This window comes from Chiloscyllium plagiosum, unplaced genomic scaffold, assembly GCF_037043375.1.
Source record: "Chiloscyllium plagiosum isolate Xiang-an unplaced genomic scaffold, Cpla_swu_hap1 HiC_scaffold_3, whole genome shotgun sequence".
NCBI lineage: Eukaryota > Metazoa > Chordata > Chondrichthyes > Orectolobiformes > Hemiscylliidae > Chiloscyllium > Chiloscyllium plagiosum.
In genome coordinates, this window is record NW_028270141.1 from 56,980,082 (window position 1) to 58,133,514 (window position 1,153,433).

At 39.8% G+C, this 1,153,433-nt stretch overlaps 2 protein-coding genes across 27 annotated transcripts; one reads left to right on the forward strand and one right to left on the reverse strand.

The window, feature by feature from the left end:
* Positions 1 to 1,334: 1,334 nt before the first annotated feature.
* Positions 1,335 to 858,717, forward strand: rims1a (regulating synaptic membrane exocytosis 1a). Of its 26 annotated transcripts, none has more exons than XM_087979559.1 (33): positions 1,345 to 1,894; positions 272,973 to 273,050; positions 304,254 to 304,337; positions 363,878 to 364,091; positions 439,915 to 440,243; positions 472,644 to 473,485; positions 525,554 to 525,621; positions 527,292 to 527,402; positions 529,169 to 529,268; positions 532,097 to 532,220; positions 556,346 to 556,392; positions 558,842 to 558,954; positions 564,145 to 564,275; positions 585,169 to 585,340; positions 591,009 to 591,192; positions 605,795 to 605,866; positions 609,436 to 609,589; positions 609,858 to 609,983; positions 624,155 to 624,217; positions 643,338 to 643,427; positions 669,586 to 669,648; positions 676,736 to 676,795; positions 677,672 to 677,775; positions 684,292 to 684,404; positions 708,564 to 708,736; positions 709,188 to 709,352; positions 730,947 to 731,188; positions 762,819 to 762,917; positions 800,714 to 800,852; positions 831,158 to 831,267; positions 838,785 to 838,886; positions 850,716 to 850,855; positions 856,451 to 858,717. In XM_087979559.1, exons 1-33 carry the CDS (start codon positions 1,740 to 1,742, stop codon positions 856,667 to 856,669), a joined length of 4,986 nt encoding a protein of 1,661 aa, XP_087835685.1. In that variant the 5' UTR covers positions 1,345 to 1,739; the 3' UTR covers positions 856,670 to 858,717. The 26 variants fall into 26 exon arrangements, 24 of the variants coding, with proteins under 24 accessions (XP_087835701.1, XP_087835739.1, XP_087835710.1 ...); XM_043681872.2 differs by having other exon boundaries at positions 1,349 to 1,894; positions 591,039 to 591,192; XM_087979575.1 differs by lacking the exon at positions 669,586 to 669,648 and having other exon boundaries at positions 1,343 to 1,894.
* Positions 822,130 to 823,702, reverse strand: LOC122544849 (SOSS complex subunit B2-like). Its single transcript, XM_043684152.2, has one exon. It carries the CDS (start codon positions 823,089 to 823,091, stop codon positions 822,432 to 822,434), a length of 660 nt encoding a protein of 219 aa, XP_043540087.2. The 5' UTR covers positions 823,092 to 823,702; the 3' UTR covers positions 822,130 to 822,431.
* Positions 858,718 to 1,153,433: the final 294,716 nt, after the last annotated feature.

Consider the following 1,153,433-nt stretch of genomic DNA (forward strand, 5'->3'; position numbering starts at 1 on the left):
TAGTGTGGATGAGCAGAGGGATCTTGGTGTCCATGTACACAGATCTCTGAAAGTTGCCACCCAGGTAAATAGTGCAGTGAGGAAGGCATATGGCGTACTGGCTTTTATTGGTAGAGGAATTGAGTTCCGGAGTCTTGAGGTCATGTTGCAGTTGTATAAGACTCTGGTGCGGCCGCATCTGGAATATTGTGTGCAGTTTTGGTCGCCATACTATAGGAAGGATGTGGAGGCACTGGAACGGGTGCAGAGGAGGTTTACCAGGATGTTGCCTGGTATGGAAGGAAGATCGTATGAGGAAAGACTGAGACACTTGGGGCTGTTTTCATTAGAGAAAAGAAGGTTTAGGGGTGACTTGATTGAGGTGTACAAGATGATTAGGGGGTTAGATAGGGTTGACAGTGTGAACCTTTTCCCGCGTATGGAGTCGGGTATTACAAGGGGGCATAGCTTTAAATTAAGGGGGGGTAGATATAGGACTGAAGTTAGGGGTAGGTTCTTCACTCAGCGAGTCGTAAGTTCATGGAATGCCCTGCCAGTAGCAGTGGTGGACTCTCCCTCTTTATGGGCATTTAAGCGGGCATTGGATAGGCATATGGAGGATAGTGGGTTAGTATAGGTTAGGTGGGCTTGGATCGGCGCAACATCGAGGGCCAAAGGGCCTGTACTGCGCTGTATTCTTCTATGTTCTAAGTAGAACCGGGCAGTGCGGGGTTCCCAATCTATGAGGTTGAAAGCTGTTGGTGGAAGATCCCCTGAGGTGATGAGGTTGTGTACAGACTGGGAGATGATGGTTTGGTGAAGTCATGGTTGAGGGGGTGGGAGGAGGTGTCTTCAAGTTAGCACCTGGCTTCACCGATTTAGAGGTCAGAGCACCAAACTACCACTGCACAACCCCCCCCCCCCCCCCCCCCACCTTGCTGGTTTGATGGTGAGGTTGGGGTTGCGGCAGGGGCAGAGGAAGTAGAGGGCTGCGCGTTATGAGGGTGAGAGGTTGGAGTGGAGGATGGGGGTGGACAGGTTGAGGCGGTCAATGTCCCTGCAGCAGTTGGAAATAAAGAGGTTGAGGGCAGGTAACAGACTGGCATGGGGTGTCCAGGTGGATAGGGTATATTGGAGGCGGACAAGGGGGTCCTCGGAAGATGGGCAGGAGTCTTGGTGGGTCCAGTAACTGACGACTTTTTCTCCCGTCGAGGCTAAGTCGATGGAACAATGCACAATCTCGGAATAACGTTGAAATACTGCTTTATTGACAATGTCCAACCGGATCCACCAGAAGACAATTCCCATGTTGCCGAGTTGCAAATTTCCCAACGTGATAGGGTGGGAGGAAGTGGATGTGCTGATCATTCCGAGACCCCTTCATGTGACCTCATTCTAGGTCTGAAGGGTGCTTCCAGCACTGATCTCGGGCACAAACAGAGAGACTCCACCTCCACTCCCTCCATCCTCTTTCCAGCGTCAGTGGCAGGGCGGAGCAGCTGAAGGCAGCCGAGGCTGGGCTCAGCAGCAGTTAGAGAGGATGGTGGAAAAGTCAGGCTTAGGGAGGTGGTGCTGAGACGGAGGGCGCGGCTGCTCAGCAGACGATGCTGAGCGCCCAGCAACGAGCGGCGAGCTAAGTGGCGCTGCCTGGGCTGACAGCCGCTGCTCATTGACCACAAGCAGCCAGGGGTCTGGCTGTACGTGTCCCTCTCCTTGCCTCTGTCCCCAGGGGACGGAGCTGGACTGGCACTCCGGTGAAGATGTCGGCGCCGTTGGGCCCCCGCGGTCCTCAGCCGCCAGGCGCACCGGCCGAGATGCCGGACCTGAGCCATCTGACGGAGGAAGAGCGGGGCATCATCATGGCCGTGCTGCAGAGGCAGCGGGAGGAGGAGCAGAAGGAAGAGGCGATGTTAAAGTAAGGAGAATGTTTACACATTTATCGCCTCCTCTCCCTCAGTGAGAACGCAGAAGATGCTTCACCGAGGCTGAGTCGCCTTCGTATATTTGCTACTTTTATTTTGTTTTATACTTTATTTTGAAGCAGACCTTTTCTTATTCGAAATGAATTTGATGGATCGAAAAGCATCTTCTTATTTATTCTGTTTTGTTGTGATTACTTGTCAGTCAGACACCCCCCTCCCCCCGGTGTGTGCATTGCTTTTCAAATGTTCTCACCGGTCTATAGGTCTATGAAAAAATGGACGATGAAAAATATGCCATTATGAGCTCTTTATTCCAGTGATGTAGCTCAGGCCTTGTCTCGCAGGAAGTCGTCTCTATGAGATAATTCTTATGTCTTTATAAAGCAGGAAGCTTATGCATGATCCTAATTAAAGTCTTCGAGCTATCAAGGCTGAACGTATGAAGCTTGTTATCCATCTTCCTTTTTTCCCCCTATTCGGCTGTTCCCCACCCGCGCGCGCTTACATTTCTTCCCACAATATTGTATCTGATACAAGTACTTCATTCCCCTGAATAATCACTTGCTAGTGGTAAGCTGGGGTTGTATCGAAGAAATGATGAAACCCAGCAGGCCAAATACATGGTTAGGTAATTTTCTTTTGTTTAAACCGTGCTTCATCGGGATTTTAATATAAGCATTCAGGTTTTCAATATTAGCATTTCAAATAAGCGATTTAGATACTCCATCTATATACCAACAGAGATGTAGCACCATCAAGTTTGGTTATTCGCAAAACATAATGAGCATAAATATGAGCAATTTCCTGAACAAAAATGCTGGAAAAGCAGATGCATAAATTGGCTTCTGTAATGTGACTGAAATGTAGCTATCAAAGTAAAAGATATGTTTAGCATTAAGGGCACAAACCAAATCTTGTCACAGATGTACAGTACTTCATGATTAGTGGTATGTCTAGCATCCTAGTGCAAAATTGTTTGCTGTGCGTTCATTGTGTGCACACATGTTACATGTGTAGCATATGTATGTTACTAGGGTTCTAAGTATTATGTTAATATTTTGGAAGAATGAAAATGTTCAGTTTGTGGTAAAGTTAAGGATACTATAGTCCAAACCAATAGAAACTTGTTGAATTTCATTTTGACCTAAATTGAGCAAAACAAGCAAAAATTGGAATGTTTTTGTTCTTATGCTTGCCCTATGAATCTTTAATTTCTGAATTGCAGTTGCTATATGAACAGCAAATAATAATTGCACATTTTGTGCATTTTATCCACACGCTTCTATTTTACAGACTGTATATGGAAGGATTCTTATTAATTTAAAATGAAGTATTGGTATTTGAAACTTGCTCTTTAACTCATTAACTTGACATTAAAGTATGGTACTATGAAGGAACTTATTACTTTGCTTTCATATAGAATCTTTTGTTTAACATGTTTTTTTTCATATTTTATAAATTTCTCCTGCTTGGCTTAACAATGCTTCACAAGTGAAAACAACAAATGCTGGAGATCACAACTGGCCAGACAGCATCCATGGAGAGAGAGTTGATCAAGTCATCTAGACTTGAAACTTAATGTTGGGGGGGGGGGGGGGGCGTGAGTCGGGGGTACTGGTGGATATAAAATGTTGATAGTTTAGTTTAAGTGATCAGAATGTGAGCATGGCAGAACAATGACACGTCCACCTGCCAGATTTGAAAGAGCAATCCCAGCAGCTTCAGGAGGTGTATAAGTCGACATTTCAGGTGTAACCCGAAAGTCCTGAAGAAGGGTTGCACCCGAAATGTTGACTTCACCTCCTGAAGCTGCCTGGCTTGCTGTGTTCTTCCAGTCTCCTGCCTTTTTACTTTGGATTTCAGCATCTGCAGTTTTTTCATCTCTATCCAGATTTGAAAGAGCAAACAGTTCCACTGGGGTGGGTGGGGGATGGGGAGGAAGAGGAGAAGGAGAGAGTGGATATAAGAGGATGTAGCAAGTAAAGCTAAATGAAAGGGAAGAAACGGGGAATGTAACAAACCTGACACTTCATAAGTGTTGCGTGAAGAGAGAAAAACATGCAATTAACGAGATGCAGTCTAAATAAGTTTGAAATCTGTTTATATTTATGTTCTAAGGTATTTACAGATCTAATTTACAGAATTAGATATTGTAATGCTCTAAACATTTGTAAGTTGCTATTTTATGCTTGAATTTAATCATGAAATTTGAGTTCAAGTCTTTAGTTTTTTAGCAGCATGGTCTGGAAGTTTTAGTGCAATAATTTTTAAATTGGACATTTTAGCTATGTGTGTACAGTAGAAATGCATATTTCAGCCTCATAACTTGATCTATGTATAAAGCCTCATTGGTAATTTGACTTCCTCTTTCTCAGTTCTTTTGTTTGCTAGTCTTAACATATATATGTGGGGTTTGTCTGGTGATGAAGTGATCAAAGTAACCAGATGGGCATTGGCTGTACCAGAACTGTATATGCTTTTTTCGTTTTTACTTTTGAAAAACTTTGGAAAAAAAACTGACAGCTGGTAAATTAAGAACATCAAACTTTTAGTTTGAACTTACAATAGGAAAGTACTTTTCTGTGATGGTGAAATTTAGCAAATTAGTTAGATTAGATTACTTAGTGTGGAAACAGGCCCTTCGGCCCAACAAGTCCACACCGACCCGCCGAAGCGCAACCCACCCATACCCCTACATTTACCCCTTTAACCTAACACTACGGGCAATTTAGCATGGCCAATTCACCTGACCCGCACATCTTTGGACTGTGGGAGGAAACCGGAGCACCCGGAGGAAACCCACGCAGACACGGGGAGAATGTGCAAACTCCACACAGTCAGTCGCCTGAGTCGGGAATTGAACCCGGGTCTACAGGCGCTGTGAGGCAGCAGTGCTAACCACTGGGCCACCGTGCCGCCCAGTGTTATTCGTATAACACAGGAATGGCCTACCATGTCTTTGCCTACCATGATGCCATACTAAACTAATCATATCTGCCTTCACGTGGTCTGTTACCCTCCATTCCCAGTCTGTTCATGTGTCTGTCTTGAGTGCCTCTTAAATATTGCTAATGCCTCTGCCTGTACCACCTCCCTGGCCATGCCCCATTTATTAAAAAAAACTATCCTTGCACATCTTCTTTTAACCTTCTCTCTTCTCACTTTTAACCTAATATTTGACATTTCCAGCCTGGAGAAAAGACTCTGACTGTCCAACCTATCCCCCTATCCATGCCTCACATAATTTTATAGACTCCAGTCAGATCGCCTTCAGCCTGCAATGCTGTGGTGAAAACAATTCAAGTTTGTCCAAGCTGGGGCCAATGTCCAATGGTGTACTACAGGATCAGCGTTGGGTCTCTTTATTGTTTAGTGGTATATACAAATCATGTAGATGAAAAGTGGAAGCGATGATAATTAAGTTTTAGTTGATGCGGAGATTGACCGAGTTGTTGACAGAAAGGAGTGAGGTCTTAGATTACAGAAGGATTAGATTAGATTACATTACATTACAGCGTGGAAACAGGCCCTTCGGCCCAACAAGTCCACACTGACCCGCCGAAGCGCAACCCACCCATACCCCTACATTTACCCCTTACCTAACACAACAGGCAATTTAGCATGGCCAATTCACCTGACCTGCACATCTTTGGACTGTGGGAGGAAACCGGAGCACCTGGAGGAAACCCATGCAGACACGGGGAGAACGTGCAAACTCCACACAGTCAGTCGCCTGAGGCGGGAATTAAACCCGGGTACCTGGCGCTGTGAGGCAGCAATGCTAACCACTGAGTCACCGTGCTGCCCCTGTGGTAGATGGAATTTAACCCTGATAAGTGTGAGGTGATGCACTTTGGAAGAAGTAGCAAGACAAGGCATTACTCAATATATGGCAGGACACCAGGAATCTCAGAGGAACAGAGGGATTCCTTAGTCAATAGCAAGGGGGCATAATTTTAAAATAAAAAGCAGGAGGTTTACAGAGAACTTGAGGAAAACATTTTTCACCCATAGAGTGGTGGGTGTCTGGAATACACTGTCTGGGAGGGTAGTTGAGGTGGATAATCTCACAAATTTTAAAATGTATTGGGATGAGCACTTGAAATGTCACAATATGAGCCTAATGTAAATTTAGCGTGGTTTTAGTGCTACAGACTTGAAAGGCCAAAGGGCCACCTCGACACTGTGATTCTGAGATCCCAAAACTAGGTTTAACAGATTAATTTAGGTACTTACAAAATGTTAATTGCTTTAAATACATTTAAAGACACTTGCTTGTTGCAACATTTGAACAATGTTTGGTTGATAACCCTCAGAGGTGTTTCTCTAATACATAATGATGCATAATGGTTTTCTGATACATAATTGCAAAGAATGGTAAGGTAAAAGCCTGTCTCACCAACCACATTATATAGTTTAAATGAGGCAAATGATGACTACTCTTAAATTTCATGGAGTTACAGAGCCATACAGCATGGAAGTAGACCCTTTGGTCTCACTCGTCCATGATGACCAGATATCCTAAATTAATCTAATCCTGTTTGACAGCATTTGGCCCATATCCCTCTAAACCCTTCTTATTCATGTACCCATCCAGTTTAAATGTTGTAATTGTACCAGTCTCTACCACTTCCTCTGGCAGCTCATTCCATACACACACCACCCTCTGCATGGAAAAAGTTGCCCCTGAAGTCTCTTTAAATATTTTCCCCTCTGACCTTCAACTATGCCGCCTTGTTTTGGACTCCTGCACTCTAGGAAAAAGACCTTGGATATTTACCTTATCTATGGCATTCATGATTTTACAAACTTCTGTGAGGTCACCCCTCATCCTCTGCTCCAGGGAAAGTAGCCCCAGTCTGTTCAGCCTCTCCCTATAGGTCAAACCCTCCAATCTTGGCAACATGCTTAAAAATCCTTTCTGAACCCTTACAGGTTTCAAAACATCCTTCGTAATGCAGGGTGGCAATAATTGAATGTAGTACTCCAAAAGTGTCCTAACTAATTTATTTTCACAAAGAATGTAGGATGGGTCTTGGTGAGTGACAGTGTACTTGTGAGAATACATACAGCTTGGTTTGCCCAACTAATATACGTAACACTATGGGCAATTTAGCATGGCCAATTCATCTAACCTGCACATCACCTGGAGGAAACCCACACAGACACGGGGAGAATGTGCAAACTCAACACAGACAGTTGCCCAAGGTGGGAACTGAACCCAAGTCCCTGGCGCTGTGAGGCAGCAGTGCTAACCACTGAGTAAACTATGTGAACCAGTGTACTTTGGAGCCTGGATTGAAGGTCACCAGATTTGCTTTGTTATCAACTCAAGGATGGGCCTAGACTTGGTATTGTGTGATGAGGAAGGAATAATTGGCAGACTACCTGTATTCTGTCATATTATGGTCACTCTATCCTTGGGGAAGAGTGACCATAATATGACAGAATTCTGCTTTAAGGTGAAGAGTGACGTTGATTTTGAAACAAGAAACTAAATAAAGGAAAATATGATGGCATGTGGTGTGAGCTGGCTATGATAAATTTTGGATCGTTACTTAGACCAATGATGGTGGATAGGCAATGGCAAATGTTTAAAACATGCAAACTGCAACAATTGTTCATTCCAATTTGGCACATTAATAAAAGGTGGCCTGTCCATGCTAACAAGAAAAATTAAATCCAAGGAAGGGGCACAAATAGTAGCATACCTGGGAGAAGTTTAAATTTCAGCAAAGGAGGGCAAAGGGATTGAATAAGAGGAGAGGAAAATACAGTATGAGCACAACCTTGCGGGGGACATAAAAACTGCATTTTACTATCAAGAATCACAATTCACCCTCAATCCATCAACTTAAATGCTCCACCCACCTGGTTTCCTGTTCCTGGGTAGAGACAAAAATACTCCAGATACTGGAATCCAGTGTAGACAAACAGAAAGCTTGAAGAACAAAGCAAGCTAGACAGCATCAAGAGTTGGAGAAGTTGAAGTTTCAGGTATTTACTGTTTCTCAGGAGCATGGTTGAGGGAGGCAGAGAACGTCTTCAAAGTGCACATCCTTCGAGGAGACTTTGTAGTGGTACAAACTTGGTTAGAGTCAAAAGAAAAACTGCAGATGCTGGAATCCAAGGTTGACAAACAGGAGTCTGGAAGAACACAGCAAGCCAGGCAGCATCAGGAGGTGGAGAAGTCAATATTTTGGGAATTAATCCTTCTTCAGGGCCCAAACTACACCTGCCTCTTTGTCAGTTATGTTGAACAGTCACTCTTCAGTATGTATACTGCTGTTCCCCAACTCTTCCACCATAACGTTGATGACTGCATTTATGCGGCATCCTGTACCCAGGCTGAACTGGAGCAGTTATAGAGTCATAGAGACCTGTCCACGCCGACCAGATATCCCAACCCAATTTCGTCCCAGCACCCAGCCCATATCTCTCCAAACCCTTACTATTCATATACCCATCCAAATGCCTCTTAAATTGTACCAGCCTTTTCCACTTCCTTTGGCAGCTCATTCCATACACGTACCACCCTCTGCGTGAAAAAGGTGCCCGTTAGGTCTCTTTTATATCTTTCCCTTCTCACCCCAAATCTATGCCCTCTAGTCCTGGACTCCCTGACCCCAGGTAAAAGGCTTTGCCTATTTATCCTATCCATGCCCCTCATAATTTTGTAAACCTCTATAAGGTTACCCCTCGGCCTCCGACGCTCCAGGGAAAATAGTCCCAGCCTGTTCAGCCTCTCCCTATAGCTCAAATCCTCCAACCCTGGCAACATCCTTGTAAATCTTTTCTGAACCCTTTCAAGTTTCACAACATCTTTCCGATAGGAAGAAGACCAGAATTGCACGCAATATTCTAACAGTGGCCTAACCAATGTCCTGTACAGCCGCAACATGACCTCCCAACTCCTGTACTCAATACTCTGACCAATAAAGGAAAGCATACCAAATGCCTTCTTCACTATCCTATCTATCTGCAACTCCACTTTCAAGGAACTATGAACCTGCACTCCAAGGTCTCTTTGTTCAGCAACACTCCCTAGGACCTTCCATTTAGTGTGTAAGTCCTGCTAAGATTTGCTTTCCCAAAATGCAGCACCTTGCATTTATCTGAATTAAACTCCATCTGCCACTTCTCAGCCCATTGGCCCATCTGGTCCAGATCCTGTTGTAATCTGAGGTAACCCTCTTCGCTGTCCACTACACTTCTAATTTTGGTGTCATCTGCAAACTTACTAACTGTACCTCTTATGCTCGCATCCAAATCATTTATGTAAATGACAAAAGTAGAGGACCCAGCACTGATCCTTGTTGCACTCCACTGGTCACAGGCCTCCAGTCTAAAAAACAACCCTCCACCACCACCCTCTGTCTTCTACCTTTGAGCCAGTTCTGTATCCAAATGGCTAATTCTTCCTTTATTCCATGAGATCTAACCTTGCTAATCAGTCTCCCATGGGGAACCTTGACGAACGCCTTACTGAAGTCCATATAGATCACATCTACTGCTCTGCCCTCATCAATCTTCTTTGTTACTTCTTCGAAAAACTCAATCAAGTTTGTGAGACATGATTTCCCACAAAGCCATGTTGACTATCCCTAATTAGTCCTTGCCTTTCCAAACACATGTACATCCTGTCCCTCAGGAATCCATCCAACAACTTGCCCACCACCGAGGTCAGGCTCACTGGTCTATAGTTCCCTGGCTTGTCTTTACTGCCCTTCTTAAACAGTGGCACCACGTTTGCCAGCCTCCAGTCTTCTGGCACCTCACCTGTGAATATCGATGATACAAGTATCTCAGCAAGAGGCCCAGCAATCACTTCTCTAGCTTCCCACAGAGTTCTCGGGTACACCTGATCAAGTCCTGGGGATTTATCCATCTTTAATCGTTTCAAGACATCCAGCACTTCCTCCTCTGTAATCTGGACATTTTGCAAGATGTCACCATTTATTTCCCTACATTCTATATCTTCCATATCCTTTTCCACAATAAATACTGATGCAAAATATTAATTTAGTCTCTTCCCCCATTTTCTGTGGCTCAACACAAAGCCCGCCTTGCTGATCTTTGAGGGGCCCTATTCTCTCCCTGTTTACCCTTTTGTCCTTAATATATTTGTAAAAACCCTTTGGATTCTCCTTAATTCTATTTGCCAAAGCTATCTCATGTCCCCTTTTTGCCCTCCTGATTTCCCTCTTAAGTATACTCCTACTTCCTTTACACTCTTCTAAGGATTCACTCGATCTATCATGTCTATACCTGACAGATGTTTCCTTCTTTTTCTTAACCAATCCCTCAATTTCTTTAGTCATCCAGCAATCCCTGTACCTACCAGCTTCCCTTTTACCCTGACAGGAATATACTTTCTCTGGATTCTTGTTATCTCATTTCTGAAGGCTTCCAATTTTCCAGCCGTTCCTTTACCTGCGAACATCTGCCCCCAATCAGCTTTTGAAAGTTCTTGCCTATTACCATCAAAATTGGCCTTTCTCCAATTTAGAACTTCAACTTTTAGATCTGGTCTATCCTTTTCTATCACTATTTAAAAACGAATAGAATTATGGTCGCTGGCCCCAAAGTGCTCCCCCATTGACACCTCAGTCACTTGCTCTGCCTTATTTCCCAAGAGTAGCTCAAGTTTTGCACCTTCTCTAGTAGGTACATTCACATACTGAATCAGAAAATTGCCTTGTACGCACTTAAGAAATTCCTCTCCATCTAAACCTTTAACACTATGGCAGTCCCAAACGATGTTTGGAAAGTTAAAATCCCCTACCATAACTACCCTAGTATTCTTACAGATGGCTGAGATCGCCTTACAAGTTTGTTTCTCAATTTCCCTCTGACGATTAGGGGGTCTGTAATACAATGCCAATAAGGTGATCATCCCTTTCTTATTTCTCAGTTCCACCTAAATAACTTCCCTGGATGTGTCTCTGGGAATATCCTCCCTCAGTACAGCTGTAATGCTATCCCTTATCAAAAATGCCACTTCCCTTCCTCTCTTGCCTCCCTTTCTATCCTTCCTGTGTCCTGGAACATTAAACTGCCAGTCCTGCCCATCCCTGAGCCATGTTTCTGTAATTGCTATGATATCCCAGTCCCATGTTGCTAACCATGCCCTCAGTTCAACTGCCTTCCCTGTTAGGTTCCTTGCAAAGAAATAAATGCAGTTTAATTTATTAGTCCTAACCATGTCCTTGCCTGCCCTGACTGTTTGATTCACTTCTGTTCTCAACTGTACCAGTCCCAGATTGATCTCTTTCCTCACTATCTACCTGGGTCCCACTGCCCCCCCATCTTACTAGTTTAAATCCTCCCAAGCAGGTCTAGCAAATTTCCCTGCCAGTATGTTAGTCCCCTTCCAATTTAGGTGCAATCTGTTCTTCCTGTACAGGTCACTTCTACTCCAAAAGAGATTCCAATGATCCAAAAATGTGAATCCTTTTCCCATACACCAGCTCCTCAGCCATGCATTCATCTGCTCTCTCCTCCTACCCCTGCCCTCACTAGCTCGTAGCACTGGGAGTAATCCAGATATTACTACCCTTGAGGACCTCCTTTTTAAATTTCTGCCTAACTCTCTGTAATCTCCCTTCAGAATCTCAACCTTTTCCCTTGCTGTATTGTTGGTTCCAATGTGGATGATGACCTCTTGCTGGCCCCTCTCCCCCGTGAGATCATTCTGCAGCCTCTCTGAGACATCCTTGATCCTGGCACCAGGGAAACAACACACCATTCTGCTTTTTCTCTGCTGGCCACAGAAACGTCTGTCTGTACTTTGGACTACAGAATCTCCTAACACAATTGATCTTTTAGAAGCCGACCTACCCCTCGTTGCATTAGAGCCAGTTTCAATATCAGAAACTTGGCTGCTCGTGCTACGTTCCCCTGAGAATCCATCACCCCCTACATTTTCCAAAACAGCATACCTGTTTGAAATAGGTATATCCACAAAAGACTCCTGCCCTAGGTGCCGACCTCTCTTACCCTTCCTGGAGTTAATCCATCTATATGACTTTATCTGAGACATCATCTCCCCCCCGCCTATAACTGTCATCCATCACAATCTGTTGCTGTTGCAAATTCCTCATCGCTTCTATCTGTCTCTCCAACCGATCCACTCGATCTGATAAGATTCGCATCCAACAGCATTTATGGCAGATATAATCTGCAGTAACCCTTAAACTCTCTTTAAACTCCCACCTCTAACAAGAAGTACATATCACTGCAAAGGCCATTTTTGCTCCTTCACAATCTACAGTCCCAGAAAATAACACTGTCTTATTTCTCTACAAAACACTGCACCAGGTTAAATTAAGAGCTATGGCTTATATTTTAAATTTAATCAAGAGACTTATCTCCAAAAACATACAATCCAGAAAGAATCTACTGTACTCACTAATACAGCCTTTCTCTTGGACAGACTTAAAACAACAATTAACTTATCTGATTCTGTGAACTTCGCCCAAACCGGTTCCTCCAAGATTAGTTGTGAAATTCACTGCTTGTTAATTTTCCCAGATGCACTCCAATGTCCAGCGACACATGAATTCAAAAACAGCAAAGGCAGTAACTCTGCATGTTTATTCTCTTTTGTTTTTTTTTCTCTCTCTTTCTGTCCCTCTCTCTCTCTCCTGCACTGACCTCACCATGTGCTTCCTTTGCCTGCTCTTCTCCCTTTTAAAACTGCTGTTGTTTTGACTTTTTTTTTTCCAAAGTTCCAAAACAATGCAATAGCATTTAAAACATTAATTGCTGCTCCTAGAATTCAAGGAAATCACCTCCAGGCACCTAAAATACCTCAAAAAAAGGAGCAGCTCTTACAGACAGAAATTTTTCCTGTCCTCCATCTTGGATTACTCAGAATCCTACATTACTCCATAGACTTTGCTGACAACTTCCACCCTGCCCTCAAATTCACTTGGTCTATGTTAGACCTCTCTCTCTCTCTCTCTCTCTCTCTCTCTCTCTCTCTCTCTGTCCACTCCCTCTATCTCTCTCTCTCACTCCAACCCTCCACTCACACCGCAACCCACCATTCTCACACTGCAACCCTCCACTCTCTCTCCGCACCACTCATTCTCCACACACTACTGTCTCTCCCTCCCTGCCCCCTTCTCTATATCCGTGTCTCTTGCTACACCTCTCACTCTCGTTCTCCTTCTCGCCCCGTTGTGTCTCGCTCACCCGCTTTCATGCTCTCGCCCCCTCTCTATCTTTAGCTCTACTATACACACGGTATCCCCCGCACCCCTCTTGCTATATCTCTTTCTATACCTCCCCTCTCCACCTCCCACCCTCCACCTTCCGCCCCATCTCCACTTCATCCCCTCCACCCCCCCTCCTCCCCCTCTCTCTCTGCTGCCCCCTCTCTGCCCCCTCTCTCTGTCCCCCTCTCTCCCCATAACCCCCCAATCTCTCCCCACACCCACCCCACTCTCTCTCTTCACACCCCTCCTCTCTCCCCACACCTCTCCACTCTCTCTCCATCCCCCCTCCACTCTCTCTCCATCCCCCCTCCACTCTCTCTCCATCCCCCTCCACTCTCTCTCCATCCCCCCTCCACTCTCTCTCCATCCCCCCTCCACTCTCTCTCCATCCCCCTCTCCACCCCTCCCTCTCTCTCCATCCCCCTCCACTCTCTCTCCATCCCCCTCCACTCTCTCTCCATCCCCCCTCCACTCTCTCATCCCCTCACTCTCCCTCCATCCCCCTCCACTCTCTCCATCCCCCCTCCACTCTCTCTCCATCCCCCCTCCACTCTCTCTCCATCCCCCCTCCACTCTCTCTCCATCCCCCCTCCACTCTCTCTCCATCCCCCCTCCACTCTCTCTCCATCCCCCCTCCACTCTCTCTCCATCCCCCCTCCACTCTCTCTCCATCCCCCCTCCACTCTCTCTCCTCCCCCCACTCCTCTCCTCCACTCTCCCTCTCACCCCCTCCACTCTCTCTCCACCCCCCCTCCACTCTCTCTCCACCCCCCCTCCACTCTCTCTCCACCCCCCCTCCACTCTCTCTCCACCCCCCCTCCACTCTCTCTCCACCCCCCCTCCACTCTCTCTCCACCCCCCCTCCACTCTCTCTCCACCCCCCCTCCACTCTCTCTCCACCCCCCCTCCACTCTCTCTCCACCCCCCCTCCACTCTCTCTCCACCCCCCCTCCACTCTCTCTCCACCCCCCCTCCACTCTCTCTCCACCCCCCCTCCACTCTCTCTCCACCCCCCCTCCACTCTCTCTCCACCCCCCCTCCACTCTCTCTCCACCCCCCCTCCACTCTCTCTCCACCCCCCCTCCACTCTCTCTCCACCCCCCCTCCACTCTCTCTCCACCCCCCCTCCACTCTCTCTCCACCCCCCCTCCACACTCTCTCCACCCCCCCTCCACACTCTCTCCACCCCCCCTCCACACTCTCTCCACCCCCCCTCCACTCTCTCTCCACCCCCCCTCCACTCTCTCTCCACCCCCCCTCCACTCTCTCTCCACCCCCCCTCCACTCTCTCTCCACCCCCCCTCCACTCTCTCTCCACCCCCCCTCCACTCTCTCTCCACCCCCCCTCCACTCTCTCTCCACCCCCCCTCCACTCTCTCTCCACCCCCCCTCCACTCTCTCTCCACCCCCCCTCCACTCTCTCTCCACCCCCCCTCCACTCTCTCTCCACCCCCCCTCCACTCTCTCTCCACCCCCCCTCCACTCTCTCTCCACCCCCCCTCCACTCTCTCTCCACCCCCCCTCCACTCTCTCTCCACCCCCCCTCCACTCTCTCTCCACCCCCCCTCCACTCTCTCTCCACCCCCCCTCCACTCTCTCTCCACCCCCCCTCCACTCTCTCTCCACCCCCCCTCCACTCTCTCTCCACCCCCCCTCCACTCTCTCTCCACCCCCCCTCCACTCTCTCTCCACCCCCCCTCCACTCTCTCTCCACCCCCCCTCCACTCTCTCTCCACCCCCCCTCCACTCTCTCTCCACCCCCCCTCCACTCTCTCTCCACCCCCCCTCCACTCTCTCTCCACCCCCCCTCCACTCTCTCTCCACCCCCCCTCCACTCTCTCTCCACCCCCCCTCCACTCTCTCTCCACCCCCCCTCCACTCTCTCTCCACCCCCCCTCCACTCTCTCTCCACCCCCCCTCCACTCTCTCTCCACCCCCCCTCCACTCTCTCTCCACCCCCCCTCCACTCTCTCTCCATCCCCCCCTCCACTCTCTCTCCATCCCCCCCTCCCCTCTCTCTCCATCCCCCCCTCCCCTCTCTCTCCATCCCCCCCTCCCCTCTCTCTCCATCCCCCCCTCCCCTCTCTCTCCATCCCCCCCTCCCCTCTCTCTCCATCCCCCCCTCCCCTCTCTCTCCATCCCCCCTCCCCTCTCTCTCTCCATCCCCCCCTCCCCTCTCTCCCCGCATCCCCCCCTCCCCTCTCTCCCCGCATCCCCCCCCTCCCCTCTCTCCCCGCATCCCCCCCCCTCCCCTCTCTCCCCGCATCCCCCCCCCTCCCCTCTCTCCCCGCATCCCCCCCCCTCCCCTCTCTCCCCGCATCCCCCCCCCCTCCCCTCTCTCCCCGCATCCCCCCCCCCTCCCCTCTCTCCCCGCATCCCCCCCCCTCCCCTCTCTCCCCGCATCCCCCCCCCTCCCCTCTCTCCCCGCATCCCCCCCCCTCCCCTCTCTCCCCGCATCCCCCCCCCTCCCCTCTCTCCCCGCATCCCCCCCCCTCCCCTCTCTCCCCGCATCCCCCCCCTCCCCTCTCTCCCCGCATCCCCCCCCTCCCCTCTCTCCCCGCATCCCCCCCCTCCCCTCTCTCCCCGCATCCCCCCCCTCCCCTCTCTCCCCGCATCCCCCCCCTCCCCTCTCTCCCCGCATCCCCCCCCCTCCCCTCTCTCCCCGCATCCCCCCCCTCCCCTCTCTCCCCGCATCCCCCCCCCTCCCCTCTCTCCCCGCATCCCCCCCCCTCCCCTCTCTCCCCGCATCCCCCCCCCTCCCCTCTCTCCCCGCATCCCCCCCCCCTCCCCTCTCTCCCCGCATCCCCCCCCCTCCCCTCTCTCCCCGCATCCCCCCCCCTCCCCTCTCTCCCCGCATCCCCCCCCCTCCCCTCTCTCCCCGCATCCCCCCCCCCCCCTCTCTCCCCGCATCCCCCCCCCCCCTCTCTCCCCGCATCCCCCCCCCCCCCTCTCTCCCCGCATCCCCCCCCTCCCCTCTCTCCCCGCATCCCCTCTCTCCCCGCATCCCCCCCCTCCCCTCTCTCCCCGCATCCCCCCCCCTCCCCTCTCTCCCCGCATCCCCCCCCTCCCCTCGCTCCCCGCAACCCCCCTCCCCTCGCTCGCTCCCTAACTCTCTCTCCCCCTCTCTATCTCTTGCTCTACCATGCTTACTGTCTCTCCTGCAGCCCTCTCCCTCATACCCCCGTCTCTCTCTCTGTCTCTCTCTCTCTGTCTCTCTCTCTCTGTCTCTCTCTCTCTGTCTCTCTCTCTCTGTCTCTCTCTCTCTGTCTCTCTCTCTCTGTCTCTCTGTCTCTATGCACCCTCTGCGCTCTGTCCGTCTTTCCCCCCCCCCCCCCCCCACCATCACCATGCTCTCTCTGTCAGTCCCCAACCCTGCTGTCTGTCCCACCCATGGTCTCCCCTCCTGCTCTCTTTTGACTCACTCTCTCTCCTCCCCCAGCTCCCTGTCACTGTCCCCATGCCCAGCCAATCTTCCCATCCCTCCCACTCTCCACAACCCCTCTCCGCCACTCTCACTTCTCTCTGTCTCTATACCTCTCTCTACCTTGCTGTCTCTCCTATGCCATGTCTCTTTCCCGCCCCCACCTCGCTCTCTCTCTCCTGCCTCTTAATTATTTTAAGCATCTAAAATAGATTGCCTTCTTATCTGAATATAAATCAAATTAACAAAGTTCATCAACATGGCTTTGATTTGATGGATTTGTCTCCTTATGGCTTTATATTGTTAATGAATTCTCTCTGGAATCAAAATCCAACGTATATATCCTTCCTAAGTTAAGGTGAGCAAAACTGTGCCCAGAATGAACTTTCTAATGTGTGTTTCATTTCTCATTAGCATTTCTGAGCTAATGTTTCATTGTATATTCATGTAAGACAGCTACACTTCCCAGATAGCTAAAGCCCTTTGCTGGTAGGTTTGTTTCATGCTTCCTCATGCAGCTTGTATTTGAGAACAGAGTAGAATTATTTAAGGGCTACAAGGCAGAAAGATGCCTAAAAGACTTCATGTCACTACCGTTTCTGTGCAAGAGCTTTTTGAGTGGTCTTGCCACTCAAAAGGCTAGGGCTGCCTTTTCCTTTAAGCTCTGTAGTTTTATGTATGATCCAATTCCCTTTTGAAAGCCTTAACTACATCTGCCTCCACTATACTGTCAGGCAGTACAATCCAAATTCTAAAAGACTGCTGTGCTGAAGAAAAACTGCATTTCCTCACTCACTTTTGCTTTTTTTGCCACTTCACCTTAAATCTGTGCCTTTGTGTTTTCCCACCAATGTTTCTGCCTTTCTAATTTGTCTAGATTACTCATGATTTTGAACATATGAGCCCTTGAGCCTGCTCTGTCATTCAGCAAGATTTCCATAATAGGATTATAGCTGATCTGATTTTAACCTCAACTCCATGTTCCTGCTTACCCCAGATTATCTTTCACCCTCTTGCTAACTAAGAATCTATCTGCCTAAGCTTTAAAAATATTCAAGGATTTCCATCACATTTTCAGGACAAGTGTTTAAAAAGACGATATAACAAGATTATATAACTGGTTCAGCTAAGTTAAGAGGTCCCAGCACTGATCCTTGTGGCGCACCTCTTATTACTATTTGCCTACTCTCTGTTCCTGTTAGCCAACCAATTTGCTACCCACATATCATGAGCTTTTATTTTTCTCATTGATGTTTGATACACTTATACAATTTTGTTTTTTAAAATCTAAGGCCAATACACCTGGAAAGGATTCCCTTTTCACCTCTATTAAATCTCTCTGAACCTTTCCTAAGGAGAGCAGCCTCAGCTTCTCCAATCTAGTGACAAAATTGAAGTCTTCCCCCGAAACAATTCTCATAAAGAGTCTCGCATTTTTGCAATGAATTGTATGTGTATTTGTTACATTCATTCAGGCAGCAAGGGTCATCTGTTTGTGGACCTCACAAGGTCTAAGTGTCTTGTCTCAGAAGCTCTAGCCTAGGGCTTACAGGAAAGGGTAGGGCTGTTAGAATGGAGTGTAATTGATATATTTATGTTGTACGTTTCCATAATTAATGATAGGTATTGGATTGGTATTGACACAAGAATTATGTATATATGCAATCTTTAAATAATTCTGTTGATGTCAAGTTTATTGCATATAATTTCGTGATGCTGTTGCTTTTTTGTCACAGAACTCATTGAAGCTCACTGATCAACAGACATTTTGGTTGAAGGATCCCTTTTCAAATGCAATAGTAATCAGAGACCCCATTTAAATTATGATTATGTAAAATAGTCTTTATTATGAAAGTGCCATAAATTAAAATTGTTTCAATAATACTGTGAGCAAAGCAAGTAGTTACTCATTAACCAGGTGACTATGCTTGCCTGTTACTATAGATGCTCATAAATCATTTGTATAAAAGATTTGTTAAATGGAAGTAGATGGAATTGCAGATCATAGCCACAAAAATACTGTTTCTTAAAAAATTGTTGTGCTGAAAAGCACAAATTAGATAAAATGAGATACTCGGCAGATCTGCCTGTACCTTACTGTTAACTCTGTTTCCCTCTGCACAAATGCTTCTAGATCAGCTGACTATGAGTATCACTTTTGTTTTTATTTCAGATTTCGAGCATTATTGGTGGTTTGCTTCCAATTTACATGATTTAATAAAACATTAGCTGTGCAGAACACTGACTGAGACGTCTGACAATCTAGCCTGTTTCATTGAATGACGTATACCGATACAAGAATGAAAGAATCCCTTTGGCCCAACATGTCCACACCAACCCTCTGAAGAGAAACCCACCCAGACCCATTCCCCTCCCTTATTGTCCTATATTTGCCCTGACTAATGCACCTAACCTGCACACTATGGGGCAATTTAGCATGGCCAATTCACCTAACCTGCATATCTTTGGATTGTGGGAGGAAACTAGAGCACCTGGAGGAAACCCATACAGATGTAGGGAGAATGCGTAAACTCTGCACAGACAGTCGCCTGAGGCTGGAATCGAACCTGGGTCCCGGGTGCTGTGAGGCAGCTGTGCTAACCACTGAGCCACCATAATTCTGAAGAGGCTGCAGCATCTGTTAACAGAACCCTCCTGTGCAAAAAACCTCAGTGATTTGACCAGCTGTCTTCAGTGGCTATGTGATGATGTAAAATGCAAGCCATTCATGCACCCTTGGTAATGGTCCACATGGCCTTACCCAGAAAGCATTTTCTCACATTATTTCATAGCCTCTGAAAGTCTGTAGTATCCTGCGTTGAAAATCCTGTTTCTCAGTGGCATTCTTTTCATTTTATCACTCCAACATGAAGATAATATTATAGGAAAGGTAAATCAAAACTTGCAGATTATATTTGAGATGGGCTTTGCCCAGTTTTGTTTCCTGTTATCCTTTGCTTTCAGACTGCTTCCTTGACCATCTTGTCTCCTTCTTCCCCTCCTGAGCCCCACCTCTGACTCAGCACCCTTACTTACAGCACTTCAAATTTTTGTTCACTTATTTGGTACTTGTTACCAGTCAGTTCCCAAAATAACTACCCCACTAGTCCCATTCTCCAGCGTGGCCCTCTAAATTCAACACTTTCAAATATTTATCCAGCTGTCTTTTGAAACCTTCTAAAGAATCAACCTCCAATACTGTCTCCAGTAACGCATTCCAAATCCTGACTACTCTGAGTAAAGAAGTTTTTCCTCATTTCACTCTTGAAATTGTAGCACTTAGTTACTGACCTGCCAATAAGTGCAAATATCCTTCTGCATTTTATCAAAAATATTCATGACAGATGGTTCTCCTATAACAAGTGTTTCGTAAATATGATTTGGTTGTAACATGATTTGTGAATTGCGAACCTTTTATATAAAGCACACGATTCAATCTCCTGTATTACGTGCTGGCACGTGTGTGTGTGTGTGTGTAAGCAAACATTGGAATATTTTGCTGGAATGCCGACTGGCATCATGCATGGAGTTGGGGTGGTGGGGGCCGAGGAGTGGGCAGAGAGAGAGAGGGGTAGAGAGCGAAAGAAGGTGGAAATGCAGCGATGTCCAGCAAGTGTTTGAGTGTAAGTAGGGCCTTTTGTCAAGCAGAAGCTCATTTGCGGGCTATCTGAAGCTTCAACACACTGTGACTTTACAAGAGAGGGGATATATGTATAGAAAGGGAAAGGTGTGAAACTAAGGACGGGCCACTGATGACCTTCATCTCTCCCCATCCCACCCATGCCCACGTTATGGCTGATCCAAGTTCATCCAGTCTCTGTTTGAAAGGTGGAGGGAAGGATCTGAGAGTTACGCCCCTCATCCTTTCTGAAACTCGAGACCCATCAAAACCCTAGCTGTTCAGAGCACCCCAGCCTTTCAGCCACCCCTTCAAAATATAAGAGATTTTACTTGCGCCAAAAAAAAACTTTCTGAAGTTTCACAAAGTTTAATGTCAAAGAGCTGGGTTTTAGATAAATTCCACTCCACAAGGACATTGGGAAATTTTGCTTGTAGCAACTTGGCATTTCTGTAACTGACCACAAATGGACAGGTTCGCTAAAATGGAGTGCCTAACCCCATTTTTCCCATAGGCCCATTACTTCTATTGTGCGATTTTCTATGCGACACACAATGTCGTGTGGGAACACAACTACTGCGCTGCAGGAGAACTACCTGTATTTTGGTCACCTCTTAATCTTTTTTGCAATGTTCTCCCTATGTCTGTGTGGGTTTCCTCCGGTTTCCTCTCACAGTCTAAAGATGTGCAGGTCAGGTGAATTGACCATGCTAAATTGCCCATAGTGTTCGGTGCATTAGTCAGAGGGAAATGTGTCTGGGTAGGTTACTCTTCGGAGGGTTGGTGTGGACTGGTTGGGCCAAAGGGCCTGTTTCCACACTGTAGGGAATCTAATCTAATCTAATCTAAATCTCTTTTGCGCTCTCTCCAGGACTTTAACATTCTTCCTTAAATAGGGTGCCTAGTCTTGAAGAAAGTAGTTAAAATGTGGTCTGACCAATAATTTGTAGAGGTGTAGCATCACTTCCTTGCTTTTATACTCTATGCATCTATTAATAAACCCAATGATCTTCAATATTAAGGATCAATAATCCTTCTTAACAACTGTTTCCACTTGCCTCTCCACCTTCATCAAATATGCACTTGAACCCAGAGATCCCTCTGCTCTTGTACTCCCCTCAACAGTATACCAGAGCCTGTATTGTCTTTTCATGTTTTTTCTATCAAAATGCATTCCCTCCTATTTCTGTATATTGAAATTCATCTGCCAAATGGGCAATGTCCTGAAGAAGGGCTCATGCCCGAAACGTCGATTCTCCTGCTCCTTGGATGCTGCCTGACCTGCTGCGCTTTTCCAGCAACACATTTTCAACAATGTCTGTCTGAAGTCATTCAGCATCATTCTCACAACTTATTATTGACCCTAGCTCAGGATTATCTGCAATTTGAGAAAATTATTTATCTCCAAATCATTTATGTTAATCATAAAAAGCAAGGGTCCCACACTGATCCCTGAGAAACACCACTTTCAACTTGTTCTCCAGTTTGAGAAATGCATAGGGAGAAGTTGAGGACTGCTCAAGATCAGAGTCGAGAGTGTGGAGCTGTACCTACACTCAGTTTCCTATTTTTTAGCAACTTCTAATCCAGGCTGCCAAGCATCGCAGTGGTTGTCGCTGCTGCCTCATAGCATTATGGACTCCGGTTCGATTCTATCCTTGGGTGACTGTCTGTGTGAGTTTGCACATTCCCGCAGTATCTGTATGGATTTCCTCTGGTCCCCTGCTATTGATATCAAGCTGACAGGGCTCTAGTTGCCTGCATTATCCTTTCTTAAATAATGGGCATCACATTTTCAATCCTCCAGTCCCCCAGGACTAATCCTGTGTTCAAGGAGGCCTGGGAAAACTGCTGTCAATGGCTCCATGATTTACTGCCTTACCCCTCTCAGAAATCTAAGATTCATCCCAGCTGGGCCTGGCAACTCCTGTGCCTGATATACTGCCAGACTTTTAAGAACTTCATCTTTATCTATTGTATGCTGCTCAGTTGCTAAATAGACACATTTTCAATTGGGATTACGTCACCATTTTCTTCTAATTTCGTGAAGACAAAAGCATATTATCCATTTAGAACTTCTGCCATACTCTTTGCTTCAATGAACAGTTTAGAACAAAGAACATAGAACAATACAGTGCAGAACAGGCCCTCGATGTTGCACCGACCTGTGAACTATTCTCAGCTCGTCCCCCTACACTATCCCATCATCATCCATGTGCTTATCCAAGGATTGTTTAAATCTCCCTAATGTGGCTGAGTTGACTACATTGGCAGTTAGGGCATTCCACGTCCTGACCACCCTCTGAAAAAAGAATCTGCCTCTGATGTCTGTCTGTCTTAAATCTATCACCCGTCAATTTGTAGTTATGCCCCCTCATACAAGCTGACGTAGTCATCCTCGGAAAAAGACTTAACTGTCTACCCTATCTAATCCTCTGATCATCTTGTATGTCTCTATCAAATCCCCTCTCAGCCGCTTTCTTTCCAATGAGAACAGACCCAAGTCTCTTAGCTTTTCCTCATAAGACCTTCCCTAAAGACCAGGCAACATCTTGGTAAATCTCCTCTGCACCTTTTCCAATGCTTCCACATCTTTCCCGAAATATGGCAACCAGAACTGTATACAGTATTCCAAGTGTGGCTATACTAGCGTTTCGTATAGTTGCAGCATGATATTGCAGCTGCGGAACTCAATCCCTCTATGAATGAAACCGAACACACCGTATGGCTTCTTAACAGCACTATCCACCTGGGTGGCAACTTTCAGGGAATATATGTACATGGACTGCAAGATCCCTCTGCACATCCACACTACCAAGAATCTTTCCATTGTCCCAGTACTCTGCCTTCCTGTTATTCTTCCCAAAGTACATTACCTCACATTTAGCTGCATTGAACTCCATTTGCCACATCTCCGCCCAATTCTACAGTTTATCTCAATCCCCCTGCAACCTGTAACATTCTTCCACACTGTCCACTACTCCACCGACTTTAGTGTCGTCTGCAAATTTACAAATCCATCCACCTATGCCTACGTTTAAGTCATTTAAGAAAATGACATATAGTAGCAGTCCCAAAATAGATCCTTATGGCACACCGCTAGTAACCGGACTCCAGGCTGAATATTTTCCATCAACCACCACATGCTGCCTTCTTTCAGAGAGCCAGTTTCTAATCCAAACTACTAAATCACCCTCAATTCCATGCCTCTGGAATTTACCCTGCTTGTTCCTTATGGCCCCACTCTATCCTTTGCTAGTCTTTTACTATTAATATGTTTAAAGCTCATTTTTGACATTCATTTTAACTCAGTCTGCAATCCTTGCGTGCTTCCTGTTGCCTTCCTTCTTTCAGCTTTAGCCTCTCTCCTGTATTTGAGATACGCTTTCTGATTTCAAGTACTATTATTCTTCCTGTAAGCGTCATATGCCTCCTTTCTCTTCCTCATTTTCTCAGCAATATCCTTAGTTATTCAGAAAACTGCAGCTTTGGAAAACCTGTATTTATTTTTCATGGGTGTGCACTTAGCTTGCACTTTATTCATCTCTCCTTTGAAAGTCTCCATTTTTCATTCATTGTTTTATCCACTATTGTGCATTTTCAAACAACAGTTAAACTTATAGACTCCTAAAAGTCTTCCCTTCTCCAGTCTGGGATCTCAGTACTTGACTTATTTAATCCTTTTCCAACTCAGTATTGAAGCTTATTAAATCAAGATTGCTATTTCCCAAAGGTCCCCCCACCAAGTCTCTGACATCCTCTTATTGGCCTCCCTCACTTCCTAGGACCAAATCCAACACAGTTCCTTTTCTGGTAGGATTGGAGGTACATTGTTCGAGAAAATTCTCCTGCACACATTGTAGGAACTTCTCTGCCATGCCACGAACTCTACATTTTTCTCAGTGTATCCTCGCGTAATTGAAATCACCAACAATGACAGCCCTACTTTTCCTGCAGGTTTCCATGCTGTATGTGGTTGATCAGCAGGTTATTGTGAATGATTGGGAATCATACTGTAAGAATGGATACAAATGATGAGAAACTGGGAAGAGTTAGGTGGCAATGAATTAAACACATTTCAAGTGAGGCAGTCAGGACTGATTGTGTTAGGATGGCTCAGCATCAGAGGCACTGGTTTGATTTCACTCTCAGGCAACTGTTTGTGTGGAGTTTGCACATTCTCCATGTGTCTGTGTGGGTTTCCTCCAGGTATTCCGGTTTCCTCATACTGTCGAAAGATGTGCAGGTCAAATAGATTGTCAATGCTAAATTGCCCATAGTACCGAGGGAATTGCATACTAGGTGGATTCGCCATGGCAAATTCAGGGTTAGGGATATGGCAGGGGGGTGGGTCTTAATGGGATGCTCTTTGGTGGTCGGTGTGGACTTAATGGGTCAAACGACTTGCTTCCATAGTGTAGGGATTCAAGATTTGGAGATGCCAGTGTTGGACTGGGGTGTACAAAGTTAAAAATCACACAACACCAGGTTATAGTCCAACAGGTTTAATTGGAAGCACACTAGCTTTCGGAGCAACGCTCCTTCATCAGGTGATCACCTGATGAAGGAGCGTCGCTCCGAAAGCTAGTGTGCTTCCAATTAAATCTGTTGGACTATAACCTGGTGTTGTGTGATTTTTAACTTTGCAGGGATTCAATGAATTCAGGAGTGATCTCATTAACTGTGGGATGTGTTATTACCTGAATTCTGGGGAGTTGTTTTATTCTTTGGGTAAAAACATGCACTCAAACGGTATAATAAAACTAAGATGAAATCACTTAACACCAGGGTATAGTCCAACAGGTTTATTTGGAAGCACGAGCTTTTGGAGCACTGCTCCTTCATAAGGTGGTTGTGGAGTATAAGATCGTAAGGCACAGAATTTATAGCAAAATGCACATTCTCCCCGTGTCTGCGTGGGTTTCCTCCGGGTGCTCCGGTTTCCTCCCACAGTCCAAAAATGTGGAGGTTAGGTGAATTGGGCATGCTAAATTGCCCGTGGTGTTAGGTGAAGGGGTAAATGTAGGGGAATGGGTCGGGGTGTTTGCGCTTTGTCGGGTTGGTGTGGACTTGTTTGGCCGAAGGGCCTGTTTCCACACTGTAACTAATCTAATCTAATCTAAAAAAACTTTACAGTGTGAGGCAACTGAAATGATACATTGAAAAATACCTGGATTGTTTGTTAAGTCATCTTTTAGAATGACCATTTTGGTTTCAGTTTTTTCATATGTAAATCCCAGAGCTTTTTAAAAGTTACATTCTCAAGTGAATTTTAACAATAGGTGCCATGTCAGCTCAGATAATGCATTGAAGATGTGAAGTTAAAGTCTGTCTGTGCTTCAATGTTCAGACTGATTCTATTTCTAAAAATGGGATTTACAGAATCTTACATGGATTCATGCAGTTTTTCAGCAAAATAACATGATATTATGCAAGTACAAATTCACCCCACAAACTTATATGTGTGTGTGTGGGTGTAAGTTGGGGGGTACATGTGAATGTCTGTGAGACAGTATGTGTGTGAGTGACAAGGGGTATAAGACTGAGAGGGTGTGAATGTGGGGTGTGTGTATGTGAGTGTATGAGAGAGAGCTTATATGAGAGAAGTTCTGTGTGAGTGTACAATAGAAATGTTTTGATAGAAATGCAAGTTGTGAGAAGAAAACAAAGACTCCATAAATCCATGTACAGACAGGTTACCTCAGTGGAATAGAAAGTTTGCAGATAGAATACAATGTGAGAAAAGATATGGTTTGTCCACGTTGTCAGGAAGAACAGGAAATTATTTAAATGGGTAGAGCTTGTAAAACATAACGGATAGAGAGATATGGGAGTCTTTGTGTTAGTCTGGAGGTACAATAAGTGTTGAGGAACAAAGAGTATTTGCATTTTGCAAGAGGAAATTAGTATAAACGTCTGCAACTGTACATGGCATTGGGGAAATTGTACTGTGTACATAATTCTGATCTCCTTAATTAAGGGATATACTGTACATTAAATGGAAGCAGTTCAGAGAAGCTTGGCCAGACTTATTCCTTTGATGAAAGCTGTGTCTTATGACGAAAGGTAAGAACATATTTAAGCTGATACTTTGAGGTTTAGAAGAATGTGCATGGTCTTATTGAAACTTAAATTTCTGAGATGGCATGACTTCTGAATGGACGTTTCTACTCTTGGGAATCTAGAATGAAGAGCACAGTTTCAAAACATGGGCTCTCCCATTTAAGATTGAAACCACCAAGGTTTGTTAGACTGTGGAATTCTCTCCCCTGGAGACCAGTGCAGACTGCGTATTGAATAACTTGAAGGCTGATTTTTGATCTGCCAGAGCGGTGGGGTTTATGGGGGAACAGACGGGAAAATGTAATTGAGGTCACAAACTGATCAGTCATGATTTTAATGAATAACAGACTGGACTTGACGGTCTGCATGGCCTATACTAATTTCTTATCTTATGGATGTTGTTACTGTTAATCTGTGTCGCAAACAAGAGAGTTTACTATGATGGAAAGAAAGGTTCTTCTTGTGTACAAATGTGTACTTTTCCTTCTCATTGGTTCAAAGTATGGGGCGGCATGGTGGTTCAGTGGCTAGCACTGCTGCCTCTCAGTGCCAGGGACCGGGTTCGATTCCAGCCTCGGGCGACTGTGTGGAGTCTGCATATTCTCCCAGTGTCTGCATGGGTTTCCTCTGGGTGCTCCGGTTTCCTCCCACAGAGCAAAGATTTAATATGGTCAAGTGAATTGGCCATATTAAATTGCTCATAGTGTTCAGGGATGTGTAGGTCAGGTGCATTAGGCGGGGGTAAATGTAGGGAATTGGGTCTGGGTGGGTTACTTTTTGGAGGGTCATTGTAGACTTGTTGGGCTGAAGGGCCTGTTCCCACATAGTAGGGATTCTAATGCTAATTGGAAAGTAAGGAATATAAAAACGGGAAAGATCATTTCGCATCTCAGTCTGTTCTGGCATTCATAGAACATAGAAGAATACAGCGCAGGCCCTTTGGCCCTCGATGTTGCACCAATCCACGCCCACCTAACCTACACTAGCCCACTATCCTCCATATGCCTATCCAATGCCCGCTTAAATGCCCATAAAGAGGGAGAGTCCACCACTGCTACTGGCAGGGCATTGCATGAACTCACGACTCGCAGAGTAAAGAACCTACCCTAACATCTGTCCTATACCTACCACCCCTTAATTTAAAGCTATGCCCCCTCATAATAGCTGACTCCATACGTGGAAAAAGGTTCTCACGGTCAACCCTATCTAAACCCCTATCTAAACCCCTAATCATCTTGTACACCTCTATCAAGTCACCCCTAAACCTTCTTTTCTCCAATGAAAACAACCCCAAGTGCCTCAGCCTTTCCTCATAGGATCTTCCTACCATACCAGGCAACATCCTGGTAAACCTCCTCTGCACCCGTTCCAGTGCCTCCACATCCTTCCTATAGTATGGCGACCAAAACTGCACACAATACTCCAGATGCGGCCGCACCAGAGCCTTATACAACTGCAACATGATCTCAGGACTCCGGAACTCAATTCCTCTACCAATAAAAGCCAGTACGCCATATGCCTTCTTCACCGCACTATTTACCTGGGTGGCAACTTCCAAAGATCTGTGTACATGGACACCAAGATCCCTCTGCTCATCCACACTACCAAGTATCCGACCATTAGCCCAGTACCCCATCTTTTTGTTACTCTTACCAAAGTGAATCACCTCACACTTAGCTACATTGAACTCCATTTGCCACCTTTCTGCCCAGTTCTGCAGCTTATTTATATCCCGCTGTAACCTGCCACATCCTTCCTCACTGTCAACAACTCCTCCGACTTTCGTATCATCCGCAAACTTGCTCACCCAACCCTCTAGCCCCTCCTCCAGGTCATTTATAAAAATGACAAACAGCAATGGTCCCAAAACAGATCCTTGCGGAACACCGCTAGTAACGGCACTCCAAGATGAACCTTTACCATCAACTACTACCCTTTGTCTTCTTCCAGCCAGCCAATTCCTAATCCAAACCTCCAACTCACCCTCAATGCCATACCTCCGTATTTTTTTGCAGTAGTCTACCATGGGGAACCTTATCAAATGCCTTACTAAAATCCATATACACCACATCTACCGCTTTACCCTCGTCCACCTCCTTAGTCACCTTCTCAAAGAATTCAATAAGGTTTGTGAGGCACGACCTGCCCTTCACAAAACCATGCTGACTATCCTTGATCACATTATTCCTATCCAGATGTGCATAAATCCTATCCCTTACAATTCTCTCCAAGACTTTGCCCACAACAGAAGTGAGACTCACCGGCCTATAGTTACTAGGGTTATCCCTATTCCCCTTCTTGAACAAGGGAACCACATCTGCTAGCCTCCAGTCTTCTGGCACTACTCCTGTAGACAACGAGGACATAAAAATCAAGGCTAATGGCTCTGCAATCTCCTCCCTTGCTTCCCAGAGAATCCTAGGATAAATGCCATCAGGCCCAGGGGACTTATCTATTTTCACCCTTTCCAGAATTTCCAACACCTCTTCCCTACATACCTCAAAACCATTCATTCTACTTAATTGTGACTCAGTATTCACATCGGAACAATGTCCTGTTCCTGATTGAATACTGATGAAAAGTATTCATTCAGTGTCTCCCCAATCTCTTCAGCCTCCACACGCAACTTCCCACTACTATCCTTGACTGGACCTATTCCTACCCTAGTCATTCTTTTATTCCTAACATACCTATAGAAAGCCTTAGGGTTTTCCCTAATGCTACCAACTAAAGACTTTTCATGTCCCCTCCTTGCTGCTCTTAGCTCTCTCTTCAGGTCCTTCCTGGCTACCTTATAACTCTCAATCGCCCCAATTGAACCTTCACGCCTCATCTTTAAATAGGCCGCCCTCTTCCATTTAACAAGGGATTCCAATTCCTTATGCAACCATGGCTCCCTCACATGACCCTTTCCTCCCTGCCTGACAGGTACATACTTATCAAGGACACTCAATAGTTGCCCCTTGAACAAGCTCCACATATCAATTACGCCCTTGCCTTGAAGTCTCCTTTTCCAAGCCACGCATCCTAAGTCATGCCTCACCACATCATAATTTCCCTGCCCCCAGCTATAACTCTTGCCCTGCAGTGCACACTTATCTCTGTCCATCACTAGAGTAAAAGTCACCGAATTGTGGTCACTGTCCCCAAAGTGCTCACCTACTTCAAATTCTAACACCTGGCCTGGTTCGTTACCCAGAACCAAATCCAGTATGGCTTCTCCTCTTGTTGGCCTATCTACATATTGTGTCAGGAAACCCTCCTGCACACATTGGGACAAATACTGACCCATCTAACGAACTTGAGCTATAGCTTTCCCAGTCAATATCTGGAAAGTTAAAGTCCCCCATAACAACCACCCTATTACTTTCACTCTTCTCCTGAATCATCCTCGCAATCCTTTCCTCTAGGACTATTAGGATGCCTGTAAAAAAAAAACTCCTAACAGGGTGACCTCACCTTTCCTATTCCTAACCTCAGCCCAAACTACCTCAGATGGCGAGTCTTCATCCATCGTCCTTTCCCCTGGTGTAATACAATCTTTGACAAGCAATGCCACACCTCCCCCTCTTTTACCCCCACCTCTGACCCTACTAAAACATTTCAACCCTGGAACCTGATACAGCCAATCCTGTCCCTGTTCTACCCATGTCTCCGTAATAGCCACAACATCGAAATCCCAGGTACCAACCCACGCTGCAAGTTCACCTACCTTATTTCGTATACTTCTTGCATTGAAGTATACACACTTCAAGCCACTTTCCTGTTTACAGGCACCCTCCTTTGAGATTGATGCCATGTTCCTAACCTCCCTACACTCCAGGTCCTGCACCCTAAAGCTACAGTCTAGGTTCCCATGCCCCTGCAGAGTTAGTTTAAACCCCCCCCCCCCCCCAAAGAGCACTAGCAAACCTCCCACCAAGGATACTGGTGCCCCTCAGTTTCAGGTGTAGACCATCCTGTTTATAGAGGTCCCACCTTCCCCAGAAAGAACCCCAGTTATCCAAATACCGGAATCCCTCCCTCCTGCACCATCCCTGTAGCCACGCATTTAACTGTTCTCTCTCCCTATTTCTCGACTCTCTATCATGTGGCACAGGTAACAAACTAGAGACAACAACTCTGTTCGTTCTAACTCTGAGCTTCCAACCTAGCTCCCTGAAAGCCTGCCTAACATCCTCAGCCCTCGTCCTACCTATGTCATTGGTGCCAATGTGGACCACGACTTCGGGCTGCTCCCCCTCCCCCTTAAGGACCCGGAAAACACGATCAGAGACATCACGTACCCTTGCACCTGGGAGGCAACATACCAAACATGAGTCTCTCTCACCCCCACAAAACCGCCTATCTGTGCCCCGAACTATCGAGTCCCCAATTACTATTGCTCTGCTCTTCTCCACCCTTCCCTTTTGAGCAACGGGGACAGGCTCCGTGCCAGAGGCCTGAGCCCCATTACTTACCTCTGGTAAGTCGTCCCCCCCACAAGTATCCAAAACGGTATACTTGTTCTTGAGGGTAACGGCCGCAGGGGGTCCCTGCACTGGCTGCTTCCTCCCAGTCCCCCTCACTGTCACCCATCTGTCTGCAATCTTTGGAGTTGCTACTTCCCTAAAGCTCCGATCTATGACCCCCTCTGCCTCCCGAATGATCCTAAGTTCATCCAACTTCAGCTCCAGTTCCCTAACACGGTCTTGGAGGAGTTGGAGATGGGTGCACTTCCTGCAAGTGTAATCAGCAGGGGTGTCCATGGCATGCCTCACCTCAAACATGTTGCAAGAGGAACATTGCACTGCCTTCACTGCCATCATTCTAAAAGTAACTCTTTTATTAAAAAAAACTGGGTCTAAAGAATAGAACAAGCAAAATGCAGCACTTACCTACTTCCCACAACGGGTCTTATTATTAGGTTAGAGGAGGAGGGAGGGTGGGAGGCACTACCTCTGTCGTGCCTCGGGTTCTTCTCCTGCGCGCTTTTATAGGGGAAGAAACCTACCCGGCTGCCCCTCTAGTCTTCATCACTTCCCCCTGCTGCTCCCGCTCTTTCTGTGAAGAGAGAAAAAAAAACACCGCTGCCCGCTACCGGTAAGTAATTTTAAAACAAACTGTCTTACCTTAGCTGTCGCCTTCCGGGTTCCTTTACACTCTGCTGCTGCTCGCACTCAAAATGACCGTTGGCGTCGAAGGATGAGTATTTATACTCACTGCTTTCCTTCCTGGCTGCCCCTCTGGTCTTCGTCACTTCCCCCTGCTGCTCCTGCTCTTTCTGTGAAGAGAGGGAAAAAAAACACCACTGCCCGCTTTCGGTAAGTAATTTTAAAACAAACTGTCTCACGTTAGCTGTAGCCTTCCGGGTTCCTTTACACTCTGCTGCTGCTCGCACTCGGTGTGATCGCGGCTGATCTGTGATCTAGTTTCATATGTTCAACTTTACCTAGCATCTCAATGAGTTTGGAGGGAACATTTGAAATATTCAGTTATGAGTCTAATGATTGTGAGGGCCATCAGTGTCTTAGGTCCAACAAATGCAATCAGCTGCTTTTTTTTGTCTAGCTAAGAATATGATAAAGTAGAAAAAGTGAAAAAAATGATTGTGAGCTGTCATTTCTGATTGGATGCAGTGATATGAATGATAAATGTGGGATGAACAAAATATGAGTAAGAAGGCTTAAGATTCTATAAGATTAAAAAGAAAATGACTGTACAGTTGCCAGAAATAGCAATAAATCCGAGGATTGGGAGTTTTCAGAGTAAAACTAAAGCAGTCCAAATACTGGTAAGAAAAAGGATAACAGAATGTGAAAGCAATCTAGAGAGAAAAAAAGCATAAAAATAGATTATAAAAGCATCAACGGGAAAAGAAAATATTTGGCTAAAATGTAGATCCATTGCAAGCAAACTCAGGAGTATAACAGAGAAATGGCAGTGAAAATAAATGATTGCATGTCTATTTTCACTGAAGAAGATATAAGAAATCTCACATACGTAAAGACCAAGAGAAGAATTTAATATTGGTAAATATTCAGCTGATATTATACTTCCCAGAATGTTGGAGGCAGCACCTTTAGAAATAGTCAGCAATACATTGACTGTCTTCCAAAAGTCTGTAGATTCTGGAAGTAATATTGCAGATTGGAAGGTAGAAGTCATCCCACAATTTAAGAAGGGAGAGAGAGAGAGAAAACAGGCTTGTTAGCCTTATGTCAGTAATAGGGAAAATATTGGAATCTATCAGAAAGGATGGGATAAATAGTAACAAGAAATACTGCAGATCATTTGGAGTTAATCAAAGTATTAAACACCTGTTTTAGAAGTATGCATTTTGTCTTGGACCACATTCCAATATTTCCTAAGGAGAGTGGAAAAAATGTAGAAGTCATTGTATGCTGTGTTCACATTACTTCAGTTGGATTGGAGGTCTGGCTTCTAAATACAAATACATCCCAGAGTGGAGGAGCTAAGCTGTCTTGTGTTGTGCGTTGTGTGTAGTTCATCAAAGGCTAGATCCCACAGTCAGATGTAGCCCCACATTAGCTGTTTGACTTCTCAAATTCCTAATGCTAGTATGTTCAGAACAGCAAGTTTCTTTTACTGGGTACAGCCCACAATGTTCATTCCCCTTTAAAGCTCTTCACCAGGCATCCCCTCAAACTAGAGGTGACACATTAGGCCTGGCTAACTCCAGGGCTGTCTTTTCAAAAAGCTTCTGTGTACTCAGCTACTCAGAATCTTCCCTTTTCTGAACTTTTTGAGGGATTGCCTGACATTACCTTCCTTTCATGGTTCACTGGTGTACCATGATGTGGCTGGCGTGGTGGCTGAAACCAACGCAAGGCCTAACCAGCACGTCACTTCCGCCCTGCATTTTCAGCTGCTGCAACTACTTCCGCCACCACCGACATCATTCACCTAAAGACCGCCGACAACATCGCCTATATTACGCATTACGTTACTTCTGCACAGGCGGATCCCACAGTTACCACTCCGTGCCCGACCCCCCCGACGCCCAGGGTGAGCGTCACTTCCGTTGATGACATCACCCTCTATCACACTACCATGCCCACTCCACTGACCATCTCTTACCCCTACTCCTAGCTCCAGCCCTACACCAGGTCCTAGCTTCCAGCCCTGCCATGTTTTCGCCATCTCCCCTGACCTCCCCCTCACTGAGGATGAATGATCAGTTCTCAGTAAATCCCCCTACACTCCCAGATCAATGAATTTGACACATTTCGCTGCCTCCGCCTCCGGGCTCACTTTTTCAATCAGGACTCCCACCCACCCTCTGAGGACCCCTTCTCACGCCTTACACATGTCCCATCCATCTGTACCCATTCCTGAAGAAGGGCCTGTGCCCGAAACGTCGAATCTCCTGTTCCCTGGATGCTGCCTGACCTGCTGTGCTGTTCCAGCAATAAAGTTTCAACTTTGATCTCCAGCATCTGCAGACCTCACTTTCTCCATCCATCTGTACACCCTGTGCTGGTCTGTTACGTGCCCTCGATCTCTTCATTTCTAACTGCAGGCAAAAGCCTCATTCCTGATAAAGGGCTTATGCATGAAATGTTGATTCTCCTGCTCCGTGGATGTTGCCTGAATGGCTTTGTTTTTCCAGCATCACACTTTTTGACTTCCCTTAGTGACCACCATATGTAGCATCTTAACTATGAAGAGAGGCTGGATATGCTACGCTGGGGATTTTGGAGCAGAAGCTATTGAGGGAGACCTATTTGAGATGATTTGAAGAGGTATGAATGAGTTGAATTAGAAAACAGCTGTTCTTCTTAACAAGGGAAATTTTAAGGTAAAAGGCAGGAGGCTTCTAGAAGACTTGAGTAAAATATATTTCACCCAGAGGTGGTAGGGATCTGGAATGCACGGCCGGGGACTGTAGTTGAGGTCAGTAACCTCTTAGCCTTCCACAAGTACTTGGATGCATTCTGGTTGAAGTGCTGGAAAGTGCGACTACTGCAGGTAGTTTGGTGATATAGACGTATTAGACTGAAGGACCTTGTGTGCTCTGTATGATCCTATTACTGGCAGCTTTTTAAAACCTCTTCATAGATTCTGATGAGGTATTGCCTACCCCTAATATCCTTTGAGAAGCTGCTAATGACAGCGTAATCTCACACACCATCTTGAACTGCTACAATTCATAGCTCTATGTATACCCAGACTGTTAGAGAAGTAGTTCCAACACTTTGACCCAATGACACTGATTGAATTGTCATGAGTGCAGTTCCAACAACACTCCAGAAGCTCTACAACTTATCATAGCAAAGAAATCTACTTTATTGGCACCCCATTCACCACATACGGTGTGCCTAGTTGTCCTACTAGGTGATAGGTGTTGGAAGATGCTCTTGAGTGAGACTTGAACAGAGTTGCTGCTATGCATCTGGTACATATTGCTGTCTCTGTGTCAGTGGTGGATAGAATGAATGTTTAAGGAGGTGGATAGGATGTTGATTGGGTTTTTTTTTGTTCTCCATTAATGTTGCAGAAAAAGCTGACATGAGCTACTGGGAAGCAAGTTCTTGATTACAGAATGAAAAAAGAATCATAACAATGTGCATACATTTGAAGAGATGGCCTTCTCTGATATCTTTGACACTTCAACTGTGTAACGATGTTCCCAGCTCCTGCAGGCTGCAGCATGTGTGCTTCACTTTTTTTAATGGCATTTACTAATAACAGTGACCTTGCCAGATCTCTTCATCCAGGAGAGTATTAAGGAACGAAAGGAAAATAAGGGCTGGTATACTGTCCTCGAAATCCGAAATAAAAACACAAAATCCTCAAAACCTTGAATGTGCCTGGCAGACTCTGTAGAGAGGGAAGTGGCATTAATGACTGGGCTTTTACACTCAGGTTGAGTGCCCATGGTGGATCCAAATGGGGTTCCCATGTCCACAAGAAGGATGGTAGATGGCACCACCAGTTTGAACTGGTGATAGGTACTTGAGGGGTCAGGTCCATGCTCGTCATGTTACCAGCATGACTGAAAATTGTGGAGGATGTCGAAGGTATGGTGACTGCCAGTAGGAAAATTACTCATGGACTATGGCTAGTCCGGCCTAAGCTGCTGCAGGTATGAATCCTCCAATGACTGACCTCATTTGAGTGGGGTTTAGATATGGCTGATGATGAGGGACATGCTTACTGGCTACGTGGTAAAATGACTGTCTCCAGACAAATGAATGTGTTTCACAATTCCCTGTGAATGGTGGGCAATTCAGCTGTTGCTATTGTCGCTGCTGAGAATATTCATTTTCCAATACCTTCCGGTCCATTTCAATTGTAATTGGCGGTGTGGGTTTGGGGGGATGGAAAATCCTGTTTAAACTTCAGATCATCAGAATAGAGGTTAGGGAAGCTGCTTTTTGAAGCGTGCCTTTTTGAAGCGTGGATCAGGGATTTGGCACTTAACTCAGCAAATGAGAAGTTGTCATACTACTTTTGAGCTGTGAACAGGGAACCAGGAAGACAGAGGAACATAAACAATTAAAAATGACGTTCCAAAAGTGATTGGTTCCATAATTAGTTTTGCGTGGGTTTCACAGCTGTAGATTTGTTTGGAAGCTAAGAGCTAAATAAATATAACAAATATAAAATAACTAAGCTGTTCTACCACTTGACCCAAGTATATTGTAACAGCTTAAATAGAACTCACTGACTTGGCATGATTTCATGCTACAGTTCCTGGTACCTGAAAGATGCCAGACAGTCTGCTTCTAAATAGAGAGCAGATGTAGATTGAGGAAAATAACTGTTTCAGAGTTAGTGAGTTAATCATCAATTTCCTATTTATATCTTTAGCTACTGTTTGAATAAGAAGATTGCTGCAAGTTAGGCCTTTATGTGAAAGAAGTTCATTCAGCATAAATTAGGATATCTTTAGCTGTTTGAGCTAGGTTTCAGTGAGGCAAGACTGGGACCTCAAACAGATGTTCCAACATTTCAGGTGGGTGTACTGACCTGGTGCAATGTGGTACAGAAATAATGCTAGAGTTGCTTTGTGAATGAAGTTTTTGCAAACAAAGTGAATAATTTCAGAGATGCTGAGTAGCAGGCACATAATTCCCCAAACTAAACCTCAGAAATTAACTCCTTTGTGATCCCATCAGCCAATATAGAGCTGATTCCAGCCAGTACGGAGCTGAAAACACTGTCTATGCTGAAGGACAAGGGAATCTGATTCATTAAAGTGACACCAGATCACAGAGGGAGAGAAGAGGGGAGAGGTTATTGAGGTGAAGGCATTGATGAGGGTGGGAGAAGGTGGATTGAAGTGGGAGTTAATGAGGAGCAGAGATCCTAAGGTTAAAATATTCTGACCCATTTCAAAATAAATTGAAAGCTTCAATTTATTCTTCTCACGGGTATCAGCATTTGTCCTCTGCTTGTTAATTCAGAAACCTCGGAGCAACAGGCACATTTCAAGAGTGATTACAACATAAGCTGGAGATCTGATCCTTTAGTCAGAGGAAGGTAATTATTTAAGCTGTGTACTATCAAATATCACAGCCCAGATAGATGTGTAGTAGATGGGAGGGTGGGGGCAGTTACATTTGGCTGAAGTTGTGAAATACCAGAGGAGCATTGTGGGAGGAGGTAGGTGGACAGAAAGATTGAAAAGGGTTTGGGAGCAGACGACAGAACTTGCAGTGCATGGGGGAAGATTGCCTTGGAGTGGGAAGGGCTTATGCCCGAAACGTCGATTCTCCTGTTCCCTGGATGCTGCCTGACCTGCTGCGCTTTTCCAGCAACGCATTTTCAGCTCTGATCTCCAGCATCTGCAGACCTCACTTTCTCCTCAAAGATTTCAACCTACTGCGAATCCTCTTACAAGGATGCCTTCCTTGAAGAAGCTCTCTTCCTCCCTCTACAAAGATTTCAGTGAGTCCCTCTCTCACTGCACCCCCCAGGTCATCGAAGGGCTTATGCTCGAAACGTCGATTCTCCTGTTCCCTGGATGCTGCCTGACCTGCTGCGCTTTTCCAGCAACACATTTTCAGCTTGGAGTGGGAATACTAGATGATCAGAATCCTAGGGCAATGTAGCCCCCATCCCTTTCCCATTTGATGGGTTAATACCCACCATTCCGTTATGTAAAAAACATAGTTTTTCAAGCCTCGTTTTGTACTTTTGTTTCTTCAGAACATGAATGCTTATGAATCTATTATATCTCTCCAACAGTGTAGAATTCAATTCTGTTTATAATAATTCATGAGATGAGAGCATTGTTGCCTCAGCCAATCCTTTGTTGCCCATCCCTAATTATCCAAAGGGCAGTTAAGGATCAAGTACGTTTTTGTGGTAAATCAAGTGGGGTGTTCATTCTTAATTGCCCAACCTGCATTTAGGAATCTAGTGCATTTTTGCGGTTTGGACTCAACCTGTAGGCCGAATCTGAGTTGGAAGATTTCCTTCCATAAAGGATATTAGTGAACCAGATAAATTATGACAACAGTGATCACAATTAGACTCTATTTATTCCGAATTTTTAATGGATTTGTTTTTACTTTGTCATGCTTTTACATAACGGAGTGGTGGGTATTAACCTGTCCAGTGGGAGAGGGATAGGGGGCTACAATACCCTATGATTCTGACCACCTAGTACTCCCACTCCAAGGCAATCTTCTGCCATGCATTGCAAGTTCTGTCCTCCGCTTCCATATCTTTTCCAATCTTTCTGTCCAGCTACCTCCTCCCACAGTGCTCCTCTGGTATTTCTCAACTTCACCCAAATTAACTGCCCCCCACCCCTGCATCCACCACACATTTTTCTGTCATGTTATACACCACACAGCCACATCCTTGTAAATAAAAAATAACAGACTGTACAAGGGCTGGTTATCCTAATAGCGGCAAGGTATTGTTACCTTAACTGTCAGTCTGAGAAGAGCAAAAGGTTATTATACACATGCAATTTTTATGCATATCTGGATAGATGCAAGTCATTCTGTTTGGCAGTTGGATCAAGCGATGGGCACATGACACATTAGACCATAAGATATCAGAGCAGAAATTAAGACATTCAGCCCATAGAGTCTGCTCTGCCATTCAATCATGGCTGATAAGTTTCTCAATCCCATTCTCCTGCGTACTGTCCTTAATCTTTGATACTCAAGAACCCATGTCAGTTTTGAATATGGCCCCCACAGCCTTAGATTCCATAGATTCACCACTCTGGCTGAAGAAGATTCTCCTTATCTCCATTCTTAAAAGGTCTTCCCTTTACTCTAAGGCTGTGACCTTGGGTCCTAGTCTTCTACCAATGGAAACATCTTCCCAACATCTACTCTATCCAGGCCATTCAGTGTTCTGCAAGTTTCAGTCAGATCCCTGCCTTCCCTCCCCCCCCATCTTCTAAACTCTACCAGAGTCCTCAAACGTTCCTCATATGTTAAGCTTTCCATTCCTAGGACCATTCTCATGAACCTCCGCTGAGCGCGCTGCAGGGCTAATGCATCCTTCCTGAGATACAGGGCCTAAAATTGCACACATTCTCCGAATGTGGTCTGACTGGAGCCTTATAGAGCCTCAGAATGTAAACCTGTTTTTATATTCAAGTCCTCTCAAAATAAATTGCATTTGCTTTCCTAGCTACTGACTCAACCTGCAAATTTACCTTGAGAGTTCTAGTGCAGAATTCTCTCAACTCTCTTTGCACTTCAGACTTTATGAACGGCACAGTGGCTCAGTGGTTAGCACTGCTGCCTCACATCACCCAGGGTCCCAGGTTTGATTCCTGCCTCGGATGACTGTCTTTGTGGAGTTTGCATATTCTGTGTGGAGCCTGCTCGGGTTTCCTCCGTGTGCTATGATTTCCTCCCACAGTCCAAAGATGTGCAAGTTAGGTGAATTGTACATGCTAAATTGCCCATGGTGTGAGGGGCATTAGTAAGAGGGAAATGGATCTGGGTGGGTTACTCTTCAGAGGGTTGGTTGGGCCGAAGGGCCTGTTTCCACACTGTAGGGAACCTAAACTTCTGAATTTTCTCCCCATTTAGAAAATAGTCCAAGCCTCTATTCTTCCTGCCAAAGTGAATGACCTCACACTTTCCCATGTTGTACTCCATCTATCCACTTTTGTACTTCTCTACCCACTTTCCTAACCTGTCCAAATCTTTCTGTAGCCTCCGCCCCCCCAACTTCAGTGCTACCTGTCTCTTAGCCCACCTTTGAATCATGTGCAAACATAGCCAGAATGCCCTCCATTCCTTCATCCAGATCTTTAATGCATAAAGTGAAAACTTGTGGTCCAAACATTGAGCCTTGCAGAACACTACTTGCCATCTTGCTAAGGACCCATTTAACAGCACTCTCTGCTTTCCACCAGATAGCCAAGCTAGCACCTTGCCTCTAACACCATGGACCCTTATCTCACTCAGTAGCCTTCTGTGCGGCACCTTGTCAAAGGCCTTCTTGAAGTCCAGGGGGCGGCACAGTGGCTCAGTGGTCAGCACTGCTGCCTCACAGCACTAGGGTCCCAGGTTCGATTCCAGTCTCGGGTGACTGTGTGGAGTTCGCATTCTCCCAGTGTCTGCGTGAGTTTCCTCCGAGTGCTCCTGTTTCCTCCCACAGTCCAAAGATGTGCCGGTCAGGTGAATTGGCCATGCTAAATTGCCCATAGTGTTAGGTGCATCAGTCAGAGGGAAATGGGTCTGGGTGGGTTACTTTTCGGAGGGTTGGCGTGGACTGGTTGGGCCGAAGGGCCTGTTTCCGCACTGGAAGGAATCTAATCTAATCATAATTTCAATTGGCACTCCTTGGTCTAACCTGCTCATTACTTCCTCAAAAGAATTCTAGTAGATTTGTTGGACATGACATCCCCTTGATGAAACCATGCTGACTTTGACCTAATTTACCATATACCTCCAAGAATTCAGAAGTGTCATCCTTCACAATGGATTCCAGGATCTTACCCACAACCTAGGTTAGGCTAATCAGTCTGTAATTTTATGTCTTTTGCCTTACTCCCTTTTTAAACAGAGGTGTCACATTAGTGATTTTTCCAGTCCTCCCTGATTTTAACGATTCCATCTCTTCAGCTATCTTCTTTAGAACTCTGAGGTGTAGTCCATCTGGTCCAGATTGATTTATCCACTTTCAGGCCATTTAGTTTTTCTCGTACCTGTTCCTTGGTGATGACAACCATACTCAGCTCTGCTCCTATTCTCTTGAATTTTTGTGATATTACTCGTGTCTTCTCCTGTGAAGATTGACGCGAAGTAATTATTCAGTTTCTCAGTCATTTTGTTGTTCCCCACTACTATCTCTCCAGCATCATTTTCCAGTGGCCCAATGTCCACTCTTGTGTCTATTTTACCCTTTATATATCTAAAGAAACTCTTACAGTCTTCCTTTCTATTACTGGCTAGCTTACCCTCATACTTAATCTTCTCCCTCCTTATTATTTTTTGTTGCCCTCTGTTGGTCTTTGTAAGCTTCCCATTCTTTGGTTTCCCACTGCCCTTCACCACTTTACATGCATTCCCTTTTGCTTTTATGCTACCTCTGAATTCCCTAGTCAGCCATGGTTACCTCGACGTCCCTGTATCATGCTTTTTCCTCTGGATGAATCTCTGCTTTGTCTCCTGAATTACTGCCAGAAGCTCCTGCCGTTGCTGTTCTACTTTCATTCCTGCTGGGCCCCTCTTCCAGTCAGTTCTACCCAGCTCCTCCCTCTTGCCTTTATTCAGTTGTAATACCATTACCTCGGAATTTCTCCTTCTCCTTCGCAAATTGCAGAGTAAATCCAATCATATTATGATAAATGCCTCTGAAGGGTTCAAAGAGCCTAGAACATAGAAACGTACAGCACAGAACAGGCCATTTGGCCCACGATGTTGTGCCAAGATTTAATCCTAATGTAAAATATAGTAACTTAACCTACTCACCCTTCAACTCACTGCTATCCATGTGCATGTCCAGCAGTCACTTAAATGTCCCCAATTAGTTTGCTTCCACCACCACAGCTGGCAGTGCATTCCATGCATTCACAACTCTCTGCGTAAAGAACCTACCTCTGACGTTTCCTTTATACCTTCCCCTTAATATCATCCAACTATGACTTCTCGTACCTGTCAATCCTGCCCTGGGGAAAAGTCTCTGGCTATTGACTCTATCTAATCCTCTCATTATTTTGTACACCTCGATCATGTCTCCTCTCTTCCTCCTTCTCTCCAGAGAGAAAAGTCCATGCTTATTCAACCTTTCTTCATAAGGCAAGCCCTCCAGTCCAGGCAGCATCCTGGTAAACCTTCTTTGCACCCTCTCCAAAGCTTCTGTATCTTTCCTATGGAAGGGTAACCAGAACTGGGCACAATATTCCAAGTGTGGTCTCACCAGGGACTTGTAGAGCTGTAGCACAACCTCACGGCTCTTAAACTCAATCCCCCTGTTAATGAAAGCCAAAACACCATATGCTTTCTTAACAACCCTATCCACTTGGGTGGCAACTTTGAGGGATCTATGTACTTGCACACTCAGATCCCTCTATTCCTCCATACTGCCAAGAATCCTGTCTTTAATCCTATATTCAGCATTTGAGTTCGACCTTCCAAAATGCATCACTTCGCATTTATCCAGGTTGAACTCCATTTGCCATTTCTCAGCCCAGCTCTGCATCCTGTCTATGTCACGTTGCAGCCTGCAGTAGCCCTCTATACTATCGGCGACACCTCCAACCTTTTTGTCATCTGCAAATTTACTAACCCACCCCTCAACATCCTCATTCAAGTCATTTATAAAATCTACAAAGAGCAGAGGCCCAAGAACAGAGCCCTGCGGGACCCCACTCAACACTGTCCTCCAGGCAGAATACTTTCCATCTACAGCCACTCTCTGCCTTCTGTCTGCCAGCCAATTCTGAATCCAGATAGCCAAATCTCTCTGTATCCCATACTTCCTGACTTTATGAATGGGCCTACCATGGGGAACCCTATCAAATGCCTTGCTGAAATCCATATACACCACATCCACTGCTTGACACCTCCTCAAAGAACTCAATAAGATTTGTGAGGCATGACCTGCCCTTCACAAAGCAATGCTAACTGCCTTTAATCACACTATGCTTTGCCACATAGTCATAAATCCTATCCCTCAGAATTCTTTCCAAATCTTTGCTGACCACAGATGTAAGGCTGATTGGTCTGTAATTGCCAGGGATTTCCCTATTACCCTTCTTGAAAAGAGGAACAACATTCGCCTCCTTCCAATCCTCCACTACGACTTCTGTGGAGAGTGAGGAGGCAAATATCCTCACCAGTGGCTTAGCAACCTCCTTTCTGGCTTCCTGGAGCAGCCTAGAATAAATCTGGACTGGCCCTGGAGACTTATCAATCTTAACGTTTTCCAAAATTTCTAGCACATCAACTTCTTCAGTCTTGATCTGGCCAAGATTGTATCCCAGCTCCTCTAAGTTTTCATTCACAACAAGTTCCCTTTCATTGGTGAAAACCGAAGCAAAAAACTCATTTAGGGCTTCCCCTATCTGCTCAATCTCCACGCACAAGTTCCCTCCGCTATCCCAGATCAGCCCTACCTTCTCCCTGAACATTCTCTTATTCCTTACGTATGAGTAAAATGTCTTTGGGTTCTCCCTAATCGTTCTTGCCAAGCCTTTTTCGTGCCCCCTCCTAGCTCTCCTTAGTCCATTTCTGAGCTCCTTTCTAGCAAGCCTATAATCCTTTAAAGCTGTGCTCGATCCTTGCTTCCTCCACCTTACGTAAGGTGCCTTCTTCCTTTTGATGAGAAGTTCCTCTGTTCTCGTCATGCAAGGTTTCTTAATCTTACCCCTTCTTACCTGCCTCATAGAAACAAATTTGCACTTCACTCGCAACAACTACTCATTAACTAGTCTCCACATGTCTGCTGTGCCCTTTCTGAGGAACAATTGCTCCCCAACTCCAACTTCCCAACTCCTGTCTGATAGCGTCATAATTTCCTTTTCCCCAATTAAATATCTTCCCTCGGTAACTGCTACTTTCACTCTCCAAGACTATCCTAAATGTGAGGCAGTTGTGATCACTTTCACCAAAGTGCTTTCCTACCGCGAGATCCGACACCTCTCCTGGCTCATTGCGGAGCATCAAATCCAACATGGCCTCTCCCCTCGTCAGTCTGTCTACATACGGAGTAAGGAAATCCTCCTGAACACACCTGACAAAAATGGCTCCATCCAAACCATCTGCACTTAGGAGGTTCCAGTCGATATTGGGAAAGTTGAAATCACCCATAACAACAACCCTGCTACTTTTGCATTTTTCCAGAATCTGCCCGCCTATGAGATCTTCAATATCTCTGCTGCTATTAGGTGGTCTGTAGAAAAACCCCAATGTTGTGGCTGTTCCCTTGCTGAAACTAACTTCCACCCATACTGACTCAGTAGACAAACCTTTCTCAACAACCTTCATTTTTGTAGCTGTGATGCACTGTCTGCTTAACAATGCTACACTCCCTCCTCTTTTTCTACCTTCCCTCTTCTTTTTAAGTGTTCTAAACCCTGGAACATCAAGCAACCATTCCTGCCCTGCGAAAACAATGTCTCTGTTATGGCCACAACATCATAGCCCCAAGTACTGATCCATGCTCTAAGTTCGTCACTCTTATTTCAGACACTCCTTGCATTAAAGCAGACACACTTTAACCGATCCCTTTGTTTCATCGTGTAAGCAACCTTTCTGATAGATTCAAAAAATCCTGTCACTGTCCCGTCTGCAACCGACCCACTCTCAGACATGTGGCTCTGATTCCCATCCCCCTGCCAAACTAGTTTAAACCCTCCTGAATCACACGAGCAAATCTCCCACCCAGGACATTTGTGCCCCTCCAGTTCAGGTGCAACCCGTCCTTCATGTACAGGTCCCACCTTCCCCAGAAGGTATCCCAATGGTCTAGGTATCTGAAGCCCTCCCTCCTGCATCAGCCTCGCAGCCATGTGTTAAGCTGCAATTGCTGACTGTTCCTCATGTCTCATCTCATGGCACCGACGCCTGAAGTAAGTCTTTTAAACAGCTAGACTCACTTTCCCAGAAGTCCTTCGCTCTTCCCTCGCAACTCTCGGCAAATGGAGGCCCCGACGCCTGACGTAAGTCTTTTAAATAGTGACTCATCTTCACCTTAAGTTCCCTTATGAAGTCTGCCTCAATGCACAACACTAAATCCAGTATTGCCTGTCCCCTCAAGGGCTCTACCATAATCTGCTCCAAAAAGCTATCTCATAGACATTCCACAAATTCCTTTTCTTGCAATCCATTACCACCCTGACTTTCCCAATTTACCTGCGTATTGAAATCCCCCATGATCACTGTAACGTTCCTTTACTACCTCCTGGTGTATCTTGCAGCCAAGCTCCTGACTACTGTTTGGAGGCCTGTACGTAACTCCAACTATGGTTTTTTTTTTCTTTCTGGTTCCTCAATTTACCCACACAGATTCTACATCCTCTGACCCTACTTTGTTACTTACTACTGATTTAATTTCATTTCTTATTAATAAGGCAATCCCACCCCCCCGCCCATCTTTCGATAGGATGTATGTTCTTGAATATTCAGCCCCCAATTCTGACCCCTTGCAGCCATGTTTCCGTGATGCCCACCACATCATACCTGTCAATTTCAGTGAGCGCCACAAGCTTATCTACATTATTCCTTATACTGTGTGCATTTAGAAACAACACCTTTAGTCCTGTCTTAGCCGTCCCTCTTATTATCATTCGTTTGTCCAATGTGCTTGAAGTTTGATTGCTAAACCTTTCCATTCATTCTGCCCTATTTGCCTATGCTGGAGATTTTAATAACCTCTCCTGAGTTCTACACTCTTACTTTCTCCTTTAATTCAGGTTTTCCAATCTCCGCTATCTCACGCGCGCGCGCACACGCACACATGTCCACAGCGATTCACTAGGACTCTGGTCCCAGCATGATTGAGGCGAAGACTCTCCCATCAGAACTGGTCCCTTGTTTCCCAGTACTGATGCCAGTGTCCCATGAATTCAAACGCATTTCTTCCACACCAATCTTTGAGCCACTTGTTTACCTGCTTAAATATCATTGACCCTGTGCAATTAGCACATGGCTCAGATAGTAATCCAGAGATTTCCACCTCATTGGTTCTGCTTTTTAATTTAGCTCCGAGCTGTTCATATTCCCTTAACAGAACCTCTGCTCCAGTTTTATCTATATCATTGGTACCTATGTAGACTGCGACCACAGGATCTTTACCCTTCCACTGCAAGTTCTTCTGCAGCCCAGATGAGATATCCTGAACCCGAGCACCAGGCAGGCAATACAACCTTTGGGACTCTTGATCCTGGTCACAGAGAACAGTGTCTATGCTTCGAACTATCCTATCCCCAATTATGAGAACATTTCTCTTCTCTTCCCCCCCACTTGAATGGCTCCCTGCACTATGGTGCTGTGGTCAGTCAGCTCACCCTCTCTCAGACCCCATTCCTCAGACACAAAGAGCAAAACTCTTGAAACTGTTAGAAAAGGACAGGGTCTGAGGCTCCTGCAACTCTACCTCCTGGATCCCTCTACCTGCCTCGTACAGCCACACCCTCCTGTCCCTGACCACTGGCTAAATTAGAGTTAGCCAGTCTAAGGACTGTGACTGTCTCCTGAAACACAGCATCCAACTCTCCCCTTCCCTGATGCATCACAATGTTTGAGGAGAAAGTGAGGTCTGCAGATGCTGGAGATCAGAGCTGGAAATGTGTTGCTGGAAAAGCGCAGCAAGTCAGGCAGCATCCAGGGAACAGGAGAATCGATGTTTCGGGCATGCGCTTTTCTAGCAACACATTTCCAGCATCACAATGTTTGAAGCTTAGACTCCAGCCCACCTACTCTGAGCCAGAATTCTTTCAGCAACCAACATTTACTGCAGATATAGTCACTGGAAACAACAGTAGTGTCCACCAGCTTCCCCCATCATGCAGAAACACCACATCACCTGATCCTACATCCTTATTTTATTTAATTAAGTTTGATCCTACATCCTTATTTTATTTAATTAGGTTTGAATTGTTTTTTAAATTTTTTTTAACTTTTTGTATCTCTGTTTATGGAAATTGTAATCAATAATAAGTTGTAACCAATAAGTTAACAAGATTCAATTTAACAGATTCAAATTTAGCAGACCCCTATTAGCCAATCAAATCACAGTTCTCCTGTGACATCACCTTTCAATTTCCCCTTCAACATCAGAATCTCTTGCTTTTCCAGACTGCTCTCCGCTTGCTCCCACTCAGCTCCAGTTCTGAACATAGTCACGAAATAGTAACAAGATGTACAGAGAACTGAACACAACCTGGACCGTCGGAGGCTGATTTGTGTTTTTAGAGGTTTATAAAAATCATGAGGAGCATGGATAGGATAAATAGACAAGGTCTTTTCCCTGGGTTGCGGGAGTCAAGAACTAGAGGGCTTAGGTTTAGGTTGAGAGGGGAAAGATTTAAAAGGGACCTAAGGGATTTTTTTTTTCATGCAGAGGGTTTAGATTAGATTAGATTACTTTACAGTGTGGAAACAGGCCCTTCGGCCCAACAAGTCCACACCGACCCGCCGAAGCGCAAACCACCCATACCCCTACATTTACCCCTTACCTAACACTACGGACAATTTAACATGGCCAATTCACCTAACCTGCACATCTTTGGACTGTGGGAGGAAACCGGAGCACCTGGAGGAAACCCACGCAGACACGGGGAGAATGTGCAAACTCCACACAGTCAGTCGCCTGAGGCGGGAATTGAACCCGGGTCTCTGGCGCTGCGAGGCAGCAGTGCTAACCACTGTGCCACCGTGCCGCTCACAAAGACATACCAGAGAATTCCTAGAGAATTGGGTGGTGCATGTATGCAGTGTGCTGCCAGAGGAAGTGGTGGAGGCTGGTACAATTACACCATTTAAGCAAGGTTTGTAGCTCAGTTTGAGGTTTAGGGTGTAGGTTTGCTCGCTGAGCTGTAGGTTTGATATCCAGACGTTTCATTACCTGGCTAGGTAACATCATATTGGCGACCTCCAAGTGAAGCGAAGCTGTTGTTTCCTGCTTTCTATTTATACGTTTGTCCTGGATGGGGTTCCTGGGGTTTGTGGTGATGTCATTTCCTGTTCGTTTTCTGAGGGGTTGATAGATGGTATCTAGATCTATGTGTTTGTTTATGGTTGGAGTGCCAGGCCTCTAGGAATTCTCTGGTATGTCTTTGCTTAGCCTGTCACAGGATAGATGTGTTGTCCCAGTCGAAATGGTGATTTTTTTCATCCATGTGTAGGGCTACGAGGGAGAGAGGGTCGTGTCAGAGAATTTCTAGAGACCTGGCACTCCAACCACAACGCCATAAACAAACAAACAGATCTAGATACCATCTATCAACCCCTCAGAAAACGAACAGGAAATGACATCACCACAAACCCCAGGAACCTCATCCAGGACAAATATATAAATAGAAAGCAGGAGACAACAGCTTCGCTTCACTTGGAGGTCGCCAATATGATGTTGGAGGAGAAAGTGAGGTCTGCAGATGCTGAAGAAGGGCTTATGTCCGAAACGTCGATTCTCCTGTTCCCTAGATGCTGCCTGACCTGCTGCGCTTTTCCAGCAACACATTTTCAGCCAATATGATGTTACCTAGCCAGGTAATGAAATGTCTGGATATCAAACCTACAGCTCAGCGAGCACACCTACACCATTTAAAATTGAATAGCAAGGATTCAGTGGGATATGGGCAAAATGTTCACACATGGAACTAAATTAGGTTAGTGTATCTGGTTGGCATGGACAAGTTGGACCAAAGGGTCAGTTTCCATGCTGCACATCTATGACTTTATGTGGTTACTACATCACGTTGCAAAAAAGAATAAAAACAAGAGATCAGGTAAGCTAGAACAATAGTCACCACTGCTTTGCCTAATGAGATTTCAATTTCAACCCATTAACCCGTTAAGCGCAGCATGGTGGCACAGTGGTTAGCACTGCTGCCTTACAGCGCCAGAGACCCTGAGTTCAATTCCAGCCTCGGGCAACTGTCTGTGTGGAGTTTGCAAATGTACATTCTCCCTGTGTCTGTGTGGGTTTCCTCCGGGTGCTCTGGTTTAATTGAAGACACTTTCTTTCCCAATTTAGAGGCACATCCGTCGTAACAGGCCACTCCAAATCTAATGGTTACACATTTTCTGAATATGATTCCTATCCATTTTAACATCGTTAGACATGTACCTTGAAGCCAAATACTGAACCAACAAAATGGATCCCAGTCACATCCATTACTGTCAGACACTCCTTTTGCCACATGCTTTCCATCTTGCTCAATCTGCTGAATGATGTTGTCAATTTATTTTTGAAAATCGTTAATCCATGAACAACACTCCGGTCCAATAATGGCACAGGCATGAGCATGTAGCACGTAGTCTAAGACTATCCAATTTTGTAAGGCCATTGTCCTTATCTCTGATTTTTCCTGGTTCACTAATCCCATTGCAAACACAGTCTTGTTTGCTATCTTGGCGATGTATTTGCAAACTCATTTATTTCATGAAGAGCTGATACCACACTAATTTGGTAGCATAGCAGCAAAGTACTGGCATCTGGCGTATTCAAAATTCAGGTTATGCTTGCTCTGCTTCATATAGTGGTACGATGTCCATTCAGATGATGGAGTAGGAGCATTCCTGTAAGTCGGAAGGTAGGGGCGTAATAACCAAGGTTCAGCGTCCATTAATGTCAATGGGCAACCAGGAGTAAGCTGTATGGCTATGCACCCACGGAGTCGTTTCCGTAGAGTTCAGACTGTATTTCTTATTATATTGGAACATGTGTAGCAAGGTGTTCTGCCCATGCTGCTAACCTTCGTGGGGTCTCCATCAAAAGCAGTTTCATTTCTAAACCAATCTCTGGCTGGTTCTTTATGCACGTCTTGGTCTATAATTTTGACAAAGAGTGTGGATAGGGTAAGACCACCCTACCTCGGGTCACCTTCCATTTGTCCACTCACTACACCAGTCAACAATTGGATGTATTGTGATGGATATCCCTTTCGGTGCCTCCTGGTAGCTCATACATTCACAAAGCTTCTGAGTTCTCCCTGCACATCTAGGAAAGATACAGAGGCTTTGGAGAGGGTGCAAAGAAGGTTGACCAGGATGCTGCCTGGACTGGAGGGCTTGCCTTATGAAGGAAGATTGAATAAGTTCAGACTTTTCTCTCTGGAGAGGAGGAGGAAGAGAGGAGGTGTGATCGAGGGAAACAAAACAATGAGTGGAATAGATAGAGTCAATAGCCAAAGACTTTTCCCCAGGACAGGATTGACTGGTATGAGGAGTCATCGTTTGAAGATATTAGGAGGAATGTATAAAGGGGAGTCAGATAGGTTCTTTACGCAGAGAGTTGTGAATGCATGGAATGCGTTGTCAGCTGTGGTGATGGAAGCAAAGTCATTAGGGACATTTAAGTGACTGCTGGACATGCACATGGATAGCAGTGAGTTGAGGGGTGCGTAGGTTAAGCTTTAATATTTTATATTAGGATTAAACCTCGGCACAACATCATGGGCCAAATGGCCTGATTCTGTGCTGCACTTTTCTATGTTCTACATGGATCATCTCTGTGTAGGTTTAATAGTGCACACAGTGCAGTCTCGGGTTGGAGTCCCCAGAGTAGGAAAGCCAGCTCCCAATGACCTGTGGAGTGCACAGAATCTAATATTTCTCAGGTACAGATCCATTATTCTTACAGAGCAACACCAGCCCTTACTGGAAACATTCCCTGTCCCGACCACATCAGTTTGGAGTTTTGCTCTCTTTGTGTTGCACATCAATGACTCCCTGTGGAGACTGAATTAACCACTTCAGAGTATAACAATGAATACCAGAAAAGGAAGTTTGGAGAATGATGGATTTTTACATCCTGTTTTTTTTTAATATTTAAGTTAGCCTTGGCTGAATTATTGAAGGGTTTTGGAAACAGCTACTTATTTGTGTCTCAGAGGACATATTGTAGAATGATGCGAAACACAAAATTTAATTGGATTAGCACTGCTTGATGAGCCTGCTGTAACCATTCACTCTTTAGGTTAGGACTTCAATATTGTGAATTGCATACTTTGTACCTTCCTCCTTTGGTATGAAGGGATAGTGCAATTAAACTGAAATTCTTTGTACATGACCTGGCCTTTGAGGATAGTCGAGGAAATAACCTTAACGGTTTGCTGGGCTGTAAATGTTCCATTTTTGCTTGGTGGGCCATTAATTCTATTCGAGTGTTGTACCAAAATATCACATGCACTATTGTTAGTTGAAGTGGTGCCAGTCAAATTACAAAGACATAATGCTTGTGCCACATTTGTATTTGTCAGGGTATTATTGGTATTCACGGAGAAGGTTGTGGCATCTCCAAGGTCACTTTGATTTAGCACATGTATGCAATAATGCAATTGCTCCTGCAGAATTAGGGGCTAGCAAATTAGTGGAGGACAGGCGGGTCGTAGGTATTGGGACACTCAGCTGTGTCTGACCTGTATACTGTGCTACTCCCAGTCTGAGGATTAATATCCCAATAATATAGAACAGTCTTATGTTCATGATGGCACCTTTTTTACAACAACATCAAATATATCCAAGTAAGTTTTCCTTTTATTTTAACTGCATTTGGTATCATTTTGGTCCTTCCCATCTAGGCGTCAACACCTTTCGATTAAATCTTTTAACCAATACTTGATCACTTGGTTGGATGTCAGGATTTAATGATTCTGCAGTTAGTGGTACTTCCTGCACCTCTGCTATCTGTAAATGATACTTAGTAATAACATGAGTTAAATTCACCAAGTAGATCTGCAATCATTCCCTCAGTTGCATGCCAATGGCCAGGCTGCCCTTATCCCTTGGTTGTCCACTATGGCCCAAGTGGTATTGTGGCTTAGCTTCAAAGTACTTCCTTGCACCACCTTATGACATCCTTTCCTTCTAGAGGTCTCTCTCTCAGGCTGCCTGTTTCTCAGACCTACATATGGCTGTACAAACTATGTCATCCTCTTCATCTGCAGCTGATTCAGAGAGTAATTGGTGATATATCCCTTGTATCACTTGGTTTCCTTGTTTCTGATTGCTTTCCCTTTTTTTGTTTCTGTTTGTCATGACTTTTTATGTCTATTTTTAATTCTTCTAATGTCTTAGGTAATCCATTTGGGTGACATATCGCTAACGTTTTCTTAATTGCATCATCCCTGTATGAAGCAAGCAAAGACTCAGTTTTCCTATCTGTAGCTACTTCCTTCTAGTTGCACCATGGCCATCGTCTTCTGGCTTAACTTCCTTTTTCCCATATTTTTCCTTCCACACCAATACATCCTGAACCACATAAATTTGACTAACTTCTTTTGGAAAAGATGTGAACTGTCCTTTGTTTCCTTGGCCCACTTAGAACAAAATTTTACTGCTGGCTTTCCATGATTTTCCTCAATTGTGTCCTTTACAGTTCTTACTGCGGTTATGACTTATCTTTTTGTGTTGAGTGTCTATCCGATATTTATTTTATCGGAAATTAACCTTTCCAAACTGGGTCAAATTACCTGGGACCTAATTGTGTGTCCATATACCTGGGATGCTATCAACTTATACCACTCCGGAGTGAAGGAGGATAGATAATAGTCAGCAAAGGAACTAATAACTTATCTTCGTGGCCACTTTAGTTCATTTGCAACTTTGTCAATCTGCTTCGTTTGCTCGCAGATGTTGTCAGCCTATTGGCATCCCACTCTTGTCACCAAGTTTATGGCAAAGTCTGTACGCCTGGATTCTTTCAGGACCACATAGTCACAGTTTTGTAAATCAACAATAACTTTTACTTATACAAGGGCTGGTTTTCCTACTGGCAGCTAGGTATTGATACCCAGTCAGTCTAAGAGCAAAAGGTTATAGTACACGCACAGTTTTTATACATATATGCATATACCTAACAAGATTTACAGAGAATTGAACAAACGAGATGGTTTGCAAATATAGTAACATCACATTGCCAAAAAGAAAAACAAGTGATCAGGTAAGTTAGAACAATGGTCACTGCTGCCTGGCCTGATAACATTACAATTTCAATCCATTAGCCCTCAGTAAATAGAGATGCTCCCACTCATGGTAGGAATCACACCCATGTCCCAGAACATTCGCCTGGGCCTATGGGTAACTAATCTAATGATATTACAACTATCATCAACTATAAATAGTGCTCAGTGGAGGTTTGATGAAGAATCTATGCAAGTGCACATCATTTGGGTTTTATTATAATTTAAATATTGAATCTGTAATCTTTTTGCAGTCTGAGGTGGTACATATTTTATGAATTGAATTCAAGTTACTCTCTGGACTTAACACAAATATCAAAGTTGACATTCCTGTACAAAATTGAGGGTGTGTTGTGAAAGGAATTCCACGAGGGCTGGTATCCTGTCACCAAGTCACTCTTTATTTACACATGCACAGCTTATAACAGTGACCCAGCTAGCTCAGAGTTGGCTCCTAAAGTGAACAGAACCCCTGACACTCCTGTTTTTTTTTTTGCAGAAAATAAAGCAGACTTGTTTTATTTGAACAATTTTGTACCATGATTGTCAGTGAACTTAGTAGGCTGTCATGATTTAAGTCTCGAAAGGAAACGAAAACTGAAATGCCTGCTCTGAAATGGAATTCACATCCTGCAGCTGGATGGCACGACTGATGCTGCCAGGGATTGGCTTCTACAGCTAAATTCTATTGCAAAGTGGAAAGTATGACAGGAAAGAATTTCAGAAGGTTAAAGAATGACAAAATCTTTGACAGATGAAACCTCTTACGCAATAAAATTGGATCACAATTTTCAGATATCACACACTTTGAAGTTGCCATGAATCATGATATAATATAGTTTAGGTGACAAATTAAATATGTACAGTATTTCAAAGGAAGGGAATAGTGTTTCTTCCATACAAGAAATTTCTTAAATGCATTCAAATGGCACTGATCTCAACGAAGGAGTACACCCCTGTTCATTTTTTCTTCTTTCTCTTTTTTTCTTTTTTTTTCATGGTCTGGCTTCCTCAGAGCCCGCTCTCAGATTGAACAGAATCCTATTTATTTATTTTTTTTAAAACCCCCACACTACTACCTAACTGCAGTAGTGCTTATTTTTTCCCCAGCACCCATGTTGTGAGACACAGTGAAAGACACAAGGTGCACAAATCTTTATTCAAATTTCCACCACCACGAAGAAAGGAAACACTAGAGTGGCCAGTGACAAGCAGTGCCCTTCACAAAAGGCAATGCTGTGTGATCAAACAATGAAGGGGCGGGCAGGGATTAAATCAAAATAGAGTTGGAGGGGGAAATAATGCACTCCACTCCCTGCAGTGCCCACCTCTCCCTGAACACACCCTTGTTTTTTTTTTGGATGTGCAGCTGGTCCAGGGACAGTCCCCTTCCTCTCAGACCCCTTCAAGGAGGAGAGTCCTTGCACGTGCACACACACACACACACACACACACACACACAGATCCAGCTCTCGAAAGGAAAACACCCAAGTGGCCAGTGACAAGCAGTGCCCTTCACATCAAAGAGACAGTCCTGTTTTTTTTTCTAACCCCCACACTACTACCTAACTGCAGTAGTGCTTATTATTTTTTTCCCCAGCACCCAGTGTGTGTGTGTGTGTGTGTGTGTGTGTGTGAGTGAGAGAGACAGTGAGAGACACAAAGTGCATGAATCTTTATTCAAGTTCCACCACCAGGAAGATAGGAAAACACCCAAGTGGCCAGTGACAAGCAGTGCCCTTCACATCAAAGAGACAGTCCTGTTTTTTTTTCTAACCCCCACACTACTACCTAACTGCAGTAGTGCTTATTATTTTTTTCCCCAGCACCGTGTGTGTGTGTGTGTGTGTGTGTGTGTGTGTGTGTGTGTGAGAGTGTGTGAGTGAGACAGTGAGACACAAAGTGCATGAATCTTTATTCAAGTTCCACCACCAGGAAGATAGGAAAACACCCAAGTGGCCAGTGACAAACAGTGCCCTTCATAAAAAAGGCAATGCTGTGTGATCAGACAGTGAAAGGGAGGGCAGGGACTAAAACAAAATAGAGTTGGAGGGGGAAACAATGCACTCCACTCCCTGCGGCACCCACCTCTCCCTGAACACCTCCAGGGTGTTGGTGGACATCACGTGCTACTTCTCCAAGGACACCCGGGCTCTAACGTAACCGCGGAAGAGGGGCAGGCAGTCGGCCTTAACGACCCCCTCCACGGCCCGCTGCCTGGACCTGTTGATGGCCAGTTTGGCCAGGCCCAGGAGCAGACCCACAAGGAGGTCTTCAGACCTGCCCTCCCTCCTCCGTACCGGGTGCCCGATGATCAGGAGCGTGGGACTGAAGTGCAACCAAAAGCAGAGGTGGAGGTTTTTAAGAAAATCAAAGAGGGAGTGCAAACGCCCCCACCCAATATATACATGGTCCATGGACTCCACAGCGCCACAGAACAAGCAGTTGGGCTGGGAGTCCGTGAACCACCGCAATCTGCGGTTGCAGGAGACTGCTGCGTGCAGCACCCTCCACCCCAGATCCCCGAGAGAAAAGGGGAGGACTCCCGCAGAGAGCCCTCCACTGGGGATCCCCACCGCCCGGTGGCAAATGGGTAGGGCAAAGTGTGTCTGGACAGTGGATGAGGGAGAAGAGGTGGACGGTGTGCAGCAGCAGTCTATATAGGGCCCGCCTTTTTACGCCCCGAAAGGGAACAAAATTAAAATTCCGGAGGCGGCTCAGGTTGTGGGGCACAGGCTCCCGCGGGAAGTACGGGACCTTGGGGCTAATGTGAAATTCCATCCGGGCTGGGGTGAGCACGGACGGGATCCCACCGCACACCTGAGCGTCCTCCAACTGGTGCACTACGTCAAGTCCGAGCACCGCCGTTTTAAGGAATCAGATGGCGTTGGCCACGTACCGGACGTCTACCACTGCCCTGCTCGCTATGTCCTGCGGCAGCATCCAGCCCAGGCACCCAGCACGTCCCTGACCCTGGTCAACCTCGCCGCCACGGCCCTCCCCTCTGACAGCCACTCGAACCCACGAGTATGGAGGTGCGGATTCCTGAGCAACGGCTCCCTGACGACAGCCGCTACTCCTGCTGGAGGGTAGGCGCGATGCGATTCGACCATGTTCCAGACAGTGATCGGGTCCTGGTAAAAGACCTGGTAAAAGCGTCTTGAGGGCGACCTCCAAACCGTCACGGTCGACAAACAGGAGCTGCATGTCGTAGTTGAGGTTACGCACCTGGCGGAAAAAATACGTCACCAGGGCGCACCACCTAGGAGGAGGCTCGACAAAGGTATCGCCGCAAGGTCTGAAGGCGGAACGTCGCGACCTGGGTGCGGACACACACCAGCGACTGACCGCCCTCCTCAATAGGGAAACTCAGAACCTGCGCAGCGACCCAGTGCCTCTTTGTCCCAGAAGAAGTCGACCAACATTCTCTGGATGTCAGCGACAAAGCCAGGAGGAGGGACCAAAATGACCAGCCGGTACCACAGCATGGCGGCCACCAGTTGGTTTATGACCAGCACTCGACTCCTGTAAGATAGCACTCGGAGCAGTCCTGTCCAGCGGCCTAAGCGAGCCGCGACCTTGGCCCCCAGCTCCTGCCAGTTGGCCGGCCAGGATTCCTCAGCCGTGCTGAGGTAGACCCCCACGTAGAGGAGATGGGTAGTACTCCAGCTGAACCCTCATAACTCCTCCGGCAGAGAGTCCACCCGCCACGGACCGACCAGTAGTCCGGAACATTTGGCCCAGTTGATCCTGGCGGAAGACGCTGCCGAGTACACGGCCTGGCACTCACGCATCCTCCCCAGGTCAGCCGGGTCGGTGAAAGGTGAGGAGTACGTCGTCGGCGCAGAATCAGCCCCAACAACCTCCTCTGCAAGAAGTGCAGGAGAGGCTCCACTCACAGGGAATACAGCTGGCCGGACAGGGGGCAGCCTTGACTCACTCCTCTTCCAAAGTGAAGGGGGGCCATCACGGACCCGTTAACTTTAACCAAATACTCTGCGGCGGCGTACAAAAGTCGGATCCGGGCGACGAACTGCGTCCCGAACCCGAATGCCTGCAGAGTCCCGAGCAGGTACTCGTGATCGACCCTGTCGAACGCCTTCTCCTGGTCGAGAGACGGGAAGGCGCTCGGCAGACCAGCCTGTCGACAGAAATGGATCAGGTCCCGGACCAGGTGGACGTTGTCATGTATCCTCCGGCCTGGGACCATGTAGGACTGGTCCGGGTGAATCATGTGGGCCAGCACGGAAGTCAGGCGAGAAGACAACACCCTGGTGAAGATTTTGTAATCCGTGCTGAGGAGGGAGACCGGATGCCAGTTCTTCAAAGAACGAAGGTCCCCCTTCTTTGGCAGCAGAACGATGACCGCCCTGCGCCAAGAAAGGGGCAGCTCTCCGGCATTTAGACACTCCCCCAGGACCTGTGCGTAGTCGCTCCTCAGGACGTCCCAGAACACCCTGAAGAACTCCACAATCAGCCCGTCCAGCCCCGGGGACTTGCCCCTCGAGAGCGCCGGTCAGCTCCTCTAAAGTGACGGGAGCATCAAACCTTCAGGCGTCCTCCGGGCCGAGCTGCGGCAGGTCCTCCCACAGAACTCTGCGAGCATCCTTGCTGGACAAATCCGGAGAGAACAGAGCCGTGTAATAGTTTTGGACGTGGGCCCTGATACCCTCCGGATCCGAGACGAGGGACCTGTTGTGGGCCAGCAGCACAAGGAGCTGCTGACGGGTGCCATGCCTTTTCTCTAGCGAGTAGAAAAAGGGGGAGCCGCGGTCCAGGTCCTGGAGGAGCTGGATCCACGACCTCACGTACGCACCCCGAGCCTCGACGAGCTGCAGGTCCTGGAGCGTGGCTGCCTTCTCTTCGTACACCCCGCACAGGGCCGGTTCTGCGTCAGGCTGACTGAGGCGTGACTCCAGGTTGAGCATCTCCCTCCAACTCCCCGATCCTGGATTTCCGCCTCTTCGTCGACCACCTCACGTACTCCTGACAGAAGACGCGGACGTGGGCCTTGCCCACGTCCCACCATAGCCTCACGGAGGGGAAGCTTCCCCGCTTCCTTCTCTAGCCTGCCCAGAAACGACGAAATGAGTCCCGGAACCACTCGTCCTCCAGCAGCAGGTTGTTAAAGTGCCAGTACGCGGAGCCGAGCCTGGCACCGAACGGAAGGAGTTCCACCCACACCAGGTGATGGTCCGTGCACGACACCTGCCGCGTGGAGGCCCTCGGAAAACAGGAAGCGTACGCCTGCGAAACGTACAGGCGGTCGATCCTGGACGCTCCGACCCCAGGCCTCATGAAGGTGAAGGCGATGGAGATTCTGCCAGACGTCCACCAGGTCGAAGGACTTGACCAAGTCACCCAACCTCCTACCCGACGCCCAACCGGTGCGGGCACCGCCGTGGTCCCTGCCCTCGAAGACAGAGTTAAAATCTCCCCCGAGGACGACGCACTGGTTCTTGTCGATGGAGGCGGTACCTTCCCCGGCGCACCCCCTCCCGGAACGCCCCGAGTTCGGGTCATCGGGCGGCAGAGGCTCGGGGCCCCGCTCCTCTCCCGACACCGGGACGCCTGGCTCCTCGGGGAAAAGGTCCTCCCCCGCGGCCAAGGCCCCCGGAAAAACAGTCTGGGAGCGAGGAGTGAGGATAATATCTTCTTCCCCTCCACAGCTCGACGACCCAGCAGAGGATCCTCCATTGTCGCCCGCACCACGGCCCGTGTGGTTATTAAAGTCCTCCCCAGGAGGCACTGTAGGCTCTTCTTCTGGAGAGGGGCAGCTCCGCAGCGCGCTGCTGGAGTGTCTCTCCTCTCCAAGGGCCAGCACCTCTTCCCCAGCGAGATGGGGGGAATTTATGGGCTTTCCCCTCCCCGCCCGCATTGGTGGTCATGGGGCCCGAGTTCCCTTCCCCCAGCCTTTCCCGGAATACGATTGGCTGAGGGAAGACAGGGGGTGTGGCCAGCGTGAAAGAGTCAGCTGTGTCACTTCCTGCCCCGCCCCTGGTTTATCAGGTGATCGGGATCGGGAGCGGGGCCGGGGCCGGGGCCCAGTTCCCCCTCTGGGGGCCAGAGACACAGTTGCTGCAGGAGGCGGGGCAGCGGCGATTCCCTCCAGGGTAGTGCCTGCCTGCCGGCCGGGGTGGGGTGGGGCTCGGGGGCCCCCGGGTCAGGTGTTGCAGCGCCAGGGGCAGACGTTGAAGCCCCAGGAGTTTCGGTATCGGGGTGGGGGGTGGAGGATGTGGGGTCAGTGGGGCCAGGATCAGGTGGGGGTTTGGGGGTCAGGATTCCCATGCTGGGGCGACGCTGGCACTGCCGCAGGGGCATTGTCATGCCGGGGCGGGGCAGATCGTGGGCGAGGTGTCGGGGAAGGGGATAGGGTGGTCTCCCCATGGGCGGGCCTGACGCATTGCGTCTTCCTGAGCGCCTTCTGGCCGGTCGGACGCTCCCCTCCCCGCACCCCCCCACCCCCCCGCCTCCCACCAGAGGCTGAGGCATTGGAAGCCTCCGGTGCCGGGGCTTGTGGTGTTGTCTTCGGGGGAGGGGGAGTTGGTGCGGCAGCGCCACCCTCAGCTGTTGGTGTGGGCTGGCCAGCCTTCTGGGTGGGGCAGTTTTTTCTTATGGGCCCCACCTTGCGGCACAGGTGGCACCGCATGCCATCCGCCGTCCAGAAGGTGCAGTAGGCTGCGCCCTCTTGGAGGAGGGTGAAAGAGCCCTCGTTGACCTCCTCCCGGGTCAGGAAAATGAACACCTGGCGTCGGAAGGAGGATATGTGTTGGAGGACGGGTTCCTTAAGACCGAGGAGGAGCGGTTGGACACCCGACTGGATCTCCCCCAAGGTGGTGAGGTGGGGGAGAAGGAGTTCGCTGGCAATGAAGGGCGGGACATTGGAGATCACGACCCTCTGGGCCGTAACCTCCAGAGGGTCGACGGGCAAATGTGTCCACCCACAGTGAGCCCCCTCTCCACGGCCAGGTGGACCGCCTGCTCGGTCTTCAGGAAAAAGACAGCCTTTCCATACATCCTGGCTGCAGCGACGATGGCCAGTGGGCCGACCACACTAGCCATGGCCTTACTGCAGGCCTCGATGGACAATTTGGGATGGGGATAGGCCTTGACCCCCAGGCGTTTAGTTAAGTGCCTGAAGGGGGTTGCGGTTGCGGCTGGGGTTGGGACAGCCGAGCCTAAGGCAGCGGCTACCCCGGCATAGGTGCGGCTGGGCCCTGCGACCTTCGGGCTCGCCATACTCTGCTGCTGGATATTGGTAGGACCCAGTCGGCAGCGGTGGAGGTGGGCCTCTGGCAGCAGCAGTGGCGGAAGTCCTGGGGAGGTGCCCAAGGCGAGTCACCCAAGGTGAGTCCCAGGCAGCGACGGTGGAGACCGGCCTCAGGCAACAGCAGCGGTGGAGGCAGGCCTTGGGCGAGTTCCAGGTAGGCCCTTGGTCGCTGCGGTGGGGGCAGACCTGTTGGGGAGGGTCCCCAAGGCAAGTCCCAGGCGTCCCCAAAATTGAGTCCCAGGCAGCAGCAGGGGCAGTGGTGGAGGTCCTGGGGAGGGGTCCAAGGCGAGTCCCAGGCAGCGGTGGTAGAGGCAGGCCTCAGGCAACAGCAGCAGTGAAGGCAGGTCTCTGGCAAGTCCCAGGCGAGCCCTTAGTCGCAGCGATGGGAGCCGACCTATTGGGGAGGGTGCCCCAGGCAATTCCCAGGCAGCCCCAAAATTTAGTCCCAGGCAGCAGCAGTGGAGGTGGGCATCTAACAGCAGCGGCAGTGGTGGAGGTCCTGGGAGGGGCCCCAAGGCAAGTCCCAGGCAGCAGCAGTGAGGCAGGCCCCAAGCAGTAACAACTGAGGCAAGTCCGGGCGGGGTCCCAGAGATCAGCAGTGGGGCCCCAGGTCAGCAGCAACACTCCCTTGACCAGGGTGAGGCCCAGGCTGCAGCTCCAAAAGTAGGCCCAGGCCCACCTCCTTCTGCCTCCTCCTCCTCCTTTCTTCCTTCAGCTCTCTGAATGTGGGACAGCTGGTCCAGGGACAGTCCCCTTCCTCTCAGTCCCCTTCAAGGAGGAGAGTCCTTGCACGTGCACACACACTCACATTGATCCAACTCTCGAAAGGAAAACACCCGAGTGGCCAGTGACAAGCAGTGCCCTTCACATCAAAGGGACACTCCTGTTTATTTTTTCTTTTATTTTTAAACCCCCATACTACCACCTAACTGCGGTAGTGCTTATTATTGTTTTCCCAGCACCCATGGGTGTGTGTGTGCAGGTGTGAGACACAAGGTGCACGAATCTTTATTCAATTTCCACCACCAGGAAGATAGGAAAACACCTGGATGGCCAGTGACTAGCAGTGCCCTTCAAATAAAAGGGCAATACTGTGTGATCAAACAGTGAGGGGGAGGGTAGGAACTAAATCAAAATAGAGTTGGAGGGGGAAATAATGCACTCTACTCCCTGCAGCGCCCGCCTCTCTCTGAACATACCCCTGTGTATTTATTTATTTTTTCTGCCATCTCCTGTTATATTTTTTCTTTTTTTTCTATTTTTTTTCTTTTCTCTTGTTTTTTAAAATTAACCCCCACACTACCGCCTAACTGCGCTAGTGCTTATTTTTCCCCAGCACCCATGGTGTGTGTGTGCAGGTGTGAGACACAGTGAGAGACACAGTCAGGGGGACTCATTTTAAGAGGTCCACCTAGCTGACTTTGATTACTACATCCCTCCCCCTCTAGGTCCTGGAATGTCAGCCAATTCTTATTCATGTAGCTACTCTTGGGGCATTTTTGCACCAGGTATGGTTCCTCTGATTCTGCCTTGGATACTTGGTGGTGTGTACCAGACCATAGCCTGGTTCTTGCCCTTGGAGCATCTTGGCGGAAATAGATTTTCTTCAGGCAGTAACAGCATTGAGGCTACGATATTTGCCATATCCATCTTGTTTTCAGAAGTTTCTTCGGCAATAGGTGGAGAGGGAGAACCCAGGATTGAGGGGCTGGCTCAGTTTTGCTCTTTACTTGTTTGGGAGATTGCAACTTTCATGTGGTCCATGTACTTTTTCAGGACTGCTTCTCCTAACTGAACTTTGTACATCATGGGACCTGCACTCGTGTGAACCATGGCCCTTGGAGCCTATTGTCTGGGGCCTGTCTTACTCAGTCTGCTTTGTTTGCTTTTATCCCCCCTCTTTCTTTGAATCCTTTCAAGGTAGCTGCAGCAGGGGGGTGTGGGACCCGGCAGGTGGTGCAGAGAGGAAGAGAGGACCCAGTGGCAGCAGGAGAGTGTGGTACCCGGCAGCATGGAGGAGAGAGAGGTGATGCAAAGGCAACAGGAAAGAGCAGGACCTGGCAGCGTAGTGTGGAGACTGAGGGCACAGTGGCAGCAGGAGATAGAATGGGTCCCAGCAGCATCGAGGGGAGAATGAGCTAACTATTCACACCAGCTTGGTAGGTCCGATCACTCCTGGCCAGCAAGTTCTCTTTTTCCTTCTCATACTTTCTTTTAACTTACCTAATGGACTTCTGGAGAGAGGGGCAGCAGTGGCAGTGGCATCCCAGCAAGTGTGGCAGTGGCAGTGGGTCCCACTTGGTGTTGCCTGGAGGCCCGGCATGTGGAGCTGCTGTGGGCCTGAGTCCAACATGGTTAAAGCGAGCTCGAAGTGTTGGTGAGGGAGATTCCGCGCAGCATTGGCAGTGTGTAGAGCAGGCCAAAGCAGAGGAGACATGGCTCCTGCAGGGATTGCACTTAAGACTGCTGAACTTTTATCTTTATTCCTCCACTTAATACTCGGAAGGACTGTAATGCTAACTTATAACTTTATTTTACTACTTGAACAAAACAGTAACGCTTTACTTCTAACTTTATTTTTTTATGTTACTACTTGTATCTAAGTACCTTTGTACCTAAAATGGCACAGTGTGTTGTACATGAGTACGCATGACAATAAAACTTTAATCAAATCAAAAGTTACCCATTCTGGGCCATTGCCATGGTTGATACCAAACATTGTTCCTGAATTAAACTGCCTGTTTTGCGAAGAGAAGTCTTTTGTCTGGTGTTGGCTTTCCTGATGCTGTTTTGCTTACCTCAGCACCCACCAGATCCAGTGAGATCAGGTGTAACCTGGTGCGGAGTTTTCTCCCTATTAACAACTCTGCTGGAGCTGTTCCTGTAGTTGCATGAGAGGTGGTCCTATAATCAAACAGGAACTGGGACAGTTTAGTATTGGAGCTGTAAGCTATTTCTGTAAAGCTGCCTTCAGTTTGGACCCTTTTTGTCAGACCATTGGATAATGGATGGTATGAAATATCCTTCTGTGCCAAATATTATGAAACTTTAGGAAATACTCAAATTGCCCATTGGCAAATGATGGCATTGTCTGTGATCAACACTTCTGAGAGTCCATGTATTGCAAAAGATGTTTGCAACTTTTCAACCATTGTCCCAGTGTTTGATGAATGAATTCTATATATGTCCACCCACTTTGAATAGACTTCCACAATGACTAAAAACATACAGCCCTTGAAATTACTGGCATAGTTGACCATGTAACCGAGTCCAGGGTTTACCCAGCCATTCCCACAAATGGAGGGGAGCAGCTGCAGTCCTTCTTGTCTTTGTTGGCACACTGCCCACCAATGCAATTATGTCAGCATCCAGCCCTTGCCACCAGACATAAGTTCTTGCCAACATCTTCATTTTCAAAACCCCTGTATGATACTGGTGGAGTTCAGCCAGTATCTGACAGTGACCTTTGCTTAGGGCAATCACTCTTGCTTCCTATAATAACATGCCATCTTCTCTGGTGATCTGGCCTTGAAGGATCCATAAAGGTTTCAATTTTTTTTTAAAAGATTAGATTCTCTACGATGTGGAAACTGGCCCTTTGGTCCAACTAGTCCACACTGACCCTCCGAAGAGTAACCCACCCAGACCCATTCCCCCTAACTAATGCACCTAGAATGGGGAAAGAAACTGCAGGGATGGGCACAATTGAAATGTGGAGTTTATTCAAGAAACAGCTACTGTGTGTCTTTGATAAGTATGTACCTATCAGGCAGGGAGGAAATGGTCGAGCAAGGGAACTGTAGTTTACTAAAGAAGTTGAATCTCTTGACAAGAGGAAGAGGAAGGCTTATGTAGGATGAGACGTGGAGACGTGAAGACGTATATTGTGCCCTGCAGTTTCCTTCCCCATCCTATGCATCCTAAATCTTGCCTAATCTCATCATAATTGGCTTGCCCCCAGCAATAACTCTTGCCCTGCGGTATATACCTATCCCTTCCCATCACTGAAGTAAACTTAATTGAATTGTGGTCACCATCACCAAAGTGCTCACCTACCTCCAAATCTAACAGCTGGCCAAGTTCATTACCCAATACCAAATCCAATGTTGGCTTGTCTACATAAAGTGTCAGGAAACCATCCTGCACGCATTGGACAAAAACTAACCCATCTAAAGTACTTGAACTATAGTATTTGCAGCCAATATTTGGAAAGTTAAAGTCCACCTGTTACTCTCACTCCTATCCAGAATTATCTTTGCTACCTTTTCCTCTACATCACTGGAACTATTTGGAGACCTTTGGAAAACTGCCAACGAGGTGACCTCTTCTTGCCAGTTTCTAACCTCAGCCCATACTACCTCAGTAGAAGAGTCGTCAAACTCCTTTCTGCCACTATAAGACTGTCTTTGATGAACAATGCCACACCTCCCCCTTTTTTAGATCTTCTCTGTTCTTTCTTAAATATCTACGCCTCAGAACCTGCCAACAACCATTCCTGTCCCTGCTCTATCCATGTCTCCAAAATGGCCACAACATCAAAGTCCCAGGTACCAACCATGTTGTAGGGCAGTTGAGAGTTATAAGTTAGCCAGGAAAGACCTAAGAGAGTTAAGAAGAGCCAGGAGGGGATATGAGGAAATTGTTGCAGATAGGATCAAGGAAGACTCTAAATGTTTCAATAGGTATGTCAGGAATAAAAGAATGACTCGAGAAAGATTAGGGCCAATTAAGGATAGTGGTGGGAAGTTGTGCGTGGAGTCCAAGGAGATAGGGGAAGTGTTAAATGAATACTTTTAATCAATATTCACATAGTATTCCCCTCGACAACGCTGTCTTTTTCCTGAGATAAGGCTACTAGACTAGACTGGATTGAGGTTCACAAGGAGGTGTTAATAATTCTGGAAGGTTTGAAAATAGATAAATCCTGGAAGGGATTTATCCTAGCATTCTCTGGGAAGCCAGGGTGGAGATTGCAGATCCTTTGGCTTTGATCTTTATGTCATCACTGTCTATAGGAATAGTACCAGAAGACTGGAAGATAATAAATGTTATCCCCCTGTTCAAAAAGGGGAGTAGAGACAACCCTGGTAATTATAGACTAGTGAGCCTTACTTCGGTTATGGGTAAAGTGTTGGAAAGGGTTGTAAGAGAGAGGATTTATAATCATCTAGAAAGAGTAAGTTGATTAAGGATAGTCAACATGGTTTTGTGAAGGATAGGTTGTGCCTCACAAACCTTATTGAGTTCTTTGAGACTGTGACCAAACAGGTGGATGAGGGTAAAGCACTTGATGTAATGTATATGGATTTCAGTAAGGCGTTTGATAAGGTTTCACACGGTAGGCTACTGCACAAAAAACGGAAGCATGAGATTGAGGGTGACTTCACATTTTGGATCAGAAATTGACTATCTGAAAGAAGACAGAGGGTGGCGGTTGATGGGAAAGGTTTATCCTGGAGTTCAGTTCATGGTCTTGTATCACAAAGATTTGTTTTGGAAACACTGCTGTTTGTCATTTTTACAAATGACCTGGATGAGGGGGTAGAAGGATGAATTAGTAAATTTGTGGATGACACTAAGATTGGTGGAATTATGGATAGTCCTGTAGAATGATGCAGGTTACAGAGGGACATAGATAAGCTTCAGAGCTGGGCTGAGAGGTGGCAAATGGAGTTAAATGTGGGAAAGTGTGAGGTGATTCACTTTGGAAGGTGCAACAGGAACAAAGAGTACAGGGCTAATGGTAAGATTCTTGGTAGTGTAGATGAGCAGAGAGATCTTGGTGTCCATGTATGTAGATCCCTGAAAGTTGCCACCTAGGTTGATAGGGTTGGTAAGAAGGCATATGGTGTGTTAGCATTTATTAGTAGAGGGCTTGAGTTTTGCAGCCACAAGGTCACACTGCAGCTGTACAAAACTCTGGTGAAGCTGTACTTGGAGTACAGTTCTGGTCACTGAATTATTTGAAGGATGTGGAAGCTTTGGAAAGGGTTCAGAGGAGATTTACTCAGAAGTTGCCTGGTATGGAGGGAAAGTCTTCTGAGGAAAGGCTGAGGGACCTGACACTGTTTTCATTAAAGAGAAGAAGTGATTTAATTGAGACAAGTAAGATAATCAAAGCGTTACATAGGGTGTACAGTGAGAGCCTTTTTCCTCGGATGGAGATGGCGAGCTCGAAGGGACATAGCTTTATATTGAGGGGTGATAGATATAGGACAGATGTCAGAGGTAGTTTCTTTACTGCCTGCAAAAGTAGTAGACTTGCCAACTTTAAGGGCATTTAAATGGTCATTGGATAAACATATAGATGAAAATGGAATAGTGTCAGATAGATAGGCTTCAGATTAGTTCCACAGGTCAGCACAACATTGAGGGCCACAGGGCCTGTGCTGTTCTGTAATGTTCTATGTTGTATGTAGATCTAAGCTCTGGTGAGTTCAACCAACATAACATCTCTGCTCGTAAGCTCTATGCCTTGGCTAATTAAAGGTAAATATGCCTGCTTAACCACTTTATCCTGACACCTTAAGGTACATGCACACAAAGCTCCATCCTATGCTTGATGTTTCCCAGGGCATTAATGTTCATCATGCATTCCCTTAACTTGTTTGCTCTGCCTAAGGGCATCACCTCTCATTTACTTGGATTGAATTTCATTTGTCACTGATCAGCCCATCTGACCATCCTGTCTATTTCCTCTCGTAGTCCAAGGCCTATTTGCTACTCAATTATGGAAACCACAAACATCAATAACCCCAACATTGACTCATTGAACCTCACTGTACAAAGGCTTGCAGTTGGAAAAACACTCCTCACCCCCTGCTTCCTGCCACCTAGCTAACTTTGGATCGAATTTGCCGTATTTCCTTGGATCCCACTTTTGCTACCAGTGTCCCATGGGGGAGCCTTATCGAAAACCTTGCTGATTTCCAAATAGACAACATCAAAAGCATTTTCCTTGTTTACATTTCTGGCCATCTCTTCAGAATATTCAATCAAATTGATCAGATATGACCTTCCCTTAAATTCAGATTGGCTGTTCTTGATTAATCCCTACAATCCCAAATGCTGATTAATTCTATCACTTAGAATCCCTTTCAGTAGTTTCACCACCACTGAGGTTACATTAGCCAGCCTATAATTTCCTGGTTTATCCCATGCTCCCTTCTTGGACAATGGTACCACATTGCCTGTTCTCCACCTTTCCTGTGGTCAGACAGGAAGTGACACTTTTGCAAATGCACCTGTTATTTTCTTTGCCAACAACCTGGTTAAACCTTCAGGGGTTAAAGCCATGTATGTAATTTTAAGACTGCTAGACCACTGAGTGTCTTCTCTTTCTGCTAATTCCTCTAATTGTATTGCAGACCTTCTCCTTGATTTCTAACCCACATTGCCCCTCTTGAGTGAATACCAAATATTCATTTAAAACCTGAACACTTCCTGTGGTTCCATACACCAATTACACTGTGGTCCTTAATGCTAATCTCGTCATCTAGAAAGACTTGTAAGATGTTCTCCATTGTCTGCTGAAAAATGGCATATGTTGATGGTGCCCCTGAAGGCAGTCTCATCTATTGGTACAAACCCTTACTGGGTATTAATTGTAGTATACTTGTAGGAATCATTATCTAATTGCAATTGCAGTCTTGCATGGCTAATGCCCAGCTTTGTGAAGGATAGCCTTCCTGCCAGTTTTGTGTACAAATCCTTTATGCAAGGGATTGATTATTTATCCAGCTGTGAGAAATGGTTTACCATTTGTTTGAAATCCTCACAAAGATGAACTGAGCCATTAAGCTTCACAATCAACACGACTGGTGCTGCCCATTCTGCAAATTGGACTTGTTTAATGATTTCTTTGCTTTGCAGCCTCCTGTTTCTGCCTCCACCCTTGCCCATAAGGCAAATGGCACTTGGCAGGCCTTGCAGAATCATGGAGTTGCTTCCTGGTCAACATGCAAGGTGGCCTTGAGCCCCCTTTGATGGTCCCTAGACTTTTCTGAAGATTCCAGATATAATTAGGGCTTCATGTAACCATTTTCTGATTGAAAAATGTTGAGCCAATCAAGTTGAATCTTTTTCAGCCAATCTCGCCCCATCAAGATTGGGCCCGAGTCTTTTACTATAGTTGATGGTAACTGAACCAGCTGCTTCTCATAAGAGCTTTGGACCGAAGTTGTACCCTTAATAGGTAAGAGTTCCTAGGTATAGGTTGTCAGCTTGTACTTACGCAAGCCTGAGGTTCAAAGTATAGAGACTTTTTGGTAAAGACTGGTTCTGCAGTCACTGATCCAGCACACCAATATCAATTTTCATTTTAACTCCGTAACCATTTAACCAGATGTTTATTTTGATTGGTTCTGACTTGGATGTTGCTAAGCAAATTACTTGTTCCAAACTAGCTGTAGATGGACTTTCCAGGGTGTGCTTTTTTCCTGAATACCAGTTTGCGTTCTCTTACTCAATTCAGGCCTAATTGGACTTTCTTGCTGTCTCGAGTCTGCATACTGGCAGTAACTACAATAGTCTGCTGGCATGGATCCTCAAGAAAATTTTAACCATTTGGCCGAAGCTTAGCTTTGTTTTGGGGTTTTGCAGTAGCTAGAGTCCCTCTTTTCAAGATTTGACCACTCAGCTGGTGTCCCACAAACTCAGTTGGCCTGGTGATGGTGTCCTCTTCCATCAGCATACTGTAACTCCTATGCTCCACATGCTGCATTTTCTAACGTCAAAGCCAGTTGGATACAAAGGAAGACTGTAAGATTTTCTTTAGACATACAAGGGCAGAAGAGATGCAACGGTAGACATTGGGCCACTGGAAAATGATGCTGAAGAGAAAGTAATAAGAAACAAAGAAAGGCCAAGGAACTGAACAATGATCTCATGTCCATCTTCATGGTGGAAAACATAAGTAATAGCCCAAACATTCAAGAGAGTGGGCGGTCAGAGCTGAGAATGGTGGTCATCTCCAAGGAGAAGGTGCTAGAAAAACTGAATGGCCTGAAGGTGGATAAATAATCTGGACCAGATGGACTACAGCCCAATGTCCTGAAGGATATAGCTGAAGAGATAGTGGAGTCATTGGTAGTGATCTTTCAAGAATCGCTAGGATCAGGGAGCGTCTCAGAGGACTGGAAAATCGCTAACATGACACCCCTGTTTAAAAAGGGAGTACAGCAAAAGATGGAAAATTACAGATAAATTAGCCTAACTCAGTCATGGGTAAGATCCAGGAATTCATTGTCAGTGATTCTGAATACTTGGAAAGTAAAATCGGGAAATGCCAGTATAGTTTCATCAAGGGGAGGTCATGCCTGAAAAATCTGCTAGAATTCTTTGATGAGATTCAGACCAAGGAGTGCCAATGGATGTTATCTACCCGTCTTCAAGAAAGTCTTTGACAAGGTGCCACTCAGGAGGCTACTAAGTAAGATAAGGGCCCATGGTGTTAGAGGCAAGGTGCTAGCATGGACAGAAGCTTGGCTGTCTGGTGGAAAACAGAGAGTGAGGATAAAGGGGTCCTTCTCAGATAGCAGCTGGTGACAAGTGGTGTTCCACAGGGTTCAGTAGAGCTACAACTTTTCACTTTATGCATTAATGATCTGGGTGACGGAACTGAAGGCATTCTGGCTATGTTTGCAGACAATACAAAGATAGGTAGAAGGACAGGTAGCACTGAGGAGGCAGGGAGGCTGCAGAAACATTTGGACAGTTTAGAAGAGTGGGCAAAAAAGTCGCACATGGAGTCCAAAGTGGCAAAGTGTGAAGTCATGCACTTTTGTAGGAAGAATAAAGGCATGGACTATTTTCTAAATGGGGAGAAAATTCAGAAGTCTGAAGTGCAAAGAGACTTAGTCCAGGATTCTCTCAAGGTAAACTGCAGGTTGAGTCAGTAATTAGGAAGCCAATTGCAATGATGGTGTTTGTTTTGAGAGGACTTCAATATAAAAGAAGTGATGTACTTCTAAGGCTCTAGTCAGACCACATTAGGAGTATTGTGTGCAGTATCTCAGGAAGACAATACGAAGATAGGTAGAAGGACAGGTAGCATGTTCAAAGAAGTTCACGAGAATGGTCGTAGGAATGAAAAGCTTAATATATGAGGAACATTTGAGGATTCTGGGTCTATACTCGATGGAGCTTAGAAGGATGAAGGGAATCTAATTGAAATGTACAAAATACTGAATTGCCTGGACAGAGTAGATGTTGGGAAGGTCTTTCCCTTCGTAGGAGAGACAAAGACCTGAGGGCACAGCATCTATGGAATTCATTGCCACAGGAACATTGTGGAAGCCAGGTCATTGAGTATATTTACAACTGAGATAGATAGGTTCTTGAGTATTAAGGGGATCAAGGGTTACAGGAAGAAAGCAGGAGAATGGGATTGAGAACCTTATCTGCCTTGAGTGAATGGCAGAACAGACTCCATGGGCTAAATGCCCTAATTTTTGCTCTAGTAGTGCATGATATCATTAATCCCACATACCAAATGGTCCATCAGCATCTCACTTAAGGTTAAAATTACGTGCCACTGGCAGTTGTCTCCATTTTATGAAAAATTATAATATGGATTCCCCTGGTTCTCAAATTACTGAGTAAAACCAAGTTAGAGCAAGCTTCAGGTCATAATATTCCTTAGCTAAATCCATCAACTCTTGAAAGGTTTTAGTGTCTGGTGCCTCATGGAAAGTTAGGCTTCTAGTTACTGAAAAATGTGGGTACGCAAGGTATTAGGAGAATAACTCATTGCTTTTCATCTGTCCCAATGTCATTTGCTGGAAAAAATAATGCATTCTTTCCACATACTGAACTAAGTCTTCAACAGCAGGATCAAAAGAGGTCAAGCCTCCCAAATAGTGGTACGATGCCAGAAATTGCTTACCCAACTTAAAGATGATTATTGTGAGTGAATCTGTTCAGGGGTATGTTTTTCTCTCATTGACATGAAGGCCAGTATCCCATCACTAAGTCACCCTTTATTTACATGAACACAGTTGTGATCCAGCCAACACAGAGCTGGCTCCTAGAGTGAACAGAGCCCCTGACACTTTTTTTTTAAATTTTAAACAATACAGTTTACAAAACAATTAACATTAACAGCTGTATACAGAGAACCAGCAATTTACAAAGGAGAGGAGCAGCAAAGCCAAGCCCCAAATGACACTCCTGTTTACTTTTTCTTTTTTAATACTCCTATTTATATTTGATACTCCTATTTATTTTATTCTTCTTTCTTTTTCTTTTTTTAAACCCCCACACTACCATCTAATTGCGGTGGTGCTTATATTTTCCCCAGCACCCATGACATGTATGTGCAGGTGTGAGTCAGTGAAAGACACAATGTGTACAAATCTTTATTCAGTTTCCCATCACCAGGAAGAAAGGAAACACCCAAGTGGCCAGTGACAAGCAGTGCCCTTCACATCAAAGGGCAATGCTGCGTGATCAAACAGTGGGCAGGTATTAAATCAAAGTAGAGTTGGAGGGGGAAATAATACACTCCACCCCCTGCGGTGCCCACCTCTCCCTGAACAGCTCAAGGGTGTTGGCGGACACTGTGTGCTCCTTCTCCAGAGAAACCCAGGCTTTAACATAACCGCAGAAGAGGGGCAGGCAATCGGCCCTAAAGACCTTCTGCATGGCCTGCTGCCTGGATCTCTTTATGGCCAGTTTGGCCAGGTCCAGGAGCAAACACTCCTGTTAAATTTTTTTTCGGTATCCCATCACCAAGTCACCCTTTATTTATATGTGGAGAGTCATTGACAATGATCCAGCTCCCTCAGAACCAGCTCTCAGAGAGAACAGGATGTCTGTCTCTCTGTTCTTTTTCTTTTTTTTCTTCTTCACTCCATACTGAGCCGGCTCCCTCAGAGGCAGCTCTCAGTGAGAACAGAACCCCCGACACTCCTTTTTTTCAGAACTTCTGACCTTCCTTTTTTTTCCTTTAAATCCCCCGCACTACCGCCTCACTGAGGTAGTGCTTATAGTTTCCCAGCACCCATGTTGTGTGCGTGCAGGTATAAGACACAGTGAAAGATACAAGGTGTACAAATCTTTATTTAATTTCCACCACCTGGAAGAAAGGAAACACCCAAGTGGCCAGTGACAAGCAATGCCCTTCACATCAAAGGGCAATGCTGCGTGATCAAACAGTGGGCAGGTATTAAATCAAAGTAGAGTTGGAGGGAGAAATAATACACTCCACTCCCTGCAGTGCCCACCTCTCCCTGAACAGCTCAAGGGTGTTGGTGGACACTGCATGCTCTATCTCCAGAGACACCTGGGCTCTAACATAACCGCGGAAGAGGGGCAGACAATCGGCCCTAACGACCCCCTCCACAGCCTGTTGCCTGGACCTGTTTATGGCCAGTTTGGCCAGGCCCAGGGGCAAACACTCCTATTTACAGAGGAACCTCGATTATCCAAATTCCAATTTTCGGATAATTGGATGATCCAAAGGAGATTAGATTAGATTCCCTACAGTGTGGAAACAGGCCCTTCGGCCCAACAAGTCCACACTGACCCTCCGAAGAGTAACCCACCCAGATCCATTTCCCTCTGACTAATGCACCTAACACTACGGGACAATTTAGCATGGCTAATTCACCTGATACACTTCTTTGGACTATGGGAGGAAACCGGAGCACCTGGAGGAAATTCACGCAGACACTGGGAGAATGCGCAAACTCCACACAGACAGTCACCCAAGGCTGGAATCAAACCTGGAACCCTGGTGCTATGAGGCAGCAGTGCTAACCACTGAGCCACCATGCCGCCCCTCGAGAGATCTCGAGGTCCCGATCAAAGACATGTTTCCAACAGTGATCGCGTCCTTTGTTTACAGTGATTAAACAGGCACTGTCTCCAACTGACATCCCGCCCTTCTCTCCCCACACTTTCCCTGGAGTTCTACACAGCGGTGTACCCTAAACCCCCTTTCCCCAGATGATCTGACCAACATTGTCCTGTCCTGGGCAGAAGTGGAACCTGTCGAAAAATTGCAGTAAAAAGTTGTTTGTATGTGTGGGCGTGTGCGCATGCTATTTGGAGACTTGCCCCACAAAGGCAGCTGCAGCACAGTCTTGTTGATGTACAGTCCGGCTGCCCTGGAGAAGGGGCGGGTGTGTACAGGGGTTGGGGGCATGGGCGGGGGGACGATGTTGGATGGAGTTGGGGGCAGAGGGCGGTGTTGGACAGGGTTGGGGCCATGTGGAGTGGTGGTGCACGGGATTCAGGGTGGGGGGGGGGCGGTGTCAGATGGTTTTGGGGGCGGGGGGTGTTGGACAGGTTAGTGGGGTGGGGGAGATGTTGCATGGGGTTGGAGGGCGGGGGGAGCTGTTGCACGGAATTGGGGGGGGGGGTGTTGTCAGACGGTGTTGGGGGTGGTGTCGGACGGGTTAGTGGGGTGGGGGAGGTGTTGCACAAGGTTGAGGGGGTGGTGTCGGATGGGGTTGGGGGTGGGTGGGAGGTGTTGCATGGGGTTGAGGTCGGTGGTGTGATTTCGGACAGGGTTGGTGGGGACAGTGGCCGGTGTTGGGGGCGGGGCCTCGTGTGCAGTGTGCTGCTGCAGTCTCCTGAATGAGGAGTGGACTTTAAAAACTCTGAGCCCCAGAGGAAAGGCATTTAATCGATTAACCGAATAATCGATTATAGGGCGGCACGGTGGCACAGTGGTTAGCACTGCTGCCTCACAGCGCCAGAGACCCGGGTTCAATTCCCACCTCAGGCGACTGACTGTGTGGAGTTTGCACGTTCTCCCCGTGTCTGCGTGGGTTTCCTCCGGGTGCTCCGGTTTCCTCCCACAGTCCAAAGATGTGCAGGGTCAGGTGAATTGGCCATGCTAAATTGCCCGTAGTGTTAGGTAAGGGGTAAATGTAGGGGTATGGGTGGGTTGCGCTTTGGTGGGTCGGTGTGGACTTGCTGGGCCGAAAGGGCCTGTAACATAATCTAATTGTTCATTAGATTACATTACAGTGTGGAAACAGGCCCTTCGGCCCAACAAGTCCACATCGACCCGCCAAAGCACAACCCACCCATACCCCTACATTTACCCCTTACCTAACAGTACGGGCAATTTAGCATGGCCAATACACCTGACCTGCACATCTTTGGACTGTGGGAGGAAACCGGAGCACCTGGAGGAAACTCACGCAGACACGGGGAGAACATGCAAACTCCACACAGTCAGTCGCATGAGGCGGGAATTGAACCCGGGTCTCAGGCGCTGTGAGGCAGCAGTGCTAACCACTGTGCCACTGTGCTGCCCGCTGAACGGAATAGTGCCCGCCCACCACGTTCGGATAATCGAGGTTCCCCTGTATGTGTGTCAGCTAGGGCACACTGATTGGAGAAAGTGAGGTCTGCAGATGCTGGAGATCAAAGTTGAAACTTTATTGCTGGAACAGCACAGCAGGTCAGGCAGCATCCAGGGAACAGGAGATTCGACGTTTCGGGCACAGGCCCTTCTTCAGGAATGAGCAGAGAGTGTTCAGCAGGAGAAGATAAAAGGTAGGGAGGAGGGACTTGGAGGAGGGGCGTGGGAAATGTAATAGGTGGAAAGAGGTCAAGGTGAGGGTGATAGGTCGGAGTAGGATGGAGGCGGAGAGGTCAAGAAGAAGACTGCAGGTCAGGAAGGCGGTGCCGGGCTGGAGGGATCCGGCTGAGACAAGGTGGGGGGAGGGGGGATGAAGAAACTGGTGAAGTCCAAGTTCATCCCCTGCGGTTGGAGGGTTCCCAGTCGGAAGATAAGACGCTCCTCCTCCGACCGTCGGGTTATTGTGGTTTGGCGGTGGATGAGTCCAATGACCTGCATATCCTTGGTGGAGTGGGAGTGGGAGGGGGAGTTGAAATGCTGTGCTACAGGTTGGTTGGGTTGGTTCGTCCGGGTGGCCCAGAGGTGCTCTCTGAATCGCTCCGCAAGTAGGCGGCCTGTCTCCCCAATATAGAGGAAGCCACACCGGCTGCAGTGGATGCAGTAGATGATGTGGGTGGAGGTGCAGGTGAATCTGTGGCGGATATGGAAGTTTCCTTTGGGGCCTTGGAGAGAAGTGAGGGGGGAGGTGTGGGCGCAAGTGTTGCACCTCCTGCGGTTGCAAGGGAAGGTGCCGGGAGTGGAGGTTGGGTCGGTGGGGGGTGTGGATCTGACAAGGGAGTCGCGGAGGGAGTGGTCTCTACGGAAAGCTGATAGGGGAGGGGAGGGAAATATATCCTTGGTGCTGGGGTCTGTTTGGAGGTGGCGGAAGTGACGGCGGATGATGCGCTGTACATGGAGATTGGTGGGGTGGTAGGTGAGGACCAGTGGGGTTCTGTCCTGGTGGCGGTTGGAGGGGCGGGGCTCAAGGGCGGAGGAGCGGGAAGTGGAGGAGATGCGGTGGAGGGCACCGTCGACCATGTCGGGGGGGAAATTGTGGTCCTTGAAGAAGGAGGCCATCTGTGTTGTACGTATTTTGAACTGGTCCTCCTGGGAGCAGATGCGGCGGAGACGAAGGAATTGGGAGAATGGGATGGCGTTTTTACAGGGGGCAGGATGGGAGGAGGTGTAGTCCAGGTAGCTGTGGGAGTCGGTTGGTTTGTAGTAGATGTCCGTGTTGATTCGGTCGCCTGAGATAGAAACAGAAAGGTCTAGGAAGGGGAGGGAGGAGTCCGAGACTGTCCAGGTGAATTTGAGGTTGGGGTGGAAGGTGTTAGTGTAGTGGATGAACTGTTCAACCTCCTCGTGGGAGCACGAGGTAGCGCCGATACAGTCATCAATGTAGCGAAGGAAAAGATGGGGGGTGGGGCCAGTGTAGTTGCGGAAGATGGATTGTTCCACATACCCTACGAAGAGGCAGGCATAGCTGGGGCCCATGCGGGTGCCCAGGGCCACTCCTTTTGTTTGGAGAAAGTGGGAGGATTGGAAAGAAAAGTTGTTCAGGGTGAGGACCAGTTCGGTCAGTCGAAGGAGGGTGTCGGTGGAAGGGTACTGGGTGGTATGGCGGGAAAGGAAGAAGCGGAGTGCTTTGAGTCCTTCGTGATGGGGGATGGAGGTGTACAGGGACTGGATGTCCATGGTGAAGATGAGGCGTTGGGGACCGGGGAAGCGGAAATCCTGGAGGAGGTGGAGGGCGTGGGTGGTGTCACGAACGTAGGTGGGGAGTTCTTGGACTAATGGGGACAGGACCGTGTCGAGGTATGCCGAGATGAGTTCGGTTGGACAGGAGCAGGCTGAGACGATGGGTCGTCCGGGGCAGTCAGGTTTGTGGATTTTGGGCAGGAGGTAGAAACGGGCGGTGCGGGGTTGTGGGACTATGAGGTTGGAGGCGGTGGATGGGAGGTCCCCTGAGGTGATGAGGTTATGGATGGTCTGGGAGATGATGGTTTGGTGGTGGGGGGTGGGGTCATGGTCAAGCGGGCGGTAGGAGGAGGTATCTGCAAGCTGGACCAACTTAATAGCCCCAATCAGGGAATTCCTATGAGATCCACTTGGCTGTCCTCATTACAATCACAGAAAGCCAGGCAGCATCAAGAAGTCGAATTGCCAAACTAACCACATCGCAAATTGGAGGAAACAACACCTCATCTTCCGCCTGGGCAGCGTACAGCCCAGAGGACTCAACATTGAGTTCTCCAATTTCAAATTACCTCCCTTCTCAGCCCCTCCCCATCTCTTCCATTCCTTCCTGCCACCAACCAGATTCATTCCTCCAATTGACCAACCAGGTCATACCCTCTACCTATCTTCACCTATCCCTTCCTCACCACCCTGCCCTTGCTACCCTCTTTATCTGCAGCTCCCCCACACCCACCCCCGCTCCTGAAGAAGGGCTACACCCGAAACATCGACTTCTCCACCCCCGATGTTGCCTGGCTTGCTGTGTATTTCCAGCCTTCTGTGTGTCTATTTTGGATTCCAACATCTACAGTTATTTTTATCTCATTCCAATCATGACATGTTGCACTGTCAGAAGAGCCTTTTTCTGGATAAGAGGTTAAAAAAAGATCCCACCTCTCTCATAGATATAAAAGATCCCATGGCACTATTTCGATCCAGAACAGGTGAGACTTTTGTAGACAATTCCCTAAGATCTAATTACCTATATCTAAGGGTCTTAAATGAAGTGGCAGCAGAGATCATTGGTTGCAATATTCTAAAATTCGTTTCATGTTCGAAAGGTTCTCGTGGTTGGGAAATGTGCGAATATAACAATGTTCCTTTCAAAAAGGAAGAGAGGCAGAAAGTAGGAAACTTACAGACCAGTTAATGAAATTTGTCATTGGGGAATTGTTAGAATTCACTATTGAGGGAACAGACATAGAGTCATAGAGATGTACAGCATGGAAACAAATCCTTCGGTCCAACCTGTCCATGCTGACCAGATATCCCAACCTAATTTAGTCCCACCTGCCAGCACCCGGCCCATTTCCCTCCAAACCCTTCCTATTCATATACCCATCCAAATGCCTCTTAAATGTTGCAATTGTACCAGCCTCCACCACATCCTCTGGCAGCTTATTCCATACACGTACCACCCTCTGCATGAATAAGTTGCCCCTTAGGTCTCTTTTATATCTTTCCCCTCTCACCCTAAACCTATGCCCTCTAGTTCTAGACTCCCTGACCCCAGGGAAAAGACTTTGTCTATTTATCCTATCCATGCCCCTCATAATTTTGTAAACATCTGGAAAGTTAAAATGCAATTCATCAGAATCAGCATGGTTTTATGAAGGGTAGATCATAATTGACTAATTTGAGTTTTTTGAAGTTTTGACATGTATAGCATAGCATAATGTATCTGGCTTTTGATAAAGTGCCACACAAAAGATTAATACACATAAGGTAAAGTCATAGAGGGCGTCAGGTAACTTATCAGTTTAGACAGAGGATTGGCTAACCGATGGGAAGCAGTGAGTCCATGTGTATGGATTGGCAAGATGTAATTAGTTGGGTGCTGTAGAGTCCTGTCTTTGGTCCCCAACTATTCACAATCTATATTAAAGTATTAGATGCAGGAATAGAAGGTACAATAGCCAAGTTTGAAGATGACACTAAAATAGGTGGGAAAGTAGGTTGCAATGAAAAAATAAGTTTACAAATGGATATAAACAGAGAGTTTACTGTGGATGTGGATGAGGTTATCCATTTTGGCCCTAGGAATAAGAAGAGTATTTATTCCCTAGAAGGAGAGAAACAGGGTGTCACAGAAAAGTGGAATGCAGTTACAACAGGTAATATGGAAGATAAATGGAATTTGGCAGTTATTGCTCCAGGGGTAGAGTATGAAAATAGGGAAGTGTTGCTGTTACTGTACAAGGCTTTAAATGAACACAGAGTATTGTGTTTGGTTTTGGTCTCCTTACTTGAGGAATGTAGTTGCATTAGATTTAGTTCAGAAGAGGCTCAGTAGATTGATTCCAGAATTTGAGGGGCCTGTCTTATAAAGAGAGATTGTGCGGTTTAGGCCCATGATTCTGGTGTTCAGAAGAGATCTAACTGAGGTACATAATATGCTAAAGGGGATTAACAAAGTAGATGAAGGGAGCATATTTTCTTGTATAGAATTGTAGTTTTAGGAAATTGGATAGCATATTTTAAAGAGTGAAGAAGAGAAATTCACTCAAAGGGTCATGAGTCTGTGGAATTCACTATCCTAGAGTGAGGTGGATGCCAGGGCAATGAGTAAATTTGAAGAGAAAATAGATTTTCATTTAGTAATGGATTGAAAGATTACGGAGAGTGGACAGGAAAGTGAAGTTGAGGCCACGATGAGATCAGTTATAGAATCATAGAGTCATAGAAATGTACTGCATGGAAACTGACCGTTCAGTCCAACCCGTCTATGCTGACTAAACTAATCTAGTCCCATTTGCGAACACTTGGCCCGCATTCCTCTGAACCCTTCCGATTCATGTACCATTCTAATGCTTTTTAAGTGGAGGCTGGTACAATTACAACAACACTTCCTCTGGCAGCTCATTCCATATATACACCACCTTCTGTGTGAAACATTTGTACCTTTCAAATGTTTTCCCTGTCACACTAAACCTATGCCATCTAGTTCTGGACTCCCCCACCCCAGGAAAACTACTTGTCTATTTACCCTATCCATGCCTCTTGTGATCTTATAAACCTCTATAAGGTCACCCCTCAGTCTCCGATGCTCCAGGGACAACAGCCCCAACCTTTTCAGCCTCTCCCTATAGCTCAAACCCTCCAATCCTGGCAACATTCTTGTAAATCTTTTCTGAACTCTTTCAAGTTTCACAACATCCTTCCAATAGGAGTGAGACCAGAATTGCGCGCACAGTTCCAAAAGTGCCTAACCAATGTCCCGTGCTGCCGCAATATGGTCTCCCAATTCTTATACTTGATGCTCTGACCAATAAAGGAAAACATGCTAAACGCCTTCTTTACTAACCTCTCTACCTGCGACTCCACTTTCAATGAGTTATGAACCTGCACCCCAAAGTCTGTTTGTTCAGCAACACCTGACCATTAAGTGGTATAAGTCCTGCCCTGATTTGCCTTTCCAAAATGCTACACCTCACATTTGTCTAAATTAAACTTCACCTCCCAGTCCTCTTATGATGATTTTGAATGGTGGAGCAGGCTCGAGGTGCTGAATTGCCTACTGTTCCTAGATCTTATGTGCTTAAACACCCCAGGTATATGTCTCGTTAATAATACTGCCTATTAGGACTTTTCTTTACACATGTTGACTCTCCTATTTCATATATTAGAGTAGTGATTAAAGTTTAAATGTACTTCATTGGCTGTGAATTACTTGGGGATTACTAGTAGACATGTGAAGTACAATACAAATGCAAAAATCCAATGTCTTGACATACAAATACTTTTTGAAGCACCCAGTGTTGTCTATGGGCAAAGCTAAAATGGATAAAATTCCTTTTGTTTATTGGATGGTGTCACTAGATGATGCCTCGGAGATCAGTGTTGGGACCACAATTATTTACAATTTATACAGATTATTTGGAGTTGTGGACCACATATATAGGGTCAAAGTTTGCAGATGACACTAAGATGAGTGGCAGAGTAAAGTATGCGGTGGACTGTGAAACTTTGCAGAGAAATATAGGTACATTGAGTGAATGGGCAAAGGTCCGGCAGATGGATAACAATGTTAATAAATGTGAAGTCATACATTTTGTTAGGAGTAACAGTAAAAAAAAGCTTATTACTTGAATGGTAAAAAGTTGCAGCATGCTGTTATGCACAGGGACCTGGGTATCCTTGTGCGTGAATCACAGAAGGTTGATCTGCAGGTACAACAACTACAGTAATTAGGAAGGCAAATGGAATTTTGTCCTTCATTGCTAAAGGGGTTGAGTTTAAAAGCAGAGTGGTAATTATTACAGCTGTACAAGATGCTGGTGACGTGACACCTGGAGTATTGTGTGCAGTTTTTGTCTCCTCACTTGAGAAAGGATGTACTGGCACTGGAGGGGTTGCAGAGAACGTCCATTAGGTTAATTCTGGAGTTGAGGGGGTTGCCTTATGAGGAGAGACTGAGTAGATTGGGATTATATTCATTGGAATTCAGAAGAACGAGGGGGGATCTTATAGAAACATATAAAGTTATGAAGGGAATCGATAAAATAGAAATAGATAGGATGTTTCCACTGGCAGGTGAAGCTAGGACAAGAGAGAATAGCCTTAAGATTAGTGGGAGCAGATTTAGGACTGAATTGAGAAGGAACTTCTTCACGCAGAGGGTTATTAATTTATGGAATTCCTTGCACAGGGAAGTAGCTGATGCTACTTCAAGCTAAGGTTTTTTTTTGGAAAATTAAAGAAATTAAGAATATGGTGAGAACGTGAGTAAGTGGAGCTGAGTCCAAGAAAAGATTTGCCATGATCTTATTGAGTGGCAGAGCAGGATTGAAGTGAAGGATGGCCTATTCCTGCTCCTAGTTCTTATGCCATCCATCAACATTGGAAAGAATGTTTCCAAAAGCTCCTCAACCATGAATCCAAAGAGACAATGGATATTCTCCAGGCTATACCCTTGTAATCTATGTTAGAATAATTGATATTATTCTCCCAGACAAACAGATGTGGTCCTGACGATATTCCTGCTGTTATGTTGCACTTATCCTGTGTATTTGGAAGGAGAAACTCTGAAATATGTTCAGTACTTTATACAACTTGAAAGTCACCATCGATGAGATCAACTGCTCTAGTCCAACCTTCTGCAAATTACAGCGAAGACCTCCAAGTCAATAGAGATCCTAGCATACAGCGCAGTTATCATCACCATTTTCCTGCACCATAGTGACATTTGAAATATGCCTCATCATATAAGAATGCAGAAGAAATTCCACCAACAATACCTGCATCACTACACTGAGATCAGTTGGGAGGACAACAAAATAAGCACTAGTGTCTTTGTTGAAGCCAGTTCCACAACCCAGCAGGCAAAACCCCTTCAATACCAACTACTGTTGGATGCCCTGAATGCATCTTCCCCAAAACTCAAATGGCTGATGTTCCAGAGGAGAACAAGGACAATGCTGCAAGTACATTCTAAAAATCTCCTTGAAACATGACAGCGTTGATGTTAATCAACTGGGAGGATTTCTCGAATACACGTTCAAAATGGGAATAGCTTATCCAACAAGCTTTTCACACCGAGTCTAAACATCTTATGTTGGGCAAAGCAGCCCCAGAGAATGAAAGAAATGGAAGAATATTCTATATTTGGTTCCCACTATATTGTGGGTGTCCTCTGGAGAAGGTACAAGGATGTTGCCAATTATATAAAGAGATTGGATAAACTGGTAAAATTTTACATAGAATATAGAAGATTGAGATCTATAAAATTGAGGGACATACAATAGTGGTAGTCAGGAAAAAAATATTTCCCCTGGTGAAGGGTCAATAACAAGAGGTCATAGATTTAAGCTAAGGGGCAGAACGTTTAGAGGGGATGTGTGGAAAAACTTTGTCAACCATAGATTGTTGGGAATCTGGAACTCACTGACTGGAAGGATGGTGGAGCCAGAGACCTTTAGAATGTTTAGGTAGTATTTAATTGTGCATGTACAATGTCAAGGTGTACAAGGCTATGGAAAAATTGCTAAAAAATTGATTAACAAAATGAGATGGTTATTCTTGACAAATACGGCACAATAGACTAAAGCACCTTTCTCTGTGCTGTGGATCTCTGTGAATAATGAATTAGTTTGAGTTCATAAAGTACAATTATATTTTTATTATACTTTAGTATTTTAGGAATCAAGGTGATCAACTGAAGCCAGATGCGTTCTTCAATACTGGATATAATTGTCTTGGAGTCAACAGAGTTGTGCTGAAAAAGCACAGCAGGTCAGACCGCATCAGAGAAGCAGGAAAATCGACGTTCCGGGTCAGAGGCTTTTGCTCGAAACATCGATGTTCCTGCTTCTCTGATGCTACCTGACCTGCTGTGCTTTTCCAGCACCACACTGTTGTCTCTGATAGCTCCAGCATCTGCAGTTCTCTCTTTTGCATAATTGTCTTGGATTCAACATGTTATTAAGCTGCATCTCTTTTTGAGTCTGTGAGTTCTGCCTCTCACTCCATGAGCTCTTGAGCTAACCTTTCATTCAAGTAGATATGATTGAAATATTTCAAGGGTTTTGAGTGTGCTGTGCTGTAAAGTACATAAAATGCCTTCATACTGGGGCCTTAGCTATCTGAACGTTGACTTGGACAGTGATAGCATTAAGGATGGAGAGGGACAAGCATTCATAGATTGTGTTCAAGAGAATTTAGTACTGTGGTACATGATTGGTCCAGCAAGAAAAGATACTTTGTTAAACCTGGCTCTTGAAATGGGCCAATCGGATCAAACATCAGTGGATGATCATTTTGGAGATGGTGATTATTATATCGTAAGGTTTAGAATGATATTATAAAAGGACAGTTGGTAATCTATTGTGAGAATAATTAACTGAAAGAAAGCCATCTTCAGTGGGGGAAAGAACTGGCTGGGCCAGATAAACTGAAATAGAATGATAATGGAAAACCTGTAGCTGAACCTCTGGACAAAATCATGGTATGTTCTCTCAGGGAAAAGGAGAGTAAACAAATGCAGGGATTCCTGGGTGACAAACGAGCTAGAAATTATGTTCAAGAAAAGGTATGGTCATGACAGGTGCCTGGTAGGAAACACAATTGAGAGCCAAGAGGAATACAGAAAGCATGAAGTTGAAGACGTGGACTGTACCTTTGAGAGTGAATGCAGGAACCTGTCATGTGACTGACAGCAGTCTCAGTCTGTACTGGAAAATTGAAAATATGTAACATTTGGCTGCTATGTTCACAACATTTTGAATTTGACCAATCAATTTAAATTATGCCCCAAGATACTAAAACCCAATCGAATTTGAATTTTGATAACATCGGACCAATGAGACTATCCAATGTTGGGGGTTTAAATGTTGACAGTTAGCCAGATAGAGCAGCATCTGCCATTTGAATGACTACTATTCACCACATTCTCCTGCTTCTCGGATGCTGCCTGACATGCTATGCTTTTCCAGCTCCACTCTAATCTAGATTCACCACACTTTGTCAACGGTACCTTTTTCATATGAAACATCTTTGCAGCACAAGACTGAAGATGATCCAAGGAGATCTACAAACAGAGGATGATGACAGCCACTGTCTGATTTTGAAAATTGATTTGTTGTAAATTTAGTAAGGATTTTATCAGATCAGTTTATTGTTAGAGTGGGAGGTAGATAACAAATCTTGAACTGAATTGAATTTATTGTCATGTGTACCAAGGCCCAGTGAAAAGCTTTGTCTTGCGAGCAATACAGGCAGCTCGCAGAGTTAAGTAGCATAGATAAGTAAATAATAGGTGACCAGCAGCAAAAACAAAAACACAAGTACAGGCCGAGATTTGACCGAGTATGGTGGTGTCATCAGCGAACTTGTAAATGGCATTAATCTGGTATTTGCCGACGCAGTCATGGGTATACAGTGATTTGGAGATGCCGGTGTTGGACTGGGGTGTACAAAGTTAAAAATCACAGTGTACAGTAGGGGGCTGAGTACACCTCCCCCCACCCCGGGGAGCTCTAGTGTTGAGTGTTGGTGAGGGTGAAATATTGTCCCCAATCTTCACTGATTGTGGCCTGTGGGACAGGAAACTGAGGATCCAGTTGCAGAGAGTGGGGCTTAGTCCAAGATCGCTAAGTTTAGTAATCAGTCTCGAGGGGATAATACTGTTGAAGGCTGAACTGTAGTCAATGAGTAGGATTCTTACGTAGGTGTTCTTGGTGCCAAGATGTTCTCGGGAGGAGTGAAGGGCAAGTGATATGGTATCTGACGTGGATCTGTTGGTCTAATAGGCAAATTGAAATAGGTCAAGAATAAATTAGATTAGATTCCCTACAGTGTGGAAACAGGCCCTTCGGCCCAACACATCCACACCTACCCTCAAGAATAACCCACCCACACCCATTTCCCATTCACTAATGCACGTAATACTATGGGCAATTTTCCATGACCAATTCACCTAACCTGCACATCTTTGGACTATGGGAGGAAACCGGAGCACCCGGAGGAAATCCACGCAGACACGGGGAGAATGTGCAAACTCCACACAGACAGTCGCCGAAGGCTGGAATCGAACCTGGGTCCCTGGTGCTGTGAGGCAGCAGTGCTAGCCACTGAGCCATCATGCCACCCATAGTGGGGAGGCTGGAGTTGAGAAATGCCATGACGAGCCTTTCAAAGCACTTCATGACCACTATAGTTAGGGCCACTGGGCGGTAGTCATTGACACGTGCTGCATCAGCTGCCTTAGGCACAGGGATGGTGTTGGCCTTCTTGAAACAGGCAGGGACAGTGGTCAGCTGCAGGGAGAAGTTGAAGATGCCCGAGAAGACCTCTGCCAGTTGACCTGCACATGATCTGAGTGCACAGCTTGATACTCCGCCTGGTCCCATTGCTTTCCTTGGATTCACATGAAGGAAAACTGATCTGACCTCTGATGCAGTTGGGATAGGTTTGTCAGGACTTGGCAGAATAGGTGCTACCTCTTCGTTGAAAGTCTGCTCAAGGCATGCACCGAAGGCATTCAGATGATCTGGAAGGGATGTGTCATCGTCTGCTATCTCGCACTGTCTCTTTTTAAAACCTGTGATTCTTTCAATCCTTGCCATAGCTGCCGGATGTCTGTCTGGGCCTCTAGTTTGGATCGGTATTGGTCCTAGGCTGTCTTAATGGCTCTGCAAAGATCATACTTGGATTCGTTATATTTGAGTGGGTCTCCTGATCTGAAGGCCTTACGCCTGGTGTTTAGCAAGTTCTGCACACCCTGATACAGCCAGGATTTCCTGTTGGGGAGCACCTGGATTGACTTCCTTGTTATGCAGTCCTCCACACACTTGCTGATAAAGTCTGTGACGGTCATGGTGTACTTGTTCAAGGTACCTGTGGATGTTTGAACATGGTCCAATCAGTCGATTCCAGACAGCACCAGAGTTGATCCTCTGCCTCCTCTGACCAGCACTGGACCTGTATCCACGAGGGGGTCTCCTGCTTGAGCTTTTGCCTGTAAGCCAGGAGAAGAAACGCAGCATTGTGGTTGGAGTTCCTGAAATGAGGATGGGGAATAGAATGGTAGGCATTTTCACAGTGGTGTAGCAGTGATCTAAAATGTTCGGGCCCCTGATGGGGCAGGTAATATTCTGGTGGTATTTGGGCAACACTTTCCTTAGATTGTCTTGATTGAAGTCACCAGTTACAATAAACAGGACCTCAGGGTGTCCCGTCTCCAGGGTGTTAGTGGTGGAGTACAGCATTTCCAGAGCTTCCTCAATCTTGGCTAGTGACGGTATATACACAGCAGTTTTTAAGACAAAGGAGGCTTAGAGTTCTAAATAGTTGTTGTTTAATATGCATTTCAGTGATATAGAATGAAATTGTATTTTCTTTCTTTAAATAGTGGAATTTGGGTAGTTCTCTATCAGTCAAACTTTAACAGATTATGAGACGAGGCAAGCTTTTCTGTGTTTGGTTTAATTAGATTTAGATTAGATTAGATTCCCTACAGTGTGGAAACAGGCCTTTCGGCCCAACAAGTCCACACCAATTCTCCAAAGAGTAACCCACCCAGACGCATTTCCCTCTGACTAATGCACCTAACACTATGGGCAATTTAGCATGATCAATTCATCTAATCAGCACATCTTTGGACTGTGGGAGGAAACCAGAGCACCCAGAGGAAACCCATGCAGACACGGGGAGAATGTGCAAACTCCACACAGTCACCCGAGGCTGGAATTGAACCCGGGTCCCTGGCACTGTGAGGCAGCAGTACTAACCACTGAAGCACCGTGCCACCCCAGAAGTATTAACTGCCGTGTCATAACATTTTAGTGAAAGAAAGTGCTTTTGATTAATGACTGGACATATAGCAGAATCTCAAAGTCTTTGGCAAGTAGGTATTGAAAGGGAGGGTTTCAGTTAATCATAGGCCAAGTGGGAATTGACACCTGGAGGTTGGGGCATAATTGAGGTGCTAAATAAATATTTGGCACCCTGGCCATGGTGATACAGGAGAGAACTCTGCCATGAGAAGAGTTCAAAATTGAGAAGGAACAATTGTTGGATTTAATCTGAAGACTGAAAGTTACTACTTTTAGTATTCTTAGATGCAAGAGTGGACGTTGCTATAATCTTTCAGTCTTGCCAGGATTCAGAGAAGCTTAATTCGGGGAATTGGCGAATTGCAAATATTATTTCATTGTTTAGAAAATATTCTGAGGATAAGCCCAGCAATTACGGAGGAGTCAGTTTAATTTCAGTGGTGGGGAATCTTCTAGAGACAAGAATTCAGCAAAGTTTGCTGAATTTGCTGGTTTGCATAGGAGGACACCATTCAGAATTCTGAGGGAGAAACATGTTTAACTAACTTGTTGGATTTTTTTTGAAGCAGTAACAGCTATTTACAACTCCTTTCTCTTTAACCTGGCTTTTATCTTTTCTTCCATCTTTGGCTGCACAACTTTTCTTTGGCAAAAGTGAGTACTGCAGATGCTGGAGATTAGCGTGTAGTGCTGAAAAAACACAGCCAGTCAGGCAGCATCAAAGGAGCAGGAAAATCGATGTTTCTGGCATAAGCCCTTTATCAGGAGAGTGGGGGATAACTTTTCTTATGGATTGATCCCTTTAAGAGAGCTATTCGGCTAGTAGTCTGTACTTGGTGCTCTTTGCATTTCTGTGCCTAACATTTCAAAATGTCCAATTTTATACCGCAAAACGTTAGATCACTTCATTTGGTTTGATGTCATCTCAAACAGTAAAATTCAAATTTGATTGGATTTTGGTATCTGGGGCATAATTTAATCTGGCTGAATTTGAATTTGTTTTTGTTCCATGACAATGCAACTCCAGCTATTTGTTGCAACCAATTTTTATATTTTAAAATTGTTCAGCACAGTTTATGCTTTCAGTCAGTCTTTTCCACATATTGATACATATTCTAGGGAGAGAAATTCTAGTTATGAAGATTATGTGGAAAGTTGGCCCTGTATTCCTGAAGAGTAGATGGAGGAAACCCACGCAGACACGGGGAGAATGTGCAAACTCCACACAGTCAGTCGCCTGAGGCGGGAATTGAACCTGGGTCTCTGGTGCTGTGAGGCAGCAGTGCTAACCACCGTGCCACTCCTAATCAAATCCTGTCTTTCTCCAATGCATTTATGGCAAGCCATTCACTATGAAATTCCTACCTTGACCTGACTTTCTAAAATGTAAAACTTCACACATATCTATATTGTACTCCCATTTGCCATTTCTGATAACCGTCCATAATAACACCTATTTTAGTGTCATCTGCAACCTTAGTAATCATGCCTTGTACATTCTCCTCCAAATCATTCATATTACAAACAACAATGGGCCCAGCAGTAATCCCTGAGGTACTCCACTAGTCACAGGCCTCTAGTCTGATTACCATTCTTCCACTATTATCCTCTGCTTCCTACCATCAGGTCAATTGTGTATCCAATTTGCCAGCTTCCCCTGGATTGCATGTGATCTAACCTTTCAGAATAGCTTGCTATGTGGAACCTTATCACAGGCCTTGCTGGAATCCATATAAACAACAATTACCGCCCTGCTCTTGTCAACCTTCACTTCATCAAAGAGCTGTAACAAATTTGTGAGACATGATTTCCCACACACAAAGCTGTGCTGACTACTGATTAGATTAGATTAGATTACTTACAGTGTGGAAACAGGCCCTTCGGCCCAACAAGTCCACACCGCCCCGCCGAAGCGTAACCCATCCATACCCCTACATCTACATCTGCCTAACACTCCGGACAATTTAGCATGGCCAATTCACCTGACCTGCACATCTTTGGACTGTGGGAGGAAACCGGAGCCCCCGGAGCAAACCCACGCAGACACGGGGAGAATGTGCAAACTCCACACAGTCAGTTGCCTGAGGCGGGAATTGAACCCGGGTCTCTGGTGCTATCAGGCAGCAGTGCTAACCACCGTGCCACTCCTAATCAAATCCTGTCTTTCTCGAATGCATTTATGTCTTATATCTCAGAATATTCTCAAGTAATTTACCAATCACAGAAGTTAGGCTTACTGGTCTATAGTCTCCAGGTTTTCTTTTGCAACCCTCCAGGACTCACCCTTGGCTAACGATAATGCAAAAATATCAGCCAGGGTCCCCACAATTTCTTCTGTAGCCTGTTGAGGTATTCTTGGATATATCTGGTCATCCAGGAGATTTACCCATCTCCATACATTCTAAGACGTTCAACATCGCCTCTACTGTGATTTGGACTGTCCTCAAGATATGACCACAAACTTCCCCAAGTTCCCATGTCTTCATGTCTTTATCCATGGCAAACACAGAGGAAAAAAATAATCATTGAGGACCTCCCTCATCTCCTGCAGTTCTACACGTCCATGTCCACTTTGGTCCTTGAGGGGTCCTGTTCTCTCTAGTTTCCTTTAATATGCTTAAAGAATCTCTTTTGATTCACCCTAATCTTCTCATGCAAGCTATCTTGTGCTCTCCTTTAGTCCTCCTGATTTCCTCCTTCAGTAAATTCCTGTATCCCTTACATACCTCCAGGGATTTACTTGATCCCAGCTGCCTGTATCTGAGCCATGCCTCCTTTTTTTTCTGTACAAAGCCTCAATATCTCTTGTCATCCAGGGTTTCCTATTCCTACCAACTATGGCCTTCACCCTCACAGGAACATATAGACCTTGAACTCTAGCTGTCTCACTTTTAAAGGCTCCCTGCTTGCTGGAGGTCCCTTTTTCCTGTAACCAAACTACTCCAATCAACCCCTGCAAGCTCCTCACTAATTTCATCAACATTTGCCTTGCCCCAATTTAGAACCTGAACCTGTGGACTAGTTTTGTCCCCCTCCATAACTGTCTTAAAATTAATAGAACTATGATCACTGGTCCCAAAGTACTCCCCCAATGTCACCTCCATCACCTGCCCTGCCCTATTTCCCAAGAGTAGGTCGAATATTGCCCATTCCCAAATAGGACCCTCTCCATACTGCTTGAGGAAACCTTCCTGAATACCCTTAACAAATTCCACCCCATCAAAGTGCTTAATGCTATGGCAATCCCAGTCTATGTTAGGAGACTTAAAATCCCCTACAATGACAACCATAAGTCTCCCTGCACATTTGTTCATGTAATTCCTGTTGACTATTTGGGGGCCAATAGTACAACCCTAATAATGTCACCCATCCTTCTTATTTCCTAGCTTCACCCACTGGATATCCTTCAGTTACTTCATCATTGATTACTGCTGTGATACTCATCTGATTCAAAAATGCAACTCCCCTCCCCTCTTTCAACCACCTCTGTCCCACTTAAAGTACCTGTAACCTGACACATTAAGCTGCCAGTCCTGTCCTCCTTTAGTCATGTTTCTGTAATGGCTATAAAATTCCAGTCCCACATACCTATCCACGCCCTGAGTTCGTTGGCCTTACCTGTCAGCCCTTTTGCATTGAAATAGATGCAATTTAATACAAAAGGCATTCCTTGTTCCCTGTCTTCAGTGCAATGTAGTCCCATAACAAGACTGTGTTTCTGTATTCACAGTACAATAACAGTTCAATGTTCAGTGTCTGTGCATTACATAAGCCTTCTTCATCTGATCCTCATAGTCTGTTCTCCCACATGCTCAGCCAGCTTACCATTAGTTAAATCTCTGCTGTTCATCTTAGCAGTTGCTTGTGGTTGTAAGTTCCATATTGGACCGACTTTGAGTAAAATGCTACTTTCCCAATGCATTTTATTTTGTTATGCATTCATGAGATATGGGTGTACTGTCGTTGAATAACACTAGTATTCATTGGCCATTCCTAATCAGTATTGAGAAGGTAATCACTTAGAGTCAGAGTTGTACAGCATGGAAACATACCAACTTGTCCATGCCAAACTTCTTGAATCACTGCAGTTTGAGGTTTAAGGATACTCTGTGCTGTTAGGGAGGGAGTTCCAGAATTTTATCTCTCATGACAATGAAGGGCAGCAGATATGAAATAAGCCGTTATAGTCCTTGGGGAGGCAGTGCCAAAGTAGTAACCCTGGTGAAGGGCTTTTGCCCGAAACATTGATTTTCCTGCTCCTCAGATGCTACCTGAACTGCTGTGCTTTTCCAGCACCACTCTAATCTAGAATCTGGTTTCCAGCATCTGTAGTTCCTTGTTTTTACCTAGTAAATGTGGGCCAACATTCTGGGGGCAAGGTTCAAGTCTCAAAATGACAGATGGTGAAATCTGAATTCATTAAAATCTGAAATAGGCAAGCTGGTCAGTTTTTTGTAAAAAAAAAAATATCTAATTTCCTAATGTCCGATAGGGATATTGGGAATTAAATCTGGCCTGGCCTGTATGTATCTCTCAATCTACATCAATGTGATTGACTTTTCACTGCCTTCTGAGTAATTAGGGATGGATTATAAATGTTGACTTAGCCAGTGACATCCTTATTCTATGGGCAAATAATAAAAAAAAACAAGAATGTCAAATTTCAAATGATCGCAGTGGAATTGCAGGAGAGCAGGAGTAGGCTATTTAACTCCTTGAGACACTTCTCCGTTCACAATTATTATTGATCATCAAACTCGATATTCTAATCCTGACCTCCCTCCATATCCCTTGATCCCTTTAGCCACAAGATACAAATCTGCGTCTTTCTTGAAAACATGCAATGTTCTGGCCTCACTCACTTTGTCTGTGGTAGTGAATTCCACAGGCTTACCACATTCTGGATGAAGAAATTTCTCTTCATTTAAGAACCTAAAAGGTTAATCCCTTATCTTTAAACTATAACCCCTGTTTCTGAACTCCCCACCATCGGGTACATCCTTCCTGCATCTAACCTCTCTAGTCCTGTTAGAATTTTATAATTTTCTGAGATCACTTCTCATTCTTCTGCTTTTCATAGCAAACAATCCTAACCTATTCAACCTCTGCTTGTATGCCCGTCCTGCTATCCCAGGAGTCAATTTCATAAACATTCACTGCACTCCCACTTACAGCAAGAACATCCCTCTACATATAAAGAGGCCAAAACTGTGTACAATATTTCCAAGTGTGGCCTCACTAGTGCTTTCTGCTGCAGCAAGACATCCTTATCCCTGTACTCAAATCCTCTTGCAATAAAGGCTAACATACATTTATTGCATGCTGCACCTGCATGCTTACTGTCAGCAACTGGTACATGAAGACACCTATATCTTGTTAAAGATTCCTCTGTCTTTCTCAATTTACAGCCATTAAAATGCCTTTGTATTTTTGGGAGCAAAGTGGATGAGCTCACATATTATATTGCATCCGTGCATTTGCAACTCACTCAGTCTGCCTGAATCACATTGCGTATAACTCTGCATCCTCCTCACAGCTCACCCTTCCTCCCAGCTTTCTGTCATCTTTCAGTTGAGATATTACATTTAGTTCCCTCATCTAAATCATGAACATATATTGTGAGTAATGGGGATCCTACACTGTGGTACCCCACTAGTCAATGCCTGCCATTCAGAAGGCAAATAATTTATTCCTCCTCCTTATTTACTGTTTGCTAACCAGTTTTCTATCCATGTAAATATACTGCCGTCAATCCTATACGCTCTAATTTTACGCATTAATCTCTTATGTGGGACTTTGTTTAAAGTCTCTGATGTGTCCAAATAAACCACACCCATTGGGTCCTCCTGATTAATTCTAATTGTTAATTACTCAAAGAATTCCAGTAGATTTGTCAACCACGACACTGCCTGATTCTACCAATGTTTTCCAAAGTGCTCTGCTATAAAATCCTTGATAATGGGCTCTCCCAACATCAGACTCACTGACGTATAATTCTGTTTTCTCTCTACCTCATTTTACCTGTCATGCTTTAGGGATTCATCAGCTTTCGATCCCATCAATTTCTCAGCACAGTTTCTCTACAAATGCAGATTTGCTTCCATTCCTCTCTCTCACTAAAACCTGTGTACTCCATTATTTCTGGTATGTTATTTGTGTCCTCATTTGTGAAGACAGAAGCAAAATATGTGAAGCTTGAACGTTAAACTATAAGATATAGGAGCAGAATTAGACCATTCAGCCTATCGAGTCTGCTCTTCCATTTGAACATGGCTGCTATGTTTCTCATCTCTGCTCTCCAGCCTTCTCACTGTAACCCTTGATCCCTTATCAAAGAAGTACCTATCTATCTCTGTCTTACATATACTCAACAAAGGAGGCAAGGTGCTGAGAAATTTCCTGACTGCTCCCAGTCCTCCTCTAACCCAAGGTATGTATTCCTTTTGAGAAGCTCTAACCTCTTGTAACATTGCCACAGTGTCATTGCCTGCTGCCTTAGTCTTGGTACAGCAAAGGTGGGGCCACTGTGCCTATACATAACAAACCCTATCATTGGTATGTCACATGGTGAAACACCATATTGCGCTGTAGTGCCAAGCCAGTGATGTGTCACACAAATGGGCGACGCATCTGTTGACTGTGTACTCCATGTAACTGAAACAAGAAGCAGCAGAGGTGAATTGGGATGTGCCAGCTCCACGCTTTACTAACCATGGCCCAGACACCCTGATCTAGATAGTTAGAGGGATATACACTTCCAGTAGGTCATAAGACATCTCCACCTTCACAAAAAGGGGTTGGATCTACGTCACTCAGGTTGTCAGTGCTTCAGGGTGACGATGAAAGTTGAGACAGTACCACTAATCCTTCGTTGATCTGCTGCCTTTGGAAAGGTGAAGGTGAAATTTATTGTCCAGTGCTTCACATTGAATCCTGTAATATGTCTGCTGGACACAAGTCACATGAAAATCCTTAACTTAGGAGGACTAGGCCAAATCCCTCACTGATGCAGTGACAACTGACAAGGCTGCTAACAATGTGATGCTATTTCAAATCAGATGGAAGAGATTTCGATTTCCATGAAGGAAGGAACCCCTTCAGTCTGAGTCGAATGGTTAAGAGCAAGGGGCACACTTTTAAAGTGTAAGGCAGGAGGGTTTGATGAAAATATTTTCACCCAGAGGGTGGTGGGTGTCTGAAATGCTGTGCCGCGAAGGGTAGTCAAAGTGGGAATCACGTCAATCTATAAACAATACTTGGATGAGCACATGAAGTGTCATAATGTTCAAGCTATGGGCCTAGTGTGGGAAAGTGGGACTAATGTAGGTAGTAGTACCTACTTGATGAGCCGAAAGATAGTAAGGTCACTATGCACTGTAGAGATAAGGGGCTTTGGTTGCCACCAGAGCCCTATCCAAGTGATTTGGGAGGAACAGTAAATACCCCATTCTAGATACATATGCCCGTGCAGGTATAATTCTTGGGAAGTCTGTGGTGATGATTTTCATGGGTCTTGGGGAATAGTAAGCAGTGGTTTTTGATGGTGGTGACATTCTGTCTGTAAGGAAAATGGAGTCTGATTGTGTGCAGGGATAGCAGTGAGGACCTCCAGGTCTTCCTCTGCTAAGCATCTCTTCTTTCTTTTACAACTCCGACATTAAATGTTAAACTGCAAACCTATTTCTGATCTTCGCTACCTGATGAACTACCCTCCCAGGTTCTACTCTTAACAAGATCGCCATTTTAATAAGATCACCTATTATTCTTCTAAAATGTGATGCATACAAGCTGCATTTGTTCAATCTTTCTTTGTAAGATATGTCCTGCATCCCAAGAATGAGTTCAAGTGAATCTTCTCTATACTGTGTTTTTAGTACAGTTGTATCTTTTTCAGATAAGGAGATTGATCTCACCAAGGCCCAGTATAGCTACAGTAAAACTTACAATTTTTATACTCCATTTCCCATGTAAGAAACACCAGATCATTGATTCTTCAATAGTGTTGTTCTTTTACCAGTGGAGATGTTTTCCTGTATTGGTCAGAGCATTGAGTATGGGAGTTGGGAGGTCATGTTGCAGCTAAACAGGATGTTGGTTAGGCCACTTTTGGAATATTGTGTGCAATTCTGGTCTCCTCCTTATTGGAAGGATGTTGTAAAACTTGAAAGGGTTCAGAAAAGATTTACAATGATGTTGTCAGGGTTGGAGGATTTGAGATACTGGGAGAGGCTGAATAGGCTGGGGCTGTTTTCCCTGGAGCGTCGGAGGCTGGGAGGTGACCTTATAGGTTTACAAATTTATGAGGGGCATGGATAGACAAAGTCTTTACTCTGGGGTGGGGGTATCCAGAACTAGAGGGCATAGGTTTAGGGTGAGGGGGAAAGATATAAAACAGACCTAAGAGGCAACTTTTTCACACAGAGGGTGGTGCGTATATGGAATGAGCTGCCAAAGGAAATGGTGGAGGCTGGTACAATTGCAGCATTTAAAAAGCAGCTGGATGGGTAAATGTAAGGCAATGGGTAGGTTGCTCTTCGAAGGGTTGGTGTGGACTTGTTGGGCTGAAGGGCCTGTTTCCACACTAGGGAATCTAATCAAATCTGTATGAATAAGAAGGATTTAGAGGGATATGGGCCAAGTGCTGGCAAATGGGACTGGATTAGGTTGGAATATCTGGTCGGCATGGACGAGTTGGATTGAAGGGTCTGTTTCTGTGCTGTATATCTGTATGACTCTATCTAAAGTTAAAATGCATGGGATTAGGAGCAGTGTGCTGATTTAGGTACAAAAATGTGAAGTGATTCATTTTGGAAGGTTGAATTTGAACGCAGGTTACAGGGTTAAAGACAGGATTCTTGGCAATGTGGAGGAACAGAGAGATCTTGGGGACCACTCCATAGATCCCTCAAAGTTGCCACCCAAGCTGATAGGGTTGTTAAGAAGGTGGATGATGTGTTGGCTTTCATTGGCAGGGGGATTGAGAGCTGTGAAGTTATGCTGCAGATCTATAAAGCCCTGGTTAGACCATATTTGGAACATTGTGTTCACTTCTGGTTGCCTCATTATAGGAAGATGTGGAAGCTTTAGAGAAGGTGCAGAGGAGGTTTACAGGATGCTGCCTGGACTGGAGAGCATGTCTTATGAAGAAAGGTTGGGGGTGCTAGGGCTTTTCTCACAGGAATGAAGAAGGATGAGAGGTGACTTGGTAGAGATGTGCAGGATGATGAGAGTCATAGATAGTGTGGATAGCCAGAGACTTATTCCTAGGGTGGACATGGCTATCATGAGGAAGCATAATTTTAAGGTGATTGGAGGAAGGTTTAGGGGAGACATCAGAGATAGGTTCTTTACACAGAGTGGTGGGTGCATGGAATGCATTGCCAGCAGTGGTAGTAGAGTCAGATGTATTAGGACATTTAAGCGACACTTGACTAGGCACATGGATGATATTAAAATGTGAGGTATGTGGATCTTGGAATAGGATAAAAGATTGGCACAACATCGAGGGCCGAAGGGCCTGTACTGTGCTGCACTGTTTTTTGTTCTATGTAGTAATCGGTGACTAGTGGAGTACCACAGGGATCAGTGCACGAACCCTCGCTTTTCACAATCTGTGTTTATCATTTAGATGAGCGAACTAGGTATAATATATCCAAGTTTGCAGACAACACAAAGCTGGGTTTGAGGATGAACTGTGAGGAGAACACAGATGTTTCAGTGAGATTTGAAGAAGTTGAAAAAGTGGGCAAATGCATGGTGGATTAAGTACAATGTGGATAAATATGAGACTGTCCATTTTGGTTGCAAAGACAGGAACATATGTTATTATCTGAAGCACGACAGATTGGGAAAGGAGGAGGTACAATAATACTTGCATGTCCTTTTATACCAGTTGCTGAAATCAAGCAGGTGGTGAAGATGGCAAATGCTATTTTGGCTTTATAGTGAAGGAATTGAATACATGAGTAGGGATATCTTGTTGCGGTTGTGCAGGCCATTGGTGAAACACCCTGGAGTATTGGGTATAGTTTTCATCTCTTTACCTGAGGAAGGATATTCTGGATATGGAGAAAATGCACTGAAGATTTACCAGACTGAATTTTGGGATGGCAAGATTGGTGTGAAGAGAGAGACAAGATGAGTTAGGATGGTATTCCCTGAAGTTTAGAAGAATGAGTTCATAGAAGCCTATAAAATTCTAACTGGACTAGACAGCGTAAATGCAGAAAGGGTATTTCTGATAATCTGGGGAGTCTGAACCACAGGTCACAGTCTTGAGAATTTAGGTCATTTAGGTCTGAGATGAAAATAAATTTCTACATCCAGAGAATGGTGAGCTTGTGTTATTCTATGCCAAAGAAAGTCGTTGAGGCCAAAACATTGACCGTTTAAAGGAGGAGTTAGACATACTTGTCTAATTCGAGGGTATAGGGAGAGAACCCAAGAATGTGGTGCTGAGTTTGATGATCAGCTCATTTATGAGAAATGTGAGGTGAGCTCATGTAGGACTTCTAAGTGGCTTGAAAGGTAAATGCTGAGAGGATTCTTTGCCTCATGGGAGAATCTAGGACAAGCGAGCATAGTTTGAGAATTAAGGGGTGCTGATTTAAGACTGAGATGAAGAGAAATTTCTTCTCTCAGGTGGTTGTGAGTCTTTTGAACTCCTTGCCACAGAGAGCTTTGGAGGCAGAGTCCTTTTATATATTTAAGGCCCAGATTCTTGATCATTCAGGGAATCCAGAGTGATGAGGAAAATGGATGTGAGAAGAGTCAGATCAGCCATGATCCTATTAATTGGTGGAGCAGGCTTAAGAGGCCAAACAGCCTACTCCTGTTCCTATTTCTTATGGTTTTATGATATTATCTGAAAAGGGAAAAAAGTGTAGTGCTGTGGCAGTGTTGTGGCATTTGATGAATTAATCATTCAGAAAGTCAGTACAGGTATGACAAATTGAATGGCCACCTTCTGCACTTGTAACCATTCTGTGATTCACAATGAAGAGTTCTATATGCTAAGGCCAACAACCATGGCTGTCATTGTCACAGAGCCAAAACCATGAGCAAACTGCATCTACCTCCTACCAGGTAACAGGAGGTGTTGTGTGAGAAAGTAAACATTCAGAGGGCATTGTATCCTGTGGAATGCTGAGTGTGTCACTATGCTTCAGTGTTTCAATATGTACGTGACAAACCATTTGTAATGCTGGAGTGAAGCAGCTGGTTTTGTCAATAGTTTGCATGTTGTTTACATAATGAATAAACACTTAGAAGCAGGAGTAGGTCTTTTGTTTGATTTGAGCCTGCTCTGCTATTTGATAATTTTATCTGATTGTGACCTTCACTTAATGTTTACTTGCATCACTAGTTACTTAGTGTATACACAGGAATTATGTCAGTGGAGACTGTGGCTAGTAGACAGAGTAGACAATCTTTACAGGTTGAATATATTAGGAAGGCAGTTGACTTGGTTGCCATCCATATGAGAGCCTTGGCCTCAAAGAGTGCCAGGCGAGCGTTCTCTGTGCCATTGGCTGATTCACTGTTGGTTCAGGAGGGTCTGAATAATATTAACGTCCTGCATGACCTCTGCACCACATGCTGGTGCTCCTTCATGCCATTTTTCTATAGTGCACCCTGTAACTCTTTGTCCTCTGAGTCCCCAGGCCTTCCGCTCTTCCTTTGAGAATAATGGACGTTCCTTGCTCTTTGCCTCCTCAAATGCCACATCCCTGTTATGCAATATGCAGCATATGATGACCCTTTAGCAGTTTGTGGGTTTTCACTCACTTGTGAAACTTGGGCATTTGATGGCTGGCCAACATTAATTGCTCATCTGTCGTTGCCCTTGAGAAGGTGGCGGTGAGCTGCCTTCTTGAACTACTATAGTCCATATGCTCTAGTTGAACTAAAATGCCCTTAGAGAGAGAATTCCAAGGTTTTGACCCAGTGACGGATATAAGACAGGATAGTGAGTAGCTTGGAGGGAACACAGCCAGAATCCCTAACTTCCTTACCATACATCAAAGAAGTTTCAGAAATGACAGCCAGACTACTAAGACCCCTCGGAATCCTAGTAGCACACAAACCCATCAACACTCTCAAACAAAAATTAACAAACTTAAATGACCCAGTACAACCCATGGACAAAACCAATGTCATCTTCAAAATTCCATGCAAGGACTGCCACAAACAGTATGTAGGACAAACAGGAAGAAAATTAGCCACCAGGATACACGAACACCAGCTAGCCACAAAAAGGCACGGCACTCTCTCCCTCGTAGCCCTACACACGGATGAAAAAAAACACCATTTCGACTGGGACAACACATCTATCCTGGGACAGGCTAAACAAAGACATGCCAGAGAATTCCTAGAGGCCTGGCACTCCAACCACAACGCCATAAACAAACACATAGATCTAGATACCATCTATCAACCCCTCAGAAATCGAACAGGAAATGACATCACCACAAACCCCAGGAACCCCATCCAGGACAAACATATAAAAAGAAAGCAGGAAACAACAGCTTCGCTTCACATGGAGGTCGCCACTGATGATGTTACCTAGCCAGGTAATGAAACGTCTGGATATCAAACCTACAGCTCAGCGAGCAAACCTACATCCTAAACCCATAAACAATGGAGCTGAATTTTGGAGACAATGGATTTTGACTTAAATCTTTAAAAAAGAATGAAATTGATCCAAAGCTTTGATTGTTTGACTCTTGCAAGAAACCCTGAGAGACAAGAGGGTAAATTATGCATTGTGTTGAGCAGCACTCTGAGGAACTACTGGGGAATTGTATGTATATAGGCAGTGGGTGGAAAATCATCAGCAACCTTGGTGACAATGAGAATCCTGAATGAAACCCAACTTCCCCAATGAATAATTGATATGTACCATTGACTTACAGCAAACAACAAATAATGGTATCTCAACTAATTTCTCTTAGGGCAGAAGGTTATAAGGATAATAACACTCCGTGAGGATAATATCGCTGTGAATTAGTGCAGTGTTGCAATTCATCAGGTAAAACGTAGGTTGCAAGTATGCATGAATATTTTGAGGTTAAGTTGATTGAACTATTGTCACATGTACCGAAGTGCAGAGAAGGCATTATTTACGAGCAATACAGCAGATCGTAGTAAGCAAGGAAGTACGGATCAAAAATACTTAGACAGAGGCATGCAGGTTACATTGCATAAGGTGAGATCAACGTTAGCAAGATCGGCATTATTTGAGGATAGAGAGTCCATTTGTCAGTGTAATAATGGCTGGGAAGAAGCTGTTCCTGAACCTGCTGGTGCATGTGTTTAGGCTTTTGTATCTTCTGCCTGACTGAAGAGGTTGTAGGAGATCATGATACTGGGGTATGATGGGTCTTTGATGATGTTGGCAGCCCTTCTGCAGCAGCGAACTGTGTAAGTGGTGTCTATATATAGAAGGTTGGCTTCCGTAATAATATGGGCTTTGCACACCATCTTCTGTAGTTTCTTATGCACCTGGACAGTACACTTTCGGTGATGCAGCTGTAGAAATTGGTGAGGGTCCTATGGGCGTGCCAAATTTCTGGAGCCGCCTGAGGAAGAAGAGGCATTGTTGTGCCTTCATGACTATCACATCTATGTGGAAAGTCCAGGACAGGTTGTCGGTTATTGTCACTCTGAGGAACTTGACGCTCTGCACCATCTCAACTTCGGTTCTGTTGATGTAGATGGGGGCATGTTCTCCTCCTTTCTTCCTGGAGTCAATGATCAGTTCTTTAGTTTTGCTGCTGTTGAGAGAGAGAGGTTGTTCTCATTGCACCAGGTCAGCAAGCCCTCTATCTCCCTTCTGTATTTTGACTTGTTGTTAGGTGTCCGTCCTACTACCATGGTGTCGTCAACGAACTTATAGATGGTGTTCGTTTGGAATTTGACAGGGAGTACAGTAGGGGGCTGAGGACTACAGTGTTGAGTGTTATGGAGGAGGTACAGTTACCTGTGTTCACTGATTGTGGTTTATGGGTCAGAAAGTTGAGGATCCAATGGCAGAGGGTGGAGCTGAGACCAAGGTCACCGAGAGGGGATGATAGTGTTGAAGGTAGAGCTGTAATCGATGAGCAAGAGTCTGACATATGTGTCTTTTTTTGTTCAGATTTTCCAGGGGTGACTGTAGAGCAGAGAGTGGTGGTGTGGGAGACATGTTACTCCATCTTGATCTTGTTACTTTCCAAATTGCTTTTCTTTAACTTATTCTCAATTAAATCTCTCCGAGATCTAACCCATCAAATTACCACCCTATCACCATACCCTAGATTATCAGTAATGATATGTATTGATTGGCCTCCTTCTGTATTGTAAATTCTAAGATCCTGTGATGGAGTAGGTCATTGACAACCCTATCAATTGACACCTGTTCAGCAATAATCTGCTCACTGACACTTAGCTTAGACTCTGCCAGGGCCACTCAGCTCTTAAAATCTTTATAGCTGATGTCCAATGCCAGACAGTAATGTTGAACAGTAGACAATAGGTGTAGGAGAAGATCATACGGCCCTTTGAACGAGCACCACCATTCATTATGATCATGGCTAATCATCTGCAATCAATATCTTGTTCCTGCCTGATCCCCATAACCCTTGATTCCACTATCTTTAAGTGCTCTATCCATCTCTTTCTTGAAAGTATCCAGAGACTTGGCCTCCCCTGCCTTCTGGGGCAGAGCATTCCACATTCTGGGCCTCTTGCTGAGATATTTGTATCATCGATAGTCACAGGTGAGGTGCCGGTAGACTGGAGGTTGGCTAACGTGGTGCCACTGTTTAAGAAGGGTGGTAAGGACAAGTCAGGGAGCTATAGACCAGTGAGCCTGACGTTGGTGGTGGGCAAGTTGTTGGAGGGAATCCTGAGGGACAGGATGTATATGTATTTGGAAAGGCAAGGACTGATTCGGGATAGTCAACATGGCTTTGTGTGTGGGAAATCATGTCTCACAAACTTGATTGAGTTTTTTGAAGAAGTAACAAAGAGGATTGATGAGGGCAGAGTGGTAAATGTGATCTATATGGACTTCAGTAAGGCATTTGACAAGGTTCCCCATGGAAGAATGATTAGCAAGGTTAGATCTCACGGAATACAGCGAGAGCTAGCCATTTGGATACAGAACGGAGGGTGGTGGTGGAGGGTTGTTTTTCAGGCTGGAGGCCTGTCACTAGTGGAGAGCCATAAGGATCAGTGCTGGGCCCTCTACTTTTTGTCATTCACATAAATGATTTGGATGCAAGCATAAAAGGTACAGTTAGTAAGTTTGCAGATAACACCAAAATTGGATGTGTAGTGGACAGCAAAGAGAATTACCTCAGATTACAACAGGATCTTGACCAGATGGGCCAATGGGCTGAGAAGTGGCAGATGGAGTTTAATTCAGATAAATGTGAGGTGCTGCATTTTGGGAAAGCAAATCTAGCAGGACTTATACACTTAATGGTAAGGTCCTAGGGAGTGTTGCTGAACAATGAGACCTTGGAGTGCAGGTTCATAGCTCCTTGAAAGTGGAGTCACAGGTAGGTAGGATAGTGAAGAAGGCGTTTGGTATGCTTTTCTTTATTGGTTAGAGCATTGAGTACAGGAGTTGGGAGGTCATGTTGCGGCTCTACAGGACATTGGTTAGGCCACAGTTGGAATATTGTGTGCAATTCTGGTCTCCTTCCTATCGGAAAGATGTTGTGAAACTTGAAAGGGTTCAGAAAAGATTTACAAGGATGTTGCCAGGGTTGGAGGATTTGGGCTATAGAGAGAGGCTGAACAGGCTGGGGCTGTTTTCTCTGGAGCATCGGAGGCTGAGAGGTGATCTTAGAGGTTTACAAAATTATGAGCGGTATGGATAGAATAAATAGGAAAGTCTTTTCCCTGGGGTCAGGGAGTCCAGAACTAGAGGGCATAGGTTTAGGATGAGAGGGGAAAGATATAAAAGAGACCTACAGGGCAACTTTTTCACACAGAGGGTGGTACGTGTATGGAATGAGCTGTCAGAGGAAGTGATGGAGGCTGGTACAATTGCAATATTTAAGAGGCATTTGGATGGGTAATGTGAACAGGAAAGGTTTGGAGGGATATCGGTTGGGTGCTGGCAGGTGGGACTAGATTGGGTTGGAATATCTGGTCGGCATGGACGGGTTAAACCGAAGGGTCTGTTTCCGTGGTCTACATCTCTATGACTCTGACTCTATGTGATAGGCCTGCCATTCTGGGGATTGACCTCGTGAACCAACACTGCACTCCCTCAATAGCCACAATGTCCTTCCTCAAATTTGGATACCAAAACTGCACACAATACTCCAGGTGCAATCTCACCAGGGCCCTGTACAGCCGCAGAAGGACCTCTTTGCTCCTATACTCAATTCCTCTTGTTATGAAAGCTAGCATGCCATTAGATGTCTTCACTATCTGCTTGCTTTAGTATTCCTGATGAAGGGCTTTTGTCCAAAACGTCGACTCCCCTGCTCCTTGGATGCTGCCTGAACTGCTGTGCTTTTCCAGCACCACTCTAATCTAGAATCTGGTTTCCAGCATCTGCAGTCCTTGTTTTTTCCTGATGTACAAGAACACCCAGATCTTGTTCTACTTCCCCTTTACCTAACTTGTCTCCATTTAGATTGGAATCTGCCTTTATGTTCTTGCCACCAAAGTGGATATCCACACATTTATCCACATTAAACTGCATCTGCCATGCATCTGTTCACTGACCTAGCCTGTCCAAGTCACCCTGTATTCTCCTAACATCGTTCTCACATTTCACCCTGCCACCCAGCTTTGTGTCATCAGCAAATTTACTAATATTACTTTTAATGCCTTCATCTATATCGTTAATGTATATTGTAAACATCTGTGGTCCCAGCACCAAATTTTATGGTACCCTACTAGTTACCGCCTGCCATTCTGAAAGTGACCCGTTTATCACTATTCTTTGCTTCCTGTTAATCAGCCAATTTTCAATCCAAGTCAGTATTTTGCCCCAAATACCTTGTGCCCTAATTTTGCTCACTAATCTCCTATGTGGGACTTTATCCAAGGCTTTATGAAAGTACAGGTACACTACATCCACTGGCTCTCCCTTGTTCATCTTCACAGTTACATCCTCAAAAAATTCCAGAAAATTAGTCAAGCACAATTTTCCCTTCGTAAATCCATACTGACTCTGACCTATCCTGTTACTGCTATCCAAATGAGTTGTGATTTCATCTTTTATAACTCCAGCGTTGTTCCCACCATTGATGTCAGGCTAACCGGTCAAAAATTCCCAGTTTTTTCTCTCCCTCCCTTCTTGAAAAGTGGGACAACATTAGCCACCCTCCAATTCGCAGGAACTGATCCTGAATGGATAGAACATGGTAAAATGATTACTAATGTGTCCACCTCCTTAAGTACCGTGGGATGGAGACTGTCAGGTCCCGGGGAGTTATCAGCCTTCAGATCTAACAGTATATCCAACACCATTTCCTCCCTGATATAAATTCCCTTCAGTTCATTCATTACCCTTAGTCCTTCAGCCACTATTACATCTGGGAGTTTGCTGGTGTCTTCCCCAGTGAAGACCAAAGTACCTATTCAACTCTTCTGCCATTTCCTGTTCTCCATAATAAATTCACCCGTTTCTGTCTTCAAGGGCCCAATTTTAGTCTTAACATTTTTTTTCTTTTCACATACCTAAAAAATCTCTTACTATCCTCCTTTATGTTTTTTGGCTAAGTAGTAATGGCTTCAAGGCTCATTTGACCAAGTATAGTATCAAAGAATAAGGAGGAATAAGAGTGAAGTCATACCTACCACAAAGGAAGATAGTTGTGGTAGTTGGAATTTAATCATCTCTGCTCCAGATCATCTTTCAGGGGTTCCTTGTGGTTATGACTGAGGCCAAACCATCTTTAGCCTTTCAAATGTACAACCTTGGCCATCTGGTAGGGTGGGGACACCACAAAGTGTAAGTTCACCTTCAAGTCGTACACAATCCTGACTTTGAACGTATTACCATTCCTTCTCGTTGCTGGGTAAAAATGCTGATTTCCTTCTCTGACAGCACTATGTATATAAATACACGGCATGGCTTGCATGATTTACCATCACATTGTCAGTTAAGGAATGAGCAATAAATGCTGCATATGCAGGAATACTCAGATATGATGAACAAATTTAAAAATAACAAATCATTCCTCCAGTAGTAAGTCCAAATTTCTATCTTCACTAATTCAGAGTTTTGACTACAGTACGTCTCTCCACATTTGCTTGGAACTGCAGTTTCTAAATGCCCACTGTCTGCATTGTGCAACATTCACACAACCACAAATTCACCATTGCTGTTTTGTCCTAGCAAAATGTTTGTGTTCTCCTATCCCAGATTGTATGTCTGTCTGGTACAGCACTCCTCTTCAGTCTTTTAAGCCTAAAGGGCGCACACTTCAGTGAATGTGGCGCACAACTACCTTAGATATACGTGGTTTGATTTGACTGGATCTTGCCAAGCAAATTGAGCCACATTGTCCTCTGACAAACCAGGCACATCCGAATGAGAACATCTTGGATAACTGGGATAGCCCCTGGCATTTTCTCTCCTTACTAATCTTTATGTCTGCCATCTTCAGCCTCATCCTTAACAAGCATGAGAATCTCATGAACTAGTTTACTACTAAGAATGAAACTGTTGGATGTTCCTGTTGTGCTAACCTTTGCTAAAACCCATTTTATCCTCTCCTGCCTAAGTACCTAATACCACATATTTTGCTTTTGTGTTTGTTCATGTCTATCATAAATGCAACAGTTTTTTTTTCTTTTTTCCTTCTGAGTTCACCTTGTCCATGAAAGCCCGGTGTTCTCTCATGACCCCCAGCCCCACCCAATTGCTTGTCATCATGTCCCCTGCCCTGTTCTTGGTTGGTTGGCTTTGTAAATAATGTTCAAGGAGAAAGTGAGGGCTGGAGATCAGAGTTGTTGCTGGAAAAGCGCAGCAGTTCAGGCAGCATCCAAGGATCAGGAGAATCGACGTTTCGGGCATGAAATCTTCTTCGGGAATAAGGAAAGTGTGTCCAGCAGGCTAACGTAAAAGGTAGGGAGGAGGGACTTGGGGGAGGGGCATTGTAAATGCGATAGGTGGAAGGAGGTCAAGGTGAGGGTGATAGGTCGGAGTGGGGGTGGGGGCGGAGAGGTCTGGAAGAAGATTGCAGGTTAGGAAGGCGGTGCTGAGTTCGAGGGTTAGGACTGAGACAAGATGGGGGGAGGGGAAATGAGGAAACTGGAGAAATCTGAGTTCATCCCTTGTGGTTGGAGAGTTCCTAGGCGGAAGACGAGGTGCTCTTCCTCCAGCCGTCGTGTTGCTATGGTCTGGCGATGGAGGAGTCCAAGGACCTGCATGTCCTTGGTATAGTGGGAGGGGGATTTGAAGTGTTGAGCCACAGGGTGGTTGGGTTGGTTGGTCCGGGTGTCCCAGAGGTGTTCTCTGAAACGTTCCGCAAGTAGGCGGCCTGTCTCCCCAATATAGAGGAGGCCACATCGGGTGTAGCGGATGCAGTAAATGATGCGTGTGGAGGTGCAGGTGAATTTGTGGCAGATATGGAAGGATCCCTTGGGGCCTTGGAGGGAAGTAAGGAGGGAGGTGTGGGTGCAAGTTTTGCATTCCTTGCGGTTGCAGGGGAAGTGGAGGTTGGGTTGGTGGGGGGTGTGGACCTGACGAGGGAGTCACGGAGGGAGTGGTCTTTTCGGAACGCTGATAGGGGAAGGGAGGGAAATATATCCCTGGTGGTGGGGTCCGTTTGGAGGTGGCGGAAATGACAGCGGATGATACGATGTACATGGAGGTTGGTGGGGTGGTAGGTGAAGACCAGTGGGGTTCAACTGGTGGCGATTGGAGGGGCGGGGCTCAAGGGTGGAAGAGTGGGAAGTGGAGGAGATGCGGTGGAGGGCATCGTCGATCACGCCTGGGGGGAAATTGCGGTCTTTGAAGAAGGAGGCCATCTGGGTTGTATGGTATTGGAACTGGTCCTCCTGGGAGCAGATGCGGTGGAGACGACGAATTGAGAACATGGGATGGCGTTTTTACAGGGGGCAGGGTGGGAGGAGGTGTAGTGTTGGTAGCTTTGGGAGTCGGTCGGTTTATTATAAATGTCCGTGTTGATTTGGTCGCATGAGGTAAAAATGGAAAGGTCTAGGAAGGGGAGGAAGGAGTCTGAGACGGTCCAGGTAAACTTGAGGTCGGGGTGGAAGGTGTTGGTAAAGTGGATGAACTGTTCAACATCCTCGTGGGAGCACGAGGCAGCGCCGATACAGTCATCGATGCAGCGGAGGAAAAGGTGGGAGGTGGTGCCAGTGTAACTGCGGAAGATGGACTGTTCCACATATCCTACGAAGAGGCAGGCATAGCTGGGGCCCATGTGGGTGCCCATGGCTACTCCTTTGGTTTGGAGGAAGGACCCCGCACCGTCCATTTCTACCTCCTGCCCAAAATCCACAAACCTGACTGCCCCGGCCGACCCATTGTCTCAGCCTGCTCCTGCCCCACCGAACTCATCTCTGCATACCTCAACACGGTCCTGTCCCCCTTAGTCCAAGAACTCCCCACCTACGTTCAGGACGCACCCGCGCCCTCACCTCCTCCATGATTTTTGCTTCCCCGGTCTCCAACGCCTTATCTTCACTATGGACATCCAGTCCCTATACACCTCCATCCCCCATCACGAAGGACTCAAAGCCCTTCGCATCTTCCTTTCCCGCTGTACCAACCAGTACCCTTCTACTGACACCCTCCTTCGACTGACTGAACTGGTCCTCACCCTGAACAACTTCTCTTTCCAATCCTCCCACTCCCTCCAAACCAAAGGAGTAGCCAGCTACACTGGCACCACCCCCCATCTTTTCCTCCGCTACATCGATATCTGTATCGGCGTTGCCTCGTGCTCCCATGAGGAGGTTGAACAGTTCATCCACTTTACCAACACCTTCCACCCCAACCTCAAATTCACCTGCACCACCACACACATCATATACTGCATCTGCTGCACCCGATGTGTCCTCCTCTATATTGGGGAGACAGGCCGCCTACTTGCGGAACGTTTCAGAGAACACCTCTGGGACACCCGGACCAACCAACCCAACCACCCCGTGGCTCAACACTTCAACTCCCCCTCCCACTCTACCAAGGACATGCAGGTCCTTGGACTCCTTCATCACCAAACCATAGCAACACGACGGCTGGAGGAAGAGCACCTCATCTTCCGCCTAGGAACTCTCCAACCACAAGGGATGAACTCAGATTTCTCCAGTTTCCTCATTTCCCCTTCCCCCAACTTGTCTCTGTCCTAACCCTCGAACTCAGCACCACCTTCCTAACCTGCAATCTTCTTCCTGACCTCTCCGCCCCCACTCCGGCCTATCACCCTCACCTTGACCTCCTTCCACCTATCACGTTTCCAATGCCCCTCCCCCAAGTCCCTCCTCCCTACCTTTTACCTTAGCCTGCTGGACACACTTTCCTCATTCCTGAAGAAGGGCTCATGCCCGAAACGTCGATTCTCCTGCTCCTTGGATGCCGCCTGACCTGCTGCGCTTTTCCAGCAACACATTTTCAGCTTTGTAAATATTGTCCATTGTTCAGGTACTTCCCTTTCAATTTTTTAACTGCTGTCAGCAATCCCTCCCCAGTCCTCCACAAATTAAAAAGCCTTGGACACAGTTGACTGCAACCATCCACCTATTGCTCTGTTCTGCTCAGTGAACTGGTCTTCCTTGAATGCACATTTAACTAATCATCTAAATCTGAAGAACCACCTGCAATGTCTTTTCCTAGCTCTTCATTGTTAGCTCTGTGAACTCTCCAACCATCTCTCATTGAACATTACAGTGCAGTACAGGCTCTTCGGCCCTCAAGGTTGCGCCAACCTGTGGAACCAATCTGAAGCCTATCTAACCTACACTATTCCATTTTCACACATATGTTAATCCAATGACCATTTAAATGCCCTTATAGGCTGCGAGTCAGCTATTGTTGTAGGCAGTCCGTTCCACGATCCTACTACTACTCTCTGAGTAAAGAAACTACCTCTGATAACTGTCCTATATCTATCACCCCTCAATTTAAATTTATGTCCCCTCGTGCTAGCCATCACCATCTGAGGAAAAAGGTTCTCACTGTCCACCCTATCCAACCCTCTAATTATCTTATTTGTTTCAATTAAGTCACTTCTCAACCTTCTTCTTTCTAATGAGAACAGTGTCAAGTCCATCAGCCTTTCCTCAGAAGACTTTCCCTCCATACCAGACAACATCCTAGTAAACCTCCACTGAACCCTTTCCAAAGCTTCCACATCCTTCCTATAATGCGGTGACCAGAACTGTACGCAATACACTAAGTGCAGCTTTACCAGAGTTTTGTACAGCTGCAGCATGACAATGTGGCTCTGAAACTCAATCCCTTTCCAATAAAAGCTAATACACCATATGCCTTCTTACCAACCTGGGTGGCAACTTTCAGGGATCTATGTACATGGACACTGAGATCTCTCTGCTCATCTGCATTACCAAGAGTCTTACCATTAGCCCAATACTCTTTGTTCCTGTTGCTCCTTCCAAAGTGAATCACCTCACATTTTTCCGCATTAAACTCCATTTGCTACCTCTTGGCCCAACTCTGAAGGTTATCTATGTCCCTCTGTAACCTGTAACATCCTTCGGCACTGTTCACAACTCCACCAACCTTAATGTCATCTGCAAATTTACTAACCCATCCTTCTACATCTTTATCCAGGTCATTTATAAAAAATGACAAATGGCAGTGGTCCCAAAACAGATCCTTATGGTACACCACTAGTAACTGAACTCCAGGATGAACGTTTCCCATCAACTACCACACTCTGTCTTCTTTCAACTAGCCAATTTCTGATCCAAACCACTAAATCACCCCTAGTCCTATGCCTCTGTATTTTGTGCAATAGTCTACCATGGGGAACCTTATCAAATGTTTTACTGAAATCCATATGTACTACATCGACTGCTTTACCCTCATCCATCTGTTTGGTCACTTTCTCAAAGACCTCAATAAGGTTTGTTAGGCATGACTTACCCTTCACAAAACATTGTTGCCTATCCCTAATCAACTTATTCCTCTCTGATGATTACAACTCCTGTCTCCTATAACCTTTTCCAACACTTTACCCACAATGGAAGTAAGGCTTTCTGGTCTATAATTACCAGGGTTTTCTCTACTCCCCTTCTTGAACAAGGAATCCTTTGATCTTCTGGCACTTTTCCTATAGGCAATGACAATGTAAAGATCAAAGCCAAAGGCTCTGCAATCTCCTCTCTGGCTTCCCAGAGAATCCGAGGATAAATCCTATCCGGCCCAGGGGACTTGTTTATTTTCACACATTCCAGAATTGCTGACACCACCTCCCTGTGAACCTCAATGATGTTTAGTCTCGTACCCTGTATCTCAGTATTCTCCTTGGCAACATTGTCTTTTTCCTGTGTGAATATTGATGAAAAATATTTATTTAGCGCTTCCCCTATCTCCTCAGACTCCACACACAACTTTGGATTACTATCCTTGATTGGCCCTAATCTTTCTCTATGTCATTCTTTTGTTCCTGATATACCTATAGAAAGCTTAAGGGTTTTCCTTGATCCTATCTGCCAACGACTTTTCATGTCCCCTCCTGGCTCTTCTCAGCTGTCTGTTTAGGTCTTTCCTGGCAAACTCTCAAGCACATTAACTGAGCCTTGATGACTCATCCTCACATAAGCCACCTTCTTTCTTTTAATAAGAGATTCAACTCCTTAGTAAACCATGGCTCCCTCGCTCGACCACTTCCTCCCTGCCTAAGAGGTATATACTTACTAAGGACACGCAGTAGCTGTTCATTGAATAAGGTCCACATTTCAATTGTGCCCGTCCCCTGCAGTTTCCTTCCCCATCCTGTGTATCCTAAATCTAGCTTAAGCACATCATAACTTTTGACCTATCACTTTCCATCACTGAAGTAAACATAACCAAATTGTGGTCACTATCGTGAAAGTGCTCACCTACTGCCGAATCTAACACCTGGCCAAATTCATTACCCAGTACCAAATCCAGTGTGGCCTTGGCCCTCTTTGGCTTGTCTATATACTGTGTTAGGAAACCCCCTGCACACGCTGAACAAAAACTAACCCATCTGAAGTACGCGAACTAAGTATTTTCAGTCAATATTTGGACAGTTAAAGCCCCTATAACAACTACCCTGTACTCTCGTTCCTATCCAGAATTATTATTGCTGTCCTTTCCTATACATCTCTGGAACTATTCTGAGGCCTATAGAAAACTCCTGCAGAGTGACCTCTCCTTCCCTGTTTCTAACCTCAGCTCATACTACCTCAGTAGACGAGTCCTCAAACATCCTTTCTGCCACCGTAATACTGTGCTTGACTGACAATACCGCGTCTCCCCCTCTCCTCAGTTCTTATCTGTGTACTATCCTTTCATCATATTAACATGAATTAAGCTTCCACATTATGAACTGATGATATTTGGGCTTATCTATGGAGTCTCTCTCTTGAGCAATCCACTGCATCTCTATTGCCAGGTATATATTCCTTGAAAGAAGCAACTTACTCAAATGCAACACTTGAGTTTATCTAAATTAAACTCCATCTCTTATTCCTTGGCCCACTGGCACAGTTGAGCAAGATCCCATTGTACTTTTAGATAACCTTCTTCACTGTCCACAACGCTAAAGTTGGTGGCATTCACAAACTTTACTGTGCCTTCTATATTTTCATCCAAATGGCTTATATAAATGATGAACAGTTGTGGACCCAGCACCAATGCTTGTGGCAGATAGTTTGTCACCGGCTTTCAGCTCTTCTGCAATATGGACTCTCTTCAGGACATCACTATTTATTTCCCCATGTTCCCTCGCATCCATGCCGTTCTTGAAGGTAAATACTGATGAGAAATATTCATTTAGGATCTCACCCAACTCTTGTGGCTCTGCACATAGCTGACCTTGGTTATCATTAAGAGACTCTATTCTCTGCCCAGTTACTCTTTACCCCTCAAATACATGTAGAATTTCTTCGGATTTTCCTTAACCTTACCTTCCAAAGCTATGTCATGTTCTCTTTATGTCCTCGTCGTTTCCCTCTTGAGTGTACTCCTAAATCTGCTATACTCCTAAAGGGATTCACTTGATCCCAACTTGACATATGCCTTCTTTCTCTTGACCAGAACCTCGATATTTCTAGTAATCCAGTATTCTGTACTCCTGTCGGCCTTGCCTTTCATACTATATACTGTTCCTGAACTCTCATCTTGTATTTGAAAGCCTCCCATTTGGCAGACATCTCCTTATCTGTGAACAGCGTCCCCCAATCAACATTTGAAACTTCCTGTCTAAAACCATCAAAATTGGCCCTTCCCTAATTTAGAACTTTAACTTGTGGACCAGCCCTAGAATATTTTAATAACTATTCTTAAAATAATAGAAATATGGTCCCTGGTCAAAATGCTCCCGCACTAACACCTCAGTAACTTACCCTGTCTTATTTCCCAAGAAGAGATTGGGTTTTGCCCCAAGAGACCAGTGTTGGGACCTTTGCCTTTTCCTGATTTATATTAATGATTTCGAGATAAGTGTTGAGGACAAAATCTCTAAATATTGTAACTGATATTAAGCTCGGAAAAATAGTGATTTGTGAGGATGATGTTGACAAGTTGGCCAAATGGACAGACTTCTTGCAGATGAAATTCAAATGGCCCAAGTAGGGCCATCCACATATTGATTGCGAAAGTTTTATTGAACATACTTAACAAATTTCTCCCCACTCAAGTTGTGGCAGTGCCAGTCCACGTTTGGAGAGTTAAAATCCCCCACTATAAGAACTCTCATTATTCTTACAGCTATCTGCAATCTCCCAACATATTTGCTCCTAATGCTCCCTCTGACCCAGGGGGGGAACAGAGAGCCTATAATGCACTACAATCAAAGTGATCACTCCCTTCTTGTTTCTTAGTTTTACCCATATAGCTTCACTAGATAATCCCCCAGGAATGTCCTCTCTAAGTACAACTGTAATGTTTCCCCTAATTAAAAACACCACTCCCCCCATCTCTCTTGCCTCCTTCCTATAGTCCTGTGCCACCCTTAGCCTTGTTTCTATGATACCCCAGTGGACTGAAGGCCCGAGTAGTCTGGACGGTTGTTGGACTGGGGAGAGGTGTAGGTGGTCAGCGGTTGCGAGCCCAGGCAGATCATGCTGTGGAAGCCCTCTCTGCTGATCTATGGAAAGACTGTAATGCTCATCATTTTAAATTTATTCTCACTTTTCTAACTTGTACTATGAGCAATTGTAAGCAATGTACTTCCGTATTTGAATGCACATGGCACCAAAGGATTTAGTGCCATGAAACTTTAATTCTATCCCAATCCGATGTTCCCATCCATGACCTGAGTTCATCTGTCTTACCTATCAAGTCTCTTGCATTGAAATAAAATCATTTTAATTGATCAGGGGTAACATTGAGTCTGTCTTGTCTCACCTTGTTTCTTCTACTAATGGGCATTACCTTAATATTTTTCTGATTTGAATTTCATCTGCAAGAAGTCTGTCCATTTGGTCAACTTGTCAACATCATCCCCACAAATCACTATTCTTCCGAGCTTAATATCAGTTACAATATTTAGAGATTTTGTCCTCAACACTTATCTCTAAATCATTAATATAAATCAGGAAAAGGCAAAGGTCCCAACACTGGTCTCTGGGGAACACCACCTTCAGCTTGTCAACCTTTAATTTCTGTTTCCCATCTTTTAGCCACCTTCTAAACCATGCTGCCAAGGATCTTTCAATTTGTTAAGTAACCTACCAGGTCACACTGTATCAAATCCTTTCTGAAGGTCTAAATATACAACCTCCACAGCACCAATCCCATCCATCCACTGCCTCTGTCACCTTGTGAAGAGCTCAGTTAAATTTATCAGACTTGACTTAATCTTAATAATGCTATGTTGACTGTCTAGAATCATAGAATCCCTACAGTGTGAAAGAGGCCATTCAGCCCACCAAAGAACATCCCATCCAGATCCAGCCTTCAACCTTATCCCTATAACCCCAGATTTTTATCACGGCAAACCATGCATACCTATGGACATTTTGAGTAATTTTGCAGGGCCAAACCACCTAACCTGTGCATCTTTGGTCTGTGGGAGGAAACTGGAGTAAACTCACTCAGACACAATCACCTGATGAAGGAGCGTCGCTCCGAAAGCTAGTGTGCTTCCAATTAAACCTGTTGGACTATAACCTGGTGTTGTATGATTTTTAACTCCATGCAGATAGTCAGCTAAGGTGGAATCGAACTTGGGTTGCTGGTGCTGAGAGGCAACAGCGCTAACAACTGTACTACCATGCTTGCTGTATCTAGTATGACTCTTCTCTAATTGTATATTTATCTTTTGCTACATTGTGGCCTCCATATTTTCTCAATATTGATGTCAAGCTGACAGGTCTGTAAGTTTCCTGGGTTATCTTTGCTCCTTTCTGAAACAATGGTGTTACATTTGCAATCCTCCAGTGTTCTGTATTCAGACAGACCTGGAAATCTTTTGTCACTAGCACTGCAATTTTTGATCCTTTGCTCCTCTCAGTAATCTAGGATGCAACCCAACCTAGCCTAGCAACTTCTGTACCTGGCTTGCTGCCACCCATTTTAATGCCTCTACTTTATCTATCACTATACTGGTCAGTTGCTCAGTAACCACATTTTCAATTGGGGTATTGTTACCAACTTCTGATTTTGTAAAGTCAGAAACCATTTTGTACCTGTGCTATCCCCTTTTCTTCAGTGAGCAGTTTACCTTGCTTGATCCCAGTAGACCTCACTCCATCGTTTCCTTAATATGTTTGAAGACCAATTTATTATTTGCTTTAGTGCAGCTAACCATCCTTTCCTCATGCTTCCTTTTAGCTTTTCCCACTCAAGCCTTATCTTTGCTCCTGCATTTGAGATATTCTTCCGGATTTCTGTTGTTGTTGTTATTCCAATAGGCCTCATATACCTTCTTTTTCTTCCTTATTTTCTCAATATCCTTAATCATTCAGGATACTCTGGCTTTGGATGCTCCATATTTATTTATCTTTGGTATGTACCTAGCTTCCCCTGTTATACCCTTTTTTGAAAGAACTCTTTTTGTCATCCACTGTTTTGTCCACCAAAATGCATTTCCAATCAATGTGTTTCAGTTCAATGTTTAGACTCCTCTTCACTATTCAAGACTGGACCTTCATGCTTGACTAAGTTTTCTCCTCCTCTAAGTTAATATTGAAGCTATGATCAATTGAAGCTATGAAGCTATATTAAGCTAAAATACTTATTTCTCAGGTGCCTCCTCACTCAGATGTTCACATCCTTTCTTAAAATCAGATCTAATACAGCTCCCTTTCTGGTAGGAATGGAAATGTAATGTTCTGAAAGTTTTCCGACACATACTTCTGGAAATACACCCCTTCAAAGCCTCTCACTCTCCATTTTCCCCAGTCTACCCTAGGGTAATTGGAATCGCCAACTATCACCAACTATTGTGCAGATGCTGGTATCTCTTTTTCCTTACCATTTAGAGGTGCAGGTAGTTCTCAGATAAAATGCATTCCAGCAGTGCAATTTGCTTATAACATCATTGAGGAATTAAGCAACGGGAGGTTCAAGAACACTTACCTTATTTGGCAATAGCGAGATTTCAGTGGTGATCTTGTCATGTGCTTCATTTTGCGCATGGACCAATGTCTGTGCCAAAATCTCTCAGTTGGCCATTTCAGACTGGGAAAAAAAAGTTTTCTCATCTCAGTGTTGAGAGTTTTTGGAATTCTTTTCTTCAAAAACCAGTAGTTGCAGAATTTTAAAATATTTTAAATGTAAAGGTGGATTACTGAGGGGATAAAAGATTATTGGGGAAATTCAGAAATGTAGAATTGTGGTTAAAATCCAATCAGTTTTGAAGGAGCTAGTGGCCTACTGTTGTACTTTGTTCATATGTTGATAAATATATTAATTCCTTAAGGATGTAACAGGCAGGGTGGGTAAAGGGAAACGAGTTCCTGCAGTGCATTGGGATTTCTGATTGCAGTCAATAATATGTTATTGAAACTTTATTGCATAAGTTAAAAGCTAAAGATATGCAATGCAATATATTAAAATGGATAGAGGGCAGGTTACTTAACAATAAACAAAGTTTGGATAACTACCATTATTTGCTTGGCAAGTAGATTGACCACAGAGATCAGTAGAGCCCATGCTTAGTCTGTATTTGTTTAATGATCGAGATGAGCAAGTAATCTAATTTTGAGTGTTTAAGAGGATTAAATTAGTTGATAAGGTAAGTGGATAAATGATTTCTTGTACTGTAAGAATATATGATCTGTGTATTACTCAGCAATGTTGTGGTTCTGTTTGCCGAGCTGGGAATTTGTGTTGCAGACGTTTTGTCCCCTGTCGAGGTCTCCTGTGAAGCGCTTCTGTGATGTTTCCTCCGGCATTTATAGTGGTTTGTCTCTGCCACATCCGGTTGTCAGTTCCAGCTGTCTGCTGCAGCGGCCGGTATATTGGGTCCAGGTTGGTGTGTTTGTTGATAAAATCTGTGGATGAGTGCCATGCCTCTAGGAATTCCCTGGCTGTTCTCTGTTTGGCTTGTTCTATAATAGTAGTGTTGTCCCAGTCGAACTCATGTTGCTTGTCATCCGCTTGTGTGGCTACTAAGGATAGCTGATCGTGTCGTTTCGTGGCTAGTTGGTGTTCATGGAAATGGATCATTAGCTGTCTTCCTGTTTGTCCTATGTGGTGTTTTGTGCAGTCCTTGCATGGGATTTGGTACACTATGTTGGTTTTGCTCATGCTGGGTATCGGGTCCTTTGTCCTGGTGAGATGTTGTCTGAGAGTGGCTGTTGGTTTGTGTGCTGTTATGAGTCCACCCCAACATACACAAAAGAAGTTGCATCAAGACACTGTTCAAAAGGGCCACAACACACTTCAGCACACCAGAACTGCAAAAAGAGGAAGAAGAACACCTCTACAATGTATTCGCCAAAAACGGATCCCCCCCTCAATTTCATCAACAGATGCCTAAGGGAAAGACAATGGAATGAGGACATGCCACAACCCAAAGGACTAGCCACATTACCATACACCAAGAACATTTCTGAACTGACAGCCAGACTACTACGACCACTAGGACTCATAACAGCACACAAACCAACAGCCACTCTCAGACAACATCTCACCAGGACAAAGGACCTGATACCCAGCATGAGCAAAACCAACGTAGTGTACAAATCCCATGCAAGGACTGCACAAAACACTACATAGGACAAACAGGATACGATCCGTATCCATGAACACCAACTAGCCATAAAACGACATGACCAGTTATCCTTAGTAGCCACATACACGGATGACAAGCAACATGAGTTCGACTGGGACAACACTACTATTATAGGACAAGTCAAACAGAGAACAGCCAGGGAATTCCTAGAGGCATGGCACTCATCCACAGATTCTATCAACAAACACATCGACCAGGACCCAATATACCGGCCACTGCAGCGGACAGCTGGAACTGACAACCGGAAGCGGCAGAGACAAATTACTATAAATGCCAGAGGAAACATCACAGAAGCGCTTCACGGGAGGCCCCCAAGCACTGAGGATGTCACCTAGACAGAGGACGAAACGTCTGCAACACAAATTCCCAGCTCGGTGAAGAGAACCACAACAACGAACACCCAAGCTACAAATCTTCTCACAAACATTACTCAGCAATTCAGTGGTTATGTTAGGAATTACTTAAATACAGCGTTGAGAGGGTGTGGAGATGGTTACGGTTAGTGCTGGCTAAATTGAAAATGTCAGTACTGAAAGTGATAGACTTTCATTACTCAGGAATAATGAGATGTATGGAGGAAAGGCAAATGAACAGAGTTAGGAACAGGAATAGGCCATTCAGCTCTTCGAGCCTGTTCTGCCATTCAGTAAGATCAACACTGGTCTGTGGGCTAACTCCATGTGCCTGCCTTGGGCCCATACCCCTTGAGATCCTGTCTTAATAAAAAATTGTCTATCTCAGGTCTAAACTTAACAATTGAATTAGTTTGGCCATTAGAGCAAAAGAGTTCCAAATCTCTACTATCCTTTGCATGTAGAATTGCTTTCCAACATCTCTCTTGGTCCTAATTTTTAGACTATATCCTCTGGTTCTAGTATCTTCAACCAATGGAAATAGTTTATCTACTCTGTTAATATCCTGAAAACTTCGATTAAATCACTCCTTAACCTTCCAGAGAATAAAGGCATAATTTGTCTAATCTCTTCTTCTAACCGAAAATCTGAAGTTCAGGTATCCTCCTTGCAAACTTGCATGAACTCTCTTGAGGCCATAATATCCTTTCTAAGGTGTGTGATGCCCAGATTTGCTCACAGTACTCTAACAGGAGTCGAACTAGGGTTTTGTGTAACTGCAGCATAATGTCTGTGTCCCATACTCCAGTCCTTTGGGATATGAAGGAGAGCATTCCATTAGTCGTCTTGACTATTTTCTGTGCCTATTTGTAGCATTTTAAGGAACTATGCGCCTGAACCTTGTTGGAAATCCATAGTATTTAACGTTGTGCCTTTGAAAAAAAATCCTGATTGATCCTTTTTTTGGTCTGAAATGGATAACCTTATACTCGCTTTATATTAAAATCCATCTACCACAGCTTTGCATATTCATCTAATCTATCAATATCCAGTTATAATTTTATACTGTCTCCAACGCTGTCCAATTTTGTGTTGTCAGCAAATTTGGTCTTTCACTTCTTACGCCATTATCCAAGTTGTGAATGAATAGTGTGAATAATCGAGGCCCCAATACAGATCCATACAAAACACCTGCTAGTCATGTCCTGCCAATTTGAGTACTAACCCATTATTCTAACTCTCTATTTCCTGCCACTTAAGCATTTTCCTATCCATTTCCATAATTTGACTTCAATTCCGTGGACTTCCACCTTAGTTATTGGTCTCTTGTGTTGAACTTAATCAATAGCCTTCTCTAAGTCATATAAACAATATTGATCAACTTACCTCTGTCCACCAACTTTCTCTCCTCTTCCAAAAACCCTGAGATTTGTCAGGAATGACCTACTTGTTGTAAATTCATGCTGACTCTTCCCGACTAACTAAAATTTCAAGGTGATCAGTTGCTCTATGCTTGATTATAGATTCCAACTATTTCCTCACCACAGATGGTGTAAGGATGAACCATGTTTTATTTGCAGGTAACAAAGGCCTATGTACTTCCTTTTTCCACATCTCTCTGTGCTTCCTGTTTACGCTGTTCGAATGCTGACCTAAGAAAGCTGTTGGCAGTTTCTACTTTGAACTGTGGATCATTCTTTTGCATAAGCATGGCAGGGAGTGGGCTGTGTTGGGATTGGGGAGAAGCAAACAAGAAAAAATATTTTCTTATAAGGATAGTGGCTAGAGGACTTCATGGAGACAGTAATGATCAGCATCAAAAAGTCAAAGGCATGAAAATCTGTTTTTTGTAACATCTATTCTGATTGTCTATGCATAAAATTTTGTATTTTAGAGTTATAACTCAGAAAATGGAAAGAAAGTTGCAAAGGAGATTGCCAATTTGCATTCCAGGGAAGAAGAGAGATAAGATGAATCAATGAATACAGTTTATTTGTTTTGTAGACTTTGAAAATGTGCATGATTGGGTTAACTGGACTAACTTGAGAAGATGGGACCTGTATATGAAGGACGGGTTGCACTTAAACTGGAGGGGTGCCAATATCCTGGGTAGGAGATTTGCGATTGCACTTCAGGGGGTTTAAACTAGTTTGGCATTGTGATAGGAACCAGAGCTACAGATCAGAGGAGAGGGTAGTTGTTGAATGGGCAGAAATAGAATTCAGAGAGTCTGTCAGGAAGGAAACACAGTTAACAGGGCAAAGGGATGGGTTAAAGTGTGTCTGTTTCAATGCAAGGAGTGTCAGGACTACAAGTGATGAACTTCGAGCATGGATCAGTACTTGGAACTATGATGTAGTGGGCCAACAGGGAGAGGAATACAAGAGGAGGGGGAGTAGCATTGTTAATCAGAGAGTGCATCACAGCTGCAGAATAGGATGTTGTTGAGGGTTTGTCTATACAGTCAGTATGGATGGAAGTCAGTATCAGGAAATGAGCAGTCACTTTATTCAGTGGTTTCTATATATCTCCCATAGCAGCAGAGAGATGGAAGAACAGATTAGACAGCAGATCTTAGAAAGGTGCAGATATAACAGAATTATTGTATGAGTGATTTAAGCTTCCCCAATATTGATTGGATCCTCTTTAATGCAGATGGTCTGGATGGAGCCCATTTTGTCAGGTGTCCAGGAAGTATTCCTGACACAATATGTAGATAGGCTGACCTGAGGGGAGGGGGGAGGGCCATATTGGATTTGGTGCTAGGCAATGAGCCAGGCCAGATGTCAGATCTCTCAGTGGGAGAGCATTTCGGTGACAGTGATCACAACTGTTTCACCTTTACCATAGCAATAGAGAGGGATAGGAACAGACAGTATGGGAGGGTATTTAATCAGGGGAGGGGAAATTATACTGCAGTGGGCAGCACAGTGGTTAGCACTGAGACCCGGGTTCAATTCCCGCCTCAGGCGCCTCTCTGTGTGGAGTTTGCACATTCTCCCCGTGTCTGCATGGGTTTCCTCCGGGTGCTCCGGTTTCCTCCCACAGTCCAAAAAAATGTGGAGGTTAGGTGAATTGGCCATGCTAAATGTAGGGGAATGGGTTTGGGTGGGTTGCGCTTCGGCGGGTCAGTGTGGACTTGTTGGGCCGAAGGGCCTGTTTCCACACTGTAAATTATGTAAGTAAGTAATCTAATAGAACATAGAACATAGAACATAGAACAATACAGCACAGAACAGGCCCTTCGGCCCACGATGTTGTGCCGAACTTCTAACCTAGATTAAGTACCCATCCATGTACCTATCCAAATGCCGCTTAAAGGTCGCCAATGATTCCGACTCTACCACTCCCACGGGCAGCGCATTCCATGCCCCCACCACTCTCTGGGTAAAGAACCCACCCCTGACATCTCCCCTATACCTTCCACCCTTCACCTTAAATTTATGTCCCCTTGTAACACTCTGTTGTACCCGGGGAAAAAGTTTCTGACTGTCTACTCTATCTATTCCTCTGATCATCTTATAAACCTCTATCAAGTCACCCCTCATCCTTCGCCGTTCCAATGAGAAAAGGCCGAGAACTCTCAACCTATCCTCGTACGACTTCCTCTCCATTCCAGGCAACATCCTGGTAAATCTTCTCTGCACCCTCTCCAAAGCTTCCACATCTTTCCTAAAGTGAGGCGACCAGAACTGCACACAGCTTCTGTCTAATCTATTAGACAGAAGCTGTGGAGTATAAATTGAGAACAATCGTTCCATGTGAAATGCGCAACAGAAATGTGGAGACTGTTTAAAGAGTACTTGTGAGTGTTGGATAACTTTGTCCTACTCAGGTAGGCAAGGAATGGTAAGGAGAAAGAGCTTTGGATGACCAGAGAAGAGCTTCTTGTTAAGAGGAAGAAGGAAGCTTACTTAAGGGTGAGGAAGCAAGGATCTGGCACAGCTTTAGAGGATTACTGGCTAGGTAGGAAAAAACTCAAAAATGGACTGAGGAGAGGTAGGAAGGGGCATGAAAAAGCCTTGGCGAGAAGGATTAGGGAAAACCCAAAGCCATTCTACACTTATGTGAGGAATAAGAGAATGATCAGTGAGAGGGTTGGACCAATCAGGGATAGTGAAGGGAACTTGTGCCTGAAGTCTGAAGAGGTAGGGGAGGCCCGAAATGAGTTTTTTTGCTTCAGTATTTACCTTGTTGATAGTGAGAACACCGTGGACCAGGTTAGTAGGCTTGAACAGATTGATATTAAGAAAGTGGATGTGCTGGAAATTGTGGGAAGTATCAAGATTAAAAAAAAGTCCCCAGGGTCGGACCAGATATGTGCAAGGTTACTACAGGAAGCTGCACATCTGGTGGTGGTCTTTGCATCCTCACTCTCCATGTGAGTATTACCAGTAGATTGGAGAGAGGTGAATGTTGTTCCTCTGTTCAAGAAGGGGAATAGGGAAATCCCTGGGAATTGCAGACCACTCAGTCTTACGTCTGTGGTAAGCAAGGTTCTGGAAAGGATTCTGAGAGATAGGATGTATAGCTATTTGGAAAAACCTAGTTTGATCAAAGATAGCCAACATGGCTTTGTGAGGGGCAGGTCATGCCTCACAAGCCTTATTGAGTTCTTTAAGGATGTGATGAGACAAGTTGATGAAGGTCGAGCAGTGGATGTGCTGATTTTGGATTTTAGTAAGACAATTGTTACGGTTTGCCATGGTAGGCGCATTTGGAAAGTTAGGAGGTATGGGATACAGGGAAATTTGGCTGTCTGAATACAGAATTGGCTGGCTGAAAGAAGACAGCAAGTATGGAAAGTATTCCACTTGGGGTATTGAATATAAGAGCTGGCAAGTTATGTTAAAATTGTACAAGACATTGGTTCGGCCGCATTTAGAATACTGTGTACAGTTCTGGGCATCACATTACCAAAACGATGTGGATGCTTTGGAGAGGGTGCAGAGAAGGTTTACGAGGATGTTGCCTGGTATGGAAGGTGTGAGCTATGGAGAGAGGTTAAGTAGGTTAGGTTTATTTACACTAGAAAAAAGAAGATTGAGGGGGGACCTGATTGAGGTTTACAAAATCATGAAGGGTATAGACAGGGTGGATAGAGACAAGCTTTTTCCCAGGGTGAAGGATTCAATAACAAGAGGTCATGCTTTCAAGGTGAGAGGTGGAAAGTTTAAGGGGGATACACGTGGCATCCACAGAGGGTGGAACACGTTGCCAGCAGAGGTGGTAGAGGCAGGCACAGTAGATTAATTTAAGATGTGTCTGGACAGATGCATGAGTAGTTGGGGTGCAGAGGGATACAACTGCTTAGAAATTGACCGACAGGTTTAGACAGTACATTTGGATCGGCTCAGGCTTGGAGGGCCGAAGGACCTGTTCCTGGGCTGTAAATTTTCTTTGTTCTTTGGAGGTCGGTGACCAGTGGTGTCCCACAGGGACCGGCTCTTGGGCCTCTGCTCTTTGTAGTTTTTATAAATGACTGGGATGAAGAAGTGGAAGGGTGAGTTAGTAGGTTTGCTGATGACACAAAGGCCGGTGGTGTTATAGATAGTGTTGAGGGCTGTTGCAGGCTACAACAAGACATTGACAGGATGCAGAGCTGAGCTGAGAAGTGGAATATTGAATTCAATGTGGATAAATGTAAAGTGATTAATTTTGGAAAGTTGACTTTGAATGTTGAATACAGAGTTAAAGTCAGAGTTCTTGGCAGTGTGGAGGAACAGCGGGATCTTGGGGTCCATGTGCATAGATCCCTCAAAGTTTGCCACCCAAGTTGATAGGGTTGTTAAGAAGGTGTATGGAATTTTGGCTTTCATTAATAGTTGAGTTTAAAAGCAGCAAAGTTTTGCTGCAGTTCTATCGAACCCTAGTTAGACCATTCTTGGAATATTGTGTCCAGTTCTGGTTGCTTCATTATAAGAAGCTTTAGAGAGGGTGCAGAGGAGATTTGACAGGATGCTGCCTGGATTGGAGGGCTTATCCTATGAAGAAAGGTTAATTGAGCTAGGACTTTTCACACTGGAGAGAAGGAAGGGAGGTGACTTGATAGAGGTGTACAAGGTAATGAGAGCCATAAGTAGAATAGATAGCCAGAGACTTTTCCTCAATGGAGAAATGGCTGTCATGAAGGGTCATAATGTTAAAGTGATTGGAGGAAGGTATAGGAGAGATGTCAGAGGTAGGTTCTTTACACAGAGAGTGGTTGGTGTGTGGAATGCACTGCCAGTGGTGGTGGAGACATTGGGGACATTTAAGTGACTGCTGGACAAGCACATAGATGGCAGTAAATTGATGCATGTGTTGGTTACATTGATCTAAGATTAAGATAAATGCTGGGCACAACATTGTGGTCTGAAGGGCCTGTGCTGTGCTGTTCTATTCTATGTAAGTTGTTGACAGGACCAAAAGACATTGGAATAGTCTGGAAATATCAGTAACCTATAAAGAATCTGTATTTGGGTTATACGGCAAGAGTTGAGTTGGAACCAGCTGGAAGAAGAATTCAACAAGGGTGTTATCTTGCATCAGAGCTGAAAATGTGTTGCTGGAAAAGCGCAGCAGGTCAGGCAGCATCCAAGGAACAGGAGAATCGATGTTTCAGGCATAAGCCCTTCTTCAGGAAGGCTTATGCCCAAAACGTCGATTCTCCTGTTCTGATCTCCAGCATCTGCAGCCCTCACTTTCTCCTGTTATTTTGCATCAGTTCTCTTTAACATTTATGCAGAAATAATAATCAAAGAGGTGTTTGAAGACACAGAATTTGGTGATAAGATTGGGGTTGAATGATAGTCACCTGCAAATTTAACTGATATTAAATACTCATAGCAAACACCCAGATGGATTGTAAAAAGTGTAGCAGATAATCTTGTAGCAGATGACATGAGCTCTAAAATGAAAAGGAATATTAACAAAAACAAAGCGATGCATAACAGGTGATAATTGAAGAGTTGGGTCGAGGTTATCCAGAGGTTTGAGTGCTCCTTGCAATGTCTCAACTTTGCATATTCCCATCAAAATCTCTTCTCCATTTTGATTAGTCACAAGCTAGAGTTTTCCATGAGTTGGTGAGTATGTTTGACCTCTTCAGGGAGAACATCCCTCAACAATTTTCACTGTCCTAGGAGTCATGACTGCATTCTAAGTGGAGTTGCACAATTGTAAATAATCTACTCTAATAATAAAAACACTGCTGAGATCTTGTGGTCCATCATTCTAGAGTGTCATAGTTTTATTCCTCCAGAGAGACAGTACTAATTAACATCAATACATGTGCAGTCATAAAGTGATCCCATTAGGCATGCAGTTATCAACCATCATCAGTATGTACAAACGTAGAATGGCTACAGCACTGAGAGAGACCTGATTGTGTTGGTTCTCTGCAAGAGCAATTCAATTAGTTGCACTTCAGCAAATTTTCCCCATAGCATTGCAAATGTTTCTGCCTCAGTTATGATCCATTCTCTTTGAAAGGCCTGATTGAACTTGCCCCCTTCACTCTTAAGCAGTGGATTCCAGATCCACTGCATTAAAAATATTTTCCTCATCACTGTTTACTCCTTTTGCCAATTACTTCAACTTTGTGTCATTTCATTTTTGATCATTCCATCAATGGGAACAGTTTCTCCCTGCAAACTCTCTTCAGACCCGCTATGATTTTAAGCACCTCTTTCAAATCTCCTCTTAACCTTCTCAAGGTGAACAGTCACAATTTCTGCAATTTTGCCTAATCACATCATAATTGCCTTTTCCCCAGCTATAACTTTTATACCTGTCCCTTTTCATCGCTAATGTAAATGTACCTGAATTGTGGTCACTATCACCAAAGTGCTCACCTACCATCAAATCTAACACCTGGCCAGGTCCATTACCCAGTACCAAATCCAATGTGGCGTCGTCTCTTGTTGGCCTCCTGCACACATTGGATAAAAACTGACCTGTCTAAAGTACTCAAACTATAGCATTTCTGGGCAATATTTGGAAAGTTAAAGTCCCATAACACCTATCCTGTTATTTTGATCATTTTTGCAATCCTTTCCCCTACATCTCTGGAACTTTTTGGAGGCCTCTAGGAAACGCCCCAAAAGGGTGACCTCTCCTTTCATGTTTCTAACTCAGCCTACACTCCCTCAGTCGACGAGTCCTCATCAAATGTCCTTTCTGCCACCGTAATACTGTCCTTGACTAACGATGCCGCACCTCCCCCTCTTTTACCACCTTCCCTGTTCTTACTGAAACATCTAAACCCCTGAACCTGCAATAACCATTCCTGTCCCTGCTCTATCCATGTCTCCGAAATGGCTACAACATAGAAACCCAAGCCGGTTCATGCTTTTCCTCCATTTCCTTTGATCCTGTTAGCCCCAAGTGGTATGTCCGTCCTCTTGAAATCATACCATGTTTAGGTCTCGACTGATTTTTGTGCTGGCAAATTCCACAGTCTTGTCATTCTCTGGTTGAAGAATTTCCTCTTCATGTTTGTTCTAAATGGTTTACGTTGGACTGTAACAGTTATTTAACATGTACATATAGTCATTAACTAACATCACTATATATACTATCAGCTAATGTTAGTATACTTGTTATTATTAACTAACATCAGTACTTTCACTACTATTAAATTGTATCAATATTAGTGGAGTTTTCCTTTCATCATCATTACACTTGCTAATGCCCAAATGTCAATTAATTTCAGTCTATATGTACTCGTGAGTAAATTTTAATTTTAATGAGTCATCAACTAGCATGAGTACAGGTGCAGGTATTAACTAACAGTACATGACCAGTCATCAACTAATACCAGGAAGGATATTATTGATGGTGCGGCTGTTAACTAATAGTGCATGACCGGTCACCAACTACTATCACTAGGGATAGTCATAAATGTATTGGCTACAGCTATATCTGGGGAAGATGATGTGCCTTCTGTGGACTGAGATAAATTCTGCTTTGGGAGCTTGGATAAGAACTTAAGTGAGTTAAGACTCGCAGATGAGCATGTAAACTAATGTGGTTGGCGTATACTGTTGTTATCCAGGAGAGTGCAGGAGTCAGGCAACAAGCGAGGTTTTCAGTCCTTCCTGTTGTGTGGTAGTGGAAGCAGCTGGGTAATAGCCCAAATAAACCCACCAAAGTGTGGTGGCAAATAGTCCAACTGATCTGTAGTGAACTCATCTATAGTCATAATTTCCAAGTTCATTGTAGTTTAAATTATACTGAAGAAATGTGCATTTCATCCACTCAACTGTAAAAGGTGCCTGATGGTAATGAATTTTCCTACACTTCATTGTAAAAGTTTGAGACGTAGGAAGTGTGACCTGACATACGTATAATTGTCCTAATGAAAAGATGTAAAAAAAAAAGTGATGTATCCAAATTGTTTAATAAGACAGTCTTTCAGGGAACTGAAATGTTATTAGCAATGAACAAAAGTTACACGACATTACATCAAAATTATTGGACAGAAAATTGTATGCTCTGCAAGAATAATTTCCCATTTTATAAATGCGTGAGTAAAGAGGAATATGATGATCCATATGTCATAGACATGGGCAGAGAAAATAACTGATATTGTTGCACTGCACCAGCAGCAGGCTGTTCATTAGTTCAAACAAGAAAAAATATTTTGTTTATTTAGCGTCATTGTGAAGTTGAGAGACATCACGAGACTCTCACACATTACATATAGAATGAAGAATGACCTTTATTATGGGATGAGACGGAATTGCTTCAGCCAAAGGGTGGTGAATCTGTGGAACTCTGCCGAAGACTGTGCATTTGATTGTATTTAAGACAGAGATAGACTAATAAGTTCTTGATTAGTAAGGGAATCAAAATTAACAGGGAGACAGCAGTAGTTGAGAAACCTGTCAGCCATGGTGGAGCAGACTTGTGAAATGGAATGGCCTGTGCATATTACATACAGCATTAAAGCGTTGTCTAAATGCTGGAAATCTGAAATCCAAACAGTTGGCCACATTCAACAGTCCAAACAGCATTAATTGAAGGAAACTGGGTTAACATTTATGACTGATGACTATTCCTGAAATAATTTGGATTGCATCTAAATAATTGTTTTTTTTTTGAATGATAGGAGTTAGGATAACAATATCTCTAAAAATAAAACTGCTCATTGCATTAGGCAAGGCTGTAAATGTATAATCCATTCTATTTACATGTACTTCAGGAAGGCAATTATGAATGCACTGGGTCTTGGACTGGTTCAGAATTACTGTCAATCCCTTTGATCCCAATATTATAACAGAGAGCACATACTCTGTTTTCCAGCTATTTGAATGTATCATATTCTACCATGTGATTCAGTACTCTGAGCAGAATTGGACACAGCATATTTTTTGTCAGACTGTTAATTAGCTTTGAACTAATGAGCAGCTTTATTTGGTCTCTTTATTTATTCATCTCTTTCATATAAGTAGCATCACACAATGGAACATACGGGTCCTTACTTAAAACAATGCATTTATTATTTACATTCTCCAAATATTTGGGATGATGAATGAATTAGCTGAAGTACTGGTAGAAGAGGGAACTGGACACTAGGGATCCAGGGACAGAGGCACTGTATCTCAGAGATGGTGTCAGTGAGTTTACATGGGGCTTGACTTAGGTGAAATCTCTGTCTGTGCCCTTAGTGTCAGGATGGTTAGGTTAATGGAGGTCAATTCTCAGGAATTTCCTTCACTTTGGCCTGCCTTTTTTTGCATCTGAGGGACCTGGATGAAGCTGGAATACAGCTTGCTTGAGTGGCAGAAGTGGAACACTGATGAAAATAAAAGTCCTTCACAAAGTCTGTGGTACTTAAACAAAAATAACAGAAATTTCTGTGGTGGTTGAATGGACTGACAGAGACATGTCCTACCCTTCCTTCTCTCTTCAGCAACATTGAAGTAAAATGGTTCCATCCTATGCCTCAGTTGGGTCTGCTTCCTTGGTTGATGTTCAGATCAAGTCCAAACACATGACTCTCCAATTCTTAGCTGCAAACTCGAAGTGAAAATCAAGCTGAATTTTCAGGCCTTACCCAGAAGCAGGGAGGACAAAGAGACACTGATGCCAGCCAGTGTGACAGTTTTAGGTGTTGTTTCTCATGGAACGCATTTAGGGAAGGTGGGTTTTGGGCCTAGAAAGGTCATTCACTTCCACTGGGGACAAGCAATTATACTCAATTAGAGACTTGTTAAAAGGGATGTCTGATACCCAGAGCAATATTGACTCGCTGGGCAGGCCTATGGCTCTTGCATCCTGCTTAGATGAAAATACTGCCAAAGGCTGCCTGTAGAGCTCTCTTCCCCACAGTGATGTCTGGATTTTTATGTTTTCTCATGAATGTTTTAATAAATGTTGAAGAAAGCATCTTATTATTGAGATGTCTACCCAGTTACTTGTACCAGAGTTAACTGATCCTCAGAAGATACAAAGCCTCACTTGGTCCTCCTGCTTTCAGAACCCACCCTGAATAGAATAGAACACCCGACTCCATGCTCCAAATTAAATTCTTAATTTTAATTAGTTTCCCTCTGAAGCTTGCTTTGAGCCAAAAACCATTCTGGCTCCTATTTTCTGCCTCTGGCAGAAAGTCAACCTATAACGCCTGTTGCTTGACTGTCGATATACATATGAGAGAGAGTGCCTTACTAGAGAAATGTGACTCAATAAGAAAGACTGCAGCTAGTTTGTGACCAGCTGTCTATGAGCATACAAGTGATCGTATGTTTTATCTGAAGATCAGAAAAGGACCATGTTAACAGGGACATGATGTACAAAATCACTCAAAGGGACAAAACTTACCCAACATTGCTTTCATTCTGTTGACCACCATTGTCAAATTGGTGAATCAAATTATGTACACATCCTCCGTCGATTCAAGTACTGAGTGTCACCACATAGAAGGGTTCCCACTGACCCTAGTCAGAAGACTAGGTCTGACCACATCACCTTAAAATACTCCATTCATTTAGACTGTACTGTACCACTTATCCCTTGTGGAGAGGTTTGTGCAGAAAACACTGTCCATCAGGCAGCGCTCAGCATGCAACAGACTCAAGGCTCTGCACACAGGAGATAGTTGATCCTATCTGCTTCCTCAGCAGACTGAAAAAAGTCACTTGGCAGAATGCCTCATTGCTAGAACTTTTAAACAAGCACCTAGACATTGCTTGGCTGGTATTGAGAAGGGCCCTCCCTTGTCAGCTCCTTCCTACACTTGCAAAGTCTCCCACCTTTGACACACTGCCCTCAAGGTGGCTATTGGAGCAAAGTGCTCATGTTTGCCATTCTTTTGGAATGTGCCTTTGTAAACTGTGTGCAAAATGTGACGATTTTGTTGAGGTTCATACAGAGCAACTCTGTTACACAGCTTGCTGTTCTCTGCAGGCAGTTCCCAGGGATAACCACTGAGAAGAACAATAAAACTGCTGGAGGACCATCAACTGTGTCAAAGACGCTCTTTGGTCTGACCAAGATATCTAGTTGTCCTTGACCATGTGTTGCAGACAGCCATTTGCAAGATCCAGAAATACGTGCTGAGGGATGTACTAAAAAGCTCAGGGCGGCCGTTGCAAAGGCACAATGGTAACAGTGTAATGGCACTATGGCTTTAAGAGGTGTGTTTTGTCTTTTATTTTGAAGAGCGGTTTAAAGACAGAGGTACAAAATGTTTTGTTTGAATCCAATAGGATAGACAGCTTGAGACCTTGCTTTTTTTTAAAGTTGAAACAATAGAAGCAGCCTGAATGGGCGGACTATCTCCCCCAGATTTTTAGTAGATTTTTAGTTTTTCAATAACAGTTGCTGGGATCTTGAATCTGGGTTTGGAAGCTGCTGTAAATGTCTCCCTGCTTTTTTCTCTCTCTGTCCATCCCTGTCTTCCTTTCTATCCCTTTCTCTCCCTTGATCCCTTTCTCCCTCTTTGTCTTTCTCTCCCTCTCTCTTTCCCTCTCCAATCCTTGCTCTCCCTCCATCCTTCTTGCTCTCTCCACCTCTCTCTCGCTGTCACTCTCTCATTCTTTGACTCTCAGTGCAAGATAGAAAGAGACAGTGAGCTGGAAAGAGAGTGAGATTTCTCAATCATTCTCTCTTGCTCTCTCCATCTCGCTCTGTCTTGCTCTCTCTATCTCGCTCTCTCTTGCTCTCTCTATCTCGCTCTCTCTCTACCTCTCATGCTTGGTTTCTCCATCTCTCTCTATATATATATATGTCACGCTCTCTCTCTTTCTATCCTGCCAACTCTTTCCCCCCCCTCCTTTTCTTTCTCTCTCCTCTCAATCTCACAGTCTCTCTTTTTTTCTCCATCTCTAGCTCTCTCTCCGCATCTCTGTCTCTCTCCATCTCGTGTGCTCGCTCTCTTTCTACCTTGCGCGCTCCCTCTCCATCTCGCATACACTCTCTCCCCCTCTTGAGCTCTTACACTCTCTTTCTCTTTCTTTCTGTCCCCCCAGGTCACATGCTATCTCTCCATCTCATGCTCTTTGTCTTCCTCACTCTCTCCATCTTGCACGCTCTCTCTCCTTCTGTCTCTCTAGCTTGCTCACTCTCTCCATCTCGCATGCTGTCTCTTCATCTCATGTGTTCTCTCACTCCCCCTTGTTCTCCCTCCCTCCATCTTGCACTCACATTCTTTCTCTCCATCCCATCCTCTCTCTCGTTCTCTCTCTCTATCTTGTGCGCGCTCTCTCTCTCTCTATAGTGTAAAGGACTGTCAAAGAATACAACAGAATATATATAGATTGTGGAGGTGGGCAGAGAAATGGCAGATGGAGTTCAATCTGGACAAATGGAAGGTAATGCATTTTGGAAGATCCAATTCAAGAGTAAACTATACAGTAAATGGAAAAGTCTTGGGGAAAATTGATGCACAGAGAGATCTGGGTATTCAGGTCCATTGTTCCCTGAAGGTAGATTAATAGAGTGATCAAGAAGGCATATGGCATGCTTTCCTTTATCGGACAGGGTATTGAGTACAAGATTAGGCAGGTCATGTTACAGTTGTAGAAGACTTTGGTTCAGTCATATTTGGAATACTGCATACAGTTCTGGTTGCCACATTACCAAAAGGATGTGGATACTTTGGAGAGGGTGCAGAGGACATTCACCAGGATGTTGCCTGGTATGGAGGGTGCTAGTTATGAGGTGAGGTTGAGTAGATTAGGATTATTTTTATTTGAAAGACAGAGGTTGTATGTCGACCTCATTGAAGTTGACAAAATCATGAGAGCTGTCAACATGGTGGATAGCAAAAAGTTTTTTCACTGAGTGGGGGAGTCAATTACTAGGGGTCACGAGTTCAAGGTGGGAGGGTGAAAGTTTAAGGGATTTATGCATGAAAAGTACTTTGCACAGAGGGTGGTGGGTGCCTGGAATGCATTCCCAGCTGAGGTTAAGAGGTTGGCATGATAGTGTTATTTAAGAAGTATCTAGACAGATACATGGATGGACAGGGAGCAGAGGGATACAGACCCTTAAAAATATAGGTGAGAGGTTGAACTAGAGGATCTGGATCAGCGCAGGCTTGGAGGGCTGAAGGGTCTGTTCCTGTGCTGAAATTTTCTTGGTTCATTGTATATATGTAAGCATAATAAGGTTGTAATAATGGGGCATTTTAATTTCCAAACATTGACTGGGGCTACCATAGTGTTAAACGCTTGGATGATGAAGAATTTGTCAAAAGCGTTCAAGAAAATTTTCTTTATCAAAATGTAGATGCTCCTATTATGGAAGGAGCTATTCTAGACCTTATTTTGGGCAATAAGGCAGAGCAGGTGACTAAAGTAAGAAGTGGGGGAAACACTTTGCATCCAGTGATCATAATTCTATTAGTTTCAAAATAGTTAATGGAAAAGGATAAGCCTTCCATAAAAGTTAAAGTTTTTAATCTGAGTAGGGCAAATATAAATGGGATAGAGTCATTTTGTCACATGAGAGAAGAACTTTGAAAAGTTGATTGGACTAGACTGTTCACAGGTGAAAGGACGTCTGACGAGTGTAATGAAGAGAGGTCAGAGGCATTATGTTCCTGTTAGGGTGAAGCTGAAGGCTCGGACTGGTAAGATTAAGGAACAATGGATGAATAAAGATATTGAGATTCTAGTCAAGAATAAAACAGAATCTTGTTTTAGATACAGACAACTTGGTTCAGTTGAATCTCTTGATCAATGTAAAGAATGTAGGAGCATTCTTAAGAAAGAAATCAGGGAGGCAAAGAGGTGATATGAGATAGCATTGGCAGATAAGGTTAAGAATAATCCAAGAGACTCAACAAGTGCATTCCGAGCAAGAGAGTAACTAGAGAGTGTGTAGGGCCTCTTGAAGATCAAGGAGATAATCTTTGTGTTGAACCCCATGAATGGACAGGGAGTGATAGTAAATGAATATTTTGCATCAGTTTTTATTGTGGAGAAAGAAATGGAGTCTAATACAATGACTTGATTTTTAAATGCACACCAAAAGATTTGATCTCATTGCAATAAATGTTGTGCAAGGTTTTGGGAAAACATATCACTTAATACTTTTTTAAAACAAATGTGCAGGATTTAAGATTCATAATGATTCTTCTGATTGCATCTTTCTATCCTGTACATTTTCCAATTGCTTTTATAGAGTTGCAAATAGCCATGGCTTTGCCTGGAGAAAAGCCACCCCAACTGTGTCTGAAAAACTAATTAATTAAAACACTGTTGGAGATAAAACATCACATTAAAATAAAACTGCAACTCATTATTCTTTTATAAGTAATTACCATCAAATCTGTTGAATTAACAGTTGATATTTTTTGCATTTTTAAACCAATTCACTAGGAAACAAATCCTTAAATATTCCCTTTTTTTGTAATGAAACACATAGCGAAATTAACATGTTTATAAACGTCTGCAAATTTATAAAGTATTCTGATCAGAAAGCCATCTATCAGCTGGTACCTATATCTTGCAATATACTGTAGTGGCCAAAATAGCAAGGAATTTGAAAAGCTGTAAGGAGGAATTGCTGGCTACTTTAGAGTCCATGACCCAAAGGGGCATTGATAACACAGGTATGAAAACACTAGTAAAAGACATAAAACCAAGTGTGGTTACAGATTGTTTACAGATTGGAGGGAGTATAAAATGTGTTCCACAGAGATAGGCATTAGAAGCACTACTATTGTGATGTTTGATGACTTGGACTTGCAGATTCTGGACAGAATTGACTCATAAAATACAATGACTAATGAAGAAGATTATATAATTTTATGTGGGAATAAACAGACTTGTGGAAAGTGTGCACACTTAGCAGATGGAATTTTATACAAAGAAGCGTGAAGTGATGGTTTTTTTGTGAAGGACAAATAGTAGCAACACAAGTTAGCATCAAAGAAAGAGACCAGTTAACCCATTATACCTATGCCAGGTTTTTCCAATCTCCTGTTAATTATATATTAGTGTTTAATTGTGTGGATTATCTGGTGATTCCTGTGATCTATATAAAGAGAGAATTCCAAGCTAGTGGTCTGGAGTGGTTTTGATTCCTACCAAGACAGATAATGAAATTTGAATTCAGTAAAAATCTGAAATAAAAGATAATCTAATAGTGATCATGTAACCATTATTGCTTATTGTAAAAGCCCATTTGGCTCACTAATAACCTGTGTGGTAGCTTTTGTGGCACAGTGGTAGTGTCCCTGCCTCTGGGAGGGAAGACCCATCCTCAAGTCCCACCTGTTCCAATGATGTATAATACCTGCCTCAGGCGACTGACTGTGTGGAGTTTGCACGTTCTCCCCATGTCTGCGTGGGTTTCTTCCGGGTGGTCCGGTTTCCTCCCACAGTCCACAGATGTGCAGGTCAGGTGAATTGGCCATGCTAAATTGCCCGTAGTGTTAGGTAAGGGGTAAATGTAGGGGTATGGGTGGGTTGTGCTTCGGCGGGTCAGTGTGGACTTGTTGGGCTGAAGGGCCTGTTTCCACACTGTAATGTAATCTAAATCTAAAAATCATCACTGAACAGGTTAAGTAGAAAATATCCAAGATTGAAGTTGTTGAATGGTGAGACATATGTTTGCAATGTGTAGTTCTACAAAGAAATACAGTGTGTAAAGACTGCCTACAGTTCTATTCTTTGCCAGACTTTTTTAAGGCTTTCAATTCCTTTCTTAGCTGTGCACCTTATTCTTTCACTTATTTTTCCAATTCCCTTTCGAGAGTCACTAGTGAATCTGCTGCCATTGATCATTAGGACATTGCATTCTGAGTTACAACTCATTATGTCAAATAGGAATTTTTATGCCACCTGTATTTTCCTAGCCTATCACCTTAAATCGAGGTTCTCTGGTTCTCTGGTATTTGTCATTAAAAACTGTCATAACAAGTCAGCATTGTTTTTAGAAGAGCAGTCCTGATTGATGAATCTTATTACAGTTTTATGAGAATTTAACTAATAGAATAAAGGGAACCGGTTGCTCTGAATTTCCAAAATGCTTTTGATAAGATCCCTGGCTTTGATTTTAAAAAGATTACTGCACAAGATAAGGCTCATGGAATTAGTGTTGATGCAATAATATCCAATTGCTTGATAGATTGGAAGCAATAGTAAAAATAAATGGGGCCTTTTAAAATTGTCAGGCTGTGATGAGTGGAAAGCCCTAAAGATCTGTGGTGGGCCTCTGTTACTTAGATTCTACATTTATTGACATGGATGAAGACACTGAGTTGGGTGGGATTGCAAGTTGTGGGAAAGGCATAAAGCGATGTGGTTAGATGGAGTGAGTGTGTGACAAGATGGAAGATGCAGTATAATGTGGATAAGTGTAAGATTATAGCCAAATTGGCAGCGGTGTAGGATGCTTCAGAGACAGCTCATCGGCTGTGTCTATTTCCTTTTCTCTTTTTATCTTTTGTGTTTCTTCTTCCGTTTGTCTTCTTTCTTTACGCAGCCATAGATTGCTGGTCTCAGACTCGGCATGGTGATCTCCTGGCCCTGTGTGGTGGACTCCCAGCCTGGTGGTTTTTTTGTGATACTTTGAAGTCTATTGGCCCTGTGTGGGCTTCTGGTTTAGAGGTGATTCCTCAAAGTGCGAACTCACTATGGCTAAGCACTTAAGAAGGACTGTAATGTTTGAACTTTCAGCTTCTGCAATGTGTAACGTTTAATTTTATTTCATATGTTTTACGCTATACTATAATTATTAGTGTTTAACTTTGACATTGTTCTTTCTTTCTACCTTGTTCTTAACATTCTGTGCCTAGGTACTTGTACCTAAGATGACATCTTTTCACTGTACTCTTCTACTTTTGTACTTGAGTACATGTGACATTAAAGATCAAATCAAAGATTAGAAAAGGAGAATATTTTTGAAATATGTGTGCATTTTAAAAGCAGGTAACACAATTAAAGACCCCTCTTGCCCTGGTTATACTCCTTTCCATCAGGTAGAAAATACAAAAGTTTGAAAACTCTTACCAACAGATTTAAGAACAGCTTCATCCCTGCTGGTCATAGAATCCCCACAGTGTGGAAACAGACCATTTGGCCTAACATGTCCACACCGACCCTCTAAAGAGTAACCCACCCAGACCCATTCCCCTACCCTATAACTCTACATTTACCCCTGACTAATACATCTAACCTACATATCCCTGAACATCATTGGCAATTTAGCATGGCCAGTTCAACTAACCTGTGGATTATGGGCGGAAACTGGAGCACCCGGAGGAAACCCACACAGATATGGGGAGAATGTGCAAAGATAGACAGTTAACCAAGGCTGGAATCGAACCTGAGACCATAGTGCTGTGAGGCAGCAGTGCTAACCACTGAACCACCATGCCACCCCTGTTACCAGACTTATAAACAGACCTCTCATGTGTTAGAATTGATTTTTTTCTGCATCTTCTTTCCATTCTCTTTTCTTACCCTGCTGTACTTGTGTCAGGTATGAGTTTTCTGCTTAACATGCAAAATTATGTTTTTCACTGTATCTTAGTACATGTGACAGTAATAATCAAATTTTAAAAATGTTGATTTTTGAGTCAGACTTGGGCATACTCATGAAAGTAATGCTCCAAGTGATCTTGGAAAGTATTCATGACATGCTGGCCTTGATTGCAAGAGAATTGGGGTATGAGGATACCTTGATACAAATGTACAGTGGCTTTGGTGAGACTACATTTGGAATTCTGTGTGCAATTTTGTGCTTTATATTGAACAACAGATATACTTACATTGGAAACACTATAACAAAGGTTTACTATAATTCCTTGGTTTAAGATTTATTCTATCATAAAATGCTGAATACTTTAATCTATAATTTAAAAAATTAACTCAGAGATGTGGTTATTGAAGCCTGAGAACAAAGAATGAAAAAAACCCAAAGAACCTTAGAACACAGGAGCAGGCCCTTCGGCCCTCCAAGCCTGTGCAGATCCAAATCCTCTATCTAAACCTGCCACCTGTTTTCTAAGGATCTGTACCCCTTCTCCCTGTCCATTCATGTATTTGTCTAGATACACAATGTTCCGCCCCTACCACCTCCGCTGGCAATGCATTCCAGGCACCCACCACCTTCTGTATGAAGAACTTCCCCATATATTTCCCCTGAACTTTTCCCCTCTCACTTTGACCCCTAGCAATTGAGTCCTCTGCTCTCGGAAACAGTTTCTTGCTATCTACCCTGTCTACACCTCTCATGATTTGTAGGCCTCAATCAGGTCCCCCTCAACCTCCTCCTTTCCACTGAAAATAATCCTAATATACTCAACCTTTCCTCATAGCTCGCACATTGCATACCAGGCGACTTTCTGGATGGCACAGTGACTCAGTAGTTAGTACTGCTGCCACACAGCATCAGGCACCCGGGTTCGATTCCCTCCTCGGATGACTGTCTGTGTGGAGTTGGCACATTCTCCCTGTGTCTGTGTGGTTTCGTCTAGGTGCTCTGGTTTCCTCTCACAATCCAAAGCTGTGCAGGTAAGGTGAATTGGTCATGCTAAATTGCCCATAGTGTTAGGTGCATTAGTCAGGGGTAAATATACGGTAGGAGAATGGGCCTGGGTGGGTTACTCTTCGGAGGGTCGGTATAGACTTGTTGGGCCAAAGGGCCTGTTTCCATACTGTAGGGAATCTAATCTAACCTCCTCTGCACCCTCCTCAAAGCATCCACATCCTTTTGGTAATGTGGCGACTAGAACTGTATGCAGTGTTCCAAATGTGGCCAAACCAAAGCCTTCTACAACATGACCCGCTAGCTCTTGTTCTCAATACCCCGTCATATGCCTCCTTAACCACTCTTCTGACCTGTGTTGCCACCTTCAGGGAACAATGGACCTGAACACCCAGATGTCTCTGTACATTAACTTTTCCCAGGACTTTTCCACTTACTGTATAGTTCACTCTTGAATTGGATCTTCCCATTTGTCCAGATTGAGCTCCATCTGCTATTTCTCTGCCCAACTCTCCAATCTATCTATATTCTGCTGTATTCTCAGACAGTCCCCTTCATTATCTACTGCTCCACCAATCTTCGTGTCATCTGCAAACTTGCTAATGAAACCTGCATCTTCCTCCAACTCATTTATGTATATCACAAACAACAGTGGTCCCAACACGGATCCCTGTGGAACACCACTGGTCACAGGTCTCCATTTTGAGAAGCTCCCTTCCACTATACCCTCTGTCACCTGTTGCTCAACCAGTTCTCTCTCCATCTAGCTAGAATACCTTGGACCCCGTGCGACTTGACCTTCCTCATCAGCTACAATGGAGAACTTTATCAAATGCCTTACTAAAGTCCATGTATATGACATCTACATCCCTTGCCTCATCAATCAACTGTGTCACCTCTTCAAAGAATTCTATTAGGTTTGTAAGACATTACCTTCCCTGCACAAAACCATGCTGCCAATCAGTGATAAGCCCATTTTCTTCCAAATGGGTATATATCCAATCCCTTTGTATCTTCTCCAGGGGACAACATTAGCAATTCTCCAGTCTTCTGGGACCTCCCCTGTGTTCAAGGATACTGCAACGATATCTGTTAAAGCCCCAGCTATTTCCTCTCTCGCTTCCCTCAGTAGCTTGGGATAGATCCCATCCAGACCTGGTGACTGTTCCACCTTAATGCCTTTTAGAATACACAACACTTCTTCCCTCCTTACGTTGACTTGATCTAGAGTTTTAGAATACACAACACTTCTTCCCTCCTTATGTTGACTTGATCTAGAGTAATTAAAGAACAATCCCTAACTTCAACATCCACCATGTCCCACCCCTTGGTGAATATCAATGCAATATACTCATTGAGAATCTCACCCATTTTTTTCTGATTCCACACATATCTTTTCTCCTTTGTCCAACCCTTTCCCTTGTTATCCTCCTACTCTTTAATTTTGGATAAAGGGCTTTGGGATTTTCCTTAACCCTGCTCGTTAAGGGTATCTCATGACCCCATTTAGCCCTCTTAATTCCTCATTTCGGATTGGTTCTACATTCTTGATATTCTTCCAAGGCTTTGTTTGTCTTCAGTCACCTAGACCTTATGTACACATCCATTTTTCCTCTTAGCTAGTCTCACAATTTTATCTGTCATCCAGGACATTGGTTAGGCCACTGTTGGAATATTGCATGCAATTCTGGTCTCCTTCCTATCGGAAAGATGTTAATAAACTTGAAAGGGTTTAGAAAAAATTTACAAGGGTTGGAGGATTTGAGCTACAGGGAGAGGCTGAACAGGCTGGGGCCTTTTTCCCTGGAGAGTCGGAGGCTGAGGGGTGGCCTTATAGAGGTTTACAAAATTATGAGGGGCATGGATAGGATAAATAGACAAAGTCTTTTCGCTGTGGTCGGGGAGTCCAGAACTAGAGAGCATAGGTTTAGGGTGAGAGGGGAAAGATATAAAAGAAACCTAAGGGGCAACTTTTTCATGCAGAGGGTGGTACATGTATGGAATGAGCTGCCAGAGGAAATGGTGGAGGCTGGTACAATTGCAACATTTAACAGGCATTTGGTATATGAATAGGAAGGGTTTGGTGGGATATGGGCCGGGTGCTGGCAGGTGGGACTAGATTGGGTTGGGATATCTGGTCGGCATGGATGGGTTGGACCGAAGGGTCTGTTTCCATGCTGTACATCTCTATGACTCTATGGCTGCATAAGCGTCTGTGTGTGCCTCTGACTCGAGTCCCTAATCACAATCGATTACTTGGAACCAGAGGTACCTCTCATTTCAGTAGAGTCATTCTCAATACCAGAAACTTGGCTGTTTGTGCTACATTCCCCTGAGAGTCCATCACCTCCTATATTTTCCAAAACAGCATACTTGTTTGGAATGAGGATAGCCACAGAACACTCCTGCACTATCTGCTTACTTCTCCTACCTTTCCTGGAGTTAACCCATCTATGTGACTATCTGCGGCTTTTCTCCCATCCAATAACTATCATCCATTGCACCCCCAAGCTCCTGTAAATTCCTTATTGCCTTTTACTGTTGCTGCAACCGATACATGTGATTTACAACCAATGTATTCACATGTATTCACAACCAATGATACTTCCTGCAGTCATAATCATCAGTAACATGGAAACTTTCCCTAAACTCCCATATCTGACAAGAACAAATCACTCTATTGAAGGCTACTGCACTCTACTATATTTTACAAATTTAATCAAGAAACTCATTTAAATAAAACATACGATCTAGAAAGAACCACTCCACTCACTACTGTAGACTTACAGCAAGGTGAGACATTTTAAACTATGCACTTATCTGTTCCATGGCTCCCTGAAGGTGACCACGCAAGTAGATAGCGTGGTAAAGAAGGTGTATAACTTGCCATTGTCGGTCAGGGAATTGAATACAAGAGCCAGCATGTCATGTTGCTGTTTGACAAGACTTTGGTAAAGCCACACTTGAGAGTATTGCATTTCATTTTGATCACTACAGAATAGGAAGGATGTGGGGGCTTTGGAGAGGGTATAGATGAGATTTACCAAGATGCTGCCTAGATTAGAGTATATGAGGCCAGAAAAACTTAGATTGTTTCCCCTGGAACAGTAAAGCTGAGGGGAGACTTGATGGAAGTCTATCGACAGCTAGAATTTTTTCCCAGAGTTTAAATGTCTAAAACTCAGGGGCATGCATGTAAGGTGAGAGGGGGAAAATTTCAAAAGGGACGTGATGGACAAGTTTTTATACAGAGTGGTAGGAGTCTTGAGCATGCTGCCAGGGTGGCGGTGGAGGCAGATATGATCAATGCATCTAAGAGGCATTTAGATAAGCACATGAATATGGAAGAGAAATATGGACCAAGGCCAGGCAGAAGGGATTAGTTTAATTTGGCGTCATATTTGGCACAGCATCGTGGACCAAAGTGCCCATTCTTGTGCTGTCCAGTTCTATGTACTGTAAGTGTTGTGTCAAGCTTCTCTATTTTTGGAGCTGTAGTCATCCAGTCAAGTGAGGAATATTTCAACAAACTCCTGATTTGTGCCTTGTAGATGGTGGACTGGCACTAGGGAGATAGGAGTCAAAATTAGAGTGGTGCTGGAAAATCACAGTAGGTCAGGCAGCATCTGAGGAGCAGGAAAATTGACATTTCAGGCAGGAGCCCTTCATCAGGAATCGTGATGAAGGGCTCCTGCCTGAAATGTCGATTTTCCTGCTCCTTGGATACTGCCTGACCTGCTGTGCTTTTCCAGCACCATTCTAATCTTGACTCTAATCTCCAGCGTCTTCAGTCCTCACTTTCGACTGGGGAGATAGGAACTGAGTTACGCACCACGGAATTCCTAGCCTTTGACAGGACATTGCAGGGCAATTTTCCACATGACTGAGTTGGTACTAGTGCTGTAGCTGTACATGAATAGCTTGACTCGGTGTAATTCTGCAGCGTTAGCCTTCGGTATTACTGTTGGAATGTTGTCAGTGTCCGAAGCTTTTACAATATCTAGTGCCTCTAGTCATGTCGTGATAATCACTGATATCACGTGGAGTGCCACACAACTTCAGGAAGGTATTCGCAATGTGAAAGCAGTCATTCATCTCCACAAGGACTCTGTGCTGGTCATTCTTAACAAAACTGTCATGGACAGGTGCATCTGCAACAGAGAGATTGATTAAGACCAAGTCAAGCATTTCTTTCCTTCTGTTAGATTTGCTCACCGCTTGCTGAAGACCCATCCAGCTGCTATGCCCTTTCTCAACTGACAGCTGGTCAGTAGAGTTGATAAGATCATTGGATGTGGTTTACTTGAACCTTAAGTAGGCTTCCCATAAGTTCACACATCGGCGATCAGCATGTAAAATTAAAACATGATTTGGGGTAGTGTCATGGCACGTGTGGAGAGCTATCCAGCAGACAGAAAACAAAACAGGAGTAATAGGTCTTTTTCTGAGTGGCAGCCAGTAGCGAGTGCAGTGCAGCAGGGATGGCTTGCTTGGATGTATGTTTTTCGCATTATGTAATAAGGATTTAGGTGGGGGAACTAAATGTTTGGCAGGTGCCGCAAAGAACTGTGGGAGAGTGAACTGTGAGGATGATGCAGAGATGCTTTGGAAAAGTTGAGTGAGTGGTCAAATGCATGGTGTACAATGTATTAAACAAGGTAACAGACCTTATTAAAACAGATGGGTATTTGAAATGCAGTTTGTGACTTTTAGCAAAATACTTCTTACTCTAAATAATTAAGTTTCTGAAGAGTATTGTTAAAACTTTTATAACTGAACTAAACCTAACTTTATCAAATTTTATAGTGCCTGTACCTCCAGACTTATTTTGTAATACAAAATGATTAGGACATGATCCAACTTCTATATTGTGAGGTCACGTTAGATAACCTTTTACTCAGGATTGAGGGTAAAAAGCAGATTTGAACCTGTGCTGTCTGAAGGGGGTCTTCACTGAAAGTTTCATAATATTCGGGGTATTGAATCAGTTCCAACTGTATTGGTTTCCTGGGTGCAACAGATAGAGGGAAATTCGATAGATGTTTGTACCCGTTTTTGTCAATGTAATACAGGGAAGGAGATGTAGTCAGGCTATGTAGCAAGCTTCCCTGTTTTTGATATTTTGTTGATGTAGCTGCAGTCATTGTTGATTTGAATTTTCTAATTCCTATTCTAAATTTAAAGGGTATTTTCCCCTCCCTTGGGGTGGTAAGATATAAAATTCATTTGGTGGATTGGTCCCAGAAAGGTACTCGCCATCTTCTTGCCACCTCACTAGTTAAATGTAGTGTAACTTGCAACCTACCTAACTTGCCAACAATTAAGGTCCTTGCGTGGTTGTTAGAGATGGATTTTAAAGAGAAGTCTTGAGTTCCATGTTCAGCAGCACAAAGCAATCTTTATTTGGAGCTCCTTACCAACACAGCATGGGAGAGGTCTCTAGGACACTCTACCTTTCCCAATTAGGTACAAGGTATTTATACATACTGTGTTACAATGGTTACATCCAACATTGACATCAGTGCTTGTCAATCCTCTCTGACCTGTAATCTTGTGAATATATAATCAATGATGGCTGATTTCATGGCCAAACCTAGATCCCCCTATCATCTCGCAATATTTGCCAGACCCCTTACCACTTATCCTCCGACTCTTACAATGCATCTTATTTATGACATTCCAATACTGTAATGTCCCTTCCCAGACATTTACAAGCCACATCATATATTTGTTTATTACTAATGGATTTTCAAATTCTGCTATGCAATTTATAATCCTTGCTAATGTCAGTTTAAAAAAAAAATTAGAAAGGATGTCATTGTCTACCAATTTGTTATAAAGTTTTTGTAATATATGCTCTGATATAAAGTTACTTATAAAGTTGTACATAGTTAAACCTAACACTACAGTTCTGTGACAAAGCTGATAGTTTCCTGAGAAACTTCCCTTTCGCTCGACTTTGAAAGGTAAACCATGCACAGTCACTCTGTCTAGCAGCTAACATTCACAGCTTTTTACAAGCAGTAGGATGATTTAAAACAGAAGTTTGATACCATGATGGACCTTCTTGTCATTACTTTAAATACCTTGCGTGCTAATTCTTGAGTATACAGGTACATCTATTCAAGAGGTCCATACTAGGTAGCACCTATTCAAATTCAAATGATAAGAATGATATTCAATGACTTTTATACCTTTATCAAGTCATTAAAAGAAGCTTATTTGGATTCTTGAAGGTTCTATGGGGCCCTTGTCTTATAAGTTTTCTCTGTCATTATTCCCTTGTTCTTTAGGGAGTTTGTCAGGTTGTGAAGCAATGATTGTTTATTCTCTCAGGATCAAAATGACCCCTGTTTCACAATTGTTTTCGCACCCCCCCCCACCCTTGCTATGTTATTTGTCTCTTGATTCTATTATGAGGTTATCTTGTTCATGGGCGGCACGGTGGCACAGTGGTTAGCACTGCTGCCTCACAGCGCCTGAGACCCGGGTTCAATTCCCGCCTCAGGTGACTGACTGTGTGGAGTTTGCACGTTCTCCCCGTGTCTGCGTGGGTTTCCTCCGGGTGCTCCGGTTTCCTCCCACAGTCCAAAAAAGATGTGCAGGGTCAGGTGAATTGGCCATGCTAAATTGCCCGTAGTGTTAGGTAAGGGGTAAATGTAGGGGTATGGGTGGGTTTCGCTTCGGCGGGTCGGTGTGGACTTGTTGGGCCGAAGGGCCTGTTTCCACACTGTAATGTAATGTAATGTAATGTAATGTAATGTAATCTAATCTAATAATTATTTTTATTGTTCTAATTTCTCTGCTGACAGAATGAAAGCTTCTCTCTACTACCTATAGCTATTTATTTAAAGGAAATCCAGTTGAATCTCTTAATGTGTGTTGGGTGCATTTATAATTTTAACAAATCCATATAAGTTTATTTAATATGGAGTGAGATTTACATAAAAGTCTTGATTACTGTGGAATCAGACTTTTCTTGTAATCTGTACTAAATAACAAACTTCAAACTAGCAGTTCAAAATTAGAGGGCACAAGTTTAATCTGAGGGGAGGGAAGATTTAAAGAGGGGCAACTTTTTCATGCAGAGGCTGGTGCATGTATGGAACGAACGAAGTGGTGGAGGCTGGTACAATATAACATTTAAAGGGCATTGGGATGCATATGAATAGGAGGGTTTAAAGGGATATGGGCCAAATGCTACAAATTGGACTAGATTAAATTAGGATATCTGGTTGGCATGGATGAGTTGGACTGAAGGATCTGTTTATATTAGAGTGGTGTTGGAAAAGCACAGCTGGTCAGGCGGCATCCGAGGAGCAGGAAAATCTACTTTTTGGGCAAAAGCCCTTCATCAGGAATGAAGGCAGGGAGTCTCCATGGTGAAGAGATAAATGGGGAGGGGTGGGGGGTGCTGGGGACAGGGTAGTAAAGAGTACAAAGGGTGGATGGAGGTGGGGATGAAGGTGATAGGTCAGAGAGGAGAGTGGAACGGATATATGGGAAGGAAGATTGGCAGGTAAGACAGGTCACAAGGATGGTGCTAAGCTGGAAGGTTGGAACTGGGGTATGGTGGGGGGGAGGGGAAATGAGGAGACTGGTGAAGTTCACATTGATGCCCTGGGGTTGAAGTGTTCCGAGGCAGAAGATGAAGCGTTCTTCCTCCAGGTGTCGGGTGGTGAGGGAGTGGCGGTAGAGGAGGCCTAAGGACCTGCATGTCCTTGGCAGAGTGGGAGGCGGAGTTGAAATGTTGGGCCACGGGGTGGTGGGGTTGATTGGTAAGGGTGTCCTGGAGAAGTTCCCTGAAGCGCTCTGCAGAAGGCATCCAGTCTCCCCAATGTAGAGGAGATCGCATCGGGAGCAACGGATACAAGAAATGACATTGGTGGATGTGGAAGGCTCCTTTGGGGCCTTGGATGGAGGTGACAGGGGTGGTGTGGGCGCAGGTTTTGCAATTCATGCAGTGGCAGTGGAAGGTGGCAGGAGGGAAGGGTGGGTTGTTGGGAGGGCATGGACCTGACCAGGTAGTCATGGAGGGAACAGTCTTTGCGGAAAGCTGATAGGGGTGGGGAGGGAAATATATTCCTGGTGGCGGGGTCCGTTTGGAGGTGGCGGAAACATTGGCAGATGATGCGGTTTATGCGAAGGTTGGTAGGGTGGAAAGTCCATGTTATGGTTGGAGGGGTGGAGTTTGAGGGTGGAGGTGCGGGATGTGGATGAGATGCGTTGGAGGGCATCTTCAACCATGTGGGAAGGGAAATTGCGCTCTTTAAAGAAGGAGGTTATCTGGTGTGTTCTGTGGTGTAACTGGTCCACCTGGGAGCAGATACGGCAGAGGAATTGGGAATACAGGATAGCATTTTTGCACAAGGTAAAGTGGGAAGAGGTGTAATCCAGGTAGCTATGGGACTCGGTGGGTTTGTCAAAAATGTCAGTGTCAAGTTGGTCGTCATTGGAGATGGGGAGGGAGGTGTCCAGCATCATTCTAATGTAGACTCTGATTTCCAGCATCTACAGTCCTCACTTTTGCCTAGTTGAAGGATCTGTTTCCATGCTGTATATCCGTATGACTCTATGGCTCCAATTGATACCAGGCTCTTATCAAGATTCTCCAAGGCTGTTTTTAGAAACCAGTCTCTGCATCCACGGCTGATTACTTACAAAAATTGAATTAAATTTCCAAATGTCTCATTAATTAAAGCTACAATTATTGTATGAATATGTGTCTACTCTAATATGTAATTAAAGTTATTTAAAAGGCCTCATCTAAGCTTTCCCTTTCCATTTCATACTAAAATCAGAGACTTTAGATCAGGCATTTTCCATATGAGTTACCTTTATCAGAAAGGAGGACTGTTACTGTCTACATTCTCACCCCATCTTACGAAGATTCTGTTGTGACTCCCAGAATCATTTTGTTATCTGTCTGTGAAAGCCATGATTTGATCTATATGAAATATTGCATCAGCTACAATTTTCTTCAACCATCTTACGTCAGTCAGAGAAAACCACAAGCAACTATTTTGTCACATTTAGCCACGGGCAGTGACAACAATGGTCAATTAGTAGCGACTAAGGACTTTGTCTTGCTACTGCCATGATTATTTGCCTTCTTGACAGGCAAGAACAGTGTAAGGTAAAAACAAGGACTGCAGATGCTGGAAACCAGATTCTAGATTAGAGTGGTGCTGGAAAAGCACAGCAGTTCAGGCAGTATCCAAGGAGCAGGAAATTTGACGTTTCAGGCAAAAGCCCTGATGAAGGGCTTTTGCCCGAAATGTCGATTTTCCTGCTCCTGGGATGCTGCCTGAACTGCTGTGCTGTGCTTTTCCAGCACCACTCTAATCCAGGCAAGAACACTGTTTGGTTTCCCTTCTGGGTAGCCAGACTGATCTGCAATTGGGTTCAGGCTTTTGGGGGAGGTGGCTTCCATACTGAGGAGGCAATGGAGGACAAAGGGCATGGAGTTTCTTATGGTGGGGGCAGCAAGTCAGGCAAAACTTTACACATTCGCCCCAACTCTTAGGCTGAGGTTTTTTCCTTTTTGAAACTGGAGATGCTTCCTCCTTCCACCTTTCATTCTAACTCTGGTGCAGTCCAAAACTGTGATGTGTTGATTCGCCACTTTTGTTTGTGACTGCATCACTTGTATTATCTGGAATTTACAGGAACTGCAAAAGTGGAATCCAAAATTGAAATAATAGGGAATGAAATGGAACTATAGTGAATACTTGTTTTGTCTTATTTTCTTGGATTCTTATGCATGGGCTGAAAATGTGTTGCTGGAAAAGCGCAGCAGGTCAGGCAGCATCCAGGGAAGAGGAGAATCGACGTTTCGGGCATAAGCCTTTTTTCGGGCATAAGCCATTCTTATGCATGGGCCCAAGCATAAGGACTCTCTACTGCCCTTGCTCGAATTGTGCAGCTCTTGTAATCTGAGGTGAGTCAGGGTACAAAATTGTGTCTCAGTTATAAGGCAAGTTTAATCTTCTTCCACGACCACCATGATGTACTGTGAAGAAGAGGCTGAGTACTGTGGTTGAAGCCATCAGCCATTCCCATTACTGCAGATCATTGCATTTGCAGTGTCTCTTGGTTTTCGTCCTCGACTTTCACACAAGGCCTTTGCTATTGGACCATGATATTTTGGATGCATTTGTCTTGACTTATGCTCAAAGAGGAGATAGGTGGTGTAACTGTGCAGCTTCTCTCGCTCGCTCTCTCGCTCTCGCTCTCCTGCACAGTCCTCACCATGTGCTTCCTTTGTCTGTTCTTCTCCCTTTTAAAACTGCTGTTTTGACTTTTTTTTTCTCCAAAGTTCCAAAACAATGCAACAACATATAAAACAGTAAATGGTGCTTCTAGAATTCGAGGAAATCACGTCCAGCACCTAAACTCCTGCAATTTTGTTCTCTTTCCTTTCGGAAAGATGTTGTGAAACTTGAAAGGGTTCAGAAAAGATTTACAAGGATGTTGCCAGGGCTGGAGGATTTGAGCTATAGGGAGAGGCTGAACAGGATGGGGCTATTTTCCCTGGAGCATCGGAGGCTGAGGGGTAACCTTATAGAGGTTTACAAAATTATGAGGGGCATGGATAGGGTAAATAGGCAAAATCTTTTCCTTGGGATCGGTGAGTCCAGAACTAGAGGGCATAGGTTTAGGGTGAGAGGGGAAAGAGATAAAAGAGACCTTTAGATTAGATTACAGTGTGGAAACAGGCCCGTCGGCCCAACAAGTCCACACCGACCCGCCGAAGCGAAACCCACCCATACCCCTACATTTACCCCTTACCTAACACTACGGGCAATTTAGTATGGCCAATTCACCTAACCTGCACATCTTTGGACTGTGGGAGGAAACCGGAGCACCCGGAGGAAACCCACGCAGACACGGGGAGAACGTGCAAACTCCACACAGTCAGTCGCCTGAGTCGGGAATTGAACCCGGGTCTCTGGCGCTGCGAGGCAGCAGTGCTAACCACTGTGCCACCGTGCCGCCCACAACTACGGGCAACTTTTTCACACAGAGTACATGTATGGATTGAGCTGCCAGAGGAAGTGGTGGAGGTTGGTACAATTGCAACATTTAACAGGCATTTGTATGAGTATATGAATAGGAAGGGTTTGGAGGGATATGGGCCAGGTGCTGGTAGGTTGGACTAGATTGGTTTGGGATATCTGGTTGGCATGGACGGGTTGAACCAAAGGGTCTGTTTCCATGCTGTACATCTCTATGAATCCATGAGCCACTGAAAGATGTATAGCACAGAAGGAGGCCTTATAACCCATTTCATCCATGCTAGTTGAAAGAATTAATGAAACTAATTGTGTTTTGCAGAGTTTTGTTCATAGTCTTAAAGGTTATTGAACTTCAAATGCATTTCCAAGTTCTTACTTAAAAAAACTAGATTGAATGTTTCTGCCTCTACCACTCTTTCAGGTTTGATTTTTAAACCAGAATATCCTTTGGGTGAATGAATTACTTCTCAGTTCTTCTGCAGTCCATCTACCAATTCGTTCCCATTTTTGCCCCGTTATTTAATCCATCTGACAGAAGTAGATCATCTTCTCCACTCATAATTCACTAGGCACTTCATAATTTTGCACATCTCAATTAACTTCGTATTTGTTTTCTCTGTTTAAAGAAAGACCCAACTAATCCAATTTTTGTTCATGACTAAAATTCTCCATTTCTTAAGTCATCCTTGTAAAGTTCCTAAACCCTTTTGAGTGTAATCATTTCCGTAAAGTAATTTGGTGACCAGAATTGCAAACTGTACACTAGCTAGTGTCTTAGTGTAGCATAATCCCTCATTTTTTCCGAAAATATATTTAACTCATAAAATTGATACAATTGATGTTGACAAGAACTACAAAATAAAGTATTATCATCCAACATGGCCCGTTTCTCACTACGTTTTCTATGAGGGATATGCTCCAACTAAAAAGACATTTTCGTTGCAGTGTAGCCAGTCCTTTGTAATTGATAAAGTGTGGCACTTAACTCATCATTAGAATTTCATCATGAAGGGTTAAGACCAAAACACCGACTTTCTTGCTCTTCAGATGCTTCTAAACCTGCTGTGCTTTGTCCAGTTTATCGACTCTGCCTTCTCCAACGTCTGCAGTCCTTACCATCTTCCAGTCTTTTGCAGTACCAGGGACTTGCATACTGAGGGCCTATGAATAATTTCATGCAATGTAACTCCACACTCTTAAGTTCAGACCTCAGCTAATAAAGGACAGTATTGAAGATGCATTTTGAACCATTATATTGACCTGTCTTGTTGCTATTCGTGATTTGTGAAGATCTACAAAATTCTTAATTGTGATCCCTATATTTCAGTTTAATGTATTGATGTGTACCACAAAAGTGAGCTATAGACTATTCAGTTAGCTCAATTAGCTGGACAGTTGGTTTGCAATACAGGGTAACACCAACAGCATAAGTTCAATTCCTGCACCATTTGAGGTTAACATGAAGGTCCCTTTCTCTCAATCTCTCCTGCCATATGAGGTGTGTTGACCCTCCAGGTTGAACCATGACTAGTTTTTCTCTCCCTAATAGGGAAGCAGGCCTGTGACCTGGTAGCATGACAGCAACTTTACCATTTTACTACAAAAAACGAGGACATAGTCATTGAGCCTTGTGGAACTGCCCTGGAATCAGCCTTCCCATCACAAAAACATCATTAACAACAGAAGCAAAAACAGTAATTGCTGGAAAAGCTCAGCAGGTTTGGCAAGAGAAAGCAAAGTTAACATTTCAGGTCTGGTGACCCTTCCTCAGAAAAGATAGTGGCTATGAAAGTGTTGATTTGTATGCACAAGGTAGGGAGAGGGTAAGGAGTAAACAATAAGTGGGGATAGAGTTCAAAGAGAGAGAAGAACAATTGGACAGGCAAAGAAGTGGATAATGATCTGGCTAGAAGAGTGAATAGCTGTTAATGGTGTCTGGTAGTGGCTAACAATGGGCTCTGTGTAATGATAGACTTAGTGATCACAAGGACAGGTATGTGGGTGTGGGGGCAAGGATGCAGGAGAGGTCAAGCCCTAAAGCTATTGAAACTGATACTGAGTCCAGTGGAAAATGAGGTGTTGTTCTTTCAGTTATACTGAGCTTCACTGGACCACTGCAGCAAGCCTGAGACTGAGGTATTCGCCAGGGAACAGGGTAGAGTGTTTAAGTGGCAGGCAACTGGAAGCTCGAGGTCATTTTTGTGGGCCATTTTGTGGGACTTTCTGGCCATTGAGCCAATTTTGAATCTAACATTCTCGTTAGATTCCATGAAATGCCATTTTTTTTTAAATTAGTATGTTTTGCTAAAATCTAAGTAAAACATCTAAACAGCACTACCCTCATCAATCGTCTTTCCTATCTCTTTTTTAAAAAAATCAATCTCGTTAGCCAGACAGCATTTTCCCTATCCATATTTATTCACATGTATTTCTAAACACCCTGTATCTCAAAATTGGGTCTATAGTTTGCCGCTATCATGGTTAGAGCTGAAAATGAGTTGCTGGAAAAGCGCAGCAGTTCAGGCAGCATCCAAGGAACAGGAGAATCGACGTTTAGGGCATAAGCCCTTCTTCAGGAATGAGAAAGGTGTGTCCAGCAGGCTAAGATAAAAGGTAGGGAGGAGGGACTTGGGGGAGGGGCGTTGGAGATGCGATAGGTGGAAGGAGGTCAAGGTGAGGGTGATAGACCGGAGTGGGGTGGGGACGGAGAGGTCAGGAAGAAGATTGCAGGTTAGGAAGGCGGTGCTGAGTTTGAGGGATTTGACTGAGACAAGGTGGGGGGAGGGGAAATGAGGAAACTGGTGAAATCCGAGTTCATCCCTTATGGTTGGAGGGTTCCTAGGCGGAAGATGAGGCGCTCTTCCTCCAACCGTCGTGTTGCTTGGGTCTGGCGATGGAGGAGTACAAGCACCTGCATGTCCTTGGTGGAGTGGGAGGGGGAGTTGAAGTGTTGAGCCACGGGGTGGTTGGGTTGGTTGGTCCGGGTGTCCCAGAGGTGTTCTCTGAAATGTTCCGCAAGTAGGCGGCCTGTCTCCCCAATATAGAGGAGGCCACATTGGGTGCAGCGGATGCAATAAATGATATGTGTGGAGGTGCAGGTGAATTACTGTATCATCATGTTTATGACATATAATAATTCACACGGCTGCTCCTTAACTACAATGCCTCTTTTGTGAAGACAAATGTAAAAATATTCATGAATAACCATACCCACATCATTTGCCACTAACATAGTTTGCCTTTTCAATCTTTTCTGGGCACTATCCTTTCCTTGGGTATCCACTTACTTATAACGTATTGATAAAACATTATAGTTCACCTTGATTTTAGCTGCCATAAATCTTTCATGGCCTCTCCTTGCTTTCTGAATTTGTTTTGTGATTTCACAGTCCAATTTATAGACTCTTCTTAGCTTTCTGTAGTGTTTAGTTTTCTGTGTCTGAAACAAATTTCGCTCTTATTGGCGGTTGTTACGTTCTGTTTGAAGAGCTGAGTTTCTTTAAGAGCTTGATATACTGATAAGCCAAGGATCAGAATTAAGACCAAATGACCAGTTGCAATGTGCAATCACAGCAAAAGCATGGTAGAAGCTAGTCGCATATATTTTAACTGTAATTTAAAGTTGTAGTTAAAGATGTTAATAAACCTGTTTGCATTTTCAAGTGAACTGTGCCCATACACTCAGTGTTAATTATAAATAACAACAAGAGAGCATGAAACCTTTCTTGTGTTCTACATTCTGCATTTGATGTCAAATCCTTTTTCTTTGTGGGAACATGTTTACTCTGAAACCCATGAATCACCCATTTGAATGCCTCCCACTACTCTAATCCTGATTTTATGTTCATGTAAATTTCAAGTTTACCTTCAAGATTCAGTACTGTTTGCAACTGCTCAGATAGTAAAGCAGTCCATGCCCAAATCCAGAAAGACCTGGACAATATTTAGACTTGGGCTGCTAAGTTGCATGTAAGGTTCATGTCACACAAGTACCAGACACCACCATTGCTGATAAGAGAGAATCGAACTACCATTCCTTAATATTCAATGGCATTACTATCAAAATCCTTGGGGTTTACCACTGACGAGAAACTGAGCTGGACTAGTCATACAACTACTTTGGCAACAGGAGCAGGTCAGAGGCTAGAAATACTGCAGAGATTTACTTTATTCCAGAGTTTACTTGGCTTGTCCACCATCTGCAAGGCACAGATCAGGAATGTGATGAAATATTCCTCACTTGCTCAATTAAGTGCAGTTTCATAAAACACTGAAGGAGCTCAATACCACCCAGGACAAAACAGCCCATTTGATTGGCACGACATCCTCAAAGATCCATTTCATCCACCATTGAACTTGGCATCCCTGCTGTTTAGCATCTCATTTTCTTTCACTTTACCATTAGTCCCTCAGCTATTTTGTCCTGTTGCTCTGGCATTATTTTTTTGAATTTCTCTACCTCTCTCAGCTCCTCTTCTGAAAGAAGCTTTTATAATGAATTCTCTGATCAAGCTATTGGCCACCTGCCCTCCTAGCCTCTTAAATGCAAACATTGTCTGAGAATACTCCAATGAAAGGCCTTTATACATTTTACAATGTTAAATGTGCTATAAAATGCAAATTATTAATTTTATTACTTTTTGTGTTTTAGTAATTAAATTCCTGTCACTATTTGCTCCTGTCATTACATTCAGATATTGCAGTTCAGGCAAACTATTACACCTTTAATGCATTGTCTGAGCTGAGATGTCACCTTTGTTTAATAAAACCTTAAGTTATCTCAGAAATGTGACTTGAAAGAAATTCTGGCATTTACATAGTAATGAATCGAAACCTGCAATCCATTCTAAGCGATTGAAGGCTTAACAGCAATCTAGGTTTGTTCAGTGCGTCGCATCAGTTGTATGACACTTTGATCTTTTACTATAAATTCTGTGCCCCACTAACTACCTGACAAAGGAGCAGTGCTCTGAAAGTTTGTTCTTCCAAATCAACCTGGTGTACTCTAATCTGATGTTGTGTGATTTTTAACTTTGTCCCTCTTCTGTTTGGACTAAATGGCCCCCAAAGTCCTGAGGAAGAAAGAATCGCATGCCAAACTATCACAGCACCCTGTGTCCACTCTTCATTAGGAGATAAATCATTCCTACCACTTTGCTGTGAGTAAGTAACTAATTATGCCTGTTTGCCAGAAATTCAATTTGTCTAAGTGTGATTATACGAATGGGTTTAGACTGGATAGCTTTTTCATGTCTGGCATAAACAGTGGTCCTTCTGTGCCATGAATGTTCGATTGGATTCAGAGAAGTAGAAAGCAATTGATAGTCTATAAATTAAAATGCTCATAATGTATATTTGACTGTAATTAATTAAAATGTATAAAACTTGGTCTTTCATTTTCATTTCACAGAAGAACATAAAATCAAGAGGGAATATGTACTCAAAACTAGTGTGGGTCCTGTGCTTTCCTGCTGTATTGATAAATGTAGAACATGAATAAGTTGATGATGACCTGTTTGATATTGGCAATTAGTGTGTTATCATTTCATGTTTGTATCATTTCATTGTCATGGTGGTACAATTAAATTGGTGGTACTATTAAATTTATTTCAAAACAAATCTTTTTAATGCCATTTTTTCACAAGTGGATAACATGGACACAATACCAAAAAAAGTGATTTCAGTTTCGAAATCTTCAGTTGCTAAGAAGATATATTTTTCTTTTCCTAGTGGTGGATTTTCTCCTTGAATTTTTATCATTTGGTTCTGAAATATTTCTCACTGTTGACTTAAATGGACAGCAGGTTTGTAGCCCTGGGTACATGGCTACACTGATCTTCTCATAGTACTACACCATTATGAATGAAAAGGACAGGTGAATCATTTATTTGGAGGATTGTATCGGAAAGTATATACTCCATGGTTGTTAATATCAAATAAGGGTTATGATTATGTAATGGAGGGTCAGTCAGTACATTTGAAGATATAGAGATGCTGGTGTTGGACTGGTGTGGACAATGTCAGAAATCACGTGATACCTGTGATATTTGAAATCACAAGCTTTAGAAGTGTAGCCCCTTCATCAGGTGACGTGAGAGGGAAACACACAGAATTTATGGGCAGAGAGATCAAAAGATCATACAAATGGTGTGAGTGGAATGTCGAATAACAACTCCCTACAGGTGACCACTCTAGAGGTGTGAGTAAATTGTCAATAGCTGAATAGTAACCAAAATCGGACCCATAATCTGATTGAATGAGGCAGAAAGATTATTACAAAAAATTAAAAGTAAACTGTGCTGGAGGCAAATCAAATTATTGGAATAACATGAAATGCAAATAAGAGATTGGAAAAGTCGAGCAGCTCAGCAGCATCTGTGAAGAAAAACCAGGGGAAGGGTCACTGGACCTGAAATGTTAATTCTGATTATTCTTCACAGATGCCGCCACACCCGCTGAAACTCCTACCCAGCAACCCCTGCCCTTGCTCCTGATTTTCAGCATCCATTATTTCGGATTTTATTTGTCTGGAATAACATGATAGGTATAAGAGTCACATACTAAGTGATAAAAACAATTTATCAAGGTGATGGTGCCAAAACAGGACACTTCGGAAGATTTTGCAGATGCAGAACAGTGTGGTGGGGTCACATGTAGCGTGACAAGAACCCAAGATAACGGTTGAGGGTGCCTTCATGGGTACATCCATTTCTGCTCATTGATTATGTGTTGATGTGTATTTTGAAGGCCACCTTGCTTACCTGAAGATTGGAAGCTAAATGTCCTTGACCGCTAAAGTGTTCCCTGACTGGGAGGGAACATTCCTGTCTGGTGGTTGTTACCTAATGTCCATTCATCCATTGACATAATATCTGCATGTTCTCGCCAATATGCCAAGTTAAAAGTGAATTTGCCAAAGCCCAAGTCACATTCCTTCCTCAGGAAGTAATCTAGATTAGATTAGATTACTTTACAGTGTGGAAACAGGCCCTTCGGCCCAACAAGTCCACACCGACCCGCCGAAGCGCAACCCACCCATACCCCTACATTTGCCCCTTACCTAACACTACGGACAATTTAGCATGGCCAATTCACCTGACCTGCACATCTTTGGACTGTGGGAGGAAACCGGAGCACCCGGAGGAAACCCACGCAGACACGGGGGAGAACGTGCAAACTCCACACAGTCAGTCGCCTGAGGCGGGAACTGAACCCGGGTCTCTGGCGCTGTGAGGCAGCAGTGCTAACCACTGTGCCACCGTGCCGCCCACTGTGCCACCGTTCCTGGTCCAATTTATTGGACATGAACAAATGGCCTCATGGGATGCAAAAATAAAAGTAATGTTCCTGATTGTTCAGTTGTTGCTATGCTATTTTGCAGTAGTCTGTTCTGTATGACAATGGTTCTCTCTCCATTGCTAGTTTGATGACAATGTTGTGATTGTTCTTGAGAGCATGGATGGTGTTGGGCTTTTCCAGTGGCTTCTGTTTGTGTTCCATATTATTCCAGTCATTTGCTTTACCTCTAGCAGCACCTTATTTCTAATTTTTTGTAATTCTCTCTCTGCCTCATTTAATCAGATTAAAGGTCATACCTTCAGTTGTTGTTCAGCTATTGACACTTTACTGACACTGTTCAACACCCTGGTTCAACTGCAGAGACTTTTTATTTGACACTTCACTCACACCATTTATATGATCTTATGATCTATCTGCCCTTGATCTGTCTACTCATAAGTTCTGTGTGCTTCCCTCTCACTTCACCTGACGAAGGGGCAATGCTCAAAAAGCTTGTGATTTCAAATTAACCTGTTGGACTATAACTTGGTGTAGTATTTTGGACCAAGCCAGACCCCTCAAAACATTTTTCAGCAAGTAGCCCAGACTGTAACTTTACTATTTGGTTTAGCTAAGTGTATAATGGATATTCCTGGAGTGAATTACCTGGTTCAACTGCCAAGTTTTAAATAAACAAAATTTATTTACAAAATTACAGAATGAAACACAAAGAACAGAAAACCGAACACTGGATAATTTATCCTATCCAAACCTGACTCAATGACGCTGTTTCGAAACTACTTGCAACATTCCCAGTAGACACATCCCTTAGCACAACAGTAAAAATGAAACAAACTAGAGCTTACCGGCTTAAGGTTAGAGAGACAGGTCAGCAGCCTATTTCACACATCCCCTGTTGCAGCTGAACTGAACTGATTAAAGGTCTGAACTGAATCAAAATAGATTCTAATATAAACGAAGGCTAGCTTAGCAGCACTCCCCTGTGATTAAACCGTTTTTGTTGAATTGAATTGAATTTATTGTCTGTTTTGTGAGCAATACAAGCAGATCGCAGCGTTAAGTAGCATAGATAAGTAAATAATAGGTAAACAGCGGCAAAAACAAAAACACAGGTACAGGCAAATATTAAGAGCTTGTGAGTCCATTCAGTATTCTAACAAAAGAAATTGTTTCGAAACTGGCTGGTGCATGTGTTCAGGTTTCTGTACCTTCTCCCCGATGGTAGAGGTTATAGAGAAACATTGCCAGGGTGGGATGGATCTTTGAGAATGCTGATGGCCTTTCCTTTCAATGGGCCTGATAAGATGATTCTATAGATGGGAGGTTGGCCTGTGATTGTCTGGGCCAAATTCACCACTCTCCAATCTTGAATGGTACAGTTGCCATACCAGGTAGTGACACATCCAGATGACGCACCGATGAAAGTTGACAAGGGTGTTTGGCCATGCCAAATTTCCGCAGTTGCCTGAGGAAGAAGAGTCCACATGTAACCAATGAGTCCACATGAGGAGTATAAGAAAACTTGTTGTGAATGACCACTCCCAGGAGCTTGACACTCTCCACTCATTCTACCTCTGTGCTGCTAATGCGTAGGGGGGCATGAGTAACATCCTACCAAAAAGTCAATAATGAGTTTCTTGGTTTTGCTGGCATTGAGAGTTTGGTTGTTCTCAGTGCACCATTTTTCCAGATCTTCCATCTCCCGTCTGTAGTCTGTTTCATCGCCATCTGAGGTTTGACTGACTATGGTGGTGTCATCAGCGAACTTGTAAATGGCGTTAATCTGGTGTTTGGCGACGCAGTCATGAGTACAGTAGGGGGCTGAGTACACATACCTGGGGGGCTCCAGTGTTGAGTGTTAGTGAGGATGAAAGACAAGAAAGCTTTTGGCCTTAAGCAATATCTGGTAGTGGTAAACAAAGGGACCCAATAAACCTTTCAAACCTAGCCTAGTTGGAGCCTGGCCATCACCCCCAGTACTTAGTACTTTAAGCACATATATACATGCACTGACTACAAACACGCAAACATACGCAACTGTATTTGGATTCAGTCTGTGGTTCTCCCTCCACCGAATGCCTCTGTTTCTCATTCGAGTTTCAGCAATGCATCAACGATCATGTTTTCTCAGCCTACTGCAGGCACAGTGTTCAAATTGAATGGCTGTAATAACAAGCTCCATCTAAATATTCAAACATTTTTGTCCTTAAATTTCTCCACAAACTTCAATAGGTTATGATCAGTACTTCAATAGGTTATGATCAGTGTAATCGATTGTCTCAGATATGTTGGTGGTAATATAAACATTGAAATGTTGTCGTGCCAACACCAACCTTAAAATCTGTTTCTCAACCATCAAATATTTCTGCTGATGAACGTTCAATTTCCTGGAGAAATACCCAATATGTCTTTCTGTTTTCATGGAGTGCTCCTGCAGGAGCACAGCACTGAACCTCCACATCACTGGTATTGATAGCCACCTTGAATGGCTTTGTGTAATCAGGTGTGGCTAATACCGGGGCAGTGGTTAAGACAATTTTCAGGCCGTCCACTGAAACTTTGTGCCTTTCTTTAACAATTCCTTGAGTGGAGCTGTCACACTGCTAAAATTCAGCACAAACCTTTGATAAAAACTACCCAATTCCAGGAGCCATAGTACTGCTCTTTTTTTATTTCAATGGTGTGGGAAATTCTCCAATTACTTTTGTTTTCGCATCCCGTGGGGCCATTTGTCATTGTCCAATAACATGACCCAGGAAGGTGACTTGGACTTTGGCAAATTCACTTTTAGCTTGGTCTACCACCAAGCCTGCCTTCCAAAGTCGATCAAACAAGTCCGATAGACTTTGCAAATGTTCCCTCCATTAGTGACTAAAAATCACGAGGTCATCAATGTACACAACACAGTTGAGTAATTCAACAATAACCTTATTAGTTAGTCTTTGGAATGTGACTGGAGCGTTTTTCATACTAAATGACATGACTTTAAACTGGTACAGTCCATTTGGCATTACAAAAGCCAAAATTGCCTTTGTTCTTTCTGACAAGGGTGCCTCCCAGTAGCCTCTGAGCAAGTCCAACTTAGAAATGTAAGTTGCTTGTTGCACCTTTTCTACTTAGTCTTCCAACTGGGGAATTGGAAATGCATCAGTCTTTGTAATTGCATTGACTTTTCATTAGTCCACACATAACTGTTGAGTACCATCTGGCTTTGATGTCATTATGATGGGTGAGCTCCAGTCAATGTAACTCACTTCAATTAGGCCATCTTGGAGAATGTATTCTATCTCCTTTTGAACCTGTGACAACTGTAGTGGGTTATGCCTATAAAGATTTTGATTAATCGGAACAACATCTCCTATCTCTACATCATGCATAATTAGGTTAGAACTTCTTAGTTTATTTCTGCATTTCTCCTCATGTGATGGTAATAACTCTTTCAGGCCATTCTGATTTTTCTCATGATTTATCCCAATTTTGACAACTTCCTTATTGTCCAATTTAATTTGAGGAATGTCCAATTCAGAATCTTCTGAACTTGGTTCTTCCTTCTATGCTATAATCATTAACACTTTCTCCTCTTGCTTTCCTTCCCTGTCAAAATACCTTTTGAGCATATTCACATGACACATTCTGTGAGATTTCTTCCCATCTGGAGTCCGAATCAAATAGTTCAGCTCACTCAATTCCCTTTCGATTTGATACGGTCCACTAAACCTTGCTTTTGAAGGTTCACCTATTATTGGAAGTAACCTTATCCCCTTAGCGAATTTTTGATTTCTTATCCGCTTCATGTTTCATTGTATGCTGCAATACTTTTAAATGCTGTCTAGCTAATTCCCCAGCTCTCTTTAAACGTTCTCTAAAATTTGACATATAATCCAACTGTGTGGTCTCTGAATTCTGACTTATTGTCCTTAATCAATTTTAATAGTTCTCTCACTTCATGCCCAAAAACTAATTCAAATGGACTGAATTTGGCCGAATCATTTGGCATATCGCAAAAAGCATAAGCAGAATTCCCTTATCCTAGTCATCTGGATAATCCTGACTAAAAGCCCTCAACATGGTCTTTAGTTTTTAGTGCCACCTTTCTAGCACTCCCTGCAATCCTGGATGGTATGCAGTAGATTTGAATTGTTTAATGCTGAAGCTGAATAGTTTGGATGTGAAACAAAGGCTAGCTACACAGCATTCCCCTGTGATTATACCAGTCTTTTTTAAAGACATGAAAGTTTTTGGCCTGAAGCAGTATCTGGTTGGGGTAAACAAAGGACCCCAGTGAAACTTTCAAACCCAGCCTAGTTAAAAATCGCACAGGTTTAATTGGAAGCACACTAGCTTTCGGAGCAACGCTCCTTCATCAGGTGGTAGTGGAGGGCTCAATCATAACACACAGAATTTATAGCAAACATTTACAGTGTGATGTAACTGAAATTATACATTGAAAAATTGATTGTCTGTTAAGCCTTTCATCTGTTAGAATACAGTGGTAGTTTCACTTCTTTCATGTGTAAATCACAAAACCTTTTTTTTAAAAAGTTGCATTCTGGGGTTAGCTGTTAACAATGGTGATAGCTAGACAATATGTTGAAGGTGTTGGCCCCCTGTGTTCTCTGTCTATGCCATGATGTTTAGATTGATTCTAATCTAAAAAGTGAGATAACGCAGTTTTACATAAATTCATGCAGTTTTTGAGCTCAGAATTCTACATGAATGTATGAAGTTTTTGTATAATGTAACCCTGCAAGTACAAATTCACCCCACAAAATATATGTGTGCATGTGGGTCTTTGTCTGTCTGTCTGTGTGTCTGTCTGTCTGGGTTGGGGGTTGTGAGTGTGAGAAAGTGTATGTGTGTAGTGAGTGCAGAGTGTCTTAAGTCTGTGAGTGGGTGCATGTGAGTGTGGGAGTGTGTGTGTATGTGTGTCCGTGTGTATATGTGTATAGGAGTGCCTGTGTGTGTGTGAGAGTGTGTTTGTGAGAGTATCTGTGTGTGTGTGTGTATAGTGCAATGGTGGTCACCTATAACGTGACATGAACCCAAGGTCCCGGTTGAGGCCTTCCCTATGGGTACCGAACTTAGCTATCAGCCTCTGCTCAGCCACTTTTCTCTGCTGCCTGTCCCGAAGTCCACCTTGGAGGATGGTCACCCGAAGGTCCGAAGCTGAATGTCCTGGACCACTGAAGTGTTCCCTCCTGTCTGTTGATTGTTGTGAGGAGCCCATTCATCCGTTGTCATAGTCTTTGCTAGGTTTCCCCAATGCACCACAATCAACAGACAGGAGGGTTCCCTCCCAGTTAGGGAACACTTCAGTGGTCCAGGACATTCAGCCTCGGATCTTCGGGTGACCATCCTCCAAGGTGGACTTCGGGACAGGCAGCAGAGAAAAGTGGCCGAGCAGAGGCTGATAGCTAAGTTCGGTACCCATAGGGAAGGCCTCAACCGGGACCTTGGGTTCATGTCACATTACAAGTGACCACCATTGCACTGTACGCGCACACATACTCCTACGCACACACTCTCTCTCACACACACACACACAGGCACTCCTATACACACATACACACGCACACCCACACACCCTTACAGACACACACACTCACACATGCATCTCCTCACAGGCTTAAGACACTCTGCACTCACCACACACACACATACACTTGCTCACACTCACAACCCCCAACCCAGACAGACAAATACCCACATGCACAAATATATTTTGTGGGGTGAATTTGTACTTGCAGGGTTACATTGTACTTTGGTCAAAAACTGCATGCATTCATGTAGAACTCTGAGCTCAAAAACTGCATGAATTTATGTAAAACTCCAATATCTCACTTTTTAGATTTGAATCAATCTAAACATCACGGCATAGACAGAGAACACAGGGGGCCAACACCTTCAACATATTGTCTAGCTATCACCATTGTTAACAGCTAACCCGAGAATGCAACTTTTTTAAAAAAGTTTTTGTGATTTACACATGAAAGAATACAATGATAGTTTCACTTCTAACAGATGAAAGGATTAACAATCAATTTTTCAATGTATAATTTCAGTTACATCAGACTGTAAAGTTTTGCTATAAATTCTGTGTGTTAGGATTGAGCCCTTCACTACCACCTGATGAAGGAGCGTTGCTCCGAAAGCTAGTGTGCTTCCAATTAAACCTGTTGGACTATAATCTGGTGTTGTGTGACTTTTAACTTTGTACACCCCAGTCCAACACCGGCATCTCCAAATCTAGCCTGGTTGGAGCCTGGCTACTTACCCCTCTCTGGAAAAAAAAACTCAAGGGCATAATAACCTTGTAAAAAGAACCAGTATTATGACAGTAATACGTTCTAAGACAATGTGAATGATGTGAGTAATTACCATGTGGTGAATCATAGATGTCAAGATAAATCCAAATTTATTCCCTCCCTGAAATATTCTCTGCACCAATGCATTAAGTACATGGCTCTTACAACTGGAAGCATAACTACTGTATTCAGCAAATGTTATATTCCATTCATTCTGTTTGTTAATTTGTTATTGTCTGTTTTTTGAGCAATTTAATGATATTGACCAAAAGCAACATTTTTTTTGTGGAGCGGGGAGATTTATTTGCATACATAACACTGCGATGCACTTGTGTTGTCCCATTCCCAACTCAGTTGAAGCAAAACGCTCAGAGACACAGTATAGTTTTTTCTCCTCCATCTTTATTCTGCGCCCTGGAGGGAGAGACAATGATCGCCCATGTGCACAGAGGCATGAGTCCTCGGTCTTCTCTCGGATAACAGATTGTAGCTGTTCAGTTGGATCCTGCTGACTACTGAAAATGTGTTGCTGGAAAAGCGCAGCAGGTCAGGCAGCATCCAAGGAGCAGGAGAATCGACGTTTCAGGCATGAGCCCTTCTTCAGGAATGAGGAAAGTGTGTCCAGCAGGCTAAGATAAAAGGTAGGGAGGAGGGACTTGGGGGAGGGGCATTCGAAATGCGATAGGTGGAAGGAGATCAAGGTGAGGGTGATAGGCCGGAGTGGGGGTGGGGGCGGAGAGGTCAGGAAGAAGATTGCAGGTTAGGAAGGCGGTGCTGAGTTCAAGGGATTTGACTGAGACAAGGTGGGGGAAGGGGAAATGAGGAAACTGGAGAAATCTGAGTTCATCCCTTGTGGTTGGAGGGTTCCTAGGCAGAAGATGAGGCGCTCTTCTTCCAACCGTCGTGTTACTATGGTCTGGCGATGGAGGAGTTCAAGGACCTGCATGTCCTTGGTAGAGTGGGAGGGGGAGTTGAAGTGTTGAGCCACGGGTTGGTTGGATTGCTGCGCTTTTCCAGCAACACATTTTCAGCTCTGATCTCCAGCATCTGCAGTCCTCACTTTCTCCTATTCAATATCGAAGCAGGTTATTCAGTATCGAAGTAGGGTATTCAGTATCGAACCCGATTATTCAGTATCGAAGCAGAGTATTCAGTATCGAAGCAGGTTCTTCATTATCGAAGCAAGTTATTCAGTATCGAAGCAGGTTATTCAATATCGAAGCAGGTTATTCAATATCATAGCAGAGTATTCAGTATCGAAACAGGGTATTCAGTATTGAAGCAAACTGTTCAGTATCGAAACAGGGTATTCAGTATTGAAGCAAACTGTTCAGTATCGAAGCAGGTTATTCAGTATTGATGCAGACTATTCAGAATTGAAGCAGGTTATTCAGTATTGTAGCAGATTATTCAGTATCAAGGCAGAGTATTCAGTATCAATGCAGGGTATTCAGTATCGAAGCAGGGTGCTCAGTATCAAAGCAAACTATTCAGTATCGATTAGGAGAAAGAGAAGGTTAGAAGAAGGGCTCATGCCCAAAAAGTCGATTCCTCTGCTCCTTGGATACTGCCTGACTTGCTGCGCTTTTCCAGCAACACACTTTCAGCTCTGATCTCCAGCATCTGCAGTCCTCACTTTCTCCTGCTGACTGCACCAACTTTGTCGTCCCGTTCCCACCTCAGTTGAAGCAAAATGCTCAGAGACACACTATCGTTTTACCTCCTTCATCTTTATTCCGGGCCCTGGCGGGAAAGAGACATGTATACAGAGACATGAATTCTCAGTCTTCTCTTGAACAACAGGTTCTTGACGAATTATATAGTCACTTAGGGGCAGTAGCATCCAAATAAAGCAACATCTATATTGATTGGGTGACCATTACAATCAACGAGCCATCTGGCATTATACAATGGATGTTCTTAACTTTTTCATCTTTTTAACTGGCTTTTTATAATGAATGCTTTTTCACCTCGTTAACCCACTACCCTTGCTTCCAGCACCTCATTGTTTACTGCAAATTCTTATCTGATCCAAATCATGTTAGCTGAGCCTTTTGTCAAGTAACCCTAAACTGATCTCTTTCCCTACCTGTTTATACCATATACACTTTCTCACTTCCAATTGATAATCCAATTACAAATACCATTAATACAGAATAAGATTCCTGTTTGTAGTCATGCCAAATATTTTACACATGGTATTGACTTTAGCTCTCATTACTTTGTGTCCAAGGTTCATTCACACTCTATTCATTTTATAGTCTAAATTCATTAAATATCTTTGAGGACAGAATCTGCAATTACTTCAAATCATAGCTTCTATAGAATCCAGTAGTGTTGCTCCTGCTGAGAAAGGTCTCCCAAGATGTAATAACATGTATTCCTTCAGGCTACAAAACACTACTGCTGTCTCAGTCATTTATTTTAACTTTCAGGTTTGAGCTTTTTTTGTTGTATAGGTAACTGATAGTTTTCGCAGTGCTGGAGGAAGCCATTGTGGTATATCTGGGCTTTGGAGTGCTCCCCTTGTGCGACATCTGACCTCCTGGTGCCTCATGTGATCTGTACCAGGGGTGTTTTGTATATTGGCCTTCGCACTCCTGTTATAATTCCTCTTGGCAGAGCTGCTATAAGCCATAGCTTTGGGACCATGGGCGTTTTTAAATTTGACAAAACTTAATGATAAAGGTGTAGTAAGCAGACACTGAAGGTGCAAATAAACTTCTTAAATTATGTCACCTGGTTGCTTGTGTCCACATCTAAGTTTATTTTTAGGACACCAATACAGTAAATTATTGCAGTGCTGCATCAAACTCCTACAATTTAGTTTCTTATAGTCCAAAAGTGATCAGGCTTTGGCTTCCATAGTCTTGACAGCTTAGCCTGGAAAGCTTGTTTTATGTGAGTCTTTTTAATGTGAGTCTTTTTACATGATCTACAGAATGTGTTTTGAAGTGTGGTCCCTTCTGAAACTTGTAGGCCCTGAGATCATGACCACCTTGCTGATTGCATCATGATGTACCACCATATTGAAGAAGATTATCCAGAAAAACACTTGACCATTGGTCAATCCTCATGGACCTGTGTGAAAAGAAACCAGGTGGTCCTGTCGGATGGTAACGTGAGAATACTGTCTGAGCGTGACGGCTGTGGCTTTTTTGTCCTGGTTTCTTTTAGTGAGAGAGATTCGGGGACAGGTGCCGAGCAGTCCATGAGAAGATAAACAACTTTTGAAGCCTTGAGTATATTTTTTAAAAAGCTGAAACTATAGATATACCCTGAATGCATGTGATCAAGCTCCCAGGGACAGAACAAGGGATTTGTAATTTTTAGTTTTCAGCAGGAGCTGCTGTTGGGGTCTTGAAGGAGAGAAAGCTATTTTTGTTTCTCCTCCAAAAGCTGGGGGGGTTCTCTTCCTGGGCTGCTGGATTGCATGTGAGACAAATCTGTTTTCTGAATTTGCCTTTTGCTAAGAGTGTTCTTATGGGGTGCTTCGATATTGAAATAGTTACTGTTTAGTAGTAAAATAATATATTGTTCTGTTAAGTTTTCCAATGGAGTTAAGATGTTTGAAGTTGTTCTTCTTGTATTTTAACTATAGAACAACCTCGACTGTCTGAACAAGACGAGCAAGGAGTATTTTGTTTGGATAACTGAGAGTTTGGATAACAGATTGTTTGGATAATGGATTGTTTGGATAATGGATAGCGTTTTGACAGGACCTTGAGATCTTGTTTGGAGAATACAAAATTCGGATAATTGATGTTTGGATAATCGAGTTTGTTCTGTATAGTGTTTGAGTAAATTGTGTTTTGCTTAACCCAGAGTAGTTTGACCATTCAAATTGCATCTGGAACACCACCTGACATTTACGTTTTAAAGGAAGGTAAGGTTATGGTTTGTAATATATTTTGAGGTGGTCTGGTCTGGTCCATAGCACAAGACATAAGATCACAAGGTAGAGTACGTCTGTTATCATTTATTAGATATGGCAGAGATATTGGATCACAAATGGAACAAGGAAACAGGCGATCGTTATGATAATTAAGGGATAATTGGATAAGAAGTGAATGGATGTTTTATGGTGGACTAAGTGTTAATAAAATTCCAAACACAGATATTTACCTGGACTCTGTCTGACCAACCTTTTAACCTAGAGTTATCGAGATGGACAACATGGAAATAGACTCTTTGATCTGACTCATCCATGCTGACCAGATATCCTAAACAAACCTACTTCCATTTGCCAGCTCTGAACCTTTTCCATTTATGTAACCATCCTTTTAAATGTTATAATTGTACCAGGCTCCACCACTTCCTCTGGCAACTCATTCTGTACATACACCACCCTCTGCATGAAAGCATTGCTCCTTAGGTCCATTTTAACTCTTTTTCCCTCTCATCTTAAACAACATCTTCTAGTTTTGGACTCCCCTATTCCAGGGAAAAGACCCTGTCTATTTACCCTGTCCATGCCCCCCTCTTGATTTTATAAGCTTCTGTAACGGCATCCCTCAGCGTCTGACCCTCCAGAGAAAACAGCCCTAGCTTATTCAGCCTCTCTCCTTAGCTCAAACGCTCCAATCCCGGCATCATCCTTGTAAATATTTTCTGAACCCTTTCAAGTTTCACAATACCCTTCCTATAGGAAGGAGACCAGAATTGTATGTGGGGTGGGGGTCGACTGTCTGTGTGGAATTTGCACCTTCTCCCCGTGTCTGCGTGGGTTTCCTCCGGGTGCTCCGGTTTCCTCCCACAATCCAAGGTTGTGCAGGTCAGGTGAATTGGCCATTCTAAATTGCCCACAATAATAGGTGCATTAGTCAGGGTAAATATAGGCTAGGGGAATAGGTCTGGGTGGGTTACTCTTCGGAGGGTTGGTGTGGACTTGTTGGGCCGAAGAGCCTGTTTCCATACTGCAGAGAATCTAATCTAATCACTGCTGGAATGTCCCTTTGCATGGAAAATTTACAGAAAGTGGTACAAGTGATCTTAGTTGAGCATTATCCTGAAAAGCTCCACAAACAGAATTCTGTGTCTTTTAGAGGCTGCTCCCAGTGATGCAATACTCGAATGATTATTCAAGGAAGTTTCTCTTGCATCCGGTTTGAGGCATCATAATTTTTCCTGACTCTGCGCTCATTTCTCAGAGCAAACATTTGCATCATTTAGAGTTGCTTGATTGTTAGTCTCTGCAAAGAAGGGCATCACCAATGATTCTTCTTCTTCTTGAAGACACTTGGGATTGTGGATAATGCTGCTCCACTGGCTATGTGATGGCTGAACATTCCAAAAAGCAATGTACAGACTCTGCCACTAGCAGGTGGCGCCCGATTATATGGCATTGGTTTCCCATCTTCGGGCTACTTTGAGTGTGTGTGCCCGTATGTGTTTGAGGTATTGAAGAAGAATTATAGCTCACATTGTGGATCAGGTTGTTGTTTTTCTTGCTGAGCTAGTGGCTAATTAAAACAGAAATAGGTAAGTTTGTGACTGCAAGGGGATCAAAGGTTATGGAGAGAAACTGGAGTTCTATCGGATTTTACTTGATCAGTTCCCATGTGGGGCTTTGTCAAAGGCCTTGCTGAACGCCTTCTTCACTATCATATTTACCTGTGACTCCATATTCAAAGAACTATTAACATGCTAACTATTAGTCTATTAACTACTAACCTGAACTCTAAGATCTCTTTGTTCAGCATCACTCTCCAGGATTTTACCATTAAGTCTTGCCCTGATTTGTCTTTTCAAAATGCAACATCGCACATTTATCTAAATTAAACTCCATCTGCTACTCCTCAGCCTATTGGATCAAGATTAGATTACTTACAGTGTGGAAACAGGCCTTCGGCCCAACAAGTCCACACCGACCTGCCGAAGTGCAACCCATTCCCCTACGCCTAACACTACGGGCAATTTTAGCATGGCCAATTCACCTAACCCACACATTTTTGGACTGTGGGAGGAAACCGGAGCACCCAGAGGAAATCCACGCAGACATGGGGAGAATGTGCAAATTCCACACAGTCAGTCGCCTGAGGCGGGAATTGAACCCGGGTCTCTAGCCCTGTGAGGCAGCAGTGCTAACCATTGTGACACCATGCCGCCCATAAATCATAGGATCAATAAATACTGAAATGTCGATTCTGCTCTTTATTTAAATAATGCTTGTTTTTACAAAAGATGATTAAGTTGATGTTGCTTTGCACTGTCCCTCAGGATGACTTTTTCTGAGGACCCAAAATCCTGTTGTACTTTGTGTTAATATTTTTCATTGTCCACTACATTTCCAATTTTGAATTCATCTGCAAACTTACTAATCAGACCTCCTACGTTCACATCCAAATCGTTTTTGTAAATGACAAAAAGTAGTGGCCCCAGCACCAATCTTTGTGGCGTACCACTAGTCACAGGCCACGAGTCTGAAAAGCAAGCCTCCAAACACCACCCTCTGTCTCTACCTTCAAACCAGTTCTGTATCCAAATGGCTAGTTCTCCCTGTATTTTGTGTAATCTAACCTTGCTAACCTATCTTGGAGACAGTAAGGATTGCAGATGCTGGAAGTCAGAGTCAATAAAAAGTGGAGCTGGAAAGGGGTAGCAAACCAGGCAGAATTCTGTAACGTTGGATGACAGGGGAAATTATTAGCTTAGCCAAAAAAAAGTTTTTGAAAGTTACAAGCATCATGAATGAGGCAAGGGAAGGTGTTGTCTACATGGACTGTAGTAAAGTACTTGATAAGGTACCCCAAGGTAGGCTGGTACAGAAGGTAGAATCTCATGGGATAGAGTCTCACAGTCAGCTGACTAGATGGATACAAAACTGGCTTGGTCGTAAAAGACAGACAGTAACGGTGAAAGGATGTTTTTACCAAATGGACCTTTGTTTGCAATATATATAAATCATCTGGAGAAAAATGTAGGCGGTCTGATTAGTAAGTTTGCAAATGACACCAAAAGGAGGATTGTCAAAGGATACAGGGGATCTAGATAAATTGCAGATTTGAGCAGGGAATTGACCAATGAAATGTAATCTGAACAAATTCAAGGTCATGCATTTTGGACGATCAAATTTAGGTCCGAATTACACAACAATTCACAGAATCCTTAGGAACATTGACATACAGAGGGATTTAGGCATATGGGTCCACAGATCCCTGAAAGTGGCAACATGGGTGGATAAGGTGGTCAAGAAGGCTGATGACATTAGGTTGGGTCACATTTGGAATATTCTGAGTTCTGGTCACCTCACTACCCAAAGGATATGGGTGCTTTGGAGAGGGTGCAGAGAAGGTTTACAAGATAATGTACAATCTGGAGGGTTTTAGATATGAAGAGAGATTGATTAAATTTGTTTCACTAGAAAAATGGAGGCTGAGGGGCGACCTGATACAGGTCTATAAAATTATGAGAGGTATAGATAGGGTATGTAGTCAGAGGCTTTTTCCCAGGGTGGAAAGATGAACTACCAGATGAACTACAGGTTCAAGTTAGAGGGAGAAAGGGAAATGTTTTGGGGAGAAGTGCAGGGAAACTTTTTCACCCAAGGAGTAATGGATGCTCGGAGCATAGTGGCAGTGGAGATGTGGAAGCAAGCATGTTAGCAATGTTTAAGATCTATCTTGATTGACAAATGAGTGTGAAGTGAACATTATCCTTATCAATAAGCCATCTGCATATGCATCTGTCCATAACAGTTTCAGTAAGAGCAACCACCACACAATCTTTGTGGAGATGAAGTCCCACCTTCACATCGAAAATAAACTGGAATCAATAGATATCAGGAAAAACTCTCTGATGGTTAGAGTCAAACCTAACACATAGGAAAATGGGCATGGTTATTGGAAGTCAGTCATCTCAGCTCATCATGTTGTTTAAGACTGGGCATCCTTGAGGTGCTGTGGGCCATCAAAAGCAGCAGAATTGCACTCCAGCACAATCTGTAACCTCATGGCCAAGGATATCCTCGACTCAACTATTATCATCAAGCCAGCCTGGTTCAATGGAAAGTGCTGGAGGGCATGGGAGGAGCAGCACCAGGCATACTTGAAGATGAGGTGTCAACCTGGTGAAGCAAATAACAGGACTACTTGCATGCCAAACAACTTAGGTAGCAAGTGATGGTCAGAGCTAAACAATCCCACAACTGACATATCAAATCTAAGCTGTCATATCCAGTTGTGAATGGTCATGGATGATTAAATAACTCATTGGAGGAGGTAGCTCCACAAATATCTGCATCCTCAATGATGGAAGAGCCCGACACATCAGTGCAAAAGGTAAGACTGAAGCTTTTGCACCAATCTTCAGCCAAAAGTCCCAAGTGGATGATCCATCTCGGCCTCTTCCAGTGGCAGCATTACAGATACAAGTCTTCAGCCAACTCGATTCACTCCACATGATATCCAGAAATGGTTGGAGGCACTGGATACTGCAAAGGCTATGAGCACTGACAATACTTCAGCAATCGAACCAAAGACTTGTACTCTAGAACTTGCTGCTTCCCTCACCATGCTGTTCCAGTAGAGTTACAACACTGACATCTACCTGACAATGTGGAAAATTGCCCAAGTGTGTCCTATAGTTTAAAAAGTAGGAAAACTCCAACCCGACCAATTACTGTTGATCTTCAGTGGATGTAATGTATCAACAGTGCTATTAATCAGCAGCTGTTCAGCAATAACCTGCTCAGTGATGCCCAGTTTGGGTTCCGCTAGGGCCTCTCAGCTCCTGACCTCAGTATAGCCTTGGTTCAAACATAGACAAAACAGTTGAATTCCAGAGGTGAGGTTGAGAGTAACAACCCTTGACATCAAAACTGCATTTAACCGAGTGTGGCATCACGGAGCCCCAGCAAAACTGGAAACAATGGGTATTGGGGGAAAACACTCTGATGGTTACAGTCAAACCTAACACATAGGAAGATGATCATGGTTGTTGGAGGTCAGTCATCTCAGCTCCAGGCCACCTCTGCAGGAGTTTCTCAGTGTAGTATCCTTGGCGCAACCATCTTCAGCTGCTTGATTAATAACCTTTCCTCCATTATAAGGTCAGAAATAGGGATGTTTGCAGATGATTGCACAATGTTCAGTACCATTCGTGGCTCCTCAGGCACTGAATCAGTCCTTGTCCAAATGCAACAAGATATGGACAATGTTCAGGCTTGGGGCTGACAAGTGCCAAGTGACATTCGAGGCACACAAATGCCAGATTATGACCATCAGTAGCAAGGGACAATCTAACCTCCGTCCTTTGACATTCAATGGGTTACTATCACCAAATCCCCCACTATCAACATCCTGGAAGTTTTTATTGATCAAAAACTCAACTGCACTCACCACAAATGCAGTGGCTACAAGAGCAGGTCAGAGGCTAGGAATACTGCAGTGAGTAACTCACTTCTGGACTCCCCAGAGCCTGTCCACGATCTACAAGGCATAAGTCAATAGTGTGATGTACACTTGCCTGGATTAGTGCAGCCCCAGCAGCACTCAAGAAGGTTGAGACCATCCAGGACAAAGCAGCCTGTTTGATTGGCACTGCATCCACAAATATCCACACCCTCCACCAGTGATGCTCAGTAGCAGCAGTGTGTGCTATCTACAAGATGCACTTTAGAAATTCACTAAAGATAATCAGACAGCACCTTCCAAACCTACAACTATTTCCATCTGGAAGGACAAGGGCAGCAGATATGTGGGAATACCACCTTCATTTTCCCCCACAAGCCACTCATTATCCTCATTTAGAAATATATTACTATTCGTTTCACAGTCGTTGGGTCAATATCCTGGATTTCCCTCCCTAAATGGCATTATGGGTCAACCCACATACTGCACTGGCTCAAAAAGGCAGCTGACCACCATCTTCTCAAGGGCAACTAGGGATGGGCAGTAACTGTTGGCTCAGTCAGCAATGCCCACATCCCAGAAAATGAAGAGTTGGTGCAGGCTTGGTGGGCTGAAGGACCAGTCCTTCTGCAGTATTGTATTGCATATCTTAATGGAGGGATAAACTGAAATTTGCCCTGGGGTGAGTTGGTAAAGGACTTGATCTTTTTGAGGTTGAGACTAAGACCAAATCTGCAATATGCCTCTGTGAAAGCATTCAGTGAGATTTAAAGGCTCTCTTCCAAGAGAGCAGAGATGACCCTGTCAATCATGTGTTGAAGTTCCACAATTGTTGTCAATGTTTTCTTCTTAGATTCCAACTGGTTGAGTGAAAAATGTCTACAAGATGGACAGAAAATGCCGACAACACTGGAAAGCTTATTCTTGACATGATGAAGAATGGAAGTGATGAAAATGGAAAAGAGTCAAAAACTCTTCTCCATTTGGAGTAATAAAACCTTTAAGAATGATTGGTGCTGTTCCTGGTTTTCTCTTGGAGTTATTGAGAAGGGAAAACCAAGTCTAGAATTCCATGGTCTGATCGGAAATCACTCTGGCTATCAAGAAGGATTTCTTTAGAGATTGGGAGAATGTATCTAGTGAGATTTCGATGAAAAAAGAGTAAGAAGATTTCTTGGTAGTAGTAGTATAATAAATGAAGGGAAACCAATTGATGTAGTTTACAAACTGTAATTTCTAGTATAGAATTTCAGTATCGCTGAAAAAAACATACTTGCCAAAGTTTTGCATCTGGTGCTGATCAGAAAATCCTTTATAAGGACAATCAAATAAAGCAAAAGCAACATTCGTACTTTGAGAACAAAATGTTGATTGATTAACAAATGGTCCCTGGTTGAGGCATTGTTTTGGACAATGCACCAATCAATAATTTTATAAGCAATGTTCATGATGTATTTACCTAAATTTCCAATGTGGTCGCACAAAAAGTTAATAGACAAGCTGATGGCTCATGTACTGGGGCTATTGTACAATGCAAGATGTGTTAATGGGTAGGAAGAGTGGGCGTACATACATGCTTTCAAATTTAGATTATGATAAGTGGCGTGCCACTAGCGTCACAGCGTTTTTGTTTCATATTGATGGTTTAGACAAAAAGACAGAGAGTAATGTATCTAAGTTTACTGACATCACAAAGCTAGGTGGGAATTTAAGTTGTGAAGAGGTCATAAGTGCTGCAAAGATATATAGATAGGTCAGGTGAATGGCTAAAAGATAGCACAAAGTATGATTTAAAAATGTGACCTTATTCTGTTTGTTCATACAAATAGAAAAGCAAGGTGTTTTTTGAAAGGCAAGAAAAGCAAGAAGTGTTGATTTTCAGAGAAATTCATACAAGAAATAAGGAAAATTATCAAACAATTAGGAAGGAAAATAGCAAGTTAACCTTTATTACCAAGGGAAATGAAATGCAGGAATAAAGAAATTTTGCTGAAGTTTGGTGAGACTACACCTACTGTCCATATATAGTTTTGCTGTCCATATCTAAGGAGATATACTTACATTGGAGGCATTACAGTGAAGATTCATTACATTAGTCCCTGGAATAAGAGCATTGTCCTGTGATGAAAGGATGACTAAATTGATTTGATTTGATTTATTGTAATCACATGTACCTAAGTTCAGTGAAGAGCTTTGTTTGCGAGCAGTACAGGCAGATAGCAGTGAGCAAGGACATGCAGAGCATAGGGTCCTTAGACAGAGCGAGGCATACAGGAGGAGTGCAAAGCAAGATCAACGTTAACAAGATCAACATTATTTGAAGTTGAAGAGTCCATTCAGTCTAATAATGTCAGGGAAAAAAAACTGTTTGTGCATGTGTTCAAGTTTTTGTACCTTCTGCCTGACAGAATAATTTGTAAGAGAGGTCTTTGATGATGTTGGCAGCCTTTTTTGCAGCAGCAAGAAGTATAAATGGATTCCATGGATGGAAGGTTAGCTTCTGTGAAGGTCTGGGCTATTCACATAACCTTCTGTAGTTTCTTACGGCCCTGGGCAGAGCAGTTGCCATACCAAGCTGGGTAGTATGCTTTCTATGTAGTATCTGTAAAAATTTGTATGGACATGCCAAATTCCCTAATCTTGAGGAAGAAGAAGCATTGTTGTGCCTTCTTGACTGTTGCATCGACATGGGAAGTCTAGGACAGGTGGTCTGTTATCGTCACTTCTGGGAATGTGACATTCTCAGCCCTCTCAACCTCTATTCTGTTGATATAGATGGAAGCGAGTTCTCCTCCTTTATTTCTGAAGTCAATTATCAGTTCTTTAGTTTTGCTGACATTGAGAGAGAGGTTGTTTTCACTGCATCACGACACCAAGCCCTCTCTCTCCTCTCTATATTCTGACTCGTCATTGTTTGATATTTGGCCTACCACGGTGGTGTTGTCAGCAAACCTGTAGATGGCATTCATTTGAAATTTGGCCACACAGGGAGTACAGTAGGAGACTGAGAACACATCCTTGTTGGGCGCCAGTGTTGTGTTATCGTGGATGAGGTGCAGTTTTGTAACTTCACTGATTGTGGTCTATGGGTCAGAAAACTGAGGATCCAGTTGAAGAGGGCAGAGTCATGACCTAGGTTTTGGAATTCTAAGATCAGTCTGGAGGGGATTATGGTGTTAAACGTGGAGCAGTAGTTGATGAGTAGGAGTCTGATGTAGGTGTCCTTTTTGTCCAGCTGTTCCAGGGGTGAGTGCAGGGTTAGGGAAATTACATCCGCTGTAGACTTGTTATTTTGGTAGGCAAACTGCAGGGGTTCAAGGCAGGCTGGGAGCCTCAAGTTTATGTGGGTTATGACTAGCCTTTCAAAGCACTTCATGATTATGGAGGTCAGATCCACAGGCTGGTAGTCATTAAGGCTCGTTGCGTGTGTTTTCTTTAGTACTGGGATGATAGTGGTCTTCTGGAAGCAGATAAGGACTTCGGCTTGTAGGAGGAAAAGATTGAAGATGTCAGTGAATACTTTTGCCAACTGGACTGCACAGGATATAAGTACATGGCAGACACTATCTGCACTCTATCGCTTTCCTTGGGTTCACTGTCAGAATCGAAAAGTGTGGCACTGGAAAAGCATAGCAGGTCAGGCAGCATCCAAGGAGCAGGAGAGTTAATATTTCAGGCATTAGCCCTTCATCAGGAATGTGGCAGGGGGAAGAGGACTGAGAGATAGGAGGGAGGGTGGGGCTGGGAGAAGGTAGTTGGGAAAGCGATAGGTAGATGCAGGTGGGCGGTGATGGTGATATTTCAAAACAGAGGGTGGAGTGGATAGATGGAGTGGTAAGGGCGGTTGGATTGCACTACCTGCTAATGTAGTCAACTCAGCCGCATTAGGGAGATTTAAACATTCCTTAGATAAGCACATGGATGATTTTGGGATAGTGTAGGGGGACGAGCTGAAAATAGTTAGCAGGTCGGCGCGACACGAGGGCCGAAGGGCCTGTTCTGCGCTATACTGTTCTATGTTCTATAGTGGGAAGGAGGATTGACAGGTGGCACAGTTGAAGACAGTTGGTGGGTTGGATCTGGGATGACGTGGGGGGAGGAGAGATGAGGAAACTGGTGAAATCGACGCTGATGCTGTGTGGTTGGAGGGTCCCAAGGCGGAAGATGAAGTGTACTTTCTCCAGTCAGCGGGTGGTTAGGATTTGGTGGTGGTGGCGGCCCAGGTCTTGCATGTACTTGGCGGATTGGGAAAGGGAGTTGAAGTGATCGGCCACAGGGTAGTGGGGTCGTAACCAGTTACAATGTCAAAGGCCAACAACTATATTATTGACTTCTGCTTCGCTGAACAGTTGGTTGATGTGCACATTACTGGCAGAACCCTTCGGAATACACCGAGGGCAGATGCTGTGTCTTACTGTCCAGTGAAATACTAAAAGTCTGAAGAAAGGTATTTTATTTTCCCTCGCCTATCGCGGAAAGTTTTGGCTTTTAATAAGTCACTAAGATACTTTGTAATTCATGTATCAATCATCTTGCCTCCTGCAAAGTATTGAAAAGAACCTGAACAAGAAAGATTGAAAAACACACAATCCTAATAAGTAGCAAACTGTGTAGGCTGGAGCCGTTGAACTGCTTCCATAGTTCTTTTTGCCTTAACTCATAATAACATTTTCTTTTGTCTGTATGTTTCTGTTCGTATGTGTGCGGGTCCAGAGTTTTAAGTAGTAGAGTTGTATGTTGATTTCATAGTTGTTTACTTAAACAATTGTTATAAGATTAGATTAGATTCCCTACAGTGTGGAAACAGGCCCTTCAGCCCAACAAGTCCACACCAACCCTCCGAAAGCAACCCACCCAGACCCATTCTCCTACATTTACCCTTGACTAATGCACATAACATTACGGGCAATTTAGCATGGCCAATTCACCTTACCTGCACATCTTTGGACTGTGGAAGGAAACCGGAGCATCTGGAGGAAACCTGCACAGAACATGCAGAAATCTGGTCCATGTTTTCTGTTAGCTCTGGTCTACCTGGTAGGTAAATTGGGGTCTTTTGCGTACATTGAGAACATTTTTAACTTTTGTGATGTCTCTGGCATAGTAACTTCATTTGCAGTGTGCTACTCCAGTGAGGTGTGACAAACCAAAAACAAAGTACATGTATTTCAATGGAAATGTTGAATGCAATATCTCTGTTAACTTTTCATAAAAGTAACAAACAGTGTCAGCTATTATAGTATCCTTGTCAGAAGCTGTTTTCCATTTCAAACTTGACTTTACTTTGTGTAAATAAAGATATGGGAATTGAAAATAAATAAATAATGTTATTCCCTTTTATAACATAATATCAATTGTTTTTAAAATTGTGAGGAGCATGAGCAGATGGTATAACCAAGGTCCTTTTGCTATGGTAGGAAAATCCAAAACTAGAGCGGCACGGTAGCACAGTGGTTAGCACTGCTGCCTCACAGCGCCAGAGACCCGGGTTCAATTCCCGCAACAGGCGCCTGACTGTGTGGAGTTTGCACGTTCTCCCAGTGTCTGCGTGGGTTTCCTCCGGGTGGTCCGGTTTCCTCCCACAGTCCAAAGATGTGCAGGGCCAGGTGAATTGGCCATACTAAATTGCCCGTAGTGTTAGGTAAGGAGTAAATGTAGGGGTATGGGTGGGTTTCACTTCGGCGGGTCGGTGTGGACTTGTTGGGCCGAAGGGCCTGTTTCCACACTGTAATGTAATCTAAAAAAATCTAGAGGGCATAGGTTAAGGTGTGAAGGGAAAGATAATAAAAGGGACCTAAGGGGCAACTTTTTCATGGAGATGTTGATGCATACATAGTTTGAGCTACCAGAGGAAGTGTTGAAGGTTGGTACAATTACAACATTTAAAAGCACCTGGATGGATACATGAATAGGAAGGGTTGAGAGGAATATGGGCCAAATGCGGAAAATGGGACATGGACGAGCTGGACCAAAGGGTGTGTTTCCGTGCTATGCTTACCTATGACTCTATGGCTGTATATGCTTTTGAAATCTAAATGTATTAGTCACTTTTTGGAGTTTGGCCAAACATTTGTAATGAGGTGATCTACTTACCTTGTTTCTATTTTATATTTTTGAATAAGCTTGTTCAGAGATGTTATTCTTCACCTCTGGAATAGGTAGTATTTGACTGTGCCTCAATAGTCCTCAAACAATAGGTGGAGGACCTGTCTTGCTTCTATTGATACAATTGCCAATTGGCCTTGATATGACTTCATGGCTGAGCTCTATGAAAGCACAATTTTATATATTTGCAAAGAGAATGGACTGAATTAGGTAGTTGAGGTATTACGTAGTTAAACCTAGAAGCTTAATAGATCCAAGCACAAGACCCCAATGGAAATCAAAGTCAAAGTCAGGGCTGCACAACAAGGTAGCAGGCTGACCTACCTGAACCATTTTATGTGCATCCTTCGGCTGAAAACGTACTCACTGGGGATAGAGGGGTGAACGGGAAAATTCTCCGCATGAGTGGCTGAGGTTGATTAACAGTTGTAAGCTGAGCTTTTTTCTTATCCAAAAACTCTTTCAACTTTTGCTCATTGTATCAGTTCAGGATTATTTCAAAGACATGTCAGACTTGCCACTGTTCACTGGCTTTGTTGATAGGGGGAATATGATGGACATCGGTGATGTAAGAGCATAAAGGAGCCACATTTGTGTGGGGAAAGGATGTTTTAGAGCCTGATTCAGATCACTAACTGGGCAATGATATTGCTGTAAATAGATGACATGGTGACTCAGTGGATAGTACTGCTGCCTGTTAATGCCAGGGACATAGGTTCCACTCCAGCCTTGGGTGACTATCTCTGGAGAGTTTGCATGTTCTCCCCGTGGCTGTGCATTTCAGCTGCATGTTCCAGTTTCCTCTACAGTCCTATATGCTGGTTAGGTGGATTGGTCTTGATAAATTGCCTCAATGCCCAGGCATATGCAGGTTAAGTGATTTAGCCATGGGATAAAACCCAATGCGGGGTTACATAAATGGGGAGGGAGGGTTGTGTTCAGGTAGGATGCTCTTCAGGGAGGCAATGTGGACATGATGGCTTCAATTTGCTATACAGGAACACTGTGATTCTAAATGTGGGTGGATCATAGAATTACAAAATCACTGCAGTGTGGAAACTGGCCTTTCAGCCCAACAAGTCCACACCTGTTCTTTGAAGAACCCCCCCCCGCCCCCACCCCTGCCCCAGTACTCTATCCATGTAACCCTGCATTTTCTCATATCTAATCTACCTAACCTACACATCTTTGGACTGTTGGAGGGAACTGGAGCACCAGAAGAAATCCATGCAGACAGGAGGAGAATGTGCAAACTCCATATCATCATAGCAGTGCTAACCACTGAGCCACTATTCAAGCCTGCTGTCCTTCCCACTCACCCTTTCTCTGTTGCTGCCTCAGATCCCTTCTAAAGGTGGCAGGCTGGCTCCATTCCTCCCCTATTCTCCCAAAAACAAATATATGGGTGGTCGGCCTTTGTAAAGGAGAAGGACTTATTGAATCAAAAGGTTTCCTGATTGACCTTTTCACATTTCCAAGGAAAACAGACCCATTGTCTTGGCAGGCATTGCATCCAGGGAACAGGAGATTCGACGTTTCGGGCACAGGCCCTTCTTCAGGAATGAGGGGAGGATCGAGGGATTGATCGAGGGAGTGCTATCCAATTAGCAATGCCTGCCAAGACAATGGGTCTGTTTTCCTTGGAAATGTGAAAAGGTCAATCAGGAAACCTTTTGATTCAATAAGTCCTTCTCCTTTACAAAGGCCGACCACCCATATATTTGTTTTTGGGAGAATAGGGGAGGAATGGAGCCAGCCTGCCACCTTTAGAAGGGATCTGAGGCAGCAACAGAGAAAGGGTGAGTGGGAAGGACAGCAGGCTTGAATAGTGGCTCAGTGGTTAGCACTGCTATGATGATATGGAGTTTGCACATTCTCCTCCTGTCTGCATGGATTTCTTCTGGTGCTCCAGTTCCCTCCAACAGTCCAAAGATGTGTAGGTTAGGTAGATTAGATATGAGAAAATGCAGGGTTACATGGATAGAGTACTGGGGCAGGGGTGGGGGCGGGGGGGGGGGGGGGGGGGTGGAAGGTGGGGGGGGGGGGTTCTTCAAAGAACAGGTGTGGACTTGTTGGGCTGAAAGGCCAGTTTCCACACTGCAGTGATTTTGTAATTCTATGATCCACCCACATTTAGAATCACAGTATTCCTGTATAGCAAATTGAAGCCATCATGTCCACATTGCCTCCCTGAAGAGCATCCTACCTGAACACAACCCTCCCTCCCCATTTATGTAACCCCGCATTGGGTTTTATCCCATGGCTAAATCACTTAACCTGCATATGCCTGGGCATTGAGGCAATTTATCAAGACCAATCCACCTAACCAGCATATAGGACTGTAGAGGAAACTGGAACATGCAGCTGAAATGCACAGCCACGGGGAGAACATGCAAACTCTCCAGAGATAGGTTCCACTCCAGCCTTGGGTGACTATGTCCCTGGCATTAACAGGCAGCAGTACTATCCACTGAGTCACCATGTCATCTATTTACAGCAATATCATTGCCCAGTTAGTGATCTGAATCAGGCTCTAAAACATCCTTTCCCCCCACAAATGTGGCTCCTTTATGCTCTTACATCACCGATGTCCATCATATTCCCCCTATCAACAAAGCCAGTGAACAGTGGCAAGTCTGACATGTCTTTGAAATAATCCTGAACTGATACAATGAGCAAAAGTTGAAAGAGTTTTTGGATAAGAAAAAAGCTCAGCTTACAACTGTTAATCAACCTCAGCCACTCATGCGGAGAATTTTCCCGTTCACCCCTCTATCCCCAGTGAGTACGTTTTCAGCCGAAGGATGCACATAAAATGGTTCAGGTAGGTCAGCCTGCTACCTTGTTGTGCAGCCCTGAAGAAGGGCCTGTGCCCGAAACGTCGAATCTCCTGTTCCCTGGATGCTGCCTGACCTGCTGTGCTGTTCCAGCAATAAAGTTTCAACATTCTTAATGCAGCCAAATATGCTGTATGTCACTCTGTAAATCCTTATGACATGTCAAACCTAGGAAAGAAATTAGAGCCTGCATCATCGCCTATTCTGATCTAAATTGCAATATGTATGTCAAAGTGAAGGTTACCGTAGCAACCCAGATGTCTTAGAAGGGGCAGTTAGCTTTGTTGCTGGTCTGGGTTAAATTGGTTCCAATAGCATAGTGTTTAATTCTCTTTCCAACTGGTGTGGACTGCACTGTGGGTCAGTCCAATCTTTGGGCAGACAACTTGAGAACAGAAGAACACCAGAATTAGAGGATCGCAAGTATTTTAGGAGATTGTGGAACTGGAGTGGATTACCAAACTAGGGAGGGGTGAGGCTGTGGAAGGATTTGAAAAGAAGGATGTGGATTTGAAAATCAAGAGTCTTTAAACGGTAGGTATTTGAGTGCAGGATTGATGGGTGGGTTAGGACACATGCAACAGAATTTCAGATGAGCTTGTGTTTATGGAGCCTCAGAGGAAGCTGTTTAGGAATACTTGAGGATTGTCAAGTCCATAGATAAAGACTGCAGCAGCACTGAGGGAGAAAAAGTGAGTGATATTACTCAGCTGGAAATAGGAAGTCTTGGAGATGACATACGTATGTGGTCCAAAATTAATAACTTCCTTGAGCAGCACAGTTAAAAGCATGGCATGCTGTGATTAAAGTGCTTCTGAAAAATCATGTGTTGATTAGCTTTTTATTTACATTATTTTAGTGACACCATCAGGGATGTCTGAGCACAGCTTCCTTTGAAATAGAAACTTTAAGCAGCAGTGTGATAGAATTTAATGCATTTTTTACGACTCAATAGTTAAAAGTGTGCTGATGATTGATCCTCAGTATTCCACAATCTGTCATAAATGTGTAACTACCTAATTAAACCATCAAAATGATCAGTTTGCCTGACTATTGTAAGCAAGCCTCTTCAAAATGACAAGACATTACAAATTTACTACGCTGTGACTTAGCCCCTTTAAACCCATCCCCAACACACACATACACACGTTCATTTATAAGTAAAACAAAATACACTGACACAAATATTGTGCCTGAAAAGAAATAGACAGGAGTGGACCTTTTGATTTTAGAAATTATGGCATAAAAGTTGTCAACAGAGCTATAGTCAAGCTTTGATTTGATATCCCATTAGGTGGACCGAGGTCTTCTGTGTATAAAAAAAACTTTCTTTTGAGTGTCCTTATCTTTTTGCCTTTTTACTCACACAGAGAGAATGGGTGAGAGGTATTCCCTGTTTGTAAGCTTCTGGATGTCTCTAGCTATATTAAACCCAAAGGTCTATGAAACCAATTTAAAAACTATTGCAGGGCAGTTGTTCCATAACTTAAAGATTCATGATGTATCCACTTCACTGTTCCAAAAAGTACATTATAGCCAAAATGTACACCATACAATCCCATTTGATACTCAAGCTGCCAAAAATAAAACTCCCTGATTATTATTTATTTATACACCAGTGTTTAATTTCCAGTTTATAGTCTAAAAGGAAAAACATGAACACTTACAATTCTCACTCAAAAATGTGGGTCTTGCCACCAATGTCAAATGTTAACATATTGGTGGTAAAATTTGGTACTGTATCATTAAACTGTTACTGTTTAGGCCATTCTGTCCCAGTTAATTTTACATAGAATTTGGGAAAACCCAAGATTTCAGTCCATTGTCTACAGAAGGTTAATTCATGAAATCATACAATACAAAAGAGGTCTTTTAGAACATTGACTCAGGACTGTCAAAATGTGGTATCGCCTACACTACCACCTCTTGATGATAGTTTAGAGGAGTAAAGTCTGCAAAGAGATTTGGACAGGTTAAATGAGTGAGCCATAATTTGGCAAAAGGAGTTTAACATGGGTAAATGTGCATTGATGTAAATCTTGCTGTTCTGGTATATCCATTGTGAAATATTAATCTGGAGGTTCATAAGAAATAGGAGCAAGAGTAGGCCATCCTGTTTCTGCCATTCAATATGATCATGGCTGATCATCAACCTCAGTTACATGTTCCTGTTTTCTTCCCATACCCTTATATCATTTTAGCCCTAATATTTAGATCTAACGCCTTCTTGAAATGGTCAATGTTTTGGCTTCAACCTTTCTCTGTGACAGAGAATAACACAAGCTCACTACTGTCTGGGCGAAGGCAATTCCTGGCAAAACATTGTGCCTTCCTGCATCCAAAGGTATTTATATTGCACCTCGAATGAAGTTAGGGAACAGGTAGGCAATGCTCAGTTTCCTGACTGGTTTGTTCGCTCCCCATAACCCTATGGGCTCGATGAGCAAGGCTAATTGCAAGCTGTGGATTGTCATGCTCCTGCTAAAATATGAAATTCTTTGTAATGTCCAGACTTTTATTAAGAAAACTGAGTCAACATGAAAGAGACGACTCTTCCAGGATGAGTAAATAAATAGGAGAAATGCACCTCAAGACCCTCGACAGAACCTCACCTTGTCAGCAATCTTCATCATAAATTGGAGTGTTCACCTGTTCAGAGTTAAATAATTATCAGGCAGATGTAGGTCGATTCTTGATTACTAAGGCAATGAAAGATTATCTGGGATTTGCAGGAATGTAGAAATCAGCCAAGATGCCTCCTGTTGTTCCATATTTGTATGTTTAGAGTTTTAATTGCACTGTTTTGGGTCATGGTCTAGTATAGTCGTAGTACAGTGATCAGATAATCTTTCTGTTTTAGGTGTCGAACGGTGCTGAAGCCAATTATTCAGTAAGACAGAATGGACATCGAAGTTGCAAGTTCTGTGATCTGTACAGGTCAGAGTTGGACACTTCATCAGAAATGTCCTTCTCTGTATTTTTCTTTCCATCCAGTAAATGGAAATGTAGAAATCACAAGCCCTGTCTTTTACCTGTAAACTATTAGGTAATGTTTTTCCTCATTTCATCAGGACAATCAACTTGGCTCTTCTGCCTGTCCTAAATGGACCAGCTTTTACTAATACTGCTGCTTAATAGCAATATTAAAATGCCACATTTTCCAGTTGTGATGGATCGTTCCGTTCCCTCTTCTTAGTTGAAGCAAAACGCTCAGAGATACAGTACAGTTTTACCTCCTTCATCTTTACTCTGGGCCCTGGAGGGAGAGAAAATTATTGCCTCTGTGCACAGAGACATGAGTTCACTGTCTTCTCTGGAACAGCAGTTTCTCAATTTACTATATAATCATTTTACAGGAAGGAGCATCAAGACAAGGCAACATACATATTAATTGGGCGGACATTACAATCAACGAGTGTCAATAGCAGAAACCAAGCCTTTTACTGTTATACAATGAATGTTCTTAACCTTGTTAACTGGATTGATATAATGGATATTTTCCCCTTGTTAGCTGACCTTGCATACTGAATGCTTCCAATTTTGTTAAATGGCTCTACAAAATGACTGCTCTTCCACCTTGTTAACTCATTACCTGTGCCTCCAGCACAGTTACAGTTAATTGTAAGTTCTTACCTAATATGAGTCATGCTCAGCTGAACCTCTTATTTCACAAAACTCAGAACTTAACTCTTTCCCTGCCTGCTTATACCCTATACACATTCTGAGATGGATGCACTAAATTTTTCTTCAGTCTTGCAATCTTATGAAGTTTGGTTTACTATTTACAATTTACCTTGGTTACCATGACTTTATTATCTTGGGAAATATTTATACTGTCACGAAGTTGGCGTGTAAACGTGGTTAAAAAAATTATAAAATGGGGGAAAGCATTGCATCGTTCCTTTAAGATAAAGCGCTTGTTATGCTTAGTGATATAAAAATGAATATCTGAGGGCAGCTGCAGGTGCTCGAGTTGACACAAGGTATCAAAACATCATTCAGTTAACACGCCCAAGCAGCATTTTTATCCAGACAATAGTTTTAATTCAGCCAATTAATTTAAAAAGGCACTTGGAGATAAAGGACCAATTAAATTGAAATCAGATGATGTTGACAACCTGAAACCAATCATAAGAATTTAATATGTCAAGGGGAGGTTATATAACAAAGGGACAATTGGACAGAGAAGGGAGAACCAACTGCCATCTGAAGAAGAGAATACAAACCATTTTAAAAAGAAATACTGGGCTCTCCCAAGAAATCTCCACCCTCTCTAAAAAGCACTATCTATCTATAAAGGTACATGGCATGTTAAGATAATGTTCTTGATATGAGAAAATGACTGAGAAGGCATTCGGAACAGAAGAATTACAGAGAAAACATCCCCAACAGCAGAATCAGTGGAGAGTAAGAGGAGCACCCCGGAGGATCAATTCTGTGTGAACTTTGAGAGACAACGTTTTAATTTATTGTTCTTATTAATTAGATTTAGTAGCAGCTGTATAATTCAAACAGTATCTTATTTTATATGGGGGTAGGTAGGAGAGGGACTGTTCTGTGTTAGGAATTTTATTAATTTGTTCACTTGGAGTGAGGTGAATAAATTGTTTCTTGTTAATTGTAGAGTGAATGAAAGGATTTCATTTAACTACCCCCTTTATAACAGATTGTGGGGGTGAGAAGCAGGTTATACCACTTGTCACATTTCTTTATCAGATTATGAGGTGAAGTGCTCCCCTCTGGGTGTTTTGATTTTAATTCACATAAGGATGTCGACCTCCATTTCGTAACAGTACTATAAATATAAAAATAAAATATGCTGTTGGCTTTCAGGACAATTACTTGGGGTTCACACCAAGTGCAAATCTTCAGCATTTCGTCAGTGGAGGATTTAAACTTTATTGGCAGGGTGTTGAGATCCTCAACAGCAGAGAGGCAAGTACAGGGCTGGAAGGAGATGCAGTAATCAGAAATAGTAAGTTGAAGAGACACGTCACACTAGAACATGACAAGCGGCAAGGAATCCTGTTGGATTAAATTGTATCTATTTCAATGCAAGAGGACTGACAGGTAAGGCCAATGAACTCAGGGCGTGGACAGGTATTATGGATAGATTTGGATATTATAGCTATTACAGAAACATGGTTAACAGAGGGACAGGACTGGCATGGATGCAGGTGCTTTAGGCGGGACAGAGGTGGTGGAAGAAGGTGAGAGGGGGAGTTACATTTTTGATTAAGGTGAGTATCACCGCAGTAATCAGAGATGAAGTAACTGAAGGATCATCCAGTCAGGCTCTGTGGGAAGAGCTAAGAAATAAAGGGATGGGGATGTTACTGGGGTTGTACTATGGGACCCCGAATGGCTAACAGGAATTAGAGGAACAAATATGCAGCAAGATTGGGAAGACTTGTAGGAGCAATAGCATTGTCATTATAGAGGATTTTAATTTTCCTAACATAAACTTGGACTGCCAAAGCAATAAGGGCATGGATGGGTGGAATTTGTTAAGTGCATTCAGGAAAGTTCCTCAAGTGGTATATAGAGGGTCCTACTCGAGAAGGGGCTCTTGTTCAGAGTTGGAGTCTGAGCTTTGCCCACTGCAACGCATCTAGGAGGGGAAGAGTTAGCTGGATGCTGTGTTTCAGAAGACAGTCACACTCTTTAGATAAACTACCTCAAATTCAAACAATGGTCAGGGACAGGAGTGTATAATTACAGCAAGACAAGGAGAGGTATCCAGGAGGTAGTGCTGAAGGAGCCTCAGTCCTTGGGCTTGTCTAACAGTTTTGAGATTCTTGCTCCCTATGTGGATGAGTGTAAGGTCTATAGAGATGATGAACAAACTGTCCACAGAACCATGGGGGGCATTCAAGAGGGGGAGAGAAAAGAGAAATGTAGTTGTTATAAGGGATAGTACAGTCAGGACAATTCTGTGTAGCCAGATTGAGACTCCCAAAGGCTGTGTTTCCTGCCTCGTGCTTAGATTCAGGAAGTCTCATCTGGGGTGCAGATAGAAAGAGGAAAGAGATTCTGCTGAGAGAGTATGAGCAGTTAGGGGCTAAATTAGAAAACAGAACTAAAATGAAAATCAACTCTGGATTGCTGCCTGTGAGTCATGAGCAAATTGGTGCGGAGTCAACAATACTCAAAGCTCAAAGATTGGTGTGGGAGAAAGTGGTTCGAATTCATGGGAGATTGACACCAGTACTGGGCAAAGAGGGAGCTGTTCCAATTGGGTGGGTTCTAACTGAATCAGTCCTGGCGAATCACATAACTAGATCTGTGGATAGAGACTTAAACTAAATAGTGGGGGTGTAGGTTCAGCTGTATGAAAAATTATGGAAAAAGTTAGAGAGGGAGGTTAAAGTTTCCAGAACAAGTAACAGGGTGCAGATAATGGAAGGAATCAGGAATTTAACTTCAGGCACTATGGGCAACTATGAGAAGATAGGCAGTCAGTGCAGGACTGTGGATATTTTACTTAAATGCAAGCAGTAGGGATCAAGGTTCAATTCCACCCTTGGGCACTGTCTGTGTGGAATTTGTACATTCTCCCCGTATCTGTGTGGGTTTCCTCCAGATGCTCCAGTTTTCTCCTGCAGTCCAAAAACGTTCAGCTTAAGTGGAATAACCATGCTAAGTTGCCCATGGTGTTGAAGGATGTGCAGGTTAGGTGGTTTAGCCATGGCAAATGTGGAGTTATAGGGATAGCGTATCGGAGTAGGCCTGAGTGGTATGCTCTTTGGAGGGTGAGTGTAGACTCAATGGGCCAAATGGCTGCATCCATAGAACATAGAACAATACAGCACAGAACAGGCCCTTCGGCCCACGATGTTGTGCCGAACATTTGTCCTAGCTTAAGCACCCATCCATGTACCTATCCAATTGAAAATTGGTTGGCTAATTTCGCAGCGCCAGAGACCCGGGTTCAATTCCCGACTCAGGCGACTGACTGTGTGGAGTTTGCACGTTCTCCCCGTGTCTGCGTGGGTTTCCTCCGGGGGCTCCGGTTTCCTCCCACAGTCCAAAGATGTGCAAGTCAGGTGAATTGGCCATGCTAAATTGCCCGTAGTGTTAGGTAAAGGGGTAAATGCAGGGGTATGGGTGGGTTACGCTTCGGCGGGTCGGTGTGGACTTGTTGGGCCGAAGGGCCTGTTTCCACACTAAGTAATCTAATCTAATCTAATCTAATCTAATAGGAAACAAAGGATAGTGATAAACGGCTCCATTTCAGAATGGCAGGCAGTGACCAATGGGGTACCGCAGGGATCCGTGCTGGGACCGCAGCTTTTTACAATATATGTTAATGATATAGAAGATGGTATCAGCAATAACATTAGCAAATTTGCTGATGATACAAAGCTGGGTGGCAGGGTGAAATGTGATGAGGATGTTAGGAGATTACAGGGTGACCTGGACAAGTTAAGTGAGTGGGCAGATGCATGGCAGATGCAGTTTAATGTGGATAAATGTATGGTTATCCACTTTGGTGGCAAGAACAGGAAGGCAGACTACTACCTCAATGGAATCAATTTATGTAAAGGGGCAGTACAGAGAGATCTGGGTGTTCTTGTACACCAGTCAATGAAGGCAAGCAGATAGTGAAGAAGGCTAATAGCATGCTGGTCTTCACACCAAGAGGAATTGAGTATAGAAGCAAAGAGGTGCTTCTGCAGCTGTACAGGGCCCTGGTGAGACCACACCTGGAGTACTGTGTGCAGTTCTGGTCTCCAAATTTGAGAAAAGACATTCTGGCTATTGAGGGAGTGCAGCGTAGATTCACGAGGTCAATTCCTGGAATGGCAGGATTACCTTAGACTGAGAGACTGAAGTGACTGGGCTTGTATACCCTTGAGTTTCGAAGACTGAGAGGGGATCTGATTGAGACATATAAGATTATGAAAGGATTGGACACTCTGGCAGTAGGAAACATATTTCCACTGATGGGTGAGTGCCGAACCAAAGGACACAGCTTAAAAATACGGGGTAGACCATTTAGGACAGAGCTCAGGAGAAACTTCTTCACCCAGAGAGTGGTGGCTGTGTGGAATGCTCTGCCCCAGAGGGCAGTGGAGGCCCACTCTCTGGATTCATTTAAGAAAGAGTTGGATAGAGCTCTCAAAGATAGTGGAATCAAGGGTTATGGAGATAGGGCAGGAACAGGATACTGATTAGGAATGATCAGCCATGATTATATTGAATGGCGGTGCAGGATCGAGGGGCTGAATGGCCTACTCCTGCACCTATTGTCTATTGTCTATCCAATTGCCGCTTAAAGGTCGCCAATGATTCTGACTCTGCCACTCCCACAGGCAGCGCATTCCATGCCCCCACCACTCTCTGGGTAAAGAACCCACCCCTGACATCCCCCCTATACCTTCCACCCTTCACCTTAAATTTATGTCCCCTTGTAACACTCTGTTGTACTTGGGGAAAAAGTTTCTGACTGTCTACTCTATCTATTCCTCTGATCATCTTATAAACCTCTATCAAGTCACCCCTCATCCTTCGCCATTCCAATGAGAAAAGGCCTAGCACTCTCAACCTATCCTCGTACGACCTATTCTCCATTCCAGGCAACACCTGGTAAATCTTCTCTGCACCCTCTCCAAAGCTTCCACATCTTTCCTAAAGTGAGGCGACCAGAACTGCACACAGTACTCCAAATCCACAATGTAAGGATTCTATGATTCGATATAAGAAACAAGATAAATGAGCTTGGAGTGCAGATTGAAATCAGCGGTTATGATGTTTTAGGTATCAGAGGGATGTGACATACGAGGGAATAAGAGCTGGGAACTAAATAACCAAGGGTAAGCATCATATCAAGAGGACAAGCAGAGGTTGGCAGAGGGGTGGGTTACCTTGTTAGTAATAAATGAAATTATATCACTAGAAAGAATGATATTGAGTCAGAAGGCATAGAATCTATGAAAAATTGCAAAGGAAAAACAACCCTGATGGGAGTTTTGTCCAGACCTCCTAGCTGTAGTCAGAATGTAGGGAAGAAAATAAATTAGGAAAGGCATTATTACAACAAATATTTGGAACCTCTGTGTGTAGGTGGACTAGGAAAGTCAGGTGGTTTGTAAATCCCAACAAAGGAATTAATGGAATACCATTATCATAGAAAATTAGAATCCATTCAGTTGTTAAGGTCCAAAAGCACAAAAGACACATGAGAAAAGGGTGAGAGAGACAGAGATCACTGTGCTGCATTGGGGACTGGTGGGCGGGAGTTAGGGCTCACTGTGTTGCACTGGGGATTGGGGGCTGGACAGAGATAGTGTTCATTGTGCTGTGTTGGCAACTGGGACTAGGCAGATAGGGTTCACTGTGTCTCATTGGGGACTGGGGAGGAGAGACAGAGATGGTTCACAGTGCTGCATCGGGGACTGGGACTAGGTAGATAGGTTCACAGTGCTGCTTCGGGGACTGGGACTAGGTAGATAGGTTCACAGTGCTGCATTGGGGACTGGGACTAGGTAGATAGGTTCACAGTGCTGCGTTGGGGACTGGGACTAGGTAGATAGGTTCACAGTGCTGCATTGGGGACTGGGGACGAGAGAGAGAGAGGATTCACAGTGCTGCATTGGGGACTGGGGAGGAGAGAGAGAGAAACAGGGTTCACAGTGCTGCATTGGGGACTGGGGAGGAGAGACAAAGACAGGATTCACTGCTGTCTTGGGGATTGGGGCGGAGAGAGAGAGAGTGTTCACTGTGCTGCATTGGGAACTGGTGGTGGGGGTAGGTTGTAAGATAGGGTTCATTGCTCTGCATTAGTGACTCAGGTTGGAGAGTGGAGAGAGACTGGTTTCACTGTTCTGCAAGAGGACAGAGTCAGTGTTCTGGATGTAGGTTTGCTCACTGAGCTGGAAGGTTTGTTTTCAGATGTTTTGTCACCATAACATCATCGGTGAGCCTCCAAATGAAGTGCTGTGGGCATGGCCCACTTTCTGTTTATGTGTTTAGGTTTCCATGGGTTGGTGATGCCATTTCCTGTGGTGATGTCATTTCCTATTATTTTCCTCAGTGGTGATAAGTAGGAACTAATGTGTTTGTTGCCATGCTTCTAGGAATTCTCATGCGTGTCTCTGTTTGGCTTGTCCTAGGATGGATGTGTTGTCCCAGTTGAAATGGTGTCCTTCCTCATCTGTATGTAAGGATACTAGTGAGAGTGTGGCTGGTTGATCTTCTTGTATCCTGATGGCTAATGTTCTGCCTGTTTGTCCAATGTAATGTTTGTTACAGTACTTGCAAGGTATTTTGTAAATGACATTAGTTTTGTTTGTTATCTGTATACACTTTTTCAAGTTCATTAGCTGCTGTTTTAGTTTGTTGTTGGGCTTGTGGACATGATGTCAAGAGGTCTGAGTGGTCTGGCAGTCGTTTTCGAGATGTCTTTGATGTAGGGGGAGTGGCTAGGGTTTCTGCACATGTTTTGATTGCTTGTTGGGGTTTGTTGCTGAGAAATCGGTGACTGTATTCATTAGGTACCTGTTCTTTTTGAATACACTGTAAAAGGTGATTTTCCTCTGTTCTGCGTAGTTCCTCTGTGCTGCAGTGTGTGTTGGCTCGTTGAAATGATATTCTAATGCAGCTTTGTTTGTGGATGTTGGGATGATTGCTTCTGTAGTTCTGTATCTGAGGGGGGCCCATGGATGATAGTAAAATGAAGGGTATGTAGTTAAATTGATCTTAAGAGTAGAATAAAAGGTTGGCACAACATCAAGGGCCAAAGGGCCTGTACTGTGCTGTGTTCTATATTCTGAGCAATATCTTGTTGAATCCAATGAAGTCACATCCTTCTGATAGTGTGGCATACGGTTCTGCATACAGTATTCCACTATAACTGAACCAATGTTTTGTAAAGAACAGAGGTTTTCCTTGCTTCTGTATTCTATGCCTTGGCTAATGAAAGCAAGCATCCTGTGTTCCTTCTTCACTATCCTACCTACCTGTACCTACACCTTCAGGGATCCATGGACTTGTACACTGAGGTCCCTTTGTTCCTAATTATTATCATGGATCTACCATTCATTTTGTATATCCTTTTCCTCAATAAACATTTCGAAATGCATCATGTCACACTTATGGACTAAGATTGATCTGCCATTGCTCTGCCTGATTTACCAGCTGTTTAATATCAGACTGTAGTCTGTGACCATGCTTCATAATTGTAAACAACACCACTAATTTTTGTTTTATGTGTAAACTTACTCATTTTACCTTCGCTATATACATCCAATTTTTAACGTACAGAACACACAGCAAGAGGCACCAGCACTGATCCTATTGATACACCACTGGTCACAGGCTTCCAGTCTCAAAAACAAGCCTCCACCACTACTCTTTGCCTCCTGTTTGCGAGCCAGTTTTAGATCCACTTTGCCAACTTGCTTGGATCCCCCGGGTTCTTCCTTTTTGATCAGTCTTCAATGTGGGACCTTGTTGAAGGCCATGCTGAAGTCTATTCAAACCATATCAATACACTACCCTCATCTATATACTTAGTCACCTTTCTTAAAAAAAAAGTTGTATTGGTCAGACAAGATTTCCTTCCAACAAAAACTGTGCTGATGATTCCTGATCAATCCCTGCCTTTCCTATTGTTGATTAATCCTGTCCCTTAGAATTGTAGATGATTTGCTGGTGTATGATTAAAACTTATCGTTCCAGCTTTATTTCTGGAAGATACCCTCAAATGATACACAGGGACACTTGGGGATCATCAAGAGCAGAGCAAGAACCTGGTCAACAATGTGCTATTCTGGGATCCCCAAAATCATTGGAAATCTTGTAGTCTATTGTGAAACCTGTGACTGTACTGGATTTCCAGGAAGGTATTCTGCTGCTATTAAGACTGGAGACAGTTCAGGCAATAAGAGTCAGCAAGTTTTGTTGCTATGAGCAACCTGATAGCCAATGAGTAGTATCCCCCACTTTGAACTCATTGATGTATCCTCAACTAGCTAAGTCAGAGTACAATACAGCATGGTGAAAAGTAGCCTTGATAAATTCAAGTCTAATATTAGATCATAAGGTGTTTTGTAAAGGACCAGTTCAAACAGAAAATTTCATTCATTCATTCATTTCTTTCCAGGAAGAATCTTTAGAAACAATGACAGAGATTATGCCAATCAATCCTCCCAAAGCAGAATTGAGGAAAGGTGCATATGGTTCCTTAAATACTGCAGTCAGAGGGTGTCTAAGTTAATGATTATGTTGAAGAAAAGAGTGTGCATTGTTCAACACAGATTTAACAATAGATTGAAAATGCACATCTGCTGACACAGATCAAAGACGTGGTGCATACACTGAGAAGGGAAGTTCAATGCCCCGAGAACCAGAATACTACAAAGAAAGCGTTGCATTGTTCAGAGGTCCAGGATACTGTTTTGAAAAAATATTGTTTCAACTGAATGGTTGCCTATGTGAAAGAAATGCATTAGATTCAATGTTCTGCAGTGTTGCAATATTGCCTGTTTTAGTTGGAAAGCCATCCTCCACAAAGGAAATCTAAGAGACTTAGGCAGGAGTTTAAAGAGACTTCCAGTCCTTTCACTGTCAAGAATAGATTCAAATTCTTCACTCCAGAGGTATACACATCTTTCAAATCTGAACACAGTATGTTCTGGGAGAATTGTGAAACCCTTAGATTTCCTAAATTTGTGAAGTCAGAGTTTTGTGGTAGGGACTGGGCAAGATGGATAGTGATAAATGTAACTGCGTTCTCGTATGTATACATAGAAAAATGAAGAAAATAATCTTAGAGGCAATGGATCAGAAAGGGTAAACACTAAGGAGTGCCTGAAGCATCACCTTCTCTGATCCAATTTGTTTTCATTTATCAGCAGATAGATTATACACATCTGCTGTATCTAACATAACAGTGTAACTTTTATTTCATTGCAAACGTGCAATAAATTACATTGTTGCAACTAAAAGCCGCTTGTTAGACTAAGAAATTTTCCGAAAATAATCCCAGGAATTGCCAATGGATATTTCTGAGATATCGTATTATTTTCTTCATGTAACATTTAAATGCTATAATGACATTAAACTTGACAGTTTCCTCTGAGACAGTTCCAAACTGATTTTTAATTCTGTTCTAGTCAATGGTTATGTGTGACTTAAAATCTTGCTGTTATTTTGAAAACTAAAAGTGTGAATCCAAGAACAAGATGAAACAAGGGCCCATAATGTATTTTAATATGTGGAACAGATATTCAATACTTCTGAAACTGCAAATAATTTTTCGTGGGCTGTAAAGTGGGTTTAATAGAGTTCATGAAGGATGGGTTAAAAATAATCTGATAGAACATAGACCAGTACAGGCACTTCAGGCAACGATGTTGTGCCGAGCATTTAACTTAATCTAAGATTAACCTAACCTACACTTGCCTCAATTTACTGCTGTTCATATGCTTATCCAGCAGTTGCTTAAATGTCCCTAATGTCTCTGACTCTACTACCACTGCTGGCAGTGCATTTCGTGCATTCGCCATTCTCTGTGTAAAGAACCTACCTCTGACATCTCCCTTATACCTTCCTCCAATCACCTTAAAATTATGATCCCTCATGACAAACATTTCTGCCCTGGGGAAAAGTCTCTGGCTATCTACTCTATCTATGCCCCTCATTACCTTGTACACCTCTATCAAGTCACATCTGTTCCTTCTTCTGTCCAGTGTGAAAACCCAAGTTCACTCAACCTCTCTTCATAAGCCAAGCCCTCCAATTCCGGGCAGCAACCTTGTAAATCTCCTCTGCACCATCTCTAAAGCATCTACATCCTTCCTATAAAGAGGCTAACAGAACTGGACACAATATTCCAAGTGTGATCTAACCAGGGTTTTATAGAGCTGTAGCAAAACCTCATGACTCTTAAACTGAATCCATGTAAATGAAAGCCAAAAAACCCTATCAACCTGGGTGGCAACTTTGAGGGATGTGGGCCCCAAGATCCTGCTGCTCCTCCACAAGAATCCTGTCTTTAACCCTGTATTCAGCGTTCAAATTCAACCTTCCAAAATGAATCACTTCACATTTATCCAGGTTGAACTTCATCTGCCATTTCTGAGCCTAGCTCTGCATCTTGTCAATGTCTTGTTGTAGCCTGCAGCAGCCATCAACACTATCTACAACACCACCGACCTTTGTGTCATCAGCAAACTTACTAACCCACCCTTCTACTTATTCATCCAAGTCATTTATAAAAACTACAAAGAGCAAAAGCCCAAAAACAGATCCCTGCAGGAAACCACTGGTCACCGACCTCCAGGCTGAATATTTTCCATCCACTACTCTTGCTGTCTTCTTTTGGTCAGACAACTCTGTATCCAGACAACCAAATTTCCCTGTGTCCCATACCTCCTAACTTGCTAAATGAGTATACCATGGGGAACCTTATCAAATACCTTACAGACATCCATACACATTACATCCACTGCTCGACCTTCGTCAACTTGTCTCGTCACATCCTCAAAGAACTCAATAAGGCTTGTGAGGCATGACCTGCCCTTCTCAAAGCTATGCAGACAATATTTAATCAAACTATGTTTTTCCAAATAATCATAAATCCTATCTCTCAGAATCCATTCCAGTATTTTGATTACCATAGACATAAAACTGGCTGGTCTGTCATTCCCAGGGATTTCCCTGTTCCCTTTCTTGAACAGAGGAACAACAACAGAGGAACAACAATTCCGTCCTGTCATCCGGTACTACTCCACAGGATGCAAAGATCATCACCAGGGGTGTAGCAATCTCATTCCTCTCCTCCTGTAGTAACCTAGGATATATCTGGTCTGGCCTTGAGGATTATCTATCTTGATACTTCCCAGAATTTGTAGGGCATCCATTCATGAAACAGCATTTTCTTGTTCAGTATGCTCATTTTCCATTATGTTATCATTTGTATTACAAATGAAATAGTTTTTAATCTAGTGTTTTCTATTTCAGTGAAACAATATAATGATCAAACCAGAATTACAGAATTATTTGTTAATAAGGGCTGGGCAGTAGATAATGTTTGCATGGACTTCAGCAAGTCCTTTGACAAAGTCTCCCATGGTAAGCAGATGCAAAAGATGATATCACATGGAGTATGTGTAGTGTGCTGGTAAGATGCTTGCTGCTTTTCAATATGACATTAAGTCTTTGCCCTCTCATTCTTGATTCTTTAAGAGTGGAAACGTTTAAATCCTATCTGCTTGTACAGCTGCTCATGATTTTTACAAACATCTGTCAGGTTTCCTCTGGACCTTCTCTCCAGGGTGAGCAGTAATGTCTTCAGTCTATCCTCATCACAGAATCATAAACGTCATAGAGGTGTGCAGCATAGAAACAGAGTTTTCAGTCCAAGTTTTCTATGCCGACCAGATGTTCGAAACTGATCTAGTTCTATTTGCCTGCATTTGGCTCATATCCCCCTGAAGAAGGGCTTATGCCCGAAACGTCGATTCTCCTGTTCCCTGGATGCTGCCTGACCTACTGCGCTTTTCCAGCAACACATTTTCAGCTCTGATCTCCAGCATCTGCAGACCTCACTTTCTCCTCATATCCCCCAAACCCTTCCTAATCATCTCACCATCTAGATGCCTTTTAAAATGTTGCAATTATACCCACCTCCATCACTTTCTCTGGCATTTCATTCCATACATGCACCACCCATTGCGTGAAAAAGTTACCCCTTCAGTCCTTTTTAAATCATTCTCCTCTCACCTTAAACCTGTGCCCTCCAGTTTTGAACTCCACTACCCTGGGCAAAAGACCGTGGCTATTCACCCTATCCATGCCCCTCATGATTTTATAAATTTCTCGGCCTCTGATGGTCCAGGGAAAATGGCCCCAGTCTATCTATCCTCTGGCTATAGCGCAAACCCTCCAACACTGGCAGCATCCTTGTAAATCTTTCCTGAACCCTTTCAAGTTTCACAACATCTTTCCTATAGCAGGGAGACCAGAATTGTATACAGTATTCCCAATGACCTAATCGATATCGTGTACAGCTGTAACATGACCTCCCAATTCCGACACTGAATGCACTAATCAATGCCACCGTCACCATCTTGTTTAACTGCCACTCCACTTTCAAGGATTAACGAACCTGCACCCAAAGTTCTATTAATTTGGCAACATTCTCAAGGACCTTACCATTTAAGTGTCTCTCTGTGCTGCCCTACCAAAATGCAGCACCTCACATTTAACTAAATGAAACTCCATCTGCCATCCCTCAGCCCATTTACCTATCTGATCAAGATCCCATTGTACTCTGAAGTACCGTCCTTCGCTGTACATCTCACCACCGATTTTGGTGTCAAATGTAAACTTACTAGCCATACCTCCTAAGTTTCAATCCAAATCATTTACATATGACAAAAAGTAGTGGTCTTGGCACTGATCCTTGAAGCGCTCTGCTATTCATAAGTTTCCAGTATGAAAAGCAATCCTCCACCACCATCCTCTGTCTCCTATTTTCAAGCCAGTTTTTTTTATCCAAATGTCTAGCATTCCGTGTTCCATGTGAAGTTTGTCATCCATGGAACCGACTAAATTGATTCTGTATCCTCTAATACATTTGCATTTTTCATATAATGTTATAAAATAATGTTTCAGCATATCTTTGCTGGAACCAAAGTTACAGTCTTTCTGAGAGCATTTGGTGATGTTAATGTAATCTCTGGAAATTGTGAGTGTTGATCCTAAACATTTGGCTCCGATAACCCAGAAAGGAGGTTGGTTTTCCAATTAATTTTGTTGCAATCAGGTGAGGGATGGATCTACACCCCTCTTTTTAATCCTTTCAGTCAACTGTAACAAAGTGTTTTAGTTATTGTTGGTACATAGTTATGGTAAACAACTCTGTCACACAGCAATTAAAATGTGATTTGCTAGATCAAAAGAAAGGGAGCAATTGCAAAGTTTTACTAAGTGAAAGAAAGGAATTTTATTTTTTACTAGCTTGAGAAAGGTGATAAAATACAATATCAATCACACACAAACACAGATATAAAATTTACACCAGTACAAACAGGAAGATCAGAAATGTGCAGTTTTGAAAAAGTCCTTCGAGTTCACTTACCTTGGAGTCAAAGCTTGTGAGGGAGGTGCAGACAATGGTGAGTATAAAAACATTATTTAAATTCAGAGATTCTGAACTAGGGAAAAAGATTGGAGTGATCATTAACATTAGCTAGGAAGACTGATGAAGATTAGGAAAGTCTAAAGAAGTTTAAGGAAGTCTAAGGAAGTTTAAACGATGCCAGGCAAGGGCAGCCAAGTAGAATGTGCGTCCTGTCATATATAGGGAGTCATGGACCGTACCAGCATCCGAGATGATCATGTGTGCCGGAGGTGCAGAATTGTATAAATTGAGCTCTGGGTTTTGGACCTCAAGTGGCAGCTGGAGAAACTGTGGCACATCTGTGAGGCTGAGAGGTACTTGAATAGCACATTTAGGAGATGGTCATATCGTAGTTGAAGGGACTGAAGGCAAGAATGGATTGTGTGAACAATAGGCAGTTAGTGCAGGAGTCCCTTGGAGTTCTGTTCTCAAATTGATTTCTGTTCTGGAAACTGGGGAGGGCATTAGTTACTCAAGAAAGTGCAGTCAGATTCAAGCTTCTGGCACCACAAGCAGCCTGGTTTTATGGGAAGGAAGGAAGAAGCAAGCAGGAACAATTTTGGTGGAGGATTCATTAGTTCAGAAATATGACTCCAGGATGGTATGTTGCCCCAGGTGTTAAGGTCACCGATGTCACTGGCTGCAGGGCATCGTGAAAGGAAAGGGTGGTAAGACAGAGGTCAGGGTGCATATTGGTAGGTGTACAATTTAGGTCAAATAGGGAATGAGGTCAAGAGTTCAGGGAACCTCCCAGTAGATTAAGCAGAACCTTAAAGGCTGTAATCTCTGCATTACTATGAGTGCAATGGATTAGCGAGCACAGAAATAAGAGATTGGAGCAGATAAATGTGTGGCTCAGGAGGGTGGATTTTAGAATCCTGGATTACTAGGACTGTTCTGGAGAAGGTGGTTCCTGTGCAAGGTGGTTCAGCCTGCTCCTGAACCAGAATAGGACCAAATCCTTGCGGGGGGGGGGGGGGTTGCAATGCTGTTGGGAGGATTTGAAACAACTTCAGCAAGGGGGAAGGGTCACAGTGCAGCAGTTGAGTAGCTACACAGCATAATTTGGAAAAAGAACCAAGGCAGAGCAAGTTCAGGCATGTGTCTCAAGGGAGCAAGGTGAGGTTGCCAGGGGCATCAGAGACAAAATAGATGAGTAAAGAGTATGAATTGACACATGGAACTGCAATGTTATTGCTTTCACAGAGGTGTGGTTGAGGGAGGGTCAAGACTGACTACTTAACATTCCTGGGTATAGTATCTTTGGGGAGTACAGGGAGGGTACAAAAATCGAGGTGATGTCACCTTATTATCTAGGGAACCAGTTAGTGTAGGAAGGAGGGATTTTATCTTCAAAGGGTAATCAGATGAGCCTTTGTGTCCATACTTTAGGAATAAAAAGGAGGTAGTTCACTCTTTTTGGATCATATTGGAGACAACAAACAGTCAGTGAGCAATTGAGGAGCAGATAGGTAGTTAATGCACTAAGTCGTGTAAAGTAATAATAGGGTAATTACATTAAGGGATTTCAACTACTCCAATATTAATTGGGGAAAAAAATCATAATATTTAGAGGGGGAAGATTTCTTGAAATGGGGAGCTTTTCATGCCAAAGTGTAGATGGTCATGGGCCTAATTCGGGGGATTGAAGTTAGATAGATGTTCGAGGTGAAAATGGTGTGGGGGGCATTTGAGTGATAGTGACCTCAACACAGTATGTTTTAACTTTATTTTGATAAGGCAGAAAGATGGTCTGCAAACAAAAAGGGTTTTGGATTGGGGCAAGGTAGAGTTGATTAAAATAAGGCCAAAATAGACTGGGAGGCATCCATAAAGATACTGCAGTAGTACAGCCCCAAGATGTTGCTGTTAGAGTGAAAAATAGGAGAAAAAGCCCAGAGAATGAGGGATGTCTAGAGATATTCAGCTGTCATCCTGTTATGAAAATTTGACATCTGAATTAATCTGTTATGTAACCTTTAGAACCAAATGGGTATTCAGAAATATTCTGAATATATTACAGATCAATACGTTAGTTTACAAAATCAAAGGAAGAAAATTAATTCAAAGTGAAAGAACTACATGTCACAGAAAAGTGTGATCAGAAGTGTACCTGTAGACATCGAAGAAGGGAAACAGATAATTGTGTTCTCTGTCATCAAACATGGCACCTTCTTACTTGCAGTTATTTTTTTAACAGCTTGTGTGTTGGTTTGCTTTCCAGTGAGTTGACTTGAGACAGTTTACACATTGCCTGTTTGATCTCGAGACAGATTTCATGTTTCAATAATCAAGGTGAAAATGTGACTTTGAGAGAACGTACAAGTGTAACTAGCTGATATGTTACAGTAAGAAAAGTGTTTTCTGTCAGATTGTGTTTCTTATTCATCCCCTGGTTTGTGGAAACTCTTACCAAACACTAAAAGCTGATTTGTAATCAAAAGTTACTACTTGAGGCTGTGCTGTGTATTTGCTGAAATAATAGGATGAGATGAGTGAGCAGCTGGCAGTCGTTGATCACTAGTCATTCATAAAACAAGCTGCACAGTGAAGAGCAGGAACCAGAATGAGCAACCTTTGAGGCAATTTAGAAGAGATCTCAATTTGCATAATATTAACAGATTGCAGCAGCTGCACAGCCTCCATAAAATGTGTAATGAGGAGGTATATGATAAATCAGCACATTGTTAAAAACCATGACCCTGGAGTCTGAAGCAAATTTTTTTATGGTTATGAACTAAATGTAGTAATGATATAATGACTATCCTTTCTGTTCCTTCTAATGATGTAGCACATTCAGTTTAACATAAGAAATATTTATAATTAGCAATCAGGCAAAAAAAGGAGCCATTGGTGGGGAAGTTTCTGACTTTCCTAACAGCAGGCTGTTCACAATTTCCCATCCATAGATAATTATAAGCATTTGGGCAGCCCGTTCAGTGAACTACTTTAAGATATTCTAAACTGTATTTTGGCACAGTGCAAAAGAGACTGTTCAACCTATTTAATGACCTTTGAATATCTATCCAGTCAATCCCATTCCCCTTTTCGTTTCCATTGCCTTCTACTTCTTCTCCTGCAATTATTTGTTAAAATTCTTTTAACATTTTCCTTTAACATCTGCTTCTACTAACTGGTCAGACAAATGTGCTAGATCAAATAGCTCACTGCATTAAAAATTCTCATGGAACGTCTGATTCTTCTGCCTATGAGATTAAATCTATGCTCTCCTCTTATTGAACCTAAAGCCATTAAAAAGAACTTAACTTTATTTACGCTATTTTAACAATTATTCCATCATGGGATGTGAGCATCACTGAACAGCTTTTGTTGCCCATCCCTAGTTGCCTTAAGAAAAAGATAATAAGTTGTATTGTGGAATCACTGCAATCTTTTGAGTATAGGTAGGCCCAGAGTGCTATTTAGGCGGGAGGAATTTGACCTAGTTACCGGAAGAAACAGTGATACATTTCAAAGTCAGGATGGTGAGTGGCTCGGAGAGGGACCTGCAGAGAATGGTGTACCTATGTGTCTGCTGCCCTTGTCCTTCTTGATGGTATTGGTCATTCGTTTGGAAGATGCTGTCTAAGAAGCCTTGATAAATTTCTGCAGTATATCTTGTTGATGGTACACAATTCTGCCATGAGCATTGGTGGTAGAAGCAGTAAATGTGGATGGCATGCTTGTGAAACAGGCTGCTTTGTCCTGGATAGTTTCTTGAGCATTACTGCACCTGTACCCATCAGGCAAATGCAGAGTATTCCATAACACCCCTGTTATGTTGATGTTGGACAGGCTTTGGGGAGTAACATCAGAATTTCTAGCATCTGACCTTACAATCACTTTTTTATGGCGATCCAGCTCAGTTTCTGACCAATGCTAACTCATAGGCTCCTGATGTGAATGATTCAGCAATGCTCTTGACATTGAATGTGAAGGGATGATAGTTAAATTATCTCTTGTTAAGACAGTAATTGTTTGCAATTTATGTGGTGCAGATGTTATTTACCAGTTATAATGTGGTTGAGGTTTTGCCACATATTAATGCGAGCATCCTCAGAATCTGAGGAGTCGTGAATATCTGTGTTGTTTCTGAACATCTTTGTTAAACTTCCAGCCTGTGTCTCTAGTCTTTTTCATGTACTGAAGTCCTGTATCACTGGCACCATTCCAATAAATCTCTTCAGGTTTTCACAGCTGTTCCGAAGTGCCAAGAATCAAACTTAATACTCCAGCTGAGCCCAAACTAGTGATTTATAATGATTTGGTATTATTTACTTAGTTTTGCACTCTACTACTTGAGAAAGAAAAGTGAAGATTTATCTTTGGACAACCTTCTCAACTTGTTCAAACATCTTCAAAGATAGCACACAGGAACTGCACACAGAATTCCATCTGTGGACTAACCAGTGTTTTATAAAGTTGTAACACGTGTCCTTGCTCCTACACCCCAGCTAATGAAGACAAAAATCTGGAAGTTTTCTTCACCATCTTATCTACCTGTGCTGACACCTTCAGAGATCTATGAATTCGTACACCAACTCCCTTTGTACCTCAGGATTCCCTCAGGATTTCCCATTCATCGTATATGTCGTGCCCTTATTAGACTTCTGAAAGTGCATCACTTCACTCTTATCAGCGTTAAATTATATCTGCCATTGCTCTGCCAATTTTACCAGCTGATCAAGATAGCCTGAGTCCATCTTCATCACTATTAAGAACCTCAATTTACTAATTAAACTACTAATTAATCTACTAATCTACTATGTTCTATGTTCTAATCTCCCACATCTGACAGGAAGAGCACATCTCACCACTAAAGCCATCTTTACAAAACAAAAACAATAAGGTTACACTTAGAAACCATGCACTTATCTGCTCCCATCTACTAATTAAACTTCTACATTCACATCCAGATCATTAATATACTTAACAAATAGCAAGTGTCCCAGCACCAATCATGGTGGTACACCGCTGGTCACAGGCTTCCCATTACAAAATCAACTCTTTACCATCATGATTTGCCTCCTATTTTTAAACCAAGTTTGGATCTCGTTTGCCAACTTGCCTTGGATCCCATTGGCTCTTACTTTTAGGACCAGTGTTCTGTATGGGACCTTATAAAAAGGCCTTTCTGTAAGTTCATGTAAACCATAGCAACTGCACTACCCTCATTAATATATTGTCACCTTTTCAAAAATCTCAATTCCACCATGGGGAGGCAGTGGTTTGTGGTACTATTGCTAGATTGTTAATCCAGAGACCCAGAAAATGTTCTGGGGTCCCGAGTTCAAATCCCACCATGGCAGATGATGATATTTGAGCTCAGTAAAATCTGGAAGTAAGAGTCTAATGATGACTGTGAATCCATTGTTGATTTTTGGAAATGCCCAACCGGTTCACTAATATTCTGTAGAGAAGGAATCTGCCATCCTTACCTGGTATGGCCTACATGTGACTCCAGACCCACAGTAATATAGTTGACGCTTAACTGCCCTCTGGGCAATTAGGGATGGGCAATAAATGCTGGCTTGGCCAGTGACACCCTCATCCCGTGAATGAATAAGAAAAATTAGCCAGACAGAATCTTCCTCTACAAATCCATGCTGACTATCTCTGATCAGTCCTTTCCTGTCCAAATGTTGGTAAATCCTATTCTTCAGAATTTTTCATGTTAAGTTCCATACCACTGACATCAGACTAACTGGTCTGTAATTACCTGGCCTATTACTGCTGGCTTTCCTGAATAAAGGAACCACATTAGCTATTGTCCAGTGATTTGGCATTTTGCCTGTGCCTAGAGAACTATTAAATGTATTTGCCAGGGCTCCAGAAATCTTCTCCTTTGTCTCTCGTAGCAGTCTGTGATATGCCTGCTAAAATATCTAATAAATTCTCCTTTTTAAGCTTAACATGTCTAGAAACCCACCATCCCAACTTATATCCCTAGCTACAATGTCTTTCTCCTCTGTCAATATGGATGAGAAGTATTCATTTATTATTGCAAATTTTATAAAAAATACATTTTTAATCAATATAGTCTAACATGTGTTGACTCATATCAAGAGCAGATAGGACTTGAATCCTGGCCATCTGGCCTAAAGGTAGGTACACTACCACTGCGCAACAAGGCTCCCATTAAATTATTTTTAATTGGCTTGATCTGACTCATCGCCAGACAACTGGGACTTTAACTTGGATCTTTCTTAAAATTGTGGCTGTAAGAACTGCTCTCTTTTTTTGAGGCATTTTTCATGTTGGAGCTGATATCCTCAAATTCCAAGAGTAATAATTACTGTTCTATAAGATGTTGCATTCTTTTGGAACTTTGGAGAAAAAAAGGTCAAAACAACGACATTTTAAAAAAGAGGAAGAGAGACAAAGGCAGAGATCACATGGTCAGTGTGAGAGAGACAGAGATAGAGATTCGCTGTCTGAACAGGGACTGCTTTTGCTGTTTGAGTACTGGTATTTCTGGTCATTGGAGTGCATCTAAGAAAAATGAACAAACAGTGAAAATCACAGCTGACCTTGGAAGAATATGTGTGGGAGAGCTCATAGCATGGGAGCAGATAAGTGCATGGTTTCTAAGTGTAACCTTATTGTTTTTGTTTTGTAAATCTATGATAGTGAGTAGAGTGGGTTCATTTTGATTATATATTTTATTGAGATCAGTCTCTTGATTAAAATTTAAAAATATAAAAAATAGGTGCTAAGTTGGGTTGGAGCTGTGTTTGGTAGAGCAGTAAGACTGTGATATTTTCTGGGTCTGTAGATTAAGATGGCAAAGATGGCTTTAGTGGTGAGATGTGCTCTTCCTGTCAGATGTGGGAGATTAGAACATAGAACATAGAAAAGGACAGCACAGAACAGACCCTTCAGCCCACAATATTGTGCCGAGGATTATTCATAATCTAAAATAAAATAACCTAACCTACGCACCCCTCAATTCACTGCTGTCCATGTGCATGTCCAGCAGTCGCTTAAATGTCCCCAATGATTCTACTTCCACCATCACCGTTGGCAACGCATTCCATGCATTCACATCTCTCTGCATAAAGAACCTACCTCTGATGTCTCTTCTATACCTTCCTCCTAATATCTTAAAACTATGACCCCTTGTGCCATTCAATCCTGCCCTGGGGAAAAGTCTCTAGCTATTGACTCTATCCATGCTTCCTGAAGAAGGGCTTATGCCCGAAACATCGATTCTCCTGTTCCCTGGATGCTGCCTGACCTGCTGCGCTTTTCCAGCAACACATTTTCAGCTCTGATCTCCAGCATCTGCAGATCTCACTTTCCCCCCATGCCTCTCATTACCTTGTATACTTTAATCAGGTCACCTCTCTTCCTCCTTCTCTCCAGAGAGAAAAGTCCGAGCTTAGTCAACCTCTCTTCGTAAAACAAGCCCTCCAGTTCAGGCACCATCCTGGTAAACCTTCTTTGCACCCTCTCCAAAGCCTCTGTATCTTACCTATAATAGAGCGACCAGAAGTGGACACATCATTCCAAGTGCAGTCTCACCAGGATCTTGTACAGCTGCAGCAAAACCTCTCAGCTCTTAAAATTGATCTCCCTCTTAATGAAAGCTTTCTTAACAACTCTATCCACTTGCATGGCAACTTTGAGGGATCTATGCACTTAAATGCCAAGATCCCACTGTTCCTCCACACTGCCAAGAATCCTGACTTTAATCCTATATTCAGCATTCAAGTTCGACCTTCCAAAATGCATTACTTTGCATTATCCAGGTTGAACTCGATCTGCCATTTCTCAGCCCGGCTCTGCATCCTGTTTATGTCACACTGCAGCCTGCAATAGCCCTTGACACTATCAATGGCACCTCCAACCTTTGTGTCATCGGCAAATTTACTAACCCACCTCTCAATCTCCTCATCCAAGTCATTTATAAAAACTACAAAGAGCAGAGGCCCAAGAACAGAGCCCTGCGGGACCCTACTCAACACTGACCTCCAGGCAGAATACTTTCCATTTATAACCACTCTCTGCCTTCTGTCAGCCAACCAATTCTGAATCCAGACAGCTAAATCTCCCTGTATACCATACCTCCTGACATTCTGAATGAGTCTACCATGGGGAACCTTGTCAAATGCCTTGTTGAAGTCCATATATACTACATCCACTGCTCGACCTTCATTCACCTGTCTCATCACCTCCTCAAAGTACTCAATAAGATTTGTCAGGCATGACCTGCCCCTCACAAAGCCATGCTGACTGCCTTTAATCACTATGCTTTTCCAAATAGTCATAAATCCTATCCCTCAGAATTATTTCCAAAACCTTGTTGACCACAGACATAAGACTGACTGGTCTGTAATTGCCTGGGATTCCCTATTCCACTTCTTGAAAAGAGGAACAGCATTCGACTTCCTCCAATTCTCCATTACCATCTGTGGCTATTCCCATCTCAAACAGGTATACTGTTTTGGAAAATGTAGGGGGTGATGGAGTCTCAGGGGAATGTAGCATGAATAGCCAAGTTTCTGGTATGGAGGCTGGCTCTAATGTAACAAGGGGTATGTCAGATTCTAGGTGATCGATTGTAATAGGGGACTGTCTAATGAGAGACACAGACAGACATTTCTGCAGATGCCGCCAAGACATCCGAATGGTGAGTTGCATCCCTAGTGCCAGGGTCAAGGATATCTCTGAGAAAGTGCAGAATATTCTTAAAGGGGAGTGGGACCATGAGGGGCGTGGATAGGGTAAGACAACATCTCTTCCCTGGGTTGGAGGAACCCAGAACTAGAGGGCTCAGGTTTAGGTTTAGCAATCTTAAGTACCTCGACCTAAATGCAAAGTTGGAACATTTACTAAATATCCCCAGAAACTACATATATTAACATAAGTTTTGGGGTTCTCAAAGTGAATATACCCTGGGGATATTATAGCAGAAAGACTTTAGACTGTGGCCTTCAACCATTGTGCCACGGCGATGCAAGCCCCAAGCTTCAATGTATCCCCAAGCACATAGCCATGGACCATGGAATGTACCTGTCTACAACACTCAGTTGAGGACAACTCTCTGCCATGGAAGAAAAAATGTTTCTCAGCAGACCTAAAGAACATCTTTCACACAGTTGATGGTCCTCCATGTGCAGTCAATGTTTGTCTTGGTGTATGTCCCTAGAAAAGTCCGTAGAGCATTACAGAGATGCTCAGGATGAACCTTAAAAAAAACACTGCATTTCTCTCATAACATTTGCAAAGGCACATTCCAGTAGAGATACGTGACAGTCTCTACTCCACCACAGCAGTCCCGAGGGCAACATAGAATAGCACACATAGTACAGGTCCTTTGGCTCTTGATGTTGTGCTGATGTTTTATCTTACTCTAAGATCAAACTCAGCTACATATTCTTCATTTTACTATCATTCAGGTGCCTTTTGAAGATTTGCTTAGATGTCCCTAATGCATTTGACTCTACTAACACCACTGGCAGTCCATTCCATGCATCCACTACTCTCTGTGTAAAGAATCAACTAATGACATCTCCTATAAACCTTTTTCCAATCACCTTAAAATTATGCCCCCTTTTGATAGCCATTTCTGCCCTGGGAAAAAGTCTCTTATCTATGCCTGTCATCGTTTTGTCGACCTCTATCAAGTCATCTCTCATCCATCTTCGCTCCAATGAGAAAAGCCCTAGCTCCCTCAGCCTTTCTTCATTAGACATGCCCGCCAGGCTAGACAGCAAGCTGGTAAATCTCCTCTGCATCCTCTCTAAAGCTTCCACATCCTTCCTATAATGAGGTGACCAGACCTGAACACAATATTCCAAGTGTGGTCTAACCAGGGCTTTATGGAGCTGCTACTACCTATGGCAGTGGTGGCACAGAGTGTCTGGGCATGAGTGAAATACCTGATGGGCAATTTCCAACACTGCAGTGTTTTACATTCAGGTGACTTTCTGAATGGCGTTATTTACTAATGTCAATCATCCATTCGATCATTGCATTTAACAGTTGGTGTGTTGAATGCAATATCTGTTTATTTTCAGCATAATTAATGTATTTGTGGAAAGATTTGTTTGTGAGCTACACTTGGATAGATTGTGAACTCAATGCACTAGTTGTTAATGAACAAAACTGATATGAAAGTTAAGAGAAAACAAAGAACTTTGCTGAAGATTTGAAACAAAAGCAGAAATTGCTGGAGAAACTCAGTTGTTTTGGCAGCATCTGCAGAGGAAAAGCAGAATGAATGATTTGAATCTAATGTCACTGGATTCAAAACATTAACTTTACTCTATTTCCAAATATGCTGCCAGACTTCCTGAATTTCTCCAGCAAATTCTATATTTTGATATCAAAGTTATTAAGGAGTTCTTTAAGGGACTTCAAGTTTTCTTTAGAGCATAGGAAAATGAGGGGAGATCTTATGGAAGTGCATAAGATTACAAGAGGTATGGATAGGGTGCACTTTGTCGTTTTCCCAGGGTTGGGAATTGAGGACCAGATGGCTTCAGTTTAAGGTCAGAGGGGAAAGAATAAAAGGAAACCGAAGGGGCAACCTTTTTAACAGAGGGTGGTATGCACATGGAATGAGCTACCAATGGAAGTGGTTGAGGTGGGTACATCAACACCATTTGAAAGGCTCTTGGACAAATACATGGAGTGGAAAGGTTTAGAAGGATACGGGCCAAGTGCAGGGAAATGGTGTTGGCATAGATGAACATTTTTGTGGGCATGGACCAGTTTGGGCTGAAGGGTCTCTGTGCTGTAGGACTCTGTGACTTTATGACTAAATGTGGGTTGAAGTGATCTTGCAGCCTGAGGAAATAGATATATTCATGGAGAGGCAACAGAGGAAGGAGCAGATCGAGGGAAGGAAAGCGGTAATGTTATTAAGTCAGTTTGAGAGGGACTGGACTCATGAGCAGGTAACCAAGATTAGGTTAGATTAGATTAGATTACTTTACAGTGTGGAAACAGGCGCTTCGGCCCAACAAGTCCACACCGACTCTCCGAAGCGCAAACCACCCATACGCCTACATTTACCCCTTACCTAACACTACAGACAATTTAGCATGGCCAATTCACCTGACCTGCACATCTTTGGATTGTGGGAGGAAACCGGAGCACCTGGAGGAAACCCACGCAGACACGGGGAGAATGTGCAAACTCAACACAGTCAGTTGCCTGATGCGGGAATTGAACTCGGGTCTCTGGCGCTGCGAGGCAGCAGTGCTAACCACTGTGCCACCGTGCCGCCCACGATGTCGAGCATTTGACTCTGTGGAAGTGCTGGTGTTGTACTGGGGTGGACAAAGTTAAAAATAACACCAGCTACCTTACAAAGGACTGCTGGACTATGACCTAGTGTTGTGTAGATTTTGAGTATGTGACTGGCAGCCTAGCTTGCAGCATATAGTAAGAGGGAGTTGAACTAGGCAAAAGTGAGGACTGCAGATGCTGGAAACCAGAGTTTTAGATTAGATTATTTTAGATTAGATTACTTTCATGTGGAAACAGGCCCTTCGGCCCAACAAGTCTACACTGCCCCGCTGAAGTGTAACCCACCCAGACCCATTCCCCTACATTTACCTCTTCACCTAACACTACGGGCAATTTAGCAGGGCCAATTCACCTAACCTACACATTTTTGGATTGTGGGAGGAAACCGGAGCACCCGGAGGAAACCCACGCAGACACGGGGAGAATGTGCAAACTCAACACAGACAGTTGCCTGAGGCGGGAATTAAACCCGGGTCTCTGGCACTGTGAGGCAGCAGTGCTAACCACTGTGCCACCGTGCCACCATCCTGCTCCTCGGATGAAAAGTATTCAACCTGGAACTCGGTAACCAATGCTGTTCTGCAGGGATCTGTTCTGGAATCTCTGCTCTTTGTGACTTTTATAAATTACTTGGAAAAGTAAGTGGAAGGATGGGTTAGTAATTTTGCCGGTGATACAGAGGTTGATGGAGTGGTGGATAGTGTGGAGGGCTGTTGTCGGTTGCAGTGAGATGTTGATAGGATGTAGAACTGGACTGAGAAGTGGCAGATGGAGTTCAACATGGAAAAGTGTGGTGTGATTAATTTTGGGAGGTCGAATTTGAACACAGAATACAGATTAGCACCACTCTAATCTAAACAAGAGGGAGTTGAAGCTGAGTCTTTCTAAAACCTTTTTATAGTGAATCCATATGCTGAGTAAACCTGTGACATTTTCAAATATATTAGATGAGTTGCTTACCAGTTCTGGTGCAAGATTGATAAGTATGTGTTAAGCAAATATAAAGCCACAACATCATCCAAAGTAGAAAGGGAACTGTTGAAGGAGGTACCTTTTATATCTTGCTCCAAGCTTGAGTTTGTGCCCTGCCTGGCTTCCTGTCTGCTGCTGAATGTTTCCCACCATCCACACAGAAAGTTGCCCTCAAGTAGTAAATTAAATGCAACTTAAGGAGTTCAGTGAAGCAAAGATAGACAGATTGACTATAACTTGCATCACCAAAAAACGCAGACAGGTGCAAGATAGGCTATGGAGAAATTCTTCTTCACCTGAAAGTCTATAAACCATAACATTATGTCATACAAGTCTGTACAATTATGGGAAAGTTGCATCCAATTGTAATGAAAATCAAATCAATAAGCCATAGGAAAATTGATTTAGAAGGACAGGCAAACTTGAATTTGAAATGGGCAATGATACTGACAAAAGCGCAGCAGGTCAGGCAGCATCCAAGGAACAGAAGAATCGACGTTTCGGGCATAAGCCCTTCTTCGGGCATAAGCCCCAGCATCTGCAGCCCTCACTTTCTCCTCAATGATACTGACAAGCAAAGATGTAAAGCTACAAGAGGAAACCTTCAAAATAATATGCCAGAGTGCAGCGACAAAGCATTTTGCTAACAGGACAAAGCTAAACTAAACTAAACTAATGTATCTCAGCATTATTACAGTGCAGAAAGAAACCATTCGGCTCAGCATGACTGCACTGGTTCTATTTCCTAGTGCTCATCTCCTCCTCTTTTGCTACATTCCTGCACATCATTTCTACTCAAGTAATCATCCAATACTCTCTTGATTATTTCAATTGAAACTGCCTCCAGCACGTTTCCATTCCCTAAGTACTCACTGTATGAAAAAGTTTTTTCTCCCCATCATCCATGCATCATTTATAGAAGATTGGATTCCATAGATTCCATTATCCATTTCATAAATTTACATATCACTTTAAATCCGTACCCTCTCATTCTTGATTCTTTTAAAAGTGGGAAATGCTTCTCTTTATGTATTTTGTCAAACCCTCTCAATTTTTATCTTGATGAATAAGGGAGCAATTCTGGTCTAGGAAGGAAATTCTTAGACGGCAGAGGAATTCAGGATAGGAGACATTGTGAAGAGATGAACAGTGAAGTCAAAAAGTTTGGAAAGCAAAGACGAATCATGAAAGTTAACTATCAAGGAATTTAAAGGCAAAAATCAAAATAGTTTACAAGCACATAAACAGTAAAGTAAGGCTTTGATAGGAATATTAAGGACAATACTGTATAGGTAGCAATCAAGAGGTGACAGAAACCTGGAATAAATATTTTGCTTTTGTATTTATGAATGAAATAAAACAGGCACATTGACATTGAATAATGAGATCATCAATGGGATGCATGCATTCAAATAAATTTGGAGATATTGAATAAAGTAAATAAACCCAAAGAAGATAAAACCTCTGATCTGGGTTGATCACACCCACATAATTTTCGAAAATCCAGGAAAAAGAAAGCAGGCATTATAGCTCATATTTAATAATTAATTATAAAAGTGTACATTGCCTGAGACTAGCAGATAGCCTGAGTAATTCTTATATTTAAGAAGTGGGTGGAGAATGTCCAGAAAATTAAGATTAAAACTTTTACCTTGGTATTTTTTTCTGAATTTGGCTTTGGTGTTTTTTCTGTGTTTGACCCTCGACTTTTCCCTCAGCTTTGGGTTCTGAATTTCAGAAAATTTGAAATTTCAAGGTAAATCTGATTAAACTTGCTTTTTGCAATTCTCAATGATTGATATTGTATTTAGAAGTATCTATAATTATGGATGCTTTTCAAATTCTTTCCTCAAACAATTCCATTGTTTTATTTTCTATATATAAAACCAATGCTTCACACCTGGGGTGTACCACCTGTTCCACACACTGTTCATCTGTTGCATGCAATCTGTGTTCTTTCAACACAGAAATGCTGGGAGTTGCGACATGGTGATTTGGCCTTTGTAAGTTGCTTCCTGCTCTGCGTTCACTTTTCTTTCATGGCAGACATCATACTCTCTATCTTTATTCACAGGTTTGCTGTTTGCTGTTTTTCTATATCAACTTGGTGTGTTTTTTATACAGAGTTGAAAAGTGTGGTGCTGGAAAAGCGCAGCAGGCCAGGCAGCATCCGATGCTGCCTACTCCTCGGATGCTGCCTGGCCTGCTGCGCTTTTCCAGCACCACACTTTGCAACTCTGGTCTCCAGCATCTGCAGTCCTCACTTTCTCCGTGTTTTTTATACATCCCTGGCAGCTATGTACTTCTTGCAGTTTCAGTGTTCCATCTTCACATTCCTATCGGGACCCCATGTTTGGGTGGCAGAGTATGTTGGAGTGGTTATGGTCTGGGGGTGGGTGCAGAGAGCAGAGTATGTTGGAGTGATGTATAGTCTGGGAGTGGGTGCAGAGAGCAGAGTATGTTGGGGCTGGGATGTTGAGGAGGAGGAGGGGGGGGTGAGTTGGGTAGGGACATGGGCGGGCATACTGAGAAGCAGAATGTGCCAGGAGAGGTATGAACTTGAAAATTAGATGTAGGGAGAACCTAGTGTCAATGGGGAGGAAAGAGGAGCTGTTTTTTTAAAACTTCCCTTCAGCCTTCAGACTGGTGAGTGTTGATAGCTTTGTTGATGAGCAGGTAGGTAATTTTTTTTGGTGAGGTTAGAACTGTTGGAGATTGGAAGAACCACTGTCTTATGTTTCAACCTATCAGGAGAGAATGGCACATTTTTCTCTGAAGTTTGTCCATGATATTCTTGACAACCGTACCTTCCCAGGTAACCAGTAACTTTAAGATGTTGAAAATGTTGTAGCAAGTATAACTTCCTTATTTAGAAAAATAGAGAGGAGGAAAAATGCGAACTAAAAGCAGTTAGAAATAAATTGTCGGGAAACTACTGAAATCTACTAATGGGAATGTGTCTGAGAACAGTTAGATTAAGAGATCTTGTGATGCAATGGTTGTGTCCTTACATCTGAGCCAAGAGAGTTGGGTTCATATCTCAACTGCTCTACAAGTATACAATAGCATCTCTGAACATGTTAGCCTACAAAATGTCTCTTAGAGCAATTGGATTAAAGGCTCTTGTCGTGCAGTGGTTGTGCTCCTATCCTTGTACCAGAAGCTTGGGTTCAAGCCCCACCAGTTCCAGAATTACATAATAACATATTTCAATATGATGATTTGAAAATGCAGGTTAAAGCATATGATGATTTGAAAATACATGGGGTTCTTGTGGAAGAGGTAGTGGCCTTCCTCTAAGCCAGGATGCCCAGGTTCAAGTTCCACCAGCTCTCAAGGAATGGAATAACATCTCTGAACAGGCTGAATAGAAAATATCTGTTATGGCAATTGGTCAATTGTAATATGATTAGACAGCACCGATATTAATTGACAAAATGCAAATTGTGTTCAGAGCTTTGTTTTAGGCTCCAACTAGTAAGTTGGAGAAGTAGTCACAGATGGATGTAATTATCTTGATTTTCTTTGGAATAGGTATCATTAGATTCATTGGATTGCCATTAATTGTGACATAGGTAGACAGAGTGGTAAGGAAGGCTTTTAGCATGCTTGCCTTCATTGCTGAGACTGTTGAGTTGGAATGTCATGTTGCAGTTGGACAGGACATTAATGAGACCACTTTTGGAGTACTGTGTACAGTTCTGCTTACTCTACTGTAGCAAAGATATTATTAAATCGGAAAAGGTGCAGAAAAGATTTACCAGGATGTTACTGGGACTGCAGCGTTTGAGTTATAAGGAGAGGCTGGATAGGCTGGAGAGTAGGATGTTGAGGAATGACCTTATAGAAGCTTATAAAATCATGAAGGGCATAGATATGGTGAATAGCAAAGACCTTTTCTCTCGGGTAAGAGAGTTCAAAACTGGAGGTCACAATTAAGGTGAGAGGAGAAAGATTCAAAAGGGATCTTTTCATACAGAGAATGATTTGTATGTGGAATGAACTATCAGAGGAAGTGGTAGATGCAGGTACTGTTACAACATTTAAAAGACATTTGGACAAGTACATGCATGAATAGGAAATGTTTAGAGGGATATGGGCCAAATGCAGGGAAATGGCATTAGTTTAGTTTGGGAAACCTGGCTGGCATGCACGGGTTGGATTGAAGGATTTGTTTCAGTGCTGTATGACTCAATTTCAACCTTCTATAAGGGCAGTCATTTACACTGGCTACTGCAGAGAGAACAGCAATGCATTAAATTTATTACTTAATTAGTACAATTACAGACAGAAATTGAGTGCTATTTCTAAATTTGAAATCTAATTAGTAAAATGAAATGCAATAAAGATGGCAGGGCAAGTATGTGTTGCAGCTGTAGGTTGTGGGATCTGGTGATATCCCAGCTTCAAGTTGATGAGCTGCAATCTGAGCATTTGCTTGTGCACTTTATCAGAGAGGTGTTAGAACACAGAACTGTACAGCACAAGAACAGGCCCATCAGCCCACCATGTTGGTACCTACCATGATGCTATTCCAAATTAATCCCATCTGCTTGCACATAGTGTGCATCCCTCAATACTGTACCTGTCCACATTCTACTAATTTGTTTGTTCTTTTGAAGTTAGGTATTTCCCACCTCAAAATTCACAGTACTTTTATGTTTCATAAGATGGGCTGCTGTGAAATTGTGGTCTGTACACAGTAGTAAGACATCATGAACTCCATGAAAAACCTTCCTCCACATTAACAAAGAGCCATGGTGGATAATTGTTCCTGTCCGCTAATTCAATATCCATGTTGCTCCTGTTTCTTTTATTCGATCATCTCTAGCTTACCTCTCACATCTGTTGTGTGGTAGTCAAAAGTTTCAAGTTCCTAGGAGTAAATTTCACTTATGATCTATCCTGATCCATCCATGTCGATGCTACAGTCAAGAAGGTAAACCAATGCCTCTACTTCTTCAGAAGGCTAAGGAAATTCAGCATGTCCACAATGACAATTTTTTATGGATGCACCATAGAAACAACACCAAGCAGATGCATCACAGCTTGGTACAGCAACTGCTCTGTCCAAGACTGCAAGAAATTACACAGAGTTGTGAACTCAGCTAAGCTCATCATGAAAGCAAGCTTTCCTTCCAACTACTCTGTCTACACTTCCTTCTGTCTCAGGAAAGCATCCAACACAATCAAAGACCCTTCCCATATTTTCGAGTTATATTCTCTTCCATCCTCTTCTATCGGGTAGAAGATACAAAAATTTGAAAATGTACCATCAGATTTTGAAAAAACTTCTTCCCCACTGTTATCAGACTTATGAATCAACCTCTCATATATTAATGTTGATCTTTCTCTGCACCTTCTCTGTAGCTGTGACACATTCTGTTCAGTTACCCTGATGTACTTACGATTTGTCTGGTTAGTACGCAAAACAATACTTTCTTTTACTGTATCTCTGTGCATGTAACAATAACAAATCAAATCAAAAGATGCTGTTACTGTTTATTCGTGGTGGTGGGGGGGGGAGTGCACTGCTTTGTACTGGTTGGTGTCAAGTTTTGTGGGTATTGTTGGAGCTGCACTAGTCTGCAAAAGTAGGGAAGTATTACATTGCCCCTCCAATTTGCATCTTGTAGACAGTGGATAGGCTTTGAGGTGTCAGGAGATGAATTACTTTTTCCAAGTTCCTAGCCTCTGGCCTGCTCTTGATGCTGCAGTGCTTACATGGTCAGTCCAGTTCAGTTTCTGGTTGGTGGGTAATCAGGATGTTGTTTGTGGGGGAGTCAATGACTGTAATGCCATCGAATATCAATGGATGATGTTAGACTCTTTGGTGAAGATGACCATTGCCTGACACATTGCCTTCACTTCCTATTTCTCCACCCTTGAACACCACCCCTCCAATTGCAACTAGGATAGAATGCCCCTGGTCCTCACCTTCTACCCCAATAACCTCTGGATACAGTACATTGTCCTCTGCCATTTCCACCACATACAGTCAGACCCCACCACCAAGGAAATATTTCCCTCCCCACCCCTTTCTGCTTTCTGCAGAGACCATTCTCTCTGCGACTCCCTTGTTAGGACTATGTCCCCCACCAACCCATCCCCCCCAAAATCGACACCTTCCCTTGCTGCTACAGGATGTATAAAGCCTGCACCCACACTTACCCTCTCACCTCCATCAAAGGCCCAAAAGGATCTTTTCACATCCAGCAGAGATCTTCCTGCACATCCACCCATCTCATCCACTGCGTCCACTGCTCTTGATGTAGTCTCCTCTACATTGGGGAGGCAGGATGCCAACTCATGGAGTGTTTCAGGAAACATGTCTTGGAGACATGCACAAAATAACTCAACCCCCTGTGGTCAACCACTTCAACTCTCCCTCCCACTCCCCCAAGGACGTGCAAGTACTGGGCCTCCTCCACCACCAAATCAAAGCCGTAGGCATACTGGAGGAGGACCACCTGATCTTCCTCCTTGGGACCCTTCAGCCACACGGCATCAACATTGGCTTCACTAGCTTCCAAATCTCCCCTCTCCCCAACCTCATCCCAGATCCTGAGTCAGCACGCCCTTTTGACCTGTCCTACCTGCCCATTTTCCTTCCCATCTATCCACTTCACTGTCCCCAACGATCTATGACAAATACCCCCCACCTGCATCCACCTATCGCCTTGCCACCTACCTTCTCTCCAGGCCCATCACCACTCCTCTATTTATCTCTCGTCCCCTTCCCCCTCCACATTCTTGATGAAGCGCTTATGACCCAAAATGTTGACTCTTCTGCTCCTCAGATGCTGCCTGACCTGCTGTAGTTTTCCAGCGCCACCTTTTTTGACTCTGCCTCTCCAGCATCTGCAGTCCTCATTTTCTTCTTTGCCTGTAACTTGTGTGGCCTGAATGTTACTTGCCACATGGCAGCTGTAGCCTAGTTACTGTCCACATCTTGTTCCATTTGGACTGATTCAGTATCAATGGTGAATGATAATGTATATTATGAGCTTCTTGATGAATATCACCATTTCTGAGCTTATGTGGAGGGAAGGGATGAAGCAGCTGAAGACACTGTCCTGAAGAACCTCTGCAGTGATGACTTGGAGCTCAGCTGACTGACCTCAAACAATCATAACCAGCTTTCTATGAGCCAGGTATGACTCTAACCAGTAGAGAGTTTCCACCTGGAATCATAGAAACATGGATCCATGACAGAATAGATGAGGCCCTTTGGCCCATCGAGTTTACAGAACTTAGGCCATGTTTGTGAATGTTATAACACTTCAAGTGCTCATCTAAATATGAGGTTTCCCACCTCAGCTGCCCTCCCAGATAATGCATTCCAGACATGCAGCACATTCTGGGTGCAAATTGTTTTCCTAATACCTTTCACTTTACAGCCTTCCCCTTGTTGGTGACCTTTTGAAGGAAACAGCTGCTTTGTATCCATGTCGCTCCTAATCTTGTATATGTCCGTCACGTCTCCCTCATCCTCTCTGTTCCAAAGAAAAACAACCTGAGCCTATCCAGCCTATCTTTATACTTAAAATGCTCCGTCCTAGGCAACATCTTAGTGAATCTCTTTTGCATTCCCACCAGTGCAATGGTGCAATCACATCCTTCCTAGTAGGGTGACCAGAACTGCAGACATTACTTCAATTGTTGCCTGACCAATGTTTTGTACAGCTCTCAATTACCTCCGTGCCCTTATAATTTGTGCTACCATTGATAAAGGCAAGTGTCCCATGTGCTGCCTTAACTTTCCTATTAACCTGTCCTGCTGTCATCCGGAATGTGTGTGTAACCACCCCAAGATGTCTCTGAGTTTCTTACTGCCCTGCATTTCATTGAGTACTCTCTTGTCTTGTTACCTCTTTCAAAATGTAACATCTCACCAGGGTTAAATTCTATTTGTCATGGATTTGCCCATCTGATGAATCTGTTTATATCCTTCTGTAGTCTAAGATGTTCTTCCTTAGTCAATCTTCACATCATTCACAAACTTGCTTTTCACTCCTCACACCTCCCCTCCATCCCATATTCTCATTTGTATTGTTTGTGATAAAAATAACAACAAATACTAGACCCAGCATTGATCAATGTGGTGTGCCTGTGGACCTCAGCCTCCAATCAAAAGAGCAGCCTTTTACCACTATCCTCCATCTGCTGCCATTATGTCAATTTTGAATCCAACTTGTCAGTTATTATTCAATCCCGTGTGCTTTTACCTTCATTTTCAGTCTTCCATGTTGGACTTTGTTAAATGCTGTGCTGAAATCTCTACAAATCAGATTAACTGCATTGTCTTCATCTACACACTGGGTCACCTCATCAAAATATACAATGAGATTTGTGAGGCATGATGTCCATCTGACAAAGGCATGCTGACTACTCCCAATTAACTCTTGCCTGTCTAAATGGAGATAAATTTCCTGCCTCAGAATTTTCTCCAATGTTTTCCCTAACACTGACGTAAGACCCACTGTTACATGGTTCCCTCAACAATTTCTATCACGCTTCTTCAGAAGTGGAATCACATTAGCTGTCCTCCAGGATGTAACAGACCGTACTATTTGCCTGGTTATTCTCTTCCTCTTGATTTGAGATACAATGAAAAGTATTATTTTGAATGTTTTCCAGACAAATCATATCTTACATGAATACATCAGGGTACATCTTACATGAGAGCATAGTGCAGAATATAGTGTTACATTTACAGAGAAGATACAGAGAAAGGTCAACTCTGAGAGATATATGAGAGGTCTGTTCATAAGCCTGATAATAGTGAGGAAGAAGCTGTTCTTGAATCTGTTCGTACAAAATTTTGTATCTTCTACTTGGTGGAGTAGTGCTTAACCAGGATGGGAAGAACCTTTGATTATGTTAGCTATGGGCAGCAGGAAGTATAGATGGAGTCCATAGAAGGAGGGCTGGTTTTTGTAATGGATTGGCTGTGTTCACAACTAACTGTAATTTTTTCTAGTCTTGAGAATTTTTTCTAGTCTGTGATGCATGGGGATGGGATACTTTCTATGGTGCATCTAGAAAAATTGATTGAGTCGTTGTGGTCATGCCAAATTTCCTTCTGAGGAAGTAGAAGCATGCGTGTTTTTTGACATAAGTGTAAAATATCTTGGCATTGTCCCTAATCTAGCCACCTTGAGTCCACCCCTGCACTTTCTATACTCCTCTCGGAACTCTGTTAATTTGCAGTGATTCCCATTGACTCTAATTTGCTTGGGCCCTTTGATGCCACACTTGACCAAATGCTGCCTTGATGTCAGAGGCTGTCACTGTCATCTGAACTCTTGAATTCAGCTCTTCATGTTTGAACCAAGGCTCTAACTAGGTGAGAAACTGAGTGAATCTTGTGGTATCTAAACTGAGCATTAGTCAGCAAGTTATTGCTTGAATAGTGATGACAATTTTACTCATGATTTAAAGTCGGTCAGTTATTGGTCGGAGTTGGAATTTTCCTGATTTATGTGTACCTGACATACATGAGCAGTTTTCCACCTTGTTGGGTCCATATTGTATTATAGCTCTACTAGAATGGCTTAGTTAGATTGTGGCATGTTCTGGAACCTAATTCTTCAGTACATTTAATGGAATATTGTCAGGATCCACTGGCTTTGCAGTATCCAGTGCCCTTAGCCATTATTTTATTCACATGTGAAAAGTGAATGTCAAGGGCTGCCACTCTCACTTCACCTCTGGAATCCTGCACTTTGTACTTTATTATTTCGTAATATCACAAGAGTATATAGAATTGGCTGAAGATTGGGATCTGTGAAACTAAGTGTCGTTAGTGCGAGCAGCTTATCTAATGCATCCTTTTCAATTTTAGATTTTTCAAGTCCCTTAAAATCCTTCTTTTTGGAGTATTCATTGAGCATCCCAGCTATGCCCCTGCTTGCATGATAAGGCATAACAGGCTTCCTGAGAGCTTTCAATATCAGACACACAACCCCTCTTCAACAAGCTCTAAATGAAGGTTGTAATGGCTTAGCTGGAGGACAATTTCAGTCATACCTCCTGACTTGACAAGACATAAAGTAGACTTCTGTTAAAATGTAACCACAGCTTTACATTTCAGTACATTCCTGCAGTTACTATTTATATTGAACCCAGGTCCCTGTGAGGCAGCAATGTTAACCACTGAGCCACCATACCACCTACATTGTGATTTTGATAAAATGAAACATCCCATAACACTTCATAGAAGTGCTATATACCAAAGTACGATACTAAACCGCAAAAGGATGTGGTCAAATAACTAAAAGCTTGGTCAAAATGATAGGTTTTAAGAAGTGCCTTGAAGAAGGAAAGTGAGGTGCATGGAGGGAATCCCAGAGTTTCCCAGACAGCTGATAATCACTCTACCATTGATGGCTATTCTCATAATTGAGAATGAACAAGAGGGCACAATTAAAGGAGTATATCTGAATCGTCAAGTCGAGAGGTAAAAGACATGTGAGGCTCAAAGGTAGAAAACCTTTCGCAGATGACATCAAAATTGGAGGTGGAATGGACAGCGAAGAAGTATACCTCAGGTTACAATCAGATAGGCCAATGGGCTGAGAAGTGACAGATAGAGTTTAACTTAGATAAATGCAAGGTGCTGCACTTTGGAAAAGCAAATCAGGGCAGGACTCAGAAACTTAATGGTCCTCGGGAGTTCTGCTGAAGAAATATATTGGAGTGCAGTTTTATAGTTCCTTGAAAGTGGAGTTGTAGGTTGATAGGATAGTGAAGAAGGTGTTTGATATGCTTTCCTTTATTGGTCAGAGCATTGAGCATAGGAGTTTGGAGGTCATGTTGCGGCTGTACAGGGCATTAATTAGGCCACTTTCGAATATTGCATGCAATTCTGGTCTTCTTCCTATCGGAAGGATGTTGTGAAACTTGAAAGAGTTTAGAAAAGATTGACGAGTATGTTGCCAGGGTTGGAGGATTTGAGCTATAGGGATAGGTTGAATAGGCTGGGGCTGTTTTCTCTGGAGTGTTGGAGGCTGAGGGGTGACCTTATAGAGGTTTATAAAATTGTGAGGGGTGTGGATAGGATAAATAGTCAAAGATTTTTCCCTAGGATGGGGGAGGTTAGAACTAGAGGGCATAAGTTTAGGTGTGAGGTGAAAGATATCAAAGACTTTTTCACTCAGAGGGTGGTGCATGTATGAAATGAGCTGCCAGAGGAAGTGGTGGGGACTGGTACAATTACAGTATTTAAAAGGAATTTGGATGGGTATATGAATAGGTTTAGAGGGATATGGGCCAAGTGCTGGCAAATGGGGCTAGGTTAGGTTAGGATATCTGGTTGTCATGGACGAGTTTGACCGAAGAGTCTGTTTCCGTGCTGTACATCTCTATGACTCTATGAGTGACTAGGACCTGTGGGCACAACCTTACAGTAAAGGAAAGACCTTTTTAGAATGGAGATAATGAGAAACTTCTTCAGCCAGAGGGTTGTGAATCTATGGAATTCATTACCACAGAAGGATGTGGAGGCGAGATCATTGAGTATGTTTAATATTAAGATCAATATTTCTTGAGTAACAAGGGGATCAAAAGTTTTGGGGAGAACGGGGTTTAGAAATTTATTAACCATGATTGAATGGCAGAGTAGACTTCACGGGCTGAATAGCCTAATTTGTGCTGTTCTATCTTATGGTCTTACTACCATACATGTACATTCAGTCACTACTACAATCTATTTCACTCCATTTACTCCTGCCATAGAACATCTCCATTTTTCTTAGGAAAGTCGCAACAACATGTCTGCAATTACATTATCTTGTCCTGCCATGTGAAAATTTTCAAATCGATTGGTTGCATTAATGAGTTCCATCTAAACAGTCTGGAATTTATGTGCTTAAATTTCTCCAAAAACTTTAAACGATTATGATCAGTATTTATAATTGTCTCAGACACATTACTGGCAATATAAATGTTGAAATGTTGTAATGCCAGCACCGAGCTGAGGATTTCCTTCTCAATCATGGAGTAGTTCTGTTGATGAGTATTCAGTTTACTGGTAAAATACCCAATCGGTCTTTCCATTTTTTTCATCATCCTCTTATAAGAGTGCAGCACTGACACCCACATCACTGACATCAATATCCACCTTGAATGGCTTTGCGTAATTAGGTATGGTTAGCACTGGGACAGTGGCTAACATATCTTTCAGGCTGTCACATACCTTCTGAAAGTCCACTGTGATTTTCTGTCATTCTTCAATAAATCAGTGAGTGGAGTAACCACAGTGCTATTATTCAGTATGAACCTCTGATAAAACCCACTGAATCTCAGGAATCGTAGTACTGTTGTCTTCATCAATGGTATGGGAAACTCCCAATAAAATTTCTTTATAAAATAACCCAATAAAATAACCCACTCCTATCCCAGTGGGTTATCGGTTCATGTCCAATAACTTGGCTTAGGAATGTGACATGGGCATTTGCAAATTCACTTTTGGCCAGGTTGACGTTAAGCTTGCCTTTTCAAGTCAATTGAACAATTCCAATAGATGCAAATGTTTATTCCATGTGTGACTAAAAATCATACACCACATTTTTGGGTAATCCAGAAATGACATTATTGATTAATCTTTGAAATGTGACTGGCACATTTCACATACCAAATTGCATGACTTTAAACAGGCATGATCTATTCATGTTATGAAAGCCATAATTATCATTGCTGTTCAGATAAATGTACTTGCCAGTATTCTTTGAGTCAGTCCAACTTTGAAATATAAGTCCCATCTTCTAAATACAGTCTTCCAAATGTGGAATTGGATATGAATCAGACTTTGTTAATGCATTGACTTTGTGATATTTGGGTACCATCTCAGTTTTGTACCTCACTTCAATTAAGTTGTCTTTGAACATGTGTTCAATTTGTTTTTTAGCATGTGCCAACTTTAAGAGTGTTAAGTTTATAAGGATGTTGCTTAATTGGAATACATTTCCTATATCTACATCATGCATAACTAGATTAATATTTCCCAGCTTATTCCCACATATCTCCCCATGTAATTATAATAACTCTTTCAGGTCATTTTGATTTTCCTCTCTAAGGTAATTGTAATGATTAAGATCAAGTTGACCTCGTCAAACATGATGTGCTTTATTGGGACCGTTAACCTGGGTCGAAAAGGGTGGTGCTGGAAAACCACAGCAGGTTGGGCAGCGTCCGAGGAGCAGGAGAGCCAACATTTTGGGCATAAGCATCAGGATCGTGGAGGAGGAAGGGGGATGAGAGATAAATAGGAGGATGGGGTTGGGCCTGGGGGGGTGTACGTTAGGTGGAAAGGCGATGCAGTTGTCATAGGTCGGTGGGGAGGGTGGAGTGGATAGGTGGTAAGGAAGGTGAACAGGTAGGACAGATCACGAGGGTAGTGCCAAGTCGAAGGATTGGATCTGGGATGAAGTGGGGGAGGGGAGATTTGGAAACTAGTGAAGTCAGGGTTAATGCCGTGTGGTTGAAGATAAGGCATTGTTCTGCCAGTAGGCAGGTGGCTTTGATTTGGCAGTGAAGGAGACCCAGGACTTGCATGTCCTTGGAGAAGTGGGAGAGGGAGTTGAAGTGGTCACCCATAGGGTGGTGGCATTGTTTGGTGCATGTGTCCCAGAGATGTTCCCTGAAACGCTCCATGAGTTGGCGTCCTGTCTTCCCAATGCAGAGGACATCACATCAAGAATAACAGGCACAGTAGATGAGGTGGGTGGATGTGCAGGAAAATCTCTGCTGGATGTGAAAAAATCCTTTGTCAGAGGTGAAGGGGGAGGAAAGCCTTCGCTAACCAATGTAATCAAGAGATTCCAAACTCCTTAGTTGAGAATTGACTCTGATTTGGCTGGCCACAGCCAGTGCACTTGGCATTAGTGAATAAAGTGTGACTTGGTGACAGGACCCAGCTTCTATTCTGTTGATTCAGGGTTAAGGCTCCACCTGGGCCTCTGTGTATGGGCCAGCAGTGCTATGTGCAGGTTGAAAGTGCCATGTGTAAGCTAAAGATGCTCTGTGTGTGAGCCAAAGAAGCTCCATGTATGCAAGTTAAAAATGCTCCACATGTGTAAGCCAACAGTGTCCTTTCTTATTTTAAAGTCAGATGTGTAGTGGTTGTTCCAAGTGTGATGTAACTGGTCAAACCACTCAGCTTTAAGCAAAACAAAATTTATTTAGACACTACAGTTGAAACACTAACAAAAGAAAATGTAGTTTAGAATAAGTTAACTATTGGAAAACTTACCTGACCCAATACAGCAACCATTACTAATTAACTGATCCAATACATTAACATCCCTAAACACAACTGTGTTTCTTGCAAAGTCATAGAGTCAAAGAGATGTACAGCACGGAAACAGATCCTTCAGTCCAACTTGTCCATGCTGACCTAAATTAATCTCATCCCATTTGCCAGATTCTTGCAGGCAGAAGGGAACAACTTTGAGAGAGAGATGTCAGAGGAATTCCCGACTGAAGTTTGCATCTCCACTGAACTGTCACATCTTGTGAATGCTACAGCAAAAACAAACTGGAAAAAAAACTGAACTGGGAGAACTGGCCAGTCCCCTTCCATTGGTAAACAAGACTCTTTGATACCTGTGCCTTAGAAGCCTCTCTTTAAAAAAAGCTATGGACAAAATAATCTTCTTAAAGTGACAGCATTGTCACATCTCCCTCCTAAAAAAATATACAAAGATGATTCAATTTAAACCCCATACTCCTACTTTGTTATTACAATACAATGCATAGATATTACATTGACTCTAAGCAGGCAAACGTTCATTATTACATTCTATTTCAGTCCATTTACTTCTGCCAATGAATGCCTCCAAGTTTTCATCCAAGTCTCTATGATGCCTTGGCAATTATGTTTTCTCATCCTGCCACATGTATAATTTTCAAATTAAGTGGCTGCAGTAATAAGCTCCTTCTAAACAATTTGGAATTTTTCGAGTCATAGAGATGTACAGCACGGAAACAGATCCTTCAGTCCAACTTATCCATGCTGGCCTAAATTAATCTCATCCCATTTGCCAGCACTTGGCCCATATCCCTCTAAACCCTTTCTATTCATGTACTCATTCCTTAAATTTCTCCAAAAACCTTAATGGATTATGATTAGTATCTACGATTGTCTCAGATACATTACTGGCAATATAAATGTTGAAATGTTGCAACGCCAACACGGAACTCAAGGTCTCTTTCTCAATTGCGGAATATATACATTGATGAATCAGGTCATGCCAGATCTTTCAGTGGGAGAGCACTTCGGTGACAGTGATCACAACTCTGACCTTTACTAGAGTCATGGAGAGGGATAGGAACAGATGGAATGGAAAAGTATTTAATTGGGGGAGGGGGAATTACAATGCTCTTAGTCAAGAACTGTGGAGGATAAATTGAGAGCAGATATTCTTAGAGAAATGCACGATAGAAATGTGGAGGTTATTTAGGGAGCACTTGCTGAATAGGTTTGTCCCACTGAGGCAAGGAAGGGAAGGTAGGGTGACAAGAGTTGTGGAACATTTAGTCATGAGGAAGAAGGAAGCTTACTTAGGGTTGAGGAAGCAAGGATCAGACAGGGCTTGAGAGGGTTACAAGGTAGCCAGGAAGAAACTGAAGAATGGACTTATGACAGCTAGAAGGGAGCATGAAAAAGCTTTGGCAGGAAACCCCAAGACATTCTACAGTTACATGAGGAACAAGAGGATGGCCAGAGTGAGAGTAAGGCCAGTCAGAGATAGTGGAGGGAACTTGTACCTGGAGTTGGAGGATGTAGGAGAGAGCCTTAATTAATTCATTGCTTCAGTATTCACTCATGAGAAGGTCCTTGTCATTTGTGAGGACAGTGTGAAACAAGCTAATAGACTCAAACAGGTTGATATTAAGAAGAGAATGTGCTGGAAATGTTGAAAAACATGATGATAGATAAGCCCCCTGGGCCAGATAGGATATACCCGAAGTTTCTACGGGAATTGCTGAATCTTTGCATGCTCACTGTCCACTAGAGAAGTACCAGATGATTGGAGGGTGACAAATGTTATTCCCTTGTTGAAGAAAGGGAACAGGGATAACCCTGGAAATTACAGACCAGTCAGTTTTACATTGGTGGTGGGCAAATTATTGGCGAGGATTCTGAAAGACAGGATTTATGATTATTTGGAAAAGCATAGCTTGATTAGAAATAGTCAGCATGGCTTTGTGAGGGGCAAGTCATGCCTCGCAAACATTTTGAATTCTTTGAGGATGTGACAAAACACATAGATGAAGGTAGAGCAGTGGATGTAGTGTTTATGGATTTTAGCAAGGCATTTGATAATGTTCCCCTTGGTTGGCTCATTCAGGAAGTAAAGAGGCTTGGGATACATCAAACTTTGGCCGGCTGGATACAGAGTTTGCTAGCGCATAGTAAACAGAGGGCGGTAGTAGATGGAAAGTCATCAGCCTGGAGCTCGGTGGCCAGTGGTGTTCCACAGAGATCTGTTCTGTGACCTCTGCTCTTTGGGATTTTTATAAATGACTTGGATGACGAAGTGGAAGGGTGGGTTAGTAAGTTTGCTGATGACATGAAGGTTGGTGGAGTTATGGAGTGTTGGCTTTCATTAGCTAGGGGATTGAGTTTAAGAGCTGTGAGGTTATGCTGTAGCTCTATAAAGCTCTGGTTAGACCACACTTGGAATATTGTGTTCAATTGTCGTCACCTCATTATAGGAAAGACATGAAAGCTTTACAGAGGGTGCAGAGGCGATTTACCAGGATGCTGCCTGGACTGGAGGGCATGTCTTATGAAGAAAGGTTGAGGGAGTTAGGGCTTTACTCATTGGAGTGAAGAAGGATGATAGTTGATTGATAGAGGTGTACAAGATGATGAGAGGCATAGATAGATTGATAGCCGAAGAGTTTTTCCCAGGGTGGAAATGGTAATCACAAGGGAGCATAATTTTACGGTGTTTGGAGGAAGGTTTAGGGGGATATGCCAGAGGTAGGTTCTTTACACAGAGAGTGGAATGCCCAGCCAGCAGTGGTAGTAGAGTCAGATTAATTATGGACATTTAAACGACTCTTAGATAGGCACATGGATGATAGTAAAATGTAGGGTATGTGGTGGGTTAGTTTGACCTTACAGTAGGATAAAAGGTCGACACAACATTGAGGGCCAAAGGCCTGTACTGTGCTGTACTGTTTTATGTTTAATGAATTATGTTCATGGTCTTGGAGAAGTATCTGATAGGTCTTTCTGTCTTCTTGTCGTCGTTTTGTAAGCGTACAACACTTATTTCCTCATCACTCACATCAAAAGCCACCTTGAATATCTTCGCGTAATTAGATGTGACTCATTCTGGGGCAGTGATTAACCCAGCTTTCAGGTTGTCAAATGTCTTCTTACAGTCTGCTATCCATTGTAATCTTTTGTATTTCTTCCATCAATCAGTGAGTGGAGCAACCACTCTGCTAAAATTTGGCACGAATCTCCAATAAAACCCACTCAATCCCAGGAATTGCAGTACTACTCTCTTCATCAATGATATCGGAAACTCAGCCATAACCTTTGTTTTTACGTTCCGGGGTGCCATCTGTCCATGTCTGATATCATGGCCCAGGAACGTGACTTGAGTTTAGCAAATTCACCCCAGGATATCACTATGCCTACCTCCCGAAGTCAATCGAATAATTCCAATTTGAATAAAACAATGACAAATCTTCCTTTGTGTGACTAAAAATCAGCAGGTCGTCAATCCATCATTGGGTAATCCAGAAATGACTTCATTGGTTAGTCTTTGAAATATGGCTGCAGCATTTTTCATACCAAATGGCATGATGTTAAATTCGGTGTTACGAAAACCGAAATTGTAATCGTTCTTTCGGATAAAGGTACCTGCCAGTATCCTTTGAGTAAGTCAAACTTTGAAATATAAATTGCTTATCCCATCTTCTCCATACAGACTTTCAAACGTGGAATCAGATATGAATCATTCTTTGTAACTGCATTGACTTTGCAATAGTCTTCACATAACCATTGGGTCCAATCTGGTTTTGGCACCATTACTACTGGAGCTCACTTTGATTGTGTTGTATTGGAGTGTGCATTCAATCGGTTTTAAACCTGTGCCAACTTTTGAGGGTTTCAGTGTTTCTTAATTGGAACAGCATGTCCTATACCTGCATCATACATAACCAGATGAATACTTCCCAGCTTATTCACACATATCTCCATGCATGATAGTAATAACTCTTTCAGGTTATTTTGATTTTCCTCTGGAAGGTAACTCAATAATTTATCCCAATTTTTGAGAACTTTCTCATTGTCCAATTTAATTTGAAGAATGTCCAAATCAGAATCATCTGAATTTGATACTTCAGTTTGTGTGCAGCGACACATTCTTGTTTTGCTTTCCTTCCCTAACAAAATATCTTTTGAGCGTATTCACATGACACACTCTGTGAGACTTGTTTCTATCTGGAAAACCAAAATTGTACCCTTATCAAATAGTTCACGTCAATCAATCTCCTTTAGATTTGATAAGATCCACTGAAAGTAAATGCACACTTTATCTCTGTTAGCAAAGTTGAGTTTTTGATTTCTTGTCTGCTTCTTGTTACATCATATGCTATGGTACTTTTAAATGCTGTCCAGCCAACTCGCATGCTTTATTTAACCGTTTCCTAAAATTTGGGACATAGTCCAAGCATGTAGTTTCTTAATTCTGACTCACTAAATTCTTGTTAATTAAATTCACCTCCTGACCAAAAACTATTTCAAATGGACTAAATTTGGTCATTAATTTGGTGCATCCCTAATGGCAAAAAGTACGAATGGTATTCCTTTGTCCCAATCATCTGGATAGTCTTGACTGTCAGCCACAAGGTCTTTAAAGTGTGATGCCACCTTTCTAACACTTTGTATGCTTCTGCATAGCATGCAATAGGTTTGAATTGTTTTATTCCAGGCTATCCATATCTTCCCTGAATAATTTTGATGTAAACTTTGACCTTTAATCTGATTGTATCTCTGCAGGTAGTTTGTATCTAGTGAAAAATTTGATTAACACTTTTACAATCCTTTTAGCTGTGACATTGTGTCATGGGATGGCTTTGGAAATCTAGTGGACACATTCATTACTGTCCACAAATATTGATTTCCACTTTTTGTTTTAGCTTGGAGTCCTACACAGCCAATTAAGACCTTTGTAAAAGATTCCTCAAATGCAGGAATGATATTAAAGATGCGGGTTTCATTTCTGACTGAGGTTTTCCAATTACCTGACAAGTATGGGATTTCTAGCAAAAGTCAACTATGTCCTTATGCAATCCAGGCCAGTTTAAACATTTTTGAATGTTAGCTTGCATTTTTCTTACCCTTAAATTACCTCCTACTGATAATTCATATGCTACCCGCAACACCTCCTTTTTACAACCCACTGGTAATATAACTTGATGAACTTCAGCCGACTGAATATTTGATGGTCTCTATTTCCTTATCAAGACATCATTTTTAAGATAATAAAATTCCAGAATACACTCAGATTATATTTCTGTGTATGTTCTTTGATACAATTGCTTCAGATTTTCATATTTCAGCTCATTTTTCTGAGCTAACAATATCAACTTGGTCCTTCAGCTGTTCCTATTTTGGCTCAACCATTTGATTAAACATGGCCTTTGATAATTCTACTTCAGCTTCCTTATCTGCATTCTTTGACTCCTCATCCTGTTTCACCTGATGACTTTGTGACTTGTTATTCACACAGTCAGGACAAGACCAAGGTTACCCAGGGTTCCTGTAGTACCTTAGTGGCCTGATTTTCCACTTTTTTCAGCCACAGTAGGCAGCAGACCTATTTGTGATCCAGATACATTGTTATCAAGGACAAATTGTATTCCTGGAGCCAAGAGTTTCTTCAGTACTCCAACCACCACTTTTCACTAGACACTCCATTCTCGCTTTACATAATGGAGTACTTCTTGTTTCACCATGAATTCCATGTACTAACATAGTCCTTCTGAGTTACATATCTCCTCAACTCTCAACATCAAAGATTGACATGATCCCATATTACTTAATATTGTAATTACTTTACCTACTCCTTTTCCCTGTGTGAGTAAACCTTACTTGACCAGGATTCCTCCTTATATTCGTGAAACATCTGTAGGCTTCTGGCACAAGCTCATCTGCACTTATGATGGTGTTCTTCACCTCCTCATATTCCCCAGATACCTCCTCTGAAGTCATCCAAATACCTGGCCAGCTCTGCCTTCCAGCTTTTTTTGGATCAACAAAACCCACATAGTTAGTGACCACTTAATTTGTTTCGCCACTTTCTCAAGTGAAATGAAAAAGACTTCTACATCCTTCTTATCAAATTAAAGCAATGCTTGAATATGTTTAAACAGATCCCCACCAGAACCTTTAGTTATGATTGGTTTGCCCATCACTATCTTCTTCACCAAGCCTACATTCTACCTTCACCTCCATCCTATTAAGCTGACTTTCCTATTTAATTGCCAACTTATAAAGTTCAAACTCTCCCTCTTCCTCCCTATCTTCTCTCTCCTTTTCCCTTCCTTCTCTCTTATTTGCTTCCTTCTGCTAGGGCCTTCCTCTCCTTTTTTTCCCCTCTGCTTTTAACTGTTAAAACTGTTTCAGTTCCTTTTCATGTACATCTGCTTCATCTACAATTGAATGCTTGCTCTGATGGCATTTCCAGCAAAATTGGAATATTGCTGTAATTACCTTTCCTTTTCTCACTGACGAAGGCAACCCCAATTCCAGCTTGTCAGCCAATTCCAACAGCTTTGCTTTGTTCACCTTTTGTAATACCCCAAAGTCACTTCTTCCATCCCCAGGAAACCCTTAGTGACTGAAAGAGCCATTACTACACCAAGCACTGTTCAAACCAAACAAATTCAACATCCAGAATAAAAGACACTAACACCTGCCACTTGCTGTCTTTGACTACAACAACCCTAAACCCAAAGTGGAATTATATTTGTTATTGACCTGAGCAGATCCCCTCAAAGTATGTTTAGAAGGTAGACTAGACCCTACCTTTTCTTATTTTAAAGGCAGATGTGAGGGGGTGTTTCAGGTGTGATGCAATTGGTTAAAGCCATTCGGCTTTAAGCAAACAGGATTTAATTAAACAATGCAGTTGAAACATGAACAAAAGCAAACGGAATTTGGAATAAATTAGCTATTGGAAAACTTAACTGATGTGATACTGTAACTATTATGAATTAACTAATCCAATACAGTAACATTCCATAAATACACTACTTGGCAAAAAGGTAAAATCAAACATGAGTTCTTGCACGGAGGGAACAATTCAAGAGAGAGATTTCAGAAGAAAGTCAAAAATTCTCGACTGAAGCTTGCATCTCCCCTGGACTGTCACCTCTTGTGACTGCTGAGCTAAAACAAACTTGAAAAAACCTGAACTGAGACAACTGGCCAGTCCCTTTCCATTTTTAAAGTTTAATCTTTGGCACCTGTGCCATTATGGCCTCTCTTTAAAAAAAACAAGGACAAAATAACCTTCTGAAAGTGATAGCATTATCACAAGGGTGAAAATGCTTCACATTTGTAGGCTGACAATGCTCCGTGTGAGTCGACTGAAAAGGCTGTGTGAAGAAAAAATTAGAAGATTAGAATCTTCTCAACCGAACTGAATAGCCCCCGCCAGTGTACCGTGTGCTATAAATAAACTGCGACTTGGTATCGTGGCATTGCCTCTGTGCAGTTATTTCAATGTCAATGGGAGAAATTCAGAATCTGCCTGAAGAACATTCACGTGCAACTGTCATCTTGGTGTTGGGGGAAGCATTTCTGGCATCATTCCTCTATTTGGGAAGCCTGACTTATTTGACTCTGCTGTGGAGATTGGGCCCAGTCTGTCGAAAGAATGGAATTTTTTTTCTGGCAAATAACATTGAGGCAGATGAAAAGCCATTGCTTCAGACTGTGTGTGGAATCGCAGCATTTTTTCTGATACGGGACTTGACTTTTCCAGAGGCAGTAGACACTAAAATCTTCCAGGAGTTGACCGAGTTGTTTAAGGAATATTATGACTCCAGTCCTTCTCTAATCAACGAACGAAGAACAAAGAAAATTACAGCACAGGAACAGGTCCTTCAGCCCTCCAAGCCTGCGCCGACCCAGATCCTCTATCTAAAGCCTGTCACCTGTTTTCTAAGGATCTGTATCCTTCTGCTCGCTGCCCATTCAGGTATCTGTCTGGATATATCTTAAATGACGCTATCGTGACCGCCTCTACCACCTCCACTGGTGAGTTCCAAGCACCCACCACCCTCTGCATAAAGAACTTTGTACATACATCTCACTTAAACTTTTCCCCTCTCACCTTGAACTCATGACCCCTAATAATTGAGTCCGCCAGTCTGGAGAAAAGCTTCTTGCTATCTACTCTGTCTATTCCTCTCATGATTTTGTAAACCTTAATCAGGTCCCCTCTCAACCTGTCTTTCTAATGAAAATAATCATAAACTAATCACCCTCCTCCATATTAGGCAACATCCTGGTGAACTTCATCTGCACCCTCTCCAAAGCATCCACATCCTTTTGGAATTGTTAATCCAGTGCAATTTGCAGAGTAGGCAGCACTGGTCAGTCTTGGAAATGGTCATGAAGCCAAGTAGCAGCCTTTAGGGAAGTGAAAAAGCAACTCATCATCTAAGATGATGGTCCGCTATGATCTCAAGTGAGAAGTAGTGCTGACATGTGATGCCTTCCTGTAAGATATGGGGGGAGTGTCAGCTTACTGGTGGTCTAATGGATAGCAACGCCCGATAGCATATGCTCCCCAGACTTTGGCTGAAACTGAATGCAAGTATGCCCAGTTGGCGAAGGAGGTTTTGGTGGTAATCTTTGGTGTGAGGAAGTTCTACCAGTACCTTTACAAGTGGGAATTTGTCATTGTAACAGATCATAAACCTGCTAGGGCTACTGAAGGAAGACAAGGTGGTGCCACCCATAGCTTCTGGTGGAATTCAGTGTTACGTACTTGTTTTCAGTGTATACAGGTACAAGTTAGAAGACTGTCCAGGAAGCCAAGTGCCTTATGCAATTGCCTCGAGCCGCCTCCCACTGGCAGATACACCCCTGGTGGTGCTTCCCCTGGAAGAACATGTTTTGGTTTTAAATCCTCTGAACACCCTTCCAGTCACCCCGAACGATATCTGATTGTGGACACAAAAAGATCCTGCCCTAGCAAAACTGAAACAGCTGGTGGTAATGGGGGAAATAGAAGGTCCATCACAATCAGGATTGAAACCTTCCTGGACCTGGCAAGACCAGATACCTGTAAAGGATGGAATGTCACTGTGGGAAGCGAGGGTGATTGTCCCGAGTAAAGGTCACCGCCAGATACTGGCTGAACTCCACCCAGGTCATCCAGGGGTTTCCAAGACTAAGATGCTGACAAGAGCTATGTCTGGTGGCCAGGATTAGAGGCTGACATGGTTGTATTGCTGGGGCAATCCAGAGTGCCAATGAGGACAAAAATTGCCACTAGTAGCACCCTGACATTCATGAGAATGGCTGGGTAAACCATGGACTCAGTTGTATGTCAACTTTACTGGTCCTTTCATTGGCTCAGTGTTCCTGGTCCATTCAAAGTGTTTGGATGTGCATAAAGTTTATTCAGCAAACTCAGGGATGATGATTGAAAATCATTCACAATACATGGATTCCTGGAAATATTAGTCGCTGACAATAGAATATCATTTACTAACAGGGAACTTGAATACCTCAAGTCCAGTGACATTTGGCACATAAGGACAGCTCCATACCATCAGTCGTCCAATGGTTTAGAAGAAACAGCAGTCCTTACGTTGAAGGCAGGCTTAAAGAAGCAGCCAACAGCATCAACTGTGACCAAACTGTCCTGGTTCCTATTTGAATATATGACTATCCCACACGCAACAACAAGGGTAGCTCCAATGAAGTTGCTGGTGGAAAGAAGACTCAACACCAGGTTAAACCTGATATTTAGACCTGGGGCAGATGGTGAAATGGCAACAGGAATGCCAATGCCAGTCACATACCTCCTCTTAGTGAGAGAGACAGTAATCTAGAGGATGACGTTTGGTGCCGGGACTATGGAAATGGAGCTGGATTCAGTGAGATTTATGTGAGGTCAGATCCCATAACTTACAAAGTTCAGGTCAGCGATACAGTCCAGAACAAACATGTGGATCACCTGAAAAACCATAATTTCACAAACGGGCACTAGCAAAACATTCCTGGCCACTTAGAACAGCATGAGGGGCCCGGCAGAAACCGCAAGTACTCCCACTCCATCTAGTGTTGAGGAATCCTTAGAGACCGAAATGGATGCAACCTCGATACTGTTGCTACTAGAAGAAAAGGAGCCAAGAGAAGCTTCAAGTGATGGACTAGGCCTATATCCCTGGACTTAAGGGAGCGAGGAATGTAGTGATTGGGATCAGGTCAATCTCATCAACTACGAACTGCTTGATTGGGGTGTTAACCTGTGCCAACCAGGAAAGCCTTGGATGACGAATACAACCAGGAGATGGGATTTGAGGTTTGTCCTCATTTCCCTGTAAACTGTTTGAATGGTAGGGTTTGGGGGCAATTGCTCCTCTCCCTTGTAAAATTGCTGTCTCTTGTATGCAGCTGTAAATGTAACTGTTTGTTTGTTGTAAACTTTAGATTACTTTAGATTAGATTACTTTACAGTGTAGAAACAGGCCCTTCGGCCCAACAAGTCCACACCGACCCGCCGAAGCATAACCCACCCATACCCCTACATTTACCCCTTACCTAACACTACGGGCAATTTAGCATGGCCAATTCACCTGACCTGCACATCTTTGGACTGTGGGAGGAAACCGGAGCACCCGGAGGAAACCCACGCAGACACGGGAAGAACGTGCAAACTCCACACAGTCAGTCGCCTGAGGCGGGAATTGAACCCGGGTCTCTGGCGCTGCGAGGCAGCAGTGCTAACCACTGTGCCACCGTGCCGCCCAGGTTACGTATGTTTTTTCTTTTATTAAACAATATACAATTTACAAAACAATTAACAGTTATATACAAAGAAACAGCAGTTTTACAAGGGAACAGAATGGCAAACGTAAACATACGTAAACTGTTTTTGTAATTTGTTTAATAAAATAATACAACCAGGGAGATGGGATTTGAGGTTTGTCCTCATTTCCCTGAAAATTGGTTGAATGGTAGGGTTTGGGGGGCCTGGCTTTGCCATTCTGTTCCCTTGTAAAACTGCTGTTTCTTTGTATATAACTGTTAATTGTTTTGTAAATTGTATATTGTTTAATAAAAGAAAAAACATACGTAACCTGGAGATTTAGAGTCTCCTCAGTTTAGGGCATTGACTCTATGCTGGCTGGTGTTACAGTCAGTATGTTACTGTTAGTTTCTGCTTCTCTCTTTTTTGGAGGGGGAAACCTGATTTCTGAACTGGCTGAATTATTTAGCCAGTTTGTTAACTGGCATTCCTTTTAGTGAGGACTGATTGTTAAACTCCTGATGCACATAATGTGTTTCAGGTGTAGCTCAGTTCTCATTAGTGGATTGTTGTTTCACTGGCTGGTTACAGCCTGTGTATTACCCTTTTCGAGAAAAGGATAATGTTAATTTTGTGGTAGGGCTTAGCCCTTGGACTCTGGTTTTCTTTGGATTTTTTTTGTATGTGTATTCACTTTTTATTGGTGTTTGGACTGACCCCTTGTGGAAGACATACATTTTACCAGAGGCGCTGCTCCTGTGGGGAGGCCTAGCCCTGGGACTGGGCCTCTGAAGATTGAACACCTGTGTGTGTGCGCGCGTGCTGGGAGGAGAGCACTTGCTGTATCCTGGAGTTTGGGAGAACACCTTTCCTTTGGGAGTGGACCAAACCCCTGTGAGTTAACTGCACCTGTACAATGTACTGTTCCTGTGAATGGGCTTGGTTTTCCAAGGCTGGGCCAGGACTCCATGGAGACTGAACACCTGTGCTGTGGGGTGTGTATTTGCTGCCTTCAGGAGTGGACTCTGCCCTTGGTTGCGGATTCTGTTTTTAGCAATGGACTCTGCAGTTTGGAGTGGACTCTATTTCCGACAATGCACATTGTATACTGGAGTGGACTCTTCCTGGAAATGGATTCTATATTTTGAAGACTGTATAGATTTGGACTGTGTACCCAGAAAGGACACCTGTTTTTTTGGTAATTAACTGTATTGTGGTGTTTCCTGGGTCCATCACCTGCACTGTCTTGTGTGTCCCTGGGTCTGGCAGGCCTTGCTGTGAGCTGGGAGGCTCATGGGTCGTCCTGAAAGCTGTCACCATGAGAGCCAGAGGGTGGGTAGGCTATCTTGTGAACCTGAAGGTTGGTAGGTTGTCCCGAAAGCCGGAGGGTGGGTAGGCCACCCTGATGCCAGTCGCGCTGAGAGCCAGATGGTGGGCATGCCGTTCTGAGCACTGTCGTCCCGAGAAGGGGTAATCGAGACGGGCTGTCCTAGAGATGGTCGAAAGGTGTGTCAGAGCAGCCGAGAGCCAGAAGGTGCGGGCTGAGATCCAGAAGGTTTGTGGGCTACCCTGCATGCTGTCGTCCCAGGGAAGGGGACGGGCTGTCCTAGAGGTGGCCAGAAGGTGTGCCAGGATAACCCACTGGCCGGAGGCGCATTGGGGATGGGTGAGAGCCCCATGGTTCGTAGGGGCAGACCGATAGCCAGAAGGCGGGTAGCCATCCTCAGCACTGTCACCCCGGGCAGGTACCGGGGCGGGCTGCCCCAGAGATGGTCGAAAAGTGCTGAGGGTGGCTAGTGAAGCCGGAAGGTAGGTAGGCCATCCTGACTGCTGTCACCCCGGGCGGGTACCGGGGCAGGCTGTCCTTGAGGTGGTCGAAAGGTGTGTCATGGCGGATTGAGAACTGGAAGGGGCATGGGGTGGACCGAGAGCTGGAAGGCACGTAGGGGCGGGCTGCCTTAGACTGGCTGGAAGGTGGGAGGGACGGGGTCTTGCTGGGTCTGTATTGTATGCACTGTTTATGTAACTGGATTGTCTTATATATAAAGGTCACTTGGTGTCTTTTTATATTTGAAACTGGGATTTGTGGTTTGTCCTCATTTCCCTGTAAACTGGTCGAACGGTAGGGTTTGGGGTCTGGCTTTCACAGCTAAAAGGATTGCTTAAGAGTCACACAAGATTTTCACTTGATACAGACTACCTAAAGAGAGACACAATCAGATCAAGTTTTACATCAAAATTATTCAGGAAAGTTAAGGATAGCTTAGGAATAAAACAAATCAAATCCTTTGTGAACCATTTTTTAAAAAAAAAATCACAGGAAGCATTAGAATGGTGGTATCAAACCTTAAAGACCACTTTGAGGGCGTACAGGAATTCCATTCCTAGAGATGGTCGAAAGGTGTGTCAGAGCAGCCGAGAGCCAGAACCAGCGGGCAGAGATTCAGAAGGTTTGTGGGCTACCCTGCACGCTGACGTCCCAGGGAAGTGGCAGGGCTGTCCTAGAGGTGTGCCAGGATAACCCAGGCGCACAGAGGCCTGGTCACACACGCACACCACATCCCCCCAACGCCGCGCCCCCCCACCACGCCGCGCCCCCCCCCACGCCGCGCCGCCCCCCCCCACGCCGCGCCGCCCCCCCCCACGCCGCGCACCCCCCACGCCACGCCGCCCTCCCAGGCCGCGCCCCTCCCAGGCCGCGCCCCTCCCAGGCCGCGCCGCCCCCCCCAGGCCGCCCCCCCCCAGGCCGCGCCCCCCCGCCACGCACCCCCCCGCCCCCGCCACGCGCCCCCCCGCCACGCGCCCCCCCGCCCCCCCGCCACGCGCCCCCCACCCCCCCCGTACCCCCCCGCCACGCGCCCCCCCCGCCCCCCCGCCACGCACACCCCCGCCCCCCCGCCACGCACCCCCCCGCCCCCCGCCACGCACCCCCCCGCCCCCCCGCCATTGGGATAAATGGAGTCATTGAAATAACTAGAGGCTGGGTCCTATCACCAAGTCACCCTTTATTTATTAGTGCCTAGCTGGCAGTGGCCAGCCAACTTGGAGTCAATCCTCAACTGAGGCCATTCCAATCTCCTAAGTATACTGTTTTTTAAATTCAAAGTCCCCATGAAGTTACAACACATGCCAACAGTTACTATACATCAAACTCAGAAAAACTATAACTATAGGCCGGTGAGTCTCACTTCTGTTGTGGGCAAAGTCTTAGAGAGAATTGTAAGGGATAGGATTTATGCACATCTGGATAGGAATAATGTGATCAAGGATAGTCAGCATGGTTTTGTGAAGGGCAGGTCGTGCCTCACAAACCTTATTGAATTCTTTGAAAAGGTGACGAAGGAGGTTGATGAGGGGAAAGCGGTAGATGTGGTATATATGGATTTTAGTAAGGCGTTTGATAAGGTTCCCCATGGTAGGCTACTGCAGAAAATACGGAGATATGGCATTGAGGGTGAGTTGGAGGTTTGGATTAGGAATTGGCTGGATGGAAGAAGACAGAGGGTAGTAGTTGATGGCAAAGTTTCTTCATGGAGTGCCGTCACTAGCGGTGTTCCGCAAGGATCTGTTTTGGGACCATTGCTGTTTGTCATTTTTATAAATGACCTGGAAGAGGGGTTAGAAGGTTGGGTGAGCAAGTTTGCGGATGATACGAAAGTCGGAGGAGTTGTTGACAGTGAGGAAGGATGTGGCAGGTTACAGCAGGATATAGAGAAGCTGCAGAGCTGGGCAGAAAGGTGGCAAATGGAATTCAATGTAGCTAAGTGTGAGGTGATTCACTTTGGGAAGAATAACAAAAAGATGGGGTACTGGGCTAATGGTCGGATACTTGGTAGTGTGGATGAGCAGAGGGATCTTGGTGTCCATGTACACAGATCTCTGAAAGTTGCCACCCAGGTAAATAGTGCGGTGAGGAAGGCATATGGCGTACTGGCTTTTATTGGTAGAGGAATTGAGTTCCGGAGTCCTGAGGTCATGATGCAGTTGTATAAGACTCTGGTGCGGCCGCATCTGGAATATTGTGTGCAGTTTTGGTCGCCATACTATAGGAAGGATGTGGAGGCACTGGAACGGGTGCAGAGGAGGTTTACCAGGATGTTGCCTGGTATGGAAGGAAGATCGTATGAGGAAAGACTGAGACACTTGGGGCTGTTTTCATTGGAGAAAAGAAGATTTATGGGTGACTTGATTGAGGTGTACAAGATGATTAGGGGGTTAGATAGGGTTGACAGTGTGAACCTTTTCCCGCGTATGGAGTCGGGTATTACAAGGGGGCATAGCTTTAAATTAAGGGGGGGTAGATATAGGACTGAAGTTAGGGGTAGGTTCTTCACTCAGCGAGTCGTAAGTTCATGGAATGCCCTGCCAGTAGCAGTGGTGGACTCTCCCTCTTTATGGGCATTTAAGCGGGCATTGGATAGGTATATGGAGGATAGTGGGTTAGTATAGGTTAGGTGGGCTTGGATCGGCGCAACATCGAGGGCCAAAGGGTCTGTACTGCGCTGTATTCTTCTATGTTCTATGTTCTAAAAGAGACAATGGAGAATACTCCAAATCTGTAAACAATAACACAAACACTATATAGGAACAGACAAATTGGCTCCACAGGTCATTTTCTTGTGGCAAGAGTACTGTAAACAGCTAAAGATATTACACAAAAAGAGCAAATACAACATCAAAGAAATAAAAGGTTGAGCAGCAAGTCAAAGTCCACATAAATTAACACAGCAGCAGACACTGTGCATCAGAGCACATCACTAAGAAGTAGGACAACATAAAACATTCCATAGGAACACACCATATTATCAATAATAATAAAACACAAACATACCTCCCATAGGGCCAGCTATCAGTCGGTCTACACACCTTTCAGACATTGGTCAGCCTTCACAGCCCTCAAAGATCCAGCCTACCCATAAAGACTCGGTACACCCACAAAGGCATAATGCATATATGAAGATAGTCCAAACACAAAGAGCCATTCCAAACACAAAAACAGTACACCCACAAAGGCACAGTCCACTCACAGGGGCCTGGTCCCACACACACACACACACACACACACAGGCCCAGTCCAGGGCTCATACAGCAAAGACAAGCTAGCCTGCTTGGAGACAGTGCTTAGTTGAGCAGATTCTAATTTCCTGTTTTCCTTTTAAAAAACAGCTGAATACATTTAGATGGAGAGGAATTTAAGTGAGTACAAGACAATTTTCTGATTCAGTATGTGGGTGTACCTACTAGAGAAGGTGCAAAGCTTGACCTACTCTTGGGAAATAAGGCAAGGCAGTAACTGAGGTGTCAGTGGGGGAGCACTTTGGGGCTAGCGACCATAATTCTATTAGATTTAAAATAGTGATGGAAAGGGATAGACCAAATCTAAAAGTTGAATTTCTAAATTGGAGAAAGGCCAATTGTGATGGTATTAGGTGAGAACTTTCAAAAGCTGATTGGGGGCAGATGTTCACAGGTAAAGGGATGGCTGGAAAATGAGAAGCGTTCAGAAATGAAATAATGAGAATCCAGGGAAAATATATTCCTGTTTAGGGTGAAAAGGAAAGGCTCGTAGGTATAGGGAGTGCTGGATGACTAAAGAACATAGAACATTACAGCGCAGTACAGGCCCTTCAGCCCTTGACCTGTCATACCTATCTGAAGCCCATCTAACGTATAGTATTCCATGTATGTCCATATGCTTGTCCGATGACTTAAATGTACTTCAAGTTGGTGAATCTACTACCGTTACAGGCAAAGTATTCCATACCCTTAGTACTCTGAGTAAAGAAACTACCTCTGACACCTGTCCTATATCTATCACCCCTTGTGCTCGCTGTCATTATACTTGGAAAAAGGCTCTCTCTGTCCACCCTATCTAACCCTCTGATTATCGTATATGTCTCTATTAAGTCACCTCTCAACCATCTTCTCTCTAACGAAAACAGCCTCAAGTCCCTCAGCCTCTCCTCGTAAGACCTTCCCTCCATACCAGGCGACATCCAGGTAAATCTCCTCTGCATCCTTTCCAAAGCTTCCGCATCCTCCTTATAATGTGGTGACCAGAACTGTACACAATATCCCAAGTGTGGCCGCACCACAGTTTTGTACAGCTGCAGCATAACCGCATGGTTCTGGAACTCGATCCTCTATTAATAAAAGCTAAAACACTATGCTTTCTTAACAACCCTGTCAACCTGGGTGGCAACTTTAATGGATCTGTGTACCTGGACACCGAGATCTCTCTGCTCATCTACACTACCAAGAATCTTACCATTAGCCCAGTACTTTGCATTCCAGTTACTCTGACCAAAGTGAATCACCTCACACTTGTCTGCATTAAACTCCATTTGCCACCTCTCAGCCCAGCTCTGCAGCCCAGCCCAGTCTCTCTGTAACCTACAACATCCTTCGCCACTATCCACAACTCCACTGACCTTAGTGTCGTCTGCAAATTTACTAACACACCCTTCTACGCCCTCATCCAGGTCGTTTATAAAAATTGACGGACAGCAGTGGACTCAACACCGACCCTTGCGGTACACCACTAGTAACTAGACTCCAGGATGAACATTTCCCATCAACCACCTGTCGTCTTTCTTCCTTCTGTCTTCTTTCAGCAAGCCAATTACTGATCCAAACTGCTATATCTCCCACAATCCCCTTCCTCCATATTTTGTACAGAGGAATCTTTGTGGGGAACCTTATCGAACGCTTTGCTGAAATCCATATTCACCACATTAACTGGTTTACTCTCTCCTACCTGTTTGGTCACCTTTTCAAAGAACTCAATCAGGTTTGTGAGGCACGACCTACCCTTCACAAAACTGTGCTGACTATCCCTAATCAAATTATTCCTTTCTAGATGAATTTAAATCCAATCTCTTATAACCTTTTCCAACACTTTACCAACAACTGAAGTAAGGCTCACTGGTCTATAATTACCAGGGTTGTCTCTCCTCCCCTTCTTGAACAGGGGAACCACATGTGCTATCCTTCAGTCTTCTGGCACTATTCCTGTAGATAATGGCAATTTAAAGATCAATGCCAAAGGCTCAGCAATCTGTTCCCTGGCCTTCTAGAGGATCCTAGGATAAATCCCATCCAGCCCAGGGGACTTGTCTATTTTCACACTCTGCAGGATTTCTAATATCTCTTCTTTGTGAACCTCAATCCCACCTAGTCTAGTAGCCTGTATCTCAGCATTCTCCTTGACAACATTGTCGTTTTCTAGACTGAATACTGTTGAAAAATATTCATTTAGTGCTTCCTCTATTTCCTCTGACTCCACACACAACTTCACACTGCTATACTTGACTGGCCCTAATCTTGCTCGTCATTCTTTTATTCCATAAATACCTATAGAAAGCCTTAGGGTTTACCCTGATCCTATCTGCCAACAACTTCTCATGTCTCTTCCTGGCTCTTCTGAGCTCTCTCTTTAGTCTTTCCTGGCTACCTTGTAACCCTCAAGTGCCCTAACTGAGCCTTCACATCTCATCCTAACATAAGCCGCCACCCTCCTCTTGACCAGAGATTCCACTTCCTTCGTAAACCATGGCTACCGCGCTCTACAGCTTTCCCGCCCCCCCCCCCCCAGACTGATCGGTACATACTTATCTAGGACACACAGTAGCTTTTCCTTGAATAAGCTCCACATTTCTAATGTGCCCATCCTCTGCAGTTTCCTTCCCCATCCTATGCTTCCTAAATCTTGCCTAATCTCATCGTAATTGCTTTTCCCCAGCAGTAACTCTTGCCAGTGGCCTATCTCTTTCCGTTTCTATCACTAAAGTAAACATAACAGAATGGTGATCGCTATCACCAAAGTGCTCACCTACTTCCAAGTCTAACACCTGGCCGGGCTCATTACCAGTTCCTAATGTGGCTTCGCCCCTTGTTGGCCTGTCTACATACTGTGTCAGGAAGCCCTCCTGTACACGCTGGACAAAAACTGACCCATCTATAGTACTCGTACTATAGTGTTCCCAGTTAATATTTGGAAAGTTGACGTCCTCCCATGACAACTACCCTGTCTCTCTCACGCCTATCAAGAATCATCTTTGCTATCCTTGCCTCTATATCTCTGGAACTATTGAGGCATTGGTTAAGAAAAAGAAGGAAACCTATCTAAGCTATAGATAAGATAGATCAAGTGAATCCTTAGAGTATAAAGGAAGTAGGAGTATACTTCAGAGGGAAATCAGGAGGGCAAAAGGGGGACATGAGGTAGCTTTGGCAAATAGAATTAAGGAGAATCCAGAGTTTTTGCAAATACATTAAGGACAAAAGGGTAACTAGGGAGAGAATAGGGTCCCTCAAAGAGCAGCAAGGCAGCCTTTGTGTGGAGCTGCAGAAAATGGGGGAGATACTAAATGAGTATTTTGCATCAATATTTACTGTGGAAAAGGATATGGAAGATATAGATTGAAGGGAAATAGATAGTGACATCTTGCAAAATGTCCATATTACAGAGAAGGAAGTGCTGGATGTCTTGAAACACAAAGGTGGATAAATTCTCAGGACCTAATCAGGTGTACCCAAGAACTCTGGGAAGCTAGAGAGGCATAGGTGAGGTGCCAGAAGATTGGAGGTTAGCTAACGTGCCACTATTTAAGAAGGGTGGTAAGAACAAGCCATGGAACTATAGCGCAGTGAGCCTGATGTCGGTGGTGGACAACCTGTTGGAGGGAATCTTGAGGGACAGGATGTACATGTATTTGGAAAGGCAAGGATTGATTAGTGATAGTCAACATGGCTTTGTGTGTGAGAAGTCATGTCTTACAAACTTGATTGAGTTTTTTGAGGAAGTAACAAAGAGGATTGAGGGCAGAGTGGTAGATGTGATCAATATGGACTTCAGTAAGGCTTTTGACAAGGGTCCCCATGGGAGACTGATTAACAAGGTTAGATCTCATGGAATACAGGGAGAACTAGCCATTCGGATCCAGAACTGGCTCAAAGGTAGAAGACAGAAGGTGGTGGTGGAGGAGGGTTGTTTTTCAGACTGGAGGCCTGTGACCAATGGAGTGCCACAAGGATCGGTGCTGGGCCCTCTACTTTTTGTCATTTACATAAATGATTTGGATGTGAGCATAAGAGGTACAGTTAGTAAGTTTGCAGATGACACCACAATTGGAGGTATAGTGGACAGTGAAGAAGGTTACTTCAGATTACAACAGGATCTTGACCAGATGGGCCAATGGGCTGAGAAGTGGCAGATGGAGTTCAATTCAGATAAATGCGAGGTGCTGCATTTTGGGAAAACAAATCTTAGCATGATTTATGCACTTAATGGTAAGGTCCTAGGGAGTGTTGCTGAACAAAGAGACCTTGGAGTGTAGGTTCATAGCTCCTTGAAAGTGGATTCGCAGAAAAATAGAATAATGAAGGAGGTGTTTGGTATGCTTTCCTTTATTGGTCAGAATATTGAATACAGGAGTTGGGAGGTCATGTTGCGGCTGTACATGGCATTGGTTAGGCCACTGTTGGAATATTGTGTGCAATTCTGGTCGTCTTCCTATCGGAAAGATGTTGTGAAACTTGAAAGGGTTCAGAAAAGATTTACAAGGATGTTGCCAGGGTTGGAGGATTTGAGCTATAGGGAGAGGCTGAACAGGCTGGGACTGTTTTCCCTGGAGCGTCGGAGGCTGAGGGAGGTTTACAAAATTATGAGGGGTACAAAATAGAGGTTTACAAAATTATGAGGGGTATGGATAGGGCAAATAGGCAAAGTCTTTTCCCTAGGGTGGGTGAGTCTAGAACTAGAGGACATAGGCTTAGGGTGAGAGGGGAAAGATATATAAAAGAGACCTATGGGGCAACTTTTTTACGCAGAGTGAGCTGCCAGAGGAAGTGGTGGAGACTGGTACAATTACAACAATTAAAAGGTATTTGGATGGGTATATGAATAGGAAGGGTTTGGAGGAATATGGGTCGGGTGCTGGCAGGTGGGACTAGATTAGGTTGGGATATCTGGTCGGGTTGGACCAAAGGGTCTGTTTCCATTGCTGTACATCTCTATGACCTGAGCATTTCTCTTTTCCCCAATTTCTAACCCTCACCAATTGAAATTGATGTTGGAAGGTAAAATTTGATCCATGAACCAACTCATAATCATCCATTTCAGCTGTTAATTTTGCACTTTTAACTTTCTGCTCTTCCATTTCAGTTCTCACTAGTTCAGGAGCTGAATTTCTGAATTCCTCCAGAATAATTGTATCTCCAAGAAATGTCGTATGTTTGATTTATTTTCAATGCCCTTTTTAAGTCAACTGTCCTTTCTAATTGCCAATTTCTGAAGTTCAATTTCTGTCTTTCTATCCTTCTTGCCTCTTCCTCTGCTTTTAATCATATTCAAACTGTTTCATTTCCTTTTCATGTTCAAACAGCCTTATTTGCAATTTTAGCCATTTACAAAGATTCTGTTGGTATTTCTGGCAATTTTAAATGTCAAGCTATTGCTGCATTTACTTCCCATTTTTTTCTGCACATACAAAGGCAACCCAAACTCCAGCTTGTTTGCTAATTCTGAAAGTTTTGCTTTTACTCACTTATTGTAAAATTCTTGAAGTCACTTTGTCCACCTCCAGAAAACTCTTAGTGACCAAAAGCACCATTACTACCTGAGCACATCCTGTTGAAACCAACCAAATTCAACACCCAAAACAAAAGCCACTTCACACCAACATTTGCCATTTTTTGAGTCCAACAATCCTAAACTCAACTTGGAATTCTAGATTCAAATCCTGACAAGAGCCCCCAATTTGTTATGGACCAGAACAGACCCCCTCTATCTACTTGGAGAAAGTAGCCTAGACTCTCGTGTTTTATTATGTTCACGAAAGATGTGAAATGCCATGTTCCAGATGCAATGTGGCTAGTCAAACTACTCAACGTTAAGCAAAGGCAACTTATTTCAATGCCATGTTTAAAATACAAACAAAAAGGAAAGTTAGAATAATTTAACAATTAGAAACCTTAACCAAATGATAAAGCAATTATTATTTGTTAAATATTCCAATATAGTAATATCCCCTGAACACACGCCTAGGCAAAAAGGAAAATTCAGACACATTGCAGTTCTCCATTCCAGTTGGAAAATACATCAAGAAATTTCAGAAAGTTGAAGCTAGGAGACATTTACTGAAACTTCCAACCCTTTTTGAGTCCCCAAAGGCTTCTGGTCAAAATTAAACCTAAAAACTATAAAAACCTAGAATGTCTGGTCTACAAAAACTGGCCATAACCAGGCTGCTTCCATTGTTCCAACTTTAAAAAGGAGCTCACAAATTATTTACTTTCTTTAGAGAAAGCTCAGACCCTCTGCCTGAGAACCTCTTTTAAAAAAAACAGAACAAAATAACATCTTAAAGTGACAGCATTGTCACAGATGTTAGAGTTGGTTGTAGCTGGCTTTCAAGTGATGTGGATATGAAGTTGGAAGCTATCTCTGAATCATCTATGACACAGATTGTCAATGGTCAGATTTAGCTTCAGATTGCTGCCATATAGAAGATTAGCATTAGAAGGGTGCTGAGGAAGGGTCACCAGACCTGAATTATTAACTGGTTTCTCATCACAGATGCTGCCAGGCCTGCTGAGCTTTTTCAGCAACTTCAGTTTTTGTTTCTGATTTACAGTATCTGCAGTACTTTTGGGTTTTTTTTAAAGTGTTCCTGATTGATCTACATTCTGTCCTCTTAAATATAAGGTAGTGCAAAGCTCTGTTGCCCATGTGTTAACATGCAGCAAGAGTCACTTCACTATCACTTCTGTGCTAGCTGACCTATGTTTTCTCCCAGTTAATCAATCTTTTGATGCTAGAATTCTTGTTTTTAAAACCTTCCATGCACTTGTACTTCCATGGCTCTGTAGATAGCTCCACCCTCGAGATGATCTGTAATCTCAGTGCTAATTGAACTGTGGCTTTTTGGGCATAGCCATGGATCCAGTTGCCTTTACCCCTAGCCCTTGAATTCCTAACCTTATTCTATCTGACTTTTAGTTGAATCTCATTTAGGACCTTCTTAAAATTGACCTTTTGATCAAGCTTTTGACCTCATGCCCTTAAATTATTTTGTCGTTCAGGGTCCTACTATATTTTCTGCTATCCCTGTCAACCAGCATAGGATGTTTAGCCACTGATCACTGTCTTTGGTATGTATGTACCTTTTTGGGCAGGGAAGAGGCTGTCGAGTGAGGGAGCCATGGTTTAAAGAAGTAGTAGTTGAATCTCTTGTCAAGAGGAAGAAGACTTGTGAGGATGAGACATGAAGGCTCAGTTAGGGTGCTTGAGAGTTACAAGTTAGCCAGGAAAGACCTAAAGAGAGCTAAGAAGAGCCAGGAGGGGACATGAAAAGTCGTTGGGAGGTAGGATCAATGTAAACCCTAAAGCTTTCTAAAAACATGTCAGAAATAAAAGAATGACTAGAGAAAGATTAGGTAAAAACAATGACTGCAGATGCTGGAAACCAGAGTCTAGATTAGAGAGTGGTGCTGGAAAAGCACAGCATTTCAGGCAGCATCCGAGAAGCAGTAAAATCGGCGTTTTGGGCAAAAGCCCTTCGTCAGGAATACAGATTAGAGAAAGATTAGGGCCAATCAAGGATTGTAGTGGGAAGTTGTGCATGAAGTCCGAGAAGATAGGAGATGCGCTAGATGAATATTTTTTTATCCGTATTCACACTGGAAAAAGACTATGTTGTCGAGGAGAATACTGAGGTACATGCTACTAGACGAAATTGGATTGATGCCCGCAAGGAGGAGGTGTCAGCAATTCTGGGAAGTGTGAAAATATGTAAGTCCCCTGGGCCGGATGGGATGGAACATAGAACTTTGAACATGACAGCGCAGTACAGGTCCTTTGGCCCTCGATGGTTCCGCAGGTTAGTGCAACAATCTGAAGCCCATCTATCCTACACTATTCCATTTTCATCCATGTTTTTCCAACACTGTCCACCCTGTCTAATCCTCTGATTATCTTATGTCTCAATGAGTCACCTCTCAACCTTCTGCTCTCTAATGAAAACAACCTTTCCTCATAAGACCTTTCCTCCATACCAGGCAGCATGCAAGTAAATCTCCTCTGAACCCTTTCCAAAGCATTCACATCATTCTTAAATGTTGTGACCAGGACTGTGTGCAATACTTCAAGTGGGGCTGCACTAGAGTTTGGTATAGCTGCAGCACGGTGGCACGGTGCCTACGGGCAATTTAGCATTGCTGCCTCTCAGCGCCAGAGACCCGGGTTCAATTCCCGCCTCAGGCGACTGACTGTCTGTCTGTGTGGAGTTTGCACATTCTCCCCGTGCCTGCGTGGGTTTCCTCTGGGTGCTCCGGTTTCCTCCCACAGTCCAAAAATGTGCAGGTTAGGTGAATTGGCCATGCTAAATTGCCCGTAGTGTTAGGTGAAGGGGTAAATGTCGGGGAATGGGTCTGGGTGGGTTGCGCTTCGGCGGGTCGGTGTGGACTTGTTGGGCCAAAGGGCCTGTTTCCACACTGTAAGTAATCTAATCTAAATGACCTCATGGCTCCAAAACACAATCCACCTACTAATAAAAGCTAATACACTGTATGCCGTCTTAACTTTCAGAGATCTATGTACTTGGACACCAAATCTTTGTTCATCTGCCCTACAAAGAATCTTACCATTTGCCCAGTACTCTTTTTTTTTCCCTGTTTCTCCTTCCAAAATGAATATCCTGACACTTTTCCACATTTAATTCAAACTCTATTTGCCACTCAGCCATTCTCCATCCCTGAAGAAGGGCTCATGCCCGAAACGTTGATTCTCCTGCTCCTTGGATGCTGCCTGACCTGCTGTGCTTTTCCAGCAACACATTTTCAGCTCCATTTGCCACCTCTCAGCACAGCTCTGCAGCTTAACCTGCAACATCCTTCAGCACTATCCTCAACTCCGTCAACCTTAGTGTCATCCGCAAATTGACTAACCCATCCATCCACCCACTCATCTGGGTCACTTATAAAAACAACAAACAGCAGTGGCCCTAAAACAGATCCTTGCATTACACAACTTCTAACTGAACTCCAGGATGAATATTTCTCATCAACCACCACTCTATTCTGCTTTCTCCCTCTTGACAAGAGGTTCAACTTCTTTAGTAAACCACGGTTCCCTCACTCGAGTACTTCCTGTCTCCCTGACAGGTACGTACTTATCAAGGACCCACAGAAGCTGATCCTTGAATAAGTTCCACGTTTCAATCGTGCCCATCCCCTGCAGTTTTCTTCCCCAATCTATGCATCCTAAATCTTGCCTAATTGCATCATAATTGCCTTTCCCCCAGCAATAACTCTTGCCCTGTGTTATATCTATGCCTTTCCATCGCTAAAGTAAACATAATCGAATTGTGGTCACTATCACTGAAGTGCTCACCTACCTCCAAAACTAACACTTAGCTAGGTTCATTACTTAGTACCAAATCCAATGTGGCCTTGCCCCTTGTCGGCTTGTTTACATATTGTCAGGAAATCATCCTGGATACATTGGACAAAAACTGACCCATCTAAAGTACTCAAACTATAGTAATTACAGTCAATATTTGAAAGTTAAATTTTCCCCCATGACAATTATCCTGTTACTGTCCATCCTTTTCAGAATTATCTTTTGCTATCCATTCCTCTACATCTCTGGAACTATTCAGAAGCTGACAGAAAACACCCAGCAGGGTGACCTCTCTGGTTTCTAACCTCAGCCCATGCTACCTTAGTAGATGAGTCCTCAATGTCCTTTCTGCTACTGTAATATTGTCCTTGGCTAACAATGCCTCACCTCCCCATCTTTTACCATCTTCTCTGTTCTTACTGAAACAACTAAATCCTGGAACCTGCAACAACCATTTCTTTACTCTGATTCTCTGGGAAGCCAGCAAGGAGATTGCAGAGCCTTTGACTTTGATCTTTGGTGTTGTTTACAGGAATAGTACCAGAAGACTGGAGGATAGCAAATGTCCCCTTGTTAAAGAAGGGGAGTAGAGACAACACTGGTAATTATAGACTAGTGAGCCTTTCTTTGGTTATGGGTAAAGTGTTGGAAAGGGTTATAAGAGATGATTTATAAATCCTATCTAGAGAGGAATAAGTTGATTTAAGGAGAGTCAAAGCGGTTTTGTGAAGTGTCAGTCATGCCTCATGAACCTTATTGCGTTCTTTGGATGAGGGTAAAGCAGATTTCAGCAATGCGTTTGATATGGTTTCACACGGTAAGCTATTGCAAAAAAATATGGAGGTATGGTATTAAGGGTGATTTAGCGGTTTGGATCAGAAATTGTCTAGCTGAAAGAAGACAGTATGATGATTGATGGGATGTATTCATCCTGGAGTTCAGTTACTCGCGGTTTACCACAAGGATCTGCTTTGGGGCAACTGCCTTTTTGCCATTTATAAAAATGAACTAGAGGGCGTTAAAGGATGGGTTAGTAAATTTGCAGATGACACTATCGATGCGGATCGATGGAGTTGTGGATAGTGCTGAATGATTTTGCAGGTTATAGAGGGACATAGATAAGCTGCAGAGCTGGGCTGAGAGATGGCAAATGGAGTTTAATATGAAAAAGTGTGAGGTGATTCACTTTGGAAGGAACAACAGGAATAATGAGTACTGGGCTAATGATAAGATTCGTGGTAGTGTAGATGAGTAGAGAGATCGGTGTCTATATCCATAGATCCCTGAAAGTTGCCACCCAGGTTGATAGGGTTGTCAAGAAGGCATACATTGTGTTAGCTGTTATTGGTAGATGCATTGATCTTTGGAGCCACAAGGTCATGCTGCAGTTGTACAATACTGTGGTGCAGCCACACTTTGGAATATTGCGTACAGTTCTGGTCACTACATTATAGGAAGATTGTGGAGCTTTGGAAAGGGTTCAGAGGAGAGTCACTAGGATGTTGGCCTATAATGGAAAGAAGGTCTTGTGAGGAAAGGCTGTGGGACTTGAGGCTATTTTTGTTAGAGCAGAAAGTTATGAGGTGACTTAATTGAGACATGTAAGAAGTCAGAGGGTTAGATAGGGTGGACAGTGATGGCTAGCACGAGGGGACATAGCTTTATATTGAGGGGTGATAGACATAGGACAGCTGTCAGAGGAGGTAGTTTCATTACTCAGAAATAGGGGTGTCACATTTAAATGGTCACATTTAAATGGTCATTTAGATAAACATATGGATGAAAATGGAATAGTGTAGGATAGATATGCTTCAGATTGGTTCCACAGGTCGATGCAATATCGAGGGCCGCAGGGCCTGTTCTGTGCTGTAATGTTCTACCAGCTGAGGGAGGATGGTATGTGAAAATCAGCAGGTGGTTTCCTTGCCCATATTAAACCTGAAGCCACAAGACTTCATGGGCTTGGGAGTCAATGTTGAGGACTCCCAGGGCAATTTCTTCCTGACTGTATACCATTGTGCTGCCACCCCTGCTGGGTCTGTCCTGAGACAGGACATATCCAGGGATAATGATGCGGTGTCTGGTACATCATCTGGAAGGTATGATTCCATAAGTATGACTGTCAGGGTGTTGCTTAACTAGTCTGTGAGACAGGTCTCCCAATTTTAATACTAGCTTCCAGATGTTAGTGAGGACTTTGCAGCGTCAATAGGGCTGTTTCTTCCATTGTCTTTTCCTGTGCCTTGGTGATCTGTCTGGTTTCATTTCTGAGACTTCGTAGCAATTGGTACAACTGAATGGCTTGCTACTCATTTCAGAAGGCAGTTGAGAATCATCCATATTACTGGGTGTCTGGAGTTGCATGTGGGCTAGACCAGGTGAGGATGGCAGGTTTCCTTCCTTGAAGGACAATAGGGAGCTAGATGGGTTTTTCTGACAATCGACAATGATTTCATGGCTATCAATAGGTTATTAATTCCAGATTTTTTTTTCTTTTTTATTTATTGAATTAAAATTCCACCATCTGCAGTAGCAGAATTCAAACTCTGGTCCTCTGAACATTAGCTGAGTTTCTGGATTTATAATGTAGTGATAATACCACTGTGCTCACCTGCCTCATTTTGTTTTCTGGTGAAGCAACTCTAGAGACTACTAACCACTTGATTCCCCCTTTTAAGGCACAGATGAGAATGATTTTCTCTCAACTGTAATCAAATTAATGTCAATGTTTTAAACCTGAAGCATTTGTTCTCTGCCCCCATTCACTCAAAAGACAAACATACAGTTGAGGAATAAATAAAATAACACTGGCCATATTACTTAAATGGCTTTCATAATGCGTTGTTTCACAGGTATAGATGTAGACTCATTGGTTGTTTTTGGTGTCATACAGCGTCAAAACAAGTCCTTGGGTGCCATCTTATCAGCGAACTCGGATATGGGTAACAATCTGTCTAACTCAGCTTTGTGCTCTTGGGTTTCTGGAAGCTGGTGTGGGAGATGAGGCAGAGAGTTTTCAAATCTTTACTCTGTGTTGTCAGCAGCCAACCCCATTTCTATAGAAAACAGCTTCAAACTCTGGTTCCACACAAACAGATTAATCATCTCTTCCCAAGGCCTACTTACCAATGAACAACTGCCATCTGCTTGAATATAGGGTCTGTTCCAGGCTTGCTGGAGCCAGTTTCCAAGTACTGACCTCATTAATAGCCAACCTTTCCTATCTGTTACAGCAACCCATTAAAGAGCATTGTAATGTATCTGTGGGCGGCACGGTGGCACAGTGGTTAGCACTGCTGCCTCGCAGCGCCAGAGATCCGGGTTCAATTCCCGCCTCAGGCGACTGACTGTGTGGAGTTTGCACGTTCTCCCCGTGTCTGCGTGGGTTTCCTCCGGGTGCTCCGGTTTCCTCCCACAGTCCAAAGATGTGCAGGTCAGGTGAATTGGCCATACAGCGTCAAAACAGGTCCTTGGGTGCCATCTTATCAGCGAACTCGGATATGGGTAATTGTTAGCCTAGAGTGATCGGGGAGAGAGAGAGATCAGAGAGAGAGTGATCAGAGGGAGGGAGTGATCAGAGAGAGAGAGAGTGAGAGAGAGAGAGTGATCAGAGAGAGAGTGATCAGAGAGAGAGTGATCAGAGAGAGAGTGATCAGAGAGAGAGTGAGAGCAGTTGAATGACTCCCTTCTGGATCTGTGTTCCAGTTTCGTGCAGAGGAATGACTGCCTCCTGTTCCTTTGACACTCACTGACTCTCACTCCCCTGACACACACACACACACTGACTCTCACTCCCCCCGACACACACACACTCACTGACTCTCACTCCCCCGACACACACACACACACTCAGACTCTCACTCCCCCCGACACACACACACACACACTGACTCTCACTCCCCCCGACACACACACACACACTCACTGACTCTCACTCCCCCGACACTCGGATATGGCCCGTAGTGTTGGGTAAGGGGTAAATGTAGGGGTATGGGTGGGTTACGCTTCGGCGGGTCGGTGTGGACTTGTTGGGCCGAAGGGCCTGTTTCCACACTGTAAAGTAATCTAATCTAATCTAATCTAAAACTTTTTAATCAAGACTCAGCCTGCAAATTAGCCTCCAGGCCTGGGCTCTCAATTGAACAAAATCCTGTTTTGATCCTTTCTATTCATTTTAACATGTTTTCAGTTGGTGAAAGAAGTTATTCAGAGGGTGGCTCGCTCGTAGCTGTCCAAGTTAAGAATAACACGTCACACAAGCCTTGAGTACTGACTAGTTTTATTCATGAGCTCACTGGGAGAGACAAGGTGACTAGTTTGGTCGGATGGCCTCAAGTCACACCAACTAAATAGTTAAAAATCACACAATGCCAGGTTATAGTCCAACAGGTTTAATTGGAAGCACACTAGCTTTCGGAGCTTCGCTCCTTCATCAGGTGATAGTGGAGGGCTCAATCCTAACACAGAATTTATAGCAAAAATTTACAGTGTGATGTAACTGAAATTATACATTGAAAAATTGATTGTCTGTTGAGTCTTTCATCTGTTTGAATACCATGATAGTTTCACTTCTTTCTTTCATATGTAAATCACAAAACCTTTTTTAAAAGTTGCTTTCTCAGGTTAGCTGTTAACAATGGGTGATAGCTAGACAATATAGGCATCTCCAAATCACAACTAAATAGGGTTGCATGGTTATGTAGGTTACAATAGGCTAACAATTAGCAAACTGTTAATTGCAGGATAATGCACAAACTAGGGCAACTTGCCTAACATTAGCTCCAGTCATGTAACGTGTGGACAGTGTTGGTTAGTAGTTGATAAGCAGGTGTTAGTATACAGTCGGTCTTTGGCTCCATGCAAAGAGAGGAATTTGTTTATCAGCACAGCTGTAAGGCCAACCGTCTCATGCAGGCATGGGAAAACTGGCTTTTAGCAAGGCAGGCACTGAATGTAAAACAAAATGGTTTTCAGGTTTTAATATTTGACAAAAAATGGCTGTCACAATTCTAACAATTCTCCCAAATTTTCCAAAATCCAAAGAAATTCATCCTCAGCTCAATTTCCAGGACACAGCTCCAAGGAAAATATTGAAAAATCAATGAGGATTCTAGCAAGTAAAGTTAAAGTGCATGGGATGGGAGAAGTGTGCCAACATAGATTGAGATCTAGCTGGTAGATAGGAAACCAAGTGGGAATAAATGGGTCTCTTTTGGAATCCTAGCCAGTGACTAGTAGAATACCACAAGGACCAATGTTAGATACCCAGCTTTTCACAATCTATATTTATGATCTAGGTGAGGGAATGAAGTGTAATATATCCAAATTTGCAGACAACATAAAGCTGTGTTAGAGGGTAAATTATGGGGAGGAAGTAGAGATGTTTCTGTAAAATTTGGACAATGTAAGTGAGTGGACGAATAGCGATAGATTGGGAAAGGGGAAGGTGAAATGAGACCCATGTGTCCTTGTACACTAGTTGCTGAAGATAAGCATGCAAGTGATGAACAAAGCAAATGGTATGTTGGCCTGAGTAGTGAAAGTACAGGAGCAGGATATCAGGGCCTTAGTGAGACCACATTTTGGAGTATTATCTGCCATTTTGGGTTCCTTGCTTGAGGCAAGGTATTCTGGCAGTGGAGGAAGTACACCAAAGGTTTTACGAGACTAATTCCTGGGTTGGCAAGACTGGTGTATCACGAGAGACTAGATTAGTCAAGATTGTACTCGGAGGTTTAGAAGAATGAAGGGTGATATCATAGAAAGCTAGAAAATCCTAACTTGACTAGACAGGGTAAATGTAGAAAGTTTGTTCCCAATGACTGGGAGTGTCCAGTCCCACAGGGTACAGTCTAAGGATGCAGGATTGGAAATTTAGGACAAAGATAAAGAAATTTCTTCACCCAGCGAAAGGTGAGCTTGTTTTATTCTCTGCCACAGAAGTGATTGAGGCCAAAAAATACTAACGGTTTCAATGGTCAGGGAATTGAGTATAGGTGTTTGGACGTCATGTTGCAGCTACACAGGACGTCGGTTAGGCCACTATTGGAATGCTGCATGCAGTTCTGGTCTCTCTGCTGTTAAACTTGAAAGGGTTTAGAAAAGTGAGAGGAAATGAGCCCCGGTGCAGTGCAAGAGAAATTAGTCCTGGAACAGCACAACTTGCCTTGGTGCACTGGTGTGGGGCAGACTGGAGACTTGGTGTGGAGCTGAACAGTTGTTGGACCTGGTCCTAGCGTGGGCGGTCAGACAACATGTGAAGCAGCTGTTATTTGAAATTGTTTACTGGACTGTAATGTCAATCCTTTTAACTATATTATAACTATCTTATTTTGTTCATTTTTTAGACATTATAAGTAATGTGACTACTTTTCCGTTTATTCCTGTTTTGCAGCCAAGACTTGTACCTGGTTACTTGTGCCATTTGAGATAGCCATTGTAAAAGCTTTTCACTGTACTTCTGTACTAGAATACACGTGACAAAGGATATTCTGATTTTGATTCTGAAAAGGTTTACAAGGATGTTGTCAGGGTTGTGGGGAGAGCCTGAATAGATTGGGGCTACTTTCTCTGGAGCGTCAGAGGCTAAGTTGATTTTATGAAGGTTTATAAAATCATCAGGGACATGGATGGATAAATAAGTTATTTTCCCTGGGTTGGGGGAGTCCAAAACTAGAGGGCATAGGTTTAAGGTGAGAGGGGAAAGATTTACAAGGGATCAAAAGGGCAGCTTCTTTAAGCAGAGCATGACGGGTGCATAGATTAAGAGAAAGTGGTGGAGTCTGGAACAATGCAACATTTAAAGGCATCTGGATGGATATAGGTAAAGTGCTGGCACACAAGACTAGACTTACTTAGGATATTTTGTGGCATGGATGAGTTGGACCAAAGGGCCTATTTCCATGCTGTACATTTTTATTACTCTGTGATCCTAAGAAGGAGTTAGACAGTTATTAGAGCTCAAAGAATCAAAAGGTATGGGGAGAAAACGAGAACGTGATAGTGAGTTGGATAATCAGCCATGATCATATTGAATGGTGGAGGGTGGATGGCATATTCTTGCTCCTAATTTCTATGTACCTCCAGACTAATGTTTTGCAATTCATCCCCCCCCCCCCCCCCAACACACAATAGAATTGACCTTTATTAAGTTGTTTGTGTACATTGAATGTACTTGTTCTAACCAATTTCCTTGGACCTGTCATTTGTATCACTGAAGCATGCAGGAAGAACAGATGACGGATGCTCAGAAGGAAAAACATCCTATAGTGTGAGACTGGCTTTGTCAAGGATGCGTAGTTTGCCTATTTCTGAAGTTAACAATCTCACAACAGCAGGTTATCGTTCAACAGGTTTACTTGGAAGTACTAGCTTTCAGAGCACTGCTCCTTCATCAGGAAACTAGTGGGGCAGGATTGCAAGACACAGAATTTATAGCAAAAGATCAGTGTCATGCAATTAAAATTACATATTGAACAAACCAAGATTTCTTTTAAATCTTTCATCTGTTAGAATGGGTTGCAGGTTTCGGTTCATTAATATGTAAATCACAGAACTTCTTTCAAATCTCATTCTTGATAATTTAATTTTAAAAAGTGACCTCTCCGCTCAGACAATGTATTAAAGGTGAGGTTAGAGTCTGCCTGTAACCCAATCTTGAGCCAGACTGGTTTTATTTCCAAAGTATGAATTTATAAAATGTTTAACTGGTTGTGTGCTTTTTGAGCAAAAATAAAATATATCTGAAAATGTAAATTCATCCCATAGACGTGTGTGTGCACATGATGGGGGGGGGGGGGGTAGAGAGTGTTTGCGTGTGTGTGCGCATGCACACAGTAGAGTGCTTGCATGAGTGTGACTGAGTATTAGTCTGTGAGAGGTGTGCGTCTGGGAGAGACTGTGTATGAGAAAGGGTTAGCATGAGTGTGTGAATGAGTGACTATAGTATAATGTGACATGAACCAAAGGTCCTGGCTGGGGCTACCCTCATGGGTACCAAACTTGGCTATCAGCTTCCGCTCGGCCACTCTGCCTTGTTGCACATCCTGAAGTACACCTTGGAGGATGGTTACCCGAAGATTCAAAGCTGAATGCCCCTGACTGCTGAAGCCTTCTCCAACTGGGAAGGAACACCCCTGTCTGGCAATTGTTGCGCAGTGTACATTCGTCCATTGTCATAGTCTCTGCTGGGTCTCACCAATGTGCCATGCCTCAGGGCATCCTTGCCTGCAGCGTATGAAATAGACAATGTTGGGTGAATCACATGAGTACCTGCCGTGTTCATGGTGGGTGGTGTCCCTGTGTGTAATGGTGATGCCCATGTCAACACTCTGACATATCTAGCAGTGATTGCTATGACCGGGTTGTACAGTGTTGTGGTTGATGTTGTCCTGAAGGCTAGGCAGTTTGCTCTGAACAATGATCTGTTTGTTTGGCGGTTGTTTTTAAAGGTAAATAGTGGAGGTGGAGAGAAGGTGTTGGTGAGGTGCTCCTCCTCATCGATAATGTGTTGTAGGCTATGAAGAACATGGCATAGTTTCTCTGCCCTGGAAGAGACCACAAAGGGTCCCCTATCAACTGCAGCCTGTGTTTGTCTTCTGAGGAGGTCATTATGGTTTCTCGCTGTGGCACGTCAATGAGTTGAGCATCGTACCCTGTTCTTCTAAGCACGTCCTGCAGCACATTAGTTGTCTATCACATTCCTAATCTGAACAGATCTTGCTTGTTCATAGGGGATGGCTGTTTCAATATGTTTAGGTTGGAAGCTAGAGAAGTGCAGCATAATGAGGTTATCCATGAGTTTGCGATAGAGTGAGGTACTGAGATGCCTGTCCTTTAGAGATGTGTGCGTCCAAGAATGAGACGTACTGAAGAGTAGTCCATGTTAAGTCTGGTGGGATGAGACTTGTTGATATCACTATTTGTTGAGTGATCCCTCACCATGGGTCCAGAGGAAGAACATTTTGTCAATATATCTGGCGTATAGTGCTGGTTGGAGGTTCGGTGTACAAAGATTCATTTTCAGTTGCCAACAGCGGAAAGAGCAGGAGCTTGGACCGGGGGTCTGTCGGGAAAGGTGAGTCACTGATTGAAAACTTTATGCAGCAATAGCATCTAAGGGAGCAGAGGTTTCTGGGAAAGGAAGGATTTCTCCACCCCCACCCCAACTATATAAGTGAGTGTATTCTAAATCCAAGACCCTACCCTTGTAGGGCCTCCCACCCATCCTCCACCTCTAACCTTGTACACCAGGGACACATCAGGTAAGCTTTTTTACCTTCTGATAAGGGGACTAGCAGGGATGGCAGTGCAAGGAGAGGAACGTTCCTCCTGCACGATGTTTGAGGTGAGGGAAGCTATTAGTGTCCCATCCAAGTATATCTGTAGGAAGTGCACCAAAGTCTCTCTCTTCCAGGACCGCTTTAGGGAACTGGAGCAGGAGCTGGATGAACTTCGGATTGTTCAGGAGGCAGGGTCTGTGATAAGAGTTACAGTGAAGTAGTTACTCTTAGGCATGAAGAAAGTTGGTTAACTGTTAAAAGGGAGCAAAAAACCGTGCAGGGATCCCCTGTGGTCATTCCCCTGAAAAACAAGTGTACCACTTTGGATACTGTTTGGGGGGGGGAGATGACTTACGAGGGACACAGAGTCTGCCCCTGCTGCACAGAAGGGAAGGGGGGGAAAGGAGGAGAGTGTTAGCCATTAGGGATTCAATAGTTAGAGGATCAGATAGAAGGTTTGTTGGGAACGAACGAGACTCACGGTTGGTGTGTTGCCTCCCAGGTGCCAGGGTCCGTGATGTCTCGGATTGTATCTTTGGGGCCCTGAAGGGAGAGGATGAACAGCCTTCAGTGGTGGTCCATGTAGGTGCCAATGACATAGGTAGAAAGAGGAATAGGGATGTAAGGCAGGATTTCGGGGAACTAGGGTGGAAACTGAGAGCTAGAATAAACAGTTGTTATCTCTGGATTGTTACCTGAGTCATGTGATAGCGAGACAAAGAACAGTGAGAGATAGCAGCTGCAGGAATAGTGCAGGAGGGAGGGTTTCAGGATTATGGATAATTGGGGCTCATGCTGGGGAAGGTGGGACCTCTACAAACAGGACGGCCTTCATTTGAACCAGACGGGTACTAAGATCCTGGGTGGGAAGTTTGCTCGAGCTATTTGGGTGAGTTTAAACAAGCTCAGCAGGGGGATGAGAACCTGTGTTTGTAGTTGAGGAGGATGAGAGTAGGGAGGACAAAGATAGGATTTTATGGTCACAGGAGTGTACTGGCAGACAGCAAGCCAGTTTGAAGTGTATCTACTTCAGTGCCAGAAGCATCTGGAATAAGGTAGGTGAGCTTGCAGCATGGATAGGTACCTGGGACATTGATGTGGTGGCCATTTCTGAGACATGGATAGAGTAAGGTCAGGGTTTAGATTTTTCTTTAAGATCAGGGAATGTGGTAAAAGTGTGGGGGGGGTGGGGAGAAGTGTAGCTTTGTTAGTCAAGGGCAGTATAATGGTGGCTGAAAGAACATTTTGACAAGGACTCGTCTACTGAGGTAGTATAGGCTGAGGTTCGAAACAGGAGAGGAGAGGTCACACCGCTGGGAGTTTTTTATAGGCTTCCGCAAAGTTCCAAGGATGTTGAGGAGATGATTGGTAAATCGATTCGGGGCAGGAGTGAAAGGAACAGGCGATGGTCATTTATGGGGGCTTTAACTTCCCCAACTTTGACTGGAAATGCTATAACTCCAGTATGTCGGATGGATCAGTTTTTGTCCAATGTGTTCCTGACACAGTATATCGAAGTTTAGATTAGAGTGGTGCTGGAAAAGCCCAGCATTCCTGATGAAGGGCTTTTGCCCAAAATGTTGATTTTCCTGCTCCTTGGATGCTGCCTGACCTGCTGTGCTTTTCCAGCACCACTCTAATTTAAACTCTGGTTTCCAGCATCTGCAGTCCTCACTTTTGCCACTGTATATCGAAGGGCAGACAAAAGGGGAGATTAGATTAGATTAGATTACATTACAGTGTGGAAACAGGCCCTTCGGCCCAACAAGTCCACACCGACCCGCCGAAGCGAAACCCACCCATACCCCTACATTTACCCCTTACCTAACACTACAGGCAATTTAGCATGGCCAATTCACCTGACCCTGCACATCTTTTGGACTGTGGGAGGAAACCGGAGCACCCGGAGGAAACCCACGCAGACACGGGGAGAACGTGCAAACTCCACACAGTCAGTCACCTGAGGCGGGAATTGAACCCGGGTCTCAGGCGCTGTGAGGCAGCAGTGCTAACCACTGTGCCACCGTGCCGCCCACCGAGACCACACTGAATTTGGTACTTCGTAATGAACCAGGTCAGGTGTTTGATTTAGTGATGGGTGAGCACTTTGGAGAGCGTGACCATAATTTCATTACGTTTAGTTTAGCGATACAAAGGGATAGGTACATGCCACAGGGCAAGAAGAGTAGATGGGGAAAGGACAATTATAACGCAATTAGGTAAGACTTAGGATGCACAGAATGGGGCAGCAAAATGGGGGTAATCGAAATGTGGTTTAAAGAACAGATAGGGACATGCCTATCAAAGACACACTAGTCCCTGTCAGGCAGGGAGGACTTGAAAAGGTCAGGAAGCTGTGGTTTACTAAAATTGTATCTTCTGTTGAGTGGAAGAGGGAGGCTTATGTGACTTTTAAGCGAGATGGTTCAGATGAGGTGACGGAGAGTTAGAGTAGCTAGGAAGGATTTAAAGAGCATTTAGAAGCGCAAGGAGAAGACGGGAGTAGTCTTTAGCAGGTAGAATAAAGGAGAACCCTGAAGATTTCTATAGATATGTGAGGAATCAAAGGATGACAAGGGTAGGAATAGGGCCAGTCAAAGACAGAAGTGGGAAGTTGTGTGTGGACCCTGTGGAGATTGTACAGTTGCTAAATGAATATTTCTATCTGTTTTCATTCAGGAAAAGGATAATATTGTAGAGGAGAAGACTGAGATACGGGCTATTGGACTTGAAAGGTTTGAGGTTAGTAAGGAGGAGGTGTTACCAGTTCTAGAAGTTGTGAATGTAACTAAGTCTCCTGGGCTGGATGCCGAATTTTCCGAGAATTCTCTAGGAAGGAGATGGCCGAGCCTTTGGCCTTGATCTTTGAGTTGTCATTGTGTATAGGTTTGGTACCAAAGCACTGGAGGATTGAAAATGTTGTGCCCTTGTTCAAGAAGGGCACTAGAGATAACTCAGGTCATTATAGACCAGTGAGTCTGTTGTAGGAAAAGCTTTGGAAAGGATTATAAAAAATGGGATTTAAAGTCATCTAGCAAGCAACAATTTAATTGGAAGTAGTCAACATGGACTTGTCAAGGGCAGGGTTTTGAGTTTTTTTTTTGAGAAAGTGACCAAGCATGTGGGTGAGGGTAGGGCAGTTGACGTGGTGTACATGGACTTCAGTAAAGCATTTTATAAGGTTTCTCCAGTAGCCTACCATGTGGAAATGTGGAGGCATGGGATTGAAGGTGATTTAGCAGTTTGGATTAGAAACTGGCTTTCTGTACGAATGCAACGAGTGGTACTTGATGGAAAATATTCAGCCTGGATTCCAGTTACTAGTGGCGTGCCACAAGGATCTGTTTTAGGACCATTGCTATTTGTCATTTTTATAAACAACTTCAACATAGGTGGATGGCTTAGTAAGTTTGCAGATGATACTAAAGTCAGTGGACAGTGTGGAAGAATATTGCAGGTTGCAGGGAGACTTGGATAAACTGCAGAATTGGGCTGAAAGGTGGCAAATGGAGTTCAATGCAGATAAATGTGAGGTGATTCACTTTGACCCAGTATTCTCCTTTCCTGTTATTCCTTCCAATGGAAAGATGTTTGGTAATGTGGACATGCAGAGGGATCTTGGAGTCCATGTGCATAGATCCCTGAAAGTTGCCACCTAGCACTATTAAGAAGGCATACAGTGTGTTAGGTTTTATTGGTAGAGGGATTGAGTTCTAGAACCATGATGTCATGCTGCAACTGTACAAAACGCTAGTGCTGTCTCACATGGAATATTGTGTGCAGTTCTGGTCGCCCCATTACAGGAAGGATGTGGAAGCATTGGAAAAGGTACAGAGGAAATTTACCAGGATGTTGCCTGGTCTGGAATGAAGGTCCTATGAGGTAAGGCTGAGGGACTTGGGTCTGTTCTCATTGGAAAGAAGAAGGCAATTTAGTAGAGACATACATGATGATCAGAGGATTAGATAGGATAGACAGTGAAAGTCCTTTTCCTAGGATGACGTCAGCTTGTATGAGGGGGCATAGCTGCAAATTGAGGGGTGATTTAAGATAGATGTCAGAGGTAGGTTTTTTACTCAGACAGAGATGAGGGCTTGGAATGCCCTGCCTGCCAATGTAGTTTACCTCTGCCACATTAGGGGCATTTAAACAATCCTTGGATGAGCATATGGATGATGGGGTAGTGTAGGGAGATGGGCTTTGATTAGTTTACAGGTTGGCGCAGCATAGAGGGTGGAAGAGCCTGTTCTATGTTCTACATTTTGCATGAAAATGTTGGCATATTGGGGTGTACATATGGTCCCCATGACTGTTGCATGTGTTTGGATGAAGAACTGGTTGTCAAAGATAAGAACATTGCGGTCAAGGATGAAGAGGATGAGTTGCAGGATGTGCTTGGAGATTGGCAGTTGTTGGCACTGAGGCTGTCAAAGGAATGCTGTCATCATGGGGAATGCTACTGTAGAATGCCAAAAAGTCCACTGACTAATGTTCCCGGTTGGACGAGTCCTTGGGTGCTGAGTTTCTGTAAGAAATTTGTAGTGTTGTGACAGAATCTGGGGGTCCCATGTACAATGTTTCAGATGCCCTCGACATAGCCAGAGAGGTTCTCACGCTGAGTCCCATTGCTTGACATGATAGAAGGACCAGGTGTGGGCTTTGTGAATGTTATGCAAGACAGTAGAGCTCCCCTACAGGAGAAGTATGTGGGATGAGAGTACATAGGGTACTCTGAAGGGCTGGATCAAAATGCTTGATCAATCTGTTCAGTTCACAGGTGTGTGAACTTCTCATACACATGTGCGCTCTCTCTCCCTCAGACACATACACATACAACCTCCACACTCACCCATGCATACACCCTCTCACAGGCTTATACTCCATCTCACACTCAGTGTCTCGCACCCATTCTTTCTCTCTCGCGCTCTCTCTCAGCGCCTTCCCTCTCACTGCGTATTTGCAGATAAATGCTTTTTTTTTTTGCTCAAAACCCATATAACCTGCAGGCAGTAAATCCGTATAACATTTTACAAATTCCTATTTTGGAAATAGAATCAGTCTGACTCCAGATTGGGATATAGACCAGACTCTAAGCTTGCATCTTTAATATATTGTTTGAGCTGAGATGTTACTTTTTTTATATAAAACCTTAAGTTATCTCGAGGATGTGACTTTAAAAAATTCTGGGATTTATATATTAATGAACCAAAACCTGTAACCCGTTCTAAAAGATGAATGATTTAACAGCAATCTAGGTTTGTTCAATGTATCATTTTAATTGCATGACACTGATCTTTTGCTATACATTCTGTTATGATCCTGCCTAACTAGTTACCTGATGAAGCTCTGAAAGCTAGTACTTCCAAATAAACCTGTTGGACTATAACCTGGTGTGGTGTGTTTTTTTAACTTTGTCAACCCCAGTCCAACACTGGCACATCCACATTATATTTTTGATGAACATGAGGGGATTTAGGCTATTGAACCATTTCATGATATAGGTGCCAGTTTGCATGACAGCATTGGTGTTACATCAGCAACGTCATAGTGGGCGGCACAGTGGCACAGTGGTTAGCACTGCTGCCTCACAGCGCCAGAGACCCGGGTTCAATTCCCGACTCAGGCGACTGACTGTGTGGAGTTTGCACATTCTCCCCGTGTCTGCTTGGGTTTCCTCCGGGTGCTCCGGTTTCCTCCCACAGTCACAAAGATGTGCAGGTCAGGTGAATTGGCCATGCTAAATTGCCCGTAGTGTTAGGTAAAGGGGTAACTGTGGGGGAATGGGTGGGTTGCGCTTCGGCGGGTCAGCCCTTTGGGGCCGAAGGGCTTGTTTCCACACTGTAAGTAATCTAATCTAGTCATCTCATTGACAATTCACAATTGCTATCATTTGATTTGCCACATGGTCTTTCCAGATATCAAAGGCTGATCAGATGGGATTTATCTAAGATTGTGTTCAGGAGGGCTGACAGGGTCATTCATGAAGATGATTGCCTAACTGTTGCAAATGGTTTTGGTTGTGTAATGTCCTAATGTAGGTTGAGGCTCACATAGTCAGTGACCATTCTTTCTCATTCCTCCTGCATCTTAACCAAATCTTAAACTTCTTTCTTTAGTACTTATAAAATCAGTCAGGTGGGAAAAGGTTTCCATTGTCAACCTTAACTAAACATGTCATAATTTTGTATATCCCTGCCAAATCTCCTATTAAACTCCTTTGCAAGCTTCTCCAATCCATCCATGTAACTAAAACCCATCAATCATGGAATTATTTTGGTAAATCTCCTCTGTACCCTCACATCCTTAAGTGTAGTGACCAGAACTGGGTCTAACTATTTGTGGCTTAATCAGAGCTTTATAATGTTCAGCATAACTTCACAAATTCCATACTTCGTTACCTTTATTTTTGAAGCCCAAATTTCCATATGCCACTTGCTCAGTAACTGCAAACTTGCAAACACTAATGCACATGAATTCCTCAGGTCATTCTGTTTCTACACGCTGTCACTTGCCTGTCCATTGCTGCTATTCTGTCAATGACCCATTGGAGACAATGTTACAGAGATCTGCCATGGCCAGTTGTATCTTCTGATTCCTTAAAAGAATTGTTGTGGTCAGTGAAATATTTGAAATGGAGTATATCCGGTGGGGCGAATGATCTACTTTTGCTTCTGTGTCCTGTAGTCTAAAAAAGAAAATCTCTGGTCTACAAAGGACCAGACTGAAACCTGCTGTTACTGTTAGGAATTTGTGACTCCATCTTACCTTGTATACAGAGGAAATGCAGCTTCCATTGAAAAATGTTGCCTATGTTTGCGGGATGGAGATAATGAGGATTGCTGTTTTCCTCTGAACTTATGAAACTGTGATGTTCAGAATGTGCACTTCAGCTGCACAGGCTGAAACTACAATGCAGGCTCTTTAGTTAAGAAAATTATGATTGTAAGACTCAAAAGATTTCATTTTGTGAATACTTTATGTGGACTTAAGCCATTGGAGATTCTGAGCTGTTAAGAACATAGTGTAATAGATAGGAGCAGGAGGAGACCATTTCAGCCCATCAAGCATGCTTCACATTCAATTGGATCATTTCCTTGAACACCATTTTCCTGCAGTAGCTTTATATCCTTTGATTGTTTTTTTACTATTTCATTGATGAGCTGAAAATGTGTTGGAACAGCGCAGCAGGTCAGGCAGCATCCAGGGAACAGGAGAATCGGCGTTTCGGGCATAAGCCCTTCTTCAGGCTTATGCCCGAAACGTCGATTCTCCTGTTCCCTGGATGCTGCCTGACCTGCTGCGCTGTTCCAGCAACACATTTTCAGCTCTGATCTCCAGCATCTGCAGACCTCACTTTCTCCTACTATTTCATTGACTACATTTAAGATTAAGTAATAGACAATGATTGAGCCTTCACTGCCCTTTAAGTAGAGAATCCCAAAGATTATTCATCCTCCATGTGTTAAGAAATTACTCTTGGTATCCGTTCTAAATATCTTGTCCCTTATCCCAAGACTGCCTCTGTGAAAGCTGAGGCCAAAGCACTGATCCTTTGCAGTGCTAATTTGTTACCAGTTTTCAGTCTGTTAATACTTTTCTCCCTCAGTCCAATCTGTCAAACCTTCTGTATTGAAATCCTTCTGTTAGGTTTTGTATTTCTGGGATTGAAATTTGTACCAAAGATGAATGTACATAGTAGCAATATTGGGCAGGAGAAGAATCCTTGTTCATATCGACTAGTATTCCCCAGGGCATTTCTCGTAACTTTGAATTTTGTTGTTTAGAACATAGAACATAGCCCTTCAGCCCATGATGTTGTGCTGAGCATTATCTTAATCTAAGATCAACCTAATCTACATATCCCTCAATTTACTGCCGTCCATGTGCTTGTCCAGCAATCGCTTAAATGTCCCTAATGTCTCTGACTCCACCACTACCACACATTCCACACACCCACCACTCTGTGTAAAGAACCTACCTCTGACATCTCCCCTCTACCTTCCTCCAAAATTACAACCACTCATCACAGCCATTTCTGCCCTGGGGAGAAGTCTCTGGCTATTTATTCTATCTATGCCTCTCATTACCTTGTTCACCTCTGTCAAGTCACCTCTCTCTTCCTTCTCTCCAGTGTGAAAGGTTGAGTGAACGAGGGCCTTTCTTCATAAGATTATTCATTACTTCTTTGAAGTCTCCCATTACTTGATTCCCAGCCAATTTTTAATTACAATCCTTGTGGACCAGATTCCTTTTCATCTCACTGAAATTAGGGCATGTCCTAAGGAGTTTGTTGTTTCTTGTCCTTTTCCTTCCCTACACTAAACCTAATGTTTATGATTAGTGTTTTCTTGAGATTTTCAAGTGTGGTTACAGCTGGAAAAACAACACTTCAAAGATTTAAATCTCTACAGGTGCAGATTCAGAGTCTAAAGAAGACCATGCAACTGCTGAGCATCAGCGATGGAGGGAGTGGATGCTTGTGGGTGCAGTGCCAATCAAGCGGGCTGCTTTGCCCTGGAGGTGTCAAGATTTTTGACTGTCATTGGGACAGCACTCCTCAGGCAAGTGGGGAGTATTCTGTCACTCCTCACTTGTGCCTTTGTAGATAGTGGAAGTGAGTTACTCGCTGTAGTATTTCCTAGTCTCTGACCTGCTCTCGTAGCCACTGCGTTTATGTGATGAATCCAGTTGAGTTTGAGTGGGAGAATTCCGTGTTGGTTACACCATTGAATGTCATGGGAGGTGGTTAGATTGTGTTTCCTATTGGTGATGGTCATAGCTGTCATTTGTGTAGCATGAATGTTACTTGCCACTTGTCAGCGCAAGCAAAATCTTGTCCAGATCTTGTTACATTTGAACATGGATTGCTCCAATATCTGAGGAGTTGTGAATGGTGCTGAACATTTGTGCAATCATCGGCACACATCCTCACTTCTGAACGTATGATGGAGGGAAGGTCACTGATAAAGCAGCTGAAAATGGTTGGGCTTAGGACTCTACCATGGGGAGTTCCTGGAACTGAGATGACTAACTTCAAACAACTGCAACCTTCATAATTTGCATCAGGTTTGACTCAACCACTGGAGTCTTTAGATACCTACTGATTCCAATTTTGTGAGGGCTCTATGGAGGACTCAAGCAGTGAGGCAATATTGCCAGAGCTCAAATAGGAAGTGTGCAGCAACAATGTTGGGGGCAGTACTATAGGCCTGTCAGCAGAGAGTATGAGATCAAGGTACAAACATGTAAACAGATTATGGAAAGATGTAGGAGCAACAGGGTGGTGGTGATAGGAGATTTTAATTTTCTTGGCATTGACTGGGATTTACTTAGTGTTAGAGGTTTAGAGGTAATGCGACTATATTTTCCTTTTTTGTTTCATGAAAGATGGTTAACAGATTTGAACAGTGGACGTGCATCATAAGCTGTGGCTGAACAATTGTCAGGTTCTGCCTTCCTCTTCCTCCTACAATGCTTCTCCACGACACCCTCCACCCTCTCCCCTCTTCACCCCCCCCACTACCCCTGCCGCTGCCCTCTCCTCCCTCGTCCCTCTCCCTCCTCTCCACTCCCGCCACCTCCACTATCTCTCCTCCACCCTAATTCCACCATGTTACCTCCACCTTTCTCTCCGCTTCCCACTCTCTTCCCCCACTGCCTCCCCTTCCCAACACTGTTTCCCCCAACTTCCTTCTCTTCCCCCCACCCCAACCACCTTTCACCATCACTCTCTTTTCCCCCATCTCTATTTGCTGTTGAGAAGGTGGTAATGAATTGCCTGTCATTTTTGTGCTAAAAGTGTACCCACAATGCTGTTAGGGACCGAACTCCAGGATCTTGACCCAGCAACACTGAATAGAAAGTGATAAATTTTCAAGTCAAGATGGTGTGTGGTTTGGTAGCCACACGCTTCCCCCACTCCCCACCAGTTCTCCAACTTCTCTTCTAAGAACAACATAGAGGAGCTCATTAATTCCTTGGTCATGAGGATTGAGACTCTGATTAACTGCCTCCATAGCTTCCCTTCCCTTCCTGAACACATTAAGCTGTACCTTTCTGCTCACAGTCCTAAACATATGCATTGCTGCATTTTAGAATGGCAAATCAGGGCAGGACATGTACAATTAATGGTAAGGTGCTGCAGAGTGTTGCTGAACAAAGAGACCTTGAAGTGCAGATTCATAAGATAATGAAGGTGGTGTTTGGTGTGCTTCCGTTAATTGGCCAGTATTTTGAGTATAAGAGTTGGGAGGTCATGTTGGATCTGTACAGGACATTGGTTAGGCCACTTTTGGAATATAATCAGTTCCATTATAATGCAGTAATCCTGTTCTTGTGCAACCCCGTGTTATCAGAAAATCACGTAATTGCACCATTTAAACTAATGGGGCTGGAATCTTGTTGTAAACAATACATATTTTAAAAGTTCATGCTTCAGAAACAGTGTTCCCAATTCATCAATCGTGTTATAACAAATTTGCATTAATGAACTGCATGCTGTTCTGGCCTCCCTGCTATGGGGAGGATGTTGTGAAAGTTGAATGGGTTCAGAAAAGATTTACAAGGATGTTGCTAGGGTTTGAGCTGTATGGAGAGACTGAATAGATTGGGACTGTTCTCCTTGGAACATCAGAGGCTGAGACGTTTATAAAAACATGAGGCAAGGATAGAGTAAATAGACAAATCTATTTTGTGCATATGAAATCAGCTGCCAGAGGAAGTGATGGAGGCTGGTACAATTACAACATTTGGATGGATATGTGAATCGGAAGGGTTTGGAGGAATATTGGCTAAATATTGGGAAATGGGACTAGATTTATTGAGGATATCTGGTTGGCATGAAGGAGTTGGACCGAAAGGTTTGTTTCCATGCTGCGTATCAGCATGACTCTGATTGTATTTTTTTTTTAAAAGTAACCTCATAAAAAAACTAATTTCTTTCCATTTGATCATACATGGATTTAAATACTTTGCTTTTTCATAGATGTTTTATGAACATTGAACATTAAACCTCTTGGCAGTTAATTGGTTAAGATAACTGGGGTTTTGGATAACTGGGGTTCTTTCTGGGGACGGTGGGACCTCTATAAACAGGATGGTCTACACCTGAACCTGAGGGGAACCAGTATCCTTGGGGGGAGGTTTGCTAGTGCTCTTGGGGGGGGTTTAAACTAACTCGGCAGGGGCATGGGAACCCAGATTGTAGCTTCAGGGTGCAGGGCCTGGAGTGTAGGGAGGTGAGGAACATGGCATCAATTTCCAAGGAGGGTGCCTGTAAACAGGGAAGTGGCTTGAAGTGTGTATACTTCAATGCAAGAAGTATACGAAATAAGGTAGGTGAACTTGCAGCGTTGGTTGGTACCTGGGACTTCGATGTTGTGGCTATTACGGAGACATGGCTAGAACAGGGACAGGATTGGCTGTTGCAGGTTCCGGGATTTAAATGTTTTAGTAGGGTCAGAGGTGGGGGTAAAAGAGGGGGAGGTGTGGCATTGCTTGTCAAAGATAGTATTACAGCGGTGGAAAGGACGATGGATGAGGACTTGCCATCTGAGGTGGTTTGGGCTGAGGTTAGGAATAGGAAAGGTGAGGTCACCCTGTTAGGAGTCTTTTACAGGCCTCCTAATAGTCCTAGAATCATTGAAGAAAGGATTGGGAAGGTGATTCAGGAGATGAGTGACAGTAATAGGGTGGTTGTTATGGGGGACTTTAACTTTCCTGATATTGATTGGGAAAGCTATAGCTCAAGTTCGTTAGATGGGTCAGTGTTTGTTCAATGTGTGCAGGAGAGTTTCCTGACACAATATGTAGACAGGCCAACAAGAGGTGAGGCCATACTGGATTTGGTTCTGGGTAACGAACCAGGCCAGGTGTTAGAATTAGAGGTAGGTGAGCACTTTGGGGATAGTGACCATAATTCGGTGATTTTTACACTCGTGATGGAGAGGGATAAGTGTGTACTACAGGGCAAGAATTATAGCTGGGGTAAGGGAAATTATGATGCGGTGAGGCATGACTTAGGATGTGTGGCTTGGAAAAGTAGACTCCAAGGCAAGAGTGTAAATGATATGTGGAACTTGTTCAAGGGGCAACTATTGAGTGTCCTTGATAATTATGTACCTGTCAGGCAGGAAGGAAAGGGTCGTGCGAGGGAGCCGTGGTTTAATAAGGAATTGGAATCCCTTGTTAAATGGAAGAGGGCGGCCTATCTCAAGATGAGACGTGAAGGTTCAATTGGGGCGATTGAGAGTTATAGGGTAGCCAGGAAGGACCTGAAGAGAGAGCTAAAATCAGCAAGGAGGGGACATGAAAGGTCCTTAGTAGATAGGATTAGGGAAAACCCTAAGGCTTTCTATAGGTATGTTAGGAATAAAAGAATGACTAGGGTAGGAATAGGTCCAGTCAAGGATAGTAGGGGGAAGTTGCGTGTGGAGGCGGAAGAGATTGGGGAGACACTGAATGAATACTTTTCTTCAGTATTCACTCAGGAACAGGGCATTGTTGTCGATGAGAATACTGAGGAACAAATAAGTAGAATGGATGGCTTTGAGGTATGTAGAGCAGAGGTGTTGGAAATCCTGGAAAAGGTGAAAATAGATAAGTCCCCTGGGCCTGATGGCATTTATCCTAGGATTCTCTGGGAAGCAAGGGAGGAGATTGCAGAGCCATTGGCCTTGATTTTTATGTCCTCTTTGTCTACAGGAGTAGTCCCAGAAGACTGGAGGATAGCAAATGTGGTTCCCTTGTTCAAAAAGGGGAGTAGGGATAGCCCTAGTAACTATAGGCCGGTGAGTCTCACTTCTGTTGTGGGCAAAGTCTTAGAGAGAATTGTAAAGGATAGGATTTATGCACATCTGGATAGGAATAATGTGATCAAGGATAGTCAGCATGGTTTTGTGAAGGGCAAGTCGTGCCTCACAAACCTTATTGAATTCTTTGAAAAGGTGACGAAGGAGGTTGATGAGGGGAAAGCGGTAGATGTGGTATATATGGATTTTAGTAAGGCGTTTGATAAGGTTCCCCATGGTAGGCTACTGCAGAAAATACGGAGATATGGCATTGAGGGTGATTTGGAGGTTTGGATTAGAAATTGGCTGGATGGAAGAAGACAGAGGGTAGTAGTTGATGGCAAAGTTTCTTCATGGAGTGCTGTCACTAGCGGTGTTCCGCAAGGATCTGTTTTGGGACCATTGCTGTTTGTCATTTTTATAAATGACCTGGAAGAGGGGTTAGAAGGTTGGGTGAGCAAGTTTGCGGATGATACGAAAGTCGGAGGAGTTGTTGACAGTGAGGAAGCATGTGGCAGGTTACAGCAGGATATAGAGAAGCTGCAGAGCTGGGCAGAAAGGTGGCAGATGGAATTCAATGTAGCTAAGTGCGAGGTGATTCACTTTGGGAAGAATAACAAAAAGATGGGGTACTGGGCTAATGGTCGGATACTTGGTAGTGTGGATGAGCAGAGGGATCTTGGTGTCCATGTACACAGATCTCTGAAAGTTGCCACCCAGGTAAATAGTGCGGTGAGGAAGGCATATGGCGTACTGGCTTTTATTGGTAGAGGAATTGAGTTCCGGAGTCCTGAGGTCATGATGCAGTTGTATAAGACTCTGGTACGGCCGCATCTGGAATATTGTGTGCAGTTTTGGTCGCCATACTATAGGAAGGATGTGGAGGCATTGGAACGGGTGCAGAGGAGGTTTACCAGGATGTTGCCTGGTATGGAAGGAAAATCGTATGAGGAAAGACTGAGGCACTTGGGGCTGTTTTCACTAGAGAAAAGAAGGTTTAGGGGTGACTTGATTGAGGTGTACAAGATGATTAGGGGGTTAGATAGGGTCGACAGTATGAACCTTTTCCCGCGTATTGAGTCGGGTATTACAAGGGGGCATAGCTTTAAATTAAGGGGGGGTAGATATAGGACTGATGTTAGAGGTAGGTTCTTCACTCAGCGAGTCGTTAGTTCATGGAATGCCCTGCCAGTAACAGTGGTGGACTCTCCCTCTTTATGGGCATTTAAGAGGGCATTGGATAGGTATATGGAGGATAGTGGGTTAGTGTAGTTTAGGTGGGCTTAGATCGGCGCAACATCGAGGGCCCAAGGGCCTGTACTGCGCTGTATTCTTCTATGTTCTATGTTCTATATCCTTACCGCAGTTTAACAGAATGAGGGTCTCCTAATAGTCTTTGTTGCTGCACACCACAGCAACTTTTTTTAGATTTCTCTGTTTTTTCCATGGATTCCAAAACTCTCTTAATTCATTCAAAGGTGACAGTAACGCTTGCATTTTTAGTTGTTATTTACAGGCTTCCAAAATTAGCAGTGTTGAAGATTGTTTGTTTAATTCCAACTTGAAATGGCATTTTAAATTTGATAAAATTGGATAAAGCCTGAATTATAAATTGACTCTTTTTCTATATAATCACTTTTCAAAAAACTCTTTTTTTTCCTACTTTTTAGCTCTGACACTTAGTTGTTTGTGTGCAGCAGTCTGTAACTGTCTTGTCTGTATCCCTGTTTTACTTGTTTGTCTTGTCTACTTTTTAAGATCTGTAGGACACTCATTGGCAAGAAATGAGTCTTCACCCAGAAATGGGATATCCTGATTTAAAATAAAGTTCAAAATTTTAGTACTCACATCAGTCCTAAGACCAACTGCAAAGTAATAAGTAAAACACAATTTGTATTTGAATGTAGTATAAATTCTTGATTTATGTGGCATGCAATCTGTTGACGTAGCATTAGGATTCCTACAGTGTGGAAACAGGCCCTTCGGCCCAACAACTCCACATCGATACTCTGAAGAGTAACGCATCCAGACCCATTCCCCTACTCTATATTTACCCCCAACCAATGCATCTAGCCTCCACATCACTGACCACTATGGACAGTTTAGCGTGGCCAATTCACCTAGTCTGCACATTTTTGTGGCTGTGGGAGGAAACCAGAGCCAGCGGATGAAACCCATACAGACAGTTGCCCAAGGCTGGAATCGAACCTGGGTCCCTGGCACTGAGGCATCAGTGCTACCCACTGAGCCACTGTGTCGTCCTTAAATAAAAGTGCCAAGCATAGGGCTCGAACCCACGGCCCTGAGATTAAGGAACTTATACTCTGCCGACCAATCTAGCCAGGTGTAAGTGTAACATTAAGTGCATTCAGCATCTCTTAATTGTTCTTTGTTATATTTTGAAGTTCATTGGATTCACTCTCTCAAATTAGCTATTAGGTTAGACAACAAACCCGTCCTTGTATAGTGATATGTCACACATTAACTTGCCCTACAAACTACATTTTTGAATTAAAACTAGGAAGCCTAAGGGAAAATTTTCCTTTAGCCCAATGCAACAAATGCAGTTATGTCCTGTATCAATAGATAATCTGGGCTAAAATAATAATACAACGTATGACTTTTATAGCTTGTCCCAGTGGAACGCATTGCCAACAAACCCATCGAAGAAACTCAACAAGATGTATTCCTCTCCAGACCTGGACCAGTATGTTGTGTTTTATCCATTTTTCATTTTGTAAACTTAAAAATTCATCAATTAATTGTGCAAACAATATATAAGAAATTGAAAATTAACTATTATGTTATTAACCGCGTTGCATAATCAAATTATTTATTTAATTACTTTGATTTCTGCTATTTGTATAATAGTAAGCCTTCAAAGCATTAGTTTTGAGCTGTTTAGTTCTGATAATTAACTGGTGTAAACTATTAAGTAATTGGTATTAAAGTTGTTCTCAATTTGTTATTCTAATTACAGGTTCATTTTGTTTTTATGAATTGTACAGTCATCCGTTCACTTTCAGTTCAGCAGTATAGCATACATTAGCTATTTTAATGGGACTTGTGGGACTCTGAGAGACCAGGAGTTTTTACGGAGTCTTTCTGTGCTGTTATGAATTTTAGGATTGAATAGGTTTTCTCAAAATTATATGGAGTACGATAATGACTATTCAGAGATCTGGAACAATATCCTGCTGAATGTTTGTAAACTTTGTTGCTGTTCCTCCAGAATTGTCTCAACATTGCTTTAAAATGTAAAAGTGTAACTGGGTTGTTGGACCGAGAGGTCCAGCTAGTTTGTAGCATCTGACTCAAGATTAGTTTGAAGATTGTACTTTGGTATCAGTCTTTAGCACATTGGAAACAGAACCTAGAAATATTTGACGACTCAAGAGTAGAGGCAAAACAATAAATGAATATTTGAAGTTGGAATTCACAAAGGCAAAACCCAAACTGAAATTTTGAAACATCTTATTTAAAAAAATAATTTTTTTAGCTTTATGACTTGCCTGCCATGTAGTAACTTTATAACTGTAATAGCCACAAAAATTAGCAGTTTCAAGACAAAGCATTTTTTACAGGCAGGGGTTGGAATTGTCCCTTGAAATCCAAATTGAAGCCATTACCTCTCACTGTGATCTTGCCACCATATGGCGTGTCTGCGCACAGTTTTGTTACACTGTAGCATTGGGATTGTCACCAACTGAAGCAGAACAGAACCAAAAATGGAAATAAGTGGCTAGTGAGACAGTCAGGACCCCTTCTGGACACTGGGATATCAGCTTCATTCAATATCTGTGACAGACCCCCAAACCTATGCCTCCTCAATCTCGCCATGCCGAATCAGCATTCTTTACACCCTCAAGCACTATGCACATTACGTTTGAAAACTATGAGGAAAATATATATTCCTAAAATTATGATATGCTGATAAACAATGCCAGCTGAGCTGAATCTGTCAATGAAAATCTGACCCAAACAAGCATTTATAATGGGACTGCATTGCAAGAACTAGATCAACAAAACCTTGCTCTGACCAGTCTTGCTCAGAAATATTTTTATCCCTTCATCCAGAAACTGAGGATCATTATCTGATATCAACATCTGTGGTAATCTATAAAACCTCAGCAGTTTTGGCACTTGTGGAATTGGGCATAGACTCTACATTCATCCACTTCCTGTAGTTATTGACCAAAGGAAGGTACTCTTTCCCCTTCCAGTGCTCTGTAAAATCTTGTTTTTAGCCTTGTCAGAATAATGACTATATCATCTGAAGGAGATGGACTTGATTTAAACTTACTTTATTCCAATGTGTGGAATACTGTTGCAACTTTTCATCATTGTACTCTGTGTGGACTAGCCATTCAAGACATGATTGAACAGTTTACTAAGCAGAATCCCTTTGCAAGCTTATTGACTAATTTCTCAACAAGACACTGGATTGTTAGTTGTGTATATAATCAGTGGCTAGAAATTAATCATTCTTTACCACGAATTTGGACTGCAACAGTTTACGAAGGCAGCTCACCATCACCTCTTCATGGGCAACTGAGTGGGCAATAAATGCTGGCCCTGACCATGTCACTACTCCTCCTAATTATGGCCTCTGAAGCATCACCAACTTTAATCATTGCACCATTTGCGTTGATAATTCTCAAACTCTGAATTACCTCCTAAACTTCTTCTCTACAGAGGTTTTCTCCTTTCAGGCATACCTTAAACCTCTTTTGACTTTCTCTTAACAATTTGCTCCAGTATTACCTGACATGTCAAGTGTCGCATTCTGCTTTATAACTGTGAAGCACCTTGGGACGTTTTATCAGATTACTGGTGACATTGAAATGCAAATTGTGATTGGTTAATTTAGTCAATGGCTGAACATTTGCAGTTAATTGCATTTTTAAGAGTCATAAATTTGATATTATTTGTTGTAAAAGTTCAAGGATGTTTAGCAATATTTCAGCATGGTTTCAATATTCTAAAAATAAACATTTTGGGAGTAGTTCAGTGTAATTTAGCTGTCTTCCAGATCTGATTCCTACATAGATACAATTACCCTTGTTCTTCCAGATTGAAAACACATTGTCCAGTAGATTTATCGAGAGGTTTTAAAATTAAATAGCTTGGCATAAGGAAAGGAATGTGTTGATACTTGAGCATGAGAGAGAGTTAACATTGTCATGAGATTTGATAGCAATCTCCGTAGCAAGGTGCCATCAGGATTCTTGCATGTTCTCAAAACTTGATGTGTAAAGTAATAAGCATTTATCTTAAAGTATATACAGGGTATTTTAATGTTGGCTTTGACTAACAGCAGTTGGTAGCAGCATGTCTCAGGAATGCTTTTGTTTTTTTTTTATATAGTTCAAAAAGCCTCCTGCACTGCCTCTGAGAATGTACATTTTCCAGTATCAGAACATTGTATACTAACTAGATTAGCTAGTGGCAGAAAATGGATATTAGTGTATGATACCAACATTACCAAAGGTAGAAACAAAAGTAGAATCAAAGGGTGGAGACTTTCTTTTAAATGTCTGCAAACTAACAAACTTGTGAAAAGATCTTATCCAGCTTTCTGTTGATATCAAGCATGATAGATAGAGGGGAAGCAGATGATGTTTAGATTTTCAGAAGGCATTTAATAAAGCAACGCATATTCGGCTACTTAGTAAGATAATAGCTCATGGTGTTGGAGATAGTATATTAGTTTGTAAAGAGGATTGGCCAACTAATTTCAAACCAGAGTTAGGATTAGGATAAAATTTTCAGGATGTCAACCCGTAACTAATGGAGTGCTACAGAGATCAATGCTGGACCATAATTATTTCCAGGATTTTGACCCAGCAACGTGAAAGGAATGGCAATCTATTTACAAGACAGGATGGTGAGTGGCTTGGAGAGGAACTTGCAGATGATGGTATTCTGATATATTAGCACATCTAAGGAATACTTTTAATAATTAATAAGGAAAGTGAATATACTCGAGCCAAGTTTGCAGATGACACAACCGGTGAGAAGACATGTGTGTGACTAGTACAAAGAGTCTGCAGAGGTATATAGTTAGGTTAAGCAAGTGGGTAAAAGCTTTGCAAGCCTGTGCCGATCATCTCACACCAACTAAAATGAAAAACAAACCTTCTGTCTTTATTTGGTCTGCATCTCTCTTTTCCCTCTCTACTCATTTAAAAACCCAGTTGCCTATTAAATGTTGCCAAGGTGCCTGCTTCCACCAACTGTTTTGGTAGTGCATTCCAGGATCCTACACTCTTTGCATGAAAAGGTTCCTTCGCACATCTCCCTTAAATTTTCTCCCTCTCTCCTTGAACCTGTGCCTCCTTGTAATTGAAGAAAATCACTGACAATCCACCCCATCTATGCCTCTCATAATTTTGTAAACCTATATCAGCTCTCCTCTAAGCTGCTGTCTTTCCAGTGAAAACAGCCAATGCCCTCAAGACCAGGCATATCCTGGTGAACCTTCTTTTCTGCATCATCTCCAAAGCTTCCATGTCCTTCTGCTGATGTAGAGACCAAGACTGCATACAGTGCTCCAAATGTGGCCTGACATGGGTTTTATATAGATGCAACATGGTTTGCCAACACTTGTACTCCATGCCATGGACAATGAAGGCAATCATGCCACATGCTACCTTAATTATCTTGGCTGTTTGTGTTGCCACTTTTAGGAAACTGTGGACTGCACGTCCAGACCATCTGTATGTTAATGTTCCTAAGGGTTCTGCCATTTACTGTATAATTCAAACCTAAGTTTGATCCTCTGAAAGGCATCATCTCGCATTTGTCTGGATTAAGCTCCATCTGCCATTTCTATGCCCAAGTCACCAATCTATCTATGTCCTGTTGATTCCTTTCACAATTGTCGGCACTAACAGCAATTCCACCAGTCTTCTTGTCATCTGCAAACTTACTAATCAGACCACCCACATTTTCATTCAGATCACTTATATATACTACAAACAACAGGGCCTAAGACCTAAGGAGACATATGATTATATTAGCCAAAGCATAGAGTTTAAGGTTATGCTGGACTGTAGAATTTCAGTTATGAAGACAGATTGGATAGACTAAGGTAGTCTTCCTTCACGTAGAGGAGACTGAAAGGGGAGATGTTTGAAATGTAAACAAGTTGAGGGGCCAAAAACCACCTTCCCTGCTGTGTCTACCTGTGACTCCACTTTCAGAGAACCGCTCACCTGAACTCCAAGATCCCTCTGTTCCATTACATTCCTTAAGGCCTACCATGCACCATGAAACTCCCACCTTGATTTAACTTTCCAAAATGCAAGACCTCACTTCTCTATATTAAACTCCATTTGCCATTTCTCGGCCCATTTCCTTAACTGCTCAAGGTCCTGTTGCAATTTCTGATAACCTTCCTCACTGTATCTGAAATACCGCCTATTTTAGGGTCATCGGCAAACTTAGTAATCATACCTTGGTCATTCTCATCCAAATGATTGATATGGATAACAAACTGCCTTGGGCCCAAGCACTGACCCCTGAAGCATACCACTAGTCACAGGCCTCCAGTTCAACAAGTATCCTTCAGTTATTTCTCTGTGCTCCCTACCATCAAGCTAATTTTGTATCCAATTTTTGGATTAGTGCTGCTGGAAGAGCACAGCAGTTCAGGCAGCATCCGAGGAGCAGTAAAATCGATGTTTCGGGCAAAAGCCCTTCATCAGGAATAAAAGCAGAGAGCCTGAAGCGTGGAGAGATAAGCTAGAGGAGGGTGGGCGTGGGGAGAAAGTAGCATGGAGTACAATAGGTGAGTGGGGGAGGGGATAAAGGTGATAGGTCTGCTGCCTCACAGCACCAGAGACCTGGGTTTAATTTCTGCCTCAGTCTGTGTGGAGTTTGCACATTCTTGCCGTGTCTGCGTGGCTTTCCTCCGGGTGCTCCGGTTTCCTCCCACAGTCCAAAAATGTGCAGGTTAGTTGAATTGGCCATGCTAAATTGCCCGCAGTATTAGGTGAAGGGGTAAATGTAGGGGAATGGGTCAGGGTGAGTTGCTCTTTGGAGGGTCGGGTGTGGACTTGTTGGGCTGAAGGGTCGTTTCCACACTAAGTAATCTAATCTAATCAAACAACTATCAAGTTTGTGAGGCATGATCTGCCATGCACAAAGCCATGTTGACTACTGAAGAGGAAAGCCCTGTCTTTGCAAATGCCTGTATATCTTCTCCCACAGAACTTTCTCCAGTAATTTGCCTACTACAGATGTTAAGCTTACTGGTCTATAGTTCTCCTGTTTCTCTTTGCATCCCTTCTTGAATAAGGGCACAACATTCTCTATCCTCCAGTTGTCTGGGACCTCGCCCATGGTGAATGACGGTGGCCCAGTGGTTAGCACTGCTGCCTCACAGCGCCTGTAGACCCGGGTTCAATTCCCGACTCAGGCGACTGACTGTGTGGAGTTTGCACATTCTCCCCGTGTCTGCGTGGGTTTCCTCCGGGTGCTCCGGTTTCCTCCCACAGTCCAAAGATGTGCGGGTCAGGTGAATTGGCCATGCTAAATTGCCCGTAGTGTTAGGTTAAAGGGGTGGATGTAGGGGTATGGGTGGGTTGCGCTTCGGCGGGTCGGTGTGGACTTGTTGGGCCGAAGGGCCTGTTTCCACACTGTAAGTAATCTAATCTAATCTAATCTAATCTAAAAAAAAATATATTAGACAGAGCCCCCGCAATTTATTCTCTAACCTCTTGCAAGGTTTTTGGATATATCTGACCAGGATGAGGAGGTTCATCCACCTCCCATACATTCTAGTACGTACACACCTCCTCTACTGTGATATGAACTGTCCCCAAGGTATCACCACTAACTTCCCAAGTTCCCAAGTCTTCATGTCTTTCGCCACGATAAACCGAAAGGAAAAATATTTGTTTGGGACCTCGCCCATCTCCTGTGGTTCAAGCAGAATGCAAATGACTGGCTGGACACTGGCAGATCCACCATTGGTAAGATGCTAGTGGCCTGGCTCATCAGAGACTTCATGAATTTAAATTAGCTGCCTAGTCAGTGGGTAGCTGAAAATCTGTTGCTGGAAAAGCGCAGCAGGTCAGGCAGCATCCAAGGAGCAGGAGAATCGATGTTTCGGGCATGAGCCCTTCTTCAGGGCTCATGCCTGAAACGTCGATTCTCCTGCTCCTTGGATGCTGCCTGACCTGCTGCGCTTTCCAGCAACACATTTTCAGCTCTGATCTCCAGCATCTGCAGTCCTCACTTTCGCCTAGTCAGTGGGTAGGCAGCCTGGTCAGTCCTGTTGCTAAAATTCCCTGATGGCAGTTCATGGTGCATCTGACATTGCTCCTCAATATTCTACTGGCTTTATTGCCACTATACCATCTCCTAGGAGCTGCTCCATTTCTGATCTCTCTCAATGGGCATAATTTAATGCTCCAGTTTTAGTGGCTGCAGCTTCAGTTGCCTAGGCCTTAAGCTCTGGAATTCCCTTGCTACACCCCTCTGACTTTCTATGTCATTTTCCTCCAAGACATTCCTTAAAACATGTCATGTTTGATCAAGCTTTTGATCATCCGACCTGAGATCTCCTTCTTTACCTCAGTGTCATGTTTTATTTTATAATGCTTCTGTAAAGTACCTAGCATTTAACTATTGTAATTATATTAAAGATGGCTATGGAACTATCAGTTGTTATTGGAGCTCAAAAGCATGGTGCTAGACCACGATGTGCTGATAAGGATGGTGTCAATTGGTGGCCTATTCAGCACTGGGTAAACATAAGCAAACATAACAATTCCAAATGTTCTGTTTATTGAATAATGTTAAGCAATTATCAACAGAGGAAGTTTCAACCAACAAAATAAACCAATTTAGAATGGCACGGTGACTCAGTGGCTAGCACTACTGCCTCACAGTGCCAGGGAGCCAGGTTTGATTCCAGCCTCAGATGATTATCTGTGTGGAGTTTACATATCCTCCCTATGTCTGTGTGGGTAAGTATGCTCCTCTGAGTGCTATTGCAGTCTAAAGATGTGCAGTTTAAGTGGATTGGCCATGCTAAGTTGCCTGTAGTGTCCAGGACTGTGTTGGCTAGGTGGATTAGCTATGGGAAATACAGGGTTACCGGGATAGGGTAGAGGCGTGTGTCCGTGTGGCACTTTGGAGAATCGGTGTGGATATGTTGGGCCAAACGGCCTGTTTTCACACTGTAGGAAGTCTTTTTGATTCTTATCATTTATACTTGCCTGGTAGGGGAGGTACCATGATTCCAAAAAGTGGTTCTCCCATGACGAATCTGAGCTGAGAATCTGCATTATCATCAGATATCCTGATCTATATGGGAAAGTATGCACAGCTTGAAGGAGGGAGTGCTGATATAATGGACACCCTCAGAAACTGGACCAGCAAGTGGCAGATCAGGGTGACCCTGAATGTGAATGCCATTGGGAACATCCTCCATCATCCTTCAGCTTGGCAATTGGAGGGAGTATACAGGCCAGCTTAGAGTGTGCCGAACCTCTGGTAGTTCAGGGTACATGGCAACAGACTGCAAAGTGACCCTCTGCAGGACCTGCAAGCAGTAAGGGCACCTGACTATGGATTGCAAGGAGTCCAAGAGCTGCAAACTGTGTGGGGAAGCAGGCCATCTGCAGGCCACAGGACAACAAGATTTCACTCTCCAGAAAGAAAACTGAAACACAGAGCACCCAGAACAAGGGACAGGCCATAGAGGAGGAAAAGGTAACCAGTGAGGAGACACAACAACCAACCCAACCTCCACCTTAATAGACAGAGTGAATGGAGGAGGAGATGGGGGAGTGGATATTGGAAACAACCAGAAAAGGAAAACTTGGGCCCCCACCGGCCCACAGCGAATGGAAAGAAGCATCTGCATGACAGACACACCAGCAACTCCTTCTCTGATATGTGGAACACTGGCCTCCAGCAAAAAACCCTAGCCAGAAGAATGGCAATCGTTCCCCCCCCCCCCCCCCCCCCCCCCCCCCCAAACTAAACTTGAAAGCCCATGGGTCCACAAGCTCAATAGTTTCCTGTAGCTGCTGAGTGTATCATGTACTCCTGCAGAAACAGGAGATCCACTTTGATGCTGGCCAGCTAAGCCAACATGGAAACACATTACGCAATAGATTTAATGCTATTCCCATTAATACTAGCAAGTTTAAAAGCCATTTTGAGACTTCATACAATTACCCATAGATCCAATGTCTGTTCACCTATGATTATGTCACAGTGGGGGGGGGTCCCTGCATCTCCATGGTGTACGTGTACTTTGGAAATTCTCAACACTGAGGTAGCCATCCCTGGGGACATTGTCACCCCAATGCCCCTGATCCGGTGTCAACAAAGCCAGGAAGTTCCAGTTCTGAATCTGCCAGTGGGTCTTTCATGCTTTGCTCCTTATTCAGATCGTCACTGCTCCCAGTTGTTCGGAGTTGTGATGCAGTGGGTACCCCTTCAATCCCAACAATTAGAAGTTGGGCTTCAACTTTCCTGCTAAGTTCCTTCTGCCACCATGGTACAGTGCCTCCTTTTTTTGCTGTGAGGGGGCAACTTCACCATCTCAATAGGAAGTGGTGGCTGGGTCCCTCCTCATATCAAGCATCATATGCAGAAGGGGTTCCCTGAGACTAATTAACATGTACCCCCTGATGGAAAAGAATGAACAGCTGGCTATCTGGCAGCAGCTCTCACTGCTGCTGGTGATGTCCATGCCAGTCATGAAGGTAATCTGTCATTCAACTGCATCATCGATGTGGATGGATGATCTGGATGGACTGACAGCAATCTGGACTCCATGTCCAGATTCCTCATCAAAACTGTTAAAGTTGTCAAGCTGCAATATGTCTTCAGCATCCCTGCAGATGGAGTGCAACGTAGATACATCTGAGGTAAAAACAATGACTGCAGATGCTGGAAACCAGATTCTGGAAGAGCACAGCAGTTCAGGCAGCATCCAAGGAGCAGCAAAATCGACATTTCGGGCAAAAGCCCTTCATCAGGAATAAAGGCAGAGAGCCTGAAGTGTGGAGAGATAAGCTAGAGGAGGGTGGGGGCGGGGAGAAAGTAGCATAGAGTACAATAGGTGAGTGGGGGAGGGGATGAAGGTGATAGGTCAGGGAGGAGAGCGTGGAGTGGATAGGTGGAAAAGGAGACAGGCAGGTAGGACAAGTCCGGACAAGTCATGGGGACAGTGTTGAGCTGGAAGTTTGGAACTAGGGTGAGGTGGGGGAAGGGGAAATGAGGAAACTGTTGAAGTCCACATTGATGCCATGGGGTTGAAGAGTTCCGAGGCAGAAGATGGGGCGTTCTTCCTCCAGGCGTCTGGTGAGGGAGCAGAGGTGAAGGAGGCCCAGGACCTCCATGTCCTCGGCAGAGTGGGAGGGGGAGTTGAAATGTTGGGCCACGGGGCGGTGTGGTTGATTGGTGCGGGTGTCCCGGAGATGTTCCCTAAAGCGCTCTGCTAGGAGGCGCCCAGTTCTCCCCAATGTAGAGGAGACCGCATCGGGAGCAACGGATACAAAAAATGACATTAGTGGATGTGCAGGTAAAACTTTGATGGATGTGGAAGGCTCCTTTCAGGCCTTGGATAGAGGTGAGGGAGGAGGTGTGGGCGCAGGTTTTACAGTTCCTGCGGTGGCAGGTGAACATGCCAAGATGGGAGGGTGGATTGTACGGGGGCATGGACCTGACCAGATAGTCACAGAGGGAACGGTCTTTGCGGAAGGCGGAAAGGGGTGGGGAGGGAAATATATCCCTGGTGGTGGGGTCTTTTTGGAGGTGGCGGAAATGTCGGCGGATGATTTGGTTTATGTGAAGGTTGGTAGGATGGAAGGTGAGCACCAGGGGCGTTCTGTCCTTGTTACAGTTGGAGGGGTGGGGTCTGAGGGCGGAAGAGCAGGAAGTGGACGAGATGTGTTGGAGGGCATCTTTAACCACATGGGAATGGAAATTGCGGTCTCTAAAGAAGGAGGCCATCTGGTGTGTTCTGTGGTGGAACTGGTCCTTCTGGGAGCAGATACGGCGGAGGCGGAGGAATTGGGAATGCAGGATGGCATTTTTGCAAGAGGTAGGGTGGGAAGAGGTGTAATCCAGGTAGCTGTGGGAGTCGGTGGGTTTGTAAAAAATGTCAGTGTCAAGTCGGTCGTCATTAATGGAGATGGAGAGGTCCAGGAAGGAGGGAGAGGTGTCAGAGATGGTCCAGGTAAATTTAAGGTCAGGGTGGAATGTGTTGGTGAAGTTGATGAATTGCTCAACCTCCTCACGGGAGCATGGGGTGGCGCCAATGCAGTCATCAATGTAGCGGAGGAAGAGGTGGGGAGTAGTGCCGGTGTAATTATGGAAGATCAACTGTTCTACGTAGCCAACAAAGAGACAGGCATAGCTGGGGCCCATATGTGTGCCCATGGCTACCCTTTTGGTCTGGAGGAAGTGGGAGGATTTGAAGGAGAAATTGTTAAGGGTGAGGACCAGTTCGGCCAAACGAATGAGAGTGTTGGTGAAAGGGTACTGTTGGGGACGTCTAGAGAGGAAAAAAACAGAGGGCTTGGAGGCCCTAGTCATGGCGGATGGAGGTGTAGAGGGATTGGATCTCCATGGTGAAGATGAGATGTTGGGAGCAGTGGAAACGGAAGTCTTGGAGGAGGTGGACGGCATGGGTGGTGTCTCAATGGTCATGGCCAGATGAATCTTTTCACTCAAGGGTAGATTTCATGCTTGTGTCCTCAGGATCTCAGTCAGTTACTCCAATGTCCGGCTGGTTTTCTTTTCTGACTATACCTCCTTCTGGCTTAAAGTCACCTATGAGACAAGCAGCAGGCTAGCAAGGGAACATGAAAAGTGAACGTAAAACTGTTGACCCCAGAAAACATTGAGGAGCTCAAAACGATTACACAGGTTGAAGAACAGATGAGGCCCCTCTTTTAGTCTCCAGCAGACTGGTGGGAAAACATCAAGGGGAAAATTAGAAGTTTTTTTTATCCTTAAAGGTATTCAGAAGGCAAGAGAGAGATGGAGAAAACTAACCAAACTCCAGAAATGCATTCAGAACCTACTCCTGCTGCAGACAATGGGGGTTGATGTCACGAAGGGTATGCAGGAGGTGAGGAGCTAGCAAGCCTTGCTCTTACCTTTTGGAGGCCTCCAAGATTAACTTCCTGTCCAGGGTCAGCATCATGGAATTTGTCCTTCCAAAAGGTGCTCAGGGAATGATCTGTCCTCAGCAGCCTGAGGAAGAAAATGATTCGGTAACATCATCTCAGTCTGTTTTCCTGAGAATCAAGAAGATCTTTGACAAGATGCTGCACAGGAGGCTACTGAGTAAGATAAGGGCCCATAGTATCAGCAGCAAGGTACTTGCATGGATAGAGGCTTGGCTGTCTCGTAGAAAGCAGAGAGTGGGGATAAAAGGCTGCTTCTCAGGTTAGCAGCTGCTGACAGGTGGTGTTCTGCAAGGCTCAGTTTTGGCACCACAACTTTTCACCTTTATATGTTAATGATCTATATAAAGGAACTGAGGGCATTCTGGCTTAGTTTGCAAATGATACAAAGATAGGAAGAGGGACAAGTAGCATTGAGGAGGCAGGGAGGCTGTAGAAGGATTGGATAGTTTAGGGAAGTGGCAGATGGAGCACAATGTGGGAAGTGTGAGGTCATACACTTTGAGATGAATAGAGGCATTAACTGTTTTTTAAATGGGGAGATAATTCAGAAGTCTGAAATACAAAGTCTTGGGAGTTCTCACCGAGGATTCTCTCAAGGTAAACTAGCAGGTTGAGTCAGTAGTTAGGAAGGCAAATACAATGATGGCATTTATTTCGAGAGGACTTTAATATAAAAGCAGGGATGTACTTCTAAGACTCTATAAGGCTGTGTCTCAGGAAGGATGTACTGGCCCTGGAGGTTTCAGAGAGAGGTCCCTGGAATGAAAAGCTTAACATATGAATACATTTGAGGACTCTGGGTCTATGTTTGATGGTGTTTAGAAGGATGAGGGGGGATCTAATTGAAACATACAGAATGGCCTGGATATAGAAGATGTTGGGAAGATGTGTCCATTGGTACTAGGACCCGAGGGAATAGCCTTGGATCAAAGAGAAGACCTTTTAGATTGGAGATAAGGAGAAACTTCTTCAGCCAGAGAATGGTGAATCTATGGAATTCATTGCCACACAAGGCTGTGAAGGCCAGGTCATTGAGTGTATTTAAGAATGAGAGAGGTTCTTGCGTATCAAGGGTTATGGGGAGAAAGCAGGAGAATGGGGTTAAGAAACTTACCAGCCATGATTGAATGGTGGAGCAGATTCGATGGGCTTAATTTCTGCTCCTAGGTCTTATGGTCTTGTGATCAGCAAATCCTCTTCTGCCAGACTATATGATATGAAGCCCATGGATAGCCTGCCCTCCCAGTCATTCTTTTCCTCAACAACAACATGGGAGAAGCTTGATGGACCAGCCATTATCTTTGGATAAATTGAACAAGGCCCTCAGTCCTTAGAAAAGTGTAAAGCTCCCAGAAGCGACAGCTTACCAGCCAGGTTGTATTCAGCTCTGAGGTGCTTGATTGGCCAGGACCTTCTGGAAGTATAGAGCAGTATGCAGTTGGCAGTTAACATGTGCAAATCCATGAGGAAAGTATCATTACCCTCATCTACAAGTGGAAGGGTGAGATGGAAAATTAGAAATTGGCGACCAATTTTGTTGCTAAATGGAAATGACAAAATCCAGTCTGAGGGCATTGCCACCGTCACGTCTACTCTGGGATCATGACTCACCCCGACCACATTTGTTCTGTACTAGGCAGAATGCTTTCTGAGAGCCTTGCACTCCTCAGGTATATGGTTCCTACATGCAGGACAGGAAGGTGGATGCTTGCCCCTTCAACTTGAACTAGGAAAAGGCCTTTGACAGGATATTGCACACCTGCATGTGCTCTCTGAAATGGGTTCTGGCGAGAGCGTCTGCAATTGGATCCAACTGCTCTACACCAACATCAGTAGTACAGTCTGAATCAACAGTTGAGAATCAGAAAGCTGCCCGATCAGATCTGAAGTTAGGCAGGGTTGCCCATTCTCGCCTGCCCTGTTTGTGAGTTGTATGGAGTATTTTGCCGGATCCATCAAGAAGGATGTGAGTCCAAGATTGGTGACTATTCCAGGCAACGGAGGCCTGCAGGTCAAAGCATTTCTGTTCATGGATGATGTCGCCACATTCTGTTCAGATCGGCTGTCAGTGCGCAGACTCATGACCATCTGCGACCAGTTCAAACTGTCCTTGGGAGCTAAGGTAAATTGAGCAAGAATGAGGCCATGTTCTTTGGGAACTGGGCCGACTGATTCTTTATTCCCTTCACCGTCAGGACAGATTACCTGAAGGTGCAGAGAGTATGGTTTGAAGGGCTGGAGTGTGTGCAAAACATTGGGAGGAGCAAATCGCCAAGGAGAGGCACTCCCTCCCTATTGCAGATAAAAATCTGATCAGGTTGAGGCATTCTTTCTGTACGTGGCACAGATATGGCTCATTTTCAGAAACAGTGTCATTGCAGTCATCTGAGCTATCTTCCACTTTATCTGGAGTCGAAGTATGTGATACTGGAAAAGCATAGCCAGTTCAGGCAGCATCTGAGGAGCAGGAGAATCGCTGTTTCAAGCATGTAAGCCCTTCATCAGGAATGACACTTGAGGCCCAAGGGGGCTGAAAGATAAATGGGAGGGGCGTGGGGCTGGGAGGAAGGTAGCTGGGAATGCGATAGGTAGATAAAGATGGGGTGACGGTGATAGGTCAGAGAGTACGGTGGAGCGGATAGATGGAAAGGAAGATGGACAGGTAGGACATTTCAAGAGGGCAGTGCCAAGTTGGTGCCTTCAGCCCCACCTTCATATTCCTGTTTCATTCCCAGCTATCTTTCCCCTCACCCCATCCTCCCTTCCATTTATCTCTCAGCCCCCTTGGGCCACAAGGCTCATTCCTGATGAGGGGCTTATGCTCAACGTTGATTCTTGTGCTCCTCAGATGCTGCCTGACTGGCTGTGCTTTTCCAGAACCACACTCTTCCTCTCTGATTTCCAGCATCTGCAGTACTCACTTTCTCCCACTTCATCTCAAGGATGGGCAGTATCCACATGTAGAAAGTTCTGCATAAGTTTGGGGGGTGTGGGGAAAAGAACATGTTCAATGCTACCCTCATCTGATGTGTGTGGCTGCATCAAGCTGTGCATAGACCATTGGCACACAAATACTAAGTGTCACTAACCACTGAGATTCTACCTGTCTGTGTTCAAAGATAAAACTAGCCTTGTCACCATGTTACATTCCAAGTAGTTGAACCATTCTGTAACACTTGCCCTTGGATAAATTTGCAAAGAGAAACAGCTTTGACTACATGTCCATCAGGTAGTGATCCTCGAGACTCTGCAGGAAAAGGAGACGATGGATCCTCCCTGGTTGTTTCTTGAGCAGACTGTTAAAGTCATTTGGCAGAATGCCTTATCACCAGAACTTTTCAACAAGTTCCAAGAAATCTCTGTGATATCCTCACGCACACCTGGACTCTCTGCCACTGCGTTCTGTCACCACACATCTACGACTGGAATGTGCTTTTGCAAAAGAAGTCTTTGCAGAGAAAAGATGCATTGGTTTTTCGGAGTTCATCTTGAACAGCTCTGTGACGTATGACTCTGTGGTCTATGGCCTGCTCCCCAGGATGTTTGAGACAAACATCCTCTTGCCTGGAGGATCATCACCTTGGTGGAAGATGCACTTTGATGTTCCCAAAATTTGTTGGTCGTCTTGTGCAAGGAAGTCAGAAGTCACATGACACCAGGTTATAGTCCAACCGGTTGATTTGAAATCCAAAGCTTTCGGAGTGCTGCTCCTTCGTCAGGTGAAGTTCATGTGACTTCTGACTTTGGCCACCCCAGCCCAACACCAACATCTCCACATCATTCCAAAGCAAGGAGTTGACCTCAATCGAGTATTTCAGACTGGCTCATTTCAAGGCACAGGACACTACATTTCAGTTGTTTGTGGTTGGTTAAATTAAAAGTGAGAGAAATGGCTCTTAACATTGCTGAAGAGATTCTGGGGTTTGAAGATGCTTTCCAAATTTGCCAAGAATGTTTAGAAAGACAGAAAAAAGGAAAAACTTCTAGAATTAGCAGACAGGCTACAATTTAGTTTAACGAGGGATAATAGGAAAGTTGAAATTGTATTTGAGTTGGTCAAACACTTAGTGCAGTGGAGTTAAAGTGAATTAAATTGAAAATGAGTGGGTAAATTAAATTGAAAGTGGGTGTTTGAAAATAAAGAGGAGCCTGGGCAGAAGAGGGAAAGAATGGAACTGAGACAGATTGAATTATAGTTGCAAGCAGTAGAATAACAAACAAAAAGAGAAAAGGAAGGGAAAGAATGTTTTGAGTTGAAAAAGATCAAGTTGGAACTTGAAGCAAAAAGACTTCAAATGACAGAAGTAAAAGAAAAGGATGATAATGAGCAAACCTATCATAACCAACAGTCCAGTCGGGATATATACAAATATGCCAAAACATTACCAAAATTTTATGAAAAAGATGTATAAACATTTTTTATTTCTTTTGAGAAATGGGCTAGCTTTAAGAATTGACCAGAGGTGCTTGGGTAATGTTAATTCAGACCAAGTTGGTAGGCAGAGCTCGCGAGGTAGTTGCAGCACATTCAGATGAGGTGTCAAGAGATTATGAAGATGTTAAACAGGCTACTTTGAGTGCCTATGAATTGGTACCAGAAACATTAAAAAGCAGTTCAGAAACATAAAGAAGGAACCAGGTCAGACTTTAAGTTGAGTTTCAAAGAATTAAACACATTGGCTTCGATAGATGGGTGACAATACTAAAGATAGAAAAGGCATATGAAGCTCTTAGAGAGGTTATTCTGGTGGAGGACTTTAAAACTCACTTCCAGAAATGATAAAAACACAGGTTGAGAAACAAAAGTTCAAACAATGAGAAGAGCTGCAGAGGTGGCAGATGAATATACATTTGTGCACAAATTGAAATTTAGCTTCCAACAGCACTTTCATTCCATAAGTGTTAGAAATTGGGAAAGAGGGAGATCTTTCAATGAAACATAAAAAGTAAATCTCACTGGGAATAGTTTGCCACAGGTGGAAAAAAGAAAGCCAAGAGGGTGAAAAGGAGGTGAAAGGCCTCAGGTGTTTTCATTCTAATGGAGTGGGACTCAAAGTCACAGTGCTGGTGGTTGAAGAAAGGCACTGGGGAAAAGGATGTAGAAAAAGAGATAAACCAGTGGAATTAGTTGAGGCAGTGAAGCAAATCCTAAAAAGTCAAGGAGATGCAGGAGAGTGCACAGTGTACTTATGGGCTGGATAGTGAGAGAGTGCCTGATGTTTGCATAGACTTTACCACTTTGTAAGGTTTACTCAGGAAGAACAGGGGAGAAGGCAAAGAAGTAAAAATATTGAGAGATACAGGAGCCAGTCAGTCTCTAAAAGTAAGAGATGAAAGTATTTGTCCTCCTTCTGAAATGTTACCCGAGAGTGTGATGATCTGCAGAATGAACAGAGCGAGATTTAGTGTTCCCTGTTTAAGATAAGAAATGAAAGTCCAATCAAGTCTGTGAAAGTAATAGTGGGATTGATTGTCAGCTACAGTTTGCTTTTGGAAATGACCTAGCAGGATCAAACTTTGGGGTGATGCCCCTTTTTAATTGAGAAGCTGAAGGAAAACCAAGGAACTGAGGAGTTAGAAGAAAAATACCCTGGAATCCTTTTAGACACTGTGGTTAGAAAATCCCACAGGCATAAGTTAACGCAAGAAGGAAAAACTTAAGAGACATAGGGGAGTTGAGATCCAGTTAGCTGACACCCTGTTTGATGAAATGGTAACAGAAGGACTTGAGCAGGTAGAGGATCAGGCAGAGGTGTTTAGTTCTGAAATATTACTAGAGTTGCAACAAAAGGATGAGACAATAAAAGATTTATATCATAAACCCTACTCTGAAAGAAGAATCAGAATGTATTCCTGAGTATTATTATCTTCAGGATAGAATCCTATGGTGAAAATTGAGACATCGGCAGGTTAGTGCAGAAAAGAAATGGGCGGGCATATATCAGATTGCGTTGCCGGTAGCATACAGACAGGAACTATTATGGGTAGCACATGAATTACCAGTGGGCCATCATATAGGAGTGAGGAAGACTCAGGCTAAGATACAGGAACACTTTAATTGGCCTGGATTGCAGAAGGATGTGGTTGAAATTTGCCATGGCAAAAGTGAGGACTGCAAATGCTGGAAATCAAAATCTAGATTAAAGTGGTGCTGGAAAAGCACAGCCGGTAAGGCAGCATCTGAGGAATAGGAAAATCAACGTTTCAGGGCTTTTGCCCAAAACATCGATTTTCCTGTTCCTTGGATGCTGCCTGACCAGCTGTGCTTTTCCAGCACCACTCCTATCTAGACCTAGAATTTTGCCATACCTGTTATACTTGTCAAATGGTAGGAACGTCATTGGCAGTAATAAAACCAGTGCCTTTGGACAGAGGACTGGAGAAACAGGTATTCATTACTGCCCCTCAGAGTGAGGAATCCAGTCTAAATGAATTGCATTTTGATGTGCCTCAGCGTAGATTGACTAATGAGGAGGTCCTGAAGGAATAGGCTATGATAGTAAGTAATCTGTCTAAGGACCAGAGAACTTAATTGAAAGGCATGTTGTAGCATTTTGAGGACATATGTAGGAATAGAATGGGGAGGACTAATACTTTAGCATGTGAGGTTGATGTCGGAAATTCTGTTCCGTTTTTTTTTTAAAAAAACCACCCCTCCAGACTTAATCCCCTCAAAGCAGCACAGGTACAGAAAGGAGTGGAAGCGACGCTCCGAGAGGACATCATCGAACTGAGTCAAAGTGAATGGAGTTTGCTGGTCATGTTGGTTCTGAAGCCAGGTGGTACTCAACGATTCTGCATTATTGAAAGGTCAACACTATCTAAATCAGACTGGTACCCAATTTCACAGCTGGTGGACTGTGAAAACATTGGACAAGACTCTTAAATCACAAATTTGGACTTACTGCATGGTTACTGGCAAGTACCTTTGTTGGACAGCGCAAAAGAAGTTTCTGCATTTGTAACTGCAAATGGGCTTTCTCAATTTAAAGTAATTCCCTTTAGAATGAAAGCACCAACCGTATTTCAAAGACTTATGAACAGAGTTGTGGCAGGATTGACTAATTGTACCATCCATAAACATGACTTATTGATCTTTAGCCATTCATGGAAAGATCACATGGTACATTTGGCAAAATTCTTTGAAGCATTATAGAAAGCAAAACTGGTTATAAATTTAGAAATAAAAATTAAATTTGAGAAGGTAGAAATGATGTTCTTGGGACACAGCATCGCTCATGGAAGAATGACCCTGAGGACCGTGAAGACAAAAGGCCATTGAGGAATTTCCAAGACATCCTACAAACAAGGGGTGCTTTGATTTTTGGAACTAACCATATTTTACCAGAAGTTTGTACCAAACTTTAGATTCCCTACAGTATGGAAGGCCCTTCGGCCCAACAAGTCCACACCGACCCTCTGTAGAGTAACCCACCCAGACCCATTCCCCCATATTTACCCCTGACTAATGCATTTAACTCTACAGGCAATTTAGCATAGCCAATTCACCTGACCTGCACATCTTTGGATTGTGGGAGGAAACCGGAGCACTCGGCGGAAACCCACGCAGCCACTGGGAGAATGTGCAAACTCCACACAGATAGTCACCCGAGGCTGGAATCGAACCCAGGTCCCTGGCACTGTGAGACACCAGTGCTAACCACTGAGTCACCATGCCTCCTTAAATTGAGCTTCAGTGAGCCTGACGTGATGGATTTGCTAAAAACAAACATGCAATTTCAGTGGACAGAACACTGCAAGGAGGCATTTGAGAATTTAAAAGCCATGTTAACCACTGCACCAGTTTTAGTCACACCAAATTTCTTGAAACCTCTTAAAGTTGCTATTGAAGCCAGTGATGTAGGTGTTGGAGCTGTGTTGATGCAGGATGATGATGGAATTGAAAGCCCAGTTGGTTATTTTTCAAAGAAACTCAATATTCACTAGAGAAAGTACTCCACCATTGAAAGAGTTATTAGTTTGTTACTGTCCTTACAACATTTTAACGTTTGTTATGAACAATGTATCAGAGACTGTTGTGTACATGGGCCACAACCCTCTCACCACTTTGTAAAGATTTAAAGGCAAAAATGAGACTATTTTATTGGAGCCTTATGTTATAGGCCTTTAATTTGCGAACTGTACATGCCATAGGTCATAAAAATGTGATTCCACATGTGTCATTGTGGGTTTAAAAGAAAGTGTGTAGATAAGACAGAACCAGTATGGTCCAATGTTATAGATTAGCCTACCATTCATGACAGGCTTTTCCATTTCATCTCGCCTTGTGTAACACATCCACGTTGGTGAGGTCTGAGACTATCATGGAGAGTCGGGGTATATCCTCCTGGATGGTGGTATCTCCATCACGTTATGTTTCTTGCTCAGTTTAGATAGGATTATGTGACTTTTTTTGACAATATTTGTTAAACTTGTGAAGAATTACACTCTAGGATATTCAGAGAGCATTTGAGAAAATTCTTTTCATTCATAGTGTGATAGGGATCTGGAATGCACTGCATGGGAAGGTAGTGGATGCAAGAAATGTCAAAACCTTTTAGAAATATTTAGATGAGCACTTGAAATATCATAACATTCAACCTTATGGGACAAGTGCAAGAAACTGGGATGAGCACATCTTTAGTGGTAGTTATTGTCAGTGCAGAGCTGATGGACTGAAAAGTCTTTTCTGTGCATATGACTAACTCTTACACAATAAGAACATTTGATTTCCACTACCATTCACTAAATTAATTTCAGATGAAAGGCTTGTCTTATAAGCAGAGATTGAAAGTTTTGAACTATATTCACCAAAGTTTAGAAGTATATATGATGATGTAATTGGGGTATATGTGATGTTAAAGCAGATTCATGATGTGATGATTAATAAGTTGGCAGCATGGTGGCGCAGTGGTTAGCACTGCTCCCTCACAGCGCCAGGGACACTGATTCTATTCCACCCTCGGGTGACTGGATGGAGTTTGCACATTCTGCCTGTGTCTGCATGGATTTCCTCAGAGTGCTTCAGTTTCCTCCCACAATCCAAAGGTTAGATGGATCAGCCATGCTAAATTGTCCATAGTGTGCTGGGATGTGCAGGCTAGATAGGTTAGCCATGGGAAATGCAGAGTTACAGGGCAAGGTAGAGGTCGTGGGTCCAGGTGGGATGCTAGAGGAGCAGTGTGGACTTGTTGGGCTGAAAGGCCTGTTTCCACACGACAGGGTTTCTATGCTTTAAGTAGACATAGAACAGATACATCCTGTTGTGGGGGTAATCTAGAATGAGAGATCATTGTTTTAGGCTAAGGGACATAAATTTAAGGTGAAGGGTGGAAGGTATAGGGGAGATGTCAGGGATGGGTTCTTTACCCAGAGAGTGGTGGGGGCATGGAATGCGCTGCCCGTGGGAGTGGTAGAGTCGGAATCATTGGCGACCTTTAAGCGGCAATTGGATAGGTACATGGATGGGTAATTAATCTAGGTTAGAAGTTCGGCACAACATCGTGGGCCGAAGGGCCTGTTCTGTGCTGTATTGTTCTATGTTCTATGTTCTATTTAAAACAGATTAGAAATTACTTCTCTCAAAGGGTTGTGAATTAGTGGATTCAGTACCCAGAGTGCCTTTAGATGTTGAGATACCAAATGAACGTGAGGAGCTAGTTTGTTTTTGTCATAGGTTAAAGGGTTATGGCGAGTGGACAGTCAAGTGTTGTTGAGGCTGAGGTGAGATCAGTCATAGTCATATGAAATGGTAGGGCAGGCTTGAGCAGCTGAATTACCTGTACCTGTTCTTACATTCTTATAATTTGTATAAGCCTCAGAAAGCCAAGCAACTCACAAGCTCTTCCCACCAGACTGTTTTGCATGAACAGTGTTCAGTTTTGTCTTGACCACTGGTTTAAAATACAATTCAACAAAATTATCTTCAAGATAATAGAACCAAAAACCTGCCAGAACATAGGGCAAGGAAATTTGAAAAAGGCAACAATGACAAAGAAAGGATATAGGAACTTTAAGTGACTGACATAAAAGAGAAGCCAAAAAATCTTCTACAACCATCTGTGGTTGATAAGAGTGATGGGACCAACTGGCGATAAAATAAAGGAAACTTTTTGGAGGAGGAAGAAGTATGAGATACTGAAAGAAAACCTTGCATATCTTCACAAAATAAGAGGACAAATGTAATAGCACAGGAGAGGAGGAGAATTTAGAGATATTGACTGGAATTGAAAATAAGTTGGTATTACTCGATGATAGCAAGTTCCCTGATCCTGATGGTATGCATTTCAACAAGAGAAACAAAATGGAAAAAGCAGAAGCTCTGGTCAAAATGTTTCAATCCTCCTCGGATGTGCAAGGAGGATTACAAATATGACCAGTCTGCTTAAAATAAGGGGAGATGATACAATGTTATATTTTGGTAACTGCAGGCCAATCAGTTTATCATCTGTGTTGGTGCTTTTGCCCAAGATTATTGACAAGGACAAATGCCTTACCGCTCAAAGAAGCAGGAGAACAGCCAGCACTGGTTTGTCCATACCCTTCGGCTTGCCAATCTTTATGATTTGCCATGCTGCTTATCCAACTTCCAATTTTGAATTACACTAACACATAGGCAAGACTCAAGCCATTACATTAGGTCTCCAACACAAACTTTGTTCCTTGCCTGCAGTTTTTATTTTGGGAGCTATCTCGAGAATGCCCATCTCCACTTTCATAAATCTCGACTCCAAACTTTCCTCAGCTCTGATTTTAATTCATTCCAGTATGCCATTCCAAACAGGAAAGGACACAACTGATGAGTTATTAGTAATAAATTTGCAGATGATGAAAAACCAGATAGTAAGGCAAAGTAGTGATGATGACACAAAAAATATGTAGAAGAATATAAGCAAGTTAACTGAGTGGGCACATATTTGGCAGATGGAATATAGTGTTGGAAAATGTGAGGCTGTGCACTTTGGCAGGAAGAAAAGAGAAGCTGAATATTATTTACCTAGTGGAAGACTGTAGAAAGAGGAATTTGGGAGTTCCATTCCATGAATAAGAAAGATCTAGAATCCATGTTCAGCAGGTAATATGGATGCAAATAAATTGTTGGTCTTTGTTTCAAAGGAAGTAGAGTATAAAAGTTACGTAGGCCTTGCTAAAGCTATATAAGGCTCTACTAGAATACTGAACAGTTTTGGTTCTCCTGTCTAAGAAAAGATATGCTGACATTGGAGACAGTACAGAGAAGGTTAATCAGAACCCTAAGGCTTTCTATAGGTATGTCAGGAATAAAAGAATGACTAGGGTAGGAATAGGTCCAGTCAAGGATAGTAGTGGGAAGTTGCGTGTGGAGGCTGAAGAGATTGGGGAGACACTGAATGAATACTTTTCGTCAGTATTCACTCAGGAACGGGACATTGTTGCCGATGTGAATATTGAGTCACAATTAATTAGAATGGACGGCTTTGAGGTATGTAGGGAAGAGGTGTTGGAAATTCTGGAAAGGGTGAAAATAGATAAGTCCCCGGGGCCTGATGGCATTTATCCTAGGATTCTCTGGGAAGCAAGGGAGGAGATTGCAGAGCCATTGGCTTTGATTTTTATGTCCTCGTTGTCTACAGGAATAGTGCCAGTAGACTGGAGGATAGCAAATGTGGTTCCCTTGTTCAAGAAGGGGAGTAGGGATAACCCGAGTAACTATAGGCCGGTGAGTCTCACTACTGTTGTGGGCAAAGTCTTAGAGAGAATTGTAAGGGATAGGATTTATGAACGTCTGGATAGGAATATTGTGATCAAGGATAGTCAGCATGGTGTTGTGAAGGGCAGGTCGTGCCTCAAAACCTTATTGAATTCTTTGAGAAGGTGACTAAGGAGGTGGACGAGGGGAACGCGGTAGATGTGGTGTATATGGATTTTAGTAAGGCGTTTGATAAGGTTCCCCATGGTAGACTACTGCAAAAAATACGGAGGTATGGCATTGAGGGTGATTTGGAGGTTTGGATTAGGAATTGGCTGGCTGGAAGAAGGCAGAGGGTAGTAGTTGATGGTAAAGGTTCATCTTGGAGTGCAGTTACTAGCGGTGTTCCGCATGGATCTGTTTTGGGACCATTGCTGTTTGTCATTTTTATAAATAACCTGGAGGAGGGGCTAGAAGGTTGGGTGAGCAAGTTTGCGGATGATATGAAAGTTGGTGGAGTTGTTGACAGTGAGGAAGGATGTGTCAGGTTACAGCGGGATATAGATAAGTTGCAGAGCTGGGCAGAAAGGTGGCAAATGGAGTTCAATGTAGGTAAGTGTGAGGTGATTCACTTTGGTAAGAATAATAAAAAGACAGGGTACTGGGCTAATGGTCGGATACTTGGTAGTGTGAATGAGCAGAGGGATCTTGGTGTCCATGTACACAGATCTCTGAAAGTTGCCACCCAGGTAAATAGTGCGGTGAAGAAGGCATATGGCGTACTGGCTTTTATTGGTAGAGGAATTGGGTTCTGGAGTCCTGAAGTCATGTTGCAGTTGTATAAGACTCTGGTGTGGCCACATCTGGAGTATTGTGTGCAGTTTTGATCGCCATACTATAGGAAGGATGTGGAGGCACTGGAATGGGTGCAGAGGAGGTTTACCAGGATGTTGCCTGCTATGGTAGGAAGATAGTATGAGAAAAGGCTGAGGCACGTGGGGCTGTTTTCATTGGAGAAAAGAAGGTTTAGGGGTGACTTGATAAAGGTGTACAATATGATTAGGGGTTTAGATAGGGTTGACCATGAGAATCTTTTTCCACGTATGGAGTCAGCTATTAGGAGGGGGCATAGCTTTAAATTAAGGGGTGGTAGGTATAGGACAGTTGTTAGGGGTAGATTCTTTACTCAGCGAGTCGTGAGTTCATGGAATGCCCTGCCAGTAGCAGTGGTGGACTCTCCCTCATTATGGGCATTTAAATGGGCATTGGATAGGCATATGGAGGATAGTGGGCTAGTGTAGGTTAGGTGGGCTTGGATCGGCGCAACATCGAGGGCCAAAGGGCCTGTACTGTGCTGTATTTTTCTATATTCTATAGATACTGAGTATGGACGCATTACCTTCTGAGAGGTTGAGTGGATTGGAATAATCAACAAACTGCCATTCCTAGATGTCACAGAGTGAACAGCCACTGGGGAACTTCAAACCAGCATCTACTGGAAAACAACACATTCGGACCAAATGTTGAACTACAGATCCAATCACTCCAACATCCACAATTGAAGCTGCATCAGAGCATTATTCCAATGAGCCACCACACGCTGCAGCATAGAGGAACCATGCAGAGCAGAGGAAAATCACCTTTACCATGTATTCAAAAAGAAAGAGTACCCAATGAACACAGTCGCAGATTTCTTGGCAACAAACCCAAACAAGCAGACAAACGTGTCCAGAAATCACAGCCACTGTCCCTACATCAAAGACATCTCGGAAATGACTGCTGGACTACTCAGACCCCTTGGCATCATGGGAGCCCACAAACCCACCAACACACTAAATCAGCAGCTAATGAACTTGAAAGACCCTATAAAGACAACAAGCAAAACTAGTGTCATTTTAAATATACCTTGCAAGGACTGTAACAAACACTATGTTGGACAAACAAGCAGAAAACTAGCTACCAGGATACAGGAACATCAACTAGCCACAAACCGACATGACCCTCTCTCACTAGTATCCTTACATACAGATGAGGAAGGACACCACTTTGACTGTGGCAACACATCCATCCTAGGACAAGCCAAACAGAGACATGCATGAGAATTCCTAGAAGCATGGCATTCCAACTGGAACTCTATCAACAAACACGTTAACTTGGACCCGAATTACCACCCCTTGGAAAAAGAACAGGAAATGACATTGTCATAGGAAATGACATCACCAACCCAAACAAGCCCAAACATACAAATAGAAAGCAGGAATCATCAGCAGTGCTTTGTCCGGAGGCTCACTGAAGATGTTACGTAGTATGGTGACGAAATCTCTGAAAGTGAACCTTCCAGCTCAGCAAGCACACCTACATCCAGAACCTCAATCTGAGCTACAAATCTTCTCAAAACTCGCTATCTTCCCAAAGTCTTTTACCAGTACTGTTTGACAGGGTTCAAGCCTGTTTGATAGAGGGATGGGAACCTGAGATTGATTCAGAAGGGGGAGAAGAAAATTTTAAGTGTAGGTAGAACATTTAGAATATTTGGAAGACAAAAGAAACAATATGATGTATGACGTCTGGGGAATAAGCCAAATTAATTGAGAGCAAATTGACATATGAGAATATGATTTTGCAGTTAGTCTGGAACATGTTGTGGTTCTGTTCGCCGAGCTGGGAATTTGTGTTGCAGACGTTTCGTCCCCTGTCTAGGTGACATCCTCAGTGCTATTGAGCCTCCTGTGAAGTGCTTCTGTGATGTTTCCTCCGGCATTTATAGTGGTTTGTCTCTGCCGCTTCCGGTTGTCAGTTCCAGCTGTCCGCTGCAGTGATCAGTATATTGGGTCCAGGTCGATGTGTTTGTTGATAGAATCTGTGGATGAGTGCCGTGTCTCTAGGAATTCCTTGGCTGTTCTCTGTTTGGCTTGTCCTATAATAGTAGTGTTGTCCCAGTCGAACTCATGTTGCTTGTCATCTGCGTGTGTGGCTACTAAGGATAGCTGGTCGTGTCGTTTCGTGGCTAGTTGGTGTTCGTGGATACGGATCATTAGCTGTCTTCCTGTTTGACCTATGTGGTGTTTTGTGCAGTCCTTGCATGGGATTTTGTACACTACGTTGGTTTTGCTCATGCTGGGTATGGGGTCCTTTGTGAGATGTTGTCTGAGAGTGGCTGTTGGTTTGTGTGCTGTTATGAGTCCTAGAGGTCATAGTAGTCTGGCTGTCAGTTCAGAAATGTTTTTTTGATGTATGGTAACGTGGCTAGTCCTTTGGGTTGTGGCATGTCCTCATTCCGTTGACAATGACCAACTACCCTTAGTAGCCACAACAACGAGCACCCGAACTACAAATCTTCTCTCAAACTTTGAGTCTGGAACATGGCAGCTCAACGTTTAAAGACAAGCTAGAGTAAAGGGATACAAGGTGGTGGAAGGGAGAGGAGCGATTGGTGGGTGATTGGTGAAGAAGTAACAGCGTTGATTTCTGAAGTAGCTTAATGTGAAAAGGTACATAATGGTAGAGGACACTAGGAAGCTCAGAGAATCTTGGCGTGCTTGTTCACAAACTCCTGAAGGTGACAGGATAGTTAAGCTAATAGAATAGTTAAAAGGAAACATCCGGCATGCCTTCTTAACAGTCATGGCGTAGATTATAAGAACAGGGAGGTTACGTGGTAGCTGTAGAAGAATTCAGTTGGACCACAGTTTTAGATTAGATTTAGATTACATTACAGTGTGGAACCAGGCCCTTCGGCCCAACAAGTCCATACCGACCCGTCAAAGCGCAACCCACCCATACCCCTACATTTACCCCTTACCTAACACTACGGGCAATTTAGCATGGCCAATTCACCTGACCTGCACATCTTTGGACTGTGGGAGGAAACCGGAGCACCCGGAGGAAACCCACGCAGACACAGGGAGTACATGCAAACTCCACACAGTCAGTCACCTGAGGCGGGAACTAAACCCGGGTTTCTGGCGCTATGAGGCAGCAGTGCTAACCACTGTGCCACCGTGCCGCCCCAGTTGGAGCACTGGGTGAACCTCTGACTAGTCAGCACAACATAGGAAGGATATAATTGCATAGGATGGATTGTAGAGGTGATTCAACATGATGTTGCTTAGTTGGAGCAATTCAGTTATGGAAAGACTGGAAAAGCTCAGGTTGTTTTCTTTGGAGCAGAGAAGGTTGAGGGGATACCTGATAGAGGTGTATGAAGTTATGGAGGGGATATGAGAGATTTGAATAGAAAGCAACCATTCCCTAAGTTGACCAGTTTAGAAAGAATTTGAGGAAAACTTGTTTTATCCACAAGATGGTTTGGAATCTGGAGTGCACTTCCTAGGAGGATAGTTGAGGTGGGAAACCACACTGCCTTCAAAACGTACATACATGAGCAATTGAAATGTCATAACATTCATGGCTGTGGGCCTAGTGCTGGAAGGTAGGACTGGTATAGATTTAGTACAGCTTTGGTGGTACAGATGTAATTGGCTAAAAGGCCTCTTCTGTGCTGTAAGATTCGCTGGTGATTCTATATGATTCAAAGAATCTAATAAGAACCTGTAGACTTAATTGAAGAGCAAACCACAAGCAGATAACTAGAATACCTCAGAGTCAGGGTAATATAGAAGAGCAAATATGAAGGTAAATCTCTGAGAAGTATCAAAACAATTGTGATTGTATTAGTGCGGGGAAATGTCTTGATATGATTTTTTTTAAGGGAGGGTTATTGAAGGTGAAGGATTATTAGCACAGGACTCAATATTAGATCCCTAGCTGATGGTGGGTTATATCAATCATTAGTACTTGAATGCAGGAGAGAAGTGCTGTATGCTTAAGATATTTGAACACAATATAATTTTTGATTATGGAGCTGATATTGATAAAGCTGTAAACTGTAGGACGATATCAATGAACTAGTCTGGTGGATGAAACACTGGAGAATGGAGTCACTCCGGATAAGCATGAAGTAGTGCATTTGGGAACTTAATACAAAATGACTATAAGAGAAGTATGTGGTGTTTAGGACCAGAAGTGTTTTGGAGTCTATGCTGACAGATCCCTGAAAATGGCTGAATAGTAAGGGAAGATGGTTAAGAATGCAAACAGGATACTGGCCACTTTATTAGTAGAGGCATTGCATATAAGAGCAGGTAGTTATCACTGGAACTGAATATCACTTGAACTTCAGTTTGATGAGACAATAGATTCCCTACAGTTTGGAAACCAGCCATTTGGCCAACAAGTCCAAATTGACCCTCTGAAGAGCAACCCACCCAGACCCATCTCCCACTGACTAATGCACTTTGGGCTACTTGACCTGCACACCTTTGGATTGTGGGACGAAACGCACGCGTACACAGGACAAATGTGCAAATTCCACACAGTCAGCTGAGGCTGGAATTGAACACCGGTCCCTGGTGCTGTGAGGCTGCAGTGCTAACCACTGAACCACCATGCTGCCCTAAACTGGTGTACTGTGTGTAGTTTTGGTCATCGTGTTGTAGTAAAGATCTGAGTGCACTTGGGAAAATTTACAAGGATGTTGCCTAGTTTAGAGAATTTTAGTTGTGAAGAAGGATTGAATAGATAGTGGTTGTTTTCTTTGCAACAGAGGAGGCCAAAGGGAGGACTAATTCAAGTGTATAAAATTACAATGGATTCTGGTACAGTGGATAGGAAGACTGTATTCTCTTTGGTCCTGGACTCCATAACCTGAGGTGCAGATTTAGTTAAGAAGTTGGATATTTGAGGGAATTCAAAGGGAAATGTTTCACCCAAAGAGTAGTTAGATCTGGAACTCACAGCCTGAAAGGGTAGCAGAAGAAGAAAGCATTAAAAAAATCTTAAATATGTGCCTGAAATGTCAGAACCTTCATGGCTACAGATCAAGATCTGGAACATGGGACCAGGAGTAGGTCACTCAGCCTGTTAAACCTTCACTGTCATTCAATATGATTATGACTGCCCAAAATTAATCTCTACCTTAAAAATAATCAGAGACTGAGCTTCCACAGATCTGTGTAGTGGAGTTTTCCAAACGATTCACCACCCTTTCAGTAAAGAACATAGAACATAGAAGAATATAGCGCAGTACAGGGCCTTCGGCCCTCGATGTTGTGCCGATCCAAGCCCACCTAACCTACACTAGCCCACTATCCTCCATATGCCTATCCAATGCCTGCTTAAATGCCCATAATGAGGGAGAGTCCACCACTGTGACTGGCAGGGCATTCCATGAACTCACGACTCGCTGAGTAAAGAACCTACCCCTAACATCTGTCCTATACCTACCACCCCTTAATTTAAAGCTATGCCCCCTCCTAATAGCTGACTCCATACGTGGAAAAAGATTCTCACTGTCGACCCTATCTAAACCCCTAATCATATTGTACACCTCTATCAAGTCACCCCTAAACCTTCTTTTCTCCAATGAAAACAACCCCAAGTGCCTCAGCCTTTCCTCATAAGATCTTTCTACCATACCAGGCAACATTCTGGTAAACCTCCTCTGCACCCATTCCAGTGCCTCCACATCCTTCCTAAAGTATGGCGATCAAAACTGCACATAATACTCCAGATGCGGCCGCACCAGAGTCTTATACAACTGCAACATGACCTCAGTACTCCGGAACTCAATTCCTCTACCAATAAAAGCCAGTATGCCATATGCCTTCTTCACCGCACTATTTTACCTGGGGGGCAATTTTCAAAGATCTGTGTACATGGACACCAAGATCCCTCTGCTCATCCACACTACCAAGTATCCGACCATTAGCCCAGTACCGTGTCTTTTTGTTACTCTTACCAAAGTGAATCACCTCACACTTAGCTACATTGAACTCCATTTGCCACCTTTCTGCCCAGTTCTGCAGCTTATCTATATCCCGCTGTAACCTGCCACATCCTTCCTCACTGTCTACAACTCCTCCGACTTTCGTATCATCCGCAAACTTGCTCACCCAACCTTCTAACCCCTCCTCCAGGTCATTTATAAAAATGACAAACAGCAATGGTCCCAAAACAGATCCTTGCGGAACACCGCTAGTGACGGCACTCCAAGATGAACCTTTGCCATCAACTACTACCCTCTGTCTTCTTCCAGCCAGCCAACTCCTAATCCAAACCTTCAACTCACCCTCAATGCCAAAGAATTCCCTTATCTCAGGTTTCACCCTTTATTTCTAAGGAGATTACCCAGCGAGGTTAAATATCTTAGCTGCATCTACCCTGTCTTTACTGTGAAGTATTTTGTAAATTTGAATGATGACTTATTCTTTGAAAAACTAGAGAATACAGACCCAGCTTGCTCAGTGTCTTATCATAGGACAATTCTGCCATCCCAGGAACAAATTTGGTGAATCTTCATTGTACACTGTCTATATATTTCTAGAGATAAGGAGACTAAAATGGGCAGAAATGGCTCAGTGGTTAGTTCTGCTGCCAGGGACCTGGGTTCAATTCCACTCTTGGGCAACTGTGCAAATTCTACACAGACATTTTCCCTGTGTCTGAGTTTCCTCTGGGTGCTCCAGTTGCCTCTCACAATCCAGGGATATGTAGGCTTCATGGTTTAGCCATGGTAAATGCAGGATTACAGTTATGGGGGTGTGTCTCGGTGGTTGCTGTTTTGAGGGTCGGTGTAGACTTGATGGGCTGAATGGTCCGCTTCCATACTGTAGGGATTCTATGTTGAAAACTATATTGATCTCTGGATGTGATCTAACCAAGGCATCAAGGGCGAAAGTGTAGTGAGGGAAAAAGTAGAGCCCATTAGTGACCACTGTGGTCATTTGTGCATGGAGCCGAAGGATGGAGGTAGGTTTCTAAATAAATACATTGGGTTAGTGTTGACTAGTGCGAAGGACAATATGGGTATGGAAATCTGGAAGAAGCTCTGTGATACGATTCAAGAAATTAGCATACACAGAGGCGGGGTGGGGCGGGGAGGTTCTGAGTGGTCTGACAGGCTTAAAATTAGATGAGTCTCCAGGGCTGGATGAAAAGAATGCCAGGGTATTGAGTGAGGCATGGGATGAAATAGCTTGGGCACTTACAAATATTTTCAATTTCTCTGTGGCTGCAGGAGAGGTGCTGGAGGACTGGAAGACAGCCAATGTGGCACCGTTATTCAAGAAGTGAGCAAGGGAAACCAGGAAACTACAGACCGGTCAGTCAAACCTTTGTGCTGGGGAAACTATTGGAAGCAATTCTGAAGGATAGAATTAATCTGCATTTGGCAAGGCAGTAATTAATCAAGAACAGAGAGCATTGTTTTCTTGAAGGGCGGTCATATCTGATCAACTTAATTGAATTGTTTGAAATGGTGACTGGGTGCGTAGATGCGGGGCAATACTTTTGATGTAGACTACTTGGAATTCAGCAACGCTTCTAATTCGATCCCATATGGGACACTTTCAAAGTAGGAGGCCATGGGATCCACAATTGACTGAATGGCAGGAAGCAGAGGGTCATGTTTGTGGGGTATTTTCCAATTGGGAATCTGTGTCTAGTGGGGTCATACGGGTTAGCATTCAGATGGTGGTACATATCAATTATTTAGACTTAAATGTAGGAGAATTGATCGATCAGTTTGCAGATGAAACAAAAAAATGGTGGGATGGTAAATAGAATTATAGAAACATGCAGAGCAGAAGAGGCACTGCAGCTTCTCCAGCACCTTGAGTGTGTACTACGAAAAATATGCTACTACCTATACTCATCCCATTTTTTCACACCAGGCGGATAGCCTTGAATGTTATGATGAGCCCGCATTTCACGACTTGTGCATGACACTTCAAGTGCTCATTCAAGTACTTTGAAGTACTCGACCACCCTCCCAGGTCCTGCTTTCAAGACCCAGCCACCCTCAAGGTACAGACACTTTTCCCCAAATCCCCTCTAAACATCTTACCTTTCACTTGAAAATTATGCCTTCTTGTTAAGGAGAACAGCTGCTTTCTGTTCACACTGTCCATGCCTCTCCAATCTGATACGCCTCTATAAGGACTCCATTAAACCTTACCTGCTCCAAAGTGAACAACCTGAGCTTATCCAGCCTCTCTGTAAAGCTGCAATGCTCCATCCCAGGCAACATCCTCATGAATCTTCTTCACAATGCCCTCACCCCACAATCCAAGTGCAATCACATCCTCCCTCTAGTGTGATGACCAAGAGTATGTACTCCTCCATCGGTGGCCTAACCAAAGTTTTGTATAGTTGCACACTTTCACTCCTTGCTTTTGCAATCCATGTTGCAATTGATAATTAGAGTCCCATGTACCACCTTAACTACTCTATTAACTACACTGCCACCTTCAGTGGTCGGTGGACAAACACCCCAAGATTCCTCTATTCCTCTGAGCTTACTAGTGTCTTACTCCTTGTCTTCCTTCTTCCAAAGTGTATTATTCATATTTGTTTGAGTTAAATTTGATCTACCATTGATCTGCGCATGTGACAGAAGCATTATATCCTTCTGAAACCTAATAACCTTCTCTCTGTCAATCACACTACTTTGTTAAGCATAAATTTGCTAAGCAGCTCATCCACATCATTTATGAATGTCACAAACAATAAGGGACCCATCACTGATCTCTGTAGCATGCTGGGCTCCAGTCATAAATAACCTTTTACCACTGTTCTCAGTCTTCTTTCATGAAGTCAATTTGTATCTAAATTCCCAAGTTACCCTTAAGCTTTTACCTTCATTATCACTTCACCAATTGCCCTATCCTCATCCAAACAATTGGTTACCTCCTTGCAAAAATGAGGGCAAAAATGGGACATGAGATATCTTTGACAGAGAAAGTTGGGGATTCAAAGAAAATCTATGGGCAAAAGAGTAACTTGAGAGAAATTAGAGCCCCTCAAATATCAATAAGATTGTCAATGTGTGGAACCAGGGGAGATGTGTGTGATACTAAAGCACTATGTTGCCCCAGTATTTACTGTAGAGAAAGACATGGAAATGATGCACATTGAGGAAATAAATAATGATGTCTTGGAAAGAGGCCATATTAAATAGAAGGGAAAGTGCTAGAGGTTTTAAAACACATAAAGGTACATAAATCCCTAGGACCTGATCAGGTGTTTCCCAGAATGTTGTAAGAAGCTAGGGAAGTGATTGTGGGGTACTTTGCAGAGATAACTGGCAGTCATAGATGATGTGCCATAAGTCTGGAGGGTGGCTGATGTTGTGCCATTGTTTAAGTAATGCTGCAAGAAAAATCCAAGAAATGATAAACCGGTCAGCATGATGTCAGTGATGGGGAAGTTGTTGCAGGGGATTCTGAGAGTTAGAATTTATGTGAATTTGGACAGATAAGGACCTATTTGGGATAGTCAGCATGGCAATCATTGATGAGAGATGGTGTCTCACAAATTTGACTGAGCTTTTTAAAGAGGTTGCCAAGAAGATAGATTAAGGCAAAATGGTAGTTGTTATATACATGGGCTTTAGCGAGGCCTTCGATAAGGTCCCACGTGGTAACCATGTTAGTGAGGTTGGATCACATGCGATCCAGGAAGAGTTAGCCAATTGGATACAAAATTAGCTTGATGGTAGAAGAGAGTGGGTGTTTGTGGAGGGTTGTTATTTGGAATGCAGGCCTGTAACCAGCGGTGTGCCGCAAGGTTCTGGGTCCATTGTAGTTTATTATTTATCTCAATGTTTTGGATGAGAATATAGAAAGTATGGTTGGTAAGGTTGCGGATGACACTAAAGTTGGTGGGGTAATGGACAGTGAAGAAGATAATCTAAAGATTACAACGATGGGCCAATGAGCCGAGAAGTGGTAGGTGGAGTTTAATTTAGAAAAATTCAAGGCATTCCACTTTAGTAAGGCAAACCAGTTAATGCTAGAGCCCTGGGAAATGTTGTTGAACAGAGGGACCTAGGGTAAGAACATAACAGATGGCATATAATGTGGAGAGCACATAAGATAAGAGGAACAGATTTGCAGAGTATTTATTTTTGATTAATGTACTTTTCTAACACTTGGAACTCTAATTCTGGAAGATTTTTGTATTTTCTCAGTGAAAACACACAAAGTAACAATTCCATCTGCACATTTTAGAATTGCACTCAGATATCTAATTCTGGGAGATTTCTTGTGTTTTCACTGAGAAGATAACTTCTGTTATTACTGTATTGTAAGTGCCCCTCACTCTACTGTAAAGGATTCACAATCATTTGGGTCAAATGTTTCTTTTGACATCCCAATTATAGTTTTTACAGTCTTTCTCCCCATTCTTTCTTTCCTTATCAGTTTCTTGGTCCTCCTTTGCTGAGTCAGCTTGAGAGACATATGGCCTGAATGGATAATGTTGTATGTTTCAATGATTCTTTATCTCCTTCGTCTGTCAAATCTTCTTCACCTTTGCTGACCATCATTAGCTTCTCCTTCGATAATACCTAATATTATAAAATTCTAAAACTTGTTATAAAATCTCTCCCTTTCTCTGTAATCCTCTTTCTGCTCTACAATCCATCAATCGCTTAGCCCTTTTTAATTCCGGCTCTCTTACATTGCTAATTTTAATTTTAATAACACCACAGAGGCCGGTATCCCGGCACCACGTCACCCTTTCTTAACATGTGGAGAAACCTTGACACTCATCCAGCTCCCTCAGAGCTTGCTGTGAATGAAAAGGATGTCCAACACACTTGTTCTGATCTGTCAGCCTGGGATTCCTGATTGGAGCAGATTAACAGCCCCCATCAGAGAACTCATAATCTGAGGTCCACCTGGCTAACCTCAACATCCCTCCCTATATGAGTCTGAAGACATAGGTTGGTTCTTCGTTTTGTAGTTCCTCCTGGAACATCTTAGCACCAGGTCAGGTTCCCTGAACTGTCCACCTCAGATTCTGAGGTATCTTCAATGCTTGATGGAGAGGGAGAGCACATAGATGCCAGAACAGTTGAAAAGGCAGTCGAGGAGCCAGGCATGTTTTGTTCCTGCACAGTTTGCAAGTTTTCAGTTTTCATATCTTCTATATGCTTGTTCAGGACCGTCGCACCTACACAAACTTTATACTTCACCTGACCTGACCTTGTGTCTATCACTCATCTTACTCATGAAGAGCCATTCCTGTACTTCCTACACTAAATTTCATCCCCTGAAGTAAACTGTCTCTCTCACTTAGCAGAGTCATGAGATTGGCATTGGCATTCCTGATGTAATTTTACTCTCCTCCCAGGTCTGGAAAGATCAAATTTAACCTGGTGCAGAGTCTTCTCCCCATTAGCAACTGTGCTGGAGCTATCCCTATAATTGCATGAGTGATGGTCCTATAATCAAATAAAAACTGGGATAGTTTGGTACCAAATAAAGCTGTTGGCTGTGTTTCAGCCTGCCTGCCTTCAACATTTAGATAGCTCTTTCTGCCAAATTATTGGATGATGGATGATGTGGAGTTGTCCTTGTATGTCAAATACCCTTCGGCTTTAGGAAATACTCAAATTCTGTACTAGTAAACGATGGCCACTATCTGTGACCAACACTTCTGGGAGCCAGTGTTTTGCAAAAGATACACAAAATTTTCTGTTGTGGTCAATGATGAGCGAACTCTATGCATATCCATCCACTTTAAATGGTCACCCACCATGACAAAGTACCCATGAAAAGACATGCATAGATGACATGTAGCCATGTCTGGCATTTACATTGTCATTCTCATGAATGTGGGGGAGCTGCTGGTGGTAATATTTGTCCATATTGGCACTCTGGTCACTGTCCCACCAACATGGCTATGTCAGTATCCAATCCTGGCCATCAGATAAACTTGTTGCCAACATCTTCATTTTGAAAACCCCTGGATGACTCCGATAGAGTTCAGACCGTATCTGGCAGTGACCTCTGCTTGTGAAAGTCATTCTTACTTCCCGTAATAGTATGCTATCCTCTACTGTAATCTGGCACCGCATGTCAATACCAGGTCTCACTTGGAATCACAGTGTGCCGACACCTTACAGGATGATAGCATTTTTTTACTTCCCTACAAGCTATGGATTGGGTACACAATCATTTCTAAGGCTGACTATTTTTTTAGGAGTTGATGGAAAGGTGCAGAATGGAGACCAGGTTATGTATCAACTTTCCATAATAATTCACCAACTCAAGGAAAATCCTAAGCTTTGCCAAGGAAGTGGGAATCAGGACCCTCACTTTAACTTCCAATGGGTGTAACTCAATCTTGTCAACTCTGTAGCCTAAGTAGGTTATTTAGGGTGCCTGGATATTTTTCCCTTCTAAGGTTTATGTCCACCTGGGAGAAACGTATAAAGACAATGTCCAAGTTTTCTAAGTGCTCCTTATTGGTCTTCCTTATTATTTACACATCATTGAAATAAATGATTATCTGGGATAGACTTTGTAAAATGCTTTCCATCATCCACTGAAAAATTGCACAGGTTGACAATACCTTAAATGGCAGTCTAGTAATTTTGGTGCAAACTGTTATGGATGTTAATTGTAGCATACATCTGGGAATCCTCATCTAACTGCAGTTGCATGTAAGCATGGCTCATATCCAGCTTTGTGAAGGTCAGCCTTCCTGCCAGTTTTGGGTATAAATTCTCCTGGCAAAGGATTGGTTGTTTATCTAGCTGTGAAAAGTGGTTTAGCTTTTGTTTAAAATCCCCAAAAAGGAGAACCGACCATCGGGCTTCACAATTAGTATGACTGGTGCTGACCATTCCACAAACTGGACAGGATTGATGACTCCTTTACTTTTCTGCCTTTTGATTTCTGTCTGATTTTGCTCAGCTCTTGGACAGGCCTTGCAGAATAGTGGAATTGTCTCATGGTCATTATGCAAGGTGGGATGGCCTTGGCACCTTTGATAGTCCCTAGACCTTTCTGAAAACCTGGGTATTTAGTTAGGACTTCACTCAGGCAGCCACATTCTAATTGAAAAATATTGAGCTATTCTAGGTGAATCTTTCTCAACCAGATTCGCCCCATCAAGCTTGGGCCTGATCCTTTTACTACAATCATTGGTAATTGACGAGCTGCTTCTCATAAGAGAGCTGACCTAAAGTTGTACCCTCAATCTGTAAAGGTTCCCTTGTATAGATTCCCTTGTATGTATTGTGTAGCTGAAATCTTGTTTAAACTTAAATGTTGGAGTTCAGAGTGAATTTTGTTAAAGACTATTTCTGTGATCACTGAAAAGGCCATGCTGGTATTGACCTCCATTAGAATTGAGTCACCATTTAACCAGATGTTTATTTTGATGGGTTCTGATTTGAATATTGCTAAGCAGTTTAACTGTTCCAAACCAGATGAAGGTGGACTGTTCAGGATGTGCACTCTCCTGAATACTGTTCTCGAGTTCTCTTACTTAATTTAGGTCTAGGAGGACTCTTTTGCTGCCTTGCCTCTGCATAAGAGTAGCAACTGCCATGGCTTGCTGGCCTGGATCTGGAAGAAAATTTTAACTGTTTGGCTGAGACTTAGTTTTGTTTTGGGGTTTTGCCGTGGGCTGACCTAGAGTCCCTTTGTTCAGAATATGTCCTCAGTAAGGCTATGCTATTGCTTTCACTCAAGTGGTGTTCCCCAATCTCAGTCAGATTGGCAAGGTGTTCAGTTCCATTATAAGGTAAATATCCTGACCTCAGATGCACCACTTGCCTCATTTTCCAAAGGTAAAGCCAGTTGTTGCTTAAAGTCTATTTAAAGTCCAGTAGGTCCTTTTGCCTGGCTACATCATTAATCCCACATCCCAAATGGTCTCTCAGCATCTCATTAAAGATTAAACCAAACTTACATGCCTCTGCCAATCGTCTTAACTGAGTGAAAGATCTTGGTATGAATTTCCTAGTTCTTGAATTGCTGAGTAAAACTGATAGCATCTCAGAATTAGAGGGGGCTTGGGGTTGTAATATTCCTTAATTAAATCAATTAACTTTTGGAAGATTTTAGAATCTCGTGCCTCAGGGAAAGTTTGACTCCCTAATGGCCAAAAAAGCTGCTGGTCCACAAGATCTCAGGAGAATTATTCATTGCTTTTAATCTACCCTAATGGCATTTGCTCAGAAAAAAAATAATGCATTCTTTCCACACACTAGAGCCAGTGAATGAATCAAGCTTCCCAAATAATGGCATGGTGCCAGAAATGCTTACCCCAACTCAAAGGCAACTGTTGTGAGCAGATTTCTTCAGGAGCATGCTAATCTCGTGTTGCCATTGAAATAAATCCACTGTGACCAATATCCCATCGCTAAGTCACCCTTTATTTACATGCAGAGAATCCTTGATACTGACCCAGCTCCCTCAGAGCCAGCTCTCAGAGAAGTGGATATTTGACACTGCGGTTTTTTTTTTCTTCCTTCTCTCTCACTGGCTGTGGGTCAGCTAGTCCCAGAATCAGTTCCCCCTTCTCCTGAAGCAATCAAGAGGAGAGTCCTTCTCACACACACTGGTCCAGCTCCCTCAGAGCCAGCTCTCAGAGTGAACAGAACTTCTAGCATTCTTATTCTTTTTTTTAAACCCCCATGCTACCGCCTAACTGCAGTAGTGCTTATTTTTTCCCCAGCACCCATGTTGTGTGTGTGTGCAGGTATGAGACACAGTGAAAGACACAAGGTGCACGAATCTTTATTCAAATTTCCACCACCAGGAAGAAAGGAAACACCTGAGTGGCCAGTGACAAGCAGTTCCCTTCACATCTTATCTGTCTGCCATGGTTCCCTGATTGGGGCTGTTATTCTGGTCCAATCAGGGAATTCATACTCTGAGGTCCATTTGGCTGACCTCGGTTGCAATCACTACACAGGCAACTCCTTCAACTTCCTGCATCCTAAACTTTGGAAATTGCTCTTTAAATCTCCGTCTTTCCTCTTTTGCAATGCCCCATAAAATCTATTTCAGTGATGATCTTTTGGTCATCTGACCTGATTCCTCTTCATCTAACTCATTCTAGAGAATGGCAAGAATCGCTTTTGCATTAGAATCCTTATATAAATGTAAGCTGTTGATATTCATTGTTGCAGTACTGTTTCATAGCAGTGTGAATGACCATTCAATATGAGCACTTCAGTTATTTGAGCAGACAAGGCTGAGATAATCCAGTACTGGGACTTATTTTTTGAGATGCGATCCAGAAATCATTGGAACAAAGCAAAGTGTAAAAAAACACCCAAATAAGAAAAGTACAAGTATTGTAAATGTTAATCAATTCAGAATACAGGGAGGTGATGGCCTAATGGCTGTAGGCAAAACCCTGGTAACTATAAACTGATGAGCTTAACATCTGCTATTGGAAGAATATTGAATCAATTATTGAGGAAGGAGTAGCAAATTTGGAAAACCATAATCTAAATAAGCAGAGTCAGCATGGCTTCAAGAAAGGGAAACTGTGTCTGACTAATTTATTCGAGTTTTTGAGGAAGTCTCAACCTGAGTGGATATTGGGGAAGCAGTGGATATGTTAAATTTTGACTTCCAGAAGATGTTTCGTAAGGTATCTTGTAAAAGGTTAAAGTTTTGGAGGTAGTATATTGGTGTGGATAGAAAATTGGCTAATGGGTAGGAGACAGCAAGTTTTAGTGTTCTTTATCAGATTGGCAACCTGTCCCAGTAGGTTTTCACCGGGACTGTAACTGTTTACAATACATATTAATGACTTGGAGGAAGGAAGTGAATGGGACCAAATTTGTTCTGTACATTTGAGGCTCAGATTGATAGACTTTTGATCAGTAGAGGATGAAGTTTTGCAGAGAAAATGCAGTAAAGTAGACATGAGGAATGGTAGAGCTCAATGACCTACTCTGGTTTTTATTTCTTATGGTCTTTTGGCATAGTAGCATTATTGCTAGACTATTAATCCATAGACCATTAATGTGCTGTGGACATAAAATTGCATGTGATGGAAATTGAATTCAATAAAAATCTGGAATTTAATTGTCTAGTGCTGATCATGATTGGTCTCATAAAGCCCATATGGTTCACAAATGCCTTTTTGGTACATAAATTGCTGTCCTTACCTGTTCTGGCCTAAACGCGACTCCAGTTTCTCGGAAACATGGTTGACTCTTAACTGCCATCTAGGCAATTAGGGATAGTCAATGAATGCTGGCCTGGTCAGCGATGCCAATATCCCATGAATGAATATAAAAATAATATGTATTACATGCTAAATATATTGACTTAATGACTGATCTGCTGTAAATTCTTAACATTTAATGTGATGGTGAAATTTCAGCACTTTGACTTCTAATACATATTGACAGTTGAGAAACAACAAGAGAAACAAGGAAACCTTTTTCAATGTCCTGGTTGACATTTATTCCTCAAAAACAAATCACAAAATAGATTATTTACTGATTTATCTCAATGCTGTTTGCCAGACCTTATGTGTAAACTAGCTTCTGCATTTCTTACATCACAACACTTCAAAAGTACTTAACTGGTTGCTAGCTCATGAAAGACATAAATGCAAGTCCTCTCCAAACTTCAATTTTCCATTTTATCATTGAGGCAATTCTTTTTCTTACTTTACCTGCTCTTATTAATACACTGTTATTAGGTAACTGTTTTTAATTGACTAGAGAGAGCTGAAGTTTGATTAGTGTGTGCAAGCCTTGGAGGGAGTACAACAGACGTTGTAAGAATGATACAAGAGAATATAGATAGACTGGAGAGTTGGGCGGAGAAGTGGCAGATGGAATTCAATCCAGATAAATGTGAGGTGATGCATTTTGGGTTGTCTAATTCTAGAGCGAACTATATTGTAAACGGAAGAGCCTTGGGAAAAGTTGATGAGCAGAGGGATCTTGGAGTTCAGGTCCATTATTACCTGAAGGTTGCTACACAGGTGGATAGAGTGGTCAAGAAGGCATATGGTATGCTTGCTTTCATTGGACAGGGTATTGAGTATAAGAGCTGGCAGGTCATGTTAAAATTGTACACGACATTGGTTCGACTACATTTAGAATACTGTGTACAGTTCTGGTCACCACATTACAAAAAGGATGTGGATGCTTTGTAGCGGGTGCAGAGAAGCTTTACGAGGATATTGCCTGGTATGGAAGGTGCTAGCTATGAAGAGAGGTTGAATAGGTTAGGTTTGTTTTCATTAGAAAAAAGGAGATTGAGGGAGGCCTGATTGAGGTTAACAAAATCATGAAGGGTATAGACAGGGTGGATAGAGACAAGCTTTTTGCCAGGGTGAAGGGTTCAATAACGAGAGGTCAAGCTTTCAAGGTGAGAGGTGAAAAGTTTAAGGGGAATACATGCGGCAAGTAATTTACAGATGGTGGTAGGTACTGGGAACGCATTGTCAACAGAGGTAGCAGAGACAGGCATGGTAGATTCATTTAAGATGCATCTGGACAGATGCATGAGTAGGTGGGGAGCAGAGGGGTACAGATGCTTAGGAATTGGGCAATAAGTTTCAACAGTGGATTTGGATCGGCAGAGGCTTGGAGGGCTGAATGGCCTGTTCCTACGCTGTAAACTTTCTTTGTACTTTGTTCTTTGATAAGTTACGAGGAAAGACCTGTTTTCTCTTGAATTTAAAATGGTTAAGGGATGATCTGATCGGATGTCTTCAAGATATTGAAATGTGTTGCTGGAGAAGCGCAGCAGGTCAGGCAGCATCTAGGGAACAGGAGAATCGACGTTTCGGGCATTAGCCCTTCTTCAGGAATGAGGAAAGTTTGTCCAGCAGGCTAAGATAAAAGATAGGGAGGAGGGACTTGGGGGAGGGGCGTCGGAAATGTGATAGGTGGAAAAAGGTCAAGGTGAGGGTGATAGGACAGATTGGGGTGGGGGCGGAGAGGTCGGGAAGAAGATTGCAGGTTAGGGAGGCGGTGCTGAATTTGATGGATTTGACTGAGACAGGCTGGGGGGAGGGGAAATGAGGAAACTGGTGAAATCCGAGTTCATCCCTTGTGGTTGGAGGGTTCCTAGCCGGAAGATGAGGCGTTCTTCCTCCAACCGTCGTTTCGCTGTGGTCTGACGATGGAGGAGTCCAAAGACCTGCATATCCTTGGTGGAGTGGGAGGGGGAATTGAAATGTTGAGCTACAGGGTGGTTGGGTTGGTTGGTCCGGGTGTCCCAGAGGTGTTCTCTGAAACGCTCCGCAAGTAGGCGGCCTGTCTCCCCAATATAGAGGAGGCCACATCGGGTACAGAGGATGCAATAGATGATATGTGTGGAGGTACAGGTGAATCTGTGGCGGATATGGAAGTTTCCTTTGGGGCCTTGGAGGGAGGTGAGAGGGGAGGTGTGGGCACAAGTCTTGCACCTCCTGCGGTTGCAGGGGAAGGTGCCGGGAGTGGAGGTTGGGTTGGTAGGGGGTATGGGAGGGAGTCACGAGGGAGTCATGAGGGAGTCACGGAGGGAGTGGTCTTTACGGAATGCTGATAGGGGAGGGGAGGGAACTATATCCTTGGTGGTGGGGTCCGTTTGGAGGTGGATATAAAGACCACTCCCTCCGTGACTCCCTCGTCAGATCCACCCCCCCCACCAACCCAACCTCCACTCCCGGCACCTTCCCTCTATCTTGTTGCACCATTCAATGTGCCCATCCGTTGTCGAGCTCAGTACCTATCAATGCCCATACTCTTCACATTTTGTAATTATGAAAACCTAACACTCAGACTTTAAAGATTATATTTATGTTATGTCAGTTATGGTTTGCAGAAGAGAGGTCTAAGCTTTTACCAATGGTTATTAGAGGAGGTTTTCCAAGTTTCCCGCCTCAGAGATTTAGTTCTACTGTGCAGTTATTTCAATAACAAAAACAGGCTGGTATCCTGTCACCAAGTCCCCCTTTATTTACATGTCCACAGTACATTGACTGTGACCAGCCAGCTTGGAGTCTGTCCCTGAAGTGAGATTTTGGCTCCATTGTTTGTATTGGTCAACCAGGGCTCACTGGACCAGGTTAACATTCCCAATCAAGGATCTCATTTTCAATAAAATACACCTGGTTCTAATTACTAAATCCCTCTCCCATCTAAGTCCAGGATATGGGCCTGATCTTTCTCTGGTAGCCTTTCCTGGGATGTTTTCGCCCAAGGTCCAGTTCCTTTGACCTTAGACTCGAGCATGGGTGGCATGTAGCCAGTCTCTTGCATCCAAGTGTCATGCAAGAGTTTCCTCCTTTTCTTCCGTCAGTAATGGCAGGGAGGCTGTATCCCTCTTGGTCTCTGAGGTTTCCCTGTCACTAGATAGAAGGAGTGAATCCAGAGTTTCTCACAGGATTTCTGGCTGTTCGAGGGGCCGCATATTTTTTGCTCCTGCCCCGTTTGCGAGCTTTCAGGTCATCCACATATTGGTTCAGAACTGCCTCACCAATGTATGTCTCAGAACCTGACCTCATTTCAATCTTGTTTCGTATGCATGCAGGGCCACTTTCATGGTTCCAAGACAAAACTGTGTCCCATGAAATAAACTCTCTTTCTTGCTTTGAGGAAGCATTGGCATTCCTGCTGCCGTTTCATCCTCTCCCCAGGTCTGAGGATAGCAGGTTTAACTTGGTGCAGAGTCTTCTGCCCATCAGCAACTCTGCTGGAGCTAACCTTATAATTGCGTGAGGTCCTATAATCAGTATTGAGAGGCACTGTAAGCTCTTTCTTTAAGCCTGACTTTAACATTTGGACTACTCTTTCCAATAGTCAAGATTAGAGTAGTGCTGAAAAAGCACAGCAGGTCAGGTGTCATCCGAGGAGCAGGAAAATCGACGCTTCAGGCAAAAGCCCTTCATCAGGAATCCGAGCTTTTGCCTGAAACATCAATTTTCCTGCTCCTCAGATGCCGCCTGACCTACTGTGGTTTTTCCAGCACTAATCTTGACTCTAATCTCCAGCATCTGCAATGTCTATTTTTGCCTATTCTTTCCATTAGACTATTGGACGATAGATTGTTTAGAGCTGTTTTTATGTATCAAGTGCCATTAAACTTTAAGAAATATTTGAATTCCCTACCGGTAAATGACATCCCATTGTCCATGACCAAAACTTCTAGGAGTCTGTGTGTCACAAATGATGCTCGCAGCTTTTCAATCATCATCCCTGAGTTTGCCAAATTAAGTCTATGCATGTCCAATCACTTTGAATGGGCATCCACAATGACCAAAAACATTGAGCCTATGAGAAAACTGACATAGTAGATATGTCAGTAGCTGAGCCCGGGGTTTACCCAGCCAGTCCCACAAACACGCAGGTTCAGTTGGCAGTCGTTTTTGTCCTTGATGGTACCTTGGACACTGTCCCCCAATGCAGCTATGACAGCAGTCAATCCTAGTCACCAGACATAACTTCTTGCCAACATCTTGCCAACACCGTGGGCAGCACGGTGGCACAGTGGTTAGCACTGTTGCCTCACAGCGCCAGAGACCTGGGTTCAATTCCCGCCTCAGACGACTGACTGTGTGGAGTTTGCATGTTCTCCCCGTGTCTGCGTGGGTTTTCTCCGGGTGCTCCGGTTTCCTCCCACAGTCCAAAGGTGAATTGGCCATACTAAATTGCCCGTAGTGTTAGGTAAGGGGTAAATGTATGGGTGGGTTGCGCTTCGGCGGGTTGGTGTGGACTTGTTGGGCTGAAGGGCCTGTTTCCACACTGTAATGTAATGTAATCTAATCTAATCATCTTCATCTTGAAACCCCCCAGATGAACCTAGTGGAGTTCAACAAGTACCTGGCTCTGGCCTTTACTTGGAACAATCACTCTTGCTCCCCATAGTAATATGTTGTCCTCTTAGTGATCTGGTTTCACTGGATCCAGAAAGTTTTCAATTCTGGTTGTGGTGGCCTTTCTGTTTCTCCATTCCCCAAAACTTGTTTTAGTTTTGCTAGGACACAATCTTTACGAATGCACAGTTGGATATTGTCAGTGGTGACTGGAAGGCTATCCAGAAAATTTAAAACCAGAATGGACTTTTCCAAGGGAGGCAACACCAATGGTGTATCTCCCAGTGGGAGACAGTTCAAGGCATCAATATGAGCCACTCGGCTTCCTGGATGGTTTTCCAACTTGTATTTGTATGCATTGAAAATAAGGCCCCATTGCTGAATTTGATCAGAAGCTATGGGCGGCAATGCCTTGTCTTCTTTAAGTAGCCCTAGTAGGCTTTATCATCCGTTACCCAAAATGAGTGCCAAATCTTCCTTCTCCATCTGGGCGTATTTGCATTCAGCATAAGCCAAAGTCTGGGAAGCATATGCTATTATGTGTTATTTTCCATTGGGCCACAAGTAAGCTAACACTACCCCAATACGTAGGAGGACAATGTTTAAAAATCACACAACACCAGGCTATAGTCCAACAGATTTATTTGGAAGCACTAGTTTTCTTTTCAGGTGGTTGATAAAGAAGTAGCACTTCAAAAACTAGTGCTTCCAAATAAACCTGTTTGGACTATAACCTGGTATTGTTTGATTTTTAACTTTGTCCATCCCAGTCCAACACTAGCTCCTCCAAATCATGGCTACCATAGAGGGAGGCGTTACATGTCAGGACCACTTCTTGCTCCGGACCATAGTGAACCAATACCTCAGATAATAGCAGCTTTTTCACATCCCTAAAAATTACTACTTGCGACCATTTCCAAGACTGATCTTTTTTCAATAGATATAAGGGTGCTAAGATGGAGGCCGGGTTATATATGAATTTCCTGTAGTAATTCACCAATGCAAGGCAAGACCTAGGCTCTGGTACAGATGTGGGAACTGGGGCACCTTTAATTACCCTCACTTTTTCTTCCAACAGGTATAATCTGGTTTTGTCGACTCTGCAATCCAAGTAGGTCACTTGGGCACCTGGAATATATATTTTTCCCTTTTTAAGGTGTACACCAGCCTGGCAGAAATGTTTAGGCGCTGTGTTCAAGTTCTCAAAGTACTTTTTATTGGTCATCCAGATAAATGGCAACCTGAGGTAGCCCTTGCAAAATGTTTTCCATAGTCTGCTGGAAAAGGACACATGCTGATGATACTCTAAATGGCAGTCTGCAATATTGGTAGAAAGTCTGACAGGGTATTAATTATGACATTCTTCTGGGACTCTTCATCTAGTCGCAATTATATGAATGGCTCATGTTCAGCTTTGTGAAGGAAAGCCCCCTGTTCCCTGCACATTTGTGTACAAAACCTCTGTGGAATTGAGTATTTATCTAGCTGCAATAAGTTGTTTTACTTAAAATCCCCACAAAGGTGAACTGAGGCATCAAGTTTAACAATCATTACAACTAGTGCTGCTCTTTCCGCAAACAGTATTTGTTTCTTCGCTTTACAGCTTCTTGATTTTTGCCTCTGCTTTAGCCCATAAGGCAAGTGGGACTGGGCAGGCCTTGCAAAGTCATGGGATTGTTTCCTGGTCAAAATGTAAAGTGGCTTTGGATCCTTTGATCTCCTCCAGCTCTTCTGGAAAATCCTGGGTATCTCATTAGGAGCTGAAAATGTGTTGCTGGAAAAGCGCAGCAGGTCAGGCAGCATCCAGGGAACAGGAGAATCGACGTTTCAGGCATAAGCCCTTCTTCAGGAATGGAGAAACAGAGCTTCTTCAAGGAAGGCATCCTTGTAAGAGGATTCGCAGTAGGTTGAAATCTTAGAGGAGAAAGTGAGGTCTGCAGATGCTGGAGATCAGAGCTGAAAATGTGTTGCTGGAAAAGCGCAGAAGGTCAAGCAGCATCCAGGGAACAGGAGAATCGACGTTTCGGGCATAAGCCCTTCTTCAGGAATGCCCTTCTTTCCTCATTCCTGAAGAAGGGCTTATGCCCGAAACGTCGATTCTCCTGTTCCCTGGATGCTGCCTGACCTGCGCTTTTCCAGCAACACATTTTCAGCTCTGATCTCCAGCATCTGCAGACCTCACTTTCTCCTATCTCATTAGTACTTCACTATGTCAAAAAATATTGAGCCAATCAACATGAATCTTTCTGAACCAATTCTGCCTAAATAGGCTTGGGCCTGAGCATCTCACTTCAATCAGTGGTAACTGCACCAACTGCTTCTCACAGGAGCCTGGAAGTTGTACCCATAATCTGCATGCTTCCACAATCTGGCCGAGGTCTCGTGCAAACTTAAGGGTTGGAGTCCCAAGTGAATCTTTTTGAAGACCAGGTTATACCACCATTGTTATGCCAGTATCGACTCCATGAGAACGCAGTGGCCATTTAATCAAACACTAATTTTAATTGCTTTGGCTTTGGATGTTTCTGAACAATGTAAGTGTTCCAACTCAAGTGTAGGTGAACTTTTCAGGGTGTGCCCTCTACTGGATACTGATCTACGAATTTTCTTACTCCAGTCAAGCCGTGTAGCACTCCTTTGCTGTTTTAAGTCTGCATACCAGCAGCAAAAGCAATGGCTTGCCAGTCCAGATCCTGAAGAACTTTTTAGCCATTTGACCAAGGCTTGACTTTGTTATGGGGTCCTGATGTGTACTGGCTTAGGAAATCCCTGCTCAGGCTGTGCACATCATGAGGCTGTGCAATTGCCTACACTCAGCTGGTGTTCCCCAAGCTCGGTCAGACATAGAGGCTGCCAACTTCGATTGGTATGCCTGGTAACTTGCCATATTTTGTAATGACAAAGCCAGTTGTAGTGCCTGTTTGAAGTCCAGTTGGCTGCTTTTGCATAGTTACATACAAACATTCTCTCAGCATCTCATTCAGAGTTAACCCAAAATGACCATGTGTCTGCCTGTTATCTTAACCTTGTCAAAAATCCCGATATGGATTCCCCTGCTTCTCAAACAGCCGAGTGAAACCGATAGTGTCTCGGAATTAGCAAAGGTTTGGATTCATAATATTTCTTCAACAAGTCCATCAATGCTTGGAAGGTTTTAGTGGCTGGTGCCTCTGGAAAGTTAAGCCCATAATAACTGAAAATGCTGCAGGTCTGCAAGCAGTCAGATGATTGCTTGTTGCTTTACATCTGCCCGAATGTCATTTACCTGGAACAAATATTGCATTTGTTCTACATACTGGGCCCAGCCTTCAATAGCAGGATTAAACAAGTGAAGCTTTTGAAGTATAGGCATGATGCTAGAAATGCTTACCCCAACTTAAAGATGACAGCTGCAAGTGAAATTTTTTCAGGAACATACTGTTTTCTTTCATGACCACTGAAATATCTAGACAGAAGCAGATACCAGAAGAGAGCAGAAAGAGAGCAGACGATGAGGAAGGCAGAGAGGAGACAGGTGCAAGAGACCCCAGGGAAGTACCTGTCAGGAACAAGTTGAATCTTTTGGAAACAGTAGAGACAGATGACACTACCAGTCCACGAGGCGGCCAGGTCTGTCAATCAAAAGTTGGCGTGGAGGCAGAGCAGAAGAGTCGGACATCGCACAGAGCCGAGCCTTGGTAATAGGGGACTCCATAGTGAGAGGAACTGACCGGGATTTTTGTGGTAGCAGGCGGGACTTAAGGATGGTGTGTTGTCTTCCTGGTGCCAGGGTTAAAGACATCACAGACAGATTGCAGGAAATCCTCAAGGACGAAGGTGAAGAGCAAGAGGTGATGGTACATGTTGGCACAAATGATGTCGGGAAGAAGAGGAGGAACATACTACAGCGGGACTTCGGAGAACTAGGAAGAAGGCTGAAAAGCAGGACATCCAGGGTGGTTATCTCTGGTTTGCTTCCAGTTCCTCGGGCTGGTGAGGCCAGAAACAGGAAGATAATGGACTTGAACGTGTGGCTGGGGAACTGGTGCAGGAAGCAAGGATTTAAATTCTTGGATCACTGGGGTATGTTTTGTGGTAAGCATAAATTATACAAGAGAGATGGTTTGCACCTTAATAGGTTAGGGACCAGCATTCTGGCAGGCAGGTTTGCTATTGCAACACAGCTACATTTAAATTAAGTAGTTGGGGGGAGAGGACAAACTGAATGTTTAAGAAAGAAATTGAAGGGAAAGTTAGAACAAGGGAAGTCAAGAAAGACAACTGTATCAATGAGGCAGAAAACTCAAAAAGGGATCATGCTGTAAGGTTGAGTGAAATAGGAGTTGATGGGAAGGGTGAGGGCAGTAACAAATTAAAAATACTATACATGAATGCACGAAGCATTAGAAATAAGATGGATGAGCTTGAGGCTCTTTTGGAAATTGGCAGATACGATATTGTGGGGATAACTGAGACGTGGCTTCAAGTGGACAGGAAATGAATATTCAAGGCTACATGTGCTATCATAAGGACAGACTGACGGGCGGGGGGGTGGGGTGGCCGTGTTGGTAAAGGATGATATTCAGTCCCTTGCGCGGGGAGACCTAGAATCACGGGATGTAGAGTCAGTGTGGATAGAGCTGAGAAATTCTAAGGATAAAAAGATCCTCTTGGGAGTTATCTACAGGCCCCCAAACAGTAAGTCTGGATGTTGTATGTAAGTTGAATCAGGAGCTGAAATTGGCCTGTCGCAAAGATGTTACTACAGTTGTTATGGGGGATTTCAACATGCAGGTAGACTGAGAGAATCAGGATGGTATTGGACCTCAAGAAAGAGACTTTGTGGAGTGCCTCCGAGATGTACACTATACTGGTGGCAAGCCAGCTCAGAGTCAGTCCCCTGAACTGAGGAGATTCTAAATCTCATATACGTATATATATATATATATATATATGTATATATATTCCCTACACTACTGCACAGTAGCAGTGGGTGAAGCTGATGACACTGGTCAGTCATGTGGCTGACTGTATGAATCCAAATAAGGCTTAGGTAGGGTCCCAGACCATGTGAGCCAATGAGAATCTGTACAGCATAGATGTGTTAATGAGATGTAGGATTGAGATGGAAGCAATCTTTGAGGACTTGTTTAAAATTTGCAAAGTGAGAAAAGTCAACGGCCAAAAGCACAGACTGGTTTGTGACCGTCTTACTTTGTCACCTGCTTCGGTGTATATTGGTGAAATATGTGTGGGAGCATGACCTCATCTGGCCCTCCTCACCCACACTGGTCTGTAATCAGGAGACTGCACCCATTCACAACTGAACATTGGCCAATGTAGGGAATCAATTGAACAACTGGGAGCCTCCAGTTGCCCTCAGAGAATTGGCCATAAGTAGTCCCTTGATTGCATTATGAGATTATTCTCCATTTTATGAATAGCATTCTTCAAGACAAATGGCTACTACTAATGAGAAAATCAAAGGTTTTGCTACCACATGCAACAATGTTGTAAACAAAGCACTTTTGTTGCATGTATTGCTTGCAATAAATCACTTTCTCATTATAAAGTACTCATTTCAAATTTAAAGAATACTTGCAATGAGTTTTCGTGCTACCTGAAACATGTCTTTTAACAGTTGCATTTCCGGAACAATCCCTAAAGGGCTTGACTGGGTTTAGTGCTTATGGAAACTGGCATTAATTGACACCAGCTTGCAAACAGCTTTTAACAGTTTCCATTGATCGTGATTGAGTCAAGAGACAAGGCACAGAGTTTGAGTCGTCATTACATTTAATTGCAAGAAAGTGTTCCTCAGACAGTTCTGAATATTGAGGAATTGGTAGAGTTCTGCTAATTGCGCCTGAGTATAGTAGTGAGGTAGAGGTGGACATCATCAAGGATACTTGTGGAAGTTGATGCTGTGGGTAATTTGCAGATGTGCAATAGAATGATGCCAAGGATATTCCACCGGTGAGGAAGAGCAAATGATTCTCCAGCTACAATTAAATAAGAATGCAGCCAGTTCGATGACAATGGAGAGATAATGGAGAAGGACAGTGTGATCAACCATGTCGAAGCCTGCAGGCAGGTCAAAATTTTGACAGGGAAATTTTATCTTGATCACAGTCATTGAAGAAATTTGTGACTTTTGTAAAAGATGCTCTGGTACAGTGGTCCAGATTTTACTCTAGGGATCTAACTTGTTTAGTATTGCCATCAGCTGAGGCTATCATTATGATGCCATTACTAACTACTTACTCATTATATTTTGAACAAATATTAAATTGTAAATATTAAAGTATCACATTTGAATACCCTACCCTAAACTGACCAGCAGCTCTTACCCGGAATTGGCCATCAGCTTTACTAAGTTGGAAATATCTGTGCAAAGCAGGAAACTACAGATAGGAGCCAGAACCATGTGATAAGGATCTTTACACCAAAGATATCAAGGCGACTTTTGACTAAGTGTGACATGAAGGAGCCCTAGCAAAACTGGAGTCAATGAGAATTGGAAGGTGTAGTGACTGACTGCAGTTTAGAGTCCAACCTGGCACAGAGGAAGATAATTTTTAAGATAATATAATTGTCTGAGGTCTGTGATCTTAGCTCCAGGACATCTCAGCAGCAATTCTTCAGGGTAGTGTCCTTGATCCAACCGACTTCAGTTTATCTGTCAATGACCTTTATTTTATCATAAAGTCAAAAGTGGGTGTGTTCACTGATAGTTGCAGAATGTTCAGCACCATTAGTGCCTCCTTAGATACTGAACCAGTTCCTGTCCAAATGCAGCAAGACAGAAAAAATATCCATGTTTGGAGTTTGCTTACTTCTGGTTTAATTTAGCTTGAACTCCCAAATGTGGACAGTATAACTTGTGTTTCAGCTCAGTAAGCTCAAATATTTAGTGTGAATTCACTTTGCAAGATATTTAGCCCTGGTGCTGTGAGGTAGCAGTGCTAACCACTGTGCCATTGTGCTGCCCCAAATCTGAATCCTTAGTGAAAATCGAGAGAGTGGACTGGTGGTGGTGGCAGTAAGGGTATTGTTGGAAGAATGGAGGCCTGTTAGAGCAAGAGTACAGATGTACTTAGTCAGAGCTCCCTGATGGAAATTGCTGAGCTCATACAAAGCCCCAACTTTAAATGGACTGTTGAACCTTAATCCCTTAAAATTTAACTTTAGCTTCTAAAATACATAAACTATGAATTAGTTGCAACACTCTGCAGATGCTGTCTGTCATCTACAGAGAGTGTATCCAACTTTATTTTTCTTATAATCAAGGAACTTTGGATGCTGGAAATCTGAAACAAAGACACAAATCACCAGTGAATCTCAGCAGGTGGAGGGAAAATGAAGGGAATGTCTTATCTTGGAATAGGTCAGCACAACATCGAGGGCCGAAGGGCTTGTGCTGTGCTGTTCTGTGTTCTATATTAAAATGGTGTTAGTGTTCTGAGTCCAGTGATTCTTCCTTGTATGGATCAATGGACTTCAAATGTTAACTCTTCTTCCTGACTGTAGATGCTGCCAGACCTGAAGAACTTCTTCAGCAATTTCAGTTTCTGTTTCGAGTTTTGCTTTGATTTGTGCCTTAACTCAAGTATACAGCGCATGGACTGCAGCTATTCAGGAAGGCACTCACCGCTTCCTTCTCAAGAGCAACTAGGGATAGGCAATGTTCCTTGAAACAATAAAGAAAATTTTCACGTGCAACGTCCACTTTCTGGCAATTAAATTAGAAGACAGAATTCTGAGCTAAAATCTCTTTCTTGATTACATCTCACTTCATAGAAACTATGAGGTTACTTGCAAAATTATTGTCATGTTTGAGCTTAAGGTAAGTATCCAACCATATTTCTGAGCCATCGTGAAGACTGCCTGTTTCCAGCTATTTTGGGTCTCCATCTCTACCTCAACTCATCTGCTGTTTGATATCCTCATCCCTGTTATTGAATATACAAAGCTACACACAACAAATCAGTTCAAAGCAGGACAAGGCCATTTGGCCCTCTGGTTCTGCTCAGCTCCTCCTCAACTTTTCGATAAGATTATGGTTAATCTGATTCTAACTTCAAATCACATTCCTACCTATCTCTGATAACCTTTCACTCTGTGCTTAACAAGAATCTATCCACCTCTGCTTTAAATATATTCAGGCTCTGCTTCTGCTATCTTTAAGGAAGAGTTCCAAAGACTCACGACACTGAAAAAAATTCTCCTCTTTGTCTTACATAGGTGACCCTTTATTTTTACAGTGTCCTAGATTTTCCTAAACCTCCTCCATACCTACCCTGTTGAATTCCCCCCAATTAATGTTTCAATCAGTTACCTATAGAATAACAATTATTCCAGTACACACCTTGGCTCTCCTCATCTTCTGCATTCACTGTAAACTTGAGGTTATCCAAACCTCTGTGCCAACTCACATGAAATGTCATTCACCCTGTGCTCACTGACCTAAACTGCTTCCTATTAAGCAATGGCATGATTTTAAAATTTCTCAACCATGTTTTTGAATCTACCATCTCTTTCCATCATCTACAAGGCGCAAACCAGAGGTTTTATGAAGTACTTCCTACTTGCCTGGATGAATGCAGTTCCAACAACAAGAAGCAGCCTGCTTGATTGGCACCCTATCCATTACCTTCAACACTCACTCTTCTCACCACCAATACTCAGTAGCAGTACTGTATAATATTTGCAAGATGTACTGTAGTAAATCAGTAAGCTTCCTTCAACAACACCTTCCAAACCCACAACCACTATCATCTTGAAGGACAAGTCCACCCAGTACATGGACTTGCAAGTTACCCTCCAAACTAGTCATCATCCTGATTTGAAAATATAGAAGTACAGCATGTTAGCCATGTTTACAACTGTGTAAAACTGGAGTTAGGCAACACTTGGAGTATTGTGAGCAACTCTAGTTGCCACACTATAGAAAGGATGTAAAGAGTTTGGAGAAGGTACAAAAGAGAAGAATGTTGCCTGGATTGGAGTGTATTGGATATGAGGACAAGTTCTGGAGTGGATGTAAGTTTGCTCGCTGAGCTACAAGGTTTGTTTTCTGACATTTCGTCACCATATTAAGTAACATAATCGGTGAGCCTCTGCTGAAGCACTGGTGCAATGACCCACTTTCTATTTGTGTTTAGGTTTCCTTCGGTTGGCAATGTCATTTCCTGTTGTTTTATGAGGATAGTAAATGGGGTCCAAGTCGATGTGTTTGTTGATAGAGTTCTGATTGGAATGCCATGCTTCTAGGAATTCTCTTGCATGTCTCAGTTTGGCTTGTCTTAGGATGGATGTGTTGTCCAAAGTTTTGACTGGTACAGACTTGATGGGCTGAAGGGCTTTTTCCTGTATTGTGTCTGCAGTGTAGAAGCAGGTCATTCAGCCCATCAAGTCTACATCAACATATCATGGGGCATCTCACCCAGACCCACCCCATCCATGTAACCCTGCATTTCCCATCACTAATCCACATAGCCTTCACATCCTTGACACTATGGGTAATTAAACTGTGGGAGGAAACCAGGGCACTAGGAGGAAATCCATGCAGACATGAAGAGAACATGCAAACTCCAGACAGTTGCCTCAGGTTAAAATTGAACCCAGAATCCTAGCACAGTGAGGCAGTGGTGCAAACCATTGTGCCAGCCTACTTTGTGACTCTGTGACTTTATGGCTGGAGATATTGCGGAGGACTTTCATCAGGATATTGCCTGGGATAGTGCAGCTAAGATGCTCTAAGAGGCTGGATAAGTTGGGTTGTTTTGAACTGGAGCAGAGAAGGTTGAGGGGAGTAAAGGTAAAATCATAGGCCCAGAAGACCTCTGATTAGAGACAGACAGCTGTTGATGGTTTAACCCGAGGGTCATCTATGCTTCGGATGAGGGAAGAAGTAGAATCCTTCATGGTAACCTCAACTGGTGTGGGCATTGAACTAATGTTGGCATGAGGTGTACAAGATGAGGGGCATGGACAAGGTGTATAGAAAGCAGCTACTCTACTTAGTTGAAGGGTCAATAACAAGGGAGCACACTTTTAAGGGGAAAGGCAGGAGGTTTAGAAGGGATTTGGAAAACATTTTTTCTCTCGGGGGTGATAGGTGTCTCAGAAGCATTGAAGTGAGAGAGCACTTGAAGTGTCAATGTTCAAGGCCATGAGCCCTGTGCTAGTAAGTGGGATGAGTATAGATTTAGTTTTTTTTTATTCATGCACTGGACTAGAGCTTCGCTGGTTAGGCCAGAATTTATTGCCATTCCCTTTTTAAGAGTCAATCACATTCCTGCGAATACAGTTCAGACCAGGTGAGGATAGCAGTTTCCTTCCCTAAAGGACAAAATGAACCAGATGGATTTTTGCAACAATCAATAATGATCATCATTAGATTCTTAATGCCAGATTTTTATTGAATTGAAATTCCACCATTTGGTACGGAGTGATTTTAACCTGGATCCCCAGAGCATTACCTAGATCTCTGGTTAGTAGTCTAGCGATAATACCACTTGGCCATCACCACCTCCCAAACCTCAATTTATGTATGATTCGGAGATGCCGGTGTTGGACTGGGGTGTACAAAGTTAAAAATCACACAACACCAGGTTATAGTCCAACAGGTTTAATTGGAAGCACACTAGCTTTTGGAGCGACGCTTAATCACCTGATGAAGGAGCATTGCTCCGAAAGCTAGTGTCCTTCCAATTAAACCTGTTGGACTATAACCTGGTGTTGTGTGATTTTCAATTTATGTAGAATAGACTGTAGAAGGTGAAGACTGTTCTCCTGAGAGAGATTTGATAGAGATGAGGAAGTAACATGGATAAAGGGAATCCAGTGAAAGTACTCTACTTAGACTTTGCAAAAAGCATTTGTCAAAGAGCCACATCAAACATTAATATAAAACAAAAACTGTTGAGTGAGTGGGACAATGCATGGCAAGTGCAGTACAATGTGGATAAATGTGAGGTCATCCAGTTTCGTAGCAAAAATAGAAAGGCAGATTGTTAGCTGGTGATCGATAGGGGAAGGAGGAGGGTATAAGAAGACCTGGGTGTCCTTGGATACTGAAATAATTCTACAGAGGCTGGTAACCTGTCACTGCATCACCTTTTATTTAGAAATGAACAGTCCTTAACTGTAGTTCTGCCTCATACAGAGTCAGGCACCACTGACACTCAACCTTTTATTTTCTCTAATCCCTCACACTACTGCCAAACAGCAGCAGTACTCATTTCTCCACAACATCCATATCATGACAGTGTATGGCAAAGTGAAGAAATAGAGTGCAGAAAACTTTATATATATCCCGCCATCAGGAAGAAAAAAACAAACACTCAACCTTTTTATGTCAACCAAAACACCCTGATTGGAACAGATTAACAGCTACAATCAGTGAACTCATAAACTGATGTTCATCTGGTTGGCCTTATTGTAATCACTGCACATATCATTTGCTCCAAGTAACTGTGCAGATGCAGCAGGTGATGAACAAGGCAAGTGGCATGTTTCCCTTTATTGTGAAAGGATTGGAGTACAGAAGTAGGGATGTCTTGTAATAATTGCCCCGGGGACTTGATGAGATCCCATCTGGAGTATTGTGTGCAGTATTAGTCTCGTTATCTGAGGGAAGATACTTGAGCTATGGAAGGACTGCCACAAAAGTTTACTGGACTGATTCCAGCAGGGCCTGATGAAGGGCTTATGCCTGAAATGTCATCTCTCCTGCTTCTAAGGTGCTGCCTGCCCTGCTGTCTTTTTCCAGCACCACACTTTTTGACTGTGATTGCTGGAATGGCAGGACTGACATATGAAAATTTATTCACCCAAGAAGTGGTGAGCCTGTGAAATTATTTGCAACTGAAATTCGTTGAGGCCAACTATAATTCTTGGGATTAAAGGGAATAAGGCAGAAGAAGGAATAGAGTAATTTAGTTTTTTACATTAGATTAGATTAGATTCCATACAATATGGAAACAGGCCCTTCAGCCCAACTAATCCACACCAACCCTTCGAAGAATAACCCACCCAGACCCATTCACACTATTTACCCCTGACTAATGCATCTAACTCTATGGGCAGTTTAGCATGACCAATTCACCTAACCTGCACATCTTTGGACTGTGGGAGGAAACCCACGCAGACACTGGGAAAATGTACAAACTCCATGCAGACAGTTCCCCGGGGCTGGAATTGAACCCAGGTTCCTGGCACTGTGAGGCAGCAGTGCTAACCATTGAGCTACCATGCTGTCGTTGGATGATAAACCATGAATATATTCAAAAGTGGAGCAGGGTGAAAGAGCTAAATGGCCTACCTCGATTTTTTGCAAGATTTGTGAAGGTTTATAGCTCGGATTGAGGTTTAGGGTGTAGGTTTGCTCGCTGAGCTTTAGGTTTGATATCCAGACATTTCATTACCTGGCTAGGTAACATCAGTGGCGACCTCCAAGTGAAGCGAAGCTGTTGTCTCCTGCTTTCTATTTATATGTTTGTCCTGGATGGGGTTCTTGGGGTTTGTGGTGATGTAATTTCCTGTTCGTTTTCTGAGGGGTTGATAGATGGTATCTAGATCTATGTGTTACCTAGCCAGGTAATGAAACGTCTGGATATCAAACCTACAGCGCAGCGAGTAAACTTGCACCCTAGGCCTACCTCGACTCCTATATTTTATGTTTCTTGAATAAGGTGTCAGATTCATCACTGTCCAATCCCTGACATTTTCTGCATACTAAGGAAGTTTGGAAAATGATGACAAGCCCTTACACTATCTATATTTGCACTTCTTTCAGCAACCTAGAATACAAGTCATATCGACTGACTAATTTATCTGTACAAAATGTAGCTTTTCCCATGTCTCCCCCCTTTTCTAGTTTCACCCTTTACTTTGCTTCTATTATTTCTGCTTCTAATGATGCATTGTAAGATTTTTTTGGGAGACGCTGAAACAGAGTCTTCCAGCCCTGTTTAGATTCCTGTTTCCCCTTGGACCTCCACAACAATGAGCACCGACGAGAGATGGGGATTAAAGTGGACAAAAATGACATTCTCTCTCACTCTGTGCTCAATGAATGTTCCCAATACAGAATTTATTGCTGAATTTTTAGGGCATATCACAATCTTTTATCACCCTTGATTTTTTTCCACTGGGTAGGCATATGGTTCCTGATGCCCCTCCTTCACCACACCCCAATTAAACAATAATTGTGTGCAATAGTCCACAAAACCACCTTTCTGTCAAGATGTAATTTGTAAATGCGATAAGCTTGCAGCTTAAGGCATAAAGTCATAGAAATCTTGCAGCTTTAGTCATAAAGTCATACAAAAAGACCTTAGGCCCATCCAGTCTGCACTGATCCCATTTTCTAGCACTTGGCCAATAGCCTTAAATTTTACAGTATTTCCGGTGCTCATTCAACTATATTTTAAAGCTTGTGAAGTTACCTGCCTGAACTACTCTCCTTGGCAGTGTATTCCAGATTCCCATCACCCTCTGGGTGAAAATAACTCCCCAAATTTTTCATTTGTCCTGCATCATCTTTATGTTCAGATTATGATAATGTCAAAGATTCTGAGTAGCTGTAGATATTAGGTTTTACAGCATTTTCTCAAACTGTAAATGTGTTCTTTTGAAATATCTCTTACAAATAATCAAAAATAAAAATGTAAATGTTTGAAATATTCAATATAGGTGAGTTGTGAAAATATGCAACTTCTCAATTGGCAATTATGGTCCATTTAGAGACTGATGTCTGACAATTTGTGATTAACAGCTGAAAGAGGGATTAGAGAAGATTTCACGTTTTAGATTAGATTCTCTACAGTGTGGAAACAGGCCCTTCAGCCCAACAAGTCCACACCGACCTTCGGAAAGTAACCCACCCTGACCCATTCACACTATTTACCCCTGACTAATGCACCTAACTCTATGGCAAATTTAGCATGGCCAATTCACCTGACCTGCACATCTTTGTGACGGTGGGAGGAAACCGGAGCACCCGGAGAAAACCCACACAGACACTGGGAGAATGTGCAAACTCCACACAGCCAGTCGCCTGAGGCTGGAGTCGAACCTGGGACCCTGGTGCTGTGAGACAGCAGTGCTAACTGCTGAGCCACCGTGCCACCCTATTTTAAGATGTTATTCTATCATATTAAAAGCCTTATTGACACAATTGGGTGGAAGGATAAACTGTAAGGAGGATTCAGTGATGTTTCAGTGTGCTTTAAACAAATTGAGTGAATGAATACAGGGAAACCTTGATTATCCGAATAAAATGGGCAGGCACTATTTCATTCGGAGAATTGATTATTTGGTTAATTGATTCAATGTCTTTCCTCTGGGGCTCAGCAGACTGTTAAGTCCGCTCTCTTTTCAGGAGATTAGGCAGCAGCATGCTGTGGCTGAGCCTCACCACCCCCATTCGTGCCCTGTGCAACACCGCTGCCCCCCCCCACTGTCTGACCCCAAACCCGTCCAACATGGCCGCCCCGCTTGCCCCGTCCAACACCGCCCCCACCGCACCCCTGCCCCCATCCAACACCGCCCCTGTCCACTCTAGATCCCGTCCAACACCGCCTCCTGCCCCACAGCCATCCCCATCTTTGCACCCGCCGGCCTCCAACCGTGTCCAACACCATCAACTGTCCGCCCCACCCCTGCTCCCCACGCTCCCCCTGTCCGCCCCCGCCCTGTCTGGGCAAGCCAGACTGGACCCCAACAATAAGACTGCTGCTGCGACCGATGCCTTTTGGGGAGTGAGTCTCCAAATAGCACAAAACGCACACAGCCACACACACAACTTTTTACTGCAACATTTTGACAGGTTCCACCTTTGTCCTGTGCAGGACAATGTTGGAGAGATTATCTGGGGTAGGGGGGTTTAGGGTACATACCTGAATAGAACTCCAGGGAGAGTGTGGAAGTAGAGAGAGAGGGCGGGAGGTCAGTCATTTGGAGACAGTGCCTGGGCTCCTATCGATGTCCAGGATTGTTTTCGGCAGAATTTCAGTAAGCTGAGCTCACTTTTAATTGTTGTAAGCAAAAGACATGATCAGTGTTGGAAACACGTCTTTGATGTAATGTTTCTATTGGGACCTCGAATCTCCTTCAGATAATCCGATATTCGGAGAATTGAGGTTCCTCTGTAAATGCTTGGCAGTGTGATGACGCTGTCACTTTAAAAGTTCATTTTGTCCTTTTTTAGTTGAAGAGCAGTTGTAAGGCAGAGATAGTGAGCTGTCTATAAGAAAGTAAACAATTTGAGGTCTTGGGTTTTTTCAAGTTGAACAATTGGAGCAGCCTGGGCGTGGCCAGCTCTCATAGACTAACCTTTCAAGTTTCTGCTAGTTTTTAGGTTTAGTTTTAAACAGAAGCCTGTGAGGTTTCAAAAGTTGGAAGTTTCAGTGAATGTCTCCTGCCTACTGCATTCTGAATCTTCTCTTGATATTTTCTTTCCTCTTGTCGAGGAGAACTGCATATTAGAATCTGTGCCTGAATTTTCCCTTTTGCCAAGGGGTGTGTTTATGGGATGTTGCTATATTGGAACAGTTAATTAGTAATAGTTATCGTATATTACTCAGTTAAGTTCTCCAATTAAGTTATTCTACATTCCTCTTTCTATTGTTTGTATTTTAACTTCATACCAAAGGATTGGAAGGGGGCAACTGTTGTTCCTCTTTTCAAGAAAGGTAAGAGGGAAATCCCTGGTAATTACAGACCAGTCAGTTTTATGTCTGTGGTCAGCAAAGTTTGAGAAAGAATTCTGAGGGATAGGATCTTTGACTATTTGGCAAAGCATAGCATGATTAAAGGCAGTCAGCATGACTTTGAGAGGGGCAGGTCATGCCTCATGAATCCTATTGAGTTCTTTGAGGAGGTGACAAGACAGGTCAATGAAGGTCGAGCAGTGGATGTGGTATATACGGACTTCAGCAAGGCATTTGATAAGGTTCCCCATGGTAGGCTCATTCATAAAGTCAGGAAGTATGGGGTACAGCGAGATTTGGCTATCTGGATTCAGAATTGGTTGGCTGACAGAAGGCAGAGAGTGGTTGTGGATGGAAAGTATTCTGCCTGGAGGTCATTGTTGAGTGGGGTCCCGCAGGGTTCTGTTCTTGGGACTCTGCTCTTTGTAGTTTTTATAAATTACTTGGATGAGGAGGTTGAGGGGTGGGTTAATAAATTTGCAGATGAGACAAAGGTTGGTGGTGTCATCGATAATTTCAAGGGCTATTGCAGGCTGCAGCGCGACATAAACAGGATGCAGAGCTGGGCTGAGATATGGCAGATGGAGTTCAACCTGGATAAATATGGAGTGATGCATTTTGGAAGGTTGAACTTGAATGTGGAATATAGGATTAAAGACAGGATTCTTTGCAGTGTGGAGGAACAGAAGGATCTTGGTGTTCAAGTGCATAGATCCCTCAAAGTTGCCACGCAAGTGGGTAGGGTTGTTAAGAAAATGTATGGTGTTTTGGCTTTCATTAACAGGGGGATCAAGAGCCACAAGGTTTTGCTACAGCTCTAAAAGTCCCTGGTGAGACCACACTTGGAATATTGTGTCCAGTTCTGGTTGCCCTACTATAGGAAAGATACAGAGGCTTTGGAGAGAATGCAAAGAAGGTTCACCAGGATGTTGCCTGGACTGGAGGGCTTGCCTTATGAAGAGAGGTTGACTAAGCTCGGACTTTTCTCTCTGGAGAGGAGGAGGAAGAGAGGTGAACCGACCAAAGTATACAAGATAACGAGAGGAATGGAGAGAGTCAATAGCCAGAGACCTCTCCCCAGGGCAGGATTGACCAGCAGGAGGGGTAATAGTTTTAAGATATTAGAGAAAGGTATAGAGGAGACATCAGAGGTAGGTTCTTTATGCAGAGAGTTGTGAATGCATGGAATGTGTTGCCAGCGGTGCTGGTGGAAGCAGAGTCATTTGGGACATTTAAGTCACTGCTGAACAGTGAATTGAAGGGTGCATTGAGGTTGTTATTTTATTTTACATTAGTATTAATGCTCGACACAACATTGTGGGCCAAAGGGCCTATTCTATGCTGTATCTTTCTATGTTCGATGTTCTTAACTATAGTGTTTACATAAATTATGTTTTGATTAATATTGAGTAGCTTGACCAATTGTATTGCATCTGGAACATGACACTACACAACTGCCTTTCAATAGAAAATGTTGGGGGGTAAGCTACCTTCTTAAAATATAATGAGGGCTCTGGTCTCATTTGGTCCATAACAAATTGGGGTCTCTTGCTGGGATTGAACCAAAATTCCAAATTGGGTTTAGGATTGTAGGAGTCCAAGGTGAGGAGTGGTAGGTGTCAGTGTCTTTTGTGTCAGGTGTTGAATTCATTTGGTATAAACAGACTGTGGCTTGTGTAAATTATGATTTTTTTCAATCAATCATTAAGTGACTTCAGGAGTTTTACTAAAAGTGAGGAAGACAAAGATTTTGGAATGTGGCAAACAAGCTGGAGTTGGGGTTGCCTGGCTCTGCAAGGAAAGGGGAAATAAGTGCAGCAATAGTTCGACATTTAACATTGCTGGAAATGCCCTTAAAATTGTTGGAAATGGATAAAATTCTTTTGCAATTGAAGCAGCTTGAACATGAAAAAAGAATGAAACAAATGGCCAGTGACCATGTAAGGTTTGTTGATCCAAACAAAATTGGTAGTAAAGCATTTGCGTCCTGATCAGAGGAAGAATTTGGGAGTACTGTATGAGGTGGTGAAGAAAGCCATCTTAAGTGCAAATCAGCTAGTGCCAGAAGCTGACAAACATTTCAAGAAACTAAGGAGGGACCTTGGCCAAACATACATTGAGTTTGAAAGGATCAAACTTTGGGATCGTGCTCAAATAACAACCAAAATCGATGATTGACGAAAATAACCTCACAGCTGAGGTTCGAGATGGCAATAGAATGCTGAAATACAGTTCTTACAACAGCCCCTTTATACACAGTTCTTAATATATTAAGATTTCATTAGTATGGTGCTATATTCTTTTATCTATAGTAAACAAAAGTTTGAAAGGTTCCTGTCCTGGGAGACAGATTAAAATGTGCTAAATGCTGGCTGCTACTTCTGATGGGATTAAGAGTGTCTGTCCAGTCTACTTGCATAATTAGAACCTTTTTGTCTTTTAAGTTAAAAATACTAGGCCGATATAATAAGTTAGAAATTGTACCTGTGCTTAAAAAGAATGAAGAATATTGAACTGATTTACTGCAGCTGGGTTGTGAGATTTATTTACTATTTGCTGGTATGAGTTTCATGCATTCATGCAATATCATGGAAGCACTGTTTTGTCAGTTAGTTTAAAGGGATAATAACCCAGTTAAAATGTATTTAACAGGCACTTACTAATTGGGGAATCTATTCAGATCCAGGTGATGGTTGGTAAGGGCTGATTATTATTATAATGTTTCATGGAGTTTTGATGGGGATGGTATTGTTCCATGTGCTACACTTATTCAGAGATAAACACTGCTTATAGCAAAAGCAAATAATGTGTGAAAATGCAGTAATGGATTTGAAAGGATTGTTTGTTTTAAAACTTGGATAACAAAATAGAACCGCAGTTTTACGAATGAATGAATGAAACTGTTATAGTAAGTTTGTTGGTTAGTTAAGGGTTATGAATGAATGAACAGGAACCCGGTATTAATGAACATAGCGAGCTATTGAGTGAGTTAATAAACATAGCCTATAAACACAATATCTCATAACACAATATCTCACAAAACCAATTAATTTTGTTAGGTGGATAAGGGTATTAAAATTGGATCAAACAAATGACTCTGTTAGAGAGATGATTATTTTGGAGAATTTAGAAAATTCCCTTCCTGAGATCATGAGAACTCGTCTGGAAGAGCAGAGAGTTAAAACTGCAAGGTTAGCAGCAGAAATGGCCGATGATTGAGTTGGTTCATAAATCAAAGTTTGGCTTCTGACATCAATTTCAATCTGTGATGGATGGAAATTGTGAAAAAGAGAAACCCTTAGGTGGTAAGGGAAAAGGAGATCTCATTGAAGATAATAACTAGAGTTTATCGTAGGGTGAAAAGGAAACTCATGAGGAAGGCAAGAGAAGTAAAAAAGCTCAGGTTTTTTCACTGAAATAAATTGGTCACAGGAAGTTGCAGAATTTGTGTTTTTTTCAAAAAAGGACTAGAAAGGTGGATATGGGAAACATGATAAGCCAATTAATTTTCTTGAAGTGGTAGAGGAAAGCACAGTGGTAGCTAAAAAGCTGCAGCAGAATATACAACCTGGTCAGTGTTTGGGTGAGCTATTCTTAAGCTATTTACTTGCAAGAGTAAGGTTTCCTCACATCTAGCAGGAGGAGCAGGTAAATAAGTTATAATTTTAAATGATACGGGATCATGCCTATCTCTGATGTTAAGGAGTTACATAATTCGAAGGACTATTGCCAGAAAAAGTAGTATTATATGGAATTCATAGAGATGGGGAGTGCTCAAAATGAAGTTAGAGTGTCTGGTGAAAAATGGAGAGGTAGTGGTAGGAGTACTAGAGGAACACTTGGTTCCTGTAATACATTTTGTCCTTGATTATGGTAAAGCTGGATCACAGATGGGAGTGCTACCTACTATATTTGAAAAGCCAGTGGAAAATCAATTAACTGACTACAGGAAGTATATCCTGGGAATCTTCTTGACTGTGATAATAACATCACAAAGCGACTGGTTGAAGTAGGAGGACAAATCAATGAATAAAAATAAGCAAGTTGAATTACAATTATCAGAAACCATGTTTGATCAAAAAGTTGACAAAAACATAAATGGATAGAGGGCAAAATGGATATTTTTAGTTTAGAAATTAAAAGAGAAAGATGAAAAATTGAAACAGTTGTACCAAAAAGCATTCACAGAAGAAAAATCTGAATGTATCCCATTTAGATACATTAAAATGACACCTTGATGAAGATTTGAAGACCACCACATTCAAGCAGATGAGAAATGGGCAGAAGCTTATCAAGTTATATTACTGATGGGTTGTAGAAAGGAGGTATATCGGTAGCACATGAACTACCAGTAAACGAAAACACAAAAATATTTTTACTGGCCAGGATGGCAGGTGGGTATATTTGAATTTTGCTGGACATAACATCCATATTAGATAATTAGAAAACCTCAGGCAGTGATAAAGCCAGCACCATTAATACCCATTTCTGCATTTGAAGAACCTTTTACAAGGGTCTTAATTAATTACGTAGGCCCCTTACGGAAACTAAAAGTGAGAATCAGTATTTGATGACAATAATGAATGTGTCCACCAGATTTCAGGAAACTATTTGATCACATAACATTGCAGTTAAAAGGATTGCCAAAAAGAGAGCATTAGAAGGACGACATCAACTTTTAAAAATGTTGAGGGCTTATAGTCAGGATTATTCAGAGGATTGGGATAAAGGAATTCCATTTGTACTTTTTGCAGTTAGGGATGCACCAAATGAATCTACCAAATTCTGTCATTTGAATTAGTTTTGGGGCATGAGATGAGAGGACCACTGAAATTAATAAAAGAGAAATCGGTAAATCTGTGTTCAGAGACCACATACTTGTACCATGTGTCAAATATTAGGGAAAGATTAAATAGAATGGGTGAGTTGGCAAGACAGCATTTAAAAGTATCACAGCATATGGAAAGATGGTGCTTGATTAATAATAGTCAGCAAATTGTTGTGCATGGTAGATCTTTGAAGTGACCAGGATGGTAGACACAGTCTATATGGATTTCAGTAAAGCCTTTAATGAGGTTCCACATGATAGCTGCTCTGGAAGGTTAGATCGCATGGAATCTGGGGGAGGTGGAAAATTGGGTACACAAATGGCTTGATAGTAGGTAATAGTGAAAGGATGATTTTTTGGACTGGAGGCCTGTGACTAGTGGAGTGCCTCAGGGATCAGTACTGGACCCATTGCTGTCCGTTATCTATATCAATGATATGGATGAGAATGTCCAAGGCATGATTAGTAAGTTTGCAGATGACACTAAAATAAGCAGTATTGTGGACAGTGAGGAAGGTTGTCAGAAATTGCAGTAGGACCTTGATCAGCTGGGGATGTGGGCCAGGAAATGGCCAATGGAATTTAATATAGAGAAGTGTGAGGTCTTGCATTTTGGAAAGTCAAATCAAGTAAAAGTTTCATGATGATTGGTAGGACTTTCAGGAGTATAGTGGGACCTTGGGAGTTCAGGTGCATGGTTCTCTGAAAGTGGATTCACAGTTACACAGGGCCGTGAAGAAGGATTTTGGCATTCTGGCCTTTGTAGTAACGCTAACACTTTGTCAGAAGGGACATTGAGTGTAGAAGTTGGGAAGTTATATTGCAGTTGTACAGAACATTGGCGAGGCTGCACTTGGAGTATTGTGTTCCATTTGGTCGCCTTGCTAAAGGAAGGATATTATTAACTGGAAGAAGTGCAGAATAAATTTACAAGGACATTGCCAGGACACATGGGTGTGAGCTATAGGGAGAGTTGGACTAGCTAGGACTTTTTTTTGAGCATAGGAGACTAAGGAAAGGATGTTATAGCTGTATATAAGGTCATGAGAGGCATGGATAGGGTGAATGCACTCAATCTTTTTCTCATGGTTGGGAAATCAAGGACCAGAGGGCATTAATTTAAGGTTGGGGGAAAGAATAAAAGGGAACCTGAGGGGCAACCTGTTTACACAGATGGTGGTATGCATATGGAATGAACTGCCAGCAGAGGTGGTTGAGGTACACACATTAACAACATTTAAAAGGCATTTAGACAACACATGGAGAGAAAAGATTTAGAAGGATATGGGACAAGTGCAGGGAAGTGGTGTTAAAGTGGATGGACATTTTACGTCAACAACCCTGTCTCGTTGCTGTCGGTCTCTGTGACTCTTTGACTATGTGATTAAGTATGAAGCAGACAAGAAATCAATATTTCTCAATTTTGCGAGAGGAGATAAAGTGTTAGTGTTACTTCCAGTGGTAAGTGAACCTTATGAAATTGAAAGGTGATTGTGAGGTGAATTATTTGATAACCATGCCAGATAGAAAGAAATTTATGTGTCATGTTCAAAATGTATTTTGATAGGAAAAGAAAGCAAAAAGAAAATGTGTTGCTGGTTACAACCAGAGTGAAGAACCAAGTTCAGAGGATTCTATCCAATCTAATTTGAAGAATATCCAGTTCAATAAGGAAATTACCAAAAATTAGGATAAATTATTGCATTACATTCCAGAGGAAAATCAAAAGTACCTGAAAGAGTTATTACATCACATGGGAACATATGTGGGAATAAGCTGGGAAATACTAATCTAATGTAGTAAATGTGGCATGATGTAAATGTGGGAAATTGATCCAATTAAACAAATTCCCTATAGACTTGGCCATCTAACATTGGCACAGATTCAAAATGAGATTGAACACATGCTCAAAAACAGCACAATCAAAATGAGTTGCGGAGACTGGAGTTCATACTTGGTAATAGCGGTAAAACCAAATGGTACCCAACAATTATCTGCGGGCTATCACAAAGTCAATGCAATTACAAAGTCTGATTTAATATGCTGTTTCACATTTGGAAGACTGTATTGAGAAGGTGGCACAAGCAATTTATATTCCTAAATTGGACCTACTCAGAGGATAATGGTGGTACATTTATCCAAACGAACAATAACAGTTTTTGTAACACCAAATGGACTATACCAATTTAAAGTCATGCCATTTGGTGTGAAAAATGCACCAGCCATATTTCAAAGACTAACCAGTGAAGTCCTTTAGAGTCATAGATATATATAACATGGAAATAGACCCTTTGGTCCAACTCGTCCATGCAGACCAGAAATCCTAAATTCATAGAACATAGAACAATACAGCGCAGAACAGGGCCTTCAGTCCTCGATGTTGCGCCGACCTGTGGACTTTTCTCAGCTCGTCCCCCTACACTATCCCAAAATCATCCATGAGCTTATCTAAGGATTGTTTAATCTAATCCCATTTGCCAGCACTTGGCCCATATCCCTCTAAACCTTCCCAATTCATGTACCCATCCAGATATCTTTTAAATGTTGTAATTGTACCAGCCTCCACCACTTCCTCTCGCAGCTCATTCCATACATGCACCACTGTTTGTGTAAAAACATTGCCCCTTCGGTCCTTTTGTAAATCTTTCCACTCTTAGCCTAAACCTATGCCCTCTAGTTGTGGACTCCCCCACCCCAAGGAAGAGAGTGTGTCTATTTACCCTATCCATGCCTCTCATGATTTTATAAGCCTCAGTAAAGCCACCCCTCAGCCTCGGATGCTTCAGGGAAAACAGCCCCAGCCTATTCAGCCTTTCCGTATAGCTCAAACCCTCCAAACCTGGCAACAACCTTGTAAATGTTTTCTGAACCCTTTCAAGCTTGACAACATCTAGATATGCACACAATGTTCCAAAAGTGGCCCAACCAATGTCCTGTACAGCCTTAACATGAACTCCCAACTCCTATACTCCATGCACTGACCAATAAAGGAAAACATACTAAGTGCTGCCCTGATTTGCCTTTGCAGCACCTCACATTTATCTAAATTAAACTCCAAAATGCAGCACCTCACATTTATCTAAATTAAACTCCATCTGTCACTCTTCAGCCAACTGGCCCATCCAATCAAGATCCTGTTGTCCCCTGAGGTAACCTTCGCTGTCCAATTCACCTCCAATTTTGGTGTCATCTGCAAACTTACTAATTATACCTCCAATGTTCACGTCCAAATCACTTATATAAATAACAAAAAGCAGTCAACCCAGCACCAATCCTTGTGGCACACTATTGGTCACAGACCTCCAGTCTGAAAAGCAACCCTCCACCACCACCCTCTTTTACCTTCAAGCTAGTTCTGTATCCAAATGACTAGTTCTCCCTGTATTCCATGTGATCTAACCTTGCTAACCAGATAACCATGAGGAATATTACCAAATACCTTACTGAAGTTCATATAGATCATGTCCACCACTCTGCCCTCATCAACCCTCTTTGTTACTTCTTCAAAAACTCTATCAAGTTTGTGAAACATGGCTTCCCACACACACAGCTATGTTGACTATCCATCATCAGTCTTTGCCTTTCCAAATACATGTATATCCTGTCCCTCAGGATTCCCTCCAACAACTTGCTCACCACTGATGTCAGTCTCAACGATCTATAGTTCCCGGTTTTTCCTTACCATCTTTATATAGGTGGCACTACGTTAGCCAACCTCCAGTCTTCTGGCACCTTGCCTCTGACAATCAATGAGCCAAATATCTCACAAGGGTCCCATCAATCACTTCCCTAGCTTCCCACAGAGTTCGAGGGTACAACTGATCAGGTCCTGGGGGATTTATCCACCTTTATGCATTTTAGGGTATCCAGTACCACCACATCTGTAAAATGGACATTTTTCAAGATGTCATCATTTATTTCCCCACATTCTGTATCTTCGTTCTCCTCAGTAAACACTGATGCAAAATACTTGTTTGATATCTCCCCCATCTCCTGTGGTGCCACACATAGGCTGCCTTGCTGATCTTTGAAGGGTGCTGATCACTCCCTAGTTACTCTTTCATCCTTAATGCATTTATAGAATCCCTTTGGATTCTCCTTAACCCTATTTGCCATAGCCATCTCATGTCCCCTTTTTGCCCCTGTGATTTCCTCCTTAAGTATATTCCTACTGCCTTTATACTTTTCTAATGATTCCCTTGATCTCTGCTGTCTTTCCCTTCTTTTTCTTGACCAAAACCTCAATTTCTCCAGTCATCCAGCATTCCCTACACCTACCAGTCTTGCCTTTCACACTAACAGGAGCACATTATCTCTGGACTCTCATTATCACATTTTTAATGGCTTCCCATTTTCCAGCCTCTACCTGCAAACATCCGCACCCAGTCAACTTTTGAAAGTTCTTGCCTAATACAGTCAAAATTGCCTTCCTCCAATTTAGAACTTTAACTTTTAAATCCTGTCTATCACTATTTAAAGCTAATAGAATTATGGTTGATGGCCCCAAAGTGCTCCCCCACTGACACCTCAATCACTTGCCCTGCCTTGTTTCCCAAGAGTAGTTCAAGTTTTGCACCTGCTGTAGTCGGTACATCCACATACTGAAACAGAACATTTTCTTGTACACACACAACAAATTCCTCTCCATCTAAACCCTTAACATTATGACAGTCCCAGTCTATGTTTGGAAAGTTAAAATCCCCTACCATTACCACCTTATTATTCTTTCTGGTTTACCAAATTGAGGTGTATATTGATGAAAATTATACATCTCAGGAAGAGAAAACAATCAAATATTACCCAATGGAACACCAGTGGAGATGTCAAGTCCTGCTTCCTTCTCATTTCTCCTTAACAGATCATAATTGGATGAGGAGCTGGATGGTGAAACAAAGGATCTCCTAGTTACAATTGATGACCTGAAGAAACGTGTCTGCACTGGCGATGTACATTACTGCTAGAGTTAACACAACAACCACCAGAAATAAATTTGATTTATCAGAGTACACACCCCAACGTAGTAACTGGGAATGTGCAAGAGGTGTAACTGGGATTTTGATTGGGTAAGCACTAAATTGGAAAAATCTCGGTTGACTCACCTTACTCAAACTCTTCCAGAAAAGTTTGTCGTGAAAGGACATACTTTGCAAAGAGGCCTGGTGTCCTTATACACCAGTCGCTAAAAATCAGCATGCAGGCTGTGAAGAAGGCAAAAATATGTTGGCCTTCATGGTGAGAGGATTAGAGTACAAGAGTAGACATGCCTTGCAGCAATTATACAATACCTTGGTGAGATCACACCTGAAGGTGGAGTTTTGGTCTCGTTAGCTAAGTAAGGATGTTGTAAGGAGAGAGTGCACCAAAGGTTTATTAGACTGATTTCTGCATTGGCAGAACTGCAGAGAGACTGGATTGGTTATGACTATCGTCACTGAAACTTCAAAGAATGAGTGCTGAGCTCACTGAATCATATAAAACTCTAATAGGACTTTTTGGAGCAAACTAAGAAAGAGGCAATTCTGGATTTGGTGATGTGCAATATGGCAGATTTGATAAGGGAGCTTAAGGTGAAGGCATCTTAGGAGGCAGTGACCATAATATGATAGAATTCACTGTGCAATTTGAGAGGGGGAAGCTGGAATCAGATGTAACAGAATTACAGTTCAGTAAAAACAAGTACAGAGGCATGTGGGAGAGGAGCCTAGCAGGAAAGCCAGTGGAACAGCAATGGCAGGAGTTTCTGGGAATAATTCAGCAGTCAGAGCAAAAATTCGTCTATAGGGGGAAAATAAACATACTAAAGGGAGAATGAGGCAACCATGGCTGACAGGGGCAGTCAGCAAAAGCACAAAAGCAAAAGACAAAACATTATGGGCGGCACAGTGGTTAGCGCTGCTGCCTCACAGCGCCAGAGACCTGGGTTCAATTCCCGCCTCAGGCAAATGTCTGTGTGGAGTTTGCACATTCTCCCCGTGTCTGCGTGGGTTTCCTTCAGGTGTTCCGGTTTCCTCCCACAGTCCAAAGATGTGCAGGTCAATTGAATTGACCATGCTAAATTGCCCATAGCGTTAGGTGCATTAGTCAGAGGGAAATGTGTCTGGATGGGTTACTCTTCGGAGGGTCAGTGTGGACTTGTTGGGCCAAAGGGCCTGTTTCCACACTGTAGGGAATCTAGAAATCTAGAATTATGTGGCAAAAGACAGTGGGAAGCCAGGGGTTTGAAAGCCTGCTAAAACCAAGGGATAGATAAAAAAGAAATAAGGAGGGAGACGATTCAAATATGAGGGTAAGCTAGCCAGTAATAGAAAAGTAGATTGCAAGACTTTCTTTAGTTATATAAAGGGCAAAAGAGAGGCAAAAGTGGACATTAGGCTACTGGGAAAAATGCTGGAGAAGTAATAATGGCGATCAAAGAAACAGCAGAGGAACTGAAGTACCTTGTGTCAGACTTCACAGTGGAACACACGAATAATATCCCAAAAATTCAAGAGAGTTGGGGACAGAGGAGAATATGGTGGGCATCACCAAGGAAAAACTGAGAAAAACTAAAAGGTCTGAAGGTGGACAAATCACTTGGACTAAACTCCAGAGTTCTGAAGGAGATAGCTGAAAAGACAGTGGAGTCATTAGTGGTGATTGTTCAGGAATTACAAGTCAGTGAGGATCCCAGACAACTGGAAAGTAGCCACTGTAAAATTTTTAGGAAAGGTTTAGTAGACAAATACCTTAAATTAAAGGCACAGTCCCAAACCACAACAGTCTTATAAATTTCATTGTTGTTACACATCCAAAAGAAAAAGATATGGCTGTAATCTTACATCTGATAAATCTCGTTCTTCTAAATATCATCAAAATAAAAATGTTATCATTAGCTTTTCATTTCAAATCTGTTGCTTCTTACTGGCATTATCTCACCATTATCTCTGAGCACATAAATTCTGTGCCTGTGCGCTTCCTCCACTTCACCTGATGAAGAAACAGTGCCTTGAAAGCTTGTGATTTCAAATAAACCTGGTGTCATATGACTTTTAATTCTGTCCATCTTACTGTAGCACTGGCTCTTTCACATCATGGCCACAATCAATACCATAAACAGCTGGCTGAAAGTGGAGAGGATCTTCAAGAAGATCATGCATATCAACACAGACATCAAGTTTCTCCAGAGATGCAAGAAACCAGAGAAGATCCTGAAAGGACTACAGATCACGAACCCACTCAAGTCGGCCTATAACACAGATCTCACTGAGAGACTCTGCTGTCACACCTCTCGCACACTCCTCAACCATTTCATACACAAGCAAATAATTGAAATCAAGCAGAGTCCATATTCTCAGCTTCAGGACACAGTGGACCTGCTATGAGAACAAGGCCACCTATATTCACATGAGGGAAAGGAAACTTGAGAAACTCAGCGTCATAACCAGCAACAATCAAGTCTTTGCCACAGTTGAAACTGGTATCACCACAGGGAAGTCCATCATCAACTTGTCTGACTACACCCTTCAACCAGACGAAATTGAAATTCTCAGCCTCGGGTTCAATTTCTGTCCCACTGTCAAAATGGACCTCATTGATCTCGCAGCAGACATTGAGGAATTTACCAGAAATAAGGCTCTGAGAATTTTTCCACAAACTGCAACATGTCAGCAGTGAACCAACCGCCAATGAACCGGAGCAGTCAACAGAGAGATCTACAGTGCAGCAACCAAACAAAAAATAGTCAAATTGGACTCCTCCTGCTGCTGCTGTACACCTACCATGCATGCTCAAGCCATCAGGAGATGTGTCAATGCCACATTCACCAGCCGTGCTCACAAGATAGCCCAGAATGTCACCAAGCATAACACAATGCCATTCATACGTTCAAGACCAACTGCAACATTGTCATCAAATGAGCTGACAAAGGAGGAGCCATCATCACACACAATAGGACGGACTACTGCAAGGAATTGTATGGACCACTGAACAATCAGAAATGCTGCAGTCAATTGCCTGCCGATCCAACCAAAGGAGACATCTGTCAACTCAACAGACTAATCAAAATCTTTGATCCAGACCTTCAGAGTGTCCTATGTATTCTAATCCCACATATTTCTCACATAGGAGACTTCTACTGCCTTCGAAAGATGTACAAAGCCAACACATCCAGACAACCCATCGTACCAGGTAATGGGAATGTATGTGAGAACCTCTCTGGTTATGTCGAGGACGTCTTGAAACCCATTGTACAAGGATCCACCAGCTTCTGTTTCAACATCTTACAGAAACTCAGCAAAATGGACCAGTTGAACCAGGAATATTCCTCATCACAATGAATGCTTCAGTACTGTAGACCAGCATCCCATACAATGACGGCATCACTGCAGCAGCCTCAGTTTTCAACACCGACAACTGACAATTCCCAGATGCCATTCTATAACTCATCCGCTTCGTCCTCAACCACAATGTCTTCATCTTTGACAACCAGTTCTTCATCCAGACACATAGAACAGCCACAGGGACCAAATTTGCACCCAAATACGCTAACATTTTCATGCATTAGTTTGAGCAAGACCTCTGCAACAGGACCTCCAAACAATATTGTACACCAGATACGTTGATATTTTCTTCCTTTGGACTTATGGTAAGGAATCACTGAAATGACTACATATATCAACAAGTTTCATCCCATCAGCAGACTTACCATGGACTACTCTTCAGAATCAGTCTTAATCTTGGACACACGCATCTCCATCAAGGATGGACACCTTGGAACTTCACTCTACCACTAGCCCACAAATAACTTCATGATGCTTCATGTCTCTAGCTGCTACCCCAAACATGTTAAAGAAGGCATCCTCAACAGACAAGCCCTGCTTATACACAGGATCTGCTCAGATGAGGAGGAATCCGATGGACACCTGAAAGACACCCTCATAAGAACGGGCTACGATGCTCAATTCATTTATCGCCAGTTCTGATGGGCCACAGCGAACAACCGCAATGACATTCTCAGAAGGCAGACACTGGACATAACTGATACAGTATCCTTTGCATCCAGTACTTCCCAGAGAGGAGAAACTGCACCATATTTCTTCACAGCCTTCCACAGGTCATTGATGGCAATGAATACCTCATGAAGGACATCCCTATGCCTCCAATTCTTGCCTTCAAACAGCTGTCTAGCCTTAAACAGACCATTGTTCACAACAAATTACCTCGCCTTCAGAAAAACAGCGACCACAACACCACACAACCCTGTCTTGGCAACCTCTGCAGGACATGTCAGATCATCAACATGGATACAACATCATATGTGGGAACACCACCAACCACGTACACGGTACGTACTCATGTGACTTGGTCAATGTTGTCTAACTCATGCACTGCAGGAAAGGATGGTATATCAGTCAGACCATACTGATGCTAGGATAATGGACGAATGAACACCATTCAAAAATCACCAGGCAGGAGTATTCTGTCCTATACAAGGAACATATCAATGGTCAAGGACATGCATCTTCTGATCTTTGTGTAAGTGACCTCCAAAGCAGCCTTGGAGATACACAACAATGCAGAATAGCTGAGCAAAAACTGATAGCCAATTTCTGTACCCATGAGGACAGTGTCAACTGTGATCTTAAGTTCATATCATGCTACATGTATTCCCACCATGCTGTTCTGTTTTGACATCATCACCTTGATAGGGAGATAATAACAAGCTATCTCAAGTAATTTGTACAATTTTGAATTAGACCTCGTCATGTGATTCTTATACCTATCATGTTATTCCAGCCCTTTGTTTGTTTATTTGTCCCTTGCACCATCCTATTTTTGCGTTTTTGTAATTGTTAATCAGCCTTCACTTGCTATTCAAGCTGTTGACACTAATTACACAGTTTTGACATTTTTTTCATCACCTACAAAGGCTGGTTATTCTTCCTGTCGCCACACCACTCTCACTATTTGTATTTATCTTTAGGCACTCTTAATTAAGTGGGCGGCACGGTGGCACAGTGGTTAGCACTGCTGCCTCACAGCGCCTGAGACCCGGGTTCAATTCCCGTCTCATGCGACTGACTCTGTGGAGTTTGCATGTTCTCCCTGTGTCTGCGTGGGTTTCCTCCGGGTGCTCCGGTTTCCTCCCACAGTCCAAAGATGTGCAGGTCAGGTGAATTGGCCATGCTAAATTGCCCGTAGTGTTAGGTAAGGGGTAAATGTAGGGGTATGGGTGGGTTGCGCTTCGGCGGGTCGGTGTGGACTTGTTGGGCCGAAGGGCCTGTTTCCACGCTGTAATCGAATCTAAAATCTTAATTCCCTGGAATTATCTTGCCATTATCTCTCTGTATATAAATTCTGTGCCTCTGTGCTTCCCACCATTTTACCTGATGAAGGAATAGTGCTCTGAAGCCTTCTGATTTCAAATAAAACTGTTGGACTATAACCTGTTAAAACCAACTAGGAGAAAGCGAGGACTGCAGATGTTGGACATCAGATTTGAGAGTGTGATGCTGGAAAAGCACAGCAGGTCAGGCAGCATCTGAGGAGCAGGAGAATTGAGGTTTCAGGCAGGAGCCCTTCATCAGCAATGAGCATTCTTCATTCATGATGAAGGGCTCTTGCCCAAAACGTCGATTCTCTTTCTTCTCGGCTGCTGCCCGACCTGCAGTGTTTTTCCAACACCACACCTTTGACTATAACCTGTGTCGTGTGACTTTTGACTTTTTCCATCCCAGTCCAACACTGCCATCTCCACATCATGGCTTCTTATTGCTCAGAGTGTTTTCCACTTGTTCAATTTCAAATCTTGTTTCTTGCTAAAGCCCTGGAACATAACTCAATTCATGAAATACAATAGAAAATTTTGTTTACCTTTTAAAATATATTGAAGTGTAAAAATGCAGTTGCCAATATTATTTGTTCTGCTTTTTGTTCTTGTATGATACTCAGTAAAGTAGCATTTGGTCTAATAATAAATTCAAACACAACTGGGGCATTACTTAAACTGATTAGTTAAATTTGAATTGTTGACAAAACAGCAACCAACTCAGGTATCTATTTCATAGTCAAATGTTACATATTTTCAATTTCATATTTCCAGTACACTCTGAGACTGTTCTTGCAAACTCTCAGTGCAGGACCTCTCTCTTAAAGGTACAATACATGCCTTCAACTTCATAAGAATGGTACTTGATGCTAATCATGAAAAAAGGAGCCCTTGAAGATAATGCTGGCTATAAATGTATTGTTTCCCCAATTCTGATGAGACTTTGATTCTGGCACCATCTGTGTCCAATATTAGTCAAATTATGAAAATGGTCAACCCACTGTAGAATTTTCACAGTTGGCAAACCAGCAAGTGAGGGAAAAAAAACAAAAAAATAAAATAGATGAGATTAAAGTAAGAGCTGGGATACCTTTTTAGAAAACAAAAACCTTTACTTCCTGGAGGTTATAAATGCTGTTTTGAGGGAATAGGTTAGTAGAGTAGACAAAGAACTGGCAGATGGACCACAGTATGGTGTGCAGTTTGGGAGGAAAAATAGAGGATTTGACTCTTTTTCTTAATGGAGAAAGTCTTCACAAGTCTGAAGCACAAAAGGTCCTAGTTCAGGATTCTCCTAAAGTTAACATGCAGTTTCATTTGACAGTTTGGAAGGCATATCAGTGTTAGTACTAATTTCAATAGGGCTTGAATATCAGATCTGAGATCTATTGCTGAGGCTGTATAAGACTCTGCTCAGATTGTATTTGGAATATTGTGAGCAGTTTTGGACTTGTACCTAAGGAAGGATGTGTTGGCATTAGAGGGGGTCCAAAGAAGGTTTACAAAAATGATCTCTGGGATGAAGGGCTTGTCGTATGAGGAGTGATTGCAGAATCAAAGTCTGTACTCAATGGATTTTAGAAGGATAAGGGGGGGATCTGATTGAAACTTCCAGAATACAGATGGATCTGGATCGAGTGAACATGGAGATAACATTTCCACTAGTAGGAGAAATTAAGACCTGAGGGCACAATGAAGAACTGAGAAGAGGAGGAATTTCTTCAGCAAGAGTGTGGAAGTTATTGCCATAGAGGGCTGTGGACACTAAGTAATTAAATGTAATCAAGGTAGCAATATATATGTTCTTGTAAGTGTTCAAGGGTTGTGGAGAAGGCTGAAGAATAGGGTTGAGAATTATATCTGCCTAATTCTGCTTGTCTATTTTATGGTCTTGAGGAAAGACATTGCACTCTTGTGAGAAAAGCATTTTTACAGTTATTGTCAGGAACACAATGTCCAGTCTCTGGAGAGTTCGAGCTCTGAATAAATTTTGAGTCAATTCCACTGGGAATTGTGCAGAAGTCTTGAACTTCCAACAATAGTAAAAGCAACATCCCAGCATCCTGGCAACCTAAGTAAACCATAGACACCCTACAGTATAGAGAGAGGCCATTTCGCCCATCGAGTCTCCACTGACCATCCAAAGAGCATCAGTTCCTGCATAATATTCCTGCCATTGTATTCGATGCCTAAGCAAATAAAGGCAAATATCCCATGTACCTTCCTAACCAACTTGCCATCCTGCTGTTCTATCTTAAGAGATCTTTGGATATTCGCAATCAGGTCCCTCTGATTTTCATTACCTTCAAGGGTCCTACCATTTATTGTGCAATCTCTTGTCCTGTTAGATATGTCTAAAATCCCCATTACTTCACATTTTCTGGGTTGAATTACATTTGCTACTGCTCAGCTCTGCTGACCAATTTGTTGATATCCTCCTGCAGTTTATAGCTGTCATCCTCACTATTTATCACCCTGCCAGTTTTTGCATTACCAAACTATAGCAAGTGCACCATTATGATCATAACTCCTGTCTTTAAGTCCAAACCATTAGGTCCTGGCTCGGAGTCCTGTGGAAACCTATTGGGAATAGGGTTCAAGTCACAGAAACATTCCTCTACCATCCCCCTTACTTCCTGCCTCTGAGCCAATTTTGATTCAATCTACCACTTCATCTCAGATCCTTTGGGCTCTTACTTTCTTGACCAGTCTATCTTGAGGGTGCATGTAGACCACATCAAATGCATTACTTTTGTCAACATGCCATCTCAAAGAGTTCGATTAAATTTGTCAAACACATGCTGACACTCTGTGATTAATCTGGGTTTTTTCAAGGCCAGATATCTTCTGTCCCTCAGAATCCTTTATGGAGTAACTTGCATACCATGATGTTAGAGTGACTGGCCTGTATTTTCCTGCTCTATTGCTTCCTCCCACTTTTAATACTGGGACAACATTAGCAGTTCTTCAGCATTTCACCTGTGGCCAGACACAATTTGAAAATTACTGCCAGGGCCTCCAATATCTCCTCCATTTCCTCCTTTACCTACCTGAAATACATCTCATCTGAACTTCAGATTTATCGACTCTTAAATCTATTAAAAGCACTAGTACCTTCTCTGTCTCTGTTACTTCCTTCTAATATTTCAGTCCTCCATCCTAATATCTAAACCTACATCGTCCTTTTGCAAAATAGTAATTGAAAACTGTACCCATATCTTTCAGGTCCACACACACACAGATTATGTCATTGGTCTCTCAGTGTCCTGACTCTTCTAGTTATTTGCTTGTTCTTTATATTTTTTTAAATCCTTTGGGTTTTAGCTTATTCTACCTGCCAGTTTGTTTTGGTCTCATGCACTCTCTCAAACCTCAATAAGCCCCCTTTCTTTTCTTAATGTCCCTTTGAAGTCCAGGGTTCTCTTTTCCTGAACATTTTTATGAAAACATATATGCACTGTATACTTGCAATTTTCTCCTTGAATGTCTCCCACTTTAAGAGAAACAAGGGTATAGAGATCAAGTAAAGACACATTCAAAGATAAGCGATGGAGATAAACAACAGGAGGGAAGGAGCAGAAAAAGAGAGTGAGAATGGGCAGAGAAAAAGCACAGACGAGAACAGAGCACAAACACGTGTGAAGAAGATAATTTGAAAGAGAATCTGACAAAAATTGAAGGAAATGAAAAAGGTAGGTCAAGTCCAAACAGGAAAAGAGGAGGTAGAATGAGAGACAGTGGGAAGAGGTACAGGAAGGAAAGGGAGAGAAAGATGAGGAAGAGATAATTTTGGAAAATAAATTACACAGAAAGAGGACAAGAGTAAACTGATAAACTCTAAGTAGTAGAGAAAACAGAAATGCAGAATAGAACTGAAGGGAGTCTTGGCAGCACCTGTATTTTGGCACAAGTCTCTGTGTCTTTGATGTAAGAGATGAGTATTTTGGTTCAGTCAACATTTTGAACAATACTGCTTAAATGTTTATTGTTTAAAGTGTTTAACCATGTGTCATATTACCACTTCATGAGAGGTTACCTCCTAGAGGTTGATAAAGTCTTGAGGGATGCGGATAGGGTGAATAGCCAAGATCTTTTCCCAAGATCGGGGAAACCAAAACTAGAATGTCGAAGATGTGGATGTGCCAGTGTTGGATTGGGGTGGACAAAGTCAGAAGTCACACAGCACTAGGTTATAGTCCAACAGGTTTATTTGAAATCACAAACTTTCGGAGTGTGGCTCCTTTGCCAGGTGAAAGGCTGCATTCTGAAAGTTTATGATTTCAAATAAACCTGTTCAACTAAACCTGGTGTCATATGACTTCTGACTTAGAAGGTTTAAGTTGAGAGGAGAAAGAGTTGAAAAAAACCTGAGGGGCAAAGGTTTCGCACAGAGGGTGGTGTGTGAATGGAACGAAGTGGTGGAGGAAACAGATACATTTAAAAGGCAATTGGATGGGTACATAAATAGGGATGATTTAGAGGGGTGTGGAGCAAATGCTGGCAAGTAGAACTAGATCAGTTTAGGTGGAAGGAAATGAAAAAGATAGATAAAGCCCAAGCGGGAAAAGAGAAGATAGAGTGACAGTTGCGAAGAGATACAGAAAGGAAAGGGAGAGAAAGATGCAGAAGAGATATTTTTTATAATTAGATCAGTTTAGGTGGTCATATGGATGAGTTGGACTGAATGGGCTGTTTCTGTGCTGTGTGACTCATGGATAGAAAGCTGCAAACACAATCATATGCAAGCCGGCTGTAAGTATTTCCTAAGCGCACTGAAATTTCCTGTGTGATGCAAAAAACATTTCACGCAGCATTACAGCAGGGTGTTGATCATACTTTCACACATAGCTTGCATGCACAATTATAGCTGCCACCTTGAATCAAGCTGACATTTTCCTGTATGAAATTAATACGCCAATATAGCTTCTCAATAACAAATTCAGCTCTGCTGGTAATCATATAGAACATAGAAGAATACAGCGCAGTACAGGCCCTTTGGCCCTCGATGTTGCGCCGATCCAAGCCCACCTAACCTACACTAGCCCACTATCCTCCATATGCCTATCCAATGCCCGCTTAAATGCCCATAATGAGGGAGAGTCCACCACTGCTACTGGCAGGGCATTCCATGAACTCACGACTCGCTGAGTAAAGAACCTACCCCTAACATCTGTCCTATACCTACCCCTCCTTAATTTAAAGCTATGCCCCCTTGTAATAGCTGACTCCATACGGTGAAAAAGATTCTCACTGTCGACCCTATCTAAACCCCTAATCATCTTGTACACCTCTATCAAGTCACCCCTAAACCTTCTTTTCTCCAATGAAAACAACCCGAAGTGCCTCAGCCTTTCCTCATACGATCTTTCTACCATACCAGGCAACATCCTGGTAAACCTCCTCTGCACCCATTCCAGTGCCTCCACATCCTTCCTATAGTATGGCGACCAAAACTGCACACAATACTCCAGATGCGGCCGCACCAGAGTCTTATACAACTGCAACATGACCTCAGTACTCCGGAACTCAATTCCTCTACCAATAAAAGCCAGTACGCCATATGCCTTCTTCACCGCACTATTTTACCTGGGTGGCAACTTTCAAAGATCTGTGTACATGGACACCAAGATCCCTCTGCTCATCCACACTACCAAGTATCCGACCATTAGCCCAGTACCCCATCTTTTTGTTACTCTTACCAAAGTGAATCACCTCACACTTAGCTACATTGAACTCCATTTGCCACCTTTCTGCCCAGTTCTGCAGCTTATTTATATCCCGCTGTAACCTGCCACATCCTTCCTCGCTGTCTACAACTCCTCCGACTTTCGTATCATCCGCAAACTTGCTCACCCAACCTTCTAACCCCTCCTCCAGGTCATTTATAAAAATGACAAACAGCAATGGTCCCAAAACAGATCCTTGCGGAACACCGCTAGTGACGGCACTCCAAGATGAACCTTTGCCATCAACTACTACCCTCTGTCTGCTTCCAGCCAGCCAACTCCTAATCCAAACCTCCAACTCACCCTCAATGCCATACCTCCTTATTTTTTGCAGTAGTCTACCATGGGGAACCTTATCAAACTCCTTACTAAAATCCATATACACCACATCTACCGCGTTCCCCTCGTCCACCTCCTTAGTCACCTTCTCAAAGAATTCAATAAGGTTTGTGAGGCACGACCTGCCCTTCACAAAACCATGCTGACTATCCTTGATCACAATATTCCTATCCAGATGTTCATAAATCCTATCCCTTACAAATCTCTCTAAGATTTTGCCCACAACAGAAGTGAGACTCACCGGCCTATAGTTACTAGGGTTATCCCTACTCCCCTTCTTGAACAAGGGAACCACATTTGCTAGCCTCCAATCTTCTGGCACTACTCCTGTAGACAACGAGGACATAAAAATCATGGCCAATGGCTCTGCAATCTCCTCCCTTGCTTCCCAGAGAATCCTAGGATAAATGCCATCAGGCCCAGGGGACTTATCTATTTTCACCCTTTCCAGAATTTACAACACCTCTTCTCTACATAACTACATTTGCTACATGCTCTACATACACCGTCGGCGGCACGGTGGCACAGTGGTTAGCACTGCTGCCTCACAGCGCCAGAGACCCGGGTTCAATTCCCGACTCAGGCGACTAACTGTGTGGAGTTTGCACATTCTCCCCGTGTCTGCGTGGGTTTTCTCCGGGTGCTCCGGTTTCCTCCCACAGCCCAAAGATGTGCAGGTCAGGTGAATTGGCCATGTTAAATTGCCCGTAGTGTTAGGTCAAGGGGTAAAATGTAGGGGAATGGGTGAGTTGCACTTCGGCGGGTCGGTGTGGACTTGTTGGGCCGAAGGGCCTGTTTCCACACTCTAAGTAATCTAAGTAATCTAAAAAAAAAACTCAAAGCCATCCATTCTACTTAATTGTGACTCAGTATTCACATTGACAACAATGTCCTGTTTCTGATTGAATACTGACAAAAAGTATTCATTCAGTGTCTCCCCAATCTCTTCAGCCTCCACATGCAACTCCCCACTACTATCCTTGACTGGACCTATTCCTACTCTAGTCATTCTTTTATTCCTGACACACCTATAGAAAGCCTTAGGGTTTTCCCTAATCCTACCAACTAAGGACCTTTCATGTCCCCTCCTTGCTGCTCTTAGCTCTCTCTTCAGGTCCTTCCTGGCTACCTTATAACTCTCAATCGCCCCAATTGAACCTTCACGCCTCATCTTTACATAGGCCGCCCTCTTCCATTTAACAAGGGATTCCAATTCCTTATTAAACCACGGCTCCCTCACACGACCCTTTCCTCCCTGCCTGACGGGTACATACTTGTCAAGGACACTCAATAGTTGCTCCCTGAACAAGCTCCACATATCAATTACGCCCTTGCCTTGAAGCTTACTTCTCCAAGCCACACATCCTAAGTCATGCCTCACTGCATCATAATTTCCCTGCCCCCAGCTATAACTCTTGCCCTGCAGTGCACACTTATCCCTCTCCATCACTAGAGTAAAAGTCACCGAATTGTGGTCACTGTCCCCAAAGTGCTCACCTACCTCTAATTCTAACACCTGGCCTGGTTCATTACCCAGAATCAAATCCAGTATGGCCTCACCTCTTGTTGGCCTATCTATATATTGTGTCAGGAAACCTTCCTGCACACATTGGACAAACACTGACCCATCTAACGAACTTGAGCTATAGCTTTCCCAATCAATATCAGGAAAGTTAAAGTCCCCCATAACAACCACCCTATTACTTTCACTCTTCTCTTGAATCATCCTCGCAATCCTTTCTCAAATTAACTTTGGCAATTTGTCAATCCAAAAGATAATCTAGCAGACCCCACTGCTCCCTAGAGTCAGCTGTCAGTTTGTCACTGAAAATGAAAAGCAAATCATTGAAGTCATTGCCCATTGCAGTTGTTTGATTAGCAAAATAAAGACAGGAGTTTCATGGTGAATGGTAGGGCCTTAAGGAGTGTAGTGGGGCATTGGGAGTTCAGGTGCATGGTTTTCTGAAAATGGAGTTATATATAGGTAGACAGGACAGTGAAGGTGGCTTTTGGCACACTTGCCTTGATCAGTCAGGGAACTGAGTAGGGAAGTTATGTTGCAGTTGTACAGGATGTTGGTGAGGCTACACATGGAGTATTGTTCAGTTTTTTTTTTTGGTTTCCCTACAGTATGAAAACAGACCCTTTGGCCCAACCAGTCCACACTGACCCTCCGAAGAGTAACCTACCCAGACCCATTCCCCCTAACTAATGCACCTAACTCTACGGGCGATTTAGCATGACCGATTCACCTTTGGACTGTGGGAGGAAACTGGAGCACCCGGAGGAAACCCATGCAGACACTGGAGAATGTGCAAACTCCACACAGACAGTCGCCTGAGGCTAGAATCAAACCTGGGTCCCTGGCGCTGTGAGGCAGCAGTGCTAACCACTGAGCCACTGCTTTAGTCACCTTGTTATAGAGTCATAGAGATGTACAGCATGGAAACAGACCCTACAGTCCAACCTGTCCATGCCGACCCATTCTAGTCCCACCTGCCAGCATCCAGCCCATATCCCTCCAAATCCTTCCTATTCATATACCCATCCAAATGCCTGTTAAATGTTGCAATTGTACCAGCCTCCACCATATCCTCTGGCAACTCATTCCATACACGTACCACCCTCTGCATGAAAAGGTTGCCCCATACCTCTCTTTTATATTTTTCCCCTCTCACCCTAAACCTATGCCCTCTAGTTCTAGACTCCCCAACCCCAGGGAAAAGACTTTGTCTATTTATCCTATCCATGCCCCTCATAATTTTGTAAACCTCTATAAGGTCACCCCTCAGCCTCCGACGCTCCAGGGAAAACAGCCCCAGCTTGTTCAGCCTCTCCCTGTAGCTCAGATCCTCTAACCCAGGCAACATCCTTGTAAATCTTTTCTGAACCCTTTCACGTTTCACAACATCTTTCCGATAGGAAGGAGACCAGAATTGCATGCAATATTCCAACAGTGGCCGAACCAATGTCCTGTACAGCCACAACATGACCTCCCAAATCCTGTACTCAATACTCTGACCAATAAAGGAAAGCATACCAAAATGCCTTCTTCACTATCCTATCTACCTGCGACGCCACTTTCAAGGAGCTATGAGCCTGCACTCCAAGGTCTCTTTGTTCAGCAACACTCCCTAGGACCTTACCATTAAGTGTAAAAGTGCTGCTAAGATTTGCTTTCCCAAAACGCAGCACCTCGCATTTATCTGAATTAAACTCCATCTGCCACTTCTCAGCCCATTGGCCTATCTGGTCAATATCCTGTTGTAATCTGAGGTAACCCTCTTCACTGTTTACTACACCTCCAATTTTGGTGTCATCTGCAAACTTACTAACTCTTATGCTCACATCTAAATCATTTATGTAAATGACAAAAAGTAGAGGGCCCAGCACCGATTCTTGTGGCACTCCACCAGTCGCAGGCCACCAGTCTGAAAAACAATCCTCCACCACCCTCTGTCTTCTACCTTTGAGCCAGTTCTGTATCCAAATGGCTAGTTCTCCCTATATTCTGTGAGATCAAACCTTGCTAATCAGTCTCCCGTAGGGAACCTTGTCGAACGCCTTACTGAAGTCCATATAGATCACATCTACTGCTCTGCCCTCATCAATCTTCTTTGTTACTTCAAAAAACTCAATCACGTTTGCGAGACATGATTTCCCATGCACAAAGCCATGTTGACTATCCCGAATCAGTCCTTGCATTTCCAAATACATGTACATTCTGTCCCTCAGGATTCCCTCCAACAACTTGCCCACCACCGAGGTCAGGCTCACCGGTCTATAGTTCCCTTTGTCTTTACCGCCCTTCTTAAACAGTGGCACCACGTTTGCCAACCTCCAGTCTTCCGGCACCTCACCTGTGACTATCAATGATATAGATATATATGTTATAGGATGGACGTGATTAAATTGGAAAGAATGTAGAAGAAATTTACAGGGATGTTACCAGAACTCAAGGTTCTGAGTTATAGGGAGGTTGGACAAACTAGGATTTCTTACTTTAGAGCAAAGGAGACTGAGGGGGATCTTATAGGAGTGTATAAGACTGAGAGTCATGGATAGGGTATATGTACTCAAACCTTTTTACCAGGGTTGAGGAATCGAGGACTTGAGGGCATCAGTTTAAGGTTTGAGAGGAATCATAGGTATGAGGGGGGCAAACCCTCCACTGGTTAGAGTCATACCTGGCACAAAGATGGCTGTGGTTGTGGAGGGTCAGTCACCTCAGCTCCAGGTCAGGTCTGCAGGGGTCCCTCAGGTTAATGTCCTCGGCCCAAAAATCTTCAGCTGCTTCATCGATGACCTTCCCTTTATCATAAGGTCAGAGTGGGGATGTTCACTGATGATTACACACTGTACAGCACCATTCGTGAATCCTCAGATACTGAAGCAGTCTGTTCTCACATGGAACAAGATATGGACAATATCCAGGCTTGGTTGACAAGTTGCAAATAACATTTACGCTACACAAATTCCACACAATGACCATTACCAATAAGAGACACTCTAAACGCCGCCGCTTACGTTTAGCGGTATTACCATCACTGAATCCCTCACTATCAATATCCTTGGGTTACTACTGACCAGAAACTCAACTTGACTCATCACATAAACACAGTGGCTACAAGAGCAGGTCAGAGACTAGGAATATTGCAGTGACTAACCCCCCTCCTGACACCCCAAAGTCTATTCACCATCTACAAGGCACAAGTCAGGAGTGTGATGGAATGCGCCCCACCTGCCTGAATGGGTGCAGCTCCAACAACACTCAAGAAGCTTGACACCATCTAGGACAAAGCAATCCGCTTGATTATCATCACATCTACAAAACATTTAAACCCTCCACCACCAGCGCTCTGTGGCAGCAGTGTGTATTATCTACAAGATGCACTGCAGTAATACACCAAAGACTCTTAGACAGCACCTTGCAAATGCACGACCACTTCCATCTGGAAGGACAAGGGCAACAGGTACTTGGGAACATCACGGTAAAAACAATGACTGCAGATGCTGGAAACCAGACTCTAGATTAGAGTGGTGCTGGAAAAGCACAGCAGTTCAGGCAGTATCCGGGGAGCAGTAAAATCGACGTTTTGGGCAAAAGCCCTTCATCAGGAATACAGGCAGAGAGCCTGAAGGGTGGAGAGATAAATGAGAGGAGGGTGGGTGTGGGGAGAAAGTAGCATAGAGTACAATAGGTGAGTGGGGGAGGGAATGAAGGTGATAGGTCAGGGGAGAGGGTGGAGTGGATAGGTGGAAAAGAAGATAGGCAGGTAGGCGAGTTTGTTTCAGGACATGGTTGAAGAGCTTCAGGGCAGAGGAAATGATCTGGGAGTTGCAGTGGGAGAGGGACTCCCTGAGATTCTTGTCGAGAGAGGAAGAAAACTTCTTCAAAGCAGACATCCTTGCAAGAGGAATCCCAGTAGGGTTACAATCAACTAGGTTAAAAACAATGACTGCAAATGCTGGAAACCAGAGTCAAGATTAGAGTGGTGCTGGAAAAGCACAGCAGTTCAGGCAGCATTCTAGATTAGACTACTGCGAATCCTCTTGCAAGGATGCCTGCCTTGAGGAAGTTTTCCTCCTCTCTCTACAAGAATCTCAGGGAGTCCCTCTCCCACTGCAACTCCCAGATCATTTCCTCTGCCCTGAAGCTCTTCAACCATGTCCTGAAATAAACTCGCCTACCTGCCTATCTTCTTTTCCACCTATCCACTCCACCCTCTCCCCTGACCTATCACCTTCATCCCCTCCCCCACTCACCTATTGTACTCTATGCTACTTTCTCCCCATCCCCACCCTCCTCTCATTTATCTCTCCACATTCAAGCTCTCCGCCTGTATTCCTGATGAAGGGCTTTTGCCCAAAACGTCGATTTTACTGCTCCCCGGATGCTGCCTGAACTGCTGTGCTTTTCCAGCACCACTCTAATCTAGAGTCTGGTTTCCAGCATCTGCAGTCATTGTTTTTACCTTGGGAACACCACCACCTGCAAGTTCCCCTCCAAGCCACTCACCACCCTGACTTGGAAATATACCACCGTTTCTTCACAGTTGTTGGGTCAACTGTAGGAATTCCCTCCCTACCAGCATTTTGGGTCAACCCACAGCAAATCGACTGCAGCGAATCAAGAATTCAGCTCACCACCAGCTTCTCAAGGGTAAATAGAGATGAGTTATCAATGCTGGCCAGCCTGCAACGTCAAGTCTCACAAATGAATTTTTAAAAAAGGGAGCCTGAGGAGCAACTTTTTTTAACACAGAGAGTGGTACACATCAAGGAATCCCTACAGTGTCCAAACCAGCCCTTCGGCCCAACAAGCCCACGCCAACCCTCCGAGCAGTATCCCACCCAAACCCATTCCTCTATATTTACCCCTGATTCATGCACTTGAATTACACATCCCTGAAAACTATGGGCAATTTAGCATAGCCAATTTACCTAACCTGCACTTCTTTGGATTGTAGGAGGAAACTGGAGCACACCGACACTGGGAGAATGTGCAAACTCCATACAGACCGTCACCCAAGGCTGGAATTGAACCTGGGTCTCTGGCACTGTGAGGCAGCAGTGCTAACTGCTGAGCCACCATGCTGCCCTACATATGGAATGAGCTGCCAACAGAAGTGGTTGCGGCAGTTACATTAATGACACTTAAAGTGCATTTGGACAGATACATGGATAGGAAAGGTTTAGAAGGATATGAGCCAAGTGTAGGGAAATAGGGTTAGCATGGAGGGACATTTTGGTCAACATGGACCAGTTTGGGCTTAAGGACCTGCCTCCATGCAGTAGGACTCTGACATTTTGACTCTTTATGACATAGTAACTGAATAACTTTGTATTTTAGAGCACATCTTCATCTGATCAACACATTCACATGTGACTACTCATCGTAACATCTTGTTGCTTGTGAGTGTGACTCATTCTTTCATACACCTTTCAATGTAACCTGAATAGTGTTCTACCTTCAGGTTAAGTATGCTACAATAAAATCAGTAATTAGACAATTAAAAGTATTAATGATAAGAGTATTATGACTATTCACACTTACAAAACAACATTCCTTGGTGAAAGAGACCCACATATCTGATAAAGTTCACTGTAGACTGATCAATGGTGATGCTTGCTTGTTACTGAGTAAAGCAGACTGGAAAGAAACTGGCATGAGATCCGGGATTGTAAGAAGCTGTACAGATGGAATGGATTCAGTTAATCCAGGATGGAACCTTTGTCCTAGTGTGTCGGATAAATTTAAAACCAGTAATTTAGTAGGGGAGGATCCAGAAGAATCCACAAAGCAGCCTAAATATTGAAAAGAGGACAGGTTAACATAGGAAAGAATTAAGTAAGGGATTATATATATTCGAACACACGATTGTGGTGGACCCAGGGACACTGACTGAGTTTGAGGTAGTTAATCTAAGTGGCGTGACTGCCTCCTTTAACACAACATACAAGTAACTGTCCTCCTCCCTGATGTATTTCAGTGTTCAAAGTTCAAACTCCAGTTCCTCAAGCAACCACAATCCTTTAGCTGTTTGTCGAGAACAGTTTTTAGTGTATGAATGAATGAATTCTTTTTTTTTGATTTTTGATTCTGCTCTTATACGTAAGTAATCCCTTGCAGATCTTCATATTATTTTAGGTTGGCACAAATTGAAGAAAGCCTTTGTTGGAAATGATTAGAAACACTGTACTTTGGTGGATGGGTTTGGGTGGGATGCTGTTTGGAGGATTGTTGCAGACTCAATGGGTCAAATGACCTCTTGCTGCACTGTAGGCATTCTTTGATTCTGTTCTGTGACTCCTGTCACTGCTGTCCTCCCTCAACAGCGCACCCTGCTGTGAAGGTCCCAGAGGACTGCTCCAGCTGCCCTCACTCACCAGTCTTCTTGGGAATCCCAGCTGGGTAAAAAAAATACAATTCCAGCCTTATGTTGTGCTTTAAATAAAAACAGAAAGTGCTGAAGAAATTCAGCAGGTATAACAACAAAACAGTTAACATATCAAGTTCAGTATGACTCTGGTTCAGAACTAAATTCCTGGTTATATTGGATTAAAATATTAATTCTTTTTCTCTCTACACAGATGCTGCCAGACCTGTTGAGTTTCTCCATTATCCTCAGTATTTTGCTTTTACTTTATTGTGCCTTGGTAGGCTTGTGTAAATGTAGGAAAGTTTGTCAAATTTTATTGCCCTCATTGGAACATTTTAAGCTGGAAGCAGTGACTGCTGTTGAGTTCTCTGCATTAATTTCAAAAGCCTGCACTCAGAACCAGTTGGGAATTTCATTCAGTTTTTTCTCTCATTATGTGTATATTCTTTTCTCTCTCTGTCTTCCTTAATTTGTATGTTTATTTGTCTCCTGAGAGAAGTTTATTCTGCTCTGTGTCCATGCCTAAGTATGGAAGAATCCTGACCTTGGTTTAGGAGTTGAAGATCCTTTCTGTATCTTTCCCCTCATAGTTTTACCCCTGGATTCTTCCTGAGTGCCAACACAAAATTTTCTTCCACATTTGCCCCAGTTCACAGGTGCATAGTTAAGGATGATATTTCTTCTTATTTTGGACTCCAAAAAAAACCCCAACTGCTAGTAAGGTACTTAACCGTTTGGTACTTTCTATTTCCATGTAAGGAAACATGATTCCTCAATCTTTCATTTATAATAATATGAAAGACGGCAATGCCTATGATGTGTTTCTGTTTAAAGTTTATTGCTGCAATTATAAAGGAGGAAAGATGTTGGTGTGGAGCAGGAATAGTCTAATAATAACAAAAAAGACAAATGAGATGTTAAATATAAGTCTCAAATGAATGATACAAAGAGGCAATGTGGGTTTGTGCAGATTAATCTGAGTCCGTGCCAAAAAGTAATGAAAACCACTGGTGCCAGATTTCAGTGCAACAGAATAAATCCAGATCTGATGTGATGAAAACCAGTATATGCCAATAAATCTTGCTCTGGTTTCATACAGGTTTCATACTGATTCATACAGTTTTCTCCCTCTTGGCCGTGAGACTTGACTAGAAAACTCTTTCTGGTGAGGATGCAATAGCTTGGTGATGTGACTCTGCTCCACAACACAAACATGACTATCATGCCATGTACACAAGGATCTGAAATCACAAATCTAACTTTATTTCATTCATCCTCCCTCTAGGCGGTTACATCAACAATTCGAGAGCTATAAGGAACAGATCCGAAAAATTGGTGATGAAGCACGCCGTTACCAGGGGGAGCATAAGGATGATACCCCAACCTGTGGGATCTGCCTCAAAACCAAGTTTGCTGATGGCTGCGGCCATATCTGCTCTTACTGCCAGACTAAATTCTGTGCTCGGTGTGGGGGTCGGGTTATGCTTCGCTCAAACAATGTGAGTATGCAAGGGAAATCTTTTTCAGCATTTATACTGTTCATCTTATGGAACTGATGTTGCATCCTGATTTTGTAAATTTTTTTTATTAGGGAGCAAGGCACAGACCCTGTCCCTCCATTTAAAAACTATCAAAACTTAATAGGATACATTTCCCTTGTATTGAAACAAATGTGTTCTTTATACTTTCTTAAGCCACTTTCTAAAATGAGCGAAGTAATTGCACTCAGACTATGTTCAGAAAGAGGTTGTATTGTCTCCTCCATGCACCAGTAGATAGAATCTATCAGGACAGTGCCAGTGTAAGACAACCTCGAGTACCATACCATGAGTTCTTAGCCTCTGACTTTATTTCCACATCTTCTCAGCCCTTCTAGTACTTTTGGTGTTGACACAGAAAATTCATTATTACACTGGGCATAAATTGAAAGAAGAGTTGATCAGAAGCCAGCCATGTGTCATTTGTGGTAAACTAGGGGTTGCTAAAGGTTCTGGTAAAACCTTCCAGGTTTAACCATAACACTGTAGCAATTTGGTTCTTAGCAAGCAATACAGAAGGATTAACATCCTAATATCCACTGTTCATGCATTAACCTGAAATTTGGGTTCAGGAGACAACAAAATATGCACCTGGCTTGTGTATGCATTTCTTCTGCTAAGAAGGGGCAGGATTAGGCCATTCAATCCATCACATTTGCTGTGTCATGATTGATCTGGTATTCGCCTGAACTATACTCTCCTGCCTGCCTCTTTAATCTTTGACTCCTTTGTACATCAAAATCTGTCTAATGTTGTCTCTAGTTCTCTCTGGAGTAAAGAATTCCAACGGGTAACTATCCTCAGAGGGAAGAAATTTGTGGGCGGCACGGTGGCACAGTGGTTAGCACTGCTGCCTCACAGCGCCTGAGACCGGGGTTCAATTCCCGACTCAGGTGACTGACTGTGTGGAGTTTGCACATTCTCCCCGTGTCTGCGTGGGTTTCCTCCGGGTGCTCCGGTTTCCTCCCACAGTCCAAAGATGTGCAGGGTCAGTTGAATTGGCCATGCTAAATTGCCCGTAGTGTTAGGTAAGGGGTAAATGTAGGGGTATCGATGGGTTTCGCTTCGGCGGGTCGGTGTGGACTTGTTGGGCCGAAGGGCCTGTTTCCACACTGTAATGTAATCTAATCTAATCTAAAATTCCTCCTTATTTCTGTCTGAATTAAGAGAACCCTTATTTTGAGATTCCGCTTTCTAGTTTGAGATACTCTTTGATTGGAAGCACCCTCTCAATATTGACCCTGTCAAATCCTCTCAGAACTTTTTATATTTGAACAAGATAGCTCCTTATTCTTCTAAACCCAACTGGTTATAGACTATACGGTGTAGAAGCATAAGGAGTTCATTCAGTCAATCAAGTCTGCTGTGCCTTTCAGTATGATCATGGCTGATTTGATAATCCTCCACACCACTTTCCTGCCTTTCGTGCATTTGGAAACAAGCCATTCAGCCCATTGAGTGCACACTGACCTTCCAAAGAGCATCCCACCCAGACCTAAACTCTCTGAGTAAAGAGGTTTCTCTTCATCTCACTCCTAGCTCTCTTGATGACAGTCTTGAAATTGTGACTCCTAGTTACTGAATTATGAACTATTTGAAACAAAATACCCTTCTGTACCCTGTCAAAATTGTTCATAAATTTAAATACCTTATTAATGTCTCTTAATCTTCTCTGCTCCAAAGAACACACCAAATTTCTCCAGTCCTTCCTTGCATCTGAAATCCATGTTCTAGTATCATTTCAGTAAACCTCTTTTGAACACTCTCCAGGGCAATAATATCCTTCCTTGAATAAGGTGCTCAGAACTGAAGACAATACTGCAAATTAGTATAGCCTCACTTCCTTGCTTTTATACCCTATACCTCTGTTTATAAACTCAAGGATCCTATTAGCCTTCATAACAACTATTTCAACTTGCCTGGCCATTTTCCGAGAATTATGTATGTGAACCCTGAGGTCCCTCTGCTTTTGTGCTCTCCTCAAAGTTGAACCATTGAATCTATATTGTCTTTATGTACCTTCTATCAAAATGCATTACCTCTCATTTCTCAGCATTGAAATTCATCAGTCAGTTGTCTGCCCATTTGGCTAACTTGTCAATGTCGCTCAGCATCACCCTCAGAATTCAGTATTCTCCTGACTTTAGACTCTGCAAATTTAGAGATTACACCCCCAACACCCATCTCCAAGTCATTTATAGCAATAAGAAAAATCAAGAGTTCCAAGACTGATCCCTGGGGAACACCACTTTCAACTTGTCTCCAATCTGAGAAATGCCCATCTATACCCACCTTCTCTTTCCTATCTTTTACCCAGTTTCAAATCCTTGTTTTCAAATATAGACACAGAATACATAGAATCCCTACAGGGTGGAAACAGGTCCACATTGTCCCTCTGAAGGGTATCCCATCCAAACGTGTTCCCCTACCCTATTACTCCCTGACTAATGTACCTAACCTACACATCTCTGAACACTATGGGAATTTAGTAAGTGTTATGAAACTGTGGGTGCACTGTACCTTTAAGACAGTTAAAAGCTAGCAGAACTACCTGACGCAGCACCAACAAGATATAATGTAACATTAGGTCAAACAACTCGATTCGCTGGTTGTCTGAAGATGACAAAACAAATTTAAATTAGGCCAACAGGATAAATTATACCCTGAAAAATACCAAACTCCAATAAAGTTTGAATTTAGTATATTGACAATCTTAAAAGCTAGTGATACAATCAGATGCTTTGGGAGTATAAGACCGAGGAAAATTGAATAGTTTGGAGAGAACTGCCAAGCCACCAGCATCCGCTGACTGCCCAGAGAACAGCTCGCTTAAATGTACCTTTATTGATCAGTAACCTGTGAAACAGAAATCCCTAAGAAGAAGAAAAGAAGGCCAAGGAAGATCTAAGAGAAGATTTGACATCTAGCTGGTTTTGAACATTTGAATTTTTGTTAAATCTTAATCAGGGGTTTTCTCGGACTAGTATTATAGAAAGAAAGGTGAAAGATAGGTTAGAGAAAGGAGTTGTAAATAATGGTTAGTTAATTGTTCTCTGTTAATCTTTAAGAAGTAAAGTTGTTATTTTTACTTTAAGTAATTCTTGGCCTCTCTAATTTTCACAGATTACTACATGGGATCAATCTTTTCTGTGCAGCTTTTTTAAATTAGGCAGGAGGGTTTACCTCGTGACAGAACTGTTTGGGGACTCATTGCTGGGATTTGAATGGTTTGGGACTTTTGTCCGTGATTTGAACAGTTTGGGACTTGGATTGGCATTTGAACAGATTTGGAGTATGAAAAATCCCAGCAGATTTAAACATTGCATGTTATGGATGTAGGTTTGCTCACTGAGTTAGAAGGTTCATTTTCAAACGTTTTGTCACCATAATAGGTAACATCTTCAGTGAGCCTCCGAATGAAGCACTGGTGGTGTAAACCACTTTCTATTTATATGTTTGGATTTCCTTGGGTTTGTGATGTCATTTCGTGTTCTTTTTCTCATGAGTGGAAAATGAGGTCCAAGTCAATGTGTTTGTTGATACAGTTCTGGTTGGAAAGCCATGCTTCTAGGAATTCTTGTGCATTTCTCCGTTTGGCTTGTCCTAGGATGGATGTGTTGATCCAGTAAAAATGGTGTCCTTCCTCGTCTGTATGTAAGGATAATAGTGAGAGAGGGTCATATCGTTCAGTGTCTAGTTGATGTTCATGTATTCTGGTAGTTAGTTTTAGATTAGATTACTTACAGTGTGGAATTAGGCCCTTCGGCCCAACAAGTCCACACCGACCCACCGAAGCTCAGCTCACCCAGACCCATTCCCCTACACTTACCCCTTCACCTAACACAATGGGCAATTTAGCATGGCCAGTTCCCCTGACCGACACATCTTTGGATTGTGGGAGGAAACTGGAGCACCCGGAGGAAACCCATGCAGACACAGGGAGAATGTGCAAACTCCACACAGAGAGTCACCTGAGGTGGGAATCGAACCCCGGTCTCTAGCGCTGTGAGGCAGCAGTGCTAACCACTGTGCCACCATGCTGCCTGTTTGTTCAATGTAGTGTTTGTTACAATTCTTACAAGATATTTTGTCCAGACAACAAGCAAAACGAATGTCATTTCCAAAATCGACCACCTTAACGTTTGCCGTATGTGTCATACATGTCAAATGGTAGGTGAGCCACAGGCGATTGTACACCAGCACCTTTGTTGCCAATTCCTGCATTTGAAGAACCTTTCATGCAGGTTATAATTGATTGTGTAAGTCCTCTCCCGAGAACTAAAAGTGGGAACCAGTACTTGTTTACAATAATGGATGTGTCTACAGATTTCCGGAGACAATTCCATCACAGAGTATTAAGGCACAAAAGGTGCTAGAGGAGTTAGTAGCTTTCTTCACATGATATGAGCTACCAAGAGAGATTCAGTCAGACCAAGGGTCAAATTTTACTGCTAGGCTGTTTAAGGAGGTTATGGATAGCTTAGATATACAGCACTTGAAGTCCAGTGCATATCATCCTGAATCCCAGGGAGCTTTAGAAAGGTGGCCTCAGACCTTGAAGACCATGTTAAGAGCATACTGTCAAGACTACTCGAATGATTGGGATAAAGATATTCCATTTGTGTTGTTTGCTAGTAGAGATGCCCAAATGAATCTACTCAGTTTTCTCCCTTTGAGTTAATATTGGGTCATGAAGTGAAATTTGAAATTAATTAAAGAAACATTGACCAAAGTGAGGTCACACACTTAGATTATGTATTGGAAGTGAGGAAAAGACTAAATCGAGTAGGTGAGTTAGCTAAACAGCACAATGTAGAATGAAGCAGGTGGCAGATAAAAACTCTGAGACTTGGACGTTTTCCTGAGGGGATGACATGTTCATACTGCTATCAGTGATAGGAGATCCCTTCAAAGCCAAATTTGGTGGTCCCTATCAAATTGAGGAAACGTTGAGTCAGGTGAACTATCTAGTAAAGGATAGTTCACCTTTAGGATAGGAAAAAAAGGTATCAGGTATATCATATGAACATGTTGAAACCGTATTATACTAGAGAGAAAGGACTAGAGAAACAGGTGTGAGTTACTGCCCCACAGATGATGTTGATTTTTATGGCTTCAAAATAGATTAAAAAATGGAGACGTGCTTGAGGAGTGGAATGGGTTAGTAAGCTATCTGTCTCAGGAGCATAGAAAGCAGTTGAAAGATTTGTTGCTGCAGTATAAGGACATATATGAGAGTCAGATGGGGAGGACTAATGCTATTATACATGAAGTAGACGTAGGGAATTCTGCTCCAATAAAACAACACCCCTGTTGGATTAATCCTTTCAAAGCCAGACAAGTCCAGGTAGAGGTGAAGGCCCTTCCCAATGAGGATATCATCGAACTGAGCCAGAGCGAGTGGAGTTTGTCGATGGTCTTAGTTCCCAAACCGGACGGGAGTCATTGAATGTGCGTGGATTATCAGAAGGTCAACGCCATTACGAAATCAGACTCATGTCCAATATCAAGATTGGAGAACTGTCCAACTGTGTTGGACTTAATGCGTGGTTACTGGCAGGTACCATTATCAGAGTCGATGAAAGAAGTTTCTGCGTTTGTAACCCCAAATGGGCTATATCAGTTTAAAGTGATGCCCTTTGGAATGAAGAAGGCACCCACCACTTCCCAAAGACTCATGAACAGAGTTGTGGCTGGGTTTAGAAACTGTGCAGTCTATGTGGATGGTGTAGTGATGTTTAGTAAGGCCTGGAAAGATCACAGGGTACAGTTGGCAGAGCTCTTTGAAGCAAACTTACAAGAAGCAAAACGGGTGATAAACTAAATTTGTGAAAGCAGAGATAATGTTCTTAGGACATAACATCGGTCATAGAAGGTTGACTCCATGGAACGCAAAGATGAAGGTCATTGAGGAATTTCCATGACCAACCTTGAAGAAAGAGGTGTTTTGATTCTTTGAACTCAGCAGATTCTATCGAAGTTTGTTCCAAATTTCAGCAGTATAATGACTGAAGTGGACTGCTAACCGATTTGCTACAGAAGAACACAAAGTTTTGGTGGACAGAACCATGCCAGAAGGCATTCAACTATTTGAAAGCCATATTAACCACTAAATCAGTTTTAACTACACCAAACTTTTCAAAACCTTTTAAAGTCACCATCGATGCCAGTGACATTGGAGTTGGGGCTGTACTCCTGCAGGAAGATGAGGATGGGATTGAACTGCCAGTTGGTTATCTTTCGAAGATCAACATCCACCAGAGGAAATACTCCATTATCGAAAAAGAATTATTGAGTTCGGTACTGGCATTACCAAAACATTTTAATGTGTATGTCACAAACAATGTGTCGGAGATGGTTGTGTACATGGATCACAATCCACTTATATTCTTAGAATGCTTTAAAGACAAGAATGTGAGAATAAATAAAAGCAAAGGGCTTTGACAAAGGGTCAGTTAGACACAAAACGTCAGCTCTTTTCTCTCCTTACAGATGCTGCCAGACCTGCTGAGATTTTCCAGCATTTTCTCTTTTGGTTTAAGAATATCAAACTATTTCTTTAGAGTCTTATGTTACAGACTTTTTATGTAAAAATTGTACATGTTGCAGGTCATAAGAATGTACTTGCAATATGTATGATTTTTAACTGATAACATTTAGATGAGATTTGTCTTTATTTAATGTTATATACTATACACAGTTATAAGGGAAGAACTTAAGGTAAACTTAGATTAAAGTTATCTGAATGTTAGAGTAATGTGTTTAAAGAATGGAAAAAAAAGAAGCCATCTTTTCTTTATGATGGTCCATTTTTTCTGAAGGGGGCAGATATTATGAAGGTAAGGGTGTACTGTACGTTTAAGAGAGTTTAAAGCTAGCAGAACTACCTTGACACCTACCAAGTGTCAAGATATAATGTAACATTTATATGACACAATACCACAACAAGGTATAATGTAACATTTGGTCAAACAACTCGATTAGCTGGTTGCCTCGAGATGACAAAACAAATTCGAATTAGGCCAATCAGTTTAAATTATAGCCCGAAAAATACTAAACTCCAATAAAATTTGAATTTAGTATATTGACAATCTTAAAAACCAATGACACAATCCAATGCTTTTGGAGTATAAGACCGAGGAAAATTGAACAGTTGGGGGAGAACTGCTAAGCCACCAGCATCTGCAGACTGCCTGGAGAATAGCTCTCTTAAAGGTACCTTTATTGATCAGTAAACTATGAAACAGAAATCCCTAAGAAGAAGAAAAGAAGACCGAGGAAGATATAAGAGAAGATTTGACATCTGGCTGGTTTTAAAAATTTGAATTTTTGTTAAATCTTAATCGGAGGTTTTATCGAACTAATATTATAGAAGGGAAGGTAAAAGATAGGTTAGAGGAAGGAGTTGTAAATAGTTGTTAGTTAATTATTCTCTGTTATACTTTAAGGAATAAAGTTGTTAATTTTTACTTTAAATAGTTCTTGGCCTCTTGAACTTTCACAGACTACTGCACAGGATAAATCTTTTCTGTGTTGCTGGTTTAAATTAAGCAGGAGGGTTTACCCTGTGATGTAACAATAGCCATCTTTGGACTGTGGGTGGAAACCGGAGCACCCAGGGAAAACCCATGCAGACACAGGGAGAATGTGCAAATTCCACACAGTCAGTTCCCCAAGGCTGGAGTTGAACCTGGGTCCCTGGCACTGTGAGCCACTGTGCCTAAATTGCTAATGAACCTGCCATGGGGCATCGTACCAAATGCTTTCTGAAAGTCCTAACATACAATATCCACAGCACTACTGCCTGTGTCACCTTGTAAAAGAACACAGTTACATTTGTCATTGCAAGTGTACATCTAAATACTTCTTCGACGTTTTGAAGTTTTCTGCCTCTACCATCCTTACAGGCAGCGAGTTCCAGATTCCCACCACTCTAGGTAAAAATGTTTTTCCTCGTACCTTCTCTAAACCTTCTGCCCTTTACATTAAATCTGTGTCACTTGCCATTAATCTCTAAATCAAAGGCGAAACGTTCCTTCCTGTCTTAACTATCTATGCCCCCATAATTTCAATTGTGTCCCCTCTCAATCTCTCCTCTAAAGAAAACAACCCCAGTTTATCCTATTTTTGCTCTAACTGGGATTTTCCAATGGAGGCATCATCCTGGTAAATCCACAGTGCATCATCTCCAGTTCTCTCTAATCGCTCCTATGATGTGGATTCCAGATCTGCACATAGTACCCTAGCTGTGGCCCAACTAACATTTTATACAGGTGAAAGTGGGTACTGCTGATGCTGGAGATTAGAGTCAAGATTACAGTAGTGCTGGAAAAGCACAGCAGGTCAGGCAGCATCTGAGGAATAGGAAAATTAATGTTTCGGAAGAGTTCTTTATCAGAATGTCCTTCCTGAGGTGTGGGGCCCAAAATTGGACACAGTATTCTAACATTTTATACAGTTATAGCCTAACTGTTCTTAAATCTATGCCTTGTCTAATAAAGGCAAGTAAACCATGTAAGACCATAAGACCAGAAGGCATAGGAGTGGAAGTAGGGCCATTTGGCCCATCTAGTCCACCCTGCCATTTAATCATGGCTGATGGGCATTTCAACTCCACTTACCCGCACTCTAACCGTAGCCCTTAATTCCCTGCGAGATCAAGAATTTATCAATCTCTGCCTTGAAGACATTTATGTCCTGGCCTCCACTATGCTTTGTGGCAATGAATTCCACAGGCTCACCACTCTCTGGCTAAAGAAATGGCTCCTCATTTCTGTTCTAAATTGATCCCCTGTAATTCTAAGGCTGTGCCCATGGGTCCTAGTCTCCCCGCCTAACAGAAACAACTTCCCAGCGTCCACCCTTTTTAAGCCATGCATTATCTTGTAAGTTTCTATTAGATCTCCCCTAAACCTTCTAAACTCTAATTAATACAATCCCAGGATCCTCAGCCATTCATCATATGTTAGGCCAATCATTCCAGGGATCATCTGTGTGAATCTCTGCTGGACACACTCCAGTGCCTGTATGTCCTTCCTGAGGTGTGGGGCCCAAAATTGGACACAGTATTCTAAATGGGGCCTAACTAGAGCTCTATAAAGTCTTAGAAGCACATCACTGCTTTTACATTCCAACCCTGTTGAGATAAATGACATCATTACATTAGCTTATTTAATCACAGACTCAACCCACAAGTTAACCTGTAGAGAATTCTTGACTAACACTTCCAGATCCCTTATGAATTTTCTCACTGTTTAGAAAATAGTCCATGCCGGTATTCTTTTTACCAAAGTGCAAGATCTCGCATTTGCTCACATTGAATTTCATCAGCTATTTCCTGAACCACTCTCCTAAACTGTCTAAATCTTTCTGCAGTCTCCCCAACACCTCGGTACTACCTGCATGTCCACCTAACTTCGTGTCATCGGCAAACTTCACGAGAATGCCTCTCGTCCCTTCATCTAGATCATTAATATATAAAGTGAACAGCTGCAGCCCCAACACTGAACCCTGCGGGACACCACTTGTTACCAGTTGCCATTCTGAAAAAGAACCTTTTATCCCAACTCTCTGCCTTCTGTCAGACAGCCAATCCTAAATCCTTTCCAATAGATCATCTTGAACACCATGGGCCCTAACCTTACTCAGCATCTTCCCATGAGGCACCGTATCAAAGGCCTTTTGGAAGTCTAGATAGATAACATCCACTGGGTTTCCCTGGTCTAATCTACTTGTTACCTCTTCAAAGAGTTCTAACAGGTTTGTCAGACATGACCTCCCCTTACTGCATGGCTCAGTGGTTAGCACTGCTGCCTCACAGCGCCAGAGACCCGGGTTCAATTCCCACCTTGGGCAACTGTCTGTGTGGAGTTTGCACATTCTCCCCATGTCTGTGTGGGTTTCCTCCAGGTGCTCTAGTCCCACAGTCCAAAGATGTGCAGGTTAGGTGAATTGGCCATGCTAAATTGCCCATAGTGTTAGGTGCATTAGTCAGGGATGAATGTAGGGGAATAGGTCTGGGTGGATTGCTCTTCGGTGCGGGCTTGTTTCCTCACTGTGGGGAATCCAATCTAATCTAATCTAAATCCATGTTGACTTGTTCTAATCCGATCCTGCACTTCCAAGAATTTAGAAATCTCATCCTTAACGATGGATTCTAGAATTTTACCAACAACCGAAGTTAGGCTAATTGGCCTATAATTTCCCATCGTTTGTCTTGATCCTTTCTTGAACAAGGGGTTACAACAATCATTTTCCAATCACTTTGGACTTTCCCTGACTCCAGTGAGTTTTGAAAGACCACAACGAACACCTCCACTATTTCTCAGCCCGTTCCATCAGAACTCTATGATGTCGTCCATCGGGGTCAGGAGATTTATCCATTTTTAGATCTTTTAGCTTTTCTTGCACTTTTGTAATGGCTGCCATACTCAACTCTGCTTCCTGACTCTCCTTAATTGTTGACGCAAAGTGCTTATTAAATTCTTCAGCTATTTCCTTATCTTCCATCATTAGTCTTCAAGCATCAATTTGGAGCGGCCCAATGTCTACTTGTGCCTCTTGTTTGTTTCTAATGTATTGAAAGAAACTTTTGCTATCATTTCTAATATTGCTGGCTAGTCTACCTTCATATTTGATCCTCTCCTTCCTTATTTCTCTCTTTGTTGTTCTCTGTTTTTGTAGCCTGCTCAATCTTCTGATTTTCCAGATCTCTTAGCCACTTTATAGGGTCTCACTTCTTCTTTGATAAATGTCCTGACTGTCTTTGTCAGGTATGGCTGTCTAACCTCCTCCACCACCCCCGGGATAATCTTTCTTTTCTTTGGGATGAACCTCTCTCCTCAATTACAACCAGAAACTCCTGTCATTGCTGCTCTACTGTCTTCCCCGCTAGTCTCTGCTCCAGTCGATTTTTGTCAGATCTTCTCTCATGCCCCTGTAATTACCTTTATTTAACTGTAACACCATTACATCCAATTCTGCCTTCTCTCTTTCAAACTGCAAACTGAACTCTACATATTGTGATAGCTGCCTCCTAAGTGTTCCCTTACTTTAAGATCTTTTATAAAGTTTGTCTCATTACATAGCACTACATCCAGAATAGCCTGCTCCCTTGTGGGTTCCATCACAAGCTGTTCCAAAAGAAATCCTGTAAGCATTCCTTGAATTCTTTTTCTTTGGATCCACCAGCAACATTATTCACCCAGACCACCTGCATATTGAAATCCCCCATGATCACCGTGACATTGCCTTTCTGACATGCCCTTTCTATTTCCTGGTACATCTTGCACCCTGGTCCTGACCACTTTTAGGAACATAACTCCCATTATAGTTTTTTTGCCTTTGTGGTTCTTCAACTCCATCCACACAGACTCCACATCATCTGACCCTGTGTCATTCAGCGCCATAGATTTAGTTTCATTCTTAACTAGCAAGGCGACCCCGCCCCCTCTGCCCAGCTCTCTGTCTTTTCGATAAGTAGTAAATCCTTGAATATTTAACTGCCAGTCCTGAACCCCTACAACCACGTATCTGTGATGCTTACCACATTGTAATCATTCACAATTCATCTACTTTGTTAAGAATACTTCAAGCATTCAGGCAAAGTGCCTTAACGCTAACTTTCTTATCATTATTAGAGATACTGGAAATCATAAGATGTCCTAAATTATCCTGACCTTTTGCTGCATTCCCAGTCTGCCTCAAACTTAAACCCACCTGCACACATGCTGTCCTGCTTCTTTCCATTTAACTCCATAATCACTGTCGCTTTCACTTTCTCTTCCCCCCCCCCCCCAACCCTATTTATCCTTTTCGCTAGAACACTGGTTCCAGATCAGTTCAGGTTGAGACTGTCCCAATGGTTCAGATTCCCCGAGTTACAAAACTGATGCCAATGCCACATGAAATGGAATCCCTCTTTCCCACACCAGTCCCTTAGCCACGTGTTTACTTTCTTATCCCTATGCCAATTGCCAGATGGCTTGTGCAGTAATCGGAAATTATGACCCTTGAGGACTTGTACTTCAATTTCCTTCCTGGTAATCGATAATCCCCAAACACGTTCTCCCCCCTCGCTTTGCCTATGTTGTTAGTCCCAACATCGACCACAAAAACTGAATCCTCCCCCTCCCGCTCGAATGTCCTTTCAAGCTGGTCGGAGTTGTTCTGCACCATGGCACCGGGCAGGCAACACACCACGCGGGACTCCCGGTCCGGCTTGTATAGGATACTATCTGTTTCCCTGATTACAGAATCCCCTATAACAACTACTTGTGTTTTTGCATTCCCCTCTTGATTATGCCTTCTTAACCACTTTATCCACCTGTTCTGATACTTTAAGGGACTGATGGTGTACACATTCTGAGATCCTTCTGATTCTTGGGTTCTAGGGTCCAACCCCTGTTCATCATGTATTTCCATGCCTTGTTTATCCTGTCCAAGTGCATCACCTCTTATTTACCCAATTGAATTGATTTGCTACTGACCAGCATATCTGACCAGCTCAAGCTTATCCTCATGTAATCTAAGCTATCCTCCTCTAGATTTACTATGTGACCAATTTTTTGTATTTTGTTTGAATTTGCTCATCAACCCTCCTACGTTCAAACATAAACCATTTATATTAACAATAACCATTAAGATTTTCAATATTGACTACTGTCTGATCGCATTGGCTGCAGTCTTCCAGTCAGAAAATCGACCCTCAGCCCTCTGCCACCATCACTCAGCCAATATCGGAAGGATGTTGTGAAACTTGAAAGGGTTCAGAAAAAATTTACAAGGGTTGGAGGTTTTGAGCTGTAGGGATAGGCTCAGTAGGCTGGGGCTGTTTTCCCTGACATGTCGGAGGCTGAGGGGGTGACCTTATAGAGGTTTATAAAATCATGAGTGGCATGGTCTTTTTCCTGAGTGGGCGAGTCCAGAACTAGAGGTCATAGGTTTATGGTGAGAGGGGAAAGATGTAAAAGGGACCGAAGGGGCAACTTTTTCATGCAGAAGGTGGTGCGTATATGGAATCATCTGCCAGAGGAAGTGGTGGAGGCTGGAACATTTATAGTATTCTGACAGATCTCTGGCACCTATCCTGTGGCCAGAGAGGAATTGAAAATTTTTACAAGCACCCCGCTATTTCCTCTCTTGCTATTACTGAACAACTTGGGATGCCCATCATCCAGCCCTAGAGATTGATCTACTTTTAAGCCTGCTCTCTGTGTATGCTAATTTCTTTAGTTATAATCATACCTTTTCTCACTCTATAACCTCTTGTCCTAGATTATCCCACAAGGGAGAACATCTGCTCGATGTCCCCTCATGCACTCTCAGCCATGTGATGGCTCCTGTTTTGATTATTAAATTCACCCCAGATGGCTTTATTTATGGAGCTTTCTAAGATGTCATCCCTGCTTACTGCTGTAATTGATTCTGATCTAAATTTCAACACTGCATCCTCTTTTATGCCCTTCCCTGGCTCGCCTGAAGACCACATGTCATAGAATATAGAGCTGTTGGTCTCGCGACAGCAATGACATCTTACACATGTTTTTTTTTGTGTCCTCAACTCATCTGGCTTGTTCATCAAACTCCTTATATTAAAATAAATATTATCCACCCTTGCTAAATTGCCCCTGCTAAACATTCTCTCTGAATTCCACCCAACCCTATAGGAGCAGTCAGGCAACACCAATCCTATACAGTAATGGGTCAAAATTTATAATGTAGAATATTTAAATAATTTGGCAACTTGACATTTCCAAAGATCATATCCATAATGTACTACTAACATGGAAAGTCACTAAAATGTTCTCATGACAAAACTCATCTGTTGAAGGGAGGGCATTTAGGCATTGACTTATTGTGGCATGAGTGTCCTTGCTTAAAAATCTTTTCAGGACAAACCAGAGGCCCTGTGAAGCTAGAGTCTATGGCTGGGATTTTAGTACAAACCCCTGATGTGCTTGTGGACAGATGAAAAAAATGCATATGTTACTGATAAGTAATTCTCATTCAGCTCTTCATACTAAATGGCAGACTTAAGCTCATAAAAATAAGAGGATGTTGCTTATCTTTGGAGATTTTCATTTGTTAAATAAAATTTTAAAATCTTATGCACATTCATGTCTGCTGCTAACAATTTCAAGGGGACACCACACCTGTCCCAGAGACAAACCTGAAACTCAGGTCTAAAACAACATTGAATTTTTTAAAATCTAAAACACCTCATAGATCATAGAATCCCCACAATGTGGAAACAGGCCATTTAGCCCAACAAGTCCACACCAACCCTCCAAAGAGTATCCCACCCAGGTCCATTGCCCTACCATATTACTGTACATTTCCTCTGACTAATGCACCTAACCTACACATCTCTGAACACTGTGGGCAATTTCGCATGGCCAATTCACCTAACCCGCACATTTTTGGATTGTTGGAGGAAACCACACACATGGGAGACATAGTAAGAATGTACGAACTCCACACTGACAGTCACCCGAGTCTGGAGTCGAACCTGGATCCCTGCATTGTGAGGTTGCAGTTCTAACCACTGAGCCACCTTGTTACCCATTATTTGTACATTATTTGGTTTGGAAAAAAATCCTGAATAAATGACATGACTCACCCTAACAGACAGAAATATTATTAAAGGTTAAGCTGGCAGACTTTCAGAAAATTAAAATTAATCTATGATGCTTCTGTTAAATCATGAGCTCTTTCTTTTCAGTTGTGCAGAGATTAGACTGGACATACATTTATCCTTTAAATAGATCATAGGAAATTACGGTTTTAAATATCAAAACTGTTTCTCATACCGATTTAGAATTCATCACACACAGTAACAAAATACTTTTTGATACTTCCAAGATTATAATAGATTATTCAGAGTGTGGTTTATATATCAATCCCTCACTATTTAATGGTGTATGGAGGATGCCTGTTTTAACAATGCTCGTTACAATGTTCGGTTAGAATTCTTTAGTTGCAGTCTGTCCTTTAACTGAAACAGCTCTTGTCGCTCAGACATATTTTATTAATGTCAATTGACACTTTGTCAGTTTAGTTTTTTTGTGCTTTGGTGTGTTTGTTAATCCTTTTGTCTGTCTGATTAGGATTAAGAACTAGATTTTGAATCCTGCATGGTTCTGTTGAAATTACCAATGAAGAAAGTGTGCTTTGATAAAATTACATGGCTGTTTTCAGTCTTTTTATTAACACTTACCTACCTTTCTTATTCTCTCTTCTTGTTTTTCTTTCCTTTTGCTATGCTTCCTTGGATGCTCTCTCTAAAAGGAGGACAAAGTGGTTAGATTTCATGCTTTTTCTATTTTGGTTCTTTTTTCTATTATTAATACAGGAATGGAAAAGCTAAAGGTGTCTAACTGCAATGTGTGTAAAGGAATTTAAATAGATCATTACTCAAGTCTAAAGTATGCCCCTTACATGAAGAAATGTTTGCTAATTTGAAATGGGAATTAATTATGCATGCTCTAATATCAGCTATAATATGAGCGTGTAGGTTTTAATCTGGGACAGTGCATCACTTTTGTAACTTAGACAACCACCAGGAATTTGTTAGTCAGAATCATTTTCACTTCAGTACAGCAATCCGATATCCACTCTCCCATGTGAAAAATGCTTACTTTCATTCAGTTCATTCCAACTATCTTTGAGCTCCATCCTCAGAACTGGAACAATGTTAATACCTAGCACTTCTGGTTATTTCCTCGTGGAATGTGAATGTTGTTGGCAAAACCAATATTGATTGCTCATCTCCAGCTGCTCTTGAGAAAATAATGGTGAGCCACCTTCTTGAATATCAGATTCTGAAAGGGCTTGACAGGTAGATGCTGAGAGGATGTTTCCCTTCTTAGAGTTGGGGGAGGGAATGTCTCATAATAGGGATGCACTTTCAGAATAAGCTGACTCTTATTTATGATGGTGATATGGAGAAATATCTCCGCTCAAAGGGCAATAAATGTGTGGAATTCTCTCCCCCAGAAAACAATGGAGGCCACTGAATATATTGAAGACTGAGTTAGACAGATTCTTGATTGAGAAAGAAACCTTAGATTGTGGAGGAGTAGGCAGGAAATTGAATTTAAGGCTACATCAAATCAACCATGATTTTATTGATTGGTCGAGCAGGCTCGATGGGATGAATGGCTCATGTCCTGTTCTTATTTCTTAGAAGAAGTGGCTCGCTCAACCATTTTAGTGCAAAGAGTCAACCACAATGGAATTAACTAGGTAATGACAGGACATTTCCTTTCCTAAAGAATGCCAGTTAAAACAAGATGGCTGTTTACTACAAACAGTGATCATTTCCTGGTTGCTGTCAGTGAGAATAGTGTTATACTCCACATGTACTTAATTAACTGCCTTTAAATTCCCCAAGTACAGTGATCCTTTTTGAACTCAAGTCCCCAGATCATTATTCTTGGCCTCTGAATTAATTATACAAAAACATTCTCACTATATTTCCATACATAATACTGATTCTTACACAAAACACTACTCAGGAAACTGTGGGAGGCAGTCTAATAGTGCTGCATATTGGTGTACTGTGATGATTTCATTCGTTGATGAGAGATGGATTCGTATTCTTAATTACCTAATTTGATACACTGTTAGCAAATAGCACGGTAGACTGTCAAATGAGTGAGCAATGGTAGTATGCCAGAAGACCTGGGTTATGTCTGCCTTGTCCAGAGATATGTAATGACATCTCTGAACAAGTTCATTTTAATGAACGAAATGTGTTTGTAATCCGACGTGAAAAGATGAGGAATGGAATGAGCGAAGAAAAGTAAAAACCATAAAAATGTGTTATGAAACAAAGGAGAGGAACCTTTTCAAAACCATAAATACGTACCACGTAAAATGTGTATTTATCTGGTACCTTTAGAGTAACAAAGATCCCAAAAGACTTCATAAATCATTATAAAACAAAATGTAACCCTGAGGAGATGTTAGTCTGGATTTTCCAAGAAACAGCAATTCCTATTATGGATCCCATGCTGCTCTGTCTGTTTCCCAAGCAACTCAAAGAGGAAAGGGGCGATGATACCAAATTTGAAGAAAGGAAAAACAACACCCGAGGAATGTTAATATATTAGCTAACAGTGATCAGAAGGGCTCTTATGAAACAGGAAGCCTGGTTCAAATCTCACCTACTTCAGAGATGAATAATATGAGGTTAAATACAAAAAACAAAAAAAAGTTGTCAGAGGGGCTCTTGTGATGCAGGAGTATTGTCCCTACTGTAGGGACGCAGAGGGTGGTGGTTGATGGGAAGTATTCATCCTGGAGTTCATTTACTAGTGGTGTACTGCAAGGATTTGTTTTGGGTCCACTGCTATTTGTCATTTTCATAAATGACCTGGATAAGGACATTTGCGGATGATACTAAGGTCAGTAGAATTGTGGATAGTGACGAAGGATGCTGCAGGTTACAGGGGGACATAGATAAGCTACAGAGCTCGAGGTAAAAACAATGACTGCAGATGCTGGAAACCAGATTCTGGATCAGTGGTGCTGGAAGAGCACAGCAATTCAGGCAGCATCCGAGGACAGGCAAAATCGACGTTTCGGGCAAAAGCCCTTCATCAGGAATAAAGGCAGAGAGCCTGAAGCGTGGAGAGATAAGCTAGAGGAGGGTGGAGATGGGGAGAGAGTGGCATAGAGTACAATAGGTCAGTGGGGAAGGAGATGAAGGTGATAGGTCAGGGAGGAGAGGGTGGAGTGGATAGGTGGAAAAGGAGCTGGGCAGGTCGGACAAGTCCGCACAGGTCAGGGGATCGAGTTTCTGGAGGTTAGAAGCTAGGATGAGGTGGGGGAAGGGGAAATGAGGAAACTGTTGAAATCCACATTGATGCCCTGGGGTTGAAGTGTTCCGAGGCGGAAGATGAGGCGTTCTTCCTCCAGGCGTCTGGTGGTGAGGGAGCGGCGGTGGAGGAGGCCCAGCACCTCCATATCCTCGGCAGAGTGGGAGGGGGAGTTGAAATGTTGAGCCACTGGGCGATGTGGTTGATTGGTGCGGGTGTCTCGGAGATGTTCCCTAAAGCGCTCTGCTAGGAGGCGTCCAGTCTCCCCAATGTAGAGGAGACCGCATCGGGAGCAACGGATACAATAGATGATATTAGTGGATGTGCAGGTAAAACTTTGATGGATGTGGAAAGCTCCTTTGGGGCCTTGGATAGAGGTGAGGGAGGAGGTGTGGGCGCAGGTTTTACAGTTCCTGCGGTGGCAGGGGAAAGTGCCAGGATGGGAGGGTGGGTCGTAGGGGGGCGTGGACCTGACCAGGTAGTCACGGAGGGAACGGTCTTTGCGGAAGGCGGAGAGGGGTGGGGAGGGAAATATATCCCTGGTGGTGGGGTCTGTTTGGAGGTGGCGGAAATGTCGGCGGATGATTTGGTTGGCGGAAATGTCGGCGGATGATTTGGTTGGCGGAAATGTCGGCGGATGATTTGGTTGGCGGAAATGTCGGGGCCCTACCTCTTGCATACCTGGATTACACCTCTTCCCACCCTACCTCTTGCAAAAATGCCATCCCGTATTCCCAATTCCTCCGCCTCCGCCGTATCTGCTCCCAGGAGGAGCGGTTCCACCATAGAACACACCAGATGGCCTCCTTCTTTAGAGACCGCAATTTCCCTTCCCACGTGGTTAAAGATGCCCTCCAACGCATCTCATCCACATCCCGCACCTCCGCCCTCAGACCCAACCCCTCCAACCGCAACAAGGACAGAACGCCCCTGGTGCTCACCTTCCACCCTACCAACCTTCGCATAAACCAAATCATCCGCCGACATTTCCGCCACCTCCAAACAGACCCCACCACCAGGGATATATTTCCCTCCCCACCCCTCTCCGCCTTCCGCAAAGACCGTTCCCTCCGTGACTACCTGGTCAGGTCCACGCCCCCCTACGACCCACCCTCCCATCCTGGCACTTTCCCCTGCCACCGCAGGAACTGTAAAACCTGCGCCCACACCTCCTCCCTCACCTCTATCCAAGGCCCCAAAGGAGCTTTCCACATCCATCAAAGTTTTACCTGCACATCCACTAATATCATCTATTGTATCCGTTGCTCCCGATGCGGTCTCCTCTACATTGGGGAGACTGGACGCCTCCTAGCAGAGCGCTTTAGGGAACATCTCCGAGACACCCGCACCAATCAACCACATCGCCCAGTGGCTCAACATTTCAACTCCCCCTCCCACTCTGCCGAGGATATGGAGGTGCTGGGCCTCCTCCACCGCCGCTCCCTCACCACCAGACGCCTGGAGGAAGAACGCCTCATCTTCCGCCTCGGAACACTTCAACCCCAGGGCATCAATGTGGATTTCAACAGTTTCCTCATTTCCCCTTCCCCCACCTCATCCTAGCTTCTAACCTCCAGAAACTCGATCCCCTGACCTGTGCGGACTTGTCCGACCTGCCCAGCTCCTTTTCCACCTATCCACTCCACCCTCTCCTCCCTGACCTATCACCTTCATCTCCTTCCCCACTGACCTATTGTACTCTATGCCACTCTCTCCCCATCTCCACCCTCCTCTAGCTTATCTCTCCACGCTTCAGGCTCTCTGCCTTTATTCCTGATGAAGGGCTTTTGCCCGAAACGTCGATTTTGCCTGTCCTCGGATGCTGCCTGAATTGCTGTGCTCTTCCAGCACCACTGATCCAGAAGCTACAGAGCTCGGCTGAGAGTAACAACTGGAGTTTAATGTGGAAAAGTGTGAGGTGTTTCAATTTGGAAGGAGTAACAGGAATTCAGAGTACTGGGCTAAAGGTAAGTTTCTTGGTAGTGTAGATGAGCAGAGAGATCTCGGTATCCAGGTACATAGATCCTTGAAAGTTGCCACCCAAGTAGATAGGGTTGTTAAAAAGGCATACAGTGTGTTAGCTTTTATTGGTAGAGGGATTGGGTTTTGGAACCATGAGGTCATACTGCAGCTGTACAAAACTCTAATGCAGCCACACTTGGAGTATTGTCTACAGTTCTGGTCACTGCATTATTGAAGGATGTGGAAGCTTCAGAAAGGGTTCAGAGGAGATTTACTAGGATGTTACATGGTATGTAGGGAAGGTCTTACAAGGAAAGTCTGAGGAACTTGAGGCTGTTTTCATTAGAGAGAAGAAAGTTGAGAGGTGACCTATATGTCTCAGCAAAAATAATCTGAGGGTTAGATAGCGTGGACAGTGAGAGCCTTTTCCTTGGATGGTGATGGCTAACATGAGGGGACATAGCTTTAACTTGAGGGGTGTTAGATGTTGGACAGATGTTAGAGGTAGTTTCTTTACTCAGAGGGTAGTGGGGTGTGGAACGCCCCTGCAACAGTCGTAGACTTGCCAATTTTAAATGGTCATTGGATAGGCATATGGATGAGAATGAAATAGTGTCGGTTAGATAGACTTCAAATTGGTTCCACAGGTCAGCACAACATCAAGGCTGAAGGGCCTGTAATGTTCTATGTTCTGTGGTACACCAGCCTCCTGTCATCTACAGCTATTCTTTGCATCCTGTTGCTTATCCAGTTTCTGAACTATTTCGCCAAGTTTCCCTGAATTCTATTTGCTTCAACCTTCTCTATCTGTCTGTGGTATCTTGTCAAAAGCTTTACTAAATTCCGTATGACCTACATAGTGAATTTCCCTCATCCATGCGCTTGAACATATTTTCACAAACTTCTAGCAAATTTGTTCGGCATGATCTGCCTCTATCAAAACTATGCTGACTACTTCTAAATAAAACTAATTCCTACTAAATATTCATAAATCTGTTTCAAAAAAGCATCATCCATTCAAAAACAACTTCAAAGAAATTAAATGATCACAAAGCTGTCAGCTTTTTTAAAAGGCAAATATTAATTCACCATATATGGATTTTGCTGGCTGGGCTGGCATTTATAGTCGATTTCCTAATTTCCCTGGAGAAAGGGGTACTGTGCTGCCATATTAAATGGCTGCAGTCTTTGGGGAGTATGCTATTAGGAAGAAAGTTCCAGGAATTTGACACAATGACAATGAAAGAACAGCAACATATTTCCATGTCAGGATGTAGACAGGTTTGGAGGGGAACTTTCAGGTGGTGATGTTCCCACATATCTGCTGTCTTTGTCCTTCTAAATGGTATTAGTCATGAGTTAGGAAGGTGTTGTTGAATGAGGCAGGTGAATTACTGCAGTGCATGGAGTGGATGGGATGTACTGTGTTGGTGATGAAAGTGATGAATGGGGTGCTAATTAAGCAGCCTACATTGGTGCCGAACTGTTTGGAATATTGTTGAAGCTGCACTCATCCTAGCAAATTAAATATTCTATCACATTCTGATTTGTACCTTGTAGATAATGGACAGGCTTTGGGAAGACAGAAGGTAAGTTAGTCACCACAAAATTCATGACCTCTGACCAGCTCTTGAAACCACAATATTTATATGGCTGGACCACTTTAGTTTCTGGTCAGTAATAAAAGCAAAGAACAATACAGCACTGGAACAGGCTCTTCAGCCCTCCAGGCCTATGCCAATACATTTTACATCCACACTAAAACTGTCTTCACTGACAGGATCTGTATCCCTCTATTCTTTTCCTATTCATCCATTTGTTCAGCTGCTTCTTGACTGCTGCTACTGTGTTTGCTTCCATCACCTCCTCTGGCAATGTGTTCCAGGCTCTCACCACACTTTGTGTGAAAAACGTGCCTTGCACATATCTTTAAACTTTCCTTCTTGCACCTTCAACCTTTGTCCCTGGGTAACTGACCCCTCCACCCTGGGAAAGTAATCTCATACTTTCCATGCTATCCATGCCATTCACAGTCTTATAAACTTCTATTAGGTCGCCCCCTCAACTTCCTGCATTCCAGTGAAAACAAACCTAGTCTATCCAAATTTTCTTTCTCGCTAAAATTCCCCATATCAGGCAATATCTCTGTAAACCTTGTCAATACCCTCTCCAAAGTATCTACATCCTTCTGATAGTGTGGTGACCAGAACTGTATGCAGTATTCCAAGTGTGGTCTAACTAAAGTTCTATAAAGCTGAAGCATAACTTTTCCATTCCTATATTCAATGCCCCTTCCAATGCCATTGGCCTTTTGTACAACCTTTTGTCACCTGCTCTGTCACCTTCAGTGATCTCAGATCTCTCTGCATATGATGCGTCTAAGGGTTCTGCCAATCATTTCCATCCGTACTTGATCTTCCAAAATGCATCCCCTCTCATTTGTCTGGATTAAACTCCATCTGCCATTTTTCTGACCATGCCTTCAACTGATCTATATTCTGCTGAATCTTCTATTCACAACTCCACAAATCTTTCTTTTCTAATTAGTAATTAGAGCTTACTAATTAGACCAGCTACATTTTCCTCCAAATTACTCATGTAGATTATGAACAGCAGAGGTCTCAGCACTGATACCTGACACCATTAGTCACTACCCAAAAGCATCCTTCCACCGCTACCCTCTGCCTCCTGTGACTAAGTCGGTTCTGTATTCATCTTGGCTGGAAATAGAACATAGAACATAGAAGAATACAGCGCAGTACAGGCCCTTGGGCCCTCGATGTTGCGCCGATCCAAGCCCACCTAAACTACACTAACCCACTATCCTCCATATACCTATCCAATGCCCTCTTAAATGCCCATAAAGAGGGAGAGTCCACCACTGTTACTGGCAGGGCATTCCATGAACTAACAACTCGCTGAGTGAAGAACCTACCCCTAACATCAGTCCTATATCTACCCCCCCTTAATTTAAAGCTATGCCCCCTTGTAATACCCGACTCAATACGCGGGAAAAGGTTCATACTGTCGACCCTATCTAACCCCCTAATCATCTTGTACACCTCAATCAAGTCACCCCTAAACCTTCTTTTCTCTAGTGAAAACAGCCCCAAGTGCCTCAGTCTTTCCTCATACGATTTTCCTTCCATACCAGGCAACATCCTGGTAAACCTCCTCTGCACCCGTTCCAATGCCTCCACATCCTTCCTATAGTATGGCGACCAAAACTGCACACAATATTCCAGATGCGGCCGTACCAGAGTCTTATACAACTGCATCATGACCTCAGGACTCCGGAACTCAATTCCTCTACCAATAAAAGCCAGTACGCCATATGCCTTCCTCACCGCACTATTTACCTGGGTGGCAACTTTCAGAGATTTTACCTGGGTGGCAACTTTCAGAGATAGAATGTGTTGCTGGAAAAGCGCAGCAGGTCAGGCAGCATCCAGGGAACAGAAGAATCGACGTTTCGGGCATAAGCCCTTCTTCAGGAATCTTTTCCAGCAACACATTTCCAGCTCTGATCTCCAGCATCTGCAGACCTCACTTTCTCCTCTGTATTCATCTTGCCAGCTCACCCTGATATCATGTGACTTCACCTTTTGTACTAATCTGCCATGAGGGACCTTGTCAAAGGCTTGACTAAAGCCCATGGAGACAACGTCAGCCACGTTGTCCTCAATCAACTTTGTCATCTCCTCAAAAAGCTCTATCAAGTTAATGAGGCATGATCTCCTGCGCAGAAAGCCATGCTGTCTAAAGCTAATAAATCCATTTGCTTCTAATGTGTATAGATCTTGTCCCTGAGAATGTTTTCCAGTAATTTCCCTATCACTGACATGAGACTCACAGGACTGTAATTTGCAGGATTATTCCTGCTGCCATTAAACAGTGGGACACAATTTGCTATTCTCCAGTCCTCTGGGATCTCACCTGTGGTCATAGAGGATATAAAAATGTCTGTCAATGCTCCAGTAGTTTGTTCTCTTGCGTCCCTCAATGTTCTGGGTTAGATCCCATCAGGATCGAAGGGCTTAACTAAAAAATACTTTCGAAGATGCACAACACCTCTTCCCATTTAATGGCAACTTAACTTAGTAATTCAACACTCACTTCCCTGAAATCATCCTCCAACAATTCCTACTCTTTTGTGTATATGGAGACAAAGTATTCATTTAGGACCTCCCCTACCTTTTCTGGATCCACACATAGATTGGGTGGGCCAACCCTTTCCCTGTTTACCCTGTTGCTTTTTATCTCTGTATAAAAAGCCTTGTGATTCTCCTTCACCAATTTGCATATGTCTTTTCATGACCTGTTTTAGCCCTTCTAATTCCTTGTTTAAGTTATTTCCTCCTTTCCTTATGTACTTTAAGAACTTCATCAGTTCCCATCCTTCTAGATCTTATGTATGCTTCCTTTTTCTTTCTGGTCAAGATCACAACATCCCTGGTCATCCAAGGTTTACGTAACTTGCCCGAACTATCCTTCATTCTCTCAGGAACATGCCACTCCTGAATTCTCATCAACTGCTGTTTGAAATTCTCTCACATGTTCAATGTAGGTTTACCCTCAAACAGCCACCTCCAATTAAAATTCTCCAGTTCCTTGTCTAACCTTCCTCCAATTTCACACCTTCGCCTGAGCACTGCTGTTATTCCTATCCAAGAATTTCTTAAAACCCATGGTATTATGGTCCCCCACTGAAACTTCATTCATACAGCCAGGCTAAATTCGCAAAACCACGTCCAGTATAACCCTTTGCCGTGTTGGATTATTTATGTATTGTGTCAAGAATCCCTCCTGAATGGCCCTTACAAATTCTACCCCATCCAAGCCTCTAGCTGGTAGTGAGTCCTAGTCAATCTGGGGGAAGTTAAAATCACCCACCACAACATCCCTGGTGTTTTTTCATCTTTTCAAAACCTGCGCACATATTCTATCCTCCATCTCCTGCTGGCTGTTGGGAAGCCTATAGTACACCCCCAGCATTATGATTTCACCTTTTCCATTCCTGAGTTCTAACCATATTGTCTCACTGCATGAGACCGCTGATGTATCCTTCCTCAGTACAGCCATATGTTTCCTTTACCAATAATGCAACTCTCCCACCCTATTTACCTCCCTTTCTTTCACACCTGAAACATCTAAATCCTGGACTTGCAGTTGCCATTCCTGTCCCTCTTTCAGTCAAGTCTCTGTAAAACCACTATAAATGCTGGACGAAACAACACAGAAGCGCTTCACAGGAGGCTCCCAAGCACTGAGGATGTCACCTAGACAGGGAACGAAACGTCTGCAACACAAATTCCCAGCTCCGCAAACAGAACCACAACAACAAGCACCCGAGCTACAAATCTTCTCACAAACCTTGAAGCCTCTGTAATCGCAATGATGTCATAGTTCCAAGTACTAATCAAAGCTCTACTTCTCACATTGTAACACATGCATTTCAGACCACCCCACCTGCTCTTTTCAGCAGCATTTCTCTGCCTGTTCTTACTAATGTTTGCCTTACTAATGTTTACTAATGTTTCTATCTTTCCCTCAATTTCTGCATCCATTACCCTACTCTTCTGGTTCCCACCCTCCCATACCATTCTACCAAGTATCCCCCAAAGAACATGAGTCCTGGTCCTGCCTAGGTGTAACCTATCCTGTTTGTACAGGTCCCACCCCCCCCCTAGAACCAGTCCCAATGCCACACAAATCTAAAATCCTCCCCTTCACACCATCTTTTCAGCCATATGTTTAGATTAGATTAGATTCCCTACAGTGTGGAAACAGGCCCTTCGGCCCAACAAGTCCACACTGACCCTCTGAAGAGCAACCCACCCAGACCCATTCTCCTACATTTACCCATGCACCTAGCACTACGGGCAATTTAGCATGGTCAATTCACCTGACCTGTACATCTTTGGACTGTGGGAGGAAATCGGAGCACTCGGAGGAAACCCACGCAGAAAATGTGCAAATTCCACACAGACGGTTGCCTGAGGCCGGAATTGAACCCAGGTCCCTGGCGCTATGAGGCAGCACTGAGCCACCATGCCGCCCCCCCCCCCCCCCCCCCCCCGAATATATAGGATGTTCATCCTATATATCCTGTTGTTTTTACTCTGACTAGCTTGTGGAAATGGTAGTAATCCTGAGGTAACTACCTTTGAAGTCTGACATTTCAACTTTTTTTCTAGTTCTCTATGTTCTGCTTTTAGGAACTCATCCCTTTTTTTACCGATGCCATTTGTATCAACATGCACTACAAGCACTCTCCCTGTCCAGAATATCTTGCAACCCCTTCAATATGTTGCACCAGGGAGGCAACATATCATCCTGGACTTTAGTTTGAAGCCACAGAAACACCTGTCTATTCCATTAACAATTGAATCCCCTACACTATAGCATTTCTATGCTTATCTGTCCCTCCTCCTGCATCCAACCATGATGCCATGAATTTGGCTGCTGCTGTTATCCCCTTAGAGGCCAATCCCCTCAACAGTATCCAAAACATCATCTGCTTTGTAGGGGATTTTCCTGCTTTGTCTAGTAGTCACCCTTTCCCTTCCTGTCTCCGGAGTCTGAATCTATGGTGTGACCACCTGTCTATATGTGATATCCATGACACTTTATGCCTTGCGAATGCTCCTAAGTGTTCCCAGCTATTGATCCACCTCTGAAACACAGGTTACCAGGAGCTGCAACTGGAGACACTTCTTACACACTTGCAGGTCCCAGGCACTGGAAGTGTGCCCAATTTCCCACATTAACCAAGAGGAGCAGACTAAGATTTGGAGCACTCCTGCCATGTCTTAAGTTAATTAACCCTTACAACCCTTAAGTACTTTGAATACTAAGTTGAAGTTTCTGATGCTGTCTGCTCTGGTTACAATTTCTCAAAACTAACCTGTTACTCACCAACAACAATTTCTAGAAACAATTCTGGCTCCTGCTGCCAACCCTGCTGTCACAATGTTTTGTCTCCTCTGAACCATGCCTGTCCCTGTTTTTTTTAAGCTAGAGGGCAAAGGAGGAGTGAAAACAGTAAGGTGATGTAATATTTAGGGCTAACCATTCCTTAATAGCATATTCTTCCATGATACCCTTCACACCCATACTGAATACAAAGTCTACTCCTAGATTTTTTTAACAAAAATATACTTTATTCATATAAATCTTTGGTACATGTACAGTTGATGATGCCATTCAGATGTATACTGTATTTACTTTCAGAGAACAAATTTAGTCATTTATATTCACAATTCTCTATTTTTACTGTCAACCTATTGGCATTTAGCTGAGGCATCAGCAGGACCCAATTCCAGAATGGATCCCTGTTATTCTTCAGCAGAAAGACCTTACATGGTAGTCTTTCCCTACTGCGCCGCAAGTAGCCCTGGACCTTGGAATGTGCCAGTTTGCAACACTCAGTCGGGGTCAACTCCTTCAACTGGAAGACCAATAAATTTCGAGCAGACCATAGAACGCCTTTCACCGAGCTGATGATTAGATTAGATTACTTACAGTGTGGAAACAGGCCCTTCAGCCCAACAAGTCCACACCGACCTGCTGAAGCGCAACCCAGCCAGACCCATTCCCCTACATTTACCCCTTCACCTAACACTATGGGCAATTTAGCATAGCCAATTCACCTAACCTGCACATTTTTGGACTGTGGGAGGAAACCGGACCACCCAGAGGAAACCCACACAGACACTGGAAGAATGTGCAAACTCCACACAGACAGTCGCCTGAGGCAGGAATTGAACCCGGGTCTCTGGTGCTGTGAGGCAGCAGTGCTAACCACTGTGCCACCGATTCTGCAGGCACAGTTGATGTTTGGCTTGGTGTGCGTTCCAGGGAACAGACCGTGGGGCATGGCATCCCACATTACGGAGCTGCTTGGGATGAAACTCGACAAACACTGCCTAATTCCTCTCCAGACTTCCTTTGCATAGGCACATCCCAGGAGGAGGTGTGTGACAGTCTTGTCCCCTCCACAGCTGCATCGAGGGCAGCGTGCAGTGGCACATAGAGTCTAGGCATGCATAAAGCATCTCACAGGCAGAACCCTTCTCACCACCAGCCAAGCCACGTCTTAGTGCTTGTTTGAAAGTTTGGATGTTGAGGCATCCTGTCAAATGACTTTGATGGTCTGCTCAGGGAACTACTTGACAGGATCCGCCTTCTCCTTTTCTCAAAGAGTCTCAAGGACTGTAAATGCTGACCACTTCCTGATGAACATGTGGGAAAAGGTGCTTTTCCTCTCAAATTTCTCCACATAGGACAGGTGATATGGAACGGTCAACTACTTGGACCGTTCCATGGCAGCAAGGCCAGGCCCATCCTTCGCAACACCGGGGACAGGTAGAACGTTAGTATGTAAAGACACTTGGTGTTTGCATACTGGGGATCCACACACAGCTTGATGGAGCCACACACAAAAGTGGCCACCAGGGTAAGGGTAGCATTAAGTGTGTTTTTTCCCCCTTTGTCTAGATCTTTATACATTTTGTCCCTTCAGATACAGTTCTTCTTAGATCTCCACATGAAATGAAAGTTGGCAGGTGACTGCAGCGGTCCAGGTTTGGGGAATAGGCCAGATCTGCACCATGTACAACAACACTGAGAGTGCCTCACACTTGATGACTAGGTTTTTACCAGTGATGGAGAGTGACGGATGTTCCTATCTGCCTCACTTTAGTGACATGCTCCTCCAAAGACTTGGTGCATGCCCCAGCCCCTCTGAATCAAATACCCAGCACTTTCAGGTGGTCAGTCCTGACGGTGAAGGGGATAGAGGATTGGTCGGCCCAGTTTCCAAAGACCATAGCCTCCCTCTTGCCTCGATTTACCTTGGCCGCCGAGGCCCATTAAAACTGTGTACTGACATAGACCCCCGCTGCTAGGAATAGTCACCCCTCTCAGGCTTGCATCCTTCCTGATGGACTCAGCAAATGGCTTATACAGCACACAAACAAAGCAGGAGAGAGTGGGCTACCCTGCCTGACTCGAGATCTGATTGGAAAGCTTTCTGATTCCCATCCATTGATTGAGACTGCACTAACAATGTTGGTGTGGAGAAGTTGGATTCAATTGCAGATTCTCTCCCCAAAGCCCATTTTGGAGAGAACATCTCTCATGTATGTATGTGATATCCTGTCAAAGGCTTTCTCCTGGTCCACGTTGATGAGGGAAGTGCCCACCCCTTGTCCTGCACATAGGCAATCATATCCCTGAGGAGCAAGAGCCTCTCAGCTTGCCCAGTCCAGCACGGATTTGGTTGGGCTGAATCACTTATCCCAGAGCAGACCTGACCCGGTTGGTAATGATTTGTAATCCACATTTAACAGTGAGGGTTGCCAATTTCTAATTTCCTTCCTCTTCCCCTCCCGTTTGTAGATGAGGGTGATGATGCCTTTCCTCATGAATTTGATCACGGTTCCTGCCAGAAGCATACTAAGATACAATCCCAGCAAGTCCTGCCCGATCAAGTCCCAAGAGTAGAATATGACTCAACCGGTAAGCCATTGCTTCCCAGAGTTTTATTCTTTTCAAAGGACTCGAGGACCTTGGTCAGCTCATCCAGAGATCATGGCTGGTTTAGCCTTCTGAACACCTTTGAGGATGAAGAACCTCTTGATGATCCCCCACCTGTCCGCTGGAGACAGAAAGAAGGGTTTTCTCCAACCTGTGTAATCCCTTTTGAGGTCCTCAATGTTTTCTGGGGTTAACAATTTCACGTTCAGCTTCCATATTCCCTTGCCAGCCCACTACTCGTCCTATAGGTGACAGTCACCATCAAGAGGCAGTGGTCAGAGAAGAATATTAGCTTTGACATTGGTGGATCTGACTAAAAACCTGCAGGACACAAACAGGTAATTTTTTTTTATTTCAAAAATATACTTTATTCATAAAACTGTTTGGATCTGTACACAATTGGTCATGCCATTCTTGTGCACACATTACATTGCTTTACATACAGACATCGAAATTTATTTTTCCTATATACAAGTCTGTACATTTACTATCCAGCTCTTCTGCTGTGGCATCAGCGGAGCCCAAATGACTAGGTGGGCCCCCTGTTCTTCTTAGGCTGGCAGATGTTACATGATGGTCTTTCCCCACCGTGCCTTGGTGGCAGCTGCCCCAAGCTTCAGCGCGCCCCTCAACACGCTGGAATGTGCCAGTCTGCAACACTCAGTTGGGGTCAACTCCTTCAGCTGGAAGATCAAGAGGTTTCAGACCGTTCAGAGAGCGTCCTTCACCGAGTTGATGATCCTCCAGACACAGTTGATGTTCGTCTCGGTGTGCCTGCCGGGGAACAGATCGTAGAGCACGGAGTCCCGCGTCACGGCGCTGCTCGGGATGAACCTCGACAAACACCACTGTATTCCTGTCCAAACCTCTTCTGCATAGGCACATTCCAGAAGGAGGTGTGTGACAGTCTCGTTCCCCGCCAAATGACTTTGACAGTCTGCTCAGGGAACAGCTCGATAGGATCCGTCCTCTCCTTTTCCCAAAGAGTCTCAAGGACACTTCGTGCTGACCACTTCCTGATGGACTTGTGGTCAAGGGTGTTTTTCTTCTTAAACTTCTCCACGACGTCAGACCCATCCTTTGCAACACCAGGGACAGGTAGAACCTCAGTACGTAGTGACACTTGATGTTTGCGTACCGGGAATCCACGCACAGCTTGATGCAGCCACACACAAAGGTGGCCATCAGGGTGAGGGTGGCATTGGGTGTGTTTTTTCCCCCGTTGCCCAGATCTTTATACATCGAGACCCTTCGGACGCGATCCATCTTTGATCTCCATATAAAATGGAAGATGGCCCGGGTGACTGTGGCGGCACAGGTTCTAGGAATAGGCCAGATCTGTGCCACATATAACAGCAATGACAGTGCCTCACACCTGATGACCAGGTTTTCTTCCCGTGATGGAGAGCGACCGTAGCTTCCATCTGCCCAGTTTCTGCCTCACTTTGCTGATACACTCCTCCCAAGACTTGGCACACGCCCCAGCAACCCCACCTCACCCCCACCCCCCTTCACCCCGTACCAAATACCCAGCACCTTCAGATGGTCGGTCCTGACGGTGAAGGGGATCAAGGATTGGTCGGCCCAGTTCCTGAAGAGCATGGCCTCACTCTTGCCTTGGTTTACCTTGGCCCCCGAGGCCTGTTTGAACTGGTCACATATGCACATGAGTCTGTGCACGGACAGTGGATCCGAGCAGAAAACAGCGATATCATCCATGTACAGGGAGGCCTTAACTTGTAGGCCCCCACTGCCAGGAATAGTCACCCCTCTCAGGCTTGTATCCTTCCCGATGAACTCGGCAAATGGCTCTATGCAGCACACAAACAAGGCAGGAGAGAGAGGGCAGCCCTGCCTGACTCGGGATCTGACTGATTCCCACCCATTCATTGAGGCTGAGCTGACAATGTTGGTGTAGAGCAGTCTGATCCAATTGCAGATTCCCTCCCCAAAGCCCACTTTGGAGAGAACATCTCTCATATACGTGTGTGATATCCTGTCAAAGGCTTTCTCCTAGTGCAGGCTGATGAGGCAGGTGTCCAACCCTCTGTCCTGCAGGTAGGCGATCATATCCCTGAGCAGTGGGAGACTCTCAGTGATCTTTCTGCCGGGTGTACAGCACAAGTTTGGACAGGGTGAATCACCGACCCCAGAGCAGACCTGACCCGGTTGACGATAACCTTTAACAAAATTTTGTAATCCGCATTCAATAGTGAGATTGGTCTCCAATTTCTGATTTCCTCCCTCACCCCCTTCCGCTTGTAGATGAGGGTGATGATGCCTTTCCTCATGGATTGACTCATGGTACCTGCCAGAAGCATTCTGACATACACCTCCAGCAGGACCTGGCCAATCAAGTCCCACAGAGCAGAATAGAGCTCGACCGGTAAGCCGTCGCTTCCGAGAGTTTTATTCTTTTCGAAGGACTCGAGGGCCTTGATCAGCTCGTCCAGAGATAGCGGCTGGTCCAGCCTCTCCCGTGTTCTGTCGTCTAAGACCTCCGTGATAGAGGACAGGAACGGCTGGGAGGCCACGCTGTCGGTTGGCTTCGGGTCATACAGACTGGCATAGAAGGATTTGCTGATCCTCATGACGTCAGCCTGAGATGACGTTATCAAGCCATCTTCTTCCTTCAGGCTGCTGAGGACGGAGCTCTCTATGTGCACCTTCTGGAAGAAGAAATGTGAGTATGTCTCATCCTGCTCCATGGAGCGGACCCTGGACCGGAAGATTATCTTGGAGGCCTCCGAGGCTTGCTGGTCCTTCACCTCCTTGAGGTCTTCCGTGACATCGATCCCCATCGTCTGCAGCAGGAGCAGGTTCTGCATACTTTCCTGGAGCTGGGACAGTTTTCCCTGCCTCTCTCTCGCCTCCTGAACAGCTTTGAGGATGAAAAACCTCTTGATGTTCCCTTTTTCTGTTTCCCACCAGTCTGCTGGGGACTCAAAGAGGGGCTTCACGGTTCTCCAACCTGCGTAGTCCCTCTTGAGCTCCTCAGTGTTTCCCAGGGTCAACAGTTTTGTGTTCAGCTTCCACATTCCCTTACCAGCCCGCTGCTAGTCCTGTAGGTGACAGTCGGCCAGCAGGAGGCAGTGGTCAAAGAAGAACACCGGCTTGACGTCGGTGGATCTGACTGAGAGCGTTCGGGACACAAACAGGCAATCTATCCTTGAGCAGATAGACCCGTCTGCCCGTGGCCAGGTGTATCTACGCTGCGCTCCGTCTGCAGGGGTGCTGAAGACATCGTGCAGCTTGGCATCTTTTACCGTTTCCATCAGGACTCTGGACGTGGCATCCAGTTTACTGTCCCCACCCGCTGGACCATCTATCTGCATCAATGATACAATTGAAGTCTCCGGCCAGAATGACCAGCCTGGACGTAGCCAGCAACAGTGGAAGCTGCTGCAGGACGGCCAACCGTTCACTCTTACCCACTGGGGCGTACACATTAATCAATCTCAGGGAAGCATTCCTGTACATTCGGTGACGAGGAGGCGCCCACCCACCACCTCCTTAACCTCGGAGGTAGCGAAGTTGTCTCCTCGCAGCAGGATAGCCAAGCCAGAGGTGCGGCTATCGTTGCCCCCTGACCAAAGTGATGGCCCATGGGCCCACAAGCTCGACCATCTCCTGTAGCTGATGAGGTGCGGTATCCCACACTCCTGCAGAAACAAAACATCGGCTTTAATGTTGGCAAGGAAGGCCATCGTAGAAACACATCGCGTAGCAGATTTGATTCTACGCACATTGAGGAAGTGAGGACTGCAGATGCTGGTGATCAGAGCTGAAAAATCTATTGCTGGAAAAGCGCAGCAAGTCAGGCAGCATCCAAGGAGCAGGAGAATCGACGTTTCGGTATAAGCCTGATTCCTGAAGAAGAGCTTATGCCCAAAACGTCGATTCTCCTGTTCCTTGGATGCTGCCTGACCAGCTGCGCTTTTCTAGCAACACATTTTCAGCTTATTCCCAAAACATCGATTCTCCTGCTCCTTGGATGCTGTCTGACCTACTGCGCTTTTCCAGCAACACATTTTCAGCTTATTCCCAAAACATCGATTCTCCTGTTCCTTGGATGCTGCCTGACCAGCTGCGCTTTTCTAGCAACACATTTTTCAGCCAAGCACATTGATACTGGCAATTTTTATCCCCATTTTAACAGTTTACGAGGTTACCAGTGTCCATTTGCTGCTGGTCTTGCCTTTCTGGGGTAGCTGTGTGCATCCCCGTAGTGACGGCAAACTGCTGGACAGTCCCGGGCTGAGGTAGCTGTCTGGCTTCACGCTGGGGCCATTTCTCCGCTCTGGTGTCTTCGGGTTGGGCCCAGGGTCCGCACAGTCCAGTTCGGCAGTTGATCGGCACGGTGGCACAGTGGTTAGCACTGCTGCCTCACAGCGCCAGAGACCCGGGTTCAATTCCCGCCTCAGGCGACCGACTGTGTGGAGTTTGCACATTCTCCCCGTGTCTGCGTGGGTTTCCTCCGGGTGCTCCGGTTTCCTCCCACAGTCCAAAAATGTGCAGGTTAGGTGAATTGGCCACGTTAAATTGCCTGTAGTGTTAGTTGCTGGGGTAAATGTAGGGGAATGGGTCTGGGTGTGTGCGCTTCGGCGGGTCGGTGTGGACTTGTTGGGCCGAAGGGCCTGTTTCCACACTGTAAGTAATCTATCTTCTCTGTCTGACAGCGGGGCTGTCACAGGACCGCTGTTCCCAGTTACCTGGAGCTGTGGGGTGGTGGGTACCTCTTGGTTCTCACCGGGTGGGGGGTGGTCTTTACCCATCCCCTCAGAGAGATTGTCTTTTTCTGTTTGGGCGGTGCTGCCTTCTTTTTTCCCCACGGCGCTCTGTCTCTTCCTCTGGTGATGACCCTCCTTGCACCAGTCCTCACCATTGGAAAAGCTGCCTGTATCCTCATTGTGTCGGTGTCGTTTCCCCCTTTGCTTGGTGGCTTTGGGAGCCTGGCGAAGTTTCCTCTTCCTGCTTTTGACAGGAATCTAATCCTCTGCCTCCTTTGTTCCCTCCTCTTCCATTTCCTCCTTCTGTCTTGAAGGAGTTTGGAACGGCTGCTGCACCTCCCTGCTGTCTGCAGTCTGCTGCACTCCAGCCTGCCCTTCCTTTTGGGTGCCACCAGACACTGTTCCCATGCTGTTTTGTGGTACCTTGCTGGTCTTATGTGGTCGATGGCTTGTGTTGCCACCTCCGGCAATCTGTGCATAGGCTCCTCATCTTGGGCAGGCCTGGAATCTATCCTCAAGTGGATCAACAACCCAGCATCCTCTGGTTGGATGTTCTTTCTGCTGTTTGTCACCGGGAATGATCCTCCACGATACCTTCATGCTCGTACTGACTGCAAAGTTCACTCCCAAAATGCAAACAAGCGATGACTCAGCACCTTCTGGTTGGATGTCTCTTGTTGATAGTAGAGAATATGGCAATGGTGATGCTATTGGACATAAAAGGGTGATAGTTAGTTTCTCTCCTGTTACAGTTGTTCATTGCTTATTGCATGTGTGATGCAAAATTTATTCCTTCCCAACTGTAAGTCACTGTCAATAATTGTTTTGTCCTGCTTGTGGCTAAGGGCATATTTATGGATGGTGATGGCACGATCTGGGACACTCTCTGTAAGGTACAGTTCTGTGTGTGTCAATTCATTTGGTCATGGGACAGTTCTTCTAATTTTGGCACTTGCCCCCAGTTGTTGGTAAGGAGATTTATCAAGATCAACAGATTTGTGATTTCCATTGTCGTTTCTGTTGTCTCAGTTGACGTCTGATTCTTCATAGCTTTAGATAGCCATTAAGAGTCTGAAGCCAGATGTAGACTAAACCAGGCGAATGTGGCAGTTATCTTTCCCTAAAGGAATGGAGCAAATGAGATGGATGTGTGCAACAATCAACAATAGATTACTACTGTGCCAGCTTTTAATTCTGGGTTTCATTGAATTAAAATGTTGCCATCTGCCACACCGTGATTCAAAAGCATGTTCTCAGAATATTAATCAGGGACTCTGTATTACTAATCCATTTATAAGTCACATCACATCACATTGCATGTCTCTCCCTCTCTTTCTCTTGCTCTCCCTTTCTCTTTCTCTCTCACCTCTGTAAACTACCATATTGAGCTCAACATTTAATGAATTTGGAACTCAGCCAAATATTCAATTAGTTTTAGATGCAAAGCTGTGAAAGCAGAGCATTTTGTGTGATTGTGAAGCTAGTTAGCTGGTTAGTTTTTCAAAAGCTATTTAATAGTAGACTCTAAGCACATGTTTAGTTTTTTCAAAGTTAAAACACATACCTAGATTGTCGAAGTCAAGGCTGAGGTCCACATGACACGCCACAGTTTGATCTTTTATGCTAATGTGCAAGAATCCTTTTTCCACTGGAGAAAATAGTTGATCACATTTGAACACTGTTATAATTTGATGAGAATTTACCTTTTAACAATAGAACTCTATGATGAATCACTGTTAAAATGTTTTTGGGTTATTACACAACATGTAATTATGACCTTTGAATTTAGCAAGACCCTTTAAACTTGCCTGGTTTAGTGGTGTTGGAAGAGCACAGCAGTTCAGGCAGCATCCGAGGAGCAGTAAAATCGACGTTTCGGGCAAAAGCCCTTCATCAGGTATACAAGCAGGGAGCCTGAACGGTGGAGAGGAGGGTGGGGGTGGGGAGAAAGTAGCATAGAGTACAAAAGGTGAGTGGGGGAGGGGATGAAGGTGATAGGTCGGCGGGGGGTAGGGTGGAGTGGATAGGTGGAAAAGAAGATAGGCATGTAGGACAAGTCATGGGGACAGTGTTGAGCTGGAAGTTTGGAACTGGGGTGAGGTGGAGGAAGGGGAAATGAGGAAACTGTTGAAGTCCACATTGATGCCCTGGGGTTGAAGAGTTCCGAGGCGGAAGATAAGGTGTTCTTCCTCCAGGCGTCGGGTGGTGAGGGAGCGGCGGTGAAGGAGGCCCAGAACCTCCATGTCCTCGACTGAGTGGGAGCGGGAGTTGAAATGTTGGGCCACAGTGCGGTGTGGTTGATTGGTGCAGGTGTCCCAGAGATGTTCCCTAAAGCGCTCTGCTAGGAGGCGTCCAGTCTCCCCAATGTAGAGGAGACTGCATCGGGAGCAAAGGATACAATAAATGATACTGGTGGATGTGCAGGTAAAACTTTGATGGATGTGGAAGGCTCCTTTCGGGCCTTGGATGGAGGTGAGGGAGGAGGTTTTGCAATTCCTGTGGTGGCAGGAAAAGGTGCCAGGATGGGAGGGTGAATTGTAGGGGGGCGTGGACCTGACCAGGTAGTCACGGAGGGAACAGTCTTTGCGGAAGGCGGAAAGGGTTGGGGAGGGAAATATATCCCTGGTGGTGGGATCTGTTTGGAGGTGGCGGAAATGTCGTCAGATGATTTTGTTTATGCGAAGGTTGGTAGGGTGGAAGGTGAGCACCGGGGCGTTCTATCCTTGTTACAGTTGGAGGGGTGGGGTCTGAGGGCAGAGGTGCGGGATGTGGATGAGATGTGTTGGAGGGCATCTTTAACCACGTGGGAAGGGAAATTACGGTCTCTAAAGAAGGAGGCCATCTGGTGTGTTCTGTGGTGGAACTGGTCCTCCTGGGAGCAGATATGGCGGAGGTGGAGGAATTGGGAATATGGGATGGTATTTTTGCAGGAGGTAGGGTGGGAAGAGGTGTAATCCAGGTAGCTGTGGGAGTCAGTCGGTTTGTAAAAAATGTCGGTATCAAGTCGGTCATCATTAATGGAGATGGAGAAGTCCAGGAAGGGGACGGAGGTGTCAGAGATGGTCCAGGTAAATTTAAGGTCAGGGTGGAATGTGTTGGTGAAGTTGATGGATTGCTCAACCTCCTCGCGGGAGCACGAGGTGGCGCCAATGCAGTCATAAATGTAGCGGAGGAAGAGGTGGGGAGTAGTGCTGGTGTAATTACGGAAGATCAACTGTTCTACGTAACCAACAAAGAGACAGGTATAGCTGGGGCCCATACTGGTGCCCATGGCTACCCCTTTGGTCTGGAGGAAGTGGGAGAATTCGAAGGAGAAATTGTTAAAGGTGAGGACCAGTTTGGCCAAATGAATGAGAGTGTCGGTGGAAGGGTACTATTGGGAACGTCGGGAGAGGAAGAAACAGAGGGCTTAGAGGCCCTGGTCATGGTGGATGGAGGTGTAGAGGGATTGGATATCCAAGGTGAAGATGAGGCGTTGGGGGCTGTGGAAACGGAAGTCTTGGAGGAGGTGGAAGGCATGAGTGGTGTCTTGAACGTATGTGGGGAGTTCTGGACTAGGGGGGATAGGACAGTGTCGAGGTAGGTAGAAATGAATTCAGTGGGGCAGGAGCATGCTGAGACAATGGGTCGGCCAGGGTGGTCAGGCTTGTGGATCTTGGGAAGGAGGTAGAACCAGGCAGTGCGGGCTTCCCGGACTATGATGTTGGAAGCTGTGGGTGGGAGATCTCCTGAGGTGATGAGGTTCTGTATGGTCTGGGAGATGATGGTTTGGTGATGGGGGGGTGGCGTCATGATCGATGGGGCAGTAGGAAGAGGTGTCCTCGAGTTGGCGTTTGGCTTCAGCGGTGTAGAGGTCAGTGCGCCAGACTACCACTGCGCCCCCTTTATCTGCTGGCTTGATGGTGAGGTCGGGATTGGAGCAGATGGATTGGAGGGCTGCGCGTTGTGAGGGTGAGAGGTTGGAGTGGGGGAGGGAGGTAGACAGGTTGAGGCGGTTAATGTCCTGGCGGCAGATGGAAATGAAGAGGTCGAGAGTGGGTAATAGGCCAGCGCGGGGTGTCCAGGTTGATGCAGTGTGTTGGAGGTGGGAGAAGGGGTCCTCGGAAGGTAGGCGGGAGTCCTGATTGTGAAAGTAAGCTCGGAGGCGGAGGCGGCGGAAGAAGTGTTCGACGTCACGGCGTGTATTAAATTCATTGATGCATGGACAGAGGGGGATGAAGGTGAGTTGTTTGCTGAGGACTGATCGTTCGTCCTCAGTGAGTGGGAGGTCTGGAGGGATGGTGAAAGCTTGGCAGAGCTGGGAGCTGGGACCTGGTGTGGGTGTGGAGCTGGGAGTGGGGGCGGAGCCTGTAACTGGAGTGGGTGTGGTGGTGTAGTCATGAGCAGGGGTGGTGTTCCCCTCAGGGTTCTGGGGGGCGGAGATGGTGACAGTAGGATCTGTGGGGGTCATGTCAGCAGAATGCAGGTGAGTGTCGTTGGTGGGAGCGGAAGTCATGGCAAACACGGCAGTGGGGGGGGGTGGAAGTACTGAGCACGTGACATCAGCGATGATGTGAGGGGCGGAAGTGATATCATGTGTGGTGCATGAGGAATTGTGAGGGGCGGAAGTGGCTGTGGGAGCGGCCATGATGGGGCGGAAGTGACATCATCAATCAGCATGATGGTGGCAGCTGCACCAGCCGCATGGCTAATGGCGTCCGAGCAGTTCCAGAGGCTGGGGGAATCTACTGGAATGTTTGAGGAGTGCTGGTTATGGAGGTGGATAGATAAAGGTTTGTTGTACTTACAGTTTTTGATGTTTGAGGTGGAGTTGAAATACTGTTTGTTGAGAGTATGAATTCTCCTGAGGATATAGTACAGAGTGGGCCCTTTGCAATTCTGAGAGAGTGTGGCCGTCAGCTGAGGCAGGGCTGACTGTAGAGAGGTTAGGTGCCGGCGCATTGCAGCGAGCGTGGAACAGAGGATCTTGAAGGAGAACCGTTGCTGGTGTTTTTGAATCTGTAGTCTGTACTGTTTGTCCTGCTCGGGTCCAAACTCTGCTGGTTTAAAGGTGGTCCGGAGTCCGTGTGGGATGAGTTGGTTACGGAGGCAGGCACTGAGGAAGCAAATGTGGCTGTGGTAGCGAGTTTGTTTCACGACATGGTTGAAGAGCTTCAGGGCAGAGGAAATGACTTGGGAGTTGCAGTGGGAGAGGGACTCCCTGAGATTCTTGTAGAGAGAGAAGGAAAACGTCTTCAAGGCAGGCATCCCTGCAAGAGGATTCACAGTAGGGTTAAAATCAACTAGGTAAAAACAATGACTACAGATGCTGGAAACCAGATTCTGGATTAGTGGTGCTGGAAGAGCACAGCAGTTCAGGCAGCATTCGAGGAGCAGTAAAATCGACGTTTTGGGCAAAAGCCCTTCATCAGGAATACAGGCAGAGAGCCTGAACGGTGGAGAGATAAGTGAGAGGAGGATGGGGATGGTGAGAAAGTAGCATAGAGTACAATAGGTGAGAGGGGGAGGGGATGAAGGTGATAGATCGGTGGGGGGGGGGCTTTAAGCTTGCCTGCCTGGAGGCTCCTGACTCCATAATGAACTTTGCCCGAAGTTCACAACCTGACATGTTCACACAGCCTTCAGAAACCCAATGCCGTGAGAAATCAAAAATTCAGGCAGGCAATTCGAAGTTTGAAATCAATGTTATTTTGTGTCCATGTTGCTTTGCTGCCTGCCATATTTTATGTGCTCCATCAAAATAGTGGCTGGCCAGAATTGTCTTTGACATTTAAGTCTGTCTACTCCCTGCCTTCTTTCTGGCTGCCTGACTAGGAGATGTTTATATTGAAGTGGGAAAATGTTGCAATTCAAAGGACAAAAACAAAATACTGTGGAAAATTTAAAGTTGAAACACTCAGCAGATAAGGCTGCAACTGAGACAATGAATCAGAGTTTACATTTCAGGTCATGATTTTTTTGCCAACCAGTGAATTGCAGCATTTTCCCACTCTATACTTTCACCTTTACTGTTCCCAGAGTGCCTACGTGTGATTGGGAACATCATGTATTTACCCTGAGAGAGAAAATACTGGAAAATCTCAGCAGGTCTGGCAGCATCTGTAAGGAGAGAAAAGAGCTGACATTTCGAGTCTAACTGACTCTTTGTCAAAGCTAAAACAAAGGGAGATATAGGGAGGTATTTATACTAGGCTGAGAGAAGGTGAGTCATGGCTCCAGAAGCAAAGGTAGCAATAAAGAGGTGATAATGACGTGCATAGAGAGATTATAGGGAGATTAGGAGCTGTGAATGACCAAGACTGAAGCCAGTGCTATGTGACAAAATATGTGGGGGATGGGGGGGATGGATGAAGCAGAGGCAAAATGGAAAACAAGGGAGAAGGTAGCAAAGGGGGAAGAGGAGAAGGAAAAAGTGATGAGAAGTGGGGAGCGAGAGAAAGAGAGACAAAAAAGAAATAAGAGGTACAGAACGGTGAAAAAAAATTAAATAAATGAAATAAAATAAAACCCCAGCCAGGACAATTTCCTGCCCTTGATCTTTTCATTGACAATTGTCGACGGGACATTGGCCGCCTTAATTTCTCTGCCCCTCTTACTCAATCCAACCCCACTCCATCCGAACTTTCTGCCCTTCACTCCCTTAAGTCCAACCCCAACCTTGTCATCAAACCTGCTGACAAAGGGGGTGCTGTTGTCGTCTAGCGTACTGACCTCTACCTCGCAGAGGCTGAGCGCCAACTCTCAGATTCCTCCTCCTACCTCCCCCTGGAGCATGACCACACTACTGAGCATCAAGTCATTGTCTCCAACACCATGACTGACCTCATTTCCTCCAGATGTCTTCCCCCCCACAGCTTCCAACCTCATAGTCTCCCAACACCAGACAGCCCGTTTCTACCTACTCCCCAAAATCCACAAGAAGGACTGTCCTGGCAGGCCCATTGTGTCAGCATGCTCCTGTCCCACTGAACGTATTTCCTCCTACCTTGATTCCATCCTTACTCCTCTGGTTCACGCCCTCCCCACCTACATCCTGGATTCCTTTGATGCCTTGCGACACATTGACAGCTTTCAATTCGCAGGCCCTAACCACCTTCTATTCACCATGGATGAGCAATCTCTTTACACCTCCATCTCACACTAAAACTACTTCTTTCTCGAAAAGAGGCCCGAATAATCTCCATCCACCACCACTCTCCTCCAGCTGGCTGAACTTGTTCTCTCTCTCAACAACTTCTTCAACTCATCCCATTTTCTTCAAATCAAAGGTGTAGCAATGGTACCCGCATGGGTCCTAGCTATGCCTGCTTTTTCATGGAGTATGTGGAACATTTCTTGTTCCAGGCCTACCCGGGTCCCCTCCCACAATTGCTTTATCGGTACATCAATGACTATTTCAGTGCGGCTTCATGCTCTCGTCCTGACCTGGAAAAATTCATAAACTTCGCTTCAGTTTCCATCCCTCCATCACCTTCAGCTGGTCCATCTCCGACACTTGCCTTCCTTTCCTTGATCTTTCTGTCTCCATTTCCTACAATAGTCTATCCATTAATATCCATTACAAGCCCACTGACTCCCACAGTTATCTGGACTACAGCTCTGCTCACCATACATCCTGTAAGGACTCTATCTCTTTCTCTCAGCTCCTTCGCCTCCACTGCGTTTGTTCCGATGAGGTCACTTTCCAAAGTGGTGCTCTTAATTTGTGCTCCTTCTTCTCCAACCGTGGCTTCCCACCTACAGTTGTTGACAGTGCTCTCAACAGCGTGCGGTCCATCTCCCATGCCATTATCCTCACCCCCTCCCTCCCCTCCCAGAACAAGGATAGGGTCCCTCTTGTTCTCACCTTTCACCCCACCAGCCTTCACATGAAAAGAATAATCTCCACCATTTTCGCCAACTCCAACACAACGCCACCACTAAGCACATCTTCCCTTCCCTTTCCCTGTCTGCATTCCGGGACAACCTAATCCACTCCTCCATCACACCTAACACCTCTCCCATCACACACGGCACCTTCCCATGCAATCGCAGAAGGTGCCACACCTGCCCCTTTACCTCTTCCATGCTCACCATCCAAGGTCCCAAACACTCATTTCTGATTAAGCAGCGTTTCACTCGTACCTCTTTCAATTTGGTCTATTGCATTCGTTGCTCCCAATCTGGTCTCCTCTATATTGGAGAGACAAAACGCCGACTAGGTGATTGCTTTGCTGAGCACCTTTGGTCTGTATGCAGTCAGGTCCCGGACCTTCCCGTGGCTTGCCACTTCAACACACAATCCTGCTCCCATGCCCACATGTCTGTCCTTGGCCTGCTGCAATGTTCCAGTGAAGTTCAATGCAAACTGGAGGAACAGCATCACATCTTCCAACTAGGCACGTTACAGCCTGCCGGCCTCAACATTGAATTCAACAACTTCAGATGATTATCCCATCTCGACCCCTCTGTTTCCATTCTGCACCATAATTTTATTTCATTTATTTTATATATTTTTAAATCTTTTTTCACTATTCTGTACCTCTTATTTCTTGATTGTCTCTCTTTCTCTCGCTCCCCACTCTCTCATCACCTTTACCCTCTCCTCTTCTCCGTTTGTCACACTTCTCCCTTGTTTTCCATTTTGCCTCTGCTTCACACATCCCCCACATATTTTGTCACATAGCCTTGGTCATTCACAGCTCCTAATCTCCCTATAATCTCTCTATGCACATCATTATTACGTCTTTATTGCTACCTTTGCTTCTGGAGCCATGACTCACCTTCTCTCAGTCTAGTATAAATTCCTCCCTATTTATCCCTTTTTTTTAGCTTTGACACAGGGTCAGTTAGACTCGAAACGTCAGCTCATTTCTCTCCTTACAGATGCTGCCAAACCTGCTGAGATTTTCCAGCATTTTCTCTTTTGGTTTCAGATTCTAGCATCCGCAGTAATTTGCTTTTATCCTGTATTTTGTCCTGTTTAGTCCTATTAGATTTTTTTGTGTTTCTATGAGATCCCACCCCCTCTTTCTTCTAAACCCCAATCAATATGGTCCAACCTGATCCAGTCTCTCTTCATATGCTAGTCCTCCCAGGAATTGGTCTAGTAAACCTTTGTTGTGATCCCTTGATAGCCAGAATGTTCTTTCTCAGATAAGGAGACTAAAAGTGCACAGAATACCCTAGTTGTGATCTCACCAAGGCCCTGTTCAATTGCAGCAAGGCATTCCAACTTCTGTACTGTAACCCTGTCACTATGAATGCCAAGATTTTCTTGTTGCACCTGCATGCTTACTTACAGTGACTGATGTGCAGGGTATCCAGGTCTCGTTGGCACCTCTACCATCCCAATCCTTCACCATTCAGAAAATCTGCCTTCCTGTTTAACTACGAAGATGGATAACTTCACATTTATCCGCATTATACTATTTGTCAAGCATTTGTTCAGCCGCTCAACTTGTCCAAAACACACTGAAACATCTTATGATATATTCAATCTTGAAGAAATTACGTTTAATATGGATTATGAATTATTTTTGTGGATATTATGAATGGTGGCTGAAGGAGATTAGACACAGAGAATTACGCTAATATAAATAAGATTAAATTAGAGCTGAAAAATGTGTTGCTGGAAAGCGCAGCGGTCGGGCAGCATCCAAGGAGCAGGAGAAAAGATTCCTAAAGAAGGGCTTATGCCCGAAACGTCGATTCCCCTGTTCCTTGGATGCTGCCTGACCTGCTGCGCTTTTCCAGCAACAGATTTTCAGCTCTGATCTCCAGCATCTGCAGTCCTCACTTTCTCCTATAAGATTAAATTAGACTAGAATGTGCATATTTCACCGGTTCTATCTGAGTTGTTCAGGTTTTGTTGAACTTGGACTTATGTGTTCAGTAAATTAAGCTGTTGGAAGTTTTATCTAACTCTGCCCTACCAGTTTGGCATTGCTCATTTGTGCAACACATACTGTTATTATCATGGCACTTATGGCCTCTTCAGTTGCAAAATGTATGAATTAACCCAATCACCTGCCATTACTAGTTCTCTTGCTCCTTTGTTACCTGTTCCAGGTACTTAACAAAATGCATTCATATTTACTCAGATAATGCTGATGTGCACGTCCAAAGATAACAAAACTGAAGGCAGCTTCAGAAAGATCCAGTCGAGATTTAGGACAACAAGAGGTAATTTTGGAAACTGGTTGAAGAAGAGAAATGTAGCTGACACCAAAATTGATGTTATAGTGGACCGTGAAGAAGGTTATGCAAGATTACAGAGAGACAGTGATCAATTGAGACAATGGACAAAAGAGTGACAGATGGAGTTTTATTTGGATAAATATAAAATATTGCATTTTGGTAAAACAGACAAGAGCAGGACTTATGCAATTAAAAGTAAGACCTTAGGTAGTATTAGGAGAATGGATACAGTAGATGACATTGCTGGGGGTACAGGTAAATTTCTTCTTCCAATCCTCGCGCTTTCTCCAAACCAAAGGGGTAGTGTGGGACTCAGCTATGCCTGCCTCTTCGTTAGGTATGTGGAATAGTCCATCTTCTGCAGCTGCACCGGCAACAGCCCCTACTTGTTCCTCCACCACATCAACGACTGTATCAACGCTACCTCGTGCTCCCATGAGGATTTTGAAAAACTTCACTATCCCCTTTCATCCCAACCTCAAATTAACCTGTACCATCTCTGACATCTCCCTCCCCTTCCTGGACCTCTCCATCTCCACCTCCAGTGGCCGATGAACCACGGACATCTAATACAAGCCCACCAACTCCCACAGCTACCTAGACTACACCTCCTCCCACCCTACTCTTACACCATCATTTATTCCCAATTCCTCTGCCTCCACTGCATGTATTCCCAGAATGACCTGTTCCACCTTGGAAAATCCCAGATGGCCTCCTTCTTCAAAGATTGCAATTGCCCTTCCCACATGGTCGACAATGCCCTCTAGCGCATCTCCTCCACTTCCCGCACCTCCGCGCTTGAACGCCAACCCTCCCAACACAATAAGGACAGAAGACCCTGGTCCTCAACTTCATATACCTCGCATCATCCTTTGCCACTTGCGCCACCTATATATTTCCCTCCCCACCAAAATCAGCATTCTGGAGAGACCACTCCCCTAGTGATTCCCTCGTCAGATCCACGCCATGCACTAGCCCACATTACATTCGCGCCACCTACCCCTGCAAAACCTGTGCTGCCACCTTCCCCCTTACCTCCGTCCAAGACCATAAAGGATATTTGGGAGTAGAGATTATGATCTGTAGTGAGAGAAGTTCTTTAATATGATGGGCTCAAACAAGTGAAGGCAGGATGCTTGTTAGTGACAACTGATTTCCCCTCCATTCAAGGAAGCAGTAGAAAGGCCTCATGCCTCCTGATTGGGCCTTAAGATGTTCAAGATTAGATGCCTGTGATGAGGCAGGGATGGCTAGGGCCAGGATATTGAAAACTATTAAAGTGGCAAGAGTATTGGAAGAGTCATGCGTAGGCAAGAAGAGACAGGAAAATTGTTGAACTCAAAGTTGAATCTGGAAGACAACAAAATGCCTAAACAATAAATTAAGTGCTGGCCCTCCAAGGTCAGCTAAAATCAACAAAACTAGAATGACCAATTAAATAGGATGGACCCCTTGTGCTAGCCATCACCACCCAAGGAAAAAGGCTTTCATTGTCCATCCTATTTAATTCTTTGATCATCTTGTATATCTCTATTAAGTCACCTCTTAACCTTCATCTCTCTAATAAAAACAGCCTCAAGTCCCTCAACCTTTCCTGATAAGACCTTCCTTTCATACCAGGCAACATCCTAATAAATTTCCTCCGTACCCTTTCCAATGCTTCCACATCCTTCCTATAATGCGGCGACCAGAGCTGTAAGCAATACTCCAAGTGTGTCCGCACCACTGTTTTGAACAGCTGCAAGATAACCTAATGGCTCTGAAACTCAATCCCTCTACCAATAAAAGTAAACACCTTCTTAACCACCCTATCAACTTGGCGACTTTCAGGGATCTATGCACATGGACATTGAGCTCTCACTGTTAAGAATCTTGCCATTAGCCCAGTACTCTGCATACATGTTGCTCCTTACAAAGTGAATCTCCTCAGACATGTCTGCATTAAACCCTATTTGCCACCTCTCAGCCCATTCTGCAGTATATCTATGTCCCTGTGTAACCTGCAACATCATTCCGTACTGTCCAAAATTCCACCAATCTTAGTGTCATCTGCAAATTTACTGACCTATCCTTCTTTGCCCTCACCCAGGTCATTTATAAAAATTACAAACAGCAGTGGCCCCAAAACAGCTCCTTGCAGTATACCACTAGTAACTGAACTCCAGAATGAACATTTACCACCAACGACCACTTTCTGTCTTCTTTCGGCTAACCAATTTCTGATCCAAACTGCTAAATTACCCTCAATCCCATGCCTCTGTATTATCTACAATAGCGTACCATAGGCAATCTTAGCAAATGCTTTACTGAAATCCATATACAGAGGAACCTCAATTATCCGGCAAGATCACAAGGTCCTGATGCTTGGCTAAACTGTGTTATCTGGCATTTGATTATCCGAACAAAATACTCCTAACTCGTGTCATTCAAATGCCAGATAACACAGTTTAGCCAAGCATCAGGACCTTGTGATCTTGCCGGATAATTGAGGTTCCTCTGTATACCACGATTTATCCTCATCCATCTGTTTGGTCACCTTCTCAAAGAACTCAATAAGGTTTGTGAGACACGACCTGTCCTTCACAAAACTGTGTTGACTATCCCTAAACAAATTATTCCTTTCTAGATGATTATAAATCCTATCTCTTATAATCCTTTCCAACACTTTACCAGAAGTAAGGCTCACTGGTCTATAATTACCAGGATTGGCTGTGCAAGGGGATAACATTTGCTATCCTCCAGTCTTCTGGCACTATTCCTGCACACAATAATGACATAAAGACCAAAGCCAAAGGCTCTGAAATCTCCTCCCTAGCTTCCCAGAGAGTCCTAGGATAAATCCAATCCAGCCCAGGGGACGTATCTATTATTAGATTAGATTACTTACAGTGTGGAAACAGGCCCTTTGGCCCAACAAGTCCACACCGCCCCGCCGAAGCACAACCCACCCATACCCCTACATTTACTCCTTACCTAACACTTCGGGCAATTTAGCATGGCCAATTCACCTGACCTGCACCTCTTTGGACTGTGAGAGGAAACCGGAGCACCCAGAGGAAATCCACGCAGACACAGGGAGAACGTGCAAACTCCACACAGTCAGTTGCCTCAGGCGCGAATTGAACCCGGGTCTCTGGCGCTGTGAGGCAGCAGTGCTAACCACTGTGCCACCGTGCCGCCCACTATCTGGACCAAATCTGCAACACTTTCCAGAATTGCTGACACCTACTCCTTATGAACCTCCATCCCATCTAGTCTAATAGCCTGTATCTCAGTATTCTCCTTGACAACATTGTCTTTTTCCTGTGTGAATACTGACAAAAAATATTCACTTAGTGCCTCTCCTATCTCTTCGGACTCCATGCACAATTTCCCACTATTGTCCTTGATTGGCACTAATCATACTCTAATTGTTCTTTTATTCCTGATATACCTATAGAAAGCTTTAGGGTTTTCCTTGATCTTACCTATCAAGGACTTCTCATGTCCCCTCCCGACTCTTCTTAGCTCTCTCTTTAGGTCTTTCCTAGCGCCCTAACTGAGCTTTCACATCCCATCTTTCCATAAGCTCCTTCTTTCTCTTGACAAGACATTCAACTTCTTTAGTAAACCACGGTTTCCTCACTTGACCACTTCCTCCCTGCCTGACAGTTACATACTTATCAAGGACATGCAGTAGCTGTTCCTTGAACAAGCTCCACATTTCAATTGTGCCGATCCCCTGCTGCTTCCTTTCTCAACCTATGCAATCTAAATCTTGCCTAATATCATAATTGTCTTTCCCCCATCGAACACCTCTTGCCCTGTGGTGTATGCCATCACTGGCATAAAATAAACATAACTGAATTGCGGTCACTATCACCAAAGTGCTCACCTACATTCAAATCTAATACCTTGCCAGGTTAATTACCCTGTACCAATTTCAATGTGACATCACCTCTTGTTGGCCAATCTACATATTGTGCCCGAAACGTCGATTCTCCTGTTCCTTGGATGCTGCCTGACCTGCTGCGCTTTTCCAGCAACACATTTTCAGCTCTGATCTCCAGCATCTGCAGTCCTCACTTTCTCCTCAATCTATATATTGTGCCAGGAATCCCTCCTGCTCACATTCAACAAAAACTGAACCGTCTCAGGTACTCGAACTATTGTGTTTCCAGTCAATATTTGGAAAGTTAAAGTCCCCCATAACAATTACCCTGTTACTTCCGCTCCTATCCAGGATCAATCCTTTCCTCTATATCTCTGGAACTTTTCAGAAGCCTACATAAAACTCCCAGCACAGTGACATCTCCTTTCCTGTTTCTAACCTCAGCCCATACTACTTCAGTAGACGAGTCCTCATCAAACATTCTTTCTGCCACCGTAATGCTGTCCTTTAGTAACAATGCCATACCTCCCCCTCTTTTACCATCTTCCCTGTTCTTATCGAAACATCTAAACTCCTGGAACCTGCAACAATCATTTCTGTCCCTGCTCTATCCATTTTTTCAAAATGGCCAAAACATCGAAATCCCAGTTATCAACCCATGCTGCAAGTTCACCCACCTTGTTCCGGATGCTCCTGGTGTTGAAGTAGACTCACTTCAAACCACTTTCCTGTCTGCCGGTAACTTCTGTGACCTTGAAACCTTATTCATTACCTCATTACTCTCAACCTCCTGTACACTGGAGCTACAATTTAGATTCCCATTTCCCTGCTGAATTAGTATTAACCCTCCGGGAGAGCATTAGTAAATTTCCCCTCCAGGATCTTGGTACTCCTCTGTTTCAGGTGTAGAGGTCCCACCTACCCCAGATTGAGCCCCAATTACCCAGGTATCTGAATCCCTTCATCCTGCACCACGTGTTCAACTTCTCTCTCACCCTGCTCCTCGCCTTACATGCACGTGGCATGAGTTACAAACCTATTTGTAACAACTCTGTTTGTTTTAGCTCTAAGCTTCCACGCTAGGTCCTTGAACTTCTGTATTACATCTCCATCCCTTTCAACACCTATTTCATTGGAGCCTATGTGGACCATGACTTGGGGCTACTCTCCTTTCTCTTTAAGGATCCTATAAACATGAACTGAGACATCCCGGACCCTGGCACCTGGAAGACAACACCTCAACCACGAGTCTGTCTTGTTCCCACAGAATCTCCTATCTGACCCTTAACTATGGACTCCCCAATGATCAATACTCTATTCCTTTCCCCCTTCCCTTCTGAGCAACTGGGACAGACTCAGTGCCAGAGGCCTGTACCCCATGTCTTACCTCTGGTAAGTCCCCCCGCCCCCATCCCCCCTCAACAGTATCCAAAACTGTATACTTGTTATTGAGGGGAATGGCCACAGAGGATCCCTGCACTGTCGGCCCGTTCCCCTTCCATCCCCTGACTGTAACGATTCTATCTTTGTACCTTCCTGTGACTCCTCTCAATTACCCCTCAACCTCACTTAACTTAGAAAGTAAGTTAAGAATTGTATAAGATTTAATGAAACATCTCATAAAATGACTAGAAATAGTCACCCCTCATCTGGAAAGGTGTGTACTTGAAGCGAGCTGACAAGGTCAGAGGTTATACTATGAGTAGTCCGACCATAGAAAGCACTGAAGATCTGAGTGACCTTAGTTTATAAATCCACAGATCCCTGAAGGTAGCAGTATGGGCAGATAAGGTTGTTCAGAAGCCAAATTGCGTATTTGCCTTTATTAGATGAAGCATAAAATGCTAGAGCAGAGAGGTCGCACTGTATAAAACACCCTGGAGTACCTTGTGCATTTCCATTTATCACATTGTAAGAAGAATATGATTGTGCAAGAAAGGGTGCAGAGGAAATTTACAGGATGCTTCCAGGGCTGGATGATCTGAGCTGTCAAGAAAGATTGGATAGATTAGGGTTGTTTTTTTTGGAGCATGCAAGTTGAGAGGAGTTTTGCTAGAGGTGTAGAGGATTATGAGGGGCATAGATTGGTGGGTAGGAAGGCACAGCTTCCACTTGTAGAAGGGCCAATAACAGGGGGATGTAGATTTGTAGCAAGAGATATGTTCTTACTCAGTCGATGGTGGGTGTCTGAAGTGCACTTCCTGAAAGGGTAGATGAGTCAGAAACACTTGTAATACCTAAGCAGTATTTCAACATTAACATGCATTCTATAAACTCCAGAGCTACAGGGTTAGTGTAGTCAGATTGATGCAAACACAGTGCACTCAGTGCCCTCCTTTTCTACTGTAAATGGCAATGAATAATAAATCTGAGGATTAGGAGGCTTTCATATTACAGTGAAGGAGAACTGATGAGGAAAGTGAGAATAGAATGTCAAAGAAATCAAACAAAAATAAAGAGTTGTAGAAGTTTCTATAGTTAGGTAAAATGCAGTTTTTTGGCTTAGATATTTGTAGGTCCATTACAAGCAAAGTCAGGGGAATTTATTATGTGAAATATAGAAATGGCAGAGAAGTTAAATTTTCACTGAAGCAGATGTAAGAAATCTCCCAGAACTGAAGAACCAAGTGGCTAAGTAGAATAGGAGTTGCAGAAAATTAGTAAGAAGATCTTAATAGAGAATTTAATGGGACTGAAAGTTAAGTTCCTGGGACTTGATGTGCTTCATCCCAGAGCATTGAAGGAAATGGGAAATTGCTAGTGTTCATTATTAAGGAAGACATAGCAGGATGGGTAGAAAGGCTTAAGCAATCAAACAGAATCAATGTAGTTTTGTGAAAAGGGTGTCGTATTTGATAAATTTACTAGAGTTCTTTAAGGATATAATAAACAAAGTTAATAAAGAGGAGCAGATAGATATCATGTGTTTGGGTTTCCAGAAGGCATTGAGTTATGTGGCTTAGAAAAGATCATTGCGTAAGGTATACTTCATGGTATTGTTAAAACACAGAAGACAACATTAGAGTTTATGGATCTCATTCAGTTGGAAAGACATATCTGGTGGAGTGCAACAAAGATCAGTCTTACTTATTGTCTGTATTCATGAATTTCAGGAGGGGGGTTTCAGAGTGTAATATGTCCATATTGTTGATGATACAAGTTAGGTAGGAGGGCAAGTTGTGATGAGGACACGAGGAATCTGCAAGATGATAAAAAATAGTTTGAGTGAGTAAGCAATCATTTGGCAGATAACATTTAATATAGGAAAGTGTTAGGTCATGTACTCTGGGGACACCAAATGTAAACTAAGGGAATGGTTAGCCAAAAATTTCAGCTGGGCCCCCAGCAACTAGTCACCGCCCATTTTAATTCTCCTTCCCACTCACTTTCTGACATGACCATCCTTGGCCATCTCAACACTCTGCAAATTGGATAAACAACACCTCATCTTCCGCCTGAGCAGCTTACAGCCCAGAGGACTCAATATTGAGTTCTCCAATTTCAAATAACCTCCCTTCCCATCCCCCACTCCATTCCCAGCTCCTCCCCCTCCCTTCCTGCGACCAACTGGATTAATTCCTCCCATTGACCAACCAGGTCTCCTATTTACCTATCACCTATTTACCTATCTTTCCCCACCTCACCACCTTTCCCCACCTCACCACCCTGCAGTTGTACCCACCCCCAGTTCTGAAGAAAGGTTACACTTGCAACATCGACTTTTTCACCTGCTGATGCTGCCTGGCTTGCTATGTTCTTCACTCTCCTGCCTGTCTACTTAGGAAGAATCAAAAGGCAGGCTATCATTTAAATGGAGAGAGAATCCAAAAACATGCAGCAGAGAGGGATGAAGGTGTTCTTGTACATGAAACACAAAAACTTAACATTCAGTTGGAGCAAGTAATTAAAGCAAATTAAACTCTGATTTTCATTGCTAGATGGTTAGAGTTTAAAAATAAGGGAGTTTCTTTGCAACTGCATGATGTTGTGAGGCTGCATATATACTGTGTATAATTCTCATTCTATTAGGAAGTTATATACCAGCAGATGAAGAGAGATTCACAATGCTTATTCCTGGGATGAAGAGCCAACATCTCTGATGAAGGGCCTATGCCTGAAACGTCAACTCTCCTACTCCTCAGGTGCTGCCCGACCTGCTGTGCTTTTTCCAGTGCCACACTTTTCGATTCTGACTTTCCAGCACCTGCAGTCTTCATTTTCCCCTGGAATGAAAAGATTGCATATTGTGATCAGCTAAATGTGTTACATCTTATTCATTGGAATATATAAGAATGGAGGGTGACCTTCTTGAAACATGCAAGATTACGAGGGGCCTTGACTGAACAGTCGTTGAGAACATTTTTCCACTTTGTGGGAAAGCCTTGAATTAGAGGTCACAGTTAGAATGAGGGGACACTCACTTAAAACTGAGATACAAAGAAATTTTATTCTCTAAGAGGGTAGTGAATGTTTGGAATTGTCTACCACCAGACTTGTTAAGGCTAGATCACAGAAAGGAATTAAAGCTAAGGTAGGTAAACTTTTGAAATATCAAGCGGTTGAGGGCCATGTGGAGTTGGCATGAAAGAGGAATTAAGGCCTGGGGCAATTCAGCCTTTATCCAGCTACAGATACACCTGTCCATTATAGTATTGATAAGAGCAACCACCGCATAATCCTTGTGGAGACAAAGTCCCACCTTCACATTGAGAATAACCTCCATTGTGTTGTTTGGCACTATCACTGAGCCAAATAGGACAGACTTTGAACGATCTAGCAACTCAAGACTGGCATCCATGAGGCACTGTGAGCCAGCAACAGTGAAGAATTTTACTCCAGCACAATCTGTAACCTCATGGCCTGCACTTGACCATTACTATTAAGCCAGGGGATCAACCTTGGATCAATGGAGAGTGCAGGAGGGCAAGCTAGAAACAACACCATGCATACCTTTTGATGAGGTATTAACCTGGTGAAGCCACCAAACAGGAGTACTTGCATGCCAAACAATATTAGCAGCATGTGATAGACAGAGCAGAGCGATCCCACAACCAATGTATCAGTCCTGCCACACTCAGTTATGAATGGTGGTAACGATTAAACAACTCACTGGCTTTACAAATATCCCTATCCTCAATGATGGAAGAGCCTGGACATTAGTGCAAAAGATAAGGCTGAAGCTTTTGCACCAGTCTCCAGCCTTCAGCCACAAGTGCCGAGTGGATGAACCATCTTGGCCTCCTCCAGTGGTCTCAAGCATTACAGACACCAATCTTCAGCCAATTTGATTCACTCCACATGGTACCAAGAAACAGTAGGAGGCACGAGATCCTGCAAAGGCTACGGGCCCTGACAATATTCCAGCAATTGCACTGAAGACTTGTGCACCAGAACTTGCTGCTCCCCTAGCTAATCTGTTCCAGTAGAGTTAAAACAGTGGCATCTAAAGTGGCATTGAAAAAGGCCTAAACATGTCCTGTATAACAAGCAGGACAAATCCAATCTGGCTAATTACTGCCTCATCAGTCTGCAGTCGATCATCAGTAACACGATGGAAGGTGTCATCAACAGTGCTAACAAGTAGCACCTGCTCAGCAATAACCTGCTCAGTGACACCCAGTTTGGGTTCTGCCAGCCACTCAGCTCCAGACCTCATTACAGTCTTGGTCCAAACCTGGATAAAAGAGCTGATTGCCAGAGGTGAGGTGAGAGTGACAACCCTTGACATCAAAGCTGCATTCAACCAAGTGTGACATCACGGAGCCCAAGCAAAACTGGAATCAATGGGTATTGGGGGATAACTCTCTGGTGGTTAGAGTCATACCTGACACAAAGGATGATTGTCATGGTTGTTGGAGATCAGTCATCTCAGCTCCAGGAAATCTCTGCAGGAGTTCCTCAGGATAGTATCTTAGGCCCAACCATCTTCAGCTGCTTTATCAATTACCTTCTCTCCATCATAAAGTCAGCACTGGGGATGTTCGCTGATGATTTTGCAAATGTTCAGCCCTATTTTCAACTCCTCAGACACTGGAGCAATCCATATCGAAATGCAACAAGATCTGGATAATATCCAGACTTGGGCTGAAAAGTGGCAAGTAATATTCACAGCACACAAATGCCAGGTTATGACAATCACCAACAAGAAACAATCTAAACACTGCCCCTTGACATTCCATTGTTACTATCAATGAATCCTCCACTATCAACATCCTGGGAGATACCATTAGTCAGAAAATTGACTGGATTCACCACATAAACACAGTGGGATACCAGAGCAGGTCAGAGGCTAGGACTACTGTGGCGATTAACTCACCTCCTGAATCTTCAAATCCTGTCCACCATCTACATGGCACAAGTCAGGAGTGTGATGGAATACTCCCCACTTGCCTGGATGAGTGCAGTCCCAACAATACTCAAGAAGCTTGACACCACCCAGGACAAAGCAGCCTGCTTGATTAGCATTGGATTGACACACATCCACTCCCTCCATCACTGATGCTCAGTAGCAGCAGTGTGTACTATGTACAAGATGCACTGCAGAAACTCAACAAAAATTCTCAGACAGCACCTTCCAAACAAACCCAAGACCACTTCATTTTAGAAGGACAAGGGGCGCAAAAAAACTGGTGGCCTGAAATGCATCTACTTTAATGCAAGGAGTATAGTGTGTAAGGCAGATAAAATTAGGGCTTGGATTGGTGCCTCAGAGTATGACATTATTGCAATCACAGAGACTTGGTTGAAGGAAGGCATGATAATTGGCAATTAAATATTCCAGGATATAGATGCTTCAGACAGGACAGGGAGGGATGTAAAAAGGAGGGGTGGAGTTGCATTGCTAGTCAAGGACAATATCACGGCTGTGCTAAAGGAGCACACTATGGAGGTCTTTGGTAGTGAGGCGTTATGGGTGGAGCTGAGAAATAAGAAGGGTGCAGTTACACTGTTGGGGCTGTATTACAGGTTCTCCCAACAGTGAGCGCAAGGTAGAAAAACAAATAGGTAAACAGATTATGAAAAGATGTAGAGGCAATAGGGTAGTGGTGATGGAGATTTTAATTTTCCCAACATTGACTGAGATACACTTAACGTCACAGGTCTGGAAGGGGTAGAATTTGTTAGAAGCGTCCAGGAGAGTTTTCTAGAGCAGTATGTCAATAGTCCAACGAGGGATAGGGTCATATTGGACCTGGTACTGGGGAACGAGCCAGGACAAGTGGTAGAAGTGGCGGTGGGGGATTTTGTTGGGAACAGTGACCACAATTCTGTAAGTTTTGGAATACTCGTAGATAAAGAAGAGAGTGGTCCTAAGGGAAGAGTACTAAACTGGGCCAAGGCCAATTATATCAAAATTATGCAGGAGCTGGGAAATGTTAATTGGACACAGCTATTTGAAGGGAAGTCCACATTTGAGATGTGGGAGGCTTTCGAATATAGGCTAAAGATAGTGCAGAATAGGCATGTCCCGTTGAAGGCAAAGAATAGGAAGGGCAAGATTCGTGAACTGCGGATGACAGGAGAAATTGTACGACTAGCCAAGAGGAAAAGGGAAGCATACATAAGGTCTAGTCAGCTAAGAACAGAACTGGCCCTGGAAGAATATCAGAAAAGCAGGACAAGTCTTAAATGAGGAATCAAGCAGGCTTAAAGAGGTCATGAAATAGCTTTAGCGAGCAGAATTAAGGAAAATCCCGAAAGCATTTTATTCTTATATAAGAAGCAAACGGGTAACTAGAGAAAGGATTGGTCCACTGAAGGATAACAAAGGAAGGCGGTGTATCGAACCTGAGAGAATGGGTGAGATTCTGAATGGTTACTTTGCATCAGTACTCACTGAGGAGAGGAACATGATGAATGTTGAGATTAGAGATAGAAGTTTGATTAGTCTGGATCACGTTGACATAAGTAGGGAAGATGTGATGGGTAGGCTAGAGGTTATTAAGGTGGACAAATCCCCAGGACCAGATGGGATCTATCACAGGTTGCTGAAGGAGTTGAGAGAGGAAATAGCTGACAGATATCTTTGTGGCATCCTTAAATACAGGTGAGGTGCCGGAGGATTGGAGGGTTGCTCATGTTGTCCACCTGTACAAGAAGGGTAGTAGGGATATACCAGGTAGTTACAAGTGAGCCTGACGTCAGTGGTGGGAAAGTTGCTGGAGAAGGTACTGAGGGAAAGGATCTATTTATATTTAGAAAAGAATGGGCTTATCAGTAATAGGCAACATGGTTTTGTTCGGGGGAGATCGTGTCTTACCAACTTAATAGAGTTTTTCGAGGAAGTGACCAAGTTGATAGAGGAAGGAAGGGCTGAAAATGTGTTGCTGGAAAAGCGTAGCTTATGCCCAAAACGTCGATTCTCCAGTTCCTTGGATGCTGCCTGATATGTTGCGCTTTTCCAGCAACACATTTTCAGCTCTGATCTCCAGCATCTGCAGTCTTCACTTTCTCCTCGAAGATGAAGGAAGGGATATATACATATATAGATGTCATATACATGGACTTTAGTAAGGCGTTTGATAAGGTTCCCCATTGTAGACTAATGGAGAAAGTGAAGTCACATGATGTGCAGGGTGTTTTAGGTAGGTGGACAAAGAACTGGTTGAGCAACAGGAGACAGAGAGTAATAGTTGAAGGGAGTTTCTCAAAATGGAGAAAGGTGACCAGTGGTGTTCCACAGGGGTCAGTGTTGGGGCCACTGTTGTTTGTAATATACATAAATGATCTGGAAGAGGGCACTGTTGGTATGATCAGCAAGTTTGCAGATGACACAAAGATTGGTGGAGTAGCAGAAAGCATAAGGGACTGTCAGAGAATACAGAAGGATATAGATAGACTTGGAGAGTTAGGCGGAAAAGTGGCAGGTGGTTTTCAATCCAGAAAAATGCGAGGTGATGCATTTAGACAAGTCTAATTCTAGAGCGAATTATACAATGAATGGAAGAGCCTTGGGAAAAGTTGATGGGCAGAGAGGTGTGGGAGTGCAGGTCCATTGTACCCTGAAGGTTGATGCACAGGTGGATAGAGTGGTCAAGAAGGCATACAGTATGCTTTCCTTCATTGGATGAGGTATTGAGTATGAGAGCTGGCAAGTCATGTTAAAATTAGATTAGATTCCTACAGTATGGAAACAGGCCCTTCGGCCCAACTAAACCACACGGACTGTCTGAAAAGTAACCCACCCAGACCCATTTCCCTCTGACTAATGCATCTAACAGTATGGGCAATTTAGCATGGCCAATTCACCTGATCTGCACCTCTTTGGACTGTGGGAGGAAACCGGAACACCTGCAGAAAACCCACACAACACGGGGAGAATATGCGAACTCCACACAGACAGTTGCCCAAAGTTGGCATCGAACCTGGCACCCTGGTGCTGTGAGACAGCAATGCTAACCACTGAGCCACTGTGCCATGTACAAGACATTGGTTCAGCCGCATTTAGGAATCTGTGTATATTTCTGGTCGCCACATTACCAAAAGGATGTGGAAGCTTTGGAAAGGGTGCAGAGAAGGTTTACGTGGATGTTGCCTGGTATGGAAAGTGCTAGCTATGAAGAAAGGTTGAGTAGATTAGGTTTATTTTCATTAGAAAAAAGGAGATTGAGGGGGGACCTGATTGAGGTTCACAAAATCATGAAGAGTATAGACAGGGTGGATAGAGACAAGCTTATTCCCAGGGTGAAGGATTCAATAACGAGAGGTCATGCTTTCAAGGTGAGAGTTGGAAAGTTTAACGACGATACACGCGGTAAGTAACTCACACAGAGGATGGTGGGCGTTTGGAATGTGTTGCCAGCAGAGATGGTAGAGGCAGGCACTGTAGGTTCATTTAAGATGCGTCTGGACAAATGCATGAGTAGGTGGGGAGCAGAGAGATATAGATGCTTAGGAATTGACTGACAGGTTTAGACAGTACATTTGGATCAGCTCAGGCTTGGAGGGCTGAAGGGCCTATTCTTGGGCTGTAAATTTTCTTTGTTTCTTTGGGAGCAGATATTTGGGAACACTGGTTCCCCTCCAAACCATCCTGACTTGGAAATATATTGCCTTTCTTCAGCCACATCAGGTGGACTGCAGCAGTTCAAGAAGGCAGCTCACCACCACCTTCTCAAGGGCAACTAAGGATGAGAAATAAATGCTGGCCAGCCCAGCTACACCAACATCCCACAAAATGAAAATAAAACTCTTACAGAGTGGTAGAATGGGCTTGAAGGGCTGAAGAGTTTACACCTACTATTTGTTCTATTCTTATGTTCTTACCTGAGAAGTGATATTGCCATAGAGTGATGATGTGGAGGTGCCAGTGTTGGACTGAAGTGGACAAAGTTAAAAATCACACAACATCAGGTTATAGTGCAACACGTTTATGTGGATGATCTGAAAGTTTGTACTTCAAAATAAACCTGTAAAACTATGACCAGGTTATAACTTTAGCCACAGAGTGAGTGCAATAAAGATTACCAGACTTGTTCCCAGAATGTGGGACTGTGAAAAGAGATTGGGCAAATTGGACCTAAACTCTGGAGTTTTGAAGAATTAGAGATGATCTAATTGAAACCTACAAATGACTGAATAGAGAGGTAGGATAGCTGGAGCCAAGATGTTTTTGCTGTTGAGAGTTTAGAACCAGGAAGCACAATTTAGCACCTAGTTGAGGACAAAGACTTTTCACTTGGAGCATAGTGAATCTTTGGAATTCTGTGTTGCAGCAGGCTGTGGAACTCAATCTTTGAGTATGGTTCAGGTAGAGATTGATAATTTTTGATTTTCAATAAAGTCAGAAGTCGCATGACACCAGTGTCACCTGATGAAGGAGCAATGCTCCGAAAGCTTGTGATTTTAAATAAGCCCGTTGGACTATAACCTGGTGTTGTGTGACTTCTGATTTTTTCCACCCCAGTCCAACACGGCATCTGCACATCATGACTTCCAATAGCATACAGGATTCTGGGGAGAGTCAGGATAAAAATCACATCTTCAATTATCCATGATTTTTGGAATACACTTGATAGGCTGAATGCCATATTTCTGTTTCCGCGTTCTATTACTGATACTAGTTTTCAATTTTACAGTTATTAATAGAATTTAAATTTCATCAGCTGCCACAATGGTATTGAACCCTGGTCTCTGAGCATGAGCCGGGGCCTTTGGATTAGCAGCACAGCCAAAGTACCACTACAACAACATCTACCCTTCTCCACAGTTTCTCCACTACACTGCATCCCTCCCTGCATGCATGCTCTCCCCTCCCAACTCCCCCCACCCTGCACGCCCTGCGTCCCATGCCACTTCCCCTTTGCACATCTCTTTTCTCTGCATCTCCTTCTCCTAGTGTACGTGCCACATCTAAGAACAAAGAACAATGTAGCATAGGAATTGGCCCTGTAGCTCTCCAAGCCTGCACCAACACATTTTGCCCTTCCATACTAAAACTGTCTTCACTGACAGGATCTGTATCTCTTCATTCCCTTCCTTATCAATGTATTTCTCTAGGTAATTCTTCAATGCTACTATTGTGTCTGCTTCCACCACCTCCTTTGCCAATGTGTTTCAGGCATTCAGCACCCTTTGTGTGACAAACTTGGGTCACACATCTCTTTTAAACTCCTCCTAACCCGCCCACACCATGAACCTGTGACTCTGTTTTAAAAAATTCTCAAGGTCAGGTTCGTAGGAGAGTAGTCTGACACAGAACAAACGACCAAGAGGCAAGTCTGCTAGAATATGGGCATTTTATTCCCCGCAGCGTCGCCACAACCAGGTCTCATACAACGGGTCTGGCTTATACTCACTCTACATGTTACCGGAACTGGGAGCCGTCAGTTCTCGTAGAGCGGTTGCCAACAACCCACGCTCGGCGGTTAAACGTAACCCCGGAGCAGACTCACCGAACTGGAGACTTTTCCAGCTGATATACTCTTTTCCAGATATAAACATTCATGTGAACAGCAGAGCAAGGCTAAAAAACACATTCCATTCTGGTTACATACAGATAAGAAGATTCACACGGGGAGGTGTGTAATAAGATTCACACGGGACTAAGCAACACCTCCATTCCGGTTAGATTCACACATGTATTGGGACATAATTTTTAACCGTTTCACCACATTCCACTGCTTGGCCCAATACATGTGTTACATTATGATTCACACATGTATTGGGACATAATTTTACACCACATTCCACTGCTTGGCCCAATACATGTGTTACATTATGCTTAATTCAGTTCAATTCGTTTCAGTTAATTTCAGTTCAGTCAATTCAGTGTAGTTCAATTCAGCTCAGTTCAGGTCTGTTCAGTTCAATTCAATTGTGTTCAATTCAGTTCCGTCCATTTCAATTCAATTTAGCTCAGTTCCATTTTGTTCCGTTCAATTTGATTCACTTCAGTTCCACTCAGTTCAGTTCAGTTCAATCCCATTCAATTCTGTTAACTCCGCTTCAGCTTTTTGGACATGCCCACATCCTCCGCTGTACCCCAGGCAAGGGGTTCTTCGGCAGGACTGGGATCCTCTCTCAAACAAACTGCCACGTACATGCCCACATCCATGCCATCCCGGGACGGTCGGGACCTCCAGTTTGTTCTTCTGGTTTCTTAGTCTTTTTCCAAAACATTGTTCTGTATCAAAATCTCTCCTCAATTGCGATTGACCCTGCTCGACTACGCCAAATGTTTTAAAAAATTCTCAAGGTCAGGTTCGTAGGAGAGTAGTCTGACACAGAACAAACGACCAAGAGGCGAGTCTGCTAGAATATGGGCATTTTATTCCCCGCAGCGTCGCCACAACCAACGGGTCTGGCTTATACTCACTCTACATGTTACCGGAACTGGGAGCCGTCAGTTCTCGTAGAGCGGTTGCCAACAACCCACGCTCGGCGGTTAAACGTAACCCCGGAGCAGACTCACCGAACTGGAGACTTTTCCAGCTGATATACTCTTTTCCAGAAATAAACATTCATGTGAACAGCAGAGCAAGGCTAAAAAACACATTCCATTCTGGTTACATACAGATAAGAAGATTCACACGGGGAGGTGTGTAATAAGATTCACACGGGACTAAGCAACACCTCCATTCCGGTTAGATTCACACATGTATTGGGACATAATTTTTAACCGTTTCACCACAGACTCCTAGTAATTGACCCCTCCACCCTAGGAAAAAGCCTCATGCTTTCCAATTTATCCATGCTATTCATAATCTTATAAACTTCGATCATGCCGTGCTCAACCTCCTGCATTCCGGTGAAAAACAAACCCAGTCTATCCAACCTTTCTTCATACTCAAAGTTCCCCATGCCAGGCAACATCCTGGTAAACCTTTTCTGTACCCTCTCCAAACCATCCACATCCTTCTGATAGTGTGGTGACCAGAACTGTATGTAATATTCCAAGTGTGGCCTAACTAAAGTTCTATAAAGCTGCAGCGTCACTTGCTATCCTTATACTCAATTCCCCTTCCAAAGAAGGCAAGTATGCCATAGACCTTTTTTTTAAACTACTGTTGGGTTCACAATGGGGGGCACGGTGGCTCAGTTGTTAGCACTGCTGCCTCACAGCGCCAGGGACCCGGGTTCAATTCCAGCCTCAGGTGACTGTGTGGAGTTTGCATATTCTCCCTGTGTCTGTGTGAGTTTCCTCCGGGTGCTATGGTTTCCTCCCACAGTCCAATCCAAAGATGTGCAGGTTAGGTGAATTGGTCACGCTAAGTTGCCCATAGTGTTAGGTACAGTGTCGTCAAGGGTAAATATGGGGAATGGGTCTGGGTGGGTTACTCTTCAGAGGTCGGTGTGGACTAGTTGGGCCGAAAGGCCTGTTTCCACACTGTAGGGAATCTTAAAAAAAAGGAATGATCTTTTTAAATATACTTTATTTCTTTATTTCTTCTTGTATGTAGATTACATGGTTGCCAGTTGAGAACTCTACAGTAACAGCTTTTGTCATGCCTCTCATACTTTTTTTTATCCTCCCTGAAACTGCAAATAACGGTCAGTCAGTACCTTCTGTTAATCTATTCCACAATAACCTCCAATTACATATTCCATTAATTTCATGCATGCTATTCTCAATACCCTAACCCCAAGACCTAGGCAACAGTTTTTTTGTCACGACTATCATATCTGCTTCGAACCGATCTCCTTAGTCTCGACTGCATCAGCAATAGCATTTGTCAATCTAACTCATGTTATGATGTAGCTTAATCTCACAATTTTCGATATACTCCACAATTCTCCCTTTTGATTCTTCCCAAACAGAATCACTTAAGCAAAGCAAGCTAATAATAATATGTAGGTTGCCTAGAGTGTTGAAGAGCAGTAAAATACTGAATTTTAGGCTTCGGTATTTGCTGAATACAACATTCAAGTTACATAAACAAGAAGAACAGTGGCACGGGCACGGTGGCACAGTGGTTAGCACTGCTGCCTCACAGCGTCAGAGACCCGGGTTCAATTCCCGCCTCAGGCGACTGACTGTGTGGAGTTTGCACGTTCTCCCCGTGTCTGCGTGGGTTTCCTCCGGGTGCTCCGGTTTCCTCCCACCATCCAAAGATGTGCAGGGTCAGGTGAATTGGCCATACTAAATTGCCTGTAGTGTTAGGTAAGGGGTAAATGGGTAGGTTTCGCTTCAGCGGGTCGGTGTGGACTTGTTGGGCCAAAAGGCCTGTTTCCACACTGTAATCTAATCTAATCTAATCTAATAAGAATACGTGTAAGACAGATATAAAAAGATATTAACGTTGAGTTCACATTTATGATACGTCCTCCCCTTTTGGTGCAGGGGATTGGAAAGTCACTAGTAAGCAAGAGTGGAGGGGGAGTGGTGTTTTAAAAATTGTGGGCGGCACGGTGGCACAGTGGTTAACACTGTTGCCTCACAGCGCCTCAGGCAACTGTGCACATTCTCCCCGTGTCTGCGTGGGTTTCCTCCGGGTGCTCCGGTTTCCTCCCACAGTCCAAAAATGTGCAGGTTAGGTGAATTGGCCATGCTAAATTGCCCGTAGTGTTAGGTGAAGGGGTAAATGTAGGGGAATGGGTCTGGGTGGGTTGCTCTTCGGAGGGTCGGTGTGGACTTGTTGGGCCGAAGAGCCTGTTTCCACACTGTAAGTAATCTCATCAAACACTCAAAATACACAGTAATACAATCAACTTCACTATCTTGGGCAATTATAATGATTCTTATTAAGCTTCACGTTCAGTCACGAGTTGCTTGTTAACATCATACAAGAACTTGAAATTCCCTAGTTCCCTTCATCTGTATCCATCTTGAGAATACTACTTCAATATTTTTCCTTCTTTGTCAATTTTATGAATGCTCTGTCACTGAGTGGTAACTACCTTCATATGTAATAACCCCCTCTGAGCTACAATGTATATGGTATCAAATAATACAGGCTCTAACAAATTATAATGCATTCGTCAGGCTTTACCTTCAGCTTATGCTTCCCCTCCTTTTTTTCAAGGTATCTGGATGCCATAATTTCTGGGCCCTTTTACTTCAGCTCACTATCACTGTTTCAGTCAGTTTTTCTCTGGATTATGTGTCAGTGTCTTATCATGTAAACTATGCTTTTCTGCTCTTCCAAGCTACACTAATCTGTTTGTCAAGTAGGTGTACATGTCTGAGACCTGTTCTTCAGTCCAACTTTTTACCAAGCATTCCCTCGAGGTAACAATAATTTTTGTACACTTATATTGGTATTCCAAGATTATGTCAAGCATTCTTGACTCTCATATGACCTCATCAAAAGATCTACGAGATTTTACTTATCTCTTCACCTATAGTCCCAATATCTCGGGTCATCAGATGCAATTCTCTTGAAAGGCAAGACAAGGAGACAAACATCACCAAGAGAAAGCTATCAGTTTAGTACTCTCACCTAAACTTGCTTTTTGCTAAAATGCATGTTAACTTCAATTACTGTTTCAACCCATTATACTAACCTTTTTTCTTCTGCCACTTCTCTCCATCCATATTTATTTCATCTCATCCAATTTTGCAATTTAAGTATTATCTATCTAATTCCAGAGAACTGGAGAGATTTGTAATGCATAGTAAATCGCTTTATCATATTTTAAAACAGAAGTCAAACATTTCTGTTTGATTCAGGCAAAACATACTTTGTTCATTCTTTCTCGAAGATGACCCACATTTTTCAAGATTTGGAGATGCCGGTCTTGGACTGGGGTGTACTAAGTTAAAAATCACACAACACCAGGTTATAGTCCAACAGGTTTAATTAGAAGCACACTAGCTTTCGGAGCAACGCTCCTTCATCAGGTGATTGTGGAGGACTCGATCGTAACACAGAATTTATAGCAAAAATTTGCAGTGTGATGTAACTGAAATTATACATTGAAAAATTACGGACAATCAATTTTTCAATGTATAATTTCAGTTACATCACACTGCATCACATCGCTCCGAAAGCTAGTGTGCTTCCAATTAAACCTGTTGGACTATAACCTGGTGTTGTGTGATTTTTAACTTTGTACACATTTTTCAAGTAACCTTATAACTCCTTCTAGATATTTGATATATCTCTATGCAAATTTGTCCAAATTCAAAATTCTGTTTACTCCCCCAACCAGAGTAAATTCCTGATACCCAATGCATTTAATGTTTTTCACAATAGTTCTCCAGATGTGTTACTAATGAATTGCCTGATGGGTTGAAGATGCCTCATCCATCACTGTATTGCCTCACTCAAAGTCTGCAGACAGGTTCAGTAATAAAGTCTTCAATGTCTTTCTGTCACTGAAAAAACAAACACAACACCCATCCATTCCACTTCAAGCAGAATGGGTTGATTAGTAGTCATTCAAGGGTTGGGGAGAAAATGTCTGGACATAATTATGTCAACTATTTCTCTTCTTCCTATGCAGAAATAAGTGTGTTATAAATGACAATGGAAAAATCCACCTCCTTTGTTAGATTGTACCTCCCTGTTTTTTAAAAAATTCCTCGATATCAGTTTCATCAAAATTTTGTTCAAAGTGGATTGCATTGCCAAAATTACAATTTCAAGAGGTAAATTTTTACCAAGCTTTACGACCCAATTTTTAAATCAACATTTCGTCGCAGATTTTTGCTTTACACAATCGCTTAAAAGAACATCACATTAACCAAACATGTCTCACACTGACACAGGCATAAATCACACTTTCAAATCATCATAGATTCCCAAAATGCAAACTTATTTGAAAGCATTTCCAGATCTCAAGTTCCAGGGAACAAAAACACAAATGTCACACAACGTTTAACAACCAACAGACAAAGGTGCATTCAAACCAGACCACAAAGAGTTAACACTTAGTTCAGGAAAAGCAGCACTGAAAGCTTGTCTCTCTCTCTCTCTCTCTCTCTTTCTCTCTGTCTCTGTGTTTCTTTTTCCTTTGCAGCTTTTCTAGTTGCTCCAGGTATTTTTAATCCTCTTGGACCATTTGTCTATCATTTTTGGTAGCGCAAGGTCATGTCTGTGCCAGTTGGCCCATTTGTATGTATGTTCAATCACTTTTGCAGTTTTTGCTGGGACTGTGTTTTTCATTGCTTGATCTGCAAAGGGCCTAAACAGGGCTCCTTGTCATTGTTGGGGTCAGGAGAGGATTCAGCTCTGTTTCTCTTTCTTGCTTTGCTTTTCAATTGGCTTCTGCTGGCCTCCAGGATAGTAGAGTTGGGAGGAGTTCATTGAGTGATTGGATTCTTTTGTTGGGAAGTTTCCTCCCATTCTTCCTGGCACTTTTTGGTGCATTTAATTGGCTTTTCTGGGTTTTTTTTCCTGTCATCATTTAACTTCTGTATTATCTTATTCCGTTGTGAGATCTGTCTCATTGTGACGAGACACCACCTTACTCATTCTAATTGCTTAATAACAAGCAAGACACTAACAATAGAACATAGAAAAGTACAGCACAGAACAGGCTCTTTGGCCCACGATGTTGTGCCTAGGTTTAATCCTAATGTAAAATATAATAACTTAATCTACACACCCCTCAACTCACTGCTCTCCATGTGCCTGTCCAGCAGTTGCTTAAATGACTCTGCTTCCACCACCATCGCTGGCAATGCATTCCATGCATTCACAACTCTCTGCATAAAGAACCTACCTCTGACAAAACCTCTATACCTTTCCCTTAATATCTTAAAAAACTATTACCCCTCATACCGTGAATCCTGCCCTGGGGAAGAGTCTCTGGCTATTGACTCATTATCTTGTATACCTTGATCAGGTCTCCTCTCTTCCTCCTTCTCTCCAGAGAGAAAAGTCCAAGCTTTTTCAACTTTTCTTCATAAGGCAAGTCCTCCAGTCCAGGCAGCATCCTGGTAAACCTTTTTTGCACCCTCTCCAAAGCGCCTCTATCTTTCCTATAGTAGGGTGACCAGAACTGGACACAATATTCCAAGTGTGGTCTCACCAGGGACTTGTAGAGCTGTAGCAAAACCTCGTGGCTCTTAAACTCGATCCCCCTGCTAATGAAACCCATGGGCGGCACGGTGGCACAGTGGGCGGCACGGTGGCACAGTGGTTAGCACTGCTGCCTCACAGCGCCTGAGATCCGGGTTCAATTCCCGCCTCAGGCGACTGACTGTGTGGAGTTTGCACGTTCTCCCCCTGTCTGCGTGGGTTTCCTCCGGGTGCTCCGGTTTCCTCCCACAGTCCAAAAGATGTGCAGGGTCAGGTGAATTGGCCATGCTAAATTGCCCGTAGTGTTAGGTAAGGGGTAAATGTAGGGGTATGGGTGGGTTTCGCTTCGGCGGGTCGGTGTGGACTTGTTGGGCCGAAGGGCCTGTTTCCACACTGTAATGTAATCTAATCTAATCTAAATCTAAAAAAACACCATATGCTTTCTTAACAACCCTATCCACTTGGGTGGCAACTTTGAGGGATCTATGTACTTGCACACCCAGATCCTTCTGTTCCTCCACACTACCAAGAATTCTATCTTTAATCCTATATTCAGCATTTGAGTTCGACCTTCCAAAATGCATCACTTCACATTTATCCAGGTTGAACTCCATTTGCCAATTCTCAGCCCAGCTCTGCATCCTGTCTATGTCGCGCTACAGCCTGCAATAGCCCTTTGATACTATCGACAACACCTCCAACCTTAGTGTCATCTGCAAATTTACTGACCCACCCCTCAACCTCCTCATCCAAGTCATTTACAAAAACTACAAAGAGCAGAGTCCCAAGAACAGAGCCCTGCGGGACCCCACTAAACACTTACCTCCAGGCAGAATACTTTCCATCCACAACCACTCTCTGCACTCTGTCAGCCAACCAATTCTGAATCCAGATAGCCAAATCTCGCTGTATCCCATACTTCCTGACTTTATGAATGAGCCTACCATGGGGAATCATGCCTTGTTGAAGTCCATATACACCACATCCACTGCTTGACCTTCATTGACCTGTCTTGTAACGTCCCCGAAGAATTCAATAAGATTTGTGAGGCATGACCTGCCCCTCTCAAAGCCATGCTGACTGCCTTTAATCATGGTATGCTTTGCCAAATAGTCAAAGATCGTATACCTCAGAATTCTTACCAATACTTTGCTGACCACAGACGTAAGACTGACTGGTCAGTAATTGTCAGGGATTTCTCTATTACCCTTCTTGAAAAGAGGAACAACATTCACCTCCTTCCAATCCTCTGATATGACTCCCGTGGAGAGTGAGGAGGCAAAGATCTTCGCCAACAGCACCTGGAGCAGCCTATTATAAATCTGGTCTGGCCCTGGGGACTTATCAATCTTAATGTTTTCCAAAATTTCTAGCACATCAACTTCTTCAATCTTGATCTGGTCAAGCCTGTATCCCAGCTCCTCAAAGTTCTCATTCACAACAAGGTCCCTTTCCTTAGAGAAAACTGAAGCAAAATACTCATTCAGGGTTTCCCCTATCTGCTCAGACTCCACGCACAAGTTCCCTATGCTATCCCTGATCAGCCCTACCTTCTCCCTTGATCATTTTCTTATTCCACACGTATGAGTAAAATGCCTTTGGGTTTTCCCTAATCCTATTTGCCAAGCCTTTTTCGTGCCCCCACCAGGCTCTCCACAGTCCATTTCTGAGCTCCTTTCTACCAAGCCTGTAATCCTCTAAAGCTGTGCTAGATCCTTGCTTCCTCCACCTTATGTAAGCTGCCTTCTTCCTTTTGATGAGAAGGTCCTCTGTTCTTATCATCCAAGGTTCCTTAATCTTACCTGTCTCAGAGGAATAAATGCATGCATCACTTGCAACAACTGCTCCTTAAACAGTCGCCACATATCTGCTGTGCCCTTTCTGTGGAACAATTGCTCCGCAACTCCAACTTCCCAACTCCTGTCTGATAGCGTCATAATTTCCTTTTCCTCAATTAAATATCTTCCCTCGGTAACTGCACCTTTCCCAGTATAAGGCTATGTTAAATGTTAGGCAGTTATGATCACTGTCATCAAAGTGTTCTCCCACCGTGAGATCTGACATCTGTCCTGGCTCATTGCCGAGCACCAAATCCAAAATGGCCTCTTCCCTCGTCGGTCTGTCTACATACTGAATAAGGAAACCCTCCTGAACACACCTGGCAAAAATGGCTCCATCCAAACCATCTGCACTTAGGAGGTTCCAGTCGATATTGGGAAAGTTGAAATTACCCATAACTATAACCCTGCTACCTCTGCATTTTTCCAGAATCTGCCCGCCTATGTGTTCTTCAGTCTCTCTACTGCTATTAGGTGGTCTGTAGAAAACCCCCAATGAGGTGGCGGCTCCCTTGTTGTTCCTAACTTCCATCTATACTGACTCAGCAACTGACTTTCCTCAACAACCTTCGTTTCTGTAGCTGTGATGCACTCTCTAATTAGCAATACCACACCCCCTCCTCATTTTCCACCCACCCTGTTCTTTTTAAACGTTCTAAACCCTGGAACATTAAGCAGCCATTCCTGCCCCTGTGAAACCCATGTCTCCGTTATGGCCACAACATCGTATCCCCAAGTACTGATCCATGCTCTAAGTTTGTCTCTCTTATTTCTGACACACCTTGCATTGAAGCAGACACACTTTACCCAATCCCTTTATTTCATTATATGAAATAGATTCACTACATCCTGTCACTGCCCCATCTGCACTGTCTCCCTCTCAGATATGTGGCTCTGATTCCCACCCCCCTGCCAATCTAGTTTAAACCCTCCTGAATCACACAGCAAATCTCCCATCCAGGACATTTGTGCCCCTCCAGTTCAGGTGCAACCCGTCCTTCATGTACAGGTCCCACCTTATCCAGAAGGTATCCTAATGGTCTAGGTATCTGAAGCCCTCCTTCCTGCACCAGCCTTGCAGCCATGTGTTAAACTCTGACTGTTCCTCACCTCACTATCTCATGACACCGGTAGCAAACTGAGATCACTACTCTACTTGTCCTGCTCTTCAGCTTCCAACCTAATTCTCTGTAGCCACTTTTCAGATCCACAATCCCTTTCCTGGCTTTATCATTGGTGCCAATATGTACCACGATTTCTGGCTGCTCACCTTCCCCCTTCAGAATCCTGGAAACCCGATCGGCGACATCCCAGACCCTGGCACCAGGGAGGCAACATACCTTCCGGGAGTCCTGTTCCTGACCACAAAATCTCCTGTCAATCCGTCTAACTATTGAGTCACCTACCACTAGCGCTTTTCTATTCTCCCCCCCCTTCCCTTCTGAGCCACAGTGCCAGGTTCAGTGTGCCAGAGACCCGACAACTATGGCTTTCCCCTGGTAGGCTGACCCACCAGCAGTATCCAAAACGGTATACTTATTGCTGAGGGAAGGCCACAGGGGTAACCCAGCTGTCCTTATCCTGTGTCTGGGGAGTGACCACCTCCCTGTACATCCTGTCAATTTCTCCCTCTGAAGTTCATCCAACTCCAGCTCCAGTTCCCTAACTCGATTTTCAAGGAGCTGGAGTTGGGTGCACTTCCCGCAGATGCAATTGGCAGAGACATGTGAAGTGTCTCTCACCTGCCACATTCTGCAGGAGGAACATGCAACTGCCCTAACATTCATATCCTGCTACTCTGAAAGCCTGCACAGAACTAAACAAAGGAAGAGAAGAAAAAAAAACCTGAAAACTTACCAAGTTTACAGACTCTTAGTAAGGTTCGAGGAGGTGGGTTGGACAGAGGCCCTACGGTGTAGGGTCTCGGGTTTAGATCTCACCCACTTAAAAACTTCCCAGAAGTCCTTCACTCCTCTCTCGCATCTCTCGGCGAATGGAGGCCCCGATGCCTGAGTCAGACTCCCCTTCCCAGAAGTCCTTCGCTCCTCCCTCACACCTCTCGGCAAATGGAGAGCAGGAGTGCCTTCTGCTGTTCAGGGTAAATAACCTTAATGTGTTCCAGTAATACATGTTCAGTCACATAGTCCCCAGATGAGTAAGATTCCTGTCTCGGAGCAGGCTTAGGACCTAACCTTATGGGTCTTTGCCCAATGTCCTTCTCACCCACATTTGTGGCATTTACCAGCATTTATCTACTGAGACTCTGGTGTTGTTATTATCGTCTGCATAGTTATAAGTTTAGATTCCATATTCCATTCCAAGCATTTAGCCTAGCTTTAGATTTCACTGTATATTTTGCGACTAGTCCCCCAATTCAGGCATGTAACTTGGAACATTTTTACTAGTTTGGGTTTTAATGCTGTGACGAAGACAGATTTCAGGGGGGCTAGTTCATTACTGTCAATTTCTTCCACGTTTGTGCCCTCTGCCAAGCAGGAATTTTCCATCCAGATTTCCACAAGCTTTTCTGCATAGTTCAGAAATTCCTCATTGCCTTTTTGCTGACATGCCGAAATCTTGCTCCAATCTGTTTTAGTAGGACCATAGTCCTTTGGCCAATTTCTGATTGCAGCCCAACCTTCATCAATAAGCTGGCCATTATCGCCTAATTCTTTTTTAACCTTCATAATCAGTTTCCCTCCTGCATTACCTTCCACCATGACAGACAAAACTTGCACTCTATCCATAGGGTTCAGGCTGTTTCTATTTTAAGCTTTTCTAATTCATCCTATGTTTTCATGCCTCCCTTTTTTAGTTGAGGCTGTTCTTTGGACCATCTTTCCACCAGTTTGGGATTGACAGGCATGTGGGCTGCCTATATGTGAATACTTCGTTCTCATCCTTTGGATTTTCCTCCTTCTAGCTCCAGGCCATAAATTAAATGGCTGGTCCTTTTCTTCAGACCCAGTAGAGCCGGGACCATATTGTTTGTCTCCCTTTCCTGGAACCCGCTCTATACCTGAGTCTTGGGATGTCTCTTAGTTGATATATTGGGGAGCACTCGGAGAAGGTGGGGGTGGAAAAGTTTTAATTGCAGCAGCTTACCTTTTCTCAGACAATTCTTGTTTTGTTGTTTAAGTTCTTCACAAACAGCTTTCAATTATTCCTTTAGATTACTGACTTCCCGGTTATGGTTAGTCCTTTCATTGGTCTCTTGTCGCTGTCTAGTTTGTTGCATTCCACATAGAGACCAATGAATCAATTTTTTGTCTTTTAATCGGGTGGTTTTACTCCAAACACGTTTAGTATCTTCCAGGGCCATCGTCCCATGGAGTTTCCGTACTTCTGACAGATTTCTGTCAAAGTTTTCGAGAAGTTATTGTTGCTTAATATATTTCATCTTCAGATGTTTCTGGATATTTTGTATGGACTTAGAGCTGATGGGACTTAATGAGCCATAGGCCAGAGATCACACTCTCTCTCTGCTGAGTACAGACGCCTGTAAATAACATGGGCTCAAGTCAGAGATCACAAACAAGTTATGCATCACATTAGACAAAGTGAGTCTGAGTTTTCATTATTACCTGAGGACTTTTAGAATGGAAGAGTCCTTGTCGCGCTGATAGAGTGAAGAGTGTCTTCGGTATTCCAACATTTGTCTTTGTGATCCTGCCATTGGGTTCCTAAGAAATAAGGAATGAGTCCGCGATCTTTTCAAATATCCAACTTTATTTCTTCTTGTATGTAGATTACGTGGTTGCCAGTAACAGCTTTTTTCATGCCTCTTATACATTTCTTTCTATCCTCCCCGAAAATGCAAATAACGGTCAGTACCTTCTGTTAATCTATTCCATGATATCTTCCCAATACACACTCTAATAATTTAATGCAAACTATTCCCCACACCTTAAGGTTTAGGCAACAGTTTGTTTGTCACTACTCTCATATCTCCTTTGAACCACTCTCCTTAGTCTCGACCACACCCGCAATAGCATTTGTAAATTTCACCCTTGTTATGCTGTAGCTTAATCACCAAATTTTCAATATACTCCACAACAACCGTATCTACCTGCAATGCCAGATTCAGTGATCTATGGACCTGCACACCCAGGCCACTCTGCATTGCAGGATTCTTAAGGATTCTGCCAGTCACTATATAATTTCCACCTGTGCTTGATCTTCCAAAACACATGACCTTCTACCACTTTGCACTTCCATCTCCTGTACACATTTGCCACACTGCACTCCCCTCCACTGCCTTCTCTCTTTATCGTCACCCTCTGTCTTCTACACTGAATTGTCAGTTATTCAAACTCCCTCATGTATGGCTATGGTCTCCAGCTGGCTCACAGGTTATTGCCATTCATGAGCAGTTTCTAGTATTGTAGTTGAACTAATCACTCCTACTTCCCATCTACAAATTGCCATTCTGTAACAAATGCATTGCTATGTTCTAATGCTATCAATGCTTAGCCAGTCAAGTTGTAGGTATGGGCACCTTCCAAGCATGATTGATAGCAAGCTGATTTTGAATGGGGCACTTATTTAAGAATGTGGTTTCACTGAGAATTGGGCCTAATCTGTGTAACAGTAATGTTGTCTTCATTTATTCTGGATTGTCGACAGATTAAAGTAGAAGATCAATTAACCCCTATAGCCTCCTTCAATCAATTAAATATTTATTACATTAACATTAGATTTCTCATGTCAACTATTGATAATCAGTTCCAACCATCCAGGGCCGAATGAGCAGAAATTTCCTCCAATTACATCTTGGGAAGACAATTAACATTGTCTTCAGTCCCTCACTGTAAACTCTGCTCCCTAGCTATCAACTCTCTCTTTCCCTGGCCATTGTTTGAGATTGAACCAGACTATTTGCAACCTTGGTTCATAGTCTGATACTGGAATCACTGTCAAACAGACAGCAAGCAGAGTGAATCAGATCAGAATCATTGAGAGGTTCATTATGATCACTGTTGAGAAGAATGGGAGCAGAACTTAGTAGATTGGAGACTACAGTGGACCATGCGGGATGCCTTTGATACAGATCATGATTTTCCTCAGACTGTCACTGTCTAGAGTCATGAACATCTGTGACCCGGTCAAGTCAGCACCAATATCCAAAGGAAAGAATGGAAAAATCATTAAGATAGTCTAGATATGTTTTGGCATCTTTGTGAATTTCCTTGTGCACCTCTTCTCGTCACTCTTCTGCAGCCTTCAGCTGCTTATTCCTCTGGAATTCCGTTCATCTCTCCTTCATCATTTAAAATGCCACTTAAAACCTACTCCTCTGATCAAGCCTGTGGACATCCATCTTAATATTTCCTCATGGAGCTCAGTATCAAATTTTGTTTGATAACATTCATATGAAGTGTTTTGGGAGTAGAAATGCTGTTGGTTCTTACAGAGCTAGCACAATTGCAGTCAAGTGTTTTTGTTTTCTTTCGATCATTTCTGAACTAATTTGTTTTACTGTTATCTTAAAGTCATACAGTTATGGATTCAAGTCCTACTCTGAATACAAATGTCAAGGCTGGCAGTCTAATGCAGTACTGAGAAAGAGTTATACTGTCAAAGGTTTTATGTTTCAAATGTGTCATTAAACAAGGGTGCATTGCTTCCCAATTGAGCCCTGATGCTACCTTGACAGATATGATTTGGAGTTGCTGGTGTTGGATTGAGGTGGACAAAGTCAAAATCACACAACACTTTGTTATAGTGCATCAGGTTTGTTTGAAACTGCATGCTTTTGGAGCCCTTCCTCTTCTTCATTCACTAGCTACCTGAGGAAGAAGCAGGGATCTGAAAGCTTGTGGTTTCATATAAACCTGTTGGACTATAACCTGGTGTTGTGTGATTTTTAACTTTATATTGATAGAGAGCATGGAAGTTGCATCCAGTATCCCAGTCAGTGTTAATGACTCAGTCAACAACATGATCATCTGCTCATCATCACATTTGCAGGAACCTGCTATGTATAATTATTATATTCCAACAGTCTGTAAACTTCAGAAACTAATTGCTGAGCTTTAAAATATTTTGACACAATATTCATTAAAAAGTGTAAGATTTCCTACACTGAGTATATCCAATTTGCTACCACAAGACTTGGGAGACTAATTTAAATCACTGATGATTTGTTATGAGTTATGTATTGTGTAGAGTTTATTTTATGTTGTACAAGCAATACTGTGTGACATGTTACTAACTGACAGAGTGAGGTAGATAAGTGACAGGCAAACTCAACGCTAATCTTAGTGAAATCACACAGCCAAATATATTAACCATAGTACACATTGGAGGATGTTACTGAATTCTAATCAGTTGAACATTGACTTGTACTGGATTGTTTTCAGTTTTCAGGAAATCTGAATTAGTCAAGTCAACAGCCATATAATCATCAGTAAAATATATTTGAGAGAGGTGTTTCTTTTTGGCAAAAGGGTCATATTGCCCAAACCTCAGAACAGAGAATGAAATCCTAAATTACTAAGTTGTTGTTCTCTGCTTAGATTCCCTACAGTGTTGAAACAGGCCCTTCGGCCCAACAAGCCCACGCTGACCCTCTGAAGAGTAACCCACCAAACCCCTTTTTCCTCCGACTAACACTATAGGCAATTTAGCATTGCCAGTTCACCTAACCTGTACATCTTTGGAGGAAACTGGAGCACCCGGAGGAAACCCACGCAGACACCCCTGAGGTTGGAATCAAACCTGGGACCCTGGTGCTATGAGGTAGCAGTGCTAACCACTGAGCCACTGTGCTTCATGTGGTTTACCATTTTCTTGCCCTTGTTGAGAATGTTCCTTTTCTGTGTTTGTAAGTATCTGTGTTTTACCAAGCACCAGATCCTTGTGCTTCTGCACAGGCAGTGTTACTGAACTATACAAATGAATCGTGTATAATAGATGAATACAGTTCTGTCCTCATGTGATATTCAGATGTATGTGCTTTGTGACAAATCTTGTTTGAAAGCAATTAAACTTTGTTTCCCTACTCCCTAGGTCAGAGTGCTGATCCTTAATTGATTTTGCATTGGAGCCCAGCAAACAGTGCAGATGAATATGTTCAGCTATTTATTCAGATTTCACATCGAGCCAGTAGCTCTTTTGTAATCAAAAAACCGAAAGAATTGTATCTGCGTTAAATCAGAAACAAAAATAGAAACAGCTGGAAAGCTCAGTAGGTCTGGCAGCATCTGTGGAGAGAAATCAGAGTTAGCATTTTGGGCCAAGTGACCCTTCATCAGAACTTCTGTAGTTTTAAAAAAAATATATCTTTAAAGTAAGAATGGCTAATGGAAACTGGAATGGACTCTAGTGTTCAGATTTAGAGTTAAGATCCGTTATGCAAATCGAACAGCATGCAGACTTTGAATGGCAGGATCTGAGGTCAGGTAAATTAATTATTTTTCTTGTCTTTAACCAGGTAATGTGGGTTTGCAATTTATGCCGTAAACAGCAGGAAATTCTTACAAAATCTGGAGCATGGTTCTTTGGAAGTGGAACACAACAGCCCGTCAATCAGGATGGGACCTTGAGTGACACAGCTACAGGGATAGGTTCAGGCGCACCAAAGGAAAAAAAGGCAAGACTGCAAGAACGTTCACGATCCCAGACTCCTTTAAGTGCAGCAGGAGCAACACAGGAGGTTATGCCTCCTGACAAGTCTAGGGTCTCTGAGCTTACTCGACAAGAAATGGGTTTTGAACAGAAACTGCCTTCAGCAAGATCGAGGAGTGAACCCCCAAGAGACAGGTAATCAAAGTCACCCTGAAACCCAAATCTTTTGTGCTGAATGACATAAATCAGTGTTAACTAATGAGCTGTTTTAAAATGGCATGTTTCTCTATATTAATTGCTTAATCCTTGGGATGTGATTTTGATTTCTACTTTCTGACCTTCCATGTGGCCTTTCATTGTTGTCAAATCTCCTGACCTTACAATTGCCAAGTTGTGCATGAGATTTGATGAGAGGGGAAAGTTACCGCAGTCTGAGAGGCTGCTCTGTTGTTAAGAATGGTGGCTTTATGATAAGAGTCATCATGCCTAAGGCAAGGTTTGAGGAACAGAAGGTGGGTCTCCCTAATTTTCTTGCCAGTACAGGATTTGAGCTCACTCTGTAGGTGGCACTCGGTGTCATTGTTCAACTGACTGAGCTATCCAACCACCCAAATCACTTGGGAATCAAAAAGACTGGACAGTGATTAGCTTATCTTACAGATACTGTCGTGGACAGATGCATCTGCTGCTGGCAGATTGTTAAGTATGTTTTTCCCACTTGTGGTTCCTTTACCACTTGCTGCATAGAACATGGAACTGTACAGCACGGGGATGGGCCCTTGGCCTACAATGTTGTAGCAAACAGGATGCCAGATTTAAAAAAATTCCTTCTGCCTACTCCGGAGGCTCACTGAAGATGTTACCATAATATGGTAACAAAATGTCTGAAAATGAACCTTCCAGCTCAATGAGCAGGCCTTCATCCAGAACCTCAACTTGATCTACAAATCTTCTCAAAAGATAGAGGTGTGTCCAGATTAGATTCCCTACAGATGGAAACAGGCCCTTCAGCCCAACAAGTCCACACCGACTCTCCGAACAGTAACCCACCCAGACCCATTCCCCTATCCTATATTTACCCCTGACTGACACACCGAACACTATGAGCAATTTAGCATGGCCAATTCACTTGACCTGCATAGCTTTGGATTATGGGAGGAAACCTAAGCATAAACACAGAGAATGTGCAAATTCCACATAGATCGTCACCTGAGCCAGGAATTGAACCCAGGTCCCTGGTGCTGTGAGGCAGCAGTGCTAACCACTGAGCCCTTATCTAATTTCTTTTTTTTTCTGAAGTCAATGATCAGTTCTTCACTTTTGCTGACATTGGGGGAGATTCTGATGTTTGCACCACAATACCAATCATTCCTTGCATATTCATGTACTTGTCTAAATGTCCCCGTCACCCCATCATATATGTCTCCTCTACCATCCTGGCAACACATTATAGATTCCTACCCCTCTCTGTGTAAAACAAAACCTGCCCTTTGCATCTCTGAACTTTTCCCTTCTCACCTTAAATGCATGCCCACTAGTATTAGACATTTCAACTCTGGGAAAAAGGTTCTGATTGTCAATCCTAGCTCACAATTTGATAGACTTTTATCAAGTCTCCCTTGAGCCTCCACCACTCCAGAGGAAAAAAAAATTGTTTTTATAGCCTTGCCTTATAGTTCATATCCCTTAATCCTTGTTAAACCTCTACTGCACCCTCTCAAAAATCTCAACATCCTTCCTGTAATTTGGCCACCAGAATTAAACTCAATATGTGCGTGAGTTTCCTCCGGGTGCTCCGGTTTCCTCCCACAATCCAAAGATGTGTAGGCCAGGTGAATTGGCCATGCTAAATTTCCCATAGTGTTGGGTGCATTGGTCAGAGGTAAATATAAGGAATGGGTCTGGGTGTGTTGCTCTTCAGAGGGTCGGTGTGGACTTGTTTGGCTGAATGGTCGGTTTCCACACTGTAGGGAATCTAAAAAAAACTATCGCTCGCTTGGACTTGGCTCAACCTTGCCATGTAGCAGTACCAATTGTAGTGGCACAAGTCCGGTTGCTGTTGTATCAGTATCCAACTTATTACTTATTAAAGAGGGAAATAGCCGCAGGAGACTGAACCTGCAGTATTAACATTCACCCATAACTCGTGTCTATCGCATTCTCTGCCCCTGTGTGTTCCTCAATGTGTCCACCTGGTGCTTCAACTGAACCACATGGTCTGTGAGAAGCTGCAGCCAGTCACACACAATCCTCTGTGCTGGGTATATCCTGCTTGTGAAACAGGACATATGCAGAGATAGTAATGGTGGTATCTGGGATCTTGTCTGTGAGGTGTGATTCTGTGAGTATGACACTGTTACTTGACTAGTCTGTGAGATAGCTCTCCCAGTTTTGCCACAAATCCCCAGATTTAGTAAGGAAGACTTTGTAAGTTCTTTTTCCAATACCGAGGTTGATGCCAACTGATCTGCCCGGTTTCATTTTTTTGAGATCTTGAATTCCAGACTCTCTTCTTTTCATTAATTCAAATTCCATCATCTGTCACGGGATTCAGACCGAGGTCCCCAGAAAATTAGCTGAGTTTCTGCATTAGTAGTCTAGAACATAGAACATAGAACTCTACAGCAGAGGATCGGGCCCTTTGGCCCACAATTTTGCGCCAGACAGGATGCCAAATTAAACCAATCCCTTCTGTCTGCCTTTGGTCCATGCTCCTCCATTCCTGGAATATTCACATGCTTATCTGAAATTGCCTTCAAAGCCGTGATCATATCTGCCTCCCCCATCCCCGGCAGCACATTCCAAACTCCTACCACTCTTTGTGTATAAATCTTGCTTCACATCTCCTTTGAACTTGCTTCCTTGCAGCTTAACGTGCATGCCCCCTCGTTTTAGACATTTCAACTCTGGAAAAAGATTCTGACTGTCAACCTTACCTATGCATCTCATAATTTTGTAGACTTCTATCAAGTGTCTCCTCAGCCTCTGCCACTCCAGAGAAAACAACCTATGTTTCTCTATCCTCTCCTTGTAGTTCATACTCTCTAATCTAGCCAGCATCCTGCTAAATCTGCTGCACCCTCTCCAAAGCCTCCACGTCATTCCTTTAATGTGGTGACCAAAATTGAATGCAAAACTCTGAGTGTGGTCTAACCAAAATCTTATAAAGCTGCAACATGGCATCCTGACTCTTGTACTCAATTCCCCAACCAATAAAAGCAAGCATGCCACACACCTTCTTTACTACCCTATTTACTTGAGTGGCGACTTTCAGAGAACTATGGACTTGAACCCCAAGATCAATCCTGTTCAGGGTCCATTGACTGTATACTTTTCCTTAATATTTAATCTTCCAAAGTGCAGCACCTCACACTTTCCATCTGCTATTTCTCAGCCCATATCTGCAATTGATCTATATCTCACTAGTCCTTTGACAACTTTTTACACCACCCACAACTCCACTAATCTGGATCATGTTGGCATAAGTAGGGAAGATGTGTTGGGTATGCTAGAGGTTATTAAGGTGGACAAACCCCCAGGACCAGATGGGATCTATCACAGGTTGCTGAGGGAGGCGAGAGAGGAAATAGCTAGGGCCCTGACAGTTATCTTAAGAACATAGAACATAACAGCCCTCAATGTTGCGCCGATTTGTCATACCAATCTGAAGCTCATCTAACCTACACTATTCTATGTACGTCCATATGCTTGTCCAATGACGATTTAAATGTACTTAAAGTTGGCGAATCTACTTTAAGTCATAGGCAAAGCATTCCATACCCTTACTACACTCTGAGTAAAGAAGCTATCTCTGACATCTGTCCTATATCTATCACCCCTCAATTTAAAGTTATGCCCCTTGTGCTTGCTGTCACCATTCTTGGAAAAAGGCTCTCCCTGTTCACCCTATCTAACTCTCTGATTATCTTATATGTCTCTATTAAGTCACCTCTCAACCACCTTCTCTCCAATGAAAACAGCCTCAAGTCCCTCAGCCTTTCCTCATAAGACCTTCCCTCCATACCAGGCAATATCCCAGTAAATCTCCTCTGCACCCTCTCCAAAGCTTCCACATCCTTCTTAGGTGACCAGAACTGTACACAATACCCCAAGTGCGGCCGCACCAGAGTTTTGTACAGCTGTAGCATAATCTCATGGTTCTGGAACTCGATCCCTCTATTAATAAAAGCTAAACCCTTCTTAACAACCCTTTCAACCTGAGTGGCAACTTTCAAGGATCTATGTACCTGGACACCGAGATCTCTCTGCTCATCTACAGTACCAAGAATCTTACCATTAGCCCAGTACTTTGCATTCCAGTTACTCCAACCAAAGTGAATCACCTCACACTTGTCCGCATTAAACTCCATTTGCCACCTCTCAGCCCAGCTCTGCAGCTTAACTATGTCTCTTGTAACCTACAACATCCTTCGCCACTATCCACAACTCCACCGACCTTAGTGTCGTCTGCAAATTTACTAACACACCCTTCTACGCCCTCATCCAGGTCGATTATAAAAACGACAAACAGCAGTGGACCCAACACCGACCCTTGCGGTACACCACTGGTAACTGGACTCCAGGATGAACATTTCCCATCAACCACCACCCTCTGTCTTCTTTCAGCAAGCCAATTACTGATCCAAACTGCTATATCTCCCACAATCCCATTCCTCCGCATTTTGTACAATAGCCTACTCTGGGGAACCTTATCGAATGCCTTGCTGAAATCCATATACACCACATCAACCGGTTTACTCTCATCTACCTGTTTGGTCACCTTCTCAAAGAACTCAATAAGGTTTGTGAGGCACAACCTACCCTTCACAAAACTGTGCTGACTATCCCTAATCAAATTATTATTTTCTAGATGATTATAAATCCTATCACTTATAACCTTTTCCAAAACTTTACCAACAACTGAGTAAGGCTCACTGGTCTATAATTACCAGGATTGTCTTGAACAGGGGAACCACATTTGCTATCCTTCAGTCTTCTGGCACTATTCCTGTAGACAATGACGATTTAAAGATCAATGCCAAAGGCTCGGCAATCTCCTCCATGGCTTCCCAGAGGATCCTAGGATAAATCCCATACGGCCCAGGGAATCTATCAATCTATCAACAATATTGTCGTTTTCTAGAGTGAATACTATTGAAAAATATTCATTTAGTGTTTCCCCTATTTCTTCTGACTCCACACACAACTTCCCACTACTATCCTGGATTGGCCATAATCTTACTCTCATCATTCTTTTATTCCTTAAATACCTATAGAAAGCCTTAGGGTTTACCCTGATCCTATCCGCCAACAACTTCTCATGGTTCTTCTGAGCTCTCTCTTTAGGTCTTTCCTGGCTACCTTGTAACCTTCAAGCCTTCACATCTCATCCTAACATAAACCTCTTGACCAGAGATTCCACTTCCTTTGTGAGAAGATTTGTAGCTTGGGTGCTCGTTGTTGTGGTTCTGTTCATCCAGCTCCAGCTCCCGTTCCATAACGCGGTTTTCGAGGAGGTGGAGTTGGGTGCACTTCCCGCAGATGTAGACAGCAGGGACACTAGTGGTGACCCTTACCTCCCACATTCTGCAGGAGGAACATTCAACTGCCCTAACCTCTATTCCCACTATTCTAAATTCCCAAAGAGACTGTTGAAAAACTAAGAAATAAAAAAAACTCATTACCTTACCAATCTGGCGCACAGGTCCTTTTTTTTTGATTAGAGGAGGAGAATGGGTGGGAGACACTACCCGAATAGTGTTTCGGGTAACGCAACCACACAAATATGACTTCCCAGAAGCCATGGAAATGTACAGCATGGAAACAGACCCTTCAGTCCAACCCATCCATGCCGACCAGATATCCCAACCCAATCTAGTTCCACCTGCCAGCACCCGGCCCATATCCCTCCAAACCCTTCCTATTCATATACCCATCTAAATGCCTCTTAAATGTTGCAATTGTACCAGCCTCCACCACATCCTCTGGCAGCTCATTCCATGCACGTACCACCCTCTGCATGAAAAGGTTGCCCTTTAGGTCTCTTTTATATCTTTCCCCTCTCACCCTAAACCTATGCCCTCTAGTTCTGGACTCCCCGACCCCAGGGAACAGACTTTGCCTATTTATCCTATCCATGCCCCTCATAATTTTGTAAACCTCTATAAGGTCACCCCTCAGCCTCCGACGCTCCAGGGAAAACAACCCCAGCCTGTTCAGCCTCTCCCTGTAGCTCAGATCCTTCAAACCTGGCAACATCCTTGTAAATCTTTTCTGAACCCTTTCAAGTTTCACAACATCTTTCCGATAGGAAGGAGACCAGAATTGCATGCAATATTCCAACAGTGGTCGAACCAATGTCCTGTACAGCCGCAACATGACCTCCCAACTCCTGTACTCAATACTCTGACCAATAAAGGAAAGCATACCAAACGCTTTCTTCACTATCCTATCTACCTGTGACTCCACTTTCAAGGAGCTATGAACCTGCACTCCAAAGTCTCTTTGTTCAGCAACACTCCCTAGGACCTTACCATTAAGTGTGTAAGTCCTGCTAAGATTTGCTTTCCCAAAATGCAGCACCTCGCATTTATCTGAATTAAACTCCATCTGCCACTTCTCAGCCCATTGGCCCACCTGGTCCAGATCCTGTTGTAATCTGAGGTAACTCTCTTCGCTGTCCACTACACTTCTAATTTTGGTGTCATCTGCAAACTTACTAACTGTACCTCTTATGCTCGCATCCAAATCATTTATGTAAATGACAAAAAGTAGAGGGCTCAGCACCGATCCTTGTGGCACTCCACTGGTCACAGGCCTCCAGTCTGAAATACAACCCTCCACCACAGCCCTCTGAGCCAGTTCTGTATCCAAATGGCTAGTTATCCCTGTATTCCATGAGATCTAACCTTGCTAATCAGCCTGCCATGTGGAACCTTGTCGAACGCCTAACTGAAGTCCATATAGATCACATCTACTGCTCTGCCCTCATCAATCTTCTTTGTTACTTCATCAAAAAACTCTATCAAGTTTGTGAGACATGATTTCCCACGCACAAAGCCATGTTGACTATCCCTAATCAGTCCTTGCCTTTCCAAATACATGTACATCCTGTCCCTCAGGATTCCCTCCAACAACTTGCCCACCACAGAGGTCAGGCTCACTGGTCTATCCTGGCTTGTCCTTACCACCCTTCTTAAACAGTGGCACCACATTTGCCAACCTCCAGTCTTCCGGCACATCACCTGTGACTATCGATGATACAAATATCTCAGCAAGAGGCCCAGCAATCACTTCTCTAGCTTCCCACAGAGTTCTTGGGTACACCTGATCAGGTCCTGGGGATTTATCCACCTTTAACCGTTTCAAGACATCCAGCACTTCCTCCTCTGTAATCTGGACATTTTGCTAGATGTCACCATCTATTTCCCTACAGTCTATATCTTCCATATCCTTTTCCACAGTACATACTGATGCAAAATATTCATTTAGTATCTCCACACAAAGGCCGCCTTGCTGATCTTTCAGGGGTCCTATTCTCTCCCTAGTTGCCCTTTTGTCCTTAATATATTTGTAAAACCCCTTTGGATTCTCCTTAATTCTATTTGCCAAAGCTATCTCATGTCCCCATTTTGCCCTCCTGATTTCCCTCTTAAGTGTACTCCTACTTTCTTTATACTCTTCTAAGGATTCACTCGATCAATCCTGTCTGTACCTGACATATGCTTCCTTCTTTTTCTTAACCAAACCCTCAATTTCTTTAGTCATCCAGCATTCCCTATAGTTACCAGCCTTCCCTTTCACCCTGACAGGAATATACTTTCTCTGGATTCTTGTTATCTCATTTCTGAAGGCTTCCCATTTTCCAGCCGTCCCTTTACCTGCGAACATCTGCCTCCAATCAGCTTTTGAAAGTTCTTGCTTAATACCGTCAAAATTGGCCTTTCTCCAATTTAGAACTTCAACTTTTAGATCTGGTCTATCCTTTTCCATCACTATTTTAAAGTCCTTTGCTCCTCCCTCGCACCTCTCGGCAAATGGAGACCCGACTCCTGAAGTAAGTCCCTTTTAATGCGGAAAAACGCAGCCTTCCTGGCAGCCCTCGCTTCACCTCCTTCTCTCCTCGCCACTCTGGCAAAATGGAATCTTTGTGGCATCCTTAAACACAGGTGAGATACCGGAGGACTGGAAGGTTGCTCATGTTGTCCCCCTGTTCAAGAAGGGTAGTAGGGATATTCTGGGTAACTACAGACCAGTGAGCCTTATGTCGGTGGTGGGGAAGTTGCTGGAGAGGGTACTTAGAAAAGAATGAGCTTATCAGTGATAGGCATCATGGTTTTGTGCTGGGGAGATTGTGCCTTACCAACGTAATAGAAATTCTTTGAGGAAGTGACCTAGTTGATAGATGAAGGAAGGGCTGTTGATGTCATATACATGGACTTTAGTAAGGCGTTTGATAAGGTTCCCCATTGTAGACTATTAGAGAAAGTGAAGTCACAAGCTGAGCAGGATGTTCTAGCTCGGTGGATAAAGAACTGGTTGAGCAACAGGAGACAGAGAGTTGTAGTTGAAGGGAGTTTCTCGAAATGGAGAAAGGTGACCAGTGGTGTTCCACAGGGGTCAGTATTGGGGCCATTGTTGTTTGTAATATACATAAATGATCTAGAAGAGGGCACTGTTGGTATGATCAGCAAATTTGCAGATGACACAAAGATTGGTGGAGTAGCAGAAAGCATAAGGGACTGTCAGAGAATATGGGAGGATATAGATAGACTGGAGAGTTAGGCGGAAAAGTGGCAGATGGTTTTCATTCCAGACAAATGTGAGGTGATGCATTTAGGCAAGACTAATTCTAGAGCGAATTATACACTGAATGGAAGAGCCTTGGGAAAAGTTGATGGGCAGAGAGATGTGGGAGTGCAGGTCCATTGTACCCTGAAGGTTGCTGCACAGGTGGATAGAATGGTCAAGAAGGCATATAGTATGCTTGCCTTCATTGGACGGGGTATTGAGTATAAGAGCTGGCAAGTCATGTTAAAATTGTACAAGACATTGGTTCGGCCACATTTAGAATACTGTACACAGTTCTTGTCGCCACATTACCAAAAGGATGTGGACGCTTTGGAGAGGGTGCAGAGAAGGTTTACGAGGATGTTGTTTGAATGTAAGGTGCTAGCTATGAAGAGAGGTTGAGTAGGTTAGATTTATTTTTACACTAGAAAAAAGGAGATTGTGGGGCGACCTGATTGACGTTTACAAAATCATGAAGGGTGGATAGAGACAAGCTTTTTCCCAGGGTGAAGGGTTCAATAATGAGAGGTCAAGCTTTCAAAGTGAGAGGTGGAAAGTTTAAAGGGGATACACACGGCAAGTACTTTACACAGAGGTGGTGGGCGTTTGGAACACGTTGCCAGCAGAGGTGGTAGAGGCAGGCAAGGTAGATTCATTTAAGATGTGTCTGGACAGATGCATAAGTAGGTGGGGAGCAGACGGATACAAATGCTTAGGAATTGACCAACAGGTTTAGACAGTACATTTGGATCACCTCAGGCTTAGAGGTCCAAAGGGCCTGTTCCTGGGCTGTAAATTTTCTTTGTTCTTTGTATTTTTCAGCTCATTCTCGCATACCTCCCCATGCGATAGTAAAAACTCTTCCAGGTCATTTCAATTTTACCCTGGAAGGTAATTCAATAACTTATCCCAATATTTGAGAGCTTCCTCATTGTCCAATCTAATTTGAGGATTGTCCAATTCAGAATCCTCAGAACTTGATTTTTCATTATGTGTTGTTACCAGTAACACATTCTCCTTTTGCTTTCCTTCCCTATCAAAATATCCTTTCAGCATATTCACATGACACATTCTGAGATTTATTTCTATCTGGAATCTTTGTCAAATAATTTACTTCACTCAATCCCCTCTTGATTTGATAAGGTCCACTAAACGTTGGTATTATTGGAATTAACACTAACACTTTATCTCCTTTAGTAAAATTGCAAATTTTTGATTTCTTGTCTGCTTCCTGTTTCATTATACACCGTGATACTTTTAAATGCTGTAAAGCCAATTTCCCTGCACTATTTAATCGTTCCCTCAAATTTGAAATATAGTCCAAATATGTGGTCTCTGAACTCTGATTCACCAACTTCTCCTGAATTAATTTCAGTAGTCCTCTCACCTCATACCCAAAAACTAATTCAAATGGACTGAATTTAGTAGATTCATTTGGTGCATTCCTAATTGCAAAAAGTACAATTTTTTTTTTAGATTAGATTGCTTACAGTGTGGAAACAGGCCCTTCGGCCCAACAAGTCCACACTGATCCACTGAAACGCAAACCACCCAGACCCATTCCCCTATATTTACCCTTTCACCTAACACTACGGGCAATTTAGCCTCGCCAATTCACCTAACCTGCACATTTTTGGATTGTGGGAGGAAACTGGAGCACCCGGAGGAAACCCACGCAGACACGGGGAGAATGTGCAAACTCCACACAGAGTTGCCTGAGGCGGGAATTGAACCTGGGTCTCTGGCGCTGTGAGGCAGCGGTGCTAACCACTGTGCCACCATGCCGCCAATGGAATTCCCTTATCCCAATCATCTGGATAGTCTTGACTATAAACCTCAAAATTTTCTTTAAAGTTTGATGCCACCATTCTAACTGGATGGTAAGCAATCGATTTGAATGGTTTTATTCCTAAACTATCCATAACTCCCCTAATTTTGTTGTAAATTTTGACCCTTGATCTGATTGGATGTCTGTGGGTAGTCTGTATCCAGTGAAAAGTTTGAGCATCTCTCCTACAATACTTTTAGCTGTGATATTGTGTAATGGAATGGCCTCTGGAAATCTAGTGGATATATCCATTATTGTCAACAAATACTGATTCCCACTTTTTGTTTCAGATAGGGGTCCCATGCAAGCAATTAAGACTTGTGAAAGGTTTTTCAAATGCAGGAATGGGTGTTAGATTAGATTAGATTCCCTACATTGTGGAAACAGGCCCTTCGGCTCAACAAGTCCACACCAACCCTCCAAAGAGTAACCCACCAAGACCCATTTCTCTCTGACTAATGCACCTAACACTAAGGGCAATTTAATCTGGCCAATTCACCTGAACTGCACATCTTTGGGACTGTGGGAGGAAACCCAAGCAGACACTGGGACAATGTGCAAACTCCAGACAGTCGCCCGAGTCTGGAATTGAACCCGGGTCCCTGGTGTTGTGAGGCAGCAGTGCTAACCACTGAGCTGCCATGCCGGTATTAAAGGTGCTGGTTTTATCATTGCCTGAGGTTTTCCAATTACCTGACATTTATGATACATCTGGCAAAAGTCAACTACATTCTTAGTCCAGGCCAGTAAAATCTTTCTGTATTTTGGCTTGAGCCTTTTTTACCCCTAAATGACCTCTTAATAATTCATGAGGAGAAAGTGAGGTCTGCAGATGCTGGAGATCAGAGCCGGAGATGTGTTGCTGGAAAAGCGCAGCAGGTCAAGCAGCATCCAGGGAACAGGAGAATCCTGAAGAAGGGCTTATGCCCGAAACATCGATTCTCCTGTTCCCTGGATGCTGCCTGACCTGCTGCGCTTTTCCAGCAACACATCTCCGGCTCTTAATAATTCATGTGCTACCCCAACACCTCCTTTCTCTAACCCACTGGCAATATAACTTGATGAACTCTGTATATTTCTCATCCCCCTGAATATGTGATCATCTCCATTTCCTCATCAAGACTTCATTTTTATGATAGTAACATTCTGAATGCTTTTCATGTTTCTGTTGTAACTCAGTTAATTTCTCAGAACTAAAAATATTCACTTTGTCAACAATTCGATCAAACATGGTCTCTGATAATTCTCCTTCAACTTTGTTATCTTTATTCTTTGATTTCTCCTCCTGCTTCAACTCTGTGATGTTGTTATCACGCAGTCAGGAAAAATCCCAGGATATACTACCTGTGATATTTTAGTGACCTGATTTTCCACTGGCTTTTCGATCACAGTAGGCAGCATTCCTACCTTTGATCCAGCTGTATCATTACCACGGACAAATTGGCTCCAGGAATACTAGATTTTCCCCAATACTCTTATTACCACTTCTCCATTTTTTATTGGACACTCCATCCTCTCATTACATAATGGAGCAATTATTGTTTCAGCATCAGTTCCACATAGCCGAAGATGTGCTGCCGGAAAAGCGCAGCAGGCCAGGCAGCATCCAGGGAACAGGAGAATCGACGCTTCGGGCACAAGCTCATCAGTTCCACATACCAGCACATTTTCTAGCAATAGTCCTCCTGAATTACTTATCTCTTCATCTTTCAATATCAAAGACTGACATGATCCCATACAGGTCATTCTGCATTAACACATTTCATCAATGCATATTGGCTGCAATGTGACTGACAAAAAGGGGAAGTTGCTTCTAAAGCATGAACTTTTAAAAAGTGTGTTGGCTACAATATGATTGCATCACCAACACTTTAAAAGCTATTTTTATTGCACAAATTTTACGTTATGCAGGAACGCACAAGAACACAACCATCACTTTAAAGAAGAACTACTTGTAGCTCTTAAAACTGTAACTTCTTTGCTTACTCCTTCTGGCCTATGCATGTAAACCTTACCTTCACAAGTAAGTGGTTTAAGATGGTCTGGTATTTCCTTCTCAACCAACCTCTGACCAGGTTGTACATTCCGGTGCAACGTTTTAGCCTCCACAGTGCTTTCCTTACCACTTCACCAAAATTCATTGGCTTATCCTGTTTTCCCATATCCATCTTTCCACTGCTTTTTCTGAACCACCAACACTGTGTGAATTCATGTGGTCTACTGTATTGCAGTGAAAACACCTGAGCTTTCCCCTTCATGTGTTTACTTTTTATCCTGTGGTAAGTTATCTTTATTATCTTCACTGAGATCTACTTTTCCCTTACCACCTGAGGATATCCCTTTTACCCAATTTCTATCCCTCACTGATTGAAATTGATGTCAGAAGACAAATTTTGATTTATGAGCCAACTCATAATCATAACCATTTCAGCTGCTTATCTTGCTATTTTAAATCTCTGCTCTTCCACATGACTTCTCACTACCTCAGAAAGTGTATTTTTGAACTCTTACAAAATAATCATCTCTCTAAGTGCGTCATATATTTGATCTATTTTTAATGCTGTTATCCACATATCAAAATTACTTTGTTTGATCCTTTCAAACTCAATGTATGTTTGACAAGGAGCCCTCCTTCGATTCAGTGAAACATTGTCTGCAGGCCTCTGTCCGCAATCTTATGCACATAAGATGGCTTTCTTCACCTCCTCATACTCCTAAGATATCTCCCCTGATAATGATGAAATAACTCACTAGCAGGAGTTGGTCATGTGATGATGTTGTCACTTTAAAAAGTTTAACTTGTCTTGAGTTTTTTTTGAAGACAGGATGTAAAGGCATAGGTGCCAAAGTATCTAGGTTTAAGAGGCCTTTGGTTTTTTTTAAAGAACAGTTTGACAATATGAGGGAAGTGTCCAGTTCTCCCAGTTCGTGTGTTCTCGCAGTCAAAAGATGTTTGAATCCTAGAAGGGTTTCAAGCTTCAGTAAAGGATACCAAAGTGATTTTCTCTTAAATCTTTCTTGTTCTCTCTTGCAAACCAAATGCAAGGAGCATCATGAACACTTCCAGCAGTAGAAAACTGGTGAGTGACCCCAACTGGCCTGTTGGGCAATTATCGTAGATGCACTGGTGTTAGCACACCCATTTAGTGCCCTCAATGTTTTGTGTTGATAAACACATTGAGTTAGACCCCATCTACCACCCCCTGAGAAAAAGAACTTGAAATGACATCACCACAGGAAATTACATCACATGAAATTACATCACCAACCCAACGTCAATTTTCCTGCTCCTTGGATGCTGCCTGACCTGCTGTGCCTTTCCAGCACCACAGTCTTGATTCTGATCTCCAGCATCTGCAGTCCTCAATTTCTCCTAGTTGATTTCAGCACCACTGTGAAGCTTCTACCAAGGAATACCTGCCTTGAAGACGTTTTCCTCCTCTCTCTATAAGCATCTGAGTGAGTCCCTCTCTTACTGCACCCCCTAGGTTATCTCCTCTTCCCTGAAGCTCTTCAGTCACGTCCTGAAGCAGATTCACTACCACAGCCAAATCACCTTCCTCAGTGTCTGCCTATGGGACTGACTGATCCTGCATTGACTCAGGACTACATTCAGACCAACCCAATTTGGATCTAAACAGGACAATCAGTATGGACTACAAATCTGAAATCTTCAGAACTCTGTCTCCAAAAATGCCGTCCCTTAGTCACAATTCCTCTGCCTCTGCCATATCTGTTCCATGACGACCAATTCCACCAGAGAAAATCCCAGGTGGCCTCCTTCTTCAAAGACAACAATTTCCCCTCCCAGGTGGTCAACGATGCTCTCCAGTGCATCTCCTCCATTTCTTGCACCTCCCTCCTTGAACCCTATCCCTCCCAACACAACAAGGACAGAACCCCCCCCCGGTCCTCATCTTCCACCCCGCCAACCTCTGTATACATCACATCGTCCTCCACCACTTCCATCACCTACAAACAGACCCCACCACGAGGGATATATTTCCCTCCCTACCCATATCAGCATTCCCCCTGCGATTCCCTTGTCAGATCCACGCCCCCGCCACCCGCCCACTACCCACTTCCGGCACCTTCCCCTGCCACCACAGAAAGTGCAATACCTGCGGCCACACCTCCCCCCTCACCTCCATCCAAAGCCTCAAAAGATCCTTCCACATTCAATAGAAATTTACCTGTACCTCCACCAATGTCACCTACTGTATTCATTGCACACAATGTGGTTTCTCTACATTGGGAAGACAGGACACCAACTTGTGGATTGTTTCAGAGAACACCCCTGGGACACCCACACCAATCAACCCCACCGCCTCATGGCTGAACACTTCAACTCCCCTCCCACTCCACCAAGCATTTGCAGGTACTGGGCCTCATCCATCGCCAAACTCTAACCACCCAATGTCTGGATTAAGAACACCTCATCTTCCGTCTTGGGATCTGCAACCAAATGGGATTAATGTGGATTTCACCAGTTTTCTCATTTCCCCTCACCCAACCTTATCCCAGTCCCAAACATCCAACTCAGCACTGGCCTCTTGGCCTGTCCATCGTTTTTCCCATCTATCCGCTCCACCCTCCTCTCCAACCTATCACCTTCTCCACCACCTTCATTTATCAATTGCATTCTCAGCTACCTTCCCCCCAGCCCTATCCTCCTCCCATTTATCTCTCAGCTCCCCCTGGCCCACAGGCCTCATTCCTGATGAAGACCTTATGCCTGAAACATCAATTATCCTGATCCTCAGATCCTGCCTGACCTGCTGTGCTTTTCCAGCACCACATTCTCGACTCTGCGCCAAACATAAGTCAGGGTGGCATGCTCTGAGAGAAAGAAGTTCCTCATCTCTGTCTTGAATGAGCTACCCCTTATTTTTTGATTATGACATCCAATTCTGGCCTCTACAATTAGAGGAAGCATTTTTTTCCACCTGCACCTGGTCAGGTCCTGTCAGGATCTTATCTGCTATAATTAAGTCATCTCTGACTGTTTTAAGCTCTGCAGGATGCAGGACTAGCCTGCCTAGTCTTTCCTTTTTCGGCAATCTGCACATTCCGATTATTAGTCTAGTAACGGGGCGGCACGGTGGCTCAGTGGTTAGCACTGCTGCCTCACAACCCCAGGAACCCAAGTTCGATTCCGGCCTTGTGCAACTGTCTGTGTGGAGTTTGCACATTCTCCCTCTGTCTACGTGGGTTTCCTTCGGTTGCTCTGGTTTCCTCCCACAGTCCAAAGATGGGCAGGTCAGGTGAATTAGCCATTCTAAATTGCCCATAGTTTTAGGTGCATTAGACAGAGGGAAATGAGTCTGGGTGGGTTACTCTTCAGAGGGTCTGTGTGGACTTGTTGGGCCAAAGGGCCTGTTCCCACATTGTAGGGAATCTAATCTAGGCTTCCAAATATTAATGCAAGTATGGTGGTCAGTACTGTACATAGCACTCGAGATATAGTCTTACAAAAATACTGTATAACTGAAGCATTACCTCCCTACTTTTACCTTCAATTCCCCTCAGAGTAAAACATAGCACTCTATTAGCCTTCCTGATTACTTGCTACACCTTCTGCGATTTGTATACTGGGATTCCCAGATTTCTTTGCATGTCAGAGCTCTACAGTCTCACTATTTAGATAATATGTTTCTTTATAATTCATATGTACCAATGGGCTGAGGAACAGCAGACTGAATTTAATTTAGATAAATGTGAGGTATTCCATTTTGGTAAGGCAAAATACGGCAGGACTTATCCAATTCATGGTAGGGCTTTGGTGACGGTTACCGAACTAAGAAACCTATGTGCTTTTCCACCACCACACTCTCGGCTAGGGGTGCACGTGCAAGATTCCTTGAAATTGAAGTCGCAGGTATACAGAGTGGTGAAGGTGTGTGGCCTCCTTATCATCATTGGTCTAAATATCAAGTTTAGAAGTTGGGACAAAAGGTTGCAACTGTACAGAACATCGGTGAACCCACTTTTAGGGTACTGTGTGCACTTCTGGTCACCCTTGTATAGGGCAAATGTTGTTGAACTCAAGAAGATGCAGAAAATATTTATAAGGAGGTTGCTTCAAATGGAGGGTTTGAGTTATCAGCTGAGGCCGAATAGGTTGGGTTATTTTCCTTGGAGCATCAGAGGCTGTGGGGTGACCTTATAATGGTCTATGGAATCAGAAGCGTCATAGATAAGTTGAATAGCCAAAGTTTCTTTTTCTGAGAGTAGATGAGTCCAAAACCAGAAGACATAAGTTTAATGTGAGATGGAAAAGATGTAAAAAGGACCTCTCACACAGAGGATAGTGCACATATAGAACAAGCTGCAAGAGGAAGTGGTGGAAGCGAGTACAATTACAACATTTAAAAGGCATCTGGATGGGTATATGGATAGGGGGATAGGGGCCAAATGCTGGCAAATGAGATTAGGTCTAATTGGGACATCTGGTCTGTACGGACAAGTTGGACCGAAGGGTCTATTTCCACGCTGTATGACTCTATTTAAATTTTAATGTGATTTTCATTTGGTTAACAAATGTACAGTATAGTTTTCCAGTTCTTGGAAGGCTCCTATAGCCTTACAGTTAGAATTTACAGCAATCTTCCTCAATTGAAAAGCACACTATTATTATGATGTTAAAGGTGTGTACTGCAAATGGCAGGAGGCTATTCAGTCCCAAACCCATATATCTCAGCACTGTCACTTTTCTTTTCACTGAGCTTGATAGTGTTTTTGGTGGTGATGCCACCAGACTTTCACTTGCCTTTGTATGGTGATGTATCATAACTCCTAAATGCCTTTAATCTAATTTTAAGAATTTATCCCCTTGTTTTGAACTCTCCAAAAATAAGTAATAATTTCCCTTTATATACTTGGTCAGTTCCATTAACCAGTTTAAACCTCTCAATCCCTTAATGGTCTACATTCAAGGGTATAAAGGTTTAGAGCATACATATTGTCCTCTGTCATGTAGGGATCATATGTTTCTGCTGAACATTCTTCAAGGCCTATATTCTTTTACTGAGATGTGGTGCCTGGATCTGAACATGTGATTGAAAAAAGGCTTGAAGTAGAGCTCAGTACAGCTGTAGCACTGTTGCCAATCCTTTCCATTCCAGTCACCATTCTATTAGCCTTCTCAATTTTTGTTTTTGCATCTATTGTAGCTCGGTACAAGATATACTTCAGCTATTTCCAACCCAGGCACTTGAATCTTCCTTTTGAATCAATTGTTTATAGTTCCTCACTATTTAGGAAATAAATTTCGAGAATGCAGGAGAGACCCCTCAGCCCGTCAGGTCTGTGCTGCCAAATACATACCTGCACTAGTTCCACTTACCCACACGAGACCCATTGCCTTGAATGTAAAACTTCCTGCAACAAGTCTGAATGACACTGCCAGTGGCACTGATCTCCATAATCATGAAGTGATTTGACAGGCAGGTCATGCCCCACATGAACTCCAGCATCCCAGCCTGCCTTGATCCCCTGCAATTTGTCTACTGGAGAAACAGGTCCACAGCAGATGACATTTCCCTAGCCCTACACTCATCTCTGGGACAGTTGAATAACACAGACACCTATGTCAGCCTCCTATTCATCAACTACAGCTGCATCTTCAATACCATAATCCGTTCTAGACTAATCTCAAAACTCCGAGACCTAGGTCTCAGCTCCACCCACTTCAATATTCAATTGGATCCTCATCTACCTGACCCACGGACTGCAATCAGTGAAGGTTGAGAACAGCATCTCCTCCACAACAATCCTCAACACTGGCGGCTAGCAAGGATGCATTGTCAGGCCCCTACTGTACCTCCTGTACACCTATGACTGTGTAGCTAGATTTCGAATGAACGTCACCTAAGGATTTCCTAACAACACCCCTGATATCAAACAATGATGAGTCAGAATACTGGAAAGAGATAGAGAGCTTGGTGCAATGACATGGTGCAATGACAACAACCTCTGTCTCAATGCCGACAGAACAAAAGAACTAATCATTAACTTCAGGATAAAAGAAAGAGAACATGCCCTATCTACATCAATGGAGCTGAGTTGGAGAGGTTCAGGAGTGTCAAGTTCCTTGGAGTGACAACAACCAATAATCTGCCCTGGATCTCCCACGCAGATGTGACCGTCAAGAAGGCACAATAACGCCTTTTCTTCCTCAGGCAGCTTTGGAAATTTGGCATGTTCGTAAGAACCGTCACTAACTTCTACAAATGCACCACTGAAAGCATTCTACCAGATGTATAATGGCCTGGTATGGCAACTGCCCTGCACAGGACCGTAAAGAATTACAGAAGGTTATGTGCACAGCCCAGACCATCACAGAAGCCAACCACCCATTCATGGACTTTATTTACACTTCTCACTGCTGCAGAAAGGCTGCCAATATCATTAAAGACCCCTGCCATCCCAGTAATGCTCTCCTACAACCTCTTTCATCAGGCAGAAGATGCAGAAGGTTGAACACACACATCAACAAGTTCAAGAACAACTTCTCTACCATTATTAGACTGCTGAATGGATGTCTGTAACCTCAAACAATGTGAATTTTGCTAATGGCGATCTTGTTTTGTGCATCTCCTGTATATATTTCTTGTATTTCTCTGTCTAAGCACCCTTTGACCTGTATGTTCTTGTTTGCTATGATCTGCCTGTTGTGTCAACAATAAATAAATGATAAACTTATAGTGCTCATCTAAGTACTTTTTAAACATTGTGAGGTTTTGCACCTTAAGTGTTCTCTTAGACAGTGCATTTCAAGCCCCATCACTCTCGGGATGAAACAGATTTTCATCAGATTCCTTCTAAACTTCCTGCCTTTCACTTTAAATGTGTACCCCCTTGTTCTTGATCATTCAACAAAGATTGAAGGGGTTTATGCTGCATGAAGGAAATCTCCTCCATCTGATTTGAAACAGCATCAGCTTGTTAACAGCCTTTCCTATTATCACTGTGTTGGTGACCTTAGCCCAGTCTTCCAAGGTTGAAGAGTTTCAAGTGGCTTGTGCCCAGTAGATGCATTACATGTTACAGGTTGCAAGATGAAACATCAGGAAATAGAATTCACAAATACTGTGATCTATTTTCCTGAACTTAATTAACATAATAAAAAATGTGATCATAGTATTGCAACTTTTGTACACATCAGTTCTGCATACTATGCCATCTTAAATTATGTTGTTGGCAAACCCAGCTCCCTATTTCTGCATTGAGACCTTTACGAAGGTAAGAGCGAAGATTATGTTCAAAAAGGCGAGCAAGGTAGAGAGATGGAGATATTCATGGAGGTGAATAGGATGGGTTTTGGCCCTTGGTCACTGAAAACAGTGGAAATAAGTGTGCACTAGAGATTAGAATTAGAATATTGCAGTGATATCAAGCAGGGGGGAAGCCACGGAGGGATTCAATTCCATTGAGGTGGAAGGAAGGAGACTTCAATCTCCCCATGATCAGTATAGTGAGGGAGTTGAATTGTAAAAATTTGGCAACACAGCCAAACCTGTTAAGAGCATATCTAGTTCTGGGTTGAACTGAGGTGAACTAGGGGAATTACCTACTGTTGGGAAGTAGTTTCCTCCCACAGTCCAAAGGTGTGCAGGTTAATTGGACTGGCCAAGCTAAATTGCCCATAGTGTCCAGGGATGTGCAATCTAATTGGGGTAGCCATGGGAAATGTAGGGTTACAGAAATAGATGGGGGTTTTGGGTGGGATGCTCTTCAGAGGCTCAGTGTGGACTGAATGGCCTGCTTGGATGGCCTGATGGCCTGAACTGTATGGATTCTATGATTCTTATCAGTCATGGTTCAGTCCTTGCAGAAGGGGTTTCCTTAAACTGAATTATTTGTGACTCGTGACCCACTCTTAACTACCCTTTGAAATGGCCCAGAAAAGTTCCGCTTTATCAATTGTTTTCAGTTAAATTAAAGTTTCCCACATGTATAAGGTTATGAGGAGTATGAACAGAGTGAATGGAAAACAGTTGTTTCTCTTAGTTGAAGGGTTTTACAAAGGAACATAAATATAAGGTAAAAGGTAGGCGGTTTAGCAACACATTACCTGGGAGGGTAGTTGAGGTAGGAAATCTCTCCATCTTTATATAGTACTTGGATGTGCACTTGAAATGTCGTGATACTCAAGGCTGTGGGCTTAGTACAGGAAACTGGGACTGGTGTAGATTTAGTGTAATTTTGGTTGTACAGACTGTATGGGCCTGTTCTGTTCTGTATGATTCTATGGCTGCAATCACAACTAATAATTGCAAAGTATAGACATTCTGGTGCATGATGAAGAACGGGAGACCTGAGCTAACCAAAGGAAAACATTTTAGATAGAACCTTAATGTTGTGGTTAGAACATAGAAGAATACAGCGCAGTACAGGCCCTTCGGCCCTCGATTTTGCGCCGATCCAAGCCCACCTAACCTACACTAGCCCACTATCCTCCATATGCCTATCCAATGCCCGCTTAAATGCCCATAATGAGGGAGAGTCCACCACTGCTACTGGCAGGGCATTCCATGAACTCACGACTCGCTGAGTAAAGAATCTACCCCTAACATCTGTCTTATACCTACCCCCCCTTAATTTAAAGCTATGCCCCCTTGTAATAGCTGACTCCATACGTGGAAAAAGATTCTCATTGTCAACCCTATCTAAACCCCTAATCATCTTGTACACCTCTATCAAGTCACCCCTAAACCTTCTTTTCTCCAATGAAAACAGCCCCAAGTGCCTCAGCCTTTCCTCATACGATCATTCTACCATACCAGGCAACATCCTGGTAAACCTCTTCTGCACCCGTTCCAGTGCCTCCACATCCTTCCTATAGTATGGCGACCAAAACTGCACACAATACTCCAGATGCGGCCGCACCAGAGTCTTATACAACTGCAACATGACCTCAGTACTCCGGAACTCAATTCCTCTACCAATAAAAGCCAGTACGCCATATGCCTTCTTCACCGCACTATTTACCTGGGTGGCAACTTTCAAAGTTCTGTTCGCCGAGCTGGAAGTTTTTGTTGTAAACGTTTCGTCCCCTGGCTAGGCGACATCATCAGTGCTTGGGAGCCTCCTGCGAAGCGCTTCTTTGATGTTTCCTCCGGTGTTTATAGTGGTCTGTCCCTGCCGCTTCTGGTTGTCAGTTTCAGCTCTCCGCTGTAGTGGTTGGTATATTGGGTCCAGGTCGATGTGTTTGTTGATGGAGTTTGTGGACACCAGAACTGCAAAAAGAAGAAGAGGAACACCTATACAAGGTATTCGCCAAAACGGATACCTGTGCAACTTCATCAACAGATGCCTAAGAGAAAGACCACGGAACGAGGACATACCACAACCAAAAGGACTAGCCACACTACCATACATCAGGAGCATCTTGGAACTGACAGCCAGACTACTGCGACCCCTAGGACTCATAACGGCACACAAACCAACAGCCACACTCAGACAACAACTCACCAGAATGAAGGACCCGATACCCAACATGAGCAGAACCACAACAACGAGCACCCGAGCTACAAATCTTCGCACAAACTTTGAGAACCTCAATTTTAAAGAGGAACATTGTGACAATGCCAGGACTGTCTACTGCAGTGTGAGGCCATGATCACTTAAAATTAAAGTGAGTTGTGGATAGGATATAGGAACATCTAAAAGAATATAGGCAGGATAAGTTAGTTGGCAAAGTGCAATGTGGGAAACTGAAATTGTTCCTTTTGTAAAACATGATGGAAACTAAAGCATCTAAACTGTAAACTGCTATGAAATGCAGAAAGTTGAATGAATCACAGTAAGTCAGCATGATGGTATAACAAGTAATTGGGAAAGCAAATAAAATATTATGTTTTATTCTGAGAGGAATTACATGCTAAGAGGAAGGAGATTATGCTTCAATTATGCATGGCATTTGTGAAACTGCATCTGGAGTACTATGTACAGTACTGATCACAATACCTACGGAAGCATGAATATGCACTGGAAGCACTTCAGAGGTTTATGAGTAATTCCTGGAATAACAAGAAGCTAGACAGGCTAGACCTCTATCCTCTGGAGCTTAGAAGTGTCAGAGGTGATTTAACTGGAACATATAAGATCCAGAGGGGACTGGACCAGGTGGATGTAGACAGAATGTTTTATTTTAGGGTACAATTTAGAAATAAAGAACCATAGTTTAAAAAGAAGGGATCACCCATTTAAATCAGATGATAATGTTTTTCTGAGGGTTGGATCTTTGAAATTCCCTTCTTCAAAAGATAGTGGATGCAGAAACTTTGAATATTTTTAAGGCCGTGGATGAAAGATGATTAGGATATACAGGAATGTAGACTTGAGCTTAAAAATCAGATCTGCTATGACCTTATTGAATGGTAGAACAGATTCAAAGGACTGAGTGAAGGTTAGAGTGGTGCTGGAAAAGCACAGCAGGTCAGGTAGCATCTGAGGAGCAGGAAAATTGACGTTTTGGGCAAAAGCTTTTCATCAGGCTTTTGCCCGAAATGTCGATTTTCCTGCTCCTCCGTTGCTGCCTGACCTGCTGTGCTTTTCCAGCGCCACTCTAATCTTGATTATAATCTCCAGCATCTGCAGTACCCACTTTTGCCTACTGTTAGTCCATCATACGTTCATAATTCTTTGGTCACATTTTAATTTCTATGTTCTGACTCTGAACTGAAGCCCACATTTTGTTCTCCAAAAACAATTTATTTATTTATTTGTGAGATGTGGGTATAGCTGGCTGGCCAGTGTTGACTGCCCATCCCAAGTTGCCCTTGGGAAGGTGGTGGTGAGCTGCCCTTCTTGAAGCTCTGCAGTCCATGTGATATGTGTTGACGCACAATGGGGTTAGGAAGAGAATACCATGATTTTGACCTGTGAAGAAGATAGTGACATTGAACAAGCAACAATTATTACCAAGTTGGATGATGAGTAGCTTAGAGGAGAACTTGAAGATGGTGTGTTCCCATATATCTGCTGCCCTTGTCCTTCTGGATGGAAGTGATATTGAGTTTGGAACATGTTGTCTGAGGATCTTTGGTGAATTTCTGCATACGTCTTGTAGAGAGTACACACTACTGCTACTTAGCGGTTGTGGTGGAGGGAACGGATGCTTGTGGATGGAGTACCAAACAAATGGGCTGTTTTGACCTGGATGCTGTTAACCTTGAGTGTTGTTGGGGCACACTCATCCAGGCCTGTCGGAGTATTGCATCACATTTCTATTTTGTGCCTTGTAGATGGTAGAAATGGCTTTAGCAAATTAGGATGTGAGTTACTCACCATAGTATTCCTAGCCTCTTACCTGCTCTTGTAGCTTTTGTGTTTATATGATTTGATTTGATTTGATTATGTACAGTGTGGAAACATGCCCTTCCGGCCAACCAATCCACACTGACCCTCTTTGAAGAGTAACCCACCCAGACCCATTTCCTTCTGACTAATGCACATAACCCTATGGGCAATTTACCATGGCCAATTCACCTGACCTGCACATCTTTGAACTGTGGGAGGAAACCAGAGCACCCAGAGGAAACCCATGCAGACACTGGGAGAATGTGCAAACTCCACACAGAGTCACCCAAGGCAGAAATCTAACCTGGGCCCCTGGTGCTGTGAAGCAGCAGTGCTAACCACTGAGCCACCGTGCCACCCCCATAAGTCCTGTTGAGTTTCTGGTCAATGATGACCATTAGGATGTTGATAGTGGGACATTCATTGATGGTAATACAATTGAATGTCAATAGGCGGTAGTTAGAATATCTATTATTGATGATTGTCTTAGTCTGGCATTTATGTGGTGCAAAGTTTACTTGCCATTTGTTAGCCCAAGCCTGGATGTTGTTCAGATCCTGCTGTATTTGGACATGGACTGCTTCAGTGTCTGAGGAATTAAGAATAGTGCTGAACATTGTGCAATCATCAGTGCACAAATCCCACTTCTGACCTTATGATGGAGGGCAAGTCATTGATGAAGCAGCTGAGTATGGTTGGGCCTCGGACACGACCCTGAGGATCTCCTGCACAGGTCTCTTGGAGCTGAGATGACTGACCTCCAACAACCACAACCACCTTCCACAGAGTCATATGTGTCACATATGACTCTAATCATTGTACAGTTCCTTAATGCCACTCTTGATCACATGCAGCCTTGGTGTTAAGAGAGTGGTGTTAAGTCACTCTCACCTTACTTCTGGAATTTTGTCCATGTTTGAACCAAGGCTGTAATGAGGTCCGGAGCAGAGTTGTCCTGGCGGAACCCAAACTGGGCATCACTGAGCAGATTATTGCTGAGCAGATACTGCTTAATAGTATTGTTGATGACACCTTCCATCAGTTTACTGATCATTGAGAGTAGTCTGATGGGCGGTAATTGCCTGGGTTGGATTTGTCCGGCTTTTTACATTCAGGATGCACTTGGACAATTTTCCACATTGTCGGGCAGATGCCAGTGTTGTATCTGTATGGACCAGCCTGACTAGGTGAGCACAAGTCTTTCAAATTATTGTCGGAATGTTGTCAGAGCCAGTAGCCTCTACAGTATCCAGTATCGCCAGTTGTTTCTTGATTTCACATGGAGTGAATCGAATTGGCTGAAGACTAGTATTTGTAATGCTGGGGACCACTGGAGGAGACTGAGATGGATTATCCACTCGGTACTTTTGGCTGAAGATTGCTGTGAAAGCTTCAGCCTTTTGCACTGATGTGCTAGACTTTGGCGTCATTGAGAATGGAGATATTTGTAGAGCCTCCTCTTCCTCTAGTGTGTTGTTTAATCGTCCACCTCCATTCACGACTATATATTACATGACTGCAATGCTTAGATCTGATCTGTTGGTTGTGGATCACATAGCTCTGTTTATCAATTGCTGCTTATGCTGTTTGGCATGCAAGTAGTCCTTTTTGGTGGCTTCACCAGACTGACAACTCATCTTCAGGTATGTCTGGTGCTTCTCCTGGCATGTCCTCCTGCACTCTCCATTCAACCCTGGCTTGATGATGATGGTTGAGTGGGGGATATGCTGGGCCATAAGGTTACAGATTGTACTGGGGTACAATTCTGCTGCTGTTGATGGCCCACAATGCCTCATTGATGCCCAGTCTTGAGTTGCTATGTCTGTTTGAAGTCTGTCCCATTTAGCAATGATGTTTCCACACAACACTATGGAGGTAATTCTCAATGTGAAGGTGGGCCTTCGTCTCCCCAAGGACTGTACAATGGTCACTCTTACTGATACAGTCATGGACAGATGCATCTGCAGCTGGTAGATTGCTAAGGATGAAGTCAAATATATTTTTCCTTCTTGTCAATTCCCTCACCATCTGCCACTGACCCAATCTACCAGCTATGTCATTTAAGACCTGACTTGCTTGATTAGTAATATTGCTGATGATCCACTCTTGGTGGTGGACATTGAGTATATTTTATGCCCTTGCCATCCTCAGTGCTTCCTCTAAATGTTGTTGAACATAGAGGAGTACCGATTCATCAGCTGATGGAGAACAGTCACAAAGATGTGCAGGTTAGGCGGATTGGCCGCGCTAAATTGCCCGTAGTGGTAGGTTTAAGATTAGATTAGATTACTTACAATGTGGAAACAGGCCCTTCGGCCCAACAAGTCCACACCGACCCGCCGAAGCGCAACCCACCCATACCCCGACATTTACCCCTTACCTAACACTACTGGCAATTTAGCATGGCCAATTCACCTGACCTGCACATCTTTGGACTGTGGGAGGAAACCGGAGCACCCGGAGGAAACCCACGCAGATACGGGGAGAACTTGCAAACTCCACACAGTCAGTCGCCTGAGTCGGGAATTGAACCCGGATCTCTAGTGCTGTGAGGCAGCAGTGCTAACCGCTGTGCCACCATGCCGCCCACACGGTGAAGGGGTAAATGTAGGGGAATGGATCTGGGTGGGTTGTAAGGTATGATTCCATGAGCATGACTATGTCAGGCTGTTACTTGACTCGTCTGTCAGACAGCTCTCCAAATTTTCGCATTTGCCCCCAAATATTAGTAAGGAGGACTTTGCAGGGTCGATGGGCTGTTTCTATTGTCGCCTTTTCCAGTGCCGAAGGTCATCCATTTCATGTCAGTTCTTTGAGACTTTGTAGCAACTGGTATAACTTGCTAGAGGGAAATTGAGAGTCAACCACATTCTTGTAGGTGTAGTGTCACATGTCGGCCAGACCAGGTGCGAATGGCAAATTTCATTTCATTTCATTTCATTTAAGGACATTAGTGAACCAGATGGGTTTTTCCGGCAATGGACAATGGTCATCATTAGATTCTTAATTCCAGATTTTCAAAATTGATTTCAAATTCCTCTCTGCCTTGGTGGGATTTGCACCTGGGTATCCAGAGCATTACCTGGGTGTGAGGTTTAATAGTCTAGCGATAATATCTCCAGGCCATTGCCTTCTCCTTTATTCAGATTATTTATAAAAATAAATTATATGACTGTTCAAAGTTGATTTAGCATAAAGTACAAACCATTTCTTCAAATGCTGTTTCTAACTCACTACATTTGCAATTACAGTTAATATTTGTAGTGTTCATTGGATGACAAACATACAGGCCAATGGGTTTTTCTCTGATATTAGCTTCTGGGTGTACAGTGTGTCCCTAGAAAAGTCCACAGAACACAGAACATTATACCATGGAACTGCTCAGGATGAACCTTGACAAAATCCATTGCATCCCTCTCCAGATTTCTTTCTGAGGCACAATCACAGAGCATGGAAACAGACTCTTTCATCCAGCCAGTCCACGCTGACATTGTTCCCAAAGCAAACTATTCCCACTTGCCTGCTTTTGGCCCATATAGAACATTACAGCACAGTACAGGCTTTTCGTCCCTCTATGTTGCACTGACCTGTGGAACCAATCTGAAGCTCATCTAACCTACACTATTCCATTCTCATCCACATGCCTATCCAATGATCGTTTAAATGCCCTTAAACTTGGCAAGTCTACTGCTGTTGCAGATAGTGTGTTCCATGCCCCTACTACTCTCTGAGTAAAGAAACTATCTCTGAGATCTATCCTATATCTATCACCCCTCAAATATAAAGCGCTATGTCGCCTCGTGCTAGCCATCACCATCCGAGGAATAAAGCTCTCAGTCCAATCTATCTAACCCTCTGATTACCTTATGTGTCTCAATTAAGTCACCTCTCAACCTTTTTCTCTCTCTAACAAAAACAACCTCCGGTTTGTCAGCCTTTCCTCGTAAGACCTTCCCTCCATACCAGGCAACGTCCCAGTAACTCTCCTCTGAACCCTTCCCAAAGCTTCCACAGCCTTGCTATAATGATGTGACCAGAACAGTACACAATACTCCACATGTGGCCACATCAGAATTTTGGACAGCTACAACATGATCACAAGATTTCAAAACTTAATCCCTCTACCAATTAAAACTAACACCCTGTATGCCTTCTTAGCATCCGTATCTCCCTGGTTGGCAACTTTCAAGGATCTCTGTACCTGGAAACAGATATCTTTCTGTTCATCGACACTACCAGGAATTTTACCATTAGCCCAGAACTCTGCATTCCTGTTACTTATGCCAAAGTGAATTGCCTCACACTTTTTTGCATTAATCTCCATTTGCTACCTCTCAGCCCAGCTCTGCAGCTTATCTATGTCTCTTTGTAACCTACAACACCCTTCATTACTACTCACAATTCTACTGACTTTAGTGTCATCTGCAAATATACTCACCCATCCTTCTATACCCTCATCCAGATCATTTATACAAATGTCAAACAACAGTGGACCTAAAACAGATCCTTGAGGTACCCCACTAGTAACAACTTCAGGATAATTATTTCCCATCAACCACTACCTTCTGTCTTCTTTCAGCTAGCCAATTTCTGATCTAAAGCGCAAAATCACCCTCAATCCCATGCCTCCATATTTTATCCCTCCAAACCTTTTATTCATTCAAATGTCTTTCAAATGTTCTAACTGTACCTGCAACTACCGGTTCCACTGGCAATTCATTCTACATATGAACCACCAAAATCTCACATTTATCCCAATTAAACTCCATCTGCCATTCGTCAGGCCATTGATCCAATTGAATCTGATCTGTTTGTAATCTTAGATAACTTTCTTCACTGTCCATGATACCACTAATTTACAAACCATGTCTCCTAAATTTTCATCCAAATCATTTATATAAATGTCAAAGAAAAGTGGACCCTTGTGGAACACTGCTGGTCACAGGTCTCCAGTCTAAATAACAACCATCCACTACCACCTTCCCACCTTTAGTGCTTAAGTTGACAGTCTGTTTATCTCTGCAGCCATTTTGAAGGGAATGGGCGGAGAGGGGTGTCTCCAGTGCTGTTGAAGAAGCTGACAGGAAGGGCTGAGCTATGTGTTGGTGATTGTTGAAAAATTCTGGCAGTGAGACATTCAGCCATTTGATTTACAGTCTATCTGTGCCAGTTTCAGATATCCTGTCAGACTGTTCCCTAAGCAAATTTGCCAATCAGCTTAAGGGCAAATTTGGCTAGTGTATATTTATTTCCCATTTGTCTAGAGTTTGTACATTGTTTCCCTTGGAACGTAGTTCATTTGTGATCGTCAAAGAAAGCCATAACTCAAGTTTAGGGAATGGGCCAGACCTACAAATACCTTGCATTTGATGCCCAGAGAGGCATTCCTTTATGCTTGGCTTTTGTTTCATCTTAGTGTACACTATAGTCCTTTTGAAACCACATCACAAGTACTTTTGGGTTGTCTGACTTGATAGTTAAGGGGCAAAGGATCGGTCAGCTCAGTTGGCAAAGAATATAGGCTCCCTCTCACCACAATTATGTGCACTAACAGCAATTACAAGCATAAATAGTTGTAGTGGGGGCTTGAGATCAGCACGCAGCAAGATTATGGTGAGCTGTTGGGAGCAAGTCTACTGGGTTTCATTGTGTACAAATCTATATGACCATTGGTATAATCATCCGTCTTTGGGATCAATAGAAATGGAGAATTGTAGTTCGTCCTATTAGATCACAACTGGATTCTGAATCCGTTGTAGCTTCCCACCAATACAACGACAGTATTTATGGAGGATTTAATGCAGGATTTTGGGGTTTGCCTGTCACCTGGAGAGTCATAGCATGGCTCACATTGCCTCTTGCGTGAAGGCTCACTGGAATCAGGCCCTTCTCATGTGATCAGTTGAGAATCAAGGATCCCATGGTCGATGTATCTGCACACTCCCACCAAGATCAGCAACCAATCACAGCTTCATTAGAGCTTCAATCCAGTTGCGTCAAAAATGCTACTTTCTAAACATGAAACTATTTACATTCACATGAATGCTATGAGGATATCTTGAAACTTACAGACCGTTGTTATAACTTTGTCTGAAAGATTTTAGATGATGGTCTTTCCCCACTGCACCTTTGGTGGCAGCTGCCACAAGCTTTAGTGCATCCCTCAGTATATAGTCCCGCACCTTCGACTGTGACAATCTGCACCATTGGTCAAGGTCAGCTCTTTGCACAGAAAGACCAAGATGTTTTGCACAGACTTTCACAGAATTGATGATACTCCATGCACAGTTGATGTTTGTCTCAGTGTGCATCCTGAGGGACAGCCTGTAGAATACAGACTCATGCATCAAAAAGCCATTTAGTTTCAATTTGCATCTCTCTCCAGACCTTCTTTGCAAAGGCACATTCCAGAAGGAGATGTGGGAGTTGCTACACCACAAAAGCCACTTTGAGGGTAGCATGTGGTGGCAAAAAGAGCCTGGGCATACATGAGAGATCTGATGGGTAGTGTACTTCTCACCACCTACCAAGGTATGCCTTGGTTGCTTGTTGGAAAGTTATGCCAAACAACTTTCATAGTCTACTCAGGGAACCATTGACAGGATCAACTCTCTCCTTTTCCTGCATAGTCTTGAAGATGTTATGTGTTGACCACTGCCTGATGAAATTGTGGTCAAAGGTGTTTTCTTTTCTAAATTGTTTCACAAGGAATAGATGATAACTGGAGCATTATGTTTCTTGGCCAGCCCATCCTCCACAACACCAAGGTAGTCATAATATGGAACTGCCGGTGTTGGACTGGAATGGACAAAGTCAGAAGGATTATTTGAAATCACAAGCTTTCGGAGTGCTGCTCCTTTGTTAAGTGAAGCCTCACACATGCATAGATCTTTGTATGGGGTGACCCTGTGGACACAGTCCATCTTTGACCTCCAGACAAAGTGGAAGATGGCTTGAATGACTCCTGTAGTGCCGTGTACTGCAACACAGAGACTGCCTCACACTTGATCACCAGGATTTTAACTTCCAATAAAGAGGAGTGCTCCCATATGCCTAGTTTCTGTCTTACCCTGGTGATATGCTCTTTCCAAGTTTTGGCACACACTGTCTCCTCCGAACCGTATTCCCAACACCCTCTGGTAATCTGGACTGGCCGTGAAGGAGATCGGTCATCCCAGTTCCTTGTTCTTCCCTCAATTTAACTTGACTCACAAAGCCAGATTGAACTGGTTACAGGTGCTCATGACAATGCATCAGAGTTCAAAATGGCAGTGTCCTTCATGTGCAGAGAGGCTTGGATGCGCAGGTCCCCTCTGCCTGGGATAGTCATCCTTCTCTGGCTGGTATCCTTCCAGATGATGGACTCATCAAAAGGTTCTGCACAAATTACAAACAAGGCTGGAGAGAGGGTGTAGCCCTACTTGACTCCAGATCTGATTAGGAGACCTTCTCCTTCCACCCATTGATTGAGACTCACCTGCTGATGTTTGTGTACAGATGTCTGGTCCACTTGCATGTTCTCTCCCCAAAGCCCAGCAAGATGACTCAGTGGTTAGCACTGCTGCCTCACAGCACCAGGGACCCAGGTTCAATTCCAGCCTTGGGCGACTTTCTGTATGGAGTTTGCACATTCTCCCCATATCTGTGCAGGTTTACTCCCGTTTCCTCCCACAATCCAAAGAAGTGCAGGTTAGGTGAGTAGGGTAGGCCCCAACAAGTCCATACTGACCCTCCAAAGGGTGACCCATTCCTCTACCCTGTTATTCTCCATTTACCCCTGACTAATGCACCTCACTTCACATCCCTGAAAACTGCAGGCAATTTAGCATAGCAAATTCACCCAACCTGCACATCTTTTCACTATAGGAGGAAACCGGGGCACCCAGAGGAAACCCACACAGACACAGGGAGAATGTTCAAACTCCATACAGACAGCCACCAGAGACTGGAATCGAACCTGTGTCCCTGGTACTATGAGGCAGCAGTGATAACCACTATGCCGCCCAAACGGGGTGAAATCAGGGACAGTTATAGGAGAGTGGGTCTGGGTGGGTTACTTTTCAGAGGGTCAGTGTGGACTCGTTGGGATGAAAGGCCTGTTTCCACACTCTAGAGATTCTATTCTATAATTCTTTCCATTTTGAGAATGCACCCCACAGAGGCCCAGGTTAATACTCTGGCGACATGGGTTTGAATCTCACCATGGCAGTTGGTCGAATTTAAATTCAGTTCAAGAATCTGAAATTGAATGTTCGTCTCACTGACGGTAACCATGAAATTATAAAAGCATATCTGGTTCTCTGAAGTCCTTCACAAATAGAAATCTATTGTCCTTACCTGGTCGAGCCTACATATGACTACAGACAGACGACACTTAAATTGCCTAGCGGCTATTGCAGGGGGCAGTTGGGAAGGACAATAAATGTTGGTCTTTACTTCCATGGCTTTGTGGGAATTATTGGTTTTGCTTCAAAAAATTGAATTGATTGATATTTTAATATTAACTTGATTTACCATAGTTTCTCACATTGGCATTATTATCAAAGGCACCCACATCACTAGTGTGTTTTGCTTGTTATTGACTTTATTTCGCCTTTTACAATCCCAACTTTACTATAAAAGCGAACACTTGGTGAAAAATAATGACACATTGTTAATGGTTTTCTTCACAGGAAGAAGAGTTCATTAGTTTCAGAACAGAATGGAAAAGGACTCAAGGGTGAACGGAAGCACGGACCAAAGCCATCCTCTCAGCAAGGTGACAGGCCAGCTGATGAACGAGAGCATCCTAGGGAGCAGCAAGAAAGTCGGCGCTTAGAGAAAGGTCGTTCGCAAGACTATCAGGACATGGATGTGAAAATAGAGGGGGAAACAATAGCAGATGAGGTAAAACAAAAGATTGAGGAGGAGTATCAGAATCAATATAAGAGTGACCCTAACCTGGCAAGATGTCCTGTTAAACCTCAATTGGAGGAACAACAAATGCGTATGCATGCTAAGGTTTCAAGAGCACGGCATGAAAGAAGGCACAGCGATGTATCTGTACTTCAAACTGATGCAGAGGAAGGTCAGGGAGTAGAGGACCTCTTGCCAAGAAGGACTCAACTGGGGACTCAAGAACAGAAACACCCTATTGAGAAGACTGCAGATGTACAAACAACGGTTTCAAGACAGCTACATTTGTGCAGTCAGAGCCCCCCAATATCGAAGAGGAGCTCAGTTCCTGCAGAACACTTGGAGGTGAAGGATTACGATGCCCACAAGCACCTGGATCCCAGCTCTGCTGTGGTTCGGACAAAGCGAGAGAGGAATGAAACCATGCTGAGGAATGATTCACTCAGTTCAGACCAGTCAGAATCCATTCGACCACCTCCACCAAAACCACATCGAATGAAAAAGGTTGGAAAAAAAAGACAAATGTCAGTCAGTAGCTCTGAGGAAGAAGGAGCATCTACCCCAGAATACACTAGCTGTGAAGATGTGGAAATTGAAAGTGAAAGCGTTAGTGAGAAAGGTAAGGGTTGACACTTTCAATCAGCTTTAATATTGCCTCTGTGAATATATATGTAGTCATGAAATCAAACCTGGATGCCAGGAAAAATCTCATTCCATCAATGGTAGCAAATATACTGCGACAAACACTGAGGTTGATAAATCAGGATAAACATTTGGAGTTAAACAGTTGGATAACTAAACTAGGTGAGATGAAGCCAAGGTAAAAACTGGGACAGATAAATGGGAATCAACACAGACACAAACTGGGATGAACAGTGACATAAATAAACCAACATAATAATTGCAATGGCATAATGGTAATATAACTGGTGATCCAGAGCCGCGTGCTGCTGATTAAACTTGGAATCCCACCATCTCAGATGGTGAAATTTGAATTTAATAAAAAAGTGAAAGAAAATAAGAAAAATGGTAGTCCAAAGATGTGCAGATCAGGTAAAATTGGCCATGCTAAATTGCCCGTAGTGTTAGGTAAGGGGTAAATGCAGGGGTATGGCTGGGTTGCGCTTCGGCGGGGTGGTGTGGACTTGTTGGGCCGAAGGGCCTGTTTCCACACTAAGTAATCTAATCTAAATATAATCACTGTCAATTGTAGTAAAAACCCATCTGGTTCGCTAATGTTCTTTAGGTAAATAATCTACCATTTTTTCCCAGTCTAGTCTACACGTAATTCAGAACCACAGCAATGCATTTAACTCTCAACAATTAGGAATGGGCACTAAAGGCAATGCCCACAACCTAGGAACAAATTAAAATGTAATACTTAGGACAGAGACATCAGGAGAAACACAGGGATAGATAGACAGGCATGAGTACTGGGATTAACACTGGGAACAAACATCAGGATGATGTGGTATTATCACAAGATAATTAATCCAGATTTGTTCTGGAAAATGTTCTGGGGAATCACGGCAGTTGGTGGAACTTGAATTCGTTTTTTTTTAAATCTGGAATCCACTGATGACCACGTCGATTGTCAGAAATATCTGTGTGGTTCACTCGTGCCCTTCAGGGAAGGAAATCTGCCATTCTCACCTGGTCTGGCTGACACATGACACCAGACCCACAAGAATATGGTTGATGCTCAGTTGCCCTCTGAAATGGCCTAGCAAGCCATTCAGTTGTACCAATCACAACAAAGTTTCAAAGAAATTAAATGAGATGGATCACCTGCCAACGATCAAGGCAGCAGAAAATATAACCGCAGAAACAACCCTGTCAACCTGCAACGTCTTCCTTACTAGCATCTGTGGGCAAGTGCCAACATTTGGAGAGCTGTCAAACAGACTAGACAAGTAATAGCCTGACATTGTCTGTCAGACATGATTCCGTGAGACACCACCAGACACCACCATTACCATCCCTGAATATGTCCTCTCCCACCCGAAAGACAGACCCCAGCAGATGTGGCCACACACTGCTATACAGTCAGAAGGGAGTTGCCCTGGGAGACCTCATGGCTCCTGACCCCATGAAGTGTCATGGTTTCAGGTTAAATGTGGGTAAGAAAACCCCCTGCTGGTTATGGCATACTGTTCTCTCTCAGCTGCTGAATTGGTACTCCTCCATGTTGAGCAACACTTAGAGAGGATGGCAAGGGCACAAAATATACTCTGGAGGGGGATTTCAGTGTCCACCACCAGAAGTGGCTCATCAGCAGTACTAATGATCAAGTTGCTCAGGTCATAAAAGACATAGCTGCTGGACTGGGTCTGCGACCCATTGGCAATCTGGGTTTGAATCAAACCACGGTAGTTGGTGGAACTTAAATTCAATTTTTCAAACAATCTAGAACTAAGAATCTACTGATGACCATGTAAATTGTCAGAAAACCCATCTGGTTCTTCAGGGAAAGAAAGCTGCCATCCTCACCTGGTCTGGCCTACATGTGACTCCAGACTGACAACAATGTGGTTGACTCTCAATTGCCCTCTGAAATGGCCCAACCAGCCATTCAGTTGCACTAATTGCTACAAGGTCACATAGAAATGAAACTGGACGGATAACCAAGCATCGATCTTGGCACCGGAAAAGACAATAGTATAACATCCCTGTCGATCCTGCAAAGTCCTCCTCATTAACATCTTCAGGCTAGTACCACAATTTGGAGAGCTGTCACTGACTATTCAAGCCAACACCCTGACATAGTCATACTTCTGGAATCATACCTTACAGACAATGTCACAGACACCACCATCACCTTCCCTGGATAGGTCCTGTCTCACCAGCAGGACAGATGCAATAGAGATGGTGTTGCCCTGAGAGTCATCAACATTGACGCCCAACCCCATGACATCTCGTGGCTTCAAGTTAAACCCTGGCAAGGAAACCTCCTGTTGATTACCATGTACCATCCTCCCTCAGCTGATGAATTGGTACTCTTCCACGTTAAACAACACTTAAAGGAGGCACTGAGCATGGCAAGGGCACAAAGTGTACTCTGGATGGGGATTTCAATGTCCACCACCAAGCATGGCTCAGCAGTAGTACTATTGATCAAGCTGCTCTGGTGCTAAAGGACATTGCCTCAGACCCAGTCTAGCAGTAGGTGGTGAGGGAACCAGTAAGAGGGAAAAACATACTTGACCTCACCCTGAAGAATTTGCAGACGCATCTGTCCATGACATCAGTAAGAGCATCTACAGCACAGTCCTTGTGCAGATGAACTCCCACCTTCACATTGAGAATAACCTCCATCATGTTTAAACTAAATTCTCTACAGTGTAGAAACTGGCCCTTTGGCCCAACCAGTCCACACTGACCCTCCGAAGAGTAGCCCACTCAGACCTATTTCCCACTGACTAATGCACCTTACACTTTGGGCAATTTAGTGTGGCCAATTCACCTGGCCTGCACATCTTTGGACTGTGGGAGGAAACCGGAGCACCCGGTGGAAACCCACGCAGACAATGGGGAGAATGTGCAAACTCCACACAGGCAGTCACCCGAGGCTAGAATCGAATCTGGGACCCTGGCACTGTGAGGCAGCAGTGCTAACCACTGAGCCACCGTGCCACACCATATTGTGGGGCAGTATTACTGTGCTAAATGGAACAGACTTCGAACAGATCTAGCAACTCAAGATCGGGCATCCATGAGGTGCTGTTGGCCATCAACAGCAGCAGAATTGTACTCTAACACAATGTGTAACCTCACAGACTGGCATATCCCCCACTCGGCTATTCCCATCAAGCAAGGAGATCAATCTTGGTTCAATGAAGAATGCAGGAAGGCATGCAAGGAGCAGCACTAGGCATATCTGAAGTTGAGGTGCCAAATTGGTGAAACAGGGCTATGTGCATATCGAACAGCAGAAGCAGAAGGTACAGACAGAGCTAAGCAATGCCACAACCAAAAGATCAGATCTCAGCTCTGCAGTCCTGCCATATCCAGTCATGAATGGCAGTGGATAATTAAATAAAAGATACTGGAGGAGAAGGGTCCGCAAACATCCCCATCCTCAATGATGAAAGTGCCCCAGTACATCAGTGCAAAATATAAGGCTGAAGCTTTTGCAGCAATCTTCAGCCAGATGTGCCAAGTGGATGAGCCATTTCGGCCTCCTCCATTGATCCCCAGCATTACAGATGTCATTCAATTTGATTCACTGTACATGATATCAAGAAATGATTGTAGGCACTGGATACTGCAAAGGCTGATGGCCCTGACAATATTCTGGCAATAGCATTGAAGACCATGCCTCTCCCCTAGCCAATTTGTTCCAGTACAGTTACAACACTGACTTCCACAAACAGTTACTTCCACAATGTGGAAAATTGCCCACATATGTCCTGTACATAAAAGACAGAACAAATCCAACCCAGCCATTTACCGCTCCATCAGTCTACTGTTGATCATCAGTAAAGTGATGAAAGATGTCATCAACAGGGCTATCAAGCAGCTCCTGTTCAGCAATAACCTGCTCAGTGAGGCACAGTTTGGGTTCCACAGGCCACTCAGCTCCAGACATCATTACAACATTGGTTCAAACATTGACAGAAGACCTGAATTCCAGAAGTGAGGGGAGAGTGACAGCCCTTGATAGCAAGGCTGCATTCGACTAAGTTTGGCATTATGGAGCTCTAGCAAATCTAAAATCAATGGGTGTCATGGGGAAAACTTGCTACTGGTTAGATTCATACCTGACACAAAGGAAGATGGTTGTCGATGTTGGAGGTCAGTCATCTCAGCTCCAAGACATCTCTGCAAGAGTTCCTCAGGGTGGTGTCCTAGGCTCAACCATCTTCAGCTGTTTCATCAATGACCTTCCCTCAGTCATAAGGTTAGATGTAGAGATGTTTGCACAATGTTCAGCACCATTTGGACTCCACAGACACTGAAGCAGTCTGTATCCAAATGCAACAAGATCTGGACAATATCCAGGCTGAAAAGTGGCAAGTAACATTTGCGCCACACAAATGCCAGGCTATGACCATCTCCAACAAGAGTCAACCTAATCACTACCCCTTCATATTCAATAGTGATTACCAAATTACCATAAGTGAATCCCCCACCATCAACGTCTTGAGAGTTATCGTTGATCAGAAACTCAACGGGAATCACCACATAAATGCAGTGGCTAAAAGAGCAGATCAGAGACTAGGAATACTGTGGCAAGAAACTCACCTCTTCACGCTGCAAAACCTGTCCACTATCGACCAGGCACAAGTTAGGAGTGTGATGGCTTACTCCCCCACTTACTTGGATGAGTGCAGCTTTAGCAATATTCAAGAAGCTTGACACCATCCAGGACAAAGCAGCCCGCTTGATTAGCACTGCAAGCACAAGCATCCACTTTTTCCACCACCAATGCTCAGTAGCAGCAGTATGCACTATCCACAAGATGCACTGCGGATATTCACCAAAGATCCTGAGAAGGCACCTTCCAAACTCATGACCACTTCCAACTAGAAAGACAAGAGCAGCAGATATATGGAAACATGTCATGTTCAAGTTCCCCTACAATCTACTCATCATCCTCACTTGGAAATATATCGCTATTCCTTCAATGTCGCTGGGTCAACATCCTGGAATTACTAATAGCATTATGGAGCAATCCACAGCAGCTCAACCCTGGTTCAATGAAGAATACAAGAGGGCATGCTAGGAACAGCATCAGTCATACCTGAAAATAAGGTGTGAACCTGTTGAAGCTACCAGATAGGACTACTTGCATGCCAAACAGCATAAGCTGCAAGTGATAGACAGAGCTAAGCAATCTCACAACCAGCAGATCAGATCGAAGCTTTGCGGTCCTGTCACATCCATTTGTGAGTAGTCATGGATGATTAAACAACTCCCTGGAGGAGGAGGGTCTACAAATATCCACTTTCGCAATGATGAAAGAGCCCCAGCTCATCAGTGCAAAAGATAAGGCTAAAGCATTTGTAGTAATCTTTAGCCAGAAATGCCATGTGTGTGATCTCAGTCTCCTCCACTGGTTCAAACCATTACAGATGCCACCCTTCAGCAATTTGATTCACTCTACGTGATATCAAGGAAGAATTGGAGACTCTGCAAACTGCAAAGGCTATGGGCCCTGACAACATTCTAGCAATAAAAGAACATAGAACATAGAAAAATACAGCGCAGTACAGGCCCTTTGGCCCTCGATGTTGCGCCGATCCAAGCCCACCTAACCTACACTAGCCCACTATCCTCCATATGCCTATCCAATGCCCGTTTAAATGCCCATAAATAGGGAGAGTCCACCACTGCTACTGGCAGGGCATTCCATGAACTCACGACTCACTGAGTAAAGAATCTACCCCTAACAACTGTCCTATACCTACCACCCCTTAATTTAAAGCTATGCCCCCTCGTAATAGCGGACTCCATATGTGGAAAAAGGTTCTCAGGGTCAACCCTATCTAAACCCCTAATCATCTTGTACACCTCTATCAAGTCACCCCTAAACCTTCTTTTCTCCAATGAAAACAGCCCCAAGTGCCTCAGCCTTTCCTCATACGATCTTTCTACCATACCAGGCAACATCCTGGTAAACCTCCTCTGCACCCGTTCCAGTGCCTCCACATCCTTCCTATAGTGTGGCGACCAAAACTGCACACAATACTCCAGATGTGGCCGCACCAGAGTCTTATACAACTGCAACATGATCTCAGGACTCCGGAACTCAATTCCTCTACCAATAAAAGCCAGTACGCCATATGCCTTCTTCACCGCACTATTTACCTGGGTAGCAACTTTCAGAGATCTGTGTACATGGACACCAAGATCCCTCTGCTCATCCACACTACCAAGTATCCGACCATTAGCCCAGTACCCTGTCTTTTTGTTACTCTTACCAAAGTGAATCACCTCACACTTACCTAGATTGAACTCCATTTGCCACCTTTCTGCCCAGCTCTGCAACTTATCTATATCCGTCTGTAACCTGACACATCCTTCCTCACTGTCAACAACTCCACCGACTTTCATATCATCCGCAAACTTGCTCACCCAACCTTCTAGCCCCTCCTCCAGGTCATTTATAAAAATGACAAACAGCAATGGTCCCAAAACAGATCCTTGCGGAACACCGCTAGTAACTGCACTCCAAGATGAACCTTTACCATCAACTACTACCCTCTGTCTTCTTCCAGCCAGCCAATTCCTAATCCAAACCTCCAACTCACCTTCAATGCCATACCTCCGTATTTTTTGCAGTAGCCTACCATGGGGAACCTTATCAAATGCCTTACTAAAATCCATATACACCACATCTACCACTTTACCCTTGTCCACCTCCTTAGTTACCTTCTCAAAGAATTCAATAAGGTTTGTGAGGCACGACCTGCCCTTCACAAAACCATGCTGACTATCCTTGAACACATTATTCCTATCCAGATGTTCATAAATCCTATCCTTTACAATTCTCTCCAAGACTTTGCCCACAACAGAAGTGAGACTCACCGGCCTATAGTTACTAGGGTTATCCCTACTCCCCTTCCTGAACAAGAGAACCACATTTGCTGTCCTCCAGTCTTCTGGCACTATTCCTGTAGACAACGAGGACATAAAAATCAAGGTCAATGGTTCTGCAATCTCCTCCCTTGCTTCCCAGAGAATCCTAGGATAAATGCCATCAGGCCCAGGGGACTTATCTATTTTCACCCTTTCCAGAATTTCCAACACCTCTTCCCTACATACCTCAAAGCCGTCCATTCTAATTAATTGTGACTCAGTATTCACATCAGCAACAATGTCCTGTTCCTGAGTGAATACTGACGAAAAGTATTCATTCAGTGTCTCCCCAATCTCTTCAGCCTCCACATGCAACTTCCCACTACTATCCTTGACTGGACCTATTCCTACCCTAGTCATTCTTTTATTCCTGACATACCTATAGAAAGCCTTTGGGTTTTCCCTAATCCTACCAACTAAGGACTTATCATGTCCCCTCCTTCCTGCTCTTAGCTCTCTCTTCAGATCCTTCCTGGCTACCTTATAACTCTCAAATCGCCCCAATTGAACCTTCACGCCTCATCTTTACACAGGCCGCCCTCTTCCCTTTAACAAGGGATTCCAATTCCTTATTAAACCACGGCTCCCTCATACGACCCTTTCCTCCCTGCCTGACAGGTACATACTTATCAAGGACACTCAATAGTTGCTTCTTGAACAAGCTCCACATATCAATTGTGCCCATGCCTTGAAGCCTACCTTTCCAAGCCACGCATCCTAATTTCCCTGCCCCCAGCTATAACTCTTGCCCTGCAGTGCACACTTATCCCTCTCCATCACTAGAGTAAAAGTCACCGAATTGTGGTCACTGTCCCCAAAGTGCTCACCTACCTCCAATTCTAACACCTGGCCTGGTTCGTTACCCAGAACCAAATCCAGTATGGCCTCACCTCTTGTTGGTCTGTCTACATATTGTGTCAGGAAACCCTCCTGCACACATTGGACAAACACTGACCCATCTAACGAACTTGAGCTATAGCTTTCCCAGTCAATATCAGGAAAGTTAAAGTCCCCCTTAACAACCACCCTATTACTTTCACTCTTCTCCTGAATCATCCTCGCAATCCTTTCTTTTACGTCTCTAGGTCTATTAGGAGGCCTGTAGAAAACTCCTAACAGGGTGACCTCACCTTTCCTATTCCTAACCTCAGCCCAAACTACCTCAGATGGCAAGTCTTCATCCATCGTCCTTTCCACCACTGTAATACTCTCTTTGACAAGCAATGCCACACCTCCCCCTCTTTTACCCCCACCTCTGACCCTACTAAAACATTTAAACCCTGGAACCTGCAACAGCCAATCCTGTCCCTGTTCTACTGAAGACGTGTGCTCCAGAACTTGCCACTCCACTAGCCAAGCTGCTCCAGTACCGTTACAACACTGGCACCTAACTGACAATGTGGAAAATTGCCCAAGTATTGGGCAAATATTGTCCTGCACCTAAAAGCAGGACAAATCCAACCCAGCCATTTACTGCACTACCAGTCTACTCTTGATGACTAGTAAAGTGATGGAAGTTTTCATTAACTGTGGTATCGAGCAGCACATGTTCAGCAATAACCTGCTCAGTGACACAGAGTTTGGGTTCCACCCGGACCACTCAGCTCCAGACCTCAATCAGTCTTGGTATGGACTTGAACAATAGAGCTCAATTCCAGAGGTGAGGTGAGATCAAGGCTGCATTCAACCTAGTTGTTATCAAGGGGCCCTAGCAAAACTGGAATGGATAGGTACTGGGGGCAAACTCTGCGATGCTTGAGGTGATACCTGAATAAAAAGGAAGATTTTTGTGGTTTTAAATTAGATTAGTGTGGAAACAGGCCATTTGGCCCAACAAGTCTACACCAACACTCCAAAGAGCAACCCACCCACACCAATTACCCTACCCTACAATTTCCCCCTGACTAATGGATCTAACACTACAGGCAATTTAACATGACCAATTCAACTGGCACATCTTTGGACTGTGGGAGGAAACCCATGCAGACACAGGAAGAATGTGCAAACTCTACACAGACAGTCGCCCCAGGCAGGAATCAAACCAGAGTCCCTGGTGCTGTGAGGCAGCAATGCTGACCACTGAGGCACCGTGCCACCCCAAATTGGAGGTCAATTTATTCGAGGTCAGTCATCTCAGCTACAGGACATGATTGCAGGAGTTCCTCAGGGCAGTGCCCTAGGCCCAAACATCCTCAGCTGTTTCATAGACCTCATAGAACCCAAACAGTGTGGAAATAGACCATCCACCCAGACCTGCTCTCCACCCTATCCTCTGCATTTCCCATAGCTAATCCACCTAATCTGCACATCTCTGGAGTGCCAGAGGAAAAAAGGGGGAGAATGCGCATACTCCACACTAGTCAGCGAAAGCTGGAATTGAACTCTGGTCCCTGGTGCTGTGGTCATAAAGTTAGAAGTGGGAGTGATCACGTACTGAAGTAGCCCATTTTCAAGATCTGGACAATTTCCAGGCTTGGACTGATAGGTGGCAAGTAACATTTGTGACACACAAATGCTAGGCTATGACCACCACTAATAAGAGTCAATCTAACCACCACATATTGACATTCAATAGTGTTACCTTCACTGAATCTCCCACTATCAACATCCTAGGTTTATCATTGACGAGAAACTCAATTAGACTCGCCACATAAACACAGTGGCGACAATAGTGGGTCAGAGTCTAGTAAAAATATGGCGGGTAACTCACCTCCTGACTCCCCAAGCCTGTCCACCATCTTCAAGGCACAAATCAGGGATGTGACGGAATACTCTCTACACGCCTGAATGAGTGCAGACCCAACAACATTCAGGAAGCTTGACACAATCCAGGGCAAAGCAATGCTTCATTGACATAATTCCCACAAGCATCAGTTCCCTTCACCACCAATGCTCAGTAGCAGCAGTGTACTATCTACAAGATGCACTGCAAAAATTCACCAAAGATCCTCAAATAGCACCTTCCATGACCACTTCCATCTAGAAAGTCAAGAGAAGCAGACATATGGAAAAACCACTACCTTCAAGTTCTCCACCAACCCAATTACCATGCTGACTTGGAAGTAAATCACTATTCCTGCACTGTCACTGGATCAAAATCTTTGAATTCCCTCCCTAATGGATTATGGGTCAACCCACTGCAGTGGTTCAAGAAGGCAGCTGATTACCACGTTCTCAAGGAATGGTTAATAAATGTCAGCCAACCAGCCCACATCCTACAAATGATTTTTTTTTTTAAAACTACTGGAATTTTCATAGGGACAGATGCACTGGGATTAACACAGGGGCAGAAACATTGGGATAGACATTGGCAAGTCATGGTGCAATTGTACAAGATTTAATTCAAGCCACATTTGGAGTGCTGAAGAGGTTTACCAGAATGTTGCCTGGATTGGAGTGTATTAACTATTAGGAGAAGTTAGACAAACTTTGATTGTTCTTGCGAGAGCTTCAGGAGGCTGAGGAGCTACCTGATAGAAATATATAAAATTATGAGAGGCACAGATAGGGTAGAACTGTCAAATACGAAGGGGCATATGTTTGTTTAAGGTGAGAGGGAGAAAGTTTAAAGGAGTTGTGCGAGGGAAGTAGGTGCCTGGAACAGGCTGCCAGCTGAAGTGGTAGAAGCAGGTATGATAGCAAAGTTTAAGAGCATATAGACAGACATGAGTACAGGCAGCAAATAGAGGAATATGGACCATGTGGAGACAGATAGGATTAGGTTAAAATAGCAATGTAATCCACATATTCATGGTGAGTGAAAGGACCTCCTCCAGTACAAAATAAAATTATGAATGTGAAAGTTAAATTAAGGAATAAATCAATTGGAATTGTCTTTGAGACAGAAAAAATCTTTAATAAGGCAAACATTTCATCCTTTGTTAGTGTTGACTAAACCTACATATTATGATTATTTAGGTATTGGACAGTTTTTTCATTTTATGTGAGACTGTAAATAGTACAATATAATAGTTATGGTTATGAGTTTGGAAACAGACTAGTATTTTTTTCTTTTGATTATATTTGAAATTGAACAGCAGGCAGATTACTAAAAAATGTTAAATAAATATGATTTGCTTCCCTGTTAAAGGTAATGTTTAATCATAGGTAAAAGGTAAATGACCTACTCCAAATTACTGGCAGAATTCTCTTGACCTAGTTTTGGGTTAGAATGTCCCAATGAGGCACAGTGAATTCCCATCAAATATTCCCTCCCTCCTGGAAGCACGACTTTGAAGGTGTCAGGGCAAATTCAGAATGCTGTCAAACAGGAATCTGTGACTCTCGCTTTATTGTAGAGGTAGTGTATGACACCAAGGCAGCTATGCTACTAACTGTTACATATTGTTGGCTTAGCCTCAGCTGGAGTATTGTGTTTTATTCTGCAAATCGTTTTTGGAAGAGTGGCAAGGCTTTAAAGGGTTTGCAGAAGAGATTTCCCAGGATGAGAGATTTAGCTTTGTGGAGGCTTGAGTGGAGATTGTCACAGCTTAACTGTAGTGGTAAAAACAATGACTGCAGATGCTGGAAACCAGATTCTGGATCAGTGGTGCTGGAAGAGCACAGCAATTCAGGCAGCATCCGAGGACAGGCAAAATCGACGTTTCGGGCAAAAGCCCTTCATCAGGAATAAAGGCAGAGAGTCTGAAGCGTGGAGAGATAAGCTAGAGGAGGGTGGGGGTGGGGAGAGAGTGGCATAGAGTACAATAGGTCAGTGGGGAAGGAGATGAAGGTGATAGGTCAGGGAGGAGAGGGTGGAGTGGATAGGTGGAAAAGGAGCTGGGCAGGTCGGACAAGTCCGGACAGGTCAGGGGATCGAGTTGCTGGAGGTTAGAAGCTAGGATGAGGTGGGGGAAGGGGAAATGAGGAAACTGTTGAAATCCACATTGATGCCCTGGGGTTGAAGTGTTCCGAGGCGGAAGATGAGGCGTTCTTCCTCCAGGCGTCTGGTGGTGAGGGAGCGGCGGTGGAGGAGGCCCAGCACCTCCATATCCTCGGCAGAGTGGGAGGGGGAGTTGAAATGTTGAGCCACTGGGCGATTTGGTTGATTGGTGCGGGTGTCTCGGAGATGTTCCCTAAAGCTGTGATGAGTGCACCAAAAATAGTGCACACTATTGAACAAGTCTCCAGAAAATGTATAAAATCCCAATGATAATGAACTATTTTCCTCCCTGATTACTACTACTAGCAATTCCTTGCAGTCGTCTTTAGTACCTTAAAACAGTAAATCTATTTATTGTAGCACACTTAACTACTGCCTTCAGAAAATTGTGCATCTGTGGAATTCTTCATTGCAGAGGAATGTTCAGGCTGGATATTAAGTATATTTCAGGCTGAAATAAACAGATTTTTAATCAGTAAGGGAATAAACAATTATGGGGGATACGGCAGGAAAGGAGAGTTCAGAATTATCAGATCAACCATGATCTCATTGAATGGTGGAGCACTGTCGATGGGCTGAATGACCTGCTTCTGTTCTTATGGTCTAACTTTATCAAGAACAGTGAAAGAAGGATTTCTAATTTAAGCAACTTCAACTATATCCCTTCAAAACCCCAAACTACATTTGTTCACAATTAAGACAGATAAAAGGCAAAATTTAACAAATATTATGGGTGGTAACAAAATTCCTAAGATGAAATTTTCAAACCACAAGATTGAAAGTTATTTTTCTTTCCAATGTATTACTCTTTCAGTAAAGATGAAATCTGGCAAATAGTTCTAACCTCTGCATTGTTGGTAGATCTTAAGAACAGTAATAATCCATTCAGTTCCTGGAGCCTGATTAGAACACATCTGCATTTTAACTCCATTTATACAGCTTGGTTTTGTAACTATTAATACCATTTCCTGACAAAAGGTTTTCAATTTCAATTTTTCATAATTCTTTTTACTTTTGTAATGATGGGATGTTATTGTCCGTGACATGGCAGTCATCCTTCAATTCAGTGGTTGATCAAGTGAACTTTGGTCTTTTGATCAATCAATTCTTTCTTTTAAGCTTTAATGGATTTTCTGCCTTTTCTGCATACAGAGAGAAGGAGAGAAAGAGAAAGAGAGAAAGAAATGGTTGCTATTGTCTGCAGGCTCTATTGCAGTTGGCACTGATAGCATTTAGGTAAAAACAATGACTGCAGATGCTGGAAACCAGATTCTGGATTAGTGGTGCTGGAAAAGCACAGCAATTCGGGAAGGGCTTTTGCCCGAGACGTCGATCTTACTGCTCCTAGGATGCTGCCTGAACTGCTGTGCTTTTCCAGCACCACTGATAGCATTTAATACTCTGCATCTCAAATAGTCAAAGGCTGTTGCCAAGCACAATTTCCTTTACTTAGTGCTTAGTGCTCTCCAGTCTCAAATTCTCCCTCTCTCTGCCTCCAAAAAGCAATATTCTATTATATAGCTCAACGATATGCTATACAATTTTCAAGTTGCAAAACTCTTCTGTTTTTTCATTAATCACAGTTCCAAAAAATGAAAAAAAATGCGGCTTTTCATATTGCTGTTTTGAAAGAAGCAGAGTTGTATTGCAATTGCTTGGGCATGTTGAATTCAAGAAACACTTTAATTGAGTAAATAAGGTGAAACTCATTCTAGTGGCAGAAAGCCATGAGATGCTGATTAAGATTAGCAAAAAAAAAAGTAGGCAATTTAACAACTTGGGGAAAAAATGCAGTGTGTTTCTCTGATCTAACATGTACCATTTGAGTGTGTGTGATTAGATTAGATTAGATTACTTACAGTGTGGAAACAGGCCCTTCGGCCCAACAAGTCCACACCGACCCGCCGAAGCGCAACCCACCCATTCCCATACATTTACCCCTTTACTTAACACTACAGGAAATTTAGCATGGCCAATTCACCTGACCTGCACATCTTTGGACTGTGGGAGGAAACCGGAGCACCCGGAGGAAACCCACGCAGACACGGGGAGAATGTGCAAACTCCACACAGTCAGTCGCCTGAGTCGGGAATTGAACCCGGGTCTCTGGCGCTGTGAGGCAGCAGTGCTAACCACTGTGCCACCGTGCCGCCCACAAAGTTGTGACAGCAAGTTCAATTATAACTTTCAAAATGGGAATTTGACAAATATTTGAAGTGAAGAAATGTACAGTCCATGTGGAAAGGAATTGGATAATTATTTCACACAGTCAGCAAGGGCATAAAGAACTAAAATGTGTTCCTTTTGTGCTTCCTCATTCTGTAAAAGTGCAACTAGGTTTTGAACGGTCAAGTCAGAAGTTACATGTATCAGTATTGGCTTAATTGTAGCATATAGTCTATATCAGTGGAGATATTTCATTGCATTATTGAGAGAGTTCTTTATTATTAAAGAAGGCCATCTTTCAGGAGATGGATTAAATGGAGGCTGTATCTACCTGTAGGAGTGGATCTGAAAGATGCCAGGACACTATGGAATTCTTCTGTGTTGTGCTGTCTAGATTGACTTTGCGATGATATTTCAAAAGGAGCAGGGTAGTTCTGATGGGATGCTCATCAACATTTTCCCTTGACAATACCACCTGAAACAGATCAATTTGTTGATTGTCTTATTGCTACTTTTTGGAACCTCACAACAGCAGGTTCACTGATACATTTTCCGACAGACCCAAATTAACTATACTTCAAAATCATCAATTGGCTCAGAAGGTTTTCCTTTTCACATTATTAATGTAAACATGAATTTTACCTTTTTATGAGAATCTTCTCATCATTCAAATAATAATTAATATAATACGCTCTATTTAAGATGTATACACTTTATGCTCTGATGATCATTTATGTTCAGTGCAAAGCTAATATGCATCTTTATATATTAGAAAACATTTTGAAGGGGTGTACATTCTTTCCAACGCTTTGCTTCTTTTTATCAATAATTGATGATGTAACTGGTGAAATTAACCTGTGGGTTATCACTCATTCAAAGATTAGGAGTAAGGAATATGAATTAATTTTTATTTTTTTAAACTACTACAGCATTCATCACTTCCAACTTTCGGTCTTCAACAACAGGTAACAAGCAAGTGGCTTCTGTGCTAGGGTAATAGCCCATATATTGGTTTTCTTGACCTGTACTCACCCAAAATACAGTCTAACACTGCTGAAATGTCTTGATATGGTCTCGTAATTTTTTGTCTCAAGGTTATCGGCTCTTATTATTGGTCTGTCTATCTCAGATTCAGGGTCGAGTGTGTGTTGCTGGAAAAGCACAGCAGGTGAGGCAGCACCCGAGGAACAGGAGAATTGACATTTCAGGTATAAGCCCTTCATCTAGAAACTAACAACATGTAAAATGAGGATATTCAATACTCTGTAAATGCCCAGCAAGAAGTAAAAATCCCATGTAGTCAAACCTGAGAGTCTGTGCAATTAATGTGAAATCCATGAAGCATTGCCATGTAGTATAGCAATTAGATCCCAGTGGTGGATGCACAAATCTAACGGGGAATCATTGATTTGTTTCTGAATTGTATTTGCTTTGTATTCACCTGCTTTATGTAAGATACAAATGTATGCATGTAGCATTAAGAAACAACCTGTCTTGTCTGAAAAAGGGACCTTTGGTGGGTTGTTTATTTTGAGAATTGATGGATGATTACATACTTTAAACCTTGAAAAATGAAGAATAACCCTTTTATATACTTGTAAATGGTACCCAATTATATGCTTGGAGAAAATTACGTACTTCAGAAGTTTGAAGAAAGCCAGTTTATGTTTCCTTCAGAAATTGCTTTATGGCAGTGACTTTAAATCATTAGCTAGAGACTATGCCTCCTGCAAACAAGCGAAAGCTCCCTATGAAGAAGATTGAAAAACAGGATTTTGATCAACACAAAAAACATTTCAGCAAAACCTGTGGACAGAGACCATTGGGCAGCCTTCTCAGTCAGAGAATCATAGAATTCCTACAGTGTGGAAGCAGTCATCTCCTCTGCCCACAACACCCATTTTTTTTAATGTCATTGTTTCTCTGGATGTGCGTGTAAAAGGAGGAATGCATGGAATGGTGTTACAGTTTTAGCTAGTGGAATTGTATGGCCAGTGAGGTATGACGAGTTCAGAATGAGGATAAGTTCAATAGGCATTATTTGTACTTAACCATACCTTATTTTCTGGCTTTTCATGATTCCTTGAGGTCTGAGTCAGCTAACTTTGAAGGTGAATTGGCCATGCTAAATTGCACATAATGCTAGGTGCATTAGTCAGGGGTAAATATAAGGTAGGGGAATGGGTCTGGGAGAGTTACTGTCCGCAGGGTTAATGTGGATTTGTTGGGCTGATGGGCCTGTTTCCAAACTGTAGGGAATCTAATCTAATCGGTTTCCTTTTGCTGCCAGGGTCCCTGCCCTGGGTGTGATAGCTTCAGGGAACAGGAGCCAATAGAACAGTTTCATCCCTAGTTTGCTTTCCTGTACATGCTTTGCAAGAAATCAAACAGAATGTGGATATAAAGACAAAAGTAAAATTAGTTTGCGCCTTCATTGCTCATTTGGTAAGAGGTCATTGAACCTGGCATTGAACCTGACTGAGGAAAAGAGCAGATTCAGTGAAAGTGATATTTACTTGTTTGTATGCCAAAGTTCATAATTAATCATGTTGGTGATTGCACAAGGTTATGTGGCTTGGTTGTATAATGAGATATGGATGAAATATAGCCAGGAATATTTAATATTTAATGACATTTCTGATACAAATATGCTGGAATGTTAAGAAGGGAACTTGTGGCATTGATTCACTTTTACTTAGAAAATATTCACTGGATGGTTTTAATCTGAATTTATTTGGCTTCAGTTGAGGAATAGAGAGGGAGTTGTTACATGGTAGGTAGTTTTATTGAGTTCCAAACTGTAAGTTGCAGAACAAATACAAAACAGATGTGCCTTGCTGCAGTTGTAGAGGGCCTTGGTGAGACTACACTTGGTGTACTCTGTACAGTTTTCATCTCCTTTTCTGAGGAAGTATGTTATAGGTTACGGTTATGGAGGGTGTGTAGCAAAGGTTTATCAGACTGATTCCTGGGATGACAGGATTACATGAGGAGAGTCTGGATCAATTAGGACGATATTCACTGAGTTTTAGAAAAATGAGGGGATTGGGGGAAATCTCACCTTATGGAAATCTATAAAATTTTAACATGGCAAGACATTGTAAATGCAGAAAGGATGTTCCCAGTGATCTGGGAATCAGAACCAAGGACCACAGTTTTAGAATGTGGAGTAAGCCATTTCGGATTGAGATGAAAAGAAATTTCTTCACTCAGAGTGATGAGTGTATGGAATTTTCTGAAAAGCGTTTGAGGTCAAAACATTAAATGTTTTCACGAAGGAATTAGATATGGAGATCTGATAGTTTCTCACTATCTTGTTCACAGTCCCAAGCTGGTCAACAACCATAAATACAGAAAATAAACAGACACATTCTTTAAACTCCCCATATTGAAGGTAGGGAAACAAATATATTAATTACTATGTTTCTGCTTAACCCCAATATACACGAGTGAAATGTGCTAATAGTAAACCTTTCTCCACACATTTCAATGGAAGGCTATTTGTGTTCTACATAAACAAGGACTTCTTTGTCATCTACATAACAGTATAATAATTGCTTAGTCTTCTCTAAATGCATACTAGGATAAATCAATTAACAGCATACAATTGGATTATCTTCCATAAGTATAACGTGCCAATTTTTTTTATCATTGCATAAAAGAGAACATTTTTTTCTTAGAAATTAATCAGATATCTTTTGCTAGTATATAAAAGGCTTCAGGTCAAGGGTGTGCATGGGCCCCAGTTATACCTGACTCTTTGTGGAGTATGTTCCAGTCCATGTTCGAGACCTAATCCATTCCCCCACTCAACTCTTTCTCTGTTATATTAATGCCATTATCGGTGCTATTTATCCCTCATCCAGGATTGGAAAAGTGTGTCAATTTTGCTTTCAACTTCCACCCCTCTCTCACCTTTACCTGGTCCATCTCTGGCTCCTTTCCATTCCTTGACATCTGTTTCCATTTCAGTGGATAGGCTGACCACCAATATGCACTATAAGCCCACCAACTCCCACAGTTACCTAAACTATATAGCCCTCACACTCTGCTTCCTGTAAAGACTCTTCCATTTTCCCATTTCCTCCATATCCATTGCATCTGTTCTGATGACGACAACTTCAACAAGGGGGCCTCAAAAATGTTCACCTTCTTTCTCAACTTAGTTAAAAGTCACACAACACCAGGTTATAGTCCAACAGTTTTATTTAGAAGCACTACCTTTCGGAGCACTGCTCCTTCATCAGGCAAACAACCACCTGATGAAAGAGCAGCGCTCCAAAAGCTAATGCTTCCAATTAAACCTGTTGAACTATAACCTGGTGTTGTGAGATTTTTAACTCTGTACACCCCAGTCCAATACTGGCATCTCCAAATCATGACTTCCTCAAAATTCCCCAGCATCGTAGTTGACAGGATTCACAGATGTGTCGGACATATATTCCGCACTTTTGGCTCTCACACCATCTCTTCCCTCCCACAACAATGATAGGGCACCCCTTGTCCTTGCCTACCATCCAATATGGATCCACATCCAGAGGATCATTAGCTGCAAATTCTTCCACTTCCAGTGAGATGCAACCACCAGACACTTATTCCGTCCCCACCCTGTCAACCTTGTTCAGGGACCATTCTCTCTGGGACATCCTGGTTCACTCTTCATTAGTTCTCACTTCAACCCACAGCCCCACAATACCTTCCCCTCTAATCGCAGAAATTGTAAAACCTGCCCATTTACTTCCTCCCTCCAACGCCTCAAGCACACCTTCCAGGAGAAGCAGTGCTTTACCTGCACTTCACTCAACCTATTCTACTGTATTTGCTACTTATAAGATGGTCTCCTCTATATTGGAGAAATGAAGCACCGACTAGGTGATTACTTTGCAGAACATTTACAATCTGTCCACTAAAAAGACCCTAAGCTTCCAATTGCCTGCCACTTCAACATACCACAGTGTCCTGCGGTCAAAATCTCTGTCTCAGACTTGCTGCAGTACTCCATTAAAGCTCAGAACAAGCTGAAAGAACAACAACTCATTTTCAGCTTGGAAATTCTGCAGCATTTTGGACTTAATATCGAGTTCAACAATTTTAAGGCTTGAGTCTCTTTTTCTCATGTTCTTACTGCAAATTCCCATGCCTGGCCTTGTCATCACATGGGCTGCTACCATACACAACCCATTGCCAGCAACTAATAGTCCCCATTCATTCCCGCGACTGACTTTTACCCACTCTTTTGTCTGTACAACTAGTTTTCTTTCATTTTGGGCTCTATCTCCACGTACCTTTTCCTCTTTCCCCTCCTCTCACCCCATTGTCTGCTCAAATACCAAAATTTCCTGGCTACCATTAGTTCTGAAGAAGGGTCACTGGACCCGAAGTATTAAGTCTGATTTCTCTCAATAGATGCTGCCTGACCTGAGTTTTTCCAGCAATTTCTGTTTTTGTATATAAAAAGGGTTATTTTTCATTTATCATGGGTTAAAAATGTAATGTTAAAAAAACACATCCCTCCTCCTTTTTGCAGAAAGGATGTATAAGTTTTTTATGTGCTACATGTATACATTTATGTATAAACCTTACATAAGGCAGGTAAATACAAAGCAGATACAACTCAGAAACAAGTCAATTATTCCTTTTTGATTCGAGCCTGTACAAAACTGGAATCTAAGAATGGATGGGTTTTACACAGTTTCCCAGGTGTGACCATATGGGATTTTTACTTTTTCTCCACATCTTTACCAGGCCCTCAGAAGATATTGGTTATCTTCATCTTTCATATTATTATTTATTGCTAATAGCATGTTAATGTGCATCCAGCCTCACATTACCTTTTTACTTCATCTTTGTGCCCACACCTTTGAACAGTAATTCTGTTCTCACTGCACTGACATTTTTAACTGTCTCCAAAACTCCCTCGCTAGATGGACTCCTCCCTCTTCCTATTACCTCTTCTTGATTTTTGTTGAGAACCGTTGACATGATATGTCTTAATTTCTCTGCTGCCCTCACCCACTCTAATTTGTCTTTTGTTTTTGTTCATGGGGTGATAGCTTTGCTGGCAAGAACAGCATTTAATACCCATCCCTAATTGCTCAGAGGACAGTTAAGAGTCAACCACATTGCAGTGAATTTGGACTGACATGTAGGCCAGACCAGGTAAAGATGGGAGCTTCCTTCCCTAAAGGACATTAGTGAATCAGATGTCTTTTTTTCAACAATTGTTAATGGGTTCATGGCTATTAGGCTCTTAATTCCAGATTTTTATTTTTTTGTTTTCAAATTTACTGTAGCAGGATTCATCCAAGGTCACTCCAGCAATAGTGTCACCAGGCCATCACCTCCCCTCATCTGAACTTCGTCTCCATCTCAACCTGCTGCTGTCCAATTCCTCCGATACTAACCTGACTTTCTTATCAAAGCTGCCAACAAATTTGGTGCCATTGTCATCTAGCATGCTGACCTCTCCCTGTTTAGAGACTGAGTGCCAACTGTGACATTTTCTTCTTTCTCCTCACCGGATCATGGCCTCACCACTGAACATCAGGCTGTAGTTTACATAGCTGTCATTAACTTCATCTTCTCTGGAGATCTCCATTCCATAGCTTTCCATCTCATCACCTCAACCTCGATTCTACCTCTCACCAGCAGACCCATTGTTTCAAACTGTTCCTGTCCTACTGAACTTATAGCTTCCGGTTGACTCTATTTTACTTCCTGTTGTTCAGTCTCTTCCCACTTGCATTCTTGATTCTTCTGATAATTTTGGAATTGACATAAACTATCAGTTTTCTGGTGCTTGCCACTTTCTGTTCACCATGGCTGTGCATATATAGTGGGTGGACGGTGGCAGGTGGGCGGCACGGTGGCACAGTGGTTAGCACTGCTGCCTCACAGCGCCAGAGACCCGGGTTCAATTCCCGACTCAGGCGGCTGACTGTGTGGAGTTTGCACGTTCTCCCCATGTCTGCGTGGGTTTCCTCCGGGTTCTCCGGTTTCCTCCCACAGTCCAAAGATGTGCAGGCCAGGTGAATTGGCCATGCTAAATTGCCCGTAGTGTTAGGTAAAGGGGTAAATGTAGGGGAATGGGTGGGTTGCGATTCGGCGGGTCGGTGTGGACTTGTTGGGCCGAAGGGCCTGTTTCCACACTAAGTAATCTAATCTAATCTAATATATCTATCCTGGATCTGGTGGTCTGAAGGCTCTCTGCATCTTCCTTGAAACGAGGTCTGCGCAGTGTCCATCCACCATTACTTCCTTTGTCTGGCTGGATTATTAAGCTTCACATGATCAGGAAGCAGAGGTCACATCTAGAGTGACACATAGCCTGAGTGAGGAGATAGTTTGGAGAATTGAGGCAATGTGGGAAGTTGGTACAGAAGGGAAGAGGTACTGTTTGCTTGTTTTTTTTGTGTTGTAAATAGTTTATAAGGACTTTTTTAAAAAAATGGATAAATTGAAGACCAGCGCCAGGGACTAGGCACAAAAGAGTCACATCACAGGTAAACCGTAAGTTTGTTGATTTGTGATAAATTTGACTAAGTTAGGCTTAAGCTTTAAAATGACAGGAGATCTCAGACCTGTGTTATACTACTCTTGCTCAATGTGGGAGTCCAAGGACATGGCTAATGTCCCTGACGCCTTCATGTGCAGGAAGTGTGTCCAGCTACAGCTCTCGTTAGATTGCATGATGGCTCTGGAGCTGCAGATGGACTCACTTTGGAGCTGATGGCACGTTTAGTAAATTGGTCACACTGCAGATTAGAATTGCTGAGGGAGAACGAGAATAAGTGACCAAAAGGCGGAGAAAGCAGGAAGGCAGTTCAGATATCCCCTGCAGTCATCTCCCTCCAAACATGTATACTGTTATGAATACTGTTGGGGGAGACAGCGGTAACCAAGTACAGGGCACCGTGGCTGGTTTTTACTGTACAGAATGGCAGGAAAAAGAGTGAAAGGGCTATAGTCAAAAGGGATACATTTTTAAGTGGAGTAGATAGGCATTTCTGTGATCGAAAACAATACTTCTCAATGGTACGTTGCCTCCCAGGTGCACGGGTCAGAGCATTCTGAAGCGGGAAGGTAAACAGCCAGTTGTCGTGGTGCATATAGGCACCAGTGATATAGGTAAAAAATGGGATGAGGTCCTACAAGCAGAGTTTGGGGAATTAGGAGCCAAGTTAAAAAGTAGGACCTCAGAGGTAGTAATCTCAGCATAGTTCCCAGTGCCACGTGCTAGTCAGAGTAGAAATGAACGAATAGGCAGGATGAATGTGTGGCTGGAGACATGGTGCAGAAGGGAGGGGTTCAGATCTTTGGGACATTGGGACCAGTTCTGTGGGAGGTGGGACTTTTACAAATTGGATGGTCTACACCTGGGCTGGACTGGACCCAATGTCCTTGGGGGTGCTCTTGCTAATGCTGTTGGTGAGGATGGCAACTAAATGAGGAAGTTAGTGGACAGTAAGGAGGTAGTAACTAAAGTAAGGAACTAGCTAATGAAGTCAGCGTGACTAAGGGTAAGAGTAGATAGGGAGCAGATGATGACCACAAAGGGACTGGTGGTCTGAGGTGCATTTGTTTTAATGCAAGAAGTGTAGTAGATAAGGCAATTAAATTAGGGCTTGGATTAATACCTGGGAGTATAATGTTATTGTTATTACTGAGACTTGGTTGAGGGAATGGCATGACTGGCAACTAAATATCCCAGGAAATCGATGCTTCAGGCAGGATAGAGAGGGAGGTAAAAGGGGTAGAGGAGTTGCATTACTGGTCAGAGAGGGTACTACAGGCCTCCTAAAAGCAAGCGTAAGATCGAGGTACAAATATGGAAACAGATTATGGAAAGATGTAGGAGCAACAGGGTGGTGGTGATAGGAGATTTTAGTTTTCCCAACATTGACTGGGATTCACTTAGTGTTAGAGGTCTAGATAGAGCAGAATTTGTAAGGAGCATCCAGCTGGGTGTTCTAAAGCAATATGTAAATTGTCCAATTGGGAAGGGGCTATAGTGGACCTGGTGTTGGGACATGAGACCAGCCGGGTGGTTGAAGATTCAGTAGGGGATTACTTTGGGAATAGTGTTAGGATACTCATGGGCAAAGACGAGAGTAGTCCTAAAGGAAAAGTGCTAAACTGGGGGAAGACCAACTATAACAAAATTAGGCAGGAGCTAGGGAATGAGGATTGGGAGCAGCTGTTTGAAGGTAAATCCACATTTGATACATGGGAGGCTTTTAAAGAAAGCTTAGCACTGCTGCCTCACAGCGCCAGAGACCCAGATTCAATTCCCGCCTCAGGCGACTGACTGTGTGGAGTTTGCACGTTCTCCCCGTGTCTGCGTGGGTTTCCTCCGGGTGCTCCGGTTTCCTCCCACATCACAAAGATGTGCAGGGTCAGGTGAATTGGCCATGCTAAATTGTCCATAGTGTTAGGTAAAGGATAAATGTAGGGGTATGGGTGGGTTTCGCTTCGGCGGGTCGGTGTGGACTTGTTGGGCCGAAGGGCCTGTTTCTACACTGTAATCTAATCTAATCTAATCTTAATTCGAGTGCAGGAGAGACATGTTCCTATGAAAATGAAGGATAGAAATGGCAAGATTAGGGAACCATGGATGACAGGTGAAATTGAGAGACTGGCTAAGAAGAAAAAGGAAGTATACATAAGGTCTTAAGTGGCTGAAGACAGACAAAGCTTTCGAAGATTATCAGGAATGTAGGACCAATCTGAAACAAATTAAGAGGACTAAAAGGAGTCATGATATCCATTTAGTAAAGAGGGTTAAGGAAAATCCCAAAGCTTTTTATTCATATTCAAGGAGCAAGAGGGTAATTAGAGAAAGAGTTGGCCCACTTTTTTAAGAATAAAACGTACTTTGCATCAGTATTCACTGAGGAGAGAGACATGGCAGATGTTGAGGTTATGGATAGATGTTTTATTACTCTAGGTCAAGTCAGCATAAGGAGAGAGGAAATGTTGAGTATCCTAAAAAGCGTTAAGGTGGACATGTCCCCAGGTCCAGATGGGATCTATCCTAGGTTACTGAGGGAAACGAGGGAGGAAATAGCTGGGACCTTAACAGATATCTTTGCAGCATCCTTGAACATGGGTGAGGTCCCAGAGGACTGGAGAATTGCTAATGTTGTCCCCTTGTTTAAGAAGGGTAGCAGGGATAATCCAGGTAATTATAGACCCCTGATATTGACATCAGTGGTAGGCAAGCTGCTGGAGAAGAATCTCATGGAGAGGATCTATTATCATTTGGAAGAAAATGAGCTTATCAGTGATAGGCAGCATGGTTTTGTGTAGGGAAGGTCACGTCTTACCAGCTTAATAGAATTCTTTGTTGAAGTGACAAAGTTGATTAATGAAGGAAGGCTGTCGATGTCATGTACATGGACTTCATTAAGGCATTTGATAAGGTTCCCAATGGTAGGCTGATAGAGAAAATGAAGTTGTGTGGGGTTCAGGGTGTTAACAGCTAGAAGGATGAAGAACTGGCTGGGCAACAGGAGACAGAGAGTAGTAATGGAAGGGGGGTTTTCAAAATGGATAACTATGACCATTGGTTCCATGACCACAAGGATCCATGTTAGGACCACTATTGTTTGTGATAAACATAAATGATCTGGAGGAAGGTATAGGTGGAGGTATAATCAAGCAAGTTTGCAGATGACACTAAGATTGGTGGAGTAGCACATAGTGAAGGGGACTGTCAGAGAATGCAGCAGAATATAGATAGATTGGAGAGTTGGCAGAGTAATGGCAGATGGAGTTCAATCCAGGCAAATGCGAGATGATGCATTTTGGGAGATCCAATTCAAGAGCAAATTATACAGTAAATGGAGAAGGCCTGAGGAAAATTGATGTACAGGGTATTCAGGTCTATTGTACCCTGAAGGTGGCAACACAGGTCAATAAAGTGTTCAAGAAGGCACATAGTATCCTTTCCTTCATCAGACAGGGTATTGAGTTCAAGAGCTGACAGGTCCTGTTACAGTTGTATAAGACTTTGCTTCGGCCACATTTGGAATATTGCATACAGTTAGAAGAATACAGCGCAGTACAGGCCCTTCAGCCCTCGATGTGGTCACCATATTACCAAAAGGATGTGGATGCTTTGGAGAGGCTGCAGAGGAGCTCCACCAGGATATGCCTGGTATGGAGGGCACTAGCAATGAGGAGAGGTTGAGTAGGTTAGGATTATTTTCATTAGAAAGACAGGTTGAGTGGGGGGACCTGGTTGACATCTACAAAATATGAGAGGGATAGGCAGGGTGAATAGCAAGAAACTTTTTCCCCAGAGTTGGGGGCTCAATTACTGGAGTCGTGAGTTCAAAGTGAGAGGGGAAAAGTTTAAGGGAGGTATGTGTGGGAAGTTCTTTACATAGAGGGTGGTGGGTGCCTGGAATGTATTGCCAGCGGAGGTGGTAGAGGCAGGCATAATAGCATCATTTAAAATGTGTCTAGACAGATAAATGAATGGGCAGGGAGCAGAGGGACACAGATCCTTAGAAAATAGGTGACAGATTTAGATAGAAGAACTGGATCAGCACAGGCTTGGAGGGCCAAAGGGCCTGTTCCTGTTCTGTAGTTTTCTTTGTTCTATCTATTAGAGGTTATCTTCAGATTGAAGGTAAATAGGGAAAAATTTACAGGCTACAAACTAAAAGACCAGAATGAAATTATTAAAAATCAAATTAAGAATTACGTAATTAAAATAGAATTGACAGACTAGGCTTTGTGTTGTAAGTGCATGATGTGAGAGCTGATGGACCCCATTGTGTTTCATAATGACCACATTTAAAGCAAGTCTTGGATGCTTGAGAAACTCCATCTCAGAATTTTTGAACTTGAGTCTGAACACTGCACCACATCAGTGAGGGAGAGAGTTACCTGAACACTGTTTTTCAGGAGGCAGCTACACCCCTCGACTGCCTCGAGTTTGGTCAGTGGCCAGGGACAGGAGTGTGAGACTAACGATGAGGCAGGTAGAGGAATCCAGGAGTTCGGAGGAAGCCTTAGCCCTTGCGTTTGTTGATCAGATTTAAGATTTTTGGTCCCTTTGTGGACGAGAGCAAAACTGTAGGATTGATGAGCAAGTTGAACATTGCACCATAGTTGGAATTATGTATAGGCTTCCAAACAGTAGTCAGGAGCTCGGGTGCAAGTTACACCAGGAGATACAAAAGTTGTGTAGGAAAGACAAAGTTACAGTAATCATGCATTCAATATGCAAACTGAGAAGGTCAGGTTAGTAATGGACCTCAAGAAAAGGAGTTTGTGGAATGTCTATGAGGTGGCTTTTTGGAGGAGCTTGTGGTGGAGTCCACTAGGGAAGAGGCAATATTGGATTTAGTGTTGTGCACTGAGGCAGATTTGATAAGGGAGTTTCAGGTGAAGGAATCCTTAGGAGATAGGAGTCCTTAGGAGTCCTTAGGAGTCCAAAGATGTGCAGGGTCAGGTGAATTGGCCATGCTAAATTGTCCATAGTGTTAAGTAAGGGGTAAATGTAGGGGTATGGGTGGGTTGCGCTTCGGCGGGTCGGTGTGGACTTGTTGGGCCGAAGGGCCTGTTTCCACACTGTAATCTAATCTAATCTAATCTAATCTAAAATAGTAATCATAACATGATTGAATTTACTCTATAATTTGAGAGGGAGAAGATAGAATCAGTGGTAACTGTATTACAGTTGAATAAAGGCAACTTCAGAGGCATGTTGGAGGAGCTGGGTAGATTGACTTGGAGAGAAGCCCAGCAGGAAACACCGTGGAAAAGCAACAGCCGGAATTTCTGGGAGTAATTCAGGAGACACAGCAGAGATTCATCCCAGGGAAAAAGAAGCATGGTACAGGGAGGATGAAGCAACCATGGATGACTAGGGAAGTCAGGGATAGCATAAAAGCTAAAAGAAAAAGCATATAATGTGGTGAAGAGCAATGGGAAACCAAAGGATTGGGTAACTTACGAAGACCAACAAAAAAAAGGAAGAAGATTAAATATGAGGGTAAGCTAGCCACTTTTATTAAGGAAGACTGTAAGAGTTTCTTTAGATATATAAAGGGCAAAAAAAAGGCAAAAGTGGACATTGGGCTATTGGAAAATGACACTGCAGAGGTAGTGGTGGGAAGAAGAAAATGACTGAGGAACTATATCATTACTTTGTGTTAGACTTCACAGTGGAAGATTTGTAATTTCCCAAAAATTCAAGAGAGTGAGGGGGCAGAGCTAGTATGATGGCCATCACCAAGGAGAATGGGGCTTGAAGGTCACCAGAACACCCCAGAGTTCTAAGGGAGGTAACTGAAGAGATAATGGAGGCATTACTGGTGATCTTTGAGGAATAACTAGAATCAGGGAGGGTCCCAGAGGACTGGAAAGTAACTAAAATGCCACCCCCCTTTAAAAAACGATTAGGGCAAAACATGGAAAATTACAGACAAATTAGCCTGATCTCGGTTGTGGGTAAGATCCTGGAATTCATTGTGAAGGATGAGATTTCTGAATACTTGGAGATATATGTAAAATAGAATCAAGTCAGCATGGATTCATCAAGGTGTGATCATGCCTGACAAATCTGCTCAAATTCTTTGAGGAAGTAACGAGAATTTTACACCAAGGAGAGCCAATGGATATTATCTACTTGAACTTCAAGAAGGCCTTTGACAAGGTGCCGCATAGGAGACAACGAGTAAGATAAGGCCTGTGGTGTTAGAGGCAAGATGTGAGCATGGATAGAAGCTTGGTTATCTGGCAGGAAGCAGAGAGATGAAAGGGTCCTTCTCAGGATCATAGCTGGTGACAAGTGGTGCTCCACAAGGCTCATTGTTGGGACCATAACTTTTCACTTTATACATTAACAATCTAGAAGAAGGAACTGAGGGCATTCTAGCTAAGTTTGCAGATGATACAAAGATAGGTAGAGGGACAGGTAGCGTTGGACAGAGAGTGGGCAAAGAAATGGTAGATGGAGTACAACGTGGGATAGTATGCGATCATGCACTTTGGTAGAAAGAGTGGAGGCATGGACTGTTTTCTTAATTGGGGAGAAAATTCAGATGTATGAAGTGCAAAGGGACTTAGGAGTTCTAGTCCAGGTTTCTCTCAAGTTAAACTTGCAGGTTGAGTCAATAGTTAGGAAGACAAATGCAATGATGGCATTTATTTTGGAAGGAGGAACTTGGATTGGGAGGGGAAAGATCCAGTTGTCGTGGCCCATGTGGGAATCAATGATATAGATAGAAAGAGGAAGGAGGCTTGGTCAGAATTTAAGAGCAGCTACAGGCTAAGTTAAAAAGTAGAAGCAAAAAGGTAATAGCCTCTGAATCACTACCTGAGCCGCAAGCAAATTGGCATAGGGTGAACAAGATTAAAAAGAGGCAAAAGCGTGACTCAAAGATTGGTGTGGGTGACAGTGATTCAAATTCATGTGATGTTGGCACCTGTACTGGGAGAAGAGGAAGCTGTTTTGATGGAATGGCTTCATCCGAATCATTTATATAAATGCCAAAAAGCAGTGGACCCACAACGACACTGCTGTTTACAGGGCTCCAGGTCTTCACCACCACCCTCTACCTCGTACCCTCAAGCCACTTTTGTATTTAGATGGATTACATGTGTCTAACCCAGCTAACCAATCTACCATGTGGAACTTGGCAAATGCCTTGCTGAATTCCATCGCTCTGCCTTCATCAATCTTCTTTGTCACTCTTCAAAAGACTCAGTCAAGTTAGTGAACCACAATTCCCCACATGCAAAACCATGTTGACTATCCTTAATCAGTCCTTGTCTTTCCAAATACATGTAAATCCTTTCCGTCAGAATCCTCTCCAATAATTTACCTACCAGTGACGTCAGGCTCACTGGTCTATAATTCCCTGGCTTTTCCTTGTCACTTTTCTTAAATATTAACACCACATTAGCCACCCTCCTGTCTTCCAGTACCTCAACCATGACAAAACTATCTCAACAAGAGGCCAAGTAATCCCTTCTCTAGCTTCTCACAATGTTCTGGGATACACCTGATTCCAGGGATTTTTCCACCTTTATGCATTTTAAGACATCCAGCACCACCACCTCTGCATTATAGACATTTTTCAAGATATTCAAGTTTGTTTCTCTAAGTGTTCTAGCTTCCATATCCTTGTCCATGGTAAATATTGACAAAATGCTTATTTAGTCTCTCACCAATTTCCTACGATTCTACACATAGATGGCCTTGTTGATCTTTAAGGGGACTTATTCTCTTCCTCGTTACTCTTCTGCAGTCAATGTATTTGTATAATCTCTTTGGATTCTCTTTAACCCTAGTTGCCAAAGCTAGCTCCTGTCCTCTTTTTGCACTCCGGATTTCTTTCTTGAGTGTACGCCTACTGCTCTTATACACCTCAAGGCATTCACTCGATCCCAGCTGTCTAAGATCAGTGTGGATCTCCAATCATCCAGCGTTCCCAATACCAACTCGCCTTGCCCTTCACACAAATAGAAACATACTGCTTCCAGACTCCCATTGTATCATTTTTGAGGGTCTCCCACTTTCAAAAGTTGATGGGGAGAGGCTGTTCGCAAGTAAAGGGGAGGTTTGAAAGTTCTTGCTAATGCCGTCAGAATTGGCCTTCGTCCAATTTAGAACTTAAACTTTTAGATTAGGTCTATCTTTTTCCATCATTATTTTAAGCTGATAGAATTATGGTTGCTGGGTCCAAAGTGCTCCCCCACTGACACCTCAGTCATTTGCCTGACTTATTTTCCAAGAGAAGATCAAGTTTTGCTCCTTCTCTGGTAGGTTTAACCATATACCAAATAAGAAAATTCTCTTGTGCATACTTAACAAATACCTCTTCATCCAAGCCCTTAACACTATGGCAGTCCTTGTCTATGTATGGAAAGTTAAAATCCACTACCATTACAACCCTATCATTCTTACAGATATCAGATATCTCCTTTCAAATGTGTTTCTCAATGTCCCAGTAACTATTGAGGGGCCTATAGTACAATCCCAATAAAGTGTTCATCCCTTTCTTATCTTTCAGTTCCACCCAAATAACCTCACTGGATATAACCTTTGGAATATTCTCCCCAAGTGCAGCCGTAATGTTATTGCTAACCAAAAATGGCACTGCCCCTCCTCTGTTGCTTCCCCCTGCCTTTCTATGTTTCCTATAGCAAATATACCTTGGAACATGAAGCTGTCAGTCTTGAGCCAGTTTCTGTAATAGCTATGATATCCCAGTCCCATGTTCCCAACAATGCTCTGAGTTCAAGTGCTTTACTCAACAGGCTTCTTGCATTGAAGTAAATGCAATTTAACTCATTAGTCTTTTCTGCCTTGCTCTTGCCCGTACCTGACTATTTAACTTGCTCCTCTTTTCAATTGTACCAGACTCAGATTTCTCTTTTCTCCCTATGTCTTCAGCTCTCAATGCCTGCCACCCCCAAGCCCACCTGCCATTTCCCCCACACCCCCCACCAAATGCGCACACAGACACACTATCACCACCTAAGTAGTTTGAAACCTCTCAAATAGCACGAGCAAATCTCCCCACTAGGATATTGGTCTGCTTACAATTCAGGTGCAAATTGTCGTTCTTTTACAGGTTATTGCTACACCAGAAGAAGGTCCAATGATCCAAAAATGCTCATTCCTGCTGCCTGCACCAAGTCCTCAAACACACATTCATCTGCTCCATCCTCCTAATTCTAGACTCATTAGCACTCGGCACTGGGAGTGATCCAGATATTAGTACCCTTGAAGACCTGTTTTTTAAACTCCTGACTAATTTGCTGTATTCTTTCTTCAGAACTTCATCCCTTTTTTCTACCCATGTCCTTGGTACCAACATGTACAATAACCTCCTGCTGGTCACTCTCCCCTTTGAGAATATTCTGCACCCTCCCTCTCCAAGACATCCTTGACACTGGCACCAGGGAGGCAACACACCATTCTGGTGTTTCTATTGGCCACAGAAACATTTATCTGTGCCCCTGACTAGAGAATGCCCTATTATAATTGATCTCTTGGACATACTGTAGAGCCGGTCTTGGTACCAGAAACCTGATTGTCAGTGAGATTCCCCTGAGAGTCCATCACCCTCAACATTTTCCAAAACAACAACATTTCAGATGGGGATATCCATAGGAGACTCCTGCACTGCCTGCCAACTTTCTTACCTTTCCTCAAGGTAAACCACATACCTGACTGTATTTGTGGTTTTTCTGCCATCCATCAAACCTGCTGTTTTCTGTAAATTCCTCATTGTCTCTAAATAGTAGTTAAAAGAAATCTAGAATATCAAATAACAAGGCAAAGAAAGATACAATTGAGCGTGAAAGAAAAGGCACAAAAAAGAATTCCACAGGTTCACAACTCTGAGTGAAGACATTCTTCCTTATCTCAGTCCTGAATGTCTTACTGCTTATTATTAGACTGTGACCCTTAGTTCGGAGTCTATAAACTGTAGAGCTGGAAAAAAGCATAGCAGGTCAAGCAGCATCAGAGGAGGAGGAGAGTCGACATTTTAGACAGGACCCTTCCTCAAGACTGATCCTCTGATGCTCTTTGATGGGCTATGTTTTTTCCAGCTCCATATTTTATCGATTCTGACTTTCCAGTATCTGCAGTCCTCGCTATCTCACAGATCCATAGTTCCTGACTTCCCAACATCAGGAACATTCTTCCCACATCTAATCTGTCCAGTCCTATCAGGACTTAAATGTTTCTATGCGATGCCCCTTCATTCTTCTAACTTCCACTGAGTACAAGCCCAGTCAATCCGATCTTTCTTCATATGTCAGTCCTGCCATCCCTGGTATCAGCTAGTGAATCTTCGCTGAACTCCCTCAGTGGGAAGAATATTCTTTCTCAGTCTTGGAGACCAAAACTGCACACAATACTCGAGGTATGGCCTCACTAAGGGTCTGTATAACTGCTGCAAAACATCCCTAGTCCTGTACTCAAATCATCTCGTTATGAAGGCCAGCATACCATTAACTTTCCTCACCACCTACTGTACTTGAATGCCAACCCTCAACAATTGATTCACCATGATACCAAGGTTTCATTGCACCTCACCTTTTCCCAAACTTTAATTATTTATACAAATAAATTGATGTATATTGTGAACAGCTGGGGTTCTAGCACTAAAGTTTGCAGCACCCCACTGGTCACTGCCTGCCACTTTGAAAAGGACCTGTTTATTCCAACTGTCTGCTTCCTGCCTATCAACTATTTCTCTATCCACGTCAATACATTACGTCTGATACCATGAACTTTATTTTTCTTTACTCATTTCTTGTGTAAAGGCCTTTTGAAAGTCCAGATACACAACATCTACTCATTCACCCTTGTTCACGTTCCTGGTCACATCCTCAAAAAACTCCAGATCTGTCAAGCATGATTTCCTTTTTCAAAGTTTGTGAGAAGATTTGTAGCTCGGGTGCTCGTTGTTGTGGTTCTGTTCGCCGAGCTGGGAATTTGTGTTGCAGCCGTTTCATCCCCTATCTAGGTGACATCCACAGTGCTTGGGAGCCTCCTGTGAAGCGCTTGTGTGATGTTTCCTCTGGCATTTATAATGGTTTGTCTCTGCTGCTTCCGATTGTCAGTTCCAGCTGTCCGTTGCAGCGGCCAGTATATTGGGTCCAGGTCAATGTGTTTGTTGATAGAATCTGTGGATGAGTGCCATGCCTCTAGGAATTCCCTGGCTGTTCTCTGTTTGGCTTGTCTTATAATAGTAGTGTTGTCCCAGTCGAACTCATGTTGCTTGTCATCTGCGTGTGTGGCTACTAAGGATAGCTGGTCGTGTCATTCCATGGCTAGTTGGTGTTCATGGATGGGGATTGTTAGCTGTCTTCCTGTTTGTCCTATGTAGTGTTTTGTGCAGTCCTTGCATGGGATTTTGTACACTACGTTGGTTTTGCTCATGCTGGGTATCGGGTCCTTTGTCCTGGTGAGATGTCTGAGAGTGGCTGTTGGTTTTGTGCTGTTATGAGTCCTAATGGTCATAGTAGTCTGGCTGTCAGTTCAGAAATGTTCTTGATGTATGGTAACTTGGCTAGTCCTTTGGGTTATGGCATGTCCTCATTCCATTGTCTTTCCCTTAGGCATCTGTTGATGAAATTGCGGGGGTATCAGTTTTTGGCGAATACATTGTAGAGGTGTTCTTCTTCCTCTTTTTGCAGTTCTGGTGTGTTGTAGCCCTTTTGAACAGTGTCTTGATGCAACATCTTGTGTGTGTTGGGGTGGTTGCTTCCATAGTTCAGGACTTGGTCTGTGTGTGTTGCTTTCCTGTATACCTTTGTGGTGAATTCTCCATTCGGTGTTCTCTATACCATCACGTCTAGGAATGTGAGTTGGTTGCCTTTTTTTTCCTCTCTAGTGAATCTGATTCCTGTGAGTGTGGCATTGATGATCCGGTGTGTGTTTTCTATTTCTGTGTTTTTAATGATTACAAAGGTGTCATCTACATATCTGACCCAGAGTTTGGGTTGAATTTGCGGTAAGACGGTTTGTTCTAATCTTTGCATTACCACTTCTGCTGTGAGTCCAGAGATGGGTGAGCCCATGGGTGTGCCGTTGATTTGTTCATATATTTGGTTGTTGAATGTGAATTGTGTTGACTGGCACAGGTCCAGTAGTTTGAGTATAATAGTAGTGAGTCTTTGTTGATAGGTTCCCTGTCTTGTTGTCTGTTCTGTATGTCCAGCAGGTTGGCTTGGTTTCCATGCCTAGGGTTTTGTCGATAGAGGTAAACAGTGCCGTTACATCGAATGAGACCATAGTTTCTTCCTTGTCTATATGTATATTTCTGATGATGTCCAAGAATTCCTGTGTTGACTGTATAGAGTGTCTGGATCTGCTGATCAGGTGTTTCAGTTTCTGTTGTAGTTCTTTAGCCAGTTTGTGTGATGGTGTCCCTGGTAGCGATATGATGGGTCTGAGTAGGATGTCTGGTTTGTGCACTTTAGGTAGTCCATTGGGGGTGGTGTTGCTTTCAGGTTTCATTCTCTGTAGGTTAAGCCTGGTTATCTGTCCGTTTTTTTTTCAGGTTCCTCAATATGTTGTTTATCCTATTGATGAGCTGTGGGGTTGGGTCAAACTCTCTTTTGGTAGGTGTTGGTATCTGCAAGTAGTTGTTGCACTTTCTGGAGGAAGAAGAACACCTCTACAATGTATTCGCCAAAAACAGATACCCCCGCAATTTCATCAACAGATGCCTAAGGGAAAGACAACAGAATGAGGACATGCCACAACCCAAAGGACTAGCCACGTTACCATACCTCAAGAACATTTATGAACTGACAGCCAGACTACTATGACCACTAGGACTCATAACAGCACACAAACCAACAGCTACTCTCAGACAACATCTCACCAGGACAAAGGACCCGATACCCAGCATGAGCAAAACCAGTGTAGTCTACAAAATCCCATGCAAGGACTGCACAAAACACTACATAGGACAAACAGGAAGACAGCTAACGATCCATATCCATGAACACAAACTAGCCACGAAACGACACGAAAACAGCTACCCTTAGTAGCCACACACGCAGATGACAAACAACATGAGTTCGACTGGGACAACACTACTATTATAGGACAAGCCAAACAGAGAACAGCCAGGGAATTCCTAGAGGCATGGCACTCATTCACAGATTCTATCAACAAACATCGACCTGGACCCAATATACCGGCCACTGCAGCGGACAGCTGGAACTGACAACTGGGAGCGGCAGAGACAAACCATTATAAATGCCAGAGGAAAAATCACAGGAGCGCTTCACAGGAGGCTCCCAAGCACTGAGGATGTCACCTAGACAGGGGACGAAACGTCTGCAACACAAATTCCCAGCTCGGTGAACAGAACCACAACAATGATTTCCTTTTGTTGAATCCATGTTGACTAGGACAAATTCTGTCACCACTTTCCAAATGCTGAGTTATTACATCTTTAATGATTATCTCCAGCATTTTCCTCACCACCGATGTCAGGCTAAATGGCCTGTAATTCCCTATCTTCTCTCTCCCTCCTTTTTTACAGAGTAGAGTTAGATTAGCTATGCTCAAGTCCATTGGAACTTTTCCGCAGTCAACAGAATGTTGGAAAATGGTCACTAGTGTGTCTGCTATTTCTAGGGCCACTTCCTTAAATACTCTGGGATGCACAGCATCAGGCCCTGGAGAGTTACTGAGTTTTAATCCCATCAATTCCCCCAAAACCATTTCCTGACTAATAAGGATTTCCTTCAGTTCCTCCTTCATGCTTGACCTTCTGTCCCCTAGGAGAAAATGAGGACTGCAGATGCTTGGAGATCAGAGTCGAGAGTGTGGTGCTGGAAAAGCATAGCAGGTCAGGCAGCATCTGAGGAGCAGGAGAATCGATGTTTTGGCCATAAACCTTTCATCAAGAATTATGTCCCCTATCATTTCCAGAAGGCTAGTTGTGCCCTCATCAGTGAAGACAGATCCAAGGTTTTCATTCAACTGGTCTACCATCTCTTTGTTGTCCATTATGAATTCACCTGATTCTAATTGCAAGGGACCTACATTAATCTTCATCAGTCTTTTTCTCATCACATATCAAAAGAAGCTTTAGCAGTCAGTTATTATATTTTCTGCATATTTTTCTCTTCTGAATTAAACCTATCCATGCCCCTCAATTTTGTAAACCTCTATAAGGTCACCCCTCAGCCTCCAACACTCCAGGGAGAATAGCCCCAGCCTGTTCAGCCTCTCCCTATAGCTCAAATCCTTCAACCCTGGCAACATCCTTGTAAATCTTTTCTGAACCCTTTCAAGTTTCACAACATCTTTCCAATAGAAAGGAGACCAGAATTGCACACAATATTCCAAAAGTGGCCTAACCAATGTCCTGTACAACCCCAACATGACCTCCCAACTCCTGTACTCAATACTCTGACCAATAAAGGAAAGCATACCAAACGCCTTCTTCACTATCCTATCTACCTGCGACGCCACTTTCAAGGAGCTATGAACCTGCACTCCAAGGTCTCTTTGTTCAGCAACACTCCCTAGGACCTTACCATTAAGTGTATAAGTCCCGCTAAGATTTGCTTTCCCAAATGCAGCACCTCGCATTTATCTGAATTAAACTCCATCTGCCACTTCTCAGCCCATTGGCCCTCTGGTCCAGATCCTGTTGTAATCTGAGGTAACTCTCTTCGCTGTCCACTACACCTCCAATTTTGGTGTCATCTGCAAACTTACTAACTGTACCTCTTATGCTCGCATTCAAATCATTTATGTAAATGACAAAAAGTAGAGGGCCCAGCACCGATCCTTGTGGCACTCCATTGGTCACAGGTCTCGAGTCTGAAAAACAACCCTCCTCCACCACCACCTTCTGTCTTCTACCTTTGAGCCAGTTCTGTATACAAATGGCTAATTCTCCCTATATCCCATGAGACCTAACCTTGCTAATCAGTCTCACATGGGGAACCTTGTCAAACGCCTTACTGAAGTCCATATAGATCACATCTACTGCTATGCCCTCATCAATCTTCTTTGTTACTTCTTCAAAAAATTCTATCAAGTTTGAGAGACATGATTTCCCACGCACAAAGCCATGTTGACTATCCCTAATCAGTCCTTGCCTTTCCAAATACATGTACATCCCCTCAGGATTCCCTCCAACAACTTGCCCACCACTGGGGTCAGGCTCACCGGTCTATAGTTCCCTGGCTTGTCTTTACTGCCCTTCTTAAACAGTGGCACCACGTTTGCCAACCTCCAGTCTTCTGGCACCTCACCTGTGACTATCGATGATACAAATATCTCAGCAAGAGGCCCAGCAATCACTTCTCTAGTTTCCCACAGAATTCTCGGATACACCTGATCAGGTCATGGGGATTTATCCACCTTTAACCGTTTCAATACATCCAGCACTTCCTCCGCTATAATGTGGACATTTTGCAAAAACGTCATCATCTATTTCCTTACAGTCTATATCTTCCATATCCTTTTCCACAGTAAATACTGATGCCAAATACTCCTTTAGTATCTCCCCCATTTTCTGTGGCTCCACACAAAGGCCACCTTGCTGATCTTTGAGGGGCTCTATTCTCTCCCTAGTTACCCTCTTGTCTTTAATATATTTGTAAAAGCCCTTTGGATTCTCCCTAATTCTATTTGCCAAAGCTATCTCATGTCCCCTTTTTGCCCTCCTGATTTCCCTCTTCAGTATACTCCAACTTCCTTTATACTCTTCCAAGGATTCACTCGATCTATAATGTCTACACCTGACATATGCTTCCTTCTTTTTCTTAACCAAACCCTCAATTTCTTTAGTCATCCAACATTCCCTACACCTACCAGCCTTTCCTTTCACCCTGACAGGAATATACTTTATCTGGATTCTGGTTACCTTATTTCTGAAGGCTTCCCATTTTCCACCATCCCTTTCCCTGCGAACATCTACCTCCAATCAGTTTTTAAAAGTTCTTGCCTAATACCGTCAAAATTGGCCTTTCTCTAATTTAGAACTTCAACTTTTAGATTTGGTCTATCCTTTTCCATCACTGTTTTAAATCTAATACAATTATGGTCGCTGGCCCCAAAGTGCTCCCCCACTGACACCTCAGTCTCCTGCCCTGCCTTATTTCCCTAGAGTAGGTTAGATTAGATTAAATTAGATTACATTACAGTGTGGAAACAGGCCCTTCGGCCCAACAAGTCCACACCGACCCGCCGAAGCGAACCCACCCATACCCCTACATTTACCCCTTACCTAACACTACGGGCAATTTAGCATGGCCAATTCACCTGACCCTGCACATCTTTGGACTGTGGGAGGAAACCGGAGCACCCGGAGGAAACCCACGCAGACACGGGGAGAACGTGCAAACTCCACACAGTCAGTCGCCTGAGGCAGGAATTGAACCCGGGTCTCAGGCGCTGTGAGGCAGCAGTGCTAACCACTGTGCCACCGTGCCGCCCACAAAGGTTTTGCACCTTCTCTAGTAGGTACATCCACATACTGACTCAGAAAATTGCCTTGTACGCACTTAAGAAATTCCTCTCCATCTAAACCTTTAACACTATGGCAGTCCCAAACGATGTTTGGAAAGTTAAAATCCCCTACCATAATTACCCTAATATTCTTACAAATAGCTGAGATCTCCTTACAAGTTTGTTTCTCAATTTCCCTCTGACTATTAGGGGTCTATAATACAATCCCAATAAGGTGATCATCCCTTTCTTAGTTTTCAGTTCCACCCAAATAATTTCCCTGGATATATTTCTAGGAGTATCCTCCCTCTGTACAGCTGTAATGCTATCCCTTATCAAAAATGCCACTCCCCCTCCTCTCTTGCCTCCCTTTCTATCCTTCCTGTAGCATTTGTATCCTGGAACATTAAGCTGCCAGTCCTGCCCATCCCTGAGCCATGTTTCTGTAATTGCTACTATATCCCAGTCCCATGTTTCTAACCATGCCCTGAGTATCTGCCTTCCCTGTTAGGCCTCTTGCATTGAAATAAATGCAGTTTAAATTTATTAGTCTTACCTTGTCCCTGCCTGCCCTGAGTATTTGACTCACTTCTGATCTCAACTGTACCAATCTCAGATTTACCTTTTTCCTCACTATCTCCCTGGGTTCCCCCCCTCCCTCTACTAGTTTAAATCCTCCCAAGCAGTTCTAGCAAATTTCCCTGCCAGTATATTAGTCCCCTTCAAATTTAGGTGCACTCCGTCCTTCTTGTACAGGTCATGTCTAACCCAAAAGAGACTCCAAAGATCCAAAAATGTAAATCCTTTTCCCATACACCAACTCCTCAGCCATGCATTCATCTGCTCTCTCCTCCTACTTCTGCCCTCACTAGCTCGTAGCACTGGGAGTAATCCAGATATTACTACCCTTGAGAACCTCCTTTTTAAATTTCTGCCTAACTCTCTGTAATCTCCCTTCAGAATCTCAACCTTTTCCCTTCCTATGTCATTGGTTCCAATGTGGACAATGACCTCCTGCTGGCCCCTCTCCCCGTGAGAACATTCTGCACCCTCTCTGAGACATCCTTGATCCTGGCACCAGGGAAACAACACACCATTCTGCTTTTTCTCTGCTGGCCACAGAAGTGTCTGTCTGTACCTCTGACTACAGAATTCCCTAACACAATTGATCTCTTGGAAGCCGACATACCCCTTGTTGCATTAGAACCAGTCTCAATACCAGAAACTTGGCTGTTCGTGCCACATTCCCCTGAGAATCTGTCATCCCCTACATTTTCCAAAACAGCATACCTGTTTGAAATGGGTATATCCACAAAAGACTCCTGCACTAGGTGCCTACCTCTCTTACCCTTCCTGGAGTTAACCCGTCTATGTGACTGTATCTGAAACTTCCCCCCCTTCCTATAATTGCCATCCATCACATAATGTTGCTGTTGCAAATTCCTCATCGCTTCTATCGGTCTCTCCAATGGATCCACTCAATCTGATAAGATTCGCATCGAACAGCATTTATGGCAGATATAATCTGCAGTAACCCTTAAACTCTCTTTAAACTCACATCTGACAAGAAGTACATATTCCTGCAAAGGCCATTTTTGCTCCTTCACAATCTACAGACCCGGAAAATAACACCGTCTTATTCCTCTACAAAACACTGCACCAGGTTAAATTAATAGCTATGGCTTATATTTTAAGTTTAATCAAGAGAAATATCTCCAAAAACATAATCAAGAAAGAACCCACTGTACTCACTAATACAATCTTTCTCTTGGACAGACTTAAAACGACAATTAACTTACCTGATTCTGTGAACTTCGCCCAAACCGGTTCCTCCAAGATTAGTTGTGAAATTCACTATTTGTTAACTTTCCTAGATGTCCAGCGACACATGAATTTAAAAACAGCAAAGGCAGTAACTGTGCAGGTTCTCTCTCTCTCTCTCTCCTGCACTGTCCTCACCATATGCTGCTGTTGTTTTAACTTTTTTTTCCAAAGTTCCAAAACAATGCAACAGCATATAAAACAGTAATTGCTGCTCCTGGAATTCGAGGAAATCACCTCCAGTATGTAAAATACCTAAAAAAAAAAGCAGCTCTTACAGCCAGAAATTTTTCCCATCCTCCATCTTGGATTACCCAGAATCATTTTCTATTTATATTGCCATGATGGTCAATAAAAACTACAAATCAGAGCTTGAAAATAATATATTTTGAAACTTCCAAAGAAAAAGCAGATGTGATATGCATTATCATTGATTTGTAAGTTAGAATTTTAACTTCCATTTGTTTTTTTATATAGCTTATTAAGTCTGAGTTCTATTTCCTTTGGCAGCCTTTGGTGTGAAAGGTAGAGATGACCAGAATTTTTAATTCATTTTGCCTTATGAACAGAAACTAAAAATATTTCTGAGTTCAAACAGCTGTAGCATCACACTGCTCTGCAAATGATTCCTCTATTTTTTATTGCCAATGATACAAGCAGTTATTTCCATGTATGTTTAAGGATTTCAATTCTATGTGAACAGCCCCCCCCAGAATTTCTCTAGTTTTGTTTGCAGCTAAGCCAAATGGCAGCACTGTCTGAATTGCATGTTGTGTTTTCTGTGCTCTGTTGAGTTCTCTTATACAGTTTAGGGTTTGAAAGTAAACTCTAACTGAGGCAATCATTCAGCTCAAATTGTTTGAGTGGGTGAATTAGAGTTTCAGAATGATTGAGAACCTGCTTCATTTCCACAAAAGTAATAGCTTTGAATTCAAACTATTCTGAATTGTTAATGACATATTAAGCACATCCGATTTAATGAATGGCATTAGTAGCTAACTAAAAGCAAGTGAGGACTGCAGATGCTGGAGATCAGAGTCAAAAGGTGTAGTGCTGGAAAATCACAGCCAGTCAGGCAACATTGGAGGAGCAGGGAATCAGCGTTCAAAGTTTGTGAGAAGATTTGTAGCTTGGGTGCTCGTTGTTGTGGTTCTGTTCGCCGAGCTGGGAATTTGTGTTGCAGACGTTTCGTCCCCTGTCTAGGTGACATCCTCAGTGCTTGGGAGCCTCCTGTGAAGCGCTTCTGTGTGATCTTTCCTCCGGCATTTGTAGTGGTTTGAATCTGCCGCTTCCGGTTGTCAGTTCCAGCTGTCTGCTGTAGTGGTCGGTATATTGGGTCCAGGTCGATGTGCTTATTGATTGAATCTGTAGATGAGTGCCATGCCACTAGGAATTCCCTGGCTGTTCTCTGTTTGGCTTGTCCTATAATAGTAATGTTGTCCTAGTCGAATTCATGTTGCCTGTCATCTGCGTGTGTGGCTACTAAGGATAGCTGGTCATGTCGTTTCGTGGCTAGTTGGTGTTCATGGATGCAGATCGTTAGCTGTCTTCCTGTTTGTCCTATGTAGTGTTTTGTGCAGTCCTTGCATGGGATTTTGTACACTACATTGGTTTTGCTCATGCTAGGTATTGGGTCCTTCGTTCTGGTGAGTTGTTGTCTGAGAGTGGCTGAGTGTAGCCACACACGTGGATGACAAGCAACATGAATTTGACTGGGACAACACTACTATTATAGGACAAACCAAACAGAGAACAGCCAGGGAATTCCTAGAGGCATGGCACTCATCTACAGATTCAATCAATAAGCACATCGACCTAGACCCAATATACCGACCACTGCAGCGGACAGCTGGAACTGACAACCGGAAGCGGCAGATTCAAACCACTACAAATGCCGGAGGAAAGATCACAGAAGCGCTTTACAGGAGGCTCCCAAGCACTGAGGATGTCATCTAGACAGGGGACAAAAACGTCTGCATTACAAATTCCCAGCTCGGCGAACAGAACCACAACAGGGAATCAACGTTTCAAGCATAAGCTCTTCATCAGGAATCGAAACTTTAATAGCTGACGGTCTAACACTGCATTTTCCCTGAAATTGTACTTCTTTTGAATCAATAGCACAATGAGTATCTAGTGAAAATAAGAATTGCAGTTTGCTTTTGGAGATGCTATGTTATTGCTCGTGGATTCTTTAAAAATTCAATTTTAGCATGTTCTGATAGCTGAATACCGATGCTAGTTGCCTTGTTTTACAGCAAAAGGAGTAAAACCTGTGCTCACACCTCTGTCCAACGTTCCAAAGGATCTTTTCACACCAACCAGAGATTTTCCTGCACATCTACCCACCTCATCTACTGTGTCCATTGCTCTCGATGTGGTCTCCTCTACATCAGAGAGACAGGATGTCAACTTGCTGAGCATTTCAGAGAACATCTCCGGGACACATGCACCAAACAAACCCACCACCCTGTGGCCGACCACTTCAACTCCTCCTTCCACTCCGCCAAGGACATTCAAGTGCAGGGCTGCCTCGACCACCAGATCCAAGCCACCTGAGGAAGAACGCCTCATCTTCCGTGGGACCCTTCAACCACAGGGTATCAACATTAACTTCACTCATTTACAAATCTCCCCTCCCCCACCTCATCCAAGATCCAACCCTCCTGGGCAGCACGGTGGCTCAGTGGTTAGCACTGCTGCCTCACAGCACCAGGGTCCTGGGTTCGATTCCTGCCTGTCTATGTGGTGTTTACACATTCTCCCTGTGTCTACGTGGGTTTTCTCCGGGTGCTCCGCTTTCCTCCCACAATCCCAAGATGTGCAGGTCAGGTGAATTGGCCATGCTAAATTGCCCACAGTGTTAGATGTGTTAGTCAGGGGTAAATATAGGGTAGGGGAATGGGTTTGGGTGGGTTTCTCTTTGGAGAGACGGTGTGGACTTGTTGGGCTGAAGGGCCTGTTTCTACACTGTAGACAATCTAATCTAAAAAAAAATTGGCACCGCCCTCTTGACCTGTCCTACCTGTCCATCTTCCTTCCCATCTATTTGCTCCATCCTTCCCACCGACATATCACAATTACCCCCTACCTGCATCCACTTATCACCTTCCCAGCTACCTTCGCCTCAGCCCCACCCCCACCCTCACCCTCTGATTTATCTCTTAGCCCCCTTCCTCCTCTACATTCCTGATGAAGGGCTTATATCTGAAACATGGACTCTCCTGCTCCTCAGATGCTGCTTTTCCAGTGCCACACGTTTTGACTCTACTTAAAACTCTAATCTCATTCTAATCCCTATGCACACCTACAAACAAACAAGAAACATTAGTTTTATGGGTGTGAGGGGAACAAATGCTGGGAACTGCTATTCAATATCTCTAGTCCATAGAATTTGCTTTCTTCAGACTTCTGAAAGTGAGACATTATCTGCCCTTCCAGCAAGCTGAAGGCTTCGCATTCTATTACTCACACCCATAAGCTGTTCAGCTATTCAGAAACCAATCATAGAGTTATCATCAAACTGATGACTTTTGGCATACAAGGTCAAAATTGCGCAAAACTTCAGCTACTTGTTGCTGGCCAATATTCACTTTGCATACACCCACTAGTGCTAGATCATGTACAAATAGCTTCCCCCACTGCTTGAAGAAAACTGCAGTGCAAGCACCACATGATGAACTTCATCAAACTCTGTTTTAGAAGTACAGCAATTCCTTCTACAATGTTTGCTTTTAAAATAGAGCTATTTTCCCATGCCAGTCCACAATGAAAAATACAGAAAATAGTCTTTACATAGTGCTATCACTGTGTAAACACTATTTCAGTGTAAATCATCCTTAGCTGGTGTTCACCTGGCAGATTCAGGTTAATAATGGTGTTCCTGTAAGATATGCAGAGACTACAGTGCTAAGGTATACTATAAACTTCACAGTGCTTTCTAGTCAGTCAACGAGGGTTCTTGTCAGCCAAAGAGAGCTCTGATCAGTCAAGGAAAGCTCTAGTTATTCCAAAGAAGGCTCTGGGTCAGTCATGGAGAGCTTTGATCAAACAGGGATTGCTCTGTTTATTTCAAGGAAGGCAGTGGGCCTGTCAGGGATGGCACTGGGCCAGTCAGGGAAAGTATTTCATTGGTCAAGGAGAGCTGAGTCAGTTGTGAAAATATTTAGGCCAATGACGGAGAGGTTTAGGCAAAGGAGAGCCCTGGTTCATTCAGGAAGAGGGTTAATTCACTTAGTCAGAGCTCTCAAAAATGTCCAGAATTTCGAATACCAGTTCAATTTTCAGTGTTGTCAATGTTATCACTGAATCACTGAAACAGTGGATCACTGAATTACAGTCAACTGCAAGTGAATCACTGAATCACCGTGTACTGCAAGGAATCAATGAATTTCTGTGAACCACAATGATTCACCGAATTACAGAATTGCAATGAATTTCAGTGAATCGCTGAATCATACTGAAATAGGACATTGAAACATTAATGTGAGTGAAAACCTTTTTTTAGACATTTGCAGTTATAATACAACCAATATGAGATTGTGGACTTTAATGCTTAACAAAATATAATATTGTGTTTACATATGAGGTGCAATATAAGCTCTAAAACAGAAGTTTGTAGGATCAAATTCCATTTCAAAATTTGACATATAGTCCAAATGAATAATAGTGACATATTTGTGGACATACCAAGCTGTTAGATGTAGATTGATGTCTGTCATAGCTTGTGTCATGGAATTCTAGACCAATGCATTTGATTTATGGTGCTCTAACAAAGCTAATTGTGGTGTTGCTTACTGCTGGTGTGAGTTTATTTTATGTTGTAACAGTAGAGTATTTCTGTGTAACATCAGTGAGTCACTGAATTGCATTGAACTGTAGTGAATTGTCGAATTGCTGTGAACTGCAGTGAATCATTGAATCATGGTGAATCACTGAATCACAGTGAAGTGCAGTGAATCATTGAATTGCAGTAGCTGAAAATGTCACAACAAATTGCAGTAAATCACAGAATCATAATGGATCACTGAATCACAGTGAAAAGCAATGGATCAATGAATCAGGAGACGTACTGAATCTCTGTGAACTGTACTGGATCACAGTGAAATCAGTGATTCATTGAATTTCAGTAGCTGAAAATGTCAATTTCCATTTTTATTGCAAGACAGCATCCTGGAATGTTTCTTTGTCGGGGAAGTAACTGAACAACATCTAAATTTAGATTTCTATAATACTTTCAACAAAGTATCAGAGATTGTAAAACAAAAAAAAACTTAGGTTAAGTGTCCAAAAGGTATTCAAAGAGCTAGGTTTTAAGAAAGTTCTTAATGGCAGAGAGTGAGATGGAAAGATTTTTATGGAGGGGACGCCAGAGTTTGGATGCAGGCAGCTAAAGACACAGCCATCAATGATAAAATGATTATCATTAGAGATGCACAAGAGGCCAGATTTAGAGTGTGATTGCATGGCTGGAGGAGGTCACAGAGATAGGGAGGACCAAGCCCATGGAGAGACTTGTTAACAAAAATGAGAATGGTAAAGTCAAGAGGTTGACTGTGAAGATTGAATGTGAAGAATACTGCCATATGAAACAAATTGGTACACAAGCATCAGTTGGCAGCATTGGCTCAGTAGTTAGCACTGCTGCCTCACAGCACCAGGGACCCGGGTTTGATTCCAGCCTTGGGCGACGGTCTGTGGAGAGTTTACACATTGTTCCCGTGTCTGCATGGCTTTTCTCTGGGTGCTCTGGCTTCCTCCCACAATCCAAAAGATGTGCAGGTTAGGTGAAGTGCCCATAGTTTCAGGGATATGTAGGTTAGGTGCGTTAGTGCAGGGTGAATATACAGTAATAGGGCAGGGAAATAGGTTTGGGTGGGATACCCTTCAGAGATTCAGTGTGGACTTGTTGGGCCAAAGGGCCTGTTTCCACACCTTAGGGATTCTATGAAGCTGAATATTCAAGGCCTGATATTCCCAGTCTCTGCTCCACCATCAGGAGTACATTGAAATGAGACATTGACTACTAAACACATTGATCCTCTTTCAAACTGCTTGGATGAGGATATAGTCATCGGACTGTGAGATGTCTGCATGGAAATGAAAAGCCCACTTGTTTCTCCAATGAAAGGGAACCTGAGGTTTTCAGCAATCCCAAGCTATGGGATGGCAGAGTTAAACGTACCAAGCCATTGACACGGGCGGCATGGTGGCTCAATGGTTAGCACTGCTGCCTCACAGCGCCAGAGACCCGGGTTCGATTCCAGCCTCGGGCGACTGTCTGTGTGGAGTTTGCACATTCTCCCCATGTCTGCATGGGTTTCCTCCAGGTGCTCCAGTTTCCTCCCACAATCCAAAGATGAGGTGAATTAGTCACCTAATTCCCATAGAGTTAGGTGCATTAGTTAGGGAAAATGGGTCTGTGTGGGTTACTCTTCGAAGGGTCGGTGTGGACTAGTTGGGCCAAAGGGTCTATTTCTACACTGTAGGGAAGCTAAAGTTCTGCCTCATCCCCGTCTTAAATGACACAGCACAGATGGAGATCATTTTGCCCATCATGCTTGCTCCAGCTGCCCTATAATTGCTACCCTTCTCATTTGCCATGTTTCTGTAATGTGGTTTCTGTGCAATGTTTATCCAGTTGATATTTGAAGGTTGCACTGAAATCTGCTTCAGTCAGCCATCGTTTAGTGCATCCCCTGTCAGAGCAACATACTGAATAAGATCTCTTTTCCTCATCTACCCATTGATTCTTTGTCAATGTCCTTAAATCTTTGTCCTGTAGTTAGTAACTATTCTGCTGTTGAAGGTAGTTATGCCTTTAAACTTCTCTGCTTCTCAAATCTGTTCACATTACTGCTGTGCTTTCTGAAACTAGAGGGAAGTTAGTGACATACTTGTGGAAGATCGAGCTTTCTGCTGGTCTGTGGTGTGTTCCTATTTATTAAAAAAGCTTGCCAGTCAAACATGAAGTGCATTTAAGTATGATTCTACTTTCAAGATAGTCAGAAAATAAGAGGCCTACCTGGCAGTATCAGTACTATCCTCTTGTGTATCTCTCTCAGTGTGTTGGCTGGCAGACTCCATATTACGTGCTTATTCAATTCTCTGCTCAGCATGACCTTGAACAGTGTCCTTCATAATTCAGAGCAGAGAAGTACAACTGAGCCTGTAACCACAGCTATGTCTCACAGAGTGACAAGTGACACTGGACACCAACACAAATGTAGACTGAAGAGTGAATACAATGTTTCTTCCTTAATGAAGGAAATATCGCTAGCCCCTTGTAACTATCAAAGTGTGCCAATCCTAGGATGTTCCAGGGCAGATAGCTCTGGGCGGCACGGTGGCACAGTGGTTAGCACTGCTGCCTCACAGCGCCAGAGACCCGGGTTGAATTCCCACCTCAGGCGACTGACTGTGTGGAGTTTGCACGTTCTGCGTGGGTTTCCTCCGGATGCTCCAGTTTCCTCCCACAGTCCAAAGATGTGCAAGTCAGGTGAATTGGCCATGCTAAATTGCTCATAGTGTTAGGTAAGGGGTAAATGTAGGGGTATGGGTGGGTTGCGCTTCGGCGGGGCAGTGTGGACTTGTTGGGCCGAAGGGCCTGTTTCCACACTGTAAATAATCTAATCTCTCTGGCTAAGTTAATCTCAACAATTAAGAATGATGCTGACATGATCACATGAGTAAAATAACAGACTGGATTGCTGTGCAGAGAGCTAGTATTGGACATAATGAGCCAAATGGCCATCTGCTGTCCCATAGACGCAAGAGAGGACTGCAGATGCTGGAGGTCAGAGTTAAGATTAGAGTGGTGCTGGAAAAGCACAGCAGGTCTGGCAGCATCCATTGAGCAAGAAAGTCGACGTCTTGGCAGGTTCCTGATGAAGGGCTCCTGCCCGAAATGTCGATTTTCCTGCTCCTCGGATGCTGCATCTGCTGTACCACAATGATTCTATGACTTTAAAGTTCTGTACTGCTTGCAAGAGACACCCGTATCAAGTGAAAGTTCTGGTTCAAGCTTAGAACATAGAACAATACAGCGCAGAACAGGCCCTTCGGCCCTCGATGTTGCACCGACCTGTGGACTATTCTCAGCTTGTCCCCTTACACTATCCCAAAATCATCCATGAGTTTATCTAAGGATTGTTTAAATCTCCCTAATGTGGTTAAGTTGACTACCTTAGCAGGTAGGGCATTCCACGCCCTAACCACTCTCTGCCTTTGGCATCAGTCTTAAATCTATCACCCCTCAATTTGTAGTTATGCCTTCTCGTACAAGCTAACGTCATCATCCTAGGAAAAAGACTTTCACTGTCTACCTTATCTAATCCTCTGATCATCTTATCTGTCTCTATAAAATCTCCCCTTAGCCTTCTTCTTTCCAATAAGAAAAGTCCCAAGACTCTCAGCCTTTCCTCATAAGACCTTCCCTCAAGACCAGGCAACTTCCTGGTAAATGTCCTCTGCACCTTTTCCAATGCTTCCACATCCTTTCTGTAATGGGGTGACCAGAACTGTACACAATATTCCAAGTGTGGCCACACCAGCGTTTCATATAGTTGCAGCATGATATTGCAGTTCCAGAACTCAAGCCCTCTACCAATGAAACCTAACATACCGTATGTCTTCTTAACAGCACTATCCACCTGGGTGGCAACTTTCAGGGATCTATGCACATGGACTCCAAGATCCCTCTGCACATCCACACTACCAAGAATCTTTCCATTGACCAAGTTCTCTGCCATCCTGTTTATCTTCCCAAAGTGCATCACCTCACATTTAGCTGCATTGAACTCCATTTGTCACCTCTCAACCCAATTCTGCAGTTCATCCAAATCCCCCTGCAACTTGTAACATTCTTCCAAACTGTCCACTACTCCACCGACTTTAGTGTCGTCTGCAAATTTACTAATCCATCCACCTATGCCTGCGTCTAAGTCATTTATAAAAATGACAAACAGCAGTGATACCAAAACAGACCCTTGTGGTACACCACTAGTAACCAGACTCCAAGCTGAATATTTTCCATCAACCACCACTCGCTGCCTTCTTCCAGAAAGCCAGTTTCTAATCCAAACTGCTAAATCACCCTCAATTCCATGCCTCCACATTTTCTCCATCAGCCTACCATGTGGAACCTTATCAAAGGCTTTTCTGAAGTCCAAGTATACTACGTCAACTGCCCTACCCTCATCTACATGCTTGGTCACCTTCTCAAAAAACTGAATAAGGTTTGTGAGACACGACCTGCCCTTGATGAAACCATGTTGACTATCTGAAATCAAATTGTTGCTTGCTAGATGATTATAAATCTTGTCACTTATAATCCTTTCCAAAACCTTTCCTACAACAGATGTAAGGCTCACTGGTCTATAGTTACCTGGGTCATCCGTGCTGCCCTTCTTGAACAAGGGCACAACATTTGCAATCCTCCAGTCCTCAGGTACTAAACCCGTCGATAATGACGACTCAAATATCTCCTTCCTAGCTTTCCAGAGAATCCTTGAGTAAATCCCATCTGTCCCAGGGGACTTGTCTACTTTCACTCCTTCTAGAATTGATGGCACCTGTGCGTAACTAACCTCAATCCTTTCCAGTCATCTCGTACCTCATTTTTCTCCTCTACAATATTCTCCTTTTCCTGAGTGAACACCGATGAGAAATGTTCATTTAGCACCTCTCCAATCTCTACAGGGTCCACACTCAACTTCCCACTTCTGTCTTTAACTGGCCCTATTCCTATCCTAACCATCCTTTTATTCATCACATACCTATAGAATGCTTTAGGGTTCTTCTTTATTCTATTTGCTAAAGACTGCTCGTGTCCTCTTTTTGCTCTTCTTAACTCTCTCTTCAAATCCTTCCTAGCTGATCTGTAACTCTCCATCACCTCATCTGTACCATCTTACCTCATCAGCACATAAGCCTCTTTCATCTTCTTAACAAGAGTTGCAATTTCTGTCATAAACCATAGTTCCCTTACCTTATCACTTCCTTCCTGCCTGACAGGGACGTACCTATCACGAACACGCAATATCTGTTCCTTAAACCAGCTCCACATTTTGATTGTCTGCATCCCCTGCACTTTGCTACCCCATTCTATGCATCCTAATTCTTGCCTAATTGCATTATAATTGCCCTTGCCCCATCGATAACTGTTGACCTGTAGCATGTACCGATCCCTTTCCATCGCTAAACTGAATTATGGTCACTCTCTCCAAAGTTCTCACCTACAACTAAATCAAACACCTGGCCTGGTTCATTACCAAGCATGAGATCCAGTGTGGCCTCCCCTCTTGTCAGCCCTTTGACATACTGTGTCAGGAAACCCTCCTGTACACATTGGACACAAACTGATCCATCCGACGTACTAGAGCTATAACATTTCCAATCAATGTTGGGGAAGTTACAGTCTCCTATAATGACCATCCTGTTCCTTTCACTCCTACCCAGGAAAATGTTGCTAATCTTAATGTTGCTAAGCTTGCACAGCTTTCATTTTTACTTTCCACAGCAATCCAGAATTTAGCTCACCTAGAAATGGGTTTTAATAACAGAATAGCAGAAGATTTTATTATCCATGTTTGAACTTATGCCTGGAAACCTGTGGGGTCCAGGATCAACATCAAGGAATTGTAGGGCCAATCTGTTCTGACTCTATATCCACATGTCACAAGCTCTGGTGAATATGCCCTGCTGGTGGGATAGGATATTCTTAAGGAGAGTGACCGGGGAGTCTGGGACATTGGTTGCAAGCTATGATCTGGTGAGATTATGTTCAATGATGTCAGGCTGTTGTGTGCCACCTCTCTGAGTTTTGGCACAGCTTTGCAGTTGTTAGGGGGCACTTTGCAACATCAACTGTGTAGGATATGCCATTGTCATGCCTGTTGTTGAGATCAATGCTGCGTGATCCATCTCCCTTTTTTTATTACTTAGCTATTTAGTAGTGTCTGATTTGACTGAGTAGCTTACTGCACCATTTCAGAGGGCAATAACAATTTCTGGATTGGTTCTTGAGCTGTTTCCAAATTGGTGTAAGGGATAAGCAGATTATGGAGGTGGATGTGTGGTTGATGGATTGGTATAGGAATGAGATGTTTACTGTAATATTATGGTGGGTGTCACCAAAACCAGGCAGAGACAAGTTGAAAGGATAAATAAAGTGGTCATAAGAACTTTGTTCTAGTGAATGATAGAGAGATCACAAGTGGAAAAGGCAGTCAAATGAATTTATACAGAAACAGCTGAAAGTGGGCGACAGTGGTGTAATGGTTTGAAATTGTACTCGACGTATTACAGGTTAAAGGAAGCTATAAGATAATTAAACTAGGAGAAAGAAATCAGCAGGGTCTGTATAAGATATGAGGGGTGAAGGACAGGTTAGTGTATCTGGCACCAGAAGTATAAGGCAAGTTTTTCTATCATATAATGTGTGGTAAGTGCCTGTAATACACTGCCAGACGAGGTGGTGGAGGTGGAAACAATAACAACATATCAGAGGCATCTTAAACAAGCAGGGAATAGAGGGATATATGACAACACAGAGGCAAAAGATTTTTAAATTAGAAAGGTATTGTGTGTCGGCGCAGTCATGGTGGGCCAAAGGGTCTGTTCTTGTTTTGTACTTTTCTTTGTTCTTTCTAAGTTTGAATAAATTGTAGATTAATATTCGACTAGGAGGGTTTAACATGTTAGCTATTGCTGAGAAAGTGTCTGTTCTTCTGAGTACAATGTGAAGTAAATCATTTATAATATTTTGCATTTTCTCCAAAGTAACACAGGACACCACTAAACAGGCATCTATCATTCGTCAATTATAGGAAACTTTAAAACAAGTTGCAAGTATACAACGGCATTGTAGACTTATAGCATTCATTACTGTAAGTTGTGGCACAACTTTAGAATGTCTCAAGCAGTGAGGAAGAAGATGACAAGAATTGTTTCCTTAGAGTATAAGAGAATTGGAGAACAAAAAATAGTAGGAAAGGAGCAGAATTGAGTTGGGTAAAGAGGCGTTGAAAACTGTGCTTCCAAAATAATTAAGGGTAATAAAAACAGAACATTCTGGAGAAGCTCAGCAGGTTTGGCAGCATTAGTGGAAAGAGAAACAAAGTTAACATTTCGAGTCTGGTGTAACTCTCCTTCAGAACGGATTAGAGTATGTCGATTTATTAAAAAATTACAGACATTTTGAGATGTTTTTGTTTATTAATAAATGATGATGTTTTGACTATACCTTACAGCTGTGCTATTTCCCTTCCAAGGTGATTTAGATTACTATTGGTTGGATCCAGTTACATGGCATAGCAGTGAGACTTTACCCATCAGCTCGGTAAGAAAACAATAGATTTTAATCATCACTAAAATTGGAATGTGCTTACTGACAATGAGGGCTAACATTAAAGAATACAATAATTTCAACAGAGACTAATTCTGAACAATCATTGTTATCAGAATTCTTTTATACATTCAAAAATTCAGGAATGCACAAAACACTGTCAGCAATGCACTGCAATCCGAATATAGTCAGTGTCAATACTGTCAGGAATGTACTAAGATTGTTCAGTGTTCTTGTGTGTGTGCATGTGTGAGGGCCATTGGCCAGAGCTGATGAGAGTACTGAGATTGAGCAGAGTTCTTTGCGTGTGTATGAGTTTGCATTGGTCTGGGGACGCATGGCTGCTGAGGTTGAAAAGTGGGTTTATGGATATTGAAATTGAAAGATGCTTATTAGCAGAAAAGATTTGTGTTACTGGTGAAGCCAGCAATAACTGTCATGCCTTATTACGCTTGAGAAATTGATGGTGAGCTATCTTCTTGAACTGCTGTCATCTTTGGGATAAAGGAGCACATATAAAGGGAATGGAATTCCAGGGTTTTAACCAGGCAACACTGAAGGGGATGCAAAGGAGATTCACCAGGATGTTGTCTGGGATGGAGCAGTTTAGTGATGAATGGAGTGGCTGACTAAGCTTGGGTTGTTTTCTTTGGAGGAGGGAAGGTTGAGAGGGTACTTGATTGATGTGTATAAAATTATAAAGGGCACTGACAGGGTCAGTAGAAAGGAGCTGTTCTCCTTAAAGGGTCAATATAAAGGGGCCTAATTTTAAGGTGAAAAGTAGGCAGTTTAGAGAGAATTTGAAGAAGGTTTATTTTTCACCCAGAGATTGTGGGACTCTGGAGTGCATACCCAGTTGGGTATTTGAGGCAGGTAATTCACAAATTAAAAAAAAGTAATTGGATGAGCACTTGAAATTTCATAGCATCAACTAATTGCTGTAAAATGCAACCTTCAAGATTGGAGCAGATTTTTGTTCATGTAGATGTGAAGGGCCGAGGGCCTGTATTGACTTTATGATTCTATAATTTACAAGTCAGGATAATGAGCAGGTTAGTGAGGAACTTGTGGATGGTGCTGTGTTCAATGTATATGCTGCCATTGTCCTTGAATTTGTAGAGATTGTAGATTCCAGTGCAGTGCAATTTATGGACAGTTCACACTGCTGTAACTGTGGTAAGGAGAGTGAATAATGAAAGTGACAAGTCGTGGCTCCAATCAGTGATGGCTTGTGTTGACCTTGTTAAGAGTTGTTGGAATCGCACTCGCCCAGGCAAGTGGAGACAATTCCATCACACTCCTGACTTCAGCTTTGTAAGTGTTGTGCAGAGATTGGAGAGTCAGGGGGTGCAATACTTGCTGCAGGATTCCCAGTCTCCAACCTGTTCTTGTAGCCTCAACTGAATCAATTAAGTTTCTGGTTCGTGATGATCCTTTTGATGGTAGGGGATATTGCTGTTGGAAGTTACAAGGAATTAGCTTCACTTTGTTGGAGACGGTCATTGCCTGGAATGAATGTTAGTTGCTAACCTGGACATTAACCAGGTTTTACTACATTAGGGCATGGACTGCCTCAGGATCTGGAGACAAGATGATTTGTGCCAGTGTATCTCTGTTTTTGCTTTCTGATTAATATGATTGAATCAATTTCTTTTAATTGACAGCATCCTGTTACATGGCAACCATCCAAAGAAGGTGATCGTCTAATCGGGCGTATTATTTTAAACAAGAGAACAAGTATGCCAAAAGAATCAGGAGCACTGCTTGGGTTGAAAGTGAGTTGTTTAACATGATATATGTGCACAACCCATCAGTAAAATGGATGGATTCAAAATGATGAATAGTTATTGGTGTCAATGCATATTCAAGTCTGTGCAGAGTGTTTGCTATGAACTATTGTGTCACTTGTATGCAAGAAACACTGCATTATTAATAAATTGTAGAAGACAGAATATAGACTTGATGGATGAGTAATGAACATGGTCTGAAAAGATTTTGGTAGATTGTGCACAATTTTAGATATTAATTACTCCTGGAAGTCTATTACTTCTAACAGATATTTAATTTGAATCATTGGATAATTAAATTCAGATTATTTTGAGAAAAATTACAGACCTGTTTTAATCCTGTAAATTCAATCAGATTACTCAATAGTTTTTGTATCTTTTGAATTATTTCAGGAGTGTGAACTAGGTGTTCTCTGAGGTAACATGTGGTGGCCAGGTTGTGACTATAACAAAATTTTCAATGTTAAAAATCACACAATACTAGATTATAGTCCACCAGGTTTATTTGAAAACACTAGCTTTCAGAGCTCTGCTGCTTCTTCAGGTAGTGATTAGATTACTTACAGTATGGAAACAGGCCCTTCGGCCCAACAAGTCCACACCGACCCCCCGAAGCACAACCCACCCAGACCGATTCCCCAAATTTAACTATTCATCTAACACTACGGGCAATTTAGCATGGTCAATTCACCTAATCTGCACATTTTTGGACTGTGGGAGGAAACCGGAGCACCCGGAGGAAACCCACACAGAATGTGCAAACTCCACACAGTCGCCTGAGGCGGGAATTGAACCCGGGTCTCTGGCTCTGTGAGGCAGCAGTGCTAACCACTGTGCCACCGTGCTGCCCAAAAGTAGTGTAAGTCCAACACTAATACCTCAACAACGTAATCTCATTGTAATGCAGTATTTCTCCCAGCAGTAATAATGGCATTTTGAGTTGGAGAAAGTTAGCATTAGTCATCTCTAAATGGGAATGACACTGCTCAGAGATCCAAAGTGGAAAACTTGCCCATAGAAGTGGAAAATCTGCCTCACTTCCTTTTCCTTCCAAATTTCAAAAATAGGGGTTTTCAAAATCATGAGCAGGATGGACAGAGTAGATAAGGAGAAGTTCAAGCTCATGAAAGAAACCAAAAATGAGAGGACATACATTTAAAGTCATGTGTGATGGTGATGTGAGAAAACATTTTTCACATAGTGAGTGGTTAGTGAATGGTATGTACTGCATGGAAATATCATGGAGGCAGGTTCAAATCAGGCATTCAAGAAGGCATTTGATAGTTCTTTGAATAATAATTGTTAGCAGGGAAGTTGGGAAAAGGCAGAAGATTGGAACTCAGAACAAAACCGGCACAGGAACGATAGGCCAAATGGCCTCTTCCTGCATTGTAACAATCCCATGATTCGGTGTGATTTCACTTACTGTGATCAATCAGCTCAACACAGATTGGGAATCCATCCTGCAGCTCCACTAGTTTGGCTGTCTGAATGCCACATTGGCACTCAGACAGCCTAATAAACTAATAAATAAACCATGCACTAATAAACTAAATCATAAGGAAATCTCTTCACATTGCTGTTTTTATTTCACAGGGCAGTGATCAAAATATGATTTTGTTATTGTTTACACATGCAGCTCTCATACTTACACAGTAACATGACGATTGTGGAACAGCTGTTGTATGTTGTAAACCATCTTTAAGCAGTGACAGTTTCTAACTGAGAGTTACCTTGGCATTCTTGTCATCCAGGTGGTTGGCGGCAAGATAACAGAAACTGGACAGCTCGGAGCCTTTATCACCAAAGTGAAAAAAGGCAGCTTAGCTGATGTTATTGGCCATTTAAGAGCTGGTAAGTAAATATTCTGTATGCATATCTGCATGTCGAATGCTGTAGGATTAATTTATCCATGTATGACATGCCTTGAGCCATGACCTTAACTTTTCTTCCAGAGTGTTCCTGGTTGATTGGAAGGGAGTGAATATAAAACTGCTACTCAATAAAGGAGCAAAAACCAGGACTCTCAGGCCAGTTAGCCTGATATTAGGGAAATGATGGGAAAGTAGTAACTGTACACACAGAAAATTATGACATGCTTCAGCAGGGTCAGCATGGTTTTATAAAAGTGAAATTGTCTTTGACAAATCTATTAGAGTTTTTATGAGAATGTATCTAGAAATTTACACAAAGGAGGACCAATAGATGAAATTGCAAAATCCATTTTGTAATTTCTATGTAATAATCCACAATATAAGGGCAAATTGCGTTAGGTAACATTAACATAGTTTAAAAATTGGTCATCGGAGTAGAAGCAAATGGGGCATTTTAGGTTTGAGTGGATTTAGATTAGAAGTTAAGGACTCCCTCATTGGCAGGGTTAGTAGGTTAGCAGATGACACTAAAATTGGAGGTGTACTGGACAGCAGGATGGGCCAATGGGCTGAGGAGTGCATATGGAGATTTAGATAAACTTTATTTAGATAAATATGAGGTGCTGCATTTTGGAAAGGCAGATCAAGGCAGAACTTATACACTTAATGGTAATGTCCTGGGAAGTGTTGCTGAACAAAGAGACCTTAGAGTTCAGGTACATAGTTCCTTGAAAGTGGAGTAGCAGATAGATAGGCTAGTGAAGAAGGCATTTAGTATGCTTTCCATTATTGGTCACAAAATTGAGTATAGGAGTTTGGAGGTCATGTTGCAGCTGTACAGGACATTGGTTAGGCCACTTTTAGAGTATTGTGTGCAATTCTGGCTTCCCTGCTGTGGGAAGGATGTTGTGACGCTTGTAAGGGTTCAGAAAGGATTTACGAGGATATTGCCAGGTTTGGATGGTTTCAGCTATAGAAAGAGGTTGAATAGGTTAGGGCTATTTTCCCTGGCGTGTCAAAGGCTGAACGGTGACCTTATAAAGTTTTATAAAATCATGAGGGGCATGGATAGGGTAAATATGCAAGGTCTTTTCTCTGGGTTGGGGAAGTTCTAAACTAGATGGCATAGGTTTAAGGTGAAAGGGAAAGATACAAAAGGGACCTAAAGGGCAACATTTTCATGCAGAGGGTGGTGCATGAATGGAATGAGCTGCCAGAGGCTGGTATGATTACTACATTTATCAGGCATCTGAATGAGTATATGAATAGGAAGGTTTAGAGAAATATTGGCCAAATGCTGGCAAATGGGACTAGATTAATTTAGGATATCTGGCCAGCATGGACGATTTGGACTGAAGGGTCTGTTTTCATACTGTATATGTCTATGACTCTATGATTGTTAGGCTGAGAGATCAGAGAAGAATTTCAGTGCATGGGGCTTTGATAGCAGAAGGCTGGGGTGGGGTGTGCGATAGAGTAAGGGGGAGTTACAGAGCTTGTGAAGGAATAAAGACAAAGAGAAGAATGAGAATTTAAATTGGTGTTAGCAGACAGGTAAGAAGCTGAGTGAGAATTGACGTGGAATAGGATGCAAATAGCTAAGGTTTAGATGAACTGAGACATATGTTGACTAAAAAATTAGAAGCCAGCCAGGAATGTAATAGAATAGTTGAGTCCAGAGGTGACAAATGGCTGACATTTCCATCATTAGAGCAACTAAGATAATGGTATAGGACAAATTACTGGAGATGCTGGAATGTGAACTGAGCTCTGGTGAAGAGACATCCAGACTCAAAATGTTAGCTTGCTTTCACTCCATGGATGCTGCCTGATCCACGGTGATCTCCAACAGTTTTTGTTTTCAGTGGAGGCAGTGGTGTAGGCAGGCAATGTTACAGAATAAGAGTGGGGAAATGAATAACCCTAATTTTTAAGGGAACTAAATAAGTATTTCAGTAGGTAACAAATATGTGACAATGAAGAAAAGTGGTATCAGAAAGGATTATTCTGGCCAAATCACAATGAAAGTAAATCGATTCTTCTGGGTGGTGGATTGAAAGCGGAGAAAATCACAGAGTTAGGGAGGTCACAAAGCCATGGAGGGATTTGAAAATAAGGATTAGAATTTTACATGAGATGTTTCATGGCCAGAAGCCATTGCCAGTTAATGAGTCCTGGTGTGGTTCAGGATTTGGGTTGGTGAGTACTGGAAGACTCCACATTGATAGATGGTAAAAGTGGGAGGCCACAAGGAGTGTGATGGAATAGTCAAATCCAAAATGGGTACTTTGGGTTTATGTGCCAATTCGTTCCAATGGTCATATTAGAGAGATACATCAAGAGGTGGAAGTGACTCATCAGTTTTGATATTGGACTGAATGGCTGGGATATTTGTTAGCATGGACGAGTTGGACCAAGGGGTCTGTTTCAGTGCTGTACGACAAAGACTCTGACTTTAAGTGAGTATACTTAGCAACATTTCTACATGTTACAGCAACAAAACGGCTCTACTGTGTTTTATTCTACATTGGGCTGTTCCAAGTACTGAATGTTCTGCTCTTTGAATTTAGCTTTTTTCTCAATGACAATAATTATATCAGGTTATCACATACTTCCATAGTTCTTGTACACACAGATAATAAAACTCACACATGGTGCACGCTATAAGATATCAATTGTAAAATGCATTGATTATTGTATTTCTGTGTAAAATGTGAAACATCAGAATTTGTCATTTTATCATGAAATATTTTAGTGACAAGTTAATTTTTCAGAAAAATTGTTACAAATATGAAACTTTTTTTCTAGGTGATGAGGTTCTTGAGTGGAACGGTAAACCCTTACCGGGAGCTACAAATGAAGAAGTTTACAATATAATTTTAGAGTCAAAATCAGAACCTCAGGTTGAAATAGTTGTTTCAAGGCCAATAGGGTAAGGTTTATAATCTTGTCCAATGCTATTTCTGAAGGAAGGCTGAGATTATATGGTGATTACCAGGAAAGTAAAACCGACCGCATGCATCTCCCAGTTCCAGGAGAATTCCATTTCAACATTGTAGGAAAGGAATGCAGAATGAGAAGTTTGAGACTGTCATAAGGCAATTCTGTACCTTTCCCAGAAGAGTTCAGGGAAAATGTCATGTAGCAGTATTCATTTAAGTTCTCTGATGTAGCTATCATGCCACTTACCATCCAGCAGTTATCCTCAGACAGTTATGGTAGTGCCTCCATATACAAATGATGAATTTATACCAGTATTTGCTGGAGGATGATTAGAAGCTGCCATTTCTTAGAGTGACAGCAACCAATCTTTATGAGGTTTAACTGACTCCGGGGGCTGTTATTCTAAAGGCCATTTCTTTTCTTCTTCACATTAAAATTATGCTCCTAATTAACATGTATATTGAAGGTGTGGTTCAAGAAAGCACTCAGTTTAGAGAAGAAACCTAGCAATTAATGCTTATTCTTAATATATTATTGAGAAAAAAAATCACTGAAAGCAGAAAATATGTTCTGTCAGTATCTCGACCGATCTGTGACCATTCGTTATAGCCTTCCAGGAAGTTGAGGGCATCTCTGGGGACGACAGCTGCAAGCACATATTAATCACTGAGAGGCTATTTTCAAAATGGAAGACACAATAAAATATGAAAATGAAGTGTTTCTAGAATTTATAGTGAATATTATTCAAACAGGTGTTTATATAATCTCCATTTTAGTCTTGTAGAATGTATTTTCTCACTAATACCAGGGTAAAGAATATTATTAAACAAGTACAGACCCATCTGATGAGGGTAAGGTGTGGTCCATGACTGATGCAGACAGACTTTCAGAAACTAGGGGGGAAGACTTACAGACAAGACCTCAAAAGTAATCACTCTGTATTGTTCTCAACCTTGAAACTTCCCAGTGGGGCTGGGACCCCAACCAGGGTCGTATGCTGAAGGTTTGGTGTTGAATGCTGTGAGGCAGCAATGGCCACTTTGGAGCTCTGACCAAATTCTGACTGCCGTCCAGCTATGGTCCCACTCTAATAGTTCTCAATCAGGGGTCAAGTCTCAAAATGCGATCACAGGGGTCAAGTCTCAAAATGGGAATGGGCACCAATTCTGTGGCTAGGCAGGCTGGACAGATTGCACCTCAACAGTGCTGGGCCCAATGTTATCATTAACAAATTACATTGGGATGGTTGAAAGTCAGTTGGTGGAAGAAGGGCACTAGGATGAAACATTTGAAAGGAGAAACAAGGTGTATACAGGATTATGTGAGATAAACAGCATTTGAGTGAAGAAAAAAAATCTGATTGGCAATGGGGAAATAAAACACAGCTGAGGGTTGATTTGAATTGCAAGTGTATGTCAGATGATTGATAAGGTTGGTGGACAGCAGACAAAGATAACAACCTAGACACCTCTTGATGACTATGGATAATGAAGTTTTAAAGGAAACATTAAAAGGAAGTTGCTGATAATTGTAATACAGAATACTGCAGATATTCAAAATCTAAATTGCAGGAAATATTCAGCAGGTCTAGCAGTATCTGAGAGAATTAAGTTGCAGGTTAATTACTGTCTATCAATACTTGGAAAAGTTCAATGTGGACTACGTTTTGAGGAAGGACTGTCTGGAACAAAGATAAGAAGTCTGCGATAAGGTAGAAGATAGATTCAATGACAGGGCCAAAGAAATTGGATATGGGGCTAGAAAAGTAACAAAAGCCAAGAGGAGGCACTGCTATTAGAAAAGAAAATCTGAACCAGCCAAAGAAGAAGCGACAGAATGGGGGACAGAGTTTATCGTCTGAAATTGTTGAACTCTGTGTTGATCCAGAAAGTTGAAAAGTATCTATAATCAAAAAATGAGGTATGTTCCACAAATTTCATCTATCATTTTGTTTCTGTCCCATTGTTTGATAAATGTCAGGTATGTCTAGGTGGAAGACAAAGCTGAATACAAAAAAAACATGTAAACGTACCATTAATCAAATAAGAGGTACAACAAATATAGCTACTTCTATCAAGGCGATAAGAAGAGGAGTTCACTATTAAGCCTTTCAAACTTGTTACACCATTCAATGCCCCATTTCTGATAATAGCTTTGGTTAATAAAAATCTGTCAAACTGAAAATTTAGATAGACAATTGAGCAAGTGTCAGTTGGCATTTGCACAGAAGAGATTTCTAAACGTAGTTATGGGGATGTTTCTTAATTTCGCTCCTGAGAAGTCCAGCTCTTATATTTAGAATATGTTCCTAAGCCCTTGACTCCCAAACTAGAGGAAATAATTTATTTTTATCTGTTTCCTGTAATAGCCTGAAAGCTTTGACGAAATTGCATCTCAGCCTTTTGATTCCAGGAATTTCAAACTACGTTTACATAATTTTTCCTTGGAAGTTAACCCTTGCAGTCCAGATATCATTCTGGTAAAATAATTGCTCCACTCTCCCCAAGAAAACCAATTATTTATTTATCCATAGGCCAGCATATGTTGCCTATTCCTAGTTGTCCTTGAGAAGATTGTGAGCTGCCTTTTTGAATTGCTGTAGTCTATGTATTGTGGATGCACCTGCAGAATTTGACCAACGACACTAAAGGAACAATGATATACTTTCAAGTCAGGATGGTGAGTGGCTTGGAGGGGAACTTGAAGGTATCTGCTGCCCTTGGCCTTTTAGGTAGTAGCTGTTGCAGATTTGGAAGGTGCTGTTAAACGAGGTTTGGTTTGTTGCTATAGTGTATTTTATCGAATGTATTGCTGCAATGTTGGTGGAGGTGGTGGTAGTGAATGTTTGTGAACAGGGTGTCAAAAGGTGGACTGCTTTGTCTTGGATCGTGTCAGACTTGTTGAGTATTGTTGGAGCTGCACCTATCTAGGAAATTGGCATCATTCCATCACATTCCTGACTACTGACTTGTACATGTAGGAAAGGTTTTAGGGACTCAGGAGATGAGTTACTTGCTACAGGATTGTGAGCATCTTACCTGCATTGTAGCCACTGTATTTGAATGGATAGTCCAGTTGGTCATTGGTGACTCAAATATAAAGAAGGCAGGGGATTTAGTAATGATAATGCTATTAAGTGTAAAAGCATGTTGGGTTTTTTTATTCATTTGTGGGATCTGGGCATCACTGGCTAGCCAGCATTCATTATCATCCCTGGTTGCTCTTGAGAAGATGGTGGTGAGCTGATACTCTCTTTTTTGAGACAGTCATTCACTTGCACTTGTGTGGCATGAATATTACCTGCCACTTGTCAACCTAATCCTAAATGTTATCCAGATCTTACTGCATTTGGACATGGACAGCTTCAGTATCTGAGAATTTGCCAATGGCATTGAATATTCTGCAGTCATCAGCAAACTTTTTGCTGAAGGAAAGGTCATTGATGAAGCAACTAAAAATTGTTGGGCCCAGGACATCATTCTGAGGAACTCCTGTAGAGATGTCCTGGAGCTCAGAAGACTGACCTTCATCAACCACAACCATCTTCCTTTGAACCAGGTATGACTGCAACCAGCAGAAGGCTCTCTCTATGATTCCCTTTTACTCCAGTTTTGCCAGGGTTCCTTGATGCCACTTTCAGTCAAATGCAACCTTGATGTGAAGGACATCACTTTCCCCTTATCCTTGGAATTCTATTTTTTGCCGAAGTTTGAATCAAGGCTGTGATGAGATCGAGAGCTGATTAGATTTGACAGAACCCCATTTAAGCCTCAGTGAGCAGATTGTTGCTCAACAGGTGCTGTTTAATAGCACTGTTGGTGATTCCTTCGAACACTTACTGATCATTGAGAGTAGTCTGATTGGGCAGGGTTGGATTTGGACTTTTTTTTGGACAGCACATAACCAAGCAGTTTTCCAAATTGTTGTGTAGGTGTCATTATTGTTGCTGGACTGCAACAGCTATATAGGGGGTGTGGCAAGTTCTGGAACAGAAATCTTCAGATATTTTGCTGGAGGTTTGTCAAGGCTCATAGCTTTCCAGTGCCTCAAACTGTTTCTTAATATCATGTGGAGTGACATAATTTGGCTGATGACTGTCATGCAATGGTGGGGACCTCTAGAAAGGGCTGAATTGGATCTCATACTTGGCATTTCTGGTTGATGGATGTTATAAATACAGAGTCAAAAAGTGTGGTGCTGGAAAAGCACAGCAGGTCAGGCAGCATCCGACGAGCAGGAGAATTGATGTTTCAGGCTTCATCAGATCGTGTATGCTTCAGTCTAATCTTTTGCATGAATTTGCTGGGATCCTCTAGTGAATTGTTTAATTGCCCACTAGCAATTTGAAGGTCAATAAATATCAGAGCAGAGGGAGGAACTCAAGAAAGACATTAAAAATGTTCACAGCTAATTCCCTGAGAGAACAACAGCGAGGGGGTGACTAAATCCAGTGACCTCTAGATGCTTAGATTTAAAGGAGCGAATAATTTGAAAAAGAAAGCTTGTATGTAACAAATACAGGGTGACCCCCGTATCCGCAGGTCCATTTTCCACAGTTTACCGCAGCCCAAACATATTACAAGGAAAATTCCAGAACCAGCAACCAGGGGGCCGCCGGGGAAGTACGTTTCCCATTTAATGAATGGGTTCGCTCCTATCCCTGGTTTCACGCTTCCACGGTCGGTCTTGGAATGTATCCTCAACAGTTACGGGGAGACTACTGTAATACAGAAACCATTCAGCATGTTAGTTAAAGGTAATCAGGGTTTTATTTATGGGAATCCATATATAAGAAGAGGATAGCTATTGGAAAGAGTGGGATCTTTAAAAAGGACTTGGATGAGTTCTTTCAGTGTCATACTATTCAAGACTGTGGACCTAGTTCAAGGTTGTGCAGGTTAGCTGGATTAGCCATGCTAAATTGCCTCGTAGTGGCCAGGGCTGTGCAGGTTAGGTGGTTTAGCCATAGTAATTACGGGGTTATGGAGGTAGGGGGTGGAATTAGTCTGATGGGATGCTTTTCAAGAGTGTTTATGCAGTATCAATGGGCTGAATGGCCGCTTTGTATATGTAGGGTTTCTGTGATTCTAGTGTGGAATATGGGAACATTGATAATGTACTTTTGGTGGTACAGACTTGATGGGCCAAAGGGCATACTCTATTATATGATTCTACGATCTCTGGAAGACCATGATCTTTGTATGGAAGCAGAGGCTGTGCAGAGCGTATAATGAATAATTTGTGCCTGTTTCCACAAAAACTAGGGACAATATGGTATAGGATGATATTAACAATGAGACAAGAGATATTGGAGAATTTAACATCTTTGAATGTACCCCAGTCCTGGAAGAAATGTATTTTAGGATTTTAAAGGAGGTGGAAGAAGGAACTGTGGAGGCTCCCTTTAGCTCTACGTGAGGTGCGAGCAGAGTGGAGAACAGCTGATGTACCATTGCTTTAAAAAAGAGAAGGGGGTAGGTTGAGTATTTACAGAACAGGAACCCTAACTTTGGTGGGAAATTATTGGAAAGAGTTCTGAGGAAAAGGATAAACCTTAATGCAGAAAGACAGATCAATCACAGTCAGTAAGGATTAGGAATGTTTGTGGCAGACTGAGGAAGACATTTGGATGAATTTGTGAATAGGAAAGGTTTAGAGGGATATGGGCAAAGTGTACGCAGGTGGGACTAGTTTAGTTTGGGAACATGGCCGGCATGGACTGGTTGGAGCGGAGGGTCTGTTTCCAAGCTGTATGACTCTGAGGTAAGAAGGAGCCTTGATGGGGATGCATTTGATGCAGTATGGATTTTTAGCAAAGCTTTTAACAAGGTTCCATGTGGAAGGCTAGTCAGGAAAACAAAAACTCACAAAATCAAGGCAAGATGACAAACTGCATCCAAAAATTGATTCAAAGGCACGAAGCACAGGGTAAGTTTTATGTAACCAGAAAAGTACTACGGGGCTCAGTACTAGATCCCTTGCTAGATTTCATGGAATGGTCATGTAGTAAACATTTATTAATGCTTCATCGACATGAGTTAAATCTTACAACAACAGCTAGGTAGGTTAAAATTAAATTAAATCCATAAATCTGGAAATAAAATGATAGTCTTATTCGTAATAATTCTGAAACTATTGTAAGACACATCTAGTTCACCAATGGCCTTAAGGGAAGGAAATCTGCTGCCCTTGCGTGGTCCAACCTGCATATGATTCAACACCCACAGCAATGCGATTGTCTCTTAACTAACCTCTAGAAAACCCGAGCATGCCTTTGTCATCCGGAGATCCAGGCTATTGTTCTGGGGCATGTATTCAAATTCCATCAAGGCAGCTGATGGAATTTCATCAAAAATAATTTGGAATATAAAGCTAGTCTCAGTTCTTTGTATGCCCTTTAGAGAAAGAAATCTGCCGACCTTACCAGTCTCACCTACAATTGATTTCAGATCCACAGAATGTGGTTGACTGTTCTCTTAACTGTTCTCCAGGGTAATTAGGGATGGGCAACAAATGTTGCAGTGACTAGCACTAACTACATCCCATGAATGGAATCATCAAGAAGGCATATGAATATTTGTGCCAACCAGCTGAAGCATGCAATATAGGAGCTGAGTGGTTATGCTGCTACTCTACAATGACATCGAGGTGCCAGTGTTGGACTGGGGTGGACAAAGTCCGAAGTCACATGACAACAGGTTGTAGAACAAAAAAAACAAAGAACAAAGAAAATTTACAGCCCAGGAACTGGCCCTTTGGCCCTCCAAGCCTGAGCCGATCCAAATGTACTGTCTAAACCTGCCGGTCAGTTCCTAAACATTTGTATCCCTCTGCCCCCCACCTACTCATGCATCTGTCCAGACGCATCTTAAATTAATCTACAATGCCTGCCTCTACCACCTCTGCTGGCAACGCGTTCCAAACACCCACCACCTCTCACCTTGAAAGCATGACCTCTCGTTATTGAATCCTTCACCCTGGGAAAAAAGCATGTCTCCATCCACCCTGTCTATACCCTTTATGATTTTGTAAACCTCAATCAGGTCGCTCCTCAATCTCCTTTTTTCTAATGAAAATAAACCTAACCTACTCAACCTCTCTTCATAGCTAGCATCTTCCATACCAGGCAACATCCTCGTAAACCTTCTCTGCACCCTCTCCAAAGCGTCCACATCCTTTTGGTAATGTGGCGACCAGAACTGTACACAGTATTCTAAATGCGGCCGAACCAATGTCTTGTACAATTTAACATGACTTGCCAGCTCTTATACTCAATATCCTGTCCAATGAGGGCAAGCATATTATATGTCTTCTTGACCACTTTATCCACCTGTGCAGCAACCTTCAGGGTACAATGGACCTGCACTCCCACATCTCTCTGCCCATCAACTTTTCCCAAGGCTCTTCCACTCATTGTATAATTCGCTCTAGAATTAGACTTGTCTAAATGCATCACCTCACATTTGAGTGGATTGAAAGCTATCTGCCACTTTTCTGCCCACTCTCCAGTCTATCTATATTCTCTTGTATTCTCTGACAGTCCCTTATGCTTTCTGCTACTCCACCGATCTTTGTGTCATCTGCAAACTTGCTGATCATACCAACAGATCATTTATGTATATTACAAACAACAGTGGACCCTTAACAATTTCTCCTTCGAATCCTTCCACTTCCTCCAGACCAAAGGGGTAGCCATGGGCACCCGTATGGACCCCAGCTATGCCTGTCTCTTTGTTGGCTACATAGAACAGTCCATCTTCCATAGTTACACCGGCACCACTCCCCACCTCTTCCTCTGCTACATTGATGACTGCATTGATGCCACCTCATGCTCCCACAAGAAGGTTGAGCAATTCATCAATTTCACCAACACATTTCGCCCTGACCTTAAATTTACCTGGACCATCTCTGACACCTCCCTCCCCTTCCTGGACCTCACCATCTCCATTAATGACGACCGACTTGACACCGACATTTTTTACAAACCCACCGACTCCCACAGCTACCTGAATTACACCTTTTCCCACCCTACCTCCTGCAAAAATGCCATCCCATATTCCCAATTCGTCCACCTCCTCCATATCTGCTCCCAGGAGGACCAGTTCCACCACAGAACACACTAGATGGCCTCCTTCTTTAGAGACCGCAATTTCCATTCCTATGTGGTCAAAGATGCCCTCCAACGCATCTTGTCCATATCCCGCACCTCCGCCCTCAGATTCCACCCCTCCAACCGTAACAAGGACAGAACCCCCGGGTGCTCACCTTCCACCCTACCAACCGTCGCATAAACCAAATCATCCGACGACATTTCCACCACCTCCAAACGGACCCCAAAGTTTTACCTGCTCATCCACCAATAGCATTTATTGTATCCATTGTTCCCAATGCGGTCTCCTTTACATTGGGGAGACTGGATGCCTCCTAGCAGAGCGCTTTCGGGAACATCTCTGGGACATCTGCACCAATCAACCACACCACCGTGTGGCCCAACATTTCAATTCCCGCTCCCACTCTCCCGAGGACATGGAGGTTCTGGGCCTCCTTCACTGCCGCTCCCTCACCACCCGACACCTGGAGGAAGAACACCTCAGCTTCCGCCTCGGAAACACTTCAACGCCAGGGCATCAATGTGGACTTCACCAGTTTCCTCATTTCCCCTTCCCCCACCTCACCCCAGTTCCAAACTTCCAGCTCAGCACTGTCCCCATAACTTGTCCTACCTACCTATCTTCCTTTCCATCTATCCACTCCACCCTCCTCTCTGACCTATCACCTTCATCCCCACCCCCATTCACCTATTGTACTCTCTGCTACTTTCTCCCCACCCCCACCGTCCTCTAATTTATCTCCACCCTGCAGGCACTCTGCCTCTATTCCTGATGAAGGGCTTTTGCCCGAAACGTCGATTTTCCTGATCCTCAGATGCTGCCTGAACTGCTGTGATTTTCTAGCACCACTCTAATCCAATACCGACCCCTGTGGAACACCACTGGTCCCTTTCTCCATTTCAAGAAACTCCCTTCAACTACAACTCTCTGTCTCCTGTTGCTCAACCAGTTCTTTATCCACCTAGCTCGAGCACCCTGCTCACCTTGTGACTTCACTTTCTCCATTAGTCTGCAATGGGGAACCTTATCAAACGCCTTACTAAAGTCCATGTATATGACATCCAGAGCCCTTCCTTCATCTATCAACTTGGTCACTTCCTCGAAAAACTCTACTAAGTTGGTAAGACACAAGCTCCCCTGCACAAAACCATGATGCCTATCACTGATAAGCTCATTCTTTTCTAAATATAAATAGATCCTATCTCTCAGTACCCTCTCCAGCAACTTCCCCACCACCAACATCAGGCTCAATGGTCTGTAATTACCCGGAATATCCCTACTACCCTTCTTGAACAGGGGAACAACATAAGGGAATATCCCTACTACCCTTCTTGAACCGGGGGACCCGGGTTCAATTCCCACCTCAGGCAACTGACTGTGTGGAGTTTGCACGTTCTCCCCGTGTCTGCGTGGGTTTCCTCCGGGTGCTCCAGTTTCCTCCCACAGTTCAAAGATGTGCAGGGTCAGGTGAATTGGCCATACTAAAATTGTCCGTAGTGTTAGGTAAGGGGTAAATGTAGGGGTATGGGTGGGTTTCGCTTCGGCGGGTTGGTGTGGACTTGTTGGGCCAAAGGGCCTGTTTCCACACTAATCTAATCTAATCTAATAAACAACCTTCCAGTCCTCCGGCACCCCACCTGGTTTAAGGATGCCACAAAGATATCAGTCAGGGCCCCAGCTATTTCCTCTCTTGCCTCCCTCAGCAACCTGGGATAGATCACATCCGGTTTTGTCCACCTTAATAACCTCTAGCCTACCCAACACATCTTCCCTACTTATGCCAACGTGATCCAGACTAATCAAACTTCTACCTCTAATCTCAAGATTCATCATGTTCCTCTCCTCAGTGAACACTAATGCAAATTAACCATTCAGAATCTCACCCATTCTCTCAGGTTCGGCACACAGCCTTCCTTCATTATCTTTTAGTGGACCAATCCTTTCTCTAGTTACCCGCTTGCTTCTTATATAAGAATAAGATGCTTTGGGATTTTCCTTAATTCTGCTTGCTAAAGCTATTTCATGACCCCTTTTAGCCCACTTGATTCCTTGTTTAAGACTTGCCCTGCTCTTCCGATATTCCTCCAGGGCCCATTCTGTTCTTAGCTGCCTAGACCTTATGTAAGCTTCCCTTTTCCTCTTGGCTAGTCGTACAATTTCTCCTGTCATCCATGGTTCACGAATCTTGCCTATCTTGCACTACCGTTAACCTATCTTTGAAAGCCTCCCACATCTCAAATGTGGACTTCCCTTCAAATAGCTGTGTCCAATCGACATTTCCCAGCTCCTGCCTAATTTTGATATAATTGGCCTTGGCCTAGTTTAGTACTATTTCCTTAGGACCACTCTCTTCTTTATCTACGAGTATTTTAAAACCTACAGAATTGTGGTCACCGTTCCCAACAAAATCCCCCACCGCAACTTCTACCACTTGTCCTGGCTCGTTCCCCAGTACCAGGTCCAATATGACCCCTTCCCTCATTGGTGTATTGACATACTGCTCTCGAAAACTCTCCTGGACGCTTCGTACAAATTCTACTCCATCCAAGCCTCTGACGCTAAGTGTATCCCTGTCAATGTTGGGAAATTTAAAATCTCCCATCACCACTACCCTAATGCCTCTACATCTATTCATAATCTATTTACCTATTTGTTGTTCTACCTCACACTCATTGTTGTGAGGTCTGTAATACAGCCAACAAGTTTATTTGAAATCACAAGCTTTCAGAGCGTAGCTCTGAAGTCACCTGATGAAGGGGCTACACTCTAAAAGCTTGTGATTTCAACTAACCTGGACTATAACCTCGTATCAAGTGGCAACTGTATAAAATATAGGTCGGATTCCAGCTGGACTACTGAATCACACCATTTGGAAAGATGTGATTGCTCTGGAGAAGATACAGAAAAGATTTAGGAAGATGTGGCCCAGTCATAGAACTTTAGGCTATTAGACTGAAACAATAAACTAGGACGGAAAGGGCTGAAGAGTGACCTAATTGAAGTGTGTAAGGGGTCTAAATAGAGTGAAGAGGCAAGTCCTATTTCCTGGCATATTTTGTCTGAAGTGTCAATAACTTTCATAGATATTCATTATATTTGGGCGTGACAAAGAAAATAATGTTTGTGTTTTAACTTTCATTAATCCAGAATGGATGTTTAATTCATTTATTTTGCGATTTTGGCACTTGTCAGATGAGGTGTGAATGGAAATGCAATCCATAATTGTATTGTTTTGCATTTTTCATATTTCATTTGCACTGTCAAAGATTTTATTTAAAGATTATTTTGTCGGTGCACCACCAAAATTCTGACAAATCAAATCCACAAGATTTAACAGTGGTAACACCATTTAATGTTAACCTGAATGGTTCAACTTAGACCATAAGACATAGGAGTGGATGTAAGGCCATTCAGCTCATCGGGTCCACTCTGCCTTTCAATCGTGGCTAATGGGCATTACAACTCCACTTACCCACACTCTCCCCGTCGCCCTTAATTCCTTGCAAGATCAAGGATTTATCAATCTCTGCCTTGAAGATATTTAATGTCCCAGCCTCCACTGCGCTCCGTGGCAATGAGTTCCACAGGCCCATCTGAGGAGAAGAACTATCTCCTCATTTCTCTTCTAAATTGACCCCCTCCAATTCTAAGTCTGTGCACATGGGTCCTAGTCTCCCCACCCGACAGAAACAAATTCCAGCGTCCACCCTTTCTGTGCAATGCATTACGTTGTAAGTTCCTATTAGATCTCCCCTCAACTTTCCAAACGCTAATGAACACAATCCCAGGATTCTCAGCCGTTCATCGTATGTTAGGGATTCCAGGGATTATTCATGTGAATCTCTGCTGGACATGCTCCAGTGCTGGTATGTCCTTCCTGAGGTGTGGGGCCTAAAATTGGATACAGTATTCTAAATGGGGCCTAACCAGAGCTTTATAAAGTCTCAGTACCACATCGCTGCTTTTACATTCCAACCCTCCTGAGATAAATGACAACATTACATTTGCTTTCTTAACCACGAACTCAACCTGCAAGTCAGCCTTTAGAGAAACGTGGACTAGCACTTCCAGATCCCTTTGTACTTGACTTTATGAATTTTCTCACCGTTTAGAAAATAGTCTATGCCTGTATGCTTTTTTCCAAAGTGCAAGACCTCACATTTGCTCATGTTGAATTTCATCTCCCATTTCTTGGACCACTCTCCTAAACTATCTAAATCTTTCTGCAGCCTCCCCACCTCCTCAGAACTACCTGCCTGTCCGCCTAACTTCGTATCATTAGCAAACTTCGCCAGAATGCCCCCAGTCCTCTCATCCAGATCATTAATATATAAAGTTTGTGCGAAGATTTGTAGCTCGGGTGCTCGTTGTTGTGGTTCTGTTCGCCCAGCTGGAAGTTTTTGTTGCAAACGTTTCGTCCCCTGGCTAGGCGACATCATCAGTGCTTGGGAGCCTCTTGCGAAGCGCTTCTTTGATGTTTCCTCCGGTGTTTATAGTGGTCTGTCCCTGCCGCTTCCGGTTGTCAGTTTCAGCTGTCCGCTGTAGTGGTTGGTATATTGGGTCCAGGTCGATGTGTTTGTTGATGGAGTTTGTGGATGAATGCCATGCCTCTAGGAATTCCCTGGCTGTTCTCTGTCTGGCTTGCCCTATAATGGTAGTGTTGTCCCAGTCGAATTCATGTTGCTTGTTGTCTGCGTGTGTGGCTACTAAGGATAGCTGGTCGTGTCGTTTCGTGGCTAGTTGATGTTCATGTATGCGGATTGTTAGCTGTCTAAATCACTATATAGGACAAAACACTGCACAAAACACTATATAGGACAAACAGGAAGACAGCTAACAACACACGCAGACAACAAGCAACATGAATTCAACTGGGACAACACTACTATCATAGGGCAAGCCAGACAGAGAACAGCCAGGGAATTCCTAGAGGCATGGCATTCATCCACAAACTCCATCAACAAACACATCGACCTGGACCCAATATACCAACCACTACAGCGGACAGCTGAAACTGACAACCGGAAGCGACAGGGACAGACCACTATAAACACCGGAGGAAACATCAAAGAAGCGCTTCACAGGAGGCTCCCAAGCACTGATGATGTCGCCTAGCCAGGGGACGAAAGGTTTGCAACAAAAACTTCCAGCTCGGCGAACAGAACCACAACATTAATATATAAAGTTCAAAGTGCACAGCTGCAGCCCCAAAATTGAACCCTGCAGGACACCACTATCATTTCAAAAAAGAACCTTTTATCCCAACTCTCTGCCTTCTGTCAGACAGCCAATCCCCAATCCATACTAGTAGCTCACCTCGAACACCATGGGGCCTCACCTTACTCAGCAGCCTCCCGTGAGGTACCTTATCAAAGGCCTTTTGGAAATCTAGTAGATAGCATCCACTGGATTTCCCTGGTCTAACCCACTTGTTACCCCTTAAAAGAATTCTAACAGATTTGTCAGGCACGACCTCCCCTTACTAAATCCATGCTGACTTGTTTTAATCCCACCCTGCGTTTCCATAAATTTAAAAATCTCATCCTTAACGATGGAATCTAGAGTTTTACCTACAACCGAGATTAGCCTAATCGACCTATAATTTTCCATCTTTTGTCTTGATCCTTTCTTGAACAAGGGAGTTACAGCTGTCATTTTCCAATAATCTGGGACTTTCCCTGACTCCGTGACTTTTGAAAGATTACAACCAACGTCTGTGCTATTTCTTCAGCTACCTTCCTCAGAACTCTATGATGTAGCCCTTCGGGGACAGGAGATTTATCAAATTTTTTACCTTTTAGCTTTTCTAGCACTTCCTCTTTTGTAATGGCAACATACTCCATTCTGCCCCTTGACTCTTCTTAATTGTTGTAATATACTCATGTCTTCCACTGTGAAGACTGACACAAAGTATTTATTAAGTTCTTCAGCTATTTCCATATCTCCCATCACGAGCCTTCCTGCATCAATTTGGAATGGCCCGATTTCTACTTTTGCCTCACATTTGTTTCCTTTGTATTGAAAGAAACTTTTTCTATCATTTCTAATATTACTGGCTAGCTTACCTTCATATTTATCTACTTCATTGTGTTTGCAGCTTTCTAAATATCATGAGAAATTAGAAATTTCAGCTTGCAGCTGAAAAAGCTTTGCATTTAATGCATGTAAACTTCATCATGACAAACTCTCAAATGTTTGTCATCATATTAGTGCCTTTTTCTCATCCCATGTTTCCGTGCTTGGTTTGTGTCACAACCTTCCTTGCATTATTTTATCCATATAGTTGATCGTGTGTGCCTTTTCTAACCTGCTCCTGAATGCCCTTTCTTATTTGAGCAGCCTTTATCTGCTGCAGCAATCATCTTTTCTTAATTTATTTATTCACAGGATGCTGGCATTATTGGCTAGGCCAGCATAGGCGCCCATCCCTAATTGCCCAGAGGGCATTTAAGAGTCAACCAATTGCTGTGTGTCTGGAATCGCCTTATCTGACCTACATATAAGGATGATAGATTTCCTTCCCTAAAGAACATTAGTGATCTAGACGGGTTTTTCCCAACAATTGACAATGGATTTATGGGCATCTTTAGATGTTATTTGCAGAATCTTATTGAATTCAAATTCCACCATCTGCCATGGTGAGATTTAAACCCGTGTCTCCAGAACATTCACCAGGTTTCTAGATTGATAGTCTAGCAATAATACAACAAGGCCTATCCCTCTACAGAGCTAATTTTTGCATTGAATTCTCATCCATTGAATTCAAAACTTGGATTCCCAAATCCTATCCTCACCAAGATCTGATCAACTATTACCTCATTCCAGTTTAATCATTTGATTCTTGTCTTGAAATCCATTCAGAATTAGAATCTCTACTGTGTAGAAATAGGCCATTCGGCCCAACAAGTCCACACCGACCCTCCGAAGAGTATCCCACCCAGACCCATTCCTCTACATTTACCCCTGAGGAGACCCACGCAGACATGTGGAGAATGTGAAAGCACCACACAGACAGTTGCCTGAGGCTGGAATCGAACCCAGGTCCCTCGCGCTGTGAGGCAGCAGTGCTAACCACTGTGTCTTCATGCCACCCCTTTTTAGAAATAGAATTAGAATCCCTGTAGTGTAGAAACAGATCATTTGGCTGAAAAGGTCCACACCGACACTCTGAAGAGAAACCCACCCAGACCCATTCCCCTACACTGATTACTCTATCTTTCCCTTAACTAATGCACCTAGCCTATCTATTCCTGAAAACTATGGGTAATTTAACATGGTCAATTCACCTAACTTCCACATCCTTGGATGGTGAGAGGAAACCCATGCAGACATGGGGAGAACGTGCAAACTCCACTCAACCAGTTCCCAATGTTGGAATTGAACCCGGGTCCCTGGCGCTGTGAGGTGGTAGTGCTAACAGCTGAGCCACTGTGCAGCCCCTGAGCCACTGTTACGCTCCTGTCATCTCTTCACAACTCTAAATCCCTTCTAGAATTTAGCATTGCTTCAACTAGGTTTCTTGGGTATCTCCTATTTTCTTTGATTTGCATTTTCAGTAGCTATGTCTTCATTTGCATTTGCCATAATCTAAGAGCAATATTTCAGACTCACTGAACTCAAAACTTTAACTGTATATTGATGCTACTAGACCTGCTGAGTTTCTCTAGCAATTTCTTTTTTCTTTTTTTTTGCTAGTTGCCCAGACTCATTTTATCTCCTTCTCCAAAGGTGTTTCTTTGTCTGGTGAAGTGACTTCACCTGACGAATGGGGCTACGCTCTGAAAGCTTGTGATTTCAAACAAACCTGTAGGATTATAACCTGGTGTCATGTGACATATGACTTTGTTCACCCCAGTCCAACACTGGCACTTCCACATCATTATACAGTTGCAGCATAACTTCTCGGCTCCTATATTCCATGCTTCAGCTGATTGGCACAAATATTGACAACTGCATCTGTTGCATGCAGTGTGGTCTCCTCGACATCGGGGAGACAGGACGCTTTCTTGCGAATTGTTTTAGAGAACATCTCTGGGACACCCGTCCCCACCAAACCCCACCACCCCGTGGCTGAACACTTCAACTCCTCCTCCCACTCTGTCAAGGAAATGTAGTCCTGGGCCTCCTCCACTGCCAAACTGTTACCACCCGACACCTGGAGGAGGAAAGCCTCATATTCAGCCTTGGAACCATGCAACCACGTGGGATAAATGTGGATTTCAATAGCTTCCTCATTTCCCCTTCCCCAACATTATTCCAGTCTCAAGCCTTTAACTCTGTACTGCCATCCGGACCTGTCCATCACTCCCCCCTCTGACTTATCACCTTCTCCCTCACCTTCATCCACCTAATGCATTCTCAGCTATCTTCCCCCAAACCCCAACCCCTCCCATTTGTCTCTCAGCCTCATTCCTGATGAAGGGCTTATGCCCAAAACATTGATTTTCCTGCTTTTCAGATGCCGCCTGACCTGCTGTGCTTTTCTAGCACTACGCTCTCAACATAAATATTCAAATGCCTTCTTTATGATTCCATTCATGGCATGTAGGCAGTGCTGATTGCTGCAGCATAGCTCATAGCTACTGTATGAGAACTAGCTGATAAGTTGTCCACTGCCATTTTTAATTTTCTTCCTGTATAGGCTGGTTGTCACATATAAAAGACTTAATTTGAGCTTAGAACATGGTTAATTACAGTTATAATTCTACACTCTGTTCCTTTTCCAACACATTGTGTTGAACATGTCATCAACATATCACCAGCTGTCCAAAATATTCTGCAGTTTCAACTTTACTGAATTCCAATTTTTTTTAGTAAATCTTTGGCTGAATTTTGCCAGAAGTCAGCCCAGTTTCAATTTGGTAAGTTTCTCTCTTTTTGAGCCTTTGTAAGGTTTCTCAGCCTTTATTCTTCAATTATGACACCCCAATCATCCTATTCTTCCACTCACCACAAATGGCAAATTGGTTGTTGCCTGGATCTCTTTGGATTCTTGGCACCAGCACCATCTTTGAAGCCCAATCATATGCCTGATTAAGAGTTGGCTGCACAGTTCTCAGTTGGCCCAGATATGTTAGACAGGCAACTCAGTATGGGAGATGGGAGGTATGTGTGGAAGCTGCTCATGGAACATGCCCTGGGATGTTTCTGTCCAAGATCAAGTCACTGGAGAAGTAAACAGCAAGCTGGAGTCATTTGATTACTCCTCTGACCTTTATGTCGGGACTTACTGATGTCTAGTTTCTTTCCGTTTGGTTGAAGAATGGAATCTGCATATCAGTGAGGCAAAGTAGTATCAGAATGACGAAGTTAATGTATGCTAATCTTGTCTCACCATTCAACACGAGCATAGTAATATCCAGATTACTCCTGGTGCCGTTAACTAGTGAGGGTAGAAATACGAAGATAGAGCAGATGAATGCATGACTGAGGAGCTCGTGCAGTGGAGAAGGATTCAAATTTTTGGATCATTGGACTCTCTTCTAAGATAGAAGTGACCTGTATTGCATCTGAATTGGATGGGAACTAATACACTAGCGGGAAATCTGCTCAAGCTGTTTGGGAGGATTTAAACTATTGGAAGGGATACTCTGGGAGATAGTGAGGAAAGAGATCAGTCTGAGACTAATACAATTTGGAAAAGAAGTAAGTCAAATAGTCAGAGCAGGCAGAAACAAAACAGAGAATGAGGTATGACTGATAAATTAAAATGCGTTTATTTCAATACAAGATGTCTAACAGGTAAGGCAGATGAACTCAGGGCATGGTCAGGAACATGGAAGTGGGATATCATAGCAATTACAGAGACGTGGTTCAGGGATGGACGAGACTGGCAGCTTAATATTCTGAGATATAGATACTATAGGATGGATAGAAAGTGGGGCAAGAGAGAAGGGGAGTGGCGTTTTTGATTCGGGAGAACATTACGGCTGTACTTAAGGAGGAAAGTCCTAGAACTATGTCCAGGGAAGTTATTTGAGTGGAACTGAGAAATAAGAAAAGGATGATCACCTTACTGAGATTGCACTATAGATGCTCCCCGATAGTCAGTGGAAAATTAAGAAAAATAATTGGCAAAGAGATCTCAGTTATCTGTAAGAATAATAGGATGGTTACGGTAGGGGATTTTAACTTTCCAAACGTGGTATTAAGGATTTGGTTGTGGAGAATTTTGTTAAGTGTATACAAGAAAATTTTCTTAAGCAGTATGTGGATGTACCTAGTAGAAAAGTTGTAAAATTTGACATACTCTTGAGAAATAAGGCCGAGCAGGTGACTAAGGGGCACTTTGGGGCCAGCGACCATAATTCTAGTTTTAGAGTAGTGATGAAAAATAACAGACTGATTGGAGGAAGGGCAGTTTTGAAGATATTATACAAAAACTTTGAAAAGTTGATTATTGGCAGATTTTCACACATAAATGGATGGCTGTAAAATGGCAAGACTTGAATAATGAAAGTCTAGAGACAGTAGTTTCTGTTAGATTAGATTTCCTGCAGTGTGGAAACAGGCCCTTTGGGCCAACCAGTCCACACCGACCCTCCGAAGAATAACCCACCCAGACCTATTTCCCTCTGACTAATGCACCTAACACTATGGGCAGTTTACCATGGCCAATTCACCTGAACTGCACATCTTTGGACTGTGGGAGGAAACCGGAGCACCCGGAGGAAACCCACGCAGACACTGGGGAGAATGTGCAATCTCCACGCAGACAGTCACCCGAGGCTGGAATCGAACCTGGGACCTGGTGCTGTGAGGCAGCAGTGCTAACTACTGAGCCACCATGCCGCCCAAGGGTGAAGTTGGAAGGCTTGTAGGTTTAGGGAATGCTGGATGATGAGAGAAATTGAGGTTCTGGTTAAGAATAAGAAGGAAGTTTATGTCAGGTATAGATAGCAGAAATCGAGTGAATTCTTAGAAGAGTATAAAGGTAGTAGGAGTATAATTAAGAGGGAAATCAAGAGGGCAGAAAGAATAACTTTCGCAAATAGAGTTAAGAAAACTCCAAAAGGAATTTACAAATACACTTGCACGAAAGGTAATGAAGGAGAGAATAGGGCCCCTTAAAGAGCGGTAAGGCCACTTATGTGTGGCATCGCTAGAGATGAGGGAGACACTAAATGAGCATTTTGAATGTTTACTGTGGAGAAGGATATGGAAGGTAGAGAATGTGGGAAAATAAATAGCAATATCTTGAAAAATGTCCATATTACAGAAGAGGAGCTACTGAACATCTTAAAACACATGATGGTAGATAAATCCCTGGACCTGATCAGGTGTACCCTAGATCTCTGAGGGAAGCTAGAGAAGTGATGGCTGGGCCCCTTACTGAAATACTTGTATAATTGATAGTGACAGATAAGGTGCTGGAAGACTAGAGGTTGGCTAACATGGTGTGTCTATTTATGAAAGGTGGTAAGGAAAAACCAGGAAACTATAGACTAGCGACCCTGACATCGGTGGTGGGAAATTTGGGGCAGGAGTTGCATGTATTTAGAAAGGCAAGGACTAATTATGGATAGTCAATATGGCTTTGGGTGCGTGATTAAATTGTGTCTCACTAACTTGATTGCGTTTTCGGTGGATGTAACAAAGAGGAGCGACGTGATCTGTATGGACTTTAGTAAGGCATTCAATAAGGTTCTTCATGGCAAACTGGCTAACAAGATCAGTTCACATAGAATAGAGGGAGAACCAGCAGTTTGGATACAGAACTGGCTCAAAGGTAGAAGACAGTGGGTAGTGGTGGAGGGATGCTTTTCAAACTGAAAGGTAGACAAGCAGGAGGCTGGAAGAACACAGCAAGCCGGGCAGCATAAGGAGGTGGAGAAGTCAACGTTTCAGGTGTAACTCTTCTTCAGGACAGGGACTGGATGTAGGGGGAGCTACACCAGCTACACCAGAGTGGTGAAGTGGGGATAGGTGAAAACCGGTAGAGGGTACAATATGGTTGGTCAATGGGAAGAATGAATCTGGTAGGTTGCTGGGAGGAGTGGAAGGGAGGGGAAAGAGCTGGGGGAAAAGAAGAGAGGTTATTTGAAATCGAAGAACTCAACGTTTAGTCTTCCGGGCTTTAGATGAGGTGTTGTTTCTCCAATCTTTCAGACCGGAAGCCCATGACCAGCGATGTGCCACAAGGATCAATGCTGGGCCCACTGCTTTTCATCATTTATATAAATGATTTGGATATGAACATAGGAGGTATAGTTAGTAAGTTTGCAGATGACGCTAAAATTGGAGGTGTAGTGGATAGCGAAGAAGGTTACAATTGGATCTTGATCATATGGGCCAATGGACTGAGGATGGCAGATGGAATTTAATTTAGATAAATCTAAGGTGCTGCATTTTGGAAAGGCAAAACAGGGCAGAACCTATACAATTGATGGTATGTTACTGAACAAAGAAACTTTGGAGTACATGTTCATAATTCCTTGAAAGTGGAGTTGCAGGTCGATAAGATAGTGAAGAAGGCATTTGGTATGCTTGCCTTTATTGGTCAGTGCATCGAGTATAGTAGTTGAGAGGTCATGTTGCAGCAGTATAGGTTAGGCCACTGTTGAAATACTGCGTGCAATTCTGGTTTCCTTGCTACAGGAAGGATCTTGTGAAACTTGAAAGGGTTCAGAAAAGATTTGCAAGGAGAGGCTGAATAGGGTAGTGCTACTTTCTCTGGACCATTGGAGGTTCAGGGATTATGTTATGCAGGTTTATAAAATAATGAGGGATATGGATAGGGTAAATAGACAAGGTCTTTTCCTTGGGGTGGAAGAGTCTAGAACTCGAAGGTATAGGTTTAAGGTGAGACGGGCAAGATTTAAAAGGAATCTGAGGGGCAACTTGTTCATGCAGAAGATGGTCCATGAATGGAATGAGCTGCCAGAGAGAGGTTGGAGGACGGTACGATTGCAACATTTAAAAGGCAACTGGATGGGTATATGAAGAGGAAGGTTATAGAAGCATATGGGCCAAATGTTAACAAATGGGACTAGATTTATTTGGGATATCTGATTGGCATGGACAAGTTGGACCAAAAGGTTTGTTTCTGTGCTGTATGTCTCAATAAATCCATGGCTTAGAGAATCAGGCTTTTTGTCCTCGACATCAAGATGCTCTTCACTGGCCATCCGATACCATTGTCTCACACTTCTCACCAAATCACACATTGTTCCGTGGATGAGAAAGTTCACCTTTGCCTGTGTCATACATTGATATAATCTGTAGGTGGTAGGACTGGATTCTGCAACATTAAAGTTTATTTCAACCAGTTTACGAGGAAAATTAGTGACAGGGACAGGTCACAATAGGTATCATCTAAGCCTCATAGACAACAATTAAGCAACAGTTTTGATCAGACACACTTCATTATTTTAATCAGTCTTACTTGCCTTAGCACAAAAGAATGATTAAGTTGCACTTGCCCACATAAGTCTTTCTTGAGTTATTCAACTCAGCTTCCAACCTGCTGCATTCTCCTAAGCATGCCGGCCAAATCTTGTTCTGGAGATTTTTGGTTAAAAACTGCCTGTGGCTGTCTGTCTCTTTCTGACACCTTTAAGGTTTCAGACTGCCCCCACAAGAGAATTTGGTATAATCTATTCTTCTAAATGCTGCTTATTTATTCTTTAATTTTTTCTTAATAAAACATTTTAACTGTAATGCACAAGTCCCCTGTAATATAGCCTAACTAACCAAAGGTAGTCTCACTTGCATTAAGTAGAGTTCAGATTAATGATGTTCTGACAGTTTAACAATTATTGGAATGACAAATTATCTTTCATGATTTTGTGACTTGGGTCAACTTCTCTGTTTGAGATATCCTATGCATCTGCCAACTTCGCTGTCCTGTATGTTTAACCGATTAAGAGTTAGATATAGCCTGCTAGTTACATTTTTAACACACATTACACTGAGGTCTCAGCTTCTAAAGCTTAAAGTGTGACGACACACACAGTGGAGAGCTAGGGTTGGACTTTTGCTATCGAGGTGGAGAATACATTTCCTACCTCCACAGACCAGGCCCAGTTTAAAGCAACTATTCATGCATGTTTGCTCCAGGAATCACATGTACAATAGTGTTGGACTATCCAATCTCAGCAGCAGATCTTACAGATGGGTGAGTGCAAAGCAACTGGTTAGAAGGGCAGCCTTAGTTTTCTGGAGCTGCATTCCAGTTCTAAAACAAAATTGCAGCTTGGCCGTCTAACCCTCAGCTCTGCCATCTCTTTACACCTCACCCACCATATCTTAGTGTGATTGTGATTGTGTAAACATTACCTGTAGGTAGCAGAAAGAACATACATGTACATAAGTAGTCAACTGATTATTGTGCATTCTTTTCATAAGACTTGAAAAATCTGACGGTGATTTTACTGAAGTTTCTCTCGTGTTTCCTTTGGTTGTTCCGGTTTCCTCCAATAGTCCAAAGATGTTCAAGTTAGGCAGATTGGCCATACTAAATGCTCTGTGGTATCCAGGAACTTGTAGGCTAGGTGGGTTATCCATGATAAATGCAGACTTATGGAGATAGGGTGACAGTTTGACTGGGATGCAGTTCAGAGGGTTGATGCAGATTTATTGGTCTAAATGGCCTCTTCCTGCAAGGTAGGGATTCTGTGCATATTTTATCAGCACCTCCTTGGGTACAAGAACAGTGAAATTTTTAATTGAGCTCTATTCCTGATCACCAGTTTGTTGATTTTTTAAACCACACAAATCAGAGACTCAAATCTCTGAATAAATTTGATTCATTGAAGTAGCGAATTGTACAGAAAATGTATTAAGTTGTGATTCAAATTCCAATTAGTGAGCTCTCACTTAATTTTGGAAAACAAAGTCTCCCATTCATGAAGCCTATTCAAACCTTTTGAATTATAATGCATAATCTCTTACAAAAATAAACATACCTATTCTTAATTCACATAAAAAAGCACAAACATGGAGCCTCCTGCCAAGATCATTATAGGTTTTGAAACTCAGCCAAGTGAACAAATACTGCATGAGCAGCTGACTTGTCAAGGCAGTTCCAACAGAGAAACCATGTTGGTTAGTGGATCTTCTCTGTGGTTCAGGAATGTCACATTAACTTACACTGCAGATCAAGGCCCTTGCAACAGTAAAACTAGGGAACTGAGCACTGATTTCAAAAGATTTTGCAGAGTTCGAGGTTCTTTCTTTCAGGAATTATTTTCAACTTCCCCCATTTAGTTAACAATAACATTTGGAATCTGTCTGAAATGGAAGCAGGATTCCATGGAGGTTCTGTGAAAATCAAACCCTTGGCGATAAACCTCAGCTTGAATCTGTAACTTGTGATTTCAATTCAGCAGCTGCACAGATGTTTTCAATTATAGGACAGGCTAATGAATCGCACATTGCTTGCAATGTTTTTGGCAATTCTCTAGATTCAGCTTCACTTATGTCATTTGGACAGATTCAATGAGTAGGAGGCTTGTTGAAGAGTAGAAGTAGTTGCAGTTAACAGTGGAACTGCTTCCAGAGCAAAACAAAATGAAGTGATATTTACTTTTTTATAAATTGTAAATTTGTAAAGCAGGAATTTAGTGTCCCTCCTCCCATAGACCTGGACTGACCTACAAGCCAAATTGTTCTTGCAAAGAATGAGGACAAGTTTAACAGATGTCACTGCATCAAATGAAAGTGAATCTTGATGGTTCTTAAGTGCCTGAATCTATTGAAAATCAGATAGCTGCATTGAACAAGTTATTTCTAGTGGATATTTTGAGCAATTTCTTGCAAATGTTTTAACACCATGCAGATGTGAGAACTTTGAGATATTGAATTTCCATTCCATTGACCTCCTTTCTATATCCTATTGAAATGCCAACAGAGAATATATGTCAAAATAAATATGAATCACAATAATTTGCTTTTGTTTAATAATTTTAGTATTAAATATCTGGTGTATCTTAACTGAATAGTATTTGCTGAAAACATGACATTGCCTGCTGACACAAGATTGTAACTTTTTTTTTATCCATAGTGATATACCTAGAATTCCGGAGAGTTCCCATCCTCCTTTGGAGTCTAGTAAGTACTTTCCAAAAAGATAGGATTTGGATTTATAATCCCTAAATTTCTACACTTGATTGCTCCTGTCATTTATTGTTTGCACAGTTCATCTTTCCATCCAGTAACAGACAGAAACAATCCAATATAATACTATTCTGCAAAGATAAATTGCCTTCCTGCAACTTGTAGTCAAGGAATGAACAAAATTAAAAGGTCAACGTTTAGACTTTAACTGTTCTTAATAACTTACATCAGCCATATGTTCCTTGCAGGATAAGAATAATTGTTAGTAACAAAGCAAATTTGTGGCTGTACAGTTTGAATAATACAAAGATCCTGCTTGATTAAGAAGGGTTCTCCCTATTGTGTACACCACACTATCAGAAGGATGTGGATGCTTTGGAGAGGGCAGAATAAAGGTTTCCCAGGATGGGGATTTTAGCTATGAAGAAAGGGTGGATAGACTGGGTTTGTTTTCACTGGAATGCAGGAGGTTGAGGAGCAATCTGATAGAAGTATACAACGTTGTTAAAGGCATGAATAGGTTGGAAAGTATGAGACTTATTTCAAGGGTGGAGGTGTCAGTTACTAGGGAACACAGGTTCAAGGGTGGTGAGTGCCTGGATAGGGTTGCCAGAGGAGGAAATGGAAGCAGGCACAGTAGCAACATTCAAGAAACACTTGGCTGAATGCATCAATAATAAGAAAATAGAAGGATACAGGTCCTGTAAGTAAAGATAGTTTTAATATGGAAGTGCAAAATGTGTCAGCGCAGGCTTGGAAGGCCAAAGGGCCTTTTACTATGCTTTATTGTTGTTCTTCTTTGTTCTATTATTTAGTGATGAATATTAGTTGATGAAAAATGAATTAAGTTGGTGAAAATCCTCAGCTAGGAACAAAAGTTATGTCCTGAACATGGCTTCCATGAAATGGCTCATCACTGCCCATACATCATATTCCCCTCAAACTCTACTTATCAACACTTAGATTATACCTTCCTGATACTCCTTTTCATTTGAGCCTTAGAAAAGGTTTGGTAACCTAAAAATATAGGTTTGACCAACTGCATTGGTTATTAACTTAGAGATACTTCTACTCATACATAATCAAGTCTTTGTAATTGTTATTAAATTACACAATTGTTCTACATTACAGTGTTAGATAGTATATCAGCTACAGCAGCAATAGAGACAAACAGAAGAGACAGAATCAGAAGACAATGGATGAAGTGCAAATGATTTGAATAGAGAGTGCAGCAAGGATGGCTGTTGATGAACAGTCCAGTGATGTCTTGTTCAGAAAACTCCAATCCATATCTTGTGAAGCTAAAAAGATTCTGGGATATTTTGTTCATGATTTCACAGGTGACCATCTACTTCCACAAGCTATTCTAACCCTGCCCATTTGCACCTCCTAACCCCCTGCTTCACATCCTCACTCCACATTCGAACCCAATCCCTAACTTCTCACTGCACCCCCAACTCAACCGTGTCCCAACCATAGGCAAAAGTCTTTACGACAGTAACACCCACGTTCCTACCACCTAACCACAACCACATGCCCACCTGCAACCCCACCTACACTCCCTGGGTTCACCAACCCCCAAACCATATGTTTGGTTTATGCCAGAGTCTCTTCTCAAAAAAGAGTTCAGTCAAGGAATTCTAATGATGTAGGAGAAACAATAATAGGGTAGATTTGGGATAATGTTTGACTTAAACACATCAGTGAGAATCTCCAATTTAAACAACTGGGAAATGAGTAAGTGAGCAAGGACCAGTGCCCCAGATAATGTGACAGGGTGCAGGAGGATGGTAGAACTCAGGTCTAATCTGAGAGTCAAGTAAAATCTAGTATTTTGCTGATCTCTTTTTCTAAATGGACTTCTAAAATTATTTTTGCATAATATTCAATTTAGTTTTTTGTAAAAATTATCACATTAGCAGATATTGAGAAACAATTTTCTAATTCCACTAAATCAGGTCTATCTTTTTGCTACGAACCTTGGGGATTGTACTGATGCTCCTCCAGATTAATCTTTCATTAATAGGAACCTTGCTGCAAAAGTATGAAAGAGACTTGCATGGTTTTACTTTGAGCTGAATAGAGCTCCGAATCCTAGTCATAAAAGAGATCTGCACAACAGACTGTCTCGTCAGGTTTCCAATATTTACTTTATCTCGTTTGTACAAAGATCTGCATGTTATGTCTCACTTGTAAATGATATTTTGAGAGGTGAATTAGAACTTAGTTGTGAAATAAAAGTTTCATTTATTTTGCTTTATTTCCTGGCTTTGAGTTATTTTGAAGGCTTTATTCTTGAGAAGATTCTTAATAAGATTTGAAATACAGAATTCAACAAATATTATAAATGCACATTTATATGTATGTTGGTAATGCAATACTGCTTCGTATGACAAACAGCCACATGTAAAAACAGACATAAATGATGTTTCACCTTTTACAGGTTCAAGTTCCTTTGAGTCACAGAAGATGGAACGACCGTGCATTTCAGTCATTTCTCCGACCAGTCCTGGAGCTCTGAAAGATGCCCCCCAGGTTCTACCTGGACAACTTTCAGTGAGTGAATTCGTAAAGCATGCAGGAGTAGATAGATATTGAGGAAGATAGCTTGCTTTTTGTCATTTTTTAAAAATGAACTTTATGTACTTCAGTAATATGTTTTCCAAAATAAAATAAAAATGTTTGACAAGGTTGCACTTCCACTTTTGCAATTGGATATTTGAGAATCATTTTCTGATCATTTACAACTATCCAATCCCTATGGCTGTTTATTCTTATTCACACAGTACCTAAGCACAAAGAAGAAAATCTAATCCATGATTGTTTATATATGAAAAGAATAATTTATTTGATTTATTTAATATATTGTTATCTATTGGTGAACATGCATTTTCAAGTGGATGATTCAGGAATTATTGGGAGATTGTATTGTTAAGAAGAGGGAAATCAACACCCCTCTGATAATTAAAACCAAAACACCCAGAAAGGCGCTCTCCTAATAATCTGATAAAGAAGTGTGACAAGTAGTAAGACCTACCTCTCACCCACTACTCTGTTATAAAGAAGTGGTTAAACAAACTGAAATCCTTTCACTCATTCTACAGTTCTGGTCTTCCTTCTATAGCAAGGATTTTGGTAAACCTTAGGAGGTGCAGAAAAGATTCTCAAGGTGTTGCTGGGTCTGGAGGATTTGAATTTGGGAGAGGCTGAATAGGCTGAGACTTTTTTTGCACGAAGCGTCAGAGGCTGATATGAACATTTGTAAAATCATGAGGGGCATGGATAGGGTGAGTAGCCAAGGTGTTTTTCCCAGGGTGATGTGTCCAAAATTAGGACGTAGGTTTGAGACAAGAGGAGAAAGATTTCAAAAGGGAGAAAAAGGGTAACTTTTTCATGCAGAGGGTGGTGCATATATGGAGTGAGTTGCCAGAGAAAGTGGTTGAGGCAGGTACAATTACAACATTTAAAAGGCATCCGGTTGGGTATATGAATAGGAAGGGTTTAGATGGATATGGGCCAAATGCTAGCAAGTGGGACTATATTAGATTGGGATGTCTGGTCGATGCAGACAAATTGGACCTAAGGATCTGTTTCGATGCTGCATGACTCTATATACATAGTGCATACTGGTTGAATATACTTGGAATAGTTATAAGTTCATATTGCGATGAGACTATGAAGGACTAGAGGAAGCAGCTGGAAGACCTTCAGAAATTACCTTTCATAAGGTTACTAATCTAGATAATGATTCATTACCCATCTGAAAGTCTGAGTCATGGAAAAGCTGGCCTCAGAGTATGAACATTTCAGCAGACAAGCAAGTAGAAGTAGCCAGGTGAGGAGATGCAGTGTACACTCTCTTCGTGCACTGACTAAAATTGTTGGTGGGGAGCAGGAATCCCAGAATTAGGACCTGTCTGAAATTTTTAAATGGCCCCAGTGTTGTCCTAACTTTATAAAAATCCAGCCTTCAGTATTAAGATTTTAGATGCTGCTAAATTATAGATACAGCTAATATAAAGGAAGTATACATCATATTATAAAAAGACATTGCAATGCTGGCAAACGGAGAGGCAGTTAGATTTAATAGATAAGTATGAAGTGAAACAGTTTTTCAGGTAAAATAGAGCATGCAAACATATGGTTGGGAATAGAAGTTTGCCATTTAGCCCCTTAAGCCCATTTTACCATTCAATAAGATCACAGCTGACATGTTTACGTTTCCAGTTCCCATTTCCTTCTACTCCTGAGAATCTTTGATTCTTCTGCCTAACTCTCAGACTGAGAGTTTCAAAGTCACACAATCTTTGAAAGAAAAAAGATTCTTCTGATCTCTTTCCTGAAAGAGTGACCTCTGATTTTTAAAACAGAATCCCCTAGTTCTGGACTTACCCACAAGAGGAAACATCGTTTCCATATCGATCTTGTCAAAGCCATTCAGAATTTTTGTAACATCAGTCAAGTTACCCCTCACTCTTCTAAACTCCACAGGGAAGAGGCCCAGCCTGTCCAACCTATCCTCAAAAGATAGCCCACTCATTTCAGGCATCAATCCAGTAAACATCCTTTGAACCAACTGCAATGCATTTACATCCCTTCTTTAAGGATAGCATCCCATTAACCTTCTTAATTGCTTGCTGTACCTGCAAACTAACAGTGTGTGACTCATGCTCTAAAAAACATGGGTCACTCTGCATCGCAGAATTCTGCAACTTTGAATAAAACTTTGGTTTTTATTCTTCCTGGAAACTTCTAACTATCCCCATTGATATGAAACACTGGTAAACTCTTCTGCTAATTAAACTAAACACACAGAAAAGCTTACCTCCCTTTGTAACCTGTTAAAGTCTGAGTGACAGAGAATTAAACAAATTCCACTAATTAACAAAAAAAGTTATTCTTTAACTCTAAAAGTGAACATTAAACTACAAGTATTTACAACTGAAAGCCTCCTTTCTGTTAAAGGTTTGTTATGTACCTCCCACTCTATAACAATAATTGATCCAATAAAGCCCCTATTAAAGTTACAACAACGCAACTTTCAAAACCAGCCAGTAGCTGACATCTCTGGTGTCGATTTTTCTGTTTGTAGATCTCCCTGGGTTGTCTTCAGTCTTCTGCTGCAAAGATGTTTCATACTTGAAAGGTACCTTTGACAGAGAGTGTAGTAAATAGCAGTCTTTCAAATTGTAGATGGTGTTCTTTCTTGTTAACTGCCCTCCTATTTATACCTCAAAAATCAGATCTTCTCATTGGTTCGATGTCAAAGCAGTAAAATTCAAATTCAATTAGGTTTTAGTATCTTGGGACATAATTTAAACTGATTGGTTAAATTCAAACTGCTGTGAAAACCACCAGTATCTAGGTTACCACCAAAATGTTACATCTTTCAATTTTTCAGCACACTCTGTGACATGACAGGTGCTTGTCAGCTTTCACTCTCTCTTAAAGGTACAGTACATGCTTTCAACTTCATAACACTATTTGTCTGCAACTTTATGTCCTCATCACAACTTATTTTCCTACATATCTTAGTGTCATCTGCAAATTTAGCCACCATGCCTTCCTTCCCCCTATCTAAGTTAATGTTGAAAATTCTAAATAGCTCAGGCCCTAGAACTGACCGTTGCATAACCATATTCATCATTTCCTGCCAAACAAACAAAAAGACCAATTTCAGCATGATCTGTATTTCCTGCCAGCAAGCTAATCTTCTGTCAATGATAATATGTTGCTGTATATACCATGAATTCCTTTGCATTAATAATCTTTTATGTGAAGCTTTATCAAATTCCTTCTGAAAATTTCCTCCATAATGGCATTGTGGGTCAACTCACAGCAGGTGAACGGCAGCAGATCAAGAAGATAGCTCATGACCATCTTCTCACAGTCAATTAGGTACTGGCAATAAATGTTGGCCAGCCAGCGACACTCAGATCCGATAAAATGAATAAATAAAAATAAGTATATTAGGTGTGCCAGTTTCCCTTTATCTAGAATATATGTTACTCCTTCAAAGACTCCAACAAATTGATTGAACTTCATTTCCTTTTCAACTCATTTCCAATCTGAGAAATGTCCATCTATACCTACGATCTGTTTCCTATCTTTTAGCCAGCTTCTAGTCCATGCTGTCAAGGACCCATCAATTCCAAACATTTCTAATTTGCTAACTGACCTGCCATGAGGAACCAATTCAAATACTTTCTCAAAGTCCAAAAATACAACATCCACAGCATTGCCTTCATCCACTGCTTATGTTACCTCACTGAAGAACTCAATTAAAATTGAGTTGCCCTTGACAAAGCTATGTTGCCCTTGACAAAGCTATGTTAACTGTCTAGAATTAACTAATATTTCTCTAAGTGTATATTTATCTTAGCCTGTATTATGACCTCCATCAGTTTTCCCACTGATGTCAAGATGTAGGGTCTGTAGTTTGCCGGGTTATCCTTTGCCCCTCTCTTAAACAATGGTGTCATATTTATAATCCTCTAGATCCCCAGGTTTACTCCTGTGTTCAGAGAAGCTTGGAAAGCTTCTGTCAACAGTAGTTTTGTTGTAGTGGTTTGCTATTGCCTCCTTTTTTCAGAGTTATGACCACAAGCCAAATCTCCCTTGGCTAGATTGAGAATTGAATTTACACTTACAGTATTAATCTGAACAACATAATAGCTAGCTAGCTAACTGGCCCCCATTATGCAACTTCTAGAAGCTTATAGTGCTGATTGGTTACAATGGCTTTGGCTTGTGTGTGAGAAGACTTATTGTTCAGAGTACAGCATGAATCAGTGCATGAAGGAAAGGAAGAAATGCCCAGTATGTAATACATCTGGCACTGAACTAATTTTAAGTACTTTGTTTTGAAAAATATCTGCACAGCTCTCTAGCTGACTGAAAGAGTAAAAGTCCTCATCAGCTCCTAAACTCTTTCAACAGAGAGGTTTCTGTCCTTGTAAATGGGAAGGCCCAAGTTTGAACCCTGGTCTGTGTGAGTTCACTCATTATCCTTGCCTCCTCCAAAATTCTGCAGTTCTTTTGCCAGGACATGGAGGTGAAAACTCAACTGCAACTCCTGGTTTCTAACTGTGTCAGAAAGTCTCTCCATGAGGGATTCAGGTACAATCTGCATTGGGCACAAACAGAAAATATATCTGCTAAGACAGACTACCAGAGGACTGTTGCACCTTGGTAAAAGGCAACACCTCTGAAGGGAGGTATTGGAAAAAGTATGATAGCTGTAAAATTATTGACGTAGGACTTCAGTGTGCAGTTGCCGTATTTGCTATTGAAGTCTTTCACCAATTTTAAAGAAATATGTTCATATGCCAACCAAGGCAGGAAATATGAGTTGCATGCATGAGATGATAACTCTTGACACCAAGTTCAGGAGTGTTCCTTCAGCAGCAGACTCATTTACCTGTTTTCAGATCTGCACAACAGAAGATTCTGAAATTAGTATTGACTCGCATTAGTCAAGTGAATTTAGAGAAATGGCCTCAGACAGTCTGGGAAACACGTACTTCATCACTTCCTAAAGACCATGTTCTAGTTAAGTATCTGATCTGAATCAAGGTCTATACAATAGTAAAAGACATTTTCCATCAGTTGAGAACTCATTGAGAACAGAGAACTTTTGCCACCAAGGTTTCTGAAGTTCACCAAAGATTCGACTCTTCATTTGCTCTATGATGTTATTTAAGCACTATGATTTTCAAATTGTTTATGAGGTTCATATTTTCACAGGTGAAACTTTGGTACGATAAAGTTGGCCATCAGCTGATAGTTAATGTTTTACAAGCCACGGAGCTTCCTTCCCGAGGGGATGGTCGTCCCAGGAATCCCTATGTAAAAATGTACTTCCTTCCAGATCGAAGGTGAAGATCAAAAATCACTTTGTAACAGTTCTGTCTGATTTTGTTTTACTTTTCTTTGTTTCGCTGGGCAGTTAGGATATGAGCATCTACATACTTTGAGAAGTTGAAATTCACTTCTTATTTGGTTTCAAATGCAGAATGATGCGACATTGAGGATGTATATGTTTTAAATCATGAGGCAGTTAGGCCTATGCCTGGATTGTCACTCCATCGCTGAGTAACATTAATTGCAGCTAGGCCATCAGGTACTCTGTATAAAATGGTAGATCTACAATTACATGTCAGAGTCATTAATGGCACAAAAGGAGGCTGTTCAGGCTTTCGAGTGTCCCTGGCTGTCTGTAAATTTCTGTTACTCCTCTCTGTAAAATTTACTTCTCTCATGTACCTATCCAATTTCCTTTTGAAATCATTGGTTGTCAGCCCTTCCACCTCTGCCATGAGAAACAAGTTCCATGTCAATGCTCATTTATAAATTCTTCCATTTGTCCCCCAAATTCAGCATAAGTCCCCCATGTTTACATTTAATGCCTCTATATAAGATGCCTATATGCTTTAGCTATGCAAACAAGGAATTCATTGGTAGTAATAAATTGACTACTGCTTTCTCTCCTCATAAAAAGCCAAGGACTTTGGTTGTTTTACTCCTCTTAGAACCAGCATTGTAAATTAGGCACTGTCAGCGTATGAACACTATTTCCCCTAAACCCTTTCACTGAAAGGAATGTAAGCAACATTAAATCATGACCTGGATGTTACTTTCACCCATTAGATCATTAGAAATCACTATCTTGTACTAAAAATAGTAGTTTATGTTGAGAGAGGAGATTCTGTATATTCCTTTAGCACCCATTGTCATGCATTCTTGAGACCTGCATGCCTCCTTTATCTTTAATACATCTCTCATGCCTCCATGCATCTTCCATATCTGTTCACCCAGTTCCCACTGTGGCAAGAACTCATCAGCCCCACAACAACCTCAGGAGGAGTTAGAAATGCTTGTGAAATAAATAATCATCTACTCAAGTGACAAGACTTTTAAAAAATACCTGTCAAAAAAGGCTCTTGTTTCCACAACATTGACCCCAGAACATGCACAAACTCTCATTTAGATACCTCAGTCTGAGACTTCATATGCAGAGTCTTGTTCTCTGCAAACAAAGGAACATGTTCAAATCTTATACCCTTCGAATTATTTTGGAGTTTTGAATTCCATGGCATTACCTCAGCTAATTAACAGCTATTTGATGCATAAGTAGATGTGATGGTATTGTTGCATTTGTCTTGATGAATGGAAGATTAAACGCTTTGATATCATATTCCTTTTCAGCAAAATTAGTCACTTTTGCTAGTGTAAAAGAAAATGTGTACTTGGAAGTGATCCAGTTGTCTTCCCTGTATAATGGAAACTTGCTATATATCTCATCATTACTTTTCCCCAAATCAGTTCTTCCAGAACGACATTTAGTCTCTGTTAATATGCAACTGTGACATTGCAATTATCAAACATAAGTTTATCATATGGCCTGAGAAAATTGAGTTTGGTGTGCAGTGGATAATTTTATGAATCATAGAATTGTATAGCAAAGAAGGAGGCCATTTGATCCATTAACTTGCACCTGTCATTTTGAAGATCAATCCAATTAGTTTCAGATTTTTTCTCTATATCCTTGAAAAATATCATATTTATCCAGTTCCATTTTGCAAACCAAGTGATTATGTACACCTTGCAATCAGGCACTCAAAACTTGAACATTAAAAATTCCATCTCATGTCTCCATCGATTCTTTAGCGAATTGCCTTCAATCTTTGATTGTCCACCATCCAACTATTAAAAACCATTTCTCATTATTTATTCTATCAGAACCCTTTTAGACATCCATATCAAATCAACTCATAGCTTCTCTCCTAATGAGAACAACCCCAATGAACGTATTCTATTCCAGAATGAAGCCGTGTACTTGAATCCTTTAAAGATTTTTTTAGTTCACCCTGTAAGATCAAGAAGATCCTTCAGTATGGGAGGGAAGAACCTTTGAGTCCAATTATGGGACCGAGATGACCCTTGAGCCTTGCTGTGGGGCTGAGAGAACCCTAGAGTCTGACTTTTGATAATCAAGACATTTTTTTCTCCACTGTTTTGCTTCATATTTCTGAATAGTGCAGACAAGAAGCTGTTGTTCCAAATGGACTGGTGTTTTGTATGTGATGGAATACTCCCCACTTAGCTGAAAGAGTGCAGCTCCAGCTACATTCAAGAAGTTCAACAGAGTCAGGACAAAGTAGGTCACTTGGTAGACACTACATCCACAAATATCTACTCCCTGTGCCACCAATGCTCAGTTGCAGCAGTGTGTACCTTTGACAAGATACATCGCAAAAATTCACCTAAGCTTCTTAGAACCTTTCAAACCGATGAACACAACCATAAAGAAGGAAAGGCAAAGAAACACATGCGAATACCACCACTTGCAAGTTCTCTTCCAAGCCACTCACCATCCTAACATGAAAATATGTTGTCATTATTTCTTCCTGAATGGCATTGAGTCATAGAGTAATTCAGCATTGGAATAGACCCTTTGGTCCAATTCGTCCAGGTCAAGCAGGCATCCTATGCAGAACTAGTCTTATTTGCCTGCATTTTGTCTCTATCTTCTAATCCTCTCCTATGCATTTACCTGTCTAAATGTATTTTAATTTCAGAAAAGTTCTTGTAATTGTACTCGCCCCTACCAGGTCCTCTGGCAACTCATTACATACCCACACCAACATCTTTATGAAAAAATTGCCCCTCAGGTCCCTTTGAAGTCTTTCCCCTCTCACTTTATATCTGTGCCATCTAGATTTGGACTCCTCTGCCCTTGGAAAAAGCCCTTAGCTATTCACCTTATCTATGGCTCTCAGTTTTATAAGCCTCTAGAAGCATCAGCCTTCAATGTCCAGGGAAAAATACCCCATCCTGTCCAGCTTGTACTTATTACTGAAAACCCTCTCTCCTGGCAAGATCCTTGTAATTTTTTACTGTACTATTTCTAGTTTAACCCTGAAGAAGGGCTTATGCCCGAAACGTCGATCCTCCTGTTCCTTGGATGCTGCCTGACCTGCTGCGCTTTTCCAGCAACACATTTTCAGCTAGTTCAACAATAACCTTCTATAGCAAAGTGACCAGAATTGTACTCAATATTCCAATATTGGCCTCACAGAAGTGTCTTGTACAGCCGTAACATGACGTCCCAATTCCTATACTCAATGCTGTGACCAATGAAGACAAGCGTGCCAAACATTTCTTCACCACTCTGTACACCTGCGACTCTACTTTCAAGGAGCTATGAAACTGCACCCATGGGCCCCTCTATTCAACAATACTGCTCAGACCCCAAAAATTAACTGTTTAGGTCCTGCCCTGTTTTGCCTAACCAAAATGCAACACCTTGCATTTATACAAATTAAACTCCATTTAAAGACTAAAATCATTCATATCATTGACCAGGTAACATTTGAAAACATAACTGTATTGAGCATTGATAAGTCTGACAGACCAAATGTACTTCATACCAGAATTTCAGAGGTAGCAGTAATGGACATAATAATTACATTGTGAATCACTCTATTTAAGAAACAAATGGGCAGCACGGTGGCACAGTGGTTAGCACTGTTGCCTCACAGTGCCAGAGACCTGGGTTCAATTCCCACCTCAGACAACTGTCTGTGTGGAGTTTGCACATTCTCCCCATGTCTGCGTGGGTTTCCTCCGGGTGCTCCGGTTTCCTCCCACAGTCCAAAAATGTGCAGGTTAGGTGAATTGGCCATGCTAAATTGCCCGTACTGTTAGGTGTAGGGGAATGGGTCTGGGTGGGTTGTTCTTCGGAGGGTCAATGTGGACTTGTTGGGCCGAAGGGCCTGTTTCCACACTGTAAGTAATCTAATCTAATCTAATCTGTTACTTCTTGGCCCATTGGCTTATCTGGTAAAGGTCCTGTTATACACTGAGAAAACCTTGTTTCACTAGCACGGTGGCTCAGTGGTTAGCACTGCTGCCTCACAGCACCAGGGTCCCAGGTTCGATTCCAACCTAGGGCGACAGTGTGTGGAGTTTGCACGTTCTCCCTGTGTCTGTGTGGGTTTCTTCCCACAGTCCAAAGATGAGCAGGTCAGGTGAATTGGCCATGGTAAATTGCCCATAGTGTTAGGTGCATTAGTCAGAGAGAAATGGGTCTGGATGGGTTACTCTTTGGAGGGTCAGTGTGGACTTGTTGGGCTGAAGGGCCTGTTTCCACACTGTAGGGAATCTAATCTAATCTAATATTGCCACGGTGGCATCCGCAAAGGTACAAACCAGACCTCCTAAATTCTCACCAAGTGATTCAAATAGGCAGCTTACGACCACCATCTCTGCAAAATTAGTGTTGAGTAACAAATGCTGGCCCAGCTAGCGATGCCCACATCCTTGATCTGAATATGAAAATAATTGATTTATTTTGAATAAACCTGGCTGCACCTGTTTACAGGATGTGGGATAATTCTGTCTTTTAATCTCAGGCAGAAAAAGGCTTCAACTAGTTGCAACATTCTGTAACTTTCCCAGTTTTTTGTGGATTTTAATGAAATAAAATGTGTTGGCTTGTCCCTGAGAGAGAGATTCGGATTTCATGCTTGTGACGTGATTAAGACCTCCAGTTTCTATCTTTAACATCATCCAGCTTCTCTCCTTCTGCTCTGTGTCTTTGTTGTCTCTGGACTAGACTAGAGATACAGACAACAAACTGGTCTTTAACATCCTATCTTCCATAAAGTTGAGGCTATCCAAAACTCTGCCTGTGTTTTAACATCTCAGTAAGCTCCACTCCCCTCACATTCGTGATCTTTAAACTGCATTGGCAATGGCTTGATTTTACAATTTTCATCTTTGATTTCAAATTATTTTATGGCCTTGCCCAGCATGATCTCTGTAGTCTCCCTTAACCTCCAAGATGTCCGCACTCATCCCATTATTTCCTCTTGTGGGATTGGGATAAAAGTACCAGTTTTCTCGGTAATTAAGGCACATAAAGACACCATTCAGCCCAACCAGTCCATGATGGTGTTCGTGAAACTTTCTCCCAACTTTTCTTATCTTAATATGATACCTTCTCCCTCATATGTTTACCCAGCTTTCCTATATGTTTCACTGCTATTCCCATCAACACTGCCTGCAGTACTGAGTTACACATTTTCTTTCGATAAAGGGGGTTCCTCAGAAATCCCTAGTGAAGTTTTTGCAGACTATCTTATATCTGTGACACTAGCTGTGCTCTTCCACTTAAAGAGGAAGTATTCTCATTGTATCCACTATGCAAAAGCCTTTCAAAGATTTAAATTTTTATTTGTTTTTTTCTCAGCCTGTCAATTCTTTCCTGGTCTCTAAACCCACAAATTTATGGACTCAAACTTGTAAATATTCTCCATATCCTCTCCAGAGCCTCAATATCCGTTTTTACAAGTTGGTGACCAAAATTACAGGCAGTGTTGTGAATGTGGTCTAAACCAGGTTTAGATTAGATTAGATTACAGTGTGGAAACAGGCCCTTCGGCCCAACAAGTCCACACCGACCCGCCAAAGCGAAACCCACCCATACCCCTACATTTACCCCTTACCTAACACTACAGGCAATTTAGTATGGCCAATTCACCTGACCCTGCACATCTTTGGATGGTGGGAGGAAACCGGAGCACCCGGAGGAAACCCACGCAGACACGGGGAGAACGTACAAACTCTACACAGTCAGTCGCCTGAGGCGGGAATTGAACCCGGGTCTCTGGTGCTGTGAGGCAGCAGTGCTAACCACTGAGCCACCGTGCTAGTGAAACAGGACCTTTACCAGATAAGCCAATGGGCCAAGAAATAACAGATTAGATTAGATTAGATTACTTAATGTCACTACTTTTCAATTCTATTCCTCCAGAAATAAAACCTGGTGCTTGGTTACCTTATTTATAAGCACGCTCATCTATGCTGCAACTTTTAATTATTGGTGTTTTTATCCAAGATTCTTTATTCTTCTACCCCACCAAGGCTCAGATTTCTCATAATAAATGATCTTCCTGTTCCTCTTACTGAAATGGGTGAACTCATGTATATCATGTATTCATAAATATGTTGTGCTTTATTTGCTAATTCTGCCAGTTTATTGATGTCCTTCTGTAATTTGTTATAGTAATAACTGTGCCTCTAATCTACTGTCATCAACAAGTTTGGAAAGTGTGCTTTGTATTCCATATTCTGAATCATTGATATTAATAATGACAACAGAGTTCCCAGTCATAATGCTTGAGGATCACCAGCTCCCACTTTTTGCCACTCCAGTTAATTCCCCTCTACTCCCATGTTTTGCTTTCTGTCCTGAAGCCAACGAGCAATCTATTCTATCACTTATCCCTGACCCCATGCTTCATTAGTGCCACAATTCATTTATGTAATGTGAGACACCTAATCAAAAGCTTTTTGTAAAATCTGGATGATATATATCTACTGCATTATCATTATCCAATATCTCTGTTACTTCTTAAAAAAAATCAATATGGTTGGTTAAACTAGAGTTTTATTTTGAAATCAATGCTGATTATTTATTGTCATCTTTCTCATTTTTTAGCTGGTCTTCTAGTCTCTACTCTAGTACAGATTCCATTATTTGTCTAACTTCTGATGCTTTATGGACTGGTACATAACATCTTGGATATGTTCTGTTCCCTCTGAAATATAGAATTGACATTGGCTGTCAATCAGTATTTTAACACAACATGTTGTTTTCCTGATGAATTATTGCATTATCTAAGTGAAAGAGTACGTCTGTTAACTCTTCCCTAGATTGTTTCCACATATTTAGTCATAGAGCCATAGAGATGTACAGCATGGAAACAGACCCTTCGGTCCAACCTGTCCATGCCAACCAGATATCCCAACTCAATCTAGTCCCACCTGCCAGCACCCGGCCCATATCCTTCCAAACCCTTCCTATTCATATACCCATCCAAATGCCTCTTAAATGTTGCAATTATACCAGCCTCCACCACATCCTCTGGCAGCTCATTCCATACACGTACCACCCTCTGCGTGAAAACATTGCCCCTTAGGTCTCTTTTATATCTTTCCCCTCTCACCCTAACCTATGCCCTCTAGTTCTGGACTCTCTGACCCCAGGGAAAAGACTTTGTCTATTTATCCTATCCATGCCCCTCATAATTTTGTAAACCTTTATAAGGTCACCCCTCAGCCTCTGACGCTCCAGGGAAAACAGCCCCAGCCTGTTCAGCCTCTCCCTATAGCTCACATCCTCCAACCCTGGCAACATCCTTGTAAATCTTTTCTGAACTCTTTCAAGTTCATTGCATCCATTTTTTATTTTAAATGTACTTATCTCTTCGTTCATCTTGTTTTCAAGATGTTTGTCTGTTGTTCTATCTCACTGATATATTCCAAGACATTTATTTTAATATTTCTGCCCCATTTCTACTATTCCATCAAGTGCCAAAAGCATATTTGCCTGGTTTTGTATGTACTGGAAGCTACAAATATTAACACACATTACAGTTCTTTGCAAACAAAGAGAACATATTTATATTTAGATTTTAATGTCCTGTGTACATAAGTACAGGAGTACAATAAAAAGTATACGAGGTCACCATTCTCTGGAGCAATCTTAGTATAGAAAAGGCAGGATTAAAAACAGAAACAAAAATAAAAGGAACAACCAAAAGTAAAGCAATTGTCCAAATTGCACTTTTCTCCCATCCCTCCCCTTGTCATGTGTCCTTGCCACAAGAAAAGAAAAGCCACAAAGTCCATCCCATACTGTGCCCATGTAAACACTGCAAAGTAGATCATAGCATTTCATAGGATCACTTTCCCTAACCAATCCAAATCAACCTGTCAGGTTTAAATCTGAACTAAAGCCTGGCAGTTAACTGTCAATCATCATTAATTGTTATACTGTTCTGGCAAAGTCCAGTAACCAACCAATAAACATTGACATCCAGTATAAATTTTGTTCTCTTCTTACATTGGTATTCTTGCCCTCTTTGTCTTTATTCTTCCTGATGAATATAAAACACAAAGTTCAACCAACTTTTTTTTTCAGCCGTACTCAAGTTCTGTATCCTTAATGACTATTTTTACATCTCTCATCTGCTCAGGTTCATTTCCCAATACTAATCCAATAGTGAATCTTCAACTGGGCTTTTCACATACCAAGTTGTAGATATTGTAGGACCTCCATTCCCTTAAACCTTTCCCTACTCCTTCTGTCCCTTTCATGTCAGTTAAAAATCCCGTGATAGTTTCCTCATCTAGAGTCATAGAGGTCTTGATCTTCATACTGCAATCTGTCTTATGGTCTTATATCACACAAAAATGTCCTTTGACCCATTGAAACTACATTTGACTACACCAGTCAAAAACAAACACCTAACTATTGGAGAAAGGCCAATTTTGACAGTATTAGGCAAGAACTTTCAAAAGCTGATTGGAAGCAGATGTTCACAGGTAAAAGGACGCTGGAAAATGGGAAGCCTTCAGAAATGAGATAGCAAGAATCCAGAGAAAGTATATTCCTGTCAGGGTGAAAGGGAAGGCTGGTCGCTATAGGAAATGCTGGATGACTAAAGAAATTGAGGGTTTGGTTAAGAAAAAGAAGGAAGCATATGTCAGGTACAGACAGGATAGATCAAGTGAATTCTTAGAAGAGTATAAAGAAAGTAGGAGTATACTTAAGAGAGAAATCAGGAGGGCAAATTGGGAACATGAGATAGCTTTGCCAAATAGAATTAAGGAGAATCCAAAGGGGTTTTACAAATATATTAAGGACAAAAGGGTAACTAGGGAGAGAATGGGGCCCCTCAAAGATCAACAAGGTGGCCTTTGTGTGGAGCCACAGAAATGGGGGAGATACTAAATGAATATTTTGCATCAGTATTTACTGTGGGAAAGGTTATGGAAGATATAGACTGTAGGGAAATAGATGGTGACATCTAGCAAAATGTCTAGATTACAGAGGAGGAAATGCTGGATGTCTTGAAACAGTTAAAGGTGGATAAATCCCCAGGACCTGATCAGGTGTACCTGAGAACTCTGTGGGAAGCTAGAGAAGTGATTGCTGGGCCTGTTGCTGAGATATTTGTATCATCGATAGTCACAGGTGAAGTGCCGGAAGACTGGAGGTTGGCATACGTGGTGCCACTGTTTAAGAAGGGTGGTAAGGACAAGCCAGGGAACTATAGACCAGTGAGCCTGATCTCGGTGGTGGGCAAGTTGTTGGAGGGAATTCTGAGGGAAGGATGTACATGTATTTAGAAAGGCAAGGACTGATTCGGGATAGTCAACATGGCTTTGTGCGTGGGAAAGATTGATGAGGGCAGAGCAGTAGATGTGATCTATATGGACTTCAGTAAGGCGTTTGACAAGGTTCCCCATGGGAGACTGATTAGCAAGGTGAGATCTCATGGAATACAGAGAGAACTAGCCATTTGGATACAGAACTGGCTCAAAGTTAGAAGACAGAGGGTGGTGGTAGAGGGTTGTTTTTCAGACTGGAGGCCTGTGACCAGTGGAGTGCCACAAGGATCGGTGCTGGGCCCTCTACTTTTTGTCATTTACATAAATGATTTGGATGCGAGCGTAAGAGGTATAGTTAGTAAGTTTGCAGATGACACCAAAATTGGAAGTGTAGTGGACAGCGAAGAGGGTTACCTTAGATTACAACGGATCTGGACCAGATGGGCCAATGGGCTGAGAAGTAGCAGATGGAGTTTAATTCAGATAAATGCGAGGTGCTGCATTTTGGAAAAGCAAATCTTAGCATGACTTATACACTTAATGGTAAGGTCCTAGGGAGTGTTGCTGAACAAAGGGACTTTGGAGTGCAGGTTCATAGCTCCTTTAAAGTGACGTCGCAGGTAGATAGGATAGTGAAGAAAGCGTTTGGTATGCTTCCCTTTATTGGTCAGAGTATTGAGTACAGGAGTTGGGAGGTCATGTTGTGGCTGTACAGGACATTGGTTAGGCAAATGTTGGAATATTGTGTGCAGTTCTGGTCTCCCTCCTATCGGAAAGATGTTGTGAAACTTGTAAGGGTTCAGAAAAGATTTACAAGGATGTTGCCAGGGTTGGAGGATGTGAGCTACAGGGAGAGGTTGAACAGGCTGGGGCTGTTTTCCCTGGAGTGTCGGAGGCTGAGGGGTGACCTTATAAAGGTTTACAAAATTATGAGGGGCATGGATAGGATAAATAGGCAAAGTCTTTTCCCTGGGGTCGGGGAGTCCAGAACTAGAGGGCATAGGTTTAGGATGAGAGGGGAAAGATATAAAAGAGACCTAAGGGGCAATGTTTTCACGCAGAGGGTGGTACGTGTATGGAATGAGCTGCCAGAGGATGTGGTGGAGGCTGGTATAATTGCAACATTTAAGAGGCATTTGGATGGGTATATGAATAGGAAGGGTTTAGAGGGATATGGGCCGGGTGCTGGCAGGTGGGACTAGATTGGGTTGGGATATCTGGTCGGCATGGATGGGTTGGACCGAAGGGTCTGTTTCCATGCTGTACATCTCTATGGCTCTATGAGTCTATCTGATTTTCCAGCAGATTATTCATGGGGTTGCATGCTTTGGCATCACAAGTGCATATCTAAGTACTTCTTAAATGTTATTAGGGTTTTTGTGTCTGCCACCATTACAGGCAGTGTGCTCCAAATTGCCACCACCGTCTGGGTGATAAAACATTTTTTCACATCCCCTGTAAGCCTCTGCTCCTTATCTGAATTTGACCACATATTTCTACATCCAACTCCCTTCCATTATAAGGAAGTCTGTCATCTACTTTATCAGCATGATGGATCCTATGTTATCTTTTTATCTGTATTCATATGGATTCTATTTTTATCTTAATGATTGCTGTGTTCATCTTCATGACTGCTATTTGTTATTCTGAATAAGTACATCTACTTCACCTGTCTGCTTTCTCTCATTATCATTTCTTATATATTTTCTTGTGTTAAATGTTGAATGTTTAATATCCAGCCATGAATATTTTAGAACATAGAACATAGAACATAGAAGAATACAGCGCAGTACAGGCCCTTGGGCCCTCGATGTTGCGCCGATCCAAGCCCACCTAAACTACACTAACCCACTATCCTCCATATACCTATCCAATGCCCTCTTAAATGCCCATAAAGAGGGAGAGTCCACCGCTGTTACTGGCAGGGCATTCCATGAACTAACGACTCGCTGAGTGAAGAACCTACCCCTAACATCAGTCCTATATCTACCCCCCCTTAATTTAAAGCTATGCCCCCTTGTAATACCCGACTCAATACGCGGGAAAAGGTTCATACTGTCGACCCTATCTAACCCCCTAATCATCTTGTACACCTCAATCAAGTCACCCCTAAACCTTCTTTTCTCTAGTGAAAACAGCCCCAAGTGCCTCAGTCTTTCCTCATACGATTTTCCTTCCATACCAGGCAACATCCTGGTAAACCTCCTCTGCACCCGTTCCAATGCCTCCACATCCTTCCTATAGTATGGCGACCAAAACTGCACACAATATTCCAGATGCGGCCGTACCAGAGTCTTATACAACTGCATCATGACCTCAGGACTCCGGAACTCAATTCCTCTACCAATAAAAGCCAGTACGCCATATGCCTTCCTCACCGCACTATTTACCTGGGTGGCAACTTTAAGAGATCTGTGTACATGGACACCAAGATCCCTCTGCTCATCCACACTACCAAGTATCCGACCATTAGCCCAGTACCCCATCTTTTTGTTATTCTTCCCAAAGTGAATCACCTCGCACTTAGCTACATTGAATTCCATCTGCCACCTTTCTGCCCAGCTCTGCAGCTTCTCTATATCCTGCTGTAACCTGCCACATGCTTCCTCACTGTCAACAACTCCTCCGACTTTCGTATCATCCGCAAACTTGCTCACCCAACCTTCTAACCCCTCTTCCAGGTCATTTATAAAAATGACAAACAGCAATGGTCCCAAAACAGATCCTTGCGGAACACCGCTAGTGACGGCACTCCATGAAGAAACTTTGCCATCAACTACTACCCTCTGTCTTCTTCCATCCAGCCAATTCCTAATCCAAACCTCCAACTCACCCTCAATGCCATATCTCCGTATTTTCTGCAGTAGCCTACCATGGGGAACCTTATCAAACGCCTTACTAAAATCCATATATACCACATCTACCGCTTTCCCCTCATCAACCTCCTTCGTCACCTTTTCAAAGAATTCAATAAGGTTTGTGAGGCACGACTTGCCCTTCACAAAACCATGCTGACTATCCTTGATCACATTATTCCTATCCAGATGTGCATAAATCCTATCCCTTACAATTCTCTCTAAGACTTTGCCCACAACAGAAGTGAGACTCACCGGCCTATAGTTACTAGGGCTATCCCTACTCCCCTTTTTGAACAAGGGAACCACATTTGCTATCCTCCAGTCTTCTGGGACTACTCCTGTAGACAAAGAGGACATAAAAATCAAGGCCAATGGCTCTGCAATCTCCTCCCTTGCTTCCCAGAGAATCCTAGGATAAATGCCATCAGGCCCAGGGGACTTATCTATTTTCACCTTTTCCAGGATTTCCAACACCTCTTCTCTACATACCTCAAAGCCATCCATTCTACTTATTTGTGCCTCAGTATTCTCATCGACAACAATGCCCTGTTCCTGAGTGAATACTGAAGAAAAGTATTCATTCAGTGTCTCCCCAATCTCTTCCGCCTCCACACGCAACTTCCCCCTACTATCCTTGACTGGACCTATTCCTACCCTAGTCATTCTTTTATTCCTAACATACCTATAGAAAGCCTTAGGGTTTTGTGCTTGTGTCGACTATTTCTCGTCTCTATCACAGATGCCCACCTTCTACATTCAATGCCTAACTCCTGATACTCTGAGTCAGAATGGTTTGTGGTGGAGACATTTACTTGGTGCAGTTTCTCTTTTCACAAATTCTTATATTCTGTAGTCCAGGCTCCCAACCTGCTATGCCACATCTTGCCCAAGCAGTATGTTAGTTAATTAATTAGTCGTTTTTTTTGTAGTCTAGTCTAATTTCATCACACAGTAGGTACCGCATACTGTGTCTTGCTTGCCCTTATTTCCACCTTTGAGTACTAATAATAGTATTAGTGGACAAATAGGTGAAAACTATAAAAAAACAGTTGAAATAAAGCTTTCTCTTTAAAGAGTGTATGCAGGAAATGTAATGTATGTGGACTTTAGAAGAGCCTTTGTCACGCTTGGTGTATGAATTTACTAGAGGAGGTTGAAGTGTGGAATCCAAAAAAAATGCCAAGGTTTAAAAATGCCAAGGAGGGAATTGAAAATTTTGCAAAGTGGTTTGGAAGTTAAGTTCAGTTCTAGGCTCGCTTTTGTTTCATATGTATGTCAATGGTTTGGAATAGACAGCAATGGAAATTGTTGAAATTGGATGTTTGTAGGAAATGTATATGATTAAAGGAAATGAAAAGAGAATAGATATAAGGAAACGAATGAAAGTGATGACAGAAAGTCCATGACACCCAGTTAGTTCTATATCATTGACTAAGAAAGACAATAAGCTGGGTGCCGTGCTATGGAGCAGTAGAAAAGTTTTATACAAAGAACAAAGAAAATTTAAAGCCCAAGAACTGGCCCTTCGGCCCTCCAAGCCTGTGCCAATCCAAATCAAATGTCTAAACCTATATCCCAATTCCTTAGAATCTGTATCCTTCTGCTCCCCACCTACTCAAGCAACTGTCCAGACGCACCTTAAATGAATCTACCGTGCTGGCCTCTACTACCTCTGCTGGTAACGTGTTCCAGGCACCTACCATCCTCTGTGTAAAGTACTTTCCATATGTATCTCCCTTAAACTTTTCATCTTTCACCTTGAATGCATGACCGCTCGTTATTGAATCCCTCACCCTAGGAAAAAGCTTTTGGGCAAAACGATGGTTCAGTGGCTAATACTGTTGCTTCACTGCGCCAGCGACCCGGGTTTAATTCCTACCTCGGGCAACTGTCTGTGTGGAGTTTGCACATTCTCCCTGTGTCTGCATGGGTTTCCTCAGGGTGCTCTGTTTCTTCCCACAATCCAAAGATGAGCAGGTCAGGTGAATTGGCCATGCTAAATTGCCAGAGTCGGGGTAAATATAGGGTAGGGGAATGGGTCTGAGTAGGTTACTCTTCAGTTGGTTGGTCTGGACTTGTTGGGCCTGTTTCTGTAGGGAATCTAATCTAATCTAATCTATCCACCCTGTCTATACCCTTCATGATTTTGTACACCTCAATCAGGTCCCTCCTCAATCTCTTTTTTTTTCTAATGGAAACAATCCTAACCTACTCAACCTCTCTTCATAACCAGCACCTTCCATACCAGGCAACATCCTTGTAAACCTTCTCTGCACCCGCTCCTAAGCGCCCACATCCTTTTGGTAAAGCGGCGACCAGAACTATACACAGTTAAAAATCACACACCAGGTTATAGTCCAACAGGTTTATTTTGAAGCACTAGCTTTCAGAGTGCTGCTCTTTCATCCATACAATCTTATGGAGAGTAAGATTGTATGATACAGAATTTATATCAGAAGTTTACAGTGTGATGTAACTGAAATTATATATTGAAAAAGACCTGGATTGTTTGTTAAGTCTCTCATCTTTTAGAATGATCATGTTGGTTTCAGTTCTTTCATATGTAAATCACAAAGTTTTTTAAAAAAGTTGCATTCTCAAATGAACTTTAACAATTGGTGTCATGTCAACCCAGATTGAAGGTGTTTGCTTCCCTGCGTGAGGCTGTCTGTGCCAAAATGGTCAGACTGATTCTAATCTAAAAAATGGATTTACAAAATCTTACATGGATTTATGCAGTTTTTGAACAAAGTAAAATGTAATTCTGCAAGTACAAATTCACCCCACAAACTTGTATGTGTATGTGTGTGTGGGGTGGGGGGGCTTATGAGTGTCTGTGACAGAGTGCATGTATGTGTGAGAGTGTGAGTGTAAAGGGCTATAAATCTGTGAGAGTGTATGTGTGGGAGTGTATGTGAGTAGATGAGAGAGGGTCTGCGTGAGAGTATGTGTGTTGGGAGAGAGTGTCTGTGTGCGTCCGTCTGTCTGTGTGTGCATAGTTCAATGCCTCCCCCGCCCCACCCCCCCACACACACACTCTTATCCACATGCACACATTCTCATAAAAGTTGTGGGGTGACTTTGTACTTGCAGAATTACATATTGCTTTGTTCAAAAACCACATGAATTCATGTAAGATTCTGTAAATCTGTTTTTTAGATTAGAATCAGTCTGACCATTGCAACACAGACAGCCTCACACAGGGAAGCTCACACCTTCAATACATTATCTGAGCCGACATGACACCAATTGTTAAAATTCACTTGAGAATGTAACTTTTTTTAAAAAAGCTTTGCGCTTTAAAAGAACTAAAAGCAACTAAAAGATGAGAGACTTAACAAATAACCCAGGTATTTTTCAATATATAATTTCAGTTACATCACACTGTACACATTTCCTATAAAGTCTGTCTCTTACAATCTTACTCTGCACAACCACCTGATGAAGGAGCAGCACCCCGAAAGCTCGTGCTTCCAAATAAACCTGTTGGACTATAACCTGGTCTTGTGTGATTTTTAACTTTGTACACCTCAGTCCAACACTGGCATCTCCAAATCAGAACTGTACACAGTATTCTAAATGGAGCCGAACTAAAGTCTTGTACAATTTTAACATGATTTGCCAGCTCTTATACTCAATATCCTGTCCAATAAAGGCAAGCATACCATATGCCTTCTTGACCACTCTATTCAGCTTCAAGGTACAATGGAGCTGAACTCCCAGATCTCTTTGCTCATCAACTTTTCTCAAGACTCTTCCATTTACAGTATAGTTCACTCTAGAATTAGACCATCCAAAATGCATCGCCTCACATTTGCTTGGATTGAACTCCAATTGCCACTCCGCCCATCTCTCCAGTTTATCTATATTCTCCTGTATTCTTTGACAACCCCCTATGCTTTCTGCTACTCCACCAATCTTCGTGTCATCTGCAAACTTACTGATCAGACCACAAATGCCCTCTTTCAGATAATTTTTGTATGTCACAAACAACAGTGGCCCCAGCACTGATCCCTGTGGAACACATGGGTCATCTTTCTCCATTTAAAGAAACTTCCTTCAACTGCTACTCTCTATTTCCTGTTGCACAACCAGTTCTTTATCCACCTAACTAGAACAACCCTGCATACCATGTGACTTCATTTTCTCCATTAGTTTACCATGGGGAACCTTATAAAATGCCTTATTAAAGTTCATGTATATTACATCTATAGCCCTTCCTTCATCTATCACTTCCTCGAAGAACTCTATTAAGTTGGTAAGGCATGATCCTCTCGTGCCACCCTCAGCAACCTGGGATAGATCCCATCCGGTCCTGGGGATTTGTCCACTTAATATCCTTTAGCCTACCCAACACATCCTCCTTCCTTATGTCAATGTGATCCAGAGTAAACAAACTTCTATCTCTAATCTCAACATTTATCATGTCCGTCTCCTCAGTGAACATTGATGCAAAGTAATCATTGAGAATCTCACCCATTTTCTCAAGCTTGACATACCACCTTCTTTCCTTATCCTTTAGTGTACCAACCCTTTCTCTAGTCACCCTCTTGCTTCTTCTATATGAATAAACGGCTTTGAGATTCTCCTTAATTATGCTCGCCATAGCTATTTCATGACTCCTTTTAGCCCGCTTGATTCCTCGTTTAAGATTGGTCCTACTCTCCTGATATTCTTCCAAGGACCGTTCTGTTCTTAGCTGCTTGGACCTTATGTACACTTCCATTTTCCTCTTGGCTAGTAGCACGATTTCTCCTGTTATCCATGGTTCACAAATCTTGCCTTTCCTATCCCTTGTTTTCAAAGGGACACTACCTTCAACCTATCTTTGAAAGCCTCCCACATATCAAATGTGGACTTCCCTTGAAATAGTTGCCCCCCATCCACATTTCCAAGCTCCTGCTGAACTTTGATATAATTGGCCTTAGCCCAGTTTCATATTCATAGGTTCAAGGTTATACATTTAAAAAATATGAAACTAAACAATGGAAATTTTGTTTTATAATAAAAGGTATATAAAATACAATTCAAAATGTTTTGATGAGGCAATATCAAATCTCAGAGACCTCAGGCAGAATGTCGTAGCCAGGACAGTGTATAATATCGATTCACCCAGATAAAGTCTGTTGTGAGGACATGTTGATATAAAGTAGGATTTGCCAGGTAAAATGTTTATTTAGAAGAGACATGGTTATTAGGCAACACAATGAAGGAATGGAACATGTTGGATAGAAGTGCTTCAATAATTTTTGATTAGATTACTTACAGTGTGGAAACAGGCCCTTCGGCCCAACAAGTCCACACCGACCCTCCGAAGAGCAACCCACCCCCTATATTTACCCCTTCACCTAACAGTACTGGCAATTTAGCATGGCCAATTCACCTAACCTGCACATTTTTGGACTGTGGGAGGAAACTCATGCAGACGCAGGGAGAATGTGCAAACTCCACACAGACAGTTGCCTGAGGCGGGAATTGAACCCGGGTCTCTAACACTGTGAGGCAGCAGTGCTAACCACTGTGCCACCGTGCCGCTCACAATGGAGAACTCCAGAATGGGATCACACAACACCAGGTAATAGTCCAACAGGTTTATTTGGAAGTACTAGCTTTCAGAGCACCACTCCTTCATCGGGTATCTAATGGGGCAGGATCATAAGACCCAGAATTTATAGCAAAAGATCATAGTGTCATGCAACTAATGTTATATATTGAACACACGTAGATTGCTGTTAAGTCTTTCATCTTTTAGATTGGGTTGCGGGTATTGATTCATTAATATGTAAATCCCACAGCTTTTTCTATTCACATTGCCATGATAACTTAAGGTTTTATAAAAGAAAGGTGACATCTCAGCTCAGACAATGCATTAAAGGTATGAAGTTACAATCTCTCTGTATTCCAATGTTGAGTGTGCATGTCTCTCAGATTTGGAGGTGCCGGTGTTGGACTGGAGTGTACAAAGTTAAAAATCACACAACACCAGGTTATAGTCCATCAGGTTTATTTAGAAGCACTAGCTTTCAGAGCCCTCCAAAAGCTAGTGCTTCCAAATAAACCTGTTGAACTATAACCTGGTGTTGTGTGATTTTTAACTATGTCTCTCAAACACATTCTCACCCATGTGCACACCCTCTCACAGGCTTATACTCCATTACACTCACGCACACATTCTATCAAGCAAATGCACGTACACACTCTCGCATACACACTCTCGCATACACACTGTCACGTACATATTCTCACGTACACACTCTCACATACACATTCACATGCACACATTCTCTCTCACAAATACATTCTCTCTCCCTCACATGCATGCACGTGCACATGTAAGTCTATATGGTGAAGTTGTATTTGCAGAATTGGATTTGCAGATACATTCTATTTTGTACAAAAAAGTGCACAATCTCTAGGCAGTCAATCCATGTGGAATTTTATAAATTCCTCCTTTGGAAATAGAACCAGTGTGACTCAAGTTTGGAATACAGACTGACTGTAACCTATTACCTTTAATGCATTGTCTGAGCTGAGATGTCACTTTTTTAAGATAAAACTTTAAGTTATTTCAGGAATGTGAATTGAAAGAAGTTCTGGGATTTATGTATTAATGAATTGATACCTACAACCCATTCTGAAAGATGACAGACTTAATAGCAATCTACATGTGTTCAATATATCACATAAGTTGCATGATACTATGATCTTTTGCTATAAATTATGTGCCTTATGATACTGCCCCACTAGTTAACTGATGGAGGAGTGATGCTCTGAAAGCTAGTGCTTCCAAATAAACCTGTTTGACTATAACCTGGTGATGTGAGATTTTTAACTTTACAGAGTTATGATGTTATAAAATTTCTTTCCAGGATTAGTCATCAAGTAATTGTTTCTTATCAGCTGTGTACATGTATGACCACCAAGACATTCAGAAGGCATGGTGCAGACTGCTCATAAGTTTTTCATTTCAGGGTATCTCTCAGAAAAAATCAAAGGTGTGACCTTATTGAATCATGAGGCTGCATAAGTGAATGTAATTTAAAGGTTATTGCAAATAGGACAAAAACATTTGAAGTTCCAGATTAGGCTGGATTTGTGGAACAAAACAAAAACACTGAAGGGCTGTGAGCACATAGTGAATGTGTGGTTCGTGGTTTTTGCTCATGTGAAAGGGAATGCTATGAGCTATTAATTAGCCATTGTTGTGGTTCTGTTCGCCGAGCTGAAAGTTTTTGTTGCAAACGTTTCGTCCCCTGTCTAGGTGACATCCTCAGTGCTTGGGAGCCTCCTGTGAAGCGCTTCTGTGGTGTTTCCTCTGGCATTTATAGTGGCCTGTCCCTGCCGCTTCCAGTTGTCAGTTTCAGCTGTCCGCTGTAGTGGCCGGTATATTGGGTCCAGGTCGATGTGTTTGTTGATGGAGTTTGTGGATGAGTGCCATGCTTCTAGGAATTCCCTGGATGTTCTTTGTTTGGCTTGCCCTATAATGATAGTGTTGTCCGACTGGGACAACACTACCATTATAGGGCAAGCCAAACAAAGAACATCCAGGGAATTCCTAGAAACATGGCACTCATCCACAAACTCCATCAACAAACACATCGACCTGGACCCAATATACCGGCCACTACAGCGGACAGCTGAAACTGACAACCGGAAACGGCAGGGACAGGCCACTATAAATGCCGGAGGAAACACCACAGAAGCGCTTCACAGGAGGCTCCCAAGCACTGAGGATGTCACCTAGACAGGGGACGAAACGTTTGCAACAAAAATTTCCAGCTCGGCGATCAGAACCACAACAACGAGCACCCGAGCTACAAATCTTTACCCAAACTTTGAACATTAATTAGCCAAACAGACTAGAGGTCAGTTGTGATATTTTTCTATAGTGAGCTACTTTAAACCCACTTTTCTGCTCCTCATATGTTGCAGACAGTTCCACATCCAGTATGTGCTTTATGCATATGATTTATTTCTTCCAAACTTCTGACAGTACCTGTTGTAATTGGAAATCCTTCATGTGCTGTTACAAAGTCTTACGTAGCAGTAAGGCATTAGAAAGGTTCAGTGGTAAACATCTGGGGCAAAGGTATTTATAAAATCGATTGTCACATTTCTTAAATTATTGATAATTGATAAACCTTAGTACATTGGTCAGTGTTTACTCCATAATGAGGCACAGTACTGAAACAGACCTCTTTGTTAATCTCCAGTAGGCCCAAAGAAGGAAACAGGGTAAAGGAGCAAATAAAATTAATGACAGCTAGGTTACTAGTTTATGAAGATATAAAGAGACTAGGCAATTGATATGTATTAATCAACCTATTATGTTAAAATTCAGGGGCTGATAAGACTTGATCCGGCATCCTCGCTCAGAGATAGAGGTATTACAGTGGGGTTCACTCAGGCTGGGTAATTGAATGTAAATCTCTTCACTGAGCAATTATGGTTTCAATCTTCTATCCCAAATACAGAAAAACATGTTATTTTTGGAAATCTTCAGGACAACTTATTTTAATTGTAGACCAGTTAAGTTGTTTTCACAACATGTTTAACACACAATTGGTTATTTACTGACTATAAAAATTAGAACATATAAAATGAACTGTAGTTTTGTCTTGTTTTGTATTTTAAATGTTGATTACTCAACTGAGATCTAAACTGAGACTGTTCTAAAAAGAAGTCATCAGAAATGTAAAATAATTGAACTGTATATTTTAATGGTCAGTGACAAGAGTAAACGGAGGACCAAAACCGTGAAGAGAAGCTCAGAACCAAAATGGAATCAAACATTTGTCTATTCTCATGTACATCGGAGAGACTTTCGAGAACGCATGTTGGAAATCACGCTATGGGATCAGCCTCGAATACAAGAGGAAGAAAGTGAATTTCTCGGAGAGGTAAAAGATGTGCTTTAATTCCTACTATGTCTTTATGCTAAAAACAGTCCAGGTAATGATCAGACGTTCAGAAGCTGTGACTGGAGAATTTTAAACACGCAGCAGTATCCAGCTTCAGCTTATCTACATGGTCTGGTCATCAATCAGGCAAAAATGTCACTTCAGAAACAGGTTATTGGATCTTACTGTTTCCCAAAGGTCTTTGTTTGATCTCGCAGCAAGAATAAATCAGTGATTCTCCATTCCATTTATAATCATAGAATCCCTACAGTGTGGAAACAGACCACTTTGGCCCAACAACTCCACACCGATTCTTTGAACAGTAACCTACCCAGACCCATTCCTCCACTCTTTTACTCTACATTTAATCCCTGACGAATGCATCTATTTTATGCATGCCTAAATACTACGGGTAATTTAACATGGCCAATTCACCTAACCTGCACATCTTTGGATTGCGGGAGGAAACTGGTGCACCTGGAGGTAACCCACACAGACATGGGAAATATGCGCAAACTCATACAAACTGTCACCCGATGCTGGAATTGAACTGGGGTCCCTGGCTCTGTGAGGCAGCAGTGCTAACCACTGAGCCAACATGTGCTGCCCTGTTTGTAGACAAAGAAATTTGAGGAAAAATTGGTGTTTATATTAGCACCCTGCAGGATTTCTGACCATCAGTGCAGCCAGTTTGAAATGTAACTGTTGTTATAATGCTGAAATCACAGGAGCCAATTTATGAACAGCAGTTTCCAACAGATCTGATAATCTTTGTTTTGTAATCTTCATTGAGGGATAAATATCTTTCAGAATATGGGGATAAATTCCTTGTTCTTTTTCAATTTATTAATGCAATGTGGGTATTACTAGCTGGGCCACCCTGAATTGTCCCTCCTTCATTGCCCTGGAAAAGGTAGTAGTACATAGAACATAGCACAGGGAAGATGTGTTGGGTAGGCTAGAGGTTATTAAGACCGGATGGGATCTATCCCAGGTTGCTGAGGGAGGCAAGAGAGGAAATAGCTGGGGCCCTGACAGATATCTTTGCGGCATCCTTAAATATAGGTGAGCTGCCGGAGGACTGGAAGGTTGCTCATGTTGTCCCCCATACAAGAAGGGTAGTAGGGATATTCCGGGTAACGACAGACTAGTGAGCCTGACATCGGTGGTGGGAAAGTTGCTGGAGAGAGTACTGAGGGATAGGATCTATTTATATTTAGAAAAGAATGGGCTTATCAGTGATAGGCAACATGGTTTTGTGCGGAGGAGATCATGCCTTACCAACTTAATAGAGTTCTTCGAGGAAGTGACCAAGTTGATAGATAAAAGAAGGGCTTTTATATACATGGAATTTAGTAAGGCATTTGATAAGGTTCCCCATAGTAGACTAATGGAGAAAGTGAAGTCACATGGTGTGCAGGATGTTCTAGCTAGGTGGATAAAGAACTGGTTGAACAACAGGAAACAGAGAGTAGTAATTGAAGGGAGTTTCTTGAAATGGAGAAAGGTGACCAGTGGTGTTCCACAGGGATCAGTGCTGGGACCACTGTTGTTTGTGATATACAAAAATGATGTGTAAGAGGGCATTTGTGGTCTGAACAGTAAGTTTGCAGATTGGTAGAGTAGCAGAAAGTATAAGCGACTGTCAAAGAATACAGGAGGATATAGATAGACTGGAGAGTTGGGCAGAAAAGTGGCAGATGGATTTCAATCCAGACAAATGTGAGGTGATGCATTTAGACAAGATTAATTCGAGAATGAATTATACAATGAACGGAAAAGTTGATGGACAGAAAGATCTGGGAGTGCAGATCCATTGTACCCTGAAGGTCGCTGCATAGGTGGATAGAGTGGTCAAGAAGGCATATAGTATGCTTGCCTTCGTTGGACGGGGTATTCGGTATAAGAGCTGGAAAGTCATGTGAACATTGTACAAGACATTGGTTCGGCCGCATTTAGAATACTGTGTACAGTTCTGGTTGCCACATTACCAAAAGGATGTGGACGCTTTGGAGAGGGTGCAGAGAAGGTTTACGAGGATATTGTCTGGTATGGAAAGTGCTAGCTATGAAGAGAGGTTGAGTAGGTTAGGTTTATTTTCATTAGAAAAAAGGAGATTGAGGGGCGACCTGATTGAGGTTTACAAAATCGTCAAGGGTATAGACAGGGTGGATAGAGACAAGCTTTTTCCCAGGGTGAAGAATTCGGTAACAAGAGGTCATGCTTTCAAGGTGAGAGGTGAAAAGTTCAAGGGGGATACACCCGGCAAGTACTTCACACAGAAGGTGGTGGGCATCTGGGATGTGTTGCCAGGAGAGGTAGTAGAGGCAGGCACGGTAGATTCATTTAAGATGGATCTAGACAGATGCATGAGTAGGTGGGGAGCAGAGGGATATAGATGTTTAGGAATTGACCGACAGGTTTAGATAGTACATTTGGATCGGTTAAGGCTTGGAGAGCCGAAGGGCCTGTTCCTGGGCTGTAAATTTTCTTTGATCTTTGTTCTAGTTTAGGCCCTTCGGCCCACGATGTTATGCTGAGCGCTTACCTTAAGCTAAGATCAACCAAACCTATACACCCCTTAAATTACTGCTGTCCATGTGCTTGTCCAGCAGTCACCTAAATGTCCTTAATGTTTCTGAATCTACTGCCACTACTGGCAGTGTATTCCATGCATCCACCTATACCTTCCTCCAATCACCTTAAAATTATGACCCATGGTGACAGCCATTTCTGCCCCGGGGAAAAGTCTCTGGCTATCTACTCAATGTATGTCTCTTATTACATTGTACACCTCTGTCAAGTCACCTCTTCTCTCCAGTGTGAAAAGCCCTAGCTCACTCAACCTTTCTTTATAAGACATGACCTCCAATTCAGGCAGCATCCTGATAAATGTCCTCTGCACCCTCTCTAAAGCATCTATAATCCTTCAGAGAATGAGGCGACCAGAACTGGACATAATATTCCAAGTGTGGTTTAACCAGGGTTTTACAGAGCTGCAGCTAAACCTCACAGCTCTTAAACTCAATCCCCCATTAACGAAAGCCAAAACATCATAGGCCTTCTTAACAACTCCATCAACATGGATAGCAACTTTGAGGGATCTATATACATGGACACCAAGATCCCGCTGTTCCTCCACTTTATTTTATTAATGACTTGGAAGAGGGAGTCGAGGGTTGGGTCAGTAAATTTGCAGACGACACGAAGATTGGTGGAGTTGTGGATAGTGAGGAGGGCTGTTGTCGACTGCAAAGGGACTTAGACATGATGCAGAGCTGGGCTGAGGAGTGGCAGATGGAGTTCAACCCTGTCAAGTGTTGGAAGGACAAATAAGAATGCAGAATACAGGGTAGGGTTCTTAGTAAGGTGGAGGAGCAGAGGGATCTTGGGGTCTATGTTCATAGCTCTTTGAAAGTTGCCCCTCAGGTGGATAGAGCTTGTAAGAAGGCCTATGGTGTATTAGCGTTCACTAGCAGAGGGATTGAATTCAAGAGTCGTGAGGTGATGTTGCAGCTGTACAGGACCTTGGTAAGGCCATATTTAGAGTACTATGTGCAGTTCTGGTCGCCTCACTTTAGGAAAGATGTGGAAGCTTTGGAGAGGGTGCAGAGGAGATTTACCAGGATGTTGCCTGGAATGGAGAATAGGTCGTACGAGGATAGGTTGAGAGTGCTAGGCCTTTTCACATTGGAAAGGCGAAGGATGAGGGGTGACTTGATAGAGGTTTATAAGATGATCAGGGGAATAGATAGAGTAGACAGTCAGAGACTTTTTCCCCAGGTACAACAGAGTGTTACAAGGGGACATAAATTTAAGGTGAAGGGTGGAAGATATAGGGGGGATGTCAGGGGTAGGTTCTTTACCCAGACAGTGGTGGGGGCATGGAATACACTGCCTGTGGGAGTGGCAGAGTCATTGGTGACCTTTAAGCGGCAATTGGATAGGTACATAGATAGTGCTTAAGCTAGGACAAATGTTCGGCACAACCTCGTGGGCCAAAGGGCCTGTTCTGTGCTGTATTGTTCTATGTTCTATGTTCCACAATGCCAAGAATCCTGTCTTTAACCCTGTACTCAGCACTCAAATTCAACCTTCCAAAATGAATCATTTCACATTTATCCAGTTTGAACTCCATCTGTCACTTCTTAGCTCAGCTCTGCATCCTGTCAATGTCTTGTAGCCTGCAACACCCTTGACACTATCTACGACACCACCGATTTTTGTGTCATCGGCAGACTTACTAACCCATCCTTCCACTTCTTCATCCAACTCATTTATAAAAACTACAAAGAGCAGAGCTCAAGAACAGATCCCTGCGAGACAGCACTGGTCACCAACCTCTAAGTGGAATATTTTCCATCCGCTTCTCTCTGGTCTTCTTTCGACCAGCCAATTCTGTATCCAGACAGCCAAATTTCCCTGTATCTAGTACCTCCTAACTCTCTGAATGAGCCTATCATGGGGAACTTTATCAAATTCCTTACTGAAGTCCACTGCTCGATTTTTGTCAACTTGTCTCGTCATATCCTCAAAGAACTCAATAAAACTTGTGAGGCATGACCTGCCCTTCACAAAGCAATGCAGACTATCTTTAATCAAATTATATTTTTCCAAATAGTCATAAACCCTATCTCTCAGAATCCTTTCCAATATCTTGCTTACGACGGGCGTAAGACTGACTAGTCTATAATTCATGGGATTTCCTTATTCCCTTTTTTGGACAGAAGAACAACATTCGCCTCCCTCCAATCATCCAGTCCTACTCCCATGCAGAGTGAGGATGTAACAATTATTGCCAGAGATGCAGCAGTTCCATTCCTCGCTTCCCATAGTAACCTTGGATACATCTGATCTGGCCCTGGGGACTTATCTATTTTGATACTTCCTAGAATTTCCAGCACATCCACCTTCTTAATATCAGCCTGTTCAAGCCTATTAACCTGGTCCACAGTGTTCTCACTATCAACAAAATGAATATGAAGCAAAAAACTCATTTAGAGCCTCCCCTTCCTCTCAAGATTCCAGGCGCAAGTTCTCACCACTATCCCTGATCGGCCCTACCGTCTTTCTGATCATTCTCTTATTCTTCACATACTGTGTTTCCTTCTTGAATTACTGCACTCTTTGGGGTGTAGGAATACACACAATGCTGTTAGGAAGGGAGTTCCAAGAATTTGACCCATTGACACTGAAGAATCAGTGATATATTTCCAAGTCAAGGTGAATAGCTTGGAGGGGAGCTTGCAGTTGATGGGGTGTTGAATACATCTGCCACCCTTGTCCTTCTAGATAAAAGTGGTCAACAGTTTTGGAAGAAGAAGCATTGAAGAAGCATTGGTGCATTTTCCTTCAAAATACTGGCATGGCCTGTTTTACATCCACAGAGAAAGCAACAGAGTCTCTGTTCAACAGTGAATCTATCTAAAGGGTCAATTTCTTCAAGGGATTCTCCTTAGTGGTGTGGTGATTAGTTCAACTATTGCCCAATAATAATGTTGATAATCTACATTTAGTTTAATTAAATTGTTTTCATTGATATGTTTTATTTCTATAAAACCCCTTCTATAAATGTATCCTCCTTATCACATAACCTTCTAATCCTGCATTCTACTCTGAATTAGTTATTTATCCACCTCTTTCATAGAGTTTGTCTGCAACATTTCAGAGTGGTGTAGACATTGTTGCATTTTTGCAGATCCTTATAGAGTTGGAGACAGCCTTGCTGGATGATGAACCGCACTGGTACAAACTTCAGACGCATGATGTATCTTCACTACCTTTGCCTCAGCCATCGCCATATATGCCACGGCGCCATGTCCATGGAGAAAGTCCTAGTAAAAGGCTACAAAGTAGGTTGTTTATAAATATAATTTTATCAGTCTTGACGCTATTTTCTTAAGTAAGTTCACAGCATAGAATACAGCAACTCTTCTATTGATTATGAACTACGTTGGCTATGACATTTGCTTGAAGTCACTCTGGTAAAATAAAATGACATTTATATTTTCCTAGGCAGGAGACTTTTTTTTTCCTAATCAAAAATGTAATTGTGTTACTGAAAAGACCCATTTTGAAGAAGGTTTTTAACTTTCACCAGAATTAAAACAAAAAACTGATGAAATTTGTCTTTTATCAGCAATAGTCAAGCTTTGTACTACCAAATAACTATTAATATTATTGTAATTCATTTCTTACAATATTTTAAGAACTGTTAAACAAAGGGATCCAGAAGGAGATACTTGGGTAACAGCACTTAATGTTCACTTGTGATTCCTATCTTGGTTCTTTTAATAATAGATCTAAATTATTTAAATTAATTGTTTTCCAGTTCTGTGGAATTTTAGATAAACACATTGAATACACTCGTGTAATTCAGTTTTGCATTACTAATACATTATTTCAGAAAGCAATTAAATATTAGTTTCTCATTAAGTAAATAATATTTATCTAACTAATAAGTATATTTGTCAGTCTTATGAGGCTTCTTTTAAACATTCCATGTCAGAGATTTTTTCCATTAATCACCCATGTAAAATCTAGTTAAGGTTTTCTAAAATTCCAAACAAAAATCAACTTCATTGCTTCAAAATTAGAAATCATGGGACACCAGGTCACACTAAACAGGCTTGTTTCATCACAAGCCTTTGGAGCACTGCTGCTTTATAAGGTGAAATGGAGGGAAGCCGAGAGGCACAGAATTTATATGGAGAGAGATTCCAGGTAACTAAGAATGTCAAATGGTAAATACAAATGCTGTGAGTGGAGTGTCGACAGGCTGAATAATAAGTATTTGCAAGTGACATTGTCAAACAGTGTGAATGAAGTGTCAACAGCTGAATAGCAAGTAAAGGAATGACTGATGATCTAATTAATAATTAGAAAAAGCAAAAATGGAATGGTGTTAGAAACAAACCAAATGGCTGGAAAAACATGATAGATATAAGAGGTACATGACAAGGGTCTAATCAAACTAACAAGTAATTCAAAACTCTATGCAGTGTTTGGATCCAGGTGGATTTTGTTGACTATGAGATCCTTGATTGGAGTTGTTAAGCTGGTTCAATCAGGAAAGCCCTGTCTGACCAATATAACCAGGAGATTTAGAATTTCCTCAGTTTAGGGGACTGACTCTGTGCTGGCTGGGCCACAGTCAGTATATTACTGTCACTGTTGGTGTTGGTTTCTGCTTCTTTTTTCTGGGGTGGAAACCTGATTCCTGAACTGGCTGAATTATTTAGCCAGTTTGTTAACTGGTATTCCTTTAATGAGGACTGATTTTTAAACTGCCTGATGCACACAATGTGTTTCAGGTGAAACTCAGTTCTCATTAGGGGAGTGTTGTTTCACTGGCTGGTTACAGCCTGTGTGTTACTCTTTTCTCTCCTTTTTTCCTTTCTGAGAAAAGGACAATGTTAATTTTATGGTAGGGCTTAGCCCTTGGACTGTAGTTTTCTTTGTTTTTTTTTGTATGTGTCTTCACTTTTTATTGGTGTTTTGGACTGAGTCCTGTGGAAGACATGCATTTTACCAGAGGAGCTGTTCCTGTGGGGAGGCCTAGCCCTGGACTGGGCCTCTGAAGATTGAACACCTGTGTGTGTGCTGGGAGGTGAGCAGTTGCTGTATCCTGGAGTTTGGGAGAAGACCTTTCCTTCAGGAGTGGACCAAACCCCTGTGAGTTAACTGCACCTGTACTATGTACTGTGTTCTTGTGAGTGGGCCTGGCTCTCCAAGGCTGGACCAGGACTCTGTTGAGACTGAACATCTGTGCTATGGGGTGTGCATTTGCTGCCTCCAGGAGTGGACTCTGCCCTTGATTGTGGACTGTTTTTTAACAACGGATTCTGCAGTTTGGAGTGGCCTCTAATTCTGACATTGCACATTGTATACTGGAGTGGACTCTTCCTGGAAATGGATTCCATATCTTGAAGACTGTATATAAATTTGGACTGTGTACCAGAAGGGAGTTTTTTTTTTTTTTTTTTTGGTAACTAACTGTATTGTGGTGTTTCCTGGGTCTATCACCTGCACTGTCTTGCATGTGCCTGGGTCTGGCAGGCCTTGCTGTGAGCTGGGAGGCTCATGGGTCGTCCTGAAAGCTGTCACCCCAAGAGCCGGAGGGTGGGTAGGCCACGCTGTGAATCTGAAGGTTGGTAGGCTGTCCTAAAAGCCGGAGGGTGGGTAGGCCACCCTGATGCCAGTCACCCCGAGAGCTAGATGGTGGGTAGGCTGTTCTGAGCACTGTCGTCCCGATAAGGGGTAATCAGGACGGGCTGTCCTAGAGGTGGTCGAAAGGTGTCAGAGCAGCCGAGAGCCAGAAGGCACGTAGGGGCGGGCTGAGATCCGGAAGGCTTGTGGGCTACCCTACACGCTGTCGTCCCAGGGAAGGGGACGGGCTGTCCTAGAGGTGGCCGAAAGGTGTGCCAGGATAGCCCACTGGTCGGAGGTGCAACGGGGTGGGTGAGAGCCCAATGGTACCTAGGGGCAGACCGAGAGCCAGAAGGCGGGTAGCCGTCCTCGGCGCTGTCACCCCGGGCAGGTACCGGGGCGGGCTGCCCCAGAGGTGGTCGAAAGGTGCTGAGGGTGGTTAGTGAAGCCGGAAGGTGGGTAGGCCGTCCTGACTGCTGTCACCCTGGGCGGGTACCGGGGCGGGCTGTCCTAGAGGTGGTCGAAAGGTGTGTCAGGGCGGACCGAGAACTGGAAGGGGCATGGGGTGGACCGAGAACCGGAAGGTGGGTAGGGGCGGGCTGCCTTAGAGTGGTCGGAAGGTGGGAGGGGCGGGGGCTTGTTGGGTCTGTATTGTCTGCACTTTTGTATGTAACGGTATTGTCTAATGTACAAATGTCATTGTCACTGTCTTATGTCGAACTGGGATTTGAGGTTTGTCCTCCTCTCCCTGTAAATTGGTTGAACGGTAGGGTTCAGGGCCTAGCTTTGCTGCTCCTCTCCCTTGTAAAATTGCTGTCTTTTGTGTACAGCTGTCAATGTTTTTTTGTAAACTGTTTTGTAATTTGTTTAATAAAATAAAAAAATATATAACCAGGAGATTTAGAATTTCCTCAGTTTAGGGGACTGACTCTGTGCTGGCTGGGCCACAGTCAGTATATTACTGTCACTGTTGGTGTTGGTTTCTGCTTTTTTCTGGGGTGGAAACCTGATTCCTGAACTGGCTGAATTATTTAGCCAGTTTGTTAACTGGTATTCCTTTAATGAGGACTGATTTTTAAACTGCCTGATGCACACAATGTGTTTCAGGTGTAACTCAGTTCTCATTATGGGATTGTTGTTTCACTGGCTGGTTATAGCCTCTGTGTTACTCTTTTCCCTTTTTCACTTTTGAGAAAAGGACAATGCTGACATTGAAGCAGGCCTTGGACTCTGGTTTCCTTTGTTTTATGTATGTATTTTCACTGTTTTTTGGTGTTTGGACTGAGCCCTTGTGGAAACAAAATGCATCTTATCAGAAGAGCTATTCCTTTGGGGAGGCCTAGCCCTGGGACTAGGCCTCTGAAGATTGAACACCTGTGTGTGTGCCAGGAGGTGAGTACTTGCTGTATCCTGGAGTTTGGGAGGAGACCTTGCCTTCAGGAGTGGACCAAAGCCCTGTGAGTTAACTGCACCTGTACTATGTTCCTGTGAGTGGGCCTGGTTCTCCAGGATGGGCCAGGACACCATGGAGCTGTGTGCTGTGGGGTGTGCATTTGCTGCCTCCAAGAGTGAACTCTGGTTTTTAGCAGTGGACTCTGCAGTTTGGGGTGGACTCCATTTCTGACAATGCACCTTGTAAACTGGAGTGTACTCTGTGTTCCTGGGAATGGACTCTATTTTGAATACTCTATATTTGGACTCTGTGTACCAGAAAGAACTCTTTTTTTTTGATAATTAACCCCATCATGTTGTTTGTTGGGTCTATCACCTGCACTGTCTTATGTATCCCTGGGTCTGGCAAGCCCTACTGTGAGCTGGAAGGCTCATGGGTCGTCCTGAAAGCTGTCACCCCGAGAGCCATCCTGTGAACCTGAAGGTTGGTAGGCTGTTCCAAAAGCCGGAGGGTGGGTAGGCCACCCCGATGCAGGCCGCCCTGAGAGCCAGAAGGTGGGTAGGCCGTTCTGAGTGCTGTATCCCGAGAAGGGGTCATCAGGACGGGCTGTCCTAGAGGTGGTCGGAAGGTGTGTCAGAGCGGCCGAGAGCCAGAAGGTGCGTAAGGGTCCGGAAGGCTTGTGGGCTGCCCTGCACACTGTCGTCCCAGAGGAAAGGGACAGGCTGTCCTAGAGGTAGCCAGAAGGTGTGTCGGGCCAGTCGGCACATCGGGTGGGTGAGATCCCAATGGTACATGGGGCAGACTGAGAGCCGGAAGGCAGGTAGCCGTTCTCAGTGCTGTCACTCGGGCGGGCTGTCCTAGAGGTGGTCGGAAGGTGCTGAGGGCGGTTAGTGAAGCCGGAAGGTGGGTAGGCCGTCCTGATGGCTGTCACCCCGAGCGGGCTGTCCTAGAGGCATCGAAAGGTGTGTCAGGGCAGACCAAGAACTGGAAGGGACATGTGGTGGACCGAGAGCCAGAAGGTACATAGGGGCAGGCTGCCTTAGAATGGCCACAAGGTGGGAGGGAATGGGGCTTGCTGGGTCTGTATTGTATGCACTATTTTTTATGTAATTGGATTGTCTTTTTATGTACAAATATCATTGTTGCTGTCTTGTCATGTTTGAAACTGGGATTTCCCTGTAAACTGGTTGAACGGTAGGGTTTGAGGGCCTGGCTTTGCTGCTCCTTTTCTCATGTAAAATTGCTGTTTCTTTGTATATAGCTGTTAATGTTAACTGTTTTTTTGTAAACTGTTTTGTAATTGTTTAATTAAAAATTATAACCAGGAGATTTAGAATATCTTCAGTTTAGGGGACTGACTCTGTGCTGGTTGGGTGATAGTCAGTGTGTTCCTGCTGCTGTTGGTTTCTGCTTCTTTTGGGGGAACCTGATTCCTAAACTGGCTGAATTATATAGCCAGTTTGTTAACTAGTATTCCTTTTATATTGAGGACTGATTTCTTTTTCTCTTTTTTTTTTAAACTGCCTGTTCTTCATAGTCAATGTGTTTCAGTGTAACTCCGTTCTTATTGTTCTTTCACTGGCTGTTTTACAGCCTGTATGTTACTCTTTTCTCTTTTACTTTGTTCATTTCTCAATGTTGATTTTGTGTTAGGGCTTAAGCCCTTGCATTCTGGCTTTCTTTGTTTTTTTTAATGTGTTTTCACTTTGGTGTTTAGACTGTGCCTCTGTGAGAAAATGCATCTTTCCAGATGAGCTGTTCCTCTGGGTAATCCTGGCCCTTTGTTGGTGGACTAGGCCTCTGTAAAGACTGAACGTATGCGTGTGTGCTGGGAGGTGAGCATTTGATGTATCCTAGAGTTTAGGAGTTGACCCTGCCTTTGGGAGTGGATCAAACCCCTGTGGGTTAACTGCACTTTTAACAATGTACTGTGGGCCCGGTTCATCAAGGCTGGGCCAGGACTGTATGGAGACTGAACACCTGTGTGCTGTGGAGGTGCGCATTTGCTGCCTTCAGGAGTAGACTCTGCCCTCTGTTGTGGACTCTGTCAGAAATCGAGTCCACTACTAAAAACAATGTAGTTTGTCCACTGAAGTGGACTCTGATCCTGGGAATGGAACCTACATTTTGAAGAGAACAGTTTATGGTAATGGACGCTGTACGCTGATAATTGACTTTGTCATGTTACTTGTTTGGGTTATCACCTGCACTGTATTGTGTGTCTCTGGATCTAGCAGGCCTCACTGTGAGCTGGGAGGCTCCAGAGGTTGTCCTGAGAGCCAGAGGGTGGGTAGGGTGTCCTGAAAGCTGGAGGGTGGGTCGGCCAACCTGATGTTGGTTACCCCGAGAGCTGGAAGGTGGGTAGGCCATTCTGGGTGCTGTTTTCCTGAGAAGGGGTGATCGGGACAGGCTGTCTTAGAGGTGTTCGGAAGGTGTGTCAAAGCAGCTGAGAGCCAGAAGGAGCATAGGGGCAGGCTGAGGTTCGGAAGGTTTGTGTGCTGCCCTGTGTACTGTCGTCCCAGGGAAGGGGACGGGCTTTCCTAGAGGTAGCTGGAATGTGTGTCAGGGTAGACCACAGGCCCGATGGTACATAGGGGCAGACTGAGAGCTGGAAGGCGAGTAGGCTGTCCTCAGCACTGTCACCCCAGGCAGGTACTAGGGCGGTCTATCCTAAAGGTGGCTGGAACATGCGAAGGGCTGTTGGGGAAACTGGACTGTATGTACACCATGCTAACTGATGTTGTCCTGGGGTGGGGGTGGGGGTTGAAGGAGTTAGGGAAGCAGGACTGGTGTGCTATAGGTGGTGAGAAGGTATGTCAGAGTGGACCAAGAACTGGAAGGGGCATGGGGTGGACTGAGAGCTGGTAGGGGTGGGCTGCCTTAGATTGGCTGGAAAGTGGTAGGGATGGGGGTTTGTTGATGGGGGTCTGTATTTTATGCACTTTTTAAAATGTAATTGGACTGTCTTGTATATACTAACTATTTTTATAATGGAGGAAAGTGGGATTTGAGGTGTGTCCTGATTTGCCTGAAAACTGATTGAATGGTTGGGTTTGGGGGCCCCCCTCACTCACCCTGTCTTGTGCCCTTGGGTCTGACAGGCCCTTACTGTGAGCTGGAAGGCTTGTAGGATGTCCTGAAAGCTGTTACCCTGAGAGTCAGAGAGTGGGTATGCCATCCTGTGAACCTGAAAGTTGATAGGCTGTCCCGAAAAAAGATGGTGGATAAGCCACCCTGATGCTGACCGCCCTGAGAGCAGAAGGTGGTTAGACCATTCAGTGCTGTCCACCTGAGAAGGGGTGATCAGGATGGGCTGTCCTAGAGGTAGTCGGAAGGTGTCAGAGCAGCCGAGAGCCGGAAGGTGCGAAGGGACAGACCAAGATCCAGATAGTGCACCGGGCTGTCCTAGAGGTGGCTAGAAGGTGTCCAGGCAATCCACAGGCTGGATGGTGCATCAGGGTGGGTGGGAGCCCAATGGTACGTAGGGGCAGACTGAGAGCTGGAAAGTGGGTAGGCTGTCCTCAGCAGAGTCACCCTCGGCAGGTACGGTGGGGAGGGGGAGGGGCTGTCCTAGTGGTGGCTGGAAGGTGCGAAGGGTAGTGAGGGAAGGCAGAAGGTGGATAGGCTGTCCCAACCGCTGTCGTCCTGGAGGGTTTGGGGAAGAAGGACGGGCTGTCCTAGAGGTCATCAGAAGAGTCTGAAGGAGCAGGATGTGGACAGAGAGCCCGGAGGGTCGTGCTGCCTTAGACTGGCCAGAATGTGAGAGATAACTCATTAGGGAACTGTTGTTTCACTGGTTGGTTACAGCCTGTGTTACCCCTTTCTCTTTCTCTTTCTCTTTGAGAGGACAACTATGCTGATTTCAAGGCAGGGCTCAGCCCTTACACTCTGGCTTTCTTTCTTTTGAATGTGTTTTCAATTGTTTGGTGTTTGAAGAATCCTTGTGAGAAAATACATCTTTCCAGATGAGCTGGCCTCGCATGTGTAGACCTGGCCCTTTGTGGGTAACTAGTCGTCAGTAAAGACTGAATACTTGAGGTGAGCAATTGCTGCATCCTGGAGTGGACTCTGCATCATGGACTGGTCTCTGCATCCTGGAGTGGACCAAACCCCTGTGCATTAACTGCAGCTTCACAGTGAACCTGAGTGGGCCTGGTTCTCCCTGGAAGGGCCAGGCCTATATGGAGACTGAACACCTGTGTGTGCGCGCTGGGAGGTTAACATTTGCTACATCCAGGAGTTTGGGTGTGGACTCTCTCTTTGTGCTGGAAACTGTATTGAGGATTTTATGAAATGTTACTGTATGTGGGTTTGTAATTGAGTGGGCTAGTCAGGATGTGGGGTGGCTGGGAGCTAGAGGGTCAATTATCACCTTGGGAGAAAGCAGGCTGGGTGGGGGGGTGGTCTGTTAGTATTCAGGGTGGCCATAGGAAAGCTGGTCAGGAGAGGGGCAAACAGTATGCATGCTGGCTGGAGGGTTGATGACAGGCCTGAAGGAAAGTGGGTTGGGAGGAGCCTGTCAGTACACAGGGTGGGCAGGGCAGGGTGGGCAGAGCCAGGCAACTGATACTGCAGGAAAGCAGTATAGGGCTGTCTGGTCAGTACGTGGGGAAGCTGAGCCAGGTGGCTGATGGTAGTCCGTAGGAAGGCTGACTGGGGGCAAGACTGGTCAGTACGCAGGGAAGCTGGGAACCGGATAGGCGATGGCCGGTCTGTAGGAATGCTGACCAGGAGAAAGGATCAGTCAGTAAGAAGGGCTGGGTGCTGGAAGGCCAACAGCCTGACTGTAGGAAAGCAGGACAGAGGTGGTTTGGTTAGTACATGGGGTGACTGGGAGCTGATGGCTGATGTCTGTCCCAGAGGAAAGTGGGCTGGGGAGGGTCAGTCAATATGAAGGGTGGCCAGAGACTGGAAGGCCAACAACCAGTTCATAGGAAAGTGGCCTGGGGTAGTTTGGTCGGTACACAGGGTGACTGGGAGCTGGGTGGTCTATGACCAGCTTGGAGGAAAGCAGGCATGGGGTAGGTCAGTCAGTACGTAGGGCAGCTGGAGACCAGAAGGCCGAATGTCCTGCAGGAAGGCTAGCCAAGGACGGTCTGATCAGTATGTGGTGTAGATGTGTGTCAGGTGTCTTTTGTTTTCTACAGCTATATTGTGTCTGTGTTCTATGCACTTTCTGATTTGATTGTTCTGTCTTGTCTGTGTTTGTTACTGTTATCTTTGTGATAAATGGAAGTGGGATTTGAGGTTTGTCCTCATCTTGAAAACTGGTTGAATGGTGGGGTTTGGGGTTAGCTTTAGCTTTGCTGCACCTTCCCCTATAAATGTTTTGTTAACTGCTGCTTTGTTTATTAACTGTCTTGTATTTTGTATTGTTTCATGAAATAGAAAAAATGGGAGAAGGTGTGTCAGGGTGGGCCAGAAGGGGTGGAGGGATGGCCAGAGCTGGAAGGAGCATAGGGGCAGGCTGCCTTATGGTTGGAGGTGGGAGAAGTGGGTTTGCTGGGTTACCAGAAGTGTCTGAGTTCTATTCACTTGTTTTTGATTGGACTAACTTGTATGAGTTTGTTACGGTTTCCTTTCTGACTGAAGGTGGGATTTGAGGTTTGTCCTCATTTCTCTGTTAACTGCACGGTGGGTTTTGGGTTTGACCTTGCTGCCCCTTCCCCTGTAAGTAGCGGTCTTTTGTGAACCGATACTTATTATTAATTAACTGTTTGCATTTTGTACCCTTTCTATAAAATAAAGTAAAAGAAAGCTATAACCAAGAGATTTGCATTCTCGTCAGTCCATGGGACTGACTCTGAGCTGACTGGCCACAGCCAGTGTACTGCTGTTGTGTTTTTTTTTGATAACTGATTTCTGAACTGGCTGATCTTCATAGTCAGTGTTACTGGTTTTCAGTTCTCAACAGGGAACAGGTTTCCTGGCTGGTTGTAGCCTGTGTTACTGTTTCGTTTTGAGCAAGGACAATGCTGATTTTTGTGGTAGGGCTTATCTCTGAACTCTGGTTTTTAGCATCTGCACTTTTTTGAATGTGTTTTCACTGTTTGGTGTTTGGAGGCCCTGTGAGTCAACCACATTTTCACAAATGAACTCTCACTCTGAGTAGGCCTTGACCTCTGTGGATGGACCAGGCCTCTGTAGAGACTGAGCACCTGTGTGTGCTGCGAGGTGAGCATTTGCTACCTTTGGGAATGGATTGGGCCCCTGTGTTTTACTGCACCTTTACAATGAACTATCCGTGTGAGTGGGCCTGGGCCTCTTTGGATGATATCGGCCTCTGTAGAAGCTGAATGCCTGTGTGCGCTGTGGGGTGTGCCTTAGGGAGTAGGCTCTGCATAGTGGAGTGGACTCTGCCTCTGACTTTGTTTATGGTATGGACTCTGTATATTGGAGTAGACTTGGTTTTGGTAATGGATTCTGCTTTTTTTGCAGGTGAAAAAACCAACCAGCATTGTGTGTTGTATATCCCTGGGTCTGGCAGGCCCTACTGGAGAACCAGAAGGTCCATAGGCATCCTGTGAACCAGACAGTGAGTAGGCAGCCCTAAGAGCCGGAAGGTTGGCAGGCCATCCCAATGCTGATTGCCCCAAGAGCCATAAAGTGGCTAAGTATTCCTGAGCACCACTGTACTGAGTAGGACTAGGACCAGTTGTCCTAGAGGTGGCCGTAAGATGTGTCAGGGCAGACTAAGAGCCAGAAGGCGTGTGGGTCATACTGAGCGCCATTGCCCTGAGAAGGTACCAGGATAGGCTGGCCTAGTGGTGGCTGGAAGACATGTAGGGCAGACCAAGAACCAGATAATTTGTAATGGTGGACCGGGAAGCTGGAAGGTGGGTAGGCTGCCCTGATCGCTGTCATCCTGGGGCAGTAACGGGACGAGCTCTCCTAGAGGTGGCCGGAAGGTGTGTATGAGCAGTTAGGACAGACTGAGCCAGAAGGGGTATAAAAGCGGGATGTCTTTTAAGTGGTCAAAAGATTGGAGGTGCGGGCTATTTGCTGTTTTACCACAGGCATGTGGGTGATATGCACTACTTTGTTATTCGGTTGATCAGATTGTTTTGTAAGTGACTGTGTCTGTTTCCTCTTCCGAGAGTTATGCTGGGATTTGGGGTTTGTCCGCATTTATTGTGAATTGTGTACTTTGCTATCTTTACTGTTTTGCCATCCTTTCCCCTGTTAATTGTTTATTGTAAACTGCTGTTTATTCACTGACATTTATTACTAAACATATAAAAATATGAAAATAACCAGGAGACTTAAAATCTCCTCAGATCACCATGTTATTTTGTACTGTTACAACAGCCACGGTGGCAGTTGAGTACAAAACCATAGGCTGTCGTGTGATCTTATGAGACACAGACCATCCACAGTTTGAGCTCAGGAGGCCTTGCAGGACTTATACACTGAATGCTAAGGTCCTTGGGAGTGTTGCTGAGCAAAGACACCTTGGAGTGCAGGTTCATAGCTCCTTGAAAGTGGAGTCACAGGTAGATAGGATAGTGAAGAAGGCATTTGGTATACTTTTTTTATTGGTCAGAGTATTGAGTGCTGGGGTTGGGAGCTCATGTTGCGGCTGTACAGGATATTCGTTTGGCCACTGTTGGAATATTGCATGCAATTCTGGTCTCCTTCCTATCGGAAAGATTTTCTGAACCCTTTCAAGTTTCACAAAAGATTTACAAGGATGTTGCCAGGGTTGGAGGATGTGAGCTATAGGGAGAGGCTGAACAGGCTTGGCTTTCCTCCCTGGAGTGTCGGAGGCTGAGGGGTGACTTTATAGAGGTTTACAAAATTGTGAGGGGCATGGATAGGATAAATAGGCAAAGTCTTTTCCCTGGGGTCAAGGAGTCCAGAACTAGAGGGCATAGGTTTAGGGTGAGAGGGGAAAGATATAAAAGAAACCTACGGGACAGCTTTTTCACACCAGGGTGGTAAGTGTATGGAATGAGCTGTTAGAGGAAGTGGTGGAGGCTGGTACAATTGCAACGTTTAAAAAGGCATCTGGATGGGTATGTGAATAGGAAGGGTTTGTAGGGATATGGGCCGGGTGCTGGCACGTGGGACTAAATTGGTTTGGGATATCTGGCCGGCATGGGCAGGTTGCAGCAAAGGGTCTGTTTCCATGCTGTACATCTCTATGACTCTGACTCTGAATGATCTGTGCTCTCATCCTGCCTATTCCTTGCACGGGAGACTTCTGATGAAGATACATAAAACCAACATACCTGGCTGTCTCAACATATCAGGCAGTGAGACCCTGTGTGAGAACCTCTCTGGCTATGTCAAGTATCTTGAAATCCATTTGCACTTGCTGCCACTGTGACAGAATCACTGCAATAGCCTCAGTACTCAACACCAACAAAGACTTTGTTATTTAGACTGTTGACACTGCACACTCACTAATGTGTATTTGTCTTTTTCATGCTCTTAATTACCTGGGATTATCTTACCACTTTCTCACTTCACAAATTCTGTGCCTATGCACCTCCTTCCACTTGACCTGATGAAGGAGCAGTGCTCTGAAAGGTTGTGACTTCTGACTTTATACACCCCAGTCCAACACCAGCATCTCCACAACTTGATTGTTGGAGTTGTCAAAGAAATGCAGCCTCTTATTTTGCCCCTTTCCTTGCCCTTGCTAATGAACCACAATGGTTCAATTTGCCTTCGCACAATTTCCAATCATTTACCTTACACTATTAACACTATTTTGATCACTTTCCATTTCTTGGGAGTCTTGTCAGTTTATTTTTTAAAAATCTGTTTATTTTGATTTTTGCATTTACTTCCTTTAATTTTGTTTTATCCGTAGTTCTGTTTGTTTAGTCCCTCCACTTGGTATTTCTGAGCTGTTTACTTTGTCTCTCAAAATTGAGTTATATCATTGGCTTAAGTTAGTCTAAACTAATACTTTGAATTTAAGCTAGTTACAGTATTCAGATCATAAATAAACATCTTTGAAAAGAAGAGATGATGTTACAGAGCATTTTAGATTTCTGGATAGACCACACAATTTGAACTGATTGACTGACTGATTTACGAAAATTTAACCATGTCTGGAAATACTGAAATTTATTTGCCCAATGTTACTGAAGACCGGTATTTTTATGCTGATTGTGTGCAAGAATGCTAAGTGATCATTAAGCTGCTGCTTTTATCAGCATTCAAGGTTCTGGATTATGAATTAGATTAATTTAATGAAATACACTGGGGAGAAGTGTCTACTTTCATCAAAAAAGTAACTATAAATACAAAGAATCCATTCACACTTCACTTTTGACAAACTCGCCAAATAATAGTCAAGGAAAAAGTGCTAATAATGAGGAAATACAAACAGAAGTAGATAAACTGCACAGCGGGTCAATGACTGAGAAAAAAGCCAAATTGTCAAAGGCCACAGTGGCTCAGTGGTTAGTACTTCTGCCTCACAGTGCCAAAGACCTGAGTTCAATTCCTACCTTGGATGACTGTGTATGGAGTTTGCATATTCTCCCTGTTTGTGTGGGTTTCTTCCACATGGTCCGGTTTTATCCCATAATCCAAAAGATATGCGGGTCAGGTGAATTGGCCATCCTAAGTTGCCCATACCTGTTTCCATACTGTAGGGAATCTAATCTAATCACTTTTTTCTCTCTTTTGGTCACGGTTTGATTAGCTGTGTGCTTTTTGCCGTTTGTTTCCATCGCTAAAATATAGAACTATAAAAGTTGTAAAAATTGATGATCTTAAACTAAGTCAATAGAAAATCCCACTCAAGACATTGATCTGAAAACATGAATGATGTGTCATCAAACTAATTCAATACTAGTATTCAACCTGCTGTCTTCTATCATCACCTACCATTGGTCGTTTGGAGCCAGCAGAAATCAAAGGATATTCTGAATGCTGTAGTGAATTTTGGACCTGTACTCCTTCCTCAGAGCCTGCTCCACCTATCATTTTGTTATGTATGTCCTACATAATTTCTGGTGGTTAAATGGATGACAGATCAAGTGTGAAAGATCATGTGCACAATTTTCCAGTATGTACTCCCAGAGGATCTGACCCCATTCACCATAATTTAGCTTTGCTATAGTTAGTCTGTCATTTTCAATGTCCAAACTGAGAAGGAGACATCCTGATTGGTTACGGGCATGTGTATTATTCTCGTTATGTATAACAGTCTGACCTTGTGGAGAGAGAATAATAAACTGTTTTGTTAAAAATATAGATTTACTCATTCCAATGGCCAGGTCATCTTTTGGAGCAGGGTAAATTGGAGCTGCATGTCGGACTGTGCAGAATCCCTGATTCTATGGAATGCTCCAAAGGTTTCTTTATTCAGGTTATTTGGAGTGTTCTGATACACTTAAATCTGAACCCGGAAGAAAATGGGAGTATTAAAAGCCTACCTGACAACCTGGGAGATAATAATCAAACTGAACATCAGCTCACCGCTGACCTCCCCAACTACATCCCTCAACCCTTTACGACTTTGACAGTGCCCTCCCCTATTCTGAGACAACTGCTTAAATACCCGAGCCATAGTTCAGATTCCTCTTTTTGTTGTAAAGAGAATAAAACTTGTTTTTATTAAAAATATAGATGAATTCACTATTGTTTAATTTTCCAGATTGCTTGTTTTCTGGCTCACGATCTATTCTACCACTTAAAGCATTTTTTTTACTTTACGACAGCTCATTGATTGTAACTTAGTTGAATAAACCCTAGAATCGTAACATTTGTCTCCAATTCCAGAATTACGTTTGCTATCAAGTAGTTTACAGGATGGAAGATTTACATAAATGTGTTATATTCAGCTGTTTGTTGCTATTATCATGAATTCCAATATTAAGAATTATGGATTTTACCATGAGTGTTAATGAGCCCACATGCATAGCTGTTTTGTTTGTTCCATCATTACCCAGGATCTCATCGAATCAGTGATAGTGACATCTCAGATTATGATGTTGATGATGGTATTGGAGTGGTCTTGTCAGGTGGGTGGGTGGCAGAACATCGCCTAATCTATGAGTGCTATTTGCATTTAGAAATTGCTTTTGATGTGGGGCTCTAGCAGGAGGTCAGTACCATTCCCAGGAGCAGATACCATGAATCTGCTAGCTGTCACAAATAGACTTAGCTGTCTAAAGCACAAACTAGTTGGTTGAGATTTAACCAATAGTTCTTAGCAGCAACACTTATTCTGCAAATTACACTTATTCAAAAATAGTTTTTTTTCCTAGTTCATTGAAGATGAAATGTATGTCACTTTTAAAACAAAATGGTGCACAGCTAGTTCTGAGTATCTGGCATGAGACACACTTTGTTAGTGCATTTGCAGTTTGCATTTTGAATTACTTTTGCATCAAAACAAAATGTAGCATAAGTCCTTCTGTCTAGGATTTTCTGATTGCCATGCCAAGCAGTCCAAGCTAATGTGGCTCAGTGGTTAGCATTGCTGCCCTACAGCACCAGGGACTGTGGTTCGATTCCACCCTCAAGTGCCTGTCTCTGTGGAGTTTGCACATTCTCCACCTGTCTATGTGGGTTTCTTTCCATTGCTCTGGTTTCCGCCCACAGTGCAAAGATGTGTAGGATTGACCATGCTAAATTGCCCATAGCCTACACATCACTGGGCACTGTGGATTAGCCTTGGGTTGCACCTGAAATGTTGACTTCTCCACTTCCTGATACTGCCTGGCTTTCTGTATTCTTCCGGCTTCCTGTTTGTCTCCCTTGGGTTCTAGCGCCTGTAGTTTTTTTTGTCTTTAGCCTTGGAAAATGCAGGGTTACATGAATAGGGTGGGGTGTGCCTCTGCTTGGGATGCTGTAAGGCTTAGTGTGGACTCAATGGGCTGAATGACTTGTTTTCACACGAAGGATTTTATGATAGATTTAGATCCAATTGTTTTAGCTTGATACCATAGGGCTGAAAAAGTAATCGGCTGAAGTGTCTCAAAGATGTTCAACACAGCCTCAAACATGAATTCACTTGTGAAACACAAAAGTAATCTCTTGCTTTACGCAAATTTCAGTATGTATGTTTGATTAGGATTTATAATTTTCAGGTTATGTCATATTTTGAATTTGAAGCAGCTCTGAACAAAATCCTCAAGTCAAAATGCTTGTATCAAACATTCTGCCTGATTTGCATTTACCAGAGGCAGTATTTTGTGGAGAAATTGGAGAAAAAAAATGCCTAATCCCAGCATTATCTACGTCTCCATCCTCCTTTCAGTTCAAAATTAATGCAGTCATTTGTGCATGACACAGAAATTGGGATTAAGAGGGAAAGAAAAGTGGCTGCAAGCCTAAAACCAAATTAAAATGTAGAAGATTCTGGTAACTTTAGGTTTATCAAGTAGTAGACTACTTTAGTAGTCATAGAAGGTTTACAGGAGAAGGCCCTGTTTTTCTATCACTTCATGGCAAACAGCTTGGATTGTAATTGATATCTCTGTATAGCAGGGATGGAGATTAATGATTAATCAGGTTAAAGATTATGGCCAAAGCCTGCATGCTATATTGAGACACTATGACATTTAAGGATAAGAACCTGCAAGTAAGGCCCAACAAGTTTGTCTGTAAAATTGACACCAAGCTTCCAATTGCCTATCATTTCAAAACATCACTGTCTTCCCATGCCAACACTTGTTGCAGACATGCTGCAATGTTTCAGGAAGCCTCAGCACCTAATCTCCAATTTACTGCTTGGGGACCCTGAAGTCTCTAAAATGCAACATCAAGTCCAATAACTTAAGAACCTGATTTTGTCCTTCCTTGCTTTTTACCCGCCACTATACCTGTTTCGTGTCATACATTGGTTGCTTTCAACACAGCCAACTCTCCTGTTCTCAACTCTCCTTATCACTTAATTCAGCTTTTCTTCAGTCCTGGCTTACTATCTGCAATACATTCATCCCCTTTCTTTTCTCTTTCCCTCTGTCTGGGCTCTGTTTCTATCTATTTGCTCATTACTTCTTGCTTCACCTCAACTTCAGCATAACTACTTTTTTTCCTAGCTGCTAATCAGTTCTAATTAAGCATCACTGGATTCGCTAATTCTGATTTCTCCCCACAGAGACTGCCAGACCTGCTGAGTTTCACCAGCAATTTCTGATTTTGTCCTATATATATGTGTGTGAGAGACAGCACCCGTATTCATCTGTCATCTTACCATATCAATTGTTATTTCAATGCCAATGTACTCAACAATCTGAATGTTTGTGGAAAAACTTACACAGTCTGGCTCAGCAACCTTTCTTGATAACTTATTCGGCAATTCTCTTGCACTTTGTGTAAATATTAATTCTGCTCTGCTAATTCCCAATATTATAATGCTAATAGCAGTTGATTTACTTAGGATAAACCAATTAGAAAATCTGACTATTGAGTTCAACTTCAGTTTGTACGTCACACCAAGTTGTGATTCTTGTCGTACCAGTCCTTCAGATTACTCAGCAAATTCCTTGAGTGAACTTTGTTAATTCCTTGCTGTAATTTCAATTCATTTGAAAACCTCAAAGCGTTTCATTGCAAAGGAAGCAAACTTTGAACTCGCACTTGGTAAGACTTTTTTTCAAATTTTTTTCAAATTTCCAACTAGGGACAATTAAGTGAAATATTAAACATTCAGAATTGCTTAAATATCCATGACTCTAAATTTACAGTAATTTAGAATACAGGAAACAATCATGTTTTGCAGTAAGCCATGCATGTCCTCTCATTGACATTCAGAGGGAGCCTGAGAGACCGAGAGCGCTTTGATTGGACAAAGGAAGCTTTGTGTTTTCATTAACATTTCCAATTTGAGAGATCCATGATAGTCCTTTTACTTCCTAATTAAATCAAAACTTGCTCCATGTAAAATAAAAAATACTTCTCAAAATAAATTTCATTTATAACAATTAATGTATAACAATCTGGGACTCTAGCCAGATAGATTAGTTTGTGATAAAATCTGTGGCCATGAGTCTTATATTATGCAGGGTAATAATCCTATATTTGTAGCTAACTTGCAGAATACAGGATCACTTGCACAAATAAATTGCTGTGCAGTAAGAGTGATTATTTATAGGCAAGATGACGACTAAATTTTAATCCACTAATTCCCTAACTGCCTTCCTGCTTGAGCTCCACAGATGAACTGCTGTAAAGCAGCATATATGCCCTTTAGATATGAGATTTCTGAGTGACTGCAACTCGCATGGCTTTGCTTTACCAATGTAGATGTTTGCATGGCCTCTGGGCTTGTTCATGTTTGAAACAAAAACTGGTTGCATTAGTCATAATAGTACATATTGAACATGTGTCATACCACTACAGCACTTTGTTTTGGTTACAGGCTGTTTTAATGCTTATGGTTTGCATGTATTTCAAGTAGTGTCTCATAACTTAAAAGACAAAAGTGATGACCAGAAAGGAAGGTTGAATGAATCACACTTTTAAGTCCTTGTTTCATTGCAGTTTGGCTTTATATTTGCAACAATGCTAGTGTTGACCAATGTTTTGCTAACAAACATTAATACTTCCATTTTTTTTTTGTTTTTGGCATCTTAACCAACAGATTATAGGGCTAACAGTAGAGAAAGTAGATCAAGCACATTAACCGTCCCAGATCAGCAGAGAACCCCCCACCATCGTTCACGTTCTGTCTCTCCTCACCGTGGTGATGACCAGGGCAGGACCCGGTCACGTTTACCCAGTGTCCCACTGCAGAGGTGTGTTTTTGTTCTTCACAAATGCTGGTTTAATTTGGTAAAATGTTGGGCTGAAAGTGGTTAATTTTTAACCTTCACTTCTCCTGTTTGTCAGTGCAATAGTTTTGTCTGATTGAAAGCGGGAGATAGCTTGCATGGAATTTCAGGAGCATTGGGTAAAGGCAAATATTGTTTTGGGTTTTGTGCTTAAAATTGATTTCCAGATCTTGATGGTTTTCCAGAGAAAATTTTGATGCTTGATTATTATGATAATCTTCTCCGTACTTAGGAGTTTAGATGAAATCCATCAAAGTCGTCGTTCTCGTTCCCCTACACGATACCAAGATGCCTCTCGCAGTCCAGTCGAATGCAGGCCCAGGGACATGGACAGTTATTACACCTATGAAAGAGACAGGTACAGTTTTCAACGTAATTACTCCAATCCCTTTTTCTTTTACATGGAATTGAAATTTAAAGGCTAACATTTTGCTGTTATTTTCATTTTGATGTTTGAAAATAATCCCAGTGATCTGAACTTCCACTTCTGCGACAATATTTTTAAAAGGGATTAAGTTATAAAGTCTGTGAATCTTTGAGTAGCAGAAGGCTATTTTAAATTTGACCTTTTGATTTTAGTTTGTGATAAACTCCAGTACACCATTTGACTGATTTTACAGTTCTCCACTTTCCTTTGTTCTCCTCTTGTAAAATGAAGATTAAACACACTTCTGGAAAATTAATGGTGAGTGAATGCAACTGTCACTATCTGTCCAGATGCATTACATTCTGTGCCATACCATGGGTGCTGTGCTCTGCTTTGCTTCTCTTCCCTGCACATGCCCCAACCGCAAATCCATGCCACAAGCTTCCCAACTTGCTGTCCCCATTAAAATTTTAATGGTAGCAGGTAAGACATTAGAAAGCCAACCTCCCTCTGCTCAGCCATGATGTGGAGGTGCCAGTGTTGTCCCTCTGAGTAAATTGAGGTCCTTAAATTGATGGCCACATCAGGGCCTTGACCTTTTTACCTGCAGTGGGAGACCCAGGACCAGCTTGGTATATATTTCACTGTGATGGCTGAGGAGGACACTGATAAGGGCAGCCTCTATGATGTGTCCCCTGGGTCCATCAGTGGCTTCCAACCCCAAGGGATGTGCCTGCTTCTCTTATGTGCTATGACAAGCAAGCTGCACCATTAGATTTTTCTGGCTATTCTCAGGTGATGGCTATCTTAAACCAGTTAATGGCATTAAATGGAACAGGGAAAGCTAGACTCATTCTCAACCTATTTATTGAAAAGCCATGATGTGGAGGTAATAGTGTTGGACTGGGTTGCACAAGGTCAAAAATCACATGACACTAGGTTACAATCCAATGGGTTCAGTTGAAAACACTAGCTTTTGGAATACTGCTCCGTCAAGTGCTAGTGCTGAGAAGGTATTCCCATGGCACTAGGGTGATTAAAAGCACAGTAATAAGTAGTGATAAAGAGATATACCAAGTTTGGGATTTGCCACAAATTGCTCAGCAAGTAACAATCTGAGATTCATTTGGACCTGCCTGGGTGCTGAATTGAATTGAATTTGTCGCCTGTACCGAGGCACAGTGAAAAGCTTTGTCTTGCAAGCAATATTGGCAGATCACATAGTTAAATAGCATAGATAAGTAAATAATAGGTAAACAGTGGCAAAAGCCAAAGCACAGGTACAGGCAAATGCTAAGTGTTTTTGAGACCATTCAGTATTCTAACAACAATAGGGTAGAAACTGTTCAAAACTGGCTGGTGCATGTGTTCAAGCTTCTCTACCTTCTCCCCAAAGGTAGAGATTATAGAATAGCATTGCCAGGATCGGATAGTTCTTTGAGAATGTTGGTGGCCTTTCCTTGATAACGGACCTGGTAGATGGATTCTATAGATGGGAGGTTGGTCTTTGTGATTGCCTGGGCTGAGGTCACCACTCTCTGTTATCATCTCCGATTTTGAATGGTACAGTTGCCATACCAGTTAGTGACACATCCAGACAGAATTCTCTCGATGGCGGACCTATACAAGTTGGCAAGGGTATTCACCATCATGCCAAATTTCCTCAGCTGCCTGAGAAAGAAGAGACATTGTTGGGCACTGTTACCAGTACGTCCACTTGAACAGTCCAACAAAACTTGATGACACCCCTTGTTTTACTCATGGTCTCCCTCACTTTATCATCATCTATCCAATTGAATTCAACTCATTGTATATACTTCTCCATAATGTCTGTTTCTTTAGTCACAGATTATTCTGCAAGGGATTATGATAGATTAATTACTACATTATTCACAGATCTCTCTGTTCTGTGTGGACCTTACATTTCGAGAATAATACAGTGCAGACAGTGTGTATCATGTCATACCTATGAACTTTAAGTATAAGTTCTTGCCAGTGTTAAACAGAAAATCATGAAAAAATCCAGCTCCACACACTGATTTGACTCACTGTCACTGCAGTAATTACTGACCCAGTTCCACACACTGTAATTTGATCCACTGCCACTCCTTTAAATATCCTTGTGTATTTTTCCACATTATTGACAGTATTGTAGCAGCAGTGTATTGTGAGACACTGGCTTGTGCTGGAGCATGCTGTTCAGTTCTATTGGAATGTTGTCAGGGCCTACGACCTTTGAAACCTCCAGTGTCTCTAAATGTTGATATCATGTGGAGTAAATTCAGTTTGGATGGGGGTGGGGGTGGTGCTGAAGGTTGGCATCTGTGTTGTTGGTGTCCTCCAGAGATTGCTACATGATTTTATGTAGTCGAAGGAACACAAATGTAGTAAGTGATCTGTTATCAATAGGAATTTTGTTTTATCTCCATATAGCTAAGTCTACAGTAGGCCTTTAGAATATCATTGGATTAGAGTGGTGCTGGAAAATCGCAGCAGTTCATGCAGCAGCCAAGGAGCAGGAAAATCAACGTTTCGGGCAAAAGCCCTTCATCAGGAATACTGTATATTGTTCGAAATGTCGATTTTCCTGCTCCTCAGATGCTGCATGAACTGCTGTGCTTTTCCAGCACCATTCTAATCCAGAATCTGATTTCCAGCATCTGCAGTCATTGTTTTTACTACTTTAGAATATCATTTCATAGTTCTATCTCATCTCTTCATATGTCCTGCAGACTGCCTACAGTGGATACTGGGTGAATCAACATGATAGGTGGAAGGATGGTGATTGGCACATGGGATGGCATAAGTTGGCACTGAATTTACATGTGGTATGAAAGGACTGTAGGATGGATAGATGACCATGGTATGAGTATTGGAGTGCCCTTGATAGGTGGACATAGGATTCATATACACTAAACATTTAAAATAATATAGAGACACAGCAAGTAGTTTGGAAGATGAATTGTATGTTAACATTTCTTGCAAGGGGTCAGATCGCAAGAGTAGTGAACTCCAACTGAAGTTCTACTGTTCTTTGGAATACTATGCCTGGATTACTGTGTAACTCTTTTCTTCAGACCCAAGGAAGACTCTTACCTAGCTAAGAGGTTGATACAACAAAAGTTGATTCCTGAGATGATGCTTCCCCCCCCACTGACTACCGAGTTTAGAACTAAGGGATAGAGACCTAGGATAAGCATTTTGGCTTGAGATGAGAAATCTCTTCACTCTGAAGGTTGAAGTCATTGGAATTCCCTTCTCTCAAGAATTGTGGATGCTGAATTGTTGAGCATATTGTTTTGAAGGTGTGAAGTAAAAGTGAATGCTGTTCTGAACTGAGAGCTTATGCGTCCCCGTGATATAACTAGATAGCAGTCTGAGTGTACTGGAAAATTGGAAATATGTACCGTTTGGTTGTGAAATGGATACCTGAGTTGGTTGTTGTTTCGACAACAATTTAAATTTAACCAATTATGCCCCACGATACTAAAACCCAATCGAGTTTGGTTCGGTTCGATTGGATGCTGGCAAAATAATAAATTCAATGAGATGATCTGATGTTGGGGATATAAAAATGTAGGCTGCCTTGAAAATTGAAGGCAGAGCAACTGCCATCAACACAGATGCAAGAAATTAGGAAACACTCTCTAAGGTACCTTTTCATATGAAACATGATTGCAGTAAAAGAAATAAGAGGACCCAGGGAGGTCTTCAGTCAGAAGAAAAAAGACACCCAAAGACGACAGCCGCTGTATGGTTTTGAAATTTATCTTGATGTCTTGCAGAACAGCATATTGTTACAGAATTGGGGAGAGGTAATAAGTTAACAGAAAGGGGGTTTAGAATTGTAAATAGTTGTTTAATGTTCACTTTTAGAGTTAAAGAATAAATTAATGTTATTTTCTTTAAATAGTGGAATTCAAGAGTTCTCTGTCGCTCATTTTTTAACAACAGATTGAGGCGAGGTAAGTTTTGCTTGGTGTTTAGTTTAATTAACAGAAGGGTTCTCTGCCATGCCATAACAATATTTAAGATTGAGCTCAACAGATTAGTTGACTGTTACATAATCAAGGGACGTGGGCACAGACAAAAAGGTAGTAAGTAAATCAGTTATGACCATATTGGATGGTGGAGTACGGTGAAACAAATAGAAGGCTGACTATTTTTTTTATTTTATGTTTTTTCCTGGGATGTGGGCACTGCTGGTTGTGCGAGCATTTATTGTCTGTTCCTAATTGCCTTTGAGAAGGTGCTGGTGAGCTGCTTTCTTGAACTGCTGCTGTCATTGTGTTGTAGGTACGCCCACAATGCTATTAGGGAGGGAGTTCCAAGATTTTGACCCATCAGCACTGTATTTCGAAGTCAGAATGGTGAGTAGGTTAGACGGGATCTTGCAGATGATAGTGTTCCCATGTCCTTGTCCTTCTAGGTGGTTATGCTCATGTCTTTTGAAGGATACTTTTACTCCTGTATTAGTCTGTGCACTATTATCTCTGAGGTTGGTATACCTTTCTTCATTTACAGTGTCCAAAACTGAATGTAGTGTTCTAGATAGAGTAATTACTGTTTTGGTTCAAACATGACAAAATTAGTGAAGTTAAGGTGTGAATGACTGTCCTTGATATTAAGGCAACATTTGATTAAGTGTGGTATCAAGGAGCCCTATACAAACTAGTGTCGCTGGGAATTGAGGGAAACTACACATTGGTTGGATTTGTAGTTGTTAGAGGTGTATCATCTCAGTTCCAGGTTATCACTCTCCGAATTCCTCAAGGTAGTGGTGTAGGTCTAACCACCTTCATTTGTTTCATCAATAACCTTCTTTCCAAGCATATCAGAAATAAGAGCAAATCATTCACCATCTCAAGCCTGCCCCACCACACAATAAGATCATGGCTTAACTGCTTGACTGCTCTTTTGTGCCAGCTCCTCAGAGTTCTCCATTTTCTGATATTTCAAAAATCCATCCAAAGTCAGAAGTGAGGATATTCACTGATGTTGACATAGCTTTCATCACCATTCATGACTCCTCAGATATGCAGCAAGACCTGCTCATCAAACAAGCTTGGGCTGATAAGTGTGAGATATGGCCTAGTGGTGATGTCACTCTGATCCAGAGTTCAAATTCTACAATGGCAAAATTTTGAAATATCTGGAATACAGTGACTATATAACTGCTGCCAATTGTTATAAAAACCACCTGGTTCATTAATGCCCTCTCAGGAAGGAAATCTACTATCCTTAGATTCATAGGAATCCTATAATGCAGATAGAGGCTATTAGGCCCATAAAGTCAGCAATGACTCACCCCAACAATATAAAGAGCATCCCAACCAGACCCACCTGCCCAATCCTATTCTCCAAACTCCACATTTCCCATGGCTAATCCACATAGCCTACACATCCCTGAACACTACAGGACAATTTAACATGACAAATTTACCTACCTGCACATTTTTGGTTTGTGGGAGGAAACTAGGTCATCCAGCAAAAACTCAAACAGATACCAGAGAATGTGCAAACTCCACACAGAACTACCGAAGGCTAGAATCAAACCTGGGTCTCTGGTGATGTGAGACAACACTGTTAACCACTATACTGTGCTTGCTTAGTCTGGTCGACATATGACTCCACACCACAACAACGTGAGTGAATCTAAACTGTATTCAATAGGCATGGCAATAAATTCTGGCCTGGCCAGTGATTCCTTCATTCTTTGAATTTTTTTTAAAGTGACAAGTAATATTTGTACCACAGGAATGCTAGACAATGATCATTTCCAATAAGAGAGAAATCTAATAATTTTCCTTCAACATTAATGGCATTGAAACCTTTGCTACCTGTTTTACTAGAGCTTCCTATTGACCAGAAACTGAACTGGAACAGCCTTATGAATACTGTGGCTACAAAGAAAGATCCGAGGCTAGGAATGTTGCAATGATAAACTCGTTTCCTGTCTCCCAGCAGCTTTCCATCACCTACGAAGCACAAGTCAGGTGTGTGTTTGGGATACTCCCCACTTGCCTGGATAAATGTAGCTTCAACAACACTCAAGAAACTTGACATCATCCAGGACAAAGCAGCCTACTTAACTGGCACCACATCCACAAACATTTACTCCCTCCATCACGAATGCACACTGGCATCAGTTGCACCATCCACAAGATTCACTGCAAAATCTCACCAAACCTAATTCAGTTACATTACCACTAGGCCTTTCAAACCAATTGCTCCTCCAACAGCACCTTCCAAACAAATGACCTCTAACATCCAGAAGGAGGAGGGAAGCAGATACATAGGCAAACAACCTTAAAGTTCCCTCCAAGTCCGACACCAGTAAATGCAAAGTACTGTGGATGCTGGAAATTGGAAACAAACACAGAACCCACAGTTGTTCATGTCATTGGGGTTGTTCAGTTCTGAAGAAAAGATGTATGGGACTCGAAATGCTAACTTTGTTTCTTTCTCCACAGAAGCTGGCAGACCTGCTGAGTTTCTCCAGCATGCTGTATGCTTGTTTCAAGTTAGACACCAACTTGTATTGCCATTACTTTACTGTTGTTGGATCAAAGTCCTGGAATTTCCTCCTTAACAGCATTGAGTGTCCCTACAACATATATACTGCAGTGGTTCTAGAAATCTCTAACAAGTAGTGTGAAGTTTCCCTCAATTTCCAGTGATACCAATTTGTGTAGGGCTCCTTGATGCCACACACAGTCAAATGTTGCTTTATTTTCAAGGACAGTCATTCACACCTTCTCTAATTTCAATCTTTTGTCATGTTTGAACCAAAACAGTAATTACTCGATCTAGAGCACTACATTAAATTTTTGGACACTGTAAATGAAGAAAGGTATATCAATCTGAGTCAAGTCTGTAGAGCATAGTAAAAGCATCTTTCAAAAGCCATGAGCATGACCACATAGAAGGACAAGGATATGGAAACACTATCACCTGCAAGTTCCCCTCCAACCTACTCACCATTCTGACTTCGAAATACAGTGCTGGCCACCTTAGACCCTGTGGCCCAGCATACCAATGCTGACCAACAAACACCAAACTGTGCTATACTAAACGGTACCTTCTGCAGGGCAACTAGAGAACACCCATATCCCCGAATGAATCTCTCTATTCCTCCACAGTTTCCAGCTTTGCATCCTTTTAGAAAATACACTAAAACATTCCCTTATATTGTCACCCACCCAGCATACTGTCAACAACAACTTAAGGTATGTTGAATTTTGGTTCCTTCAAGATATTTTGAAATATTTTCTGAACCAGGAGGACTGGTTCAAGTCCCATTTGCTCTAGAGTTATGGCATCGCTCAACAGATTGATTCGGAAATATTTTCTGGTGCTCTTGTGGTGCAGTGATTTATTGTCCCTACCTCTGAGTGAAGAAACCTGGGTTGAAGTCGTAGGAATTTTAACTGTGCTCCCACAGCTCCAACCTTGTCAAAGGTATTATTAACAGTAAAGACCTTTTGCTGTTTAGTTTATTGGAGTTTAATCCCTTGAAACAATATGTTTAATCCCAAGAATGTTAAAGATAAAGTAAGAAAAGCTATATTTATAGCACCGAATAGACAAGGCCAATTTGCAATCCAATCTCCATCCTTCATACATCATGCAGGAGTGAACATGGTTCTTTTTGATTCTATATGCTTCCTTCAGCTAAGTATGGCTATTTAACAAAAAATTCAAAGATACAGAATCAATAAATTTTGACTCTTAGATTAAGAACTATTTGTGAAACGTCATTTCTTTGAAAGTCCCGAAAATGCACATGACCAAAAAATTACAGAAGGCCAAAAATTGTCAATGCAGGATTAATGTTGATATACTATGGAATTTATTTTACCATTGGTTCAGTCTTCCACCAGTATAATTGAGGTGAACATGTTAAGTGTGAGCATTTTCCACTTGCATGTCTCAATGTTTATAGGAAATATCACGTCCTTGTTGGACAATCTGTATAATGATGATCTGACAATTACAGACAAGTCAGTTTATCCTCCGTGGTAGGGAATTCTAGAAGTGATCATTTGGGACATTATTAATAGTTATTGAGGTAAATGCAGGTTAATTAAGAAAATCCAACATGGTTTTCTATTGGGAAAATTTGTTATCTGGCTTGCTGGAGTTTTTTTGATGAGATGGCACAGGGTTGATGGTAATGTTGCTGGTTTGGGGTGCATAGACTTCCAATCATAGAATCTGTACAGTGTTGAAGCAGGCCATTCGGCCCACCAAATCCACTCTGACACTCCAAAGAGCATCCCTCCCGAAACCATGCCGTGCCATCCACCTAGCCAGTACATCACTGGAAACTATAGGCAAGTTAGAATGGCCAATCTGCTAAACGTGGTAAAAGTGAGGACTACAGATGCTGGAAACCAGAGTTTAAATCCGAGTAGTGCTGGAAAAGCACAGCAGGTCAGGCAGCAACCGAGGAGCAGGAAAATAGACATCAGAAACCTGAGGAAGGGCTTTTGCCCAAAACGTCAATTTTCCTACTCCTCGGATACTGCCTGAATCTTTGAGCTGTGGGAGGAAACCAGAGCACGTGGTAGAAACCCACACAGACACAGGGAGCACTTGCAAACTCCACGTAGACAGTTGTCCAAGCCTGGAATTGCAGCCTGGATCCATGGTGTTGAGACGCAGTAGTGCTAACCACTGTGCCACCCTCCAATACAATTGAGGTGAGCATGTTTAGCGTGAGTCTTTTCCATTTCCAAAGTGATGAAGCATCGCATAACACATAAACCAGAGTTCATGAAATAAAAGGGACAATAGCAACATGCCTATTGCTAGAGTATCGTGTGCAGTTGTATAATCCACATTGTAAGAGAGATGTAACAGCACTGCAGATGGTGCAAAAGAGATCTACCAAGAGTTTGTTGTGAAGAGAGATTGGTCAGACTGAAGTTGTTTTCCTTTAAAGAAGAGTAGATTGAGATGAGACATGATTGAGAGATTTAAAAAACTGAGGTGCATAGACAGGAAGAAACTTTCCACCTGTTTGGAGGGATCATTGACCAGGGACATAAATTTCAAGCAAGGGAAAGAAGGTTTGGAAGAGGTATGAGGAAAATCTTTTATACCTTGAGGTTAGTGGGAATCTGGAGCTTGCTGCATATAATGGTGTTAGAGGGAGAACCCCTCATTACATTTGAGAAATATATAGATTATGTAGTTGTAATACCAAGGCACTGAGTCAAGTGCTGGAAAATTGTATTACAGCAGTTAGGTTGTTTTTGACCGGCATTGACCCAGTGGGTCACTTTCTGTGCTGTGTTACTCTGTTTTCTGTGACTTTTTTTCTACGACACTGTCACAGTTCCAAATTTTATGCATTAGGTAAAACTTGGAAGCATTGCAAACTGTGAGGAAGATATTAGAGTTTCAGAAAGATGTAGACAGGTTGGTGGAACATGAGAAGATGAAGTTTAATGCATAGACATGTAAAGTGGTTTATTTTGGTAGAAAGAGCATCTGGAGAAAACTTAAAACAAAAGGGCATATTTCTAATGGGTTGCAGGAGTAAAGGGTCCTGTTGTGTGTATATATGCAGAACTCATTGAAAATGGCAGTGTAATTAATAAAGCATAAGTATCCTTGGCATTATCAGTGGGGGTTTAGAGTACAAGAACAAGGAGGTTATGGTAAATTTTATATAAGATCCTCAGCTGGAATAATATATCTGGTTCTGGGCATCACACTTGAGGAAAGATGTGAAGACATTGGAGACCCAGCAGTTGGCTGGTTGGTGAAATTGGCACCTTTTCTCCTTGGAGAAAAGAAGGTTAAGAGAAGATTTGATAAAGGTATTCAAAATCCTGAGAGATCTGGACAGGGGAGACCAGGACAAACTTCACAAGAAAGGATCAAGAACAGAGTGCAGATTTAAGTTTTCTTCTTTTTATCAAGTACTTTATGAGAAAAAGCATTTTCATACAGTATGTGGTGAACACACTGCCTGAGAGTGTGGTGGAGACTTAGACTGTTACCTAAAAAGAGGTTTTGGAGATAAGATGGGAGCAAGGCATCGGGTGAAATTTTATTTCAAGGAGTTGATGTGGATACATTGGGATGAATGGTCTTCTGCCTTGTTACAATTCTGTTGCTCTATACTATTTAAATAAAAAAGGGGTTCCTTGTAATAAATGCAAAATGTGCTTGAAACCAAAATAAAATCTAAACATGCTGAAAAAAACTCAGCAACATCTGTGGTCAGAGAAACAAACTTAATGTTCCATGTGTGTGATCTTTCATCAGAACTGGGAAAAGTGAGAAACAGGGATGGAGAGAGGCTGGACATAAGAATAAGAGAGAAGGTCTGTGACATGGTAAAGGTGCAAGTGTTATGCTGCAAAACCAGATGGATCTCTAATAGCGTAAACACCAGATCCTTCCAGAGGATGTGTCAAGATAGCTGCCATCCCAATGTGAAAAAAATGAATTGATAGAAATGAGAGAAGAAAGAAACAAATATACAGAGAAACATAAAACAAAATGGTTGTGATTTAAAGTAGCTGAACTCTGTGATGAGCCTGGAAATCTAAAGCATGTCCAGTTCACAAGATGAACTGCTGTTAGTTAAGCTTGCATCGACCTTCACAAGAACTCTGCAGTAGATGACAAATAGAATGATTAGAATGGGAGCATTCACTGGAGAATTAGAACAACAGGTAATGATAAGCTTGGTGATGTTTGCTGACTGAACAGAAATGATTATCCAGAAGATGGGCTTGAAATGCAAAATCAAAAGGCTCAGTCTAAACTTCTACAAATCGCTAATTTGGTCTGAGCACACTTTAAGAAGGAAATATTTGGAAAAGGTAGAGAGGAGGTTTGCCGGAATGACGCTTGGTTTGCTTGCAACTTTAGTTACATAGAGAGACTGGGAAGCTGGAATTTCTCTTTAGATCAGAGAAAGACGAGGGTAGATTTACTTGAGATGTTGAAAACGATGAGGGTTTTTCAATGACAAGCAGAAATTGCTAGGAAAAAACTCAGCAAGTCTGGCAGCATCTATGAAGAGAAAGCATTTTGGGTCAAGTGACCCTTCTTCAGAACACTCTGTTCCCGCATCTGAAGTTTTCTTTTTGGTCTCGGGATCTTCAGTGATTTGGCTGTTTTCCCCATGTCAGTGGCTCAGTAAGCAGAGGTCAACATGTACATAAATTGCTAAAAGAACAGTGGAGGAAATTTGGAAAAATTGCATTACCTAAAGCCTTATTAAGGTTTGGAATGCATGATCTGCAAGCACGGAAACAAATCCAGCAGGGACTTTCTAAAAAACATTGGACTGGCACTCTAAGAGTATCAATTTCTGGGATAATGGAATGAATTGGACTCTTTCAATGAGCTGGCATAGGCTAGATGATTGAAGTTGTACAAACCTATTGTTCAGAACATCGAAAAATATTCCCAAATTATGTCAATGGGGAAAAATATCCCCCCTTTAGAGAGTTGCTGCAGAACTGAATAGTTACCATTGACTCCTCCAAACCATATATAAATACAGGTCTCCGAGATTCACCCAGGTCAACTGTTATGTTTCATACACAGAAATGAAGATTATACTACAGCATTTCATTGATATTTACAATCCTAGTGGACAATTTTGAGAAACCTATGATTGTCAAACTCAAAGGACAGATTTAGAAATTAAAGGAAAGTTTCAGAACATATGGTTCATATCAGTGAAAGTTATGAAATAGAGCTACTGATTCATGTTCATCTTGTTTAAAATTCCAGAAGTAGAAATTTGAACAGGAGGTGAGTGAGTAAAACTAAAATAAACTTGCCATAGTCCTAGAGTTCTATAGGACTGCAAATTCATTAGAGATGGCATGGTGGTTTAACCTGAGTCACCAAGCCTCTGGTGAGGGGCGATTTTGAGAAGACCAGTAATCTCAGTGGGTGTGGGAATTGAAACTGCACAGTTGGTGTAACTGTCTGTTTGCTCGCTGAGCTGATGGGTTTGTTCTCAGATGTTTCATCTCCATTCACATTGTTAGTGAGCCTCTAGTGTAATTCTGTATCGCAGAATAATTATGCAGCTAACTGACTCCCAATATGAGAGGTTGGGGGAGGGACTAAAATCATTATTAAACAGGGCTAAAGCAACATGAATAACAGACACTCCATTAAAGTTGATACTGCTGTTCAGTAGATCAAATTGGAATCTCAATGTATAATGTATAGGCTATTGAAGGTCTATTTGGATTTCATTGCCTTTTGTACACTTCTGATCATTTATTATCAATTGATTACATTATGAAGGTGTGTGTGAGGAAAATTCATTTGATTGTTATTTTGTAGAATAGACTGCCTGAAACAAATTTAATGCAAACTTTCAAAAAGAAATTGGATTATAGTTGACATGATAAGTAATTTAATGGAAATCAAGAAAGGAATAGGCAAATGATACAAACTAAATAACTCTTTCAAAGAGTCAGCACAGCCACAATGGGCTAAATGGCTTCCTCGGGCTGTGTATGTATTCTGGTAAGTATTACAATGCAACAGTATTGGAGTCATTGGACTACAGTTTATGCCAATGTGAAAGTGTTGTGTAAAAACATTGGTACCTCCCATTTAGATTGTATGGGCATTGGTGAAGACTAGTGTTTAAATTTGTTACACGCTGCGCTTTTCTGTTAGTAACCATATTAATATAAAATTAACAAGACGCTATCCGTTTCAAGCATCCTCTCTATCAAACTCAATCTGTTTTATCTTGAATATTTTTGTTCTTAACAAGTATCATGGATACAGCAGAAACACAGAAATTTCCCTTGCTTTTAGCCTTGCTCGCTAGGTTTGATCAACTAGGAGAAAGTAAGGACTGCAGATGCTGGACATTAGAGTCGAAGAGTGTGGTGCTGGAAAAGCGCAGCCGGTCAGGCAGCATCTGAGGAGCAGGACAGGCGATGTTTTGAGCATAAGGAATTCCTGATGAATAGCTCTTGTTCAAATTGTCAACGTAAATATGATTTATGAAAATATAATTTTCTTGTTACCAGGTTTTGTTTCAAACAAAATTGAGTTACTATTTATAGTTAAACTTTATAACTGATAATTTGTGTGATCAATTAAATATTGTCACTTCAAGTGTATTTTAAATACAGCATGGAAACCGATCCTTTAGTCCAACTTGTCCATGCCAACAGTGTTTCCAAACGAAACTAATCTCACTTGACTATGTTTGGCCTATATCCATCCAAGTGTTTCCTATTAATGTACTTATCCAAATGTCTTTTAAATATTGTAACTGTACCTGCATCCACTACTTCCTCTGGCAATTCATTTCACACACACACACCACTCTATGTACATTTAAAACATTCTCCTCTCGCTTTAAAAAAATATGATCCCTAGTTTTGAAATCCCCCACCCTAGGGAAAAGACTCATGCTATTTGTCTTATCTATGATCCTCATGATTTTATAAACTTTTTTTTAATGAATAGAAAGTCTAAGAGCCAAGTTTATTAATAGTTTTTTTCTTATGTTTGGTATCTTTTATTATGTATTGTTGCATGTAATTTATAAATATGATAGAGTCCATCATCTCAATGGAATAGTACAATAGCTGATCTGTTGTCTCAGTGGGATATCTCTACATTGCAGAGAGGATATCATCCTGTGAGTGAAGTTCCATCAGTGCAGATAGCTTGCTGTCTCCATATTTGCATTGGTGCACTGAGCCAGTGATTTTTGTTTAATCTTTTAAATAAAAACTCTTGTTAACAAAGTTAACTGGAACAATTCTGAACTGCATGGATATGTTTTGTGGAGCAGAATATCCTTTTAGTTTGCTGTTTCCTATCTGATGGGATGAAGAGTTCTGATAATATCAGGCTATTTGATTCTTCTCCATGGAGAATGGAATGGCTGCAGGTGAGCAGTTAAAATGTATTATGGGACTAAGTGAAAAATAGCCATGATGATTCTATGAATCTCCTATGAATTAATGCATTTTCTTACAGCTGTATTAAATATTGTTTTCAGATTTTAAGTGCTTATATCATTGAAACATAAAATGATTTGTTCACTATCAGTGGCATCTTCATTAGATCTCACTTTCTTTTTCATTGCTCCATTTTTTTTCTCCTCACTGCATTGCTCCCCATTCATCATGTCTGTGCAGTGAGTTCCTTATGCTGCCCAGGGCAAAACGAGGAAGGAGTGCAGAGTGCCTGCGTACTGCCAGGTAAATAGTAAGTGAATGTATTCTGAGAACTAGCTTTATTTTAAATATTTGGTTTAGCGTTCTTGTTGTAATAATGGTTTTCAGTTGTAAATTTGTACAGTTCATTGATAGATATCTAGTTGTGTTGTTTAAAAAACAGTTACACTTTACATTTGTGTTATTTTGCCTTTCATCTTCATGGTGAATAATATTGAGCAACGTTCATTTTCATGGTCTGTATTTGGTATGTTCCACAGCTATTGCTAATAATACTAAGATATAAGTTTGAATCCACGAAAATGTGTGAGCTTTATGATCCATTGCTAATTATAACGTGCTAATGATCACAATTCTGACATCTGTTCATGTCTAAGTCCTTGTAAGATTAGATTTATTCATGTGACCATGGTTTAAAATTTTGCTTTGTTATAAAAACATTATGGCAAACTATATCCTCTTACAATTAGCTCATTGCTGGTGGTAATTGTAGTAATACAAAGCTAATACTGAAAACTGCATTTATGTCCAACTTTAAATATTGTATTTGCCTTCAACTACTTTTATTGAGCAAGTCGTCTCTTTCTTTTTCTTTGATCTGTTTCCCTTTAAAAGTATCTGACGAGTGATTTCCATTCAAGCAAACAATTTGCAGGAAGGAAACACATTTCTAGACTCTGCCATGGACCAAAACTGCTATAGGCCTCTCTGAGTACTGACCTTTGACTGTCATTCTCCCTTTTGGATCTGACCTGTCAGAATAGAGTTTGTGACCTCTCTTAATAATGCATCGACACTTGGAGCAAGATTAAGCAATTCAGCCCCTCAAGCCTGCTCTGCCATTTGATGTGATCATGGCTGTTCTTATCTCAGCCTCAATTCCACTTTCCTGCCTGTGCTCCATAATGCTTCAATAATAACTAATTAAAAATCTATCACCTGCTTAAAATAAGAAACTTCAAAATTATCTTCAGTGTGAAATTCTCTATCCATATAGAAAGGACCTCTAACCTGCTTGGCCACATTAGTGGTCTCTGAATGGCCTTTCCTGAATATCAAGGAAAATCCTGGACCATCCACAAAGCAACAAATGTGTCGACTGGAGCATTGTGCTGTGTGTCATTTAGGGATTGTTTATTATGTTTCAGAATGCATTTTCTTTTCATGCGTGTTTTGATATGATGTCTGGAGATTTGCTTTTATTCTCCAATTATTGCTGAAACAATCATTAGTTTCTTGGAAACAGGTGCTAATACCAACAAAAAACAGCCCATAATAGCGTCTATGCCACTTGCGTCATACAGATTGCTCTCTTATACCTTTTAACACTTGATGTTCAGACAACATTTCTGGTAAAACTTACATTGCGTACCCTCCAGCTTTCTGAGGTGCTTCCAAATCTTGTGATGCCTATCAAACTGAACTTTGCCTCCATTGTAACGAGGCAGTGAATAAGTCAAGAATGAGCTGGAGCTGAACATTCTTCAACAGTCCCATCAAAGGCAGGCTACATGTTTTAAGTGATAAATGGGGAACAAGACAACAAAAGGTGACTAGGGAACTTTGAATATGTATGCAAAGATTTCAGAAGAGAAGCAGTTTGAAGAATTTTTTGGGAAATGGTTGTTTGATTGGTAATGGTGGATGTGGCTATTGAGCTGGACAGTTGTGGGAAAGATTGTGAGCAGAATAGTGTAGTCAACCATGATAAATGCTGGACAGAAATGACAAAGGCAGAGAACTGTGTATTGTCAATGACAACAACTTATGGATGTAGTTTGCTCGCTGAGCTGCAAGGTTCACTTCCAGATGTTTCATTACCCTATTAGGTAACATCTTCAGTGGGCCTCAGGCATCACCAACCCAAAGATTATAAGTAGAAAGTGGGAATTTTCAGCATTGCTTCACCTGAGGCCTACTGAAGATGTTACCTAGTAGGGTAATGAAATGTCTGGAAATGAACCTTGCAGCTCAGTGAGCAAACTTACATCCAAAACCTCAACCTGAGCTACAAATCTTCTCAAAACTCGCTAACAACAACTTGTGTTTATGTAGCACCTATTTTTAAGGAAGTAAAGTGTGCCTAGATTCTTCACAGGAGCATTATACACAGTTTAACATAATTAGTCATGTAAGGATTTGTTCAAAGAGATAGATTTAAAGGTACATGCAAAAGAGGAAGGCAGAAACTGGAGAGTTGAAGGAGGGAATTTCAGAGATTGAGACAGCTGAATGTTTACAAGGCCATGATTGATGGAGCACAAATATCTTGGAGTGTGCTTGGAGAAAATTACTGAAACGGAGATGGGCAAGTACATTGAAGGAATTGGAAATTCTGAAAATGGACCTGTTATTTTACTAAAAGCCAATGTACGGCATTGAAAAGTGAACAAGATTGGCTGTGTTAGGTTCTGTGCAATATAATGTTGAGTGATTGCAAATAGAACATGGGAAATCAGTTAGTGTGTTAGAATAGTCAGCTGGCATCAAGAAGGGTGGTCAACAATGGAATCCAAAGAGATGATGCTGAAATGAGCTTTTAGTGAGCATGGTTCTTTAAGTTAAAGAGACAAGAGAGTGAGATTTACAATATTCAGTTTACATAAAGTACTTTTCTTGTTCTTGTACCTCAAATTGACTGGAAATGTAGATTCCTGATCATAAGTGACTCTGAGTCCAAATAATTGGTGAGACTAGTGATGAGGGCATAATGTGAAGTCTCATGCTGTTCCAAACTTAGTAAAGCTGGATAAAAAAATCATGAGGCACACTAAAGCTTTTCAAAGCTTTAACTGATGAGACATGGCAATATCTTTTCATACTACTTCTGTCTCTAGTCTCTATCTTCCATAATTTTCTCAATAAATCATTTTTAGATCCACTACATTTTGAGTGAGTTCCTCCATGGCAGAGAGCCCTCCAGTGCTGTGATCTTGAATGTGTAAAACATAATAGCAGTCCGCATGTTGATTTGAATCATGGAGGTGTAATCTCTCTCTCGCTACCTTGTGAAGTTACAATGTAAATTTGATTATTTGTCGGTTTTAAATTTTAACATGTTCTCTTCTTGTATCCTTGCTTATGTTATTCTGTCTTGCTGCAGTATTTTTAGAGAAATGAGAAAACCGCAACCATACTCATGTTCACACATTTCCTGTAGTTTTCCTATGTTCTCAGTCAACTTCAGTCAGATGAATTCCTTTATTATACATGGAAGTTGTCTTCCCTCATAAGTTGTGTTTGCTTTCTCCATGATTAGAGTTACCAGCAAGTGGGATGCCTTGCCATAAATGTCCATTGTTGTTTTCTCCTGTTCATTCAGCCATCAAATTATACTCACCAAATTTAAATAGTTAAATTTGTCAAATTAAGTATAATTTGCATTGAAGTATGTTTATTGAAATGTGTTAAAAGTCTCATCACAGTTATGTTTTTTTGGTTACTAGTTTTATTGTTACCAAAGCAGTTGTCTTAAGAGAAACTCACTCCATCCAACATGTGTGCTGTATCAATAAAAGTCACTTTGTGATCTCTGCTAACATGTATGTAGAATTTCAAGTCTTTGAACTTATTTGTTTGTACCTTTTTAATTGGCAAAAAGGATAAATGTTTTCATCAGTCATTATCATTTTCAATCTGAGAAAGAGACAAAAACCAAGGCAAATATTCCATCGAGCAATTGTATTTTCTTCTACAGCTCTAAGTAAGCTGTAGCAATCAAATGTTGCTAACATTGCCCCATTGCAGTTTTGGTTTAAGTTACAAATTCTCTTCCTGCTTACTTATGTGAAGATTTTAATCTGTCATGAGACAGAAGTTTATTCATTTTCCCTTGTGCACTGTCGCATGTCTCCAAATCCTTTAGCAAGGCTGCATGTGTTTAGATTAGATTCCCTATAGTGTGAAACAGGTCATTTGGCCCAACAAGTCCACATCAACCCTCCATTTCCTTCTGACTAATGCACATACACTATGGGCAATTTAGCATGGCCAATTCACTTGACCTACACATTTTTGGACTATGGGAGAAAATCCACGCAGACGTGGGCAGAATGTGCAAACTCTACACTGACAGTCACCCTAGGCTCGTCCCTGGTGCTGTGAGGCAGCAGTGCTAAACACTGAGCCATCGTGCCATCCCATTTAAAATGGGGTAAAACATTACTTAACTAATGGAGAGTTTCTATTGCTTTCTTTATTATTTTTGATATTTTTAAATTGAATTATCTTTTAATTAAAGTAAAACTAAGATACAGAATAAATTAGGTTGATGCAATTTACATCTTGTTTCATAACGGAGATTTGATTCTGACAGTCTAACCTGGCAAAGGTTAATGTCCAGATTCCATTGTCATTTTATCAGTCGGGCGCATAGCTAACATTAAACTTGAGAAGGATTTAAGGACTGAATGTGTATTAACTACACAGACTGCTTTGGAGACTGGAGGGAATGGGTATTGTGAAACATGAGTATTCTTGCTGGAGGCAGCAAGAATAGCATCAGTGATCAGCCAATTATTGGAAATCAAGTCACGGACTTCCCCGGTGTTAGACAGTTCCCTTCAGGAGCCTGAAGTCTGAATGTGGTCTACAGGATGGGGGAGAAGTTGAGGGAATGCAGGGAGTCTTTTAATTACTGAATTCACCACCCCACCAAGCACCACTCCTCCCCCTCCAGGAACAAATGGGCATATTGCAAATGGGCATAGGGCATATTGCTGAGATGCCCTCACTGTGTCCTCAATGCATTGACTGTGCCAACTCTCCCAGGATCGTTCCTGACACCCATAGCTGCAGTTGGTCCACACTTGCTCCCCCCACCCCCGCTCCCGTTGGAGATTTTCCACCGGGAACAATGTTTCCATTCAGATCCAGATATTTATCACAAAGTAATATTTCTATCCCAATCCAGATATTTTTACAAAACAGTATTCCCACTCCGATGCAGACATTTTACACAAAACAATGCAATCTGGATATTTTATCAAGGGGTATATTTCCATGCTAATCTGGATATTTCACCAGGAACATTACAAATATATCTTGAATACAAGGATAATTTAGTGAAAGATGGAGCCAGTTATGGCCCAAAGTTGAGAAAATATTAGAGAGGCTTGGACATAACTTAGAAAATGAACACTTAGCTTTACAACAAGCAAAATGAATCTAGCCACTGTCAAATCACAGGAAGAGGTAGTTCAGAAACTTGAATTATAGTATCATACTGTGCAGAAGATGTCCTTCAGCCCATTGAGTCTGCACTGACTCATGAGAAACACCTGACCTTCAACCAAATCCCATTTACTATCACTTGGCTCATAGCCTTGAATGTTATGACAGGCCAAGTGCATTTTAAGGGATGTGAAGCAATTTGCCACTACCACCTTCCTATACAGTGCTTTCCAGACTGTAACCACCCTCTGGGTAAAATGTTTTTCCTTACATTGCCCACCTGTGTCCCTTCATGACTGACCCTTCAAATAAGGGAATCAGCTGCTCCTTATTCACTCTGTCCATGAACTGTACACTCAGCGCTGCTCAGTCTTCTCTGTTCCAATAAAAACAACCCAAGCTTATCCAACCTTTCTTCAACTTAAATTTTCCATGCCAGGCGATATCCTGGTGAATGTCCTCTACGCCTCCTTTAATGTACTCATACCATTCTTGTAATGTGGAGTCCAGAATTGCACACAGTACTCCAGCTGTGGTCTAACCAAAACTCTCTATGACTCCAACATAACTTCTCTGCTTTGTAATCTGTGCCTTGATTGATAAAGGCAGATGTGCCATATGCCTTTTTCACCACACTGCTAATGTGCTCTTCTACCTTTTTAGAGATCTATGGCCAAACTCTCCCAGACCCCTTTGTTCCATTTCTTAGAGGGGAGAGTTGTCTCTGGGACTGGAGGCCTATAATCAGTGTTCCACAGGGATCAGTACTGGGCCCACTTTTGTTTGTCATTTTTATAAATGATTTGTATGGGAATATAGGAGACATGTTTGGTAAGTTTGCAGGTAACACCAAAGTTGGTGGCATAGTGAACAGTGAAGAAGGGTATCTGAAATGACAAAGAGATCTGTGGGCAGCACGGTGGCAGTGGTTAGCACTGCTGCCTCACAGCGCCATGAGACCCGGGTTCAATTCCCGACTCAGGCGACTGACTGTGTGGAGTTTGCACATTCTCCCCGTGTCTGCGTGGGTTTCCTCCGGGTGCTCCAGTTTCCTCCCACAGTCCAAAGATGTGCAGGTCAGGTGAATTGGCCATGCTAAATTGCCAGTAGTGTTAGGTAAGGGGTAAATGTCGGGGTATGGGTGGGTTTCGCTTCGGCGGGTCAGTGTGGACTTGTTGGGCCGAAGGGTCTGTTTCCACACTGTAAGTAATCTAATCTAATCTAATCTTTTTTTTTATAGATATTTTTATTAGAAATTTAACATTTTTACAAGTTTACAAAAATAAACAAAACTCTCAGATATAAACATTGATATACAATTAGCTCAAATATACAATAGCCAAAATTTGACAAAAAAAAACAAAACAACAAAAAAAAACAAACAGACAAAACTCAACTATCTACTAATCTAACCTACAACTAACCAGGGTGTATATTTAAGTCTCTTACATGCTCGGGATGTGTTAACATCAGATATGATAAAACCCGTATTCGTGCGGGATTCCTCCCCCGAGGGGCCGCGGACCAGCCAGGTTTGTAGTCTCAATTAAATAAAAGCCCTTGTTAGGATAGCCGAAATATCTGTATTTATGTAATTCAAAAAGGGCTGCCATATTTTATAAAATAATTCGGTCTTTCGGTGCACCATATTTGTAAGGAAGTCAAGGGGAATACATTCCATAATTAGTCTGTGCCAATTTGAAAGTCCAGGGGGGCCCTCCGCCACCCAGTTCATCAAAATATTTTTCCTTGCACAGAAAGAAAGAATAGAAAATAGTCTCTTCCCGTACGTGTCCAGGGAGGGAAAGTTCGAAAAGCCCAAGAGGAGAGATACGGGGTCCACTTTTTTATTTCCGTTCCTAAAATTTCTGTCAGGGTACTTGCTACTTTAGTCCAATATCCACGGATCTTATGACAGGTCCATAAGCAATGTACAAGAGTGCCCACCTCTATTTTGCATTTAGGACACATTGGAGATGCTCCTGCCTTAAATTTTGCCAATCGAACCGGTGCTATATGGGCCCTATGAAGTATCTTCAGCTGGATAGCCTGGGTTCTGTTACAAATAGTAATTCTTCTAGCATTTTCCCAGATATCATTCCACGTTTCTGTGGAGATTTCTAGTCCCAGATCCTGATCCCATGTTTTAAGCAGATTATCCATATCTCCCGATATTTCATCATGTAGCAAATGATAAATATTACTGACGGAAGATACCCCCACTGGTCGTAGGACACTACATTCTCTATCGGATTTATAAAGACTATCTAATAACGTAGTCTTCTTCTGTATAAAATCTCGAATTTGGAAGTATCGAAAGAGGTCTCCATTGGGTAATCCGAATTTCTGACGCAGCTGTCCGAAAGACATCAGGACCCCATCTTTAAATAAATCCCCGAGACATGAGATACCCCTGGCTCTCCAGAGTTTAAAAGTGGCATCTGTTAACCCCGGTTGGAATCCCCATGCTCCCACTATCGGTGCATAGGGGGATGTTTTATGTGAATTACCCTCATTTTGCCGCATTATATTCCAAGCCTTGATTGTATTCAGTATTATAGGGTTTTTACAGTGATCTGTAATGATTTTCCTCTTGTCTGAGAATAAAAGGTTAATAAGTGGGTATTTTACTTGAGAAGCCTCGATGTCCAACCAGATTGGGTCTTGTCTGATCCACAATCAATCAGCTATATAACTTAATAGGGAACTTAATTGATATTTCCTAAAATCTGGGAAGTCCAATCCACCCCTTGCCTGTGGAAGCTGTAGCTTCTTCAGCTTAATGAGGGGCCGCCTATGGTTCCAGATAAAGAAACTAAGCCAGCCGTATAATTTACATAAAGCTGTCCTCGGCAGCATCACCGGAAGCATTCTCATAGGATATAGGAGACGGGGCAGGATATTCATTTTGATTAATGCTATTCTACCCAGCCAGGAAATTGGCAGGTCTCCCCATCGCTGGAGGTCCTGCCTTATCCTTTCCAATAAATACACAAAATTAGCCTTATACAACTGACCAAATACTGGAGTAATAAAAATGCCTAAATATAAGAAACCCTCCAGGGACCAGCGAAAGGGAAAAAGGGAACCGTCTGCTAAGCGGGGTATCACAGCAAGGCCACCCATTGGCATAGCCTCCGATTTTGAAAAATTAATTTTATAGCCTGAGAATGCACTAAATGTATTAATAACTTGGATTAAGCGAGGTATGGACATCAAAGGGTTACTGAGGAATAGAAGAACATCATTTGCATAAAGGGTAATTTTATGTTTACCTGTACCAATCCTTGGGGCCACTATATTAGGATCAGCTCGTATAGCTTCTGCTAGTGGTTCAATTATTAGCGTGAATAACAATGGTGAGAGGGGACATCCCTGACGGCAGCCCCTACCCACACTGAAGCTATCTGAGCCTAATCCATTGGTAACCACAACTGCTTTGGGATCACTATACAATGTTGAGATCCATCTGGTAAACACCTGTCCAACACCAAACCTCTCCAATGTGTAAAACAAATATGACCATTCGACCCTATCAAATGCCTTTTCCGCGTCTAATGAAACCACTACTCCTGGTATCTTTCCCTGATGACAAGCTTGAATCATATTCAGAGCCCTTCTAACATTATTGGATGATCTACGGCCCTTAATAAACCCCGTCTGATCCTCCTTTATAATATGTGGCAGTATCCTTTCTAATCTCAGTGCTAACGTTTTAGAGAGGATTTTAAAATCTACATTTAGCAAGGATATTGGTCTGTATGATGTACAATCTTCTGGGTCCTTTCCTTTTTTGAGGATAAGAGAGATATTTGCCTCTTTCAGCGAAGGCGGGAGACAGCCCTGACTATATGCATAGTTATACATGTCCATAAGTGGACCAACCAGTATTTCTGTAAATTCTTTATAGAATTCAGCTTGAAAGCCATCTGGGCCCGGCGTCTTACCATTTTGAAGGTGCCTAATTGCATCAACTATTTCTTGGGGTGTAAGAGGAGCATTTAGGACCGATACTTGTTCCGGAGTTAGGTCTGGAAAAGTCAAATTTTTAAAAAATGACTGCATCCTCTTCGCCCTATCTTCACAATCCTGTGATTTATATAACTCAGAATAGAATTTTCTAAAGGTCGCATTAATCTTTTTATGATCATGAGTCAAAATACCCGTACTTTCCTTGATAGACATAATAGTCTGAGGGGCCTTTTTTTTCTTTGCAAGAAATGCTAAGTATCTACCCGGTTTGTCGCCATATTCATATAATCTTTGCTTTGCAAATAATATTTCCCTCTTAGCCGTTTGAGTAAGTGTAGTATTTAGAGCTGTCCTAAGAGCTGTAATCCTTTGCAATTTAATAATAGAGGGTCTATCAATGTATGCTGTTTCAGCCGCTTTTAAGCGGGTTTCAAGCAAACGCTGTTGTTCTCCTTTTAATTTCTTCTGGGTCGCTGAGTAGGAGATGATCAAGCCTCGCGTGTAAGCTTTGATGGTCTCCCACATCATTGACGGGTTGCTAGCTGTACCTGAATTAATTTCTAAAAAAGTTTTAAATTCTTGAGAGAAGTACTTTACAAATTTACTATCTTTCATTAGGAAGGGGTCCATACGCCAATGCCGAGGGGATGTCCCACTGTTCTTCGCCTTAGTTTCCATATATACAGCAGCGTGGTCAGAAATTGCTATATTACCTATTTTACAGGATGATATGGAATTTAAAAAAATCGAGGGGGCAAAAAACATATCAATTCTGGTATGACATTTATGTGGATTAGAGTAGAAAGAAAAATCTCTACCCTGTGGATGAAGACATCTCCATACATCTACTAATCCTAATTCTTTGTTCAGATCCATCAATTGTCTAGATCTGGGAGATACTCCTGCAGTACTCTTGGGAATCCTGTCTATTTCCAGATCCATAATACAATTAAAGTCTCCCCCTATAATTATATGACGGGCATCAAAAGCCATCAATTTTGAGAAGGCTTCCGTTATAAATTTAAAGGGGTGTGCCGGGGGGCAGTACAAATTTAAAATCCCATATTCCTCTCCATTTATGAGAGCTTTAATCAAGATATATCGTCCAGATTCGTCTTTTATCTGCTTTAGGATTTTGAAAGGGAAATTCTTCCGAACAAGAATAACAACTCCCCTGCTTTTTGAGCTAAAAGAAGAAAAAAAGGCCTGATCAAATCCGCCCTGTCGTAATTTCAAGTGTTCTTTATCTGACAGATGCGTCTCCTGTAGGAGAGCTATATCAACTCTTTCCTTCTTAAGATTTGATAATATTTTCTTCCTTTTAAGTGGCGAATTACTCCCTTTGACATTCCAGGTGCACCACTTAACCGATTGATCAACCATAATCCTCTGGGCCAATCCGAGACCCCTCGGGAGGGGGAACCCTATCCAGAACATCCCGGGCATGGAACATGTAAAATTTACAAAAATAAACCCTCTTTAATACACCCACAACAATACAGTAAAAAACTATTTCTAAATAAAGAATATAAAACGTATCTAAGTGGAGACTTTCCCCCTTGTTCCCAGGGGGCATCACTTCCTCTCCAAAAATTCCTCATATCCTCTCCCAACCAATGCCCCACCCTTGACCCAGGCACTCCTCAATAAAGTGAGGAAAATTCAAATATAATACAAAGCTAGAGTTAACAGTGAGCACCCCACCCCCACCCCTACCAACACCTGGGTATATTTGGTAATGTTAATACCATATATAAACATATAACTATAAAATTACCAGTTCAACAAATAATAATTAAATATGATAATACAAAATAACGAAGGGAAAAACAACCCCGCTCCTAAAGACAGAGGTAAAATCGAATAAGGTAACCACCTCCCCCCACCAACATTAACCAAATCCCCCAGCTTATATATACATATATATACATACACATACATACATATATATATATATATATATATATATATATACATACACACACACACACACACACACACACACACACACACACCCCTCATATATACATAAAATAATAACAGAAAACAACTCCAAGGGGGGGGGGGGGGAGAAAATCAAATCCCTCTCCCCACCCCCCATAATAATATTAAGCAATAAGGTAAGAAAAAAAAAGGGAGGGGATATAAACCAAAACGGGGGGGGGAAGGCAGACCAACATCCATTATGTCCTACAGTTTATCTAAGAGAGTCCAAGAATTCCTTAGCCTTTTCTGGTGATCCAAAGTTATATACAGATCCTTCATGGTTAAAGCGTAACATCGCTGGGTAGCGTAAGGAGTACTGTACATTTAAGTCCCTTAAACGCTTCTTCGCCTCGTCGAATGCCTTCCTCTTTCGAACCAGAGCCGGGGAAAAGTCCTGAAATAGCATGATCTTGGATCCTTTGTAGATCATAGCTTGGGGGTCTTTTCCGAGATTTCTAGAGGCTTCTAGGAGTATCTGCCTCTCCCTGTAGCTCTGCAGCCGGAACAGGACCGGGCGTGGGCGCTGGTTCGAGCCAGGCCCGCGTATTGCTACCCGGTAGGCCCATTCTACCCTTACCTGGCCTGATCCAGCTTGCAGATTTAAAAGTTGTGGCAGCCACTGCTCCAAGAATGCTGTAAGCTGGCCTTCCTCTTCCTGCTCGGGAAGGCCCAGCAAACGAATATTTTTTCGACGACCTCGATTATCGAGGTCGTCAATATGATTTTCCAAGGTCCGGACTCGCTGCTCGAGAGTCCGGACCTGATCCACGGCCGATTGAGCGGTTGTCTCCGAGGTCGCGGCCTTTAGCTCCGCCCCTCCAACTCGGCGTTGAATTTCTTCAATTTCACGGTCGTGCTTCTTCAGCGCGGCCGAGAGCGACTCCCAACGATTCCTGGATTCGACGATAAAGGCATCAATCTTCGAGTCAAGCTTGGAAAGCATTTCTGCAAGGCTTGTTACTGTAGGTAAGTCCCCCGGGGCGGCTGTGGACGCCTCTGCTGCAGCTGGAGAGTGTGGGGGAGGGGTTCCTGCCTGCTGAGAGCTGCGGGCTCCCTTCCCTTTAGTCATTTTAACTTAGGATAGAGTTGCTTAAATATAATATTACACCACTAATTCAGTTACTAAACTATTATAAATGATTTATAAATGATTTGGTGAGCTTGGTAGGGGGTAGGTGACCCACTGTGCCCAAGTCTTGGGAGGAGCACTATAGACTCAGTCTTACTGGGTCGCCGCCATCTTGGATCCCCCCCTAATCTAATCTTGATCAATTGGGTCAATGGGGAGAGGAGTGGCAGATGGAGTTTAATTTGGATAAATATGAGGTATTGCATTTTGGTAATCTAATCAAGGACAGGACTTGTACAAGTAACGGTAGGGCCCTGGGTAGTATTGTAAATTGGAGGGATCTCGGAATTCAGATACATAATCCTTTGACATTTGCATCAGAAGTAAACAGTGGTTGAAGAGGCATTTAACAGGTTTGCCTTCATTGCTTAGACCTTCAAGTATAAGAGTTGGAATGTCATGTTGAGGTTGTACAGGATTTGGTGAGGCCTCTTGTGAGGTATTGTGTGTAGTTCAGATCACCTTGTAAAAAGACAGATGATATTAAATGAAAGGGGCTCAAAAAAGTTATCAGGATGTTGCTGGGAATGATGCTTTGAGATATAAAAATACACTGGGACTTTTTTTTAAACTGGAATCTAAAAGATTGAAGGTGACTTTATAGAGGTTTGTAAAGTCAGGAGGGGCAGAGATAAAACAATTGATGAGGATCTTTTCCCTAGGGTGGGGGAGTTTGAAACAAGGGAGCACAATTTTAAGGTGAGAGGAGAAAGATTTTTAAGACACGAGGGGCAACTTTTTTTTTTACATATAGAGCAGTTTATGTGCAGAATAAACTGCTAGAGAAGGTGGTGGATGCATTACAGTTGCAATGTTTACAGGACATTTTGAATGGACAAGATGTGTGGGGATCCAGGCCAAGCACAGACACATGAGACCAGTTGTTAGACTAGAATAGAATCCCTACAGCATGGAAACAGGCCTTCTGACCCAACAAGTCCACACCAACTCTCCAAAGAGCATTCCACCCAGACTCCCCTCCATCCCCGTGACTGCATTTCCCACAACTAACCTGTTCATCCCTGGACAGTATGACCAATCCACCTAACCTGCACATCTTTGAACTGCAGAAGGAAACTGGAGTACCCAGAGGGGAGAATGTACAAACTCCACACACAGTCACCCAAGGCTGGAATTGAACCCAGATCCCTGGTGCTGTGAGTAACAGTGCTAGCCACTGTGCCACCCATGGGAATATGGTCAACTAGTTGGACTGAAGGGTCTACTTCCATGCTATATAGTTCTATACCATTTGTTAAGTACTTGTCAAATTAATCCTTCCAGAGTGTATCATCTGCCATTTTTCAGGGTTAAATTTTATCTGCCACTTATCTGCTAATTTGACCATCCCATTTTTATCATCTTGTAGTCCAAGACGCTCAACCTCGCTATTAATCACCCAACCAATGTGATAGGATAATAGTAAATAAAGAGGAAAAAGGTAAAATGTTGTCAGTGTTCAAAGTGGGAAATTCATGGTGTCTGCTTGGGATGTATCCTGAGTTGTATTGTTCCAGGATGAGATAAGAGTAGAAATAGCAGTGCTCTGGCCATAATCTTCCAATTCTCATTTTATTTTCATTTGGCAGAACTCATTGAAGATCAGAATCCTACACTGTATCCAAAAGAAAGGAAAAGGAATATTCCTAGGAGTGCTGACAGGCATAATCCAGGAGGAAAAAATAATCTCCCAAAAAAAGTGGCATAATAAATTAAATCCAGCATGGATTTGTTGTAACCAAATCCTGTCTTGAAACTTATCACTAAATTATTTCATAACGTCATCAAGAAAGGTAGGGAGGATGCTATCCTAAATACTGTATATAGAGCCATTCAAAGTGCATTTGATACAATGCCACAAAATGGACTACTTTGATAAAGTTGAAGCACATGTAATTGAAGAGATAATGATAGCATGTTATAAGTCTGGCCAAGGAACAGACTGTTATCACTCAATGCATGTTTTCACACTGGTGTTTCCCAGAAGTCCTCCATTGATGGGCAGCACAGTGGTTCAGTAGTTAGCGTTGCTGCCTCACAGTGCCAACAACCAGGATTCAAATCTATCTACATGTCCTGGACAATATTCGTCTTGACTTCAGTCCAACTGACAGTCTTGTTCTTTGTTCAGAACAAGAGGGTTTGATTTTAAATCTATAGATTTGGTCTTTCAAGCATACTTTTTTTAAAAAAAAATCCTTCACTTAGGTTCTTCCCTTTTGTGGCTTGTGATCTCTTTAATGCTGCAACCATGTTCCCCTCCAAGTATTGACCTCTTGCTCTCTCTTCCTTCTGATTGCTGGGAAAGATACCCAAAAGGATCAGAGTGCAATCTCCTGCCATTTCCCACCTGTCTGAGAATTTGCCAGTAACTTGGCAGGAAACATAGATATACCACACCATTTGGTCCATTGCCTATCTGACTAGTCCCACTTTCCATAACTTTGTAAGGTCATATGCTTGTGTTTTTTTTAGATGCAGTAAACTTCAGTGCATTGAGTGCAGTTATGATTTATCAAAATATTGCACTTAAGACAGATTTGATTATGTGGATAGATTAGAGAAAATAGAATTTGCTCTGGTTTGATCTTTCCACACAGTTTCTTCCAAAGAACAGTTTGTCGACCCCTCATGGTCAATTCTTCTCTCAACTTTCTCCTGGAATTTTCTCTTTAGGAAAGAGAAAGTGGAAGGATCAAACCCGGAGAATGCTCTTTTAAGCTAACTGGCATAAGAAGCAATGCTATCATGAGGAACATTTTAGCAAGTGGTTAGGATCTGAGCACATTGGACAAATGTATGGCGGAGGCAGTTTCAATCAGGGCTCTCAAAAGAGAATCGGATGATTATTTAAAGCTGACATCAGGATAGGCAATAAATGAGTTGGTCTTGTAAATGGAATAGAGGGTTGAGTAGAGAAAGAAGGAAAGTGAAGGTGAGGATTATCAGTGATGATCTCATTGAATGGCAGAGCATGGGCTGAATAGTCACAATTATTCATATTATTTATTACCGACATGGCAGACTGGCCTCCAGTGCTGTAGCCACTCTGGATGTATAAGCAGTTTATCATTACAAAGGTTGGGAATTTCACAATGTGCCAGATCTGGCTCCAAACAAAAAGGCCACACCTCCACCTCACAATACTTCTCCCCCGCCCCCTGCAAACACCTCTCCTTGAATGTAACAGTCTGTGGGGCTGGAGATAGATGCATTTTTTTTAAAGCAAAGATATTGAGATATGATCAAAAGGCAGATATGTAGAGATGGGTCACAGATCAGCCATGATGTCATTGGAATGAATCTGAAGAAGGATTACTGGACCGAAATGTTAATTCTGCTTTCTCACCACAGATGCTGTCGGACCTGCTGAGATTTTCCTGCAATTTGTTTTTGTTTCCACTCCTTTGTTATGAATTAATTATTCCTGATGTTTTCCTTGAACAATGAAATTCTAACTTTATATCCCTTGTCTGATCCCTTACCAAAGGGAGTAGTTTCTCAATCTTTCCTCACAGTTCAATTTTATATTGACTCCCCAATCATCTCTGCTCAAGGAAATGCAACTTTAGTTTTTGCGAAGTGTAATGATTACTTAGCCCATTTGGTACCTATATCATTCTGGTGAACCTGTGGTATGCTGTGTCAAAGACCAGAATCCTCCTGAGAGGGAGTACCCAGTCGTGAACGTAGTGTTCTAGTTCAATCGGAGCTTTATACTGACATTGCATACGCTCCAAACTTTTCTTAATTCTAGTCCCTGTAAAAGAAAACTAAACCATCGACTGAAGTTTTAAATTATTTTCTGCACCAGTCTGCTAATTTCACCTCATCCCTGACCAATTATAGCCTCTAATCAACTTAAAGTGAGCCCATCTTCCTCTGCAACACATTTAGATCCTTCAGGCCAGTTCACCAACTGTTCACAGCAGATAGACCTTAGGAGCAATGCTGAGCTCAAATAACGGCTTCCACTTTTTTTCACTGCCTTTACCATAATAAAGGAAAACATTCATGAAATCCCATTTAAAATATTCAAAACCTCTCCAGTACTCAATCACATACAAAAGCACAAAAAACTTGATATTAATGACACCCATCACAGACAGCTTATCCTGTAATAATTTATTCCAGTTGTCAATCAAATGGTAACTTGGAACCCTAATGCTGGGATATGTGTAGGTTGTGAAAAGCGTCCAAGGAGTTAAATAATTCCATAGCTTGAGGTTTTTTTAAAAACTCTTATTGAAACAGTTTTCTTTTCAGGCTGGGAATTCAAAAAACTCAAGGGCTGTCGAACAGTCAGGTGTTATCTTCCCTTCAACAGTATTTATCACTCGTCAATAAATTCATGACTTGTACACTGCAGGGTAAAGCTTTTTCTGTGGTGAAAATGGAATGAGTTCAAATGACCTTGCTGAGTTCAGCTGTCACTCATGTCTGAGTCATGGCCTGCCTCCTTTCTTGTACCATGAGAATAGGATCTGTTGGAAATGGTGCACTGACTTTTGGGTTTGGTCAAAGAGTCAGAGTCACACAGCATGGAAACTGACCCTTCGATCCCACTACTGCACACCAACTGGACATCCTACTGTTGGGCCAATATTCCTCTTAAGCCCTTCCTCTTCATGTACCCCTCCAGCTGCCTTTTAAATGTTGTAATTGTACCCACCTCCTCCACTTCCTCTGGCAGCTTGTTCCATTCACACACCACCGTCTGTATGAAAAAGTTATCCCTCATGTCCCTTTTAACTCTTTCCTGTCTCTCCTTAAGATACTCCATAGAATCGGTCTCTTTTGACAATTCTTTTTACCACCTGATCTCCATTGCTGCTCTCAATACTGGTTAGCCTGAAGGTGGGTTCACTCAGGTTGGGTGAGGGCACACTTGAGCTTGACCACTCTCCAGCCTTCATCAGAATTGCACTCCAGACAGGAAGGCCTGAAGACGCAGTGCAGGTATCTCTCACTGAGGAGTCAATCCAGGTGTCTTACTGGTTTCCCAGCCACTGACCTTCCCAGCTCCTAAACAAAATTTCATCACTAACTCTTTATGTGGGGCTTTAACATTTTTTTGTGTACAAAGGTCCTGTGAAACATTCTGGAATTTCTTTAATCCAAATAAGATTATGTTGTTGAGAAAAGAGGCTTCAGATTGTGAGCTCATCTTTGTTTAATAAGTTCCTGTTTGCTAAAGTTAGCAGCGCAATGATCCTAAAATGAGAACACAGTAACCACTGTGCCTGGGAAATCTTGTCTTTGGAGAAATGATAGAAATAATTGTGTATTGGAAGATAAATGAAAAATCTACAGTGTCCACATATTGCAAAATGGATAATGTAGGGGAAGAAACAATGTTCAAAGTTTGGCAATTTTTATATAAAGCATAAAGATGTCCAAAATCTTATTAAGTGCTGATCCTTAACACATTGTGTGCTCAGTAGTTTGTTAAATTAATACTGTGAGGAACAGACTGGATTTAACTTTCCCAAGCATTCTGTGCCATAGGAAAGCTTTCAAATTTCATAGGGTTCAGAAAAGATTTGTAAGGATGTTGCCAGGATTAGAGGGTTTGAAATAAAGGGAGGGGCTGAATAGGGTGCGGCATTTTTTCCCTGGAGTGTTGGAGGTTGAGGGATGACCTTATAGAGGTTTTATAAGATCATGAGCATGGATTGGGTGAATAGCCAAGATCTTGGGCGGCACAGTAGTTAGCACTGCTGCCGCACAGCGTCAGAGACCTGGGTTGAATTCTGGCCTCTGTGCAAACTCCACGCAGACAGTTGCCTTTCTCCCCGTGTCTATGTGGGTTTCTTCTGGGTGCTCAGGTTTCCTCCCACAGTCCAAAAATGTGCAGGTTAGGTGTATTGACCATGCTAAATTGCCTATAGTGTTAGGTGAAGAGGTAAATGTAGGGGAATGGGTCTGGGTGGGTTGCTCTTCGGAGGGTCGGTGTGGACTAGTTGGGCCGAAGGGCCTGTTTCCACACTGTAAGTAATCTAATCTTTTTCCTAGATTGGGGGAATCTAGAACTAGAGGGCATTGGTTTAAGATAAGAGGGGAAACATTTAAAAGGGACATGAAGGACAATGTTTTCGTGCAAAGGGTGGTGCACGTATGGAATGAGCTGCCCAAGGTGGAGGTGAGAACAATTACAACGTTTTAAAGGTGCCTGGATTGGTATGTGATTGGGAGGGGTTTAGAGGGGTATGAGCCAAATGCTGGCAAATGTGATGAGGTCAATTTAGACTTTGTGGTCAGCATGAACCAGTTCGATCGAAGGTTCTATTTCCATGCAGTATAACTCCTACTCTAAGCATTCTCAGGAATGTTTTTTGCCCTTTAGCAGACGTTGTGTAACACCCGAGAAATTTTGCAGCCTAATAACAGCCCTCAAAATAGGGACAGAAGTTTGGGGTGTAACAACAATTCTGCCTTTTTCAATATTAAACTCCTCCAAATCAAACTGTCACTATTGATGTGTTTGGGCTGCATTTTACAAAGTCACAAACACAACCCATCAGCTTGTTGATCATTCACCACGTCAACGTGCCAACACTTACACTCCACCAAACACATGTTGACTTGTTAAATTGTTTTTTTGCAAATGAGAATTTATCTTCCTGGTGTATCATATTTGTAAAGAATTCCCAAATATTTGACATTTAACTGTATCATAATTTTGTTCTTGATTGAATTTGTTTTACGATTCATCATGGCAACTTTCCAGCATCTTTGAATGTTTGAAATCATTAACTGTTCTTTGTATCATGTTTTTGAAAGTGCATTGCCTTCATGATTTACGATCTAATATTATATTCCTTCTTTGTTTTCCTTTCCTGTCCTCTTTCTCTTCCACCATGGGATGCCTTGTACTGGCATTAGTGAAATACAGCACTCTCTTGACAGGGCTAGGAGTGCTAGCACCAACTGTTTGAGACCAGATACTAGTTTACAGTCATCAGAACGAGACAGGTATATCCCTTTATTATCCTTGTCATCTGTGCTGATGATTCCATGTTTCTTTCATTATGAACCTGTAGGATTCTTGGATTTATGTTCACACTATGTGTTTTCTGCTCTTCTGCTTAGACCAATCCTCAGACTTGAACCATTTAACATCTCACCTTCCTTTTGCATTGTGTTTGGCATTTCATTAGTTTTTGATCTTTCTCGCTCACCCTTTCTTCTTCCAATTCAATAGTTGTGCCTGTGGAGAGCCTTTCATATGTTGACAGTGATAATACTTGCATTGACTAAAGTTTTTAAAAAGCAAAACAGGAATTGGGAAATTAAAACTTCTTTTTAAAAATTTTCTCTTATGGCCCTGAGAGTTCTCTTAACAGAGAAATGAAATTCCTCCTGATTCTGTCCAACGTATTTACCAGACCTTCAGAGCTATACCATAATTTTTAGGCTCGCTGAATTAACTGTGCTATTGATCCCACTCTCCATTCTTTGCCTGGATCATCCAAGATCAGACCATGTGTTTCGGGGATGAGTCACTCATCAGATTTTCTGCTATGTATTATCAGTTCACCTCCTTCTGGAATGGATTGGTGTGCCTGGGCATCAGCTCAAGACAGAATGGAGGTGTCACATTTAGAGGTTTAGTAGCTCTCAAATAATTTTGGTTATTGCCTCAAACCCCCAACTTCAGAAAGGTAATTTAGTCATCAGGCCAGAAACTGGAACAGTGAGAAGGCCTCAGTGAGATTCAATGGTAGCCACCTGCCATACCATGTTCATCGTCATCCATTGTAACTTCAGCAGAAATACTGCTTGACGTAATGGATTATACATCCAGTTGCCTCTGATATCCATTGTGGGTAGGGTTGCCAACTCTAGTTGGATGTATTTCAGGAGATTTAAACACGTGACTGTGCTGCCCCTCACCATTCCTTCACACCATAGCTGTTTGCCTGTGCATGCCAAATGGAAAGCAAATAAACTTCTTATCTAGTAGGATGATCCAGGAGTTTCCCATCTATAACACAATTACATAAACAAAAACCTCAACATGTTACTGTTGTTCAGGAGATTGATCCTGGGAGTGGGAAGGATTGATAATGTTACTGATTTAGCCTGACCTACTTGATAGAAAGTAATTATCCTGAATAGTAATTTGAACATTGCTACTTTATGGCCTTCGGTGGAAACTGTGAACTATCCCAAATTTAAACATTGCAGGTATCCCCTCAACAACCATCCATGATTCTGAAATACAGAGGGTCGCTGAATAAAAGCAGTGCTGTTTACCTTACAAATCTTACCTAATAGTGAAGATAAAGCACAAAGTTTAATTTGTTTCACTTGTCACATCCCTTCTAACATGTTCACAGTTGTAGAGGGAATACATGGATCAAGAGTTTTTATTGGAGTTCATTCTTTTTGGGAATTGGATTTTGCATGCTGACCTTTTAACTTGTTTTTAATTCCTTTATTTAATGATGCATCAATCACTGTTCCTTGATTCCTGAGAATATTTCATGTGAAGTAAGCTGGTCAATGTGAAATTGGGAAAGGGGTTTTCCATGCTGACCAAAGGCAGGAACAGAGGCACATAGAGGCTGGAAAATGCCAACATTACCTCCAGCCACTGGGTTTGCTGTTTCCAAACAAGGCTCTGAGGCCATCTGGCATTCTCCTAATGAGGCAAGGGGCAGTTCCTCCTGGAAATCATAAACCACAAGAACTAGGTGCAAAAGGAGGTAATTCAGCCTCTCTAGCTTATTCCATCATTTAATATGATGCCATCTCAGCCTCAACTCCATTTGCCTCCCTGCTGTCCATTTCTTCAGGAGAAAGTCAACCAACAGGAGGCCAAGCTGGTGAGGGGATCTATGGTTCCTGGCAGACCTAAGGGCCCTGTCCACCTACTTAAGAACAGATGATGCCAAAAACCTGTTGAGGGGTGCCACCCTCATCACCTCTGCAGTGATAGTCTGTCTGGTTTTTATATTTCTCATTTTTGAAACATTGCTGAGAGGACAGCTCTCTGTTGAAGCATCCTGTCATTGCTTTAGTATTTGCTACTGCTCTGAAACTGGAGTATTTCTGATGGACCTTTTAGATTTTAGAGACATCAAAGGAATGAAGAGAATGTGGGAATATGGCATTAAGATTGCGGATCGACCATGATCATATAGAATGGTAGAGCATGCTTGAAGGGGCAAGTGGCCTACTACTATTTCTGCTCCTAGTTTAGATGCTTCGAATGCACTTCATTGGACAGGGAACCTGTCTTCATGCCAATTATGTTTTTCATTCCAGACGTCATTTTACCTTATTGAGTTCCATGAAGGATGGGCTCAAGGTCTAGGAACAGGTTTTGACTGCTGTTTTCCACTTGCCCTTCCCCAAAGACACTGTTTCAACCCAAAGGCCTGATTTGTCAGTATTCTGAAACAGTTTTGTAGAGGGCATTGCCCTTGGAAATGGTGTTCCAAACTTCAGGTGATAAGTCTGTTGTGCTGCATCAAGCTATCTTGGCTGAGGGGCGTTTCATACTTGTAATGACCCCACATAGAAAATGTTTTCCAGCTCCCAACACCAAAAGCTTAACAATTGCCTATTTGTTTTTCCTAATATCTCAATCAATCTGGTCACAAACTTGGAAATGATCCAGTGCAATTCAACAGTTCAGCTTAGTTTGAAATCCCAAAGCCTTCATTCTCTACCACATCCCAGAAAGTCTCAAGTGAGGTTTTGATCAAGAAAAAGGAAGAAGCACATGTTAAGGAGATCGAGTGTATCCCTAGGAGGCAGTAGGATAAAGACAGAGTACACTTAAACGGAAATCACGAGGGCAAAAAGGGGACATGAGATAGCTTTGACAAATAGGAATCCAAAGGGATTCTACAATAAATTATGAACAAAAGGATAACTAAGAGTGAGAATAAAGATCAGCAAGGCCACCGATATGTGGAACCCTAGGAGATGAGAGAGATACTAATTGAGTATTTTACATCTGTAATATACTGTGGAGAAGGATATGGAAGTATAGAATGTAGGGAAATAAATAGCGACATCTGGGAAAAATGGCTGTATTACAGGGGAGGGGGTGCTGAATGTCATAAAATGCCTAAAGGTGGATAAATCCCCAGGATCTGATCAGGCACTCCCTAGAACTCTGGGAAGCTAGGGAAGTGATTGCTGGGCCCCTTGCTGAGATATTAGTATCCTTGATAGCCACAAGTTATCAAAGACGAGAGGTTGGCTAACATGGTGCCACTATTTAAGAAAGGTGGTAAGGAAAAGTCAGAAACTATAGACCAGTGAGCCTGACATCAGTGGTGGACAGGTTGTTGGTGGGAATCCTGAGGGACAGGATTTACATACACTTGGAAAGGCAAAGACAGACTAGGAACCGTCAACTTGGCTGTGTGTGAGAGAAATCATGCCTCACTAACTTGATCAAGTTTTTTTGAAGCGGTAACAGAGGGCAGAACAGTAGACTTGATCTATATGGACTTCAGTAAGTGTTTGGACAAGATTCCTCACGGTAAGACCAGTTAGGTCACATAGAATACAGGGAGAACTAGCCATTTGGTAGAAGACAGAGGGTGGTGATGGAGGGTTTTCTTTTTGAACTGTGACTAGCAGTGTGCCACAAGGATTGGTGCTGGTACCACAGCTTTTCATTCATTATATAAATGATCTGGCTATGAGATTAGAAGGTCTGGTAAGTTTGCAGATGATGCTAAATTTGGAAATGTAGTGGACAACAAAGAAGGTTACCTCAAGAGTACAAAATGATCTTGATCAGATAGTCGAATGGGTGGAAGACTGGCAGAAGGAGTTAAATTTAGATAAATGTGAGGTACAGCATTTTGGAAAGGCAAATCAGGGCAGGACTTATTCAATTAATGGTAAGGTCCTCTGGAGTGATGCTGAACACAGAGAACCTGGTGTGCAGATTCATAGTTCCTTGAAAGTGAAGAAGTGAAAGTGAAGAAGGCTTTGGTATGCTTGCCTTTATTGGTCAGTGCATTGAGTATGGAGTTGGGAGGTGAGGTTATGGCTGTACAGGACATTGGTTAGGCCTCTTTTGGAATGCTGCATGCAATTCTGGTCTCCCTGCTGTAGGAAGGACTTCATGCAACTTGAAAGGATTCAAGGGCAGCATGGTGGCTCAGTGATAAGCTGCCAGGGACCCAGTTTCAATTAAAGCCTTGGTGACTATCTGTGTGGAGTTTGCACTTTCTCCCCATGTCTGTGTCTGTTTCTTTCAGGAGATCTGGTTTTCTGCGCAGTCCAAGGATGAGCAGATTAGATGGATTAGCCATGCTAAATTGTCCATAGTGTCTAGGGATGTGTGGGTTAGGTGGGCTAGCCATGGGAAATGCAGGGTTATAGGGTAGGGGGTGGATCTGGGTCAGATGCTCTTCGGAGAGTAGGTGTGGACTTGTTTGGCCAAATGGCCTGTTTCCACACAATAGGGATTCTATGAAAAGATTTGTAAGGATGTTGCCAGGGTTTGGGGCAGCACAGTGGCTCAATGGTTAGTACTGCTGCCTCACAGCGCCAGGGACCCTGTTCGATTCTGGCTTCTCGTGACTGTGTGGAGTTTGCTCATTCTCCCTGTGTCCTTGTGGGTTTCCTCCGGGTGTTCCGCATTCCTCCCACAGTCCAAAATGTGCAGGTTAGGTGAATTGGCCATGTTAAATTGCCCATAGTGTTCAGGAATGTATAGGTCACTGGCATTAGTTTTGGGTAAATATAGAGTGTGGGTCTTGGTGGATTACTATTTGGAAGGCCTGTGTGGACTTGTTGGGCTGAATGACCTGTTTCCATACTGGGGATTCTATGGTTGGAAGGTTTGAGTGGCTGACTAAGAACTAGGAGCAGGAGTTGGCTAAATGGCCCTTCATGCCTCCTCCACCAAGTTCTTGGCTGATCATTTTGTGGCCTCAGCTCCACTTAATTCCTTTATTGTTCAAAAACTTATCTATCTTAGCTTTAAAAACATTTACTGAGGAAGCCTTAACCACTTCACTGGGCAGGGAGTTCCATAGATTCACAACCCTCTGGGTTCCTTCTCAATTCAGTTCAAAGTCTGATTCCCTAATTTTGAGACTATGCCAGTGGAAACATTCTCTCTATTTCTATTTTATCTATTCCGTTCGTAATTTTATATGACTCCCCCTTCAGTCTTCTCAATTCCAATAAATATAATCCCAGTCTGTCCTCATTAGCCAACCCCCTCAATTCTGGAATCTCCTCTGCACCCCTACTAGTGCAAGTACATCCTTTCTCAAGTTAGAAACCAAAACTGCAAGCAGTACTACAGGTGTGGCCTCACCAACACCCTATACAGCTGCAACATAACTTCCCTGCTTTTAAACTCCATTGGCAATGAAGGACAAAATTCCATTTGCTGCCTTAATTACCTATTGCACCTACAGACCAACCTTCTGTGATTCATGCACAATATCACCCAAATCCCTGTGCGCAGCAGCATGTTGCAATTTCTTATCATTCAAATAATAATCCTTTTTTACTGGTATTCCTACGAAAATGGATGACTTAACATTTATCAACATTGTATTCCATCTGCCTGACCTTTGCCCACTCACTTCAGCAATCTCTGTCCCTTTACAAAGTTTCACAAACCTCAGCACACTTGCTCATCTTCCTGTCATTTGCAAATGTTGACACACTACACGTGGTCTCCAACTCCAAATCATCTTTGTAAATTATGCATAATTGTGGTCCCAGCATTGATCGCTCAGGCACACCACGAGTCACTGATTTGCTAACCAGAATAACACTCATTTATTCCCACTCCTTGATTCCTTTTTGAATAACTAATAGTTGCCTGTAACACGTTATATCTTATGCAGCAGCCTTTTGTGTGTCACCTTGTCAAATGCCTTTTAGAAATCTAGATACACCACATCTCCATTGTCCACCATTTTTATAGTGTCTTCATAGCATTACAAAAGATTAGTTAAGCATGACCTGCCCTTCATGAACTCGTGCTGCATCTGCCTAATGGGACAATTTCTATCCAGATGCCTATTATTTCTTCCTTGACAATAGCCTCAAGCTAATTGGTTTATAATTCTCCATCTTTTGTCTGCGTCATTTTATAAACAGTGGCATCACATTTGATGTTTTCCAATCTGCTAGAACTGCTTCAGAGTCTAGTGAATTTTGGAAAATTACCACAAGTGCACTTGCTATTTTTCCTGCATCTCTTTTAGTACCCTGGATGCATTATATCAGGCCCAGAAGACTTGTCTACCCTTAGCTCCCCTAGCTTGCCCAACACTTCCTCCTTCATGATAACAATTGTTTCCATGTCCTCACCTACCTTCATCTCTTTGTCAATTACTGTCATGTTATTTGTGACTTCCACTGTGAAGACATACAAAATGCCTATTTGTTGCCTCGGCCATTTCCTCGTATCCCATTACTAATACCCCTTCTCCTCCTCTAAAGGTTCAATGTTTACTTTAGCCACTCTTTATAGTTTTAAGTTAAAAATCACACAACACCAGGATATAGTCCAACAGGGTTATTTGGAAGCACTAACATTCAGAGCGCTGCTCCTTCATTAGGTGATTGCTACCTGTCTTTGCATTCTGAGCTAATTTTTTTTCTCATAAGCTATCTTATTTTTCTTTTATAGCTCTTTTTGTGGCTTTCTGTTGACCTTTTAAAGCTTTCCCAAACTTCTGGTATCCCACTGATATTGGCCACTTTGTATGCCTTCTCTTTAAATTTGATAGCCTCCTTTTATTTCAGACACCAATGGCAGATTACACCTTTTCCTACAGTCCTTCCTTTTCACTGGTATATACTTTTGCTGAGCACTTTGAATAATTGCTTTGAAAATCCTCCACTGTTTATCAACTGTCCCACCATAAAGTCTTTGCTTCTGGTCTACTTTAGCCAACTCCTCCCTCATCCTATTGTAGTTTCCTTTTATTTAAGCACATAGAGTCATAGAGATGTACAGCATGGAAACAGACCCTTCAGTCCAACCCGTCCATGCCAACCAGATATCCCAACCCACTCTAGTCTCACCTGCCAGCACCCGGCCCATATCCCAACCCACTCTAGTCTCACCTGCCAGCACCCGGCTCATATCCCTCCAATCCCTTCTTAATCATATACCCATCCAAATACCTCTTAAATGTTGCAATTATACCAGTCTGCACCACTTCCTCTGGCAGCTCATTCCATAATGGATTTTGTTTTTGCACTTTCCATCTGTATTCTAAATTCAGCCATTCTGTGATCGCTCCTTCCAAGAGGATCCCTAACTATGATGTCATTAATTATTCCTGTCTCATTACACAGTACCAGATCAAGGATAGCTTGCTCTCTCGGCTGTTCCATTATATACTGTTCAAGAAAACTATCGAGGATACATTCAATGAACTCCTCCTCAAGACTACCTTGACTGACTTGGTTTGACCAATTGATATGTAGATTAAAATCCCCCATGATAATTGCTGTACCATTTTTACAGGCATTAGTTATTTCTTTATTTATTGCCCAAACCATTGTGATGGTATTATTTGGTGCGCAATAGACTATACCTGTCATTTATGTTTTCTTAGAATTTCTAATTTCAACCCAAATGGTTTCAACATTCTCTATAGAATCCATATCATCTCTATCCACCGCCCTGATATCATCCTCAAATATCATAGCTACACTACCTCCCTGTCTGTCCTTCCAAATAGTCTGATACCTCTGAATCTTTAATCCCTAGTCATGACCAACCTGCAACCATGTTTCCACAATGGCTACTAAATCATAATTACTTTGATTTGTGTTATTAACTCATCTACCTTGTTACAAATGCTACAAGCATTCGTGTAAAATGCCATTATGCTATTTTTTGTACCTGGTTTATGAATTCCAACATCTTCAATATTATTTCCAGAGAATCCTTCCTTTTCTTTTTACTTAGTCTGCCACATAGTTAAACCCTCCTGCACACTGGTAATCTGCTGCTTTCCTTTTTTTATTTACCACCATACTTCCTGTTGTTTTCCCCTTCCCTTGCCCCCGACTCACTAGTTTTAAAGTCCTAGTGACCACCCGATTTATTATTTTCGCTAGAACACTGGTTCTAGATCAGCTATTTTCCCTGGAGTGTCAGACTTGTAGAGATTTATAAATATTGAGGAGCATGGATATGGTAAATAAACAAGGTCTTTTACACGGAATGAGGGAGTCCAGAACCAAAGAGCGTAGTTTTAAGGTGAGAGGGAAAAGATTTAAGAGACCTAGGGGGGCAAGAAGGTGGTGCCTATATAGAACGAGCTGCCAGAGGACGTGGTGGAGATTGGTACAATTACACCATTTAAAAGGCATTCAGATGGTATATGAATAGGAAAGGCTTAGAGGGATGTGGGCCAAATGGGACTAGATTAATTTAGGATATCTGGGCAGCATGGATAAGTTGGACTGAAAACCCTGTTTCTATGCTGTATTTCTGTATGATATTCCATGATTTTATGCTGCTACCTTAGATTGCTTCATTTGGCTGAGATTTCAGCTGTGAAGGCCAGTAGTATTTGAATAGCTGGATGTTGATTTGCTCACAGCTGGAAGTTTCATTTTCAGACTTTTCGCCACCAGACTAGGTAACCTCTTCATTGAGCCTCCGGGCGAGGCACTACTGGTGTTTCCTGCTTTCTATTTTTTTGTTTGGGGTTCCTTGGGTTGGTGATGTCATTTCCTGTAGTTTTTCTCAGGGGGTGGTAAATGGGGTCCAAATCAATGTGTTTGTTGATAGAGTTTCAGTTGGAATGCTATGCTTCTAGGAATTTGTGAGCATGTCTCTGTTTGGCTTGTCCTAGGATGGATGTGCTGTCCCAGTCAAAGTGGTGTTCTTCCTTATCAGTATGTAAGGATACCAGTGAGAGAGGGTCATGTTGTTTTGGGACTAGTTGATGCTCACGTATCCTGGTGGTTAGTTTTCTGACTTGTTTGTTTGTCCAATGTAGTGTTTGTTACAGTCATTGCACAGTATTTTGTAAATGACATTAGTTTTGCTTGTTGTCTGTAATAGGGTCTTTCAATTCATTAGCTGCTGTATTGGGGGGTTGTAGGCTACCATGATGCCAAGGTGTCTGAGTAGTCTGGCAGTCATTTCCGAGATGCCTTTGATGTAGGGGAGAGTGGCTTCTGGACCTGTTTTGTCTGCTTGTTGGGGTTTGTTGCTGAGAAATCGGCGTACTGTGTTCATTGGGGTACCTATTCTTTTTGAATACACTGTATAGGTGATTTTCCTTTTTTGCGTAGTTCCTCTGTGCTGCAGTGTGTGGTGGCTTGTTGAAATAATGTTCTGATGCAGCTCCGTTTGTGGATATTGGAATGATTGCTTCTGTAGTTCAATACTTGGTCCTTATGTGGTGTTTTCCTTTAGACGCTGGTTTGAAATTCCCCATTGGCTGTTCATTCGACTGTGACAACTAGTAATCACAGTGTGTTGTTGTTTTCCTACTCTAGTGAATTTTATGCCAGTAAGGGTATTATTGATGGTCTTTGAAGGTTTCCTCTACTTTGTTTTGTTTAGTGATGAGAAAGGTATCAATCACATAGTTGACCTAGAGTTTAGGTTGGATGGTTGGCAGAGCTATTTGTTAGAGTCTCTGCATTACTGCCTCTGCTAAGAATCCTGATATCTGAGATCCCATGAGTGTTCTGTTGGTTTGTCTCTAGGTTTTGTTGTTAAAGGTGAAGTTGAGGTGGACCCCATTTACCGCCCCTGAGAAAAAGAACAGGAAATGACATCACAAGAAATGACATCATTAACCCAAGGAACCCCAAACATCTAAATAGAAAGCAGAAGACACCAGCAGTGCTTCATCTGGAGGCTCACTGAAGATGTGGTGATGGTGACGAAATGTCTGAAAATGAACCTTCCAGCTCAGCGAGCAAACCTACATCCAGAGCCTCAAACTGAGCTACAAGTCTTCTCAAAACTTGCTGTCCGAATATCTGTGCTCTTGTTGCGGGGACATTGTACAGTATAGTCAAAAAACAGGGATATGGATTAATCAGGATAAAAACAATGGATTTATCAGGAATTGTTTGTCATTAATACTGCACTAACCAACTGATTTCTCTGCACACAAAATTACAAGAGGCACAGACAGATTAGGCCTTGGAAATATATTCCCCTTTGCAAGCATGTCCAACGTAAGTTGGCACAAGTATAAGGTGAGGAGTAAATAGTTTAGACGAGATCTGAGGGAAATAAAATTTCACTCAGACATTGGTAGAAATATGGAATGCACTGCCTTGAAAGTGGGTGTAGGCAGGTATTCTCACAAGTTTAACAAGTGTCTGGATGTGTACTTAAAATGGGTAAAAACAATGACTGCAGATGCTGGAAACCAGAGTCTAGATTAGAGTGGTGCTGCAAAAGCACAGCAGTTCAGGCAGCATCCGAGGAGCAGTAAAATCGATGTTTTGGGCAAAAGCCCTTAAAATGCCAGGGCATAGTAGGCTATGGACCAAGTGCAGGTGATTAGAATTAGTGCCACTTGGGGTCTGTTGGTAGGGATAGAAGGTGGGCTGAAGGGCCTGTTTCTACAGGGTATGACAGACAAAAGGGTAGTATGATAGTACAGGTCACCAAAAATGAACCAGTGACTCTGTTCCATGTGTGTACAGCAATTTGGATTTCTTAAAGGCACAATAGCACTTAATGATGTGCATTGAAATTATATAAACAGATATGTTAAAAGAACATTCCCAGCTGAGCAGCACTAAGATTAATAGTGATATAATTTCTATTGTCTGCCATTGTTATCCATGTGTCTTCATTGCTACCAAACTCAGAGAATCTGGGGCTTTCCTAACAATTCCCATGTTGGACTTTTCAACATGTGGTCGGCACGGTTGCACAGTGGTTAGCACTGCTGCCTCACAGCGCCAGAGACCCGGGTTCAATTCCCGACTCAGGCGACTGACTGTGTGGAGTTTGCACATTCTCCCCGTGTCTGCGTGGGTTTCCTCCGGGTGCTCCGGTTTCCTCTCTCAGTCCAAAGATGTGCAGGTCAGGTGAGTTGGCCATGCTAAATTGCCCATAGTGTTAGGTAAAGGGGTAAATGTAGGGGAATGGGTGGGTGGCGGGTCGGTGTGGACTTGTTGGGCCGAAGGGCCTGTTTCCACACTAAGTAATCTAATCTAATCATGTATAGATTAGATTAGATTACTTACAGTGTAGAAACAGGCCCTTCGGCCCAACAAGTCCACACCGCACCGCCGAAGCGCAACCCACCCATACCCCTACATGTACCCCTTACCTAATACTACGGGCAATTTAGTGTGGCCAATTCACCTGACCTGCACATCTTTGAACTGTGGGAGGAAACCGGAGCACCCGGAGGAAACCCACGCAGACACGGGGAGAACGTGCAAACTCCACACAGTCAGTCGCCTGAGGCGGGAACTGAACCCGGGTCTCTGGCGCTGTGAGGCAGCAGTGCTAACCACTGTGCCACCGTATAGTGCCAAGTGTAATTTTCAAATTTATGCGTCAGGTTCAATCATCCAAATAATGTAGAAATGTGGAAGTGTATTTAAGATCAAATAGGTTACAAGCAAAATAATATATTTTAATAACCCTATATACAATTATTTCATGTGTTGGAATTGGTGGATTGGATTCTCCTAAATTCAACATAAGGGATTCCAGATGGGTACATTTGAATGGGTTTGGGGAAAGACCGAAAAGTGTCCTGAGTAGTGGCAGATTTTATCTTACTATCTAACACTCATTGCTAATCCTTTTAAGGTTTCATTTAAGCGATTGTTCCTGTGATGGCAATGTCCCATGCCCAGCAACCCAGAAGAGGAGGAGAAGTAATTATTGAAAGAAATTCAGGTCGATATTTTACTTTGTACCAAATACAAAGGTGCAGTAATATGCACGAAAAACAATTATTTCTTATCTACCAGAGCCTTGAATTATTTCACAAGAGGAAAACTAGTTTGGTATTGAAAACAGAAATATAAAACTATATAATAATGCGATCTGTCACCATATTAAAGGCTTCTCTTCCTCCAAGTCTTGTGAAGATTTTATTCTACTTTTGGCTGTGCTTAATCCTTGAACAGAGCAACTCAGAAGACAGTGAACATTTAAGAGATGTGTGATTTCTTTGAAAGTATTAGGTTTGAATCTGAACAGGCAAAATTCATTTGTAGCCACCAGCACTTTCTGAGCACTACACAAGGTACAGGCACCATGACAGTTTCCTCCTCCCTCACTCTCAACTGTTTGAACCTGATCACTATTCTGCTTTGCAAGGTTGACACGAATTTGATGTTTTCTTGTACTGCTCACCGATAAACAGCCAACTGGAACAATGCCCCAGCTAGAGAGTGGTTTTGAAACACATGATGTGTTTGGACACAACACAGTAGTCTGCTGAAAACTAGATATCAAACAATGTCAAGCTAGAAATTTCCTTCTTGAGCTCATGTTTTTCTTGCTATTTGATTCATTTGCTGGCGTTTGTCCCTTTGAGTCAGCCAGGATCATAGACCATAGAACTGTACAGCACAGAGGCATGTTACTGTTCTGACCTCATTTGACCAATCCAGGATTACAACTCTCATAGGAGAAAGTGAGGACTGCAGATGCTGGAGACCAGAGTTGAAAAATGTGGTGCTGGAAAAACACAGCAGGCCAGGCAGCATCCTGCTCCTCGGATGCTGCCTGGCCTGCTGTGTTTTTCCAGCACCACATTTTTCAACTTGCAACTCTCCTAGATTGGTTACCAGTAGAACCAGGTTTACTGAGATTCATCTGCTGCAGAATCCATAGTGTCCCCTCGTTTAATCCTTATATTCCCGCCCAATAAACTTTGAACATGTAACTAAATTCTCAGTAAGTCATTTATCCATCAAACAGCCACACATATTCTTTCAATACAGACAGATAAGTACCTACACACCATTAACATACATTAGGTATAGCTTATATGGAGAAATTACAATAACATTTACATTACAAGAAGTAAAACAGTAGCTGGTGTTTGGGGAAGGGAAATTCGCATTTTCACAAAGTGAAAGGCCTCTGTGACTGCTTTAAAACTGAGTCTAGTCAGCTTACATTGAAAGGAGCTTTGCACCAGAACTGAACCTCTTAAAGTTCATGGGCGAGTTTTCTGAACTTGGGTGAAGTGCTGTTAGTGTGGCAGAGATAAAAAGTACTCCATCCCTTATGAACAGAATCCTTTCAAAATTTAAATATAAACAGATAAAGAATACAATGTCCATTCCTGAAATACCAGACCTTTCACGAGAGTAATGACATTGGAATCCAAATTCTAAGCAGCGATGTGATTAAAGCCTCTTTAAAGCAAATTTGGCTTTTCGTTTGTCTAAGATGTATGAAAGGAGTGAACAACCTGAAAGGATATATGGATCATTTTCCCACTTGGTATTGAGAACACTGATTTCTGTTGGGTTGACAGAAACATTCTGCAATGAGCTTTAGGATTCCTCAAGGTAAAAACAATGACTGCAGATGCTGGAAACCAGATTCTGGATTAGTGGTGCTGGAAGAGCACAGCAGTTCAGGCAGCATCCAAGGAGCTTTGGATGCTGCCTGAACTGCTGTGCTCTTCCAGCACCACTAATCCAGAATTTAGGATTCCTCAGTACAAGTTAGGAGATCATTAGGAGATGTATTCCTAATCTCCTTTAGGCAATCCTGTTGGATTTGCCTGTGTATGAATTGTAGGAGAGATACTGGATCAAGTTCAACTGTGATGTCGTATATGTTAAAATAACTGCTGACAACCATAGCCAAAGTACCACCATGGACCATGATTGGCATAAGGTGCTGAACAAAGATGGACACCAAAGGAATTTTACCTCAGCAAGGCTGTGAATTTCCTTGTGATTCAAGAGGTTGTTAAAGCAAGGAGGAAATATCCACAGAGGCAAATGCTGCTTCTCTTTAACTCGGAATAGGTGTCGTGGGTGGGCAGGGCATTTGATTTACCCACTAGAATTCAAACTCCACCACAGGAGAGTAGGGAACCAGAGGAAGGTGTAGACTAAGTTGGAGGAACCTGATTTTAAAGACAGTATATCCTAATAATTTATTTAGCTTTGATTTCTAAACACATTTTTTAGTGGGAAACCACAGTTCTGTAGAGATTCTGCATTTCCCAAAGACATACAGCATTAGTTAATCTACATCGTGTTTGCTAACTATATATGTGCATCATAAAAACACAGGAAGACAGATTCAAGAACTTCAACTCAACAGTGTCAATACCACATTTCAAACTCAGTTTATTTCTGTTGAACCATTATTGTTTGTGCTGGCATCACATTGCTACTTCCCAATGACAACAGCAATGGCAATTCCACTGATCATTTGTCCAAATCCTGAGCTTAATCCTGAGAATGTAGTGGCAAATGGTTTAAATAGATTGGAACTTCTCAGGTTTACATCTATGCTACTTAGCAGGAGTGAAAACTGGCAACGCAAATGTCCTGCTGAGATTGTCCAACAAGTCATAGAGCAATGGGAGAGTCCCTACTTTTAGGAAAGTGTAGGTTCAAGTCCTTCAGAGTTATGTCAGAATATGTTCAAATAGGTTGTCAGTTTCAAAAAAATTAAAATAAAACACTTGGGAAATAGAATGCAGGTCTTCTTAATTACTCATATGATTCTGTGTTTAGTAAGCCAGGAAGCTCACATGTACCCACACTATATATCATACTCCACATCATAAAGTGCAATGGGTAATACAGAGGGATGGATCTGGCAGCCACATCATAAATGTCAAGGCAATAATGTAGATGTACTGGATAAACACATTAGACATGTGCAGCCTTTTCCCTACTGTGGGCTGAACCTTTTGACCTTTGAATCTAAAACAATATTAATTCAAACAAAACATGTTCAGGCTTTCCTATGAAAAATGTTCAAAATCACAAGTGGATTTTTTTGTCACCATTGTCACATGAATCATTCTCAAATCTGCAGCATTACGATTCTAAAGATAGAGGTAAAGTTAGACTCCCTGTTAGTGTCTGGACACCTGGGGTATACGCCTAGTCAGCCATTTACCGCTAAGCCTGTTCTAGCAGTTCTGGCTCGCAGTCTCTAACAAACATGTCTATATATCTTCCTGTTTCATTGGTGGAACAGATGGTTTCACTCTCTAGATAGGAAACGATCTGCTAGTCCCAGGATTCACTCCAACATGCCTCTCCAGAGGATGACAGGTATAGACTCATTCAAAGAATATGTGCAATGCTATGTAAAACAGTATGTGCAGACTAAATTAGGACAGTTAAATGTATTTGGTTCAATTTGTGCTTTCAATAAGAAATGTTTCGTAATATTTTCAGCCTGACCAAAGTAATATTGTTTCCAGATTTCTTTCACATTCATATTTTTATATCATTCAGGGATGAGTGTGTTGCTGGCTGGGCCAGCATTTATTGCCATCCCTGATTACCTGGAGGAAGTCAGCCACATTGCTATGGGTCTGGAGGTCAGACCAGTTAAGGATGTCAGCTTCCTCCCCTCGAGGACATGAGTCAACCAGATGGGTCTTTTCTGACAATCAACAATGGTTTCATGGTTATTGTTAAGACTCTTAATTCCAGATTTTTGTTGAATTCAAATTTCTCCATCTGCTATGACAGGCTTTGAACCTGGGTCCCCAGAATATTACCTGGAATCTCTGGATTACCAATCCAATGTTGATACCACTAGGCCAATACCTCACCCCCACCAATATCATTTAGATGTTGTATTCAGTTTTAATTTACGGCACCAAAAATAGGGAATCTCATCATCAGAACCCAGTTCTGAGTCCAATACGACTTCTCCAGAATGGGACCTGGATCTGAGATGGAACTGTTCTGATCTAAGGATGCTAACCCAAGGCTAATTAATTTCCCAACAAGAACAAAATTAAGTCAGTGCATCCAGTGATTTCATTGCATATGGGAACAAAACTAAAAAGTATCAAATTGGATCAATCAGCAGACAAAGCAATTTTTGCTACTTGTAGCAAAATTTGACCATTTGCTTTTTTTTGAAACGTGGATTACAGTCTCAAAGGTAAAATAAGTTCTGCCCATTTTCATTTTGTTCTACACAAGTACATTCCAAATATTGATGCAAAATATTAAATCCTTTTGTGTTTCATCCGTGGAACATTAACACAGCACAGATTACCTTCAAAGCAAAGTTTCCAAATGGAGTCTATGAATCTTCGCAGAAGGTTGTCTCATGAGATTTGCCCTTTAGTCCCAGACTCCGACAAAAGCTACTTTGTACTCACCTGATCTAATCTTCCTGTGTTTTTATTTTTATAATCTCTAACAAATAATTATAAATAACATGGTTCAATTGTCAAGTCAATCATGGATTTAAGTGACTAAATAGAAAAATGCTGTGTTACATGCTTCAGACGTATCTTTAAAAATCATTAAAGCTGTTGTTCAGACATATTGTAAAACCATGTAGGAAATTAAATTAGATTGAAGTATGTTATAATTGTGGAGAAAATAATTCTTATAGTATTGGTTATTGGTTAGAAGGTGGGAGAAGGTGGGAACTGATACATCTTGCACACACAAACAGAAATTACTGGAGAAACTCAGCAGGTCTGGCCACATCTATGGAGAAAAAGCAGAGTTAACATTGAGTTCAGTGACCTTTCTTCAGAACAGTTTGAAATTGTGTCCCAGTACTTAGGCTTCATTTTTTGATGCTTGCATTCCAACTGTGTTTGCTGCTAATGAGACACTTACTCCATTGTCTGTTTCACTTGTGTGTTTCCTATATAATTCTATATAATATCTCCTTGTTGTGGAAGTCAGATGTCAGATAGATTGAACTGGCTATTTTAGGTTTAATTTTCAAAAACTGTTGGGTTTTATTTGTTAAAGTATTCAGGAACTGCTCATATTGGATTTTTAATTCCTATATTGGCTGAATAAATATTTTTAAATGAACATTAATTTGATGAGTTTAATGACAATACACTAACATTAAAAGTGTTTCTGCCTATCCTAGAGCAGTTGTTGATCACACACATCTTTCACTTCTGGGCCTGTTGGAATAGATTCAAAATCAAATGCTTGATGTTCCACCATGAAGGATACCCTGTGGGCAGCCTAAGCCAGTCCTTTATGTATGGACAACTAAGCTAGGAGTTGTATTGATGGGGATAAAACCATTGTTAATCTCAAATGTTGAAATTAATGCTCCAGTGCTCCCCAAATACTTGCTCACTTTAACCCTATTTCAAGACTTGAAAATTGTCACAACTTGTGTGACAATGTTAATGCTCCCTGTTACTGCAGGAGCTGGATTTGTAAGACTTGGTCAAAACTCAAGATCTCAGATTTCACGACTTCAAAGTTAGATCCCAACCCTACTTTTTGTGCTGCACAGTTACAAATGCAATGTAATAAGACTGGGCCAAGACACCTTATTGGAGTGAGCAGAGAAAGTTCTACTGTACTTCAAATCATTTTTGTAATTGGACAGTAACAAATTTACTACCCATTTTTACATCAGCCTGAATTGCATTTCCATCAATTCCACCAGAAAAAAAACCGGCAAGGTATAAAACGGGTTGCTCAGAACAGTTAAAAGTACCCTAATCCCCAATGTGGTGTTGTTTTCTGGCTAGTTGTAGCCACAATTCAGAGTAATATTTTGTGTCTGCTGCTTGCTTTCTTACTTTGTCAAGCTCTCATCTTCCCTTCACTGCATGTGACTATATTTCTTTCTCATTGATTGTTATTGTGAGGAACCAGCGTCTTTCATACATAAGCAGGACAACAAAAACCATCTGAGTGCTAAAGCCAAAGTAGCACAAAGGTATTTCAACGAAAGACTGTGTTGAGTATAACCCAAGAACAGTGGAAATATAGCACAAAGTAAACTGCTGTTAAAATCTCAATCACCAACAGATTGATAGCAGTAAAGCAATTTTGTCTTTCTTGTCTACAGTTTAAATCTCTCGAAGGCAAAAGTGAAGACTGCAGGTCCTGGAGATTAAAGTCAAGATTAGAGTAGTGCTGGAAAAGCACAGCAGGTCAGGCAGCATCCGAGAAGCAGGGAAATCGATGTTTCTGGAAAAGCCCTTCATCAGGAATGAGCTGACTCCTGATGAAGGGCTTTTCCCTGAAACATTGATTTTCCTGCTCCTCGGATGCTGCCTGACCTGTGCTTTTCCAGCACTACTCTAATCTTGACTTTCTCAAATGAAGCCAAGGCTAAATTTGGGATGCTGTAAACTGTAAATATTTGCTCAACTTGACCCTATTTCAAGACTTGAAAATTGTCACAACTCTCCCAGTGCGAACAGGGGGCAAGGACCTGTTACTGCGGGAGCTGAATTTGTATGACTTGGTCAAAACTCCAGGGTGGCCGTTAATCTCTCAGATTTCACAACTTCAAAATTATTTCAAACTTATTTCACACCATATCTTTTCATAATAGTGCTTACATTTAGGGAACTATGTGAATATCACCTTAACCAGTTTTGTACTTTGCTAAATGAAAAGCTGCTGATTGGCTTAGTGCTCATATTTATGTACAGTATGAATTGTCGCTGGTTCAATTCCTGATCTCTGAACATTAGAACATTATAGTACAGGAACAGGCTCTTCAGCCCACAATGTTATATTGAATATGATGTCAAGTTAAATAATCCCTTTGGTCTGCCAATAGTCCATATCCTTCCATTCCTTGCTTATGTATTTATGTAAAAGCCTCTTAAACATTCCTATTATATCTTCCTCCACCACTCTCCCTTTCAGCAAATTCCAGGCCCCAACTGGTAAAGATAAGAATGCCATATGCCGTCTTTGCAACCCTATCCACTTCTGTGACCACTTTCAAGGAGCTGTGGACTTGGACCTCCAAGATCTCACTGCATGTTAATGGTCATACCATTTAACTGTTTATTTTCCCTTAACATTTGATCTCCTAAATCTCCTCACATTTACCTGGATTAAACTCCATGTGCCATTTCTCCATCCATATCTGCAACTGATCCATATCCCACTGTATCTTTTGCCAGCCTTACATATAACATAGAACATAGAACAATACAGCACAGAACAGGCCCTTTGGCCCACGATGTTGTGCCAAACATTTGTCCTAGCTTAAGCACCCATCCATGTACCTATCCAATTGCCGCTTAAAAGTCACCAAAGATTCTGACTCTACCACTCCCACAGGCAGCGCATTCCATGCCCCCACCACTCTCTGGGTAAAGAACCCACCCCTGACATCTCCCCTATACCTTCCACCCTTCACCTTAAATTTATGTCCCCTTGTAACACTCTGTTGCACCCGGGGAAAAAGTTTCTGACTGTCTACTCTATCTATTCCTCTGATCATCTTATAAACCTCTATCAAGTCACCCCTCATCCTTCGCAGTTCCAATGAGAGAAGGCCTAGCACTCTCAACCTATCCTCATTCAACCTATTCTCCATTCCAGGCAACATCCTGGTAAATCTTCTCTGCACCGTCTCCAAAGCTTCCACATCTTTCCTAAAGTGAGGCGACCAGAACTGCACACAGTACTCCAAATGTGGCCTAACCAAAGTCCTGTACAGTTGCAACATCACTTCACGACTCTTGAATTCAATCCCTCTGCTAATGAACGCTAATACACAATAGGCCTTCTTACAAGCTCTATCCACCTGAGTGGCAACTTTCAAAGATCTATGAACATAGACCCCAAGATCCCTCTGTTCCTCCACCTCACTAAGAACCCTACCGTTAACCCTGTATTCCGCATTCTTATTTGTCTTTCCAAAATGGACAACCTCACACTTGGCAGGGTTGAACTCCATCTGCCACTCCTCAGCCCAGCTCTGCATCATATCTAAGTCTCTTTGCAGCCGACAACTGCCCTCCTCACTATCCACAACTCCATCAATCTTCATATCATCTGCAAATTTACTGACCCACCCTTCGACTCCCTCATCCAAGTCATTAATAAAAATTACAAACAGCAGAGGACCCAGAACAGATCCCTGCGGAACTCCACTTGTAACTGGGCTCCAGGCTGAATATTTGCCATCTACCACCACTCTCTGACTTCGACCGGTTAGCCAGTTTTCTATCCAATTGGCCAAATTTCCCTCTGTCCCATGCCTCCTGACTTTCCGCATAAGCCTACCATGGGGAACCTTATCAAATGCCTTACTAAAATCCATGTATACTACATCCACTGCTCTACCCTCATCCACATGCTTGGTCACCTCCTCAAAGAATTCAATAAGACTTGTAAGGCAAGACCTACCCTTCACAAATCCGTGCTGGCTGTCCCTAATCAAGCAGTGTCTTTCCAGATACTCATAAATCCTATCCCTCAGTACCCTTTCCATTACTTTGCCTACCACCGAAGTAAGACTAACTGGCCTGTAATTCCCGGGGTTATCCCTATTCCCTTTTTTGAACAGGGGCACAACATTCGCCACTCTCCAGTCCCCTGGTACCACCCCCGTTGACAGTGAAGACGAAAAGATCATTGCCAACGGTACTGCGATTTCCTCTCTTGCTTCCCACATAATCCTAGGATATATCCCATCAGGCCCGGGGGACTTGTCTATCCTCAAGTTGTTGAAAATGTCCAACACATCTTCCTTCCTAACAAGTATCTCCTCTAGCTTACCAGTCCGTTTCACACTCTCTTCTTCAACAATACGGTCCCTCTCGTTCGTAAATACTGAAGAAAAGTACTCATTCAAGACCTCTCCTATCTCTTCCGACTCAATACACAGTCTCCCACTACTGTCCTTGATCGGACATACCCTCATTCTCATCATTCTCATGTTTCTCACATACGCATAAAATGCCTTTGGGTTATCCTTGATCCTATCCGCCAAAGATTTTTCATGCCCTCTCTTAGCAGACAAACAACACCAATAAGATGAGCACTAACACACTGGCTACTCTCCCATGCATTAAAAACATTTTGGAACTAACAATTTGACTGCTCCAACCACTAGGGATCTTGACAGCACGCACACTGACAGCCAGACTCAGACAACGGTTCACCAGAATAAAGAACCCGTTACCCACTATCAGGATGAATGTAATTTACAGAATCCTATGCAGTGACTGCACCAAGCACTACATAAGATAAACAGGCAGACAGCTAACGACCCGCATCCATGTACGCAATGAACAACTAAGCAATACGACCAACTCTCCTGGTATCCATACATACTGACAACAAGAGCCATGAGTTTGACAGGCACAACACAACTGAACTAGTCCCACCTGCCTGGTGGGACTGGCAGGCTAAACAAAGAACAGCAAGGGAATTCAGGGAAGCATGGTATTCATCCTCAAACTCCATAAACAAACACATTGATCTAGACCTGATATACAAACTCTGCAGTGGAAAACTGGAACCAACACCAACCAGAAATGGCTCAAACAAAACCACATAAATTCAACAGTACAGCTGCGCTCACAGAAGGCAATAGAGCACTGATGATGTCACCTAAGAAGGTGATAAAAGGTCTGCCAACAAACCTACCAACTCAGCGAAAAGACCCACAATTAATCCAAAGGTAAGCAAGTTATTAAGACATGACTGTACTGCACAAAGCCATGCTGCCTGTCCTTAATTAGGCCGAATGCATGTATTTCCTATCTCTAAGAATCCTTCCCAACTGCCAGTGTAAGACTCATTGATCGATAATGTCTGAATTATGCATATTTCCCTTCGTGAACAGAGGAACAGAGCTACTTGCCAGTCATCCAAAACCTCTCAAGTGGCTAGGCCCAGCAATCTCCTATTTTGCCTCTCTCAGTAATCTGTGATAGATAACATCAGGGTCTGGGGAATTACCTGCTGAAGTAACTGTTAGCAAAAGGACATTGTAATTGCCCTGCGTTCCTGTGCTCTTGAATTAGAAAAGGATATAATCAGACAGGATCCTATTTCTGGTCATTGTCTGGTGGCTACTGTTGTAAAGAGTGCACAAATGGATATTGCCTAAATGTAGCTTTGAACTTGACTGTGATTTTCTTTGAGTGAGTTTGGTTTTAGTGAAAAGGCACCAAGAAAACCAGTTGTCCTGAACAGGAGCTGCAGCACTGACTGCAGCCTTCAGTCAAGTGAGGCAGAAAGTAATGAGGCAAATTTCAAAAACCATGAACCACCTTATTCCAGACTTAAATACCATGGAATAAAGGCAATTATTCAAATAATAAGGGCATTCTGAATTGCACATCATAAATTGCTATCCCAAGTGCCACATCTTAATTGAATAAGCATTGTTTAAAAATCTTTTGCTATCCCTTTCAGAAAATTCAGAAAATTAATCAGTTACGACAAGGACCTCCTAGTTCAGTGATGCCTGGGAGGGATGTAGGATTAAGATTTTCACGTTGAAGTATGCGTGGCGAACATCTCACTATCAATGCACCCATAAATTTATTCAATTTCCTTACTAAATCTAACGCAATGGTTTGAATTCCCTTCTGTCAAGGCTTGTTCATGAGGATGTAGAATGTGAATAGTGTCCAAATATATAATTCCATTTCTATTAATTATCATTACTCAGCATTATAAAAATGCCTTTGTTATTTCTTTTTAAACACTCTTGTCCTATCTTTTTCCTGCTTCTCTCAAATAAGATTTATTTCTCATGGCAACTTTATCTGCTAAGACATTAAAAGTTGTAAATTGAACAACAACAGTATACTTCTAGAGAAATTGATTGTCTCCAATGGATCACAACCTTTTCCACATCTCGAGCTGTGATGAAGGAATGGTGGAAACTGGAGTCAAATAACCACTCATCTGGTTTTGCCTGTAATTACTGTGGGGTGATCTGTAGCTAATTATATTGTTAATCTGCACAGGAAACAGCATTGCCTTTTCCTGCAACTATTAGAATGTTCCATTTTCTAAGCTTCAGAAAAAGTTTGTTGGAAAATTTAAGAAAACCTAAGAACAAGACTTTTAGAATATCATTTGCACAATTGGAGAGACTTATGATTTCTTTTTTTAACCAAAAGTATCAAAGAATTAGAAATCCATATTTGAAAGTTCCTGTAACAGAGGACAGAGGGATCTTTCTGGTTCACATGGACAGAACTGATTTTCTTTGATTAGAAAATATAAATCAGTTAGGATCAGGAAAGGACAGGGATCTACTTCACAAGATTAAGTCCTGCCTGGTGACGGTAGATGTCTGGACCATTTTGAAAGAATACAAAGGAAGTGGTTTGAATCAGTACTTCACATTTCCATCCTTCATTTAGCACCTTTAATGGCTATTTTTCTGATTTAGAAAGCCCAATGTAAATACATGTATTACTTATCTTGGAAGGTAGTTAGTTACTTTGGAGACATTTCTACAAGGAGAAAGTGAGGGCTGCAGATGCTGGAGATCAGAGCTGAAAATGTGTTGCTGGAAAAGCGCAGCAGGTCAGGCAGCATCCAAGGAACAGCAGAATCGACGTTTCGGGCATAAGCCCTTTTTCAGGAATGAGGAAAGTGTGTCCAGCAGGCTGAGATAAAAGGTAGGGAGGAGGGACTTGGGGGAGGGGTGTTGGAAATGGGATAGGTGGAGGGAGGTCAAGGTGAGGGTGATAGGTCGGAATGGGGTGGGGCGGAGAGTGTTGGGTTGGTTGGTCCAACCAACCAACCCAACCACCCCATAGCCCAACACTTTAACTCCCCCTCCCACTCCACCAAGGACATGCAGGTCCTTGGACTCCTCCATCGCCAGACCATGGCAACACGATGGTTGGAGGAAGAGCGCCTCATCTTCTGCCTGGAAACCCTCCAACCACATGAACTCAGATTTCTCCAGTTTCCTCATTTCCCCTCCCCCCACCTTGTCTCAGTCAAATCCCTCCAACTCAGCACCGCCTTCCTAACCTGCAATCTTCTTCCTGACCTCTCCGCCCCCACCCCACTCCGGCCTATCACCCTCACCTTGACCTCCCTCCACCTATCGCATTTCCAACGCCCCTCCCCAAGTCCCTCCTCCCTACCTTTTATCTTAGCCTGCTGGACACACTTTCTTCATTCCTGAAGAAGGGCTTATGCCCGAAACGTCGATTCTCCTGTTCCTTGGATGCTGCCTGACCTACTGCGTTTTTCCAGCAACACATTTTCAGATATTTCTATAAGCAGTGATTGCTCTCTCTCTCTCTCTCACGAAAACAGAAATTTAACCCTTGCCTCTTGTCGAAGTCAAGTTACTGCACAGTTAAAATGCTGGGAACATTCTGCAGGGCTAAACTTGAACTAGTTTTAAAGCAGGTTTTGAGGCCACTTGCTGAAAATTAGCAAAAGCCTTCTTTACACCTTTAGATTCAGTTTCAGTTATATCTTGAGGGTCAAATTGTCATTTTAGTCAGATGCTTTGGTGCATTTGGACCAATCTAACAGGCAGGGACTTGAAATCAGATGCAACTCCAGTCTGTAACTTTGGTTGTGAGTTCAGACAGAGCACTCTGGTAGGCCCCAAATGTAATATCTAAGCCTCCACTGCCTTGAGGAACCTCTCAATTGTTAGCTGAGGAGCAGAGAGTGCTCCATTGGTTCCTGATAGGAGCCTGCTGTTGCCTGACATTCAGAACTTACATATGAGCCACTACCATTTGGTAAATAAGGCTGAATATTTTAAATCCCTTTTGCTTTATATTGTAGATATTAAAAAGCATCTGTTTTTCATTTCTGAGACCAAGTGAACTCTGATGCCAACTCGTTGTTTCTGGTGGTATTCACCTGAGATTAACTACCTCTGTATAGGCCAAAAATCAAGCATAGGATTACCATTCAGCATGGCTCAGGAATACAATCATAACACATTTATATTACAGGTCTATATCATACATTTTATTACAGATTCTATCCCCTCTTACCTTTTGTCCGTTAGATGGACACTCACCATTTCCGCAAAACAGATCTCAATATTGATTTAGAATTGGTTTTAAAGTGACTAGGATTGTGCACATGAATTATTTGACTAATTTTCCATTTGTTGCAATTTTTAAAATTATGTATGGAGCTCATTTTTTGAAACAATTTAAGGCAGTTTTGCTCTTTCTCCTAATAATTCTGCTAACAGATTGATGTGCCAGAATAGCGCACATACCAGGTCAAAACAGTAACTAACTTTTGTGCTTTTGCTGGAAGTGGTGCATTGCAAAGTAGTGCAAGCCTGACTCCGTTCCCCAACACCGTGAGCTTCCAATTTCACCTACAGCTGTGGGTTTCTATCAGGTGAAAACCAGACACACAGCAACTGAAATGTACTGGGCAGCTAATAATTCTGTTTAACTTGACTTAAATGAAAGGGTCTTATTAATATATGAAGGAAGCCAACGATTATAAAGTTATTTCAGTGGAAGGAATTTTAAAATTCTGCATCAATACAATATTTCAAACTGAGACTAATTATTCTTCACACAAAAGATTCCAAAGTGAGTCTGCAGAATTCTCTGTACAACACGCCATATTAATCAGTAAAACTGCTCCTTTCATACTTGCCCTCTTCCCATCTATACCTGTCCTAAATTTGAGCAATAATTTTATGAAGTTTTGTTTTCATTGTCAACGATGGAGAGTTTTGGCACGTGCTTTATGAAAGTGACCTTTGAATGTACAATTGGACGATTTCAATTTACTGTATTCCTAATGGTAAATTAGAGATTATACAAGGGAAGGTTCAAAGATTGAGTCTCTCTTGCCACAGAGCTTTATGCAGTAAAGGAGTACACTGATAACTTCAGGTGTAGATTCATGACATGAATAACTAGAAGGTTGTATATAGATTGTAATTCACACTGCCAAGCAGAACTGGAGCCCAGATTTGTGATGTATCCTTCCATTGCAAGAAGCTGTGGGCTGTGAGTGTTCAGTCTTAACTTACCTTCCTGATAAAGACATATTTACTTTTCCATGTTATGTATAGGTTTATGACAGATGTGATTGTAAACAAAAAGTTAAAATATTAGACTGGTATTGTATCCAACACGTTGCTTCTTTATTATGCTGCCAGTTGAAACATCTTAGTTCCAACAGATTTGGTTCTTTTTATTTCATGGTTCATTCATTTTGTTTTCTCCCTGTATCTCTGTTCTTTCCTTGCTTTCTGGATCACATTCAGGACCTACGAGAGGTTTGGTAACCACAAGCAGGGTAGAAAAAGCACTGCATCAGGAACTGAAAGGTAGGACAGAGTCTGATTAATCTGATACAGATAACTATTGGAATGCATTCTCCCACTGAAAACAAAGAAAAGCTTTGAAGAGCAGCTAGTCTGCATCATAGATCCTCTTCAACACTGCAGTGCCACTCCCTCACCATTTCCTATCCTTCACCGTCATCTCCCAAGGTGGTTAAATTCTCAAATCCCTGATGATGCTCCTGGAAACTCAGTCTTTGAGTATGGTTAAGGCACAGTTTCTGATTACTGTGGCATGGAGGTTTATAGAGGTGGGTGATGGCACTGGAATGTAGTGACTTCTTTGGTAGGTCTGGCACAGATAGTGGCAAGGTGTAGGACTCAAAAGTGATGTCATTGGCAGTGGCGAAGTTGCAGGAGCCGCAGTAGCAGCACCACAGCAATTGTGAGTTCACTGTACTCTTGTACTCTAGTATCATAAAAACCCTACAGTGTGGAAACAGGCCATTTGGCCCAACAAACCCCTCTGAAGAGTAACCCACCCAAACCCATTCCCCTACCTAATTACTCTACATTTACCCCTAACCTACACATCCCTGAACAGCATGGGCAATTTAGCATGGCCAATTCACTTAACCTGCACAACTTTGGACTGTGGGAGGAAACCGTAGCACCTGGAGGAAACACACACAGACACTGGGAGAATGTGCAACCTCAACACAGACAGTCGCCTGAGGCTGGAATCGAACCTGGGTCCCTGATACTGTGAGGCAGCAGTGCTAACCCTCCAATTGGACTCCTTCCCCTGACCTCTTACCTGTCCTTGATCTTTCACTGAAAACTGTCAGCGTGACATCATCGTCTCAATTTCTCTGCTCCTCTCACCCACTCTGACCTGTCCCCTTCTTAAATTGCTGCACTTTGCTTTCTTCTTCCTACTTCCCCCTGGACCATGATCCAACCTTCGAATATCAAGCCACTATTGCCAGGACTGTCACCAACCTGATTACCTCTGGAGATTTTAGCCCCAGTTCCTCCAACGTTATAGTCTCCCAACTCCGTACAGCCCACTTCTATTCTTTCCTAATAAACTTTAATCTAATCTATGATCATTGTCTAGTTGTTAACAAGTAATAGGGATGGCATAGTGGCTCAGTGGTTAACACTGCTGCCTCACAGTGCCAGGGACATGGGTTCAGATCCAGCTTCGGGTGACTGTCTGTGGGGAGTTTGCACATTCTCCCCGTATCTGTGTGGGTTTCCTCTAGGTGCTCTAGTTTCCTCCCATAGTCCAAAGGTGTGCAGGTTAGGTGAATTAGCCATGTTAAATTGTCAGGGGTAAATGTAGATAATAGGGTTGGGAGATTGATCTGGATGGATTACTCTTTGGCAGGTTGGTGGGGATTTGTTGAGCTGAATGGCCTATTTCCACACTGTGGTGATTCTATGATTAATGTGAATAATTAAGGCCCTAACACAGATGCTTGTGGGACACCGTTGGTTGCATCCTGCCAATTTGAGCACCAACCCATTATCCATATTTTCCGCATCCCTACTCGTCTGCACTCAACCAGTTTCCCAGCCATGTCAGTAATTTGTCCTCGGTTCCGTGGACATCCACCTACCAAGTATATTGAAGTAATAGTCAGATTTGTTTGACTACTTTTTAAGATTACCTTTATGGGGTTGACTATTACATAGGTACTACTTTTGAGGTGCTGAATTTTATAACCGTCAAAATTCATAGTGTATCATTAGCAGAAGCCCAACTGATCTCTAAACGAATAAAGGAAAACAAAATGATTTATGGTAATTCTGAAAACCCAGAATGGAACACAACAGCCAGTGGACTGGAAGACCGGAAGCGGAGCAGAACAACTGGCAGACTGGAAAGCTGAAGTGGAATGTGACGGCCGAAACACTGACTCCTAAAGAACTAGAGTCAACGTTTATGTGAGATATATTGAAAATTCCAGGTTATTTGGCCAAAAATAGGGGGTCAACTTTTACATGAGATCGATTATTACTCAAATATATACATTAGCAATCTGTTATGCTGGGGCATTATCAAATGCCTCTGGAAGTCCGTATAAACAATACCTACAGATATTCCCTTGTCTACTGTCTAAGTCACCTCTTCAAAAAAATTCAATGAGGTTTGCCAGGCATGGCCTACTTGTCATGAATCCATGATGGCTCTCTCTGATTATTTGAAAAATTTCTGCATTCAGTTACCCTATCCTTGATTATAAACTCCCAACAATTTTCCCACTACAGATGTTGTTATGTTGTTCCTCTCACTCTTCTTAAAAAATAGCAGTGTGACATGCAATTTTCCCAAACTAAAAGTGTGACTCCTGTATCTAGAGAACTTTGAAAGATTAAAGTTATGGAGTCTACAATATGCTCTGCTATTTCCTTTAGCACTCTTGGAAGAAAGCCATCAGGTGCCAGGTCATTCTTTAATTCCATTCATTTCCTCGTTATCAATGTTTTACTTATGTTAATTTTACTTAGCACTTGTTCCTCATCCACTATTAATTTCCTTGGCACTTCCGCCTAGCTGTCCTCTTTTCTACTGTAAATACTGAGGCAAAGTAATTATTCAGTATGCCTGCCATTTCCCATAGTCATTGACAACATCCCCACTTTCAGTCTCTAGTGGGCCAACATTGCTTCTGACCACCCACTTTCCCTTCATGTAACTATAAGATTTCTTCTTATTGGTTTGATTTCCCAGGTAGGTTTCCTTTCATAATCCCTTTTAGTAGCTCTTGCAAGCGGCTCTGTGGCCCTTTGCTGATCTTTGCTTTCCCATTCAGTGGGATCTGTGTTTTCTTTTGCACTTTTGTAAGACCTTCCTTCTAATTTTATGCTGTCCCTTGTTTCTTTTAGTTATCCATGACTGTTTCTTTTCTGTAAAGTGCAGCTTTTCCCTCTCAGGTGTAAATTGTTTTTTATACCATATTAAATGTTTGTTTAAACATCTTTCACTGTTCCTCAGTTGTTGTACCCATTAGCAGATTTCCCAGTTTACTGGGGACACTCTTTGTCTCTTCTTGTTAACCCAACTTTCCCAAACTAAACTAGTCACATTTTCCTGCGTTTGACCCACAGCCCTCTAAATATTTTCAATTCATGTACCTGTCCAAATGTTTTTTAAATACTATAACTGTACATGCATCTGCCCTGCTTATTAAGAATGGTATCTCTCGCCCTAATTATTGAATCTCCTACCAGCACCATTTTTCTTCTTCCTCCCCTTCACTTGAATAGCCTCTTCTATAAGTGTAGTGGCCAGTTTGCACATCCTCCCTATAGTCCTTTTCCTCATCTACACAGGCAGCAAGTATCTCATACCTGTTGGACAAGGTCAAGAGATGAGGCTTCTCCAATACGAAATTCAGGTTTCCTCTACCTACCTCACTTGCAGTCATACCCATCTGTCCATGACCACTGGCCAAAGTTAAAGTATCTAACCTACAGGATATGATTGCTTCCTGACACTCAACATCCAGGTAACTCTTTTTATTTCAAAAATATATTTGATGCATAAAAATTAGCTTTAAATATTCTTGTCACAAACTCAGCTCTATTCTGTAAGGTGGCATATCAATTGAACAAACAAATATTTGAGTTTGACTCAAACTATATTTACATGCATTGAGGCACTAGAAAGGTCCAATAACTGAACAGTTCATTATTTACCTTCAGCTGGAAGACCTTAGATAGTGATCATTCCCCATTGCACTTAGCAGCAGCTGCCCCAAGCTTTCGTGTGTCCCTCAGCACGTCGTCCTGGACCTTGGAATGTGCCAGTCTGCAATACTGTCCCAACCCCTTTGTTTCCTCCTCCTTAGTTGAATCCATCTGACCAGGTGAGGTTGAATCAGTTTTTGTGCCTCTGCATTAGCTACCTTTTCCTCCTCTCCACCCTGTCACTCCTTCTGGATGTCCCTCATTTCAGTGTTCTTGCTGGGGTGACACCTTACTGAGCTTTGGGTGTCCAGAGTTCGCATTGCCACTCCTGGACATCTGAGCATATGTTGCATCCCCATTCTTGGGCAGGCCTTGTATAGGTGGCCTGTTTCCACACATAATTTGCAGCTCTTGGACTCCTTAGTCAGGTGGCCCTCCTGTTTGCAATTCTTCCAAACGGTCACTTTGTGGTCTGCTGCCATTTCGCAGGTTTGGCACACTCTAGGTGGGGGGAGGACATTCCCACTGGAATCCATCTTCAGAGTCACCTTGACCTGCTACTGCTGCTCCACCTTCCAAAGGGATCCACTGCATCAGTGCTGAGGCCTTCTTGCTGTTTGCACCTTCTCAGGAAGGTTAGGTCGCTTGCGGCCAAGGTATGCAGGTTGTACATATCGATTGGAATAACCTGGGTCCCCTGTGCAGGGAAAGCGAACAATAGGAGATTGTCACCTCCTTTATCTTCCATATTTTTATTCCAAAAATATAATTTATTCCTTTAAAAAATCTCTGAATATATACATTGTCACAAATGCAGTTCGGTTCTGTACATTTGCATATCAAGTAAACAAACAAACAAGACTCTATTAAAAAAAAAACCCTCTATTTTAGATAAAATACTATTATTTACATCTATTTGAGACGCTAAGAGGGTCTGATACCTGAATAGACCTCCATTTATCTTCAGTCGGAAGATCTCCGGAAGTGGTCTTTCCCCACTGCGTGTTGGCAGCAACTGCCCCAAGCCTTAGTGTCATTCAACACATAATCCTAGTCCTTGGAATGTGCCAGTCTGCAACATTTGGTCAAGGTCAACCTCTTGTTGTGGAAGACCAACAAATTTTGGGCAGACCAAAGAGCGTCTTTCACCAAGTTGATGGTCCTCCAGGTGCAGTCAACGTTTATAGAACATAGAACATAGAAGAATACAGCGCAGTACAGGCCCTTGGGCCCTCGATGTTGCGCCGATCCAAGCCCACCTAAACTACACTAACCCACTATCCTCCATATACCTATCCAATGCCCTCTTAAATGCCCATAAAGAGGGAGAGTCCACCACTGTTACTGGCAGGGCATTCCATGAACTAACGACTCGCTGAGTGAAGAACCTACCCCTAACATCAGTCCTATATCTACCCCCCCTTAATTTAAAGCTATGCCCCCTTGTAATACCCGACTCAATACGCGGGAAAAGGTTCATACTGTCGACCCTATCTAACCCCCTAATCATCTTGTACACCTCAATCAAGTCACCCCTAAACCTTCTTTTCTCTAGTGAAAACAGCCCCAAGTGCCTCAGTCTTTCCTCATACGATTTTCCTTCCATACCAGGCAACATCCTGGTAAACCTCCTCTGCACCCGTTCCAATGCCTCCACATCCTTCCTATAGTATGGCGACCAAAACTGCACACAATATTCCAGATGCGGCCGTACCAGAGTCTTATACAACTGCATCTCGGTGTGCATCCCAGGGAGCACAGAGTCCCACATCATGGAGCTGCTCAGGAAGAGCCTCAACAAAAACCACTACATCTTTCTCCAGACTTTGTTTGCAAAAGTACATTCCAGCAGGAGACGTGTGACAGTTTCAAATCCCATGTATCTGCTTCAAGGGCAGCGTGCAGTGGTGCAGGTGTTCACAAAGGATCTCCTACGTGGTGCCCTTCTCGCCACCACCCAAACAATGTCTTGTTGCTTGTTGGAAAGTTCTGGTGATGAGGACTTCTGCCAAATGATTTTGACAGTCTGATCAGGGAACCACGCTCCAGTTACACAACAAAGGAGCAGTCCAATACGGCAAGCTAGCACTGAAGGAGCCATCCTTTCCTGGTCCCTAATTGGATCAAACAGGTTGTCTAACTAATTAGCTTCAGCTGAGTACCTATAAGTTCCAGTTTTAAATCTGCAAAGAAACTACACCCAATCATAAGAGTAAATTTTATTTAAATGCTAAATTAAAGAACAGACTAGACTTAGAATGAAAGTTAAATCATTTCTTAAAAATTACCTCTTGAGACTTCCCATTTCAAGAATCTGATTTGGAGGGATGGGTACCTCATAGTGTTGTGGGGTTTGACAAGACTTCAGAAAGGCAATGAATTTGCAAACAAGAATGAAAATATTTCTGTCAAGATGTTGTTTAGCTTTAACGAACACTATGAACTTAACTGTGCAAATGAAGAATGAAAATGTTGTTAGGCTAACTGGCTTGTGGATTTCATAAAACTAACCATGCAAAGTAGTTGAGGCAAAAACATTCAAAGTTTTTCAAGAATGATTTTAAGGTAGTTCTTAGGGACAAATGAATTAAAGGGTATGTGGAGAAAGTGGAACAGAGCACTGAGCTGGATGATCAGCCAAGATCTTATTGGCAGAGCAGATTCAAAGGACTAAATAGTTGACTCATACAGCATATAAACAGGCCCTTCATTCCACCAATATATCCTGACCAACACACACAAACTATACTAATCCCGTTTAACTGCACTTGATCCATAGCCTATGCCCTTGTCCAGATGTTTTTTTAAATTTTGCAAGTGTACTTGCCTCCGCCACCCTTTCAGGCAGTGTCTTTCCTATCTCTACTAACCTCTGGATGAAATATTTTTTTCCTCAGGTCACTGGACTGGTAATGCAGATATCCAGGTTTTTTGGCATTTTCTTAATAAATCTGGATTATATAATGGTGATCGTGACAGTTAGCATTATAAAAACCCATCTGAGCATGGGAGAATTGAGTCATGTTTTCTATCCTCTTGTCAAGAGCATCTTGGTTCACTTGGATTTTTGATAGGATCTACCTTATTAATCGGTAAGAAATAGAATGAATAGAACTGTTTTCATTCAGTTGAACTCCACCAGTATCAAAGATATCATTTTGTGGCTGTACCAGGTGACGTAATGAATAGAGATGTGCAGAGGGAGTGCAATACAGGAAGTGGCACTAGGTAGAATTGTGTAGAAATAATCATTTACATTTTTATAGTAGTTGGAACAATTAGATCATTTTGGAATCTTTTTCATTTCTCAATGCAGCTTTCAGGCTTATTTTAGTTAATGACCCCTTACTCCTCATACCCTCTCCCACTTGTGGCCCAACCAGAAGTATCTGATGGTGATCCTGATTCTGTGTTCCTGTGTTGTTTATCACAGTATGCCAGAACTAAGCCGCACTGGAGTCCGGGACAGGAAAGCTGGGCAGCAAACATCAAGGTAATGCAAAGAAAGTCGCCGCCTTGCCAGCTTGAAGAAGAAATTGCTTTACTCAGTCTGTACTGAATTATAGCATCATAGGAACTGAAGGAGGCCATCCATCCTTTTGTTTCAGAATTCAGTGAAATCATGGCTGATCTTTATCTTAAGTCCACAGAGCTGCTACAGTTCTGGAGTTGTTAATCTCTTTCTGAGCAATTGCAGTTTGGAGATTTTCAATTCAGCCTCAGCATGGGAGAAAGTTCCAGGATCCAACTGCTTTTTGAATGAGGAAGTGCTTTGTGAGATCACTTCTGAGTGGGACTGGGGAGGGATGATTGTGGGAACGGAGCGGGGGAGGGGAAGGAGTGGGGTTGTGTGTGAAAACAGGGAGAGAAAAGGCTGGGGGGGGGGGCGCAGGGAGAGGAAGGGGGGGTTATGTTTGGTGCTGTGGACCAACCGCTGACAGCATTGTTGAAGAATTTGCTGTCCTTCTGAAAATGTCTGGGAAGTTAAGAATTACTTGCAGTAAATTAAGAATTACTTGCAGCAAAACTTCATGATTGTGCAGAGAAAGAAGGTCCTACCATGCCTTACAACAACATGCATTGTCTTGATGTCTCCTGAAAATCACCTGAAATGCCATCTGTGTAAAGGGTGGTATCAATCAGTGGCAGAAGGTAATTGTGTCATATTCCGAAGCTTAGCTGAAAGAAAACTATTTTATCGAAGAAGGTGACCAAAGGGACCAAAGAAGTTTAGTGCATCTTGATAAATAATTGGTGGGAGAGATGGGGTATCCTTTTGGAAGATGGGAATGTTTTGTGGATCTAGAAAATCTAAGAGCTATGGGTGGACTGAGTGGGGTGTTTAGTAATGCTTGTTCTATGTTCATAGATCCCACCAACAAGGAAGTCCAGTCCACACTGGAATGCCACTGTCTAGTCGGAGGAGTAGACAGCTTCCACAGGTCCCAGTTAAAAGCTACGGTCTCGAACAAGGTAGTAACACTGTCTGTGCCATTGCTGTATATTTGTAGTCTAGTAATGGAGGTCATCTTTAGCATCATCAGATGGAACATTTGGATTCTGTTTCTTTTTTTCAAAACTACAGGAGTTATCACCTATTTACTCAGTCCCTCATCACAGCGTAACTCTCTTTATCCCAGCACCAATCATAGCATAACTCTCTCATCCCAGCATCAATCCAGGGAAACATCTCTGTGTTGCCTTTATTACCTTTCCTATGCACCTAATCTTCTGTATGCTGTTACCAAAGTGTGATGCAATTGTATTAAGGTTTATTTGTTCTTGTACTTCAGTCTTCTTGCACATGCTATTTGCTGCCATTGTCCGATAAACTTCCTGAGTTCATCAAATGAACAGACACCGGTCACGCTGAACATCAATAAGTTTCACACCTTGTAAAAAAATTCTTCTATTCTATTTGCTACAAAAAAATTGATTGGCCTCACACGTCTCCAGACTATACTCCATCTGCCACCTTGATGCCCATTCACTTGTCAATATTTCTTTGTATTCTTTATATGACCTTCAAAGCTTACATTTCTATCTAACTTTTGGATCATTGAAAAATTACTCTTTTGTATTTTGTCTAAGCTACTCCATCAACTGCTTTCTATTTATCAATAATAGTAATTACAGCATCATGAAAAATCTACCTGTCTTAAATTGTAGCATTAAATTTGCTAGCTTACAATTCACTAGGACCATTTAGAAACAAAGGAATTTTGGAAAGTCATAACCAGTGTACCTTGTATATCTGAAGGTGAAGCAGGTGGCGATTGCTGCCAGTTTTAATCTAGGATAGAGGCTATCAAGGGCCAAGGCATTTGATAGTTCCTTCAGTTGCTATAGTATTTTTCACTGACAATTCTCTCAGCTTATCTGAAGCAGACCATAACCAAATGCAGCAAGACCTGGACAACATTCACACTTGGGATAAAAAGTACCAAATAACATTTGTGCCACATAAATGCCTAGCAATGCCCATCTGGAGAAGCCATACCCATCTGGAGAAGCCATATATATATATATATATATATATATAAAATACCGTGGTTGCAAGAGCAAATCAGGAGCCAGGAATTCTGTAGCAAGTAACTCTCATCCAGATTTCTCAAAGATTGTTCACCATCTATAAGAAACAAGTCAGGAGTGTAATGGAATGCTCCACACTTGCCAAGATGAGTGCAAGTCTAACAACATTCAAGAAGCTTGACACCATCCAGGTCAAAGCAGTCCACTGCAGAAACTCATGAATTCTCTTTAAACAACAACTTCTAAACCTGCTAGAAGGACAAGGTTGATAAGGTATTGAAAAATTTGTTTTGTTACCGGGGTTATAAATGAAAGAATTAATTTTAAAAGCAGCAATCCTATTGGAAGTTTATAATTTGCCATTAAAGAATAAATAAACAATCCTAGTCCCACACATCAAGAAAAAATTCTTTAGAAGGGAAATGGTACAGATTTAGCAGAACGTGGGGGTAAAAGAGGAAGCAGAAGGATAGGCATAAAAATTTGCATTGTTCTCTTCAGAACAGAATAGATTAAGAGGTTTTCAAGATGATGATTGAGCAGAATAGATCAGTTTTGATTTAGTACAGAAACATTTTTTAATTTATTCATTTTGTGGGATGTGGGCATTGCTAGTTGGCGAGCATTTATTGCCCATCCCTACTTGCCCTTGAGATGCTGCCTTCTTCAATTGCTTCAGTCCACCTGCTGTCAGTTTATTCACAATGCCATTATAGAGTCACAGAGTCCTACACCACGGAGACAGGCCCTTCAGCCCATGCCAACTAAAATGTCCATCCACATTAACCCTATTTCCCTGCACTTGGCCTATGTCCATCTAAACCTTTCCTATCCATGTATTTTTCCAAATGCCTTTTAAGTGTTGTTAATGTACATGCCTCAACCACTTCTGCTGGCAGCTCATTCCATTCCTGATGAAGGGCTTACGCCTGAAACGGTGACTCCTGCTTCTCGGATGCTGCCTGACCTGCTGTGCTGAGTGCATTTACCCTATCGATGTCTCTCCTGATCATACACACTTTTATAAGATGCCCCCTCAGTCTCCTACACTTTAAAGAAAATGTTCCTAACTTGTCCAACCTCTCGCTTTAACTCAGACCCACGAGTCCTGGCAACATCCTTGTAAATTTCTTCTGCACTCTTTCCTTCCTATAGCAAGGTGACCAAAACTGAGCACAAAACTCCAAGTGTGGCCTCACCAGCATCCTGCAAAACTGCAACATAATATTCCAACTTTTGAATTTCATGCCCTGACTGATGAAGGCCAGAATGCCAAAAGTCTTCTTCACTGCCCTGTCTACCTGTGACTCCATTTTCAGAGACTCATGCACCTGAACTCAAAGATCTATCTGCTCCACTATACTCCTTAAAGGCCCTACCATTCACCATGGAACTCCTACCTTGATTTGAACAGATCTCACACTTACCCATATTAAACTCCATTTGCCATTTCTCGGCACAGTTTCCTAGCTGACCAAGGTCTTCCTGCAATTTTTGATAACTTTCTTCACTGTCCACGACACTGCCTATTTTAGTGTCGTCTGCAAATTATGCTTGCACATTCTCGTCCAAATCATTGATATAGATAATCAACAGCAGCAATCCCTGAGGTACACCACTAGTCACAGGCCTCCAGTCCGACAGTATCCTTCCAGTACTACCCTCTGCTTCTTACCATCAAACCAATTGTGTATCCAATTTGCCAGCTCCCCCTGGATTCCATGTGATCTAACCTTCCAGAGCAGCCTACCATGTGGAACCTTATTAAAGATCTTACTTGAATCCATATAGACTATGCCCTGCCCTCATCAACCTTCCTGATCACTTCATTAAAGAACTCTAACAAATTTGTGAGGCATGATATCCCACACACAAAGCCATGCTAAATACCCCGAATGAAACCCTGTCTTTCCAAATGCCTCAGTATCTTCTCAAGTAACTTACCGACCACAGATGTTAAGTTTACTTATGGTTCCCAGGTTTTTGTTTACAGCCCTTCTTGAATAAGGGCACAACATTTGCCACCCTTAGTCTTGCAAGACTTCACCCATGGCTAACAATGATGCCAATATATCAGCCAGGGTCCCCACAATTTCTTCTCTAGCCTCTTGCACTATTCTTGGACATATCTGGTCAGGACCAGGAGATTTATCCATCTTACATACATTCTAAAATGTCCAACACCTTTTGTTTACTGTACATGAACTGTCCCAAGATATCGCCACTAATTTCCCCAAGTTCCCAAGTCTTCACGTCTTTCTCCACGGTAAACACAGAAGAGAAATATTCATTGAGGACCTCTCTCTTCTCCTGCGGTTCCACACATACATGTACGCATTGGTCCTTCAGGAATTCTATCCTCTCTCAAGTTATTCTTTTTCCTTACTAAAGAACCTCTTTGGATTCACTCTAATCTTCTCATTCCACGGCTATATTATGCCCCTTTTTCGCCCTCCTGATTTCATCCTTCAATAAACTTCATTGATTCCCTTGATCCCAACTGCCTGTACCTGAGCCATCACTCTTTTTTTTTCTGGTCAAAGCCACAATATTTCATAACATCCTGGGTTCCCTATTCCTGCCAACCATGCCCTTCATCCTCACAGGAACATATAGATCTTGATCTCTAGCCATCTTACTTTTAAAGGCCTCTCACTTGCCAGAGATCCCTTTATCTGCAAACGAACTATTCCAATCAACCCCTGCAAACTTCTAATTCCATCAAAATTTGCATAGCCACAATTGAGAACTTAAACCTGAGGACCAGTATTGTCACTCTCCATAACTATTTTAAAATTAATAGAACTGTGGTCACTGGTCTCAAAGTGTTCCCCCACTGTCACCTCCGTTACCTATCATGCCCTCTTTACCAAGAGTAGGCCAGGTTTTGCCCCTTTATATACTGCTTGTCGAAATATTCCTGAGTACACTTAACAAATCCTACCTCATCTCAGCCTTTAACACTCTGGCAATCCCAGTTTATGTTAGGAAAATTAAAATCCCCTATTGTGGCAACCGGAATTCTCCTGCAAGTCATTCCAATCTCCCAATATTTGTTCCTCTAATTTCTGTTGATTAATTAGGGCCCTAAGGACAACCCCAGCATCGTCACCATCCCCTACAGGGACACTAGGGAGGGAATTCCAGGATTTTGATCCAGCAACAAGTGAAGGAATTGCAACATATTTCCAAGTCAGGATGGTGAGTGGTTTGGAAGGGAGCTTGAAGGTGGTGCTGTTTTAATATATGGCTACTCGTGTTCTTCCAAATGACTTTGGAAGGTGCTGTCTGAGAATCTTTGGCGAATTTCTGCAGTGCATCTTGTAGATAGCACACACTGCTGCTACTGAACGTCAGTGACGGAGGGCGTAGATGCTTGTGGGTATAGTGCCAATGAAATGTTGCTGTGTCCTGGATGGTGTTAAATTTCTTGAGTGTTGTTAGGGCTGCACTCATCCAAGCAAGTGAGGAGTATTTATTACACTCCTGACTTGTGCTTTATAGATGGTGGGCAGGCTTTGCGGAGTCAGGATTTGACTTACCCACTATATTATTCCTAGCCTCTGACTTGTTCTTGTAGCCACTGTGTTTATGTGGTGAGTCCAGTTGAGCTTCTGATCAATGATAACCGCAGGATGTTGGTAGTGAAGTTTCAGTGATGGTAATACTGTCAAGGGGCGGTAGCTAGGTTGTCTCTCATTAGTGATAGTCATGGCCTGGCATTTGTATGACACAAATATTACTTGCCACTTGTCAGCCCAACACTGGATATTGTCTGTAATTTGTTGTATTTGGACATGGACTGCTTCAATGTCTGAAGACCTGTGAATTGTGCTGAATATTATACAATCATCGATGAACATCCCCAATGACTGAAGGAAGGTCATTGATTAAGCAGCTGAAGATGATTGGGCCAAAGACATTATCCTGAGGAACTTTTTCAGAGATGTGCTGGAGCTGAGATGACTGACCTATACCAATCACAACCATCTTCCTGTGTGTCAGATATGACTCCAACCACCAGAGAGTTTTCACCTGATACCCATTGATTCCAGTTTTGCTAAAGCTCCATGAACTCAGTCAAATGCATCCTTGATGTCAAGGACTGTCACTCTCACCTCACCTCTGAAATTCAGCTCTTTTGTCAATGTTTAAACCAAAGCTGTATTTAAGCCAAAAGCTGAATACCTCTGGTGGAATGAAAGCTGGACGTCACTGAGCAGGTTGTTGCAGAGCAAGTGCTGCTTGATAACCCTGTTGATGATACCTTCCATCAATTTACTGATGATCGATAGTAGACTGATGCGGCGATGGGTGGATGGATTTGTCATTTTTTTAATATCTACGACGTACTTGGGCATTTTTTGATTATTGTGGGTAGATGCCAGTGTTGTAACTGTCTTTAGATAGAGGAGCAGCAAGTTCTGGAGATATATTTCTGAAATGTTGTCAGGGCCCATAGTCTTTGTAGTATCCAGTCCCCCCCCAACCATTTCTTGGCATCACATTGAATTGGCTGAAGACTGCTTTCCGTAATGCTGGGGACCACTGGAGGAGACTGAGGTGGATTAGCCACTCTGCACTTATGCTGAGGATTTCTGCAAAAGCTGGGCTCTTCCATCATTGAAGATAGGGATATTTGTGGAGCCTCGTCCTCCAGTGAGTTGTTAATTGTCTACCATTATTCATGACTGGATATTGCAAGACTGCAGGGCTTAGATCTGATCCATTGTTTACTTCTGTCTATCAGTTCCTGCTTTCTGCTGTTTAGCATGCAACTAATCCAGTTTTCTGGCTTCATCAGATTGACTTTTTCTCTTCAGGTATGCCTGGTGCTGCTCCTGGCATGCCCTCTTGCACTCTCCATTGAATGAGGGATGATCCCCTGGCATGATGGTGATGGTTGGGCCAAGGATATGCTGGACCATAAGGTTACACATTGCTCTGGAGTACAGTTGTGCTCCTGTTAATGGCCCTCGGTGATTCGTGGATGCCCGGTCTTGAATTGCTAGATCTGTTTGAAGTCTGTCCCATTTAGCACAGTGATTGTGCCACACAACATAATGGAGGTTATTCTCAATGTGAGGAAATCTTGGAAATAGATTCAACAGGATTAGTATATCACCAATGGGGCAGGTGGGGAGAATGTTTTTCTGACTCTGAGAATTGTCAGGATCTAGGAATATTTGACTTAGTGGTGGAAACTGATTCCAGAAATAAATTTAAGGAAGTCGGAGAGGTCATTGAGGATAAGCAACATACAGATTTCAAGTGGAGATGTGCAACTCAGCATGTCTGCTGTTTCAAAGTACAAATGGCTAAGTTATGTCCTCCGTATTTCAAGTTTTAATAATCCAACAGTAAAATAACTGAGGAAATTATGATTTTTAGGTAGACAAAATTTTGTTCAACATAAAATTTCCTTTTGATCACCATGCATGTCTGTATTGCTTACAGGATGCCAAATAATAGAAGAGCGAACAAAGCAGGTGAAGGGGAAAATGCATCCCAGCAAACAGTCTGTAGAATCAGTAACCAGTTTCGAACAGGAACGTGAACAATGTACAAAGGTAAGAATGAGATATCCCATAGGTAATGTAACAATCTCCATCCTCTCTCCTTCAGCCATTGATTGCCCTTAACTGTTTCTATAATATTCACCTCAATGCCCCTGAAGAAGACACATCCTGACACATTCTGAATAAAAATGTTTCTCCTGATTCATCATTGGATATTTTTGTGCCAGATTTCCACTGATGGTCTTAGTTTTTGTGATTTCCATCAGTGAAAACACTTTATTTAACAATATCTTGATCAGTTCGTCACCACCTTCACAAAGGACATTAAAAATGATTCTCATAGCTCAGCTACATGTCTAATAAGACACTACATAGTTTTCGGTTTTGAGAGAGACAAGCCTCAGCTTATTCTACCTTGAGAGTTTATATCATCTTTCATTTTTAGTATTTACCCTGTCGATTTTTTCTGCATTTTCTTCCAGTCACGCGGTGTCTTTTTTGTTTTATGGAGACCAACTGTTAACACATTTCCAAATAAGGTATGATCAAGTCTGTACAAGTTCCATACAACTTCTCTGCTTTTTCACTATCCGTTATACAGCACAGAAACAGACCTCTCGTCCATGCCAACCAGCTGTCCTAAGCAGAACTAGCCCCAATTCCCTGTGTTTGGCCCATATCTCTCTCAACCTTTCTAATCTGTGAACCTGCCCAAATATCTTTTAAATGTTGTACTTGCTACTACCACTATCTCTGCACCATCCTCTGTGTGAGAACATTGCCCCTCACGTCCCTTTTAAATAGTTTCCCCCTTACCTTAAAAATGTGCAGGTCAGGTGAATCGGCCATGCTAAATTGCCCATAGTATTAGATGCATTAGTCATAGGCTAGGGAAATGGGTCTGGGTGGATTACTCTTTGGAAGGTTGGGATAGACTTATTGGGCAGAAGGGCCTGTTTCCATACTGGAGGGAGTCTGATCCAAAAAGAAAGCAATGCACCCAGTGCAAATCCTTTTGACACACTACAGGCCTTCATTCCAAAAATAAAAACCCTCCTCCATCACCCTCTGTCTCCTACCTTCCAATCAATTTTGTATCCAAATGGCTCACTCTCCCTGGATTCTACATGAAGAGAAAGTGAGGACTGGAGATGCTGGAGATCAGAGTCGAGAGTGTGGTGATGGAAAGCACAGCAGGTCAGGTGGCATCCGAGGAGTAGGAGAATCAGTGTTTCGGGCATCAGCCATTCATCAGGAATCAGATTCCTGATGAAGGGCTTATGCCCGAAATGTCAATTCTCCTGCTCCTTAGTTGCTGCCTGACCTGCTGTGCTTTTCCAACACCACGCTCTCGATCCTGGATTCTACATGATCTTAGGTTGCTAAACAGTCTACCATACAGAATCTTGTCGAACTCCATGCTGAAGTCATTATAGACAACATTTGCAACTCTTCCTCCAACCTTCTTTGTCACTTCTTCAAAAAACAAATTCACATTAGTGAGACACAATTTCCCATTGCAAAGCCTGGGCTGACTCTCCCTAATCAATTCTTGCCTTTCTAAATGTTAAGTATAGCCTGTCCCTCAGAATCTCCTCCAACAACTTATCCACCACAGACATTAGACTCACTGGTCTATACATCCCTGGCTTTTCCTTACCAACTTTCTTAAGTAATGGCACCACATTAGCCAACATCCAATCTTCCAGCAACTCACCTGTGGCTATCAATGATGCAAAATATCTCAGCTAGGGGCCCAGCAATCTTTTCTTCAGCTTCCCACAAAGTTTAGGGTACACCTGATCAGGTCCCAGGGATTTATCCACTTATACTTTTTAAGATGACTAGCACTACCTCTTCACTAATATGGACACTTTTCGAGATAATCATTATTTCCCCACATTCTGTAGCTTCCATCTCCTTCTCCACAGTAAGTACTGATGTAAAATACTCGTTTACTGTCTCGCCCATTTCCTATGGTTTCACACACAGATGTCTTTGTTGGTCTTTATGGGACTCTATTCTCTCCCCAGTTACTCTTTCTTCCTTAATGTATTTGTAGAAACGCTTTTGATTCTCATGTCCCCTTTTACTCTTCTGATTTCCCTCTTAAGTGTACTCCTACTGCCTTTATATTCTTCTTGGGATTCACTCAATCCCAACAGCGTATACCTGTGTTGTCTGGATCAGGCTGAATCTAAGTCCCTACAGACTCCTCGACCAGTGTAGACAATATTAATTTACTCAGGCACCTTAACATGCATCAGGAGAGGACTACACAGCAAGAGTCTGCAGTCAATGAACCAAGTCACAATTTTATTTGAAGACAACAAAGGTTAAGAGTTAAATGCTACAATTCTAACAAGTCTATTTCTAGCTAGCTGATTCTTTAGAAACTTAAAATATTTCCCAGATACTTGTAACTTTTGTTCTGAAGCTGTCGCAGTGTTTTTTGATTTACGTATCTGTACCTCTAGCTCTTTCCACTGCAATTAGACAAACAGTTGTTCATCCTACTAAGATCTTGCAGTTAGCATAACTGAAATTTGTTTACACAAGGTGAATTTTATTAATAATTCTTTTATGGAAAAGCTACCAATTTCTTATCAAATATAAAACTAGATTAAGAAATGAGCAAACAGGAGTCATGGGTGAACAACAGATAGTCATCTCAATGAAGAGGGATGTAGCTGAGACTATACCATAACAATCATTGGTCCACATTGGGTGTGATACTTACTGAGCTAAAAGAAAATAGTTGTCTGGGTCACCGAGTCATGTTGGGAGTGCTGTTTGCTACTGCAAATGATATAACTGAAATAAGATACCATGGTGAGTAACAGGAAGATTGATGCATTAAGCAGGAATTATTGTTTTAAATATTGTATGTTGCATTTAACAGACAGAACATTGTGCTGCTTAACAGGGAGGTGTAGCTCTGTTTAATAGAGAGCACATTGCTTTGTTAAATGAAGAGCATGTTATTGTGTTTAACAGATGGTGTCTGGCTATGTTAGTGGAGAGCTTCTGACTGTATTTAATGGAGTGCCTTTAGCTGTCTTTAACAGGAATTGTGGTATGTTCAAAGGGGTAGCATGGTGCAGTGTCTAATGGGAAGCTTATCGCTGTATTGGACCTCCTCCAGATGTCCCCAGCATCACAGATGCCTGTCTTAATCAAATTTGATTCACTCCACATGATGTCAAGACACCATTTGAGACACTGGATAATGCAAAAGATATGACAACTTTCTAGCAATAGTACTCATCTTCCAGAAATTGTTGAACTCCTGCTACAACACTGGCATCTACTAAGTGGAAACTTGCCCAAGCATGTTCTGTGCACAAAAAGCAGAACAAATCCAACCCAGCAAATAACCATCCCATCAGTCGATTCTCTGCTGGGATTAAGAAGTGACTGAGGATGACTCTGGGATAATTCGGCTCAGTCACCATGACTGAGAACGGGATCTTGAAGGACTTGGTGTCAAAGAACTTGTGTGGAATCGACTTCCACCACTCTCACAGGCAGTGCATTCCAAGTCCTAACAACTCTCTGAATAAAGAAGTTTCCCTTCAGCACGTTCATACTTCTGCTGACAGTTTTGAAAGTTTGACCTCTGGTTACTGACATACCCACTAGTGGAAACAGAATAACCTTCTTAACCCTTTCAGAATTGTTCAGATTATCTAATCATCCTCCATTTATATCAATTAATTCTCTATAAGTATACTCTATTTATATCAATTAGTCTTTTGTTTATATTCATTTTTGAGAAAGCCAGAAATATTTATGGTAGAGGGGCTACCCAGAGTTGTTTAGTGGCAGTATTCAGTTCTGTCCAGCAATAGAAAAGGGGCTTATTGCACAGCTTTGAATCCATCAGTTAGGACAGGTTGGGGTCACTGAGATGAAGTTTAAAGGTTTCAGTTGGTTGTAAAAGGAGGCGGCCTAGAACAAATACAGACTCCACGTGCAATACTGTTGGTAACTGCTTTCAAAAATAACTGAACCATATACCTTTCTGGGTGAGTTTGAAGGAAAGTCCTAGGAGCCATGGGGGCTCAGAAAAAGTTAATGGCATCGATGATTCTGAGAACACTGAGGGAGCTATAAATGAGTATTTGCAAGTTGCAACTGAGCAAATTCCTAGCGCAGAAAATAAAAGGACAGATTTAGCTTTTTGAAGCTAACTGTCCGTGAAGAACTGGAATTATGCTTGTGAGTGGGTACTGAGTCCAAGGAGCATGTGGCAGGAAAGGAGGGTGATCAAACAGGTCAAGAGCAATTGCTGATACATTGTAAGATGGTACAGCTCTTGAGAGAGTGTGTCAGGACCATATCAGCAAAAGTGAAGAATTGTAACCCATTTGATGCGTAATGAGCTTGATGACCTATTGTGTCATTTAATGCCTCTGGGGGAGTTGTTGAGAAATTGTGGAATCAGTTTAGCTGAACTCTGCTACTTTTTGATTTTCTTCATTTACACATTAGATGAAGGAACAGGAAAATGAACTAAATGTTTATAGCAATGACATCATGTCTTCCAATACTGGTTACCACACAGTATGCTCTGCAGAGTCAATGGCATCATTGCCAGTACTTAGTTTGCTATTTTCCCCTACATTTGAACCAAAGCTTTCCATGTCTGTGGCGGTGGCTGTGGTTCTAACCAAGACAGCCCAGCATTCAAGCATATTTTTTCTTAGCAGAATCATTGGTAAGGAAGTAAGAAATTAATATTACACTTGAGTGCATAATTATCATGCCAGGTCCACACTATTGATGAATGCTTGCTGTGAATTGAGGGAATTACAACTGAATAGCAAAGCAGCTCAGTACATCAGTCCTGACTCATGGCGCTCTGTGAATGCAAGGCTTGCACTAGAACTCAGTCCAGAATTCAGTCTGACATTGTGCATCAATCTTTGAGGGTGCAGGGCATGCTGAGAGTGCAGTTGAAGAGTGTGGTGCTGGAAAAGCACAGCCGGTCTAAGAAGCTTCCGAGGTGCAGGAGATTTGACATTCTGAGCATAAGCTCTTCATCAGGAAGTTAGCTAAAGCTTATGGAATCTCAGGTTTCATAAAGAGCGGTATCTAATAAAAAAGCAAGAAGATTAAGCTGAACCAGTGTATAGTTCTGGTTTTGTTGTAACCAGTGGGATCATGCAAAGATCAGTACTTGGGGCCCTAGCAGTTCATTATCAATTTTTTGGGGGTAGGGATCAAATGTATAATGCAAATTTGAGATGATACAAAGCTAAGTGGCAATATGAGTTAAGAGGAAGATCATCATAGTGTGGGGAAACAGGCCATTTGGCCCAACAAGTCCACTCCGACCCTTCAACGAGTGACCAACCAGATGCATTCCCCTACGGAATGCCAGTGTAGTAATCTCCCAGCAATCTCCACGCAGAGTAGCAATTTTCAGGATTACTACCAGTGGCATGGGCTAGTGAGGCTAAGGATAGAGAGTGAGTTCAGGTGGCATGGTGGCACAGCGCCAGAGACCCAAGTTCAATTCCCGCCTCAGGCGACTGACTGTGTGGAGTTTGCACGTTCTCCCCGTGTCTGTGTGGGTTTCCTCCGGGTGCTCCGGTTTCCTCCCACAGTCCAAAGATGTGCAGGTCAGGTGAATTGGCGATGCTAAATTGCCCGTAGTGTTAGGTAAGGGGTACATGTAGGGGTATGAGTGGGTTGCACTTCGGCGGGGCGGTGTGGACTTGTTGGGCCTAAGGGCCTGTTTCCACACTGTGAGTAATCTATTAAAGGTGGGCGGCACGGTGGCATAGTGGTTAGCACTGCTGCCTCACAGCGCCAGAGACCCGGGTTCAATTCCCGCCTCAGACGACTATATGTGTGGAGTTTGCACGTACTCCCCGTGTCTGCGTGGGTTTCCTCCGGGTGCTCCGGTTTCCTCCCACAGTCTAAAGATGTGCAAGATCAGGTGAATTGGCCATAATATAAATTGCCCGTAGCGTTAGGATAGGGGTATGGATGGGTTGCGCTTCGGCGGGTCGGTGTGGACTTGTTGGGCCGAAGGGCCTGTTTCCACACTGTAATGTAATCTGATAATCTAATCTAAAAAGGTGAACACAAGGCTACAGGACTAGTGTAGAAGGAATGTCTTCAGATATGTGGATCATTGGGATACCTTTTAGGGAAAGTGGGACCTGTACAAGAAGTTTGCTAGAGCTGTTTGGAAGGGTTTAAACTGGGTTGGCAGGGGGGGGTGGGAACCTGAGCTATGGATCAGATGATGGAGTAGTTAGTGAACAACCAGATACAGCATTAAAGAGTCTGTGAGGAGGGATGGACATTTGATAGGGCAAAGGTGCAGTCGGAGTGATGGGTTGAAGTGTGTCTATGTTAATGCAATAAGGATCAGGAATAAGGGTGACGAACTCCGAGCATAGATCAGTAGTTAGAATTATGATGTTGTGGCAGTTAAGGAGACTTGGATATCACAGGTGCAGGAATGGTTATTGAATGTTCCAGGATTTAGATGTTTCAAAAGGAATAGCAGGGGAGGAAAAAGAGTTGGAGGGGTGGCATTGCTAACCAGGGATAGATCATAGCTGCAGAAAGGGAGATTATCAAGGAGGATTTGTCTGCAGTGTCCATATGGGTGGAAGTCAGAAACAGGAAAGGAGCAGTCACTTTATTGGAAGTTTTCTACAGACACCCCTCTCCACAAATAACAACAGAAACATGGAGGCAGATTTTGGAAAGATGCAGAAGTAACAGGTTTGTAGTCATGGGTGACTTTAACTTCCCTAATATTGATTGGAACCTCCTTAGTTCAAATAGTTTTGATGGAGTGTTTTTTTTGTCAGGTGTGTCCAGAAAAGGTTCCTGACTCAATATGTAGATAGGCTGACTAGAGGGGAGGCCATATTGGATTTGGTGCTTGGCAACGAACCATGCCAGGTCTGTTTCCGTGCTCTACGTTTCTATGACTCTATGAAGTGTCAGATCTCTCAGTGAGGGAGCATCTCGGTGATAGTGACACAACTCCCTGACCTTTACCATACTCATGGAGAGGGATAGGAGCAGACGGTATAGGAAAGTATTTAATTGGAGTGGGAGGGAATTACAATATTATAAGGCAGAAACTGGGGTCTCTTAGTTGCAAACAGATGTTCTCCGGGAAATGCATGAAAAAAATGTAAAGTTTGTTCAGGAAGCACTCCCTGATAGTGCTGGACAGGTTTGACCCACTGAGGCAAGGTGGTAGATTGAAAGGATCTTGAGTGACAAGGGATGTGGAACAGCTAGGCAAGAGGAGGAAGGAAGCTTACTGAAGGTTGAAGAGGCAAGGATCAGGCAGCGCTTTTTAGAGGGTTACAAGGTAGCCATAAAGGGACTGAAAAATGGACATAGGAGAATTAGAAGGGGCCATGAAAAAGCTTTAGTGGGTAGGATTAAGGAAAATCCCATGTGAGGAACAAGAGGATAGCCAGAGTGAGGGTAGGGCTGATCAGGGATAGTGGAGGGAACTTGTGCCTGGAGTCAGTGGAGGTCAAGGAGATCATTCATGAATATTTTGCTTCAGTATTCACTACTGAGAGGTAACTTGATGTTTCTGAGGACAGCATGAAACAGACTACTATGCCAGAACAGGTTGATAGGGCACAACATCAAGGGCTGAAGGCCTGTACTGTTATGTCCTATGTACCCTATTACTCTGCATTTATCCCTGACTAATGTAAATCCCTGAACACTACTGGGAATTTAGCACGGCCAATTCACCTAACCTGCACATTTTTGGATTGTGGGAGGAAACTGGAGCACCCAGAGGAACCCATACAGTCACGGGGAGAATATGCAAACTCCACACAGTCAGTCGCCCAAAGCTGGAATCGAACCCGGGTCCCTGGTGCTGTGATGCAGCAGTGCTAGCCACTGAATCACTGATGTAAAGTGGCTTCAGGAAGATTTGGATAGAGATCATAAATGGGCAAAAAACGAGGAAAAGTGTGATGTTGCCCACTTTGACTGAAAGAACAGATATGCCGAATAAACCTTAAATGGTAAGAGGTTGCAGAGTATAGATGTACAAAGGGACCTAAATGCTCTTGTCAGTAACTCATTGAAAACTGATATGCAGTGCAGCATGTTATTAGGAAAAGTAGCAGAATAGTCTTTATTTGACCTTTTTCAAGAAGATTTGAGTACATGTTGTTTCAATTCTATGACAGCTTGGTTTGACCTAACTTGGAGTACTGTGTATAACTTCAGTCTTGTTACCTCTGTAAAGTTACAATTGCCATAGAAGGGAGTGCAACAAAGAACAAAGAATATTACAGTTCAGGAACAGGCCCTTGGCCCTCCAAGCCTGCGCCGATCCATATGCTCTGTCTAAATCTGCCATCTATTTTTCAAGGATCTGTATGCCTTTGCTCACTACCCATTCACATATCTGTCCAGATGCATCTTAAATGATGCTATCATTCCTGCCCCTACCACCTCCGCTGGCAATGCATTACATTCTGCATAAAGAACTTCCCATGTGTATCTCCCCTAGACTTTTCCCCTCTCACTAAGTAGTCATGACCACTAGTAATTGATTCCTCTACTCTAGGGGGAAAAAGTTTCTTGCTATCTACCCTGTCTATACTGCTAATGATTTTGTACCCCTCAATCAGGTCCCCCCTCACTGCCTTCTTTTCAATGAAAATAATCCTAATCTACTCAACCTGTTCTCAAAAGTAACACCCTCCATACCAGGCAACATCCTGGTGAACCTTCTCGAAAGCATCCGCATCCTTTTGGTAATGTGGCAACCAGAACTGTATGCAGTATGCCAAATGTGGCCAAACCAAAGTCTGATACAACAGTAACATGATCTGTTGTACTCAGTACCCCATCTGATGAAGGAAAGCATGTCGTATGCTGCCTTGACCACTTTACTGACCTGCATTGCCACCTTCATGAACAATGGACCTGAACATCCAGATCTCTCTACACATTAATTTTTTCCAGGACTTTTCCATTTACTATATAGCTTGCTCCGGAATTGCATCTTCCAAAATGCATCACCTCGCCTTTGTCTGGATTGAACTCTATTTGCCATTTCTCTGCCCAACTCTCCAATCTACCTATATTCTGGTGTACTCTCTGACAGTTCCCTTCACTATCTCCTGCTCCACCAATCTTAGTGTCACCTGCAAACATGCTAATGAGGCAACCTACACCTTCCTCCAAATCATTTATGTATATCACAAGCAACAGTGGTCCCAGCACGGATCCCTGTGGAACACCACTGGTCACAGGTCTCCATTTTGAGAAGCTCCCTTCCACTACTACTCTCTGTCTCCTGTTACCCAACCAGTTCTCTATCCATCTAGCTAACAAGGATTCACCAGATTTCTTCCTGGGATAGTGGGATTGTTCTGTGAAGAGAAATTGGACAAACTGAACCTGTATCCTTTGAAGAATGAATGATCTCATTGAAACTTAGATACTGAAAATTCTTAAAGGAGTAGATAGTGTAGATGCAGATAATATTTTACCCTGTCTGGGGAAACCAGGGAACACAATTTAAAAATTAGGTAGGATACCATTTAGGTCAGAGATGAGGAAAATATTTTTTACTCAGAGGTTTGTGAATGCTTGGAATATTGCATCTCCAATAGAGATCTCATCCTTGTCAATGGTTATGGTGATAGGGTGAATAAAAGGCCAGTGTTCAACCAACTATGATAGTATTGAATGGTGGTATGTGCTCGATAGGGAGCATAGCCTACTCCTGTTCCCATGTTCCAACCAGAATATACAGGGATGAAGAATTTTAACTCAAGGCTAGATTTGAGAAGCTGGGATTGTTTTGGGCACAAAATATATTAAGGGAAGATTTGCTAAAAACAAATGAGGACAGAATTTCAATAAGACAGATGAGGAAAAATTGTTCCTGTTGACTCATGATTCAAGGATTAAGTGACACAGATTTAAGGTTTTGGATGAAAACTGCAGTGAACATTTTTAGATGGTAGTAGGTAGTGGCCTGGACTTTTTGCTTCCAAGAGTAGGGCAGGTAGAAATGATGCATGATGTTTAAAACAAAAATTGGATGGGATCTTGAAGGAAATAAACATGCAGGCTATGAGGATCAAATGGGTATGAAACTGATTGGGTAGTTTGACAGAGAACAGACTTGGACCGAATAGGTCAAAAGACTCCCTTTTTTTCTGCAATAGTGCAATGACATTCTGACTGAGAATACAGTACTGAAGGAGTTCAACATTGTGAAAAGGAGGCACAAGGTCAAAGCTTTTCATGTTACCGCTATCAGACAGAAATGAACTTGCATCCTTCACCTGACAAGTGCAAAGGAAAAAGTTTCCATCTTGTGTTTCCTTTCAACAATGTTTCATTTTTGCAGTATCACAGAATTAGTCAGCACTGAATAAAATGAGCTGGCCATTTAGTCCCTCAAACCTACAAACTCTTTCTTACATAACACCAGTTCATGCACTGAATGTTATGTGTTTGATAGAACAAAGATTGTTTCATGATTTCCTTATTTTGTTTCCATTATTCTATTTGTTTTGGATAATTTCTTACTGAAAGAAGAAGCTGTGATGTGACAGACTGAGCCAACCCTTCACCATTATTAAGTATGGCCAAGGATGCAGATGTATCAGGGCACAGAGGCTGTGGGACACTGAGTATTCATCAGACTGGAGCATAGTGGGTGAAGTCCCTGATACCTTCCCACCTTCACCAGATGAATTTCATTGTGGGAGGTCTATGGACACCCTTCCTGCTCACCACCAATTGAAATCCTTAGAAGATTAATGCTTAACTATTATCTTATCCACTACCCTTGGTAGTACCCAACAGTGGGTGAGCAACATCCTCTGAGTAGAGAAAACCACTCATTGATTTACTGGATAGTGATATAATGAAATGGCTCGTTTAACCTATTGCTTAGTGTTTGGGACACTAAGATGATGAAGTAGACAAGGCATCGCTCAGAGCCAAAGTGGTAGATATAGACCCGTTCATGCATTTATATGATGGACAGCAAAGGATGATTTGTTCAGGGTATCTGTTAAAACAAGGAATAGTTTTGATAGGGCCTATCTCATCATGAAGCCTATGGTGAGGATTATATTCATGAAGGTGCTAAGATTGATCTTGTGGGACTGTAGGATTCCCAGCATATGTGCTGACCAGTAAATGTAGAGGCTTTCAGTAACTAGGAGTTGAGAAGTAACTTGGTCTATTTCTCAGTGAATTTGTCATGGAAAGGGTATTCCATTTCAGTGGTAAATTTGAACCCAGAATGGGGATCATAGAGCTATATGAAGACATTCTTTAATAAAGATTCAAATATCACAAACATTTCATCTACTTGTTGGAAAAATGCAAGAGGACAGAGACTGATAATCATGCCATTGAAGATGTCTTATGTATGGTTCTCATCAAAGGCATTAGCAAGAGTTTGACCTAGAAAATATTCCATGGTAACACCCTCTATTTGCACATACGCAGTGTTATTGAAAGTGAAGTCAACTGCACAAGTTGCTGTGTTCATGAGTTTGATGAACACCTAATCAGACACAGGTGATACGTTTAGATTTCAGTGACTTCTTTGAATGGTATACTGATAAATAAGCTGGCAATGTTGAAAGAGCACATGGGCATGCTATCACTCTGAATATGTAGCTTTTAATGAACATGAAGGAATCCTTCACTGCAGATGGAAAACTGATGTAGACATGATTAGAACAGATTCGCACAGCAATTTGGCCAATTCACGCTGTGCAAAGTCAGTCCTGGATGTCACAGAACATAAAAGAGACATAATTGTTTGGACGTCTAGGGTAACCCATTCATGGTGGGTGTAGTGAGCCATAAGAACAAATTGTCATATTCATCACGAGGCAGGTTACCACCTTTACACAAGTCCAACAAGTGATTCACAAGTGAATAACATGAAATGGGTTTTTGGTACTGGTGAGCTGCCAGATATGTAGGCCCAACATCCTGACAACTAGTGGACCACATCATATAGCATGTCCATTTGACCAATCTCTGCTGGCAGCACGCTGCCTCTGCTTAACCAGCCCATGCTTGTAAGCCTCATTAAAAGTAATTCTGCTTTGGATATCATTTATTAAATAATTTGAACTATGTTACAAGTTAAACTGAAAACCAACTTAAAATCAGCTGGGATCAGTGTGATGCATTTATGCATGAGCTAGAAGCTACATATGTAATTACACAGGATCTTGGTTTATGTAGGCAACATGAATTTGTAGAGACACTTTAATTAAAAAGGCATCATGGAGACACCCTAATTCTGCTCCATCCCCATGGCGACACCCAAACCAATCAGAGTCTACCTATCTGGTCTGAAAATTAAGATTGATAGTTAACCGTTTTTGCTGCATCTCCATGGTAATGATGGCCCAGCTAATCAGCACCATCTTCCCATTTCATATCTAAAGCTTCACTTCTCATCTCCTTTCACAAAGTTTTTTTAAAAAGTGGGATAGATGTCTATCTATATGTGAGCAATATTGCTGTAACAGTTTTCATGGAAATACTGAGATTATCGTTTGGGATACAGTTAATCATCTTTGTTGCATCAGCAATTCAGCTTAAACAGAGGGTTTGGGAGTATAGTGTATTGAGAAAATTCTTTTGCTAAAAGTTTAAATTTAAGGTCATAGACATAGGATCAGAAATTAGGTCATTCAGCCATTGAGTCTGGTCTACCATTCAATCATAGCTGATAAGTTTCTCAACTCCATTCTCCCGCTTTCTCCCTGTAGCCCTTGATCCCCTTGATACTCAAGAACCTATCTATCTCAGTCTTAATACACTCAATGACCTGGCCTCCACAGCCTTCTGTGGCAATGAATTCCGTAGATTCACCACTCTCTGGCTGAAGAGGTTTCTCCTTACCTCCCTTCTAAAATGTATTCCCTTTACTGTAAGGCTGTGCCCTCAGATCTTAGTCTCTCCTACTATTGGAAACATCTTTCCAACATCTACTCAATATTCTGTATGTTTCAATTAGATGCCCCCTCATCTCTTTAAACCTCATCAAGTATAGACCCAGAGTCCTCAGAGTCCTCATGTGTGAAGCTTCTCATTCCTGGGATGGTTCTCGTGAATGTCCTCTGAACACTTTCCAGGACCAGTACATCCTTCCTGAGCTATGGGGCACAAAACTGTGCACAATCCTCCAAATGTAGCCTGACCAGTGCCTTTTCGAGCCTCAGGAGTACATTCCTGCTTTAATATTCAAGTCCTCTCAAAATAAATGCCATCATTGCAGTTGCCTCTCTAACTACTGACTCAATCTGAAAGTTTATCTTGAGAGAGTCCTGGATTAGAACTCCCAAGTCTCCTTGCACTTCAGACTTATGAATTTCCTCTCCATTTAGAAAATAGTCTTTGCCTCTATTCTTCCTGCTAAAGTGCAAGACCTCACACTTTCCCATCTGCCACTTCTTTGACCACTCTCCTAACCTGTCCATATGCTTTTGCAATCTCATTGCCACCTCAATTGGTCCCTCTACCAATCTTTGTATCGTCTGAAAACCTGGCCAGAATGCCCTCAATTCCTTCATCTAGATCGTTAATATATAATGTGAAATGTTGTGGTCCTAACAATGAGCCTTGTGCTGCACCACTTGTCACTGGCTGCCATCCTGAGAAGAACCTTTTTATCCCTACTCTCTACTTTCCACCAGACAGGCAAGCTTCTATTCATGCTAGCACCTTGCCTCTAACACCATAGGCCCTTATCTTACTCAGTAGCCTCCTGTACGGTACCTTGTCGAAGGCCTTCTTGAAGTCCAGATAGATAACATCCATTGGCTCTCCTTGGTCTAAAATGCTTGTTACTTCCTCAAAGAATTCAAGCAGATTTGTCAGGCATGACTACCGCTTGTTTGAATTTAAGACATAACAGTTTAGATTTAATGGAAAATTACTGTTCATTAACAAATGTTCGTTAGTGCACAAAACATATCAAATCTACAGCCCAGCTTTAAAACCCGTCCTTCGAGGAGATCATGACAATTACAAAAAAAATTGACAAGTTAGTTTTCAACTTCAAATACGGGGGAACCTTGATTATCCGAATGTGATGGGCAGGCACTATTTCGTTCTGATAATCGATTATTCAGTTAATCGATTAAATGCCTTTCCTCTGCGGCTCAGAGTTTTTAAAGTCTGCTCCTCATTCAGGAGACTGCAGCAGGACATAGTGTGTGAGGCCCTGCCCCCCCCAATCCCAACTCCGTGCAACACCATCCCCCGCCCCAAACCCTGTCCAATGCCGCCCCCGCTCCCAACCCCACCCCTGACCCCAACTCCGTGCAACACCTCCCCCCATCCCCAAATCCGTGCAACATCTTCCCCTGCCCCAACACCATTCCCCGCCGTCCCCAACCCTGTGCAACACCTCCTCCTATCCCCAAAACCACCCGCCCGCCCCAACCCTGTGCAACACCACCTCCCGTCCCCAAAACCACCCCCCACCCCAAACCCCAATCCAACACTGCCCCCCCACCCCCCCTCTGGGGCTGCTGGACTGAACACCAACAACAAGTCTCAAAATAACTAACACACGTACACACACACACACAATATTGCGCAGCCACAGCCACTCAACGTTTTGCTGCAACCTTTTGACAGATTCCACCTTTACCCTGTACAGGACAATGTTGGAGAGATTATCTGGGGATTGGGGGTTTAGGGTACACCCCTGTGTAGAACTCCAGGGAAAGTGTGGGGAGAGAGAGAGGGCAGGCAGTCCGTCATTTGGAGACGGTGTCTGTTTAATCACTGTAAACAAAAGACGCGATCACTGTTGGACACATCTTTGTAATCATTGGGATTTCAAGATCTCCTTCAGATAATCAGATTTTTGAATAATCAAGGTTCCTCTGTACACAGAAATACACACCAGTTTCTTGCTCAAAAACAAAATTATCCATATAAACCCCACAATTCACATCACACAGGAAATCAAGTAGCAATCAAAGTAATGTTACAGAGCAAAAAGGGAGAGTTTAGCTCATCATGTCTGCTTTAGCTTGTTAAAAATTAGCTTGTGCCAATCTCCTGCTTTTGCCCCTTGCACATTATTACCCTGGGGACTGTTGCTGAACAAAGGGACCAATGGGTGCAGGTGAATAGTTCATTGAAAGTGGAATTGCAGGTGGACAGGGTAATGCAGTTTGGCATGCTTGTCTTCATTGGTCTCTGCACTGAGTATAGGAGTAGGGATGCCATGTTGCAGGATGTTGGTTAGGCCACTTTTAGAATACTTCACTCAATTCTGGACTCCCTGCTATAGGAAAGACATTGTTTAGCTTGAAAGGGTTCAGAGAAGATTTACAAAGATGTTGCTGAGATTGGAGGGTTTGAGCTATACTGAGAGGCTGAATAAGCTGGGACTAATTTCTCTGGAGCATCGGAGGCTGCAGGGTGAACTTATAGAGGTTCATAAAATCATAAGGGGTATAGATAAGGTGAATATCCTAGATGTGCGGCCACATCTGGAGTATTGTGTGCAGTTTTGGTCGCCATACTATAGGAAGGATGTGGAGGCACTGGAACGGGTGCAGAGGAGGTTTACCAGGATGTTGCCTGGTATGGTAGAAAGATCGTATGAGGAAAGGCTGAGGCACTTGGGGTTGTTTTCATTGGAGAAAAGAAGGTTTAGGGGTGACTTGATAGAGTTGTATAAGATGATTAGGGGTTTAGATAGGGTCGACAGTGAGAATCTTTTTCCACGTATGGAGTCAGCTATTACAAGGGGGCATAGCTTTAAATTAAGGGGGGGTAGGTATAGGACAGATGTTAGGGGTAGGTTCTTTACTCAGCGAGTCGTGAGTTCATGGAATGCCCTGCCAGTAGCAGTGGTGGACTCTCCCTCATTATGGGCATTTAAGCGGGCATTGGATAGGCATATGGAGGATAGTGGGCTAGTGTAGGTTAGGTGGGCTTGGATCGGCGCAACATCGAGGGCCGAAGGGCCTGTACTGCGCTGTATTCTTCTATGTTCTATGTTCTATGTTCTATATTTTTCCCACAGTAGGGGAGTCCAAAACTAGAGGATGTAGGTTTATGGTGAGAGGAGAAAGATTTAGTAGGGACCTGAGGTACGTGTGTGGAATGAGTGCCAGAGGAAGTAGTGGAAGCAGGTATGATTACAAGACTTAAAAGGCATCTGAATGGGTACATGAATATGAAGGGTTTAAAGGCATATGGGCCAAAAGTAGGCAAATGGGACTAAATCAGTTTAGGATATCTGGTTGGCATCGATAGGTTGGACCAAAGGGTCAGTTTCTATGCTGTCTAACCCTATGGTTCTAAATGCCCTGTTGAATGCCTCAGTTGTATCTGTTTCTATCACATTCCAGGAAATGCATTCCATATCCTAATTGCTCATTAAGTGAAAAAGCTTTTCTTCATGTCACCCTTGCTTCATTTACCAAATGCTTTAAAGCAATGCCCTATTTTTGTTGTTCCTTTTATGAGCTGGAATAGTTTCTTTTTATCTACTCTATCCAGCCTGCTCATGATTTTGTAAACCTCTCTATCAGATCTATTCTCAGACTACTTGTCTCCAAGGAGAACAATCCCCTTTCTTCAATCAGTCCTCATAACTAAAGTTTCTCATTCCTGGAACCTTCTAAACTATTTCTGCACTCTCTCCAGTGCATTCACAGCTTTCATATAAAGTGGCTTTTACAACTGTACACAATTCTCCAGCAGAGGTCCAGTAAGTGTCTTTTCCAGTTCAACATCATCTCCTTGCTGATGTACTCCAGGGATCCACTAGTAAAGCTCAGCACACTGTATGCTTTATTTACATCACTATCCATCAGTCCATCGTATACATTCAATTCCCTTTGCTCCTGCACATTCTTCAAGATGGTAACCTTTTTTTTATGCTGGAAAACAGCATACATGTGCTTTCTATCTCACATTTCGTTGCATTAAACTTTATCTGCAACCTATCTGTGCACTTCATCTACTTGTCAATGTCCTTTTGGAATTGTACACTGTCCTTTTCACAGTTTACAATACTTTCAAGTTTTGGATCATCTGTAAAGATTGAAATCTTTTCCTGCACACTAATGTCTAGATAATCAAGATAAAGTAAGAGTCCCAATACCAACCCCTCAGATAGTGGTTGTGTGAAAGACAGAGGGGCAAACATTCCTCTAGCCATTGCACTGTTCTTCTTAACCATCACTGTTCCTTATCTAAACAATTTCTATCCAGGAATAGTCAACACACAGTCCTACATTTTCTTGAACTAGGTCTCTTATTGCCGAAACACCATTATCCCACATGGAAATCGATGCATGTAACTCACCAAAATTATTTGTTATTCTCCATGCATTCACAGAAATGCACAGTAACTGTGATTTTAAAAACTTAAATTTCTCCAACTCCACCTCCTAACTTGGGTAAGTAAATTGTTTAATTGACACTCATTAACTAAGAAAGCATTTGGTGCGCTTGCTTTCATTGGTGAGTGCATTGAGTATGGGAGTTGGGATGTCATGTTGCAGCTATATAGACACTGCAGAGGCCACTCCTAGAATACTGTGTTTAATTCTGCTCTCCCTGCTGTAGGAAAGATGTTGGTAAACTTGAAAGGGTTCAGACAAGATTTGCAAGGATGTTGCTTGGATTGGTGAGTTTGAGCTGTGGGGAGAGGCTGAAAATTGGGGCACTTTTCCCTGGAGCATTGGAGGCTGAGGGCTGATCTTATTGAGATTTATAAAACCATGGTTAGGGTGAATAACTAAAATCTTTTACCCAAGGTAGGGGAGTTTAAAACTAGAGGACATAGGGAAAAGACTTAACAGGGACTTGAGAGACAACGTTTCTCGCAGAGGATGGTGTTTGGATGGTGTGGGTGTGTTCAAAGGAGGTTGTGGAAGTGGCTACAATTGCAACATTAAAAGGCTTCTGGAAGTTTATATGAATAGGAAGGGTTTAGAGCATTATGGGCCAAATGCTGGAAAATGGGACGAGATCAATTCAGCATATCTGTTCTGCATAGACGAGTTGGACTTAAGAGTCTGTTTCTATGCTGTATAACTCTATTCTAATGCTAGCTATCCTGGGCTCTCCTAGTATTTTTTTGCACCCTGCTACTCCTCTCTGATGTTAATTCCTGAATCCCATACCCTTGCTGATTTACTTTAGTGCATCACAGTGACTGAGGAATCAGGAAGGAGGTGGGTGCTGTGTCTGGGCGAGGAGGTGGGGTGGAATTCACACCAGTGGGGGAAATCTGGGGGGGGAGGGGGTGTATTGGAAATGCCATTTCATGTCAGGGGCTTATCGAGTCTGATGATGTGAGAGGGTCAACAGATCATAGCAGAAAAGCGAGATAGGGACTAGAAGGGGTGTAATCGAGTCAGATTGGTAGGGTGGAAGATGGTGTGGAAGTTAGACTTAAGCTAGTCTAACTTGTTAACCCGAGCCCTCAGAAATTTTTGAAACTTCAAGATGCAGGAGATTTATCAATTGGAAATTTCAGAATCCCAGAAAGTTCCCATGGAATTAGATTTCTGCACAGTCGCAATGCACAATTCCAATCTATCCTGCTCCAACACATTTCTGGCCAGTGGACTATCTGAGCCTCTTTACAGGGGAAGCAATGCAGAGAGGATTACCTGGAGACATTAAGTAGAGTTTAAAAGAATTAGAGGTGATTCTATTGAAACTGATATAACTGGTACAAATGACTGAACTGGCTCCCATTTTGCCAACCTTCTCAGGTAGTCACAGAATCGTTATGGTGCAGAAGGAGATTATTCACTCTATTGTGCCTGCTAAATGAGCAAACTGTTCAAATGAATGTCATGACTTAGAGCCATTTTCCTGTCTTTTTCCCCATATCCTTGTAGACTATTTCTCTCTAAATATTCATCCAATGCCCTCTTGAACATCTCATTTGAACCTGCCTCCATCACATTTCCAGGCAGTGCATTCAATACCTTAGGGTGGACTGTGTGGACCATTATACTGTGTAAAAAAATGTTTTTTCACTTTGCATCTATTACTGTTGCAAATCACTTTCAAACAGAATTGTCTCATTCTTGATCCTTTTATGAGTGGTAATAGCTTCACCCTCTTGACTTTATCCAGTCCCTGCATGATTTTGAAAAATTCTATCAGATCTTCTCTTTGGCATTTTCTCTTCAAGGAGATCAGTTCCAGTATCTTCAATTTATCCTCAAAACTGAAGTTCCTCATCCCTGAATTATTCTTATAAATTGTTTCAACATTATTTCCAATATATTCACGTCATTCTGATAGTGTGGTCATGCCCCAGAACTTTACTCAATATTGTAGCTGAGCTTGAACTATATCTTCTTCGAGTTCAACATCACTTCCTTGTTTTTGTACACTATATGCCCCTATTAATAAAGAAGAGGGCACTTTATTTACTAGTCTCTCCACCTGTCCTTCCACTTACAAAGATTTGTACACATAGATTTGTACCTGAACTCCTGCTCCCCTGTTAGAATTGTGCTTTATTTTGGAACATTATTTATTGTTGCTTTTCAATGTTCTTCCAACCAAAGTGCATCACTTGTCACTTCTCTGCTTTGAACCACATCTGCCATCTATCTGGCCACTCCATTAACGTGTCAATGTCCTTTTAGAGTTCCATAGTTCTCTTCACAGTTTATACTTCTTCCATGTCCACATCATCTGCAAATTTTGAAATTGTCCCCCGTACAACAAAATATAGATCATTAATATTTATTAGGAAAAGCAAGGGTTCCAATACCTGGGGACTTCCATTACAAGACTTCCTCCAGCCCAAGAACTAACCAGTGACTATTACTTTCTGTTTCCTGTTACTCATCCAATTTTGTATCATGTTGCTAGTGACATTTTTTATTCCAACATCACCAGGAATCATAAATGGCAGAGACGGTTTATTACTGATATTACTGACGGTAGTCTGAGAGAGAGTTTATTTTTGACACTAGTCTGAGAGATGGTTTATTACTGACAGCAATCTGAGATAGAGTTTTTACTGACGGTAATCTAAAAATTTATTATTATTATTACTGACTGTAGTCTGAGGGTGGTTTATGACTGATATTACTGATGTAATATGAGAGACAGTTTATGACTGGTATTACTGACTGCAATCTGAAAAATGGTTTATTACTGATAGTATTCTGAGAGACAGTTTATAACCGATATTACTGATAGTAATCTGAGAGTTTATTGCTGATAGTAATCTAAGGGATAGTTTATTACTGATGGCAATCTGAAAGATGCTTTACTACTGATATTATTGACAGTAATCTGAGAGACAGTTTATACTACTGATGGTAGTATAAACTGAGAGATGTTTTATTATTAATATTATCTGCAGCAATTTGAAAGACTGTTTATTTCTGATGGAAATCTAACATATGCTTTATTATTGTTAATATTTTTATTTTCAAAGACATATTTTATTTATAAACTATTGACAAGTAAATACAATAAATGCAAAGTAATGAAATAAAGTGGTACAATTACAACATTTAAAAGACATCTGGATGGGTATATGAATAGGAATGGTTTAGAGAGATATGGGCCAGGTACTGGCAAATGGGACTAGGATATCTGGTAAGCATGGACAAGTTGGTCCGAAGGATCTGTTTCCATGCTGTACATGTCAGTAAAAACCATGTGGCACAGTGGTTAGCACTGCTGCCTCGCAGCGCCAGAGACCCGGGTTCAATTCCCGCCTCAGGCAACTGACTGTGTGGAGTTTGCACGTTCTCCCCATGTCTGCGTGGGTTTCCTCCAGGGGCTCCGGTTTCCTCCCATAGTCCAAAAATGTGCAAGTCAGGTGAATTGGCCATGCTAAATTGCCAGTAGTGTTAGGTAAAGGGGTAAATGTAGGGGTATGGGTGGGTTACGCTTCGGCGGGTCGGTGTGGACTTGTTGGGCCGAAGGGCCTGTTTCCACATTGTAAGTAATCTAATCTAATCTAATCTAATCTCTATAACTCTATAACCTTCCCCACAAGTCTATTGTAGCAAATGCCTTCCGACACATACAAACAAATGGATGCACTTTAAAGTGCACTTAAAAGGAGATAGTGTCCAGTAGAAAAAAATATTTAAAAGCAGATCTTTGGATGTTCTTAAGGCATAAAGTTTTAATCTGAGACCATGATTAGTTAGTTGATTTCATCACCTGTCAACATTAGGTAATATTGCATACAGAAACATAGAAAACACAGAAAAATACAGCGCAGTACAGGCCCTCGATGTTGCACCGATCCAAGCCCACCTAACCTACACTAGCCCACTATCCTCCATATGCCTATCCAATGCCCGTTTAAATGCCCATAAATAGGGAGAGTCCACCACTGCTACTGGCAGGGCATTCCATGAATTCACGACTCGCTGAGTAAAGAATCTACCCCTAACATCTGTCCTATACCTACCCCCCCTTAATTTAAAGCTATGCCCCCTCGTAATAGCTGACTCCATACGTGGAAAAAGGTTCTCATGGTCAACCCATCTAAACCCCTAATCATCTTGTACACCTCTATCAAGTCACCCCTAAACCTTCTTTTCTCCAATGAAAACAGCCCCAAGTGCCTCAGCCTTTCCTCATACGATCTTCCTACCATACCAGGCAACATCCTGGTAAACCTCCTCTGCACCCATTCCAGCGCCTCCACATCCTTCCTATAGTATGGCAACCAAAACTGCACACAATATTCCAGATGCAGCTGCACCAGAGTCTTATACAACTGCAACATGACCTCAGGACTCCGGAACTCAATTCCTCTACCAATAAAAGCCAGTACGCCATATGCCTTATTCACCACACTATTTACCTGGGTGGCAACTTTCAGAGATCTGTGTACATGGACACCAAGATCCCTCTGCTCATCCACACTACCAAGTATCCAACCATTAGCCCAGTACCCCATCTTCTTGTTACTCTTACCAAAGTGAATCACTTCACACTTACCTACATTGAACTCCATTTGCCACCTTTCTGCCCAGCTCTGCAGCTTATCTATATCCCACTGTAACCTGCCACATCCTTCCTCACTGTCAACAACTCCACCGACTTTCGTATCATCCGCAAACTTGCTCACCCAACCTTCTAGCCCCTCCTCCAGGTCATTTATAAAAATGACAAACAGCAATGGTCCCAAAACAGATCCTTGCGGAACACCGCTAGTAACTGCACTCCAAGATGAACCTTTACCATCAACTACTACCCTCTGCCTTCTTCCAGCCAGCCAATTCCTAATCCAAACCTCCAACTCACCCTCAATGCCATACCTCCATATTTTTTGCAGTAGCCTACCATGGGGAACCTTATCAAATGCCTTACTAAAATCTATATACACCACATCTACCGCTTTACCCTCATCCACCTCCTTAGTCACCTTCTCAAAGAATTCAATAAGGTTTGTGAGGCACGACCTGCCCTTCACAAAACCATGCTGACTATCCTTGATCACATTATTCCTATCCAGATGTTCATAAATCCTATCCCTTACAATTCTCTCTAAGACTTTGCCCACAACAGAAGTGAGACTCACCGGCCTATAGTTTAGCTGACCAATGTAACCAGGAAATTAGAATTTCCTCAGTTGAACACTGACAGAGCTGGCTGGCCACAGCCAGTGTACTATGCACTAGTAAATAAAAGGGTGACTCTGTGATGGGACCCGGCTGAGTTTCTGCTGAAACTCATTTTCATAGCACCAGTTGCAAGATTGCCCGTGAACCAGTTCAATTAGACACTAGATTCAGCACCAGAAACAAATTTTTGCTTTGAAAGTATTTCCAAATTTAGTAAACTATGATAATTTGGTGCATGTGAAATAATTTAGCTAAAAATAGGTTATCAAACAAAAAAAACTAATCAGTGTCAATTTAGCTCCATAGTAATCCGATTTCAAAGTGTCACAACCATCTATGTTGGGATGTAGGAGTCAATTTGCTTAAAAGCTTTTAAAATTGGTGTCCTTGGAACAAAAAAGATTACCTTCATGTTTCGAGCCTCAGTAAAGTCTACATGTAAGAGCAATTTGTGGAATTCCTCCCAAAACTCAAATATGACACATGACTGGTTTTATCTTATTGCTTGCATAAATGTTTTTTGAATCTTTTGAAGAGATCATCCAAAGTGTTATTGCCAAAAATGTATCCACTGATCCTGCTGTAGTTCAGCAATAGTAGATACAATGGAACCACAAAATGAGCCTTTTTGAAGGTTCTCATTTGTTTGTAATGTGGAATACTGACCATTGGTCACAAAAATTAAGCACTCCATTTGAGGAATAAATAATTATAGATAACAAGCGAGGAACAATTGTTCAAATTGTCTAAAATATTAGACAATTTGAAGAGAAAACAATGTTAAATGCTGCTGAAAAGAGAGACATGACATTAACACTTTTCATCTTACACTCATCGGGACAAATGCAAGAACGCCATTTTAAACCATCACAGCAATTTATAATCAAAGAAGATAACTCAGCTTTTTGGTTGGTAAGTGCACTGTAATTGCCCAAGGTATTGCCACGGAATTAGTATAAGAAACTAGGATAGATTTCCTAAGTTCCTAAGTAACTTAAAATGACATAAGGCTTGAGCACATTCCTTTAGTTTGCAGAAAACCTGGGTGTGACTGTGTGTCACTTGAGCATATTATCGTATTTATTAGCAACTCTGGATTCTTCAGTGACTGGAAATGCACAGCAGGTCAGGCAGCATCCGAGGAGCAGGAAAATCAATGTTTCGGAAACCTGATGAAGGGCTCCTGCCCGAGACGTCGATTTTCCTGCTCATTGGATGCTGCCTAACCTGCTGTGCATTTGCAGCACCACTCTAATCTTGACTCTAATCTCCAGCATCTGCAGTCCTCATTTTCACCTATTCTTCAGTGACTGTTCTTCAAAACCAAATCTAACAATAGAGGTTTTGTTTGCAGTTTTGCAAGTATGAGTTGGTTGAATATGGTCTGTACACAACCTGTTACAAACAAGTGGAAGTACACATGGATTTGAGCAGCAAATCATTCGAATGCATGGCCTATGTACACATCACACAACTACTGAAGTCTTAAATTACTTTTTTGTTAGTGCAGTGGGTATGACGTTTGTATATTTTACCAGAACAGATATTAAGATTTATGAGGATTTACTACTTTCCTCTCTGCTAGCATCTACTATACAAGGATCAGAACAGAAGCATTGATAATATTTCAATCAAATCATCGGACAGTGATGCCAGTGACGTCTCAGCCATTTCCCGAACCAGCAGTGCCTCACGCCTCAGCAGCACAAGCTACATGTCCGTACAGTCAGAGCGGCCAAGGGGCAGTCGGAAAATCAGGTGAGTTTCACCTTTAGATATTGTATAATATATTTTCTGCAGCTTTATATTTCATACACAATGATATTACGCCTCACTTATTTGATATTGCTGCTGGGTTTGCTAGAGGTTGTTGATCTGAACAATATTACACTCCATTGTTCAGCAGCAGTTCAATATTGTGCCAATGGTTGAAAGTTTTCTTTTCATTACATGTTGATGTATAGGAGTCCAATTCAAACATTTCCTTGATTTTGCATTATGAGTCACGGGCATTAAGCTGTGTTTAAACTTATTGGCTTTTCTCTGAGTTTTGCGGATAAAGTTAGAGCAATATACAATTTATAATGGGTAAGTAGAAGAAGTTGTTTTACAATCAACCAGTGAAGTGAGTTGTTTGTCACATTTTGCTTAATTAGTTAGGTTCCATTTAAGTTGTTTTGATTTTATTTTGCATGCTGTAATTGTGAAGAAGGTCGAAATCCTTAGAAAACAGCAGGGATGTGGCAAACAAAAAAAAGAGGAGGATATCGTGGGTGTTAGTAGAAGAGGGAAAGAGAGAGACGGGGCATACTGAAAGGAAGCCAGGAACAGAAGATCTGAGAAGGGGACGACATTCAGCTTCTGGTGACTTGAGGTAAAGCTCAGCTGCCTCTTTCCTGATATCTCCCATAGTTCCTTCAAAGCAATGCCCCCTGTTTAGTCATTCCCAGTCTCTCTAGATGCTTTATGTCATAATGCAGCAGACTTGTCCATTTTATCTCACTCAGCAGGTTACAGAAATATAAGGTTTGGCACAATAATAATTGTGAGCTTAAATAAATTCAAAGCAGCAAATTGATAATTTAGGTACAAGACTAATTAATATAAATGGTTATGAAAAATTACCAAGGAATGTTTGACCCAAATAGATCTATTGATATTTTCATTACCAAGCAGAGCCAGGGAAAGATAGGCTTGTTCAAGTTCTGGTCACAAGAGGAAGGCTTGGGATCGGGGTATTTCGCAAAGTTAGGTTTAATTAACACAAATCATATATTCCTGTCATCTGTCACAGACTCAAATTGACTTTCACACACTTGGGCAAAATGGGCATCAGAAGCAGTTGCCTTTCAGCCTGTTTTTATTTTGTCCTCTCCCAACCTGCTCTTTGGATTGTTGTTTTTGGAGGAGGGAGAGGAAAGCTGAGAGTGCATCTAGCTCATACCCTCCCTCTCTCCTACACACTCTCTCCCCATCACCACCCCCACCACACCCTCCCCCTCAATCCCTGTCCCACCCATTCCCTCCAACCTCACACCTACTTCCCCCTCACTCACTCAGCCTCACACAAACTCTCCCAGTCACTCCCATTTTCTCTCAATACTCACTCATTCTATCCCCATCTCTATCATTCTAATTTTCTTTCACACATGAGCATGAAATAGTATCTGTATGTATGAAATTAGGGAATAGCAAAGTCAGAAAACACTGGTGGTAACATTTTATAGATCCCCTCTACAGTTGGCCAGGGTATTAAAATTGGAGCTTTGTAACAAGGCAGTTTTGCAAGGTATTTCAATTTTCCTACAGACAGAACAAATAAATTTGGAAATGCAGTCTGGAAGGTAACTTGTTGAATGCTTGTGTGACAATCTCCCATAAATTATTTTGGATTTAGTGTACAACAGGTAAGCAATGCTTTCACTAAAAATCCTCTGGGATAAAGCATACTATAACACTATCTATTCCATATTAAGTTTAAAAGTGATTTATTCCAGTGCCAGATAATATACTTGAGGTTTTAATATCAAGGCATTGCTTAATGAGTTGCCAGCACGGGACTGTTCAGTGAACGGAATTTGTCAGAGCTTGGACACTGATGTATTTGAAAAAAATATGGATATTGAGATAAAAAGAGAATTTGGTGCCAAAAAGAAATCAACTTTATTGAAGGGAATTCCAAAACCATTTGGGAGGCAGTGACAAATAAAATAGGTACAAAGATCTTAAGAAGTATAATGTACCTGACAGAGAAGACTAAATAGTCATTTGTACAGAAATATATCAACAGCATCTGTGTGCGTGTACAATATGTCAAAAATGGCATTCAGAAAGGTTTATCACATTTTTCAATAATGTAATTGTTGTTTGAGGATAGTTACTCCAAATATCTGTCCGTTGTTACACTCTCAGTCCTGAGTCACAATCAAAGTCATAAGGAACAGCAACAAACCCTTCGGTCCAACCAGCCCATACTGAACACAATCCCAAACTCAACTAGTTACACCTACTTGCTCCTGGTCCATATCTGTCCAAGCCTTTCCTATTCATGTACTTATCCAATATCTTTTAAATATTGTAATTGTACCCACATCCATCACTTTCTCAGGACGTTCATCCCACAGACGAGGCACCCTCTGTGTAAAACATTTGTTCCTCATGTCTTTTTAAAATCTTTTTCATTTCTCCTTAAACATGCCCCCTAGTCTTGAAGTACCCCCTTCTCGGGAAAAGCCAACTACCGTTACCTCTACCTATATCCTGCATGATTTTATAAACTTTTATAAAGTGTCCTCTCAACCTCCTACGCTCTAGTGAGTAATGTCCCAGCCCATCCAGCCTTGCTTTATAACAAACCTTCCATACCTGGCAACATCCTGGTAAATCTTTTCTGGACTGTCTCCAGCTTAATTATATCCTTCCTATAACTGGGCAACCAGAACTGAACACTGTATTCCGGAAGAGGCCTCACCAGTGTCCCATACAACCTCAACATGACTTCCGAACTCCTATACTCAAAGGACTGAGCAAGGGTACCAAATAGCTTTTTAAGCACTCTGCACATATGTAATGCGAACTGCAAAGAATTATGTACCTGCACTCTAGATCTCAAGGCCCTACCATTAATTGTAAAAGCCTTATCCTTTTTTATTGTATCAAAATGCAATACCTCGTATTTATCACTCACAACTCCATCTGCCATTTTTCAACCCATTTGATTCCGATTCCTTGGTATTCTTAGAAAACCTTTTTCACTGTATATTATGCCACTAATTTTGGTGTCATATGCAAACTTATTAACCAGGCCTTCTATATTCTCAACCAAATAATTTATATAAGTGACAAACAAAAGTGTTGTTTCCACAAAGCTTCCAAAAATAAAATGTTTTGGAAAACTTTTATTTTTTTCTTCTCACCAGTGCTCCTACTGGAGGTCTCCCAGTTGCCAAACCTGAAGTAATGTTGGCTTTGCATACTGGTCCATCAGTTTATACCTATCATCCATTCTTTTATTGCAATAAATAGCTGCATATTGACAAGCACTGAACCCTCTGGGGTTGGACACCACTCCACACACCATACAGGACCACCTACAAAGAACTTTACATCCCAACAATCTTTATGAGCAAGTAGTGACTGGAACTGTCTCAGTCTCTGAATGTTCTGGCTTTAGCGAGTCTCAATCCAGGAATTGAATGCAAAAGTCAGGGGAAGTGCGAGGGAGTAATGCACTATTGCTGGAGTGTTGGATGCAACATTATACTCAAGCCCCATCCGTCCATTGGGTTGACAAAATGAATATGATGTTGCTTTAAAGAGAATCAGGGAAGTTATCCCTGGTTAATTATTGATTTATTCTTACATTAACATCACAAAAATAAATTAGCTGCTCATTTTCACCTTTCTGTTTGTGGGATCTGGCTGTGTGTAAATTGGCGAGTGCATATCCTACATTGCATCAGTGACTAAACTCCAAAAGTACTTTCTTCACTGTAAAGCACTTCCAAACATCCAGTGAAAGATGCTGTATTAATGTCAGTGTTATTTTTCTTGTGTTTACTTTTTGTGAATGACAGTGTTCATTGTGAAGGTTTAGACTAAAGACATGGTATGATGAGGCTGTCACTTTAACAAGGTTATTTTGTCCTTGTTTTTGCTAAAGACACGTCGTAAAGGCAGGGGTGACAAAATGTCTGGAAAACCTCTAGTTTAACAATGGCAGGGGAATGGCCAGTTCTCCCAGTTCAGGTTTTAGATTCAAATCCACATCATAGGAATGTAGAAACATTTGGGCGGCACGGTGGCACAGTGGTTAGCACTGCTGCCTCACAGCGCCAGAGACCCGGGTTCAATTCCCGCCTCAGGCGACTGACTGTGGAGTTTGCACGTTCTCCCCGTGTCTGCGGGGGTTTCCTCCGGGTGCTCCGGTTTCCTCCCACGGTCCAAAGATGTGCAGGTCAGGTGAATTGGCCATGCTAAATTGCCCGTAGTGTTAGGTAAGGGGTAAATGTAGGGGTATGGGTGGGTTGCGCTTCGGAGGGTCGGTGTGGACTTGTTGGGCCGAAGGGCCTGTTTCCACACTGTAAGTAATCTAAACATTATCAGATGATTATAGATTAGTAATCCAATGACGCTACCGCTTTGCCGCTGCCTTCCACCTTGAGAACATCAAAAGATGTAGTGGCCAGATTTCCATCTGACCTTCTAGTATGGAAACACCCCTATCATGTTCCTTTGCAGCTCAGTGTCCATTTTTGTTTGAGAATAATCTTGTGAAAAGCTTGGGACATTTTAGTCTGTAAAAGGTGCTATTGAAATGCAAGTGGTTGTTACAATTGACAACAGAGAGACATTTCACAACCTAAAACCTGTTAATCATTAGTGTTGGATTGCTGTGAGGTAAGAACATGCTTCCCTCCCCATGCCTTCAGATAAGTACCCCCAGTGTTCTTTTTCCAAACAAGTTGTATGATTTTTTTCAGCCTGGGCTCAAATATTTCCTATGTTGCAATATATTTCTCATTTTGGGGTTGAACAAAACCTGCTAATATGAGCAGCATTTTGTTGGAAGTTATCTAGATTTCTGTGCATGTGGATTATCTTTTCAAATTAGGGTGGTACAGTGGCTCAGTGGTTAGCTGTGCTGCCTCATAGAACGAGGGACAATTACACCTTTGGGCGACCACCTGTGTGGAATTTACACATTCTCACTGTGTCTGCTTGGATTTCCTCGGGGTGCACTGATTTCCTTCTACAGTGCAAGAATGTGCAGGTTATGTGGATTAGCCCTGCTAAATTGATTATAGTATCCAGGGATATGCAGGTTAGTTGGACTAGCTATGAAAAATGTGGGGTTATGGGGATAGGTCTAAGTGGAATGATTGTCGGAGGGTTGGTGTGGACTTGATGGGCAAATGTATCCACACTGTAGGGATTCTACAAAAGCCTCATTAATCCTTTTAAAATGATGTTCAACTGCCATCATTCAGCCAGTTTATGTCAATTTTGTTACATTAATTTTATTTGCATTTAAGCTTTGTTTTTATTCATTTTGTTAAGCTTCATTTCCCTTTCCCCACTTGAACCCTTTTTTGTTGCTCACATGTGTGTTAATTTTCCTGTTTGTATTGTTTTTATTTTCTTTTACCTTTGCCCTTCTCCGTTGTTTTGTGTTTTAGTTCATCATGCATTCGTGAGTTTCTGTGTCTCAGCTGTGTGAATGGGGAGGATGAGGATGAACAGAAACCTAAACCTAAGCCTGTGAAACCCAAAAACCTGCCAAACCAACAAACAATTGTTGCAGACCCAGGGCCACTGCCTAAACCATTGAGAAGGAGGCACATGATCTCTCCACATGGAAGAGTTGGTTCCTGGTATACTCTTTAGAGAGAGTTGGAACTATAGTCAGCATGACAATACATGCAGTGATGCATTTTCACAAAAGAGTAAACAAGAATTAATTACTAGACAACATAAAGTACCAAAGCTATTTTGAAAAAAGTCATTGTATCTACAGTTTTGTATTGAAATTTAAATTGTGTAATAAGGAATAATTTTCTTCAAAAAATTCTGAATGTTTATTCATGTGACAAATTTGAGGCTAATGGGGCACTGTCATCTGCTAAGGATCTCTAACAATGCCCTGTGCACAACTAAATGATTTTTGGGATAATGATATTATCATGATATCACCTCCATCTCTTGCTAGAAAATTGTGCCTGTTCATTAACAATCCAGTTGAGCAAATCACGCTGCAAGTGCAGAAATGAGAGAGTGCAGAATAGAGCTAAAAGCTGAGTTTTTGAAAAGATATTCAGAATTTTTGACCCATTCGTTAGGGAACACTATTCCTAAATATAACTAAATCTCCCAAATGCAGCAAGTATCCTTTCAAACAGTGTTAATGTCTTCCTTCAAGCAAACATGTTTTAGATTATCTTTCCAGAGATATTCCCAAAGTATATTAATGTGATTTTTTTTTAAGACTCACTTTTAGGTAGCAAACGGCTCAATGGATAGCACTGCTGCATCACAGTGCTAGGGACTGGGGTTTGATTCCAATCTTTGGTGACTGTCTTCGTGAAGTTGCACCTTCTTGGTACTGCCAGGTGCTGTGGTTTCCTCCTAATTCCAGAGATGTGTGGATGAAGTGGATTGGCCATGTTGAATTGCCCAGTAACATCCAGGGATTAGATTAGATTCCCTACAGTGTGGAAACAGGTCCTTTGGGCCAACCAGTCCACATCAACCCTCCGAAGAGTAAACCACCCCGACCCATTTCCCTCTGACTAACACTATGGGCAATTTAACATGGCCAATTCACCTGACCTAATGTACAAGCTAGATGGATTAACCATGATAAATACGGAGTTACAGGAATAAATGGGGGTGAGATGCTCTTTCGACACAATGAACCAATTGGCCTCTTTCTGCAATGTAGGGATTCTATGATTCCACGTTTTAAAGAAAATTGTAATGGCTTGTTTTTCACTGTTACTTGGAAATTCACTTTTCCACATCTAATATTGTAGAGAAATTTCATGTTTAAATGTAGTTTACATTGCAATTTTGCCTTTGCAATGGAATGCACAATCCATAGCCAAGTTTTATAGTTTTGCAATGCATTGCCATTGCAGTCTGAGGGCCTTTTAATTCACAGTTCACATTTGAAATTCAACTCATTTAAGAGATCCTCCAGACGAGTTGTCAGCATCAAAATCAGAATTTGTTTTAGTTAACTTTTAGCTTTTCTCACCTACACAGATTAACATTTTGAGCTTTCTCCCGTTATACATCATGAAAAAGTCTCAAGTGAATTAAAGGCACTTTATTTAATCTGTTTATTTTGGTCAGTTTTTCTGTTAAGAAAGAAGCTTTTAGCATTGAAATGTGGATCATGTTCTAGTACAGGTACTTGTGTCAGCACTAGGTTTAGCAATGTTAGAGGCAGAGTAAAGTTAGATTCAAACATCATGCCTCTTAATTCAGCTATGTGACGTTGTTGACCCACTCCCGTGTTCCAATCCTGTGGCCTTTTTACTCCACTTGAATTTTTTCTTGTACAAAATCTTCCATTTTACATTTACACTGATTAAAATGAAGGATTTAAAAAAAAACAAATATAATAGATTATATTAGGTTACTTACAGCGTGGAAACAGATCCTTCAGCCCAACAAGTCCACACCGACCCGCCAAAGCGCAACCCACCCAGACCCATTCCCCTACATTTACCCCTTCACCTAACACTATGGGCAATTTAGCATGGCCAATTCACCTAACCTGCATATTTTTGGGAGGGAACTGGTGCAAACTCCACGCAGAGAGTCGCCTGAGGTGGGAATTGAACCCGGGTCTCTGGCGCTATGAGGCAGCAGTGCTAACCACTGTGCCAATAATAAGTAGGAAGTTCTAAGTTATGTTTTCGTATTATTTCACCAACTCTGTTGAAGCAGTGAGGGAGAATATCTTGTGCAGTAGTTCCAATGAATGCAATGGGACCATGTTTTCACACTTGCTGATCTGGATCCACCCAGCCTAAGCAAAGAATTCACCCATTTTCTACCAAAAAGATGTGAATATATTAATTATATTTTCAATGTAAATTTTATTTTAAGCAGAAGTGCAGTTTGACAAAAAATAAATGCTGCAGATCCTGGAAATCTAAAATAAAAACAGAAGCACTGAAGATACTCAGCAGGTCAGGCAGTATCTGTCAAGACAAATTACTAACTCTGATGAAACACAAGCATTAACATTCTTTCCTTCCACAAATACTGGCTGAACTGCAAAGAATATCCAGCATTCGTGATGTCTTTCGATCTTTTGTTAAAAGCATCTGATGTTGTGTATCAAACACCTGGAATTCCTTGTTCTCTCCTTCTGTAACATTACTCTTATTGTCCCTACACCCTAGGGACTGCAGCACTTGAAGAAGGTGGCTCAATATCGCCACCTTAGTGGTAATTAAGGATGGTAATTAATGTTAGTCCAGCGGCCAGCATTTGCATTCCATGAATGAATTGAAGAAATGCTAATTAGAATTTGTTTTCAACAGGTGTCATCAGATAAGCAATTTTTTAGCCTGTCTGGAAACATAACAAATACACCTTGCACTCACTAACTTAGAAAGTCCTAATCTTTTTTTGTTTAGGGATTGAAACAATGAGGAGAGATTGCTGATTAATTAATAGAGTCATGGAACAGACAGGTAGGCAATAAAGGATTTGAAACAGAAATTCAAGTAAGAGGATGGAAAAATTAATTTGAAATTGATATTCAACTGAACTAGGTTTGTTAATTTTAGGAGATGTAGGTGTCAAGGCATTTATTACCTATCCCTAATTGTCCTTGATTTGAGTGTCTGCTTAGGCCATTTCAGAGGACAGTAAAAGGTTAATCACATTTCTGTGGTCTGGAATTGATTGTGGGCCAAACCAGATTTCTTTCCCTAAAAGATATTGTAAATCAGCGATAATTCATTGTAGTTTCGTAGTCACCATTGCTGAGACTAGATTACCATTCCCTATTTTCTTCAGTGTAATTGAGTTTAAATTTCACTGGCTGCTGTGGAAATTTTTGAACATATGTTCTCAGTGTGTTAGTCTGATCGTCTGAGTTACTCATTCAGTGTCTAACGCCACTATGCCACCACCTCACCCTTGTTTTCAGTGTTTGTCAATTATTTTGATGTGAGTATGTGAACACATTATTAATTGAAGTAAACGAATCTAATCCTACGTGTTGCAGGCAACACTAAGCTGGATAGCAATGTGTGCTGTGAGGAGGAGCAGCATAACTTGGACAAGCTGGCTGAGTGCACAGACACTTGCAAATCCAATTTAATGTGTGAGGTTATCTGTTTTGGTATCAAAAACAGGAAGGCAGATTTTTTTTTTCCTTTCTTTACTTTTTATTTGATGTCTGACCCTCCTGTTCTTTTTTTTTCTTTTTTTTCTCTTTCTTTTGCCCCTACACTACCGCTTAACTGCGGTAGTGCTTATTTTTTCCCCAGCACCCATGTTGTGTGTGTATAGGTGTGAGACACAATGAAAGACACATGGTGCACAAATCTTTATTCAGTTTCCACTACCAGGAAGAAAGGAAACAGGAAAGCAGATTATTATCTGAATTGTGGCAATTTAGGAATAGGTGATGTGCAATGAGACCTGGGTGCCATGATAGAATAGTCAGAAGGTGAGCATGCGGGTGCAGCAGGCAATGAGGAAAGCTAATGGCTTGCTGTTCTTCACAGCGAGGGGATTTGAGTACAGAATAGGGACGTCTTGCTGCAGTTACACAGGGCCTTGATAAGGCCACACCTTGTGTATGTGTGCAGTTGTGCTGTCCCAGTCTGAGGAAGGACATTCTTCGTGTTAAGGGAGTCCAGGGAAGTTTTCACCAGGTTGATTGCCTGGATGGCAGTCCTGATAAAATAAAGAAAGACTGAATCGATTGTATTCACTGGAATTTAGAAGAATGAGGGGGGACATCATAGAAATTTATGATCTTAGAGTTCAGGTGCATGGTTTCATTCACACATTCCAGTTTGTTTACATTCTTCCTAAATTGTTAAAAATCACACAACAGCAGGTTATAGTCCAACAGGTTTAATTATAGTCCAACAGGTCCAATCAGGTGAGCGTCACTCCGAAAGCTAGTGTGTTTCCAATTAAACCTGTTGGACTATAACCTGGTGTTGTGTGATTTTTAACTTTGTACACCCCAGTCCAACACCGGCATCTCCAAATCATTCCTAAATTGTGGTACTCAGAACTGTGTGCAATAGTCCAGATATGGGCCTAACCAGCGTCCTATACCAATTCATTATAAGTTTGAATTGCCTAACCTAAGGGGTTTGCCTGCCTCTTGGAACAAAGTGCCCAGGTAATCTTTCCTCTGACTAATGCAATACAATGGGTCAGGCAGCATCCAGGGAACAGGAGAATCGACGTTTCGGGCATAAGCTCTTCTTCGGGATAAGCCCTTCTCTTCCTCCCTCTACACCATTCCTGAAGAAGGGCTTATGCCCGAAACGTCGATTCTCCTGTTCCCTGGATGCTGCCTGACCTGCTGCGCTTTTCCAGCAACACATTTCCAGCTCTGATCTCCAGCATCTGCAGACCTCACTTTCTCCTAATACAATACAATGTCTACAGCTCAGACTCAAGCTCCTCAACTCCAATCTAAAGTCACTAAGTTGATCACTGTGGGTGACTTTGGCCTCTAGCAGCACTGACATACTGCGACTGTTACCTCTTGTCCATCTGTGTCATAGGGCATTGAAAACTCACTAGGGTTTATGAAGAGAAATCTTCGAGGAGAAAGTGAGGTCTGCAGATGCTGGAGATCAAAGTTGAAACTTTATTGCTGGAACAGCACAGCAGGTCAGGCAGCATCCAGGGAACAGGAGATTCGACGTTTCGGGCACAGGCCCTTCTTCAGGAATGAGCAGAGAGTGTTCAGCAGGAGAAGATAAAAGGTAGGGAGGAGGGACTTGGAGGAGGGGCGTTGGAAATGTGATAGGTGGAAAGAGGTCAAGGTGAGGGTGATAGGTCGGAGTAGGATGGAGGCGGAGAGGTCAAGAAGAAGACTGCAGGTCAGGAAGGCGGTGCCGGGCTGGAGGGATCCGGCTGAGACAAGGTGGGGGGAGGGGGGATGAAGAAACTGGTGAAGTCCAAGTTCATCCCCTGCGGTTGGAGGGTTCCCAGTCGGAAGATAAGACGCTCCTCCTCCGACCGTCGGGTTGTTGTGGTTTGGCGGTGGATGAGTCCAAGTTCATCCCCTGCGGTTGGAGGGTTCCCAGTCGGAAGATAAGACGCTCCTCCTCCGACCGTCGGGTTGTTGTGGTTTGGCGGTGGATGAGTCCAAGTTCATCCCCTGCGGTTGGACTTGGACTCAACACTTGCGCCCACACCTCCCCCCTCACTTCTCTCCAAGGCCCCAAAGGAAACTTCCATATCCGCCACAGATTCACCTGCACCTCCACCCACATCATCTACTGCATCCGCTGCAGCCGGTGTGGCCTCCTCTATATTGGGGAAACAGGCCGCCTACTTGCGGAGCGATTCAGAGAGCACCTCTGGGCCACCCGGACGAACCAACCCAACCAACCTGTAGCACAGCATTTCAACTCCCCCTCCCACTCCACCGAGGATATGCAGGTCATTGGACTCATCCACCGCCAAACCACAACAACCCGACGGTCGGAGGAGGAGCGTCTTATCTTCCGACTGGGAACCCTCCAACCGCAGGGGATGAACTTGGACTTCACCAGTTTCTTCATCCCCCCTCCCCCCACCTTGTCTCAGCCGGATCCCTCCAGCCCGGCACCGCCTTCCTGACCTGCAGTCTTCTTCTTGACCTCTCCGCCTCCATCCTACTCCGACCTATACCCTCACCTTGACCTCTTTCCACCTATCACATTTCCAACGCCCCTCCTCCAAGTCCCTCCTCCCTACCTTTTATCTTCTCCTGCTGAACACTCTCTGCTCATTCCTGAAGAAGGGCCTGTGCCCGAAACGTCGAATCTCCTGTTCCCTGGATGCTGCCTGACCTGCTGTGCTGTTCCAGCAATAAAGTTTCAACTTTATGAAGAGAAACCCTCCATGAAATCTGCCAAAAATGACACACTTCTAATTTCTGGTAGGAGCCTAGGGTTTCCTATTATTTTGCACTGGAATATTGATATCTAGTGTGGAGAACTCCAGAGAAAGGTGCTGCTGCTTGTATTGTCCCAAATTGTGTGGAATGAAAGACCTCAATTCAATTCTTGCTCAAAGCTGAGAAAGCAGCTCCTACTTTTATTAGAAAAAAAGTTAACGCATGTCAACTGGAGGAAAGAAAACTCAGCCAGGATTCTCAGTCCTTATTACTATTTGGTTATCAGTGTTTCCAAGGAAAGTTAAAACCTGAGGGCTGGATAATTGGACCATTCAAAAGCTCCTTTTGTTATAACCTGAGGTGGATATGCTGAGAGGAGGATGCTAAAAGGCTGCAGAATGACTTGGACAAGCTGGCTGAGTGCACAGATACTTGCAAGTGCAATTTAAAGCAGATAAATGAGATTTTATCCACTTTGGTGTCAAAAACAGGAAGGCAGATTATTATCTGAATTGTCATGATTTTGAGATGCCAGTGTTGGACTTAAGTTAAAAATCACACGACACCAGGTTATAGTTCAACAGGTTTATTTAGAAGCACTAGCATTTGGACCGATGTGTTAATGACAATGACCTCTGATGGAGACTGTATTTCTGTGGACATTGTAAAAGCGTGGGCGTTGTCCTGTTGCTTACAGCTTTCTTTGTTGAATAGCTTACTGAAGAAATGGTCTGGGCTTACACATTGAGAATTAGGTAAATTGTCAGTACCTTGTCAATATTAATGACATTTACTGTAGCAGATGCCAAAGCTGTAGAAAAAGGAGATGCAAATCACCAATTTTGGAAGATAAAAGTTGTGATTCATTTTGTAACTGGTCCAAGTACCATGCAAGGAAATTCTGTAGATGGTCGATACTCATCTGCAGCATGAGTCTATTGAATTTGTCGCAATGAGTGAAATTCCTGTTATAAAGAAAGTGAATGTCATTTTTTCAGTGTCATGTTTCTATCATTCTTTCTAAGCAAAAGGTCAATATTTAATATTTGTGCTCACTTTGATTCTTTTAATGGTAATTACAAATCCTGTTTTAATGTATTTAATAATGTGATAATTAACCCTGATTTGTTTAGACAATTGAAAAAGCTTCACATTTTAAGCAATTCTCCATCTCTCATCTAAATACATTGGTCATTTTATTTTTATTCGTTCAGGGGATATGGGCATCGCTGGCTAGGTCAACATTTATTGCCCATCATTAATTACCTGGAGGTTAGTTAAGAGTCAATCACATTGTTATAGACCTGGAGTCACATAAAGGTCAGACTAGGTAAGGATGGTAGTTTCCTTCCCTAAAGGGCATTAGTGAGCCAGATGGGTTTTTGGCACTTGGCAATGGTTTCACAGTCATCATTAGACTCTGAGTTGCACATTTTTCTTATTCAATTCAAATTTCACCATCTGCAATGGTGGAATTCAGGCATGCGTCCCCACAACATTACTGGCTCTTTGGGATAATAGCCTTGCAATAATGCCATAGGCTATTTCATCCCCTGAGTAAGTACCAATGTAAGTAGCAAGCAACCATCACATTGCTTGAATGTTCACAGCGATCGCTGTGCTATTGAGTAGCTACTCCCTTGGAGAGGGTTCACAAAATCCTGGGAATATAGAACTACTTAAAGCTGATCTGCAGCGCAGATAACCTACCTGGCTGAAGCAGGTTATAAAAGTGGTAGGTAAGTGAATTTAGCTTGAAGAACAATCTGCAGTAGATGCTGCACTGGATGCTTTACTAAAGGAGATGTGGTGGAGAAGAGATGTAATCCATGTAAGTGGCCATAGAAATAGCAGATGTATTGGTGATCATTTTCTCAGCATTCTGTAGACTGTGGAAAAGTTCCAATGGGCTGGAGGGAAGCTAAGGAAACCTGACTCCTTAAAAAAAGCGGGAGAGAGAGTATGGGGAATTATTGACCAGTTAACCTGGCATCTGTGGTGGGGAAAATGCTGGAGTCAATTATTAAGGATATAATAAGCATTTAGAAAATGGTGACAGAATCCTGATGATCCCTGATGATGGGCTTATGCCTGAAACATTGATTCTCCTGCTCCTCGGATGCTGCCTGACCTGTTGTGCTTTTCCAGCACCACACTCACGGTATTGGAGGTAATGTGTTGATGGGGATACTGAACTGGTTGGCAGACAAGAAGCAGAGAGTTGGAAGAAACAGGTACTTTTCAGGGTGTCAGGCAGTGATGAATGGGGTGTTGTAGGGTTAAATCCTACACCCCCGCTGTTCACATTGGACGAAGGAATTGAATTTGCAGATGACACTAAGCTGGGTGGCAGAGTGTGCTGTGAGGAGGCTGCTAAGAGGCTGCAGGGTGACATGGACAAATTGGCTGAGTGGACAAATACTTGGCAAATTCAATATAATGTGGATAAATCGACTTTAGTGCCAAAAACTTGAAGGCAGATTATTATCTGAATTGTGGCAGTTTAGGAAAAGGTGAGGTGCAACAAGACCTGGGTGTCATGATGGAACAATTACTGAAGGTTGGCATGCAAGTACAGCAGGCAGTGAGGAAATCTTATGACATGCTGACCTTCATGGTGAGAGAGTTGGAGTATCAGAATAAGGATATCTTGCTGCAGATATGCAGGACCTTAGTGATGCCCCAGCTTGAGTGTTGTGTGCAATTTTGGTCTCCTATTGTACGGGAGGACATTCTTGCCATTGAGAGAGTCCAGCAAAGGTTCACTAGACTGATTCCAGGATGGCAGGACTGATAATATGAAGAAAACTGGATCAACTGGACTTGTTTTCACTGGACTTGGAATTTAGAAGAATGAGGGGGATCTCGTCAAAACATATAAACTCCTGATGGGACTGGATGCTGGAAGAATATTCCTGATGTTGGGAAAGTCCAGCACCGAAATCGCAGTTGAAGAATTCAGACTAAGCCATTCAGTACTGAGATGAGGAAGAATTTCTTCTCTCAGAGTTGTGAACCTGTGAAATTCTCTTCTACAGGAAGCTGTTGGGGGCAGTTTGTTGGATATATTCAAGTGAGAGTTGGATGTGACCCTTGTAGCTAAAGGGATCAAGTAATATGGAGAGAACATGGGAATGGGATCCTGTGATTGCATGATCAGCCATGATCATATTGAATGGTGGTATAGGATCAAAGGGTCAAATGACCTACTGCTGCACCATGTTTCTATGTCCACCACACTGAAAATGTTGGTGTCATCAGCAAACTTACTAACCATAACTCCTACATTCAATTCCAAATCATTTATATAAATGACAAAAAAATGTGTACCCAGCACTGATCCTTGTGGCACACCGTTGGTCACAGACCTCCAGTCCGAAAAGTCATTGCCTGGCATTTAAGGGGTGGAAATGTTACTTGCCATTTGTCCGCCCATATCTAGATGTTGTCCAAGTCTTACTGTACTTGACATGGATAGCTCTAGGTGCAATCATCAATAATATCTGACCTTACGATAATCGTTAATCAGCAGAAGGCTTCCTTGCTCATGTTTGTTCTGATGCGCTGGGACCTCACAAGATCTGAAGACAATGTTGACAACTCCCACAGCAATTTCCTTCCAACTGTATACCCTTTCGTGCTGGTTGGATAAGACATATCCAGGCATGGTGTTGGTGATGCTGAGACATTATGTGTAAGATATTATTCTATGAGAATGACTATGTCAGACTGCTGCTTGACTGGTCTATGAAACAGCTTTCCCAATTTTGTCACTTCTCTCTGGATGTTAGTGAGGAGGAGCTGTTTTTATCATTGTTATTTCAAGTGCCTTGATCGATAGTAGGTGATTTATCCAGTTTCCATTCTTTTTTTCATTTCAAGTGATTGTTACAACTGAGTGTCTTGCCCACCCCGTTCAGAGGACAGTTAAAAGTCAGCCACATTACTGGGTCTGGATTGCATGTAGGCCAGACCAAATAAGGACAGAAGATTTCCTTCCTTGAAGCAGATGGGTTTTAATGATAAATGACAATCATGTTAAGGTCAGCTGTATACTAGCTTTTAATTCCAGATTTATTCATTGAATTAAAATTTCATGATTGATTGTGGAGGTATTTGAATCCATGGTCCCTCAAGTTTTGAAAATTATCTGTCCAGTGACATTGCTGCAAAGCCGCTGCCTTTTCCAAATATGTTGATAATGCTCTGTGAGTGGTTTAAAATATTTCTTGGTGAGTATATTGATGAGTATATACCTGTCAGGCAAATCGAGAGAGGGAGCCATGGTTTACTGAAGAAGGTGAAGCTCTTGGCAAGAGGAAGAAGAAGGCCTATGTGAGGATGAGGCATGAAGGCTCAGTTAGGGTGCTTGACAGTTATAAGTTAGCCAGAAAAGATCTAAAGAGAGGACTAAGTAGAGCTAGGAGGGGACATGAAATTATGTTGGCAGACAGGATCAAGGAAAACCCTAAGGCCTTCTGTAAATATATCAGGAATAAAAGAATGACTAGGGTAAGATTAGGGCTAATTAAAGATAGTAGTGGGAAGTTGTGTGTGGAATCTGAGGACATGGGGAAGCCCTTAATGAATATTTTTTGTCAGTATCCACATTGAAAAAGGGCAATATTAGAGAGAATGCAGAAATATAAGATTAGATGGGATTGCAGTTGAAAAGAGGAGGTTTTAGCAATTTTGGAAGATCTGAAAATAGATAAGAGCACTGGTCCGGATGGGATGTGTCCTCAGATTCTCTGGGAAGCCAGGGAGGAGATTGTGGAGTCTCTGGCTATGACCTTTGTCATTATTGTCGAAAGGAATAGTGTCAGAAGACTGGAGAATAGCAAATGTTGTTCCCTTGTTTATGAAGGGGAGTCAGAACAACCCTGGTAATTAGAGGCCAGTGAGCCTTACTTTGATTGTGGGTAAGATGTTGGAAAAGGTTATAAGAGATAGGATTTACAATCATCTGGAAAGGAGTACGTTGATTAGAGATAGTCAACATGGTTTTGTGAAGGGTAGGTCATGCCTCACTAATCTTATTGAGTTCTTCAAGAAGGTGACAAAACAAGTGGATGAAGGTAAAGCGGTTAATGTGGCATATGTGGATTTCAGTAAGGTGTTTGATAAGGTTCCACATGGTAAGCTATTGCACAAAATATGGAGTTTCGGGATTGAAGGTGATTTAGCGGTTTGGATCAGAAATTGGCTAGCTGAAAGAAGGCAGAGTGTGGTGATTGATGAAAACGTTCATCCTGGGGCTCAGTTACCAGTGTTGTGCTGCAAGGATCTGTTTTGGGCCACTGCTGTTTGCCATTTTTATGCATGATCTGGATATGGGCATAGAAGGATGGGATAGTAAATTTCCGAATGACACTAAGGTCAGTAGAATTGCGGATAGTGCCGAAGGATGTTGTGGGTTACAGAGGACATAGATAAGATGCAGAGCTGGGCTGAGAAGTGGCAAATGGAGTTTAATGTGGAAAAGTGTGAGATAGTTCACTTCAGAAGAAGTAGCAATATTGCAGAGTAATGGGTGAATGGTAAAGCTTTTGGCAGTGTAGATGAACAGAGAGATCTCTGTGTCCAGGTGCATAAATCCCTGAAAGTTGCTACCCAGGTTGATAGGGTTGTTCAGAAAGCGTACAATGTGTTGTCACTTATTGGTAAGGGGATTGAGTTTCGGAACCACGAGGTCATGCTTCAGCTGTACAAGACACTAGTACGTCCGCACCTGGAATATTGCGTACAGTTCTGGTCAACACATTTAGGGCAGCATGGTAGCTCAGTGGTTAGCACTGCTGCCTCACAGCGCCAGTGTCCCAGGTTCAATTCCAGCCTCGTGCAACTGTCTGTGTGGAGTTTGCACAATCTCCCTGTATCTGCGTGGGTTTCCTCCAGGTGCTCCGGTTTCCTCCCACAGTCCAAACATGTGCACGTCAAGTGAATTGGCTATCCTAAATTACCCATAGTGTTAGGTGCATTAGTCAGAGGGAAATGGGTCTGGGTGAGTTACTCTTTGGAGGGTCGGTGTGGACTGGTTGGGCTGAAGGGCCTGTTTCCACACTGTAAGGAATCTAATCTAATCTAACTTAATTACAGGAAGGATGTGAAAGCTTTGGAAAGGGCTCAGAGGAGATTTTCCAGGACATTGCCTGGTATGGAAGGAAGGTCTTACAAGGAAAGGCTGAGGGAACTGAAGCTGTTTTTGTCGGAGAGAAGAAGTTTGAGACTTGACTTAATCGAGACATATAAGATAACCAGAGGGTTCGATAGGGTGGACAGTAAAAGCCTTTCTCCTCAGATAGTGAAGGCTAACACGTGGGGACATAGCTTTAAATTGAGAGGTGATAGATTTAGGACAGATATCGGGAGTAGTTTCTTTAGTAGAGGCGTGGAATGGCCTGCCTGCAAACGTAGTAGACTTGCCGAAGTTAAGGACATTTAAATGGGCATTGGACATATATATGGATAAGAGTGGCACGGTGTAGGTTAGATGGGCATCAGATTAATTTCACAAGTCGGCGCAACATCAAGAGCCGAATGGCCTGTAGCATTCTATGTTCTTATGTAAAAATGTCTATGAAGATTTGAAGCAGCTGTTGAAGGTTTTGCTGAACTAGCGTCACATTGTGTCAACCTCAAAATCAAATGAAGGCTCCAGGAATTCCAGAGAATGTAGGAAATGTCAAGGAGAATCAGTACGATTGATGCCATCTGGAATAGTGAGAAAGCACTAATGGAGAAAACCTGACAGTGGAAAATATTATTTTTTTTATTTGGTTGATACAAGAGTTTTTAAAGCAGTTTGCAATGATAGGTGAATAGCTCATGATATACTTGTAAATAATGATGATTACAATCAATAAGTCATTATTCAAAGTTGATCATGCACGATTTTGCAGTAAAGAAGGCATACAAGATTGCAAGTCATCACAAATTATTGGATGATTTAAGATGTTGGTTTCAGGGAAAATCGGTACAGTGCAGTCAATACCCCAAGAGTTTCAGTGAAAATCTGTATTCACAATGGGTCATTATGATTCACAACTCAGTCCAGCAGGTATTTAATAGTCTACCATGAGTTTGAATAATGAGCCTTCTGTTCCTGTAATACCTTATTTGTCTCAGCAGGGGAAGAAATGAAAGTCTGGTGTCCCACTCCTGCATACAAATACATGTTCTCAGAGATTTTTAAAATTTAAAATTGCTTCCTTACATTTTCTTTCAGTGTCAATCTACCTTTCTCTTAATCACACCTTTCTCCCTTTAATTCTTTTCTAGATCAAATTTGACTTGTATTCCTTCTGTTTCCTTTTCTGTCTTGTTTGATTCTCAATCTGGATGTTTAAGGACATGGACTGCTGGTCCCAGTTAGATCCATTCCCATTTGCAAAGTTAAGCTTGCACTTTCAGCTTTTTGTGGTGTAAGTGTTTTTGGAGCAAAACTTTAGGGAAATATCTCAACAGAAACTCTTTCTTTTTCATTTAACTTCACATTTATGCATCAAAACAGCATTTCAGTGCTCAGATTTCTTGCATTTAATTGTAGGGGACCATCATTTTCAAATCATTGCTGATGTGTTAGTCTCACCTTTCTATAAATCTGAAATTCTGTTTAGTCTAATGGCTGCAGACATGAGAGACTTTAGGTATGCCATGAGACTGGAGAAACAGGCACTGTTCTCCTTAGCACAAAGATATTATTGAAAAATTTGAAGAAAGATGTTAAAAATCATGAGTTGTTGTGATTGGACGAAGAATGTGAAACTGTCCAGAGTGATACAACAAAGAGATTTGTGTTAATTAATTAATGAAGAGACACAATGTGAGAAAGGACAGTAGTACACATTGAGGTCTGATCTAGAATCAATTGCCTGAAAGTGTGATAGAAAGAAATTCAATAATAATTTTCAAAAGAGAGTTTGATATTGCTTTTAAAAGAAAAAAAAAGGAAAGAATAGAGAGTGCTCTGAGTTGGTTTTGTGAACCAGCAGAGACATGATGGTCTGATTAGCATCATTCTATGTTTAATTATTCTACAACTACTCGGTCGTTCTCTTTAGATCAAAGCTACAGAGTGGGATATCCTATTCTAGCACCAGACTGTGCCAGTTAGAGAAACTCAGGGAACATGTTTAACAAAACCTATATCTGCATTGCAAGATATACAAGAGTTACCCAACTCTATGATGTTCCTTATTTTTGATTCTTTGCCTTGCCTGGATAGGGAATAAACATTATGATTCAATGTAAGGTTTCCCCTCTTGTGAATTTAAGAAGTTAAATCACTAATACGATCTCCAGGTGGATTCCAAGATTGGCATGAGTTTCTTTTTTTTAATCATGATAAATTACATCATACTGTGAATCCAATGAAACACACACTATTCAGCAATTGTCTTTATGTTACAAGTGCTCCATCAATTCAGCTTTGCATCCTTATTTCTAGTTTCAATGCTTATGGAGAACATTGCCTAGTCTGATGAATCTTAAAAGGAATCAATGAGAAATTGAACTAATTTTTGGTCAAATGGTTGGTGGGGGGCGTGGACCGAACAAGGGAGTCGCCGAGGGAATGTTCTCTCCGGAACGCATTCCTTCCACATTCCTTGTTGGGTCCATGTCCCCCCAACCAACTATCCTCCATTCCTGGCACCTTTCCCTGCCACTGCAAGAAATGTAAAACTGGCACCCACACCTCCCCCCCCCCACCTCCATCCAAGGCCCCAAATGATTTTACACATCCAACAGAGATTTCACACAAGTCACCTACTATGTCTGTTGCTCCCGATGTGGTCTCCTTTATTTGTGGAGAGAGGACGTCGACTTGAAGAACGTTTAAGAGAACATCTCTGGGACAATGGAGTAAACAATCCCACTGCCCAGTGGCCGAACACTTTAACTCTCCCACCCACTCCGCCAAGGACATGCAAGTTCTGGACCTCCTACACTGCCAAACCCTAACCACATAATGCCTGGAGGAAGAACTCCTGCCGATTTGGGACCCTCCAACCACATGGGATCAATGTGCAATTCACCAATTTCCTCATTTCCTTCCCCCCCTCCCATCTTATCCCAGATCTAACATAGAACATAGAAGAATACAGCCCTTCGGCCCTCGATGTTGCGCCGATCCAAGCCCACCTAACCTACATTAGCCCACTATCCTCCATATGCCTATCCAATGCCCACTTAAATGCCCATAATGAGGGAGAGTCCACCATTGCTACTGGCAGGGCATTCCATGAACTCACGACTCGCTGAGTAAAGAACCTACCCCTAACATCTGTCCTATACCTACCCCCCCTTAATTTAAAGCTATGCCCCCTTGTAATAGCTGACTCCATACGTGGAAAAAGATTCTCACTGTCGACCCTATCTAAACCCCTTATCATCTTGTACACCTCTATCAAGTCACCCCTAAACCTTCTTTTCTCCAATGAAAACAACCCCAAGTGCCTCAGCCTTTCCTCATACGATCTTTCTACCATACCAGGCAACATCCTGGTTAACCTCCTCTGCACCCGTTCCAGTGCCTCCACATCCTTCCTATAGTATGGCGACCAAAACTGCACACAATACTCCAGATGTGGCCGCACCAGAGTCTTATACAACTGCAACATGACCTCAGTACTCCGGAACTCAATTCCTCTACCAATAAAAACCTTCCACCTTGGCACCAACCTCTTGAACTGTCCCACCTGTCTGCCTTCCTTCCCACCTATCCACTCCATCCTATTCTCTGATCTATCACCTTCACCCCCATCTTCATCTACCTATTGCAATCCCAGCTACCTTCTCCCCTGCCCCACTGACTCCCACTTATCTCTCAGCCCCCTTCGGCCACAAGCCTCATTCCTGATCAAGGGCTTATACTCGAAACGCCAATTTTCCTGCTCCTCGGATGCTGCCTGACTGGCTATGCTTTTCCAGCACCACACTCTTCGGCTCTGATCTCCAGCATCTGCCCTCCTCTCTCTCTCCTAACAAACTGAGAGTAACTAACTCACTCAGTATAACCTGGGATCAAACCTAGATGCAGCCGCATCTGTGTGGCTTCAGGACAGAATGAGCAGCATTCCTTTCATTTGTCAACTAGGTGTACTGCAGATTTAATGACACTCTGAATCAAGACTTTAGTTCAGTTAGAACTCTGTCCCATCGCTCTCTGTTTGTAAGAAATCTCAAAAAATCTGACACAGAAGAAATCAAGATTCATAGAACTATGAGGTAATTTTTTTCATTGGCAATTTCTTTTTATTCTCAAACAGCAGGATTATCGTTTAAAGTAAACTGTACCAAGTTATTTTCAATCTGTTTTCTTCCCTTTCCATGTTTTTCCGTGATGCATTGGTTGTGAAAATAAAGTGCGTTTACCTCTAAAATGCAAAGCAGACAAATGGGAACATCCAGGCGAAATATTATGAAGAGCACAAGTGTCAGTGAGGAGATGTATTGTCTGGAAAATAATGATGGCAGTCAGTCGGATACTGCTGTGGGAACAATAGGATCAGGGGGCAAGAAGCGAAGATCAAGTTTGGGTGCCAAAATGGTGGCCATTGTCGGATTGACAAGGAGAAGTAGGAGCACATCTCAGCTCAGCCAGACCGGTGAGTTTTAAGTTTGTGGTTACATTGTTTCCAGCTTGTAAGTGTTGTTACAAATTGTAGTGTTTTATTCGCCTATATACACGTTTTGATAACACAATGAATGCCTGCTTTCAGTTGAGTTTATATGAAATATTGAGTAAGGCCCCTTCTGAATACTGAGTTATATGTGTAGAGTGACTATTAACTTTACAACGGAACCACTCCACTTGTAAAATGGAAATAGGGTCGTCAAATGTCATCTTTGGGGCAGGGCAAGGTGAAAACCACTGTGTAAATTCTCATTTGATTACCTGATGCAATTAGAACTAAGAACAATACAGTACAAGAACAGGCCATTTGGTCCTCCAAGCCTGCATCGACACATTTTGCCCTTCGATACTAAAACTGTCATCACTTACAGGATCTGTTCCTTCCTATTCATGTGTTCGTCCAGGTGCTTTTTGAAAACTGTTATTGTGTCTGCTTCCACCACCACCTCTGGCAGCGCATTCCAGGTAATTACCACCTTTTGTGTGAAAAACGTGCCTTGCACATCTCTTTTAAACTTTCCTCTCCTTACTTTGAACCTGCGTTCACCTAGTAATTGACCCTTCCACCCTGGGAAAAAAACTCATAATTTCCACTCTATCCATGCCATTTCACAACCTTAAACGCTTCTATCGGATTGAGATTAGATTAGATTCCCTACAGTGTGGAAACAGGCCCTTCAGCCTAAGAAGTCCGCACCGACCCTCCGAAGAGCAACCCACCCAGATCCATTCCCCTACATTTACCCCTGACTAATGCACCTCACACAACGGGCAATTTAGCATGGCCAATTCACCTAACCTGCACATCTTTGGACTGTGGGAGGAAACGGGAAGAATGTGCAAGCTCCACACAGACAGTCACCCCAGGCAGGAATTGAACCTGAGATCCTGGCGCTGTGAGGCAGCAGTGCTAACCACTGAGCCACAGTGCCACCCCAACTGCAACTTCCCGTGTTCCAGTGAAAACAAACCCAAGCTATTCAAACTTACATTATAGCTAAAATCCTCCATACCAGACAATGTCTTGGTAAACGTTTTCTATACCCTCTCCAAAACATTCACATCCTTCTGATTGTGATGACCAGAATAGTATGCAATATTCCAAGTATGGTCCAACTAAAGTTCTATAAAGTTGCAGCATATCTTGCCTATCCTTCCACTGAATGCCCCTTCCAATGAAGCTAAACATGCCATGGCCCTTTTTTTAACGACCTTATCTACCTGCGCTGCCACCTTCAGCGATCTGCACACCCAGATCCCTCTGCATACCAATGCCCTGAAGGGTTTTGCCATTCAATGTATAATTTCCATCTGTACTTGATCTTCCAAAATCCATCACCTCACATTTGTATGGATTATACTCCATCTGTCATTTTTCTGCAACTGATCTATATCCTGCTGTATCCTCTGACAATTTTCATCATTATCTGCAACTCCACCAATCTTCTTATTGTCCATAAACTTACTGATTAGATCATCTGTGTTTTCCACCAAAGCATTTATGTAGACCACGAACAACAGAGGTCCTAGCATTGATTATGGAACACTACTAGTCACAACCCTCTACTCCGAAGCATCCTTCTAATGCTACCATCCTATGACCTAGCTAGCTCTGTATCCATCTTGCGAGCTCACTCCTGATACTATGTGACTTCACCTTTTGTACTGTAACTCAAAAAGTGCAGGGATCTACCCTAGGGCACACATCTTGGTCTGTGTTATTCAGTTTCAATTAAATTCTTACCTTTTATACACAAAAGTTATCTGACAATGTGAGCCTATCTGGTTCTAATAAATACTTCTTTGGTTTGACCTTGAACTGTTCTTTTTACTTACATATTTAATACTAAAATGGATTTGTTTCAAAATAAATGTTGTATCTCAACATTTATGATTTGAAAACTGAAAAGTCATGAAGGAGTCATTTTGTGGTACAACTTCATTGCCATTGAAGTGTAGTTATGGTGAAAACTATGTAGAATGTTTGCCAGGAATGAGCACAACAAAACATTCTGTAATTTGAACAAGATCTAGTTATTGTTTCTCTTATGTAAGTTAATGGTAGCATTTATGCAACCAGAGACCCACTTATCATTTACTCAATAAGTATGCTTTGAAAGAATCTCCATTTTGGTCTCCTCAATATCCTCTTCAAGCAAGTGTTTCTGCTTTGGATGCTGTAAAGCAACAATCACATTGAGAAAATTGGCATCTATTGTATTTCGCTCAACAATCTGTGAAATTGTGAGAAGCTAGAAACAGAAGAGATCAAAAAGTCTTGGGGGCTTCAGTTTACTGATCCTTAAAGTATCATGAAAAGAGATAGAATCTAATCAAAAGCTAGTGGAATGCTGTCTTTATAGCTATCAAATTAGAATATGAGGAGATACATTTTGTGGTACAGCTGTGCAAAGTCCTCATTGGGCCACACATGCAATACTGTGAGGTTTTAAATGCTTTTGTCTAATTTTTAGACACACCCTCCAACTGCACCCCCCTACCTCTGGGTCTAGATTTACCCACCAGGAGTACCTTTTCTTAGGAAAGATGTATTGGATGAGGAGTCAATCAGGCTTTGATTTACCAGAAAGCCATCTAATTCCATTACATAAGCTTATATTTTATCATTGCAGTGTTTGTTCATTCATACGTAGTTGAGAATTTAACATTGAATATAGAAGGCCATCATTTACATCCTGCTAGTTACATAATCTGCCCATTATCCCCACTCTGTACTTCCTGGCCCTCAGCCAATTTCCAAATCAGGTCAGTAATTTCCCTTTAATTCCATGAGCTACACCTTTAGCCAAGGGTCTTTTATGAAGGGTATTATCAAATGCCTTTTGGAAACCTATTATAAATAACACCTGGAAATGTTCCCCAACTCTAACTTTCATCATCTCTTCAAAACTCAAACCAGCCTCATTTGATGGTAGTATATTTTACAGATACTAGCTCTCCCTGTCAATTAAAAATATTCAAGGTGTTCTATTACTCTACCCTTAATTCTTGAGTCCAGTAATTTTTGGACAACAGACGTCAGGAGAACTGATCTATAATTCTCTTGTTGCCAACTCTTATTATTCTGAATGGCACTGATTTAAATCTAACCACTGAAGAAACAGCACTTTGAAAGACCACAGTTAGAACATCTGCAGTGCTTTCCTTTATTTCCTTCAACATCTGGTCCTGGGGATTAGTCAATTTTTATTAGAACATAGAACATAGAAGAATACAGCGCAGTACAGGCCCTTGGGCCCTCGATGTTGCGCCGATCCAAGCCCACCTAAACTACACTAACCCACTATCCTCCATATACCTATCCAATGCCCTCTTAAATGCCCATAAAGAGGGAGAGTCCACCACTGTTACTGGCAGGGCATTCCATGAACTAACGACTCGCTGAGTGAAGAACCTACCCCTAACATCAGTCCTATATCTACCCTCCCTTAATTTAAAGCTATGCCCCCTTGTAATACCCGACTCAATACGCGGGAAAAGGTTCATACTGTCGACCCTATCTAACCCCCTAATCATCTTGTACACCTCAATCAAGTCACCCCTAAACCTTCTTTTCTCTAGTGAAAACAGCCCCAAGTGCCTCAGTCTTTCCTCATACGATTTTCCTTCCATACCAGGCAACATCCTGGTAAACCTCCTCTGCACCCGTTCCAATGCCTCCACATCCTTCCTATAGTATGGCGACCAAAACTGCACACAATATTCCAGATGCGGCCGTACCAGAGTCTTATACAACTGCATCATGACCTCAGGACTCCGGAACTCAATTCCTCTACCAATAAAAGCCAGTACGCCATATGCCTTCCTCACCGCACTATTTACCTGGGTGGCAACTTTCAGAGATCTGTGTACATGGACACCAAGATCCCTCTGCTCATCCACACTACCAAGTATCCGACCATTAGCCCAGTACCCCATCTTTTTGTTATTCTTCCCAAAGTGAATCACCTCGCACTTAGCTACATTGAATTCCATCTGCCACCTTTCTGCCCAGCTCTGCAGCTTCTCTATATCCTGCTGTAACCTGCCACATGCTTCCTCACTGTCAACAACTCCTCCGACTTTCGTATCATCCGCAAACTTGCTCACCCAACCTTCTAACCCCTCTTCCAGGTCATTTATAAAAATGACAAACAGCAATGGTCCCAAAACAGATCCTTGCGGAACACCGCTAGTGACGGCACTCCATGAAGAAACTTTGCCATCAACTACTACCCTCTGTCTTCTTCCATCCAGCCAATTCCTAATCCAAACCTCCAACTCACCCTCAATGCCATATCTCCGTATTTTCTGCAGTAGCCTACCATGGGGAACCTTATCAAACGCCTTACTAAAATCCATATATACCACATCTACCGCTTTCCCCTCATCAACCTCCTTCGTCACCTTTTCAAAGAATTCAATAAGGTTTGTGAGGCACGACCTGCCCTTCACAAAACCATGCTGACTATCCTTGATCAAATTATTCCTATCCAGATGTGCATAAATCCTATCCCTTACAATTCTCTCTAAGACTTTGCCCACAACAGAAGTGAGACTCACCGGCCTATAGTTACTAGGGCTATCCCTACTCCCCTTTTTGAACAAGGGAACCACATTTGCTATCCTCCAGTCTTCTGGGACTACTCCTGTAGACAAAGAGGACATAAAAATCAAGGCCAATGGCTCTGCAATCTCCTCCCTTGCTTCCCAGAGAATCCTAGGATAAATGCCATCAGGCCCAGGGGACTTATCTATTTTCACCTTTTCCAGGATTTCCAACACCTCTTCTCTACATACCTCAAAGCCATCCATTCTACTTATTTGTGACTCAGTATTCTCATCGACAACAATGCCCTGTTCCTGAGTAAATACTGAAGAAAAGTATTCATTCAGTGTCTCCCCAATCTCTTCCGCCTCCACACGCAACTTCCCCCTACTATCCTTGACTGGACCTATTCCTACCCTAGTCATTCTTTTATTCCTAACATACCTATAGAAAGCCTTAGGGTTTTCCCTAATCCTATCGACTAAGGACTTTTCATGTCCCCTCCTTGCTGCTTTTAGCTCTCTCTTCAGGTCCTTCCTGGCTACCCTATAACTCTCAATCGCCCCAATTGAACCTTCACGTCTCATCTTGAGATAGGCCGCCCTCTTCCATTTAACAAGGGATTCCAATTCCTTATTAAACCACGGCTCCCTCGCACGACCCTTTCCTTCCTGCCTGACAGGTACATAATTATCAAGGACACTCAATAGTTGCCCCTTGAACAAGTTCCACCTATCATTTACACTCTTGCCTTGGAGTCTACTTTTCCAAGCCACACATCCTAAGTCATGCCTCACCGCATCATAATTTCCCTTACCCCAGCTATAATTCTTGCCCTGTAGTACACACTTATCCCTCTCCATCACGAGTGTAAAAATCACCGAATTATGGTCACTATCCCCAAAGTGCTCACCTACCTCTAATTCTAACACCTGGCCTGGTTCGTTACCCAGAACCAAATCCAGTATGGCCTCACCTCTTGTTGGCCTGTCTACATATTGTGTCAGGAAACTCTCCTGCACACATTGAACAAGCATTGACCCATCTAACGAACTTGAGCTATAGCTTTCCCAATCAATATCAGGAAAGTTAAAGTCCCCCATAACAACCACCCTATTACTGTCACTCATCTCCTGAATCACCTTCCCAATCCTTTCTTCAATGATTCTAGGACTATTAGGAGGCCTGTAAAAAACTCCTAACAGGGTGACCTCACCTTTCCTATTCCTAACCTCAGCCCAAACTACCTCAGATGGCAAGTCCTCATCCATTGTCCTTTCCACCGCTGTAATACTATCTTTGACAAGCAATGCCACACCTCCCCCTCTTTTACCCCCACCTCTGACCCTACTAAAACATTTAAATCCCGGAACCTGCAACAGCCAATCCTGTCCCTGTTCTAGCCATGTCTCCGTAATAGCCACAACATCGAAGTCCCAGGTACCAACCAACGCTGCAAGTTCACCTACCTTATTTCGTATACTTCTTGCATTGAAGTATACACACTTCAAGCCACTTCCCTGTTTACAGGCACCCTCCTTGGAAATTGATGCCATGTTCCTCACCTCCCTACACTCCACAATTGTGTTTATTTTTTTCATTTCTGTCACGAGAGGTTGAATACACAAGTTCTGGCAGCATTTTTGAAGATTTCGAGAGGCAGGGCACATTTTGCTCCCATGCCACTTGTCGCACTGGTCCTAACTTCGCATTGACCAAGCCTCTTACCCATGCCTGGCCATTTCTGTGATCTTTATACTAAACTTCATCTCCTGTTTCAAATTGTTTCTCTTGCTTGGTGGAGTCTTAGGTCCGGCATTGGAGTTCCTGATGTCATTTTACTCTCCCTATTGATCCGGGATGATCAGACTTAACCTGGTCTGGAATCTTGCATGTGGTGCAGACCTAGAATCAAACAAGCACCATGACAGCTTGGTATCTAGCAGAGCTGAGAGCTACTTTTTCAATCTAGCCTTCGAAGTTTGGAATGCTATTTCTGCCAGGCTATTAGGTATGGAGCTATCCTTATATGTCAAATCCACAAGCGTGGCTCATGTCCAACTCTATGAAGGACAGACCTTCAGCCAGCTTTGTGTATAAATCCTCTATCTGAGGAATTGTGTATTTATCCAGCTGTAAGAAATGGTTCATCTTTTTTTAAAAATTCTGACAGAGGCAAACTGACACATTGGGCTTCAAAATTGGTACAACTGGTGCTGCCCATTCAGCAAGTTGGACTGGGTTGATGATTTCTTCACTTTCCAACCTTCTGACTTCTACTTTTACTTTTGTCCATAAGGCAAATGACACTGGGCAGGCCTTGTAGAATCACTGAATTGCTTTTTGGTCAATGTGCAAGATGGCCTTAGCTCCTCTGATAGTTCCTAGAACTTCTTGGAAAACTTCTGGGTATGTAATTAGGACTTCACCCTGATCAGGATATGTCCTGAGTGAGCCTATGCAGTAGGAGTTAGGAGGTCATTTTGTGGCTGTACAGGACATTGGTTAGGCTAATTTTGGAACACTGAGTGCAATTCTGGTCTCTCTGCTATAGAAATGATGTTGTGAAACTTGAAAGCATTCAGAAAAGGTTTACAAGTATGTTGCTAGGGTTTGAAATATAGGGAGAAGCTGATTTTCCCTGGAGCATCGGAGGCTGAGGGGTGATCCTATTAAGGTTTAAAACATCACGAAGGGCATGGATAGGGTAAATAGGCAAGGCTTTTTGCCTGGGGTGGGGGAGTCCAAAACTAGAGGGCATAAGTTTCTGGGGGGAAAGGTTTAAAAGGGACGTAAGGGGCAACTTTTCACGTAGAGAGTGGTGACTGTATGGAATGAACTGGCAGAGGATGTGGTGGAGACTGGTACAATTGCAACATTTTAAAAGGCATCTGGATGGGTACATGAATAGGAAAGGTTTGGAGGTAAATGGGCCAAATGCTTGCAAATGGGACTAGACTCATTTGTGGTATTTTCCAATGACAAAGCCAGTTGTACTGCCTGTTTGAAGTCCAATTGAGCTTCAGCTTGCAGGCATTGTTATATAGTTACACCATTAATCTCACATAAAGATGGTCGTGAAGCATTTCATGAACTGTGAAACAAAACACACAGCCTTCTGTCAGTCATCTTAACCTAGTCAAAAACTCCTATACAGATTCCTCTGGTTCTCAAATTACTGGGGAAAAGTAATAGTATCTCACAATTAGAGGAGGCATGAGGTCATAATATTCCTTAACTATGTCTGTCAATTTTTGAAAAATGTTAATATCTGATGCCTCAGGAAACATCAGGCCTTTAATGACAAAGAAAGCTGCAGCTCCACAGGTTGCCAGGAGAATTACTCATTTTCCATCTGCCACAATGTTGTTTGCCCTTTCACATGTGGGCCCAATTCTTAATGGCTGGGTCGAACAAGTGAAGCTTCCAGCTCAAAGACAAATTGTTGCGAGAGAGTTTCTTCAGGATCATGCTGTACTGTTGTTGCCACTGAAATAACTTTACAGAAGCCAGTATCATAGAACATAGAATAGTACAGCACAGAACAGGCCCTTCAGCCCATGATGTTATGCCGACCATTGATCCTCATGTATGCACCCTCAAATTTCTGTGACCATATGCATGTCCAGCAGTCTCTTAAATGTCCCCAGTGACCTTGCTTCCACAACTGCTGCTGGCAACGCATTCCATGCTCTCACAACTCTCTGTGTAATGAACCCGTCTCTGACATCCCCTCTATACTTTCCTCCAACCAGCTTAAAACTATGACCCCATTTCTGCCCTGGGAAATAGTCTCTGGCTATCGACTCTATCTAGGCTTCTCATTATCTTGTATACCTCAATTAGGTCCCCTCTCCTCCTCCTTTTCTCCAATGAAAAAAGTCCGAGCTCAGTCAAACTCTCTTCATAAGATAAGCCCTCCAGTCCAGGCAGCATCCTGGTAAACCTCCTCTGAACCCTCTCCAAAGCATCCACATCTTTCCTATAATAGGGCAACCAGAACTGGACACAGTAATCCAAGTGCAGTCTAAACAAAGTTTTATAGAGCTGCAACAAGATCTCACGACTCTTAAACTCAATCCCCCTGTTAATGAAAGCCAAAACACTACATGCTTTCTTAACAACCCTGTCCACTTGGGTGGCCATTTTAAGGGATCTATGTACCTGCACACCAAGATCCCTCTGTTCCTCCACACTGCCAAGAATCCTATCCTTAATCTTGTACTCAACTTTCAAATTCGACTTTCCAAAATGCATCACCTCGCAGTTATCCAGGTTGAACTCCATCTGCCACCTCTCAGCCCATCTCTGCATCCTGTCAATGTCCCACTGCAGCCTACAACAGCCCTCTATACTGTCAATGACACCTCCAACCTTTGTGTCATCTGCAAACATGCTGACCCATCCTTCAATCCCCTCATCCAAGTCATTAATAAAATTTACAACCAGTAGAGGCCCAAGGACAGAGCCCTGTGGAACACCACTCACCACTGACTTCCAGGCAGAATATTTTCCTTCTACTACCACTTGCTGTCTTCTGTTGGCCAGCCAATTCTGTATCCAGACAGCTAAGTTCCCCTGTATCCCATTCCTCCTGACCTTCTGAATGAGCCTACCATGGGGAATCTTATCAAATGCCTTGCTAAAGTCCATATACACCACACCCATAGCTCGACCCTCATCAACTTTTCTAGTCACATCCTCAAAGAACTCGATAAGGTTTGTGTGGCATGACCTGCCCCTCACAAAGCAGTGTTGACTGCATTTAATCAAGCCATGCTCTTCCAGGTGGTCATAAATCCTATCCCTCAGAATCCTTTCTGACACCTTGCAGACAACAGACGTGAGACTTACTGGTCTGTAATTGCCAGCGATTTCCTTATTTCATTTCTTGAAGAGAGGAATTACATTTGCCTCTCTCCAGTCCTCAGGTACGACTCCAATGGAGAACGAGGATGCAAAGATATTCGCAAGTGGCGAAGCAATCGCATTTCTCGTTTCCCAAAGCAGCCGAGGACAAATCTGGTCCGGGCCTGGCGACTTGTCAATCTTAATGTTTGACAAAATTTTCAGCACAGCAGCTTCCTCTATCCATTCCAGCATGCACATCTGCTCTTCAAAGGTTTCATTCACGACAAAGTTCGTTTCTTTCATAAAGACAGAAGCAAAATCTCATTTCGGGCTTCCCCTACCTCCTCAGATTCCACACACAAGTTCCCTATGTTATCCCTGATCGGCCCTACTCTTTCTTTGACCATTCTCTTATTCCTCACATTAGTGTAAAATGCCTTTGTGTTCTCCCTAATCCGTTCTGCCAAGCCTTTCTCGTGCCCACTCCTGGCTCTCCTCAGACCATTTTTGAGCTCCTTCCTCGCCTGCCTGTAATCCTCTAGAGCTGAGCTTGACCCTAGTTTCCTCCACCTTATGTAAGCTACCTTCTTCCTTTTGACGAGACGCTCCACCACTCTCGTCATCCAAGGTTCCTTTATCTTACCCCTTCTTGCCTGTCTCAGAGGGACATATTTATTCATTAATCGCAACAACTGTTCCTTAAACTGTCTCCACATGTCTATAGTGCCTTTACCATGGAAGAATTGCTCCCAGTCCATGCTTCCTAACTCATGTCTAATCGCATCATAGTTTCCTCTTCCCCAATTAAATATCCTCCCATTTTGCCTAATCCTCTCCTTCTCCATAGCTATGTAGAATGTGAGGCAGTTGTGGTCACTATCACCAAAATGCTATCCCACCACAAGATCTGATACCTGCCCCAGCTCGTTTCCGAGCACCAAGTCGAGAATGGCCTCTCCCCTCGTTGTATCCTGTCACCAAGTCACCTTTTATTAACATGTGAACAGTTCTTGACTTCAGTACTGCCTCATACAGTATCAGACACAAGAGTGCCAATATCCCTGACACTCAAACTTTTTACGTCAGCCAGGGATCCCTGATGGGACCAGATTAACAGACCCAATCAGGGAACTCACATTCTCTACAGTGCAGCTGGCTGACTCGTTACTATCACTACACTGTTCAGCCTTTCTTCAAAACAGAAGCCCTTCATCCCAGGAATGAGTTGAGTGAAGTTTATTTCAACTGCCACTAATTAAATTACATAATTTTTCAAATAAGGAAACCAAAACTGTACATACCATTCCCAATGCAGCATCACCAATGCCCTGCACAATTGTAAAAAATGTTTAATTGAACTTTTATATTCTATTACCCTTGTAACAAGCAGCAACATTCCATTAGACCTAATCACTTGCTATTCCTACAAAATACTGTTTTCTGATTTATGTACCAGGACATTCATGGCCTTCTATATCTCAGAATTTTTCAACCTCTTTCCATTTAAATAATATACTGCTTTCTTATTTTTGCTGCCAAAACGGATAAGCTTACAATTACCTGCATTGTATTCCAACTACCATTATAATCTATTTATAACCCTTTGTAGACCTCTTTAACTTTTCTCCTGTCTTGGTGTCACTGATGAACTTAGTTACCATACATTCAGTTCCTTAATTCAGGTCATTGATACAGACAGTAAATAGCTGAAGCACCCGGACTGATTCCTGTGGCACTTCATGAGCTACAGCTTATCTATCTGAAAAAAGACTCATTTATCCCTACTCACTGCTTCCTATTAGTTAACCAATCCTGTATGGTACTAAAGTAAGACAAGAAACTGTGGATACTGAACAGCTGAAATAAAAAAAGAAATTGTTGGAGAAACTCAACATGTCTGGCATCATCTGTGGGAAGAAATCAATTAGCTCTGATGAGTAACCAGATATAAAATGCTAATCTGCTTTCTTCCCCCAGATGCTGTCAGACCTGCTGAGTTTCTCCAGCAATTTCTCTTTCTGTATTGTACTGTTACCTCAAAAGATGGAAAATTGATACTCTAATAAATGAGGCTCCTCTGTAGTAATATCCCATAAACACACCCTTGGCAGATATGAATTCAGTAAAATGGATTGTCTCATAGCAGGAAGAGAATGCCAGCTCTCAGTTGTAACAGAAAAAGGAATAAGAGTTTCCACATCCAACTTCAAGATCTCAGTAACTGCTGAAAGCTAAAACTAAAACTTCAGGTTCTGTGTGAGTTTGGATCCATTCAGGCTGCTTTTATTGTTCCAACTTTTAATAAAGCCAAGGCCTGACAAACTGTTTACTTTATTGACTTTAAGCAGACCACTTCATGAGTCTATCTCAACCTTTCTTCATAAACTAAAAGCAAGACAAAATACATCTTTTAAAGCCATAGTATCATCTCACCACCATCTTTAAAAAAAGCCCATCAATATACAAAGATGCCTTTTTTTAAAAAAAAGCCTTTAGCCATACGCTATTCGTACACTACAATAAATATTATTACATTGACTTTAAGCAAATGTTTACTACCAGAATTCATTTCAGTCTGTTTCCTTCCCTACCACCGAATGCTCTGTCTTCCTTTATCAAAATCATGGCAATGCATCGGCAATTGCGATCTCATGTCTTGCCATGTATACAATTTTTCAAATTGACTGGCTGCAATAATAAGATTCATTTAAACAGCCTGGTATTTTTATCTTTAAACTTTCTCAAAAAACTTTAATGGGTTATGATCGGAATATACATTTCTCTCAGACACATTACCTGCAATATAAATGTTGAAATATTACAACGCCAAGACCAAATTCAAGGTCTCCTTCTCAATTGTGGAATATTTCTGCTGATGATTGTTCAATTTTCTGAAAAAATACCCATAGCTCTTTGTATCTTCTCATCATCCTCTTGCAAGAGGACAGCATCAACAACTATGTCACTTGCATTAATAGCCACGAAATGGCATTACACAATAAGATGTGGCCAACACTGGGGCAGTAGTTAACACAGTTTTCAGCCTATCAAATGCCATCTGACAGACTGCAATCCACTGAAATTTTCTGCACTTTTTCAACATGTAAGTTCGTGGAGCAACCGGACTACTAATATTTGGTCCAAACTTCTGATAAATTCACTCGGTCCCGGGAATCATGGTACTTCCCTCTTCATTGCTGTTATGGGAAACTTCCCAATGACCTTTGTTTTAACATCCTTTGGGGCTAGTAGTCCATGTCCAATGACATGGCCAAAGGACATGACTTGGGTTTCTGCGAACTCTGTCTTAGCCAGGTTAATCACCAAGCCCACCCAAAATCGATCGAATAATTCCAGTAGACTGTTTCAAACATTCCTTCCATGCGTATTAAAAATCACCTGATTGGCGATGTACACCACATAATTGGGTAATTCCAAAATGGCTTTATTGGTTAGTCTTTGAAATGTGGCTGGTGCATTTTTCATACCAAAAGACAATGTAACTGTAGAAATATTGAGATACCAACACCAAACTCAAGGTCTCCTTCTCAATTGTGGAATGTTTCTGTTGATGACTATTAATTTGGTAAACTGCAAAAGATGAAATTTCCCTCACTCTTTAGAAAAAGGTACCTGCCAGTATCACCTGAATATGTCCAACTTTGAAATATAAGTTGTTTGTCTTATCTTCTCAGTCAGCCCTCAAAATGTGGAAGAGGATATGAATCAGATTTTTTAACTCCATTGATTTGACGATTGTCCTCACATAATCACTGGATACCTTGGATACCTATAGATTTTGACACCATTACCAAGGATGAGCTTCATTCACTGCAACTCGTTTCAATTATATTGTGTTCATCTCTTTTTGAAACTGTGCCAACTTTAGAGGGTTAAGATTTCAGGTCATTTCAATTTTCCTCTGGAAGGTATTTCAATAATTTATCCCAATATTTGAGAACTTCCTCATTGTCCAATTTAATGAGAGGGATGTCCAATTCAGAATCATTTCAATTTGATTCTTTACTTTGTGTTTTAACCAATAACACATTCTCCTTTTCTCTTCCTTCCCTAACAAAATATCCTTTGAGCATATTCACATAATACATTCTTGGAGATTTCTTTTTATCTGGCATTCACATCAAATAATTCCTCATACTCAATTTCTTTCAAATTCATAATGTCTACTAAACCTTGCATTTAAAGGTTCATCTACCAAATGGCAGTAACACTAACACTTCATCTCCAATAGCAAAATTATAATTTTTTGATCTCTTGCTTGCTTCATGTTTCATCACATTTCAAATGCTGTCTAGCCAACTCACTAGCTCTATTTAATCTTTTCCTAAAATTTGACACACAGTCCCATTGTGTGGTCTCTTAATACTGATTTACCAATTTCTCCTCAATAAATTTCAGTGGTCCTCTCATCTCATGCCCAAACATTAATTCAAATGGACTGAATTTAGTTGATTCATTAGGCACATCCCGAACTGCAAAAATTACAAATAGAACATGGAACATAGAACAATACAGCACAGAACAGGCCCTTCTGCCCACGATGTTGTGCCGAACATTTGTCCTAGCTTAAGCACCTATCCATGTACCTATCCAATTGCTGCTTAAAGGACACCAATGATTCTGACTCTGCCACTCCCACAGGCAGCGCATTCCATGCCCCACCACTCTCTGGGTAAAGAACCTACCCCTGACATCTCCCCCTATACCTTCCACCCTTCACCTTAACTTTATCTCCCCTTGTAACACTTTGTTGTACCCGGGGAAAAAGTCTCTGACTGTCTACTTTATCTATTCCTCTGATCATCTTATAAACCTCTATCAAGTCACCCCTCATCCTTCGCCGTTCCAATGAGAAAAGGTCTAGCACTCTCAACCTATCCTCGTACGACCTATTCTCCATTCCAGGCAACATGCTGGTAAATCTCCTCTGCACCCTCTCCAAAGCTTCCACATCTTTCCTAAAGTGAGGCGACCAGAACTGCACATAGTACTCCAAATGTGGCCTTACCAAAGTCCTGTACAGCTGCAACATCACCTCACAACTCTTGAATTCAATCCCTCTGCTAATGAACGCTAATACACAATAGGCCTTCTTACAAGCTCTATCCACCTGAGTGGCAACTTTCAAAGAGCTATGAAAATAAACCCCAAGATCCCTCTGCTCCTCCACCTTACTAAGAACCCTACCATTAACCCTATATTCCGCATTCTTATTTGTCCTTCCAAAATGGACAACCTCACACTTGACAAGGTTGAACTCCATTTGCCACTCCTCAGCCCAGCTCTGCATCATATCTAAGTCCCTTTGCAGCCAACAACAGCCCTCCTCACTATCCACAACTCCACCAATCTTCGTATCGTCTGCAAATTTACTGACCCTCTTTACTCCCTCTTCCAAGTCATTAATAAAAATTACAAACAGCAGAGGACCCAGAACGGATCCCTGCGGAACTCTACTTGTAACTGGGCTCCAGGCTGAATATTTACCATCTTCCACCACTCTCTGACTTTGACCGGTTAGCCAGTTCTCTATCCAACTGGCCAAATTTCTCACTATCCCATGCCTCCTGACTTTCCGCATAAGGCTACCATGGGGAACCTTATCAAATGCTTTACTAAAATCCATATACACTACATCCACTGCTCTATCCTCATCCACATGCTTGGTCACCTCCTCAAAGAATTCAATAAGACTTGTAAGGCAAGACTTACCCCTCACAAATCCGTGCTGGTTGTCCCTAATCAAGCAGTGTCTTTCCAGATACTCATAAATCCTATCCCTCAGTACACTTTCCATTATTTTGCCTACCACCAAAGTAAGACTAACTGGTCTATAATTCCCAGGGTTATCCCTATTCCCTTTTTTGAACAGGGGCACAACATTCACCACTCTCCAGTCCCCTGGTACCACAGTGAAGACGAAAAGATCATTGCCAACAGCTCTGCAATTTCTTCTCTTGCTTCCCACATAATCCTAGGATATATCCAGTCAGGCCCGGGGGACTTGTCTATCCTCAAGTTTTTCAAAATGCCCAACACATCTTCCTTCCTAACAAGTATCTCCTCTAGCTTACCAGTCCATTTCATACTCTCCTCTTCAACAATACGGTCCTTCTCATTTGTAAATACTGAAGAAAAGTACTCATTCAAGACCTCTCCTATTTCTTCCGACTCAATACACAGTCTCCCACTACTTCCTTGTTCGGACCTACTCTCGTTCTCGTCATTATCATGTTTCTCACATACGCATAAAAGGCCTTGAGGTTATCCTTGATCCTACCCGCCAAAGATTTTTCATGCCTTCTCTTAGCTCTCCTAATCCCTTTCTTCAGCTCCCTCCTGACTATCCTGTATCCCTCAACGCTCTGCCTGAACTTTGTTTCCTCAACCTTATGTAAGCCTCCTTTTTCCTCTTTACTAGACATTCAACCTCCCTCATCAACCAAGGTTCCCTCATACAACCATCTCTTTCCTGCCTGACAGGTACATACATATCAAGGACACGTTGTATCTGTTCCTTGAAAAAGTTCCACATTTCAATGACATCCTTCCCTGACAGCCTATGCTCCCAACTTATGCTCCTCAGATCCTGTCTTGCAGCATCGTATTTACCCTTCCCCCAATTGTAAAACCTACCCTGTTGCACGCACCTATCTCTCTCCATAACCAAGGTGAAAGTCACAGAATTGTGGTCACATCACCAAAATTCTCACCCACTAACAAGCCCATCACGTGTCCCGGTTCGTTACCGAGTACCAAATCCAATATGGCCTCCCCTCTGGTCGGACAATCTCCATACTGAGTTAAAAAAGCTTCCTGGACACACTGCACAAACACCGCCCCGTCCAATCTACTTGATCTAAACAGCTTCCAATCAATATTTGGGAAGTTGAAATCACCCATGACTACTACCCTGTGGCTTCTGCACCTTTCCAAAATCTGTTTCCCAATCTGTTTCTCCACATCTCTGCTGCTATTGGGGGGCCTATAGTAAACACCCAACAAGGTGACTGCTCCTTTCCTATTTCTGACTTCAGCCCATACTACCTCCAAAGGCAGATCCCCCTCAAACTGCCTTTCTGCAGCCATTATACCATTTCTAATTAGCAACGCCACATCCCCTCCTTTTTTACCACCCTCCCTAATCTTACTGAAACATCTGTAACCAGGAACCACTAACAACCATTCCTGTCCCTCTTCTATCCACGTTTCCATGATGGCCACAACATCGTTGTCCCAAGTACTGATCCACGCCTTAAGTTCACCCACCTTATTTCTGATACTCCTTGCGTTGAAGTATACACACTTGAACCCATCTCTCTGTCCGCAAGTATTCCTTGTCAGTGCTACCTTCTCCACAGCCTCCCTACATTCTTGGACATCCTGAAAAACAGCTAACCTACTTGCTGGACTACAAGTCCGGATCCCATCCCCCTGCCAAATTAGTTTAAACTCCCCCCGAAGAGTGCTAGCAAACCTACCTCCCAGGATATTGGTGCCCTTCTAGTTCAGGTGCAACCCATCCTGCTTGTACAGGTCCCACCTTCCCCAGAATGCAGTCCAATTGTCCAAATACCTGAAGCCCTCCCTCCTACACCATCCTTGCAGCCATGTGTTCAACTGCACTCTCTCCCTATTCCTTGCCTCACTGTCACGTGGTACCAGCAACAATCCAGAGATGACGACTCTGTCCGTCCTAGCTTTTAGCTTCCAGCCTAACTCCCTGAGCTCCTGAATGACCTCCCCACCCCTCTTCCTACCTATGTCGTTGATGCCAATGTGCACCACGACTTCTGGCTGCACATCCTCCCCCTTAAGGATTCTGAAGACACGGTCCAAGACGTCTCGGACCCTGGCACCTGGGAGGCAACAAACCAACCGAGAGTCTCTCCCATGTCCACAGAACCACCTGTCTGTCCCTCTAACTATAGAGTCGCCTATAACTAGCGCTCTCCTCCTCTCCCCCTTTCCCTTCTGAGCCCCAGAGCCGGACCTTGTGCCAGAGACCCGGTCACTGCAGCTTACCCCTGCTAGGCCGTCCCCCTCAACAGTATCCAAAACGGTATACTTATTGTTGAGGGGAATGACCACAGGGGATTCCTGCACTGCCTGCTTCCTCCCCTTCCCATCTCTAACTGTTACCCAGCTGCCTCTGTTCTCTGGTGTAACTATGTCCTTGTAGCTTCTATCTATCACCCTCTCAGCCTCTCGAATAATTCTCAGTTCATCCAACTCCAGCTCCAGTTCCCTAACACGGTCTGTGAGGAGCTGGAGCTGGCTGCACTTCCTGCAGATGAAGTCAGCAGGAGCATCGGTGGTCACCCCTACCTCAAACAACCTGCAGGAGGAACATTCCACTGCCTGCGCTGCCATAACTCTACATTTAGTCTCCAAAACAAGAACACCAAGTAGCTTACCGTTAGTTTTAGGTTAGAGGAGAAGGGAGGGTGGGAGACACTACACGTGTAGTGTCTCGGGTTCCTTTTCCACTCAAATAACAATTACTTACCTTCCCAACTGGCTTTGCGCTCCGACTTCACTTCCGCCCAGCTCCTGCCGCTCTCTGCTGCAAAATGGAAATCATTTCTCCCAATCTTCTGGATAATCTTGAGTATAAGCCCTCACATGGTCTTTCAATTTTGATGCCACTCTTTTAATGCTCTGTGTGATTCTGGATGGTACACAATGTGTTTGAATTGTTGTATTCCTAAGCTATCCATAACGTCCTTGAATAACCTTGATGTAAAAATTGACCATTGATCCGATTTTATTTCTGTAGGTAGTCCATATCTTATTAGAAACAATGAACTCTTCTGCAGTCCATTTTACCATGATACTGCATGTTGGAATAGCCTCTGGAAATCGAGTAGACACACCATTTATAGAATCATCAAATCATAGAATCCTTATAGTGTGGAAGCTGGCCATTCAGCACATCAACTAGGAGAAAATTAGGACTGCAGATACTGGAGATCAGAGTCGAGAGTGGGATGCTGGAAAAGTACAGCAGGTCAGGCAGCACCTGAAGAGCAGGAGAATCGACATTTCGGGCAAGAGCCTTTCATCAGGAATGTGCCTCAGATGCTCGGATGTTGCCTGACCTGCTGTGCTTTTCCAGCACCCCACTCTCAACCCACATTCAGCCCATCAAATCTACACTGACCCTCCAAAGTGCATCACATCCAGTTCCATTCCCCCTACCTTATCTCTGGAACTTTGCACTTCCTGTGGCTAATCCACTTAACCTACACATCACATTAAAGGCAATACACCTAACCTGCATATCTTTGGACTATGGTAGGAGACCAGAGCAACAGGAGGAAACCCACGCAGCCATGGAGAGAATATGCAAACTTCACATAAAGTGTCGCCCAGGGCTGGAATCTCACCCCTGGCATTGTCAGGCAGCAGTGCAAACCACTAAGTCCACCCTATTATGGTCAACAGATACTCATTTTCACTTTTTGGTTGAGGTAAAAGTCCTACCCAATCAATTAAGACCTTTGTGAAATGTTCCTCCAATATGGGAATGGGTATTAAGGTTGCTGGTTTTACCACTGCCTGAGATTTTCCAATTATCTGACATGTATGACAATTTTGGCAAAATTCAAACTCATCCTGAAGCAGTCCAGGTCAATAAAAATGTTTTTGTATTTTGGCATGAGTTTTCCTTACTCCCAAATGATCTCCTACTGGTAATTCATGTGTTACCCACAACGCTATCTTTCTATAATCCACCAATAATACAACTTGATGACTTTCTGCCCATTTCTTATCCACATGAATATGTGGTAATCTCCAATTCCTCATTCAGACATTTTAAAGATAGTAATGTTGTGGGATATAATCAGATTCTTCTGTGTGTTCATTTTGATACAACTGCTTTAGTTGTTTTGCCTCTTTTTGTTGTAATTCAGCTAATTTCTCTGAACTAAAAATTTCCAAAATTAAAAATTGCACAACACAGAGTTATAGTCCAACAGGTTTATTTGGAAGCCCTAGTTTTTGAAGTGCTGCTTCTTCATCAGGTGGTTGATGAAGTCCAACACCGGCTCATCCTCATCATTAAAAATATCAACTTTGTCCTCTATCTGTTCTTGATTTTTCTCAACTATTTAATCAAGCACAGTTTCAACTTCTTTACATTTATCCTTTGATTTCTCCTTCTTCCACCTGTGACTTTGTGACCTAGTCACGACACAGTCATGAAAATCGCAGGATATACTTCCTGTAGCACCCCAATTGCCAGATTTTCCACTGACTTTTCAACCACAGTAGGCATCTCTCCCACTTGAAATCAACTATGTAATTCCTGGATAAAGTACATCCCTGGAACTGAGAGTTTCTCTATTACTCCTAGTCCATCTCACCACTTTTCACCAGACTGCCCTACTCACTTATAGACTGGAACACTGCTCTTCTCATCATGAATTCCACATATTACTGCTTTTTTCTCGCAATGCTCCTTCCAAATTATATATCTCATTAGTTATGGGTGAGGTCCGATGCCCTCAAAAACATTTCAAGATGGTAGCCCAGACCCTAACCTTTATAATTTTTTTTAAGCAGGTGTAGAACATAGAACATAGAACAGTACAGCACAGAACAGGCCCTTCAGCCCATGATGTTATGCCGACCATTGATCCTCATGTAAGGTAAACCTAATGTATGAACCCTCAAATTTCTGTGACCATATGCATGTCCAGCAGTCTCTTAAATATCCCCAATGACCTCGCTTCCATAACTACTACTGGCAATGCATTCCATGCTCTCACAACTCTCTGCATAAAGAACCCACCTCTGACATCCCTCTATTTGTTCCGCCAAACAGTTTAAAACTATGACCCCTTGTATTAACAATTTCCGCCCTGGGAAAAAGTCTCTGGCTATCAACTCTATCTATGCCTCTCATTATCTTGTACACCTCAATTAGGTCCCCTTTCTTCCTTCGTTTTTCCAATGGAAAAAGTCCGAGCTCAGTCAACCTCTCTTCGTAAGATAAGCCCTCCATTCCAGGCAGCATCCTGGTAAACCTCCTCTGAACCCTCTCCAAAGCATCCACATCTTTTCTATAATAGGGCGACCAGAACTGGACACAGTATTCCAAGTGCGGTCTAACCAAAGTTTTATAGAGCTGCAACAAGATCTCATGGCTCTTAAACTCAACCCCCCCTGTTAATGAAAGCCAAAACACCACATACTTTCTTAACAACCCTGTCAACTTGGGTGGCAATTTTAAGGGATCTATGTACCTGCACACCAAGATCCCTCTGTTCCTCCACACTGCCAAGGATCCTGTCTTTAATCCTGTACTCAACTTTCAAATTCGACCTTTCAAAATGTATCACTTCGCATTTATCCAGGTTGAACTCCATCTGCCACCTATCAGCCCATCTCTGCATCCTGTCAATGTCACGCTGCAGCCTACAACTGCCTTTGAGGGCGGCACGGTGGTACAGTGGTTAGCACTGCTGCCTCGCAGCGCCAGAGACCCGGGTTCAATTCCCGCCTCAGGCGACTGACTGTGTGGAGTTTGCACGTTCTCCCCGTGTCTGCGTGGGTTTCCTCCGGGTGCTCCGGTTTCCTCCCACAGTCCAAAGATGTGCAGGTCAGGTGAATTGGCCATGCTAAATTGCCCGTAGTGTTAGGTAAGGGGTAAATGTAGGGGTATGGGTGGGTTACGCTTCGGCGGGTCGGTGTGGACTTGTTGGGCCGAAGGGCCTGTTTCCACACTGTAAGTAATCTAATCTAAACAACAGTCCTCTATACTGTCAACGACACCTCCAACCTTTGTGTCATCTGCAAACTTGCTAACCTATCCTTCAATCTCCTCATCCAAGTCATTAATAAAAATTACAAAGCATAGAGGCCCAAGAACGGAGCCCTGTGGAACACCACTCACCACTGACTTCCAGGCAGAATACTTTCCTTCCACTACCACTTGCTGTCTTCTGTCGACCAGCCAATTCTGTATGCAGACAGCTAAATTTCCCTGTATCTCATTCCTCCTGACCTTCTGAACGAGCCTACCATGGGGAACCTTATCAAATGCCTTGCTGAAGTCCATGTACACCACATCCACCGCTTGACCCTCAACAACTTGTCTAGTAACATCCTCAAAGAACTCAATAAGATTTGTGAGGCATGACCTGCCCCTCACAAAGCCGTGCTGACTGCATTTAATCAAGCCATGCTCTTCCAGATGTCATAAACCTATCCCTCAGAATCCTTTCTAACACCTTGCAGACGACAGACGTGAGACTGACTGGTCTGTAATTGCCGAGGATTTCCCTATTTCCATTCTTGAAGAGAGGAATTACATTTGCCTCCCTCCAGTCCTCAGGTACGACTCCGGTGGAGAGCGAGGATGCAAAGATCTTCGCAAGCGGTGAAGCAATCACATTTCTTGCTTTCCACAGCAACCGAGGGCAAATCTGGTCTGGCCCTGGCGACTTGTCAATCTTAATGTTTGTCAAAATTTTCAGCACAACAGCTTCCTCAATCTCTATCTGTTCAAGCATGCTTACCTGCTCCTCAATGGTTTCATTCACTACAAGGTCCTTTTCTTTAGTCAAGATAGAAGCAAAAATCTCATTTAGGGCTTCCCCTATCTCCTCAGACTCTATACACAAGTTCCCTATGCTATCCCTGATCGGGCCTACTCTTTCTTTGATCATTCTCTTATTCCTCACAAATGTGTAAATGTGTAGAACGGATATTCCCGGAGTGTTGCAGCCAGCCCAACTGCTCAGTTTTATGCAAAATAGGATTCATTTACAAATGAACAAAAGGAAATTGAATTTAGAATAACATTATTTGAAAACCCAACTGACACGAAAACACAATTTAACAAAAAGCTGTTCTGATTTCCTGCAACATTCCATAAGCACTCCTTTGCAAAAAAGTTGAATTCAAACACAGGTTTTTACAGGGGAGAGATTGCAGAGAGACAGGATCAGCATGGAGCACTTCCTTTAGGTTCCCAGCAGCTTATCTGGGTTCCCAACTAAAACTTGACCAGCAGCATGCTAAGACCAAGCCAAACCATGAAATGTGAGAACTGGCCATTCCCCTTTCATTGTACATGTGTTTTAAAAAAAATACTTAAAAGCTTCTTCAAGTAAATAAACCCTGACATATTGGAACCTCTGCCTTTATGACCCCTCTGGGGAAAAAACAAGGGCGATATAACCTTGTTAAAGGAGTAGTATCATCACACCTCCCCCCTTAAGAAAATGAACCATTAGTATCCAACGATAGTTTCATTTTAAAATCCCTTAATCATAAATTGTTAGTACATTACAATGCACATATACATTTCATTCACTATAAATATGAAAACATGCATTACTACATTCTCTTTCATTCATTTACACCTGCCACCGAATGCCTCCATTCCTCATCCAAGTCTTGACAATGCAATCACATTTTCTTTTCCTGCCACATGCACGATTTTCAAATTGAATGGTTGTAACAACAAGCTCCATCTTAATAGTCCAGCATTTTTGTCCTTAAATTTCTCCACAATCTTCAATGGATTATGAACAGTGTATATGATTGTCACAGATACATTACTGGTAACATAAACATTGACATGCTGTAACGCCAGCACGAAGTTCAAAGTCTCTTTCTCAACTGTCAAATATTTCTGCTGATGAATGTTCAATTTCCTGGAGAAATATCCGATAGGACTTTTTATCTTCTTGTCATCTTCTTGTAAGAGCACAGCACCGACACACCCATCACTCACATCGATAGCCATCTTGAATAGCTTTGCATAGTTAGGTGTGGCTAACATGCTGTGGCTAACAGTTAGCAATGGTTAACACAGCTTTCAGGCTGTCAAATGACTTCTGACAGACTGCTGTCCACTGAAACTTCTTGCCTTTCTTCAGTAATTCAGTGAGTGAAGCAGCCACATTGCTGAAATTTGGTATGCATTTCCGATAAAATCCACTCAATCCTAGGAATTGTAGTACTGCTTTTTTTGCTGATGGTGTAGGAAACTCCCCAGTTACCTTAGTTTCTGCATTCCATAGAGCCATTTGTCCATTTCCAATAACATGGCTTAAGAAGATAATTTGCACTTTGGCAAATTCAGCCTTAGCCAGGTTTATCACCAAGCCTGCATCCCGAAGTTGATGGAACGATTCTGATAAATGTTACAAATGTTCCTTCCATGTATGACTAAAAATCACCAAGTCATCAACATAAACCACATAATTAGGTAATACAGAAAGGTTAGTCTCTAAAATATGGCTGACATTTTTTATACCAAATGGCATGAATTTAAATTGATACAATCCATTTGACATTTTGAAAGCTGAAATTGTCTTTGCTTTTTTGGACAAAGGTACCTGCCAGCATCCTTTGAGCAAGTCAAACTTAGAAATATATATTGCTTGTCCCACCTGTTCAATAGTCTTCCAAACATGGAATAGGATATGCATCAGTCTTTGTAACTGCATTGACTTTGTGATAGTCCATAAATAACTGTTGGGTACCATCTGGTTTTGGCACCATTACTATGTGTGAGATCCAATCACAGTAACTCCCTTTGATTATGTCATCTTGGAGCATGCATTCAATCTCTTTTTGAACCTGTGTCAACTTTAGAGGGTTATGCCTACGAGGATGTTGTTTAATCAGAATAGCATTTCCTATATCTACCTCATGCATAATTAGGTTAGTACTCCCCAGCTTATTTTCACATATAGCAATAGCAATACATTTTTCAGGTCATTTTGAATTTCCTCTGGAAGGTAACTCAATCATATATCCCAATTTTTGACAACTTCCTCATTCTCCAACTTAATTAGAGGAATGTCCAAATCAGAATCCTCTGAACTTGGTTCTTCACTCTGCATTGTAACCAGTCACATAGTCTCCTTTTGTTTTCTTTCCTTGTCAAAATACCTTTTGGGCATATTCACATGCTGTGAGATTTCTTTCTGTTTGAAGTCCTTATCAAATAGTTCACCTCACTCAATCTCCTTTCAAACGTTGCTATTAAAGGATCTTCCAAGTCTTTGATTGCTTGTCTGTTTCCGGTTTTATTAAGTGCTGTGATACTCTGAAATGCTGTCTAGCCAACTCCCCCGCTCTATTTAACCATTCCCTAAAATTTGACACACAGTCCAAATAAGTGTTCTCTGAATTCTGACTTACCAATATCTCCTTAATCAATTTTCACGGTCCTCTCACTTCATGCCCAAACTCTAATTCAAATGGACTGAATTTGGTCGATTCATTTGGTGCATCCCTGATAGTAAAAAAAAAGTACAATGTAATTCCTTCATCACATCATCTGGACTATAAGCCCTCAACATGGTCTTTAATATCTGATGCCACCTTTCTTGCGCTCCCTGCAATTCTGAATGGTATGCAGTAGATTTGAATTGTTCTATTCCTAAACTGTCTATAACTTCCTTGGATAATTTTGATGTGAATGTTGACCTTTAATCTGATTGTATCACTGTAGGTAGTCCATATCTACTTGCGTAACTCCTTTACTCAGCGAGTCGCGAGTCGTGAGTTCATGGAATGCCCTGCCAGTAGCAGTGGTGGACTCTCCCTCTTTATGGGCATTTAAATGGGCATTGGATAGGCATAATGAGGATAGTGGGCTAGTGTAGATTAGGTGGGCTTGGAACGGTGCAACATCGAGGGCCAAAGGGCTTGTACTGCGCTGTATTTTTCTATGTTCTACAATTCTTTTAGCTGTGATATTGCAAAATGGAACTGCTTCTGGAAATCTAGTGGACACATCCATTGTTGTTAACAAATACTGATTCCCACTTTTTGTTTTAAGTAGGGGTTCTATGTAATCAATTAAGAATTTTGTAAAAGGTTCCTCAAATACAGAAATAGGTATGAAAAGTGTGGGTTTTATTACTGTCTGTAGTTTCCAGTTACCTAACGTGTATGACATGTCTGGCAAAATTCAACTACATCTTTGTGCAGTCCAGGTCAGTAAAAATGTTTGTGAATTTTAACTTGAGATTTTCTTACCCCTAAGTAACCTCCTACTGGTAGATTTATGTGCTACCCACATTACCTCCTTTCTATAACCCACTGGCAATATGACTTGATGAACTTCTGCCCATTCCTTATCTGCCTGAATATATGATGGTCTCCATTTCCTCATTAAGACATCATTTTTACGATAGTAGGACACCAGGATACATTTGGATTCTTTCTCCATGGATACCTTTTGATAGAATTGCTTTAGTTTCTCATATTGCTGCTGTAAAGATGTCTGCTTTGTCATCTATCTGCTCCTGTTTTGTCTCAAACATTTTATGAAATAGGGTCTCTGATCATTCCACTTCAACTCTTATGTTTCAACCAGTGAGTTTGTGACCTCATTTCCGCACAGTCAGGTAAAATCCAAGGATATGTTTCCTGTACTAGTTCAGTTCCCTGTGTTTTCACTGGCTTTGCAACCACAGTAGGCAGCACTCCTATCTGTGAACCAGCTACAGCATTAGCAAGGACAAATTGTATTCCTGGCACTGAGAGTTTGTCCACTACTCCTACCATGACATCTTTACTTTTCACTGACTCTCTAACCTCACTCTACATAATTGAGCACTTTTCGTTTCACAGTGAATACGTCAATAGCACTTTTTCTACCAATAGTCCTTTACAGGTACATAGCTCCTCATCTTCCTACATTAAAGATTGAGAGAATCCTGTATCTCTTAATGTTGTAATCTCTTTACCAACTGCTCCTGGCCTATGTGAGTAAACTTTACCTTTGCAGGTATATGGTTTAAAGGGACCTAAGAGGCAACATTTTCACACAGAACGTATGCAATGAACTGCCAGAGGAAGTGTTGCAGGCTGCTACAATAGAAGATGGATGTATGTATGAAGAGGAAGGGTTTATAGGGATATGAGCCACAGTTTGCTAAATGGGACTTGATTAGATCAGTATATCTGGTCGACATGGATGAGTTGGACCAAAGGGTCTGATTTCGTGCAGTACATGTCTATGGCTCTATGACTCTTTAACCAACCTCCGACCAAGTTTGTCTCAAACATTTTATGAAATAGGGTCTCTGATCCTGGTGCAGCCTTTTAGCCTACACTTTGCTTTCTGTTACCACTCCAACAAAATTCACTGGCTTATCCTGTTTTCCTACATCTGGCTTCCCAGTGCTTTTTCTAGCCCACAAACACTATGACTTCATACAGTGAAAACACCGAGCTGCTTAACCTCTCTTTCCCCTTCAAGGGTTTCCTTTTTAATCTGTGGTAAGTTATCCTTATGATCTTCACCGCAACCTACCATTCCCTTATCACATTAAGATTTTTCTCTTCCCAATTTTCTATCCCTCACAGAATGAAATTGATTTATGAACCAACTCATAATCATCAGCCATCTTGGCTGCCCATTTAGCCATTTTAATTCTCTGCTCTTCCACATGACTTCTCACTACTTCAGCAAGTGAATTTTCAAACTCCTCCAAAATAATCACCTCTCTTTGTTTTTGTATTTCCTCTGCTTTTAATTGTAATTCAAACAGTTTCTTTCTTTTTCTCTTTCATTTTCTTTTCCATCTAACTCAGGTTGTTTCATTCTCAAATGAATTTTAGTCATCTCCAAAGATTCTGATGACATTTCCAGCAAATTTGAATACTGAGCTATTGCTGTATTTATCTCTCCTTTCCTCATGGAAGGAGGCAGCTCCAACTCCAGCTTGATTGCCAATTCCCTGAAGTAATTACTTTTGTAAGGAATTATCTCTACCCCAACCAGAAACAGATCTAAGCTCTTGCTCAAAGGGACTCAATGAATCCGCAGCTACTGAATGAACCAGCCTGTTACATAGAATCATAGAATCCCTACAATGTGAAAACAAGCCATTTGGCCCAACAAGTCCACACCAACCCTCACAGTATCCCAATCAAACCCATTCCCCTACCCCATTGCTCTACATTTTCCCTGACTAATGCAGGAGAAAGTGAGGTCTGCAGACGCTGGAGATCAAAGTTGAAACTTTATTGCTGGAACAGCACAGCAGGTCAGGCAGCATCTAGGGAACAGAAGATTCGACGTTTCTTCAGGAATGAAGAAGGGCATGTGCCCGAAACGTCGAATCTTCTGTTCCCTAGATGCTGCCTGACCTGCTGTGCTGTTCCAGCAATAAAGTTTCAACCCTGACTAATGCACCTAACCTACACATCTTTGGAATGTGGGAGGAAACCAGAGCACCCGGAGGTTACCTACAGGGTTACACAGAACCTGATCATTATTGTGGGGAATGGAACCACCACCTCACATCCAATCTAGTTCTAAAATTTTAAACTGATGGATTCCATTGGAGGAAACTGTCAACTGGAATGTGGTCTATTCCTTTCATGACCTAAGAAAGCTCAGTCAGATTATCTGAATTCTGCACTTCTTGAAAGACTGGAGTGCAATTTCTTTAGTCTTCCTTGAGAAATAAAATGTTTCAAACTGGGAATTAATCTGGTAACAACCTCCTCTGAATCTTTAGAAAGGAGACCAAAACTGAACACATTATTCCAAGCAAAGCCTGACCAAGGTCTTCAGTATGATTGGATAATATTTTTATCTCAAACTAAGCTGTCATCTGTTTGTACCCAACACTCTATTTGGTACAAATATAATTTCACCACATAGCTCATGTACCATTATCCACAAGAACACCTCATCCTTTCTTTCTTCACCTTTTTAAATAATTTTCCCTGAAGGGTGTATGAATCTTGAGCATTTGTCTTCTCTATTTAAATTAAGCAAATTAAACATCATATACCAGTCATGAGTCCATTCAGGATCTGCCTGAGTTAGATGAGCATTATCTATGATTCCAACCATCACCTTAATTGCATTTGCAAATTCGTATTTCAATTGAGTTGATTGTATAGTGGTGTAAAAGTGAATTTTGAATAATGCAAAGCTGTCAGCAGAAACAGGGGTCTGGATTATTGTGTAAAATTTGTTCACTTTTTAAATTGGACAAATGGTTTGACATGGTATTCCTCAATAACCTCATTAAATATTGCCCAAGTAGTTCAGATGTGTGAAATATCCTGAGGCCATGTACATACCAGTGTTTGGTCAAGATGTTTTCACCCAGAAGGTGGTAGAAATATGGAATGCACTGCTTGAGTGGGTGGTGGATGCAGACACTCTTGCAACATTTTAGGAAGCATATGGACAAACAGAGCATAGTAGGCTATTGACCGAGTGCAGATCAATGGCATTAGTGTAGTCTGATGTTTTTTGCCAACATAGGAATGGTGGGCTTGACGGCCAGTTTCTATGTTGTATGACTCTAGGAGTCCACTGATTAATGTAGTTATGACTGAAGTTGCAAGGGGCACACATTGAAGAACTATGAGATTTTGTGTGTGTTTTCTGCACTGGTCCTTCATACAGAGTCAAGAGAGAGCAAAATTAAAGACTAACATGAATTGTGCATGGTAAAAACAAGGTAAAAACAATGACTGCAGATGCTGGAAAGCAGATTCTGGATCAATGGTGCTGGAAGAGCACAGCAATTCAGACAGCATCGAGGAGCTTCAGCAAAATCGACGTTTCGGGCAAAAGCCCTATTCCTGATGAAGGGCTTTTGCCCAAAACGTCGATTTTGCTGAAGCTCCTCGATGCTCCATGAATTGTGCATGGGCAGATTAAGGAACCACAACTGTCCGCCTGAGAGATGTTTGACATTTATTTTGCAATACGTTAGACATGATTAAAGAAAATAACATTTTATTGAAGAATTAGTTTTACAGTTTAATAAACGTATTTGTCACAGGAGGCAGTGGTTAACAGAAAGGGATTGGTGAATGATGAATTACAGCCTCTGATAATAGGAGGAAAGTGCCTTATTCACAGAACATACGAGTGGGATGCGCTTTGGAGCATCAGTGTGGTCTCAATGGGCAAAAATGGCCTGTTTCCACACTGTTGGGATTCAATGAAAGCAGTAAAACATTTTAGTGATGTTGTCCATATTAGCAGCCAGCAGTCGGTTCTGATGGAACTTCTGGAGATAACAATCCAGGACAAAATCCATTCGTATTTCCCAAAGTTTGGGACTGTAAATGAAAGTTAGGATATGTCTATTAGAGGAAAATCATGTCAGGCTAAATTAATTGAGTCCTTTAATGTCATAGCATAAAGGGCTGATGAGGCTTGATAAATGAACTTTCAAAGATTTTAAATAACTTATTAAGAAAATGGAAGCTATGAGATTAAAGGGTTGGAGCAACACAGATATTTAATTAGCTACTATGACAACAACAATAATGCATTATTTTTATATAAACCCTTTAACATAGTAAAACATCCCAAGGTACTGCATAGGAGTAATAATAAAACAAAATAAAGCAAAAAAGTGCAGAGATTTGGGAAGGATATCGCAGAATTTTGGCCTGAGTGCATGAAGGCGCGGTCACCAATGAGTGCCATTAAAGAAGAGAATATTTAATTAGGGTTGTTTATCAGATACAGAGTTGAGTGCTACTTAGAGATCAGTATTAGGATGACTGGTGTTTTTAATATATGCTGATGATCCGGACTTGAGGGTATACAATCCACCACATCAAAGTTTACAAACGATACAAATTTAGATCTGTTGTATGCAATCAGGAGGACAGTATCAAGCTTTTGTCCTCCGTGCCCTTATGGAGAAGCCCAGTCTCCCATATGCTGTGCAGCTTCTCAATGATTTATGCACATATACCCTCAAGTTCCTCCACTCCTGAACTCTCTCTAGATTTATTATACTGCCTTTCCCAATTCATCCTACCAAAACATGCCCCTTCACAGCCCTCTTCTCTTTACTCAGCGAGTCGTGAGTTCATGGAATGCCCTGCCAGTAGCAGTGGTGGACTCTCCCTCATTATGGGCATTTAAGCGGGCATTGGATAGGCATATGGAGGATAGTGGGCTAGTGTAGGTTAGGTGGGCTTGGATCGGCGCAACATCGAGGGCCGAAGGGCCTGTACTGCGCTGTATTCTTCTATGTTCTATGTTCTATGCATTATATTTCACCCGTCATGTCTATTCCTCTTGAAGTGTGATGCTTTGCTCATCATAGTTCATAATTTTTCCAAGATTTGTGTTAATTGCAGATTTGGAACTGTGCCCTGTACACCCAACTCAAAATCATTAGTATAGATTAAGGAAACCCACAGGTTCACACACTGACCCAAGGAATTCCACGAAAAACCATCTTCCCAGTCCGAACATCAACTCTCCACAACTCTCAGCTTTCTGTCACTCAGTCAATTTCATATTCATCTTGTTACTGGTCCTTATATTCCATGAACTTCATATTTATTGAAAACTCTGTTTTATTTCACTTTAATAAATTACATGACATCAACTGCATAATGCTCATCAACTTGCTTAAGCAATGTGCCAGAAGGCTTCTTTCTGTGCACCATGCATGATTTCCTGGATAAATGATATGACTGATTGCTTGTATTAGTCATCTGATACCAAGACTATCACTATTTTATGCTGAATGTTCCCAAGCTTGAAGAGAGAAGAGATCAGACAGGTATCCCAATATTCAACACTAGTCAGTGATCTTTGCTGGAAAGTCTACGTAAGTAGACTCAAAAGAGAAGAGGATAGTAATTGGGTTATAGGAAGGATATTATTAAATTAGAGAGCATTCAGAAAAGATTTACCAAAATGTTGCCAGGAATGTGGGGTTTGAAATGTAAAAATAGACTGAGACATTTTTCATTGGACCGTAGGAGATTGGGAGGAGACCTTATTGATGTTAATAAATTCATGAGGGGCATAGATAAGATGAATGACAAGGGTTTTTTTCTCCTAGGGTGGGTGAGTTCAAAACTAGGGGGCATACTTTTAAGATGAGAGAGAAAGATTTAATAAGGACATGAGGGGAAACCTTTCTACACATAGTCATTCACGTGTGGAATGAACTGCCAGCGAAAGTGAGGGATGCAGGTACAGTTGCAACATTTAAAAGACATTTGCATAAGTTCATGAATCGGAAATATTTGGAGGGATATGGGCCAAATGTAGGCAGTTTAGTTTGGGAACATGGTTGGCATAGACTGGTTGGATCGAAGGGTGTGTTTCAATGCTATATGACTCTATGACCATGGTACCTTCCACAATTGATTGGTTTGCCAACACTGATTATCTGTGCTCACTGCCTAGGGTCACATATGAAGAATAGCCATTTGGGCATGGTACTGGAGGGTGTCCAGTACCCTTGGATCTGTACCGAAACAGGAGTCAGCATCTTAAGGAGAGAAGGTGAGAAAATAAGAAGCAGGAATAAAATGGGCTGTCCTTTGTGAATAAAAACCAAAAGAATTGTGAATGCTGTAAATCAGAATCAAAAACAGAAATTGCTGGAAAAACTCAGCAGGCATCAACTGTGGAGATAAATCAGAGTAAACATTTCAGGTCAAGTGACTCTTGCTCAGAAAGGATGGTAGCAAAGAAGATATTGGTTTATATGCAGAAGATAGGGTAGGGGAGGGGATAAGGAGTAAACAATAGGTAGAGATGGAGCCCAAAGGGAGGGAGGGTCATTCATTTTTCCCCCTCTTCCTCTCTTTCTCTTCAATTTCATTTACTTAACATTCATTGATGTTCCAATTACAGTATCACTTACTCATTGAGCTAAATCCTGGAAATGACTATATCTCATTATCACCATGACAAATGTTTACTAGATTGATTCCTGAAATGGCAGGATTGAAGAGAGATTTGATCAGTTAGACTGGTATTCACTGGTGTTTAAAAGAATGAAGGAGGATCTAACAGAAGCCTTCTAAATTATAAACAGAACAAGTATAACACAACTATATAAGGTAAACACATGATTTTAACGAGTGGGAAGTCCTGAACTATGGGTTAGAGTTTAGGACTGAGATGAAGAGAAATTTCTTCACCCAAATAGTGGTGTGTCTCTGCCACAGAAAGCGATTGAGGCCGAAACATTGAATGTTTTCAAGAAGTTATATATAGTTAATTGGATTTCAGTGATCAAAATGTAAGGGGAGGAAGAAGGGTGCTATGATGGAAGATCAGCCATGATCGGATGGAGTTGGCTCAGAGGTTTGGATGGCCTACATTTGCTCCTATTTTCTCTGTTTCTGTTATCTCAGAACATCCAACAGTGCTTCCATTCTAATCTACATCCACTAGCTATTTTCTTGTTGTACCCCAGCACTTTTACTGCTTGGAGAGATTAATCTGATACTCAGAGAGTGTAGCACCTTTATTTCAATCTGACCATTACTGATCGTCTTGTAGATGCCTGCTGGTGAGGAGGCATTGCGTGTATTTCCAGAAAGATGTTTGTCAATTCCAGACAGAATTCCTCACATTACCTTCTCAATGGTGTACATTCCACCAGTATTTAGTCAACTTGTCAATTCCAGGCAGAGATCCACACATTACCTTCTCAATGGTGTACATTCCACCAGTACAAAATCAACGCAGCGCTGCTGGCGTATGTGTGGTTTTGAGGAGCTTCTCTCTTACCCCCTCACCCAACCACCTGTCGTACAATTAGCCCCTCACCAATCTAACTCCTCACACACCAACCTTTTTGCCTACTTACCCAATCACCTACTTATAACGCCTAACCCCCTCACCCATCAACACCTATTTATCCCTCACTCCGTTTTCCTTGTTCAACTATCTTTTCACCCATCTACCCCTCCATTACTAACCATTCACCCACCTCCTCCCTCACTCACCGGCTATTTACCCATCGAGCCCCTTACCCACCAAACCCCTCAGCCATCTACCCCCTTGCTCAGTAATCTTCACCCACTGCTACTGTTGATTGTCCTTTTGGCTGTCTGGAACCAAAGCCCTGGAATTCTTTCTCAAACCTCTTGTATTCTCTCCATCTCACTTTGATCTTTTGGAAAAAAACTTACTAAACCTGCTCTTGACCAAGCTTTTGGCCACCACCCTTCATTGTGTCTTTTGAGGCTGGATATTAAGTATTGTGCATCATGTAGCTCTGTAAAGCTATGGGAGGTTTTACTATCTAAAATTTCCTGGACAACTGCAAGTTATTATGTTGTGTTGATGATGCTCTCCTCATAGTAGAAAATATTTTTAAGTTGTAGCCTCCACCTCTGGAAAACATTACCTTTAATTTTAATATCTTTTCCTATTAAGCACATTTAAGAAAATAGAGCTTTTCTGTAATCCATTTTCTCCGTTGAAACAACACCTTTCTTTAAATAAGAGAACCAAAACTGCTCACAATACTCCAGATGCAGTCTCACCAGCACCTTATACAGTTGCAGATTTCACTATCATTATACTCCAACCCCTTAAAATAAGAGCCCCATTGTTTAGCTTTCCTGATTATCAGCTATAACTGTGTACTAGCTTTCTGTTTCATGCACAAGTACCCCAAGAGTCTGAATGTTGTGATATTTTGCAGTTTTTCTCCATTTAAATCATACTCTGTTCTTTTGTTTTCCTTTCCAAAATGAACACCTTCACATTATCCCCCATTATACTCCCATTTGCCAACTTTTTGTCTGCTTACTTAATCCATCAATACCTCACTGTAAGTAATTTGTTTCACTCTCACAACTTGCCTTTCCACATATTTTTGTATTATCTGCAAATTTAGCTGTGGTACATTTGCTTCCTTCCTTCAAGTCATTAGTATATGCTGTAAACATTTGCAGTCCCAGTACATATCCCTGTAGACCACTGGTTATGTCGCCAACTTGAGAAAGAATCCCTTATCCACACTTATTATTTCCTGCCCATTGGCCAATTCTCTATCCATGTTAGAATGCTATCACTAACACATGAAATAGTGTTACTTTGTTGAATGAATGCATTTTGGAAGTTCGAATACAACTCATCTACTGGTTCCCCTCTATCCACTCTGTTTGAGACTTCACCAAAAAATTCTAATAAATTAGTCAGACATGATTTTACTTTAATGAAACAATCCTTATTCTGCTTCATTAGATTATGATTTTCCAAATATGTACTTCCTTAATAATTGAGTCCGATATTTTGCCAATAATAGGTTTCCCAAGAGTTACCTCCATTTTGCCTCTCTTTTTGAATGGCTGTGTCACATTGGTGGTTTTACAATCCTCAGGTATTTTTCTAGAATCCAAGGATTTGTTTTGGTAAATTACAACCAATGAGTTCAATTTCTCTGTAGCTACTCCATTTATGATTGTAGTGAGCAAGCCACCAGGGCCGAAGGACTGACTTGTCTTTAACTCTGTTAGTTTGTCTAATACCCCTTCTCTAGTGATGGTGATAGTACTAATCCTCCGTAGTATTTTTTGTGTTGATGAATGTTCGAAGTATCTTCCACTGATGCAAAATATCTGTTTTACTCCTCTGCTATTTCATTGTTCCCCATAACTATCTCCTGAGATTCATTTCCTAAAAGGCCTATGTTCATTTTCTCACTCTCTTACTTTTTATATCTTTAAAGAAGCTCTTCTTGTCAATTTTTATATTACTCATTAGTGTACCCGTTTGGATTATTTCTGCCATGAATATGTGCAATGAATGAGCTTCCACAGAGGTCCAGAGTAGAGAAGGCTAAAGATTCAACACCCTCTGGCAAAGGAATACCTCTTCAAGTCAGTTAAAAAACGGGGCAGCATGGTGGTTCAGTGGTTAGCACTGCTGCATCACAGTGCCAGGGACCCCTTGTTGGAGACCCATCTCAGGCGACTGTCTGTGTGGAGTTTGCATATTCTACCCATGTCTGCATGGGTTTCCTCCGGGTGCTTTGGTTTCCTCCCACAATCCAAAGATGTGCAGGTTAGATGAATTGGCCATGCTAAATTGCCCATAGTGTTAGGTGCGTTAGTCAGGGGTAAATATAGGGTAGGGGGAATGAGTCTGGGTGGGTTACTCTTCAGAAGGTTGGTGTGAACTTGGTGGGCCAAACGGCCTGTTCCCATACTGTAGGGAATCTAATATAATCCAAAAGGCCTACCAGTTATCCTGAGGTGATGCAGTCTGGTTATAGTCTTACCAGCTAGGGGAAATTTCCTCACTACATTGTTACCTTGTCACACTGTGTAAGAATCTTAGGAGTTTCAATTTGATCAACTGTATTTTTCAAATCTCTCGAGAATGTAGGCCCAATCCCCCCAATTTCTTTGGGATTAGGACATTTGAATATGCAAATCAGAGCCCTAACATCAGTTTCAGGTCCACTCTTCGTGTATTTGATTGGCTCATCAGAATCGAGAGTGTGGTGTTGGAAAAGTACAGCCAGTCAGGCAGCATCTGAGGAGCAGGAGAATCGATGTTTTGGGCATAAGCCCTTCATCAGGATCAATTCTTCTGCTCCTTGGATGCTGCCTGACTAGCTGTGCTTTTCCAGCACCACACTCTTGACTCTGATCTCCAGCATCTGCCGTCCTCACTTTCTCCTGGCTTTTCAGAATGTTAAAAAGACGGGTCGAAGTATTCAGGGCATAAGGGAATGGATACCTATGGATTTAATCTGGAACCAGAGAAAGAACTGATGAGGCCGCATGTTTACTAGGACAGTCTGACTGAGCACAGAGCTCCTTGGATGGGATGATGTAGTGATAATGTTAATGGATGAGTAATCCAGAATTCCAGGCTGATGTTCTGGGGACATGTGATCAGGGAAGATGGTGAAGTTTGAATTCATAAAATAAGTCACGAGCCCTTCAGCCCGCTATGCCTATGTTCACCATGATGCTATATTAAACTAATCTCATCTGCCTGCAGATGGTCTAGAGACTTCTGTTCTCTGACTGTTCATTTAATTTATCTTAACAGCTCTTAAACATTGCCATTGTGTCTGCTCCTACCATTTCCCCTGGCAGCACGTTCCAGGCACCTACCATCATGGAAAACATTTGCCTAGCGTATCTCCTTTTAAACTTTGCCTCTCTCACCTTAAACCTAAGCGCCCTGGTATTTGACATTTCCACCCTGGGAAAAATACTCCAATTATCCACCCTATGCATGTCATAGAGATAACAGCATGGAAACTAACCCTTTGGTCCAACTCATCCATGCCAACCAGGTATCCCAAATAAATCTAGTGCCCTTTGCTAGCATTTGGCTCATATTCTTCTAAACCCTTCCTATTTATCGACCCAATCAGATTCCTTTTAAATGTTGTAATTGTACCAGCCTTCACCACTTCCTCTGGCAGTTTATTTCATAAACGCACCACATTGTGTGACAACAAAAATGCCACTTAGGTCCCTTTTAAATCTTTCCACTTTCAACTTTAAACTATGACTTCTAGTTTTGTACTCCCTACCCCAGGGAAAATACCTTGTCTATTTACCCTATCTGTGCAACTCATGATTTTATAAACCTCTACAAAGTCACTGCTCAGCATCCAAAGCTCCAAGGAAAATAGCCCCAGCATATTCAGCCTCTCACCATAGCTCAAACCCTCGAACCCAGGCAACATCCTTGTAAATCTTTTTTGAACCCTTCCAAGTTTCACAACATCCTCCCTATAGCAGGGAGACCAGAATTGCACACAGTAATGTCCTGTACAGCCATAACATGACCTCCCAACTCCTGTACTTCTATTAAGTCACTCCTCAGCCTTCAATGATCAAGCAAAAACAATCCCATCTCTCATTATGGCTGCACTTCAATCAAGACAGCATTCTGATAAGTCCTTTTTGCACCCTCTCCAAAGCCTAATCATTCTTTGTATAGGTTGGCAATCAGAGCTACACATAATAGTATAAATGTGGCCTAATTAAAGTTTTTTTACAGCTGCAATGTGACTTTTCAACTTCTATGCACAATGCCCCCAACAATAAAGGAAAGACTTCTTTATGTCTTCTTTACCATCTTACCCACTTGTGTTGCCACTTTCATGGAGTTTGGACTTGCACCCTAAGATCCCTCTACTTATCAATGCTGCTAAGGGTTCTGACATTTCATGCATACTTTCACTTTGTATTCAACCTCAAATAATGCATGACCTCATACTTGGCTGGATTAAATTTCATCTGCCATTTCTCCACCAACCTTTCCAACTGATCTAGATCCTGCTGTATCCTTTGACAGCCTTCCTCATTATCCACAGTTCAACCATTGTTTAGATTGTCTGTAAATTGCTAATTAGATTACCTCAGGTGAAATGTCAGGTGTTGTACCTCCAGGTGTACATTTGGCTGCATGCTAACAGTGAAGAAGGCCAAGGATGGCCATGTTGCCAGGGGAGTGGGAGGGCGGATTAAAATGGATGGCAACCAGAAGGTCAGGCTGGTTGATACATGCAGAGTGCAGGTGCTCTGCAAACCGGTCTCTTAGTCTGCACTTGGTATCCCAAGTAGAGAGGAGCCTCATCAGGAACAATGGATCAGGTTTGATGAAGTGCAGGTATAACTGCTGGATCTGAAAAGATTGTTTGGGGCCTTGGATGACCATGAGAGGGAAGATGTAGGGTCAGGTGTTGCACATCTTGTGGTTGCAGGGAAAGTTATCGGATGTGGTGGAGAGTTGCCGAGGGAGTTACAGAATGAATGACCCCTGCAGAAAGCGGGCAGGGTGAGCAAGGAAATATCCTTTTGATGGTGAGATCTGATTGTAATTGGTTGAAATGTCAGAGGATGACCTGTTAGATTCAGAGAATGGTGGCGTGGTAAAAAAAGGCTCAGAGAAATGATTTATTTGTCCAAAATCAATCTTTTACTAATTATGCATAGAGAAAGGTCCTATAAACGTACAGGAAGTATCTCCCAAGAATTATTCAAATTACAGTGTTTTATAACAAAAGCATGAGTAAGTCTATTATATGACTTATTCACTTTAGTAATAAGTGCAGTTATGATAAAATGCCATGCTGATAGGAAATGAATGGTCACAGCTTGTTCAGGTCATAAAACTGTTTGTTCTTTCCCAGGGATTCTTGCCAAAAAGGTCTATACTCACTAAGGCCTATGGATTTTGACCACAAGGTACATGCTTTGTAACGGTTCCTGCTTCATGCTTTTACATAAAACTATAACCAACTTATTCTTCCACATTTCCCACTTTTTATCCTAAAAGGACAACCAAATTCTAAATTTGAATGGAACCCATTTCTCTCAGGACAACCCCTGTTGAACCAGCATGGGGGCAGTCATAATTTGTTTGACAAGCGGGCGCAAAGAGTTATACAGATCCCAAGCATCCATTGTTTAAAGGACCTCTGCTAGCCACCTAACAAAGAACAGAGCTATCTAAATGGTCCCAAATTGCCCTCTGGGGTTCCCTACCTTCATTATCTTATCTGCTTCCTTATCTGGTCAACAAGGTCAGTGACATTCTCAGAGAAATCAGGGATGTAGGTGCAATATTCTGACCCTATGAGTGCCTTCCTTTTCAGCTACAAGGTAGTCAATCGCCACCCTATTTTGGAATGCTACTGTCCTAATGGCCACAATTTCAGCAGTTATATCCTTTATAGCCTGGCTGGTACCTTGGAGCACCTGAGCAATTTCATTAGCCAGTTTTTCCATAGCAGAGACCACATTTATAGACTCCTTAGTTAATTTAGCTATTCCATACATAGGGAACAGGATAGCAAATAACAGCTCTATTTCTGTGAAGGCCCATTTCTGGTGAGATTCAAAGTCAGATGGTGGGACAGGGATTGAATATGACACGTGGGGCACATAACATAAGCCTGGTAACAAGAGTCAGTCCATGTGGGGGCAGTCAGACAGAGGTCCTGTGTCCACAAAGAAAATACATGCAAATGAATGGGATGAATTGAGTTATACAGTCAGGGGACCAGACATGGATATAAGTTAAAAGTTTCTGCAAATGTAAGGTTGAGGAAATAAAGTTTAGATGGACAAGTGTCAGGCAGGCCAACCTATAGGCCCAAATCTGGTGAGGCAAATAAAGTCCACTAATTTTCCTACACTTTGTGTCAGTGATGGAGCCAAATGGTAGAGTGTGGGAGGTATTAAACTGAGGATGATACCAACCTTCAAAGACCAAAAGGCTGTACCTAGCTGATTCCCACATATCACGGGAGCCCGTGATGTCTACCCAATACAACCCTTTCTCTGCAGAAGATGTGGCAGCCATGCGAACCCCAGTCAGCAGGGACTTATTTTGCTGAGTGATGCTTTCCACTACTTCAGATATGTTAAAGGGAATGGGTGTGAGGGGGATTCCTCTACTCATGTGCGTTGGGCCCATACTACACATCAAGCAGCTAGATTGATCCAACTGCAAACTTAAACACAACAATGTATTGAGTTGTGAGCTAGTCCATACTGGTCCAATATAAGTCATTAGAAAACATAGTCCTACTGTCCATTTTCAGTTGCCAATGAGTTTGGGGCTTCCCATCAGGAGCACTCTTGCAGTGTGAGACATGGATCCATGTGGGACACTCTTTTATTTTTACAGCAGTGCTGGGGGTCAGCAGGATCTGGATCCTCAAACCTTGGCTGGAAGTTGTTCTTTCTCTTGAACACTTTCACATACACAAATTCTCCTAGTTCCAAATTCTCTTCCAGCTGGGTCAACTTGAGATTTTTTTACCTATGAACGGAAGCTAGAGATACATTTGGTTAGTGACATACAATAACTTAAAATATTTTGTACATGCCCATTTCTTTAACAGTGAGAGTTTCAGAGAAGGGGGGCCTCCTCTGACGGTCTTGTGTGGTGACTGTCCTGTTGTCCTGTAGGTAGCAGATTGCACAGTCATTAGGGCTAAAGGTAGAATTTTGATCCATTTAAGGCCAGTTTCCTCTCACAGTTTTGCAAGCTTATTTTTCAACATCCCATTATATATTTCCAGTAGTCCAGCCAACTGTGGATAGTAGCCGCAGTGAAAATGCTGGTTGATCTGCAAAGCTTTACACGTTTCTTTCTCAACAATTCCAGTAAAGTATGACACATTGTCACTTGATAGCTACACAGGTATATCAGACAGTGGTACAATTTCTTTCATCAAATGCTTAGCAACTGTAGTTGCATCGTTTCTCCTATAGGAAAAGGCTTCAATAATTTCAAGTGCATACTCAAATCTCACACATGGGGGTAGTTTGATAGCATCCATTTGCAAATGTTAAAAAGGCCCTGTAGGATTTGGGTAGGAGGCAGCCTGTACTTTTTGTGATTTTCCGGATTCATTGTTTGTCAGGTGATGCACCGTTCACTAATTTATTTTGAAATTGCTGAAATTCATGATGCATTCTATATTTTCAAAATGTAGTCTGCCATTCCCCTTTGCCACAGGAGCAAAGATCTAGGCACCACTACGTGGCCATCATGATGAACCCAGAGACCCTCTTCGGTATCTTATTACACTGATCTTGTGCCCAGGCTAGCGCCTCCTCAGCATTGGCCTGAGAACTGAAAGGCCAACATATCATCAATTCGGGTAGTAAATCAGTGGTTTTAGAATGTCTCAAAATAAAGGTTGAGACCTACAAGCTACTATCAGACAAGGCAGCCTTGTGAGCTGCACTGTCAGCCCTGTCATTGTCCAGTGCAAACTCATTCTGCTTGCCTGTATGTGCCTGATACTTATTAATCAAAACCTGCTGAGGACATTGAATAGCATGCAAAAGCTTGTCAACATGTTCAGCATTTTTTGTTTGATGAGCCCGAAAAGGTTAAATGACTCCTGGGTTTGCGGATCTTTCCATAGTCATGAGCAATGCCAAGTGCATAATATGAGTCAGTGTAAATATTAACTGTTTTTCCTTCAGCCAATACACATGCTCATGTGAGGGCAAAAGTTCAGCTTGTTGAGCAGAGAACGTGTTGGGGAGAGTTGCGACTTCGACAGTAGAGCAGTCTGTGATGATGGCGTATAGCCTGCACACCATTGTCTATTGGGTCTGCCTTAAGGTAGACTATGTTCAGGTTTCCTCAGGGGCTTTCGCTTATATCAACCCGAGGTTTTGAGGTTAGCTGGGTAACTGTCCCACACAATGAGGGGTGCCATATTCGGGGTTGGCAGTAGAGTTGCTAGATTTAAAGTTGAGCAGTGCTTGATGGCCAATTTCAGGTTAGAGAGTAATTCCACTTCATATGAAATGGTGCAAACCGAGCTCAGGTGATGAGTGACACATTTGGTTAATAGAATCTCAATAGAGTAGGGAACATGCAATGCAGTACAATGATTCAGAGTGATAGCTTGAGCTCATTGGATGGCATTGGAGGATGCAGTGACGGCAGGCAGGCAGCTGGGTAAGCCCCAAGCAACTGGGTCCAATCAAGTACTAAAATATGCCACTGGGCGTTGATTGTCTACATGAGCTTACCATTGGTGGACAAATAAGTTAAAGGGCTTTGCATAGTCAGGAAGCCCTAACGCTGGAGACAAAACCTAATGCTGCTTGAGGGATTTAAAAGCATCTTTTGGATTTCTCATTCCATATCAGGGTATCGGGCTGCAAGGGCATAGAAATGTCCAGGAGTGGGCAGACATGCCAAAGAAATGTTTCATCTCCCTCTTATTGATAGGTAGTGGGGCTGAGCAGACGGTCTCAATTGTATCCATTGGTAACTTCTGGGTAGCTCGATATAGTTCATGTCCCAAAAAATGGACCCTTTTGGACACAAATTGAAGCCTAGCTTTAGTAATTTTATAGGTCTTCTTAGCTAGGGATCATAGCAATGTCAAGGAGTCAGTCTCACAAACCTGCTTACCAGGGGATGCCCAAAGCAAGTATTCTGCATTCTGTATCAAAGTAGAGTCTGCTTGAAAAATTACATCTTTCAAATTTTTCTTCAAACACTGGGAGAAAATGGTAAGGTTTTCTGTCTCTCCCCATGGGAGCCTAGTCCAAGTATAGTGGGTTCCTTGGTAGGTGAAAGCAACAAAGAATTATGAGCCTGGCTGTATCAGGATGAGAAAAATCTGAATACAAATTGAAGACTGTGTAATAGAGTAAGCCCACCGGAATGCTAGGGAGAATGACAGCTGGATTTGGGACCACTGGATAGATAGGAAAGATCAATTCATTAACTGCCCGAAGGTCCTGAACAAAGTGTCATTTGTCACTACCCGGCTTCTGAACTAGCAGAATAGGTAACAGCATTGTTCACCTCCATCAACATCGACCTGGCAAAGGAAACACTTACTACACTTTTAGAAGAGACCATCACACACACCCCACCCACCATTGCAAACGAAAACATCATGAAACTAGTGGACCTGTGCCTCACCACCCACTTCACCTTCAACAACATAATCTACAAACAAGCCAACGGCACACCCATGGGATCTCCACTATCAGGATTCATAGCAGAAGCGATAATGCAAGGACTAGAACAAACAGCCCTACCAACCATCGAACCAAAAATCTGGGTCCGCTACGTAGATGACACCTTTGTCATCACAAAGCGAAACAAGAAAGAAGAGACATTTAACATAATCAACAACACCCTCACAGGCATAAAGTTCACCAAGGAGGAAGAAACCGACAACAAACTCGCATTCCTGGACGTCACAGTCGAAAGAATGGACAACAGAGAACTACAAACCTGCATATACAGAAAACCGACAAACACTGACCAAATACCTAACTGCACCAGCAACCATCCCAACACACACAAACGAAGCTGTATCAGAACACTATCCCAATGAGCCACCACACACAGACGAACTTCGGAAAACAGAAGAGAACTACCTATACAACGTATTCAAGAAGAACAGATACTCAAAAAATACAGTCCGCAGATTCCTCAAGAACAAGACAAGCAGACCAAACACAGCCAGAAACCCTAATCACCTTACCACACATCAAAGAAGTTTCAGACTACTAAGACCCCTCGGAATCCTAGTAGCACAGAAACCCACCAACACTCTCAAACAAAAACTAACAAATTTAAAAGACCCAGTACATCCCATGGACAAAACCAACATCGTCTGCAAAATTCCATGCAAGGACTGCCAGAAACACTACGTAGGACAAACAGGAAGAAAGTTAGCCACCAGGATACACGAACACCAGGTAGCCACAAAAAGATACGACCCTCTCTTCCTCATAGCCCTACACATGGAGAAATAAAAACACCATTTTGACTGGGACAATACATCTATCCTGGGACAGGCTAAGCAAAGACATACCAGAGAATTCCTAGAGGCCTGGCACTCCAACTACAACGCCATAAACAAACACATAGATCTAGGTACCATCTATCAACCCCTCAGAAAACGATCAGGAAATGACATCACCACAAACCCCAGGAGCCCAATACAGGACAAACATATAAATAGAAAGCAGGAGGCAACAGCTTCGCTTCACTTGGAGGTCACCACTGATGATGTTACCTAGCCAGATAATGAAACGTCTGGATATCAAACCTACAGCTCAGCAAGAAAACCTACATCCTAAACCTCAACCTGAGCTACAAACCTTCACAAACCTTGCAAAAAAGTAGCAGGATAGGTGTACTGCAGGAGTTTCTGGTAGGTACAATAACACCCTGATCGCGGAGAGACTTTTTGATGGGAGCAATTCCTTGTTCTGCAGCATGAAGAAGAGGATACTGTGACTTTTGTGGAAGGGGCACCATTTGATTAAGGGTGGGTGGTCAACATTTTCCCGACTTCATTGGAGTGACTAGACCAAAGATGAGGCAGGACTTGGCTCAAGAATTTTTTCATCTCTTGATGGAGTGCATCCAGTAGTTACTTCTGAAATTCACCATCAAAGCTAACTGGAGTATTCAAGGAAAGGCCATATCCCTGCTCACCTTCATAGCAGACCAAATTGCCTTCACTTTCTGCTTCCAAATCCTTCATGCATTTTACCATGGTTCCCAAATCACAAGGCTCATGTGCCTGCAAGACAACTAATGTACACTGGGGCTCACTATCCTGCAACTGGAAGAGCTTGTGCTTGAGCAGGGAGTAAGACAGTAGCAGCTATACCCTCAGGTCCAACAGTGATCTTTGTAATTTTTAACAAGTACTTAACAAGTATAAAATCGCCTCGTAAAAGACTTGTTTCTCCTAGTTCTTGCCATCTTTGTCATAGAAGGTAGCACAATGGAACTTAAAGCATCAGGGTCCCAAATATGAGGAGTCACAATAATAGGAAGCACTTCCAGGATGGACTCATAGTATTCACAAGGGTACTGCCTAGTTCAAGGGAATAGCTGAACCATGCATAAAGGACTGGATTGGGTTTGTTTGCAGTGGAAATATACTATATTTCTCCTCCAGGATATGGGCCTCAGTTTCATTTTCTGAGCATATGATGACAGTGTTCATTTTGTACAACAGTGCTCTCCCGCATATGTTCAAAGGGGACTCGTCAGATAGGAGGAATGGGTAGCAATTATCAAACCCATGAGCAGTTATATGCAGAGGCTTAGAAAATGATATAGTCTGTGGGATGCCTGTAAGCCCTAACACAGTAACATAGGCAGTTGAGTTGGGAATCCCCTTAGCATGTTCCTTAATTGGAGGGGGGAGTAACTTGCTCCAGTGTAAGCTAAAAACAGAGTGTCTTTGTCATCTAAGTGTAGAGTTATCATGGGTTCTTGTATTGCACTGGTTGACACAATGGGCAGCTGGGCAAGGGAGGTAACTGGGCATGATTGATGGTCAGAACTGCTGGTCAGAGTGGCCGATGTTTTTATTTTGGTATCCCCATGGATTCTGGACTGTGAAATTACCCTGAGGTCTGGTCTGAGCCTGGGCTTGCTGGCTATTAACACTATGCTAGGTTCATGACAAAGGACTGTGGTATGTAATTCATTAATAGTTTTGAGTTCTAATCTCTAGACCTTGGGATTTTTCTATGCATCTTATTCATTCTCATTCCAAAGTCCCTCGAATCTGTTTCAGGCTGGCTAATCACCAATGACAGTTTGAATACTGTTATTTACTGAATTCCATTCAATTACTCCTTATTTCTTTCCCACTCATAATTATACATATATTTTACATAATTTCACATATGTAAAAATTCAAAAGGCAGTTAATTTTAACTAATTACTGTAGGATTTGTAACATGTAGTTTAGTTATAAAGTGTAATAGTTAGCAGTCTCTGAACAATTGATTTTGACCAGGGTTAATGAGGGCTTTTCCTAAACCTAATTAACTTTTACATATATGATCTATCTTTATGTTGGAAAGTCTCTTACAAGAAGCTATTGATTCATATTGTCGAGTAATTAAGAAATAATTATTTACTTTCAAAATAATTAACTCTTCTTCTGATTGCTGGATAGAGAACTGTAGGAGAGAGAGTGTGCCAAATCAGCAGGTCTGACTGTTATACTATTAACTCCTGTGTACCTTTAGCTGAGTAAGATAACTCCATTTACCAATTCCATTTTCATTAGTTAGTGTGCTCCTGTCACCTGTTTTGCTAGTTCCAGCACCCATCTGCTTTTTTTAAAATTGCATATCCTTAAATTAGCTGAGTAATTTAAAATTTCCTTGGTCTCTCAATTCCCTTTTCACTCCAACCGATGGTCTCTATGCCCCCTCTTCCTGGCCTTCAGGTGGCCCACCTGGGCTTTTAATTTGGGCTCAGTGTGGGTGGCTGAGAACTGTGCTGGACACGACCAACTTGTTTTTCGAGTGACCAGGTTCTAAAGTCTTAACTCAATCATTTTAACTGTGTACAGTGTCCCAACTTTTCCTATTGGGTTCCCCTGATTTAGTTTCCCCCCAAAAAACTGGCATAAACATCAAACATATATTAACACAATTCCTATGGTCTAATAAATCCGATCAATTCTCAAGCTGCATTGTTCGCCCCCTGCAGTCTGAGTCCTTAACTTTACACTAATTTTTTTTAAAATTAACAAATAATAAACAAATCAAACAATTAAGAATGGCTCAGTATTTGAATTTGTTAAGCTGGGTCAGCGACAAGAGTCCTCACAGTGGCTCAGTTCTTTTTTTAGTTCACAGCTGACCCAGCTTAACAAGGTTTTGCTTTAAAACAAATAGAGTACGAGTGGCTTAGTATTTGAATTTGCCGCTGACCCGGCTTATGAGTGACTCAATATTTGAATTCACTGCTGACTGGCTTATGAGTGGCTCAGTATTTGAATTCGAATTACTGTGATTTATAACCAAATCATGGAAGCTCTATAAATGACTTATTCATTTTAGAAACAAGTGCATTTATTATAAAATGCTATGCTGATAGGCAATGAATGGAGTTACAGTCTTACAGTTAGTACAGTATAGGTCACAGCTTGTTCCTATCACAGAAGCTGGGGGATATGGTGGTTCAATGGTTAGCATTGCTGCCTCACAGTGTCAGGGACCTAGGTTCAATTCCAGCCTCAGGTGACTGTCTGAGTGAAGTTTGCACATTCTCCCTATGTCTGCTTGGTTTTCCTCCAAGTGCTCCAGTTTCCTCCTACAAGTCCAAAGATGTGTTCAGGGATGTGTAGGTTAGATGCGTTCAGCAGGGGAAATATAGGGTTGGAGAGTAAGTTTGGATGGGTTACTCTTCGGTGGGTCGGTGTGGATTTATTGGGCCAAAATGGCCTGTTTACACATTGTAGGGATTCAGTCTGTTCTTTCCCAGGCATTCTGGCCAAAAAGGCCTATACTCGTTAAGGCTCATAGATTAGCACCACAAGATGTTTGCTATGTAATGGTTACTGCTTTATGCTTTTAAATAAAACTATAAACAATTTACTATTCCACACACACCTGGTACCTCTACTGCAATCACAAGAGGAGCAACACCTGCCCCTACATCTCCGTCCAAGTCCTCAAATAATCCTTCTAGATCCAACAGAGTTTCACCTGCACTTCATCCAACCTGATGTACTGTATCCTTTGCTCCCAGTGTGGCCTTCTCTATACTAGAGAGACCAAATGGAGACTGGGGCACTTGTTCGCAGAGCATCAGCACTCTGCATGCGTCAACAACCTGACCTTTCAGTTGTCATCCATTTTAATTCCCCCACTCATTTGCCTGGCAACATGTCCATCCTTAGCCCCCTCCACTGTCTTAGAAGGACCAAACATAAACTAGAGGAATAACACCTGATATTTCATCTGGGCAGCTTACAGCCCAATGGCCTCAATATTGATGTCACCAGCTTCAAATTCCCACCACCCCCAACCTTATCCCATGTCGAGCCCCATCCCTCGCCTCCCTGACCTGATCATCTTCCTACTCACCTATCCAATCCACCCATCCCACTGACCAATCATAATACCCCCTACCTGCCTCCACCTATCAACATCCCACCCACCCCCATCCCTCTATTGATGGGCTCCCTTTACCTTCTCCAGTCCTGATGAAGGGCTTTGGCCCAAAATGTTTATTTTCCTTCTCCTTGGATGCTGTCTAACTTGCTGTTGACGCTGACTTCCAGTATCTGCAGTCCTTACTGTGTCCAAGTCGCTGCATAATAGTCTTACTTAGAGTCATAGAGATGTACAGCATGGAAACAGACCCTTCGGTCGAACCCATCCATGCTGACCAGATATCCCAACCCAATCTAGTCCCACCTGCCAGCACCTGGCCCATATCCCTCCAAACCCTTCCTATTCAGAAACCCATTCAAATGCCTCTTAAATGTTGCAATTGTACCAGCCCCTACCACTTCCTCTGGCAGCTCATTCCATACCCGTACCACCCTCTTGTGTGAAAAAGTTGCCCCTTAGGTCTCTTTTCTATCTTTCCCCTCTCACCCTAAACTTATGCCCTCTAGTTCTGGACTCCCCGACCCCAGGAAAAAGACTTTGCCTATTTACCCTATCCATGCCCTTCATAATTTTGTTGACCTTCTATAAGGTCACCCCTCAGCCTCCAATGCTCCAGGGAAAACAGCCCCAGCCTCTCCCTATAGCTCAAATCCTCCAACCCTGGCAGCGTCCTTGTAAATCTTTTCTAAACCCTTTCACATTTCACAACATCTTTCCGATAGGAAGGTAACCAGAATTGGACCCAATATTCCAACAGTGGCCTAACCAATGTCCCTGTACAGCCACAACATGACCTCCCAACTCCTGTATTCAATACTCTGACCAATAAAAGAAAACATACCAACCGCCTTCTTTACTATCCTATCTACTTGCGACTCCGCTTTCAAGAAGCACTCCAAGGTCGCTTTGTTCATCAACACTCCCGAGGACCTTACCATTAAGTGTATAAGTCCTGCTAAGATTTGCATTCCCAAAATGCGGCACCTCACATTTATCTGAATTAAATACCAACAGCTGCCAATCTCTGAGCACCATCCTCCAACTCATCCTCTTCATCCTCTACCACAATGCCCATTGGCCCATTAGGTCAAGACCCTGTTGTAATCTGAGGTAACCTTCTTCGCTATCAACTACACCTCCAATTTTGGTGTCATCTGCAAACTTATTAACTGTACCTCTTATGCTCGCATCCAAATCATTTATGTAAGTGAAAAAAAGTAAAAGGACCCAGCACCGATCCTTGTGGCATTCCACTGGTTACAGGCCTCTAGTCTGAAAAACAACCCTCCGCCTTCACCCTCTTGACTGAACTTCAACCTTCACCTCAATATTCCACATGCTAACTTACTGCTCATTATCCCCCCGACCCAACATTGCCACATTAGTTTAAACCCTCATGAGTGGCATTAGCAAACCTCTCTGCAAGGATATTGGTCCTCTCCAGTTTTGGTGCAATCCTTCCTTCTTGTACAGGTCTCTTCTCCACTGGCAGAGATCCCAATGATCCAGATATCTGAAGATGTCCCTTCTGCATCTATTCTTTAGTCACATATTTAAATGTACAATCTTCCTATTCCTACCCTCGCTTGCACATAGCACAGGAAGTAATCATGAGATTACAACCCTAGAGATCTGCTTTTCAACTTGCTACCTAACTCCTGAACTCCTTTTGTCAGACCTCATCAATTCCTGTTCTTCATTAAGTACCAATATGGGCCACCACCTCTAGCTGCTCACCCTTGTCCTTCAGAATATCCTGTTCCCACTCAGAGACATCCTTGAATCTGGCACCAGGGACTTAGGGTTAGGGGCAACATATCATCCTAGAGTCTTGCTTACAGCCACAGAAACACCTGTCTGTGCTGCAGTGTGGAATCAGATAAAGTGGGTTAAGTTGAAGAACTGTTTGTCAAAGGTGAAAGCATTGTGGTAGAGGATGAAGAGGATGAGTTGGAGGATGGTGCTCAGAGATTGGCAGCTGTTGGTATTGAGTACTGAGTCTGTCACAGCGGTGCTGTCATATGGAGTTTGCTGGTGCAACAGCCTCAGTATTCAGTACCAACATCTGCCAATCTCTAAGCACCATCCTATAACACATCCACTTCATCCTTGACCACAAATTTTCACCTTTGACAACCAGTTCTTCATCCAAACACACAGAAAGCCATGGGGACCAAATTTGCACCCCAATATGCCAACATTTTTATGCACAAGCTCAAACAAGATTTCTTTGCTGCTCAGGACTCTAACCAGCAATATACACCAGATACATTAACATTTTCTTCCTCTGGACCCATGATGAGGAGTCACTGAAACAACTGCACCTTGATATCAACAAGTTTCATCCCACCATCAGACTTACCATGGACTTACCGGTGGCACAGTAGTTAGCACTGCTGCCTCACAGCGCCAGAGACCTGGGTTCAATTCCCGCCTCAGGCGACTGACTGTGTGGAGTTTGCATGTCCTCCCCGTGTCTGCGTGGGTTTCCTCCGGGTGCTCCGGTTTCCTCCCACAGTCCAAAGATGTGCAGGGTCAGGTGAATTGACCATGCTAAATTGCCCGTAGTGTTAGGTAAGGGGTAAATGTATGGGTGGGTTTCGCTTCGGCGGGTCGGTGTGGACTTGTTGGGCCGAAGGGCCTGTTTCCACACTGTAATCTAATCTAATCTAATCTACTCTTTAGTATCTGTCTCATCCTTGGATATTTCCATCAAGGCAGGACACCTCAGTACCACAAACCCATGCATAAATCCATAATGCTGCACTTCTCTAGCTTCCACCCTGAGAACATATTAAAATAGCCATCTCCTATGGACAAGCTCTATACATACACAGGATCTATTCAGATGAGGAAGAATGCAACGGACACCTGAAGATGTGAAGGATGCCCTCGTAAGAACAAGTAATGATGCTCAACCCATTGATCGTCAGTTCCGACATGCCACAGCAAGAAACTGTAATTACCTCCTCAGGAGACAGACACGGAATGCAACCAATAGGCTACGCTTTGTTGTCCAATACTTCCCGGGAGCAGAGAAACTACGCCATGTTCTTTGCAGCCTGCAACACATTATCTATGAGGATGAGCTCCTCACCAAGACCTTCCCAATATCTCCACTTCTCGCCTTTTAACAACCGCCAAATCTTACACAGACCATTGTTCACTGCAATGTTTCCTCTCTCTCTCTCTCTATAGGGTGTGTAATAACAATTTAATTAGATAACAAGTTGATTTGAAAATATCAAAAAACTTCATACGAAAAGCCGAATAAGGATTTTAGATCCAATACCAGTGTCCTATGCTTAAACAAAGGAGACGACAATAGGATGAGGGAGGAGTGGGCTAAAGTACACTGGAAGCAAACACTTTATGATGAGACAGTTGACGGACAGTGGATGACTTTCAAAGCAATCTTTCAAAGTGCTCAACAAAAGTATGTACCAGTAGAAAGGAACGACCGTAGGCAAAAGCAAAATCTGCCATGGGTGTCTGAGGAAATAAGGGAGGCTATCAAATTAAAAGAGAAGGCACACAAAATCGCAATGATCAGAAATCTGTCAACTTCTTTTTTAAACGTACTCAAATACTGACCTTCCCCAGCCCTCTAAGATAGAGAATTCCAGAATGTCATCACTTTGGGTATAGAAAGAAATTTCTCCTAATCCCCCCTGTTTTTAAATTGTGCTCCCTAGTTCTAGATTCCCAAACCATTGGAATCTTCTTATCTGCATCCCCTTGTATATTTAAACTAGGTCCAGTTTACCAAGTTTCTTTTCATAGGTCAGTCTAGTTTGTCCAGGAACAAATTCAGTGAATATTCATTGCATTCCTTCGGTGGCAATAATATTTTTCCACAGATAAGGAAAACAAACTGTACACAGTACTCCAGATGCATTCCAACCATCTCCTATAAAATTAAAACAAGACTGCCCAATTCCTATGCTTCAAACCTCTTGGAATAAAGACTAACATCCATTACCTTCTTAATATCTTGCTGCACCTGCACATCAGCCATCGTAACTTATTAACAAATACACCTAGTTCCCTTTGTGCATCTACCTCTTGTGCCTCTTACCATTTAAGAAATACTCTTCATATTTGTTTCTTCTATCAAAGTGGATAACATCATTTTTTTATGTCCTTGTCCTGAAGCCCCTTTACATCTTCCTCCTAAAAGGCATTCATGCTTAGTTTACTATTATCTGTAAATCTCAAAATATTACATTTGGTTTCCCACTTCTAAATTGTTGATCTATAATTGATCTTGTAACAGCTGAGGTCCAAGTCCTGCTGCTTACCATACCTACTATTCACAGCCTGCCAATGCAAAAATGATCCATTTATTCTAATTCTCTGTTTGCTGTCTGTTAGCTGATCCATAGTAGACAGGTAGGAGACTGGAAGAACACAGCAAGCCAGGCAGCAGCAGGAGGTGAAGAAGTCAACATTTTGGGTGTAACCCTTCTTCAGGACTGAGGGTGTGTGTCGGGGGAACTGCAGATAAAGGGGTTGGTGGGGGCAGGGTGGTGAAGTGATAATAGATAGAGATAGGGCAGAGGTTACGACCTGGTTGGTCTTTGGGAGGAATGAATCTGGGAGGAGTGGCTGGGAGGAGTGGAATGGAGGGGGGAAATGAGTCAGGACAAGGGAAGGGAGGTTATTTGAAATTGGAGAACTCAACATTAAGTCTTCCAGCCTGTTGGCTGTCCAGGCGAAAGATAAAGTGTTGTTCTTCCAATTTGCGGTTTGGTTTGTTATGGCAATGGGGGAGGCCGAGGATAGTCCTGTCAGAAAGGGAGTGGGAAGAGGAATTGAAATGGGCAGTGACTGGGAGTTACAGTCGGTCTCTGCGGGCCTGGTTGAGATGCTTGGCGAACTGTTCCCTAAGTTTACATTTAGTTTCCCCAGTGTAGAGAAGACCACATCGGGAGCACCTGATGCAGTAAATTAGGTTAGAAGACAGGCAGGTGAACCTGTGTCTCACCTGGAAGGACTGTTTGGGGCCCGAGATGGAGGTGAGGGAGGTGTACCAGCTGGTTTTGCATTTAAATCCATGCCAATATTATCCTGTGTACTTTAATTGGGCTAACCAGCCTCTTGTTTGGAATCTAACCAAAAGCCTTCTGAAATATACTACATCCATCAACTGTACTTCATCAATTTTGTTAGTGACCTCCTCAAAAAAAAACTCCAGGTTTGTCAATCATGATTTTCCATCCACAAATCTATGTTGACTATACCCAGTTAGATCATTTTAGTCCAAGTGCCCATTTATCATGTTTTTTATAATGAATTCTAACATTTTCCCTCCTACTTAAGTAAAACTGATGTTTTTTTTCTGTCTTGCTCCTTTCTTAATGATATGACGAAATTTGCTACCTACCAATGTACAGGAATCATTCCAGAATTTATAGAATTTGGAAGAATATCGCCAATGCATTGATTGTCTTTATAGCCAGCTTCTTCAACTTTGTGAAGACCTTGGGGATTTATCGACTTTCGACCCATTACTTTCTCAATACAATCTTCTCACTCATTGCCTTCAACACCTTATTGTCACCATCATTTGGATCTCTAGTTATGGGAGACTTCTTATAGTTTCCTCTTAAAAAGAGACACAATGTAATAATTTAACTTTTCTGTTCTTTCTTTATTCCCAATTCTCCTAATTCTAGTTCGAATGAATCCACGTTTGCCTTAGCAAAATTTTTCTTTTTGAATAGACCTCTGAACTTTGAGCAATTAATATGTAGCAGGAGAGTGAGTGGGACATTGGCTCTCCCAAATTCCAACATCTCAGCAGATTCTGCCCATTGCCAGGTTGTCCTTGTATGGCATTAAAACTGAGATTGCCACCCTCTTCCTCTCTCCATAAAAATCAATCAGCACTCTTTTCTCCCACAAAATAAATAATAGAATTTTTTTGGAAATTTGGTATTCTTGCATTGAACCTGATTAGTGGTCTCTTTTCATCAACATACAATTTCTGCTGAAGAACTGTTTGACAGTCTCTTACTATCTACATCCACGTACAGCTCAATTACAGGTTCTAGATCAATTTGTGTTATAATTTATTTGCTTAATCTAATCATTTAATGAGTGCAATTGGACAATACAAGTGAATGTAATTGCCTGTTCATTTCTTTAAATTAAAATGTATTCTAATATCTTGGCAGCCAGATTTACTAGTGCTACAAGCAAGGGTTTAAACTAGATTGACGGGGTTTGGGGGGGTGGGATCTTCAACAACATGGACGCAAGTTCGAGGCTGGTTGGAGATATAGTAATCAGAAATAGTAAGTTGAAGAGACAGGTCAGGCTGGAACGTGACAGGGAGTGAGGAATGCCTGCTGGATTAAATTGTATCTATTTCAATGCAAGAGGACTGACAGGTAAGACCAATGAACACAGGGCATGGATAGGCATGTGGAATTGTGATATGATAGCCAATGCAGAAACATGGCTAAGGGAGGGACGGGACTGGCAACTTAATGTGCCAGGGTCCAAGTTCTTTAGGTGGAACAGAGATGGCAGAAAGAGGGAAGGGGGAGTTTTGATTAAAGTGAGTAATCAGACATGAAATAACTGAACAATCATTAGGAGTTGTACAATAGGCTCCAAATTGTCAATGGGAATTAGAGGAACAAATATGCAGGGAGATTAGAGAGACTTGCAAGAGCAATAGGGTAGTCATATTAGGGGATTTTAATATTCCTAATATAGACTGAGACTGCCATAGCATTAAGAGCTTAGATGAAGTAAAATTTGGTAAGTGTGTTCAGGAACGTTTCCTCAAATGTTCCTACTCAGGAAGGGGCAAAATTCGACCTTCTCTTGGGAATTAGGGCAGGACAGGTGACTGAGGTGACAGTAGGGGAGCAATTTAGGATGAGTAATAGAATAGAGTAGAGTAGCTTTTTATTTCTCATTTTTACCATATACAACAGATACAGTAAAAAGAGACAGCATTCCTCCAGGACCAAGGGTGCTACATGGAGAGCACAGACTACACACTCGTATACGGCATAAAGTGCATAAGAAGTGCAAACACGCAAGTAACAGCATAATAAAAGAATTATAAATAACAGACATTTTTCTGGCAGCAATTCAAAGTGGTGCAAATTTCAGATAGGAAAGAGTCCAATCATACTGTGTTATGGGGAAGAAATTGTTGCAGTCTGGCCATTAGAAACCGAATGTTCTGGTATCTTCTCCAGATGGCAAGAGGGCAAAGTGTTTGAATGAGGGGTGTGTGGGGTCTTCCACAATGCTCTTAGCTTTTGGATGCAGCGTGAGTTGCAAATATCTGTAATGGAGGGAAGAGATACCCCAATAATCTTCTCAGCTGTTCTCACTATCCGTTGTAGGTCTTACAATCCAAGGCGGTGCAATTCCCGACCAGGCAATGATTCAGCAGCTCAAGGTAGTCTCAATGAACCCTTTGTAGAATGTGGTGAGGATGGGGGCTGGAAGGTGGGATTTCCTCAGCCTGCACAGAAAGTAGAGGTGCTGCTGGACTTTCTTGCCTATGGAGCCGGTGTTGAGGGACCAGGTTAGATTCTCCACCAGGTGTATGCCAAGAAATTTGGTTCTGTTCATGATCTCCATGATGGAGCCATCAATGTCCAGTGGAGAATGGTCACTCTGTGCCCTCCTGAAGTCAACACCCACCTCTTCCGTCTTGTCCACATTCTGAGACAGATTGTTGGCTCTGCATCTGTCCGTTAGCCACTGCACCTCCTCTCTGTACGCTGACTTGTTGTTCCTGCTGATGAGATCCACTACAGTCATATCATCAGCAAACTTGATGATGTGATTCAATTTGTGTGTCGCTTCCCAGTCGTGTCAGCAAGCTGAAATGCAGTGGACTGAGTACACTGCCCTTGGGGGGCCCTGTGCTCAGTGCGATTGTGTTGGAGATGCTGTTCCCAATCTGGACTGACTGAGGTCTCCTAGTCAACAAGTCCAGGGTCCAGTCACAAAGGGAAGTATTTAGGCCCAGCAAACTCAGCGTTCCAATCAGGTGCTGAGGAACGATAGAACTGAAGGCTAGTTTGATGTAGGTGTCCTTTTCCAGATGGATGAGGGCCAGCTGGAGGCTGGTGGAAATGGCATCATCTGTTGAGTGGTTTGATTGATACAGGAACTGCAGGGTGTCCAGTGAGGGGGTCAGCAGGATCTTAATATGCCTTATCACGAGCATCTCGAAGCACTTCATGATGATGGGTGCAAGTGCAATAAGATAGTAGATGTTGAGGCAGGATGCTGAAGACTTCTTTGGCATGGGAACAATGGTAGTGGCCTTGAAGCACGTTGGAACTATGGTGCAGCTCAGGGAGATGTTAAAGATGTCCATGCCAACATCCGCCAGTACGTCAGAGCATCCTCTGAGAACTCTGGCAGGAATGTTATCTGGTCCAGCAGTCTTACGTGACTCTGCATAGAGTTTTAATTAGATTAGATTAGATTACTTACAGTATGGAAATAGGCTCTTCGGCCCAACAAGTCCACACCAACTCGCCGAAGCGCAACCCACCCATAACTCTACATTTACCCCTTTACCTAACACTACGGGCAATTTAGCATGGCCAATTCACTTGACCTGCACATCTTTGGACTGTGGGAGGAAACTGGAGCACCCGGAGGAAACCCACGCAGACACGGAGAGAATGTGCAAACTCCACACAGTCAGTCGCCTGAGTAGGGAATTGAACCCAGGTCTCTGGCGCGTGAAAGGCACAGCACCTGGACATTGGTGGAGGTGGGGTGGGAGGGTGGACATCCTCACTGACACATCATTTCGTGTCTTAAGCCATGCATAAAAATTATTAAACTCATCTGGAAGGGAGGCATCACCAGCACAAGCAGGCAATGCTGTTCTGTGGTTGATGATTTGGTGATGGTTTGGATGCCCTTCCTCATGCTCCACATATCACCGCTGTCCTATTCTCTGGGTGTAAGCACGCTTCGCCTCTTTGATGGCCCTGGTCAGATTGGCCCTCACTATTGTTAGGGCTGCCTTCTTAAGTGACCATAGTTAATTTAAATTTAAAACTAGTTAAGATCGCTTAGACTGTGATATTCTTGTGATCAAACAGTTTCAATCAGATATGAGTCGGTGCCATGCTGTTTGAGTGCTAATACTACCCCTTGGTTGCTTCACACCCTCATCAGCTGATGATCATCAGAATGCCTCCATATGCAAGCAAGATGCACTGAATGTCTTCCTTCACAATTCTGTGACCGTGGTTTCCTCAATGGTTGGATGTTTCAAAACAATAACAAAACTGAGATTGGTAACTTAGTAACAATCAAACACAATAGCTGAACATGTTGCATAGTTTTAATTCACTGCCTTCTGTGGCATTGCCAATTTTCCCACATCCTCTCAAGCTCACTCCACATTCACTCATAAGACCATCTATTTTTCATTACCTTTGGCTACTCAACTTGAAAAAGAATGATTTACATTTACAGAATATCTGACACAATGATAGGACACCTGAGTCAACAAATACTTACATAGAAAATGTGACATCTTGCTTTTACAAACACAATGTGGTAACAACCAAATCACCTGTGTCTGTGTTAATACCTAAAAGGTAAATATTGACCAGAACCCCTGGGAAAACTGCTCCACTCTTCATCCCAGGCTGCAAAAGGAATAGGATGTGGAGATAGGAGATTGCTCACAGTGAACTTTCAGTCTTCACTTGATTCAAGGAGGATGCAAGAGAATTGAATATTACCAATTCTTGTTCAAAAAGATCTGAACTTAGTCCGAGTAACTATAGGCCAGTCAGCTTAATGTCAGTGATGAGGCAGGTGTTATAAATAATAATCGGGGAAAAGAAATTGGACACTTGGAGATGTTTGAGTTAATTACAGACCAGCAAAACACATTGTAAAAGGCAGATTGTGCTTCACTAGACCAATATAATTTGTTGATGAACAGTTTCACCTGACAAAGGAACAGTAGTCCAAAACCTTGTGATTTCAAATAAACCTGTTGGACTATAACTTGAGATCTGACCAAGTCAGGATAGTCAGTGATCTAGAGGGAAATGTGCAGGTAGTGGTGTTCCGATATGATCGTTGCTCTTGTCATTCTTGTATTAGAGGTTGTGAGTTTGGAAACTGCTGTCTTGGTAAATTTCTGCAGTATATCTTATTGAAAGTTGACACAGCTGCTATTGTATGTCAGTGGTGGAGGGAGTCAATGTTTAATTTTGATGGTATACCTATCAAGCAGACTGCTTTGTCAAGCACCACGTTCTTGTGTGTTGTTGGAGATGCAGTGAATATAACGAGGTCAACCAGGTGGAGCTCATAGAATATGAGCTCCCTGATTGGGACTAGTAATTTGGCCCAATCAGGGAGCCCTGACTGACAGGAATGTCTAAAGATTCGTGCACTTTGTCTTTCACTGTGTCTCACACCTGCACACACACACCATGGGTTCTGGGGATAAAATAAGCACTACCGCACTTAGGTGGTAGTGTGGGGGTTAAAATAAAAAGGAAAAAAAAACAGGTGTGCTTGCCAAAAGAAAAAAAAAGAACAGGAATGTCTCCTTGTTTCCTGTGAACTGATTGTGCGGTGGTGTTTGGGGCCTGTCTTTGCTGCCCCTTTCCCCTGTAGATTGCTGTTTTTTTTAATATTGCTGTTAATGTTAACTTTTGTTTGTAATTTGTACTGGTTAATAAAATATAATAAAAAAAGAACAGGAGTGCCAGACATCCTGTTCACTCAGAGCTGGATCAATGTGAAGGACTTTTTTTTTATTCCTGATGAAGGGCTTTTGCCCGAAACGTCGATTTTGCCTGTCCTCGGATGCTGCCTGAATTGTTGTGCTCTTCCAGCACCACTGATCCAGAATCTGGTTTCCAGCATCTGCAGTCATTGTTTTTACCTAGTCAATACATGGGGCAGCCGGGAGCTGGAGGGTCAATGACCGGCCTGGGGGAAAGTGGGCTGGGTTGGGATAGGGCGGTTTGTTAGTACATAGGGTGGTTGGGGGCTCGGCAGCCGAAAGCATGCCCATAGGAAAACTGATCAGGGGAGGGGCAGCCAGTACACGAAATGGCTAGGGGCCGGAGGGTTGACGACCGGCCTGGAGGAAAGCGAGCCGAAAGGAGCCTGTTAGTACGTGGGATGGGCAGGGCCAGGCAACTGATGGCTGTCCTGTGAGGACACTTGTATGGGGCAGGCTGGTTAGTACACGGGGAGGCTGAGCCGGTGGCCGACGGCAGACTATAGGAAGCCCGACCGGGGGAGGACCAATCAGTACGCAGGGAGGCTGGAAGTCAGACACCCAATGGCTGGTCTGTAGGAACGCTAGCCAAGGACAGGGTTAGTCAATACACAAGACGGCCAGGTGCTGTAAGACCGACAGCCCGACTATAGAAAAGCAGGTCGGGGTTGGTTTGGTTAGTACGTGGGTTTTCCAGGAGCCAGTGGCCGATGACCGTGCCGAAGTAAAGTGGGCTGTGGAGGGTCAGTCAGTATGCAGGGCAGTCGGAGTAGAGAAGACCAATGACCAGCTTGTACTAAAGTGACCCGGGGTAGTCCAGTCAGTATGGGGCGACTGGAAGCTGGGTGGTCGACAACAGCATGGAGAAATGCAGGCCTGGAAATGTCGGTTTGTACACAGGGCAGCCGGAGACAGGAATGCCAATGACTGACCTGCAGGAAAGCTCACTAAGGACAGTCCAATCAGTATGTGGTGTGAACTGGTGTTAGGTGCCTTTTTTTTAGCTATATTAGACCTGTGTTCTATGCACTGATTCTCATTTGATTGCATTGTCTTGTCTGTGTTTGTTACTGGTACCTTTGACTAAAAGTGGGACTTGAGGTTTGTCCTCATCTCCCAGAAAGCTGGTTGAATGGTGGCATTTGAGGATTGGCTTTGCTGCCCTTTCCCCTGTATATAGTGGTTTTTATGTGAACTACTGCTTTCTGTATTTGGTCAACAGAATTTTGTACTGTTTAATAAAAACAAGAACAGGAGTGTCAGACATCCTGTTCTCTCTGACAGCTGGGTCTGAAGGAACTGGATCACTGTGTGTGAATAAAGAGTGACTTGGAGATGGAGTACTGGCCTCTGTGAATTATTTAATGGGAAAAGAGGTGCTTTTGCTTGTTTTTCTGGTTCATAGTTTGTGAGGTTGTTTTAACAGGATAAATTGAAGCCAGAATAAGGGGCCGAGCACAGAAAACCTGTAAGTTCATTCAGAGTCATTGAGTCATACAGCATGGAAACTGACCCTTTGGTCCAAATAATCCACACTGGCCTGTTCCCAAACTAGACTAGTCCCACTTGGCTGCCTTTGGCCCATATCTTTCCAAATCTTTTCTATTTATGTACTTATACATGTTTGTTTTTAATGTTGTAACTGTACCTGCATCCATTACTTCCTCTGGCAATGAATTCCACACATGAACTACTCTCTGTGCAAAAAGTTTATCCCCTCAAGTCCTTTATAAAGCTTTCTCTCTTGCCTTAAAAAACATGCCCCAAGTTTCAAACTCGCCCACCCAAGGGAAAAGATCTGTGTTTTTTACCTTACATATGCCCCTCATGATTTTATAAAGCTCTATAAGATCATGCCTCAACCTTTTATGCTCGAGTGAAAGAAAATCTAGCTTATCCAGCCTATTTTTGCAACTGAAACCTCCATTTCCAGTAACATCCTAGTAAATCTTTTCTGAACCCACTCCAATTTAATAATATGCTTCCAATAGCAGGATGACCAGAACTGCACGTAGTACCCCAGAAGGGGAGGTTTTAATTTTCCTAACTGGGACTGTCAGAGCATTAAAGGCTAAGACGGCGTAGAATTTGTAAAGTGTGTTCAGAAACATTTCCTCAAGCGTGACGTAGAGGGTCCTACCAGGGAAGGGGCAAAACCTGACCTACTCTTGGGAAATAGGGCAGAGTGTGGAGGACTCTGGGATCATTCACCATAGTTCTATTAATTTTAAAATAGTTATAGAGATGGACAAAACCGGTCCACAGGTTCAAGTTCTAAATTGGGGCAAGGCAAATTTTGATGGAATGAGACAGAAGGGGTTGATTGGAGTAGTTCCTCAAGATGAAAAGGGACCTCCAGCAACTGAGAGGCCTTTAAAAGTGAGATAGCTAGAGTTCAAGGTCTATATGTTCCTGTGAGCGTGAAGGGCAAGTTAGCAAGAATAGGGAACCCTGGATGATGAGCAATATTGAGACTTCGACCAGGAAGAAGGAGGCATAGCTCAGGTACAGGCACGTGGAATCTGGGGAATTCATGGAGGTACACAGAGGATACAGGAGTTTACTGAAGAAGGAAATCAGGAGTGCAAAAGATGCTTGAGCGTGAGATCGCCTATAGGTGAGAAGATTAGGGTGAATCCAAAGTGGTTCTTTAAATATATTAAAGGAAAAAGTATAACTAGAGAGAAAATAGGATCCTTGAAGGACCAAAATGATCAGGTCTGTGTGGAACCGCAGGAGATAGGTGAGGTCCTCAATGGATATTTCTCCTCCGCATTTACCATGAAGAAAGACATAAGGCAGAAGTTAGTGGTGATAACTTGACAACAGACCAGAAAATGGAGGGACCTGAGAGACCTGTCCCAGGAAGAAGAACCGACACAAAACGCTCCCGACCCCATAGGGCCTGCCTAACATGAAATCTATCAGAACTTACCTGGAGAGCAGCCCAAACACCTCTGCAAAAAATGAGGCTGGACCAAATGTGCTGGCCTGATAAAACGATTGAAACTGCATGGTTAAACTCTTCCTAGTTTAATCTCACAAGTATACAAACTCTGGAGAACAAGATGGGCAAATGTAGATCAAGGCTTAGCTTCCAGCTTGAATTGCGGGACTGCTTGCGCACTCTGTTTCACAGAAATTTGGCTCAACCCATTCGTTCCCGACTGTGCACTTCAGGCTCATGGTTTTTTCTGTTCGTTGTATGGACAGTACAGCATCCTCGGGTAAGACAAAGAGTGGAGAGTTTGCTTTTTAATCAACAACCTATGGTGCATGGACATTGCAATACTGGGCAGCCATTGCTCCCCAAACCTTGAATTCCTCACCACTCCTTCTATCTACCACGGGAATGTACCACTGCTACTCTAACTGCTGTGTACATACCACCACAAGCAAAGGTTGAGGGAGCTCTAGATGTGCTATACTCCATTACTAACACCCTGGAGATGGAACATCCCAAAGCCCTGTTTATTGTAACTGGCAACAATCAAGCCAAGCTCAGGAAGGTGTTGTCCAAGTACCACCAGAACATTGCCTGCCCCACCAGGGGCCCGAACATTTTAGACCACTGCTACACCACTGTGAAAGATGCCTACCTGTCCATCCACCGCCCTCATTTTGGGAATCCTGACCACAATGCATTGTTTCTTCTCCCAATTTACAAACAAAACCTCAAGCAGGAGACCACCCCCTCATGGATAGAGGTCCAGTGCTGGTCAGAGGAGGCAGAGGATCAACTCCAGTGCTGGATTCGGGATTCGGCTGATTAGACCATGTTCAAACAGTCCGTGGGTAGCTTGGATGAGTATGCCACCACTGTCACAGACTTTATCAGCAAGTGTGTGGAGGACTGCATACCGAGGAAGTCAATCCAGGTGTTCCCCAACAGGAAACCCTGGATGAATCAGGACATACAGAATCTGCTAAAAACCAGGCGTGAGGCCTTCAGATTAGGAGACCCACTCAAATATAACGAATCCAAGTATGACTTTCACAAAGCCATTCAGACAGCCAAGGACCAATACCAATTCCAACTAGAGACCCAGAAAGATACCTGGCGACTATGGCAAGGACTGAATGGTTACATTCAGGTTCTAAAAAGAGACAGTGCAAGATAGCAGACGATGACACATCCCTCCCAGATCGTCTCAACGCCTTCTATGTTCGCTTTAAGCAGACTCTCAACACAGAGGTAACCCCTATTCTGACAAACTTGACCCAAGAGTTACTGCATCAGATGTCAGATCAGTAGAAAGTGAGGTGACCAGGCGAAGTACCAGGCCATGCACTCAGAGCATGCGTAAATCAACTGAGAGGTCTTCTTGGACATCTTCAACCACTGTCCCTGCCTGTTTCAAGAGGGCCAAAATCATGCCTGTGCCTAAGAAGGCTCATGCAGCATGTCTCAATTACTACCGCCCAGTGGCCCTAATTTCAGTGGTCATGAAGTGCTTTGAAAGGCTGGTCAATCCGCCTCCCCACTACTCTTGACCCACTCCAATTTGCCTATCGGACCAGGAGACCCACGTCAGATGCCATCTCACTTGCCCTTCACTCCTCCCTAGAACATCTTGACACCAAGAACAGCTATGTAAGAATCCTACTCATTGACTACAGTTCAGCCTTCAACACTATTATCCCTTCGAGACTGATTATGAAACTTAGTGCTCTCGGGCTAAGCCCCACTCTCTGAAACTGGATCCTCGGTTTCCTGACCACAGGCCACAATCACTGAAGATTGGTGACAATATTTCATCCTCACTAACACTCAATACTAGAGCCCCTGGGATGTGTACTCAGCCCCCTACTGTACTCATTGTACACCTATGACTGCATCGCCAAATACTAGACTAATGCCATTTACAAGTTCACTGATGACGCCACCATAGCCGGTCACATCTTAGATTGCAATGAAACAGACTACAGATGGGAGATGGAAGACCTGGAAAAACGGTGCACTGAGAACAACCTCGCTCTCAATGCCGGCAAAACCAAGGAACTCATTATTGACTTTCGGTAGGATGTTACTCATGCCCCCCTACACAGAGATGGAACAAGTAGAGAGCGTCAAGCTCCTGGGAGTGGTTATCAACAACAAGCTTTCTTGGACTCTTCATGTGGATGCATTGGTTGCAAAGGCCCAACAATGTCTCTTTTTCCTCAGGCAGCTGAGAAAATTTGGCATGATGGCGAGTACCCTTGTCAACCTTTATAGGTGCGCCATTGAGAGCATTGTCTGGATGTATCACTACCTGGTATGGCAAATTTACCATTCAAGATCAGAGACATTTATAGAGAGGGGTGAACTCAGCCCGGAAAATCACAAAGGCCAACCTCTCATCTATAGAATCCATCTACCGGGCCCTCTGTCAAAGAAAGGCTGCCAGCATTCTCAAAGATCCATCCCACCCTGGCAATGTTTTTTTACAGCCTCTACTATTGCAGAGAAGATACAGAAGCCTGAACACATGCAATAGCTGGTTTTGAAACAGTTGGGCCAAGTGCAGGGAAATGAGGTAATGTGAATGGACATTTTGGTCAGGCATGGGCCAGTTTGGGTCAACTGGCCTGTCTTTGTGCTGTAGGACTCTATAACTCTATGTATTCCTTTATTTATTTAAGAGTGGTAACTGTTATGAAATCATGGAAAGTAGCTTCAATAACAAGTGAACTAATGAATTGTTTAATTGGTGTAAACGGCTCTTTTGGTTTGATAATTGTCATTTGATACCATAACATGCTTAGATATAAGATGTGCCTTTCAGTCTAAGAGAATGTTTGTCCCAACATAAGCATAGATGCAGGAAATACCACCAGATGTTTGAGCTCAATTGCTGAGTTTTGGAGCTTGAGGCCTCAGTCACTGCAATATATCGAGGACATTCCAGGGGCTGGTCACCCCACACCTCCATATGGGAAAGGACTGAGAAAGTAGAACAAAGAACAAAAACAGTGCAGCACAGGAACAGGCCCATTTGGCCCATCAAGACTGTGCTGACAGACGATATCTTTATAAACTAAAAACATTTAGCCTCTATACGGTCCATAACCCTCTATTCCCTGCCTACTCATTTATCTGTCAAGATGCTTCTTAACAAGTTGCTCCTGTATCCTGCTCCACCATCTTCTCTGGTAGCATATTCCAGGCACTTAACCCCCGCTGTGTAAAAAAAACAAACTTGCTTCTCACACTTTCTTTAAACTCACCCTCATTTACCTTAAACCTATGTACATTAGTAATTTTCATTTGTATGCTGGGAAACAGGGTCCAACTATCCATTCTATTCATGCCTATCATAATTTTGTAATCTGTCGGATTCCCTTTCATCCTTCAATATTCAAGTAAAAATAAACCAAGTTTGTCAATCTTTCTGCTTAGCTAATACTGGGCACCATCCTGGTAAACTGTTTCTATACCCTCTCCAAAGCCTTCACATCCTTTTCATAGTGTGGTGACCAGAATTGTACACAATATTCCAAATGTGTTCAAACTAAACTTCTATACAGCTGCAACGTGATTTGCCAATTTGTATACTCTCTGCCACAACTGATGAAAGCAAGCATAACAAGTGACTATCTGTGTGGAGTTTGCACATTCTCGTTGTGTCTGCACAGGTTTCCTCCAGATGCTATGGTTTCATCCCACTGTCCAAAGATGTACAATTTAAATTGCCCATTGTGTCCAGAGATGTGTAGGCTAAGTGAATTAGCCATGAGAAATGCTTGGTTACAGGATAGGCTAGGGGGTTGGCTCTGGATGGGATGCTCTTCAGAGCGTCATTGTGAACATGATAGGCTGAATGGCCTACTTCCACTTTGGGGATTTTATGATTCTACAATATGCCTTCTTGACTACCTTCTCCACAGCTGTCCCTCAGACAAGGAGAAGAGGAAGGTGTGCATGATGCTGGAAATCCTAAGCCCTTGACACTCAATAAACAGGTCACACTGGGGGAGGTCATTTCCCCTCAAAGGGATGCAGCACGACAAGAGGTCTAATTGTACATGGGGGAGAAAGAAAGAGTAGAAATGCAGTATCAGTATGACAAGAAACAGGAATAGACCAGTCAGCTCCTTCAGCTTGCTCCACTGATTCCTCCAATTTCCCACCTAACCCCAACTTCACCTCTTTTCTTACCAAGAATATACCCACCTCTGCCTTAAAAAAGTCAAGTACTCTGTTTCTACCACCTTTTTCAGGAAGGTCTAATCTTCTGTGAGAAAGTATTATCCCTCATCTCTGTACCAATTGGGTGATCCCTAATGTTTAAATAGTAATCTCTCCCTATCCACTCCGTCAATTTGCAATCTATTTTGGAAATGTGTTTCGGTCAGTTTATCAGAAACATGAAGAAGGGTTACAAACAGGACCCGTACTGCAGTAACCATGAGTTTACTCCCTGTGCTCACTCACATGTGAGAATGGAACAGGAAGAAGGGGGCACGTTTGGCTGGAGAAATGAAAGAGGAGGGGCTCCAGATTCTTGGGGTACTGGCACTAGATTTTGGGGAGGGGTCATGTTCAAGATGACAGGTTGTTTAAAAGTTTGACGAGAGGAAAGGTAAAGCAGGTGGGACATTGACTCATTATGTTTTGAAGAATGAAGATGATTCATAGAAGCATAGAAAATAAAAGCTATTCAACCCTTCATGCCTGCTCAACTATTTAATGATCACGGCTGATCATCCAACACAGTACCCTATTCCTGCTTTCTCCGCATACTCTGATCTCTTACCCCTAAAACTTATATCTAACTCTTTCTTGCAAACATTCAATGTTTTGGTCCCAACCATTTTTGTCGAAGAGAATTCCACAGGCTCAGTAATTTCTGGATGAAGATATTTTTCCTCATCTCAGTCCTGAATGGCCTATCCCATATCCTTAGACTGGGGCCCCTGGTTCTTTACTCCCCTTCTGGACTCAGAAACATCCTTCCTGCATTCTGTTGAAACACATAAAATTCAGACGGGATTTGATAAAATGGGTGCTAAGATGAAGAGAATATTCTTCTTGAGGCATGAGGGATCCCTTCAGCCTCTGGAAAATTTCCAAAAGAACTGCCCTACCTGTTTTTGCAATGACCTATTGAACTACATGTCAATTAGACAGTGGGTATGACATGGCCTTACCATGGATTCAGTTTCCTAGGGCTGGAAATTTCCCCTGGGTATGACTGCTGACTAGTCAGATACTAACAGCTCTTGTACTCAGCAGAGCCACTGGCAGAGCTGTAGCATGGCATACTCCCCCACCCCAATGCTTAGTCCCTACGTCTCAAAGGTAACTGTGTCTGAGATGGTTACAAAAGTTACAGGGAGTTGGTTCTCCCTCTCCTTGATTCTGCCGATTTTTCCCTATTGTAATGGAGTCTGGATGTAGCGGACAGATTTCAAGATGAGGGGATCTTCCAGTGTAGGGGAAAATGATGAGGAGATGAATAGTCTTGTTAGTCTGTGGAACAGCAGTGCAGGCTAGATCATTGACTATATTGTAGGCAAAGTTTGACAAATGTTTTGACTGAAAATAGAGTTGAGCATTATGGAACATTAAGTGATGTTCGGGCCTCCGTGAGATCATCCATGATCATATTGAAACACTAGAGCAAGATGGGTAGTCTGAATGGCTTCCTACTCCCACTTGTAATGGGATTCTGAACAGAGCAATGTTCTAACTTGGAAGTTCATTGGTGTTGTCAGGGTTGGACGTGGTTTAAGCAAACTGGGTTAGGCTGGAGGAGCTGCGAAACAGAAAGGTATCAATCTCAAAGGTATAGATCTCAAAAAAGCAAGGGAGAAGTTTGAAGAACTAGCAAAAGATTGCAGAAGGGAAAAAGTAAAAATGGCAGACATTTGTTCACAATGAGGTGTTATTTAATGCCACTCTCATGACAGATTTCAGAGAGGAGCATTTTATCAAGTGCAAAGATGGCGGCTGGGAACCTTGGCCTAATTGAGTTTATGATGGGATGGTCCAAGGATAGCCTTTCCACCCTATCACAAATGGGTACACTCAAGTGGGCTATTAATGTCCAATGAAAGGAATCATCTCACTGTCATTGGACTTCATCCTGCAGTATGAAGCTGGCCAGTGGCAGGAAACAGAGGTGGGCTTTTTTTGAAATGGTCTTGCAGTGTTAATTAAGAGTTAGTTTTAGGACTTGTCCATGCATATGATGACTCTGGAGTCAGATGCAGGAGTCAGCATAATGGCTTTGTAGATTACATTTTGTAAAGTAGTTACAGGCTTCACATAGTGAAATGATGATGAAATGGGTGGAGGGAATTCAATGAGGTGAAGTTAGAGCTGATAATTTTTGGGAACATAAATATGGAGAGACAGGAGACTATTAAGCATATGATTTTGGTCTGCATCTCAATGAACAGAGATATTTTGATGCCAGCATACACAAAACCTGAAAGGTTGTAGGACAGCTTGATAAGTTGGTTAATTAAACCACACATTAAGTTTATAAATAGAGCAGTCTCAGACCATTGTGGATCATTCTGGATCCCACATTTCAGGAAGGATAAAAAGCCCTTGGAAAGGGAGTTTTACCAGGAATAGGGGAATCACTCTTGAGTAGAGATTGGCAGAGATTTGACTGTTCTCGGAACAGAAAAGGTAGAAATGTCACTTAATACAAGTCGTCAAGATGATGCAAAGTTAGAGGTGATAGAATGGATAAATAAAGATTGATTTTTTTTAGATTACATTACAGTGTGGAAACAGGCCCTTCGGCCCAACAAGTCCACACCGACCCGCCGAAGCGCAACCCACCCATTTACCCCTTACCTAACACTACAGGCAATTTAGCATGGCCAATTCACCTAACCTGCACATCTTTGGACTGTGGGAGGAAACCGGAGCACCCGGAGGAAACCCACGTAGACACGGGGAGAACGTGCAAACTCCACACAGTCGCCTGAGGGGGGAATTGAACCCGGGTCTCTGGCGCTGTGAGGCAGCAGTGCTAACCACTGTGCCACCGTGCCGATGTGAGAAGAAAACCTTTTCACGCAGCAAGTAGAGTATGGAATGTGCTACCTGAAAATGTGATGGAAGCAGGTTCAATTGAGGCATTCAAGAGGACATTTGATGTTTTGTTTTAATAGTAATAGCATACAGAGATGTTTGGAAAAAGCAGGAGATTTATTCTAGATAACTGAGCCTGTGTAATGGTCTCCTCCCAATTTTGTGATTGTCTCAATTGACCCTAAAGTAAGTATGTTCCTTTTTAAGTAAGGCAATCAAAATTGCAACCATAGTAATATGTGTAGCAGGTTGCTGTTTATGATTAGATTCCGTACAGTGTGGAAACAGGCCCTTCGGCTCAACCAGTCCACACCGACCCTCCGAAGAGTAACCTACCCAGACCCATTTCCCCTCTGACTAATGCACCTAACACTATGGGTAATTTAGCATGGCCAATTCACCTGACCTGCACAGATTTGGACTATGGGAGGAAACCCACGCAGATACAGGGAGAATGTGCAAACTCCACACAGACAGTCGCCAGAGGCTGGAATCGAACCTGGGACCCTGGTGCTGTGAGGCAGCAGTGCTGACCACTGAGCCACCATGCCGCCCCAAATTATCTATGAATTCAAAGAACTCCAGTACCAGCAGAATGCCTCAGTTTTGGTCTTGTATTATAGTCAGTTTTATGGACAAGGTTTGAAAACTTCAGCATGAATACTTTGAGCCATAAGTCACCTTTGTTGAAAAGGTTCCAATCTTTTGTATTTTTGTTCTCTGCATCTGTACTGAATACACAGAGGTTACTCAAGTTAATGAGTGGAAAATCCAGTCACAAGTTTCAGTTGGAAGTAAGGAATGTGACCTTTAGTGTCTTGGCATTAGCACTTGGCCAAAATACCAGCCGAATGTGAACATCTCTCAACATTACTACAGCACCTGAAAATATTAATATTGTAATGACAACAATGCAGTTGAAGAGAGTGGAAAATGCAAGATGACTGTGTTTTCGCTGGGTCTTAGGTTGTTTGGCTAAACCAATACTCCAATATTGTAACTTTAAAATAATAAATAATAAGTTGACTTATCAAAGACTTTTCAAGTCCTTATTTCAATTTCTGTGTTGTTGTGAGTGAGTCTGAAACTGAAATATTGATAACTTTAAAGCTGTGCTTTTCCACAGAAGCTGGAGGGAGGAAATCCAAAAATACTATCCAGAGAAGCACAGAGACAGGCATGGCAGTGGAAATGCGGCGTATGACACGACAAGCCAGCCGGGAATCTACTGACGGCAGCATGAATAGCTACAGTTCAGAGGGAAAGTAAGTATTCTCCTGTGCTGGCTGCTGTGGATATATCCAATGATAGGCAAGCTTCAATGTGTCAGATTCTGAGTTAAAGACTATGATTGTCACCAAAATTTGCAGTCTCCAGTTATTCAAGGGCAAAGATTTAGCAAAAGGCGGAGAATAAACCTGGGAACCACAGGTTAGTCAGTCCAATGTCAGAGCAAACCTTTAACGACAATAACCTGGGTCAAACTTCATTGATACTTGGAAAACTTTAAGATGACAAAATGGATGTCTGTGTAGATTTGATAATAAAAAATAAGTTGACTAATTTGGTCCAGTTCTTGTTGGTGTTTGGTAAAGAAGCAATGATGATGTGCCAGCGAGTTTGGAAATAGGAAAATAGGACATAAATGTGTGACTCAAGAGTTGATGCAAGAACAAAGGTTTTAGATTACTCGATCACTGGGACCATTTTCATGCCAGGTGGGACATATACAAATGGTACGGTCTGCACCTGAACCACACTGGGTAGGTTTGCTCATGCTTTTGGGAGGAATTTGAACTAGTCTGGTGAGGGAAGGAACACAGAATATTGGTAAAATAGAGACATATCAAGTTATAACAAAGAAAGGAAGTCAGAGTGCGTTCTGCTATCTTGCGTGTCAAGAGAATAAGGTAAGGCTAGATGGTCTTTACTTCATGCCAGGAGTATAACAGGTAAGACTGATGACTTAAAGGTGTGAATTGACACATGGAAGTGTGATGTTGTTGCTATCACAAAAATATGGTTGATGGAAATGTTAGTCTCGCAAATTAACAGTCCAGGCTATAGGATTTTTAGGCAACACAGAAGGTGTAAGAAGGGTAGTGATGTAGCACTCTTAATTAAGGAGTTAATTACTGGAATATGGAGCTATGGTAATTTGGATAAGTTCTTAAATGAGGCTTTGTGGGTAGAACTTAGCAATGATTAGGAGGAAGCCATTTCACTGGGAGTGTATTATATGCCTCTAAAGAGTCAGTGGGAAATAGAGAAGCAAGTATGTAGGCAGTTCCCAGAGGTGTGGCAGAGTAATAAGTGGGTAATTAAATTATGGGATTTCAACTTTCCTAACACAAACTGCAATAGTCATAGTGTTAAGGATTTAGAGGAGATGGATTTTGTGAAATGTATCCAGGGGAGTTTTTTGTATCAATATGCAAAAGGTCCAACAAGAGATGGTGCAGTATTGAACCTCGAGTATTGTAGTGATAGTACAGGCCCAACATATACCCATTGGGGGGAAACGTAGCAGCTATAAGTTCAAACAACTCTGAATGTCTAGGAAATTCAGGATTGGATGAGGAAGAAGAGAGAGGCTTTTAGCAAGTCTAAAGAAAGCAATTCAGTTGCCATCCTAGAGGAATATAGAAAGTGCAAGTGCAAACTTAAGAAAGCAATTAGATAAACAAAATTGGTGCATGAAAAAAGACTTGCAAACAGGATAAGGAGACTCCCATTTACAAAATACATTAAAAGGAGGAAGTTAACAAGCGAAAGAGTAGGATCCATTATGGACCACAGCAGCAACCTGTGTGTGAATTTGCAGGAGAGTACAATGGTACTAAATTAATATGTCTCTTTGGTCTTCACTCTGGTAAAGTAGAGTATTGGTATGGAATTCAGGAAAAGCGACTGATAAGAGCTTGCATTGTTTTACATGGGAAATTAGATGTACTGCTGGGCTTACATGTACAAACCCCTAGCCCAGATGAATTGTATCCCAGACACTATGAGAGGCGAGGTAGGAAATCACAAATTTTTAATTCCTCTTTGGCCACAGGGGAAGCGCTAGAGGATTGGAGGGTATTTTATGTGGTACTGCGTTTCAAAAAAATGGAGTAGAGGTGCTATTGGAAGCTTTTGGAAAAAGTTCTGAAGGAGAAAATTAATATCCAGTTGAAAAGGCATGGGTTAATTAAGGATTGTCAGCATGGCCTTGTCAGAAGAAGATCATGCCTAACAAATTTGTTCAAATTTTTGAAAATGTGATTAAATATGGGGACAAAGGAAGTTCAGTTGATGTAGTTTATCTGGGTTTTTAACAAAACTTTTGACAATGTCTTGCATGGCAGACATATTGAGAAGGTTAAGGTACACATGGAATTGAGGGAAATATGGCAACAGCTAAAACTAGCTTAATAATTGGACACAAAGAGCTGTGGTAGAAGGTTTTCTAGTGACTGGAGGCCAATGGGGAACCAGTTCTGAGGAAGGGTTCTGAAAACACTAACTTTGATTTCATGTCACAGATATTACCGGACCTGAGAGCTTTTCCAGCAACTTCTGCTTTTATTTCTGATTTACAGCATCCGCAGTTCTTTGAATGTTTGTTTCCAAATTGTACGGACGACCTCTCCCAATTGACTCTGATTTGTATATTCCATCAGTTTCTGTTTGGTTCTCATTTCCACTGGTTATTTCATCATAAATTATTTTTATTTCCTGAGAATTTAACAGAATAATGCATTGGAAGACAAGATGAACTTGGAGGGAAATAGGAAAACTAAAGGTACTATATCTCAATATGTGAAACATTTGATATGTTAATAATATAGAAGAATGAATTAGATTAGATTCCCTACAGTATGGAAACAGCTCTTCGGCCCAACAAGTCCACACCGACCCTCCGAAGAGTAACCCACCCAGACCCATTCCCCTACCCTATACTTAACCCCGACGAATGCACCTAACATTGTTGTCAGTTTAGCACAGCTAATTCACCTGACCTGCACATTGTGGGAGGAAACCAGAGCACCCAAAGGAAACCCACACAGACACAAGGAGAATGTACAAACTCCACACAGACAGTCGCCTGAGGCGGGAATCAAAACCGAGTCCCTGGCACTGTGCTAACCACTGAGCCACCGTGCTGCCCCGAATTAGTTTGTTCTAATAAATTTTGCATAAATATAAGAGACAAAGGATCTCACATTAGAAATCTCTTGGATGGAGCTAAGAAAAGCAAGGGCCAGAAAATATTTTTAGGAGTAGACTCTCAAACTATAGTTGTCATGTGGAATGGAATATAATTCAGGAGATTAGGGGTGCATGTGATACAGTAATCATGGAGTGGGGTGCCAGTGTTGGACTGGGGTGGACAAAGTTAAAAACCACACAACACCAGGTTATTGTCCAACAGGTTTATTTGAAAGTACAAGCTTTCAGAGTGCTACTCCTTCATCAGGTAGCTAGTGGGGCAGGATCATAGGATACAGAATTTATAGTAAAAGATCAAAGTATCATATAACTGCAATGTGGTGAACAAACCTAGATTGCTGTTAAGTGTTTAATCAGTTAGAGTGAGGATGCAGGTTTCAATTGATTAACATGTGAATCCCAGAACTCCTTTCAAGTCACAGTCCCAAGATAACTCAAGGTTTTATCAGTGTAAAAAATAGTGACAACTCAGCTGAGACAATGCATTAAAGGTGTGAGGTTAGAATCTGTCCGTATCCCAACCTTGAGGTAGGCTGGTTCTATTTACAGACTGAATTTTATAAACAGTTACATTGACTGACTGCTTAAAGATTATGTGCTTTTTGAACAAAATAGAATGTATCTGCAAATACAAATATGTAAATATAAATTCATCCCACAAGCCGATATGTCTGCGTGTGTGTGTGTGTTGTTAGAGAGCGAGAGGGAGAGCAAGTATGTATTTGTGAGAGAGAGAGAGAGAGAGAATGTGTGTGTGTTTGTGCATGAGTGAGTGTGATGTCTTCTTCCAATGAGCTTGGCAGTGTCTTCTCTTTTGGTGGCTATTCTCGAGTTACCACCTTGAGTGGGGTTTTGCGGCAATTCTTATTCTTCTGAGTCTTCATGCATTTTTGGGAGGTTCTTGAGGATCTGCCAATGGATTGATCAGGTTCAATTAACCTGTTCAATTGGACTTAACCAGGTGTTGGCACATTGATGGCAGGGTGGCCTTTAGGTGTCCATTATGGTAGGTGTTAGGTACATGTAGCTTCCTCCAGCTAAGGGTGCTAGATGCCTCCATGTTTAATGAATAACTCAATGCTCCTGATTGTTCCAAGGGCAACAGTCTATTGTCCTATTCAAGTCCAACTTCAGGTATGTATTGGAGCATCTGCAGCTGTCAAATTTGTTTGCAAACTGTCTGTGGGCAACTGCAGCCTGTCTGGATTCTGCAGCATGTGGATTAGCACAGTGTCAAGGCTGGGTTCTATTTCCCAGCATGCTTTAATAATTATCCATCTTCTGTAATTCCATGATGAGTTTATTATTGTTATCATAAGTTCATTATTTTGGGTGGCCCATCCAGGCACAGCCCCTCCTCTTCATCCTGAATGCGGAGCGTGATAGATCACATAATAAACGACCAATATCTTTTCGGTAGGTATACGACCATTCAGGCTCAAGTAAAACACAGATCATACTTAAACATCTGAACTGTTACAGATGGCATGAGAAAGCTACATTTAACTAATCTCAGAAACTAACATAAATAAGGTATAGCAGAAATGGGCAAATACAAAACAAATTAATATTGAAAATACAATGGCCACATGTGTTACAAAGTCACAAAAAAGTCATTAATAATACAAAAAAAACAGTATTCATGTACGAGGTTGGTCAGGATTCACTACTCTGATCTAATGAGGAAAATAAAATGGCAAAGCTAAACAACATTATAAAATCAAAGAAAAAATTCACAACAAAATTCATAATGGGAATCTTGAAATTGAATGTACATTATACAGCCAGAAAATATTTTGCCCATTAGAGAAATTGCCAAATAAACTGCAGTTCTGGAGAATGTCTTAACTGCACAAGGTAGGCCAAATCAAAACAATCCACCTGTGGTCAGCAGAAATTCACACCATAAGAAAAAAATCAAAGGAGTGAATTCATTAGATCAGGAAAAATTTAATTAGGTCAGAGTTAAAGTTTTTAGTGTTGAAAAGTATGGCACTGGGAAAGCACAGCGGGTCAGGCAGCATCTGAGGAGCATGAGAATTGACTTTTCAGGCATAGACCCTTCACCAGGAATGTGAGTGGTGAGGGGAAGAGAGATAAATAGGAGACTGGGTAAGGTAGCCTGGGAGGTGATAGGTAAATGCAGATGGAGGGGTGATAGTGATAGATTGGAAGGGAGGGTGGAGCGGATAGGTGAGTAGGACAGTTTAAGAGGGTGGTGTCGAGTTGGAAGGTTGGATCTGGGATAAGGTAGGGGGAGGGGAGATAAGGAAACTGATGAAGTTGACATTGATGCCATGTGGTTGAAGAGTCACAAGTTGGAAGATGAGGTGTTCTTCCTCCAGGGTGGCTTGGATTTGGCAGTGAAAGAGGCCCAGGATTTGCATATCCTTGGCAGAGTGTGAGGGGAAAAACAAGGACTGCAGATGCTGGAAACCAGATTCTAGATTACAGTGGTGCTGGAAAAGTGCAGCAGTTCAGGTAGCATCTGAGAAGCAGGAAAATCAACATTTCAGGCAAAAGCTCTTCATCAGGATTCCTGATGAATGGCTTTTGCCCGAAACATCGATTTTCCTGCTCCTCGATGCTGCCTGAGCTGCTGTGCTTTTCCAGCACCACTCTAATCTAGAGTGGGAGGGGAAGTTAAAGTAGTTGGTCACAGGGCAGTTGGGTTGTTCGGTGTGTGTGTGTGTCCCAGACATGTTCCCTGAATCGTTCCACAAGTTGGCCTATCTGCTCCATCCTCCCCTCCAACCTATTATTATCATCCCTGACCTGCATCTACCTATTGCCTTCCCAGCTACCTTCCCCCCAAACCCAACCCTCCTATTTAACTCTCTCTCCCCTCCCCCCTGCAGATTCCTGATGAAAGGCTTATGCCCGAAACATCAATTCTTCTGCTGCTCAGATGCTGCCTAACCTGCCTGTGCTTTTCCAGCGCAACACTTTTCAACTCTGATCTCCAGCTACTGCAATCTTCACTTTCTTGAAGAATTTAGTTGCAACAAGTAGTGACAAGACTAAAGAGAACAGATAAGCATGACTATCTAATAGAGAAAAAGCCCCAGGGCACTCGGCAGGAGCTGACTACAGAGCATCTACTTGTGGTCTAAAAGCATTTAATCGAACAAACAATTCTCAAGCAATTGCCTTAATGGGTCAGTTTCAGGTAGTCTAGGCACAGAGTGCAAAGCAGGGGGTAACCACAGAGTGTCTACACATGATCTAAACCTCTTAATTGAACAAATAATTCTCAAGCACTTGTCTTAATGGGTCAGTTTAAGTATGTTACAGATAAAAACAAACAAACCGTGCAAACCATGGCAAGAGGCAATGAATTGACAACTGCATCCTGGTTAGTTTGATGTCTTGTGGGTGTTGTTCCCGATGATGACGATGATCCTGATGAAATAGCTCTTGCTTGTGGACCACGGTAACATAGATATCCTGGGGAGAGATCAAGGTTGTTTCTGCTGTTATTCTTGTTTAATAGCTGAACAGGTTTGACACAATACAATATATATGCCCTAACCTTCCCTCACTTTTAACAAAAGAAATGGTAATGCGAATCCCAGGTGAAATGTTAGGCTCCAGCCTTGGTTTCTAGTGGTAGGGGGTTAGGGTTGTTTAAATGACCTGACCATGATGTGCTTAGGCAAAAACAAGACTCTGAGATAAGGTGGTCATGAAGACCAATGTTTCAAAGACATGTGAATTTGCAATGGACTGCAAGAAATCAATCATTTAAATATAAGTGAAAATGAAGCTGGCCTGACTAATCAAGAGACCAGTTTACATGTATGTAATAGAAATGAAGATGAAAGCTAAAGAAACGTGAAGAATCTAATTTGGAGATTATATCCAATGAGCAGAGAATTGAAAAATTGTCAATTGGTTTAAATCCTATCAGCTTGCACAGGAATAAAACTGGAAGGAGTGTGAGATACATATGAGTTTTGATCATCAGAAATAGTTGCATCTTGCCTTGGGTGGCTGTCAAGGAGCTGTTTCATCACTTGGATCACTGAATCAGTGCATTTGTTAAATAGGCACCAAACAGAGAATCTGAATAATCTGTCTCTGGGTCATCTGTATTAAATCCTCCCATTTCTCCGATTAGTGTGCTATTAGTCCCCCTAATGGAGAAGGGTAGAATTGTCATCTGGGAGTTTTGAGAACGCCTGCTTCATCCATAATTCACTCGGTTCCCATGTTTATGCTCTGTCATGACGCCTATTGGATATATCTGGAATTACCATCTGGGAATCTGAGCTAGTCTGCTTAGTCTGTCATTCTCTCATTTCCCTGTTGGTTTCCTTTCTCTCCCCCTATTGGAGACATCAGGAATTGCTGTCTGGCAGTCTGCGTGAGTTTGCGTAGTCTGTAATTCTCTCGGTTTCCCTGTTTGTTTCTTTTCACTGCATCTTAGGGGAGACTGGATGCCTACTTGCAGAGCACTTCAGAGAACATTTCCGGGACATCCGCACCAATCAACCCCACCGCCCCATGGCTGAATATTTCAAATCCCCATCCCACTCTGCCAAGGTCTTGTAGGTCCCGGGGCCGCCTCCATCGCTACTCCCTTACCACCCGATGCCTGGAGGAAAAATGCCTCATCTTCCGCCTCAGGACCCTTCAACCCCATGCTTTCAATGTGAAGTTCACCAGTTTCCTCATTTCTCCTCCCCCCACCTTACTTCAGTTCCAACCTTCCAGCTCAGCTCTGTCCTTATGACCTGTCCCATCTGTCAATCTTCATTCCCATCTATCTGCTCCACCTTCCTCTCCATCCTATCATCTTCACCCCACCTCCATCCACCTATTACACTCTCAGCAGCCTTCCCCCCCAGCCCCACCCCCTCCCATTTTTCTCTCCACCCCCGAGGTTCCCAGCCTCTTCCCTGATGAAGGGCTTTTGCCCAAAATGTCAATTTTCCTGATCCTTGGATGCTTTCTGACCTACTGTGCTTTTCCAGCACCACTCTAATCTTGACTGTGATCTCCAGCATCAGCAGTACTCATTTGGAATTGTTGTCTGGCAGTCTGAGTGAGTCTGCTCAGTTGGAATTGTTGTCTGGCAGTCTGAGTGAGTCTGCTCAGTCTGCACTAGCCTTTTTGCATTGTCTCATGTCCATGGTGTGGGGATGCCATTGGGTGCCCAAGTTACAGTGAGTTGGGAATGCTCGGTTTGTATGTCTGTTGGGGGTTCTTGGGAATCTGTGAAATATCCATGTTGTCATTGAGTAGTGAGTGATTCCAATCTGTCAGACAGTGTTGTATTGGGTCACTTAAAATGGTCAGGAGTCCCTTGGACATGGAAGCTGCTGCTGGTGACTGTGATGGAAATGTAACGTTTTGTTGGGGGCAGCTCTGAGGATGTGTCATGGGGTGTTTTTGGTCTTGTTACTTGTACTAATGTCAAATCATCTGCCATACATATACTAAGGTGGTGAGAGTGGCTGTGTTGTGTACCATAGGCTGGTTTGCGTAATACCAGCTGGTTTTACCTATGGCTAGTAGAATATTATGTCCCGAGGAGCTAGTTTTATCCATCACAGTGAGTGGATCCAAATATTTAAGGGCAAGGAAGGAACTTGGGTTATGCACCTGTAGCATTACTTGCTGTCCTTTGGGGTACTCAACAACATTAACTTTGCTATCGAAATAAGTCTTGCTTACTTTCTTTTTTGTCCCTAGCTTGACGGCTGCTGCCAGCTAACTGGCTTTGATATTCTGGGTGAGTTGCTGCATGGCTTTTTCATGGGTGAGGGCAGTGAGGACAAGTTCTGTTAGGTGGAAGCCGAACAAGTAGTTGGCCTCTTTCATGGGTCAACCTATCATTAGGGTATGGGGGGTATATTCTGTAGAGCAGGAGATGGTGTTGCAGATCTACATGGACAAACAGAAGTACTGTGTCCCAGGTCTTGTTATTCTATTGCATTGTTTTCCTAATCATTCCTTTCAGTGTGTGGTTCATTCTCTGTGCGATTCCATTGGGGGTGGTATGCAATGTAGAATTTCTGTTTGATACCAAGCATTGTCATCATATTTTGCATTACTCGGCTGGTAAAATGATCTAATTCGATACTGTGGGATAAACCCCATCTCATGAACATCTGTTGCATGAGGATTTGTGCTGTTCCTCTAGCTGTGTTCCCAAACGGGAAATGCTTTGACACATTTTGTAAAAGTGCCTACAATGACAAGGATGTCGGTGTATCTGTTTTTACATGGTGGCAGGGGAGCTGATAGTCAATTTGGAGTTTTGCCCGAGGCCTTTCCACTGGATGCGTGTGCCATAGATCTCCCTTCTAGGCCTACCTATCTGGATTGTTCTTAGTGCACACCAGACAGTTCTCTATGTAGTGCGCTATATCTTTGTATATTTTGGGCCACCAATGCAGTTCTTTCAAGCCTTCTGGAGCAGCCTGTATTCCCTAGTGCCCATAACTATCATGAAATTGATAAATAATGCAGGTCCTGTCCTGAGTCGGGACTACATAGACTCCTGTCTTTAAGACTAGTACGGCCCATACTTCCACCTAGCATATCCTGTATTTTGTGGTGGCTTCTAACTTTAATTCTACCATATTCCCTTCCACTGGTGGCCTGCAGCACTTACCATAATGAGAGAGCTGATGGTTGTGGTTTCCCATCAGCAGAAATAAAACTTCTAGCCATATTCTGTTTTAATGAGTCATGGTGGTACTACGCTTACCTAAGGTCTTCTACATGCGTCTGACTTATATTAACTGCATTGGCCTGCTCACTTTTGGGTGGCTGCCAGAATTTTCGTACGTGAGCAACCTTTTTGACTGTTGTGGTTCTGTTTGCCGAGCTGGGAATTTGTGTTGCAGACGTTTCATCCCTGTCTAGGTGACATCCTCAGTGCTTGGGAGCCTCCTGTGAAGGGCTTCTGTGTTGTTTCCTCTGGCACTTATAGTGGCTTGTCTCTGCCACTTCCGGGGGTTGTCAGTTCTAGCTGTCCGCTGCAGCGGCCGGTATATTGGGTCCAGGTCGCTGTGTTTGTTGATAGAATCTGTGGATGAGTGCCATGCCTCTAGGAACTCCCTGGCTGCTCTCTGTTTGGCTTGTCCTGTAATAGTAGTGTTGTCCCAGTCGAACTCATGTTGCTTGTCATCTGCATGTGTGGCTACTAAGGATAGCTGGTCGTGTCGTTTTGTGGTAAGTTGGTGTTCATGGATACGGATCATTAGCTGTCTTCCTGTTTGTGCTATGTAGTGTTTTGTGCAGTCTTTGCATGGGATTTTGTACACTATGTTGGTTTTTCTCTTGCTGGGTATCGGGTCCTTTGTTCTGGTGAGTGGCTGTTGGTTTGTGTGCTGTTATGAGTCCTAGTTGACATAGTAGTCTGGCTGTCAGTTCAGAAATGTTCTTAATTTATGGTAACGTGGCTAGTCCTTTGGGTTGTGGCATGTCCTCATTCCGTTGTCTTTCCCTTAGGCATCTGTTGATGAAATTGCGGGGGTATCAGTTTTGGCGAATACATTGTAGAGGTGTTCTTGGTTACAAAAGGTGGATGACACCTTTGATTACAAAGGTGTCATCCACATATCTGACCCAGAGTTTAGGTTGAATTTGCGGTAGGATTGTTTGTTCTAATCTTTGCATTACAGCTTCTGCTATGAGTCCAGAGATGGGTGAGCCCATTGGTGTGCCATTGATTTGACACCTTTCTAATCATTAAAAACACAGAAATAGAAAACACACACCGGATCATCAACACCACACTCACAGGAATCAGATTCACTAGAGAGGAAGAAAAGGACAACCAACTCCCATTCCTTGACGTGATGGTACAGAGAACACCAAACAGAGAATTCACCACAAAGGTATACAGGAAAGCCATACACACAGACCAAGTCCTGAACTACAAAAGCAACCACCCCAGTACACACAAAAGAAGTGGCATCAAGACACTGTTCAAAAGGGCCACAACACACTGCAGCAAACCAGAACTGCAAAAAGAGGAAGAAGAACACCTCTACAATGTATTTGCCAAAAACGGATACCCCCGCAATTTCATCAACAGATGCCTAAGGGAAAGACAATGGAATGAGGACATGCCACAACCCAAAGGACTAGCCACGTTACCATACCTCAAGAACATTTTTGAACTGACAGCCAGACTACTACGGCCACTAGGACTCATAACAGCACACAAACCAACAGCCATTCTCAGACAACAACTCACCAGGACAAAGGACCCGATACCCAGCAAGAGCAAAACCAACGTAGTGTACAAAATCCCATGGAAGGACTGCACAAAACACTACATAGGACAAACAGGAAGACAGTTAACAATCTGTATCCATGAACACCAACTAGTCACGAAACGACGCGACCAGCTCTCATTAGTAGTCACACATGCAGATGACACGCAACATGAGTTCGACTGGGACAACACTACTATTATAAGACAAGCCAAACAGAGAACAGCCAGGGAATTCCTAGAGGCATGGCACTCATCCACAGATTCTATCAACAAACACATCGACCTGGACCCAATATACTGGCCACTACAGCGGACAGCTGGAACTGACAACCGGAAGCGGCAGAGACAAGCCACTATAAATGCCAGAGAAAACAACACAGAAGCGCTTCACAGGAGGCTCCCATGCACTGAGGATGTCACCTAGACAGAGGACAAAATGTCTGCAACACAAATATCCAGCTCGGCGAACAGAACCACAACAACGAGCACCCGAGCTACAAATCTTCTCACAAACTTTGAACGTTTTGGACTAATTCATCTGCTTTGCTGTTACCTTCTGGGGATGTTTTGTGGTGGCTTCTATCTTTAATTCTACAATATTCCCTTCCACTGGTGGCCTGCAGTACTTAGCATAATAAGGGAGCTGATGGTTTGTGGTTTCCCATCAGCAGAAATAAAACCTCTAGCTTCCCAGAGTGGTAAGAATTCAGTCAGCTTGTTACACACATACATGCTGTCTGAATATATATCTGTGGGCGAAGGGAACAGATCAGGGTGGCTAACTATATAAGCCACAGCTGCTAGTTCCACAACCTGGGCACTTAGATGGCAGGATAGTTTTAAGGCTAATTTAACCTGTGACTGTCCTTGAGTGTTGGTCATGTATATCCTACAGCCAGCAATCCAACTGCCATCCTCAACTGTGGAGTATCCATCTACATAAATTTTGATGGCTGTGTCTACTTAATTATTCTCTTGTCTCATCCCTAATCTTTTTTCCTGCTGTTTAAGTATAAAAGGACTCATGGTGTGTTCATCATAGAATCCCTACAGTGTTGAAACAGGCCATTTTGGCTCAACAAGTCCACACCAGTCCTCCAGAGAGTATCCCACCCAGACCCATTCCAATCCCCCTATTACTCTACATTTTGCCTGACTAATGCACCTAGCCTGCACATCCCTAAACACCATGGTCAAGTTAGCATGGCCTATCCACATAACCTGCACAGCTTTGGACTGTATAAGGAAACTGGAGCACCCGGAGGAAACCCATGCAGACATAGGGAGAATGTGCAAATTCCACACAGCTGCCCAATGCTAGAATCAAACCTGAGTCCCTAGCACTGTGAAGCAGCACTACTAACCACTGAGTCACCGTGACACCGTTTAGTGTCTATGATTTGGCAGTCATGTGGGTCTCCTCCATAACGTAGACTATCAGCTATGAAGGTGGGCACCTTGGCACGTCTGGCCATGATGTTCCGATTTTGAAGTAGTAGCATCCATTGTGCAGCATGAATCTGGCTCACTGAGCCATCTTTGATTCAGCCGTCCAGCAGCAGCTGGATTTGGGTGTGCTCAGTTAGTATCATTAGTGGGTTTAAATCAATGATGTCGTGGAAGTACTAGACTGACTAAAAGACTGCAAGGAGGTGTCATTCACACATGGAAAATCCTTGCTCCACAGGCTGTAGGACCCTGGAGGCGTAGGCCATTGGGCCCTGCCTACCTTCCACCTCTTGCAGTAGAACAGCAGCTATTGTCTGGTCTGTGGCAGCAACTTTGAGGGCTTATGGTAAGTCAGGGTTGGGAACTAGCAAGGTTGATGCTGTTGCGAGGATGTGTTTTAACTCAGTTACTGCCTCTGTGTGTTGAGATGTCCAATTCCAGGCAGCGTTCTTTTCCAGCAACTCTGAGATTTGGGCTGCTTTGGTGGTGAACCCATCAATGTATTTCCTGTGTTATCCCATTAAACCAAGGAAAGATCGACATGCATTGACACCTCAGGGGAGTGGGAGTCGTTCAATGATCACTATTTGCTTTTGGTGTACATCCCTTTCCCCCTGGGTTACTATCGTTCCCAAGTATGTGACACCAGGCCTTTTTCAGAATTATTTTGCATCCTAGCCTGTGTAACAGATGGAGTAACTCATCTAGGGGCTGAATGTGCTCCTCCTCTGTTTCTGTTTATAGAAGTAAGTCATCTACATATTGTATTAGGCAGTCAGACAGGAAAAACCGTTCAAGTTTCTTGGCTAAGTGTCTGTGAAAAATGAGGATGAGTTATGAAACCCTTGGAGTAGGCAAGTTCAGGTGTACTGCTGTAGACGAATTTGTACTGGCAGGTCCTATGTAAAGGTATAGACCAGGAACCATTATTGATATCAAGTAGTATAAAGTACTTTACTAGCTACTGTTGTGGTGAGAGGGGTGACTTTATTAAGCTCTCTATAATCAATGTTTAAACACCATGACCCACCTGGTGTTCTTACCTGCCAAATCGGAGCATTATTAGTGGAGGCTAGTGGTCTCAGCACTCCTTGCTGTCACAGATTGTCAATCACCTTGGCCACCTCCCCCTCTGCTTGTTTGGGGAAACCGTATTGTCATTGTGGTTTCAGGTCGGGCCCCTCAATTATCATTTATCCCAGATACACCCACCATCACGCTTATGCTGGGCGAACACCCCTTTGCCGTTTACAATTACCTCTCTCATCGCCAGATCCTTTGTCATTGTTAGGTGATTGAACCAACATGCCCCTATTGAGCTGACTTGATTAGCATAATGGTCCATTGAGATGGTGGATGGGGCATTAATGACTGTCATATGCAGGCATTCACTGGGTCGAAACTAAAATGGCACCTAGTCATATAATCAATGCTAAGTATTAAAATAGCAGGGTATTGGCATGCAATGTCACCCAGTGTAAGTCTATTAGTGCTATAAAGTACCCTTCCTGTACATGGCCAGTAAACCCACATTAAAGCAATAGTCCCTGATGTCTGCCGGGTTATATTGTTAAATCTAGAGGTGTTCAGGGTGGTGGGGGAACTTCTGGTATCCCGAAGGAATTTGACAGGGTAGCCTCCTCCCTCATCATTGACTAGTAGTCTATCTGCAGTATCCCACTTCGTATTGCAGATCTATACTAAGAAGGCAGAAGCCTGACACCGTCCTGCAGACGCCTTAGGGATTGTGGGGGGGAGGTATATACGTATTGGCTGATGTTCATGTCATGGACTGGAGCCTACCGAGTGGGGTCTTCTAATGGTAGTTGGTGATTACCTCTATAATGTCTGAGTCCTGCTGTAGTTGTTGGTCCCTGTGGCTGCAGGGGCTCTACATTCCCACACACAGTGTCCTGTGTGCCTGCAGAGGTAGCACCGTGCTGGCTGCCAAGTGTTCCCCTGGTGTGTCCCTCTATCTCTCCCTATGGCTGTGTAAGGTAGAACTGGGTGTCTCTGGTAAGAACTCCCCCTTCTTTTCTCATTCCTCCACACTGGACCCTGGTTGGACGTTCAGAAGGAAACATTTTTCCTCCTTTCTCTATCTTGCCTTTATTCAATTCATGGGTTTCTTTCTCCTGTACCTGTAACATTCTCCTCATAACCTGTGCCTCACTGTGGCTTGCCTATACAGAATCGAAATTCACACATGCCTTCCTGCTCTCCTTGATGGCATGTGAAACTAGAGTCCTAGCCTACTTAGTCAAGTCAGCCTCAGATAACTGACCACTAAGTCTCCAAAGTCCCCCGTAAAGTGCACTCATAAGTGACTGGCAAATGCAGTCAGGTGTTCCCTTTCTTTTGCCTGCACTTATTCAAACCATCTATGGAGTTCCTTTTATTATAACTGATCACTATTAGGATTGCCTTTTCCATGTTGGCAAGGGCTTCATCTCCTGCATTTAGTGGGGCTGGGATCACAGACTGACTGGCTCAAACACATTACAATGAGTTTTACTTCCTCTCTCTCATCCAGTCCAACCTTCTGTTGTCTGACCTTCTCAAAGAATGTAAACAGATTCAGGATGGTTCAAATTCAGGAAATTCTGCTAACTGTGTTGCAGTTAATGACATAGTGTATGTGACTGGGGGGAGGGGGGCTTCAGTGTCCCTGACCCACCTGTCAGTTGTTGTCAGGTGCATTGCGACCAGGGATGTTCACAGGGGCTCTGAAGGAGTTGACTCCTCTGGGAAGGGTGGAGCAGGTCTCCAATCCCCTCTGTTCCTGGCATACTGCTGAATGTCTTCCCTGACTGAAATTGATTTCTCTGATCTTGAATTGCATTTTTCAAATTTAATTCTGCGATCTCCTTTCTCGTGTCCTCTAGTTCCTTATGGTTTTAACTCCTGCTCTGTTCTTAATAATTGTGCTAAACAGCACATTATTGCTTAAACTTTTCAAGTTTGGAAGCCCGCTTCCCTTGAGTTTTTATCAGATCACCCAATACTTCTGCCCTAGGGATCCTGGTCCCGTTCTATCATTACAAAGAAATTTGCCCACATAGGCCACTTTTTCTTATTGATATACTATCTCAATTTTGTTTCCCATATGGGGCATTCCACTATTCCGGTACCTTTCTCTGCCATTTCAATTAAACAAAAAGCATATGGGGTGGACTGGACTGGGTATTCACCTGACCTGCACATCTTTGAACTGTGGGAGGAAACCTGAGCACCCAGGTGAAACCCATGCAGACACGGGGAGAATGTGCAAACTCCACATAGACAGTCGCCCAAGGTTGGAATTGAACCTGGGACCCTGATGCTGTGAGGCAGTAGTGCTAACCACTGAGCCACTGTGCCGCCTATAAATTAATCAGGCACTCTTGCACATGTCCAGAAATGCGGACTCGTCCAGGATGTCCGTGTGTTTAAGTTCGTTTATTCAGCAAAAGATCTGTGATCAACTCTTAGGAGCAATAATATTCATCTATTGCACACAATTAATATTAGATAAACACGACAAATATTTTATGCTTTAACTTATCTTTGTATGATGGTATATTACCACACTAGAACTTGGTCAGGCTCCACATGGTGATGTCTTCTTCTTCCAATGGTGTTGATGGAGTCTTCTCTTTCAGTGGTTATTCTCAAGTTACTGTCCTGAGTGGGGTTTTGCAGTGATTCTTGTTCTTCCAAGTCTTCAAGCCCTTTTGGGATGATCTTGAGGATCCGCCAACTGACTGATCAGATTTGATTACCCTGATCAATCAGACAACCAGGTGTTGGCACATCGATTAGAGACAAAAAAAACTGTAGATGCTGGAATACAAAATACACTGGCAGGAGGTTGGAAGAACACAGCAGTCAGGCAGCATCAGAAGGTGGAGATGTCAATGTTTTGGGTGTAACCCTTCTTCAGGACTGGGGCTGGGTGTAGAGGGAGCTGCAGATAAAGCAGGTGGCGGGAGCAGGGTGGTGAAATGGGCATAGGTGAAGACAGGTAGAGGGTATGACCTATTTGGTCAATTGGAGGTATGAATCTAGTTGGTGGCAGGAAGGTGTAGAAGGGAGGGTTGGTGGCTGGGAAACATTGGTAAAGGGTTTAGGGTATTTAGGACATAGAACATAGAACAATACAGCGCAGAACAGGCCCTTTGGTCCTCGATGTTGTGCCACCTGTGAATTAATCTAAGCTCATCCCCCTACACTATCCCAACATCATCCATGTGCTTATCCAAGGATTGTTCAAATCTCCCTAATGTGGTTGAAGTAACTACATTGGTAGGCAAGGCATTCCATGCCCTTACCACTCTTGAGTAAAGAGCATCTGTGTTAAATCTATCACCCCTCAGTTTGTAGCTATGCCCCCTCGTACAAACTGACATCATCATCCTAGGAAAAAGACTTTCACTGTCTACCCGATCTAATTCTCTGATCATCTTGTATGTCTCTATCAAATCTCCTCTTAGCCTTCTTTCCAATGAGAATAGACCAAAGTCTCTCAGCCTTTCCTCATAAGACCCTCCCTTCAGACCAGGCAAAATCCTGATAAATCTCCTCTGCATCTTTTCCAATGCTTCCACATCTTTCTTGTAATGGGGTGACCAAAACTGTACACAATATTCCAAGTGCAGCCGCACGTGCGTTTTGTATAGTTGTAGCATGTCATTACGGCTCCGGAACTCAGTCTCTCTACCAATAAAACCTAACACACCATATGCCTGCTTAACAGCACTATCAATCTGGGTGGCAACTTTCAGGGATCCACGTACATGGACTCCAAGATCCCTCTGCACATCCACACTACCAAAAATCTTTCCATTGACCCAATATTCTGTCTTGCTGTTATTCTTACCAAAGTGGATCACCTCACATTTATCTGCATTGAACTCCATTTGCCATCTCTCAGTCCAATTCTGCAGTTTTTCCAAGTTCCCCTGTAACCTGCAACATTCTTCCACACTGTCCATTACTCCACTGACTTTATTGTTATCTGCAAACTTACTAACCCATCCACCTATGCCTGCATCTAAATTATTTATGAAAATGACAAACAGCAGTGGTCCCAAAACAGACCCTTGTGGTACACCACTAGTAACCAGACTCCAGGCTGAATATTTTCCATCAAACACCACTCACTTCCTTCTTACAAAAAAGGCAGTTTCTAAACCAAACTGCTAAATCGCCCTCAATCCCATGCCTCTGCATTTTCTCCAACAGCCTATCATGTGGAACCGTATCAAAGGCTTTACTGAAGTCCATATACACCATGTCAACTGCCCTACCCTCATCCACATGCTTGGTCAAAAAAACCCAATGAGGTTTGTGAGACACGCCCTGCCCTTGACGAAACCATGTTGACTATCTACAATCAAATTGTTGTTTGCTAGATGATTATAAATCCTATCTCATAATTATTTCCAAAACATTTCCTACAATAGACGTAAGGCTCACTGGTCTATAATTACCTGGGTCCTCTTTACTGCCCTTCTTGAACAATGTCACAACATTTGCAATCCTTCAGTCCTCTGGTACTAAACCTATAGACAATGACGACTCAAAAATCAACACCAAAGGCTCCAACACCTCCTCCCTAACTTCCCAGAGAGTCTTCGGATAAATCCCATTCAGCCCAGAGGACTTGTCTACTTTCACACCTTCCAGAATCTTCCTTTTGCCTCGATCCTTTCCACTCTAATATCTCATATCTCATCCTTCTTCTCTACAATATTCTCCTTTTCCTGAGTGAAAACAGATGAGAAATATTCGTTTAGCACTTCTCTGATCTCCACAGGATCCACACACAACTTCCCACTCTGTCTTTGGCTGGCCCTATTCCTACCCTAGTCATCCTTTTATTCCTCACATACCTATAGAAAGCTTTAGGGTTCTCCTTTACTCTACCTGCTAAAGACTGCCCTTGTCCTCTTTTTGCTCTTCTTAACTCTCTCTTTAAATCCTTCCTAGCTACTCTGTAACTCTCATCTGAACACTCTCATCTGAACCATTGTCACATAAGCCTCCTTCTTCCACTTAACAAGAAGTGCAATTTCTGTAGTAAACCCTGTTCCCTTACCTTATCGCTTCCTCCCTGCCTGACAGGGACATAACTATCAAGGACACGCAATGTCTTTTCCTTAAACCAGCTCCACATTTCGATTGTCCCCATCTTCTGCGTTTTGCTACCCCATTCTGTGCATCCTAAGCCTTACCTAATCGCATTATAATTGCCCTTGCCCCATCGATAACTCTTGCGCTGTGGCATGTACCTATCCCTTTCCATCACTAAATTATATGTAATTGAATTATGGTCACTCTCTCCAAAGTGCTCAGCTACCACTAAATCACCTGGCCTGGTTCATTACCAAGCACCAGATCCAATGTGGCCTCCCCTCTGGATGGCCCTTCGACATACTGTGTCAGGAAACCCTCCTGCACACATTGGACAAAAACCGATCCATCCGACGTAATAGAGTTATAGCATTTCCAGTCAATGTTGGGAAGTTAAAGTCCCCCATAATGACCACCCTGTTTCTTTCACTCCTACCCAGAATTGTTTTGCTGATCCTCTTCTGCACATCACTGGAATTCTGTGGAGGCCTATAAAAAAACTTTCAGCAGTGTGACCTTTCCTCTCCTGTTTCTAACCTCAGTAGACAAGTCCTCCTCAAAAGTCCTTTTAGCCACTGTTATACTGTCCTTGATTAACAAGGCCACACCTTTTATCTTTTATCGCCTTCCCTGTTCTTAATGAACAATCTAAACCCTGGAACTAGCAACATAGGTAGACCCTGCTCTACCTATGTCTCTGAAATGGCCACAACATCGACATCCAGGGTACCTATCCATGCTGCCAGCTCACTTTTCTTATTTCATTTGCTTCTGGCGTTGAAGTAGACACGCTTAAAACCAGCTTGCTGTCTGCCAGTACTCTCCTGCGACCGTGAAATCCTGTCCATGCCCTCCCTACTCTCATCCTCTTGTGTAGTGGAACTACACATCTGGTTCCCATCCCCCTGCTGAGCTAATTTAAACGCACCCGAATAGTACCAGCAAATTTCCCACCCTGTGGTTCAAGTGAAGACCGTCCTGTTTGTGGAGGTCCTACCATCCTCAGAATGAGTCCCAATTATCCATGTACCTGAAACCCTCCCTCCTGCATCATCCCTGCAGCCACCTGTTCAGCTGATACCTCTCTCGCTATCACCTAGCATGGGTAACAAACCAGAGATAACAACTCTGTTTGTTTTAGCTCTCAGCTTCTACTCTATATTCCTGAAATCTGCCTTACACTCCCCATCCTTATAGAACATAGAACATAGAAGAATACAGCGCAGTACAGGCCCTTGGGCCCTCGATGTTGCGCCGATCCAAGCCCACCTAAACTACACTAACCCACTATCCTCCATATACCTATCCAATGCCCTCTTAAATGCCCATAAAGAGGGAGAGTCCACCACTGTTACTGGCAGGGCATTCCATGAACTTTTTCTTTTTTCTTTTAAAAAAGATTTTTCCACCCAGAAGTACAGACTGACAAATAAAACAACACTTTAGGTTTGCTGTATACCATTGTGCACATAGGTATAAAAGAAGAAACTTAAAATTGCACAGTATCATCTCTCTCTTTAGGCCACCACTGAACTACTTTTGAATTGTCGTCACCACCACAATGCAGCAAGTGTGGTAGGTAATTCACAGAATCCAAGTCCCACAGATGGAACCGTAGGCTCAGGCAGTGGAATAACTTCCCCGCCCCTCTTTAAATGGGGGAAGCACAGCAGCAATGGTGTAATTATGTATCTAAAGTTAGGCCTAGATCATAGTTTAAAATTGTAGAACACAGCTGGAAGCAAGAAATAAATCACTTAAACTTATACATTAAGGTTTAAGATATTAAAATTCACATTGGTGCATGTGCTCATTAAAACTAGCATGTAAGCAGACATGTTAAAATCTGACCTAAACCAGTTATACATTTATAAATAGTAAACATTTCTGTAGCAACAGTACGGACAACCTTACTGTCAGCTCTGATCCAATGTTAAACTGCATGATGTCAATGCAACAACTGATGCCCAATAAAAGTGCAATTACAGACTACTTCTGCATGTGATTTGACCTATGGCTTTTAAAGAATTCAATGGCATTTCCTCAGAATCTTCCACCATTAAAAGGGATTGAAGACAGATACACTAACAGATGCCAGCCACCTTGTGTTCTTAGTGATATTCCTTAAATTTAGCAGCAAACTATTCAACAGTAAAGCATGATTAGATAGAATATGCCAACCCTCCATCCTGCTCTCCTCCAGCAGGACACTGCTCAGCAGCCTGAAGGAAGCAAGCTGTTATTTTACCCTCCCTTCAAGCCACAGAACCAAACCATTAGATAGTCAGACTGCTACTCTGGCTGGGGATGAGAGACTATAGGTGAAACCCAAGTTCTTAGCTTTGGAAGTTAATTTTAAATGGAAAACAGTTTTTTTTTTTTGAAAACTCACCAGAGCATAACGTCAATTTCCTGCACTATGATAAACCAGTTGGAGAGATAGCTCCTTTGTAAATTTAGCACAGAATACATGAACAAGATTCAACTGAACACACCCAATGATAGTAAGGTGACAGAATGCCTTTCACTACATGCTATCAGTAATTTAATGGAATTTTATTGACATTTTACCTAATTTATTTTCCCCACTGCTCTCAACACAATCACCTCTACTTTCACAACTCATTTTCAGCTCATAAAATAAGTTTGTGCAGCTTGAACACTGCAAATCACCTCAACTATTGAGCCAATGTTTTACAGTTCAAAATCCCATCTTAATTAAGAGGATTAAAACAAAACATACAAACTCAGTTATGTAAAAATAAAAGTGCATCGAGTGGGTTCAAGTAGGGTGTAGGTTTAAACAAGGCCGATATACACATTTGGCACGTCATCTTTTGAATGCTCTACGTGGGTCTCTTCCATTGCTAACAGTGGTCACTGCTGCAGATCCTTGCGCTAGAGTCATCGGTGGCTGACTTATTGGTCCCCGTCCATTGGGTCTTCCACCACCTACAAAGTTAGGGTTCTGATGTTGATGGTTATTGCTTGATGGGGGAAGTCCCCCTTGCAATGGCCCACATTGTGAGCCATTTCCTGCTTGCATCTGTCCATTTGTAGCCAGCTGACTAGGAGGAGAATTGTTTCTATGTTCACTTTGTGCAACTTTGTTTGTTTGGTTCAGCTGGTTGAGGTATTCTGGATTTGGTTCACTAAAGTTGGGTACTTCTGAATATACCATACAAAACTCTCCTATTTTTTGAAGATCGCCACCTCTCCCGGTATAGAGTGTTAGGCAGTTTTTCCACATTGAAGCATAGCCTCTCGTCAAGCGAATGATATCCCCGGGCTGAATTAGACCTCCAACCTCATCCCACACTGAAATTGTGATGCTGCCAGTTTTGTCGGCTACTTTGCACGACCTCACTTCATGTCCATCTTTAGTTTTGGTAACGCGACCTATTTCCAGAACAATAAAGATGACATTTAAATTTTTCATTCCTGGTTTAATGTCTTTAACAAACGCGTATGTGTCGTTGGCCATGCTCATGGTGATTGTGAAAATTTGCGGACACACAACGCAACACAAAGCATCACTCGGGGGGAGGGTGGTGGAGGGTGGGAGGGGGGGGGATGATAAAGAGAGCCCCGCTGGCTGGAGCCCAGGCTCCCGAGTGCGGGAAGGCGGCTGCTGCTGCTGACTGCCCCCCCCCGCTCCTCTCACACCGGGGATGGGGAGGGGGGTAGAGAGAGAGAGAGAGAGGGGCGAACAGAGAAAAACAAAAACTGCAACTTCCGCAGATTACAAGCCCCTCGGGTGACAATTCTAAGTTAATGCTTCCTTCTGATTCAAAAAGCCAGCGAGCAACCCCCCCCCCCAAAAAAAAACAAAACTCAGGGATTTAAATTTTAAAATCGAAGAGGAAGCAGCCCAGCTCTCCCTCCTGCTCTCACTCCCACGCTATTATTTTATTGCAGTGATAAGCAAACTCTGGCTCACAGACAGGAACATACTCTCTCTCTCTCTCTTTTAAACTCGCATCTGAGCCAGCAGCAACTTTTTTTTTTAATTAACTGACTCGAGTCATGATTAAACCCCGTGACCAGAATACATGACCGGGATAAACGCTACTGACTTGGCCCTATCCCGACTATAAAGTGCCCCTCGCTGCCCCCCAGCGCCCCCTCACCACCCCGCGGCTCTCACACAAAAGCCCCTTCTTTCTACCTATGTTGTTGGTACCTACATGGACCATGACTTTGGGCTGGTCACGTTCTCCCTTCAAGACTCCAAAGACACGATCCAAGACATCATGGACCTGGGAGGCAATATACCAACCGTGAATCTCGTTCGTTCCCAACAAACCTTCTATCTAACCCTCTAACTAGTGAGTGCCCAGTGGCTCCTCCTTCCCTTCTTTCCCTTCTGTGCAACAGGGGCAGACTCTGTGCCAGAGAACTGCACCCACTGCATACCTCTGGTAAGTTGTACCCCCCCAACAGTATCCAAAATGGTATACTTGTTTTCCAGGGGAATGACCACATGGATCCCTGCACTGACTGTTTTTCCCCCCCTTTGAACTGTTACCCAGCTTTCTTCGTGCCTAGGAGTAACTGCTTCCCTGTAACTCACCTCAAACATCATGCAGGAGGAACATTCCTCTCTTTGCACTGCCATCCCTTATCAGAATATTAAAAAAGAGAAGCTTACCTGATGTGTCCCTGGTGTTTAAGGTTAGAGGAGGTGGTTGGTTGGAAGGCCCTAAAAAGATAGAAAATACTTTCTTATATAGCTGGAGCTGGATAGTGACTCACCGCTCCCAATAGGCCCCTGGACCAAGTTCCTGCACTTCGAGCTGCTGCTGCTGCTGAAAAACAGAAAAAATAATTTTTTGACAATGTTGAGTCCCCTAGGGTATAGGCTGCCCAGGCGGAGGATGAGGTGTTCCTCCAATTTGTGATGTTGTTCATTATGGCCTTGGGGGCCTTGTTCTTACCTACCACCCCATTAGTCTCCGCATCTAACGCATCATCCTTAAACACTTCCACCAATTCCAACGAAACCCCACCACCAAGAACATCTTCCCCTCCCCACCTCTCTCTGCCTTCCGCAAGCACCGTTTCCTTCAACAGTCCTTGCTTTGCGTCACTCTCCCCTCCAATCCTCCCGAACCCCCAGGTACCTTCCCCTGCAGCCGGAAAAGATGCAAAACCTGTCGGTACACCAACTGCCTCACCTCCATCCAGGGTCCTAAACACTCCTTCCAGGTGAGACAGAGGTTCACCTGCCTCTCTTCTAATCTAGTTTACTGCATCAGGTGCTCCCAATGTGGTCTTCTCTACATCGGTGAGACCGAACGTAAACTTAGGGAATGGTTCACCAAGCATCGCAGCTGGGCCCGCAGGGACCAACTGGACTTCCCGGTCACCACCCATTTTAATTCCTTTTCCCACTCCCATTCCAACATGACCATCCTTAGCCTTCTCCATTGCCACAATGAACCCCACCACAATTGAAGGAATAACACCCCATCTTCCGCCTGGGCAGCCGACAGCCTTGAGTCCCCAATTTCAAATAACCTCCCTTCCCATCCCATACTCCATTCCCAGCCTGCCCTCTCCCTTCCACTCCTCCCTGCCATCAACTGATTCATTCCTCCAATCAGATCACACCCTCTGCCTGTCTTCACCTATCCCCACTTCACCACACTTCCCCTGCTGCACCCTTTGTCTGCAGCTGTCCCTATACCCACCACCAGTCCTGAAGAAGGGTTACACCTGACTCGTCAACTTCTCCACATCCTGATGCTGCCTGGCTTGCTGTGTTCTTCTAGCCTCCTGCCTGTCTATTTTGGATTCTAGCATTCATAGTATTTTTTTGTCAAAACCAAGGACCTAACCATTCTAATCTCATTTTCCATTACTTGGCCCAAAGCTTCTATGGAAGCAACTCAGGAAATTTGGCATGGCTATAAGGACCCTCACTAACTTCTACAGATGCAACATAGAAAGCATACTGTCTGCATGCATATTCGCCTGGTATGGCAACAGCTCAGACCAGCACTGTAAGAAACTATAGAAAGTAATAGACATCACAGAAGCCAAACTTTCATCCATGGACTTTATTTACATGGTTCATTGTCACAGAAAGACTGCCAGCATCATCAAAGACACATTCCACCCCAGTAATGCTCTCCTAGAATCTCTTCCATCAGGCAGAAAGTTTAGAAGTTTGAACACATGCACCAGCAGGTTCAAGAACAGCTTCTTCCCTGCTGTTATCAGACTGATGAATGCACTTTCTAACTTCAACTAATGTTGATCTTGCCTAGCACTTGCCCTGTGCAGTTTAACCTATATGCCTCTCTCCAAGTGTTTTTTCCACCCTATGATGTGTATGTCCTTGCTTACATTGATCTACCTGTACTGCTCATAAACAAAGCTTTTCACTGTACTTAGGTACACATGACAATAAATCAAATCCAATGAGATAACAAAAATCCAGAGACAGTATGTTGTTGTCAGGGTGAAGGGCAAGGCCAATGGGTGTAGGGAATGCTGGATGACTTGAGAAATTGAGGTTTTGGTCAAGAAAAGAAAGGATGCATATGTCAGGCAGAGATAGCAGCGATTGAGTGAATCCCTAGAAAGGTGTAAAAGCAGTAGAAATATACATAAGAGGCAAATCAGAAGGGATACGAGAGAGTTTTGGCAAATAAGGCAAGAAGAATCCAAAGGGATTCTACAAATACATTAAGGACAAAAGGGTAACTGGAGCCATAGAGTCATAGAGATGTGCAGCAAGGAAACAGACACTTCTGTCCAACTGGTCCATGCCACCCATATATTCTAAATTAATCTAGTCCCACTTGCCAACATTTGGGCCATATCCCTCTAAACCCTTCCTATTCATAAACACATCCAGATGCCTTTTAAAAGTTGTAATTGCATCAACCTCCACTACCTCCGCTCACAGTTCAATCCATACATCACCCTCTGAATGAAAAGGTTGCTTCTTAGATTCCTTTTAAATCTTTCCTCTCTCTCACCTTAAATATATGCCCTCTAGTTTTGGACTCCATCCCCATGGGGAAAATAGATCTTATCTGGTTACCCTATCTGTGTCCCTCATGATTTTATAAATCTCTACAACCTCCGATGCTCCAGGGAAAATAGCTGACCAGGTATCCTAAGTAAATTTAGATTCATTTGCCAGCACTTGGCTCATATCCCTCCGAATTCTTCCTGCTCATGAACCCATCCAAATGCCTTTTAAATGTTGAAATTGTCTCAACCTCCACCACTTCCTCTGGCTAATTCCATTCATGTACCACTATCTGCATGAAAATGTTGCCCCTTAGTCCCCTTTTAAATTTTTCCCATGTCACCTGAAACTAATGGTCTCTAGTTTTGGACCCCCCCACCCCAAAGAAAAGACCTTGGCTATATACCTTATCTATGCCCTTCATGATTTTATAAACCACCATACGGTCACCCTTCAGCCTCATTGCAGTAAATCAGTGCAGGGATTTCCACATGCAGTCTGACCAGTCCCAAAGCTGCTGACTGCCCATACCAGATCCCAGCCCAAAAACTGTCTCCACTCTGCTTCAAGCCTCCAGCCTGCTCGACTCCAGCTCTCAGCTGCACCACTCCCAGGCTTCCTGCCTGTTCTGTTGCATGCCTCCAGTTCGCTCTGTTCTGGCTCTCAGAGGCTCCAAGGTAAGCTTTCTTATCAGAAAAAACACACTGTATAAGCTTAGAAAAAAAAAGAGAGATTAGATTAGAATCCCTACAGTATGGAAGAAGGCCCTTTGGCCCAACAAGTCCACACCAATCCAATCCTCTGAAGAGTAACCCACCCAGATCCATTCCCCTACCCTATATTTACCCCTGACTAACGCACCTAACACTGTGAGCAATTTAGCATAGCCAATTCACCTGACCTGCACGTCTTTAGATTGTGGAAGGAAACCGAACCACCTGGAGGAAACCCATGCAGATACGGAGAGAATGCGCAAACTCCACACAGACAATCGCACGAGGCTGGAATCAAAGCCCTGATGCTGTGAGGCAGCAGTGCTAACCACTAAACAACCAGTGTTGAAGAAAAAGGGGGCAAAAAGCGGACGGAATGATGAACCTTGGGCTGAGGAGCCCAAATGCTGCCTGCTCCTGTACCACTATCTTGTTGCACCTTAGTGAAAAAATGGGTCAGTGTGCAATTAGGTCAATGGTAATCACTAACAGTGGGATCAATAGGTATGAGTGGTCAATGGAATTATTGAGTATCAGTGGGCGATGTGGTTAGTGGATATCAATAGGCAATAGGGTCAGTGATATCGGACTGTATATTCTCCATATATATGTATGCCAACTATAAAGAAAAGTTCTAAAGAAAGGACCACAATTTGGGATTAACCAAAAAACTTAGAGGAAAGCTTCAAACTTCAGGAAAAAGCATTAACTTTACAAAGAAAAGTGACAGGTCAGATGGTTGTTCAGAATACAAAGAGCATCAGAGAATGACTGAAAGTTTAATCAGGAATATGAAATTAGAGCATGAGAGGGAGCTATTTAATAGGTAAAGTAGTAAATAAAGTGAGTTGATCCTCTAGATAGTTAATAGATAATATGAAATTTTAAAAATACTTTGCATCTATCTTAAAAAGTACAAAACATCTTCCCATTATTGCTCTAGGTTAGGCCACAGAAGGAGGGAAAAATTTAATGAAATTACAATCACAAGGAAAGTAGTGTTAAGTAAACTTGATTGAAGCTATGGGGTGACAAGTCTCTCGTTCCAGGCGAAGGTGAGGACTGCAGATGCTGGAGATTAGTCAAGGTTAGAGTGGTGCTGGAAAAGCACAACAGGTCGGGCAGCATCCGAGGAGCAGGAAAATTGATGTTTCAGACAGGAGCCCTTCATCAGGAATGAGGCTCATTCCTGATGAAGGGCTCCTGCCCGAAACGTCGATTTTCCTGCTCCTCGGATGCTGCCCGACCTGCTGTGGCTTTTCCAGCACCACTCTAATCTTGACTCTAATCTCCAGGATCTGCAGTCTCCTCACTTTCGCCTGGTTGATTTTAACCTTACTGCGAATTCTTTTGCAAGGATGCCTACCTTGAAGAAGTTCTCCTCCATCTCTACAAAGTTCTCAGTGAGTCTCTCTCTCACTGCAACCCCCAAGTCTCTAGGTCCAGATTAATTTCATCTTAGGGTCATAAAAGAAAAGGCTAATGAGATGGTAGATGGTTTAGCGTTAATTTTTCAAAATTTCCTATATTCAGAAAATGTTTCAAATTGAAAAGTAATAAATATAACCTCTCTATTCAAGAACAGAGGGAGGCAGAAAACAGGGAACGGTAAGCCAGTTAGATTGATGTCTTTCGGGGGAAGGTGTTAGGAATCCATCATTAAAGAAGTTGTAACTGGACACTTGGAAAAACTCAGAGTAATCAGGAAGAGTCAACCTTGTTTTTGTGGCAGAAAATCCTCTTTAACAAATGTAGTAGACTTTTTTTTTAGAAAAGGACTGAGAATTCAGGGAGCCTATACTGTGATTGAATTTCTAGAAGGCTTTTTTGTTCCAGAAAACAGAAGTTCATAATGCAGGGGGTAATATATTTGCATGTATATAAGATTGGCTATCTGGCAGGAAACACAGCAGAAATACATGAATACTGTGCATAGTTGTGCTGTCCTTATTTAAAAAAGGATGTAAAGGGGATGCAGAGGGTATTTATAAGAATACCTGGAATCAACAGGTTGTCTTTGGAGGAAAATTCTGCAGACTAAGCTTGTTTTCACTGGAGTTTAGAAGAGTGAGGGATCACTCAATTGAAGTAAATGAGTGGATATGGAATGGATGTTTCCTCTTGTATTTTTTTAAAATACCTTTATGACAGAAATGAAGGGAGGATATTTTACTCTCAAAAAGTTAGGTAATTTTGAAACTCTGCCTCAGAAGGCAATGGAGACAAGGTAATTGAATATTTCTGAGGCAGAGACATTTAGATAATTGTTAGGCAGGAGACTCACAGGTTTTCTGGCGTAAATGGAAATATAGATTTTAAAACAGAAGAAGATCAGCCATGATTTTATTGAATGGCAGAACAAACTCGAAGGACCGAATGATCCATTTCTGTTTTTAACTTGTAAACTTGTAACAGTTGAGTTGAGATCAGTGGGTATCAGTGATGATAGGGAGGGAAAGTATTGACGTCCTCATTCTGGTTGGGTATTGGCAGTCTTCGAATAAAGAGTGGCTGGTAGCTGCTTTGTGTTCTTCCATGCAAAATCAATCTTGGTGTAACTAAGTATTATGTTTTTAATTTATGCATGCCAAGGTCCGACCATCTATTTGAAGTATACAAAATACATGCCACTTTTCTGACATGAGCAATATTTTGGACAGTTAAGTTCCAGACTTAGAAAGGCCATTTAGTGTTTGTAAACAGGCATTGCACAGTGTCTCTGCCACAAAGTGTAGCTCAAATGTATACTCCATACATGGGCAATTCTCCCTGTCTCAGACCAAGTCACACTGTTTCAAATCCAGTTGTATCATTCACAAAGACGGCAAATATTAGATTCAATAAGTAGAGGCTAGAGACGTACCTGAAAGGAAGAGGAAGTAGAAAACAGGTGAGGTGAATTAACCAGAGAGGGCTGAAGCTTGCGTGAAATATAGTGATATGTTGTAATTATTATTATGCAATTGAAATCCTGTTTGCCATTTCCAGCCTTGATAAACCTTCATGCTAATCTCAGACTCTCCATCAGTTCCATTTGAATCTGTTCTAAGGGCTTTTGTCCTACTCCAGTCCACATCACCAGCCATTGATTCTAATAACTCTGGTCTCTCAGTATTAGGCTTCAACATCTTACATTTCCCTATCTCTATGTGTTCACTCAAGCTAACATATTACTTAATTATCCAACCAGATGAGCTATCCTCTGACTCATGGCTCTTGTCCCAAACTTCTACCTCTCTAATACATAGCATTTGTGGAGAGAACACCCCAATTAAGATTCTAGGTGTAAAGCTTATATTCAGAATGGGAGAAAGAATTAAATCAGACATTTAAATTCAACAATACAAAGAGACTGTAAATAAACTAAGGATATTAGAATGACAAAGAACTGGAGAAAATTTGAGCTAATTTGAGTCAACATAGAGTAGAATGTAGAAAATTTGAGATATTGAAATGCCTCTCAAACCAAGATTTTATCATCCAGTATGATGATTTCCTTTGTCTCTTTTCCTTGTGCCTAGAATAAAGTGCTTTGAGTCATTTTTCAGCATTAAAGATATGGTCAAATGGAAGCTGTTGCTGTAAGCTCCTGGGTGATGACTGGTGACTCCAGTGAGTATTTCAATGGGAGAGATGGGAAGGAAAATTATATTAGAAGAAAAGCTAGTCATTGGAATGGTTTACTATGAACTAAAAGCTGACATGAGAGGACTGATTTTCATCAGGAGAACTGCAGTTTCCCAACCCATGCTTCATGTGAGTGCCGTCCTTTCTTGAAGCAGTCAATCACCAGGTTAAGTTGAAGCAATCATTCAGCAGAATAGTTCCAGCTGCACTAAGTGCTATTGTCTGTTTCAGTTTATTCCCTGGGATGAGACTGGGAGCTGACAGTCAGTTCAGTGAATTCCTCGATGGACTGGGACCTGCACAACTTGTTGGGAGACAGACATTAGCAACACCTGCCATGGGTAAGTGATGATGGTCACCAGAATTGCATTGAATATTATTTGCAAAATGTTTGACCAAAATAGACCATGGGAGTTTATTTAAGAAGCATGAGAGAGCCAGGTTATTTTAAATTTAACTTAGTAAATATTTCTGTACATATGGATCAAAATTCTTTGTGTTTTGCCTCGTCATTCTCAGTGATACATTTTGAAAGTTATTTCGAGCAAGTGTTTTTTGTTGGACCTTTTCAATCTTGTTGTATTTGAGGTTGAATGTCCTGATAATTAATAATTATGCATAAACAAATAAGTGGTGCATTGTGGACAAATGAGGCATTAGTGTAGAGTAAATGGAATTTCTTCTTGAAGTGCTGTCCTGTGATTCAGCAATGCTATGCACATATTTTCCCCATGTTAGACAATCCCAGATTTTGAATGTAGTTTGCTCGCTGAGCTGAAAGGTTCATTTCCAGACGTTTTGTTACCTTACTAGGTAACATCTTCAGTGGACCTCATGTGAAGCAATGCTGAAAATTCCTGCTTTCTATTTATATGTATATATTTAGAAATATATTTATATTTACATATAAATAGAAAGAAAGAATTTTCAGCATTGCTTCGCGTGAAGTCCACTGAAGATGTTACCTAGTAAGGTAACGAAACGTCTGGAAATGAACCTTTCAGCTCAGCGAGCAAACCTACATTCAAAACTTCAACCTGAGCTACAAATCTTCTCAAAACTCACTAATCCCAGATTTTATCTGTATCAACTGACAATTGGCTTAGAGTTTGGAGAGGAATTCTGTTAGACAATATGGTTAAGTGCTCCAAATCCATGAAAACATTTTATTTTTTTGCACACTGACAATCCAGAGATGTGAGAGGGGCAGTCGTGTGAGCTTGATGATCATCTACTATGTTAAGGTACAGCAAGGTTAAGGGACCAAATAATCTATTCCTGCTCCTATTTCTTAACTTCTTTCTCTTAAACTGGTTCATAAAAAATGCAAATGCAAGGAAACTGAGACAGACAAGTAAATTGCTGGAAACATACAGTATCTGTGCAAAGAACACTGAGTTATGCAAGACGGCCAGAAGCTAGAGTAGATTAGTTTAGATTCTAATATAGATTCCCTACAATATGGAAACGGCCACCCGGCCCAACAAGTCCACACTGACCCTCCGAAGAGTAACCCACCCAGACCCATTCCCCAACCCTATATTTATCCCTGACTAATGCACCTAATGCTACGGGCAATTTAGCATGGCCAATTCACCTAACCTGCACAACTTTGGATTGTGGGAGGAAACCGGAGCACCCGGAGGAAACCCACACAGACACCGGGTTTCCACAGAGACAGTCGCCCAAGGCCAAAATTAAACCCGGGTCCCTGGTGCTGTGAGGCAGCAGTGCTAACCACTGAGCCACCGTGCCACCCCAGATCACTGCAGGAGGAAGGAGAGGGTGGAGGGATGTGCGGTCTGGGAGGAGGGGGAGAATGCAAACTTACGTCAGCCTTTACAGGTTTACGGTGGTGTTTTAAAAAATTCTCAAGGTCAGGTTCGTAGGAGAGTAGTCTGACACAGAACAAACGACCAAGAGGCGAGTCTGCTAGAATATGGGCATTTTATTCCCCGCAGCGTCGCCACAACCAACGGGTCTGGCTTATACTCACTCTACATGTTACCGGAACTGGGAGCCGTCAGTTCTCGTAGAGCGGTTGCCAACAACCCACGCTCGGCGGTTAAACGTAACCCCGGAGCAGACTCACCGAACTGGAGACTTTTCCAGCTGATATACTCTTTTCCAGATATAAACATTCATGTGAACAGCAGAGCAAGGCTAAAAAACACATTCCATTCTGGTTACATACAGATAAGAAGATTCACACGGGGAGGTGTGTAATAAGATTCACACGGGACTAAGCAACACCTCCATTCCGGTTAGATTCACACATGTATTGGGACATAATTTTTAACCGTTTCACCACATTCCACTGCTTGACCCAATACATGTTACATTATGATTCACACATGTATTGGGACATAATTTTACACCACATTCCACTGCTTGGCCCAATACATGTGTTACATTATGCTTAATTCAGTTCAATTCGTTTCAGTTAATTTCAGTTCAGTCAATTCAGTGTAGTTCAATTCAGCTCAGTTCAGGTCTGTTCAGTTCAATTCAATTGTGTTCAATTCAGTTCCGTCCATTTCAATTCAATTTAGCTCAGTTCCATTTTGTTCCGTTCAATTTGATTCACTTCAGTTCCACTCAGTTCAGTTCAGTTCAATCCCATTCAATTCTGTTAACTCCGCTTCAGCTTTTTGGACATGCCCACATCCTCCGCTGTACCCCAGGCAAGGGGTTCTTCGGCAGGACTGGGATCCTCTCTCAAACAAACTGCCACGTACATGCCCACATCCATGCCATCCCGGGACGGTCGGGACCTCCACAGTTTGTTCTTCTGGTTTCTTAGTCTTTTTCCAAAACATTGTTCTGTATCAAAATCTCTCCTCAATTGCGATTGACCCTGCTCGACTACGCCAAATGTTTTAAAAAATTCTCAAGGTCAGGTTCGTAGGAGAGTAGTCTGACACAGAACAAACGACCAAGAGGCGAGTCTGCTAGAATATGGGCATTTTATTCCCCGCAGCGTCGCCACAACCAACGGGTCTGGCTTATACTCACTCTACATGTTACCGGAACTGGGAGCCGTCAGTTCTCGTAGAGCGGTTGCCAACAACCCACGCTCGGCGGTTAAACGTAACCCCGGAGCAGACTCACCGAACTGGAGACTTTTCCAGCTGATACACTCTTTTCCAGATATAAACATTCATGTGAACAGCAGAGCAAGGCTAAAAAACACATTCCATTCTGGTTACATACAGATAAGAAGATTCACACGGGGAGGTGTGTAATAAGATTCACACGGGACTAAGCAACACCTCCATTCCGGTTAGATTCACACATGTATTGGGACATAATTTTTAACCGTTTCACCACATTCCACTGCTTGGCCCAATACATGTGTTACATTATGATTCACACATGTATTGGGACATAATTTTACACCACAGGTGGTCAGGGTCGCTTTGTGTGCTGAGGAGTTTAAATGTGAGGCAGTTCGCGGGGGTGGGGGAAGGACACGGGTGGCTGTTTATTTGGCGGCAGTGAAGCCATTGAGGGAGGGTGGGATCACCCGTTGTTGGGACATAGAGGGTTGTGATAGATTCAACACCGCCCAATTCCAGGAATCCTGCAATGAGTAACTCCTCTTCCAACTCCCCAAAGCTTGTCCACCATTTGCCAAATATGTGCAGCTCCAGAACTCTTGAATGGCATCCTGAAGTAACTGCACAGAGGCTGGTATCCCATCATCAGGTCACCCTTATGCAGTGCATTGGCTATGACCAATGAGCTCAAAGTTAGTCTGTGAACTTGGGAGATTCTAAATCCCCTGTTTACATTTTAAATTTTTTTTAGGCAGTTTGAATCTCCGAGTTATATTTATTTTTCATTTTCTAATTTTTTTTCTCATTTCAGCGGTAGTGCTCATATTCCTCAGCACCCATGTGTGTGTGTACGTGCAAGATCCAGTGAAAAACACCAAGTGAAAATTCCACCACCAGAAACATCACCCATGCGCCCAATGAACCAGTGATAAGCAAAGCCCAGCGTGAGCAATGCTTACATGAAAATGGTGAAGGGGTGGGTAGGGACTAAATTAAAACAGAATTGCAGGAGGAAACAAAGTACATTCCCCGCAGTGCCCACCTGTCCCGAAAGAGTCACGTGTTTATTTTTTTTTGTCTTTACCAGGAAGAAAAAACACCAATTGGCCAGTGACAAGCAGTGCCCTTCTCTTTAGGGGCAATGCCTATGTGAACGCAAAAGTGAAGGGGAGGCTATGGAATAAATCAAAATAGAATCGGAGGGGGGAATAAAACACTCCATTGCTCACAAGCCCACTTTCCCTGAAAACCTCAAGGGTTCTGGTAGACGCTGCGTGCTCCTTCTCCAGAAACACCCATGCCTGAAAGTGGAGCAGATAATTGGCTATAACGCCCCCCCTCCACGGTCTGCTGCTTGGGCCTGTTTATGGCCAACCTGACCAGGCCCAGCAGCAAACTCACATGGAGATTCTCTGAGCTGGCCTCCCCCGCTACACTGGATGCCTCCTGTTTTTCTTTCTTTTAAGAAAGCTAATTGAATGCTATCCTTTATTGTGAAAGGATAAGTCTACTACAGGATGTATTGCTTCAGCAATATAAGGCATTGTTGAGACCACTTCTCAAACACTGTGTGCTCCTTATTTAGGGAAAGATATAAAAGTGTGCTGGATTCAGCTCAGAGAAGGTTTACTAGATTGACACCTAGAATGGGAGAATTATCTTATGAGGGAAGGCTAGACAGGCTGGTCTTGTTTTCTTGGTATTTAGAAGGATGAGGGGGTGACCAGATTGAAGTTGTTACAATCTTGAACAGTATTGACAAGGTAGATGTAGAAATCATGTGAGGGAGTCTAGAACTGCAGGGCATTGTTTTAACATTAGCAGTCACCCTCTCAAAACAAAGTTGAGGGGATTTTTTTTCTCTTGGAGAGTAATTAATCTGGAATTCTTTATCACTGTGTTGTTAAATCTATTCAAGGCTAAGCTGGATGGTAAGCACTGCTGTTTCACAGCACCAGGAACCCAGGTTTGATTCCAGCCTTGGGCGACTGTCTGTTTGGCACTTGAGTATTCTACCCATGTTTGGGTGCACTGGTTTCCTCCCACAATCCAAAAATGTGCAGGTTAGGTGAATTGGCTATGCTAAATTCCCCATGGTGTTCAGGGATGTGTAGGTTAGGTGCATTAGTGTGGGGTAAATGTAGAGTAATGGGAATGGGTTTGGGTGAGATACTCTTTGAAGGGTTGGTGTGAACTTGTTAGGCTGAAAGGCCTGCTTCCACACTAGGGAGTCTATGATTTTTAATCAGAAAGGTGATCAAGGATTATGAAGGAAAGACAAAAAAGTGTTATTGAGGATTATCAGATCAGCCACAATATCTTTGAAAGATAGAGTGGGTTTAATGGACTGAATTACCTATTTCTGCTCCGATGTCTTATGATCTTACGAAGTATTGTTGATAAAAAGACACATGTCAGCAAAGCTTTTTGTCTTGCACACATCAGAACAGACACACATAAAAAAAACAAATTTCAAAGGGAATGACAGTTTACACTCCGTGAGAAAAGGCTATCTATACAATTGGTATGCAGACTGAAATTACCGCACAGTAGCAATTATCCCATCACCAAGTCACTCTTGATTTACACGTGTACAATATAGTTTAGCCAGTTCAGAGTCAATCCCCAGAACTGAGAAGATTCAAAGTCCCCTGGTTTTATATTTTTCTCCTTTTTGTATTTATATTGAAGTGCTTATTCCTCCCCAGCACCCATGTTGTGTGTGCGTAGGTGTAGAACACAATGAAGAACAACGTGTGCAGAAAACTTTAATGGCATTCCACCACCAAGAAAAGAAACACCCAAGTGACAAGCAATGCCCTTCTCATCGAGGGCAATGCCTACATACACGAAAAAGTAAAGGGGAAGGCAGGGATTACCTCAAAATAGAATCAGAGGGAGAAATAAAACACTGTGGTGCCCATCACTCCTTGAAAACCTAGAAGGTATTTGTAGACACTGGGTGCTTCTTCTCCAGGACACATGGACCTGAACATAATCATGGAACAGAAGCAGGCCCTAATGAACCCCTTCACAGCCCACTGCCTGGATATATTTATGGCCAGTCCGGCCATCCCCAGGAGCAGATCCACAATGAGACCTGCCCTCTTCCCTCTGCACTGGGTGCCCAAAGATCATGAGCGTGGTTGAAGTGCAACCAAAAACACAAAAGAACATCTTTAAGAAAACTAAAAAGGGAGTGAAGATTCTCGTATATACCCCCTTATTTATTTATTAGCCAACTCAAGAGCCACTTCCCCACAAACAAGTAAAGCCAAAAAAATCCCCACAGTAACACTGGCTATGGCTAGCCAGCTCAGAGTCAGTCCTCACCTAAGGAGGTTCTAATCTCCTAATTTTTATATATATATATTTTTTCTTTTTTTGTCCCGTGTTTTTTTTGTGATCAAACAGTGACACTTTAGTTTATTTTTTTCCCTTGTTTTCTTTTTCTCTTTTTTTGTTTTTGTTTTTTTTTCTTTTTTCTTAACCCCCCACACTACCGCCTAACTGCAGTAGTGCTTATTTTTTTTCCCAAGCATTTATGTTGTGTGTGCAGGTGTGAGACACAGTGAGAGACACAAGGTGTACGAATCTTTATTCAATTTCCACCACCAGGAAGATAGGAAAACACCCAAGTGGCCAGTGACAAGCAGTGCCCTTGTCCCGTGTTTATTTTTTCTCTTTATTTTAGTTGGGCTGGGAGTCCGTGAACCACCGCAACACTCTGGTTCTTTTTTTTTCATTTATTTAACCCCCACACTACCACCTAAGTGCGGTAGTGCTTATTTTATCCCCAGCACCCATGGTGTGTGTGTGCAGGTGTGAGACACAGTGAAAGACACAAAGTGCACGAATCTTTATTCAAATTCCACCACCAGGAAGATAGGAAAACACCCGGGTGGCCAGTGACAAACACTGCCCTTCACATCAAAGGGCAGTGCTGTGTGATCAAAACAGTGAAGGGGAGGGTAGGGACTAAATCAAAATAGAGTTGGAGGGAGAAATAATGCACTCCACTCCCTGCGGCGCCCAGCTCTCCCTGAACAACTCCAGGGTGTTGGTCGACACCGCGTGCTCCTTCTCCAAGGACACCCGGGCTCTAATGTAACCGCGGAAGAGGGGCAGGCAGTCGGCCCTAACGACCCCCTCCACAACCCGCTGCCTCGACCTGTTAATGGCCAGTTTGGCCAGGCCCAGGAGCAGACCATGTCCCGTGCTTATATTGGTCAGTTAGTGTTTCCTGCATGGCCCTGATTAACAACAACCCGAGTCAAGAATATCAATGAGCTACATCTCTTCCAATCAATATACATCCCGTCTGCTAGTTTTAGCATGAACCCCTTTAACCATCAGTACACAGTGATAGCAATGTGAACCAGTGTGACAGAATGCACTGCAATGCTTTTATTTTCTGTTTTCATTTTAAGTTTTGAACATTTGTAATAGTTTACTTTTGTTCATGTTCTGTTAATTTTTAATTTGATGAGGACATCTGATGGTGAGACTTGCACTAATATTCAGATTTAACTTCTTTGCCTCTAATGTAACTGTAAATCTCATTATCTTGGTGTCATCATGAGAAAGTATTCTTCCATTGTTGAGAAATCCCTCAGATCTCCTCTGACACATTCTTTCCTTCATCAATCTGGGTTAAGAAAGGTATGAATTTTAGTTGAGATGAGTCCTATTGCCTGTCAATGTTTGGTGTCGGTCAGGATATATTAAAGATGCATTCTTGAATTTTGGACCTGGGAATTTATATATCTTCAAAGTTTAAATATCTTTTGTTTTCTTAGGTGACATTCAGATTGGGATGGTGGATCGGAAGGGACAGTTGGAAGTTGAAGTGATTCGAGCCCGAGGCCTCAGTCAGAAAACAGGCTCAAAATCTCTCCCTGGTAAATAAACTGAACATCATTTTATGTCTTCCCATCTTCTGGATGCACTGGACCTGGAAAGGCTGAACAGAGACAATGTGAAGCAAGAGCGAAATTCACCTTAATGTGGGAGGGACTTTGTGAAAAGAAACTGCAGAAAGGTGGCTTAGCAAGGGCTGAGATGGTGCACACATTAGCTACAGTCTTAAGACTGGAACAGTTGGATGGAAGTTTTATGTCAGTTAGTTATATTCCAAACAAGCAGTTAGGAAGGTCTAAAGGATAATTCTTGGTCGATAGCCAGAAGTTTTACATCTGATTACCATTTAAGACCTCTGAATACAAGCTAGAGAGTAAATTGCATGAGTATGAGGTGAAACCATAGACCATAATAAATAGGAACAGGAGTAGGTTGTTTAGTCCTTCAAACCAATTTCATGCTTGATTCAGCACTTCTCATATCCACTTTCCTGCCCTTTCCCTGGAATCCTTAATTCCCCTACTGATCAATAATCTAACTATCTCAACCTTACCGCAGCTTTCTGTGGTAAGAAGTTCCAAAGATATCATCCCTCTGAGAGAAAAAATCCCTCCTCATCATGTTTTAAACTGGCATCCTTTAATTCTGAGACTAGACTCTCCCATGAGGAGAAACATCCTCTCAGCATGTGCCTTGCCCTGAGGATATGTTATGTTTAAATGAGATCACCTCTCATCCTTCAAAATTCTCATGAGGCCAAATCTATTTAAAGTTTGCTTCTAAGACAATCTGCCCATACCAGGGATCATCCTAGTGAACCTTCCTCGAACTTCTTCCAGTAAAATAATATATTTTCTTAAATAAGGGACCAGTACTCCAGTGGTGGTATTACCACCACCGAGTACAGTTGCAGTCAGACTTCTCCACACTTACACTGCAACAAGGATGAAAGAAAGGAAGACAAGATTCAGGAACCTTGGATGGCAAGAGATATTGAAAGGTTAGTCGAAAAGAAAAAAAAGTATATTTGAGGTTTAGGAAACTGAAATTAAACAAAGCTCTTGAGGAGTATAAAGAAAGCAGAAAAGAAACATGAAATTAGGAGGTCTAGAAGGTCAAGAAATGTTCTTGGCAAGTAGGATGAAAGAAAATTCCGAAGTATATTATACATACATTAGGAACAAGAAGGTAGCTAGGGAAGGAAAAGAATTTATGTGTGAAGCCATATAAAGTGGATGAAGTCCTTAATAATTACCTTGCATTGATATTCACCAAAGAGAAAGCATGGATGATGGTGTGGTTGGTAAGATATTTGTTGATACTATAAGGCATGCTGATATTAAGGAGGTGGTAGTGTTAGAACTTAGAACAATACAGCGCAGAACAGGCCCTTCGGCCCTCAATGTTGCACCAACCTCTGAACTATTCTCAGCTTGTACCCCTACACTACCCCAAAATCATCCACATGCTTATCTAAGGATTGTTTAAATCTCCCTAATGTGGCTGAGTTGACTACATTAGCAGGTAGGGCACTCTCTGCGTAAAGAACCTGCCTCTGATATCTGTCTTAAATCTATCACCCCTCAATTTGTAGTTATGCCCCTGTGCGCACACGCTGACGTCATCATCCTGTCTACCCTATCTAATCCTCTGATCATCTTGTATGTCTCTTAGCCTTATTCTTGCCAATGAGAACAGTTTCAAGTCTCTCAGCCTTTCCTCATAAGACCTTCTCTCCAAACTAGGCAAAATCCTGGTAAATCTCTTCTGCACCTTTTCCAATACTTCCACATCCTTCCCGAAATATTGGGACCAGAACTGTACACCAGAACTGGGGATTGAGTGGGCAACTACATTGCTAAAATTTGATATGAATTTCCAAAAAAACTCAATCCCAGGAATCGTAGGACTGTTCTATTCATCAATGGTATGGGAATAACTTTTGTTTGCATAATTTGTGTAGCCATCTGTCTATGGCTCTTAACATGGCCCAGAAATGTGACTTGGGCATTAGTTAATTCACTCTCAGCCAGGTTTATCACCAAGCCTGCCTCCCAAATTCGATGGAATAATTCTGATAAATGCTGCAAATGTTCCTTCCATGTGTGACTAAAAATTACCAGGTCATAGATGTACACCAGACCATTGGATAATCCAGAAATGACTTTATTGGTTAGTCTTTGAGATGTGGCTGGCACATTTTTTTACAACAAATGCACTCTAAGTTAGTATAGTCCATTCTGTGTCACAAAAGCCAAAATGGTCTTTTGCTCTGTCATATAAAGGTGCCTGCAAGTATCATCTAAGTAGTCCAACTTAGAAATAAGTTGCTTATCCCACCTGATAGTCATGGAGATGTACAGCATGAAAACAGACCCTCCAGTCCAACTTGTCCATGTCGAATAGATATCCTAAATTAATTTACTCACATTTCCCAGCATTAGGCTCATTTCCCTCTAAACCTTTCCTATTCATCCAGATGACTTTTATGTGTTGTAATTGTACCAGCTGCTATCACTTCCTCTGGCAGGTCATTCCATACACACACCACACGCAGTGTGAAAAAGTTTTCCCCCTTCACCTTAAACTTATGCCCTCAAGCTTTGGACTACCCCACCCCAGAGAAAAGAGACCCTGTTGATTTACCTTATGCGTGCCCCTCATTATTTGATAAACCTCTGCGTGCTCACCCCTCAGCCTCCAATGCTCCAGGGAATACAGCCTCAGTCTATTCAGCCTGTCCCTATAGCTCAAACCCTCCAACCCTGGCAACATCCTTTTTAATCTTTTCTGAATCATTTTGAGTTTCACAACATCCTTCCTTTAGCAAGGAATCCAGAATTGCACTTAATATTCCAAAAGCGGCATAACCAGTGTCCTGTACAGCTGCAACATGATCTCCCAACTCAATGCACTCACCAATTTAAGCAATCATGTGGGGTGGTGTGGACTGGGATAGACAAAGTTAAAAAAATCACACAACATCAGGTTATAATCAATCAAGTTTATTTGGAAGCACAAGCTTTCAGAGCACTGCTCCTTCAGAAGGTAGTTGTGGAGCAGGACCATTAGACACAAAATTTAAAGCAGAAGATTAGTGTCATGCAACTGAAATGATACAATGAACAAACCAAGATTGTTGATAAGTTTTTCATCTTTTATAATAAGTTGCAGGTTTCGGTTCATTAATATGTAAATCCCAGAATTTCTTTTAAGTCACATTCTCAAGATAACTTAAGATTTTATAGCAAAATGTGACATCTCAGCTCAGGCAATGCATTAAAGGTGTGAAATTTGAGTCTGTGTGTATCCCCATCTTGAGCCAGACTGGTTCTATTCCCAAAGTGGAATTTACAAAATATTACATGGATTGGCTGCCTGCATATTTGCTCATAAACTGCTGAGATCAAAAGATAGATCAATGATACACTCTAATTTGTACAGTAAAAAGCAGTATTTTGATACATTTCTGTATTACAATGATCACATACAACGTGGTTACAGACCTTCCCTCCTAATTCATACACATCCAGTCAAACACCGAATGAATGATAAGCATCCTCATAACCAGCCTCAGGTTCCCTGATGGTGTTTAGCAGCCACTATAATCTCTAGCCCTTGGAATCTTTCTATGCATCCTATTAATTTATATTCTAAAGTCACTGGCTGTATTCCATCAGATCTGTTTCAGATTGGCTTATCTCTTACGGATATCTTGAATTCTATTATTCACTGCATTCCATTCAATTACTCCCCTTATATTTCCCAATGTCCAAATTACAAATGTAAAAGTACACAAGGCAGTTAATTGCTATAAGATTTGTAATATTGATTTCTGTTCTGAAGTTAGTTAAGATTAGGTATAGCTATTTCTACTCAGTACTTTGTGATTAATGGCTGTGAAAATCTATTTTATTCACAGTAAATGATATATCCTAAAACTAATTCACTTTCACCCATAGGCATAAATGTTTTGGTTATATCTATCTATATTTATGTTGAAGAATCTCTAACTAGAAACTATTGCTTAATGTTGCAGAATAATTAAGAAACAACCATTTACTGTGAAATAGTTAACTGTTGTTCTTTTAGCTATTTAGGGAGTTAGTATCTTGCATCTGGTGTTTATCCATTTAGTGGCATAATAAATCTTTCAGTAGTGAGCTGAGAATATTCGCTTGTTTGTCTTGTAGGCATGTTCTTATCATAACTGTCTAGGATGGTTGCTGCTGAAGGCCCCCTTTGGTGTAGTTTTGTTCAAAGGGATAAAAGCTGGGACAGACAGTTAGTCTTATTTATCTCCTGTCAGCCATCTTGAGTTTTAATGTTCTTTTTGTTGACCATTTTGTGTGAGCAGTCATGGGCCATTTTGTTATAAGCAGGTCATCCTTACATTTGCCATGTGGTTACTACCTTTGTCTGTCTTCCTCTTTTTATAAAGTGCAGCTGTTTTGATCATTTTTTCCCCCCAAAGTTTCAAAACTGTGCAGCAGTTTTCAAACAGTAAATAGATTTTGAGGAATCAGTTCCAACACTGAAAATACCTCAAAAAAGACAGCTCTTAGAGCCACAATTGTTTCCTGTCCTCCATCTTAGATCATACAGAATCCTTTCTCAATACATTCTTCCAAATGTGGAATAGGATATGAATCGGACTTTGTAACTGCATTGATTTTGCGGTTGTGCACACAACCGCAAAATTGGGTACAATTTGGCTTTGGCACCATGACTATGGGGTGAGCTCCAGTCACTGCAACTCACTGCATATTGGAGCATGCATTCAATCTGTTTTTGGACTTGTACCAGCGTTAGAGGGTTAAGTCTAGAAGGGTGTTGTTTAATTTGAACAGCATTTCTTATATCTATATCATGCATAATTAGATTCCCTGCAGTATGAAAACAGACCCTTTAACCCAACAAGTCCATACCAACCCTCCGACGACGCACTCTTCAACCCTATATTTACTCCTGACAAATGCACCTGTCACTATGGGCAATTTAGCCTGGCCAATTCACCTGACCAGCACATCTTTGGATTGTGGGAGGAAACCAGAGCACCCAGAGGAAACCCATGCAGACACAGGGAGAATGTGCAAACTCCACACAGACAGTCGACTGAGGTGGGAATCGAACCTGGGTCCCTGGCACTGTGAGGCAGCAGTGCTAAATTAATACTTCCCAGCTAATTCCCGTACCTTTCCCCATGTGATAGTAATAACTCTTCCAGGTAATTTCAATTTCCCTCTGAAAGGTAACTCAATAATTTATCCCAATCTTTGAGAGCATCCTCATTGTCCAATCCATTTTGAGGAATCCTCTGAAATTGGTTCTTCCCTTTGTATTGTAACCAGTAATGCATTTTACTTTTGCTTTCCTTCCCAATCAAAATACCTTTTGAGCATATTCACGTGAAATCTGAGAGACTTCTTTCAATTGGAGTTCTTATCAAATAATTCACCTCACAATCTCCTTTCAATTTAATAAGGTCCACCTTGCTTTTAATGGTTCACATCACTGGAAGTAACAAACACCTCATCTCAATTAGCAAAATTGTGAATGTTTGATTTGTTGTCTGCTTTTGTGATATGTTATATCTTTGGTATATGCTGTAATACTTTTAAATGCTATCTAGCCAACTCCTTTGTTCCATTTAGACTTTCCCTAATATTTGATGCAGTCCAAGTATGTGGTCTCTGAACTCTGACACACTAATTTCTCCTTAATTAATTTTAGTGGTCCTCCCATCTCATGCCAAAACCAAATTCAAATGGACTGGATTTAGTCAATTCATGTGGTGCATCCCAATTGGCAAAAAGGACAAGTGGAATTCCTTTATCCCAATTGTCTGGATAGCCTTGAATATAAGCCCTCAACATGGTCTTTAAAGTTCAATGTCATTGTTTTTGATGTTCCCTGTGATTCTGGATGGTACACAATGGATTGGAATTGCTTTATTCCTAAGCTATCCATAACTTCCTTGAAGAATTTTGATGTAAACTTTGACCTGATTGTATCTCTATGAGTAGTCCATATCTAGTAAAAAGATTGAGTAACTCTTCTACACAATCTTTTTAGCTGTGATATTGCATAATGGAATGGCCTCAAGAAATCTAGTAGACACATCTATTGTCAACAAATAATGAATCCCACTTTTTGTTTTAGACATGAATTCTATACAATCAATTTAAACCCTTATAAAAAGGATTGGGTATTAAAGATGCTGGTTTTATCACTGCCTGAAGTTTTCCAATTACATGACATGTAAGACATGTCTGGCAAAATTCAAATACATCGTTATGCACTCCAGGCCAGTAAAAAATGTTTTTGTATTTTGGCTTGAGTTTTTCTTACTCCTAAATGACCTCCTGCTGGTAATTCATATGCTACCTGCAACATCTGTAACCCACTGGTAGTACAACTTGATGAACCTCTGCCCATTTCTCATACGTGAATATGTGATGGTTTCCATTTCCTCATCAAGACATCATTTTTAAGGTAATAGTGTTCAAAAATACAGTCAAATTCTTCTGTATGCACTCTTTATTGGAATTGCTTCAGGTTTTCATTGTTTTATTGTAATCAGGTTAATTTCTTAGCACTACAAATGTCCACTATTCTTGTTTTTTTCTCTCTCAACCACTCTGATAATTATACTTCAATTTCCTTATCATTATTCTTTGCTTTCTATTCCATTCTCGCCCATGTGTCTATCCATTTAAACATTTAAATGCCCTTAAAGTTGGCGAGTCTACTACTGTTGCAGGCAGTGTGTTCCATGCCCCTACTTCTGAGTAAAGAAACTATCTCTGACATCTGTCCAATATCCATTTAAAGCTATGCCCACTTGTGCTAACCATCGCCATCTGAGGAAAAAGGGTCTCACTGTCCATCCTATTTAACCCTTTGATTATCTTCTGTGTCTCAATTAAGTCACTTCTCAACCTTCTTCCCTCCAACGAAAACAACCTCAAGTCCCTCAGCCTTTCCTCGTAAAACATTCCCTCCATACCAGGAAACACCCTAGTAAATCTCCCCTGAGCACTTTCCAAAGCTTCCACAGCCTTCCTATAATGTGGTGACCAGAAATGTATGTAATACTCTAAGCGGCTGTACCAGAGTTTTGTGCAGCTGCAGCATGACTTCATGATTTTGAAACTCAATCCCTCTACTAATAAAAGCTAACAAATCATATCCCTTCTTATCAACCCTATCAACCTGGATGGCAACTTTCAGGGATCTATGTACATGGACAACGAGATCCCTATGCTCATCCACACTACCAAGAATCTTACCATTGGTCCAATACTGTGCATTCCCGTTGCTCCCCTTCCAAAGTGAATCACCTCACACTTTTTTGCATTAAACTCCATTTGTCACCCATCAGATTAGCTCTACAGCTTATCAATATCCCTCTGTGACCTACAAAAATGACAAACAGCAGCAGACCCAAAACAGATCCTTGCAGTACACCACTAATAACTGAACTCCAGGATGAACATTTCCCATCAAACACCACCATCAGCTAGAAAATTTCTGATCCAAACCACCAAACCACAAAATCCCATATTTTGTGCAATAGTCTACCATGGGGAACCTTATCAAACACCTTGCAAAAATCCATATACACCACATCAACCACTTTACCCTCATCCACCTGTTTGGTCACCTTCTCAAAGAACTCAATAAGATTTGTGAGGGACAACCTAGCCTTCACAAAGCCGTGTTGACTATCCCTAATCAACTTATTCCTTTCTACATGATTATCTTTTACAACTTTTCCAACACTTTACCCACAACCGAAGAAAGACTCACTGGCCTATAATTGCTAGGGCTGAAAATGTGTTGCTGGAAAAGCGCAGCAGGTCAGGCAGCATCCAAGGAACAGGAGAATCGACGTTTCGGGCATAAGCCCATAATTGCTAGGGTTGTCTCTAATCCCCTTCTTGAACAAGGGACATTTGATAACTTCCAGCGATTTTGACACTATTCCTGCAGACAATGATGACATAAAGATCAAAGCCAAATGATCTACAATCTCCTCCCTGGCTTCCCAGGATATCAGAGGATAAATCCCATCCGGCCCAGGGGACCTATCTATTTTTATACTTTCCAGAATTGCTAATACCTCCTCCTTGTGAACCTCAATCCCTTCTAGTCTATCTCAGTATTCCCCTCGCCAACATTGACTTTTCCTGATGTGAATACTGACGAAAAATATTCATTTAACACTTCCCCATTTCCTTTGACTCCATGCACAACTTCCCACTACTATCCTTGATTAGCCCTAACTTTACTCTAGTCATTCTTTTATTTCTGATATAACTATAGGGTTTTTGTTGATGTTATCTACCAACAACTTTGCAAGTCTCCTCCTGGCTCATCTTAACTCTTTCTTTAATTCTTTCCTGCCTAACCAGTCACTCCCAAGTGCTCTAACTGAGCCTTCACATCTATCCTAAAATAAGCTTCCTTCCTCTTGACAAGAGATTCAACTTCTTTAGTAAACCACGGCTCCCGCGCTCGACAACTCCCTGCCTGACACATACATATTTATCAAGGACCGACAGCAGCTGTTCCTTGAATAAGCTCCATATTTCATTGTGCCCATCCTCTGCAGTTTCCTTCCCCAGCCTATGCATCCTAAATCTTGCCTAATTGCATTGTAATTGCCTTTACCCCAGCTATAAATCTTGTCCTGCAGTATATACTGTCCATCGCTAAAGTAAACGTAACGGAATTGTGGTCATTGTCACCAAAGTGCTCACCTACCTCCAAAACTAAAACCTGGCGGGGTTCATTACCTAGTACATGAGTGACTTTGGCCACAACCCTAACCATACTGGACCTCTGCCTTTACAACCTCTCTTCAAACGAACCCAGGGCAAAATAACCATTTTAAAACGACAGCGTCATCACACACATTCCTTGGCCCTCCATCTCTATTTCACCCAATTATTTCTTAATTTGTTTCTGCTTTTAATTTCCTACTGCTCTTTCAGTTTTTAATCTGTAAAATATTTTTTCTATTTTCCTTTAATCAGAACATAGCTTATTATAGATTAGTAACATTAGTAGCGATGAGCAACAAATAATGGTGTAGTAGTAGTGTGTAGGGTAATTTTAGGTAGTAATGTGTAATGTTGTAGAACAGAGAGACCTACGGGTTCAGGTACATAATTATTTGAAAGTTGCATCACAGTTAAGAAGGCATTTAGCAGACTTGCCATCATTGTTTAGACCATTGAGTATGGTCAAGTTGAGGTTGTCCAGACATTGATGAAGCCTCTTAGAACAAAACAGCTACAGAACAGAGACAGGCTGTTTGGTCCAAACTGGTATGCACTCATGAAAATGTCCATCCACACAAACCCTATTTCCCTGCATTTGACCCATATCCTTCTAAACAAATACATCCTATCGATGTATTTGCCCAAATGCCTTTTAAATGTTCTTAATGTACCCACTCCAACCACATCTGCTGACAGCTCATTCCATTTGCATATGGATCCTATGCTATCAATTAAAACCCTTATAAATAGTACTCTTTATTTCTCCTCTAACCTTAAACCTATGGCCTCCAGTCCTCGATTCCCCAACCCTGGTAAAAGATTGATTGCATTCACTCCATCGATGCCTCTCATGATTTTATACACTTCTTTAAGATCCTCCCTCAACTTCCAAAAGTTGATTGGGGAAGGATGTTTGCAGGTAATGTGACAGCTAGAAAATGGGGAGCCTTCAAAAATGAGAATACAGAAGTCCAGAGACAGTATGTTCCTGTTAATGTGTAGGGAGTGCTAGATGACTAGAGAAATTGAGGTGTTCGTTAAGAAAATGAAGGAAGCATACGTCAGGTATAGAATACAGCGATAGAGTGAATCCCCAGAAGAATATAAAGGCAGTAGGAGTATACTTAAGTGGGAAGTTGGGAAGGCAGAAAGGAGACATAAGTTGGCTTTGGTAAAAAGGATTAAGAGAATCCAAAGATATTTTACAATACATATAGGAACAAAAGGATAATTAAGGGAGAAAATTGAGCCCCTTAAAGATAGCAAGGATGCCTATGTATGCAACCACAGGAGATGGGGGAGATCCTCAATGAGTATTTTGCATCAGTGTTTTTTGTGGAGAAGAATATGGAAGAATTACTTACAGATTAGATTAGATTACTTATAGCATGAAAACAGGCCCTTCGGCCCAACAAGTCCACATCGACCCTCCGAAGACCAACCCACCCAGACCCATTCCCCTACATTTACCCCTTTTACCTAACACTATGGGCAATTTAGCATGGCCAATTCGCCTAACTTGCATATTTTTGGACTGTGGGAGGAAACGGGAGCACCTGGAGGAAACCCACGCAGACACGGGGAGAATGTGCAAACTCCACACAGAATTGAACCCGCGTCTCTGGTGCTGTGAGGCAGCGGTGCTAACCACAGTGCCACCCAAAAATGTGGGGAAATAAATAATAACATCTTGAAAAAATGGCCATATTATAGAGGAGGAGGTGCTGGACAATTTAAAATGTATAAAGGTGGATAAGTCCCCGGGACCTTATTTGGTGTAGCCTCGAACTCTGTGGAAAGCTAGTAAAGTGATTGAACTGAGCGATTATAGCTGAGATATTTGTATCATTGATAGCCACAGGTGAGGTGCCTGAATACTGGAGGTTGTCTAACATGATGCCACTAATTAAGAAAAGTAGTGAGGAAAGGCCACAGAACTATAAACTGGTCAGTCTATCATGATGGGGAATTTATTGGAGAGAGTCCTGAAGGACAGGATTTACATGTATTTGGAAAAACAAGGACTAATTAGCACTAGTCAACATGGATTTACGCATGGGAAATTGTGTCTCACTAACTTGATTGAGTTTTTTGAAGAAGTAATGAAGAGGATTTATGAAGGCAGAGCATTGGATGTGATCTGTGTGGACTTCAGTAAAACGTTCGACAAGTTTCCTCATGATAGACTGGTTAGCAAGGTTAAATCACATGAAATACAGGGAGAACCCGCGCCAGTTCTGCATTTGGATGCAGAACTGGCTCGAAGCTGGAAGACAGAGGGTGGTGGTGGAAGGTTGTTTTTCAAACTGGAGGTGTGCCACAGGAGTTGGTGCTGGGTCCACTGCTTTTCATTATTTATATAAATAAGAGGTGTGGTTAGTAATTTTGAACATAAGAGGTGTGGTTAGTAATTTTGCAGATAACAACAAATTTGACATTTAGTGAACACCAAGAAAATTACCTCAGATTACAATGGGAATTTGATCAAATGGGCCAATGGGCCGAGGAGTAGCAGATGGAGTTTAATTTAATTTGAAATATGTGAGGTGGTACATTTTGAATAGGCAAATCAGAGCAGGATTTATACATTCAATGGTGAGGGATATTGCTGAACAAAGAGACCTTGTAGTGCAGGTTAATAGTTACTTAAAAGTGGAGTCCCAGGTAGACAGATCATGAAGACAGCGTCTGGTGTGTTTGCCTTTATTGGATAGTGTAGGAGTATAGGAGTTGGGAGGTCATGTTGCGGCTGTATGGGACATTGGTTGAACCACTTTTGGAATGCTGCATGGAAGTTTAGCAATCTCTGCTATAGAAAGGATGTTGTGAAAATTGAATAGTACAATTTCAATATTTAAAAGGCATCTGGATGGGTCGATGAATGGGACGTCTTCTGAGGGATATGGGCCGAATGCTTGCAAATGGGATGAGATTAATTTAGAAGATCTGTTCAGCATGGATGAGTTGGTCTGAAGGAACTGTTTCTGTGCTATACATGTCTATGACTCTAAACACCCAATCAAATGAAGCGAGGAATATGATTTTTAAAGGCACATCTATTTTAATTTCATCTTTTTGCAGCTCCTTATGTCAAGGTCTACCTGTTGGAGAATGGTGTGTGCATAGCCAAAAAGAAGACAAAAATTGCACGAAAAACACTCGATCCACTCTATCAACAATCATTACTATTTGAAGAAAGCCCACAGGGTAAAGTCTTACAGGTCAGTATTATTCAGTATAATGGATTTGGGTGGTGGCAATTCCTTCATTCCTGCCAACAATGGAATGTTTATTTGAAATGCTTTCTCCAAAACCGTAGTGATGTAACCATGCAAAAGTGCTCAGTTGCTCTTCAAACAGGGACCATAACTGGCCTTATAATTGGAAGATGTGGCAAGTGTAATATATGAGTTGCAGGGTATTCAGATGGAAGTCCAACTGATGCTGAAGAACACCACTTTTGTTACAACATGGCAGTGAACCCTTCTGTTAATTAACCAAACACCCAGAAAATCTCACCTCACTTCGTAATCTGTTAGAATATGAATGACAGAGAACTCCCAAATTCCAATATTTAAAGAAAGTAATATCAAATTATTCTTTAACTCTAAAAGTGAACATTAAACAACAACTAATGTTGTCTAAACCCCCTTTCTCTTAACTGCTTACGACCTGCCTCCAACTCTGTAACACTTATTAAAATTTCATCAACTTAATTTCAAATGCACACAGCGGCTATCATTTTTGGTAAGATTCTTCTTCTGGCTGAAGATCTCCCTGGGTTGTCTTTTTTTTATTGCAAATATGTTTCCTAATTTCTTGGACCTGTGTTGATGGCAGTTACATTGTCTAGTTTTCAAAATGCCTGTATTTTTACATTCCTAATATCAGATCATCTCATTGGTTCAATGTTGGCAAAACAATAAATTGAAACTCAATTGGGTTTTAGTATCCTGGGGCATAATTTAAACTGATTGTTTAAATTTGAATTGTCAAAACAGCAACCAACTCAGGTATCCATTTCACAGCCAAATGTTCCATATTTTCAAATTTCCAGTACATTCTGAGACAGCCATCTAGTCATATCACACAGATGCTTGTAAGCTCACAGTTCCAAGCAGCATTCACCTGCTCTTAAAGGTACAGTACATGTCTTCAACTTCATAACATGTGAGTGTAGGCAATTGCATAGTCTCACTCAGGACTATCCTGAACAGAGAGAATCTTGGTCAGCTCTCAGCAAACCCCAAAACAAAACCAACCCTCAACTAAACAGTTAAAATTTTATTCGAGTTCCTAGCCAGCAAGCCATTGTAGTTGCTGCTGGTATGGGGACTCAAGACAGCAGTAGAGTTCCACTGGACCTAAATGGAGTAAGACAACTCATACATCAGTATCAAGGAGAGTGTATACACTGGCAAGACCACCAGCATCTGGTTTGCAACAGTTAAATTGCTTAGTAACATCCAAATCAGAACCAATCAAAATAAACATCTGATTAACTGGTCACCTGGTTCAAATGGAGGTGGCTTTTTCAGTGATCACAGAACCAAGTCTGACAGAATTTGCTCTGGACTCCAACTCTTAGGATTGCACAAGACTTAGATGGAGGATGTATACCGGGGAGTCCTTACAGATTACAGATTAAGGGTTCAACTTCAGTCCCAGTCTCTTATGGGAAGGAGCTGCAATCAGTGGGAAGTTACCACTGATTGCAGAAAAAGGCTTGGGCCCAGTCTTGTTAGGGTGGAATTATTTGAGAAAAGTTCACCTAAATTGGCTCAACATTTGTGGATTATAAACTGGCTGATTAACTGAAGTACTAATTAAGTATCCAGACGTTTTTCAAAAAGATCTATGGACTATTAAAGAAGCCAAGGACACCTTGCATGCTGACCTGGAAGCAATTCCATGACTCTGCAAGATCCACCCAGTTCTATTTGCCTTACAGGTAAAAGTATCAACAGAAATCAGAAGTGGCATGGTGGCTCAGTAGTTAGCACTGCTACCTCACAGCACCAGGGACCCAGGTTCGATTCCTCCCTTGGACGACTGTTGGTGTGGAGTTTGCACGTTCTCCCTGTGTCTGCGTGGGTTTCCTCCGGGTGCTCTGGCTTCCTCCTACAATCCAAAGAGTGTGCAATTCAGGTGAATTGGCCATGATAAATTGCCACATGGTGTTATGTGCGTTAGTCAAGGGTAAATATAGGATGGATCTGGGTGGGTTAATGTTAGGGAGGGACGGGGGGCTGCAGTGTGGATTTGTTGGGCTGAAAGGCCTGTGCCCACACTGTAGGGAATCTAATCTAGTCTAGAAAGTGAAAGAAACATTCAAACCAGTCTGAATGTGTTGATTAGATTAGATTTTTTTTATGATTCGATTAGAGTGTGGAAACAGGCCATTTGGCCCAACCAGTCCACACCAACCCTCTGAAGAGTAACCCACCCAGACCCATTTCCCCTCTGACTAATGCACATAACACTATGGACAATTTAGCATGGCCAATTCACCTGACCTGCCATCTTTGGACAGTGGGAGGAAATCGGAGCACCCGGAGGAAACCCATGTAGACATGGGAAATATGTGCAAACTCCACACAGACAGTCACTCGTGGCTGGAATTGAACCTGAGACCCTGATGCTGTGAGGCAGCAGTGCTAACCACTGAGCCCACCGTCTAATATTCTGTCTTCTCAGCCCAAGAGGATCACTCATTCACATTGTATTCCATCTGCCACCCTCTGACCCAATCATTAACCTACCTAAGTGTTTTTGAAGCCTCCTTAGATTCCCACCATTTGAGTCATCAGCAAATTTATCCATAATACATGTCCCCACATCCAAGTCATTTACAATGATTGTGAATAATGATTTTATTCTACTATCTGCGTTCTGTCTATTAACCACTTCTCAATCCATACCAGTACATTATCTCTAATCCTATCAAAAATGATTTGATAATTAAATATATCACATACTTCTTTACGTAGTCTATAAGTAAACACCTCAAAAAAGTCCTAAAAGGCCTGTCAGACAGGAATTCCCTTTCATAATTTATGTTGACTCTACCCAATGTTGACGTTATTTTCTAAATTTCCAGTTACCACATTCTTTATAAAATAATTTAACATTTTCCCAGCTTTTCAACAGGCATCATGAACTAGTGCATATCTTTGCACACTTTTTCTGTCCAAATTATTATGGCGGCTCAGTGGTTAGCACTGTTGCCTCACAGCGCCAGGGACCCAGATTCGATTCCAACCTCGGGCGACTGTCTGTGTGGAGTGTGCACATTCTCCCCGTGTCTGCGTGGGTTTCCTCCCATGGTCCAAAGATGTGCAGGTCAGGTGAATTGGCCATGCTAAAATTGCCCATAGTGATAGGTACATTGCACAAAGTTATCAAAGTCAGAAGTTTAACTGAAATATTACAGAGTAATAGAGACTGACTCAATAGAGACTGACAGCATAGAAAAGAACTTCCGAGCTTTCCATACACACTGATCAAAAGCAAGCACCAAGCTATTCTAATCCCATTTGCCAGCATTTGGATAATATGCCATGGCATTGTGGCTGCACATCTAGTTACTTCTTTTTTTGTGTGAGACACAGTGAAAGACACAAGGTGCACGAATCTTTATTCAAATTTCTGCCACCGGGAAGAAAGGAAACACCTGAGTGGCCAATGACAAGAAATGCCCTTCACATCAAAGGGCAATGCTTCGTGATCAAACAGTGAAGGGGAGGGCAGGGATTAAATCAAAATAGACTTGGAGGGGGAAATAATGCACTCCACTCCCTGCGGCACCCACCTCTCCCTGAACAACTCCAGGGTGTCAGTGGACACCGCATGCTTAATTACTTTTCATATGTTGTTGAAGATTTCTGCCTCCACCACCCCTATAGGCAATGAGTTCCAATCTCTGATCATTGAAATCTCCACTTACTTCCTGTCTACCCTATCTATTCCTGTCATAATTTCATGCATCTCAGTTATGTCCCTTTTGAATGCCCTCTGATCTAAGGAAGAGAACCCCAGTTTGTTACTCTCCAGCTCAAGTAATATCCTGGTAAATCTCCTCTGCACCCTCTCCAGTGCTATCGCATCCTCCTATATTGTGGATTTCAGAACTGCACACAGTACTTGCAGAACTAAGATTTTATATGGTTTCAACATAATCTCCCTGCTCCTAAACTCTATGTCTTGGCGAATAAAAGCAATTATCCCCAAATGCCATTTTATCCACTTAAGGGACCAAATTACATGCACACCAAAGTCACCTTGATATTCAGTACCTCTCAGGGTTCTATTGTTCATTATATTTTCTTTTGTTTTGTTTGTCCTGTCCAACTGTTTCACCTGAAATTTATCTGGATTGAATTCCATTTGCCACTGACCAGCCCATATGATGAGCCCATCTTATATTCTCTTGTAAGCTAAGGCTATTCTCCTCACTACCTACCACCAGGTTCTGTATCAGCTGCAAAATTACAGATTAACCATTCAAGTCTAAATCATGGTGTACAGTGGGGACCCCACTGTACACCATCTTCCAGTCAGAAAAGCACCCCTCAAACATCACCCTCAGCTTTCTGCCAATCAAGCCAATTGAGGATCCAATTTGCCAAATTTTCTTGGATCCTTCTATTATCAGTCATTATCAAAGGTCATCAAAGGTCTTGTTGAAATCAAAGTAGCCTACAACAAAAAAGCATTGCCCTCGTTAAAAGCTGACCTTTTAAAAATTGGTTGCAACCTCCCCTTAAGAAAACATTGCCTCTCGAAATGCAGATTAATTCTGTCAATCAGAATTGTTCACAGTAATTTCTCCACTACTGATGTTAGACAGACTACCCTGTAGGTTTCTATTTTATCATTTGCTTTCCATTCTGTTTTCTCTTCCATACCATAAAATCTCTACTGTGGAAGCAGGCCTTTCCACCCTTTAGGCCTCTCCTATAAACAGCATTCCCCCAGACCTATCCCTTACCACCTTCCCCCCGTTGTATCCCTGTAATCCAGCATTTCCCATAGCTAATCCAAAACCCTGCACATTCCTGGACACAATGAGCAATTTGCATTTCCAATCCACCTAAACTGCACATCTTTGAACTGTGGAAGGAGACTGGAACATGCAGAGGAAACCATACGGACATAGGGACAATGTGCAACTTCACACAGAAAGTCACCAAGGCTGGAATCACAGATCTCTGGTACTGTGAGGCAGACACTGAACCCCTATTATAAATGAGGATATAAATGAGGTTAAACTGTTTGTAATTAATTCCTGCATTACATTTCGAAATCCTGCATTCCTCCTACCAGCAGACTAATATCAAAATGTAATTCATTAAGCTGAGAAGAACATTTATTTTTCTTTAAAATGAGCAATATTGCATCATACTTCTGCTCCCTTCTCCCACCTTCCCTTCCAAACCTCTATTTCACCCTTTCTGGTTTCTTTATAACCCTGTTGTGGCACATTACAAGCAATTTAAAGCCATCCACTCCAACAAATAACTTTTGAAATGATCAATATTTAGCTGTAGTCCCATTTTTAGTGGATACTTGTATTTGTAATTGGAATGGGTTATGTAAGGCTCCTTTAAAAAATGCTTCTGGACCATTTGCATTGGTGGTAACAATTCGAGGCACACTAACAGTAAATTAAACTGTTGAAATTCCATCTTGGTACTCGAATCACAGACACACTTGAAGTTGTTTTAATGGACACCAAACCTCTGACAACAAGATCATAAGTTTGCTATATCACAGTTATTCAAGTACATATCTGACTTGTCTCTCCTGTTTTGTAGGTGATAGTCTGGGGAGATTATGGCAGAATGGACCACAAATGTTTTATGGGAGTGGTACAAATTCTCCTGGAAGAGCTTGATCTATCCAGCATGGTGATTGGTTGGTACAAACTGTTCCCAACATCTTCATTGGTGGAGCCCACCTTGACTCCCCTTACTCGCAGAGCTTCCCAATCATCTCTTGAGAGTTCGACTGGACCTCCCTGTATAAGGTCATAATGAACTACGAGGTCACCAACAGGACAAAAAGCAGAAGCTGACCACAAATATCACTGCTGGAGCCAGACAATCACACTTGTTTTGCCAATAGTACTGTTTCAAAAAAAAATAGGGCTTCATAAATCCTAAAACAAAGTACATATGTGTGTATGTATTTATATATGTATGCTGGCATGAATTGGCAAAAACACACTACATTAAATGCTAAGTGGAAACTTATATATTGTGTTAGAGACTAAATGAATGAGACCAGAGATGTGAATTTTAACAAGTTCAATATTTCGAGTATGTAACAACAGAATGGAGAAACATCAGTCTGAAAAAAAAGGATGGAGTTGTTTATTCATGGTTCTGTAGAAACTATAAACAGTGCTACCTTACACTGCACATTCTCTGCACATGTTTCTTCACCATTACACTGTCTATTGTAATGGACTCGAGCTAACCACCTCCCTACCCCACCCCACCCTGATGCTGACAGAGACCTTCTATTAAAAGGTTACTGCATATCTTTGCGAGCCTCACCAGAGGGTGTTCAACAGCCACAGGCTTTGGTGGAGTGTTTCGACATTACTGGTTCCCAGTTAACTTCATCAAATTTATTGTGAGTTAGATATAGAAGAGAAATACTCAAAAATATTGAGGTTCAGATTTGAGCAATGCCTATCATATTTCTTAACAAAGGCTCTCAAGTGTTGTTTCCCATTTGCCACACATTTTGCCATTTTTTCTTTTGTAAAACAAGCTCATGTTTGCATTATGGATTTTTCATGTTTTCTGATGTTTTGCATGAAAAAAAATTTGAAACTGCAATCAGGCCTGGGGACTGTTCAAAGCATCAAGACTCCGCAGAGATTGTGGCACTAACATGTTCCTTGTAATGCAATTCTCTTCCTACAATTACAAACCATTGAGATAACTTCTGTATAGATTTGTATATTTGACTTCCCAAAGTGTTGTCCAGTAATGGAGTTAGCATAAGCTGTTTGAGCTGTACCTGGGATATTTCCTAATCATGTGTCACATGGCACTGATTTGCCCCAGTTAGAGCATGATGCAAGTTGTTTGATGATCGCTGGAAATTACAGTTGATGTTTCCTGTACACTTGGTGTTTTTTAATCTGCCTTTAGTTTACATTATTTTGAAATTACTGCAAGCATAGTGCTTGATTTTTTTTACAGTGAGATGTATTTTTTTTCTGGAAGAAAAGCAAACTTTCAATTTGCTTTTTTAAAAAAAAAATCATTTTTTTCCTTAAATTCCATTGACCTGAAAACCCATGTGTATTTATGTCCATGAGGCAGTGATTCTAATTCCTCTGTCCTCCTCTTCTTTGTCCTCCTCTGCCTCCTGCTCTAACAGGCCATTTTGATTTTTAGATCACTGATGTGAAGCAGCATGATTCTGGAACTGTTCAATTGCTGCATGCACGTTTTGTAAGGGGGGGGGGGGGGAGAGAACAATGCAGATGTTAATTAATGTGTGTTAACTCCACTAAACCAGCTTGTATGTTGCATGTACTTGTACAGTTTGCTTGTTATTGATACAAAGGAATAACTAAGAAATCAGAGCCATTAATTTATGTTAACAACATTTTTGCTGATTTGAACTAGACTCAGGTCTGGTGATGAATGTGTATTGAAAACATTTTTGTACCTTCTGGAAAGTAACTGCTGATGTAGAACAGGAAAAGAACCCTGTTGATTTTCGAGTAACTTCTTACTTGTGGGGCTTTAACAGGCATTGTGTACACACAGAAAATTGACTTCTAGCTATTCTGCCTGTGCAGAGTGAATTGTCTTCTTTAAATTGGCCAGCTCTTGAATCTGTTGTCCTACAGGATCTAAAAGGTTGATTACTACCTGACCTGCTGAGCAGGAAGAATTACGGTTTCACAAGGTTCTAATCCCTTTATTATGGTCAAAAGCAGCTGATTGGAAAATACCTTTCTAACTGCAGCAGTTGTCTGAACATTCCCCTGTGCTTTTAAATGAACTTCAGACTCATGTTATGTAAACATGTTTAATAAAATTTACTTTTCATGTCAGCTTTACATTTTTCTTTTCTTCTTTAACCTTGAACTGTAATAGGTTGGAAAGCAATAGAACAGGTCTAGAACAGGAGTAAAGAGAGCACGTGAAAGTAGGTAACCTAACTAAGTAGTTATTTGTAAATAATAAAAGAAGGAGCCTTTGTGGCATAGTTATATAGTGTGAGCCAGAAGGCGCAGCTACAAGTTTCACTATTCCATAGATGTGTAATAACATCTTCGAAAAGGTTATTTAGAAAATATTTATAAATAGAAAAAAGGCAATCATGAGAATGGGTGTCCACAAGATAGAGAGTGTTGTGTGGAGACTGAGGGCATGGCTGAATGAGAGCAATTCACTTGAGAAGAGAATAATTCTGATGTATCAGCAGAGGAAGAGGCAGCAGTGATGAAATTAGAGAGGGCTTGTACTTAAAAAGTTAGCAATCTTCAAAGTAGAAAGGCCAGCTGAAAGAAGAGAGTGGTGCTTTTATTAAAAGCAATAGGTCAGAGAGGAGGAAGGAGCAGAAAGGTGGGAAGGAAGATGGATAGGACAGGTCATGAGGGTGGTGCAAAGCTGGAAGGTTGGAAGTGGGGTATGATTGGGGGAGGGGAAATGAGAAAGCTGGTGAAATCCACACTGATGCCATAGGGTTGGAGGATCCTGAGGTGGAAGATGGCCTAGGACCTGCATGTCCTCAGCAGAATTGGAGGGGGAGTTGACGTGGTCATGGGGTTGATTGGTGCGGGTATCCCGGAGATGTTCTCTGAAGCGCTCTGCGAGTAGGCGTCCTGCCTCCCCAGTGTAGAGGAGACCACATTGGGAGCAATGGATACAGTAAAATGATGTATGAAAGTGCAGGTGAAACTTTGATGGATGTGGAAGGCTTCTTTGGGGCCTTGGATGGAGGTGGAAGGCTTCTTTGGGGCCTTGGGGTGAGGGGTTCGCAATTCCTGCGGTGGCAGGGGAAGATGTCAGAAAGGAAAAGTAGTTTGTTGGGGGAGGGGTGGGTGTGGACCTGACGAGGTAGTCGTGGAAGGAATAGTCTTCATGGAAAGCATGGGGAGTGGGGAGGGAAATATATCTCTGGTGGTGGGGTCCATTTGTAGATGGCAGAAATGGCAGAGGATGATGTGATGTATACAAAGGTTGATGGGGTGGAAGTTGAGGACTCGGTGGGGGTTCTGTCCTTGTTGTGGTTGGAGGGGTGGGGTTAAAGGGCAGAGGTATGGAATGTTGATGAGGTTCACTGCAGGGCATCATTAGTCATGTGGGAGGGCAAATTGTAGTCTTTAAAGCAGGGGGCCATCTGATGTCTTCTGCCTCGGGGCCCTCCAACTCCATGGCATCAATGTGGATTTCACCATTTCCTCTCCCCCCCAGTTCCAACTTTCCAACACAGCACCACCCTCATGACTTGTCCTTCCTTCCCACCTATCCGCTCCATCCTCCTCTCTGACCTTTACCCCCACCTCCATCGCACTCTCAGCTACCATCCCCCAGCCCCAACCCCCCTTCCATTCATGTCTCCACTCCCGAGGTTGCGAGCCACATTCCTGATGAAGGACTTTTACCCGAACCGTCGATTTTTCCTGCACCTCGATTCTGCTTGACCTGAGTTAAGTTCGAGATATTCAATGACTGAGAGAAGCTGTATTCATTGAATTAACACATGCAGTTTGTTTCTTTGAATGAAAGAATGCAATTTGATTCATTGAACCTAAAGAATGCAGTTTGATTCATTAAACTTAAAGAATGGGTTTTGGGACAATGAATTAGTTCAGTTTGTTCCATTGAATTAATGAATAATGTTTGATTTATTGATTAACAAAATAAACACGTGCTAACTCAATTATTACAGCTTCTCCCAATAGTTCGAGCTTAACTCGAACTTCATTCACTCATTCAGTGAATCAAATATTAATTAAATATAATGAAATAACACATGCATTCAATGAATCAAACTGCATTCATTCGTTCAATGAATCAAACTGCACTCAATCATTCAATGAAACAAACTGGAAGTGTTAATTCAATGAGTATCATTCGTTCAATGTATCAAACGTTATTAAATGCATTCATTCATCCATTGTATCTACCGTTAATCATTCATTCAATGTATCAAACGTTATTAAACATTTCATTGGAACAAGAAACTCATTCATTCAATGAATCAAACTGCAGCAATTCATTCAATGAAACAAATGTAACTGATACATTTAAATTGCACTCATTCAATTGATCAAATTGCACTCATTCATTTGCTGACACAAACTGCACTCAGTCGATGAAACATACTGAACGTGTTCAAACATACTGAACGAGTAGAGCTTCTCTCTTTCATTCAACGTCTCTACCTTAACTCATTCATTCAATGAATCAAACGATATTCTTTCAAACGATATTTAAACAAACTTAACTGATTCATTTAATGAATCCATTAATCAACGATTCAAACTGCATTCATTCGTTCATTGAATTGCATGCATTCAATCAATGAAACAATGTCACAAACTGCAGGATAAAACTCAAAGGATAAACATTCATTCATTGAATACATCAAACTTTATACTTTCTTGCAAACAATCAAATGACATTCATTCATTAAATGAACACAACTTCTATCAATTAATCAAATTCATTCATTCATTCAATGAATCAAACTGCAATTATTCATTCAATGAATCAAACTCCTCTCATTCATGCAATGAGTCAAGCACAGCTTATTCATTCAATGATTTTGAACTCCACTCATTCATTCCATGAGTCAAGCTTCATTCATTCATTCAATGAAACAAACTGCATTCATTGAAGGGCATTCAAACCACATTTATTCATTCAAATTATCATTCGTAATGTCAGTTGTACATTAAATGAATTAACCTACCTTCATTCAGTCAATCAAATTACAGTCAACAATTAAATGAATTGAACCACATTCATTCATTCAATAAATTACACCACTGTTTCATTCAACTGCACCATATATAAAACTGCACTCATTCAACCAAAGTTTATTCATTCATTAAGTGAACATCACATTATTCTATCATTTAATGTAACAAACAGCACTTATTAATGCAATGAATCACAATGCATTCATTTATTCAATGGATTTAATGATTTTGAACTCCACTCAATGAATCAAGCTTCATTCATTCATTCATTCAATGAAACAAACTGCATTCATTGATATGTAAAACCAAACCACATTTATTCATTCAAATTATAAAATGTCAGTTTTACATGAAATGAATAAACCCACCTTCATTCAGTGAATCAAATGTCAGTCATAATTAAATGAATTGAACCACATTCAATTCATTCATTAAATTACAGGCCATTGAATCAATCAGTATATAAAACTGCACTCATTCAACCAAACTTTAATCATTCATTAAGTGAACGTCACATCATTCTGTCATTTAATGTAACAAACAGCACTTATTAATGCAATGAATCACAATGCATTCATTTATTCAATGGATCAAACTCCACTTCTTCATTCAATGTTTCAATCTTCATTCATTCAATGAATCAAGCTTTATTCATGCAATGATGTAAACTGCAGTACATCAAATGTCAATCATACATTACAGTCAATGAATTAAACAATATCGGTAATTCACACACAAGATTCAGTGAATGAAGCTTCATTCATCCATTCCATGCATCAAAGTGCATTCAATATATGAATGAATCAAACAGCATTCGTTCATTGAAAGAACCAAGCCCCAAAAATACATTCAATGTTTGAAGCTTCAATTGTTCATTCTATGAATCCAGCTTCCTTCATCCATTCTATGAATCAAACAACATTCATACAATGAACCAAACTGCATTTACTCATTCAGTGAATCAAACATCGATCATAAATAAAGTGCATTAAATAAAGCTCCATTTGGGTGTCAAATGAGTCAAACTCCATTCATTTTTATAAAAGGCATGAATCGAACAACATTCAATGAATCAAACTGCATTCTTATTACATTCAAACATTCAATGAATATCAAACCAAATGAATGCAGAATGTCATTAGTTCATTCTTTTCACCAAACTGATGTGTTTCATTCAAACTTTAATCATTAATTAAATGAACCAAACTTCATTAACTGAGTGACATTCATTCAATGAATCAAGCCACATACATTTATTCAATGAATCAAACATGAGGCAATCATCAAATCAATAGAACTGTCTTAATTCATTCAATGAGTAGAAAAGTTAACTCATTCGTTCAACAGATCAAACTGCTTTCATTCATTAAATGAAAAAAGACATCATGCCTTCATTCAATGAATCAAAGGCAATAAATCATTTAATGAATCAAGTAGCATTCATTCGTTCAATGAAACAGATTGCTTTTTGTCATTCAATGAATGAAACTCCACTCAATTATTCAATGATACCAGCCACATTCATTCATTCAATGAATCAAACTTCATTTAGTACATTAATACTGCGCTCATTCATTCAATGCATCAAACTTTATTCATTTTTTAAATGAAGTTGAAAGTATTTTTGCACTAAAAGATCATGTGATTAAATCTGCAGGAATATGTCCAACTTCAGTTGGCAATGCTATGAAGAAACCATGTGACTACCACACCTACCACACCTAAAATTTGATTAGCTTCAACATGCAGTATTCTGTATCTGGTCCTGGCCGCTCAAGCCCAAAGCACAGATTTAGATCCAGATTCCCAATTATTCAATGTCATATGATATTTATACAATCATTCAAACTTCATTCATTCATTCAAATGAGGTTGATCAAACTTCATTCATTCATTGAATACACCTAACTTCATGCATTCGTGAAATGAACCATAGTTCCTTCCTTCATGCAAACAATCAAATGACTCTCATTAAATGCACCCAACTACTTTCAGTTATTCAATTAATCAAATGACACTCAATCAATCTGCAATTATTCTTTCCATGAATCAAACTCCTCTCATTCATGCAATGAGTCAACCACAACGTATTGTGGAGTTCAATGATTTTGAACTCCACTCATTCATTCAATGAAACAAACTGCATTCATGTGGTTTGATATTCCAAACCAAACCACATTTATTCATTCAAATTATCCAATGTCAGATTTCCATTCAATGAATTAACCTACCTTCATTCAGTCAATCAAATGTCAGTCAATAATTAAATGAATTGAACCACATTCATTCATTCAATAAATTACACGTCATTTATACAATCATTCAAACTGCATTCATTCATTCAGTATATACAACTGCAGTCATTCAACCAAACTTTATTCATTCTTTAAGTGAACGTCACATTATTCTGTCATTTAATGTAACAAGCAGCACTTATTGAATTTATTCAATGGATCAACCTCCACTTATTCATTCAATGTTTCAATCTTCATTCATTCAATGAATCAAGCTTTATTCATGCAATTACAGTGAATCAAATTTCAATCATACATTACAGTCAATAAATTAAACAATATCAGTAATTCTCACCCATGTGATTCAGTGAATCAAGCTTCATTCATCCATTCCATGTATCAAAGGGCATTCAATACATGAATGAGTCGAACAGCATTCGTTCATTGAATGAACCAAGCCCCAAAAATGTTTCAAGCTTCAATTGTTCATTCTATGAATCCAGCTTCACTCATCCATTCTACGAATCAAACTGCATTCATTTATTCGGTGAATCAAACATCGAATGTAAATAAAGTGCATTTACACTTGAATGAATCAAACTGCATTCATTTTTAAAAAAGACATGAATCAAACAACATTCAATGAATCAAACTGTATTTTTATATATGCAATAAATCTAATTGTATTCACACATTCAATGAATCAATCGTCATTAGTTCATTCTTTTCATCAAACTGGTGTGATTCATTGGATGCATCAAACTTTAATCATTAATTAAATGACTAAATGAGTGACATTCATTCATTAAATGAATCAATCCACATTTCATTCATCAAACATGAGGCATACGTCAAATCAATTAAACTGCCTTAATTCATTCAATGAATCTAAGTCATTCATTCAGCATAGAAAAGTAAGCTCATTCGTTCAACAGATCAAACTACTTTCATTCATTAAAAGAAAACAGAGAGCATCATGCCTTCATGATGAATCAAAGGCAATAAATTGATTCAATGAATCAAGTAGCAGTGACTCAAATGTCAAAATTCATTCAATGAAAAAGAATGCTTTTTGTCATTCAATGACTGAAACTCCACTCAATTATTCAATGAAACCACCTACATTCATTCGTTCATTTAGTGCATTAAATGCATCAAACTTTATTCATTTTTTAAATGAACTAAACTTAATTCATTCAATGTCACATGGCATTTATACAATCAAACTGCATTCATTCATTCAAATGATCAAACTTCATCCGTTCATTGAATACATCAAACTTAATTCTTTCATGAAATGAACCATACTTCCTACAGTCAAATGACACTCATTCATTAAATGAACCCAACTTCTGCAATTATTCATTCAGTGAATCAAACTCCTCTCATTCAAGCACAACTTATTCATTCAATGATTTTGAACTCCACTCATTCATTCAATGAATCAAGCTTCATTCATTCATTCATTTAATGAAACAAACTGCATTATAAAACAAATTATAAAATGTCAGTTTTACATGAAATGTAAATGTCAGTTTCACCTTCATTCAGTGAATCAAATCACCTTCATTCAGTCATAATTAAATGAATTGAACTACATTCATTCATTCAATAAATTACACGTCATTGTTTCATTCAGTATATAAAACTGCACTCATTCAACCAAAGTGAATGACTCGTTCACTTAGTCATTCATTAAGTGAACGTCACATCATTCTATCATTTAACGTAACAAACAGCACTTATTAATGCAATGAATCACAATGCATTCATTTAGTGTTTCAGACAACTCACCAAAACGAAGGACCCTATACCCAGCATGAGCAAAACTAGTGTACAAAATCCCATGCAAGGACTGCACAAAACACTATATAGGACAAACAGGAAGACAGCTAACGATCCGCATCCACGAACATCACCTAGCCACGAAACGACACGACCAAGTTGCCACACACGCAGACGACAAGCAACATGAATTTGACTGGGACAACATTACCATTATAGGGCAAGCTAAACAAAGAACAGCCAGGGAATTCCTAGAAACACTCATCCACAAACTCCATCAACAAACATACCTGGGCCCAATACAGCAGACAGCTGAAACTGACAACCGGAAGCGGCAGGGACAGGCCACTATAAATGCCGGAGGAAACACCACAGAAGCGCTTCAGAGGAGTCTCCAAAGCACCTAGGGGACGAAACATTTGCAACAAAAACTTGTTCATTCATCCATTCCATGTATCAAAGAGCATTCAATACATGAATGAGTCAAACAGCATTGAATGAACCAAGCCCCAAAATACATTCAATGTTTCAAGCTTCAATCCAGCTTCACTCATCCATTCTACGAATCAAACTGCATTCATTTATTCATACAATGAACCAAACTTATTCAGTGAATCAAACATCGAATGTAAATACAGTGCATTTAGTGGAGCTCCATTTATATGTCAAATGAATCAAACTGCATTGATTCAATCAAACTGTATTTTTGTACATGCAATGAATCTAATTCTTTTCATCAAACTGGTGTGATTCATTGGATGCATCAAACTTTAAACATTAATTAAATGAACCAAACTGAACATTCATTCATTAAATGAATCAATCCACATTCATTCATTCAGCGAATAAAACATGAGGCATACGTTAAATCAATTAAACTGCCTTAATTCATTCAATGAATCTATTCATTCAGCATAGAAAAGTAAGCTCATTCGTTCAACAGATCAAACTGCAGATCATTAAAAGTAAACAAAAAGCATTATGCCTTCATGCAATAAATCAAAGGCAATAAATCATTCAATGAAAATGCAGTGAATCAAATGTCAAAATTCGTTCAATGAAAAAGATTACTTTTTGTCATTCAATGAATGAAACTCCATTCATTGAATCAAACTTCATTCGTTCATTTAGTACATTAAATGCTTTTTTAAATGAACTAAACTTAATTCATTCAATGTCACATGGCATTGATACAATCAAACTGCATTCATTCATTCAAACGATCAAACTTCATCCGTTCATTGAATACATCAAACTTAATTCTTTCGTGAAATGAACCATACTTCCTACCTTCATGCAAACAGTCAAATGACACTCATTCATTAAATGAACCCAACTTTATTCATTGAAATAATCTGCAATTATTCATTCATAGAATCAAACTCCTCTCATTCATGCAATGAGTCAAGTACAATTCATTCATTCAATGATTTTGAGCTCCACGCATTCATTCAATGAATCAAGCTTCATTCATTCAATGAAACAAACTGCATTCATTGATATGTCAAACCAAACCACATTTATTCATTCAAATTATCAAATGTCAGTTTTACATGAAATGAATTAACCCACCCTCATTCAGTGAATCAAATGTCAGTCCTAATTAAATGAATTGAACCACATTCATTCATTCAATAAATTACACGCCATTGTTTCTTTCAGTATATAAAACTTCATTCAACCAAACTTTAATCATTCATTAACTGAACATCACATCATTCTGTCATTTAATGTAACAAACAGCATGTTAATGCAATGAATCACAATGCATTCATTTATTCAATGGATCAAACTCCACTTCTACATTCAATGTTTCAAGCATCATTCATTCAATGACGTAAACTGCAGTGCATGAAATGTCAATCATACATTACAATCAATGAATTAAACAATATCGGTAATTCGCACCGATGCTTCGATTCAGTGAATGAAGCTTCATTCATCCATTCCAAGTATCAAAGGGCTTTCAACACATGAATGAATCAAACAGCATTCGTTCATTGAAAGAACCAAGCCCCAAAAACACATTCAATGTTTCAAGCTTCAATTGTTCATTCTATGAATCCAGCTTCATTCATCCATTCTATGAATCAAACTGCATTCATACAATGAACCAAACTGCATTTACTCATTCAGTGAATCAAACATCGATCATAAATAAAGTGCATTAAATGGGTGTCAAATGAGTCAAACTCCATTCATTTATATAAAAGGCATCAATCGAACAACATTCAATCAATGAATCATACATGCATTCAAATTACATTCAAACATTCAATGAATCAATCGTCATTAGTTAATTCTTTTCACCAAACTGATGTGTTTCATTCAAACTTTAATCATTAATTAAATGAACCAAACTGCATTTACTCATTCATTAATTAAATGAATCAATCCACATTCATTCGTTCAGTGAATCAAACATGAGGCATACGTCAAATCAATTAAACTGCCTTAATTCATTCAATGAATCTAAGTCAGCATAGAAAAGTAAGCTCATTCGTTCAACAGATCAAACTGCTTTCATTCATTAAAAGAAAACAAAAAGCATCATGCCTTCATGCAAAGAATCATTCAATGAATCAAGTAGCATTCATTCGTGCAATGAAACAGATTGCTCTTTGTCATTCAATGAATGAAACTCCACTCAATTATTCAATGAAACCAGCAACATTCATACATTCATTGAATCAAACTTCATAGAATGGATGAATGAAGCTAGATTCATAGAATGATTCATAGCTTGAAACATTGAATGTATTTTTGGGGGCTTGGTTCCTTCAATGAACGAATGTTGTTTGATTCTTTCATATATTGAATGCCCTTTGATGCATGGAATGGATGAATGAAGCATTGGGCTTGTGTGCAAATTACCAATATTGCTTAATTAATTGACTGTAATGTATCATTGACATTTGATAAACTGCAGTTTACGTCATGATTCATTGAATAAATGAAGATTGAAACATTGAATGAACAAATGAAGTTTGAGCCATTGAATAAATGAATGCATTGTGATTCATTGCATTAATAAGTGCCGTTTGTTGCATTAAATGACAGAATGATGTGACGTTCACTTAATGAATGAATAAAGTTTGGTTGAATGAATGCAGTTTTATATACTGAATTAAATTTGGTTTGGCATATCATGTTTCATTGAACGAATGCGTGGAGTTCAAAATCATTAAATGAATAAGTGCTTGACTCATTGCATGAATAAGAGGAGTTTGTTTCACTGAATGAATAAATGCAATTTGGCTTATTGAATGAATGAATGAATGATTGAATGCAGTTTGATTGATTGTATAAATACCATGTGACACTGAATGAATGAAGTTTAGTTCATTTAAAAAATGAATAAAGTTTGATGCCTTGAATGAATGAGCGCAGTTTTAATGTACTAAATGAACAAATGAAGTTTGATTCACTGAATGAATGAATGTGGCTGGTTTCATTGAATAATTGAGTGGAGTTTCATTCATTGAATGACAAAAAGCAATCTGTTTCATTGAACGAATGAATGAATGAATGCTACTTGGTTCATAGAACGAATAATTGCAGATTGATTCATTGAATGTCATTTGATTGAATAACTGAAAGAAGTTGGATTCATTTAATGAATAAGTGTCATTTGATTGTTTGCATGAAGGAAGGAAGTATGGTTCATTTCACGAATGAATAAAGTTTGATGTATTCAATGAACGAATGAAGTTTGTTCTTTTGAATGACTGAATGCAGTTTGATTGATTGTATAAATGCAATGTGACATTGAATGAATGAATGAAGTTTAGTTCATTTAAAAAATGAATAAAGTTTGATGCCTTGAATAAATGAGCGCACTGTTAATGTACTAAATGAAACGAATTTATTTGATTCATTGAATGAATGAATGTAGCTGGTTTCATTGAATAATTGAGTGGAGTTTCGTCATTGAATGACAAAAAGCAATCTGTTTCATTGATCGAATGAATGCTACTTGATTCATTGAATGATTTATTGCCTTTGACTCATTGCTTGAAGGCATTATGCTTTTTGTATTCCTTTAATGAATGAAAGCAGTTTGATCTGTTGAACGAATGAGTTTACTTTTCTATGTTGAATGAATGACGTAGATTCATTGAATGAATTAAGACAGTTTAATTGATTTGATGTATGCCTCATGTTTGATTCACTGAATAAATGAATGTGGCTTGATTCATTGAGTGAATGAATGTTTCACAGTTAATGAAGTTTGGTTCATTTAATTAATGATTAAAGTTTGATGCATTGAATGAATCATTCATAGAGAGAAGAATACATCGCAGTACCCTTCGGCTCTCAATGTTGTGCCGATCCAAGCCCACCTAATCTACACTAGCCCACTGTCCTCCATATGCCTATCCAATGCACATAATGAGAGAGAGTCCACCACTGCTACTGGCAGGGTATTCCATGAACTCACGACTCGCTGAGTAAAGAACCTACCCTTAACATCTGTCCTATAATTTAAAGCTATGCCCCCTTGTAATAGCTGCCTCCATATGTGGAAAAAGATTCTCACTGTCAACCCTATTTAAACCCCTAATCATCTTGTACACCTCTATCAAGTCACCCCTAAACCTTCTTTTCTCCATGAAAACAACCCCAGGTGCCTCAGCCTTTCCTCATAAGATCTTCCTACCATACCAGGCAACATCCTGGTAAACCTCCTCTGCACCCGTTCCAGTGTCTCCACATCCTTCCTATAGTATGGCAACCAAAACTCCACACAATACTCCAGATGCGGCCGCACCAGAGTCTTATACAACTGCAACATGACTTCAGGACTCTGGAACCCAATTCCTCTACCAATAAAAGCCAGTACGCCATATGCCTCCTTCACCGCACTATTTACCTGGGTGGCAACTTTCAAAGATCTGTGTACATGGACACCAAGATCCCTCTGCTCATCCACACTACCAAGTATCCGACCATTAGCCAAGTACCCCATCTTTTTGTTACTCTTACCAAAGTGAATCACCTCACACTTAGCTACATTGAACTCCATTTGCCACCTTTCTGCCCAGCTCTGCAGCTTATCTATATCCCGCAGTAACCTGCCACATCCTTCCTCACTGTCTACAACTCCTCCGACTTTCGTATCATCCGCAAACTTGCTCACCCAACCTTCTAACTCCTCCTCCAGGTCATTTATAAAAATGACAAACAGCAATGGTCCCAAAACAGATCCTTGCGGAACACCGCTAGTGACGGCACTCCAAGATGAACCTTTGCCATCAACTACTACCCTCTGTCTTCTTCCAGCCAGCCAACTCCTAATCCAAACCTCCAACTCACCCTCAATGCCATACCTCCGTATTTCTTGCAGCAGTCTACCATGGGGAACCTTATCAAACGCCTTACACCACATATATATACACCACATCTACCGCTTTACCCTCATCCACCTCCTTAGTCACCTTCTCAAAGAATTCAATAAGGTTTGTGAGGCACGACCTGCCCTTCACAAAACCATGCTGACTATCCTTGATCACATTATTCCTATCCAGATGTTCATAAATCCTATCCCTTACAATAAGACTTTGCCCACAACAGAAGTGAGACTCACCGGCCTATAGTTACTAGGGTTATCCCTACTCCCCTTCTTGAACAAGGGAACCACATTTGCTAGCCTCCAATCTTCTGGCACTACTCCTGTAGACAACGAGGACATAAAAATCAAGGCCAGTGGCTCTGCAATCTCCTCCCTTGCTTCCCAGAGAATCCTAGGATAAATGCCATCATGCCCAGGGGACTTATCAAATTTCACCCTTTCCAGAATTTCCAACACCTCTTCTCTACATACCTCAAAGCCATCCATTCTACTTAATTGTGACTCAGTATTCACATCGACAACAATGTCCTGTTCCTGAGTGAATACTGACGAAAAGTATTCATTCAGTGTCTCCCCAATCTCTTCAGCCTCCACACGCAACTTCCCACTACTATCCTATTCCTAGCCTAGTCATTCTTTTATTCCTGACATACCTAGAGAAAGCCTTAGGGTTTTCCCTAATCCTACCAACTAAGGAACTTTCATGTCCCCTCCTTGCTGCTCTTAGCTCTCTCTTCAGGTCCTTCCTGGCTACGTTATAACTCTCAATCGCCCCAATTGAACCTTCACGCCTCATCTTTACGTAGGCCGCCCTCTTCCATTTAACAAGGGATTCCAATTCCTTATTAAACCACGGCTCCCTTTCCTCCCTGCCTGACAGATACATACTTATCAAGGACACTCAATAGTTGCTCCTTGAACAAGCCCCTTGCCTTGAAGCTTACTTTTCCAAGCCACACATCCTAAGTCATGCCTCACCGCATCATAATTTCCCTGCCCCCAGCTATAACTCTTGCCCTGCAGTGCACACTTATCATTAGAGTAAAAGTCACTAGAGTAATTGTGGTCACTGTCCCCAAAGTGCTCACCTACCTCTAATTCTAACACCTGGCCTGGTTCGTTACCCAGAACCAAATCCAGTATGGCCTCACCTCTTGTTGGCCTATCTACATATTGTGTCAGGAAACCCTCCTGCACACATTGGACAAACACATTGGACAAACCCATCTAACGAACTTGAGCTATAGCTTTCCCAATCAATATCAGGAAAGTTAAAGACCCCATAACAACCACCCTATTACTTTCACTCTTCTCTTGAATCATCCTCGCAATCCTTTCTTCTATGATTCTAGGACTATTAGGAGGCCTGTAAAAGACTCCTAACAGGGTGACCTCACCTTTCCTATTCCTAACCTCAGCCCAAACTATCTCAGATGGCGAGTCTTCATCCATCGTCCTTTCCACCGCTGTAATACTATCTTTGACAAGCAATGCCACACCTCCTACTCTTTTACCCCCACCTCTGACCCTACTAAAACATTTAAACCCTGGGACCTGCAACAGCCCAATTCTGTCCCTGTTCTACCCATGTCTCCGTAATAGCCACAACATGGAAGTCCCAGGCTGCAAGTTCACCTACCTTATTTGATATACTTCTTGCATTGACGTATACACACTTCAAGCCACTTTCCTGTTTACAGGCACCCTCCTTTGAAATTGATGCCATGTTCCTAACCTCCCTGCACTCCAGGTTCTGCACCCTAAAGCTACAGTCTGGGTTCCCATGCCCTTGCAGTTTAACCCCCCCCCCCCCCCCCCCCCCGCCCCTCCAAGAGCACTAGCAAACCTCCCACCAAGGATACTGGTGCCCCTCAGGTTCAGGTGCAGACCCGAGTTTATAGAGGTCCCACCTTCCCCAGAAAGAATCCCAGTTATCCAAATACCCTCCCTCCTGCACCATCCCTGTAGCCACGCATTTAACTGTTCTCTCCCTCTTCCTCGACTCTCTATCACGTGGCACGGGTAACAAACCAGAGACAACAACTGGTCTAACTCTGAGCTTCCAACCTTGCTCCCTGAAAGCCTGCCCAACAACCTCAGCCCTCCTCCTACCTATGTCATTGGTGCCAATGTGAACCACGACTTCGGGCTGCTCCTCCTGCGCGCTTTTAAAGGGAAAAAACCTACCCAGCTTACGCTCTACCTGCTTCCGGGTCCCGGCTGCCCCTCTGGTCTTCCCCCTGCTGCTCCCGCTCTTTCTGTGCAGAGAAAAAAAACCCCACCGCTGCCCGCTACCGGTAAGTAATTTTAAAACAAACTGTCTTACCTTAGCTGCTGCTCGCACTCAAAGTGACCGTTGGCGTCGAAGGGTGAGTATTTATACTCACTGCTTTCCTTCCCGGCTGCCCCTCTGGTCTTCGTCACTTCCCCCTGCTGCTCCCGCTCTTTCTGAGAAGAGAGAAAAAAAAACACCGCTGCCCGCTTTCGGTAAGTAATTTTAAAACAAACTGTCTTACCTTAACTGCTGCTCGCATTCAAAGTTTGATGAAAAGAATGAGCTAATGACAATTGATTCATTGAATGTTTGAATGCAATTAGATTCATTGCATGTACAGTTCAAAGTACAGTTTGATTCACTGAATGAATTTGACATATAAATGGAACTCCACTAAATGCACTTTATTTATGGATGAATGAAGCTGGATTCATAGAATGAACAATTGAAGCTTGAAACATTGAATGTATTTTTGGTGCTTGGTTCATTCAATGAACGAATGCTGTTTGATTCATTCATGAATTGAATGCCCTTTGATTATATGGAATGGATGAATGAAGCTTGATTCACTGAATCACTTGGGTGAGAATTACCGATATTGTTTAATTCATTGACTGTAATGTATGATTGACATTTGATACACTAATTTACATCATTGCATGAATAAAGCTTGATTCATTGAAGATTGAAACATTGACTGAAGAAGTGGAGTTTGATCCATTGAATAAATGAATGCATTGCATTAATAAGTGTTGTTTGTTACAATAAATGACAGAATAATGTAACGTTCACTTAATGAATGAATAAGGTTTGGTTGAATGACTGCAGTTTTATATACTGAATGAAACAATGACGTGTAATTTATTGAATGAATGAATGTGGTTCAATTCATTTTAGGTAGGTTAATTCATTTAATGTAAATGTGACATTGGATAATTTGAATGAATAAATGTGGTTTAGTTTGACATATCAATGAATGCAGTTTGTTTCATTGAATGAATGAATGAAGCTGGATTCATTGAATGAATGAGTGGAGTTAAAAATCATTGAATGAATACGTTGTGATTGACTCATTTTATGAATGAGAGGAGTTTGATTCACTGAATGAATAATTGCAGATTGATTCATTGAATGTCATTTGATTAATTGAAAAACAAAGAAATTGAGTTCATTTATTGAATGAGTGTCTTTTGACTGTTTGCATGAAGGAAGGAACTATGGTTCATTTCAGGAATGCATGAAGTTCGAGGTATTCAATGACCGAATTAGGTTTGATATTTTAAATGAATGATTGCAGTTTGAATGATTGTATAAATATCATGTGACATTGAATGAATGAATGAAGTTTAGTTCATTTAAATAATGAATGAAGTTTGATGCATTGAATGAATGAGCGCAGTATTAATGTACTAAATGAACGAGTGAAGTTTGATTCATGAAATGAATGTAGCTGGTATCATTGAATAGTTGAGTGGAGTTTCATTCATTGAATGACAAAAAGCAATCTGTTTCTTTGAACGAATGAATGCTACTTGATTCATTAAATGATTTATTGCCTTTGATTCATTGAATGAAGGCATGATGTCTTTTTTCATTTAATGAATGACGGCAGTTTGATCTGTTGAACGAATGAGTTAACTTTTCTATGCTGGACAAATGACTTAGATTAATTGATTTGGTGATTGCCTCATGTATAAATGAATGTGGCTTGTTTCATTGAATGAATGAATGTCACTCAGTTAATGACGTTTGGTTCATTTAATTGATGATTAAAGTTTGAAAGTTTGGTGAAAAGAATGAACTAATGACGATTGATTCATTGAATGTTTGAAAACAATTAGATTCATTGCATGTATAAAAATACAGTTTCATTCATTGAATGAATGTTGTTTGTTTCATGCCTTTTTATAAAAATGAATGCAGTTTGAATCATTTGACAAATAAATGGAGCTCCACAAAATGCACTTTATTTACGTTTGATGTTTGATTCACTGAATAAATAAATGCAGTTTGGTTCACTGTATGAATAAATGAATGCAGTTTGATTCATAGAATGGATGAATGAAGCTGGATTCATAGAATGAACAATTGAAGCTTGAAACATTGAATGTATTTTTGGGGCTTGGTTCATTTACTGAACGAATGCGGTTTGATTCATTCGTGTATTGAATGCCCTTTGATACATGGAATGAATGAATCACTGAATCACATGGCATTTATACAATCAATCAAACTGCATTCATTCATTCAAAGGATCAAACTTCATTCGTTCATTGAATACATCAAACTTAATTCATTCGTGAAATGAACCATACTTCCTTCCTTCATGCAAAAAGTCAAATGATACTCATTCATTAAATGAACCCAACTTCTTTCAGTTATTTAATTAATGAAATGACATTCAATGAATCAATCTGCAATTATTCATTCAATGAATCAAACTCCTCTCATTCATGCAATGAGTCAAGCACAATTTATTCATTCAATGATTTTGAATTCCACTCATTCAATGATCAAGCTTCATTCATTCATTCAATGGAACAAACTGCATTCATTGATATGCCAAACCAAACCACATTTATTCATTCAAATTATCCAATGTCAGAATTACATTGAATGAATTAACCTACCTTCATTCAGTCAATCAAATGTCAGTCAATAATTAAATGAATTGAACCACATTCATTCATTCAATAAATTACACGTCATTGTTTCATTCAGAATATAAAACTGCAGTCATTCAACCAAAGTTTATTCATTCATTAAGTGAACGTCACATTATTCTGTCATTTAATGTAACAAACAGCACTTATTAATGCAATGAATAACAATGCATTCATTTATTCAATGGATCAAACTCCACTTCTTCATTTAATGTTTCAATCTTCATTCATTCGATGAATCAAGCTTTATTCATGCAATGACGTAAATTGCAGTGAGTCAAATGTCAATTATACATTACAGTCAATGAATTAAACAATATCGGTAATTCTCACACAAGTGATTCAGTGAATCAAGCTTCATTCATCCATTCCATGTATCAAAGGGCTTTCAATACATGAATGAATCAAACAGCATTCGTTCATTGAAAGAACCATGTCCCAAAAATACATTCAATGTTTCAAGCTTCAATTGTTCATTCTATGAATCCAGCTTCATTCATCCATTCTATGAATCAAACTGCATTTATTTATTTAGTGAATCAAACATCGAACCTAAATAAACTGCATTTAGTGGGGCTCCATTTATCTGTCAAATGATTCAAACTGCATTCATTTTTATAAAAAGGCATGAAACAAACAACATTCATTCAATGAATGAAACTGTATTTTTATACTTGCAATGAATCTAATTGTATTCAAACATTCAATGAATCAATCGTCAATAGTTCATTCTTTCCATTTAACTGGTGTGATTCATTCGATGCATCAAACTTTAACCATTAAGTAAATGAACCAAACTTCATTAACTGAGTGACATTCATTCATTAAATGAATCAAACCACATTCATTCATTCAGCGAATCAAAAATGAGGCATACGTCAAATCAATTAAACTGCCTTAATTCATTCAATGAATCGAAGTCATTCATTCAGCATAATGAATGCTGTAAGCTCATTCATTCAACAGATCGAACTGCTTTCATTCATTAAATGAAAACAAAAAGCATAATGCCTTCATGCAATGAATCAAAGGCAATAAATCATTCAATGAATCAAGTAGCATTCATTCGTTCAATGAAACAGATAGCTTTTTGTCATTCAATGAATGAAACTCCACTCAATTATTCAATGAAACCAGCTACATTCATTCATTCAAAGGATCAAACTTCATTCGTTCATTGAATACATCAAACTTAATTCCTACGTGAAATGAACCATACTTCCTTCCTTCATGCAAAAAGTCAAATTAAAGGAACCCAACTTCTTTCAGTTATTCAATTAATGAAATGACATTCAATGAATCAATCTGCAATTATTCATTCAATGGATCAAACTCCTCTCATTCATGCAATGAGTCAAGCACAACTTATTCATTCATTGATTTTTAATTACACTCATTCATTCAATGATCAAGCTTCATTCATTCATTCATTCAATGGAACAAACTGCATTCATTGATATGCCAAACCAAACCACATTTATTCATTCAAACTTATCCAATGTCAGATTTACATTAAATGAATTAACCTACCTTCATTCAGTCAATCAAATGTCAGTCAATAATTAAATGAATTGAACCACATTCATTCATTCAATAAAATGAACCACATTCATTCAACACGTCATTGTTTCATTCAGTATATAAAACTGCAGTCATTCAACCAAAGTTTATTCATTAATTAAGTGAACGTCACATTATTCTGTCATTTAATGTAACAAACAGCACTTATCAATGCAATGACTCACAATGCATTCATTTATTCAATGGATCAAACTCCACTTCTTCATTTAATGTTTCAATCTTCATTCATTCAATGAATCAAGCTTTATTCATACAATGACGTAAATTGCAGTGAGTCAAATGTCAATCATACATTACAATCAATGAATTAAACAATATCGGTAATTCTCACACAAGTGATTCAGTGAATCAAGCATCATTCATCCATTCCATGTATCAAAGGGCTTTCAACACATGAATGAATCAAACAGCATTCGTTCATTGAAAGAACCAAGCCCCAAAAATACATTCAATGTTTCAAGCCTCAATTGTTCATTCCATGAATCCAGCTTCATTCTTCCGTTCTATGAATCAAGTTGGATTCGTTCATTCATACAATGAACCAAACTGCATTTATTTATTTAGTGAATCAAACATCGAACGTAAATAATGTGCACTTAGTGGGGTTCCATGGACATGTCAAATGATTCAAACTGCATTCATTTTTATAAAAAGGCATGAAACAAACAACATTCATTCAATGAAACTGTATTTTTATACATGCAAAGAATCTGATTGTATTCAAACATTCAATGAATCAATCGTCATTAGTTCATTCTTTTCATCTAACTGGTGTGATTCATTCGATGCATCAAACTTTAACCATTAACTAAACGGACCAAACTTCATTAACTGAGTGACATTCATTCATTGAATGAATCAAACCACATTTATTCATTCTGCGAATCAAAAATGAGGCATACGTCAAATCAATTGAACTGCCTTGATTCATTCAATGAATCGAAGTCATTCATTCAGCATAGAAAAGTATGCTCATTCATTCATCAGATCCAACTGCTTTCATTCATTAAATGAAAACAAAAAGCCTTCAAGCAATGAATCAAAGGCACTAAATCATTCAATGAATCAAGTAACATTCATTCGTTCAATGAAACAGATTGCTTTTTGTCATTCAATGAATGAAACTCCACTCAAATATTCAATGAAACCAGCAACATTCATTCATTCAATGAATCAAACTTCATACGTTCATTTAATACATTAAAACTGCGCTCATTCATTGAATGCATCAAACGTTATTCATTTTTTAAATGAACTAAACTTAATTCATTCTATGTCACATGGCACTTATACAATCAATCAAACTGCATTCATTCATTCAAAGGATCAAACGTCATTCGTTCATTGAATACATCAAACTTAACTCCTTCATGCAAACAAGCAAATGAACCCATCTTCTTTCAGTCATTCAATTAATGAAATGACATTCAATGAATCAAATTTTTCTCATTCATGCAGTGAGTCAAGCACAACTTACTCATTCAATGATTTTCCACTCATTCATTCAATGATCAAGCTTCATTCATTCATTCATTCAATGGAACAAACTGCATTCATTGATATGCCAAACCAAACCACATTTATTCATTCAAATTATCCAACGTCAGATTTACATTAAATGAATTAACCTACCCTCATTCAGTCAATCAAATGTCAGTTAATAATTAAATGAATTGAACCACTTTCATTCATTCAATAAATTACACGTCATTGTTTTATTCAGTATATAAAACTGCAGTCATTCAACCAAACTTTATTCATTCATTAAGTGAACGTCATATTATTCAGTCATTTAATGTAACCAATAGCACATATTAATGCAATGAATCACAATGCATTCATTTATTCAAGGGATCAAACTCCACTTCTTCATTTCATGTTTTCAATCTTCATTCATTCAATGCAACGATGTAAATTACAGTGAATCAACTGTCAATCATACATTACAATCAATGAATTAAACAATATCGGTAATTCTCACACAAGGGATTCAGTGAATCAAGCTTCATTTATCCATTCCATGTACCAAAGGGCTTTCAATACATGAATGAATCAAACAGCATTCGTATATTGAAACAACCAAGCCCCAAAAATACATTCAATGATTCAAGCTTCAATTGTTCATTATGAATCAAACTGCATTCATTCATTCATACATTGTTTCTTTAGTGAATCAAACATCGAACGTAAATGAAGTGCACTTAGTGGGGCTCCATTTACATGTCAAATGATTCAAACTGCAATCATATTTATTAAAAGGCATGAAACAAACAACATTCATTCAATGAAACTGTATTTTTATACATGCAATGAATTTAATTGTATTCAAACATTCAATGAATCAGTCGTCATTAGTTCATTCTTTTCATCTAACTGGTGTGATTCATTCGATGCATCAAACTTTAACCATTAATTAAACGGACCAAACTTCATTAACTGAGTGATAATCATTCATTAAATGAATCAAACCATATTTATACATTCAGCGAATCAGAAATGAGGCATACGTCAAATCACGTAATCTGCCTTAATTCATTCAATGAATGTAAGACATTCATTCAGAATAGAAAAGTAAGCTCATTCATTCAACAGATCGAACTGCTTTCATTCATTAAATGAAAACAAAAAGCATAATGCCTTCATGCAATGAATCAAAGGCACGAAATCATTCAATGAATCAAGTAGCATTCATTCGTTCAATGAAACAGATTGCTTTTTGTCATTCAATGAATGAAACTCCACTCAAATATTCAATGAAGCCAGCAACATTCATTCATTCAATGAATCAAACTTCATACGTTCATTTAATACATTAAAACTGCGCTCATTCATTCAATGCATCAAACGTTATTCATTTTTTTAAATGAACTAAACTTAAATCATTCTATGTCACATGGCACTTATACAATGAACCAAACTGCATTTATTTATTTAGTGAATCAAACATCGAACGTAAATAATGTGCACTTAGTGGGGCTCCATTTACATGTCAAATGATTCAAACTGCATTCATTTTTATAAAAAGGCATGAAACAAACAACATTCATTCAATGAAACTGTATATTTATACATGCAAAGAATCTAATTGTATTCAAACATTCAATGAATCAGTCGTCATTAGTTCATTCTTTTCATCTAACTGGTGTGATTCATACGATGCATCAAACTTTAACCATTAATTAAACGGACCAAACTTCATTAACTGAGTGATAATCATTCATTAAATGAATCAAACCACATTTATTCATTCTGCAATCAAAAATGAGGCATACGTCAAATCACGTAATCTGCCTTAATTCATTCAATGAATGTAAGACATTCATTCAGAATAGAAAAGTAAGCTCATTCATTCAACAGATCGAACTGCTTTCATTCATTAAATGAAAACAAAAAGCATAATGCCTTCATGCAATGAATCAAAGGCACGAAATCATTCAATGAATCAAGTAGCATTCATTCGTTCAATGAAACAGATTGCTTTTTGTCATTCAATGAATGAAACTCCACTCAAATATTCAATGAAGCCAGCAACATTCATTCATTCAATGAATCAAACTTCATACGTTCATTTAATACATTAAAACTGCGCTCATTTATTCAATGCATCAAACGTTATTCATTTTTTTAAATGAACTAAACTTAAATCATTCTATGTCACATGGCACTTATACAATGAACCAAACTGCATTTATTTATTTAGTGAATCAAACATCGAACGTAAATAATGTGCACTTAGTGGGGCTCCATTTACATGTCAAATGATTCAAACTGCATTCATTTTTATAAAAAGGCATGAAACAAACAACATTCATTCAATGAAACTGTATATTTATACATGCAAAGAATCTAATTGTATTCAAACATTCAATGAATCAGTCGTCATTAGTTCATTCTTTTCATCTAACTGGTGTGATTCATTCGATGCATCAAACTTTAACCATTAACTAAACGGACCAAACTTCATTAACTGAGTGACATTCATTCATTAAATGAATCAAACCACATTTATTCATTCTGCAATCAAAAATGAGGCATACGTCAAATCAATTAAACTGCCTTGATTCATTCAATGAATCGAAGTCATTCATTCAGCATAGAAAAGTATGCTCATTCATTCATCAGATCCAACTGCTTTCATTCATTAAATGAAAACAAAAAGCATAATGCCTTCAAGCAATGAATCAAAGGCACTAAATCATTCAATGAATCAAGTAACTTGCATTCGTTCAATGAAACAGATTGCTTTTTGTCATTCAATGAATGAAACTCCACTCAAATATTCAATGAAACCAGCTACATTCATTCATTCAATGAATCAAACTTCATACGTTCATTTAATACATTAAAACTGCGCTCATTCATTCAATGCATCAAACGTTATTCATTTTTTAAATGAACTAAACTTAATTCAGTCTATGTCACATGGCACTTATACAATCAATCAAACTGCATTCATTCATTCAAAGGATCAAACGTCATTCGTTCATTGAATACATCAAACTTAATTCCTTCATGCAAACAAGCAAATGAACCCATTTTCTTTCAGTCATACAATTAATGAAATGACATTCAATGAATCAAATTTTTCTCATTCATGCAGTGAGTCAAGCACAACTTACTCATTCAATGATTTTCCACTCATTCATTCAATGATCAAGCTTCATTCATTCATTCAATGGAACAAACTGCATTCATTGATATGCCAAACCAAACCACATTTATTCATTCAAATTATCCAACGTCAGATTTACATTAAATGAATTAACCTACCTTCATTCAGTCAATCAAATGTCAGTTAATTATTAAATGAATTGAACCACTTTCATTCAGTCAATCAAATGTCAGTCAATAATTAAATGAATTGAACCACATTCATTCATTCAATAAATTACACGTCATTGTTTCATTCAGAATATTAAACTGCAGTCATTCAACCAAAGTTTATTCATTCATTACGTGAACGTCACATTATTCTGTCATTTAATGTAACAAACAGCACTTATTAATGCAATGAATCACAATGCATTCATTAATTCAATGGATCAAACTCCACTTCTTCATTCAATGTTTTCAATCTTCATTCATTCAATGAATCAAGCTTTATTCATGCAATGATGTAAATTACAGTGAATCAACTGTCAATCATACATTACAATCAATGAATTAAACAATATCGGTAATTCTCACACAAGGGATTCAGTGAATCAAGCTTCATTCATCCATTCCATGGATCAAAGGGCTTTCAATACATGAAAGAATCAAACAGCATTCGTTCATTCAAAGAACCAAGCCTCAAAAATACATTCAATGTTTCAAGCCTCAATTGTTCATTCCATGAATCAAGCTTCATTCTTCCGTTCTATGAATAGAACTGCATTCATTCATTCATACAATGAACCAAACTGCATTTATTTATTTAGTGAATCAAACATCGAACGTAAATAATGTGCACTTAGTGGGGTTCCATGTACATTTAATACATTAAAACTGCGCTCATTCATTCAATGCATCAAACGTTATTCATTCTTTCAATGAACTAAACTTAATTCATTCTATGTCACATGGCACTTATACAATCAATCAAACTGCATTCATTCATTCAAAGGATCAAACTTCATTCGTTCATTGAATACATCAAACTTAATTCCTTCATGCAAACAAGGAAATGAACCCACCTTTTTTCAGTTATTCAATTAATGAAATGACATTCAATGAATCAAATTTTTCTCATTCATGCAGTGAGTCAAGCACAACTTACTCATTCAATGATTTTCCACTCATTCATTCAATGATCAAGCTGCGTTCATTCATTCAATGGAACAAACGGCATTCATTGATATGCCAAACCAAACCACATTTATTCATTCAAATTATCCAACGTCAGATTTACATTAAATGAATTAACCTACCTTCATTCAGTCAATCAAATGTCAGTCAATAATTAAATGAATTGAACCACATTCATTCATTCAATAAATTACACGTTATTGTTTTATTCAGTATATAAAACTGCAGTCATTCAACCAAACTTTATTCATTCATTAAGTGAACGTCAAATTATTCTGTCATTTAATGTAACAAATAGCACTTATTAATGCAATGAATCACAATGCATTCATTTATTCAATGGATCAAACTCCACTTCTTCATTTAATGTTTTCAATCTTCATTCATTCAATGAATCAAGCTTTATTCATGCAATGATGCAAATTACAGTGAATCAAATGTCAATCATACATGACAATCAATGAATTAAACAATATCCGTAATTCTCACACAAGGGATTCAGTGAAACAAGCATCATTCATCCATTCCATGTATCAAAGGGATTTCAATACATGAATGAATCAAACAGCATTCGTTCATTGAAAGAACCAAGCCCCAAAAATACATTCAATGATTCAAGCTTCAATTGTTCATTATGAATCAAACTGCATTCATTCATTCATACAATGAACCAAACTGCATATGTTTATTTAGTGAATCAAACATCGAACGTAAATAAAGTGCACTTAGTGGGGCTCCATTTACATGTCAAATGATTCAAACTGCATTCAGTTTATAAAAAGGCATGAAACAAACTACATTCATTCGAGGAAACTGTACTTTTATACATGCAATGAATCTAATTGTGTTCAAACATTCAATGAATCAATCGTCATTAGTTCATTCTTTTCATCTAACTGGTGTGATACATTCGATGCATCAAGTTTTAACCATTAAGTAAATGGACCAAACTTCATTAACTGAGTGACATTCATTCATTAAATGAATCAAACCACATTTATTCATTCTGCGAATCAAAAATGAGGCACACGTCAAATCAATTAAACTGCCTTAATTCATTCAGTGTATCGAAGTCATTCATTCAGCATAGAAAAGTAAGCTCATTCGTTCAACAGATCCAACTGCTTTCATTCATTAAATGAAAACAAAAAGCATAATGCCTTCATGCAATGAATCAAAAGCACTATATCATTCAATGAATCAAGTAGCATTCATTCGTTCAATGAAACAGATTGCTTTTTGTCATTCAATGAATGAAACTCCACTCAAATATTCAATGAAGCCAGCAACATTCATTCATTCAATGAAACAAACTTCATTCGTTCATTTAGTACATTAAAACTGTGCTCATTCATTCAATGCATCAAACGTTATTCATTTTTTAAATGAACTAAACTTAAATCATTCTATGTCACATGGCACTTATACAATCAATCAAACTGCATTCATTCATTCAAAGGATCAAACGTCAATCGTTCATTGAATACATCAAACTTAATTCCTTCATGCAAACAAGCAAATGAACCCATCTTCTTTCAGTCATTCAATTAATGAAATGACATTCAATGAATCAACTTTTTCTCATTCATGCAGTGAGTCAAGCACAACTTACTCATTCAATGATTTTCCACTCATTCTTTCAATGATCAAGCTTCATTCATTCATTCAATGGAACAAACGGCATTCATTGATATGCCAAACCAAACCACATTTATTTATTCGAATTATCCAATGTCAGATTTACATTTAATGAATTAACCTACCTTCATTCAGTCAATCAAATGTCAGTCAATAATTAAATGAATTGAACCACATTCATTCATTCAATAAATTACACCTCATTGTTTCATTCAGAATATAAAACTGCAGTCATTCAACCAAACTTTATTCATTCATTAAGTGAACGTCATATTATTCTGTCATTTAATGTAACAAATAGCACTTATTAATACAATGAATCACAATGCATTCATTTACTCAATGGATCAAACTCCACTTCTTCATTCAATGTTTTCAATCTTCATTCATTCAATGAATCAAGCTTTATTCATGCAATGATGTAAATTACAGTGAATCAAATGTCAATCATACATTACAATCAATGAATTAAACAATATCGGTAATTCTCACACAAGGGATTCAGTGAATCAAGCTTCATTCATCCATTCCATGTCTCAAAGGGCTTTCAATACATGAATGAATCAAACAGCATTCGTTCATTGAAAGAAGCAAGCCCCAAAACTACATTCAATGTTTCAAGCCTCAATTGTTCATTCCATGAATCCAGCTTCATTCGTCCATTCTATGAATCAAGTTGGATTCGTTCATTCATACAATGAACCAAACTGCATTTATTTATTTAGTGAATCAAACATCGAACGTAAATAATGTGCACTTAGTGGGGTTCCATGTACATGTCAAATGATTCAAACTGCATTCATTTTTATAAAAAGGCATGAAACAAACAACATTCATTCAATGAAACTGTATTTTTATACATGCAAAGAATCTAATTGTATTCAAACATTCAATGAATCACTCGTCATTAGTTCATTCTTTTCATCTAACTGGTGTGATTCATTCGATGCATCAAACTTTAACCACTAACTAAACGGACCAAACTTCATTAACTGAGTGACATTCATTCATTAAATGAATCAAACCACATTTATTCATTCTGCGAATCAAAAATGAGACATTGGTCAAATCAATTAAACTGCCTTGATTCATTCAATGAATCGAAGTCGTTCATTCAGCATAGAAAAGCATGCTCATTCATTCATCAGATCGAACTGCTTTCATTCATTAAATGAAAACAAAAAGCATAATGCCTTCAAGCAATGAATCAAAGGCACTAAATCATTCAATGAATCAAGTAGCATTCATTCGTTCAATGAAACAGATTGCTTTTTGTCATTCAATGAATGAAACTCCACTCAAATATTCAATGAAACCAGCTACATTCATTCATTCAATGAATCAAACTTCATTCGTTCATTTAGTACATTAAAACTGCGCTCATTCATTCAATGCATCAAACGTTATTCATTTTTTAAATGAACTAAACTTAAATCATTCTATGTCACATGGCACTTATACAATCAATCAAACTGCATTCATTCATTCAAAGGATCAAACGTCAATCGTTCATTGAATACATCAAACTTAATTCCTTCATGCAAACAAGCAAATGAACCCATCTTCTTTCAGTTATTCAATTAATGAAATGACATTCAATGAATCAAATTCTTCTCATTCATGCAGTGAGTCAAGCACAACTTACTCATTCAATGATTTTCCACTCATTCTTTCAATGATCAAGCTTCATTCATTCATTCAATGGAACAAACGGCATTCATTGATATGCCAAACCAAACCACATTTATTCATTCGAATTATCCAATGCCAGATTTACATTTAATGAATTAACCTACCTTCATTCAGTCAATCAAATGTCAGTCAATAATTAATTGAATTGAACCACATTCATTCATTCAATAAATTACACGTCATTGTTTCATTCAGAATATAAAACTGCAGTCATTCAACCAAACTTTATTCATTCATTAAGTGAACGTCATATTATTCTGTCATTTAATGTAACAAATAGCACTTATTAATACAATGAATCACAATGCATTCATTTACTCAATGGATCAAACTCCACTTCTTCATTTTTTGTTTTCAATCTTCATTCATTCAATGAATCAGGCTTCATTCATGCAATGATGTAAATTACAGTGAATCAAATGTCAATTATACATTACAATCAATGAATTAAACAATATCGGTAATTCTCACACAAGGGATTCAGTAAATCAAGCGAATCAAAAATGAGGCATACGTCAAATCAATTAAACTGCCTTGATTCATTCAATGAATCGAAGTCATTCATTCAGCATAGAAAAGTATGCTCATTCATTCATCAGATCCAACTGCTTTCATTCATTAAATGAAAACAAAAAGCATAATGCCTTCAAGCAATGAATCAAAGGCACTAAATCATTCAATGAATCAAGTAACATTCATTCGTTCAATGAAACAGATTGCTTTTTGTCATTCAATGAATGAAACGCCACTCAAGGATTCAATGAAACCAGCTACATTCATTCATTCAATGAATCAAACTTCATACCTTCATTTAATACATTAAAACTGCGCTCATTCATTCAATGCATCAAACGTTATTCATTCTTTCAATGAACTAAACTTAATTCATTCTATGTCACATGGCACTTATACAATCAATCAAACTGCATTCATTCATTCAAAGGATCAAACTTCATTCGTTCATTGAATACATCAAACTTAATTCCTTCATGCAAACAAGGAAATGAACCCACCTTCTTTCAGTTATTCAATTAATGAAATGACATTCAATGAATCAAATTTTTCTCATTCATGCAGTGAGTCAAGCACAACTTACTCATTCAATGATTTTCCACTCATTCTTTCAATGATCAAGCTGCATTCATTCATTCAATGGAACAAACGGCATTCATTGATATGCCAAACCAAACCACATTTATTCATTCAAATTATCCAACGTCAGATTTACATTAAATGAATTAACCTACCTTCATTCAGTCAATCAAATGTCAGTCAATAATTAAATGAATTGAACCACATTCATTCGTTCAATAAATTACACGTTATTGTTTTATTCAGTATATAAAACTGCAGTCATTCAACCAAACTTTATTCATTCATTAAGTGAACGTCAAATTTTTCTGTTATTTAATGTAACAAATAGCACTTATTAATGCAATGAATCACAATGCATTCATTTATTCAATGGATCAAACTCCACTTCTTCATTTAATGTTTTCAATCTTCATTCATTCAATGAATCAAGCTTTATTCATGCAATGATGTAAATTACAGTGAATCAAATGTCAATCATACATTACAATCAATGAATTAAACAATATCCGTAATTCTCACACAAGGGATTCAGTGAATCAAGCATCATTCATGCATTCCATGTATCAAAGGGATTTCAATACATGAATGAATCAAACAACATTCGTTCATTGAAAGAACCAAGCCCCAAAAATACATTCAATGATTCAAGCTTCAACTGTTCATTATGAATCAAACTGCATTCATTCATTCATACAATGAACCAAACTGCATATGTTTATTTAGTGAATCAAACATCAAACGTAAATAAAGTGCACTTAGTGGGGCTCCATTTACATGTCAAATGATTCAAACTGCATTCAGTTTATAAAAAGGCATGAAACAAACTACATTCATTCGATGAAACTGTACTTTTATACATGCAATGAATCTAATTGTGTTCAAACATTCAATGAATCAATCGTCATTAGTTCATTCTTTTCATCTAACTGGTGTGATACATTCGATGCATCAAGTTTTAACCATTAAGTAAACGGACCAAACTTCATTAACTGAGTGACATTCATTCATTAAATGAATCAAACCACATTTATTCATTCTGCGAATCAAAAATGAGGCACACGTCAAATCAATTAAACTGCCTTAATTCATTCAGTGTATCGAAGTCATTCATTCAGCATAGAAAAGTAAGCTCATTCGTTCAACAGATCCAACTGCTTTCATTCATTAAGTGAAAACAAAAAGCATAATGCCTTCATGCAATGAATCAAAAGCACTATATCATTCAATGAATCAAGTAGCATTCATTCGTTCAATGAAACAGATTGCTTTTTGTCATTCAATGAATGAAACTCCACTCAAATATTCAATGAAGCCAGCAACATTCATTCATTCAATGAATCAAACTTCATTCGTTCATTTAGTACATTAAAACTGCGCTCATTCATTCAATGCATCAAACGTTATTCATTTTTTAAATGAACTAAACTTAAATCATTCTATGTCACATGGCACTTATACAATCAATCAAACTGCATTCATTCATTCAAAGGATCAAACGTCAATCGTTCATTGAATACATCAAACTTAATTCCTTCATGCAAACAAGCAAATGAACCCTTCTTCTTTCAGTCATTCAATTAATGAAATGACATTCAATGAATCAAATTCTTCTCATTCATGCAGTGAGTCAAGCACAACTTACTCATTCAATGATTTTCCACTCATTCTTTCAATGATCAAGCTTCATTCATTCATTCAATGGAACAAACGGCATTCATTGATATGCCAAACCAAACCACATTTATTCATTCGATTTATCCAATGTCAGATTTACATTTAATGAATTAACCTACCTTCATTCAGTCAATCAAATGTCAGTCAATAATTAAATGAATTGAACCACATTCATTCGTTCAATAAATTACACGTTATTGTTTTATTCAGTATATAAAACTGCAGTCATTCAACCAAACTTTATTCATTCATTAAGTGAACGTCAAATTATTCTGTCATTTAATGTAACAAATAGCATTTATTAATGCAATGAATCACAATGCATTCATTTATTCAATGGATCAAACTCCACTTCTTCATTTAATGTTTTCAATCTTCATTCATTCAATGAATCAAGCTTTATTCATGCAATGATGTAAATTACAGTGAATCAAATGTCAATCATACATTACAATCAATGAATTAAACAATATCCGTAATTCTCACACAAGGGATTCAGTGAATCAAGCATCATTCATGCATTCCATGTATCAAAAGGATTTCAATACATGAATGAATCAAACAGCATTCGTTCATTGAAAGAACCAAGCCCCAAAAATACATTCCATGATTCAAGCTTCAATTGTTCATTATGAATCAAACTGCATTCATTCATTCATACAATGAACCAAACTGCATATGTTTATTTAGTGAATCAAACATCGAACGTAAATAAAGTGCACTTAGTGGGGCTCCATTTACATGTCAAATGATTCAAACTGCATTCAGTTTATGAAAAGGCATGAAACAATCTACATTCATTCAATGAAACTGTACTTTTATACATGCAATGAATCTAATTGTGTTCAAACATTCAATGAATCAATCGTCATTAGTTCATTCTTTTCATCTAACTGGTGTGATACATTCGATGCATCAAGTTTTAACCATTAATTAAACGGACCAAACTTCATTAACTGAGTGACATTCATTCATTAAATGAATCAAACCACATTTATTCATTCAGCGAATCAAAAATGAGGCACACGTCAAATCAATTAAACTGCCTTAATTCATTCAGTGAATCGAAGTCATTCATTCTGCATAGAAAAGTAAGCTCATTCGTTCAACAGATCCAACTGCTTTCATTCATTAAATGAAAACAAAAAGCATAATGCCTTCAAGCAATGAATCAAAGGCAATAAATCATTCAATGAATCAAGTAACATTCATTCGTTCAATGAAACAGATTGCTTTTTGTCATTCAATGAATGAAACTCCACTCGATTATTCAATGAAACCAGCTACATTCATTCATTCAATGAATCAAACTTCATTCGTTCATTTAGTACATTAAAACTGCGCTCATTCAAAAATGCATTCATTCACTGCATCAAACGTTATTCATTTTTTAAATGAACTAAACTTAATAAAATGAACTAAACTAAATGCACTTTACTTACGTTCGATGTTTGATTCACTAAATAAATAAATGCAGTTTGGTTCATTGTATGAATGAATGAATGCAGTTTGATTCATAGAATGGATGAATGAAGCTGGATTCATAGAATGAACAATTGATGTTTGAAACATTGAATGTATTTTTGGGACATGGTTCTTTCATTCAACGAATGCTGTTTGATTCTTTAATGTATTGAAAGCCCTTTGATACATGGAATGGATGAATGAAGCTTGAATGAAACTCCACTCAATTATTCAATGAAACCAGCTCCATTCATTCTTTCATTTAGTACATTAAAACTGCTCTCATTCAAAAATGCATTCATTCAATGCATCAAACGTTATTCATTTTTTAAATGAACTAAACTTAATTCATTCAATGTCACATGGCATTTATACAATCAATCAAACTGCATTCATTCATTCAAAGGATCAAAGTTCATTCGTTCATTGAATACATCAAACTTAATGCCTTCGTGAAATGAACCATACATCCTTCCTTCATGCAAACAGTCGAATGACACTCATTCATTAAATGAATTCATTAAATACCTTCCTGAAGAAGGGCCTGTGCCCGAAACGTCGAATCTCGTGTTCCCTGGATGCTGCCTGACCTGCTGTGCTGTTCCAGCTATAACGTTTCAACATTAAATGAACCCAACTTCTTTCAGTTGTTCAATTAATGAAATGACATTCAATAAATCATTCTGCAATTATTCATTCAACGAATCAAATTCCTCTCAAACATGCAATGGGTCAAGCACAACTTATTCATTCAATGATTTTGAATTCCACTCATTCATTCAATGATCAAGCTTCATTCATTCATTCAATGGAACAAACTGCATTCATTGATATGCCAAACCAAACCACATTTATTCATTCAAACTATCCAATGTCAGATTTACATTCAATGAATTAACCTACCTTCATTCAGTCAATCAAATGTCAGTCAATAATTAAATGAATTGAACCACATTCATTCATTCAATAAATTACACGTCATTGTTACATTCAGTATATAAAACATGCAGTCATTCAACAAAACTTTATTCATTCATTACGTGAACGTCACATAATTCTGTCATTTAAAGTAACAAACAGCACTTATTAATGCAATGAATCACAATGCATACATTTATTCAATGGATCAAACTCCACTTCTTCATTTAATGTTTTCAATCTTCATTCATTCAATGAATCAAGCTTTATTCATGCAATGATGTAAATTACAGTGAATCAAATGTCAATCATACATTACAATCAATGAATTAAACAATATCGGTAATTCTCACACAAGGGATTCAGTGAATCAAGCTTCATTCATCCATTCCATGTATCAAAGGGCTTTCAATACATGAAAGAATCAAACAGCATTCGTTCATTGAAAGAATCAAGCCCCAAAAATACATTCAATGTTTCAAGCCTCAATTGTTCATTCCATGAATCAAGCTTCATTCTTCCGTTCTATGAACCAAACTGCATTCATTTATTTAGTGAATCAAACATCGAACGTAAATAATGTGCACTTAGTGGGGCTCCATTTACATGTCAAATGATTCAAACTGCATTCATTTTTATAAAAAGGCATGAAACAAACAACATTCATTCAATGAAACTGTATATTTATACATGCAAAGAATCTAATTGTATTCAAACATTCAATGAATCAGTCGTCATTAGTTCATTCTTTTCATCTAACTGGTGTGATTCATTCGATGCATCAAACTTTAACCATTAATTAAATGAACCAAACTTCATTAACTGAGTGACATTCATTCATTAAATGAATCAAACCACATTTATTCATTCAGCGAATCAAAAATGAGGCATACGTCAAATCAATTAAACTGCCTTAATTCATTCAATGAATCGAAGTCATTCATTCAGCATAGAAAAGTATGCTCATTCATTCAACAGATCCAACTGCTTTCATTCATTAAATGAAAACAAAAAGCATAATGCCTTCATGCAATGAATCAAAGGCAATAAATCATTCAATGAATCAAGTAACATTCATTCCTTCAATGAAACAGATTGCTTTTTGTCATTCAATGAATGAAACTCCACTCAAATATTCAATGAAACCAGCTACATTCATTCATTCAATGAATCAAACTTCATACGTTCATTTAATACATTAAAACTGCCCTCATACATTCAATGCATCAAACGTTATTCATTTTTTAAATGAACCAAACTTAATTCATTCTTTGTCACATGGCACTTATACAATCAATCAAACTGCATTCATTCATTCAAAGGATCAAACGTCATTCGTTCATTGAATACATCAAACTTAATTCCTTCATGCAAACAAGCAAATGAACCCATCTTCTTTCAGTCATTCAATTAATGAAATGACATTCAATGAATCAAATTTTTCTCATTCATGCAGTGAGTCAAGCACAACTTACTCATTCAATGATTTTCCACTCATTCATTCAATGATCAAGCTTCATTCATTCATTCATTCAATGGAACAAACTGCATTCATTGATATGCCAAACCAAACCACATTTATTCATTCAAATTATCCAACGTCAGATTTACATTAAATGAATTAACCTACCTTCATTCAGTCAATCAAATGTCAGTTAATAATTAAATGAATTGAACCACTTTCATTCATTCAATAAATTACACGTCATTGTTTTATTCAGTACATAAAACTGCAGTCATTCAACCAAACTTTAATCATTCATCAAGTGAACGTCATAGTATTTAGTCATTTAATGTAACAAATAGCACTTATTAATGCAATGAATCACAATGCATTCATTTATTCAATGGATCAAACTCCACTTCTTCATTTAATGTTTTCAATCTTCATTCATTCAATGCAATGATGTAAATTACAGTGAATCAAATGTCAATCATACATTACAATCAATGAATTAAACAATATCGGTAATTCTCACACAAGGGATTCAGTGAATCAAGCTTCATTTATCCATTCCATGTATCAAAGGGCTTTCAATACATGAATGAATCAAACAGCATTCGTATATTGAAACAACCAAGCCCCAAAAATACATTCAAGCTTCAATTGTTCATTATGAATCAAACTGCATTCATTCATTCATGCATTGTTTATTTAAAGAATCAAACATCGAACGTAAATGAAGTGCACTTAGTGGGGCTCCATTTACATGTCAAATGATTCAAACTGCATTCATTTTTATAAAAAGGCATGAAACAAACAACATTCATTCAATGAAACTGTATATTTATACATGCAAAGAATCTAATTGTATTCAAACATTCAATGAATCAGTCGTCATTAGTTCATTCATTTCATCTAACTGGTGTGATTCATTCGATGCATCAAACTTTAACCATTAATTAAATGAACCAAACTTCATTAACTGAGTGACATTCATTCTTTAAATGAATCAAACCACATTTAATCATTCAGCGAATCAAAAATGAGGCATACGTCAAATCAATTAAACTGCCTTAATTCATTCAATGAATCGAAGTCATTCATTCAGCATAGAAAAGTATGCTCATTCATTCAACAGATCCAAACTTAATTCCTTCATGCAAACAAGCAAATGAACCAATCTTCTTTCAGTTATTCAATTAATGAAATGACATTCAATGAATCATATTCCTCTCATTCATGCAGTGAGTCAAGCACAACTTACTCATTCAATGATTTTCCACTCATTCTTTCAATGATCAAGCTTCATTCATTCATTCAATTGAACAAACGGCATTCATTGATATGCCAAACCAAACCACATTTATTCATTCAAATTATCCAATGCCAGATTTACATTAAATGAACTAACCTACCTTCATTCAGTCAATCAAATGTCAGTCAATAATTAAATGAATTGAACAACATTCATTCATTCAATAAATTACACGTCATTGTTTCATTCAGAATATAAAACTGCAGTCATTCAACCAAAGTTTATTCATTCATTACGTGAACGTCACATTATTCTGTCATTTAATGTAACAAACAGCACTTATTAATGCAATGAATCACAATGCATTCATTTATTCAATGGATCAAACTCCACTTCTTCATTCAATGTTTTCAATCTTCATTCATTCAATGAATCAAGTTTTATTCATTCAATGCAATGATGTAAATTACAGTGAATCAACTGTCAATCATACATTACAATCAATGAATTAAACAATATCGGTAATGAACACAAGGGATTCAGTGAATCAAGCTTCATTCATCCATTCCATGTATCAAAGGGCTTTCAATACATGAAAGAATCAAACAGCATTCGTTCATTGAAAGAACCAAGCCCCAAAAATACATTCAATGTTTCAAGCCTCAATTGTTCATTCCATGAATCAAGCTTCATTCTTCCGTTCTATGAATCAAACTGTATTCATTCATTCATACAATGAACAAAACTGCATTTATTTATTTAGTGAATCAAACATCGAACGTAAATAATGTGCACTTAGTGGGGTTCCATGTACATGTCAAATGATTCAAACTGCATTCATTTTTATAAAAAGGCATGAAACAAACTACATTCATTCAATGAAACTGTATTTTTATACATGCAAAGAATCTGATTGTATTCAAACATTCAATGAATCAATCGTCATTAGTTCATTCTTTTCATCTAACTGGTGTGATTCATTCGATGCATCAAACTTTAACCATTAACTAAACGGACCAAACTTCATTAACTGATTGACATTCATTCATTAAATGAATCAAACCACATTTATTCATTCTGCGAATCAAAAATGAGGCATACGTCAAATCAATTAAACTGCCTTGATTCATTCAATGAATCGAAGTCATTCATTCAGCATAGAAAAGTATGCTCATTCATTCATCAGATCCAACTGCTTTCATTCATTAAATGAAAACAAAAAGCATGATGCCTTCAAGCAATGAATCAAAGGCACTAAATCAAGTAACATTCATTCGTTCAATGAAACAGATTGCTTTTTGTCATTCAATGAATGAAACTCCACTCAAATATTCAATGAAACCAGCTACATTCATTCATTCAATGAATCAAACTTCATACGTTCATTTAATACATTAAAACTGCGCTCATTCATTCAATGCATCAAACGTTATTCATTTTTTAAATGAACTAAACTTAATTCATTCTATGTCACATGGCACTTATACAATCAATCAAACTGCATTCATTCATTCAAAGGATCAAACGTCATTCGTTCATTGAATACATCAAACTTAATTCCTTCATGCAAACAAGCAAATGAACCCATCTTCTTTCAGTCATTCAATTAATGAAATGACATTCAATGAATCAACTTTTTCTCATTCATGCAGTGAGTCAAGCACAACTTACTCATACAATGATTTTCCACTCATTCATTCAATGATCAAGCTTCATTCATTCATTCAATGGAACAAACTGCGTTCATTGATATGCCAAACCAAACCACATTTATTCATTCAAATTATCCAACGTCAGATTTACATTAAATGAATTAACCTACCTTCATTCAGTCAATCAAATGTCAGTTAATAATTAAATGAATTGAACCACTTTCATTCATTCAATAAATTACACGTCATTGTTTTATTCAGTATATAAAACTGCAGTCATTCAACCAAACTTTAATCATTCATTAAGTGAACGTCATATTATTCAGTCATTTAATGTAACAAATAGCACTTATTAATGCAATGAATCACAATGCATTCATTTATTCAATGGATCAAACTCCACTTCTTCATTTAATGCTTTCAATCTTCATTCATTCAATGCAATGATGTAAATTACAGTGAATCAAATGTCAATCATACATTACAATCAATGAATTAAACAATATCGGTAATTCTCACACAAGGGATTCAGTGAATCAAGCTTCATTTATCCATTCCATGTATCAAAGGGCTTTCAATACATGAATGAATCAAACAGCATTCGTATATTGAAACAACCAAGCCCCAAAAATACATTCAATGTTTCAAGCCTCAATTGTTCATTCCATGAATCCAGCTTCATTCTTCCATTCTATGAATCAAGTTGGATTCATTCATTCATACAATGAACCAAACTGCATTTATTTATTTAGTGAATCAAACATCGAACGTAAATAACGTGCACTTAGTGCGGTTCCATTTACATGTCAAATGATTCAAACTGCATTCATTTTTATTAAAAGGCATGAAACAAACAACATTCATTCAATGAAACTGTATTTTTATACATGCAATGAATCTAATTGTATTCAAACATTCAATGAATCAGTCGTCATTAGTTCATTCATTTCATCTAACTGGTGTGATTCATTCGATGCATCAAACTTTAACCATTAACTAAACGGACCAAACTTCATTAACTGAGTGACATTCATTCATTAAATGAATCAAACCACATTTATTCATTCAGCGAATCAAAAATGAGGCATACGTCAAATCAATTAAACTGCCTTAATTCATTCAATGAATCGAAGTCATTCATTCAGCATAGAAAAGTATGCTCATTCATTCAACAGATCCAACTGCTTTCATTCATTAAATGAAAACAAAAAGCATAATGCCTTCATGCAATGAATCAAAGGCAATAAATCATTCAATTCGTTCAATGAAACAGATTGCTTTTTGTCATTCAATGAATGAAACTCCACTCAAATATTCAATGAAACCAGCTACATTCATTCATTCAATGAATCAAACTTCATACGTTCATTTAATACATTAAAACTGCGCTCATTCATTCAATGCATCAAACGTTATTCATTTTTTAAATGAACTAAACTTAATTCATTCTATCTCACACGGGACTTATACAATCAATCAAACTGCATTCATTCATTCAAAGGATCAAACTGCGTTCGTTCATTGAATACATCAAACTTAATTCCTTCATGCAAACAAGCAAATGAACCCATCTTCTTTCAGTTATTCAATTAATGAAATGACATTCAATGAATCAAATTCCTCTCATTCATGCAGTGAGTCAAGCACAACTTACTCATTCAATGATTTTCCACTCATTCTTTCAATGATCAAGCTTCATTCATTCATTCAATTGAACAAACGGCATTCATTGATATGCCAAACCAAACCACATTTATTCATTCAAATTATCCAATGCCAGATTTACATTAAATGAATTAACCTACCTTCATTCAGTCAATCAAATGTCAGTCAATAATTAAATGAATTGAACCACATTCATTCATTCAATAAATTACACCTCATTGTTTCATTCAGAATATAAAACTGCAGTCATTCAACCAAAGTTTATTCATTCATTACGTGAACGTCACATTATTCTGTCATTTAATGTAACAAACAGCACTTATTAATGCAATGAATCACAATGCATTCATTTATTCAATGGATCAAACTCCACTTCTTCATTCAATGTTTTCAATCTTCATTCATTCAATGAATCAAGCTTTATTCATGCAATGATGTAAATTACAGTGAATCAATTGTCAATCATACATTACAATCAATGAATTAAACAATATCGGTAATTCTCACACAAGGGATTCAGTGAATCAAGCTTCATTCATCCATTCCATGTATCAAAGGGCTTTCAATACATGAAAGAATCAAACAGCATTCGTTCATTGAAAGAATCAAGCCCCAAAAATACATTCAATGTTTCAAGCCTCAATTGTTCATTCCATGAATCAAGCTTCATTCTTCCGTTCTATGAACCAAACTGCATTCATTTATTTAGTGAATCAAACATCGAACGTAAATAATGTGCACTTAGTGGGGCTCCATTTACATGTCAAATGATTCAAACTGCATTCATTTTTATAAAAAGGCATGAAACAAACAACATTCATTCAATGAAACTGTATATTTATACATGCAAAGAATCTAATTGTATTCAAACATTCAATGAATCAGTCGTCATTAGTTCATTCTTTTCATCTAACTGGTGTGATTCATTCGATGCATCAAACTTTAACCATTAATTAAATGAACCAAACTTCATTAACTGAGTGACATTCATTCTTTAAATGAATCAAACCACATTTATTCATTCAGCGAATCAAAAATGAGGCATACGTCAAATCAGTTAAACTGCCTTAATTCATTCAATGAATCGAAGTCATTCATTCAGCATAGAAAAGTATGCTCATTCATTCAACAGATCCAACTGCTTTCATTCATTAAATGAAAACAAAAAGCATAATGCCTTCATGCAATGAATCAAAGGCAATAAATCATTCAATGAATCAAGTAACATTCATTCCTTCAATGAAACAGATTGCTTTTTGTCATTCAATGAATGAAACTCCACTCAAATATTCAATGAAACCAGCTACATTCATTCATTCAATGAATCAAACTTCATACGTTCATTTAATACATTAAAACTGCCCTCATACATTCAATGCATCAAACGTTATTCATTTTTTAAATGAACCAAACTTAATTCATTCTTTGTCACATGGCACTTATACAATCAATCAAACTGCATTCATTCATTCAAAGGATCAAACGTCATTCGTTCATTGAATACATCAAACTTAATTCCTTCATGCAAACAAGCAAATGAACCCATCTTCTTTCAGTCATTCAATTAATGAAATGACATTCAATGAATCAAATTCCTCTCATTCATGCAGTGAGTCAAGCACAACTTACTCATTCAATGATTTTCCACTCATTCATTCAATGATCAAGCTTCATTCATTCATTCATTCAATGGAACAAACTGCATTCATTGATATGCCAAACCAAACCACATTTATTCATTCAAATTATCCAACGTCAGATTTACATTAAATGAATTAACCTACCTTCATTCAGTCAATCAAATGTCAGTTAATAATTAAATGAATTGAACCACTTTCATTCATTCAATAAATTACACGTCATTGTTTTATTCAGTACATAAAACTGCAGTCATTCAACCAAACTTTAATCATTCATCAAGTGAACGTCATAGTATTTAGTCATTTAATGTAACAAATAGCACTTATTAATGCAATGAATCACAATGCATTCATTTATTCAATGGATCAAACTCCACTTCTTCATTTAATGTTTTCAATCTTCATTCATTCAATGCAATGATGTAAATTACAGTGAATCAAATGTCAATCATACATTACAATCAATGAATTAAACAATATCGGTAATTCTCACACAAGGGATTCAGTGAATCAAGCTTCATTTATCCATTCCATGTATCAAAGGGCTTTCAATACATGAATGAATCAAACAGCATTCGTATATTGAAACAACCAAGCCCCAAAAATACATTCAAGCTTCAATTGTTCATTATGAATCAAACTGCATTCATTCATTCATGCATTGTTTATTTAAAGAATCAAACATCGAACGTAAATGAAGTGCACTTAGTGGGGCTCCATTTACATGTCAAATGATTCAAACTGCATTCATTTTTATAAAAAGGCATGAAACAAACAACATTCATTCAATGAAACTGTATATTTATACATGCAAAGAATCTAATTGTATTCAAACATTCAATGAATCAGTCGTCATTAGTTCATTCATTTCATCTAACTGGTGTGATTCATTCGATGCATCAAACTTTAACCATTAATTAAATGAACCAAACTTCATTAACTGAGTGACATTCATTCTTTAAATGAATCAAACCACATTTATTCATTCAGCGAATCAAAAATGAGGCATACGTCAAATCAATTAAACTGCCTTAATTCATTCAATGAATCGAAGTCATTCATTCAGCATAGAAAAGTATGCTCATTCATTCAACAGATCCAAACTTAATTCCTTCGTGCAAACAAGCAAATGAACCCATCTTCTTTCAGTTATTCAATTAATGAAATGACATTCAATGAATCAAATTCCTCTCATTCATGCAGTGAGTCAAGCACAACTTACTCATTCAATGATTTTCCACTCATTCTTTCAATGATCAAGCTTCATTCATTCATTCAATGGAACAAACGGCATTCATTGATAAGCCAAACCAAACCACATTTATTCATTCAAATTATCCAATGCCAGATTTACATTAAATGAACTAACCTACCTTCATTCAGTCAATCAAATGTCAGTCAATAATTAAATGAATTGAACAACATTCATTCATTCAATAAATTACACGTCATTGTTTCATTCAGAATATAAAACTGCAGTCATTCAACCAAAGTTTATTCATTCATTACGTGAACGTCACATTATTCTGTCATTTAATGTAACAAACAGCACTTATTAATGCAATGAATCACAATGCATTCATTTATTCAATGGATCAAACTCCACTTCTTCATTCAATGTTTTCAATCTTCATTCATTCAATGAATCAAGTTTTATTCATTCAATGCAATGATGTAAATTACAGTGAATCAACTGTCAATCATACATTACAATCAATGAATTAAACAATATCGGTAATGAACACAAGGGATTCAGTGAATCAAGCTTCATTCATCCATTCCATGTATCAAAGGGCTTTCAATACATGAAAGAATCAAACAGCATTCGTTCATTGAAAGAACCAAGCCCCAAAAATACATTCAATGTTTCAAGCCTCAATTGTTCATTCCATGAATCAAGCTTCATTCTTCCGTTCTATGAATCAAACTGTATTCATTCATTCATACAATGAACAAAACTGCATTTATTTATTTCGTGAATCAAACATCGAACGTAAATAATGTGCACTAAGTGGGGTTCCATGTACATGTCAAATGATTCAAACTGCATTCATTTTTATAAAAAGGCATGAAACAAACTACATTCATTCAATGAAACTGTATTTTTATACATGCAAAGAATCTGATTGTATTCAAACATTCAATGAATCAATCGTCATTAGTTCATTCTTTTCATCTAACTGGTGTGATTCATTCGATGCATCAAACTTTAACCATTAACTAAACGGACCAAACTTCATTAACTGATTGACATTCATTCATTAAATGAATCAAACCACATTTATTCATTCTGCGAATCAAAAATGAGGCATACGTCAAATCAATTAAACTGCCTTGATTCATTCAATGAATCGAAGTCATTCATTCAGCATAGAAAAGTATGCTCATTCATTCATCAGATCCAACTGCTTTCATTCATTAAATGAAAACAAAAAGCATGATGCCTTCAAGCAATGAATCAAAGGCACTAAATCAAGTAACATTCATTCGTTCAATGAAACAGATTGCTTTTTGTCATTCAATGAATGAAACTCCACTCAAATATTCAATGAAACCAGCTACATTCATTCATTCAATGAATCAAACTTCATACGTTCATTTAATACATTAAAACTGCGCTCATTCATTCAATGCATCAAACGTTATTCATTTTTTAAATGAACTAAACTTAATTCATTCTATGTCACATGGCACTTATACAATCAATCAAACTGCATTCATTCATTCAAAGGATCAAACGTCATTCGTTCATTGAATACATCAAACTTAATTCCTTCATGCAAACAAGCAAATGAACCCATCTTCTTTCAGTCATTCAATTAATGAAATGACATTCAATGAATCAACTTTTTCTCATTCATGCAGTGAGTCAAGCACAACTTACTCATACAATGATTTTCCACTCATTCATTCAATGATCAAGCTTCATTCATTCATTCAATGGAACAAACTGCGTTCATTGATATGCCAAACCAAACCACATTTATTCATTCAAATTATCCAACGTCAGATTTACATTAAATGAATTAACCTACCTTCATTCAGTCAATCAAATGTCAGTTAATAATTAAATGAATTGAACCACTTTCATTCATTCAATAAATTACACGTCATTGTTTTATTCAGTATATAAAACTGCAGTCATTCAACCAAACTTTAATCATTCATTAAGTGAACGTCATATTATTCAGTCATTTAATGTAACAAATAGCACTTATTAATGCAATGAATCACAATGCATTCATTTATTCAATGGATCAAACTCCACTTCTTCATTTAATGCTTTCAATCTTCATTCATTCAATGCAATAATGTAAATTACAGTGAATCAAATGTCAATCATACATAACAATCAATGAATTAAACAATATCGGTAATTCTCACACAAGGGATTCAGTGAATCAAGCTTCATTTATCCATTCCATGTATCAAAGGGCTTTCAATACATGAATGAATCAAACAGCATTCGTATATTGAAACAACCAAGCCCCAAAAATACATTCAATGTTTCAAGCCTCAATTGTTCATTCCATGAATCCAGCTTCATTCTTCCATTCTATGAATCAAGTTGGATTCATTCATTCATACAATGAACCAAACTGCATTTATTTATTTAGTGAATCAAACATCGAACGTAAATAACGTGCACTTAGTGCGGTTCCATTTACATGTCAAATGATTCAAACTGCATTCATTTTTATTAAAAGGCATGAAACAAACAACATTCATTCAATGAAACTGTATTTTTATACATGCAATGAATCTAATTGTATTCAAACATTCAATGAATCAGTCGTCATTAGTTCATTCATTTCATCTAACTGGTGTGATTCATTCGATGCATCAAACTTTAACCATTAACTAAACGGACCAAACTTCATTAACTGAGTGACATTCATTCATTAAATGAATCAAACCACATTTATTCATTCAGCGAATCAAAAATGAGGCATACGTCAAATCAATTAAACTGCCTTAATTCATTCAATGAATCGAAGTCATTCATTCAGCATAGAAAAGTATGCTCATTCATTCAACAGATCCAACTGCTTTCATTCATTAAATGAAAACAAAAAGCATAATGCCTTCATGCAATGAATCAAAGGCAATAAATCATTCAATTCGTTCAATGAAACAGATTGCTTTTTGTCATTCAATGAATGAAACTCCACTCAAATATTCAATGAAACCAGCTACATTCATTCATTCAATGAATCAAACTTCATACGTTCATTTAATACATTAAAACTGCGCTCATTCATTCAATGCATCAAACGTTATTCATTTTTTAAATGAACTAAACTTAATTCATTCTATCTCACACGGCACTTATACAATCAATCAAACTGCATTCATTCATTCAAAGGATCAAACTGCGTTCGTTCATTGAATACATCAAACTTAATTCCTTCATGCAAACAAGCAAATGAACCCATCTTCTTTCAGTTATTCAATTAATGAAATGACATTCAATGAATCAAATTCCTCTCATTCATGCAGTGAGTCAAGCACAACTTACTCATTCAATGATTTTCCACTCATTCTTTCAATGATCAAGCTTCATTCATTCATTCAATTGAACAAACGGCATTCATTGATATGCCAAACCAAACCACATTTATTCATTCAAATTATCCAATGCCAGATTTACATTAAATGAATTAACCTACCTTCATTCAGTCAATCAAATGTCAGTTAATAATTAAATGAATTGAACCACTTTCATTCATTCAATAAATTACACGTCATTGTTTTATTCAGTACATAAAACTGCAGTCATTCAACCAAACTTTAATCATTCATCAAGTGAACGTCATAGTATTTAGTCATTTAATGTAACAAATAGCACTTATTAATGCAATGAATCACAATGCATTCATTTATTCAATGGATCAAACTCCACTTCTTCATTTAATGTTTTCAATCTTCATTCATTCAATGCAATGATGTAAATTACAGTGAATCAAATGTCAATCATACATTACAATCAATGAATTAAACAATATCGGTAATTCTCACACAAGGGATTCAGTGAATCAAGCTTCATTTATCCATTCCATGTATCAAAGGGCTTTCAATACATGAATGAATCAAACAGCATTCGTATATTGAAACAACCAAGCCCCAAAAATACATTCAAGCTTCAATTGTTCATTATGAATCAAACTGCATTCATTCATTCATGCATTGTTTATTTAAAGAATCAAACATCGAACGTAAATGAAGTGCACTTAGTGGGGCTCCATTTACATGTCAAATGATTCAAACTGCATTCATTTTTATAAAAAGGCATGAAACAAACAACATTCATTCAATGAAACTGTATATTTATACATGCAAAGAATCTAATTGTATTCAAACATTCAATGAATCAGTCGTCATTAGTTCATTCATTTCATCTAACTGGTGTGATTCATTCGATGCATCAAACTTTAACCATTAATTAAATGAACCAAACTTCATTAACTGAGTGACATTCATTCTTTAAATGAATCAAACCACATTTATTCATTCAGCGAATCAAAAATGAGGCATACGTCAAATCAATTAAACTGCCTTAATTCATTCAATGAATCGAAGTCATTCATTCAGCATAGAAAAGTATGCTCATTCATTCAACAGATCCAAACTTAATTCCTTCATGCAAACAAGCAAATGAACCCATCTTCTTTCAGTTATTCAATTAATGAAATGACATTCAATGAATCAAATTCCTCTCATTCATGCAGTGAGTCAAGCACAACTTACTCATTCAATGATTTTCCACTCATTCTTTCAATGATCAAGCTTCATTCATTCATTCAATTGAACAAACGGCATTCATTGATATGCCAAACCAAACCACATTTATTCATTCAAATTATCCAATGCCAGATTTACATTAAATGAACTAACCTACCTTCATTCAGTCAATCAAATGTCAGTCAATAATTAAATGAATTGAACAACATTCATTCATTCAATAAATTACACGTCATTGTTTCATTCAGAATATAAAACTGCAGTCATTCAACCAAAGTTTATTCATTCATTACGTGAACGTCACATTATTCTGTCATTTAATGTAACAAACAGCACTTATTAATGCAATGAATCACAATGCATTCATTTATTCAATGGATCAAACTCCACTTCTTCATTCAATGTTTTCAATCTTCATTCATTCAATGAATCAAGTTTTATTCATTCAATGCAATGATGTAAATTACAGTGAATCAACTGTCAATCATACATTACAATCAATGAATTAAACAATATCGGAAATTCTCACACAAGGGATTCAGTGAATCAAGCTTCATTCATCCATTCCATGTATCAAAGGGCTTTCAATACATGAAAGAATCAAACAGCATTCGTTCATTGAAAGAACCAAGCCCCAAAAATACATTCAATGTTTCAAGCCTCAATTGTTCATTCCATGAATCAAGCTTCATTCTTCCGTTCTATGAATCAAACTGTATTCATTCATTCATACAATGAACAAAACTGCATTTATTTATTTAGTGAATCAAACATCGAACGTAAATAATGTGCACTTAGTGGGGTTCCATGTACATGTCAAATGATTCAAACTGCATTCATTTTTATAAAAAGGCATGAAACAAACTACATTCATTCAATGAAACTGTATTTTTATACATGCAAAGAATCTGATTGTATTCAAATATTCAATGAATCAATCGTCATTAGTTCATTCTTTTCATCTAACTGGTGTGATTCATTCGATGCATCAAACTTTAACCATTAACTAAACGGACCAAACTTCATTAACTGATTGACATTCATTCATTAAATGAATCAAACCACATTTATTCATTCTGCGAATCAAAAATGAGGCATACGTCAAATCAATTAAACTGCCTTGATTCATTCAATGAATCGAAGTCATTCATTCAGCATAGAAAAGTATGCTCATTCATTCATCAGATCCAACTGCTTTCATTCATTAAATGAAAACAAAAAGCATGATGCCTTCAAGCAATGAATCAAAGGCACTAAATCAAGTAACATTCATTCGTTCAATGAAACAGATTGCTTTTTGTCATTCAATGAATGAAACTCCACTCAAATATTCAATGAAACCAGCTACATTCATTCATTCAATGAATCAAACTTCATACGTTCATTTAATACATTAAAACTGCGCTCATTCATTCAATGCATCAAACGTTATTCATTTTTTAAATGAACTAAACTTAATTCATTCTATGTCACATGGCACTTATACAATCAATCAAACTGCATTCATTCATTCAAAGGATCAAACGTCATTCGTTCATTGAATACATCAAACTTAATTCCTTCATGCAAACAAGCAAATGAACCCATCTTCTTTCAGTCATTCAATTAATGAAATGACATTCAATGAATCAACTTTTTCTCATTCATGCAGTGAGTCAAGCACAACTTACTTATTCAATGATTTTCCACTCATTCATTCAATGATCAAGCCTGATTCATTCATTCATTCAATGGAACAAACTGCGTTCATTGATATGCCAAACCAAACCACATTTATTCATTCAAATTATCCAACGTCAGATTTACATTAAATGAATTAACCTACCTTCATTCAGTCAATCAAATGTCAGTTAATAATTAAATGAATTGAACCACTTTCATTCATTCAATAAATTACACGTCATTGTTTTATTCAGTATATAAAACTGCAGTCATTCAACCAAACTTTAATCATTCATTAAGTGAACGTCATATTATTCAGTCATTTAATGTAACAAATAGCACTTATTAATGCAATGAATCACAATGCATTCATTTATTCAATGGATCAAACTCCACTTCTTCATTTAATGCTTTCAATCTTCATTCATTCAATGCAATGATGTAAATTACAGTGAATCAAATGTCAATCATACATTACAATCAATGAATTAAACAATATCGGTAATTCTCACACAAGGGATTCAGTGAATCAAGCTTCATTTATCCATTCCATGTATCAAAGGGCTTTCAATACATGAATGAATCAAACAGCATTCGTATATTGAAACAACCAAGCCCCAAAAATACATTCAATGTTTCAAGCCTCAATTGTTCATTCCATGAATCCAGCTTCATTCTTCCATTCTATGAATCAAGTTGGATTCATTCATTCATACAATGAACCAAACTGCATTTATTTATTTAGTGAATCGAACATCGAACGTAAATAATGTGCACTTAGTGGGGTTCCATTTACATGTCAAATGATTCAAACTGCATTCATTTTTATTAAAAGGCATGAAACAAACAACATTCATTCAATGAAACTGTATTTTTATACATGCACTGAATCTAATTGTATTCAAACATTCAATGAATCAGTCGTCATTAGTTCATTCATTTCATCTAACTGGTGTGATTCATTCGATGCATCAAACTTTAACCATTAATTAAATGAACCAAACTTCATTAACTGAGTGACATTCATTCATTAAATGAATCAAACCACATTTATTCATTCAGCGAATCAAAAATGAGGCATACGTCAAATCAATTAAACTGCCTTAATTCATTCAATGAATCGAAGTCATTCATTCAGCATAGAAAAGTATGCTCATTCATTCAACAGATCCAACTGCTTTCATTCATTAAATGAAAACAAAAAGCATAATGCCTTCATGCAATGAATCAAAGGCAATAAATCATTCAATTCGTTCAATGAAACAGATTGCTTTTTGTCATTCAATGAATGAAACTCCACTCAAATATTCAATGAAACCAGCTACATTCATTCATTCAATGAATCAAACTTCATACGTTCATTTAATACATTAAAACTGCGCTCATTCATTCAATGCATCAAACGTTATTCATTTTTTAAATGAACTAAACTTAATTCATTCTATCTCACACGGCACTTATACAATCAATCAAACTGCATTCATTCATTCAAAGGATCAAACTGCGTTCGTTCATTGAATACATCAAACTTAATTCCTTCATGCAAACAAGCAAATGAACCCATCTTCTTTCAGTTATTCAATTAATGAAATGACATTCAATGAATCAAATTCCTCTCATTCATGCAGTGAGTCAAGCACAACTTACTCATTCAATGATTTTCCACTCATTCTTTCAATGATCAAGCTTCATTCATTCATTCAATTGAACAAACGGCATTCATTGATATGCCAAACCAAACCACATTTTTTCATTCAAATTATCCAATGCCAGATTTACATTAAATGAATTAACCTACCTTGATTCAGTCAATCAAATGTCAGTCAATAATTAAATGAATTGAACCACATTCATTCATTCAATAAATTACACGTCATTGTTTCATTCAGAATATAAAACTGCAGTCATTCAACCAAAGTTTATTCATTCATTACGTGAACGTCACATTATTCTGTCATTTAATGTAACAAACAGCACTTATTAATGCAATGAATCACAATGCATTCATTTATTCAATGGATCAAACTCCACTTCTTCATTTAATGTTTTCAATCTTCATTCATTCAATGAATCAAGCTTTATTCATGCAATGATGTAAATTACAGTGAATCAACTGTCAATCATACATTACAATCAATGAATTAAACAATATCGGTAATTCGCACACAAGGGATTCAGTGAATCAAGCTTCATTCATCCATTCCATGTATCAAATGGCTTTCAATACATGAAGGAATCAAACAGCATTCGTTCATTGAAAGAACCAAGCCCCAAAAATACATTCAATGTTTCAAGCCTCAATTGTTCATTCCATGAATCAAGCTTCATTCTTCCGTTCTATGAATCAAACTGCATTCATTCATTCATACAATGAACCAAACTGCATTTATTTATTTAGTGAATCAAACATCGAACGTAAATATTGTGCACTTAGTGGGGTTCCATATACATGTCAAATGATTCAAACTGCATTCATTTTTATAAAAAGGCATGAAACAAACACCATTCATTCAATGAAACTTTATTTTTATACATGCAATGAATCTGATTGTATTCAAACATTCAATGAATCCATCGTCATTAGTTCATTCTTTTCATCTAACTGGTGTGATTCATTCGATGCATCAAACTTTAACCATTAATTAAACGAACCAAACTTCATTAACTGAGTGACATTCATTCATTAAATGAATCAAACCACATTTATTCATTCAGCGAATCAAAAATGAGGCATACGTCAAATCAATTAAACTGCCTTAATTCATTCAATGAATCGAAGTCATTCATTCAGCATAGAAAAGTATGCTCATTCATTCAACAGATCCAACTGCTTTCATTCATTAAATGAAAACAAAAAGCATAATGCCTTCATGCAATGAATCAAAGGCTATAATAAATCATTCAATGAATCAAGTAACATTCATTCGTTCAATGAAACAGATTGCTTTTTGTCATTCAATGAATGAAACTCCACTCAAATATTCAATGAAACCAGCTACATTCATTCATTCAATGAATCAAACTTCATACGTTCATTTAATACATTAAAACTGCGCACATTCATTCAATGCATCAAACGTTATTCATTTTTTAAATGAACTAAACTTAATTCATTCTATGTCACATGGCACTTATACAATGAACCAAACTGCATTTATTTATTTAGTGAGTCAAACATCGAACGTAAATAATGTGCACTTAGTGGGGTTCCATGTACATGTCAAATGATTCAAACTGCATTCATTTTTATAAAAAGGCATGAAACAAACAACATTCATTCAATGAAACTGTATTTTTATACATGCAAAGAATCTGATTGTATTCAAACATTCAATGAATCAATCGTCATTCGTTCATTCTTTTCATCTAACTGGTGTGATTCATTCGATGCATCAAACTTTAACCATTAATTAAATGAACCAAACTTCATTTGGTTGAGTGACATTCATTCATTAAATGAATCAAACCACATTTATTCATTCAGCGAATCAAAAATGAGGCATACGTCAAATCAATTAAACTGCCTTAATTCATTCAATGAATCGAAGTCATTCATTCAGCATAGAAAAGTATGCTCATTCATTCATTAGATCCAACTGCTTTCATTCATTAAATGAAAACAAAAAGCATAATGCCTTCAAGCATAATGTCATTTAATTAATGAATGTCACTCAGTTAATGAAGTTTGGTCCGTTTAGTTAATGGTTAAAGTTTGATGCATCGAATGAATGACATTATGCTTGAAGGCATTATGCTTTTTGTTTTCATTTAATGAATGAAAGCAGTTGGATCTGATGAATGAATGAACATACTTTTCTATGCTGAATGAATGACTTCGATTCATTGAATGAATCAAGGCAGTTTAATTGATTTGACGTATGCCTCATTTTTGATTGCATAATGTCATTCATTCGATGCATCAAACTTTAACCATTAACTAAACGGACCAAACTTCATTAACTGAGTGACATTCATTCATTAAATGAATCAAACCACATTTATTCATTCTGCAATCAAAAATGAGGCATACGTCAAATCAATTAAACTGCCTTGATTCATTCGAAGTCATTCATTCAGCATAGAAAAGTATGCTCTTTCATTCATCAGATCCAACTGCTTTCATTCATTAAATGAAAACAAAAAGAATAATGCCTTCAAGCAATGAATCAAAGGCACTAAATCATTCAATGAATCAAGTAACATGCATTCGTTCAATGAAACAGATTGCTTTTTGTCATTCAATGAATGAAACTCCACTCAAATATTCAATGAAACCAGCTACATTCATTCATTCAATGAATCAAACTTCATACGTTCATTTAATACATTAAAACTGCGCTCATTCATTCAATGCATCAAACGATATTCATTTTTTAAATGAACTAAACTTAATTCATTCTATGTCACATGGCACTTATACAATCAATCAAACTGCATTCATTCATTCAAAGGATCAAACGTCAATCGTTCATTGAATACATCAAACTTCATTCCTTCATGCAAACAAGCAAATGAACCCATCTTCTTTCAGTCATTCAATTAATGAAATGACATTCAATGAATCAAATTTTTCTCATTCATGCAGTGATTTGAATGCAGTCATTCAATGATTTTCCACTCATTCATTCAATGATCAAGCTTCATTCATTCATTCAATGGAACAAACTGCATTCATTGATATGCCAAACCAAACCACATTTATTCATTCAAATTATCCAACGTCAGATTTACATTAAATGAATTAACCTACCTTCATTCAGTCAATCAAATGTCAGTCAATAATTAAATGAATTGAACCACTTTCATTCATTCAATAAATTACACGTCATTGTTTTATTCAGTATATAAAACTGCAGTCATTCAACCAAAGTTTATTCATTCATTAAGTGAACGTCATATTATTCAGTCATTTAATGTAACAAATAGCACTTATTAATGCAATGAATCACAATGCATTCATTTATTCAATGGATCAAACTCCACTTCTTCATTTAATGTTTTCAATCTTCATTCATTCAATGCAATGATGTAAATTACAGTGAATCAAATGTCAATCATACATTACAATCAATGAATTAAACAATATCGGTAATTCTCACACAAGGGATTCAGTGAATCAAGCTTCATTTATCCATTCCATGTATCAAAGGGCTTTCAATACATGAATGAATCAAACAGCATTCGTATATTGAAACAACCAAGCCCCAAAAATACATTCAATGATTCAAGCTTCAATTGTTCATTATGAATCAAGCTGCATTCATTCATTCATACATTGTTTATTTAGTGAATCAAACATCGAACGTAAATGAAGTGCACTTAGTGGGGCTCCATTTGCATGTCAAATGATTCAAACTGCAGTCATTTGTATTAAAAGGCATGAAACAAACAACATTCATTCAATGAAAATATTTTTATACATGCAATGAATCTAATTGTATTCAAACATTCAATGAATCAGTCGTCATTAGTTCATTCTTTTCATCTAACTGGTGTGATTCATTCGATGCATCAAACTTTAACCATTAATTAAATGAACCAAACTTCATTAACTGAATCATTAACATTAACATTCATTCATTAAATGAATCAAACCACATTTATTCATTCAGCGAATCAAAATTGAGGCATACGTCAAATCAATTAAACTGCCTTAATTCATTCAATGAATCGAAGTCATTCATTCAGCATAGAAAAGTATGCTCATTCATTCAACAGATCCAACTGCCTTTATTCATTAAATGCCTTCATGCAATGAATCAAAGGCAATAAATCATTCAATTCGTTCAATGAAACAGATTGCTTTTTGTCATTCAATGAATGAAACTCCACTCAAATATTCAATGAAACCAGCTACATTCATTCATTCAATGAATCAAACTTCATACGTTCATTTAATACATTAAAACTGCGCTCATTCATTCAGTGCATCAAACGTTATTCATTTTTTAAATGAACTAAGCTTAATTCATTCTATGTCACATGGCACTTATACAATCAATCAAACTGCATTCATTCATTCAAAGGATCAAAGTTCGTTCGTTCATTGAATACATCAAACTTAATTCCTTCATGCAAACAAGCAAATGAACCCATCTTCTTGCAGTTCTCCAATTAATGAAATCACATTCAATGAATCAAATTCCTCTCATTCATGCAGTGAGTCAAGCACAACTTACTCATTCAATGATTTTCCACTCATTCTTTCAATGATCAAGCTTCATTCAATGGAACAAACGGCATTCATTGATATGCCAAACCAAACCACATTTATTCATTCAAATTATCCAATGCCAGATTTACATTAAATGAATTAACCTACCTTCATTCAGTCAATCAAATGTCAGTCAATAATTAAATGAATTGAACCAAATTCATTCATTCAATAAATTACACGTCATTGTTTCATTCAGAATATAAAACTGCAGTCATTCAACCAAAGTTTATTCTTTCATTACGTGAACGTCACATTATTCTGTCATTTAATGTAACAAACAGCACTTATTAATGCAATGAATCACAATGCATTCATTTATTCAATGGATCAAACTCCACTTCTTCATTCAATGTTTTCAATCTTCATTCATTCAATGAATCAAGTTTTATTCATGCTATGATGTAAATTACAGTGAATCAACTGTTAATCATACATTACAATCAATGAATTAAACAATATCGGTAATGAACACAAGGGATTCAGTGAATCAAGCTTCATTCATCCATTCCATGTATCAAAGGGCTTTCAATACATGAAAGAATCAAACAGCATTCGTTCATTGAAAGAACCAAGCCCCAAAAATATATTCAATGTTTCAAGCCTCAATTGTTCATTCCATGAATCAAGCTTCATTCTTCCGTTCTATGAATCAAACTGCATTCATTCATTCATACAATGAACCAAACTGCATTTATTTATTTAGTGAATCAAACATCGAACGTAAATAATGTGCACTTAGTGGGGTTCCATGTACATGTCAAATGATTCAAACTGCATTCATTTTTATAAAAAGGCATGAAACAAACTACATTCATTCAATGAAACTGTATTTTTATACATGCAAAGAATCTGATTGTATTCAAACATTCAATGAATCAATAGTCATTAGTTCATTCATTTCATCTAACTGGTGTGATTCATTCGATGCATCAAACTTTAACCATTAACTAAACGGACCAAATTTCATGAACTGAGTGACATTCATTCATTAAATGAATCAAACCACATTTATTCATTCTGCGAATCAAAAATGAGGCATACGTCAAATCAATTAAACTGCCTTGATTCATTCAATGAATCGAAGTCATTCATTCAGCATAGAATAGTATGCTCATTCATTCAACAGATCCAACTGCTTTCATTCATTAAATGAAAACAAAAAGCATAATGCCTTCATGCAATGAATCAAAGGCAATAAATCATTCAATTCGTTCAATGAAACAGATTGCTTTTTGTCATTCAATGAATGAACTCCACTCAAATATTCAATGAAACCAGCTACATTCATTCATTCAATGAATCAAACTTCATACGTTCATTTAATACATTAAAACTGCGCTCATTCATTCAATGCATCAAACGTTATTCATTTTTTAAATGAACTAAACTTAATTCATTCTATGTCACATGGCACTTATACAATCAATCAAACTGCATTCATTCATTCAAAGGATCAAACTGCGTTCGTTCATTGAATACATCAAACTTAATTCCTTCATGCAAACAAGCAAATGAACCCATCTTCTTTCAGTTATTCAATTAATGAAATGACATTCAATGAATCAAATTCCTCTCATTCATGCAGTGAGTCAAGCACAACTTACTCATTCAATGATTTTCCACTCATTCTTTCAATGATCAAGCTTCATTCATTCATTCAATTGAACAAACGGCATTCATTGATATGCCAAACCAAACCACATTTATTCATTCAAATTATCTAATGCCAGATTTACATTAAATGAATTAACCTACCTTCATTCAGTCAATCAAATGTCAGTCAATAACTAAATGAATTGAACCACATTCATTCATTCAATAAATTACACGTCATTGTTTCATTCAGAATATAAAACTGCAGTCATTCAACCAAAGTTTATTCATTCGTTACGTGAACGTCACATTATTCTGTCATTTAATGTAACAAACAGCACTTATTAATGCAATGAATCACAATGCATTCATTTATTCAATGGATCAAACTCCACTTCTTCATTTAATGTTTTCAATCTTCATTCATTCAATGAATCAAGCTTTATTCATGCAATGATGTAAATTACAGTGAATCAACTGTCAATCATACATTACAATCAATTAATTAAACAATATCGGTAATTCTCACACAAGGGATTCAGTGAATCAAGCTTCATTCATCCATTCCATGTATCAAATGGCTTTCAATACATGAAGGAATCAAACAGCATTCGTTCATTGAAAGAACCAAGCCCCAAAAATACATTCAATGTTTCAAGCCTCAATTGTTCATTCCATGAATCAAGCTTCATTCTTCCGTTCTATGAATCAAACTGCATTCATTCATTCATACAATGAACCAAACTGAATTTATTTATTTAGTGAATTAAACATCGAACGTAAATAATGTGCACTTAGTGGGGTTCCATGTACATGTCAAATGATTCAAACTGCATTCATTTTTATAAAAAGGCATGAAACAAACTACATTCATTCAATGAAACTGTATTTTTATACATGCAAAGAATCTGATTGTATTCAAACATTCAATGAATCAATAGTCATTAGTTCATTCTTTTCATCTAACTGGTGTGATTCATTCGATGCATCAAACTTTAACCATTAACTAAATGAACCAAACTTCATTAACTGGGTGACATTCATTCATTAAATGAATCAAACCACATTTATTCATTCAGCGAATCAAAAATGAGGCATACGTCAAATCAATTAAACTGCCTTAATTCATTCAATGAATCGAAGTCATTCATTCAGCATAGAAAAGTATGCTCATTCATTCATCAGATCCAACTGCTTTCATTCATTAAATGAAAACAAAAAGCATAATGCCTTCATGCAATGAATCAAAGGCAATAAATCATTCAATGAATCAAGTAACATTCATTCGTTCAATGAAACAGATTGCTTTTTGTCATTCAATGAATGAAACTCCACTCAAATATTCAATGAAACCAGCTACATTCATTCATTCAATGAATCAAACTTCATACGTTCATTTAATACATTAAAACTGCGCTCATTCATTCAATGCATCAAACGTTATTCATTTTTTAAATGAACTAAACTTAATTCATTCTATGTCACATGGCACTTGTACAATCAATCAAACTGCATTCATTCATTCAAAGGATCAAACTGCGTTCGTTCATTGAATACATCAAACTTAATTCCTTCATGCAAACAAGCAAATGAACCCATCTTCTTTCAGTCATTCAATTAATGAAATGACATTCAATGAATCAAATTTTTCTCATTCATGCAGTGAGTCAAGCACAACTTACTCATTCAATGATTTTCCACTCATTCATTCAATGATCAAGCTTCATTCATTCATTCATTCAATGGAACAAACTGCATTCATTGATATGCCAAACCAAACCACATTTATTCATTCAAATTATCCAACGTCAGATTTACATTAAATGAATTAACCTACCTTCATTCAGTCAATCAAATGTCAGTTAATAATTAAATGAATTGAACCACTTTCATTCATTCAATAAATTACACGTCATTGTTTTATTCAGTATATAAAACTGCAGTCATTCAACCAAAGTTTATTCATTCATTAAGTGAACGTCATATTATTCAGTCATTTAATGTAACAAATAGCACTTATTAATGCAATGAATCACAATGCATTCATTTATTCAATGGATCAAACTCCACTTCTTCATTTAATGTTTTCAATCTTCATTCATTCAATGCAATGATGTAAATTACAGTGAATCAAATGTCAATCATACATTACAATCAATGAATTAAACAATATCGGTAATTCTCACACAAGGGATTCAGCTTCATTTATCCATTCCATGTATCAAAGGGCTTTCAATACATGAATGAATCAAACAGCATTCGTATATTGTAACAACCAAGCCCCAAAAATACATTCAATGATTCAAGCTTCAATTGTTCATTATGAATCAAACTGCATTCATTCATTCATACATTGTTTATTTAGTGAATCAAACATCGAACGGAAATGAAGTGCACTTAATGGGGCTCCATAAACAAGTCAAATGATTCAAACTGCAATCATTTTTATTAAAAAGCATGAAACAAACAACATTCATTCAGTGAAACTGTATTTTTATACATGCAATGAATCTAATTGTATTCAAACATTCAATGAATCAGTCGTCATTAGTTCATTCTTTTCATCTAACTGGTGTGATTCATTCGATGCATCAAACTTTAACCATTAATTAAATGAACCAAACTTCATTTGGTTGAGTGACATTCATTCATTAAATGAATCAAACCACATTTATTCATTCAGCGAATCAAAAATGAGGCATACGTCAAATCAATTAAACTGCCTTAATTCATTCAATGAATCGAAGTCATTCATTCAGCATAGAAAAGTATGCTCATTCATTCAACAGATCCAACTGCTTTCATTCATTAAATGAAAACAAAAAGCATAATGCCTTCATGCAATGAATCAAAGGCAATAAATCATTCAATTCGTTCAATGAAACAGATTGCTTTTTGTCATTCAATGAATGAAACTCCACTCAAATATTCAATGAAACCAGCTACATTCATTCATTCAATGAATCAAACTTCATACGTTCATTTAATACATTAAAACTGCGCTCATTCATTCAATGCATCAAACGTTATTCATTTTTTAAATGAACTAAGCTTAATTCATTCTATGTCACATGGCACTTATACAATCAATCAAACTGCATTCATTCATTCAAAGGATCAAAGTTCGTTCGTTCATTGAATGCATCAAACTTAATTCCTTCATGCAAACAAGCAAATGAACCCATCTTCTTGCAGTTCTTCAATTAATGAAATCACATTCAATGAATCAAATTCCTCTCATTCATGCAGTGAGTCAAGCACAACTTACTCATTCAATGATTTTCCACTCATTCTTTCAATGATCAAGCTTCATTCAATGGAACAAACGGCATTCAATGATATGCCAAACCAAACCACATTTATTCATTCAAATTATCCAATGCCAGATTTACATTAAATGAATTAACCTACCTTCATTCAGTCAATCAAATGTCAGTCAATAATTAAATGAATTGAACCAAATTCATTCATTCAATAAATTACACGTCATTGTTTCATTCAGAATATAAAACTGCAGTCATTCAACCAAAGTTTATTCATTCATTACGTGAACGTCACATTATTCTGTCATTTAATGTAACAAACAGCACTTATTAATGCAATGAATCACAATGCATTCATTTATTCAATGGATCAAACTCCACTTCTTCATTCAATGTTTTCAATCTTCATTCATTCAATGAATCAAGTTTTATTCATGCTATGATGTAAATTACAGTGAATCAACTGTCAATCATACATTACAATCAATGAATTAAACAATATCGGTAATGAACACAAGGGATTCAGTGAATCAAGCTTCATTCATCCATTCCATGTATCAAAGGGCTTTCAATACATGAAAGAATCAAACAGCATTCGTTCATTGAAAGAACCAAGCCCCAAAAATATATTCAATGTTTCAAGCCTCAATTGTTCATTCCATGAATCAAGCTTCATTCTTCCGTTCTATGAATCAAACTGCATTCATTCATTCATACAATGAACCAAAATGCATTTATTTAATTTGTGAATCAAACATCGAACGTAAATAATGTGCACTTCGTGGGGTTCCATGTACATGTCAAATGATTCAAACTGCATTCATTTTTATAAAAAGGCATGAAACAAACTACATTCATTCAATGAAACTGTATTTTTATACATGCAAAGAATCTGATTGAATTCAAACATTCAATGAATCAATAGTCATTAGTTCATTCTTTTCATCTAACTGGTGTGATTCATTCGATGCATCAAACTTTAACCATTAACTAAACGGACCAAACTTCATTAACTGAGTGACATTCATTCATTAAATGAATCAAACCACATTTATTCATTCTGCGAATCAAAAATGAGGCATACGTCAAATCAATTAAACTGCCTTGATTCATTCAATGAATCGAAGTCATTCATTCAGCATAGAATAGTATGCTCATTCATTCAACAGATCCAACTGCTTTCATTCATTAAATGAAAACAAAAAGCATAATGCCTTCATGCAATGAATCAAAGGCAATAAATCATTCAATGAATCAAGTAACATTCATTCGTTAAATGAAACAGATTGCTTTTTGTCATTCAATGAATGAAACTCCACTCAAATATTCAATGAAACCAGCTACATTCATTCATTCAATGAATCAAACTTCATGTGTTCATTTAATACATTAAAACTGCGCTCATTCATTCAATGCATCAAACGTTATTCATTTTTTAAATGAACTAAACTTAATTCATTCTATGTCACATGGCACTTATACAATCAATCAAACTGCATTCATTCATTCAAAGGATCAAACTGCGTTCGTTCATTGAATACATCAAACTTAATTCCTTCATGCAAACAAGCAAATGAACCCATCTTCTTTCAGTCATTCAATTAATGAAATGACATTCAATGAATCAAATTTTTCTCATTCATGCAGTGAGTCAAGCACAACTTACTCATTCAATGATTTTCCACTCATTCTTTCAATGATCAAGCTTCATTCATTCATTCATTCAATTGAACAAACGGCATTCATTGATATGCCAAACCAAACCACATTTATTCATTCAAATTATCCAACGTCAGATTTACATTAACCTACCTTCATTCAGTCAATCAAATGTCAGTTAATAATTAAATGAATTGAACCACTTTCATTCATTCAATAAATTACACGTCATTGTTTTATTCAGTATATAAAACTGCAGTCATTCAACCAAAGTTTATTCATTCATTAAGTGAACGTCATATTATTCAGTCATTTAATGTAACAAATAGCACTTATTAATGCAATGAATCACAATGCATTCATTTATTCAATGGATCAAACTCCACTTCTTCATTTAATGTTTTCAATCTTCATTCATTCAATGCAATGATGTAAATTACAGTGAATCAAATGTCAATCATACATTACAATCAATGAATTAAACAATATCGATAATTCTCACACAAGGGATTCAGCTTCATTTATCCATTCCATGTATCAAAGGGCTTTCAATACATGAATGAATCAAACAGCATTCGTATATTGTAACAACCAAGCCCCAAAAATACATTCAATGATTCAAGCTTCAATTGTTCATTATGAATCAAACTGCATTCATTCATTCATACATTGTTTATTTAGTGAATCAAACATCGAACGTAAATGAAGTGCACTTAATGGGGCTCCATAAACAAGTCAAATGATTCAAACTGCAATCATTTTTATTAAAAAGCATGAAACAAACAACATTCATTCAGTGAAACTGTATTTTTATACATGCAATGAATCTAATTGTATTCAAACATTCAATGAATCAGTCGTCATTAGTTCATTCATTTCATCTAACTGGTGTGATTCATTCGATGCATCAAACTTTAACCATTAACTAAACGGACCAAACTTCATTAACTGAGTGACATTCATTCATTAAATGAATCAAACCACATTTATTCATTCTGCAATCAAAAATGAGGCATACGTCAAATCAATTAAACTGCCTTGATTCATTCGAAGTCATTCATTCAGCATAGAAAAGTATGCTCTTTCATTCATCAGATCCAACTGCTTTCATTCATTAAATGAAAACAAAAAGAATAATGCCTTCAAGCAATGAATCAAAGGCACTAAATCATTCAATGAATCAAGTAACATGCATTCGTTCAATGAAACAGATTGCTTTTTGTCATTCAATGAATGAAACTCCACTCAAATATTCAATGAAACCAGCTACATTCATTCATTCAATGAATCAAACTTCATACGTTCATTTAATACATTAAAACTGCGCTCATTCATTCAATGCATCAAACGATATTCATTTTTTAAATGAACTAAACTTAATTCATTCTATGTCACATGGCACTTATACAATCAATCAAACTGCATTCATTCATTCAAAGGATCAAACGTCAATCGTTCATTGAATACATCAAACTTCATTCCTTCATGCAAACAAGCAAATGAACCCATCTTCTTTCAGTCATTCAATTAATGAAATGACATTCAATGAATCAAATTTTTCTCATTCATGCAGTGATTTGAATGCAGTCATTCAATGATTTTCCACTCATTCATTCAATGATCAAGCTTCATTCATTCATTCAATGGAACAAACTGCATTCATTGATATGCCAAACCAAACCACATTTATTCATTCAAATTATCCAACGTCAGATTTACATTAAATGAATTAACCTACCTTCATTCAGTCAATCAAATGTCAGTCAATAATTAAATGAATTGAACCACTTTCATTCATTCAATAAATTACACGTCATTGTTTTATTCAGTATATAAAACTGCAGTCATTCAACCAAAGTTTATTCATTCATTAAGTGAACGTCATATTATTCAGTCATTTAATGTAACAAATAGCACTTATTAATGCAATGAATCACAATGCATTCATTTATTCAATGGATCAAACTCCACTTCTTCATTTAATGTTTTCAATCTTCATTCATTCAATGCAATGATGTAAATTACAGTGAATCAAATGTCAATCATACATTACAATCAATGAATTAAACAATATCGGTAATTCTCACACAAGGGATTCAGTGAATCAAGCTTCATTTATCCATTCCATGTATCAAAGGGCTTTCAATACATGAATGAATCAAACAGCATTCGTATATTGAAACAACCAAGCCCCAAAAATACATTCAATGATTCAAGCTTCAATTGTTCATTATGAATCAAGCTGCATTCATTCATTCATACATTGTTTATTTAGTGAATCAAACATCGAACGTAAATGAAGTGCACTTAGTGGGGCTCCATTTGCATGTCAAATGATTCAAACTGCAGTCATTTGTATTAAAAGGCATGAAACAAACAACATTCATTCAATGAAAATATTTTTATACATGCAATGAATCTAATTGTATTCAAACATTCAATGAATCAGTCGTCATTAGTTCATTCTTTTCATCTAACTGGTGTGATTCATTCGATGCATCAAACTTTAACCATTAATTAAATGAACCAAACTTCATTAACTGAATCATTAACATTAACATTCATTCATTAAATGAATCAAACCACATTTATTCATTCAGCGAATCAAAATTGAGGCATACGTCAAATCAATTAAACTGCCTTAATTCATTCAATGAATCGAAGTCATTCATTCAGCATAGAAAAGTATGCTCATTCATTCAACAGATCCAACTGCCTTTATTCATTAAATGCCTTCATGCAATGAATCAAAGGCAATAAATCATTCAATTCGTTCAATGAAACAGATTGCTTTTTGTCATTCAATGAATGAAACTCCACTCAAATATTCAATGAAACCAGCTACATTCATTCATTCAATGAATCAAACTTCATACGTTCATTTAATACATTAAAACTGCGCTCATTCATTCAGTGCATCAAACGTTATTCATTTTTTAAATGAACTAAGCTTAATTCATTCTATGTCACATGGCACTTATACAATCAATCAAACTGCATTCATTCATTCAAAGGATCAAAGTTCGTTCGTTCATTGAATACATCAAACTTAATTCCTTCATGCAAACAAGCAAATGAACCCATCTTCTTGCAGTTCTCCAATTAATGAAATCACATTCAATGAATCAAATTCCTCTCATTCATGCAGTGAGTCAAGCACAACTTACTCATTCAATGATTTTCCACTCATTCTTTCAATGATCAAGCTTCATTCAATGGAACAAACGGCATTCATTGATATGCCAAACCAAACCACATTTATTCATTCAAATTATCCAATGCCAGATTTACATTAAATGAATTAACCTACCTTCATTCAGTCAATCAAATGTCAGTCAATAATTAAATGAATTGAACCAAATTCATTCATTCAATAAATTACACGTCATTGTTTCATTCAGAATATAAAACTGCAGTCATTCAACCAAAGTTTATTCTTTCATTACGTGAACGTCACATTATTCTGTCATTTAATGTAACAAACAGCACTTATTAATGCAATGAATCACAATGCATTCATTTATTCAATGGATCAAACTCCACTTCTTCATTCAATGTTTTCAATCTTCATTCATTCAATGAATCAAGTTTTATTCATGCTATGATGTAAATTACAGTGAATCAACTGTTAATCATACATTACAATCAATGAATTAAACAATATCGGTAATGAACACAAGGGATTCAGTGAATCAAGCTTCATTCATCCATTCCATGTATCAAAGGGCTTTCAATACATGAAAGAATCAAACAGCATTCGTTCATTGAAAGAACCAAGCCCCAAAAATATATTCAATGTTTCAAGCCTCAATTGTTCATTCCATGAATCAAGCTTCATTCTTCCGTTCTATGAATCAAACTGCATTCATTCATTCATACAATGAACCAAACTGCATTTATTTATTTAGTGAATCAAACATCGAACGTAAATAATGTGCACTTAGTGGGGTTCCATGTACATGTCAAATGATTCAAACTGCATTCATTTTTATAAAAAGGCATGAAACAAACTACATTCATTCAATGAAACTGTATTTTTATACATGCAAAGAATCTGATTGTATTCAAACATTCAATGAATCAATAGTCATTAGTTCATTCATTTCATCTAACTGGTGTGATTCATTCGATGCATCAAACTTTAACCATTAACTAAACGGACCAAATTTCATGAACTGAGTGACATTCATTCATTAAATGAATCAAACCACATTTATTCATTCTGCGAATCAAAAATGAGGCATACGTCAAATCAATTAAACTGCCTTGATTCATTCAATGAATCGAAGTCATTCATTCAGCATAGAATAGTATGCTCATTCATTCAACAGATCCAACTGCTTTCATTCATTAAATGAAAACAAAAAGCATAATGCCTTCATGCAATGAATCAAAGGCAATAAATCATTCAATTCGTTCAATGAAACAGATTGCTTTTTGTCATTCAATGAATGAACTCCACTCAAATATTCAATGAAACCAGCTACATTCATTCATTCAATGAATCAAACTTCATACGTTCATTTAATACATTAAAACTGCGCTCATTCATTCAATGCATCAAACGTTATTCATTTTTTAAATGAACTAAACTTAATTCATTCTATGTCACATGGCACTTATACAATCAATCAAACTGCATTCATTCATTCAAAGGATCAAACTGCGTTCGTTCATTGAATACATCAAACTTAATTCCTTCATGCAAACAAGCAAATGAACCCATCTTCTTTCAGTTATTCAATTAATGAAATGACATTCAATGAATCAAATTCCTCTCATTCATGCAGTGAGTCAAGCACAACTTACTCATTCAATGATTTTCCACTCATTCTTTCAATGATCAAGCTTCATTCATTCATTCAATTGAACAAACGGCATTCATTGATATGCCAAACCAAACCACATTTATTCATTCAAATTATCTAATGCCAGATTTACATTAAATGAATTAACCTACCTTCATTCAGTCAATCAAATGTCAGTCAATAACTAAATGAATTGAACCACATTCATTCATTCAATAAATTACACGTCATTGTTTCATTCAGAATATAAAACTGCAGTCATTCAACCAAAGTTTATTCATTCGTTACGTGAACGTCACATTATTCTGTCATTTAATGTAACAAACAGCACTTATTAATGCAATGAATCACAATGCATTCATTTATTCAATGGATCAAACTCCACTTCTTCATTTAATGTTTTCAATCTTCATTCATTCAATGAATCAAGCTTTATTCATGCAATGATGTAAATTACAGTGAATCAACTGTCAATCATACATTACAATCAATTAATTAAACAATATCGGTAATTCTCACACAAGGGATTCAGTGAATCAAGCTTCATTCATCCATTCCATGTATCAAATGGCTTTCAATACATGAAGGAATCAAACAGCATTCGTTCATTGAAAGAACCAAGCCCCAAAAATACATTCAATGTTTCAAGCCTCAATTGTTCATTCCATGAATCAAGCTTCATTCTTCCGTTCTATGAATCAAACTGCATTCATTCATTCATACAATGAACCAAACTGAATTTATTTATTTAGTGAATTAAACATCGAACGTAAATAATGTGCACTTAGTGGGGTTCCATGTACATGTCAAATGATTCAAACTGCATTCATTTTTATAAAAAGGCATGAAACAAACTACATTCATTCAATGAAACTGTATTTTTATACATGCAAAGAATCTGATTGTATTCAAACATTCAATGAATCAATAGTCATTAGTTCATTCTTTTCATCTAACTGGTGTGATTCATTCGATGCATCAAACTTTAACCATTAACTAAATGAACCAAACTTCATTAACTGGGTGACATTCATTCATTAAATGAATCAAACCACATTTATTCATTCAGCGAATCAAAAATGAGGCATACGTCAAATCAATTAAACTGCCTTAATTCATTCAATGAATCGAAGTCATTCATTCAGCATAGAAAAGTATGCTCATTCATTCATCAGATCCAACTGCTTTCATTCATTAAATGAAAACAAAAAGCATAATGCCTTCATGCAATGAATCAAAGGCAATAAATCATTCAATGAATCAAGTAACATTCATTCGTTCAATGAAACAGATTGCTTTTTGTCATTCAATGAATGAAACTCCACTCAAATATTCAATGAAACCAGCTACATTCATTCATTCAATGAATCAAACTTCATACGTTCATTTAATACATTAAAACTGCGCTCATTCATTCAATGCATCAAACGTTATTCATTTTTTAAATGAACTAAACTTAATTCATTCTATGTCACATGGCACTTGTACAATCAATCAAACTGCATTCATTCATTCAAAGGATCAAACTGCGTTCGTTCATTGAATACATCAAACTTAATTCCTTCATGCAAACAAGCAAATGAACCCATCTTCTTTCAGTCATTCAATTAATGAAATGACATTCAATGAATCAAATTTTTCTCATTCATGCAGTGAGTCAAGCACAACTTACTCATTCAATGATTTTCCACTCATTCATTCAATGATCAAGCTTCATTCATTCATTCATTCAATGGAACAAACTGCATTCATTGATATGCCAAACCAAACCACATTTATTCATTCAAATTATCCAACGTCAGATTTACATTAAATGAATTAACCTACCTTCATTCAGTCAATCAAATGTCAGTTAATAATTAAATGAATTGAACCACTTTCATTCATTCAATAAATTACACGTCATTGTTTTATTCAGTATATAAAACTGCAGTCATTCAACCAAAGTTTATTCATTCATTAAGTGAACGTCATATTATTCAGTCATTTAATGTAACAAATAGCACTTATTAATGCAATGAATCACAATGCATTCATTTATTCAATGGATCAAACTCCACTTCTTCATTTAATGTTTTCAATCTTCATTCATTCAATGCAATGATGTAAATTACAGTGAATCAAATGTCAATCATACATTACAATCAATGAATTAAACAATATCGGTAATTCTCACACAAGGGATTCAGCTTCATTTATCCATTCCATGTATCAAAGGGCTTTCAATACATGAATGAATCAAACAGCATTCGTATATTGTAACAACCAAGCCCCAAAAATACATTCAATGATTCAAGCTTCAATTGTTCATTATGAATCAAACTGCATTCATTCATTCATACATTGTTTATTTAGTGAATCAAACATCGAACGGAAATGAAGTGCACTTAATGGGGCTCCATAAACAAGTCAAATGATTCAAACTGCAATCATTTTTATTAAAAAGCATGAAACAAACAACATTCATTCAGTGAAACTGTATTTTTATACATGCAATGAATCTAATTGTATTCAAACATTCAATGAATCAGTCGTCATTAGTTCATTCTTTTCATCTAACTGGTGTGATTCATTCGATGCATCAAACTTTAACCATTAATTAAATGAACCAAACTTCATTTGGTTGAGTGACATTCATTCATTAAATGAATCAAACCACATTTATTCATTCAGCGAATCAAAAATGAGGCATACGTCAAATCAATTAAACTGCCTTAATTCATTCAATGAATCGAAGTCATTCATTCAGCATAGAAAAGTATGCTCATTCATTCAACAGATCCAACTGCTTTCATTCATTAAATGAAAACAAAAAGCATAATGCCTTCATGCAATGAATCAAAGGCAATAAATCATTCAATTCGTTCAATGAAACAGATTGCTTTTTGTCATTCAATGAATGAAACTCCACTCAAATATTCAATGAAACCAGCTACATTCATTCATTCAATGAATCAAACTTCATACGTTCATTTAATACATTAAAACTGCGCTCATTCATTCAATGCATCAAACGTTATTCATTTTTTAAATGAACTAAGCTTAATTCATTCTATGTCACATGGCACTTATACAATCAATCAAACTGCATTCATTCATTCAAAGGATCAAAGTTCGTTCGTTCATTGAATGCATCAAACTTAATTCCTTCATGCAAACAAGCAAATGAACCCATCTTCTTGCAGTTCTTCAATTAATGAAATCACATTCAATGAATCAAATTCCTCTCATTCATGCAGTGAGTCAAGCACAACTTACTCATTCAATGATTTTCCACTCATTCTTTCAATGATCAAGCTTCATTCAATGGAACAAACGGCATTCAATGATATGCCAAACCAAACCACATTTATTCATTCAAATTATCCAATGCCAGATTTACATTAAATGAATTAACCTACCTTCATTCAGTCAATCAAATGTCAGTCAATAATTAAATGAATTGAACCAAATTCATTCATTCAATAAATTACACGTCATTGTTTCATTCAGAATATAAAACTGCAGTCATTCAACCAAAGTTTATTCATTCATTACGTGAACGTCACATTATTCTGTCATTTAATGTAACAAACAGCACTTATTAATGCAATGAATCACAATGCATTCATTTATTCAATGGATCAAACTCCACTTCTTCATTCAATGTTTTCAATCTTCATTCATTCAATGAATCAAGTTTTATTCATGCTATGATGTAAATTACAGTGAATCAACTGTCAATCATACATTACAATCAATGAATTAAACAATATCGGTAATGAACACAAGGGATTCAGTGAATCAAGCTTCATTCATCCATTCCATGTATCAAAGGGCTTTCAATACATGAAAGAATCAAACAGCATTCGTTCATTGAAAGAACCAAGCCCCAAAAATATATTCAATGTTTCAAGCCTCAATTGTTCATTCCATGAATCAAGCTTCATTCTTCCGTTCTATGAATCAAACTGCATTCATTCATTCATACAATGAACCAAAATGCATTTATTTAATTTGTGAATCAAACATCGAACGTAAATAATGTGCACTTCGTGGGGTTCCATGTACATGTCAAATGATTCAAACTGCATTCATTTTTATAAAAAGGCATGAAACAAACTACATTCATTCAATGAAACTGTATTTTTATACATGCAAAGAATCTGATTGAATTCAAACATTCAATGAATCAATAGTCATTAGTTCATTCTTTTCATCTAACTGGTGTGATTCATTCGATGCATCAAACTTTAACCATTAACTAAACGGACCAAACTTCATTAACTGAGTGACATTCATTCATTAAATGAATCAAACCACATTTATTCATTCTGCGAATCAAAAATGAGGCATACGTCAAATCAATTAAACTGCCTTGATTCATTCAATGAATCGAAGTCATTCATTCAGCATAGAATAGTATGCTCATTCATTCAACAGATCCAACTGCTTTCATTCATTAAATGAAAACAAAAAGCATAATGCCTTCATGCAATGAATCAAAGGCAATAAATCATTCAATGAATCAAGTAACATTCATTCGTTAAATGAAACAGATTGCTTTTTGTCATTCAATGAATGAAACTCCACTCAAATATTCAATGAAACCAGCTACATTCATTCATTCAATGAATCAAACTTCATGTGTTCATTTAATACATTAAAACTGCGCTCATTCATTCAATGCATCAAACGTTATTCATTTTTTAAATGAACTAAACTTAATTCATTCTATGTCACATGGCACTTATACAATCAATCAAACTGCATTCATTCATTCAAAGGATCAAACTGCGTTCGTTCATTGAATACATCAAACTTAATTCCTTCATGCAAACAAGCAAATGAACCCATCTTCTTTCAGTCATTCAATTAATGAAATGACATTCAATGAATCAAATTTTTCTCATTCATGCAGTGAGTCAAGCACAACTTACTCATTCAATGATTTTCCACTCATTCTTTCAATGATCAAGCTTCATTCATTCATTCATTCAATTGAACAAACGGCATTCATTGATATGCCAAACCAAACCACATTTATTCATTCAAATTATCCAACGTCAGATTTACATTAACCTACCTTCATTCAGTCAATCAAATGTCAGTTAATAATTAAATGAATTGAACCACTTTCATTCATTCAATAAATTACACGTCATTGTTTTATTCAGTATATAAAACTGCAGTCATTCAACCAAAGTTTATTCATTCATTAAGTGAACGTCATATTATTCAGTCATTTAATGTAACAAATAGCACTTATTAATGCAATGAATCACAATGCATTCATTTATTCAATGGATCAAACTCCACTTCTTCATTTAATGTTTTCAATCTTCATTCATTCAATGCAATGATGTAAATTACAGTGAATCAAATGTCAATCATACATTACAATCAATGAATTAAACAATATCGATAATTCTCACACAAGGGATTCAGCTTCATTTATCCATTCCATGTATCAAAGGGCTTTCAATACATGAATGAATCAAACAGCATTCGTATATTGTAACAACCAAGCCCCAAAAATACATTCAATGATTCAAGCTTCAATTGTTCATTATGAATCAAACTGCATTCATTCATTCATACATTGTTTATTTAGTGAATCAAACATCGAACGTAAATGAAGTGCACTTAATGGGGCTCCATAAACAAGTCAAATGATTCAAACTGCAATCATTTTTATTAAAAAGCATGAAACAAACAACATTCATTCAGTGAAACTGTATTTTTATACATGCAATGAATCTAATTGTATTCAAACATTCAATGAATCAGTCGTCATTAGTTCATTCTTTTCATCTAACTGGTGTGAGTCATTCGATGCATCAAACTTTAACCATTAATTAAATGAACCAAACTTCATTTGGTTGAGTGACATTCATTCATTAAATGAATCAAACCACATTTATTCATTCAGCGAATCAAACATGAGGCATACGTCAAATCAATTAAACTGCCTTAATTCATTCAATGAATCGAAGTCATTCATTCAGCATAGAAAAGTATGCTCATTCATTCAACAGATCCAACTGCTTTCATTCATTAAATGAAAACAAAAAGCATAATGCCTTCATGCAATGAATCAAAGGCAATAAATCATTCAATTCGTTCAATGAAACAGATTGCTTTTTGTCATTCAATGAATGAAACTCCACTCAAATATTCAATGAAACCAGCTACATTCATTCATTCAATGAATCAAACTTCATACGTTCATTTAATACATTAAAACTGCGCTCATTCATTCAATGCATCAAACGTTATTCATTTTTTAAATGAACTAAGCTTAATTCATTCTATGTCACATGGCACTTATACAATCAATCAAACTGCATTCATTCATTCAAAGGATCAAAGTTCGTTCGTTCATTGAATACATCAAACTTAATTCCTTCATGCAAACAAGCAAATGAACCCATCTTCTTGCAGTTCTTCAATTAATGAAATCACATTCAATGAATCAAATTCCTCTCATTCATGCAGTGAGTCAAGCACAACTTACTCATTCAATGATTTTCCACTCATTCTTTCAATGATCAAGCTTCATTCAATGGAACAAACGGCATTCATTGATATGCCAAACCAAACCACATTTATTCATTCAAATTATCCAATGCCAGATTTACATTAAATGAATTAACCTACCTTCATTCAGTCAATCAAATGTCAGTCAATAATTAAATGAATTGAACCAAATTCATTCATTCAATAAATTACACGTCATTGTTTCATTCAGAATATAAAACTGCAGTCATTCAACCAAAGTTTATTCATTCATTACGTGAACGTCACATTATTCTGTCATTTAATGTAACAAACAGCACTTATTAATGCAATGAATCACAATGCATTCATTTATTCAATGGATCAAACTCCACTTCTTCATTCAATGTTTTCAATCTTCATTCATTCAATGAATCAAGTTTTATTCATGCTATGATGTAAATTACAGTGAATCAACTGTCAATCATACATTACAATCAATGAATTAAACAATATCGGTAATGAACACAAGGGATTCAGTGAATCAAGCTTCATTCATCCATTCCATGTATCAAAGGGCTTTCAATACATGAAAGAATCAAACAGCATTCGTTCATTGAAAGAACCAAGCCCCAAAAATATATTCAATGTTTCAAGCCTCAATTGTTCATTCCATGAATCAAGCTTCATTCTTCCGTTCTATGAATCAAACTGCATTCATTCATTCATACAATGAACCAAAATGCATTTATTTAATTTGTGAATCAAACATCGAACGTAAATAATGTGCACTTAGTGGGGTTCCATGTACATGTCAAATGATTCAAACTGCATTCATTTTTATAAAAAGGCATGAAACAAACTACATTCATTCAATGAAACTGTATTTTTATACATGCAAAGAATCTGATTGAATTCAAACATTCAATGAATCAATAGTCATTAGTTCATTCTTTTCATCTAACTGGTGTGATTCATTCGATGCATCAAACTTTAACCATTAACTAAACGGACCAAACTTCATTAACTGAGTGACATTCATTCATTAAATGAATCAAACCACATTTATTCATTCTGCGAATCAAAAATGAGGCATACGTCAAATCAATTAAACTGCCTTGATTCATTCAATGAATCGAAGTCATTCATTCAGCATAGAATAGTATGCTCATTCATTCAACAGATCCAACTGCTTTCATTCATTAAATGAAAACAAAAAGCATAATGCCTTCATGCAATGAATCAAAGGCAATAAATCATTCAATGAATCAAGTAACATTCATTCGTTAAATGAAACAGATTGCTTTTTGTCATTCAATGAATGAAACTCCACTCAATTATTCAATGAAACCAGCTACATTCATTCATTCAATGAATCAAACTTCATAGGTTCATTTAATACATTAAAACTGCGCTCATTCATTCAATGCATCAAACGTTATTCATTTTTTAAATGAACTAAACTTAATTCATTCTATGTCACATGGCACTTATACAATCAATCAAACTGCATTCATTCATTCAAAGGATCAAACTGCGTTCGTTCATTGAATACATCAAACTTAATTCCTTCATGCAAACAAGCAAATGAACCCATCTTCTTTCAGTCATTCAATTAATGAAATGACATTCAATGAATCAAATTTTTCTCATTCATGCAGTGAGTCAAGCACAACTTACTCATTCAATGATTTTCCACTCATTCTTTCAATGATCAAGCTTCATTCATTCATTCATTCAATTGAACAAACTGCATTCATTGATATGCCAAACCAAACCACATTTATTCATTCAAATTATCCAACGTCAGATTTACATTAACCTACCTTCATTCAGTCAATCAAATGTCAGTTAATAATTAAATGAATTGAACCACTTTCATTCATTCAATAAATTACACGTCATTGTTTTATTCAGTATATAAAACTGCAGTCATTCAACCAAAGTTTATTCATTCATTAAGTGAACGTCATATTATTCAGTCATTTAATGTAACAAATAGCACTTATTAATGCAATGAATCACAATGCATTCATTTATTCAATGGATCAAACTCCACTTCTTCATTTAATGTTTTCAATCTTCATTCATTCAATGCAATGATGTAAATTACAGTGAATCAAATGTCAATCATACATTACAATCAATGAATTAAACAATATCGATAATTCTCACACAAGGGATTCAGCTTCATTTATCCATTCCATGTATCAAAGGGCTTTCAATACATGAATGAATCAAACAGCATTCGTATATTGTAACAACCAAGCCCCAAAAATACATTCAATGATTCAAGCTTCAATTGTTCATTATGAATCAAACTGCATTCATTCATTCATACATTGTTTATTTAGTGAATCAAACATCGAACGTAAATGAAGTGCACTTAATGGGGCTCCATAAACAAGTCAAATGATTCAAACTGCAATCATTTTTATTAAAAAGCATGAAACAAACAACATTCATTCAGTGAAACTGTATTTTTATACATGCAATGAATCTAATTGTATTCAAACATTCAATGAATCAGTCGTCATTAGTTCATTCTTTTCATCTAACTGGTGTGAGTCATTCGATGCATCAAACTTTAACCATTAATTAAATGAACCAAACTTCATTTGGTTGAGTGACATTCATTCATTAAATGAATCAAACCACATTTATTCATTCAGCGAATCAAACATGAGGCATACGTCAAATCAATTAAACTGCCTTAATTCATTCAATGAATCGAAGTCATTCATTCAGCATAGAAAAGTATGCTCATTCATTCAACAGATCCAACTGCTTTCATTCATTAAATGAAAACAAAAAGCATAATGCCTTCATGCAATGAATCAAAGGCAATAAATCATTCAATTCGTTCAATGAAACAGATTGCTTTTTGTCATTCAATGAATGAAACTCCACTCAAATATTCAATGAAACCAGCTACATTCATTCATTCAATGAATCAAACTTCATACGTTCATTTAATACATTAAAACTGCGCTCATTCATTCAATGCATCAAACGTTATTCATTTTTTAAATGAACTAAGCTTAATTCATTCTATGTCACATGGCACTTATACAATCAATCAAACTGCATTCATTCATTCAAAGGATCAAAGTTCGTTCGTTCATTGAATACATCAAACTTAATTCCTTCATGCAAACAAGCAAATGAACCCATCTTCTTGCAGTTCTTCAATTAATGAAATCACATTCAATGAATCAAATTCCTCTCATTCATGCAGTGAGTCAAGCACAACTTACTCATTCAATGATTTTCCACTCATTCTTTCAATGATCAAGCTTCATTCAATGGAACAAACGGCATTCATTGATATGCCAAACCAAACCACATTTATTCATTCAAATTATCCAATGCCAGATTTACATTAAATGAATTAACCTACCTTCATTCAGTCAATCAAATGTCAGTCAATAATTAAATGAATTGAACCACTTTCATTCATTCAATAAATTACACGTCATTGTTTTATTCAGTATATAAAACTGCAGTCATTCAACCAAAGCTTATTCATTCATTAAGTGAACGTCATATTATTCAGTCATTTAATGTAACAAATAGCACTTATTAATGCAATGAATCACAATGCATTCATTTATTCAATGGATCAAACTCCACTTCTTCATTTAATGTTTTCAATCTTCATTCATTCAATGCAATGATGTAAATTACAGTGAATCAAATGTCAATCATACATTACAATCAATGAATTAAACAATATCGGTAATTCTCACACAAGGGATTCAGCTTCATTTATCCATTCCATGTATCAAAGGGCTTTCAATACATGAATGAATCAAACAGCATTCGTATATTGTAACAACCAAGCCCCAAAAATACATTCAATGTTTCAAGCTTCAATTGTTCATTATGAATCAAACTGCATTCATTCATTCATACATTGTTTATTTAGTGAATCAAACATCGAACGTAAATGAAGTGCACTTAATGGGGCTCCATAAACATGTCAAATGATTCAAACTGCAATCATTTTTATTAAAAAGCATGAAACAAACAACATTCATTCAGTGAAACTGTATTTTTATACATGCAATGAATCTAATTGTATTCAAACATTCAATGAATCAGTCGTCATTAGTTCATTCTTTTCATCTAACTGGTGTGATTCATTCGATGCATCAAACTTTAACCATTAATTAAATGAACCAAACTTCATTTGGTTGAGTGACATTCATTCATTAAATGAATCAAACCACATTTATTCATTCAGCGAATCAAAAATGAGGCATACGTCAAATCAATTAAACTGCCTTAATTCATTCAATGAATCGAAGTCATTCATTCAGCATAGAAAAGTATGCTCATTCATTCATCAGATCCAACTGCTTTCATTCATTAAATGAAAACAAAAAGCATAATGCCTTCATGCAATGAATCAAAGGCAATAAATCATTCAATGAATCAAGTAACATTCATTTGTTCAATGAAACAGATTGCTTTTTGTCATTCAATGAATGAAACTCCACTCAAATATTCAATGAAACCAGCTACATTCATTCATTCAATGAATCAAACTTCATACGTTCATTTAATACATTAAAACTGCGCTCATTCATTCAATGCATCAAACGTTATTCATTTTTTAAATGAACTAAGCTTAATTCATTCTATGTCACATGGCACTTATACAATCAATCAAACTGCATTCATTCATTCAAAGGATCAAAGTTCGTTCGTTCATTGAATACATCAAACTTAATTCCTTCATGCAAACAAGCAAATGAACCCATCTTCTTGCAGTTCTTCAATTAATGAAATCACATTCAATGAATCAAATTCCTCTCATTCATGCAGTGAGTCAAGCACAACTTACTCATTCAATGATTTTCCACTCATTCTTTCAATGATCAAGCTTCATTCAATGGAACAAACGGCATTCAATGATATGCCAAACCAAACCACATTTATTCATTCAAATTATCCAATGCCAGATTTACATTAAATGAATTAACCTACCTTCATTCAGTCAATCAAATGTCAGTCAATAATTAAATGAATTGAACCAAATTCATTCATTCAATAAATTACACGTCATTGTTTCATTCAGAATATAAAACTGCAGTCATTCAACCAAAGTTTATTCATTCATTACGTGAACGTCACATTATTCTGTCATTTAATGTAACAAACAGCACTTATTAATGCAATGAATCACAATGCATTCATTTATTCAATGGATCAAACTCCACTTCTTCATTCAATGTTTTCAATCTTCATTCATTCAATGAATCAAGTTTTATTCATGCTATGATGTAAATTACAGTGAATCAACTGTCAATCATACATTACAATCAATGAATTAAACAATATCGGTAATGAACACAAGGGATTCAGTGAATCAAGCTTCATTCATCCATTCCATGTATCAAAGGGCTTTCAATACATGAAAGAATCAAACAGCATTCGTTCATTGAAAGAACCAAGCCCCAAAAATATATTCAATGTTTCAAGCCTCAATTGTTCATTCCATGAATCAAGCTTCATTCTTCCGTTCTATGAATCAAACTGCATTCATTCATTCATACAATGAACCAAACTGCATTTATTTATTTAGTGAATCAAACATCGAACGTAAATAATGTGCACTTAGTGGGGTTCCATGTACATGTCAAATGATTCAAACTGCATTCATTTTTATAAAAAGGCATGAAACAAACTACATACATTCAATGAAACTGTATTTTTATACATGCAAAGAATCTGATTGTATTCAAACATTCAATGAATCAATAGTCATTAGTTCATTCTTTTCATCTAACTGGTGTGATTCATTCGATGCATCAAACTTTAACCATTAACTAAACGGACCAAACTTCATTAACTGAGTGACATTCATTCATTAAATGAATCAAACCACATTTATTCATTCTGCGAATCAAAAATGAGGCATACGTCAAATCAATTAAACTGCCTTGATTCATTCAATGAATCGAAGTCATTCATTCAGCATAGAAAAGTATGCTCATTCATTCATCAGATCCAACTGCTTTCATTCATTAAATGAAAACAAAAAGCATAATGCCTTCAAGCAATGAATCAAAGGCACTAAATCATTCAATGAATCAAGTAACATTCATTCGTTCAATGAAACAGATTGCTTTTTGTCATTCAATGAATGAAACTCCACTCAAATATTCAATGAAACCAGCTACATTCATTCATTCAATGAATCAAACTTCATACGTTCATTTAATACATTAAAACTGCGCTCATTCATTCAATGCATCAAACGTTATTCATTTTTTAAATGAACTAAACTTAATTCATTCTATGTCACATGGCACTTATACAATCAATCAAACTGCTTTCATTCATTCAAAGGATCAAACTGCGTTCGTTCATTGAATACATCAAACTTAATTCCTTCATGCAAACAAGCAAATGAACCCATCTTCTTTCAGTTATTCAATTAATGAAATCACATTCAATGAATCAAATTCCTCTCATTCATGCAGTGAGTCCAGCACAACTTACTCATTCAATGATTTTCCACTCATTCTTTCAATGATCAAGCTTCATTCATTCATTCAATTGAACAAACGGCATTCATTGATATGCCAAACCAAACCACATTTATTCATTCAAATTATCCAATGCCAGATTTACATTAAATGAATTAACCTACCTTCATTCAGTCAATCAAATGTCAGTCAATAATTAAATGAATTGAACCACATTCATTCATTCAATAAATTACACGTCATTGTTTCATTCAGAATATAAAACTGCAGTCATTCAACCAAAGTTTATTCATTCGTTACGTGAACGTCACATTATTCTGTCATTTAATGTAACAAACTGCACTTATTAATGCAATGAATCACAATGCATTCATTTATTCAATGGATCAAACTCCACTTCTTCATTTAATGTTTTCAATCTTCATTCATTCAATGAATCAAGCTTTATTCATGCAATGATGTAAATTACAGTGAATCAAATGTCAATCATACATTACAATCAATTAATTAAACAATATCGGTAATTCTCACACAAGGGATTCAGTGAATCAAGCTTCATTCATCCATTCCATGTATCAAATGGCTTTCAATACATGAAGGAATCAAACAGCATTCGTTCATTGAAAGAACCAAGCCCCAAAAATACATTCAATGTTTCAAGCCTCAATTGTTCATTCCATGAATCAAGCTTCATTCTTCCGTTCTATGAATCAAACTGCATTCATTCATTCATACAATGAACCAAACTGCATTTATTTATTTAGTGAATCAAACATCGAACGTAAATATTGTGCACTTAGTGGGGTTCCCTGTACATGTCAAATGATTCAAACTGCATTCATTTTTATAAAAAGGCATGAAACAAACAACATTCATTCAATGAAACTGTATTTTTATACATGCAAAGAATCTGATTGTATTCAAACATTCAATGAATCAATCGTCATTAGTTCATTCTTTTCATCTAACTGGTGTGATTCATTCGATGCATCAAACTTTAACCATTAATTAAATGAACCAAACTTCATTAACTGAGTGACATTCATTCATTAAATGAATCAAACCACATTTATTCATTCAGCGAATCAAAAATGAGGCATACGTCAAATCAATTAAACTGCCTTAATTCATTCAATGAATCGAAGTCATTCATTCAGCATAGAAAAGTATGCTCATTCATTCATCAGATCCAACTGCTTTCATTCATTAAATGAAAACAAAAAGCATAATGCCTTCATGCAATGAATCAAAGGCAATAAATCATTCAATGAATCAAGTAACATTCATTCGTTCAATGAAACAGATTGCTTTTTGTCATTCAATGAATGAAACTCCACTCAAATATTCAATGAAACCAGCTACATTCATTCATTCAATGAATCAAACTTCATACGTTCATTTAATACATTAAAACTGCGCTCATTCATTCAATGCATCAAACGTTATTCATTTTTTAAATGAACTAAACTTAATTCATTCTATGTCACATGGCACTTATACAATCAATCAAACTGCATTCATTCATTCAAAGGATCAAACTGCGTTCGTTCATTGAATACATCAAACTTAATTCCTTCATGCAAACAAGCAAATGAACCCATCTTCTTTCAGTCATTCAATTAATGAAATGACATTCAATGAATCAAATTTTTCTCATTCATGCAGTGAGTCAAGCACAACTTACTCATTCAATGATTTTCCACTCATTCATTCAATCATTCAATGGAACAAACTGCGTTCATTGATATGCCAAACCATACCACATTTATTCATTCAAATTATCCAACGTCAGATTTACATTAACCTACCTTCATTCAGTCAATCAAATGTCAGTTAATAATTAAATGAATTGAACCACTTTCATTCATTCAATAAATTACACGTCATTGTTTTATTCAGTATATAAAACTGCAGTCATTCAACCAAAGTTTATTCATTCATTAAGTGAACGTCATATTATTCAGTCATTTAATGTAACAAATAGCACTTATTAATGCAATGAATCACAATGCATTCATTTATTCAATGGATCAAACTCCACTTCTTCATTTAATGTTTTCAATCTTCATTCATTCAATGCAATGATGTAAATTACAGTGAATCAAATGTCAATCATACATTACAATCAATGAATTAAACAATATCGGTAATTCTCACACAAGGGATTCAGCTTCATTTATCCATTCCATGTATCAAAGGGCTTTCAATACATGAATGAATCAAACAGCATTCGTATATTGTAACAACCAAGCCCCAAAAATACATTCAATGATTCAAGCTTCAATTGTTCATTATGAATCAAACTGCATTCATTCATTCATACATTGTTTATTTAGTGAATCAAACATCGAACGTAAATGAAGTGCACTTAATGGGGCTCCATAAACAAGTCAAATGATTCAAACTGCAATCATTTTTATTAAAAAGCATGAAACAAACAACATTCATTCAGTGAAACTGTATTTTTATACATGCAATGAATCTAATTGTATTCAAACATTCAATGAATCAGTCGTCATTAGTTCATTCTTTTCATCTAACTGGTGTGATTCATTCGATGCATCAAACTTTAACCATTAATTAAATGAACCAAACTTCATTTGGTTGAGTGACATTCATTCATTAAATGAATCAAACCACATTTATTCATTCAGCGAATCAAAAATGAGGCATACGTCAAATCAATTAAACTGCCTTAATTCATTCAATGAATCGAAGTCATTCATTCAGCATAGAAAAGTATGCTCATTCATTCAACAGATCCAACTGCTTTCATTCATTAAATGAAAACAAAAAGCATAATGCCTTCATGCAATGAATCAAAGGCAATAAATCATTCAATTCGTTCAATGAAACAGATTGCTTTTTGTCATTCAATGAATGAAACTCCACTCAAATATTCAATGAAACCAGCTACATTCATTCATTCAATGAATCAAACTTCATACGTTCATTTAATACATTAAAACTGCGCTCATTCATTCAATGCATCAAACGTTATTCATTTTTTAAATGAACTAAGCTTAATTCATTCTATGTCACATGGCACTTATACAATCAATCAAACTGCATTCATTCATTCAAAGGATCAAACTGCGTTCGTTCATTGAATACATCAAACTTAATTCCTTCATGCAAACAAGCAAATGAACCCATCTTCTTTCAGTTATTCAATTAATGAAACGACATTCAATGAATCAAATTCCTCTCATTCATGCAGTGAGTCAAGCACAACTTACTCATTCAATGATTTTCCACTCATTCATTCAATGATCAAGCTTCATTCATTCATTCAATTGAACAAACGGCATTCATTGATATGCCAAACCAAACCACATTTATTCATTCAAATTATCCAATGCCAGATTTACATTAAATGAATTAACCTACCTTCATTCAGTCAATCAAATGTCAGTCAATAATTAAATGAATTGAACCACATTCATTCATTCAATAAATTACACGTCATTGTTTCATTCAGAATATAAAACTGCAGTCATTCAACCAAAGTTTATTCATTCATTACGTGAACGTCACATTGTTCTGTCATTTAATGTAACAAACAGCACTTATTAATGCAATGAATCACAATGCATTCATTTATTCAATGGATCAAACTCCACTTCTTCATTCAATGTTTTCAATCTTCATTCATTCAATGAATCAAGTTTTATTCATGCTATGATGTAAATTACAGTGAATCAACTGTCAATCATACATTACAATCAATGAATTAAACAATATCGGTAATGAACACAAGGGATTCAGTGAATCAAGCTTCATTCATCCATTCCATGTATCAAAGGGCTTACAATACATGAAAGAATCAAACAGCATTCGTTCATTGAAAGAACCAAGCCCCAAAAATATATTCAATGTTTCAAGCCTCAATTGTTCATTCCATGAATCAAGCTTCATTCTTCCGATCTATGAATCAAACTGCATTCATTCATTCATACAATGAACCAAACTGCATTTATTTATTTAGTGAATCAAACATCGAACGTAAATAATGTGCACTTAGTGGGGTTCCTTGTACATGTCAAATGATTCAAACTGCATTCATTTTTATAAAAAGGCATGAAACAAACTACATTCATTCAATGAAACTGTATTTTTATACATGCAAAGAATCTGATTGTATTCAAACATTCAATGAATCAATAGTCATTAGTTCATTCTTTTCATCTAACTGGTGTGATTCATTCGATGCATCAAACTTTAACCATTAACTAAACGGACCAAATTTCATTAACTGAGTGACATTCATTCATTAAATGAATCAAACCACATTTATTCATTCTGCGAATCAAAAATGAGGCATACGTCAAATCAATTAAACTGCCTTGATTCATTCAATGAATCGAAGTCATTCATTCAGCATAGAATAGTATGCTCATTCATTCAACAGATCCAACTGCTTTCATTCATTAACTGAAAACAAAAAGCATAATGCCTTCATGCAATGAATCAAAGGCAATAAATCATTCAATGAATCAAGTAACATTCATTCGTTAAATGAAACAGATTGCTTTTTGTCATTCAATGAATGAAACTCCACTCAAATATTCAATGAAACCAGCTACATTCATTCATTCAATGAATCAAACTTCATACGTTCATTTAATACATTAAAACTGCGCTCATTCATTCAATGCATCAAACGTTATTCATTTTTTAAATGAACTAAGCTTAATTCATTCTATGTCACATGGCACTTATACAATCAATCAAACTGCATTCATTCATTCAAAGGATCAAAGTTCGTTCGTTCATTGAATACATCAAACTTAATTCCTTCATGCAAACAAGCAAATGAACCCATCTTCTTGCAGTTCTTCAATTAATGAAATCACATTCAATGAATCAAATTCCTTTCATTCATGCAGTGAGTCAAGCACAACTTACTCATTCAATGATTTTCCACTCATTCTTTCAATGATCAAGCTTCATTCATTCATTCAATTGAACAAACGGCATTCATTGATATGCCAAACCAAACCACATTTATTCATTCAAATTATCCAATGCCAGATTTACATTAAATGAATTAACCTACCTTCATTCAGTCAATCAAATGTCAGTCAATAATTAAATGAATTGAACCACTTTCATTCATTCAATAAATTACACGTCATTGTTTTATTCAGTATATAAAACTGCAGTCATTCAACCATAGTTTATTCATTCATTAAGTGAACGTCATATTATTCAGTCATTTAATGTAACAAATAGCACTTATTAATGCAATGAATCACAATGCATTCATTTATTCAATGGATCAAACTCCACTTCTTCATTTAATGTTTTCAATCTTCATTCATTCAATGCAATGATGTAAATTACAGTGAATCAAATGTCAATCATACATTATGATTGAACAATATCGGTAATTCTCACACAAGGGATTCAGTGAATCAAGCTTCATTTATCCATTCCATGTATCAAAGGGCTTTCAATACATGAATGAATCAAACAGCATTCGTATATTGAAACAACCAAGCCCCAAGAATACATTCAATGATTCAAGCTTCAATTGTTCATTATGAATCAAACTGCATTCATTCATTCATGCATTGTTTATTTAGTGAATCAAACATCGAACGTAAATGAAGTGCACTTAGTGGGGCTCCATTTACATGTCAAATGTTTCAAACTGCATTCATTTTTATAAAAAGGCATGAAACAAACAACATTCATTCAATGAAACTGTATTTTTATACATGCAATGAATCTAATTGTATTCAAACATTCAATGAATCAGTCGTCATTAGTTCATTCTTTTCATCTAACTGGTGTGATTCATTCGATGCATCAAACTTTAACCATTAATTAAATGAACCAAACTTCATTTGGTTGAGTGACATTCATTCATTAAATGAATCAAACCACATTTATTCATTCAGCGAATCAAAAATGAGGCATACGTCAAATCAATTAAACTGCCTTAATTCATTCAATGAATCGAAGTCATTCATTCAGCATAGAAAAGTATGCTCATTCATTCATCAGATCCAACTGCTTTCATTCATTAAATGAAAACAAAAAGCATAATGCCTTCATGCAATGAATCAAAGGCAATAAATCATTCAATGAATCAAGTAACATTCATTTGTTCAATGAAACAGATTGCTTTTTGTCATTCAATGAATGAAACTCCACTCAAATATTCAATGAAACCAGCTACATTCATTCATTCAATGAATCAAACTTCATACGTTCATTTAATACATTTAAACTGCGCTCATTCATTCAATGCATCAAACGTTATTCATTTTTTAAATGAACTAAACTTAATTCATTCTATGTCACATGGCACTTATACAATCAATCAAACTGCATTCATTCATTCAAAGGATCAAACTGCGTTCGTTCATTGAATACATCAAACTTAATTCCTTCATGCAAACAAGCAAATGAACCCATCTTCTTTCAGTCATTCAATTAATGAAATGACATTCAATGAATCAAATTTTTCTCATTCATGCCAAACCAAACCACATTTATTCATTCAAATTATCCAACGTCAGATTTACATTAAATGAATTAACCTACCTTCATTCAGTCAATCAAATGTCAGTTAATAATTAAATGAATTGAACCACTTTCATTCATTCAATAAATTACACGTCATTGTTTCATTCAGAATATAAAACTGCAGTCATTCAACCAAAGTTTATTCATTCATTACGTGAACGTTACATTATTCTGTCATTTAATGTAACAAACAGCACTTATTAATGCAATGAATCACAATGCATTCATTTATTCAATGGATCAAACTCCACTTCTTCATTTAATGTTTTCAATCTTCATTCATTCAATGCAATGATGTAAATTACAGTGAATCAAATGTCAATCATACATTACAATCAATGAATTAAACAATATCGGTAATTCTCACACAAGGGATTCAGTGAATCAAGCTTCATTTATCCATTCCATGTATCAAAGGGCTTTCAATACATGAATGAATCAAACAGCATTCGTATATTGAAACAACCAAGCCCCAAAAATACTTTCCATGATTCAAGCTTCAATTGTTCATTATGAATCAAACTGCATTCATTCATTCATGCATTGTTTATTTAGTGAATCAAACATCGAACGTAAATGAAGTGCACTTAGTGGGGCTCCATGTACATGTCAAATGATTCAAACTGCATTCATTTTTATTAAAAGGCATGAAACAAACAACATTCATTCAATGAAAATGTATTTTTATACATGCAATGAATCTAATTGTATTCAAACATTCAATGAATCAGTCGTCATAAGTTCATTCTTTTCATCTAACTGGTGTGATTCATTCGATGCATCAAACTTTAACCATTAATTAAATGAACCAAACTTCATTTGGTTGAGTGACATTCATTCATTAAATGAATCAAACCACATTTATTCATTCAGCGAATCAAAATTGAGGCATACGTCAAATCAATTAAACTGCCTTAATTCATTCAATGAATCGAAGTCATTCATTCAGCATAGAAAAGTATGCTCATTCATTCAACAGATCCAACTGCTTTCATTCATTAAATGAAAACAAAAAGCATAATGCCTTCATGCAATGAATCAAAGGCAATAAATCATTCAATTCGTTCAATGAAACAGATTGCTTTTTGTCATTCAATGAATGAAACTCCACTCAAATATTCAATGCAACCAGCTACATTCATTCATTCAATGAATCAAACTTCATACGTTCATTTAATACATTAAAACTGCGCTCATTCATTCAATGCATCAAACGTTATTCATTTTTTAAATGAACTAAACATAATTCATTCTATGTCACATGGCACTTATACAATCAATCAAACAGCATTCATTCATTCAAAGGATCAAACGTCATTCGTTCATTGAATACATCAAACTTAATTCCTTCATGCAAACAAGCAAATGAACCCATCTTCTTTCAGTTATTCAATTAATGAAATACATTCAATGAATCAAATTCCTCTCATTCATGCAGTGAGTCAAGCACAACTTACTCATTCAATGATTTTCCACTCATTCTTTCAATGATCAAGCTTCATTCATTCATTCAATGGAACAAACTGCATTCATTGATATGCCAAACAAAACCACATTTATTCATTCAAATTATCCAACGTCAGATTTACATTAAATGAATTAACCTACCTTCATTCAGTCAATCAAATGTCGGTCAATAATTAAATGAATTGAACCACATTCATTCATTCAATAAATTACACGTCATTGTTTCCTTCAGAATATAAAACTGCAGTCATTCAACCAAAGTTTATTCATTCATTACGTGAACGTCACATTATTCTGTCATTTAATGAAACAAACAGCACTGCTTAATGCAATGAATCACAATGCATTCATTTATTCAATGGATCAAACTCCACTTCTTCATTCAATGTTTTCAATCTTCATTCATTCAATGAATCAAGCTTTATTCATGCAATGATGTAAATTACAGTGAATCAATTGTCAATCATACATTACAAACAATGAATTAAACAATATCGGTAATTCTCACACAAGGGATTCAAAGAATCAAGCTTCATTCATCCATTCCATGTATCAAAGGGCTTTCAATACATGAAATAATCAAACAGCATTCGTTCATTGAAAGAACCAAGCCCCAAAAATACATTCAATGTTTCAAGCCTCAATTGTTCATTCCATGAATCAAGCTTCATTCTTCCGTTCTATGAATCAAACTGCATTCATTCATTCATACACTGAACCAAACTGCATTTATTTATTTAGTGAATCAAACATCGAATGTAAATAATGTGCACTTAGTGGGGCTCCATTTACATGCCAAATGATTCAAACTGCAATCATTTTTATTAAAGGGCATGAAACAAACAACATTCATTCAATGAAACTGTATTTTTATACATGCAATGAATCTAATTGTATTCAAACATTCAATGAATCAATCGTCATTAGTTCATTCTTTTCATCTAACTGGTGTGATTCATTCGATGCATCAAACTTTAACCATTAACTAAACGGACCAAACTTCATTAACTGATTGACATTCATTCATTAAATGAATCAAACCACATTTATTCATTCAGCGAATCAAAAATGAGGCATACGTCAAATCAATTAAACTGCCTTGATTCATTCAATGAATCGAAGTCATTCATTCAGCATAGAAAAGTATGCTCATTCATTCATCAGATCCAACTGCTTTCATTCATTAAATGAAAACAAAAAGCATAATGCCTTCAAGCAATGAATCAAAGGCACTAAATCATTCAATGAATCAAGTAACATTCATTCGTTAAATGAAAAAGATTGCTTTTTGTCATTCAATGAATGAAACTCCACTCAAATATTCAATGAAACCAGCTACATTCATTCATTCAATGAATCAAACTTCATACGTTCATTTAATACATTAAAACTGCGCTCATTCATTCAATGCATCAAACGTTATTCATTTTTTAAATGAACTAAACTTAATTCATTCTATGTCACAAGGCACTTATACAATCAATCAAACAGCATTCATTCATTCAAAGGATCAAACGTCATTCGTTCATTGAATACATCAAACTTAATTCCTTCATGCAAACAAGCAAATGAACCCATCTTCTTTCAGTCATTCAATTAATGAAATGACATTCAATGAATCAAATTCCTCTCATTCATGCAGTGAGTCAAGCACAACTTACTCATTCAATGATTTTCCACTCATTCATTCAATGATCAAGCTTCATTCATTCATTCAATGGAACAAACTGCGTTCATTGATATGCCAAACCAAACCACATTTATTCATTCAAATTATCCAACGTCAGATTTACATTAAATGAATTAACCTACCTTCATTCAGTCAATCAAATGTCAGTTAATAATTAAATGAATTGACCCACTTTCAATTCAATAAATTACACGTCATTGTTTTATTCAGTATATAAAACTGCAGTCATTCAACCAAAGTTTATTCATTCATTAAGTGAACGTCATATTATTCAGTCATTTAATGTAACAAATAGCACTTATTAATGCAATGAATCACAATGCATTCATTTATTCAATGGATCAAACTCCACTTCTTCATTTAATGTTTTCAATCTTCATTCATTCAATGCAATGCAATGCAATTGTTCATTCCATGAATCCAGCTTCATTCTTCCATTCTATGAATCAAGTTGGATTCATTCATTCATACAATGAACCAAACTGCATTTATTTATTTAGTGAATCAAACATCGAACGTAAATAATGTGCACTTAGTGGGGTTCCATTTACATGTCAAATGATTCAAACTGCATTCATTTTTATTAAAAGGCATGAAACAAACAACATTCATTCAATGAAACTGTATTTTTATACATGCAATGAATCTAATTGTATTCAAACATTCAATGAAACAGTCGTCATTAGTTCATTCATTTCATCTAACTGGTGTGATTCATTTGATGCATCAAACTTTAACCATTAATTAAATGAACCAAACTTCATTAACTGAGTGACATTCATTCATTAAATGAATCAAACCACATTTATTCATTCAGCGAATCAAAAATGAGGCATACGTCAAATCAATTAAACTGCCTTAATTCATTCAATGAATCGAAGTCATTCATTCAGCATAGAAAAGTATGCTCATTCATTCAACAGATCCAACTGCTTTCATTCATTAAATGAAAACAAAAAGCATAATGCCTTCATGCAATGAATCAAAGGCAATAAATCATTCAATTCGTTCAATGAAACAGATTGCTTTTTGTCATTCAATGAATGAAACTCCACTCAAATATTCAATGAAACCAGCTACATTCATTCATTCAATGAATCAAACTTCATACGTTCATTTAATACATTAAAACTGCGCTCATTCATTCAATGCATCAAACGTTATTCATTTTTTAAATGAACTAAACTTAATTCATTCTATGTCACATGGCACTTATACAATCAATCAAACTGCATTCATTCATTCAAAGGATCAAACTGCGTTCGTTCATTGAATACATCAAACTTAATTCCTTCATGCAAACAAGCAAATGAACCCATCTTCTTTCAGTTATTCAATTAATGAAATGACATTCAATGAATCAAATTCCTCTCATTCATGCAGTGAGTCAAGCACAACTTACTCATTCAATGATTTTCCACTCATTCTTTCAATGATCAAGCTTCATTCATTCATTCAATTGAACAAACGGCATTCATTGATATGCCAAACCAAACCACATTTATTCATTCAAATTATCCAATGCCAGATTTACATAAAATGAATTAACCTACCTTCATTCAGGCAATCAAATGTCAGTCAATAATTAAATGAATTGAACCACATTAATTCATTCAATAAATTACACGTCATTGTTTCATTCAGAATATAAAACTGCAGTCATTCAACCAAAGTTTATTCATTCATTACGTGAACGTCACATTATTCAGTCATTTAATGTATCAAACAGCACTTATTAATGCAATGAATCACAATGCATTCATTTATTCAATGGATCAAACTCCACTTCTTCATTTAATGTTTTCAATCTTCATTCATTCAATGCAATGATGTAAATTACAGTGAATCAAATGTCAATCATACATTGCAATCAATGAATTAAACAATATCGGTAATTCTCACACAAGGGATTCAGTGAATCAAGCCTCATTTATCCATTCCATGTATCAAAGGGCTTTCAATACATGAATGAATCAAACAGCATTCGTATATTGAAACAACCAATCCCCAAAAATACATTCAATGTTTCAAGCCTCAATTGTTCATTCCATGAATCCAGCTTCATTCTTCCATTCTATGAATCAAGTTGGATTCATTCATTCATACAATGAACCAAACTGCATTTATTTATTTAGTGAATCAAACATCGAACGTAAATAATGTGCACTTAGTGGGGTTCCATTTACATGTCAAATGATTCAAACTGCATTCATTTTTATTAAAAGGCATGAAACAAACAACATTCATTCAATGAAACTGTATTTTTATACATGCAATGAATCTAATTGTATTCAAACATTCAATGAATCAGTCGTCATTAGTTCATTCATTTCATCTAACTGGTGTGATTCATTCGATGCATCAAACTTTAACCATTAATTAAATGAACCAAACTTCATTAACTGAGTGACATTCATTCATTAAATGAATCAAACCACATTTATTCATTCAGCGAATCAAAAATGAGGCATACGTCAAATCAATTAAACTGCCTTAATTCATTCAATGAATCGAAGTCATTCATTCAGCATAGAAAAGTATGCTCATTCATTCAACAGATCCAACTGCTTTCATTCATTAAATGAAAACAAAAAGCATAATGCCTTCATGCAATGAATCAAAGGCAATAAATCATTCAATTCGTTCAATGAAACAGATTGCTTTTTGTCATTCAATGAATGAAACTCCACTCAAATATTCAATGAAACCAGCTACATTCATTCATTCAATGAATCAAACTTCATACGTTCATTTAATACATTAAAACTGCGCTCATTCATTCAATGCATCAAACGTTATTCATTTTTTAAATGAACAAAACTTAATTCATTCTATGTCACATGGCACTTATACAATCAATCAAACTGCATTCATTCATTCAAAGGATCAAACTGCGTTCGTTCATTGAATACATCAAACTTAATTCCTTCATGCAAACAAGCAAATGAACCCATCTTCTTTCAGTTATTCAATTAATGAAATGACATTCAATGAATCAAATTCCTCTCATTCATGCAGTGAGTCAAGCACAACTTACTCATTCAATGATTTTCCATTCATTCTTTCAATGATCAAGCTTCATTCATTCATTCAATTGAACAAACGGCATTCATTGATATGCCAAACCAAACCACATTTATTCATTCAAATTATCCAATGCCAGATTTACATTAAATGAATTAACCTACCTTCATTCAGGCAATCAAATGTCAGTCAATAATTAAATGAATTGAACCACATTAATTCATTCAATAAATTACACGTCATTCTTTCATTCAGAATATAAAACTGCAGTCATTCAACCAAAGTTTATTCATTCATTACGTGAACGTCACATTATTCTGTCATTTAATGTAACAAACAGCACTTATTAATGCAATGAATCACAATGCATTCATTTATTCAATGGATCAAACTCCACTTCTTCATTTAATGTTTTCAATCTTCATTCATTCAATGAATCAAGCTTTATTCATGCAATGATGTAAATTACAGTGAATCAACTGTCAATCATACATTACAATCAATTAATTAAACAATATCGGTAATTCTCACACAAGGGATTCAGTGAATCAAGCTTCATTCATCCATTCCATGTATCAAATGGCTTTCAATACATGAAGGAATCAAACAGCATTCGTTCATTGAAAGAACCAAGCCCCAAAAATACATTCAATGTTTCAAGCCTCAATTGTTCATTCCATGAATCAAGCTTCATTCTTCCGTTCTATGAATCAAACTGCATTCATTCATTCATACAATGAACCAAACTGCATTTATTTATTTAGTGAATCAAACATCGAACGTAAATATTGTGCACTTAGTGCATCAAACGTTATTCATTTTTTAAATGAACTAAACTTAATTCATTCTATGTCACATGGCACTTATACAATCAATCAAACTGCATGCATTCATTCAAAGGATCAAACTGCGTTCGTTCATTGAATACATCAAACTTAATTCCTTCATGCAAACAAGCAAATGAACCCATCTTCTTTCAGTCATTCAATTAATGAAATGACATTCAATGAATCAAATTTTTCTCATTCATGCAGTGAGTCAAGCACAACTTACTCATTCAATGATTTTCCACTCATTCATTCAATGATCAAGCTTCATTCATTCATTCATTCAATGGAACAAACTGCATTCATTGATATGCCAAACCAAACCACATTTATTCATTCAAATTATCCAACGTCAGATTTACATTAAATGAATTAACCTACCTTCATTCAGTCAATCAAATGTCAGTCAATAATTAAATGAATTGAACCACTTTCATTTATTCAATAAATTACACGTCATTGTTTTATTCAGTATATAAAACTGCAGTCATTCAAACAAAGTTTATTCATTCATTAAGTGAACGTCATATTATTCAGTCATTTAATGTAACAAATAGCACTTAATAATGCAATGAATCACAATGCATTCATTTATTCAATGGATCAAACTCCACTTCTTCATTTAATGTTTTCAATCTTCATTCATTCAATGCAATGATGTAAATTACAGTGAATCAAATGTCAATCATACATTACAATCAATGAATTAAACAATATCGGAAATTCTCACACAAGGGATTCAGCTTCATTTATCCATTCCATGTATCAAAGAGCTTTCAATACATGAATGAATCAAACAGCATTCGTATATTGTAACAACCAAACCCCAAAAATACATTCAATGATTCAAGCTTCAAATGTTCATTATGAATCAAACTGCATTCATTCATTCATACATTGTTTATTTAGTGAATCAAACATCGAACGTAAATAATGTGCACTTAGTGGGGTTCCATTTACATGTCAAATGATTCAAACTGCATTCATTTTTATTAAAAGGCATGAAACAAACAACATTCATTCAATGAAACTGTATTTTTATACATGCAATGAATCTAATTGTATTCAAACATTCAATGAATCAGTCGTCATTAGTTCATTCATTTCATCTAACTGGTGTGATTCATTCGATGCATCAAACTTTAACCATTAATTAAATGAACCAAACTTCATTAACTGAGTGACATTCATTCATTAAATGAATCAAACCACATTTATTCATTCAGCGAATCAAAAATGAGGCATACGTCAAATCAATTAAACTGCCTTAATTCATTCAATGAATCGAAGTCATTCATTCAGCATAGAAAAGTATGCTCATTCATTCAACAGATCCAACTGCTTTCCTTCATTAAATGAAAACAAAAAGCATAATGCCTTCATGCAATGAATCAAAGGCAATAAATCATTCAATTCGTTCAATGAAACAGATTGCTTTTTGTCATTCAATGAATGAAACTCCACTCAAATATTCAATGAAACCAGCTACATTCATTCATTCAATGAATCAAACTTCATACGTTCATTTAATACATTAAAACTGCGCTCATTCATTCAATGCATCAAACGTTATTCATTTTTTAAATGAACAAAACTTAATTCATTCTATGTCACATGGCACTTATACAATCAATCAAACTGCATTCATTCATTCAAAGGATCAAACTGCGTTCGTTCATTGAATACATCAAACTTAATTCCTTCATGCAAACAAGCAAATGAACCCATCTTCTTTCAGTTATTCAATTAATGAAATGACATTCAATGAATCAAATTCCTCTCATTCATGCAGTGAGTCAAGCACAACTTACTCATTCAATGATTTTCCACTCATTCTTTCAATGATCAAGCTTCATTCATTCATTCAATTGAACAAACGGCATTCATTGATATGCCAAACCAAACCACATTTATTCATTCAAATTATCCAATGCCAGATTTACATTAAATGAATTAACCTACCTTCATTCAGGCAATCAAATGTCAGTCAATAATTAAATGAATTGAACCACATTCATTCATTCAATAAATTACACGTCATTGTTTCATTCAGAATATAAAACTGCAGTCATTCAACCAAAGTTTATTCATTCATTACGTGAACGTCACATTATTCTGTCATTTAATGTAACAAACATCACAATGCATTCATTTATTCAATGGATCAAACTCCACTTCTTCATTTAATGTTTTCAATCTTCATTCATTCAATGAATCAAGCTTTATTCATGCAATGATGTAAATTACAGTGAATCAACTGTCAATCATACATTACAATCAATTAATTAAACAATATCGGTAATTCTCACACAAGGGATTCAGTGAATCAAGCTTCATTCATCCATTCCATGTATCAAAGGGCTTTCAATACATGAAGGAATCAAACAGCATTCGTTCATTGAAAGAACCAAGCCCCAAAAATACATTCAATGTTTCAAGCCTCAATTGTTCATTCCATGAATCAAGCTTCATTCTTCCGTTCTATGAATCAAACTGCATTCATTCATTCATACAATGAACCAAACTGCATTTATTTATTTAGTGAATCAAACATCGAACGTAAATATTGTGCACTTAGTGCATCAAACGTTATTCATTTTTTAAATGAACAAAACTTAATTCATTCTATGTCACATGGCACTTATACAATCAATCAAACTGCATTCATTCATTCAAAGGATCAAACTGCGTTCGTTCATTGAATACATCAAACTTAATTCCTTCATGCAAACAAGCAAATGAACCCATCTTCTTTCAGTCATTCAATTAATGAAATGACATTCAATGAATCAAATTTTTCTCATTCATGCAGTGAGTCAAGCACAACTTACTCATTCAATGATTTTCCACTCATTCATTCAATGATCAAGCTTCATTCATTCATTCATTCAATTGAACAAACTGCATTCATTGATATGCCAAACCAAACCACATTTATTCATTCAAATTATCCAACGTCAGATTTACATTAAATGAATTAACCTACCTTCATTCAGTCAATCAAATGTCAGTCAATAATTAAATGAATTGAACCACATTCATTCATTCAATAAATTACACGTCATTGTTTCATTCAGAATATAAAACTGCAGTCATTCAACCAAAGTTTATTCATTCATTACGTGAACGTCACATTATTCTGTCATTTAATGTAACAAACAGCACTTATTAATGCAATGAATCACAATGCATTCATTTATTCAATGGATCAAACTCCACTTCTTCATTTAATGTTTTCAATCTTCATTCATTCAATGCAATGATGTAAATTACAGTGAATCAAATGTCAATCATACATTACAATCAATGAATTAAACAATATCGGTAATTCTCACACAAGGGATTCAGCTTCATTTATCCGTTCCATGTATCAAAGAGCTTTCAATACATGAATGAATCAAACAGCATTCGTATATTGTAACAACCAAACCCCAAAAATACATTCAATGATTCAAGCTTCAACTGTTCATTATGAATCAAACTGCATTCATTCATTCATACATTGTTTATTTAGTGAATCAAACATCGAACGTAAATGAAGTGCACTTAATGGGGCTCCATAAACATGTCAAATGATTCAAACTGCAATGATTTTTATTAAAAGGCATGAAACAAACAACATTCATTCAGTGAAACTGTATTTTTATACATGCAATGAATCTAATTGTATTCAAACATTCAATGAATCAGTCGTCATTAGTTCATTCTTTTCATCTAACTGGTGTGATTCATTCGATGCATCAAACTTTAACCATTAATTAAATGAACCAAACTTCATTTGGTTGAGTGACATTCATTCATTAAATGAATCAAACCACATTTATTCATTCAGCGAATCAAAAATGAGGCATACGTCAAATCAATTAAACTGCCTTAATTCATTCAATGAATCGAAGTCATTCATTCAGCATAGAAAAGTATGCTCATTCATTCAACAGATCCAACTGCTTTCATTCATTAAATGAAAACAAAAAGCATAATGCCTTCATGCAATGAATCAAAGGCTATAATAAATCATTCAATGAATCAAGTAACATTCATTCGTTCAATGAAACAGATTGCTTTTTGTCATTCAATGAATGAAACTCCATTCAAATATTCAATGAAACCAGCTACATTCATTCATTCAATGAATCAAACTTCATACGTTCATTTAATACATTAAAACTGCGCACATTCATTCAATGCATCAAACGTTATTCATTTTTTAAATGAACTAAACTTAAATCATTCTATGTCACATGGCACTTATACAATGAACCAAACTGCATTTATTTATTTAGTGAATCAAACATCGAACGTAAATAATGTGCACTTAGTGGGGTTCCATGTACATGTCAAATGATTCAAACTGCATTCATTTTTATAAAAAAGCATGAAACAAACAACATTCATTCAATGAAACTGTATTTTTATACATGCAAAGAATCTGGTTGTATTCAAACATTCAATGAATCAATCGTCATTAGTTCATTCTTTTCATCTAACTGGTGTGATTCATTCGATGCATCAAACTTTAACCATTGACAAAACGGACGAAACTTCATTAACTGAGTGACATTCATTCATTAAATGAATCAAACCACATTTATTCATTCTGCAATCAAAAATGAGGCATACGTCAAATCAATTAAACTGCCTTGATTCATTCAATGAATCGAAGTCATTCATTCAGCATAGAAAAGTATGCTCATTCATTCATCAGATCCAACTGCTTTCATTCATTAAATGAAAACAAAAAGCATAATGCCTTCAAGCATAATGTCATTCATTCGATGCATCAAACTTTAACCATTAACTAATCGGACCAAACTTCATTAACTGAGTGACATTCATTCATTAAATGAATCAAACCACATTTATTCATTCTGCAATCAAAAATGAGGCATACGTCAAATCAATTAAACTGCCTTGATTCATTCGAAGTCATTCATTCAGCATAGAAAAGTATGCTCATTCATTCATCAGATCCAACTGCTTTCATTCATTAAATGAAAACAAAAAGCATAATGCCTTCAAGCAATGAATCAAAGGCACCAAATCATTCAATGAATCAAGTAACATGCATTCGTTCAATGAAACTGATTGCTTTTCGTCATTCAATGAATGAAACTCCACTCAAATATTCAATGAAACCAGCTACATTCATTCATTCAATGAATCAAACTTCATACGTTCATTTAATACATTAAAACTGCGCTCATTCATTCAATGCATCAAACGAAATTCATTTTTTAAATGAACTAAACTTAATTCATTCTATGTCACATGGCACTTATACAATCAATCAAACTGCATTCATTCATTCAAAGGATCAAACGTCATTCGTTCATTGAATACATCAAACTTAATTCCTTCATGCAAACAAGCAAATGAACCCATCTTCTTTCAGTCATTCAATTAATGAAATGACATTCAATGAATCAAATTTTTCTCATTCATGCAGTGAGTCAAGCACAACTTACTCATTCAATGATTTTCCACTCATTCATTCAATGATCAAGCTTCATTCATTCATTCAATGGAACAAACTGCGTTCATTGATATGCCAAACCAAACCACATTTATTCATTCAAATTATCCAACGTCAGATTTACATTAAATGAATTAACCTACCTTCATTCAGTCAATCAAATGTCAGTTAATAATTAAATGAATTGAACCACTTTCAATTCAATAAATTACACGTCATTGTTTTATTCAGTATATAAAACTGCAGTCATTCAACCAAACTTTAATCATTCATTAAGTGAACGTCATATTATTCAGTCATTTAATGTAACAAATAGCACTTATTAATGCAATGAATCACAATGCATTCATTTATTCAATGGATCAAACTCCACTTCTTCATTTAATGTTTTCAATCTTCATTCATTCAATGCAATGATGTAAATTACAGTTAATCAAATGTCAATCATACATTGCAATCAATGAATTAAACAATATCGGTAATTCTCACACAAGGGATTCAGTGAATCAAAAGCTTCATTTATCCATTCCATGTATCAAAGGGCTTTCAATACATGAATGAATCAAACAGCATTCGTATATTGAAACAACCAATCCCCAAAAATACATTCAATGTTTCAAGCCTCAATTGTTCATTCCATGAATCCAGCTTCATTCTTCCATTCTATGAATCAAGTTGGATTCATTCATTCATACAATGAACCAAACTGCATTTATTTATTTAGTGAATCAAACATCGAACGTAAATAATGTGCACTTAGTGGGGTTCCATTTACATGTCAAATGATTCAAACTGCATTCATTTTTATTAAAAGGCATGAAACAAACAACATTCATTCAATGAAACTGTATTTTTATACATGCAATGAATCTAATTGTATTCAAACATTCAATGAATCAGTCGTCATTAGTTCATTCATTTCATCTAACTGGTGTGATTCATTCGATGCATCAAACTTTAACCATTAATTAAATGAACCAAACTTCATTAACTGAGTGACATTCATTCATTAAATGAATCAAACCAGATTTATTCATTCAGCGAATCAAAAATGAGGCATACGTCAAATCAATTAAACTGCCTTAATTCATACAATGAATCGAAGTCATTCATTCAGCATAGAAAAGTATGCTCATTCATTCAACAGATCCAACTGCTTTCGTTCATTAAATGAAAACAAAAAGCATAATGCCTTCATGCAATGAATCAAAGGCAATAAATCATTCAATTCGTTCAATGAAACAGATTGCTTTTTGTCATTCAATGAATGAAACTCCACTCAAATATTCAATGAAACCAGCTACATTCATTCATTCAATGAATCAAACTTCATACGTTCATTTAATACATTAAAACTGCGCTCATTCATTCAATGCATCAAACGTTATTCATTTTTTAAATGAACAAAACTTAATTCATTCTATGTCACATGGCACTTATACAATCAATCAAACTGCATTCATTCATTCAAAGGATCAAACTGCGTTCGTTCATTGAATACATCAAACTTAATTCCTTCATGCAAACAAGCAAATGAACCCATCTTCTTTCAGTTATTCAATTAATGAAATGACATTCAATGAATCAAATTCCTCTCATTCATGCAGTGAGTCAAGCACAACTTACTCATTCAATGATTTTCCACTCATTCTTTCAATGATCAAGCTTCATTCATTCATTCAATTGAACAAACGGCATTCATTGATATGCCAAACCAAACCACATTTATTCATTCACATTATCCAATGCCAGATTTACATTAAATGAATTAACCTACCTTCATTCAGGCAATCAAATGTCAGTCAATAATTAAATGAATTGAACCACATTAATTCATTCAATAAATTACACGTCATTGTTTCATTCAGAATATAAAACTGCAGTCATTCAACCAAAGTTTATTCATTCATTACGTGAACGTCACATTATTCTGTCATTTAATGTAACAAACAGCACTTATTAATGCAATGAATCACAATGCATTCATTTATTCAATGGATCAAACTCCACTTCTTCATTTAATGTTTTCATTCTTCATTCATTCAATGCAATGATGTAAATTACAGTGAATCAAATGTCAATCATACATTGCAATCAATGAATTAAACAATATCGGTAATTCTCACACAAGGGATTCAGTGAATCAAGCTTCACTTATCCATTCCATGTATCAAAGGGCTTTCAATACATGAATGAATCAAACAGCATTCGTATATTGAAACAACCAATCCCCAAAAATACATTCAATGTTTCAAGCCTCAATTGTTCATTCCATGAATCCAGCTTCATTCTTCCATTCTATGAATCAAGTTGGATTCATTCATTCATACAATGAACCAAACTGCATTTATTTATTTAGTGAATCAAACATCGAACGTAAATAATGTGCACTTAGTGGGGTTCCATTTACATGTCAAATGATTCAAACTGCATTCATTTTTATTAAAAGGCATGAAACAAACAACATTCATTCAATGAAACTGTATTTTTATACATGCAATGAATCTAATTGTATTCAAACATTCAATGAATCAGTCGTCATTAGTTCATTCATTTCATCTAACTGGTGTGATTCATTCGATGCATCAAACTTTAACCATTAATTAAATGAACCAAACTTCATTAACTGAGTGACATTCATTCATTAAATGAATCAAACCACATTTATTCATTCAGCGAATCAAAAATGAGGCATACGTCAAATCAATTAAACTGCCTTAATTCATTCAATGAATCGAAGTCATTCATTCAGCATAGCAAAGTATGCTCATTCATTCAACAGATCCAACATGCTTTCATTCATTAAATGAAAACAAAAAGCATAATGCCTTCATGCAATGAATCAAAGGCAATAAATCATTCAATTCGTTCAATGAAACAGATTGCTTTTTGTCATTCAATGAATGAAACTCCACTCAAATATTCAATGAAACCAGCTACATTCATTCATTCAATGAATCAAACTTCATACGTTCATTTAATACATTAAAACTGCGCTCATTCATTCAATGCATCAAACGTTATTCATTTTTTAAATGAACAAAACTTAATTCATTCTATGTCACATGGCACTTATACAATCAATCAAACTGCATTCATTCATTCAAAGGATCAAACTGCGTTCGTTCATTGAATACATCAAACTTAATTCCTTCATGCAAACAAGCAAATGAACCTATCTTCTTTCAGTTATTCAATTAATGAAATGACATTCAATGAATCAAATTCCTCTCATTCATGCAGTGAGTCAAGCACAACTTACTCATTCAATGATTTTCCACTCATTCTTTCAATGATCAAGCTTCATTCATTCATTCAATTGAACAAACGGCATTCATTGATATGCCAAACCAAACCACATTTATTCATTCAAATTATCCAATGCCAGATTTACATTTAATGAATTAACCTACCTTCATTCAGGCAATCAAATGTCAGTCAATAATTAAATGAATTGAACCACATTCATTCATTCAATAAATTACACGTCATTGTTTCATTCAGAATATAAAACTGCAGTCATTCAACCAAAGTTTATTCATTCATTACGTGAACGTCACATTATTCTGTCATTTAATGTAACAAACAGCACTTATTAATGCAATGAATCACAATGCATTCATTTATTCAATGGATCAAACTCCACTTCTTCATTTAATGTTTTCAATCTTCATTCATTCAATGAATCAAGCTTTATTCATGCAATGATGTAAATTACAGTGAATCAACTGTCAATCATACATTACAATCAATTAATTAAACAATATCGGTAATTCTCACACAAGGGATTCAGTGAATCAAGCTTCATTCATCCATTCCATGTATCAAATGGCTTTCAATACATGAAGGAATCAAACAGCATTCGTTCATTGAAAGAACCAAGCCCCAAAAATACATTCAATGTTTCAAGCCTCAATTGTTCATTCCATGAATCAAGCTTCATTCTTCCGTTCTATGAATCAAACTGCATTCATTCATTCATACAATGAACCAAACTGCATTTATTTATTTAGTGAATCAAACATCGAACGTAAATATTGTGCACTTAGTGCATCAAACGTTATTCATTTTTTAAATGAACTAAACTTAATTCATTCTATGTCACATGGCACTTATACAATCAATCAAACTGCATTCATTCATTCAAAGGATCAAACTGCGTTCGTTCATTGAATACATCAAACTTAATTCCTTCATGCAAACAAGCAAATGAACCCATCTTCTTTCAGTCATTCAATTAATGAAATGACATTCAATGAATCAAATTTTTCTCATTCATGCAGTGAGTCAAGCACAACTTACTCATTCAATGATTTTCCACTCATTCATTCAATGATCAAGCTTCATTCATTCATTCATTCAATGGAACAAACTGCATTCATTGATATGCCAAACCAAACCACATTTATTCATTCAAATTATCCAACGTCAGATTTACATTAAATGAATTAACCTACCTTCATTCAGTCAATCAAATGTCAGTCAATAATTAAATGAATTGAACCACTTTCATTTATTCAATAAATTACACGTCATTGTTTTATTCAGTATATAAAACTGCAGTCATTCAACCAAAGTTTATTCATTCATTAAGTGAACGTCATATTATTCAGTCATTTAATGTAACAAATAGCACTTAATAATGCAATGAATCACAATGCATTCATTTATTCAATGGATCAAACTCCACTTCTTCATTTAATGTTTTCAATCTTCATTCATTCAATGCAATGATGTAAATTACAGTGAATCAAATGTCAATCATACATTACAATCAATGAATTAAACAATATCGGAAATTCTCACACAAGGGATTCAGCTTCATTTATCCATTCCATGTATCAAAGAGCTTTCAATACATGAATGAATCAAACAGCATTCGTATATTGTAACAACCAAACCCCAAAAATACATTCAATGATTCAAGCTTCAACTGTTCATTATGAATCAAACTGCATTCATTCATTCATACATTGTTTATTTAGTGAATCAAACATCGAACGTAAATAATGTGCACTTAGTGGGGTTCCATTTACATGTCAAATGATTCAAACTGCATTCATTTTTATTAAAAGGCATGAAACAAACAACATTCATTCAATGAAACTGTATTTTTATACATGCAATGAATCTAATTGTATTCAAACATTCAATGAATCAGTCGTCATTAGTTCATTCATTTCATCTAACTGGTGTGATTCATTCGATGCATCAAACTTTAACCATTAATTAAATGAACCAAACTTCATTAACTGAGTGACATTCATTCATTAAATGAATCAAACCACATTTATTCATTCAGCGAATCAAAAATGAGGCATACGTCAAATCAATTAAACTGCCTTAATTCATTCAATGAATCGAAGTCATTCATTCAGCATAGAAAAGTATGCTCATTCATTCAACAGATCCAACTGCTTTCATTCATTAAATGAAAACAAAAAGCATAATGCCTTCATGCAATGAATCAAAGGCAATAAATCATTCAATTCGTTCAATGAAACAGATTGCTTTTTGTCATTCAATGAATGAAACTCCACTCAAATATTCAATGAAACCAGCTACATTCATTCATTCAATGAATCAAACTTCATACGTTCATTTAATACATTAAAACTGCGCTCATTCATTCAATGCATCAAACGTTATTCATTTTTTAAATGAACTGAACTTAATTCATTCTATGTCACATGGCACTTATACAATCAATCAAACTGCATTCATTCATTCAAAGGATCAAACTGCGTTCGTTCATTGAATACATCAAACTTAATTCCTTCATGCAAACAAGCAAATGAACCCATCTTCTTTCAGTTATTCAATTAATGAAATGACATTCAATGAATCAAATTCCTCTCATTCATGCAGTGAGTCAAGCACAACTTACTCATTCAATGATTTTCCACTCATTCTTTCAATGATCAAGCTTCATTCATTCATTCAATTGAACAAACGGCATTCATTGATATGCCAAACCAAACCACATTTATTCATTCAAATTATCCAATGCCAGATTTACATTAAATGAATTAACCTACCTTCATTCAGGCAATCAAATGTCAGTCAATAATTAAATGAATTGAACCACATTCATTCATTCAATAAATTACACGTCATTGTTTCATTCAGAATATAAAACTGCAGTCATTCAACCAAAGTTTATTCATTCATTACGTGAACGTCACATTATTCTGTCATTTAATGTAACAAACATCACAATGCATTCATTTATTCAATGGATCAAACTCCACTTCTTCATTTAATGTTTTCAATCTTCATTCATTCAATGAATCAAGCTTTATTCATGCAATGATGTAAATTACAGTGAATCAACTGTCAATCATACATTACAATCAATTACTTAAACAATATCGGTAATTCTCACACAAGGGATTCAGTGAATCAAGCTTCATTCATCCATTCCATGTATCAAATGGCTTTCAATACATGAAGGAATCAAACAGCATTCGTTCATTGAAAGAACCAAGCCCCAAAAATACATTCAATGTTTCAAGCCTCAATTGTTCATTCCATGAATCAAGCTTCATTCTTCCGTTCTATGAATCAAACTGCATTCATTCATTCATACAATGAACCAAACTGCATTTATTTATTTAGTGAATCAAACATCGAACGTAAATATTGTGCACTTAGTGCATCAAACGTTATTCATTTTTTAAATGAACAAAACTTAATTCATTCTATGTCACATGGCACTTATACAATCAATCAAACTGCATTCATTCATTCAAAGGATCAAACTGCGTTCGTTCATTGAATACATCAAACTTAATTCCTTCATGCAAACAAGCAAATGAACCCATCTTCTTTCAGTCATTCAATTAATGAAATGACATTCAATGAATCAAATTTTTCTCATTCATGCAGTGAGTCAAGCACAACTTACTCATTCAATGATTTTCCACTCATTCATTCAATGATCAAGCTTCATTCATTCATTCATTCAATTGAACAAACTGCATTCATTGATATGCCAAACCAAACCACATTTATTCATTCAAATTATCCAACGTCAGATTTACATTAAATGAATTAACCTACCTTCATTCAGGCAATCAAATGTCAGTCAATAATTAAATGAATTGAACCACATTCATTCATTCAATAAATTACACGTCATTGTTTCATTCAGAATATAAAACTGCAGTCATTCAACCAAAGTTTATTCATTCATTACGTGAACGTCACATTATTCTGTCATTTAATGTAACAAACATCACAATGCATTCATTTATTCAATGGATCAAACTCCACTTCTTCATTTAATGTTTTCAATCTTCATTCATTCAATGAATCAAGCTTTATTCATGCAATGATGTAAATTACAGTGAATCAACTGTCAATCATACATTACAATCAATTACTTAAACAATATCGGTAATTCTCACACAAGGGATTCAGTGAATCAAGCTTCATTCATCCATTCCATGTATCAAATGGCTTTCAATACATGAAGGAATCAAACAGCATTCGTTCATTGAAAGAACCAAGCCCCAAAAATACATTCAATGTTTCAAGCCTCAATTGTTCATTCCATGAATCAAGCTTCATTCTTCCGTTCTATGAATCAAACTGCATTCATTCATTCATACAATGAACCAAACTGCATTTATTTATTTAGTGAATCAAACATCGAACGTAAATATTGTGCACTTAGTGCATCAAACGTTATTCATTTTTTAAATGAACAAAACTTAATTCATTCTATGTCACATGGCACTTATACAATCAATCAAACTGCATTCATTCATTCAAAGGATCAAACTGCGTTCGTTCATTGAATACATCAAACTTAATTCCTTCATGCAAACAAGCAAATGAACCCATCTTCTTTCAGTCATTCAATTAATGAAATGACATTCAATGAATCAAATTTTTCTCATTCATGCAGTGAGTCAAGCACAACTTACTCATTCAATGATTTTCCACTCATTCATTCAATGATCAAGCTTCATTCATTCATTCATTCAATTGAACAAACTGCATTCATTGATATGCCAAACCAAACCACATTTATTCATTCAAATTATCCAACGTCAGATTTACATTAAATGAATTAACCTACCTTCATTCAGTCAATCAAATGTCAGTCAATAATTAAATGAATTGAACCACATTCATTCATTCAATAAATTACACGTCATTGTTTCATTCAGAATATAAAACTGCAGTCATTCAACCAAAGTTTATTCATTCATTACGTGAACGTCACATTATTCTGTCATTTAATGTAACAAACAGCACTTATTAATGCAATGAATCACAATGCATTCATTTATTCAATGGATCAAACTCCACTTCTTCATTTAATGTTTTCAATCTTCATTCATTCAATGCAATGATGTAAATTACAGTGAATCAAATGTCAATCATACATTACAATCAATGAATTAAACAATATCGGTAATTCTCACACAAGGGATTCAGCTTCATTTATCCGTTCCATGTATCAAAGAGCTTTCAATACATGAATGAATCAAACAGCATTCGTATATTGTAACAACCAAACCCCAAAAATACATTCAATGATTCAAGCTTCAACTGTTCATTATGAATCAAACTGCATTCATTCATTCATACATTGTTTATTTAGTGAATCAAACATCGAACGTAAATGAAGTGCACTTAATGGGGCTCCATAAACATGTCAAATGATTCAAACTGCAATGATTTTTATTAAAAGGCATGAAACAAACAACATTCATTCAGTGAAACTGTATTTTTATACATGCAATGAATCTAATTGTATTCAAACATTCAATGAATCAGTCGTCATTAGTTCATTCTTTTCATCTAACTGGTGTGATTCATTCGATGCATCAAACTTTAACCATTAATTAAATGAACCAAACTTCATTTGGTTGAGTGACATTCATTCATTAAATGAATCAAACCACATTTATTCATTCAGCGAATCAAAAATGAGGCATACGTCAAATCAATTAAACTGCCTTAATTCATTCAATGAATCGAAGTCATTCATTCAGCATAGAAAAGTATGCTCATTCATTCAACAGATCCAACTGCTTTCATTCATTAAATGAAAACAAAAAGCATAATGCCTTCATGCAATGAATCAAAGGCTATAATAAATCATTCAATGAATCAAGTAACATTCATTCGTTCAATGAAACAGATTGCTTTTTGTCATTCAATGAATGAAACTCCATTCAAATATTCAATGAAACCAGCTACATTCATTCATTCAATGAATCAAACTTCATACGTTCATTTAATACATTAAAACTGCGCACATTCATTCAATGCATCAAACGTTATTCATTTTTTAAATGAACTAAACTTAAATCATTCTATGTCACATGGCACTTATACAATGAACCAAACTGCATTTATTTATTTAGTGAATCAAACATCGAACGTAAATAATGTGCACTTAGTGGGGTTCCATGTACATGTCAAATGATTCAAACTGCATTCATTTTTATAAAAAAGCATGAAACAAACAACATTCATTCAATGAAACTGTATTTTTATACATGCAAAGAATCTGGTTGTATTCAAACATTCAATGAATCAATCGTCATTAGTTCATTCTTTTCATCTAACTGGTGTGATTCATTCGATGCATCAAACTTTAACCATTGACAAAACGGACGAAACTTCATTAACTGAGTGACATTCATTCATTAAATGAATCAAACCACATTTATTCATTCTGCAATCAAAAATGAGGCATACGTCAAATCAATTAAACTGCCTTGATTCATTCAATGAATCGAAGTCATTCATTCAGCATAGAAAAGTATGCTCATTCATTCATCAGATCCAACTGCTTTCATTCATTAAATGAAAACAAAAAGCATAATGCCTTCAAGCATAATGTCATTCATTCGATGCATCAAACTTTAACCATTAACTAATCGGACCAAACTTCATTAACTGAGTGACATTCATTCATTAAATGAATCAAACCACATTTATTCATTCTGCAATCAAAAATGAGGCATACGTCAAATCAATTAAACTGCCTTGATTCATTCGAAGTCATTCATTCAGCATAGAAAAGTATGCTCATTCATTCATCAGATCCAACTGCTTTCATTCATTAAATGAAAACAAAAAGCATAATGCCTTCAAGCAATGAATCAAAGGCACCAAATCATTCAATGAATCAAGTAACATGCATTCGTTCAATGAAACAGATTGCTTTTCGTCATTCAATGAATGAAACTCCACTCAAATATTCAATGAAACCAGCTACATTCATTCATTCAATGAATCAAACTTCATACGTTCATTTAATACATTAAAACTGCGCTCATTCATTCAATGCATCAAACGTAATTCATTTTTTAAATGAACTAAACTTAATTCATTCTATGTCACATGGCACTTATACAATCAATCAAACTGCATTCATTCATTCAAAGGATCAAACGTCATTCGTTCATTGAATACATCAAACTTAATTCCTTCATGCAAACAAGCAAATGAACCCATCTTCTTTCAGTCATTCAATTAATGAAATGACATTCAATGAATCAAATTTTTCTCATTCATGCAGTGAGTCAAGCACAACTTACTCATTCAATGATTTTCCACTCATTCATTCAATGATCAAGCTTCATTCATTCATTCAATGGAACAAACTGCGTTCATTGATATGCCAAACCAAACCACATTTATTCATTCAAATTATCCAATGCCAGATTTACATTAAATGAATTAACCTACCTTCATTCAGGCAATCAAATGTCAGTCAATAATTAAATGAATTGAACCACATTCATTCATTCAATAAATTACACGTCATTGTTTCATTCAGAATATAAAACTGCAGTCATTCAACCAAAGTTTATTCATTCATTACGTGAACGTCACATTATTCTGTCATTTAATGTAACAAACAGCACTTATTAATGCAATGAATCACAATGCATTCATTTATTCAATGGATCAAACTCCACTTCTTCATTTAATGTTTTCATTCTTCATTCATTCAATGCAATGATGTAAATTACAGTGAATCAAATGTCAATCATACATTGCAATCAATGAATTAAACAATATCGGTAATTCTCACACAAGGGATTCAGTGAATCAAGCTTCACTTATCCATTCCATGTATCAAAGGGCTTTCAATACATGAATGAATCAAACAGCATTCGTATATTGAAACAACCAATCCCCAAAAATACATTCAATGTTTCAAGCCTCAATTGTTCATTCCATGAATCCAGCTTCATTCTTCCATTCTATGAATCAAGTTGGATTCATTCATTCATACAATGAACCAAACTGCATTTATTTATTTAGTGAATCAAACATCGAACGTAAATAATGTGCACTTAGTGGGGTTCCATTTACATGTCAAATGATTCAAACTGCATTCATTTTTATTAAAAGGCATGAAACAAACAACATTCATTCAATGAAACTGTATTTTTATACATGCAATGAATCTAATTGTATTCAAACATTCAATGAATCAGTCGTCATTAGTTCATTCATTTCATCTAACTGGTGTGATTCATTCGATGCATCAAACTTTAACCATTAATTAAATGAACCAAACTTCATTAACTGAGTGACATTCATTCATTAAATGAATCAAACCAGATTTATTCATTCAGCGAATCAAAAATGAGGCATACGTCAAATCAATTAAACTGCCTTAATTCATTCAATGAATCGAAGTCATTCATTCAGCATAGAAAAGTATGCTCATTCATTCAACAGATCCAACTGCTTTCATTCATTAAATGAAAACAAAAAGCATAATGCCTTCATGCAATGAATCAAAGGCAATAAATCATTCAATTCGTTCAATGAAACAGATTGCTTTTTGTCATTCAATGAATGAAACTCCACTCAAATATTCAATGAAACCAGCTACATTCATTCATTCAATGAATCAAACTTCATACGTTCATTTAATACATTAAAACTGCGCTCATTCATTCAATGCATCAAACGTTATTCATTTTTTAAATGAACTAAACTTAATTCATTCTATGTCACATGGCACTTATACAATCAATCAAACTGCATTCATTCATTCAAAGGATCAAACTGCGTTCGTTCATTGAATACATCAAACTTAATTCCTTCATGCAAACAAGCAAATGAACCCATCTTCTTTCAGTTATTCAATTAATGAAATGACATTCAATGAATCAAATTCCTCTCATTCATGCAGTGAGTCAAGCACAACTTACTCATTCAATGATTTTCCACTCATTCATTCAATGATCAAGCTTCATTCATTCATTCAATTGAACAAACGGCATTCATTGATATGCCAAACCAAACCACATTTATTCATTCAAATTATCCAATGCCAGATTTACATTAAATGAATTAACCTACCTTCATTCAGTCAATCAAATGTCAGTCAATAATTAAATGAATTGAACCACATTAATTCATTCAATAAATTACACGTCATTGTTTCATTCAGAATATAAAACTGCAGTCATTCAACCAAAGTTTATTCATTCATTACGTGAACGTCACATTGTTCTGTCAGTTAATGTAACAAATAGCAGTTATTAATGCAATGAATCACAATGCATTCATTTATTCAATGGATCAAACTCCACTTCTTCATTTAATGTTTTCAATCTTCATTCATTCAATGAATCAAGCTTTATTCATGCAATGATGTAAATTACAGTGAATCAACTGTCAATCATACATTACAATCAATTAATTAAACAATATCGGTAATTCTCACACAAGGGATTCAGTGAATCAAGCTTCATTCCTCCATTCCATGTATCAAATGGCTTTCAATACATGAAGGAATCAAACAGCATTCGTTCATTGAAAGAACCAAGCCCCAAAAATATATTCAATGTTTCAAGCCTCAATTGTTCATTCCATGAATCAAGCTTCATTCTTCCGTACTATGAATCAAACTGCATTCATTCATTCATACAATGAACCAAACTGCATTTATTTATTTAGTGAATCAAACATCGAACGTAAATAATGTGCACTTAGTGGGGTTCCATGTACATATCAAATGATTCAAACTGCATTCATTTTTATAAAAAGGCATGAAACAAACTACATTCATTCAATGAAACTGTATTTTTATACATGCAAAGAATCTGATTGTATTCAAACATTCAATGAATCAATCGTCATTAGTTCATTCTTTTCATCTAACTGGTGTGATTCATTCGATGCATCAAACTTTAACCATTAACTAAACGGACCAAACTTCATTAACTGATTGACATTCATTCATTAAATGAATCAAACCACATTTATTCATTCAGCGAATCAAAAATGAGACATACGCCAAATCAATTAAACTGCCTTGATTCATTCAATGAATCGAAGTCATTCATTCAGCATAGAAAAGTATGCTCATTCATTCATCAGATCCAACTGCTTTCATTCATTAAATGAAAACAAAAAGCATAATGCCTTCAAGCAATGAATCAAAGGCACTAAATCATTCAATGAATCAAGTAACATTCATTCGTTCAATGAAACAGATTGCTTTTTGTCATTCAATGAATGAAACCCCACTCAAATATTCAATGAAACCAGCTACATTCATTCATTCAATGAATCAAACTTCGTACGTTCATTTAATACATTAAAACTGCGCTCATTCATTCAATGCATCAAAAGTTATTCATTTTTTAAATGAACTAAACTTAATTCATTCTATGTCACATGGCACTTATACAATCAATCAAACTGCATTCATTCATTCAAAGGATCAAACGTCATTCGTTCATTGAATACATCAAACTTAATTCCTTCATGCAAACAAGCAAATGAACCCATCTTCTTTCAGTCATTCAATTAATGAAATGACATTCAATGAATCAGATTTTTCTCATTCATGCAGTGAGTCAAGCACAACTTACTCATTCAATGATTTCCCACTCATTCATTCAATGATCAAGCTTCATTCATTCATTCATTCAATGGAACCAACTGCGTTCATTGATATGCCAAACCAAACCACATTTATTCATTCAAATTATCCAACGTCAGATATACATTAAATGAATTAACCTACCTTCATTCAGTCAATCAAATGTCAGTCAATAATTAAATGAATTGAACCACTTTCATTCATTCAATAAATTACACGTCATTGTTTTATTCAGTATATAAAACTGCAGTCATTCAACGAAACTTTAATCATTCATATTATTCAGTCATTTAATGTAACAAATAGCACTTATTAATGCAATGAATCACAATGCATTCATTTATTCAATGGATCAAACTCCACTTCTTCATTTAATGTTTTCAATCTTCATTCATTCAATGCAATGATGTAAATTACAGTGAATCAAATGTCAATCATACATTACAATCAATGAATTAAACAATATCGGTAATTCTCACACAAGGGATTCAGTGAATCAAGCTTCATTTATCCATTCCATGTATCAAAGGGCTTTCAATACATGAATGAATCAAACAGCATTCGTATATTGAAACAACCAAGCCCCAAAAATACATTCAATGATTCAAGCTTCAATTGTTCATTATGAATCAAACTGCATTCATTCATTCATGCATTGTTTATTTAGTGAATCAAACATCGAACGTAAATGAAGTGCACTTAGTGGGGCTCCATGTACATGTCAAATGATTCAAACTGCATTCATTTTTATAAAAAGGCATGAAACAAACAACATTCATTCAATGAAACTGTATTTTTATACATGCAAAGAATCTGATTGTATTCAAACATTCAATGAATCAATAGTCATTAGTTCATTCTTTTCATCTAACTGGTGTGATTCATTCGATGCATCAAACTTTAACCATTAACTAAACGGACCAAACTTCATTAACTGAGTGACATTCATTCATTAAATGAATCAAACCACATTTATTCATTCTGCGAATCAAAAATGAGGCATACGTCAAATCAATTAAACTGCCTTGATTCATTCAATGAATCGAAGTCATTCATTCAGCATAGAAAAGTATGCTCATTCATTCATCAGATCCAACTGCTTTCATTCATTAAATGAAAACAAAAAGCATAATGCCTTCAAGCAATGAATCAAAGGCACTAAATCATTCAATGAATCAAGTAACATTCATTCGTTCAATGAAACAGATTGCTTTTTGTCATTCAATGAATGAAACTCCACTCAAATATTCAATGAAACCAGCTACATTCATTCATTCAATGAATCAAACTTCATACGTTCATTTAATACATTAAAACTGCGCTCATTCTTTCAATGCATCAAAAGTTATTCATTTTTTAAATGAACTAAACTTAATTCATTCTATGTCACATGGCACTTATACAATCAATCAAACTGCATTCATTCATTCAAAGGATCAAACGTCATTCGTTCATTGAATACATCAAACGTAATTCCTTCATGCAAACAAGCAAATGAACCCATCTTCTTTCAGTCATTCAATTAATGATTTGACATTCAATGAATCAAATTTTTCTCATTCATGCAGTGAGTCAAGCACAACTTACTCATTCAATGATTTTCCACTCATTCATTCAATGATCAAGCTTCATTCATTCATTCAATGGAACAAACTGCGTTCATTGATATGCCAAACCAAACCACATTTATTCATTCAAATTATCCAACGTCAGATTTACATTAAATGAATTAACCTACCTTCATTCAGTCAATCAAATGTCAGTCAATAATTAAATGAATTGAACCACTTTCATTCATTCAATAAATTACACGTCATTGTTTCATTCAGAATATAAAACTGCAGTCATTCAACCAAAGTTTATTCATTCATTACGTGAACGTCACATTATTCTGTCATTTAATGTAACAAACAGCACTTATTAATGCAATGAATCACAATGCATTCATTTATTCAATGGATCAAACTCCACTTCTTCATTTAATGTTTTCAATCTTCATTCATTCAATGCAATGATGTAAATTACAGTGAATCAAATGTCAATCATACATTACAATCAATGAATTAAACAATATCGGTAATTCTCACACAAGGGATTCAGTGAATCAAGCTTCATTTATCCATTCCATGTATCAAAGGGCTTTCAATACATGAATGAATCAAACAGCATTCGTATATTGAAACAACCAAGCCCCAAAAATACATTCCATGATTCAAGCTTCAATTGTTCATTATGAATCAAACTGCATTCATTCATTCATGCATTGTTTATTTAGTGAATCAAACATCGAACGTAAATGAAGTGCACTTAGTGAGGCTCCATGTACATGTCAAATGATTCAAACTGCATTCATTTTTATTAAAAGGCATGAAACAAACAACATTCATTCAATGAAAATGTATTTTTATACATGCAATGAATCTAATTGTATTCAAACATTCAATGAATCAGTCGTCATAAGTTCATTCTTTTCATCTAACTGGTGTGATTCATTCGATGCATCAAACTTTAACCATTAATTAAATGAACCAAACTTCATTAACTGAGTGACATTCATTCATTAAATGAATCAAACCACATTTATTCATTCAGCGAATCAAAATTGAGGCATACGTCAAATCAATTAAACTGCCTTAATTCATTCAATGAATCGAAGTCATTCATTCAGCATAGAAAAGTATGCTCATTCATTCAACAGATCCAACTGCTTTCATTCATTAAATGAACTTTTTGTCATTCAATGAATGAAACTCCACTCAAATATTCAATGAAACCAGCTACATTCATTCATTCAATGAATCAAACTTCATACGTTCATTTAATACATTAAAACTGCGCTCATACATTCAATGCATCAAACGTTATTCATTTTTTAAATGAACTAAACTTAATTCATTCTATGTCACATGGCACTTATACAATCAATCAAACTGCATTCATTCATTCAAAGGATCAAACGTCATTCGTTCATTGAATACATCAAACTTAATTCCTTCATGCAAACAAGCAAATGAACCCATCTTCTTTCAGTTATTCAATTAATGAAATACATTCAATGAATCAAATTCCTCTCATTCATGCAGTGAGTCAAGCACAACTTACTCATTCAATGATTTTCCACTCATTCTTTCAATGATCAAGCTTCATTCATTCATTCAATGGAACAAACTGCATTCATTGATATGCCAAACAAAACCACATTTATTCATTCAAATTATCCAACGTCAGATTTACATTAAATGAATTAACCTACCTTCATTCAGTCAATCAAATGTCGGTCAATAATTAAATGAATTGAACCACATTCATTCATTCAATAAATTACACGTCATTGTTTCCTTCAGAATATAAAACTGCAGTCATTCAACCAAAGTTTATTCATTCATTACGTGAACGTCACATTATTCTGTCATTTAATGAAACAAACAGCACTGATTAATGCAATGAATCACAATGCATTCATTTATTCAATGGATCAAACTCCACTTCTTCATTCAATGTTTTCAATCTTCATTCATTCAATGAATCAAGCTTTATTCATGCAATGATGTAAATTACAGTGAATCAATTGTCAATCATACATTACAAACAATGAATTAAACAATATCGGTAATTCTCACACAAGGGATTCAAAGAATCAAGCTTCATTCATCCATTCCATGTATCAAAGGGCTTTCAATACATGAAATAATCAAACAGCATTCGTTCATTGAAAGAACCAAGCCCCAAAAATACATTCAATGTTTCAAGCCTCAATTGTTCATTCCATGAATCAAGCTTCATTCTTCCGTTCTATAAATCAAACTGCATTCATTCATTCATACACTGAACCAAACTGCATTTATTTATTTAGTGAATCAAACATCGAATGTAAATAATGTGCACTTAGTGGGGCTCCATTTACATGCCAAATGATTCAAACTGCAATCATTTTTATTAAAGGGCATGAAACAAACAACATTCATTCAATGAAACTGTATTTTTATACATGCAATGAATCTAATTGTATTCAAACATTCAATGAATCAATCGTCATTAGTTCATTCTTTTCATCTAACTGGTGTGATTCATTCGATGCATCAAACTTTAACCATTAACTAAACGGACCAAACTTCATTAACTGATTGACATTCATTCATTAAATGAATCAAACCACATTTATTCATTCAGCGAATCAAAAATGAGGCATACGTCAAATCAATTAAACTGCCTTGATTCATTCAATGAATCGAAGTCATTCATTCAGCATAGAAAAGTATGCTCATTCATTCATCAGATCCAACTGCTTTCATTCATTAAATGAAAACAAAAAGCATAATGCCTTCAAGCAATGAATCAAAGGCACTAAATCATTCAATGAATCAAGTAACATTCATTCGTTAAATGAAACAGATTGCTTTTTGTCATTCAATGAATGAAACTCCACTCAAATATTCAATGAAACCAGCTACATTCATTCATTCAATGAATCAAACTTCATACGTTCATTTAATACATTAAAACTGCGCTCATTCATTCAATGCATCAAACGTTATTCATTTTTTAAATGAACAAAACTTAATTCATTCTATGTCACAAGGCACTTATACAATCAATCAAACTGCATTCATTCATTCAAAGGATCAAACGTCATTCGTTCATTGAATACATCAAACTTAATTCCTTCATGCAAACAAGCAAATGAACCCATCTTCTTTCAGTCATTCAATTAATGAAATGACATTCAATGAATCAATTTTTTCTCATTCATGCAGTGAGTCAAGCACAACTTACTCATTCAATGATTTTCCACTCATTCATTCAATGGAACAAACTGCGTTCATTGATATGCCAAACCAAACCACATTTATTCATTCAAATTATCCAACGTCAGATTTACATTAAATGAATTAACCTACCTTCATTCAGTCAATCAAATGTCAGTTAATAATTAAATGAATTGAACCACTTTCATTCATTCAATAAATTACACGTCATTGTTTTATTCAGTATATAAAACTGCAGTCATTCAACCAAACTTTAATCATTCATTAAGTGAACGTCATATTATTCAGTCATTTAATGTAACAAATAGCACTTATTAATGCAATGAATCACAATGCATTCATTTATTCAATGGATCAAACTCCACTTCTTCATTTAATGTTTTCAATCTTCATTCATTCAATGCAATGATGTAAATTACAGTGAATCAAATGTCAATCATACATTACAATCAATGAATTAAACAATATCGGTAATTCTCACACAAGGGATTCAGTGAATCAAGCTTCATTTATCCATTCCATGTATCAAAGGGCTTTCAATACATGAATGAATCAAACAACATTCGTATATTGAAAGAACCAAGCCCCAAAAATACATTCAATGTTTCAAGCCTCAATTGTTCATTCCATGAATCCAGCTTCATTCTTCCATTCTATGAATCAAGTTGGATTCATTCATTCATACAATGAACCAAACTGCATTTATTTATTTAGTGAATCAAACATCGAACGTAAATAATGTGCACTTAGTGGGGTTCCATTTACATGTCAAATGATTCAAACTGCATTCATTTTTATTAAAAGGCATGAAACAAACAACATTCATTCAATGAAACTGTATTTTTATACATGCAATGAATCTAATTGTATTCAAACATTCAATGAATCAGTCGTCATTAGTTCATTCATTTCATCTAACTGGTGTGATTCATTCGATGCATCAAACTTTAACCATTAATCAAATGAACCAAACTTCATTTGGTTGAGTGACATTCATTCATTAAATGAATCAAACCACATTTATTCATTCAGCGAATCAAAAATGAGGCATACGTCAAATCAATTAAACTGCCTTAATTCATTCAATGAATCGAAGTCATTCATTCAGCATAGAAAAGTATGCTCATTCATTCAACAGATCCAACTGCTTTCATTCATTAAATGAAAACAAAAAGCATAATGCCTTCATGCAATGAATCAAAGGCAATAAATCATTCAATTCGTTCAATGAAACAGATTGCTTTTTGTCATTCAATGAATGAAACTCCACTCAAATATTCAATGAAACCAGCTACATTCATTCATTCAATGAATCAAACTTCATACGTTCATTTAATACATTAAAACTGCGCTCATTCATTCAATGCATCAAACGTTATTCATTTTTTAAATGAACTAAGCTTAATTCATTCTATGTCACATGGCACTTATACAATCAATCAAACTGCATTCATTCATTCAAAGGATCAAACTGCGTTCGTTCATTGAATACATCAAACTTAATTCCTTCATGCAAACAAGCAAATGAACCCATCTTCTTTCAGTTATTCAATTAATGAAATGACATTCAATGAATCAAATTCCTCTCATTCATGCAGTGAGTCAAGCACAACTTACTCATTCAATGATTTTCCACTCATTCTTTCAATGATCAAGCTTCATTCATTCATTCAATTGAACAAACGGCATTCATTGATATGCCAAACCAAACCACATTTATTCATTCAAATTATCCAATGCCAGATTTACATTAAATGAATTAACCTACCTTCATTCAGTCAATCAAATGTCAGTCAATAATTAAATGAATTGAACCACATTCATTCATTCAATAAATTACACGTCATTGTTTCATTCAGAATATAAAACTGCAGTCATTCAACCAAAGTTTATTCATTCATTACGTGAACGTCACATTATTCTGTCATTTAATGTAGCAAACAGCACTTATTAATGCAATGAATCACAATGCATTCATTTATTCAATGGATCAAACTCCACTTCTTCAATCAATGTTTTCAATCTTCTTTCATTCAATGAATCAAGCTTTTTTCATGCAATGATGTAAATTACAGTGAATCAACTGTCAATCATACATTACAATTAATGAATTAAACAATATCGGTAATTCTCACACAAGGGATTCAGTGAATCAAGCTTCATTCATCCATTCCATGTATCAAAGGGCTTTCAATACATGAAAGAATCAAACAGCATTCGTTCATTGAAAGAACCAAGCCCCAAAAATACATTCAATGTTTCAAGCCTCAATTGTTCATTCCATGAATCAAGCTTCATTCTTCCGTTCTATGAATCAAACTGCATTCATTCATTCATACAATGAACCAAACTGCATTTATTTATTTAGTGAATGGTTAAAGTTTGATGCATCGAATGAATGACATTATGCTTGAAGGCATTTTGCTTTTTGTTTTCATTTAATGAATGAAAGCAGTTGGATCTGATGAATGAATGAGCATACTTTTCTATGCTGAATGAATGACTTCGATTCATTGAATGAATCAAGGCAGTTTAATTGATTTGACGTATGGCTCATTTTTGATTGCATAATGTCATTCATTCGATGCATCAAACTTTAACCATTAACTAAACGGACCAAACTTCATTAACTGAGTGACATTCATTCATTAAATGAATCAAACCACATTTATTCATTCTGCAATCAAAAATGAGGCATACGTCAAATCAATTAAACTGCCTTGATTCATTCGAAGTCATTCATTCAGCATAGAAAAGTATGCTCATTCATTCATCAGATGCAACTGCTTTCATTCATTAAATGAAAACAAAAAGTATAATGCCTTCATGCAATGAATCAAAGGCAATAAATCATTCAATGAATCAAGTAACATTCATTCGTTCAATGAAACAGATTGCTTTTTGTCATTCAATGAATGAAACTCCACTCAAATATTCAATGAAACCAGCTACATTCATTCATTCAATGAATCAAACTTCATACGTTCATTTAATACATTAAAACTGCGCTCATACATTCAATGCATCAAACGTTATTCATTTTTTAAATGAACCAAACTTAATTCATTCTATGTCACATGGCACTTATACAATCAATCAAACTGCATTCATTCATTCAAAGGATCAAACGTCATTCGTTCATTGAATACATCAAATTTAATTCCTTCATGCAAACAAGCAAATGAACCCATCTTCTTTCAGTCATTCAATTAATGATTTGACATTCAATGAATCAAATTTTTCTCATTCATGCAGTGAGTCAAGCACAACTTACTCATTCAATGATTTTCCACTCATTCTTTCAATGATCAAGCTTCATTCATTAAATAATTAAATGAATTGAACCACATTCATTCATTCAATAAATTACACGTCATTGCTTCATTCAGAATATAAAACTGCAGTCATTCAACCAAAGTTTATTCATTCATTACGTGAACGTCACATTATTCTGTCATTTAATGTTTCAAGCCTCAATTGTTCATTCCATGAATCCAGCTTCATTCTTCCATTCTATGAATCAAGTTGGATTCATTCATTCATACAATGAACCAAACTGCATTTATTTATTTAGTGAATCAAACATCGAACGTAAATAATGTGCACTTAGTGGGGTTCCATTTACATGTCAAATGATTCAAACTGCATTCATTTTTATTAAAAGGCATGAAACAAACAACATTCATTCAATGAAACTGTATTTTTATACATGCAATGAATCTAATTGTATTCAAACATTCAATGAATCAGTCGTCATTAGTTCATTCTTTTCATCTAACTGGTGTGATTCATTCGATGCATCAAACTTTAACCATTAATTAAATGAACCAAACTTCATTAACTGATTGACATTCATTCATTAAATGAATCAAACCACATTTATTCATTCTGCGAATCAAAAATGAGGCATACGTCAAATCAATTAAACTGCCTTGATTCATTCAATGAATCGAAGTCATTCATTCAGCATAGAAAAGTATGCTCATTCATTCATCAGATCCAACTGCTTTCATTCATTAAATGAAAACAAAAAGCATAATGCCTTCAAGCAATGAATCAAAGGCACTAAATCATTCAATTCGTTCAATGAAACAGATTGCTTTTTGTCATTCAATGAATGAAACTCCACTCAAATATTCAATGAAACAAACTACATTCATTCATTCAATGAATCAACCTTCATACGTTCATTTAATACATTAAAACTGCGCTCATTCATTCAATGCATCAAACGTTATTCATTTTTTAAATGAACTAAACTTAATTCATTCTATGTCACATGGCACTTATACAATCAATCAAACTGCATTCATTCATTCAAAGGATCAAACTGCGTTCGTTCATTGAATACATCAAACTTAATTCCTTCATGAAAACAAGCAAATGAAGCCATCTTCTTTCAGTTATTCAATTAATGAAATGACATTCAATGAATCAAATTCCTCTCATTCATGCAGTGAGTCAAGCACAACTTACTCATTCAATGATTTTCCACTCATTCTTTCAATGATCAAGCTTCATTCATTAAATAATTAAATGAATTGAACCACATTCATTCATTCAATAAATTACACGTCATTGCTTCATTCAGAATATAAAACTGCAGTCATTCAACCAAAGTTTATTCATTCATTACGTGAACGTCACATTATTCTGTCATTTAATGTAACAAACCGCACTTATTAATGCAATGAATCACAATGCATTCATTTATTCAATGGATCAAACTCCACTTCTTTCAATGCAATGATGTAAATTACAGTGAATCAACTGTCAATCATACATTACAATCAATGAATTAAACAATATCGGTAATGAACACAAGGGATTCAGTGAATCAAGCTTCATTCATCCATTCCATGTATCAAAGGGCTTTCAATACATGAAAGAATCAAACAGCATTCGTTCATTGAAAGAACCAAGCCACAAAAATACATTCAATGTTTCAAGCCTCAATTGTTCATTCCATGAATCAAGCTTCATTCTTCCGTTCTATGAATCAAACTGCATTCATTCATTCATACAATGAACAAAACTGCATTTATTTATTTAGTGAATCAAACATCGAACGTAAATAATGTGCACTTAGTGGGGTTCCATGTACATGTCAAATGATTCAAACTGCATTCATTTTTATAAAAAGGCATGAAACAAACTACATTCATTCAATGAAACTGTATTTTTATACATGCAAAGAATCTGATTGTATTCAAACATTCAATGAATCAATAGTCATTAGTTCATTCTTTTCATCTAACTGGTGTGATTCATTCGATGCATCAAACTTTAACCATTAACTAAACGGACCAAACTTCATTAACTGATTGACATTCATTCATTAAATGAATCAAACCACATTTATTCATTCTGCGAATCAAAAATGAGGCATACGTCAAATCAATTAAACTGCCTTGATTCATTCAATGAATCGAAGTCATTCATTCAGCATAGAAAAGTATGCTCATTCATTCATCAGATCCAACTGCTTTCATTCATTAAATGAAAACAAAAAGCATAATGCCTTCATGCAATGAATCAAATGCACTAAATCATTCAATGAATCAAGTAACATTCATTCCTTCAATGAAACAGATTGCTTTTTGTCATTCAATGAATGAAACTCCACTCAAATATTCAATGAAACCAGCTACATTCATTCATTCAATGAATCAAACTCCATACGTTCATTTAATACATTAAAACTGCGCTCATTCATTCAATGCATCAAACGTTATTCATTTTTTAAATGAACTAAACTTAATTCATTCTATGTCACATGGCACTTATACAATCAATCAAACTGCATTCATTCATTCAAAGGATCAAACGTCATTCGTTCATTGAATACATCAAACTTAATTCCTTCATGCAAACAAGCAAATGAACCCATCTTCTTTCAGTTATTCAATTAATGAAATGACATTCAATGAATCAAATTTTTCTCATTCATGCAGTGAGTCAAGCACAACTTACTCATTCAATGATTTTCCACTCATTCATTCAATGATCAAGCTTCATTCATTCATTCAATGGAACAAACTGCGTTCATTGATATGCCAAACCAAACCACATTTATTCATTCAAATTATCCAACGTCAGATTTACATTAAATGAATTAACCTACCTTCATTCAGTCAATCAAATGTCAGTTAATAATTAAATGAATTGAACCACTTTCATTCATTCAATAAATTACACGTCATTGTTTTATTCAGTATATAAAACTGCAGTCATTCAACCAAAGTTTATTCATTCATTACGTGAACGTAACATTATTCTGTAACAAACAGCACTTATTAATGCAATGAATCACAATGCATTCATTTATTCAATGGATCAAACTCCACTTCTTCATTCAATGTTTTCAATCTTCATTCATTCAATGAATCAAGCTTTATTCATGCAATGATGTAAATTATAGTGAATCAACTGTCAATCATACATTACAATCAATGAATTAAACAATATCGGTAATTCTCACACAAGGGATTCAGTGAATCAAGCTTCATTCATCCATTCCATGTATCAAAGGGCTGTCAAAACATGAAAGAATCAAACAGCATTCGTTCATTGAAAGAACCAAGCCCCAAAAATACATTCAATGTTTCAAGCCTCAATTGTTCATTCCATGAATCAAGCTTCATTCTTCCGTTCTATGAATCAAACTGCATTCATTTATTCATACATTGTTTATTTAGTGAATCAAACATCGAACGTAAATGAAGTGTACTTAGTGGGGTTCCATGTACATGTCAAATTATTCAAACTGCATTCATTTTTATAAAAAGGCATAAAACAAACAACATTCATTCAATGGAACTGTATTTTTATACATGCAAAGAATCTAATTGTATTCAAACATTCAATGAATCAGTCGTCATTAGTTCATTCTTTTCATCTAACTGGTGTGATTCATTCGATGCATCAAACTTTAACCATTAACTAAACGGACCAAACTTCATTAACTGAGTGACATTCATTCATTAAATGACATTATGCTTGAAGGCATTATGCTTTTTGTTTTCATTTAATGAATGAAAGCAGTTGGATCTGATGAATGAATGAGCATACTTTTCTATGCTGAATGAATGACTTCGATTCATTGAATGACTCAAGGCAGTTTAATTGATTTGACGTATGCCTCATTTTTGATTGCAGAATGAATAAATGTGGTTTGATTCATTCAATGAATGAATGTCACTCAGTTAATGAAGTTTGGTCCGTTTAGTTAATGGTTAAAGTTTGATGCATCGAATGAATGACACCAGTTAGATGAAAAGAATGAACTAATGACGATTGATTCATTGAATGTTTGAATACAATCAGATTCTTTGCATGTATAAAAATACAGTTTCATTGAATGAATGTTGTTTGTTTCATGCCTTTTTATAAAAATGAATGCAGTTTGAATCATTTGACATGTACATGGAACCCCACTAAGTGCACATTATTTACGTTCGATGTTTGATTCACTAAATAAATAAATGCAGTTTGGTTCATTGTATAAGTGCCATGTGACATAGAATGATTTAAGTTTAGTTCATTTAAAAAATGAATAACGTTTGATGCATTGAATGAATGAGCGCAGTTTTAATGTATTAAATGAACGTATGAAGTTTGATTCATTGAATGAATGAATGTAGCTGGTTTCATTGAATATTTGAGTGGAGTTTCATTCATTGAATGACAAAAAGCAATCTGTTTCATTGAATGATTTATTATAGCCTTTGATTCATTGGATGAAGGCATTATGCTTTTTGTTTTCATTTAATGAATGAAAGCAGTTGGATCTGTTGAATGAATGAGCATACGTTTCTATGCTGAATGAATGACTTCGATTCATTGAATGAATTAAGGCAGTTTAATTGATTTGACGTATGCCTCATTTTTGATTCGCTGAATGAATAAATGTGGTTTGATTCATTTAATGAATGACTGTCACTCAGTTAATGAAGCTTGGTTCATTTAATTAATGGTTAAAGTTTGATGCATCGAATGAATCACACCAGTTAGATGAAAAGAATGAACTAATGACGACTGATTCATTGAATGTTTGAATACAATTAGATACATTGCATGTATAAAAATACAGTTTCACTGAATGATCAAGCTTCATTCATTCAATCAATGGAACAACGGCATTCATTGATATGCCAAACCAAACCACATTTATTCATTCAAATTATCCAATGCCAGATTTACATTAAATGAATTAACCTACCTTCATTCAGGCAATCAAATGTCAGTCAATAATTAAATGAATTGAACCACATTCATTCATTCAATAAATTACACGTCATTGTTTCATTCAGAATATAAAACTGCAGTCATTCAACCAAAGTTTATTCATTCATTACGTGAACGTCACATTATTCTGTCATTTAATGTAACAAACAGCACTTATTAATGCAATGATTCACAATGCATTCATTTATTCAATGGATCAAACTCCACCTCTTCATTCAATGTTTTCAATCTTCATTCATTCAATGAATCAAGCTTTATTCATGCAATGATGTAAATTACAGTGAATCAACTGTCAATCATACATTACAATCAATGAATTAAACAATATCGGTAATGAACACAAGGGATTCAGTGAATCAAGCTTCATTCATCCATTCCATGTATCAAAGGGCTTTCAATACATGAAAGAATCAAACAGCATTCGTTCATTGAAAGAACCAAGCCCCAAAAATACATTCAATGTTTCAAGCCTCAATTGTTCATTCCATGAATCAAGCTTCATTCTTCCGTTCTATGAATCAAACTGCATTCATTCATTCATACAATGAACAAAACTGCATTTATTTATTTAGTGAATCAAACATCGAACGTAAATAATGTGCACTTAGTGGGGTTCCATGTACATGTCAAATGATTCAAACTGCATTCATTTTTATAAAAAGGCATGAAACAAACTACATTCATTCAATGAAACTGTATTTTTATACATGCAAAGAATCTGATTGTATTCAAACATTCAATGAATCAATCGTCATTAGTTCATTCTTTTCATCTAACTGGTGTGATTCATTCGATGCATCAAACTTTAACCATTAACTAAACGGACCAAACTTCATTAACTGATTGACATTCATTCATTAAATGAATCAAACCACATTTATTCATTCTGCGAATCAAAAATGAGGCATACGTCAAATCAATTAAACTGCCTTGATTCATTCAATGAATCGAAGTCATTCATTCAGCATAGAAAAGTATGCTCATTCATTCATCAGATCCAACTGCTTTCATTCATTAAATGAAAACAAAAAGCATAATGCCTTCAAGCAATGAATCAAAGGCACTAAATCATTCAATGAATCAAGTAACATTCATTCGTTAAATGAAACAGATTGCTTTTTGTCATTCAATGAATGAAACTCCACTCAAATATTCAATGAAACCAGCTACATTCATTCATTCAATGAATCAAACTTCATACGTTCATTTAATACATTAAAACTGCGCTCATTCATTCAATGCATCAAACGTTATTCATTTTTTAAATGAACAAAACTTAATTCATTCTATGTCACAAGGCACTTATACAATCAATCAAACTGCATTCATTCATTCAAAGGATCAAACGTCATTCGTTCATTGAATACATCAAACTTAATTCCTTCATGCAAACAAGCAAATGAACCCATCTTCTTTCAGTCATTCAATTAATGAAATGACATTCAATGAATCAATTTTTTCTCATTCATGCAGTGAGTCAAGCACAACTTACTCATTCAATGATTTTCCACTCATTCATTCAATGGAACAAACTGCGTTCATTGATATGCCAAACCAAACCACATTTATTCATTCAAATTATCCAACGTCAGATTTACATTAAATGAATTAACCTACCTTCATTCAGTCAATCAAATGTCAGTTAATAATTAAATGAATTGAACCACTTTCATTCATTCAATAAATTACACGTCATTGTTTTATTCAGTATATAAAACTGCAGTCATTCAACCAAACTTTAATCATTCATTAAGTGAACGTCATATTATTCAGTCATTTAATGTAACAAATAGCACTTATTAATGCAATGAATCACAATGCATTCATTTATTCAATGGATCAAACTCCACTTCTTCATTTAATGTTTTCAATCTTCATTCATTCAATGCAATGATGTAAATTACAGTGAATCAAATGTCAATCATACATTACAATCAATGAATTAAACAATATCGGTAATTCTCACACAAGGGATTCAGTGAATCAAGCTTCATTTATCCATTCCATGTATCAAAGGGCTTTCAATACATGAATGAATCAAACAACATTCGTATATTGAAAGAACCAAGCCCCAAAAATACATTCAATGTTTCAAGCCTCAATTGTTCATTCCATGAATCCAGCTTCATTCTTCCATTCTATGAATCAAGTTGGATTCATTCATTCATACAATGAACCAAACTGCATTTATTTATTTAGTGAATCAAACATCGAACGTAAATAATGTGCACTTAGTGGGGTTCCATTTACATGTCAAATGATTCAAACTGCATTCATTTTTATTAAAAGGCATGAAACAAACAACATTCATTCAATGAAACTGTATTTTTATACATGCAATGAATCTAATTGTATTCAAACATTCAATGAATCAGTCGTCATTAGTTCATTCATTTCATCTAACTGGTGTGATTCATTCGATGCATCAAACTTTAACCATTAATCAAATGAACCAAACTTCATTTGGTTGAGTGACATTCATTCATTAAATGAATCAAACCACATTTATTCATTCAGCGAATCAAAAATGAGGCATACGTCAAATCAATTAAACTGCCTTAATTCATTCAATGAATCGAAGTCATTCATTCAGCATAGAAAAGTATGCTCATTCATTCAACAGATCCAACTGCTTTCATTCATTAAATGAAAACAAAAAGCATAATGCCTTCATGCAATGAATCAAAGGCAATAAATCATTCAATTCGTTCAATGAAACAGATTGCTTTTTGTCATTCAATGAATGAAACTCCACTCAAATATTCAATGAAACCAGCTACATTCATTCATTCAATGAATCAAACTTCATACGTTCATTTAATACATTAAAACTGCGCTCATTCATTCAATGCATCAAACGTTATTCATTTTTTAAATGAACTAAGCTTAATTCATTCTATGTCACATGGCACTTATACAATCAATCAAACTGCATTCATTCATTCAAAGGATCAAACTGCGTTCGTTCATTGAATACATCAAACTTAATTCCTTCATGCAAACAAGCAAATGAACCCATCTTCTTTCAGTTATTCAATTAATGAAATGACATTCAATGAATCAAATTCCTCTCATTCATGCAGTGAGTCAAGCACAACTTACTCATTCAATGATTTTCCACTCATTCTTTCAATGATCAAGCTTCATTCATTCATTCAATTGAACAAACGGCATTCATTGATATGCCAAACCAAACCACATTTATTCATTCAAATTATCCAATGCCAGATTTACATTAAATGAATTAACCTACCTTCATTCAGTCAATCAAATGTCAGTCAATAATTAAATGAATTGAACCACATTCATTCATTCAATAAATTACACGTCATTGTTTCATTCAGAATATAAAACTGCAGTCATTCAACCAAAGTTTATTCATTCATTACGTGAACGTCACATTATTCTGTCATTTAATGTAGCAAACAGCACTTATTAATGCAATGAATCACAATGCATTCATTTATTCAATGGATCAAACTCCACTTCTTCAATCAATGTTTTCAATCTTCTTTCATTCAATGAATCAAGCTTTTTTCATGCAATGATGTAAATTACAGTGAATCAACTGTCAATCATACATTACAATCAATGAATTAAACAATATCGGTAATTCTCACACAAGGGATTCAGTGAATCAAGCTTCATTCATCCATTCCATGTATCAAAGGGCTTTCAATACATGAAAGAATCAAACAGCATTCGTTCATTGAAAGAACCAAGCCCCAAAAATACATTCAATGTTTCAAGCCTCAATTGTTCATTCCATGAATCAAGCTTCATTCTTCCGTTCTATGAATCAAACTGCATTCATTCATTCATACAATGAACCAAACTGCATTTATTTATTTAGTGAATGGTTAAAGTTTGATGCATCGAATGAATGACATTATGCTTGAAGGCATTTTGCTTTTTGTTTTCATTTAATGAATGAAAGCAGTTGGATCTGATGAATGAATGAGCATACTTTTCTATGCTGAATGAATGACTTCGATTCATTGAATGAATCAAGGCAGTTTAATTGATTTGACGTATGGCTCATTTTTGATTGCATAATGTCATTCATTCGATGCATCAAACTTTAACCATTAACTAAACGGACCAAACTTCATTAACTGAGTGACATTCATTCATTAAATGAATCAAACCACATTTATTCATTCTGCAATCAAAAATGAGGCATACGTCAAATCAATTAAACTGCCTTGATTCATTCGAAGTCATTCATTCAGCATAGAAAAGTATGCTCATTCATTCATCAGATGCAACTGCTTTCATTCATTAAATGAAAACAAAAAGTATAATGCCTTCATGCAATGAATCAAAGGCAATAAATCATTCAATGAATCAAGTAACATTCATTCGTTCAATGAAACAGATTGCTTTTTGTCATTCAATGAATGAAACTCCACTCAAATATTCAATGAAACCAGCTACATTCATTCATTCAATGAATCAAACTTCATACGTTCATTTAATACATTAAAACTGCGCTCATACATTCAATGCATCAAACGTTATTCATTTTTTAAATGAACCAAACTTAATTCATTCTATGTCACATGGCACTTATACAATCAATCAAACTGCATTCATTCATTCAAAGGATCAAACGTCATTCGTTCATTGAATACATCAAATTTAATTCCTTCATGCAAACAAGCAAATGAACCCATCTTCTTTCAGTCATTCAATTAATGATTTGACATTCAATGAATCAAATTTTTCTCATTCATGCAGTGAGTCAAGCACAACTTACTCATTCAATGATTTTCCACTCATTCTTTCAATGATCAAGCTTCATTCATTAAATAATTAAATGAATTGAACCACATTCATTCATTCAATAAATTACACGTCATTGCTTCATTCAGAATATAAAACTGCAGTCATTCAACCAAAGTTTATTCATTCATTACGTGAACGTCACATTATTCTGTCATTTAATGTTTCAAGCCTCAATTGTTCATTCCATGAATCCAGCTTCATTCTTCCATTCTATGAATCAAGTTGGATTCATTCATTCATACAATGAACCAAACTGCATTTATTTATTTAGTGAATCAAACATCGAACGTAAATAATGTGCACTTAGTGGGGTTCCATTTACATGTCAAATGATTCAAACTGCATTCATTTTTATTAAAAGGCATGAAACAAACAACATTCATTCAATGAAACTGTATTTTTATACATGCAATGAATCTAATTGTATTCAAACATTCAATGAATCAGTCGTCATTAGTTCATTCTTTTCATCTAACTGGTGTGATTCATTCGATGCATCAAACTTTAACCATTAATTAAATGAACCAAACTTCATTAACTGATTGACATTCATTCATTAAATGAATCAAACCACATTTATTCATTCTGCGAATCAAAAATGAGGCATACGTCAAATCAATTAAACTGCCTTGATTCATTCAATGAATCGAAGTCATTCATTCAGCATAGAAAAGTATGCTCATTCATTCATCAGATCCAACTGCTTTCATTCATTAAATGAAAACAAAAAGCATAATGCCTTCAAGCAATGAATCAAAGGCACTAAATCATTCAATTCGTTCAATGAAACAGATTGCTTTTTGTCATTCAATGAATGAAACTCCACTCAAATATTCAATGAAACAAACTACATTCATTCATTCAATGAATCAACCTTCATACGTTCATTTAATACATTAAAACTGCGCTCATTCATTCAATGCATCAAACGTTATTCATTTTTTAAATGAACTAAACTTAATTCATTCTATGTCACATGGCACTTATACAATCAATCAAACTGCATTCATTCATTCAAAGGATCAAACTGCGTTCGTTCATTGAATACATCAAACTTAATTCCTTCATGAAAACAAGCAAATGAAGCCATCTTCTTTCAGTTATTCAATTAATGAAATGACATTCAATGAATCAAATTCCTCTCATTCATGCAGTGAGTCAAGCACAACTTACTCATTCAATGATTTTCCACTCATTCTTTCAATGATCAAGCTTCATTCATTAAATAATTAAATGAATTGAACCACATTCATTCATTCAATAAATTACACGTCATTGCTTCATTCAGAATATAAAACTGCAGTCATTCAACCAAAGTTTATTCATTCATTACGTGAACGTCACATTATTCTGTCATTTAATGTAACAAACCGCACTTATTAATGCAATGAATCACAATGCATTCATTTATTCAATGGATCAAACTCCACTTCTTTCAATGCAATGATGTAAATTACAGTGAATCAACTGTCAATCATACATTACAATCAATGAATTAAACAATATCGGTAATGAACACAAGGGATTCAGTGAATCAAGCTTCATTCATCCATTCCATGTATCAAAGGGCTTTCAATACATGAAAGAATCAAACAGCATTCGTTCATTGAAAGAACCAAGCCACAAAAATACATTCAATGTTTCAAGCCTCAATTGTTCATTCCATGAATCAAGCTTCATTCTTCCGTTCTATGAATCAAACTGCATTCATTCATTCATACAATGAACAAAACTGCATTTATTTATTTAGTGAATCAAACATCGAACGTAAATAATGTGCACTTAGTGGGGTTCCATGTACATGTCAAATGATTCAAACTGCATTCATTTTTATAAAAAGGCATGAAACAAACTACATTCATTCAATGAAACTGTATTTTTATACATGCAAAGAATCTGATTGTATTCAAACATTCAATGAATCAATAGTCATTAGTTCATTCTTTTCATCTAACTGGTGTGATTCATTCGATGCATCAAACTTTAACCATTAACTAAACGGACCAAACTTCATTAACTGATTGACATTCATTCATTAAATGAATCAAACCACATTTATTCATTCTGCGAATCAAAAATGAGGCATACGTCAAATCAATTAAACTGCCTTGATTCATTCAATGAATCGAAGTCATTCATTCAGCATAGAAAAGTATGCTCATTCATTCATCAGATCCAACTGCTTTCATTCATTAAATGAAAACAAAAAGCATAATGCCTTCAAGCAATGAATCAAAGGCACTAAATCATTCAATGAATCAAGTAACATTCATTCGTTCAATGAAACAGATTGCTTTTTGTCATTCAATGAATGAAACTCCACTCAAATATTCAATGAAACCAGCTACATTCATTCATTCAATGAATCAAACTTCATACGTTCATTTAATACATTAAAACTGCGCTCATTCATTCAATGCATCAAACGTTATTCATTTTTTAAATGAACTAAACTTAATTCATTCTATTTCACATGGCACTTATACAATCAATCAAACTGCATTCATTCATTCAAAGGATCAAACGTCATTCGTTCATTGAATACATCAAACTTAATTCCTTCATGCAAACAAGCAAATGAACCCATCTTCTTTCAGTTATTCAATTAATGAAGTGACATTCAATGAATCAAATTCCTCTCATTCATGCATTGAGTCAAGCACAACTTACTCATTCAATGATTTTCCACTCATTCTTTCAATGATCAAGCTTCATTCATTCATTCAATGGAACAAACTGCGTTCATTGATATGCCAAACCAAACCACATTTATTCATTCAAATTATCCAACGTCAGATTTACATTAAATGAATTAACCTACCTTCATTCAGTCAATCAAATGTCAGTTAATAATTAAATGAATTGAACCACTTTCAATTCAATAAAGTACACGTCATTGTTTTATTCAGTATATAAAACTGCAGTCATTCAACCAAACTTTAATCATTCATTAAGTGAACGTCATATTATTCAGTCATTTAATGTAACAAATAGCACTTATTAATGCAATGAATCACAATGCATTCATTTATTCAATGCATCAAACTCCACTTCTTCATTTAATGTTTTCAATCTTCATTCATTCAATGCAATGATGTAAATTACAGTGAATCAAATGTCAATCATACATTACAATCAATGAATTAAACAATATCGGTAATTCTCACACGAGCTTCATTTATCCATTCCATGTATCAAAGGGCTTTCAATACATGAATGAATCAAACAGCATTCGTATATTGAAACAACCAATCCCCAAAAATACATTCAATGTTTCAAGCCTCAATTGTTCATTCCATGAATCCAGCTTCATTCTTCCATTCTATGAATCAAGTTGGATTCATTCATTCATACAATGAACCAAACTGCATTTATTTATTTAGTGAATCAAACATCGAACGTAAATAATGTGCACTTAGTGGGGTTCCATTTACATGTCAAATGATTCAAACTGCATTCATTTTTATTAAAAGGCATGAAACAAACAACATTCATTCAATGAAACTGTATTTTTATACATGCAATGAATCTAATTGTATTCAAACATTCAATGAATCAGTCGTCTTAGTTCATTCATTTCCTCTAACTGGTGTGATTTATTCGGTGCATCAAACTTTAACCATTAACTAAACGGACCAAACTTCATTAACTGAGTGACATTCATTCATTAAATGAATCAAACCACATTTATTCATTCAGCGAATCAAAAATGAGGCATACGTCAAATCAATTAAACTGCCTTAATTCATTCAATGAATCGAAGTCATTCATTCAGCATAGAAAAGTATGCTCATTCATTCAACAGATCCAACTGTTTCATTTAATGAAAGCATTCATTAAATGAAAACAAAAAGCATAATGCCTTCATGCAATGAATCAAAGGCACTAAATCATTCAATTCGTTCAATGAAACAGATTGCTTTTTGTCATTCAATGAATGAAACACCACTCAAATATTCAATGAAACCAGCTACATTCATTCATTCAATGAATCAAACTTCATACGTTCATTTAATACATTAAAACTGCGCTCATTCATTCAATGCATCAAACGTTATTCATTTTTTAAATGAACAAAACTTAATTCATTCTATGTCACATGGCACTTATACAATCAATCAAACTGCATTCATTCATTCAAAGGATCAAACTGCGTTCGTTCATTGAATACATCAAACTTAATTCCTTCATGCAAACAAGCAAATGAACCCATCTTCTTTCAGTCATTCAATTAATGAAATGACATTCAATGAATCAAATGTTTCTCATTCATGCAGTGAGTCAAGCACAACTTACTCATTCAATGATTTTCCACTCATTCATTCAATGATCAAGCTTCATTCATTCATTCATTCAGTGGAACAAACTGCATTCATTGATATACCAAACCAAACCACATTTATTCATTCAAATTATCCAACGTCAGATTTACATTAAATGAATTAACCTACCTTCATTCAGTCAATCAAATGTCAGTCAATAATTAAATGAATTGAACCACTTTCATTCATTCAATAAATTACACGTCATTGTTTTATTCAGTATATAAAACTGCAGTCATTCAACCAAAGTTTATTCATTCATTAAGTGAACGTCATATTATTCAGTCATTTAATGTAACAAATAGCACTTATTAATGCAATGAATCACAATGCATTCATTTATTCAATGGATCAAACTCCACTTCTTCATTTAATGTTTTCAATCTTCATTCATTCAATGCAATGATGTAAATTACAGTGAATCAAATGTCAATCATACATGACAATCAATGAATTAAACAATATCGGTAATTCTCACACAAGGGATTCAATTAAACTGCCTTAATTCATTCAATGAATCGAAGTCATTCATTCAGCATAGAAAAGTATGCTCATTCATTCAACAGATCCAACTGCTTTCATTCATTAAATGAAAACAAAAAGCATAATGCCTTCATGCAATGAATCAAAGGCAATAAATCATTCAATGAATCAAGTAACATTCATTCGTTCAATGAAACAGATTGCTTTTTGTCATTAAATGAATGAAACTTCACTCAAATATTCAATGAAACCAGCTACATTCATTCATTCAATGAATCAAACTTCATACGTTCATTTAATACATTAAAACTGCGCTCATTCATTCAATGCATCAAACGTTATTCATTTTTTAAATGAACTAAACTTAATTCATTCTATGTCACATGGCACTTATACAATCAATCAAACTGCATTCATTCATTCAAAGGATCAAAGTTCGTTCGTTCATTGAATACATCAAACTTAATTCCTTCATGCAAACAAGCAAATGAACCCATCTTCTTTCAGTTATTCAATTAATGAAATGACATTCAATGAATCAAATTTTTCTCATTCATGCAGTGAGTCAAGCACAACTTACTCATTCAATGATTTTCCACTCATTCATTCAATGATCAAGCTTCATTCATTCATTCAATGGAACAAACTGCATTCATTGATATGCCAAACCAAACCACTTTTATTCATTCAAATTATCCAACGTCAGATTTACATTAAATGAAGTAACCTACCTTCATTCAGTCAATCAAATGTCAGTTAATAATTAAATGAATTGAACCACTTTCATTCATTCAATATATTGCACGTCATTGTTTTATTCAGGATATAAAACTGCAGTCATTCAACCAAACTTTATTCATTCATTAAGTGAACGTCATATTATTCAGTCATTTAATGTAACAAATAGCACTTATTAATGCAATGAATCACAATGCATTCATTTATTCAATGGATCAAACTCCACTTCTTCATTTAATGTTTTCAATCTTCATTCATTCAATGCAATGATGTAAATTACAGTGAATCAAATGTTAATCATACATTACAATCAATGAATTAAACAATATCGGTAATTCTCACACAAGGGATTCAGTGAATCAAGCTTCATTTATCCATTCCATGTATCAAAGGGCTTTCAATACATGAATGAATCAAACAGCATTCGTATATTCAAAGAACCAAGCCCCCAAAATACATTCAATGATTCAAGCTTCAATTGTTCATTATGAATTAAACTGCATTCATTCATTCATACATTGTTTATTTAGTGAATCAAACATCGAACATAAATGAAGTGCACTTTGTGGGGCTCCATTTACATGTCAAATGATTCAAACTGCAATCATTTTTATTAAAGGGCATGAAACAAACAACATTCATTCAATGAAACTGTATTTTTATACATGCAATGAATCTAATTGTATTCAAACATTCAATGAATCAGTCGTCATTAGTTCATTCTTTTCATCTAACTGGTGTGATTCATTCGATGCATCAAACTTTAATCATTAATTAAATGAACCAAACTTCAATAACTGAGTGACATTCATTCATTAAATGAATCAAACCACATTTATTCATTCAGCGAATCAAAAATGAGGCATACGTCAAATCAATTAAACTGCCTTAATTCATTCAATGAATCGAAGTCATTCATTCAGCATAGAAAAGTATGCTCATTCATTCAACAGATCCAACTGCTTTCATTCATTAAATGAAAACAAAAAGCATAATGCCTTCATGCAATGAATCAAAGGCAATAAATCATTCAATGAATCAAGTAACATTCATTCGTTCAATGAAACAGATTGCTTTTTGTCATTCAATGTCATTCAAATATTCAATGAAACCAGCTACATTCATTCATTCAATGAATCAAACTTCATACGTTCATTTAATACATTAAAACTGCGCTCATTCATTCAATGCATCAAACGTTATTCATTTTTTAAATGAACTAAACTTAATTCATTCTATGTCACATGGCACTTATACAATCAATCAAACTGCATTCATTCATTCAAAGGATCAAAGTTCGTTCGTTCATTGAATACATCAAACTTAATTCCTTCATGCAAACAAGCAAATGAACCCATCTTCTTTCAGTCATTCAATTAATGAAATGACATTCAATGAATCAAATTCCTCTCATTCATGCAGTGAGTCAAGCAAAACTTACTCATTCAATGATTTTCCACTCATTCTTTCAATGATCAAGCTTCATTCATTCATTCAATGGAACAAACGGCATTCATTGATAAGCCAAACCAAACCACATTTATTCATTCAAATTATCCAATGCCAGATTTACATTTAATGAATTAACCTACCTTCATTCAGTCAATCAAATGTCAGTCAATAATTAAATGAATTCAACCACATTCATTCATTCAATAAATTACACGTCATTGTTTCATTCAGAATATAAAACTGCAGTCATTCAACCAAAGTTTATTCATTCATTACGTGAACGTCACATTATTCTGTCATTTCATGTAAAAAACAGCACTTATTAATGCAATGAATCACAATGCATTCAATTATTCAATGGATCAAACTCCACTTCTTCATTCAATGTTTTCAATCTTCATTCATTCAATGAATCAAGCTTTGTTCATGCAATGATGTAAATTATAGTGAATCAACTGTCAATCATACATTACAATCAATGAATTAAACAATATCGGTAATTCTCACACAAGGGATTCAGTGAATCAAGCTTCATTCATCCATTACATGTATCAACGGGCTTTCAATACATGAAAGAATCAAACAGCATTCGTTCATTGAAAGAACCAAGCCCCAAAAATACATTCAATGTTTCAAGCCTCAATTGTTCATTCCATGAATCAAGCTTCATTCTTCCGTTCTATGAATCAAACTGCATTCATTCATTCATACAATGAACCAAACTGCATTTATTTATTTAGTGAATCAAACATCGAACGTAAATGAAGTGCACTTAGTGGGGCTCCATTTACATGTCAAATGATTCAAACTGCATTCATTTTTATTAAAAGGCATGAAACAAAAAACATTCATTCAATGAAACTGTATTTTTATACATGCAATGAATCTAATTGTATTCAAACATTCAATGAATCAATCGTCATTAGTTCATTCTTTTCATCTAACTGGTGTGATTCATTCGATGCATCAAACTTTAACCATTATTTAAATGAACCAAACTTCAATAACTGAGTGACATTCATTCATTAAATGAATCAAACCACATTTATTCATTTAGCGAATCAAAAATGAGGCATACGTCAAATCAATTAAACTGCCTTGATTCATTCAATAAATCGAAGTCATTCATTCAGCATAGAAAAGTATGCTCATTCATTCAACAGATCCAACTGCTTTCATTCATTAAATGAAAACAAAAAGCATAATGCCTTCATGCAATGAATCAAAGGCAATAAATCATTCAATGAATCAACTAACATTCATTCGTTCAATGAAACAGATTGCTTTTTGTCATTCAATGAATGAAACTCCACTCAAATATTCAATGAAACCAGCTACATTCATTCATTCAATGAATCAAACTTCATACGTACATTTAATACATTAAAACTGCGCTCATTCATTCAATGCATCAAACGTTATTCATTTTTTAAATGAACTAAACTTAAAAAGGCATGAAACAAACAACATTCATTCAATGAAACTGTATTTTTATACATGCAAAGAATCTGATTGTATTCAAACATTCAATGAATCAATCGTCATTAGTTCATTCTTTTCATCTAACTGGTGTGATTCATTCGATGCATCAAACTTTAACCATTAACTAAACGGACCAAACTTCATTAACTGAGTGACATTCATTCATTAAATGAATCAAACCACATTTATTCATTCTGCGAATCAAAAGTGAGGCATACGTCAAATCAATTAAACTGCCTTGATTCATTCAATGAATCGAAGTCATTCATTCAGCATAGAAAGGTATGCTCATTCATTCAACAGATCCAACTGCTTTCATTCATTAAATGAAAACAAAAAGCATAATGCCTTCAAGCAATGAATCAAAGGCACTAAATCATTCAATGAATCAAGTAACATTCATTCGTTCAATGAAACAGATTGCTTTTTGTCATTCAATGAATGAAACTCCACTCAAATATTCAATGAAACCAGCTACATTCATTCATTCAATGAATCAAACTTCATACGTTCATTTAATACATTAAAACTGCGCTCATTCATTCAATGCATCAAACGTTATTCATTTTTTAAATGAACTAAACTTAATTCATTCTATGTCACATGGCACTTATACAATCAATCAAACTGCATTCATTCATTCAAAGGATCAAACGTCATTCGTTCATTGAATACATCAAACTTAATTCCTTCATGCAAACAAGCAAATGAACCCATCTTCTTTCAGTTATTCAATTAATGAAATGACATTCAATGAATCAAATTTGTCTCATTCATGCAGTGAGTCAAGCACAACTTACTCATTCAATGATTTTCCACTCATTCATTCAATGATCAAGCTTCATTCATTCATTCATTCAATGGAACAAACTGCATTCATTGATATGCCAAACCAAACCACTTTTATTCATTCAAATTATCCAACGTCAGATTTACATTAAATGAATTAACCTACCTTCATTCAGTCAATCAAATGTCAGTTAATAATTAAATGAATTGAACCACTTTCATTCATTCAATATATTGCACGTCATTGTTTTATTCAGGATATAAAACTGCAGTCATTCAACCAAACTTTATTCATTCATTAAGTGAACGTCATATTATTCAGTCATTTAATGTAACAAATAGCACTTATTAATGCAATGAATCACAATGCATTCATTTATTCAATGGATCAAACTCCACTTCTTCATTTAATGTTTTCAATCTTCATTCATTCAATGCAATGATGTAAATTACAGTGAATCAAATGTTAATCATACATTACAATCAATGAATTAAACAATATCGGTAATTCTCACACAAGGGATTCAGTGAATCAAGCTTCATTTATCCATTCCATGTATCAAAGGGCTTTCAATACATGAATGAATCAAACAGCATTCGTATATTGAAAGAACCAAGCCCTCAAAATACATTTGATGATTCAAGCTTCAATTGTTCATTATGAATTAAACTGCATTCATTCATTCATACATTGTTTATTTAGTGAATCAAACATCGAACGTAAATGAAGTGCACTTAGTGGGGCTCCATTTACATGTCAAATGATTCAAACTGCAATCATTTTTATTAAAGGGCATGAAACAAACAACATTCATTCAATGAAACTGCATTTTTATACATGCAATGAATCTAATTGTATTCAAACATTCAATGAATCAGTCGTCATTAGTTCATTCTTTTCATCTAACTGGTGTGATTCATTCGATGCATCAAACTTTAACCATTAATTAAATGAACCAAACTTCATTAACTGAGTGACAGTCATTCATTAAATGAATCAAACCACATTTATTCATTCAGCGAATCAAAAATGAGGCATACGTCAAATCAATTAAACTGCCTTAATTCATGCAATGAATCGAAGTCATTCATTCAGCATAGAAAAGTATGCTCATTCATTCAACAGATCCAACTGCTTTCATTCATTCAATGAAAACAAAAAGCATAATGCCTTCATGCAATGAATCAAAGGCAATAAATCATTCAATGAATCAACTAACATTCATTCGTTCAATGAAACAGATTGCTTTTTGTCATTCAATGTCATTCAAATATTCAATGAAACCAGCTACATTCATTCATTCAATGAATCAAACTTCATACGTTCATTTAATACATTAAAACTGCGCTCATTCATTCAATGCATCAAACGTTATTCTTTTTTAAATGAACTAAACTTAATTCATTCTATGTCCCATGGCACTTATACAATCAATCAAACTGCATTCATTCATTCAAAGGATCAAACGTCATTCGTTCATTGAATACATCAAACTTAATTCCTTCATGCAAACAAGCAAATGAACCCATCTTCTTTCAGTCATTCAATTAATGAAATGACATTCAATGAATCAAATTTTTCTCATTCATGCAGTGAGTCAAGCACAACATACTCATTCAATGATTTTCCACTCATTCATTCAATGATCAAGCTTCATTCATTCATTCAATGGAACAAACTGCGTTCATTGATATGCCTAACCAAACCACATTTATTCATTCAAATTATCCAACGTCAGATTTACATTAAATGAATTAACCTACCTTCATTCAGTCAATCAAATGTCAGTTAATAATTAAATGAATTGAACCACTTTCATTCATTCAATAAATTACACGTCATTGTTTTATTCAGTATATAAAACTGCAGTCATTCAACCAAACTTTAATCATTCATTAAGTGAACGTCATATTATTCAGTCATTTAATGCAACAAATAGCACTTATTAATGCAATGAATCACAATGCATTCATTTATTCAATGGATCAAACTCCACTTCTTCATTTAATGTTTTCAATCTTCATTCATTCAATGCAATGATGTAAATTACAGTGAATCAAATGTTAATCATACATTACAATCAATGAATTAAACAATATCGGTAATTCTCACACAAGGGATTCAGTGAATCAAGCTTCATTTATCCATTCCATGTATCAAAGGGCTTCCAATACATGAATGAATCAAACAGCATTCGTATATTGAAACAACCAAGCCCCAAAAATACATTCAATGATTCAAGCTTCAATTGTTCATTATGAATCAAACTGCATTCATTCATTCATTCATGCATTGTTTATTTAGTGAATCAAACATCGAACGTAAATGAAGTGCACTTAGTGGGGCTCCATTTACATGTCAAATGATTCAAATGCATTCATTTTTATAAAAAGGCATGAAACAAACAACATTCATTAAATGAAACTGTATTTTTATACATGCAATGAATCTATTTGTATTCAAACATTCAATGAATCAGTCGTCATTAGTTCATTCTTTTCATCTAACTGGTGTGATTCATTCGATGCATCAAACTTTAACCATTAATTAAATGAACCAAACTTCATTAACTGAGTGACATTCATTCATTAAATGAATCAAACCACATTTATTCATTCAGCGAATCAAAAATGAGGCATACGTCAAATCAATTAAACTGCCTTAATTCATTCAATGAATCGAAGTCATTCATTCAGCATAGAAAAGTATGCTCATTCATTCAACAGATCCAACTGCTTTCATTCATTAAATGAAAACAAAAAGCATAATGCCTTCATGCAATGAATCAAAGGCAATAAATCATTCAATGAATCAAGTAACATTCATTCGTTCAATGAAACAGATTGCTTTTTGTCATTAAATGAATGAAACTTCACTCAAATATTCAATGAAACCAGCTACATTCATTCATTCAATGAATCAAACTTCATACGTTCATTTAATACATTAAAACTGCGCTCATTCATTCAATGCATCAAACGTTATTCATTTTTTAAATGAACTAAGCTTAATTCATTCGATGTCACATGGCACTTATACAATCAATCAAACTGCATTCATTCATTCAAAGGATCAAAGTTCGTTCGTTCATTGAATACATCAAACTTAATTCCTTCATGCAAACAAGCAAATGAACCCATCTTCTTTCAGTCATTCAATTAATGAAATGACATTCAATGAATCAAATTCCTCTCATTCATGCAGTGCGTCAAGCAAAACTTACTCATTCAATGATTTTCCACTCATTCTTTCAATGATCAAGCTTCATTCATTCATTCAATGGAACAAACGGCATTCATTGATATGCCAAACCAAACCACATTTATTCATTCAAATTATCCAATGCCAGATTTACATTTAATGAATTAACCTACCTTCATTCAGTCAATCAAATGTCAGTCAATAATTAAATGAATTGAACCACATTCATTCATTCAATAAATTACACGTCATTGTTTCATTCAGAATATAAAACTGCAGTCATTCAACCAAAGTTTATTCATTCATTACGTGAACGTAACATTATTCTGTCATTTAATGTAAAAAACAGCACTTATTAATGCAATGAATCACAATGCATTCAATTATTCAATGGATCAAACTCCACTTCTTCATTCAATGTTTTCAATCTTCATTCATTCAATGAATCAAGCTTTATTCATGCAATGATGTAAATTATAGTGAATCAACTGTCAATCATACTTTACAATCAATGAATTAAACAATATCGGTAATTCTCACACAAGGGATTCAGTGAATCAAGCTTCATTCATCCATTCCATGTATCAACGGGCTTTCAATACATGAAAGAATCAAACAGCATTCGTTCATTGAAAGAACCAAGCCCCAAAAATACATTCAATGTTTCAAGCCTCAATTGTTCATTCCATGAATCAAGCTTCATTCTTCCGTTCTATGAATCAAACTGCATTCATTCATTCATACAATGAACCAAACTGCATTTATTTATTTAGTGAATCAAACATCGAACGTAAATGAAGTGCACTTAGTGGGGCTCCATTTACATGTCAAATGATTCAAACTGCATTCATTTTTATTAAAAGGCATGAAACAAACAACATTCATTCAATGAAACTGTATTTTTATACATGCAAAGAATCTAATTGTATTCAAACATTCAATGAATCAGTCGTCATTAGTTCATACTTTTCATCTAACTGGTGTGATTCATTCGATGCATCAAACTTTAAACATTAATTAAACGAACCAAACTTCATTAACTGAGTGACATTCATTCATTAAATGAATCAAACCACATTTATTCATTCTGCGAATCAAAAATGAGGCATACGTCAAATCAATTAAACTGCCTTAATTCATTCAATGAATCGAAGTCATTCATTCAGCATAGAAAAGTATGCTCATTCATTCATCAGATCCAACTGCTTTCATTCATTAAATGAAAACAAAAAGCATAATGCCTTCAAGCAATGAATCAAAGGCACTAAATCATTCAATGAATCAAGTAACATTCATTCGTTCAATGAAACAGATTGCTTTTTGTCATTCAATGAATGAAACTCCACACAAATATTCAATGAAACCAGCTACATTCATTCATTCAATGAATCAAACTTCATACGTTCATTTAATACATTAAAACTGCGCTCATTCATTCAATGCATCAAACGTTATTCATTTTTTAAATGAACTAAACTTAATTCATTCTATGTCACATGGCACTTATACAATCAATCAAACTGCATTCATTCATTCAAAGGATCAAACGTCATTCGTTCATTGAATACATCAAACTTAATTCCTTCATGCAAACAAGCAAATGAACCCATCTTCTTTCAGTCATTCAATTAATGATTTGACATTCAATGAATCAAATTTTTCTCATTCATGCAGTGAGTCAAGCACAACTTGCTCATTCAATGATTTTCCACTCATTCATTCAATGATCAAGCTTCATTCATTCATTCAATGGAACAAACTGCGTTCATTGATATGCCAAACCAAACCACATTTATTCATTCAAATTATCCAACGTCAGATTTACATTAAATGAATTAACCTACCTTCATTCAGTCAATCAAATGTCAGTCAATAATTAAATGAATTGAACCACTTTCATTCAATCAATAAATTACACGTCATTGTTTTAATCAGTATATAAAACTGCAGTCATTCAACCAAACTTTAATCATTCAATAAGTGAACGTCATATTATTCAGTCATTTAATGTAACAAATAGCACTTATTAATGCAATGAATCACAATGCATTCATTTATTCAATGGATCAAACTCCACTTCTTCATTTAATGTTTTCAATCTTCATTCATTCAATGCAATGATGAAAATTACAGTGAATCAAATGTCAATCATACATTACAATCAATGAATTAAACAATATCGGTAATTCTCACACAAGGGATTCAGTGAATCAAGCTTCATTTATCCATTCCATGTATCAAAGGGCTTTCAATACATGAATGAATCAAACAGCATTCGTATATTGAAACAACCAAGCCCCAAAAATACATTCAATGATTCAAGCTTCAATTGTTCATTATGAATCAAACTGCATTCATTCATTCATGCATTGTTTATTTAGTGAATCAAACATCGAACGTAAATGAAGTGCACTTAGTGGGGCTCCATGTACATGTCAAATGATTCAAACTGCATTCATTTTTATTAAAAGGCATGAAACAAACAACATTCATTCAATGAAAATGTATTTTTATACATGCAATGAATCTAATTGTATTCAAACATTCAATGAATCAGTCGTCATTAGTTCATTCTTTTCATCTAACTGGTGTGATTCATTCGATGCATCAAACTTTAACCATTACTTAAATGAACCAAACTTCATTAACTGAGTGACATTCATTCATTAAATGAATCAAACCACATTTATTCATTCAGCGAATCAAAAATGAGGCATACGTCAAATCAATTAAACTGCCTTAATTCATTCAATGAATCGAAGTCATTCATTCAGCATAGAAAAGTATGCTCATTCATTCAACAGATCCAACTGCTTTCATTCATTAAATGAAAACAAAAAGCATAATGCCTTCATGCAATGAATCAAAGGCAATAATTCATTCAATTCGTTCAATGAAACAGATTGCTTTTTGTCATTCAATGAATGAAACTCCACTCAAATATTCAATGAAACCAGCTACATTCATTCATTCAATGAATCAAACTTCATACGTTCATTTAATACATTAAAACTGCGCTCATACATTCAATGCATCAAACGTTATTCATTTTTTAAATGAACTAAACTTAATTCATTCTATGTCACATGGCACTTATACAATCAATCAAACAGCATTCATTCATTCAAAGGATCAAACGTCATTCGTTCATTGAATACATCAAACTTAATTCCTTCATGCAAACAAGCAAATGAACCCATCTTCTTTCAGTTATTCAATTAATGAAATACATTCAATGAATCAAATTCCTCTCATTCATGCAGTGAGTCAAGCACAACTTGCTCATTCAATGATTTTCCACTCATTCATTCAATGATCAAGCTTCATTCATTCATTCAATGGAACAAACTGCATTCATTGATATGCCAAACCAAACATCATTTATTCATTCAAATTATCCAACGACAGATTTACATTAAATGAATTAACCTCCCTTCATTCAGTCAATCAAATGTCGGTCACTAATTAAATGAATTGAACCACATTCATTCATTCAATAAATTACACGTCATTGTTTCCTTCAGAATATAAAACTGCAGTCATTCAACTAAAGTTTATTCATTCATTACGTGAACGTCACATTATTCTGTCATTTAATGAAACAGACAGCACTTATTAATGCAATGAATCACAATGCATTAATTTATTCAATGGATCAAACTCCACTTCTTCATTCAATGTTTTCAATCTTCATTCATTCAATGAATCAAGCTTTATTCATGCAATGATGTAAATTACATTGAATCAATTGTCAATCATACATTACAATCAATGAATTAAACAATATCGGTAATTCTCACACAAGGGATTCAGTGAATCAAGCTTCATTCATCCATTCCATGTATCAAAGGGCTTTCAATACATGAATGAATCAAACAGCATTCGTTCATTGAAAGAACCAAGCCCCAAAAATACATGCAATGTTTCAAGCCTCAATTGTTCATTCCATGAATCCAGCTTCATTCTTCCATTCTATGAATCAAGTTGGATTCATTCATTCATACAATGAACCAAACTGCATTTATTTATTTAGTGAATCAAACATCGAACGTAAATAATGTGCACTTAGTGGGGCTCCATTTACATGCCAAATGATTCAAACTGCATTCATTTTTATTAAAGGGCATGAAACAAACAACATTCATTCAATGAAACCAGCTACATTCATTCATTCAATGAATCAAACTTCATACGTTCATTTAATACATTAAAACTGCGCACATTCATTCAATGCATCCAACGTTATTCATTTTTTAAATGAACTAAACTTAAATCATTCTATGTCACATGGCACTTATACAATGAACCAAACTGCATTTATTTATTTAGTGAATCAAACATCGAACGTAAATAATGTGACACTTAGTGGGGTTCCATGTACATGTCAAATGATTCAAACTGCAATCATTTTTATAAAAAGGCAAGAAACAAACAACATTCATTCAATGAAACTGTATTTTTATACATGCAAAGAATCTGATTGTATTCAAACATTCAATGAATCAATCGTCATTAGTTCATTCTTTTCATCTAACTGGTGTGATTCATTCGATGCATCAAACTTTAAACATTAATTAAACGAACCAAACTTCATTAACTGAGTGACATTCATTCATGAAATGAATCAATCCACATTTATTCATTCAGCGAATCAAAAATGAGGCATACGTCAAATCAATTAAACTGCCTTGATTCATTCAATGAATCGAAGTCATTCATTCAGCATAGAAAAGTATGCTCATTCATTCAACAGATCCAACTGCTTTCATTCATTAAATGAAAACAAAAAGCATAATGCCTTCATGCAATGAATCAAAGGCAATAAATCATTCAATGAATCAAGTAACATTCATTCGTTAAATGAAACAGATTGCTTTTTGTCATTCAATGAATGAAACTCCACTCAAATATTCAATGAAACCAGCTACATTCATTCATTCAATGAATCAAACTTCATACGTTCATTTAATACATTAAAACTGCGCTCATTCATTCAATGCATCAAACGTTATTCATTTTTTAAATGAACTAAGCTTAATTCATTCTATGTCACATGGCACTTATACAATCAATCAAACTGCATTCATTCATTCAAAGGATCAAACTGCGTTCGTTCATTGAATACATCAAACTTAATTCCTTCATGCAATCAAGCAAATGAACCCATCTTCTTTCAGTTATTCAATTAATGAAATCACATTCAATGAATCAAATTCCTCTAATTCATACAGTGAGTCAAGCACAACTTACTCATTCAATGTTTTTCCACTCATTCTTTCAATGATCAAGCTTCATTCATTCAATCAATGGAACAAACGGCATTCATTGATATGCCAAACCAAACCACATTTATTCATTCAAATTATCCAATGCCAGAGTTACATTAAATGAATTAACCTACCTTCATTCAGTCAATCAAATGTCAGTCAATAATTAAATGAATTGAACCACATTCATTCATTCAATAAATTACACGTCATTGTTTCATTCAGAATATAAAACTGCAGTCATTCAACCAAAGTTTATTCAGTCATTACGCGAACGTCACATTATTCTGTCATTTAATGTAACAAACAGCACTTATTAATGCAATGAATCACAATGCATTCATTTATCAATGGATCAAACTCCACTTCTTCATTTAATGTTTTCAATCTTCATTCATTCAATGAATCAAGCTTTATTCATGCAATGATGTAAATTACAGTGAATCAATTGTCAATCATACATTACAATCAATGAATTAAACAATATCGGTAATTCTCACACAAGGGATTCAGTGAATCAAGCTTCATTCATCCATTCCATGTATCAAAGGGCTTTCAATACATGAAAGAATCAAACAGCATTCGTTCATTGAAAGAACCAAGCCCCAAAAATACATTCAATGTTTCAAGCCTCAATTGTTCATTCCATGAATCAAGCTTCATTCTTCCGTTCTATGAATCAAACTGCATTTATTTATTTAGTGAATCAAACATCGAACGTAAATGAAGTGCACTTAGTGGGGCTCCATGTACATGTCAAATGATTCAAACTGCATTCATTTTTATAAAAAGGCATGAAACAAACAACATTCATTCAATGAAACTGTATTTTTATACAGGCAAAGAATCTGATTGTATTCAAACATTCAATGAATCAGTCGTCATTAGTTCATTCTTTTCATCTAACTGGTGTGATTCATTCGATGCATCAAACTTTAACCATTAATTAAATGAACCAAACTTCATTAACTGAGTGACATTCATTCATTAAATGAATCAAACCACATTTATTCATTCTGAGAATCAAAAATGAGGCATACGTCAAATCAATTAAACTGCCTTGATTCATTCAATGAATCGAAGTCATTCATTCAGCATAGAAAAGTATGCTCATTCATTTATCAGATCCAACTGCTTTCATTCATTAAATGAAAACAAAAAGCATAATGCCTTCAAGCAATGAATCAAAGGCACTAAATCATTCAATGAATCAAGTAACATTCATTCGTTCAATGAAACAGATTGCTTTTTGTCATTAAATGAATGAAACTTCACTCAAATATTCAATGAAACCAGCGACATTCATTCATTCAATGAATCAAACTTCATACGTTCATTTAATACATTAAAACTGCGCTCATTCATTCAATGCATCAAACGTTATTCATTTTTTAAATGAACTAAACTTAATTCATTCTATGTCACATGGCACTTATACAATCAATCAAACTGCATTCATTCATTCAAAGTTTCAAAGTTCGTTCGTTCATTGAATACATCAAACTTAATTCCTTCATGCAAACAAGCAAATGAACCCAACTTCTTTCAGTTATTCAATTAATGAAATGACATTCAATGAATCAAATTCCTCTCATTCATGCAGTGAGTCAAGCACAACTTACTCATTCAATGATTTTCCACTCATTCTTTCAATGATCAAGCTTCATTCATTCATGCAATTGAACAAACGGCATTCATTGATATGCCAAACCAAACCACATTTATTCATTCAAATTATCCAATGCCAGATTTACATTTAATGAATTAACCTACCTTCATTCAGTCAATCAAATGTCAGTCAATAATTAAATGAATTGAACCACATTCATTCATTCAATAAATTACACGTCATTGTTTCATTCAGAATATAAAACTGCAGTCATTCAACCAAAGTTTATTCATTCATTACGTGAACGTCACATTATTCTGTCATTTAATGTAACAAACAGCACTTATTAATGCAATGAATCACAATGCATTCAATTATTCAATGGATCAAACTCCACTTCTTCATTCAATGTTTTCAATCTTCATTCATTCAATGAATCAAGCTTTATTCATGCAATGATGTAAATTATAGTGAATCAACTGTCAATCATACATTACAATCAATGAATTAAACAATATCGGTAATTCTCACACAAGGGATTCAGTGAATCAAGCTTCATTCATCCATTCCATGTATCAACGGGCTTTCAATACATGAAAGAATCAAACAGCATTCGTTCATTGAAAGAACCAAGCCCCAAAAATACATTCAATGTTTCAACCTCAATTGTTCATTCCATGAATCAAGCTTCATTCTTCCGTTCTATGAATCAAACTGCATTCATTCATTCATACAATGAACCAAACTGCATTTATTTATTTAGTGAATCAAACATCGAACGTAAATGAAGTGCACTTAGTGGGGCTCCATTTACATGTCAAATGATTCAAACTGCATTCATTTTTATTAAAAGGCATGAAACAAACAACATTCATTCAATGAAACTGTATTTTTATACATGCAATGAATCTAATTGTATTCAAACATTCAATGAATCAGTCGTCATTAGTTCATTCTTTTCATCTAACTGGTGTGATTCATTCGATGCATCAAACTTTAACCATTATTTAAATGAACCAAACTTCAATCAAAAATGAGGCATACGTCAAATCAATTAAACTGCCTTAATTCATTCAATGAATCGAAGTCATTCATTCAGCATAGAAAAGTATGCTCATTCATTCATCAGATCCAACTGCTTTCATTCATTAAATGAAAACAAAAAGCATAATGCCTTCAAGCAATGAATCAAAGGCACTCAATCATTCAACGAATCAAGTAACATTCATTCGTTCAATGAAACAGATTGCTTTTTGTCATTCAATGAATGAAACTCCACTCAAATATTCAATGAAACCAGCTACATTCATTCATTCAATGAATCAAACTTCATACGTTCATTTAATACATTAAAACTGCGCTCATTCATTCAATGCATCAAACGTTATTCATTTTTTAAATGAACTAAATTTAATTCATTCTATGTCATATGGCACTTATACAATCAATCAAACTGCATTCATTCATTCAAAGGATCAAAGTTCGTTCGTTCATTGAATACATCAAACTTAATTCCTTCATGCAAACAAGCAAATGAACCCATCTTCTTTCAGTTATTCAATTAATGAAATGACATTCAATGAATCAAATTCCTCTCATTCATGCAGTGAGTCAAGCACAACTTACTCATTCAATGATTTTCCACTCATTCTTTCAATGATCAAGCTTCATTCATTCATTCAATGGAACAAACGGCATTCATTGATAAGCCAAACCAAACCACATTTATTCATTCAAATGATCCAATGCCAGATTTACATTAAATGAATTAACCTACCTTCATTCAGTCAATCAAATGTCAGTCAATAATTAAATGAATTGAACCACATTCATTCATTCAATAAATTACACGTCATTGTTTCATTCAGAATATAAAACTGCAGTCATTCAACCAAACTTTAATCATTCATTAAGTGAACGTCATATTATTCAGTCATTTAATGTAACAAATAGCACTTATTAATGCAATGAATCACAATGCATTCATTTATTCAATGGATCAAACTCCACTTCTTCATTTAATGTTTTCAATCTTCATTCATTCAATGCAATGATGTAAATTACAGTGAATCAAATGTCAATCATACATTACAATCAATGAATTAAACAATATCGGTAATTCTCACACAAGGGATTCAGTGAATCAAGCTTCATTTATCCATTCCATGTATCAAAGGGCTTTCAATACATGAATGAATCAAACAGCATTCGTATATTGAAACAACCAAGCCCCAAAAATACATTCAATCATTCAAGCTTCAATTGTTCATTATGAATCAAACTGCATTCATTCATTCATGCATTGTTTATTTAGTGAATCAAACATCGAACTTGAATGAAGTGCACTTGGTGGGGCTCCATTTACATGTCAAATGTTTCAAACTGCATTCATTTTTATTAAAAGGCATGAAACAAACAACATTCATTCAATGAAACTGTATTTTTATACATGCAATGAATCTAATTGTATTCAAACATTCAATGAATCAGTCGTCATTAGTTCATACTTTTCATCTAACTGGTGTGATTCATTCGATGCATCAAACTTTAACCATTAATTAAATGAACCAAACTTCATTAACTGAGTGACATTCATTCATTAAATGAATCAAACCACATTTATTCATTCAGCGAATCAAAAATGAGGCATACGTCAAATCAATTAAACTGCCTTGATTCATTCAATGAATCGAAGTCATTCATTCAGCATAGAAAAGTATGCTCATTCATTCAACAGATCCAACTGCTTTCATTCATTACATGAAAACAAAAAGCATAATGCCTTCATGCAATGAATCAAAGGCAATGAATCATTCAATTCGTTCAATGAAACAGATTGCTTTTTGTCATTCAATGAATGAAACTCCACTCAAATATTCAATGAAACCAACTACATTCATTCATTCAATGAATCAAACTTCATACGTTCATTTAATACATTAAAACTGCGCTCATTCATTCAATGCATCAAAGTTATTCATTTTTTAAATGAACTAAACTTAATTCATTCTATGTCACATGGCACTTATACAATCAATCAAACTGCATTCATTCATTCAAAGGATCAAACTGCGTTCGTTCATTGAATACATCAAACTTAATTCCTTCATGCAAACAAGCAAATGAACCCATCTTCTTCAGTTATTCAATAAATGAAATGACATTCAATGAATCAAATTCCTCTCATTCATGCAGTGAGTCAAGCACAACTTACTCATTCAATGATTTTCCACTCATTCTTTCAATGATCAAGCTTCATTCATTCTTTCAATGGAACAAACGGCATTCATTGATATGCCAAACCAAACCACATTTATTCATTCGAATTTTCCAATGTCAGATTTACATTTAATGAATTAACCTACCTTCATTCAGTCAATCAAATGTCAGTCAATAATTAAATGAATTGAACCACATTCATTCATTCAATAAATTACACGTCATTGTTTTATTCAGTTAATAAAACTGCAGTCATTCAACCAAACTTTATTCATTCATTCCGTGAACGTCATATTATACTGTCATTTAATGTAACAAATACCACTCATAAATACAATGAATCACAATGCATTCATTTACTCAATGGATCAAACTCCACTTCTTCATTCAATGTTTTCAATCTTCATTCATTCAATGAATCAAGCTTTATTCATGCAATGATGTAAATTATAGTGAATCAAATGTCAATCATACATTACAATCAATGAATTAAACAATATCGGTAATTCTCACACGAGGGATTCAGTGAATCAAGCTTCATTCATCCATTCCATGTATCAACGGGCTTTCAATACATGAAAGAATCAAACAGCATTCGTTCATTGAAAGAACCAAGCCCCAAAAATACATTCAATGTTTCAAGCCTCAATTGTTCATTCCATGAATCAAGCTTCATTCTTCCGTTCTATGAATCAAACTGCATTCATTCATTCATACAATGAACCAAACTGCATTTATTTATTCAGTGAATCTAACATCGAACGTAAATGAAGTGCACTTAGTGGGGCTCCATTTACATGTCAAATGATTCAAACTGCATTCATTTTTATAAAAAGGCATGAAACAAACAACATTCATTCAATGAAACTGTATTTTTATACATGCAATGAATCTAATTGTATTCAAACATTCAATGAATCAGTCGTCATTAGTTCATTCTTTTCATCTAACTGGTGTGATTCATTCGATGCATCAAACTTTAACCATTAAATGAACCAAACTTCATTAACTGAGTGACATTCATTCATTAAATGAATCAAACCACATTTATTCATTCAGCGAATCAAAAATGAGGCATACGTCAAATCAATTAAACTGCCTTGATTCATTCAATAAATCGAAGTCATTCATTCAGCATAGAAAAGTATGCTCATTCATTCAACAGATCCAACTGCTTTCATTCATTAAATGAAAACAAAAAGCATAATGCCTTCATGCAATGAATCAAAGGCAATAAATCATTCAATGAATCAAGTAACATTCATTCGTTCAATGAAACAGATTGCTTTTTGTCATTCAATGAATGAAACTCCACTCAAATATTCAATGAAACCAGCTACATTCATTCATTCAATGAATCAAACTTCATACGTACATTTAATACATTAAAACTGCGCTCATTCATTCAATGCATCAAACGTTATTCATTTTTTAAATGAACTAAACTTAAAAAGGCATGAAACAAACAACATTCATTCAATGAAACTGTATTTTTATACATGCAAAGAATCTGATTGTATTCAAACATTCAATGAATCAATCGTCATTAGTTCATTCTTTTCATCTAACTGGTGTGATTCATTCGATGCATCAAACTTTAACCATTAACTAAACGGACCAAACTTCATTAACTGAGTGACATTCATTCATTAAATGAATCAAACCACATTTATTCATTCTGCGAATCAAAAGTGAGGCATACGTCAAATCAATTAAACTGCCTTGATTCATTCAATGAATCGAAGTCATTCATTCAGCATAGAAAAGTATGCTCATTCATTCAACAGATCCAACTGCTTTCATTCATTAAATGAAAACAAAAAGCATAATGCCTTCAAGCAATGAATCAAAGGCACTAAATCATTCAATGAATCAAGTAACATTCATTCGTTCAATGAAACAGATTGCTTTTTGTCATTCAATGAATGAAACTCCACTCAAATATTCAATGAAACCAGCTACATTCATTCATTCAATGAATCAAACTTCATACGTTCATTTAATACATTAAAACTGCGCTCATTCATTCAATGCATCAAACGTTATTCATTTTTTAAATGAACTAAACTTAATTCATTCTATGTCACATGGCACTTATACAATCAATCAAACTGCATTCATTCATTCAAAGGATCAAACGTCATTCGTTCATTGAATACATCAAACTTAATTCCTTCATGCAAACAAGCAAATGAACCCATCTTCTTTCAGTTATTCAATTAATGAAATGACATTCAATGAATCACATTTGTCTCATTCATGCAGTGAGTCAAGCACAACTTACTCATTCAATGATTTTCCACTCATTCATTCAATGATCAAGCTTCATTCATTCATTCAATGGAACAAACTGCATTCATTGATATGCCAAACCAAACCACTTTTATTCATTCAAATTATCCAACGTCAGATTTACATTAAATGAATTAACCTACCTTCATTCAGTCAATCAAATGTCAGTTAATAATTAAATGAATTGAACCACTTTCATTCATTCAATATATTGCACGTCATTGTTTTATTCAGGATATAAAACTGCAGTCATTCAACCAAACTTTATTCATTCATTAAGTGAACGTCATATTATTCAGTCATTTAATGTAACAAATAGCACTTATTAATGCAATGAATCACAATGCATTCATTTATTCAATGGATCAAACTCCACTTCTTCATTTAATGTTTTCAATCTTCATTCATTCAATGCAATGATGTAAATTACAGTGAATCAAATGTTAATCATACATTACAATCAATGAATTAAACAATATCGGTAATTCTCACACAAGGGATTCAGTGAATCAAGCTTCATTTATCCATTCCATGTATCAAAGGGCTTTCAATACATGAATGAATCAAACAGCATTCGTATATTGAAAGAACCAAGCCCTCAAAATACATTTGATGATTCAAGCTTCAATTGTTCATTATGAATTAAACTGCATTCATTCATTCATACATTGTTTATTTAGTGAATCAAACATCGAACGTAAATGAAGTGCACTTAGTGGGGCTCCATTTACATGTCAAATGATTCAAACTGCAATCATTTTTATTAAAGGGCATGAAACAAACAACATTCATTCAATGAAACTGTATTTTTATACATGCAATGAATCTAATTGTATTCAAACATTCAATGAATCAGTCGTCATTAGTTCATTCTTTTCATCTAACTGGTGTGATTCATTCGATGCATCAAACTTTAACCATTAATTAAATGAACCAAACTTCATTAACTGAGTGACAGTCATTCATTAAATGAATCAAACCACATTTATTCATTCAGCGAATCAAAAATGAGGCATACGTCAAATCAATTAAACTGCCTTAATTCATGCAATGAATCGAAGTCATTCATTCAGCATAGAAAAGTATGCTCATTCATTCAACAGATCCAACTGCTTTCATTCATTCAATGAAAACAAAAAGCATAATGCCTTCATGCAATGAATCAAAGGCAATAAATCATTCAATGAATCAACTAACATTCATTCGTTCAATGAAACAGATTGCTTTTTGTCATTCAATGTCATTCAAATATTCAATGAAACCAGCTACATTCATTCATTCAATGAATCAAACTTCATACGTTCATTTAATACATTAAAACTGCGCTCATTCATTCAATGCATCAAACGTTATTCTTTTTTAAATGAACTAAACTTAATTCATTCTATGTCCCATGGCACTTATACAATCAATCAAACTGCATTCATTCATTCAAAGGATCAAACGTCATTGGTTCATTGAATACATCAAACTTAATTCCTTCATGCAAACAAGCAAATGAACCCATCTTCTTTCAGTCATTCAATTAATGAAATGACATTCAATGAATCAAATTTTTCTCATTCATGCAGTGAGTCAAGCACAACTTACTCATTCAATGATTTTCCACTCATTCATTCAATGATCAAGCTTCATTCATTCATTCAATGGAACAAACTGCGTTCATTGATATGCCTAACCAAACCACATTTATTCATTCAAATTATCCAACGTCAGATTTACATTAAATGAATTAACCTACCTTCATTCAGTCAATCAAATGTCAGTTAATAATTAAATGAATTGAACCACTTTCATTCATTCAATAAATTACACGTCATTGTTTTATTCAGTATATAAAACTGCAGTCATTCAACCAAAGTTTATTCATTCATTACGTGAACGTAACATTATTCTGTAACAAACAGCACTTATTAATGCAATGAATCACAATGCATTCATTTATTCAATGGATCAAACTCCACTTCTTCATTTAATGTTTTCAATCTTCATTCATTCAATGCAATGATGTAAATTACAGTGAATCAAATGTTAATCATACATTACAATCAATGAATTAAACAATATCGGTAATTCTCACACAAGGGATTCAGTGAATCAAGCTTCATTTATCCATTCCATGTATCAAAGGGCTTTCAATACATGAATGAATCAAACAGCATTCGTATATTGAAACAACCAAGCCCCAAAAATACATTCAATGATTCAAGCTTCAATTGTTCATTATGAATCAAACTGCATTCATTCATTCATTCATGCATTGTTTATTTAGTGAATCAAACATCGAACGTAAATGAAGAGCACTTAGTGGGGCTCCATTTACATGTCAAATGATTCAAATTCATTCATTTTTATAAAAAGGCATGAAACAAACAACATTCATTAAATGAAACTGTATTTTTATACATGCAATGAATCTATTTGTATTCAAACATTCAATGAATCAGTCGTCATTAGTTCATTCTTTTCATCTAACTGGTGTGATTCATTCGATGCATCAAACTTTAACCATTAATTAAATGAACCAAACTTCATTAACTGAGTGACATTCATTCATTAAATGAATCAAACCACATTTATTCATTCAGCGAATCAAAAATGAGGCATACGTCAAATCAATTAAACTGCCTTAATTCATTCAATGAATCGAAGTCATTCATTCAGCATAGAAAAGTATGCTCATTCATTCAACAGATCCAACTGCTTTCATTCATTAAATGAAAACAAAAAGCATAATGCCTTCATGCAATGAATCAAAGGCAATAAATCATTCAATGAATCAAGTAACATTCATTCGTTCAATGAAACAGATTGCTTTTTGTCATTAAATGAATGAAACTTCACTCAAATATTCAATGAAACCAGCTACATTCATTCATTCAATGAATCAAACTTCATACGTACATTTAATACATTAAAACTGCGCTCATTCATTCAATGCATCAAACGTTATTCATTTTTTAAATGAACTAAGCTTAATTCATTCGATGTCACATGGCACTTATACAATCAATCAAACTGCATTCATTCATTCAAAGGATCAAAGTTCGTTCGTTCATTGAATACATCAAACTTAATTCCTTCATGCAAACAAGCAAATGAACCCATCTTCTTTCAGTCATTCAATTAATGAAATGCCATTCAATGAATCAAATTCCTCTCATTCATGCAGTGAGTCAAGCACAACTTACTCATTCAATGATTTTCCACTCATTCTTTCAATGATCAAGCTTCATACATTCATTCAATGGAACAAACGGCATTCATTGATATGCCAAACCAAACCACATTTATTCATTCAAATTATCCAATGCCAGATTTACATTTAATGAATTAACCTACCTTCATTCAGTCAATCAAATGTCAGTCAATAATTAAATGAATTGAACCACATTCATTCATTCAATAAATTTCACGTCATTGTTTCATTCAGAATATAAAACTGCAGTCATTCAACCAAAGTTTATTCATTCATTACGTGAACGTCACATTATTCTGTCATTTAATGTAAAAAACAGCACTTATTAATGCAATGAATCACAATGCATTCAATTATTCAATGGATCAAACTCCACTTCTTCATTCAATGTTTTCAATCTTCATTCATTCAATGAATCAAGCTTTATTCATGCAATGATGTAAATTATAGTGAATCAACTGTCAATCATACTTTACAATCAATGAATTAAACAATATCGGTAATTCTCACACAAGGGATTCAGTGAATCAAGCTTCATTCATCCATTCCATGTATCAACGGGCTTTCAATATATGAAAGAATCAAACAGCATTCGTTCATTGAAAGAACCAAGCCCCAAAAATACATTCAATGTTTCAAGCCTCAATTGTTCATTCCATGAATCAAGCTTCATTCTTCCGTTCTATGAATCAAACTGCATTCATTCATTCATACAATGAACCAAACTGCATTTATTTATTTAGTGAATCAAACATCGAACGTAAATGAAGTGCACTTAGTGGGGCTACATTTACATGTCAAATGATTCAAACTGCATTCATTTTTATTAAAAGGCATGAAACAAACAACATTCATTCAATGAAACTGTATTTTTATACATGCAAAGAATCTAATTGTATTCAAACATTCAATGAATCAGTCGTCATTAGTTCATTCTTTTCATCTAACTGGTGTGATTCATTCGATGCATCAAACTTTAACCATTATTTAAATGAACCAAACTTCAATAACTGAGTGACATTCATTCATTAAATGAATCAAACCACATTTCTTCATTCAGCGAATCAAAAATGAGGCATACGTCAAATCAATTAAACTGCCTTGATTCATTCAATGAATCGAAGTCATTCATTCAGCATAGAAAAGTATGCTCATTCATTCAACAGATCCAACTGCTTTCATTCATTAAATGAAAACAAAAAGCATAATGCCTTCATGCAATGAATCAAAGGCAATAAATCATTCAATGAATCAATGAATCTAATTATACATGCAATGAATCTAATTGTATTCAAACATTCAATGAATCAGTCGTCATTAGTTCATTCTTTTCATCTAACTGGTGTGATTCATTCGATGCATCAAACTTTAACCATTAATTAAATGAACCAAACTTCATTAACTGAGTGACAGTCATTCATTAAATGAATCAAACCACATTTATTCATTCAGCGAATCAAAAATGAGGCATACGTCAAATCAATTAAACTGCCTTAATTCATGCAATGAATCGAAGTCATTCATTCAGCATAGAAAAGTATGCTCATTCATTCAACAGATCCAACTGCTTTCATTCATTCAATGAAAACAAAAAGCATAATGCCTTCATGCAATGAATCAAAGGCAATAAATCATTCAATGAATCAACTAACATTCATTCGTTCAATGAAACAGATTGCTTTTTGTCATTCAATGTCATTCAAATATTCAATGAAACCAGCTACATTCATTCATTCAATGAATCAAACTTCATACGTTCATTTAATACATTAAAACTGCGCTCATTCATTCAATGCATCAAACGTTATTCTTTTTTAAATGAACTAAACTTAATTCATTCTATGTCCCATGGCACTTATACAATCAAACTGCATTCATTCATTCAAAGGATCAAACGTCATTGGTTCATTGAATACATCAAACTTAATTCCTTCATGCAAACAAGCAAATGAACCCATCTTCTTTCAGTCATTCAATTAATGAAATGACATTCAATGAATCAAATTTTTCTCATTCATGCAGTGAGTCAAGCACAACTTACTCATTCAATGATTTTCCACTCATTCATTCAATGATCAAGCTTCATTCATTCATTCAATGGAACAAACTGCGTTCATTGATATGCCTAACCAAACCACATTTATTCATTCAAATTATCCAACGTCAGATTTACATTAAATGAATTAACCTACCTTCATTCAGTCAATCAAATGTCAGTTAATAATTAAATGAATTGAACCACTTTCATTCATTCAATAAATTACACGTCATTGTTTTATTCAGTATATAAAACTGCAGTCATTCAACCAAACTTTAATCATTCATTAAGTGAACGTCATATTATTCAGTCATTTAATGCAACAAATAGCACTTATTAATGCAATGAATCACAATGCATTCATTTATTCAATGGATCAAACTCCACTTCTTCATTTAATGTTTTCAATCTTCATTCATTCAATGCAATGATGTAAATTACAGTGAATCAAATGTTAATCATACATTACAATCAATGAATTAAACAATATCGGTAATTCTCACACAAGGGATTCAGTGAATCAAGCTTCATTTATCCATTCCATGTATCAAAGGGCTTTCAATACATGAATGAATCAAACAGCATTCGTATATTGAAACAACCAAGCCCCAAAAATACATTCAATGATTCAAGCTTCAATTGTTCATTATGAATCAAACTGCATTCATTCATTCATTCATGCATTGTTTATTTAGTGAATCAAACATCGAACGTAAATGAAGTGCACTTAGTGGGGCTCCATTTACATGTCAAATGATTCAAATGCATTCATTTTTATAAAAAGGCATGAAACAAACAACATTCATTCAATGAAACTGTATTTTTATACATGCAATGAATCTATTTGTATTCAAACATTCAATGAATCAGTCGTCATTAGTTCATTCTTTTCATCTAACTGGTGTGATTCATTCGATGCATCAAACTTTAACCATTAATTAAATGAACCAAACTTCATTAACTGAGTGACATTCATTCATTAAATGAATCAAACCACATTTATTCATTCAGCGAATCAAAAATGAGGCATACGTCAAATCAATTAAACTGCCTTAATTCATTCAATGAATCGAAGTCATTCATTCAGCATAGAAAAGTATGCTCATTCATTCAACAGATCCAACTGCTTTCATTCATTAAATGAAAACAAAAAGCATAATGCCTTCATGCAATGAATCAAAGGCAATAAATCATTCAATGAATCAAGTAACATTCATTCGTTCAATGAAACAGATTGCTTTTTGTCATTAAATGAATGAAACTTCACTCAAATATTCAATGAAACCAGCTACATTCATTCATTCAATGAATCAAACTTCATACGTACATTTAATACATTAAAACTGCGCTCATTCATTCAATGCATCAAACGTTATTCATTTTTTAAATGAACTAAGCTTAATTCATTCGATGTCACATGGCACTTATACAATCAATCAAACTGCATTCATTCATTCAAAGGATCAAAGTTCGTTCGTTCATTGAATACATCAAACTTAATTCCTTCATGCAAACAAGCAAATGAACCCATCTTCTTTCAGTCATTCAATTAATGAAATGACATTCAATGAATCAAATTCCTCTCATTCATGCAGTGAGTCAAGCAAAACTTACTCATTCAATGATTTTCCACTCATTCTTTCAATGATCAAGCTTCATTCATTCATTCAATGGAACAAACGGCATTCATTGATATGCCAAACCAAACCACATTTATTCATTCAAATTATCCAATGCCAGATTTACATTTAATGAATTAACCTACCTTCATTCAGTCAATCAAATGTCAGTCAATAATTAAATGAATTGAACCACATTCATTCATTCAATAAATTACACGTCATTGTTTCATTCAGAATATAAAACTGCAGTCATTCAACCAAAGTTTATTCATTCATTACGTGAACGTCACATTATTCTGTCATTTAATGTACAAAACAGCACTTATTAATGCAATGAATCACAATGCATTCAATTATTCAATGGATCAAACTCCACTTCTTCATTCAATGTTTTCAATCTTCATTCATTCAATGAATCAAGCTTTATTCATGCAATGATGTAAATTATAGTGAATCAACTGTCAATCATACTTTACAATCAATGAATTAAACAATATCGGTAATTCTCACACAAGGGATTCAGTGAATCAAGCTTCATTCATCCATTCCATGTATCAACGGGCTTTCAATACATGAAAGAATCAAACAGCATTCGTTCATTGAAAGAACCAAGCCCCAAAAATACATTCAATGTTTCAAGCCTCAATTGTTCATTCCATGAATCAAGCTTCATTCTTCCGTTCTATGAATCAAACTGCATTCATTCATTCATACAATGAACCAAACTGCATTTATTTATTTAGTGAATCAAACATCGAACGTAAATGAAGTGCACTTAGTGGGGCTCCATTTACATGTCAAATGATTCAAACTGCATTCATTTTTATTAAAAGGCATGAAACAAACAACATTCATTCAATGAAACTGTATTTTTATACATGCAAAGAATCTAATTGTATTCAAACATTCAATGAATCAGTCGTCATTAGTTCATTCTTTTCATCTAACTGGTGTGATTCATTCGATGCATCAAACTTTAACCATTATTTAAATGAACCAAACTTCAATAACTGAGTGACATTCATTCATTAAATGAATCAAACCACATTTCTTCATTCAGCGAATCAAAAATGAGGCATACGTCAAATCAATTAAACTGCCTTGATTCATTCAATGAATCGAAGTCATTCATTCAGCATAGAAAAGTATGCTCATTCATTCAACAGATCCAACTGCTTTCATTCATTAAATGAAAACAAAAAGCATAATGCCTTCATGCAATGAATCAAAGGCAATAAATCATTCAATGAATCAAGTAACATTCATTCGTTCAATGAAACAGATTGCTTTTTGTCATTCAATGTCATTCAAATATTCAATGAAATATTCAGCTACATTCATTCATTCAATGAATCAAACTTCATACGTTCATTTAATACATTAAAACTGCGCTCATTCATTCAATGCATCAAACGTTATTCATTTTTTAAATGAACTAAACTTAATTCATTCTATGTCACATGGCACTTATACAATCAATCAAACTGCATTCATTCATTCAAAGGATCAAACTGCGTTCGTTCATTGAATACATCAAACTTAATTCCTTCATGCAAACAAGCAAATGAACCCATCTTCTTTCAGTTATTCAATTAATGAAATGCCATTCAATGAATCAAATTCCTCTCATTCATGCAGTGAGTCAAGCACAACTTACTCATTCAATGATTTTCCACTCATTCTTTCAATGATCAAGCTTCATACATTCATTCAATGGAACAAACGACATTCATTGATAAGCCAAACCAAACCACATTTATTCATTCAAATTATCCAATGCCAGATTTACATTTAATGAATTAACCTACCTTCATTCAGTCAATCAAATGTCAGTCAATAATTAAATGAATTGAACCACATTCATTCATTCAATAAATTACACGTCATTGTTTCATTCAGAATATAAAACTGCAGTCATTCAACCAAAGTTTATTCATTCATTACGTGAACGTCACATTATTCTGTCATTTAATGTAAAAAAACAGCACTTATTAATGCAATGAATCACAATGCATTCATTCATTCATACAATGAACCAAACTGCATTTATTTATTTAGTGAATCAAACATCGAACGTAAATGAAGTGCACTTAGTGGGGCTCCATTTACATGTCAAATGATTCAAACTGCATTCATTTTTATTAAAAGGCATGAAACAAACAACATTCATTCAATGAAACTGTATTTTTATACATGCAATGAATCTAATTGTATTCAAACATTCAATGAATCAATCGTCATTAGTTCATTCTTTTCATCTAACTGGTGTGATTCATTCGATGCATCAAACTTTAACCATTATTTAAATGAACCAAACTTCAATAACTGAGTGACATTCATTCATTAAATGAATCAAACCACATTTATTCATTTAGCGAATCAAAAATGAGGCATACGTCAAATCAATTAAACTGCCTTGATTCATTCAATAAATCGAAGTCATTCATTCAGCATAGAAAAGTATGCTCATTCATTCAACAGATCCAACTGCTTTCATTCATTAAATGAAAACAAAAAGCATAATGCCTTCATGCAATGAATCAAAGGCAATAAATCATTCAATGAATCAACTAACATTCATTCGTTCAATGAAACAGATTGCTTTTTGTCATTCAATGAATGAAACTCCACTCAAATATTCAATGAAACCAGCTACATTCATTCATTCAATGAATCAAATGAATACGTTCATTTAATACATTAAAACTGCGCTCATACATTCAATGCATCAAAGTTATTCCTTTTTTAAATGAACTGAACTTAATTCATTCTATGTCACATGGCACTTATACAATCAATCAAACTGCATTCATTCATTCAAAGGATCAAACTGCGTTCGTTCATTGAATACATCAAACTTAATTCCTTCATGCAAACAAGCAAATGAACCCATCTTCTTTCAGTTATTCAATTAATGAAATGACATTCAATGAATCAAATTCCTCTCATTCATGCAGTGAGTCAAGCACAACTTACTCATTCAATGATTTTCCACTCATTCTTTTCAATGATCAAGCTTCATTCATTCATTCAATGGAACAAACGGCATTCATTGATATGCCAAACCAAACCACATTTATTCATTCGAATTATCCAATGTCAGATTTACATTTAATGAATTAACCTACCTTCATTCAGTCAATCAAATGTCAGTCAATAATTAAATGAATTGAACCACATTCATTCATTCAATAAATTACACGTCGTTGTTTCATTCAGAATATAAAACTGCAGTCATTCAACCAAACTTTATTCATTCATTCCGTGAACGTCATATTATACTGTCATTTAATGTAACAAATAGCACTTATTAATACAATGAATCACAATGCATTCATTTACTCAATGGATCAAACTCCACTTCTTCATTCAATGTTTTCAATCTTCATTCATTCAATGAATCAAGCTTTATTCATGCAATGATGTAAATTATAGTGAATTAAATGTCAATCATACATTACAATCAATGAATTAAACAATATCGGTAATTCTCACACGAGGGATTCAGTGAATCAAGCTTCATTCATCCATTCCATGTATCAACGGGCTTTCAATACATGAAAGAATCAAACAGCATTCGTTCATTGAAAGAACCAAGCCCCAAAAATACATTCAATGTTTCAAGCCTCAATTGTTCATTCCATGAATCAAGCTTCATTCTTCCGTTCTATGAATCAAACTGCATTCATTCATTCATACAATGAACCAAACTGCATTTATTTATTTAGTGAATCAAACATCGAACGTAAATAATGTGCACTTAGTGGGGCTCCATTTACATGTCAAATGATTCAAACTGCATTCATTTTTATAAAAAGGCATGAAACAAACAACATTCATTCAATGAAACTGTATTTTTATACAGGCAAAGAATCTGATTGTATTCAAACATTCAATGAATCAGTCGTCATTAGTTCATTCTTTTCATCTAACTGGTGTGATTCATTCGATGCATCAAACTTTAACCATTAATTAAATGAACCAAACTTCATTAACTGAGTGACATTCATTCATTAAATGAATCAAACCACATTTATTCATTCTGAGAATCAAAAATGAGGCATACGTCAAATCAATTAAACTGCCTTGATTCATTCAATGAATCGAAGTCATTCATTCAGCATAGAAAAGTATGCTCATTCATTTATCAGATCCAACTGCTTTCATTCATTAAATGAAAACAAAAAGCATAATGCCTTCAAGCAATGAATCAAAGGCACTAAATCATTCAATGAATCAAGTAACATTCATTCGTTCAATGAAACAGATTGCTTTTTGTCATTCAATGAATGAAACTTCACTCAAATATTCAATGAAACCAGCTACATTCATTCATTCAATGAATCAAACTTCATACGTTCATTTAATACATTAAAACTGCGCTCATTCTTTCAATGCATCAAACGTTATTCATTTTTTAAATGAACTAAACTTAATTCATTCTATGTCACATGGCACTATACAATCAATCAAACTGCATTCATTCATTCAAAGGATCAAACGTCATTCGTTCATTGAATACATCAAACTTAATTCCTTCATGCAAACAAGCAAATGAACCCATCTTCTTTCAGTTATTCAATTAATGAAATGACATTCAATGAATCAAATTCCTCTCATTCATGCAGTGAGTCAAGCACAACTTACTCATTCAATGATTTTCCACTCATTCATTCAATGATCAAGCTACATTCATTCATTCAATGGAACAAACTGCATTCATTGATATGCCAAACCAAACCACTTTTATTCATTCAAATTATCCAACGTCAGATTTACATTAAATGAATTAACCTACCTTCATTCAGTCAATCAAATGTCAGTTAATAATTAAATGAATTGAACCACTTTCATTCATTCAATAAATTGCACGTCATTGTTTTATTCAGGATATAAAACTGCAGTCATTCAACCAAACTTTATTCATTCATTAAGTGAACGTCATATTATTCAGTCATTTAATGTAACAAATAGCACTTATTAATGCAATGAATCACAATGCATTCATTTATTCAATGGATCAAACTCCACTTCTTCATTTAATGTTTTCAATCTTCATTCATTCAATGCAATGATGTAAATTACAGTGAATCAAATGTTAATCATACATTTTAATCAATGAATTAAACAATATCGGTAATTCTCACACAAGGGATTCAGTGAATCAAGCTTCATTTATCCATTCCATGTATCAAAGGGCTTTCAATACATGAATGAATCAAACAGCATTCGTATATTGAAAGAACCAAGCCCCCAAAATACATTCAATGATTCAAGCTTCAATTGTTCATTATGAATTAAACTGCATTCATTCATTCATACATTGTTTATTTAGTGAATCAAACATCGAACGTAAATGAAGTGCACTTAGTGGGGCTCCATTTACATGTCAAATGATTCAAACTGCAATCATTTTTATTAAAGGGCATGAAACAAACAACATTCATTCAATGAAACTGTATTTTTATACATGCAATGAATCTAATTGTATTCAAACATTCAATGAATCAGTCGTCATTAGTTCATTCTTTTCATCTAACTGGTGTGATTCATTCGATGCATCAAACTTTAATCATTAATTAAATGAACCAAACTTCATTAACTGAGTGACATTCATTCATTAAATGAATCAAACCACATTTATTCATTCAGCGAATCAAAAATGAGGCATACGTCAAATCAATTAAACTGCCTTAATTCATTCAATGAATCGAAGTCATTCATTCAGCATAGAAAGGTATGCTCATTCATTCAACAGATCCAACTGCTTTCATTCATTAAATGAAAACAAAAAGCATAATGCCTTCATGCAATGAATCAAAGGCAATAAATCATTCAATGAATCAAGTAACATTCATTCGTTCAATGAAACAGATTGCTTTTTGTCATTCAATGAATGAAACTTCACTCAAATATTCAATGAAACCAGCTACATTCATTCATTCAATGAATCAAACTTCATACGTTCATTTAATACATTAAAACTGCGCTCATTCTTTCAATGCATCAAACGTTATTCATTTTTTAAATGAACTAAACTTAATTCATTCTATGTCACATGGCACTATACAATCAATCAAACTGCATTCATTCATTCAAAGGATCAAACTGCGTTCGTTCATTGAATACATCAAACTTAATTCCTTCATGCAAACAAGCAAATGAACCCATCTTCTTTCAGTTATTCAATTAATGAAATGACATTCAATGAATCAAATTCCTCTCATTCATGCAGTGAGTCAAGCACAACTTACTCATTCAATGATTTTCCACTCATTCATTCAATGATCAAGCTACATTCATTCATTCAATGGAACAAACTGCATTCATTGATATGCCAAACCAAACCACTTTTATTCATTCAAATTATCCAACGTCAGATTTACATTAAATGAATTAACCTACCTTCATTCAGTCAATCAAATGTCAGTTAATAATTAAATGAATTGAACCACTTTCATTCATTCAATAAATTGCACGTCATTGTTTTATTCAGGATATAAAACTGCAGTCATTCAACCAAACTTTATTCATTCATTAAGTGAACGTCATATTATTCAGTCATTTAATGTAACAAATAGCACTTATTAATGCAATGAATCACAATGCATTCATTTATTCAATGGATCAAACTCCACTTCTTCATTTAATGTTTTCAATCTTCATTCATTCAATGCAATGATGTAAATTACAGTGAATCAAATGTTAATCATACATTTTAATCAATGAATTAAACAATATCGGTAATTCTCACACAAGGGATTCAGTGAATCAAGCTTCATTTATCCATTCCATGTATCAAAGGGCTTTCAATACATGAATGAATCAAACAGCATTCGTATATTGAAAGAACCAAGCCCCCAAAATACATTCAATGATTCAAGCTTCAATTGTTCATTATGAATTAAACTGCATTCATTCATTCATACATTGTTTATTTAGTGAATCAAACATCGAACGTAAATGAAGTGCACTTAGTGGGGCTCCATTTACATGTCAAATGATTCAAACTGCAATCATTTTTATTAAAGGGCATGAAACAAACAACATTCATTCAATGAAACTGTATTTTTATACATGCAATGAATCTAATTGTATTCAAACATTCAATGAATCAGTCGTCATTAGTTCATTCTTTTCATCTAACTGGTGTGATTCATTCGATGCATCAAACTTTAATCATTAATTAAATGAACCAAACTTCATTAACTGAGTGACATTCATTCATTAAATGAATCAAACCACATTTATTCATTCAGCGAATCAAAAATGAGGCATACGTCAAATCAATTAAACTGCCTTAATTCATTCAATGAATCGAAGTCATTCATTCAGCATAGAAAGGTATGCTCATTCATTCAACAGATCCAACTGCTTTCATTCATTAAATGAAAACAAAAAGCATAATGCCTTCATGCAATGAATCAAAGGCAATAAATCATTCAATGAATCAAGTAACATTCATTCGTTCAATGAAACAGATTGCTTTTTGTCATTCAATGTCATTCAAATATTCAATGAAATATTCAGCTACATTCATTCATTCAATGAATCAAACTTCATACGTTCATTTAATACATTAAAACTGCGCTCATTCATTCAATGCATCAAACGTTATTCATTTTTTAAATGAACTAAACTTAATTCATTCTATGTCACATGGCACTTATACAATCAATCAAACTGCATTCATTCATTCAAAGGATCAAACTGCGTTCGTTCATTGAATACATCAAACTTAATTCCTTCATGCAAACAAGCAAATAAACCCATCTTCTTTCAGTTATTCAATTAATGAAATGCCATTCAATGAATAAAATTCCTCTCATTCATGCAGTGAGTCAAACACAACTTACTCATTCAATGATTTTCCACTCATTCTTTCAATGATCAAGCTTCATTCATTCATTCAATGGAACAAACGGCATTCATTGATATGCCAAACCAAACCACATTTATTCATTCAAATTATCCAATGCCAGATTTACATTAAATGAATTAACCTACCTTCATTCAGTCAATCAAATGTCAGTCAATAATTAAATGAATTGAACCACATTCATTCATTCAATAAATTACACGTCATTGTTTAATTCAGAATATAAAACTGCAGTCATTCAACCAAAGTTTATTCATTCATTACGTGAACGTCACATTATTCTGTATTTAATGTAACAAACAGCACTTATTAATGCAATGAATCACAATGCATTCATTTATTCAATGGATCAAACTCCACTTCTTCATTCAATGTTTTCAATCTTCATTCATTCAATGAATCAAGCTTTATTCATGCAATGATGTAAATTACAGTGAATCAACTGTCAATCATACATTACAATCAATGAATTAAACAATATCGGTAATTCTCACACAAGGGATTCAGTGAATCAAGCTTCATTCATCCATTCCATGTATCAACGGGCTTTCAATACATGAAAGAATCAAACAGCATTCGTTCATTGAAAGAACCAAGCCCCAAAAATACATTCAATGTTTCAAGCCTCAATTGTTCATTCCATGAATCAAGCTTCATTCTTCCATTCTATGAATCAAACTGCATTCATTCATTCATACAATGAACCAAACTGCATTTATTTATTTAGTGAATCAAACATCGAACGTAAATGAAGTGCACTTAGTGGGGCTCCATTTACATGTCAAATGATTCAAACTGCATTCATTTTTATTAAAAGGCATGAAACAAACAACATTCATTCAATGAAACTGTATTTTTATACATGCAAAGAATCTAATTGTATTCAAACATTCAATGAATCAGTCGTCATTAGTTCATTCTTTTCATCTAACTGGTGTGATTCATTCGATGCATCAAACTTTAACCATTATTTAAATGAACCAAACTTCAATAACTGAGTGACATTCATTCATTAAATGAATCAAACCACATTTATTCATTCAGCGAATCAAAAATGAGGCATACGTCAAATCAATTAAACTGCCTTGATTCATTCAATGAATCGAAGTCATTCATTCAGCATAGAAAAGTATGCTCATTCATTCAACAGATCCAACTGCTTTCATTCATTAAATGAAAACAAAAAGCATAATGCCTTCATGCAATGAATCAAAGGCAATAAATCATTCAATGAATCAAGTAACATTCATTCGTTCAATGAAACAGATTGCTTTTTGTCATTCAATGTCATTCAAATATTCAATGAAATATTCAGCTACATTCATTCATTCAATGAATCAAACTTCATACGTTCATTTAATACATTAAAACTGCGCTCATTCATTCAATGCATCAAACGTTATTCATTTTTTAAATGAACTAAACTTAATTCATTCTATGTCACATGGCACTTATACAATCAATCAAACTGCATTCATTCATTCAAAGGATCAAACTGCGTTCGTTCATTGAATACATCAAACTTAATTCCTTCATGCAAACAAGCAAATGAACCCATCTTCTTTCAGTTATTCAATTAATGAAATGCCATTCAATGAATCAAATTCCTCTCATTCATGCAGTGAGTCAAGCACAACTTACTCATTCAATGATTTTCCACTCATTCTTTCAATGATCAAGCTTCATACATTCATTCAATGGAACAAACGGCATTCATTGATAAGCCAAACCAAACCACATTTATTCATTCAAATTATCCAATGCCAGATTTACATTTAATGAATTAACCTACCTTCATTCAGTCAATCAAATGTCAGTCAATAATTAAATGAATTGAACCACATTCATTCATTCAATAAATTACACGTCATTGTTTCATTCAGAATATAAAACTGCAGTCATTCAACCAAAGTTTATTCATTCATTACGTGAACGTCACATTATTCTGTCATTTAATGTAAAAAAACAGCACTTATTAATGCAATGAATCACAATGCATTCATTCATTCATACAATGAACCAAACTGCATTTATTTATTTAGTGAATCAAACATCGAACGTAAATGAAGTGCACTTAGTGGGGCACCATTTACATGTCAAATGATTCAAACTGCATTCATTTTTATTAAAAGGCATGAAACAAACAACATTCATTCAATGAAACTGTATTTTTATACATGCAATGAATCTAATTGTATTCAAACATTCAATGAATCAGTCGTCATTAGTTCATTCTTTTCATCTAACTGGTGTGATTCATTCGATGCATCAAACTTTAACCATTATTTAAATGAACCAAACTTCAATAACTGAGTGACATTCATTCATTAAATGAATCAAACCACATTTATTCATTCAGCGAATCAAAAATGAGGCATACGTCAAATCAATTAAACTGCCTTGATTCATTCAATGAATCGAAGTCATTCATTCAGCATAGAAAAGTATGCTCATTCATTCAACAGATCCAACTGCTTTCATTCATTAAATGAAAACAAAAAGCATAATGCCTTCAAGCAATGAATCAAAGGCACTAAATCATTCAACGAATCAAGTAACATTCATTCGTTCAATGAAACAGATTGCTTTTTGTCATTCAATGAATGAAACTCCACTCAAATATTCAATGAAACCAGCTACATTCATTCATTCAATGAATCAAATGAATACGTTCATTTAATACATTAAAACTGCGCTCATACATTCAATGCATCAAAGTTATTCCTTTTTTAAATGAACTGAACTTAATTCATTCTATGTCACATGGCACTTATACAATCAATCAAACTGCATTCATTCATTCAAAGGATCAAACTGCGTTCGTTCATTGAATACATCAAACTTAATTCCTTCATGCAAACAAGCAAATGAACCCATCTTCTTTCAGTTATTCAATTAATGAAATGACATTCAATGAATCAAATTCCTCTCATTCATGCAGTGAGTCAAGCACAACTTACTCATTCAATGATTTTCCACTCATTCTTTTCAATGATCAAGCTTCATTCATTCATTCAATGGAACAAACGGCATTCATTGATATGCCAAACCAAACCACATTTATTCATTCGAATTATCCAATGTCAGATTTACATTTAATGAATTAACCTACCTTCATTCAGTCAATCAAATGTCAGTCAATAATTAAATGAATTGAACCACATTCATTCATTCAATAAATTACACGTCGTTGTTTCATTCAGAATATAAAACTGCAGTCATTCAACCAAACTTTATTCATTCATTCCGTGAACGTCATATTATACTGTCATTTAATGTAACAAATAGCACTTATTAATACAATGAATCACAATGCATTCATTTACTCAATGGATCAAACTCCACTTCTTCATTCAATGTTTTCAATCTTCATTCATTCAATGAATCAAGCTTTATTCATGCAATGATGTAAATTATAGTGAATTAAATGTCAATCATACATTACAATCAATGAATTAAACAATATCGGTAATTCTCACACGAGGGATTCAGTGAATCAAGCTTCATTCATCCATTCCATGTATCAACGGGCTTTCAATACATGAAAGAATCAAACAGCATTCGTTCATTGAAAGAACCAAGCCCCAAAAATACATTCAATGTTTCAAGCCTCAATTGTTCATTCCATGAATCAAGCTTCATTCTTCCGTTCTATGAATCAAACTGCATTCATTCATTCATACAATGAACCAAACTGCATTTATTTATTTAGTGAATCAAACATCGAACGTAAATAATGTGCACTTAGTGGGGCTCCATTTACATGTCAAATGATTCAAACTGCATTCATTTTTATAAAAAGGCATGAAACAAACAACATTCATTCAATGAAACTGTATTTTTATACAGGCAAAGAATCTGATTGTATTCAAACATTCAATGAATCAGTCGTCATTAGTTCATTCTTTTCATCTAACTGGTGTGATTCATTCGATGCATCAAACTTTAACCATTAATTAAATGAACCAAACTTCATTAACTGAGTGACATTCATTCATTAAATGAATCAAACCACATTTATTCATTCTGAGAATCAAAAATGAGGCATACGTCAAATCAATTAAACTGCCTTGATTCATTCAATGAATCGAAGTCATTCATTCAGCATAGAAAAGTATGCTCATTCATTTATCAGATCCAACTGCTTTCATTCATTAAATGAAAACAAAAAGCATAATGCCTTCAAGCAATGAATCAAAGGCACTAAATCATTCAATGAATCAAGTAACATTCATTCGTTCAATGAAACAGATTGCTTTTTGTCATTCAATGAATGAAACTTCACTCAAATATTCAATGAAACCAGCTACATTCATTCATTCAATGAATCAAACTTCATACGTTCATTTAATACATTAAAACTGCGCTCATTCTTTCAATGCATCAAACGTTATTCATTTTTTAAATGAACTAAACTTAATTCATTCTATGTCACATGGCACTATACAATCAATCAAACTGCATTCATTCATTCAAAGGATCAAACGTCATTCGTTCATTGAATACATCAAACTTAATTCCTTCATGCAAACAAGCAAATGAACCCATCTTCTTTCAGTTATTCAATTAATGAAATGACATTCAATGAATCAAATTCCTCTCATTCATGCAGTGAGTCAAGCACAACTTACTCATTCAATGATTTTCCACTCATTCATTCAATGATCAAGCTACATTCATTCATTCAATGGAACAAACTGCATTCATTGATATGCCAAACCAAACCACTTTTATTCATTCAAATTATCCAACGTCAGATTTACATTAAATGAATTAACCTACCTTCATTCAGTCAATCAAATGTCAGTTAATAATTAAATGAATTGAACCACTTTCATTCATTCAATAAATTGCACGTCATTGTTTTATTCAGGATATAAAACTGCAGTCATTCAACCAAACTTTATTCATTCATTAAGTGAACGTCATATTATTCAGTCATTTAATGTAACAAATAGCACTTATTAATGCAATGAATCACAATGCATTCATTTATTCAATGGATCAAACTCCACTTCTTCATTTAATGTTTTCAATCTTCATTCATTCAATGCAATGATGTAAATTACAGTGAATCAAATGTTAATCATACATTTTAATCAATGAATTAAACAATATCGGTAATTCTCACACAAGGGATTCAGTGAATCAAGCTTCATTTATCCATTCCATGTATCAAAGGGCTTTCAATACATGAATGAATCAAACAGCATTCGTATATTGAAAGAACCAAGCCCCCAAAATACATTCAATGATTCAAGCTTCAATTGTTCATTATGAATTAAACTGCATTCATTCATTCATACATTGTTTATTTAGTGAATCAAACATCGAACGTAAATGAAGTGCACTTAGTGGGGCTCCATTTACATGTCAAATGATTCAAACTGCAATCATTTTTATTAAAGGGCATGAAACAAACAACATTCATTCAATGAAACTGTATTTTTATACATGCAATGAATCTAATTGTATTCAAACATTCAATGAATCAGTCGTCATTAGTTCATTCTTTTCATCTAACTGGTGTGATTCATTCGATGCATCAAACTTTAATCATTAATTAAATGAACCAAACTTCATTAACTGAGTGACATTCATTCATTAAATGAATCAAACCACATTTATTCATTCAGCGAATCAAAAATGAGGCATACGTCAAATCAATTAAACTGCCTTAATTCATTCAATGAATCGAAGTCATTCATTCAGCATAGAAAGGTATGCTCATTCATTCAACAGATCCAACTGCTTTCATTCATTAAATGAAAACAAAAAGCATAATGCCTTCATGCAATGAATCAAAGGCAATAAATCATTCAATGAATCAAGTAACATTCATTCGTTCAATGAAACAGATTGCTTTTTGTCATTCAATGAATGAAACTTCACTCAAATATTCAATGAAACCAGCTACATTCATTCATTCAATGAATCAAACTTCATACGTTCATTTAATACATTAAAACTGCGCTCATTCTTTCAATGCATCAAACGTTATTCATTTTTTAAATGAACTAAACTTAATTCATTCTATGTCACATGGCACTATACAATCAATCAAACTGCATTCATTCATTCAAAGGATCAAACTGCGTTCGTTCATTGAATACATCAAACTTAATTCCTTCATGCAAACAAGCAAATGAACCCATCTTCTTTCAGTTATTCAATTAATGAAATGACATTCAATGAATCAAATTCCTCTCATTCATGCAGTGAGTCAAGCACAACTTACTCATTCAATGATTTTCCACTCATTCATTCAATGATCAAGCTACATTCATTCATTCAATGGAACAAACTGCATTCATTGATATGCCAAACCAAACCACTTTTATTCATTCAAATTATCCAACGTCAGATTTACATTAAATGAATTAACCTACCTTCATTCAGTCAATCAAATGTCAGTTAATAATTAAATGAATTGAACCACTTTCATTCATTCAATAAATTGCACGTCATTGTTTTATTCAGGATATAAAACTGCAGTCATTCAACCAAACTTTATTCATTCATTAAGTGAACGTCATATTATTCAGTCATTTAATGTAACAAATAGCACTTATTAATGCAATGAATCACAATGCATTCATTTATTCAATGGATCAAACTCCACTTCTTCATTTAATGTTTTCAATCTTCATTCATTCAATGCAATGATGTAAATTACAGTGAATCAAATGTTAATCATACATTTTAATCAATGAATTAAACAATATCGGTAATTCTCACACAAGGGATTCAGTGAATCAAGCTTCATTTATCCATTCCATGTATCAAAGGGCTTTCAATACATGAATGAATCAAACAGCATTCGTATATTGAAAGAACCAAGCCCCCAAAATACATTCAATGATTCAAGCTTCAATTGTTCATTATGAATTAAACTGCATTCATTCATTCATACATTGTTTATTTAGTGAATCAAACATCGAACGTAAATGAAGTGCACTTAGTGGGGCTCCATTTACATGTCAAATGATTCAAACTGCAATCATTTTTATTAAAGGGCATGAAACAAACAACATTCATTCAATGAAACTGTATTTTTATACATGCAATGAATCTAATTGTATTCAAACATTCAATGAATCAGTCGTCATTAGTTCATTCTTTTCATCTAACTGGTGTGATTCATTCGATGCATCAAACTTTAATCATTAATTAAATGAACCAAACTTCATTAACTGAGTGACATTCATTCATTAAATGAATCAAACCACATTTATTCATTCAGCGAATCAAAAATGAGGCATACGTCAAATCAATTAAACTGCCTTAATTCATTCAATGAATCGAAGTCATTCATTCAGCATAGAAAGGTATGCTCATTCATTCAACAGATCCAACTGCTTTCATTCATTAAATGAAAACAAAAAGCATAATGCCTTCATGCAATGAATCAAAGGCAATAAATCATTCAATGAATCAAGTAACATTCATTCGTTCAATGAAACAGATTGCTTTTTGTCATTCAATGTCATTCAAATATTCAATGAAATATTCAGCTACATTCATTCATTCAATGAATCAAACTTCATACGTTCATTTAATACATTAAAACTGCGCTCATTCATTCAATGCATCAAACGTTATTCATTTTTTAAATGAACTAAACTTAATTCATTCTATGTCACATGGCACTTATACAATCAATCAAACTGCATTCATTCATTCAAAGGATCAAACTGCGTTCGTTCATTGAATACATCAAACTTAATTCCTTCATGCAAACAAGCAAATAAACCCATCTTCTTTCAGTTATTCAATTAATGAAATGCCATTCAATGAATAAAATTCCTCTCATTCATGCAGTGAGTCAAACACAACTTACTCATTCAATGATTTTCCACTCATTCTTTCAATGATCAAGCTTCATTCATTCATTCAATGGAACAAACGGCATTCATTGATATGCCAAACCAAACCACATTTATTCATTCAAATTATCCAATGCCAGATTTACATTAAATGAATTAACCTACCTTCATTCAGTCAATCAAATGTCAGTCAATAATTAAATGAATTGAACCACATTCATTCATTCAATAAATTACACGTCATTGTTTAATTCAGAATATAAAACTGCAGTCATTCAACCAAAGTTTATTCATTCATTACGTGAACGTCACATTATTCTGTATTTAATGTAACAAACAGCACTTATTAATGCAATGAATCACAATGCATTCATTTATTCAATGGATCAAACTCCACTTCTTCATTCAATGTTTTCAATCTTCATTCATTCAATGAATCAAGCTTTATTCATGCAATGATGTAAATTACAGTGAATCAACTGTCAATCATACATTACAATCAATGAATTAAACAATATCGGTAATTCTCACACAAGGGATTCAGTGAATCAAGCTTCATTCATCCATTCCATGTATCAACGGGCTTTCAATACATGAAAGAATCAAACAGCATTCGTTCATTGAAAGAACCAAGCCACAAAAATACATTCAATGTTTCAAGCCTCAATTGTTCATTCCATGAATCAAGCTTCATTCTTCCATTCTATGAATCAAACTGCATTCATTCATTCATACAATGAACCAAACTGCATTTATTTATTTAGTGAATCAAACATCGAACGTAAATGAAGTGCACTTAGTGGGGCTCCATTTACATGTCAAATGATTCAAACTGCATTCATTTTTATTAAAAGGCATGAAACAAACAACATTCATTCAATGAAACTGTATTTTTATACATGCAAAGAATCTAATTGTATTCAAACATTCAATGAATCAGTCGTCATTAGTTCATTCTTTTCATCTAACTGGTGTGATTCATTCGATGCATCAAACTTTAACCATTATTTAAATGAACCAAACTTCAATAACTGAGTGACATTCATTCATTAAATGAATCAAACCACATTTATTCATTCAGCGAATCAAAAATGAGGCATACGTCAAATCAATTAAACTGCCTTGATTCATTCAATGAATCGAAGTCATTCATTCAGCATAGAAAAGTATGCTCATTCATTCAACAGATCCAACTGCTTTCATTCATTAAATGAAAACAAAAAGCATAATGCCTTCATGCAATGAATCAAAGGCAATAAATCATTCAATGAATCAAGTAACATTCATTCGTTCAATGAAACAGATTGCTTTTTGTCATTCAATGTCATTCAAATATTCAATGAAATATTCAGCTACATTCATTCATTCAATGAATCAAACTTCATACGTTCATTTAATACATTAAAACTGCGCTCATTCATTCAATGCATCAAACGTTATTCATTTTTTAAATGAACTAAACTTAATTCATTCTATGTCACATGGCACTTATACAATCAATCAAACTGCATTCATTCATTCAAAGGATCAAACTGCGTTCGTTCATTGAATACATCAAACTTAATTCCTTCATGCAAACAAGCAAATGAACCCATCTTCTTTCAGTTATTCAATTAATGAAATGCCATTCAATGAATCAAATTCCTCTCATTCATGCAGTGAGTCAAGCACAACTTACTCATTCAATGATTTTCCACTCATTCTTTCAATGATCAAGCTTCATACATTCATTCAATGGAACAAACGGCATTCATTGATAAGCCAAACCAAACCACATTTATTCATTCAAATTATCCAATGCCAGATTTACATTTAATGAATTAACCTACCTTCATTCAGTCAATCAAATGTCAGTCAATAATTAAATGAATTGAACCACATTCATGCATTCAATAAATTACACGTCATTGTTTCATTCAGAATATAAAACTGCAGTCATTCAACCAAAGTTTATTCATTCATTACGTGAACTTCACATTATTCTGTCATTTAATGTAAAAAAACAGCACTTATTAATGCAATGAATCACAATGCATTCATTCATTCATACAATGAACCAAACTGCATTTATTTATTTAGTGAATCAAACATCGAACGTAAATGAAGTGCACTTAGTGGGGCACCATTTACATGTCAAATGATTCAAACTGCATTCATTTTTATTAAAAGGCATGAAACAAACAACATTCATTCAATGAAACTGTATTTTTATACATGCAATGAATCTAATTGTATTCAAACATTCAATGAATCAGTCGTCATTAGTTCATTCTTTTCATCTAACTGGTGTGATTCATTCGATGCATCAAACTTTAACCATTATTTAAATGAACCAAACTTCAATAACTGAGTGACATTCATTCATTAAATGAATCAAACCACATTTATTCATTCAGCGAATCAAAAATGAGGCATACGTCAAATCAATTAAACTGCCTTGATTCATTCAATGAATCGAAGTCATTCATTCAGCATAGAAAAGTATGCTCATTCATTCAACAGATCCAACTGCTTTCATTCATTAAATGAAAACAAAAAGCATAATGCCTTCAAGCAATGAATCAAAGGCACTAAATCATTCAACGAATCAAGTAACATTCATTCGTTCAATGAAACAGATTGCTTTTTGTCATTCAATGAATGAAACTCCACTCAAATATTCAATGAAACCAGCTACATTCATTCATTCAATGAATCAAATGAATACGTTCATTTAATACATTAAAACTGCGCTCATACATTCAATGCATCAAAGTTATTCCTTTTTTAAATGAACTGAACTTAATTCATTCTATGTCACATGGCACTTATACAATCAATCAAACTGCATTCATTCATTCAAAGGATCAAACTGCGTTCGTTCATTGAATACATCAAACTTAATTCCTTCATGCAAACAAGCAAATGAACCCATCTTCTTTCAGTTATTCAATTAATGAAATGACATTCAATGAATCAAATTCCTCTCATTCATGCAGTGAGTCAAGCACAACTTACTCATTCAATGATTTTCCACTCATTCTTTTCAATGATCAAGCTTCATTCATTCATTCAATGGAACAAACGGCATTCATTGATATGCCAAACCAAACCACATTTATTCATTCGAATTATCCAATGTCAGATTTACATTTAATGAATTAACCTACCTTCATTCAGTCAATCAAATGTCAGTCAATAATTAAATGAATTGAACCACATTCATTCATTCAATAAATTACACGTCGTTGTTTCATTCAGAATATAAAACTGCAGTCATTCAACCAAACTTTATTCATTCATTCCGTGAACGTCATATTATACTGTCATTTAATGTAACAAATAGCACTTATTAATACAATGAATCACAATGCATTCATTTACTCAATGGATCAAACTCCACTTCTTCATTCAATGTTTTCAATCTTCATTCATTCAATGAATCAAGCTTTATTCATGCAATGATGTAAATTATAGTGAATTAAATGTCAATCATACATTACAATCAATGAATTAAACAATATCGGTAATTCTCACACGAGGGATTCAGTGAATCAAGCTTCATTCATCCATTCCATGTATCAACGGGCTTTCAATACATGAAAGAATCAAACAGCATTCGTTCATTGAAAGAACCAAGCCCCAAAAATACATTCAATGTTTCAAGCCTCAATTGTTCATTCCATGAATCAAGCTTCATTCTTCCGTTCTATGAATCAAACTGCATTCATTCATTCATACAATGAACCAAACTGCATTTATTTATTTAGTGAATCAAACATCGAACGTAAATAATGTGCACTTAGTGGGGCTCCATTTACATGTCAAATGATTCAAACTGCATTCATTTTTATAAAAAGGCATGAAACAAACAACATTCATTCAATGAAACTGTATTTTTATACAGGCAAAGAATCTGATTGTATTCAAACATTCAATGAATCAGTCGTCATTAGTTCATTCTTTTCATCTAACTGGTGTGATTCATTCGATGCATCAAACTTTAACCATTAATTAAATGAACCAAACTTCATTAACTGAGTGACATTCATTCATTAAATGAATCAAACCACATTTATTCATTCTGAGAATCAAAAATGAGGCATACGTCAAATCAATTAAACTGCCTTGATTCATTCAATGAATCGAAGTCATTCATTCAGCATAGAAAAGTATGCTCATTCATTTATCAGATCCAACTGCTTTCATTCATTAAATGAAAACAAAAAGCATAATGCCTTCAAGCAATGAATCAAAGGCACTAAATCATTCAATGAATCAAGTAACATTCATTCGTTCAATGAAACAGATTGCTTTTTGTCATTCAATGAATGAAACTTCACTCAAATATTCAATGAAACCAGCTACATTCATTCATTCAATGAATCAAACTTCATACGTTCATTTAATACATTAAAACTGCGCTCATTCTTTCAATGCATCAAACGTTATTCATTTTTTAAATGAACTAAACTTAATTCATTCTATGTCACATGGCACTATACAATCAATCAAACTGCATTCATTCATTCAAAGGATCAAACGTCATTCGTTCATTGAATACATCAAACTTAATTCCTTCATGCAAACAAGCAAATGAACCCATCTTCTTTCAGTTATTCAATTAATGAAATGACATTCAATGAATCAAATTCCTCTCATTCATGCAGTGAGTCAAGCACAACTTACTCATTCAATGATTTTCCACTCATTCATTCAATGATCAAGCTACATTCATTCATTCAATGGAACAAACTGCATTCATTGATATGCCAAACCAAACCACTTTTATTCATTCAAATTATCCAACGTCAGATTTACATTAAATGAATTAACCTACCTTCATTCAGTCAATCAAATGTCAGTTAATAATTAAATGAATTGAACCACTTTCATTCATTCAATAAATTGCACGTCATTGTTTTATTCAGGATATAAAACTGCAGTCATTCAACCAAACTTTATTCATTCATTAAGTGAACGTCATATTATTCAGTCATTTAATGTAACAAATAGCACTTATTAATGCAATGAATCACAATGCATTCATTTATTCAATGGATCAAACTCCACTTCTTCATTTAATGTTTTCAATCTTCATTCATTCAATGCAATGATGTAAATTACAGTGAATCAAATGTTAATCATACATTTTAATCAATGAATTAAACAATATCGGTAATTCTCACACAAGGGATTCAGTGAATCAAGCTTCATTTATCCATTCCATGTATCAAAGGGCTTTCAATACATGAATGAATCAAACAGCATTCGTATATTGAAAGAACCAAGCCCCCAAAATACATTCAATGATTCAAGCTTCAATTGTTCATTATGAATTAAACTGCATTCATTCATTCATACATTGTTTATTTAGTGAATCAAACATCGAACGTAAATGAAGTGCACTTAGTGGGGCTCCATTTACATGTCAAATGATTCAAACTGCAATCATTTTTATTAAAGGGCATGAAACAAACAACATTCATTCAATGAAACTGTATTTTTATACATGCAATGAATCTAATTGTATTCAAACATTCAATGAATCAGTCGTCATTAGTTCATTCTTTTCATCTAACTGGTGTGATTCATTCGATGCATCAAACTTTAATCATTAATTAAATGAACCAAACTTCATTAACTGAGTGACATTCATTCATTAAATGAATCAAACCACATTTATTCATTCAGCGAATCAAAAATGAGGCATACGTCAAATCAATTAAACTGCCTTAATTCATTCAATGAATCGAAGTCATTCATTCAGCATAGAAAGGTATGCTCATTCATTCAACAGATCCAACTGCTTTCATTCATTAAATGAAAACAAAAAGCATAATGCCTTCATGCAATGAATCAAAGGCAATAAATCATTCAATGAATCAAGTAACATTCATTCGTTCAATGAAACAGATTGCTTTTTGTCATTCAATGAATGAAACTTCACTCAAATATTCAATGAAACCAGCTACATTCATTCATTCAATGAATCAAACTTCATACGTTCATTTAATACATTAAAACTGCGCTCATTCTTTCAATGCATCAAACGTTATTCATTTTTTAAATGAACTAAACTTAATTCATTCTATGTCACATGGCACTATACAATCAATCAAACTGCATTCATTCATTCAAAGGATCAAACTGCGTTCGTTCATTGAATACATCAAACTTAATTCCTTCATGCAAACAAGCAAATGAACCCATCTTCTTTCAGTTATTCAATTAATGAAATGACATTCAATGAATCAAATTCCTCTCATTCATGCAGTGAGTCAAGCACAACTTACTCATTCAATGATTTTCCACTCATTCATTCAATGATCAAGCTACATTCATTCATTCAATGGAACAAACTGCATTCATTGATATGCCAAACCAAACCACTTTTATTCATTCAAATTATCCAACGTCAGATTTACATTAAATGAATTAACCTACCTTCATTCAGTCAATCAAATGTCAGTTAATAATTAAATGAATTGAACCACTTTCATTCATTCAATAAATTGCACGTCATTGTTTTATTCAGGATATAAAACTGCAGTCATTCAACCAAACTTTATTCATTCATTAAGTGAACGTCATATTATTCAGTCATTTAATGTAACAAATAGCACTTATTAATGCAATGAATCACAATGCATTCATTTATTCAATGGATCAAACTCCACTTCTTCATTTAATGTTTTCAATCTTCATTCATTCAATGCAATGATGTAAATTACAGTGAATCAAATGTTAATCATACATTTTAATCAATGAATTAAACAATATCGGTAATTCTCACACAAGGGATTCAGTGAATCAAGCTTCATTTATCCATTCCATGTATCAAAGGGCTTTCAATACATGAATGAATCAAACAGCATTCGTATATTGAAAGAACCAAGCCCCCAAAATACATTCAATGATTCAAGCTTCAATTGTTCATTATGAATTAAACTGCATTCATTCATTCATACATTGTTTATTTAGTGAATCAAACATCGAACGTAAATGAAGTGCACTTAGTGGGGCTCCATTTACATGTCAAATGATTCAAACTGCAATCATTTTTATTAAAGGGCATGAAACAAACAACATTCATTCAATGAAACTGTATTTTTATACATGCAATGAATCTAATTGTATTCAAACATTCAATGAATCAGTCGTCATTAGTTCATTCTTTTCATCTAACTGGTGTGATTCATTCGATGCATCAAACTTTAATCATTAATTAAATGAACCAAACTTCATTAACTGAGTGACATTCATTCATTAAATGAATCAAACCACATTTATTCATTCAGCGAATCAAAAATGAGGCATACGTCAAATCAATTAAACTGCCTTAATTCATTCAATGAATCGAAGTCATTCATTCAGCATAGAAAGGTATGCTCATTCATTCAACAGATCCAACTGCTTTCATTCATTAAATGAAAACAAAAAGCATAATGCCTTCATGCAATGAATCAAAGGCAATAAATCATTCAATGAATCAAGTAACATTCATTCGTTCAATGAAACAGATTGCTTTTTGTCATTCAATGTCATTCAAATATTCAATGAAATATTCAGCTACATTCATTCATTCAATGAATCAAACTTCATACGTTCATTTAATACATTAAAACTGCGCTCATTCATTCAATGCATCAAACGTTATTCATTTTTTAAATGAACTAAACTTAATTCATTCTATGTCACATGGCACTTATACAATCAATCAAACTGCATTCATTCATTCAAAGGATCAAACTGCGTTCGTTCATTGAATACATCAAACTTAATTCCTTCATGCAAACAAGCAAATAAACCCATCTTCTTTCAGTTATTCAATTAATGAAATGCCATTCAATGAATAAAATTCCTCTCATTCATGCAGTGAGTCAAACACAACTTACTCATTCAATGATTTTCCACTCATTCTTTCAATGATCAAGCTTCATTCATTCATTCAATGGAACAAACGGCATTCATTGATATGCCAAACCAAACCACATTTATTCATTCAAATTATCCAATGCCAGATTTACATTAAATGAATTAACCTACCTTCATTCAGTCAATCAAATGTCAGTCAATAATTAAATGAATTGAACCACATTCATTCATTCAATAAATTACACGTCATTGTTTAATTCAGAATATAAAACTGCAGTCATTCAACCAAAGTTTATTCATTCATTACGTGAACGTCACATTATTCTGTATTTAATGTAACAAACAGCACTTATTAATGCAATGAATCACAATGCATTCATTTATTCAATGGATCAAACTCCACTTCTTCATTCAATGTTTTCAATCTTCATTCATTCAATGAATCAAGCTTTATTCATGCAATGATGTAAATTACAGTGAATCAACTGTCAATCATACATTACAATCAATGAATTAAACAATATCGGTAATTCTCACACAAGGGATTCAGTGAATCAAGCTTCATTCATCCATTCCATGTATCAACGGGCTTTCAATACATGAAAGAATCAAACAGCATTCGTTCATTGAAAGAACCAAGCCCCAAAAATACATTCAATGTTTCAAGCCTCAATTGTTCATTCCATGAATCAAGCTTCATTCTTCCATTCTATGAATCAAACTGCATTCATTCATTCATACAATGAACCAAACTGCATTTATTTATTTAGTGAATCAAACATCGAACGTAAATGAAGTGCACTTAGTGGGGCTCCATTTACATGTCAAATGATTCAAACTGCATTCATTTTTATTAAAAGGCATGAAACAAACAACATTCATTCAATGAAACTGTATTTTTATACATGCAAAGAATCTAATTGTATTCAAACATTCAATGAATCAGTCGTCATTAGTTCATTCTTTTCATCTAACTGGTGTGATTCATTCGATGCATCAAACTTTAACCATTATTTAAATGAACCAAACTTCAATAACTGAGTGACATTCATTCATTAAATGAATCAAACCACATTTATTCATTCAGCGAATCAAAAATGAGGCATACGTCAAATCAATTAAACTGCCTTGATTCATTCAATGAATCGAAGTCATTCATTCAGCATAGAAAAGTATGCTCATTCATTCAACAGATCCAACTGCTTTCATTCATTAAATGAAAACAAAAAGCATAATGCCTTCATGCAATGAATCAAAGGCAATAAATCATTCAATGAATCAAGTAACATTCATTCGTTCAATGAAACAGATTGCTTTTTGTCATTCAATGTCATTCAAATATTCAATGAAATATTCAGCTACATTCATTCATTCAATGAATCAAACTTCATACGTTCATTTAATACATTAAAACTGCGCTCATTCATTCAATGCATCAAACGTTATTCATTTTTTAAATGAACTAAACTTAATTCATTCTATGTCACATGGCACTTATACAATCAATCAAACTGCATTCATTCATTCAAAGGATCAAACTGCGTTCGTTCATTGAATACATCAAACTTAATTCCTTCATGCAAACAAGCAAATGAACCCATCTTCTTTCAGTTATTCAATTAATGAAATGCCATTCAATGAATCAAATTCCTCTCATTCATGCAGTGAGTCAAGCACAACTTACTCATTCAATGATTTTCCACTCATTCTTTCAATGATCAAGCTTCATACATTCATTCAATGGAACAAACGGCATTCATTGATAAGCCAAACCAAACCACATTTATTCATTCAAATTATCCAATGCCAGATTTACATTTAATGAATTAACCTACCTTCATTCAGTCAATCAAATGTCAGTCAATAATTAAATGAATTGAACCACATTCATTCATTCAATAAATTACACGTCATTGTTTCATTCAGAATATAAAACTGCAGTCATTCAACCAAAGTTTATTCATTCATTACGTGAACGTCACATTATTCTGTCATTTAATGTAAAAAAACAGCACTTATTAATGCAATGAATCACAATGCATTCATTCATTCATACAATGAACCAAACTGCATTTATTTATTTAGTGAATCAAACATCGAACGTAAATGAAGTGCACTTAGTGGGGCACCATTTACATGTCAAATGATTCAAACTGCATTCATTTTTATTAAAAGGCATGAAACAAACAACATTCATTCAATGAAACTGTATTTTTATACATGCAATGAATCTAATTGTATTCAAACATTCAATGAATCAGTCGTCATTAGTTCATTCTTTTCATCTAACTGGTGTGATTCATTCGATGCATCAAACTTTAACCATTATTTAAATGAACCAAACTTCAATAACTGAGTGACATTCATTCATTAAATGAATCAAACCACATTTATTCATTCAGCGAATCAAAAATGAGGCATACGTCAAATCAATTAAACTGCCTTGATTCATTCAATGAATCGAAGTCATTCATTCAGCATAGAAAAGTATGCTCATTCATTCAACAGATCCAACTGCTTTCATTCATTAAATGAAAACAAAAAGCATAATGCCTTCAAGCAATGAATCAAAGGCACTAAATCATTCAACGAATCAAGTAACATTCATTCGTTCAATGAAACAGATTGCTTTTTGTCATTCAATGAATGAAACTCCACTCAAATATTCAATGAAACCAGCTACATTCATTCATTCAATGAATCAAATGAATACGTTCATTTAATACATTAAAACTGCGCTCATACATTCAATGCATCAAAGTTATTCCTTTTTTAAATGAACTGAACTTAATTCATTCTATGTCACATGGCACTTATACAATCAATCAAACTGCATTCATTCATTCAAAGGATCAAACTGCGTTCGTTCATTGAATACATCAAACTTAATTCCTTCATGCAAACAAGCAAATGAACCCATCTTCTTTCAGTTATTCAATTAATGAAATGACATTCAATGAATCAAATTCCTCTCATTCATGCAGTGAGTCAAGCACAACTTACTCATTCAATGATTTTCCACTCATTCTTTTCAATGATCAAGCTTCATTCATTCATTCAATGGAACAAACGGCATTCATTGATATGCCAAACCAAACCACATTTATTCATTCGAATTATCCAATGTCAGATTTACATTTAATGAATTAACCTACCTTCATTCAGTCAATCAAATGTCAGTCAATAATTAAATGAATTGAACCACATTCATTCATTCAATAAATTACACGTCGTTGTTTCATTCAGAATATAAAACTGCAGTCATTCAACCAAACTTTATTCATTCATTCCGTGAACGTCATATTATACTGTCATTTAATGTAACAAATAGCACTTATTAATACAATGAATCACAATGCATTCATTTACTCAATGGATCAAACTCCACTTCTTCATTCAATGTTTTCAATCTTCATTCATTCAATGAATCAAGCTTTATTCATGCAATGATGTAAATTATAGTGAATTAAATGTCAATCATACATTACAATCAATGAATTAAACAATATCGGTAATTCTCACACGAGGGATTCAGTGAATCAAGCTTCATTCATCCATTCCATGTATCAACGGGCTTTCAATACATGAAAGAATCAAACAGCATTCGTTCATTGAAAGAACCAAGCCCCAAAAATACATTCAATGTTTCAAGCCTCAATTGTTCATTCCATGAATCAAGCTTCATTCTTCCGTTCTATGAATCAAACTGCATTCATTCATTCATACAATGAACCAAACTGCATTTATTTATTTAGTGAATCAAACATCGAACGTAAATAATGTGCACTTAGTGGGGCTCCATTTACATGTCAAATGATTCAAACTGCATTCATTTTTATAAAAAGGCATGAAACAAACAACATTCATTCAATGAAACTGTATTTTTATACAGGCAAAGAATCTGATTGTATTCAAACATTCAATGAATCAGTCGTCATTAGTTCATTCTTTTCATCTAACTGGTGTGATTCATTCGATGCATCAAACTTTAACCATTAATTAAATGAACCAAACTTCATTAACTGAGTGACATTCATTCATTAAATGAATCAAACCACATTTATTCATTCTGAGAATCAAAAATGAGGCATACGTCAAATCAATTAAACTGCCTTGATTCATTCAATGAATCGAAGTCATTCATTCAGCATAGAAAAGTATGCTCATTCATTTATCAGATCCAACTGCTTTCATTCATTAAATGAAAACAAAAAGCATAATGCCTTCAAGCAATGAATCAAAGGCACTAAATCATTCAATGAATCAAGTAACATTCATTCGTTCAATGAAACAGATTGCTTTTTGTCATTCAATGAATGAAACTTCACTCAAATATTCAATGAAACCAGCTACATTCATTCATTCAATGAATCAAACTTCATACGTTCATTTAATACATTAAAACTGCGCTCATTCTTTCAATGCATCAAACGTTATTCATTTTTTAAATGAACTAAACTTAATTCATTCTATGTCACATGGCACTATACAATCAATCAAACTGCATTCATTCATTCAAAGGATCAAACGTCATTCGTTCATTGAATACATCAAACTTAATTCCTTCATGCAAACAAGCAAATGAACCCATCTTCTTTCAGTTATTCAATTAATGAAATGACATTCAATGAATCAAATTCCTCTCATTCATGCAGTGAGTCAAGCACAACTTACTCATTCAATGATTTTCCACTCATTCATTCAATGATCAAGCTACATTCATTCATTCAATGGAACAAACTGCATTCATTGATATGCCAAACCAAACCACTTTTATTCATTCAAATTATCCAACGTCAGATTTACATTAAATGAATTAACCTACCTTCATTCAGTCAATCAAATGTCAGTTAATAATTAAATGAATTGAACCACTTTCATTCATTCAATAAATTGCACGTCATTGTTTTATTCAGGATATAAAACTGCAGTCATTCAACCAAACTTTATTCATTCATTAAGTGAACGTCATATTATTCAGTCATTTAATGTAACAAATAGCACTTATTAATGCAATGAATCACAATGCATTCATTTATTCAATGGATCAAACTCCACTTCTTCATTTAATGTTTTCAATCTTCATTCATTCAATGCAATGATGTAAATTACAGTGAATCAAATGTTAATCATACATTTTAATCAATGAATTAAACAATATCGGTAATTCTCACACAAGGGATTCAGTGAATCAAGCTTCATTTATCCATTCCATGTATCAAAGGGCTTTCAATACATGAATGAATCAAACAGCATTCGTATATTGAAAGAACCAAGCCCCCAAAATACATTCAATGATTCAAGCTTCAATTGTTCATTATGAATTAAACTGCATTCATTCATTCATACATTGTTTATTTAGTGAATCAAACATCGAACGTAAATGAAGTGCACTTAGTGGGGCTCCATTTACATGTCAAATGATTCAAACTGCAATCATTTTTATTAAAGGGCATGAAACAAACAACATTCATTCAATGAAACTGTATTTTTATACATGCAATGAATCTAATTGTATTCAAACATTCAATGAATCAGTCGTCATTAGTTCATTCTTTTCATCTAACTGGTGTGATTCATTCGATGCATCAAACTTTAATCATTAATTAAATGAACCAAACTTCATTAACTGAGTGACATTCATTCATTAAATGAATCAAACCACATTTATTCATTCAGCGAATCAAAAATGAGGCATACGTCAAATCAATTAAACTGCCTTAATTCATTCAATGAATCGAAGTCATTCATTCAGCATAGAAAGGTATGCTCATTCATTCAACAGATCCAACTGCTTTCATTCATTAAATGAAAACAAAAAGCATAATGCCTTCATGCAATGAATCAAAGGCAATAAATCATTCAATGAATCAAGTAACATTCATTCGTTCAATGAAACAGATTGCTTTTTGTCATTCAATGAATGAAACTTCACTCAAATATTCAATGAAACCAGCTACATTCATTCATTCAATGAATCAAACTTCATACGTTCATTTAATACATTAAAACTGCGCTCATTCTTTCAATGCATCAAACGTTATTCATTTTTTAAATGAACTAAACTTAATTCATTCTATGTCACATGGCACTATACAATCAATCAAACTGCATTCATTCATTCAAAGGATCAAACTGCGTTCGTTCATTGAATACATCAAACTTAATTCCTTCATGCAAACAAGCAAATGAACCCATCTTCTTTCAGTTATTCAATTAATGAAATGACATTCAATGAATCAAATTCCTCTCATTCATGCAGTGAGTCAAGCACAACTTACTCATTCAATGATTTTCCACTCATTCATTCAATGATCAAGCTACATTCATTCATTCAATGGAACAAACTGCATTCATTGATATGCCAAACCAAACCACTTTTATTCATTCAAATTATCCAACGTCAGATTTACATTAAATGAATTAACCTACCTTCATTCAGTCAATCAAATGTCAGTTAATAATTAAATGAATTGAACCACTTTCATTCATTCAATAAATTGCACGTCATTGTTTTATTCAGGATATAAAACTGCAGTCATTCAACCAAACTTTATTCATTCATTAAGTGAACGTCATATTATTCAGTCATTTAATGTAACAAATAGCACTTATTAATGCAATGAATCACAATGCATTCATTTATTCAATGGATCAAACTCCACTTCTTCATTTAATGTTTTCAATCTTCATTCATTCAATGCAATGATGTAAATTACAGTGAATCAAATGTTAATCATACATTTTAATCAATGAATTAAACAATATCGGTAATTCTCACACAAGGGATTCAGTGAATCAAGCTTCATTTATCCATTCCATGTATCAAAGGGCTTTCAATACATGAATGAATCAAACAGCATTCGTATATTGAAAGAACCAAGCCCCCAAAATACATTCAATGATTCAAGCTTCAATTGTTCATTATGAATTAAACTGCATTCATTCATTCATACATTGTTTATTTAGTGAATCAAACATCGAACGTAAATGAAGTGCACTTAGTGGGGCTCCATTTACATGTCAAATGATTCAAACTGCAATCATTTTTATTAAAGGGCATGAAACAAACAACATTCATTCAATGAAACTGTATTTTTATACATGCAATGAATCTAATTGTATTCAAACATTCAATGAATCAGTCGTCATTAGTTCATTCTTTTCATCTAACTGGTGTGATTCATTCGATGCATCAAACTTTAATCATTAATTAAATGAACCAAACTTCATTAACTGAGTGACATTCATTCATTAAATGAATCAAACCACATTTATTCATTCAGCGAATCAAAAATGAGGCATACGTCAAATCAATTAAACTGCCTTAATTCATTCAATGAATCGAAGTCATTCATTCAGCATAGAAAGGTATGCTCATTCATTCAACAGATCCAACTGCTTTCATTCATTAAATGAAAACAAAAAGCATAATGCCTTCATGCAATGAATCAAAGGCAATAAATCATTCAATGAATCAAGTAACATTCATTCGTTCAATGAAACAGATTGCTTTTTGTCATTCAATGTCATTCAAATATTCAATGAAATATTCAGCTACATTCATTCATTCAATGAATCAAACTTCATACGTTCATTTAATACATTAAAACTGCGCTCATTCATTCAATGCATCAAACGTTATTCATTTTTTAAATGAACTAAACTTAATTCATTCTATGTCACATGGCACTTATACAATCAATCAAACTGCATTCATTCATTCAAAGGATCAAACTGCGTTCGTTCATTGAATACATCAAACTTAATTCCTTCATGCAAACAAGCAAATAAACCCATCTTCTTTCAGTTATTCAATTAATGAAATGCCATTCAATGAATAAAATTCCTCTCATTCATGCAGTGAGTCAAACACAACTTACTCATTCAATGATTTTCCACTCATTCTTTCAATGATCAAGCTTCATTCATTCATTCAATGGAACAAACGGCATTCATTGATATGCCAAACCAAACCACATTTATTCATTCAAATTATCCAATGCCAGATTTACATTAAATGAATTAACCTACCTTCATTCAGTCAATCAAATGTCAGTCAATAATTAAATGAATTGAACCACATTCATTCATTCAATAAATTACACGTCATTGTTTAATTCAGAATATAAAACTGCAGTCATTCAACCAAAGTTTATTCATTCATTACGTGAACGTCACATTATTCTGTATTTAATGTAACAAACAGCACTTATTAATGCAATGAATCACAATGCATTCATTTATTCAATGGATCAAACTCCACTTCTTCATTCAATGTTTTCAATCTTCATTCATTCAATGAATCAAGCTTTATTCATGCAATGATGTAAATTACAGTGAATCAACTGTCAATCATACATTACAATCAATGAATTAAACAATATCGGTAATTCTCACACAAGGGATTCAGTGAATCAAGCTTCATTCATCCATTCCATGTATCAACGGGCTTTCAATACATGAAAGAATCAAACAGCATTCGTTCATTGAAAGAACCAAGCCCCAAAAATACATTCAATGTTTCAAGCCTCAATTGTTCATTCCATGAATCAAGCTTCATTCTTCCATTCTATGAATCAAACTGCATTCATTCATTCATACAATGAACCAAACTGCATTTATTTATTTAGTGAATCAAACATCGAACGTAAATGAAGTGCACTTAGTGGGGCTCCATTTACATGTCAAATGATTCAAACTGCATTCATTTTTATTAAAAGGCATGAAACAAACAACATTCATTCAATGAAACTGTATTTTTATACATGCAAAGAATCTAATTGTATTCAAACATTCAATGAATCAGTCGTCATTAGTTCATTCTTTTCATCTAACTGGTGTGATTCATTCGATGCATCAAACTTTAACCATTATTTAAATGAACCAAACTTCAATAACTGAGTGACATTCATTCATTAAATGAATCAAACCACATTTATTCATTCAGCGAATCAAAAATGAGGCATACGTCAAATCAATTAAACTGCCTTGATTCATTCAATGAATCGAAGTCATTCATTCAGCATAGAAAAGTATGCTCATTCATTCAACAGATCCAACTGCTTTCATTCATTAAATGAAAACAAAAAGCATAATGCCTTCATGCAATGAATCAAAGGCAATAAATCATTCAATGAATCAAGTAACATTCATTCGTTCAATGAAACAGATTGCTTTTTGTCATTCAATGTCATTCAAATATTCAATGAAATATTCAGCTACATTCATTCATTCAATGAATCAAACTTCATACGTTCATTTAATACATTAAAACTGCGCTCATTCATTCAATGCATCAAACGTTATTCATTTTTTAAATGAACTAAACTTAATTCATTCTATGTCACATGGCACTTATACAATCAATCAAACTGCATTCATTCATTCAAAGGATCAAACTGCGTTCGTTCATTGAATACATCAAACTTAATTCCTTCATGCAAACAAGCAAATGAACCCATCTTCTTTCAGTTATTCAATTAATGAAATGACATTCAATGAATCAAATTCCTCTCATTCATGCAGTGAGTCAAGCACAACTTACTCATTCAATGATTTTCCACTCATTCTTTCAATGATCAAGCTTCATACATTCATTCAATGGAACAAACGGCATTCATTGATAAGCCAAACCAAACCACATTTATTCATTCAAATTATCCAATGCCAGATTTACATTTAATGAATTAACCTACCTTCATTCAGTCAATCAAATGTCAGTCAATAATTAAATGAATTGAACCACTTTCATTCATTCAATAAATTACACGTCATTGTTTCATTCAGAATATAAAACTGCAGTCATTCAACCAAACTTTATTCATTCATTCCGTGAACGTCATATTATACTGTCATTTAATGTAACAAATAGCACTTATTAATACAATGAATCACAATGCATTCATTTACTCAATGGATCAAACTCCACTTCTTCATTCAATGTTTTCAATCTTCATTCATTCAATGAATCAAGCTTTATTCATGCAATGATGTAAATTATAGTGAATTAAATGTCAATCATACATTACAATCAATGAATTAAACAATATCGGTAATTCTCACACGAGGGATTCAGTGAATCAAGCTTCATTCATCCATTCCATGTATCAACGGGCTTTCAATACATGAAAGAATCAAACAGCATTCGTTCATTGAAAGAACCAAGCCCCAAAAATACATTCAATGTTTCAAGCCTCAATTGTTCATTCCATGAATCAAGCTTCATTCTTCCGTTCTATGAATCAAACTGCATTCATTCATTCATACAATGAACCAAACTGCATTTATTTATTTAGTGAATCAAACATCGAACGTAAATAATGTGCACTTAGTGGGGCTCCATTTACATGTCAAATGATTCAAACTGCATTCATTTTTATAAAAAGGCATGAAACAAACAACATTCATTCAATGAAACTGTATTTTTATACAGGCAAAGAATCTGATTGTATTCAAACATTCAATGAATCAGTCGTCATTAGTTCATTCTTTTCATCTAACTGGTGTGATTCATTCGATGCATCAAACTTTAACCATTAATTAAATGAACCAAACTTCATTAACTGAGTGACATTCATTCATTAAATGAATCAAACCACATTTATTCATTCTGAGAATCAAAAATGAGGCATACGTCAAATCAATTAAACTGCCTTGATTCATTCAATGAATCGAAGTCATTCATTCAGCATAGAAAAGTATGCTCATTCATTTATCAGATCCAACTGCTTTCATTCATTAAATGAAAACAAAAAGCATAATGCCTTCAAGCAATGAATCAAAGGCACTAAATCATTCAATGAATCAAGTAACATTCATTCGTTCAATGAAACAGATTGCTTTTTGTCATTCAATGAATGAAACTTCACTCAAATATTCAATGAAACCAGCTACATTCATTCATTCAATGAATCAAACTTCATACGTTCATTTAATACATTAAAACTGCGCTCATTCTTTCAATGCATCAAACGTTATTCATTTTTTAAATGAACTAAACTTAATTCATTCTATGTCACATGGCACTTATACAATCAATCAAACTGCATTCATTCATTCAAAGGATCAAACGTCATTCGTTCATTGAATACATCAAACTTAATTCCTTCATGCAAACAAGCAAATGAACCCATCTTCTTTCAGTTATTCAATTAATGAAATGACATTCAATGAATCAAATTCCTCTCATTCATGCAGTGAGTCAAGCACAACTTACTCATTCAATGATTTTCCACTCATTCATTCAATGATCAAGCTACATTCATTCATTCAATGGAACAAACTGCATTCATTGATATGCCAAACCAAACCACTTTTATTCATTCAAATTATCCAACGTCAGATTTACATTAAATGAATTAACCTACCTTCATTCAGTCAATCAAATGTCAGTTAATAATTAAATGAATTGAACCACTTTCATTCATTCAATAAATTGCACGTCATTGTTTTATTCAGGATATAAAACTGCAGTCATTCAACCAAACTTTATTCATTCATTAAGTGAACGTCATATTATTCAGTCATTTAATGTAACAAATAGCACTTATTAATGCAATGAAACACAATGCATTCATTTATTCAATGGATCAAACTCCACTTCTTCATTTAATGTTTTCAATCTTCATTCATTCAATGCAATGATGTAAATTACAGTGAATCAAATGTTAATCATACATTTTAATCAATGAATTAAACAATATCGGTAATTCTCACACAAGGGATTCAGTGAATCAAGCTTCATTTATCCATTCCATGTATCAAAGGGCTTTCAATACATGAATGAATCAAACAGCATTCGTATATTGTAACAACCAAGCCCCCAAAATACATTCAATGATTCAAGCTTCAATTGTTCATTATGAATTAAACTGCATTCATTCATTCATACATTGTTTATTTAGTGAATCAAACATCGAACGTAAATGAAGTGCACTTAGTGGGGCTCCATTTACATGTCAAATGATTCAAACTGCAATCATTTTTATTAAAGGGCATGAAACAAACAACATTCATTCAATGAAACTGTATTTTTATACATGCAATGAATCTAATTGTATTCAAACATTCAATGAATCAGTCGTCATTAGTTCATTCTTTTCATCTAACTGGTGTGATTCATTCGATGCATCAAACTTTAATCATTAATTAAATGAACCAAACTTCATTAACTGAGTGACATTCATTCATTAAATGAATCAAACCACATTTATTCATTCAGCGAATCAAAAATGAGGCATACGTCAAATCAATTAAACTGCCTTAATTCATTCAATGAATCGAAGTCATTCATTCAGCATACAAAGGTATGCTCATTCATTCAACAGATCCAACTGCTTTCATTCATTAAATGAAAACAAAAAGCATAATGCCTTCATGCAATGAATCAAAGGCAATAAATCATTCAATGAATCAAGTAACATTCATTCGTTCAATGAAACAGATTGCTTTTTGTCATTCAATGTCATTCAAATATTCAATGAAATATTCAGCTACATTCATTCATTCAATGAATCAAACTTCATACGTTCATTTAATACATTAAAACTGCGCTCATTCATTCAATGCATCAACCGTTATTCATTTTTTAAATGAACTAAACTTAATTCATTCTATGTCACATGGCACTTATACAATCAATCAAACTGCATTCATTCATTCAAAGGATCAAACTGCGTTCGTTCATTGAATACATCAAACTTAATTCCTTCATGCAAACAAGCAAATAAACCCATCTTCTTTCAGTTATTCAATTAATGAAATGCCATTCAATGAATAAAATTCCTCTCATTCATGCAGTGAGTCAAGCACAACTTACTCATTCAATGATTTTCCACTCATTCTTTCAATGATCAAGCTTCATTCATTCATTCAATGGAACAAACGGCATTCATTGATATGCCAAACCAAACCACATTTATTCATTCAAATTATCCAATGCCAGATTTACATTAAATGAATTAACCTACCTTCATTCAGTCAATCAAATGTCAGTCAATAATTAAATGAATTGAACCACATTCATTCATTCAATAAATTACACGTCATTGTTTAATTCAGAATATAAAACTGCAGTCATTCAACCAAAGTTTATTCATTCATTACGTGAACGTCACATTATTCTGTATTTAATGTAACAAACAGCACTTATTAATGCAATGAATCACAATGCATTCATTTATTCAATGGATCAAACTCCACTTCTTCATTCAATGTTTTCAATCTTCATTCATTCAATGAATCAAGCTTTATTCATGCAATGATGTAAATTACAGTGAATCAACTGTCAATCATACATTACAATCAATGAATTAAACAATATCGGTAATTCTCACACAAGGGATTCAGTGAATCAAGCTTCATTCATCCATTCCATGTATCAACGGGCTTTCAATACATGAAAGAATCAAACAGCATTCGTTCATTGAAAGAACCAAGCCCCAAAAATACATTCAATGTTTCAAGCCTCAATTGTTCATTCCATGAATCAAGCTGCATTCTTCCATTCTATGAATCAAACTGCATTCATTCATTCATACAATGAACCAAACTGCATTTATTTATTTAGTGAATCAAACATCGAACGTAAATGAAGTGCACTTAGTGGGGCTCCATTTACATGTCAAATGATTCAAACTGCATTCATTTTTATTAAAAGGCATGAAACAAACAACATTCATTCAATGAAACTGTATTTTTATACATGCAAAGAATCTAATTGTATTCAAACATTCAATGAATCAGTCGTCATTAGTTCATTCTTTTCATCTAACTGGTGTGATTCATTCGATGCATCAAACTTTAACCATTATTTAAATGAACCAAACTTCAATAACTGAGTGACATTCATTCATTAAATGAATCAAACCACATTTATTCATTCAGCGAATCAAAAATGAGGCATACGTCAAATCAATTAAACTGCCTTGATTCATTCAATGAATCGAAGTCATTCATTCAGCATAGAAAAGTATGCTCATTCATTCAACAGATCCAACTGCTTTCATTCATTAAATGAAAACAAAAAGCATAATGCCTTCAAGCAATGAATCAAAGGCACTAAATCATTCAACGAATCAAGTAACATTCATTCGTTCAATGAAACAGATTGCTTTTTGTCATTCAATGAATGAAACTCCACTCAAATATTCAATGAAACCAGCTACATTCATTCATTCAATGAATCAAATGAATACGTTCATTTAATACATTAAAACTGCGCTCATACATTCAATGCATCAAAGTTATTCCTTTTTTAAATGAACTGAACTTAATTCATTCTATGTCACATGGCACTTATACAATCAATCAAACTGCATTCATTCATTCAAAGGATCAAACTGCGTTCGTTCATTGAATACATCAAACTTAATTCCTTCATGCAAACAAGCAAATGAACCCATCTTCTTTCAGTTATTCAATTAATGAAATGACATTCAATGAATCAAATTCCTCTCATTCATGCAGTGAGTCAAGCACAACTTACTCATTCAATGATTTTCCACTCATTCTTTTCAATGATCAAGCTTCATTCATTCATTCAATGGAACAAACGGCATTCATTGATATGCCAAACCAAACCACATTTATTCATTCGAATTATCCAATGTCAGATTTACATTTAATGAATTAACCTACCTTCATTCAGTCAATCAAATGTCAGTCAATAATTAAATGAATTGAACCACATTCATTCATTCAATAAATTACACGTCATTGTTTCATTCAGAATATAAAACTGCAGTCATTCAACCAAACTTTATTCATTCATTCCGTGAACGTCATATTATACTGTCATTTAATGTAACAAATAGCACTTATTAATACAATGAATCACAATGCATTCATTTACTCAATGGATCAAACTCCACTTCTTCATTCAATGTTTTCAATCTTCATTCATTCAATGAATCAAGCTTTATTCATGCAATGATGTAAATTATAGTGAATTAAATGTCAATCATACATTACAATCAATGAATTAAACAATATCGGTAATTCTCACACGAGGGATTCAGTGAATCAAGCTTCATTCATCCATTCCATGTATCAACGGGCTTTCAATACATGAAAGAATCAAACAGCATTCGTTCATTGAAAGAACCAAGCCCCAAAAATACATTCAATGTTTCAAGCCTCAATTGTTCATTCCATGAATCAAGCTTCATTCTTCCGTTCTATGAATCAAACTGCATTCATTCATTCATACAATGAACCAAACTGCATTTATTTATTTAGTGAATCAAACATCGAACGTAAATAATGTGCACTTAGTGGGGCTCCATTTACATGTCAAATGATTCAAACTGCATTCATTTTTATAAAAAGGCATGAAACAAACAACATTCATTCAATGAAACTGTATTTTTATACAGGTAAAGAATCTGATTGTATTCAAACATTCAATGAATCAGTCGTCATTAGTTCATTCTTTTCATCTAACTGGTGTGATTCATTCGATGCATCAAACTTTAACCATTAATTAAATGAACCAAACTTCATTAACTGAGTGACATTCATTCATTAAATGAATCAAACCACATTTATTCATTCTGAGAATCAAAAATGAGGCATAGGTCAAATCAATTAAACTGCCTTGATTCATTCAATGAATCGAAGTCATTCATTCAGCATAGAAAAGTATGCTCATTCATTTATCAGATCCAACTGCTTTCATTCATTAAATGAAAACAAAAAGCATAATGCCTTCAAGCAATGAATCAAAGGCACTAAATCATTCAATGAATCAAGTAACATTCATTCGTTCAATGAAACAGATTGCTTTTTGTCATTCAATGAATGAAACTTCACTCAAATATTCAATGAAACCAGCTACATTCATTCATTCAATGAATCAAACTTCATACGTTCATTTAATACATTAAAACTGCGCTCATTCTTTCAATGCATCAAACGTTATTCATTTTTTAAATGAACTAAACTTAATTCATTCTATGTCACATGGCACTTATACAATCAATCAAACTGCATTCATTCATTCAAAGGATCAAACGTCATTCGTTCATTGAATACATCAAACTTAATTCCTTCATGCAAACAAGCAAATGAACCCATCTTCTTTCAGTTATTCAATTAATGAAATGACATTCAATGAATCAAATTCCTCTCATTCATGCAGTGAGTCAAGCACAACTTACTCATTCAATGATTTTCCACTCATTCATTCAATGATCAAGCTACATTCATTCATTCAATGGAACAAACTGCATTCATTGATATGCCAAACCAAACCACTTTTATTCATTCAAATTATCCAACGTCAGATTTACATTAAATGAATTAACCTACCTTCATTCAGTCAATCAAATGTCAGTTAATAATTAAATGAATTGAACCACTTTCATTCATTCAATAAATTGCACGTCATTGTTTTATTCAGGATATAAAACTGCAGTCATTCAACCAAACTTTATTCATTCATTAAGTGAACGTCATATTATTCAGTCATTTAATGTAACAAATAGCACTTATTAATGCAATGAATCACAATGCATTCATTTATTCAATGGATCAAACTCCACTTCTTCATTTAATGTTTTCAATCTTCATTCATTCAATGCAATGATGTAAATTACAGTGAATCAAATGTTAATCATACATTTTAATCAATGAATTAAACAATATCGGTAATTCTCACACAAGGGATTCAGTGAATCAAGCTTCATTTATCCATTCCATGTATCAAAGGGCTTTCAATACATGAATGAATCAAACAGCATTCGTATATTGAAAGAACCAAGCCCCCAAAATACATTCAATGATTCAAGCTTCAATTGTTCATTATGAATTAAACTGCATTCATTCATTCATACATTGTTTATTTAGTGAATCAAACATCGAACGTAAATGAAGTGCACTTAGTGGGGCTCCATTTACATGTCAAATGATTCAAACTGCAATCATTTTTATTAAAGGGCATGAAACAAACAACATTCATTCAATGAAACTGTATTTTTATACATGCAATGAATCTAATTGTATTCAAACATTCAATGAATCAGTCGTCATTAGTTCATTCTTTTCATCTAACTGGTGTGATTCATTCGATGCATCAAACTTTAATCATTAATTAAATGAACCAAACTTCATTAACTGAGTGACATTCATTCATTAAATGAATCAAACCACATTTATTCATTCAGCGAATCAAAAATGAGGCATACGTCAAATCAATTAAACTGCCTTAATTCATTCAATGAATCGAAGTCATTCATTCAGCATAGAAAGGTATGCTCATTCATTCAACAGATCCAACTGCTTTCATTCATTAAATGAAAACAAAAAGCATAATGCCTTCATGCAATGAATCAAAGGCAATAAATCATTCAATGAATCAAGTAACATTCATTCGTTCAATGAAACAGATTGCTTTTTGTCATTCAATGTCATTCAAATATTCAATGAAATATTCAGCTACATTCATTCATTCAATGAATCAAACTTCATACGTTCATTTAATACATTAAAACTGCGCTCATTCATTCAATGCATCAAACGTTATTCATTTTTTAAATGAACTAAACTTAATTCATTCTATGTCACATGGCACTTATACAATCAATCAAACTGCATTCATTCATTCAAAGGATCAAACTGCGTTCGTTCATTGAATACATCAAACTTAATTCCTTCATGCAAACAAGCAAATGAACCCATCTTCTTTCAGTTATTCAATTAATGAAATGCCATTCAATGAATAAAATTCCTCTCATTCATGCAGTGAGTCAAGCACAACTTACTCATTCAATGATTTTCCACTCATTCTTTCAATGATCAAGCTTCATTCATTCATTCAATGGAACAAACGGCATTCATTGATATGCCAAACCAAACCACATTTATTCATTCAAATTATCCAACGCCAGATTTACATTAAATGAATTAACCTACCTTCATTCAGTCAATCAAATGTCAGTCAATAATTAAATGAATTGAACCACATTCATTCATTCAATAAATTACACGTCATTGTTGAATTCAGAATATAAAACTGCAGTCATTCAACCAAAGTTTATTCATTCATTACGTGAACGTCACATTATTCTGTATTTAATGTAACAAACAGCACTTATTAATGCAATGAATCACAATGCATTCATTTATTCAATGGATCAAACTCCACTTCTTCATTCAATGTTTTCAATCTTCATTCATTCAATGAATCAAGCTTTATTCATGCAATGATGTAAATTACAGTGAATCAACTGTCAATCATACATTACAATCAATGAATTAAACAATATCGGTAATTCTCTCACAAGGGATTCAGTGAATCAAGCTTCATTCATCCATTCCATGTATCAACGGGCTTTCAATACATGAAAGAATCAAACAGCATTCGTTCATTGAAAGAACCAAGCCCCAAAAATACATTCAATGTTTCAAGCCTCAATTGTTCATTCCATGAATCAAGCTTCATTCTTCCATTCTATGAATCAAACTGCATTCATTCATTCATACAATGAACCAAACTGCATTTATTTATTTAGTGAATCAAACATCGAACGTAAATGAAGTGCACTTAGTGGGGCTCCATTTACATGTCAAATGATTCAAACTGCATTCATTTTTATTAAAAGGCATGAAACAAACAACATTCATTCAATGAAACTGTATTTTTATACATGCAAAGAATCTAATTGTATTCAAACATTCAATGAATCAGTCGTCATTAGTTCATTCTTTTCATCTAACTGGTGTGATTCATTCGATGCATCAAACTTTAACCATTATTTAAATGAACCAAACTTCAATAACTGAGTGACATTCATTCATTAAATGAATCAAACCACATTTATTCATTCAGCGAATCAAAAATGAGGCATACGTCAAATCAATTAAACTGCCTTGATTCATTCAATGAATCGAAGTCATTCATTCAGCATAGAAAAGTATGCTCATTCATTCAACAGATCCAACTGCTTTCATTCATTAAATGAAAACAAAAAGCATAATGCCTTCATGCAATGAATCAAAGGCAATAAATCATTCAATGAATCAAGTAACATTCATTCGTTCAATGAAACAGATTGCTTTTTGTCATTCAATGTCATTCAAATATTCAATGAAATATTCAGCTACATTCATTCATTCAATGAATCAAACTTCATACGTTCATTTAATACATTAAAACTGCGCTCATTCATTCAATGCATCAAACGTTATTCATTTTTTAAATGAACTAAACTTAATTCATTCTATGTCACATGGCACTTATACAATCAATCAAACTGCATTCATTCATTCAAAGGATCAAACTGCGTTCGTTCATTGAATACATCAAACTTAATTCCTTCATGCAAACAAGCAAATGAACCCATCTTCTTTCAGTTATTCAATTAATGAAATGCCATTCAATGAATCAAATTCCTCTCATTCATGCAGTGAGTCAAGCACAACTTACTCATTCAATGATTTTCCACTCATTCTTTCAATGATCAAGCTTCATACATTCATTCAATGGAACAAACGGCATTCATTGATAAGCCAAACCAAACCACATTTATTCATTCAAATTATCCAATGCCAGATTTACATTTAATGAATTAACCTACCTTCATTCAGTCAATCAAATGTCAGTCAATAATTAAATGAATTGAACCACATTCATTCATTCAATAAATTACACGTCATTGTTTCATTCAGAATATAAAACTGCAGTCATTCAACCAAAGTTTATTCATTCATTACGTGAACGTCACATTATTCTGTCATTTAATGTAAAAAAACAGCACTTATTAATGCAATGAATCACAATGCATTCATTCATTCATACAATGAACCAAACTGCATTTATTTATTTAGTGAATCAAACATCGAACGTAAATGAAGTGCACTTAGTGGGGCTCCATTTACATGTCAAATGATTCAAACTGCATTCATTTTTATTAAAAGGCATGAAACAAACAACATTCATTCAACGAAACTGTATTTTTATACATGCAATGAATCTAATTGCATTCAAACATTCAATGAATCAGTCGTCATTAGTTCATTCTTTTCATCTAACTGGTGTGATTCATTCGATGCATCAAACTTTAACCATTATTTAAATGAACCAAACTTCAATAACTGAGTGACATTCATTCATTAAATGAATCAAACCACATTTATTCATTCAGCGAATCAAAAATGAGGCATACGTCAAATCAATTAAACTGCCTTGATTCATTCAATGAATCGAAGTCATTCATTCAGCATAGAAAAGTATGCTCATTCATTCAACAGATCCAACTGCTTTCATTCATTAAATGAAAACAAAAAGCATAATGCCTTCAAGCAATGAATCAAAGGCACTAAATCATTCAACGAATCAAGTAACATTCATTCGTTCAATGAAACAGATTGCTTTTTGTCATTCAATGAATGAAACTCCACTCAAATATTCAATGAAACCAGCTACATTCATTCATTCAATGAATCAAACTTCATACGTACATTTCAGACATTAAAACTGCGCTCATTCATTCAATGCATCAAACGTTATTCATTTTTTAAATGAACTAAACTTAAAAAGGCATGAAACAAACAACATTCATTCAATGAAACTGTATTTTTATACATGCAAAGAATCTGATTGTATTCAAACATTCAATGAATCAATCGTCATTAGTTCATTCTTTTCATCTAACTGGTGTGATTCATTCGATGCATCAAACTTTAACCATTAACTAAACGGACCAAACTTCATTAACTGAGTGACATTCATTCATTAAATGAATCAAACCACATTTATTCATTCAGCGAATCAAAAATGAGGCATACGTCAAATCAATTAAACTGCCTTGATTCATTCAATGAATCGAAGTCATTCATTCAGCATAGAAAAGTATGCTCATTCATTCAACAGATCCAACTGCTTTCATTCATTAAATGAAAACAAAAAGCATAATGCCTTCAAGCAATGAATCAAAGGCACTAAATCATTCAACGAATCAAGTAACATTCATTCGTTCAATGAAACAGATTGCTTTTTGTCATTCAATGAATGAAACTCCACTCAAATATTCAATGAAACCAGCTACATTCATTCATTCAATGAATCAAATGAATACGTTCATTTAATACATTAAAACTGCGCTCATACATTCAATGCATCAAAGTTATTCCTTTTTTAAATGAACTGAACTTAATTCATTCTATGTCACATGGCACTTATACAATCAATCAAACTGCATTCATTCATTCAAAGGATCAAACTGCGTTCGTTCATTGAATACATCAAACTTAATTCCTTCATGCAAACAAGCAAATGAACCCATCTTCTTTCAGTTATTCAATTAATGAAATGACATTCAATGAATCAAATTCCTCTCATTCATGCAGTGAGTCAAGCACAACTTACTCATTCAATGATTTTCCACTCATTCTTTTCAATGATCAAGCTTCATTCATTCATTCAATGGAACAAACGGCATTCATTGATATGCCAAACCAAACCACATTTATTCATTCGAATTATCCAATGTCAGATTTACATTTAATGAATTAACCTACCTTCATTCAGTCAATCAAATGTCAGTCAATAATTAAATGAATTGAACCACATTCATTCATTCAATAAATTACACGTCATTGTTTCATTCAGAATATAAAACTGCAGTCATTCAACCAAACTTTATTCATTCATTCCGTGAACGTCATATTATACTGTCATTTAATGTAACAAATAGCACTTATTAATACAATGAATCACAATGCATTCATTTACTCAATGGATCAAACTCCACTTCTTCATTCAATGTTTTCAATCTTCATTCATTCAATGAATCAAGCTTTATTCATGCAATGATACATCATAGTGAATTAAATGTCAATCATACATTACAATCAATGAATTAAACAATATCGGTAATTCTCACACGAGGGATTCAGTGAATCAAGCTTCATTCATCCATTCCATGTATCAACGGGCTTTCAATACATGAAAGAATCAAACAGCATTCGTTCATTGAAAGAACCAAGCCCCAAAAATACATTCAATGTTTCAAGCCTCAATTGTTCATTCCATGAATCAAGCTTCATTCTTCCGTTCTATGAATCAAACTGCATTCATTCATTCATACAATGAACCAAACTGCATTTATTTATTTAGTGAATCAAACATCGAACGTAAATAATGTGCACTTAGTGGGGCTCCATTTACATGTCAAATGATTCAAACTGCATTCATTTTTATAAAAAGGCATGAAACAAACAACATTCATTCAATGAAACTGTATTTTTATACAGGCAAAGAATCTGATTGTATTCAAACATTCAATGAATCAGTCGTCATTAGTTCATTCTTTTCATCTAACTGGTGTGATTCATTCGATGCATCAAACTTTAACCATTAATTAAATGAACCAAACTTCATTAACTGAGTGACATTCATTCATTAAATGAATCAAACCACATTTATTCATTCTGAGAATCAAAAATGAGGCATACGTCAAATCAATTAAACTGCCTTGATTCATTCAATGAATCGAAGTCATTCATTCAGCATAGAAAAGTATGCTCATTCATTTATCAGATCCAACTGCTTTCATTCATTAAATGAAAACAAAAAGCATAATGCCTTCAAGCAATGAATCAAAGGCACTAAATCATTCAATGAATCAAGTAACATTCATTCGTTCAATGAAACAGATTGCTTTTTGTCATTCAATGAATGAAACTTCACTCAAATATTCAATGAAACCAGCTACATTCATTCATTCAATGAATCAAACTTCATACGTTCATTTAATACATTAAAACTGCGCTCATTCTTTCAATGCATCAAACGTTATTCATTTTTTAAATGAACTAAACTTAATTCATTCTATGTCACATGGCACTTATACAATCAATCAAACTGCATTCATTCATTCAAAGGATCAAACGTCATTCGTTCATTGAATACATCAAACTTAATTCCTTCATGCAAACAAGCAAATGAACGCATCTTCTTTCAGTTATTCAATTAATGAAATGACATTCAATGAATCAAATTCCTCTCATTCATGCAGTGAGTCAAGCACAACTTACTCATTCAATGATTTTCCACTCATTCATTCAATGATCAAGCTACATTCATTCATTCAATGGAACAAACTGCATTCATTGATATGCCAAACCAAACCACTTTTATTCATTCAAATTATCCAACGTCAGATTTACATTAAATGAATTAACCTACCTTCATTCAGTCAATCAAATGTCAGTTAATAATTAAATGAATTGAACCACTTTCATTCATTCAATAAATTGCACGTCATTGTTTTATTCAGGATATAAAACTGCAGTCATTCAACCAAACTTTATTCATTCATTAAGTGAACGTCATATTATTCAGTCATTTAATGTAACAAATAGCACTTATTAATGCAATGAATCACAATGCATTCATTTATTCAATGGATCAAACTCCACTTCTTCATTTAATGTTTTCAATCTTCATTCATTCAATGCAATGATGTAAATTACAGTGAATCAAATGTTAATCATACATTTTAATCAATGAATTAAACAATATCGGTAATTCTCACACAAGGGATTCAGTGAATCAAGCTTCATTTATCCATTCCATGTATCAAAGGGCTTTCAATACATGAATGAATCAAACAGCATTCGTATATTGAAAGAACCAAGCCCCCAAAATACATTCAATGATTCAAGCTTCAATTGTTCATTATGAATTAAACTGCATTCATTCATTCATACATTGTTTATTTAGTGAATCAAACATCGAACGTAAATGAAGTGCACTTAGTGGGGCTCCATTTACATGTCAAATGATTCAAACTGCAATCATTTTTATTAAAGGGCATGAAACAAACAACATTCATTCAATGAAACTGTATTTTTATACATGCAATGAATCTAATTGTATTCAAACATTCAATGAATCAGTCGTCATTAGTTCATTCTTTTCATCTAACTGGTGTGATTCATTCGATGCATCAAACTTTAATCATTAATTAAATGAACCAAACTTCATTAACTGAGTGACATTCATTCATTAAATGAATCAAACCACATTTATTCATTCAGCGAATCAAAAATGAGGCATACGTCAAATCAATTAAACTGCCTTAATTCATTCAATGAATCGAAGTCATTCATTCAGCATAGAAAGGTATGCTCATTCATTCAACAGATCCAACTGCTTTCATTCATTAAATGAAAACAAAAAGCATAATGCCTTCATGCAATGAATCAAAGGCAATAAATCATTCAATGAATCAAGTAACATTCATTCGTTCAATGAAACAGATTGCTTTTTGTCATTCAATGTCATTCAAATATTCAATGAAATATTCAGCTACATTCATTCATTCAATGAATCAAACTTCATACGTTCATTTAATACATTAAAACTGCGCTCATTCATTCAATGCATCAAACGTTATTCATTTTTTAAATGAACTAAACTTAATTCATTCTATGTCACATGGCACTTATACAATCAATCAAACTGCATTCATTCATTCAAAGGATCAAACGTCAATCGTTCATTGAATACATCAAACTTAATTCCTTCATGCAAACAAGCAAATGAACCCATCTTCTTTCAGTTATTCAATTAATGAAATGCCATTCAATGAATAAAATTCCTCTCATTCATGCAGTGAGTCAAGCACAACTTACTCATTCAATGATTTTCCACTCATTCATTCAATGATCAAGCTTCATTCATTCATTCAATGGAACAAACGGCATTCATTGATATGCCAAACCAAACCACATTTATTCATTCAAATTATCCAACGCCAGATTTACATTAAATGAATTAACCTACCTTCATTCAGTCAATCAAATGTCAGTCAATAATTAAATGAATTGAACCACATTCATTCATTCAATAAATTACACGTCATTGTTTAATTCAGAATATAAAACTGCAGTCATTCAACCAAAGTTTATTCATTCATTACGTGAACGTCACATTATTCTGTATTTAATGTAACAAACAGCACTTATTAATGCAATGAATCACAATGCATTCATTTATTCAATGGATCAAACTCCACTTCTTCATTCAATGTTTTCAATCTTCATTCATTCAATGAATCAAGCTTTATTCATGCAATGATGTAAATTACAGTGAATCAACTGTCAATCATACATTACAATCAATGAATTAAACAATATCGGTAATTCTCTCACAAGGGATTCAGTGAATCAAGCTTCATTCATCCATTCCATGTATCAACGGGCTTTCAATACATGAAAGAATCAAACAGCATTCGTTCATTGAAAGAACCAAGCCCCAAAAATACATTCAATGTTTCAAGCCTCAATTGTTCATTCCATGAATCAAGCTTCATTCTTCCATTCTATGAATCAAACTGCATTCATTCATTCATACAATGAACCAAACTGCATTTATTTATTTAGTGAATCAAACATCGAACGTAAATGAAGTGCACTTAGTGGGGCTCCATTTACATGTCAAATGATTCAAACTGCATTCATTTTTATTAAAAGGCATGAAACAAACAACATTCATTCAATGAAACTGTATTTTTATACATGCAAAGAATCTAATTGTATTCAAACATTCAATGAATCAGTCGTCATTAGTTCATTCTTTTCATCTAACTGGTGTGATTCATTCGATGCATCAAACTTTAACCATTATTTAAATGAACCAAACTTCAATAACTGAGTGACATTCATTCATTAAATGAATCAAACCACATTTATTCATTCAGCGAATCAAAAATGAGGCATACGTCAAATCAATTAAACTGCCTTGATTCATTCAATGAATCGAAGTCATTCATTCAGCATAGAAAAGTATGCTCATTCATTCAACAGATCCAACTGCTTTCATTCATTAAATGAAAACAAAAAGCATAATGCCTTCATGCAATGAATCAAAGGCAATAAATCATTCAATGAATCAAGTAACATTCATTCGTTCAATGAAACAGATTGCTTTTTGTCATTCAATGTCATTCAAATATTCAATGAAATATTCAGCTACATTCATTCATTCAATGAATCAAACTTCATACGTTCATTTAATACATTAAAACTGCGCTCATTCATTCAATGCATCAAACGTTATTCATTTTTTAAATGAACTAAACTTAATTCATTCTATGTCACATGGCACTTATACAATCAATCAAACTGCATTCATTCATTCAAAGGATCAAACTGCGTTCGTTCATTGAATACATCAAACTTAATTCCTTCATGCAAACAAGCAAATGAACCCATCTTCTTTCAGTTATTCAATTAATGAAATGACATTCAATGAATCAAATTCCTCTCATTCATGCAGTGAGTCAAGCACAACTTACTCATTCAATGATTTTCCACTCATTCTTTCAATGATCAAGCTTCATACATTCATTCAATGGAACAAACGGCATTCATTGATAAGCCAAACCAAACCACATTTATTCATTCAAATTATCCAATGCCAGATTTACATTTAATGAATTAACCTACCTTCATTCAGTCAATCAAATGTCAGTCAATAATTAAATGAATTGAACCACATTCATTCATTCAATAAATTACACGTCATTGTTTCATTCAGAATATAAAACTGCAGTCATTCAACCAAAGTTTATTCATTCATTACGTGAACGTCACATTATTCTGTCATTTAATGTAAAAAAACAGCACTTATTAATGCAATGAATCACAATGCATTCATTCATTCATACAATGAACCAAACTGCATTTATTTATTTAGTGAATCAAACATCGAACGTAAATGAAGTGCACTTAGTGGGGCTCCATTTACATGTCAAATGATTCAAACTGCATTCATTTTTATTAAAAGGCATGAAACAAACAACATTCATTCAATGAAACTGTATTTTTATACATGCAATGAATCTAATTGCATTCAAACATTCAATGAATCAGTCGTCATTAGTTCATTCTTTTCATCTAACTGGTGTGATTCATTCGATGCATCAAACTTTAACCATTATTTAAATGAACCAAACTTCAATAACTGAGTGACATTCATTCATTAAATGAATCAAACCACATTTATTCATTCAGCGAATCAAAAATGAGGCATACGTCAAATCAATTAAACTGCCTTGATTCATTCAATGAATCGAAGTCATTCATTCAGCATAGAAAAGTATGCTCATTCATTCAACAGATCCAACTGCTTTCATTCATTAAATGAAAACAAAAAGCATAATGCCTTCAAGCAATGAATCAAAGGCACTAAATCATTCAACGAATCAAGTAACATTCATTCGTTCAATGAAACAGATTGCTTTTTGTCATTCAATGAATGAAACTCCACTCAAATATTCAATGAAACCAGCTACATTCATTCATTCAATGAATCAAACTTCATACGTACATTTCAGACATTAAAACTGCGCTCATTCATTCAATGCATCAAACGTTATTCATTTTTTAAATGAACTAAACTTAAAAAGGCATGAAACAAACAACATTCATTCAATGAAACTGTATTTTTATACATGCAAAGAATCTGATTGTATTCAAACATTCAATGAATCAATCGTCATTAGTTCATTCTTTTCATCTAACTGGTGTGATTCATTCGATGCATCAAACTTTAACCATTAACTAAACGGACCAAACTTCATTAACTGAGTGACATTCATTCATTAAATGAATCAAACCACATTTATTCATTCAGCGAATCAAAAGTGAGGCATACGTCAAATCAATTAAACTGCCTTGATTCATTCAATGAATCGAAGTCATTCATTCAGCATAGAAAAGTATGCTCATTCATTCAACAGATCCAACTGCTTTCATTCATTAAATGAAAACAAAAAGCATAATGCCTTCAAGCAATGAATCAAAGGCACTAAATCATTCAACGAATCAAGTAACATTCATTCGTTCAATGAAACAGATTGCTTTTTGTCATTCAATGAATGAAACTCCACTCAAATATTCAATGAAACCAGCTACATTCATTCATTCAATGAATCAAATGAATACGTTCATTTAATACATTAAAACTGCGCTCATACATTCAATGCATCAAAGTTATTCCTTTTTTAAATGAACTGAACTTAATTCATTCTATGTCACATGGCACTTATACAATCAATCAAACTGCATTCATTCATTCAAAGGATCAAACTGCGTTCGTTCATTGAATACATCAAACTTAATTCCTTCATGCAAACAAGCAAATGAACCCATCTTCTTTCAGTTATTCAATTAATGAAATGACATTCAATGAATCAAATTCCTCTCATTCATGCAGTGAGTCAAGCACAACTTACTCATTCAATGATTTTCCACTCATTCTTTTCAATGATCAAGCTTCATTCATTCATTCAATGGAACAAACGGCATTCATTGATATGCCAAACCAAACCACATTTATTCATTCGAATTATCCAATGTCAGATTTACATTTAATGAATTAACCTACCTTCATTCAGTCAATCAAATGTCAGTCAATAATTAAATGAATTGAACCACATTCATTCATTCAATAAATTACACGTCATTGTTTCATTCAGAATATAAAACTGCAGTCATTCAACCAAACTTTATTCATTCATTCCGTGAACGTCATATTATACTGTCATTTAATGTAACAAATAGCACTTATTAATACAATGAATCACAATGCATTCATTTACTCAATGGATCAAACTCCACTTCTTCATTCAATGTTTTCAATCTTCATTCATTCAATGAATCAAGCTTTATTCATGCAATGATGTAAATTATAGTGAATTAAATGTCAATCATACATTACAATCAATGAATTAAACAATATCGGTAATTCTCACACGAGGGATTCAGTGAATCAAGCTTCATTCATCCATTCCATGTATCAACGGGCTTTCAATACATGAAAGAATCAAACAGCATTCGTTCATTGAAAGAACCAAGCCCCAAAAATACATTCAATGTTTCAAGCCTCAATTGTTCATTCCATGAATCAAGCTTCATTCTTCCGTTCTATGAATCAAACTGCATTCATTCATTCATACAATGAACCAAACTGCATTTATTTATTTAGTGAATCAAACATCGAACGTAAATAATGTGCACTTAGTGGGGCTCCATTTACATGTCAAATGATTCAAACTGCATTCATTTTTATAAAAAGGCATGAAACAAACAACATTCATTCAATGAAACTGTATTTTTATACAGGCAAAGAATCTGATTGTATTCAAACATTCAATGAATCAGTCGTCATTAGTTCATTCTTTTCATCTAACTGGTGTGATTCATTCGATGCATCAAACTTTAACCATTAATTAAATGAACCAAACTTCATTAACTGAGTGACATTCATTCATTAAATAAATCAAACCACATTTATTCATTCTGAGAATCAAAAATGAGGCATACGTCAAATCAATTAAACTGCCTTGATTCATTCAATGAATCGAAGTCATTCATTCAGCATAGAAAAGTATGCTCATTCATTTATCAGATCCAACTGCTTTCATTCATTAAATGAAAACAAAAAGCATAATGCCTTCAAGCAATGAATCAAAGGCACTAAATCATTCAATGAATCAAGTAACATTCATTCGTTCAATGAAACAGATTGCTTTTTGTCATTCAATGAATGAAACTTCACTCAAATATTCAATGAAACCAGCTACATTCATTCATTCAATGAATCAAACTTCATACGTTCATTTAATACATTAAAACTGCGCTCATTCTTTCAATGCATCAAACGTTATTCATTTTTTAAATGAACTAAACTTAATTCATTCTATGTCACATGGCACTTATACAATCAATCAAACTGCATTCATTCATTCAAAGGATCAAACGTCATTCGTTCATTGAATACATCAAACTTAATTCCTTCATGCAAACAAGCAAATGAACCCATCTTCTTTCAGTTATTCAATTAATGAAATGACATTCAATGAATCAAATTCCTCTCATTCATGCAGTGAGTCAAGCACAACTTACTCATTCAATGATTTTCCACTCATTCATTCAATGATCAAGCTACATTCATTCATTCAATGGAACAAACTGCATTCATTGATATGCCAAACCAAACCACTTTTATTCATTCAAATTATCCAACGTCAGATTTACATTAAATGAATTAACCTACCTTCATTCAGTCAATCAAATGTCAGTTAATAATTAAATGAATTGAACCACTTTCATTCATTCAATAAATTGCACGTCATTGTTTTATTCAGGATATAAAACTGCAGTCATTCAACCAAACTTTATTCATTCATTAAGTGAACGTCATATTATTCAGTCATTTAATGTAACAAATAGCACTTATTAATGCAATGAATCACAATGCATTCATTTATTCAATGGATCAAACTCCACTTCTTCATTTAATGTTTTCAATCTTCATTCATTCAATGCAATGATGTAAATTACAGTGAATCAAATGTTAATCATACATTTTAATCAATGAATTAAACAATATCGGTAATTCTCACACAAGGGATTCAGTGAATCAAGCTTCATTTATCCATTCCATGTATCAAAGGGCTTTCAATACATGAATGAATCAAACAGCATTCGTATATTGAAAGAACCAAGCCCCCAAAATACATTCAATGATTCAAGCTTCAATTGTTCATTATGAATTAAACTGCATTCATTCATTCATACATTGTTTATTTAGTGAATCAAACATCGAACGTAAATGAAGTGCACTTAGTGGGGCTCCATTTACATGTCAAATGATTCAAACTGCAATCATTTTTATTAAAGGGCATGAAACAAACAACATTCATTCAATGAAACTGTATTTTTATACATGCAATGAATCTAATTGTATTCAAACATTCAATGAATCAGTCGTCATTAGTTCATTCTTTTCATCTAACTGGTGTGATTCATTCGATGCATCAAACTTTAATCATTAATTAAATGAACCAAACTTCATTAACTGAGTGACATTCATTCATTAAATGAATCAAACCACATTTATTCATTCAGCGAATCAAAAATGAGGCATACGTCAAATCAATTAAACTGCCTTAATTCATTCAATGAATCGAAGTCATTCATTCAGCATAGAAAGGTATGCTCATTCATTCAACAGATCCAACTGCTTTCATTCATTAAATGAAAACAAAAAGCATAATGCCTTCATGCAATGAATCAAAGGCAATAAATCATTCAATGAATCAAGTAACATTCATTCGTTCAATGAAACAGATTGCTTTTTGTCATTCAATGTCATTCAAATATTCAATGAAATATTCAGCTACATTCATTCATTCAATGAATCAAACTTCATACGTTCATTTAATACATTAAAACTGCGCTCATTCATTCAATGCATCAAACGTTATTCATTTTTTAAATGAACTAAACTTAATTCATTCTATGTCACATGGCACTTATACAATCAATCAAACTGCATTCATTCATTCAAAGGATCAAACTGCGTTCGTTCATTGAATACATCAAACTTAATTCTTTCATGCAAACAAGCAAATAAACCCATCTTCTTTCAGTTATTCAATTAATGAAATGCCATTCAATGAATAAAATTCCTCTCATTCATGCAGTGAGTCAAGCACAACTTACTCATTCAATGATTTTCCACTCATTCTTTCAATGATCAAGCTTCATTCATTCATTCAATGGAACAAACGGCATTCATTGATATGCCAAACCAAACCACATTTATTCATTCAAATTATCCAATGCCAGATTTACATTAAATGAATTAACCTACCTTCATTCAGTCAATCAAATGTCAGTCAATAATTAAATGAATTGAACCACATTCATTCATTCAATAAATTACACGTCATTGTTTAATTCAGAATATAAAACTGCAGTCATTCAACCAAAGTTTATTCATTCATTACGTGAACGTCACATTATTCTGTATTTAATGTAACAAACAGCACTTATTAATGCAATGAATCACAATGCATTCATTTATTCAATGGATCAAACTCCACTTCTTCATTCAATGTTTTCAATCTTCATTCATTCAATGAATCAAGCTTTATTCATGCAATGATGTAAATTACAGTGAATCAACTGTCAATCATACATTACAATCAATGAATTAAACAATATCGGTAATTCTCACACAAGGGATTCAGTGAATCAAGCTTCATTCATCCATTCCATGTATCAACGGGCTTTCAATACATGAAAGAATCAAACAGCATTCGTTCATTGAAAGAACCAAGCCCCAAAAATACATTCAATGTTTCAAGCCTCAATTGTTCATTCCATGAATCAAGCTTCATTCTTCCATTCTATGAATCAAACTGCATTCATTCATTCATACAATGAACCAAACTGCATTTATTTATTTAGTGAATCAAACATCGAACGTAAATGAAGTGCACTTAGTGGGGCTCCATTTACATGTCAAATGATTCAAACTGCATTCATTTTTATTAAAAGGCATGAAACAAACAACATTCATTCAATGAAACTGTATTTTTATACATGCAAAGAATCTAATTGTATTCAAACATTCAATGAATCAGTCGTCATTAGTTCATTCTTTTCACCTAACTGGTGTGATTCATTCGATGCATCAAACTTTAACCATTATTTAAATGAACCAAACTTCAATAACTGAGTGACATTCATTCATTAAATGAATCAAACCACATTTATTCATTCAGCGAATCAAAAATGAGGCATACGTCAAATCAATTAAACTGCCTTGATTCATTCAATGAATCGAAGTCATTCATTCAGCATAGAAAAGTATGCTCATTCATTCAACAGATCCAACTGCTTTCATTCATTAAATGAAAACAAAAAGCATAATGCCTTCATGCAATGAATCAAAGGCAATAAATCATTCAATGAATCAAGTAACATTCATTCGTTCAATGAAACAGATTGCTTTTTGTCATTCAATGTCATTCAAATATTCAATGAAATATTCAGCTACATTCATTCATTCAATGAATCAAACTTCATACGTTCATTTAATACATTAAAACTGCGCTCATTCATTCAATGCATCAAACGTTATTCATTTTTTAAATGAACTAAACTTAATTCATTCTATGTCACATGGCACTTATACAATCAATCAAACTGCATTCATTCATTCAAAGGATCAAACTGCGTTCGTTCATTGAATACATCAAACTTAATTCCTTCATGCAAACAAGCAAATGAACCCATCTTCTTTCAGTTATTCAATTAATGAAATGCCATTCAATGAATCAAATTCCTCTCATTCATGCAGTGAGTCAAGCACAACTTACTCATTCAATGATTTTCCACTCATTCTTTCAATGATCAAGCTTCATACATTCATTCAATGGAACAAACGGCATTCATTGATAAGCCAAACCAAACCACATTTATTCATTCAAATTATCCAATGCCAGATTTACATTTAATGAATTAACCTACCTTCATTCAGTCAATCAAATGTCAGTCAATAATTAAATGAATTGAACCACATTCATTCATTCAATAAATTACACGTCATTGTTTCATTCAGAATATAAAACTGCAGTCATTCAACCAAAGTTTATTCATTCATTACGTGAACGTCACATTATTCTGTCATTTAATGTAAAAAAACAGCACTTATTAATGCAATGAATCACAATGCATTCATTCATTCATACAATGAACCAAACTGCATTTATTTATTTAGTGAATCAAACATCGAACGTAAATGAAGTGCACTTAGTGGGGCACCATTTACATGTCAAATGATTCAAACTGCATTCATTTTTATTAAAAGGCATGAAACAAACAACATTCATTCAATGAAACTGTATTTTTATACATGCAATGAATCTAATTGTATTCAAACATTCAATGAATCAGTCGTCATTAGTTCATTCTTTTCATCTAACTGGTGTGATTCATTCGATGCATCAAACTTTAACCATTATTTAAATGAACCAAACTTCAATAACTGAGTGACATTCATTCATTAAATGAATCAAACCACATTTATTCATTCAGCGAATCAAAAATGAGGCATACGTCAAATCAATTAAACTGCCTTGATTCATTCAATGAATCGAAGTCATTCATTCAGCATAGAAAAGTATGCTCATTCATTCAACAGATCCAACTGCTTTCATTCATTAAATGAAAACAAAAAGCATAATGCCTTCAAGCAATGAATCAAAGGCACTAAATCATTCAACGAATCAAGTAACATTCATTCGTTCAATGAAACAGATTGCTTTTTGTCATTCAATGAATGAAACTCCACTCAAATATTCAATGAAACCAGCTACATTCATTCATTCAATGAATCAAACTTCATACGTTCATTTAATACATTAAAACTGCGCTCATTCATTCAATGCATCAAACGTTATTCATTTTTTAAATGAACTAAACTTAAAAAGGCATGAAACAAACAACATTCATTCAATGAAACTGTATTTTTATACATGCAAAGAATCTGATTGTATTCAAACATTCAATGAATCAATCGTCATTAGTTCATTCTTTTCATCTAACTGGTGTGATTCATTCGATGCATCAAACTTTAACCATTAACTAAACGGACCAAACTTCATTAACTGAGTGACATTCATTCATTAAATGAATCAAACCACATTTATTCATTCAGCGAATCAAAAGTGAGGCATACGTCAAATCAATTAAACTGCCTTGATTCATTCAATGAATCGAAGTCATTCATTCAGCATAGAAAAGTATGCTCATTCATTCAACAGATCCAACTGCTTTCATTCATTAAATGAAAACAAAAAGCATAATGCCTTCAAGCAATGAATCAAAGGCACTAAATCATTCAACGAATCAAGTAACATTCATTCGTTCAATGAAACAGATTGCTTTTTGTCATTCAATGAATGAAACTCCACTCAAATATTCAATGAAACCAGCTACATTCATTCATTCAATGAATCAAACTTCATACGTTCATTTAATACATTAAAACTGCGCTCATACATTCAATGCATCAAAGTTATTCCTTTTTTAAATGAACTGAACTTAATTCATTCTATGTCACATGGCACTTATACAATCAATCAAACTGCATTCATTCATTCAAAGGATCAAACTGCGTTCGTTCATTGAATACATCAAACTTAATTCCTTCATGCAAACAAGCAAATGAACCCATCTTCTTTCAGTTATTCAATTAATGAAATGACATTCAATGAATCAAATTCCTCTCATTCATGCAGTGAGTCAAGCACAACTTACTCATTCAATGATTTTCCACTCATTCTTTTCAATGATCAAGCTTCATTCATTCATTCAATGGAACAAACGGCATTCATTGATATGCCAAACCAAACCACATTTATTCATTCGAATTATCCAATGTCAGATTTACATTTAATGAATTAACCTACCTTCATTCAGTCAATCAAATGTCAGTCAATAATTAAATGAATTGAACCACATTCATTCATTCAATAAATTACACGTCATTGTTTCATTCAGAATATAAAACTGCAGTCATTCAACCAAACTTTATTCATTCATTCCGTGAACGTCATATTATACTGTCATTTAATGTAACAAATAGCACTTATTAATACAATGAATCACAATGCATTCATTTACTCAATGGATCAAACTCCACTTCTTCATTCAATGTTTTCAATCTTCATTCATTCAATGAATCAAGCTTTATTCATGCAATGATGTAAATTATAGTGAATTAAATGTCAATCATACATTACAATCAATGAATTAAACAATATCGGTAATTCTCACACGAGGGATTCAGTGAATCAAGCTTCATTCATCCATTCCATGTATCAACGGGCTTTCAATACATGAAAGAATCAAACAGCATTCGTTCATTGAAAGAACCAAGCCCCAAAAATACATTCAATGTTTCAAGCCTCAATTGTTCATTCCATGAATCAAGCTTCATTCTTCCGTTCTATGAATCAAACTGCATTCATTCATTCATACAATGAACCAAACTGCATTTATTTATTTAGTGAATCAAACATCGAACGTAAATAATGTGCACTTAGTGGGGCTCCATTTACATGTCAAATGATTCAAACTGCATTCATTTTTATAAAAAGGCATGAAACAAACAACATTCATTCAATGAAACTGTATTTTTATACAGGCAAAGAATCTGATTGTATTCAAACATTCAATGAATCAGTCGTCATTAGTTCATTCTTTTCATCTAACTGGTGTGATTCATTCGATGCATCAAACTTTAACCATTAATTAAATGAACCAAACTTCATTAACTGAGTGACATTCATTCATTAAATGAATCAAACCACATTTATTCATTCTGAGAATCAAAAATGAGGCATACGTCAAATCAATTAAACTGCCTTGATTCATTCAATGAATCGAAGTCATTCATTCAGCATAGAAAAGTATGCTCATTCATTTATCAGATCCAACTGCTTTCATTCATTAAATGAAAACAAAAAGCATAATGCCTTCAAGCAATGAATCAAAGGCACTAAATCATTCAATGAATCAAGTAACATTCATTCGTTCAATGAAACAGATTGCTTTTTGTCATTCAATGAATGAAACTTCACTCAAATATTCAATGAAACCAGCTACATTCATTCATTCAATGAATCAAACTTCATACGTTCATTTAATACATTAAAACTGCGCTCATTCTTTCAATGCATCAAACGTTATTCATTTTTTAAATGAACTAAACTTAATTCATTCTATGTCACATGGCACTTATACAATCAATCAAACTGCATTCATTCATTCAAAGGATCAAACGTCATTCGTTCATTGAATACATCAAACTTAATTCCTTCATGCAAACAAGCAAATGAACCCATCTTCTTTCAGTTATTCAATTAATGAAATGACATTCAATGAATCAAATTCCTCTCATTCATGCAGTGAGTCAAGCACAACTTACTCATTCAATGATTTTCCACTCATTCATTCAATGATCAAGCTACATTCATTCATTCAATGGAACAAACTGCATTCATTGATATGCCAAACCAAACCACTTTTATTCATTCAAATTATCCAACGTCAGATTTACATTAAATGAATTAACCTACCTTCATTCAGTCAATCAAATGTCAGTTAATAATTAAATGAATTGAACCACTTTCATTCATTCAATAAATTGCACGTCATTGTTTTATTCAGGATATAAAACTGCAGTCATTCAACCAAACTTTATTCATTCATTAAGTGAACGTCATATTATTCAGTCATTTAATGTAACAAATAGCACTTATTAATGCAATGAATCACAATGCATTCATTTATTCAATGGATCAAACTCCACTTCTTCATTTAATGTTTTCAATCTTCATTCATTCAATGCAATGATGTAAATTACAGTGAATCAAATGTTAATCATACATTTTAATCAATGAATTAAACAATATCGGTAATTCTCACACAAGGGATTCAGTGAATCAAGCTTCATTTATCCATTCCATGTATCAAAGGGCTTTCAATACATGAATGAATCAAACAGCATTCGTATATTGAAAGAACCAAGCCCCCAAAATACATTCAATGATTCAAGCTTCAATTGTTCATTATGAATTAAACTGCATTCATTCATTCATACATTGTTATTTAGTGAATCAAACATCGAACGTAAATGAAGTGCACTTAGTGGGGCTCCATTTACATGTCAAATGATTCAAACTGCAATCATTTTTATTAAAGGGCATGAAACAAACAACATTCATTCAATGAAACTGTATTTTTATACATGCAATGAATCTAATTGTATTCAAACATTCAATGAATCAGTCGTCATTAGTTCATTCTTTTCATCTAACTGGTGTGATTCATTCGATGCATCAAACTTTAATCATTAATTAAATGAACCAAACTTCATTAACTGAGTGACATTCATTCATTAAATGAATCAAACCACATTTATTCATTCAGCGAATCAAAAATGAGGCATACGTCAAATCAATTAAACTGCCTTAATTCATTCAATGAATCGAAGTCATTCATTCAGCATAGAAAGGTATGCTCATTCATTCAACAGATCCAACTGCTTTCATTCATTAAATGAAAACAAAAAGCATAATGCCTTCAAGCAATGAATCAAAGGCACTAAATCATTCAATGAATCAAGTAACATTCATTCGTTCAATGAAACAGATTGCTTTTTGTCATTCAATGTCATTCAAATATTCAATGAAATATTCAGCTACATTCATTCATTCAATGAATCAAACTTCATACGTTCATTTAATACATTAAAACTGCGCTCATTCATTCAATGCATCAAACGTTATTCATTTTTTAAATGAACTAAACTTAATTCATTCTATGTCACATGGCACTTATACAATCAATCAAACTGCATTCATTCATTCAAAGGATCAAACTGCGTTCGTTCATTGAATACATCAAACTTAATTCCTTCATGCAAACAAGCAAATGAACCCATCTTCTTTCAGTTATTCAATTAATGAAATGCCATTCAATGAATCAAATTCCTCTCATTCATGCAGTGAGTCAAGCACAACTTACTCATTCAATGATTTTCCACTCATTCTTTCAATGATCAAGCTTCATACATTCATTCAATGGAACAAACGGCATTCATTGATAAGCCAAACCAAACCACATTTATTCATTCAAATTATCCAATGCCAGATTTACATTTAATGAATTAACCTACCTTCATTCAGTCAATCAAATGTCAGTCAATAATTAAATGAATTGAACCACATTCATTCATTCAATAAATTACACGTCATTGTTTCATTCAGAATATAAAACTGCAGTCATTCAACCAAACTTTATTCATTCATTACGTGAACGTCACATTATTCTGTCATTTAATGTAAAAAAACAGCACTTATTAATGCAATGAATCACATTGCATTCATTCATTCATACAATGAACCAAACTGCATTTATTTATTTAGTGAATCAAACATCGAACGTAAATGAAGTGCACTTAGTGGGGCTCCATTTACATGTCAAATGATTCAAACTGCATTCATTTTTATTAAAAGGCATGAAACAAACAACATTCATTCAATGAAACTGTATTTTTATACATGCAAAGAATCTAATTGTATTCAAACATTCAATGAATCAGTCGTCATTAGTTCATTCTTTTCATCTAACTGGTGTGATTCATTCGATGCATCAAACTTTAACCATTATTTAAATGAACCAAACTTCAATAACTGAGTGACATTCATTCATTAAATGAATCAAACCACATTTATTCATTCAGCGAATCAAAAATGAGGCATACGTCAAATCAATTAAACTGCCTTGATTCATTCAATGAATCGAAGTCATTCATTCAGCATAGAAAAGTATGCTCATTCATTCAACAGATCCAACTGCTTTCATTCATTAAATGAAAACAAAAAGCATAATGCCTTCAAGCAATGAATCAAAGGCACTATATCATTCAACGAATCAAGTAACATTCATTCGTTCAATGAAACAGATTGCTTTTAGTCATTCAATGAATGAAACTCCACTCAAATATTCAATGAAACCAGCTACATTCATTCATTCAATGAATCAAACTTCATACGTACATTTCAGACATTAAAACTGCGCTCATTCATTCAATGCATCAAACGTTATTCATTTTTTAAATGAACTAAACTTAAAAAGGCATGAAACAAACAACATTCATTCAATGAAACTGTATTTTTATACATGCAAAGAATCTGATTGTATTCAAACATTCAATGAATCAATCGTCATTAGTTCATTCTTTTCATCTAACTGGTGTGATTCATTCGATGCATCAAACTTTAACCATTAACTAAACGGACCAAACTTCATTAACTGAGTGACATTCATTCATTAAATGAATCAAACCACATTTATTCATTCAGCGAATCAAAAGTGAGGCATACGTCAAATCAATTAAACTGCCTTGATTCATTCAATGAATCGAAGTCATTCATTCAGCATAGAAAAGTATGCTCATTCATTCAACAGATCCAACTGCTTTCATTCATTAAATGAAAACAAAAAGCATAATGCCTTCAAGCAATGAATCAAAGGCACTAAATCATTCAACGAATCAAGTAACATTCATTCGTTCAATGAAACAGATTGCTTTTTGTCATTCAATGAATGAAACTCCACTCAAATATTCAATGAAACCAGCTACATTCATTCATTCAATGAATCAAATGAATACGTTCATTTAATACATTAAAACTGCGCTCATACATTCAATGCATCAAAGTTATTCCTTTTTTAAATGAACTGAACTTAATTCATTCTATGTCACATGGCACTTATACAATCAATCAAACTGCATTCATTCATTCAAAGGATCAAACTGCGTTCGTTCATTGAATACATCAAACTTAATTCCTTCATGCAAACAAGCAAATGAACCCATCTTCTTTCAGTTATTCAATTAATGAAATGACATTCAATGAATCAAATTCCTCTCATTCATGCAGTGAGTCAAGCACAACTTACTCATTCAATGATTTTCCACTCATTCTTTTCAATGATCAAGCTTCATTCATTCATTCAATGGAACAAACGGCATTCATTGATATGCCAAACCAAACCACATTTATTCATTCGAATTATCCAATGTCAGATTTACATTTAATGAATTAACCTACCTTCATTCAGTCAATCAAATGTCAGTCAATAATTAAATGAATTGAACCACATTCATTCATTCAATAAATTACACGTCATTGTTTCATTCAGAATATAAAACTGCAGTCATTCAACCAAACTTTATTCATTCATTCCGTGAACGTCATATTATACTGTCATTTAATGTAACAAATAGCACTTATTAATACAATGAATCACAATGCATTCATTTACTCAATGGATCAAACTCCACTTCTTCATTCAATGTTTTCAATCTTCATTCATTCAATGAATCAAGCTTTATTCATGCAATGATGTAAATTATAGTGAATTAAATGTCAATCATACATTACAATCAATGAATTAAACAATATCGGTAATTCTCACACGAGGGATTCAGTGAATCAAGCTTCATTCATCCATTCCATGTATCAACGGGCTTTCAATACATGAAAGAATCAAACAGCATTCGTTCATTGAAAGAACCAAGCCCCAAAAATACATTCAATGTTTCAAGCCTCAATTGTTCATTCCATGAATCAAGCTTCATTCTTCCGTTCTATGAATCAAACTGCATTCATTCATTCATACAATGAACCAAACTGCATTTATTTATTTAGTGAATCAAACATCGAACGTAAATAATGTGCACTTAGTGGGGCTCCATTTACATGTCAAATGATTCAAACTGCATTCATTTTTATAAAAAGGCATGAAACAAACAACATTCATTCAATGAAACTGTATTTTTATACAGGCAAAGAATCTGATTGTATTCAAACATTCAATGAATCAGTCGTCATTAGTTCATTCTTTTCATCTAACTGGTGTGATTCATTCGATGCATCAAACTTTAACCATTAATTAAATGAACCAAACTTCATTAACTGAGTGACATTCATTCATTAAATGAATCAAACCACATTTATTCATTCTGAGAATCAAAAATGAGGCATACGTCAAATCAATTAAACTGCCTTGATTCATTCAATGAATCGAAGTCATTCATTCAGCATAGAAAAGTATGCTCATTCATTCATCAGATCCAACTGCTTTCATTCATTAAATGAAAACAAAAAGCATAATGCCTTCAAGCAATGAATCAAAGGCACTAAATCATTCAATGAATCAAGTAACATTCATTCGTTCAATGAAACAGATTGCTTTTTGTCATTCAATGAATGAAACTTCACTCAAATATTCAATGAAACCAGCTACATTCATTCATTCAATGAATCAAATTTCATACGTTCATTTAATACATTAAAACTGCGCTCATTCTTTCAATGCATCAAACGTTATTCATTTTTTAAATGAACTAAACTTAATTCATTCTATGTCACATGGCACTTATACAATCAATCAAACTGCATTCATTCATTCAAAGGATCAAACGTCATTCGTTCATTGAATACATCAAACTTAATTCCTTCATGCAAACAAGCAAATGAACGCATCTTCTTTCAGTTATTCAATTAATGAAATGACATTCAATGAATCAAATTCCTCTCATTCATGCAGTGAGTCAAGCACAACTTACTCATTCAATGATTTTCCACTCATTCATTCAATGATCAAGCTACATTCATTCATTCAATGGAACAAACTGCATTCATTGATATGCCAAACCAAACCACTTTTATTCATTCAAATTATCCAACGTCAGATTTACATTAAATGAATTAACCTACCTTCATTCAGTCAATCAAATGTCAGTTAATAATTAAATGAATTGAACCACTTTCATTCATTCAATAAATTGCACGTCATTGTTTTATTCAGGATATAAAACTGCAGTCATTCAACCAAACTTTATTCATTCATTAAGTGAACGTCATATTATTCAGTCATTTAATGTAACAAATAGCACTTATTAATGCAATGAATCACAATGCATTCATTTATTCAATGGATCAAACTCCACTTCTTCATTTAATGTTTTCAATCTTCATTCATTCAATGCAATGATGTAAATTACAGTGAATCAAATGTCAATCATACATTTTAATCAATGAATTAAACAATATCGGTAATTCTCACACAAGGGATTCAGTGAATCAAGCTTCATTTATCCATTCCATGTATCAAAGGGCTTTCAATACATGAATGAATCAAACAGCATTCGTATATTGAAAGAACCAAGCCCCCAAAATACATTCAATGATTCAAGCTTCAATTGTTCATTATGAATTAAACTGCATTCATTCATTCATACATTGTTTATTTAGTGAATCAAACATCGAACGTAAATGAAGTGCACTTAGTGGGGCTCCATTTACATGTCAAATGATTCAAACTGCAATCATTTTTATTAAAGGGCATGAAACAAACAACATTCATTCAATGAAACTGTATTTTTATACATGCAATGAATCTAATTGTATTCAAACATTCAATGAATCAGTCATCATTAGTTCATTCTTTTCATCTAACTGGTGTGATTCATTCGATGCATCAAACTTTAATCATTAATTAAATGAACCAAACTTCATTAACTGAGTGACATTCATTCATTAAATGAATCAAACCACATTTATTCATTCAGCGAATCAAAAATGAGGCATACGTCAAATCAATTAAACTGCCTTAATTCATTCAATGAATCGAAGTCATTCATTCAGCATAGAAAGGTATGCTCATTCATTCAACAGATCCAACTGCTTTCATTCATTAAATGAAAACAAAAAGCATAATGCCTTCATGCAATGAATCAAAGGCAATAAATCATTCAATGAATCAAGTAACATTCATTCGTTCAATGAAACAGATTGCTTTTTGTCATTCAATGTCATTCAAATATTCAATGAAATATTCAGCTACATTCATTCATTCAATGAATCAAACTTCATACGTTCATTTAATACATTAAAACTGCGCTCATTCATTCAATGCATCAAACGTTATTCATTTTTTAAATGAACTAAACTTAATTCATTCTATGTCACATGGCACTTATACAATCAATCAAACTGCATTCATTCATTCAAAGGATCAAACTGCGTTCGTTCATTGAATACATCAAACTTAATTCCTTCATGCAAACAAGCAAATAAACCCATCTTCTTTCAGTTATTCAATTAATGAAATGCCATTCAATGAATAAAATTCCTCTCATTCATGCAGTGAGTCAAGCACAACTTACTCATTCAATGATTTTCCACTCATTCTTTCAATGATCAAGCTTCATTCATTCATTCAATGGAACAAACGGCATTCATTGATATGCCAAACCAAACCACATTTATTCATTCAAATTATCCAATGCCAGATTTACATTAAATGAATTAACCTACCTTCATTCAGTCAATCAAATGTCAGTCAATAATTAAATGAATTGAACCACATTCATTCATTCAATAAATTACACGTCATTGTTTAATTCAGAATATAAAACTGCAGTCATTCAACCAAAGTTTATTCATTCATTACGTGAACGTCACATTATTCTGTATTTAATGTAACAAACAGCACTTATTAATGCAATGAATCACAATGCATTCATTTATTCAATGGATCAAACTCCACTTCTTCATTCAATGTTTTCAATCTTCATTCATTCAATGAATCAAGCTTTATTCATGCAATGATGTAAATTACAGTGAATCAACTGTCAATCATACATTACAATCAATGAATTAAACAATATCGGTAATTCTCACACAAGGGATTCAGTGAATCAAGCTTCATTCATCCATTCCATGTATCAACGGGCTTTCAATACATGAAAGAATCAAACTGCATTCGTTCATTGAAAGAACCAAGCCCCAAAAATACATTCAATGTTTCAAGCCTCAATTGTTCATTCCATGAATCAAGCTTCATTCTTCCATTCTATGAATCAAACTGCATTCATTCATTCATACAATGAACCAAACTGCATTTATTTATTTAGTGAATCAAACATCGAACGTAAATGAAGTGCACTTAGTGGGGCTCCATTTACATGTCAAATGATTCAAACTGCATTCATTTTTATTAAAAGGCATGAAACAAACAACATTCATTCAATGAAACTGTATTTTTATACATGCAAAGAATCTAATTGTATTCAAACATTCAATGAATCAGTCGTCATTAGTTCATTCTTTTCATCTAACTGGTGTGATTCATTCGATGCATCAAACTTTAACCATTATTTAAATGAACCAAACTTCAATAACTGAGTGACATTCATTCATTAAATGAATCAAACCACATTTATTCATGCAGCGAATCAAAAATGAGGCATACGTCAAATCAATTAAACTGCCTTGATTCATTCAATGAATCGAAGTCATTCATTCAGCATAGAAAAGTATGCTCATTCATTCATCAGATCCAACTGCTTTCATTCATTAAATGAAAACAAAAAGCATAATGCCTTCAAGCAATGAATCAAAGGCACTAAATCATTCAATGAATCAAGTAACATTCATTCGTTCAATGAAACAGATTGCTTTTTGTCATTCAATGAATGAAACTTCACTCAAATATTCAATGAAACCAGCTACATTCATTCATTCAATGAATCAAACTTCATACGTTCATTTAATACATTAAAACTGCGCTCATTCTTTCAATGCATCAAACGTTATTCATTTTTTAAATGAACTAAACTTAATTCATTCTATGTCACATGGCACTTATACAATCAATCAAACTGCATTCATTCATTCAAAGGATCAAACGTCATTCGTTCATTGAATACATCAAACTTAATTCCTTCATGCAAACAAGCAAATGAACGCATCTTCTTTCAGTTATTCAATTAATGAAATGACATTCAATGAATCAAATTCCTCTCATTCATGCAGTGAGTCAAGCACAACTTACTCATTCAATGATTTTCCACTCATTCATTCAATGATCAAGCTACATTCATTCATTCAATGGAACAAACTGCATTCATTGATATGCCAAACCAAACCACTTTTATTCATTCAAATTATCCAACGTCAGATTTACATTAAATGAATTAACCTACCTTCATTCAGTCAATCAAATGTCAGTTAATAATTAAATGAATTGAACCACTTTCATTCATTCAATAAATTGCACGTCATTGTTTTATTCAGGATATAAAACTGCAGTCATTCAACCAAACTTTATTCATTCATTAAGTGAACGTCATATTATTCAGTCATTTAATGTAACAAATAGCACTTATTAATGCAATGAATCACAATGCATTCATTTATTCAATGGATCAAACTCCACTTCTTCATTTAATGTTTTCAATCTTCATTCATTCAATGCAATGATGTAAATTACAGTGAATCAAATGTCAATCATACATTTTAATCAATGAATTAAACAATATCGGTAATTCTCACACAAGGGATTCAGTGAATCAAGCTTCATTTATCCATTCCATGTATCAAAGGGCTTTCAATACATGAATGAATCAAACAGCATTCGTATATTGAAAGAACCAAGCCCCCAAAATACATTCAATGATTCAAGCTTCAATTGTTCATTATGAATTAAACTGCATTCATTCATTCATACATTGTTTATTTAGTGAATCAAACATCGAACGTAAATGAAGTGCACTTAGTGGGGCTCCATTTACATGTCAAATGATTCAAACTGCAATCATTTTTATTAAAGGGCATGAAACAAACAACATTCATTCAATGAAACTGTATTTTTATACATGCAATGAATCTAATTGTATTCAAACATTCAATGAATCAGTCATCATTAGTTCATTCTTTTCATCTAACTGGTGTGATTCATTCGATGCATCAAACTTTAATCATTAATTAAATGAACCAAACTTCATTAACTGAGTGACATTCATTCATTAAATGAATCAAACCACATTTATTCATTCAGCGAATCAAAAATGAGGCATACGTCAAATCAATTAAACTGCCTTAATTCATTCAATGAATCGAAGTCATTCATTCAGCATAGAAAGGTATGCTCATTCATTCAACAGATCCAACTGCTTTCATTCATTAAATGAAAACAAAAAGCATAATGCCTTCATGCAATGAATCAAAGGCAATAAATCATTCAATGAATCAAGTAACATTCATTCGTTCAATGAAACAGATTGCTTTTTGTCATTCAATGTCATTCAAATATTCAATGAAATATTCAGCTACATTCATTCATTCAATGAATCAAACTTCATACGTTCATTTAATACATTAAAACTGCGCTCATTCATTCAATGCATCAAACGTTATTCATTTTTTAAATGAACTAAACTTAATTCATTCTATGTCACATGGCACTTATACAATCAATCAAACTGCATTCATTCATTCAAAGGATCAAACTGCGTTCGTTCATTGAATACATCAAACTTAATTCCTTCATGCAAACAAGCAAATAAACCCATCTTCTTTCAGTTATTCAATTAATGAAATGCCATTCAATGAATAAAATTCCTCTCATTCATGCAGTGAGTCAAGCACAACTTACTCATTCAATGATTTTCCACTCATTCTTTCAATGATCAAGCTTCATTCATTCATTCAATGGAACAAACGGCATTCATTGATATGCCAAACCAAACCACATTTATTCATTCAAATTATCCAATGCCAGATTTACATTAAATGAATTAACCTACCTTCATTCAGTCAATCAAATGTCAGTCAATAATTAAATGAATTGAACCACATTCATTCATTCAATAAATTACACGTCATTGTTTAATTCAGAATATAAAACTGCAGTCATTCAACCAAAGTTTATTCATTCATTACGTGAACGTCACATTATTCTGTATTTAATGTAACAAACAGCACTTATTAATGCAATGAATCACAATGCATTCATTTATTCAATGGATCAAACTCCACTTCTTCATTCAATGTTTTCAATCTTCATTCATTCAATGAATCAAGCTTTATTCATGCAATGATGTAAATTACAGTGAATCAACTGTCAATCATACATTACAATCAATGAATTAAACAATATCGGTAATTCTCACACAAGGGATTCAGTGAATCAAGCTTCATTCATCCATTCCATGTATCAACGGGCTTTCAATACATGAAAGAATCAAACAGCATTCGTTCATTGAAAGAACCAAGCCCCAAAAATACATTCAATGTTTCAAGCCTCAATTGTTCATTCCATGAATGAAGCTTCATTCTTCCATTCTATGAATCAAACTGCATTCATTCATTCATACAATGAACCAAACTGCATTTATTTATTTAGTGAATCAAACATCGAACGTAAATGAAGTGCACTTAGTGGGGCTCCATTTACATGTCAAATGATTCAAACTGCATTCATTTTTATTAAAAGGCATGAAACAAACAACATTCATTCAATGAAACTGTATTTTTATACATGCAAAGAATCTAATTGTATTCAAACATTCAATGAATCAGTCGTCATTAGTTCATTCTTTTCATCTAACTGGTGTGATTCATTCGATGCATCAAACTTTAACCATTATTTAAATGAACCAAACTTCAATAACTGAGTGACATTCATTCATTAAATGAATCAAACCACATTTATTCATGCAGCGAATCAAAAATGAGGCATACGTCAAATCAATTAAACTGCCTTGATTCATTCAATGAATCGAAGTCATTCATTCAGCATAGAAAAGTATGCTCATTCATTCAACAGATCCAACTGCTTTCATTCATTAAATGAAAACAAAAAGCATAATGCCTTCATGCAATGAATCAAAGGCAATAAATCATTCAATGAATCAAGTAACATTCATTCGTTCAATGAAACAGATTGCTTTTTGTCATTCAATGTCATTCAAATATTCAATGAAATATTCAGCTACATTCATTCATTCAATGAATCAAACTTCATACGTTCATTTAATACATTAAAACTGCGCTCATTCATTCAATGCATCAAACGTTATTCATTTTTTAAATGAACTAAACTTAATTCATTCTATGTCACATGGCACTTATACAATCAATCAAACTGCATTCATTCATTCAAAGGATCAAACTGCGTTCGTTCATTGAATACATCAAACTTAATTCCTTCATGCAAACAAGCAAATGAACCCATCTTCTTTCAGTTATTCAATTAATGAAATGCCATTCAATGAATCAAATTCCTCTCATTCATGCAGTGAGTCAAGCACAACTTACTCATTCAATGATTTTCCACTCATTCTTTCAATGATCAAGCTTCATACATTCATTCAATGGAACAAACGGCATTCATTGATAAGCCAAACCAAACCACATTTATTCATTCAAATTATCCAATGCCAGATTTACATTTAATGAATTAACCTACCTTCATTCAGTCAATCAAATGTCAGTCAATAATTAAATGAATTGAACCACATTCATTCATTCAATAAATTACACGTCATTGTTTCATTCAGAATATAAAACTGCAGTCATTCAACCAAAGTTTATTCATTCATTACGTGAACGTCACATTATTCTGTCATTTAATGTAAAAAAACAGCACTTATTAATGCAATGAATCACAATGCATTCATTCATTCATACAATGAACCAAACTGCATTTATTTATTTAGTGAATCAAACATCGAACGTAAATGAAGTGCACTTAGTGGGGCTCCATTTACATGTCAAATGATTCAAACTGGAATCATTTTTATTAAAAGGCATGAAACAAACAACATTCATTCAATGAAACTGTATTTTTATACATGCAATGAATCTAATTGTATTCAAACATTCAATGAATCAGTCGTCATTAGTTCATTCTTTTCATCTAACTGGTGTGATTCATTCGATGCATCAAACTTTAACCATTATTTAAATGAACCAAACTTCAATAACTGAGTGACATTCATTCATTAAATGAATCAAACCACATTTATTCATTCAGCGAATCAAAAATGAGGCATACGTCAAATCAATTAAACTGCCTTGATTCATTCAATAAATCGAAGTCATTCATTCAGCATAGAAAAGTATGCTCATTCATTCAACAGATCCAACTGCTTTCATTCATTAAATGTAAACAAAAAGCATAATGCCTTCATGCAATGAATCAAAGGCAATAAATCATTCAATGAATCAACTAACATTCATTCGTTCAATGAAACAGATTGCTTTTTGTCATTCAATGAATGAAACTCCACTCAAATATTCAATGAAACCAGCTACATTCATTCATTCAATGAATCAAACTTCATACGTACATTTCAGACATTAAAACTGCGCTCATTCATTCAATGCATCAAACGTTATTCATTTTTTAAATGAACTAAACTTAAAAAGGCATGAAACAAACAACATTCATTCAATGAAACTGTATTTTTATACATGCAAAGAATCTGATTGTATTCAAACATTCAATGAATCAATCGTCATTAGTTCATTCTTTTCATCTAACTGGTGTGATTCATTCGATGCATCAAACTTTAACCATTAACTAAACGGACCAAACTTCATTAACTGAGTGACATTCATTCATTAAATGAATCAAACCACATTTATTCATTCAGCGAATCAAAAGTGAGGCATACGTCAAATCAATTAAACTGCCTTGATTCATTCAAAGAATCGAAGTCATTCATTCAGCATAGAAAAGTATGCTCATTCATTCAACAGATCCAACTGCTTTCATTCATTAAATGAAAACAAAAAGCATAATGCCTTCAAGCAATGAATCAAAGGCACTAAATCATTCAACGAATCAAGTAACATTCATTCGTTCAATGAAACAGATTGCTTTTTGTCATTCAATGAATGAAACTCCACTCAAATATTCAATGAAACCAGCTACATTCATTCATTCAATGAATCAAATGAATACGTTCATTTAATACATTAAAACTGCGCTCATTCATTCATTGCATCAAACGTTATTCATTTTTTAAATGAACTAAACTTAATTCATTCTATGTCACATGGCACTTATACAATCAATCAAACTGCATTCATTCATTCAAAGGATCAAAGTTCGTTCGTTCATTGAATACATCAAACTTAATTCCTTCATGCAAACAAGCAAATGAACCCATCTTCTTTCAGTTATTCAATTAATGAAATGACATTCAATGAATCAAATTCCTCTCATTCATGCAGTGAGTCAAGCACAACTTACTCATTCAATGATTTTCCACTCATTCTTTCAATGATCAAGCTTCATTCATTCATTCAATGGAACAAACGGCATTCATTGATAAGCCAAACCAAACCACATTTATTCATTCAAATTATCCAATGCCAGATTTACATTAAATGAATTAACCTACCTTCATTCAGTCAATCAAATGTCAGTCAATAATTAAATGAATTGAACCACATTCATTCATTCAATAAATTACACGTCATTGTTTCATTCAGAATATAAAACTGCAGTCATTCAACCAAACTTTAATCATTCATTAAGTGAACGTCATATTATTCAGTCATTTAATATAACAAATAGCACTTATTAATGCAATGAATCACAATGCATTCATTTACTCAATGGATCAAACTCCACTTCTTCATTTAATGTTTTCAATCTTCATTCATTCAATGCAATGATGTAAATTACAGTGAATCAAATGTCAATCATACATTACAATCAATGAATTAAACAATATCGGTAATTCTCACACAAGGGATTCAGTGAATCAAGCTTCATTTATCCATTCCATGTATCAAAGGGCTTTCAATACATGAATGAATCAAACAGCATTCGTATATTGAAAGAACCAAGCCCCCAAAATACATTCAATGATTCAAGCTTCAATTGTTCATTATGAATCAAACTGCATTCATTCATTCATGCATTGTTTATTTAGTGAATCAAACACCGAACGTGAATGAAGTGCACTTAGTGGGGCTCCATTTACATGTCAAATGATTCAAACTGCATTCATTTTTATTAAAAGGCATGAAACAAACAACATTCATTCAATGAAACTGTATTTGTATACATGCAATGAATCTAATTGTATTCAAACATTGAATGAATCAGTCGTCATTACTTCATACTTTTCATCTAACTGGTGTGATTCATTCGATGCATCAAACTTTAACCATTAATTAAATGAACCAAACTTCATTAACTGAGTGACATTCATTCATTAAATGAATCAAACCACATTTATTTATTCAGCGAATCAAAAATGAGGCATACGTCAAATCAATTAAACTGCCTTGATTCATTCAATGAATCGAAGTGATTCATTCAGCATAGAAAAGTATGCTCATTCATTCAACAGATCCAACTGCTTTCATTCATTACATGAAAACAAAAAGCATAATGCCTTCATGCAATGAATCAAAGGCAATAAATCAATCAATTCGTTCAATGAAACAGATTGCTTTTTGTCATTCAATGAATGAAACTCCACTCAAATATTCAATGAAACCAACTACATTCATTCATTCAATGAATCAAACTTCATACGTTCATTTAATACATTAAAACTGCGCTCATACATTCAATGCATCAAAGTTATTCCTTTTTTAAATGAACTGAACTTAATTCATTCTATGTCACATGGCACTTATACAATCAATCAAACTGCATTCATTCATTCAAAGGATCAAACTGCGTTCGTTCATTGAATACATCAAACTTAATTCCTTCATGCAAACAAGCAAATGAACCCATCTTCTTTCAGTTATTCAATTAATGAAATGACATTCAATGAATCAAATTCCTCTCATTCATGCAGTGAGTCAAGCACAACTTACTCATTCAATGATTTTCCACTCATTCTTTTCAATGATCAAGCTTCATTCATTCATTCAATGGAACAAACGGCATTCATTGATATGCCAAACCAAACCACATTTATTCATTCGAATTATCCAATGTCAGATTTACATTTAATGAATTAACCTACCTTCATTCAGTCAATCAAATGTCAGTCAATAATTAAATGAATTGAACCACATTCATTCATTCAATAAATTACACGTCATTGTTTCATTCAGAATATAAAACTGCAGTCATTCAACCAAACTTTATTCATTCATTCCGTGAACGTCATATTATACTGTCATTTAATGTAACAAATAGCACTTATTAATACAATGAATCACAATGCATTCATTTACTCAATGGATCAAACTCCACTTCTTCATTCAATGTTTTCAATCTTCATTCATTCAATGAATCAAGCTTTATTCATGCAATGATGTAAATTATAGTGAATTAAATGTCAATCATACATTACAATCAATGAATTAAACAATATCGGTAATTCTCACACGAGGGATTCAGTGAATCAAGCTTCATTCATCCATTCCATGTATCAACGGGCTTTCAATACATGAAAGAATCAAACAGCATTCGTTCATTGAAAGAACCAAGCCCCAAAAATACATTCAATGTTTCAAGCCTCAATTGTTCATTCCATGAATCAAGCTTCATTCTTCCGTTCTATGAATCAAACTGCATTCATTCATTCATACAATGAACCAAACTGCATTTATTTATTTAGTGAATCAAACATCGAACGTAAATAATGTGCACTTAGTGGGGCTCCATTTACATGTCAAATGATTCAAACTGCATTCATTTTTATAAAAAGGCATGAAACAAACAACATTCATTCAATGAAACTGTATTTTTATACAGGCAAAGAATCTGATTGTATTCAAACATTCAATGAATCAGTCGTCATTAGTTCATTCTTTTCATCTAACTGGTGTGATTCATTCGATGCATCAAACTTTAACCATTAATTAAATGAACCAAACTTCATTAACTGAGTGACATTCATTCATTAAATGAATCAAACCACATTTATTCATTCTGAGAATCAAAAATGAGGCATACGTCAAATCAATTAAACTGCCTTGATTCATTCAATGAATCGAAGTCATTCATTCAGCATAGAAAAGTATGCTCATTCATTTATCAGATCCAACTGCTTTCATTCATTAAATGAAAACAAAAAGCATAATGCCTTCAAGCAATGAATCAAAGGCACTAAATCATTCAATGAATCAAGTAACATTCATTCGTTCAATGAAACAGATTGCTTTTTGTCATTCAATGAATGAAACTTCACTCAAATATTCAATGAAACCAGCTACATTCATTCATTCAATGAATCAAACTTCATACGTTCATTTAATACATTAAAACTGCGCTCATTCTTTCAATGCATCAAACGTTATTCATTTTTTAAATGAACTAAACTTAATTCATTCTATGTCACATGGCACTTATACAATCAATCAAACTGCATTCATTCATTCAAAGGATCAAACGTCATTCGTTCATTGAATACATCAAACTTAATTCCTTCATGCAAACAAGCAAATGAACCCATCTTCTTTCAGTTATTCAATTAATGAAATGACATTCAATGAATCAAATTCCTCTCATTCATGCAGTGAGTCAAGCACAACTTACTCATTCAATGATTTTCCACTCATTCATTCAATGATCAAGCTACATTCATTCATTCAATGGAACAAACTGCATTCATTGATATGCCAAACCAAACCACTTTTATTCATTCAAATTATCCAACGTCAGATTTACATTAAATGAATTAACCTACCTTCATTCAGTCAATCAAATGTCAGTTAATAATTAAATGAATTGAACCACTTTCATTCATTCAATAAATTGCACGTCATTGTTTTATTCAGGATATAAAACTGCAGTCATTCAACCAAACTTTATTCATTCATTAAGTGAACGTCATATTATTCAGTCATTTAATGTAACAAATAGCACTTATTAATGCAATGAATCACAATGCATTCATTTATTCAATGGATCAAACTCCACTTCTTCATTTAATGTTTTCAATCTTCATTCATTCAATGCAATGATGTAAATTACAGTGAATCAAATGTTAATCATACATTTTAATCAATGAATTAAACAATATCGGTAATTCTCACACAAGGGATTCAGTGAATCAAGCTTCATTTATCCATTCCATGTATCAAAGGGCTTTCAATACATGAATGAATCAAACAGCATTCGTATATTGAAAGAACCAAGCCCCCAAAATACATTCAATGATTCAAGCTTCAATTGTTCATTATGAATTAAACTGCATTCATTCATTCATACATTGTTTATTTAGTGAATCAAACATCGAACGTAAATGAAGTGCACTTAGTGGGGCTCCATTTACATGTCAAATGATTCAAACTGCAATCATTTTTATTAAAGGGCATGAAACAAACAACATTCATTCAATGAAACTGTATTTTTATACATGCAATGAATCTAATTGTATTCAAACATTCAATGAATCAGTCGTCATTAGTTCATTCTTTTCATCTAACTGGTGTGATTCATTCGATGCATCAAACTTTAATCATTAATTAAATGAACCAAACTTCATTAACTGAGTGACATTCATTCATTAAATGAATCAAACCACATTTATTCATTCAGCGAATCAAAAATGAGGCATACGTCAAATCAATTAAACTGCCTTAATTCATTCAATGAATCGAAGTCATTCATTCAGCATAGAAAGGTATGCTCATTCATTCAACAGATCCAACTGCTTTCATTCATTAAATGAAAACAAAAAGCATAATGCCTTCATGCAATGAATCAAAGGCAATAAATCATTCAATGAATCAAGTAACATTCATTCGTTCAATGAAACAGATTGCTTTTTGTCATTCAATGTCATTCAAATATTCAATGAAATATTCAGCTACATTCATTCATTCAATGAATCAAACTTCATACGTTCATTTATTACATTAAAACTGCGCTCATTCATTCAATACATCAAACGTTATTCATTTTTTAAATGAACTAAACTTAATTCATTCTATGTCACATGGCACTTATACAATCAATCAAACTGCATTCATTCATTCAAAGGATCAAACTGCGTTCGTTCATTGAATACATCAAACTTAATTCCTTCATGCAAACAAGCAAATAAACCCATCTTCTTTCAGTTATTCAATTAATGAAATGCCATTCAATGAATAAAATTCCTCTCATTCATGCAGTGAGTCAAGCACAACTTACTCATTCAATGATTTTCCACTCATTCTTTTCAATGATCAAGCTTCATTCATTCATTCAATGGAACAAACGGCATTCATTGATATGCCAAACCAAACCACATTTATTCATTCGAATTATCCAATGTCAGATTTACATTTAATGAATTAACCTACCTTCATTCAGTCAATCAAATGTCAGTCAATAATTAAATGAATTGAACCACATTCATTCATTCAATAAATTACACGTCATTGTTTCATTCAGAATATAAAACTGCAGTCATTCAACCAAACTTTATTCATTCATTCCGTGAACGTCATATTATACTGTCATTTAATGTAACAAATAGCACTTATTAATACAATGAATCACAATGCATTCATTTACTCAATGGATCAAACTCCACTTCTTCATTCAATGTTTTCAATCTTCATTCATTCAATGAATCAAGCTTTATTCATGCAATGATGTAAATTATAGTGAATTAAATGTCAATCATACATTACAATCAATGAATTAAACAATATCGGTAATTCTCACACGAGGGATTCAGTGAATCAAGCTTCATTCATCCATTCCATGTATCAACGGGCTTTCAATACATGAAAGAATCAAACAGCATTCGTTCATTGAAAGAACCAAGCCCCAAAAATACATTCAATGTTTCAAGCCTCAATTGTTCATTCCATGAATCAAGCTTCATTCTTCCGTTCTATGAATCAAACTGCATTCATTCATTCATACAATGAACCAAACTGCATTTATTTATTTAGTGAATCAAACATCGAACGTAAATAATGTGCACTTAGTGGGGCTCCATTTACATGTCAAATGATTCAAACTGCATTCATTTTTATAAAAAGGCATGAAACAAACAACATTCATTCAATGAAACTGTATTTTTATACAGGCAAAGAATCTGATTGTATTCAAACATTCAATGAATCAGTCGTCATTAGTTCATTCTTTTCATCTAACTGGTGTGATTCATTCGATGCATCAAACTTTAACCATTAATTAAATGAACCAAACTTCATTAACTGAGTGACATTCATTCATTAAATGAATCAAACCACATTTATTCATTCTGAGAATCAAAAATGAGGCATACGTCAAATCAATTAAACTGCCTTGATTCATTCAATGAATCGAAGTCATTCATTCAGCATAGAAAAGTATGCTCATTCATTTATCAGATCCAACTGCTTTCATTCATTAAATGAAAACAAAAAGCATAATGCCTTCAAGCAATGAATCAAAGGCACTAAATCATTCAATGAATCAAGTAACATTCATTCGTTCAATGAAACAGATTGCTTTTTGTCATTCAATGAATGAAACTCCACTCAAATATTCAATGAAACCAGCTACATTCATTCATTCAATGAATCAAACTTCATACGTTCATTTAATACATTAAAACTGCGCTCATTCTTTCAATGCATCAAACGTTATTCATTTTTTAAATGAACTAAACTTAATTCATTCTATGTCACATGGCACTTATACAATCAATCAAACTGCATTCATTCATTCAAAGGATCAAACGTCATTCGTTCATTGAATACATCAAACTTAATTCCTTCATGCAAACAAGCAAATGAACCCATCTTCTTTCAGTTATTCAATTAATGAAATGACATTCAATGAATCAAATTCCTCTCATTCATGCAGTGAGTCAAGCACAACTTACTCATTCAATGATTTTCCACTCATTCATTCAATGATCAAGCTACATTCATTCATTCAATGGAACAAACTGCATTCATTGATATGCCAAACCAAACCACTTTTATTCATTCAAATTATCCAACGTCAGATTTACATTAAATGAATTAACCTACCTTCATTCAGTCAATCAAATGTCAGTTAATAATTAAATGAATTGAACCACTTTCATTCATTCAATAAATTGCACGTCATTGTTTTATTCAGGATATAAAACTGCAGTCATTCAACCAAACTTTATTCATTCATTAAGTGAACGTCATATTATTCAGTCATTTAATGTAACAAATAGCACTTATTAATGCAATGAATCACAATGCATTCATTTATTCAATGGATCAAACTCCACTTCTTCATTTAATGTTTTCAATCTTCATTCATTCAATGCAATGATGTAAATTACAGTGAATCAAATGTTAATCATACATTTTAATCAATGAATTAAACAATATCGGTAATTCTCACACAAGGGATTCAGTGAATCAAGCTTCATTTATCCATTCCATGTATCAAAGGGCTTTCAATACATGAATGAATCAAACAGCATTCGTATATTGAAAGAACCAAGCCCCCAAAATACATTCAATGATTCAAGCTACAATTGTTCATTATGAATTAAACTGCATTCATTCATTCATACATTGTTTATTTAGTGAATCAAACATCGAACGTAAATGAAGTGCACTTAGTGGGGCTCCATTTACATGTCAAATGATTCAAACTGCAATCATTTTTATTAAAGGGCATGAAACAAACAACATTCATTCAATGAAACTGTATTTTTATACATGCAATGAATCTAATTGTATTCAAACATTCAATGAATCAGTCGTCATTAGTTCATTCTTTTCATCTAACTGGTGTGATTCATTCGATGCATCAAACTTTAATCATTAATTAAATGAACCAAACTTCATTAACTGAGTGACATTCATTCATTAAATGAATCAAACCACATTTATTCATTCAGCGAATCAAAAATGAGGCATACGTCAAATCAATTAAACTGCCTTAATTCATTCAATGAATCGAAGTCATTCATTCAGCATAGGAAGGTATGCTCATTCATTCAACAGATCCAACTGCTTTCATTCATTAAATGAAAACAAAAAGCATAATGCCTTCATGCAATGAATCAAAGGCAATAAATCATTCAATGAATCAAGTAACATTCATTCGTTCAATGAAACAGATTGCTTTTTGTCATTCAATGTCATTCAAATATTCAATGAAATATTCAGCTACATTCATTCATTCAATGAATCAAACTTCATACGTTCATTTAATACATTAAAACTGCGCTCATTCATTCAATACATCAAACGTTATTCATTTTTTAAATGAACTAAACTTAATTCATTCTATGTCACATGGCACTTATACAATCAATCAAACTGCATTCATTCATTCAAAGGATCAAACTGCGTTCGTTCATTGAATACATCAAACTTAATTCCTTCATGCAAACAAGCAAATAAACCCATCTTCTTTCAGTTATTCAATTAATGAAATGCCATTCAATGAATAAAATTCCTCTCATTCATGCAGTGAGTCAAGCACAACTTACTCATTCAATGATTTTCCACTCATTCTTTCAATGATCAAGCTTCATACATTCATTCAATGGAACAAACGGCATTCATTGATAAGCCAAACCAAACCACATTTATTCATTCAAATTATCCAATGCCAGATTTACATTAAATGAATTAACCTACCTTCATTCAGTCAATCAAATGTCAGTCAATAATTAAATGAATTGAACCACATTCATTCATTCAATAAATTACACGTCATTGTTTCATTCAGAATATAAAACTGCAGTCATTCAACCAAAGTTTATTCATTCATTACGTGAACGTCACATTATTCTGTCATTTAATGTAACAAACAGCACTTATTAATGCAATGAATCACAATGCATTCATTTATTCAATGGATCAAACTCCACTTCTTCATTCAATGTTTTCAATCTTCATTCATTCAATGAATCAAGCTTTATTCATGCAATGATGTAAATTACAGTGAATCAACTGTCAATCATACATTACAATCAATGAATTAAACAATATCGGTAATTCTCACACAAGGGATTCAGTGAATCAAGCTTCATTCATCCATTCCATGTATCAACGGGCTTTCAATACATGAAAGAATCAAACAGCATTCGTTCATTGAAAGAACCAAGCCCCAAAAATACATTCAATGTTTCAAGCCTCAATTGTTCATTCCATGAATGAAGCTTCATTCTTCCATTCTATGAATCAAACTGCATTCATTCATTCATACAATGAACCAAACTGCATTTATTTATTTAGTGAATCAAACATCGAACGTAAATGAAGTGCACTTAGTGGGGCTCCATTTACATGTCAAATGATTCAAACTGCATTCATTTTTATAAAAAGGCATGAAACAAACAACATTCATTCAATGAAACTGTATTTTTATACATGCAATGAATCTAATTGTATTCAAACATTCAATGAATCAGTCGTCATTAGTTCATTCTTTTCATCTAACTGGTGTGATTCATTCGATGCATCAAACTTTAACCATTATTTAAATGAACCAAACTTCAATAACTGAGTGACATTCATTCATTAAATGAATCAAACCACATTTATTCATTCAGCGAATCAAAAATGAGGCATACGTCAAATCAATTAAACTGCCTTGATTCATTCAATAAATCGAAGTCATTCATTCAGCATAGAAAAGTATGCTCATTCATTCAACAGATCCAACTGCTTTCATTCATTAAATGTAAACAAAAAGCATAATGCCTTCATGCAATGAATCAAAGGCAATAAATCATTCAATGAATCAACTAACATTCATTCGTTCAATGAAACAGATTGCTTTTTGTCATTCAATGAATGAAACTCCACTCAAATATTCAATGAAACCAGCTACATTCATTCATTCAATGAATCAAACTTCATACGTACATTTCAGACATTAAAACTGCGCTCATTCATTCAATGCATCAAACGTTATTCATTTTTTAAATGAACTAAACTTAAAAAGGCATGAAACAAACAACATTCATTCAATGAAACTGTATTTTTATACATGCAAAGAATCTGATTGTATTCAAACATTCAATGAATCAATCGTCATTAGTTCATTCTTTTCATCTAACTGGTGTGATTCATTCGATGCATCAAACTTTAACCATTAACTAAACGGACCAAACTTCATTAACTGAGTGACATTCATTCATTAAATGAATCAAACCACATTTATTCATTCAGCGAATCAAAAGTGAGGCATACGTCAAATCAATTAAACTGCCTTGATTCATTCAATGAATCGAAGTCATTCATTCAGCATAGAAAAGTATGCTCATTCATTCAACAGATCCAACTGCTTTCATTCATTAAATGAAAACAAAAAGCATAATGCCTTCAAGCAATGAATCAAAGGCACTAAATCATTCAACGAATCAAGTAACATTCATTCGTTCAATGAAACAGATTGCTTTTTGTCATTCAATGAATGAAACTCCACTCAAATATTCAATGAAACCAGCTACATTCATTCATTCAATGAATCAAATGAATACGTTCATTTAATACATTAAAACTGCGCTCATTCATTCATTGCATCAAACGTTATTCATTTTTTAAATGAACTAAACTTAATTCATTCTATGTCACATGGCACTTATACAATCAATCAAACTGCATTCATTCATTCAAAGGATCAAAGTTCGTTCGTTCATTGAATACATCAAACTTAATTCCTTCATGCAAACAAGCAAATGAACCCATCTTCTTTCAGTTATTCAATTAATGAAATGACATTCAATGAATCAAATTCCTCTCATTCATGCAGTGAGTCAAGCACAACTTACTCATTCAATGATTTTCCACTCATTCTTTCAATGATCAAGCTTCATTCATTCATTCAATGGAACAAACGGCATTCATTGATAAGCCAAACCAAACCACATTTATTCATTCAAATTATCCAATGCCAGATTTACATTAAATGAATTAACCTACCTTCATTCAGTCAATCAAATGTCAGTCAATAATTAAATGAATTGAACCACATTCATTCATTCAATAAATTACACGTCATTGTTTCATTCAGAATATAAAACTGCAGTCATTCAACCAAACTTTAATCATTCATTAAGTGAACGTCATATTATTCAGTCATTTAATATAACAAATAGCACTTATTAATGCAATGAATCACAATGCATTCATTTACTCAATGGATCAAACTCCACTTCTTCATTTAATGTTTTCAATCTTCATTCATTCAATGCAATGATGTAAATTACAGTGAATCAAATGTCAATCATACATTACAATCAATGAATTAAACAATATCGGTAATTCTCACACAAGGGATTCAGTGAATCAAGCTTCATTTATCCATTCCATGTATCAAAGGGCTTTCAATACATGAATGAATCAAACAGCATTCGTATATTGAAAGAACCAAGCCCCCAAAATACATTCAATGATTCAAGCTTCAATTGTTCATTATGAATCAAACTGCATTCATTCATTCATGCATTGTTTATTTAGTGAATCAAACACCGAACGTGAATGAAGTGCACTTAGTGGGGCTCCATTTACATGTCAAATGATTCAAACTGCATTCATTTTTATTAAAAGGCATGAAACAAACAACATTCATTCAATGAAACTGTATTTGTATACATGCAATGAATCTAATTGTATTCAAACATTGAATGAATCAGTCGTCATTACTTCATACTTTTCATCTAACTGGTGTGATTCATTCGATGCATCAAACTTTAACCATTAATTAAATGAACCAAACTTCATTAACTGAGTGACATTCATTCATTAAATGAATCAAACCACATTTATTTATTCAGCGAATCAAAAATGAGGCATACGTCAAATCAATTAAACTGCCTTGATTCATTCAATGAATCGAAGTGATTCATTCAGCATAGAAAAGTATGCTCATTCATTCAACAGATCCAACTGCTTTCATTCATTACATGAAAACAAAAAGCATAATGCCTTCATGCAATGAATCAAAGGCAATAAATCAATCAATTCGTTCAATGAAACAGATTGCTTTTTGTCATTCAATGAATGAAACTCCACTCAAATATTCAATGAAACCAACTACATTCATTCATTCAATGAATCAAACTTCATACGTTCATTTAATACATTAAAACTGCGCTCATACATTCAATGCATCAAAGTTATTCCTTTTTTAAATGAACTGAACTTAATTCATTCTATGTCACATGGCACTTATACAATCAATCAAACTGCATTCATTCATTCAAAGGATCAAACTGCGTTCGTTCATTGAATACATCAAACTTAATTCCTTCATGCAAACAAGCAAATGAACCCATCTTCTTTCAGTTATTCAATTAATGAAATGACATTCAATGAATCAAATTCCTCTCATTCATGCAGTGAGTCAAGCACAACTTACTCATTCAATGATTTTCCACTCATTCTTTTCAATGATCAAGCTTCATTCATTCATTCAATGGAACAAACGGCATTCATTGATATGCCAAACCAAACCACATTTATTCATTCGAATTATCCAATGTCAGATTTACATTTAATGAATTAACCTACCTTCATTCAGTCAATCAAATGTCAGTCAATAATTAAATGAATTGAACCACATTCATTCATTCAATAAATTACACGTCATTGTTTCATTCAGAATATAAAACTGCAGTCATTCAACCAAACTTTATTCATTCATTCCGTGAACGTCATATTATACTGTCATTTAATGTAACAAATAGCACTTATTAATACAATGAATCACAATGCATTCATTTACTCAATGGATCAAACTCCACTTCTTCATTCAATGTTTTCAATCTTCATTCATTCAATGAATCAAGCTTTATTCATGCAATGATGTAAATTATAGTGAATTAAATGTCAATCATACATTACAATCAATGAATTAAACAATATCGGTAATTCTCACACGAGGGATTCAGTGAATCAAGCTTCATTCATCCATTCCATGTATCAACGGGCTTTCAATACATGAAAGAATCAAACAGCATTCGTTCATTGAAAGAACCAAGCCCCAAAAATACATTCAATGTTTCAAGCCTCAATTGTTCATTCCATGAATCAAGCTTCATTCTTCCGTTCTATGAATCAAACTGCATTCATTCATTCATACAATGAACCAAACTGCATTTATTTATTTAGTGAATCAAACATCGAACGTAAATAATGTGCACTTAGTGGGGCTCCATTTACATGTCAAATGATTCAAACTGCATTCATTTTTATAAAAAGGCATGAAACAAACAACATTCATTCAATGAAACTGTATTTTTATACAGGCAAAGAATCTGATTGTATTCAAACATTCAATGAATCAGTCGTCATTAGTTCATTCTTTTCATCTAACTGGTGTGATTCATTCGATGCATCAAACTTTAAACATTAATTAAATGAACCAAACTTCATTAACTGAGTGACATTCATTCATTAAATGAATCAAACCACATTTATTCATTCTGAGAATCAAAAATGAGGCATACGTCAAATCAATTAAACTGCCTTGATTCATTCAATGAATCGAAGTCATTCATTCAGCATAGAAAAGTATGCTCATTCATTTATCAGATCCAACTGCTTTCATTCATTAAATGAAAACAAAAAGCATAATGCCTTCAAGCAATGAATCAAAGGCACTAAATCATTCAATGAATCAAGTAACATTCATTCGTTCAATGAAACAGATTGCTTTTTGTCATTCAATGAATGAAACTTCACTCAAATATTCAATGAAACCAGCTACATTCATTCATTCAATGAATCAAACTTCATACGTTCATTTAATACATTAAAACTGCGCTCATTCTTTCAATGCATCAAACGTTATTCATTTTTTAAATGAACTAAACTTAATTCATTCTATGTCACATGGCACTTATACAATCAATCAAACTGCATTCATTCATTCAAAGGATCAAACGTCATTCGTTCATTGAATACATCAAACTTAATTCCTTCATGCAAACAAGCAAATGAACCAATCTTCTTTCAGTTATTCAATTAATGAAATGACATTCAATGAATCAAATTCCTCTCATTCATGCAGTGAGTCAAGCACAACTTACTCATTCAATGATTTTCCACTCATTCATTCAATGATCAAGCTACATTCATTCATTCAATGGAACAAACTGCATTCATTGATATGCCAAACCAAACCACTTTTATTCATTCAAATTATCCAACGTCAGATTTACATTAAATGAATTAACCTACCTTCATTCAGTCAATCAAATGTCAGTTAATAATTAAATGAATTGAACCACTTTCATTCATTCAATAAATTGCACGTCATTGTTTTATTCAGGATATAAAACTGCAGTCATTCAACCAAACTTTATTCATTCATTAAGTGAACGTCATATCATTCAGTCAATCAAATGTCAGTCAATAATTAAATGAATTGAACCACATTCATTCATTCAATAAATTACACGTCATTGTTTCATTCAGAATATAAAACTGCAGTCATTCAACCAAAGTTTATTCATTCATTACGTGAACGTCACATTATTCTGTCATTTAATGTAAAAAAACAGCACTTATTAATGCAATGAATCACAATGCATTCATTCATTCATACAATGAACCAAACTGCATTTATTTATTTAGTGAATCAAACATCGAACGTAAATGAAGTGCACTTAGTGGGGCTCCATTTACATGTCAAATGATTCAAACTGCATTCATTTCTATTAAAAGGCATGAAACAAACAACATTCATTCAATGAAACTGTATTTTTATACATGCAATGAAGCTAATTGTATTCAAACATTCAATGAATCAGTCGTCATTAGTTCATTCTTTTCATCTAACTGGTGTGATTCATTCGATGCATCAAACTTTAACCATTATTTAAATGAACCAAACTTCAATAACTGAGTGACATTCATTCATTAAATGAATCAAACCACATTTATTCATTCAGCGAATCAAAAATGAGGCATACGTCAAATCAATTAAACTGCCTTGATTCATTCAATAAATCGAAGTCATTCATTCAGCATAGAAAAGTATGCTCATTCATTCAACAGATCCAACTGCTTTCATTCATTAAATGTAAACAAAAAGCATAATGCCTTCATGCAATGAATCAAAGGCAATAAATCATTCAGTGAATCAACTAACATTCATTCGTTCAATGAAACAGATTGCTTTTTGTCATTCAATGAATGAAACTCCACTCAAATATTCAATGAAACCAGCTACATTCATTCATTCAATGAATCAAACTTCATACGTACATTTCAGACATTAAAACTGCGCTCATTCATTCAATGCATCAAACGTTATTCATTTTTTAAATGAACTAAACTTAAAAAGGCATGAAACAAACAACATTCATTCAATGAAACTGTATTTTTATACATGCAAAGAATCTGATTGTATTCAAACATTCAATGAATCAATCGTCATTAGTTCATTCTTTTCATCTAACTGGTGTGATTCATTCGATGCATCAAACTTTAACCATTAACTAAACGGACCAAACTTCATTAACTGAGTGACATTCATTCATTAAATGAATCAAACCACATTTATTCATTCAGCGAATCAAAAGTGAGGCATACGTCAAATCAATTAAACTGCCTTGATTCATTCAATGAATCGAAGTCATTCATTCAGCATAGAAAAGTATGCTCATTCATTCATCAGATCCAACTGCTTTCATTCATTAAATGAAAACAAAAAGCATAATGCCTTCAAGCAATGAATCAAAGGCACTAAATCATTCAATGAATCAAGTAACATTCATTCGTTCAATGAAACAGATTGCTTTTTGTCATTCAATGAATGAAACTTCACTCAAATATTCAATGAAACCAGCTACATTCATTCATTCAATGAATCAAATTTCATACGTTCATTTAATACATTAAAACTGCGCTCATTCTTTCAATGCATCAAACGTTATTCATTTTTTAAATGAACTAAACTTAATTCATTCTATGTCACATGGCACTTATACAATCAATCAAACTGCATTCATTCATTCAAAGGATCAAACGTCATTCGTTCATTGAATACATCAAACTTAATTCCTTCATGCAAACAAGCAAATGAACGCATCTTCTTTCAGTTATTCAATTAATGAAATGACATTCAATGAATCAAATTCCTCTCATTCATGCAGTGAGTCAAGCACAACTTACTCATTCAATGATTTTCCACTCATTCATTCAATGATCAAGCTACATTCATTCATTCAATGGAACAAACTGCATTCATTGATATGCCAAACCAAACCACTTTTATTCATTCAAATTATCCAACGTCAGATTTACATTAAATGAATTAACCTACCTTCATTCAGTCAATCAAATGTCAGTTAATAATTAAATGAATTGAACCACTTTCATTCATTCAATAAATTGCACGTCATTGTTTTATTCAGGATATAAAACTGCAGTCATTCAACCAAACTTTATTCATTCATTAAGTGAACGTCATATTATTCAGTCATTTAATGTAACAAATAGCACTTATTAATGCAATGAATCACAATGCATTCATTTATTCAATGGATCAAACTCCACTTCTTCATTTAATGTTTTCAATCTTCATTCATTCAATGCAATGATGTAAATTACAGTGAATCAAATGTCAATCATACATTTTAATCAATGAATTAAACAATATCGGTAATTCTCACACAAGGGATTCAGTGAATCAAGCTTCATTTATCCATTCCATGTATCAAAGGGCTTTCAATACATGAATGAATCAAACAGCATTCGTATATTGAAAGAACCAAGCCCCCAAAATACATTCAATGATTCAAGCTTCAATTGTTCATTATGAATTAAACTGCATTCATTCATTCATACATTGTTTATTTAGTGAATCAAACATCGAACGTAAATGAAGTGCACTTAGTGGGGCTCCATTTACATGTCAAATGATTCAAACTGCAATCATTTTTATTAAAGGGCATGAAACAAACAACATTCATTCAATGAAACTGTATTTTTATACATGCAATGAATCTAATTGTATTCAAACATTCAATGAATCAGTCATCATTAGTTCATTCTTTTCATCTAACTGGTGTGATTCATTCGATGCATCAAACTTTAATCATTAATTAAATGAACCAAACTTCATTAACTGAGTGACATTCATTCATTAAATGAATCAAACCACATTTATTCATTCAGCGAATCAAAAATGAGGCATACGTCAAATCAATTAAACTGCCTTAATTCATTCAATGAATCGAAGTCATTCATTCAGCATAGAAAGGTATGCTCATTCATTCAACAGATCCAACTGCTTTCATTCATTAAATGAAAACAAAAAGCATAATGCCTTCATGCAATGAATCAAAGGCAATAAATCATTCAATGAATCAAGTAACATTCATTCGTTCAATGAAACAGATTGCTTTTTGTCATTCAATGTCATTCAAATATTCAATGAAATATTCAGCTACATTCATTCATTCAATGAATCAAACTTCATACGTTCATTTAATACATTAAAACTGCGCTCATTCATTCAATGCATCAAACGTTATTCATTTTTTAAATGAACTAAACTTAATTCATTCTATGTCACATGGCACTTATACAATCAATCAAACTGCATTCATTCATTCAAAGGATCAAACTGCGTTCGTTCATTGAATACATCAAACTTAATTCCTTCATGCAAACAAGCAAATAAACCCATCTTCTTTCAGTTATTCAATTAATGAAATGCCATTCAATGAATAAAATTCCTCTCATTCATGCAGTGAGTCAAGCACAACTTACTCATTCAATGATTTTCCACTCATTCTTTCAATGATCAAGCTTCATTCATTCATTCAATGGAACAAACGGCATTCATTGATATGCCAAACCAAACCACATTTATTCATTCAAATTATCCAATGCCAGATTTACATTAAATGAATTAACCTACCTTCATTCAGTCAATCAAATGTCAGTCAATAATTAAATGAATTGAACCACATTCATTCATTCAATAAATTACACGTCATTGTTTAATTCAGAATATAAAACTGCAGTCATTCAACCAAAGTTTATTCATTCATTACGTGAACGTCACATTATTCTGTATTTAATGTAACAAACAGCACTTATTAATGCAATGAATCACAATGCATTCATTTATTCAATGGATCAAACTCCACTTCTTCATTCAATGTTTTCAATCTTCATTCATTCAATGAATCAAGCTTTATTCATGCAATGATGTAAATTACAGTGAATCAACTGTCAATCATACATTACAATCAATGAATTAAACAATATCGGTAATTCTCACACAAGGGATTCAGTGAATCAAGCTTCATTCATCCATTCCATGTATCAACGGGCTTTCAATACATGAAAGAATCAAACTGCATTCGTTCATTGAAAGAACCAAGCCCCAAAAATACATTCAATGTTTCAAGCCTCAATTGTTCATTCCATGAATCAAGCTTCATTCTTCCATTCTATGAATCAAACTGCATTCATTCATTCATACAATGAACCAAACTGCATTTATTTATTTAGTGAATCAAACATCGAACGTAAATGAAGTGCACTTAGTGGGGCTCCATTTACATGTCAAATGATTCAAACTGCATTCATTTTTATTAAAAGGCATGAAACAAACAACATTCATTCAATGAAACTGTATTTTTATACATGCAAAGAATCTAATTGTATTCAAACATTCAATGAATCAGTCGTCATTAGTTCATTCTTTTCATCTAACTGGTGTGATTCATTCGATGCATCAAACTTTAACCATTATTTAAATGAACCAAACTTCAATAACTGAGTGACATTCATTCATTAAATGAATCAAACCACATTTATTCATGCAGCGAATCAAAAATGAGGCATACGTCAAATCAATTAAACTGCCTTGATTCATTCAATGAATCGAAGTCATTCATTCAGCATAGAAAAGTATGCTCATTCATTCATCAGATCCAACTGCTTTCATTCATTAAATGAAAACAAAAAGCATAATGCCTTCAAGCAATGAATCAAAGGCACTAAATCATTCAATGAATCAAGTAACATTCATTCGTTCAATGAAACAGATTGCTTTTTGTCATTCAATGAATGAAACTTCACTCAAATATTCAATGAAACCAGCTACATTCATTCATTCAATGAATCAAACTTCATACGTTCATTTAATACATTAAAACTGCGCTCATTCTTTCAATGCATCAAACGTTATTCATTTTTTAAATGAACTAAACTTAATTCATTCTATGTCACATGGCACTTATACAATCAATCAAACTGCATTCATTCATTCAAAGGATCAAACGTCATTCGTTCATTGAATACATCAAACTTAATTCCTTCATGCAAACAAGCAAATGAACGCATCTTCTTTCAGTTATTCAATTAATGAAATGACATTCAATGAATCAAATTCCTCTCATTCATGCAGTGAGTCAAGCACAACTTACTCATTCAATGATTTTCCACTCATTCATTCAATGATCAAGCTACATTCATTCATTCAATGGAACAAACTGCATTCATTGATATGCCAAACCAAACCACTTTTATTCATTCAAATTATCCAACGTCAGATTTACATTAAATGAATTAACCTACCTTCATTCAGTCAATCAAATGTCAGTTAATAATTAAATGAATTGAACCACTTTCATTCATTCAATAAATTGCACGTCATTGTTTTATTCAGGATATAAAACTGCAGTCATTCAACCAAACTTTATTCATTCATTAAGTGAACGTCATATTATTCAGTCATTTAATGTAACAAATAGCACTTATTAATGCAATGAATCACAATGCATTCATTTATTCAATGGATCAAACTCCACTTCTTCATTTAATGTTTTCAATCTTCATTCATTCAATGCAATGATGTAAATTACAGTGAATCAAATGTCAATCATACATTTTAATCAATGAATTAAACAATATCGGTAATTCTCACACAAGGGATTCAGTGAATCAAGCTTCATTTATCCATTCCATGTATCAAAGGGCTTTCAATACATGAATGAATCAAACAGCATTCGTATATTGAAAGAACCAAGCCCCCAAAATACATTCAATGATTCAAGCTTCAATTGTTCATTATGAATTAAACTGCATTCATTCATTCATACATTGTTTATTTAGTGAATCAAACATCGAACGTAAATGAAGTGCACTTAGTGGGGCTCCATTTACATGTCAAATGATTCAAACTGCAATCATTTTTATTAAAGGGCATGAAACAAACAACATTCATTCAATGAAACTGTATTTTTATACATGCAATGAATCTAATTGTATTCAAACATTCAATGAATCAGTCATCATTAGTTCATTCTTTTCATCTAACTGGTGTGATTCATTCGATGCATCAAACTTTAATCATTAATTAAATGAACCAAACTTCATTAACTGAGTGACATTCATTCATTAAATGAATCAAACCACATTTATTCATTCAGCGAATCAAAAATGAGGCATACGTCAAATCAATTAAACTGCCTTAATTCATTCAATGAATCGAAGTCATTCATTCAGCATAGAAAGGTATGCTCATTCATTCAACAGATCCAACTGCTTTCATTCATTAAATGAAAACAAAAAGCATAATGCCTTCATGCAATGAATCAAAGGCAATAAATCATTCAATGAATCAAGTAACATTCATTCGTTCAATGAAACAGATTGCTTTTTGTCATTCAATGTCATTCAAATATTCAATGAAATATTCAGCTACATTCATTCATTCAATGAATCAAACTTCATACGTTCATTTAATACATTAAAACTGCGCTCATTCATTCAATGCATCAAACGTTATTCATTTTTTAAATGAACTAAACTTAATTCATTCTATGTCACATGGCACTTATACAATCAATCAAACTGCATTCATTCATTCAAAGGATCAAACTGCGTTCGTTCATTGAATACATCAAACTTAATTCCTTCATGCAAACAAGCAAATAAACCCATCTTCTTTCAGTTATTCAATTAATGAAATGCCATTCAATGAATAAAATTCCTCTCATTCATGCAGTGAGTCAAGCACAACTTACTCATTCAATGATTTTCCACTCATTCTTTCAATGATCAAGCTTCATTCATTCATTCAATGGAACAAACGGCATTCATTGATATGCCAAACCAAACCACATTTATTCATTCAAATTATCCAATGCCAGATTTACATTAAATGAATTAACCTACCTTCATTCAGTCAATCAAATGTCAGTCAATAATTAAATGAATTGAACCACATTCATTCATTCAATAAATTACACGTCATTGTTTAATTCAGAATATAAAACTGCAGTCATTCAACCAAAGTTTATTCATTCATTACGTGAACGTCACATTATTCTGTATTTAATGTAACAAACAGCACTTATTAATGCAATGAATCACAATGCATTCATTTATTCAATGGATCAAACTCCACTTCTTCATTCAATGTTTTCAATCTTCATTCATTCAATGAATCAAGCTTTATTCATGCAATGATGTAAATTACAGTGAATCAACTGTCAATCATACATTACAATCAATGAATTAAACAATATCGGTAATTCTCACACAAGGGATTCAGTGAATCAAGCTTCATTCATCCATTCCATGTATCAACGGGCTTTCAATACATGAAAGAATCAAACAGCATTCGTTCATTGAAAGAACCAAGCCCCAAAAATACATTCAATGTTTCAAGCCTCAATTGTTCATTCCATGAATGAAGCTTCATTCTTCCATTCTATGAATCAAACTGCATTCATTCATTCATACAATGAACCAAACTGCATTTATTTATTTAGTGAATCAAACATCGAACGTAAATGAAGTGCACTTAGTGGGGCTCCATTTACATGTCAAATGATTCAAACTGCATTCATTTTTATTAAAAGGCATGAAACAAACAACATTCATTCAATGAAACTGTATTTTTATACATGCAAAGAATCTAATTGTATTCAAACATTCAATGAATCAGTCGTCATTAGTTCATTCTTTTCATCTAACTGGTGTGATTCATTCGATGCATCAAACTTTAACCATTATTTAAATGAACCAAACTTCAATAACTGAGTGACATTCATTCATTAAATGAATCAAACCACATTTATTCATGCAGCGAATCAAAAATGAGGCATACGTCAAATCAATTAAACTGCCTTGATTCATTCAATGAATCGAAGTCATTCATTCAGCATAGAAAAGTATGCTCATTCATTCAACAGATCCAACTGCTTTCATTCATTAAATGAAAACAAAAAGCATAATGCCTTCATGCAATGAATCAAAGGCAATAAATCATTCAATGAATCAAGTAACATTCATTCGTTCAATGAAACAGATTGCTTTTTGTCATTCAATGTCATTCAAATATTCAATGAAATATTCAGCTACATTCATTCATTCAATGAATCAAACTTCATACGTTCATTTAATACATTAAAACTGCGCTCATTCATTCAATGCATCAAACGTTATTCATTTTTTAAATGAACTAAACTTAATTCATTCTATGTCACATGGCACTTATACAATCAATCAAACTGCATTCATTCATTCAAAGGATCAAACTGCGTTCGTTCATTGAATACATCAAACTTAATTCCTTCATGCAAACAAGCAAATGAACCCATCTTCTTTCAGTTATTCAATTAATGAAATGCCATTCAATGAATCAAATTCCTCTCATTCATGCAGTGAGTCAAGCACAACTTACTCATTCAATGATTTTCCACTCATTCTTTCAATGATCAAGCTTCATACATTCATTCAATGGAACAAACGGCATTCATTGATAAGCCAAACCAAACCACATTTATTCATTCAAATTATCCAATGCCAGATTTACATTTAATGAATTAACCTACCTTCATTCAGTCAATCAAATGTCAGTCAATAATTAAATGAATTGAACCACATTCATTCATTCAATAAATTACACGTCATTGTTTCATTCAGAATATAAAACTGCAGTCATTCAACCAAAGTTTATTCATTCATTACGTGAACGTCACATTATTCTGTCATTTAATGTAAAAAAACAGCACTTATTAATGCAATGAATCACAATGCATTCATTCATTCATACAATGAACCAAACTGCATTTATTTATTTAGTGAATCAAACATCGAACGTAAATGAAGTGCACTTAGTGGGGCTCCATTTACATGTCAAATGATTCAAACTGGAATCATTTTTATTAAAAGGCATGAAACAAACAACATTCATTCAATGAAACTGTATTTTTATACATGCAATGAATCTAATTGTATTCAAACATTCAATGAATCAGTCGTCATTAGTTCATTCTTTTCATCTAACTGGTGTGATTCATTCGATGCATCAAACTTTAACCATTATTTAAATGAACCAAACTTCAATAACTGAGTGACATTCATTCATTAAATGAATCAAACCACATTTATTCATTCAGCGAATCAAAAATGAGGCATACGTCAAATCAATTAAACTGCCTTGATTCATTCAATAAATCGAAGTCATTCATTCAGCATAGAAAAGTATGCTCATTCATTCAACAGATCCAACTGCTTTCATTCATTAAATGTAAACAAAAAGCATAATGCCTTCATGCAATGAATCAAAGGCAATAAATCATTCAATGAATCAACTAACATTCATTCGTTCAATGAAACAGATTGCTTTTTGTCATTCAATGAATGAAACTCCACTCAAATATTCAATGAAACCAGCTACATTCATTCATTCAATGAATCAAACTTCATACGTACATTTCAGACATTAAAACTGCGCTCATTCATTCAATGCATCAAACGTTATTCATTTTTTAAATGAACTAAACTTAAAAAGGCATGAAACAAACAACATTCATTCAATGAAACTGTATTTTTATACATGCAAAGAATCTGATTGTATTCAAACATTCAATGAATCAATCGTCATTAGTTCATTCTTTTCATCTAACTGGTGTGATTCATTCGATGCATCAAACTTTAACCATTAACTAAACGGACCAAACTTCATTAACTGAGTGACATTCATTCATTAAATGAATCAAACCACATTTATTCATTCAGCGAATCAAAAGTGAGGCATACGTCAAATCAATTAAACTGCCTTGATTCATTCAAAGAATCGAAGTCATTCATTCAGCATAGAAAAGTATGCTCATTCATTCAACAGATCCAACTGCTTTCATTCATTAAATGAAAACAAAAAGCATAATGCCTTCAAGCAATGAATCAAAGGCACTAAATCATTCAACGAATCAAGTAACATTCATTCGTTCAATGAAACAGATTGCTTTTTGTCATTCAATGAATGAAACTCCACTCAAATATTCAATGAAACCAGCTACATTCATTCATTCAATGAATCAAATGAATACGTTCATTTAATACATTAAAACTGCGCTCATTCATTCATTGCATCAAACGTTATTCATTTTTTAAATGAACTAAACTTAATTCATTCTATGTCACATGGCACTTATACAATCAATCAAACTGCATTCATTCATTCAAAGGATCAAAGTTCGTTCGTTCATTGAATACATCAAACTTAATTCCTTCATGCAAACAAGCAAATGAACCCATCTTCTTTCAGTTATTCAATTAATGAAATGACATTCAATGAATCAAATTCCTCTCATTCATGCAGTGAGTCAAGCACAACTTACTCATTCAATGATTTTCCACTCATTCTTTCAATGATCAAGCTTCATTCATTCATTCAATGGAACAAACGGCATTCATTGATAAGCCAAACCAAACCACATTTATTCATTCAAATTATCCAATGCCAGATTTACATTAAATGAATTAACCTACCTTCATTCAGTCAATCAAATGTCAGTCAATAATTAAATGAATTGAACCACATTCATTCATTCAATAAATTACACGTCATTGTTTCATTCAGAATATAAAACTGCAGTCATTCAACCAAACTTTAATCATTCATTAAGTGAACGTCATATTATTCAGTCATTTAATATAACAAATAGCACTTATTAATGCAATGAATCACAATGCATTCATTTACTCAATGGATCAAACTCCACTTCTTCATTTAATGTTTTCAATCTTCATTCATTCAATGCAATGATGTAAATTACAGTGAATCAAATGTCAATCATACATTACAATCAATGAATTAAACAATATCGGTAATTCTCACACAAGGGATTCAGTGAATCAAGCTTCATTTATCCATTCCATGTATCAAAGGGCTTTCAATACATGAATGAATCAAACAGCATTCGTATATTGAAAGAACCAAGCCCCCAAAATACATTCAATGATTCAAGCTTCAATTGTTCATTATGAATCAAACTGCATTCATTCATTCATGCATTGTTTATTTAGTGAATCAAACACCGAACGTGAATGAAGTGCACTTAGTGGGGCTCCATTTACATGTCAAATGATTCAAACTGCATTCATTTTTATTAAAAGGCATGAAACAAACAACATTCATTCAATGAAACTGTATTTGTATACATGCAATGAATCTAATTGTATTCAAACATTGAATGAATCAGTCGTCATTACTTCATACTTTTCATCTAACTGGTGTGATTCATTCGATGCATCAAACTTTAACCATTAATTAAATGAACCAAACTTCATTAACTGAGTGACATTCATTCATTAAATGAATCAAACCACATTTATTTATTCAGCGAATCAAAAATGAGGCATACGTCAAATCAATTAAACTGCCTTGATTCATTCAATGAATCGAAGTGATTCATTCAGCATAGAAAAGTATGCTCATTCATTCAACAGATCCAACTGCTTTCATTCATTACATGAAAACAAAAAGCATAATGCCTTCATGCAATGAATCAAAGGCAATAAATCAATCAATTCGTTCAATGAAACAGATTGCTTTTTGTCATTCAATGAATGAAACTCCACTCAAATATTCAATGAAACCAACTACATTCATTCATTCAATGAATCAAACTTCATACGTTCATTTAATACATTAAAACTGCGCTCATACATTCAATGCATCAAAGTTATTCCTTTTTTAAATGAACTGAACTTAATTCATTCTATGTCACATGGCACTTATACAATCAATCAAACTGCATTCATTCATTCAAAGGATCAAACTGCGTTCGTTCATTGAATACATCAAACTTAATTCCTTCATGCAAACAAGCAAATGAACCCATCTTCTTTCAGTTATTCAATTAATGAAATGACATTCAATGAATCAAATTCCTCTCATTCATGCAGTGAGTCAAGCACAACTTACTCATTCAATGATTTTCCACTCATTCTTTTCAATGATCAAGCTTCATTCATTCATTCAATGGAACAAACGGCATTCATTGATATGCCAAACCAAACCACATTTATTCATTCGAATTATCCAATGTCAGATTTACATTTAATGAATTAACCTACCTTCATTCAGTCAATCAAATGTCAGTCAATAATTAAATGAATTGAACCACATTCATTCATTCAATAAATTACACGTCATTGTTTCATTCAGAATATAAAACTGCAGTCATTCAACCAAACTTTATTCATTCATTCCGTGAACGTCATATTATACTGTCATTTAATGTAACAAATAGCACTTATTAATACAATGAATCACAATGCATTCATTTACTCAATGGATCAAACTCCACTTCTTCATTCAATGTTTTCAATCTTCATTCATTCAATGAATCAAGCTTTATTCATGCAATGATGTAAATTATAGTGAATTAAATGTCAATCATACATTACAATCAATGAATTAAACAATATCGGTAATTCTCACACGAGGGATTCAGTGAATCAAGCTTCATTCATCCATTCCATGTATCAACGGGCTTTCAATACATGAAAGAATCAAACAGCATTCGTTCATTGAAAGAACCAAGCCCCAAAAATACATTCAATGTTTCAAGCCTCAATTGTTCATTCCATGAATCAAGCTTCATTCTTCCGTTCTATGAATCAAACTGCATTCATTCATTCATACAATGAACCAAACTGCATTTATTTATTTAGTGAATCAAACATCGAACGTAAATAATGTGCACTTAGTGGGGCTCCATTTACATGTCAAATGATTCAAACTGCATTCATTTTTATAAAAAGGCATGAAACAAACAACATTCATTCAATGAAACTGTATTTTTATACAGGCAAAGAATCTGATTGTATTCAAACATTCAATGAATCAGTCGTCATTAGTTCATTCTTTTCATCTAACTGGTGTGATTCATTCGATGCATCAAACTTTAACCATTAATTAAATGAACCAAACTTCATTAACTGAGTGACATTCATTCATTAAATGAATCAAACCACATTTATTCATTCTGAGAATCAAAAATGAGGCATACGTCAAATCAATTAAACTGCCTTGATTCATTCAATGAATCGAAGTCATTCATTCAGCATAGAAAAGTATGCTCATTCATTTATCAGATCCAACTGCTTTCATTCATTAAATGAAAACAAAAAGCATAATGCCTTCAAGCAATGAATCAAAGGCACTAAATCATTCAATGAATCAAGTAACATTCATTCGTTCAATGAAACAGATTGCTTTTTGTCATTCAATGAATGAAACTTCACTCAAATATTCAATGAAACCAGCTACATTCATTCATTCAATGAATCAAACTTCATACGTTCATTTAATACATTAAAACTGCGCTCATTCTTTCAATGCATCAAACGTTATTCATTTTTTAAATGAACTAAACTTAATTCATTCTATGTCACATGGCACTTATACAATCAATCAAACTGCATTCATTCATTCAAAGGATCAAACGTCATTCGTTCATTGAATACATCAAACTTAATTCCTTCATGCAAACAAGCAAATGAACCCATCTTCTTTCAGTTATTCAATTAATGAAATGACATTCAATGAATCAAATTCCTCTCATTCATGCAGTGAGTCAAGCACAACTTACTCATTCAATGATTTTCCACTCATTCATTCAATGATCAAGCTACATTCATTCATTCAATGGAACAAACTGCATTCATTGATATGCCAAACCAAACCACTTTTATTCATTCAAATTATCCAACGTCAGATTTACATTAAATGAATTAACCTACCTTCATTCAGTCAATCAAATGTCAGTTAATAATTAAATGAATTGAACCACTTTCATTCATTCAATAAATTGCACGTCATTGTTTTATTCAGGATATAAAACTGCAGTCATTCAACCAAACTTTATTCATTCATTAAGTGAACGTCATATTATTCAGTCATTTAATGTAACAAATAGCACTTATTAATGCAATGAATCACAATGCATTCATTTATTCAATGGATCAAACTCCACTTCTTCATTTAATGTTTTCAATCTTCATTCATTCAATGCAATGATGTAAATTACAGTGAATCAAATGTTAATCATACATTTTAATCAATGAATTAAACAATATCGGTAATTCTCACACAAGGGATTCAGTGAATCAAGCTTCATTTATCCATTCCATGTATCAAAGGGCTTTCAATACATGAATGAATCAAACAGCATTCGTATATTGAAAGAACCAAGCCCCCAAAATACATTCAATGATTCAAGCTTCAATTGTTCATTATGAATTAAACTGCATTCATTCATTCATACATTGTTTATTTAGTGAATCAAACATCGAACGTAAATGAAGTGCACTTAGTGGGGCTCCATTTACATGTCAAATGATTCAAACTGCAATCATTTTTATTAAAGGGCATGAAACAAACAACATTCATTCAATGAAACTGTATTTTTATACATGCAATGAATCTAATTGTATTCAAACATTCAATGAATCAGTCGTCATTAGTTCATTCTTTTCATCTAACTGGTGTGATTCATTCGATGCATCAAACTTTAATCATTAATTAAATGAACCAAACTTCATTAACTGAGTGACATTCATTCATTAAATGAATCAAACCACATTTATTCATTCAGCGAATCAAAAATGAGGCATACGTCAAATCAATTAAACTGCCTTAATTCATTCAATGAATCGAAGTCATTCATTCAGCATAGAAAGGTATGCTCATTCATTCAACAGATCCAACTGCTTTCATTCATTAAATGAAAACAAAAAGCATAATGCCTTCATGCAATGAATCAAAGGCAATAAATCATTCAATGAATCAAGTAACATTCATTCGTTCAATGAAACAGATTGCTTTTTGTCATTCAATGTCATTCAAATATTCAATGAAATATTCAGCTACATTCATTCATTCAATGAATCAAACTTCATACGTTCATTTATTACATTAAAACTGCGCTCATTCATTCAATACATCAAACGTTATTCATTTTTTAAATGAACTAAACTTAATTCATTCTATGTCACATGGCACTTATACAATCAATCAAACTGCATTCATTCATTCAAAGGATCAAACTGCGTTCGTTCATTGAATACATCAAACTTAATTCCTTCATGCAAACAAGCAAATAAACCCATCTTCTTTCAGTTATTCAATTAATGAAATGCCATTCAATGAATAAAATTCCTCTCATTCATGCAGTGAGTCAAGCACAACTTACTCATTCAATGATTTTCCACTCATTCTTTTCAATGATCAAGCTTCATTCATTCATTCAATGGAACAAACGGCATTCATTGATATGCCAAACCAAACCACATTTATTCATTCGAATTATCCAATGTCAGATTTACATTTAATGAATTAACCTACCTTCATTCAGTCAATCAAATGTCAGTCAATAATTAAATGAATTGAACCACATTCATTCATTCAATAAATTACACGTCATTGTTTCATTCAGAATATAAAACTGCAGTCATTCAACCAAACTTTATTCATTCATTCCGTGAACGTCATATTATACTGTCATTTAATGTAACAAATAGCACTTATTAATACAATGAATCACAATGCATTCATTTACTCAATGGATCAAACTCCACTTCTTCATTCAATGTTTTCAATCTTCATTCATTCAATGAATCAAGCTTTATTCATGCAATGATGTAAATTATAGTGAATTAAATGTCAATCATACATTACAATCAATGAATTAAACAATATCGGTAATTCTCACACGAGGGATTCAGTGAATCAAGCTTCATTCATCCATTCCATGTATCAACGGGCTTTCAATACATGAAAGAATCAAACAGCATTCGTTCATTGAAAGAACCAAGCCCCAAAAATACATTCAATGTTTCAAGCCTCAATTGTTCATTCCATGAATCAAGCTTCATTCTTCCGTTCTATGAATCAAACTGCATTCATTCATTCATACAATGAACCAAACTGCATTTATTTATTTAGTGAATCAAACATCGAACGTAAATAATGTGCACTTAGTGGGGCTCCATTTACATGTCAAATGATTCAAACTGCATTCATTTTTATAAAAAGGCATGAAACAAACAACATTCATTCAATGAAACTGTATTTTTATACAGGCAAAGAATCTGATTGTATTCAAACATTCAATGAATCAGTCGTCATTAGTTCATTCTTTTCATCTAACTGGTGTGATTCATTCGATGCATCAAACTTTAACCATTAATTAAATGAACCAAACTTCATTAACTGAGTGACATTCATTCATTAAATGAATCAAACCACATTTATTCATTCTGAGAATCAAAAATGAGGCATACGTCAAATCAATTAAACTGCCTTGATTCATTCAATGAATCGAAGTCATTCATTCAGCATAGAAAAGTATGCTCATTCATTTATCAGATCCAACTGCTTTCATTCATTAAATGAAAACAAAAAGCATAATGCCTTCAAGCAATGAATCAAAGGCACTAAATCATTCAATGAATCAAGTAACATTCATTCGTTCAATGAAACAGATTGCTTTTTGTCATTCAATGAATGAAACTCCACTCAAATATTCAATGAAACCAGCTACATTCATTCATTCAATGAATCAAACTTCATACGTTCATTTAATACATTAAAACTGCGCTCATTCTTTCAATGCATCAAACGTTATTCATTTTTTAAATGAACTAAACTTAATTCATTCTATGTCACATGGCACTTATACAATCAATCAAACTGCATTCATTCATTCAAAGGATCAAACGTCATTCGTTCATTGAATACATCAAACTTAATTCCTTCATGCAAACAAGCAAATGAACCCATCTTCTTTCAGTTATTCAATTAATGAAATGACATTCAATGAATCAAATTCCTCTCATTCATGCAGTGAGTCAAGCACAACTTACTCATTCAATGATTTTCCACTCATTCATTCAATGATCAAGCTACATTCATTCATTCAATGGAACAAACTGCATTCATTGATATGCCAAACCAAACCACTTTTATTCATTCAAATTATCCAACGTCAGATTTACATTAAATGAATTAACCTACCTTCATTCAGTCAATCAAATGTCAGTTAATAATTAAATGAATTGAACCACTTTCATTCATTCAATAAATTGCACGTCATTGTTTTATTCAGGATATAAAACTGCAGTCATTCAACCAAACTTTATTCATTCATTAAGTGAACGTCATATTATTCAGTCATTTAATGTAACAAATAGCACTTATTAATGCAATGAATCACAATGCATTCATTTATTCAATGGATCAAACTCCACTTCTTCATTTAATGTTTTCAATCTTCATTCATTCAATGCAATGATGTAAATTACAGTGAATCAAATGTTAATCATACATTTTAATCAATGAATTAAACAATATCGGTAATTCTCACACAAGGGATTCAGTGAATCAAGCTTCATTTATCCATTCCATGTATCAAAGGGCTTTCAATACATGAATGAATCAAACAGCATTCGTATATTGAAAGAACCAAGCCCCCAAAATACATTCAATGATTCAAGCTACAATTGTTCATTATGAATTAAACTGCATTCATTCATTCATACATTGTTTATTTAGTGAATCAAACATCGAACGTAAATGAAGTGCACTTAGTGGGGCTCCATTTACATGTCAAATGATTCAAACTGCAATCATTTTTATTAAAGGGCATGAAACAAACAACATTCATTCAATGAAACTGTATTTTTATACATGCAATGAATCTAATTGTATTCAAACATTCAATGAATCAGTCGTCATTAGTTCATTCTTTTCATCTAACTGGTGTGATTCATTCGATGCATCAAACTTTAATCATTAATTAAATGAACCAAACTTCATTAACTGAGTGACATTCATTCATTAAATGAATCAAACCACATTTATTCATTCAGCGAATCAAAAATGAGGCATACGTCAAATCAATTAAACTGCCTTAATTCATTCAATGAATCGAAGTCATTCATTCAGCATAGGAAGGTATGCTCATTCATTCAACAGATCCAACTGCTTTCATTCATTAAATGAAAACAAAAAGCATAATGCCTTCATGCAATGAATCAAAGGCAATAAATCATTCAATGAATCAAGTAACATTCATTCGTTCAATGAAACAGATTGCTTTTTGTCATTCAATGTCATTCAAATATTCAATGAAATATTCAGCTACATTCATTCATTCAATGAATCAAACTTCATACGTTCATTTAATACATTAAAACTGCGCTCATTCATTCAATACATCAAACGTTATTCATTTTTTAAATGAACTAAACTTAATTCATTCTATGTCACATGGCACTTATACAATCAATCAAACTGCATTCATTCATTCAAAGGATCAAACTGCGTTCGTTCATTGAATACATCAAACTTAATTCCTTCATGCAAACAAGCAAATAAACCCATCTTCTTTCAGTTATTCAATTAATGAAATGCCATTCAATGAATAAAATTCCTCTCATTCATGCAGTGAGTCAAGCACAACTTACTCATTCAATGATTTTCCACTCATTCTTTCAATGATCAAGCTTCATACATTCATTCAATGGAACAAACGGCATTCATTGATAAGCCAAACCAAACCACATTTATTCATTCAAATTATCCAATGCCAGATTTACATTAAATGAATTAACCTACCTTCATTCAGTCAATCAAATGTCAGTCAATAATTAAATGAATTGAACCACATTCATTCATTCAATAAATTACACGTCATTGTTTCATTCAGAATATAAAACTGCAGTCATTCAACCAAAGTTTATTCATTCATTACGTGAACGTCACATTATTCTGTCATTTAATGTAACAAACAGCACTTATTAATGCAATGAATCACAATGCATTCATTTATTCAATGGATCAAACTCCACTTCTTCATTCAATGTTTTCAATCTTCATTCATTCAATGAATCAAGCTTTATTCATGCAATGATGTAAATTACAGTGAATCAACTGTCAATCATACATTACAATCAATGAATTAAACAATATCGGTAATTCTCACACAAGGGATTCAGTGAATCAAGCTTCATTCATCCATTCCATGTATCAACGGGCTTTCAATACATGAAAGAATCAAACAGCATTCGTTCATTGAAAGAACCAAGCCCCAAAAATACATTCAATGTTTCAAGCCTCAATTGTTCATTCCATGAATGAAGCTTCATTCTTCCATTCTATGAATCAAACTGCATTCATTCATTCATACAATGAACCAAACTGCATTTATTTATTTAGTGAATCAAACATCGAACGTAAATGAAGTGCACTTAGTGGGGCTCCATTTACATGTCAAATGATTCAAACTGCATTCATTTTTATAAAAAGGCATGAAACAAACAACATTCATTCAATGAAACTGTATTTTTATACATGCAATGAATCTAATTGTATTCAAACATTCAATGAATCAGTCGTCATTAGTTCATTCTTTTCATCTAACTGGTGTGATTCATTCGATGCATCAAACTTTAACCATTATTTAAATGAACCAAACTTCAATAACTGAGTGACATTCATTCATTAAATGAATCAAACCACATTTATTCATTCAGCGAATCAAAAATGAGGCATACGTCAAATCAATTAAACTGCCTTGATTCATTCAATAAATCGAAGTCATTCATTCAGCATAGAAAAGTATGCTCATTCATTCAACAGATCCAACTGCTTTCATTCATTAAATGTAAACAAAAAGCATAATGCCTTCATGCAATGAATCAAAGGCAATAAATCATTCAATGAATCAACTAACATTCATTCGTTCAATGAAACAGATTGCTTTTTGTCATTCAATGAATGAAACTCCACTCAAATATTCAATGAAACCAGCTACATTCATTCATTCAATGAATCAAACTTCATACGTACATTTCAGACATTAAAACTGCGCTCATTCATTCAATGCATCAAACGTTATTCATTTTTTAAATGAACTAAACTTAAAAAGGCATGAAACAAACAACATTCATTCAATGAAACTGTATTTTTATACATGCAAAGAATCTGATTGTATTCAAACATTCAATGAATCAATCGTCATTAGTTCATTCTTTTCATCTAACTGGTGTGATTCATTCGATGCATCAAACTTTAACCATTAACTAAACGGACCAAACTTCATTAACTGAGTGACATTCATTCATTAAATGAATCAAACCACATTTATTCATTCAGCGAATCAAAAGTGAGGCATACGTCAAATCAATTAAACTGCCTTGATTCATTCAATGAATCGAAGTCATTCATTCAGCATAGAAAAGTATGCTCATTCATTCAACAGATCCAACTGCTTTCATTCATTAAATGAAAACAAAAAGCATAATGCCTTCAAGCAATGAATCAAAGGCACTAAATCATTCAACGAATCAAGTAACATTCATTCGTTCAATGAAACAGATTGCTTTTTGTCATTCAATGAATGAAACTCCACTCAAATATTCAATGAAACCAGCTACATTCATTCATTCAATGAATCAAATGAATACGTTCATTTAATACATTAAAACTGCGCTCATTCATTCATTGCATCAAACGTTATTCATTTTTTAAATGAACTAAACTTAATTCATTCTATGTCACATGGCACTTATACAATCAATCAAACTGCATTCATTCATTCAAAGGATCAAAGTTCGTTCGTTCATTGAATACATCAAACTTAATTCCTTCATGCAAACAAGCAAATGAACCCATCTTCTTTCAGTTATTCAATTAATGAAATGACATTCAATGAATCAAATTCCTCTCATTCATGCAGTGAGTCAAGCACAACTTACTCATTCAATGATTTTCCACTCATTCTTTCAATGATCAAGCTTCATTCATTCATTCAATGGAACAAACGGCATTCATTGATAAGCCAAACCAAACCACATTTATTCATTCAAATTATCCAATGCCAGATTTACATTAAATGAATTAACCTACCTTCATTCAGTCAATCAAATGTCAGTCAATAATTAAATGAATTGAACCACATTCATTCATTCAATAAATTACACGTCATTGTTTCATTCAGAATATAAAACTGCAGTCATTCAACCAAACTTTAATCATTCATTAAGTGAACGTCATATTATTCAGTCATTTAATATAACAAATAGCACTTATTAATGCAATGAATCACAATGCATTCATTTACTCAATGGATCAAACTCCACTTCTTCATTTAATGTTTTCAATCTTCATTCATTCAATGCAATGATGTAAATTACAGTGAATCAAATGTCAATCATACATTACAATCAATGAATTAAACAATATCGGTAATTCTCACACAAGGGATTCAGTGAATCAAGCTTCATTTATCCATTCCATGTATCAAAGGGCTTTCAATACATGAATGAATCAAACAGCATTCGTATATTGAAAGAACCAAGCCCCCAAAATACATTCAATGATTCAAGCTTCAATTGTTCATTATGAATCAAACTGCATTCATTCATTCATGCATTGTTTATTTAGTGAATCAAACACCGAACGTGAATGAAGTGCACTTAGTGGGGCTCCATTTACATGTCAAATGATTCAAACTGCATTCATTTTTATTAAAAGGCATGAAACAAACAACATTCATTCAATGAAACTGTATTTGTATACATGCAATGAATCTAATTGTATTCAAACATTGAATGAATCAGTCGTCATTACTTCATACTTTTCATCTAACTGGTGTGATTCATTCGATGCATCAAACTTTAACCATTAATTAAATGAACCAAACTTCATTAACTGAGTGACATTCATTCATTAAATGAATCAAACCACATTTATTTATTCAGCGAATCAAAAATGAGGCATACGTCAAATCAATTAAACTGCCTTGATTCATTCAATGAATCGAAGTGATTCATTCAGCATAGAAAAGTATGCTCATTCATTCAACAGATCCAACTGCTTTCATTCATTACATGAAAACAAAAAGCATAATGCCTTCATGCAATGAATCAAAGGCAATAAATCAATCAATTCGTTCAATGAAACAGATTGCTTTTTGTCATTCAATGAATGAAACTCCACTCAAATATTCAATGAAACCAACTACATTCATTCATTCAATGAATCAAACTTCATACGTTCATTTAATACATTAAAACTGCGCTCATACATTCAATGCATCAAAGTTATTCCTTTTTTAAATGAACTGAACTTAATTCATTCTATGTCACATGGCACTTATACAATCAATCAAACTGCATTCATTCATTCAAAGGATCAAACTGCGTTCGTTCATTGAATACATCAAACTTAATTCCTTCATGCAAACAAGCAAATGAACCCATCTTCTTTCAGTTATTCAATTAATGAAATGACATTCAATGAATCAAATTCCTCTCATTCATGCAGTGAGTCAAGCACAACTTACTCATTCAATGATTTTCCACTCATTCTTTTCAATGATCAAGCTTCATTCATTCATTCAATGGAACAAACGGCATTCATTGATATGCCAAACCAAACCACATTTATTCATTCGAATTATCCAATGTCAGATTTACATTTAATGAATTAACCTACCTTCATTCAGTCAATCAAATGTCAGTCAATAATTAAATGAATTGAACCACATTCATTCATTCAATAAATTACACGTCATTGTTTCATTCAGAATATAAAACTGCAGTCATTCAACCAAACTTTATTCATTCATTCCGTGAACGTCATATTATACTGTCATTTAATGTAACAAATAGCACTTATTAATACAATGAATCACAATGCATTCATTTACTCAATGGATCAAACTCCACTTCTTCATTCAATGTTTTCAATCTTCATTCATTCAATGAATCAAGCTTTATTCATGCAATGATGTAAATTATAGTGAATTAAATGTCAATCATACATTACAATCAATGAATTAAACAATATCGGTAATTCTCACACGAGGGATTCAGTGAATCAAGCTTCATTCATCCATTCCATGTATCAACGGGCTTTCAATACATGAAAGAATCAAACAGCATTCGTTCATTGAAAGAACCAAGCCCCAAAAATACATTCAATGTTTCAAGCCTCAATTGTTCATTCCATGAATCAAGCTTCATTCTTCCGTTCTATGAATCAAACTGCATTCATTCATTCATACAATGAACCAAACTGCATTTATTTATTTAGTGAATCAAACATCGAACGTAAATAATGTGCACTTAGTGGGGCTCCATTTACATGTCAAATGATTCAAACTGCATTCATTTTTATAAAAAGGCATGAAACAAACAACATTCATTCAATGAAACTGTATTTTTATACAGGCAAAGAATCTGATTGTATTCAAACATTCAATGAATCAGTCGTCATTAGTTCATTCTTTTCATCTAACTGGTGTGATTCATTCGATGCATCAAACTTTAAACATTAATTAAATGAACCAAACTTCATTAACTGAGTGACATTCATTCATTAAATGAATCAAACCACATTTATTCATTCTGAGAATCAAAAATGAGGCATACGTCAAATCAATTAAACTGCCTTGATTCATTCAATGAATCGAAGTCATTCATTCAGCATAGAAAAGTATGCTCATTCATTTATCAGATCCAACTGCTTTCATTCATTAAATGAAAACAAAAAGCATAATGCCTTCAAGCAATGAATCAAAGGCACTAAATCATTCAATGAATCAAGTAACATTCATTCGTTCAATGAAACAGATTGCTTTTTGTCATTCAATGAATGAAACTTCACTCAAATATTCAATGAAACCAGCTACATTCATTCATTCAATGAATCAAACTTCATACGTTCATTTAATACATTAAAACTGCGCTCATTCTTTCAATGCATCAAACGTTATTCATTTTTTAAATGAACTAAACTTAATTCATTCTATGTCACATGGCACTTATACAATCAATCAAACTGCATTCATTCATTCAAAGGATCAAACGTCATTCGTTCATTGAATACATCAAACTTAATTCCTTCATGCAAACAAGCAAATGAACCAATCTTCTTTCAGTTATTCAATTAATGAAATGACATTCAATGAATCAAATTCCTCTCATTCATGCAGTGAGTCAAGCACAACTTACTCATTCAATGATTTTCCACTCATTCATTCAATGATCAAGCTACATTCATTCATTCAATGGAACAAACTGCATTCATTGATATGCCAAACCAAACCACTTTTATTCATTCAAATTATCCAACGTCAGATTTACATTAAATGAATTAACCTACCTTCATTCAGTCAATCAAATGTCAGTTAATAATTAAATGAATTGAACCACTTTCATTCATTCAATAAATTGCACGTCATTGTTTTATTCAGGATATAAAACTGCAGTCATTCAACCAAACTTTATTCATTCATTAAGTGAACGTCATATCATTCAGTCAATCAAATGTCAGTCAATAATTAAATGAATTGAACCACATTCATTCATTCAATAAATTACACGTCATTGTTTCATTCAGAATATAAAACTGCAGTCATTCAACCAAAGTTTATTCATTCATTACGTGAACGTCACATTATTCTGTCATTTAATGTAAAAAAACAGCACTTATTAATGCAATGAATCACAATGCATTCATTCATTCATACAATGAACCAAACTGCATTTATTTATTTAGTGAATCAAACATCGAACGTAAATGAAGTGCACTTAGTGGGGCTCCATTTACATGTCAAATGATTCAAACTGCATTCATTTCTATTAAAAGGCATGAAACAAACAACATTCATTCAATGAAACTGTATTTTTATACATGCAATGAAGCTAATTGTATTCAAACATTCAATGAATCAGTCGTCATTAGTTCATTCTTTTCATCTAACTGGTGTGATTCATTCGATGCATCAAACTTTAACCATTATTTAAATGAACCAAACTTCAATAACTGAGTGACATTCATTCATTAAATGAATCAAACCACATTTATTCATTCAGCGAATCAAAAATGAGGCATACGTCAAATCAATTAAACTGCCTTGATTCATTCAATAAATCGAAGTCATTCATTCAGCATAGAAAAGTATGCTCATTCATTCAACAGATCCAACTGCTTTCATTCATTAAATGTAAACAAAAAGCATAATGCCTTCATGCAATGAATCAAAGGCAATAAATCATTCAGTGAATCAACTAACATTCATTCGTTCAATGAAACAGATTGCTTTTTGTCATTCAATGAATGAAACTCCACTCAAATATTCAATGAAACCAGCTACATTCATTCATTCAATGAATCAAACTTCATACGTACATTTCAGACATTAAAACTGCGCTCATTCATTCAATGCATCAAACGTTATTCATTTTTTAAATGAACTAAACTTAAAAAGGCATGAAACAAACAACATTCATTCAATGAAACTGTATTTTTATACATGCAAAGAATCTGATTGTATTCAAACATTCAATGAATCAATCGTCATTAGTTCATTCTTTTCATCTAACTGGTGTGATTCATTCGATGCATCAAACTTTAACCATTAACTAAACGGACCAAACTTCATTAACTGAGTGACATTCATTCATTAAATGAATCAAACCACATTTATTCATTCAGCGAATCAAAAGTGAGGCATACGTCAAATCAATTAAACTGCCTTGATTCATTCAATGAATCGAAGTCATTCATTCAGCATAGAAAAGTATGCTCATTCATTCAACAGATCCAACTGCTTTCATTCATTAAATGAAAACAAAAAGCATAATGCCTTCAAGCAATGAATCAAAGGCACTAAATCATTCAACGAATCAAGTAACATTCATTCGTTCAATGAAACAGATTGCTTTTTGTCATTCAATGAATGAAACTCCACTCAAATATTCAATGAAACCAGCTACATTCATTCATTCAATGAATCAAATGAATACGTTCATTTAATACATTAAAACTGCGCTCATTCATTCATTGCATCAAACGTTATTCATTTTTTAAATGAACTAAACTTAATTCATTCTATGTCACATGGCACTTATACAATCAATCAAACTGCATTCATTCATTCAAAGGATCAAAGTTCGTTCGTTCATTGAATACATCAAACTTAATTCCTTCATGCAAACAAGCAAATGAACCCATCTTCTTTCAGTTATTCAATTAATGAAATGACATTCAATGAATCAAATTCCTCTCATTCATGCAGTGAGTCAAGCACAACTTACTCATTCAATGATTTTCCACTCATTCTTTCAATGATCAAGCTTCATTCATTCATTCAATGGAACAAACTGCATTCATTGATATGCCAAACCAAACCACTTTTATTCATTCAAATTATCCAACGTCAGATTTACATTAAATGAATTAACCTACCTTCATTCAGTCAATCAAATGTCAGTTAATAATTAAATGAATTGAACCACTTTCATTCATTCAATAAATTACACGTCATTGTTTTATTCAGGATATAAAACTGCAGTCATTCAACCAAACTTTATTCATTCATTAAGTGAACGTCATATTATTCAGTCATTTAATGTAACAAATAGCACTTATTAATGCAATGAATCACAATGCATTCATTTATTCAATGGATCAAACTCCACTTCTTCATTTAATGTTTTCAATCTTCATTCATTCAATGCAATGATGTAAATTACAGTGAATCAAATGTTTATCATACATTACAATCAATGAATTAAACAATATCGGTAATTCTCACACAAGTGATTCAGTGAATCAAGCTTCATTTATCCATTCCATGTATCAAAGGGCTTTCAATACATGAATGAATCAAACAGCATTCGTATATTGAAAGAACCAAGCGCCCAAAATACATTCAATGATTCAAGCTTCAATTGTTCATTATGAATTAAACTGCATTCATTCATTCATACATTGTTTATTTAGTGAATCAAACATCGAACGTAAATGAAGTGCACTTAGTGGGGCTCCATTTACATGTCAAATGATTCAAACTGCAATCATTTTTATTAAAGGGCATGAAACAAACAACATTCATTCAATGAAACTGTATTTTTATACATGCAATGAATCTAATTGTATTCAAACATTCAATGAATCAGTCGTCATTAGTTCATTCTTTTCATCTAACTGGTGTGATTCATTCGATGCATCAAACTTTAACCATTAATTAAATGAACCAAACTTCATTAACTGAGTGACATTCATTCATTAAATGAATCAAACCACATTTATTCATTCAGCGAATCAAAAATGAGGCATATGTCAAATCAATTAAACTGCCTTAATTCATTCAATGAATCGAAGTCATTCATTCAGCATAGAAAAGTATGCTCATTCATTCAACAGATCCAACTGCTTTCATTCATTAAATGAAAACAAAAAGCATAATGCCTTCATGCAATGAATCAAAGGCAATAAATCATTCAATGAATCAAGTAACATTCATTCGTTCAATGAAACAGATTGCTTTTTGTCATTCAATGTCATTCAAATATTCAATGAAACCAGCTACATTCATTCATTCAATGAATCAAACTTCATACGTTCATTTAATACATTAAAACTGCGCTCATTCATTCAATGCATCAAACGTTATTCATTTTTTAAATGAACTAAACTTAATTCATTCTATGTCACATGGCACTTATACAATCAATCAAACTGCATTCATTCATTCAAAGGATCAAACTGCGTTCGTTCATTGAATACATCAAACTTAATTCCTTCATGCAAACAAGCAAATGAACCCATCTTCTTTCAGTTATTCAATTAATGAAATGCCATTCAATGAATCAAAATCCTCTCATTCATGCAGTGAGTCAAGCACAACTTACTCATTCAATGATTTTCCACTCATTCTTTCAATGATCAAGCTTCATTCATTCATTCATTGGAACAAACGGCATTCATTGATATGCCAAACCAAACCACATTTATTCATTCAAATTATCCAATGCCAGATTTACATTAAATGAATTAACCTACCTTCATTCAGTCAATCAAATGTCAGTCAATAATTAAATGAATTGAACCACATTCATTCATTCAATAAATTACACGTCATTGTTTAATTCAGAATATAAAACTGCAGTCATTCAACCAAAGTTTATTCATTCATTATTCTGTATTTAATGTAACAAACACCACTTATTAATGCAATGAATCACAATGCGTTCATTTATTCAATGGATCAAACTCCACTTCTTCATTCAATGTTTTCAATCTTCATTCATTCAATGAATCAAGCTTTATTCATGCAATGATGCAAATTACAGTGAATCAATTGTCAATCATACATTACAATCAATGAATTAAACAATATCGGTAATTCTCACACAAGGGATTCAGTAAATCAAGCTTCATTCATCCATTCCATGTATCAAAGGGCTTTCAATACATGAAAGAATCAAACAGCATTCGTTCATTGAAAGAACCAAGCCCCAAAAATACATTCAATGTTTCAAGCCTCAATTGTTCATTCCATGAATCAAGCTTCATTCTTCCGTTCTATGAATCAAGTTGGATTCATTCATTCATACAATGAACCAAACTGCATTTATTTATTTAGTGAATCAAACATCGAACGTAAATAATGTGCACTTAGTGGGGCTCCATTTACATGTCAAATGATTCAAACTGCATTCATTTTTATAAAAAGGCATGAAACAAACAACATTCATTCAATGAAACTGTATTTTCATACATGCAAAGAATCTAATTGTATTCAAACATTCAATGAATCAATCGTCATTAGTTCATTCTTTTCATCTAACTGGTGTGATTCATTCGATGCATCAAACTTTAACCATTAATTAAACGGACCAAACTTCATTAACTGAGTGACATTCATTCATTAAATGAATCAAACCATATTTATACATTCAGCGAATCAGAAATGAGGCATACGTCAAATCACGTAATCTGCCTTAATTCATTCAATGAATGTAAGACATTCATTCAGAATAGTAAAGCAAGCTCATTCAGTCAACAGATCGAACTGCTTTCATTCATTAAATGAAAACAAAAAGCATAATGCCTTCATGCAATGAATCAAAGGCACTAAATCATTCAATGAATCAAGTAGCATTCATTCGTTCAATGAAACAGATTGCTTTTTGTCATTCAATGAATGAAAGTCCACTCAAATATTCAATGAAGCCAGCAACATTCAATCATTCAATGAATCAAACTTCATCCGTTCATTTAGTACATTAAAACTGCGCTCATTCATTCAATGCATCAAACGTTATTCATTTTTTAAATGAACTAAACTTAATTCATTCTATGTCACATGGCACTTATACAATCAATCAAACTGCATTCATTCATTCAAAGGATCAAACGTCAATCGTTCATTGAATACATCAAACTTAATTCCTTCATGCAAACAAGCAAATGAACCCATCTTCTTTCAGTTATTCAATTAATGAAATGACATTCAATGAATCAAATTCCTCTCATTCATGCAGTGAGTCAAGCACAACTTACTCATTCAATGATTTTCCACTCATTCTTTCAATGATCAAGCTTCATTCATTCATTCAATGGAACAAACGGCATTCATTGATATGCCAAACCAAACCACATTTATTCATTCGAATTATCCAATGTCAGATTTACATTTAATGAATTAACCTACCTTCATTCAGTCAATCAAATGTCAGTCAATAATTAAATGAATTGAACCACATTCATTCATTCAATAAATTACACGTCATTGTTTTATTCAGGATATAAAACTGCAGTCATTCAACCAAACTTTATTCATTCATTAAGTGAACGTCATATTATACTGTCATTTAATGTAACAAATAGCACTTATTAATACAATGAATCACAATGCATTCATTTACTCAATGGATCAAACTCCACTTCTTCATTCAATGTTTTCAATCTTCATTCATTCAATGAATCAAGCTTTATTCATGCAATGATGTAAATTACAGTGAATCAAATGTCAATCATACATTACAATCAATGAATTAAACAATATCGGTAATTCCCACACAAGGGATTCAGTGAATCAAGCTTCATTCATCCATTCCATGTCTCAAAGGGCTTTCAATACATGAATGAATCAAACAGCATTCGTTCATTGAAAGAACCAAGCCCCAAAAATACATGCAATGTTTCAAGCCTCAATTGTTCATTCCATGAATTCAGCTTCATTCTTCCATTCTATGAATCAAGTTGGATTCATTCATTCATACAATGAACCAAACTGCATTTATTTATTTAGTGAATCAAACATCGAACGTAAATAATGTGCACTTAGTGGGGCTCCATTTACATGTCAAATGATTCAAACTGCTTTCATTTTTATAAAAAGGCATGAAACAAACAACATTCATTCAATGAAACTGTATTTTTATACATGCAAAGAATCTAATTGTATTCAAACATTCAATGAATCAGTCGTCATTAGTTCATTCTTTTCATCTAACTGGTGTGATTCATTCGATGCATCAAACTTTAACCATTAATTAAACGGACCAAACTTCATTAACTGAGTGACATTCATTCATTAAATGAATCAAACCATATTTATACATTCAGCGAATCAGAAATGAGGCATACGTCAAATCACGTAATCTGCCTTAATTCATTCAATGAATGTAAGTCATTCATTCAGAATAGTAAAGTAAGCTCATTCAGTCAACAGATCCAACTGCTTTCATTCATTAAATGAAAACAAAAAGCATAATGCCTTCAAGCAATGAATCAAAGGCACTAAATCATTCAATGAATCAAGTAACATTCATTCGTTCAATGAAACAGATTGCTTTTTGTCATTCAATGAATGAAACTCCACTCAAATATTCAATGAAACCAGCTACATTCATTCATTCAATGAATCAAACTTCATACGTTCATTTAATACATTAAAACTGCGCTCATTCATTCAATGCATCAAACGTTATTCATTTTTTAAATGAACTAAACTTAATTCATTCTATGTCACATGGCACTTATACAATCAATCAAACGGCATTCATTCATTCAAAGGATCAAAGTTCGTTCGTTCATTGAATACATCAAACTTAATTCCTTCATGCAAACAAGCAAATGGACCCATCTTCTTTCAGTTATTCAATTAATGAAATGACATTCAATGAATCAAATTCCTCTCATTCATGCAGTGAGTCAAGCACAACTTACTCATTCAATGATTTTCCACTCTTTCTTTCAATGATCAAGCTTCATTCATTCATTCAATGGAACAAACTGCATTCATTGATATGCCAAACCAAACCACATTTATTCATTCAAATTATCCAACGTCAGATTTACATTAAATGAATTAACCTACCTTCTATCAGTCAATCAAATGTCAGTTAATAATTAAATGAATTGAACCACTTTCATTCATTCAATAAATTACACGTCATTGTTTTATTCAGTATATAAAACTGCAGTCATTCAACCAAACTTTATTCATTCATTAAGTGAACGTCATATTATTCAGTCATTTAATGTAACAAATAGCACTTATTAATGCAATGAATCACAATGCATTCATTTATTCAATGGATCAAACTCCACTTCTTCATTTATTGTGTTCAATCTTCATTCATTCAATGCAATGATGTAAATTACAGTGAATCAAATGTCAATCATACATTACAATCAATGAATTAAACAATATCGGAAATTCTCACACAAGGGATTCATCTAACTGGTGTGATTCATTCGATGCATCAAACTTTAACCATTAATTAAATGAATCAAACTTCATTAACTGAGTGACATTCATTCATTAAATGAATCAAACCACATTTATTCATTCAGCGAATCAAAAATGAGGCATACGTCAAATCAATTAAACTGCCTTGATTCATTCAATGAATCGAAGTCATTCATTCAGCATAGAAAAGTATGCTCATTCATTCAACAGATCCAACTGCTTTCATTCATTACATGAAAACAAAAAGCATAATGCCTTCATGCAATGAATCAAAGGCAATAAATCAATCAATTCGTTCAATGAAACAGATTGCTTTTTGTCATTCAATGAATGAAACTCCACTCAAATATTCAATGAAACCAACTACATTCATTCATTCAATGAATCAAACTTCATACGTTCATTTAATACATTAAAACTGCGCTCATACATTCAATGCATCAAAGTTATTCCTTTTTTAAATGAACTGAACTTAATTCATTCTATGTCACATGGCACTTATACAATCAATCAAACTGCATTCATTCATTCAAAGGATCAAACTGCGTTCGTTCATTGAATACATCAAACTTAATTCCTTCATGCAAACAAGCAAATGAACCCATCTTCTTTCAGTTATTCAATTAATGAAATGACATTCAATGAATCAAATTCCTCTCATTCATGCAGTGAGTCAAGCACAACTTACTCATTCAATGATTTTCCACTCATTCTTTTCAATGATCAAGCTTCATTCATTCATTCAATGGAACAAACGGCATTCATTGATATGCCAAACCAAACCACATTTATTCATTCGAATTATCCAATGTCAGATTTACATTTAATGAATTAACCTACCTTCATTCAGTCAATCAAATGTCAGTCAATAATTAAATGAATTGAACCACATTCATTCATTCAATAAATTACACGTCATTGTTTCATTCAGAATATAAAACTGCAGTCATTCAACCAAACTTTATTCATTCATTCCGTGAACGTCATATTATACTGTCATTTAATGTAACAAATAGCACTTATTAATACAATGAATCACAATGCATTCATTTACTCAATGGATCAAACTCCACTTCTTCATTCAATGTTTTCAATCTTCATTCATTCAATGAATCAAGCTTTATTCATGCAATGATGTAAATTATAGTGAATCAAATGTCAATCATACATTACAATCAATGAATTAAACAATATCGGTAATTCTCACACGAGGGATTCAGTGAATCAAGCTTCATTCATCCATTCCATGTATCAACGGGCTTTCAATACATGAAAGAATCAAACAGCATTCGTTCATTGAAAGAACCAAGACCCAAACATACATTCAATGTTTCAAGCCTCAATTGTTCATTCCATGAATCAAGCTTCATTCTTCCGTTCTATGAATCAAACTGCATTCATTCATTCATACAATGAACCAAACTGCATTTATTTATTTAGTGAATCAAACATCGAACGTAAATAATGTGCACTTAGTGGGGCTCCATTTACATGTCAAATGATTCAAACTGCATTCATTTTTATAAAAAGGCATGAAACAAACAACATTCATTCAATGAAACTGTATTTTTATACAGGCAAAGAATCTGATTGTATTCAAACATTCAATGAATCAGTCGTCATTAGTTCATTCTTTTCAGCTAACTGGTGTGATTCATTCGATGCATCAAACTTTAACCATTTCTTAAATGAACCAAACTTCATTAACTGAGTGACATTCATTCATTAAATGAATCAATCCACATTTATTCATTCAGCGAATCAAAAATGAGGCATACGTCAAATCAATTAAACTGCCTTAATTCATTCAATGAATCGAAGTCATTCATTCAGCATAGAAAAGTATGCTCATTCATTCAACAGATCCAACTGCTTTCATTCATTAAATGAAAACAAAAAGCATAATGCCTTCATGCAATGAATCAAAGGCAATAAATCATTCAATGAATCAAGTAACATTCATTCGTTCAATGAAACAGATTGCTTTTTGTCATTAAATGAATGAAACTTCACTCAAATATTCAATGAAACCAGCTACATTCATTCATTCAATGAATCAAACTTCATACGTTCATTTAATACATTAAAACTGCGCTCATTCATTCAATGCATCAAACGTTATTCATTTTTCAAATGAAATAAACTTAATTCATTCGATGTCACATGGCACTTATACAATCAATCAAACTGCATTCATTCATTCAAAGGATCAAAGTTCGTTCGTTCATTGAATACATCAAACTTAATTCCTTCATGCAAACAAGCAAATGAACCAATCTTCTTTCAGTCATTCAATTAATGAAATGACATTCAATGAATCAAATTCCTCTCATTCAGGCAGTGAGTCAAGCAAAACTTACTCATTCAATGATTTTCCACTCATTCTTTCAATGATCAAGCTTCATTCATTCATTCAATGGAACAAACGGCATTCATTGATATGCCAAACCAAACCACATTTATTCATTCAAATTATCCAATGCCAGATTTACATTTAATGAATTAACCTACCTTCATTCAGTCAATCAAATGTCAGTCAATAATTAAATGAATTGAACCACATTCATTCATTCAATAAATTACACGTCATTGTTTCATTCAGAATATAAAACTGCAGTCATTCAACCAAAGTTTATTCATTCATTACGTCAACGTCACATTATTCTGTCATTTAATGTAACAAACAGCACTTATTAATGCAATGAATCACAATGCATTCAATTATTCAATGGATCAAACTCCACTTCTTCATTCAATGTTTTCAATCTTCATTCATTCAATGCAATGATGTAAATTACAGTGAATCAAATGTCAATCATACATTACAATCAATGAATTAAACAATATCGGTAATTCTCACACAAGGGATTCAGTGAATCAAGCTTCATTCATCCATTCCATGTCTCAAAGGGCTTTCAATACATGAATGAATCAAACAGCATTCGTTCATTGAAGGAACCAAGCCCCAAAAATACATTCAATGTTTCAAGCCTCAATTGTTCATTCCATGAATCCAGCTTCATTCTTCCATTCTATGAATCAAGTTGGATTCATTCATTCATACAATGAACCAAACTGCATTTATTTATTTAGTGAATCAAACATCGAACGTAAATAATGTGCACTTAGTGGGGTTCCATGTACATGTCAAATGATTCAAACTGCATTCATTTTTATAAAAAGGCATGAAACAAACAACATTCATTCAATGAAACTGTATTTTCATACATGCAAAGAAACTGATTGTATTCAAACATTCAATGAATCAATCGTCATTAGTTCATTCTTTTCATCTAACTGGTGTGATTCATTCGATGCATCAAACTTTAACCATTAACTAAACGGACCAAACTTCATTAACTGAGTGACATTCATTCATTAAATGAATCAAACCACATTTATTCATTCTGAGAATCAAAAATGAGGCATACGTCAAATCAATTAAACTGCCTTGATTCATTCAATGAATCGAAGTCATTCATTCAGCATAGAAAAGTATGCTCATTCATTCATCAGATCCAACTGCTTTCATTCATTAAATGAAAACAAAAAGCATAATGCCTTCAAGCAATGAATCAAAGGCACTGAATCATTCAATGAATCAAGTAACATTCATTCGTTCAATGAAACAGATTGCTTTTTGTCATTCAATGAATGAAACTCCACTCAAATATTCAATGAAACCAGCTACATTCATTCATTCAATGAATCAAACTTCATACGTTCATTTAATACATTAAAACTGCGCTCATTCATTCAATGCATCAAACGTTATTCATTTTTTAAATGAACTAAACTTAATTCATTCTATGTCACATGGCACTTATACAATCAATCAAACTGCATTCATTCATTCAAAGGATCAAACGTCATTCGTTCATTGAATACATCAAACTTAATTCCTTCATGCAAACAAGCAAATGAACCCATCTTCTTTCAGTTATTCAATTAATGAAATGACATTCAATGAATCAAATTTTTCTCATTCATGCAGTGAGTCAAGCACAACTTACTCATTCAATGATTTTCCACTCATTCATTCAATGATCAAGCTACATTCATTCATTCAATGGAACAAACTGCATTCATTGATATGCCAAACCAAACCACTTTTATTCATTCAAATTATCCAACGTCAGATTTACATTAAATGAATTAACCTACCTTCATTCAGTCAATCAAATGTCAGTTAATAAGTAAATGAATTGAACCACTTTCATTCATTCAATAAATTGCACGTCATTGTTTTATTCAGGATATAAAACTGCAGTCATTCAACCAAACTTTATTCATTCATTAAGTGAACGTCATATTATTCAGTCATTTAATGTAACAAATAGCACTTATTAATGCAATGAATCACAATGCATTCATTTATTCAATGGATCAAACTCCACTTCTTCATTTAATGTTTTCAATCTTCATTCATTCAATGCAATGATGTAAATTACAGTGAATCAAATGTTAATCATACATTACAATCAATGAATTAAACAATATCGGTAATTCTCACACAAGGGATTCAGTGAATCAAGCTTCATTTATCCATTCCATGTATCAAAGGGCTTTCAATACATGAATGAATCAAACAGCATTCGTATATTGAAAGAACCAAGCCCCCAAAATACATTCAATGATTCAAGCTTCAATTGTTCATTATGAATTAAACTGCATTCATTCATTCATACATTGTTTATTTAGTGAATCAAACATCGAACGTAAATGAAGTGCACTTAGTGGGGCTCCATTTACATGTCAAATGATTCAAACTGCAATCATTTTTATTAAAGGGCATGAAACAAACAACATTCATTCAATGAAACTGTATTTTTATACATGCAATGAATCTAATTGTATTCAAACATTCAATGAATCAGTCGTCATTAGTTCATTCTTTTCATCTAACTGGTGTGATTCATTCGATGCATCAAACTTTAATCATTAATTAAATGAACCAAACTTCATTAACTGAGTGACATTCATTCATTAAATGAATCAAACCACATTTATTCATTCAGCGAATCAAAAATGAGGCATACGTCAAATCAATTAAACTGCCTTAATTCATTCAATGAATCGAAGTCATTCATTCAGAATAGAAAAGTATGCTCATTCATTCAACAGATCCAACTGCTTTCATTCATTAAATGAAAACAAAAAGCATAATGCCTTCATGCAATGAATCAAAGGCAATAAATCATTCAATGAATCAAGTAACATTCATTCGTTCAATGAAACAGATTGCTTTTTGTCATTCAATGTCATTCAAATATTCAATGAAATATTCAGCTACATTCATTCATTCAATGAATCAAACTTCATACGTTCATTTAATACATTAAAACTGCGCTCATTCATTCAATGCATCAAACGTTATTCATTTTTTAAATGAACTAAACTTAATTCATTCTATGTCACATGGCACTTATACAATCAATCAAACTGCATTCATTCATTCAAAGGATCAAACTGCGTTCGTTCATTGAATACATCAAACTTAATTCCTTCATGCAAACAAGCAAATAAACCCATCTTCTTTCAGTTATTCAATTAATGAAATGCCATTCAATGAATCAAATTCCTCTCATTCATGCAGTGAGTCAAGCACAACTTACTCATTCAATGATTTTCCACTCATTCTTTCAATGATCAAGCTTCATTCATTCATTCATTGGAACAAACGGCATTCATTGATATGCCAAACCAAACCACATTTATTCATTCAAATTATCCAATGCCAGATTTACATTAAATGAATTAACCTACCTTCATTCAGTCAATCAAATGTCAGTCAATAATTAAATGAATTGAACCACATTCATTCATTCAATAAATTACACGTCATTGTTTAATTCAGAATATAAAACTGCAGTCATTCAACCAAAGTTTATTCATTCATTATTCTGTATTTAATGTAACAAACACCACTTATTAATGCAATGAATCACAATGCGTTCATTTATTCAATGGATCAAACTCCACTTCTTCATTCAATGTTTTCAATCTTCATTCATTCAATGAATCAAGCTTTATTCATGCAATGATGCAAATTACAGTGAATCAATTGTCAATCATACATTACAATCAATGAATTAAACAATATCGGTAATTCTCACACAAGGGATTCAGTAAATCAAGCTTCAATCATCCATTCCATGTATCAAAGGGCTTTCAATACATGAAAGAATCAAACAGCATTCGTTCATTGAAAGAACCAAGCCCCAAAAATACATTCAATGTTTCAAGCCTCAATTGTTCATTCCATGAATCAAGCTTCATTCTTCCGTTCTATGAATCAAGTTGGATTCATTCATTCATACAATGAACCAAACTGCATTTATTTATTTAGTGAATCAAACATCGAACGTAAATAATGTGCACTTAGTGGGGCTCCATTTACATGTCAAATGATTCAAACCGCTTTCATTTTTATAAAAAGGCATGAAACAAACAACATTCATTCAATGAAACTGTATTTTCATACATGCAAAGAATCTAATTGTATTCAAACATTCAATGAATCAATCGTCATTAGTTCATTCTTTTCATCTAACTGGTGTGATTCATTCGATGCATCAAACTTTAACCATTAATTAAACGGACCAAACTTCATTAACTGAGTGACATTCATTCATTAAATGAATCAAACCATATTTATACATTCAGCGAATCAGAAATGAGGCATACGTCAAATCACGTAATCTGCCTTAATTCATTCAATGAATGTAAGACATTCATTCAGAATAGTAAAGCAAGCTCATTCAGTCAACAGATCGAACTGCTTTCATTCATTAAATGAAAACAAAAAGCATAATGCCTTCATGCAATGACTCAAAGGCACTAAATCATTCAATGAATCAAGTAGCATTCATTCGTTCAATGAAACAGATTGCTTTTTGTCATTCAATGAATGAAAGTCCACTCAAATATTCAATGAAGCCAGCAACATTCAATCATTCAGTGAATCAAACTTCATCCGTTCCTTTAGTACATTAATACTGCGCTCATTCATTCAATGCATCAAACGTTATTCATTTTTTAAATGAACTAAACTTAATTCATTCTATGTCACATGGCACTTATACAATCAATCAAACTGCATTCATTCATTCAAAGGATCAAACGTCAATCGTTCATTGAATACATCAAACTTAATTCCTTCATGCAAACAAGCAAATGAACCCATCTTCTTTCAGTTATTCAATTAATGAAATGACATTCAATGAATCAAATTCCTCTCATTCATGCAGTGAGTCAAGCACAACTTACTCATTCAATGATTTTCCACTCATTCTTTCAATGATCAAGCTTCATTCATTCATTCAATGGAACAAACGGCATTCATTGATATGCCAAACCAAACCACATTTATTCATTCGAATTATCCAATGTCAGATTTACATTTAATGAATTAACCTACCTTCATTCAGTCAATCAAATGTCAGTCAATAATTAAATGAATTGAACCACATTCATTCATTCAATAAATTACACGTCATTGTTTTATTCAGGATATAAAACTGCAGTCATTCAACCAAACTTTATTCATTCATTAAGTGAACGTCATATTATACTGTCATTTAATGTAACAAATAGCACTTATTAATACAATGAATCACAATGCATTCATTTACTCAATGGATCAAACTCCACTTCTTCATTCAATGTTTTCAATCTTCATTCATTCAATGAATCAAGCTTTATTCATGCAATGATGTAAATTACAGTGAATCAAATGTCAATCAAACATTACAATCAATGAATTAAACAATATCGGTAATTCTCACACAAGGGATTCAGTGAATCAAGCTTCATTCATCCATTCCATGTCTCAAAGGGCTTTCAATACATGAATGAATCAAACAGCATTCGTTCATTGAAAGAACCAAGCCCCAAAAATACATTCAATGTTTCAAGCCTCAATTGTTCATTCCATGAATTCAGCTTCATTCTTCCATTCTATGAATCAAGTTGGATTCATTCATTCATACAATGAACCAAACTGCATTTATTTATTTAGTGAATCAAACATCGAACGTAAATAATGTGCACTTAGTGGGGCTCCATTTACATGTCAAATGATTCAAACTGCTTTCATTTTTATAAAAAGGCATGAAACAAACAACATTCATTCAATGAAACTGTATTTTTATACATGCAAAGAATCAAACATTCAATGAATCAATCGTCATTAGTTCATTCTTTTCATCTAACTGGTGTGATTCATTCGATGCATCAAACTTTAACCATTAATTAAACGGACCAAACTTCATTAACTGAGTGACAGTCATTCATTAAATGAATCAAACCACATTTATTCATTCAGCGAATCAGATATGAGGCATACGTCAAATGACGTAAGCTGCCTTAATTCATTCAATGAAAGTAAGACATTCATTCAGAATAGAAAAGTAAGCTCATTCATTCAACAGATCGAACTGCTTTCATTCATTAAATGAAAACAAAAAGCATAATGCCTTCATGCAATGAATCAAAGGCAATAAATCATTCAATGAATCAAGTAGCATTCATTCGTTCAATGAAACAGATTGCTTTTTGTCATTCAATGAATGAAAGTCCACTCAAATATTCAATGAAGCCAGCAACATTCAATCATTCAATGAATCAAACTTCATTCGTTCATTTAGTACATTAAAACTGCGCTCCTTCATTCAATACATCAAACGTTATTCATTTTTTAAATGAACTAAACTTAATTCATTCTATGTCACATGGCACTTATACAATCAATCAAACTGCATTCATTCATTCAAAGGATCAAACGTCATTCGTTCATTGAATACATCAAACTTAATTCCTTCATGCAAACAAGCAAATGAACCCATCTTCTTTCAGTTATTCAATTAATGAAATGACATTCAATGAATCAAATTTTTCTCATTCATGCAGTGAGTCAAGCACAACTTACTCATTCAATGATATTCCACTCAATCATTCAATGATCAAGCTACATTCATTCATTCAATGGAACAAACTGCATTCATTGATATGCCAAACCAAACCACTTTTATTCATTCAAATTATCCAACGTCAGATTTACATTAAATGAATTAACCTACCTTCATTCAGTCAATCAAATGTCAGTTAATAATTAAATGAATTGAACCACTTTCATTCATTCAATAAATTGCACGTCATTGTTTTATTCAGGATATAAAACTGCAGTCATTCAACCAAACTTTATTCATTCATTAAGTGAACGTCATATTATTCAGTCATTTAATGTAACAAATAGCACTTATTAATGCAATGAATCACAATGCATTCATTTATTCAATGGATCAAACTCCACTTCTTCATTTAATGTTTTCAATCTTCATTCATTCAATGAATCAAGCTTTATTCATGCAATGATGTAAATTACAGTGAATCAAATGTCAATCATACATTACAATCAATGAATTAAACAATATCGGTAATTCTCACACAAGGGATTCAGTGAATCAAGCTTCATTCATCCATTCCATGTCTCAAAGGGCTTTCAATACATGAATGAATCAAACAGCATTCGTTCATTGAAAGAACCAAGCCCCAAAAATACATTCAATGTTTCAAGCCTCAATTGTTCATTCCATGAATTCAGCTTCATTCTTCCATTCTATGAATCAAGTTGGATTCATTCATTCATACAATGAACCAAACTGCATTTATTTATTTAGTGAATCAAACATCGAACGTAAATAATGTGCACTTAGTGGGGCTCCATTTACATGTCAAATGATTCAAACTGCTTTCATTTTTATAAAAAGGCATGAAACAAACAACATTCATTCAATGAAACTGTATTTTTATACATGCAAAGAATCTAATTGTATTCAAACATTCAATGAATCAATCGTCATTAGTTCATTCTTTTCATCTAACTGGTGTGATTCATTCGATGCATCAAACTTTAACCATTAATTAAACGGACCAAACTTCATTAACTGAGTGACATTCATTCATTAAATGAATCAAACCATATTTATACATTCAGCGAATCAGATATGAGGCATACGTCAAATGACGTAAGCTGCCTTAATTCATTCAATGAAAGTAAGACATTCATTCAGAATAGAAAAGTAAGCTCATTCATTCAACAGATCGAACTGCTTTCATTCATTAAATGAAAACAAAAAGCATAATACCTTCATGCAATGAATCAAAGGCAATAAATCATTCAATGAATCAAGTAGCATTCATTCGTTCAATGAAACAGATTGCTTTTTGTCATTCAATGAATGAAAGTCCACTCAAATATTCAATGAAGCCAGCAACATTCAATCATTCAATGAATCAAACTTCATTCGTTCATTTAGTACATTAAAACTGCGCTCCTTCATTCAATACATCAAACGTTATTCATTTTTTAAATGAACTAAACTTAATTCATTCTATGTCACATGGCACTTATACAATCAATCAAACTGCATTCATTCATTCAAAGGATCAAACGTCATTCGTTCATTGAATACATCAAACTTAATTCCTTCATGCAAACAAGCAAATGAACCCATCTTCTTTCAGTTATTCAATTAATGAAATGACATTCAATGAATCAAATTCCTCTCATTCATGCAGTGAGTCAAGCACAACTTACTCATTCAATGATTTTCCACTCATTCATTCAATGATCAAGCTTCATTCATTCATTCAATGGAACAAACTGCATTCATTGATATGCCAAACCAAACCACTTTTATTCATTCAAATTATCCAACGTCAGATTTACATTAAATGAATTAACCTACCTTCATTCAGTCAATCAAATGTCAGTTAATAATTAAATGAATTGAACCACTTTCATTCATTCAATAAATTACACGTCATTGTTTTATTCAGGATATAAAACTGCAGTCATTCAACCAAACTTTATTCATTCATTAAGTGAACGTCATATTATTCAGTCATTTAATGTAACAAATAGCACTTATTAATGCAATGAATCACAATGCATTCATTTATTCAATGGATCAAACTCCACTTCTTCATTTAATGTTTTCAATCTTCATTCATTCAATGCAATGATGTAAATTACAGTGAATCAAATGTTAATCATACATTACAATCAATGAATTAAACAATATCGGTAATTCTCACACAAGGGATTCAGTGAATCAAGCTTCATTTATCCATTCCATGTATCAAAGGGCTTTCAATACATGAATGAATCAAACAGCATTCGTATATTGAAAGAACCAAGCCCCCAAAATACATTCAATGATTCAAGCTTCAATTGTTCATTATGAATTAAACTGCATTCATTCATTCATACATTGTTTATTTAGTGAATCAAACATCGAACGTAAATGAAGTGCACTTAGTGGGGCTCCATTTACATGTCAAATGATTCAAACTGCAATCATTTTTATTAAAGGGCATGAAACAAACAACATTCATTCAATGAAACTGTATTTTTATAGATGCAATGAATCTAATTGTATTCAAACATTCAATGAATCAGTCGTCATTAGTTCATTCTTTTCATCTAACTGGTGTGATTCATTCGATGCATCAAACTTTAACCATTAATTAAATGAACCAAACTTCATTAACTGAGTGACATTCATTCATTAAATGAATCAAACCACATTTATTCATTCAGCGAATCAAAAATGAGGCATACGTCAAATCAATTAAACTGCCTTAATTCATTCAATGAATCGAAGTCATTCATTCAGCATAGAAAAGTATGCTCATTCATTCAACAGATCCAACTGCTTTCATTCATTAAATGAAAACAAAAAGCATAATGCCTTCATGCAATGAATCAAAGGCAATAAATCATTCAATGAATCAAGTAACATTCATTCGTTCAATGAAACAGATTGCTTTTTGTCATTCAATGTCATTCAAATATTCAATGAAACCAGCTACATTCATTCATTCAATGAAACAAACTTCATACGTTCATTTAATACATTAAAACTGCGCTCATTCATTCAATGCATCAAACGTTATTCATTTTTTAAATGAACTAAACTTAATTCATTCTATGTCACATGGCACTTATACAATCAATCAAACTGCATTCATTCATTCAAAGGATCAAACTGCGTTCGTTCATTGAATACATCAAACTTAATTCCTTCATGCAAACAAGCAAATGAACCCATCTTCTTTCAGTTATTCAATTAATGAAATGACATTCAATGAATCAAATTCCTCTCATTCATGCAGTGAGTCAAGCACAACTTACTCATTCAATGATTTTCCACTCATTCTTTCAATGATCAAGCTTCATTCATTCATTCAATGGAACAAACGGCATTCATTGATATGCCAAACCAAACCACATTTATTCATTCGAATTATCCAATGTCAGATTTACATTTAATGAATTAACCTACCTTCATTCAGTCAATCAAATGTCAGTCAATAATTAAATGAATTGAACCACATTCATTCATTCAATAAATTACACGTCATTGTTTTATTCAGGATATAAAACTGCAGTCATTCAACCAAACTTTATTCATTCATTAAGTGAACGTCATATTATACTGTCATTTAATGTAACAAATAGCACTTATTAATACAATGAATCACAATGCATTCATTTACTCAATGGATCAAACTCCACTTCTTCATTCAATGTTTTCAATCTTCATTCATTCAATGAATCAAGCTTTATTCATGCAATGATGTAAATTACAGTGAATCAAATGTCAATCATACATTACAATCAATGAATTAAACAATATCGGTAATTCTCACACAAGGGATTCAGTGAATCAAGCTTCATTCATCCATTCCATGTCTCAAAGGGCTTTCAATACATGAATGAATCAAACAGCATTCGTTCATTGAAAGAACCAAGCCCCAAAAATACATTCAATGTTTCAAGCCTCAATTGTTCATTCCATGAATTCAGCTTCATTCTTCCATTCTATGAATCAAGTTGGATTCATTCATTCATACAATGAACCAAACTGCATTTATTTATTTAGTGAATCAAACATCGAACGTAAATAATGTGCACTTAGTGGGGCTCCATTTACATGTCAAATGATTCAAACTGCTTTCATTTTTATAAAAAGGCATGAAACAAACAACATTCATTCAATGAAACTGTATTTTTATACATGCAAAGAATCTAATTGTATTCAAACATTCAATGAATCAATCGTCATTAGTTCATTCTTTTCATCTAACTGGTGTGATTCATTCGATGCATCAAACTTTAACCATTAATTAAACGGACCAAACTTCATTAACTGAGTGACATTCATTCATTAAATGAATCAAACCATATTTATACATTCAGCGAATCAGATATGAGGCATACGTCAAATGACGTAAGCTGCCTTAATTCATTCAATGAAAGTAAGACATTCATTCAGAATAGAAAAGTAAGCTCATTCATTCAACAGATCGAACTGCTTTCATTCATTAAATGAAAACAAAAAGCATAATGCCTTCATGCAATGAATCAAAGGCAATAAATCATTCAATGAATCAAGTAGCATTCATTCGTTCAATGAAACAGATTGCTTTTTGTCATTCAATGAATGAAAGTCCACTCAAATATTCAATGAAGCCAGCAACATTCAATCATTCAATGAATCAAACTTCATTCGTTCATTTAGTACATTAAAACTGCGCTCCTTCATTCAATACATCAAACGTTATTCATTTTTTAAATGAACTAAACTTAATTGTGTCACATGGCACTTATACAATCAATCAAACTGCATTCATTCATTCAAAGGATCAAACGTCATTCGTTCATTGAATACATCAAACTTAATTCCTTCATGCAAACAAGCAAATGAACCCATCTTCTTTCAGTTATTCAATTAATGAAATGACATTCAATGAATCAAATTCCTCTCATTCATGCAGTGAGTCAAGCACAACTTACTCATTCAATGATTTTCCACTCATTCATTCAATGATCAAGCTTCATTCATTCATTCAATGGAACAAACTGCATTCATTGATATGCCAAACCAAACCACTTTTATTCATTCAAATTATCCAACGTCAGATTTACATTAAATGAATTAACCTACCTTCATTCAGTCAATCAAATGTCAGTTAATAATTAAATGAATTGAACCACTTTCATTCATTCAATAAATTACACGTCATTGTTTTATTCAGGATATAAAACTGCAGTCATTCAACCAAACTTTATTCATTCATT

Bases quoted from the DNA above. Each gene is read 5' to 3' on its own strand.
- rims1a (XM_087979559.1), top strand. From the start codon at position 1,740: ATGTCGGCGCCGTTGGGCCCCCGCGGTCCTCAGCCGCCAGGCGCACCG. The intron at 708,737-709,187 runs GTGAGTTTCACC...GTAATTGTGAAG, and splicing joins AGGGGCAGTCGGAAAATCAG to AAGGTCGAAATCCTTAGAAA. The intron at 838,887-850,715 runs GTAAATAAACTG...ATCTTTTTGCAG, and splicing joins AGGCTCAAAATCTCTCCCTG to CTCCTTATGTCAAGGTCTAC.
- LOC122544849 (XM_043684152.2), bottom strand. From the start codon at position 823,091: ATGAGCATGGCCAACGACACATACGCGTTTGTTAAAGACATTAAACCA.